Source organism: Ambystoma mexicanum, chromosome 1q, assembly GCF_040938575.1.
Source record: "Ambystoma mexicanum isolate Mex_15411 chromosome 1q, UKY_AmexF1_1, whole genome shotgun sequence".
NCBI lineage: Eukaryota > Metazoa > Chordata > Amphibia > Caudata > Ambystomatidae > Ambystoma > Ambystoma mexicanum.
The window spans coordinates 1,404,709,239-1,405,691,883 of NC_090922.1; the positions used below are offsets into that span (position 1 = coordinate 1,404,709,239).

General features: G+C 45.6%; 1 protein-coding gene across 1 annotated transcript; it reads left to right on the forward strand.

Moving 5' to 3' along the window:
* The first annotated feature begins 182,872 nt into the window (after window positions 1-182,872).
* Window positions 182,873-929,681, forward strand: LOC138548282 (vitamin D3 hydroxylase-associated protein-like). The gene is made up of 15 exons (XM_069642265.1): window positions 182,873-183,160; window positions 292,252-292,365; window positions 300,351-300,494; window positions 330,913-331,046; window positions 528,894-529,100; window positions 563,347-563,387; window positions 667,208-667,332; window positions 674,395-674,520; window positions 722,207-722,304; window positions 756,644-756,743; window positions 829,160-829,203; window positions 844,866-844,905; window positions 880,018-880,126; window positions 893,247-893,392; window positions 926,619-929,681. The coding sequence occupies exons 1-15, from the start codon at window positions 182,951-182,953 to the stop codon at window positions 926,742-926,744; spliced, it is 1,764 nt and encodes a 587-aa protein (XP_069498366.1). The 5' UTR covers window positions 182,873-182,950; the 3' UTR covers window positions 926,745-929,681.
* Window positions 929,682-982,645: the final 52,964 nt, after the last annotated feature.

A 982,645-nucleotide genomic window follows, 5' to 3' on the forward strand; every position in this document is an offset into this window, starting at 1 on the left:
GCCACCAGTTACCTCACCCACTTTAGCTGCAAACATGGCGGCAGTTATAATGCACTGTAAAACAAGAGATCAACAACCATGTGCAGTTGGGTTCATGGACTCACAGCAGTGTCTGACTTAATGGTCGCCAGACAGACAAATGGCGAGCGGGCCCCTGTGCCCGGCCCCACCTCTTCCCTTCCCAGTCTCTCTCTGAGACACACATTGCAGTCAGACCCGAAATTCAGCAGATGGTCACAGCGCACTGTAATGGAGGCAATGAATCTATTAATGGGTGTTAAACGCCTGCCGTGTGGTGCACAATGCCCACTATCACTCTGTGTTAATCACTTCCCAGTTGTTCACTGCAGCTGGGTCCAGGGGGCTCTGACTGTATCCCCTCTCCAGAAACGCATGCTCCTCTGCTCTAGCAAGTGTTTAATGTATTAGAGTTAAGAAATAATGCAGATTTAAGCAGACCTGAATTCTGCTTGTTGTAAGATTAGTTCAGGGCTGGATGCCTGCGATCTGGCCTTTAAAATCACAACTTAAATAAAATTAATCATGTGTCCCTAAAGTTCATCTTTGCGCAACTCCGCCCACTTTGGGGCCCTGCCTCCAGGACCTGCCCACTTGGGGGCCCTCTGTAATTTTTGCCCACGGGGCCCTTTGCCTTAAATCTGCCACTGACAGCCACCATAGTTCTCTTCATGCCCCTTGAACCCCATAGGCCAAGGACCTGGGCCTTCTTAACCTCTGCCTCCCCCCACCCCCTCTACTTGCCTCACGGTCGGGCGTTAAGTTTGGATCGACGGATCGACGCTTTCCGGGCCGCGTGGCGACCAGGATAGGTGATCATTGAGTATGTGTCCCTCGGCTGCAGCTGTGCAGGGGGGTTTGGGGGGATGTTATCAGGTGGAAAGTTGTTTTAAAGAGAATGAGAAAAGCGGTAGTACGCAGTAACTGAGAACAACACTGGCCTTTGTAATTACTCTATGAAAAGCTTAAGCTGCGTGATGCGCTCCCAGCACAGCACACTGCGGGGCGCAGCAGGGGCCTGACAGATCCATGGATAATGGTAAACGCAGGGGTAGTCTTTAGAATGATTACAGCTGGATAGCACCACCCTACCACGAGGGAATCCAGAGCCAGAAAGAAGCCTCCAGGGGGCATAACAAGCAGGGTACGTCCCCTCCCGACACCTCTTGTGACGCTCCCACTCGCCACCCAAGCGGTCTTCTATGTGAGGGAAAGGTTTACGTGTCAGGGAATCCAACCCGCCCCCACTGTAGAGCCGAGATAATAACTATTTGGAGGTCACCTACTTCGTTTTCTCTACATTCAGCCACTTCTAGATTTGTTTCTCCATTTTAAGAGCAGGACCACAAACACCAGAATGCAACGCGAAAAACAGGTCTGAGTGAATTATTCAGGCTTAACTCGAACCTGCTAGAGATCTCTGCAGTAAATAGGCTCGTGTGCAGGGAAGTTTTTTAGGCAAGTTCGAGCGTGAAAAGACTGTAAAAAGATGTTAATGTCGACGTCGCAAAATCCCTTTTAAAGAGAAGCAATTTGTTCTGCGTCGTATAATCCTTAACTGAGGTTGTGCGTTTCCCTTTCCCACGCAAGAAGTCAGCCGGCAGCGCCTCGCCGCGGGTCTCGTATTCCTGGCGCTGTTCCCAGTTGGGGAGATCCAGCGGGGCCTCTGCACTGATCTGCCTGCTTTCTGCTAGATATGTCCCCAGCGCCCGGGCCAGCTCCCCCAACGTCACCCCCCCCCCCACACCAAATCTCTCGAACAGTAACGTGCTCCGCTTGCAGCACTACACGTTCCAAGCAGCTCCATAGCAAGCCAGGACATCCTGAATGGGATGTGGGGGTGTGAGTTGAAGGGAGGAGTCATATGGTGTGACCTGGTGAAAGCATGACAGGCAGAGGCCTTGAAGGGGCGGCACCGTGCGCCAGAGAAGCAGTTCTTGGAAGGAGGGGGCTTCTTGGTGGGAGGAGAAAAAAAAAAGTGTGTATAGCCCAGCAATCGTAGGAGGAAGCCGTTGCTAGACACAATGTATCACTGTTTTCTCCCGTTCTGCCCTCTCCCTGCAACTAAGCTCCCTACAAGTAACAGCGCCTCAATGCGCAAGGGCTGCTGTGCGCTATACAAATGTAATAAATAAATAAATAAATAAATAAATAAATAGACAGATTACATTTTGGGGCGATATGCAGAATGCAGACAGACGGCGGAGAGGGGTCAGGTGTCATCTAAATACTCCCGGAATTGACTCGCCTGCCTAACCGAGAAGCTGTGGAGGGAAGCTGCTATCCCCTACTAGAAACCAATTGGGCCCCAATCCCATACTTGCCAACCCTACTGATTTGGGCAGTAGGCTACTGCTTTTTAAGCAGCCCTAAAGCCTACAGATAACTTAGCGGCAACGTGCTCGCCTTGGAAACAAGACGACACGGAGCAACACAGGTTCGATCCCTGGGTCTGCGCTTAGAAACCTCTGGGTATTAGGCGCTTTATAAATACGCAACTAAAACATATTTCTGTAACAGCACCTTGATGCCCCCTGCCAAATAAAAAATAAATACATTTGAGTGTCGAATCCTATGCCTCAGGCCCAGCCAGCCCAGCGTGAGCAGATCACCATCCCCATCTCCAGCATTCAGAAGGTGGGCGTGTTAAATGGTCCCTTAATTTAATGGATATATGCCTGACCAGAGATGTCGTGAAACAGACTTGGTGCACAAAAAGAGGTTACTATGAGCCTCAGGTATGCCCCAGCAACGTTGCCAGTTAGCAGTTTTATAAAACAGCAATGGATTTCTCTCTCAATCACTTTTGTTCTGGGGCTCGCCATCACTTCCTTTGGGGTATACTGAAGTGTTATCACCTTGTTGCCTTTTCAGACTGGTTCCTCCACAGCAGGTAGTTTTTTCTTTTGAATTTATATAGCGCTGCGAACCCTCAGGCATCTGAGCACTGCTTGTTATTTACCACAGTGAGTGATGCTCATTTATCGACTTCGGAAGAATGAAAGGCTGAGTTTGGCACTGCCGGTCACCTGCGTCAGCAGGCTCTGCACAGATGTCAAAGCGAGTGCTCTACTCTCTGTGCTATCTGACCGGCAACTTGCTGACATGCAACTTGCTGACATAGAAGGATTTATAGCTTTCCAGTGGGTATTTCTTGTTTCAGCTCCCTGATGTCTGGCCATCTCGTGATAATCGGCAGCGGTTAACCCCAGATGTATTTATTTGTCATTTCATTGGGTAAAATTGATGTGACATAACTTCCTGTGATGTCATCATTATGCTACTTACTATTTTTGAAACTTTAAGATTCCTACAGATTTCTGGTCACATAATATTGGCATGTATGCAATCCTCCCCTACCATGGGATGGCAGCTTTAGAGAGCCAATCCGTGTCTCGTGTCATGGGCATTTACTTTCTGCAATTAGGTCTTAGAATCCATGAAACAGTGTGTGTGCCTGGTGTGCTAGTTATTTTTCCCCGCTCCAATTGTATAGGGGATAGTCTGTTCGCTGCATAGCAAGCATCTCTCTACTGTGATTCGGTTGTGCCCTTCTGTGTCTTGCCGTTAATGTCTTTGCTACGTTTCATGGGCAGGGGGGTAAATCATGATAGAGTAGGTTGTCGGGACCGGACCGCGGGGAACCTCCCCACCCCCGGCTTTTATTTTCGAGAATGGTAGCATTTGATTCGGAACTCTCGGGTATCTTGGAGCACAGTCACTTGTAGTGTGGGTTTGTTTCTTATTTCGGTTCCCTGTGCGGTCTCCGTACCGCAGGTAAAGCACCAGGCCGCTTGTTGGGGTAGGGGGGTGGTTGGGGGACAATGGGCAGAGTGTGCTCAGTGGAGTTTCCACTGAGGTTTAAGAGGCCTCGTCTGTAGTAAATACTACGTATAGGTTAGTCTTTATCAAAATGCAAAATTATAATTCTTCTTGTGTAGTCAATCTCAATGGATTGACAAAATAATTTACTCTTTTTATGTTCCAGTTTCAGTTGGTCAAGGGAGCATGCTAAGGGATGGCAGGTGGTAAGGCAGTCCAGGTAAATGTGCCATACCAGGAGGGCAAGATAACGGTGAGGGGGGAACTGGGGAGGCATTTACGGACGGACGCGCACCCAATTTTGCAAATGCTGTTATGACTGGGGGCCTTAAAAATCACCTTGCTTTAATTTGCATGGAATACTACTCTGGAAAACTATGCCTTTGTTGCAAGAGACCCAATTGGGCATTACATTGGGTTGATGGTCAATAAGGGTTTGTTTGTGAGGGATGTAAGGACAATGGCCTGCATTGGAATGAGTTCTTATACGTTTTGTGTTATCAAACACTGTCATAAACTGAACGAACACCCATTTGCAACGTTGGGCCCCTTTTTCATTGGTCCCCGAGACAATGAACGTTTTGGAAATTACGAAGTGCTTTAGGTGGCAGAACAGCCTCAGGCTTCATCTACTTATAGAGTACTTTTAGTGTTCCTATATAACAAATGGCATTTCAGTAACCTCCTATTAAATATTTCGTGTCTGCATCGGAGGGTGGCAGGATGCAGGACAGTGGTAAAACGAAGGAGTATCGACTGCTGACAGGAGTAAGGGCGCAACGGTTAGTACCAAGTTCTGTTTAGGGTAGGGCACTCCGGTTGAATCCCTTTCTCCTCACGGCAAATGTGTGCTGGGAGTGGGGTACTCTGGGTGGAGCAACAAGGGGAGGGTGGGCTTCAATGGGGATAGGAACAGAAGTTTGAAAACTAGCAGTGCAGGGTTGGTAGAGGGTGAAAAGTACTGAACCTAAGTGGCGGAATAGGAGGGAAATGGTACACAATAAAATAAGGTAGAATGAAATATAACCATCGAGATTGGGGACCACCTAGTCATAGCCTATCAAGTATTAGGAAGGGTCGCCGCCACCGGGCGTGGCGTTCTTGGGGGCAAACTGGTAGGGTGCACTAGGGACCCCAATGTTACGCTGGTTAAAGCGTAGGTTCAGTCAGTGCCCCAGATAGGAATCGGGAGTGGGGGTATTTGCGCCCAATGATTAAAGTAGGGAGCACAATGAATTTAGGAAGAACTATGCAACCCCCTTTTCCCAATGAGAGTATTTTCCAAAGCGAGCAAATTCGTACCATGGTAATATGGAAGGTTTTGCAATATTATTTCTCCAGCGTAAAGTGGCTCAGCACAAACCCCACATGCCTTGCCTGCTATATCCTGCAAGGGATTTCAGGTAAACCTCAGCAACATTTTGCAACTGATGTTGCCTGGTAAACAATCATTCAAATAAGCCACAGAGCAGTCCCAGGCCCCCCAATTGAGGAGCAATGTACCGTTCTTACCAAACCGGGACCGGAAGAAGCTTCATTAACTCGAGGAAGCCCCTATTGCCCATTTAGTTTAAAAAAGCCCTGCGACCTTGCAATTACAGCTAATGCCTCAAAAGAAAACGTTGTACCCCTTCTGTGCCAGCTCAGCTTCCTATTCTTTGATTGCTCAGTGGAGGCACCCTGCACCTACTCGGCCATCTTGATTGGCCCCGACTACTACCTATATTGTCCCAATGTTGACATCCCTGTTAATCCTGTCCCCTTCCCTGACAATAGGGCTGGCATAGCCAACATGAACAATTCATCCCGTGTAAACATTCGCCACAACCGCTCCTCCTCACTCCTTTGCGTTGGTGAAACGTTATATTTTGTTCACATCATGACACCTTAGTCCACTCCGAATTTTCGACACAGCCAAGTTTACATTTTATTTGTATTGTTCTGCCACTACCACCGCACCCTCCCCTTAACGGATACCCTCTAGCGGAGTCCTCCTAGTTTAGGTTGCCCTAGTTATGCTCACACGTTCCCAAATGTCGGCTTCCCCACTTAGGACCCAAGTAACCCACGCCTACCTACTACATGCCCGGTTTCTGGGAGTGGTAGCGGGTGGAGTGTAAATCAACATATAGGAACATGGGATCATTGGTCAGGCCTTGAATCCGCAGACTTCAGGGACGGTCATTGTGTAACTATTGGGAGGATGCTAAACCTGGGGGCGTAACACGCAAATAAAGATATCATGTAACAATTGTGGGTGGACTGTCCAGTGATCAGTGTACAAGAACTACCCAAGGACCAAGAGGGGGGTGGTTGACTTGGGCATGTATCTGGGGCTTTCGGTTGATTACACAATGGAAATGACCAATTTTCTTAGTACGGTTCCTTAGATGAGTCATGACGCATACAGACCCCCGATTTAAGGGCAGGGGTATGAACAAGAAAAGGGAGCATGGGGACAAGAATAACTGGGATGCCCATTGGGTCGGGATTACTTGGGGCAGTGGGGACACATTTTATGGAGTAGGTGCATGGGCGGGATAAAACATACACTTATTATATTGAAAATTCCCAGCTGCTTTGGGGCAGACAGAGTGCACTTGTCCGGTTTATGGGTGGCAGTTATGATGTCAAACTTAAAAGTTGCTTTGGAAGGAGCCTGTTGCATGTGAGAAGGGCTGGAGGCCAGGGGGATGTCTGGGCAATGAGGGGCTAAAAGCAGGAGGGTCGTCGCACCATTCACTATCGTCATGCCACCGCCTACCTGCAGAAGGCCCTCCCGGAAGGGAGCACAATGGCTTTTAGTGGCACCAATATGCCCTCTACAGCGGGGGCCCTCCCAAGAGGAGCACTATGGTCAAGGGCTGACCTCAGTCCAGCATGCATGCAGGGGGCACTCCTGTTAAGGAGCCAAACACGCTCGAGCGGCATTCCCGAGACCCCTTCACGCATGGGTGAAGGCCGGAGCATGGGGATCCCCAGCACATATCCTCACACTGCCAGCCGAGTCCAGGGGGCCAGTTTGGGAGTGGATATGGTATGGTATGGGTGATGGTTTGAAAGAGCCTATAGGGGCAACTAGGTATGGGGGATTCAGTCACCTAGTTCCCGTGGGGGACTCACTGCCGCTGGCAACCAGCAGAGAGTAGTGACAGAGTCACAGGTCGATCCCTACAGAAAGCACTGGCAGATACCACAAGGGGGCTGCGCAGCCATCAGCTTAGAAAGAACGGCACCCAGGTGTATTAGACTCAGGGAGAGCCCGGGTAAAGGGGAGTGCAAAGGGGCTTGGAAGACCTTCCAACCCCAACTGCAACACGCAGGTGGGGGGTTTGGAGGTGTATGAGAAGGAGAACGAGAGAAAACAAGGAATCTGAAACAAGGGGAGATGAACAAAGGGAGTAAGGGGAAAACGGGGCTCTGGAAAGTAATGGGGAATCTACGATTGGGGGTAAGGTGGGAATGGGGTATGAAACCTGGGAAACAGGGACGGAAAACGGCAGGGATAGGAAGGAATTTGGGAACAGAAAGGATCAGTGTAAGAAAAGAATTGGGATTTTAAGGATGGCGACATTGGAAGGCAGTAGGAATTGGGCCAAAGAGGAGAAGTGATTGGGAAGAATAGGGGAGGGCCTTTAGGAACTGGGAAGGGGATGAAGATGGGGATGGTGCTGGCGGAGGAAAATTCATGTAAGACAAAGTGAAAAATGCAATGGGGCAGGAGAACCGTTCTGGGAAAGGAAGATTAACGAATGGGAAAGGGAAAGGGGGAAAAATAAAGTGGGAAAGAAAAGTGTGAATTAAGTGGGAAAGTAAAGTCAGAAAGTAAGGTGGGAAAGTACAGTGGGTAAACATGATAAAGGGGCATGCAGCTGGGAGAGGGAATCATCCAAATGTAGGCATAAATGCAGCAGGTTTGGCACCCTGAAGAAGACACAGGGCTGAGACCCAGAAGTGATTTCAATCCTAGAGACAGTGACATCCCTCCTTCATTCCTTACCTTTGAGAAATGCTTGAGACAAGAAGTTAAAACACTAAATTCATCTAAAGATCACCAGAGAAAAAACCTGACTGCGGGTGAACAAAAAGCCCTAAAATCCTTGCCCAATAACTCGGACATAATCATTAAAATGGCAGACAAGGGAGGAGGTATTGTCATGCAAAGTAGAGAACAATACACACTCATGGTTATGACCCTTCTCAACGAAGACAACAACTACAAAAAACTCAAAATAGACCCCACCAATGTGTTGAAAACCAGAATACAGGACATGACCAAATTTGCAGCAGAAAGAAATTGGATCACGGACAAAGAAGAGGCATTCCTCAACACTTTTACGCGCTGCCAAAAATACACAAGAACAGCACATCACCACCAGGGAGATCCATTGTTTCAGGATGCGGTTCCATACTAGAACCCCAGTGAAACCACTCTGCCAGAACACAGCCACATAACTCAAGGACACCATGCCAACCATCACCATCTTTGAAAACCAACCCTTCGACCCCATCAATGAAGTAATAGTCACTATGGACATTAAGAGCTTGTACACAAGCATACCGCAGGATCAAGCTGTGGAATGTATCAGACAACATCTAACCTCACACATGACCCAGAGAAGGGTACCGGCTAACTTCATACTAGAACTCCTGGAGTTCGCCCTCACCAATAATTATTTTTCATTCAATGACATCTTTTACCAACAGACATGTGGTACCGCTATGGGCGCAGCCTTCGCACCCAGCCTAGCCATAATTTATATGGCAGAATACGAGAAGACCTACATACTCAACCACGCCAACCCATTCCAGAATAACATTCACCTCTGGTATCGATATATCGATGACATTATCTTTATTTGGCATGGCAGCAAACAAGAACTGGATAACTTTGTTTCCTGGATCAACAGCCAAACCCAAGAAATTAAATTCACAATGAACAATAACAATGAGAAGATCAACTTTCTGGATCTAACCATTTTGGCCTCTGACGGGAAACTGACATGCTCCATCTACAAAAAAGAGACAGACCGCAACACAACACTACATTATAGAAGCTACCACCCCAAAAGCCTCCGGGACAACCTGCCCTACGGGAAATTCCTTAGGATCAGGCACAACTGTACAGACACCAGTGACTTCAAAACCCATGCTAAAGAACTACAGCAAAAACTTGAAAACAGAGGATACCCCAGAAAACTACTCAGGGATACCAAGAAAAGAGCCCTCTATACCCCAAGAGAAGTTCTACTTATCCCTAAATCTCGCAACCAAGACACTAACAACCCCATGGCAAGCGTCTCCACTTTCAACGCGAATACATCACAACTCAAAGGCTTTATCAAAAAATTCTGGCCTATCGTTCAGCTGAGTCTGCCGGAAGAACCCCTTCCTAGGATGGCCCTCAAGAGATCTAAAAATCTAAAAGATCTCCTTACCCATGCTAGAACTAAACGCAAGGACTCCAGATCCACCCTGTGGAATATGCGGGGAGATACGCGGCCACCACCCCTGTGGAAGCTGCTCTGTGTGCAACCAGACCAGGAAATTGAGATCCTTCCCCATAGGTGACAAAGAATGGGAGATTCGCCACTTCTCAAACTGCAAAACACCCAATGTTATATACCTTATTGAATGCCCTTGCCAGCTTAGATACATAGGGCAAACTTCGAGAAGAGTACACAAAAGGATAGGTGAGCACAAATCTAGGATTAGATGCAAAACACATAACTCACGCCTTGTCTCACATTTCCTTGAATTCCAACACAACTGTGACTTGTTCAAGTGGTGGGTGGTCGACAAGGTGGCAGACTGCTCCAACACCACGAATGCCCTGAACTTTAAAGAGGCATGGTGAATATTCAAGCTACAGACCACCACTAAAGGCCTCAATGAACTTACACCCTTCGAATATCTATAATTTCATTCCTCTCTGTTGCCCTCTGACATTCTGCATAACATCCAGCATTCTTTGCACCCTGCGCTCTTCCCTGCCAATCCATAGCTCGGTGCTCACACGCCTCCTGTGCCCTTCCCTGCCTATTAATTCCCATCTGCTTGACGTTCACTCGCCTCGGGAAATTAGCTCATTTGGCTGCAGGGTTGTGGTCCAGTTTCCCCCTCCCTCCCACCCCCCTAGTCAGGCCAGCCTCCTGCCCATACTTTGCTAGTTCTCAAACAACTTATAATGGGGCGTGTGCCTTCGGCTTTTCCTTCGTGTTCGTGCTTCACTGACCTCTTTGAATGCAATATGGTCCGTAATTCTGAGCTCAGCTGACGTTTCCAGGAAGCTGACGTTTCAATGCAGCAGCCCGGCTTCCAACCACAATTAGCCACGCCCCCCAAGTTGTGCATCCACACGCGTCCCCAGCGCCATAGCAACCCTGGCCCTGACGTCTGGACGCATGCGCGGCTTCTCCACACTGTTCTCCCACACAGGCGCACTAGCATTTAGCTACACAACTCGCATTCAGCCTAACGCGAGCGAATTGTGTCCATGGATTTAGCGCGAGAGACCCGAATTCGCTTCAAGGTCAGTGTGCTATCAGAGCAAGGACCCCCATGCCTTGCACCTCCCCATACCAATCCATCTACCTGCACGCAGGTTTCTCACCGTCCGTGTGCCTTTTTTCCTTTCTTTTTTTCTTTCCCCCGGACTTTGTCACAGATTCCCAGCCTCCAGACCTCCAGGCTGGCACTGGCAGCGGCCTCCACGCTAGAACCTCCATGCAAGAATTCCTATCAAGGAGACACCGCAGAATTATTATCTGCCACTCCCCAGCCCAAAGGTACGTCCTCATGCCCCTCTTACACTAGTGGAGTTGCAGCCTCTTGGGAAACACATTGCTGACAGACACCCCTGTTTGTCTTTCAAACTTACAGATCTCCTCATCAGTGACCTTACCACTCCCTCCAGAAACCAGGATATCCTTTGTTGGCATTCTCCACCTCATAACCACCAGTTTCTGGGCTCTCCCTCTCTAGGAGCAAGGTTAGTGCCTGGGTCCTGAGGTGCAACCTGCCGAACAGCCTCTCACGTGTTTTAAATTCAATTTTAATCTGTACATCTCTAGGCTTTTCTCCACCTCCTGGACCATGTAACAATATGTATCCATATTGTTTTTTATCTATCGGGAGACCTGCTTGGCCCCAGAAGAAGGCTGCCACCTCCTTACAGATGAAACGTCCAATGTCACCATGTTCTGACTGTCAACACAGAACTATGACCTGAATTTTTACCACCACCTTCATACTGACGTCGCCTATAGCAGACCCTATTTTTAGGTTCCTTAATCATTAAGCAATTAGCTTGGGTTCATGCAGATGACTGTTGATACTGTTGTAACACAATGTTGGTTTTAGCAAATATGATGTAATACTTTGCGATTCCGGCTTGTATCTATTCAAAAGGCCAGACACAGTGTCCACCTGGCACCAATGATATTGTAACATGATTCAATGTGCATTAAACATTTGAAATATATATGTTACCGTTCCAATACAATTTGCGTAGTTGGTGACCAGACTCACTGCATATTTTCTTTGTATATTTTCTGTATTTTTCCAACTTTTTCAATTGTTACTTATGGTGCCGAATTAATAAAGGACACCCTTACTGTTGTTCAGTATCTGGATTCGAGCCTCCACCCAATAATGCATATTTGTTTTCATTGTACTAGCATTAATGTGGAGATGTGTTTGTTTGAATCACCACTGCAACAATTCATTGCAGTTTAAATGTTTGAGGACAGGACTACCCCCCTGTACAAAGTATCTGACTAGCCTTTTCGTCCTGCCCGACCATAGGCTTTCCCTTTTGTTACTATTGGCACAGAGCAAAGCATCACCAAGTGCACCAAGTTCACCTCAGCCACCCCAAAGCAGTTTGAGGTTAAACACCCATGAAGGGCCGTTCACAGTAGGGAGGTCACCAATGAAAAGATGAAGAAATAGTTACAGGCATTCCCAGACAGAGGAGCAGCCATTATAATTAGGGATATTTTTTAACCCTTTTTTTGGTAAAATTCAGTTAAATATGTATATGGTAGTGGGTAAGGATATAGATTATGTTGAGGGGAAGCGTAGGGTTGCGGGGGTCTCCCCCTGCATTTTAGACCAAAAAAAGGTCCAATAAATTCAATCAATTGTGATTATGTCAAATGTTTTAGATCAAATAGACCCAAACCTAATTAGGGATGGGTTTAACAGGGTTTTTATCATCCCATTTAGAGGTCAGGGCTCGCAGGAAATACCCCAAAATTTCAAGAGACAGCAAGAGACAACTCAGACCTGGTCAGGGCAAAAATACAGAAAGAGATAGACCTGGTAAGGTTTGGGGGCCCATTTGACAGGATCCCCTTTGGCAAAATGATCTGCCACTGGGCTTGGTACCCAAAAGATAGAAGGGTGTATTCAGACTAATTCACCACATATCAAACCCACTAGGCAGATCAGTGAAGGATGGCATTTTGGCATTGGAAGCGGAAGTAACATACACTGAATTTTAGGAAAATGTGGAACTAGTTAGAGGGGCAGGCAGAGGGTCGTGGTGGGTGAAAGCAAACATTCAGTCGGGTTTTCGTCTGCTTGCCATGCATGAGACATCGCACCCGTTGTTATGTTTCCAGTTTGTGGGCAGATATTACTTTGACAACTGCCTACCAATGAGGTGCACAGTCTCATGCCCTTATTTTAAAAAAGTAAGTTACTTCCTAAAATGGGCACTGAATTGGATAATTCCAGAGGCACTGGGAGTGCATTATTTCGACAATTTCTTGTTTGTAGGGCCAAAGGAATCCATGCTATGCAAGAGAGGGCTAGACGGTTTTATAAACTTAACAGAAGAATGGGGCATCCCACTAACGCAGTGCAAAACGGTGGGGCCCGCGCAAATAATACTGTTCCAGGAGATAGAAAAAGACTCAAGGGAGAGGGTCTGTCAGATCCCCAGAGAAAACGTTGCAGACCTAGCAAACACCATCAGCTGCTTAAAAATTAAATAAACAGCGAGGCTTGGGGAGCTCCAATCACTGGTGGGGAAACCGAATTTTTCAAGCCAGGTCATACCTCAAGGGCGAGTGTTTCAAAGAAGCATAGAGCGGAGGACCAGAAGGGCTCCTAAAAAACACAACAGGGTAAGGCTGGGCACGAGCATTAAGAAAGACCTTGCGAGTTGGGAAGAGGTTTTGCGGAAGTTCACCGGCACGGTTATCTGGCACACGCCTATGAACCAGGAGAACAAAAGAGTACTTTATACCGACGCAGCAGGCGTGAGCGATACAAATTGGGTGCTGGGAGTTGGCCAGAAAAATGGCAGGTACATGGCTGGACCAGGAACATTACACTGCTTCAAATGTTCGTGATATGGGTACCAATCTGTGCAGGAAGCACAGCGCTACGTGACAAAGAGGTGGCAATATGGTCGGATAACATGGCAGGTACAGGTGCTCAACAAGGGGCAACATCTTGCCCAATGGTGTTAGAAATGTTGAGCACAAATAGCAATAACAGCTTTGAAGAATAATGTAGTGTTGAAACACAGCCAAATCTCCAGCAAGGTAAATAACGTTGCTGACGCACTGTCTCGTTCAAAGTGGGGAATCTTCAGGCAATTGAGGCAAGATGCAGACCTGGTGATGACAGCCACACCAGAGGCAGCATGGACAGTATTGGAACACCAGATGTGGAGACAGGAAGCATTAGAAAAGACGAGGGACACAGCGCGAAGCAGAATACTTTGCAGAATAATGCATCAAAACAGCTGTGACAAGGCCGGATAAAAGGCCCGGAAAAAAAGATAGTGGACCTCACCGAGAATGCTTTGGCTCAGAAAACAGCTTAGCTGTACTGCAAGTACCTCCAAAATGTGAACGATGGGATTGGAAAAGAGAACGAGTTGGAAATTGCTAAGAATATCAACCCATTTTTAGAATGGGCATTTACGCAGGGCAAGAGAAAGGCCTGGGCAACGGCACTCCTAGCGACCATAGCATATGCAGTGAAGATGGATGGGGGGATGGACCCAACACGTAGCCCGCTGATAAAATATGCGCTCAAACGGTGGGTCACGATTGAAGGGAGCAGGTCCGATGCGAGAAAACCGCGGAACTTTGGTACACGGTGGTAACCCTAGCAGCAGCAGTTCTGGGGCAGCTTTGTTCAGAACAGCCTTTGCCCCAGCCTATTTCGGCGCTCTTAGGAGCAAGAGTGCGTCGGCAGGGGGTGGACTGGCATTAGAGGACCTCAGCAGGGGGAACAAAAGCATGACAATATTGTTGAGAAAACCAAAGGCAGATCAGCTAGGAAAGGGGCGGGCCCCACTGCCCTACCTCTATTGCAAAAGGTTTTCTGCAAATCCAGCCACATTTTGGGGGCCCAGCTGTTAATGCACAAGGACAGCAGGGCACTCAGCAGGTTCCAGTTTCACGCTGTGCTGAAGAAAGTCTTGAAGAGGTAGGCTGGAATCCAGCATAGTATGGTACCCTTTAATTCCCAATAGGGGCGGTAACATTTGCCTGGGCTGGTGGCTTGGGCACAAAGGGAGTGAAGAGAATAGGGAGTTGGAGATCTAATTGTTTCAAGAAATACATTAGGGAAGAGCTGGTGTAATGCAACATGTTCTCCCCGGCAGGTGACGGGCCATACATATCAGCATGGATCGTGGGTCATTCTTTTGCGACACGGGTAGGCAGGTGGTTAGAGGACATACAACAAGGTCTGGACCTCCAAAAGACAATCACCGCTTGGTGGGGTACACCAGGGACGTGACGATAAGTTATCCGATTTGATTGGTTTCCGGGATGCTCCAGAATACCTGCTAATCCACCTAGGTGGGAATGACTTAACGAAGTTCAGAAGAAAGCAATTGCAAAATGACAAGTGTGTGTCACTAAACAGCATAGCCCATTGCTGTAGAAAAACAGAGATATTCCTGTCAAAGGTGGGGCCCAGGTGCACATGGCACAGGGCTGACTGCAGAAAGGCGGTAAAAACGTCAGGGAGAAAATTAAACAGGAGCACTGGTTTAAATGGTGTTAGGCACGTTTTGTCCCAGAACAACCCCGATTTATTTCACCCAGACGGGTGCACCTGTCAGCAATAGAGGTTTTATAAAAACAACCTATCAAAGGCTTTGGCAGTGTGGGGATACATATATGGACCATGGACCCACTCAGGTGTGGCAGCATGTGTCAGAGGACACATAAGGGGCTCTGGAAGACGAACTGTCTGGCGGCAGGCATCGCTCTCCTTGAACATGAGGTGCCCAGAAGTCTTCGGCCGAATTTGCATTCCACTCAAATCATTCAGGTACATGGTGTTGATAGGGGGGGGCTTAGGGGGCTATAGCCCCGGGTCTTTTGGTTGTAGCCCCAGATAGAAGCTCAGGGGCTACAACCAACAGGCTAGCTAGCCCCCGGGTCCCGACAGCCCCGACATTAGCATAGCCCCGGATCTTTTTCAGACCTAGCAACACCCCTGCATGGTGTGTTACATAGCAATGTATGCTGGCCCTACTCAGCTTAGTCCATGGCCCCTGATGGGCTGTAGGGCAGGAGGATAGAGGGCACAGGTTGTTAAGCAGAGAGGCTAGTATTGAGCTCCATGGGGTAGTGGGTGACATGGTGGCTCCTTGACCCCGGAAACCCTGAGGCAACCCTGCAGGAAGCAGGGCAAAGAGAACAGATTAGACGATGGGCAGAGCCCCAGGAACAAAATGAATGGAGGCAGGGGTATGAGGTGTCACATGCCGGCAGGGGGTCGGGTGGAAACATGGGGCCGAAGCCAAACCAGTTTCAGCACGGGGAATTGTCCCCCAATAAAAGGGGATGGCTGCATCAACAAGGCACTGCAACACGCAAGTCATCCAAAACAGATGAAGCTTGCAGAAAGGGTGGCTGGCCAGGATTATGTGTTGCCCACCCCAACATAAGGAGGAAAAGGGGGACAATGGGGACAAAGAGAATGGGCACAGGAAACGAAAGTGCAGGTAGCAAGGCAGCAGCACGGTGCCTGACAGTCGTAGGTGAAGGATGGCGGCACGTGCCAGAGGAGAGAATGCCATTGGGACATAAAAGGGGCACCACCCAGGATTGGAAGGGATGGAAAAACTGGATATGAAAACGTCCAGCATGCAGATGCAAAATGGGACTTTTCAACAGATCTTAGGGACAGTAGAAAGCCCACTGTTGGGGTACAAAGGAGAGCTCTGGAAGACGAAGCGGCAGGTATCGCTCTCCTTGAACACGAGGCGCCCAAAATCACACATTTGAGTTTTGCATTTCAAATTTTGTTTTGTAAATAATAAAGCCTACGACCGAATTTGTATTTCATACAAATCATAGTTCAGCATGCTTCATTCTGCTATATGGTGTGTTACATAGCAATGTGTGCCAACCCTACTCAGCTTAATTAACTGGACCGAAAACAAAGGGGGGAAGCAGGGTCGAACTGGGCACCAACGAAAAAGGGCCAACGTTTGAAAATAGGAATACATTCCTTTTTGAGATTCTGTTTGAATAGTACCCAGGTGGGAGGTTTTTGATAAAATGTGATGCAAATTGAACGTTTTAAAGAATTTGTATTCAGCAACACTGGTCAAAACTATTGGCCGCATAGTGAAGTAACTCATCAAACTGGCCCACATTGGCCAAAAAAGTGCCACACTTTGACCCAAAAAACTGGCCCACAAAAGCATTTTATGTTTTTTTGTCGGACATGGGCCTATAGGCCAGTGGGAGCCTGGCTCTGTGTGCAACCCAACCTACTTGCTGTTTCGCACACTTTACTTTTTTTTTCTTTCTATTACCAATAAATAGGGTTTCCTGTTTCAGGGGTTTATTATTTTTTACTGCCAGGGGTGTTTTTTAGGTGTTTTCAAAAAGTTTCAGAATCTGTGTTTATCCGTGTTTTCCAATTTGCCCACTTCAAAAAATCGCGGATACCGAACACATATTATTTTATTGTTTCATTGCGCGTATTTTAGAGCAAGATGTTATGAACACTTTCCAGACAATACAGATGAATGTGTTAATCCAATAATAGGAGGGGAAGCAATGGGAGAAAGCAAACAAACATGCATGGGGGGAGTAGGGCCCTTTACCTATTGTCTGCTAAGCCCACTCTCCAGCCATTCCTTTCAACTCCAAACTTCATCCTGTCCATGCTCCTACTAAGGCACCTTTGGGGAAGGGGAAACAGTGTTTTTCAGTATAAACCTAGGAGGCACTTTTTCTTCTGCAGGTATTTTTCGGTGTCTATCGGATTTCACTGAAAACAGGAAAGCCTACCAATAAATCAGGGGAAAGGGCGAACATGGTCACACACTACCATAAATAATGCAGGCGAGTATCCCGCATTCCAGGATGTTGCAGAGGTCAGCAAATCCGATGTGCAATGGATGAGCATCACCCTGGGAGATCAGCTTTTCTGATGATGTAAGGGCAGGGAGTGGGCCTGTTCTGGAAGCCCCGCTAAGAGAGGGTGAGAAGGCAGGCCCTTACTCAACCCAAGCTGTCTGGAAGCCCTCAGTGTCTGCAGAGCTGTCTATAACATGTGTAGGGGAAGCTTTGGCAGGCAGTGCCAAGCAGAATAGGCACATTGTTGCACAGTTACTTTTTCCCATGAGGCCAGACTCTGCCAGAGATTTGCATAAATGCAGGCCTGGCCGCCAGCCATAGGTCCAGTAGGAAAGAAGGAGGGCTCGAGCAGTCCTGGGCAGTCTGCCCACTGGCCTGTCATCCAAAGATGGGCAGATGGCCCCTTTCGAGCCAACAGGTCGCCCCGCTTAACAAGAGCGTCTCAGGCGGGTTGCCCGCCAGCCAGACACAGCAACAACCTTAAGACAAGGGTTGATCGTGCCGATCAGTGATCGGACAGGGCCGGCGGCAGCTTTGTCAGCAAATCCGATGTGCAATGGATGAGCATCACCGTGAGAGATCAGCTTTTCTAATGAAAGATTCTCCCCTGTTAGGTAAGTACCAGTTGCATGCATAAGGGCAGGGGTTGGCCTGTGCTGGAAGCCCCGCTAAGCTAGGGTGAGAAGGCAGGCCCGGACCCAGACCCAGCCCTCCCAGAAGCCCTGAGCATCGGCAGAGCTGCCTGTCACACGTGTACGGGAAGCTTCGGCAGGCTGAGCCGAGCAGAAGAGGCACATTGTAGTACAGTTCCTTTTTCCCATCGGGCCAGCCTCTGCCTGAGATTTGCATAAATTTGGGCCTGGCCGCAAACCAGCAGGCCCAGTCAGAAAGCAGGAAGGCTCGATAAGGGCCTGTTGCAGTCTGCCCACTGGCCTGTCATCCCCAGACAGGCGTATGGCCCCTTCCGAGCCCCACTTAACAAGAGCATCCCAGGCTGGGTGCCTCCCAGCTGGACACGGCAACGCCGTGAAGGCAGGACCCGATCGTGCTCGATTGGTGCTTGGATGGGGCTGGCGGCAGCTTGATCTATAAGCCAGTCCGAGCCTGCATCCAGGGTCGGATTGGGGAATTCAATTGTCTCGGGCACCAACGAAAATGTGGCCCACGGTTGCAAATGGGAATTCATTCCTTTTATGGCGCTGTTTGAATAGTCCCCAAGGGGAAGGGTTTGATCAAATGTGATACAAATTGTACATTTTAAAGAATATTTATTCAGCAACACTGGTCAAAACTATTAGCCGCGTAGTGAAGTAACCCATCAAAATGGCCCACATTTGCCAAAAAAATGCCCAACTTTAACCCAAAAAACTGGGCCAGACAAGAATTTTGCATTTTTGGTTCGGCCATGGGCCTATTGCCCTATAAACCAGCGCGAGCGTGGGTCAAAAAGCCCTTTCACCTTCAGTCATCTCAGCTTCTCTCCCGTACTCACAAAAAACACACGCTTTCCTTCTCCTGGGGCATACCAAGTCCCCTAATCGCGGGAGAGCGGAACCCAGAAGAAAAATAAACATTGACATTCTCACATCGACAACACGTCCACCCCTACTGTCGAACATACTATTTTTCTCTATTTTGACTCACACATAGCCCAAAACAAATATCATGAGTGTGTTAAAATCCTGTGAACTATAAAAATGTACTTCATAGAGCAGATCAGGCCTTAGGTGGGGGCGGGCCGGGTGACTGCCCGGGGTGCCACAACCCCCCAGGCCGCAATTAGTCCCTGTCACGCCAAATCGGGGGAGTCTTTCAAGGGCTCGCCCAAGCTGGCATTGTGGGAGAAGGCACGGCAAGCAGCCTTTTGCTATTAAATGCTCCCGCTACCGTGGGTGCATTTAATTACAATAAGGTGCTGTTGTCAGCACCCTATTGTTATTAAAATCGCCCCTCTGCCGCAGGCGCATTTAAAAGCAAAAGGGCACCGTTAGCCCCCCACCACTCCAGCTCGGGGTAGTCTTTCAAGGGCTCCCCCGAGCTGGCATAGTGGCAGAAGGCGTGGTATGCGCCCCTTTGTTATTAAGTGCGCCCGCGGCGGCAGAGCATTTTTAATAACAATAGGGTGCTGATGCGCCGTATAAACAACATTCGCCAGTTAAAAAAAAAAAAAAGTGCCACATCCTGGCCCCGCCCCGTCCTCCGCCCAGCCCCTTGTTGACCAGGGGCATGCAGGGAGGGGGGGCGCCATTACTCCCAGGGCGCTGCTGCCCCTAAGGCCGGCCCTGCCTGCCACGCATGGATCACATATATTTATATAGGTTTACCCCACAGCGTACATTTGCTGGATATTACACCGTGCATGTGCTATTGTTTATGGTTATTTTCTTCTCAGCACATACTGTACGGATGTAAACCAAGGTGGTGTTCCTACTTGAATTTGGTCCCTAAATCCCATAAAGTGTCCTTCCTTTATTTTCATAGACCGGGACCCAGAGCTCGATCCGTACTTCGGTGAAGGGTTATAGCAACTCTTTCTTGCACCCTGAACGATCTCTTAAATAAAGGTTGTAGTTTTTTTTTTTTTTATCTAGCCGCCTGGAAAATGTACTAGATTAAAATATGTGTGTGTTTCTTGTGTGTGGTGTGGTCCTGTGACCTATGACAGTGAGTGACCACACACAGTAGAGGAATTCCTGACGTTCCTGTGTTTGTCTGGAAGTCATCTGGACTAGACCTCCCCAGAGTAAAAGCCCACAATGGTTGGGACCAGCTTTCATTGACAGTCCCAAAAATGTTTGAATGGTGCGTGTGTCTGAATAGAATTACAGACAGGTTTAGATATAAAACCCGAACACTCTGCACCAGTACTTCCTGAAAGCACTTCCCAAAGCACTAAGAAGCAGGATGCGCCGTAGTATGGCGACAAACGCTATTCACCAGCATCTCTTCAATTCTTTTAAACCCCAAAGCAAAGCTATGCCTCTCCTGTGACCAGAAGGATCCCTCCCCCCTGATCCGGTGGGACCAGTCAGAGTAATACCTCTACAAAGAGTTTTGTTCTGCCCTGGCTTTTCTTTCGCCTACCTCTGTTGCCAAAACCAGAAGTGGTAATACCATTATCTCCAGAGTCCTTGTGTGAGGGTAACTGTAGACGGTCTGTCCTTCGACTCTTTCTTCAAACCTGTGACACTTAGAACATGGTTAGGGTCGCAAATGCCCTATATTCTTGTAGGAGTTATACTGACACCCACTCTTCATTGATTTTGTTTCTGTGGTGTCTGCATCCTCCTCGAATGGCTGGAGTCTTCTGTTTCAGGCCTTGCCCATTCAGCGGTGAACCATTGCTACCCTTTCCCTGACCAACCCAAAAACTGCTGCCTCGCGACTAAAGACTCAACTACTAGCAGTCAACAATTGGAGAGAACCTCCTGAAACGTAAACCCCTCAAAGTCAGAAATTCTCGTATATTTCTGGCCACTTTACTCGCCATTTGCCCAACCTCAGCGAACCAGGTAAAATATATGAGTTTCATTTGTTATACTAATCTCTACGACTACCCAAGTAACTGCTTTTGTTCAGTTGGACATCTGGCACCTACAAACCATAAAAGTCATCCTCCAATATTTAGGAAGTATACAAAAAAACTCACCTATTGTAGCTTCAATGCTCTCAGGATTGATCACGCACATAGCCTTAACTCCAGTGTGTGCTATCACTCATCTGCAATCAATCCAAAATGCTGCGGCGCGGTTCTCCCGGGGAATTAGATGTGGGGTATACATCACCCCACCCCTCTGATCCTTTCACTGGCTCCCAGTACCTCTTGAAGCAATTTTACAATCTTCTGTGTAAGTACATGAAGCCTACTACATAATCAGAGCAGCAGCTTTTTGGCAGACCAACCAAGGTGCTTCGTCTTTCCGCTACTTTTCAAATAAATGACCCAGGTTCAAGAGATCATGGACAGGTGGGAAGTCCGACAGCTTATTCAGTGTCAAGATGGTGGAATGTCTTGCTCTTCATCCAACGGGAACCGGGCCCTCTCATTTCTCTGAACCCTGAACATGCATCTCTTTAGCGCCTACTTTAATGAGGAAGCTGCATGGTGGCCTTTATACCCAGATCTGACAGTAATTAAGGCCAACAATTAAGGCCTCTTGCGGTGATAGCATTCTCCTATAAAATGCAGCACTTACCAGAACATATTGTGACATTGTTAACAGACCTTCTGACAAAACAATATATGGAAAACAGTCCAAATGATTTAAAACTAAGTTTTAACCAATGCATCAACGATTCATAGCTTAAAACATTATTAAAATGTTTTCCTTCCATTTCATTGTATGCGCAAAGGAATTTACATGAATTAATTAATTTATTTATCTGTTTCTAACGCGACAAATGGCAATGATGCAATAAGGGAGGTTTCACTAATCTGAATTATGAAAAGAGAGTCGTTTTCAGGATTTTTTTTTCACATCGTAGGTCTGGGGGCAGTTTGTTCCAGATAATAGCCGCTCTCACAGGGAAGGAGCTTTCCGTCCCATTGATTCTGCGAGATTTCGGGCATTGTAGACGCATGGTGTCTTTAGATCTAGTATTCCGAATTGTTGTTTGGACCTTAATACTTTTATTTTAAGATAGCCAGGTGCAACGCCAAACAGATATTTATGTGTCAGAACATTGATTTTGAATTCTATTCTTGTTTGCACGGGAAGCCGATGAAGGTCTGTCCGGTGCTGCGACATATGTTCATATTTTGACACATTTCTAACTACTCTGACAGCATCGTTCAGTAGGATATGTAACTTCTTAATACAGCCTTTATTAGCTACACCTAGTAATGCATTACAATAATCCAGTCTTGATAGAGCCAATGCCCTGACCAGGGTAGCACAGTTTTCAGTCGAAATAAAAGGTTTTAGCAGGTGCATTAGCTGAGATGATAGTGAATACTCCTAGTAAACAAAATGCAGGCAGAAGATGACCAAGGGAGTTCTTGGTGAGGGGAGGCGATGTCACATTCTGCTCACTGCAGTATGGGGTGGAAGGTACAGGAAGAGCGCAAGTGTGGCCGATTACGAGGCTGAAGGATGGGGGAGGGGTGCAGAGCAGGAAAACAAGATTGGGCAAACACGGACAGTCCCTCGAGATCAATAGCTCATCATGATCACAGTAGAATAAGGGGGTGATGTGCAGCTGTGAGTCAAGCAGGCTGTGATGCCATTCAAGCACTGCAAACAGGGACAAGACAATAACTTGTTATTTACCTAGCTCTTTTATCCGAAACACTTTACATAGAACATATAACATACATTATTATTACACAATCTAAATTGGTACTCACTTTTTGCGACCTGCAGATCAAACACAGTTCACAGCAACGAGCACTCAACACAGTGAGCTATCTTACCGGCCTACTGCATTTACTGCTCTCTACAGTAACTGCTGGCGTGCGCTTTAATAAAAATCAAATTCTCCAAAGGTGAAGACCATCTGGACTACAATAAATCTCAGGACTTTACTCTGTGCAGCACAGGCTGCATGTGTGATGTGGAAAGCAGTTCAGGAAAATGGGAAGCCCCTCATAATGCATGATGGGTAACCACCCTCATAATACGTGATGGGTAGCCACCCTTGCATTCAGAACTATGTCTGATGTTTTTTCACAATCACAATTCTTTTTTAAATGTCCCTCTACCACTCTCCTGTGCACCACTACCTTCTTGAAAAGGTACACGGATCTTGATTGAATGCTTGAAGTATTTATATTGTGCAGACTAAACCGAATGAACTGCTTCTAGACGCAATGGAGGCTGATCAGGGGTCAAGTCCTAACATATAAAGTGGGAGGACTCATCAACAAACGCATTGGGATGTGACGTCACCAGAAATGTGCATATCAAGGTGAAATATGCACATTTTATGAAATCGGCTTTGCATAACCACCCAAATTGCACCGGACGAATGGCATTTGCCTTTCATAAAATCAACACACACAAAACCAAGAGAGGATATATTCTTATAATAGTGTTTTTGAAAATGTTAAAAGGTGGCATGTTTTAAACTCCAAGAACCAATACAAATGTTTTCCCTGGAACTTGCAGTACCGAAAAGGGACATTTCACCTTTAGTTGTGTATTATTTCTCAACAGGTTATATAGTGCGGTTGTGAAGTGTCAGGCCTGAAAACCTGATGAGTGTGTTGCGATCCCCGAGGTCGGATTTAATTCATAAATTCAAAGAGGACATTCATTGTTTAGTTGGGGGGGACTGAGTCCACCCTCTGAAAAAAGTGGGTGGACTCCGTACACCTGCGTGTACCCTCGACTTGAGCCCTGAGGCTAATAAGTGAGTACTAGAAGTATTACGATGAACACAAAATTCCTGCTATCACCCTTCTTTTTTTTTTTTTTATTTTTTTTTTTTATTTTTATTTTTTTTATTGGTTTGTTACAAACCTTTAAAAAATGATTAAGAACAATTCCATCAAAACACATTTACATCAAAACATCAAAGCATCAAGAAAATGGAAGAACTTCTTTGGTGCATCATTCTAACTGTCACGTTTCCGAATTAAATGTGAGAAAGTTTCCGAAATGCAATAAAAAATGCAGATTAGAGAAAACAATGAGAAGACAAAGATCCTTATACTTCATAATAAAACCAGAGTACTATAGAGTCATGAATACTAAGGTTATTAATTATCTTCTGCATTTCTTAGTTTTTTTTCTACTAATTCCAAGAAAAACGTTAGGTCAATTGTTAATCGACGATCAGCGTCCTGAAAAGAGTATCTCCACCATTCTTCCATAGTCAATGATGCTTTTTCCATTATGAATCTTCCCAGATGATTTGCACGTTCTCGATGCAAGTTGGGACACAATAATGTAAGATGTTTCAATGTTTCTGTGTCATTTCCACAGAGTCTGCATGTCAAAGAACTTAGACCTCCAGCTTCTCGTATGCTCTGATTTTCCCGAGTAGGGAATTGATTTAATCGGTATTTCATGAATGTTGCTCTTTGTTTTTTATCTGGAAACTTTTGCAGGTATGGCTGGACCACGTTTAGTTTTTTTTCTTCAACTGGAATCAGTTGCATGATTCTATGCTATGCACTCTCGGCTCCGTGAATTAAAGCCGGTATGACCTTTGTTTTATAAAAGGTCAAAACAGGTAACATGGAGTGTTTACCATATTTTGTGTTTACGATACAGGCTTGTGCTGTCAATTGTTTGCATTTGCTTTTGACTTTATCAACCCATGGGGCATCATTTATGCTCAAGCTCAGCAGCATGCCCAAGTACATTGTTTTGTTAAATCAATCTTCCCTTCACCAAGTGTCCACAAAAACTTTTTTTTTCCAATAGGATCTTTGTGTTTCTGCATATCTTGTAAGATTAGAATTTCTGATTTTTGAGTATTCGCATTCAGCCCATTTTGTTGTATGTATTTATCTAGAATGCATAGTTTTCGTTGGAGACCTATTGGTGTGAGGTCTAGAAAAACTAGATCATATGCATACAGTATCCAATTAATTGCTTGTCCGTTTATTTTTGGAGGGTAGATGTTTACATTTTCATATGCGTCACCCAAGTCCGATATGAACAGATTGAAAACAATCGAGGCGAGGGGACAGCCTTGCTTTACACCGCGAAAAGTTTTTATAGGATCCAATAGAGTTCCACTTTTGTCCATCCTTATTTTTATCTCGGTGTGCGTATGCAAGGCTTTAATTGCCAATAATAGGCTGGTTGGGCACCATTCGGACATTTTTTTCCAAAGTAATTCTCTATCTATACTGTCAAAAGCTTGTGACAAGTCCACAAATGCGAGATAGATTTTTCTGTTTCTTTTTATTGCATCCATTTTAAGTATGTTAAGTATAAATAAATTTAGACCACGTCCCACTCCTTTGACAAAACAAGATTGTCGGCAATCTATATGATTGGACTCTTGGATCCACTTTAGGAGTTGTTGCTGCAATTGCATGACAATACTTTTGCCCAAGACATCCAGTAGGGCAATTGGCCTATAGTTTTTGAGATCAGCTCTGTCGCCTTTTTTGAAAATTGGAATGATAATTGCTGTTTTCCAACTTGTAGGGATTTTTCCTTCGTTGGCGATTGAGGCGAACAATGATACCAAAAACTTTGACCACTCATCCGGATTTTGTTTGATGACAAAGTTGGTTAAGCCATCTGGACCTGGGCTCTTGATGAGGAACTTCGTTGGATGCTTGTTAAGATATCTTCTCTTTCGTATTGCAGCTCCCATTTTGGTAATTGTGGCAGAGGGGGGTCAATTGAGATACTTTTTTTCTCATATACTGCTTGATAATGTTTGACCCACTCACTCCCCCTCACCATGTTGGTTTGGATTGCTTCTTGGCGACATTCGATGTTATTTATCAGGTTCCAAAAATCACAAGAATTTTTATTTTTGAGATTGGCCAGCATTAATTTGCTATCTTGCTGGTACACGATAGCTTTATGCGAAATTTGCCCGTTTTTATATCTTTGTTTACTGGTTTTATTTGCTTGTTATTGTTGTTCGCCTTTAAGATTTTTGTGTTGTCTTAGTTCTTTTCGGAGTTGCTGTTTTCTTTCACGAACTTGCTGATCAAATAGATGTTTCGGTTGAAAAGATGGTTTTTGGCAACCTTTGTCTTGGATCATGAACTGTTCTAGAAGAATGGTATATTCGATTTTCTTGTGTGGTACTTCAATTTTATACTTATCGTATGCAATTGTAAGATTTTTCACTTCCTGAGATTTTATTTGGAGCCGCAATCTATTAGGTTCTACCGTTACTTGATTGTTCCATTGCTGAGGCTTTGCAATATTTGTCATTTGTATCAAAAGCTTAAGTTGGCTGTGGTCACTATTTACATCAGGTGTAATTTGAAGAGATACAGCTCGACGATGTAGATTTTGTGATATAAAGAAGTAGTCTATGATTGACGATTGTTTCATACATCTCCAAGTTACCTCAGGAGGAATGTCGCCTTTGATGTTCCCATTGACCATGGTTATGTTTCTTTCTTCCAGATCATTACACCATCTTTTTGCCAGTTTTCGAAGTGGATTTTGAGGGCCACAACCATTTTTGCTCTCTTTCAGGCAATCCAGATTTAAATTCCCACAGCAAATAATGTATGGATTTTGTTGGATACTATTTATTTCATCAATCAAGTTGTTTATCAGTTTTAAGAATTTAAATCTGCCCGCATTTTTGTGATGCCAGTATAGGTTTAGAATATGGATTTGATTGACATTATTGTTTGTGTTATTTTTAGCAGATATCACTGTATACTGTATGAAGGAAGAGAGATTTGGTGTTTTTACTAGAGACCAACCAGAACTCTTTTTAATCATAGTCAGGAGACCAGCTGATGGACGTCCCTTGGTTCTTGTGATGGCTGGATTTATTGCCAATTGATATTCATCTGAAATTGGACAAGAAGCCATCCAAGTTTCTTGCAAACAGATTATGGTTAGATCGTCACTCCAGCTGTTGGATCCGTTGAATAAATGCACAAATCCTCTGGTGTTCCAGGATAAGATTTTTATAGTAGGGCCAAAAGGTCCTTGTTGGCATTAGCTTTTATTGCCGCCCAAAACACCAGCCAACCAATTCCAATTTGAGTTTTCGTTTGAGTTTTGTGTGTCCATCCCAGCACTGTTTTCGTTAGTGGAGATGTTTGTATTTCCATTTATCGTGATTTTTATTTGTTCGCCAAGAATAAAAGGTGATTGGCTCTTGGCTCCATCTTCCGTTTCCAACCGCGGCTCAGCAGAGTTGGTCACTCTCTGTGAATTCTCACTATGAGCTTGAGAGTTCTCAGGTCGCTGATTCTTTTTTGTCTGAGTTCTGTCAGCTTCTCCCCGGTCTGTTGTTCGGTCTTCTTGAGCAACAATAGGAGTTGTGATTGGAATCACTTCATGTATGTCAAACCCCATAGAGAGTAAGAACTGAATTGTATTCAATAGAAGGTCACTTATGAGTCTTGAGTCTATGTGTAGCCTAACTTTGTCGTTCCGTTCTTCGTTGACAAATTCAACCGTTTGAATGTCATTTGACTCTATAGAGCGGAGGCCCGGCATATGATGCAATAGACGTAAAATGTTATTTCGGTTTAACGCTAAGCCATCTTTTGTGTCTAAAATTCTTTCAAGAATCAAAACATGTTTCCCAGGACTCTTATGTTTTACAGCTCGTGGACAGAATTTTTGGTTTAGGCCCCTACTTTTTTCTTCATTTCCTGAGACTGTGGATTTAAGCGTAAATTCTCTTTGGCAAAATTGTCCAACGGGAGGGCTGCAAGAACTCTTAGGTCCATTGATGTTTACAACTTCAGTTTCACTTAAATTGTCACTTGGAGATTTTGAATAAGTTTTGTCAAGCGCTGATTTGTCTAACACCCTCGGAATTTCTTTTCGTTTTCTTTTTTCATCCATAGTCTCGAATTTTACTTCTGAAACTGTCATAGGTTGAGCGTTAGTTACGTCCAAGGGCAAGATCAGTTGACATATTCTTCCACAATTTGCCACAACTTCAATTGATTTTTTCATCTATGGTTCAGCATTAGGTACTGTAGTTGGATCGGAACAGATTTCCTCTATTTGGTCATCCTTTTCTTCATAACACTTCTCCTCTTCATATGTGGAGAAATTAAGTAATTCACTCTGCGAGAGTTCCTCATTTTCCACATCTATAATCAGTTCTTTGGTAAGAATCATGTCATTTGTTTTGTGGTTTGTGGGATCTTTCATTTGATTTTCACTCATGTGTTCTGTTTTTACATATACATTTAGTGCCTTTACATTTCTTAGAAATTTTCTTGAACCCAAGTTATTTCATTTTCTTTTGCATTTTTGATTTTTTGTTTTCTTTCCTTGAGTTTGATTTATATTACATGAGTTTTGCTTTTTGAAGATTCCATAGTTTTTTTCCTTGACCACATTTTGCTCTAGCAGGGTTGTGGGTGTAGAGCCATTGCTCCCATTCTGTTTTTTTAAAGAGGGAGTGTCAGTTCCGCTTTTTCCATCAATGAGTCCTGAATTTTCATTTTCCGCTTGTTCATTATTGTCCAACACAGGTTGGGAGGCTTCAATAGGAATTTCACCTGATCCAACGACACCAACTGCATTGGCGGAAATAGAGGGAACAGCCTCCAAAGGACGCGGAACAATGGAGCTCTCTGCCAAATTTTTCTTTTCTTGATGGATGTTAGCACCTTGTGGCTTAGTTGATACTTTTTGACCAATGTCATTATCTAGCTGGATTGTTCGCAGTTCTTTGGCGACTGCTTTATGAGCAAAGGTAGCAACCAGATTTTCCAACGTTGACGGCTCAGGAGTTTGCTCTTCCACTAAGCATACATTCGATACTTCTCTCTCATCATGAAGTACACATACTGTGTTATGATTTACCAAGGGTCTTGTGAGGTGTGAAGACAAAGTATCATCAAGTGCGATTTTGTTTGTAGTCATTTTCAATGGCAAGTGTGAGGTGCGGCAGGCAGCTAAATCACACTCATCTCTTCTTAGTTTTTGATTAATTTTCAGCAAGCCCAAGGCTTCTTTAGTCACTTCGGCTAGTAGTTTCTTATCCTCACAGTTTATACGCTTTTGATCATTTAGATCCTTTAGTGACTGGTCTATCCTCTAAATGCTAATCCATATATTATTAGATACTGAATCTCGTTGAGACTTTGGAGCATGAATTTTGGAATTTAGTAAGGCAGACAGAGTTGATAGATCTTTTATATTATCACTGATTTGTTCATACATCTTGAGCATTGGTGCCATGGCTATTGTCAGTGAGGACATGACAAAAGGTTTTAGTTCATTTAGGGCTTCCTTAATTAGTTTTTGAACATGGAGCTCACTCATGACTGGATTTAGAGAGGCTCTATGGTACATCCGTTTTGGTTTTGGCTCATTTCGTCTTTTTTCTGTTGCAAATGAAGTAGATTCATCATTTGAGGACGATTCTGATTTCTCATTTAAGGACCGCCGGATAGGTGGTGTTGATGTAAAACTCACGTCCTGTTTATTACATGATAATTTTGGTGACAGAGTTTTAGCAAGTGGCTTAGGTCTATTTTGCGAGCATTCGAATGGAGGAGACTTGCTTAAGGCAACACGTCTTCTTTTTCTAGATTCCACTGGCCTATGGTTCATTGGTGTAGATTGTTTGAATGGATACATAACTGGTTGCTGTAATAACAGAGTCCTTATTGTGTTCCTGTGTTTCACCAGCAGAGACCATTTTTGAAGAAGTATTTGAGATTAGTGACCCATTCAGTTCCGTCAAATCTAGCAATAATTTGTTCACAATTGCCAGAGAATTTCTCTTTTTAGATGGCGAAAAGGCAATTTCGCATGACTTATTACTCTTTGTATGAGGTACAGTGTCTGCATTTTCCTCTGTATTCACTTCTGTCACCTCTTCTGTCACCTCTTCAGCGGTCAAATCAACTATGTGCTTTTCCATATATTCAGAGGTCTGTGAGTTCATATTTACTTCTGACTCTTGCCCCACTACTAATTTCTTTGTGGACTCATCTCCTTCCTTGGGCAGTTCTGGGGAGAGTGTGGCAATATGAATGTTTATGCCTCGATTTTCAACATGGCTCACAAGACTCATTGTAGAGTCAACTGCGCTCTCTAGCCAAGAGCCGGTACTTTCGGATGTTAAACAACTCTCCCTGGGCTCAGGCACGCCAAACTCCACACAAAAATCAGAGCGATGTGTCTTTGCAGCAGAGGCATCCTGCGTTCACATCGGCGGCAATGCAGACCCCGCCGCTGTTTCTCTGCGCATCACAGCTGAATCATTGAAGCTCCCCCACACACTCGGTTCACGAGTAATAGAGACCGCCCCCCTTTTTGGGTTAAAGTTCCACGGTACAAACGAATCGACAACAGTGGATTCCCTCGAAGAGCCCATACCCCCCACCTCCTTGGGTAATTGCTCTGCAAGATTTGCACGTTCACAATTAAGGGTATGGTTTGGAAGGCACTGTGTATGATTTGTTATATGATGTGTGAGTGAGCATTCATCATCATTTTGAAAATAATCCACTTCTTTTGTTGTGTTGTATGTTATTTTTTTGGGCACAGAGTTCTGTGGAAGAAAAAATGTACGGGGAGTGGGGGAGGCGGTGCACTTGGGGTCTCTTGCTTGAGGAGCCTCAGGACGGCTCATGGTGTCATCGGACAGTTCAGAGCTCCCTCGCTCGGTTCGGCGTAGTTGCAGCCGCGTCAGAGGATGATGTAAATTTCTGGACGGATGCTTCTCGCGACTCATGCCGAAAACAGCCGCACAGGCGTGTAGAGATTCACAAGTACGCCTGGTGCCTGTTTAGCCTCGTGAGCTTCCAGAGACTCACGAGACTCTGCACCGACTCCGTGCCGCTTCGCGGAATGGAGGGGATTTTAAGTGATTCCACACCCTCACCAGTAGTAGAGATAGAAAGAGGACCAATGTCAGTCTTTCCAACAGCAGCTCCAAAGACACAGGAAGGTAGAGTAACAGAGACTCACGAGACTCTGCACCGACTCCGCCCTTCTTTAAGTTGGTTATTTAAAAAAAAAGTTTGTGAAAGATTTACAAAATTTAATAAGAGGTCCCTCCCTCCTCAGATCTACGGGCAAGCTGTTCCATAGTTTGGGTCCATAAATCGCAAACCATCTGTCTCCCCGAGAGACGCATCTGGATGGTGGGACCACCAACAGAAATGTGTCTGCAGAGCGCAATGTTTGAGCTAGTTGGTATCACAGTAGTTTTTCAGCAAAATCAAATATACCGGAGCCAGGTTAGACATTAGAGGCAAATAACACCCTTAAATGTCTCTGTGGAATACCAGCTGGCATACAGTTACCGTAGTCAAATGGTGAGTTGACCAATGCACCCACACAGCACCCTTTTCTCATTCTTTCTTTGTGCTTTATAATCCTCTTCTTTCACAGTGTTCCCTTGTGATGATGTACAGCTGACTCGGACAGGGAATATTTAACTGTGAAAGCTGCCATTTTATTTATTTGATGGTGCTGTATACTCGGCTGCAAAACATTCTTGCAGTTTGACACTGAGCTTTGGAAGTCATTTTAGAGTGTACTGTCCTACGGTGGATTGTGAAGCTGGAGAGTAACTCATGATTTCTGGGTGGTTCTCCATTGTAGATTCTCCCCAAAACTTCCATTCACTTCTGACATCTTTTGACAGGAGCAAAGTATACTGTAAAATTAAACACCAGATCTAGTTTGTAAAATCACCCAATAGGGAGAGTGGAGGTTTCAGGCAGGGCCATGGACATTTTAGTATACTTCTTTCAATAAGCAAGATTACCTAAAAAAGCCCCAGCTCTGTGCACAGACATACATCCCGGTGGGGCGTTAAGTAATCCCTGCCACATGATGAAGATGAGATTTGCCTCCAAAAGTGATGCGACTGGCTTGTCTGGGCAGCATGACTTGAAACGTTCAAATGCCACACAATGCATTATTATGCCTCGATTTAAGGGCGTATTTGCCTCTAATGTCTAACTTGAGTGATGTGTCATCACCTGGAAAAGCAAGCAGTAATGGGAGCTGGGTTCGAGCTTCTGCACGGGTGCTCTGTGGTTTAATTTGTTTTAGGCACAAGCATCAACAGATTAGGAAGGACCCCAGCAGAGGAACATTAATAAAGTTATAGGATTTGCAGAATGTGTTAGCTTTAGGGATGTAGTGCTGAGAATACAACTATGAAACCTGTCTCATGAAACTTGTGTGAAAAATGTGTAGCAGGAGAGAGTTTGCAGATAGCTTCAACAGCAACACTATAAAAGGCAAGCCAAAATGTTGTGATTGGCTTAAGTTTCTTACATGAGCAGCGTGATTGCCACACACTGTGGAGATAAGTCATGGAGTTAGTATACTGTTGTATGCATCCATGATTGGAAAAGTAATACATGAGAAACCAGCAGCTTGCTGAGATGGAGCTTATTGTTTTTCAGAAGAAGGCACATGGTATGTGATAGCTACTTCATCTCACGTGTTCCCCTATAAAAACCAACCTATACATTTGAGGCTTGTATGTTCCCCTTTCAAATGACCTATAACTATTGTGGCTTGATCCAATTTATTTGGAGAATTAAGCTGTACAATTCATGGGTTTGCCCCACTTTTGTGGGAGTGGAGGACTTGGCATTTATGCAACACCTATTCAAAAGAACATCAGCTGCCAATGATGAGGGAGGGAAGTGTAAGATCAAGACAGAGCATGTTTTCATTGAAGTTTCGGCCGATTAAAACATGACGCATATAGCAAACATTGAAAAATCCAATCGTTTGGGCTGTTGCATGGCAAACAACATTGTATGAGTCCATGCACACATACACTGACAGAGTCTTTGGCATGTAGGGATATGTCATGGCAAAGCAGTCAGAGCAGGGAGATGTGGGAAAACAGGTGGTTGAATGTGAATGTGAGGATTTTAATGGAATATCCTTGACAAATATCTATATACCCCATTGGTGGTTCATTTCACAGAGCAAAATCAATAATGTAATGCTCTCCCTCCCTGAGTACAGCAATCCTGTGTGGTGCTTAAGGATGATGTCTTCACATGGTGCTAGATCAAGCAATGGCCCAGCCAATGGACTTCATTCCCATGCTCCTGGTTGCCCCATCTCTGTAGAATGCAACCCCTTTTTAAGGCTGCCTTGTTGGGACGTACAGTTGTTCCATGTGAGTTTCATTGGCATCCTACTTTAGTTATATTTGTTGCTGTTCTTACTGCTATTCGGCAAAGGCTAGGCCCACCACTCCAGCGATGAGCAAGACGCTGGAGGAACTTCATCTCACTGGGCCCACCATTCAGAAGATCCACCAATAGCTACTAAATCCCAAGATCTCTATATTGCTGCCCGCAATCCAGTACCACAGCAGTGGAAAAAAGCCCACTCAGATAAGATTATTTTGAAGCATTTGGATAGATTGGTATTGTGGTGAAAAGGGGAGAGCTGCAGTTCTCTAAACAGTGTATTGTGCTGGAATTGACTGTTATCTTTCCTCGGCTTGCTTTAAGCACATCATTTACACGCTTATAAATACGCTCTATCAACAAGATCAAGAGAAGACAGTTTGGCAGCTCAAGGCCACCTTATTGCAGGAGCAGGAGATGAAGCTGACCATAGAGTAGTCTTCTGTGCACTTTAGGTACTGGGGTGGAATTGTGAAAGATGGAGGCTTCCTGTTAATTTAGAGTACGGCATGAATTGGTGGGCTGTGTCTTGTTCAGGGCACAGGAAGAGAGTGTACGTTTTATAATATGAAGGTAGTGCATGCTGTGATGTATAATCTCTGCCAGATATCCACCCACAGTGAGCTGTGGGCTCTTAATGCAGTGCATGCTTGGACATGTAGTCTCTTCCAGTTATGTGCTAAAATGGACTTTTGTGCTCTTAGCCTATTGCATTTTGTGAAATATAGTCACATGATATATGCTGCAAAGTGAGATGTGTGGGATGTGTAGTTTCTGCCAGATATGCCCCCATAGTGGGCTTCATGCTCTTGACACAGTGTATGGTTGGACACATAGTCTCTGCCATACATAGGCTGAAAGTGAGTTTTGTCCTATTGGCGCAGTGCATGCTGGAATGTGTTATCACTGCCAGATATGCACCTCCAACAAGTGTTTCTGCATTAAACGAAGTTCATGCTTGGACGGGCCCTCTGCCAGAAATGTACACAAAGGGAGGTTTGTGATCTTAACACAGTGCTTTCTGACAGATGTGTGCACACCGTGAGTTTTGTACTGCTGTGCTCTTAACACAGTGAATGTGTGATGTTTGCTTACTTATAGCGTCTTCCTTTGTGGTTTGAAGCACTTGACCCCCTGGGTTAATGCTATTTTTATAAATCGCCAGTTTCTTACTGGTCTATTACTGTAGTAATGGTTGATTCTGTTAATACTTTTGCATTCATCCAAACCCGGCATGAGTTGTTCCTTATCCACAGAATTTACCTGAAGATCCTTGAGGTCATGAAACAAAAGCCCACGTTAAGTCCTTGATGGAGACCAAGGAAGACTTCAAAAATGCCCTTTTTAAGGATGAGCCTATTTGGCTCTCAGATGTCTTAACAGAATGGCATTCAGGAGGAAATGACATTACTCCAGTAAGACCTGTGCAAAGCAACCCGTGAAGATATATTTTGGGGTGACACCTCCAAAAAGGTGCCAGCAACAGTGATATCTTTTTGACGGGATGGTGCACGGTTCATTGGGGATAATGAGCCTAAGCACTCCGCAGCTGTTGAGTTTATTGCGGAAACAAACAATCAAATGAGTGAAACCCCCACCTGAGTATCCTAAGATGTAAACACCATCAAGATGGTCTGGGCTCAACTCAGGGGGTACCTATAACATGTGCATGAGCCCACCAAAAAGCAGCAATGACTGATGGGGTGAATACGTTTTGTTTCAAGGTACTGACACACTGCCTGTGGACTGTAGACCATATAAAGAAGCCTCCCCCATCATGCTTGAGTGGATTGATTGAGTGTGACAAAGAGTTGTGTTTTTGGTTAATGCACCCCGTGGTGTGATTATAGAGCACTGTACATGTAGCTGCACTGTCGTCTCAATACATGTTCTGATGTTGCTCACTGTGAGGGGTCTGCAATGACAGGCAGACACAGGGTTTTCATGTTTTTAAACAAAGCCATTTGGGTAAATGCCTTTTTAGCCCTATTCTAAAGAAGGATTTCCCTACCTAGCAAACTAAACCTAAAGATCAGTCTGTGTCTCGTCGTCAAACATGTAAACTGTCTTGGTGTGCAAAACATACTTCTCTGACCCTCACACTAAAATTGAACACTAAAAAGTGCAAGGAAATGTATCTGACTTATATTTGGCAAAAAGTGTTCATAACCAAGGCAAGTAAAGCAATCCAACAGAAACAGTATTTTCCCATATAAGGAACATTCCTTGGATCTAGAGGGTAATTCCCTTTCGCCTGGGTTATTTAAGTATGATTGCCAAAAAGTGTCTCTTTTAAACAATAGTTTCTTAAGAAAGGCAAAAGCATGGCAAAAGTGTCTCTTTCAAGTAACATTTCCTTAAGAATGGCATATATGTCTCTTTAAAGTGAGAGTTCCTTAAGCATGGCAAAAGTAGCTCCTTCAAATAACTGTTTCTTAAGGATGGTGAAGATGTCTCTTTCAAATAACAATTCCTTAAAGATGGCAAAGGTATCTCTGGTATACTTCTTTATCATATACTTTGCAAAACAAATATGTTTCTTTGTACTACTTAAATGGACCTTCTGGTATACTCCTCTGCCAGGAATCTTTTATCCCCTGGTATACTCCCCTGCCAGGGATCTTTCCACTCTATGTACAAACACTTTTTGGGGTTTACAGATCTTCCCTGGTGTACTCTCCTGGCATCTATCTCTCCTCCCAATGCCTGTCCCAGTCCGGTGTGACCAACAGAATTTATGATCAGAATCCCTGATCTTGACGGACCAGAATTCCTGACGGTTCTGTTCAAACCCATATAGTGAGTATCCATAGTATAGGACTGTCACTAGCCTATGTACTGTCCATAGCAATCCCTATCTAAATCCATCCTATCTTATATTCAGAACTGCATTGTTAGAAATATTTTTGAATTGCCTGAACTCTTTATCTTATCCCTACTATCTTCCTTCTGTCCTAGTATTGTTAAACATATCTTTGCGCTGATATATTTCATCTGAAGAAGGCAAGCTCCTCGGCAGGAAAAAACTTGATCCAGAGGCGCCCTGGTCTAGTGGCTATGCTCCCGTCTTATTAACACCCTCGTGTAAAGAAATCTTGTTTGTCTTTGAGGGGGTAGGAGAAATAAAGACCCCAAAAACACCCATTTTGAGGAGGAGGTACAAGTCTTCCAGTTTGAAGGAGAGGGATCCTCCGAGGATCCTGGGAAAGGATCTTCTCCTTCCGAGATGGGGGAACTCCTTCCAAAGGAAAATGGGTCCCAAATGATCCAAATCCAGACTGGGTAGATGTGGGGACCAAGCTGAAACCGCCCGTCATCAATACTCAGAATCACCAGCACGAAAATCCCCCGGTTCAAACCCATCCTGGTGACTGCCTCCAAAAAGGGGGAGGGGCAGCCCAGAATCAGAACCAGGGGAACCCAAAACAGCCCCCATATCTAGCTGTGACCTTTTTCTTCCAGATTCACAAGATCCCAAACAGAATCCTGCCCAAATCACCTCTCTGTCAGTATCCAAAACCAAGAAACTAACCCACCAATTGTCCAAAAATGTGCATTATCTTTGCCCCCTTGAGGAAAAGGAGGAAAGATTATATGCCCCGGTTCAAATACAGGGGCAATGTACAATTTTGGCACTGGTGGATACTAGATCCCAAGCTACCCTTCTGTCAAACAGGGCCTTTGATCAACTGAATTCGGGAAGGGGGGAGAACTACCAAATTCCTCTCACCCCTCTTCCTGGACAACTTCAGAACTTCAACAGGAAGGAAATTCCTGTCGAGGGGACTGTGGATTTGGGCATTAAAATTGGGCGACACAAGGTGAAGCACCCGGTCATAGTTGTGACTCCAGAGGGCACACCTTGTTTACTGGGGAATGACATCCTGCATAGATTGTGACCCCTCATAGATTGTGTAAACAAGGTCCTCTGGACCCAGACTAACCGACCAATAAAATTGAAACAAAGTGTCAACCATGTTAGTTTAAACGGCACATGCCACATGGTTGAACAAAAACATGACCAAATAGAATTTCACTTCCAGAATAATCAAATCCCAGACGTGACAGTAATTGCAGCTGGTGATGGGGAGTCCTCTCTATTTCTGAAAATAAACCTTCCTTCCAGTCTAAAGTAGCATTCCACACTGGAAGGAAACACTCTGAAATTCTTTACAAATTCACAATCAGCAAATCCCACTCCTATAGTCCAGAAAGATGAAAAATCAGCTCAAAGCTTGGCTGATATTCAGAAAATTGGAGAGCAGTTGTTCATCCCTATTCAGTTAAATGAAGGCAAGGACTCTGTTCTCGCCCAAGTGTGTATGAACAATGGTAAGAGATTCATCAGCAAAGCCATTTTCTGCAAACACCCAAAATATCCAGCCATTCCCACATTTAAACTGATAGACAAATGGGAAATGGATATGAAAACAACCAATTCCAAACATCTCCTGCCTAGCAGGTGTATGCTCAAAATTTCCATAGGCAACAAGAGCATAGTCCATAATTGTTGGGTCGTGCAAGGTGTCCCTGCCGCATTTTATTTAGGCAGTGACATTCTCAATCGCTTTGCCATTAGTTTGGACCTAATAAACTTCAAAGCATGGTCCCAATTAGCGGGTAATCCCATGAACTTTGATGACCCGGAGAAAGCATTTAGGTCAGCACAACTGCTGCCTTATGCAGTTGGAATTCAGATTGGAGAGGAAGTCACCATCCCAGAACAGACTCGACAATTCTCACTGGAAGTGAAAGTTAAAAGAGGACAGATAGTGAAAAACCCTGATGCCTATATTCATCTCAATGCCCATTTCCAGCAGCAAGGGTTGGGGGTAAACCCAACACCACTAGTCAATATAGAACACAACACCATTCCAATAGAGGTAGATAACAGCGACCTAAAGAGTATCACTCTGGCCGCAGGCACCATTTTTGGAATGGTCGGTTGATGACCGACATTTTTCCATAGATTTAGGTAATGAACTGTTAGGACCCATTCCCAAGGACTATTTTGACAGTGATAGTGACAATGGCACAACACCAGACAGGATCTTCACCCGGCATGGGGGGGGATTTCCTGGTGTACACTTCCTGCCCTTATGGTAAGGAAGATGTGACCTGTGACTTCAGGAGGGATAAGGTGATCTTTCAGGTCCGCGCGGACTGCCTTTCCCACCTGAAGCCACAAGTCCAAATCATCACTTTGACCAGGGACTTCTCCACCCAGCTGGAGGAGCCCACTGAGATAGCCAAACCAGAAGTCTTTCCAGGCTTCAGGCAGATGGTTCAAGAGAGAGTCAACCTTAGCTGATGCCTGTGAGACTCTGGAGAAAAAGCAAAAATTGAAACACGTTTTCTTAGATTTTCAAGATCTCTTTGCAGTGGACTCATATGACTGTGGTCACACCAACATCCACACAACAACAATTCCCACGGACCCTGTCATGACTCCAGTGTTTGTGAAGCAATATCGCTTGCCTCTCGCATCAATGTAGTCCCTTACGGAAATAATTAAGAACCTTGAGTGCCGTGGGATAATTTGTCCAGTCCACACCACCTTCAATAATCCGGTGCTGGGGATTTTGAAACCAAGTGGCCAGTGGAGACTCTGTGCTGACCTTAGGGAGCTCAACAAATGGGTTCATACTTCCCGATGGCCTCTTCCCTACATTGACCAAGGGCTGGCCCAGATCCAGGGGTCACAGGTATTCACTGGCATTGACCTGACCAATGGGTACTGGACCGTACCTGTCAGTAGGGAGGACCAATACAAGCTGGCCTTTACTTTCAGGGGGCAGCAATTCACTTGGACACAGACTCCCTTCGCATACATCAACTCTGGCAATGAATTTAATATTTTTCTACACAAGGCCATGCCCGACCTGGGTGAAAGGGGTAACCTGGCCTATGTAGATCGTGTTCTAGTCAAAAGCTCAACTGTGGAGGAACGCATAGTGGAGATCTGTTATGTTCTGACACAGTTGAGGGCTGCGGGAGCAAAACTCTCCTTTCAAAAGGCACAGTGGTGCAGAACCCATGTCAATTTCTTGGGGCATGAGATTACTCCTCAGGGTCTCTGTCCCCAGGAAAAGAAAGTGGAAGCACTCCAGAAATTAAAAGACCCCACAACTCTGCGGGAACTAAGGAGCCTCCTTGGACTAACGAATTACAGCAGAATGTTCAATGAGGACTACGCAGAGATCACAAGACCCCTGATCCATCTTTTGAAGGGGGGGTCAAGTGGGAGTGGGGTCCAGAACAAGCCGAGGCAGTAAGACAACTCAAAAGAAGCCTCTCACAAGCACCTTGCCTAGCTTACCATGTCAAAAACAAGATGTTCTTCTTGGAGACAGGGTTCTCAAATACATGCTTGACTGCAGTATTATATAAAAAAAAGGTTAACAAGGTTAAGAAAGTAATCTCCTATGCGAGTAAGACTTTATCCTCGGTGGAGGAAAAATTCAACGATTGTGAGAAGGCACTCCTGGCAATAGTATGGGCATTAAAGATTACCACCTGTTTATCCAGGGGGAACACGTCATAGTGGAAACCCCACACCAGCCTCTGCAATATCTCCAAAGTGACAGAATCCAGGCCAGAAATGTGAGTAATTCCTGAATTACTTCCTGGATTCTGTCAATTCAAGGCTTTCCTGTGGAGGTCAGATATGGCCAAAACAAGAAGAGTCCTCTTGCGCAAGGTCTGGCTGACTTGCATGATTGTGCCAGAGAAAAAAGTCTCAAGGGCGAAAGTCTTAAAATCAAGGACAACATGGAGGTTGTCCTTAATTCCCCAAACAAAGTGTCTGAAGGAGACCAGTGTGAGGGAATGCCTACTGTCTATGTGGATGGATGCTCTTACCATGTTGACAACAACGGGGAAAAAAACTTGTGGCTGGCATAGCCAATGCATGGGTTAATGATGCCCCAGAACCCTCCGCTGGGTTCAAAACCGGTCCCCGAAGTAGTCAAGTGGCGGAGCTGATGGCTGTGCATCAAGCCATCCTCACTGCTGTCTAACACCAACTCCACAAACTGGTCATAATCACTGATTCGGATTATGTACGGAACGGGTTCATATAGGTCCCAGACAAATGCTCACATTGAACTCTCAACTGCACAATGGAGTAAGGAGATCCCAGAAGCTGATTTGATTACGGCTCAAAAAGGGGGATCCAATAATTGGTAAGTTTTATCAACACATTGAGGACCCTGAGAACTTTCCCCTGACGGATACCGATTACATAGGGAAAGAGGACCTCAGAGTGTTGATGAAATGTCCAAAAATTTTCTGAATCCAAGACGGCTTGTTGGTGAGGAGATCCATAGCTGGCCATGACCAGTGGGTGGTCCCCACCTCATTCCGAAGCCTGATGCTAAGTAACGCCCCCATGATGCGGCCACAGCCGGTCATCGGGGGTTTCATACGACACTGGAAATCTTGAGAGAGGTTGCATACTGGGAACACATGGGGAAGGACCTCAACCAATACTTGAAGGGGTGTCTTGTGTGTGCACAATTTCAGCCAACATCACTCACACACCGTGCACCTCTCCAAAATAGGGGGATGACACTGCCTTGGTCAGATTTACAAGTCGATTTTATCGGACCCGTGATTCGCTCCTCTAGGGGGAACAAGTACATGTTGACCGTGACATGCTTGTTCACTAAATGGGTGGAATGTCTCCCAGCCCCAAAACTGCAAGGCAGAAACAGCAGCTGCCCTGATGATCAACCACATCTTCTTGCATTTTGGACTACCCCAAAGGATTTAGTCAGACAGAGATAGTCACTTTACTAGCGAAGTGATGACAAAGATGTGCGAGATACTTGGGGTCAAAAGGAAACTACACATTGCCTACCGGCGAGCCTCTAGTGGTGGAGTTGAGGGATACAACAAGACAATTGTGAGCATATTTAAAAAATGTGTGGCAGATTCTGCGCTAAGTTGGGACATTCGATTACCTCTTGTCCTGATGGCCATCAGATCTACCCCTTCTTCGGCAACAAAAATGTCACCGTTTGAGCTGATGACTGGATGAAGGATGGTGCTTCCCCAGCATCTGCTCTACAGAACCCAAGAGCAGACCTTGAGAAATGCCTCCACAACTCATGAGTATGTTGAGAATCTGAGAAAACACCTTCAACATGCTTTTGCCTATGCTCCGCAGAATCTAGAAAGATCTGCAGACAGTATGAAGAGCCACTATAACCTTAAGACAACTAGAAAAGAATACCAAGTAGGAGACCGGGTCTACTTGTACAATTTCCAAAGGAACCAGGCCAAACAGTGCAAATTTCTTCCTAGCTCTAACTGGCGGGGTCCTTTTGAAATTGTAGACAGAATTTCACCAGTCGCCTACAAAATCCGTATCCCCAAAGGCAGTTTGGCAGAAGGGGAAGATAAGTGGGTCCACATCAACCAGCTGAAGTGTTGCCATCCGAGGCATACTCTTCAGCAACTAGAGGATTCATCTGGAAACCAGAGGGGGACATTCCAGCTCCCTAGAACATTCCGACTGTAAAAACCATTTCATCGGGAAAGATTGTCATTTATATGTCAAATGTATGCGTCTGCCCCACTACATGAACAGTGGTGGGGAAATGTCCACAAATATGCTCTGTTTTGTCATCATAGGACATAGGACTGAAACCATGGATCCTAAGCACCAAGGAGGACCACTCGGGGATCAGGAGGAAAGACCCAAGGGGCCCGGGGTATCGCTCCATACTCTCATCCGGAACCGGCGAGGAGAACCTGTCGATCCACCACTGATGGGAGAAGCAGACACATTTTTCCACTTGGACCAAAAAGAAAAACTGGACATCCCAATCTCCTGAATTCCCCTTGACGGGCGGTCAAAAGTCAAGTCGTGAGGGGGGGGGCTTTGTGGGATGTATTAACCCACTTATGCTCTGCTCCACGGCATCCCTGTGTCCTGGTGGTACCCGAATCATAAACATGGCCGCAAAATCCCTATGCGTGCCAAAACCTATGGAAATCACACTCTACAAAGCACAAAAAGATGGCTGCCATATCTACAATGCATGTTGTCAGTGGTGGAACAGAGACCGCACTCCTGAAACGTGTCACTGGGCTGCCCGACAAGTTGAAATGGAGCCTGCATGAAAAGCAGTACTTGCTGAAAGAAATCCAGAATCTTGTTTAGAAATCTTTTCTTGGTTGCTGAAAATACAGAATGCTGGTCCAACACACCCACAAACATCCAATCTTCTTGCTGAGCATCACAATTCACTGAGTTCAAGAAATCCTTGTGAAATTGCAGTATCCTTAAAAGCTGAATTTATCATGAAAACACCCACAGCAAGAGTTTGCCTGCCTGTGGGATCTGTCAAAATCTGGGCGCAGTACCAGTGGCCGCCTGAATGACTGTCTCAAAAGCCTGCATTACAACTGTAAACTTGTGCCACAAAGATCTAATGTCTGAAATCTAAGGGACCTGGTAGCGAGAGTAACCTAGGTTGTAACTATTTAAACTTCATGCTTTAGATTCTGAAATAAGTGTTGTAGCTACTTTGAAAATTGCAAGTTTATTTTAAACAACAGAAAATGTAACAAAATGACATTTAAATTAAGCCTGAATCCAAGCCAAAACCAGTAGAACAACTTCCCCCACAGGGCCAGGCACCTCCCTTCCGCTCTCTAGACCAGGAACCCACATCTGTCATGATCTCTACTTCCAAAAGGTCAGGGTTTTCCCAACTCCCTTGGAAGCAGATCCATAACCCAGGTTCCGAGTGCCAACCAGTCCCAATTGGGACCTTTTGGACCCAGTCCTGGCTCCAGTGGCACCAGGCTCATAAATATGCCCAGTCCCAGCGCTGGAAGCGCCGGGCTCATAATGCTTGGGTGGACTTACCTGCAGCAGACCATGCTGCTTACTTGCCTGCCAGTTGAGCCTCTGATCCTCTTCTGTTTGGAACTACTTTTCCTGTTGGGTGGGGCAGGAGCCACTCCCTAGGTTCAGAACACTGGAACTCTTCTGGAAAGCAGGAACTCTTTTCTTACCTAGGCGTGGCTGTGGAAGGAGACACCTAAGCACTACAGGAGGCTATTTAAACCACACCCGATGGATGAATCTTGCTTTGCGTTATTCTGCATCCTCTGCAGCAGAACGCTCATCGTGTCTTCTGAATCTGATCCTGGGCCTAAGGAAAAAGGCTTACCATCCTGAATCCAGTCTTCAGCAACACCTATAAAGACAAGAAAGAACAGGTTAGCATTACGGTCTTCAGTGACAGCGCTTCACTTACCTGGTCCATCGGCTGTCACCAACGCCTCGCGCTGCATTCCGGCATCTGAAAGACAAAGGCTTACCTACTCTTCGTGCGCTCCGGAGGTCTTCGCACTGCATTCCGGCATCTGAAAGACAAAAGCTTACCAACTCTTCGCACGCTCCGGAGGCCTTCGGCGCTGCATCCCGCATCTGAAAGACAAAACAAGGTGCGTTTAAAGACATTGGGGAACTTTAATACTCACGTGCCATTACTCCTTTCCACATCTAACCCAGTGGGTATTCCGGCACCCTGCAGCCGCTCCGAACTTGTACCTGCAAAATAAAAAGACAGTTAGAGCGCATCGTGAAGCAGGCAACAAGCGCTTACTTACGTGCTTACAGGCGCTTCTACTCATCACACGGGCTCCATCTTCAACTCACTTCAGCCCGTCATCCGCATCGCCGGAACCCTGCAAAACAAGAGACATCATTACTAAAGACTTTTAAAGACATTAGAATTACTCGAAACTTACCGTTCGTGCAGTAAACGACGGACAGCAGTCCTCTGAAGTCAAGAGGCCTGCTCCCCTTATCCAGTGAAGAAACTGGTTACAGCACCCTGCCCCGAGGCAGATGGAGAGCACGGCATTCACTTACCTAAGGTGAGAGCGTTAACCTTTGGGGTTCTACAGGAGAAGAGAAAGGGAAGAAGAGAGAGACATTCAATAACCCAGTTCATTAATCCCATATTTTCTATCTGCAGACATCTTACCCTTCGAGTCAGACATACAGTGCACAGAGGTCCAGCCCAAAGAGCCAGCCGTGTGTTACACATCACCTTTGAAGTTACGGTATACGCCCAGTCAAGACCGGCGCCTCTACGGGAATCAGGTGAGCGTTACACATCCAGGTGATGATTAAGAGGAGAGGAGAACTTGGGCTGCTTTGGAAGAGCACTATGGACTTCCTCCAAAGCAAGGAGATGCTAATCAGGAAGGATCGTAAATGGCCTCTGCCAGAAGGAAGGGTGCAGAGATTGCTTCTGAGCTGCAAGAAGGGGAAGGAGGCGGGGTCAGACAACCTTTTGTTGATTCACAATGGACAAAAAGCATATTTCTAAAAAGACTGATAATTTACTATGTACAATTGTAAAAAATATGTAAACCCCGGTCTTCTGAACCTACTTTTTGGCTGCACATTTTAAGAGGAGCCAGAACTCTGTGCTATATTCTGGGATGTAACTGTGAAAATTATGGTTTTGCAGCAAAAACGCGTATGCCCATATGCAATGCGCACAGTTGTACAGTTGGATAAACTAGATATTGTGTTCCGGCCCAAAAGGGCAGAATTCTGTCAAAAGCCAACACAAGATCCTACAACAACGGGGCTTGGAAGAGCATTTGCCACACAGAATATGTGATCTAGATATGTTAATATTATGAAGGTTGCACAATTGTAAATATGTATTATACTAAAAGTAGATTTCATGTTCAAAGGGATTATCTGACTCATAAAACCACATCATCATGGTGACACCCTGGTGACACCCTGTTTTCTCCTCCAATCAAGGGAGAGAGGAGACTTTAGCCAATAGCCTGGAAAGGGTGTGCGCTTCGGAAAACCAGCACACACATCCCTTTATCAAATGCATAAATAGAGAAAGCTGAGGACTTAGAAAGGACACACAGATTCACCCACTAACCGATTGCTGGCGGAGCATTCTGCGAGAGGACCAGACATCTTCCTTGCTCCAGACTCCAGAAACTTGGCAAGCAGAAAGGCCCATTTCTATAGGTGAACCATTCTCAGTTTGGCCTTAAAATTCCAGAAACCAGAATTTACGCCAGCCCTCTAAGGGGAACCAAAGAACAGCTGGGCTGTGCTGTAACTGCTTTCCTGCTAAAGAATTATTACCAGAATCCAAAGACCCAATCGAGTAGTGCTGTGCTGTGCCGTACTGTGACCAGATAGCTGTAACCAGAGCCATTGCCGACCCAGTCCAGTCCGGTGTGCCCAGAAACCTGTCCCAGTCCGGTGTGCCCACCAGAATTTATGAGCAGAATCCCTGATCTTGACGAACCAGAATTCCTGACGGTTCTGTTCAAACCCACATAGTGAGTATCCATAGTATAGGACTGTCACTAGCCTATGTACTGTCCATAGCAATCCCTATCTAAATCCATCCTATCTTATATCCAGAACTGCATTGTTAGAAATACTTTTGAATTGCCTGAACTCTTTATCTTATCCCTACTATCTTCCTTCTGTCCTAGTATTGTTAAACATACAATTGCGCTGATATATTTCATCTGAAGAAGGCAAGCTCCTCGGCAGGCAAAAACTTGATCCAGAGGCGCCCTGGTATAGTGGCTGTGCACCCGTGTGGTATTTGCTTCTTCATAGTCACCCCCTAGTGTTAAGAAATCCTGTTTGTCTTTTGAAAGCGCATCCCTGTTTTCTCATTTTACGCCTATTTGAAAAAATGACCTCCACGAAAACGTACATAACTTCCTCATATTTTATGCTAGAAACATAATTTAAATATCTGCTTGTAGCTAACATCCACAGCTTTCCAGAGAACTAAAAATCGATCCTTATAGTTCTCCCACAATCGCGATTTCTGTGCACGGAAAAGTTTGCCGAAAATTTTGTTTTAGGAAATTTCTATAACCTGTAAAACAGCTTTCAATTGCACCCGACCTCAAATAAGCATGTCAAGTCATGGCAAGTGTGTGTCTGCAATCAGGTAACCCAATCCATTCTCGGATAACTTTAAAAAATATTTTGTTTTGACAGTTGCCAATCAATTCTGTTTCTCTCTTGTGTTTGCTGGGGGAAAATTGTGATTGACATTGCATTTGAATTCTGCATTCCTGAAACCTGTTCTGTCTCCTCCTAGCTCTCAACATTGCATACTGAGGGGTTGAGTGGTGTACAGAGGGAAAGAGTAACCACATTGCTATTTGATTTGAACATACACCCACAAAAAGTATTATTGCTGTGCTGCATTGTTTTTGCTCATTATTACTCCTTGTGATTAAAGAGATTGCTTAGTGTGACATCACCCCATTGGTGATTATTGTATCCCCATTAAAAATAGTGTGATTATATTGTGAAATATATAAATAAATATTTTAACTTTGCAAACCAGCCTGATTCCTGGTTCAGTGTGACCAGGAGGGTTCCAAGAGAGGGGTGTGATATAAGTGGTACATCGTTCAGAATAAAAGAACTTGTAGACACAAAATAAATAAGGGTTTCAGTTGTGCATTACACGCTAGGCATTGACTTAGGTGAAGTGCCGGATTTAAATCACTAACAGGTCTGCTTTCCTCTCTCTGCCTCACCAGTCCCAGCTTCACGATTTAGTTCTTTTAACAAGCAACTCACTCAGTTCCACAGATTTGACCCCAAAGCAATACTGCTACTCTTCTAGCCTTGCATAACCATGTCACCCTTGTATCAGTGGATCTTTGGTTTATAACAGCTTCAACAACTTCAAAACCACAGTGTTCAGTTCTTAATTGGGCTGGTTTAACCTTAATAAGGTTATGTCTACTTGTATGGGTATTGTTTGTTATTATTGTAACTTAAGCAACTTCTGCAATTAATACGAAGTTTGCTATGGGTGTTACAAGATTCAGAATTCCCTTCAGAAACAAGTTTAGGTATGCACAATCTTCTTTTGATGAAAAACCTCAACGTATAAACCTGCGTTCCTTTTTCATTCAGGCAGCCGTCTGCTTTAACATGTACGGGAAACACAGTATCTTATACGTGACCTCTCTTTGATAAAAAGTTATTGTAAAACCTCAGAAAGTCGACTACAGCTTCTTAAACCATTATCGATAACATTCTCCAACTTAATAGGAGACACGCAGCATCTCCGATAATGACTATTGTGTACCAAGGCGAAAAGGAAAGATTTCTTCTTACGCGAGCAATTTGCTTATTGCTGAACAAGCGTATGCTACAATTCGCTTTGTTAATCAGGACTTCCCACAACTGTGAAAGTTTTCACCGTTTTCACTTCTAAGTGAGTATGAGCTATGCTGGCTATAGTTAACCGCAAGGTATTTTAAGCATCACTCATTAGCTTCATAATCACAACAGTTGCAGGCTGCTTACACTTCCCGACATTCTGTCTTCTGCTACTGCTGCTACAGGCTCTCTTGGGACCCACACCCCTCCACAGTCCGGGTATCTCAGATCCGGCCTTGATAAGGGAGTGTCTTCTTCTCTCCAGCTTTCTTCGGCCTACTTCTGCACACGATATCACGTAAACGCATGGCTTCCTCTCTGCATTCACAGCAATTAGGTGCATCTGGAAAGACTGCCAATTGTTTCCAGTCTGTAGGATATTTTGTAGGATATTTTTTGTAGATCTGGGGTCTGGCGGTATTTTCTTACCAAAAAAAAAAAAGAAATTGGTAATTCAGTGATGACTACCCCTTGCATTTAGATTGGGTTTGACCTTATTTCCTTTCAGTGACCATATTTTATTACATTACATGGGATAATTTATTAGTATACACTATTGTCGGTAGTTTATTAGTGAGCATGATTTTTCTGTTTTATTTGTTGCCCCAACATACACAAACCCTTCCTTATTCTTATAATGTTCTTGTGATCTATAGAGGCCTTGGAACTACATTCAGAAACACCACAATTTCACATATAGCATTCTCAATAACCTGTGGTATTAACACTGATTTATATACATCAGTGAACTATGCTTCCATAGGCCTCCTTGCCGGTTCATGGACCCCCAGCAATGTCTATTGTATTAGATTTCTTCCAGACACCATGCACTGGATGAACACACACATACCTCTATTTATCACTGCTAATTCTATTATTCCATCTGCAGGGAAACATGACACATGTATTACTTAAAAATCTTCCCCATTTCCTACAGCATCCTTCCAAACGGACCAAGAATAGACAAAAACAAAAACACTCTACACGATTTGTGTATATATCATTTGTATTATAAACAGTTGCATTTCAAAAAAACATCTTACCCTTTTGTATTACCACATTATCTGTAACAAACAGAAGAGAAAAATATACAGCAACAGAATGACATTCACTTTGCATTATCTGTAACAAGAAGAATAGAAAAAATAAATAGCGACAGAACAAAATTCCCTTTGTCAATTAAGCCCAGGGGATGCCCTTTGGCTACTCTCCCTGCCTGATATTTATAGAAGGTCATTCGTACAGCACACAATAACCTAAATTCACTTGGATTTTTACCAGCTATCTGTAGTTCTCCCACACACGACCTCTCCTCGCTCACCTCCGAATAATGGGCCCAGGTTTGCCTTTGTAATCTCGAAGGTTTGGAGTGCACAGCGAGAACATGCAGTTATCTGCAGTCCTCAAGCAAGTGCTAATTGAGACTGTGCATGCCTGCCTCACAGCCCAGTCTCAGATGGTCCGTCTCAGCAGCTCAGCAAAAAGCAATCTGCACTTTTTTCTTTCAGACTTTTCCAGCAAAACTCTGCACCGTCCCACATTGCTTACATGGAGCCACTGCAGATACTTTGCACCAATCAAATTAAAAAGACTGTATCAGCCTTCCTTCCACAATAGCTCATTTTTACAGTAAGAAACTGTAGCTAAAATCATTTCCTGGCATGCAGATTCTGCTTTCTGCAAACACAGTGAACAAAGAGAGAAGGAGAAAAAAATCCAAGTGTACGTTTGAAAAACGAATTCAAGAACATGTATTTCTACCTCATTTTCCACATGGATATTACATTATAATGTTAATGAGTTAGCTCTAGTGATTAGTATTTGTTAATTAAGTCATTCAATTAGATAAACAATGTGGTCTCCTGTGTATGAAGCAGTTCAAGGAAAGAAAAGAAAAAAAAATATTCTGGTGCACTTTTAAACCTGCAGCCTGTCTCCATCTGCATACCCGTATGTTATGCTAGCAACATAGGGATGGCTATATGTGTGCCACATTATTGCTGGCAATAGAATGCTATCACATTCAGTGAAGTGCTATACTTCAAAGTAATATAAATTATACTACAAGTCTCTCCCAAGGCAGCCACAGCCAAACAAGGTTTGTGAGCACAGAGCCAACTCAGAGCCTGCAGGTGAAATCTGCTCTTCCTTCGCTCCAGCGTCACTTCTGTGGTCACAATTCCTAGTGAACTGCCAGCCTTGTGCTCTGCTTCTTCATCTACTACTGCTGCTGACCTTACAGCTTCTGCTCCAGCTTCTTTCTCCTGCTACTTCCCAAAGCAGCCTTTGATGCCGTTCAGGGGGTTAGTTGGCTTCAGCTACAAACCCTCAGTTTAATCACCTGACCTTGCCAAAGGCTATTAGGCTTGCCTTCATGTTCTTTAGCTCTACATGACTCTTCAGCCCTCTTCTAAGTCACTGTCCCTGAGGTATTCTGGGACATGTAGTCCCTTTCAGGAAAGTTAAGTATTTTTACCTTTCTGATTTGGAAAATGGCCACAGAAGGGCAGGTACCAGGGAAAGTTAAAAAGGGGTTCCATGTCTGATTCCTCCCTCATGTGATCCTCCCGCAGTACACCACCCCCAGCTGTCGGGATCATAGAGTGCCTGACTTCACCTGCCCACATAAGAAGAGTCTCCACAGGCTGCACTTATCAACAATCATTCACTCATCCTCAGCTGCAATGGTTTTCAGGGGGAGGTCCAATAACATGGAAAAAATGCTCTACTTCCATTGAGTCATGAATCAGGGCCAGTGGGGGCACAGGGCTTTCAAAGCAGACTTGATGTGGGGGTTAATGTCAGGAGGAACGGTGGTGGGTGACCATTGATTTTGCGATCACTGTGAAACAAGTGGAGGGACACCGTGGTGAGCAAGTGTGAGCTGTGGTCTGTCAAGAAGGAGGTAAGGAGGTGATCTAAAATCTGGGGTTAATGTGACAGTCTACATTGATCCCATGATGCACTGTGACCACATGAGACTGAGGGCGGTTAGAGACTCCCCCAGTTCCTCATGCTCTAAAACCTCTCACCTTCTTTCTGAACTCTGCCAACTATAAAAACTGCCACTGCATGTGTCAGGCCGTGTTCAGAAAGATGCCAAGGACAAGGAGAATAGAAGCCTATTGTCACGTACAAGGTACAATATCAGAGAAACTGCACACTGTAAATACAGTAGTCATACTTGTGACTGAATGACTACTGCTCCGCAGGAGTACAAGAATGAGTAGTGGCTAAACTACCTACTTAGCCCTTACACTTCTACAAACCAAGTGTTGTCCAAAACAAAAGGCAAAACAGGCACAGTCCCAAGATATACCTCCTTCGCCTTTTGTGACAACATGGGCCAAGGGAAGGCTAAACTCTTACAAGTGATCACAGAAGTAACCCAAACAGTAAACGTACAACAGTCGAAAATAAACAAATGTTCAACCAAGGTTCTATAAAAAAGAATATATACACTATATGCAATAACTGTACTATAAACACATTAACAAAAACCCACACCTGTGAAGAAAGCACAGATTATGCAGAAAGTAGATGATGGATGCATTCTGTAATGTAGCAGGGGAGAACAACAATAAATCACAAACAATGTAAGTAAAAGGAATATCTCATGTTGGAAAAGGTTTAAATGGGAGGTTTACTAGCCTCTAGAATCCCAAGTGAGGTCAAAAGTGGATGGGGCCTCTCAATGGTACCTTTCACAGTTCTTGGTGGTTCAACAGCATCGAACGAGGCTTATGGATGCTGTTGATACTGGTCATACCATGTTCAGATGCAGTAAGTCATACTAGTAAGTCAGGCATACAGTCAGCTCGAAGGTGGCGTTTGACAATGTAGTGTATGGGAGGATAGGGCTGTACGACTCCCTCCCTGACATATCCCTCGCATGTGAGGTTCGTAGCTCGTCAGGGGCCCCCCTGCTACCAGGGCCCAGGTAGCGGGGCAGCTGCTGATCAACACACAAGGCCAATCATGTTGTACTGTAACAGACAATAGACTCCATTTTGGAAGCATCAGGATTCCATTTTAGATAATGGTGACCTGAACCCGAATAAGACAGCCTGCATGTGAATGCTGCAGCTCAGCCCCCACTCACAGTGCACAGGGAGCCATGCCCTCCCCCGTCGCCTCCACTCCATGGTAGATCCGCTGAAGGCCCGTTCTCACGAGCAACCAGAAACGAACAAGTATCAGAACAAATACTGTATCATTTACCTTCCGCAGTACATCACTGTCCCCGAAGTGACCTGACTCGCGGTTCAAGTCTGTAAAATAACAAAAAACCATCCCAATAGAACAGGCCTCGACCCCGCATCTAACCCTTAACATGTAAAATATATGGTGTCGATACCCTCCTTGTATGAACCCCTGTTGATGTTCCCCCAAGCGAAGTGTCAACCACATACCAAAGCCTAACGATTCCTAGGGTTGCTATGTTAATTAGAAACATCCGCGTTGGTAAAGTAAGAATGACCTCAGCCCGTGTAAAATACCATGTGCCTAGAAGACTCAATGAAAGGGCTTGACACAGCCCACCTAGTGCTAACTAACGAATGCTGCTAAGTACAAAGGAAGGCGGAAAAAGCATTACAGAGAATATGGTTGTGTTTGTCGTACAGCAGGACATGTTTAAATGCATGAACAAGAATGTAAATGTACTATCGCCTCTGAACGTATTGCCTCTATACTCCTGAGTACACCACCAAACCTAATGCTACCTCATGTGTTATCCGACTGATACCGTGTGTGAATGCTAAAATGTAGTCTTCCAATCTTCAGTGATGTATGAAACACTGCCAAACTTTCATAATCGTATATGAAATAGTACATGAATGTATAGACATTAGAAATGTGTAATCACTAACTTTATTAACCGTCTCCTCATTCTTCTACATACTGTGCAGCCCAGGCACAGAGAATTGCTCACACACATACAAAAGGCCATCTCCCCCTCCTCCCGCCAAGGTCCGTCAGGACTAGCCGGTGCGCAGGCAGCACAGCCGCACCTCCCCTCATTCCGTTGGACCCGCTTCAAGTATTCACCTCCCCCATATCCGAGGCCGCCATGGTTGGTCAATTGAAGTATTTACAACCTGGTCCTAAACCCCGCCACCTCAAGGAGCCAAACGTGCACCTTCATTGATCCAGTAGTACTCCAGCTCACCCCAAGTTAATGGACCTTGGAGAATAGGTGTTCAACTCTGTACCAACATATAATAAAGTAATTCTTCACTACATCTAACAAGAACAGAATGACAGGGCAGCTCACCTCGTGCTCTCAGACCAGACACCCAAGTTTATGACACCCGGTCAACAGGTCAGAAGTAATAGTGCCCTGATGTATTGGCGAAGCTCCTCATTGCATGTTGTTGTTCCTGTATCCTATTCTTTTTTAGAGTAACACATTGTAGGATTTACAGGACAACCGGAATCATCTAACGGATGAGTGTTTGGGTGTGCGTGGCCACAAGGGCAGAATGTTAGGGCAATAATCTATCAACGATGCTGACCGCGCCTGGCCTGGCAGCCCCACCCCGATGAGCCCAGCTGACCCATCCGCCCCACGTTGGCACCACACTGATGTCCACCAATCCCGGAGCTGCTCATCTCTGCTGCGCCTATAGTTAGTAGACGCCACCCAATCCCCAAGACTATGTGCCCCCTATAGTGTGTAGGAATCATGACGTAAATAAGACTGTCTTTGATATTTTCAGACAGAGCGCTCTCAGAGTTTGCAGAGTCCTTTGCATGCCCTATTTTGACTAGAAAAACCTTTTACATTCACTGCACTTGGTCTTGGTCTCATTCCCTCCTAGGGTGTGCCCTTTATTTGCCTCTCATTACGGGTAGGGTAATGCCTTTTGGGGACGCTTGCTTTCAGTAGCTTGGATGGCTCAGTAGGGTTGGTTGAAAGAGACGACCTGGTTCAAGAAGTTGGCAACTGCTGGGTCAGGTCGCTGAGCGATACAATGCTTCTAGCAATTCAAGTTTATGTCTGAGCAGTCCCAAGCTGTGATCCTGATGGTCCAATGTGAGGTCTGAAGAAGTGGTAGTTTAAAGTATTGCACAGTGGCAGGCCGGTGTTCATGCCAAACAAGTGATGTGCTCTCCGGTAGTATGCACGATTCAATGAATGCAGTAACATTGGTTTGAAGAAGAGCGGAAAGCAGCACCACAAGACCTGGTGGTTGCAAAATGTTTGAACACCGTCAAATCCCAGATAATGGTGGTATTAAGTTGTGGAATGCAGGAGAACAGCTGCTTTGCTTATTCTGGTGCTGTAAGTGCACACTTTGGGACTAAGGGACACGATTGGACATTAGTTCTCTTCACTCCCTCCCCAGGAAAGGCTACCTAGTGCATGCATAAGTTCATCAGTTCCAGTGAGTGACCTGTGTACCAGTACAGTGGGAAGAGAGAGGCTTGGTTAGTCCAACAGCAGTTAACCCCCAATGGGCCCTTGGGATGGGTAGGTAGCAGAGCATTATGATATAATATATGATATCATAAGTCATTTACTACATGTCTGTACACAAGTGTTTCTAGGCACGACAAGACAAGCAAGGAAGGACAGAAGGAGGACAAACAATGATCTTACTAGGCCTTGTGTCATTCAGATTGTGCAAGTGCTGGGGGTAGGGAGGTAGGACAGGGAGAGAAGTGCCAGGGAGGGAGTGGGGAAGGGAGAGTGCAAAGAACTAGTAAGTGCAGCCGGGATGTGGCTCGTAAGTGCAGAGAATCTGGGATCTGTAGGGTTACAGATACAGTCCTTTAAGTGGATGAGAGGCCGGGAGGCAGAGAAAGGGCAGCCAGTTGTGCAGGAGCCTGGTTGCATTAGTTCAGTGGGTGGCCCGGTAATCAGTATGCGCAGCACACAGGGAAATCAGCAAACGAGAGGGAGAGAGAAAGCGGAAGCGATAAGGAAGGTATTGAGTTGCTTCCGGAGTTGCTTCCTCAGGCTGTTACAGAGGGAGGCCCCAGCCGAAGACAGATCTACCGCCTACTCTCTGCTTGAAGAAGCATCTGACCCACAGAATGTTGGAGGTGGATGGCCAGAGGGCTTGAGAAGGATGATGCTTAGGAAAAGAAAGTTGGATGTAGTGTGGTCCCTGGCCCTAGAAGGACTTGTGGACTATGCAGAGGGTCTTGAAGTTGATCCTTGCAGCCACAGGGAGCCAGTGGAGAGATTTCAGGGCTGCAGATATACAATCCCTGGGCTTGAGGCCATTGACTAGGCTCGCAGTCCTGTTCTGGATAATTTTCAGATGGTGGAGGGTAGAGGCAAGCAGAATTAGAAAGAGGCTGTTGCAGCAGTCCAGCCTAGAGAGGAACAGGGCTCTGAAGACAGTGACCTTCTGGGGGAAAGTGAGAAAAGGAGGAATACCTCTGAGGAGGTGCAGCTGATTGTGTGACTTCTTAGAGACATCAGAAATGTGGGGAGAGAAGGAGAGGGTGGAGTCGAAGATGACCCCTAGGTTTTTAGCCTCACTGAAAGGGGAAGGTAGATGGCCCAGGGTGGGCAGACAGAGTGAGAGCAGAAAGGCGGTATCAGGAGTCCCAATGAGGAGTGTGATGCTGGAAATGCATTAGAGGGACAGGGCGTCCATATTCCTGTCCTGTACTCTTGTATCATGTGTGTTCTGTGATGTTTTCTGCACAGGAGTCCATGTGGGACACCTGGCAGTGCAGCTCTTCCTCTTTTTGGTCATGGTGAACATACCCTTGGGATACCCTTATGGCGCCCATGGGTGAGGGTACAACCCTGTACCCCTAGAGTATGTTTTTGGGCACCTGTGTGTGGTCCACAGAGCAGGGTATGGGCTGGTGGCAGCTCCATGCTGAATTTGACATTTGCTCTGAATAGGATATGATAGGTTATTCATAACACACTTAATACCCTGAGGTTTCTAAGCGCGGACCCGGGGATTGAACCTGTGTTGCTCCATGTCGTCTTGCTTCCAAGGGGAGAATGTTTCCCCTAAACTATCCTCCCGAATAAAGGAACCTACATTTTGGGATACCCAGGTCCTGCCATAGGAATGAGTGGATTCCTGATAGCAGACAAGATGGCCCCCGTGGCCTCTTGATTTCCATCGCTCATTACCTTGTTTTCCCAAAGTCCCGGGAAGCCCTGACTCTGTCCCTTCCCCTGACTGGCTGTTGGGTAGAAGTTCAAACAAATCTCTTACCTCTCTCTTCTTTGGGATGGATGGTTCTTTAATCTTCCGAAGTATTGGGAAAATACCTAGAAATCCGACTTCGGAGAGTCCGACAGTGGTGGAGCCTCCAGGGAAAACCCCTTACGGGGAAAAACCCTGTGAAGGGCTGCTTGAGAGCGTAGTTTCCTGAGGGCTGCTCCCTGGAGATGTTTCCGGTGGATAATAATCAGCCCCTTCGGTTGTACTTCCTAATCTCCTCCAAGATCTATAGGTGCTAGGTGCAAGTAGACACAGAGAGGGATTAATGACACGAAGGATTGATGTTACAGACCCAAAGAGAGTATATTGGTTGATCTCTAAAAGACTTACCCTAGAAACACCTAAATCAAGCCCGGAAGACTGGAGGATTAAGTTCCTGGATGGCAGATTTGGAGAAAACAGGGACAGTAGTTGCAAAATCCTAACAAAGTGTAAGGAATGAAAATTAGACTTAGTTTTTCCCCTCCCAATCCTGATCCTGTTAAATGAGATGGAATGTCACTTAAGCTTACCACCCGAAGGAGACTCTGGAGAGACTAATACCCCGCTTGTACTGGGAGGAAGAAGGTAGCGTAATGGTCCATGTAGAGAGATGAATGAATCCTTTAGAAAGGAAGATTATGATGAATGGAAAAATACCGGATAAAGCAAGAGAAATGCAAATGAAAGAAATTTGACTCGATATTAAGGATCGTACCAAGACCTGCGTCCTAATATCCCTGGATGAGGGATAGCCTCGTAAACACAAGAACTCCTCTGATTCCACAGAAGGCGGAGAAGAAGGCGGGGGATCGGAGCCGCGATCTGATGATTGCCTAAAGCGAACGGTAAAGGGAGTTCCAACAACAAGTGAGAGCGGAGAAACAGACACAGGATAGCCAATTTAGTACTTATACTAACAAGGAAAGAAGTGGAAAGGCAGCAGGCACGAAGGCGTACTTACATCTGCGAAGCGCGGCTGGACTCTGGAATGAGAGCAGCAACGCGCCGATGTGCGGGTGATGGATTAGGAAGTACTGCTCACCAGTCTGGGGGCGTGGCTACAGCCTCTTCCTCATGTGAAACAATGGCTGTACCGTTACTTGCCGCAATCTGATTCTCCATGTTGGATGAGTAAAATGGACGCCGTACATCTCGCCCGTTATCCCAAGGTTTGTGTATTCCACGAACCATCACACTGGTATCTGGGTGTGCGACACAAAAAATGAGACAACACCTGCCCGAAACTGCTATGAATGCAGTGTGGAGTGCTGAATGGCTGGATGCTTGTCCCAATCCACATTCCGTGTTGTGAGTGTCTGGATGGAGAAGAATGGCCTGAAATCACTGTGAGCCTGATTGGCTGCCTGCCTGCCTGCCTGAATGCCCTTCTGGAGGATTGGTTGCTTGAGTATGACCCAGCAGAGTGAATGAGAGACCAACAGTATATCTGGGGACCTCTCACTGATGCAAATCATTCAGAAGCTGAAGTCAAAACTTGATTCTTAACCTTGAAGCCCTGCTGGAAGAGAAGAAATGCTGCTGCTTACCTTCACCAATCTAAAAGCTGTCGTGCCTCCAACAACTGATCCATGAGAGGACCTGGCAAGCAGAATCAACCGGTAGGTTTACCACCACCCAAAGACCACAAAGATGCTGATGAAGATCCAAAGCCAGCCGTGGTCGAGTTCCGACGCAGACCGCCAATGACCGGATGCCCTTGCTGGGCCTACTTTCTTCATCAGTCTCCTTTGCGGCAACGAACACTTGACATTGAGGTGCACAGCATGCCTCGTCTATGCAGGATGTCTATGATCACTCACCGACGAGCACCGCACCGACCGAAGCTGCTGTCCCGACGACAGTGTTCCACTTCCTTCGTAGGAATTGTGGCTCCTGCCTTAAAGTGAGTCCACTCAAGAAGGGCCCATCGCCAGACCTTCGAAAGAACTGTACAAAACTCAGGTACATTGGGGCTGTAGAACTTTATCGAGGAAACAAGACTCGTTATAAACATTTATGGAATGGGCTTACGAAAATATTTGGTTACAAGTTGCCCAGGTGGGGGATCCTCACACAGAACTGTGTCACGTGGTAGCGACCCAGTATTCTGCCATTGTTTAACACACCCTTGTCTTCTCTCCTATGTCCTATATGATACGCATTATTATTTGAATTGCATGCCAATTGACCTGTCCACAGTTGATACATTTTATAGGAGTTGATAACTAAGTGTGATAACATGTAGACATTGTGTATATTTACCATTAGAATTGCCAGAGTACAAAGTGTGTTATTGTCAAGATATCCAGATCCAAGGCGCAGGAGCGACGTTATACCAACCACCCCCACTATGGTCGCGGAGCCCACAAGTCAAGGCTTACACGGGTTTCCTTGACTAGATCAGGGAAGGAGGGTTAGGGTCTCGATGGTTGGATAGGTAGGGGGAAGTTAGGTAAACCGGGTAGAGAGTAAGGTGGGAGTTATGGACAGGACAGGAGGAATATAGGGTAAGGTTTATTGCTGCAGACTTTTGTTCAGGTGTCCTCAGCCCTTACTAGCAATTCTTTACATAAGCACCAAATTGTACATAAGCTCGCCCCTCAGCTATCTAGCCCTATGTCAACAGACCAGTACACAGTTTTTAAGACAATACAATTTGCATGCAGACTTAGCTCTGGTCTTTAGAGTCTTGTCCATGAAGGGCAGTCAAGCTCTTTGGCAAGTCTGTGAAACATTCTCTCCAATGGTCCAAACTAAAAGAAATAACAAGCATTAAAATGTGCCCTCTGAGTATGCCAGCATTCACACCATGCCTCACTCACACACACACAGTGTTGTCTTCCCAAGACACGGATTTCGCAAGATAAATGCACCAAAACAAGTAATGTACACCAGGGTGTACGACAAGTAGCAAGCAGTCTTCCTGCAGATCCTTGCGGGCGTGACTGTGGCCTTCACTGGATTGGTACGAGCGGTCTTTCTGCAGAACCTCGTAAACGCTTGTGCCTTTAAAACTTAGTTAGATGACTCTGGTGTTTTCGCCTCGTGGGCCTTTCTTGGTCTACAGGAGGCCGAAACACGCCAACAAGAATGCGGACCCCTGTACGTGTTAATTCCCCCAAAACATGCTGCCCACGCACTACGGCGCCGAAGTTATGCCCACTTATCTTTACGTATAAGTGCAGGAGCTCTGGATGGGCAAACGATGGCCCCCTGCGCTTTCCCCTCGATTCCCCTTAGGTTTAGGCATGAAGAGGTACTTATCTTGCAGTGGCGAGGGGCCGGGCTGCTGCTCGGGTGGGGCTGGGCTCCTCGCATGTGATTTTGCTTTTTGCTGGAGCTCCGGTCAGCACTTCCTCTCTCCGTGGTGTCTCAAGCGCAAGCCCTGTGCCTGGGGTTCTGCGCATGCGCGTTGGGGGTGCCACGCCTGTCCTGTCTCCTGATTGGCCAACGTTGGCCCAGAGCATGCTGGGAGTTGTAGTCACTCGGTGCCGGCTGCTTGGCAATGTAGTTTTTAGCGATGCTTTCCTGCACATAGGGCAAAGCAGCCTTTTATATGGTTGCAACTTCCCAAGCAGGGCCTGTGCTGCTGATCCTGCCACAATAGTCTCCACAGCACCCTCATGAGTAGCCTCTCTGTGTCTTTGCCTGCCAGTGTCCCTGACAGCACTCCCCCTCCCACAGAAGGCAGCTATCCCAGGTGTTTTAGGGTAGTTCCTGTGAAAAGCGCGCAACAATCTAGGGGCATGAATATGCTGTGAGGGTTCCCATGTGCGCTCTTCAGGGCCGTACCCCACCCAGTCCACAAGATAAAACACCTGGCCCTTTTTGTCCTGTTTGGAATTCAATATTGCTTGAACGTCGTACTCAGGTTCCCCCTGAACTAACACGGGAGGTGGTTTCTTAGTGGCTACTCCATGAGGGGCAGGTTTCAGGAGGGAAGTGTGGAAAGTGGGGTGAATCTTCATTTGGGAAGGTAGAGTCAATTTAACGGCAACTGGGTTAATAACCCTTGCTATTGGAAATGGGCCCAAATAATGGGGTTGTAATTTTTTTGGCCTGTTTAGGCGAAGATTACGGGTGGATAGCCAAACCTTGTCCCCCACACTGTAGAGTGGGCTAGCTCGGCGACGCTTATCAGCGTAGCGTTTGTATATGTCTTTGGCTTTTGTGAGATTGCCTTGCAACTGCTTCCAGACTTGCTCTATGCCAATCCGTTGTCCAGCCAATGTAGGCAGTTCTGGTTCTGAAAATGGAATAGCCATAGGGAGAATTTGCGGGTGTCGTCCATAAAGGCAATAAAAAGGAGTCTTTTTGGTGGAAGCATGCGTGGCGTTATTATATGCCAATTCTGCCAACCAGGCATGTTGGACCCAAGTTGCCTCCCTGCTTGTGGCAAAACAATGTAAGTACTGCTCAAGGCATTGATTGACGCGTTCTGTATGGTCGTCAGTTTCGGGATGGTACCCGGATGACAAGCAGACTTCCATTCCCAAGATCTTGCAGAATTTGCACCAAAAGCGGGAGGTGAACTGTGGGCCTCTCTCTATAACCACACAATAGGGGAGGCCATGAAGGCGAACTACATTCTGCAGAATTAATTCTGCGATTGCGTCGGCAGACGGGACTCCCTTGCAGGGGATGAAGTGAGCTATTTTCGAAAAGGTACCCACTACCACTGGTACAGAGGTGTATCCCTGTACCTCGGGAAGATCCACAATAAGGTCCATGGTGATGGTGTGCCATGGTACCGTGGGAGTTGGTAAGGGCCGCAGGAGCCCAGCAGGTTTTTGGTGGCTGGCCTTGTTTCGCGCACAGACCTCGCATTTTGAGACATAGTGTAAGATGTCTTGTCGCCACTTAGGCCACCAAAAGTATCTAGCTACCAGCTCCTGGGTTTTTGACTTTCCCGGGTGTCCCGCCAATGATGAATCACGACACCACGATATGGCCTTTTCCTGTAATTGTTTAGTGGGCAGGTATAAGTCTTATCCATGGTAGGGGAGTCCTGCAATGAGTGTATTTCGAGGATCTTGTTTGCACCATTGTTGTATTTCTTGCATGGCAAAACCTTTTAGAGTGGTTTCAAAGAAATCTGAAGTGGCACCAATAACGCGGGTCGAAGGAATGATAAGTTAGGGTGAAATTCCAGCTTCCCGCCCTGCTGACTCAGGGTATCGTGACAATATATCAGCCTTTCGGTTGTTGGCTCCAGGTCTATACGTGATTATAAAGTCAAACACAGCGAAGTATTGAGCCCATCGCAAATGGCGGTTTTTATGAACTAGAGGTTACGGTGGTCTGTTATTACCGTGATGGTATGACGTGCCCCCATCAGATAATGCCGCCACTCACCTAGAGTCGCTTTTATCGCCAACAATTCCCGATCAGCAATGATGTAATTTTGTTCGGCAGGGAGTAGTTTCCTAGAGTAATAGGCCACCGGATGTAATAGGCCTGGTTGGGGGTCTCGTTGGGACAGGATGGCGCCCAGAGCGTAGCTTGACGCGTCCGCCTCTACTACAAACGGTCTGGACAAATCCGGATGTTTCAGTACCGGGACATCGGTGAAGGCTTTTTTGAGCTGCTGAAACCCCTGTTCGGGCCGATGTGTCCCACACAAATGGGCAGCCTTTACGAAGAAGCTTCGTGATTGGGGTAACCAATGCTGAGAAATTTGTTACGAAGCGTCTATAAAAGTTTGCAAACCACAGAAAAGACTGTATCTCTTTCACGTTGGTAGGGGGAGCCAAATCCAAGATCGCCTGCACCTTTTTACTATCCATTTGTACGCCAGTCGGGGTCAAGTAATAGCCTAAAAATTCCACGGTGGTACGATGGAATTCGCACTTATCCAGTTTTGCATAAAGATGGTGTTCTCGCAGCTTTTGCAAAACGGCACATACATGTTGGACATGGTCCTGGAGATTATGGGAATATATAAGGATGTCGTCAATGTACACGACGGCACACACGTCCCGGTATTCCCTAAGAACCTCATCTAGGAAGTGTTGGAAGGCTGCGGGGGCGTTACAAAGACCGAATGGCATAACCAGATATTCATACAATCCGAACTTAGTTCGGAAGGCGGTTTTCCATTCGTCCCCCTCACGCACCCGTACAAGATGGTATGCGCCTCGAAGTCCAACTTAGTATAGATAGCCCCATCCCTGACTTGATCGAGAAGGACTGGGATTAGGGGAAAGTGGATAACGGTTCTTAATAGTTATCCGGTTCACCCCGCGGTAATCTATGCAAGTCCGGAGTTCTCCGGACTTCTTCGGTACGAAGAACAAAGGCGACAACACTGGTGAATAAGAGTGCTGAATGAAGCCACTCTTTATATTAGTTGTGATGTAATCTTGGAGGTGATTATTTTCAGCCTCCGTCAGAGCATAAATCCGACTACAAGGTAGGGTTGCCCCTGGCTCCAGATCTATTCGGCAATCTATGTGGGGGTAAAGATTCTGCAGCTTGTTTGTTAAAAACATCCACAAAGTTTACATATTCCTGGGGTAGGTCTTCGGGACGCACTTCCAATTGGTTACTAATGGTGCTAATAGTACACAAAGAAGGTGAAACTCCTTGCCGACAATGTTCTTGACATTGCGGTGAGTTCAGACTGATTAACCCTGTGGTCTAGTGTATATGAGGGTTATGTTTCTTCAGCCAAGGTAATCCTAGGATTAACCCAAATTGCGGGGCAGCAATGATATCGAAGGCAATATCCTCCCTATGCCAAGTTCCGCATTGTAAAGCCACCAAACAGGTGTTATGTGTTATAGGCCCAGAGCAGAGGGGAGTGCCGTCTATGGCACATACTGGTTCTAGCTTAGGTTTTTGTTGTATAGGAATACCCAAGGTAACCAAATACTGGGCATCTATAAAGTTCCCCGTTGCTCCCGAGTCCACCAACATAGTGACCTGTTTTTTATATGTTAGGAATTCTAAACAACCACTTAAGGTGACATGCGTGGCAAAGTTGGAATAGCCAGCCATTGGGGCTCTGCTATTAAATAGACTTGACCGGGTGACCCCCACTACCGTCGAGCCGAAGCGTTTCCCTGGGTCTTAGGATTGGTTGGGCATTCGCGGACAAAATGTCCAGCCTTGCCACAGAACATACAAACACCATCCTTCCTCCTTTGTTCCTTCTCTTCCTTTGTTAGGGGACCTCAGATGGAACCTATTTGCATTAGCTCGTCTCCCTCAGATTTGTCCGCCACACGCTGGGATCCCTTATACTGATCTAATCGAGGTACAGGTCGTGAATCTCCCTTTCTCCTATCGCCCTATCTTTCTGACATGCAATGATCTAGCCGTAGGGCCGTAGGGCTAGATCAATCATGTCTGAGAACTCCCTTGGCTGTGGGTCAACCTGGGCAATAAGATCCTTAATGTCGTCTCTTAACCCTTGATAGAATAGGGACATTCTCTTGTCGTGGGGCCAGTCGGCTTCAGCTACCAGCCAATTGAATTGAGTGACATAAGTCACCAACTCCATGTTCCCCTGCTTGAGACTCAACAGTCCTCGATCTTTGCAAAGGGTGGCCGCCCGTTGGTTGAATATCTTCTCAAACTCCCCCAGAAACTCATCCCAATCATAAAGGATGGCATGAACCTTCTGGACTAAAGGGTTTACCCATGCAGCCGCGTCCCCCGTAAGGTATGATATTACGAAGGCCGTTCATGACTGAACTGACCTAAAGGCTGCAGTTTTCGATAAGAAATGGAGACGGCACTGGGTTATAAAGGTAGAAAACATTTGGGGGTCTCCTGCATATCGCTCTGGGGGCGCTAAAGGGACAATGGCCTCCGGACTTACATGCACCTGCACCGGGGTAGATGGTTGACCAGGTAATGGTGCAGTTTGGGCTGCTAGACTACGCACTTGTGCGGACAAGGTGGCATAGTCCTGTCTGGACGCCGCCAACTCCCCTTGTAAATCCTGCAGAGCTTTGGCTATTTCTTCCATGACTTCAATGGGGGCTGGCAACGCCGCTCAGGCACCTTTATAATTCGTGGGTTTGCGTTTCTGTCACTATTTCCAGATCCAAGGCGCAGGAGCGACGTTATACCAACCACCCCCACTATGGTCGCAGAGCCCGCAAGTCAAGGCTTACACAGGTTTCCTTGACCAGAGCATGGAAGGAGGGTTATGGTCTTGATGGTTGGATAGGTAGGGGGAAGTTAGGTAAACCGGGTTGAGGGTAAGGTAGAAGTTATGGACAGGACAAGGGGAATATAGGGTAAGGTTGATTGCTGCGTACTTTTGTTCAGGTGTCCTCAGCCCTTACTAGCAATTCTTTACATAAGCACCAAATTGTACATAAGCTCGCCCCTCAGCTATCTAGCCCTACGTCAACAGACCAGTACACAGTTTTTAAGACAATACAATTTGCATGCAGACTTAGCTCTGTTCTTTAGAGTCTTGTCCATGAAGGGCAGTCGAGTTCTTTGGCACGTCTGTGAACCGCTCTCTCCAATGGTCCAAGCTAAAAGAAATGACAAGCATTAAAATTTGCCCTCTGAGTATGCCAGCATTCACACCATGCCTCACTCACACACACACACACAGTGCTGTCTTCCCAAGACACGGATTGCACAAGATAAATGCACCAAAACAAGTGATGTACACCAGAGTGGATGACAAGTAGCAAGCGGTCTTCCTGCTATTAAGTGACTTCAATTCAGCAATCCCACTAAGTCAGTGCCTCGTCTGGGACGCCCAAGGGAAGCCCTTATTTATGTATTTTTATGACAAGTTATACTCTGGATGATAAACCCTTATATAACGCCCCTCTCTTTGAATCCCCCTGACCTCACTGAGCCAAGAAGTAGGTTTGTTTTGCAATTTAAAAGATTTATTGGAAAAATTAAACAATATATATTACACTTTTATAAATAAATTAATATTTGATTGCACACTTATGAATATGACCGTGATCAACAATGGATAATATGACAATTGTATGCTTATTTAATCACTTAGGAATTGGTATAGAAAGGGTAAAGTAGCAGAGAATACCTTGATGGTTTCAAGGAAAAACAATGAATGCAACATAGGAATAACCTTGATTTGATTTCAACAAAAGACAATGTAATCACTTTTCCCCTTTTGGCAATTCACCAACCCCCCCTTTATGCAATATAAATAGATGGAAAGAAGAGCACACAGTTCTCAGGAATACAATCACATGTATTTCAATTCCCCCCTAGCAAGCTTAGATCACAGGGATGATTTTAAAACACAGGCAAAATACTTTAAATGTGGTTTGCAAAGAAGTGAAAATATGCTAAAAATAATTCCCTATAGGAGATTCAGGGTAGGTGATAGCTATTTAAGATTAGTTCAAGTCACGCTGGCAATGATTACAGGATGGTTATCAGGTTGAAAACGGAATTCAATAATGGAAGCAAAAGACAGATATTTTGACACGTGGTTGAAATGAAGCAAAATGTCAATTCGCAGCAATTTTTCCGAATGCGTCGAGCGCGATTACAGCATAACTATGGAGAGTCGATTTTAGGCTTAGAATCTTAGCTTTAAAATGAAAGTTAATTCTCGTTCCTAGCCCACACAGTTCCAAAGATACAGACGATTTTGTGGAGATAGATTTTCAGAAATGAAATTAAAGTTTCAGAATGACAGATGCGCTGTGGAAGGTTTTGAATCAACAGGATGGACACATGATTTCTTATGATGCAGTTCTAATAGGTTAAAATAGTTTGAATTAGATTATTTTAAACTAAGAGATTGGTTTTACACAGTTCTGGCTGAGTACTCACACTATAAATTTGACATAGGCCGTCAAGGTCATGCTCAGGTTTGGACTGGACTCCTGGCGGGTGGTTCTGAAGTCACAGCTCTCTGGGTCAGCTCTACTCTGCACTTCACAGCGGTCTGGTCTGGGTCTCTCTGGTTCTGGTCTCTCTGGATACAGCACGGCTTTCTGGGTCTGCTACGGGTTCTGGATACAGTTCTGCTTTCTGGGTCTGAATATGGTTCTGGCCCAAGGTTCTAGCCAGAATCAAACAGCTCGCCCGGCTGTTGAATAGTTTGGTTGCAAAAGATTTGGAGGCCTGCTGAAGAGGATTCAGCTTGTGGATGGGCCCCTGCTTTAATTTCTAGCTTGGTTCTGGATCTATCTGGAGTTGAGTTCTGGATTTTGAAGTCGTCCGGCAAAATGCTTCGCAAGAAAATGAAAAGTGAATGCCCCTTGCCTGTCCAAAGTAGTCTCTTTTTATGTGTTTTGAAAATGAGTGTGTGTGTGGGCATAACTAAGCCTCCCCCTCACAACTTATCATTGGCCAAGCTCTCCTCTCTCCCTTGATTAGGGGGAAGGAATGGAGCATAATCAGGCATCAATTTTATGGCATACAGAAAGAACACTCCCCTTTGCATTTACTTCAAATTTTTTTTTTACCCAAAACACATATTTCCCAGATACACAGTTTGTTGAAATTACATGTACACATTTCAGATGGATTAAGGTACATTCTTGCCCAACTCTGATCTTTCTAAGAGCTTGGGTTGAGAAATGACAACATTTTTTGCTTTTTATTGACTTTCGCCATATTGGTTTTTCCTCATAATTTACACAGACCTGCACCCCTTCACTGAGCATGTTACTGGAAATGACTATGTCTCTATCCTAAACACAGTGTCTGCAATATTAATAAATAGCGGGATTCAGTCCCAGAACACCGCACAAAGTGGAGTTTGGTCTCAGATCGTGAGGGCATTTTCCATATTAAGGACCCCCAAATTGTACATTTCTGTGAGCTTATTACAGGATTTTATAAGCAATTTAACTTAAACAGATATTTGCTGCAATATGAATCCACAATTCAGTCTGGCCCGCCCCCAGAAGCTTGGTGATTCAGAAATCACAGGCCTCTCCTTCTTCCAGAAGACTTGTTTACAGTCCACACCCAAAATCAGCATACCCCATTCAATTGACAGGGTCTATTGTGTTGTGTCCTGCAGGCTGCAGGGGAAACTCCTCCCTCTCAATCAACAGGGCCATGTGATATCCTGGGATGTGTGTGTGTCTCTGAGGTGTTAATGGTTCTCAGGAAAAGCAAGTCTTTTGAACTTTTAATTACATAAGACCCCCTTCTGTTCACTGCACAGTTCTGCAAGACAGCTCTCCTGTCAGGATTTATAGAGCGCCAGCGCCAGTCAGTGTCCAATGCCGGTACTGCACCTATTTTTGACAGCTGTCTTGAATTAATACATTTCAAGGAAAGGATTTTACTTGATAGTATATGATCCTTGCTTGACATGGCATTGAGGTGGATCTGCAGTAGAGTAAAGTAAAACACTCAACTATAGTTGGATTTTTGTTTGGTGGTTTCAGGCCCATGACCTTAGCAATTTTTGACATTAATAAAAAAGGATTTTGAACAGAACCATCTTTCTTTGCACTGGTGGGTGGCAGGTCAGGGGACCATTTTGGTGTGCGCAAAACTGCACGGTTCTCCTGGATTCTGGCGCAAATGTGGGCTTTTCCACCATCTTGGATTTCCTAAGCCCACAGAACCAAATGTTGCAGCATAATAACTTGAACGTGGGTCAAGACACCCAACAAGCCCCCCCGCCCGACTGCGCTTTGATTTTGAGTCGAGGGGGAGTCGGGTACAGAGGATGTTTGATCCACGCGCTGGGATGTCCGCATCATCTTCTTCCGATTCCGCAGATGACAAAGTTCAGCATCTTTTCCTCCATCAGGGTGGATTGATCGGTTCTCCTCGCCGGTCCTGATGGGAGTATTGGGCGGTACCCCGGGCCCCTCGGATCTTTGCTCCTGGTCCCCAGGTCATCTTCCGTGGTCAGTCTCCAGGTTTTCTTTCTCCTAGGATGACAAAGCAAAGCGGCAATACCTATTCGTAGACATTTCTCCCCCACTATTGATATAGTGGGGCGGCATATACATTTTATAAATCAATAGACATTTACATTCTTATTTTTTAAAAAAACAAGATATAATCAGAAGACATTTTCATTCAAGAATCATAATATTTTAGCGACTATATGTGGGATACTTTTGGGTTGGAACTGAATTACTCTGGAGCGGCCCCCTCTGGTATTGCAGAGGACTCCTCCAGTTGCTGCAGAGTGTGCCTGGGATGGCAACACTTTAACTGATTTATATGGACCCACTTGTCTTCCCCTTCTGCCAAACTACCTTTGGGGATGAGGATCTTGTAGGCAACTGGGGAGATCTTGTCTATAATTTCAAAAGGTCCCTTCCATGTAGGCAAACATTTTCGCTGTTTACCTGGTTTCTTTGGAAATTGTATAGATAAACTCAGTCTCCTACATTGTACTCTTTCATGGTGGTTTTCAAATCGTAATGGGTCTTCATGCTATCAGCTGATCTTTCTAGATTCCGCTGAGCATAGGCAAAAGCATGTTGAAGGTGTTTCCTTAAATTCTCCACATACTCATGAGTTGTGGAGGCATTTATCAATGTCTGCTCTTGGGTCCTGTAGAGCAAATGCTGGGGAAGCACCATCTTGAGTCAAGTCATCAGCTCAAACGGTGACATTTTAGTTGCAGATGAAGGGGTAGATCTGATGGCCATTAGGACCAGAGGTAATCGGATATCCCAACTTGGGCCAGAATCTGCCACAAACTTCTTTAAGATGCTCACTATGGTTCTGTTGTATCTCTCCACTGCACCAGAAGAGGCTGGCCAGTAAGCAATATATAGCTTCCTTTTAACCCCCAGTATCTCCCACATCTTAGTCATTGCTTTGCTGGTAAAATGGCTACCTCGGTCTGACTCAATCCTTTGGGGTAGACCAAAACGCGAAAAGATGTGGTTGATCATCAGGGCAGCTGCTGTTTCTGCTTGCAGTTTGGGGCCGGGAGACATTCCACCCACTTGGTAAACAAACATGTGACCGTCAACATGTACTTGTTTCCCCTAGAAGAGCGAATCACGGGGCCTATGAAGTCGATTTGCATATCTAACCATAGCAGTGTCATCCCCCTCTTTTGGAGAGGCGCCCGGTGTGTGAGGGATGTTGGCTGAAATTGTGCACACACAAGACAACCCTTCAAGTATTGGTTGAGGTCCTGCCCCATGTGTGGCCAGTAGGCAACCTCTCTAAAGATCTCAAGTGTTGTATGAAACCCCCTATGACCGGCGGTGGCCGCATCATGGGCTTGACTTAACATCAGGCTTCGGAATGAGGTAGGGACCACCCACTGATCATGGCCAGCTTGGGATTTCCTTACCAACAAACCGTCTTGGATTCGGAACGTTTTTTGGACATTTCATCAACACTCTAAGGTCCTCTTTCCCAATGTGATCGGTATCCGTCAGGGGAAAGTTCTCAGGGTCCTCAATGTGTTGGTAAAACTTACCAATTATTGGATCCCCCTTCTGAGCCGTGATCAAATCAGCATCTGGGGTCTCCTTACTCCATTGTGCAGTTGAAAGATCATTGTGAGCATTTGTCTGGGACCTAGTGATAGCAGTGACCTGGATTTCCCCCAACAGGGACTCAATCTCTATTAGATCCCCTTGGATGGCCCCGGTTTTGGCCAGCTGATCAGCTAAGTCATTTCCAATTTTGTTTGGTCCCTCTACTTTGGAATGGTACTTGATCTTTTTCCAGTAGATGGTCATCCCATTCACGGTGACCAGTTCATCAATGTTTTGAATTAACTTCCCATGTTTCAAGGGTTTGTTATTAGCACATAACATGCCTCTGGTTTTCCAATTAACCAGGTGCTCCATGAACCCGTTCCGTACATAATCTGAATCTGTGATTATGACCAGTTCGTGGAGTTGATGTTGGACAGCAGTGAGGATGGCTTGATACACAGCCATCAATTCTACCACCTGACTACTTCGGGGACCAATTTTGTATCCAGCGGAGGGTTCTGGGGACTCATTCACCCATGCATTCCCTACGCCGGCCACCAGTTCTTTTTTCCCGTTGTTGTCAACATGGTAAGAGCATCCCTCCACATAGACAGTGGGCATTCCCTCACACTTGTCTTCTTCAAAGACTTTGTGTGGGGAATTAAGGTATGCCTCCATGTTGTCCTTGATTTTTCGACTTTCGTCCTCGTTACAGTTTTCTCTGGCACAATCATGCAAGTCAGCCAGACCTTGCGCGAGGGGACTCTTCTTGTTTCGGCCATATCTGACCTCCACAGGAAAGCCTTGCATTGACAGAATCCAGGAAGTAATTTGGCAATTATTCACATTTCCGGCCCGGATTCTGTCACTTTGGAGATATTGCAGAGGCTGGTGTGGAGTCTCCACTATGATGTGTTCCCCCTGGATAAACGGGCAGTAATTATTCAATGCCACACCATCGCCAGGAGTGCCTTCTCACAATCGTTGAATTTTTCCTCCACAGAGGATAAAGTTTTGCTCGCATAGGAGATTACTTTATTGACCTTGTCATGCTTTTGGTATAATACTGACGTCAAGCACGTATTAGAGAACCCTGTCTCCAGGAAAAACTCCTTTTTTCTGACAGGGTAAGCTAGGCAGGGTGCTTGTGAGAGGCTTCTTTTGAGCTGTCTTACTGCCTCGGATTATTCTGGACCCCATTCCCACTTGACCCCCCCTTCAAGCGATGAATCACGGGTCTGGTGATCTCTGCATAGCCCTCAATGAACTTTCTGCTGTAATTAGTCAGTCCAAGGAGGCTCCTTAGTTCCCGCAGATTTGTGGGGTCTTTCAGTTTCTGGAGTGCTTCCACTTTCTTTTCCTGGGGACAGAGACCCTGAGGAGTAATCACATGCCCCAAGAAATTAACCCGGGTTCTACACCACTGTGCTTTCTGAAAGGAAGGTTTTGCTCTGGCGGCCCTCAACTGGGTCAGAACATAACGGATCTCCGCTATATGTTCCTCCACAGTTGAACTTTTGATGAGGACATCATCTACATAAGCCAGTTTACCCCTCGCCCCCAGGTCGGGCATGGCCTTATGTAGGAAAATGTTGAATTCATTGCCGGAGTTGAGGTATCCGAAGGGAGTCCGGGTCCATGTGTACTGCTGGCCCCCAAAGGTAAAAGCCAGCTTGTATTGGTCCTCCCTACTGACAGGCACAGTCCTGTATCCATTGGTCAGGTCTATTGCAGTGAATACCTGTGACCCCTGAATCTGGGCCAGCCCTTGGTCAATGTAGTGCAGAGGCCATCGGGAAGTATGGACCCGTTTGTTGAGCTCCCTAAGGTCGGCGCTGAGTCTCCACTGGCCGTTTGGCTTCAATATTCCCAGCACCGGATTATTGAAGTTGCTGTGTACTGGAAGGATTATCCCCCGGGACTCAAGGTTCTTAATTATTTCAGTAACAGACTCTATGGAGGCAAGGGGAAAATGAAATTGTTTCACAAACACTGGAGTCATGCCAGGGTCCGTGGGAATTGTTGTTGTGTGGATGTCGGTGCGACCACAGTCATATGAGTCTACCGAAAAGAGATCTTGGAAATCCAAGAAAACTTGTTTCAACTTTTGCTTCTGTTCCCGAGTCACACAGGCATCAGCTAGGTTGACTCGCTCTTCCACCATCTGCCTGAAGCCTGGAAAGACTTCTGGTTTTGCTATCTCAGCGGCCTCCTCCAGCTGGGTGGAGAGGTCCCTGGTCAGAGTACTGATTTGGACTGGAGGCTTCAGGTGGGAAAGGCAGCCCTCATGGACCTGGAAAATCACCTCATCCCGCCTGAAGTCACAAGTCGCATCTTCCTTACCATAAGGGCAGGAAGTGTACACCAGGAAGTTCCCTCATGCCGGGTAAAGATCCTGTCTGGTGTTGTATTGTCATCACTGTCACTGTCAAAACAGTCCTTGGGGATTGGTCCTAACAGTTCATTTCCTAAATCAATGGAGAAATGTTGATCATCAACCGCCATTCCAATAATGGTGCCTGCGGCTAGAGTAATACGCTTTAAGTCGCTGTTATCCACCTCTATTGGAATGGTGTCATTTTCTATATTGACTAATAGTGTTGGTTTTACCCCCAACCCTTGCTGTTGGAGAGAAGTATTTAGATAAATATAAGCATCAGGGTTTTTCAATTTTTGTCCTCTTTTAACTTTCAGGGAGAATTGTCGGGTCCTTTCTGGGATGGTGACTTCCTCTTTAACCTGAATTTCAACTGCATAAGGTAGCAATTGAGCTGACCTAAATGCTTTTTCTGGATCATCAAAGCCCATGGGATTATCCGCTAATCGGGACCAAGCTTTGAAGTTTATTAGGTCCAAACTAATGGCAAAGCGATTGAGAATGTCACTGCCTAAGTAAAAGGCGGCAGTGACGTCTCGCACGACCCAACAATTATGGACTATGCTCTTGTTGCCAATAGAGATTTTGAGCATACACCTGCTTGGCAGGAGATGTTTGGAATTGGGTGCTTCCAGGTCCATTTCCCATTTGTCTATCAGTTTGAATGTGGGAATGGCTGGATCTTTTGGGAGTTGGCAGAACATGGCTTCGCTGATGAAGCTCTTACCGTTCACACACACTCAGGCGAGAACAGAGTCCTTCCCATCATTTAACTGAACAGGGATGAACAACTGCTCTCCAATTTGCTGAACATCAGCCAGGCTCTGAGCTGTTTTCACATCTTTCTGGACTATCGGAGTGGGAATGTCTGATTGTGGATTAGTAAAGAATTTCAGAGTGTTTCCTTCCAGCGTGGAATACCACCTTAAACTGGAGGGAAGGTTGATTTTTCAGAAATAGAGAGGACCCCCCATCACCAGTCTGTTGTCCTACTGCTATTACTGTCAAATCTGGAATTTGGTTATTCTGGAAGTGAAATTCTACTTGGTGAGATTTTTGTTCAACCATGTGGCAGGTGCCGTTTAAACTAACATGGTTGACACTCTGTTTTAATTTTATTGGTCGGCTAGGCTGGGTCCAGAGGAGCTTGTTTACACAATCTATTAGGGGTGACAACCTTCTCAGGAGGTCATTCCCTAGTAAACAAGGGGTGCCCTCTGGAGTCACTACTATGACCGGGTGTTTCACGTTGTGTCGCCCAATTTAATCCGCAGTCCCCTCGACGGGAATTTCCTTCCCATCAAAGTTCTGAAGTTGTCCAGGAAGCAAGGTGAGAGGAATTTGGTAATTCTCCCCCCTTCCTAAATTTAGCTCATCAAAGGCCCTTTTAGACAGAAGGGTAGCTTGGGATACTGTGTCCACCTATGCCAAAATTGTATCCTGCCCCTGTACTTGAACCGTGGCATAGTATCTTCCCACCTTCTCTGTAAGGGGGCACAGATAATGCACATTTCTGGACAACTGGGGGGCGAATTTTCTGGTTTTGGACATTGAGAGAGAAGAGATTTGGGCAAAATTCTGTTGAGAGTCTCGGGAATCTGAAAGAAAAAGTTGGCAACCGGATATGGTTTTGGGTTCCCCTGGTTCCGGTTCTGGGCCGCCCCCCCCTTTTTGGAGGCAGTCACCAGGATGGGTTTGGACCAGGGGTTTTTGGTATTGTTGGTTCTGGGATAGGATGATGGGTGGCGACAGCTCGATCCCCACATCTACCCAGTCTATTAATTCGGTTTTAGGTTCCCCTGGTTCCGGTTCTGGGCCGCCCCCCCCCCCCCGTTTTGGAGGCAATCACCAGGATGGGTTTGAACCAGGGGTTTTCGGTATTGTTGGTTCTGGGATAGGATGATGGGCAGCGACAGCTCAATCCCCACATCTACCCAGACCATTGATTCGGTTTTAGGTTCCCCTGGTTCCGGTTCTGGGCCGCCGCCCCCCTTTTTGGAGGCAGTCACCATGATGGGTTTGAACCAGGGGTTTTCGGTATTGTTGGTTCTGGGATAGGATGATGGGCCGTGACAGCTCAATCCCCGCATCTACCCAGTCTGGATTGGAATCCCTTGAACCAATTTTTCCTTGGGAGGAGTTCCCCCATCTCTGAAGGAGAAGATCCTTTCCCCAGGATCCTCTTGGGATCCCTCTCCCTCAAATTGGAAGACCTGTACCTCCTCCACAAAGTGGGTCTGTTTGGGTACTTTGTTTCTCCTACCGCCCCTCTGCTCCTTGGGAGGCAGACTTTCAGGGGCAGGAGATTTTGTTTCCAGTTCCTGGGTTTCCAGGGGCTTTTTACAAGTGGGGAAGGAAGCTTCCTCCAAGGCTTTACACCCCCTTCCCCTTGTGCCTCCTCCCTGGGAACCGGGTGGCATGTGGTGGCATGCTCATCTGAGGGTTCTGTTGAGCCCTCAATATGTGACCCAGAACCCGTGCCATATTTTGGACCTGGCGCTCTAACTGTGAAACCCGCTCAGGCTGATACGGGGTTCTATTTTCTCCCCTGGGCTGATCCCGGGAAGGGTAGCTATCCCTTCTCTGGTAGTACCCCGGGTTGAGAAGATTTGGGTACCCCTCCACCCTTGGCCTCCCCTCTCCCGGATTCGGTTGTCTGTGCTCAGGGAATTGGGGAAAGAAGGATGGATGATTTTGGGGCTGGAAGTTGGGTGGATACCTGGAGAACAAGTTCTGCCCAGGATTTGGTAAATTGCTGCCCTCCTGGGGGAAGTGCAGAGGGAAGTTCCCTGGGTTGAGCGCTTGGTTGGATCCCCCCCCTTGGGCCGGAGGAGTCCACACATAACCCAGGATTGGACTGTTTCCCTTATAGCGGGGACTTACATAGTCAGGGGAGCGAGGGACCCCATTTGTGGGACTACCTCCTTGACTCCCTGTCTGTGACTGGCCCGAGGGCCTTCTGGGCTTAGAATTATTCGGTGCAGGCAGGTTTTTAGGCCCCCCCATCTCCAAATCTAAAACCGGGGCAACCTTTACCTCTGCCACCTTGGCAGCAGCAGGGGTGCTGTTGGCTTTGGGGGTTTTGGGCTGATTCTTATTTTCCAATGGTTTCTGCACCTCATAGATGTGGGTGGCTTGCTCAATGACCCAGTCTAAAGATCTTTTCTCGTGAAAGTCTCTCACGAGCTGGGTCATTATGTATTTGGGTAAGGCATGGAAAAACGTATTAACAAATTCTTTACTGTCCGTGCGTACCCTTTTTTGTAGTCTGCGCAAAAGCATGCTTTAACTCCTGCACAAATTCTTGTGGGGCCTGATCCTCCCCACATTGCAAATTGTAGGCTGCCTTGCGAGCCTCTTCGGGATTTCTGTGAACAGAAAAATGTTTCAAGATGGCCACCCTATAGGTGGACCATCTTGAATGATTTTGGTCCTGCAGCCCCGCAAAGAAACTGGAGTATTCTGGGGGGAATGTCCATTTTACATACTGAATGCAGCTACTGCTGTCTTTCAAATGGAAAGTCTCCATCATTTGCTCATAAAGCTCCAAGTTTTCCCAAACAGAATCCTTGGCGTTCTTGTGATAAGGGGTGATGACACTCCTTATTGCCTTGATCTGCTTTAAGGGGTCCTTAAGCAAGGCCTTTTTGCCTTATTGGCCTTTTTGGTTCGGGTAACCCTGGTCCACTCATCCTCTGACTCAGAGGCACTGCTCCCAGAGGTGCCGGTCTTATCTTCCAGGTTTTCCCGGATTCTGCGAGCCTGGGAATGGCTGGCAGAATGTGGGGACCGGGTCTCCTGTGTCCTGGGCCGCTCAGAGGAGTCTTCAAATCCCTCCTTGCTGCCAGGATTTGATGGGTACCCCCCCCCACTGACCTAACTGGGCAGAGGTTTTTATGATGCCCTTAGTGGGCCTACTTTCCTGGGGTTCCCCACTAAATTGCACTGTGCTTGGGTGCCCATACCCGGGTGCCCGCCCATCCATTCCTGGGAGGTACTGGCCTATGAACCCCATACTTTTGGCTGGATAGTAATCTGCCCTCCCTGTGGCCCTGTGCTCATGTGCGCCAGGGGACATGGGGGTGGCAGAGTCCAAGGACTGGGAGAGATGAAGGCCTCTGGTACTAGGGCTCCTGAGGTTATGCTCAGGTGTTTACCTTTCCCAGCGAACTTCATCTCTGTCAGCCCCTGCTCCCTGTTGCAATGCTAGAGCCTGCGCTTTCAGTTCCTCAGTTAAGGCCTTACTAGACTCTATCAGTCTCTCCTGCATGGCTACCTGTTGCTGGAGCCTATCATTGTGCTGACAGAGAGCCTCATTCTCTCTCTGCGCTTCCGGGTTGTCCTGGAATACTGGGCCAGTCTTTTCTGCAGGAGGGTTACCTCCTGAGTCCCATCCCTACTGGCCTGTTCCTTTCTTGCCAGAGCATCTTCCACCCTCCTGGTGTGCTTTAACAAGTTCTGATGCTCTTTTTGGAGGTCACCCAGTCCCTGGAGGGCCAAGTGATTTTCTTCAATTTTTTCTTTTAATTGGCAGACTTCCTGGCCTAAGGTGTCCCTTTCCTGACTAAGAGCCTGCATCTGTGCCTCCAGGTCACGCCTCTGCCTTTGAAAGGCACCAGCTTTCTGGCGTTCTTGATCAAACTCTGCCTGGTTATCCAGGTCTTACAAAATCAGTTTATTGCTCTCTGTCTTCTCCCTATCTGGGTGGCTTTGCAGGGTGACCACCTGCTCTGCGCATGCCCTATTGAAGTCCAGTTGTTGCTCCAGCTTTTTCTGGCTCTGCAGTAGGACGTCCAAACCTTCTTGGTACTCCTTCTGCAAGGCCAGAAATCTGTTATCCTGGTCAGACGTTACCGGTTGCAGGATATCCATATCCTCCTTTATTTTAATAATATACTGCCTACTATCATTTTCTGACTCCTGGCTCCTCTGCAGCCTCTGCTCAGAAGAGACCAGGTCAGATTGGGCCTTCTCTAATGCCATCAGTTGCCTATTTGCCAGATGTTGGCCTTCAGCACATTTGTCCTGTATGGCTCCCATATATAAATATAAATATGCCGCTACCCTGGTAATCTTGTTGTGCTCATCCTTGGCCTTAGGGGCCATATATAGTTCACTCAGGGCCACATGTAAGGGACCCTGATCTCTCCATATATCTGACCCTGTTTCAGTGATCTGGGGTGCGATTGCCTGCAACCAGACCGCCTGGTCCTGATGAGCCCACTCACCTCTCACAAATAGCTTATGTAAGAGGTGTTCTCTGGCTATTTTGATATCTACCAAGGTCGTCATTCTGGAAATTGATTTCCTTCCTGACTTACAGAAGTTTGTATTTTATTTTGCAAAACAGACCGTTTCCTTAGAGCGTTCCTTTGAGGGGTATTTTTACAGTGTAAAACGGCGTGGTGATCCAACAGGATTTGTATCCTGTCAGTTAGCAGACTGTATTAATCTGCACAGGTGATAGATCTAACCCAGAATCCCCGGCTCGAGCCCCCAATCTGTTAAGTGACTTCAATTCAGCAATCCCACTAAGTCAGTGCCTCGTCTGGGACGCCCAAGGGAAGCCCTTATTTATGTATTTTTATGACAAGTTATACCCTGGATGATAAACCCTTATATAACGCCCCTCTCTTTGAATCCGCCTGACCTCACTGAGCCAAGAAGTAGGTTTGTTTTTCAATTTAAAAGATTTATTGGAAAAATTAAACAATATATATATATATTACACTTTTATAAATTAATTAATATTTGATTGCACACTTATGAATATGACCGTGATCAACAATGGATAATATGACAATTGTACGCTTATTTAATCACTTTGGAATTGGTATAGAAAGGGTAAAGTAGCAGAGAATATCTTTATGGTTTCAAGGAAAAACAATGATGTAAAAGAATGCAACACAGGAATAACCTTGATTTGATTTCAACAAAAGACAATGTAATCACTTTTACCCTTTTGGCAAATCACCCCCCCCCCCTTTATATAAAAAGAAGGAAAGGAGAGCATACAGTTCTCAGGAATACAATCAAATGTAGTTCAGGTCCCCCCTAGCAAGCTTAGATCACAGGGATGATTTTAAAACACAGGCAAAATACTTTAAATGTGGTTTGCAAAGAAGTGAAAATATGCTAAAAAATGATTTTAATTCCCTATAAAAGATTTAGGGTAGGTGATAGCTACTTAAGATTAGTTCAAGTCACACTGGCAATGATTCAGGGATGGTTATCAGGTTGAAAACGGAATTCAATAACGGAAGCAAAAGACAGATATTTTTACACGTGGTTGAAATGAAGCACAATGTCATTTCGCAGCAATTTTTCCAAATGCGTCGAGCGCGAGCGTGATTACGGAATAACTATAATGAATAGAGAGTCGGTTTTAGGCTTGTTGGAAAGCTTAGAATCTTAGCTTTAAAATGAAAGTAAATCGCATTCCAAAGATACGGACGATTTTGTGGAGATAGATTGTCAGAAATGAAATTAAAGTTTCAGAATGACACATGCACTGTGGAAGGTTTTGAATCAACAGGATGGACACACGATTTCTTATGATGCAGTTCTAATATGTTAAAATAATTTGAATTAGATTATTTTAAACTAAGAGATTGGTTTTACACAGTTCTGGCTTAGTACTCACACTATAAATTTGACATAGGCCGTCAAGGTCTGATCAGGTTTGGACTGGACTCCTGGCGGGTGGTTCTGAAGTCACAGCTCTCTGGGTCAGCTCTGCTCTACACTTCACAGCGGTCTGGTCTGGGTCTCTCTGGTTCTGGTCTCTCTGGATGCAGCTTGGCTTTCTGGGTCTGCTATCAGTTCTGGATACAGCTCTCCTTTCTGGGTCTGGATATGGTTCTGGCCCAAGGTTCTAGCCAGAATCACACAGCTCGCCCGGCTGTTGAATAGTTTGCTTGCAAAAGATTTGGAGGCCTGATGAAGAGGATTCAGCTTGTGGATGCGCCCCTGCTTTAAGTTCTGGCTTGGTTCTGGATCTATCTGGAGTTGAGTTCTAGATTTTAAAGTCGTCCGGCAAAATGCTTCGCAAGAAAATGAAAAGTGAATGTCCCTTGCCTGTCCAAGGCAGTCTCTTTTTATGTGTTTTGAAAATGAGTTTGTGCATGGGCATAACTAAGCCTGCCCCTCACAACTTATCATTGGCTAAGCTCTCCTCTCTCTCCCTTGATTGGGGGAAGGAATGGAGCGTAATCAGGCATCAATTTTATGGCATACAGAAAGAACACTCCCCTTTGCATTTACTTAGAAAAATCAAGTTTACCCAAAACACATATTTCCCAGATACACAGTTTGTTGAAATTACATGTGCACATTGCAGATGGATTAAGGTGCATTCTTGCCTAACTCTGATCTTTCTAAGAGCTTGGGTTGAGAAATGACAAAATTTTTTGCTTTTTAGTGACTTTCGCCATATTGGTTTTTCCTAAAAATTTACACAGACCTGCACCCCTTCCCTGAGCATATTACTGGAAATGACTATGTCTCTATCCTAAACACAGTGTCTGCAATATTAATAAATAGCGGGGTTTGGTCCCAGAACACCGCACAAAGTGGAGTTTGGTCTCAGATCGTGAGGGCATTTTCCATATTAAGGACCCCCAAATTGTACATTTCTGTGAGCTTAATACAGGATTTTATAAGCAATTTAACTTAAACAGATATTTGCTGCAATATGAATCCACAATCCAGTCTGGCCCGCCCCCAGAAGCTTGGTGAGTCAGAGATCACAGGCCTCCCCTTCTTCCAGAAGACTTGTTTACAGTCCACACCCAAAATAAGCATACCCCATTCAATTGACAGGGTCTATTGTGTTGTGTCCTGCAGGCTGCAGGGGAAACTCCTCCCTCTCAATCAACAGGGCCATGTGATATCCTGGGCTGTTGTGTATGTCTCTGAGGTGTTAATGGTTCTCAGGAAAAGCAAGTCTTTTGAACTTTTAATTACATAAGACCTCCTTCTGTTCACTGCACAGTTCTGCAAGACAGCTCTCCTGTCAGGATTTATAGAGCGCCAGCGCTGGTCAGTGTCCAATGCCGGTACTGCACCTATTTTTGACAGCTGTCTTGAATGAATACATTTCAAAAAGAAAGGATTTTACTTGATAGTATATGATCCTTGCTTGACATGGCATTGATGTGGATCTGTAGTAGAGTAAAGTAGAACACTCAACCAGAGTTGGATTCTTCTTTGGTGGTTTCGGGCCCATGATCTTAGCAACTTTTGACATTAATAAAAACGGATTTTGAACAGAACCATCTTTCTTTGGACTGGTCGGTGGCAGGTCAGGGGACCATTTTGGTGTGCGCAAAACTGCGCAGTTCTCCTGGATTCTGGCGCAAATGTGGGCTTTTCCGCCATCTTGGATTTCTTGAGCCCACAGCACCAAATGTTGCAGCATAATAACTTGTGGGTCAAGCCACCCAACACTGCGGACCCTTGCGGGCGTGACTGTGGCCTTCACTGGATTGGTACGAGCGGTCTTTCTGCAGACCCTCGTAAACGCTTGTGCGTTTAAAACTTAGTTAGATGACCCTGGTGTTTTCGCCGCATGGGCCTTTCTTGGACTCCAGGAGGCGGAAACACGCCAAAAAGAATGCGGACCCCTGTACGGGTTAATTCCCCCAAAACATGCTTCCCGCGCACTACAGCGCCAAAGTTATGCCCACTTATCTTTACGTAGAGGTGCAGGGGCTCAGGATGGACAAACGATGGCCCTCTGCACTTTCCCCTCGATTCCCCTTAGGTTTAGGCATGAAGAGGTACTTATCTTGCAGTGGCGAGGGGCCGGGCTGCCGCATCGGGTGGGGCTGGGCCCCTCGCGTGTGATTTTGATGGAGCTCCAGTCAGCACGTCCTCTCCCCGTGGTGTCTCAAGCGCAAGCCCCGTGCCTGGGGCTCTGCGCATGCGCATTGGCGGTGCCACGCCTGTCCTGGCTCCTGATTGGCCCGGGTTGGCCCAAAGCATGCTGGGAGTTGTAGTCACTCAGTGCCGGCTGCTGGGAAATGTAGTTTTTAGCGATGCTTTCCTGCACATAGGGCAAAGCAGCCTTTTATATGGTTGCAACTTCCCAAGCAGGGCCTGTGCTGCTGATCCTGCCACAATAGTCCCCAAAACACCCTCATGAGTAGCCTGTCTGTGTCTTTGCCTGCCTGTGTCCCTGACAGTTATTGATTGTGTATATATATTGAACCTTATTTATATAAAGAGCTGTGTTATCACTAACATAGTGAGTGGACATTCCTTTGTCATGGGCTCAGGGACTACACTGTACTTAAGAATGAGCCCACATCACTTCCTGAGAGCTTAAGCCTTGATTGCTCATCCAGGTATACCATATAGAGAATCTTGGCTGGGTTGCTCTGTGCTTTTACTCTGCCATATAGCGGGCAGGAGTACAAACCCCCCCCTCCAGTCTTTACAAGGAGGATCTCAATCTTACTGGCATTAAGGCAGAGATTGTCGGTGGCACACCATTCCTGAATTGCGGACAGACAGTCAGGTATCAGAGAAGGAGCAGTAGGGGCTGAGGGGAGCCTGAGGGATAGCTTGGTGTCATCCACATAACACTGAAAGGTAAAGACGGAGGTAGAGTAGTGGTTAAGTAGCCAGGGAGAGAGGATAGAGCCCTGGAGAACACCACATGTAGAGAAAGAGATAGAAGAGAGAAAAGATCCAAGTTGGACCTGGGAGGGTCGATCATTGAGAAAGAAGGTCAACCAGGCAAGGACCTGACCAGAGATTCCCAGTTTGTCTCGGAGACGATTGAGCAGGATGGGGTGGTTGACCGTGTTGAAAGCAGAGGATAGATCAAGGAGAATCAGGACAAAAGCAAGGTTAGGGTCAAGATTGGAGAGCAAGTCTTCACAGGTGTTAGGAAGAGCAGTTTCCATGCTTCTGGCTGCTCAGAAGCCAGACTGGTGGTCATGTGGAGGCAACCAACAGATTCAATATGTAGATAATGCTGGGAGATGGCCATGTTTTCCAGAGGTTTTCCCAGGAAAGGAGTGATGGAGATCAGGTGATAGTTTGCCAGAGAGGAAAGATCGGCAGTACACTCCTTAAGAATGGGGTGCACAAGGGAGTGCTTATGGGGGGGGAGGGAAAGGCTCCAGTGTAAAAAGAGTGATTCCAGAAATCAGCCAAGACTGGAGCAAGGGTGTCAATGTGGTCCTTAATGGATCTGGAGGAGCAGAGGAGCACTTGTTTTCACAAGACTTTGATAGATCGTACTTGTCTAGAAACATTGTTGGGAGTGAGGAGAAAGGAAATAGAGAAGTGGATGTAGATGGAGAGGAAGAGGAGGTAGAGGAAGAGGAAGAGGAAGAGAGAGTGTATAGGATGTCCTGAGTTTTAGTGGTGAAATGAGATGCGAAGGCCGTGCAAAGGGCCTGGGAGGGAACTGGAGAGGTAGAAACTGCAGCAGGATTTGCCAACTCCTTGCAGATTTCCTCTGCCATGAAACACTCTTCACATCACTGGAAGAGGACTTTGTGAATGTCTGCTCTCCCATATGAATTCTTCTTGATGTCTTTGAAGGTCCAAAACAGAATCTATGAAGGAGTGGGAGACCTGTCCCTTAAAAAGGCAAAACAACACCCAGGATTAGACAAAAGCAAGCATGATTTAAGGAGTTCAATCCTTATTAAGATAACAAGTGACCTTTGCCTTCTGGCAGCATATACAATGTTCTTTGCTGTGCAGGAAGTGTAGGTGATAGGAAGGAGGGAGAAACCCACAGAATACAAATATGGAGAAATCTTTCCTCCCTTCTTTACTGTCCTATCTTGCTGAAGACTGCACTTCAAAGGCACTTTCGTGTGTGCAACATATTGGCGTGGAGCTTGCCCTTTTGTTAAAGGTAGGCCTTTTGAAGGTTATTTTCCCCGGGTGCATCAGCAAAGCTGCCCTGTTGGAGAGAGGTATTACATGTCCTCAGAAAGGATCAAAGACAAGCAGAGATGTCCTGCCCATTGGTCTGATGGCTGTGCAGATTCAGGTATTCTTACTAGAAAACACACAACCCTTTTTTGGTTAGACAGTGTTGACATGTGTATGCTACACTTGAGAGATGCCTTAAATAATTATGTGTACTACCGGCCACCATACTAAAACACAGGTGTGGTTATATTTCAAAATTACCCTGCCACCAGGCAATAGTTTATCAACATTATTATGGTTTTGGATCAGAGGACGTAAATGCAAGCTCTCTATGGATATGCAGTGACTTTGGTTTATTTGTTGGTTCATTAATTTATAAAGCGCACCAAACCATTAGGTATCTGGGTACATTACAGGTAAGTATCAAGTTTCAGTTGCATAAGTAGTTACAGTCATTATATACAGGCATCAGTTTTCAACTTGTGCAAGGACATATTACAGCCGTTCTTATATGAAAATATTACAGACATTGTATACAAAAATCCTAATAATGCAAGCGTAGTTAGCTTAACAGAAATAAGTTACATAAAATTACAAAGCAGGAGCTAGAATTAGGCCATGAAGAGGTGGCTCAAAGTGTCCAATGATGCATCATACGTCCTTGGTGAGGAGCCAACTTTTGGTGTTTTTTCTAAAACTGTAGGATGACTGATCTGTTCTCAGAGAAACAGGAAGCAAGTTCCATAGATGGGTGGCCATAACAGGAAAGCTGCTACCTCCTGCTTTTTAAAAATTAAATCTTGGGACTAAAAGGCAGAAGGAATTGGTTGACCTAGTTGGGCGTGTGGATGTTTTTTTGATAATGTTTTCCAATAAATAGAGCGGAGCTGCATTATTCAGACATTTGTTGGTGAGCGAGTCAGTTTTGAGCTGAATTCTGTCATTGCTAGAGAGCCAGTTAATATTCTGTCTAGCCTCTAAGATATGTTGTCTCCTAAGAATACTAAGGGCAGTTCTGAGGGCATTATTTTGGAGTATTTGGAGTTTGGTGACAATGTATTTACTCGCCCCTAAGTAGAGTGCGTTACAATAATCAAGTATGGATAGAATCAGAGCTCTCACGAGCGTGATGCAACTTTCTGTGGAAAGGAATGGTTTACAGGCCTGTATCAACTTGCAAGTATAGGCTGTTGCAGAGGCAGTGGCCTTAACTTGCTTGCCTAGGCTGAGAGTAGAGTCTAGGTAGCAACCTAAGGTTTTTACTTCCTTAGCCACTTCAATGTCTATACCGTTGATGTTGAAGGATGAGTATTTGCTACTAAGTTTGTTGATGTAGGCCGATGCTCCTAAAATTAAGAGCTCCGTCTTATCATCATTCAGGCAGATGCTGTGTGTGGCCATCCATGCCAGAATGATTAGATACCTTTTGTTCACTAAGGCCAGGTCAGTCTCATAGTCCCCAGTCAGTGGGATCAGGATTTGGTTGTCATCTGCATAATTAGTGTAGGTGACACAGTGACACCAAGATGGTCAAGGTCAACAAACAGCGGTTTGGTGAAGACATTATACGTAGTAGGTGAAATGCAAGAGCCTTGAGGTACCCCACATGTTATGGGTGTAGGTTCAGCTGAGGCTGAAGCTGAGAACACTCTCATTGAACTATTGCTAAGGAATGAATGGATCCATGCAGTGGCTTCCTGGGAGAAATGGACTGCTGTTGACAGGTGTTTGCATAACACTTTGTGGCCCACCAAATTGAAAGCGGCAGATAAGTCTAATAAAAGTTTCCTGTTGTCTTTGATTACATCAATTTGGGTCTTAAGATCTATCAGAGGTGTTTCTGTGCGTATCAGGAACCCTTGTGCTGTAGGGCCTGCAGGGGCCACAGCTGCGACTGTGGGTAGGATTCATGAACACCAAAAGGTAAGGAGGGTCATTGGCTGCAAGGTAGCAAGACTGGACATTATACATGTACTAAGATTGAAAGCATGCACAAGAGGAAGGAAAAAGAGAGCCAATTTACAGTGCATCCTTACAATAAATTCAAAACCCATACTGCTCAGGGACCTTTTGGCCAAAGCTAAAAAGATTTTGCCAGCAGCATGCCCCATAGTATGCTCACAACACAATCTACACTGAACACTGTGGGAAGTTCCAGCCCTCAGAGGCAGTCTCTCATCAGCAGGGAAACAAACACAGATGGTCATCCTAAACCAACCTAGGGCCACAGTGCTTCAGCACAGATTAAATCAGGTCGTCCATGCTATCCTATCCCAGTCAAAATGTGGCTGTAATGTTCTTCCATCAGAGGCTCTGCGCAAAACTTTGTTCCAATGATAAAGGTCCAACCAGGTTCACAGTGCTACCTGAACACAGGTCAAAACCGAAGCGTGCGTAGTGGTCCTATGTGACAGGTCAAACCAAGGCCAAAGTGATCTCAAGGCACTGGCCAAATACGTGTCACAGTAATCTCCTGGCACAAAGTCACATGGCTCCCTTTCAAGAGTCCAAATAAAGACACAGTGCTTTGGCACAATCTACCCCAGTGTGCGGTACTCTGGCATAGACTGACACAGGCCCAATCAGGAGCACAATAATCTGGTGCAAACACATCCAGTAGACAATGCTCCCTGCAGGCCAGTCTTGGAGGCAGTGCTGTGGCACAGGTAAACACCCCAGGTCAAAACAAGCCCGATGCTATAAGTAAATGAGAACACAGATGTTAATCAATGTGTTATGTTACAGACAAAGCCATTCATAAATTGATCTGGCACCCACCACACCAGGGGCACAGTGCCCATGCAACAAAGCGATGTACGGGTACATTGTTGACCAGGGAACAGTTCTGCTAGCAAACCGGGGTTCAATGCTGCACCACAGGCTAAGCCGGAATAAAGGAGTTGACAACAAGACAAACTGGGATGCTGTGCTTCACCAAACGTCAAACCAGAATTTAGTTGACTACCACAGGCCAAAACAGAGGTGCACTGCTCTGCAGCATGCCAATTAATGGTGCTATATTCCACCACCGGCCAAACCAGGGCACAGCGCTGCAACACAAGGAAATCCATGACTCTGTGTTCCACTACAGTTCAAATCGAGACACAATACTTTTAACCAGCCGAACTAGGACACAGTGCTTCACTACTGGCTAAACTCAGCAGGTCCTCCTCTACACGCATTAACCCTCTCGGACCCGCCGAGTCACTCTTGACAATAGCACTACAGGCTGAGGGGCGATTTTGATAATTAATGCATAACCTTTGTTTGCACATTGACCAATTGGACCCTGGAAGGTTATGGCTGTGTGTCTTCAAAAACAAAACTTCCTCCAGGAAACACAATTAACTTCTCTCTCACTCTACTTTCTGCAAAGTAGTTCACTTACACCCCCAAACAAAATTGTGAATGAAATTGATTCTGGTGATATGTATTTGGTTGCTGCTACTTTACCGACAGAGATTGTGGCCGTTGATGTCAACACTGTTCATTCTTCATTGTTTAACTCTGCAGAATCACCCTACACCACAGGGGAGCAGAGGTCTCAGAAGATAGCGGTAGCCCCCCCTTGGTACCTTTCACATGCCATGGTTGTTGGTGTCCTGCCCACTGCATAGAGCTCATGGTACAAAGAGGGGTCTGCCCTGACGTCTTTAGTATTGAGGTCTATTTGTTAACTTAAATGGGCCTGGAATTATTTTATCATGTCACAAACTGACAGAGACTTTCTGAATGTAGTAATACTCATTAGATCTGAGAAATACAGACAAAAATAGATGTGAAGAGTACAGCTTTTTTGTTTATTTTGCTGTTAATGCATTTCAAAGTCATGCATCCGTTCTCTTTTTTATGGTTTTTTTGGAGGGGTAAAAAGGGGTTCAGTACATTCAGGGTACTTCCTATTCACAAAACCTTGATGTAACTGAGTTAACAATTAAATTGCATTCATACAAAGCTTAAAACAGTATAGTGCTTTGAAAATTAATGTGTATCCACCACCTATAGTGACAAGTGATAGTACAGGTACATAGTACAAACTCTAACTAATTAGACAACAATAGATGGTATCGCAGTTGGTTGTATGTAGCCAGGCTAAGGGTTGACCTAACACGTGGTCGACGTCTAGATCTAAATCAAAAGATTGGAAGGATTCGGTAGAGAATGAAGTGCTGGTCCTTTAGACGTTTCGGCAAGATGCCTTCATCTTGGACCTGGAGAAGGTCTCCCTGGGGGGTAGCTTTAGATTGCTGTATCGCTGCATAGAGCTCAGCTCTCGATGCGCTGCCTATCTAGGAAAGTGCACCCTGGCAGACTCTGTGCGTGGCATGCTTTCAGGGGCACGATAACACTGGCTGCTGTTTCCAAGGTGTGTTATATATAGGTGTAACCGTGAACTTAATAGACATCACACACTGTTGAATGATTTAACAGAAGGCATGCTACAGCATGCTCCCCCCAAAAGTTTTACGAGATTCTGTGATAGAAGAAAGTTGCTTAGCTTGCACAGCACCATAGCAATGCACAATTTACTGGCTCAGTTTGAATTGCAATAAATCATGTTCAGGCCTAGGGTGTTGGATGGATGGGTGAGTGCAGCAGAGACTCCAGTAAGAAAAACAAACTCCAGCCATCAAAGAACGGTGCTGTCCTACAATAAATAGATGCCAATTATCTTGTTGTGTTTATTTTATCTAGAACTAGCAAAAAGTACCAGTTCTCCGAATGGGGTTTGTGGACAGACATCACAACACTCTCATCAATTGTTGAAAATCCTTGATCCTGTAGGTCGCTGTTCCGATTTGCTTATTGCTTCATGTGCCTTTGGCTCTGAAGTAAACTGCACTGAGAATGGGCGTGTGTGGCTGGCAGACATACTCTGGAGCAGACGTTGGGAGGCGAGAGTTGGTGTGCTGCTGCTTACCGGGACCAACTGTGCTCTCTCCCCACATGTCGCCTCGCCCTGTCGGGGATGTAGTTTGTTGTGGTGCATTGCAGTGCCACTGTCCCAGAAACCGTGCATTTTAGGGTTGAGGACCGGTACGTCTATGACCACATTGATGTTTCGCCAATTTCAGGCAACTGTCTCACGTGTGTGGGAAATCCGGGGAAAAGGGTGGGGTGACCAAATGTTATGTAGCCAGTCATGTCCGTGGGGTCCTAACAGGTAACTATGCAAAATGTGTTACAGGTCAGGACTACTTTATACATAGCTTAATCAAACCAAGACAAACATTTCGCAAGACTGCAGAAATCTACACACCTGGTTTCACCTTTATTAGGGATCATCAGTGTAATAAGTGAAACCAGGTGTGTAGCTGTCACATTCTTGTGAAATGTCTGTCTTGGGTTGATTAAGCTATGTATAAAGTAGCCCTGACCTGTAATATAAATGTACATTTCTGGAGCAAAAGGTTTACGATTGAGCCAGTTTGCATACCCACAATGCTTTACTGATGTGGCTCCGAACTGGAGGTGAAATTCTAGTGATGGTTATTAGGAGGCGCTGTGGCATGTGTGTTTGTGCTCACCCTATACACCCTATGCTTAATTTGAAACCTATCATTCATTGGAAAAGTGAAGATTCTATAGTTAATATCTTTTGAGCTGCAGGACGGATCAGCACTGCATTTGACATTCCTATCCCAGGTCTTCTAGGATTGGAACATTTTGTGCAAATATGTGTATGGTTCAAATGATATAAAGGGTTTGTTTGTTTGTTTGTTTATTTATTTATAGCACGCACCAGAACGGGGAGGTATCCCGGCGTGTGTTCAAGAATACTTTAAGCTTACATGTTGCAGTTACATACAGTTACACATTCCAAGTAATTACAAGATACATTGATAGCAAGGGGGTGACAGTATTCATGGTTATATACAGTTGCACACAGTTACACATTCCAGGTTACATGATGCATTGACAGCAAAAGGATGGCAATATGCATGTTGTATGCACAGGTCTTTGTACACAGAGGTGTATACACAGTATACGTTGACAGTTAAAAGAGCATGTCCGTGTGCGTTTAGTTGCAGGTTAAAAGGTGGGTCACACGTGAGTAGTCCTAGTGTCGGTCATTCGGGTGAACAGCCAAACTGCTGAATGGATTTGTTCAAAATAAGAAACAGGTTGGCCAAGAAGCACTCTAACTAAATCCATTATTGTTTAATCGCACATCCGTCCAGTGTTTTTTTAAACATTTGGCACAGAGCGGAGTGCCCCTGTACCCAAAAACCTACTCATATCTCCCAAGACGCATTGCAGTTGCCGAGCTTTTTCAGTTCTGAAGTTCAGCCATTACGCAATTCGAGAACCAAGTTCCATATCGACATAAAAAAATGTCCTAAAGTGATATAAATGGTGGGAATTAGGGAGTTTAGAGGGCAGTGAGCATGTGAGCATTGTGAGGAAGGATAATTGCTGAAAGTGTCGGGCTTGGGATGGTGTATTTTTACTTTTTGAAGCGTTTTGCTGAGATCGAGGAGAGGCGTGAACAGGGAAAAAAAGAGTAAGTGCATGAAAACTATTATACATTGAGATTTGATAATCAGTGGTTGCTAGTTAAGGGAAGATGAGTATTTCAAGTTAATTTAGGAACATTTAAAATATACATATATATAACATCTTTTTAAATAACTCAAAATATTTAGGCAGTGATTTAACGTTCCATGTTTCTGTATTGAGAGCAAGAACTGAAGAGGAGGGACGGAGCACTTCTTGATTCTGTGTTATCTTTGGAGCGATTTGCGAAGTCAGGATTTGTACAGAAGTTGTAAAAGTTGATTTTGAGGATTGTTTCACGTTTGATTTGTTTGAAGGGTGGATGTGAGGGGTATAAAGGAGGTTTATTAGTGTTGTCAGTTTTGGGAAAGATTCATTGGGCAAGGAGATAAAACCACACTATTTTGCATGTTTTCTTGATTGTTTAGACCTGACTAACAAAGAATATACAATGCAAAAAAGATAATTCTCAATCCAGTGTTCTCTACGTAGCGGTTCTCGAAGTCAGGATTTGTACAGAAGCTTGAAAAGTTGCTTTTTGAATTGTTTAACATTTGATTAATTTAAAAGGTGGATGTCAGGAGTATAAAGGAGGTAGAGTAGAGTTGTTCGTATTGGACAAGAGAAAATGGGCTGGAGATAAATCTGCACTATTTGGCATGATTTCTCTATTCGTAAGACGTGAATAAAAAAGTGTATACACCGTAAAAAGAAATGAAGTTAGTTTTACAAAAGTAAAAGCTGCATGAGTATAGGTTTGAGAACTCTGATTCTCGATTCGGATTATATATATATATATATGTATATAAGGAGTTGATGGTGTTGTGTTAACTTTGTGATGTCTACATTTAGGGGCCGATTCATGGAACAAACATGTGCCGAAAATCCCAGCGCAAGCAGGCACAAGGAGGCGCAAGCGTGAGAAAGCAAGTGCACACACATGCGTGCGATTCAAGGAAGGCGCTGTGCTACTTTCCCACTGGTTTTGCGCCAAATCCATGCATGGCGCAGGCTGGCGCACACGTCTCCAAACAGCGTGCGCTAAGCGCACAGCGAAAACGACCAGAGCGCAGCACACACAACAAAAGTAGGCGGAACAGGGGGCGTAACATGCGGAATGGGGAATAACGCCTGAAAAAGAAGGCGTAACTGGGGAAGTACTGCTGGGAAGTACACGGAATGCCCACACGCATGTGAACCACACGTATTCATGAAATCGAATTGGGCAAACCCGCGCATGGGCAAAGACACGCACAGGCCTAAACACGTCTGCCACACGAAGGCAGGCGGTAGCGTCCCTGCACATTACAAAAGTGTGCACAAATAAAAAGCACGTATATACTGAGTGGGGTTCATGTATTACTGGGGTTCGTGGGAAGTTTTACATGTGAAAGGCCCCTGTGCGAGTGGGGTACGTGTATTACTGGGGTTCGTGGGACGTTTAACACATGAAAGGGCCCTGTGCGAGTGGGGTACGTGTATTACTGGGGTTCACGGGAAGTTTCACACGCGATTGGCCCTGTGTGAGTGGGGTACGTGTATTACTGGGGTTCGTGGGTAGTTTCACACACGATTGGCCCTGTGCGAGGGGGGTACGTGTATTACTGGGGTTCGCGGCAAGTGTTACAGGCGAAAGGGCCCTGTGCGAGTGTGGTACGTGTATTACTGGGGTTCGCGGGAAGTTTTACACACAAAAGGGCCCTGTGCGAGTGGGGTACGTGTATTACTGGGATTCGTGGGAAGTTTCACACGCGATTGGCCCTGTGCGAGTGGGGTACGTGTATTACTGGGGTTTGCAGGTAGTTTCACACGCGAAAGGGCCCTGTGCGAGTGGGGTACGTGTATTACTGGGGTTCGCGGGAAGTTTCACACGCGATTGGCACTGTGCGAGTGGGGTACGTGTATTACTGGGGTTTGTAAGTAGTTTCACATGCGAAAGGGCCCTGTGCGAGTGGGGTACGTGTATTACTGGGGTTCGCGGGACGTTTCACACGCGATTGGCCCTGTGCGAGTGGGGTACGTATATTACTGGGATTCGCGGGTAGTTTCACACGTGAAAGGGCCCTGTGCGAGTGGGGTACGTGTATTACTGGGGTTCGCTGGAAGTTTTACACGCGAAAGGGCCCTGTGCGAGTGGGGTACGTGTATTACTGGGGTTCGCGGGAAGTTTCACACGCGATTGCCCTGTGCGAGTGGTGTACCACTCACCTTCTGCCTTGTGTGTAGAAGAACGCGTAGCCAACACCCACCCGCTGTGAAGTAATATCGTGTGAACCCCAACGGCTGGAAAACACATGCCCGCACCCCTTGAAAAGCACGTACAGAGCAATGGAAAGCCACGTGGGATCTTCAACCCGTGCCAGGGCAATGCCCGTGTGCGATATGTCACAGATGCGCTTACGCGCTAAGGGCCTTTGGTCCAATGAAATCGCGTACGTGTGCTGACGCGCTTACGCGCTAAGGGCCTTTCCTCGGATTTCACACTGACGTGCACTTTTTTCACGTGCCAATTCACTCCGTATCAAGCTGGCCACGCGTACAAACATGGAAGACCACGCTCCTGCCCTGAAGGCCATTTTCCTGCCCCCCAGAGCCCTGAGCACGCTCCCAACTGCCATCTGCTGCTGCCTGACTGCCTGCTGCCCACATGCCCTGCTATTTGGTGCCTGCACGTCAGCCAGGGTTCCAGTTGCTGTGTCCACCCCTGCTGGAACAGAAGACTCCCGACTGGGATACCATCGCTCCACAGCCCAGCCCCAGGACCCAGTTGCCCCCTACGCCTGCCTCGGGGGTCGACATGTCGGGGCAAACACCATCTGAGACCACTGGAGATCCCCAGCCAGAGAGGCAGAGGGCCACCAGCTTCAGTGTGAAGGAAGTTGGTGTCCTGGTGGAGCATGTCCTGGGGAATTATGATGCCCTCTTCGGAACATCACGCACCAACAGGGAAGGACGGGAGAGGATCTGGGACAACGTAGTGGTTGCCATCAAAGTGGAGGGGGTGGCAACCCGCCACATCAAGCACGTCAAGAAGCGCTGGGAGGACTTCAGGTCCAGGACTCTCCACAAGGCCCGGCGCCTCGCGGAGGGGGGCCGGGTCAGCATGAGTGACATCCAGATGAGGGTCCTCGAACACGTATGCCCAACGCTCCACGCCCAGATCCTTCAGAGGAAGATCCATCTGGAGTTGAGCGGTAAGTGGCCAAGCATTGGTGTGCGAGACAGGGCATGTTGCAGTGTGCTGGTAGTCTGATACTTGCCTGTATGTGTGACATGGGCCATGTATGGATGTGTGTGTGCAGGGACATCATGGTCATGCATGTGAGACCAGTAATGTGTGAACCACATGGTTGGTGCGTGAATTCCAATGCTACATGGGGAGCTGTATGGCAAATGCACACATGAAAGCATGCAAGTGTCTGTTCTTGCACATGGTGGGGGTGTGGGGGATGGGTGCTGCTGTCATGTACATGTATGGTGCACATGTGTGTGTGTCTGAGAAGTGTGTCTGTGAATTTGATGCGCCATAGATTCATGACACATGTCCGTGATGATGTGTAGATTCACTCATGCAGTGCGGTCACCATTGTATGCACTGTGTCTATCCACTGTGTCTGTGGTGTACAAGGCATGATGCATGACCCTCCGGTGATGTGTGTGCATGGGATCAGTGCGAGCCAGGATGCATGTGAGTTTGAAGGCAACATTTTGATTAATAAAGGCCCTTGTACATGGATGCTGATGTTGATTGCAGGCGCCATGCCTGTTCATGCCTGTGTGTTGCGTGCATTCACCCATGTGTTGTGGAGGGACAGGATGGAAGTGACGTTAGACACTGCCACTCATGTGTTATTGCTTCCTGTCTAGGGGAATATTGTACTGTACGCTGATGCTTGTGTTCTATGTCTCCCTCTACGCAGCATCAAGTGAAGAAGAGGGCGGAGATGGTGCTGTGGAGCCAAGCGGCGGGGATGCGTCCACTGGGCGGCGACGCAAGGCCCAGCCACCCTCCCAGGACTTGCCATCATCCAGGAGCGAGGGGGCTGGTGCCATCCAGGTTGGTGGTCTCCACAGAGGAGGAGGAGCCCGCTACTGAGCCGCACATGGGGCCTGGTGGGGGTAGTACCACTGGTGCAAGTGGTGCAGTGCAGGGCCAGGGTCAGGAGGCAGCACAGGTCACCACGGATGGGTCTGTGCATGTCCCTGTCCTTGACCCTGTGACTGCACCACCATGCACCAGCAGGGAGGCCCCGTCCCAGGCCCATCCTCAGGTAGGGGAGAGTGCCATGTCGTCTGCCTCTCCACTACCTGCGGATGAGGGGTCCTATGAATGTATGTGCTCCGTCCTGATTGGTGTTGCGTTGCGCACGCGTGACATTCGTCATGACGTGCGTTCTTCCTGGGCAGAGAACGCGCGCCATCATGAAGAGCAGCATCGCAACGTGACACTGTTGGGAGGGGCCCTGGTTGGTGGGTTCCTACATGTGACACGCACTCTGGCGGACCTCTCCTCATCTGTGGAGGCTATGCGCCAGTCGTTCTCCCTGCCGTCTTCCGGCCCAGATTCCACCAGGGCCCCCTGTGGACCTGGCCTGACCAACACAGCCAGCTTGCTGGAGATCCCATCCCTTCCACAGTCGGGAGTCGGCAGTCCAGCAGGGGTGGACACCACAACTGGAGACCAGCTGATGGAGGATGTGCAGGCATCATCGGACAGGGCACATGGACAGCAGCAGCAGCAGGAACAGGCTCTAGTTGGGAGCAATGATGACTCAGGGCCATCGACATCAGGGGGGCAGGCATCGGCCAGAGGGCAGGAGGACCCTGGAATGGATGTGTCTTCCGTGTGGCTGCGGTTGGGCCAGCGCATAGATGCGGAGCGGCGGCAGGCAGAAGAAACGTGGATCACCACGGTCAGTGCGTAGTTCTCCATGCGTCTGGCATTGAGGCGGGCAGAGTGCCTCGAGGTGACTCGCAGGGAGTTGGAACAGGCCATGAGTGCCTCCCTGCGAGACCTCGGGGCCAGGGCAGAGGCCGCCTCTGGGACATCGACATGTAGTTCGATGATGCCCTGGCCCGGGACACCACAGAGTGAGCCACAGGACTTGCCCACCGCCATTGTATATAGTTAGATAGTGTTAGGTTTCCTTTCCTTTTCTTTTTTATTTTGGTTGCGCTTGGACAATGCACCACGTTTTTGTATATAGTTTTTTATTAGGTAGTATTTTTGGTAGGTTTCATTTCATCAGTTAGGCTCATGGACCCTGGATTGTTCATTTGTACATAGTTCACCATTGGATTATTCTCATTTTTTTATTTTCACCATGGAGCAATGGATGTCACTTTCTTTTTTCCCTTGGATTTGCTTTGTTGGACTTTGACTTTGGACACCATTGCTTTTGGATTTCTTTGGATTATGATTTCTTGTTTTTTATTCTTTTACGGACATGCAGCATTTCTTTAATTATTCCCATTGTTGTGTGTTTTCTTTTAATTACATTCATGTTGTGTTTAATACATTTTTTTCTTCATACTTCGATGTGTGGTATTATCTCATTGGTTTCATGCATGCCATGATACGGGTTTTCAGATTCACTTGCACCCACTGTGTGTGTGTGACAGACATGTGTTCAGTAACATACTTGCCTTTGGGGTTGTATCATGTAATTGCCTTTTCTATGTGGGTGGATGCAATACTTGGTTGGGTCTTTGGGCTGGGGAGGCTGGCCATAAGGGCCATGATTGAGGATCGTCATGACGTGGGGGCAGGGGGACGTGAGTGGGACATGAGTGGGGGCCTGCTGGCAGGTGCCCCACACTGCTGGGGGGTGGGGGTACAGGTGGACATGAGTGGGACATGAGTGGGGCCTGCTGGCAGGTGCCCTGTACTGCTGGGGGTGGGGGCTCAGGGGGGCATGAGTGGGACATGAGTGGAGGCCTGCTGGCAGGTGCCCTGCACTGCTGGGGGTGGGGGTGCAGGGGGACATGAGTGGGACATGAGTGGGGGCCTGATGGCAGGTGCCCTGAACTGCTGGGGGTTGGGGGTGCAGGGAGACATGAGTGGGGGCCTGCTGGCAGGTGCCCTGCACTGCTGGGGGGTGGGGATGCAGGGGGACATGAGTGGGACATGAGTGGGGGCCTGCTGGCAGGTGCCCTGCACTGCTAAGGGGTGGAGGTGCAGGGGGACATGAGTGGGACATGAGTGGGAGCCTGCTGGCAGGTGCCCTGCACTGATGTGGGGTCAGGGTGCAGGGGGACATGAGTGGGGGCCTGCTGGCAGGTGCCCGGCACTGCTGGGGGGTGGGGGTGCAGGGGGACATGAGTGGGACATGAGTGGAGGCCTGCTGGCAGGTGCCCTGCACTGCTGGGGGGAGGGGGCGCAGGGGGACATGAGTGGGGGCCTGCTGGCAGGTGACCTGCACTGCTGGGGGGTGCTGGGGGACATGCGTTGGTGATCAGTAGTGCAAGCTGACATGTGGCTTGGCTGGGGGGCATGCCCATGGTGGATGGGCTGCCTGCGGAACATGACCCGGGGTGCAGGGTAGTCCTCTGTGGTGTGGGCTGCCTGCAGGGGCCGTGGAGGGTGTAGAGGGAACACCTGGGAGGACCCACACTGCCAATTCACGTCTAGGACTCCCTGCGCACGCCTGAAATACACGTACCCCACTCGCACAGGGCCAATCGCGTGTGAAACTTCCTGCGAACCCCAGTAATACACGTACCCCACTCGCACAGGCCCTTTCGCGTGTAAAACTTCCCGTGAACCCCAGTAATACACGTACCCCACTCGCACAGGGCAATCGCGTGTGAGACTTGCCGCGAACCCCAGTAATACACGTACCCCACTCGCACAGGCCCTTTCGCATGTGAAACTTCCCGCGAACCCCAGTAATACACATACCCCACTCGTACAGGCCCTTTCGCGTGTGAAACTTCCCGTGAACCCCAGTAATACACGTACCCCACTCGCACAGGGCCAATCGCATGTGAGACTTCCCGCAAACCCCAGTAATACATGTACCCCACTCGCACAGGCCCTTTCGCATGTGAAACTTCCCGCGAACCCCAGTAATACACGTACCCCACTCGCACAGGCCCTTTCGCGTGTGAAACTTCCCGCGAACCCCAGTAATACACGTACCCCACTCGCACAGGGCCTATCGCGTGTGAAACTTCCCGCGAACCCCAGTAATACACGTACCCCACTCGCACAGGGCCTATCGCGTGTGAAACTTCCCGCGAACCCAGTAATACACATACCCCACTCGCACAAGCCCTTTCGCATGTGAAACTTCCCGCGAACCCCAGTAATACACGTACCCCACTCGTACAGGGCCTATCGCATGTGAAACTTCCCTCGAACCCCAGTAATATACGTACCCCACTCACACAGGGCCAATCGCGTGTGAAACTTCCCGCGAACCCCAGTAATACACGTAGCCCACTCGCACAGGGCCTATCGCATGTGAAACTTCCCGCGAACCCCAGTAATACACGTACCCCACTCGCACAGGGCCAATCGCGTGTGAAACTTCCCACGCACCCCCCGAAATACATGTAACCTGCTCAAATAGCGTGTGAGACTTCCCACGAACCCCAGTAATACACGTACCCCACTCGCACAGGCCCTTTCGCGTGTGAAACTTCCTGTGAACCCCAGTAATACACGTACCCCACTCGCACAGGGCCAATTGCGTGTGAAACTTCCCGCGAACCCCAGTAATATACGTACCCCACTCGCATAGGGCTTATCGCGTGTGAAACTTCCCGCGAACCACAGTAATACACGTTCCCCGCTTGCCGTGCTGGTACAGGATTAGCGCAGCCCTTTGCGCTGGATTGAGGCTTCTGATGGCTTTTCCCTTCGCGAGGGGCGTTCTTGGGGGCGTAACTGGCGCTGCTGCAGGGTTGCTGTGACACTGTGCGCCACGGCTGGATTTCGTAGCTAAAATCCATGAATACGCTGTGCGCGGAAATGGATTTTAGCGCACGCGGCTGGCGCAGAGATTCGCACGCGCACACTGTGCGCCAGCCGTGTGCGCCACTTGTGCGCTAAATTCTATGAATTACCCCTTAGTTATTTATTTAATATACTTATAGCCCCAAATTGACTTTGTATATATACACAGTTCCTTCACACAGCACTCTAATATAAATCGCACACGCAATATACATTACTAATATGTCTAAAATACATTAATTAAAAGATCCATTCTGATAGTGGATCTAAAATCTTCATTGTTACATCATACAGTTTCACTAAATAATAAATACAAGGGAGATCATTGCCTTCTAAAGAAGTGGTGCATAAAATGTCAGTGACAAATGGGAAATTAGGGTCATACTTCTTCCACAGTTCCGCTCGGATGGCATCTAAACTAGTACAACAAACTAAAAGATGTTCAATGGATTCCATGCAATTTTCCCTGCAGAATGTACATATCCGTTTAGGGTGAGGGATATTCATTCTAGCCCCCAAGATTTCCAATGATTTAGCAGCTTTAAATATAATCTTTAGATAATTTCCTAATGTATAATGAGTAGCAAATGCCCGGATATAAGTTGGAGTACTCTTGTGATTCAACACACTCTGTATAAAATTCCCGCTGTCTACTTTGGTACTTACATTCACTATATCAATTTAAGTTCCAAAGTTCCACAATATTTTTTTAGCAATACCTTTCAATGCCAAGGAAGATACCTGTCCTGCCAAAGACTCTACTTTAGATGTCCACTATATATGTGTGTCAGAAATCCACTTGGCACGCCCAAACCTATCGCCTTCTTGTCCACTTAAAAAATGATTCAACCAATATTTTGTGATTAAGGTCTCCTCCAAATCCATCAACACTACAAAACACATAATCATCTTCTATTTTAAGAAGATTGCCATTCCCATAAGGCCACATTACAAGCGTATAAAACCCAATGTTATACATTTGGACAAGTGAAACAATATTTTAAAGATCTGTTCCCTCCAAGTTCTCAATTCTCTTCATATGTTTCTCTGCCCCTATTTCCATTCCATATTTCATTACTGGTAAGATCTTGGAATTATGTATCAATAAAATTGTTCTAGGTGAAAATCCTCCTTGTCTACCAATAAATGTACTGATTATTATTTAAGTTTGTAAGATAGCCTTACTTTCAACGTGTTCATACTGTTTAGTCCACGTGCCTTTATCATCTATTAAAACACCAAGATATTTATAAACAGATACTTGTTCCAACTTCTGCCCATCTAAACTCCAAATATACTTATTATGCATCTTCCTTCGCGGATAAGATACCATTATTTGCATCTTGCCTAAATTAATGCGTAGACCATTGCTTGAGGCATACTTCCCTGGGGCATCTAACTGAACTTGCAAACCATATGGAGTGTAATCTAAAATCAGCAGATCTTCGGCAATCCAACCCACCTTTAAACCAATAAACGTAGCTTGGCATGCTGCTGAGAGGGCCAAAGTCTTGTTCAATCTGCCAAGTATAGGTCAAAGAGTGTGGGTGTCAGGATACACCCCTACTTTACTTCCCTTGTCGTTGGAATCCAAGTTGAAATCCGACCACGGCCATCAAGCTGGTTTCTCACTCTAGTACTAAAGATGCAATATCACTGAGAGTAGTCCTTTTGGTAGCCCACATGACTCCAATTTATGCCAAAGCTGATTCCTTAGGACAGTATCGAAGGCTGAAGTCAAATCAATGAATACACCATAAACAGGTTGGTTCTTTAGTTTCCAGGCATTTCAATTACAGAAACCAAAACCAATATATTGTCTACCGTGCTGGTTTTCTTTCTAAAGCCAGTCTGATTGCTAGGCAGAATATTTTGTGTCCCTGGCCCGCACTCTTAATTCTTTCAGGAGTACTCTGGCAAATCATTTTGCTGGGATGTCTACCATAGCCAGGAGTCGATAGTTCTCTGGGTCACTCCAAAAACCCTTCTTATATACCGGTAAAATATTACTATCTTTCCATGGCCCAGGTACCACCCCTTTATTCACAATCCCTGTAACTACTCTATGTAACACTATGGCCCACCACTTGGGATGTTGCTTAATCAACACGTCACAGCTCCCAACTGGGCGAGCTGCACGCAAGCATTTTACATGTCTTATGCTCCCCAAATAGTTTACACAAAAGTTACAATTCAAAGTATTTCTGGTACCCCCCCCCCCGAAGATGATTCCTCAATTCCAGTAGCCCCATCCCAGCTTCAATGAACTTGATCGATTGACCCTCCACCATACTAATCAGAGGAAGGACACATTTCTTGGCTCCATTGATCACTTCTCCACTCGATTATAGTCGTTGTTTAATACCCTATCTTCCAATGATTGCCATCTTCAATTGGCCAACTCATTTCAATATAGTCTCAACCATCTCTGGAAGAATGTTTTGAAGTCTGTCATCTTTGTCCCCAGGCTATCTCTACTTTGGAATTTAACAGTACCTGCAATGGCATTACTTATACCGTGACACAATTGCATTTGAGCTCCTGTATTTTGCTATCATAGCGTCCAACCTTATACTTAACGACATTGCATCTTTCCTCCCGCGACTTATATTGTTGCCGCTCTAAGATGCCGTTACTAAGTTGGATCTACGTTAAAAGATCGTATTGGAAAAACTTGAGTTATAAAATAGCAAAGCCAACTTGCGCCCATTTTGTAACTTGAGATTTTCTGAATGTGCCATTTTGTCCCCTGCTTTACATTTGATGTATGAGTGGGACACCCCCGCAGGCTCTGCTCCCCTTGTTAGGCATTATGGGCAACGTTTTTTTTACCGAGCCGAATGCACACTAAAAGTGCATTCAGCTTTTTATTTACAAGCTTTTGTTGCAATACCAATCGAGCTGAACATATTTATGAAATTATCTATAATGTTCGAATCACCCGCCCAGATTTATTTGCCGTACTTTCAATAAACTTACGTAGCAGCTTTTGTGCCATAGGAATAACCTTCACTAAATATTTCACCCTATACGATTTAGACCATTGCAGAGAAATATATGGACATTCTCGTAATAAACTCCATGCTTCTTCCCACCCACCAATAGTACCCAAAATGGCAAGTGATCACGTTCCTCACTATGTATTACTGCTATATCCAGTATCAATGAAGTGCAGATTGATTGGCAAAGACAAAATCTATGGTTGAGGCACTCTTACCACTTACCCGTGTATTCACTCTTTCGCTGTCACCCTTACAGTAATCACTTCAGCATGATCAACGTATTCATATACATTACTTCTGCCCAAGCCTTACCTTGGCTGTTACATAAAGTAGTGTTGTGATAAGAAAAAGTCCTATCCTTATTTAAACACTCTAACCTATGAGGTATTTTAGCATTAAAATCCCCTGCTATCATGACCAGAGTGTGTTCAGACAGCCCTGTCAAGCATAACTACATCCTGATCCCCACCCTTCCTTCCCCTTTTTCCATCTACCATACATCACCGCTTGGTGGATCGTCTTTCGTTTACACTTGGCTCCTTTTGTTTTAACTAACATTCCCTTCTTGACTAGGGGGGTCTAAATCAATAGTATTACTAGACATCCCCACACCACCATGCCAGCGATCCGTATCTCATGACAGACTAGAGCACCAATGGCTGTCTTTGGAATTAATGGCCTGATCCCGCTGTGGTCGAAATCATGCTGGCCTCCTGCAAACGCCACAGCAATACCAACCATTCTAGTACATGTTACATACAGTCATGATCATCAGAATGAATGGGACCTCTTTGGCCTGGTTTTTTTTAGGCCATGTCTGAACTTTTTTTCCTGTAGGATCATGTCCTTGGAAAGCACATATATCTCACTGGGCAGCTGCATTGGACATGCTGAGTAGAAGCTCGTGGATTTTCCAACCCACAGGTAAAAAAAAGCTAATTTCTGCATTTCCTGCATAATGGGAGGAGGTGATTTTTCATTTGAAATAACTTTCAGAATTTTAGGAAAGTATGATTAGAGCTACTCTAAACATTTCAAAGCGGGATCATATCTCAGTGGCAAGAAGAAACGCGCACTGATTACCTATTTGCGAGCACATTATTTAAAAATCTTTATCCATTACGCACAAATACCTCGTGAACAAGATCCCAAAATGCCTATCGCAGAAATTCATGAAAGCTCAAACAACCAGACCTACCTGCTCCTCCTACTCTCACCAATTGACCATCACAAGATTCAAGGGAACGTGGTGGAGCCAGTGCCTGGTCATTGCTGACAAGAATTGGAACTCTCTTCCTTTGACACTTAGAGCAGAACAATCCTACTTGACCTTCAGGAAACATCTCAAAGCTGTACTTTTTACAAACCATTGTCTGACCAATAACCCCTCCATTTACTTGTAATATATGTTTGTCATGCATGCTGCTACTGTCTGTAACTAGTGCATTGATGCCTCTGGGTTTGGAGCACTTCATCCGCAAATGTGAAAATAAATAAATAAATGTTGAAGACAGACTCCCACTGTGTGTGCATTCAGTAGCATAAGCTAACCTGTCGAGCCGGGAGACAGGCAGCCACAATGACGGAACGCATCAGAGTTCATTTCACCACATTCTACATTGTGTATGCTTCTGCTGCATCTGACCACATATTAATGCCCCTGGGAGATCCATCCTTCTTTACTATCTGTATAAGCTCTGAAGGAGAAGCTCTGTGCAGAGTGCTGCTTGCTATATTAGAGTTGTCTCTGGTGCCAGTGTAGTCACCTTTTGGTAAGTGACTTTCTTATTCTCCACTCCAGCATGTTCACAAACATGTCAGCAGTCTTGGTGGTGGTGGGAAAAACAGTAGCCACTGCACAGTGTGAAGGCATCATGAAGCAAGACGCAGACAACAGATTCAAAGTTCAAATAAAGTACTTTTATTAACTTAAATGTCACGATGGAGTAAGGGCTAACTAGCCCTATGCTAAGGTGGGATTTCCCTACCTAAAGAAACTAAGGATAGCCCAAGTCAGTTAGTTCAGCTTAACCGTCTGTGTCCAAAATCTATTCTTGCCCTCACAACTTAAGCTAAACAATGTCGAGGGAGGTCAGCAATGAAATAGTGTCCCAAATAAAGTATCAAGTTTCTTCCAGCTCTAAGCTTACTTTCCAGCTCCCCTTCCTCAAATGTATTTATTTATTTTATTTATGGTTTCTTGTTAGGCGCTTATATAGGAAGTAAATAATGTCTCAAAGCACTCACAGGGCAACAGAGAGGGGACAGGGGGAGGTAAGATTAAACAATTAATACAATTAAATACATACGAAATATTAAATACAGTGGTTGGGGTGTAGTGGACAAACCTACTATGCCTTGTGAGTTTTCAGAACGTTCATGTGCAGTAGGGAGGGCGAATGGGATAGGTGATGTGCTGCTCATGGGTGAGCAACAGGTGAAGTGTAATGTAGGTTAAGTGCGAGCAACCATAGAGGAGGGCCAGACGAGGGTCTGGAGGGGGAATATTTAGTAAGAGAGAGTTGCAGATAGTGTGGTCACCAGCCCCAGGTAGCCTTGTGGATGACACAGAGGAATTTGAATGTGATCATCCATGAAGCAACCTGGAGCCATTGAAGGCTTTTTAGGGCAGGTGAGATGCAGTCCCTGGGCTTTAGGGCAAGGATAAGTCTCGCTGCCCTGTTCTGGATTAGCTGGAGAGGCCTCAGAGTGGAAGAAGGGAGATTCAGTAGGAGGCTGTTGCAATAGGCAAGTCTAGAGAGAACCAGGGCTCAGGTAACATTGAGATTCTGGGGGAAAGTGAGAAAAGGTAGAATTCCTTTGAGAAGAAAGAGCTGCAAGTGGGCTTTCTTGGCAATGTCCTGAGTCTGAGGGAGGAAGGATGAGAGGAGTCGAATATGACTCCAAGTTTTCTGGCTTCAGAAGAGGGAGCAGGGGGAGAACCCATGGAGGAAGGCCAGAGTGAAGGGGAGAAGTCAGGAGTAGGGGTCCCAGTGGCAAGGATCTCTGTTTTTCTGGCATTTAGAGATCATTTTAGGTACACCAGGCCTGGATGGCAGAAGGGAAATCTGGGATGATGGAGGGTGCAAGAGGGTCAACAGGGAGTTTGAAGAAGAGTTGTGTGTTGTCAGCATAACACTGGAAGTTGGGGTAGAAGGAGGAGATGAGGAGTCACAGCTGAGAGAGGTAGATATTAAAGAGCCAAGGCAAGAGGATAGAGCCCTGGGGGCCGCCATAGGTGGAGAAGGAAGTAGGAGAGGAGAAGGTGGGCAGGATGACTTGAGAGGAGCGATCATTAATGAAAGAGGTCAGCCAGTCCAGTGCCTGCTCAAAGATAACAAAGGAAGTTGTGGAGTATTTGTATGAGGCTGGAGTGGTTGACCGTGTCAAATGCAGAAGAGAGATCCAGAAGGATGAGTACAACTGGTGAATTGGAATCAAGGGATGCAAGCAGTTCTTCACGGGTGTTCAGTAGAGCAGTTTCCATGCCTCTGGATGCTCGGAATACAGATTGATGGTTGTGGAGACCTGTCATGCATGCTGGACGCTACGCTCGTAGAACAGCTAGACCGTTCTATTCTAAATGGAGGTTATTCGATACGTTACCGGGAAAACGACGTTTGCACTTTTCACGTCGCTAACTTCACGTGACTTTTGCTTCGTCACGTGAACTACGGTATTACGTATTTAAGCAGCGTAGAAACTTCACTCGCTGCTTCTGATCGAATCTATTGGCGTTGTGTAGCTGAACCTCTGATCTGCATCCTGGCATATTTCTACAGCTACTTTTGGGCCTTCAATAGCGTGTGTTCTGCCACACGCTAATTCCTGGAGCTATTCCTTCGCGTGATAATTCACACGCGTTCTCTGTCTTCAAGCGTGGCTGGTCCGGACTGCGGGAATCCTGCCCGCGTGTACATCCACACGTACACTCTGTCTTCATACGCGGCTGGCCCGGACTGCGTAAATCCTGCCCGCGTGTAATTCAACACGCGCACGTTGTCTCTAAACGCGGCTGTTCCGGACTGCGGGAACACCGCACGCCTGTAATTCCACACGCGCTCTCTGTCTTTAAGCGCGCCTGGCCAAGGCTGCGTAAATCCTGCCCGCGTGTAAAATCCACACGCGCTCTCTGTCTTTAAGTGCGGCTGGCCAAGGCTGCGTAAATCCTGCCCGCGTGTAAAATCCACACGCGCTCTCTGTCTTCAAGTGCGGCTGGCCAAGGCTGCGTAAATCCTGCCCGCGTGTAAAATCCACACGCGCTCTCTGTCTTCAAGTGCGGCTGGCCATGGCTGCGTAATTCCTGCCCGCGTGTAAAATCCACACGCGCACGTTGTCTTCACACGCGGCTGGCCCAGACTGCGCGAATCCTGCCCGCGTGTAAAATCCACACGCGCACGTTGTCTTCAAACGTTATTTTCTTCGCGGCTGTTTATAACCGCGTGTACTTTGTTTTTCCTTAAAAAGAACACTATTTCTAACTCCTGCATCTGTGGAATTAACAGAAGGATTGATCCCTATAGTGGGAAGGAAGCTTTTCAAGGATTATTGGAAGGTGACATTGAACTGAACATTTGGACGCTATCCTGTGGTGAATTCAACCCGTATCTAGCGTGAGCCTCGTTCCGTTCGGGATAAGTCTCCCTTACTAATTTTCCCTTCCTTGTCGTTTGTTCTTCATTTCAAATCCATGAAGAGACTTCTGGATTATTCTACCCTAAACTAAAGGTCAGTGTGAACATTCCTGTCATTATCTAATTCATCATACTCAGGTTGGAGCAGTTATTCATGATACTTTAATTTGTCCTAGGCTGGCTTTCTATACCTTACCCACGCCCTTTCCAGTGATCCATCGCTCTGCCTGTTTTATCAGCCAGAGGGTTGTATCATTTGGAAGGTCTTCAATTGACTTCACAACTATCAAATCGTGTGAACAGGGATCCGGAAGACCCTACCTCCTGTATCCTTTGAGTATTGTATCCTTTTCAGTTAATACTTTGGTACATTCTGACAGAATCAGAAGCCATGGAGGGTACGGATCCTTTAGCTGTTTTGACACAGTTGATCAGCGATTTGAGAAATGAAATGGTTACAGCACAGGACATGTTACGGCACCGTATGGACGTTATGCAAGACGCCCTACATGGTAGTCCTCGGGGAGCACAGGTGCCGATGGCTACTGCATCTGGGACTACGGCACCCCCACAGGAAACTATTAATGTGGTTATGCCCACTCAGTTTCCCTTGGCCCCTCCGGAACGGTTCACGGGTGATCCCAAAACCTATAGAACCTTTGTAAATCAGTGCCGACTCCATTTTCTTTGCCGTCCTACATCTTTTCCTGATCTAACCACAAAAGCAGCCTTCGTGCTTTCCCATTTAGGGGGCACAGCTGCTGCTTGGGCTAACCCTTTGTTGGAAACAAATAGCCCTTTGTTGTACGATTGTGACGATCTCTTGACTGCTATGAGTAAAGTATTTGACATGCGTTACTCTACTCAAGCCACAGATTTAGAGTTGCTTAACCTACAACAAGGCAGCCAACCCCTTATGTCTTACGTTGCCCGGTTCAATCAACTGACGGCGGAAACCCAATGGCCTGACAGCAAGAAAACGGCTGTTTTCTACAAGGGTCTTTCTGAAGAACTGAAAGATGCCTTATCTACAGTTCCTGTGGTTCCTACGGGTTTTCCAGAGTTGCTCGATTTGGTTCTACAAATCGACGCCCGAAGGAATGCTCGAAAGGGAGAGAAAAAGCCCTTCATGACAGTCTCGGGGCGGTCAGAGACACCAGCAGTCATCTCTAACGACCCTGAACCCATGCAGATTGGCGCCGTGAGAGGCCAATTATCCAATGCAGAACGGGAGAACCGAAGAAAAAACCACTTATGTATGTACTGTGGTTCTTCCGAGCATTTATTGGCAACATGTCCTAAAAAACCCATCAAGCGTGCGGGAAACGCCAAAACTCGACAATAGCAGGAGTCCCTATGTCGAGTGTTTCATCGGACTCCAGTACCATTCCTAAACATGCACCTGTAATAGTTCAGGTGACGTTACGTTGTGATGAGCGAGAAGTGGTTTCCAAGGCCATGGTTGATTCTGGAGCCACCAGCAATTACATAGACATCACTTATGCCAAGAACTGTTCCTTACCCCTTGTAAACAAAAAAAGACCTGAAACGGTGAACACCGTGGACGGATCTGTTTTGACTTCTGGTATGGTAACCCAGGAGACGGTACCTGTTCAGATGACGTTATCGAATAATCATTCAGAAGAAATCATCTTCGATGTTATTGCTGCTCCACAGTACGAGATCATACTAGGTCTTGCATGGTTAACCCTTCACAATCCTGCTGTTGACTGGGTTTCGGGATCGCTCCAATATCCTTCGATTCATTGCAATGAACATTGCTTTACCAGTCAGGAGGTGTCAAATAAACAACACATATTGGCCTCTATGGTGGAGGATTCAACTATCAGCGTTGTACATCAATGCGAGAATATCATACCATGCGAATACGCTGATTATGCTGATGTCTTTGATAAAGGCCAGGCAGAACAATTACCTCCTCATCGACAGTACGACTGTCCTATCGAATTGATTCCTGGTGCCAAAATTCCTACAGGCCGTGTTTATTCACTAACACCTAAAGAAGATGTTGTGTTAAAAGAATACATCGATAAAGCGCTAGCAATGGGCTTTATACGGCCCTCACAATCACCTGCTGCATCTCCTCTATTCTTTGTTCCTAAGAAAGAGGGAGATCTCAGACCTTGCATTGATTACAGGGCACTTAATGATATCACCATCAAAAACCAATACCCCTTACCACTAATAAACGTTCTATTGGATCAATTAGGCGCTTCCAGTTATTTCACCAAATTGGACTTGCGAGGTGCATACAATTTGGTTCGCATTCGTGAAGGCGACGAATGGAAGACCGCTTTTAAGACACGGTATGGTCTTTACGAATATTTGGTGATGCCTTTTGGTCTGTGCAATGCTCCCGCCACATTTCAATTCTTCATGAATGATATATTCAGAGACATAATGGACCAATTTGTGGTTATCTATCTGGATGACATTCTGGTCTACTCATCATCTTTATCGGAACACGTCAGACATGTTTCTACAGTCCTACAAAGACTCAGGGAGAACCATCTTTATGTGAAAGCCGAAAAATGTGTCTTTCATTCACAGGAAGTGGAATTCCTTGGTTACGACATTACCAATCTAGGTGCTCGAATGAGTCGTTCCAAGGTAAAGGCCGTCTTGAATTGGCCGATTCCGCATAATGTCAAGTCACTACAGTCTTTCTTAGGCTTTGCGAATTTCTATCGCAGATTTATCCATTCCTTTTCCAAAACAGTAGCTCCTTTGACGGCTTTAACTAGTTCTAAAGTTCCTTTCTGTTGGAACCAACATGCCCAAGCAGCATTCGAAAAGCTGAAGGAAGCGTTTACCACTGCACCCGTGCTGCAACATCCGGATCCTGATCGCCAGTTTGTCGTTGAAGCGGATGCATCCAGTGTCGCTATTGGTGCAGTACTCTCACAAGTTTGCACAGAAACCAAGGAGGAACACCCAGTGGCTTTCTTCTCTCGCAAACTCACCTCATATGAACGGAACTACACCGTCACTGAGCGGGAACTACTGGCTATCAAAGATGCTTTCCGAGAATGGCGTCATCATCTTCTTGGGGCCAAACAACAGGTGTTGGTGTACTCTGACCATAGAAATCTCCAAGCATTCAAATCCATGAAATGCCTTACGGCCCGTCAGGCCAGATGGCATGTCTTTTTTGCCCAATACGATTTCCAGGTCACCTATCGTCCTGCCCGAGAACATGTTAAGTCGGACGCTTTGTCCCGTATGAGTGAAGAGGCGCAGGAAGAAAAACAAGTACAGATTCAGCTGTTGGCAGATCATGTAATATGTAGTTGTTCGGTTCAACCATCCCTAAAAACCGAAGTACAAGAGTGGGTAAAAATTCATCCACAAGTAGTCCAGGATATGAATCTGGACGTACATAACGGCTTACCATTCACACAAGGAGTACTTTATCTACCAACTCCTTCAATGCGGAATAAAGCCCTCAAATGGAATCATGATTCCTTGATTGCAGCCCATCCTGGACGGAAGAAAACACTGGAGCTGCTCAAAGGTGGTGCTGGTGGCCATCCATGGCAAAAGATGTTATAAACTATGTATCTTCTTGTTCTGTATGTATCCAATGTAAAAATACTCCTGGTAAACCAGTGGGCTTACTCCAGTCCCTACCTGTCCCTAACAAACCATGGGACATGATATCTATGGACTTTGTGGTAGAACTCCCCCCAAATCAGGGATATGATACCATATGGGTCGTAGTGGATTATTTCACTAAATTGGCTCTTTTTATTCCCTGTATCGGTTTACCAACTGCTGCTGTTCTGGCTGAACTATTCATCCAACATATATTTCGTTTCTTTGGTCTACCATCAGTAATCATTACAGACAGGGGCTCACAGTTTGCGTCACGCTTTTGGAGAGCTTTAACATCTGCATTACTGATTGATGACAGAATGTCCAGTGCTTATCATCCTCAAACTGACGGACAGACTGATAGGGTCAATTGTACTATGGAACAATATCTGCGGTGTCTGTGTTTGCAATACCAATCGGATTGGCTCACGGTACTGCCGGCGACTGAATTCGCCTATAACAACTCTTATCATAGTGCCATAGGCACTTCACCGTTCTATGCTCTCTATGGACAACACCCCCGATCAATACCTCTGGATTCCGGTCTATCCTTGGACACGCCTGCCGCAGGCCGTACTTTTTGTGATCTGAAGAGATTACAGAGAAAGGTGAAGCAGCAATTGGAGCAGGCTAAACGACGTGACAAGTTCTATGCCGATGCTCATAGAGTACCCGCACCTGTCTATAAGGCTGGTATGAAAGTCTGGCTGTCCACTAAGAACTTAAGAATTCCAGGCAAAAAGAAATTGTTGCCTAAATACATCGGTCCGTATGTAGTGCTCCAAGTTCTTAATCCTGCTGCTGTACGTCTGGCTTTGCCACAACGATGGCGAGTGCATCCTGTATTCCACGTGTCACTCATTAAGCCACTTTCTGAAGCCACTAGACTGCCTGTACGGCCTGTTGCTATTTCTGTGCGGGGTTCAGATGAATACGAGGTACAAGACATACTGGATATGAAACTACGTTCTGGTAGACCATATTATCTGGTGGATTGGAAGGGCTATGGTCCCGAAGATAGGTCCTGGGAACCTCTTTCTAATATTCATGCGCCTGCTTTATTGAAGCGCTTTCACACAAGAAGGGGAGAGGTTGTCCCTTTGGGGGATGGCACTGTCATGCATGCTGGACGCTACGCTCGTAGAACAGCTAGACCGTTCTATTCTAAATGGAGGTTATTCGATACGTTACCGGGAAAACGACGTTTGCACTTTTCACGTCGCTAACTTCACGTGACTTTTGCTTCGTCACGTGAACTACGGTATTACGTATTTAAGCAGCGTAGAAACTTCACTCGCTGCTTCTGATCGAATCTATTGGCGTTGTGTAGCTGAACCTCTGATCTGCATCCTGGCATATTTCTACAGCTACTTTTGGGCCTTCAATAGCGTGTGTTCTGCCACACGCTAATTCCTGGAGCTATTCCTTCGCGTGATAATTCACACGCGTTCTCTGTCTTCAAGCGTGGCTGGTCCGGACTGCGGGAATCCTGCCCGCGTGTACATCCACACGTACACTCTGTCTTCATACGCGGCTGGCCCGGACTGCGTAAATCCTGCCCGCGTGTAATTCCACACGCGCACGTTGTCTCTAAACGCGGCTGTTCCGGACTGCGGGAACACCGCCCGCGTGTAATTCCACACGCGCTCTCTGTCTTCAAGCGCGCCTGGCCAAGGCTGCGTAAATCCTGCCCGCGTGTAAAATCCACACGCGCTCTCTGTCTTCAAGTGCGGCTGGCCAAGGCTGCGTAAATCCTGCCCGCGTGTAAAATCCACACGCGCTCTCTGTCTTCATGTGCGGCTGGCCAAGGCTGCGTAAATCCTGCCCGCGTGTAAAATCCACACGCGCTCTCTGTCTTCAAGTGCGGCTGGCCATGGCTGCGTAATTCCTGCCCGCGTGTAAAATCCACACGCGCACGTTGTCTTCACACGCGGCTGGCCCAGACTGCGCGAATCCTGCCCGCGTGTAAAATCCACACGCGCACGTTGTCTTCAAACGTTATTTTCTTCGCGGCTGTTTATAACCGCGTGTACTTTGTTTTTCCTTAAAAAGAACGCTATTTCTAACTCCTGCATCTGTGGAATTAACAGAAGGATTGATCCCTATAGTGGGAAGGAAGCTTTTCAAGGATTATTGGAAGGTGACATTGAACTGAACATTTGGACGCTATCCTGTGGTGAATTCAACCCGTATCTAGCGTGAGCCTCGTTCCGTTCGGGATAAGTCTCCCTTACTAATTTTCCCTTCCTTGTCGTTTGTTCTTCATTTCAAATCCATCAAGAGACTTCTGGATTATTCTACCCTAAACTAAAGGTCAGTGTGAACATTCCTGTCATTATCTAATTCATCATACTCAGGTTGGAGCAGTTATTCATGATACTTTAATTTGTCCTAGGCTGGCTTTCTATACCTTACCCACGCCCTTTCCAGTGATCCATCGCTCTGCCTGTTTTATCAGCCAGAGGGTTGTATCATTTGGAAGGTCTTCAATTGACTTCACAACTATCAAATCGTGTGAACAGGGATCCGGAAGACCCTACCTCCTGTATCCTTTTGAGTATTGTATCCTTTTCAGTTAATACTTTGGTACATTCTGACAAGACCACAAACTAGTTCAGTGTGAGAGTTCAGTTGGCACAGGGCAGTTCCACAAGGCAGTTCCACAAAGTCTCAGGGTTCCTTTCCCTAAGAAAACAGCACAGTTCCAAAAGGGTCTCAGGGTCCCTTCCCCAAGGCAACAACAATGTTCACAAAGTCTTAGGTTTCTCTCCCCCAAGATATCAGCTTGCCATCTCACAATCAGTTACAGTCTCTTAATATTCAAAACTAGCTCCAGGTCAACGTTACACTCCTTCTAATTCCTTATCTTCACTTCAGCAATCTCTTTCATATGCAAAGATCTGTATTTCTTATTGTTTCCTACATATAGGGTATCATTGTCTAGGTGCAGTTGTTGGACCACATGCTCCACAAGTCACACAACCAAAAACCCTAGGCTTTCTAGCACACCCAGGTTTGCCTGTATTCTGGTTCACATTCACTTTGGTTTCTCCTTGCCAGTCTCCTGGCTTTGCCACAATGTGTTCTTTCTTACAATTCACTCTGTCATGCTCACTTTCTTTCACCACATTTCGTTCACATGATTTAGTAATGCTCATTACTTGCTTTCACTTTATTCCACAATATTCATTATTGGTCTCTCTGTATTTATTATGTGTGCTTCACACATCCTGACATTCCATTCATAGGCTGATCATAGCTGTTTTTTAGTTCGGTATTCAAAATGGCTTAAGTCACATTCTTTCACTTGTAGTTCAACTTGCTCGTATTGTTCAATTCAACCCATCACTTTGGGTTCACTATTAAGAATAACATTTGCCCTGAGAACCTGGGTACTAGTGCACCCTCTGATGCACTCACCGGTTCTTGGCGGCTCCTCTGGGCATCTTCTCTCTTCGCTTGCTTCCCGCGCACGCTTCTCTTTAGCATTGCAAGCAGTTCTCGCACTTTGGAAATCTCTCTGTGGGTTGATGGCAGTGCCACTCACAGACACTGCTGGTAGCTTGCAGCACTAGGGTTTCTTCCGTGCCCCACAGCTCTGGTTGTGGGCACCCGACCAAAGAGGCTAGAACAGCTTTGCCTGTCTTACAGCCCGTTCGTGCTCTGGCAACCCAGTCTCTCCTGAATAATTGCCAGCATCCTGGCCTCCAGATAGGACCCTCCTTCTTGACAGGATTGCTCTCATCGCAGGCCTGCCCCTCTCTGCCCGGCTTTTCTCCTGCTGGTTTCCACCGCCTGATTGTTGGGTCCTCCTTTTATGCATCTGCAACCTATTAACAGGTTGCAGTTGCCTGCCCATAATTGCTAGTGTTCTCTGGACATGCCTGACCCTCACAGCAGTCTTTAGGCCTATTCTGCGTCTTCCTCATCTCAGTATCACGTGGGGTAATGACATGTTAGTGTGTACCACTATCAGTCGCCTCTTCCATGTCCCAGTACTAGACTGGTGTGACTTAGGGGAAATGAAGGGAAGTTTTCAAAAAAGTCTATAAAGGCAGAGGGAGGGTAAGGTTGCTTATCACAAGGAAAAGGGGGATACCATGTCTCACCTGCAGGCATCCTCTCCCCAATCCCCAAGGATCAGGATCCAAAAGCAAGGGGCTTTCACTCGGCACCTGAGTAGAGGATCCAAGGGGAAAAGTTGTGAGGAAGGGCTCAACAGTTTCTCACAACAGGCAGTGCTGATGGTTGAAGAATGGTAACTGAAAGTGCAGAATGTTTTTACAAATGCTGCATCTCCTGAAAGGTGATGGGTTTCTTAATTACATTGATGTTGCTGCTTCTCTAGTCACCATACATTAAGCGTTTGCATGCATATTTTTATGTACAGAGACTGTGTGAATGCTTATTGCATGCACAATTTATTAGAGATTCTCAGAAGGAATGAGTGAGAGATTTCCATAGGCCATGGTCTGGCACAGACGAGGAATGATCTCCATTCCTTTTATACCAAAGGGCCTCATGTGTGACGGAACAGACATTGGCCCAGAGGGAAAACATGACAGGCCAACTTATTTTCTGTGATTTTGGATTTGTGCTATTTTTGGTTTGCTTTCGCTGATGAGGAAGTGTGTAGAGCAAAAAATCAGCACTCTGCATTTCTCTACTTCATGCAGTGAATCTGCAGGGGTGTATAAGTGCACGGCTAACGGTGACATACAAGTGTGTACGCTGCCTTTTGTCCTACACTTTTGCACTCTGAAGTGCAAATTAAGTAAACGCTGAAACAAAGTAAATGGCAGCTGCCATCTGCACATGGAAGGCAGTGTTTACAATGGATCCATATGGGGTCCTCCTGCATTTTGCTGACACATAAATCCAGCGGACCCCAAAGGGATCCCCAGCATTTGAACCGGCTTAAAGATGCATGCCGGTGCAAATATCCGAGTATTTGTATGGAAGAGAGGAGGGGTGGTGGCAGAAACGCAAGTAGCGTTCTACTCCCCTCCTCTCCGCCATGTACATGAATAATAATGGGACGTGACATAAGAAACACACGTAAAATCTTTAGCAAGGCTTTTACGTACCTTTCTTACATTATGCACCTAAAGAAAATAAGCCCCTTGGTGGGATAGTACAGCATGCTGACTAATTAAAAAACAAATCCCGCCACAAACTGACACAGACCATGTTCTTGACTAAAACTGCTGCATTCTGGGAAATCCTTGGCCATCTCCCTGAGCAAAATTATAAAAACTGACAGGGTATTGCACGCGGAATATATGAGGCCCCTATCCCCAGACATTTGATGGAAGTGGGCATGCTTTACCCCTCAAGCACATGAAAAGAAAACACTGGACAAACACGTTGCATGCTGGATGTAGCAGTTCCCTACACCACAAAACTCTGTGTAACAAATTTCAAGATGAAAATAGAAGATCCTTACTTCTCAAGAATTCTAGAAAATGGCACTTGAAAAACAAACTGCCTGCTGGATACAGGAGCCCTGTAATCATCAAATATCTTAGAAAGAGAATCTTGAGAGCCATATCACATGCTGGACATGAAGCATGTAAATATTTCCTAAATATTAGAAAAATAAGGCACCTCCTTCCTTTCAACACCGCCAAGCATCTCTTAACCACACTTGTTTTCTCTAAACAGGACTACTGTGCCAGCATCGTCTTTGGTCTCCCCAACTATGCTTTCTGTCCTCTCGACAAGATCATTAACTTCCCTACCAGGACCCTAATTGAACTCCCAGATTTCACACCTACTTCCTTTTACAGTCACCCCGCTGACTAGCTGATGATGCAAATCAGGGCCACATTTAAAATGTCTTCTCCTGGTTCACAAATCTATCCACGGTAAAGCACCACGCACCACTATATCTATTCTCCTCTATCCCACCCTACAAGCCTTCTTGTAATCTCCACTCTGCCTCCTTGGCTTATGTGAAGAATCTGATGATGCCCTCACCCTTTTCCCATGGGTCCATGGAATGGCAGCTGCTACCAGAACCTTATCTAGTGAGTGGCTATATGAGGGAGGACCACATGGGTAGGGGTTGACCCTCAGAGGGGTGGTACATCGTAGGATGAGACATGGTATCCCCCTTTTACTTGTAGGGATACCCCTTACATTCCCCATGCCTTAATGGCATATTGTTGTGGCTCCATGCAACCACCCATTAAAGCTACTGAGAATACCTTCCAATGTTCTATGCATAAGCTGCAAAGAACTGACTATCATTTCCATGCATGTGAAAGTACTGCGACAGGAAAGCTGAACAGAGTAATGAGGATCAGTAAAGGCAAGAAGCACAAGATGCGCTGTAGTGGTTGTGAACGCATAATAGGTGCCGGGACTTTTAAAAACCCTAGCCAGCTGACAAGGAAGAGACACTGCCTGGTGGAGCCTCATCCTCTAGGTGCTGACCGAGGGACTATAGTGCTGCAAGGAAGTCTGTAAAGCCAACCAGCTGAAGGGGAAGGCCAGAGAAAGAACACTGCAGGACCCAGTGCACCACATGGACGCCACGAGAGGAAGAGAAGGGAAGTCATCCTGGTGTTCGCAAGAACCAGAGAGCAGTACCTACGGCACCCAAATGCAGGGAAGCACACAGCGGGCAGGCAGGCGCCACCAAGGACGTAGAAGCCAACAAGCAAAGTCAATGAGCCCGGAAAGTAAAATTCGGGATGCCGAAGAGCCACTTCATGTTCACTGTGGAAGAACAGGAAGAACACCACAGAAAGCCGGAAAGTCCTCAGGGGGGAAGCTGGGACACCAAGGTGCTTTTGGCAACCTTACAAAAGTTGCCACAGAAAGCCAGTGAGTCCTCAGGTGGGAAGCTGGGAGACCCGGGCACTTTGACAACCTTATCAAGGACTTGAAAAGTATAAAGGAAGTGCATAAAAGGGAATATGAGACCCAATGTTTTAAAAGGGAAAATAAAGGAATGAATGCACAATATATTCAAGTTTGCAAGTGTGTCAAATGAAACACATGAGAAAGCCCTGGCAGGAGAGTATACCAGGAAAAGTCAAGTTTGCAAGTGTGTGAAGTGAAGCACATGAGAAATCCCAGGCAGGAGAGTATACTAGGCAAAGTCAAGTTTGCAAGTGTGTGACGTGAAACACATGAAAAAATGCCCTGGCAGGAGAATATACCAGGCAAGGTCAAGTTTGCAAATATACAAAGTGAACTGCACAACGAAGACCTGGCATGAAAGTATACCAAGCAAAGTCAAGTTGGCAAGTGTGTAAAGTGAATCACATGAGGAATTCCTGGCAGGGCAGTACACCAGGTAAAGCCAAGCCTTTATGAGTGAAGTTACATTAAAGCGGAGAAGAAACCTGGCAAGGGAGTAAACCAGGTATACTGTGAAATTGGGACTAACAGCTAACTTGTTTTGTATACAAGTTGTTATTTTTTTGATAAGAGAATTCCATGGAAGTCTCATACTCTTAGGAGTTTAAAAATATCTTGAAGAGAAAACCTGGGGAAGCGAACAATCCCCTGGAACTGTGAACTTTATCCATTGGGAACTTTTGTTTTGGAGTTACGCCTTTCCTTTTTGAACTTGAACTGTTGTGCACCTTCAATGCCAAAGAGATCATCATTTTCACCCTAGAGTAACTTTCGAGAAATAGTCCACAAGGATTTGTTCGAAACCAAACTAGAACCTACCTCCTTGCCTCCGATTTACACTCTTATCCTACCTCTCATCTACCTGCTGGCTAACATTTTTCTCTTGTCTCTAACCTGCCTCTGTACCTCACTTCCTCTGCCTCCACTCCAGCACTTCACCCATCATGATCGCATCCCAAGCACATGTGGTTGTACCACATACCTACACTTAAAAATGTCCAATGTTTATTGTCCTTAATATATGTGTGTCTACATATGTATTGTCCCCAGTGACTGTTTCATTTACTCCCCTCCACAACCTGGTAAGGATGTCCCTTGCACTCACCCCATTGTAAGAAGCTCACCACTTTCTGTCAAATCTGATTTCTTTGCTATTGTATGTTCTTTTGTGATCAAAAAGCATTATTCCTCCTATATATCAATAAATAAAATAAATAAATAAATATGTGCCATAATCCCTGAGCATTTGAACAAAAACTCTTGACCCTCACTGCATGCTGGTTCATGAGGTCCAGGAATTTTATTCTCAAACATTGGAGAAAAACTAATTTTGCAAATCTGCTGAATGGTGAGTGCAGGAGTCACACTTTTGTGTATACACTTGTGAAAACTCAACCATGAAAACAAGAGCCATCCCTGACATCCCCAGGAATGGTCATAGTAATTAAAAAAAATGTTCTTTCAAGTCCATGCGTATTCTATATGTTCTATTTGGAGATGTATAGCACACTAACAAGAACTGAAGAGTAGTAGTACAAATGCTAATAGCAGCTCACCATGATATTACTGTCGAACCTCACTCCCACCAGAAGTCAATCACTACAACCGTTACTTTCACAACCAAGAGCCCCCAAAAGAAACCTGCTCCACTTTCCAATTTGTGATTTGAAGGGTAAAACTAGTCATAATCAGAGTTGGTGTATTGACAGTGACTGCAGCCTTTGTATAGTCTTCTTGTAGTGCCGATTCATTTCACTGAGTGTTAAATATTTTAACCTGGGTTCTGCTAGGCTTTACCTGTGGCAAGATATAATAATTCTGGCAGCACTTAAGACTTGTTCGGACTGTATAGTGGCAAGGGACAGCATAACGACTCTATGGCAAACCTCACAATAATTGATGGCCAGATAGGTTGCTTACTAAACCAGTACAGTAATGAACCATTATCGCTACATTTATGGTATGCATCGAATAGATACGCATTGAACTTCTAAGCTGCTTAAGGTCCACAGTATGATATGTTAGGCCCACCCCGTAAAGGATTCCTGAACGAGTGATGAGTATCTCACAGTCTCTCCATCTGCGGCCTATTGCTACTGTACGTTTTGTTAACAATAGGCGAGTCTGGTGACGTACTCAACAAGAGCAATGTGCTGCTTGATTATGAGATAGACAATGTTTTTGACATCTCTTGTGAGGTATCCGGTGATGTTAATGAAAAAAATAACTAATAATATTTTTAATACTATTTAAATACATAAAATCACCAAATTGGTTATTAAATATATATATATGAGGGTGTGGTAAGGAAGTAACAAGGGTGGGGAGAGGGTTGGGGTGGGGTTACAATCTTTGCAAAACAGGGGGGGCTTGAGAGGAGGAATCCCCCAAATAAAATAAAATAAAGAATTCAGTATTTTTTCAGTATTTAAGTGTCAATAAAAATGTTTTCGTTATGAGATTTTTCATTAACATCACATGGAACCCTCTTGTGGTGGTATGTTAATGTAGAGGAGCAGATGGGTGATGCATCTCCGCTGGTCCCCGCCCTCTTACCACCATCCTATTGGAGTAGCAGAGGAAGAGCTACACTTGGGAACCCATGCATGAATCCATGCAACATTCCTTGAGTGTATGAAAGATGATATGCACTCAGCAAGCCATTCAGAATATATCCTCATGTAGAGGCAGAAGAAGGATGCAACCAGGAAGGATGCCCACTAGCAAGATGTCAGAATGTGGATGAACTCTAAGTAAAGCCTGATGATGACAGAATGCTGCCATAAATACGATTTATGAACCTATGTTGAAACAATATGAAAATACTTAAAACTGACAATGTAACTGAAGCACTAAGAGATACATGTATCTAAAGACAAAGTAATCGTGAATATAAGAAGATGAAATAACATGCTGACCAATAACTGTAAATACGCTGTAATCCAAGGTAGAAAAATGTATATAGAAGCTTGCTAAAATGAGGTATGAACATGATGATTTGGATGACCATTGGAAGATAATTGACGGCGGCCTGTGTTAAGAAATAAACTCTTCTACCTCAAAAGACGAGCCTGGGATTGCAAATTAATGAACTGATGAAGAAGCAGTTTTCAGGTGCAGAATAAGGGATTACCTTGGCCTGGGATCAATGAGGCTATTTCGAGAGATGGGTCCAAGGCACAAAGGGAGTTGAATGAACAGACCATGTGCATAAGACATATTTCGGCTAAGATTAGGAGAGACATTTGCAAGTGTCGTACAGTCACAAGGGCAAAAGCCTATGTGAAGTTAAGTGAGCAAGTCTCTAAAGGCCAGAAGGGGTAATGGAACCTTGTTTAATGAAATCAAATAGCAGTAAAAGAGAGGCTGAAATTGACGGAATCGTGGTCTCATAACATGTGACTCAGAAGTAAAAAACCAGGGCTATTCATTAAAGGTTCAGATGGAGATAGCGGCCTCCTCATACCTCCTTGAGTGCTCCAGGACAGTGAGCAGGATACAAGGTCAGCTACAAACAGAAGGCCTTGGCTAAGGATCAGGTTGATGACATTTATTGGACTCATTGGGAAAACAAGGAATTCATTGACGCTTCTCGAGCACCCAGTTTTCATTTCTACTCATGTGCTGCTAAACAAGGCTAAGGTCCAAGGTTGTATGGGGTGCCAACCAATCATAAAGCCTGCTATGTACTTTTTCATACAATGTTGAATTTACCAACTTTCTGCCATATTCACTGCTATAATCAGTATACTATGTATGTAGAAGTAGCTCAGGGCATGTCGTACAGACAAGGGGCAGCCAATGAGATATTAACACTTATATGATTCTATAAGTAGACATTTTCCCCTAATCTAATCCCTCCCGTTGATAGGTTTTTGCAAAATGCAAAATGCCACGTACGATGTTGTCATAAATGACATATGTAAAAGTATATAAACTCTGTACAAACAAGATACGGTGTGAAATATGGATGCATCGATTTTAATAGATGTTACTTTTCCCTGCTTTCTTTCATTGAAATTAAAGGAGTATTATACCAACTTCCTTGGGTCTGTCTGGTTTTTTGGTCTAAGATATTTATTGGCTATATTGCCTCTTATTGACTCTTTATAACATAATAACATTACATAATTAATAAATTAATAAATTAATACATGATTAATTTATAAATGTATATATAGATTAATAAATGAATCTGTACACAAGTCTGAGAGCACACTCCTCCACATCTGTGCTCTGTCTACCTCACCAGGCAAATTATTGGTCATCATCATGGTGGATAGAATGATTTCGAGAAGGTATACCATTAGCAGTACCTCAGTGAGTGCTGCACTGTGCCAGCAAAATCTCTTGGTGGTCATCTCAAAAGGTTACAGAACACAACAATCCAGAGAAAGCAGATTCCACTGTCTTTGCATAAGGACTTCTCCATTAAAGGCCCCATCAAAAGCTCTGATGAGACTATTAAAATAATCGGTGATGAAATTGTATTGTTGTGAAGGATTGACATCTGAAAAGGTAGATGCACTTGCTTTTTTATTTATTATTAATAATACAATGATGCAGGTAATTCGATCTTTTGAAAGATGGTCTCGTAGTCAGCCCTCCCTTCATCATACTACATTCCAATGCCATAGTGCACACCTGTGCTCTGCTGCACCAGTGTCCTGATCTGCAGTGTCTTCTCTCAGTGGCACAATGCAAGTTCATAGGTCACAGGTGCCCTCTTGACATCTGGGGTTACAGCAAAGCCACTTCACCACAGAGGATGCATTTAAAATGTGAACCTCTGTTCCAAAACTACATCAAGGCACTGCACTCCTGGGGGCAGGTTCATCTTTATAACATATGCCATACCTGAGTTTGGGGTATGGTGTGGTGACTGGTATTTTATGTAAGTAATAAAGCCACACATGATCTGTATCATACATATGTCAAAACTATGAGCCAACCCAGACATGAACAGATTGTGTGTATTCTCCCTAGACTCGCTGTTTCTGCTTGCACCTCTTATGATCACAACCAGTGGCGGCTGCCTCTCTTTCAGCCCTTTGTGATGTTGGGTAACACCTATCTCCAGCAAGATGGCTCCTCAGCAGGACCTCTGCTGGGAAATGGGAATACCAGGGCACACACAGCACAAAAGGACTAGCCTCACATCAGGGTATTGCATGTCAAACGGTCTTTGATGATATTGGTCTGGGAAGGGGGCAGGATGAGTGAAGTTAGAGGGAGCTCAGCACAGATGAGGAAGGATTTCACCACCTTCTATCCCTCTGTACCTCCCTTTCGTTCCTGCCGCCTCCATTTTTTTTAGCACAAAGCACTTTGGGTATGATTTTATTATTAATGTTAAAGATATTTGTACTGCACACCGTCCCCAGGCTCTCAGGTGGATCTGGAAACAAGAAGGTGGGGTGGGTTAATCGGGTGAAGAGGGAAAAGGAAAGTGAGAGAGGTGGTGTTTTGTTGACGGCTTCAGTTTGGTTTTCACTGTGCACTGAGCTTTGGTGTGAAAGTCGGACAGAAGAGAGACCTTGTGTGCTGTTGGCACAGTTTATGTGGTGTTTGTTTGTTGTTGCAGTGTGGTGAAGTGCGTGTGGTTTGCTGAGTGAGAAGATGGTTGTATGGATTTTAATGTGAGTTAGGTATGCAGAGGTTTTGAGCATAAGGTTAGTAATAATGTGGTAGTAATAATGTCTTAATGTGACAGTGGTTAACATTCTACAATCCTGTCGAGATATGAGGTGAGCTAACATTCACAACAATGTCTAAATGTGGAAATCACTAGCATTCACAACAATGTCTAATTGTGGCAATGACTAGCGTTCACAACAATGTCTAAATGTGGCGATGGCTAGCATTCGTAATAATGTCTAGATGTTGCAATGTCTGACATTCAACAGTCCTGTCTAGATATGGCGCAGGCTAATAATCATAATCCCATCTAGATATGGCGCAGGCTAATAATCATAATCCCATCTAGATATGGCTCAGGCTAATAATCATAATCCCATCTAGATGTGGCGCATGCTAATAATCATAATCCCATCTAGATGTGGCGCAGGCTAATAATCGTGATCCTGTCTAGATGCAACGCAGGCTAGCTTTCACAGGAATGTCTAAGTGTGGCAATGTTTAACATTCACAATCCCGTCTAGGCGTGGTACAGGCTAGTATTCATAGCTCTATCTAATTGTTATGCAGGACAGTATTAAAATCCTGGTCTGCTATCTTCTGAGGGCAGGTAGAGTGGCAGGGCTTCTGGAGTAGAGTGATTGCTCTACTCCCCAACCAGACCACACCTACCTTGATGGTTGCTGCTGGTTGACAGCTGGCCGCTAGCCTCCCCTGCTGACACATGCAAGAAGGTGAGGACCATTTGCCATGAAGAGTAGAAGAGTACTAAAAGCAGGAGTAACACCAAAGCGTAGAGGCAAGACCTAGAGATAGTGAGAAACATCAGAGGCATAGAATATTGGAGGAAAGAGTATAGCGGGAGGTGAGAGTGAACGTGATGGAGAAAGGATTGAATCCAACCACATGTGAAAGGCATGATTCCCCTTATCCCAGTAGAACACTGACAACTGGACAGAGTAGGGAAATCAAGGAAGTGCCAGAGTAAGTTTAGGTAGACATGGGTTACGCCTTTAGATCCTCCCATCTAGTCGAAGGCATAGTTAGACAGTAGGGGGCAAACATCTATATCTCCTAAACTGGAGGGAGGGAAGACTGGCTTATTTTATGGAGAGGGGTCCACACAAGGCAAGAGAGAGTGAGAGAGAGATAGAGGGAGAAGAATGGCCCTAGAGCCCAAAAAGTTTTCTTTACAAAAACCTTGAACCACCTTTCTGATTTGGAGTGATTATTATGCCATCTATGACAATGGAACTGATGATGAAACAAGTTGCCACAAGTTGAAGGAAATGTGCCATGCCTGGAACATATATCATGTTGGGAGTGGCCAGCAATGCTGGAGATGGAGTTTTGAGTTCCACACACTGATATTTTACATTTCCAGATACCGTACACAGGTGGAGGAGACACGGGTGGATGAGTAGGGTTATGTTTGTTTCCCATCCCTGTACATGTGACACTAGCCTCCTACTGCTCATGCACTTCTCCTCTACACCATGTGCTGTTTATTCATCTTTTACAACTGTAGAGTATGTCTCATTTGTCCTTGCTCTTCATGCTTCTATACACTGTGCTCCGCGTCTTGTGGCTCATCATGTTCTTTTACACTGTGTGTGTGGGTACAGTCTCATCAGCAGATACAATCTATACCTCCCCACTGTCTACCACAGAAACTGACTGAACCTCCACCTCCTCTCTAAGCACATACCTGAAGAGATACTGCAACCTCTTTTGCAGCATGTGCTGCTGTATGTGCCACTGATGACTTCCAAATGCCACACATCATTCTGGGCTGTTCTGCACTGCACAGAGACATGCTGCAGCGGCTGATAGAAAATGCCCTTTCTGGATGCCTCTCCCTCAATTTGCAGGTTTAAGTGATTCAGAAATGCAGGCTCTCAAAATATTTATAATATCATTTTCTTCTGCCTCCTTTTCTACCCTGCTCCCCTCCCCCTGTGCCCTCATTTCTCTCTTTCATTATCTTCCCAAATGCCACTTATGTTACTCTACTCTCCCACATCCCAACTATCCAACCATATCTAACAGAGCCACCACCCTTCATCTACACCAGCAACTACCTACTTTATCTGATTCCCAATCCCTCTGCAGCAATCATCCTTTCTCACTGATCATTCTGACTCCCCAATATATGGAAATTGGCTATCAACACAACACTATCCTGCTTCTAGTCCTTCGCACTAAATTTGCTTCATTCTCACACTCCTCTCACCTGCTTCCAAAAGGACGGTGTTGTTATTCTGATGAGTAACAAGGACACAACATCAGCACCCCTTCCCTCTCAGACTGCACTCCCTCCTCTTTTGTTCATTCCTCAGTCCAACACCTCACTACCACCTCATAAAACATCCACTGAGCCTCATCAACCTTTTCATCCCTCCTCTTGATTACTTACTTGAAATACTCAGAGCTGATCCCCCTGCCATCATAACGGGTGAGCCCAATTTCTCCAATATGCCTAATGCTGATGGGGTCCAATGTGACTATCTGACAAGCCAATAACTAGCCTACATAACCTTCCAACCCTCATCCAAAGCGACTCTCTCAATCTCATGTTCCTATCTTCTACTCTGATCTTCTCTGCCCCCACAATAAACCCCTTCCCCTCTGACAACTCTCATTCACTTCAACATCTCCATTCCTACTCCGCTCACCAATCCCCTTCCCACATCTATCAACAGCCTAAATTCAAGCCTAATGCCAAGGTCCCCTACATCAACCAAGTCAAGATCTCACTCCAAGAGCTTGCCTCCACTTGATCACCCAATTGCTTTTCCTTTATTGAATACAACTCCATACTCTCCAACCCATTCAGTGATCACTACTATGCCTGCTCATTTAACCCCTCCCACCCGCATCCACAACCACAACCATGGATCTCCCCAGCTTTTTGGCTCTTGCATATGGTGCGAATACCTGATTCCCACTCTGCATACTGCCCACAAGGACTCTGCACTGACTTTGAACACAGCTCTTCGCATAGCCAGGCCCTGCATTGACACTGTTCTTGTTTACTCTCTGCTTAAACACTTGCAGACAATTGTTATCCCTCCACGCCTTGTCACTAAAATCATCCAAATACAGTAAACTCTATCCACCCTTCTACCTCTCCCGCTGACTTCCACATTCTCCCCTCCTTTCATCTTACCTACACTCTCCTCCTCTATCTCACTTCTCTCCCACCTCCCCCACATAACCCTCTAAACGTCTATCCATCAAATTCAACAAACTGTTAAGGAACTTGTGACTGTCCTCTTCACTCACCACTCCATCTTTTCCAACATCTCTCCTAGAGCGGTTATATTACCAGCTGTTTACAAAACAGCCACAGTCACATTTCCTCATAGGAAACTAAGTGCTTATCAAGCTCAAATCCATGGCAGGGCTACCTTCAATCACATAGTCAACTATCTTGACATACAGTCACTTGCTGACTCACTCCAATCTAGCTTCCAGTCTAAAGACTCCATTGAGACTGCTCTCATCCATGGCATCAATTCCCTTGCCCTTGCTGACCACTCGCACCACTCCTCAATTCACATCCTTCTAAATCGTTTAGCTGAATTCAACCATGTGTTTCATCCCTCCCTCCTTCAAACACTTTCCCCCCTGGCTTCAAGGACACTGTACTTAAATGGGTATCCTCTTATCTCGGACACATCCTTACCAAACTCATGGGATTTCAACGTCTCTACCCATTCCTCAACGTTCAGTTCTCAACCCACCTCTCCTCAAACTATACACCTCCTCGCTCAGAACACTAATTTCCGTCTGTGGTTTTAACTATCACTTCTTCACTGACGATGCTGAGATCTTTTCCTTCCCCCTCCTTTACCTTTTGTAATCTACGAATGAATAACCGACTGCCTAACCATCATCTACCACTGAAGGACTCTGTGTAGCTTCACGCTCCTCAACGAAGAAGATCACCTTTCTCCCTGCCTCCAACTCCTACCCAATTCTCCCCTCTACTCTATTGATGTATGAAAAATCAAAAAAACACAACTTTGTCAAGCTTACTGCATTTACCCTGTCTGTTTGTTGAAATGTTATCTGAGTGGGAAACAAAAAAGCTTACAACACTTACTGCAAACCCTCAGTAAAATCAGTGACATTTTTCTAAAAGGAACATAGATAAACACTGATGCAGCCTCGGCATGGTATTCATTTATAGCATTCTCACTCTGGCAAGCACACACAACCTTACAATGTTCATCGCAGCCTCCTGGACATGTAGGGACACTGTTCTGCTACAGGCAACAGACAACCATCCAACTCTTAATGGAACTTTTCAAACATATAACGTGACCAGGCTTGGACTAGCCCATAGGGAAATGCCCGAACCAAAAGCAAAAAATTCTAGTGTGGCCCAGTATTTTTGGTCAAAGTGGACCACTTGTTTGGCCAATGCATGCCAATTTGTTGAGTTAATTCGCTCTGCGGCTAGTCACAGTTAAGGCCAATGTTGCTGCATAAATTTTCTTTAAAAAGCACAATTTACATCACATTTTATTTTCTTTAAAACTCCCCATTGGGTACTATTCAAACGGTCTGTCACAAAAGGAATGAATGAATTGCCATTTGCCACTGTGGCCCACTTTTTCATTGGTGTCGAGACATTATGCCCCAGTCCGAGCCAGCTCTGGGTCACCATTCAGACTGCCCATGCCCAGGGCCAACTCAAGTAGTTCATTTAGTGACCTCCAAAAGGGGGATAGGCTCTGTAGGACTTTTTGGCTGCATGCTGTCTACATGTCAGTGGCAAACACTTAAAACAGGAGCTTCCCCTTCCCACCTGGCATATTCAGCGCAGTCCCAAGTGGATGGATACAAGCTGTTTGAAGATGCACAATGGCCATGTTATGGGTTGTGAAGATTGAATGTGGATGTTTTCACATTGAGTGATCTCACTTGTTCAGAAGACTGAACATTCCAAGAACCTTGAATGACACCAGTCAGAGTGCAAAGTATCCCTGACTGCCGGAAGTTCGTCTTCCAGTACGTAAGAACAGGGAAGCAAACATGCAGGCCTCTTGTCCGTGCCCCCACCCAATAGAAGAGCTAAAGTATCACTGCTGCAAATGACACCAGCTGATTTCATCAGAGCTCGTCTCAGGCTCCGCGCTCCCTCCGGTAATCGTCTCTTCGTGATAGCATGTAATTTAAAGGTGGTTTCAATGCAAATCCATTAATTTCCATCTCCCTGGGACGAGAAGTGGCAAGGGTGGGGTGCCAGGGGCAGGCGCCAACGGAGAACAGTGAGGATTCAAGATGGACGTTGTCCCCCCAACCTCATCCGCTGTGCAGCCCATTCTCCTACACTTACCTGCTGCAGGACCCGGTTGCCTTCCTCATCGCTTTGTATGCAACAAACAGTGCCTGCTGCACACAGTGGTGCCTGCCTGTGTGCACGCTGTGTCTGTCTCTGAGTGAGACTCTGACTCTGTGCAAAATCATGCGCAGGCGGGCGGCGGCAAAAGGGGCCCATATTCATGTGACACTGACACCACTCCGATGTCACAGAATTGACCTCTCTGGCGCACCAAGTCTCTCTGTGCGGCGCTGCTGCCAGCATTAATTGTTTTTAACTTCCCTTCCCCCTGCGGCCCCCCCCCCGAGCCTCAGGACCACGCACAGGCACAAGTTGCTTCTTGCAACTTAAAGTACTTGGTATGGCCTCAGCCCATGAGCCCAGCCCCCGCTCCACCACCATGCTAGAATTAGTCACGGATTCCTCATAGCATATTCATAGCGCTTTTTGTCAATTGTCTCAACACTCAAGACAATTGACTAAAGTGCTACCATGGTGTCTCTCAACGGCCTGGCTGACTGGGCCTTTGATGGATGCATGCAAATAAACAATTTGCAAAAAAAATCATCAAAGCAAGGTAACAACGTGTAAACACACACATGTTGTTACCTTGCTTTAAGTCTGCAGTGCCCAGGGCCATCCCAGTTCCCGACCTGCACTCAAAAAACACCTGCCAAAAACCGGCCCGGGGGTGGCTGATGAAAAAACCGGCCCCCCAGGTGCTCAAGGTCCATCGGCAAGTGGCCGATCGGCCAAAGAGGCCAGTCCAACGCTGCTTGTAATATATGTTTGTCATGCCTGCTACTACTGTCTGCAACTAGTGCATTGATGCCTCTGGGTTTGGAGCACTTCATCCGCAAATGTGAAAATAAATAAATAAATGTTGAAGACAGACTCCCACTGTGTGTGCATTCAGTAGCATAAGCTAACCTGTCGAGCCGGGAGACAGGCAGCCACAATGACGGAACGCATCAGAGTTCATTTCACCACATTCTACATTGTGTATGCTTCTGCTGCATCTGATCCCATATTAATGCCCCTGGGAGATCCATCCTTCTTTACTATCTGTATAAGCTCTGAAGGAGAAGCTCTGTGCAGAGTGCTGCTTGCTATATTAGAGTTGTCTCTGGTGCCAGTGTAGTCACCTTTTGGTAAGTGACTTTCTTATTCTCCACTCCAGCATGTTCACAAACATGTCAGCAGTCTTGGTGGTGGTGGGAAAAACAGTAGCCACTGCACAGTGTGAAGGCATCATGAAGCAAGACGCAGACAACAGATTCAAAGTTCAAATAAAGTACTTTTATTAACTTAAATGTCACGATGGAGTAAGGGCTAACTAGCCCTATGCTAAGGTGGGATTTCCCTACCTAAAGAAACTAAGGATAGCCCAAGTCAGTTAGTTCAGCTTAACCGTCTGTGTCCAAAATCTATTCTTGCCCTCACAACTTAAGCTAAACAATGTCGAGGGAGGTCAGCAATGAAATAGTGTCCCAAATAAAGTATCAAGTTTCTTCCAGCTCTAAGCTTACTTTCCAGCTCCCCTTCCTCAAATGTATTTATTTATTTTATTTATGGTTTCTTGTTAGGCGCTTATATAGGAAGTAAATAATGTCTCAAAGCACTCACAGGGCAACAGAGAGGGGACAGGGGGAGGTAAGATTAAACAATTAATACAATTAAATACATACGAAATATTAAATACAGTGGTTGGGGTGTAGTGGGAAAACCTACTATGCCTTGTGAGTTTTCAGAACGTTCATGTGCAGTAGGGAGGGCGAATGGGATAGGTGATGTGCTGCTCATGGGTGAGCAACAGGTGAAGTGCAATGTAGGTTAAATGCGAGCAACCATAGAGGAGGGCCAGGCGAGGGTCTGGAGGGGGAATATTTAGTAAGAGAGAGTTGCAGATAGTGTGGTCACCAGCCCCAGGTAGCCTTGTGGATGACACAGAGGAATTTGAATGTGATCATCCATGAAGCAACCTGGAGCCATTGAAGGCTTTTTAGGGCAGGTGAGATGCAGTCCCTGGGCTTTAGGCCAAGGATAAGTCTCGCTGCCCTGTTCTGGATTAGCTGGAGAGGCCTCAGAGTGGAAGAAGGGAGATTCAGTAGGAGGCTGTTGCAATAGGCAAGTCTAGAGAGAACCAGGGCTCAGGTAACATTGAGATTCTGGGGGAAAGTGAGAAAAGGTAGAATTCCTTTGAGAAGAACGAGCTGCAAGTGGGCTTTCTTGGCAATGTCCTGAGTCTGAGGGAGGAAGGATGAGAGGAGTCGAAGATGATTCCAAGTTTTCTGGCTTCAGAAGAGGGAGCAGGGGGAGAACCCATGGAGGAAGGCCAGAGTGAAGGGGAGAAGTCAGGAGCAGGGGTCCCAGTGGCAAGGATCTCTGTTTTTCTGGCATTTAGACAGAGATAATTTTAGATACACCAGGCCTGGATGGCAGAAGGGAAATCTGGGATGATGGAGGGTGCACGAGGGTCAACAGGGAGTTTGAAGAAGAGTTGTGTGTTGTCAGCATAACACTGGAAGTTGGGGTAGAAGGAGGAGATGAGGAGTCACAGCTGAGAGAGGTAGATATTAAAGAGCCAAGGCAAGAGGATAGAGCCCTGGGGGCCGCCATAGGTGGAGAAGGAAGTAGGAGAGGAGAAGGTGGGCAGGATGACTTGAGAGGAGCGATCATTAATGAAAGAGGTCAGCCAGTCCAGTGCCTGCTCAAAGATAACAAAGGAAGTTGTGGAGTATTTGTATGAGGCTGGAGTGGTTGACCGTGTCAAATGCAGAAGAGAGATCCAGAAGGATGAGTACAACTGGTGAATTGGAATCAAGGGATGCAAGCAGTTCTTCACGGGTGTTCAGTAGAGCAGTTTCCATGCCTCTGGATGCTTGGAATACAGATTGATGGTTGTGGAGACCACAAACTAGTTCAGTGTGAGAGTTTAGTTCGCACAGGGCAGTTCCACAAGGCAGTTCCACAAAGTCTCAGGGTTCCTTTCCCTAAGAAAACAGCACAGTTCCAAAAGGGTCTCAGGGTCCCTTCCCCAAGGCAACAACAATGTTCACAAAGTCTTAGGTTTCTCTCCCCCAAGACATCAGCTTGCCATCTCACAATCAGTTACAGTCTCTTAATATTCAAAACTAGCTCCAGGTCAACGTTACACTCCTTCTAATTCCTTATCTTCACTTCAGCAATCTCTTTCATATGCAAAGATCTGTATTTCTTCTTGTTTCCTACATATAGGATATCATTGTCTAGGTGCAGTTGTTGGACCACATGCTCCACAAGTCACACAACCAAAAACCCTAGGCTTTCTAGCACACCCAGGTTTGCCTGTATTCTGGTTCACATTCACTTTGGTTTCTCCTTGCCAGTCTCCTGGCTTTGCCACAATGTGTTCTTTCTTACAATTCACTCTGTCATGCCCACTTTCTTTCACCACATTTCGTTCACATGATTTAGTAATGCTCATTACTTGCTTTCACTTTATTCCATTATGTTCATTATTGGTCTCACTGTATTTATTATGTGTGCTTCACACATCCTGACATTCCATTCATAGGCTGATCATAGCTGTTTTTTAGTTCAGTATTCAAAATGGCTTAAGCCACATTCTTTCACTTGTAGTTCAACTTGCTCGTATTGTTCAATTCAACCCATCACTTTGGGTTCACTATTAAGAATAACATTTGCCCTGAGAACCTGGGTACTAGTGCACCCTCTGATGCACTCACCGGTTCTTGGCAGCTCCTCTGGGCACCTTCTCTCTTCGCTTGCTTCCCGCGCACGCTTCTCTTTAGCATTGCAAGCAGTTCTCGCACTTTGGAAATCTCTCTGTGGGTTGATGGCAGTGCCACTCACAGACACTGCTGGTAGCTTGCAGCACTAGGGTTTCTTCCGTGCCCCACAGCTCTGGTTGTGGGCACCCGACCAAAGAGGCTAGAACAGCTTTGCCTGTCTTACAGCCCGTTCGTGCTCTGGCAACCCAGTCTCTCCTGAATAATTGCCAGCATCCTGGCCTCCAGATAGGACCCTCCTTCTTGACAGGATTGCTCTCATCGCAGGCCTGCCCCTCTCTGCCCGGCTTTTCTCCTGCTGGTTTCCACCGCCTGATTGTTGGGTCCTCCTTTTATGCATCTGCAACCTATTAACAGGTTGCAGTTGCCTGCCCATAATTGCTAGTGTTCTCTGGACATGCCTGACCCTCACAGCAGTCTTTAGGCCTATTCTGCGTCTTCCTCATCTCAGTATCACGTGGGGTAATGACATGTTAGTGTGTACCACTATCAGTCGCCTCTTCCATGTCCCAGTACTAGACTGGTGTGACTGAGGGGAAATGAAGGGAAGTTTTGAAAAAAGTCTATAAAGGCAGAGGGAGGGTAAGGTTGCTTATCACAAGGAAAAGGGGGATACCATGTCTCACCTGCAGGCATCCTCTCCCCAATCCCCAAGGATCAGGATCCAAAAGCAAGGGGCTTTCACTCGGCACCTGAGTAGAGGATCCAAGGGGAAAAGTTGTGAGGAAGGGCTCAACAGTTTCTCACAACAGGCAGTGCTGATGGTTGAAGAATGGTAACTGAAAGTGCAGAATGTTTTTACAAATGCTGCATCTCCTGAAAGGTGATGGGTTTCTTAATTACATTGATGTTGCTGCTTCTCTAGTCACCATACATTAAGCGTTTGCATGCATATTTTTATGTACAGAGACTGTGTGAATGCTTATTGCATGCACAATTTATTAGAGATTCTCAGAAGGAATGAGTGAGAGATTTCCATAGGCCATGGTCTGGCACAGACGAGGAATGATCTCCATTCCTTTTATACCAAAGGGTCTCATGTGTGACGGAACAGACATTGGCCCAGAGGGAAAACATGACAGGCCAACTTATTTTCTGTGATTTTGCATTTGTGCTTTTTTTTGTTTGCTTTCGCTGATGGGGAAGTGTGTAGAGCAAAAAATCAGCACTCTGCATTTCTCTACTTCATGCAGTGAATCTGCAGGGGTGCATAAGTGCATGGCTAACGGTGACATACAAGTGTGTACGCTGCCTTTTGTCCTGCACTTTTGCACTCTGAAGTGCAAATTAAGTAAACGCTGAAACAAAGTAAATGGCAGCTGCCATCTGCACATGGAAGGCAGTGTTTACAATGGATCCATATGGGGTCCTCCTGCATTTTGCTGACACATAAATCCAGCGGACCCCAAAGGGATCCCCAGCATTTGAACCGGCTTAAAGATGCATGCCGGTGCAAATATCCGAGTATTTGTATGGAAGAGAGGAGGGGTGGTGGCAGAAACGCAAGTAGCGTTCTACTCCCCTCCTCTCCGCCATATACATGAATAATAATGGGACGTGACATAAGAAACACACGTAAAATCTTTAGCAAGGCTTTTACGTACCTTTCTTACATTATGCACCTAAAGAAAATAAGCCCCTTGGTGGGATAGTACAGCATGCTGACTAATTAAAAAACAAATCCCGCCACAAACTGACACAGACCATGTTCTTGACTAAAACTGCTGCATTCTGGGAAATCCTTGGCCATCTCCCTGAGCAAAATTATAAAAACTGACAGGGTGTTGCACGCGGAATATATGAGGCCCCTATCCCCAGACATTTGATGGAAGTGGGCATGCTTTACCCCTCAAGCACATGAAAAGAAAACACTGGACAAACACGTTGCATGCAGGATGTAGCAGTTCCCTACACCACAAAACTCGGTGTAACAAATTTCAAGATGAAAATAGAAGACCCTTACTTCTCAAGAATTCTAGAAAATGGCACTTGAAAAACAAACTGACTGCTGGATACAGGAGCCCTATAATCATCAAATATCTTAGAAAGAGAATCTTGAGAGCCATATCACATGCTGGACATGAAGCATGTAAATATTTCCTAAATATTAGAAAAATAAGGCACCTCCTTCCTTTCAACACCGCCAAGCATCTCTTAACCACACTTGTTTTCTCTAAACAGGACTACTGTGCCAGCATCGTCTTTGGTCTCCCCAACTATGCTTTCTGTCCTCTCGACAAGATCATTAACTTCCCTACCAGGACCCTAATTGAACTCCCAGATTTCACACCTACTTCCTTTTACAGTCACCCCGCTGACTAGCTGATGATGCAAATCAGGGCCACATTTAAAATGTCTTCTCCTGGTTCACAAATCTATCCACGGTAAAGCACCACGCACCACTATATCTATTCTCCTCTATCCCACCCTACAAGCCTTCTTGTAATCTCCACTCTGCCTCCTTGGCTTATGTGAAGAATCTGATGATGCCCTCACCCTTTTCCCATGTGTCCATGGAATGGCAGCTGCTACCAGAACCTTACCTAGTGAGTGGCTATATGAGGGAGGACCACATGGGTAGGGGTTGACCCTCAGAGGGGTGGTACATCGTAGGATGAGACATGGTATCCCCCTTTTACTTGTAGGGATACCCCTTACATTCCCCATGCCTTAATGGCATATTGTTGTGGCTCCATGCAACCACCCATTAAAGCTACTGAGAATACCTTCCAATGTTCTATGCATAAGCTGCAAAGAACTGACTACCATTTCCATGCATGTGAAAGTACTGCGACAGGAAAGCTGAACAGAGTAATGAGGATCAGTAAAGGCAAGAAGCACAAGATGCGCTGTAGTGGTTGTGAGCGCATAATAGGTGCCGGGACTTTTAAAAACCCTAGCCAGCTGACAAGGAAGAGACACTCCCTGGTGGAGCCTCATCCTCTAGGTGCTGACCGAGGGACTATAGTGCTGCAAGGAAGTCTGTAAAGCCAACCAGCTGAAGGGGAAGGCCAGAGAAAGAACACTGCAGGACCCAGTGCACCACATGGACGCCACGAGAGGAAGAGAAGGGAAGTCATCCTGGTGTTCGCAAGAACCAGAGAGCAGTACCTACGGCACCCAAATGCAGGGAAGCACACAGCTGGCAGGCAGGCGGCACCAAGGACGTAGAAGCCAACAAGCAAAGTCAATGAGCGCGGAAAGTAAAATTCGAGATGCCGAAGAGCCACTTCATGTTCACTGTGGAAGAACAGGAAGAACACCACAGAAAGCCGGAAAGTCCTCAGGGGGGAAGCTGGGACACCAGGGTGCTTTTGGCAACCTTACAAAAGTTGCCACAGGAAGCCAGTGAGTCCTCAGGTGGGAAGCTGGGAGACCAGGGCACTTTGACAACCTTATCAAGGACTAGAAAAGTATAAAGGAAGTGCATGAAAGGGAATCTGAGACCCAATGTTTTAAAAGGGAAAATAAAGGAATGAATGCACAATATATTCAAGTTTCGACCACTGTGTCAAATGAATCACATGAGAAAGCCCTGGCAGGAGAGTATACCAGGAAAAGTCAAGTTTGCAAGTGTGTGAAGTGAAGCACATGAGAAATCCCAGGCAGGAGAGTATACTAGGCAAAGTCAAGTTTGCAAGTGTGTGACGTGAAACACATGAAAAAATGCCCTGGCAGGAGAATATACCAGGCAAGGTCAAGTTTGCAAATATACAAAGTGAACTGCACAACGAAGACCTGGCATGAAAGTATACCAAGCAAAGTCAGGTTGGCAAGTGTGTAAAGTGAATCACATGAGGAATTCCTGGCAGGGCAGTACACCAGGTAAAGCCAAGCCTTTATGAGTGAAGTTACATTAAAGCGGAGAAGAAACCTGGCAAGGGAGTAAACCAGGTATACTGTGAAATTGGGACTAACAGCTAACTTGTTTTGTATACAAGTTGTTATTTTTTTGATAAGAGAATTCCATGGAAGTCTCATACTCTTAGGAGTTTAAAAATATCTTGAAGAGAAAACCTGGGGAAGCGAACAATCCCCTGGAACTGTGAACTTTATCCATTGGGAACTTTTGTTTTGGAGTTACGCCTTTCCTTTTTGAACTTGAACATTTGTGCACCTTCAATGCCAAAGAGATCATCATTTTCACCCTAGAGTAACTTTCGAGAAATAGTCCACAAGGATTTGTTCAATACCAAACTAGAACCTACCTCCTTGCCTCCGATTTACACTCTTAACCTACCTCTCATCTACCTGCTGGCTAACATTTTTCTCTTGTCTCTAACCTGCCTCTGTACCTCACTTCCTCTGCCTCCACTCCAGCACTTCACCCATCATGATCGCATCCCAAGCACATGTGGTTGTACCACATACCTGCACTTAAAAATGTCCAATGTTTATTGTCCTTAATATATGTGTGTCTACATATGTATTGTCCCCAGTTACTGTTTCATTTAGTCCCCTCCACAACCTGGTAAGGATGTCCCTTGCACTCACCCCATTGTAAGAAGCTCACCACTTTCTGTCAAATCTGATTTCTTTGCTATTGTATGTTCTTTTGTGATCAAAAGATCATTATTCCTCCTATATATCAATAAATAAAATAAAAAAATAAATACGTGCCATAATCCCTGAGCATTTGAACAAAAACTCTTGACCATCACTGCATGCTGGTTCATGAGGTCCAGGAATTTTATTCTCAAACATTGGAGAAAAACTAATTTTGCAAATCTGCTGAATGGTGAGTGCAGGAGTCACACTTTTGTGTATACACTGGTGAAAACTCAACCATGAAAACAAGAGCCATTCCTGACATCCCCAGGAATGGTCATAGTAATTAAAAAAAAAATGTTCTTTGAAGTCCATGCGTATTCTATATGTTCTATTTGGAGATGTATAGCACACTAACACGAACTGAAGAGTAGTAGTACAAATGCTAATAGCAGCTCACCATGATATTACTGTCGAACCTCACTCCCACTAGAAGTCAATCACTACAACCGTTACTTTCACAACCAAGAGCCCCCAAAAGAAACCTGCTCCACTTTCCAATTTGTGATTTGAAGGGTAAAACTAGTCATCATCAGAGTTGGTGTATTGACAGTGACTGCAGCCTTTGTATAGTCTTCTTGTAGTGCCGATTCATTTCACTGAGTGTTAAATATTTTAACCTGGGTTCTGCTAGGCTTTACCTGTGGCAAGATATAATAATTCTGGCAGCACTTAAGACTTGTTCGGACTGTATAGTGGCAAGGGACAGCATAACGACTCTATGGCAAACCTCACAATAATTGATGACCAGATAGGTTGCTTACTAAACCAGTACAGTAAGGAACCATTATCGCTACATTTATGGTATGCATCGAATAGATACGCATTGAACTTCTAAGCTGCTTAAGGTCCACAGTATGATATGTTAGGCCCACCCCGTAAAGGATTCCTGAACGAGTGATGAGTATCTCGCAGTCTCTCCATCTGCGGCCTATTGCTACTGTACGTTTTGTTAACAATAGGCAAGTCTGGTGACGTACTCAACAAGAGCAATGTGCTGCTTGATTATGAGATAGACAATGTTTTTGACATCTCTTGTGAGGTATCCGGTGATGTTAATGAAAAAAATAACTAATAACATTTTTAATACTATTTAAATACATAAAATCACCAAATTGGTTATTAAATATATATATATGAGGGTGTGGTAAGGAAGTAACAAGGGTGGGGAGAGGGTTGGGGTGGGGTTACAATCTTTGCAAAACAGGGGGGGCTTGAGAGGAGGAATCCCCCAAATAAAATAAAATAAAGAATTCAGTATTTTTTCAGTATTTAAGTGTCAATAAAAATGTTTTCGTTATGAGATTTTTCATTAACATCACATGGAACCCTCTTGTGGTGGTATGTTAATGTAGAGGAGCAGATGGGTGATGCATCTCTGCTGGTCCCCGCCCTCTTACCACCATCCTATTGGAGTAGCAGAGGAAGAGCTACACTTGGGAACCCATGCATGAATCCATGCAACATTCCTTGAGTGTATGAAAGATGATATGCACTCAGCAAGCCATTCAGAATATATCCTCACGTAGAGGCAGAAGAAGGATGCAACCAGGAAGGATGCCCACTAGCAAGATGTCAGAATGTGGATGAACTCTAAGTAAAGCCTGATGATGACAGAATGCTGCCATAAATACGATTTATGAACCTATGTTGAAACAATATGAAAATACTTAAAACTGACAATGTAACTGAAGCACTAAGAGATACATGTATCTAAAGACAAAGTAATCGTGAATATAAGAAGATGAAATAACATGCTGACCAATAACTGTAAATACACTGTAATCCAAGGTAGAAAAATGTATATAGAAGCTTGCTAAAATGAGGTATGAACATGATGATTTGGATGACCATTGGAAGATAATTGACGGCGGCCTGTGTTAAGAAATAAACTCTTCTACCTCAAAAGACGAGCCTGGGATTGCAAATTAATGAACTGATGAAGAAGCAGTTTTCAGGTGCAGAATAAGGGATTACCTTGGCCTGGGATCAACAAGGCTATTTCGAGAGATGGGTCCAAGGCACAAAGGGAGTTGAATGAACAGACCATGTGCATAAGACATATTTCGGCTAAGATTAGGAGAGACATTTGCAAGTGTCGTACAGTCACGAGGGCAAAAGCCTATGTGAAGTTAAGTGAGCAAGTCTCTAAAGGCCAGAAGGGGTAATGGAACCCTGTTTAATAAAATCAAATAGTAGTAAAAGAGAGGCTGAAATTGACGGAATCGTGGTCTCATAACATGTGACTCAGAAGTAAAAAACCAGGGCTATTCATTAAAAGTTCAGATGGAGATAGCGGCCTCCTCATACCTCCTTGAGTGCTCCAGGACAGTGAGCAGGATACAAGGTCAGCTACAAACAGAAGGCCTTGGCTAAGGATCAGGTTGATGACATTTATTGGACTCATTGGGAAAACAAGGAATTCATTGACGCTTCTCGCGCACCCAGTTTTCATTTCTACTCATGTGCTGCTAAACAAGGCTAAGGTCCAAGGTTGTATGGGGTGCCAACCAATCATAAAGCCTGCTATGTACTTTTTCATACAATGTTGAATTTACCAACTTTCTGCCATATTCACTGCTATAATCAGTATACTATGTATGTAGCAGTAGCTCAGGGCATGTCCTACAGACAAGGGGCAGCCAATGAGATATTAACACTTATATGATTCTATAAGTAGACATTTTCCCCTAATCTAATCCCTCCCGTTGATAGGTTTTTGCAAAATGCAAAATGCCACGTACGATGTTGTCATAAATGACATATGTAAAAGTATATAAACTCTGTACAAACAAGATACGGTGTGAAATATGGATGCATCGATTTTAATAGATGTTACTTTTCCCTGCTTTCTTTCATTGAAATTAAAGGAGTATTATACCAACTTCCTTGGGTCTGTCTGGTTTTTTGGTCTAAGATATTTATTGGCTATATTGCCTCTTATTGACTCTTTATAACATAATAACATTACATAATTAATAAATTACTAAATAAATACATGATTAATTTATAAATGTATATATAGATTAATAAATGAATCTGTACACAAGTCTGAGAGCACACTCCTCCACATCTATGCTCTGTCTACCTCACCAGGCAAATTATTGGTCATCGTCATGGTGGATAGAATGATTTCGAGAAGGTATACCATTAGCAGTACCTCGGTGAGTGATGCAATGTGCCAGCAAAATTGCTTGGTGGTCATCTCAAAAGGTTACAGAACACAACAATCCAGAGAAAGCAGATTCCACTGTCTTTGCATAAGGACTTCTCCATTAAAGGCCCCATCAAAAGCTCAGATGAGACTATTAAAATAATCGGTGATGACATTGTATTGTTGTGAAGGATTGACATCTGAAAAGGTAGATGCACTTGCTTTTTTATTTATTATTAATAATACAATGATGCAGGTAATTCGATCTTTTGAAAGATGGTCTGCTAATCAGCCCTCCCTTCATCATACTACATTCCAATGCCATAGTGCACACCTGTGCTCTGCTGCATCAGTGTCCTGATCTGCAGTGTCTTCTCTCAGTGGCACAATGCAAGTTCATAGGTCACAGGTGCCCTCTTGACATCTGGGGTTACAGCAAAGCCACTTCACCACAGAGGATGTATTTAAAATGTGAACCTCTGTTCCAAAACTACATCAAGGCACTGCACTCCTGGGGGCAGGTTCATCTTTATAACATATGCCATACCTGAGTTTGGGGTATGGTGTGGTGACTGGTATTTTATGTAAGTAATAAAACCACACGTGATCTGTATCATACATATGTCAAAACTATGAGCCAACCCAGACATGAACAGATTGTGTGTATTCTCCCTAGATTCGCTGTTTCTGCTTGCACCTCATAGGATCATAACCAGTGGCGGCTGCCTCTCTTTCAGCCCTTTGTGATGTTGGGTAACACCTATCTCCAGCAAGAAGGCTCCTCAGCAGGACCTCTGCTGGGAAATGGGAATACAAGGGCACACACAGCACAAAAGGACTAGCCCCACATCAGGGTGTTGCATGTCAAACGGTCTTTGATGATATTGGTCTGGGAAGGGGGCAGGATGAGTGAAGTTAGAGGGAGCTCAGCACAGATGAGGAAGGATTTCACCACCTTCTATCCCTCTGTACCTCCCTTTCGTTCCTGCCGCCTCCATTTCTTTTAGCACAAAGCACTTTGGGTATGATTTTATTATTAATGTTAAAGATATTTGTACTGCACACCGTCACCAACGGAATTGGTCCCCAGGCTCTCAGGTGGATCTGGAAACAAGAAGGTGGGGTGGGTTAATCGGGTGAAGAGGGAAAAGGAAAGTGAGAGAGGTGGTGTTTTGTTGACGGCTTCAGTTTGGTTTTCACTGTGCACTGAGCTTTGGTGTGAAAGTCGGACAGAAGAGAGACCTTGTGTGCTGTTGGCACAGTTTATGTGGTGTTTGTTTGTTGTTGCAGTGTGGTGAAGTGCGTGTGGTTTGCTGAGTGAGAAGATGGTTGTATGGATTTTAATGTGAGTTAGGTATGCAGAGGTTTTGAGCATAAGGTTAGTAATAATGTGGTAGTAATAATGTCTTAATGTGACAGTGGTTAACATTCTACAATCCTGTCGAGATATGAGGTGAGCTAACATTCACAACAATGTCTAAATGTGGAAATCACTAGCATTCACAACAATGTCTAATTGTGGCAATGACTAGCGTTCACAACAATGTCTAAATGTGGCGATGGCTAGCATTCGTAATAATGTCTAGATGTTGCAATGTCTGACATTCAACAGTCCTGTCTAGATATGGCGCAGGCTAATAATCAAAATCCCATCTAGATATGGCGCAGGCTAATAATCATAATCCAATCTAGATATGGCTCAGGCTAATAATCATAATCCCATCTAGATGTGGCGCATGCTAATAATCATAATCCCATCTAGATGTGGCGCAGGCTAATAATCGTGATCCTGTCTAGATGCAACGCAGGCTAGCTTTCACAGGAATGTCTTAGTGTGGCAATGTTTAACATTCACAATCCCGTCTAGGCGTGGTACAGGCTAGTATTCATAGCTCTATCTAATTGTTATGCAGGATAGTATTAAAATCCTGGTCTGCTATCTTCTGAGGGCAGGTAGAGTGGCAGGGCTTCTGGAGTAGAGTGATTGCTCTACTCCCCAACCAGACCACACCTACCTTGATGGTTGCTGCTGGTTGACAGCTGGCCGCTGGCCTCCCCTGCTGACACATGCAAGAAGGTGAGGACCATTTGCCATGAAGAGTAGAAGAGTACTAAAAGCAGGAGTAACACCAAAGCGTAGAGGCAAGACCTAGAGATAGTGAGAAACATCAGAGGCATAGAATATTGGAGGAAAGAGTATAGCGGGAGGTGAGAGTGAACGTGATGGAGAAAGGATTGAATCCAACCACATGTGAAAGGCATGATTCCCCCTATCCCAGTAGAACACTGACAACTGGACAGAGTAGGGAAATCAAGGAAGTGCCAGAGTGAGTTTAGGTAGACATGGGTTACGCCTTTAGATCCTCCCATCTAGTCGAAGGCATAGTTAGACAGTAGGGGGCAAACATCTATATCTCCTAAACTGGAGGGAGGGAAGACTGGCTTATTTTATGCAGAGGGTTCCACACAAGGCAAGAGAGAGTGAGAGAGAGATAGAGGGAGAAGAATGGCCCTAGAGCCCAAAAAGTTTTCTTTACAAAAACCTTGAACCACCTTTCTGATTTGGAGTGATTATTATGCCATCTATGACAATGGAACTGATGATGAAACAAGTTGCCACAAGTTGAAGGAAATGTGCCGTGCCTGGAACATATATCATGTTGGGAGTGGTCAGCAATGCTGGAGATGGAGTTTTGAGTTCCACACACTGATATTTTACATTTCCAGATACCGTACACAGGTGGAGGAGACACGGGTGGATGAGTAGGGTTATGTTTCCCTCCCATCCCTGTACATGTTGCACTAGCCTCCTACTGCTCATGCACTTCTCCTCTACACCATGTGCTGTTTATTCATCTTTTACAACTGTAGAGTATGTCTCATTTGTCCTTGCTCTTCATGCTTCTATACACTGTGCTCCACGTCTTGTGGCTCATCATGTTCTTTTACACTGTGTGTGTGGGTACAGTCTCATCAGCAGATACAATCTATACCTCCCCACTTTCTACCACAGAAACTGACTGAACCTCCACCTCCTCTCTATGCACATACCTGAAGAGATACTGCAACCTCTTTTGCAGAATGTGCTGCTGTATGTGCCACTGATGACTTCCAAATGCCACACATCATTCTGGGCTGTTCTGCACTGCACAGAGACATGCTGCAGCGGCTGATAGAAAATGCCCTTTCTGGATGCCTCGCCCTCGATTTGCAGGTTTAAGTGATTCAGACATGCAGGCTCTCAAAATATTTATAATATCATTTTCTTCTGCCTCCTTTTCTACCCTGCTCCCCTCCCCCTGTGCCCTCATTTCTCTCTTTCATTATCTTCCCAAATGCCACTTATGTTACTCCACTCTCCCACATCCCAACTATCCAACCATATCTAACAGAGCCACCACCCTTCATCTACACCAGCAACTACCTACTTTATCTGATTCCCAATCCCTCTGCAGCAATCATCCTTTCTCACTGATCATTCTGACTCCCCAATATATGGAAATTGGCTATCAACACAACACTATCCTGCTTCTAGTCCTTCGCACTGAATTTGCTTCATTCTCACACTCCTCTCACCTGCTTCCAAAAGGACGGTGTTGTTATTCTGATGAGTAACAAGGACACAACATCAGCACCCCTTCCCTCTCAGACTGCACTCCCTCCTCTTTTGTTCATTCCTCAGTCCAACACCTCACTACCACCTCATAAAACATCCACTGAGCCTCATCAACCTTTTCATCCCTCCTCTTGATTACTTACTTGAAATACTCAGAGCTGATCCCCCTGCCATCATAACGGGTGAGCCCAATTTCTCCAATATGCCTAATGCTGATGGGGTCCAATGTGACTATCTGACAAGCCAATAACTAGCCTACATAACCTTCCAACCCTCATCCAAAGCGACTCTCTCAATCTCATGTTCCTATCTTCTACTCTGATCTTCTCTGCCCCCACAATAAACCCCTTCCCCTCTGACAACTCTCATTCACTTCAACATCTCCATTCCTACTCCGCTCACCAATCCCCTTCCCACATCTATCAACAGCCTAAATTCAAGCCTAATGCCAAGGTCCCCTACATCACCCAAGTCAAGATCTCACTCCAAGAGCTTGCCTCCACTTGATCACCCAATTGCTTTTCCTTTATTGAATACAACTCCATACTCTCCAACCCATTCAGTGATCACTACTATGCCTGCTTATTTAACCCCTCCCACCCGCATCCACAACCACAACCATGGATCTCCCCAGCTTTTCAGCTCTTGCATATGGTGCGAATACCTGATTCCCACTCTGCATACTGCCCACAAGGACTCTGCACTGACTTTGAACACAGCTCTTCGCATAGCCAGGTCCTGCATTGACACTGTTCAGGTTTACTCTCTGCTTAAACACTTGCAGACAATTGTTACCCCTCCACGCCTTGTCACTAAAATCATCCAAATACAGTAAACTCTATCCACCCTTCTACCTCTCCCGCTGACTTCCACATTCTCCCCTCCTTTCATCTTACCTACACTCTCCTCCTCTATCTCACTTCTCTCCCACCTCCCCCACATAACCCTCTAAACGTCTATCCATCAAATTCAACAAACTGTTAAGGAACTTGCGACTGTCCTCTTCACTCACCACTCCATCTTTTCCAACATCTCTCCTAGAGCGGGTATATTACCAGCTGTTTACAAAACAGCCACAGTCACATTTCCTCATAGGGAACTAAGTGCTTATCAAGCTCAAATCCATGGCAGGGCTACCTTCAATCACATAGTCAACTATCTTGACATACAGTTACTTGCTGACTCACTCCAATCTAGCTTCCAGTCTAAAGACTCCATTGAGACTGCTCTCATCCATGGCATCAATTCCCTTGCCCTTGCTGACCACTCGCACCATTCCTCAATTCACATCCTTCTAAATCGTTCAGCTGAATTCAACCATGTGTTTCATCCCTCCCTCCTTCAAACACTTTCCCCCCTGGCTTCAAGGACACTGTACTTAAATGGGTATCCTCTTATCTCGGACACATCCTTACCAAACTCATGGGATTTCACGTCTCTACCCATTCCTCAACGTTCAGTTCTCAACCCACCTCTCCTCAAACTATACACCTCCTCGCTCAGAACACTAATTTCCGTCTGTGGTTTTAACTATCACTTCTTCACTGACGATGCTGAGATCTTTTCCTCCCCCTCCTTTACCTTTTGTAATCTACGAATGAATAACCGACTGCCTAACCATCATCTACCACTGAAGGACTCTGTGTAGCTTCACGCTCCTCAACGAAGAAGATCACCTTTCTCCCTGCCTCCAACTCCTACCCAATTCTCCCCTCTACTCTATTGATCCCCTCAAAAAAGTCCTCAACTTCGCAACACACATCCTTTTCAACATTTTCAGATCCTCGCCAACCTCTACACACCGTCACCACGCTGAATGGCTATGTTATGTTATGGAAATGTATAAAGCGCACAGTCACCCAAGGGTATCATGGCACTGGAGAGAGTAAATCCAAGTACTACTGCTCTCTCTTCAAATATCTCTGCTACATGTCTTTATATCAGCCATGCTCTCGCACCCCACTACCTCACTGTCAACATTTCACTTTACTATCTCTTTTGAACTCTCTGCTACTTGCCTCTGCATAACCTATCAGTCTTCTGCCCCCACTGTGCCCTTCTCTCTTGAAAACCATCCCCATGACCATTAAAGTCATTTCTTTAGTGGAACGCTTCAAAATACGGATCAAACCCCACCTGGTACAGATGGAACAGTCCCCCCTAAACCCTTCCATACTGTAATACAAATGGTTGTAGGTGTAAGGATCTAAAACAAAAGGATTGAATACAATATTTTCGAGTCAAAAGGACCGAAAAATAAAAGGTCAGATTATTATTTTTTTTGGGGGGGGGCAAAACCCCTGTTTTTGGTGTTAAAAACACTTTTTTTTCCTATACGCAAACCCAAAGGTATTGGACCTTTTTTTCGGTCCTTTTGACTTGAAACTATTGTATTCAATCCTTTTGTTTTCGATCCTTTGACTGCACACCATCCAAATTAAACACTTGATCTCAGTCATTCTTCCCTCGGGACAACTATATTATTTAATTAGTAAATATGTAGATACCGGCCTCAAGCTGTCAATAGTAAAAAATATTGTCATTGTAGCGGAGGAATGGATCCTGTGCACTTGGTGTCGCATCCGGAAATCAACAGCATTCCCTCTGGAACAGATGGAGAAGGATCAACTTGACCCTCTAACCTCCTCCCAAGATAGTGCCTAGTGTTCCATGCAACGGTTTCGCTCTTAGACTTCCTCCAGGCTCCTTCCTGTTGCCGCCCAGTTCTACTCCCAGCTGAGGATTTATGCTCTGACAGTCTGGACACTGGCGCGTCGCTACTCTCCATTTCAGAGGCTCTGTGAGTTCATATGCTATTTCCCGTATATCTTTGCTCTTAAAGGACGCTTCCCACTCTGACTTTCTGTCTTTCTTTCCCTGCGCTTTTGTTTTCCCAGGAAGACACTGTGCTGTGTTGTGCCGTATTCAGCCCGATCCTCCCGTGACTTTAGCAAAACGCACTCCTTCAAGGGACATAGTGATTCCCTGCCCCTACCAATTCCCAGCGACTCCCACATCACATTGAGTAACCCATTCCTCTTACCTTCCTTCAGCACGAACACTCCAGTTTCTACTCAACCATTCAGCTCCGGTTGCCAGTCCGTGCCTTTCTGTACTCCGAAATCCTTCGCGGTATGTAATGCTCCTTCGTCTTTCTCTGGTTCAACAGTCACATGCTTAACACGCATTAGACTTCCTTACCTGTCACTTTACCGTTCCTCCAGCACGGCAACGTTGAATCTTGTATTTCCCGCCGATAACAGATTTCCCAAACTTCTGCACGGTGAAGCCAACTCGAGAGAGACAACGTAGGAGACCCATTCAGCGATCTGCACGCTAGGGTTTTTTCCCCAGAGGGTTTCCCTAGAGCCTTTGAATTCCCCTGATCTTCTACTTACAAGGGGTGCGAGGGACAAGGGATCCCGAGGGAGCTTCTCTCAAGCCGCAAGCTGTTGCACTGGATAAGGTTAGTGCAAGCTTTGGGGGTGAGGGAACAACACTGAGATTGGCAGTCTGTATTCTGACCTTGGATGATACTTGGTGGGAGACAGGTGTAGTGGGCACAGCAACACACCTTTTCTTACTTTTAACGTTAACATGCCACTTACCTGCCTTCAGCAACCCCGCTTAGTGGAGATTCTGGGTAACCCTGGGTATGCTTCTGTAGGATTCTGACACAGCAGGAAATGCAATAGGTACAAGGACTCCCCAAACCCCCTAAGAAGAAACATGAGGTTACAATAAACATAAACTGCACACAAGTAAAGTCAGGCACAGCAATGCTGGAATATGGCTTTGTTTGGTGAATGATTTGACTATTGATAACTTGCCTCAGTACAACAGCATTTTTTTTTAAAATAAAAAGGGGTAATCACACAGACACATCACGTTGCAAAAAGTTACTCCACATTCCCATTTGAATGGGAATGGGAATGGGGATGGGGAAGATGGTAGCACCGGCACCATTCATAATGGTGCTGGTTCTACCGACAACGTCTGTGAGCGGGTGCCTTTCTGCGCGCCAGGTCAGTCCTGGCGGGCGGGAGGGCATCTGGCCTGCAAACTTGTGTTCTTCCGGTCCGGTATCAACAGTGCAGGTAAGCCTACCAGCACCATTTTTACCGGACCAGCAGGGTTGTAATGAGGCCCATAGTCTTTTAAAAAGTCCTTATAAAGTACACTTCAAAAACTGTATACAAAAGCCTTGCTTGAGAGGCAGCGTAGCCCGTTCTTTCTGCCGCAGGCCATTTTGTTCTGGTGCTTTTGGGTCTTTTTACATGCAGGCAGGGCAGTAGCAGCATGTTTCGAGGCCCCAAAGTTTCTTTAAGCCTGGCTGCTTATGCTAGGTGCAGCCAGGTACATTAGCAGCAGTGAAGGGTGTCACTTTATATAGTGATAACTGGCCTGCATGTGGCAGGGGAAGCCCAATGTTGATTGCAGCATGAGGGGGCCTAGGAAGACCTCAGACCCAGGCCGCATCTGCCAGCAAAGGTCTGGGGAGTCAATAGATTCTGCCTTGGAAGGGGAGGCCCAGGAGTATTCACGCAGCTCTCACCTCCCTCTCCGTGGGAGTGCTGCGTAATCAGGAGCTGCCAGGCAGGCCGTAGTGAAAGAGATGTCGGAAGGTGGCAGTGACGTTGGGTGCGCCCCTTCCTAACGGGGAGCTCCAATTATTGAGCCTGGGACGTGGCGTGAACTTCAGTGTGGCGCCCCTCCAGAAAATGGGGTGCCACAGATGTATGCAGGATCAAACAGTTATGTGGGTTTTTGGCTTGAACACTGAGCAAATCACCATGCTTAACTCTCCAATGTGAGGGTCAGCCAGCATCTAATTGAACTGACGGCACAACGCTCGCCCTTTGTCTTAAGTCTGTTTGTGTTTCTTTGTAGAGTCCCCTTTCTTTTTTTTTCTTCTTTTCCCCAGAAGGTGGTGTTGAGGGGGACTGTCTCTTTAAGACAGAACGCTCAAGAGAGCGTCATGAATGGATGTGATGTGGGAAAAAGGGAGGAGGAGAGTCACTTCCTGGTATAATGTTGAATAAAGAAGACGTGTTTCATACATGCTGGTGTGCGTCCGTTATTTATCCATTGCCCAGGGGCTAACATTTGGCGAAGAGGAGTTTCCCGTGCACCAGCGTCCTCCTTTCTCCATTCCAGCAATCCTGCTGTGCACCCGACATCCGCTCCAGCGATCCCGCTGAGTCTTCCAAGCCGGCCCGCAGTGCCGTGCCCCTCATTCTCGTGCGTGCAATCCCACTGCACGTCCAGGCCAGTCTGCCCCGCAACCTCCAGCAATCCTGCTGTCCACCCGACGCCTGCCAGCAATCTCGCTGGGCCGCAGCGTTGACATACAGCACTGCACTCTGCACGTCTGGAGTAGTGATCCCACTACACTTCCAGGCCGGCACGGTCTCCAGAGACTGCCAGTCCTCCCGTTTTCTCACAGATTTGCTCCGGTCCTCGCATGGAGCGTCGGAAGACTGTTTAAAGACACGCCCACCTCAAGGGCTCTCCGAACATGGCAGCATAACCCAGAGGAACAGGCCCGAAGCCAAAAAGCCCCAGTGAAGGCTCCAGAGTACTCCTGCCACTCCCGGTACTACGCTGCATGTAGGGAATTGCACGTGCGGCCCTGAACAACGTGGCAGCCCACCAGCTGCAAAGACTGCACAGATATTTCCCAGGTGGGTGAAGAGGCCTACCCACGTTAAGACACATCAATCCACATCCAAAGTCTGGGTGGCTCATCCTACTAGCTAACTGCCCCGAGAAGAGCAGCACGAAACATCCCAAAAGGGTCCAGCCCATCAAGAAGCGCCCACTGCCCATGCCAGCATGAGTTCCCCCTCTGATCAAGCTGGTCAGGCCACGCCGCCTCCGAGGCCGCCATCAAGGTCCACAGCCACAGCGTGGCGCATGCCTCCGCCATTCTCCATGACCCCGCAAGCAGACAAGGGGCCCCGGTGGGTTGAATGGGTCGAATACTTCAACAACTTTATAGCTGCTGCTGGCGAAGAGACGTCCCCACGCCTACGCAGCATGTTCATCAACACGACTGGGACCAAAATTGAAATGTTTATCAAAACCATTCCTCCAGCAGAACACACAGATTTTGCAGCATTGATAAAAGCCCTCAACTAAAGGAAGGTCATAGAACCGATCAGGGACTATGAAAGATATATGTTCAACCAATGCACCCAACGCATTGACTAAAAATGTAGATTAATTCATCACTAGACTTCAAATTAAAGGAGCGCACTGCCAATTCCACGCATTTTCTCTAGAGGAAGCCATTTGCCTAAGAGTAATAGAAGGGTGTCTCATGCCCACACTGAAAAAACTGCTTCTCAAGAAACCCCTCACCATTGAAGAAATAAGCAAAATAGCCAGAATCCTCAAAAGGTTTTTTCAAACAAGCAACGCAGATGACCAGCACAACAACACTCAAGCAGGAGAGAAGCAATGTGATTGCAGCAGTCCACACGTGCAATGCCAGAGGGGGCGAAAGGACCAGTTGACCAAACTATTCAACAATCCCACGAATGCAACAACAGTGCTACAGGTGCGGGATGGCCTTCTATCACGTCAGATCATGCCCTGCACTCACCCAAAAGTGTGGAAACTGTGGCAGTGAAGGACACTTCCAAGCAGTCAGCCAAGAAGGTAGACCTTTTCCCACGCCACGAACACCCTTGGCACCGCAATACAGATCACCTCCACGGACATCTCAATATCAATCATATCAAGTATATCCATACCAACAAGGGCCAAGGAGATATGTGAGAGTAGTGGAAGAATTCTATCCAGACGAGGAACCCCAGGAATACGAGCCTCAAGACGTGGTCCCACGAATTCATGATGAATATGACGGTCCGCACCCTCCAAGACCAAATTACCAAGCCATGTCACAAGTCAACCAAAGTTATGAAGGCAAGCTGTATGATGCATATGTGCAAAACAAATTTGTGAACCTCTTCATGGATGAGGGCGAAGCGAGAGAAGCACCAAAGATAACTGTTAACATCTGTGACAAACAATTCTGCTTCCTCATAGACTCACAGTGAACATAATGGGGGAAAAGGAATTCCAACAAATCCAGAACAAACCCCCACTCGCACAGATCTGCTCCAGGGTATTCCAATGGGGCACCGACACCCTTTGCTTGGTGTCGGGTTGTTCAAGAGACAACTCATCCATGGAGACCACTCCATTATGACCATAATCCACGTAATAAGGAGCCCAACCAAAGGTCGATGCCTGCTAAACTACAAGAAGGCCTCCTGCTTAGGCCTCATCAACATCCATGTACAAGAAGGCGACACCATCCATTCGACAGTACCAGGATGCGAGACCCAGAGACACATTTACAATATGGATCAGGCACCACCCATGAGTTGAAACATCTCAAAGGACGTCATCCTGAAGGAATTCCCACATCTATGCCAAGGCATGGGTAGGAAGAAGGGACCCCCAATAAAACTACACATCGACCCGACTGTCCACCCTGTCCCACAACACCCGCGTAGGGAGGGCTTCCAACTCCAAGTGGCGGTGTCAAATGAACTCAATCAGCTTCTGCGAGATGACATCATTGTACCAGCCACGGGACCGACACCATTGATCTCCCCACTCCTGATCGTCCCAAATAAAGGAGGTCGCCTACGACGACTGTGTGTCGACATGAGGGTGGCCAACACAGCCATCCAAAGGGAACGTCACCCAGGACCCAAGATTGAGGACATGATTGTTCAGCTTAACAAAGCCGTCCTCTTTTCAAAATTAGACTCGAACCAAGGATACCACCAGATGGTACTCCATTCCGATCACCACTTTGCTTCCCACAATGGATTGTTTCGCTACAAACGTTTGAACTTTGGAATCTCGTCAGCGGCTGAAATTTTCCATGAAACCACCAGGCAGATCATCAGGCCTGTAAAAGGGACTTTGAACTACAGTAATGACATCCTCATATTTGGGACGACCCGCAAAGAACACGACAATGCCCTCTGCACCGCCTGTATGGTTGTGCAGGCTGCAGGCCTGACCCTAAACCTGGAAAAGTGTTGGTTCAGCAAGTCCAAGCTCCAATTCTTTGATCATATATTCTCGGCTGACGGGATGACCCCCGATCCAGACAAGGTCGCCACCATCTTTAACCTGTAGAAAGCCAAACAGACTGCTGATGTAAGTTCGTTCATTAATTCGTATTTGTTGTTTTTTCTTTCTATTATGTGTAAAGTTTGAATTTATTTTCAACCTATATCACATTAAAGAATAAAAAAAAGTAAGATCGTTCTTGGGGATGGCCAGATACTGCGCCCGATACATGCCTCATTCTGCCACCATCACAGAGCGATGTTCCGTTCGCCTGGACGGATGACTGCCAGAGTGCCTTTGACACGATCAAACAAGCTCTTGATGAAGCCTGGAAGCTCGGTAACTTCGATCCCAACTGGTATACTGAAATTGTTGTAGATGCCAGCCCAGTCTACCTAGGGGCCATTCTTGCACAAACCAGCAGCCCTGATACCAACCCAAGACACAAAGTGGCATACGCCAGCAGAGCACTGGCTCCCCTGGAATTGGCATACTCCCAGGCAGAGAAAGAAAGCTTGGCTGCCATCTAGGCCTGTCAGCATTTCAATAACTTTGTAATCGGAAAAAGGTTCACGCTCATCACGGACCACCAGGCCCTGTTGTCCCTCTTCGGGAACCCAAGGACGAAAATGCCCCCAAGGATTGAACGATGCGGCGTTCGCCTACAGGAATACGATTTCGAGATCATCCATCGACCAGGGCGCAAGAACAACCCTGCTGACTACCTGTCAAAGCACCCGACTGGCAAACCAGTCCCCAGACCCGGAGACATCGAATATGTCAGCTACATAACAGCCAATGCGCTGTCCCAGCCATTTCCATTGAAGCCATTGCCACTGCAACAACAGCTGACCCATCCATGGCCCTAGCCATAAGCTTGACAGAAAACAATAAGTGGAAGGACTTCCGCCGAGCAGTTCAAGGGCACCCGGGGGCCTACAGAGATAAGCTTGAGCGGCTTGCCACAATACATACCGAACTGGCTGTCCATGACAAAGTGATCTTACTAAGAGGAAGTCGGCTGGTTATTCCAGCAACACTGAGGTCTGAAATCATCAAGACCGCCCATGAGGGCCACAGAGGTGCTGACCAGATCCCATGTCTGGTTCCCCTTCATGGATGTTATGGTGGACCAGTGGGTGAAGAACTGTGTAGCTTGCCAATGAACCGCGAAAGCAGAACCCCCACGGCCGCTCAGAGTGACCAAAATTCCAGACCACCCATGGGAAAGAGTGGAATTAGATTTCTATGGGCCACTTGAGACGGGTTAATACTTGTTACTCTTCATTGACAAGCACTCCAGATTCCCCATCGTAAAGAAGGTGAAATCCACAGCATTCGCCCACGTTGCTGCCACGTTCGATGAAGTCCTCAGTGAATGGGGAATCCCGGACACAATAAAGTCGGACAATGGTCTGCCCTTCAGCAGACACAAGTTTGGAGTATTTGCAAAGCACATGGGGTTTACCCACCAAAAGATCACACCCGGTGGCCGCAAGCCAACGGAATGGCTGAAATGTTTATGGCCTCAATTAAAAAGACGATGCAAAGGGCACGAACTGAGGGATCAGACCCCCACCAAACGTTATGTCGAATGTTGAGAGTCTATCGCAACACACCCCATGATGCCACTAACAAAACCCTGGCTGAACCCATGATGAAATACCAAGTCAGGACCCGAATTATCAGCAATCCAACAACCCGACCTGAGCCAGATAGAGAAGTTATCCGAAGGGACGCTGAAAGAGAAGAGAAAGCCAGAATTAAAACAGATGGTAGAAGGAGAGCTCAAACAAAGGAGTTCCAAGTTGGAGATGAGGTGTGGGTCCAGCAAAACATGACCAAGAAAACAGACTCACGGTTCATGCCGGAGCCCCTGCAAGTAACTGCTGTCAAGGGAACAATGGTCACAGCAGCAAAAGGGGACAAGGAGGTAACCAGAAATAGTTCTTTATTCAAGCATGTCATGAGAGGAGAGGAGGAAAGACCTACGCCGTTGACCCGGACCCTGACCACCATGACGTGCATGACGAGGAGTGGGTACCTCGAGAAACGCACGTTTTACGTTGGTTGGATCCTTCTGAACGTAATGATGGGGACTCAAGTCAATAGTCACGAGGACGACCCCAAAGAGTTACCAAGAGACCTCCGAGGTTAGTGGAGGAATGTTAAGCCTATGGTTCGCACTGTTAAAACCCTTGCAAGGACATTTGTCCGGTGGAGTTGTTGGGGGGTGCTGCCTCTTTAAGACAGAATGCTCAAGAGAGCGTCATGAACGGATGTGATGTGGGAAAAAGGGAGGAGGGAGGAGGAGAGTCAGTTCCTGGTATAACGTTGAATAAAGAAGACGTGTTTCATACATGCTGGTGTGCATCCGTTATTTATCCATAGCCCAGGGGCTAACAGGGGGTTACATTATGTTACATTATGTTCCCCACTCATAGCCCTTCAGAACCCATTATACATCACTCAATCTAACAATGTTCTTATGTTTAGGCACCTTATCAGTGCTGGAAATGGAACCCATTTTTTGGGGGAACTGTCACCTCTTTGGAAGGGCGGGGCTGTGGGAAGGTGGGGCGGAGCCAAGGGGTGCGGGTCCCTGGCCAGGCTGGCAACACAGTAGCTCTTCATTGAAGCCAATCCTAGCCATTTGCATAAAAGCAAAGAGTATTATGGGAACATCATAATGTCCACAATTTTACATGTCTTATATTGAAAAGAGGCCATTTTAAGTGAATAATGAACGCTTCTGTTATGATTGGTCACAATATTCACCCTAATAAAGAGATGTCAGTAAATTGCAGGACATATATATCAGTATGGACAGCTGCAGAACTGTTTGTGAGGCTTTGGCAGTTCCTAGTGGCAGACTTCTGAAAGCTCGTTGAAGAGCTGGTTACTCTGAAATGAATTCTTTCTCACTGCTTCACATTCTAGAGTTCGGACCTTCTACTTACTTCCTAAAATCCATATGAGTCTACACAACCCACCAGGTAGACCAATAGCTGCTGTGACTATGGGCATTTTACAGTCACTAGGCACTTACATTGACTACTTTCTTCAGCCTCTCATACCGGACACATGCACGTATGAGCTTTCATTACGTCAGGAAACAGAGCTTACAGAAGAAGACATTTTTTTTCCCAATAGATGTTAACAGGGTATATGATATGATATGGCATTCATAACAAGCCTATCCACAAGTGTTTCAAGGCACGACGAGGCAAGGGAGGGGGAACAGGGGGAAGACAGAGACAACGATCTTACTAGGCCAGGTGAAAATGAGATCGCGCAAGTGCAGGGGGGAGGGAAAAGTCCAAAGAGAAGGGGGTGGGGGCAGTGCAGTACATATGATACTAGTAAATAAATAAAGACAATAAATACAATAAATAAAACGTGCTGGCAGCTGGGGGCAAGTGCAAGGGTAAGTGCAGACATCAGGTGTCAAGTGCTGGTAGGGGGATGTAGGGATACAAAAAACAGTCCCTGGGTGCAAGGGTTACCAGAGGGGCAGTGCAGGTGTCCAACTGGTGGGGAGGGGACCTGGGCTCGAGATCAGAGGGTAACCAGATAACCAGTGCAGATTCAGTTTCAGCCAGGAGATCAGCAGGGGGGAGAAGGAGAGAAAGCAGAAGCAAAGAGGAAGGTCTTGAGGTGGTTCCGGACCCGTAGATGTTTCTCCTCAAGTTTCAGAGAGGCATGGAGGCTGTTCCAGAGGAAGGCCCCAGAAGAAGAAAGAGATCTACCACCAACTCGTTGCTTGGAGAAGCGACTGGCCCTGAGGGAGTTGGAGGTGGATGAGCGAAGATCTTGAGAAGGAAGATATTTAGGAAAAGAGAGTTGAAGGTATTGAGGCCTCAGGCCCCAGGCCCCAGAAGGCCTTGTGGACAATACAGAGGGGTTTGAACTTATTCCTTGCCACCACTGGGAGCCAGTGCAGAGATTTCAGCCCTGGAGAGATACGATCCCTGGGTTTGAGGCCAAGGACATGTCTTGCAGTTCTGTTTTGGATGGGTTGCAGAGGGTAGAGAGTAGAGGCAGACAGATTTAGAAAGGGGCTGTTGCAGTAGTCCAGCTTAGAGAGAACCAGCACTCTGGAGACAGTGAGCTTCCGGGTGTAAGGAGAGGACAGCAAGAATACCTCTGAGGAGGTGAAGCTGGTAGTGTGACTTCTTAGAGACACCAGCATACCTCACGATCTAGGGCAGGAAGCAGTTGAGTTGTTTTTATTGCAGCCAGGCAACATAGGAGCATCAAAAGGAATTCAATATGGTACTTTTAAACTCCATTTCACACAACTCCTACTTCAAGTACAATGATCAACACTTTCTTCATACATCTGGCAACTCTATTAGTGCCACTATGGCCCCAGGACATGCCAACTGTTTTCTGCACAGGTTTGAAACTGCTGTTGTGATGCATGTTCAGCTAACATGCCCTCCCAAACGATTTAGGCTCAGAAAATATATTAGCACATGAGAAAGGGAATGTGCACTGCTGCAGAGAGGTGAAAGTCGCAAGAGGGTGCTACACAAATCTTGGGTTAAATGTATAGTTTTCTTGAAGCAAAATATAAGGACAAGAAGGGGAAGAAATTAAAAAGCAGGTAGGAGGTATTGGAGTTATAGAGGATGGTGGAGGATTTAAAAGAAGTCGCTAATCCCTCAAATGAGTAAGTAGACCACCCTTAACAGATGACCCAACCCCAACCACAGCCCCACCCATCGAGGAGGACCCTGCCCCACCGTTCACAATATAAGTAGCACAGGTTCCTCCAGTAGGGTGTTTCCCTACTCTCACAGCATCAGGATACACAAACCCCACCTATTTACCGCTGCCTGCCACTGTGGCCCCTCCTCCTTCTACATAGGTCCAGTATCATAATCTCCTGAACCCCATAGCATTGACAGCCGCAGAAGCTCAAGAGCATAGGGAGCCATATCGCAGGCTGCATGAAGAGTTGTAGTAGGCGTTATAAAGGACAGAGGAAGAGTTAGCGCTACTGAAGATAGACAGAGGCAATGGGCAGAGGGATTCAATTGGAACAGATGAATGGAGGGCAGGGCACATCTTGTGGGCGACAGTTGGAAAGTTTGCATCGAAAGAGAACACAGGCAGAAAGTTTTGAATGTGTCAGTTCAGTATGACACCGATATGGGCGCAGAAGAAGAGTGGGATACGGTGGATGATTTGGGAGACAGAAATACTCCTGCTTATGATGTTGCTGCAAGTGGGGAGCTTGTGGAGACTTAGGTTGAGAAACCATCATGGGCGCATGCTAGTCATGAAGGTAAAGCAAGTGGTAAAACAGAAGGTGACAAGGGCAGCGGGAGCACAGTTCCTGTTGTTACATAAAGGGCTGGGAGGGTACAGTACGTACAATGGCGACATGTGGACAAGAATAACTCAATAAATGCACAACCGTCCCTTACAGCTGGGGTGGGAAAGTAGAGTTATGCATTTGAGAAGCAGACTGCAGGCATTACTCGAGCTGTGCATGACATGAAGCGTTTGTTCACTGCAGAGTTGCGACACCAGGCAGATGACATTTGGGTTAAAGCAAGGTATCCTGGGGTGTGTTTAGAGGATGGCAGCTGGCAGCCATGATGATGCCCAATTTAATGATATCAGGGCCCGGGTGTGAGCAGCACTGCAGCGTACGTACTCCGATACACCAGATCTCCAGTCAATAATGCTACATACTATGCACGATGCGAGGACCCAGCTCAGTATATTTTACATATATAGGAGATGTGGAGAGCAGAAACGGGTGAACCCTGGGAACGGTCAATTACGTTTTTCTATTTTGTGGTCAAAAAAGAACTCCCCAAGGAGGAACAGAAGGCACTCAATACAATAGTGGTTATTGTGATGCAAGCTTGGGTGGGGATACAGTCTATAATTGTACCCCATTGTAAAGAACTGTGGGAGAAGGAGAAGAAAACATCAAAAAGGGTACAGAAAGATGTGGTTAAACTAGTAAAAATGAAGTTAGCGACATTTGCAGTGGAGAGGTATTAGTAGCGGCGTGGCAAGAAGGGTAGACATAACACATGGCGATTCTAGCAGACATATGGGCAGGTGGGTACCAAGGGCAATATCAAGGACAGCCCCGGGTAGGTACACAAGAGGGCGAGGTAGCTTTGCAGGGTTTCGGGGAGGAATGGGGGATGGGCCAAAGGGGAGAAATATGGGACAATGTTGGATATGTGGGAGAATGGGTCATTTCTCACAGGAGTGTAGGAGCAGACAAGTGGCTACATATGACCCCTAAAACCCCCCTGGAGAATGAGTATTTTCTCACTAGAGTGTAGGAGCAGACAAGTGGCTGCATATGACACCCAAAACCCCCTGACACGAAGGGCGTACCAGTCCCCTAGCCACAGCACTACGCTATGCCACTTCCGAATGCCCCATATGGTGCACCACAGCAGATGGCCTCTCCCTGCACCACCGTCAGAGTTTCTGCACCTGCATGGCCCAGAGCCCAGTAAGACACCAGCATACATAGCACATCCAGCAAGGTCACAAATGCCACAAGTACCCAACGGTAAGGTGGTGCCGTGTTCCATGTGGCATGGACACGCACGGACCTCCTGTACAGATGAACAATACTGCTGACAGCTCACAGGCATTCCAACAACAACTGTAGGATTTCGAAATCGTACAATGGCCAGAGATTCCTACTCTATAATCATTTAGTGATTACGGTGCACTGACACACCTGAGCTTGGAATTTCAAACACGCTTATGATGCATTGGCAAAAGGACGATGGGACTATAGTTAAGGCAATATGTACAGATGAATGTGAGGCAAATTTAACGTTATAATACAGACAAGAGTTAATTCAAGTGGCAACCATGCTATATTCATCATAGATCAGAACGCGCCCTGAAGAAGGACCATGTGTCTGAAATGCATCGGCTTGGGCTTCTAAACTAAAAATAATCAAAAGTTAAAAAGAAGAATTTGCAATATAGGACTATGGATCTTTCTTTGATAACTGAAGATTACCAGTTTAATGGCTGAACCTAAATTTGAAGTTGTTTTTACGTCTCCAGGCTCAGTGAATCACTGAGCACTTTTTTTTCAGGTTGTTTTAGTGACAAAGCGTATGTCACATATCCTAGATGACGCCTTACTCAAAAAGGAATTTACATGAAATCAACAATTTGCCCCTTTTGTAAAATCTAGTGGTGCCCGCTCCTCACATCAACTTTTTGTTTGCCGTATGGCACAATAACACACTATCAGATGGCAACGTGTTGGGAGGAAATCTTTTCATGTTCTCTGAGAAACCTGAAGGTGTCTCATCCTCTAGTTCCCTAGCATCTGTCATCCAGGTGGCCAGGACCAGCCATTGTTATTGGAGCCTTTGTTATTGGATCCAGTTCCTGGGGGTGGACTGGTGTGGGAGGATCACCTGAATTGGGGTTCCTTGGGAAGTGGAATTGGGACACCAAAGGGTGAGACGCAGTATCCACTTCCTTATGACACCTTTTCACAACCTACCAAGTAGGATATCTAGAACCTCAACCCCCCCTGTTCTGACATGAACACCACTTTCTCACGGGCACTTCATTGTGAGCAACAATTAACTAACAGCAAAGCCATATACCTGACATGCCTCTACACAAGGGCCAGGCAGAGTCAGGCAATAACTGATAACTTCACACACCTGACTTCTATCACACTTCCCCACACGGATAAAAGGTGGAGCACAAAAGCATACTCTGAGTAAAGACAAATGCACAAGGATGCAGCTATTCTTGGATGGCAGTTTAAACCGAGGAGAAGGGCGGCGAGAACAGAGAGGATGACAAGGACAGAGTTACCCTTGCCCTTTTCAAGAAAGGACCGTGACTTTCCAGAAGCCTCAAGGAAAAGAAGCATAAGACCAGGAATTCGAGCTGATGACCAGTGTAGCATGTGTCAAAGGTGCACCTGGCACTCCTACATTAATGCCGACTCCGACAGCAAAGCAATGCCAATGGGTTCAGCACAGCCGGTGAGTCGAGAGAAACTGATAACAGACCGGACTGCGTTATTCTCAAGATGGCACGCGGCAACATTGTATGAACAAAGAACTTGTGTACGATTAAACTTTATGAAACCAAAATAGGTACCAGATGCAGAGTGCTTCGGCGCCACGTGAGTGGTCACTCGAAGGTCTCTGTTTGGTACCACGGAGCGTGTAAAAGTTTATTGAACGGTGAAATCGAAGTGGTCCTGCAGCGGGTTTAGTTGAATCCTGTGCACATTCGGAAGTCTTCGATTGCCTATGAACTGAAATTGGTCTGAGCCCGGAACTAATTGTTTAAAGGTATCTGAGCGCAAAAGAGGGGGATCCCGGGTGAACAGTAAAACTCTCTAGAGAAGATATTGTTGTGGCAAATGTGAACCTGAGTGAGGGAGTGATGGATGCCTACAAACCGAAATTGGTCTGAGCCTGGGAAGTGGGGAACTGATTGTTTAAAAGGGGATATAAACCCGGAAGATGGGGGTCCAGGGTAAACAAATTAAAGTTGGTCCGAACCTGACTAAGGGAGTTTAATTGTTAAAGAAGTATCTGTGCCCAGCTAAGGGGCATCCCGGGTGAAGAGTAAATCGCCCGAATTGAATGTTTGGAAAGCAAACTTTTTCTTTGTTATTTCTGGTACATCAGGCCCTCTGAAGCAAGATACCTTGAAGGTAAGAGTCTTGGGCACAGAAGGCCCTGATTTTGGTAAAAGGAAATGTAACCTCCTGCCGAAGAAGCCCAAGAGTGTGCGGTGCTCGAGTGACTTGACTTCTCCCATGCTAAAAATGTAGGGAAGGGAGGCCAATGAGCTAAACATCCTGACTTATCATATTGTGAACACTTCTTTCTTTTTTGTGAACATTATCCCACACTCTTTGTAGCATAGCAGTAAAGATTGGAAATCGTTTTTCTTTTGTTGGAAAAGGCCCTTTTCATTTGATCCGACACCACTAGTACTGTATTATCATTATGTTATGGTTGTAGCTTTCTCCCATCTTAGATAGGTTTAGATTAGGTGTTTATCCCACCCATTTTGCATTAGAATAAACATCTTTGAACTGTGATCACTTGTGTCTGTCTTCATTTGATACTATGCCTTCCTTACAGTTCCCAGGGACGAACACATACCCAGACTGGGATAGCCCACAGAAAACTTTAGCATGCCCTGTCCTGTCTAACACTGCCAACCCATAAGAGGAACCATTGATGGGCTTGGAGATTGGAAAGAAACAGTTTGTTTTCATGATGGACACAGAAGCCAAGAAATCATGTATTAGCGAAGACAACTTCCCTTTATCAGTTGAGGTAATGGACATGCAAGCGTTCTCTGGGGCAATAGAATTGGTCTCTTTTACAGAAGCACTGCCCATTAAGCTAGGGGGAATAGAGGTACGTGCACCACCATTATATTCTGCTGTGTCTCTGCAAAATATGCTCAGAATAGACATGCTCAGTAAATTTAATATGATTTCTATAAAGGAAGGTGTAGTATGCTCCCCCCAGGCATGTGTTATGTAGGGGCAATGTTGATTGTACACGCACTGCGGAATGAGGGCAGACAAGTGGGGTTCCAGTACATCCAGACTTATTTGTGTAAAGGACTACAATATTGCTTACTGCAGTGCTAGGCCTAGCAAACAAGCAATGGAGGATACCACCAGAATTTCGGTTTCAGGCCAGACCATCCCCAAGAATATGTTGCAGTGCCAATAATAAATATCGATCTAGAAGGAGTGGTGGAGTCCAAAGAGAGGATTGTACTGATTGGGAAAGATGTCAAGGGAGTGGAGTAGTGTACTGTAAGGATCATCACCTCACGCCCCATAGAATTGTGATGGGACAGAGGATGCACACACCCCTCTCACCCACACATACTGCATCTGATGCTCACCGAGCTGCAGCTATCCTTCAGGAGGAAACTGCAAAAAGGGCTCCATACCAAATACATCGAGGATAGCACTTTCCAACACAATGTAAAAAAATTGTTCGCATTGGCCTTTGTAAAACAGGAAAAAGTTATTACATTTTATGAACATTTGATCGAAACAGATTATTTCAAAAACAATGTGGAACAGAACACAGAATTAATGGACTACATGGAAAGCATATGGTTAGGACAATTGACGCGAAATGACACAGAAGGAGGCCTAAATATCAGGTATCATGGTGGAATTGCTACAATGTTGTGATGGAAGGAAGGGCAAAAATGAACAATATGTTAGAAGGGTGGCACAAAAGGGTTAACAGAAAATTTAATACTAAGAACCCAACCAACATTGTGGCATTTCATAAAGGACTTAATATCGGAACAATCACATCAGGAATTTAGATTATCCCAAAGCATTTCACTTGAAAACACACATTTGAAAAAAAAGAAATTTCACGACTATGAACAAAGAATTCAACAAATAGTAAAACAGTTTAAAACAGAAGAAACATACAACTATTCAGAATCAATTGCATATAATTTAAAATGTTAACATACTCACAGATTGAAGAATCCACAATCCTCCATGGAAAATCCAACGTACCCAACGATACCAATCCAACGTGCCCAACGAAGCCAATCAGTGCCAAACTAAAATCCAACCAAAAAAAAAAAAAAAAATCATATTTAATCCATGCTCGAAAAGTCAAATCCAGCGGGAAAAAAAATCAAAATCCATGCTCGAAAAGTCAAACCCAGCCAAGAAAAATCAAAATCCATATCCCAATCCACAGTCGAAAAGTCAAATCCAGCAAAAAAAAGAAATCAAAATCCATAATCCAATCCATGATCCAAAGGTAAAATCCAGATGTTAAAAAGGCAAAAAACTCAAGTAAAAAAAACATAGTCCATTCCATAATTCCGACGATAAAAAAAAATCCATAGGAAAAAAACAATCCATCAGGTCCAAGAATCCCACGAAAAAATCATCCAAAAACAAAAAATCCAAGAAACCGCAACAAGGACACACGACCGGAACGAAAGAGCGGAACAAATGGACTTTAAAAATGGCGCTTACGTAGACGTAACGCATACGTACAGTTACGTCAAGAACTTAAGAAATAATAATAATACGTTACATTGCAATTTGTTATACAATGGTACCATCTAGAGGTGCAAATAAATAGCAGTTAAACTAAGTTACAACTCACAAATATTACTGTTATTATTTAATAAAAATATTTATTTTAGCTACTATTGTTATTATTTAATAAAATATTTATTTTACCAATGTTGCAATTTAATAAAATATTTAATGTACCACTGTTACTATTTAATATAATATAATTTTAATATACCAATGCTGTTTACTGTTTAATAAAATATGTACTATACTATAGCACTTACCTTGTATTATCGAATTATTTCGAAACATTTTGATTTATTATTTATTCGACATTAATATTTTCGAAATAATATTTTAGACATTTTGACTTTCGGAATTATTACATTCGAAAATATAACTGGATACCAACAAGTTCAGCTCGCTTCTGCTTATACACAAGTGAAGATTGGACTAGATACTGTTGCTGGCAGTGCTTGTGCAAGGAATCAGAACAACAGGTTTGACTGACCGGCTTCTGTGATCCTTGTTGTGCGGGATGCCCAACCTCCACAACTACTACTGCTTCTGGCTTCACAGGAACCCATGCCCTTCCTCACTGAATTTGTCTCCAGGTTGACCAATTCACTAAGGATTTCCTCTTACTCCTGAGACTCACAGTTTACCAACAGCTCCTCACCTCAGTCCCTGACACACTTCTGGCACGACAATCTCCACAATCAGGATCACATGGGAAAAGCAGCCTTCCTGCATGCCTTCAGCTGCGCATCTGCAACACAACTTTTGGGGGAACAGGACCCCCAACCGAACAAGCAGATGAAATCTGCAACATCAATGCTCTGGCGTCTCTTTGGTACTCCCATTTTTGCCTGGATTACCAACACTGTGTCTTCTTCTTTTTGCCTCTCTTACAACAGCACATACTCTAGCCACAGTTCCAGCTCCCTCCTATTGCTTGCACCTTATGGGGTCGTTTATGCCTCACAGGTTGCTTCAGGTGTGGGCTGTTATAACTAATTGCCTGACAATTGTTTCAGCATGCCTCTTCAGTCTTCTTCCTCGTTCCAGTACAAATGGCTGTATAAGACTTGTAGTATTGAACAACAAAGTTAGTTCTTTTAAGTTATTGCTTGATTTTAAGGGTAGATTTACTACCCTCAAAGTCATTTAAAGATAACCCATTACAGTTTGTGGTTACAGAGGGAAGACCATTTACTTAAGGCAATATTTATAGATTTCTTTACATTACACCTTTAGGAGTAAGGAGGGGGTTTATCCTGAAATACTTTAAAGGGTCTTTCTGTTGTTAAGACTTGCTCAGGTTTTATGGCACTTGTGCCCAGTGTCGCAGATCTTATGTGTGGTTCAGATACATTATAATGACAATAAGCCATTACATGTTTTGATAACCTTAAAAGGTTCTACCTTTCAAAGGACAAATACTGTGTCTCATCCCACGGGATCTTCTCACCACCCTGGGCACCCCAGGTGATCCTCCCGCAGCAGATCACACCCAAGGTCAGCGTCATGAAGCGTCTGCCTTTCCCTTGACACCTGGGAGGAGACTTTAGGCAGAGTTTCAGTGAGGAATCCGTAGGATTCTTCACAAAACCCACTATATACCAAAAGGCCATTTTTAATTTTGCCACACATATGTCATACTTACATATACGGATCTGCTGAAGGACTTTGGCATCGATGGTCCCCCATCAGTCTGCTGCCCTCTGTCCTACGGGGTGCTCTGTGTGAACCATACAGGACGTCTCTCCAAAGGGGGCTTCTGTCAACCTCTTTCTATGGCGCTCTCTACAGGGTGCCTCCATAGCCTTTGGGCCACGTCGGGGGCCCTCAACAATCCAATTATTTTTTTAATTTTATTAATTTTAATCAAACCAAACAACAATACAACCCAACACGCAGTGTATTTAACAACAAAACAATTATATTAATACTCAATATTGAACACTGCACCCCCCCTCCCGCCCCTTTTCATGAGCCTGTCTGTTCCTTGTATTCTGTATCCGCCGCACGTGGCGGGGTCTCTCTTCCTGTAGATTCTGTCCGGTCTAGTATTATTCCAAACAATTCCGCTATTAATAATTTCCATGCCATCAGGGTACCCGTCTCTTCCTCCCCCCCTGTAGTGCTCGACTCTTGCCATACCATTGTTTCAGCCTCTGCCCATTTCTGTAACTCCTTCCACCACACCTCCACCCGTGGCCCGTGACAAGTCTTCCATCCCATGGCGATCCTTCGTTTAGCGAGAACATATGCCAAGTCCCTTGATTTACCAACATGCTTAAGTTTTGATGATCTGGGGAACCCACCCAGCAAGCAGGCCCAAGCTGTATCTATGATTAAAATGTCCCCTTTTTCCGCTAGTTTTTGTGCCACTTCTCTCCAGAAACACTCAATTACTGGGCAGGACCAAAACATGTGTGTCATATCAGCTTTTTCCTCGTCACATTTGGGACACGCTTGTCGTCCCGCGTTTTCAAACTTGGATATCCTCATAGGTGTCATATATGCTCTGTGCGTTATATATAGCTGTATTTGTTTTAGACTCGCATTTCGTGACACCTTCTTATGATATCCTAGGGCCCGTTCCCACATCCCATCCTCTATCGGGGTTCCCACTTCCGTTTCCCAATCTATCCTCAGTTGTGTTAAGTCCTTCCCGACCTTGGACATCACCATCTCATACAGCCTAGAAATCTCATGCCCCTCATCCAATATATCATATATCACCTCTATTATGGCGTCTGGTTCTTCTTCCAATACAGTTTCTGCACCACTCTATGATATGTGATGTACTGGCCCGCATGCAACCCCGTTTCCTCCCCAAGGACTTCAAAGTCCAGAATGGTCCCTGCCTGCCAGACGTCTCCTGACGTTACCAGCCCCACCGATTCCCAATGGGTCCTGATTATCGCCCTTAACTGCATATCTTCCCCTGTCAATGCGACCAGTGGTACCTGCGGGGAGCATGGGAATGGGTTCTCCATCATCTGGCATGCCCGACGCCACATCTGCCACCCAAGCACTATCATCTTAGGGTGCTCTCTCATTTCAGACTTGGGCAGCCAGATCACCTCTCTTAAGTGAAATGGGGCACAATCATGACCAAACAACCTAAATTCAGCGGTCGCTTCATCCGAAAGCCACTTAGCCACATATTGCAGCTGACTTGCCACATAATACACCTCAAAGTTGGGCAGTTGTATCCCCCCTTTTTCATAAAAGTTCTACAGCTTCCACAGCGCCACTCTGTTCCGGGTACCATGCCACAAGAAATCCCTGAACATACTATTCAGTTTGGCGAAAAACCTCTTAGGTATCATGTATGGAATATTGCTAAAATAAAGTAGAAGCCTAGGAAGGACCACCATTTTTAGCATTGCGCCACGTCCCATCAAACAATCCAACAACACTTAACCGACCTTCCTCTGCTACCATCTGTTAAGACAGCTCACAAAAGTCCTGAATAACCTAGAGGACCTGAAGTCAATCCAAATTGGACTCAAAGAGGAAGTAGACAAAGTGCAAGGCAAAATCCAGCTTTATTATCAGTCAAATAAAGCAGGGACAGCATACAAGCTGCTCTTGGTGCATCCATTACAAACAACGATTTAAGTAGTACAACTGTTGGAAAACTGCCACTCCTCAATGTACCTGCAAACTAGGCAAACGAACTACAATAACAAACACACTGGATAATCATAGATGATGAGTGCAGAAACACAAAGTTAAAGAGGTAAGAGAAAACCCACTAACCCAACTCTAAAAACCTCAACTTGAATGCATACACTTCTCATACAGAAACTCACACAACCATTTCTCTGCACAGCAATCCGAAAGTACTTCCCCACATTGCAATAACAGATAAACAACACATAACTTGGCACAACAGCACACTCGGAAGTCGCACCGAACTTAAAAACGGACTTAAGCTCAGTGAACGGTGCAATCCAATCCGAAGCTGCCAACAAGACATCACAAACTCTCACTTTCCTATTCCTACTACACCCTACTAACCCCCCAACACCATTTTTCAGATCCACCAGAGCACATGGGGAACATTGCGGTGGTGACAGCGTGCGGTACAAATACCTTTAACATAAACATTAACATTAACATTAACATAAATGACATCATCACATTTTATCAGTTTACAAAAACCTCCAGGGATGGGGATTGATTAATAATGGTGGCTACATATACACTCTATAGGGTTTAAACATCTAAATGGGTTATACTTGCCCGATGACTCCTCCTCTATACACATTCCATCTCTCTCCATAAGTCACATCATAACACATCTCTTCTCCTTCTGTTAACACACGCTTTCCTCACCATCGCAATACTGTTCTAATTCAACATCTGACCTCGTCTTACTCTCACCGCACCTCTCATCGCTCTTTCTAACATAACAGGTTCAGAATAATACAATTCACTCTTTCTTTTCACAGTGCCTTTCTTTATTCTCACCCAATCTCCACACTGAACATGCAATTATTTCCTTCCTCTCTTCACATCCTCGTTCAGCACCCACATAGCTTTCTTTTCCTTAATTATTCCTCTCCATTCCTCTGCAACACAATCTGATTGTGTTGATCTACATAAATAAGGTGGATCTACTTTTGTATTGGGTTTCCAACCTCTCTTCAGTTTCAAAGGGCACACCCCTATCATAGCATGTGGTGACATGCGCCAGGCATATAGCCTCTCCTGTACAGCCACGCTCCTATCTTTGCCACATACACCAGCCATGCTAATGGCCTCCCTTATGCATCTATTAGTTATCTCCACCATTCCATGTCCTTCTGGGTGATATAATGCAGACTTCTTTTGACTTATTCCACATCTTTTCAAATACTCTTGAAAGCATCCACCAATACATTGTCTCTCTTGCAAATACTTCCTGCAAAAATTCAACTATCCTGTCGCCATGGGTCTCCTTTACTATCTTTTACTCAATCCATCTAGATAGCAAATCGACAAGGACGACGATATATTTTCCTCGACCACTCCCCATCTGATCCGGACCCAAAATGTCCATGGCCAAGTCGTCCCACACTTACCTGTGGGTATTCATGGAAAGATTATTGTTTTAGATCATGAAGGACATGTGGGCGTGACCCACACCAAGCCTGTTGAAAATGGTGGCCTGGTTTTGACCGAGAGGTAGAAAGGAGACTGGGTGGTTGTGTGGAGTGTGGTAAAACAGGGCAAAGGTGAGGTTGCGCAATTACGACCGTTCATGGAAACTGATGTGCCAAGCAAAGTGTGGGGCGAGTTGGCCATGGACATTTTGGGTCCAGTTGAGATTGGGAGTGATTGAGGAAAATATATCATCCTGCCCATCTTCAGAGGACCAACCCTCCTCTTCAGCTACATATAAAACTTTCGTTTCTGAAAATATAACGTGTTTACAACAATTAGCAAAATGCCCTCTTCTATTACATTTGGAGTACACTGTCTTGCAACGGGGGGATACAGGAGAAGAAGCAAAATAGAGACACACTCGCACAAAAAAAGCAAAGTCGTTCTTCTCCTTTCTGATACTTTAATTTGCCCCCTTAGTTTTCTACACCACTCTTATGATATGTCTTCTCTTTGACCTTCTTTTGTTTAAAACCTCAACCTCGCTATCTTTTTTCTCTGCTTCAGTCAACTTTGCCACGCATGCCAGCGAGTGTTCCACGCGCTTAGGAATAGCCAAATCTTCATCTATAGTGGGCTCATCTTTTAACCATAGTTATTCCCTTATTCCATTGCTGTCACAATGAATCATGAATTGATCTCTAATGTGTACGTTGAATGACTCCCAAATGTGCATTACAGTACAAAGTGGCAAAGTGCAGTGTGCAGTCACATATTCTTCCATATTCTCAACTTGTTCCTGTACTCACACTCCAAAATTGTAGCGTTCTAGAATAGTACTAGTTTTAGGGTTGATATTGTTATCCAATTTCAAAAGAGCCACTTCAAACTCATTAGCAGTGTCTCCATCCCCGTCCCACTTAGCTGAGGAAAAGTGTCAAAAATGTGTTGTCCTTTGTAGCCCAGAAATTGTATTTGTAAGGAAACCTTCCTATCATTGTACACTGAATTACTGCAAGCAGCTTTTATATAATGTAGGAAGGCTTTCTTTCATTGGCTCCATTTTGTTTTCACTAGACCAGATGAGGCCCTAAAGGTTGCTTGGCCCGGTACATCAGGCATAGCCATGCTGCTATCTGAGAATTGCTAACTCATACCTTCTTTCTGCCATTACTATCCTCCCTTATTTCACTGTAACCTTGGCTGGGGTTGTTAGCTACTGTCTGAGCTCTGCACAAATCTGTATTTCTGTGAATTTAGCATTTTGAGTTCTCTAGAAGTCACAGGGCTTCATTTATTTAAAATAATTATGTGGCTTCCATTTTGGAGAAGATGGCTGCTCATTATACCTGTTTTTCTATGTTAGTGAACTGTAGTCATGTGTCTTTGATGTTGCATTCAGCATATACATTGATTATGGTAGTGTTCTTCATGTCTAGTGGATGCCATATTAATATTCTTCATGCATAATTAGTTTAGTTTAGTTTTTTATTTCTATAGCGCACTTAACTCTCAGGTATCTGGGTGCTTTAGCTTGGTTACATAGTTACAGATACATATCAGTTAACAAGTCGTTGATTTACAGAATACATACAAGAAATTTACAAAGAAAATAAGTATTAAAACCAGTACAGAGACAAGACAGCTCGCTGTGTAGTAAGAGTCCCTACAAATATTTTACATAATATACATTTTGCTGTAGGAGGTCTATCCGCAAGTTTGAGCTATAGTTCCAGTCTGAGGATCAAGTAATGAGGATCAGATGGCAAGTAACAGTACATAGCGGCCAGTCAATCAGTTGGAAAACTACAATTACTGGGAGAAGAGCCATGTTCTTACCCTAGATCTAAAGGTCCAAAAAGAAGGTTTGGCTCTGATGGCAGTGGGAAGGGAGTTCCAACATTTTGCTGCTAGCTCTGGGAAGCTTGAACCCCCTGCCCTCTTTAGATTATACTTGGGTATATCGAGGCAATGTAGGTAGGATGATCTAATGGGTCTGGATGCATATATTACCTATTGTACAAGTTCTTCATTTTGAGTGCACATCTGCTTCATGTCCAATGCATGCAAAGGTAACATTATAACATTAGTGTGACTAATTTTCCCATCCTCAGTTTAAATTGTTTCTATGTCCTGGTGCAACGGCCTGGGATAAGGGCGGTACGGTTGTATTAGTGAGTAATGTTTCTCGCCTCTGTGGTATTGGGCCAGGGAGGGGCAGAAGCTATGGATGACATATCCATCTACCTCCCAACACCCCGAAAGCAATTGAGTCGAGCAAGTGAATGAGGCTAAAAAGGCTTTAGACTCCTAAAAAGCAGCCGGGATAGCAAAACAGACAAATATGCTGTGGGTTCCAATCAAATAGATGGAGGGGTAATTGTGAAAATGTAAAGTTGTCCACAACACAGAAGATGGCCATTGATAGCAGCTGGTACCCCCAGCTATGCCTAATTGACGTCCATGCTGGCGGGCATGTTGCCCAGTCACTAGCACTTTACATCAACTAAGATTTCCATATGAGAGAGAAAGGTCTGGTTGCATTGTGCTAGGAAATATACAATTTTAGTCAGCAGCAATATATATTGATCAAATTAACCTACATCACATTGTAGCTAACCATGAACCCCACTTTAATTATCACCTGATCTGAAAATGAGGTTTAATCCAGGAGTAGTTATTGCTCCCTACTAGACTGATGTACTATAAATAGCAAATGAATACTTCATTACAGGGATTTCAATGCACTTGCACTAATATCTTACAGCATTCATGTTTTAAAGTATATTTTAGTAAACAGGTTACTAAATATAAGATCGTTGTTAGTGCCAGTGAATCGCGCTGAGCCTGTAAGAAGTGTTTGCTAGTTTCTAAGCTATATAACAGTAATCTTATGTACAATGCACAAATTTGAAATATCAATAAATGATTGTTCTGCTCCAAATGTATTCTCTTTTCTCAGTCGACACGTGTTTCGCCACTAGGTCATTTTCAAGGCATTTGTGTTCAAGGGTTGTTCACCATTGGGTGTGTGCTGTCTTATCTCTATTTTTCAATTCATGATTGGTCTACAAATGGTAACCTCCATGAGCTTGCTTAATATGTGTCTTATTCCATTCTTTTAGTGGCCTGTGTTATCTAGAAAGTTGCCCCGGTCTCGTGGGTTTGGTCCTTCGTAAGCGTTAATCTTCAGGATCAATCCCGGGTTACTAAATATGGCAATGCTATTTCTTCTTTCTATCGTTTTATAGACTGTAATTGAAATGTACTATTGACCTGTTTAGTTTTAGGTCTGTGCCTGGGAATGCATGTTTCACTTGCCTGTGTCTTTTATGGAGAAACTCTCTCAATAAATATGAAATTATTTATGAGCAGCAATAAACTGCAGATATATTGCACCTGCTGCTTCCCAGTGACATCTGATGACAATGGGAGCAAAGCATGAGTTGTGTAGGATAGCATGTATATAGAAAGACCAATCGTGTGGTGAATTCATACCCTAGTTGTCAACATCTTCCGTTCCAGTCTATCAGAACTTCTCCAATCTTTATTTTTCCTTTGCATTGTGCGGCATATAGTTCTGTTTTTCCCACTATAAAACTCAGAGCTCAAATGCAAAGCAAAATAAACAGGACTTTGTAATGTTGTTTGTTGCTGGCATTATTATGTAGGAAGCTTCGTTCTGAGTTAGAAGGGGATGTGACGCAGCACTAGGAAGGATTCGGGTTAGTACTGAAATAAAGTAATGTGAAAAGACATACCATGGTCCGCATCGTTTATGCCAGAAGAGCGGCCCTCTACTGAGGCATCCCATGCAGTAGGGACAACAAACTGGCAACGGCGGGACAACCAGGCAAAGCCCGACGTGCACGTCGCATTTTGCCAGAGATGTGAGCGTGAGTCTGCTGGGAGGACAACGGTGACTGACCGGCTCCATGTGGTGGAGTGCGGCCCCGCCACACAAGATTACAGGGAGCCAGCTCACAGGCCCATACTGAGGCGACGTACTGGGCCATAAAGGGGCTGAAGAGCAGCACAGAGCTAACATGCCAAGGAGCGGCTGCTGCAAAGTACTGTGCGTGGGCCTACCGCGTACAGACGCCTCAGGTTGAGAAGACCACAAGAGCAGAGTGTGCTGCCACGAGGTGGTGGAGAAGGAGTACACAACAGAACCTTTCTTTCTTTTCTCACTGGCTGAGGCATTCTTGGGAGCCCATACCAGTTTAAGCAAGAGGGGGAAATTACTGAAAGGTGGTAAGCCTCCATGGTGACAGAAGGAATGCAGTTGACGCAGAAAGCCAGGGATCACAGACAACACAGTCCAGTGCAACCCCTCACCATGTCAGAGAAGGACATACCGGCCACAGTACCTGCGAGGGAATCAAGTTTTTTTCAGCCAGCTCAGAGTGAGTCGCTGGCCTGAATCTACCCCCAACATTTAATCTGAAAGACACCAACAACTTGGAGCCACGCTGGCAAAGATGGATCCAGGATTTCGAGGTGCACATAGGAGCTATGGGGCTTATAGACAACGAAAGGACAAAGAACATGCTGTCCTTAGCGGAGGGTCCCCACAGTAAGAGACATCCTGTGTGAACTGATGGATTATGGGACGGCCTCTTTTGACAGCCTAAAAGAGGCACTGTTGACATACTTCGCTCCACACACAAATGTGGACTGTAAGAGACACATATTCCACACAATAAGGCATGAAAAAGGGGAAACTCTTGACAACTGTGTAATGAGACTGTGCATTAAAATACAGCACTGTGACTTTCACAGATAATCAAACAATGAAGCACTAGCATCTCAGGTCATCGCTGGATGCTCGTCTCATGTGTTCCAGAAGAAACTGCTACAAAAGCAGAGGACACTTGAGGAAATTGTCACCACGGCCCGCACAGAATCCGCAATAGATCAATAAATGGACAACATGAATAGAGTGACTCTACAACCACAACAAAAAGAATCAGCAAGTGTACAGAAACTGGCGGTGTCGATACCAACATAACAAGGTGCACCAAACCCACCTGTTTCAAATGGATGTATGAATACCCTCATGATGGAGCTTGCCCTGCGCTAGGTCAAAATTGCGCCGCATTCAGGGATGAAGATCACATCTGGGCTGTCTGCAAGAATCCACCTATGACGAAACAAGGGATAGGGTCCCACGATGGAGACCAGGGTTCATGCAGCCAACCTAAACAGGCATCAGAACAAGCAGGAAATGTTGAGCTGGTCACAAAGAGAGAGGCAGACTCTCCTCCGGGAAAGAACGACGCTCACCAGAAGGGCAAGGATACCGGTGCTCCAAGAGTAATGTCAGATACATTGAGGTGTGATCATTGCCTGGCAGTTAATCTACATCATCCACAAACAATCAGAGGAAAAATAGGTACGTGTGGGCGCGGGGAAACGATGCAGTCAAGGAACACAGCCTGGCGCTGGTGATGCATGTGAACAATACCCCACTGAATTCTTCATAGATACAGGGGCAACCATGAACATTCGAAGTGAGGAAGCTTACGTCAACCTTCCACAACCCCCAAAACTGAAACAGTCTACATTTACCCTTATGGGTCCAATACACCTTCACCATGCAGAGTAGTGTTATCAGTGGCCTGCTCCCACAAGTCACACTCAGCCCGACTCCAGCTCCACGTCCAAAAGATGGAAACCAACAGTGGCTGCATCATTGGCTTCAGGGCGGCAGCGGACATGGGGATGGTGTTTTTCCTCTACCAAATGATGGCGATCAAATGCCTGGAAAAGGACAGAAACTTTGAAAGCACATTCCCAAATGTATTCAAGGGCCTTGGCAAGCTCAGCAATAATTGCAAGGTAAAACTCCACATTGGCCCTCATTACAACCCAGGCGGTAAGTTCCCTACTTTACCACCATGGTGTAAATTCCGTTTACACCATGGTAGATGGCGGATTTACCGCCCCATTCCAAGGTGAGTGGGGCGGTAAATCCCCATTCCCCATTTACCCTTCCCCATTCCCATTTTTGCCCCATAGGGCATAATGGAAGTGGGGAAGGCGCTAATTATGGCACCGTAAATTACGGTGCCGTAATTAGCACCAAGGCGGGTTAGCGCCTTGCATTTTAACGCCTGCTAAAAGCAGGCATTAAAATGGTAATCAGGCATTAAGGGTTAACGGCGCCGACGGCGCCGTTAAACCCTTAACGCCTGGGTTGTAATGAGGCCCATTGACCCAAACGTCAAACCGCTATCCCAACACTACTGGGGTATACCGTTTAAAATACAGAAGCAGATGGAAGAGGAACACAAAGCCACTTTACATAGTGTTTGTTCAGCTCTGGAAGCAGCCCACCTGACACTAAATTAGAGAAAGTGTGAGTTTCCGCAAGAGGACTCAGACATTTTTTGGGCATATTTTTTATGAACAAAGACATGCGGCCAGACACCGACAAAGTGACAGCACTAAAGAAAACCCTGAGGCAGAAAAAGTGTCCGATCTACGTTTGTTCCTGGGGCTGGCAAGCTATTGCGCATGATACTTACAGGACTGCACCACCATCAGTGCACCACTAAGAGAACTGAAGAAGCACCACCAGGGATACAGATGGATGTCGAAGTGTCAGGCCACTTTTGAAACCATTCGTTATAACATATCAAAAGCAGAGGACATGGCATACTTCGATGCTGACAGTACAACAGAGGTGATCAACAGAGGTGATTGTTGATGCCAGTCCGGTCAGCTTGGGCACCTTTCTGACACAGCATGATCCAGAAACCCCTCAATCTCGATTCCTGGTGGCATACGCCAGCAGGAGCCTGACCACACAGAACAAGCGTATTCTCCAGCTGAGAAAGAAAGTTTAGTCGTCGTGTTTGCCTGTGAATACTTTCAGCTATTCCTGTATGGAAAGAAATTCACCATTATCACAGACTATGAAGCACTCTTAACCATTTCTGGCAATCCGAAGGCTAGAATGCCCACCCCCCCCAGAAACACGAGAGGGGGCCTATGCCTTCAAGATTACAAGTTCACCATTATTCATGGACCTGTCTTGTAAAGCGCAGGATCTGTTATGTGGTACTTCCCATAGCAGATGCCTACATTAATTATATAATACATCAAAGGAAGCTATTCCCAGTTTACTGGGTGATGCTCAAGAGGGAGTCTGAACTGGCCCCAGCCCTGAATATCAGTGCCAGTTGTATGGGGAAGGGAAAAAAGAAACACGCTAAATCCCTGGCAAGAGACAAAAGTGGGGCTGTGCAACAGGATGTATACAGTCTGGGGCTAGTGCAAGACAAGCTCACCATTGTGGAGGGCCACAATGTTATGAAGGGCTGATGGATAGTGCTACCCAGCTCTCCGCGGCAGCAGGTCATCGATATAGCACCTGAGGGCCATCGAGGAGTGTGTAAAAAAAAGAATGCTAAGACAAAAAGGATGGTTCCCGAGGCTAGATTCCAAGGCCGAAGTTCCTCTACAGAGATACGCCACGTGCTGTGTGGTAGCGGCACCACCGCACCCAGGCCGGCTGCACATGTCCCCATGCTGGAAGGGGAATGGGATGAACTGGTGGTTGACCTTTTCAGACCATTAAGAGACGCGACCTATGTTTTGGTGCTTGTGGACGAACACTCCCGATTCCAAAAAGTGCAGTTGATTCGCTCAACTTCTTCCACATGCCTAATACCTGTGCTGGACCATAAGTCATCAGGTCAAACAATTGCCTGCCTTTCATGAGCCAGGACTTTGCCAGTTTCACTCGTTACATGGGCTTTCAGCCGAAGAAGATTACACCATTCTGGGCGCAGGACAATGGCATAGTTTAACGATGTATGGCAAACATTAAAACATTAAAAGGGCGCTGCAGGTCGGTAATGTCACCAACAGCATGTTTGAAAAGGTTCTCTATCAACTGCTGAGAGACTGCAGACAAAATCCACACTGCACCACAGGAATGTGTTCTGGCTCATCTCATTTATTTTATTATTTTATTAATTCATATTTTTAGAGCGCACATCAGCCCTGGAGTATCGTGGCGCTTTTACATGTATATACATAGCTGGTTACAGGGGAAGGCTTAGCAGTTACATTGAGACTTAGCATAACGTTTCATCTTGGGGTTACATTAGTACATAGATTATATAATTACATTGTGGCACATCATGGGAATACAAGCATATGTAAGCATATAACATGTGGGTGGCTGGATGAGGGAAGGAGATCACACCTAATCTCATAGAGGTGATTACGAAGGCCGTTAACATCTCCTGCCAGACAGGATTTATCCCTCCCGAGTTAAAGGTTGCAACAGTTATTCCACTCTTAAAAAAGCCCTTGCTGGGTCCCTCCATACCAGCTAACTTCCGGCCTATATCTCTTCTACCTGTTTTTATGAAACTTTTGGAAGCACTGGTTTGTCCTGTTCTGTCTTCCTTCCTTGAGTTGTCTGACTGTCTTGACCCAGCCCAGTCTGGCTTTCAGCCAGGCAGGGGCACCAAGAGCGTCCTGGTTTCTGTACAGGATGACATGGCCAGGTTGGTGGATGCGGGAGGTGTCGGTGCCCTAATATTATTGGATCTTTCAGCGGCCTTCGACACGGTCGACCATCCTACCCTGATATACCGCAGTCGGCATATCTGGTCAAGTCCTAGCCTGGTTCTCTTCTTTTCTTAAGGATAGATCCCAATCCCTTCTGCTTTCTCGCTATCTTTCTAAATCCTCTTGTTTCACTTGTGGTGTCCCTCAGGGTTCCGCTCTGTCACCTATTCTCTTTAACATATGCATCTGGGCATTAGTGTGCCTCATCAGCTCCTTCGGCGTCAGATGCTGTTCGTTCGCCAACGACACCCAGATCCTGATCCGGTTAGATCTTGATCCAACTGAGGTGTCATTGTGCCTTTATAGGTGCCTAATGGCCGTGGAGAAGTGGATGGGCCTTCATTGGCAAAACTGAATGGGTACAAACCGGAGGTGCTGGTGGTGGGTTCTCCTCCGGACCCTTCAATGTGGATGGCAACCTTCTGGCCCTCTTCCCTGGGCTCTCTTCCTGTGCCGGCAGTGAAGGTAAAAAATCTTGGACTTATCATGACAGCTACTCTTTCGATGGAAGCTCAGATATCATATCTCTGCCAGTCTGGGCTTTTCCATTTGAAAATCCTTTGACAATCCTTCCTCTTATACCACCCTCCCTGCGGCCACCAGTTGTGTCTGCAATGGTAGTCAGTCGATTGGATTACTGCAACTCTCTGTATCTTGCACAGTCTAAGGGGCTGATCCATCGCCTACAGCAACTCCAGAACTTTGCAGCTCGGGTAGCGTCTGGATCACCGTATGGTGCCCATATTTCTCCAGTCCTACGCCCTCTACATTGGCTACCAGTGCCCCAACATATTGAATTTAAGGCACTTTATATTGTGCATCGGGCGCTTTATGGTCTGGAAGTGGAATATTTACGTGTTATATTTTCTCGCTACGTCGCTAGGTGCTCTTTGAGATCTGAGTCAGATAGTTTGCTCTGTGTACCATTATTTCGCTATTCCCGACTGGGTGCATTTTCTGTTGCAGCAGCTCAAATGTGGAACAAGCTCCCAGCTGAAATGAAAAAGATCCATAACCATCTGGCATTCAGGAAGGCCTTAAAAACACTTCTTTTTTAAAAGGGTGGATGCTGGCTGAGGGATGTCTGTCAGGGTTTGTCTTCTCTCTCTAGCGCCATGATGCCTCCGGGCGACTGTGCGCTTTACAAGGAGCCTTAACATACCATGTTCGGGAGAACATTTCTAATCAGGCTGCCTGAAGGCAAGGTCACCAGCCCGAGAAGCTTGGCAGAGCAGCAGGCCCGAGACAAGGATGCAGAAGAAAAACAAAAGATGAAAGAAAGGACTAATGCGCGTAGGGGAGCCAGAGAGATGGACATACAAATGGGAGATCAGGGGATGGAGCGCCAACCCTGGCATAGGAAGGAAGATTCCCTGATAGTGACAGACAAAAAAGGCTCAATGCTCACAGCGGGGAATGGATCCTGTAAAACAGTAAAGGGATATGTGTCACACTTCCGGAAATGCAGTGACGAGCATCCATGGTCCTCCAACAAAGCCGACCAGAGTGGACACGACTCCGATAACTCTTACCTGGGAGATGGTGAAGCTTCTGATGATGAGTGGGAGACAGGTGGACAGAACAGTGGTCGAGAGGTCCAGGAATATAGGTGTGAAGGGCGCCCGGCAAAGGGCCCTGCACAAAACCCTGAAGACGGATTGAGGAGATGCAGACATTTTTGTTTGGACTTAGTTGTTAAAAAGGAGGGTGATATAATGTTGTTTGTTGCCTACATCGTTATGTGGGCGGGGCCATTCTGAGTTTGAACTCTGGGGTTCTGAAATAAAGTGATGTGAAAAAACATACCCGGAGCTCTTAGGCAGTGTGGCCTGGCAGGGGTCTGGTGCCTCAATTAAGAGCCAACGTGTTCTTCACCTGAATGCTACCTACTAGGCCACGCCCCAGCTTGATTTTGCAAAAGGGATGGGCCATGGCTAACTGCCAGCATTCAGGTCAGGTAAGGAATGCCTTGGCTTTCAATTGTGGTGTTGACCCTCTGCCAGGCACCCATTTCACTAGTCACCTGGGGTGCAGGTTGATGATTTCTGCATCTTGAATGAAAGGGGTGTCTGGTAGGGGGTCTGCAAAAGGCAAGGCCTTTCTGTGTAAAGGCTAAAGGCTAGCACTCTCAGACGAGAGCTTCAGGCATTACAAAAAAGCTGCACCTTTTTACTGACTCGCCAACCCCCTCCCCGTCACCCCTTTCATTGGAGATGCAGGGATCATCACCCCTGCATCTCTGATGAAAGGGGTGGCTGGCAGCAGAGTTGACATGACAAAGGAAAGGAGCACATTTTTTTTAAAGCCTTGCTATGTAGCAGTATGGTGGGCTGGGGTTAGCAGGAGCCAGGGGTGCCGAGTACGGGGTGGCTCTGGGGCCCGAGCCCCCCCGGCAAAATCAAGTCGGGGCTGAGCGCCCCCTGGCCAGAGAGAAGTGATGCAAGATCGATGGTCCTTTCCATCGATACTGCATCACTTCTCTCCGGCCGGGTATAATCGCGAAAATGTGCGATTATTAAGCCCTCCCCTCTAGGACTCATATTGGTGTATGGTCCTGGAGGGGAGGGCTTAGTCGCAGCGGTATTCAAACTGTGGGGCGCGTTTGAAAAAAAAAAAAAAGAGGATAAATGACATAAATGACCAAAAGGTCAGGCTGTTGCTTCATTAACAAGCAGCAGCCCGATCCACGGCCCCTGCCACACATGCTTAGTGTGACAGGGGCTGGGCCTTTGTGAGGTCTCAGGCTCCATTAGGAGCCTATTTATGAAGACAAAAGAAAAAGCACACACCTTTTGCCTTGATGATGGTCATCGCGGCAAAAGAATGTGTGTGCTTTTTTTTGTATTCATGAATAGGCTCCTAATGGAGCCTGAGGCCCCACAAAGGCCCGGTCTCTGTCGTACTATGACCCAGGCCCCGGGCCGCATGAAATGCGGGACGATAGAGGGTCTGGGAGTTTAGGCGTGGGGTGGGGGAAAACAGCGCGAAAGGGTAGGGAGGGGCGTCCGAACGGCGCCACAAGAAACAAAAGCCCAGGGAGGGCAGGAAACAGCACCTGGGAAGGTGCGAAACGTAACAGCAAGGGGTCAGGGGGGTAACCCGGCCGCCCCCAGGAAGGAACAAAAGGCCGGGGGGTTATAAGTAAGCCTGGAAAAGGAGAGGCGGCACAAACGAGGTAAGAGCTCACCTCTCTCGGGTAAGCTCTTAGGGCCTGGAGAAGGGGAAGGAAAAACGTTTGCTCTTGCGGGCTCACACATTTTCCTACCTCTCGGAATTCGTCCTAAACGCAGTGACTACGAGTCGCCCAACGGTGCCGGAGCAGGAGCGACACAGAAGTACCAGCTGCGAACGAACTAAGGACTTTCGCCGTGGTCAGCCGGGGAGCCAGGGGCCAGCAATACGGTGGCAAGAGACGGCCTGGCAAGGAGGGATGTTAGTATGGGAGACAAGGGGATGTCTATAATGCTAGAGAAAGCTAAAACAGACCAAACGGGGGACAGCAGCAGACCAAAATGGCAGGAGAGAGAAGGACCACTGTGCCAGATGCATCACACAAGAATTCCTAGACCCCCGACCAGAGGTCGACGGGCAGCTATTAATGCATGGGGACGGCAGCGATTACCTCTTGGTGAGGCCTCCCGGGGATGCACTGGGAGGACATTTAGGACTAGCTGTCGGACCGGATAGTTTTCAGGGACCCCCCGCCCACCTCCGAGTACCTGGTATACACCTCGGAGGGAACGAACTGGCGAGCACAAATGGGGGTAAATTACAGAGGAACATTTGCGAGCCGCTGCATAGCATAGCCCGTAGCTGGCGTAAAACCGAGATCTTTTATGTCAGAAATAATACCAAGAAGGGTCTGGTATAGGGCACAGAAGAGGCACGCAATTTAAATAGCCGGAAAGAAATTAAATAAATCAGTAGAAAAGTACTGCAGGAACACAGGTCTGCACGTCATAAGACCTGGCTTACACCGGAGCAACCCGGACATGTTTCACCAGGACGGGGTACACATATTAAGGAAAGGGATGGGGTTTTTTTCCGACAACATTTTAGGGCACTCCAAGAATGGGGTTGTAGGTAGGGTGATTTTGGGGGGGGACCTGAGCCGGCGTAAAGAACACCCGCTCAGGTGTGGCGGCATGTGTCCAGGAACGAAGGCCCAGGGATAACAAGGACTCAGGAGGAGCCTTGGGCAACTTTGGGACTGGACACAATGTGCCCAAAAGCATATGGCACTGTAATTTTGTTGTGTTGTATTTTCTGTAAGAAAATAAAATGCCTAAGGCCTACAACTTTTCCATACACATAAGTTGTCTGTGATTTATTACTTAGGTAGGGATCTGGTAAGAGAAGCAAAGTGATCCCACACTACTCAGCCTATGACCCAGGCCCCGGGCCGCATGAAATGCGGGACGATAGAGGGTCTGGGAGTTTAGGCGCGGGGTGGGGGAAAACGGCACGAAAGTGTAGGGAGGGGCGTCCGAATGGCGCCACAAGAAACAAAAGCCCAGGAAGGGCAGGAAACAGCACCTGGGAAGGTGCGAAATTTAACAGCAAGGGGTCAGGGGGGTAACCCGGCCGCCCCCAGGAAGGAACAAAAGGCCGGGGGGGTTTAAGTAAGCCTGGAAAAGGAAAGACGGCACAAACCAGGTAAGAGCTCACCTCTCTCGGGTAGGCTCTTAGTGCCTGGAGAAGGGGAAGGAAAAACATTTGCCACCCAACCCACCCTACAATAATAACGGAAGAAGAGGGGTGCAGGCAGGAGCCAGTACGCCGAGTACTCTCTCGGTACATGGTCCAAAAAAAAGAAGGAGCGGGCAGAAGTAAGAACGCCGAGTACTCCTTCGGTACACGGTCCAAGAAAAGAAGGAGCAGGCAGAAGAAGGAACGCTGAGTACTCTTTCGGTACACGGTCCAAGACACGTCATAGGCGGCATGTGCCCAGGAACGAAGGCCCAGGGATAACAAGGACTCAGGAGGAGCCTTGGGCAACTTCGTGACTGGACACAATGTGCCCAAAAGCATATGGCAGTGTAATTATTTTGTTGTGTTGTATTTTCTGTAAGAAAATAAAATGCCTACGGCCTACAACTTTTCCATACACATAAATTGTCTGTGATTAATTACTTAGGTAGGGATCTGGTAAGAGAAGCAAAGTGAACCCACACTACTCAGCCTATGGGTTGTGGCAGCAGGGTCGGATTGGCCCCTGGCCAGGCCGAAATCGTCCCTGGGGAGTAAGGGCCAGTTTCAGGCCATGCTTGGGCCGGTTTGGAGAAAATAAGTTTCGGAAAAATTCATTTTTTTTCAAATTTATTGTTTCATTTTTTATTCTTCAAAAACCTTTCATCCTTCTTGGGTCGATGTAAGTACCATAGGGTCGGTTATATTGTATGCATATTTGTTCTATAAAAAAGAGCTTAAGGGTAAGTGCTATATAATACCATATTATCATGTGGCCTTGGACGTCTGCTTGGAGTCAAAGTATTTTGACAATATGGATCAATACACACAGATATTAATGATACGTATGGTGATCCATTCTTGTATGAAATGTATATCACCTTAGTGAAATCATAACCATATTTTTCGTAGTGTAGTTTACTTAGGAACAATGCTATTTGATGCCACTTCCTATTTTGTCAATGGGTGAAAGGTTGTATTTCATCGCTTCCCGGGATGTCACTTTGTTGTGGGGTCAAATTACATCACTTGCAGTGATATCATCAGAGGTCAAGTGTCATGAGGCGAGGGGTGGGCCATTTCTTTTTGGGTGATCGGGCCTATTTCTTGTCCCAGTCCGACCCTGGGTGGCAGCAGTGGTGTGGAACTGCCCAAGTGTCACAGAAGTGCTAGAACATATTTGGGCACAGGCACCTACTGTTTTACAAATTTAGCACTTGGTATACACATGCATTTGCAATTAAATGTTCATTAAAAAAGTATGCCCTCAAGAGTATGCTATCACAGAGAAACGGGGACCCCAAAACCAGTTCAACTACCCACTCCCAGGTGTGCCACTGAACAGGTAGATGTAAGTCGAGAGCCAACCAACCTCTTTCTCCTATCTGTGCTAATGTACCATACAAATTAGGGGGAATCGCTCTCCTGCAGCCTCTCTCTCAGTCATCGATTATTGATGAGTTACTGGTGCAGTCACAAAAAAATATTTTTTTGGGGGTTCATTTTGTTTACAAAAGTAGCGCATTGCTAAAACCCACTGGCTACAGTTCATTGTCCTTGGAGCGTTCCAGGCTTCCTACCCCCTGAGAGGCACCAACCTTGGGTGCTGTTTTATAACAAATGAAAGACGCAGACAGAACAATAACTGTGTGAGTCAACTGAGAGATGAATGCACTCATGCTCCATTCAGAGAGAGGCTTTCAAAATGTAGCTCTGACAAATCAGAGAATCAGGGGGGCAAAGAAACACTGCACATCTCCGCTCCCTCTTCATGGGTTTACGGTTGCCATTTGAAAGGTTGCCAGCAGCTAACCTGCCATCCTGTCCCAACTCCAAGCCTCGTGTGCTATTCCCTGGTCAACCAAACCCTGTGAACTCATAGAACGCATAAGACCCACAGAAGTCTTTTTACCGCCCGTCCTGAACGTTTCTTGCACTAGTGCTATTAACGCGTGCAGCTCAAAGGTATAATATTAACAACCAGTGTTTGTGGGTAAAGGGCCGGCATAACGTCTCTATTTCAGAGCCAGAGTCAAATGATAAGGTGCTTGTGGCAGTATGGAGTTCGAGGCCTCTTCTCGGACGCCGGGTTCTGCAACCTTTAGCTCTGCAGATGTGTTGGACTACAATGCTCATCAGCCCCAGCCAGCATAGTCAATGGTGATGGATCATAGGAGCCGTAGGCCAAAACACCTGGAGAGCCACATGTTTAAGACCCCTGGCGTTAAGGAACAGGAAGTAAAATAATCCATGAAAGTAACAGGAGTATGACGTTCCTGGATCTACATGGGTAGAATAAAAGTAGACTAGAAGAATAGCCTGGGGGCATCAAGTTTTTGTAGGATGGAATGGTGGGGGTCTGAGTCACCTGAGAAGACATGGGTATTTTACAGGTCCGAAACCTGGTAATCCACTTTACAATGAAAGACAACATGGAGAGAGGTGATGTCTCTGTGTGGCCTGTAAATCTGCTGAGATACCACCAAACTGTACTACCATAACTGCCACTTGATCTGACGGTATTACTGCCGGATTACAAGTGGTGGTAGGCAGTGTTAGTCCCCATTAATTGGAGTCCATAGGACTCCATGGTGGATTTCAGCGGTATTACCCCCATAATCCCAAAATCTCTGTAATTTTATGCAAAGCTGCATTTTATTTTTATAAGGTTATTTTACTCACTGAATGCTGATCAAGTGTTTTAAGTCTGGACTTTATTAACTGGGTGCTTGTAATTGCAGCACAAGCACTCTTTACAATCTAAACTAGAGGTGTGTTTACAATGTTGATTGTTCCAAAATACATCTCCTAGTGTGCTGCTTTGGGTCAGGTGGCCCCCTTTAAGCTGTACACAATGATACATTGTCTGGTTGACATACTATGTGATTTGTGTATTTTATAAAGGAAACTAAGACCACTAGAACTCACCACCCCAGAAACTCCCAATCCCACCTTTGGGGGCATTCCTGTGGACATGGGAACACAGAGGAAAGAATGAATAAAAAAAGTATTTGCCTTCAAGAGGAAGCTAGACCTTTGCAAAAGAACAGTTGGAGCTGGGCAAGCCACCTAGCAACATTAAGGTCCAGCTTTGATGAATACTTTCCTAAAGTAAATGCTGGCATTAATAACTGGGTGATGCAGACTTTTCTGGCAGAGGAGGTGGTGCATCATCCATTTGATGCCTAGGAAGAGCTGATTGAGGTTCAGTCGGACACTACTCTGCAATCTGAATTTAGGAGCATTGCAGTGGGTGAATTTTGACTGAAGGTAATCCTGGAATACCCTACATTGGCATGGTCTACTATACAGTCACTCTTATCCTTTGGGTCTTACTACTTGTGCGAAATAGGCTTTTCAGCATTGGCTTTTTTACTGACTCCTTCATTTGTTGAATAAGGGGTGTTTCAAATGAATGTTGAAAACCCGGAAAGTGGGAGTTTTTAAAACATGGAGACAACCATGGTACAACATTTAGACGCAAGGGCTTCCATCAGTCGCAAACATCACCTGGGTGCAGGGTGAGCCTGGGTAACTGCTTTTTAACATTGTACACTACTTTACCAGAATTTCTGGTAAACTACAATGTTAAAAGCAGTTAACACTCTTCCCCCCAACTCTGTAACCACACTTGATTGCATTATACTTCAGCCAGTATTGCATTATAATTCAGCCAGGATTGCATTAAGATTAAGCTACATCCCTAACTCTATCTGGTTACCCAGAGGTAACATCTTAGCAAATTTCACTTGTGGCTGGCCAATCTACAGCAGCACTATTGTAAGTTTGAATTGTTGATGTTTTACTGAACTGTGGCACCACACACGTCTTGCTTGGAAGTTTTTAATCGGGAAACGTCTTTACTTCTCGTTTCCCTTGAATTGGGAACTTTTTTTTTGGTGGTGGTACTCCACCTTGCAGCTGTACCTTCTGTTTAGCAAGCATTTCATTCTCCCATCCTAGCTGTGTTGCTGGACGATTATAGAGCGGTGGAGTAGGGGTAGTGATGTCTTACTGGAATGCAACTCAAAGACTTAAATCTCCTTCTTTCTTGACTTTAGTATATGCAGTGCATGCTAGCCAATGCTTCCACTGTTCTGCGCTGCGCGCGCCAACACCCGCACCCCCGCGTGCGCCGTTGCACCAAGTTGGCGACTACATGCAAAGTTGCGGTCATATAACTGCCAGTGACGTCTCTTCCTGTATTTGCACCCCTCTCCCACGGAAATTCATAAATCGGCTCCCCTGGCAGGAGCCCCAGGGCTCCGTCTCAGACGGAATTTTCGGAGCCTGTCGAAGCTTGGGCATGGCTATCCCCGGCTCACTTAAAGCCCTAGACATACCCTAGTCCGCTTCTTGTATGCCTGTAGAACGGCCCTCTACTAAGGCGCCCCACGCAGTAGGAACACCACAGACTTGATAATCACCTACAGATTAGAATGGATTATGTTGCAACTATATATATTTTAAAAGAGTATTCTAGTCTAATTAAGGAATCGTCTGTGAAATCGTGTTCTGTTTTTTTTTTTGTGGTGGGGGCGATACATAAATATATTAAAACCGTAAGCATCATTGGCGTTGTGCATAGATGGAGACTCTGCCTCAAGAACGACTCCGCCCCAGTTGGGCACTGCCAAGGTTCTGTGTTCCAGCCAGAGTAATATGATTTAAACAGGCATGTCTGGGCTCTCCGTGCTGATTCTGGTGAGGGTGGAGCGGACGGCACAATGATCGCTGAAAACGTACGAGAGATGGTGCCCGAGGTCCTGCGGGAACCGGGACTCCTCACAGCCCTGGTCCTGTGCTCGGGGGTTTCCCTCGCAGCAATGGTATTTCTAAAGCAGTGGAAACTCCAGAGGAAGACGGCGCAGGCGAAGAAGAGGAGAGACTACGCGCTCACGCAAATGGAGGAGGCAGTGCTACGGTTTAAGCGCCAGGTATGGGTTCACTTCTAACGGGGACAATTAATAATGACATCGGGAAGTGGTTTATGACGCCATTTATGATGCTGCGCTAAACCGTATTCTTGGGTTTTGAGCAAAGTTAACAGAACGCTCATCGGAGAAACACGCTTTAAAAAAAAGAGCTTTGGCCAAGACAACTATTTAGTCTTTTCTAAAGGTATGATCAGTGGAGTAACTTTACTGAAAATGTTGATGGCGGTTGGGGGAGGGGGGTGTACATGACATCTAAAGAAAAGGTGTCCAAGCCAAATTAATGGGGACAAAATGTTGTGCCATGAAAGTTGGGGGGGGGGGCAAACACCCTTGCCCCAAACACCCTTGCCCCCCCTAAAATTACTCCCATGGGTATGATATTGAGAAAGGTCAACGTAGACAGGAAGTAAAGGGTGCGACGTTCCCTTGCGATGGTGGATTTGCCCAAAGCATAATACTCCAGTGTCACAGTATATCTCGCAGGTGCTGGTCTGCATTTTATTTTTATTTGCAGAGCGCTTGGGACATAACGCCCTTTGCAGTGATTGCGCTTGTCTTCGTTTAAAGCTGCAGGCTGTGGGGGTTAATGACAAGCTAATGAATGCACTTTCTTTCATTGGCATTTCCGCAGTTTTGATGGTACTGGTGTAAAAACACAGCAGGGTTGGGTGAAGGAACATCACATCCCTGCTATGGGGAATTAATTGGGAGAAGCTTAGGGTCAGTGGGGAGCAAAGGGCTGGGGGGGCAAAGAGAACGTATTGCCACCACTTTTTGTTCTTCCGTTTTTTGGAACCCTGGGGTTAGGCATTTGCCAGGCACTGCCATAATAGTGCTATCATGCCACGAGATGGCAACAACTGTAAATTGTGCATCCCCAGGAATATGCCAATGCCTTGAAAATACCTATACACAGTAAGTCATATTTGTGTGTTTACACTGGAAAAAAAACAATTATCGGCAATTTTTTGAAGGGGGCACACAAGGAAACACTGAAAAACACAGATTCTGAAAATGTTTGAAAACACAGAAAAAGAACCACCGGAAGTAAAAAAAAAAAGAAACCCCTAAAACAGGACACCCTACCAATACAGAGTGCTCCAAATAAGATGGTATAAAAAGGGTCTCTTACCCACTTTTGTAAACTTTTAGTCTAAGGGCCTCATTACACGGACGGCGGTAAGGGTTAACGGTCACCGTTAATGGTACCGGTGACCGTTAACCCTTACCGCCTTACTACGAGGTCCCTTTGCGGGTTGGAGACTTTAACGCCTCCTTTTTGCAGGCGTTAAAAACCAACCCGCAAAGGGACCAGGGAGCTAATTACGGTACCGCAATTTGCGGTGCCGTAATTAGCACCTTCCCCATTCCCATTGAGCCCTATGGGCCAAAAATGGGAATGGGGAAGGGCAATGGGGGAAGGGGGAATTACCACCCCACCTACCTTGGAATAGGGCGGTAATTCCCCTTTCCTCCAAGGCAGTGCCGGTATTTTACCGGCATGGACCAAGGTGCTAATAGCACCTTGGTCCACCGCCGTCCGTGTAATGAGGCGCTAAATGTGATTTCAAGGAAGTAAAATTGAGTTTTCTCCTTGACAAGAGAGAAAAACATTTGTGACATTCAGCCGACTCATGCACAAATTAAACTGTATGACAATCATGTGGCAGCTGTCCACATCATGGCTGAAAATCATGTTTCTCTCGCAATTAACATATGCAGCGTCGTGTGCAGTACAACAAACACACTCTCACAAATGGAACAGAAGAGCACTAACACTCTGAGCTACCCCGGCATGCAAAGAATACAAACAACGGCAGCATAACTAGTTCAAATGCTTCACTCACTCCGAACAGGCCACGCAAAGAGGAAGCTCTCTCCAAAATGTATTCATTAAAAATATACATATTTGCATTTTAAAAAAAAGTTCCTATGAAAAATAAGCTGAATCTGCGTGCCGCCGAGTCCTGCTTTTAACCCCTCAAGTGCCAGGCTATTATGCAAGTCTATGAAAAAAGGACTAGCATACTCTGGCAGGATTTGGAGGCATCTGTTTTGTGTGCTGAAACAACTATAGTGTTTTTCCATAGGGAGGTGGAGCTCGTTACTGCCGGAGAGCTGCGAATCAAAACACACGTTGACGTGTCAGGCAGTCCTATGACTGCCAATCCCATCAGAACAAACAAACACTTTTTGGCAGCCTCTGAAAAGCGTTGGTTTACATGAGCGGGGTGTTTATAAGACTGTCTGTCCTGTGAACGAGTAAAACTCGTCCTGCTCATAGAAGAGGCATGTTCGTTTTACAGGAAGATCAGTCGCTCGATGCGCCTTTCACCGATTCTCTACAGAGACCTACATATTTGTATATATGTTCATTTTTATTACGCAAGACAAAAAGTGGTTGTTCCCAATTTTTAGGGACCTCCCGTCCCCTGCACACTATCCATCATCTGTAACAACAGAAAAACAACTGAATGGAGTTGTATAATGATCACATAAGTCATCTAAAAAGCTCATTCAAATAAATTGATATGGCAAAGGACCATTTCTTTAGACAGAAAATGTTCCCTTGTATCACTGCTGGGATCCTAAAATGCTAGGGAATAACTATGCATGCATTATTCTCTTCTCCATGAGCATCTACAGACACAGCGCACAGCAGAAGTCGCACAGAAAGAAACCGTTCCTCATCTCACTGTGTGCAGTTTCTGACAGACTCGGTGCACACAACTCAAGAGGCAAATATATGGACTGACTCATCCTTCATAGCCTGCAATTTCATCCATGCAGATACCAATCAAAAGGTGTGCTCTGGTTCCTGCCAAGTCACCTGCCTTTTGCTCTGTGCTCTGCACACAGCTGGTGCCTACAGTATATGCAAAGAAAGATAAGAGTTGTCATATTTACAAGATTTTATTGTTTAAAAAGACCTGGAATGCCACTTATTTGGAGGCAAACGTTCTACACAAGCCAAAACTATTGTCTTTGCCAATGCTTGTGTCTAACAGAACTTCAGCGCACTGAACGTATGGGTTGGCACACATGTTAACCGAAAAACCCAGTAGCATTTACAGCTGCAATTAAGCCATTATCCCACAGAAGAATGCTTAACAATAATAATGGAAGGCAGGGTTTGAATTTGAGGGGAGCCGGGAGCCATTTATCTCCTACTTGTAGAATAGAAGTGCCTGGTTAGCTTAACATCTAACAGGAGTTTCTATTGGCTCCCCAGGCCAATTAATGCTGACCAAATACACCAAATAACACACTGAAACAGGCGAATGCTGATAACAAAAGTCTCTCCTGGACCCCACCTTGAATTTGGTGTATTTTCCAGCCTCAAGCCCCGCTGCGAGCCCGCTCCACCTCCGTCCCACTTCCCCGTTTATGCCTCCCTGCCCGCCCTCCAGCCCTGATTGGTTGCTCGGTCCCCATGTGGTAAGGCCTATCGGCCTGCACAGCCTCGCGCTCGCTTCTTTAACACGCCGAAGCAGGTGAGTGCTGATAACAAAAGTCCCTCCTGGGTCTTTTTCCACCCTGAATTTGGTGTATTTTCCAGCTCCAAGCCCCGTTGCAAGCCCTCTTCAACTCCATTCCACCTTCTCTGTTGCCGCCTCCCTGCCCTCCTTCCAGCCCTGATTGGTTTGGTCCACCTGGTCATATGTGGCCGTCCCAGGGAAGCCCTCTGCCCTTGCAGCCCCTGTGGCTAAGGGCCCCAAGGCAAAGGGCGGCTTCAACAGAGGCGGCTCCAGAAAGTGTCTGCAGGTGTCAGCAGAGGAAGCCAGTGGCAGCCATCAACCAGCAGCAACCACCAAAGTAATTGTGGCATGGGTGGGAAGTAGAGCAATTACTCTACTCCAGAAAACCCTGCCACCCTACATTACCTTACCTCAAAACTGTGAAGGTTAGCAAGTGCCGCACTTAGATGGAATAGTGAATGCTAACAAGTTCCACACTTAGAACTGTGAATATTAGCATGTGCCACACTAAGATAGAACTATGAACATTAGCCTGTGTCACATCTAGATATGTCTGTGAATGTTGGCAAGATCGACACTTAGAACTGTGATGATTAGCATGTGCCACACTTAGATGGAATTGTGAACATCAGCCAGCGTCACAACTAGATACCTTTGTGAATGTTAACAAGTGCCAGACTTGGACAGAGTTGCGAACATTAGCCTGCATCGCATCTTGATAGATTTGTGAGTGTTAGCAAGTGCCACACCTGGATAGAATTGTGAACATTAGCCTCCGACACATCCACTCTGCAGGGCTCTCAAATCTAGGTGTAGCCTCCATCTATGTCTAGTATATGCTAAAACCTACTCACTGCATAACCTAGGCCTTTCTCACGCTATACAGGACATGCAACCCAGGTATAGCGTGCATCAATGTCTACTCTATGGTATAACGCATTATGAAACCTCGGCCCCACTCTACAGAGTCTTCGAATCCAGGTGTAACTACCTTCTCTGTCTATGATATGCAGAGAACCCACTTACTGTTGAACCGGTACCTTCGGCCACTATCTGGGACTCTCAGTTCTGGGTGTAGGCTCCATCTCTGTCTATAGTATGGTGAAGTGTGGTGTGTTGTGAAACCTGGGCCTCTCCCCACCATACAGGATTCTTATCCCTAGTCATTTAGCCAAACTGCAATGGTCACCTGTGAGACATATAACCCACTAACCAAAAAAGCTCAAAAACTATGCAAACCTAACTCATACAAAAACCTACACAACCACTCCTCACACAGCAAGCCACACGCACTTCACCACTCTGCAACCACAAACAAATAAACAACACGTAAGCCACACCAACAGCACACAAGGCCTGCCATCGATCCGATACTCGCACCAAAGCTCAGCACACAGTGTATACCGAACTGAAGCCGCCAACTGCACACCACTTCTCTCACTATCCTACTCCCTCTCCACCTTACTAAACCACCCTGCCTTCTCATTTACAAATTCGCCTGACCGCCTAAGGACCAATTCCGTTGGTGACGGTGCGCTATACAAATACCTTTAACATTAACTGTGTGAAATTAACTCTGTGCATTTGGGACAATTCATACATAAACATTAGGGCACATAAAGACAGTACAGGAGGTCATAAACAAAGGAAAAAAAGAATAGGCTTGTTTCTTATGTGGAGTTTAGAATTGCAGAACTCTATTTTCTAGCTCTTCGTTCCTCAGTGGTAGCTCCTGGTCAATGGTTAATGCTGGACACCCAGTAGCTGCTCTTGGCTCCTGTTTATATAATCTCAATTTTGATACCTGAGACATGCTGCTTTGAAAGAGAGGTGGAGGCTGTCACCGTGCATCACAGGTAAATAGAGAAAAGTGTTAATGGTCTACCCCACCCTTGAAGGGGGCTTTCGAGTCCCGAGGGGTGTTAGTGTTTCCACCCATTTGTGAGCAAGGTGTAACTACACAATGTCATTTCCCATCAGCATAGCAAATGGCTCATTCTTTTGCATGGAGAATGAGGGAGCTAAGTTAGTGCCCCCACATTCAGTATTTGAGAAGGCATTGTGGCAAGCCACTGTGACCCTTCCTCTAAGATGTGCAGAGGCAAGAGTGCTACAATATGTGCAAATGCCCATCAATGTGCTCAGTCTAGCTCCAGGTGGCAATGCCCTCCCAATGAGCTCTTGGAAAAGCAAGTCTTGCACATGCCGAGGGGCTCACCAGGGTACGAAAATGTTGAGTTATGTGCAAACTGTCATTTTTCCCTTTTTAGTTTGGGCTTTTAGGTGTCACTGACAGCGTTGCCTTTAAACGAAAACTATTGTCACTAATTAAACAACGTTAGCATAAGAGCTTCAAATAGGGGCTTTGAAAATGCTTTTACTCTGGAAATGACATTTGAGGAGCGGTACAGCATTGTTAGGTTATTAAATCCCTCCCATTCCCTGCCTCTAGCCAGGCTAATCCCTGGGGCTAATCCCACGCATTCCTGCCAATTTCTGAACTTTTTGAGCTCTTTGAGGCAGCCATTTTGGGTGACTGTCTCTAAGGAAACTCTCTGGAAACAAGCCAGAACTAGCAGCCAACTTTGAGTTGGAACGATACCATGCATCTCATGTGTATAATCTTTTTTAGAATGGCTAAAGTAATTACTTATAATAATTGATATTGTTCACTTTTATGTTATTCTGTATGCTTTTTTTACCTTGATTTAATTGTGTGATTTGCTTTTTATTTTATAAATAATCATGTTCACCATGTTTTTTATTGCAATTATGTTTTGATTTAAATACTAGTGGAGCTCCCCCCAGTTGACTCGTCACCTCGTACAACTACTCCACCAAGAGCTTGCTCCGCTTGGCCCTCGGTGTTCGCTGTGCTCGCACCCCTCCCTTTGGTTATTTGTTACTGGGTTTATATGTTTAGTGACAGAACTTGTAAAAAAGTAAACACGGAATCCACTTGGGAAATTCTTTATTTACAGCACTTCTTTCCAAACGATATTAATTGTTTCAGAACTTTCAATTTTTATACCTGTTTTTGAGCAACATCTTGACAATGCAAAATGTAATTGTCCATTGCTGAATAAGGGTCTATCGACATATATTCCATCACAGTGAAAACTCTGTTCTTGAGAGTTATTAATAGTTGTAGCAAATGCTAAAACTATAGGAATTGTTGTCTGTGTAAGACAAATGGTAACCTGCTTGTATTAGTATCACCTGTATCCAGTTTCATACGTGGGAGGAACACAACTTCATTACTTTATCATTTTGAAATGCAATAAGAATTTGAAATTGGCACTGTATTCCATGAAAGTTGGATATGAAATGATATGGCATTTGCAGCGCGGCTATTCACAGGTGTTTCAAGGCATGATGAGGCATGGGGAGGGGACAGGGGGAAGACAGAGACAACGATTTTACTAGGCCAGGTGACATTGAGATTGTGCAAGTGGCGGGGAAGGGGGAATGGGGAAAGTGCAGGGGGAAGGGGCATTGTAGTACCTGGGACCGACAGTAAAAAATAAATAGAATAAATAAAAGCAATGAGTAAAAAGTGCGGCCATCTGGTGGCAAGTGCAGACATCAGGTGTCAAATGCTGGTCGGGTCCTGTTGGGATACAGAAAACAGTCCCCAAATGCGTGGGTTGCCAGGGAGGCAGTGCAGGTGTGCAACTGGCAGGGGAGGGGACATGGGCCTGAAATCAGAGGGTGGCCAGGTGGCCAGTGCAGTTACAGTTTCAGCCAGGAGTTCAGTAGGGGAAAGGCAGAGAGAAAGCAGAAGCAAAGAGGAAGGTTTTGATGTGCTTCCTGAACCGGATAGGGTTCTCCTCAAGTTTCAAGTAGGCAGAGAGGCTGTTCCAGAGGGAGGCCCCAGCCGAAGAAAGACATCTACCCCCTACTCATTGCTTGGAAAAGCGAGTGACCCAGAGGGAGTTGGAGGCGGATGAGCGAAGAGCTTGAGAAGGAAGATATTTAGGAAGAAAGAGTTGAAGGTATTGAGGCTCCAGGCCTCAGAAGGCTTTGTGGACAATGCACAGGGTTTTGAACTTAATCCTCACAGTCACTGGGAGCCAGTGCAGAGATTTCAGTCCTGGAGAGATACGATCCCTGGGCTTGAGGCCAAAGACAAGTCTTGCAGTCCTTTTCTGGATGAGTTGCAGAGGGCAGAGAGTAGAAGAAGGCAGATTTAGAAAAAGGCTGTTGCAGTAGTCCAGCCTAGAGAGAACCAGAGCTCTGGAGACAGTAAGCTTCTGGGTTAAGGAGAGGAAAGGAAGAATACCTCTGAGGAGGTGCAGCTGGTAGAGTGACTTCTTAAAAACAACTGAGATGTGAGAGAAGGAGAGTGTGGAGTCGAAGATGACCCAGAGGTTTTTAGACTCAGAGATGGGAGCAAGAAGAGGGCCAAGAGAGGCCGGCCAGAGAGTGACAGGAAAGGAGGGAGCAGGTGAGCCGATGAGGAGAATCACAGTCTTACTGGCATTAAGGCAGAGATCATTGGCCGCACACCACTCCTGGATAGCAGACAGACAGTTGGAGACGAGTGAAGGAGAAGAAGTTGTGGAAGGGATCCTGAAAATGAGTTCAGTATCATCCGCACAGCACTGAAAGTTTGGGCAGAGAGCTGCAATGTGGTTGGAAAGAAGTGCCATGTATTGGTTGAACAGCGAGGGCGAGAGGTTAGACTACTGGGGAACACCACGGGTAGAAACAGAGATAGAGGCGAGAAAGGACCCAAGTTGGACCTGCAAGGGTCAATCGATGAGGAAATAGGTCAGCCAGGCCAGAGCCTGATTAGTGATACCCAGGTTATCATGGAGACGGTTGAGCAGGATGGCATGATTGACCATGTAAAAAGCAGAAGAAAGATCAAGTAAGATGAGGACACAGGGGGGTGTTGGCATTTCAGGTTGGAGTGCAGGTCTTCACGGATATTCAGGAGAGCAGTTTTTGTGCTTCTGATGGCTCTGAAACCAGACTGATGGTCATGGAGACAACTAACAGTTCAGCGTGAAGATTAAGCTGGGAGATGGCCAGCCTTTCCAGGAGTTTGCCCAGGAAAGGAGTGATGGAGATTGAGAGATAGTTAGCCTGGCAGGACCGGTCGGCAGACAGTTTCTTAAGAAGAGGGTACACAAGGGAGTGCTTCCTGGGGGAAGGGAAGACCCCTGTAGTGAATAAGTGGTTACAGAAGTCAGCTAGAGCAGGGTCCAAGGTGTCAATGTGGTCCTTGATGATTTTGGAGGAACAGGGGTAAACCTGTTTTGACGAGACTTTCATAGATCGCACTTGTCTAGCAACCTCATCTAGGGAGAACGGGGGAAAGGAAGAGAAGGAGGGAGGAAAGGTGGCCAAAGAAGGGCCAGAGGAAGAGCAGGGAGTAGAGTGGGCAGTTGGAGAGGAAGAGAGAGAGGACAGGCTGTCCTGAGTTTTAGAGATGAAATGAGAAGCCAGGGCTGTGCAGAGGGCCTGTGAGGGGACAGGAGAGGTAGAAACTGCAGCAGGAGTGCCCGGCTTCTTGCAGATTTTAAAGAGTTTGGCCGAGTTGTTGGATGCCACAGAGATGCGGACTGGATGTGGGCTCTCTTCTTGGTGTGGACAGAGTATTGCTTTTGGAGCAGGCAACAGGCCAGTTTCTCAGAGGATGTACAAGAAGCACGCCATTTCCTCTGAGCCACCCTGCACCTGCGTTTACGGGTGGCAAGGTCTGAGTTGTACCAGGAGTTGCACTTGGCTTTGGGTTTCAAGCGGATCCTCATGACAGGTGCAAAAACATTAATAGTATCAGAGATAGCAGAGTGAAGCATGGAGAGGGCTGTGTCAGGGTGTGAATCAGCCAAAAGGGAAGGTGGGGGGGGAGTGGCAGCGAAAGCCTCAACTGACACGCGCTTCATGGGTCGGATAACCGAGCAGGAAGGTGGCAGTGCCTGAGTTGGCTTGGCCTTAGGGGTAGAGACAGTGAGCAAGGAGGAAAGGAGAAAGTGATCACTCCTGGAGAGAGGAGTGGTGAGAGGGATAGAAAAGGGAAGGTCTGTAGAGATCAGAACATCCAGAGTGTGCCCCGCAGAGTGAATCAGGCCAGACGGGAGGATCGAGAGTGGGAGAGAGTCGCAAAAAAGTCCAGTGGAAGGACGGGAAGCCTCCAGGTGAATGTTAAAGTATACAAGAAGGAGGAGTTGAGTGGTCGAGACCAGTAGGGAAGAGGAGAGGTCTGCCCAATCAGAGGGGAAGGAGGAGATCTGACCAGATGACCAATAGATGGCAGCCACAGTAAGGGAATGGCTAGGAGAGAGAGAGAGCCTGCAGACGAGGCATTCGAAAGAAGAGTAGGCCTGTGTAGAAATTACAGTGGCAGGAATCCCCTCAGGGTAGATCAGGGCTACACCCCCTCCGGAACGGTTGAACCTGGGCATGGAGAGGATCATGTAGCCATCAGGGAGAAGAGTGTCAAAGCTCATGACAGAGCTGCTCATGAACAATGTCTCAGTGACACTGAGGACATTGAAGTTAAGTTCTGCAAGGAGGCAGCAGATGTCAGAGGAGTGTTTGACAGCTGAGCAAGAGGTTAGAGTGGCAATATGGAGAAGGTTGCCATCCTTGAAAGACTTCCGAGGAGGGGTACAAATCAGTGGTACACCCTGCGGATGTGTGGAAGAAACCCGAGGGGGGGCAGAAGAGGAAGGAAGAGAGGACAAGGTAGCCAAGGAGGAGACAGCGGGGGGAGGCAAGGAAGCTGTGGAGGGAAGAGAGGGGTCAGCAGGAGAAGGAAGGAAATTGATGAGGCGCAGGAAGCGTCTATCAAAGAGGAGAAGATTGGCCTGAGGGCCTTCGACCAAGACGGTGCCATTCAGGTAGACATTAATGATGACCTTAGAGGAGTCGAAGGAGGCCAGGAGGGCTTCCCACGGAGTGCCACCATTAATGGGAGAAGAGGAAGGAGAAAGCATAGAGACCATATGAAAGGTCCATAGGTCTGGTGAGGGAACGACAAAGAGGATGTTGGTGAGGGTTTTCCAAGAGGAAGCACTGGTATAGGTGTCAGCGATAGGGAGGCCTGGGTTGGAGACCAGGATGTCCTTTTTAAACTTCTTCCTACCAGAGTTAGTGAGGAGAGCAGGATCGTCGATAGAGAAGCAGTTTGAAAAGATAGGAGAGACAGAGAACACCGTAGAGTAGATAGGGCGAGAAGAGGAAGGGGTGGGAGAGAACACTATGGAAGGATGCAGGGATGGGTGCATGCAGATGAGACAATAGTAGACAATTGAGCAAAACGACAAGGGCTCAGACAATAGTAGAACAGTTTATAAGGTGAACGGTTTGCTAACAAGGAAAGAACCAGAGTCAGCAGCACTACTTTCAGAATGTAGTTTAACAGCGGATACAGCACTCCTAGGTCTAAGAGTCCTGTAAAGTGGGAGAAAGGCCTCGGTTTCATAATGCCATTTAAATACTTTCACAATACAATTAAGTGAAAATACACCTATGTCTGAGAGTCCTGTAAAGTGGGAGAAAGGCCTAGGTTTCACAATGCAATTTATATCCTTTCACTAATGTCACAGCGCTATTACAGCGAGGGATAGGCTAACAAAACACAGTATTGTTCTAGTGAAGGTGAGGTTGCTATGGGGCAGGGTTTCAGGGTAGAGTAAATGCTCACCCTCTCCTGGGACCATGCCTACCTTACCAGTCGCTAATGGTTGACGGCTGGCTTCCCCTGCTGACACCTGCAGACACTAGTTGGAGTTGCCTCCATGGGAGCCACCCTTTGCCTTGGGGCCCTTAGCCCGAAGGGGCTGCCGGGCAGGTGGCTGCCCTGAAGGGCTCATTAAGAGGACTCAACAGGCCAATGGGAAGGTGCAGAATGGGAGGGGATGCGGGTGGAGGAGGGAAACAGAGAGGGGTTTGGAGGACACAGAGGAGACAAGGCAGACAAACATCGAAGCAGGTCAGGGGAGGGAGAGAGCTACCACACAGTAGTTAGGTGCCTCGAAGAAGAAAAGGCACCAAGAGAGCAAAAAGTACTGATCTTACCAGCTCTGCTGGAACCAGGCCATAGCGAGGTGAAGCAGCAATGGGAACCGCTGTGTCTTGCAAGAGATGTTATATGGGCCACGGTCCAATGGGAAGGTGGCGGGTGGAGGAGAAAAACAGAGAGGGGATTGAAGGACCCAGAGGAGACAAGGCAGACAAACACGGAAGCGGGTTGGGGGAGGGAGAGAGCTCTCACATGGTGGTTGGGTGCCTGGGAGAAGAAAAAACACCAAGAGAGCAAAAAGCACTGATCTTACCGTCTCTACTGGAACAGGGCCATAGCAAGGAGGAGGAACCTGCAGCCAAGAGGAAGTCGACCGCTAAGGCGAAAGCCAGTAGGCAGCAGGCGCAGGCTGCCAAGAAGGGAAAAGCAGCGGTGGCAGGAGGCAGGGGGAGAGAGCAGAGGCCAGTTGGCAATCTTGCGGCTTTACCTGTGGAGGCTCCAAGGCGTAACAGCAGTTCACCCAGCATGCCTGTGGCCAGCTCTGCAGCATTGGCAGCAGAGGGACCTGCATCCTTGCAGCAGTTTAAAGGTATGTCTATGCAGTGCTTGCAAGCATGGGGAAATGGGGGGAATGGTCAAATGTTGTGCAGGAATGTAAATGCATTTAACCAAGTGGGGAGGAATGCAGAGGCGCCAAACCCAAAGAGAAGGCTAAGCATAATTAAAACTCACTTGCCCATGCCCATACAGCTGGGAAGCTGGGAAGCTGACAATTTAGAATCGGGAGTGAGAGGGCCGGAGGATAACACATAGGTCGATGATTAGCAAATATATGAGGTTATACCTCAGGGCAAGAAGGTTGACAATGACTCTTTAAATGCCATGACTATTGGTCAGAAAGCAGTAATAATTTGGTTTGTTTTGTGCAGGGGAAGGTGCTGGGGGGGAATTAACCCTGGCCCTCGCTTATAACAAGTTTAAGATTTGTGCTTGGGTTAGGTTATATAGGATTCGTGTGGTTAGAGTTTAGCTTAATAAATTATGAAGAGGACCAAGGCAAGAGGGAAGGAAGACATTTTGGGATTTTAAAGTCTAACAAAAGGAATAAAAGCTCAGCTTCCCCCGTCAGGAACAGCGCTCCCCCAGCCTGGTAACTCCTGCAAGGGTGAGCAGAGCAACGTGAATGCTGGTGGGTATAGTTTTTGCCTTTTAAAAGCTGGAGAGGAACATATTGAGGGGGAAGTATTAAAAATCTGGAATAAGGTGGCGGTTGCCTCTTAAGGAGAGAGGTTGTATGACAGTATGAGCAAAAGGAAAAGAAGCTCAATTCCCCCTTCAGGAACAGCGCTCCCCAGCCTGGTAACTCCTGCAAGGGCGGGCAGAGCAACGAGAATGGTGGTGGGGGAGTTTTTGCCTATTAAAAGCTGGAGAGGAGCATATTGAGGGGGAGGTATTACAAACCTGGAATAAGGAGGCGGGTTGCCTCTTAATTAGAGAGGTTGTATGGCATTTTGAGGTTGGAACCAAGGAGTAATAATGTAAACAAAGCGTGATTTGGAGTAAAGGTTTTAGTACAAAGAGGTTGGACGCTGCAGGAATTATAAGAGAAGGAAACAGGAGATCCACGGTCGGCGTAGAACCACCTTTGGCGTGGCAGTGTTTGGGTGACCAGTGGCAAGATACAGACTACTAATGAGCAGTGGGGAAGCCGGAAGGGTCTTTGCTCTTCTCGGGACCAGCGCTCCTTGGGGGCCTAAGAGGCAGGGACGCTGGAGGTAGCAATGAGGTCTCAGCTTCCCCGACTAAACGGCACTTCCCCAGCCCAGGGACACCTGCAAGGGCACGCAATGCTCAGACAAGAATGGTTGGGGGAGCTTTGGGATGCAGTAGACTTGGGTGGGAAAGGGGGAAGCAAGCCTTGGACACAGAGCATTCGGCGGGTCACTGCACTTTCAGAACTATTTTCAAAAAGTTTGTTTGCAGTGTTTTGAGTTTATTATGTTGTGAAAATAAATCTTCGGCCTTTTTATGGCAACAAAGAAAGCCTGCCTCATTCTATACCTTTCCTGGTTGTGATATTAAACGGGGAGAATAAAATGAGCAAGCATGTTGGTACAAGTATGGACAAATGCCCGGGTTGGGCATGCACCGGGTGTGTCCTCCCTTCTACAGTGCCGTCTTGTTTTGGGTGCCCTCTGTGTTGTTACCCTCCTGCTGGGTTGCTCCGGATGCTGCAGCAGTGGCTGGATGCTGCTATCCAGCTGTGGGTGCAGATGCCCAGCTCTTCTGTGATGACCTCTGTGTTGTTGGGCTGCACAACCTCCCTTACTTACTATTTAGTGCAGAGTGTGCATAAACGGTCCCCTCAGAAGATGCATGTCTCAACGTGGTAGCCACATGCACGTCCACTTCTGCTCTGGCTGCGGGCGCGCCCTTACGCTATCCCTATCACCGTTTTGTGTACAGCACTTGCTATCACTGGACATCATTGTTTTTGATAACTTCAGCTATCTGCTTGCCCAAGTGCACACCCAGCAGTCTCGGGCTTGGTTGTCTGGCTGAGGCCGGTCTCCAAAGATTGAGGATTTCCCAGCGCTCCTCACCAAGGGCTGAAAACACCCTCTCATCCGTCAGCCTACCTATGTAGGGCAGTGCTTCCCCCGTGGCGTTCTGAGAAAGTTCTCAGCAATTCTACCAAGTGGAAAACAAACTAAATACTGGCACAGTGCAGGGCAAAAGCACGGAGTGGAGTTCTTCGTGGTTTGCAAAGAGCGAAGGCACACTGTTAATGCTTTTCGTAAATGTTATCTCTGAGTCTGTTTTAAATTGGATTTCTTTTTTAAATTGAGAGCTGTCCAAGAGTTCCCACTTCTAACTGTTTGCTTGTTGATTATGCAGACGCATATGCGTTTTGTGTATTTCTAGCCGTGCACTTAGTCCATTTCCAGAATATGGCTGCCCGCTGCAATACCCCTTTTCACAACATTTCAGAGGTTTAGTAGTTACTACGTAGAGGGGTAGCCCGCCAGCCTCCTTGCTTATACAGACTTGTGTGTGAAATAAACTGGTGTGGTTTGGGGATGTCATCGCATTTTCGTACTCCGACCAGGGGTTCGCATGATTTAAAATACTGCTATGGTGGCCAGGAGAGCTAGACACAAGGATGTCGAAAGTGGCATGGTGCAATCCTAACTGTGGCATGGTGCACACCTAGATGTGGCATGGCGCACACCTAGATACATAGGATGTTGCCTTCCTGCCAGTGCTGCATTCCTGTTCATTGGGACAATGCAAAAACTGAAAGGTTCCAGTTCTCAGTTTATTTCTGCAATGGAAAAGGCCTCTGCAGTAATGCTCTATGGCCTTGTGCATAACATCATAGATGCCATATCGGAAATTACATCATTGACATTACTGATGAAGCCACTTCACATGGTTGCAACACAGTCTCACAAAAATCATTTACTATGAACTTGGCAATGCAATACTTATAGAAATACAGTGGTGCAGGGTCCAAGCTCCCAAATGGCCCTGTTTGTTTCATAAATCTATGCAGGGTGTGATGGTGTGCCAACCGGCGACCTCTGGTGGCTCAATGGGTCAGGGTCGTGCCTATCTGCGCACCGGTGTTGTGATTGAGCCGAAGCTGTTCAACCACCAATCCCTTCTGACTCAGGTGTACTAACACCACACAGGGATCGATATTGTGGAGGGCTATGCATGTTTCCACTGTAGTCTATTAGAGAATGGCTTGCTTAACATAAACCTTGACGAGGACCTACTTCGACTTTTCCCCGGCCAACTGCCTGTACGATATGAACGCTAGGTGCTTAAGAATGTGTCTTCTAGGACATGTAAGATTGAGGTATGCATGCATCTCATGCCGTAGTTGGATGTGTGGCATGCAGTTTTCTAGCTGTCCCCAGAGGTGGCTCGTGCTGAATGGACAATGGCGAATAGCCAGGAGCTGCTACACACCCCCACTCCTAAAATCTTAATTTCGATCACGGCTATGCATCACTACGTTTCCAGAGGCACTCCCCTTTATTAATCATTCCCTTTCCCCTCCTGCTCATCGGGTTCTTGCTTCATCCTTTGCCCCCCAGGGTGGTTGGGCGGTGGGATACAATAAGAGCGATTATATTAGGGGATCAAAGGGAGATGGGTACTGATCCAGATAGAGAACATAGAGGCCAACTGTGTGTGCTCATGTGCCAAGTCATTTATTTAGAAGGCAAGTAGTTACCAAGGACTATTTGTAGATGAAACATACCAGCGATGCACAAAAAGAATAGGGTTAGCAGGATTGTGCCACTCAGCCTAAAGACACCCCACCATCCAGAAGCTGCATGGAGATCAATCGGAATCTGTGCGTCACCTGCATAGCGCTTCAAAGAAGAGCAAAGCCCTCTCCCATCTGGGCTAGGTGCAGTGTGTCAATGTTAAGAAGCAAGGGAGAGCGAGACATCAGCCCTTTTGAACTCCACAGTGACTGTGAGAGCTGGGAGGGGGGTAGCATTTCCCAGCTGTACTGATTTCTCACTCTCAGAAAAGAGTGAATCCAGGCCAATGCTGGCCCCCTATTGCCCATCATCAAAGTTTCCAGAGTGGAGTAAAAATGCCATAGTGTATGATGGCAAACGCAGGTGAGCCCTCAAACAAGAGGAATGCAGCTAATCTCACCCTAGTCCTCAGGGCCGGCCAATTTCTCACCACTCTGCTTCCCCCAATTAGCAGACCATTGTCTCAGAGCTCTGGTTTTGATGAAAGCTATACTGCAGTTGTCCAGCAAATGTTCTGGGCTTCAGAAAATTTAAACCGTGGACAATTGCTCCTGTCCCTTTGATTTCAGGTATGGCCACAGCTGGCTGGAATCAATGCTTCCAGCTTACATTGTTAACAGAGAAAAGGAAGGAAACCTGGATACCTTGTCTTTCTTGAATATATGAAATAAAATATTTTCCACACAGTTTTTGCAAAAGGTTATTTCATATATTCAACAAAGACAAGGTATCCAGGTTTCCTTCCTTTTCTCTACCCAACAAACGAGGTGTGGGCTGCACCCCAACCTTAACCTGTGATCTTGCCGCAACATTAGAACCAAAAAAGGAACCCTAATACTAGAGCACAGCAAGGTTGGTTCCATTCTAGAGCCCACGTTCCCCCCCTTTTTTACTTTGTTAACATAGCTGCTTCTGCATGTGATTCCGTGAATCCTCTGTGGTATTGAATTGCTTCAGTCCTGGGTACCAGAATATCTGCATGAATTGAAAAGTATAATGTGGCGTAGGGCTTTGCGTATTCCACATGCAGTTCCCCTAGTCGCGATAAGATTTTAATTGGGTCTAGACGCAATGAGTGTCAGAACCTTATGGAAATGTCTACAATTGTATGGCAAGTTTACAAATCCATTACCAAACTCTTTGTATGAAAACCTGGGCGAGTTAATTCATACGAGAAGTGAGAGGGTGGTGAACTCCTTTCCTTCTATGAGTCCTATGAGACTATTCTGCTAAAGCATGATATGAACTTGACAGATCTCAGCGATCATCCAAGAAGGCCCTGTATTTGCAGGACTGATGCGAAACCGTATTTTGTGTAGACGAATGGTGGGAGATCATATGATTTCCTCAGGGTGGACAAACCCAGGATTCCACAGTTCTACGTACTCCCAAAAATACACAAATCTTTCACTAGACCACCAGGGAGACCGATCGTGTCGGGGTGTGACTCGATTTTAGAGCCACTGTCCAAATTTGCGGACCATTTAATGCAACCGATGGTCAGAAAGATGGATTCTTTTGTGAAAGATACCATTCAAATCATTAAAGAGGTAGAGGGGAGACCTTTTGACCCAGTCAGGAAATATTGATCTGTCTCGATGTGGTGGCGCTCTATACAAACATACCACAGAGAGCATAACTCGATGTGTTGGAAGAGAGACTACTCACAGGGAATGTAAGTACCAACACTCCAACCTCCTTTATAATGTGGTGTGCCAAAATGGCATTAATGGAACCTTATTTCCATTTCAATGGCTCTTTTTACAAACAAATAAAGGGCACGGCGATGGGGGCCACTCTGGCCCCCAGTATCGCCAATCTATATATGGAGGCCTTTGAGAAGAATTATATCTATAATGACATCAATCCATTCAAAAAGAATATACTACTATGGAAAAGATACATAGATGGCATTCTTATTATCTGTCAAGGAGAGGAAAACATTGCTACCCAATTTTACGAGTTGATCGATGGACAGAACCAACATCTAAAATTCACTGAGAACTACAGCAAGGATGAAATAATTTACCTCGATATCACAATTAAAGTGGATCCAGCGAAGGGAGAGCTATATGTGAAACCTTATAAAAAAAACTACAGATCGTAATGCTTTACTGCACCGCACAATCTTTCATCCGTCCCACACACAAGATAATTTACATTTCGGTCAGTTCTTAAGGCTAAAAAAAAAACAGCACGAATAGGGCAGACTACGAAATAGGAGCCCAAAAATTAAGAACCAATCTACATGAACCAGGGTATCGGAAAACAGGACAAAAAAGCTATGGAAAGAGCAGACAATAACCACCGAGAAGCAATCCTTGAACAAGAACCGAGAGAGAAGAACAAAGACAATTTAGTCTTCGGGTCTCATTACATGGTAGGCGGTAGGGATTTAACGTTACCGGTAATGGAATACCAGTAACGCTAAATCCCCATCCAAATTATGACCTTGCTCACCGCTATTTGTGGCACCGCTAAGTACGGCGCCACTTTGCGGCCAGTCCGCGGGCACGCGACCCTCGCATCCGTAATTTAGGCCATGCCGCTATTAGCACATCATCACAAGCCAGGTGGACGTGCCAATAGCGGCATGGAAAAGAACCCAAAACCCCTTACCGGCATAGCGCTAATACCGCCATCGCGAACCACCCGTTAAAAGAACTGTGCAGTGTTACCACCTGCCACAGGGGGCCACAATCATCACAGGTGGAGGCAATGGAGACTGTGGCTGCTCAAAAGGAGCACACCACACCCCTTCCCACACCCCTTCACATACCAAGATGGTTCCAATACTAGCAGCATTACATGGCCTGGAGGACCTGATTGCAGCGCAGCTGCAACAACAACAGGCATCACAGAGGAGATGAAGGAGGAGGAGGAGGAGGGCAAGACAGGCACAGCAAGCACCACCAGGGCACCTAATCATACCACAGAGGCACCCACCAATTCCCAGGATCAGAGCCAGTCCATTTAACCTAACACCTGAGTAGATACACACCCTGTACCGTCTGGACCGGGATACCATCACCAGCATCGTGGACATGATACACAACGACATTGTGAGCCTCATAGACATCAGAACTGCCATCACCCCTCTACTGAAGGTGGTGACTGTGCTCCACTTCCTGGCCATAGGCACCTACCAGCATACAGTGGGGCAGATGCATGGCATCTCCCAACCAGTATTCTCACGCACACTGAACCAGGTACTCGATGCCCTCCTGAAGCATGCACCCGAACACATATACATGCCACGGACTGCCCAGGAGATTGCAAACACCAAAGTCGGTTTCTATTCACTGGCAGGCATCCCAAGTTGCATCGGGGCCATCGACTGTACACATGTGGAATTGGTCGTTCCACATCACAATAAAGTAGTGTACTGAAACAGGAAGCAATTCCACTCCATCAATGTCCAAATGGTATGTGACACCAACAAGATAATCACACATTGCTGTGCCAGATTTCCCGGATCAACCCATGATTCCATGGTCCTGCGGAACTCAACTATCTCCCGCTACATGGAGCAACAAACGGGACAATGTTCGTGGCTACTTGGTGAGTAGCAGGCCAAGCACATGGCAGTGTGCTTGGGGGGGGAGAGATAGATACTCCAACTGGGTGTGCTTGGGGGGGGAGATAGATACTCCAACTGGGTGTAGCTTGTAGTCCGTCGTCCAAATGCACATACAGATGTAAGCCAATATGCATCTGGGAGGGCCACAACGTACTTGAGATGAACGGACATGCAAGTATATGATACACAACACAGATGAGAATCCAAGCCTAGAAACATCAAACATCAAACAACATCCACACTGCACAACATTCCATGGCACAAAATACACAAATGTCATCCATGCCGTCAACATAGTCATGCTGAACTCGTCCAGCACGACATCAAAAATGCAATGTGCCCTTCAATGCATGCTAAGGGATACCCCCTAGCCATAGCAATGCACCACAAACCCATAGCCCCACTGAAGTGATGCCTCTCAGCATGGCAACGTCAATGTTGGAAGGGCAGTACACCACCAGTGTGGTACCAAATCTGCCTGGGCACAGGAACACCTAAGACCTGGCCTCACACAGGACATGTCAATTACTTTTGGAGGCATTAATGGGGCATGTCTACTTGCAGCGTTGAGCCTACCTTTGCACATTGCAGTTACGCAGACCATTTGCATGTATGCTGTTGATTGTGTCATTGAATCTTAATGCCAAGTCAATGTTTGTGAAATGAACAGGCCACACTTGAGGTGAACAGTAACAGGACTCCGTACCTTCCCCCATATAGGTGATGCTGGCTATCCCCTGAAGAGGTGGCTCCTCACACCTGTACGGAACCCACAGAACAGGCACGAAGAGGAATACAATCGTGCACACACCCGTATCCGCATCGTGATCAAGCAGACTTTTGGGTTTTTGAAGTCACGGTTTAGGTGCATTAGCAGGTCTGGTGGCGCTCTCCTGTATGGCCATGACAAGGTGGCCAAGATCACCATGGCATGTGTCATGCTGCACAATATGTGTATCAGACGGAATGTGCCACTGCCCCCTGACGTTGAAATAGAAGCACCTGATGAGGATGATGATGGTGAAGGTTGATGGAGGTGAAGGGGATGCAGGTCATGCAAGAGGGGATGGCCAGGAGGGACGTGCTGTGAGACTGCATCTGATCAACCAAATATTCTGAGTAACATGTTCTCGTACTGTCACCTGGATATGGCTAGTAATGCACTGGTGTCTGTTTCAGAGCTCACAATGGACCCTGGCGTCAATAAAGTACACATACACAATGAAGGAGTCCAGGCCTGTGTTTTGCTCAAACACCAGTGTATTTATGAACTTAAACAGGAAAATGTGTATGTCCCCAAACATCCCACCACCCTTCCCCCCCACTCCCCTTGCCCCCCACCCCCCACAACAGTCCCATCACACCCTTCCTCCCCACCCCCCACAACAGTCCCATCACACCCTTCCCCCCCACCCCCCACAACAGTCCCATCACACCCTTCCCCCCAACCCCCACAACAGTCCCATCACACCCTTCCCCGCCACCCCCACAACAGTCCCATTACACCCTTCCCCCGATCCCTCACAACAGTCCCTCATGTGTCTTCCACAATGTATGCGTCCAGGCATGCATGCGGAAGCATGAACATTAATTCCCTATTGGTCATTGCCAAAACCAGCATTGGGAGGCTGCCTTGAGGTGCGCCTGGTGGTGCGTGCAGAGTGTCGGGGTGGGCTTGACTGCCGTGAACTGGCGGACGAAGAAAGGGCAGACTGTCCAGGTGGTGGTGGTGGTGGGAATTGGCGGTCCATAGCATCCGCAATACGTGTGAGGACCTCCCGAACTCGGATGAGCTCCCCACACAGCCTGTCTGTGCATGCCCCTATCCCCTCCCTGGACTGCCTGGATGTCTCCGCAATCTCCTCCCTGAGACGGGCAGCCTCCTCCACGTGCTGCCCAACCAGCTCAGTGAGACCCTGTTGCCGCTGGCTGATGCTGGCCAGGTCAAGGGCAGTGTCGGGCTCTGGTGGTGTGGCTGGTGTGCATTGTGATGCAGGCAGGTGAACAGATGGAGGCACCGTGGGGCTACTGAAGGCTCCCATGGTCTCATCACCAGTGACGTTGGAGCCAGGTGTGTGTGGTGGTGATGGATGGGCGGTTCCAGGGGTGCTTGGGGTGTGCATGCCCAGGTCGAATTCTGTTGGGTCCTCCACATCAGATAATGGAGCAGTGGCTGCCGCCTCTCCTGCCAAACTGGCTGCAGCTGATAGTGGTCCCTCGGTGGCTGTGATCGGTGGTGGTGAATGGACCTCCGGAGGTGTGGCAGTTGGCTTTTGTGTGGCCTTGGCAGTGGCGCTCGACCGATGTTTGAGACTCTGCAAATGGAGCCTTGTGCCTTTTCCCCTGGATGTTGTGGGGGTGTCCTCTGTGGGTTGTGGCCTTTTTTTCTTCTGCGTAGGGGGTGCCAGGGATGCATTCCCACCATTGCCACTGTCTGTATGTGACCCTGTCGGGGACAAGAAGGGGGATGGCATTGGTTACGGTTCGATGTACTTAATGCAGGATACATCATCAATGCAGTTGTGGGCATTTGGACTTCATTGTGAAGGATGCAGGTGATGTGTCAGTTCAGTGGCTCATCCATGGAGTGTTGTGTGTGGCACTTGGCTCTGCTGATGTGTGCATGTGTGTGTGTTTGGGTCTGGCACTGACATGGGCAGGGTGGGATGCATGTGTGGCTGTTAGGCCATCCATTAGGTGATTCTGGGCTGACATTTGCGGGGACCAGTAGATTCAAATTGCATGCTTTCATTTGTACACTTACCTCCATCCGAAGTGCCTGCCACGCCATGCTCCATCCTCCCGACTCCCTCGATGCATTCAACTCCTATGAGGTTGGCACATGTCTCCTCCCATTCTTTTAGTTTAATTGCGACCCCGATCCACCTGCTGTGACAATGTTGTGATTTTCTGCCAAGATCATTCTGACCCCGAGTCCAAGGTCATCCCATCTTTTCCGGCACTCACGTACATTGCGGGTGCTGGTGCCCGCAGCACTTACTTTCAGTGCCACCTCCTCCCAGATTGCTTTTTTTGGAGGAGTGTCGTTTGCGAAGACCACTGCAGCATTTTCAGATAGGGTCTGTGTCAGCATTAGTAGCTCCTCAGTCGAAAACTTTTCTTTCCGCTGGCGGTCAGTTGTTTTTTTGAGAGCCTTGGGCATAGTAAGGGTGTTCCAGATATTTTCCAACAGCAAAGTACTACAAACAGGTACAGGGGGCAGAGGATGGCAATGGATTGTGTTTTTAAAGATGGCCGCCGTGCTCTTTCCCGTTCCTGTGCGATGACGCTGTTTCCGGTTCCGCTATTTAACGGTCACCGCTATTAGCGGTGACTGCTATTTGCATGCTGCGTCAAGGCGGAGGTGCTATCTGCACTGTCGTTGAAGCCGATAAGGGACTATTGGGGGAGTTTAGCAGCATGGCAGTTGGGGCATTACCGGCATGGCGCGATGCTCGTGTCCGCGTACTCGTAATGGTATGCTATTAGCGCCCTCATGCCAGGGCGGACACGTTAAGGGCGCTATGCCGGTAATTTGCGATTTTTAGCACGCAACGTGTAATGAGACCCTTTGTCAATACTTAGAGTAACCTCTCAAATCGGATTAAGAAAATTGTACACCACAATTGGGACATCTTGGAAAAAGGGAAGGCCCCTTTAGAAAGACCTCTGATTGCTTTCCGAAGGAGCAGATCTATCAAGGATCAAGTTATGCGTAATGACATTACGAAACAAATTCAGGCACAACAAACCCTGACAGAAACATGGGGGATGCTGGCACCAGAGGGACTGTTCCCATGTGGGTCCTGTACATGTTGCCAACAAACCAAAAAATCTACAGAGATAGATCTTGCTTAAATAGCCTATGGAAACAAAAAGTCCTGACAAACTGCAACTCGAAATTTGTGGTATACGTCATATGGTGCCCCTGCAAGAAGATATATATAGGGAAGACAGAAAGAAAAATAAAGACCAGGATTATGGAGCACAAAAGTTGCATAAAGAACAAAGTGCATTCAGCTCCACTAGTTGGACATTTCATAGAAAAAAAAAAACAATACAAGTTGAAGACCTGAGGTGGTCTGTTGTTTACCAGGTGAAAACTACAAATGACACTCATCTGGATAGAAAAAAACTAATATTGAAAGAAAAAGAATTAATTTTCCTAACCAAAAGTTCTGAAATAGGACTGAATGAAAAAACAGAATATTGAAATTTGTCCACATCCATCTTATCTTCTACACAAAGATGAGTTTTGATAAACCCTCGTAAGTGGACGCATGCAGCCCGGTCAAGACATGCATATGATACAGTTCACTATTTGGCAACTTAAACATCAGACTTGGGGTACAACAATGTACTTGATAGGTCCATTGATGACCACAAACAGGAAGCAGGATGCCCATTTAGCCGAATGACTTCTAGTCTCTAGATATAGAGAGTGCTGCAAATTGATTAGGGCCAAAAACAAACATACCACGCACCCGTACCCCTCTGTGATGCAGCAAGTCTGAGACAGACAAAACGGTACTGCACACAGCCATAATACGAAAGCCGTGTCTTACGCGTGTGTTTTTGCTGAAAACGCATGGTGGACGGTAGAGATCTGGCAGCCGTTATACTCGTCCTTGGGTGGTCGAATTTGACAACCTAAACATCAGACTGGGGGTACAACATTGTACTTGATAGGTCCTTTGATGACCACAAACAGGAAGCTTGATGCCCATTTAACCGAATGACCTCTAGTCTCTAGATATAGAGACTACTGCAAATTGATTCGGGCTAATAAACAAACATACCACACACCCGTACCCCTCTTTGATGCAGCAAGTCTGAGACAGACAAAACGGTACTACACACAGCCATAATACGAAAGCCGTTACTTACGCATGTGTGTTTGCGGCAAATGCATGGTTGACGGTAGAGAAGTGGCAGCCGTTACATTCTTCCTTGCGCGGTCGTCACAGCAAAAAAAGCTGACGTACAGGTGGGGGGTCCAAGGCAAGACTCGGCAAGGTGCATTAATATACAAAGAAAAGCACCTTAAGAACGCGAGATCACGTGACGATGGGTCACATGATGGTCGGGATCACCAGATAAAAATGAAACTCAGGACATCAGTCAGAGGCAAGCTACGGACGACGACGGAAGTCGAGAAGTAGACGGCTCTGAAAGCGTGAGGGCGAGGTGGATGTGACAAGGGAGTGATCTAAACCCTGAAAGGCGACAGGCACCAAGAGCAATCCCAGGTAAAAAGAGAAAGAGAGGGCATGTGGTGAAAGCTGTCTCTATAGTATAAGATACTAATAGTTGAAGCTGTGTAAGATTTTGGGCTTCATTGATAAAAAAGTGCTAGATATGCAGAGTTTTTAACCACGGGTCCCTAATATAGATGGTGTGAAACTGTTTTCTCCCCCCCCCCCCAGCCCACCAGCTGTCGACATTAGGTTATCGAAGCTCGACAAGAAACGCAACCCTGTGCATGCTAGAATTGAGCCATCATATGCAGAGAAGCCTGAAAAACCAAGAGTAATAAAAAACAACTCTTAAGCGGTAAGGACAAACTATGCAGCAGACATAATGTAGATTGTAGAGACATTACCAAACTGATCTAGATAATCAGTAATATGATAAATAGATGTAGCTTTAAAACAATGTTGTGTCTCCCACATCCTAGGGTGTTGGACATCATTTAAAAATAGCCAGAGGATGGTAGAAGGACTGTAAACTATACGGACTGGTTGCCCGGAGGAGCAAATTGAAGTGAGGACGTGTGCAATCACAGGGCCATGGTAAGAACAGGAGACAGAGCAGGAGACTAAGCTGTGGTGTGTCTTCTGTAATATAACAAACATGACAAAGTATTCTCAAATACTCTATCTGACCTAGGGGCAGTAACCGTGGATGGACATAGATTGTGAAGAAAAATCGCACACTATATCGTTGTGAAAGCTGTAGCTCGACTATTGCAAGACTAGACTAAGAAGACGAGTTTAAGTGACAAGCTCAAGGTAATGTGGGACTAATCTCTCGCTATAGAAGAGTGAATACCACTGTTCCCTATTAAATCATGTGGATTTACAAAAAGAATGTTGTAAATGGTGATAAGACTAGATGACAGTCAAGAATAGAGCCATGTGTGACCTGGACTATGTCCCAAGAGAAATGAGTTAAAAACAAATGATAAGAAGTAGTGACTAAGTTAATGATTCCCTTCAGCTGTGACATGAAGCACAGCGTGTTGTATTTAATAATAATTACAACTACGATTGGTCGAAATCCGAATCGAGTATCCTCTACTTGCTTCCCACAGATTTTCATTCAGTGTTCTTGCCCGAGGAGAAGATTAAAGGGAGTACATTGATCCAAGATGAAAAGATAAAATTGTACTTTTTGAATAACTGTGGTATAGACCCCTGAAGAATTTCTGAGTTAAAAGTGTAATATGATAAAGGAAAGAAACATGTTGGGTATTGTATGATTGCTGTATGAAAGATGGAATGAGTGATGGAAGCACGGGTAGTATTAAATTGTATGGACTGGGGTTTGCCCCCTGATTGGGAGAGGGCAGCTAACAACAGATCCCTATTTGAAATTTGATCCTATTGACAAAAAGAATTTGTTGATGAATATAGGTACCACATTATAGTACTAATGCACAATCGAATGGTGTGATATTTGTTGATGTATGTTTTAGAATGCTCTATAAACAATCTACAAAATAGTAGATGTTGATGCTTTTATCGAAATACTTTATACAAAAAATAAATACATTTCTATTTTTGATACTAATTTGAACTGTATGTGACGATTTAATTCAACTTAATACATACCAAAGGGATAGAAAGAAATGGTCTTTGGGGAAGCAAGTGACCCTGTGAACACATAATATTGTGCTGTTTTTTTAGAGGGCTGTTCACAAGTGGTCCATTGAAATATTTCCTCTAGTCTCTCGGGTGTTTGTTAGGGAGATCATATGAACAATGATATGAATGTTAATTGCAGATTTTATGAAGCTCCCTTGGAACCAGAAACACTGAAACATTTGCTTATTTATTGTCCGATACACTTATCAAAATATATTTTGCACTTTTCATTACATGTTTACAATTTGGGGCAAGGGAAAGTGAAAGATTATGGCTACGGTGTGTGAATAGCCACCCAACTTCGATGGCATTTGCGGTCATTAGATGTATAAGGGATCTCAATCTAATGTAGACCGATCACCATTTCAATCATTCAAATTTTTATTTTTGCAAAGGAGAAGGTCTATTAGATGAATAGTTTTAACTTTTTATTCATTTTTTTGCATTTTTGTACTCATTAAAATGTTGGTTCATGGAAAATGATGTTTATGGATGTATGTATAAATTGTACGATTTAAAATTTACTTCTATTGATTTGATTGTTAAAAATCTAATATATGTGTTTTCATATTCGTATGATTTGTTAAGGTTGAAAATCTATATATTTTGTTAAACAATATACAATAAAAATAAAAGTAGCGGTAAAGAGTCTAATGGCAAATGGTAGGTCATCTGCCATTGTTCCAGCGTGCCTATTTTGAAAATATGGTTGGAATAGGGTACACAGAAGAGATTTTAAAACACTTGCCTTCAAATGACCCACTGGAGAGGGGATCAAAATTGCTAGAACTTTCTGTATTTGCCATGAGCGAGGCACGGGCATCATACATGCTGGATTCTAAAGAGATAGATTCGCAGAATGGCATTACTTATTGTCCGGGAGAACCAGGTACAACTTTGTTGGGTCGGGGGTTACCCCGTCCCACCCCCCTAAGTGCTTTAGAGTGGGGTGAGATGCATTAGAAGTACTATGATGAGCTAGGGGGGAGAAAGGACCGTCTCCCAATACAAAGGACCCCACTGCAATATAATCAAATATAATCAACCCACAAGTGTAGCTTAGGGCACGAGCAAACATTGCTATTTGTGTATAGATGTTACTAAATGTAGTCAAGAGACAAGGCCGGCATGGTGAATGTGCATTGCATGCACTAGGCCAAAATTGTGAGAAAAGGTAAATCTCCAGCCATGCCTGAGCTCCCATGAGGACATCCCACACCCCAACCACCACAATGCTTACCCATTGTTCTAACAGTGTGGCAAAGATGTGTTTTTATCCAAGTGGAACGTGTCCTACAAGGCCGTGATCGCAGACCGGCGCCTGGTGTGCATGTTATTTCACACTGGCCAAACCATGACCTGGCCAACCCACAGGCGACCATTAGTTATAGCCCATATAACTGACTAAACCTTAAGATTCCTACATTCCATGGTGCACTTTCACCACCAACCCATAATAACAAGTCTTGAAATGTTCAAAGAGGACTCACAGGGCACATTGTTCAGCGACACTCGTGTGATTTGTATTTCAAGGTGCTGGGAGGGATACATTATAGTTCAAAACGAGGGTGGAGACTTTGGAGCCAGGTGACGTGGAAGGGAGTAAGTGAACCATGTGTGTGGCGGTTACAGCGCCTTAGAGCTTCCTTTGTTCCCGTCTTAACGCCTTCCAGGTGCACAGTATAGTGATAAAGTAGCTGCATGTGAGGAGCATAGTTAATTTATTATGTGACCTTTGTGAAAAGAAGATGATCACTGCAGCATCCATGTGATGGAAGATGGACAGATTGCGCTGGAACCAATGGCCTGGCATCTCTTAAGGTACAGGAGGATTATGTATAGGTGCTCACCAACCTGCCACGCAGGTTTTTACTATATGTATTGTGTCATGTAGGACGATGTTCTCCTTTATAGATTCTGCTTGTTTTTCTTTTTTGCAGAATGTTCTTAGCAGCAGAATTCTTTGCTGTTGCTCTCATCTGCGTGTGCCATTAACACTTGTTATTCTTACAAGATCGACTTGGGCTTTTCTTCCTTAGCAGCTTGCAATCTCTCTGGTGTAAACTTTGCAGGGCTTGCCTTCAACTTTCACACAAACCATAGGAGGGTATTTCCAGGCCGGATTTGACACCTGGCAGATTCATATCGATTTTAGACAGCTTAGCTGTGTCAGAGGTAAATTCAGCAATTCTACTAGAATAATAGACCTTTTGTGCCTGTACAATCACTTAATTATTTTAATTAAATGTCTCTTACATTCAGCTTAATCAAAGGTAATATTAGACTTCCGTCAGTAACATCTTAAACCTTCCTGCTTGTTCCAGGTACATAGCACAGGATAAACCAAAGATTTATTTATTTTTTAATGGTAGGAAGCCATGATCCTGAGTTTATTTTTTCTGCCGCTAAATTAACTAAGCGAGGTGCAACTCTACTCTGAAAACAAGATTCAAGCTCACTCAGGAGGTGGGATGAGCGGGTTATAGTATGTCTCAAAAACTGAAGGTGAAATGGTATTCAATTTTTTGGCATACCGTATAAAACTTGCCTCCAGTAGGAAGAATATTCTTAAATTATTTGTTGTCTATTAGAGATTAAAACTTAATTAAAACATGGCCCACCCAAGAGACCAGCAATAAAACTGGACCCTTAAGGAGTAAATTGAAATCTAAAAGATTGGGCAGCAGCTTGAGTAGACTCAGATGAACGTTTATTAAAATTTCACAGGTTCAAGAAGGACCGGAAATCTTGTACTAAAAGTTACTTACACTGCAACCCAGGTGTTAATAAAATAGTCCAGTATAATATTCTGGGAAACAAGAAATGAAGTTCCTTGCACATGTACTGAAAATCTACTTAGAACAAATAATTATATTTTGGAGGATGATACAGTACAATCATTAAGACCGCAAATTTAATACCTGATTTAACTTTTGAAGTTAAATGTTCAAAATTGGAAAAATATTTTGTATATATAAATGAACAGCTGGGAATTACAGAGGAAGACTCTCATTTGGAATCTCTACCAGTCCTTAGTAAACCACAATCCAATTAATTCAATAAGTTCAACTCTTCAACAACTATCAAATCTTGAATGGAAAAAGCATTTTTCATCGCAGATTGAACATTCAAAAGCCCTAAAGACATGAAACCAAAAGAGGTCTCTGACGTGTGCCCTCTACAAAACATGTCAGAATCGGAGTAATGAGAATCTGCCATAATGACTGCCTCCAAGGAGTGTGACGCATCCATGAAGGAAATTGTACACGTCTGGAAAGTTATATTATTGAACTGCAACTAAGCATACTCTACCCTACCAAACCCATAGATATAGCCCTTTGAGAACAGTGACTGAATGCTCACTACACTTGCATTAATAGCTGAAGGCAAGTCACTTGATGAAGAAGTGCCGCCATGACCAAGAGACAAACCCTCTATTTCACAATGGAAGGTTAAAAAGAAGACAGAAGATGCCTCTTTATCAATGCACATTCTGTCTCCAAGTAATCATGAAATAGTTTACTTTCTTTCCAGAAGGTTGGTGGTGCCATGTAAACTCCTACAGCCTTGGGCATGCATGCGGCAAGGGTACAATGTAAGCAACAATCTCATCACATGCACGCACCGCTGGCTTGTGATGTCATCACATTCTCCAAATGCCATTCGGCAACCTCACGAAAAGAGAAAAGCTGAATGCAGAGGTCTCCAGTGCTTCTTAAATGAAGTAAGTGACCCATGTTCTGACTTGCTCCACCGTTAGTCCTCTTCTGTTGTACGTTCTGACCTAACTCGGCTGTTTACCTGTCGGTGGGACTTCGCTCTTGGGTTACTGTTGATGTCTGGCGTTTGGTCCCTGACTTGGCTCTCCCAAGTACCGGGCCCGCTTTTATTTTTTTTTGTCTGTCTCCTAACTCTTCTTGCGGATTACCCTTGGCTTCTGGAGTTGGCACCCATTCTATTCTCCTCTGACCGTACCCCTATTCCCCCTGCTTCTGACTATGTTCTGAATACACAGCTACTACCTAGATTATTGTATGTCCACCTTGTTTTCCCTTAAATTGCGCCCTCGTGCTGCCCGGGTATAGGTCCCACTAACTGTACTTATACTAACCCAGTGCCCCTTCCCCTTCCCCTTTCCTTCTGATCTATGAACCTCATGATTTCAGGCTTCTGGGGCAGTCTTCATAGTTTTCCATCAACCTTCATTTCGCACAGAGGTAGGTTTTGGCTCAAAAGAAACTATCTTGATTGTAGATAGGATAATTGTCAGATCGACACAAATACTGTTTTTTTTTTATTTCCACAGCTTCCTTTCTGCGCAAATCTATCATTCCCAATGTTTATTCCTCTTCTGGGCAATGGCAGCTTTGGGAGTAAAAAATACCCTCCATTAAGGATACCCTCAAAGGGTTTTATCATCCTGAGGCCACAACGAATCCTGGTGTGGCGAAATTTAGATCTGGTGCACAGAGAATCCCTCAAGTCTCAACGCCCTCCATCAACATCATCCCAGACTGTGCATATCTCGTTCTGACCTGCTCATCTCTACCACCGTTGCACTAGGCTTCCTCCTACTGCCCATAATTTGAGGACAAACTCTCTGTCACAACCCCCATCTTGGGCGTAGATCACCAACTATCTTTACTGGAGGTTTCAACATCTGGTTTGAGAAAGAAGTCCACGCTATTACAAAGTCTTCCAGAACCTTCAAAAGGAATTTTGACTATGACCTGACCATAGAAAGAAATACCCATCAAGGCTCTAATGGAAAGACTAGAAGCAACCAAGTCAAGCAAAGAAAAATTCAGTATTCCATTATCACAGATTCGACACATCACAGCAAAAGGTAAATGTTTAAGATAATCCAAGAATTCAAAAGCCTAAAAGCTTCAATGCAAACTCTTCCCCAAACAAGAGCTCAATGACCAGATTGATAATAAGGGACCCTCCAATTCAGGCTCCCCCTCAAATACTCCACCAATACCACCCACTACTTCCTGTCTATCCAATGTCTGCCTGCTGTATGTGGAGGACCTACAAGTTACAAATTGGCTTGAAATCCATTGAATAACCTGAAGGATCTCCTGAAGGTCTATGCGCCCCAATATTTACAAGTACAACATGAAATCAGATTTACCAGCAAAATTCCTATCCCTCCTTGATGACTTCTTCCGCACTGGAAGAGTCCAAGCTCAGCGGAAATTTGCATGCATCAGACAACTGCTTAAAAATCCCAGAGCTGACCCCTTCACAGCTCCAAGATGATATTGAAACAAACTACCTCATGGATGAGGCTCAGCATGGATTTGGACCTTCCAGGAGTACACTTCAAACAATGCAGATGAAAACTGTGTGCCCCTCCTGCTAGATATCTAATCCGCTTTTGACACCATCAGTCATGAGATCCTCCAAAAAATACTGGAAGATATGGGAATTAAAGGAACTGCTCTGGACTGGATCCACTCCTTCCTCACTGGTAGAACAGAAAGCACTGTCTTGGGCCCCTGCAATTCCTGGCCTTGCCCCTCAGGGACCTTATTTGGGGTTGCTAGGGGTTGCAGCTGTGACCCCTGACAATTCACTTGCGACCTCTGGCCCTGCTTTTGTGACCCGTGTGGAGGATTGCAAAGGCAGTGAGAAACCAATGGTAAAGAGGGCTCTGATATTTGGTTGAGAGCAAATTACCATGGGCCTCATCACGAGTTGGGCGGTAACGCCGGTGGTATTAGTGCTGCCGGTATTGTCCCTACCGCCAAACCCCCGGCGCTATTAGCGCCGGATCACAGGTTTGGCGGTAATGGAATTCCCCATTCCCCACTGAGGCCATTCGGGAATGCCCCATTCCCCATTGGGCTCAATGGGGAATTTTCGCGCTCTTACCACCGGCGGATTTCCCGCCGGCAGTAATAGCACAAATTTTCAGCGGATTTCCCCCCAGCTCAGAGCTGGGGAGAAATCAGTCGAAGCCCTGATTTGGCGGACCCTTAAATCCGGCGGTAATAGCGCGACCGCAGGATTTAAGGGGTACAGCAAACTAGTGACGAGGCCCATAGGCAAGACCATACGACCTGTCAAACAGCGCATCTCAGAACACCACTCATGTATACGAAACAAAGTCCCAGACAAACCACTCAGGGAATATTTCACACAAAAAAAACATACAGATCAAGATATCAAGTGGTTTGTCCTACAGATGCTCACCCATAACTGGAGAGGGGGGACAGATACAAGCAACATGGGAAGTTAGAACAGAGGTGGATATACCACGTAGACACAACAGAGGACTCAACATCTCAATTGAGTGGAACAGCCTAATTACATAGTATGTGTACAGTTATACACTCCTGAGAACAAGGCAACATAAACTGAATTACACAACTATACACCCTAATTGCCTGTTATGGAATTCAGACCATTTTTGTCTATTGCCACTTGTTCAAGCAACACTAAACTGTCTGAAGTACCCTGATACATCACACCATACTTGTCTATACTAGGTGTGCCACATACAGGATTTGGCAAATGTGCCTGTGTAGTTTTAGTGCAAGCGATTGATATTGTAAAGATGTATTCATACTGGAGGAAACTTTATTTTTTGCAATGTTACAGCCACGTTGTACTATGCGAAGCAACCTGTTATGTTACACCTGGTTGGCTGCCAGCAGGCTTCATCAAAATGCCAGAAACAGTACTTTTTCGATGTTCGAAACACGTTTTATCATGTGAAGCCACATGTTATGCACAGTGGTTTTGCTATAAGCGGTTTACGTCAAAGTGTGAAACATTGTTCAGAATTTATAAATATGCAAGCCCAGGTGGTTTAACTTTATTGTTACACCCTTAGAGGCAAGGGGCTGGGCTTCACATACAGCCCCATATATCCAGGAGGGATCCCCTGGACACTTTCAATGGCCTTACACCCAGAAAGTTCAAAATGGCCACCATGGAAATGGCCGCCCAACACAGCGGCGGGTTACCATGGTAACCATCAAACCATGATCCAGCGCACTTCAATTTGATACCTGGTTGAATGCGGCATCGCCGGATGGACACCCAAATAACTACAGGTAACATACATTGTGTGGGTCTCACACCACCTATTGAAGCTCCCCTTAATCCTGAGGTGCCGTCACATTTCATCGGGTTCACAATCCTGGGGCCTGCCACGGCATGTAGGACCCATTAGGCACATTACCGGACCTTGTTGTCCCTGACAACGCGCTTGACTTGCAGCGAGTCCAGAACTTGCACACCTAGCACGGGTGTTTTGCATTTTTTTTTGTTAACCTCCACAGGGTCCTCCCACTGATAGTTGAACCTTTTATACACACAAGGACATATTTAACATTACTAATCACCATTGGGATAGGATAACACGCAATCAGTAATACGTCAAATCCCCCAGTAGTCACCGTAGTAGAGATCTTGGCACCTATATAGTGCAGATGCCCATCTCATTCCCCCCCCTCCTTATTTTGATTGCAGAGAGCCAGCACCTGTAAATGAGTGGCCTAGTAACAGGCCCTTTCCTACCAGAAAAGTACAGCTCTATCAATCAATCAGTCTACTTTTGTAGAGTTTTTTTATAAGAATTGTTGATTGTGTACATGTAATGTATGTTTTATGTTCTCCTGTGCCACAACGTTGATGTACTGTACTGTACTGTATTTTATTTCTGCATTTTACTTCTGTAATATCACACTCACTGTTATTCATGTGGGAAACGGAATAAACAAGTGGATCACACTTTATCCGGGTTCGCCCTGATCCTTTTCATATTTATGTACACTTTCTGCCAGCATCCAAATCTCACGGAAGATGGCTGCCCCCACCACTCTCAGAAAACGCCTTTGGGTGCTATAACTCGCAGACAGCTGCACTTTACTAAAAACAAAAAACAGTCTTTCCAAGCGCCGCGGCATATTTCTAACCCCAACGAACACGTTAACTGCTCTAAAATGAGGCTGCCAAAATCATGTTCGGATTTGGTGGAATGTGTCAGCCAGGTAATTCGCCGAGATAGTGGCTGTCTACCAAGAGTTGTGCTCAGGCTGCAGGTCGCAGGCTTGTGCCCCACATGACATTTCGTCCCTTTAACGCCGACATGTGGTTAATAGCAACCAGTGGAAGTGCCTGCCTCCAGTTTTTTTTTTTTATTATTTTGTTTTTTTGGGAGGGGGTCCTAAGGCAACTTAAGAGGGGATTGCGAGTGGTCAGCCCATGCCCGTTGGCAGTGTCTTCAAACATCAGTACTGTGACTTAGGGCCTCATTACACGGATGGCGGTGGACCAAGGTGCCGGTAAAATACTGGCACCGCATTGGTGGAAAGGGGAATTACCGCCCTATTCCAAGGTTGGTGGGGCGGTAATTCCCCCTTCCCCCATTGCCCTTCCCCATTCCCATTTTTGCCCCATAGGGCTCTATGGGAATGGGGAAGGCGCTAATTACGGTACCGCAAATTGCGGTACCGTAATTCGCTCCCTGGTCTCTTTGCGGGTTGGTTTTTAACGCCTGCAAAAAGCAGGCGTTAAATTCCCCAACCCGCAAAGGGACCTCTTAGTAAGGCGGTAAGGGTTTACCGGTACTGGTAAAATACCGGTACCGGTAAACCCTTACCGCCTACCGTGTAATGAGGCCCTTAGTAGTGCCCTGCATTCACATGACATTTACAGACATTCATTGGTCTGCCCAGGTACACCATCACATTCCAGTGTGCACACTTAATATGCCAGAACACCTTTGTCTGCCCTATTACAGCCCTGCATTCCCCTTTACTGCTGTTGTAGGCCAGAAACACCTTTACAGGTGTTGCTTTAGCCCTTTCATGGCCATTTTTATCACCATCAACTCTGGGTTAACACTCATACGCCTTGGTATTTCTTCATATACCCATATGCCACCAACATAGCTGGATAAGCCCATATTCAGCCTCGCATGCCTGCATCTGATTTCAGCCTCCTATCCTATGAAGACTTCCATGCTCCAGATTTCATCTGGATGTGCACAGTGACAACCTTGCATTGAAGTGGCTGAACCCGTCGGCTCTTTAAGCGAGGTAACAAATGAAACGAGAGGGATGGGGATGCAGGATTTGCACTTGCACCAATAATAAGACCGACTCAGGAAGCTGCCAGAATGAATTTAACTCTTTTAATTGCAATCACATGAAATAGGGAGTTACAACGGATATCAACAGATGTTCGCTTGAGCCTTCAACAATTCTCGGACTCACTCTCAATTCATTTCATAAAAAACATCAACTTTATGCTAAAAAATCATCATTAGTGACATCATCCTACGTGGCAAAGTAAGAAAACCTACTCGAAGTTGTGATGGGACTAAGGGGAACATCTAGGTATACTTTCTATGGGGGATAGAAAGGTGATGTGATTGGATCTCTAACATCAGGTGGACAACCCATGCTGACCCCTAGTGCAAGTCATCTTCATAGTTACAAAATATACAACGTCTCATTGGCTAATCAAACTATAAGGCTCTCTGATACATGGCCCTCTATGATTGGTTAGCACACTTGTATCCTTCTGGAATATTCGCTTCGCTAGAAGCCCGCGAGCTGGTACTCCAGGTGCCAGGTGGTGAACTTAACTCCACCTCCCCACCCAATTAACCCAACATCTTTCATCACTCCTGCAGTCTGCCATTCGAATGTCTTTTGAACTTGGCCTTGTTGAATTTCACTGTGGCCTGAGAATTAAAGGGAGCGTAGCATAGCCCTTATCTTCAGTCTCGGTATTGCTGCCCAAAGTCTTTTTTCATCTAGAACATGTGAACAAAGAAAGTGTTTCAGGCTTCTTTCTTGCATTTAATACCATTAAATGAATAAAACTTGGCACTCAAAGTGTTTTTCACTGCACCTCAAACAGGAGCTAGCCGGGTTTCGCATGTTATTGTATCTTCTTATTTAAATAACCAGTTTCTTGGCTGCCTTAACCCTTGACCTGGGGCCAGACAAGCCTTCTCGATTCTTCCTCCATTGCCAGCCGTCTTTCTTGCTGCACCACACTTCCAACCCTTTTTTGTTTGCCAGGTCCAAGTTGCAAAACACGACGTGGAACATCCATATTCTATGTACATTCCTAAATGTACACATTGGTGCATCGCCACAATCTATTTCATCACATAGCCAGCCTTCATGATTTCTTAAGTACTTGCGCTACAGCGTCTGTACAGTTATAAAATATCTTGCAGTTTCTTCAGTGCTCTTTGCACGTGTAATCTTCGTTTCCGCAGATGAAAGGTTAATCAATTATTTACTTTGTCATTAGATTCTATAAGGTTTATATAGTTTCTTCTTTGGCTTCTCTTTTTGGTGCATCGTTTCTGCTTCTCGTGACGTCACCAGCTTTTTGCCATTCCAATTTCATACTTCTTCGAGGGTCTCTCTCAGGAGACTATCAGCCTTTCGGGGAAACTTCACACAGGGCTTTCCTAATGGGTACCTCATTTCAAAGACTTTTTGCGATCTAGGCACCCTCACTGAAACTGCATTTGCCGTCATCTTTGATTTCCAGCATATGGGTAAAATGGGAGCAGGAATTTTGGTAGAGGCATTCTGCTCCTCCTCTGCATTCCACCCTCTGGTTGATTCATCAACCACTCTCCCATCAGCCTTCACATTAAGACATCCTCGTCTGAAAAAGTGCATATTTGGTAACCATATCTTCATTACTCCTTTCAAAGATCCTGCTGATTTTACATGTTCATCAACGCTCCAGGTCATGAGCTTACACTGACCATTCGGGTTTCAGTAAATCCATCTTCCCACATACCTCTTATGCTTCTTGGGATACACGAACATTGTTCCCTCTGGTGCTAAAATGCTTGCTTTTACATAGTCTTTGATCTCTTCCTTTGTCAGTTCTTTGGGTCCCAACCCAGACTCAACATCGATCATGATCTTCATTCCTACAGCTTTCTTTGTTGCCTTCTTACATTGTGTGATTATTATCCTGATCACACAGAATCCAAACATTATCATCACCAATAGTGCTCCTGGGAACTTGAATATATTAGCCATCCATTGAGGTGCCCAGGACAAGATTGACGCGAACCAGCCATCATCTGAAATATCCTCTGTTTAGTCTTCAATTTGATATGTAAGTTTGTCAGAATTGATATGGCCCCAGGCAAGGTCCCAATTTCCTCATTGTGAGAAAATATGAATGTTTAAAATGATTCTCCAATTTTGGCACAAACACCTCAATCCACAGCTGTGATCATGACCAGGACATATCTGTTCTGCAGAGTCATCAGCCGCGTTAAATCCCTTTATAATAGTATTGATCGTCTGCAGAAGTTCCCGTCTGGTCATCTGTAGCCATTTGGTATTTACCATTGTCTGAATTCCTGGCATGAAAATAGTCGTGAATACTTCAGCAGTCTGGCTGAACAATTTGTGTTCATACGGAACAGCATTGAAAGCTTCTATAGACTTAGCTGAGCAATAATTCTCCCTATTTGTTTGGTTGAGAAATCCAACTGATCTCTTCTTCCTCTGCAAGCATCTGCTTTTGGGAATTCCCCAATGTTCAGGTCACTCTTTGGAATCATTAGTGCTGGAACATGAACATTCACTATAGAACACAGTCCTCCCCAGTCCTTGGGCAACTTCATATATGATCTGGTACCGCAAGCCCAATAGTGATCCATTATCACTACTGTTCCATCTTTCATTCCTGGAACATTGAAAATTTGACCACACTGTTGATTAATTTCTACTTTTCTCGTACCATTGTTTCTGAAACATAGCTGTGCACTAGGCAGAGGCACTATCTGCAATGGGCCTCCTTTGTCTTTGGCCCATGTCAGCAACTTCATATCTTCAGCCAGAGGGGTTTGCCCCTTCTCCACATAATCTATTACTGGTTCGAAAAATCCTGTTACTGCCACCGCTGTGCACACAATCGGGCCTTCCTCCCAGCCGTCTGGAGAGAGTACTGTTCCCTTGATTTGCATCTGGCCTCTCTCTCTGCATCATCACATTTCCTGATAATTCCTTCCTTGGCAATTAAACATCTTGTTCACTTCCCATTGGATTCCTGATCCATTCATTCCAGGCTGTTCTTATCTTAACACGGTCTCTGGTGTGAGGTCTCTCCCTTGTCTTCAAATCTTGCACATAATCACCTTCTTCTGAGCTGTCTTCTTATTTACCCATACCAAGGATGCTGTTCTACCTTGAAATTGACCTCTCGCATGGCAGAGTGCAAGGTATGTTAGACAATGAGCTTTCTGGACTGCTATTTCTAATATCTTAGAACTCCCCATTGCATAAGGTAGGAGAGCACAAACATAACAACTCTCTTTAGATGCACTATCTCCCACCTTTTTCATGTGTTGATACCACATTTTATTACCCAGATGTGCTGTACTATCTAGATAAATACTCAACTCATAATCACCCTCTCCCATGCTTTTCATAGGTCTCCTTTTCGCAAGGTGAGCTTGGACATATTCATGAAGTATATCAAAAACAGTCCTTCTTACTGGGGGAATCATAGGAACACGTGTCAGAGAAATAAGTGGCTTTGAAAGCCCCACTGGTGTAGGAACAATCACAAATGGTCTTGGTCTGGAATAAATCTGAAAGGGTAACTGGAGATGGAAGAATTACAGGAACTTCGTTTTTGCTCGGACTAATTAAATAAACAGTGTGAATTAGCAAAATCAAGAAAACAATAATAAATGCTGAGCATGCATATATTATACACCAGTAGAATAATCCCCACCAATTACAAGTTTCCATACATCTTTGAAATTGCCCTTTCTCCAGAATTGTGCCATTATTTATGCTTCTCATTGTGCCTGTGTATTACTTTTAAGGAAGGAAAAACCTTGTTAATCAGGCAACCTTGTTAAATGATCAGGTAATCTCAAAATCTGTTCTATTATCACCATAAGTAACCTCCTAATCGCAGGGACATTTTTAGGATCCTGTAAAAAAGCATGTATGTTAGTACTACACCTAACAGGAGGGAGAGCTCGTAATTTGTAAATGAAAACAGCAATAAGTAACCTATGGGCATTGGTATTAGATGGAACCATTAGGCCCCCCAAACAAATGCATAGTACGAAAGGAATCAGCGTACTAGTCATGCTTCCAGTTTTTTGTAAGGTGCTGTCAGTCAAAAATATCCATAGTATGTCAACAATTTTCTAAGTTTCATTTTCCAAAAGAACTCTGGCTGAAAAAACAGATTTTAACATTTGCTAAAATATCTATAAGGAGTGTCGAAGTGAGCCACAGTCCAAATTCAAACGTGCATTTATTTATCAAAGGCCTCAGCGTCCTTCTTCCTCGTCATCGATCGAGTCTGCACGTGCTGAACTTCTCCTTGACTTGCTTCCGAAATGATTGGTGGGGTAACGTCGGTCTCACCAGCATACGACTTCACGTCACTTGGATATATTCAGGTGCATCTTTCTTGGACTTTTACTGTTGAAGGTGTAATGTTATCGATGACAAACGGTCCACTAAAACGAGACTCATGCCACTTCCTTGTGAAGGTGTGCACTAAAATTAAATCTCCAACAAAGAGTTCTGGAATAGATAGTAGTTATTTTATTCATATTGCTGACTGATGATCTTCATCTGCTTCTTGAGACCGACACCCATTGCACTTGAATTTATCTGAAATGACAGAGATACTTGCGGTCATACATGTCAAATATGCACGAAACTCATTTCCTAACATTTCAATAGTCTTCTTGGCATCAATTCTGCTTCTCGATGGAGTAGACAAGGGTGTTCTCATTAGTGTCCCTGTCAGTAGTTCGGGGGGTGTAAGGTGGTGGTCCGACCCAGGCTGATTTCTTAATGCATATAATGCAAGGGACATGCAATATAGCCATCCGTTCTTCAGTGTCATTTTAACTTCGCAATTCTCTCTTTAAGAAGACCATTGAGTCTCTCAGATATTCTGCTCGCTTGCCGGTGATAAGCAGAAAACAACGTATGCTTTATATTAAGCAGTAGACTAATCTGTTTGAATACTTCATTAATTAAATGGGGTCCGTTGTCCAATCTCAACACATCACATACTCCCAATCTGGATAAGACTTCTCGGACTAAAAACCTAGGTGCGCAAGTGGCATTGGCATATGTGCATGGACCTGCCTTCATCCATATAGAGAAGGGGCACTATCATATACCTGTATCCACTACATACTTGCAGCATATAAACATGATCAATATGTAAATGCTGAAAAGGACCATTCAGGTGAGGAAAAGCTCCTCCGACCATTTGCAGTGTATGCCCAGCAGTAAACATTTGACATATGATGCAATTTACTACGCAAAATGCAACATGGACTAGCAGGTTCAGTATGAACCAGTCCTATGCAATTGATGCAGCGAGACTCTACCTAGTTATATGTGCAGGGTAATGCAGCTGTTGAAGCGCTACCTTTAACAATGGCATAACCAGCTTTCCAGTACTGTTGAGTCGCTATAATGCTTTAGAGGGGGATGAAGGACACCCCCTCCGTTTCCATAATTCCTGCTCTTCCTGTGGCGCGCTGCTTTGAACCTCCATTAACTGCATTCTGGACGAATGATTAAAACCTTCATTCACAACCATGATCGTTACTACTTTTTCTTTTACATTTGGTGCATCAAAACCTTAAATATCTGGAGAATATGCAACCCTCTTGGCTTATTCGTTTGCAACTTCTTTTCTGCATGAGATAAAGTCTTGTTATCTTAGTATGCGCTGCACAACTATTGCTATGGCTACTGGGAGTTATAGTGCTTTAATTATCCTGCCCTATAATGCTGCATGCTGCACTGAGTGCCACCCGCTTGGAGGTAGTCCCTCCTTTATCAAGACACTACCCCTGCGTACACGGTTGACGTCACATAGGCGGAGTCACTGTACACCGCCACTTCCTGTTTTTCGTGTTTCTCAAGCACAACAATAAGCACCACTAATTCTGCCGCTTGTCCTGAAAAATGAGACGGTAGTCTCGCACTTGCTACCACTTCGAATTCACCATTGGCTCTGTGCCATACCAGCGTGGTACCTGAATACCTTTCTCCACTAGTTTGATTTTTGATGAACCATCAATAAAAAGAACCCCCCCTGCTGCTAGCGCATTTTCTTTTACACCTGGGATCTCATAGAACTCATTGTAATTAGCGCAATTATGCACATGCTTGCACTCTGCCACTGGTTCAGCTACAAATGTGGCAGGGTTCACTGTTTTACACCTGACCACCTGACTATTTTAATCGCTGGATATGATATGGATTCAATATGACTTCCTCATATGCAGAAGCTCTCTGAGATGTAAACGTACCCTTGGGATTTTCTAAAACAGCAAACAAAGCATGCTCTACAAAAAGCACCATAGACCACCCCATTGCAATACTAGTAGACTTGTCTATTGCGAACGCGGCTGCTGCCAGCGATTTTTGGCACGGAAAGTGTCCTCTCATAACTGGAACCAAATCCAGAATCCCACTATAATATGCCAATGCCTTATATTCTAATGTAGTTCTTTGTGTAAGCGCTGCCATCATGACTTGTCCCATTCATGTGCGAAAATAAGAACTCCTCATCATAATTAGGAATTCCTTAAGCTGGAGCTGTACAAATGGCTTTCTTTAATTCTTCAAACCCTTCTCCCATCTCCTCAGTCCATTCTATCTTTTTCTTATTCAACTGTGCTTTCTTTAAAGCCTGTGAAAGAGCATTTTTATCTCGAGAGGCAGTAACCTGCTCTCGCCCAAATGTCCTCAGCCCTTTCCCCAAGTATAGTTGCAAGGAGAGCCTCAATGTCCCCTAAGGTATTTCCTCCTGTCATCTTTTCTAACTCATAAATCCATTTTCCCGCACCCTCAGATTAACTAGGAAGTTTACACCATAAATTGATCTTATCCATCTGTGGCCAAGGAATATACTGGGTCTGACCCCTCCTTTTTCCAATAAGGGGAATTGTGAAATCCCATATCCTCAATCAGCTCCCATTGTCTGCCGAACCATAACAGGGACAATGGTTCCCAATTGTCTTCTGCCTGGCAATGACCTTAGCCTGCTCACATATGGTGATGCCTCTCCCTGTTCACCCTGCGATTGTCCTTAAGGTCACTCTGGGTACTCCATAGGATCTGGCATCCTATCTTTAGGTTGCTCTAAATCAGACCATCTCACTTCCTTGTCTGTCTGTAAACATCCCTCGGGACTGCACGCACTTCCTCTATCTTCCCCGCGGAACATGTCTCTCTCTTCATCTGACATTTCTAGTCCCCAACTAGTATGATTCTCTTCTGTTGCCTCTATCTAAAGTCAGCTTGTCTAAAGACAAGGCTCTATGTTCAAGACCAAATGGGTCTGTCTCTTCGCTTTGTAACTGGAAACCCAGGGACTGCTCTCCCTTCCCTTGGTTCCCAGCTTACTTCCCTCTCTCAACTCTTGATAGGCCTTATCGAGCCTATCTCCGATACTTCCTATCTCAAAATCTTCCTCTAGGGTTACCCTAGATGGTCCCGACATTGCTCCCTTCGATGTGAGAAACTTCTCTATTTTTCACCATGATATTACTTGACTCGGTTCTATTAATTCTTTCTGAATGTGATCAGTGTCGCGCTCCCTCCGTCTTCTTTTCTCTTCCTGTTCTCCTAACTCTCCTCACTTTCTCGCTTCACACCTGACTTTTTCTTCCTCTCGTCTTTTCTCTTGCCTTCTTTCATTCATCCTACTCTGCTCTTCCATTCATCTTTGAATTCTTCTATCTTTTCCTTGTTGCTCTTACTCTTCTGCCCTCTTTATTTCCTGTCTGTTTCCTTCTTCAATTGCTCTGTTATCATACTTTCTTTGCTCTTCCGCCCTTTCTTTTTTCTTTTGCTGTTGTTCCTGATATATATGTGCTCATCTTTCCCTGCTATTTCTCTTATGTTCATCCTCTTTCAATCACTTTTCTTGTTCTTTATCCTTTCTATCTTGCTCATCTTGATCTTCCTTCTTCCTAACTTCCTCAATGCTCTTCTCTTCCCATCAAGTTTGAGCAATATCTGTCCTCCTATCGGTTTGTTCTGTCTGAGTGTTACTTTGTCAGCTTTCTCCTTTTCTCCTTTCCATCTCTTAATTTCCCGTTCTATTTCTGTAGTTAGATTCGATCGTTCACCTTTCTCTTCCTTTCTTCTAGCCTCATCTGGTCTACAGTCACTGCTATAAGCAGGTGGCTCATATATCGGGTTACTATATCCTGTCTCCGCTTTCAGTTTCATTAACTGATACAATCCTGAACCTTCTGCATCATCGCTCTTTACTGCAGGCATGGCAAGAGGAGCCGAAGGCTCAACACCTTCCTCCCTACACTGATTAAGCATCCAATCTTCAGGTGGTGGTACCTCTCTCTCTTCCTGGTACATCGTTCAAATCTCTAAAATAGCTAACCCCTTATCCAATTTTTTCCCCCGTGTACACTACGTACACATATGTGGTCATGTGTTGCAATATCACTTTTGACAGCAATCACCCTTGTGGCCATGGCATGAATATCTTATCTGCTGTGCCCTTTACCCATTCTACACTGTATTGTTTGACCTTATGGGCATGCTTCGTCAGTTTCTTGCACAGGTGCATCAATGAAGTAAAATCTCCCATTTTGACGAGTCTCAATTGACTGTCAAATACTTACCGTTGTTTACACAAATATGTTTCAGAAAAACAACAAATATGAGAGCGTCCAACTTCTGCTGCTCAAAGCCTCTATTCAATTACCTCACTCTGCCTTTTCAATCAGTACCAACAATGACTAAAAGGAGATAATCTCCATTCCATAACTTATTTCCTGTCACTCTTCAACCGTTCTTAAACTTCAAAACACAAACAGACAGACTACTCGACTTCACATATGCACCATATTACTCCTTTTCTCTTAGACCCTAGAGTACTCCGAATGGAGTTTGAGTCATTCCCTATCATGAATCTATTCATGTGCCGCCTAAATACCCTCTTTGGGTTTTGAAATGACTCCTTCTAGATCTGCTTGAGGTAGGAAACCGGCTCTATTAGACGCTCCTCATCTTCTCTAGTAGGCACTCCTCGTTTTATTAACCAACCCCCCATGATCACAATGTTGCCATTCCCTTATTTTGCCATTCCCATCAATATATTCACCATTTGAACGTCGGCTCGAGATCTTCGGTATTGATCCCTCCTCCAATCGACCACCGTCACCTTCCATCCACTCAGTGCCTGTGGAAACCAGGGGGGATTTCACCAAAGAGGCACCCGTCCCACCCCTATCAATTTTCTTATATTGGTCGCTCTCCACAGGAAACTTTGCATTTGTCCTGCTAAGTGGTTGTAACGTGTCTGATTATCTAACCCTCTGGAGTCCTACTGGTCAATGGGTCTTTTTAACGATCCCTGATCTGCTACCAAGTGAACCCGTGGGCCCTTTAAGCGTGGTAACAAATTAAACGAGAGGGGTGGGGCTGCAGAATTTGCTCTTGCACCAATGATAAGAATCAGGAACCTGGCAGAATGAATGTAACTGTTTTAATTGCAATCGCAGGGAGTTACAATGGAGATACAACAGACATCAACATCAACAGACGTTCACTTGAGCCTTCAACGATTCTCTGGCTCACTCTCAATGCAGTTCATAAAAAAACATCAACTTTATACTAAAAATTCATCATAAGTGACGTCATCCTATGTGGCAAAATAAGAAAACCTACTCGAAGTTGTAATGGCACTAAGGGGAACGTCTAAGTATACTTTCTATGGGGGATAGAAATGTGATTGGATCTCTAACATCAGTGTGGACAACTCATGCCCACCCCTAGTGCAAGCCATCTTCAGTGTCCCACAATATATTTCTCATTGGCTAATCAAACTATAGGACTCTCTGATACATGGCCCTCTATGATTGATTGGCATACTTGAACCCTTCTAGAATATTCCACTCGCTAGCAGCATGCAAGTTGGTACCCCAGGTGCCAGGGTGTGAGCTTAACTTCACCTCCCCTCCCAATATCTTTCATCACTCCTGCAGTCTGCCATTCGAATGTCTTTTGAACATGGCCTTGTTGAATTTCACTGTGGCCTGAGAATTAAAGGGAGTTCTGCACAGGCCTTATCTTCAGTCTCGGTATTGCCACCAAAAGTCTATTTTCATCTAGACCGAAGACCGTGTTTCAAGCTTCTTTCTCACATTTAATGCCATTAAATGAATAAAACTTGGCACTCAGTGTTTTCCACTGCACCTCAAACAGGAGGTAGCCGTGCTTCTCACGTTATTGTGTCTTCTTAATTAAATAACCAGTTTCTTGGCTGCCTCAACCTTTCAAATGGGGCCAGACAAGCCATCTCAATTCTCCCTCCATCACCAGTCATCTTTATTTGCTGCACCACAATTCCAACCCTTTTTCGTTGGCGGGGTCCAAGGGCAAAATGCAACGTGGAACATCCAGAATCTATGTACATTCCTATATGTATACATTGATACACCGCCGCAATCTATTCCACTACATAGCCAGCCTTCATGATTACTTAACTACTTGTGTTACAGCGTCTGTACAGTTCTTAAGTGTCTTGCTGTTTCATTTGTGCTCTTCGCGCGTGTAATCTTCATTTCCGCACATGAAAAGTTAATCAGCTCTTTACTTTGTCATCAGAATCTGTAAGGTTTATATACCTTCTTCTTTGGCTTCTCTTTTTGGTGCGTCGTTTCTGCTTCTCGTGACGTCACCAGCCTCTTGCCATTGCCATTTCATACTTCTTCAAGGGTCTCTGTCAGTCTTTTGGAGAAACTTCACATAGGGCTTTCCAAATTGGTACCTCATTTCAAAGACTTTTTGTGGTCTAGGCACCCTCACTAGAACTGCACGTGGTGTTATCTCTGGTTTCCAGCATATGAGCAAAATTTGAGTGGGACGTCTGGTAGAGGCATTCAGCTCCTCCTCTTCAGGTCCACAGACCTAGGCACCTGCCACAGAGAGCATCCTCAAAGAGCACTCCCAGGTGAGAAAGAACATCGGAAAGCTCGGAGCCGGGTATGGCTCAGATCTGTGGACTTACTTCTCTTCTCTGAGAGAAAGGTGGCATGGGCGATGGTAGCATCTGTGACCTGGCCCTCACGCCAAAAGTTCTTGCCAAACTATTTTCAATGCTTTCAAGCAACAGGACTGGCTGTTAAGCACTGAATCAATGTATGTCCCCAGGTGCATGGCGCGAGGGTCCTCTGAATGTTAGTAGTTGTGCTTCCTTCCTCCATGTGTTTGTGCACATTTCCCAATCTAGTCAAATCTAATGTTGGCCTGAGTCTTATACTGCTTGTGGTTTTGTGTTTTTGCATTCCAATGTCATTGAATCATAACTTCCAAAAGCCTCAAGGGCGTGTTACTTTAAAGCAAACCTCATTCTGCAGAGAGTATTTGATAGGTCCTTTTTTATTTGTTGTGATATGGTGTTATGATTGATCTTCAGATCGGAGCCATCGTCGTAATGACACAAATGCTGGTGTGTTGTGCTAGCGTGTTATGTGATGGTGCATTGTGTAATGTTGTGTCATGTTGCTATGTCTAAGCTTTCCAATATTCTGTAGGCAAGGGAACCAAAGCATTGCATGTGCCACATGACTGATTGGATAAGGAACTACACCTAACCCTCTCTGCTGAGGGCAGCAACAATAGAACACTGCGCTGGTTGCTCCTCCTCAGCCAAATTGAGCAATCAGGCAAGACATTCATGAGCACGTACCCAATCTTTCTAGCTTGATGTCTTTCACAAGGTGACATGTAGCCCTCCACAAAGCACCCACATAAAGAAATACTACGAGCAAAGCAGTACTCACTCCATCAAAACGGCTTTAATGCTCAGATATTCTCACTCCATCAAAAGAGCTTTGTATTGTATTGTATATGATTTGTACAGCGCTCCAATGACCCGAGGGCTTACGGGCACCGACAAAAAACACACAAAAGGAACAGCTCTCAAACTAACGGAGCAGATTACATCGCATAGTTTCAATGGAAGCATCACCAGGAAAACACATTTAGTTAAATTAGAATGTTTTTAGTTTCTTTTTAAAAGTTTCAATGGACTTCAGGTCCCTAAGATCCGCCTGAAGAGCATTCCAGGCGCTTGGTGCGGCATTAACAAAGGTTCCCATGAGGGCTTTGTTAGAGTTACAGTGGCTGGTCATAAATTGATTGGTATTGTTCGATCTTAAGGCTATCACATTGTGTTTTATAAACAACTGTTCCATTAGGTAGGAAGGCATAAGTTCCAAGGGATATTTTTGAGTGATGAGAAGGAGCCGGAACTGGATTGTGGCCCTCACCAGAAGCCAGTGCAGACCTCGCTTTGCATCCGAGACATGGTCAACCCATTTGAGTCCAGTTACCACCATGACTGAGCTGTTCTGTATCAACTGGAGACGCTCACAATCTGTTTGTGAGCTGCCAAAAAGCAAACGCAACAGTAATCAATTTTGGAGTCAATTATAGCCTGTGCAACTGTTTCTGCATTTTGTTTTGTGAGATAAAAGGCCAGATTGATGCAAGTAGTTTGATGTAATAGGTGAATGCTGAGACAAGTCCGCTAATCTGTGCCCTGATATTCAGATTCTGGTCCAGAATTATGACCAGAGTTTTTACTTTACTCTGAACCTCAGTTTTGCAATTTGTGATGGAGAAGCATTTATAGAGTGGGTGTAACTTTTGAATTTTCTTAGATGAGCCCACCACCATAAGTTCGGTTTTGTCTTTAAGACCCAGCCCATTTTGAATCATCCATGCTTGGATGATATCATAAGCCAAGTTGACTTTGAGCTCATCCTCTTTGTGTGTACCAGTGAGCGGGATGACACATTGCGTGTCATCCGCTTAATTTGTGAACTTGATACCTTTACTTGCCAACGTGTCAAAGAACGGGACCATGAAGAGATTATACAATGATGGGGAGATGCAGGCTCCTTGAGGTACACCGTATAATGGAGTAAACTGTTTAGCCTCAGCATCTCCGCTCACAAGTCTGCATTGCATATTGCTTAAAAAAGACCCTATCCATTGTGCAGCATCCTTAGAGAAGTTGGCCACTTCTCTCAACCTGGTGGTCCATATAGAATGATCCACCAGGTCGAAGGCTGCAGAGAGGTCCAAAATCATAAGAAGGGATGCTTGACCCTTATCCATGGTATCCAGTAATTTCCTGTTCAAATTGAGAAGGCCTGTTTCCGTCCCATGGTGCTGTCTAAATCCTGATTTAAACAGCACCTTTAATGCTCACATTTTAGAGGCAAGATCATACAGCCCACTATTCATATGAAACACTAACTGCTGCCCAGGTATCAAAGAGCAGAAAAGGCTGCACTACGCAGAAGAGTCTGGCCTGTTAAGGATCAACCCTCCCACACCTCTGTAGTTATCCCTATAAAGCTTCCAACAGGCCTCAAGGTCCTTTGGATGACCCATTCCAGGCCGCCACTTTCAAAGACCCTCATTTAGGAGTGGCTGTATTTCCACCTGGGTTTCCTCCTATAAAACCTTGTGGCCTAGTGATGCAGTAAAAGGTAAACCTGGGCAAACCCTCACCTCCAAAAGTGCAATAAATAATCACAGCAAAACAGCATGTGTGATACAAGTGCTATTTTGATGTGCGTTCTCCTTATTTAAGATAGAAATGTGGTGAGGTTCCATCATAGAAAACACAAAATCACTGATTCAAAGGTTTGGTCACACATGAATAATTGTCGGCTGATTTTGCTGGGATGAAACCATTCACTAACAACCCCAAAGCACCCCTAACCTCCCCCACATGGCCCCACCTAATACAGAAGTCAGAGAACTTTTCTTTTACCAGCACCAAAGGACTAGAAATAGAAAAAAGTGTACCATGAGGGCATGGGTGGGGCATGTTATACGCCATGTTGATAATGGCATCAGTCTACACCCTCCCTCTTACACAGCCCTAACCCCTTAAGTGAATCACAAACTTGTCCAGATAAATAGGAGGATATGAAGGGGTGGCCAAGTCCCTGCTAGCCCCTCATGTCTAGTTGGCATGTGGGTGGCAGGGGGGGTGGAGAGATGTAGACCAGAGAGTTAGTCTAGAGGGGGGGTGAGAGATAGTCATCATGTGTGTAGTTCGAATTTTCGAATTTTTGTCATGAAAGGTACTGCATACTAATGGTAGAAGTGTTGTATAAAGTGTAATTTGAGTTGTGTATGAAAGCAGATGATGCCACTTCATGTGATGTCAAGTGGTGAAAGGTTGTGTGTCACCACTTCCTATGATGTCATTTTGGGGGTGGAGTCATATGACATCCCTTCCTGTGATGTCATTAGGGAGGTCAAAGGTCATGTGATGCCACTTCCACTTTCCAAGGCCTTTTGGTAAAATGACATTCCTGATTTACCTGTGGAGTACCCTAAGGATCTTCACTCCCTCCTCTACTTTTCCACATCTACATGACACCCCTACTGGACCTCATCAACTCGTCTCCTGCTGCAACTACACAAATGACACACAATACACTTTTGAACTACTCCTAAGCAAATGCTCCAGACATTTACATTCTTATCAACATTCATCCACCTCTGCAAGACTAACAGACTGAAACTCAATCCCATCAAAACAGACCTGATGTTCTTCAATCTTACAATTTCTAACTCCACCACAATTCCTTGACCTGAACAGATGGGCCCTTTCCATTCCTGTCGACCACAGTAAGGAATCACAATGAACCGCAGCCTCACTCTTGATCTTCGGATTGGAGCCATCATCAGAAGTTGTTTCTCCCAGCTGTGCATGATACGCCACATCTGCCCTATTCACCCAGGGAGCCATGGCCATCATTTCTCTAATACTGTCCAAACTAAAATATGTGAAAATCCACTTGTTCTGAATTCCAGATTATCTAATGAGGAAAGCATTATGTATTCTCCACTCGCAACCCATCAAAAAAGGTTTAATTTCAAATCCTTGTGCATGTCCAATTCTTCATATTATGTAAGGGGCGCTTCCTCCTTCAGGCATACATTTCATCACTACACTCCCAGAACACGTCGGTCCAGTAATGCTGCACTAGTACTGGCCCCTAAACGTAAATAAGAACCCAGGAGGGCCCTTTTCATTTTTTTTCACTCTGCCACGAAACTCAGGAACACTCTACCCAAACTTCTTTGTCTGGATGTGAACTACCTGACTTTAAGGAAACAACTGAAGAATTTCTCTTCAACCAACCACTTTGAAAGAAATTAAAGATAATACCAACCAACTTAAACTGTGCCTCAGAAACATGGGCTATTTTACGATAAGCAATTGTGAGAATCTACACACCCTCCATGGGGAAATCAATTTGATTTATGAATCCTCTATTACATGACACTGGTCCGCACTTGATTCTTAGTGAAATCTACAACCGTGAGCCAGAAAGCAACAAAGCCCTAGCCTCCCTTCCCCCTCTCCTCCCACCCTACCCATCCCTCAACTAACTCTTTACTACTAAAATCTTGAAACCCAACACTTCCCACACCCTGTCAAAAAACTGACCAGGTCTAGTGTATTTAACATACTCAGACCCTACCCTATCACAAACATTGTAATTTCTACAATTCACAGCCCAGGGGCTGCCCATATGACCAAACTGTCACAGTCGGAACCAATCATAAAGAACAGAGACTTTCATATCTTCACACAGGTAACTGGTGATTCCAACCTGCATCCATCAACACCACAGATTTCCGCGTATGCCTTCCCACTATAAGACTAACCCACACCCTAAGGGAGGCATTACCAAAAACTGAGCTGGGATCCACAGTGAAGAAAATACAGGGTGGTCGGTTTCCCTGCTCAAGCACTGCACTTGTCAGCGGTGTGGATATGATGCTGGGTGAAGGAGTGAAAAAAGACCTCCCAAATTGCCAGGGAAAGAATGATGCCCAATTGCCTTCTCTGATTGAGTCAGATTTCCACTTACGCTTCCAGATTTCATCATGTGATGGAAGATGCAACACGCTGAACATCAGTCAGCCTCTGCATCATACCATGGGATGCATGTCCAACACTCCAGTTGGGGAGCTGCAGTAAAGAAAACTACCTGATGGGTCGGTACCCTGCTCAAACAATGCACTTGTCAAACAATTCACTTGTTGCCAAAGTGGCTCTGATGTTAGAAGATGCAGTAGAGGAACACCCCAAATAGTCTGGTAAAGATTCTGAATAGTAAAACTGCATTTTATGGTGGTTCTATGCTCTATCCATATAATTGTTTTAGGGTTGGAATGATATGATCATGCTGGCTGAATCCGTAAATTAGTCTGGCTGCTCTTTTTGGTATGATTTGTTTGAGGAGATATTTAGACAGTCCCAGAAAGAGGGAGTGACAATAATGTAATTTGCCACATGATAGTACATGTACTAGTTTGGTCTTGTGGTTGTTACTTTGAAATTATAGAATTTTCTTCAGGGTGTTCAGTTGCAAGTTTTTAAAGAAAATATCTGTGGTGAACATATGCGTAAATGCAATTATTAATTAATAGGTACACTTGTGAACTCTCGCCAAAATAAAACAAAGTGTAGTATAGAAATGAGGCATTATTCAAAGTTCCATTATATTTCTCCATGCTTTTCAGTCCACTTTTAATGATACTCAAATATTATTTTACTTTAAATGAGACACGCCCTAACATCTCTTGAAGTTGGTTTGAGTGCACCTAAAATTCACATCCCCTTCTACAACCAAAGTCACATAACAGGAAATGCAGTCCTAAGACCCTGATCAAATCTTTGAATTTTTATTATGTTCAGCTAAGATTTATCTGTTTGAATTTTGATCTAACCAGGCTCAAAGCAAACTCAAGTCACAAGACAAACCACAAGAGCATTACTTTGAAAATCACAGGTTTTTTAGCTTCCTGTATTAGTAAATTAGAAAAGAGCCCTTTTACCATGTGCCGCCAATACCCTTTGCAACCCAAAATCTGCATTTTAGTTATTCTTCTTGTCAAAATGAAGAAAAGTCCTTTGTGTGCATTTAGAAACCCAACATTTTAATCATTTTAAAAATTATATCTGTGAAAAGGAAGGTCCTAAAAACTTAAAACAAATTGCCTTTTGTAGATAATAATTAGATCTTCCAACCAACTTAGAATTCACCTGGCTGGTAATACAAAAACCTTTAGAAAAATAGGAAAAAATACTAATCTGTGCAAATATCTTTACCGCACAGTGACATTCTGTATATTGAATTCTTCCTTCTGATCCACGTATGTTGCTCTGTATTTTATAAAATGTGCACGTTAATCAAACATTATTGTTATTAAACAGAATGCTTCCCCATAACAAGAAAAGTGAAATTCCTTCCCACATTTGCAGTCATGGAACGAGTGGAAGCCACACCTCAGTCACAAGATTTGGATAGGAGCTGAAGAATCAATAATGGCTTGCACACAGATGAGGATTATTATTGGGAGAGGGATATTGAAAAATACATTCTGAAAATGGAGATGACTGCTGTGAAGGCATCATGAGTTAGACACAGACAACAGGTTTACGGTTGGTTCACAAAAGGCTTTATTAAAAAAGGAATCAGGGTGGAGTAAGGCCTAACTTGACCTATGCTATGGTGGGATTTCCCTACCTAAAGTAAATTAAGGGTAGTATGTGTCAGCAAGTTGAAATCAAAAGTTAGTCTGTATCCAAAACCTATACTTGCCCTCACAACTAACTGTATACAATGTGTGGCAATGTCAGCACCAAAATGAATAGTGTTCAAATAAAGTGCATAGCTTCTTCCAGCTTTTCGTTTGTAATCAGCTTTCCCTTACCCAAGTTCAAAACAGTTCTCTGGGTATCAGGGTTCTCTCCCCCAAGCGTTCAAATCTTCCAGCTTTTCAAAAGAAAGTACACAGTTCCTTGTGACACTTCCCAGATCTTTGGATGTCACTAATTCACATAGGCGTGTCTTGTTCTTTACTTCAAAATCACACCACAGGTTATATCCAAACCTAGGCTCCTTTATGGGTACTTTCATTGATTTCTTTATACAGAGCACTCAGTCTAGTCACAGTTGTCGAACCACCCACTACAGGTCACGCAACTGATACCCCTGCTTAATTGTCTCTATCAACAACTGGGCTCTGCATCCATTTGGCAGTGATGGTTAGTCAAATCTTTAGTGGCATACTCTTTTGACACTTTGCTGTGGCTTGATTGACCCCATGTACTTTGTCACACTTTTCCGTATTCCCCTGGCTCTTAACAACACAGTTTCCCTCTTAACAATCAATTCCTGGAGCCCATTTCCTTTAGGCCACTCCCCAGTTTCTCATCTCCTACACTTCTTGGTACTCTCTTGACTTTGCCCCAGTTTGTGTTCCCAATAATGTAGCACGATCTCATGACACTATACTGTGGCTTATTTGACCACCTTGCATTCAATCCACTTTCTTGTAATCTATTGGCGCTTGCTCATACAAGTTTCCTCTTGACCTGTAGTGCCATGAACTCTTTTGGAGTTGGTTCATATCTCTTGCAAACACAGGGTTCCCTTTTTTAACCTGTAGTCCCTTGCGCTCTTTTATCTATGATCAATACTTGGCTTCTTATCTTATACCCTTCTTGGTATGCTTTGGCTTTGCCAATACTTGTAATTCATCCAATACCTTCCGTGATATCTGTACCATGTACCACCTTTCTTTCACTCTATTCATGAGTGCTCAGCACTTGCCTTTACTCTGTTCGGCATTCAAAAGTGCTTAACATAACTTTCAGTTTGCGCTGTATTAAAAGAACTTGTAATGGTTTTCAGTTTGTTCGATATTCACCAGTACTTGTTTCAGCATTCAGAATATTTGTACTGGCTTTCGGTTGGTTCGGTATTCAAAACAGCAATGTGCAATGCATTTCCGCCTGCCAGCCCCAGTGCTTCCCATTCACTCACCAGTCTGAGCTTACAGCTTTGTGTGGTCTCTGCTGCTCTGAGTTCTTGCCTGCTCGAGTGCACCTTGCTCCTTTCCCAGCTCCTCCCTTTGGCATTGCTCCCCAGGAATGCTCTGCCTGCAGCCCAGGACATCCGTTACCACTTTGCTTGGTCACACCGGTCATCCACACGCAATCTGTTACCAGCCTCCAGCTTTCCTCATCACTGCTTCCTGCTGCATATGCTCTGCATTGGTCCCCTGGTCTTGAACACTCTACTTACCACGCCACTGCTCATGAGTAGTTTCCCCAGCTGCTGCCTCGGCCTCCTCGGCTAACATTGCCTCCACAGTTGACTCCATCTATAAGTGTTGGCCCGTTTTTAAGGTGCCCGACACCACTATATCTCCAGGAAAGACCAGACGACTCATTATCAGAACGCCAGTCCTGTCTCACTTATGTTGGGCCTCATTACAACTCAGGCGTTAAGGGTTAACGCCGTCGTTAACCCTTAACGCCTGATTCCGATTTTAACGGCTGCTTTTAGCAGCCGTTAAAATCCATGGCGCTAAACCGCCTTGGTGCTAATTACGCCACCGTAATTTACGGTGGCGTAATTAGCGCCTTCCCCACTCCCATTATGCCCTATGGGGCAAAAATGGGAATGGGGAAGGGTAAAATGGGAAATGGGGATTTACCGCCCCACTCACCTCGGAATGGGGCGGTAAATCCGCCATCCACCATGGTGTAAACGTAGTTTACACCATGGTGGTAAAGTTGGCGTACTTACCGCCTGGGTCGTAATGACCCCCGTTGTCCTCTTCCTCGTCACACTACACAGCTGAGGCTGATACCTGTTTGTGTTAATAAGGAGGCTGCCATGATTCGGTATGGCTGATATATGTTTGTACCCTTCAAATGAGGATATGCCTTCCCAGTTGGTCTCTTCCTCATCCCAGTGTTTAGGTGGTGTTTCTGGGGGACAGTTTGAAGGGAAGAAAAGGGGAAGGTCTGACAGCAGCCTACAAAGGCTTGGGGAATAGAGGGTTCAGTGTGAAAATGGTCTTACTAAAGGACTTCCTCTCCCCACCTCATAAATTCCCTCACCCGGGTGATCCTCCCTTGCATCTCAATCCCCTGGGTCAGGATCCAAAAGTGGTGGCATTCCTGGCTTTTGAGTATAGGATCCTGGGGAAGAAGAAGTGCGGACACCCTCAGGTTCGTCACACTGTGGAACAGAGCTAAATTAATCTTGGTGACTGATTCCTAGGCAGGCTGCAGAGGGGGAGACCTTTTCAGAGATATGAGTCAGCTTAAAACGTCTTTGCTGAATGCAACAGCTCCAGAGTGATAGTCCAAGTTTGTTTTCCCAAAATGAAAACCCACATATAAAAACCCAATAAAAATCTAAAATGTCCCTTTAGACTGTCTGTGGTGAAGCCGGGAATAGAGGGTTGGGAATCAAGTTGAATGCTAAAGATACAGGTGCAATGTTAAATATGGTGCTCAGTGTCTCCCTTTTACATTGAGTTTAAGAGAGATTTGTGTTCCTTAAAACCCAATGGCCCTCATTACGACCCTGGCGGAGGACCATGGTGCAATTTGCACCATGGTCCATGGCGCAGAGCTGCCAACTCCGCCATGGGGGTTGGCGGACTTACCGCCCCATTCCGACCTTGGCGGGGCGGTTAGTCCCCAATCCCCATTTACCCTTCCCCATTCCCATTTTTGCCCCATAGGGTATAATGGGAGTAGGGAAGGCGTTAATTACGCCACCGTAAATTGCGGCGGCGTAATTAACAAGAGGTCCCGTAGCGCCATGGATTTTTCCGCCCGGAAAATCCGGGCGTAAAAATCACCATGGCGCTACGGAAAGTCGGAATCTGGCGGAGAGGTAAGCCATGCATTACGTTGGCGTAAACCCCTCTCCGCCAGGGTCGGAATGAGGGCCAATGTATTTTCTACTGAGAGGTGCAATTTAATACTGATAACATTTTGGTGCAACTTAAATTCAGTAATGTTTTTGTAAAATTACGCACCATTAAATAGAATCCTTGGCTTATGCTGACATAGAATCACACAGACCATAGTGTAGTTATGACACACTATTTTCTAATGTGATATCATGAAAAATGTACAGCTCGTGTGAGTCTAGTCATAAATGATGTTTGAATAAAACATATGAACACAGAGAATTCATTCTATTTGCAGAAAAATAATGCAAAGTTATAAACGTCCTTTATCTTGAAATACGCAGGCAGACAAATGTATACCGTGACAGGAAAAGGGTACTTTAACATTGTACATTTTACTGCAAAAGTTTACTTCTCCAGCCGAAAGTTGTAGAGCTGAAGTCAAATACATAGGGAATAGATTGAAAACTAGACACCTGTACCATGAAATTTTCACATAAATTGGAAACCTCGTTCAGAGATGGCTGCACATGTATATTCTGAAATAACAGCACATGTTTAGAGAAAACTGCTCTATCTCTGAGAGGTTTATTTTCCCAACCAAAACCTGTATGAGTTATAGGTCACTGTCACTTGTTCTTGCACATAGCCAAAACATTCACTACCCCACACCTATACAGGGGAGCAAAGGTGAGTGAATGTAGGTTTATAAATGTAACCTTTTTCTTGATACTATACTTGTCTTGATACTGGAAAAAATCAAGTGTTTATTTTGGAATAGTTTTATATCAATAAAGGAATACACTAGCTGAAAAGCAGCAATGTTATCAGTGACGTAAACTGTGTTGCTTAGATAGAAGCAATCTTGAGAGTGTATTTAGAGTGTCTAGTATCTTTTAGAAGAAAATCTTTACCTAGAGTTGGATATAGAAAAGATTACTTGTGTGACTGGAAGAAGCAAGATTCATATAGGTGAGTAAACATTAGCTTTGCTGACTTATTGTCTATCATTGCAGTGGTTTCTTTGATTTAAATCTGTAGACCAGCTTTGTGTTAAGCTGATTCTATTCTTTTAAATACATTCACTATCTGTTTATTGCCCAGAATTGTGGCATCAAACTGGATACAGGAGACGTGCGATTAGGCAGGCCACCCTAATGTGAATCCTTCAATTAAATGTCCGATATCTTACACAGCACTTTACACTGCCCTCCCTACTCATCTCAAAAACACACATACTCTAACAGCAATGCAGAAGATGCTCAAAACCAATACCTCGCGTTCTCTAATAAATTCTTCCACATGACATCGCACCTTCCTACTTAACTCTTTCCTTCACCACCTATTACACTGCCTATGACCTTATCCAGAACTCACACTTCCGTCTGGGTTTTACTTACCTTGTGTTAGCTGTGTGCCATCCAAAACAAGTTACCAGAGTTACTGCTTACCTCAATCTGGGGTTCCCTGATTTCCAAAGCACCTGTAATTATATATTACATCCTTAGGTTTTACTCACCTGGTATAACTATGTGTTATGACAAAAGTAGTTATAGGTTTTTACTGCACCTAGAATAAGTGTTTCACTATTCACCAAAAGTATATTGTCCAGTTGACTGGTTATGTGATTTGTTCCAAGAGTCACTGTCCAACTGGAAGGGCCTACTGTCCTTGTATTAAAAGTAACCATTGGTCTTTTACTCCCAAAGAATAGGCTTGACCTATACCAAATGTGTATAACAAGGTTTTTGACTTCCCTAGAACTACTGTTAGTTGTTCCAAATAAGGTCTATACTTGGGGCTGAGTACCTTCAAGTATAGTGTTGTGTTTTATATTGTAATTTCATATAATGTGTTAGTACTTACTTAACCCCTAGATTTATCTGGGCCTACCTGTATTTAAATAAATCATTTTACAACACATAATGTTTCAGTGTTTCTTTGGATCATTTGTATTACAATTTCACTTGTACTGTATCTACTGCCCTCTCTCCCTCCTAAAATAAGCCTGTCTGCTCTGTCTACGCTACGCCGAACTCAGGTGGTACAGCCTTATACTAAGAGTGGAGTCTTGTACTGCCTCTGTAGAATGGTTTTGCTAGGCCCTTAACTGGACTTCAGAAAAACTGTCCTAACACTGTTGGCATGCTCTGGGATAAAGGTGGATTGCATTACATTGATTATTGATATACTTTGTGTCCAAAGGAAACCATCCAGTAGGTTTGATTTAGCCAAGGTAAAGTGTACTTATTGTATGTAACACAAGAACCAACACCATGGCCTGCTTTAGGCCTGAGGACTACTCTGATGCTGCAACGGAAAATGTGATCATAATGTGTATAGAGAAGGGCCTCAATTGTGAAGGAAGTAAGCTTGAATTATTACAAAGGTTATGGGACCATATGCATGGTTTCAGTGAACCTGTGTCCCCTTATTACAATATTGCTGGGAGTGAGGATGATGAGGGTTCAGACAGCTGTCCAAACTCCTCAGATGAGGAATATGAGGGTTCTGATGAGAAGGATGTTAGTTCACTCGCTCTCCTTCTCTTGCCTCTACCTTACTGCCTACTATGTGCTCTGAGATATCTAAGGAACTGGATATAAGAAAATACTTGTTGGGAAACAATATGATGATGTGGGAATATGGGAAAAAGCATAACAGGTCTGTAGAAGACAGTTTTCTGCACCCCTCTTCTTTTTCCAGGTCTTCTGTGTCTACAGCTTCCAGGTTCCCAGAATTGGTGAGTCAGTATGATATGAAGTTTGACATTGTTGTATGGCTGACAACTTTTGACCTCACTTGTAAAAGGTTTGGTCTGTGTGAGAGTGATAGAATACCCTGGGTTCTTTTTAGACTTCCCAAGAGAGACTACCAAGTGTTCTTGGATTTACATGAAGGAGAAGGAGGTAACTGGGATAGGGTAAAAACAGCTCTCATAGATAGATATAAGAAGAAAGCTTCTCCATATCTAAACCCCTTAAGGGACTCTGAGAATAGAGGTAGGTCAAAAAGTGCTGTCTCCTCATCCCTTAAGAAATCTGTCAACACTGAGTATAGCAGGAAAGCTGTGGTCTTAGACTCAGCGGAGCCCCCTTGTAAAAAGGCTGAGGCTCTTAACCTTGAAGTAAGAGTGGTCCCCTTAGGAGACCCCTCCTTAGAGATAAAAGGCATTAACTGCCCCTCTGAAGGACACTTGGGTGTAGCACCCATAACTTTAAATAGGGACCAAGCCCCTAGGCCCACAAAGCTAGAGGTCACTCCTGTGACCCCACCTTTAGCTGCTGCTAAGGTGATAGAGCCTCTTGAAATACCACATGTAGTGGAAGTGGTCCAACTAGTTCCCAGAAACTTCAGGCTAGCAGCAAGTCAGGGGAAGAAAGACCCAGTTGGGGGACACTCATACAGTTATCCTAGCAGGACTAACCTTGTGATACCAACAGTTGGAGGACACTGGTGAAACCAACACATTACTTTTGTAAAGAGGCACAACCTAATCACAGGAGAGTAAAATAACTTTATATCTACTTTCTTTTAGACTGGTAAAACAGTGGCTAAGGAAGAAAAGATGTTAACCATACTTTTCCTGGAGACTGAACATAAGACCTCAGAAGGGACTTTGCAGCAGGGATTGATGAAGAAGGCTCTAGGCAAGATTTCTCTCGTGGCTGAATGCGGTTCTGCGGGTTTGGCGCCTTTTCAAGGAGCACAGAAGAAGACAGAAAATTGCGGTTGTATTATCGTCTTTTAAAAGGTCCAGCACTCTTCTGAGGGGACTTTTTGGACTCGATTTGTGTCTCTGGAGATACACCAGGATGCCCACGAAGTTTCAGCGAGATTCGGAATTCGGAAGACCGTGCACCGCGCAGTGACTGGAGGTACCAGGGTATTGGGGTATTGCAAGAACACAAGGTCGCAGCAACCCGTGGGATGGCTCAAAATGCAGAGCGTCTTGAGTCTAGTGGGTCCCACTAGACTCTGGGTTCAGGTCATTGTTATTGGAGACCCCTGGTCGATCGGAAGGAAGGGCTGCAGCAGGCTCCGGTTACACAGCAGGCTCTCTGGTCGCTGGAAATCATTCCCGCCGCTTTTCCTTTATCATCCTCTTCGGTTTTCTGTTCCAGTGGTCGACCTCACTTCAGCTTCCCTTCTGCCTAGAAAAGAAATCAAGTGTTTTACTTACTTGTAAAGAGTTGGTGGGTAACTGTAATTCTAAGAGTGACCAGTTACCAAAGTTCTTACTGATCTTGAATGTGTGATGCACTATTCTGTGAGTAGCCCTGTTGGAGAAGAGCATGTTAACCACCTAGGACATGTTTTGCAGGCTCTTGGGAAGGCCAACCTGACCATAAAGGCAAGCAAATGCCAGATTGAACAGAGTAAGGTGGTCTACCCTGGGCATGAGGTAGGAGGTGGAGAAATAAGGCCTTTGCTCAGTAAGATTGAAGCTGTGCAAAATTGGACAACACCTACTACTCAAACCCAGATGAGAGCCTTCCTAGGCCTCACTGGGTATTACAGGAATTTAATTGAGAACTATGGGACCATAGCTTCTCCACTGAATGTAATCTCCTCTCCAAAATTCCCTAAGAAGTTCAGATGGAATGAGGAGTGCAATCAGGCCTTTGAAAACCTGAAGAAAGTGCATGCAGAGGACCCACAGCAAGTAAGTACAGACATTGGTGGTTGTCGTACATGCAATTTGCATTTGATGCAAAACGACACCCTACATATAGGCAGAAATGTAATCTTGGATTAGGAAGGATAGCAAAATTAGGCAAATGGATGATGAAAAAAGGATAAAACGAAAAGAAAATTGTTACTTTAAAATAGGTTGGTTGAGGTGGGCGAAGGAGATGTTACCATGGAGACAACTGTGTATTAAGAAAGCGTAAAACAGATGTGTCCCAGATTGTCCATCTTGCAATGATAACCTTCTAGCAGCCTATAGTGCATATGGTTGTTCTAGGTGCTCAGTAAGAAGACGTGTAACATTCTTAAATGCACCCAAAGTTTTGTCCCTCAAAAATATTTTGTTCGTGGAAATGGTTGTGCTCAGTGTCACAGATGGCCTCAGGATCGCACCAACCTTTGAAGACATTTCAAGTTTAAAAAAAAATGTTTTAAGAAGAATCTTAAAAGGGCACACGTGGGCCAACCCTATCTCTCTCTCATCTAGTGCTTGCAGTTACTTCCCTTGCTCAGGTGTCCCTTAACCACAGGATGGTCTCTAGAGATAGGTAATGCCTACTATCTATGATTTTGTGTTGAGGCGATATGCGCTGTCTGTCTTCATCTGGAGAAAAATGTAGGTGGTCCCTACTTAAGCTTCCACAGTGTAAATCAACGTAAGGATATAGGTGCCTTATAGATGGTCTGGCCCCACTTGTTCCTTTCATTTCAATCCCTTCTACTCCCCTTCCTACATCTACCCATTCATCCCTTTCTTTTGCCTAATCTCCTTGGATCTACTTTGCCCACCGTCTCTCCTTTCTCTCTCCTGTCACACTGTCTCTTCTGACCCTTACGTGTTAGTTTCTTCCTCTATTATCTTCCTCTGCCCTCCAATCTCAATCTCCGCTACTTTCTTATCCACACCACTACTACACTCCGCTCCCCCACAACACTAGTACTATCCACACTAGTGCAACGCTCTCCTCTTCACACTGCTGCACTCCACTAAACTTCACTTGGCCCACACATTCTCCTGCAGTGACTCGTTCACTCCCTCAGTCACGTTTGAGTCACTCCCTACTCTCCATCCTCACACCCCTTGCATGCACTGGGCATAAAAGCAAGGTGTAATGCATTTTCGCCTAGAATTGCCTCTCTTCTCTGCACAGACAAGTACCACTTACTCCCACCAACCAATACCACCCCTTCAACAATGTCCTCAATGCTCCTTCACAATTTCCGTCTCCCTTGAGCTCATCGAAATAACCCACAGATTTTGGTTTCCTGTGCCACCTCTTCCATCTCTGTTGTCTTCCTCATCTGGTTCCCCATGCCAACCACTGTGCACCCCCTTCCGCCACGGGAGGTGTTACAGATGAGCATACAAATAAAAGGGCTTTTGAGCCGTGCCCCTTTTTCATACTAGGGTCCTCTGGCTCTAGGTAATTGTGGCATGCTGTGATCACAGGCAATGTCCTGGTTAATGCAGCATGCTTAAGAGGCAGGTTTTTTCAGGGGGACCACTCTGTGGCCCTGTTGCTGGTAACAATATTGTCTTTCTAGGCCTTGCTGGGGGTTTACATTGCTGGAATGCAGAGTGCTCTGCTCCATACTTGCTAATGCTTGAATCCCATTTCTTATTCTGTCTGTGTCTCAGAGCAGTTTTACTCTACTGAGCTGCTTTACAAATTTATTTAGGCACTGCAGCACATCTCTGTCTCTCCCAAGAAGGTTGCTTGCTCGTTCGTCCATTGCTAGGCATGCTGGATGTTGAAACACTATGGCAGAAAAGGGACCAGCCACCACTGTGCAGTACAGGCAAGGGCCAGGAAAAGGGAGTGCTAATTTCATGTAAGCAAGCATAAGAAGAAGGGACAGGGACTGGGGCCCTTCCATATCCATATCTGGGGAAGGGCTGCCTCTGATGATGAAAACCATGGTAGTTCTCCCATCCTAGGCTTAGAGGGGTCCACATCTTGCCTCGTGCCAAGCTCCACTCCCTGATGGTGACACCTTAGTTTAAAATCAATGATCTGTTGGTTCTGTGAGCCGCAAGGCACTCTTTAATGTTCTGTGATGGCCACTGTTTGGCTGATGCTGCAACCATGCATTTATTACAGTGTTGTATTACAGACAGAGACTCGGACCAGAGCGGCTTGACCGATCAGTTGGTTAGGGCCTGAGGCAAAGGACAGCACCCTGGTCAGCGCGGGGGCCCTGTCTGGTGCCTGAGTTAAGTCACATGACCAGAGGACACACTCTCTCGGTGGCTCACCCAAGATGACCCAGTCCGGGTAACCAGCCAGGGGCTGTGGCAGTTCCGCAGGGGCTGCCCCCATCCACAGCTTGCCCTCTACGCCTGTGGGATCCCCCAAACAGCCCTCGAAAACCAATCGACGGAAACTGCCAGGTAAGAGATAACGCCCTAATTAAAATAGACAATGGTTGCATGCAGCCAGTTGACTGTCCAGGCAGAGGATTGTCTAACAAGTGGGGCCTGAAACTAATGTAGTTAGGCCACCACAGTGACATTAACATCTGTAAATACCCACACAGCACTGCTGAGTGGGCATTTATAGATTTTGGGTGGGTCTTGCCCGCTCAGGCACTAGCCTGCCTACGCCCCTGTGTCCAGGTGTAGGCAAGTGCTCATTCTGGTTGATGGATATAGTGCAACTAGTATATCACCGCTATGAGATGCAGAATGCAACCAGGCTCAAATCTAGGTGTATGAAGAATACAGCCATCGTACTGATTCTAGGTACCGGGTAATGAAGCCATCTCTTTTTTTCGAGGTCATTGTCGAATGCAAACTACTGTATTAATCAGAGGTGAACTTAGAATGGAGCCTTTGGACTGAATGTAGGCGAATGCAGAATAGTCCTTCTATGGAATCTAGGTGAACTGAAGAATTTAACCTGGATGCTGAACCTTGGTGAATGAAAACACGGTTTGAATCTTGAAGAATGTAGAATGCATCCAGATATGAATATAGAAGAATGTTGATGGTAACCTTTGCACTGAACCTAAGAGCATGTAGTGTTTAACGTCTGAATTAAAGCTAGGTGATTTAGAGTTTAGCCATCATTTTAATTGTAGGTCACTGTTAGTAAGTAGACAATGCATTGAACTTCTGACACTCCATGCATAGGGGAACTAGCCGATGGCACAGCTGCAGACCTGCATGTATCTGCCATCATACACCACTCGACACTTCGCACAACACCTCTGCCATAGGAATGCAGCTACAACTCACGACAAAAATTCAATAAGTAGCTGCACACATAACATCTCTTCCGCTCTCACATCCCCTCCATAGACCGCCTGTCACCACCCATCCACATGCCAGTACGACAGAGATGACTAGCAGGGACTTGGTCACACCTCATATCATTGTATTGGTCAATATGCACACAAGCACACTAGCACCTCCTCAAATTTCTTACTATACCTGTACTCCAATCCCCCTCCCCGAAGACGTTTAATCTACTGCATGTTGTGACCATACTTATGGTGAAAGGCGCTATACAAAATGATTCATCACATTACATTACATCGCATGCTGTCGTGCTGGCATTTTGAGAAGGAACGGTAACCAGCATCATGAGAGCACAAGACGGTTATTGGGAGAACGACGGAGCAAGATAGGAGGCGTTGGCGATCTCCCAATAGATAGTCAACACAATCACGCCCTCCAGTCTGGTAATAATCAAACTTCACACTGGCGACCAGCTCCTACCTCCTATCCCTGTTTTGATCACTGCGTACCCACAGCAGTCCACTGTGCCTAAAATGAGCAACTTTGCCGCAGCCTGGACCTTCCCGCGATTCCCGTGCCGGGAAAACCGTGAGTATGACTGTCTCCCCACTCTTTTGTTTCTCTCACTTGTAGAATGCACAGGAATGGAGGGGAATGCAGTTTTTTTACTCTCGACACTCACGCCAGCCCGATTTCAGGATAGGTGATTGGTTGAAAGTGAAGCTGCCAGGGAATGTGCCGACGGGTTTGTCCAAGTGTTCGAGACCCTATAAAGTGATTGAAATATGCAAAGGACCGATGGACACAGATGATGGTAGGATGTGCAATGTTGAATGGGTGGCTCATACGATGATGAGCGAACAATCCTTAGAGTTGGAGTTCATCAACGTGTACCAGGTGTGATGCCTCATGTCACAACATAACTCCCCTCAATGCAGAATATGATACTGATGAAACATCTGTTACCACTAATGAGCATTCAGAGAGAGAGGAGGAGATGAATGAAAGTGGCAGTGGATTGAGAAGAATAAAAGTTGGTGAGAGGGGATTGACGGAGCGGGAGATGATGTTGTGAGTATTGATTCTGTTGCATGGCGGGTCAAGGAAAGAGAGAACGCAAGTCGAGGATTCCAGTAAGATTTAGAAATGTTGAGTAATAACCATATAGAAGTGATTGTTGTTGTTGTTGGAAAGTGTTGAAGTTGCTTACGTTATATCGTTTAGATATCTGTTATTCCCATTAGGGAATTTCTGGATGTTGAAATGTGCGTAGCTGTAAATATGTGCTCTGCCTGACTCCAAGTTGTGTGTTAAATTTATAAAGAAAGGAGTGGTGTAGTATATCCTGCTCTAGTGCTGGCGTTCTGAGATGGAACGGTGGCCAGCAGCATGAGAGCGCAAGATGGGTAGCCGGAGAATTGAGAGAGGAGGATGGAGACAGTGTTGGCGATCGCCCAGTAAAGTAAAAGTACTTCTTCCACCAAATAGAGCCCTCCAGTCTGGTTATTAACCAAACCCACAAGTGAGCACCAATAACTAACAAAAACCAGAAAAAAAACACTCCTGCGGACCCTGCAGCCTGGTCCTTTTGCCCCTTACAAAGTCCATCAGAACCTTAGCGCCCTTGCATAGCCTATCCTTTTGTTTCCCCGTACAGTGTGACATTCTAGCAAGACACACGTGATGACTGTTTATGTCTCCAAATAAGGCCGTAACCTACCGTTGAAGATGTCTCTCCTGCTGTTTACCTCAATCTACTTCTAACTATAAAAACACAGCACCCGCCGTCCGCCTTTAGAAATATACGTGTTCCTTCTCTATGGCATTGCTGGAATTGCTTCATCTCGTGTGCACGCGACAATGCGACTTTCACTGAGTGAGAGAGAAAGAGCTGAATCACTTGATTGCCATACGCTACACCTGGAAGGGCGAGTTAAAATGGTCAGCTCCAAATGAGCTACTCCCTTCGCCCTGTACATACTGCAGAAACATCATTTGGTGGAGTTTCTTTATATTGGCCAGTGTCTAGCATCCACCTCTGGGAATACTGTGACACTGGCGCCATGTATGAGAACAGAACAGACTGGCAATGTATTGTTTTCATGCTTGAAACACTTGTGCATATGCGCCTTATAAATGCCACATCATATCATGAGGTTGCATGTGTGCAGTTAACACCATTCATCGGAAGCACAGTTTTGGGATTAGCACTGATTCATTCCAACAACATTTCTCTGAGTAGGAGCTTTGTTGCTAATGGGATCAGGGGCGCCAAAGGTCATCTGTATAATATGAATTTGCTTTCTGAATTTCCCTGGGAAAGTAGATGGATGCTGCTTTCACCGGTTACATGTGACTATAAACAATTGAGAAATAACAAATGCAATTTTACTCCCAAAAAAATACCAGATTCTTTATTTTTTATTTTTATTTGAGTGAGGGGTCCCTTTCGCCAAACTCCCATTTACCCATGCTTCTAACCCCAATCGAACCACCGCCCACACCTTTTAACCCCTTACCCCCATTCCCTATAAATTTAGCATTCAGTATTTCTTCGGTAAAATTGAATTCGTTCTTTCCTATTCGATATAATCACTGCATACTGCTTTCAACATGGCATGTGCAGACTTGTTCTTTTGCTTTTAATTTGAACTTTTCTTGTAAGGAGTTATTTGCCTAATAGTTGCTGGTATGTCAAAGAAATTGTGGACTGCAGAAGATGTCTATATTTGGACATCAGGGAGTCGGTTACTCGCACTATGTGCCAGGAGGCCCAGTGGCATCTGTAAGTGATTTCAATCCGGCACACACCCAAGTCAAAGCTCAGCAACTGAAATCCTTATTTATTTTTGTCTAAAGGTTCATTATTCTGAGCGATTTACCACTCATATCACACCCTTCTCCTGCAACCCGCTCCCCCCCGTCACACTGAACCAGGAATCAGGATGGTTTGCAAAGGTAAATATTTATGTATTTAAAATGTAATCACAATATGTTTAATAGGTACACAACAATAACCAATGGGGTGACAGACCACTGAATAATATATTTAGTACACTAGGAATATTAATAAGCAAAACAAATGCAGCACGGAAAGTAATACTTTTGTGTTGGTTCAGATCAGATAGCAATGTGGTTAACTGTTCCCCCTGCAACACCCCTCAACCCCTCAATAGGCAATGTAAAGAGATAGGAGGAGAGAGCAGGTATTCAGGAATGGAACAAATCAAACAGAATATCAGTCCCACTTTCACCCCAGCAAACACAAGAGAAAAACGGAATTGACTTTCAGCTGTCAGACTGGCTTTCAAGATTGACTTTAGAATGGACTGGGCAAAAAACACCAAATATGGTCACAATTGCTGAAATTGTTATAAATTCTTATGGGAGCCGCTTTGGATAGTTGCACACAAGCACAAGCAATGATTTGGTCAACAGAAAACAATTGAAATCTTAAGGTCCAAGTCGGAAGCAGTTAAAAGCTATTTTACACATGTAAAATTTCTCAGGATTTTAAAATCGCTGCAAACTTTTCCGTGTGTGATATTCACAATAACGGGAGTAGGAGTCGGAAATTTCGTTTCTATCACAAAGACTGAGGGAGTTAGGGAGTTTTTAGTAAAGGTTGTTTTTGTAAAATAGGCGCGAGAATTGAACACAGAATTGCACTTTTAAAAATGACAAATGAGTTTGCTTACACTAGGGGATGACTATGAAGAAGCGAATACCACACAGGGATTACAGTCACTGGATCAGGGTGACCACCTGATAAGGAAACCCGACTTCTTCAGATGAGAAACAAAGGGGCAGCGGAAAGATAGATCTAACAGTACTGGTTCTGAAGGAAAGATAGGATTGGTTTGGTAGGGATAAGACAAGGCAAAGATACTCCAAACAATACTGGTCCTGACTGAAAGATAGGATGGGTTGGAAATAGGGATAAGACTATACAATTATACCATGGGACACAGTGCTTCCTATTTATGCTCACTGGATACATTTTTAAATGGGACCGTCAGCTCTGGTCATGGAGTGGGTCTGGTCTAAGAAAGGCACATCAGGCACAGAACTGGATCATCTAGGCCAGTTGCCGGATTGGCACAGGATCTGCTCTCCTAGTCTGTGGATATTTGGATCAGCTGGATGGCGAGTTCCTCAGGCAGGCCTAGTGGTGGCAACCCAGAGACTTTCTGGATACTGGTTCAAAATAGACTTCTCACCCACACAGCACTTTACTGAGTGGAGAGAATACATTTGAGGATTGGGGCCTTGCTTGAAATCAATAGTCTCTATTGCTGGCAAGAGATTTGGCATCTGGATCTGGAAGAATATTTAAAGCTGGATGTAGGAAGCTAGATCAGAGTGCTTCGCTGGAATCAGGAAGGTGGCTGATCAGTGAGTCCTTGTGTGCTGTCAGCTGTCTCTATTTATGCCTACAAAATGACATTACAAAGGGGGTGTATGGGCCGGTGTAGCTAGGCTTGCCCCTTCGAAAAGTGATTGGGTCAGAGAATACTCTCTGACTTGATAGGAGGAGAGAAACAGAGTGTCAACTTTATGGTGTAATTTTATGATGCTGAGAACCCACCCCTAGCCACTGGAACACAAAGTCTAATTTTGGCAAAATACAAATTTACACATGTGCAACCTCTATAAAATCACATATACCGATTGCATATTTTACATAGCAGCTATTCCTCAAAACCCTGTAGCTGCAGGATCATGTTTCCACTTTTCAATTTTTATGCAAGTTTCCACAAATGTGTGTTTTTAACATGGGAATGAGTGTATAAAGTTTCACAATTATAGCGAAATAAAGATCCCATAAACACACATTGATTGCCATTCCTGTTCAGAATAAGCTACACGGTTATACTAAGTTTTCAAAGGTAGTGCTAAAAATTAGGTTAATTAATCTGTCATTTTCAGATTTTGCACCCCTTTTGATAATAAGTTATACACCTTCTAAAAATGTCCATTACATATCCTGTTAACACCAAATGGTCCGCCTTTGTCACTCTTTGAACCAAGTGGTGGCCCCCTCCTTTGGAATTTGCTTCTGTCAGCCAGGAGTTTCCTGTGCTGCAGCAGTTTTATGGCCTTTGACACCTTCAATGTCCGGTCTTGGAGGATGTTCATTGTCCCTTTCCCCTTTGTAGACCAGATTCTGTTCAAACCCTGTAATTAACACCTCCCCATGAGTTTCTGCTGAGGTAAGGCCTTCCTTCTTCAGCCAAACTAATTAACTTTTAAATTTAGCAAAAAAAACACATCTGTTGCATCACATACAAACACATTTCTTTCTTGGCCTTAAAATCTGTGGAATCAAAAACACAACTAAAATCTGTATTCCTTTTTGGCAACAATCCTGTGTAGGTTTGCTTATTCAGCAGCCTTTTAGTTTTAGGTCAAATGGAAGCTTCCTCAGTTCTCCTCTGACATCTATCATTCAGGCAGCCCCGGGTACTGCACCCAGATTTTGTATTACTTTCTATGCTGCATTTGTCATTTTACAAATTAGGTATGTTTCACAATGTTTCATTTGATACATGGATTTTAGCACCAGGCAAGATTGTGAATGTTGAAAAGTGATGTGTTATAGGCATTTTGGAGTTTTTGGGAACAATACAAATGTCATTTGTAGGCACATTTGTGGGTTCATTTGCAAAGTGCTGCTTTTCTCTGTACACTCTGTTTGCTGGTCATGGGACCCACTTGCACATTTCTGCAGGATGTGATCTATTCCACTGCACACGCACCATTGGTGGCAGGTTGTGCATCCCTCTTTCTGTGTGCTGAGGTACACAGTTTTTGTAGGTTTTTGGCGCGCACAAGGGTTTTGCCGCCATCGTTGCTGTTTCTATCCCCATAACTGGCAGGGTGACGCCGCATAGCATAGCGGAGTGGATCAATACATCCCACAATTTTTAGAAACCTCTTACACTGTTTAATATGGGCTACTAGGTGGCTTGCATTCAAATAGTGATTCATGTATAAATAGTGAGAAGGACTTTTGAAGAGGGTCAGGGTTAGGGAGAATTCTCATGTCTGTGCTGATTCCCTTCAACACTAGAGACCCCCAGCTCTTTTGATGGACTTTAAGAGTTTTTAATTTCAACCCTGGAGTGAGTGAGCCTTTTTTCTCATTCTCACATGTGTTTTGACCTGATTTGAATGATGTGTTTCCTTTGTTTTTGGAGTCTGACAAAAGCCGTAGGCATCTACGTTGTGTATGGTGACACACAGCAACTTCAGTGCAGTGTCACAGAGAAATCATTTAGATTGCTCTTAAGTTTTAATTATTTTTTCTTGGGTGAACTACTGTTCCAAAGAATAGTAAAGTGAAATTGACTTTATTTACCTTCTCTCTTTGTAATGCCAGCACACCCCATCTTATGTGGAGTGGTGGGGGGTTACTTAGTAGCCCCTTTTCCTACTTCCTCATGTAACATTGTTTGTTACCCTCACTACTTTATATGGCTGGTGGCTGTGGTTTAATATTCCTAGAATTGTGCTTTTCTACCGCAGGCTGAATCCTCAGCTGTAGTATAGCACCCATGTGTGACCATTGTGTGAACATTTCCCTGGTATTCTTTTTTCACCATTTTCTGTTTATGAGGTCTATTTTAGCTTTTAGTCTGAGCCAAGCCAGGTTTGAGCCATTTGTTCATTTCACCTTTGGCGGGCTTCAGTACTGAAACCCGTCTCCTGGATCCAGTGTGTATGGAAGGGCAGGAAGTGGGAGAGGTGTCCAAACCTCCCCTGTCCGTTGAATCCAGGGAAACCTGAATGCACCCAGTGCTGATTGGCTGGCTGGCTGCCCTTACAGGACATCCAGACTGCTGTTTGAGTGACCATTAGGCTGTGTATGAATGGGAGAAACCTGCTTAAAAGGTGAGGGTTTTGGGAATGGAGGCAGAGTCGTCTGGGAAGAACACCCAACGAAGAAATGTGAACAAAGCTTGCTGCATCCTCCTGGACCTTGGAATTGCCTGGTGAAGCCCTGCTTCTGTGCTGAAACTCCTTTTTCTGATCGACAAGAGAAGCTCTGGAAAGGACGATTTCTTCCCTTGGGTTAGTGGCACTAACTAACCCCGAGACAAACTCCACTGGAACACCTTCCACAACTGGCTGTACTTCCTTGCTGCTGCAGGAACCGACTGCCACGGGTCAAGAAATCTGTAGGAGTGCAATATCTGTGATCCAGCCAGCAGCTCCAGGAGTCTCTTAAGGACCCTCCAGAAGTAGGACGACCAGAGCTTGAGTCCCCTCACCAGAGTGCAGCACTCATGGAGTGAAGGAAGCCCATCCTGTATTCAAGATCCACGGTGTTGCTGTTAACCACATGCTGAAACCGCGAAGTGCTGCCAACCTGAAAAGTGCCTACAGCTGCTGCTGACCTCCAAATTGATGTTCAGGAGTCCTCTAGATGTCCTCCCTCTTGTCCCTGTTGACTGAGGCCCAGGAACACTGGATTTGCATCACTTCAACCAGACAGACGGCAGCAGGACCACATTTCTTCTAACTGAAGGTACTGCTCTGACTTGGGGTACTTTCCTCATTGTCTGTAGCTTTGCTCTTCTCAGTTGAGACTTACAGTAGCTGCTAGGCTAGAGTTGATTTCAGCTCTACCCTTGCACACATGTAACAGCTTGTGTTTGTACAGTGATTTTTCTTCAACAAAACTCTCTAGCTTTGTGCAAGACTTTATTTTCTAAGAATTGCCTCGGTTCCATAGACTTTGCTCCAATTGACTTTGGCTGTCCTGGCTCCCTGCAGACTCTTCTAGTCCATTTGACTTTGATACTTATTGTCCCTCATAGCTGATACATTGCTTTGTAACTATTATTGCTGGGAAAGGTTTTTATCTAGACTTCATTGGAAGATTTAAGTGCTCACATGCTCTGAGAAAACATTTGAACAGGGTTTTTCTTCCTTTAACCTTTCCTTTCTAAAAAGCTCAGAAATGTATTAAGTGCGCAATGTGTACAAGTGATATATAAATGCCATTACTCTCCTAGCTAGTGAAGTCACCAAGTGTTTATGAAGCATCTCTAAAGTGTATTTACTTTTGCGTGGCATGATACACAGATCTTTGTTCGCCTTTCCCTCACTCAAGCTGACACTGCGTCTAGGCTCAGGAACTGCCTGGAGGATCTGGGGCGATGGATGACGAGAAATTGGCTGAAGCTCAACAGCAGTAAGACTGAGGTCCTGGTTGTGGGCGCTACATCTGCCCAACTATTCTGGACCTTGCAATTCTGGCCTTCAAGTTTGGTCCCTCTCCCCCTCCCATTTCAATAGGTCCGGAATTTGGCCATAAAAATCTCTGCCTCTCTTGCCCTTGATGACCAGGCAGCTGGTGTATGCAGGGCTGTGCACTTTAAATTCCATATTTTGTGGAAGTACTGCTTTTCATTCCCGCCGAATGCCAGGAACCGGTGGTGGCAGCTCTGGTTCTAAGCTCTCTTGACTATTGTAATTTCCTTTAGTTGGCCCAACCACGCTATCTGAATAATAGGCTTCAATTATTGCAGAATGCGGCCAGCCTGTTCTATAATATGCCCCCCTTTTGGATCTCATCTTTCTCCTCTGCTAAGGAAATTGCACTGGCTTCCTGTTGCCAGCCAGATCCTGTTTAAATCTTTGTGTTTGGTGCACCGTGCCTTCTATGGCATGGGCACCGATTATCTTCAGGCCAAATTTGTTCACTGCGTTCCGACCCGTCTGCTGAGATCTCAATCTGCGCTTCTTGTAGCAGTCCCTTGATATTGTCTGTTGCATAAGGAGGCCATGCCATTTCTGTGGTGGTTGCAAGATCCTGGAATAATCTTCCTCTTGCTCTTCGTGCTACTACGGATCACCTCAATTTCCATAGACTTCTCAAAACTACTCTTTTCTAGAATGGGCATCTTTGACGGGGTTATGTTATTTATCCTCCTACCATTCGTTAGCGCCTACAGGTGTACATGCACTTTATTAAGATCCTTTAACATATCATAACAATCCTTGCCCATTGCTTTATTAATCCTATGGCAAATCCAACCCTTTCCTGCCTTTCCCCATCAACAAGTTCTCTGCATGGGAACTCTTTGAAGTGTGCTCTTCCATGCTGGTGGCCATATTGGAGATGCACTTATTTGTTAGTGTGGGATATATTGACCCACTTACATGTGCTTTACCATATCACTATGCTACATTTGTGCAAGAAATTGCAATATGGCTACACTGGCTCCTGTGATTGCCAGGATCACAAAATTGCGCTTTTACAACCACCAAAAAAATTACTATATCACCCTGCCAAACACATTTCAGGTAGGGAGGAACAGAGTACACACAGCAGGAGTGTGCCAGTATGCTCTGCAACATTTAACATGGAATTAAGTGAAAGAGGCAGCATTGCCTTACTGAAAACCCCAAAATTCCCTTTTAAAATGAAACTTTTTCACTCTTTGTAAAAGCTGCTTTGACGCTAAATCCACCCATTTACTATGAAACTACTGTGATTGAAAAGGCCCTGCTATGCCCAGGATCATACATTATGTCGCAGCAGAACCGGGTCTAATTCCTGAATCACAGCCCCTGTCAAAATGTAACTTTGAAAAATTAACCAAAGACTCTGCTTTCACTCGCACGGGAAAGTGTGCCTATTTCTCCACAATGTATCAAACATTAGCTGTCTTCAAAAGAACTTCAACTAGCTGAACCTAGTCAGTTTCATGGAACATAGTTCAGATAAAACTCATGCTTCCAGGAAAATGACTTTGGCCGCAAGGCAGATGGGACTGCCAAATCGAAATGAATGAAAGAACTTTTAGCAGTTGTGGTAACATTGGTTTTGCTGACTGAAAGAAAATGGCCTATTTAAAAGTAAATTCTTAATGAAAGCCTGCTTACTTAGCAATATAAAAGGATTATGTGGCTGGTGATAATATACACATAGGCTATTTTTATTCCACAGGTTTGTTAAATCAAGATTCAGAAATCAGGAAATAAAGACTTTTAAATCAATTGGGCCGAGTTGGCAAACTCTAAAAAACCTGTTCTGCCAGTTGTTAGCCCTGTAACTTCCTTTAGAATTGCAGGCACACCATAAACTTCCACGACATCTAGGTGCGAAGTACCAGCTTGAAAAACTTTGAATGGAATAGGACAATGAATGTTCACATGCTCATCAGACATTTGTCTGTGCTCCAGGATGGGGCAATAGCATTCCTGGGACACTCACCTGTCAAGTGTGAAGGGACCATAACACCTTCAATTAAGACTGGAAACCCCCTTGCCTGGGAGGAAATGATAACTGCTTGCAGTTGATGGAAGAAAGAAAAGATCCAGGATCAAGTATCAAAGGGACTATTAAAAACAAAGACTATGTTATAAAGAAACTTGAAAGACTTTTATTTATGTAGCAAGAATTAGCAAACATTTTAAAAGTGCGCAGTTTTAAATCTAATTTTGTGGGCCATCTTTCATAACTTGGTAAAACTCACTGCCGCACGGGGAACAGAAGTTATGAAATAGGGCAGATTCACAGGAAAGTATTAATGTGGCAACCATAATATGGTGTACATACACCCCTGGAGACAATTCACATTTGTGTATAAAATTGTGGAATTTTAGGCCAAATCTTTAATGTGTAAAATTACCAAAATATGTCAGAAAGGCAAAATAATGTCACACAGACTGGAGGTTTGGACTAATCTGTGCTGCACAGTATGTAATCTGTGTATCTGAGTTACTAAGAGGTTGCAACTGCATAAATATCTGTAGCAAAGTTAGATTTTCAGTAAAGTAAATGTGGGAGTGTCTAGATACTGTAAAAACCACCTCAGAAACATGACACCACTTTACTGATATCCAACCAATAGTGAGCAAGGCGGAGACTATGCCCTTGCCCAATCCTATTGTTAGGGGTGTGGATAGTGAATCCTGCCCCTTTCATATACTGTAATGATGTCATCTGGCATTATAAATAAAGGCCCCTGACTAGCACTCAAGACACTGATTCCTGACTGATTCCAGATTTCCTGCCGGGCATCCTGTCTGTTCCTGTCTTCTTGCAATTATCCATCTAGAATCCAGATCCCAACCACAAGGCCACACCTTGCTGACCCTGCTTCAGCTAGGCCTCAATTCATAACTATACCAATAACCAAAGGGAAGCTGTGGTGTTTTGGGAAAGCATCCTGAATTTAACCTGGCTTGCTGCTCACTAAATGCAAACCTGCCATCCAGCTGATCTGTAGTATCCAGAAACGAGAAGTGCTACCCGGTATCTAGTCCAGTCCATGCCCGCTGATTTTGTCCGGTTGTCCTCTGTGAGACCAGATCCGTGTGGTGAAACAAAGCGCTGACTGTCCAAAATCCAAACTAAAAGTGGACTGTGAGTATCAATAGGAACCATAGAAAACCATAGCATACCTTGCCTTGCCTTGTCCTATCCCAATCTCTAAACCATCCTATCCTTACCTTAATAACTTGTAACATTGTCAGAATCCTTATTGTAACCCTGTCATTGATTTCTAGTGCAAGCGCTATCTATTTAGTAATTCTTGTAATTTAAATCCTAAACTATCAATCCTATTTTGAGTGATCAGACTGGTTCTGCCAGGGCGGGCGCTGTCGAACTAGGGTTGAACTCATTAATCAACCTTGAAGCTTACTCTGTCCCTCTTTGGTATTCTAGCCTGAATGTTCTACTATAGAGTAAAACTATTCTTGTCCAAACTGAGTTTCTTGTCTGTTTTCACTACCCGATTTTTCTAAAAACGCCTCTTATTCTACATTGCATATCTCCCTCAGTTTAATAGCTAGAGACTTTATTTTGTACCTAATAACAATAAAATAGCTGAAAGTCAACTCAAATCAGTGTATTTCAACCGTTATTATCAAAAACAATCTGGTGGGGCGTGGCTTGGAGCGCAATCGATGTGGTCGCTCCTCTGAGGCCGCCCGTGGGATGTCCGCCGCCGCCGTCGAATTCTGGTAGTTCTAGGCGGGGTTTCGAGTCGCTAATGGCATCTACAGCGACCGGAACCGACATGGCATAACCTGGCTAAATATCGTCTTCGACCGTGGCGGCGTTCTACTAGAAATTTGAAGCTGAACTCCTCTCCCATACCCGACGGACGAAACTAAGATGGCCGCCATTCCGGGGCTCAGCAGCACGCTCCGCACCTGCCGATAGCGGCACCTTGGGAGGCAGAAGAACCGGAGAGGGGGAGCGATACCTAATATAGAAACCCCTGATTTCGGTTGGGCGGCCTGGATTCCTCCTGGGTTGCTACCGAGAGCAGGCCTCCACTCCTCCCCCCGCGTTGCAGAACGACTGGACCACTGCGGCCATCTTGGATCAGCTCGGCCGAAGTCCTGCCGAAGTCCTTCTCCCCGTTTCACCCTTCCTGGGGCGCCCCTGCCCACCCACCTATACCTGAGCGGGAGCGGAGGCCAGGGTGACGGAGTTCTCCAGTTGTGAGCAACATGTCGAGACAAACGAAGGTGAGCAAAGGCACGGATATCTCCGCCATGTTCACGGCTACAGAGAAACCCAAGAAACAGGAACCTCCCAAACTGACCCCACAGAAGCAGCAAGAGGATAGGGGCGAGCTTGCCACTAAAGGAGACCTGATAGCCTTCATGGCGGACATCAAGTCCGAGTTCCGCGCTTGCCTCTCGGAACTCGCCACCAAAGTTGACCAAACAGATCAGAGAGTCGCGGAACTCGAGCAGAGGTTTGGAGAGATCGAAGATCATGCCCAGGAGCAAACCACCGCTATGGGGGAAATGCAAAAATCGATCGATTCCCTACAGCACAAATGCGAGATTATGGAATTCAAACAGGAAGATCTCGAAAATAGGTCCCGGCGCAATAATCTCCGCATCCGGGGCATTCCATCCTCCGTCCCCGATAACAAGCTAGCGGACTACGTGGCAAATTTCTTTGAGGCTCTACTTCCAGATCTGGACAAATCTCAGCTCATATTGGACCGCACCCACAGGCTTCGCCAGCGCCGCGGGACAGATTCGGACCCCATTCCAGACGTGATCACCAGGGTCCACTTCTTTACAGCGAAAGAAGCGATATCAGCGATCAGCCGCCAAGATGAAGAGATCACTTTTCAGGGCACCCCTCTTCAAATTTACCAGGACCTTTCGCCACTTACGCTCCAGAAAAGAAGAGCACTTCGGCCTCTAACATTATTCCTCCAGGAGCAACAGATCCGGTACAGATGGCTGTTCCCGACAGCTCTTCAATTCACATATAAGGGCACCCTACGCCGAATCAGCCACCTGGAAGATGCGGAGAAAATCTTGCATCCGACCGCTCCCCGGGACCCTTCCACGCCACTCTTGGAGGGGACTGAGAACCCTGGTCCGCCTCCCTCCCCAAAAGCTAAACGCACGCCTTGGTCGTCGACACGACGAAATAACAAGAATTGATGCCTCCAAGGTCCCAGGCTCCGTCATCGAGCTAGCCGGGACACAGATATGCTCGTTTGAATTAGAACCCGCTATCTATTTGCCAACCTTTTTTTTTAAGTACACGACGGCGGCGGGGCATTCCCATGGCTCATACCCACCCCAGGGATACTTTCCATCTTCTGTTCCTTGGGAACCCACAGTATGGGACAATTGGCCCTGTTGGCCTTAGGTATGACCGTACTGACAAAGTCGGTCGACCTCCCTGTTAAAGTTGCGATCCCCCGTTGGGATTTCGCGTTAAAACCTCAAGTGCAGAATGATTTTGTGAGTGCTTCCATCAGTCATGGCAGTTGAACCTCCACCCCAGGACCTCCCCCCCTAACGCAGGGAACGGAGAGTGAGCCTTCAGAGGACCTTCAGTCGCTTCGGATCCTCTCCCTGAATGTTAATGGCTTGAACTCTCCCAACAAGCGAAAGGCAATTCTGCTAAAACTCCGCGATGAGGAAGCTGCGATCGCTATGCTTCAAGAGACCCATCTGTTGCCCGCTGATGTATCCCGCCTTCGGTCTCGGCTATTTCCGCTTCAATTCTTTGCCTCCGGCACAAGCAAAAAAGGAGGCACGGCGATTCTCTTCAGGAAAGACTTGAACCCACAGATTCTGGAAACAAAGACATGCCCAGAAGGCCGATTTATAGCGATCAAATGTCTCCTGATGGGAGACTTGTACACTCTCGTTTCAGTATACGCCCCCAACTCTGGACAATCACATTTTTATGACGCCTTGGGCACATCGCTCGCCAACTTCGTGGAGGGCCAAACGATCGTCGGTGGGGACTTCAACGGTGTTCCTGACCCCACTAAAGACCGATCACACCCCCCGACCCCAGGCGACTTCGCCCAAGCACTTAGCCTCCTTCGTCTCTTTAGGACCCTGGAGATAATAGACTCATGGCGGGTGTTTCACCCTGATGAAAAGGACTTCTCCTTTTACTCGTACGTCCACCGCACCTTCTCAAGGATTGACCTATTCCTGATTTCACCTCACACGTTCCCCTCAGTTAAGAAGGTCACTATCGGCACAAGAGCGATCTCCGACCACGCCCCAGTGCTCCTGGAACTTCGGGTTCAGAACCCTGACCCCACCACCCCGCGCAAATGGATGCTATACGACCCAATCCTCAACGACATGGCCACCAGAGACAAGATCGCAATGGAAATAAAGAACTTCTTTGTGGAAAACCCGGCCTCAGACACCTCATTAGCAAACAACTGGGACGCCATGAAGGCAGTAATCAGGGGCTCCCTGATATCCCAGGGTGCGGCCTACCATCGAGATAGACGACGAACCCGGACGGCCCTGGAGCTTGAATTGAGAGAGGCCGAGGCACTCCACAAGGAGAAAGGCTGGTCCCCCAGAACACAACGGGCCATTCGCACGGCACGGAAAAGACTGGAAGCCCACTACGCGGAACAAACCGCCCAACTAATGGCAAAGGTCAAACAGTCGTATTATGCGAAGGGCAACAAAGCAAATAGGTTCCTGGTGGCCAAGCTAGCCAAGCAGAGACGCAGCATCGCGATCATGGGCCTGCGAGATACCAACGGGGCCATACTATACTCAGAACCCGAGAAGCAACGCCTCGCGATTGAGCACTTGGCCCAAATCATGAAGGCAACCCCACGAGACCCAGCACAACAGAAGGAATACCTTCGGCAGGCAGAGGTGCCCCAGCTCTCCGACGCAATGAGAGATGAATTGGAGGAGCCCATCACGGGGGAGGAAATTGAGGATGCCATCAAATCTCTCAAAACACGGGCCCCTGGCCCGGATGGCTTCTCAACCAGGTTCTACAAGCTATTCAGGTCGCAACTGACCCCCCATCTCACCACCCTATTCAACTCCTTCAGGGAAACGGGGGCGGTGACCCCATCGATGCAGGAATCGACCACCATCCTTTTGCCCAAACCTGGAAAGGATCCAAGAAGCATAACCTCGTATAGACCCATCGCACTCTTGAACATAGATGCGAACATTTACTCGAAAATTTTGGCGACCCGCTTGAATCGCATCCTGCCGAACATCATTCATCCAGACCAGGCTGGGTTTATCCGGCATCGGACCGCAGGCGATAATATCCGGAGAACCCTGAATCTGGTGGACCTCGCTTCCCGGAACGCCCAAAAACTAATCCTGGTGGCCCTCGATGCAGCTAAGGCGTTTGATAGGGTGGATTGGACGTTTATGGAACACACTTTAGGGGCCTTCGGCTTCGGACCGGCGTTCCGGACGATGGTGCTGGCCAACTGTGATCGACCTACAACAAGCCTGAGGATCAACGGCCACTTCTCGGCCCCAATCCCCTTGTCACGCGGGACTCGGCAGGGTTGCCCGTTGTCACCCTTACTTTTTGCACTCACCATGGAGCCCTTCGCACAAAAAATTAGGCGGAATGACCAAATCAAGGGCATAACAAGCGGCCCTTCACATCATAAACTTGCCCTATATGTGGATGACATCTTACTTACAATCTCGGAGGCCCCCTCATCGCTTGAACATGCGATTCGCGAAATCACCAGCTATGGCGAAGTCTCGGGCTTCACCATAAACTTTGATAAATCTTCCGCCTTGGGCATTGGCCTCACCCCAGCAGAGCGAGAACCGCTGACTAGGATGTGCCCGATAGTATGGGAAAGAAATGCCATCCCCTATTTGGGGGTTTACATTCCGGCGGATCCAAAAGAGACGTATAAGTCCAATTTTCCCCGACTTTTCAAGGAACTGGAGGGCGACTTGAAGCGATGGGGGACCCAGGAGATTTCGCTGCTTGGACGCATCACGGCATGCAAGATGAACCTTCTCCCGAGATTTTTATACATATGCGCCTCACTGCCAGTGGCAATCCCCACGCCGATTCTCCGAGGGATCCAGAGGAAAATGCTGAACTTTATCTGGAGAGGTAAGAAAGCGAGAATCCCTCTCAGAACTATGTTGGGGAGTCCCAAACTGGGGGGTCTAGGGGTTCCAGACCTTCAGGCCTACAGAGCGGCATCCCAACTGGCCCGGGTCCAGGCCTGGCAAAATACGACAGACCGCCCGAGATGGGTGGAGCTGGAACAGTCGCGGACCCCCCTGCCTCTGCGATTTCTGCCACACATCCCGCCCCCCCTCAGGTCCCATGGGGGAGAGCTCCTGCTTTCGACCAAACACACCCTTAGCACTTGGGACTGGGCGCTGAAACGAAAGGGAGTGCCAAGAGGACTGAGCCCACACTCCCCGGTCTTTCTCAACCCAATGTTCGCACCGGGCATGCATCCCCGCAATTTCCAAAATTGGACCAAAGGCGGGCTAGAAACTATAGACCAGCTGTATGCAGGGGAGAAACCACTCACTTTCGCGCAATGTAAGGAGAAGTTCCAACTTCGGGAATGTGACAGATTTACTTACATCCAACTACGCCACTGGTGCTCACACCCCCAAACCTTGCAAGCAGCGACCCGTCCTCCCACTGCCCTGGAACTTACCCTAGGAGACCTTCCGACCCGCGGCAGCGTATCCACCCTCTACAGACGCTTCTTAAGCGACTTCTTAACCACAAGAACCCGATGTATGGCCCAATGGGAAGCGGACCTGGGCACCCGATAGAGGATCAAACCTGGGTGGACATATGGACCCGGACACATACCGCATCCACCTGCATCACCAACAGAGAATGCGCATACAAAATCATGCTGCGGTGGTACTATTCGCCCCTCAGACTCCACCATATGAACCCCCAGATAGACCACGCTTGCTGGAGAGGATGCGGCCTCCCTGGCTCTTTCTTCCATATGTGGTGGGACTGCCCGAAGATCCGACCATTCTGGAAAGCTTGTCTAGAGTCTATTTCGCTGATTACCGGAACAATGATTCCCTTGAAACCAGAACCGATCCTGTTAGGAGCTCCAATTCCCGGGATCTACCCGCGCTCCGGACCCAGAGCGAAATTATTGACTCAGTGCCTACTGGCAGGAAAAACGGTGGTGGCCCGAACCTGGAAAGCTCCGGAAGGCCCCCACATTGCCCAATGGTGGACCAAAGTATGGGACATTCTGATAGCGGAGAAGGTAACGGCAGCACGAGCGGGGATGCTACATCGCTTTCGGAACATCTGGGCCCCAGTCCTGGAATTTGACCAGCGCTTCCCCGCCCTGACCTATAAGCCCGCCAGAGCCCTCTGGATAGTGGCGAACCAGGAGAGCCCGGAGGAAGACTCATGACCGCTGAGGCTCCAGCCGGACCGCCCAGGCGGGAGGAGCCCGCTGGCAAAGACTGTGGGACTGATAACCCAGGGAGGAGGATAGAGAAAGAGGACACAGGGGGGGTCTAAAGACTGGGGGTCAACTTGCTGAGATAATCTGTGCATATAATGTCTGTAGTTATCATTCTGCCTTGATTTAAAATAAACAAAGTTAAAAAAAAAAAAAAAAACAATCTGGTTAATTTCAGACAGGAATTAACATTTTTGCACAGTGTTACACGTGTTATATTTACTATCAATTGTTTTGAACCTTCCATTCATTTTTGAATTGTATGCTTTTGCGCAATCTATTGCTTATTATTGTTTTTAACTTTCCATTGTTGCTCCCGTAGAGAATTGTACTTATTTAAGTATTTTTGCACACATTAATTGTTTTATTCAGCCATTTCCGAGTGTCATTTTAACATTGCAAGTGTTCAGATCCGTATTTTTCGCTTGTTTGAGGAGGGAAGGTTGGATTTGAATTGTGTTTCTTATTCCTCATTCCTGATTACTTGCTGCTTCCTTACATCTATTTAGAATTGATTTTTTGTGAGTTGAGAAATATTTCAGGGGGTAATCATAACTTGAGTGCTATCTTTCCAAAAGCCCAAAGTTTTTCTATCCTCAGGTGTTTTCTATCTGTGTGGCTAAAGGGTGAATTTAAGTGCATTGCCTATTCCTATTGTAATATCATCACATTGGTGATTGCTGCCCCATATTAAAAAGTGTATGATTTCTTTGAATTTTAAATAAATAAATATATAATATTAAAATAAATATTGCCTTTACCCACCAGCCTGGTTCCTGGTCCATCGTGACCCGGGGTATTTGAAAAAGGGGTGTGATATGAGTGGTGTATCCCTCAAATATTGAATCTATATATATAGCATAATAAGCATTTCATTTGTGCGCTGCATACTAGGCTGAGACCAGGGTGTATCGCCTGATTGAAATACTTAACATTAGCATGTGAGGGAAATCATTGATTCACCAAAACCAAGTCATGTGTTTTGAAATGTAAGGCTTAAAGATAATGCGGTTTATTTTTAATTGTGCGCTATGAAAACCTTTGCTCATACATTCAAAATATTTTACTTTTCCAAAGACAATGGGCCTCATTATGAGCATGCCAGTCCGGTAACAATGGTGCCGGTAAGCCTACCTCCAAGGGCTCGTGCTAATGTCATATGTTGTGACCATGTGACTAACTGAATAGTCAGTGGATGCCAACTGACTCCTGCCTGCTGTGTGTGATTGCTGCAGCGCAATGCTGGTGCTGCATAGAAGGCAGAGAGCCTGCTAGTGCAGGACCATCTCCCCAGACAGTGTCCCTTGAAGGCAACGCTGTCCCTGATGTCCCACACTGTATTGGCAGAGCACCTGCTGATGCCCCTGCTGGGCAACTCCGGCTGCATTGGCCGTAATTGGCTGGGTGCTCATGTCTATGAGCTGCCAGGATGCTCCTTGTCTTTGTGTCCCAGCAAAGGCGTTCCAGGATCCCGGTGCCCTGTGGGTCCAGGACGTAACAACCGCCTGCATCTGATAAACTGTCACCCAAATTGCAAAGTAATTCGTGATTGATGACAGATTGAATAATTTAGGCGTGTCTCTACGTTTCCAGCTGGCACAGGTTTTTTTTATTTCTGCGAAATGCAGGCACATACAATCTTGCTGAGGTTTCTGTCAAAACTACTGGCAAATTTCCCTGAATTTCTCTGTCTTAACAAGTTGGTTTAAAGTTGTGCTATGGATAGAAAATGACTCTGCTGTGAAATGGGATTTTGGAGTGTTTGATGAAATTAGTGCCTTTAATGTTCTAGTGCAGCGATAGAATTATCCTGGGAAGTCCTCCCTCCCTCAGGGCCATTGGGAGTGATGCGGGATCCACGAGAATGAGTCTGCACTAGCAGGGAGACACCATGCTGGGGACATTTGGTGCGAGGGTGAGCGAATAGTTTAGCCTGAGAAAGAGAAGGCAGCTGGGTGGCAAGTGTCACGTTGCACAACGTGGGTGCAGCACCAATCGCCCCGAAAGGAAAGGGAAGACCAGACCCTGCTGGTGGATCCTCTCTGGCCACGGCCCTCTGTGAAGAGGGTGCTCGTGCTGCCAGCAGATGGTCGGCCCACAACCCCTGTGAGTCTGGCAGCCCCCTGTAGCATCCGCCGCCATGAGGGAAGAAAAGGACATCAAACAGCCACAAGAAGAAATGGAGCAGCGGCAAGAACAAAAGGGCCTCCCACCTGCGGACAGCGGTGTGCTGCCCCCAGGGGAAACAATGAGGAGGGGGATGCCTGTCCCCGAAAAGAAATGGAGCGGCCGCCGGAACAAAGGGAGAGTAGCCCATGGCCCCTGCAGGCAGCAGTGACATCCTGCATGTGCCACCAGAACCCCTGCTGGTAACCCGGGCCACCAGGCGGTCAAAAGAAAGTACTGCCTGATCGTAGTGGGTGAAAAAGTAGTGGGGAATGTAAAGGACACCGCTGCAAAGTGAGTGCCCCTCCTGCATGCTACAGGACGGGCCTGATTGTCCCCACGCCGTCAAAGCACCCACAGTACACCCGAGCCATCCAGCGTTGAACAATGACCAGCTCCGTCTCAGAGTGGAGTAAAGAAGGAAAGGGGAAAACGAAAAATAAACAAATCATCTATTCTGGTGCCCCTTCATGATCCCGGGCTGCCCGGCGGTGACAGTACCTGCTGCTCCATGTCAGAGCTAAGGAAGGAGAGGCGCTGCATGCTGGCAAAGCGATCCCATGCCAGAGGTGAGTGTGTGGCCAGCCCCCCTGCAAGCTAGCCAGTCGGCCATTGTGCTGCTGGACCCTCATGAACCCGGGTCAATGTGGCGGTTTAAAAAAACTAAGACGCTATAGTGTTCCAAAGCGCCCCACATCAAAGGTAGTGTTAACAGCTGCAACAGCCCCCAGCATAGGGCCACCCTCTGGTGAAATTCCATGACAGCATTATTGAAGATCAAAGAACAGGCCCCCTGCCTAGTGATGATACCGGGGCCTGGATGGAAAGTAAAGTGTTCCAGACCAGCAAACATCCCACCCTACTATAACTGGGGGAAGTGTGGCTATCATGGAAGGTGCAGCACAGTGGGAGTGCCCATGCACCATCCAACACTAGCAGGGTGGTACCAACAGCCCCTGCCTTCAGGGAGAGGAAAGGTGTGCCCCTTTGCTATGGGCAGTGTCCTGCCCATGCTCCTGCCTGGGGGGAGAGGAATGAACAGCAAGTTGCCTCAAAGCCAGCCATGTGTGTCACCCCTACCCACGTATCAAGCAGCAGCCCCAGTGTCACCCTGCCACTGGTGTGCGCCCTCTACTGCTGGCAGTGCAATGCCAACTAATCCTGCCTGGCGGAGCTGAACAGGAGAAGTGGCCGTAACACCCTGCCACCAGTGAAACCCCACCCCCAGTGTCACCCTCCCATTGGTGGGGGCCCTCTGCTAATGGCAGCTTCCTGCCCACCCTGCTGCCTGGGAGAGGGAACTGTGCAAGGGCCACATCGCCCTGCCACTGGTGTGCGCCCTGCCGGGCCCACCTTCCATGAACCATGCCGGTGTGGCCCTAGGTATGTTTTCTGCCACCCCTGAACTGGGATATCAACTGCCCCATCAACAAGCAGAGACTTCTGCCTGATGGAGGAGAAGAAGTGGCCAAGACACCCTGTCATCTGTGTCTAGCCAGCTAACGTCTTGCATCCCTCCCTTCCATCTGCTTTTCACTGAGAGTGAGGTCCTGTTTCCACCCTTCTGGCATCTGTTGTTTCCTGCACATGTGGGGTTTGTACCTGGCTGCCGAGCCCTCCATTAGGTAGTTGTGCTTTCTGTGCATTACTGCACCTCCAGGGGAATTACTGAACCTTAAAAATTTAAAATTGAAAAAAGAAGAAAAATGTAAATTGCTTAAAATTGTTGGAGAAACACTTTTTTATTGGGCATATTCATCGTGCTGCCGTTTTGTGAGCTTTTGAATACCTGAAGCTGCCTTGCTATTTGCCACTATTGCCTGCTTATTTGACTGATTTTTGGCCCTTCCAAGATGGCCACCATGGTTTTATTTGTTGTGTAGGCAGGCTGACTGAACTACCTCTCATTGTACAGCGCTCCCATTGGTTGCTGTGTGTTTTCTTCCATCCAACCAGGGACCGACAGTCATTAGCTGGCCCTCTCATCAAAGACCCACTTCTAAGGCCCCTGTCTGATCCCTGTCCACTTCCAGAATGCTGATTGGGATGCTCTCTGCTCCTTAACCACAATGATGCTGCCATCTCACTCCTCCAAGAAATCCGGACTGCCTTGACATTGTCCCTTCCAGAACTATGGGTTAGTTCCCTCTCCATCCTTCTGGACTCACTCCGACCACCATCAGTGCTCTTTCTGCTTGTTTCGCCCATGTTGTCATCCTGATGCGCAGTTCTTCTTAAAACCCTTTGCTAACATCTGAATCCCTGATTGGAAAGTCAAGTCTTGCTGTTGTTGCTTTTTGCTGGAAAGTCAAATCTTGCTGTTTTTGCTTTTTGCTGGAAAGTCAAATCTTGCTGTTTTTGATTCCTGCTGGAGAATCAAATCTTGCTGTTTTTGCTTTTTTGCTGGAAAGTCAAATCTTGCTGTTTTTACTATATTCTCAGTATTTTGCTTGTATACTGTTGCTTCTTTGTAACTCGCCAGCCCAGTGACCTCATCACTCTCTTTTGTCCCACACCTACCTGCCTTAGCCCCTCCAGTTTCTCCATCCTCTCCTCCCTTCCAACCCCATGGCGCTTTCGGTTTCTCTTATCTTTTCCAACTACTTTTCCATTGACTATCCTTCCCTTCTCACTATGTCTGGCAGGAAGAAGTTCAAAAAGGATATCTTGGCCTCTAACCCTGGTCTTCCTATCACCAACACCTACTCCAATACTTCCTCCAGACAGACCCTCTATGACATGCTCTTTGTCATTTCTTAAACAGATCTATGGACTCCTCATATGATATCTGTGCTCTGTCCTATCTACTCCTCTCCCATTAATAGTGGCACTCGCTGGGAAGTTCTCATAGCTTCCTTCGACTCCTCTAAAGTAATTATTAATGTCTACCTTAATGGCACTGTCATTGTCTAAGGCCCTCAGGCCAATCTCCTCCTCTTTGATAGGCGCTTTCCTCGCCTCATCAGTTTCCTCTCATTTCATGCTGTCCCCTCCTCTCCCCCCCTTGGCTACCTTGCCCTCTCTCTCCACCTCCTCCTCTGCGCCTTGTACGGGCTCTTTAACCTCCACAGGGCGTACCCCTCATCTGTACCCCTCCACAGAAGTTCTTTAAGGCTGGAAACCTTCTTCATCTTGCCACTCTCAACTCTCGCTCTGCTGTCAAACACTTCTCTGACATCTGCCACCTCCTTGAAGAACTAGACATTGTTGTTTTTGGTCTTATTGAGACATGGTTCACAGCCAGCTCTGTCACAAGCTTTGACACTCTCCTCCCTATGTGTAAAAGATCCGTTCCGCACCCAGATCCTCCTGGTTCAGTGGGGGGTATCCCTAATCTTTCCTGAGTGGATTCCTGCCTCTGTCATTCCCACTCAGACCTACTCCTCTGTTGAATGCCTTGTCCGTAGGCTCCCAATCTCTCCTACCCATTCTGTTACTGTGGCTACCTTCTACTGGCCTCCTGGTTAAATAACCTAATTTCTCTCTAAATGGTCTGACCTCTCCTCCTTCCTCCTCCTCCTCCTCCTCGGTGACCTCAATATACATTTAGACTCTCCTTGTTCCTCCTCTGTACTCTTCCATGGCCTCTGTGACTCGCTCTCCCTGTCCATCCTCCACTCTAGCCAGACTCACTCTGCAGAGCACACAATTGATGACTTGATCACCTCTGACCTCCCCCTCTCCATCCCTCTGACCACTCCTCTCTTTCGGAGTGATCACTCACTCCTCTCCTCTCATCTCTCCCTCTCTTCCCCCCAAGCCAAGCCTACCCCAACACTGCCACCTACCTTCTCGGACATCCTGCCCATGAAGCATGTGTCAGTTGACACTTTCGCTGCCACCTTCTTCCGCCCCTCCACGTCTGGCTGTCTCACATCCTGCCACATCGCTATCTCTGCTCTAATCTTCAATGTCTGATACTCTTGATGCTCTTGTCCATGTCATGAGGATCTGTTTGAAGTCCAAAGCCAAGTGCAATTCCTGGTATGACTCCGACCTAGCTACACTTAAACGTAAGTGTACGGCGGCTGAGAGGAAATCGAGGGCTTCTAGTTCATCCTCTAACAAACTGGCCTGTCGCCTGTTCCAAAGACAATACTGACTCTCTGTCCTCACCAAGAAGTGAGTCCACATTCAAGCTCGTGTCTTTGCGGCATCTAACAGCTCGGCCGAACTCTTTAAAATCTGCAAGGAGCTGGCCAACCCTGCTGCAGTCTCTACCCCTCCTGTTGCCTCCCAGGCTCTTCACAATGCCATGGCCTCTCACTTTATCTAAAAAAAACAGGACATTCTGTCCACCCTCTCCACCTCTCCCCCTCCTCTCCCCTCTCTGTCCGTGATTGCTGACACTCCTTCAGCCACCCCCACCCTCCTTCTCGTCGTTTCTTCTTTTCTCCCCTGATGAGGTTGCTAGACAAGTCCGATCTATGAAAAAGCCTTGTCAAAACAGGTTCATCCCTGTTCCTCTAAAACAATCGAGGACCACATTGACACCCGCGCTCCGGCCCTTGCTGATTTTTGCAACCATTACTTTACCTCAGGATCCTTCCCCTCCCCTCTGAAGCACTGCCTTGTGCATCCTCTTCTCAAGAAACCCACAGCTGATCCTTCTTGTCCAGCTAACTATCGCCCAATTTCCATTACTCCCTTTCTGGGCAAACTCCTGGAAAAGTTGGCCATCTCTCAGCTTAACCTTCATTCCAATTTTGTTGGTTGTCTCCATGACTTCATAGATGCCAGAAGCACAGAAACTGCTCTCTTGAACAGCTGTGAAGATCTTCTCTCCAACCTTGACTCTAACATTCCCCCTGTCATCCTCCTCGACCTCTCTTTTGCCTTCAACCCGGTCAACCAGACCATCGTGCTCAACCGTCTCTGTGATAACCTGGGTATCACTGATCAGTCTCTGGCCTGGCTGACCTCTTTCTTTTCTGATCGACCCTCCCAGGTCCAACTTGGGTCCTTCCTATCATCTATCTTCCTCTCTACCTGTGGTGTTCTCCAGGGGTCTAACCTCTCGCCCTGGCTTTTCAACAAATACCTGGCAACTATCGCCCACTGCATTGCCATTTTCTGCTCAGATTTTTAGTGCTACGCTGATGACACTCAACTCATTTTCAGGCTGCCCTCGACCACCTCCTCTCCCTCTCTCATCTCTGACTGCCGTTCATGATTGGTGTGCCACCAATGATCTTTGCCTGAATGCCAGCAAGACGGAGATCCTTCTCTTCGGCACACTCTCACCATCCTTTCCCCTCACTCTCTGGCCGGCCTCCCTTGGCCCTCCTCCTACGCCCACCTGCGAGGTTAAGAACCATGGGGTCATCTTTGACTCCACTCTTTCCTTCTCCGCCCACATCTCTGATGTCTCATAAAAGTCAAACTTCCTACTGTACCTCCTTAGAGGTACTCTGCCTTTCCTCTCCTTCCCCCAGAAGCTCATGGTCTCCCAAGCTCTGGTTCTTTCTAGGTTGGACTATTGTAACAGCCTCTTTCTAAATATACCTGCCTCTACTCTCCGCCCTCTGCAACTAATTTAGAACAGGACTGTGAGACTCGTCCTTGGCCTCAAGCCCTGGGATCGTATCTCTCCAGCTCTGAATTCTCTCCATTGGCTCCCAGTGGATGCAAGGATTACATTCAAAACCCTCTGCATTGTCCACAAGGCTTTTTGGGGTCTGGGTCCAAAATACCTTCAGCTATCCCCCCACAAATACCTCCCCTCTCGAGCTCTGGTGCGGTTTGTACGTCCTCCTACCACGTCTCGAAGACTGCCAACATCAAGGGACTGACTCAGCCTCTGTCTGGTGCAGCTTGGACACCTTATCACCTGCGTCTTGCTGCTTGCCCCAACATCAAGGGACTAAGCCGATGTGGCCCCTGCTGCCCCCAGTTGCGGCTTTACCGGCCTTTGAACTGTAACATCAATGGACCTGGACATGTGGTAATGACTATCCTGAACGGACACTGAAGCGTAGTGAACTGGCCTCCTGCAGTCCTGCAAGTGCTCGAAGTCTCAGTAGACATTTGTTGGGATGGTGGGGGCCTGCATGTAAATTATGTGCTTAAAGGGGTCCCAGTTAAATGGATGCAAAGCTGGGTTCCCGTAAGTTTGTAGGCATGCCCTAAATGGTGCCAGCAGTAGGAATATGGCATCATTCAGTGGTGGAAGGGCCACTAACCACAGGTTAATAAAGGGTTTTGTAACATGTGGTTGAACTGCCAACATTCCACCAGCGATTCGCCAACTGCAATTGTCACCTGCTGGTACTATTGAGAGTATGTTGATTTGTGTTGTATGTCTATACCTATTTGAGCCCCATGTGTGTAGCAGGGAGGTGGTCCGAATGATGTGTGTAAGTGCCAGGCTATTATGCAAGTCTATGCAAAAAGGACAAGCATACTCGTCCTTGGCACTTAAGGGGTTAATCAAATGAACGGTTTTACTCTCCAAAATATTGAATATTTAGATCATGTTTTCAAACCATAATTTCTATAGTGTAGCATATCTATTTATATATGGGCATTTCCGAAAGGTTCATCTTTTGGGCTTTTCTTAGATACCCAATTCTAGTAAATGTAATGCATAGGAGGGCGACCCTCTTTAACAAGCAGGAATAGAGGGAATAACATGTGGTACCTGCTGGAAAAGCAGAGAAACTGGTGTGCACATATTCACACCTACAGTAAAAGTATAACTAAACAAAAACACATCAAAGTAAAACCAAACAATTTCATTCTCGATATATTAACATGCGGTACAGTGGAAATCCCATCTGGTCAGTTAATTCCGATAGGTGTCCTGGTCACCTTAATGACAACGGTGACCTGCACATTTAAGAAAGCCCACGTGTTATTAAAAGCTTTGTCCAGGAATTAAATTAAGTTGACCTGTGCGAGGAGCTGTGCTTGGGTGGGGAAACTCTTACAATGCTGTAATTGTGCAATCACTGAAACCTACTTTGTATGGGACATGTAGAATGTTTGGTTTTATTTATTTATTTATTGGTACTTAAAGACCGGCTGCAGTATATTTTTTGTATCTGTAAACAAACCGGACATGTATACATTACATTAGAAGATGTTTGTATATGAACTGGATGCAGAAGTGTACTCTTTTTCTACCTATGCCATGCATATGAATGTCATGCATTTTGCCTGTTGGTCTGTGCGCTGTTATTGTTATTATATGTAAAACCTAATAACAACCTTAAAAAAAATTGTTGTTACATCATAATAATAAATAAAATAATGCACTAATGAAAACATAATAATAATGAATGTCAATCATTTCTGGAAGCCAGAGTGACCCCAGTGTCTTAAAGCAGTGCTGTAAGGGAACTTACCTTCATTCACATATACCAGAGAGTGGGTGGCTGTGCAGTAGCCGGCGAAGGTGGGCATATGCTTGGTAATACGAACATGATGGCACTGCAACTCACATATCCAGTGCCTTTCAAGTACAAAAGTATCCCCAGGACCTTTCCACGGGGACGGGAGGCCCTTGAGACAAAACATTCCTCCCCATTTCCCCATCCCAGCTGTATTTGAAAGAAGTGGTGGCTCCTCCATAATGGAAGGGTGGGCACCAACCTGCTGGCACCCCCACCCTTTATGGAGGAGCCGAGGATCCAGCCCAGTGTAAGCACTGAGCGCTCCCCTTTGATACCACAATGCAAGGCTGGGGCGTTTTTCTTCCCCACCCTTCTGTAGTGCATTGGGAATTTTGGCTGGGGAACTGCATGTCTGTATCTGCGAGGAGGAGCTCCTGCACCTTCCTGCACATAGACGAGCGTGGCACTTCCTTCCACATGCACACAGCATCCGCAGCATCTGTAAGTGCTTGCTTCTAGACTCCTGTTCGTGCTACCAGGAGCTGGAGTGCTGAGAGGAATGGTCATTTAAATAGGTTAATGGATGCATGTATGCTTGTGTAGAGTGACTCTATGATGAGGGGTGCACGTGTGTGAATGCATGCTGCTTGGGAATGTTGTTTAAATGTCAGTGCGGTGTGTGTTGTGTGTTTTTGTGCTGGGCCAGGAACCTAATTATGGCAAGTTTGGGTGTTGGGGTTTTACAACCACAGGATTTTAAAATAACCACCGGCCAAAATCAGCTCACCTTCCTAAGCGATGGGGAGCCCATGGGACATGCGTGGTATTTTTTACTGGGCATCAATGATAGATGTCTAGTAAGAAATACCTTGCATGCACCAGGAACCCCTCAGCGCCTCACATACACACATAATCACATTGATTATGTGCTTGTCAGGCACTGGGTGGCCCAAGGAACAGGGATGGCATTTTGGGTATGCCCAGTACAAAATGCCTTGCCAGTCCCATGGGAATCCCAGCACTTTCCATGCAATGTGTAGCCTGACTCCAGCACCCCAGCGCCTTTGCATGACTAGATAATTGAATATCTGTGCATGTGACATGCTGGGGACCCCGGAAAAGGCATGGGTCCACCAGTGCCTTGCATGCACAAAATTGATAATGTGTGTCTAAGAGGCACTTGGGGGCGCAAGGGGAACATCAAAGAATGGAATAACGTAGTCATACGCGGAGGGGCACTCCTATTTCCTAAAAACCTAAGTGATACGTTTTTGAATTAAGCAAAGATCATGTATGTTTATAGAATGAAATTCAATTACTTCTGGTGCGAGTGGGTATTATCTCATGGCCCTTGGAGAACAAATTAGAACAAAACACCCATACAACCTGTTGTTATCGAGTGGGGTCCAAGCAAGAGCTCCTAGTTTTCATGGATAGCATATAAACACATAAAATATGATTTAATAATTCAAACATTTTCCTTACAGGAGATTTCCTTCGGTGCACCAGTCCTAATAAAAAGTGCAACAGTTCTCCAAAACTCATAAAAGAAAGTTTACTTAAGTTTTCAACATAATAACAAACAGAACTTTCAATGTTGATGGTTCCAATTCAGCATCTAAATCGTAGTCATAATTGCTTCAAGCTAAGTGATTTTCTTACAAGCGGGCATCAAAGGTTTTACTTAGAAAAATAATTTGTTCTAAGACTACCAGATTCCTTTCCTTCAATACAATCTTGTGACCATATGTGGTCTTAATCAGAGTTCTAACATTCAGTTTATAACCGACGCATTTCGGATAACATATCCTGCATGAGGGCTTGTTTAATGCCGACATATAGTTGGTACAACTGTTCAAATTCATCTGTATTTCTGAAAACAATAAACATGGTCTATGTTTTAGTGTTTATGGTATAATTAGATTTACACTTCAATACATTGATGAATTGTCTTGGAACTTTAACAGTTTCAACTAACCTTCTTGGAGTCTTGTATCAATGGCAGTGTAATTCTGAATCTAGGGTCTCTTTTCACAATTCTCTTCACTTTATTTGTTAAGCGGCTTCACTTCAACACTACAGCTAAGTCAATGCTTAGTCTGGGATGCTGAGGGAAACCCTTATTGATATATTTTTAGGTCCAGTTCATGTACTCTGGATGACAACCCTTATATAACACCCCTCTCTTAGAATCCCCCTGACCCCACTGAGCCAAGAAGTAGGTCTGTTTTGCAAATGTAAAAGGTTTATTTTATAACAATATATATCTATCACACTTTTATAATAAATTAATATTGGATATCACACTTAAAATATGACCGTGATCAACAATGGATAATGTTCTACTGGTAAACTGATTTGGTTACTTAGAAGTAGTATAGAGGATGAGGTATGCTTTATGGTTTCAAGGAAATGCAAGGTGGAATAAATGCCGTACAGAAAATAAACTGATATGGTTTCACAAGAGATAATATGTTCACTTTTCCCCTGGTAGCAATTCACCCCCCCCCCCTATATGCAATGCAAGGAGATGGAAGTAACACACACAGTCTTCAGGAATACAATCAAATACAATACGGAATTCATTTCCCCCCCCAGCAAGCTTAGACAACAGGTATGCTTATTAAAACACGGGCAAGAGTGCTTTGTAATGTGGTGGCAAGGAAGTGAAAAATGCTAAAATTGCTTTTAATTCCATATAGGAGGTTCAGGGCGAGTGGTAGACACTTTAAATCAGTTCAGGTCAGCCCTAACAATGGTTCAGGGATGGTTATTAGGTTGCAAACGAATTTTAGCAGTTCAGGCAAAAGCGGCTATCTTTTTACAGATGACAAAATCAGGCCAAATCGCAAATCGCGGTAAAATTTGCGAGTGCGTAAATCGCGATTGTGGTAAAAGTATAAGGAGTTCGGTTCTAGGCTTGTTGTAAAGCTTAGATTCTAAGCTTTCAGAGGAAAGTTAAATCTCATTCCTAGGACAAACGGTTCCAGAGATACCGACGATTTTGTGAAGGTAGTTTTTCGAATTTAAAGTAAATTCAAAATGACAGGTGACAGCTTGCAGCTGCAGAATTGACAGGTGACAGTTGTGCAGCTTTGAAAATGACAGATGACACGATTTCTAGGAGGCTGTTCTAATTAGTTTAAAATAGTTTGGATTAGATTATTTTAACTAAGAGATTGGGTTCTGCACAGTTCTGGCGGATACTCACTCCTAATTTTGAAATGAATGGGCCTCGTCACGGATCTGGTCAACACGTCCAGCGGCGGTTCTCTCTGCTCGGCGGGTCAATAAGGCACCAGTTCTGCTCACAGCGATCCGGATCTCTGGTTCTGCTCACAGCGGTCTGGGTTTGGTCTGCGGTTCCGGCAAAAGTTCTTGGCAAAGAATTCAAACAGCTCGCTAGGCTGTTGAATAGTTTGGTTAGGTTTGCTGGTGCAGTGGGCCTTCTAGGTTCAAAGTTTTGTAGTCTATGGGTCCCAGGTTCTGGTCTCTGTCTGGATGGGATGTCGGCCGTCAAAATGCTATGCAGAAATGGAAAATTAATGTCTCTACCTGTCCCAGCAGTCTCTTTTTTTATGTGTTTTGGAAATGGGTGTGTGCGTGGCATAGCTAAGCCTGCCCCTCTCTACTTGTCATTGACCCAATTCTCCCCTCTCCCATAATTGGGGGACGGAAATGGATTGTCATCATGATGAGGTCTGTTTATGGGTCAGAGGATCCTCCCCTGGTCAATTAGCCCACACATCTATATTTGATTCAAATACATATTTCCCAGATACACAATTTGTTGAAATTACATGTACACATTATATATTCCTTATGGTCCATGCTTGTCCGCCTCTGATCTTCCTGGGGGCTTTTTGCACTTTTTGGTTGGTTTACCAATATCGGACATTTACCAAAAATTACACAAATGTGCGCAAGGAGTATGGACATTAATTGATGAAGTGTCAGATTTGTAACATGCAGACATTTGGAGTAAGACCCTATTTTCCGCTAGCAACCCCCCAGAATACACCACAGGGTCCTAACACCTTTTAAAACGTGCAGATAATCCTGACAAGTCCGTACTATGAATTATCCATCTTTTTTAAAATTATGCTCTGGCCCAGATGGGTGTGGTTTAGGTTCCAAAGCACATGTGGGAAGCTTCTGTCTGTCCCCGCCTCCAGCTCAGGTGTCTCCCAGAGGCACTTCTCCTCCCACTTCTCCCAAGAGGAAGCTATTTTACGACCCCCCCAATATAACATTTGCCTGAGCCCAGGACAGTGCTTTGTTCAACCTCCTGCAGGTGCCCCTCCCCTAATCTAACCAGAGAGGTGTCATCTCCTTTTGGTGGGGGCAGCAGGATGTAGCTAGGCCTGGGAAGAGTGGCTGAGCAGGTTTCTTCTGTCGGGGGTAGTTGTCAGGCAGAATTCAGCTAAATGTCACTTTAGTTCCCAGTTTAAATCAAACTTACAATTTTTACATATACATTAAATAATTACTTCCTTCAAGTCATTTCAGAATATAGTTTACATTGTATCCACCTCTTAGCAAGTCTTTCCTTGTCCTGGTTTGGGTTCATCTGTTCAGTTTTACACAAAAGTCTGGTGGTTTTAAAACGCCGGCTTTCTGATAGTGGTGAGTACCGGTATTGCATCCATTTTTGAGTTGTCTTGAATTTGACAGGAGATTTTTGCTTTTGTTTTGCTGGGCATCTTTACATTTGAGTGGTTATGTGGAACCCCCCACAAGAAGGTTGAATCTTTAGAGTGGTCTTGTGCCCATGATTTCAGCAAATTTTTGACATCAGTAAAACAGATTTTTTGAACAAAGTCTCCGGTCTCCACTATTAGCTATCTTGCGATGTTTGGAATGGACATTTGGAGCTTGCACTCAAAGAAACAGAGGTGATTTAAAAGCGCTTTTGCTCTGACAGGTGCTGCTATTTTTCCTTTGGCACCACCTTTCACCCCTGGTGCTTTTGGTATGTGCACAACTGCGCGGTTCTCCTGGACTCTGGGATGGAATGATGGGCGGCGGCAGCTCATCCCCACATCTACCCAGTCTATTGATTCAGCACTGCGCGGTTCTCCTGGACTCTGGGATGGAATGATGGGCGGCGACAGCTCATCCCCACATCTAACCAGTCTATTGATTCAGCATGGGTCAAAACCCTTCACATATTCTATAATGTGTAACCTACATGAAACAATACCAATCATCACTTTCAAGGGTAAACTCCAGTGTATGTAGCCATGTAAGCCTCTTGGCAAGTTTTAGAGCATATCTACCTGGACATAAATGCCGCAGTATCCAGCCATATATATTCACTTCTAGGTTCCCCAACTACTGTAGGAGTGGTGGAACTGGTTCTCTGTCAACCCGGGATTGACCTAGGAGACATACGTTTTTTTCTTCATATTTATATCATGTCATGTGCCAATCTAGCGGGCTTATATCTATAAGCGCATGATTTAAGAATATAGAAAAAATATAGAGAAAATTCATGCTCCAACTCTTCCCTTTCAGACTAGCCCTCTAATGCTGTATTCATTGTAAAACCACTGTGGCATTAACAAAGCGTCACGCTCGCCTGCGGGGCTCGTGCTGTGATCAATTCTATATCCATTCCAATTTTAATTGTGTTGGTATCATCATATGCACTTTGGGGCAGGAGATAAGTTGTCTAAGTATGCGCTTACCTCGCGGATGAGTTCTGTGTGGATTACTCGGCATGCAGAGGCTCGACAGTGAAAATCGCTCTGTATTGCAACGCGCTTAGATAAACATTCGGTAGCCATTGACACCATGCTCACGCGCTCAGATGTCCATGACTCCGTATGTCAACCATCTTGCTGGGGGATATTCGGACCTTCATAAGGCTTACCTCCTGAGAAGCTCGTATTCAAAATAAATCATCTCTGTACAGTGTTTCGTGAAGCTTCCCTCCCAAGAGGCTAATCTTCCAAATAGGCACATCAAAGCGATGACCCGTATGATTTTACATGGTATTGTGTGGCGAGGAGGTGGGGAAAGAAAAGACAGTTGTAGACAACGTCCTCATGTCCCCACCTCTCGTCATAGTATCAAGTCACTAAGGACAGCTGGTCAGTCGTGTTCACTGGGAGCCAGTGCTATACTTACAGGCAATTATAGTCTCTTACATGATGGGAGTAAACTAAACAGAATACATCCTAATGACACAATCACATAAGTGTTATTAAGGGTAATGTTAGAATACTTTCAACTGTATGTCTAATAGTCACACCTACTGCACCTTTCTTTCCCGAATCAGATTTATGATATTCCTGGTGGTGGATGTTCTAACCACCTGTCCAACTGGATGGCTCACAGTCTCACAAAACGAAAATTTCTCTTTTGATGATAGTCTCTAGGTACCTTAAAAAGGAATATTGGTATACCCAAATGTTCTATAGGTGGAGTTTGTAAGTTATAACATGGTCTGGTTTTTTACTCACAGGATAACACAATGAGCCTTTGCATGGATAATGTCACCAACTGTCTAACATGGTAGCACACAATCTCTCAAACTGAAGGTATTACTTGTTACCAGGTGCCTAAATGTTACTACTATGTGGGGTTCTGATAGGGCTACTTTGCTAGGGTCTATTGGATTATCTAGATTATCTAGATGTCTGGATGTCTCAAGATTCTTTTCCAAGAGATGGCTCACATCCTCCTGCTACTTTCAGGTTAGAGTATCATTTCCATTCCAGCATCACACCAAACTCCCCATATGCAATGTCTAGTGCAGAGTAATCAAGTCACGTAATTAGAAACACATTAAATGAAACTCACAGAGGGAGTCTAGTCTCTCAATCCATGTTATTTCTTTCTGTAAAGGTTTCTTATTAATATCTCCCCCTCTGCTGCTAGCCTTTACTTGTTCTAGAATTACACTTCTCATTTGTGCCATATTATGTCTTGCTTCTACGAAGTGGGTAGACACTGGTGACTTTAGGCTTTTAGTTCTTATATTGGATTTGTGTTCCGTACATCATGCTTTTACTTTGCGTGTAGTTATCCATACATAAAACAAGTCCACATGGACATTTCAACACATATACATAATTACTGGTATCACATGTGCACTAATGGTTTAGTTTAATAGCTTTTCCAGAGTATGGATGCCTGCTTTCATTCCCTTTAGTTTAGTTTAGTGTATTTATTTATATAGTGTGCCGAGCACTGGGGCCTCTGAGCGCGGAAGCTTGAGACAACGTTACAGGTATACAAAGATTACAACAACAGAGGTAGAAATCAACCAAGGTTTATAAAGTAAGTTGAATTTGCAAAAAAGTACAATCAATATACAAAAAAATACATGTAAGCGTGACACAATGTTGTCCATGGTCACAGCTTGGACAGGAGTGCAAATGGATAGAGATGTAAATTAGGCAGCGTAGTTAGAGGAAGGACAACTAAAGTATGTAAACAGAGGTGGTAGAGCTGGTAGTTTGTCAGTGCTTTTTGTCAAACAGCCAATTCTTGACTTTAGTTCTGAAGGTCCAGAGGGAGGGTTCCGTTCTGAAGGCGAGAGGGAGAGAGTTCCAACATTTGGCGGCCAGAACTGGGAAACTAGCTCCACCAGCTTCTTTGAGTTTGTATCTCGGGATGGTGAGGCGGTGTGAGTAAGGAGTTCTAGTCGGTCTATCTGGTTGATATTTAGTGAATTTGTCTGATAAATACTTAGGGGCAGAATATGACAGGCATTTATAGGTAATGACTGAGTTGCAGAGCAATATTCTGTCGCGCACTGGGAGCCAGCGGGCGATCTATCTGAGGCTGGTGATATGGCTGGATTTAGGGATACTTAATGCTGATCTTAGGGCCTTGTTTTCTAGGACTTGAAATCAATTCAAGTTCTATTCAGATGAGCCTAGGAAGAGAGTACTGCAATAATCGATCTTAGATACTACTAAGACCATGGCAAGCGTGATGCAGCTATTAGGCGAAAGAAATGCTTTGCAAGCATTGATCAGTTTGTTTGTATAGGCAGTTGTTGATGCAGTGGCACACACTTGTTTCTTAAGTGAGAGGGTGGAATCAAGGTATACTCCCAAGGTTTTCATTTCCTTAGCCACTTTGAAGGAGTTCCCATCAATATCGAATGCCGGGTATCCGGGGTCAAGTTTGTTTATTCTTATTTGTGAGCCGACGATCAAGAGATATGTCTTCTCGTCGTTGAAAAAAAGATTATGGGTTGCGTTAATCCGTTTAGCATCGTCTTCATAACACCCAGTCAGCATGATGAAAACTTGGGCGTCATCAGCGTACTTCGTGTATGTGACACCCAAGTTATCATGACGGTCAAAGAGTAGCTTTGTGAAGATATAATAAAGCATAGGGGAGACACAAGAGCTTTGTGGAACCCCAGAGTGGATGGGGATTGGGTCAGCTGAGGCCGATGGAGAGAAGACCCTAGTGGTTCATTTGGATAGGAAGGACTGAATCCAAATAGAGGCATTGCTGGAGAAGGCACCGGCTGAGGTCAAGTGATCTGTGAGGATTTGGTGATTGACAAGGTCAAATGCCGCAGAGAGGTCCAACAGCAGGAGGATAGTTAAGTTACCACTGTCCTTGGCCTCATCCATTTGGATTTTGTATCACAATGTTGGCATTTCAAGCACGTTATTGTGCCTTTATCTTTTGTTCCTGGTGTTTGCTTCTCAGTGAATTCAGCCCTGACCAGTGTGTTATGAAGTGCCTGGCTATTACAAAAAACAAACATAGACATGTCCGGTAGGGATCTCTGAAGAATTGGATCCATCTTTCATTTGGCCATTTTTTCTTTATTATCTTTTTGATTTTACCACTTTGTATTGAGTGGGTGGTAACATACTCTGAAGATTTTTCTCCTACTTTTTGTTGTGTTTTCAACAAGGACTCTCTTGGCATCCTTGCAACTTTCTCCACTACTTGCTCTGTGATCTTTTTTTGTATTATCTCTGTTGAAACTTCAGCTTTAATGTTCCTACTTGTCTCTTCTTCTTCAGAGATATTTTTTCACTACCACATAAATTGACTGATAGGGACACTATCTATCGTCCTTATAGGATGGAACCTAGTCGCCATTAATAAACTGTTTCTATCTGGGGGTTTCGTAAAAATACAGGTATGTTGCTCTGTCTCTGTGCTGTAAATCTGTGCTGTAAATCTCTACGTCAAAAAATGTGTTTGGACTTACTCTGTTCGGTGGTGAATTTAATGCGTGAATGCATCGAATTCATCATCTGAAAACATTCTTCCAGTTTCTTCTCAAGGAGAGCAGGCATGGCATTTGGTACTGGGCGTAGATGCCTGGTACATCATTTCCACATCTGTCACCCAGTACCTGCCATTATCTGCCCGCTTGGACCCCAGCACCAGGCACATATAATAGCATTCCTAATGAATATGATTTATGTGTGAGGCGCTGGCGCACCGTATGGCCGGCATTGCATTTTCTACTGGGCATCCATAAGGGAAGCATGATAAGTGTTATTATGTGGCTAGACTGGCATTTTAATGCCACCAGTATTGCCATTTCTTACGTGGCATGACGTATTTGGCATCATTGATCAAGCAAGAGTGTTATTATGTAGCTGCAGTGGCATTTTTATGCAGGCATTTTGTATTGGGCATCTTTGATAAAGCAAGCATGATACGCATTATTACGCATGAATATGTAGCTGGACTGCCCTTTTGGTGCTGCCAGTTTGGACCTGTTTTCATTCTGTGGCATTCATTGTTCATGGTAAAGCCAAATGGAGTTGAGGACACTGCCATATATTAGCAGAACAAGCGTGGACATATTCTCTTATAGCATCATTCCTGGCATTATTTCCAAAGTAATAATGAGTATGTTCTAATGTAGGAATACTGGCATAAATTGGTGCAACCAGCATTTAAAGGTAGGGGCACAGCCAGCGTAAAATATGTTGGATTTTTTTCATGAGTTTATCCTACATAAACAATGGCAAACTGTTATGCAATTTTTCAAAAAAGTGTGCTGTAAAATGCACCATATTAACCCATTAGTTTAAAAATGTTCTCGGGAGTTGGTGATAGAAGGATGAACACCCGGTGATAGGCTTGGCCTCCCATACTATGCTTGGTCGCTAAAGCATATTTTTGGGAAATATGTACGCCCTTCCAATAAAAGAAAATAGCGTTCAGCAACCACCACTGTTTGGAAGAACCTTCAAGGGCAAGCATACTTAATTTATTTTTTGCTCATTCATAACGCGCTTAATACCCAGAGGTTTCCAATCGCGGACCCGAAGATTGAACCTGTGTTGCTTCGTGTCGTCTTGTTTCCAAGGCGAGCATGTTGCCACTGAGCTATCCTCCCGGGACGATGTATAATGTCCCATAAGTTTGATTATGTATTTTAAGCAGCGATGTTAAACTAAAGGGCCCTATTTCACTTTTGCTGGATGCATCTACTCAGTACTTACACCTTCTCCGAGTCAGAAGGTGAGTGTATCTTTCTTTCAGTTGTTTCTTTTGAATTGATGTGGGGGACGAATCAGTTCTGGAGGTGGTCTTGTTAGTATGTCTTCATCAAAAGTATTGAACAGTGACTCTGCCTTTGGCATAGCAACCAGCAACACTCTTGACCACGCCCCCTCTACCCCATCCCCTACTATCATTGTTTAGGTCTTAAAGTCCAGTGTGGTTGTGAAGCAAGGCATGGGAAGAGGGAGAAAAAAGGTCAACGTGGCATTGCTGCCAGCCTGACGGGTTTTGCGCACTGCACTTTTATCTATGTTAGAGTATCACTAAGACCTGAACTGGCCCACAGGGCCACGCCCGACACTCCGCCCTAATAGGTCAGTATTTGCCTATTACGTGTACGAAGCCAGCCTTTGTTTTACCAAGCCAGAAGTGTTTCACTTTCCATTGTACTTTTAAATCCACCTAAACTTTCCCATAAATGCGACTGCAGCCAACACTGTAGGTTGCATTAAGTCACAAATGTCGGTCACTCTACTGCCCGGACTATTTAATGTTCCAGTCAGAGACCGTCACTACTTGACATCGCCCTCAAGATTCATCCTGTAAAATGCAAGGCTCCACACGACTGGGATCCCTATGCATTTGCAAGCAGAAATCTCCTGTACACAGGCAGGCATGTAGCATGCTGTGCTGTAGGATGGGAGCGATGATCAGACTAAGAACTCTAATCCACCACTAGGATGATGAATATATTTTAAGTGCAGTGCGCTTTTCTTCTAGGTACTGGGACCTCAGAGAGTCTGGCTTCTTACTGATAAAAGAGCAAAGTTGTAAGTTCCATTGTTGAGGTTCGCTTTCTGCTATGTTCTGGGGTAATCCGGTCTACAGGGAACTCTGGAGATTTCCTAGTGGGCCTCTGCATCCTGGGCCTCTTTTGTCTGGTTACTTATTTTATTTTCAAATGTTTGCATAGGAAAAGGTTGGGGCTTGTTGAAAAAGTGTAATATGGGGCTGGGCTGTGTAAGTGCCCTTGTTAATGTTAAAGGTATTTGTACCGTGCCCCGCCCCCAACGGAATTGGTCACCAGGCGCTCAGGCGGATCTGCAAACAAGAAGATGTGGTGGGGGGGTGGTTAGTCAGGTGGAGAGGAAGTAGGAAAGTGAAAGGGTGATGTCCTGTTGGCAGCTTCATTTCGGATTTCACTGTGCGCCGAGCTTGGGTGCGGATATCCGATCGATGAGAGACCTCATGTGCTGTTGGTGTGGCTTATGTGTTGGTTGTTTGTTGTTTCGATGTGGTGAAGTGCGTGTGGTTTGCTGTGTGAGAGGGTGGTTGTGTGGATTTTCGGGTGATGTAAATATGCAGAAGTTTGAGCTTTTGGGTTAGTGGGTTATTTAGGAACCCAGGTTCCCTTCCTATCCATTCTTGTCGGTGATCCATTGCTGCCTGTATTTACTTTTCAGGCCAAGCTATTATTGACATATCATCCTTCCCCTTCCATCCTGCTCTCTCCCTGCTCATTCTATGGTATGTATCTAGCTCTCTATCTTTCAATTGCCTGTTTTTACTTTTCAGGCCAAGATATTATTGATATATCATCCTTCCCCTTCCATCCTGATCTCTCCCGCTCGTTCAATGGTATCATTCTAGCTTTCTATCTTTCAGTTGCCTGTGTTTACTTTTCAGTCCAAGATATTATTGGTTTTTGGGTGGGAAAAGTATGTAGCTCTTTGAGGTGTTGGGTTAGTGGGTTATTTACTGACCCGGGTCCCTTCCTATCTATTCCTTGTCAGTGATCCACTGCCAGGCTCGGACTGGCTTATAGGGCAATAGTCCCATGGCCAAACCAAAAATGCAAAATGCTTGAGTGGGGCAGTTTTTTTTTTCAAAGTAGGGCACTTTTTGGCCAATGTGGGCCAGTTTGATGAGAAACTTCACTATGCGGCTAATAGTTTTGACCAGTGTTGCTTAGTAAATTTTCTTTAAAATGTACAATTTGCATCACATTTTATCAAAAGCCTCCCCCTTGGGTACTATTCAAACAGTGTCAAAAAAGGAATGGCATCCCACTAACAATTGTGGGCAACTTTTTCGTTGCTGCCCGAGACAATTGAATTCCCCAGTTCGACCCTGCCCATTGCTGCTTGTAGTTGCTTTGTAAGCCAAGATATTTTGACATATGCTTCCCCTTCCATTCTGATCCCTCTATGATATGATTCTAGATTTCTATTTTTCAATTGCTAGGATATGCCCGCACATTGGTCTTCCCTTACTTGAGTTGATGGGCGGTAGCTTAGAGAGGCTGGGGGGGGTCGGTATCCTCTCTCAGATTTGTTTAGCTGTGTAAGTGCCCCCTAGGCATTCTTCCTAGTTACGGGGCAAAGGGCCAAGATTTGAGTTTTCTGAATAGGAAGTGATCTCTTGTGTTACACATGCTCTTTGATAGCTCATTCCAGGTTTTTGGGGCGAGGTGGGAAAAGGATGATCCTCCGAGTTTTATTTTGTTGTGAGGTTTTGGTTCCATACGGATGTTGCTGCTGGAACTAAGTGGGCTTGTGGGTGGCTTACATTTAATTTTTCTCTTAGGAACTCTGTGCTTTGGCCGTGGATTGCTCTGTGCGTTATGCACATTGATATGAACTTGATTCGCTGTTTTACTGGTAGCCATAGTAGCATTTTAGTGCGGGGGTGATGTGTTCTCTTTGAGGTAATTTGAGGAGCAATCTAACTGCCGCATTTTGTGTGCGTTGGAATTCTTTTACGAGTTGTTCTGGCATGCCCAGGTATAGGCTATTGGCATAGTCTACCCTGTACATGACAAGAGCGATAACAGTGTTTTGTTAGCAAATGACAGGAATGGTAGAATGCTTTTTACTACTCGCAGGAGAAATACACATTTCTTGAATACAGCATTTACTTGTGGCTCTAGGGTGAGTTTATCGTCAATCAAGACTCCCAGGTTTTTTACAATCGACGATGGTGCTGGGGTTGGGCCAAGTTCTGTTGGCCAGGGGATGTAGTGGTTGTCTTCTCTGTTTTTTGTGAAGATCATTATTTCTGTTTTGCCTGGGTTGAGTTTGAGGCAGTTCGATTTCATCGAGTTGCAGATTTCATGAGGCAGTTCTCCAATGCTGTGTTTTCTTCTTGTGCGTTTTGTATTTTGTAAACTATTTGTGTGTCATCAGCGTAGTTGTAACAGGTGAGGCCGTGTCTTTTAATGATCCAAATTAGTTGAGACAGATAGATGTTGAATAATAGTGGGGCGAAGGAAGATCCTTTCGGTACTCCACATGAGGACTCTCTTGGGCTAGATTTGAAAGGTTTGCTCAATATGGTTTCCGTTCTGTTTGTTAGGAAGGATTTGATCCATAATAAGGCACTATTGTTGATCCTAATTTCTTCCAATCTCATGATGAAGATGGTGTTGTCCCACTCTGTGTACAGCTGATGATATGGATGTAACTTATGCTCCCTTTTGGGCATTGCATTCTTCTTACTAGCATTTAGTACAGCGTTCACGAGGAAAAAAGGGGGAAAGGAATGACCAACAGACACCAATGATGCATTCACCCAAGGACTGGCCTTAGCCAGCCCTTCACTCGCATAGCAACAAGTGGGTACACAAACGTTTTTGTGGACACTCAATCAGGCACCCCTGAAAAATGGCCAAAAAAACTGGCCCACCCACATTGGATGTAACTTGGGGAGCTTAACGACTTTAAACCAGTTTAAGCTGAAACCAAGGGTGCCTTTGTGGCCTCAGAACTCTAGGCTAGGCCAGTAAAAGTGCCATATGTGTCTGCACATCATGCTTAACTTGGCAAAACGATTTCCCAAAACCAAATGGCCCAGAGAAGGGCTTAAAATAAATATCTATTAGTACTCCAATAGTGACCATGGAACTGCACTGAGCTACTTATCTGGTGAAAGTGTACAGAATAGTTGTAGTTAAACTAAATCGTAGCTTCCACTAGGCTACTCTAATACACACAGTCAGGTTTCTGGAATCACCATGGGTCAAAACCCGGGTGCTTAAAAACATGGCTACTTTGCTTGTCACATTGGCTAGTAAGGACAGCACACGAGAAGAAAGGTTACATTAGTAGATAGAATTCAGTAGAAGACCCCTGTGCCCCTGTGAGGAAGACATGATATCGAAGTAAGACAGGCACAAGTGATCTCAGTTCAAGTTTGTTTATTGAACTTTAGCAAGGGTAGGATAAACGCCTATCTAAAACTAAATCAAATAATATTGAATGCAGTCCTAGTGGAGTCTTGTCAACATAACAGGGCCTATACTAAAAATCCTATTGCCAAACCTTACTACTAATTAGCTTGGGGTCAAGTCCATGAAAACGAAAGAAGTGTTCACAAAATGATAAGTTAGGATGATTGGGCCGTTGGCCTCCCTTCAGCACGTGGCCAGGCAGTTCACTCACGCAAACACACATTCTGGCTTCTGCAGCACAAGGATCTAGTTCCATTTCCAACATCAGGGCCTTTTATGCCCAAGTCTCGTAAGTTATCAAAAGTCTCTTGATTCGGAATACCTGATGTATCAAACAAACAAAAAGTTCCTGTCTAGGTATTCAAGTAGGGCGGTTCAATCTTCACCCTGGATCCCCCTCAGCCGTGCTCAGATTCCTTTTATACCACAATCTTCACTTTGTATCCCCCTCTTCCGGGTTCAGATCCTCCTCTCCAATGCGTATAGAATATCTTTTCTTGGGTGACTCACGGTTCACCCCCGATCCCACTCAGCCAGGCTCAGATTCCTTTTGACAGACTCCCTCTGCCGGGTTCAGACCAATTGCAGTTCGTACTAGCTACAAAGACTTTTGAATGTGAACAGGGTTTAGCTTGACCCGCTGCAGGACCACTCGATTTCACAGTTCACAATTGTACACTCTCTGTTGGTTACCTTACAGAGACCTTCGAATGAGCACCCACGTGTTGCCAAACCACTCTGTATATGGTGTCTTTTCCTAGCCTCTCAAAGTTCAGTCACTCCGACTCATTGGCAGTGCTGTCTCTACAGGTACTGCTTTATTCGGAAAGGCTATCAATGAAGGCTTCCCTCAGCTGGGCTCGAGCCTTCTCTCATGTAGCACAGTTCACATCGAAGGATTCCGTCAGCTGGGGTTCGAGCCTCCCTTCACGATTCACAGCTCACTTACAAGGCTTCCCTCAGCCAAGCTCGAGCCTCATTTCAAAGTTCTCAATTCACAAAAAAAAGGTCTCCTAGTCACAGAAGGCACTGTGCTAATTTCCCTCCACCTTCACAGCTCCCCAAAACCACATTTTCTGGCAATGGGAGCTGCAGGATCTAACAGGGGAGGTTGATCCTCTCAGGGTCTCTCAACCTTGCACACAAAGACCTGGGTTTGCCTGCCTGGCCCAGGGGAGGAGTCTTGCTGTGGGCACCGCCTTGCAACCCCAGCTGCCCCTGGTATTGCCTTCTGGAGGTTCAGCTCCCTCTCCACAGTGCAGTCTCCTCTGAACTCACAGGGCCACTGCCAGGACGGTTTTCTCCCCCTTTAGGTCTCCCAGGGTCTCTGCTGCTTTTGTGGTCTTCCTCTGGCTTCTTGCACCTTCCTGCATACCAAACTCACTGAAAGTGTGCTCTCCTGATCCGCCTTTTATGCTGTGTAGAGGAGCAGCTGTGTGCATCTGCAGGAGATCCTGCCCCCTACCTCCCGTGAAATGGCGACATGAGATTTTACAGTGCCTAACACCAGCCATAATACCAATACTGCAGCAAGTGTTTGAAAAAAGATACCCATTGAGGCAACCCTACCAAATGTATCCTCGACGTGATGATAACCTGCAGGAGGAAAAACCTGAAGGAGTGTGAAAAGAAGCTAACCAATGAATTGATTATGTCATACATTAATGTGTAAGACATCTCGAGATACTGGCTAAAGATGATGTATAGATCCCGAAGGAACTAATGACGAAGTAAAGAATCGAGTGAGTTTCACAATATGAAAAAAGGAAGATTGCACATTCACAATGTGCTGCAGAAAATAACTGCTCAATAAATGTACTGTTGCTGAAATGCAAGATAGATTAAGTCATCATAGAAGCTGGCTACGAGTAGTGAATATAATGCAGGCAAGGCCACCATTGTATTGAAACTGGACATTGGTATCTTGAATTTAGTAGGCCAGAACCCATGAAGCTGGAAAAGGAAACTGTGTTGCAGCAAGAATAATAGGTTTGTGAAGCTGTAGGGCAAGGCTGCCTCACCTGGAGTCAAGATTCAAGAAGCAAGTTCAGCTATCTGTCCTGAAGAAGAACGTATGCAGGGGATGAACCTTTGTTTTGTATCGTTCATTTATAAAAAAATACATACATACAAACAAAATACATTTATACAAAATGAAAACCTCTCGCATTAGGGTGCAAGACAGAACACAAAGGATGCCAAACTTAATTCAATTAGAGCATTTAAAAGCTGTACAATAGACCAAATCGTGGTCTCCTTTCACGTAAGCCAACGATGGAAATAACGCTTTAACTTAAATTCCCAGACACGATAGAGAGTGCCCTCATTCCTGTGCATTCTCATAGACAAGTATATAGTTCAAGACCAAGTACAAAGACAATTTCATGGCAGAAGGCATGGACGATGAGAGATGTTGGGCTAATTGGGTGGTGAGGTAGCTTCATGTCCTATCTCTCGGCACCTGGGTCTTGGCTTACATGCTGCTAAATTAACTGAATGCTCCAGATGTGTCACAAGCATGCTAAACAATTATATTAGTCCATATAATGAAGGACCTTATAGTTCGAAGACCAATGAGAAACTGTGTATCTACTGTTTCTGAAATTACATGTTTTTTAGAGGTAGGCATAAATTTTCCACCTGATAATAGACAATCAATAACAATCCTAGCTCCTACAGAAAAGTATACATGGAAATCTCCCTTAACCAACCCCTACCCTTGATAGGTTTTTCATTATTGCCACGTTGTATGATGTCACTCTGACGTATTTTTCATATAAAAACCGTATTTTGAGTAGAGATCGTTGAGAAACTGAGCACACGTCCGTTGATGTTTGTTGTAACCTCCCTGTATTATATAATTGCTAATAAAACAGTACTTTGCCACATCAGATTTTCTCAGAAACTGGCAGGGTAACAGCAAAGGTATAGCTATTGCTGCCTTTAAAGTGGTGAATCTATGTTATTGGGTCGTATGTGGCATGACCTGACATTTGCATGTCATTTTGGTGCTTTGGCTCTTAAGTGGACAGTGGGTAGTAAGTCACATGGCACAATGGGAGTGCAGTTATGCCTGGAAAAACATTTCTGTAAAACGACTCCTCTGTGTTTATAAAAGAGCATATTGCAGATTTGAGAGAAGTGGATATCTGAAGTTTATAGAAACAATCCATTTGGCGTCCTGTTATGAGGTGAGGTGTTGTGACACATAATTTTGCGAGCAACACTAATTCTGGTTTGATCCCTATTTCTGCAGAATCCTCGTTTGAACTCTGGACCCATTCTGACCCTAACCCTTGTGGAACTGTCTCGAAGTCTGCAGGATGGCTCACTTACCCCAGATGATGTCCTTTATGCCTACATAGAAAAGGTGAGACACTTGCATTTGTGTTACAGTAAAGATACCCTCTTTTTTGCATCTGATGTAATAAAAACAGAATATATAGTTACACAGTTCAAACTTGCAATCAACTAAACATTATTTGTTTTTGCTGTATTGTGTCAGGCCACCAGGCACTGCTAAGACTAACACATAGGACATCAAAGATGATATCACTGAATTTCATTGGTTTTTAGTCGTGCCATAACATCACTTTAACAACGTTTTGTCACTGAATTTCATGGGTTTTTGCCAGTGCACCCTAATTTGCTACAACTTCCTAAAATTATACGTACCCCCAATAAAGCAACATTTTTGGTCGATCTAGAAAGTTGCACCTTAAAACGATGCCATTCCCCACCTTCTAGCAGCATTTTGAACACTTCTATGAACTTTCTGCAACTTTTTTAATCATTTTTTTGTTCGCCTACGTTTGCGAAATGTGTGACATTATCGCAGACTTTCCAGACAGTGTTACATGACCACACACATGCACGCTCCAATGACGTGTTCACGAATGGTTCCGTGGTTCAAGAATGGATCTGTGCTTTGCTTCTCATATAGTTTGAACCTGCATTTTCAGCTGATTGAGGACGTTCCAACCTGAAAATGTACCCTAGCACAGCTCCTAGACCTATTCTTACTGAATTGCCATCTTCAATCCAGGAGAGAACACATGCTTGGATGAGTATCCACATAACTGCCATTTAACTTCAAAAATGGTATCAGCCATGGTTATTGCTCCTCCCCAGGAGCCATCACAACTACCACCAGCTGGAGGGCCTGGACAATGGAAAAGGTGCATTGATGCAGAAAATAATCAAGGGGACCAAGAACATGAGAGGAAATGTTTGCCTCCAGCACCCAGAGAGAATCATGGGTGTGGTGGTTCTTTACCACCATTGGAGGTGTAATGAAGGCTAAGGCTATCAAGGTGAAATTCACTGCACTCAGTCATGGACAACCTGACCAGTACTCCTACGGTGCACCTCCATGTGTCGCCACGCTAAATCCAACCAATGGGATACTCTGAGAGAGGATGTTCCTTTCTCTGGAAGTAGTAAGCTGTCGCCCTCTACCTCATCTTCCTCAACCGTTACTTCCACCACAGAGGCTACTCCTGTGGCGCACAAAATCCAACCAGCTATCTTCCAAGGCAGCAGTACTCTTTATATACTACAACACACCACTCAGCAGGGAGAAGCAGTTTCGAAGTGCTTTTGAGGGTGTAATCAAGGAACATGAGAAACACTGCACACTACCTTAGATTTAACACATGCCCAACATCTTCCCCTGTCCACCTGCCCCTCCATATCTGTGCTTAGTGCCCCTTTAAAATAAAAAAAAATCTTAAAAAAGTTTCCTTTAGGATCCACCTTTCAGAGTTAAAAAATAGAAGTAAAACAAAAATAAGCGTATAGACTCCATCTACATTATATTTTCCAGTAAGTAGTTAGACTCAATAAGATTTTCCAACATTCTCATTAGCATGTTCTACTATGTTAATGGGAATAATGGAATATTGTATCGTAGAGAAAATGAAAAAAGCATAGAAACTATTTTCAGTCCCAAATACATTTCCAAAGCATACAATAAGGATCATAATCCAAGTCCCTTTAGGGCTATTCGTGGTCTATGCAGTCCCCTCTCCAGGCCATGCATCATTAAAAAAACAACGGATTGCACGTGCACACCATCACACAAGACAGCCCTTCTACCCTGTTTACCGTTATGTTGTAACACTCCCTCATTGTCTACTTTCAAACAGTCACACATCTATCCACATCTAACTGCCACTTAAGAATGTTCTAGAAATCTTTTGCATCTGCATTTCCCTTGCGTATCCCAAAATATTGTACATACTGAGGCTATAATGCACATATGTATTGTGCAATAAGAGAAGTGAATGAATGCAAAGGAGAGTAGGGATTGCCAAGTGCTGATAGGAGCTCAGAATGAAAGTGCTAATAGATGCCGAGGTGGGAGGCTACTGGCTAACTGCTGGGGCAGAGGAGTCCCAAGGGTAGGGTACACAGCCGCCAGACACAGAGGAATAATATATATATATATGGTGATTTCCACTTCGGATGAATTTTCACCCCAGTAAACCCTTGATCACCAGTCCTCCAAAAATGATTTTAGCCATCGACCTCCTGCTTTGAGAGGCCTCCTATGGAGGCCAGCCGATCCAGCAAGATTTTATGATCAAGCAGATCGAAAGCTGCCGATAGATCTAATAGAACCAGCAGCCCCAATCTACTCTTCTCCAGCATAGAAAACATATGAGTCTGCAGATCCAATACCGCGCTTTCAGTGGCATGAAGGCGCCTGAGAGCGGACTGTTTATCATGCAAAATTCTGGCCGCTGAGATATGGGATTGTAGTTGTATTGTCATGACTTTATCAATCAGTTTCAGAAAGAACAATGTATTGGTGATAGGTCGGAAGTTAGCAGCGTCATTTGGGTCCAAGCCCACCTTTTTTAAAAGAGAAGTTACTGCCACATCTTCTATTGAATGCGGGCTAACACACGATGTAAATGAGGCATTTACAAACCTACACAGAATGGTGCAAAAATGTCATTGTGTTCCAAAATTATCTTAGAAGGAAGGAGGTTTCCAGGACAGCTTGTGGGATACATAGCTTTAAGTATATTATGGATTTCTGCGGTAGACATAGTAGAGAAACCAAACCCCATGAGGCATAACCCATGACTCTGAACTTCCACATCAGCCATCCTAATGCCCCCTCCTTACATTCTTGCTCGCTACCTGATTTACCAGCTATTAAGGTGGCTCCTGCTTAGCCAAATCTTCCCTGATCTTGTTTTGGGCATGCTGCAGTTTATCTGAAAAAGCTCTTTGTACTCGCATGCAGACATCCTTAATAGGTTTAATAGTGGGATCTAGAGCTCTAGGTTTTTCCCAAGATCTAAACAGCCTAAAGAGCTTTTTTGTTTGATTTGCCTGATATATCTGGTCATTGTAAAAGCTAGATTTTGCTTCAATGATCTTGGTCTTGTACTCTTTTTCCTTAGGTTTACAGGCTGTTTGTTACTAGGGGTTGTATCTTTCAGCCAAGCATGTTCCATCCGTCTCTTGCTGGCTTTTAATTACCGCTAGAGCAGGAGAGAACCATTTCTGGTGTTTAGGGGTGTCTCTGATGTTTTTTGCTTTCAAGGGGGCATGTCCATCTAACATAATAATTATTGCCTTGTTATAACTAGTTATGAGGGTGTCAGGACCATCTGAATCCTCTGTTTTATTCATTAAGACATTCATGCAGCCTAGTAAATCAGCCGCCTTAATGTCCTGGTCATTTCTATTTTGAACTTTACGTACAAGTTGGTGCAGTTTTTTAAAGGCGACGTGAGCTGAAGTTGACATTCAATAGAGAAATGATCGGACCATACATAAGGTGTGGTTATAAATTTTGGACAGTATTTCCACTCCCCACCCAATCAAGGGTATTCCCCTTTATATGTGTTGGCCATAGTTGTGGATGATTATATTGTTGTTTTTAAGTCATTTCTCTAACTCTAAGACTTTTTTTATGTTTCGGATGTCCCTTCCATAGATTCAGGTCTCCTAACAATACCACAGCAGAGTTTGTGGATTGAATAGGGATTAAGACATTGATAAGATCCTCATTGAACCTCACTGATTCTCCAGGAGTTCTATAGAGCAATACGAGGTTAATGCTATAGTTAAAATTTGGAATAAGTTTAACATGCAATATATCACCAGGGGTGGACTGGCTTATAAGGAACTCTGGAGATTTCCCGGTGGGCCTCTGTACCCTTGGCCTCTTTTGTGTGGTAGTTCCAAATTGTCTCATAGAAAAGGCATTGGCCCTGCAGAAAATGTGTCCTATGGGGCCACTTTGAACATTATTTCCAGGGCCCCTTTTAGTTCCCAGTCCACCCCTGAATATCACAACGATCACATTCTATTTTGCCTGTGTATAACCAAGCTCTTTTTTTCCATATGTTGGCGACTCCCCCTCCCAGACCTTCCTTTTGATGCTTTCCAAAGAAAACTTACCCAGGTGGAGACACTTGCTCTATATTAGGGCCAGGGGTGTCAGAAAGCCAGGTTTCTGTGATGCACATGACATCCACCTTCTGCTCCAAGATGAAGAAATTCACGTCGATGGTATGTGTAACAAGGGATCTCGTGTTTAGCAGGGCCAGATTCAAGTTGGTTACTGGAGGCGATTTCGTTAAAGGTATATTAGTCCCCACAACATTCTGTTTTATAGTAGGGCTGGTTTGACTTAGCACGCTTGAAGAGTTTAGCATGTGTCGTGGAAGGTTGGGGGGAAGCATACTTTGTTGCACATGCTCGGTATCAGTACCGAGTGGTGTGCTATTTGGCAGCGTGTTATCTACTTCAAATCCTCTCTCCCCTGAGGTATGTGAGCCTAATTCTCCAGTTTGCTGGAGTGCCACCATACAACTTTCAATGTCGTTTTTTACGCACACAGTTGTCCCCCTCAGAGTTAAGGACACTTAAAATAGGCACGATACATGTCGCGGCAGCAGCTGTAGGTGAATTGTTCAGACAAGCAGCTTGCTCGATCCTTATCCCTTCCAATGGTATTCTATTAGTGTCACGAGTGTTTGCATACGACTTACTTCTGGCAGTGGGGATTGCCTCGAGCACTTCAATAATCCCCATGGTGAGGTAGGGATGGAAGCAGCAGAGTGACTGACCGCACCAGCACCTCCCAACACGGACCGGCACAGACCAGCGGGCCCCTTCGTGCTGGCGTGTTCGTGCCGGGTTTCTAGCGAAATGCATGCTCCAAAACTACTGAGACTCTGGGAAATGTAGTTTAGAGCCGCAGCAGTGCGTGCAGAGTAACACAGTCACTCACAGTGATTAAATCATGTTTGTTTCATCATTGAACTCTAAGGGGAATGCTTCACCTTTTCATACTTTTCCCCATTGTGGCACTTTGGTCATACCCTTTATTTCATTTAGGTTGATCTACTGTAATGCTGTTTGCTTGACTCCCTGGTGCAAAATGTGGCAGCTAGACTATTCACCGGAATCAGTGGTATAGGTAGGAGGGACCATGTAACACCTGCTCTGAGTAGCTTCCACGGGCTGTCATTGGAAGGTATTTATTATTTTGTCATTATATATTTTCAACGCACAACCCTAGGTTGAGAGAAGTGGAGCATTGTGCAAAAATGTAACGAGTAAAGATTAATTGTCATTATCACAGAAAAATATATGGATAGGGAGGTGCAAAAGATATCTGGAATCTAGGTTGCCCCAAAGTGTTGGATGAGCCAGTTCTCATTTATTTCCTAACGTGAAGTAGATTTGGAGTAGTCTGGATTGACACCTGGATACAGTTCCAGAGGAAGGGTTCGTGGAATGAGAAGGACTGAGTTTCTCATTGTGGGTCAATCTGATGGTCTTAATGCAAGACGACCATGTGCTTCCAATATTTTTAGTTTAGCTGCTAGGTAGACCAGTTTATCTGGTGTGGTTGCCTTGTATATGAGGTATGCAGTTTTCAAACCAGATCCTAGCCAGGATGAGAAGACTGGTAATGTGTAAGGTAGAATGATGTGGTCACATTTCATAGTGCCTAGGATGAGGAGAGCAGCACCATCATGGATTGCTTTGAGGGGGCCCAGGTGAGCAGCCAAGAACCTTGGAAGCTGGAAGTTACCCTGCTTATATGCAAAACCGTTAGGGCCTGCACCACCATTCGCAAGTTCGGGGGTGGGACGAACGGCCTGCTCTAGAGCAGCTGAGAGATCTGACCACAAGCTGTGTGAGACTTCTTTACAGAATTAGTTGGTTTAAGACTGCTTGTATGACCTAAAGGGCCTTTAAAAAATGGCTTGTGTGAATTTATTAGTTACTGTAAGAAGCAATTCCGTCTTCTTCAAAACCCCACTCTCCCGCTCTACAGATCACAACCGTCTTCTGGTGTATAGTTTCAAAAAAGAGCATACAGGCAGAAGAACATTTGCAGTACAAGCTGCCTGTTTAAGGATCCCCTTATCATCTCAGGCCTAGGAAACATTTTAAATCCTACCAATGCTCCAAGTCGACCTTGAAAATCCACCATTTCTGTTTATTTGGTGTTTTTCATCTGTCTTCCAATTCCTTCCCCAGCACCATGAGGAATTGGTGATGCATGCAAGTACTTTACATCCTGTCAAACCAATCAAATTGATAAGGAGTCAGTGGAAAGAAGCAAGAGAAGGTCAGCTTGTCGATATGGTGGACATCCACTGGGTTTTGGATATTCTGGGCCAGGCTCGTGGAGGGGACTGGAGCTTTTGAGCTAGTTGGTAGTGATATCTGAGTCGAAGAATAGTGCTAGGTTGTCATATTGTTTTTTGTTTGGGGTGAAGGTAGTCTCAGTGGCAAAAGTTCCTGAGGGTTGAAGCAGCATGCAGATCTCTGCTCAGGATTTTTGGCATCAAATATTCTTAGTTTTATGCTTGTCAAACATAGCCTGTGTATTACCTAGGAAGGGTCTGGCGTGAGTGTGTGTGTGTGTGTGTGTTTGTGTATGTGTATTTGTGGCTTTTTCATTATTGTATTTATTTATTTATTTATTAGAGAGGAGGGATTTCTTCCAGTGCCTTTTGCAAAAGCCATTCTTTCTCTTCATGGTTTCCAGGGAAACGATCAAACCATTTGATGAGTAGGACTTGAGAAGGAGCAGGTTGGGTGGTTTTGTTGCAAGGAGGATCCAATTCAAACAGATATTAATTTACATTTCGAATGATCGAATGATTCCATTGACATATGTTAGTGGGAGTTGTGAGCTGGTGGTTAAGCGGCAGCATGCAGAAGTTTTATTATTAATTATAAAAGCAACACGATCATTAGACCAGATAAGGCCTGGATGCTTTGCTTCTCTTCTAACTATTGAGCAAATGTTATGTTATCTATCCAGGTTGACAATGCGCTGTCTCCTGTCCGTCGAGCAAAATAAAATAAAGATGGTTAAAAAAAAATAAGAGGCTTGCTAATGGCTTGTGTGAATGAGGTCAAGTGTTTGGCCAAGACAATGGAAAGGTGAAGCATTAGGTTGCATATTCTTAGAGATTACATGTTTGGCTTCATATTGCAGGTGGCTGGGGCATCAGATTGGTCACACTACACATCCAGGTCCCACCAAACATTTGGAACTGTCACTATGGTATTTGCAAAACAATTAGGTTGTGCAGAGTGGTCTGCAAGGTTATTGTAGTATGTGGGATTGGGGCTGGGTGGTGGATGAGCAGAATGAAATCGCAGTTGCGGTTATTGGGTGGCAAGCACAGAGTCAAAGGATGGGAAGGAATGCAAGCTGATCTTTTTCGGGGTGAGAGATGATTGACTGACCGAGGCCGCAAAGCCACTAAGATTGATTTCTGACATCGGCTGACTATGTAACCCTTGGACGATGTCTGGGAGGACAAAGTTGCACATCCAGAGTAAATTCACTCATAATAGATGAATGTACTACAACATATATTTTAGATTGCGGAGCTGGTAAATCACATATAACCTGATCACATGCACATTTGCACTTCCCAAATAGTTTCCTTCCCTGAGAGTGTTCACATAGATGTGAATATAGAAAACTTAACACTCAGTTTAAAACTATATGACCACTTAAACCCTCTATACTCAAAGACCATGACAACGATCCTTGTGCTCAGAGAGGCAGAGATGGCGGGCACTGCTCAAGACCATGGCTTATTGTTAACTTGATCAATTTGAAGCTTTTAGAACAAGTTCAAAACAGGGAGTTCTTGATTCAGGAGGTAAACTAAGAATGTATAACAATGTGCTCACTACGTGTCCGCGCGCCTTAAATGCAGACCATTGCTCTTTTGCTGAGCATCACATCATGTGTAATCACCTGACCAGGTTCCATGCAAATTCAATGAAGACAACACATCTGGTATGATCGTTTAACACGTTTTCTATTTTATTTCCTGTTTCTTTTAGGCATTTGAGTTGAACAAGGAGTTGAACTGTTTGACCGATTTTCTACAGGAATGCGAGTCTCAGCTTCAGGACCTGAAAACAATAAATCAAAGGGGACCACTGTATGGCGTACCAGTCAGCATCAAGCAGTCCATCTACTGCCAGGTGCTGTTCTAGTTTCTTACTTTAATAGTTGTGTTCAAAATCTCAACTTTTCCCACAATTAAAGGTTCACAAACGTGGAATTAAGGGAGGAAACTGGGATGTGTGTCCCTGTTATGGTGCACAATCAAGATGGAGTTTTACAAACGTGTTTCCACTGGGAAATGAGAAAATAGGAGATGTGTACAGCCCTCAGACTGGGATTACATGAGGCTTCAATTGGGGTGTGACAAATTTTCAGTAGTATCACAAATTCATTATTTTCAAAGGATCCAACCTAAAACTGAGCTGGTGGAAAACCTTTGATCTTAGCATCTCTGTGTGCCCAGCTGTTGAGCACCCTGCTCAACACCCACCTCTTTCCATCTTGTTTGTTGTCCGTGACCGAAGGACACATGTTTGTGAAAGTGGAGACAGTAAGGAGGTGTGGTCACTCTCCTTAATGTCTGTCTGTTGACCAGCTGCATACAACAAGCAGGGATTCTGGTGTGGCATGGCCATATAGCACACTGCAGGTGTGATGCATGATTGCCCTGTGGTTGGTCATGCCCGATGCTGGTGACTGGAGACTTGAAGCCTGTGAACACTGACTGACTAACTTTAGTTATTGGGGTTATTTTTGTTTATCAATGTACTTATGGCCACATATGGGCACAGGATTTGAGTGATAAGTGCTGCAGAGGGCTCAAGGAATACTCATATTCTCAGAGATGGTTCAAGTGTTGTTCTCTTTCTCTTCTTCCCCCACTCCCAGGCGTCCCTATTCCCCAGGTTAGTATATGCCAAATATTGACCCCTACAATCTAGGTTCAGGTCTAAAGGTGATGCTAAGATCAGGACACCTTATTTATCTAACCTTGCTGGACTGACCCTACTCAATCCAGGGGTTCGTTTTCTGAGCCCCGGGGTATTGGATTGTGCCTTTCAGACACAATCCAATGTGGTCTTTTTTTATCACACGTTTGTACTCTTCTCCCACTTCCCTCCTGATGTTCCCTTCTCGCGACTCCCCTTTCGCCAACTCCACCTGCTTCCTTTATTTTTCTTACCTCTTCCTCCTCTGTTCCTCACTCTATTGTCATGCCTCCACCCTTCGATGTTACCCCCTCCCCCTCTGCACTATTTCCCCCCTCTGCACTACTACTCCCACATCTGCACTATTTGTCCTCCACCCCCACCTTCTAAACAACCACCCTTCTTTAACTCCCACAGCACTTCACATTCACTCCCTATACTCCGTCTAAACACACTTACCACTCTTTCACGCACTCTCACAAGAGTATCACTTGCACACCCCTGCACTGACTGCACATGCTCTAGAAATCTACTCCACCATCCTTGCTTCCTTCTGTGGGTTTCGCGGTCTGTCACCTCATCCTCCTCCTCAGACCTCACCAGAACAACCCAAAGCTTACAGGGGTATAACCCCCACCCTATTTCCTGGTTAGTCTGCAGTCCCTAGGAAGTCTAATCCCCCACCGTCCAGGGAGGTGTTCCATACAACAGAGTCTTCATATAGTGGGCTAAGCCCTAACCCCCTTTCTCTTTATGGGGCAGATGCAGACCAGTGGTGGTTGTAGTGTCCCAATTCTTGTTGGAGGTTGGGGAACGTCTATACTGGTTGCTCCTATGGTAAGTCAGTCTTTTTCTTCTATATTGCATGTAGCTGGTGCTGTAGGGGAGGGCAGTGTCCATCATCTCAGGATACTGGTGAGTAGCAGGAACCACACTGGAGCCAGCAGGTAAGAAAGTGGATTGAGCTGTATTGTAGTTACAGGGTAATAGATAGGAAATAGGGAGGGAGGTAAGATTGATACATCTTCAGGATACCATCTCCCATCCTGAAGTCGCTAATTGACATATGCCCACTACACCAACATTCGGTTAGCTTGCATTGCATTGGCAATACAAGAACACACTTCAGCGAGCCACCCTGGTTTCCCTATTGGGCAATTTGGGCTGACATGAAGTGTGTGGCTTCAGTGACTGCTGTGTAGGAGCTCTGGCTCCTGCTTCTGTTTTCTGTTTGTACTCTGCTCACATAGAGAGCCTGATGGGGTAGCTAGGTCTCCATCTTTCTTCCCATTAGCTCTCTCCCGCTCCCGTCCGGAGCATTCCAAAGTTTTTACATACAGTGCTGCTGGCTCTCTATCTCGTGGGTGTTCTTCAGAACCTCTTACTTTTCCAGGATGAAAAGATAAACCATTGGGGCCATAGGCATAGGGTGATGCCATTGGTACTGCAAATAAATAAACTGGCACATGGGGAGAGGACCAGAATTGAGGCCCTCCCAACTATCACTTTCTCCCTCTGGGTTAGGACTGGATCTGGATCTCTCCATGGCAGGCCTCCTATCCCAGGCTGAGCGGGATTCCCATCCCTCTTGAAAAGGTCAGGCGACTGAGCTTCTGACACAAGTTATACATTGTCCTCATTCTTTTGGATCAGTGTGTATGTTCTTACAATGGAGAACCAAAACGCTATCATCCCACTGTCACCTACTACCTGAAACAAAACAAACCATCTGTAAGCCTCAAAGACGTTTATGACTCTTGTCAGAAATGTTTAACAAAACCTAGCAATGGATGGTTTTGCTACTGAGGGTCCTAACTCTGAACACTGCACCCTTTTGTGTGGTATTACACACAGAGGAAAAATATCAGATGTTTGGTTGAACAAAAATGCATAAAGGTAAATTAAAGCTGCTGTAAACCCTATTTCTGGGGACACTAGCCAGTCATTTTCAGATTTAGAGTCAGAATATTTCGAACAAACATAAAACGTGAAACACAAAACTAATAATTTGATTGAAATTGAAATACCCAAGAATAGTTGCAATGAGATTGTGTTATCGTTACTGTCGAATTCTCAAAATCAATATGTTCCTGCAATCGGGGTCAGATTTTGTTATGGATCAGTTTGGAACTCACCCAGTGTTTCCCTCCAATGCCTCTGTCCTTCCTCAAAGGGGAGAGTTCTTAAGGGGTCTATTCAGGAAAATTATAGAAGTACGTTAACTTGGCTAAAGAAGCTCTTAGAAAGGACTCTGTGACCATAGAGTAGAGCAATTATACTGTAAACATTGGGAGTGGAGCCTCTGATCTTAGACTTCCTATTCAGTAATCTTAGATCAACTGAAAAACAATGGAAAAAAGCCCATCCTCTGCCATCTAGTGCTCTTAACATGTAGACCTTTCCTAAATATCAACAAAGTCATGTAGGAGAGCAAATTGCTAAACTGCTTTTGGGAACCAAGCTGATCAAAATGCTCTCCAAGAGGGTATTGCATAGATCAGGAGCAACAACGTAAATCTTAATTAGGTTGATAATGTTGGGGAGAATTACCATCCCAGGTAAGCAGTATGGCAAATAAAGGAAATTGCTTCAACAAAAAGGGATAAATGCCCCAGCAATTAATGAGTATTATCCCAAGACTAAATCTGGCTATACCAATAATGCAAAGTGCCTTCTCTAAGCCACGTGGGAAAAGGCTATTCAGTGATGCAAAAGAACATTAGGAAATCAATTTGCCCCATCCAACCCATATAATTGTAAACAGGAAAAAATAGCAACACTCTTCAAGTGCATTTGTGGTGCTTTCCCCTAATGAGGATGAATTTCAAGGAACAGTTCAATTTTTATCTCACAAAATGATGCAATATCCAAATCTGACCGAAGTCATTCTAAATCACATATTTTCAATCAAATACACATGTATACAAAACCAGAACGCGATATTTCAGTAAATGCAAATCGGTCTGTTCTAATTCTATTGTGTACTACCAGATCTAATCCCCTCAACAGCCATTTTGGCAAACAATGTGCATTCACAGAGACGTCAAAATAGTTGCTTGCAAACACTTCCAAAGACTGAGCCATGCTCTCCACCAGCTATGACCAAAAAGAAAATTTTAATCCCTGAGATGAAATGCATTGTTGGCCCTATTAGAGGCCCCTTAGATGCTCCTACTCTCTCTTTTGTTTTAAGAAATGGTGGCATATGTAAGGTGTCTGAGGGAAGTGTATGTTAGGTACCTTGGTATGGTCCAGTATATCATAAAGTTCCTTGTAGGTATGATAAAGTATCAACCCGTATTTCCCCACTCTGGAACACACACCTTACTGCCTCCATGGGCATGGCCTTGACATCCGGAGAGAGCAAAGATGTAACACCCACCCCGTCGATAAGTAAACTAGTGCCTCCACTGGGGTGTAATTTCAGGGCTTTCCCCAGAGCCCCTTAGTCCTGTGAACAGCACACTGTGCTGCCCTCAATAAGGAGGAGAGGCCCAATTTTACACCAGAACAGTGATGAATGAACCAAGCACAACAATGATGTTAACCCCTTGGCCCCTTTATCTATTGGAACAATAAATAAATAAAGCAGCACTATCTTGGCAGTCTTGGGTAAATTGCGCATGCATGCATTCTTCTATACAATTACCATTAAAATAAGAGTGCACACAGTTCATACAGTGCTTAATGACAATGGATAATTGATGCAAAAGAAACCACAACTTGCTTTCCTGTATAATAGATAGGCCCTGGTGCCTTAGGGAGAAAAAACAGCTTTTAAATGTCATAAATATACATATATATAGAGAGAGAAAGAGAGAGAGAGAGAGAGAGAGAGAGAGAGAAAGAGAGAGAGAGAGAGAGAGAGAGAGAGAGAAAGAGAGAGAGAGAGAGAGAGAGAGAGAGAAAGAGAGAGAGAGAGAGAGAGAGAGAGAGAGAGAGAGAGAGAGAGAGAGCATATATCAATGCTATTTCTGTGCAAACAGGAGCTGTGTGAACATTGCTTCACAACGGTTGCTGATTCTCTTTGTCCTTACTAAGTAGGCAAATCTCCAGGCATTGGGGGTCATTACGACCCTGGTGCTAAGGGATTACCGGTACCGGTAAGGGTACCGATACCGGCAATCCCTTAGCGCCCAATTCCCATAACGGCGGCTGGAACCAGCCGTTATTGCAGGGACCCGCAAAGGGACCCTGGCGATAATTACGGTACCGCAATTTGCAGTACGGTAATTACCACCTTTCCCCATTCCCATTATGCCCTATGGGGCAAAAATGGGAATGGGGAAGGGCCATGGTGAAATGGGGAAGTACCGCCCCGCCAAACTTGGAATGGGGTGGTACTTCCCCATTTCACCATGGCGGACTCGTTACAATACCGGCAGCAACCATGGTGCTAATAGTGCCATGGTTTAGCGCCAGTGTTGTAATGAGGGCCATTGTTTACTGGGCACAAATTCGAGTTTACCAGAGACCTTGTGGCATCTGCAATCTGCCACAAACCCAAAAAAACAAAAGGAAGATAACAAGAAAGGAAAGAAGAAAAAACAACACACAACAGAACGCTGCCCAGTCAAAGGAAACAGAAAGAGGGATCTAGTCCCAACTGAAGTGTGTCTAAAATGGAACGAAAGGGATGTAATAAAGCTCACGGCTATCCGTGATGGACCATGAGTCTAAGTAAACACAACTTCGAATCCAGACACAAACGCGGTAAATTGTGTGAGGTAAAGTATTCACTGGAATAGTCACCGGAAGTGTGTTTATTTCTATTATTTTGTTTATCCTACATCTCAAAAACCCATTTCACTCCTGTTGTCCTGGAACAAACCTTCTACCCCTCCTGAACTTCAGCAGAGAATAAAGATAGAGAGGGATAATATGCAAAGTACAGAACTCGGGGGGGAAAACCTGACACGCGGTTGGTGTCCACTTTTAACTTAGAGTTTGTTTACTCCACACGGACTCACTGATAGGAGGATAACACTGCAACTGCCTGCAAATCCACTCTAGACCATAGCTCGCACTGGCGGGGTTGGGTACAACAGCCAGAAATCCAACCTTTCTTTACCCGTATGCGCACCTCTCTTCCCTCGACTAGTCATACTACTAAATGATATACACGCCACAGCTCTTACAAGAGTTACCGTCCTAAGACGTACTAGTGTGTGAAGTATTGTTCAATTTGTGTTACTTCACCAGCCGGGCCTGTAACAGTCAACAAAGCTGATATAATCTACTTCCTTTATTTAGGGGTATTTAACAAAGTGCACCAAACTGCAGTAGAAGGGTTAATAAAGAAGACTGCTCATAAGCGGTCCCTCCTCCCTCTCAGCCCTTTCCCTCCTACCTCATCGCTGTACAATAGCATTTTGGCTTACTGCACAAAAACCCAGACTCATTTAAAAGTGGAAAAGATTGCTTTAATGTGACAGCCCAAAGCTTACAGTTAAACTCTTACCTGGCTCCATGGCCTTACAGACTAAAGAACTATTTTAAACAACCAATTAAATAATTAAACATTTTCATTTACCCCAACAATTAAATAATTAAATAAAACCACTTCCTCCCTAACTATCCCTTGGACCCTACCGTCTCCTTACCCCTTCTCCATGCGTCCCGCTTTCTCCCCGGGGCCATGCCCATCCAGGCTCAATACCTGTTCCCCCGGGGTGGCCCGCTTGTGCAAACAGCACCACCCCATCCTTTCCCGCGCCATTCCCCCATTGTGCTTCCCTCCCCCCACATCTAAAGGGGCCATGCCCCCGGCAACAGAACCGCTTCAGGACCCCTGAGACTCCCCTCTACACCAATCTCCCCCTTTCCTATGACCTGCAGCCAGTCTGACCTGCCACATCAGCAACAGAAATTTTACATTACAACTTCACTAGTGCCCCGACCTGTCACACAAAACTACCAGATAATAGCTCCCTAAACAGACCAAAAACCCCATAAATAAATAAATAAATACATTTAAAAAAAAAACACATGGAAAGTAAAAAACCCTGCAGAACCCAAGTACATGCCCCCCCCTCCTTAGAAAATAAAACCAGATACCAGACCTAACCCAAATGAAAGGGGTGGGAGGGCGGGTCAATCTCAGAGTCCAACTGTCGCCTGTCTCCTGAACCTTCCCTGACAGTTTAAGTACCCCCTGGAGGCGCTCTATCCCCCACGGCCACTCGTTGGCCGTGTGCAGTGCCAAAATACACCCTGGGGGGAAACGCTTCACGTTCCCCCCGGGGTCCTCCTTTTGGCTTACTGCACAAAAACCCAGATTCATTTAAAAGTGGAAAAGGTCGCTTTAATGTGACAGGCCAAAGCTTACAGTTAAACGCTTACCTGGCTCCATGGCCTTACAGACTAAAGAACTATTTTAAACAACCAATTAAATAATTAAACATATACATTTTCCCCAACAATTAAATAATTAAATAAAAACACTTCCTCCCTAACTATCTCTTGGACCCTACCGTCTCCTTACCCCTTCTCTAGGCTTCCCGCTTTCTCCCCAGGGCCATGCCCCTTCAGGCTCAATACCTGTTCCCACGGGGTGGCCCGCTTGTGCAAACAGCACCACCGCATCCTTTCCCGCGCCATTCCCCCATTGTGCTTCCCTCCCCCCACATCTAAAGGGGCCATGCCCCCGGCACCAGAAAAACCCTCCACCGAGGTGTTCTTTCTGCCCCACCCCCCACCCATTCTCCTTACCTCCAACTCCTTAACCAATCTCCCAGCCAAGAGCTCAAGTCCGCCAGATAATGATTATTCCCAAATACCGACAAGTGTACACCATCCTCTCTAAATCTCATGAATCCTTCCTAAACTATCTCCTTATGGTCCAAAACCTGTACCGCCACCGATGCACAAAAGTCTATCATCTCTCTGTTTATCCCCTTCCTTGCCCGCTCTATCGCTCCCACATTCCTCACTCCCCTGCAAACACTCAGCGGCAACCACTTAGTCCCCCCTACAGATTCTTGAGGCCACACTTCTCGGACCCATAACAAAATCCCTTTTTATTTTCCTAATTAGAGCCACACTTGTATCCCTTACCAGATAATTTTCCCCACAGTTAATCACCCCATCTGGAGGCCCCTAGATTTCCCTCAACCCAGCCAACATAGGAAGCAACTGATCCCAGCGCAGCCCCCCAGACCCGGACCATCTTACCACAACATCTTTATAGTTGCAACCCAGTTGCCTGCCAACAACCCTTTTCTCAGCTTCCTTCCCCGCCCACTTAACCACAGCATGTCCCACAAACCAGATATGCGACATCTGGCCCGACCTCCTAGCAGCATCTGAAAAAGAAATTACAAAATCACTTACTGATCAACAACATCCTCATAACTGCAACACTCCTGCTACCTACTGAAAAAATTCTTTAAAGACATCCCGTTTGCCCCGGTCCCTGACATACTCTTTGTATCTCCCTTACTTACAGCGTCCCAAACTTTTCACCTACTCCTCCGAATAGCCCAGCCTGCTATCTTCAGATGCTGCATCCCTCCTAAATGAATGAGTTCCAACCTCCTAACCCTTCCCACACCACTACTAACACCTTCCTCAGTAACCTATCCTTCCTGGCCATCTCCTTATCCCTCTCAGGAAACACCCCCGGTCCTCTCCTACCTGTCCCTCTATATTTCGCACCTTTCGCCTAACCTTTAAACAATACACCTAAACCCACTCAGACCTCCTTTCTCCTCTAACCTATTACCCTCCTGTTCACACTTGCCCCCCACCTTCCCTCACCTTACTAATATGGCCCTGCGTTGCCCACCCTGCACCAGGGGCCCCACGTGCACACCCGTCCATGCAGGCCCTTTTCTTTATTACTCCTCTTTGCCACTGCACCAGGGGCCAACCCTGCACCCCCGTCTGTGCAGTCCATTCCATATAACTAATCTTCAAGCTGCTTGCGTCCATTATCACCTGTTTCCCCACCTGCACCAGGGGCCCTAATGCACCCCCGTCCATGCAGGTCCCTTTTCTGCCTTACTCCTCTCCACCGCTGCACCAGGGGCCAAACCTGCTCCACTGTCCATGCAGTCCATTCCATATAAATTCCTCTTCCAGCCCCTTGCTTCGTTGCTCCATTCTTTCCCCCAGCTGCACCAGGGGCCCTAGTGCACCCCCTGTCCATGCAGACCCATCTCATCACTTCCCCCTGCTGCACCAGAGGCGCTCCCGCACCTCCGTCTATGCAGCCAGAAGCTTACTCACCTTGTCGTGCGGCAACCGTGAGGTCTTTGCCACCGTCGTTCATGCCCTCCAAACGACGGCCACCACCCCTTAACAATTTCCACAGGTACATTCCCCCTGCTGCCCTCCCCTGCCCTACCTCAGCATCTTCCCCCTCACCCCTCTCCTACCCCCTTTGAATTGCCCCCAAAACCTCTCATCAAACCTTGTGCCCCCCCTCCTTTTCCGATAAACTGAGCCCGGCCTACCAGAACACCCCGCTTTACCTGGCATGCGGTCCTTCCCCACCACCTCCTTGCCCCGCTCCTTGCCCTGACCCACTGTCCCCTGCCTGAAAACAATCTGTAACCGGATGCCGACCCGCACACCTGCTGCACTCGTGTTTAAATTTGCACATCCCCCTCGGCAAGCCCTCTTTATTGAACGCCCAACATGCTGCTGAGGGGTGTCCTCTGCCTCCTCCCACCACCCCCTCATGGGCGGGGCGACCAAGAAAGGGCCGGTAAGGCACAGGCAGACCACTTGCTGTGTGCAACGTCGGGGCAGGCCTCGTTGGAGCCATCCATTGCAGCCAAATATCCATGTCTATTTCTCCCCACACCACTCGACTGTCCTCTGCCATTCTTGCTCTGAATTCCTCATCATAGCGTACCCAGGCAAAACCCCCAAAACTCGTGTAAGCCTTCCTAATTACGTCCATATATTTGAGCAGAGCCACACATCGCTCCGGCAATTTCTCACAATATACGCTGGCATAAATGATAAATGCAGATGTCCAATTCTCAATAGTCACCGGGACCCTTGGGCGCGATGCCAGTTCCCTCTCTTCTTCCTTATATCCCTCCTTTGCTCTCACTTCCCTATGGAGCACCTTAAAAACATCTACAAATTCCCCCGCCTGAATCTTCTGCCTGGTCGCTGCCATCAAGTGCACCCCCAAAGGTTTTGTGATACCCATGTACGGCAGTTTTTTCTCCTTTCCTTTCACTTCAACCTCTTTTTCTTTTTCAACTGGCACCTCGAGCACCAATGGCTCCACCACCTTGTCCGTTTGAACCTTCTCTGAGCTAATGCTCTTCTCATCCCCCAAGGCTCCAATGGCCTGTACACCAACTTCTTTCCTTACCCCTTGCAGACCAGACCCTTCATTTCCCATCCCCCTTCTCGTGTCCCCTCCCTGCCATGCAGATGACCATTCCCTTTCCCGCTCACCACTTTCCACACAGCCCATCTGTGGTCTGGCGTCCACACCGATGCTCCTCATCTCCTTTCTTAGAGGGCTCCTACTGCAGGGACAAAACATATCAGCAGATTCACCCAGCCAATAGTTCCCCCGACCTCTTGCCCCCCGACCACCCTGCACCTGCCTTTCCCGATCCCACCTCAAACTTCTTCTCTCCTACCCCGTTTCCCTCACCGCCCTATAACCCTCTACCTCCCACTGCCCCACATAATCCTCCAATCCAACTTCATCCCCCTTAAATACCATTGTGGATGCGAGCTCATGCCCGAGTTGAGTTGATCTTCTTCCTGGGAGCCTGGGGCTTCTGCCCCGCCACTCCTTTGACGTCTTCTCGGCGGGGCCGCAGAAACCCCTGCCTGGTCCTCTTCTCTCGGGTGAGGCATGCCGTCCTCCACCCTGTAATCCTCAATGCTAGGGGCTGTGCTGCACCCTCTAGGCTCTCCTTGCGCTGACCGAGGAGGGGCTGTTCTAAAACCCTCTACCTCCACCTGAACAGCGCGGGCTGCGCAGCACCCTCCGCCCTCACTCCTCCCACCCAGAGGGGCCGTTCCGCACCCCACTCTAACCTCCTCAATTGATGGGGACCTCTCCCTCCTTCTCCCACCTGCACTCTTCTGCAGGTATTTACCCACTTTTCCCCTCTGCCCTGTCACCCCCTTCTGTGCCCCATCACCGCCCCCACCATGGTTCCCTTGACCCACCTATTTTTGAGCACTCCTAGCTTCCCCTCGGCTATCAATGACTCCCTCCCTCCCTGGCTCCCCACCCGAAATCATTTCTCCCCCGGACGCCCTCCTATCTATCTCCCTCCTCATCTTCCTGCCCCTGGATTCCCAAATCTCCCCACTACCCGCCGCGGGGGTGCAAGCCACCACTGCTGCGAGAGCCCCCTCTGCCTCAGCTCCACGCTGCAGCCTGCCCCCACCTACCTCCCCTTGTCCCGTTACTTCCCCCACCGCCCCTTCCAAGTGGGCCTTAGATACCCTGCTAATGATTTCTAAGGCCTCCCTCAGAGCCCTGGCATCCACCAGCCCCTTCCTTTTGGCTCCCTGGCCCACCATTGTGCACCGATAATCTAAATGTGCACTGAAATATGCCCCCTGTAGCACTTAGCTAACTAACACCCCCGAGCCAGCACCTACCCGTGGGCAAATACTCTGAGAATTCGGAAACCCAGAAGTAAATTGAACTATAAACTAATCTCCCATTAAAAGGTCACTTAAACACTATATAACCTATTTAGCATATACAATAATAAATATTATCATATATGAAAGAAGAAACTTTTTTTGTAGTTGTATTTATTATTATTAATATTTTTTGTTTATACCCACTAAAAGGGGCAACACTTATTAGTGCCCCTTGAGACCCCCCCCACCCGAAGGCAGCTCCGACAGTGCACTGAAAAGAAATAGAGGCCGTAAAAAGGAAAGCAAAGAACACTGCCCCTTAAGGAGCGCAGAAGAATGCGCACAGATAATACAAACCTAAGCTGCAACACGATACGTTCCCTTTAAGGGAACTGCAGTGACCCCTTTCACACAGGGAAAGCCACTGCGCACACACGCTACGTAGAAAAGTAAACAGGCTAATTGAACAAAACCGCCGTACATGAAAAGAGGGGCTGGATGGCCCCGGGCAGCTATCTAAGAGCTGGCAGCTGGCCGAAGGACAGGGCATGGGTCAAAAGCTTCCTGCCTCAGAGAAAACACGCTGCCTGAATGAAAAGGCCCCCACGCTCCACTGAACGGATGACACATGGATCCAGCAGGCAGAAGCTACTTCCCCGCCCAAAACACACCAAACAGGAATGGGCTGAAAAAACCCTGACCACAGGCCAACAGCTTCAAGGCAAAGCCGCCAGAAACTATGGTAAGAAGGGGGGTACCTTAAATACGGTACCCCCGACTATAAATAATTCAAAATATTATTATTATTATTTTTTTTTTTTTTTCCTAACTATTCCTCATGTACCCACTCTAGCTCACTAGCAACCCTAATTCACCTGAACTAACCTCAGCACACTAGGCTCAGCTTCAGGGAAGGCTCGGGAGCAGGCAACAGGACTGATCAATCTCAGAGTCCAACCGTCGCCTGTCTCCCAAACCTTCCCTGACAGCTTAAGTACCCCCTGAAGGCGCTCTACCCCCCACGGCCACTCGCTGGCCGTGTGCAGTGCCAAAATACACCCCGGGGGAAACGCTTCACGTTCTCCCCGGGGCCCCCCTTCAGATAAGCACGGTTCTGACAGGCTGTCACCAGGGAGTTTATAACTCGACCTCGGCAACCCTCTGAGGGAGGACTGACCCCCACCCACTCAAGGTGAGGCGGTGTCAGAAGCACCATACTGGTGGAAAGCCAGCCACCTTTACATGCCTGCGGAGACCGCGGGTGGCAAAGGCACAATTCCTCGATGAGGAAACCAGACTATCAGCAGGTCTAGGAAGGCCTGCTTTTATTTATGGCAGGTGCACCGGCCAGCTTTTGAGCCCATGTGGACGGCGCTCTCTCTCTCTCTCCTCTCCTCTATCCCCCAACCCGAGTAAACCTGCAGGCTTTTTCAAACTCTCCCAAGTGGGCCAGTCTCCACAGGGGATCCTACCGATCTGTAAGGTAAAATCACCTCAACGACACGCCCGTAACCCTGTCAGACGGGCGACACCAAATCCCACCATTTTGTCTATTACGTGCCAAAACCCAAAATGGACGACGAGATGGCTGCGCCTGAATGAAAAGAAAGAGAAACAACTGTCCTGCGAATGCAAAAGGGAGAAACATTTTCTATTTGGAAAAAATAGTGAAATTAACAAACTCCCTCTCCGGAGCAGAAGAAACACATACACAAATAAAACATAATACAAATCAAACAGTATGGCCAAAAAAAAACGACATGCAATGTTTTCATTTTCTTTTTTTTTCTCTGACTGACAAGTGAAAGAAAACCCAGAATCATATGAAGGGTTACGCATATAAAATACTGGTTACGTCAACTGCAATTGTCAAAAACCATGATAACATTTAGAAAATGTTAAAGGATAGTTCCGGGACTTTTTTTTTATTGTCCCTACGGTTCGGCCATGTGTTTTTAAGCATAACTCGGTCGATCGTAGAAAACTTTCCTATGGACCTTACCCGACTTTTCGTCCATTACCGCACTCGAAATCAGCCGCCATTTTCTGATAATCCTATCACTTGCCGCATCGCCCTGGCTCACCTGCTTTTGCGGCACTAAATCAAATCTCCCGCCCCTGAAACAGACTTTATCAAAACATTCATATTCCCCGCCTCTATCCGTGACGTGACTGTGCTGCGTAGGCAAACGCGCCCAGGCGTCTTCTACGCGACTCCACACAGAACCCGGAAATCAACACAGATCAGCTCACACAACACAGCGCGCCACAATTCGCAATATGAAACTGTACTTTTAAATCAAACCGCAAGATTGTAAATTTGGTAAAGTACATTTATTTGACATCAAATGTTTAGAGAATATTCTGCGATTTTCATTTTTATTTGCTCTCGATCCAAAATAGTTCGTCTTGAGGCAAGCGATGTTCGTGTGCAGTAAACAGGGTGTTGGTTTACGATAAAATAAGCTCTTCGGTCGCACTGATAATCGCATGGCTGTTTAAACAACGAGGCACTAGGCCACCACAACGGTCTGTATGTTGCATCTAGCCGTTAGTACCGCGTAAGGGCATACTTGTACTTGGCGATCGTCCCATAAAATGGTCAGGGTGGTAACGTTGTTCACGCGGAGAAGCAACTGGCGGCTGTAGAAGCCGTCCGCCGGTGTCTGGTACTCGTGACACAGACAGTAGTGAATGATGTACCTAAAAACATAAAAAATGAAATTAGTCTCACCATCAGATCTTTATTAAAATTATTCATTTTATATATTCGGTCGGGAAATTATTTCATAACTAGGACAGTGCAACTGGGTTTTAAACGTCAAGGGGGGCTGTAGGATACTGAGACAGTCCCTCAGTGCAGGGGTTGACAGGGAGTGCAGGTGGAGAGTGGAAGGGCCCAGGACCGAGATCGCAGACAGTGGACCAGTTGTAGCAGGGGAGAGGGAGAGAGAAAGCAGAAGCAAAGGTTTTGAGGTGCTTCCGTAAAAGTAGACGGTTCTCCCCAAGATAGTGCGCGGTACAAAACAATATGCCACATAGAACGAACAAGTACAACTTAACCCGTCTTTAAAGCTACTGTATAGTAATTAAATTGCGGTATAAACTCATCTAAAGAGTTACTTACATTATATTTGCATTTTCCATTGTGTCTGTGCGTAGGGCAGCCCCGAAATACCACTCCTTCTATGCCGACGTTATTTCTTCTAATGAACGAACATTAAATGGCTTTCGTTTCTGAAATTCTATTCATTATCGTTTCTTACGTGGTCCCGGCCTGTCAAGGTCAAAATACAATAGAACCTTATACTGAGTCGTGGGCCATTCTGGCACCCGAGAAAAAATCAAAGCAGCTGACCTTCACTTTGAACGAGCACACATTCCTAGTTAGATACATTCAGTGTAAGGCATTCTCACAGGACTTGAAATTTACACTCCATCTTTGCATTTTGTCTGCGTGCTTTGCAGCCCCACAGAACCATAAATACGGAGACATTCTATATTTTTTGAAAAATGATTTATATTACTGTTTGGTTTAATTTAATGCGCAAATGAACAAGGTTGGATAGATACACATATTCAATGGGCCTGCGACATGAGGAGACTCGAGAGAACAGACAATCAAATTACAATCATTTAAACCGTGATGTGTATTTCTCAATGAGTTCTTCTTTAGGTGGACATGGAACAGAGGCAATGTTGGGTGGCAATGCAGTTGTCCCCTGCACAGGTTCGTTCACAACTCCATTTATGTGCCTATCTAGGACGTCAACAATAAGTTTCTCAATAAACTCATATTGCATATCCTCAAACACTGGTTTGATCACCCATTGTTTACTTCTTTTAGTGAAGGCCTTATTGTAGCGAAGCGTCCCTAAAGTTCCGGTCGTCCTACTTTGTTGACGGCCAACATTATGGTTATGTGCCAAGACCGCTAAAAGAGTCCGATTTATCATGCCCTCCATGCCAAAATGCAATCGTTTTGGCCTGTACTTGAGGCACATATTGTGGAACACCTCCAAATCTCCTGTGTGGCAGAATTCCGTGAGTCCCCTCAAAGCTTTTGTTATAGTTTTATCAAATACAATCTTTTCAATGGCTTTGTGAGTGGGTGATGAAGGAATCAACCACTTCTTCTTCCGTGCCTCCTCTGTGGACAAATGGCCATGTTCACAATTGTGAAAATGTTGGTTCGTGTTCCATCGGTGAACGTTCGTACAGTGTGGCATTACTGACCGCCATTTTTCCAGTAGAATTTCCAATGACCCTCCACATGTTTTTGAGCTCCACCAAAGATGGTTGCTGATTGACTTGGACCACTGTGAAATACCTTGCAATTCTTTTTTTTTACCTGCAGCCGACAATTTTTTATTGATTGATTTTGCAAGATGCCAAACGTCAAATTGGTGATTTATATTTTTGTACTGTTCTCTCATTGTCTTGGCAATTGAAACGTGTCTGTCCGTGGCTATCAGGTCGATCACCATTCCCCGCGATTGTAGTTCTTGCAATGATGCTACAAAGCCAACTTTCTCCATGGCCACTGAGGATGTACTTTGTGACACCTGCACGACCACCGAACTCACAATTTTCTTACTTTCCATGTCCTGAAAGTGGTAGGTGCAGTACTTGGCTGAAAATCCTGGGCTGTCGCACTGTCCATCACCGGCTAGCCTGAACCGTTTGCCCGCGAATGTACTATCAATAGACATTTTTTCCATTCTCCAAGCTTCGCTAATGGCTGGAAATAGATAATCGGTTTGGTATTTGTAGAACTGAGTTTTCGCAATGAAATGGATTCCCACAAACTGAAAGAAAGACTCTAATTTTTTAAAACTTGAACCACTAAAAAGTGCAGCCGCTGCACAAAGTAGATTGCCTGCTGGCAGTTGTCCCAGCATAGGTTGTGCAGACCATGTGAAAGGATGATATTTTGTACAGGTGGCATGTATTTTAAGGTTAGTGCCTCGAATTGCACGAGTCACATTAATCAATGGCTCCCCACATACTTCCCCACCAACCGAATGCCCACATTTCATCCGAATAATAAGATCAATCAAACAACTATCGAATACAATGAATATGGCCTCTTTCCTTATACTGTCACTCTGCATCCCAGCTGGTTCGGCCTGTAACGTTGAGGACATGTCACTCACATGAAAGGTAGAATCTCTGATATCGTCTTCCGCTATGTTCAGTGATATTGATGGTGTTTCATTGTCGTCCACTTCATTCTCTTCCATTGCAACATCTGTTCCTTCTCCGGCGATGGGTGAATAAAACAATTTCTTCAACTTTCTCGCGGTCTTAGTTTTTGCGGGTGTGGATTCTGTGAATTGATCTCCGACTGCATCCGAACTACCAGGAGGACATTCACTATCAATGGCTGGTGGTGGTATAGCTCCGTTGTCAATCACTTCATATTCTTCCCATTGGCACAATGCATCTCCAGTCTCAAGTCCCTGCCAAAAGGTTTGACAAGCAACATCTCTCGTTCGCTTCACTGTCTGTGTAGATCTAGTTTGTACACCAACTCGCAACTAGAGGACAGATTGGAAAAGGGATGTTCAGTTTAAACACACATTACAGTATTGAACTATTAACAGTGAAAAACAACATAATATAGTGACCAGGACACTAACCTTCTTTTGCTTTCTTTTCTTTGAAACTTTCTTGCCTCGAACTTCAACATCAGGAAGCTGTTGCTCCGACTCGTGTGTGCATGTCTCCACTTCCTCTTGCGCTGCAACGACTATGTTTTCCTGATAAGCACATCCATCACGCACTGACGCTCCATGGACTCCTTGAAACATAGAACTTTCATTAGTATGTATAATAATATCGAAAACACAAAATGTACTTGGGGACCAATACCCACGTACATCTCAATAGCAAAACACGAATGAGCGCTTTGTGTAGAACATTCAAACGACAATTATTCACGCATTGTTGATCTAGTTAGATGGAACTGTCAAGATCCATACCTCGGGCTCCTCATAGACTTCCATTGATGATATTATTGAAGATGATGCTTCAGTGACTCCCTGAAACACAGTAATTGCATTAGTATGGTTTTCTATTTTGATAAAAAGAACAGAAAGTTTGTGCAGGCGTGAACGGCTCATCTAAATAGACCTGCACAAATGATCAGTTGTCTAAAATAAATAATGGATATCTAAATATGATTCGATTTGCTCGATCGTTGGAAGTGTCACCACCCAGAAATCTGCATCAACTACTAGGGGTGATGTTCTTGTAGAAGAAGCTCCGTCATCTCCCTGAAACATAGTACTTGCGTTAATAAAGAAGGAAGTATAGCGGATGTAATCACGTCATATGATTTCGCTTCATCGAACTGTCAGTATCCATACCTCGAAATGCATAAGAACATCAAGGGACGATGTAACTGCGGTGCACACTTCTGCAAGCTGTTGCGCCGACCCGTAACTGCACGCTCCCCCTTCTTCTTGGACTAATGCTCCATCGACTCCCTGAAACATAGGACTTTCATTAGTAATGAACACAATATTGAAAAAAGAAGACACATAGGAGGGCGACGACAGAAGGACATATCAATGGCTAAAAACGAAAGAAACATTGTGTGTAACAATCACGCTACAAGAATGCAAGATCTGATGATCTCCATCGATGGAACTGTCCTGAAACGTACCTCGAGCATCTGAGTGACATCAACGGTAGTCGTCAATACGTTGGACTCCTCAGCATCTCCCTGAAAGACAGTACTTGAATTATTTTGGATAACAATAATTATAACTGAAAACAAAGACTAGAGGACGAGTACAAGGGTGTACCATTAGGTAAAATAATTACACGATAAATTAAAACTATTGATTTACATGCCTAAAACAAGTCAGTGGCAGAATAGCCAAGTAAGATTACCCGATAGGCGCTTGAAGTGGCTGATGACTGCAATAACGACACGGATGGAGAATCTTCCGCCTTCATATTGAGTGGATACATAAATGGGGAAATTATTGTTAGCTAATGCTACACACTACCGCAAGGCCGAGAGATAAATACGTAAACTTGACTCACCAGTGGAGGGATGTGGACGAATAGAGTGGGAATAGCGGTTGAGAGCAATTTTCGCCTCGCTCGCGGTGTGTTCTTCTTTATTAGCAATGATGTGGAGTACATGTCTGAGCTAAAGTGCCTGCTGCAGATGCGGTATCGATCACCCCTCTTGTCCGCAAAGACTTCTAGGACTCTACTTTCAAGCTCAGACGGTGGATATCCGCAATATCGGACCCATTCTCTTATCTGATCTATTGTCTTAGGGAAAACATGCATTATAGTACCTTCAGATTTATTATGGGTCTTCGAAGGGCAACCGCCAATGGAACAGGCAGGCATTGTGGAAAGTTCTGAAAAGTAAAGATCAACAATTCTCAATGAATACAATTTGTGTTAAAAAATTAAATGACACATAAAAGGTCCAATGCAAGGTTCGTTTTGGTTCTTGTAACTATACACGTTATTCACATGCAGATAAGTATTTGAATAACTTTAAAAAAATAGAAAAATAATTTGACTAAACTCAGAACATGTGACTAGTTCCTTGCATGTACTGTCTTGAACGAAAAGAAAACATGGATGCAATTTGATGACTACTAGCAAATCGATATAAATTAAAAAATTGGACGCAAAATGATTAGGGTACATGGCCTTACCTTGACGAACAAACAGTTAGATGCAGGGATCAGAGTAGTTTCTTGTCGTAGAATAGGGAGCAGTTCACAGGTTGCAAACTGACGAGTTTGCTCGAAGTGGTCACGGAAGTTCACAGAGATGAAGAGCAGATAACCAGCACCTTCACGGGTTGACTAGCAAAGCGCAAAGAAGTTCTCATTCGAAATATGAAGTGGGTTATAAAGAATTCGAAACAGGGGTGTGTTTGTGAATGAATGACGTGTATATGTCGTGGCATTATGCGGTTTGCAGGGGGCCGTCCAGCGTGAGGGGGGATGCTTGGCAGGAGACACGGGGTCTGGAGGTAGACATGGGAACAACAACCCATGCTCTATAGACCACTTTGAAGTGTACATGGTCTTTGGCACCTCTTGGCCTTTATCGCTCCCTGACAGCTCCACTTGCCAGCACAAGTACCCCGGTGCGAACTGCCTTTGATAGGGCGGGGGGTGGATTGGGGCGGTGGTCGTGCAGACAAGACACAGGAAGACTCGTGAATGGAGACACACTTATGTGGATTGCAGGGGGCCGTCCAGCGTGAGGGGGGATGCTTGGCAGGAGACACGGGGTCTGGAGGTAGACATGGGAACAACAACCCATGCTCTATAGACCACTTTGAAGTGTACATGGTCTTTGGCACCTCTTGGCCTTTATCGCTCCCTGACAGCTCCACTTGCCAGCGCAAGTACCCCGGTGCGAACTGCCTTTGATAGGGCGGGGGGTGGATTGGGGCGGTGGTCGTGCAGACAAGACTCGTTTGCCGCAGGGCCTCACCAAGGAGAGGCCATCTAACTGCATGTAAGAGGCAGGCTGAAGGATCTAGTACATGGAAGGCAGGGGGGTGAGTTTATAAATACCTCAGCCTCCCAGGAGAATATATGGGTGCAGTTCACCCTGGAGACCCTGGATGCCTATGCAGTTAGTCAGCAGCAGGCTGGCCTGTGGTGGCAAGGCGGCACGGGCCAGAGGGGGTCATCTCTGTACCCGGTGCCCAAAAGGATGATTTATTATGATCAACCATATTGATTATTTACCTATAACCATGTTTTGTGTCAATAAAATCCAACGGCCTTCCTTTTATTGCCAACGCTTGAACAAAGTGGTGTGGTAAGTATTTTTGGGGGAGGAGGCAAGGCCGGGAGGCTTGATGCCAACCCGCAAAATAACATATGTATGTCTGCTGCATATGGGTTCAACGGTTATGTGGATTGAAGGTGGGCGGCCAGCGTGAGGGAGGATGCTGGCCGGAGACATGTGGTGTGACAAGACAAGGCACAGGAAGACTATTCAATGGAGACACACTAGATTCATTTAAAAAATCAAAACAACCATTGTTAAAATATATGTTGGGTTTTATTTTAGATCTTAATTTCAATTGAACATAAATAATAAACATTACACATTGTAAAGTTGCGGTTGCAGCGCATCCATGGAAAATCCGCGGTATTGTCCACTGTCGCTGGGGAAATGTTGTCTAATGGCAAGTACCGCACAGGCAGGTATTACTCTCCGAACGCGGTGTCCGAGCCTCCCGTGAAGCCACCAAGTGAAGCAACGATAGGCCACCAGCCTGTACCACCTGTGAAAATGAAAGATGCAAACTGTATTAAAATGACAAAACTTTCTTATCACTGTCGATTCAGGTAAAAAATGTCATTCTGCTTTGAAAAAAATTCTATCTAGAAAATGCACAACATGGAACCAATTTACATGCATTCGAATGATGAGACGACCATGAAATAGTAGTGGCATCACTGACATCACAACCAGAGTATACTTACTCGTTACTCGGATTACGCGGACGAACAGTGCCGCAAAGTTCGTGCATAAGCACCATCATCATCCTCAACACTGTCCGTGAGAGGCAGGCTTCCCTGAACTCTGGCAGCTCGGTGATGCATTGCGGACTTGGCTCGCCTTCCGAAATGTAGGCCAAGCACCCGGAATTTTCACGGCAGCAGCAGTTCTCCTCCTCAGTTGGCATTAGCTCGCACCGATTGCACGTGCACCAGGTGGAGACGCCGTCCATGCGACATGGTCCAGGCTCTTCATCCGTTGACTGGTCCTCCCAACTGCCGTCCGAATCCCCATCGTTTTCGCGTGCTTGCCTTTCCAGTAGTTCTTCCTCGGTGTACTCGGGCTCGTACATATACGGCATTATTGTAGCCATTGTGTGGTAAAGAAAGTAAAATAATTTATAGCGGTGGTACTGGTATCTGTTCACACGGGCTACAATCAACGAAGGTAGCTGACCAGAGCACAGAAACGAGTCACAGAATACTCAAAGTAACACACAGAGAGTAATGGAATCGAAAATCTGCTGCTGTGTGTTGTGGAACGGTGTGTTTATACTTATTGAGGAAAGAGGCGTCCTGCCATTTCCATGGCGACACTTCATTAGCTGAGGCGCAGCGATTGTTGACACGAAACGTGCTTTGGCGTTGGGAAATGGGCGGTACGCGTCTGCTGATGTCAGGCTCAGGGGCGGGGGATTTGATTTAGTGCCGCAAAAGCAGGTGAGCCAGGGCGATGGGGGGAAATGATAGGATTATCAGAAAATGGCGGCTGATTTCGAGTGCGTTAATGGACGAAAAGTCGGGTAAGGTCCATAGGAACGTTTTCTACGATCTACCGAGTTATGCTTGAAAACACATGGCAGAACCGTAGGGACAATTAAAAAAAAAGTCCCGGAACTATCCTTTAAACTCAACAGATACGGTTGGATGCTATGAAGTCCTAATCTCTGCTCCTCGATCCGCAGCCTATGTTTACAAAGCAACAAGTACAGGTTCATGGCTTACTTAGGAATATTCCAAGTAGGTGTGCGTCTTCTATTTTCCCAACAATGGGCCTCATTACGACCCTGGCGCTAAGTGTTTAACGGCGCCGTAAAAGGCTGAACACTTAGAGCCTGATTACGAGGTCCCTTTGCGGGACCCGACCTTTAGCGTCTTCCCCATTCCCATTGAGCCCTATGGGTCAAAAATGGGAATGTGGAAGGGCCATGGGGAAATGGGGAAATACCGCCCCACCAACCTTGGAATGGGGTGGTAAATCCCCCTTTCTCCATGGCGGAGTCGGTAAGTTACCGGCATGGACCACGGTGCTATTAGCACCATGGACCTCCGCCTGGGTCGTAATGAGGCCCTATGTGTGCACCGTAACCAGATAAAAAGAAGAGAAGCAATAGTTGTATTTTACTTTGATTGCAGTCCTTTCATGTATTTCATATTTATTAAAAAAAATGGTGTCCTGTTCTATGTCTCTTTTTCTGCCGGATATAATTACCATATTTAACACAGAACCTTATAGAGACACTTGTTTCTCCATATATTTGCCCTTCATTCATTTGTCCTCATTCTCACCACTTCTCATCACAGTTAGGAGCCTGTTTGAGCCTTTTGGATTTCAAATGATATTTTAATCTATTTCAACACTATTTTCTTATTGTTATCCAAATCATATATAAAAGCATACATATCTCTTTTGCAGTTCACACTAATAAAAAAGTACACACTAAAAAACAGAAGACAATGTGTAAAATGTAGTATAAATCACAACAAAAAACAATTTATTTAGCAACTAATGCTTTAATGGTGCAGTTAGTACCACAGTGCCATATTTTCACCAAGACAAAGGGCCTCATTACGGGTCGGGCGGTCCGGAATTAACAGTAGCGGTAAACCCGCCGCCACTGTTAATTCCGGACCGCCCGATCCCGAGTCCTGCAGGCGGAGGGTGATCTTCCCGCCAGGTCTGACCTGGCGGGTTGAACACCTCCCACCTGCAGGCAGACGTGGAAACACCAGCACCATCACGAGATGGGGCCGGTGTTTCCACTTCCCCAGTATTTACACCATTCTGCCTCCGGGATTACCAGGACACCAGGGTCGTAATGCCCTGGCATTTCCGGGAGTCACGGAGGCGGAATGGTAATACAAGTCCAGCGGTAACCAGGCAGTTTTACCGCCGCGGGTACCGCCGCGGTTACCGCCAGACTCATAATGAGGCCCAACGTATCAATTTTTAGGCACATTATTTGCACTCAGGGAACACATTATACTGGTCTGGATTGTTTTCTCCTTTAGTTGACATTTCAAAGCTGGTCATTTTTATCTAAAATATAATTTTAACAGATTGTAATTGACCAGACTTTTTACGATCAAACAACCGGACCCGGACCTCATGCAACCCAGTCTAGGTTTCTAACTTCTCAGACAATCATTTTCATCTATAATATACTGTGTTTCCACCATAAAACCTGTTGACACTTGTGTGTTTCGGCCTTCATTCTTTCCTTTGGGCCTTCATCAGGACAGACATAATGCAAAGCCCCAAACCAACACATTTTTCTCAGACACAAGACTTCTGAACAACAATTTCCAGGCTGTTGTTATCTTTTTCAAATTTCAGCTCCTGTAAACCAAAGTCATACAATCAATCTTTCATCCAAATTTCTACCACACATATCTCACAAAAGAATATTTCACTCATTCGCAAAAGGCTTGGAGACACAGACTTACTTGGGACTTTTCCAATGCAATCCCTTTTCACAGCATTGTATGCTATTTGGAAAAATTAGAGCATGCTCTTTGTTCTTCTCCCATCCTCCAATAATTGACAGGCTCTCAGTCCTGCAATCACAGTAGAGCACACAGGCTCACATATTTGAGTGACGGATGTAGGCTTTTTTCATGGGGAAAGGGCTGTGTGATAAATGTCCTTTCAGCACACACTAACTTGACCCATGCCTTCCTAAACACCCTTCTCGCTTTTCACCCTTCCTTAAATTGGAGCTCTTTACTCTGTGTGCTCCGCTCTGGGTCTTCTGATCCCCCAGCTTAATTTTGTGTAAATGGTACATATGAGATTTCCAATCTAGCAGTGTGCGAAAGCTGTAAAACATTAATTGTTTAGGCGCATAATAGTGCAAAGTAGCTTCTGAGTAAGAATATTTTGAAGGCAAATGAAGCTATTAACATTAACAAACTCCAACCCACATTTGTCGTTTAACACCACTCCCTCATTTGCACTCATTTGTGGAAACTATGCAGTAATAGAGCTCCTACAGTGCTTGGTGATATCATGTGAGATAGTCTTTCAGTCAGCTATTGAGCCCATGCCATTTTGTCTCCTACCAGTGCAATTTTACCATTAGAAATTCGGATACAAGCATCACGTTTGCCGGGTAATGTGGGTTGGGAGGTGAGGACTGTTTCAATAGAGCATACTTGACATTGGACAGCCAAGAAGATTTACAGAGCGCGGGCCATCAAAGATTTCATTTTTGCAAAGTTGCCCTATGGCATGTTTAGCACCTCGGATTCACCGGAGTTATTTACAGACAACCCAAAATGCAAGTAGAAATAATAGAAAAGTCACGCTTTCAAAACTAAATCTGGTCTCCTCTCCCAGGTGCTTGCTGCTCTTTGAAAGTATTTTGGGCTATTATTGTGCGTCTCCCTGGGGGTTTCCCAAACACTGTTGCCAGTCCTGTGTACCAAAATGCAAAGGAAAATGACCATATCGACTGGAAGGACGTGACATCAGGTAGCTTTAGTTGTTTGTGGTATTTGTACTCGAAGGTCAGAGCCCAAGTGTTTGTCCCTCTTCTACAAGTCACAGTTCCAGAGACAGAGCCACCAGCTATTTCCAGATCACTCGTATGATTGTTTGTGTGCTGCAGTACATTTTCTTGGCCGCTTCCCTGGTTCTCTCATTCTCTGATGGACTCTTAGACCTCTGAACTGCAGTCGCCACGTGCCTGCTAGGCTTGTGATCACACCTTGCCTTTATGGAATACCCAAACATTATGGCATGCTGCAAGTACTCCTTATGCGGCTGTCCTTTTGGGGGCGGGGTCAGGGTGGTTTCTCCCCCGCTCCAGTGCTTTTCTGACAGAGGTCCTTCACACCCAGCAGACACAGTTCATCAAGGATCGTATTCGTGGGATGAGTCTGCTAAAGGCTATGATTGGTGTCCTCTCCATTGTGGCCTCTGGCTAAGAGGCTCTGGGATTTAGCACACAGCAGACCTGGGTTACATCCCCCTAAGGTTATTGGCAGCAGGGAGGATAGCTCAGCGGCAACGTGCTCGACTTGGAAGAAAGGCGACACAGAGCTACATAGGTTCAATCCCTGGGTCCGCTGTTAGAAACCTCTGGGTATTACAGGAGTTATAAATGACCTATCAAATCCTTTTCTTCCAGCTACTGCCAGAACCAGGATTCTAGTGCTCAGTAGGTCCTCTACTCCTCTTTAGCCATCGAAATCGAAGATTGAGCTGTCCTGTACAATATTCTGCCTCATTCCCCATCACCCCTAGCATGTCTTCCCAGACGCCCTACCTAACGCTTTCATGGTTTTTGGTTACATGCCCCTAAACGATAGAATGCTCTTCCTCTCACTCTTAGGCAACTTTTCATTTTTTAAAAATATTGAAAGGACTAACTTTTACAGGCTGAACTTCAGTAAGTATTGTGATTATTTTGAAATCTCTTTGTAATCATATTAGCTATAGTTGTGTTCTCATTATTTTTGTACTGTTTTCTAAACACTGTAAAGTGTTTTGGATAAAGGTGCTATATAAAGAAAATAAATGCATAGAAGGTGAGGAGCGGTGCCTACCTATCCCTCCTTTATACTGTCTTAAATATCTCGAGTGAGTCAATATTTTCTCGGATTGGTGGAATTATTTTGTGTAGGTCACTGGATTGTTAATCGTCCACTGGAACCATTTCCTACGCATGTGTTACTACTTTTCTCATAATCCTGCCCATTTGTTGTGGTTCTCCCTATTAAATGTGTTTGCTAATTGGATGTGATTGCACAGAGGAGCGTTAGTCCAGGGCTGACCGGCCACTGCCACCATTTTGAGGTCAGGCAGCACTCTCATAGTTGGGGCGGATCAGTGTCCTGGTCTCCTCAATGTTACAGTGCGTGGCTCCTCTTCCCACAACCAGTGAGGGAGCTCAATACAGCACCAGTAGTTCCACATGTCAACCACCTGCACTGCAGTGTGTGTGTGCGCCATGTGATTAATCCCTTTTAATTAGAACACTCTCGCCATGAGACACCACCAGCCTCCAACCCCACTGAACAACCACAAAGGTCAATGGCAGCCATATCACAGCTATCACCCCTGACAAAGCTATAACAAGAACTTCAAAAGATCATTAGATCACACTAAGGGATAAAACATACCAGCAGCCCAAGAAATACAAGCGTGTTAAGTGCATATATATATATATATATATATATATATATATATATATGTGTGTACCCGTCCGGTTTTGTATAGTGATACTCGGTAGCCGGCTGAATTCTCCTGTCTGCATTGACTGGCAATACCTCCTGGGATGTATTTGTGCTGTCACTGACCCACCCACTTAAGAGATGGTCAAGGAAGTCAGTCTAGTTCTGGCATTGCCATTCCATGCAACTTTAACATTTGGATACAACAAGGAGTATTGAATGTTGCCTATTGCGCAATCTCTTCTTTATCTCCAGGAGGAGTTTCATGCTGTTAGCTAGGATAGCCTGTTTAATGGGTTGTGTCCCATTTGGGAGAGTCTCAATCACGTTTTAGCACTCAATATCTTTCACAGAGGGGAATCTATATTTACATATCAGGCTGGTCCTACCACCAAGGGCGCTCCTACACCGAAATGCTAGCCAATTTCCCTGGAACAACAGTACAACCAGCAACCTCAGATGTGCTTCTACCTGTTGGGCATTATCACTGTGGCTCAGGTAACCAAGCAAATCCAGCATGTAATTGTATTTATTAAATTGTTACAGTAATTTGATTTATGGTGATTTGGTTTCTTATAAGCCTTTCACAACTCAACAGGAAAAAGTAAATATTACAAATACAGTACAAAAAAGAAGTAAATTCAACAATCTTTTAAATATACAATGTGTGTACTGTGGCAAGTCAGAAGGACATAGACTCATTGCGGGCACTGTAGTCAGTGGTTTAGTAAACAAAACAAATAATTCCCATCTTTCCTTATCACTATGGAATTTTCCTGCCTACTTTAATAATTAAGGTGCTCATTAAGTCTGATGTCCAAACTACCCTCACTGACCCTACCACTATGCAAAACTAACTTAAATCCAGAGAATGACTCCCTTCTCCATAAGTGCTCGTAGTACTAGACCTCCTGTATTTCAAGTAAAAGAAATTGTCTCTTGAAAAGGATTTGGATTTCAATCTTCTGGGGTACTTGTAGTATCTTCAATATATGAATTATGAATAGTCTTCTCTTGTGATTCTTATCCTTCAACTCTTTAATTCCTTACGTGGATTACTCGGCTTTCTTTCCTCCTCTATTATCCCTCTAGGGTTTCCATTTATTTTATTTTTTTAACTTTCTTTATTGGAGATCCACATCACAAAACATCACGTAACATACAATGCAGTACGAAAGTACATTAATAAAACCAGGCATCATATAATGTTCTTTTGCATGAAGTCAATCAACAAGTACATTATGCAGTGCTTCTGGCGACTCGGGCGAGTTAGGAAACAGAGCTATATCGGTTGGTCATCTCTCCCTCTCCTCCCCTTTAGCTATCAGACCAAACATTTAAGTTTATTTCATACACTGATCGCTCCCTTGTAAGGTCTGATCCCACACTTGGTGCGGGGTCCCTGGACAGTAGGTAAGCGGTTATGGGGCTCCAAATATCTTTCGGTCTATTTTGCTGCCCATATAGGCTCCCATATTCTTTATCTGTGTCACTATGCCATGTGAAGTCTTTCAGCCACATCTTTATCCCAGGGGGGGTTGGACTAGTCCATTCAATTAAAATGCATCACCTGGCGATTATCATACAGGTTGCGAGTAGTTTTCGGTGCTGTCTATGTAGACCCGGGGCATACCCGAACATACAGTATAATAGTTTGCAGGGAATGACCTGTCCCAGAAACGCTGAGCAGCACTCCGCCACCTCCTCCCAGAATAGCCTCAGCCCGGTACATGCCCACATCATGTGTAAGAAGCTAGCCGGTTTGTGGCCACAGCGCTGGCAGCGTGCCGGCCTGGAGCCGGGCCGGTGACATGTACACATGGTGTAACGTTTTTAATTGTATCAACTGTAGGCGCGTGGTGAAAGCCCCTCTATGTGTGTTTTCGCACATCACCGGCCATCGTATATCTGTGAAGTGAGTCCCAGCATCCTCCTTCCATTGCTGCTTACACTTCAGAGGTGCTTTTGGGCTATCGAGTTGAATCAATGTGTATAATGTGGAGACCACCCCTCTACAGCCCGGTGAACTCACAATATATTTCAGGAGCGTAGTAGTAGGCGGCTGCACCGGGCACCCTGGGGACCACTGCCTAAAGGCTGCCCTCATCCTTAGATATTGTAACCTGCGTTGGAGACTCCCCCCATCCTTTAAATGAAGAACTTCTGGGTAACAAAGGATCCATTTGGGTACATGTCTTCCATTCGGGTTATCCCTGCCAACTTCCTCAGGGGTTGGTGCTATCGTCTCCACATTCCACAGTTGAATACCCAGGTCAAAGGGGACGTCTACCCTCAACCTTTTCCAGACTCTCTTCCATGCATGATCCGTACATGCCACTGAGTCATACTTACATTTGTCTGCCACCCTATGGGACATCAGGACCCCCCGGAGAGTGTAGGGGCGACCTGAGCTTTTCTCTGTGCAGACATGGGGAGAGGTTGGAGCCCCCGGCATCCATTTTGAGGTGAAATCTAGCTGAGATGCCATAAAGTATAGTTATGCACCCAGGGCCCCGACCCCCGGCCTTTCCCAAAGCAGGGTTAATGTGTCCCAGCCGATACACGGGCTACGATGGTGCCAAGCTAGTTTAATCATTTGAGTCTTCACCTCAGCAAAATATCCCACCCCCGGCCACACTGGAATATTTTGGAAAATGTACAACAGTTTGGTAATCACTACCGTTTTAGCCACTGCAATCTTGCCTAGCCAAGGCAGCGGTTAGTTTGCCCTTCCTTTGATGTTTGTTAAAAGTAGATGAGAAACTTGTGGGAGTATAAACTGGGATGGGCCAGGACAGCTGCAATCCTATACTGGGAATATAAACTGTGGTCGGCTCATGCAACCTCCAGAGTATTTTAGTTTTTTTTCACTGTTTTCACTTTTATTTGTTAGGGATCATTTAATTTGATGGTGTTATGTACATGGTTAACATTAGACCTACCTGTGCTGGACAGTTATGTCTTTAAGGAATAGTTTGATCTCTCATGTATAGTCCATGGGCCTTAGCATATCAGTGTTTCTTTCAAAGTGTTTATTTAATTATTTTATTTTTGTGTCTATATAATTCCCTTTTCTAAAGGCGTAGAGAAACTGTTCCTCTGCACCACTGATATGGAAGCAGTCTTTCTGTGTTCATTGTTGGACAGTGTGAAAAGGGGGGGGCGGTGCACTGTTTTATATTTAACGGGCACCTGTGTTCTCAAGAAGAGTTGGGAAGAGGAAGGCATACAACAGCGTGCAACTCTGGCTGTATCTCTTAACGTTCCCTTATGTGGACTAGATGCAGTCAAAAAGCCTCTGTGCAGCATTACATATAACCCCTTTGGAAATCCTACACTGCCCATAGAAGTGAAAGGACTGTTTGGAGATAAAATAAAGGGCCTGTCCATGGCCCAGCAGACATTTCTAGCGAAACGATTTGAGACGTTACAGGACTATTTTTTTTTTTTTTTGGTTGACCAATTTTTATCACATTTTGTTAAACTACTGCTTGGTTCTTGGTTTCAACGTAGTTTCGTATATTCCAACACAGTCTGATCTAGTGATCTTGGCTCAGCCTTGTGAACACACCTATGGGGTCCTTAGCAGACACTTTTCACCAATTGTAGTGTTTGGGTTCTTGTAGTAATCACATGTAAGTAGAGAGCACTCTGGAGTCGGGTAAGTAAGCTTTATTATGTTACAGGGTTCAGATAGAAGGGAGGTAAGAGCTAATGTAAATGCATCCTTCTCAGTTAACATCTCCCATCCTGTGTGTCTAACCATCACTCCTGGAACCTTCAGGTACTGTAAGGGTCCAGGCTACCCAGCTACATTCCATGGCTTGCATTGGTGCACTCAGTGCAAGACCCATACTACACCAATGCAATTTTGTGAGGTATTAGCACTAAGCCAAACTTTGCCCTGGTACAACAATGAATTTCAAGAACAGCCGACACTGTTTTCTGTTTGTTCAATGGATATTTTTCAATATGTTTTCTTTTTATTTATTGTCATGTTGTGCATTAAGCGCAAAGGAAGATGATATGCAGTCTTTTCTGAGCTGCTGCTCTTTGGTTCATCTGTCGGCTTTCTTCCCCAGGGCTATGACAGCTCATGTGGCCTTTTGCAACTCCATGGCGTCCTGGACCAGCAGGATAGTGTGCTCATCCAGGTCTTAAAGAAGCAGGGAGCCATTCCCTTTGTGAAGACCAACATCCCACAGTCATTGATCAGGTATGCATCTTTTTCTCTCTCACACATACACACATGCTTGCCTGCACACGCATGAATCACGCATGGGTAAACATGTGTTATTACTTGAAGACGCATTATGGTGCCAATGCCAAACTTTACAAGCGTTGGCAATGCAAACAGTTTTGGGTTTTGTTTAGGCATGGGAAAGGCATTTGCCAGGCACTGCCATAGTGGTATGAACTGGCCATCGAAGGTAGCAGGTGTAAAATGGTGTGCACATCCACAGGAGCTGCAAAATGGTGTGCACATATAATAGTGCCTGGCAAGTATCTAATACATATGGAGTGGGTTAATGCGCTTGGCGGATGAGTGTGGAGGGCCGATGAATGTGGAGAGCGGACGAATTGCAGAATTGCATGACGTCCGTATTATGCCTTGGAATGCACAGATCCTTTATAAGAGCACACCTCATATCACACCCCACGCTTACTCTCTCCTTACACCACCACTCAACTAGAACACAGGGATACTATGACACCATTCGGTATAACTGTTCTCATATCAACATCTTGCGCTCACTCCCCATCACTCTAAGTAATCATCGCTGGTCTCGCACCCCCAGCCAGGCGTTCTCCTCAGGCCTAACACTGCCACTTTCGGTCTGGATAATTCCGGCCAGATTGAACACATACTCTTGACCTCTCACCCACCACACCTACCGCTAGGAAGCAGCTATCACAGGAATTTCGCACCAGCTGCACACATACAGTTGCGCACACGCACCTTTTGACCCTCTCTTCGCCCTCTACTCACCAGAACTTCGGTTCCCAAGGGCGTTCAACCTACCAGCGCCTTCAGACCATACCAATGGTATATAAGGCGCTATATAAGTGCAAAATAACATAACATAACATAACATATACATAAAACCAAGAAGTGGCAAAGCTAACAGTTGTTTTTGCTATTTTTTTTTAACCAGATGTCCGTGAAAGACATGCATAGTGCTAATCAATTGTGTGGCTGAAGGCCGACCTGGTTAAGACATTTGTATTACCCCAGTAGCACATTTATAGCTATCTCCAATTAAGTCATTGACTCTGAGAAGGCTGCTTTGAAAAACACTGGCAGGCCCTTTGATTGCAAGTCGTGAAAAAGCAAGATCAAAGCGATCCCAGGAGGATATGTTTTGGGAAGGGCAGGAAGTAGGTGGAAATGGCCATATGGCTTAACGTGGCCATGGGCAGTGAATGAGTGTGGGAAAAAAACTCCTGCAATTCTTTTGTCCCTCCTCATATGCCATATCTCTTAGCTGTACCCTAATTCAGTGGTTGCGGCTTAAAGGTGGTGCGTTAGTGGCGCCTAATAACTACAACAACCCCCACATACATGAACAGCGCATACTTCATGACTACACACATGATCACACAGATGAGCTTGCAATTGGCATTAACAGATGATAAATAGTTGCACTAAAGCCTTTTAGTTCATGCGAATTAAACCAACATGGCTAGAGTCCTAAATGAAATTGTAATGTTGCGTTGTGGGGTATTCTAATTCTGGTTGTGCACCCTTGTATATCGCATACGCTTATTCTGCAGGGACCTCTAGTTGCAGCATGGGGCTCTTCACTCTTGGAGATCAGGTGATGGGCCTGGCTGAACGAGGGACACTAATGACCAAAGATGCAAATCAATTGGTTCAAAATGATGATGAGTGAACATGATCTCCAAGTGAATGGTGTCTGTTTCTCTAAAGTAACATATGCTATATGTAATTACGTTTTTCAAGGTTAGGCATCACACAATTTAAACATGTACAAAATGGCTGCTTCAATTTCTATATTCACAATGAATTCCTGATCCGGTGGACCTTTGCTGCACCTGTGCCTTTCAGGTTGTCGTCCTCTTTTTCTAGATCTTCCGCGAGTATTAAAGTAATTTCACATCAGCTTGCGTAGCTTTCGCCATACACGTAGGTTTCAGGCGGCACCCCATTTATTTGTTTCAAAGTGATTTCTGGAGCCTCTGTGACGACTCAGAATCTGTGTGGGCTTGCTTCATTATAATGAAACTTTGTGCTATGCTCTAAGAGTTTCTCAGCCACAACCTCCTGCATGCGGTTCTCTACTACTTGGATTATGCTTCTCGATGTGGCTGAAATGTTTGAGCCACTACAATCACTCTGGGTTGTTCCTTGATTCCCTCTGCGTATCAGCTCCACTGCATCAAGTTCCTGGCGTCTTAGTTTCACAAGTCTCAACATTGATGGCTGTTTAGTTCTTTTTGGTTTTCCAGGTGGCTTGCAACAGGCTTTTGAAGTGTTAGAACCACAACAGCATTTATGCAGTTCTTATCTGGTTCTCTTGATTTTTGTCCATGCCACTCTGCTAGAATGATGGAGTGTTGGGATTGTGCACAATACCTGTTGCGAGTTAGAACCACACATTTCAGTATACAATTCTGCTTTGGCTCTTGACTTTTTCAGCACCCGAGCGCTACACTGGTGGAGTATTAGAACCACAACTACTAGTGCAGTTATTCCTTGTCTTTGCCAGAATTACTGTGTTATTATTATTATTATTTTTTTTGGTGTTGTTGAACACACTAGCATGTAAACTCACTCCCAATAATCCAAACTAACCAAAATAAGGGAGCAAACCATGGTGCATTAAGAAACCAGCTTTATTGATACATTCGGCTGGCATAAGGTCCACATGCATTCTCAATCACTTCCTGATAGCCCATGGGTTAAATTACAGTCATATTCATAAAAAACAAGTATTTACAACCAGCATTGGTTGTTAAAATAAACACATATAGTTTCCTTTACATTGCCCCTTTCAATTGGACAATCATTATTTTTGAGCCTGCCCAGGGTCCCACCCACTTTGGAAGACTTCATGCCTTGGACATCATCGGACCATGCTCTAATTTGTTGCACTGCAATATGCTGTCATCATTACAATACTGCTGCCTGTTACGGATGTGGCCTTGGGTGGTATATTTATACACAACAGTCCAATGAACTTTGGTGGGAAAGGAGAGTCAAAACGTTCCTTGGCTGAAGTACGGCCAAACTCACTCCCATCTCATCGTTCCAAGCCAGACCCCAATCTTCTAAACAGTTTGCACAACCTTGGACAGTCCATCATGTGCTCTCTTCTGATGCATCCTGCTGCTTGCTGGTATTTGATCTAATTGGGTCATGATAACTTATTCATTGTTGCTTATCTAAAGCTGGAAGCATGGGAAAGGCCTATTTGTGCAGTTTCAGCTATCCTCGCTTTTCTTTCAGCCTTGGCACCTTCAGTCATCTGGACACCACAATGAACCAACAAAAATTCCTATTAAGCTATTTAAATAGTCATGTGTCTATGGGCTGTGCAAAGACTATGACGCTATTAGGGGTGGAGTCTCACAATACAGATATATGGCTGTTATTGTAGGTCTCAAACAGATGCGCTCTTCAGAACATTCGGAGCAATCAACCATGATGTTGTGGGAACCTGTACCTATGAACAGCTACAGTTATAAAGGGGAGGAAACAGCCCCCGACAAGATCAGCATTCCCGATGATCGTTATTTACCTTATTGCCTTAAGAGGAGATGCAACGGTCTTGATGTAGTGGACTTCTCACAGGCTTTGATGGTGGAGCTTTGATGGTGGACCGCGAAAATCAGCGAGAACATGTCTGCACTTTGCGTGGGCAGTCAGCTACCTCTCATTGCCACTGTCATGCAGCTGTCTGTTGGAGATGTGATTCAAAATGCTCAGGCAATTGCAGCTGAACATATGGCAAATTTTAATTTACTAACAGTGCCAACGCTTTGGTTCTCGAGCAGTCCATGGGCGTAGAGCCCATGCTATGATGTTTAGATATGTAACATGCTGCAATGGAGTCTGAAGACAATGGATATGATCATATGATCATGCAGATTGATGGAGATGCGGTGAGGGAAAGAGTGACCCAGACCCCCTCTATATTTCTGGAGAATGCAGAAGGACATGGATCGCTGCTATCCAACATCATGCCAGTTTGTGGGTATATTTGTAAAGTGAATGTTTGTACCTTTTTTAGGGGTGTGATACCTGACCTGGAGTTAAAAGCATACATTTCTGTTGTTGTCTACAGCCTCTAGCTGATCAAATGGATGAAAATGAAGAGAGCCAAGCTGTAGCAGACACTTGGCCTCATTACGAGTCCGGCGGTAGCCGTGCCGGAAAAACCAGCAGGCTGCCGCCGGACCCGAAATGCCATTCCGCATTACAACCCCGGAGACCCGGTAATTCCGGAGGCGGAATTCCGTAAATCCCCATTCCCATGGAGTCCCATAGGATGGGTACAATGGAAACACTGGTTCCATCTATGACGGAGCCAGTGTTTCCATTTCTGTCTGCAGGTGGGTGGCGTTACCCCCACCAGGTCAGACCTGGCAGGAGTGGCACCTCCCGCCTGCAGAACTCGGAATCAGCCGGTCTAGATGTTTTAGATGTCTTTTTAGGGGTGTAGACGGGTCTTTTTAGGGGTGTCAATGGAGGGTAGACTGGGTGGGAACATATCTGTGCACAATCTATAATCCTCTACAGTGGTTGTTTTTAAATCAACCAATATATACCCATAGGGTTTACTGGTAGCGTCTTCAAAGGCCTCCATTAAGTAGCCAATTTTGGACGGATACATTGTTGACCTATCACGGCTAATTGATTATCACAGGGGTTTTCAAATATTAAATAACACTAGAAAACTATCGTTTAGTGTTATAGAACTGGTACTCTACCCTTGTTGAACAATTTCTGTGCGATATAGCAAATGCTTAGATTTCAGTGTAAAGGCTTTTTCTAATTCAGTGCTCTGCCCACCCTCTGTCATCCATTACATTACATTACATTATGTCATTTGTATAGCGCACTGTGGACCCTCAGGCATAAATGCACGGATAGTTAGACAAGCACATTACAAATAACAAATTGTTACATAGTAGATGTGAGATGAGGAGCCAGTAAGCAGTAAGGCAGGATAGTAGGATTTAAGCAAATAAGTATGTTTTTAACTCTTTATCTTAGGTATTTAGGTAATTTATTCCATAGTTTGGGAGCCACCAAGTGGAATGCTCCCTTTGCGGCTTTTGATGTTCTGCTTATGGGGAGAAATAGCAGATTCTGCCTGCTGGATATTAACTCTCTCCCATTGGCTTTGTCTGTAATGGAGTCCCGCAAGTATGCTGGCATGCCACCCAGTCTGCACTTGAAGGTTATCGATAAGATCCTGTAGGTGATACGTACTTCTATAGGCAACCAATGAAGAGACCGCCTTGCGCCCATTACATGGTCCCTTCTTGTGAGACCCAGAACTGCTCTCACCACCCTATTTTGCATAGTCTGTAGTCTGTGCATGTAGTGTGTACTAATGCCCGCTAGTAGGCTTCCACAGTAATCAATTTTTGCTCCAATGATGGCTCTGGCAATTGTCTCTGCACTCGCCTGGGTGATAAGTGGCTTAAGATGGTAAAGCAACTTAATATAATATGCCGAGGCTGTAAGGATGCCAGAGACATGGGGGCCCATAGATGAAGACTGGTCAAGAGTTACGCCCAAAATCTTCAGTTTAGGAACTGGAGCAATGAAATCAGCTCCCAACCTAAAGGAGGCATAACTTCTGTCCAACTTTTTTATGGCGGCAGAGCTACCCACAATCACTACTTCTGTTTTACTTTTGTTGAGCGCCAGATTATTATTGAGCGTTCATTTCTCGATTAAGTCGAATATTCTGTTCAATTCGGTTTCATCCCTGGGAATGACAGCCTGAAAGCGAGATGACACATTGTCGTCGGCATGGTGACTAAACATTATTCCACTTCTAGTTTTGAGAAAAAAGGAGTCATAAAAATATTATAGAGGCATGGTGATGTGCTTGCACCCTGGTGTACCCCAAATAGAATCGGGATGGGAGAGGCCTCAGCTATTTCTGTTCCGGTGGAAGGGGCACTATCTCTTGCTCTTTAAGAATTTTGAAGATTTCCTTTATAGCTGAGTGTAAGCGGATTCAATTCAACACTACAGCTAAGTCAATGCCTAGTCTGGGATGCTGAGGGAAACCCTTATTGATATATTTGTATGTGCAGTTTGTTTACTCTGGATGACAACCCTTATATAACACCCCTCTCTTAGAATCCCCCTGACCCCACTGAGCCAAGAAGTAGGTTTGTTTTGCAAATTAAAAGGTTTATTTGAAAATTAAACAATATGTATATATCACACTTTTATAATAAATTAATATTTGATATCACACTTGAGAATATGATGTTGATCAACAATGGATAATGTTATAGTGGTACACTCTTTTTAATGGCTTAGAAGTTGATATAGAGAGGATAAAGTAGCTGAGAATGCTCATATGGCTTCAAAGACAATGCAATGATGAATGAAATGCAGTGCAGAAAATAAACTTGATATGATTTCAACCAAAACAATGTAATCACTTTTCCCCCTGGTAGCAATTCACCCCCCACCCCCTTTATGCAATGTAAAGAGATGGAAGGAAAGCACACAGTTCTCAGGAATTCAATCAAATATAATTCAGTTCCCCCCTAGCAAGCTTAGAGGAAAACAGGTAGGAGTTTTAAACACAGGCAAAATCCTTTTAAATGTGCTGGCAATGAAGTGAAAAATATACTCAAATTGCTTTTAATTCCCTATAAGAGGTTCAGGGTGAGTGAGAGATACTTTAAATTAATTCAGGATCACTTTAGCAATGCTCTATGAATGATTGTCAGGTGCAAACGAATTTCAGCAAAGGAAAGCAAGGACAAATATTTTTACCTGTGGCTGAAATGAAGCAAAATGTCAAATTGCGGCAATTTAGTTGTATGTGTCAAGCGCAATTACGGAGGCACTGTGAGGGGTAGCAAGTCGTAGGTTCGTTGGAAAGCTTAGAATCTTAGCTTTAAGGTGACAGTTAGAACTCGCTCCTAGCACAAACGTTTCCGGAGATACAGACGATTTTGTGAAGGTAGTTTTTCAGAAATGAAATCACAGTTTCAGAATGACAGATGACAGTTTTCAGTTTTAAAGATGACAGAATGAAACGATTCTAGAAGGCAGTTCTAATAGGTTAAAATAGTTTGGATTATATTATTTTAAACTAAGAGATTGGTTTTGGCACAGTGCTAGCTGGGTACTCACACTAGATTTTGGACAGAAATGCGACTTCGTCACGGATCGGGTCAACCGGTTGGACTGGACTCCTGGCGGTTCTTTCGCCACGGACGATCTCTGCCTGGTGCTGCACAGCGGTCTGGATCTCTGGTTCTGACAAAAGTTCTTGGCACTGCACGGCGGTCTGGTCTCTGGTTCCGGGTACAGCTCTGCTTTCTGGGTGTTTCTGGCACAGGGTTTTAGCCAGAATCAGACAGCTCAGCCCAACTGAATAGTTTGGTTTGGTTGCTAGATTTTGAAGGCCTGCTGATAGGAGTTCAGCTGTTGGGTTCTAGAGTTCTTGGAGTTTCTGGATGTGAAGTCTGAAATCAGGATGTGGAGTTGTCTGTCAAAATGCTCCGCAGAAAGTGAAAAAGAAAAATCCTATCTGGCTTCCAGTGGCTCTTTTTATGTGTTTACAAAGTAGGTGGGTTGGCTAATTCTGCATGCCCAACCCTCTCAACTTATCATTGGCCAGTTCCTCCTCTCTTCCTTGATTGGGGAAGGAAATGGAGTGTCAGAGTGATGTCAGCCATTTATAATCTATTGAAGAACGCCCCTTTACTTTTGCTTGGAAAATCATTTTTCATAACTACACATACTTCCCAGATATACAGTTGTTTGACATTACATGTACATATTACAGATTACTTATGGTCCATGCTTGTTCAACTCTGATCTTCCTGGGGGCTTGCATTCAAAAATTACAACTTATTTTCGTTTTTAGTTGGTTTACCAATGTTAAATCTGTATCAAAAATTACACAAATGTACACCCTCCTTCTACACACATTCCAGTAATTTACTAGGTCTCTAGCATAAACCCAATGTCTGTAATATCAATAAATAGCGGGGTTTTGCCTCAGAACATGCTACAAAGTTGAATCAAGTCTTGAATTGTGGGTACATTTCTTAGATTAAGGGTCTCCAAATTGCACCTTTTTGTGAGCTTAATACAATATTTTAGAAGCATTTAACTTAAACGTATATTTGCTGCAATATGATTCCACGAAAGTGTCTGGGTCCGCCCCAGGAACTTGGGAGTCAGGAAACACATGTCTCTCCTTCCAGGCAGGGCTCTGTTTACAGTCCACACTGAAAATCAACATACCCCATTCAATTGCAAGGGTCTATTGTGCCGGGTCCAGCAGGCTGAGGTCAACAGACCAGGGGGCCACTCTGCATTTGATTAACAGAAACCTGTGATTTCCTGGGCTGTTGTGTGGGTCTCTGAGGTGAGAAGGTTTCCCAGCCTCTTGGCCTGTTAATGCAATCAGATTGTCTCTGGGAACAGCAGGTGGTTAAGAGTTTTAATTAACCAGCGGGCCTTTGAAGTTTCCAGCTGTCTCAGGAGGCTGATTAGCTTCTGAAGAAGCAGTTCTCCTGTCAGAGTTTAGACCGCTAGCGCCGGCTTGGGGACAAAGCTGGTACTGCACCCCCATGATTTTAGCAACTTTTTGACATCAAGAAAATGAATTCCCAACAGCTCTGGATTGCTTTTGGCAATCAGCCTTGCCATTCCCAATGATTTCAGGCTACTGTGTGTGTAGCCCAATGGTGGTTTTAGGCAGTGCCCTCCTGTGCTCACAACATAGGCAAAAATGGGTGGCAGCCTATTCTTCATGTTTTCCCTGTGCATTTTCTAGGGAGTTCTGGCCATCATGAGGTTTTCAATGCCAGTAATACACAGTTTTTTTTGTGGTAGGGCTCGGTTGCATGGGTAAAACATCCCACATGAGGCTGCGTTGGCTATTCTTGTATTATGGAAATTCCGTTTGGCCTCGAATATTGCTGATTTGTAGTCCTTTGCTAGTGATTTATAGGATTTCAGAAGGGCAGTTGTTACAAATGATTTCCATTGGAAGAAGGCCTTAAGCACTAATGCCTGAAGCTTTCTAACGTCAGCTCCTTGTTCTTCTGTTTCTTTTGCCTCAAGGGGACTAATGTGTTCGAGATGCTGGCCATATTAGAAGCTAGATGTTCTGACATGACATGAAGAGTGGTGTCAGGCAAGAAGTTTATTTTGTTGTCCAGTAAAGGCACAATGTTGTCCAATGAATAACGTTTTAAATTACGTGAGAGCGAGTGTCCATTAGTGATGTTTCTCAATTTGATGGGAAACGGAACAAAGTGAGAGAAGTGTATTAAGGAGTGATCTGACCATGGGCATGGTGTAATAGCCACCTCATGGCACATTATATTGAGAGTATTAAGCCAATCAAGAGTGTGACCTAGTACATGAGTATGATATGATTGGTTATTTATAACACGCTTAATACCCAGAGGTTTCTAAGCGCGGACCCGGGGATCGAACATGTGTTGCTCCTTGTCGTCTTGCTTCCAAGGCGAGCACGTTGCAGCTGAGCTATCCTCCCGAGTAGGTGCAGTTACTCCTTGGACAAAGCCTAGATCTTATAGTGATCATTGTACGTGAAAGGCAAGAGGGTCTTCTGGGTCGCCTAACCAATGGTTGAAGTTCCCATGATATTGAAGTTGGAAAGTGGTTTGTGGCGGTGAAGTAGAAGTTTGTGAAGTGCTTCTATCCATTTGTCCATCAACAAAGGGGGGAAATATAGGAGAAGAATATTAACCGTGGACTCTGCATTCATGCTGATTTTAATGTATAGGGAGTCAATTTCTTTCAAGATCTCGCCTGGGACTTCCCATACAGAGTTTGAGTCTCTTAGGATTAATGCAACCCCACCCCCTTTACATTCCTGTCTATCTTTGCATATCATTACATAGCCCATAGGAATAGCTAGGTTAAGGCTAGGCCCAGCAGACTCCGATCCCCAAGTTTTAGACAGCGCAAATGTCTATGTTGTTATGTTCAATGTAATTAGCAACCTCTGTGGCGTGTTTAACTAGTGAGCGTGTGTTAAGCAAAACACAACGTAGATCTGATACCGATTTAATTGGCGGTGATGGCAGAGGTGTTCTGATTATACTGAGAGATGTACTCTTGGGGACCAGGGTATGCACTGCCATGTAATGCCTCGTGCACTGGGGGCTGTCAGGAAGCGGAGCTAGTCCTATAACGTGTTGTGCCATGTTGGGCTCTGCCTGGTGAGACCTCAGGCCAGCGTTCGAATTGCACATTAGTGGTATCTGGTCTTGTGTCTTTAATCTAATGGAGCATGAATCATTAAGAGAGTCAAATGAAAGCGGATACTGCTGATCGGATCCCACCTTGGATAGCAGGGAGCTAGCTGCAGTGCGGCAAAGTGATTTAATATGCTCCTCTTCGATGAGCGCCAAGACTTCTGCAAGACCCATGATGGACTAGCCATATCTTTAGCTGCATGTCCTAGCAGCAGACTGCAGCAGACTTTTCTGACCCGCACGTGCCGGCGCCTTTGCGCCAGGTTTGAAGTAAAATGAGCTTCCGGAACTACAATCCCGCTGGGATTGTAGTTCTGATCCGGCTAAGGTGCGTGCAGAGTTAGCCTCCTCTACTTGAACCACAACTTTCAGGGTAACAAGTAATTCACCATGTCAGCTTCTGCTAGCGCTGCTGAAGTTCTGGCTAAAAATTGCACAATACAATTTAAAAGCACATCAATTCTGGTTCAATTTAAAAATGAATAGCACATAAAAACTAACATTGCAGTTATTCAAAATAATGGTCAGGATGGTTACCATATTCACCATGGTCGGTGTTAGAAAATGATCATCATTGAGACTGTCAGGCATATCTTCTACAAAGTGGAGATGCTCATATTGGTGTTGTAGAGTTGTATAGAGAGGCATATCCATACAATATGTGTTGGCAGGTGTAACATCGCTGTGTGTCTATTTTCTAGGCGTCTTCTAACAAAATTACTGTCACCGCTGGAAGATCCAGCCAGCACACATGCAATTTAATGTTGTAGTCTGGTATTCACAACACCTGGTGATCAATAGCTGTAGGGATGTGTCAAGCCTCCTGCATCCTTTTATGAAATCCAACGCTGAGAGTCTTCTGTAGAGTACTTGTGCTAATTTCCCATTGCTTTTTGTCACGCATGATTCACGGCTGTGTAACAGTAATATCCCTAGGGTTATATGCATCTCTCATGCCTTTTTGTTGAATGATACTCGGGCAATACGTGTGGTTGCTCTTCCTCAATAACACACAGACATAAAATACTTTGATGATCTGATACCACAAGGACAATGCATATACAGTTGTACCTTGGTTAACTATGCATACCAAGTATGCCAATGCTTTTACAGTAATTGTGGCTGGCCCTTAAGAATAATATTATCCTAATACCATACAGACACAATTGACATCTGAGCACGCAAAAGGAATGCATGCATAGCCACCATCCAATCAAGATCCCGAATTAGAAACCTTGGAACATCCATTCACAATACTGTCGACGGTCTACTGGTTGAACGTTGTGCAACGTACAGCAAAATTGTGCTTTAACAGTGAGATTACATCTAGCCTCATTAGATTACACAACCTTGAGCAGAGAAAGAGAGAGATGGACACTGTGAGTGCAGACCAGAGCACTTGCAAAGAGAGAACATACCGGTCATAGTGCCCTGCCTCCTAACCCTAGTCAGCACTATTTGGGCTGCAACCAGTCAGCAGATTGGAAACTTTACATGAGACACTATTTTAATTTCTCTGTGTAGTAACCCATACTGGAGGACTTATGCAGCAATAAGGTGACCAAACAGCACAACTAGAGAAACACTGACCATCTTCATAACATGGAGCAGCTCATTCCTCTGGGCAAGAACTTTCCAGGTTGTTTTGAGTGAAGTTAAAGGCTTTTAGTAGGACTTATTACTAGAATCATATGCCCTGTAGTGCAGATCCTCCACCACACCTGGGGAGCACCCATTCTTTTCACCTGCATCAGAAAACCACATAACAATAACCTAACCAGGGATTGTCTGCAGACACAATGCAACCATCCATATAAGGTCAGTGAATAGGAACTCTTTCTTTCGGAGATCAGGCCCTCTAGTGAGGTTCACATCAAACTAATGTTGACATTAGGGTCCACTTCTTTCCTGTCGTCCCGATGAAGGCGATGAGACATATCTTGCCAAAATGTCTCTGCACACACCTATGTAGAGGGGGTATACTTTATCATCTATAGTTACGTTGCTTGACAGAGGTGTCATCCCCTAGAGCTACCCTCAACACTTGATCTACAATGTCAAAAAGTGATCTACGGCTGTGATTAGAGCTTTGCTGGGGAAGCTTGAGGAGAGGGGGAGGACAATCGAGATCTGGCAGAGCTGGGAGAAGGACATGTTTCCTGGCTGAAGCATTCCTGCTGCAAAAGCTGAGAATTCCAGGCAATAACCCCGGTTTGAGAACGACAGACGCTTGTTTTCACTGCGGTTAATCTTCAAGGGAGCCAAATTCAGAAAGAGAATAGCCGGAGAAAACTCATGCTGAACAGATAAGGTAATTACAGAAGTGTGGGAGCTGTGCGAAAGTGTGCGAAACTGTTCAGTCAGTGTATTCGAGGGAGTCCCAGTCCCTTATCAGCATATGTAATGTTACCAATTGAATATATTCTTGCAGTTCTCTGTTCATTTTATCACAAATAATGTTGTACCATTTCATTTCTTTCTGTAAAAAAGGGTTAAACTGTGTTTAAAGGAAATTTCTATAATACAAAAATATCTGAAAACAGATAACTAGTGTGTATTATTTCTCTCTTTCATTTTGCATGGGAAAAGGTTTAAACGTGGGTAGATTTTTAAACAGTGCAATTGTCATTTTAAAACAGATGTGTGCATGATTATATTCAGTATGGACAGTTGTGAGTGACTGTGGGCCTCATTACGACCCTGGCGGAAAGTTACCGCCAGGGCCGTGACTTTACCGCCATGGTGCTAACTACGTTAACACCATGGCGGTAAGGGGATTTACCGCCCCATTCCGACCTTGGCGGGGCGGTAAATCCCCAATCCCCATTTACCCTTCCCCATTCCCATTTTTGCCCCATAGGGCATAATGGGAGTGGGGAAGGCGTTAATTACGCCACCGTAAATTACGGTGGCGTAATTAACACCAAGTTCCCTTACCGCCATGGATTTTTACACCCGCTAGAAGCAGGTGTAAAATCCGCCATGGCGGAAAGGGAACTCGTGATTGGCGGTAAGGGGTCGGCGCAGCTAACGATGGCGCTAACCCCTTACCGCCAGGGTCGTAATGAGGCCCTGTTTGTAGCATAGCTTGTTGGAGGTACATGAGCCAACGGGAAGAGAGACTCTCTGGACATAGTTCCATACCGTATATAAGGTAGTGGAAATTACCACAAAAATACCACAATAGCCCATGGTGGCACACAACACTAACACTGAAAATGTGGTATCCCTAAAATGTAGGCCTGAGGTCTCCCTAGTGATCAAGAACAATCTAGATAAAAAACAAGGGATGTTGGATATTGGGGCCACAAATAAACCAACCACGCAAATTATCGCGCACATTATCTAAATAGGTCTGAATTCTGAAATAATGCAATGTATTATTGTTATGTGTGATCCAATATGAATACAGAGAGTGATTATTGCTAAAGGTATTTTGGCGGTAAGAAAATACTGCAAAGCCCCAAATATCCACAAAATACCCAACATATTTATGGTGCGTTGCAGGCTGGGAAAGTGATCATAGAGTACCTACTGGGCGTGGCAAGCGTGTCTCACACTGCCATTTGCACATTAAAGGGAACCCATTTTATAATAGCAGTGTGCCACTAAAACCGAATTTCAGAATGTCACAAAGGGAAACCACATTTTCAGACCTAGTGCAATATTTAGAGGCAAAGTTGTTTGCACATGGGACGTGGTCGTCAAACAGCACCTTAGAATGGCGTGACCGCATTCAGGGTGAGGTGCAGAAAGAAAAACTAGACAATATTTTTGCAGAAAGCAGCATAATTCAGGTCTGCCTTACAAGATTATTGAATGCAGCCGATAAAAGTGCAGAGAAAGACTGTTTAATACGGCTATGCGGCAAAATATGGTTTATTTTGAATAAGTCCCTGCGAATGCAGGAGAATGATACCCAGCTAATTAACAGGTTAAAGACTGAATTAGATGGGGCAAGTAAAAATCAGGAAATGTTAAGAGCAGAATTGGATGTATGCCAAAAAGACATGCAATTAAAATGCAGAGACTTTGATGCTCAGTTATCCAAAAGCAAGAAACAATTTGAGGATAGTGAGCAAGAATTGGTACACTTAAAAGCCTTAGTGGACCACATTAGACAGGATAAAGATGAGGTTGTTTCAGAAATGCAGATTTTACAAAAAGAACATTGTGAAAAAGAATGTGATCTCCAGAGTGCAGAACAAGAAATGATTAAAATGATTCAAGAAAGAGACAAGAGAAATAAAGAGTTCAATGAATGCCAAATGCAAATGTGCGACATGCAGGAGGTGATTAATAAGATGATTGATGAAAACAACTATTTGCAAAATGAAGCAAACAGACTCCTTAAAAAGTGTAAGGACTTAGAACAGCAAATGTGCATTCCCAGGTCCCAGCAGAGGCGGCAGGGTACCACATTCAATGGAGTGGAGGTGAATTCTAGCTCTGCCCAAAGAGCTAGTGCTCCAGTGATTGGGCCGGTGACTGAACTTGGTTGCAGGGCCCTTGGGGGATTTGATACTCCCATTGGGGGCAGCCACCAATCTCATACACCTGAAAACAGGATTGAATCACAAAATAGTGCAATTCCATGCATTGCAACAAGTAGCCCCATAAAAATAATGAAATCCATTAAAGCCCTGATCAAACCATTTAAAAAGGGAGGTGAATGCTGCATTGAGGATCACTTAGAAGCGGTGCATGACATTTTTAAAGCACTCCAGATACCTAAGGAACAGTACAGACAATATTTTCATTTAACTTTAGATGCCCCGACGGTCAGCATCATAAGGGGATTAAATGAACAGCAGAATATGACCTAGTTGGAGTTTGAAAAAGAAATTAGGCGTCATTTTTCTCCTTTTCAGTCATTGCAGTAGGCAAAGAAAGTCGCTTACACAATTACTGCTGGACCTAATACATCCCCTCGCCAATTTTTACAAGACTTAAAAAGAGCATTTTCTCGCTTTGATGTATCTTTTGACTCAAATTCCAATGAGTTTAAAACTGCATACTTCTATGGGCTACAGAAAGACATCATATCTCAATTGGTCCGTGAATTTGACCGTGACAAGTCTCTTGAATGGATTGTACATCAAAGCACAAAACTATATGAGGTACTCTATTGTCAGGGTAGAGAAAGTGATAAAATGAAAGATACTAGACTTAAATCTAAAGAACCCTTAGCCACAGTAATGGAAATCAGGTCAGCCAAAATGTCCCTTGAGTCTGCTCAAAGCCAAGGTAAAAATAATGTGACACCTGAACAAAGGTGTAATCAACAAAGATCGCCATTTCCTGTACCAATCACATGATCCTAGTAATAGAGAGAGCTACATCATCCCTAGGTATTTAGGGGACAGACCCCGGGTAGGATATCGGCCTGATATGGCAGGTATGAACAATAACCAGAGACAAAATCAAGATCAAAGAAATAATGGTCCCTACCAGTCATTGGGGACACAGAGCAGATTTGATCCCAACACCATGATATAGGGTAATCAGGATAGACCCGATATTTGGATCCATTTACTGATAATGGAAATCAACATAGGGGCCAGTACCCACAATCTGAGAGACAGGACATGAGGCAAAACGTGAACTACAATCCACGTCAGTACAATGATTCCCCACCAGGGGACTATAATCAAAGGATGGGTGCAACCCGCTCCCCTCCACAAATGAATCAAGAGTTCAGAAACCATCCCAACCGACATCAATCACCTGAGAGGTATCAGAATAGATCCAATCAGGGGGAAAATAACCAATATCGACCTAGGCCACAGAAAGAGGATCCTAGAGAGATGGAAAGGTTCCAGTGCCTTGAGGCCCAAGTGGAAATGTTAGCTGAGCAAATAGGAAATCTCTATACAGCGCAAAAACAACCTTCCAAAGAGGGGGCTGATGGCCATAGCAATGACCGGGGGGCTTCTGAAAAGTGACTAAGTACACATGATAACTGCAGTGCCAAAATGACAGAGAGGCCGATTCATGGAATAATTAGCGCGGCGCAAGTGGGCAAAAACGTGCGAATCGCAGCGGAATAGCGAAAATCGCAGTGCAAGTGCGAAAATCGCACGAAAAGCAGCGCACGTCGATTCATGGAAGTCCGTGTGCGAGAAAACCAGCGGATGTGCGATAAAAAAGTGCGCCGCGCACGTTGGCGCACAGGCCATCTAACAGCGTGCGCCAGGTCACAGCGAAAATCGCACAGGCCACAGCGAAATTCGCACATAGCGCGGCGCACGCAACAAAAGTAGGCGGAACACGGGCGTAACACTCGGAATGGGGAACAACTTGCCAAAACGTGGGCGTCACTGGGGAAAGTACAGGGCACAAGTGCGCGGAACGCCCACACGCTCGCCTACAACACGTATTCATGGAATAGAATAGGGGAAAAAAGCGCACGCTCAAACCAGCGCACAGGCACAAACACGACCGCCACAAGAAAGCAGGCGGTAGCGTCTCTGCGGCTGTAAGAAATGTGCGCCAAAAGGTGCGCCAACAAATAGCACCTATATACTGCCATGATGAATGTCCTATACTGTGGCCCTCCAGGACAAATGACGTGCAAAGGGGTACCCACAAACACGGACACCCGCTGACAAAAAATACGTGTGCGTGTATACCGGGGTGCGCGGGAAGTCTCACACGCGATTTCAGCAGGGTACGTATATTACAGGGGTTTGCGTGAAGTTTTTCACGCGATCGGGCCTGGGGGAGCGGGTTACGTGTATCACAGGGGTTCGTGTGAAGTTTTTCACGCGATCGGGCCTGGGGGAGCGGGCTACGTGTATCTCAGGGGTTCGCGTGAAGTTTTTCACGCGATCGGGCCTGGGGGAGCGGGCTACGTGTATTACAGGGGTTCGCGTGAAGTTTTTCACGCGATCGGGCCTGGGGGAGCGGGCTACGTGTATTACAGGGGTTCGCGTGAAGTTTTTCACGCGATCGGGCCTGGGGGAGCGGGCTACGTGTATCACAGGGGTTCGCGTGAAGTTTTTCACGTGATCGGGCCTGGGGGAGCGGGCTACGTGTATCTCAGGGGTTCGCGTGAAGTTTTTCACGCGATCGGGCCTGGGGGAGCGGGCTACGTGTATTACAGGAGTTCGCGTGAAGTTTTTCACGCGATCGGGCCTGGGGGAGCGGGCTACGTGTATTTCAGGGGTTCGCGTGAAGTTTTTCACGCGATTAGCCAGGGTACGTGTATTTTAGGGGTGCGCGGGAAGTTCCACACGCGAATAGCCTGGGCGCGTGTATTTCAGGGGTGCACGGGAAGTTCCACACGCGAATAGCCTGGGCGCGTGTATTTCAGGGGTGCGCGGGAAGTTCCACATGCGAATAGCCTGGGCGCGTGTATTTCAGGGGTGCGCGGGAAGTTCCACACGCGATTAGGCTGGGTGGGTCCTCACAGGTGTTCCCTGTACACCCTCGACGGCCCCTGCAGGCAGCCCACAAAACAGGGGACTACCCTGCACACCTTCTCATGTCCCCCTGCATCCCCACCCCCCAGCAGTGCAGGGGCAGCCTCCACCAGGCCCCCACCCATGTCTCCCACCACCCCCACCCCCCAGCATCCAGGGGCACCCTCCACCAGGCCCCCACTCATGTCTCCCACCACCCCCACCCCCCAGCAGTGCAGGGGCACCCTCCACCAGGCCCCCACCCATGTCTCCCACCACCCCCACCCCCCAGCCACCAGGGGCAGCCCCCACCAGGCCCCCACTCATGTATCCCACCACCCCCACCCCCCAGCAGTGCAGGGGCAGCCCCCACCAGGCCCCCACTCATGTCTCCCACCACCCCCAACCCCCAGCAGTGCAGGGGCAGCCTCCACCAGGCCCCCACTCATGTCTCCCAGCGTGCTACGTGTATTTCAGGGGTGCGCGGGAAGTTCCACACGCGAATAGCCTGGGCACGTGTATTTCAGGGGTGCGCGGGAAGTTCCACACGCGAATAGCCTGGGCGCGTGTATTTCAGGGGTTCGCGTGAAGTTTTTCACGCGATCGGGCCTGGGGGAGCGGGCTACGTGTATTTCAGGGGTTCGCGTGAAGTTTTTCACGCGATCGGGTCTGGGGGAGCGTGCTACGTGTATCACGGGTTCGCGTGAAGTTTTTCATGCGATCGGGCCTGGGGGAGCGGGGTACCACTCACCGTCTGCCTTGCGTGTAGAAGAACGCGTAGCCAACACCCGCTGTGAAGTAATAGCGTGTGAACCCCAACGGATGGAAAACACACGCACCGCACGAAAAGCACGTACAGAACATAAAGGCACGCGGGATCACCAAGCCCTGCCAGGGCAACGCCCGTGCGCAAAACGTCACAGACGCACTTACGCTGTAAGGGCCTTTGGTCCAATGAAATCGCATACGCATGCTGACGTGCTTACGCGCTAAGGGCCTTTCCTCGATTTTCACGCTGACGTGCAGGATTTTCACGTGCCAAATCACTCCGTATCAAGCTGGCCACGCGAAAACACACGGAAGACCACGCTCCTGCCCAGAAGGCCGAATTACTGCCCCCCAGTGCCCTGAGCAGCCTCCCACGTGCCATCTGCTGCTGCCTGCCTGCCTGCCTGCCTGCTGCCACCGTGCCCTGCCATTTGGTGCCTGCACATCAGCCATCTGCAGGTGTCCAGTTGCTGTGTCCACCCCTGCTGGAACAGAAGACTCCCGACTCGGATAACATCGCTCCACAGCCCAGCCCCAGGACCCAGTTGCCCACCCACTCCTGCCCCTGGGGTTGCCATGTCGGGCACATCAACATCTGGCACCAGTGGCAACCCCCAGCCAGAGGGGCCGAGGGGCACCAGCTTCACTGCCACCGAAGTTGGTGTCCTGGTGGAGCAAGTCCTGGGGCAGTATGATGCCCTCTTCGGATCGTCCCGCGCCAACAAGGAAGGACGGGACAGGATCTGGGCCGACTGTGTGGTTGTCATCAACGCGGAGGGGGTGGCAACCCGCACCATCCAGAAGGTCAAGAAGCGCTGGGAAGACTTGAGGTCCAGGACCCTCATGAAGGCCCGGCGCCTCGTGGAGGGGGGCCGGGGCCGCATGAGTTCCATCCAGTTGAGGGTCCTGGAACGCGCACACCCAGCGACCACGCCCAGGTCCTTGAGAGGGAGACCCGTCTGGAGTTGAGCGGTAAGTGGCCAAGCATTGCTGTGTGAGACAGGGCATGTTGCAGTGTGCTGGTTGTCTGATACTTGCCTGCATGTGTGACATAGGCCATGTACACATGTATGTGTGCAGGGACATCATGGGAATGCATGTGCGACCTGTAATGTGTGAACCGCACGGTTGTTGCATGTGTTTGAATGCGACATGGGGAGCCCTGTGCAGATTGCACACATGAGAGCATGGCAGTCTCTGTTCCTGGACATGGGTGGGGGCGAGGGATGGGTGCTGATGCCAGATACATGTCTGTGTGCCTGACCTGCGTGTCTGTGACTTGTGAGTGCCATGGATGCATGACACATGTCTGTGACAATGTACAGATTCACTGATGCAGCCTAGTCATCCTTGAATGCACTGTGATTGGGGTGTACGGGGCCAGATGGATGTGACTGAGGTGAAGTGTGTGCATGTGATAGGCATGACCCATGATGCATGTGAGTCCCATTACATTGTATGATTCGAGAGTCCATTGGACATGCATTGAAATGTCCATGGCACGCACCATGACTGTCACTGTGTGTGTTTTGCCTGGACTGACACATGTGTTGTGGTGTGACATGATGGAAGTGTACTTTGACAGTGGCACTCATCTGCTATTGCTTCCTGTCTAGGAGGAGGCCGCCACTGAGGCGCACATGGGGCCTGGTGGGGGCATCCCTGCTGGTGCAAGTGGTGCAGTCCAGGGGCAGGGGCAGGAGGCAGCACAGGTCACCGTGGAGGGGCCTGTGCATGTCGCTGTCCCTGAACCTGTGGGTGCACCACCTTGCACCAGCAGGGATGCCCCGTCCCAGGCCCGTCCGCAGGCAGAGGGGATGTCCATGTCATCTGACTCCCCTCCACCTGCGGACGAGGGGACCCCTGGCCGTGTGGAGAAGATCCTGATTGGGGTCGCGATGCGCACGGCTGTGATTCGTGATGCCGTGCGTGCTTCCCAGGAGGAGCACGCACGTCATCACGAAGAGCACCGTGCCGACGTGGCCCAATTTGGATCGGCCATGTTCGGGGGTTTCCTGCATGTGTCGGCCAATCTGGCGGCCCTCTCCTCCTCTGTGGAGACTATACGCCAGTCGTTCTCCTTGCCGTCTTCCGGCCCAGATGCCACCAGGGCCCCCTGTGGACCTGCCCTGACCAATGCAGCCAGCTCGGTGGGGATCCCATCCCTGCCACAGTCGGGAGTCAGAGGTCCAGCAGGGGTGGACAGCACAGCAACTGGACCCCAGCAGATGGAGGATGTGACGGCATCATCGGGCAGGGCACGTGCACGATGGCGTCGGTGGTTTCCATCATCCTGGATGCCGTTGTGCTGGCAGAGGCAGTGGCGTCGGAGGCAGCAGCAGGCTCGACGTGGGAGGCATCATGGCTCAGGGCCATCAAGATCAGAGGGGCAGGCATCGGCCGGAGGGCAGGAGAACCCTGGGATGGTAGTGTCTTCCGTGTGGGAGCAGCTGGTCCAGCGGATAGGTGCGGAGCGGCAGCGGGCGGAAGAGGAGCGGCTCACCATGGTCAGGGCGGAGTTCTCCATGCGTCGTGCGTTGAGGCGGGCTGAGTGCCTCGAGGAAGCTTGCAGGGAGTTTGAGGTGAACATGGGGTTACCCCTGCGAGACCTCGGGGCCAGGACAGAGTCCCGCCTCCAGGACATCGACATGGAGTTCGATGATGCCCTGGCCGGCCACATCACAGAGTGAGCCGCTGGACTTGCCCGCTGCCATTGTATATAGTTATATAGTTAGTGGTAGGTTTCCTTTAAATTTTTTTTTTTTCATTTGGTTGCGATTGGACAATGCGCCACTTTTTTGTATATAGTTCAGTTTTTAGTTAGTTGACATAGTTAGGTTTCATTTGGTTGGGCTCATGGACCCGGGATTGTCTTGTAAATAGTTATTCTATGGATTTTTTGATTTCTTGGATTTTTTTCATGGGCATTCATCTTCTTTTTGTTGTTTTGCTTTGTGGTTTTTCTAATTTCATTTCCATTCAAGTTGATTTTCAATACATTTTTATTTTCATCCTTCAATGTGTCGTATCATCTCATTGCTTTCATGCATGTCATGTTGGGTGTTTTAACATTCACTTGCAGCCATTGTGTGTGACAGACATGTGTTCATTTACATTATTTACATTGGGTGTGTAACATGTAATTGCCTTTGATATGTGGGTGGATGTGATAGTTGGTTGGGCCTTTTGGCAGGGGAGGATGGCCATTACGGACATGATTGGGGATTGTTGGGACCCAGGTGCAGGGGGGCATGGATGGGACATGGGCGAGGGCCTGCTGGCAGGTGCCCCACAGTGCTGGGGGGTGGGGGTGGTGGGGGACATGAGTTGGACATGAGTGGGGGCCTGGTGGAGGGTGCCCCTGGTGACTGGGGGGTGGGGGTGGTGGGAGACATGGGTGGGGGCCTGGTGGAGGGTGCCCCTGGTGGCTGGGGGGGGTGGGGGTGGTGGGAGACATGAGTGGGGGCCTGGTGGGGGCTGCCCCTGCACTGCTGGGGGGTGGGGGTGGTGGGAGACATGAGTGGGGGCCTGGTGGAGGGTGCCCCTGGATGCTGGGGGGTGGGGGTGGTGGGAGACATGAGTGGGGGCCTGGTGGAGGCTGCCCCTGGTGGCTGGGGGGTGGGGGTGGTGGGAGACATGGGTGGGGGACTGGTGGAGGGTGCCCCTGCACTGCTGGGGGGAGGGGGTGGTGGGAGACATGAGTGGGGGCCTGGTGGAGAGTGCCCCTGGATGCTGGGGGGTGGGGGTGGTGGGAGACATGGGTGGGGGCCTGGTGGAGGCTGCCCCTGCACTGCTGGGGGGTGGGGGTGGTGGGAGACATGGGTGGGGGCCTGGTGGAGGCTGCCCCTGCACTGCTGGGGGGTGGGGGTGGTGGGAGACATGAGTGGGGGCCTGGTGGAGAGTGCCCCTGGATGCTGGGGGGTGGGGGTGGTGGGAGACATAAGTGGGGGCCTGGTGGAGGGTGCCCCTGGTGACTGGGGGGTGGGGGTGGTGGGAGACATGGGTGGGGGCCTGGTGGAGGGTGCCCCTGGTGGCTGGGGAGGTGGGGGTGGTGGGAGACATGGGTGGGGGCCTGGTGGAGGGTGCCCCTGGTGGCTGGGGGGGTGGGGGTGGTGGGAGACATGAGTGGGGGCCTGGTGGGGGCTGCCCCTGCACTGCTGGGGGGTGGGGGTGGTGGGAGACATGAGTGGGGGCCTGGTGGAGGGTGCCCCTGGATGCTGGGGGGTGGGGATGGTGGGAGACATGAGTGGGGGCCTGGTGGAGGCTGCCCCTGGTGTCTGAGGGGTGGGGGTGGTGGGAGACATGGGTGGGGGCCTGGTGGAGGGTGCCCCTGCACTGCTGGGGGGTGGGGGTGGTGGGAGACATGGGTGGGGGCCTGGTGGAGAGTGCCCCTGGATGCTGGGGGGTGGGGGTGGTGGGAGACATGGGTGGGGGCATGGTGGAGGCTGCCCCTGCACTGCTGGGGGGTGGGGGTGGTGGGAGACATGGGTGGGGGCCTGGTGGAGGCTGCCCCTGCACTGCTGGGGGGTGGGGGTGGTGGGAGACATGAGTGGGGGCCTGGTGGAGAGTGCCCCTGGATGCTGGGGGGTGGGGGTGGTGGGAGACATGGGTGGGGGCCTGGTGGAGGGTGCCCCTGTTGGCTGGGGGGGTGGGGGTGGTGGGAGACATGGGTGGGGGCCTGGTGGAGGCTGCCCCTGCACTGCTGGGGGGTGGGGGTGGTGGGAGACATGAGTGGGGGCCTGGTGGAGAGTGCCCCTGGATGCTGGGGGGTGGGGTGGTGGGAGACATGGGTGGGGGCCTGGTGGAGGGTGCCCCTGGTGGCTAGGGGGGTGGGGGTGGTGGGAGACATGAGTGGGGGCCTGGTGGGGGCTGCCCCTGCACTGCTGGGGGGTGGGGGTGGTGGGAGACATGAGTGGGGGCCTGGTGGAGGGTGCCCCTGGATGCTGGGGGGTGGGGGTGGTGGGAGACATGAGTGGGGGCCTGGTGGAGGCTGCCCCTGGTGGCTGGGGGGTGGGGGTGGTGGGAGACATGGGTGGGGGCCTGGTGGAGGGTGCCCCTGCGCTGCTGGGGGGTGGGGTGGTGGGAGACATGAGTGAGGGCCTGGTGGAGGCTGCCCCTGCACTGCTGGGGGGTGGGGGTGGTGGGATACATGGGTGGGGGCCTGGTGGAGGCTGCCCCTGCACTGCTGGGGGGTGGGGGTGGTGGAAGACATGAGTGGGGGCCTGGTGGAGAGTGCCCCTGGATGCTGGGGGGTGGGGGTGGTGGGAGACATGGGTGGGGGCCTGGTGGAGGCTGCCCCTGCACTGCTGGGGGGTGGGGGTGCAGGGGGACATGAGCAGGTGTGCAGGGTAGTCCCCTGTTTTGTGGGCTGCCTGCAGGGGCCGTCGAGGGTGTACAGGGAACACCTGTGAGGACCCACCCAGCCTAATCGCGTGTGGAACTTCCCGCGCACCCCTGAAATACACGCGCCCAGGCTATTCGCGTGTGGAACTTCCCGCGCACCCCTGAAATACACGCGCCCAGGCTATTCGCATTTGGAACTTCCCGCGCACCCCTGAAATACACGCGCCCAGGCTATTCGCGTGTGGAACTTCCCGCGCACCCCTGAAATACACGCGCCCAGGCTATTCGCGTGTGGAACTTGTCGCGCACCCCTGAAATACACGTACCCTGCTGAAATCGCGTGTAAAACTTCCCGCGCACCCCTGAAATACACGCACCCAGGCTATTCGCGTGTGGAACTTCCCGCGCACCCCTGAAATACACGTACCCTGCTGAAATTGCGTGTAAAACTTCCCGCGCACCCCTGAAATACACGCACCCAGGCTATTCGCGTGTGGAACTTCCCGCGCACCCCTGAAATACATGTACCCTGCTGAAATCGTGTGTAAAACTTCCCGCGCACCCCTGAAATACACGCACCCAGGCTATTCACGTGTGGAACTTCCCGCGCACCCCTGAAATACACGTACCCTGCTGAAATCGCGTGTAAAACTTCCCGCGCACCCCTGAAATACACGCACCCAGGCTATTCGCGTGTGGAACTTCCCGCGCACCCTGAAATACACGTACCCTGCTGAAATCGCGTGTAAAACTTCCCGCGCACCCCTGAAATACACGCACCCAGGCTATTCGCGTGTGGAACTTCCCGCGCACCCCTGAAATACACGTACCCTGCTGAAATTGCGTGTAAAACTTCCCGTGCACCCCTGAAATACACGCACCCAGGCTATTCGCGTGTGGAACTTCCCGCGCACCCCTGAAATAATACACGCGCCCAGGCTATTCGCGTGTGGAACTTCCCACGCACCCCTAAAATACACGTACCCTGCTGAAATCGCGTGTAAAACTTCCCGCGCACCCCTGAAATACACGCACCCAGGCTATTCGCGTGTGGAACTTCCCGCGCACCCCTGAAATACACGCGCCCAGGCTATTCGCGTGTGGAACTTCCCGCGCACCCCTGAAATACACGCGCCCAGGCTATTCGCGTGTGGAACTTCCCGCGCACCCCTGAAATACACGTACCCTGCTGAAATCGCGTGTAAAACTTCCGCGCACCCCTGAAATACACGCACCCAGGCTATTCGCGTGTGGAACTTCCCGCGCACCCCTGAAATACACGTACCCTGCTGAAATCGCGTGTAAAACTTCCCGCGCACCCCTGAATTACACGCACCCAGGCTATTCGCGTGTGGAACTTCCCGCGCACCCCTGAAATAATACACGCGCCCAGGCTATTCGCGTGTGGAACTTCCCACGCACCCCTAAAATACACGTACCCTGCTGAAATCGCGTGTAAAACTTCCCGCGCACCCCTGAAATACACGCACCCAGGCTATTCGCGTGTGGAACTTCCCGCGCACCCCTGAAATACACGCGCCCAGGCTATTCGCGTGTGGAACTTCCCGCGCACCCCTGAAATACACGCGCCCAGGCTATTCGCGTGTGGAACTTCCCGCGCACCCCTGAAATACACGTACCCTGCTGAAATCGCGTGTAAAACTTCCGCGCACCCCTGAAATACACGCACCCAGGCTATTCGCGTGTGGAACTTCCCGCGCACCCCTGAAATACACGTACCCTGCTGAAATCGCGTGTAAAACTTCCCGCGCACCCCTGAAATACACGCGCCCAGGCTATTCGCGTGTGGAACTTCCCGCGCACCCCTGAAATGCACGCGCCCTGGCTATTCGCGTGTGGAACTTCCCGCGCACCCCTGAAATACACGTACCCTGCTGAAATCGCGTGTAAAACTTCCCGCGCACCCCTGAATTACACGCGCCCAGGCTATTCGCGTGTGGAACTTCCCGCGCACCCCTGTAATACACGTACCCAGGCTAATCGCGTGTATAACTTCACGCGTACCCCTGATATGCACGTTACCCGCTTTGCGTTCCTTGTTTGGCAGCCCTGTAAACTGGTCCAGGGTTAGCGCAGCCCTTTGTGATGATTTAGCGATTTTGATGGCTTTTCCTTGCGCGAGGGCGTTCTTGGGGGCGTTACTGGCGCTGCTGCAGGGTCGCTGCGATTCTCTGCGCCACGGCTGGTTTGGGAGCCTAAAATCCATGAATACGCTGTGCGCGGAAATCGGTTTTAGCGCACGTGCCTGGCGCAGACAATCGCACGCGGACACTCTGCGCTAGCCGCTTGCGACACTTTTCTGCGAAATTCTATGAATTACCCTGAGATTGTTTTGATATAATTTTGCATAACGACTCTGAGATGCCTAATGGATTAAAAATGAAAGTGCCAGTAAATGAACTTGTGACAGAAAGCGCAAATACTTCTAAAAAAGAGGTACGGTTTAACCTGGAGCTAAATAAAACAGTAAAGATTTGTACAAATGAAAAAGAAACATTAGGAATTCCAAAAGAACAAAGGGACAGATTTAAGAAAAATGACTCATGCATGGGGAATACCAGTGAACAGGGAGTAAGTGGGGATGCTATAGCTACTTCCCTAGGCAAGCAAAACAATGACCAAACACAGACAGAAAAAGGAAATACTCAAAAGGAGGGTACAAGTCAATCACCTGAAGAATTCTTTGAGCCACATATTTCTGAAGAGGCTGAAAGGGCTGGTATCACACTAAATGATCACAAATGCACAGAATTCAAAAATGACAAATTGCTGAATGATGTTGTTACACATGTTCAGTTGGAAGGTTGTAATGTGGTCTCTGATGTTACCCAGATGGATGGGCGAACAGTGGCCACACTCCAAAAAACCTCTGATCATGGAGAAATGAATAAAGTCTCTCGCGCAGAAATGGGTAAAAAGGAGGGAAAAATGTCTTTCCATTTACCAATGTGCTTAGCCAAAAGTGAAAAAGACCTGAGAAAGGTGATCCCTGAAATCAGTAAGAATTCACACTTCTTATGTGTATTAGAGGAAGTTGAGGACAGATATTATGCACCCATCACTGTAGAAGAAAAATGCCACACCTTTGCTATGATTGACACTGGCGCACAAGCCACAATTATGTCCAAGGAGCTGGTAAAGAGTATCAATGAAGGGAGACCCCCACAGAGTCAGATCACAGTGAAGGAAAATCAAGGTCCAGTGCATAAATTTAATGGGGAGGAGGTGCCCATCATAGGTGTAACTGAGGTTGACATAAAAATAGGAAAGCACAGAATGAAACAAGAGGTATTGATCACTTCTATTTGTGAAATTCCATTTCTGATGGGGACACATTGCCTGAAAAGATTGTCTCCTCTCATAGATGGGGTGAATGGAGTGCTGTGGTCCTTAACCAAAAAACCATTGAGGCCTAAGAAACTAAAATCACAAAACAGCAATATAAATGAATGTCACACCGTTGCCAAAACAAATGATGCTGTGGAGGTATATCTCCAGAATAGCTGCATACCTAGTGTCACTGTTATATTAATGTGTCAAGACAAAATGCAGAGCGACAATGAAAAACTACCTGTACAAATATACTTGGACCCAAGGAAAAATTGGCAGACTGCCATAGATGAGCACACATTACGTTTTTATTTAAAAGAGAAAACATGCAAACAGAATATTGCTCCTAAAACAGATTCAGAAAAACACATTACCACTCTGGCAGAAATACACATGGAAGATGAGCAACCATGGGTTCATGTTGGTATAAATGACTATTTTAAAACAATAAAAGCCACTTTAGGGCTTGGACATGAAAGGAGTTTTATTAATGAGAAATTGTTGCAAAAAATAATGGAGAGGGAAGAAATCCTGAAATTTAGGATTAAAAACCAATATGTTTCTGGGTTGGACAGTCCAGACTTTGAAAACCGAATTGCAGGCAGATGCATGCTTAAAATTAAGCATTGGGCAGAAAACAATTTACCATAATGTATGGATAGTGAGTGGAGCACAAAATGAATTTTACATGGGCAATGACATCATGCACAGAATGTGTATGGTGTTAGATTTCCTTAATCAAAAAATATGGTCACGCCTAGGTGGTCCGGCACCTGAATATGAAGACAAAAGAAGGGCTTATCATTGTGCACAACTGGTTCCTTATGCAATCGAATTACAAATGAGGAAAGATACTATTATTCCTGCATTTACAAAACAGTTTGCAATAACACTGAAATGCAAAAATGGACAGCAGATGAAAGGCTCTGATGCATTTGTATGCCTGAATGAATCCATAAAACAGCAAGGCCTGTATTATGAATACATTCCATTGGTAGACATTGGTGAAGGATCTGTAAAAATTATGGTAAATAATAAAGGTTGTCAGGATATTCATTTAGAGGAAAACTCCCCATTAGGAATGGCCATACAAAAATCACATTATACGGCAGATTTAAATAACATGGTGATTGGAAATATCCCTGAAAAGTATGTAGATGCCAAGGGTGAGTTGCCAGAACACCTGGACTCTCAGCCCAAAGGAATATTTAAAATTCATTCTGTGTATCCTTATGATTCAAATGAGACAGTGTGCTGCCATCAAGAGGATTGCATAATATTTAATTTAAATGAAAATGAAACAGAAAATCAGCCCATTGAAGTGGAAGCTGATATGCCAAAATATTTAAAAGTGGCAGCTTTACAAAAAGACACAGCCACACAGTTAGAGGAAAGTGCCGAGATTCCCTTACCAGAAGATTTTCCAGAATTTTCCAAAATGGTAGAAGAGCATATCACCTTAGCGGATGCGTGTGAAAGCAATGAGGATAGGGACAATCTGAGGGAGATATTTATGGAGTTTAAGGATGTATTTGCAAAAGATGCTTATGATTGTGGTTTAACTGATTTACATGTGGCCACACTACCAGAAGGGTGTAGCAGAAATCCAGTGTTTGTACGCCAGGATAGACTACCGCTGGCATGTTTAGAATCATTGGCAGAGATTATTAAAAATTTGGAATCGCGGGGAATCATCAGGCCCATTCATAGCACATCCAATACACCTATTTTAGGTGTGTTAAAGCCAAATGGTCAATGGTGGCTATGTGCAGACTTGAGAGAGTTAAATAAAAGAGTACCAGTATCTAGATGGCCACTGCCATTCATTGATCAGGGCCTAGCTCAGGTACATGGTTCAAATGTATTTACCACATTAGATCTCACCTCTGGATATTGGTGCGTGCCATTGGCAGAGGAGATACAACATTTATTTTCCTTTACATTTGACAGGACTCAATATGCCTGGCTTAGAGCTCCGTTCGGGTACATCAATAGTGGGAGGGAATTTGGCATATTTTTGAGAAAGGCCATGCCGGATGCAGCGGAAAGAGGAACAATAGTTTATGTGGATGATGTCCTGATAAAAAATGAAAGCCTGAAAAGCCATTTTGATGAAATAAGACATGTACTTGGCCAATTGCAGAAAGCAGGCGCCAAAGTATCTTTGCAAAAAGCACAATGGTGCAAGAAAAAAGTGAACTTTCTAGGGCATGAAGTGACTGAACATGGGCTAAATCCACAAAAGAAGAAAATAGAGGCCATACAAAGGTTAAAAGATCCTAAAAATGTGAAAGGAGTAAAACGTTTATTAGGTATGACAGGCTATAACAGAAAGTTCATTGAAAATTATGCAGAAATCACTCAACCATTGACTAAACTGCTTAAACTGAATACTCCCTGGAAATGGGAAAAAGAGCAGTCTGTTGCAGTGGCTAAATTAAAGGAATGTCTTGTAAAGGCACCATGTTTAGCATACCCCATAAAGGACAGGGATTTCTTTATAGAAATAGGTTTTTCTGAACATTGTATGTCAGCAGTGTTATCACAAAAACACGATTTGAATCACAAAACCATTGCCTATGCAAGTAAGGGATTTTCCCAAGTTGAAATGAAATTTAATGAATGTGAAAAGGCCCTATTAACCACTGTGTGGGCGCTACAACATTTCCGCCCCATTGTTCAGGGAGAAAAGGTGATTATTGAAACAAATCATCAACCTTTGCAATTTTTAGAGAGTAAAAGAATTAGATCAGGTAATCTAGCGCAGTCCAGAATCACTTCATGGACACTGGCATTACAAGGTTTTCCCGTAGAAGTGAGATATGGACAAAATAAAAAGAACCCAATTGCTCAAGGTTTAGCTGACTTACATGACTGCGCAGCTGAACAAATACCAAATGAAATGGAAGTGGAAACTAGTTTGCAGGAATTTGAACAATCACCACGCAAAGCTTTTGATGAAAAAATATGCAAGGATTTGCCAACTGTATATGTGGATGGTTGTGCTTTTCACATTGAAAATGACAGTAATAAACAATTAGTGGCAGGAATAGGAAATGTCTGGTTGAAATGTGAAGGCGTCCCCAGTATAGGGATGAGGATTGGAGATGGGAGCAGTCAGGTGGCGGAATTGGCAGCCATTTATAAAGCAATTGCTACTGCAGTTGATAAAAAGTTCAGTGAAATTGTCCTGGTGACTGATTCTGACTATGCACGGAATAGCTTTGTGGAGTATTTGCCTGGTTGGAAAGCAAGAGGCATGGTTACATACAACAAAAAGCCACTTAAACATGGAAAAATGATACAAGCCATAGACAAATTGGTGTCAGAGAATAATTTAACAATATACTGGAGAAACATTTGTGGGCATTTAAAAACACCAGGAGAGGATAAGGAGGGAAATGATAAGGCAGACCACCTGGCTAGGATTAGGGCTGTGATGGGAGAATTGCTACCTATTAATTATTTAATGGGTGAAATACAAATTGATGCAGTGACACGTTCTAAAGCACCAAAGGAGGTAGATCAACCGGTGGTGCAGTGGAGTCATGACACGTCAGACCAAGATTTGATTGAGGCACAAAAGAATGATCGAATTTTGGGAATCTATTATAATCATTTGATAGATCCTGAACAAAATTCTTTAACAGAAAATGATTGTATGGGAAAAGAAGAGTTGAGGGTGCTATTAAAGAACAAAACACGAATTAGATCACAGGATGGACTCATGATTAGAGAGTCCATAACAGGACAAATACAGTGGGGAGTACCCCTTTCATTCAGAGGGCTAATGCTACACCATGCACATGATGCCATAACTGCAGGCCATAGAGGTTCACAAAAAACATTAGAAATACTAAAATATTATGCTTACTGGCCACATATGTCCCAAGATGTGGAATTATATACTAGAGGATGTCTAGTATGCGCCCAATTTAAACCTGCTTCAATGCATAGAGCACCATTGATGAAAAGAGGCCTAACTCTCCCATGGTCAGATTTGCAAATAGACTATGTAGGTCCTTTAAAAAGGTCGAGCAGGGGAAACCGTTATATTTTAAGTGTGGTATGTTTGATGTCGAAGTGGATTGAATGCATTCCTGCACCAGATTGTAGTGCGCAAACAGCAGCCACATTGCTGGTGAACCATGTGTTCTCAAGGTTTGGGTTGCCACAAAGAATTGAGTCAGACAGAGGAAGTCATTTCACAAGTACTCTAATGAGTAAGTTATGGCAAATACTAGGTGTGAAAAGGAAACTACATATCGCATATCGGGCAGCGTCTTCAGGTACAGTTGAAAGAAGAAATAGGTCTGTTGTGGATATTTTAAAGAAATTTGTGGCAGAAGCAGGTTCCAGCTGGGATTTACGTTTACCGTTGGTTTTGATGGCAATCAGATCAACTCCTGCCAAAGCAACAGGTGTTAGCCCCCATGAGGTCTTGACAGGTAGGAAAATGGTGTTACCACAACACCTACTATACAGAACACATGAGCAGACACTTGTGAGTGCATCCACAGTTCATGAATATATTGATGAACTGAGGAGGCATTTGCAACATGCATTTGCTTTTGTGCAGAGAAATCTGGAAAGAGCTGTTGACAGTGCAAAGTCTTATTATGACAAAAAGACATCAGTAAAGGAATACAGTGTAGGGGATCAGGTGTACAAGTTTCATTTTGGAAAAAGTAAACAGAAAAATTCTAAATTTCTAGCAGCCTGGCAGGGGCCATTTCGAATTATAGATAAGGTCTCTCCTGTAGTTTATAAAATTTTGAAAAATGAAGGTGAAACGGCAATAGAGCAGTTCGTCCATGTAAATCAAATCAAACCATGCCATCCCAGACATGAGATATGGCAGCTTGAGCATGTAGAAACAGATAAAGTCCCTTGAACACAAAAAGAGAAAATAAATGGGTACAATCAGGAGGCAGTGACAAAGAAGTTAAAAAGTTGATTGTTATAATGGCACATAAACACTGTAATATATGTAAAAATATATAATATAAAATAAATAAATAAATAAATATAATGGAAGCTCATGGTTGGTGTGCAGAGAGAAAATGTATTAAATATTGAATGCGGTTTTATATGTGCTTGTTTTCTTTTTAACTTGTGTTTAATTTCAGAAAAAAGAAAAAAAAAACGAAATGTTTTTACCAAGCATGTTTTATTTTTGGCAAAAGGGTGAAGTTAGTATTGTGCTATGTACTTAATTTGTTTCTTTTCTATTTGATTTAGAAAATTAACATTATTTGGTCGGAGGTTCCGGGATCAGAGCCCACGGGAGACGATGGAGTCCCGGAGCCCACGTGGACGGATTCCGGGAAAGCCCCAAAGAGGGGTGAAGACCAAGGCTGCAAAGCGATCAGCATTGAAGATGATACCGATGATATGGTTAATGATGATGATATTTGGAGGGATCTTTAAGAATTCAGAAGCACAGGTTGTCATTGAACCTGGACCAGCATCTGGTATCGCGGTGGAAGAGACACCAGGATTCATCATGAGTGATAGAAGGATGATTTTCCAAAATATATACATACCATTGAATCCTGAGATTTTGATTGAAAAACATTTGAACAATACCGGAATTAAGATTGAACAGACTAAAGAGTGGCTGGAAATAAGAAAAGAGGACACTAAGCAGTCAATAAGAGATATATTAATGCAATTGGAAAAACATTCGGGAATTCAGCAGACATTAAGAAGAGGAGAGGAAAGAGAGGTGCGGTAATGCTCGCAATATCATTGGTAATGTCTATAGTTGGAGCCATAATAGGTACCACAATATCAACAGCCAATTCTATTTCGGTAGGAACACTGAGTACTAAAGCGCAACAACTGAGTATTGACCTAGAAATAATACAAAAAACATTAGATGGAATTAGAGGGGGACTGGATGAACAAGTAAGATTCATAAATGAAACTGCAATCATTCTAAATGAACAAGGGGATGTAATGCAACGGGCGACTAAAATAATACTTAAGCATGACAGAACTTTAAATGAAATATTGAACATAATGAGTCCTGTTGATAGACTATTAACGAATTATATGAGAGAAGTTCAAACTGCAGTTTCACAATTGATTCAAGGACATATCCCCTTTTATTTTGTTTCGCAGGATATTATTCGTCAAATGATAGAAAGATTGACCAGGAGAGAAATTGATATAATACAGGTAAAAATTGCATTCGAAATGGGTAATGCAATTCCGTTATATGTGGACTTGGAAAGGCTAGAGATCGGATTTTTGCTATGCATCCCATATGTAGCCCCTGAACTTATTTATCAAACGAAGTGGGTACACAACGTGGGATTTTGGCAAGAGGACAAATTTATTAAGATTAAGACTCCAGAAGTGGTGGCATTTCAGTCATGGGAACCTGAAGTTTATTTAATACCAAACCTGGAAACATGTGTCAAATTTAAAGAACAAAATTATATGTGTCCAGGTAAACCGTTTGTTCCTGATGCCACAGATGCTATTTGTGGTTTGAAATCTGACCCAAGTATATCAGAAGGATGTGAAGTGATTATTAGCAATATGTGGAGTGAAGAAATGGCACAGGCTAAAATGGTCAGAGGTAAATGGTTGGTCAGCACCTGTTTAAAGAACATGACGGTAGTACATTTAAACCATGGAACATACGTGGTTAAACAGGTGAAATATAATGTTTTTTATTTACAGGTTACATGCAAACAGAATATTGCTCCTAAAACAGATTCAGAAAAACACATTACCACTCTGGCAGAAATACACATGGAAGATGAGCAACCATGGGTTCATGTTGGTATAAATGACTATTTTAAAACAATAAAAGCCACTTTAGGGCTTGGACATGAAAGGAGTTTTATTAATGAGAAATTGTTGCAAAAAATAATGGAGAGGGAAGAAATCCTGAAATTTAGGATTAAAAACCAATATGTTTCTGGGTTGGACAGTCCAGACTTTGAAAACCGAATTGCAGGCAGATGCATGCTTAAAATTAAGCATTGGGCAGAAAACAATTTACCATAATGTATGGATAGTGAGTGGAGCACAAAATGAATTTTACATGGGCAATGACATCATGCACAGAATGTGTATGGTGTTAGATTTCCTTAATCAAAAAATATGGTCACGCCTAGGTGGTCCGGCACCTGAATATGAAGACAAAAGAAGGGCTTATCATTGTGCACAACTGGTTCCTTATGCAATCGAATTACAAATGAGGAAAGATACTATTATTCCTGCATTTACAAAACAGTTTGCAATAACACTGAAATGCAAAAATGGACAGCAGATGAAAGGCTCTGATGCATTTGTATGCCTGAATGAATCCATAAAACAGCAAGGCCTGTATTATGAATACATTCCATTGGTAGACATTGGTGAAGGATCTGTAAAAATTATGGTAAATAATAAAGGTTGTCAGGATATTCATTTAGAGGAAAACTCCCCATTAGGAATGGCCATACAAAAATCACATTATACGGCAGATTTAAATAACATGGTGATTGGAAATATCCCTGAAAAGTATGTAGATGCCAAGGGTGAGTTGCCAGAACACCTGGACTCTCAGCCCAAAGGAATATTTAAAATTCATTCTGTGTATCCTTATGATTCAAATGAGACAGTGTGCTGCCATCAAGAGGATTGCATAATATTTAATTTAAATAAAAATGAAACAGAAAATCAGCCCATTGAAGTGGAAGCTGATATGCCAAAATATTTAAAAGTGGCAGCTTTACAAAAAGACACAGCCACACAGTTAGAGGAAAGTGCCGAGATTCCCTTACCAGAAGATTTTCCAGAATTTTCCAAAATGGTAGAAGAGCAGATCACCTTAGCGGATGCGTGTGAAAGCAATGAGGATAGGGACAATCTGAGGGAGATATTTATGGAGTTTAAGGATGTATTTGCAAAAGATGCTTATGATTGTGGTTTAACTGATTTACATGTGGCCACACTACCAGAAGGGTGTAGCAGAAATCCAGTGTTTGTACGCCAGGATAGACTACCGCTGGCATGTTTAGAATCATTGGCAGAGATTATTAAAAATTTGGAATCGCGGGGAATCATCAGGCCCATTCATAGCACATCCAATACACCTATTTTAGGTGTGTTAAAGCCAAATGGTCAATGGTGGCTATGTGCAGACTTGAGAGAGTTAAATAAAAGAGTACCAGTATCTAGATGGCCACTGCCATTCATTGATCAGGGCCTAGCTCAGGTACATGGTTCAAATGTATTTACCACATTAGATCTCACCTCTGGATATTGGTGCGTGCCATTGGCAGAGGAGATACAACATTTATTTTCCTTTACATTTGACAGGACTCAATATGCCTGGCTTAGAGCTCCGTTCGGGTACATCAATAGTGGGAGTGAATTTGGCATATTTTTGAGAAAGGCCATGCCGGATGCAGCGGAAAGAGGAACAATAGTTTATGTGGATGATGTCCTGATAAAAAATGAAAGCCTGAAAAGCCATTTTGATGAAATAAGACATGTACTTGGCCAATTGCAGAAAGCAGGCGCCAAAGTATCTTTGCAAAAAGCACAATGGTGCAAGAAAAAAGTGAACTTTCTAGGGCATGAAGTGACTGAACATGGGCTAAATCCACAAAAGAAGAAAATAGAGGCCATACAAAGGTTAAAAGATCCTAAAAATGTGAAAGGAGTAAAAAGTTTATTAGGTATGACAGGCTATAACAGAAAGTTCATTGAAAATTATGCAGAAATCACTCAACCATTGACTAAACTGCTTAAACTGAATACTCCCTGGAAATGGGAAAAAGAGCAGTCTGTTGCAGTGGCTAAATTAAAGGAATGTCTTGTAAAGGCACCATGTTTAGCATACCCCATAAAGGACAGGGATTTCTTTATAGAAATAGGTTTTTCTGAACATTGTATGTCAGCAGTGTTATCACAAAAACACGATTTGAATCACAAAACCATTGCCTATGCAAGTAAGGGATTTTCCCAAGTTGAAATGAAATTTAATGAATGTGAAAAGGCCCTATTAACCACTGTGTGGGCGCTACAACATTTCCGCCCCATTGTTCAGGGAGAAAAGGTGATTATTGAAACAAATCATCAACCTTTGCAATTTTTAGAGAGTAAAAGAATTAGATCAGGTAATCTAGCGCAGTCCACTGGCATTACAAGGTTTTCCCGTAGAAGTGAGATATGGACAAAATAAAAAGAACCCAATTGCTCAAGGTTTAGCTGACTTACATGACTGCGCAGCTGAACAAATACCAAATGAAATGGAAGTGGAAACTAGTTTGCAGGAATTTGAACAATCACCACGCAAAGCTTTTGATGAAAAAATATGCAAGGATTTGCCAACTGTATATGTGGATGGTTGTGCTTTTCACATTGAAAATGACAGTAATAAACAATTAGTGGCAGGAATAGGAAATGTCTGGTTGAAATGTGAAGGCGTCCCCAGTATAGGGATGAGGATTGGAGATGGGAGCAGTCAGGTGGCGGAATTGGCAGCCATTTATAAAGCAATTGCTACTGCAGTTGATAAAAAGTTCAGTGAAATTGTCCTGGTGACTGATTCTGACTATGCACGGAATAGCTTTGTGGAGTATTTGCCTGGTTGGAAAGCAAGAGGCATGGTTACATACAACAAAAAGCCACTTAAACATGGAAAAATGATACAAGCCATAGACAAATTGGTGTCAGAGAATAATTTAACAATATACTGGAGAAAAATTTGTGGGCATTTAAAAACACCAGGAGAGGATAAGGAGGGAAATGATAAGGCAGACCACCTGGCTAAGATTAGGGCTGTGATGGGAGAATTGCTACCTATTAATTATTTAATGGGTGAAATACAAATTGATGCAGTGACACGTTCTAAAGCACCAAAGGAGGTAGATCAACCGGTGGTGCAGTGGAGTCATGACACGTCAGACCAAGATTTGATTGAGGCACAAAAGAATGATCGAATTTTGGGAATCTATTATAATCATTTGATAGATCCTGAACAAAATTCTTTAACAGAAAATGATTGTATGGGAAAAGAAGAGTTGAGGGTGCTATTAAAGAACAAAACACGAATTAGATCACAGGATGGACTCATGATTAGAGAGTCCATAACAGGACAAATACAGTGGGGAGTACCCCTTTCATTCAGAGGGCTAATGCTACACCATGCACATGATGCCATAACTGCAGGCCATAGAGGTTCACAAAAAACATTAGAAATACTAAAATATTATGCTTACTGGCCACATATGTCCCAAGATGTGGAATTATATACTAGAGGATGTCTAGTATGCGCCCAATTTAAACCTGCTTCAATGCATAGAGCACCATTGATGAAAAGAGGCCTAACTCTCCCATGGTCAGATTTGCAAATAGACTATGTAGGTCCTTTAAAAAGGTCGAGCAGGGGAAACCGTTATATTTTAAGTGTGGTATGTTTGATGTCGAAGTGGATTGAATGCATTCCTGCACCAGATTGTAGTGCGCAAACAGCAGCCACATTGCTGGTGAACCATGTGTTCTCAAGGTTTGGGTTGCCACAAAGAATTGAGTCAGACAGAGGAAGTCATTTCACAAGTACTCTAATGAGTAAGTTATGGCAAATACTAGGTGTGAAAAGGAAACTACATATCGCATATCGGGCAGCGTCTTCAGGTACAGTTGAAAGAAGAAATAGGTCTGTTGTGGATATTTTAAAGAAATTTGTGGCAGAAGCAGGTTCCAGCTGGGATTTACGTTTACCGTTGGTTTTGATGGCAATCAGATCAACTCCTGCCAAAGCAACAGGTGTTAGCCCCCATGAGGTCTTGACAGGTAGGAAAATGGTGTTACCACAACACCTACTATACAGAACACATGAGCAGACACTTGTGAGTGCATCCACAGTTCATGAATATATTGATGAACTGAGGAGGCATTTGCAACATGCATTTGCTTTTGTGCAGAGAAATCTGGAAAGAGCTGTTGACAGTGCAAAGTCTTATTATGACAAAAAGACATCAGTAAAGGAATACAGTGTAGGGGATCAGGTGTACAAGTTTCATTTTGGAAAAAGTAAACAGAAAAATTCTAAATTTCTAGCAGCCTGGCAGGGGCCATTTCGAATTATAGATAAGGTCTCTCCTGTAGTTTATAAAATTTTGAAAAATGAAGGTGAAACGGCAATAGAGCAGTTCGTCCATGTAAATCAAATCAAACCATGCCATCCCAGACATGAGATATGGCAGCTTGAGCATGTAGAAACAGATAAAGTCCCTTGAACACAAAAAGAGAAAATAAATGGGTACAATCAGGAGGCAGTGACAAAGAAGTTAAAAAGTTGATTGTTATAATGGCACATAAACACTGTAATATATGTAAAAATATATAATATAAAATAAATAAATAAATAAATATAATGGAAGCTCATGGTTGGTGTGCAGAGAGAAAATGTATTAAATATTGAATGCGGTTTTATATGTGCTTGTTTTCTTTTTAACTTGTGTTTAATTTCAGAAAAAAGAAAAAAAAAACGAAATGTTTTTACCAAGCATGTTTTATTTTTGGCAAAAGGGTGAAGTTAGTATTGTGCTATGTACTTAATTTGTTTCTTTTCTATTTGATTTAGAAAATTAACATTATTTGGTCGGAGGTTCCGGGATCAGAGCCCACGGGAGACGATGGAGTCCCGGAGCCCACGTGGACGGATTCCGGGAAAGCCCCAAAGAGGGGTGAAGACCAAGGCTGCAAAGCGATCAGCATTGAAGATGATACCGATGATATGGTTAATGATGATGATATTTGGAGGGATCTTTAAGAATTCAGAAGCACAGGTTGTCATTGAACCTGGACCAGCATCTGGTATCGCGGTGGAAGAGACACCAGGATTCATCATGAGTGATAGAAGGATGATTTTCCAAAATATATACATACCATTGAATCCTGAGATTTTGATTGAAAAACATTTGAACAATACCGGAATTAAGATTGAACAGACTAAAGAGTGGCTGGAAATAAGAAAAGAGGACACTAAGCAGTCAATAAGAGATATATTAATGCAATTGGAAAAACATTCGGGAATTCAGCAGACATTAAGAAGAGGAGAGGAAAGAGAGGTGCGGTAATGCTCGCAATATCATTGGTAATGTCTATAGTTGGAGCCATAATAGGTACCACAATATCAACAGCCAATTCTATTTCGGTAGGAACACTGAGTACTAAAGCGCAACAACTGAGTATTGACCTAGAAATAATACAAAAAACATTAGATGGAATTAGAGGGGGACTGGATGAACAAGTAAGATTCATAAATGAAACTGCAATCATTCTAAATGAACAAGGGGATGTAATGCAACGGGCGACTAAAATAATACTTAAGCATGACAGAACTTTAAATGAAATATTGAACATAATGAGTCCTGTTGATAGACTATTAACGAATTATATGAGAGAAGTTCAAACTGCAGTTTCACAATTGATTCAAGGACATATCCCCTTTTATTTTGTTTCGCAGGATATTATTCGTCAAATGATAGAAAGATTGACCAGGAGAGAAATTGATATAATACAGGTAAAAATTGCATTCGAAATGGGTAATGCAATTCCGTTATATGTGGACTTGGAAAGGCTAGAGATCGGATTTTTGCTATGCATCCCATATGTAGCCCCTGAACTTATTTATCAAACGAAGTGGGTACACAACGTGGGATTTTGGCAAGAGGACAAATTTATTAAGATTAAGACTCCAGAAGTGGTGGCATTTCAGTCATGGGAACCTGAAGTTTATTTAATACCAAACCTGGAAACATGTGTCAAATTTAAAGAACAAAATTATATGTGTCCAGGTAAACCGTTTGTTCCTGATGCCACAGATGCTATTTGTGGTTTGAAATCTGACCCAAGTATATCAGAAGGATGTGAAGTGATTATTAGCAATATGTGGAGTGAAGAAATGGCACAGGCTAAAATGGTCAGAGGTAAATGGTTGGTCAGCACCTGTTTAAAGAACATGACGGTAGTACATTTAAACCATGGAACATACGTGGTTAAACAGGTGAAATATAATGTTTTTTATTTACAGGTTACATGCAAACAGAATATTGCTCCTAAAACAGATTCAGAAAAACACATTACCACTCTGGCAGAAATACACATGGAAGATGAGCAACCATGGGTTCATGTTGGTATAAATGACTATTTTAAAACAATAAAAGCCACTTTAGGGCTTGGACATGAAAGGAGTTTTATTAATGAGAAATTGTTGCAAAAAATAATGGAGAGGGAAGAAATCCTGAAATTTAGGATTAAAAACCAATATGTTTCTGGGTTGGACAGTCCAGACTTTGAAAACCGAATTGCAGGCAGATGCATGCTTAAAATTAAGCATTGGGCAGAAAACAATTTACCATAATGTATGGATAGTGAGTGGAGCACAAAATGAATTTTACATGGGCAATGACATCATGCACAGAATGTGTATGGTGTTAGATTTCCTTAATCAAAAAATATGGTCACGCCTAGGTGGTCCGGCACCTGAATATGAAGACAAAAGAAGGGCTTATCATTGTGCACAACTGGTTCCTTATGCAATCGAATTACAAATGAGGAAAGATACTATTATTCCTGCATTTACAAAACAGTTTGCAATAACACTGAAATGCAAAAATGGACAGCAGATGAAAGGCTCTGATGCATTTGTATGCCTGAATGAATCCATAAAACAGCAAGGCCTGTATTATGAATACATTCCATTGGTAGACATTGGTGAAGGATCTGTAAAAATTATGGTAAATAATAAAGGTTGTCAGGATATTCATTTAGAGGAAAACTCCCCATTAGGAATGGCCATACAAAAATCACATTATACGGCAGATTTAAATAACATGGTGATTGGAAATATCCCTGAAAAGTATGTAGATGCCAAGGGTGAGTTGCCAGAACACCTGGACTCTCAGCCCAAAGGAATATTTAAAATTCATTCTGTGTATCCTTATGATTCAAATGAGACAGTGTGCTGCCATCAAGAGGATTGCATAATATTTAATTTAAATGAAAATGAAACAGAAAATCAGCCCATTGAAGTGGAAGCTGATATGCCAAAATATTTAAAAGTGGCAGCTTTACAAAAAGACACAGCCACACAGTTAGAGGAAAGTGCCGAGATTCCCTTACCAGAAGATTTTCCAGAATTTTCCAAAATGGTAGAAGAGCAGATCACCTTAGCGGATGCGTGTGAAAGCAATGAGGATAGGGACAATCTGAGGGAGATATTTATGGAGTTTAAGGATGTATTTGCAAAAGATGCTTATGATTGTGGTTTAACTGATTTACATGTGGCCACACTACCAGAAGGGTGTAGCAGAAATCCAGTGTTTGTACGCCAGGATAGACTACCGCTGGCATGTTTAGAATCATTGGCAGAGATTATTAAAAATTTGGAATCGCGGGGAATCATCAGGCCCATTCATAGCACATCCAATACACCTATTTTAGGTGTGTTAAAGCCAAATGGTCAATGGTGGCTATGTGCAGACTTGAGAGAGTTAAATAAAAGAGTACCAGTATCTAGATGGCCACTGCCATTCATTGATCAGGGCCTAGCTCAGGTACATGGTTCAAATGTATTTACCACATTAGATCTCACCTCTGGATATTGGTGCGTGCCATTGGCAGAGGAGATACAACATTTATTTTCCTTTACATTTGACAGGACTCAATATGCCTGGCTTAGAGCTCCGTTCGGGTACATCAATAGTGGGAGTGAATTTGGCATATTTTTGAGAAAGGCCATGCCGGATGCAGCGGAAAGAGGAACAATAGTTTATGTGGATGATGTCCTGATAAAAAATGAAAGCCTGAAAAGCCATTTTGATGAAATAAGACATGTACTTGGCCAATTGCAGAAAGCAGGCGCCAAAGTATCTTTGCAAAAAGCACAATGGTGCAAGAAAAAAGTGAACTTTCTAGGGCATGAAGTGACTGAACATGGGCTAAATCCACAAAAGAAGAAAATAGAGGCCATACAAAGGTTAAAAGATCCTAAAAATGTGAAAGGAGTAAAAAGTTTATTAGGTATGACAGGCTATAACAGAAAGTTCATTGAAAATTATGCAGAAATCACTCAACCATTGACTAAACTGCTTAAACTGAATACTCCCTGGAAATGGGAAAAAGAGCAGTCTGTTGCAGTGGCTAAATTAAAGGAATGTCTTGTAAAGGCACCATGTTTAGCATACCCCATAAAGGACAGGGATTTCTTTATAGAAATAGGTTTTTCTGAACATTGTATGTCAGCAGTGTTATCACAAAAACACGATTTGAATCACAAAACCATTGCCTATGCAAGTAAGGGATTTTCCCAAGTTGAAATGAAATTTAATGAATGTGAAAAGGCCCTATTAACCACTGTGTGGGCGCTACAACATTTCCGCCCCATTGTTCAGGGAGAAAAGGTGATTATTGAAACAAATCATCAACCTTTGCAATTTTTAGAGAGTAAAAGAATTAGATCAGGTAATCTAGCGCAGTCCACTGGCATTACAAGGTTTTCCCGTAGAAGTGAGATATGGACAAAATAAAAAGAACCCAATTGCTCAAGGTTTAGCTGACTTACATGACTGCGCAGCTGAACAAATACCAAATGAAATGGAAGTGGAAACTAGTTTGCAGGAATTTGAACAATCACCACGCAAAGCTTTTGATGAAAAAATATGCAAGGATTTGCCAACTGTATATGTGGATGGTTGTGCTTTTCACATTGAAAATGACAGTAATAAACAATTAGTGGCAGGAATAGGAAATGTCTGGTTGAAATGTGAAGGCGTCCCCAGTATAGGGATGAGGATTGGAGATGGGAGCAGTCAGGTGGCGGAATTGGCAGCCATTTATAAAGCAATTGCTACTGCAGTTGATAAAAAGTTCAGTGAAATTGTCCTGGTGACTGATTCTGACTATGCACGGAATAGCTTTGTGGAGTATTTGCCTGGTTGGAAAGCAAGAGGCATGGTTACATACAACAAAAAGCCACTTAAACATGGAAAAATGATACAAGCCATAGACAAATTGGTGTCAGAGAATAATTTAACAATATACTGGAGAAAAATTTGTGGGCATTTAAAAACACCAGGAGAGGATAAGGAGGGAAATGATAAGGCAGACCACCTGGCTAAGATTAGGGCTGTGATGGGAGAATTGCTACCTATTAATTATTTAATGGGTGAAATACAAATTGATGCAGTGACACGTTCTAAAGCACCAAAGGAGGTAGATCAACCGGTGGTGCAGTGGAGTCATGACACGTCAGACCAAGATTTGATTGAGGCACAAAAGAATGATCGAATTTTGGGAATCTATTATAATCATTTGATAGATCCTGAACAAAATTCTTTAACAGAAAATGATTGTATGGGAAAAGAAGAGTTGAGGGTGCTATTAAAGAACAAAACACGAATTAGATCACAGGATGGACTCATGATTAGAGAGTCCATAACAGGACAAATACAGTGGGGAGTACCCCTTTCATTCAGAGGGCTAATGCTACACCATGCACATGATGCCATAACTGCAGGCCATAGAGGTTCACAAAAAACATTAGAAATACTAAAATATTATGCTTACTGGCCACATATGTCCCAAGATGTGGAATTATATACTAGAGGATGTCTAGTATGCGCCCAATTTAAACCTGCTTCAATGCATAGAGCACCATTGATGAAAAGAGGCCTAACTCTCCCATGGTCAGATTTGCAAATAGACTATGTAGGTCCTTTAAAAAGGTCGAGCAGGGGAAACCGTTATATTTTAAGTGTGGTATGTTTGATGTCGAAGTGGATTGAATGCATTCCTGCACCAGATTGTAGTGCTCAAACAGCAGCCACATTGCTGGTGAACCATGTGTTCTCAAGGTTTGGGTTGCCACAAAGAATTGAGTCAGACAGAGGAAGTCATTTCACAAGTACTCTAATGAGTAAGTTATGGCAAATACTAGGTGTGAAAAGGAAACTACATATTGCATATCGGGCAGCGTCTTCAGGTACAGTTGAAAGAAGAAATAGGTCTGTTGTGGATATTTTAAAGAAATTTGTGGCAGAAGCAGGTTCCAGCTGGGATTTACGTTTACCGTTGGTTTTGATGGCAATCAGATCAACTCCTGCCAAAGCAACAGGTGTTAGCCCCCATGAGGTCTTGACAGGTAGGAAAATGGTGTTACCACAACACCTACTATACAGAACACATGAGCAGACACTTGTGAGTGCATCCACAGTTCATGAATATATTGATGAACTGAGGAGGCATTTGCAACATGCATTTGCTTTTGTGCAGAGAAATCTGGAAAGAGCTGTTGACAGTGCAAAGTCTTATTATGACAAAAAGACATCAGTAAAGGAATACAGTGTAGGGGATCAGGTGTACAAGTTTCATTTTGGAAAAAGTAAACAGAAAAATTCTAAATTTCTAGCAGCCTGGCAGGGGCCATTTCGAATTATAGATAAGGTCTCTCCTGTAGTTTATAAAATTTTGAAAAATGAAGGTGAAACGGCAATAGAGCAGTTCGTCCATGTAAATCAAATCAAACCATGCCATCCCAGACATGAGATATGGCAGCTTGAGCATGTAGAAACAGATAAAGTCCCTTGAACACAAAAATAGAAAATAAATGGGTACAATCAGGAGGCAGTGACAAAGAAGTTAAAAAGTTGATTGTTATAATGGCACATAAACACTGTAATATATGTAAAAATATATAATATAAAATAAATAAATAAATAAATATAATGGAAGCTCATGGTTGGTGTGCAGAGAGAAAATGTATTAAATATTGAATGCTGTTTTATATGTGCTTGTTTTCTTTTTAACTTGTGTTTAATTTCAGAAAAAAGAAAAAAAAAAACGAAATGTTTTTACCAAGCATGTTTTATTTTTGGCAAAAGGGTGAAGTTAGTATTGTGCTATGTACTTAATTTGTTTCTTTTCTATTTGATTTAGAAAATTAACATTATTTGGTCGGAGGTTCCGGGATCAGAGCCCACGGGAGACGATGGAGTCCCGGAGCCCACGTGGACGGATTCCGGGAAAGCCCCAAAGAGGGGTGAAGACCAAGGCTGCAAAGCGATCAGCATTGAAGATGATACCGATGATATGGTTAATGATGATGATATTTGGAGGGATCTTTAAGAATTCAGAAGCACAGGTTGTCATTGAACCTGGACCAGCATCTGGTATCGCGGTGGAAGAGACACCAGGATTCATCATGAGTGATAGAAGGATGATTTTCCAAAATATATACATACCATTGAATCCTGAGATTTTGATTGAAAAACATTTGAACAATACCGGAATTAAGATTGAACAGACTAAAGAGTGGCTGGAAATAAGAAAAGAGGACACTAAGCAGTCAATAAGAGATATATTAATGCAATTGGAAAAACATTCGGGAATTCAGCAGACATTAAGAAGAGGAGAGGAAAGAGAGGTGCGGTAATGCTCGCAATATCATTGGTAATGTCTATAGTTGGAGCCATAATAGGTACCACAATATCAACAGCCAATTCTATTTCGGTAGGAACACTGAGTACTAAAGCGCAACAACTGAGTATTGACCTAGAAATAATACAAAAAACATTAGATGGAATTAGAGGGGGACTGGATGAACAAGTAAGATTCATAAATGAAACTGCAATCATTCTAAATGAACAAGGGGATGTAATGCAACGGGCGACTAAAATAATACTTAAGCATGACAGAACTTTAAATGAAATATTGAACATAATGAGTCCTGTTGATAGACTATTAACGAATTATATGAGAGAAGTTCAAACTGCAGTTTCACAATTGATTCAAGGACATATCCCCTTTTATTTTGTTTCGCAGGATATTATTCGTCAAATGATAGAAAGATTGACCAGGATAGAAATTGATATAATACAGGTAAAAATTGCATTCGAAATGGGTAATGCAATTCCGTTATATGTGGACTTGGAAAGGCTAGAGATCGGATTTTTGCTATGCATCCCATATGTAGCCCCTGAACTTATTTATCAAACGAAGTGGGTACACAACGTGGGATTTTGGCAAGAGGACAAATTTATTAAGATTAAGACTCCAGAAGTGGTGGCATTTCAGTCATGGGAACCTGAAGTTTATTTAATACCAAACCTGGAAACATGTGTCAAATTTAAAGAACAAAATTATATGTGTCCAGGTAAACCGTTTGTTCCTGATGCCACAGATGCTATTTGTGGTTTGAAATCTGACCCAAGTATATCAGAAGGATGTGAAGTGATTATTAGCAATATGTGGAGTGAAGAAATGGCACAGGCTAAAATGGTCAGAGGTAAATGGTTGGTCAGCACCTGTTTAAAGAACATGACGGTAGTACATTTAAACCATGGAACATACGTGGTTAAACAGGTGAAATATAATGTTTTTTATTTACAGGTTCCAAAGGATACAATTGTGTCAATTGGGGGGTTAACATTGTTTCATGTAACAAATGATGTTTGGGAAAGCCAAGTGGAAAATATCAATTTTTTTCAAAGGGATACTTTTCCAATAGATAGATTAGTAATCTGGGGATAACAGAAGTGGAAAGATATAATTGGGGAACCTGGTGGGAACGCTCAATAGTGGGTTTGGCTGTCCTGGTGCTAATCATGGGTGGATGGTTGATTGTGCTATCAGTAAAAATGAAAATGTTACTGATTTTAGTAGCTACGTCAGGAAGAGAAAGATATCCCAATACACATGCATTTTAAAAGACAAAAAAGAACAAGTTGTTTTTAGGAATTGGCTTGGATCGTAGCCAAGTTCTAAAAACAAAAGGAGGGTATGTAAGGATATTTGGCATGTTACAGCACAGAGTACAGCACTACTGCAATTTTCTTTTGATGCAGCACCACCACATGGGTGTGGTGCATTGCTATATGTGTTGCCAGAGTAACATGGACATATAAGTAAAGACAGGCTATTCAGTCAAAAACGATTTTTACATATAAGATGCAAATCTATTTTTACAGTTAAAAAGTTAAAAACACATGTGCACATTCAAAAATGCACACTATTTTTCACCTGAAATGCCTATGGTGCAAGAGACACATTTGAAAATTAATAACTAACCTTATTAATAACTAACCTGACTAATAAAACTGCATTTAACATAACCCACTAATAAAAATGTGTCTCCACTGCAGAATTAGGCCTACTCTGAAAGTGAACTTTTAAACGCACATTCATTTTTTTTTCTCTGCTGCTCTGTCCACATAACTACAGGAAGCAAAGAGCTCGAAGGAACAGGAAATCAGTTGGTTACAAATTTTTACTGTAGAAATGAGCCATTGTGTAGTGAGGGAGGAGATGACATGATTGATTCTGATTGGAGCAGCGTCATAGCAAGTATCATGCTAGAGGCTGTGATTAGAGTTTTGCTGGGGAAGCTTGAGGAGAGGGGGAGGACAATCGAGATCTGGCAGAGCTGGGAGAAGGACCTGTTTCCTGGCTGAAGCATTCCTGCTGCAAAAGCTGAGAATTCCAGGCAATAACCCCGGTTTGAGAACGACAGACGCTTGTTTTCACTGCGGTTAATCTTCAAGGGAGCCAAATTCAGAAAGAGAATAGCCGGAGAAAACTCATGCTGAACAGATAAGGTAATTACAGAAGTGTGGGAGCTGTGCGAAAGTGTGCGAAACTGTTCAGTCAGTGTATTCGAGGGAGTCCCAGTCCCTTATCAGCATATGTAATGTTACCAATTGAATATATTCTTGCAGTTCTCTGTTCATTTTATCACAAATAATGTTGTACCATTTCATTTCTTTCTGTAAAAAAGGGTTAAACTGTGTTTAAAGGAAATTTCTATTATACAAAAATATCTGAAACCAGATAGCTAGTGTGTATTATTTCTCTCTTTCATTTTGCATGGGAAAAGGTTTAAACGTGGGTAGATTTTTAAACAGTGCAATTGTCATTTTAAAACAGATGTGTGCATGATTATATACAGTATGGACAGTTGTGAGTGACTGTTTGTAGCATAGCTTGTTGGAGGTACATGAGCCAACGGGAAGAGAGACTCTCTGGACATAGTTCCATACCGTATATAAGGTAGTGGAAATTACCACAAAAATACCACAATAGCCCATGGTGGCACACAACACTAACACTGAAAATGTGGTATCCCTAAAATGTAGGCCTGAGGTCTCTCTAGTGATCAAGAACAATCTAGATAAAAAACAAGGGATGTTGGATATTGGGGCCACAAATAAACCAACCACGCAAATTATTGCGCACATTATCTAAATAGGTCCGAATTCTGAAATAATGCAATGTATTATTGTTATGTGTGATCCAATATGAATACAGAGAGTGATTATTGCTAAAGGTATTTTGGCGGTAAGAAAATACCGCAAAGCCCCAAATATCCACAAAATACCCAACAGGTATCTGCTGTCCGCCAACTCCCTGTAGGTGCAAATTCCTGTGCCCTTTCCCCAGCAGGCTTCACCCTGCGGGAGGAGGCCGGGACAGAAGTCTGCCGGGGGGCATGGCAACAGGAAGAGCTTCCAGCTTGAGGGCATATTGTAAGGTAAGGCAAACAAAATAGGTGATGACTGGAAGGTTTAGGATTAATCTTGACCTCTGGCATTGCTCTGGACAACCCTCTCGATCATCGTTCTTCACCTGACAAGCCTTTACAAAAGGGGAAAGACCATATGCAAATCAGACTTGGTTCCACACCGAAGGGGGCGGTCCAGCCCAAACTGCTTGGTCACATCCCTTCTGCACGAGACAAGGTTCATTCTAAACCTTCCAGCCATCACCTCTTGCATTTTGATATTGTAAAGTAGAGCAAAGCAATGTAACTGCTATTCATATAACATCTACTAGCTCTAATTACTTGCAGCTCCAAAGTCAATCAAAACTTAAAACCACTATGGTCTTCACGATCCATAATGCTTTTGGTACTGGGGTAAGGAAGAGGAACAAAGAGTTGATGATGATCAATGGTGCTATTAAGAAGACTGTGAAGTCCCGTTGTTTCGCTTCAAATCATTTAAGCACAACTTTCAATGTGGAACGCATCCACAGATGATTAAGGGCATATCAGAAGCCGTCAGGAGCAAGACAGAAGTGGTTGGAGCTGAAGCAGAAGTGAGGGCACCAGCAGAAGACAATGCAGAAGAAAATGCATGCCGTTTTTCACAGTACGCGCAGAAGGAAGAAAAGTTGTGGAAGGAAGCAGGAGGAGAAGCCAAGCTATTCGGGAGACATGCTCCTGACCCAATGTGAGTGGCTCAGGTGGTGGTGCAGGATGCAGAGACCCGAGGGAGCATGTGAAGTCCCAGAGAAGGACCATGCAGACAGAAGCAGTCACAGGAGTTCTGGCAACAACATTGCTGGACTGCAGATGTTCTAACACAGCATCAGGAGTGACATGGAGATGCCAAAGGAAGCTGGTGAGTTGGCCTAAAGAGAGAGGTAATCCCAGGGTGCTCTGAGCCAAACAATTAACCATAAGACAATTTTGAATACCGAATAAGTAGAATAAAAGGGAAAAATGGGTGCAGTTCTCCTTTCATGAGAGCCAATATGGGGACAACTATAATCCACATTGACAACAGTCAAGAGACCTCCTCGCATGGGATACTGGTGTGGAGAACCTTGGAACAAATATTGCCAATAGCATAAGAGACCAGTTATAGTTGTAGGACTTTTTATTCCTGGCAGGTGAGTAAACCAGGAAAAGGATAAACTGTAGTTAGTCCTGGCAGGTGAGAGGACCAGGAATGAAACAGTGACTTTGAAGAAATGTGTTTGTGGTAAAAAGTGTAGTGGAAAGAAATTGTTAACCTTATCATCTCACAAACTGTTGTATAACAAAAAGACATTTGTTGTGCTGTCCTTGCAGAAGTTTTTCACCAGAAGAATAAATGTGATTATGGAAGAAACTGTTGCTTTGATTTTAAAAAAGTGTTTTGTGCAAGAGACATTTACTTTACCAAGTGAAAGGACATATTGGATGGAAAAGACATTTTTCATTGAACTGAATAGAACGTTATTGAACCAGAACTTTTTCAAAGGTCTCCCTGAATTGATCCAGGCGAAGGGAACCAAACCTTAGTAACAAGGAGTACTTTTTGAGAGTTATAAGTTAGAAATTGTGCACAGTTTTGTTGAACTGAACCTCGATACATTTACCTTGTGCACTTTGGTTATATATGTTAGTCTGAGGGTCAGATCCATTTGGACACAAGGTCCTCTTTCTTTAGTTTTGTTTGCTAGGCAGGAACATTCTCATTAGTATAGGGAGAGATGGGTGTTTATCTCGCCTCTCTTTACGTTTAATAAATCTGGCAAACATTGAGAGAACTACAACTTTTTGTCTGTCTCTCATTTCTGACACCTCACAGGAGGTCATTTGTGCACACTGTTTCTAAGCAGCAACACTTTGTTTTTCCTAGTGCTAGCCACCTACCCTTATAACTATGATTAATGTTTTTTCCCCCTGACTGGTCCTTTCTTCGCAAGTACCTTCAGGTAATATAAACTATTTGAGTTATAATGCTCAACAGAAAATTGATGTTCAACATATTTAGTTATCCCAAAGTTGCCTGACCACACGAGTAAGTTTGTTACACGCAACCCTGTTCCATTTCACAGCTAAGCTACCTCTGGCAGGTCAAACCAGAGCCACATTTGGTTTGAAATCAGGTAGTGACACAGACAAATATAGGCCAAAGGACAAGATTAAATGGTCACTTAGGCCTATGTTCTTAAGCACTAATGAAGAGCAAAACGGCCTTAGATCCAAGGGCACATATACATATTGTATCCATGAGAAAATAGAGCCAATGTGCCAACTGTAGTCTTGAACTCCTGATAACGCAGCCTCTGGTAGGCACAATACGAGATCCCAGTTTTTCATGAACAAATTCCATTTATGACCACCATTGGAATGATTTACAGAGGATGGCTTGATGGTTGCTAGTAAGTCATTCAGACTTGCTCCCTCTGCAAAATCTGCATTGAAATCCCCCCTATTATGATATTGTGGGGGTGACCTTCCTCCAACCAAACAGTGATATTCTCATCCAATGCTGCTTGCAAGACATTATAGGGCATCTTATTAGGGTTCCAATACAAGTGCATTATAAAAAGCCATAACGCTGATAGTTCTGAAAACATATCTACAGTCATAACACCCTCATTCGTAGATCGAATCTCACAGAAACATGCACAAAGATTTTAATCAATTGCGATCACCAATCCACCCGAACAGTGACCTACTCAATGTTAATCTAGAAAATATTTGAAAAGCATCCAGTTGAAAGTGTTCGACTGCAATAATTTCTTAAAATAGTAGAGTGTGATGTGATAGTCCAAGAAAAGAGTTTCCAATTTGGACACCCTCAGTATGTCAAAGCGACACTTGTTCCAGGAAAGACATTTCCCATTTAAAAGATTAAAGATTGGTTGGCTAATCACAAGCGTTAGTGGCATTTTTTATGGCAGCTGCCAGCCAATACCAATCTTAAGAATGTGTACTACTGCCATTACAAACACCCATTTTGTTTACCATATTTATTTATTTACATTTATAAAGCGCTCACACAGCCCGCAGGCATCGAGGCGCTGTTACAGGAATTGTTTGTTTTTTCTTAGTTGCGTAATTGTGTTTTTTTTGTCTTAGTTACGTATTTATATTAAACACCCGGAGGTTTCTAAGCGCGGACCCGGGGATCGAACCTGTTGCTGCTTCGTGTCGTCTTGCTTCCAAGACGCGCACGCTGCCGCTGAGCTATCCTCCCGGGACGTATTGAGACTACACGAGACGTATTGAGACTACTTTCAACCAAAACTGTTTACCTTGAATAATTGAATTGTCAACGACTTGGGTTATGGGAGCTCTTAAGAAAGAAGGCACTTCACTAGGACTTGAGAACTCCTACAGCTCAAAACCCAGGAATCTCAGTGTCCCGCTGATCGCAAACAAATTGAGCAACTATGTCAGAAATGAAATTGGCAACTAGACAATCTGTTCCTCGCTCCGGAAAGGCGACATAATCAATATGCCCTGACTGTAAGGAGGGAAGTGCTGACATTTTAGAAAATACATCTAATAGCCTGCCTCTGTTCATTTTCACATTTCCATTGACGTGCACTGTGTATTCCCAGCCTACAGTTTTGATGCCTTGATTACTTAAAATAGACGCTGTCTTTGGCTGCAAAGTCAATTTTGGATCTGTGACCCTGATTGCTGAAGTTATTTCAGTAGTTGAAGGTGCCATAATATTGTTGGACCACAGAGAAGGCCCCATTGTAGACTGTGGTGCATGCTCCATTGTAGTTTGATTGGTAACGAGGTGTAGGTTAGTAGAATTGTCAATCTGTCATTCCAAAGTCAGTCTTTGACCCAAAAGTACTTCACTTGCTGGACGAAGAAAGGTGGTAATTTTCATCTGATTTGACAGAACCCCTTTCTTTTTTGTGATGTTAGTTTGGAAGCAATTGTGTTACTAGCCACTGAATCATCCACCAGCATCTCCTGTGTCCCCTGAGAATTTAGGTCAATGATCTCCCGCACATTGGGGCGGGGGGGATCGCAAAAATGTCAGGGAAGATTTCAGTATATTGTTGTTAGTATAAGGTAATTTCTTAGTTTTTTTTTTTTTGGCTGGGATTTTTTCCTTTTCATTATTCTTGTTGAATTCACACATATACAATTTGGAACATCCAAATGTTCAGAAGTGGCAGCATGACATCTCCCTTCTTCCTCTCTTGTAGACTCAAAATAACACTGGAGAAACACTCAGCCTAACTCAACAGTCTAACAGCAGAGTGGGACTGTCAATAGCCGACTGTTTTCGAAGAACTTGAAGCTGCTCAACAATCAGGTTTTCAAGATCCAGATCAAAACATCTTGCATCGCCAGTATCGGAGATGGTAACACCGGCTTCATACAGTGTTGTATCAAGGATAGTATCTTAAGATCTACTCCTGAGATCTTATTAGAGTTGTCTTGGACAATGTCCTTGATATTGTCATATAACCTAAGAGGTGATTCCAGCACAAGATGTAAAGCCGAAGTAGAAGTGGCCCCAGCGTGTTAAACTTGGGCAATATGTTGGAGTCCCGCTGCAATTGAGCATTCCTTGCTGTAAAGTAGTCTTTATGACAAGGAAGCTTAGTGGCCCCATTTTGGATCTAGACCCATCCCTCGTGTAGCAGCGTTTTTGTTCAAAAAAGAAGAGCAGTGTTCCTCCCCTGATTGGGCCTTCAAAAAATGTAGTGAAGACATCAGTGAAATTGGATTTGTAAATGCTGGTAATGTAGCCAGTGGCATTGTGGGAGAAGGGGTAGAGTTAGTAGTAATTACTGTAGGAGCGGAGAGAGCTAGAATGACAGGCGAGGAATCCAAAGATCCCGCCGTTGTTTCAGGGATTTACAATAAAAGGCAAAAGGTGGTAATTTTTGCCTGATTCCTTCTTGACATAGTGTCTGTCAGTGCTACCTGTTCTGTACAGGAGGAGCTGTTAGAAATGCCAGCACCAATCGATGAATCAAGATGAATCAAGTGTGGCTATCAAGTTGCTACTATGCAACTTGGTGATTTAAGTAGAAGACGCGGCAGCAATAACCACCCCCACTAGCGCGTGTAATAGAAAGCTCAGAGCCAAGAAAATAGCACCCAGTGAATGCGGAAAATCTTCTTGTGTTGAAGAGCTAACTGGGCCCCTGGATGTGAATGATGAGGGGAGGCAATAGAATATAATTGCTGTTATGTTGGTCACTGGGAACTCCTTGTTACAACTGAGGAAGCGCCTTCACTCCCAAGCCAGCCAGTCAATCCACTAGCCAACACAAACCATGCTTCCCTTCACACTACATGATCCTGAACACGAGTGCAAGGAAGACTATTGAGTATAATAAAACTTTAATCATGTTTGAGAAACCATATGGAAGTCCACGTCCCATCCATAAGTGAAAGCAGTGCTCTCCTGAGGCGAACTGCCTTACTGCGACTCATACGGCGACTCACACTGCGACTCACATTGCCGTACACCCACAATTACTTCTGAACCTCTGTTGTAGCCAGCCATATGGGTGATGCAGGGTGTTTTGAAAATAATCATTTTTTTGACAGGCAGGCATTCCAGTGTGTATAGGTTAGTTTGATGTGTTTACATTTTTTCAGTAAAAGTTGTGGGCTTGCTGGAGTATTTTGTGTTCTCTCAGGGTTGTTTAGGAAGTAATCACTGTGGCCTGTATAGAAGCAGTTGGTGTAGTCCAATCTAGATAGTACATCATGGTATGTGCGGGAAAGAAAACAAAGGCATCTGTAACAGTTTATTGGGAGGCCACCCTCAACACAGGGAGTTCCTTCTCTCCCCAATCAAGGTGTCACATAAAAAACTGCTTGATGGATTCTTTGTCAGCCCTATTTCAGATTCATATCATGCCCCTTGGATCCCTCCCCCTGTGCCACCAATGAGCGAAAGCCGGTGTAGAGGAAGTATATTTATATATATTTGAATCACAGGTAATGGAGAGCACACTAAATCTACACACACCACTTCTCTGTGGCTCACAATTAAACTTATTTTTACATAAATCACACAAGTTGGTTGGGAAAACTTAAATCACAATACTTTAATGTGTACATATATTAGTTCAAGGAATAATTAACAAATTGTATTTACTTATTCAGTGCTGTGCAATTTCGAATTCCCTGCGCATTTAAAAAGGCTAACAGTTCGTTCACAATGTTGGATACATGAGGTTTCAATTTTGTGAGCACTACTCCCCTAGCCCCAAAACCCAGACATCAATTACATGCAGCAAACTTCTAGTCAAGGGCCAGGTCTAGGGAGTGAGGACAGTTTTAGAAGTTTGTTTTTCAGACCCCCCTCACTTAAAGGCCTGTGTTGGGGAAGTTGTACTAAAGAAATGGGGATGGTTAGGAATTTTGGATTTTCAGACTTCCCTCCAGTTAATGGCATGTGTTGGGAAGTTGGACAATAAAAATTGGGATGATTTAGGAATTTTGGATTTTCATACACACCCCTTCCACCCCCCATTTAAAGGCCTCTGGTGGGGAAGTCAGCAGTTTACAGATTGTTCTAGTTTAGGGAAAAGGACAACCCTCTCCCTTAAAGAAGTCATGGTAAATTGGACAAATAGTATTACCCAATTAAATGACAGGCTATAGTTTTCAGCATACACTGGGAATGAGCTTTGTTATTTTGGGGGTTTTGCTAATTGGAAATTAATTAAATTATATTCATTCAAGTAGGCTAAGGATCTACACAATTTGCCCCTGCCCACTAATGGAAAAGGACCCATCAATGAAGGGGAATGGTTTAATTAAATATATCCCCTGCTGACCTTTTGTTGGACAATCTACTTACTTTTGGAAATATCTGGACTTGGCACTCAGGGACTGAGCAGCTTCACGTGTAGGGAAAACCGGGATTCTAGCCAGCACTTCAGTCAATTGGATCCCACAGCACTTCTCTCTCTCTGGCTCCAGTGAAGAATCACAGCCTCTGATTTTCTAGTCTCCCCAACAAGAGAAATCTTCAGCCCTTCTGATGTTTCCCCCAGATGAAATTTTCAGGAGATCTCCTTTTGTGATTTTTGGCAGCTACCTCCTAGTAATCTTTTTGCAGCTTTCCCTGTTGGTAATTTGTAGCAGCTCTCCCCTTCCCACATAGTGCATCCACTTTATATACCAGTGTTGACACCATAAAGATTCCAATATGGGGGTTGCCCTGCAAGAATTCTCGGACCATTGATTGGTCCTTCCAGTTTCTCACCAGTCCCCAAGCCCATCTCCTGCCTTGGATTGGTTTAGGAGTCTAGAATAGAAACATGGCTTTCCATTTGAAATGTCCTTTTTTATGTCAACTTTAGCCAGAAAGTAGCTATATGGCAAAACTCTGTAAATTACTAGTAACTGCCATAATGCATATATATTACGCTTCAGCTAATCATGGGGAATTAAATAAAACGACAGCCGGGTCCGCACCTTGATATACGGGCTTGTGGCAATTTTCTGCCTTTTATACAAAAAGCATAATAGTTATGAATTTGCAATTTAGTCTCCAAATACCTAATTTTACCCTGCAGCAGCATGTCAATTCTTAAATTCGGGACATGTTCAGAGCAGCCAGAAAAACATTTTAGCTTGCCATTGCAATTTACTAAGTTGCATGTGGACACATTTTATTTTACCAAAATCGTCTTTAAAATGACATATGAAAGGATGCAGTGCGACTTGTGGTTGCTGAGAAAATGCATCAGGTATGACAGTCCGTTTAAATTAATGCAAAATCTTCTCTCCTTTCTTCCGGCCATTTGCCATTCTGTTTTTCGAAGTTGGTGGGCTGCGGGTCGTAAATAGTTGGGATGCATCGGCTACACAGAGATCCCCCTACTGCAGATAATGAGCTAGGCCCACCCTGTGATATCACAAAGACTTGTTGACCTCCGGCATCCTGTCCTGTTAACTAAAGTCGACCATCATTTTGATCTGAAAACCTTCTATTTTCTGATATTTTTTCTGAATTCAGCTTCCCTTGATTGCAGCCCCTGTTTTCACAGCTCCTCACTACATTCCAGTCACACACTGGCTAGGTCAATTGCATTTTGTTGTTTGAAGTTGGTGGGATGCAGGTCGCAAATAGTTGGGATGCATTAGCATCACAGAGATCTCCTTTCCAGACCAGAAGGCCAACAGGCCTGTGGTGGCAGAATCTTTTGTGAAATCAAAAGGGTCTGTCTCTGGCCTAAGTGAAATTTACATGTGACCCATGGAAACAAAGTGGCCTTTTCTTTTCAATTGTTGCGGGTATTTTGCATGTGAAGCTTAACGTATCTCTTAATACATTACATCTTGTCAACACACACCAAGAGGCCGATTCATGGAATAATTAGCGCGGCGCAAGTGGGCAAAAACGTGCGAATCGCAGTGGAATAGCGAAAATCGCAGTGCAAGTGCGAAAATCGCACGAAAAGCAGCGCACGTTGATTCATGGAAGTCCGTGCGCGAGAAAACCAGCGGATGTGCGATAAAAAAGTGCGCGGCGCACATTGGCGCACAGGCCATCTAACAGCGTGCGCCAGGTCACAGCGAAAATCGCACAGGCCACAGCGAAATTCGCACATAGCGCGGCGCACGCAACAAAAGTAGGTGGAACAAGGGCGTAACACTCGGAATGGGGAACAACTTGCCAAAACGTGGGCGTCACGGGGGAAGTACAGGGCACAAGTGCGCGGAACGGCCACACGCTCGCCTACAACACGTATTCATGGAATAGAATAGGGCAAAAAAGCGCTGCTCAAACCAGCGCACAGGCACAAACACGATAGACCCGATATTTGGATCCATTTACTGATAATGGAAATCAACATAGGGGCCAGTACCCACAATCTGAGAGACAGGACATGAGGCAAAACGTGAACTACAATCCACGTCAGTACAATGATTCCCCACCAGGGGACTATAATCATAGGATGGGTGCAACCCGCTCCCCTCCACAAATGAATCAAGAGTTCAGAAACCATCCCAACCGACATCAATCACCTGAGAGGTATCAGAATAGATCCAATCAGGGGGAAAATAACCAATATCGACCTAGGCCACAGAAAGAGGATCCTAGAGAGATGGAAAGGTTCCAGTGCCTTGAGGCCCAAGTGGAAATGTTAGCTGAGCAAATAGGAAATCTCTATACAGCGCAAAAACAACCTTCCAAAGAGGGGGCTGATGGCCATAGCAATGACCGGGGGGCTTCTGAAAAGTGACTAAGTACACATGATAACTGCAGTGCCAAAATGACAGAGAGGCCGATTCATGGAATAATTAGCGCGGCGCAAGTGGGCAAAAACGTGCGAATCGCAGCGGAATAGCGAAAATCGCAGTGTAAGTGCGAAAATCGCACGAAAAGCAGCGCACGTCGATTCATGGAAGTCCGTGCGCGAGAAAACCAGCGGATGTGCGATAAAAAAGTGCGCCGCGCACGTTGGCGCACAGGCCATCTAACAGCGTGCGCCAGGTCACAGCGAAAATCGCACAGGCCACAGCGAAATTCGCACATAGCGCGGCGCACGCAACAAAAGTAGGCGGAACACGGGCGTAACACTCGGAATGGGGAACAACTTGCCAAAACGTGGGCGTCACGGGGGAAGTACAGGGCACAAGTGCGCGGAACGCCCACACGCTCGCCTACAACACGTATTCATGGAATAGAATAGGGGAAAAAAGCGCACGCTCAAACCAGCGCACAGGCACAAACACGACCGCCACAAGAAAGCAGGCGGTAGCGTCTCTGCGGCTGTAAGAAATGTGCGCCAAAAGGTGCGCCAACAAATAGCACCTATATACTGCCATGATGAATGTCCTATACTGTGGCCCTCCAGGGCAAATGACGTGCAAAGGGGTACCCACAAACACGGACACCCGCTGACAAAAAATACGTGTGCGTGTATACCGGGGTGCGCGGGAAGTCTCACACGCGATTTGGCCAGGTACGTGGATTTCAGGGGTGCGCGGGAATTTCCACACGCGATTTCATCAGGGTACGTGTATTTCAGGGGTGCGCAGGAAGTTCCACACGCGATTTCATCAGGGTACGTGTATTTCAGGGGTGCGCGGGAAGTTCCACACGCGATTGGCCCAGTGCGAGCAGGGTACGTGTATTTCAGGGGTGCGCGGGAAGTTCCACATGCGATTGGCCCAGTGCGAGCAGGGTACGTGTATTTCAGGGGTTCTGGGGAGTACCACACGTGAATTGGCCGTGTGGGCCCTCCCAGGTGTACGCTCCACAACCTCCACGGACCCTGCAGCCAGCCCACACCACGGGGGACTACCCTGCACCCATGCTCATGTCCCGCAGGCAGCCCATCCACCATGGGCATGCCCCCCAGCCAACCCACATGTCACCTTGCACTACTGATGAACAATGCATGTCTCCCACCACCCCCACCCCCCTGCCACCATGGGCAGCCTCCACCAGGCCCCACTCATGTCTCCCACCACCCCCACCCCCCAGCCACCAGGGGCAGCCTCCACCTGGCCCCCACTCATGTCTACCACCACCCCCACCCCCCAGCAGTGCAGGGGCAGCCTCCACCAGGCCCCCACTCATGTCTCCCACCACCCCCACCCCCCAGCCACCAGGGGCAGCCTCCACCAGGCCCCCACTCATGTCTCCCACCACCCCCACCCCCCAGCAGTGCAGGGGCAGCCTCCACCAGGCCCCCACTCATGTCTCCCACCACCCCCACCCCCAGCAGCGCAGGGGCAGCCTCCACCAGGCCCCCACTCATGTCTACCACCACCCCCACCCCCCAGCATCCAGGGTCACCCTCCCCCAGGCCCCCACTCATGTCTACCACCACCCCCACCCCCCAGCAGTGCAGGGGCAGTCTCCACCAGGCCCCCACTCATGTCTACCACCACCCCCACCCCCCAGCATCCAGGGTCACCCTCCACCAGGCCCCCACTCATGTCTCCCACCACCCCCACCCCCCTGCCACCATGGCCAGCCTCCACCAGGCCCCCACTCATGTCTCCCACCACCCCCACACCACAGCAGTGCAGGGGCAGCCTCCACCAGGCCCCCACTCATGTCTCCCACCACCCCCACACCCCAGCAGTGCAGGGGCAGCCTCCCCCAGGCCCCCACTCATGTCTCCCACCACCCCCACCCCCCAGCAGTGCAGGGGCAGCCTCCACCAGGCCCCCACTCATGTCTACCACCACCCCCACCCCCCAGCATCCAGGGTCACCCTCCCCCAGGCCCCCACTCATGTCTACCACCACCCCCACCCCCCAGCAGTGCAGGGGCAGCCTCCACCAGGCCCCCACTCATGTCTACCACCACCCCCACCCCCCAGCAGTGCAGGGGCACCCTCCACCAGGCCCCCACTCATGTCTCCTACCACCCCCACCCCCCAGCAGTGCAGGGGCAGCCCCCACCAGGCCCCCACTCATGTCTCCCACCACCCCCACCCCCCCAGCCACCAGGGGCACCCTCCACCAGGCCCCCACTCATGTCTCCCACCACCCCCACCCCCCAGCAGTGCAGGGGCAGCCTCCACCAGGCCCCCACTCATGTCTCCCACCACCCCCACCCCCCAGCATACAGGGTCACCCTCCACCAGGCCCCCACTCATGTCTCCCACCACCCCCACCCCGCTGCCACCATGGGCAGCCTCCACCAGGCCCCCACCCATGTCTTCCACCACCCCCACCCCCCAGCAGTGCAGGGGCAGCCTCCACCAGGCGCCCACTCATGTCTACCACCACCCCCACCCCCCAGCATCCAGGGTCACCCTCCCCCAGGCCCCCACTCATGTCTACCACCACCCCCACCCCCCAGCAGTGCAGGGGCAGCCTCCACCAGGCCCCCACTCATGTCTACCACCACCCCCACCCCCCAGCAGTGCAGGGGCACCCTCCACCAGGCCCCCACTCATGTCTCCCACCACCCCACCCCCCAGCAGTGCAGGGGCAGCCCCCACCAGGCCCCCACTCATGTCTCCCACCACCCCCACCCCCCCAGCCACCAGGGGCACCCTCCACCAGGCCCCCACTCATGTCTCCCACCACCCCCACCCCCAGCAGTGCAGGGGCAGCCTCCACCAGGCCCCCACTCATGTCTCCCACCACCCCCACCCCCCAGCATCCAGGGTCACCCTCCACCAGGCCCCCACTCATGTCTCCCACCACCCCCACCCCCCTGCCACCATGGGCAGCCTCCACCAGGCCCCCACTCATGTCTCCCACCTCTCCCACACCCCAGCAGTGCAGGGGCAGCCTCCACCAGGCCCCCACTCATGTCTACCACCACCCCCACCCGCCAGCATCCAGGGTCACCCTCCACCAGGCCCCCACTCATGTCTCCCACCACCCCCACCCCCATGCCACCATGGGCAGCCTCCACCAGGCCCCCAATCATGTCTCCCACCACCCCCACACCCCAGCAGTTCAGGGGCAGCCTCCACCAGGCCCCCACTCATGTCTCCCACCAGCCCCACACCCCAGCAGTGCCGGGGCAGCCTCCCCCAGGCCCCCACTCATGTCTCCCACCACCCCCACCCCCCAGCAGTGCAGGGGCAGCCTCCACCAGGCCCCCACTCATGTCTACCACCACCCCCACCCCCCAGCATCCAGGGTCACCCTCCCCCAGGCCCCCACTCATGTCTACCACCACCCCCACCCCCCAGCAGTGCAGGGGCAGCCTCCACCAGGCCCCCACTCATGTCTACCACCACCCCCACCCCCCGGCAGTGCAGGGGCACCCTCCACCAGGCCCCCACTCATGTCTCCCACCACCCCCACCCCCCAGCAGTGCAGGGGCAGCCCCCACCAGGCCCCCACTCATGTCTCCCACCACCCCCACCCCCCCAGCCACCAGGGGCACCCTGCACCAGGCCCCCACTCATGTCTCCCACCACCCCCACCCCCCAGCAGTGCAGGGGCAGCCTCCACCAGGCCCCCACTCATGTCTCCCACCACCCCCACCCCCCAGCATCCAGGGTCACCCTCCACCAGGCCCCCACTCATGTCTCCCACCACCCCCACCCCCCTGCCACCATGGGCAGCCTCCACCAGGCCCCCACTCATGTCTCCCACCACCCCCACCGCCCAGCAGTGCAGGGGCAGCCTCCACCAGGCCCCCACTCATGTCTACCACCACCCCCACCCCCCAGCATCCAGGGTCACCCTCCCCCAGGCCCCCACTCATGTCTACCACCACCCCCACCCCCCAGCAGTACAGGGGCAGCCTCCCTCCACCAGGCCCCCACTCATGTCTACCACCACCCCCACCCCCCAGCAGTGCAGGGACACCCTCCACCAGGCCCCCACTCATGTCTCCCACCACCCCCACCCCCCAGCAGTGCAGGGGCAGCCCCCACCAGGCCCCCACTCATGTCTCCCACCACCCCCACCCCCCCAGCCACCAGGGGCACCCTCCACCAGGCCCCAACTCATGTCTCCCACCACCCCCACCCCCCAGCAGTGCAGGGGCAGCCTCCACCAGGCCCCCACTCATGTCTCCCACCACCCCCACCCCCCAGCATCCAGGGTCACCCTCCACCAAGCCCCCACTCATGTCTCCCACCACCCCCACCCCCCTGCCACCATGGGCAGCCTCCAACAGGCCCCCACTCATGTCTCCCACCACCCCCACACCCCAGCAGTGCAGGGGCAGCCTCCACCAGGCCCCCACTCATGTCTACCACCACCCCCACCCCCCAGCATCCAGGGTCACCCTCCCCAGGCCCCCACTCTTGTCTACCACCACCCCCACCCCCCAGCAGTGCAGGGGGAGCCTCCACCAGGCCCCCACTCATGTCTACCACCACCCCCACCCCCCAGCATCCAGGGTCACCCTCCACCAGGCCCCCACTCATGTCTCCCACCACCCCCACCCCCCTGCCACCATGGGCAGCCTCCAACAGGCCCCCACTCATGTCTCCCACCACCCCCACACCCCAGCAGTGCAGGGGCAGCCTCCACCAGGCCCCCACTCATGTCTACCACCACCCCCACCCCCCAGCATCCAGGGTCACCCTCCCCCAGGCCCCCACTCATGTCTACCACCACCCCCACCCCCAGCAGTGCAGGGGGAGCCTCCACCAGGCCCCCACTCATGTCTACCACCACCCCCACCCCCCAGCATCCAGGGTCACCCTCCACCAGGCCCCCACTCATGTCTCCCACCACCCCCACCCCCCAGCCACCAGGGGCACCCTCCACCAGGCCCCCACTCATGTCTCCCACCGCCCCCACCCCCCAGCAGTGCAGGGGCAGCCCCCACCAGGCCCCCACTCATGTCTCCCACCACCCCCACCCCCCAGCCACCATGGGCAGCCCCCACCAGGTCCTCACAATCCCCAATCATGTGCGTAATGGACAGCCTCCACAGCCAAAAAGCCCTACCAAGTAACCCATTCACCCACATGGAAATGGAAATCACATGTTACACCCCCAATGTTCATTAAGCTAATGAACCCATGTCCGTCACACACAATGGTTGCAATTGAATGGGAAAACACACAACATGACATGCATGAAACCAATGAGATGATACCACACAGTGAAGTATGGAAACAAAATTGTATTGAATAAAATAAAGAATGCTAAAGAAAGAAAACAAACTACAATGTGAATGAGAAAAAAAAAGCTGCATGTCCGTATAAAAACACAAAACTGCAAATCAGAATCAAAAAAATATTTGCCCAAAGTCAAAAGTTAAAAAATCTCCATGCAATAAAGAACTATGTAAAAAACTACCAAGGGTCCATGAGCCCAACTGAACAAAGGAATCCTACTAAAAAACCTACCTAAAAATCAACTATATACAAAAAGTGGAGCAGTGTCCGTCGATTCCAAATCATAATAAGAAAGAAAGGAAACCTTAAACTAAAGAACTATATACAAAGGCGGCGGGCAAGTCCAGCGGCTCACTCCGTGGTGTCCCGGGCCAGGGCATCATCGAACTCCTGTTCGATGTCCCGAAGGCGGTCCAGTTCCATGGCCCCGAGGGTCCGCAGGGACGACGCTGTGTCCTCGTCCAACCCCCTGCGGATTGCCTCGAGGCACTCGGCCCGCCTCAGGGCCCTCCGCATGGAGTTCTCCGCCCTGACCATTGTGAGCCGCGCCTCTTCTGCCCGCCGCCGCTCCGCACCTAAGGCGTGGCCCAACCGCTGCCACACGGAAGACACTCTCTGTCATGGGTCCCCCCGCCCTCCGGCCGATGCCTGCCCCTCCGATGTCGAAAGCCCCGAGCCTTCATGTCTCCCACCATGTTGCTGCTGCTGCTGCTCTGCCTCTGCCCGTGCACTGCCTCCTGCTGCCTGCACATCCTCCGCCGGCTGGGGTGCAGTTGTTGATGTGGCCACCCCTGCTGGACCTCCGACTCCCGACTGTGGCAGAGATGCCTCCTCCACCAGCCTGGCCGCACCGTCAGAGGTAGCTCCACAGGGCACCCAGGTGACTGATGGGTGGGAAGATGGCACAGAGGATGACTGGCGCGTAGGGGGTCCAGTTGAGGAGGGGGTCGGAGCAAGCCCCATCAGACGGAGGAATCCGGCCTGGGTGAACTGTCCCAGCAGGCTGACGTGGTCAACGAGCCATTCAAGATGACGTGCAGTCTCTCCATGAAAAGACTGCAGGTCACCTCGCATGGCCCGTTGACGCAACGCCACACCAGCCAGGACAGGCTCAACCCGGACCTGGATGGCCACGTCCCCAGGCAGAGGAAGGCCAGTTGACGTCAGCTCATCCCCTGCCTGAAAACGGGTCTGGACGTAGGCATCCCTGCTGGTGCAAGATGATGCAGGGACAGGATCGGGGACAGGATTGCACACAGGCACCTCCGCGGCCGCCTGTGCTGCCTCCTGTCCCTGGTCCTGCACTGCACCACTAGCACCAGTGGGATCCCCACCTCCAGACCCCGTCTCTGGTGCTTGCACGGCCCCCTCCTCCACCAAACCCCCCACCAACCTGAATGACTCCGTGCAATCTTCCCCTGTTGGGCCCTGTGGGGTCCCAGCTGCCCCTTCTGCTGCCGAGGAGTGCAACTGCAACCTCCGCCTCTTGGACCTCCTCCCGGCAGCTGCAGCCTGGGACGGGGCACCGGACTCCTCACTCCCCAACGAGATGACAACACGGGAGGGGAGCCGGGCCTTGCGTCTCCGGCTGGCGGTCGGATCCCCGCCGCTGTGCTCCACAGCACCTTCTCCGCCCTCTTCATCAGTTGACGCTGCAGACAGGGAGAAACAAAACACAGGCATCAGGGCACTGTACAATGGACACATACACGCATGACAGTTGCACATGAGTGGCATTGGCAAACCTCAGACATGTCATCACAATCCCCAACACACATGTCATTGCAACTCACACACATGAGCCATACCACAGCCATATCGCAACTGCCACCACCATCCCTACACATACAACAGCATTAGCAGCCAAAGGGGAGCCAGACATCACATGCAACACAGGAAGTGCACCACACATGTACACACAGCACCACACTTGCATGCATGTCTACACCTCTGCCAAGTGTTGCACTGTTCAGACGGGCATCCATGTCACATCTGCCAATCAGGCTTCCACATACCGCTGTTACATGCATCCATGTTGCATCACTGTTGCACCCTTGACAAATACACACACATGCACATGTACACAGTGCTCATACATGCAGCCGAAAACAACATACATGCCTGACATCAGGGACATGTCTACTTACATACACATTCATCCAAACATGTGTGCACGCACAAGTGCATTTGCCATGCAAGCCCACACACACAAGCACCATCCATGTCTCACACATTACAGCCCTCGCATGTGTCAGACCCACGGCCCTGTACACCCCGACCCATACTCGACCCCATACAAACAGATGTGCAACCGGCACAATGCCGAATAATCACCACACGCACTGCTCACAATCAGGATGCATGTACACTCACCGCTCGACTCCAGACGGGTCTGCTTCTCGAGGACCTGGACGTGGAGCGCTGGGGATATGCGTTCCAGGACCCCCATCTGTTCTTCCGACAAGTGGCTCCGGCGCCCCTTGGCATCCGCTGCCTTCAAGAGGCGCCGGGCCTTGTTCAGGGTCCTGGACCTGAAGTCCTCCCAGCGCTTCCTGACATGTTGTAAGTCCCGGACTGCCACCCCCTCCGCGTTAATGGCAGTCACAATGTCAGTCCAGATCCGAGTCCGTCCTTCCTTGTCGGCGCGGGAACTTCCGAAGAGGGCATCATACTGCCCCAGGACTTGCTCCACCAGGACACCAACTTCGATGGCACTGAAGCTGGTGCCCCTCTGCCTCTCTGGCCGGGGGTTGTCAGTGGTCACAGATGGTGTTTGCCCCGACATGACAACCCCAGAGGCAGGAGTGGGTGGGCAACTGGGTCCTGGGGCTGGGCTGTGGAGCGATGGAATGCCAGTCGGGAGTCTTCGGTTCCAGCAAGGGTGGTCACAGCAACAGCACCCCTGGCTGATGTGCAGGCAGCAAATGGCAGTGCACGTGGGCAGCAGGCAATCAGGCAGCAGCAGATGGCAGGTGGGAGCGTGCTCGGGGCTCTGGGGGGCAGTAGTTCAGCCTTCTGGGCAGAAGCGTGGTCTTCCGTGTGCTTACGCGTGGCCAGCTTGGTACGGAGTGATTTGGCACGTGAAAATCCTGCACGTCAGCGTGAAAACCGAGGAAAGGCCCTTAGCGCGTAAGCGCGTCAGCACGCATACGCGATTCCATTGGACCAAAGGCCCTCAGCGCGTAAACGCGTCTGTGACGTGACCCGCACAGGTGTTTCCCACACAGCACGTGATGACAGAGCACACGTGGAAAGACTGCACGTCAGAGTGTCATCGCGTGTAATTGGACAGCACGTGAGAGTGTCATCGCGTGTAATTGGACAGCACGTGAGAGTGTCATCGCGTGTAATTGGACAAAAGTGCGCGTACATGCGATTGGCCTATGTATGTGTATATCAGGGGTGCGCGGACACTTACACACGCAAGTACGTCAGCGCACCTGTATCCCGGGGTGCGCGGGAATTTCCACACGCTATTGGACTGGGTACTGGATTTCAGGGGTGCGCGGGTCACACGCTCGCCTACAACACGCGCAAAATTTTGCGCGCTAACAAAAGAACAAGCTCTGACCCAGGATGAACATACCGTTCCTAGCAGCAGTGGGCGTGGGCTACCAAAGGAGGAGGATAGTCAGGGCCAGAATATTCACACCCAGAACCAGCCTTTTCGGGATGCCTGATGACCAGGTGCATGGGAGGTACAGGTTTCCACCACACATTATACTGGACCTGGTGAGTGAGTGGGAGGATAACCTCACATCACCCACCCTGTGCTCCCAAGCACTCAGCCCCCTGGAGAAGGTCCTCAATGTACTGCACTTCTTAGCCACTGGATCATTTCAGCGGACAAGTGCCATTGTGGGTGGTGTATCACAGGCCACCCAGTCACGCTGCCTACACCAGGTCTTGAACATCATCACTGCACGGCCATCAGTCCGCAGGCACATATACCTGCCCAGAACACCTGCAGAAAGGCATGCTGCCGCCCTTGATTTTTACGGTGTGGCACGATTCCCCAAAGTGCTAGGTGCCATCGACTGCACCCATGTGGCTCTACGTCCCCCCAGGGCATCAGAGCACATCTATAGTAACCGCAAGCACTGGCATTCCATCAACGTGCAGGTAGTATGTAATGCCAAGGGAATCATCACCTCAGTATATGCCAACTATCCCGGGTCAACCCACGACAGCTTCATTTACCGAATGTCCACCCTATGCCGGGACCTAGAAGCTGGGCGGCATGGCGATACATGGCTGCTTGGTGAGTATGAATGCCACTGCACATGCATGCATGTCAGATACTGAGCAAGGTCACAACCCCACCAATGATACCAATCACCACCTCCACTGGGGACAGTGCCTACCCTCTCAGCCCCCACATGACGACGCCAATTCGGAACCCCACCACGCCACCCCAGGTAAGATATAACACAGCCCACATTACAACCCGGGGCATAGTGGAGCGCACATTTGGAGTGCTAAAGTCACGCTTTCGCTCCCTTGACCGTTCTGGCGGCCAGCTGTTGTACGCTCCCCCAGTAGTGTGCAGGATCATAGTGGCAGCATGTGTCCTGCACAACGTTGCAACACGCCGGGGCCTGGCCGTGGACATGGTGGTGGCCCCACATCCCCAACCACATGCACAGCCGCTGCGCATGGGAGGGGAAAGGGCACGGGGGGAGGCAGCCCGTACACAGCTAGTGGCTAATTACTTCACATAGAAATCACACCCCTGTGGAGTGCACACTGCCCTGGCACATTCCATCTGACAATCAATGATGACTCAACCTGACACTGATCCTGAATGTCTGGAGAATGAACCGTGAATACCATATCAGCCTGAGATTGTTCACCTGGAAGTGTCACAATGTGTGCATCCCTACCCACACAGACACCACCAATGCAGTTTTGTGAAGTTACACATTCAAGCAGCTAAAATGAATACCCACTTGCAAAATGCAACAAGAGGACAGTGCCATGTCAGCCAACCCAACCCCAGCACCGCCACACGACACACCGTGCCATGTCATGCTATTTGCAGGTAAACAAAGTAATCCCCACAACATGACACTAGTGTCACTATGTACAGTGTCCCTATTAGAAACTTGCAACACCTGAAATGCTCACAGCAATGCCGGACCAACAACATACTTGAGCACGTACTACCATTAACATGACATCACAAATGTTACATATTAGTAGTCTCACCACCTGGAAATGCCTGCACTCCCACCACTACCAACTGTGCAGTGTTGGCACCATGTAGAGTTGTAGGTGCACTGCTGCCAACATGGACCCCATCTCCAGACTAGAGGTCCTTGTGTAGACATGAGGAAGGGACCTGCAAATTGGGAGGTAGACACAGAAGATGAGTTACACATCAATGCAACATGCAGTGTACAACACAACAGCAATATGCACTACGAATGTATACACAGTATTGACTACAGACTGCCCACACAGCTCATGGGAGTCCAACGTCACTGTGTAATTCACTGTCACTTGGGCACACCCTTTGCAAGCCCATGGAAACGGGAAGCAGGAGGGGTGTGTGTGACTCAAACCCAAGCATCTGAACCAAATACATTACAAGCCTGCATGTGCCCAGCCACAATGCAGCGAATGCCCACAGGAACCACGGAAGCCAACAAATCGTCCCAAAAAAATAGGGAATAAAATAAATAAAAATAAAAATGAAAATAAGAAACAATCAAAAATGGCCATTGATGGGTTGGGGGGGTTGGGGAGGCCACCCAGGAGGTCCGAGGACAGGATGCACACCAGAACCCACCTGCGTGGATCCTGGGAAAATAAAACACCTCCATGGGCTCATGGCCCACACGGCTACCCTATTGTGGGAGTATCACTGCTGTCGCTATTATCACCCTGTGCAGCTGCATCCGGAGGTGGTTGCACTATGGGAGGCAGCCCACGAAAGGCCCTAGTCTGCTCCTCCATGGCTGCAAGCATGCAGGTGTGGTAGGTCTGGTTCTGGAGGATGAGTGTGCGGAGGTCCCCATGCAACAACTCACGGGATGCCCGGACCTCCGCCCTCGTTGCCTGCATCTCAGCTGAGAGCGTACGGGTGAGACGCTCCAGCTGCTGTTCTGTCCTTTGGTGTGTTGAAGCCTCAAGCTCAACAAGAGTCGTCCTGAAGTGAAGGAGCTCCTGCCTCAGGGCTTCCCTGTGGCCCTGGGACTCAATGGAGATGGCCTCCTGCAGAGTCGCCATTGCCGCCCGCCTGTCCCTGTTGGACCCCAATATGTCCTCCCTGTGTGACTGGCAGATGGAGTCGGTTGCCTGCTCTAGTCGCTCCATCAGCCTTTCTGGGGGGACAATGGAAGTGGCCACCCTATCCATGGCCTGAGCCATCATCTCGGATGATGCAGCCTGTTGGGTTGCCATACCGTAAATGGATTGCTCCCATGCGGTATTGCCAGGTGGCATACGGCCACCACGTCGGCGGGCACCACACCTGTCTGGGGCAAGGCGAACTGCGCCTTGCTGTGCCGGCACTGCCTGAGGCTGCAGGACTGCATTCCCCCTCTGATCTGCTGGCCCAGGAACAGGATCAGATGTCGCGGAGTGTGACCCTGCATCCGTAACCACCAAAGGCGTAGCTGCCAACACTGACATCCCCATTGAGGGTTCTGACCCTGGTGCAGGTGGGTGAGACAGAACAGAATCCTTCCTTGGAACACTCACCTGCGACGGCACGTAGGTCTCATCCGAATCAACACCTGAGTACAGCTCGGGGGAGGTGCAGCCAGAGACACCCCTTGAGAGCACGACCTGCAGCACTTGTGGGTTCTCCCCCACCACCACACCACGTCCCTCACTGGTGGTTGGTCGGCCCTCGGACCCCTCCTGGGTCTGCACCATCTCCACAACCCCAGCAGTATCAGGTGCGTCTTCCCCTGCAAAGACATAAAAACAAAGGAATGGAAACAGGCATTAGCACCATGGCACACAATGAGGGCTGAGAAGCAAGAGAACCAGTACTTGATTGACACATGTCCCACATGACTAAAACCCTCCCATGCATGCACCCTCACTGCGTATGAAGGGCAGGCAAATGGCACACACTGATGACACCAAGATGGAAGATGAACACATTTTCTGCATGCTGCCTGGCAGTGGCATCACACATTGGCCTGTGATTGCCAGGTGAAACACACATGCCATCACACAGATGGCATGTACCATTGCTATTGAGTGAAGATGGAGAGGAGGGCAGCACCTATTCATTCAGTCCAGTTCCCGCATGTAATCGCTTTTCTAATTCTAACAGGTCAGATTTTTCACCTGGAGCTGCCAGTCTGAAATGGTCCAATTGCACAGGGACATGTGTTTACAAATGATATCCAGGTAACAAAGTCACTCCACTTTACCATAGCCATGTCAGACATGTGACTAGTGGACAGCGACATGCCTAGTAAAAGTGGGGGAATGCAAACAATCTGACTGAATGAACAGTGAAAAATAAGCAACTATGTTGTGGCAAGGTGACACTTCAAGGGCAACTGGCGTGCAGTTGGGCTAGATGTCTACTGTTGGCAGAAGGGATACTGCTATGGCCAAATGCAGCTGCGCAGGAAGTATTGCATGAAGCACATGGCTGACCCATACGACTCAGGCGCACACACTCTCACCTGGCACACAAACAGAAGCCCTCACACACACACCATGCACATGGATGACACACACATGAATGTGCACTCACCGGACAATGCCTCGTAATCAGCCAGATCTCCCACGCCTTGGATCTGTTCCTCCGTGACGTAGGTCCCAGCGACTGACTCATGTGGAGTGAGTTCCATGTCTACTACTGGAGACCCACCTCCAGTCACTAGAGTTGCGGCATGACTTGAGGCCAGCTTACTCTTTGCCCTGCGCTTTAGGTCATTCCAGCGCTTATAGCAATCATTGGCTGTGCGCCTCACGATTCCAAAGGCACTTACGATGTCCGCAACGGTCTGCCAGTGTGCCTGGCGTTGTGCAGGTGTGGTCTTGGATCCTGCAACAATGACCATCTCGTTGTCATGTGCGGACACATACTCGACAAGTGCATTCAGTTCGTCATCCGTGAAGCTGGGCTTCCTGGACGGGCCGGACTGTGTAGCCGTGTCTGGGGCATCAGCCTGTGCCGGACGAGCACTCTTCCTCTTCCGCTTGGAAGGTCGTGGTGATCCTGAGTGTCCTGCGCCGCTCTGGACACTAGGGGCAGGAGCCCTGGTGGACTCTGTATCAGGAGTGTGGGATTGCACACTCAGCATGGGAGTTGGTGCAGGCATTGGCTCTAGTGTGATGGTGTCAGAGGGAATGTCAGCAGCATGGACTAGGACCGACACTGTCCTGGCTGGGTGTGTGAGGGCTGGGGTGGATGGAGCCGCAGCTGCCCCTGCAGCCTCTCCGCCCTGCCTCCTTGGTGCAGCAGATGACCTTGCTGGCCCAGATGCACGTGGCATGGTGACATCAACGTGCACCAGCGCACGTGTCATAGGCCTGCTGACCTGGAAGTCAGCCATGGAGTCAGCCAGATCTGGTGCCACAATGGGCTGGTCCAACAAGGGCTGAGCATGGATGGTGTCAGCCACATCAGCCTCAACGGGAGGGGGGAGGGGGGGATTATGGGTGCCCTTGTCTGGTCCTCCACACATGGGGGGCAGGCTCACCCTGCAAGTAACGACCACGTCCCCTACCGGATCCACCACGGCCACCACTTGTGGCTCTTCCACCTTTGCCACCCTTACGGAATCCTCGCCTCCCAGCCATGGCACTGATGTAAATGTGCGTATGGGAGTGGCTGTAAACTATTGTCCTGGGCAATTGAGGGTCAAAGGGGTTGGGTACCAGATGGTAATTGTACCCTAGTGCTCTTGCAAGGCTGATTGTAACCCCTGGGGAAAAATGACGGGTCACGCTACGCACAGGAGCCCCAAAAAAGGGAGATGACGTGCACGCAACCCCTCCTAGACCACGTGTGCAGAAAGAAAAACCTGCACTACGCTGTGGCACCCAGTAACACAAGAATGAACGTATGCGTGTCACACGCAGCCTAGAATGACCTCTGAAGGGGTAGGCTACACACGGGGCAAGCACAGATGTTAGATACGTGCGTGACTCACCGTCTGCCTGGTAAACGAGCGTGTAAAAGGAGCACGTTTGGTTGGCAACACCCCCGCCAAAAGAAGATTTGTACGCTGTCTGAGGAGACAGGACAACAGTAGAAGGGAACACTGTTTGAGGGAACAGGCCCAGGTAAACCAGTAAAAGCGAAAAAAGAGAAAAAGCTGTCAGAGGTAACAGGGAATACAAACTTGAAACGCTGTGAAGTAAATCGCGTGTGAAACGACAAGAAGTACAGAATTCACCCACTCGCTCTCCACGAAAAGCACGTACAAGGAAAACGTGTTCTACACGTACCTTTTATACAGGCCCACACGTCCAGCGTCACTTACGCGGCGTGTACGCGCTAATGCCATTTCCACCAATTACACGCTTTGTCACTTCTGCGTGTAGGGCCATTTCCACCAATTACACGCTTTGTCACTTCTGCGTGTAGGGCCATTTCCACCAATCACACGCGATTACACTCTGACGTGCAGTCTTTCCACGTGTGCTCTGTCATCACGTGCTGTGTGGGAAACACCCGTGCGGGTCACGTCACAGACGCGTTTACGCGCTGAGGGCCTTTCCTTGGTTTTCACGCTGACGTGCAGGATTTTCACGTGCCAAATCACTCCGTACCAAGCTGGCCACGCGTAAGCACACCGAATACCACGCTCCTGCCCGGAAGGCCGAACTACTGCCCCCCAGAGCCCCGAGCACGCTCCCACCTGCCATCTGCTGCTGCCTGACTGCCTGCTGCCCCTGCACTGCTGGGGGGTGGGGGTGGTGGGAGACATGGGTGGGGGCCTGGTGGAGGCTGCCCCTGCACTGCTGGGGGGTGGGGGTGCAGGGGGACATGAGCAGGTGTGCAGGGCAGTCCCCTGTTTTGTGGGCTGCCTGCAGGGGCCGTCGAGGGTGTACAGGGAACACCTGTGAGCACCCACCCAGCCTAATCGCGTGTGTAACTTCCCACGCACCCCTGTAATACACGTACCAAGCCAAATCGCGTGTGAGAATTCCCGCGCACCCCTGAAATACACGTACCCTGCTGAAATCGCGTGTAAAACTTCCTGCGCACCCCTGAAATACACGCGCCCAGGCTATTCGCGTGTGGAACTTCCCGCGCACCCCTGAAATACACGCGCCCAGGCTATTCGCGTGTGGAACTTCCCGTGCACCCCTGAAATACACGTACCCTGCTGAAATCGCGTGTAAAACTTCCCGCGCACCCCTGGAATACACGCGCCCAGGCTATTCGCGTGTGGAACTTCCCGCGCACCCCTGAAATACACGCGCCCAGGCTATTCGCGTGTGGAACTTCCCGCGCACCCCTGAAATACACGTACCCTGCTGAAATCGCGTGTAAAACTTCCCGCGCAACCCTGAAATACACGCGCCCAGGCTATTCGCGTATGGAACTTCCCGCGCACCCCTGAAATACACGCGCCCAGGCTATTCGCGTGTGGAACTTCCCGCGCACCCCTAAAATACACGTACCCTGCTGAAATCGCGTGTAAAACTTCCCGCGCACCCCTGAAATACACGCGCCCAGGCTATTCGCGTGTGGAACTTCCCGCGCACCCCTGAAATACACACGCCCAGGCTATTCGCGTGTGGAACTTCCCGCGCACCCCTGAAATACACGCGCCCAGGCTATTCGCGTGTGGAACTTCCCGCGCACCCCTGAAATACACGTAGCACGCTGGGAGACATGAGTGGGGGCCTGGTGGAGGGTGCCCCTGGTGACTGGGGGGTGGGGGTGGTGGGAGACATGGGTGGGGGCCTGGTGGAGGGTGCCCCTGGTGGCTGGGGGGTGGGGGTGGTGGTAGACATGAGTGGGGGCCTGGTGGGGGCTGCCCCTGCACTGCTGGGGGGTGGGGGTGGTGGGAGACATGAGTGGGGGCCTGGTGGAGGGTGCCCCTGGTGGCTGGGGGGGTGGGGGTGGTGGGAGACATGAGTGGGGTCCTGGTGGGGGCTGCCCCTGCACTGCTGGGGGGTGGGGGTGGTGGGAGACATGAGTGGGGGCCTGGTGGAGGGTGCCCCTGCACTGCTGGGGGGTGGGGGTGCAGGGGGACATGAGCAGGTGTGCAGGGTAGTCCCCTGTTTTGTGGGCTGCCTGCAGGGGCCGCCGAGGGTGTACAGGGAACACCTGTGAGGACCCACCCAGCCTAATCGCGTGTGTAACTTCCCACGCACCCCTGTAATACACGTACCAAGCCAAATCGCGTGTGATAATTCCCGCGCACCCCTGTAATACACGTACCTGGCCAAATCGCATGTGAGAATTCCCGCGCAACCCTGTAATACACGTACCCTGCTGAAATCGCGTGTAAAACTTCCCGCGCACCCCTGAAATACACGCGCCCAGGCTATTCTCGTGTGGAACTTCCCGCGCACCCCTGAAATACACGCGCCCAGGCTATTCGCGTGTGGAACTTCCCGCGCACCCCTGAAATACACGCGCCCAGGCTATTCGCGTGTGGAACTTCCCGCGCACCCCTGTAATACACGTACCTGGCCAAATCGCATGTGAGAATTCACGCGCACCCCTGTAATACACGTACCCAGCCGAATCACGTGTAAAACTTCCCGCGTAACCCTGTAATACACGTACCCTGGCTAATCGCGTGTATAACTTCCCGCGTACCCCTGATATGCACGTTAACCGCTTTGCGTTCCTTGTTTGGCAGCCCTGTAAACTGGTCCAGGGTTAGCGCAGCCCTCTGCGATGATTTAGCGATTTTGATGGCTTTTCCTTGCGCGAGGGCGTTCTTGGGGGCGTTACTGGCGCTGCTGCAGGGTCGCTGCGATACTCTGCGCCACGGCTAGTTTGGGAGCCTAAAATCCATAATTACGCTGTGCGCGGAAATCGGTTTTTGCGCACGTGCCTGGCGCAGACAATCGCACGCGAACCCTTTGCGCCAGCCGCTTGCGACACTTTTCTGCGAAATTCTATGAATTACCCTGCAAGTCTTTTCCCTGATATCTTTATGTTAGCAGGGGAACATTTTTTCTCAAGTCTTGCTTTAAAAGTGCATACAAACACGCAAAGCCATTTTATTGTCAGTGTTTAAAAAATCCTGCTTTTCATGTAAAAGAATTCATGTAAAATTCTGCCACGGTGAAATAAAAGGATGCTTTTCAATTCGAACTTTCCTTTTGTAATGACAGATAGGCCTTTCGATTTCCAGTGCTTGGCCTTTTCACATAGCACTTCCTTGTGTGATTTGCAGAAACCCCCACAGTCTGCCTCAGTGTGTTGTTTTGAAGGCTGTCAGGTCATTTTTACAGTGGGCCCTTCAGTTCTGTTTGTTTGGGGCCTTTGATTAAACCCACATGTCCCATATGTCTTAAGTGGAAAAATAAGTTACTGACCAGTCCTTCAATTTGTGATTCCAGAAAAAGGGAATTGTCAGTTATAACAGTCCCAGGTTTTAATACTGTCTTGTTGAGCTGACAGCAGTTTCTCATCTCTTGTGGCAAAGGGATAGTTGAACGGGCTAGGGGCTTGGTTGAGGACATCATTATTTCTATTATTTCTGTTCTGCACATATTAAGTTCTTATCTTTTTTAGCCCACCACTGTCCAGATTATCATTTGTGATCTGTGAACTTGCATAAAACTGGTGTGTGGGGCTTAATGCTTCATGATTTAGTGTGAATGGCCTTGAATGTAATCTTCTTTGATTCTGTCCTGCAAAAGCCTTTGCATGTGGACAAAGAATGTGTACTTTTGATTTTGCTCCAATCTATCTGGGCAAAGGGGAGGCAAAATGGGAACACAGGCAAATAGAATAAACTGATGAACTGGAAAGGGGTGGTCCTACTATGCCTTGTGAGCATTCAGAACATTTGAGTGCAGGGAGAGAGAGATGGGACAGGGAAAGGGGCAAGTGCTAGGTGTTCCTCAGAGGGAAGTGACCAGGAGTCAGTTGTGGCATTAGTAAGGGCCTGGCAGATATTTCTTGGTACAGATTGATCACCTGCCAATAATAAGTGCAGGCCAGTGAGAACACAAGCCAGTGGGTGCCCAAAGGCAAATACGGGGATGGGACGGAAGGCTGAGGGTGATTGGATGGAAGGGCAGGACCCAGAGGACACATACGGTCCCAGGCCACCAATCTCAGCGGCTGTGGGATATTGGCACAAGAGTAAGAGGGGGAATTAGGTGGTGAAGAGGAAAGTCTTGAGGAGCTTCAAGTATCTGAGGAGATCTGGCTCAAGATGGAGAGGAAGGTGGAATCTGTTGCAGCCGATGAGAGAGATCTGCCACTAGCTTGCTGCTTAGAAAAGCACCTGGCAAACAGTTGGACCTGGAGGAGTGTAAAGATCTGTAAGAAAATTATTTGGTAAGAGCAAATTGTAGATAGATTGGTGTTACGAAAAGCCAGCGGACCTGGAAAGTTTGGCATCGCTGGTGCCACATTTCCTCTGCCTATAGGAGTACCCCCAAGATGGCGTACCGGACCAAGAGTATCAGTACAGTTTTGCAGACTGACAGCCGAGAAGCACCACCCCCAAACCCAGATGCAGTATTTCTGGAACAGAAACCAAGACCGCAGTGCGTTGCTACTGCATATGGTGGTTGCGCTACATGAGTTACCGAAGAATAGTTTCCTAACGTTCTACTGTTTACTCACCTTTCGTTTCTGGTACCTTTTCTTTCCTGACCTCCCTGTTCTTTGTACTCTTAGACAATCCTCTTCCACACGTCTGCCGAGCATGGACGCTCACCTTGCCGTTCTGTGTAGAACGCGGATTTCCATTTCAATCGTAGGTGCCGCTCAGTAACTAATTACCAATCTGTGTACAGTCATTATCCCTCTTTCAACCATACTTTCGTCCCTGTGTTAGCGTCCTCATTCCCAAACCCAGAACGTCAGAGTCAAGACTACATCACCCATAATTCACTTCGCCCACTCCACGGAAATCCCACACAGCACTTCTGAAACCAATCTTGTCTTTTATCGGCAGGACTTTCCGTCAGCTACACACTATGCGATAATTTCCTTGCACCTGAAAGGTAGTATAGCCCCTCTCCTAATATTTTACATCTTTCACGCTAGACATCCCTTTAACTCTCCTCTTTATATTACAGTCGTGCTCCTGAGCCTTAGAAAACAACTAAATCCATCAAGCCAGCAATCCCAAGAGGGAAAACCCACGCTCTCTAGCGACGATCCCTATTCCTCGTGATCCGCGCTCTCAAGTCTCACAGGGTTTTCTCCCTTCTGAGGGTTTCCCTGTCGTGTTCTCCTGTTGCTTAAACTCGCAAGCTCGGAGAGAACGTGGTAGGTGAACTTCTCATCTCCTCTAATCGTTCCGAAGACAAGGTAAGCTCTTCTTCGAATGTACTGTCTAAACTGTCATCAACTGAGTAAGGAGTGTTATTTCAAAGGAAGAGTTAGATATTTGTAACAGTTAGCAACGCCTGTGACTCCACTCAGCGTTGGCATTTGGATGATACAATCGAAGTGGCTTGTTAGCATGGAACAACAGGTGCAGCAATTAGTGGCTGCCATGCAGACACTTTCGGCTGAGATGCAGCAGCTTAAACAGGAAAACATTAATCTATGTCAGTCGGTAGCACACCCTGCACTGAGTTCGGGAGTTCCCCCGGGGCCATTGCCTTGTGGGAGATTTGATGGAAACCCCCATTTAGTCAAAGAATTCCTTGAATCATGCACAATCCAGTTAGCTTTTAAAGCTGCATTTTTTCCTACTGATAAAGATAAAGTAGGCCACATGATAGCCCAAATGACGGGTGCCGCTTTGGCGTGGGCAACCCCATTAGTGACTAACAATGATCCCATCCTAGACTCCTATCCCGCATTTTGCAACAGTGTGAAAAACATGTTTGGGAGACAAGAGATTACTGTCGCCTCCCAGGAGAGACTGCTGGATTTCGAACAAGGAAACCAGGACATACTGTCCTATATAACCAAATTCAAACAAATGGCGGCTGATACCTCTTGGGCAGACGATGCCCAAATTACCATCTTTAGAAGAGGTCTTTCAGAGGAACTTAAAGATGAGGTATTCCGAGTACCTCGCCCACATAATATGTCAGAGTTTATAGATTTAGTCATGCAACTGGATTTCCGTCTACAAGAAAGAAATCCAGAAAGGAAGAAGGGACGTACCTTCAGACAACAGACCGATAGCAGAACTCCCATAAACAAGACACTCCCCACTGAGGAACCTATGCAACTAGGAATTACCAGGGGACCACTGTCAGCGGAAGAACGAGCCAGGCGAAGGACACAGGGTTTATGTTTGTATTGTGGATCAGACACCCACTCAGTGAAAGAATGTGCGGTGGCACCTCAAAGGAAACCGGTAAACGCCAGAGCCCGACCGTAAAGGGAACAACGGGGCAGGGGTATCTTTCATTTACCGGTTCCCTACTTATGGAATCATCCCATCTCTCTACACCCGTGGAGAACTCCATGATTGCTCTGGAGATATCGTTATCCTGGGAAAACTTTAGGCTGGAGAAAGTATCAGCATTAATTGACAGCGGTGCAGCAGGTAATTTTATCGATGAACCCTGGGCCAGAAATCATGGGATACCCAGAGTGGCAAAATCTGTTGAAATCACAGTAGAGAGTGTGGACGGGAGCTCATTAGTGTCTGGCCCCATAAAAGAACAGACTTGTACCCTCGGTCTGACTATCTCCTCTCACCATGAAGCAATAGTCCTAATAGTAATTCGGTCAGCACATTAACCCATCATACTGGGATTACCTTGGTTGAGGAAGCACAATCCGTACATTAACTGGACTGCGGGAACTCTTTTCCTTGGTTCAGAGCATTGTGTTCATCAGTGTTTGGAAAACACAAAAGGGCTACAAAAAGACGTTGCCAGCAGAACACTCAATCAGGTATCTTCATTGCCTCAAGAGTATCAGCGCTTTCAGACAGTCTTCTCTCAGACAGAATATTCCTCACTTCTGCCTCATCGACGAGATGATTGTGCCATAAATCTGGTTCCTGATAGTCCATTACCATTTGGCCGAATGTATATACTATCCACCCAAGAAAAGGAAGTTCTGAAAGAATATTTACATGCACACCTACAGAATGGTTTGATTACAGAATCTACCTCACCAGCAGCTGCTTCTTTGTTTTTTATTCCAAAGAAGAACACAACAGAACTTCGTCCATGTATTGATTATAGAGGACTGAACAAAATTACGGTGCCAGACAAATATCCCATGCCAGTCAGTCCAGACATTTTGGAATCTATTAGAGGAGAACAACTATACACTAAACTTGACCTACGGGGAGCTTACCACCTGATTCGCATCCGAGCTCGGGATAAATGGAAGACAGGATTTTATCGGGTTATGCCGTTTGGACTGTCCAATGCCCCAGCGGTGTTCCAAAGGTTTATGGACCACATATTTGCAGATATTTCCCTCCATTACATCATAATTTACCACAACGATATCTTTGTCTTTTCTCAATCATTATCGGAGCACATTAAACATGTACGCAAAGTCTTACAAAGACTTTTTCAAAACCGTTTATTGTGTAAATTGGAAAAATGCGAGTTTCACAAAACCACAGTCACATATCTGGGGTACATACTGTCTCCAAAGGGTATCGCCATGGACCCAACAAAAGTATCTGCTATCATGGAGTTGCCTTCACCAAGATCAGTAAAAGATATTCAGAGATTTTTAGGGTTCGCTAATTTTTACAGGTGCTTTATACACCATTTTTCCATGCTGTCCTTGGCTTTGACTCACCTTTTAAAGAAGGGAGTTACCTTCCATTGGACACCGAAAACACAGACATCGTTTGAAGAGTTGAAAGCTTTATTTACAAAAGCTCCAATTTTATCAATACCGGACCAAAGGAGGTGCTTCATAGTGCAATCCGATGCTTCTCATCACGCCATAGGCGCCATTCTCGTACAACCAGACCATAGCCATAGCTGAGAAACCCATAGCCTATCTATCCAAAACCCTGACATCGGCTGAAGTAAACTATACTGTCTTAGAAAAGGAGCTCTTAGCAATCAAACGTGCCTTTGAAGAATGGTGTCATCTCCTTTTAGGAGCCCAACATCCCCTCGAAGCGAGAACAGACCACTAAAATCTCTGTACCTTACAGTACGCCCAAACCTGTAACAGCAGACAAGCAAGATAGGCGCATTTTTTTTCTATATTCCGCATTGTATTCACTTTTATTCCAGGAAGAACTAACTTGAAGGCAGACACCCTCTCAAGGAGAGATCCTTTGGAAAAGGCCACATTTAAACAAGAACCTTTATTTCCCAGGGCACTGTTCATCCCAGTTGTGCATAACATTTTACAGAAAGCGGATGACAGGAGTAGGACTTGGGCCATGACCAACTCCGATGTGATAACAAAACATAAGCTCCCTTGCTTATGGTTTAAGGAGGAAAGAATGTTTGTCCCTGAAGAAACATTACAAAGAAAAGTTTTACGACTGTGTCATGATTCCCAAGCTGCCGGACACAGAGGACTGGCAAATACGATGGAATTAATACAGAGACATTTCTGGTGGCCATCGCTTCGGAAGGATGTTCAGGATTATATCAACTCCTGTCCAGTCTGTATACAGACCAAATCACCATGCAAACCCCCCATAGGGGAATTGACACAAATGCAACTTCCCACCAAACCATGGCAGATAATCTCCAAGGATTTCATAATGGATCTACCTCCATCAGAAGGTTGTACCACAATTATGGTCACGGTTGATTCTCTAACTAAAATGGCACATTTCATTCCTCTCCACTCTGTACCTTCAGCCAGCACAATGGCACGGGTCTTCTTGGATCGTATTTATTATCTAGACAGATTACCCGAAACCTTTATATCGGATCGTGGTCCGCAATACACTTCCAGCTATTGGCGTCATCTTTGCAATACTTTAGGGATTTCTCGAGCATTAAGTTCAGGATACGACCCGCAGACGAATGGGCAGACCGAACGTCTTAATCAGACCCTAGAAGGTTATCTTAGATGTTAAGTGTCATCAGCCCAAGACAACTGGAAGGAGCTATTACCATTAGCTGAATTCGCGTATAATAATGCAAATCATACAGCTACCCGTTCCAGTCCTTTTTTCTGTACATATGGATTCCATCCATCCATTTTCATAGCTTCCTTACCACAAGCCTCTCCCTTTCCCAATTTGGAGAACCTTGTCTAAGGGATTCAACAAGGACACCAGAAGGAAATAGAAGCTCTACAGGCAGCTCAAGAGGCAAGTAAGAGACAGGCTGATAAACATCGAACCCCCGCTCCACTAATACAAATAGGAGATTGTGTCTAGTTGGCAAGCAAATTTCTACCCAAGAGCCTTGTGCCTTCCAAATTATCTTCTAAGTATTATGGACCATTCTCTGTTTTGGAGAAGAAAGGATCTGCAGCTTATCGATTGAAACTTCTGCAGTCCTGGAAACGTATTCACCCACCTTTTCATGTGTCTCAACTGAAATTAGATGTTAGAAATCGTTTTCATCCACAACACACTGGGACACCTCCCCCTGTCCTAACGGATTCAGGTCCGGAATATTAAGTCTCAGGGATTTGTGACGCTAGATACCACTGAGGGGTGCTTCAATTCTTGGTGGATTGGAAGGGCTATTCAGTAGCGGAGCGCTCGTAGGAACCTGCCTCTGAAGTTCACGCCCCTCGCCTGGTTCGCTCCTTCTACCGATGTCACCCGGGTAAACCGGGTTATGCCTCCCTTAGGAGGGGGTATACTGTTACGAAAAGCCGGCGGACCTGGAAAGTTTGGCATCGCTGGCGCCATATTTCCTCTGCCTATAGGAGTACCCCCAAGATGGCGTACCGGACCAAGAGTATCAGTACAGTCTTGCAGACTGACAGCTGGGAAGCACCGCCCCCAAACCCGGATGCAGTATTTCTGGAACAGAAACCAAGACCGCAGTGCGTGGCTACTGCGTATGGTGGTTGCGCTACGTGAGTTACCGAAGAATAGTTTCCTAACATTCTACTGTTTACTCACCTTTCGTTTCTGGCACCTTTTCTTTCCTTACCTCCCTGTTCTTTGTACTCCTAGACATTCCTCTTCTACACGTCTGCCAGACGCTCACCTTGCCATTCTGTGTAGAACGCGGATTTCCATTTCAATCGTAGGTGCCGCTCAGTAACTAATTACCATTCTGTGTACAGTCATTATCCCTCTTTCAACTATACTTTCGTCCCTATGTAAGCGTCTTCATTCCCAAACCCAGAACGGCAGAGTCAAGACTACATCACCCAGAATTCACTTTGCCCACTCCATGGAAATCCCACACAGCACTTCTGAAACCAATCTTGTCTTCGATCGGCAGGACTTATCATCAGCTACACGCTAGGCGATTATTTCCTTGCACCTGAAAGGTAGTATATCCCCTCTCCTAATACTTTACGTCTTTCACGCTAGACATCCCTTTAACTCTCCTCTTTATATTATAGTCATGTCCCGAACCTTAGAAAACAACTAAATCCATCAAGCCAGCAATTCCGAGAGGGAAAACCCATGCTCTCTAGCGACAATCCCTATTCCTGGTGATCAACGCTCTCAAGCCTCACAGGGTTTTTCTCCCTTCCGAGGGTTTCCCTGCCGTGTTCTCCTGTTGCTTAAACTCGCAAGCTCGAAGAGAACGTGGTAGGGGAACTTCTCATCTCCTCTAATCGTTCCGAAGACAAGGTAAGCTCTTCTTCGATTGTACTGTCTAAACTGTCATCAACTGAGTATGGAGTGTCATTTCAAAGGAAGAGTTGGATATTTGTAACAATTGGTCCTCGGACCCAGACAGCCTTATGGATGATGCAGAGGGATTTGAATTTGATCCTTGCATCAACCGGGAGCCAGTGGAGGGATTTTAGGGCTGGAGAGATACAGTCCCTGGGCTTGAAGCCAAGGATAAGTCTTGCAGCCCTATTCTGGACAAGCGGGAGGGTGCAGAGAGAGGACGTGGGTAGATTAAGGGAAAGGGTGTTGCATTAGTCCAGCCTAGAGAGTACCAGAGCTCTAGAGACATTCAGTCAGGGGAAAAGTGAGGAAAGGAAGGATACCTCTGAGGACGTGGAGTTGAAAATGGGCCTTCTTGACAAGGTCCATGATGTAAGGGAGTAAAGAGAGAGAGGAGTCGAAGATGACTCCAAGGTTTCTGGCTTCAGGTGCAGGAGAATGGGGAGAACCCATAGAGGGTGGCCAGAGTGTAGGTATGAAAGAGGGAGTGGGAGTCCCAATAGAAAGGATCTCAGTCTTGCTGGCAGAGATCATTGGAGGCACACCAAGATTGGATAGCAGATAGGCAGTCAGGAATGGTAGAGGAAGTAGAGAGAGCATCAGCGGGAGGTTTGTAGATGAGTTGGGTGTCATCTGCATAGCACTAGAAGTGAGAAAGTGGATATAAAGTGAGCAGGAAGAGCGTGATAGACGTTAAAGAGCTAGGGTGAGCAGTGGAGCCATGGGGAACGCCACAAGAGGAGATAGAGATACGAGAGGAGAAAGAGCCCAGGATGACCTGGGAGGCACGGTCAGTAAGGAAGGAGGTCAGCCAGTTCAGTGCCTGCTCCGAAATACCAAGGGTATTGTGGAGCCATCCATTTCTGAGGATGTAGTGGTTGACTATCAAAAGCAGGCGAAAGATAAAGTAGAATTAGAACAGTGGGAGAGTTGGTGTCAAGGGATGCAAACAGTTCTTCACGGGTGTTCAGAAGAGCAGATTCAGTGCCTTTTGGATTCTCGGAATCCAGATTGATGGTTGTGTAGGCAACCAACAAGCTCAGTATGCTGGGCCAATTTTGGGAAGACCAGCTTCTCCAGGAGTTTCCAAGAAAGGGAGTGATAGAGATGGGGCAGTAGTTAGCCGCACACAAGGTGTCAGCGGAAGGCTTTTTCAGGAGGGGGCACACAAGAGAATGCTTGAGGGAAGAGGGGGAAGACCGAGTAGCAAGAGAGTTATTGCAGAAATCAGCAAGTGCTGGGAGCTGATGTCCTTAATAGTTCTGGGAGAACAAGGTAGACGTGATTGGAGGAGACCTTCATAGAGCAGACAACCCTAGTGACCTTGTCCGATGTGATAGCAGAGAAAGGCTGAGGGAGATTGGGAGGCCAGGGGTGGCAGGGTGATGGGAGAAGGGGGCAGAAGGGGAGGAAAAAAGAGTGCTCAGGATGTCCTGTGTCTTTGCAGTGAAGTGGCTGGGCAGTGCAGTGCAGAAAGAAGAGGGAAAAAGCGAGGTGGAGACTGCAGGATTGGCAAGTTCCTCGCAGATTTTAAAGAATTCAGCTGTGTTGTTGGATGCTCCAGAGACACAGGCCTGGATGTGTGCCCTCTTCTTAGAATGGATGGTGAGACGATATTGCCTTTGGAGAAGGTGACAGGCCAGTTTATCAGAGGATGAGTCTGTGGTTAGCCACTTCCGTTCTGTAGCTGTGCATTTGCGCTTCAGGCCTGCTAGATCGAAGTTGTACCAAGTGTTACTCTTGGTATCGTGTTTCAGGCGGATCCTCATGATTGCTGGAAGAATGTCGAGAGTGTTAGAGATCACGAGATGAAGGTTGCTGAGAGCAGAGTCGGAGGTAGACTCTGCAGTGGGAGGAAAGGGTGGGATGAGGGTGGGTGCAAAGGCAGCAACTGACACTCGTTTCATCAGGCGGATGTCTGTGTATGAGGTTGGCAGAGCTGGGGGAGGGGTGGTCAGAGGGTTGAGACGTCCAAGGTAGGAGGAGAGGAGGGATTGGTCTGACCAGAAGAGTGGGGTGGTGAGTGGGGCATAGAGCAAACAATCTGTGTGGATAAAGGCATCAAGAGTGTGTCCAGCCGAGTGGGTAGGACTAAAGAGTAGAATGGAGAGGGAAAGTGAGGTGCAGAGGTCACGGAAGAGAGTGGAGGCCATGCTCGAGGTATCAAGGTGGATGTTGAAGTCCCCCAGTAGAAGGAGTTTAGAGGAAGATGTCAGGAGAGAGGAGGATAAATCCGCCCATTCAGAGAGGAATAGACCCAGGTGGCCTATAGATGGTGGCAATGTTCAGAGAGGAGCTAGGACAGATGGCCAGCTTGCAGACCAGGCTCTCAAAGGAGGAGTATGGCTGGGTGGGCATGAGGGAGGAACAGGCACACTCATGGAAAATCAGGGCAAAACCACCGCCAGCATGGTTAGGGTGAGGCTTAGAGATTATCTTGTAGCCATCAATAAGGAAAGTACGATTGCACTGGTGCTTCATTGTGCAAAGGTCTTAACAGGGGTTGATGTTCTAACCCTGCTTTAGGGGACATTCGTATTTGGGCTAACTCAACCCAGTAACGGGCACCACAGACACAAGTAATGTAAGTGTTTTCTATATTCTCTCTCCAAATCTGCCCTCAACCCTTCTCACCCCTCCTCCTTGCTCGCCCATGCGGTTGCCTTCTTTCATTCTGCTTAAAGTCGTACCCTCCTTTAGTGTGGCTCGGCTTCCAAATACAACATCTCCCCCCTTGCTTATCTTTTTTTGGGGGTAATTTTTCTTCTAATAGTCTCTGGGCTTCCTAATTATTCATGAATTTTGCTATCTTCAGCCATGTTATACTCTCTGGGGGTCATTGCGGTATTCGTCTTGGTCTTCCACTTGTCAGCTCTTCTTCATCTTCCACTTCATGCTGAATCTTCTGTACAATTCCCTCTGTTTCTGCAAGGAGGTTGTATTTTTCACACTCGAGATGTAACAACCCCTTGACGTCTTCATTTAACCTCTGTTCCCATTGCTGAACACTTTCTGAAACTGAATATTCATTACGGCACGCGTATGCCAGTCTTCCAAAGCCTTGTACCCACTAACTATGTCTCAAGGTGCAAAGAGGAGTAACGCAATGGGATAGTGTCTGCAGAATTTCTTTACTTTCATTTTCACTGATATGCACATGTTCCTCGTTCACCTTTTCATGTGTGTCCCTTTCTCCTGCCGCTGTTTTCCAGTGGATGATAATGCTTCTATGGCTTTCCAGTTTGTCATTTCTAGGTCATTCTCTCTCGTCCACTGTTACTCAAACACATTCTCCAACACATCCACTTCACTCTGGAGACTGGATATCTCTTGTTCCTTCTTGGCCATTATGTTCAGTGGCTCTTCATGTCATTTACACTGATTGTGAAAGATCATTTACAGCTTGTATGAGTCCGGCTTCATGCAACCCTACCACTGTCTGGACTTTGTCTCCTGCTGTTGAACTTTTATTTGTTCTGATCCGTGTTCTTGTCCTTTGTCTTTTCGTTCTTGGTTGTTGCTCTTTTGGAGATGGTCAGTTTTGCTCTGCACCTTCTTACTTTGCTTGGTGGAGCAGCGACTGTATTTGCTGGATGGTGGAGTGCGGAACTGTGGATTGCTGTGTTTGCTGCATGGTGGAGTGCCGGAGGAGTGAAAGTCGGAGGAGCATTAGGTGCCTTTTGGCCTCTGGTGGGCAGATCTGGAGATTGCTGTGGGATGGTACTTCTGCTGGTCGAGGGAACACGGGTTAGGATCCCTGGGTCAAAGTTGTGGTCTGGTTGTGAGGTGGTGAGTATTTCTCTCCTTGTTGTTAGGCTATTTTAGCCGGAGGTGGTTTAGGACAATACTGCGGACGTGCTTTGCTTCTTGGAGGATGGTGGATGGGTTGTATACGAATTGTTCGTTTTACAACTGTTCGAATTACAATTGACCTTTTCACAATTGACCGAATTGTGAAGGTCAATTGTAACATATTTGTGGGGGGAATCCCCCCAACCCCCCCACATAGTTTTTTCACTGAATTTCATAGGTTTTTAGTAGCACAACTTAACCATAATATCCCTGACTTCATATACATGCAACATAGAACATACTGAACCCCCACGTAGTGATTTTGATGTCCGTGGACTACCGGCAGGTCCGCGGACATACCGAGAATCTGAGCGTTGTGAATGTAAATTTAAATAGTGTGCCCCATTTCCCCTTTGAAGTTGGCTCTGCAAAGAACCGTTTTTTTGGGGGTTTTTTACAGATGCTTGACAGACACCTGTTATTTTGTATTTCTTTCTTACTTTACTCCTAAAATCTTCACATAACCTTCTCCAAAGCAACCCTTACATTCCAAAATAGAAAGGCATTTCCCGTAAAAGATAAAGAGATGCCATCTTCTTTAAAATTAACAGTATTACTGGCATCAATATTCTCATTATTACAGAAGAACATACCAGCTCTAAGCATGAAGGCACACATGCCTCGGTTGATGACACACCTAGCAATGTTTTGCTGAGGACAAAAAACTGAACTATTGTCCCATATTGCCCTAGGTAGTAATCCAGAAAAAATTACTTTCGCATTTGGAAGGATATTCATTACGGCTTGAACCAAGCATTCCAAATCAGCCAACAAAGTAGGGGCACTGACGTTGCCCAAATGGAAAGCATCATAGTGCAAAACTACCACATGCGGACTGTTCATCGTGGCCATATCCTCACAAACTCATACAATTCCCTGTACATTGCAATCAGGCACAGTGCTCCACACCACCTCCACTCCGTTCACATCAAAGTTCTTTTCAACATGCCTGCATCGAGCATACTGTTGTAAACCATGCACAAACATATCTCCAAGCACCAACACCCTAACTTTCTCTACTTCTGCCATCTTCACCACACACAGTCTCTTTCAACACAAATCCACAACCTCGACATCTGATTGGCTAATCCGTAAAGTCTTCTTTCCATGTTGGATTTGCTGGAAAACCCTGGATGTAGCACGCCCAGTCCACGGACAGCCGCGGTGTCCGTGGACCGCGTAACTCTTCGACACCCCTTCTACCATTTCCACTTTATTCTCTGTGCCATTCCCTCATTGCATACAGCTAAGCAGTAACACAATATGAAAAACGTCCTCCGAACACCCCTATTTTGTTTATTTTCGAACATTTCAGGACAATTATCATTTCATTATTCAAAATATTATACTTTCATCTTGTACGCTGCACACAATGCTATGTTTCTCCATTAGTAGCTCAGTATACTAGATAGAACCCCATAATACAATGCTATTTATATCAATGCATCGTTCAAAGCACTAATTACGGTATGATATTTATTGCAATGATGCTTGACACTTTTTTCGCAACATTATAATAAAAATCCCTAGTACACAAATTTCATGAAAAGTAAATGCACATGTGATGTCATCAGTGATGTCATCAATGACATTTGCGATGTCATCTTTGATGTCCTGGGTGTTAGTCTTAGCAGTGCATGGTGGTGGCGCGAGTTATGGTTGCTTAGCTTACCATAACTGGCGAATTTCAGGGGGTTTTCGGCTTTACTTGGAACCATAACGTCCCTTAAACAAACTTTTTTTATTAGCATGCAAGCAATATATAAAAATGTAGTGTAAACAGCAAGTTCTCACAGATGGCTTTACACAGAATGTTGCAAAGTAAGCATTTATGCTCGTTCACAGTGAAGGTCAACTGCTTCCATTTGTTTCTCGCGGCCCGGAGAGGCCCACGACTCCCAGTATAAGGTTCTATTTTTTTTTTTACCTTGACAGACAGAGATTGTGCTGAAAGACTTCTTTTGAAGAAGTGTAGCAAAAACGTAAGACACGATAAAGATGAAATTTCTGAAATGAAACCACTTTTGTATATTATATCACTTTGAGAAAGATCGTTGGCACACGCGGAGTCATATTTTGGGACTGCACTACACTTGGACAATGGAAAATGCAATTATAATGTAAGTAACCCTTTAGATTATTTTATACCGTAATATAATAACAATAGCGTGGCATTAAAGCCCGGTCAAGTTGTACATGTTCGTTCAATGTGGCATATTATTTTCTACCGCGCACTATAACCGCCAAATTGATCCCCTGTCGTTTGGAGGGCTCTGAAAAAAGGCAGACAACACAGGGTGGGTTAATAGAAATAATGTAACCGGTCTGTAGCCGGTCAAGCACTCTACTCGCTGTGCCACTTCACTGTAGCCGGTCAAGTGGCACAGCGAGTAGAGCGCTCGCTTTGACATCCGTGCACAGCTTGCTAACGCAGGTTCGAATCCCGGCACAGCCAAACTCAGCCTTTCATCCTTCCATGGTCGATAAATGAGTACCACGCACCGTGGGTAATAATAAGCAGCGCTGAGATACCTGACGGTTCTTAGTGCTATATAAATGCGAAAATACTATTATTTTATTATTAATATACTCCGTTGCACTATCTTCGCTTGCAAATAGTTTCCCGCCCTAATAAATAAAATGAATATTTTTAATAAAGATCGGCTGGTGAGACTAATTTATGTTTTTTTAAAACAGGTATGTTGCCCCATTTTGCCAATGTCACGATTTTCAGACTCCAGCGGATGGATTTTTCAACTGCCAGGTGCAGCTCCATGTAAGCAACTTCATGACCCTCACCATTTTATGGGACAATCGCCAAGGACCAATATGCCGTTACGCAGTACTAGCGGCTAGAAGCAACATACCAACCATCATGGTGGTCTAATGCCTCATTGTTGGAGCAACCTTCCGATTATCAGTGTGACCATTCACTGCTTTTATCCTAAACCAACAGCCTATCTACCACAAAGGAACAGCGCGTGGCTCAAAATAAACTTTTGCTGATCGACAGCAGAGACAATTGCAAATCGCTGAATATTCACTAAACATTTCATGTGAAATAAATGTACTTTACCAAATGTACAATCCTGCTGTTTACTTTTAAACCACAGTTTCATATTCCGAATTGAGGCGCACTGTGTTCTAAGCTGATCTAACACCCTCTGTACCGCAAAGGAACATCGCGTGGCTCAACATGAACTTTTGCGGATCGACAACAAAGACAAATGCAAATCGCTGAATATTCCGAATTGTGGCGCGCTGTGTTGTGACATAATGTGTGTTGTCTTCCGGGTTCTGTGTAAAGTCGCGTAGGACTGGAGACGACTGGGCGCGTTTGATGACGCACCCTGTAACGTCACAGAGAGAGGCGGGGAATATGAATGCTTTCATAATGTTAGGCTTAGGGGCGGGAGATATGATTTACTGTCGCAAAAGCAAGTCAGCCAGGTCAATAGCGCCAGTCATAAGGTTATCACATAATGTCGGCGCACACCAGCCTGATTTATCGTTTCTTTAGTGGACAAAAAGTCGGGTGAGGCCCATAGGAAATTGTGCTATCAGCAGACAAAAGGAGGGTTCGTAGAACACTTTCAACCTGACAACGAACAATACAAACAACGTTCTCAGAACACCCCCATTTTGTGTAATTGCAACCATTTCGGAACACAGTGAGTGTTCTTAGAACACATTCAACTTGACAGATTACAATACGGACAGCGTCCTCATGACACCCCCAGTTTGTGTATGTACGAACATTTAAATACACCGTGAGTGTTTTTAGCTCAATTTTACCTTCCTTGCGAACAAAAAGGACACATACTCCGTCCTCTCAACACCACACCATTTAGTTTATTTACAAAATGTCAGAACAGCCGTGTTCTCAGCGGACAAATCGAACACAACAAAAGCATATAGCACATAAAAAAACAAAACATTGAACCTATCTTATACTCCCCCACCCTCCCCAAACACTCTTACACACCAACACACTCCACTGAATACAATTTTTAATCCAAGTTTCACCGCGCTGCCCGTGGTCGACGGCGAATACAAGATGGCGGGCGCCACAGAAAATCTGACGCGCTCCATGCCCCACGCCGTCCAATCAGCGAACACGTCGCATGTCCGCGGACATGACGCAAGCCCATGGGCCAATCGGGGTGCTGTCCACGGAGCGAACAGGGAAGTCCGTCCGCGAAGCGAACACAGATATCACTCATTTTTTTGCCTTACATTTTGGTCATTTTATTAAAAACTACTGGACGGATTTACACCAAATTTGCAAAAGCACGCTTTGGGGACCAAGCCGCTGCTCCTGCCGCAAATTTGGTGTAAATCCGTCCAGCGGTTCGGGGTGTAGCCGTGCGCAAAGTTTTTTCCCATTATGTCTATAGGAAAAAACAAAAGTTTTGGGACCCCCCCTATAACTTTGCCCCCCCTGGACCAAACCTCTCCAATCTTTGCAAAATAGACTGGGCCATATACTTTTTTTGCAAAGTTTGGTGAGGATTCGTCCAGAGGGAGCGAAGTTATAAGCTACCCAAAAAGTGCTCTTCCTATGGAAACACCAACTTAACCATAACTACATGGACGCTACCGCGTCCATGTAATTACCAAACTGATATATATATATATATATATATATCAGAAAAGGGTGTGAGGGGCGCACTCTGGGTCCCAGCTAGGTGTACCTTTCCACAGTCCAGTTGATGTTCTCCTCCTAGCGCGCTTTCTTGCCTCTTGCAATCATCAGGGAGGCAGTCTGTTCAGGTGTTTGTTCAGGTGTTGATGGTTACTACCAGTGATGGCCTCAGGGAACTCTGGTTGCTGTAGTCATTCAAGTAGCCAGGAAACAACTCACCCTCCAATTACAAAGTGTAAAACCCCAGATGGGGGAGGGGGGAAAACAAACAGTGTGGCTCTCCTGAGTAGCGGCATGTGTCACCCCGGTGCCGCCGCCTCTGGAGCCCGGGACTCCCAAAGAACATTTGACAGAAAAGGGTGTGAGGGGCGCACTCTGGGTCCCAGCTAGGTGTACCTTTCCACTGTCCAGTTGATGTTCTCCCCCTAGCGCGCTTTCTTGCCTCTTGCAATCATCAGGGAGGCAGTCTGTTCAGGTGTTTGTTCAGGTGTTGATGGTTACTACCAGTGATGGCCTCAGGGAATTCTGGTTGCTGTAGTCATTCAAGTAGCCAGGAAACAACTCACCCTCCAATTACAAAGTGTAAAACCCCAGTTGGGGGGAGGGGGAAAACCAGCAGTGTGGCTCTCCTGAGTAGGGGCATGTGTCACCCCGGTGCTGCCGCCTCTGGAGCCCGGGACTCCCAAAGAACATTTGACAGAAAAGGGTGTGAGGGGCGCACTCTGGGTCCCAGCTAGGTGTACCTTTCCCCAGTCTAGTTGATGTTCTCCTCCTAGCACGCTTTCTTGCCTCTTGCAATCATCAGGGAGGCAGTCTGTTCAGGTGTTTGTTCAGGTGTTGATGGTTACTACCAGTGATGGCCTTAGGGAATTCTGGTTGCTGTAGTCATTCAAGTAGCCAGGAAACAACTCACCCTCCAATTACAAAGTGTAAAACCCCAGTTGGTGGGGGGGGACCAACAGTGTGGCTCTCCTGAGTAGGGGCATGTGTCACCCCGGTGCCGCCGCCTCTGGAGCCCGGGACTCCCAAAGAACATTTGACAGAAAAGGGTGTGAGGGGCGCACTCTGGGTCCCAGCTAGGTGTACCTTTCCACAGTCCAGTTGATGTTTTCCTCCTAGCGTGCTTTCTTGCCTCTTGCAATCATCAGGGAGGCAGTCTGTTCAGGTGTTTGTTCAGGTGTTGATGGTTACAACCAGTGATGGCCTCAGGGAATTCTGGTTGCTGTAGTCATTCAAGTAGCCAGGAAACAACTCACCCTCCAATTACAAAGTGTAAAACCCCAGTTGGGGGGAGGGAGAAAACCAACAGTGTGGCTCTCCTGAGTAGGGGCATGTGTCACCCCAGTGCCGCCGCCTCTGGAGCCCAGGACTCCCAAAGAACATTTGACAGAAAAGAGTGTGAGGGGCGCACTCTGGGTCCCAACTAGGTGTACCTTTCCACAGTCCAGTTGATGTTCTCCTCCTAGCGCGCTTTCTTGCCTCTTGCAATCATCAGGGGAGGGAGGCAGTCTGTTCAGGTGTTTGTTCAGGTGTTGATGGTTACTACCAGTGATGGCCTCAAGGAATTCTGGTTGCTGTAGTCATTCAAGTAGCCAGGAAACAACTCACCCTCCAATTACAAAGTGTAAAACCCCAGTCGGGGGGAAGGGGGCAACCCAACAGTGTGGCTCTCCTGAGTAGGGGCATGTGTCACCCCGGTGCCGCCGCCTCTGGAGCCCGGGACTCCCAAAGAACATTTGACAGAAAAGGATGTGAGGGGCGCACTCTGGGTCCCAGCTAGGTGTACCTTTCCACAGTCTAGTTGATGTTCTTCTCCTAGCGCGCTTCCTTGCCTCTTGCAATCATCAGGGAGGCAGTCTGTTCAGGTGTTTGTTCAGGTGTTGATGGTTACTACCAGTGATGGCCTCAGGGAATTCTGGTTGCTGTATATATATACGGTCAATTGTGAAAAGGTCAATTGTGACCCTTTAAATTCAGTAAATTGTTCATTCGAACAATTGCAAGCGAACAATTTGGGTAATACCGGTGGATGAGACTGTTTGCTGTGGGCTCACTGTGTGTGTGGAGAGGATGTATGCATGTCTGTGAGCGCTATGGAGGGGGGTGTAGGTGCTGTTTTCACGTTGGGCCGTGGAATGTGTCTTGATGCTCTGTCTCCGTACTGTTTTGTCTTCTTGGTTGTTCTTTTTTGCCCGAGGGTGGTTAAGGATTGAGGACAAGAAGTGTCTGGAGTGTTGGGCTGCTAGAGTCACTGGATGCCCTACGGAGGAATTCCGGGCTGCTGGAGTGCCAGGCTGCTGGAGTCACTGGAGGCCTCTTTGGTGGGTGGAGGGAATGCTGGAGCAGAGGGTTCCATGTGTTAAAATCGCAGCAAAAATGGCACCGTGGACACAAAATATTGCGGCAAAAAGGCTGTGTTTTTGCTGCCGCAATCCATGTAAAGGATGCAGGGGACCCCCACGCAACCCCTGGACCCATTATACCATTTAAAGGGAGTGGGGACACCCCTGCAAACCCACGCCCCTTAAATGGTGTAATGGGGTACACCTTTAACGGGTCAAACCACAGCATTTTTGCAATGATTTTTTGTACCGGTGACATTTTTGCCACGATTTTATCACTGCATACCGAGCAGAGGAGCTGCTAAAATGGGCGGATGGTCTTGTCCTACGTAGATGGCAGGAGCGCCGGTGCAGTGGCTGTACTTCGATGTAGGCACATGGCATGTGCTTCAGGCACAGTGTTGCAGTTTATGGTGGGTTATGTTGGCCTTCCGTGTTGTGGGCCTTTCTGTGGGGCCCTCTTCCCACGGGACCCCACAGAAAGAATGCACATGGGGACAAGTCACTGTGATCCGGGCTCTGCCGCTGTACTTCTGCACATGCCAGCGTGACGCACATTTATTTGGACACCGTCATGACATTGTCATGATGGTGGTTCTTAAAGGAACATCACCACACTCCTCCTTTTCAAGAACAATGTACCGAACAAAGCTTGCATTAACAAAGTTTAATGGCAAAACAGTGGTGAGTACATTCTAGTCCTTACCCACAAATACTTAACCATCTAGGACATACAGGCTCATTACTACAAGTCTCCCAGTATCCCGCCGGTAATTCCAGCAAGATTCCGGGGGACTACTGTAGCATCTCCGCCACCCGATATCCCGGTATTACCGGGATATTACGGGTGGCGTATATGCTGGTAACTCCCCATTCACATGGAGTACAATAGGACTCCATGGGCCGGGTTTGCCGCAATCACCGGCACAAGTAACACTGGTGCCTGTGATTGCTGCAATTGTCTGCTAGCAGGTCAGGTCTTCCGGTAGATCACAGCCCCTACTGGCAGACTTAGTTTACCGATCCAGAAAGCTGCAGGCACACATTGTTACTGACACCTTATTTCCGGACTGGCAAACTCAATGATCCCAATAGTCTCGCAGATATGCTGGGGGTCCCTGAGACTCTCTGATAGGATATTGTCTTTGATCTGCAATGTCCCTCACACTGTCCTCTTCCTCTAGATGATCCGGGAACATCTCATCCATCACAGAGCCAGAGTCCTCGCTCAGGTCCTCCCCTGTATTTCTCTCCACTCTCCAGAGGGTAGATCTTCAAATGAGTTTTCTGTTTGTTGCTCCACAGAGGCACTATAGCTCTTCAAGAAACACAAATTTCTCATCACTGTGTTGTGCTCATTTGACGCTGTCACCATTGGCCCCTTCATATCAACTATTTGTTCCAGGTCAGCGTCATAGATGAGGGCCAGTTTTCCTGTCGGGTTTCTTGCCTTCCCCAGGACTGCGTCTCTGAGCGGCAACGGATAATCATGTATTGCCCTCCATACATTCTCGTAATCATTGGCTCTTCATCTCTCATAGTCTACCCTAGTGTCATCTCTGAAATAAGGCTTCTGCCAGGGGCACTCCAGTTGAACAGTGTGGCGTGGTCTGGTATTCCATGAAGAACTGGTACAGTACCCTTTTGAGACAGGTACCTTGGCTATGCGTGATTCTGAGCACTGTGTCAGAGTTCTCATGAGTCTGTCTTCATCACCTTTCGCTTGTGGCAACACTGGTGTGATCGTCCTGTGGTGGATCCCAAAACCATGCATGAGCGCTGCAAGGCTTTCACTCTGAAATAGACCCCATTATCTGAGCATATCACTTCCGTGTTTCTGGAAGACCAAGGGAAGCAAAATCCTCTTCCCTCGCTGCAATGGTGTCGGAAAGAGCTTTGGAAGTTACAAACTCCACCTCTAGGTACCTTGACCACTGGTCGACCGTTTCTAGAAAATGTTTCTCTCGGCAGGTGGAGCCAAAGTCAACGTGTGCGACTTGCCAAGGTGTGTAACCTCTCGGCATGGTCTCAATGGTCGGTTATTTGTGTGCTGGGGCAGCTGCCTGGCATCATCTACAGCTTCGGATAAATTAATCCACCATATCTTCCAGCGCAGGAAACCACACCTTCATTTTTACTGTCCCCTGGTGTCCATGTTGTGCTAACGTGATACAATTTGGGACGAGCTTTGATGGAATCCTCAGTAATAGTCCGTCGCCAGTGAACATCATTTCACTTCTCATGCACCACAGTTGTTAAAATGACACTTAGCAAATACAGTGTGTCTGTCCAATTTGACCAACACCCACCTCCACTCTCCTCTGGTAATGGTTACCTGCATTTTACGAAAACATTTGTCATCTGTGTAATCAATTCTTCTCTTTTTCATGGATATGGAGTTGCCCTCAAACACCATCCTAACAAAGTCCTCTGTCATGCACTCTTCCTCAGTAGCTTGCTCATCATGAGGGACGGGGTGCAGAGAGAGTTAATCAGCGGCATTGTCATTCCCTAGTCAGTATGTTAGGCTGACATATTCTTGCAAGGCCAACATCCACCTTTCGATGTGGGCTGGTGGCTTAGCTGTGGACCCTGCCAGGATCGGATTTAAAGGCTTGTGGTCAGTCACCACCGTCACTGCTGTCCCACAAATATTCAGATAAAAGTGTCAGCAACTCCACAGTACAGCCAGCGATTCCCTTTCAATTTGGAGTACGGCTGTTCCGTCGCCGAGAGTGCTCTGCTAGCGTAAGCAATCTCCCCCCCCCTTGGCTATTAATGCTGGGTGAGCACTGCACCTAGTCCGAATGGGCTTGCATCAACGATGAGTTCTGACGGCTCCCTGGGATTGAAAAATGCCATTGTGTTGTCTGCCGTCAAAGCCTCTTTCAAGTGGTCAAATGCGGCCTGCTCTAACAGCATCCATTGCCACACTCTCTTTTTTGAGTGAAATTCTGTTATCATCCCCAGAAAGCTGCATACTCCAGATACATTTTCAGGGGTTTTGTGACTTTTATGTCATGTACTTTGGCGGGATCCACCAATATTCTGCTTGCTTGGAATATGAAGCCAAAGAATTTGATTTTCCGCTGCAGAAAACTGGACTTTTCTTTGTGGAATGTCTCTGCACTTTGTCTTGCGATTGAACTTCTTTCCCACATCCAGTGCACTAGATATGACAAAAACATCTTCTTCATTCTCTTCTTCTTCATCTGGCTCTTCTTTGTCATTTCCAGCGAACTCTACTTGGGCGACCGTTTGTTTAGGTCGTTGTGTACTCGGTTTTGGCTTGGAATGGCCTCTTGGTGGAGTAGCTGGCACCCAGGCCCAGCATAGTCTCGCAAAGTGATTCATCACCCGCATCTCCAGCATATGTGACCTACTGCAGGGCAGTCAATTGTATGTGGCAAGCCGTACCCGCATTGTGGGCAACTTGGCCTATGTTCAGCACGATAGTCCTTCTTTGGCCATAGTTTTTTTTTTAGACGTGTCGGCCCATTTTCTGCCACCCCCCCCATGCACAGAGTTCTTCAAGTTTTATGGTTTTCATCGTGGCATCCATAGCGGAAGCCCTCATATCAGCAAGATTGTGAGATCAGCCAAGTTCCAGAATTCTGGCCAATCTTATTCCAAACTCTCTCGGGATCTGGCTCCTCATTTTGACTGAACAGCACCCATGGCTGATCTGTTGCCGGACCCCCTCCTCTTTGTTCCCCAGGGCGTGTGACATTGCGAGGTGACTTAACCTCTCATGCAATGCGTCTAGTTTCTCGCCTCCATTTGTTTTGCTGATCTCGTGAAGAAACGTTCGTAATCGATATTTACCATGGGTTTAAAGTATTCTCTCAGCGCAACAGTGCCAGCATTGTATGAATAATCTATGGGGTGAAGGGTCATGAACATCTTATGGACAACCGTAACTGCGGGGTATAATCACTTGGACTTCTTTGTGTGGTCATTCAGTTCACCGACAGCGTCAGAGTACATTTCAAGTCATTTGACTCATAGATTCCATCGTGGGGTTAGATTTGAGGGAGATCCTGATACCTTGAATTCTACTAGCGGGGCTAGTGATCGTTGTTGGCGAGGCATTCTGACAGGTGGCAGTGCTCCATCTTCATCAGCTGTGGTGACGATATGGGAGGCTCTGTTAAGGCCACTCGCTTTGTGCTTACTAAGTGGGGAAAATGTAGACTGTATTGATGTGACGAATCAACTTCCGGGGCACTATCGGTTTCTAGACCATCAATAAACTCCACACCTCTAGTACACCAGAAGGGATCCGAACAGATTGGAATACAAGTAAATTATAAGACCTCCTTGTCCAATTTTTGGTAATGTGGAGTGAACGGCAGGCTTATCTCCACAAGGTTGTCGATCGTTAGTTGCAACACAACGAAAATACAATTATTACCCAATGATACAAAGGACTGTCCAGTCTAGGTTGTAAAAAAGATCTACTTTATTATTACTACAACAGGCAGTTCTAGCATACTACAATTACAACCCACACTGTAAAGGAACACAGAGGACAGACAGTTTCACAAAGGAAAGAGATGCACCCTGGATACTGACAGGAGGGTAGTTGGTAAAGTAATCAGTCCTATCAATCCTATATTTCGATTATTTGGTTCCAGCACCAAAGGGATAAAGGGTCGTTACTGTCTCTAGGTGCATTCAGAGAAGGACCAGGGGGGCAGAACCACAATGTACCTGGTGCTAAAGAAGTTCTTGGTGCTCGACAGCGTTGATGCAGTTCCAGGGAACTTTGCAACCCGTGAGACATTGTTAGTAGCAGGAGACAGCTGCGGGTACCAGGCAGCAGGCAGTTCAGCAAGCGAGGCTGGATGGACGTCTGCAGGCTGTCCGGTGCTCGGCTTGGGGTCAAGAATCGTTCTCTCTGTGCTGGTTGGCGGATCTGGAATGCTGATCGAGGCGTCCCGGATGGCTCTGATGACTGTGGCGTGACAACAGTCAGCAGTACAACCGGATGTGGTTCGAGGACTCGACTGTCTCGAAATTGTCCTTAAAAAGATGGATGCTGGATGATGCTTGAGTGGCACTCCTTGTAGCTTCTTTGCAGGGCTTGTATCCTTTCAAGAGGGACGGCCCAAAGCTCAGGAGGGTCTAAGCAGACAACAGCCGTGTCCTTTGTCCAGAGACTCTGCGGCATTCCCACCGAGAAAGCTTACTGTCAGAGCCTAGCAGGGCATGCTGTATGCTGGTTGGATACCAGTTCTGGAGCTGCTGGATGGGTCTTCTGAGTCCAGTATATCCCTCTGTTCCCTGGGAGATGTTTAGGGGCGGGATCTTGCTTCCCTCTTGAAACTCCTGTCCTTTCTCCATGGGCGGAAGATGTAAGGTAGACTGTACCTTCAGCTCAGGTCCTAATGAGTCCTCCTTCTTACTCCTTGCAAAGTCTTCAGATGATCTGATCAGTGAGGGGCTCAGCCCTCTTATAAAGCCAAACGGGCCCCAGTGATTGGTGTCGGCTAAACCCACCTTAATGAACCAATCCTGGGTCCTCACCAACAATCTTCAGTGATGCTTTAGATCAGAATCAGAGCGCTTCGCAACAGAGAAGGATGACAACATGTACTTCTAAGTCCCACCAATCTTCCTGCCTGCTGTAAATCAAAGTGTCTCCCTAATTAACTGAGCCATATGTGGCGCTCGATCACAACGTGGGCCTCCTTTGAAGTAGGGGGTTGCAGGCAGACTTTTGTCTCCTACAATTCACATACTTGAAAGGAGTGGTACCAGACAGGACATTCACTGCCCTTTTACTTGACACATTGCATTGCAAAGAGGTGTTGGTCTCTGGTCTCCATTGTCACTTCCTGCACCCAGGCCTTCTCTGAGGCCTGCTAATTAACATTCTTCAGTGTTCACCACTACCAGCAAGGTGTAACAATGGAGATGTTGATCCATGAGGCCTTGAAATTTTAACCAGGCTGCCCACGGCCAGAAGCTTTTGATGTACCCACAGCTGTCAGGTGTCAGCTACACATGACATGACAGGGCAGGGCTGCACTGGTAAGCTGTGTCCTCCCAGAGTACATGACTATTTTTCATAGTCTGTGCAGTGACTCTGGAAAATATGTGGAGGAATGGCTTTTCAAAAATTCAAAAAGGCCAGGCCAGCGCACTCTCCCTATGCGGATGGTCGAATTCCTCACAATTGGTGTGGTTTCAGGTGTGCAGCTTTGTTCTCACAGGCATGAGCCACTCTCCCCAGAATACTGATGCCTTGTGAGTGGGAGGGCAAGGCATTGGACAGTATTCTGGGTGCAGTCCCTCCTACAGATGGAGTTCAACAGTTGTCCGAGGCACACAAGCACTCCACAATGGAGCTGCAAACCACAATGGAGCTGCAGCCCTCACAACCCTCACCGGCACTTCCTGGCGTGCTTGTGGTTATGGATACATCTGTGTCTGAGCATAGAATGCCCATCGTCTGCGTTGTCTCCGTCCTTCTCTTCCGGCTGCAGTGCCTGGCAGTGCAGGAGATTGTGCAAGCGAATTCACTCTCCAGGATTTTGCGGTCATGCCCACCATGGGCTTACATGGGCATTGGATGGGGCAGCACTCCATCGGGGATGTACGGCAGTGTGCTGTGCTTGAGCGTCTGCAGTCGCTGCGATGACCTGGACGCCATTGTTGTGGGCCTTCTGTGATCACACGGGCCCCACAGAAAGAATGCACACAGAGACGGGCCACAGTGCTCCAGGCTCCGCCGCTGTACTGCCGCACATGCCAGCGTGACACCCATTTTGGGAGGATAGCTCAGTGGCAACGTGCTCGCCTTGGAAGCAAGACGACGTGGAGCAAAACAGGTTTGATCCCCGGGTCCGCGCTTAGACACCTCTGGGTATAAAACGCGTTATAAATAACCTATCATATCATCTCATTTATTGAGACACCATAATGACGCTGTCATGACAGTGGTTCTAAAAAGGAACATCACCACAGTGGGGGCATAGAGGCGTTAGCTTTACAGCGATGGAACAGCGATATGCGTTGGGTGTTGCAGACGGGCTACCCGCCGCTTGGAAAGGCCTCTGGTTGTTCTCTTTGAGTAGCGGACTGCAGTGACGGGATGGAGGTATGCTGGAGGGCCTCTGTTCATCTTGTTGGAACAGCGGACTGCTGTGCCAGGATGGATGACCGGAGGACCTCTGGTCTTCTTGTTCGAAAGGTGGACTGCTGTGACAGGAAGTAATCGCAGAGTGCCTTTTGGACGGAGGTATGGCGGATGAGCGGTTTCCTTTCTGTCACTCCTGGGGAACGTGATGCGTTCACTTGCATCTCTCTTCGCCAGTGTTTATAACCCTGCTTTGGGTCATATTCGGATTTGGGCTAACCCAGCCACAGTAAGGGACACACGGACACAAGTAATGGAGGAGTCGAAATATGTGTAACTGTTTTTTTCTTTATTCTCTCTCCAAATCTGTCCCCAACCCTTCTCGCCCCTCCCTCTTTCCTCCCTCGCCTGTGCGGTTGCCTTCCTTCTTTCTCCGTAAGGTCGTGCCCTCCTTTAAGTTGGTTCACTCAGGTTTCACATAAAACAGGTGGTGTTATAGTACAAGCCCACAGCCACCATCAGCACATATTGTCACATGGCTGGCCACATGTATGCTGAATGGCGGTGGCAGGGTGGGCACACACCACTTTTCGGACCACAACCCACGGCGTGATTCCAATTTGTAGTCTTAGAGCTTCAAGTTCATGAAGAACTGGGAGACCGCTATCACGTAGCTGATGTTGTCCCCCTACATTAAGCGGTTCCACCAGTCCTCCTCATCGCACGTTCTTGACTCCTTGAATAAATGCCCCAAATGTGCCATTCTCAGCCTCGACAGAGAAGTACAAGCTAGTAATAAATGTCGAAGTGTCTCTGTTTGTGTCTTGTTTTTACAAAATCGGCAGCTAGTGTCCATTGTTAGTTTCCTTATCGTTCTGATCTCGTTCGTTGGAAGGAGATTCATTCACACTCTTAGGAAGGTATCGCGCAGTATCTTACTTGGGAATTTTTTTAGGTAATTCGGTGGGTCATTTTGGCCTCTCGTTATTGGTGCCAAATGGCTTATCAATTTGCTTCTATGGTCCATAGATGTAGTCTGTATCCAGTCTTGTTCCTACTATTTTTGTTTTACTTTATTCGGGTTCTGAATGAGTTCTTCCTCAGAGCTGTTTATTTCCACAAGGGTTTTTTGATGTTCTTTCATCCAACACATCAGAATTTTACTTTTCTGTTCTTCAATTTCCGTGTGGATGATGGACATTACATTCGGACAAGTGGCAATCAAGGACTTCCTATATAGCATTAATGAGTTTCTGGCAACCATCGATTCCAATGATTGCAGACAGAGTTCCTGGCGTATGGTCTTTGCTGGTGTTGATTGCGGTAAGTTCACAGTTTGTTTCCAAAACAAACCTTCTAGGCGTTTCCAGAAATCTTGCGGTATCATTAGCATTGCGTCCGCACCATAGATCAAGGACGGAACCTCCTTTCCCTTATAAAATTGGATAAGGGGGATTGCTCTAAATCAGGCGAATCTTCTGTCAGTTACTTGAGCTTGACTTGCCAATTTTTTTGCCTTTTCTAAAAGGTGGAGTTGCATGGGACGCTCTTGTTTGTTATTACTGAGGATTACCCCAGATATTTGAATTTTACCACTTGTTCTATTTTCTCACCTTCCAAGGTCCAACTAAAGTTCTCAATGCGGGTAGTTTGTTTCTCCATAGTCATGACTTTAGTTTTGGCCTTGTTGATCTCAAAATTCTTCTTCTTTACATATGACGCCAATTTGTTTAATTGGCGTTGAAGACCAATCGGAGTGTAGTCCATTAAAATAAGATTGTCCGCATAGAGTAATCTTGGGATCTTAACCTTCCCCGCTGTAGGTGGGAAAGACCGGATCTCCTGGCAGCTTTCTTCAATGTCCCAAAGATATGAGTTAAACAGTGTTGGTGCAAGAGGGAACCCTTGCTTCACTCCTCTTGCCATTGGGAGTAACTCAGATAGCATCCCCCCTTGATTTAGACGCACTCTGATAGTAGTGTCTTGATGAAGGGCTCTAATAGGCCCTAGGATGTTTTCCGGGCAGTTTCTTGATATTAATTTTTCCCAGAGTGTTTCACGATTGACCTGGTCAAAAGCCTGGACCAGGTCAATACAAGCAAGATGGATCTTTGGATTTCCTTCTTGAATCTTACTTTTTAGGGTGGTTAATAGGAGAATGTTAGGTGCAGTTCCCCCATCTTTCACAAACCCCGATTGTAAAGGGTCCTCATGTCCCATTTTCCTAGATCATTTTTGAAATTTTTCTAGCAACAGTGAGCCAAACACTTTCCCAACTACATCTAGTAGTGCGATTGGTCGGTAGTTCTTAGGTTAGTCTCTAGGCCCCGATTTGTAAATCGGAACAATTGTTGCTGTAGTCCATGAAGCAGGTATCGATCTTGTTTCAATGCAGTTTTTAATTACCTCATGTATAAAGATTGTCCATTCTGTAACATGTTCCTTCAAGTCTGCGTTGGTAATGCCGTTGGGCCCTGGGGCCCTTGAGTTGTTCAATAGAACAAGTTTTCTTTTTATGTCCTCCAAATCGCAGGTGTTCTCCCATGAAGATTTTAACAAGTCCTGGTTATGGGATAGATTTGCCCGTTCTTGATTAGGAAGATAGGGGTATCCCTTTTTCTGAAATACTTTCGTGAAGTAGGCTGAGTAGGCTTCTTCTCCCACAAAGTCTGAAGTAGTTCTAATTAGAGTCCAAAAATCTCTGGTTTTCCTACTGCACACTGTCTTCAGCATACCAGCAGCATCGGCTTGATTCATGTTCTCTCTGTGATGTCTTAGCCAATTTTTGTAGGTCCTTGTTACTATTTTGAGTTCATTCAACAGTTCAAGAGTAGATGTTTTCTTAACTTGTCGCTTTAGTTTCCTCCATTTTTTTCTTTCTTCAACAATTCTTTTGTTGAATTCATGTAGATGGATTTTTGACTTATCATTTGAGCAAGACTTTCTTTTAACTTCGTAGACTTCTAGCAGAGGTTGGTAGTCAATGTTATTTTTCATGACTACTCGCTGATTTGTCCTGCTGATGTTTATATATGAGTCCGTAAGTTCCACAACTGCATTGGCCGACAATCTTAACTTTGCGCCACTATTACACATCTCGATCTCTGCTTCCATTTTCGATCTTACTTTTCTTGCACAAGCCCATTTTACCTTTATGAGATTATGGTCACTGTTAGCCGTTCGCACAACCTCGTACTCAGTTATGATCTTAAGTAGCTCGTTAGAAACAAATATGTGATCCAAATTTGCTGTTGAGTTGTTTCTTTCCCATGTCGGTATTCTCAGGTTATTTCTGTCTATTGATGGTTCTAAGCTCTGCAGGTCCCAAGAGGACATTGCCTTGATCCAAAAATGCCCACGTACCATGTTCAATGGCATCTTTTTACCAGTCTCGTGCAGCAGATTAGATTTAGGGCAGACTGCATTAAGGTCTCCACACAGAATAACAAATTTCAGCGTCCACTCCAGATGTATTCTTTCTAAGATGTTGTCTGCCATTTCCAGATAGTCCTCATTTTTGATCACTGCGGGATTCCAATATGTATTCAACACAATTATTGCTTCTTCCTTTACAGTGTGTTGACTATTTTCTAACAATTGCTTTGACCAGTTCAGAAGAGACACTTGAAAATGGGTATTTGAGATCACTGATTCAACATAGTGTAGTCCCGATCCAGATCTAATAGCAGTCAACAGACTTGAGGAGGGTCGTCCTTTTTCTGAATGTTCGGCAGGGGCAAGGTAGGTTTCATAACCCTCCAAGAATGGCTTCTTAGTTAGCCACGTCTCCTGGAGACAAATGATGTCAAACTCTCCCAAGTTAACATCGCTCTTTGCCAAGAGATGGCTAAACCCCCGGGTGTTCCAACATGCCATAATGATGTTATCCTTTCCCAAGGCCTTCCAACCCTCAGTCCCGGCTTCCACCTTACTGTCCTTCTGAGCCTTGCATGGCTAGCTTCTTTCCCCTGGAGCTTTCCCCGCACCATTTGTATGCTAAGCTTCTTCTCCATCCCCAGATTTTTTTCTTGCTGCTATTGATCATCATCCGTTTTGGTAACTTCTTGAGCAAATGTGATTTTTATCTTCCTAAAGGGACCTTTAGGGTATCTGTCATTATTCACCACATCATGATAAGTATTTCCATCTTCACTCGCTTTATTTGATTTCGCTCTTTGGTCATCCCTTTCTGGGGCGCTAGACTGCTTCTCATTCCTGGTAACTTCCTTTCTTTGTGTCCGCCCTTTAATTGATCGGAGAGCAGTGTCGTCCTGACAAATAGATGGTTCCCTTTGTCTTGGTCTCAGGTTGTCATTTTGCTCCTGTTGTTGCATTGCTTGTTCTGATTTAGCACCACTTGTTTGACAGTCCCACAGGTCATAGACTAACATTTGAAAACTTTCTTGTTCCGAGATCAACATTAGTCTGATCATAGGGGAGGGAATTTGCAGATAGACAAGGTCTCTTTTGCCCGTGGAGCTGAACTCCACGATCTTTATGTCTTCCGTATTGATCTGCCTCAGTTTTGGAATGCAATTAATTAGTGCCATGATGTTTTTCCGATTCAAGATCAAGTTATCTCTGGTCTCCCCTACCCGTTCCAGCTTAAAAGTCCTTTCACTGCCTAAGTTTTTGCTGTACGGGATATGGGTATCTTTTTCTTTGACTGTAGCTTGTTTTCTGTCAGCTCTTACATTATGTCCCCTATTTTGATCCGATTTGAATCTTCTCTTTTCCTCTTTATTATTAGGAGTTGCTGAGTGCAACTTCTCCCATGTCCGGGTGTTGATCTCTCTGTTGATACATGGTAATGTAGGCCTTGATTTTGTTACCGAGACAGTCCTACTGCTCCTATTATGATCATTCTCTAGATTCTCAGTTTCTAGAGGGTGCAGGCTCAAGACTTGCTTTCCTCCATGGGCTTTTACTACTTTTTCCCGTCCTTCTGCCAGAGTGAGGAATGGACTCAGTTGTTGAGCATCTTTGTTTACTTCATTTCCACAATCATTTCCCAAGACCCTCACTGGTTGGATCTCTCTTGGGGATTCTAGCTCTGAACTTTCAACCGAGTATACCGATAGATCTAGTAGATCAATACTCTCTTCGGAGTCGTCGATGATCTGATGCTTCTTAACTGGACTATCGGCCGATCTCACTTCTTCTGAGTTAGATGGTTCCATAACCTGGAAGACCACCGATCTGTTTCTTGCCTCTTTTCCAGCCCGGGCTTTTATTCTCTGGTTTTCTGTTTGGTCCTTTGCTAAAACTGGCTCTGGGGGCTGGTCTTCTTCTGTTACTACATGTTCCCCTTGCTTATTCACTGGTCTTTTTCCCTTTACAATTAGCGGATATAATTTCGAGGTCGTCCCTCGATTGTCAAGTTCTTTTTGAACAGAGGATCCTACAGTGTTTAACCCCCAGAGTTTAATTTGTGTCTCAGTTTCAAGTTCCTCTACAATTTCAACCGTGGCAAGTGTGCTGTTTTCCACAGACGTGGTTACACATACATTGGATGGTTGTTTCTTGGATGTGGACGCGGGGTGCCCTCTGTTCTTTCCGTGCTTTTATTGGCGGGTCCGTTTTCAAGACTTTGCTGGATTCCCCTAGGGATGATTGTCCATCATCTACAGCAATTATGTTTGTGGCTGCTTTTGCTAGTTCCTCTGACTGTACGACAATCGGGGCATTCCCTGAAGTCGTCTTGTTCCCCTCTACCACAGCTTGTTTCTCCAGGTTTCCTGTGATGTCACCCTGTGGTTTATTGGTTGACGCAAGCCCCCCACCTCTCGTTTCCAGGGCTGTAATATACCCTTCAATGTATATCATTTTTGTGTAAAGCATTGCCACCAAAGTTGTCTGATCCTTTAAGGTGTCATGAATGGATTCATATAATTTACAAAAAGGTGTGAGGGCAATTGTTATGGATGACATCACTGTTAAAATATCCACTTTTTTGTGGAAGTTTCTTTCTCATTACCGAAGTCCATGGTTGAAGATCTTCTACTTCGCGACGGAGAATGTGGATGGATACTGGGCATGTTGTTCGGTCCCTGCTCTATATTTTTTGTAAACTTCTCAGCACCACTGCCCACGTCCAGTGAAACTCTTGCCGGTACCTTCCTTTGAGCCTCACTCATCATTGGTATTTCCCTTGAAATAGGTACCAAATTGGTTTCTCTTAGAGGGAGGTCTTTACCACATACCGTTGTGTCAGTTGCTTCTTGAATGGGGGTTAGCTCTATGCTCTTGTCTGTGTATTTTCACACAGGTCCAAGACACGGCCATTTGCTGTATATTTTTTACTCACGACAGGCCTAGATATCAGGGACTTCGCTGTTTCCACCTGTGGTTGTTTGTTTATAGTAAATATAGTTTGTTGATTCCTTTCAAATTGTAATTCGGGACCCTTAAAATAATGAATCCCTGTTTTTAAAGATGTGCGGGGAGAGTTCTCTCGTGTTCCTGACCAAGCACATTCCCCCCCGAGTGACTTCTCATTCGGGGTCATAATTGCCCCATCTAATAGGTCCGCATCAGATACTTCCTCCAACTGCGTTTGGTCTTTCCTTAATGTTTTTTGAAAAAATCTTGCCACAGGATTTGAGGCTACAAATTTTGTCCTTCGTCCTAAGGTACTCTTGCGGGTTACTCTCTTATTTATTGACTTTGAGTTTTCCTGCAAAGACACATTATGCGGCGGTATCATTGTTCTTTTTATGCTGCCTTTTCTAACATGTTTCTTCCGGGTGTGTTTATATGAAGAATTCAGAGTCGTAGTTTCGTCCTCTGATGAGAGAGAGTTATTAATCTTGACTACTTCTTCAGTTCCACCCATGTTACATTCCCCTGCTCCATTTTCTTTGTCAGCATTTATTTCATTTGGTCTCTGGGACTTGGATATCACTTGGTGATATTAGGTTCTCTTGTCGGGTTTCTTCACACGGGCTGATCAAATTTGGCCCTGTCATTAGCGGGTGGATCTGTATGCTGACATTTGTCAAGTTGTTTGAATTTACTTTGGCTTTGATCACACTTTGGGCTGTCCAGGACATTTTCATACATAGATCTGTTGCCAACCCCTCCGAGGGCAGGCCCGGCGTGCTTGTCTCAGAGTCACTCCCCCCGCAGCTCCCGCCGACGTCGATCCCCGGGACTCCGCCCCTCCATCCTCATCAGGCAGCTCCTCACCCCCCACTATCTGTCCCGCGATCCCCGCACCCTCGGGAGCCCCTCCCGTCGGAGACCGCAGAGCTGGCGGCGGCTCCCTCAGGAGGTACAGCCGCTTGCTCACACCGGGCAGCTCCGCAGCGCCTCCTCCCACCCCAGCAGGGAGGAGGCCGATCTCCACTCCCTCCACCCCCTCTCTGGGTCCGCTACCAGGTAAGAGGGACAACAGGGTTGGGGGGGAAGGTTGGGGAAAAATTTGCGTTTCGGAGGGAGAGGCTGAGTCGTAATCGTCTTCCGCGTTCTCCTCCTCAGTCCCGTCAGAGAACTTTCAATTATTTTATCCAAATGTGGTGAGGAAACAGAGCAACTTGGATTGCCAGTGCTGATGGAAGTAATTTTTGGAAAAAGAAAAACATTTTGTTGCGTACCTGTCAAGACCTGTATGTTCATTGGTGACGCCGATACTAGGCGTTGTTGACACAGTCGGGGTAGCTGCTTCAGCGGGCTTCCCTTATCCAGGCCAGAGTCTTCTCGGCTAGGTCGTTTGCTCCGCATACTACGGCCGGCATCCTCCATACTTGGAAGCAAGCGGGCCACCCCGTGCAGCCCCGGACTGCACCAGACTGTTTCCACCTCAGCTTCCAATTCCGCAGGACGATAATACATTCGGAAGCCTTCATGGTATATCTCTTCATGCTGTTATTAGATTCCCTTCGTGTCCAGAGCTGCGTTGTTTCCACTTTTAATAGCAAGGATGACTCCCACGAAGACAACATTGGCAACGAAACTCGGGCAAAATGGCTGTGTGTCAAACACCCACATGCCCCAGTCTTCACCCCAGTTGTTGATGCAGTTCTTACTCAATTTGAGGATTCTGGGACTGTGTGTATTCGGTCAAAACCGATTTTCTCTAGAATTCTCGTATGGATTGGTGGTGCATGTTTGACTTTCCAAACAATGGATGTAAAGTGAATTACAAAGCAAAGCTGCGTGGTGCACTATGGGAGTTGTAGTTTCTGATAATCTGGCGAATATGTAAAAACATGGCTATGCTAAATATACACGAGTTATATACTCGCACACGAGAGTGTTCCAATGTTAGGGACTATAGTGGGTGATGTGTAAAGGCGATGTAATGTTTGTCTGTGAACAAAAAGAAACTATGCATGATCAAAAAACGCACAGCCGTTGTGCTGCCGAAGATGGAAGGGCCCACTTTCTTTGGACAGCTACCCCATCCACAGCGCTGCAGTGGACAACGGTAGAGGCCTGTTCAGTCCTTGTGGGTAAAGAGCTTGGTAAGGGCCAAACAGGGACTGTAGAAAGTTGTGCTGGACATCCTCCTCTCATTTACCGAAGCAATAGGCGCGGGGGCTGGGGGGAGACTGTCCCTCATGTGTACACTCGCTCTGTATGTCGAAGAATGAGGGTTACATAGTGAAACCACTGCCCGCGCATTGGGCTGGTCTGTTCGACCACTGTTCTGTATAACGTATTCAGGCTGCCATACGCCACATTTTTGTACTGTGTATCGTGCGCGGATGTGGTCTGGCAGTGTCTGTAAGGAATGTTCTTCTGTTCATGAAACCGCTGCTTCTGATTAGAGTTTTGCTTGTGGTCCAGCCGAATATCTGTTTGCATCCCGGAGCAGGCGTCTAAGAACTCAGCAAGACTTGTGTGGAATTTGACACGGCACCCCAGCATCTGCATGCAGAGCCGGTGTCAGTTTAACACAACCTGTTATTTTATTGTTGTGCCTTTGCTTAAACACCTGAGAATGGATTCGAACTTGTGTAGTAGGCCATATTTGTACACCTTTGGAGCTTAGTCCAGTGAACTATTTGAGGGACTTCTCTGATTCTATAAGAATCAGTATGTATTTCGCAAATGCAAAAACAGTCCAGTAACCTCCAGTATTGTTTGTAATAGGTTTACATTATACTCCTGTAATCAACAAAAGTCCAGTGCTGAATGATCAAAGCTCTTGTCCCAGCATTCATTTTATCTATTTGTTTGCATTTATTTATTGAGTATAAACCTAGCTTTGGAAAGGGTTTTACAGAGTAACTGATAACAGTTTGATTTTTTAAATGTGCATTTTTCTATACACAGCAAGAACACTGGCCCAACTTCAAGTCAATTTTAAAATACATTTGGAGGAAAGACAGCGCAAGTGAAGGAGTGACAGAGGAGCACAAGGGGTGAGGAGGGTCTGAGCAAGAGGTTGAGGAGGGACAGCACAAGAGAGGGAAGAGGGACAGCACAAGGGAGGAAGGATGGACAGCACAAGGGGGAAGGAGGCAGAGTGCAAGTGGAAGGACAGCACAAGGGGCGAGGAGAGACAGTGCAAAGGGGAAGGAGGGACAGTGCAAGGGGGAGAAGAATGGTCAAGGGGAGACGGAAAAGTACATGGGGACAGCTCAAGGGGGCTGGGGGCCATGGAAAAAGGGTGAGGAGGGAAAGTGCATTGGAGGGCAGGGGGACAGTGCAAGGGAGGGAAGAGGGACAGTGTAAGTGGAGGAGATAAGACAGTGCAAGTAACAGAGTGACAGAGGAGCACAAGGGGTGAGGAGGGTCTGCGCAAGAGGGTGAGGAGGGACAGTGCAAGGGAGGGAAGAGGGACAGCACAAGGGAGGAAGGAGGCACAGCACAAAGGAGGGAGGAGGGAACATCCAAGGGGAGATGGCAATAGGGCATGGGGGAAGGAGCGAAAGTGCAAAGGGGAAGGAGTGGCAGTGCAAGGGGAAGGAGAGACAGTACAAAGAGGAAGGAGCAACAGTGCAAGGAATGAGGAAGAGGGACAGCAAAAGAGGGGGATGAGGGACAGCAAAAGAAGAGGAGGAGGTACAGAACAAGGGGGGGAAGGACAGTATAAGGGGGAAAGATGAAACAGTGCAAACGACATCTGTTGGTTGTATGTATAAATACAACCTTTGGTCATAGAGGTCCTATATTGTAGTTTTGATCTTATGGGTCGAAATGCGGGAGAGCCCCCACGCAGATCACACATGCAGTTCCCCCGTCCTGAAGTCCCAGTAGGCCAGGCAAAGCTGGGGAAGTAAAATGCCCATAGACTTGCATAGTACATTGGACATGCCCGCTGAGGAGCAAAAACTCTCAAAGGGAATACGCATTTCCCTTTGACAGTTTAAGCCAGCTCAGCAGCGCTCCCTTATTAGTATTATTTAATTTGTATAAAGTGCTGCATGTCCATGGGTGTCAAGGGTGCAAAAAGAGAACAGAAGAACAAGTACAGGACAGACGGGGGGGGGGTCAGTGGCGGAGGCCAGTGTCGGGAGAGGCAAGCGTGCTGTCTAAGGAGGCTCATCAGCCTGGTTTTAAATTGAAAAGATGATGCTTCACACATTTTTCGAAGAGACTGATTGTGCCTGCTGATCTTATGGACCCTGAGAGAGCACTCCAAGCAAGAGGGGCCTGGACATTACATATTGCGCTGCCAAACCTGACAAGCTTGTACCTTGGTTGGGACATTTTAAGGCTGCCCTGAGAGCGCAAATGACATCCTGACTTGTTTAACTTTTCCAATCCTTCATATAATTTGGGGCTGTATGTGTCCAACATTTATAAAACATTTTCATGATCTTGTGGGTGATCTTATATATTATTGGAAGCCAGTGCAGTTCCCTTCCAGCATCAGATACATGGTTCCATCTTGATGGACTATGAATGGCACAAACTGTACCATTTTTGGGAGCCCTGAAGCGAGGGCAAATTGGCTTGCGAAGTGTCAGCCAGCAAACTGTTGCAATAGTCCAACCTCGAGTTCACAAGTGAGGTGGCTTGTAGAGAACAGTGCTGGCTGAGATGAAAGGGCAGATGTGATGAAGGAGCTATGTTGTGTTGCCCCAGGAAGCCCAGGTGTGCGAGACATGGGATTTCATAGTAAGTTCAGCATCTGAAAATACACCAAGTCTCTTCACACTCTTAGCAACACCGATAAGGTTGCCAGCGATGCTAAAGCTGCCATATGCTGGATTGATTGATTGATTGTTTATTTATATAGCGCCTATACACACTGTGCTTGAAACCGCTTCAAGGCAGGGAGGGAACATGGGAAAATATAGTGACATTCTTACAAGTCCTTGATACATTCAGAATGTGAAAAATTAACTATCATAATCACCCTGCCGACATTTCAGATAGTGCAAGTGCTGACGGGGGCCGGGGGGCAGGGTGGGATGAGACAGACAAGTGGCTACATTGCTGCATTACTATGCCTGACGACAATTGAGGTAGTGCCGGAATTTAGCAGGAGAAAGGGGGTGGAGGGGGTTGGAGTAAAAGGGAGAAGGAGAAGAACAAAACAAGCGACTATCATACTAGGCCTGACAACATTTCAGATAGTGCTGGAGGGGGAGAGGGAGGAGAAAACAAAAGGGGGGGAGACAAACATGCTGCTATCAAATAGGTCAGGAGACATAAGTGATAGAGTAAAAGCAATTGACAATGATAGGGGGGAGGAGGTGTGGGCAAGAGAATGAGACAGACAAGGATTGAGGGGGTTGGAGTAAAGGGAGAAGGAGAAGAACAAAATGAATATCGTACTAGGCCTGACTACATTTCAGATAGTGCTGGAGGGGGCGAGGTAGGATAGAACAAAAAGGGGATTAGGTTTCTTCAGCTGCAAGCCTGACGTCTCAATCAAGAGCTCTGTTTTGTCTCTGTTGAGGGCTAGGGAATTATCAGCCATCCACGTCTGAACTGCATCATCCACTGTGTTGATGGCGCCTGAATCCTGTACGTAATCGCCAGTAAGCTTGAGGATGACCTGGGTTTCAGCATAGTTAGTATAATACACACCCAGGTGATCCAAGAGAATGAGAAGAGGCCTTATGTATATATTGAGGTGTTGTCGCAATACATGAGCCCTGTGGGATACCGCAGGTCTGGGCAGTAGGTGTGGAACTTACATCACCGACTACTACTTTAGCAGTGCGTGGCCCAAGAAAAGATGTGAGCCGCCAGGTTGAAGCAGTGTGCCTGGACCTGTTAGACCAGAAATGACCCTATAGTATGTATAGTATGTTGGCCAGAAACCAATCGCATCATGTGATAAACATCGCAATCCCAGAGTCGTCAATGTAACCAGAGGACGTCCATTTTGTGAAATGTCGGCCATTTATTTTATTCTTTTCTGTAAAAACGCTTTGCAAATGTATTTTATGCATCGAACTCACACACAGTGCGAGGCCACGGCCTGAATGCTGAAATACTAACACATCAGGAATGTCAAACTGTGCAGAAATACATTGTTTTTCTCTCTCACTAAGTCTTTGAAGTAGAGCAGAAGCTGCATCTAATCAGTAGTCCAGGTGCCGGTCTGTCTTGCAAACGTTGTAGTAAAAGGCAGTTAAAGCATGTATTATATTCTTCTAGCGGTGCTCCCTCGCGGAGAGTGATATTTTCTGCTTCAGAACTGTCTGACCCTTAGCTCATGAACCGAGACACACAGATGACGTACTAAGGAATGTTTCTCTGCTACGAACATGATATCTTTGCCGAGCTAAGAGCTCTATGTTCCCCATAACAGAAAGCTGTCTCTGCTGCCATTGCTAGAATAACTATGTTTAGACTGAATGAAGACTTGTCATAAAGTGTCATAATTGTCATGACTGTCAATTACCAAACCCTAGCCTGAATGACATGTTTGTGGGCGGATTGAATTGCCTTCGTAAAGATTATATGTAATGTATATATTTTGCTGCTTGAGCGTTGTTCGCTCTCTTGCGTCCATAAGGTCTGGGAACACACGTTGCGAGACGTTGAGACCCAGTCGGCCGACTGAGATACTTTGAAATAAACCAGACTCGTTTGGAAATCGAACCTCGTGTCTGACATGTCACTATAGTATATGGTTATTGTGGCTTAGTTTCCATATGCAGTCTTTATGGCCTAGCAAATATGGCGCCCGAATAGGGACCCTCCCACTTATGCTCCATCGTATACGTTGAAGTTTAAAGAAGGCCACAAACACGAGTCGAGGATGAAGCTGTCGAGCCGGGATCGGAAAGTGTTCGGGGCGCCCCTATAGAAGTGATGAGAGACTCCTCCACAGATCTGTTCACAGCCAATCCCTGATCGACGAGCAGCACCCAGAGAACATCAAGGCGAGGGTCCTGGAACGAGGCAGATTGAGCCAGACACGCAGTCACAACGATTCTTGGTTGCATCTGTATACGGACGAATTACGTCCTGAGTGACAAATTGGTTGATCAGGTGAGTCGTGCCCCGATTCTTAAATGTTCTGATATTGGTTGAGAGTTGCTCTTGCAAGATCAAATTCCCAGGGTAAGAAAAGGGTAAGGATTAACCATGCCTGGGAAATTGTCTTCCTGTCTAGTGAGATTTTTCACTGCGGTATATAATCTTTGGAAACTGGCCAGGTCGCACCACCCGAGGGTTTGCCGGCACATGAAATGTACATAAAATACGGTATAGGGGCAATAGTGTTTAATGCAATTTGGCATAGGCAGACCAGACGTGTATAAGACCTTCAGTGGCCTAATAATGGGAGCTTTGAATTAGCACGTATAGAACACCTAGAATCAGTATTGCTATGCAAAAAGGCCAGACTAGCAGCGTTCGATGTTGTGAGAGACTGGAGGAAGGAAGCTAATCTCCATCTGAGAAGTAGAGAGAAACACGCACGCAGACATAAAACGAATGTAGAGAAAGCGCTAGAGCATGATCAGCATCAGCAGACAGAAGCCATTAGGAACATGGACAGGGCTTTCCAATTAGATGTACAGAAAATATATCCTCAGCAAGATTTGCATACATCAGCTGAACTGATAAACACAATATTGTATGAGCGAAGAAGTGAACGTCAAAGTACTGACCCAGTTGCACCTCCTCCTTATGTACCTCCCATTCCCGTTATTCCATCTGCACCAGCAGTAAGTTCCTCTCCCCCTGTGCTTGTGAAATCATTTCCTCCACCGCCGCCAGAGCATGAGTTAGCCGCTTTAGTAGGCAGTTCTACAGAGATGGGGCCTGCGCAAGGAAGTAGTAGACCGACTCGTAGTATGATTAGCACAGAAAGGAAAGAAGAACTGAGAGATTGGGCAGAAACATATATTGATGGTGACGATGAAGCAGCTGTGCAAAGTTCCATATCTGACCATACAGGCCTTGGTACACAGCAGGTATTGTTAGAATGCATGGGGAATTATCTTGTGAAAATGTGGAGTGATTTGACCGATAGAGTGGTACCGCAAGAGTTTCGTGATTTGGTTGTCCTTTCAAATTTGCGAGATAATGCAACAAAAGTACGAGAACATGTAGGCTGAATATTTGTGTTTAAGCACAAACTTGATCAATTGCATAAAGAATTATTGAAAAAGATAAACCGCACATGTCATATATCCAGCAACGATTTTTCCCACTGTTGAAACCTGTTAGTGAAGAGATGAGAATTTGTACGCGAGATGCGCTTAGATGGAATACAGATGCCGCCATTTCCCCAATGGAAGTGCATGATACGTTTAGTCAGTATACACCAGAGATGCAGAGAAAGGTATTACAGGTCATGGTAGAGTATTTACAAGATGACTGTATGAAGAATAAGATATGTTGTCCCGCTGATTTAATGACAATTTGCAAAAGAGCATGTTCGCCTGAAACTGGAACGACTGCTTTTTGTCTTGATTTAGCTTTGTTGCTTAATAGACAAACAAATGTAGAATCGCCTAGTTTGCAATTACCCATGAGGGAAGTGCCTCCCAGGTTTGTCCCGAAAGTAGAAGTTGCTGCCTCTGGAGGAACTCCAGCACGAACAATGGAAGCCCATTATATTGCACTGTTTGTACATGTCCCTTTTTCGAGGCAAGAGGTAAATACTATACAGCAGACGATCCCTGATATTAGGAAGAACCTGTCAGGATTCTATAAGGAAATTAAATCTGTTTTGAATTCATCTGTTTTTACATTGAGTGACATTGATTTTATGTTTCCCGTGATTCTTCCTGTAGACATATGGAAACAGGTTAGAAATATAAATGAATGGGAGAAATTGACTAGAATTGATAGCGAGAGAAAGGCTGGAGAAAATCCGCCGCAAGTTATGTTGGCTTTGCCATCGTGAATAGTAGAGAAATTGAAAACTTTGGTACCCAAAAAGAGAATAGTTTGGGATAAATTGACTGCTTGTTTACAGGACAAATAGGAAGGAGCGACGGATTATTTTAATCGATTTGAAGAAGTATTTGCAGATTTTAGTGGTCAAGATTTAAGTACTGAAACCGGGAAGAGATTGTTTTTTGATAAGTTTGTGTGAGGGTTGCTGTTGAAAATTCAAAGTTTAATATTGACATCTGAAAGTGCATGTCAAGCAAAAACACAAAGTGAAGTATTACACATGGCCCAGTACTATGAAAACAGAGTAAATTTAGAGAAGGACAAAGAACTAAGGGACAAAGGGAACCTGAAAACAAGAGTATTGTTGCAGCAAGTAGCAAACAATAATAGAGGTGGTGGGAACACACCATCCAGAGTCCAATTCTCATCAGCGGCCAACATGCAAGGTAGTCCAATAGGGATTAATCAATGTGCCTATTGTGGACAAGAAGGCCATTGGCGAGCACAGTGCCCGCATATACAGAATCGAAATGGGAATTTACTGAGAAGACAGAATAGAGGTCGCCCGGGAATACAAGGACAGAATAGAAACCAAAAAGCACCACAGTTTCAGGATAACCAGGGTAATCAGAATCAGAACCAGAATCAGAATCAAGAGAGAAATAATACAAATGGTGGGAATATTTTTGACAATCAGTCCAATGCATATTACTCTGGCGACTTTACATCTGACGATCTACTGTTCTACTAGGACAGGCCAAGACAGAGGTTGGAACCAGTATCTATTCCCGTAGACCAGAAAGGGCCCTACTTAGAAATGAAGGTAGGGAATAGAGAACACATATTTCTAGTGGACACAGGTGCACATAAATGTTCGATTGACCATCAGCGGGTTCCAGATATACCACTTTCAGGGCATAAGAATGTCTCAGTAGGGTTCTCAGGTACACCAGTAATTAGTCCAGTGTCACAACCAGTACCTATAAAGCTAGGTCCATTCACTGAATATTGCCCATTTCTTTTGACGAAAAATTGCGGGATTAAATTTGTTGAAGAAATTGAATGCTGTCATTTATTGTTCTCCAGATGGAGTGTATTTGACAATATCACCACAAAAGACTCCTGTATCGCAATTTTTATATAAGCCATTACCGACTGAATTAAGTAAAGTACCGACTTGTATATGGGCAGTGAACGACAATGATGTTGGTTGTTTGAAAGTAGAGCCAGTGAAGGTTGTTTTGAAAGAACGAACTACGTTGCTGCGTATTCCACAATATAAAATTTAGGCCGAAGGAGAGAAAGCATTGAAATGCATTGTATCAGATTTGATTAAAAGAAACGTAATTGAAGAAACTTCTGGTAGTACTTGCAATAGTCTGATTCTTCCGGTTTACAAGAAAGGAGGCAATGACATACCGTACCGTTTCATAATTGATTTGCGCTGAGTAAATAAAGTTGTTGATCCGCAATTTCCATTAGTCCCAGATGTGAATACAATTTTGACTATGATTCCAGCATCTGCATCGTATTTTAGTGTTGTAGATTTGAACAATGTGTTTTTTAGTATTCCAGTGCATCCAGATAGCAGATATTTATTTGCTTTTACTCTAGGAGGACGATCATTTACATTCACACGAATTCCGCAGGGCTACACTGAGAGTCCGAGTATTGCCAGTAGAGCTCTAAAGGAACAACTAGATATGCTAAAACTACCGGACAGGTTGTGTTTTGTTACAGTACATAGACGATTTATTGATAGCAGCAGACACAGAAGAAATTTGTAAAGAAAGTACAGTTGCACTATTGACACATTTAGCAGCACATGGACACAAAGCTTTTCTAAAGAAATTCCAGTATTGTCGAAAGGAAGTGGCCTACTTGGGCTACCTCCTTTCGAAGGAGGGAAGAAGATTTACACCAGAAAGAATAGAAAGCATCTCTGATATGCCTATTCCAAATACGCAGAAAGAAGTCAGGGCTTTAATTGGCATGGCTTCATATTGTAGGCAGTGGATCGCTAATTATTCTATGATTGTGAAACCCATAGTGGCATTGACAAGGAAGGATGTTACCTTACCGTTGCCATGGAACATGGAATGCCAAGAAGCGTTTGACCTGCTCAAAGCTGCATTGTGTTCAGCTCCAGTTTTGGGCACGCCAAATTATGAAAAGAATTTTAAGTTATTTGTGCATGAAAATAATGGATGTGCTTTGGCTGTTTTGACCCAGGAACAAGGAGGGAGAAATAGACCATGCGGTTACTTCTCTACCACGTTGGATCCTGTTGCATGTGCTTTGCTGCGCTGCTTGAGAGCTGTTGCTGCAGCCGCTGCATCAGTAAAACAAACCGAGGGAATAGTTTTAGGTCACGCTTTAACCGTTAAGGTATCTCACTCAGTGGACGTTCTTTTGAATAGAATGCAGACGCAACACCTTATATCAGCCAGATTAACAATGTATGAAATAGTTCTATTTCCACCACATATCCAAATTATGAGGTGTTGCGCTTTAAATCCGGCGGAGTTAATGCCCCCTCCCAATGACAAAGGGGGTGAAAAACAATTCCCACATGATTGTTTAATGGTTACTGAACAGGAGACAAAAGAAATAATTGATCTAACTGATACACCACAGAAAGAGCCAGATGGAGAACTGTTTTGTGACGGTTCTTGTTTTAAATTACAGATGGTACATCAACTGCTGCATATGCCATCACTACACTGAAAAGTATTGTAGAAAGCAAAAGAATCCCATATAACTCAGCACAAGCTGCAGAGATAATAGCGTTAACAAGAGCATGTGACATTTCGGCAAACCTTAATGTAAACATATACACTTACAGTCAGTATGCCTTTGGACTGGTACACACTTTTGGTCGATTATGGGCTGAAAGAGGTTTCCTGACATCACATGGAACTAAAATCCAACATGGCACTTTCATAGTGAGACTGTTGTCAGCACTTGCGCTTCCCAAATGATTAGTAATAATGAAATGTGAAGCACATAAAAAAGTAACATGTAATGTTGGAAAGGGAAATGCATTTGCAGACAGAATTGCGAAACAAACTCTCACTGATTTACACACAAAAATGTATGTTGAAAAAATAAAAGAAATACCCTGTAAGATAGAAAATGGGATTGCCACAGTTAATAAAATGCAAACAGAAGCTACTGTAGATGAAATAAAAAACTGGTCTGAGGGTCCAGCAGAATTAGATTCTGAAGGTTGTTGGGTGGACAAACAGAACAATAGATGGATTGTTCTGGTCACCTTGGCCCACAGTCCAACACACATATGTGCTAGGAAAATGATTCAACATCTGGATTCTGTATGGCAGAATCCACACATTAGAAAAACTGCTGAAAGATTGGTTCAAAATTGTCTGACTTGTTTACAACATTACATTAAAAAGGGAACAGAGACGCCAGTATGAAGTTTTGGCCCCCCCTCTATGCCGTTTGAAGTCATCCATTTTGTTTTCATAGAAATGGAAAGGTGCCAAAACTATAAATATGTCCTTGTGGTGGTCTGCGCATTCAGCAAATGGGTAGAGGCCTATCCCCTGAAATATTGGACAGCTATGTCCACAGCTAAAGTCATGCTAAAAGAATACTTTTCCCGTTTTGGGCTTTCCCATGTCATATGGTCAGATAACGGTCGGCACTTTATTGCAGCCGTAATATTGCAAATTTGTGCAGGCCTCCAAATCGACAAACGATTCCATTCGGCCAGACACCCGATGAGTTCCGGTTTGGTGGAACGTCAGAACGGTATCTTGAAAAATAAACTAAGCAAGGTCTGTGCGGGGAGCAATTTGAAATGGCCCAATGCATTACCGCTAGCTTTGCTATGCATGGGAACAGCTCTACAGGCAAGGACTGGTCTCTCCCCTTATGAAATCATGATGGGGAGATGGAATGCTCCGCAGCCGAAACGGCTGAGGGAAATAGAGTACCCGTTGCTTATTAATTATTGCAAACAGTTGACTCAAAACTTGTGTTTAATTCATCAGAAGGTGCAGGAGGCTCTTCCTGTCAGATATACCGGCCCAGGACATTGTCTGCAGCCTGGGGACTGAATGTTGATTACAAATTTTGAAAGAAAGTCTTCACTCGCACCACGATGGAAGGGGCCCTTCCAAGTATTACTGGCTACGAAGACTGCAGTCAGAGTGGATGGGCGCAGACACTGCATCCACGCAACACACACGAAAAGAGTTCTGTTTTCTTTGCCACATGAGAAAGAGCTTGATCCTGACGTCGAAAGAAATACAGCTACACTTGATCACAAAGATACCATCGCCAGTTCTCTGTCGGAAGTGCTTCCTAAACCCGAGAAAGGGTCTGGGGTGATTGCAACAAAGATCGAAAGGCCAAAGGTGCCTCAACCTCGTCCGACCACTGCCTTATCATCATGCATTGCATCGCAAGCTGGCACTGATCCTGCATCTGGAAATGAGAGCGCATTGTTCATCAATCATACTGTACCTGGAGCTATAAAGTACAATCTACGTTCACAAAATCGGAAGTGATCAGTGTTTTGTTTTGCCTTTGTTCCCAGCATGGATGAAGTGGGAACGGAGGCCTAGGGAAAAGGAGCGTATGATCTGTATCAAGCTGCATCAAAGCTCTGACAGGCGGTTTCCCGGTGCTACCATTGAAAAGTGAAGGACCGTTGCAAACTAGCACGAACAAGCGGGGGCAATTGGTACCGACACTATCGAAGTGATACTTGCTCCTGCCTTTTTGGAGCTCTGTGCAAATTCACATCAGCTTGCTGTCATTTGTTAAGCAGGCTAGCCTGAACTGGCTTGCACGCTTTGCTGCTAACGTGTGTTGCAGTGGAGAACTTTCCCCGACAGACAGTGAAAACTTTTCCTGAGATAAACATTGCAAAACAATGCCTATATTCGCTCCTGCTCCCTCCTGCACCAATGCTGTTGATATTATAGAAATATAGACTAAGCCTGCTCCTAGGAAGACTTGGTTCGGAAAGAATAATATGCTAATGATTGTGATACCGCTTTGCATTTTGATTACACTGGTCCCAATATTTTGGTATCTAGAAACTGTGCATGCTTTGAACTCTCTTTTAACTGCTACCAATGCTCCTACCGTGAGCAGCCCAGTGCATGTGCTCTCTTATACTCTCCCCTCACAAGAAGTGAAACATAGAAAAGGTTATGACAATAATACATTGTTATTGATTATGAATATGACTCATGCTATCTTGAATAGGTCCAATTGTTGGGTCTGTTCCCATTTACCAAAGCATGGGGAAAGAGGAATGGGTTGGTATGTGCATCCTTTGCCACTTAATACCGCCTGTTATGCATCATTAAGAGCGTTATTTTATGGAAAGTGGAACGATAGTGTTACTGGTCAGTTTGATGGAACAAACATAAATGAATTTGAAAGATTAGTATTGGAACCATTGGGTTGTTCCGTGTTTACAAGCAGAAGCAAAATAAACACGGTAACAACGAGTCCAATCAATAGGCTCTCTAGGCCTCACAAGTCCCTAATCACTTTTAAAATGGCTCCAGTAGGAAACAAAGATGGTGTTCCTCCCTCCTACACTATTAATCACAGTCCACGTTCTGTCCCATTTTGCTTACGGAAAAAGGGTTCCTATCCAGTGGGAATGTTTACTAGATGCATGAATATTGCTGTACTTGAGCAAGAAGAAAAACCATTATATATAGGAGGTTCTGTCTATTTCATATGCGGAAATCGGCCTATCCATGGTTACCTAGAACTTGGGAAGGGACCTGTTATTTAGGTATACTACTACCTGGTGTATTTCTTTCCAAAACTTCTGAAATATCAAAACTATCTAGATCTCAGCCACGACGAGATGATACTGCAGGACAGATTGTAGGGAATATAGCGAAGTCATTCATACCATTATGGGTACAAGCAATAAATTCATGGAATATAAGGAAACTGTCCAGGGTGTTAGAAAAAATGATAAATGGAACTACAGATATACTCTATAATATGACACTGGAACAAAAAGCAATCAGATTAGTTGCACTTCAAAATAGGTTGGTGCTTGATATAATTTTGGCTGATCGTGGAGTGGTATGCAAATTGGTGGGGTCAGCGTGCTGTGTATTTATAAGTGACTCCCCCCCCACGATATTTGAAGCGATCAAGAAATTGCATGTCCTAAATTCTGAAATTCATGTTCCTACAGGTGGTAGGAATCTGAATATAAGTTCATGGTTTTGGGAACTGCTGCGATCATGGGGATGGAAACTAATTGCAATTTTGGTCATGATATCTGGAATCCTCATGTTCTGCTGTTGTTGCATACAATGCCTGCCAATCCTCTGCTCCCAAATTGCAAATGAGTGTGTACACGCAATCAAAACGAAACCTCCTCGCATGATAAGTGACGGTGCACAACACGAAAATGAAATACTTAAAGAATTTATGGCAATTAATATTTCTGATGACGATTACAGCAGTTTGGGTAGTTGAGAATTGGACATGTGGTTCGATGAAGATGTGATGTATGGATGATGCCCTTGGCTTACGGCCAAAAGGAGGGTTTGTTAGACCAGAAACGACCATATAGTATGTGTAGTATGTTGGCCAGAAACAAATCGCATCATGTGACAAACATCGCAATCCTAGAATCGTCAATGTAACCAGTGGGCGTCCATTTTGTGACATGTCGGCCATTTGTTTTATTCTTTTCTATCAAAATGCTTTTCAAATGTATTTTATGCTCTGAACTCACACACAGCTGAAATACTAACACAGACAGGAATGACAAACGGTGCAGAAATACATTGTTTTTCTCTCTCACTAAGTCCTTGAAGTCGAGCAGAAGCCACATCTAATTAGTAGTCCAGGTGCCGACCTGTCTTGTAAACGTTGTAGTAAAAGGCAGTTAAAGCATGAATTATATTCTTCTAGCGATGCTCCCTCGTGGAGAGTGGTATTTTCTGCTTCAGAACTGTCTGACCCTTAGCTAACGAAAAGAGGCACACATATAACGTACTAAGGAATGTTTCTCTGCTACGAACATGATATCTTTGCCGAGCTCTATGTTCCCCATAACAGAAAGCTGTCTCTGCTGCCATTGCTAGAATAACTATGTTTAGACTGAGGGCCCGATTCTCATCATGGCGCAGTGAACGTGCTAAATAGCATGATTCACTGCTCCATTTCTTGACGCCCAGGCACCACTGCTATTCTTAAGTGGGCTTGGGCGTCTTCGCAAAGCACAACAGTGTTTTCCCTGTAATCCGCCTGTTTCTAAAGGAAACAGGCGGATTGCAAAATCTCGGCAGCATTTTTGTTAAATAACGAGGGAATCATTATTTAATGAAAATGCTGCAGAGAACACAGTTCCTACACACCAAAGTGAGCAGCTTCAACATTGCAGGATGTTGAAGCTGCTTACTGTGGTGTATAGGAAAGTGTTCATATACACACGTGTGGTGTATATGAACACTTTCATTTAAAGCGAGCAGCTTCAACGTTGCATCCTGCAACGTTGAAGCTGCTCTCTTTGGTGTAAATGAAAGTGTTCATATACACCGGTGTGTTGTATATGAACACTTTCATGTACACCAAAGCAAGCAGCTTCAACATTGCAGCAACGTTGAAGCTGCTTGCTTTGGTGTACATGAAAGTGTCCATATACAACACGGGTGTATGGACACTTCCATTTACACCAAACAAGGCTTCTTGTGGGGCACTCCTCCAGTTGAACGGCACCAAACGGGTACCGTAAATGTGCTCTCGTTTAGCGCACATATTAAACTGCAGGAGTGCCACAAGAATAGGCTTCCAAAAAGCCAGTTCACGAATGTGGCGGTTGCTAGGTTGGTTTCCAACCCATCCTAGCAACCGCCACATGTATTCCGAAAGTGGCGCATTCCTTCCGACTTCGGAAGAATGCTCCACCTTCAGAATAGGTCTTAAGTACCAAAAAGGTCGTTAAGCCTTTTAACGTCCTTTTCGGTACTTAACATCTACATGAGAATCGGGCCATGAATGAAGACTTGTCATAAAGTGTCATAATTGTCATGACTGTCAATTACCAAACCCTAGCCTGAATGACATGTTTGTGGCCGGATCGAATTGTCTTCATAAAGATTATATGTAATGTATATATATTGCTGCTTGAGCGTTGCTCGCTCTCTTGCGTCTCATGAGGTCTGGGAACACACGTTGTGAGATGTTGAGACCCAGTCAACCGAATTAGATACTTTGACATAAACCAAACTTGTTTGGAAATTGAACCTCGTGTCTGATGTGTCACTGTAGTATATGGTTATTGTGCCTTAGTTTCCATATGAGGTCTTTATGGCCTAGCAGACCCTTAATCTGGTCACCAAAAGAGAATGATTGACCATTCTAAGGCCGCAGGGAGATCTAACAGCATCGGCATCAGCAGGGCAGGATGTCCCCTGTCCACTATGCTGGCCAAGGTGGATTTAAGATCCAGCATAGCGGTTTCTGTCCCATGCTTGGCTCTGAAACTTGACTGTTGTTCCCCCAGGATGCCATGTTCTTCAATAAAGTCCTGGGTCCAGGTTACTTTTCTTGAGCAGCGGCGTAACCGAGGAGGCCTTTTTAAGAGACAATGGGACCAGGCATTTGCTAAATAAAAAGTTGATTAGTCTGGTTATCCAAGGGACAACTGATTCAAGTGAGCCTTTGAGGATATTAGCAGGGCAACTATCCCCCAGACATAAAGCAGCCAGGGGAGTGCTCAGTGTTTACACTGGACTGGCTTGTTGGTTCTGCCATAATGAGTGAGGGATCTGATGGGTCGGCACTCCCTCGCCCATTATGGATGAGCCGCCAGTTGCTACACTGGAGGTCAAGTGGGGGAACTAACACTTGCACATTAAGGGGAGAGATATCCACATGCAAATGACGGCAGAAAAAGGCTAGTGAAAAACTCAAATGTGACATGTGAGGGAAAAAATATAGCATAATCCATACAATGCTGATGAGGAGGAGCTGCGCACTGACTGATAGGAGTTTGATTTGACGAATCAAGAGTGTTCTCCCCAGGTGGGAGTAGCCCTCTTTGAGGCTAGGGAGGTGGGTTCATTCTGCAAGACCGTCTCTAGGAAGTCAAGTTGAACCTCACTGGGAGTGACTCCCCTCGAGGGGACAAGGACTCTCATTCCCACAAGGAACTCCCTATGCAAGCAGCACTGTCTGCCAATATTGGATTTCCTTCAATCACAAGTAATGTGTTTTCCTTTTGTTTGGCTTCAGGCAATGCTGGATCAAATACGACACCTGAAGTAAAACGGAACACCCCTTTGAATGTGAACTTCTATGTAACAGGGACAAACCGATTGAGAATAGAGAGAGAGCCATATGAAGGTGAAGCCCTCTGACGTAGTGACATCTTGGTGCGGCAGAGCAGTGTGGAGCCGCGGAGCCCGCGACAGCCTGCAAAAGAGAGAATGGCAGAGAAGGATGCCAGAGGTCCAGCATAGAGAACAGTCGGGAAACCGCAGTCAGGACGGAGTGCTGGAGAACATCCTATGTGGTGGCATGACCACAGAAAGGTTGTAGTGGGCCTGAGGTCCGAACAACCGTGCTGAAATCAGACAGAATAGGAGGAACGAAATCTCCTGTTGGCAAACCTTGGCCAAACAGACAGACCCACCGAAACACCAAGAACGAGTGGAGTGGAGATTAGAGGAGACAGGGAGTCTAGGATGCTGACTTGTCTGATGCCAAGCCCCAAAATTCCACCCATCAAATGTGAAGGTACCAGGGTGGAACATTGAAAGGGGAGGAAGTAGCCGTAGTTGCAATAGTGATTACAGGGCGTGGAGAAAGCCTGAGCAGATATATTGGGAGATACCCAGGACAGTTGTTGCATATATTAAATTTAAAGCCTTGAGAAAGCCTGAGCATACATATTGGATGACACCAAGGAGAGTTATAACCAATATTGATTGTGTAGCCTTGAGGAAACCCGGGCATACCTATTGGAAGACACAAAGGAGAGTTTTAAGCAAAATTGATAGAGGACAGTGAGAAAGCACAAGCCCACAAGCCTAAGGGCTAGGAGAACCCAAAGAGAGTCATCCCATACATTGATTGTGAATCATTAAGAAAGCACAAATATATTGATTATGAAACAGCTAGAAAGCCACAAAGTATAATTAGGGATGAACATTGGAATCCATAACTAAACACAACTCTGATTTACGCTCAAGCATCATTCTCAAATATCAAAGCCAGGAAAAGGAGAAACAAGTAGAGAGGGCACAGGACGGGTGCTGCCACACAATCGAAAGTGAGTCAAGTATAAAAAGTCTAAGGACTATACAGAGAGGAAGGATTGTAAAAGACTACATCCAGAAAGATGGTAAGAAAAACCTTGATAGGTCCTGCACACTCTGGCATAGGCGACCTATGAAAATACAGCACAACCTACAGTAGCTCATGAAAGAGACACTGTGAACCAGGATAAATAGTTTCTACTAACTTGATCCAGTTAGTAGCAAAATCAGACTTGTTACAATATGTCAAACCCTGAACTAAAGCTCCAAGACATGTGGCTAATGGGAAGGTGCCAGAAGATATATATATATATTGGCAATCTTTAGTTATTAGCTTTCGTGGTAGGGTCAGATAGAAGCAGGTTTTGGACCGAGTACATTTTTCTTTGGACTTTTGATGACAGACAAGCACTGTTAGTTACTTTAGTTGGGTAGGGAACATAGCCCTAGAAGTAGGGCGAGTTAGGCATTTTTCTTATTGTTTAAAATAAAACAGTTAAAAATGACCAACATGTGTCCACTCCATCTTCTGACTCGCCACACAACTCATTCAAATGGGAAATAAGTACCACAATGTGGGTAATAATTGGTAATTTTAACACCTGCTGCTAAGAGCTTTGTATTGTGCAGGAAGAGGCAAGGTATCTTAAATGAATATATAACTTCTACGTGAGGAAATTGTTATTTTATTCAAGATACACTCAGTGACACCAGATATTGTGTTACAGCCCCAGCCTCCTTATTCTATAACCGCCTCTCTTTTGAAACTAAACATTCTCTTGCATCAGGAGTCAATGTGGTTTTAGAAAACTAGCTCACAATCCAGAACCTGGTGCTGGCGGATTCTGTTACATAACTAATAACTATTTACATAACAACAATTTACCTTTACAGATGTAACACACCTCCTTCCCTTTCCTAATCACAACACAGCTATTTCGTGATGACCAACTTACCCTTCCTCCACCTGTCAACATTCATCAATCTGACAGCATTGCCTGAATCTTGCTCCACTTCCATCGGTCTTAAGTATCCGAGCATCGCTCTTTCCTCGACACAATTCTGCTAATCATACCTGTCTTTGGCCATCACCTGACTGCTCACTATTCTTTTCTTCACCACCTGCGCTGCAACCCCAGGCTTCACACACAGGCATTGCCCCCGGTTTCAACTTTATGAGGTGCACAAACCCCTTCAAACATGCTGTCATTTCCTCAAACACGATTGGATACCAACTCTTCACATCTGTGCCTCAAGCACTCACTTTGCTCTCCTCTCCATTACCTTTGCGGGCTAATAACACCTGAGTAGGGTGATCAGGATCTAATCGTATCCCCAGATCCACTTGCGTGTCCAATGATAACAAATGTCCCCCTTTTCGAGTTACTCTCACCATGCTAGTGGTCCACCGTTCTTTGAACCCAGACTAAGCCCTAAACTCCCCCAGAATATCAGTCGACACCTCCCCATAAGCATATGCTGCCACCATGGACTTTTGCAAATCACTAAAATGAAGCTTTTGCCTCCAAGTATCCACATTTACCAATATATAACCAGCTCTGCTGTCAATTATCAACTTCACGCCCACATTGTTTATCACAGTTTTTTTTGTTTTTTTTACTCAACATGCAGTGGTTAATAAAAACCTTATGCACAGTTTATCTATATCAATGCATGTGTCTTCACTCTTGGTCTTCGTATCTACCGCATTTACTACGCAAGTGTCATCCTCATCCTCATAACCAACCTGCCAATGACCCACGTCCACTTGCACGCATTTCACACTCCGACATTTGTATCAATGTTTACAGCACCGGGCCAAATGACCCTTTTTACCACATTCTCTACATACAACATGTTGCGCAAAGCAATGTTTCTCATTTGTTAGATGGTCCAATTTCCAGCTCCAAAAACACCTTTTTCATTCAACCTTGCTTCAAATCTTTTAGGCTCTGCTTTCTTCTTAACGGTTGTCCTCCCTCCTCTTTTTGTCCAGCATCGTTGCAATTTGTTTGATTTTTCAACCACATTTGTATGCAACTCCTGCGTCCCCCCAGCCTCAGCATCAAGTTCCTTAATGCAACATTCAGTGCGCTCCACCATTTTTGCAGTTTCTTTGGCCCGCTCCAAAGTCATATCCACACCAGTGCCACCTTCTCGCCAGAGCGCCTCTCTCACCTTGTGATCGCAACATCTGATCATTAGTTGATCCCTTAGGTGCTCATCTCTGCAGTGATCAAAGTCACACTTGATAGCCAGTAGTCACAGGACTATCATAAATTCATCAAAGGATTTATCTTTCTTCAGCTCTCACACTGCAATCCACGTCTTCCCAAATGTGGAGAGTTCAATGAAAGAAACAAAGTTCCAACAGCATTATTCTACAGCCCCGCCTCCCCAAACCCTTTTCTACTCCCTCTCAGACCACTTCCACAACATAGCCCTAGAAAGAAACATCTCCATCGTCAATAAAATACCATCCTCCGACTCTTCTTATCCTTCTCTCCACTCTCCCACCCCAAAATGCAAAAATTACTAACAGCCACACCTCTGGATCTTCAAGAGGCACCTGCCCCCATCTCTTCTAAAATAAATCTTAACCTCCACCTGTGTCGCAAGATCAACTGTCAACTCATCTTTCACCTCTGACAACTTTCCAGCAGAATTCCAAGCCTCCTACATTAAGCCACTGCTCAAAAAGCCCTCACTGAACCCACTTTTTCCGACTAACTACAGACCCATCTCTAAGAACCTATATATAGCTAAATTAATCAGCGGAACAGCTTTCTCACAATTATGCCGTTTCTCAGAATCTGTTACTCACCGACTGGGACCAACAGGGAGCCAAGTGGAAGCGAAGCTGAATCCTGGTCTGGTCAGCTTGATTGCAGAGCCTGGTTATTCTGTAACCCAGGCCTCCTCACCTGAAGGAACTTTTTCTCTGAATGCACCCCTCTGCTGATAGCAATAATAATCAGACAGAGGAGTGGATCGAATGAAAGAGCGGGGAGAACACACTGCTATTACCCAAGCTGTAAAGGAAAATATACAGTGGTTAATGGAAGTCAGAATCTCAGGATGCAACAACCCTGCAAGCCCCCCAATTGCCTTGAATGAAAGATTTGAGGCTCTGATGGATAGAGGACCGCTTGGTTTGGGGCCAGAATATATGGACTCTGACTACCAGTAGTATGAAGAGAAACAGGATGGCTCTTACCGTGTGGAAATGGCAGGGAGCTGGATATAGGAATCCGGTGGTTAGAAGAAGCAAAAACTAAAGCTATAAAACAATAAAGAAGGGAAGGTTAGTAGCAAATTCTCAGCTGGGCGGCACGAGGGTCGCTCTAGTGTCGGGGTGGTCCATTACCAAAGGAACAGCAGAGCGTCAGAAAAGCGCACAATGTTTCCAGTTGAAACAAGGGGTCTGAAGTGTGGAAACAATGAGGCAAGCAGACATAAAGTAATCCGGGAGAGTCAGGAAGTTCGTATTGGCGGCAGACAAGAGGCAGTCCACGAGCAGGCGCAGGTCAGTACACAGCGGGCAGACAAGAGGCAGTCCGTAAGCATGCATAGGTCGTAACTGGGATATCAGAGCAGTTTCAACAATAGGCAGCAAGGAGGTCTGGGAAAAACAGGCCGAATTCGTCAGGAGGAAGGAATGTAGAGATCAGAAACACAAGCTGTCGGAATGAGCAAAGTCAAACGGAAGCAGCGAGAATCTGGCTGGAGCACCTCTTATGAGTACGTTGGGACATTTCCTCGTCAGTACTATAGCTGACGCCACCACATGACCACTTCGTATGACACGCCGCCTTGCGGGTAATGCCTTGCAGAGTGTACGGCGGCCGAGCCCGTTTCCAGGGCAACCGCCAACGCCACAAGAATGGGGCAGCCGGATTATGACGACGTGCTGTAACAGGAGCTTTTAGAGTAGGGCACCAGGGTTGAGAACGGGAACGAGGACCGGGAACCATACTAGAATGCAACCAGGTCCTCGACCCCACCGTATGTATCTTCACACCCATGGGAGTAACTGAATCATGCCTATTTATTTATTTATTGCTTATTTATGTAGTGCTTATACACAGTTGAAGTGCTTCAAATCGCTGCAATGTGGGCAAGGTAACAATGCGGTACAGTAATCATTCTTAGGCCTTGAAGATTCAGAAAGATCTCAACAGAGAAACTGGCATACTAGGCGTGGTGGTGCATGAAGTGGGAGAGTATAGATCAAGCTCGAGAGGTGGAGACGCAACAGGGTGGGGGGGCAGAACAGACAAATGAACTGGTCCTAGTACATTTAGGTCATGCATCGGTATAGACGGAGTTTGCAGAGATGGGGGAGGGTGTGGAGTAGCAGAGAGTCCGCTCAAGCATGACCCAGAGTTAAGTGCAAAGAAGTTGCCCTGCTCACAAGGAGCCTAGGCTGAAAGTGCAGTAATGTTGAACAAAGTGCAGCGTTCCCAGCAGCAAGTGCAAAAGACTGATGGGGAAGCCTGGGTCCTGTAGGCTCTGGAGGTGCACCAGGCAACCAGTCAGCAAAAATGGAACAGAGTTAGGGAGGGAAAAGAGGGTGGGGAGAAAAGAAAGGAGGTTAACAGGGAGAGGGAGAGAGGAGGAGGAAGAGAAAAGGAAGGTCCTGAGGAGTTTCCGGTACTTAAGGTGCACCGACTCAAGACGGAGAGAGACAGGGAAGCTGTTCCAGAGGGAAGCACCTGCAAAGGATAAAGATCTAGCCCCAAATCTGTTTGTGAAAGCGACTCACCTGCAGAGAGTTGAAGGAGGATGAGTGGAGGACTCTAGAGGGAGAGTATTTAGGAAGAGAGTGTTTGAATGCCCCGGCCCCAGAAAGTCATGTGTATTATGCAGAGGGTCTTGAACTTGATCCTTGTAGTCATGGGGAGCCAGTGGAGGGATATCCGCACTGGAGAGATGTGGTCCCAGGGATTGAGGCCAAGGATAAGCCTTGCAGTTCTGTTCTGGATGAGTTGTAAATGACGGAGAGTAGAAGTGGAAGATTGAGTCCAGCCTAGAGAGAACCAGGGCTCTCGAGGTGATGAGCTTCTGGGAAAAGTCAGAAAGGGTAAAATACCTCTAGTTGGTTGTTGGATCTTTTGGAGATGTCTGAAATGTGAGAAGAGAAGGAGAGAGTGGGGTCAAAGATGACCGCAAGATTTTTTGCTTCATTGGTAGGTGAGAGCGCAGGGCTGAGGAAGGCAGGTCAGTGAGAAAGTGGGGAAACAGGAGCAGGGGTCCCAATAGGGACGATCTCTGTCTTACTGGCATTCAGGCAGAAATTGTTAGCAGCACACCAAGCCTGAATTGTGGATAGACAGTCAGGGATGAGTGAGGAGGAGAAGGCTGAGCGTACCCTGAAAGAGAGCTGCGTGTCATCCGCATAACACTGAAAGTTAGAGGTAAAGGTAGAGATCCTGTGGGCCAAGGGGTATTGAAGAACCAGGGAGAAAGGTAGATCTTTGGGGGACACCACAAGCAGAGAGAGTGGTAGAGGAGAGAAAAGGCCTGAGTTCTACCTGGGAGGCCAGTCAGAGAGAAAGGAGGCAAGCCATGCCAGGGCCTGATCAGTGATGCCCATGTTTGTGGTTTACCGTATCGAAAGCATATGAGAGGTTGAGAAGAATGAGGACAGAGGGAGAGTTGGGGTCGAGATTTGAGAGTAGGTCTTCATAGGTATTCAGAAGAACAGTTTCCGTGCCTCTGGATGCTCTAAAGCCACACTGATGGTCATGGAGACAACCAACAGATTAAGTATGGAGGGTATGTTGAGTGATAGCCAGCTTCTCCATGAGTTTTCCCAGGAAAGGCTTGATGGTGATTGTGCATTAGTTTACCGGAATGGATGGGTTGGCAGGGGGTTTTGAGCAGAGGATGCACAAGAGAGTGCCTGAGAGGAGATGAGAAAACTCCAGTGGTGAAGGAGAGGTTGCAGTGGTCGGCCATGCCCACATCTGGGATGATCTTAAGACACGCAGACTTGAAAGGCTGTGCCACCCTAATTCTTCTAGACCTCTCAGCAGCCTTGATGCCATTGACCAAACAACCCTCACAGATAGACTACACTCTCACAGTATCAGGGATGCAGCTTTGCAGTGGATATCCTCCTTCCACTCCAACAGATCCCAAATAATATACATGCCTCCTTTCTCCTCAACTCCCAAACAAGTTGCCCACAGACAGCAGCATGTCTCCCTATCCCCTCGGCTCTTTAACCTCTACCTGAGCCCCCTCCCAGAACTCATTAGGTCACACAGCCTTACTTGCTAAAACCATGGAGACACCCAAATCATGAAGGGCCCCTTCACCACCTCCCTCAATCTCGCATTGTGTATCTCAGATATCAAACACTGGATGACTACTAACTACCTCCTACTCAACCCAGGAAAAACCAAGATCCTGCTCTGCTGGAGCACTGCCCTCTTCCCCCAAACCACCCTGTGGGCACTTTCTCTAGGCCAACCCCCCTCCACCTCTAACACAGTAAAAAACATCAGAAGCGTTATGGATGCACACTTGACCCTATCACATTCATCAATTCTGGGACAAAGAGCTGCTACCTACACTTACGCATTCTCCACTGCATCTTTGCCTGCCAGGCCTTGACAACACAGAGTCTCTGTGATCATTGCTATCATCCTTTCACACTCAGACTATGCTAACGCTCTACAACTGGGGGCCGATGCATCACATCTAAGGAAACTTCAACAGGTTCAAAAGATTGCTATCAGGCGCTTCCCAGCCCTAGGACCTAGAGAACACATTTCAAATGCCCTCTGTGTCCTTCATAGGCTTCTGACGGGGTGACAATCCACCTTCAAGGCAATGTACATCACCCACCAAGTTCTCCACAGCATAGGTTCAGAAAATCGGCAGCGTAAACGTTCATACTGTAGGCCTAGCAGAATACTCAGATCAGGCACAGCATTGTGAACGGAGGATAGCACAGGGGCAACACACTGGCCTTGGAAGCAAGACCACGCAGAGCAACAGAGGTTTGAATCCTGGATCTGTGCTTAGAAACCAAACTCACGTATGGTGTTGGGTGCGTTATAAAACCCAATAAATGAATGAATTTCTCCTTGTCATCCCAGTGGCAAAATCAACCATAATAGGGGACTCCTCCTTCTCAGTCCAAGCCCCCACCATCTGAAACTCAATCCCAATCACCATCCGCTGCATAAGAGATCACCTTGCCTTCAGAAAGGCACTCAAAACCAGGCTCTTCTGTTCAGCATTCTCACAGACTTAGTTAATCTCCTGGGTGAATAATTACCCAATCCTGACAGATATGTGGGGTACCTGGGAAGTTGACAAGGTTGCCCCCCCCCCACAGATTGCATCTCATTCAGGTCTTATGATGAGCACTAAGCCTACATCTACTGTGAGGAGTCAGGAATGTGAGTCGGACACAAAAAAGTCATGCTTTTGGTCAAAGACGTCTTAAAATATAAGGTGTGGGGAAATGCCTCTCTGTCCCTGCTCTAAGAGGTGTTTCCCCACCTAAAACCAAATCTAAGGGTTGGTCAATGGCAGAATGTCCAAAGCAAAACTGTTCCACGTCCAAAGTACTATTCTAGCCCTCACATTCTAGAAAAAAAATTCCTAAAGTGAAAATGGTAATGTCTCTGGCCTTAAGTGTTTCATAAATGTTCAGAAAGAAAAAATGAGTAACTCCAGCACAAAGTTTTCAACAGGATAGAGTTCCTTATTCCAGAGGGTGATTCCCTTTCCCTAGATTTCTCCTCCCTCGGTTGCTCATCAGTGTCTGTTCCTTGAGCTTGCTCTTGGGAAAAAACAAAATCAGTGTACAAAACAACATGGCTCTTTGTCTTGTGAGGATACCTTCCACACTCTCCTGCCAGGTTTTCACTCCTCATCCTGTGATCAGCACAACCTTTTTGCTAATCCTGATTTGCTTTTCTCAGGACCTCTCTAATGTATGTATTCCCTATACAATGTTCAACCTGTCCTTGCCTATTTTACTTCCTTAACAGGGCTTTCTCTTATGCACACACTTGCAACTGCCAGGTATACTCTCCTGCCAGGGCTTTCTTGGATGCACACATGTGTAACTGCCTGATATACTCTCCTGCCAAGGCTTTCTTGGATGCACATACTTGCAACTGCATGGTACACTCTCCCACCAGGGTTTTCTTAGATGAACACACTTGCAACTGCCTGGTATACTCAACTGCAAGGGCTTTCTTAGATGTAATCACTTGCAACGGCCTGGTATACTCCCCTTCCAGTTCTTGCTCATATATGCTTTTTACACTTTTAATTTGCCTGGTATACTTCACTTCCAGTGGTTTTCTTAGGTGGGCTCAGTGCACATCTCCAAAATTGATAGGCTCTGGTTTCTGCTTTTTCTTATGTTATATTTGTCTGATATTATTATCCTGTCGGTGCTTCTTTTACATGTGTATCACATACATTCACAAACTTGAAAGCCTTGCATTTTCCTCTGTTCCCTCTTTTGAAGAAGTAATCTTTTGGTCTGTCTCATGTGCATCATTAATGTTTACTTGGTTTTGTCATAGCTGGCAATACTCTCAGGTGTCCCCAGTTCCCCTTGGTGGACTCATCTGCTTTGGCTGGCGTATTCACCTTCTCCCGTGGTAAACCTGCAGCTGTTGTACTTCTTCTGCTCTTCAGTTGCCATATCTGCTTCTTGGCTTCTCTGTGTAGCACAATCCCTGCTGGGCTCTTCTGCTTCCTGTCTTCAGGCTCCGGTAAAATGAAGGCTGCTTCCAAACACCTGCGAATGCCGGCAAGCCCTCTGTTGGCTTTTGGCATTCCTGCAGCGTGTTTCTTCTCATGGTCAGCTTCTCTGCTTTCGGTTCTCAAGCCGGTCGGTTCTATGGCTCCCTCTCCAGCCCCAGTCTTTTGGCTTGCTGCGAGAGAAACAAATTTTCTCTCTCCAGAAGCTCACTCCAATCAGCTGCTCCATTGGTTCAAATCTCCCAGGCACAGGTTTACTATCGCTACGACTGGAGGGCAGCCTGCATTCCTGGCCTTCCTTGATCTGCCCTCCTCTGTTCATCTTCCTATTTGCAGTTCTCTGGTAGTTATGAGAATAGAAGTCCATTCTTGAATTTCTCTATGTAGAGTCTGCAAAGTCTCTGTAATTGTTCTTTAAGGTTTAGTAAGTTGTAGATGACTTGTACGTAGAAGGTGAGAAGGTGTTTTCATTAAATTAAGAGTGTAAGTCAGATCATGATGACTTACAAACAGCTCTCATTAGAAGGTCTTCAGCATCTTTCATAGGTGGGTGAGGGGAGGTGTTACAGTATGCAGCTAAGGCATTAGGCAAGGATGGAGCATCATCAAAAGAAGAAGGGGAGCTGTAAGTGATTTCAATCCGGCACTCTCCCAAGTCAACACCTGGCATGTAATGCACAACTGAAATCCTTATTTATTTTTGTTTAAAGGTTTTTATTCTGAACGATCTACCACTCATATCACGCCCCTCTCCTGGAACCCCCCACGGTCACACTGAACCAGGAATGAGGCTGGTTTGCAAAGTTAAAATATTTATTTATGTATTTACAATTTAATCACACTATGTTTTAATGGGTACACAATAATCACCAATGGGGTGATGTAACACTGAATAATCTCTTTAATACGCAAGGAGTAAAAGTGAGCAAAACAATTCAGCTCAAAAATGATAATTTTGTGTGTGTGTTTAGATCAGATAGCACTCTGGTCAAAGGTTCCCCCTACACACCCATCAACCCCCCAATAGGCAATGTAAAGAGATAGGAGGAGAGAGAGCAGGTATTCAGGAATGGCAGAATTCAAACAGAATATCAATCCCAATTTCCCCCAGCACACAAAAGAAAAACAGAATTAGTGGCAAGCTGTCAGAATGGTTTTAAAGTTATTTTAGGATGGATTGGCAAAAACACTTAATATGGTCTAAATTGCTGAAATTGTTATAATTCTTCTCTGAGCCACTTTGGATAGTTGCACACACACACTAGCAATGATTTAATACCAAGAAACAATTTGAAATCTGAAAATTGAAGTTGAAAGCACTCAAAAGCTGTTTTACACGTGTCAGAATTTCCCTAAACAAAAATTTGCTGCAAATGATTCACTGCGTGATAATCGCGATAACGGGAGAACCGTATGGATTTGGGATGCGCGCAAGAATGGAAAACAGGAATGCACTTTTAAAATGACAAATGGGATTTCTTACACTAGAGGATGACTATGAATAACCGCATACCATACAGGAACACAGCCACTTGATCAGGGTGACTGCCTGCAGATGAGCTCGCCTTCTTCAGCTGATAAATATCAGCGCAAAAATAGTTTTAACAATATTAGTACAGGAGGAAGATAGGATGGTTTGGATGGAGAGTTCAGACAATTCAAAAAAACTCCTAACAACACAGGTTCGGAATACAAGATAGGATGGGTTTAAAATAGGGATTGACTATGGACAGTACACATGCTAGTGACACAGTTCTTTCTATAGATACTCACTAGATATGTTTTTCAAAGCAACCATCAGGATTCTGGTCAGGGAACTGGATCTGGTTTTAGGACTGCTGGGCTCATTGGATTGGGCAGTGTCAAGGCACCGGACTGGATTGGATCTGCAAGGCACTCTGGTCCCAGCACGGCACAGGATGGGATTCTTGTTTAGGATGACATTTATTTTCAGCAGGCAAGCAGTACAGCGCAACCTGGCTGTCTTTTGGTTCCCCTTAGAATTGTGGGATTTTGGTCCTGGAGTTTGAGGCGTAGCTGAAAATGGTTCAGCTATGCAGTGGGCCTTTCTGCTTTGCCAAGTTTTTGGAGTCTGGAGCAAGGAAGATGGAAAGTTCATCAGCAGGGTGCTCCGTCAGCGTCGGGATAGTGAGTGAATCTGTCTGTCTTTATCTGCCCTCTGCTGTCTCTATTTATGCTATGATAAAGGGTGTGTGTGTGCTGGATTAGCCTAAGCTTGCCTCTCCGACAGGCGGTTGGTCAGAGTCTCCTCGCTGCTTTGATAGGAGTAGAGAAACTGTGTGTCACCTTTATGGTGTGGGTTTATGAGGCTTAGAATCCATCCCTAGCCTCTTGAACACAAAATCTACTTTTGACACAATACATATTTAAACGTGAGCAACCTCTATAACAGTCACATATACAGATTACATATTTTATGTGGCAGCTACTCCTCAAAACCCCATCGCTGTGGGATCTTGTGTCTGCTTTTCACCAAATTTTGCCCTTTCTGTCAGGAACACAATGTCCAATTTATCAGCAAATTTCTACAAGTGTACGTGTATAACATGTGCATAAGTGTATAAAGTTTCGTAATTCTAGCAGAAATATATTTGGTGTAAAATCACATTTTCTGCCGTTTCTTTCTAGAACATGTCACACGATCTTTCCGCCTCTTGAAATGTGCAACCAAAATTTAGATTTACAATTCTGTTACTTTTGTATTTTTTACAATTTTGAGTGGTAAGTTAGGAGTCTTTAAACAAAATGTTCCTGTGAATGTTCAGCCACAGATGGCTGTTCGGGGCTGCTTCTTTTTGTCTCCCTTCAGTTCAGAAGCAGTCTCCTCCCTGTTCTCTTGGCAGAGGCCATTTTACGATTGTGCTCACACCTAGCATGTCCTGCTTTGCAGTTTGCCATTGTTTCCTTCCCCACTGCAGACCAAGTCCTTCCCAAACCCTATAATTATCGCTTTGATGTGATTTCCTGGTGGAAGGAGAGGCCTTGCCTCTGTGAGGAAAGCTGTTATTCCAGTTTGGTAGCTTTAGCCAGCTTACTTTAATTGTTACTTCTGTTGAATTTTCCCTTAGCATAAAAGAAACTTGTGGGATCAAATCACAGCTAAATACTTATTCAAGATTTTAAACCATGGAATCAAAACAATTACAAGATGGGTTACTCTCAACAAAAGGCCTTTTAGATTGCAAACATTTGATTTCAGTTTATACATGTTTAAAGTTTAATCAGGCAGGATACTGACAGCTGTCATTCAGTCGGCCCAGGGTACTGCACCCAGATTGTGACAGATTCACAGGCAGACCACTTTTGCTCTGGAAATCCCTTGATGCTTTCAGCTTTTTAGGACATTGCAAATTCACAATGATTTCTTACACTAAGTGAATTGTAGCACCCAGCAAGAATTCTTAGATGTTTGAGGGTGTTTTGTACAGGCATTCTGCAGTTTCAGCAACAAAGAAACAGTGATTTAAAGCAAGATTTTGGGGTTCCCTTTAGCAAAGCACAGCTTTTTCCTTCTGTGCTCCATTTTCACATGTTGTGGAGCCCAGTGACATGTTTCAGGAGTGAGATCTCTGTTCCACCACTGACAACATGCGTGGCAGATTTGGCAGCCAACTTTTTGTGCTTTACAAAGCGCGATTTTCAGATGTTTTGGCGTGCACAAGGGTATTGCGGCCATTTTACTATTATTGGCACCATCAGTACACAGTGATGCCGCATGTCAGAGCAAAACAAAAAGTGGGTCAAAACATCCCACAGAGCCCCCTCACGACTTGAGTTTGACCACCCGTCAAGCGGAAGTCGGGAGATTGCTATGTTCTTTCTTTCTTTGGTCCAGGTGGTGAAAGTCATCTGCTTCTCCCATCAGTGCTGGATTGACATGCTCTCCTCGCCGGTTCTGGATGGGAGTATGGAGCGATACTCCAGGCCCCTTGGGTCTTTCCTTCTGGTCCCCGAGTGGTCCTCCTTGGTAATTATAAATTCATGGTTCCAATGCTATGAGACAGAACAGAGCATGGTTATGGACATTTCCCCACAACTACTCATGTAGTGAGGCAGATGCATTCTGTCAGAAATGATGATAGTCACAATAATAATTACAAACTTTAACTGCTGGCAGGTTACCACAAAGACTCACCATTACCTCTCTTCCTATCCTGTGACTGGCACCTTCCAGCAGGGGAAGAATCTCCTTGTTCCAAAAGGGGAGATGAATGGGAAAGCATCCCAGGTACCTCTTCCCTCACCTAGAAAACCAGATAGGAGAAGAGATCCCAGGGAAACCCTCTGGGGAAGAAAACCCTGTGTCGAAGGTTGTGGGAAAGATGTCTTCAATGCAGCGGAGATTCAGGTGAAGTCCGGAGAACGTTCGTCCTTAAACAAAAACGATGTGCGGGAAAAGGTGCCAGTCAGAAACTTCAGAGAACCTCTGAGAGGCAAGAAGGGCGGAGCTGGGAGTTGTTTCGGTAGTGCAGGGTTTTGCGCGGGCAGTTTCAGTACCGGTGTATCATATGCCTGTAGCGCGCTCCGGAACGGAACCGGCGGGCAAACTTAGGTGAGAAAGAGATGGAATCCGTGGAATCGGGAGACAAAGTAGCGGTGAGGAATGCACTGAAATTGAGACAGGGTAGGAATGTTTAGAATGCCGAAAGGTTAGTGATTAGCAAGACGTATCAGGATTACCTAGATGCGAACTTACGTAGCGTTGTTGTAGCGGAGTAGCAACGCATTTGTGTGCTGAACACAGGAACAGATATACCTACACTCGGGTAGGGAGACGGTACTTCCTGGATACCGAGGCGTGCAGAGGCTAGACCCGCATCTCTAGTTGCGGCGGCCATCTTGCTAGTAAAAATGGCTGACACCCGCCGTCCTAAGGTCCATCGATGCCACAAGGACCACTGCCTTCGGAGGGGCATGAAACATACATTGAAACAGAATTTACAATATTCCCTGCCTGTATTGACTAATGGTTTTAACAGTTGGATTCTTCTAGGTATCCGGAATGTCCACCTCTGGGTTTTTGGTTTGCTCCTCTATTTACCTCAAAGTATGCCTGGGATGGCAACTCTTCAACTGGTTGATGTGGACCCACTTATCTTCCCCCTCTGCCAAACTGCCCTTGGGGATGCAGATTTTGTAGGCGACTGGTGAGATTCTGTCTACAATTTCAAAAGGACCCCGCAAACTTGGGAGAAATTTACGCTGTTTGGCTTGGTTCCTTTGGAAATTGTACAAGTAGACCCGGTCTCCTACTTGATATTCTTTTTTAGTTATCTTAAGGTCATAGTGGGTCTTCATACTGTCTGCAGATCTTTCTAGATTCCGCTGAGCATAGGCAAAAGCATGTTGAAGGTGTTTTCTCAGATTCTCAACATACTCATGAGTTGTGGAGACATTTATCAAGGTCTGCTCTTGGGTTCTGTAGAGCAGATGCTGAGGTAGCACCATCTTTCGTCCAGTCATCAGCTCAAACGGAGACAGTTTTGTTGCAGAAGAAGGGGTAGATCTGATGGCCATCAGGACAAGAGGTAAGTGAATGTCCCAACTTGGCCCAGAATCTGCCACACACTTTTTTAATATGCTCACAATAGTCTTGTTGTATCTCTCAACTCCACCAATAGAGGCTAGCTGGTAGGCAATGTGTAGTTTCCTTTCGACCCCAAGTATCTCCCACATCTTTGTTATCACTTCGCTAGTGAAGTGGCTACCTCAGTCTGACTCAATCCTTTGGGGTAGTCCAAAACACGAGAAGATGTTATTGATCATCATGGCAGCTGCTGTTTCTGCCTTTCAATTTTGGACCGGGAGACATTCCACCCAATTAGTGAACAAGCATGTTACGGCCAACATGTACTTGTTCCCCATAGAAGAGCGAATCACGGGCCTGATGAAATCGACTTGTAAATCTGACCAAGGTACTGTCATCCCCCTCTTTTGGAGGGGAGCACGGTGTGTGAGTGATGTTGGCTGAAATTGGGCACACACAAGACACCCCTTCAAGTATTGGTCGAGGTCTTGCCCCATGTGTGGCCAGTATGCATCCTCTCGCAAGATTTCTAGTGTCGTATGAAACCCCCAATGACCGGCTGTGGCCGCATCATGGGCGTGACTTAGCATCAGGCTTCGGAATGAGGTGGGGACCACCCACTGGTCATGACCAGCTACGGATCTCCTTACCTGCAAACCGTCTTGGATTCGGAACATTTTTGGACATTTCATCAACACTCTGAGGTCCTCTTCCCTATGTAATCGGTATCCGTCAGGGGAAAGTTCTCAGGGTCCTCAATGTGTTGAAAAAACGTACCAATTATTGGATCCCCTTTTTGAGCCATAATCAAATCAGCATCTGGGGTCTCCTTACTCCATTGTGCAGTTGAGAGTTCATTGTGAGCATTTGTCTGGGACCTAGTGATAGCAGTGACCTGGATTTCCCCCAACAGGGACTCGATCTCAAGTAGATCCCCTTGGATGGCTCTGGTTTTGGCCAGCAGATCAGCTGGGTCATTTCCAGTTTTGTCTGGTCCCTCTACTTTAGAATGACCCTTGATCTTTTTCCAGTAGATGGTCATCCCATTCAAGGTGACCAGATCATCAATATTTTGTATTCATTTTACATTTTTCAGTGGTTTATTATTAGCACATAGCATGCCTCTGGTTTTCCAGTTAACCGGGTGCTCCACGAACCCGTTCCGTACATAATCTGAATCAGTGATTATGACCAGTTTGTGGAGTTGGTGTTGGACAGCAGTGAGGATGGCTTGATGCACAGCCATCAGCTCTGCCACTTGACTTCTTCGGGGACCGGTTTTGTAACCAGCCGAGGGTTCTGGGGCATCATTCAACCATGAATTTCATACGCCGGCCACAAGTCCCTTTTCCCCGTTGTTGTCAACATGGTAGGAGCACCCATCCACATAGACAGTCGGCATTCCCTCACACTGGTCTTCTTCATAGACTTTGTGTGGGGAATTAAGGTATGCCTCCATGTTGTCCTTGATTTTAAGACTTTCGTCCTCTAGACAGTTTCCTCTGGCACAATCATGCAAGTCAGCCAGACCTTGCGAGAGGGGACTCTTCTTGTTTTGGCCATATCTGACCTCCACAGGAAAGCCTTGCATTAACAGACTCCAGGATGTAATTCGGGATTTAATTACATTTCCAGCCCGGATTCTGTCACTTTGAAGATATTTCAAAGGTTGGTGTGGAGTCTCCACTATGATGTGTTCCCCCTGGATAAACGGGTGGTGATTCTTTAATGCCCACACCGTTGCCAGGAGTGCGTTCTCACAAATGTTGATTTTTTTCCTCCACAGAGGATAAAGTCTTACTCGCAGAGGAGATTACTTTATTGACCTTGTCATGCTTTTGATATAATACTGCAGTCAAGCATGTATTTGAGAACCCTGTCTCCAAGAAGAAATCCTTGTTCTTGACAGGGTAAGCTAGGTAAGGCGCTTGTGAGAGGCTTCTTTTGAGTTGTCTTCCTGCCTCAGCTTGTTCTAGACCCCACTCCCACTTGACCACCCCTTCAAAAGATGGAGCAGGCATCTTGTGATCTCTGCGTAGTGCTCGATTAACTTTCTGCTGTAATTAGTTTGTCCAAGGAGGCTCCTTAGTTCCAGCAGAGTTGTGGGGTCTTTTATTTTCTGGAGGGCCTCATACTTTCTTTTCCTGTGGACAGAGACCTTGAGGAGTTATCTCATTCCCCAAGAAATTGACACGGGTTCTGCACCACTGTGCCTTTTGAAAGGAGAGTTCTGCTCCGGCAGCCCTCCACTGTGTCAGGACATAACGGATCTCTGCTATGTGTTCCTCCACAGTTCAGCTTTTGACTAGAACATCGTCTACATAGACCAGGTTACCCCTTTCACCCAGGTTGGGCATGGCTTTATGTAGCCAGAGTTGATGTATCTGAAGGGAGTCCGGGTCCATGTGTACTGCTGCCCCCCCGAAGGTAAAGGCCAGCTTGTATTGGTCCTCCCTACTGACAGGTACAGCCCAGTACCCATTGGTCAGGTCAATTGCAGTGAATACCAGTGACCCTTGGATCTGGGCAAGCCCTTGGTCAATGTAGGGAAGAGGCCATCGGGAAGTATGGACCTATTTTATTGAGCTCCCTTAGGTCAGCACAAAGTATCCACTGGCTGTTTGATTTCAAAATCCCCAGCACCGGATTATTGAAGGTGCTGTGGACTGGACGAATTATCCCACGGGACTCAAGGTTCTTTATTATTTCAGTAAGGGACTCCATTGATGCGAGAGGCAAGCGATATTACTTCACAAACACTGGAGTCATGCCAGGGTCCGTGGGAATTGTTGTTGTGTTCATGTCGGTGCAACTATAGTCATATGAGTCCACAGCAAAGAGATCTTGAAAATCTAAGAAAACTTGTTTCAAGTTTTGCTTTTGCTTCAGAGTCTCACAGGCATCAGCTAGGTTGACTCTCTCTTCAACCATCTGCCTGAAGCCTGGAAAGACTTCTGGTTTGGCTATCTCAGCAGCCTCCTCCAGCTGGGTGGAGAAGTCCCTTTTCAAGGTATTGACTTGGACTAATGGCTTCAGGTGGGGAAGGCAGTCCTGGTGGACTTGAAAGATCACCTCATCCCTCCTGAAGTCACAGATCACATCTTCCTTACCATAAGGGCAGGAAGTGTACACCAGGAAATTCCCCCCATGCCGGGTGAAGATGCTGTCTGGTCTTGTGTCATCGTCCCTATCACTGTCAAAACAGTCCTTGGGGATTGGTCCTAACAGTTTGATACCTAAATCTATGGAAAAATGACAGTCATCAACCGCCATTCCAATAATGGTGCCTGCGCCCAGAGTGATACTCTTTAGGTCGCTATTATCCACGTCTTTGGAATGGTGTTGTGTTCTGTGTTGACTAATGGTGTTGGGTTTACCCCCAACCCTTGCTGTTGAAAATGAGCATTAAGATGGACATAGGTGTCAGTATTTTTTAGTTTCTGTCCTCTTTTAATTTTTACTTCAAGTGAGAATTGTCGAGTCCATTCTGGGATGGTGACTTCCTCTCCAATCTGAATTTCAGCTGCATATGGCAGCAGTTGAGCTTACCTAAATGCTTTCTCTGGGTCACCAAAGTCCATCGGATTACCCGCTAATCGGGACCAAGCTTTGAAGTTTATTAAGTCCAAACTAATGGCAAAGCGATTGAGAATGCCATTGCCTAAATAAAATGCAGCAGGGATATCTCGCACGACCCAACAATTATGCACTATGCTCTTGTTGCTTATGGAAATTTTGAGCATACATCTGCTAGGCAGATGTTTGGAATTGGGTGTTTCCAGGTCCCTTTCCCATTTGTCTAACAGTTTAAATGTGGGAATGGCTGGATCTTTTGGGAGTTTGCGGAACATGGCTTCGCTGATGAAGCTCTTACTGTTGTTCACACATACTCGGGCGAGAACAGAGTCCTTCGCCTCATTTAACTGAATGTGGATGAACAACTGTTCTCAGATTTTTTAAATATCAGCCAAGCTTTGATCTGATTTCTCTTCCTTTTTGGAGTGTAGGAATGGGATTTTCTGATTGTGAATTTGTATAGAATTTCAGGGTGTTTCCTTCCAGTGTGGAATGCCACCTTAGACTGGAAGGAAGGTTGATTTTCAGAAATGGAGAGGGCCCCCCATCACCAGTTTGTTGTCCTACTGCAAATACTGTCACGTCTGGGATTTGATTATTCTGGAAGTGGAACTCAATTTGGTCAGGTTTTTGTTCAAACATGTGGCATGTGTCATTTAAACTAACATGGTTGACACTCTGTTTCAATTTTATTGATCGGTTAGTCTGGGTCCAGAGGACCTTGTTTACACAATCTATGAGGGGAGACAATCCACGCAGGATGTCATTCCCTACTAAACAAGGTGTGCCCTCTGGAGTACAACTATGACCGGGTACTTCACCTTGTGTTGCCCAATTTTAATGTCTAAATCCACAGTCCCCTCGACAGTTATTCCCTTCCCATTGAAGTTCTGAATTTTTCCAGGAAGAGGGGTGAGAGGAATTTGGTATTTCTCCCCCCTTCCCCAAATCAGCTGATCAAAGGCCCTTTTTGACAGAAGGATAGATTGGGATCTAGTGTCCACCAGTGCCAAAATTGTACATTGCCAAGTATTTGGACCGGGGTATACAATATTCCCTCCTTTTCCCCAAGGGGGCAAAGATAATGCACATTTTTGGCCAACTGGTGGGTTCATTTCTTTGTTCTGGATACCTACAGAGAGGTGATTTGGGCAGGATTCTGTTTGGGATCTTGGGAACCTGTAAGAAAAAGGTGACAGCTAGATATAGGGGGAGTTTTGGGTTCCCCTGGTTCTGATTCTGGGCTGCCCCCACCTTTTTGAAGGCAGTCACCAAATGAGTTTGAACAAGGGGATTTTCGTGCTGGTCATTCTGGGGTTTGATGATTGGTGGTTCTAACTCGATCCCCACATCTACCCAGTCTGGATTTGAATCTTTTGGGACCCATTTTTCTTTGGGAGGAGTTCCCCCATCCCTGAAGGAGAAGATCCTTTTCCCAGAATCCTCTGAGGACCCCTATCCTTCAAACTGGAAGATTTGCACCTCCTCCACAAAATGGGCCTTTTTTGGGTCTTGATTTCTCCTACCCCCCTCTGTTCCTTGGGTTGCAGACTTTCGGGGGCAGGAGATTTTGGTTCCGGTTCCTGGGGTTTCAGGCATTTTCCACAAGTGGGGAAGGAAGCTTCCTCCAAGGCTTTCCAAGACCTTCCCCTTGTGCCTCCTTCCTGGGAACCGGTGGGTTGTCGGGGTTGTTCCCCCGACATGGTTCGGGAGCACCAGACCCTGGATTTGAGGAATTCTAAGCCACCATTCTCATCTGAGGGTTCTGTTGAGCCCTCAGCATGCGACCCAGATCCTGTGCCATGTTCTGGATCTGGTGCTCTAGTTGGGACACCCGCTCTTGCTGGTACGGGGTCCACAGATCTACCCTGGGTTGATACCTGGAAGGGTAACTATCCCTTCTCGCAAAATACCCTTGGTTAGGAAAGTTTGGGTACCCCTCCCCCTGGGTCTCCCCTCTCCCAGATTGGGCTATTTGGGCTCAGGAAAGTCGGGAAAGAAGGATGGGTTGTTTTGGGGGTTGAAGTTTGGCAGATGCCGGGGAAAGAAATTTGGTCCAGCATTTGGGGGATTGCTGCCCTCCTGGGGAAAGTGAGGAGGGAAGTTTCCTGGGTTGCCTGCTGTCTGGTTGGATCCCCCCCCTTGAGCTGGAGGAGTCCACACATAGTCCAGGATGGGTCTATTTCCCTTGTAGCGTGGGCTGATCTAGTCAGGGGAGTTAGGGGTCCCAGTTATGGGGTTACCTCCCTGGCTCCCTGTTTGGGATTGGCCCGAGGGCCTTCTGGGTTTGGGATTGGTCGGATTATGCACGGGAAGGTTTTAGGCCCCCCATTTCCAGATCTAAAATGGGGGCAACCTTCACCTCCACCACCTTAGCAGCAGCAGGGGTGTTGGTCGGTTTGGGGCTTTTGCCCAGATTTTTACTTTACAATGGCTTCTGTACTTCATAGATACGCGTTGCTTGTTCAATGACCCAGTCTAGTGATCTTTTCTCATGAAAGTCCCTCACTAGCTGGGTCATAATATATTTAGGGAGACCATGAAAGAAGGTGTTCACCAATTCCTTACTGTCAGTGCGTACCCTTCTAGTGGTCTGCGTGAAGGCGCGTTTCAATTCCTGAACACATTCTTGTGGGGCCTGATCTTCCCCACATTGTAAGTTGTAGGCTGCCTTGCGAGCCTTTTGAGGGTTCCTATGAATGGAACGATGTTTCAGGATGGCCGCCCTATAGGTGGACCATCTGGAATGGTTCGGATCCTCCAGCCCCGCAAAGAAGCTGGAGTACTCAGGAGAAAATGTCCACTTTACATACTGAATACAGCTTTGACTGTCCTTCAGATGGAAAGTCTCCATCATCTGCTCAAATAATTCAAGGTGCTCCCAAACCGAATATTTGGCATTTTTGTGGTAGGACGTGATGATGCTCCTAATAGCTTTTATTTGTTTCAGGGGATCCTTGAGTAAAGCCCTCTTAACTTTGTTAGCCTTTTTAGTTCTTGTCACCCTGGTCTACTCATCCTCTGACTCAGAGGCACTGCTACCAGAGTTGGCTGTCTGGTTTTCTAGACTCTCCTTGGGAATGGCTGCCAGAATGTGGGGGCCCAGTCTCTAGGGACCTGTGGCACTCAGAAGAGTCTTCTGACTCTTTCTTGCTCCCAGGATTGGTTGAGTACCCCCCCACTGTCCCAGCTGGGAAGAGGTTTTTAGTATGCTCTTAGTGGGCCTGATCTCATGGAATTCACCACCAAATTTCACTGCCTGATCTCTTGGTAAATTATTTTTCTGAGGATCCATTTCTCTGATTCTCCCCTCTCTGGAGTCTCCCTGATCAGAGAAGATGCCCCTAGCATGTGGGAACCTACACATAGATGTCCACCCATCCATTTCTGGTAGGCGCTGACTTATTAGCCCCATATTCCCCACTGGGTTGAAGTCTACCATCCCCGTGGCCCTTGGTTCATGTGAGCCAGTGGACATGGGGGTGGCAGAGTCCATGAAATTGAAGAGATTAATGTCTCTGGTGCCAGGGTTCCTGAGGTTATGCTCAGGGGTTTCCCTCTCCCATATGACCTCATCTCTCTCGGCCCCTAATCCCTGATGGCATGCAAGAATCTGACCCTTTAGTTCTTCTATTTAAGGCCTAACTGGTCTCTATTAGTTGTTCCTGCATGGCTATCTGTCTATTGAGCCTGTCATTTTTCTCACAGAGAGCCTCGTGGTCTATCTATGCTTCCGGTCTAATTTGGGAGTATTGGACTAATTGTTGCTGCAGGAAACTCACCTCCTGAGTTCGGTCCTACACTGGCTTGATTATTCTTTGCCAGAGCATCTTCCACCCTCCTGGTATGCTCTAACAGCTCTAACAGCTTTTCATAGTCATTTGGAGTTCACCCGCTCCCTGAAGGGCCAGGTGATTTTCTTCCACCTTGGTTTTTAAATGGCTGACTTCCTGGCCTAAGGCGTCCCTTTCCTGAATTAGAGTACCCCTCTGGGCGGCCAGGTCGTCCCTTTCTTTTCTGAAGGCACATCATTTCTGGCGCTCCTCATCAAACTCTGTTTGGGATTCAAGATCTTTAATAATTAATTTATTATTCTCCTCTTTCAAGGATTCTAGGTGGTTCTGTAACGTGACTACCTGCTCTGCCCAGGCTCTATTAAAATTCAGTTGCTGCTCCAGCTTTTGTTGTCTCTGTTGTAGAGAATCCCACCTTTCTTGGCACTCTTTTTGCAGTTTCAGTAATTTGGTATCCTGCTCTACCTTCTCTTGCTGCAGGAGATCCAGATCTTCCTTTAATTTTGTCAGGTACTCTCTGGTTTCTCTCTCTGAATCTTGGATCTTTTGGAGCCTTTGCTCTGCAGAGTCCAAATGTGTTTGGGATTTCTCTAGGGATTGTACTTGCATGTTTGCCAGATCTAGGTTTTCGGCATATTCTTCCTGTATTACTCCAATGTGGAAGTACAGGTACGCCGCTATTTTGGCAATTTTACATTTCTCTTCTTTTACCCTTGGGGCCATACACAGTTGACTAAATGCCTGGTGTAATGGACCCTGGTCCTGCCATGTATCTAAATCTGTGGCAGTGGCTTGTTGTTTGATTTCCTGCAGCCAAACATTATCATCCTGCTCTGTCCATTCACCCCTGACAAACAATTTGTGCAGTAGGTGTTCTTTTGCCATATTGATTTTCACTGGGGTCGCCATTCCGGAAATATTAATTTCCTTCTGACTTATTTCATGGTTACTTGTACCTTTGCAAAACAGGCCCAACTCCTTCGAGTATTTCTATTGAAGGGTGTTTTCACAGTGTAGCACAGTGTGGTAGCCCGACAACTTGTATGTACCCCGTCAGGTAGCACGCTTTGTTAGACTGTCACAAGTGGTATGTCTAATTCAGGATCGCGCGACGAGCACCCAAGCTGTAAGTGATTTCAATCCGCACTCACCCAAGTCAACGCCTGCCATGTAATGCATAACTGAAATCCTTATTTATTTTTGTTTAAAAGTTCTTTATTCTGAACAATATACCACTCATATCATGCCCCTCTCCTGGAACCCCCCCCCAGTCACACTGAACCAGGAATCAGGCTGGTTTGCAAAGTTAAAATATTTATTTATGTATTTACAATTTAATCACACTATGTTTTAATGGGTACACAATAATCACCAATGGGGTTATGTAACACTGAATAATCTCTTTAATACACAAGGAGTAATAGTGAGCAAAACAATTCAGCACAGAAATATTACTTTTGTGTGTGTGTTTAGGTCAGATAGCACTGTGGTTAAAGGTTCCCCCTGCACACCCTCAACCCTCCAATAGGCAATGTAAAGAGATAGGAGGAGAGAGAACAGGTATTCAGGAATGGCAGAATTCAAACAGAATATCAAACCCAATTCCCCCCAGCAACCAAAAAAAAAACGGAATTGAGTGGCAAGCTGTCAGAATGGTTTTAAAGTTATTTTGGGATGGATTGGCAAGCACACTTAATATGGTCTAAATTGCTGAAATTGTTATAATTCTTATGGGAGCCGCTTTGGATAGTTGCACACAAACACTAGCAATGATATAATACCAAGAATCAATTTGAAATCTGAAAATTGAAGTTGGAAGCACTCAAAAGCTGTTTTACATGTGTCAGAATTTCCCTAAACGAAAATTCACAGCAAACCTTTCACTGCGTGATAATCGCGATAACGGGAGAATCGTATGGATTTGGGATGCAGTTTTAGATGCGATTTAAAGCTGTGGATGTTAGCTACAAAAACTGAGGAAGTTATGGATGTTTTAATGGAGGTAGTTTTTTTCGAGATAGGCGCAAAAATGGAAAACAGGAATGCACTTTCAAAATGACAAATGGGATTTGTTACACTAGAGGATGACTATGAATAAACGAATACCACAGAGGAACACAGCGACTTGATCAGGGTGACTGGCTGCAGAGGAGCTCGTCTTCTTCAGATGAAAAATATCAGCGCAAAGATAGTTTTAACAATACTGGTACAGGAGGAAGATTGGATGGTTTGGATGGAGAGTTCAGACAATTCAAAAATACTCCTAACAACACAAGTTCGGAATACAAGATAGGATGGGTTTAAGTTAGGGATGGAATATTGACAGTACATATGCTAGTGACACAGTTCTTTCTATAGATACTCACTAGATATGTTTTTCAACGGAACCGTCAGGATTCTGGTCAGGGAACTGGATCTGGTTTTCGGACAGACTGCTGGGCACATCGGGTTGGGCAGCGTCAAGGCGCTCTGGTCACCGCACGGCACCGGACTGGATTGGATCTGCAAGGCACTCTGGTCACAGCACCTCACAGGATGGGATTGAATCTGGCCTTCTTGGTTAGGATGAAATTTATTTTCAGCAGGCAAGCAGTACAGCACAGCCCGACTGTCTTTTGGTTCCCCTTAGAATTGTGGGATTTTGGTTCTGGAGTTTGAGGCCTAGCTGAAAATGGTTCAGGTATGCAATGGGCCTTTCTGCTTTGCCAAGTTTTTGGAGTCTGGAGCAAGAAAGATGGAAAGCTCAGCAGCAGGGTGCTTCACCAGCATCGGGATAATGAGTGAATCTGTCCGTCTTTATCTGCCCTCTGCTCTCTCTATATATGCTATGATAAAGGGGGTGTGTATGCTGGTTTAGCCTAAGCTCGCCCCTTTGACAGGCGATTGGTCAGAGTGTCCTCTCTGCCTTGATAGGAGGAGAGAAACCATGTGTCACCTTTATGGTGTTGGTTTATGAGGCTTAGAATCCACCCCTAGCCTCTTGAACACACAATCTACTTTTGACACAATACATATTTACACGTGAGCAACCTCTATAACAATCACATATACAGATTACATATTTGGTGTGGCGGCTATTATTCAAAACCCCGTCGCTGTGGGATCTTGTGTGTGCTTTTCACCAAATTTTGCCCTTTCGATCAGGAACACAATGTCCAATTTATCAGCAAATTTATACAAGTGAGTGTGTATAACATGTGCATAAGTGTATACAGTTTCATGCTTCTAGCAGAAATATATTTGGTGTAAAATCACATTTTCTCCTATTTCTTTCCAGAACATGTCACACGATATTTCCACCTCTTGAAATGTGCAACCAAAATTTAGATTTACAATTCTGTCACTTTTGTATTTTTGACAATTGTAAGTGGTAAGTTAGAAGTCTTTAAACAAAATGTTCCTTGTGAATGTTCAGCCACAGATGGCTGTTTGGGTCTGCCTCTTTTTATCTCCCTTCAGTTCAGAAGCAGTCTCCTCCCTGTTCTCTTGGCAGAGGCCATTTTCACACCAAGCATTTCCTGCTTTGCAGTTTGCCATTGTTTCCTTCCCCACTGCAGACCAGGTTCTTCCCAAACCCTATAATTATAGCTTTGGTGTGATTTCCTGGTGGTAGGAGAGGCCTTGCCTTTGTGAGGAAAGCTGTTGTTCCAGTTTGGTAGCTTTAGCCAGCTTACTTTAATTGTTACTTCTGTTGAATTGTCCCTTAGCATAAACCAAACGTGTGGGGTCAAATTATAGCTAAATACTTATTCAAGATTTTAAACCATGGAATCAAAACAATTACAAGATAGGTTACTCTCAACAACAGGCTTCTTAGATTGCAAACATTTGATTTCAGTTTATACATGTTTAGAGTTTAATCAGGCGGGCTGCTGACAGCTGTCATTCAGGTGGCCATGGATACTGCACTCAGATTTTGACAGATTCACAGGCAGATCACTTTTACTGTGGAAATCCCTTGATGCTTTCAGCTTTTTAGGACATTGCAAATTCACAATGATTTCTTACATTAGTGAATTGTAGCAACAAGCAAGAATTTTTAGATGTTTGAGGGTGTTTTGTACCGGCATTCTGTAGTTTCAGCAACAAAGAAACAGTGATTTAAAGCAAGATATTGGGGTTTCCTTTAGCAAAGTACTGCTTTTTCCTTCTCTGCTCCATTTTCACATGTTGTGGAGCCCAGTGACATGTTTCAAGAGTGAGATATCTGTTCCACCACTGACAACATGCGTGGCAGATTTGGCAGCCATCTTTTCATGCTTTGCAAAGCGTGATTTCCAGATGTTTTGGTGCGCACAAGGGTTTTGCGGCCATTTTACTATTTTTGGCACCATCAGAAACAGTGATGCCGCATGGCAGAGCAAAAAGTGGGTCAAAACATCCCACAGGATACCATGTCTCATCCGGCAAGACACCTTTACCTCCACGTGGGTTGTCTCCCCCTACTTGATCATAACCACCCCAAGGGTTCGGATCGGAGTGCGTCTGCTTCAGCCTTGCCACATATGGCGAGGTTCCACTCATGGAATCAGTGATGACATTGCCAGATTCACCACACTACCCAGGTGTCAACCTTCTTCAATCAGAATGTAACATAGCCACATCCTGCACGTGGCATGGCCCACACACCTTCCTACCCATGCAAAAGACACGGCTCGACTTCACCCACCCACTCTAACACACACACAACCACCTTCAATACAATACAGCTGAGTCCAATGGAAAGGTTCGGTCTATCCATTTACATAATCAGTCAAATGACCACTGACTCCCCTAACAATCTGTCACAGAACCCATCCTCTAATCCGTTATCTATAGGATATTATTATAGACCTAGTCACTCCTACCTCATGCTAGCTAAAAATGCACACAAGCATTTTAGAAATCTTTCCTTCACATCTCATATTTCTGACTATGGTGTTAATCCCCACAGCGCTATGAGGCTTTCCAATGCAGTAGGCACTATACAAATGCATATAACATAACACAGTCATTTTAATCAGCCAACAATTATTTTGCATTCGTGGTGCTACCTCATAGAATGTAGAATATATCAATCATTGCGTCAGGTTTTGATTTTGAATAGAACCAGCATGTTAGCTGGAGATTGTAGCTGGATAGCTTGATATCTCATTAATGATTTATTTCAAAGCAGCCTTGCACAAGTGTAGCACCACAGCTTCACCCCTACAGCAAAGGGAACTTAGCCCATTCAAATCGGGCCCTAAGGGAATGTTACTTAACTTTTCCACAGAGATGGTGTGGGGCATGGTGAGGGCAGCCCAGAGTGGTAAAATACATTGAAGAATGTGTATGGGTAGGAAGATTTTCCTTTAAATATATTTGGTAGTGCTGAAGTGGAGCAGGTGGTGTAACAGGCACTGTTGCACTCAGTATCAAATTGATGACGATGTTAAATTAATGTTATTTGTCATTTGTATAGTACCTTTTCTCATTGGTATGGTCTCACAGCACTGTAACGTGAACACCCTCGGGGGACCGAAGTCCAAGGTATGTGTGCATTTTAGCCAATATGAGCATTTTAGCCAATACGAAGGAAGCTGTGAGATAGTCTGGAGAGTATGCAAGAGCAGGTGACTCATTTTTGATTGACATGTTGTTTATAATGCGCCTATACCCAAGTGTTTCAAGGCACAACCAGGCAAGGGAGGGTGAACAAGGGAGGACAAGACAAACATTCTTACTAGGCCTAGTATAATTTAGATTGTGCAAGTGCGCCAACAGGCAGTGCAGGGCAGAGGGTAAGGGGAGAAGTGCACCGAGAGCAGCAAGGCCCCTAGTTAAGTGCAAGGAAGGTTGGGACTCCAAGAGAATCACACACTGGTAGGCCAGGTAACAATGCAAAAAGTCCAGCAGGCAAGTGCAGGGGGATTGGACAGGGGGGCCTGGTGACCTGTAAGACTCAGAGGAACACCAAGCAGCCAGTCAGCATAATGATGCATGAGGAAGGGAAGGTTAGCAGGCAGAGAGGAAGAGAGATGGAAGAGGAGAAAATGAATGTCTTAAGAAGCTTCAGGAACATAAGGAGAACTGGCTCAAGGCTGAGAAATGCAGGGAGGCCGTTCCAGAGGTAGAGACCTGCAGAGGAGAGTGATTTACCCCCCAGTCTCTGCTTGGAGAAGTTCCTCATCTATAGAGAGTTAGTAGACGAGCGGAGAGCTCTAGTAGAAAGGTACTTAGGAAGAGAGAGTTGGAGATAGCGAGGGCCCCCGTTTCACAAAGCCTTGTGGACAATGAAGAGGGTCTTGAACTTGATCCTTGCCACCACCGGCAGCTAGTGGAGGGACTTCCAGGCCCGGAGAGATGTGATCCATGGGCTTGAGGCCAAGGATACGTCTTGCAAACCTGTTCTGGGTGAGTTGTAGAGGGTGTAGGGTAGAGTTAGGTAGATTGAGGAAAAGGCTGTTGCAGAAGTCCAGCCTAGAGAGAGCCAAGGCTCTGGAGACAGTGAGCTTCTGGGGTAGGTGAGAAAAGGGAAAATACTTATAAGGAGGAGCAGCTGAAATGGGCCTTCCTGGCAAGGTCTGTGATGTGTGGAGAGAAGGAGAGAGTAGAGTCAAAGATGCCCCCAATGTTTTCACCCTCACAAGATGGTGAGGGCAGAGGGCTCAGGGAGGCCGGCCAGAGTGTAAGGGGAAAAGTGGGAACAGGGGTGCCAATGAGAAGGATCTCAGTCTTACTGCCATTAAGGCAGAGACCATTAGAGGCTCACCATCCCTGAAGAGCGGATAGACAGTCATGCACGAGCGAGGAGGAGGTTGAGGGTAACCTGAAAGAGAGCTTTGTGTCATTTTCATAACACTGAAAGTTTGAGGAAAATGAAGAGATTAGGTGGGCAAGAGGGGCCATGTCGACATTGAAAAACCAGGGGGAGAGGATAGAGCCCTGGGGAACACCACATGTGGAGAGTGAGGTGGTGGAGAGGAAGGACCCAAGTTGAACCTGGGAAGGTCAGTTCAGGAGGAAAGGACAGCCATGCCAGAGCTTGATCTGTGATGCTGATGTTATCAAAGAGACCAGTGATCCTGATGTTGTCATTCATTATATCAAAAGCAGAGGATAGGTTGAGGTGAATGAGGACAGAGGGAGAGTTAGAGTCAAGGTTAGAGAGCACATCTTCACAGATGTTCATGACAGCACTTTCCATGCCTGTGGCTGCTCTGAAGCCAGACTGATGATCATGGAGACAACCAATAGCTTCGGTGTGGAGGGTTAGCTGGGAGATAGCCAACTTCTCCAGGAGTTTGCCCAGGAAAGGAGTGATAGAGATCGAGCGATAGTTTGCCGTAATGGAGAGGTCGACATAAATCTTTATTAGAAAGGGGGTGCGCAAGGGAGTGTTTTGAGGAGACTGGAAAACTCCAGTGGTGAAAGAGTGATTGCAGAGATCAGCCAAGGCTGAAGTAAGAGAATCAATGTTGTCCTTAATGGTTCTGGAGGGGCTGGGGGTCATCTGTTTGGATGATAATTCCATAGACCAGACTTGTCCGGAGACATCATCAGGAGTGACAGGAGAGAGGGAGGACAGAAGGAGGGTGGGGAGGCCAAGGAGGGCCTGATAGAGGTAGAGCGTGAGAGCGGAGAAGAGGTGGAGAGTGCAAACAAGATGTCCTGGATTTTAGTGGTGAAATAAGCGGCCAGGGTCATGTAGAGGTCCTGTTTAGATGTGGAAGAGGAAGATACTGCAGTAGGATTGGCCAGCTACTTGCAGATTTGTAATAGTTCAGCCGTGTTGTTAGAGGCCACAGAGATGTGGGCTTGAATAAGGACCCTCTTTTCAGAGAAAATGGAGAGTCTGTATTGCCTTTGTAGTAGGCGGCAAGCCAGTTTGTCAGAGGGTGCACCCGAAGCTCCCCACTTCCATTCAGCTGCTCTGCACTTGCATATCAGAGTGGCCAGATCAGAGTCGTACCAAGAGTTGCACTTTTTGGCAGGCTTCATGCAAATCCTCATGACAGGGGCAAGGATGTCCAGAGTGTTAGAGATAGAAAGGTGGAGGTTGGAAAGGACTGTGTCAGGATGGGAGTCAGCCGCAGGACTATGTGGTGGAGATAATGTCTACAGGAAGTTTCAAGTGAAAATAAAGAAGGGTGTTCAGACCAGTAGAGAGTTGTAGTGAAAAGATTTGAGAGGGGGATGTCTGAAGAGTTAAGAGCACCCAAGCTGTTTCCTTCAGAGTGAGTCCGACAAGAGGGTAGAATGAAAAGGGACCAAGAGGAGTCTGGAGAGTCCAGGTGGATGTTGAGATCTCCAATGAGGAGACGCTTGGAGGTAGAGGAAAGGAGAGAAGAAGTGAGGTCATCCTATTCAGAGAGGAAGAGGGTAATATAGCTAGGAGGTGTCATGATTCCTGCCCCTCATGTCCACAGCCCTCCAAGAGTTCAGGCTGGAGCCAGGCCACAATCACCTACATGGCCCTCAAGGGCCTCTCCTTCCCTCCAAAGGCCCACTTGGAGTCAGACCGTGTTCGGATCGGTCTACAGTAGGCCTGCATCTTTCTTCTGCGCTCAGCTCCTGCAAGAACAAGAACACCATTAGAAACAGCCTTACCTTGCGGCGCTTCTGCCCATCATTCATCGCTCCTTCTGTTCTGCGGGCATCTTCGGCGGTGTCATTCCCATCCCGGCATGCTGCTTCGTAAGGAAAAGGGAAAAGAACAGAAAAAAAGGCATTAGTAAGCATTCAGCAAATCTTTGCTTATTTCTTAAAGACTGTACGGCTTCAAACGCTTACCTGAATCCCAGCCGCTCTGGGGGAACTCTGTCTCTGGAACTTCTCATCCATCTGCAAGAGGGAAAAGACACTCCAGGTTAGCGGGGAAACATCTAGAGGCGCCTCATACCGCGCTTACTCACCGCATTTCTTCTTCATAACCGGCATCCACGCTGAAAACGTCGCAGCACCTAAAAGACACAGAAAAAGAACTCAGTTCCATACAAATACCAAAGGGTCGCATCGCGCATCCTGCTCTCACTCACCTTCAGCGCTACTCATCTCAGCAGAACGTCGCCATCCCCAGACGCCGGCCATCATCTAAGAAAGGAAAGGAACGAAGTTAGAGAACTGTTCAAAAGACTCATTATACTTACCTGTCAGACTCTTGCCAGTGAAGTAACTAGGCAGCAACGAGCCTGCATCAATGAACGTTCCCCTGCGCTGAAAGCAGGATGGAGAGCACACTTTCCAAGAAAACAAGGTGAGCTGTGGATCAAAGGGAAGGGTTGGACCCCAGGGAAGAAGGGGTTCAAGCACACAGAGACAATAGAGAGTTAAACTCTACCAATCCTGTGTTTCAGGTCCAGTCTCCAGTCGAGTAGACTCCAGGGAAGGGTTTGAGGTCGTAAGAGGTCAGAACAGGCTGAGTGACGTCCCCGTGGATACCAGGTGAGCGTTACAGAGGCCTGTAGAAGGTGACCAAGATCAGAGAGAAGCCAGGAGAGATGGAGCACCTACAAACCAGGCATTCAAAGGAGGAATAGATTTGAGAGGGGACGATGGAGGCAGGGATCTGCTCATGAAAGATCAGGGCCACTCCACCTTCAATCCTGTTGGGCCTGGGCTCGGAGAGGATCTTGTAGCCCTCAGGGAGGAGTGTGTCACAATTCGTGTCAGAGCTGGCCTTGAACCATGTCTTGGTAAGAGCGAGTACATCTAGGTCCACGAGTTCAAGGAGGTGGCAGATGTCAGAGGAGTGTTTGACAGCAGAGCGAGAGCTGAAAGTAGCAATGTGGACCAGGTTGCAACTTTTGAAAGACTTCCGTGGAGGGATGCAGGGGAGAGAGGTCCGCATCGGAAGTGGCATATGTGCCTGAGAGGTAAAGGGAGGAGGAGGCAGAGGAGCCAAAGAGTTAGTGGATGCCGAGGGTGACAAGGGAGCCAGGAGAGAGGCAGCTGGCGGGAGGGCCAGAGAGATGGAAGCTGGCAGAGGAGCCTGAATGGTAGAGAGAGGAGGTGGAGGAGGAGCAAGAGAAGTGGTATCAAGAATAGCAGGAGAAGGAATGAAGTTGATGAGCCGAGGGAGGCATCTATCAAATAGTAGGAGGTTGGGCTGAGGCCTCTGGACCAGGATGATACCATTTAGATAGGCTTTAATGATGACTCTGGAGGACTGGAAGGAGGCCAAGAGGACCTTCCATCAGGTGCCTCCATTAATGGGTGAATACGAATAAGGAGAGAGAAGAGCGACCATATGAAGTGTTCATAGGTCAGGTCTCCCCCAATAAGGGGGAGGGGAGATATTCTGCTACAGAATCTCCCCTTCAAGGTGGTGGGTTTATTCTGATACAGAGTCTCGCCCATCAAGGCGGTGAGTTTATTCTGTTACAGAGTCTCCCAGTCAAGGGGGGGGCATGTTTTCTGCTAAAAAATCTCCCCCATCAAGTGCGAGAGTGGCTTCTGATACAGAGTCGCCACGTTCAAGGGGGAGAGCTTATTTTGATAAAGCGTCTACCCTATTAAGGGAGACGTTTTATTCTGCGACTTAGTTTACCTTTCAGGGGAGGTTTATTCTGATACAGTCTCCCTCTTCATGTGGGAGAGTTTATTCTGCTGCAGTCTCCCCTTAAAGGGAAGAGTTTATCCTGCTACAGAGTCTCCCGTTCAAGGGGGCGGTGTATTCTGATACAGAATCTCCCCCATAAAGGGGGAGAGTTTATTCTGATACAGAATCTCCCATTCCAAGGGGGAGAATTTATTTTGATACAGTATCTACCCCTTCTGCAGAGACATCAAGAAAGAGGATTTATTCTGCTACAGACTTTAATTTTCAAAGAGGGGAGTTTATTCTGATACAGAGTCTCTCCTTCAAATAGGAGAGTGTATGCTGATACAGAGTCTCCACCTTCAAGGAGGAAAATGTATTCTGCTATACAGTCTCCCACATCAAGGCGGAGAGTTTATTATGTTACAGATTTCCCTTTTCAAGACGCAGAGTTTATTCTGATACAGAATCTCCCCCATCACAGGGGAGAGTTTATTATGGGACAGAGTCGCCCATTAAAGGGTAGAGTCTATTCTGGTACAGTCTCCCTCATCAAGAGGGAGACTTTATTCTGCTACAGAGTCTCCTCTTAAAGGAGTAGAGTTAATTCTGATTTCCCCTGCAATCGGGAGAGTTTATTCTCATAGTCTCTCCCTTTAAGGGGAGGAATTGTTGCTGATAGTCACCCCCTTCAGGTGGGGGAGATTATTCTGCTACAGAGTCTACCATTCAAGGGTGAGAGTTTATTCTGATACATAATCTCCCCCATCCAGGGGGAGAGTTTATTCTGCTACAGAGACTCCCATTGAAGGGGTAGAGTTTATTCTGATACAGAGCCCCCCTTCAATGTGGAGAGATATTCTAATACAGAGGCTCCTTGTCAAGTGGGAGAGTGTATTCTGACACACAATCTCCCCCTTCAAGGGGGAGAGTTTAGTCTGCTACAGGGTCTCGATTTAAAGGGTAGAGTTGATTATGCAACATGGTCTCCACCATCAAGGGGGAGAGGGGATTCTGCTACAGAGTCTCTCCTCATCAAGGTGAAAGCTCAACGATATTTCAAAACAGAGTCTTCCCTCGCCTGACTGGCCATTTCCAAAACCCTCCCTAGAAGAGTAGAGACTGAATTTTTTAAAATAATGCTGTATGGTAAAGGGTTCAAAATGAGAGCAAATTAATTTCTTGTCATGGAGAATTTATTTCACAGTGGGAGATTCCATGTCACAATAAATTGTCCTGGGGAGACTTTATTTCAGAATAAAGTCTTTCAGGGGAGACTTTGTTATGGGGGGGGGGTTATTTTGTGACATGGGCCCGAGGCATGGGCAGTCTGTGTGGCTGACCAGAGCCCTGCAGCTATAGTGGCCCGTAGGTACGAGCTGCCTCTCTGTAGCATTATAAGAAATGTTGTTTTCAAAAGTGGCCATGCTACCTCCATGAACGAAACTCCTTTTTGTTTGACCTAGTAAGGCAATGTGTCACCTCTCAACTTCCTCCTGCAACGCTCTCGAGACAAATACACCCCTCCCAGCGGCTCATCAGATTCTGAGAGGCCCCTACGTTCTTTCTTTCTTTAAGCTGGACATTTAAAGTGAATGCGATTTATAAGTGATGGCTCATTTAAGAGAACATTGGGCCTCATTACACGGTAGGCGGTAAGGGTTTACCGGTACCGGTATTTTACCGGTACCGGTAAACCCTTACCGCCTTACTACGAGGTCCCTTGGCGGGTTGGTGCATTAACGCCTGCTTTTAGCAGGCGTTAAAACATGAACCCGCAAAGGGACCGGGGTGCTAATTACGGTACCGCAATTTGCGGTACCGTAATTAGCGCTTTCCCCATTCCCATTATGCCCTATGGGGCAAAAATGGGAATGGGTAAGGGCAATGGAGGAAGGAGGAATTACCGCCTTGCCAACCTTGGAATAGGGCGGTAATTCCCCTTTCCTCCAAGGCAGTACAGGTAAATTACCGGCATGAACCATGGCGCTAATAGCGCCATGGTTTACCGCCTATCGTGCAATGAGGCCCATTGTTTTTGACCAGACTTTCTTGCAGTTTCCATCTGCAAAGGCATTCTTTTTTGTTTTTAAGAACACGCAAAGCACAAACCATTTTAAACTATCTGCCTTATTTTTGCATGTTCAAATTGTACGGACCAAAAAGCGTTTATTTTAGGTAAAATATAACACTTTCCTCACATTATAAAATGAAGCATGTCTTTGGGCCTCATTCCGAGTTGGGCAGTAGCCATAGTACTATTAGCACCATGGCTACCTCCCATACGGATCCGGGTCCGGTCTGACTGGATGGGGGCATTCTGGGTCATTCCGACCCTGGAGGACCCGGTAAGTCCCCATTCAGCCTGACCATTCCCCATTCCCATTCGAGCCCCCATAGGGCTCAATGGGAATGTGGAAGAAGCTAATAACGGTACCGCAGTGTGCGGTACCGTTATTAGGTCTGAAGTCTCTTTGCGGGTCCCGCCCTTAACGCCTTGTCAGACCAGGCGTTAAGGATGGGACCCGCAAAGGGACCTCGGAATAGGACGCAAAGGGTGCCGGTAATCCCTTTGCGCCCACCTCGGAATGAGGCCCATTGTCATCAATTCGATACTGAGTGCAACAGTGTCTGTTACACCACCTGATCCACTTCAGCACTACCAAACATATTTAAAGGAACAACTTCCTACCCATACACATTCTTCAATGTATTTTATCACTCTGTGCTGGCCTCACCATGCCCGACACCATCTCTGTGGCAAAGTTAAGTAACATTCCTTTAGGGCCCGATTATCATGAGCTAAATTCCCTTTGCTGTAGGGGTGTGGCTGTGGTGCTACACTTGTGCAAGGCTGCTTTGAAATTGAATAATGAGATAGCAAGCTATCCAGCTACAATCTCCAGCGAACATGGTGGTTCTTACTCAAAGTCAAAACCTGACGTGATGATTGATACATTCTACAATCTATGAGACAGCACCACGAATGCAAAACAATTGTTGGCTGATTAAAATGTACTATGTTATGTTATATGGCATTAGTATAGTGCCTACTGCCATTGGAATGGCCCCATAGCGCTGTGGGGATGAACACCATAGTCAGAAATATGAGATGTGAAGGTAATATTTCTACAATGCTTGTGTGCATTTTTAGCTAGCATGAGGTAGGTAAGGAGTGACTTGCTCCGTAATAATATCCTATATATAACGGATTAGAAGATGGGTTCTGTGACAGGGAAGGGGAGTCAGTGGTCATTTGACTGATTATGTAAATGGCTAGACCGAGTTTTTCCATGGGGCTCAGCTGTATTGTATTGAAGGTGGTTGTGTGTGTGTTAGAGTGGGCAGGTCAAGTCGAGGAGTGTCTTTTGCACGGGTAGGAAGGTGTGTGGGCCATGCCACGTGCAGGATATGGCTATGTTCGCATTCTGATCGAAGAAGGTTGACACCTGGGTAGTGTGATTAATCTGGCAATGTCATCACTGCTTCCATGGGTGGAACCTCGCAATATGTGGCAAGGGAGAAGCAGACACCCTCTGATTTGAACCCTTGGGGCGGTTATTTGAGGGAAGATCAAGGAGGGGGAGACGACCCACATGGAGGTAAACGTGACTTGCCGGATGAGACATGGTATCCCCTTTCTTCTTTTGAGGATACCCCATCCCTGCCTAATGTCTTAGCTGCATACTGTAACACCTCCCCTCATCCACCTAGGAAAGATGCATGAGACCTTCTAATGAGAGCTGTATGTAAGTCATCATGATCAGACTTACACTCTTAATTTAATGAAAACACCTTCTCACCTTCTACGCAAAAGTCATCTACAACTGACTTACCCTTAAAGAACAATTAGTCAGATATTCCAGACTCTACCTAGAGAAATTCAAGAATGGACTTCCATTCTCATAACTACCAGAGAACTGCAAGGAGGAAGATGAACAGAGGAAGGCAGATCAAGGATGGCCAGGAACACAGGCTTCTCTAGTCGTTGCGATAGCAAACCTGATCCTGGGTGATTTAAACCAGTGGAGCAGCTGATTGGAGTGAGCTGCTGGAGAGAGAAAACTGTTTCTCTCGCAGCAAGCCAAAAGACTGGGGCTGAAGAGGGAGCCATAGAACCGACCGGCTTGAGAACCGAAAGCAGAGAAGCTGACCATGAGAAGAAACACGCTGCAGGAACGCCAAAAGCCAACAGAGGGCATGTCGGCATTCGCAGGTGTTTGGAAGCAGCCTACATCTTACCGGAGCCTGAAGACAGGAAGCAGAAGAGCCCAGCATGAACTGTGGGACACAGAGAAGCCAAGAAGCAGATATGGCAACTCAAGAGGAGAAGCCGTACAACCGCTGCAGGCTTACCGCGGGAGAAGGCGAATAAACCAGCCAAAGCCGGTGAGTCCACCGAGGGGAAGTGGGGACACCAGTATGTATTGCCAGCCATGCCAAAATCAAGCGAACATTAATGAAGCACATGAGACAGACCGAAAGCGTACTTCTTCAAAAGAAGGAACAGAAGGAAAATGCAAGGCTTTCAGGTCTGTGTTTGTATGTGATACACATGTGAAGGAAGCACTGGCAGGATAAAATACCAGACAAATATAACATCAGAAAAAGCAGAAACCAGAGACTATCCATTTTTGAAGAGGTGCGCTGAGCCCACCTAAGAAAAGCACTGGAAGTGAAGTATACCCGGCAAATTAAAAGTGTAAAAAGCACATATTTGCAAGTCCTGGAAGGGGAGTATAACAGGCAGTTGCAAGTGTGTTCATCTAAGAAACCCCTGGTGGGAGAGTGTACCAGGCAGTTGCAAGTGTGAGCATCCAGGAAAGCCCTGGCAGGAGAGTATACCTGGCTGTTGCAAGTGTGTGTATAAGAGAAAGCCCTGGTAAGGAAGTAAACTAGGAAAGGACAAGTTGAACATTGTATAGGGAATACATGCATTAAAGAGGTCCCGGGAAAAGCAAATCAGGATTAGCAAAAAGGTTGTGCTAAGGTATCCTCACAAGACAAAAGCAAAGAGCCATGTTGTTTTGTACACTGATTTTGTTATTTCTCAAGAGCAAGTACAAGGAACAGACTCTGTTATTGAGTCCAGTTTGAACTGACTCCAGAACATTTCTATATTTTGGGACTTCCCAATGCATTCTTAACTTCGTCTTCTTGGACAGATGATACACTTTTAATTCTTATGGCATACTGCCACAAGGTGTGGTGCTTAGTACACAGTTGGATTACAATTTCTCACTGGTCAGTCGCAGGAGTTCCCAAAATGTGCATGTCTTACGCAACGGAAGCACTTATTTTTTTACTGAATCATTTCAAACTAGTGTCTTCTTTTTGTCCCTTTTCTCCTCTAGTTGTCTTTCCTTTGCACTAACTGCAAAAAAAACCAAAAAAAGAGTTTCACTTGTATTGTTTGACTTCTTTTTTTTAAATAGTCTGAGCTTTGTTTTCTGCACGATTTTTCTGTAATTGTTCTTGACATTAATTGGTTATGCTCTACCTTACTTGCTATTGCTATATCTTCTTCCAGTCAGGGATTGCCGCACATCCGTAGTTTTTCTTGGGCGTTTGGATTATTGGTATGTGTAATTATTTGGTCCTTGATAAGTTCGTCCATACCCATACAGACGTTAAAATGACATGATATAGTGAGATTGCGTAGGGCAGATAGATATTCTTCCATGGACTCCTTTGGTTCTTGTCATATTGTATAGAATTAAATCTCTTTTAATTGCAAGATTTGTTTTGAGTAAATAATAAATGTACAGATCACATACTCCACAGCACATATGGGATTCCCAATTGGACGAGAGCTGTATTACATAAGGTAAATGGCTTTAATATCAATTTAAATGACCTCAACCAAGAACTTGTACATTCTTCCCGTACTCTCCCAATGTCCTACTCAGGAACATGTCGGTACATTTTAGAATCCTTTCAACACTCCACCCATGCAGACAGCACTGGCCTTAGGATTTGCAGGGCCCAGGAAGCACATGGTGTGTGGGGTCCGCTTTATCTGCCTAAATAGCGAGATCAGTGATATTACAGAAAATTAGATTATAGAATGAGTCTACAATATGCAATGCTATCATGGGCAGTTACATCAAAGACACGTTCCCAAGAGTAAGGCAGAAGAGAAACAAACTGACATCCAGTATATGAATTGCCACTGTCAATATTTACCTGTGTGGAAATATAAGGAGTGAAGCTTTTTTTGAAGTAGCTGACAGTGTGAGCTGAATGCCTTAAATATACATTTAATGTTGGCAATCAAGGATTTTACCTGTAGCGCACACTTGGTTAAGTGAAGAAGCTGGGCTTTGAGACCATTCTGCAATTCAGGAACTTGAATATATCTCTTCCCAGATGTAATTGATAGAAATACTGTTTGCAAAAGATCTTTTTCAAACCTTTATTTTAAAGCTTCATCTGACTGGAAGAAAATGCAAAAATATGGCACTTGTTTTTTGCTTGCTGAAGTTAACTGCTGTTTTTGCTGCAGTTTCCCAATTGTTTTGATTATGTTTATATTTGGTCATATTGTCCAAACTAGCAATACAGTTTTATTTCAGTAGCTACAGGTAAGGATTATTTTGGCTGTCAAAATAAAAACTCCAAGCAAGTTCCCAGTTTGTCATTTTAGGAAGGGATTGGAGCTGAGGTAGTCAGGGCAAGCTGTATTTACTGCACGATTGCCTTAGAGTGCGATATAAGCTATTTAACTGGGAGGTCTTGAAGCAGGGATATAAGCAATGTTTCAAGTCTTCAAATGTTAACAAAAGGAACAGGGCTAAAGCCCTAAAAAAAGAGGGGGAGCACAATAAAAGGTGCTGAGTACATGGAGGCAGAGGGTATAGTTACACCCATTCTCGTTGCCACGATCATCTAAATCACTGGTTGTGGCATGGGTTCAGGCTTGGAGATGTGGTAGCATGCATCTTGCAAAATTCACCTCCAATAGGTGTTTTGGTCCAAAAAGGACCTCCTCGGTCTTGCTTGGGTTGAGTTGAGTTGTAACCAATTAGATGCCATCCATACCGCGATTTCTTCCAAACACCACCCACCCTGATGAGGGAGTCCTCTACATCATCGAGTCAGATATACAGCTGAATATCATCGGCATAATATTGAAAACTGATATTGTGTCTTCTCTGAATGTTCATCAGTGGGTGGAAATACCGGTTGAACAGGAGTGGTGAAGGTGCGGAACCCTGCGGGACCCCCCAAGTATGTTGGAGAGTTTCCGACAAGAAGCGCCCCAACTGCATCCATTGTCTTTGCCCATTCAAAAAGGAATCAAACCATTCAAGAGTGCTCCTTAAAACATTTCCTGTGATTTTTAGGCATTCCAATAGGACACTATGGTCCACGGTATCGAAAGCAAAGGATAGTTTGAGCATTATGAGTAGGGATAGTTTATCTTCATCTCCCTCTCGCAACAACTCGTTCGAACCGCGACCAGCGCCATTTTGATACCAACTTTAGGCCAAAACCCTGATTGTAGGGGATCTAAAAAACCCTCCCTTTCAATATGTTCTTGAAGTTGTATTTTTGCCACTTTTTCTAAAATAAACTTCTCTGCACTTACTCCATTCTTCACTGACTAGGTGCACTTGGACCTCCCCCGTCCTGTTACCGTCTATGCAGTTGCACAAACCAAATGCAATATGCCTGAAAATTGTCTGTCTGTTCTCCTCTGTTTTATCCCCTTAATTGCACTGGTAAAACTGCAGAATCGCTGTCAAGCCTACTTGCTGTGTCTCAATTGTTAAATGTATATTACGCACTTACCCTGCCTGTGCAGTCTATTATCGTCTCAGAATTTCAAGGGCTCTGAGCGACTGTTGTCTTTTACCCTTGTTCCCACCCCCGTCAGTGCTTTGAAACACTTTCCTGTGTATAGGCGCTATATAAATAAACAATTGTAATTACAATTACAATGCGTCCAGGCCAAGGAAGACCTGCAATAGGGTGTTATTTCTGAAGGTTATCTGGGTCCAGGTTTGGCTTCTTCAACAAAGGGGAGATTACAGGCAGTTTCAGTTCTGCCGGAAGTGTCCCCTGATTAAATGACGCATTTCTAAAATTAGTCACAAATGGGGTTACGTCTGAATCCAGATGCTTTGCCGCATATGCGCAAAGGGGAAAAAATGTGTCATTTGTAGGTTCGAGAGCTGTTAGTAGAGTAAGAATATTCTCTTCTGACACTGGCTTGAAAAAGAACAGTGGAATATTAGAGTTCCCTCCTCCCTTCTGCAAAGTCCTTGGGTCTGGAAGGTTGGGGGAAACCATTCCCTCTGATTCCCTTTGAAGGTTAATGCTTTCCTGGATCATTTTAATATTATCCATGAAGAAAGCATTAAAAGCATTAGTCTGATCAAACAGCGATTGTTTCGCAGGGAGTGTCTTGTTTGGACATACAAAGTTATCACTCAGAAAAGTTCTCGAGAGTGTTTAGTAGCTTCTGCAATCTTTCCTGTTGAGAAGTATGATTTTACCCTAAAAATAGCTTTTTAATACCTTGTTAGGGGGCCTTTGCCATGTCGGCATGTTCAGGCAATCTTGAGAAATGCCATCTTCTCTCAAGACAACTCAGCCAGTTAGGTGACTGTTGCTGAGATGTTATATGTTTAGACCTTCCTGTAAATCCTGAGGCTTTTTTCCTTTTCCTGCTGTAACATGTGTTGTTTTGACCTGGAGATGGACACAGCTCCCAGTCGCGTCACTCATTCTGAGAATTTTTGCCCCTGTACCAAAAATCAAAACAAACACCCATTAAAATATGCACAGTAAGGGAAAATATTTTAAAGTGAATTATACAGCATTTAGTTCATTGACCTTTCCCCTTGGAAGAAAGTGCAGGACATATGAGCATTTGCCTTTCAGAAAAAGTAAACCTGGAAAAATAATCAGAGAGGAGAATTTCTAATAAATATACTGGCAAAGTATAAAAGCTGCTCACCTTTTAAACCCAATAATTTGTAATGAAATTAGCAGTTCCCAGGCATAACATACTCTGTTCTAGCATATCTTAAAGGTCAATATCGGTCAGTAATTCATACCGTCACGTCTGTCACCTTTCCTAAGTACCGGAATTACCACAGATCGCTTCCAGTAAAGGGGCGTGGGTCCCTGTGACTTATTAGTGGTTGTTGAAAAGGCTAAACATATAGGAAACTGTCTTCTTTTGAAAAGTGTATTTGTATCAGATGGAATGAGAGGTATGCCCTGTATGAGAACAGTGTCTACATTTAATCCATCAATCACACGGGCATCTATGATGTGTCTTTATAGATGTGTAATTGTCAACCTTGTCACATTACAGAGTCCCCATGGTGGCATATGATTGTGTAGTAGCATAATCACAGCACCTACTTTGTTTTAGATCGCAAGGAGGTATTCATCCTACAGCATTTCACTCTTTAGAGACTGAAACGTTGAGCTGTTAAGTTACTGTTCATTGACGCTGGAACCGGTGTGCCCTTTGTGAAGAGAAGTGAGCTGGAAAGTAGTAACCTGAAATTATACCCAATGGTGCACTTTGCCATGTGGCCATCAGAGGACAGCCTAACTATGACAAATTGCATCAGCTGAGTAGGGAAACATACCAAAGCTGTATCCAAGGAAAACAAAATCCAAACAGGAGAAGTGTGCTTTAATGACACTTATGTTGTCTTGTGGGATGTGTCCGCCCTCTGAGAAAGGTTGGTAGATGCTGTCCACACACACGTATCCTCGACTCGTGACCTGAAAATAGCACAGGGCCAGAACCAGAGAAAATAACCCCTGCAGTATCCAGCAGGGACGTCATTTCACCAAAATGCCAGGGGTAGCGTACGTGACATCACACAACCGTTCACCTCTGATGACATCACAGGAAGTGATGCCATTTGACCCCACCCCCAAGTGCCATCGCAGGAAGTGATGGCACACAACCTTTCACCCCTTGACAAAACAGGAAGTTGCATGACATAGCATTGTTCCTCAGTACACTGCAAAAAATATAGTTACGATATCACTGTAATATGATATACATTTCATAAAAGAATGGATCACCATATGTAGCATTAATATCAGTGTGTATAGGCCCATATTACCAAATGACTGTAATTGTAAGCAGACATCCAACACAATAGCTTGGACTATTGTACAACTCTCGGGCTAAACTGTAAGCAGACAGAGAATCTCCAAGAGGCCTAAACCCCAAAGCACAGACATCCAGTGCCTGCCAAGTGTCTGGCCACAGACTGGAAACAGCAACTGACCAGCACAAGTACAACCAGCAAAACTATGGTCTGGAGGGTTGCCTATAGCTGTGCCAGTGGTTTTGAATGATTTAAAACCTTCCCTCCATCACCTTTTTGTTTTGCTTATCCGGTAATTAACCTACATTTTTTTTGTTTGATGTGAGATACAGGGGAAAGAAGTGTTGCAGGTCACAGTATTTGCAGGCTTTTTATTTTAAAATGTAAACAGCAGCATCATGATCATTGCATTGCCCTTAGAAAGGGCTGATTTTATTATTTTCTTCGGTCCTTTATATCATGATTAATGCCAGCCTCCTCCAGCCTCTAAGCATTTGAACAGGAACTGAACCCACGTTAAACTGCATCCTCTTTTTCCCAAGGCAAGTGGGTTACCCCTGAGCTCCTTTCAAATATATATTTATTTTACTTGAGGAAGCAACAGATGGTTTACTTCAAACACAGAGGGCAACTTCATGTACATTAATGATCTCACCCTGCGTCTGGTCTGGCACATCTGGGTGAGGTCACACAGTGCCCAGGCAGGATTGGTGGCAGAAGCCACTGGGGCACACCCCTCATCACAGCCCCAGTGGCTCACTGGATGTGTAAAGCAGACAACGAGAAACACTGATGAGATATGCATTCATGCTGTGCTGTCACTGAGTACTGCAGGTTGCTCTTACCCATTTCCAGCTCGCTAGACCTAGCCCCCATTCCCTTCCTGTACTGAGTATGAGCTGCACAGACAGCCCCGCCTCTGGACTTAACCATTCAGGCATTCTTCACTAATGGACTGCCAACCTGTTAGTGATGCCGGCTTCATGGTTTTTCCTGCATCCCTGTTATTTCTTCAGCTAACATCTAGATTCCACGTGAAAAAAGCTGTGGCACGTGTAGCTGCATTTACAACCCCCTTTTTCAGGTGCCTCACAGACATCTGCTCTTGACACTGCCTCTTTGTCCAGTGGCCCAGGGGTAGCAAGGACAGGTCTAGGGGTTTCAGAGGGGGAGCTAAGGATTATAGTTGCTACCCCTGGCTGCCCCAAATGACGTCTCTGGTATCCAGGACCATAATCTCTCCCAGCACATCCTGGCCACATATTCATACCACTCTTGCCCTCTCATCCTTTCCCCTCTAACCCCTACGTTTGGCTTTCAACAAAAGATACAAACCATAATAAATTACTCACACAAACCTATAATTCTTTATAGAAATTTTCTAGGCAAACACGTTTCAATGTGTCATTATTTCCCCTCACTTTGAATGGAAGACTACAAATACTGCAATGCAATTCGTCAGAAGGGAAACATGTGCTGTGGATTTTGTAAATGTGTGACAAAGGGCCTCATTACGAGTTTGGAGGTAGCCATGGTGCTATTAGCGCTATGACTGCCTCCAAACCCGTGTCCGGGTCTGAGTAGTCGGAATGGGGATTTACCGGGTCTTTCCAACCTTGGAGGACTCGGTAAGTCCCCATTCTGAAAACCATTCCCCATTCCCATTCGAGCCCCCATAGGGCTCAATGGGAATGGGGAAGGAGCTAATAACGGGCCCACAAATAATGGGCCCGTTATTAGCTCCCTGGTCCCTTAGCGGCTCCCTCTAAGGGCGGCTGGTAAAACCAGCTGGCCTTAGTGGGACCCGCTAAGGCACCTCGGAATGCGGCGGTAGGGGGTTAACGGCACCGGCATCCTTACCGGTACCGTTATAGTCTGGAGAGTATTCAAGAGCAGGCGATTCATTATTGATTGACATGTTATTTATAATGCGCCTATACACAAGTGTTTCAAGGCACAACCAGGCAAGGGAGGGTGAACAAGGGAGGACAAGACAAGCGATCTTACTAGGCCTAGTATCATTTAGATTGTGCAAGTGTGCCAATAAGTAGTGCAGGGAAGAGGGTAAGGGGAGAAGTGCACCGAGAGCAGCAAGGCCCCTAGTTAAGTGCAAGGAAGGTTGGGACTCCAAGAGAATCACACACTGGTAGGCCAGGTAACAGTGCAAAAAGTCCAGCAGGCAAGTGCAGGGGGATTGGACGGGGGGCCTGGTGACCTGTAAGACTCAGAGGAACACCAAGCAGCCAGTCAGCATAATGATGCATGAGGAAGGGAAGGTTAGCAGGGGAGAGGAAGAGAGATGGAAGAGGAGAAAATGAATGTCTTAAGAAGCTTCAGGAACATAAGGAGAACTGGCTCAAGGCTGAGAAATGCAGGGAGGCCGTTCCAGAGGAAGAGACCTGCAGAGGAGAGTGATTTATCCCCCAGTCTCTGCTTGGAGAAGTGCCTCATCTGCAGAGAATTAGTAGATGAGCGGAGGGCTCTAATGGGAAGGTACTTAGGAAGAGAGAGTTTGAGATAGCGAGGGCCCCAGTTTCACAAAGCCTTGTGGACAATGAAGAGGGTCTTGAGCATGATCCTTGGCACCACCGGGAGCCAGTGGAGGGATTTCCAGGCCCGGAGAGATGTGGTCCCTGGGATTGAGGCCAAGGATAAGTCTTGCAAACTTGTTCTGGGTGAGTTGTAGAGGGTGTAGGGTAGAGTTAGGTAGATTGAGAAAAAGGCTGTTGCAGAAGTACAGCCTAGAGAGAACCAAGGCTCTGGAGACAGTGAGCTTCTGGGGTAGGTGAGAAAAGGGAAAATACTTAAAAGGAGGAGCAGCTGGAAATGGGCCTTCCTGGCAAAGTCTGTGATGTGTGGAGAGAAGGAGAGAGTAGAGTCGAAGATGCTCCCAATGTTTTCACCCTCACAAGATGGTGAGGGCAGAGGGTCAGGGAGGCCAGCCAGCGTGTAAGGGGAAAAGTGGGAACAGCGGTCGCAATGAGAAGGATCTCAGTCTTACTGCCATTAAGGCAGAGACTATTAGAGGCTCACCATCCCTGAAGAGCAGATAGACAGTCATGCACGAGCGAGGAGGAGGAGGAGGTTGAGGGTAACCTGAAAGAGAGCTTTGTGTCATTTTCACAACACTGAAAGTTCGAGGAAAATGAAGAGATTAGGTGGGCAAGAGGGGCCATGTAGACATTGAAAAACCAGGGGCAGAGGATAGAGCCCTGCGGAACACCACATGTGGAGAGTGAGGTGGTGGAGAGGAAGGACCCAAGTTGAACCTGGGAAGGTCAGTTCAGGAGGAAAGGACAGCCATGCCAGAGCTTGATCTGTGATGCTGATGTTATCAAAGAGACCAGTGATCCTGATGTTGTCATTCATTATATCAAAAGCAGAGGATAGGTTGAGGTGAATGAGGACAGCGGGAGAGTTAGAGTCAAGGTTAGAGAGCACATCTTCAAAGGTGTTCATGACAGCACTTCCCATGCCTCTGGCTGCTCTGAAGCAGACTGATGATCATGGAGACAACCAACAGCTTCAGTGTGGAGGGTTAGCTGGGAGATAGCCAACTTCTCCAGGAGTTTGCCCTGGAAAGGAGTGATCGAGATCGAGCGATAGTTTGCCAGAATGGAGAGGTCGACATACATCTTTTTTAGAAGGGGGTGCACAAGGGGGTGTTTGTGAGGACGCTGGAAAACTCCAGTGGTGAAAGAGTGATTGCAGAGATCCGCCAAGGCTGAAGTAAGAGAATCAATGTTGTCCTTAATGGTTCTGGAGGGGCTGGGGGTCACCTGTTTGGATGATACTTTCATAGACCAGACTTGTCTGGAGACATCATCAGGAGTGACAGGAGAGAGGGAGGAGAGAAGGAGGGGGAGAGGCAAAGGAGGGCCTGAGGGAGGTAGAGCATGAGAGGGGAGAAAAGGCGGAGAGTGCAAACAAGATGACCTGGATTTTAGTGGTGAAATAAGCGGCCAGGGTCATGTAGAGGGCCTGCGTAGATGTGGAAGAGGAAGATACTGCAGTAGGATTGGCCAGCTACTTCCAGATTTGTAATAGTTCAGCCGTGTTGTTAGAGGCCGCAGAGATGTGGGCTTGAATAAGGACCCTCTTTTCAGAGAAAATGGAGAGTCTGTATTGCCTTTGTAGTAGGCGGCAAGCCAGTTTGTCAGAGGGTGCACCCGAAGCTCCCCACTTCCATTCAGCTGCTCTGCACTTGGATATCAGAGTGGCCAGATCAGAGTTGTACCAAGAGTTGCACTTTTTAGCAGGCTTCATGCATGACAGGGGTAAGGATGTCCAGAGTGTTAGAGATAGAAAGGTGGAGGTTGGAAAGGGCTGTGTCAGGATGGGAGTCTGCCGCAGGAGTACGTGGTGGAGATAATGTGGACAGGAAGTTTCAAGTGAAAATAAAGAAAAGTGTTCAGACCAGTAGAGAGTTGTATTGAGAAAATTTGAGAGGGGGATGTCTGAAGAGATAAGAGCACCCAAGTTGTTCCCTTCAGAGTGAGTCGGACAAGATGGTAGAATAGAAATGGACCAAGAGGAGTCTGAAGAGTCCAGGTGGATGTTGAGATCTCCAAGGAGGAGACGCTTGGAGGTAGAGGAAAGGAGAAAAGAAGTGAGGTTAGCCTATTCAGAGAGGAAGAGGGTAATCTAGCTAGGAGGCCTGTAGAAGGTGGCCAAGGTCAGAGAGAAGCCGGGAGAGATGGAGCACCTGCAAACCAGGCATTCAAAGGAGGAATAGATTTGGGAGGGGACGATGGAGGCAGGAATCCACTCAGGAAAGATCAGGGCCACTCCACCTTCAATCCTGTTTGGCCTGGGCTCAGAGAGGATCTTGTAGCTCTCAGGGAGGAGTGTGTCAACATTTGTACCAGAGCTGGCCTTGAACCATGTCTTGGTAAGAGCGAGTACATCTAGGTCCACGAGTTCAAGGAGCTGACAGATGTCAGAGGAGTGTTTGACAGCAGAGCAAGAGTTGAAAGTAGCAATGTGGACCAGGTTGCAACTTTTGAAAGACTTCCATGGAGAGATGCAGGGGAGAGAGGTCCCCATCGGAAGTGGCAGAGGTGCCTGAGAGGTAAAGGGGGGAGGAGGCAGAGGAGCCAAAGAGTTAGTAGATGCCGAGGGTGACAAGGGAGCCAGGAGAGAGGCAGCTGGCAGGAGGGCCAGAGAGGTGGAAGCTGGCAGAGGAGCCTGAATGGGAGAGAGAGGAGGTGGAGGAGGAGCAAGAGAAGTGGTATCAGGAATAGCAGGAGAATGAAGGAAGTTGATGAGCCGAGGGAGGCGTCTATCAAATAGTAGGAAGTTGGGCTGAGGCCTCTGGACCAGGATGGTATAATTTCGATAGACTTTAATGATGACTCTGGAGGACTGGAAGGAGGCCAAGAGGACCTTCCATCAGGTGCCTCCATTAATGGGTAAAGACGAATAAGGAGAGAGAAGAGCGACCATATGAAGTGTTCATAGGTCAGGTGAAGGAACATCAAAGAGGATGTCTCCCCCAATAAGGGGAGGGAAGATATTCTGCAACGGAATCTCCCCTTCAAGGGGGTGAGTTTATTCTGATGCAGAGTCTCGCCCATCAAAGCGGTGAGTTTATTCTGTTACAGAGTCTCCCAGTCAAGGGAGGGGTGCTTATTTTGATAAAGCATCTACCCTATTAAGGGAGACGTTTTATTCTGCAATATAGTTTACCTTTCAGGGGAGGTTTAATCTGATACAGAGTCTCCCTCTTCATGTGGGAGAGTTTATTTGTTTATTTATTTTATTTATTTTGGTTGGCTAAATTAATTAACCTTTCAAAACGAAATTATCATAATAGAAATCATGTCTCATCACATTAAAGAAAGTACATTATGGTTCTAAATATAAAAAAACATCAACACATAACATCGTCATAATAATAATTCAAGAATAAAAAAGAGTGAAAAGATAAAACAAAGGAAACATTAAACAAGATACTTAGCTAAGTCAAACCAATCCTAGAGCCACACACAAATTAAATATAAAGCTTCAACATGTAAAAATATCTAGTAGCTAGGAGTAAAGCCACTGACTAAAACTAGCTAACTAATCAAACTGTGTAAACACTGTAAGAATTGCATAGTAGCTATTCTTAGCGAAAATGCAGGTGTGGCAAATAGTTTGTACCATAGTTCATCAGCAGAACGAGTATGTAATATATTCGAGTTAGCTTATGGAGGAAAATTTCCCTTTGTTTCTCTAAAGCAGCACACTCAATTAGTATGGGTTTTAATGTTTCTTACATTCCATTAATTTTACAGAAACAGTGCGATGCATCAGCTTGAATTACACCTCTTCTTAGTAAAATTTGATTGGTTGGCCATAAGTTCAAACGAAATCTCAAATTTTGGTTTCTTAGTATGATTGACGGACACTTCAATAGGTAATCAGCTGCCTGCTGACATTTTTTATGACCAAAGGATGCTCTATCAAAGTCTTTTAATTGTAAGCATTTCTGTTGGGTAAGGTGCCAGTCCAGTTGGTACAATTTGAGCTTGGCTCTAGTTGGATTGTTAAGCAAGAGATCTAACGAGATGTTTGCTTCAGTCAGATCGGAGAGGACAGTAGCTCTCCAGTTAGCCAGAAACAGATGCTGGGAGAGCAATAAATAGTCTGGCAGTATTGTAAGCAGAATATTATCAGCTAAACCCAATAAGCATTTTCGAAAGAGACTGCATCTTTTCCAGGATACTTGCATGTGAATTGAAAGAGTAACTAGCTCAAATCGAAGAAGAGCATTTGGTGTTGAATTGGGAAGATTGAGTAATTTTTCCCAAAATTGGGCTTCAATTCTGTTCCAATAGCAATGTTTTTGTGGTAGCCAAGTCTCAGCCCCATAGGTGATTATGGGGATTACTTTTTGTTGATAGAATATTAGGACATGGGCACAAGAGAATTTACCATATTTGGCCTGGAGAATCTTGGCTTGCAAAATTAGAGTGGAAAGTTTCCCGTTTATGTTGCTTTGCTGAGGATTGTTTGTAGGAGAATTGCTAAACATAATACCAAGATATTTATATTCATTGACTAGAACCAGTTTTTGATTTTGTAAGAACCAATCATAATGTTTTGGTTGCTTCATTTTACTTTTTCCTAGTTCCATAACTTGGGTTTTCTTCAGATTAAGTGTTAAATTATTTTTAGCAACAAAGGAATCTAATTGATTAAGCAGATTCTGCAGTCCACTTGGCAACCAAAACTCATTAATTTGTGAAGAAGTAGCTGACGATCCACAGATCGAATGTGACTTGAAAATCTACATAGGCCAGGTAGAAAGCCAGGTAGAGAGGCTGGTTTCTTGTCGCGTAGAGTGCTTTAATAGCATTAAGCGTAGTAATATTGATAGCACTGCCAAGGCCCGCAACAAAACCAGTTTGGAGACGGTTCTCATTGGTAGCCCAGATGTTAACATGCCTTAAGATAATTTGGCTAAAAATCTTCCCGGGTGCATCGAGAAGTGCTATCGGACGATAGCTCGCCAGATTCGTGCGATCACCTTTTTTATAAATTGGCACTATCACAGCTTGGCACCAGGATGGTGGAATGCTTTGCTTCGTTTGAATGGAGTGAAAAACAGTATATAGAATGTTTGCCCATAAGGCAGGATTCTGTTTTAGAATGAAGTTCGACAGGCCATACGGGCCAGGAGCTCTTGATAAGCTGGCCTTATTTATGTAGAACACCAATCATCTCAATCAAAATTGAGAGAAAAAGGAGTGTTGATCGACTCTAGCGGCAATTTAGCAATGCTATTTTGTGGGAGATCATAAATATTTGTGAAGTATTCAACCCAGCTTTTTTCCATGACACCATTAAGCTAAGATGACAGCTGAGCGCTCAATGAGCCCGAGTTGATAAGCTTCCAGATCTCAGAGGTATTTTTACTCTTAGCCACCTGGAGCCACTGTTCACCATCCTTTTGATACATTTCTGCCTTGTGGGCCCGTATCCAATTTTTGTAATCTGTCTTTAACTTACGTAAAGATGACTCACAATATTGTAGCGGGAGAAGTAGAATCTGTCTTTTTTGTTTGTGAAATAAGGACTTCCTAAGTCTGACGGATTGATCAAAGATATGGAGACGAATATTGTTGGATACCCTACTACCAGTTACAAGGGGGGATGCAAATAGATGCATTTTGTCATGATATTCTGGTGGATCAGATCCCTTCTCTAAAAGAAGATGGTCATCACTAAATCACGACCAAACGCATCCAGAGCAGGATTAGACCAATGCAGACTGTTCTGCTGAGGATTTAAGGTCAAGTTTCTCAGTTGTTGTTGTCGAGACTGTAGTCTGCCCTGGGAATGAACCATAATTTCGACCGACAACATCAAATGGTCACTAGATGAAGTGGGCAATATACTGAACTTAGAAATTTTACCAAATAATGTTCTGTCCAAATACACATAATCAATGGTTGCTTTATGTGATCTACTTGACCAAGTGTGAGAAGGTGGAATGTCAGTCTCAAGTGTACCATTCAGCATTATCAAATCCCATGCTTGTAGAAACTGAGACCACTGAGTGACCCGTTCCGAATGTCTTTCTTTGGCTGGTACAAGAAGATGAATATTCAAGTCACCAGCAAGAATAATATGTGCAATGTTAGGAGTGGCAGCAATCTCTTCCATAAGTGCATTGTGATCCTTAAGAAAGATAGAAGTTAGAATAGTCCCAGGATTCCAATAGAGATTAACGATTGTAAATTTTAAGGTTTGGACTGAAATTATAGAGCATTGCATGAAAGAATTAGGAGAGGGGCAATCAGCTACACTGGTTATGGTGGAGATGTTAGAGATAGTTGCTAGACAAGACATTGGTCTGCCTTTTTGACCTTTCAATGCAGGGACCAGATAAACATGGTGATTATCCCAAGATAGTGGAGCCAGTAACCAGGTTTCTTGTAAAAGCACTAAATCAAAGTTTTTAAGCAGCAATTAGAATTATTCAGTAAGTGCTTGTATCCTCTGGTGTTCCAGCTCAAGATTGCAAGGGGCTGGTTGCATCAGCGGAAAGAACACTGCCAGATGAAATTGACTCATGTAATCATCGACGGCTTTCCTAAGTTCTTTTTTGTTATACATTGGATCAGGAGTTCCAGCATTATTCTCAGGAGTGCCTTTGGATGAAGCTACAGACTGAATCTCAGAAGGCGAACTCCCCGGACCGTCTTCCAATTCGTCCACAGCCTGCACCAGTTCATCCAATGGAGAGTGAGTTAAATCTACCTGAGGATTACTAGCCCCAATTTTTATAGTTCTTTTTCTTTCTTGCGTCATGTTAGAATATTTTCTGGTTATTAGAGGCCAGCATAGAACATCTCACTGGCTTTGATAGTGATTTAAAGAATTGTTTCGATTGGCCCCTGGGAGCCACTCCTTTGGACTTTTGATTTTTTGATTTTTTGGATTCACATTATGTTCAAGATTTGGTTTTTTAGTATTTTTCGCAAAAATCGTGTATGACTCTTTATGAGGATGTGCACTTTTTGCTATAGGTGGTTCATCACCAGACGCGGCTGCAGGCAAATCGACAGTAGACAGCAGAGGCAGTGCGGGTACTATCACCGCTGCCTCCATAGGTAGCTCACGAATAATGCCCTCAACACAAGGAATAGCAGCCTTTAAACATTGTGGGCCTCATTACGACCCAGGCGGTAAGTTACCGCCTGGGCCGTGACTTTACCACCATGGCGTAAACTACGTTTACGCCATGGTGGTTGGCGGACTTACCGCCCCATTCCGACCTTGGCGGGGCGGTAAGTCCCCAATCCCCATTTACCCTTCGCCATTCCCATTTTTGCCCCATAGGGCATAACGGGAGTGGGGAAGGCGTTAATTACGCCACCGTAAATTACGGTGGCGTAATTAACTCCATGGTCCCTTAGCGCCATGGATTTTAACACCTGCTAAAAGCAGGTGTTAAAAGCGCCATGGCGCTAGGGGACCTCGTAATTGGCGGTAAGGGGTCGGCGCAGCTAACGCTGGCGTAAACCCCTTACCGCCAGGGTCGTAATGAGGCCCTGTGTTGCCTTATCAGCTGAACGTAAACCCGATTGCGGGTGTAAATGGTCAGTTGGTGATTTCAGCATAGATATCAGTAATTGATTTTTGCCAAGAGGCCATATTTCCAAGGTTATCAGTAATAGAGTTTACCTTAGAGTCAAGGACTTCAAATAATTTGGCAAGAGACAGTATGGCAATATTCATTACTTCATGTGTTATCATGGGGGCTTTCTTTGAGGGAGACCCCATGGTTACGGCAGAGTTATTTCTAGCCGGCCTTCTTGGAGTTGGAGGAATGAAGGATATAGAAGTTTCAGATTATGAAGTACTTTCATTCCGGAATAGAACAGGAGATTTAGAGAGATCATGACCATCTTCCTTGGCCGAGAAGCATGAGCCTGATGAGTGTATATCAATAACCGCATCATCCACATTATTGATATCACCTTTATACTTATTTAGCAAAGATGTAATAATTCCTGTGTGGGCATTTTGTAGAATCATGGTGTCAGACAATGAGATATTACATGGTTGTTTGCAGACCTTATTACTGACATTTGAGTCCGATGCTGTTGGTGAACTCATTAAAGGTTGCTGTGCGACAGAACATTCTTGGTTGACAGAGAGCGGCTGTGCCTCTACTTTCGAGACACTTAAGTTTGTTAGTTCCGACATCTGCGCCATAGGACGACTGGTGTGCAAAATGGCAAATCCAAAGTCTCCTAAGTCACCAACCGGGGTGTTAGAACGGGTCCGTTTCTTCCCTGGTCGTTGGTCCAAGTGTGCACCTTTAGTAAAAAGGCGAGAAGACTTTGGGGTTATCCCTACTTGGGGAGTCACAGAGCACACATAGTCGTACAGGAAATGGCATGTCAGTGCGCAAGGTGTAGATTTTAGATCTTTTTTCAGTCATAACGTGGCAGAAAAAATGCAAATGGTGAAGAAAAAAATGCAAAGGAAAACTTTATAATGAGCTGTCGCCCACAGTTTGGCAGCGATTTAGATAAAACTAATAATTTAAAACAATCACTCCTAGTTTGTTAGAAACAGAAGAAAGAATACAAACAAACACACTTAAAAAATATATAACACCATGAGGCTAAACCAATCCAGTCAAGATAGTATCTCGCCCCGTGAGCCGCAACGCCGCAACGCCACGGCGAAGCGGCAAAGCGGGACTTTCAGGGGCTTCCACGGGTGTGCGCGCGAGAACGATTATATAGGCACGCCCACTAAGTGTGAGGTGCAGTGCCTTCTGGAGCTTGCAGTCCTTTTTTCCCAATGCAGTGCAAAAGTTTGTAGCAAAGGAATCCAAATCCAAATATAGCTGGAGAGAGGTCCGTAGCAAAGCGGGACTTTCAGGGGTTGCCACGAGTGCGCGCGTGGGAGAGTTCATTCTGCTGCAGTCTCCCCTTAAAGGGAAGAGTTTATTCTGCTACAGAGTCTCCCGATCAAGGGGGTGGGGTATTCTGATACAGAATCTCCCCCATAAAGGGGGAGAGTTTATTCTGATACAGTATCTACCCCATCTGCAGAGACATCAACAGAGAGGATTTATTCTTCTACAGAGTTTAATTTTCAAAGAGGGGAGTTTATTCTGATACAGAGTCACCCCTTCAAATAGGAGGGTTTATGCTGATACAGAGTCTCCACCTTCAAGGAGGAAAATGTATTATGCTATAGAGTCTTCCACATCAAGGGGGAGAGTTTATTCTGTTACAGATTTCCCTTTTCAAGAGGCAGAGTTTATCCTGATACAGAATCTCCCCCATCACAGGGGAGAGATTATTATGGTACAGAGTTGCCCCTTAAAGGGTAGAGTCAATTCTGGTACAGTCTCTCTCATCAAGAGGGAGACTTTATTCTGCTACAGAGTCTCCTCTTAACGGAGTAGAGTTAATTCTGATTTCCCCCTGCAATGGGGAGAGTTTATTCTCATAGTCTCTCCCTTTTAGGGGAGGAATTGTTGCTGATAGTCACCACCTTCAAGTGAGGGAGATTATTCTGCTACAGAGTCTACCATTCAAGGGTGAGAGTTTATTCTGATACATAATCTCCCCCAACCAGGGGAAGAGTTTATTCTGCTACAGAGACTCCCATTGAATGGGTAGAGTTTATTCTGATACAGAGCCCCCCTTCAATGTGGAGAGATGTTTTAATACAGAGGCTCCTTGTCAAGTGGGAGAGTGTATTCTGACACAAAATCTCCCCCTTCAAGGGAGAGAGTTTAGTCTGCTACAGGGTCTCTATTTAAAGGGTAGAGTCGATTATTCAACAGAGTCTCCACCATCAATGGGGAGAGTGGATTCTGCTACAGAGCCTCTCCTCATCAAGGTGAAAGCTCAACATATTTCAAAACAGAGTCTTCCCTTGCCTGACTGGCCATTTCCAAAACCCTCCCTAGAAGAGTAGAGACTGAATTTTTTTAAAAAAATGCTGTATGGTGAAGGGTTCAAAATGAGAGCAAATGAATTTCTTGTCATGGAGGAGAATTTATTTCACAGGGGGAGATTCCATGTCACAATAAATTGTCCTGGGGAGACTTTATTTCAGAACAAAGTCTTCCAGGGGAGACTTTGTTATGGGGGACAGTTTATTTCATGACACCGGCCCGAGGCATTGGCATTCTGTGTGGCTGAACAGAGCCCTGCAGCTATAGTGGCCCGTAGGTACGAGCTGCCTCTCTGTAGCATTATAAGAAATGTTTTCAAAAGTGGCCATGCTGCCTCCATGAACGAGACCCTTTTTTGTTTGACCTAGTAAGGCAATGTGTCACCTCTCAACTTCCTCCTGCAATGCTCGCGAGACAAATACACCCCTCCCAGCAGCTCATCATGTTCCTAGAGGCCCCTAAAAACTTTCTTTCTTTAAGCTGGACATTTAAAGGGAAAGCGATTTATAAGTGATGGCTCATTTAAGAGAACATTGTTGTTTACCAGACTTTCTTAATGTTTCATCTGCAAAGGCATTCTTTTTTGTTTTTAAGCACACGCAAAGCACAAACCATTTTAAACTATCTGCCTTATTTTTACATCTTCAAATTGTACGGACCAAAAAGCATTTATTTTAGGTAAAATATAACACTTTCCTCACATTATAAAATGAAGCATGCCTTTGTCACACATTTTCAAAATTGACAGGCCATTTTTCCCTTCTGACGAATTGCATTGCAGTATTTGTAGTCTTCCATTCAAAGTGAGGGAAATAATGCCACATTGAAACATGTTTGTGTAGCAAATTTCTATAAGGAATTATAGATTTATATGAGTAATTCACTATGGTTTGCTGAAAGCCAAACGTAGGGGTTACATGGGAAAAGATGAGGGGGCAAGAGAGTTATGAATATGTGGCCAGGATGTGGTGGGAGAGGATATGGTCCTGGATACCAGGGATGTCATTTGGGAGTAGCCAGGGGTAGCAACTGATACCCCTGGCTGCCCGTCTGCTACCCCTAGACCTGTCCTTGCTACTCCTGGGCCACTGGATAAAGATGCAGTGCCAAGAGCAGATATCTGTGCTGCGCCTGAAAAAGGCAGTTGTAAATGCAGCTAAATGTGCCACAGTTTTTTTCACGTGGAATCTAGATGTTAGCTGAAGAAATAACAGGGATGCAGGAAAAACCATGAAGCCGGCATCACTAACAGGTTAGCAGTCCATTAGTGAAGAATGGCTGAATAGTTAAGTTCAGAGGCGGGGCTGTCTGTGCAGCTCATACTCAGTACATTTTTAAATCATGTTTAAATCACTGATCCTAACCCACCGATGCCTATATGGCACGGCACCTGCATACCTTAAGAATAAATTCAGCTGGTATGGGCCGAGCCGTAGCTTGAGATCTGCAAAACAAGGATTGATCAATCCCAGCCCTCCAGGTAAAGCCACTGGTCTCGGCCGAGCTTTTCCGAACCTGGCGACTTTCCACTGGAACAAACTGCCTTGCAGCCTCAGATTGGAAAACAACCTCCAACGCTTTAGGAAACAATTGAAGACCTTTCTCTTCATATAATTAGACAACCTCCACACCGCTTCTAGTTGCCATCGTTCTGCTTCCTCCCTCTCTATGCTCTCTATGTGTTGTCCCGTTCTTCTTCGTCCTTGTGTCCTTGTCGCGCCCTGATGCTTGCGAGCTTCGGCGCGTTACAAATAAATAAATAAATAAATAAATAAATAAATAAATAAGGGTATGGGGGCTAGGTCTAGCAAGCTGGAAATGGGTAAGAGCAACCTGCTGTACTCAGTAAGAGCACAGCATGAATGCAAATCTCATCAGTGTTTCTCGTTGTCTGCTTTACACATCCAGTGAGCCACTGGGGCTGTGATGAGGGGTGTGCCCCAGTGGCTTCTGCCACCAATCCTGCCTGGGCACTGTGTGACCTCACCCTGATGTGCCAGACCTTTATCACAGGCACACTGTAGATAAACACAGGGTGAGATCATTAATGTACATGAAGTTGCCCTCTGCTTTTGAAGTAAACCATCTGTTTCTTCCTCAAGTAAAATAAATATATATTTGAAAGGAGCTCAGGGGTAACACACTTGCTTTGGGAAAAAGAGGATGCAGTGCAACATGGGTTCAGTTCCTGTTCAAATGCTTAGAGGCTGGAGGAGGTTGGAAACAAGAACGATATAAAGGACCGAAGAAAATAATAAAATCAGCCTTTTCTAAGGGCAATGCAATGATCATGCTGCTGCTGTTTACATTTTAAAATAAAAAGAACATGCAAATACTGTGACCTGCAACACTTCTTTCCCCTCTATCTCCCATCTAACAAAAAAACGGTAGGTTACTTACCAGATAAAAAACAGAAAGCTGATGGCGGGAAGGTTTCAAATCATTCAAAACCACTGGCACAGCTATAGGCAACCCTCCAGACCACCGTTTTGCTGGTTGTACTTGTGCTGGTCGGTTGCTGTTTCCAGTCTGTGGCCAGATTTTTGCAGGCACTGGATGGTTGTGCTTTGGGGTTTAGCCCTCTTGGAGATTCTCTGCCTGCTTACAGTTTAGCCCGAGTAATGTACAATAGTCTAAGTTATTGTGTTGGATGTCTGCTTACAATTACAGTCATTTGGTAATATGGGGCTATACACACTGATATTAATGCTACATATGGTGATCCATTCTTTTATGAAATGTATATCATATTACAGTGATATCCTAACAATATTTTTCGCAGTGTACTGAGGAACAATGCTATTTCATGCCACTTCCTGTTTTGTCAAGGGGTGAAAGGTTGTGTGCCATCACTTCCTGTGATGGCACTTGGGGGTGGGGTCAAATGGCATCACTTCCTGTGATGTCATCAGATGTGAAGGGTTGTGTAATGTCACGTCCGCTACCCCAGGCATTTTGGTGAAATTACATCCCTGCTGGATACTGGAGGGGTTATTTTCTCTGGTTCTGGCCCTGTGCTATTTTCAGGGCACAATTTGAGGATACATGTGTGTGGACAGCATCTACCAACCTTTTTCAGAGGGCGTACACATCCCACAAGACCACCTAAGTGTCATTAAAGCGCACTTCTCCTGTTTGGATTTTGTTTTCCTTGGATGCAGCTTTCGTATGTTTCCGTACTCAGCTGATGCAATTTATCATAGTTAGGCTGTCCTCTGATGGCCACATGGCAAAGTGCACCATTGGGTATAATTCCAGGTTACTACTTTCCAGCTCATTTCTCTTCACAAAGGGCACACCGGTTCCAGTGTCAATGAACAGTTAATTAACGGCTCAAGGTTTCTGTCTCTAAAGAGTGAAACACTGTAGGATGAATACCTCCTTGCGAGCTAAAACTGAAAGTAGGTGCTGTGATTATGCTACTACACAATCATATGCCACCATGGGGACTCTGTAATGTGACAAGGTTGACAATTACGTGTCTACAAAGACACATCATAGATGCCCGTGTGATTGATGGATTAAATGTAGACACTGTTCTCATACAGGGCGTACCTCTCATTCCATCTGATACAAATATGCTTTTCAAAAGAAGACAGTTTCCTATACGTTTAGCCTTTTCAACAACCACTAATAAGTCACAGGGACCCACGCCCCTTTCCTGGAAGCGATCTGTGGTAATTCTGGTACTTTGGAAAGGAGACAGACGTGACCCTATGAATTACTGAACAATATTGACCTTTAAGATATGCTAGAACAGAGTGTGTTATGCCGGGAACAGCTAATTTCATTACAAATGAGTGGGTTTAAAAGGTGAGCAGCTTTTATACTTTTCCAGTATATTTATTAGAAATTCTCCTCTCTGATTATTTTTCCAGGTTACTTTATTTTAAAGGCAAATGCTCATTTGTCATGCACTTTCTTCTAAGGGGAAAGGTCAATGAACTAAATGTTGTATAATTCACTTTAAAATATGTTCACTTACTGTGCATATTTGAATGGGTGTCCGTTTTGATTTTTGGTACAGGGGCAGAAATTCCCAGACTGAGTGACTTGAATGGGAGCTGTGTCCATCTCCAGGTCGAAACAACACATTTTACAGCAGGAAAAGGAAAAAAGCCTTAGGATTTACAGGACGGTCTAAACATATAACATCTCAGCAACAGTCACCTAACTGGCTGAGTTGTCTTGAGAGAAGATGGCATTCCTCAAGATTGCCAGAACATGCCGACATGGCAAAGGCCCTCTAACAAGATATTAAAAAGCTATTTTTAGGGTAAAATCCTACTGCTAAACAGGAAAGATTGCAGCAGCTGCTAATCACTCTCAAGAACTTTTCTGAGGGATAACTAACTTTGTATGTCCAAGCAAGACACTCCCTGTGAACCAATTGTCGGTTGATCAGACTAATGCTTTTAATGCTTTCTTCATGGATAAGATTAAAATGATTCAGGAAAGCATTAACCTTCAAAGGGAATCAGAGGGAATGATTTCCCCCAACCTTCCAGACCCAAGGACTTTGCAGAAGGGAGGAGGGAACTCTAATAACTCTACTAACAGCTCTCAAACCTCCAAATGACACATTCTTTCCCCTCCCCGCATGTGTGGCAAAGCGTCTGGATTCAGACCTAACCTCATTTGTGACTCATTTTAGAAATATATCATTTACTCAGGGGACAGTTCCTGCGGAACTGAAACTGTGTGTAATCTCCCCTTTGTTGAAGAAGCCAAACCTGGACCCAGATGACCTTCAGAACTACCGCTCTATTGCAGGTCTTCCTTGGCCAGGACACATTGTAATTGTAATTACAATTTTTTATGTATAGAACGCCTATACACAGAAAAGTCTTTCAAAGCACTCAAGGAGGGTGGGAACAACGGGAAAACACAACAGTCGCTCAGAGCCGTCTGAGACGATAATAGTCTGCACAGGCAGGGCAAGTGTTTAACATTCATTTAACGATGGAGACACAGCAAGTAGGCCTGACAGCGATTCTGCAGTTTTACTAGTTCAATTAAGGGGATAAAACGGGAGAACAGGCAGACGATCTTCAGGCTTATTGCATTTGTATTGTACCAGTGCGTAGTCTTGGACCTCCCCCTTCCACACAGGAAGGGGGAGGACCAAGAACACCCAGTCGGTGAAGAATGGGGCAAGTGCAGAGAAGTGCATTTTAGAAAAAGTGGCCACAATAGAGTTTCAAGAACACATTGAAAGGGAGGGTCTTTTAGATCCCCAACAATCAGGGTTTCGACCTATATTTGGTACCGGAACAGCACTGATCACGGTTGGGCCAAGTTGTTGCAAGAGGGAGATGAAGATAAACTATTCCTACTCATAATGCTCAACCTATCCTTTGCTTTCTGACTACCTCAGGTCCAATCCCTGCCCTGAAATGACAACCTTGGAACTTTCTTGGAGATTTTCTTTTGACACCCAAAATTATCCTTATCTGTAGCTTCTGAAATAAAAGTGTATTGCTAGGTTGGACAATATGACCAAATATACACATAATAAAAACAATTGGGAAACTTCAGCAAAAACAGCGGTTAACTTCAGCAAGCAAGGGGATGCCAGGTGATACAAAAAAGAATAAACTTCAGAAAGCAAAAAACAATCGCCATAATTTTGCAATGGTTTCCAGTCAGATGATGTTTTCAAACAAAGGTTTGAAAAAGATCTTTTGCAAACAATATTTCTACCAATTACATCTAGGAAGAGATGTATTCAAGTTCCTGAATTGCAGAATGGTCTCAAAGCCCAGCTTCTCCACTTAACCAAGTGTGTGCTACAGGTCAAATCCTTCATCTGCCAACATTAAATGTCTATTTAAGGCATTCAGCTCACACTGCCTGCTACCTCAAACAAAACTTCACTCCTTATATTTCCACAGAGGTAAATATTCAAAGTGGCAATTCATATCCTGGACGTCAGATTTTTTCTCTTCTGCCTTACTCATGGGAACGTGTCTTTAATGTAACTGCCCATGATACCATTGCATATTATATACTCATTCTATAATCTCATTTTCTGTAATATCACTGATGTCGCTATTTAGGCAGATAAAGAGGACCCCGCACACCATGTGCTGCCCAGGGCCCTGCAAATCCTTAGGCCAGCCCTGTCTGCATGGGTGGAGTGTTGAAAGGATTCTAAAATGTACAACGTGTTCCTGAGTACGACATTGGCGAGTACGGACGAGTTCTTGGTTGAGGTCCTTTAAATTGATATTAAAGCCATGTACCTTATATAATACAGCTCTCGTCCAATTGGGAATCCCACATTTGCTGAGGAGTATGTGACCTGTACATTCATTATTTACTCAAAACAAATCTTGCCATTAATAGAGATTTCTTTCTATACAATATGACAAGAACCAAAGGAGTCCATGGAAGAATATCAATCTGCCCTACGCAATCTCACTATAGCATATCATTTTAACATCTGTATGGGAATGGACGAACTTATCGAGGACCAAATAATTACACATACCAATAATCCGATCGCCCAAGAAAAACTAAGGATGTGCGGCAATCCCTGACTGGAAGAAGATATAGCAATAGCAAGTAAGGTAGAGCATAACCAATTATGTTCAAAGAACAATTACAGAAAAACTGTGCAGAAACCAAAGCTCAGGCTATTTAAAAAAAGAAGTCAAACAATACAAGTGAAACTATTTTTTTTAGGGGGTCGGGAGTTGCAGTTAATGCAAAGGAAAGGGAACTAGAGGAGAAAAGGGAAAAAAAGATGGCACTAGTTTGAAATGATTCAGGAAAAAAATAAGTGCTTCTGTTGTGGAAGACATGTACATTTTGAGAACTCCTGCGACTGACCAGTGAGAACCTGTAATCCAACTGTGTACTAAGCACCACACCTTGTGGCAGTATGCCATAACAATTAAAAGTGTATCATCTGTCCAAGAAGACAAAGTTAAGAATGCATTGGGAAGTCCCAAAATATAGAGATGTTCTGGAGTCAGTTCAAACTGGACTCAATAACAGGAATGGACGAAGTGCAAGTCAAAACCCAGCTTTATTATCATCAAAATAAAGTAGGGACAGCATACAAGCATGGAATTCCTGGCTCTCTCGCTCGTTACATATAAAAATGTGGTTTATATATGCAACATTTTTCATAACTGGCATCATACTATAATCTCAGTTACCAAAACCGAAGTGGCGCAGAGATTGTTTAATAGTGTTTACTACATATACATTATATATACAAAGACATCTCTACAATATGTAATTTGCTACTGGCACCTTGCTTCATGGATGTCAGATTATTAGATATGGTCATTTGTTGGCCTCTTACTAACCAACCTTGGACAACTGACAGGTTGTCAAGAAATGAGCTAGACAGGAGTAGGGGGAGAGTGAGGTCCACAGACTGCTTTCCTTTCAATTAAATAAGATACCATCCCTTATTTCTAGGCCATGAGCCAGGGTGATCTCTTTGTATTTGGCCTGCTGTAGCATCACGTGTCTGGGGATACGTGCAAGGAATAAGGCAGGTGTCCTATCTGTGTTCATGCTAATGATAGACTGTGTTCTTCAATTATGGGTCACGTGTGATGGGGCTATGATGGAATTATTTCACCCTTCATTTATTGGTAATATTGATGTGAGTGTCATGTTTTTTCCTGCCACTGGGGACACGGTTGAGTTATTCTTCAGCGTCCTTTGGCTTATAGTTGTCCTGCACCTGGCTTACAAACACTGGTTGTTCTCTTATACAACCTTAATCTGGGAGTCTCCTTATTGCATCCTGGGAATTGCTATCTTGCGCTTTCACTACTACGTTCTGACCCTCCCTTAATTTGTGATAACCTTGGCTGAACTTGCCAAATTCTGCATTAGCTCTGCATGGATGTGTATTTTTGATTTCAACATTTTGAGTTTTATGAAGCCTTGAGGCCTTCGTTTTTTTAGAAGCATGGTGTGGCTTCCCATTTTGGAAAGGATGGCTGTCCATTATGGTTGCGTTTCTATGTTAGTATTCTTCATCTCTCATGGATGATATGTTAATATTCTTCATTTATAATGCGTGTATTACCTAGTGTCTGTTTTCTTCATGTTGAGTGCAAATTTACTTTGTGACTAATGCATGCACATGTATTGTCACAATGTTAATTTGGTTACTCAGGCCACCTTTAGCTTATATTGTGTCCATTCCCTGCTGTACTTTCCTGGGATAAGGGTGGTATGGTTGTTTTTGTGAGTAACGTTTCTCACCTGTGTAGTATTGAGCTGGGGGAGGGGCAGAAGCTATGGATGACATAACCATCTGCCTCTCAACAACGACAGCTCAATGAAGAACAAGTGATGGAACTAATGAACAACACAAGACTAGTTGGAAAAGAGATGTTCCTGTTGCGCAGTACGAATTAACGGCACACAGTGATGGTTGATAGCTGCTCACCATATTCAATCATGTCCAAGCAAAGATGGACCAAGAGGCAAAATGAAGGCCTAGTGATCCAGTAGGATTTGCGTGGCCTAGAAATAGCATGTTGGCAATGATCCGAGCGGTGGTCGAATTTAAAGGCAGGCTAGCAGTAGAAAATATATAAGCTGCAAAGGTGGGATAAGAGGCTCTTGGCTAGATACCAAGTAGCCTTAGGTAACTGACTTGATCCCAGCATGAGTGAACCAGATCTTTATTTTGGATACCCACGCACAGAAGAAGAATTGTTTCCAGAAGACTACAACCACAAAATTGGATGCTGGATGGAATACGCCCATAAGATTGTGTTGAAATCAGGCCCATGCCAGTGTCACAAGAAATATTACTACTGCAGTAAGAGCAGGAGGAATTGCAATGCCTTGTAAATAAATAACGAAGGAAACCTATTGAGTCACTGAATGGGTGAGTCTGATTTGTACTTTCAAAGAAAAAGAATGGGAAGATGACTTAACTTGACCAGGAAGATCGTAATAGACAATACCCCATGCCTGTCATAGCTGAATTGTTAAACTGTATACAAGGTGCAAAACTATCCACAACACATATCTGCTGCATGCTACCACATTTCACTGTCATGAGCCATGCATTGAAAGGGCTTCTTGGTACCCTGGATTACCAGGATGACATTCTAATATAGAACAAGGACAAAAAGGAACATGATCAAAGACTCCATGCAGTGTTTAGCAGACTGGGGACCAGGAATTAACAATCAAAGCTATTAAGTGTAATTTTAGGGGACAGGAGGTGGAGTTCTGCAGTAAGCTAATAAATACTTTCCCAGAAAGGAGTCATCCCTTTCTCAATTTACTTGAGGAAGACACAGAATGTGCATGGAATAGGCAGTGTGAGGAAGTGGCAAGGGAAGCTAAAGAAGGGATTTACAAGGAATGAATTTAGGGAGAATGAAGTAGAGAAATGCTACTGTAGATGCTAGCCTGAAAGGACAAGGTGCAGTACTTTCACAGAGATGTTGGGTAGGTAACACTCCAAGTAGTAAAAATCAATCCAAAAGAGCCAAAAATGAATGCCCAAGAGATGAGATGGACAAGCATGTATTATAACAGCCTAGGGAGGGAATTATCTAAAAAGACATTCAACAAAAAATTATAAGATGGTCGGTTGTATAGCAAATTACAGGAAATAAAGCACAACAAAGGTTACAGATTGATCACATTTTTCAAGTCTCCCATTGGACTATAGGTGATTACATACATTCCCTAACTCTATTGGCATATTCTAACCTTGTGATTAAATTAAAATATCACACTTTTAATTCATTTGCCTTGGAATCATCTCCTTTGACATGTTTACTGAATGGATGGCACTGTCCTAAACTTGTATAATTCAAACTTTACTTGCAATTGGTTGTTCCGCGAGGAATATGTGTGGAGTGAATGACTAAGTAAATTCCGACCAATAATATTAGATGTGACAGTGTGACATTGAGATTATAATTCTTACATCCTTTCCCATTGACCCAAGCGACTGGCACTGTCTTACTGTTCTCATTTTGGTGAATTGTTCATTATTTCACATTGCAACTCGTCATTGGAAATATTACTTGCTTGTACTTCCTTTCTCATGCTTTCATATGTCCTGCCTCTTACCCTCGGTGCTGGGGCATAGATGCTTGCAAACCTCAATCTCTTACAATGGCATAGATATGTGTGTACATTTCAAGAAGTCGGACTTTGCAAAGACCTTAGAAACTGATGAAAGATTATTAGGAAAACTTAGGAAAATTGTAAAAATTGTTTAAATTTCAATTAAAACAAGTAATAAAAAAAAATATATATGTGTGTATTACACAGCCTTTGGTTGCGACCGTGTAGTTATGGTTAAGTTGGTAAACCCATAGGAAGAAGACATTTTTGGCAGCTTATAACTTTGCTCCCCCGGACGAATCCTCACCAAACTTTGCAAATAAAAGTATATTGCCTGCTCTGAATTACTTTGACAAGTTTGGTGAGGTTTCAGCAAGGGGGGGGGACAAAGTTATAGGGGGGGGTCTAAAAATTTATTTTTCTTTCTATAGACATAATTGAAAACATTTTGCTCACGTCTACAGCCCAAACCGCTGGACCAATGTTCACCAAATTTGCGCCAGTAGCGGCAGCTTGGTCCCGAAAGCGTGCTTTAGTAAATTTAGTGTGAATTCGTCCAGTTGTTTTTTTTTCAAATGACCAAAAAGTAGGTCCAAAAAATTAGTGATATCTTGCTCCACTTCACAGACCCATTTCCCTGTTCGGTCCGCGGACAGCATCCGATTGGCCTAGAAGGTGACGGGATGTCCGGGGACATCGGATGCGCCCCCCTGATTGGATGGTGAAAAGCGTGAAGTGCATCAGATTTTTGGAAACGCCCGCCATGTTGGATTCGCAGTCATCCGCCAGTGTCTGCCGATGCCCCGGTTGAAAAATATACAAAAACACATCATTGCACTTGTCAAACTTATCAAACAATCTCTGGGGTGGTAAGGGGTGATGGGGATGGGATGGAATGTGGCCGTAAGAAGTCAAAGAACAGGTGTTTTCACTCCAAAACAGTCCGGATGTTCGGGGGCAGCCCTGTGATTTTTGCGAACACTTCAGATGTTTGGGGACTTCTGTGCCTATTTCTGCATTACTTGGATGGCTTATAACTTTGGGGCTAAACTGCATGAAGTTTTGGAATTGTATTCTAGACTTGATTCGGATCGGTTTTGGAAAGTATGGAGCTGTTTTGCCAAGAGGGAACAAATTATGGGGGGGGTCCCAAAATATTGCAAAGGCTTATAAATGTGGTGCCATTTGACGAATCTGCAGAAACGTTTGCAAACATTATTTAAATCTAGAAATGAATATTTTTCTAAAGTTTGGTGGGATTTTCTTAAGAGGGGGCTAAATTAGAGGGGGGATCTCAACATTTTTAGATGGCTTATAACGTTGTTGCCATTTGACGAATGTACACAAACATTTTCAGAAAGTTATAGACCCAACCTTCAATGATTGTGTAAAGACTCAATGTATTTTGTCACATGGGGGATAAGTTATGTGACTATTGTATGTACAAACATTTTGACACTTTGGAAAAAATAAACCATGAGTGGATTTCAAGCAAACACCAATACAAACCGATACAATTCAATGAAAGAACTTTGTTAAAGGGATGTTTTGGTTACAAGTAAAACCAAAAGAAAAAACTAAAATTCATCAGTTATGGTAAGCTAAGCAACCACAACTCATGCTACCACTGTGCACTGCTAAGACTAAAACCCAGTACATCAAAGATGACATCAAAAAAGTCATTGATGACATCACTGAAATTCGCCAGCTATGGTAAGCTAAGCAACCTAGTATGGACCTAGTATAGTATGATAGCAACAGTTGTTTGTCTCCTCCCCCTTCCCTTACTTGTCCCCCCACCCCAGCACTATCTGAAATGTCATCAGGCCTAGAACGATAGTCGCTTGTTTTCTCCTCCCCTTCTCCCTCACCTCCTGTAAATCTCTGACTCTACCAGAAATGTCGTCAGGCCAGTATGGTAGTCGCCTGTATGTTCCCATTTCCTTCCCATCCCCTCCCTTCCATATCTGTGTCTTAGCTCTTGCATTATTTGAAATGTCGTCAGGCCGAGTACGATAGTTAATTTCACATTCTTATTGTTCATGGTCTATAAGAAGGTCATTGTATTTTCCCTTGTTCCCTCCCTTCCCTTGAAGCGCTTTGAAACACATTGTGTATGGGCGCTATATAAATAAACTATCATATCATATCATAACCATAACTCGCGCATCCACTGTGCACTGCAAAGACTAACACCCAGGACATCAAAGAGGATATCACAAATGTCATTGACGACATCAATGCTGACATCACATATCTGGCCCACTTGTTTTTGTTCACTGACAAATCTAGGCCAAGTAGTTTGTTCACGAGAGTCAGAATATAAAAATTCAAAGGATGCTATATATCTAGACGTTAACCTTGTCGTATGTACTTAAAGTACTTTCCTTAGTGTTTGGTTTTAGCTCATGGTGTACATACATGAGGCAATAAGCAAGACCCAAACACACAATTTATTTGTATACATGAAGATAAAAAAATGTGCCCTACTTTGTTTTCGTTTTAAAAAAAAACTACTGGTCAGATTTAGACCAAATTTACAAAAGCACACTTTCGGGACCTAGCCACCGCTCCTGTTGCATAGTTGGTGAAAATCCATCCAGCGGTTTTAAAAGGGTTTATTTTTTAATTTTTGGGGTGTAAAGAAGGAAGAGGGAGGGAGCATCAAACAAACAATCAAGAAGGACTTCACAAAATGTTTCTCAATGAGTGGATTTCAAGCAAACAGATGTAAGGAGCATTGGCAAGTACTGTAAAGAATGGTTTGAAAATGTGCCCCTGTTTTATTTTAATGTAGGTACAAAAAATAGTGATATACCCTTGATGACTGAGATATAGCCTGTGCCCATGGGCAGTGGCCAGATTGTCCGCGTGATGGTATAAGGTCATGACCCGGACAATCTGGCTACTGGCCTTGACAGCGAGGGATGGACAATGGTGTTAAAGTAGCCATGTCCACCTGGGCCCGACTATGTGGTAAAGTTATTTGAAAGTAGGATAGGTTTGAATGGGAAATAAAATGTGCTTGTGATAATATGGTCATAGGGTTGTGACTTCACCTTCTGCAGGCTGCCATGAAAAGGCAAGAGTGGCTCTGTACGGAGCCCCGCCTTCTCTTTCCATGGTGGCTATCTTGGAAAATAATTTTCCTTCCTGTGCTGCAGCCGTTCCGCTGTAGGAAGAACAATCTATTTTTAGCACTCCCACTTTGGGAACCAGGGGTGCTAATGTTCTTTATCCCCCATTGCAGAGGCTGCAATGGAGGATAATGGTCCTGAGCCCTTGTTATTTATTTATTTATTTATTCATAGCGCCAGCAGACATCATGGCGCACACTGACACCCTTTGCTTAGGACGATAACTTTAGCTGCTGGGATGTTATCCCCCGTTCCTGTCCCTGAAACGGGGGATGAACGTCATATTATTCACATTAGCATAACACAAAATGCTAATGGAAATTTTGGAAAAACGTATTGAGTATATGTACTTTACTAAGAAATGTAAAGTAAATGGAGTCTATAAAATTGTTTTTTTTCTATTTTTTAACTGTAAAAGGTGGTTCCTAAAGGAAGCTTTCTTTTGTTGTTTTAAATAAAAATGCTTGCAGGTGAGGTAAGAACGTAAGGTGAGGAGAGAATTGAGGGAAGATGCGCCAAGCACTAATATGGTGGGGCAGGTGGAAGATTTGGTGTGGAGTTAATTATAAGGTAGTGGACAGTGTTTCTCATGCTCCTTCATTACAGCTTCAAACACACATCGAAATTGCTTTCCCCCAAAAGAGTAGTGTGTTGCAGTATATACAGAGGACTGTTGTCTACCAAAGATATGGATCAACAGCCTCTTATATTGCTTGCAAGGTAGCTGGTAGGATTTGGTGTCCCACCAGTGGAGCAACTTTGCTGAAAATGTTGGGGGGGACATGCCATCAGAAGAAAAGGTGCCCCAACCAAATGAATGGGGATAAAATGTTTACAAAATTTACAAAAGCACGCTTTCGGGACCTAGCCACCGTTGGTGAAAATCCATCCAGCGGTTTTAAAAGGGTTTATTTTTTTAATTTTTGGGGTGTAAAGAAGGAAGAGGGAGGGAGCATCAAACAAACAATCAAGAAGGACTTCACAAAATGTTTCTCAATGAGGGAGACAGACTTTAAGGATCATAACAAAACAAGGCACAATAAAGGGCACTAACAGAATGAGATATGAAAAATACAGACAATACTCTTAGTGGCACAGCACAAACTTTCTTGCCCCTACCCTGTGTTGCCCAGTGCCGGACCTCCTTCTAAAACCTAAGAATAACCCACAGAGAACCCAGAAGTGAGGTAGACCTTCTATCACCCCTCTGTGATGAATCTGATGGTGTCCTACCTCCTTTCCCAGAGGCAGCCTCTCCTAATGTGGCCAGGGGACGATCCTGACGCTGGGGGTGCCTATTTGAGGGAGGATCATGCGAGGGGAGGCGACCTTCAGGGGAACGGGCCGGCATCATCGGATGAAACATGGTATCCCCTTTCCCCTTTTAGGGATATCCCTTCCATTCCTCATACCTTGATGGCATACTGTGATCATCCCCTTCAAACAAACCGTAAAGCCTGTTGACAGTATCCCTTAATATTCTCTAACAAACAGAATGATAAATACTGAGGGGAGGAAGAATAGCCGAGTAATCCTGAATGCTTAGCAGAACCAAAAGGAGCTATCTAGTGTTTGGAGGAAGCTGATTAGCCCCAAGCACCTCTTCTCTTTGAAGTGGGAGTTTAAAGATGAAATAGCGGAAAGTAACAGGGAGATTCAACCGGCTAGTCACTGCGGAGTAAGCCAAGCTGTGAGGACGTCAGGCAAGCAAGTAGATGTGAGAGGATCCTGGCGAAGTCTTTCCAGCTCGGGCTGGGAATCCAGGGGACAGTGTCCGAGGAGGCCTTGTTGTCACAAAACTGCAGAGAAGACCATGGAGCAAGAAGGCTCAGGGAAATGGCGAGAGGGGACGGACTGTGCAAGCTGGTTTCTCCGTGCTGGGATCGCAGCAGGAAGAGAAGGGGACCCTTCCCGGTGACCGCGGGAACCGAGACAAAGTACCAACGATGCCCAAACACAAAGAAGAGCTCAGGAGCAAAGCAGGAGCCACAAAGGATGTGGAAGCTGCCATACGATGCCGGTAAGCCTGTGACGTGGAGGCGGGATGCTGGGGTGGTTATATATGTTTGATGCAAGAAGTCCGAAGAATGCCAAAGAAAGGTGGTGAGCCCTGGTAAGGGAAGCTGGGTCACCAGGGCCCTTCAGCAGCCCCAACAAGTACTGATAAGTGGCAGTTACTTGAGTCGGGTGACCCTGAGCAAGGAGGTTGGATCAATGGGACATTTGATAAAGAAAGTGAATGAAAGAGGGTTTGAGACCCGGTACTTAGATAAAAGTGATACAGAATATTGGTACTGTGTGAATACAAGAAATACAAGAACAAAGACAGAACCTGGCAGAGGGGTATACCAGGTGTCTTGCAAGTCTTGGACCCACACCCACATTGTGGTACATTGAAAAGAGAATCCAAAGAAAGAGTCATGCCGTTAAGATTTTGAATTGCATTGATTGTGGAAAAGACTTGGTTAAGGAAGTTATTTCCCCTGGAGTGGATTGTAACACCAAGAGGAGGGGGGCATCATCTTGCGCTTTAAAGAACTTGGTTATTCTTTGGAACTTTTGTTTTGGTAGAGAAAAACCCGGGAGGGGAGCCATTCCCAGAAATTGTGAACATTATCCGTTTGGAATTCGTGCTGGATTATACCTTTTTTGGTGAACTTGAACATATTGTGCACTGCTCAAGCCAGAGACAACACCCTTGACACCATAGAATTACCTTTAGAATGAGAGGCTTATGATAGGATTAAGGACACAGGTTATTTTTGCATTGGACATCTTGACAAAGGACAGACGCTTAGTTTTTGCCTCCTAGATTAGGGAAAGTGAGACATTTTTCAACCCCTTTATTATTTAATAAAAGTCTACAACCAATACTATGAGCCCACTGTGTCTGCGTTTCATTCCTAGTTCCTCATACCTCTGAACTACCCCAGAGAATAGGGTGAGACCCGGTTCTGATTGGTCTGCCAAAGCGCTGAGTTGTTTGTTGGTTGACATTGCCCGCTTAAGTATATCCCACATGCAACATATCTTGCAAGTGTAGTTTTGGGCTACCTGCAGTCCACATGAGATTTTGAGGCAACTCCGAATATCACCAACAATGATCAGTTTATCCAGTGAGATCTGTTTAGCAGGGGTGCACTGACACTCTAAATGTAGTTTAATTGTATATATGGTGGCTGCTGAACCTGAAGCATGATTATGGAAGACGGAACCATCTCTATATAGCAGATTTTTCTAAGTAGAACTTCTTCTATTACTCAGACGATTTGATTACTTGAACCTTAACCACTATAACATTACAAACCACTAAATTAATCACATCAATGTAACAATCTCTTGATTCGTAAAAACCCAAGCAGTCAATTTGTTTGTGGGTCACATTGCAACAAAATGAGCATCAAAAGATCACAATTGTTCTAAACTTGCACGTCCTTTTTGTTTAACCCTGTATAGTTTTGAGTCCAGTAACCCAATTTATGGACTGACCCGAAATCCATTAAACCAAAAGAAGAGTCCTGCAGGTTCCTCTGGCGGTGAGGGGGCTTTGATTGGCGGAGGCGGATCCATCATTGGCATTGGGACAGATATGGGTGGAAGTGTCCGTGTGCCAGCCAGTTTCTGCGGGATTTGTGCACTGAAACCAACAGCATTTAGAATAAGGTAGGTCTTGATCCCTGTGTTTGTGGGTGCCAGTGACGTGTAACCTATAAGTGGAATCAAATAAATGAAACTTTCTTCTAGAGCATTTTTTTAGATGCACAGAACACATTTTGTATATTTTTTCTTTCATGGTTTTGTGTTTGTATTCTAACCATTGATCCAAAACCTTTGAACATTAAAGTGGGTAGTCAATGGTATATAAGTGAACAAATCGAGAATAACCGATATATTGTAGAACCCTTGTACTCATTCAAGTGTAACTTTGCACATTGGAAGATAAAGGTAAATGTGTTATTTCAATATATTTTTTTCATCAGTGCAATGTTTCCTCTAATGATGAAAATGTGCCTCTGCCACTAAGGCATACACCTTTTGCCCTAGAACTAATTGTAATCTAATTGAATATTGTAATTGTATTATTCTGATCCATAACTCGCAACCCTATGCTCCTCTAGCCCCGCACAATTAGCATCATGTCCCACCTCCACTGTCCACCCTTGACTGAACTCTACAGTAACTTTACCAAAAAAACTTGCAGTAAACAAAGAAAGTATTTCCATCAAACTAACACAGACACAACCTACTGCGATAGCTATTACACAAAATCATCCAAAGAAATTATACTAATCTCCTGTGACATATATAATTGGGAAACGTCGCTGTCTATCATTCTGAACTGCTCTCTTACCATACATCAATCTATCACCACCCTCAAAGGACACCTCAAACCAGATTCTACTACACTTTCACCATCCACTTCTATACACCGGTTTGATCCTATATGAGGTCAACCAACCCAAGCTAAAAAACATTCACCACCAAAATTCCAACGATACTTAGATTTGATCACAATCTACCCAAAACCACGCTCATTAATAGTAACAACTCACATTCCAACACCTCCACCAACACTCCCAATCGGCCAAAGCAGAATGTATTCAAAGAGACACAAACATAACAACAAAATGCACGCCCTATCTAACCAGTACTAATCCCACCCTCGTATGTCACTCTATACCCAGTTGTATAATATACAATACCCAACACACTAACCACACACACACACAACACTCCACCCCAAAACTCAACTACACAGTAGCACCCCCCTTTCTTGCCCATTTCAAATGCACACAAACAGCCCCACAACCCAGCTCACACCATTCACACACTCCAGCTTGCTTAAAGATGCTCAGCAATTCCAAGCCAACAATACCTACATGGACCAACACCACATCAAAAACGCGACTCTCCACTCCTCACGAGAACATAACTCCTCTACATCCACTACACTTGCATCCAAACAACCAGCCCAATTTCACATCAGTTTGATCAATGCTAGATTAGCAATGAAAAATGCACATCACATCTCAGCTCTTACAGAAGACCTTAATCTAGTCTTTTTGGCCATCACAAAAACATGGTTCACAGAAAATGACATTACAACTCTTGACACTCTTCTTCCCAATGACTTCACTATCAAAACATTGAAAAGGAAACCTAAAAAAGACAGAGGCATAGCACACCTATACCACAAGATATATACATTGCACTTATTGTCACCATCACCCCAACAACCAACTTTGGAAGTCTTGGAATCCACCACGCCATCAACACTAACACTGCCCTTACATTTGTCATCATCTACAGACCTCCCGCCACAACCCACGGTTCCAAAAACGAATGGGACTCCTTTCTTTCCAACCTCTCCGCCGTCACAAATAAATCCCTTGTCCAAGGCCATATCAATATCAGACTAGATGATCACAACACTGTCACACTCCTTCCATAACAAACTATCTACCTAAAACCCCATACTAGGAAGTGCCTGAGATGGAAACAGTGATGCAGACCCACTGGCTGAACATTGCAGTTTTGTAGTTCGGCTGTATTGGAAATGTAGCTTCAAGTTTGGCCCTGTGCTTTATATAATTGCAGCTTTCCACACCTATCTTTTTCGGACTCTTCTCCGTATCATCTGACACTGGACCTCCTCTTTCCCCTTCCCTTCTGGACTCCCACTAACTGGCTTTGGCCAGTTGCTGCATGTTTTCACCTACCCATGCCTCAATTCGAATCTAGATGTACCCAATGGTTTCATGTTTCACCTGCCCATGCCTGATTTGGATCTGTAAGTACCCAGTTGCTGTATGTTTTCACCTGCTACTCCCCAATTTGAATGATATGCCATCTGTGCCTCTACTTCCTGCCCTGTCTCTCCCCCTCCCATCCTCTCCACACTCTACCCCAGCCTCTCTGCCAGCCCACTGCTTTCCTCTATCCTCCAGGTTTGCTCCTGGACACTTGAAAGTCATTGCCCTTACCTCTGCTCATCTTATTCATCTGGTTCTCAGGCTATCCATACCTCTCTCTGTTGCTGCCTACATTCTCCTCTTCTCCCCCCCCATATGCTATGCTCTTACACTATCAGAAATGTTGTCAGGCCTAGTACGATAGTCTATTGTTTGTCCCTCTCTTCCCTCCGCGCCCCCCTTCTCGCCTCTTCTTGTGTTCAAAGCTCTTGCACTATCAGAAATGTCGTCAGACCTAGTACGATAGTTTTTATTTGCCCATTCTTATTGTGTCAAGGCCTTGTAAGAATGTCGTTGTATTTTACTCTTGCTACCTCCCCCACCTTAAAGCGCTTTGAAACACGTTGTGTATAGGTGATGTATAAATAAAATATCTTATCATATCATAAACATGACCCTCCCTCTCAAGGCCACACACACACACATACACCTGTATGGGCATTACGTTGACATTATCTTATCTTCAAAACTTCCTCTCCTCATAGCAACCGCTACAGCACTAGTATGGACTGACCATTACCTCCTCACTACCACCTGGTCACATAACACTCCCTTCATCTCGCAAACAAAACACAACACATGAAAATGATCTATGAAAAACATCACTCTCCAAAACCTCAGAAAAGTCTTCAACAACGAATCACTCTCCAACTCCATACAGTTCCTCACCACCCCTACAGACATCTTGCAGAACACATAGACTCGGGAGGATAGCTCAGGGGTAACGCGCTCGCCTTAGAAGCAAGGCGACATGAAGAAACTAAGGTTCGATCACCGGGTCCGCACTTAGAAACCTCTGGGTATTAAGCGCTTTATAAATAACCAATCATATCATATCATAGCAAAAAACTACTAGCACACTTGTCACCCCTGCTCCCATAATAGCAGGTCGACCCAAACAACCAGAAACAAATCCAACAAATGGTTTGACTTTGATCTAAACCTCCATAAATATGCGCTTTGGCAAAAACCCAAATCGGAACAAAATAAAGTTAATTTCAAAATCCTATCCAGAGGACATATGCTGACAAGAAAAAAAAGTAATGTTTTTAATCCACCATGACCAGAGCTCAATCCCAAAAAAGTTGAACACTTCTATTGCCAAATCACTAACCCTGAAACCTTAAACAACCTTCCCACTCCTAGCCATGACTGGGTTTACAATATAGCTTTAACTTTCCAAACAAAGATTAAGAAAATCCAGAACACTATAAATATTTTCAACTTTAACAGCCCTTTGACAGCCCCACTGCTCAATCCCAGCATCAGTTTACCTACATTGAAAGCCTTATGCCTACTTCAGCATAGGAAATGGAAAACATTATGATGAGCCTAGAGCCCCTCGCTGAAACTGACCCTTGCCCAGCCTCCATAATCAAAGCAAATAGATCCATACTACCCACCACGTAGCAAAACTCGTCAATGCCACGTTCTCAAAAGGCTAGTACACTATGGAGCACCAAAAAACAATAGTTGGACCACTACAAAAAAAAGTAATGTTGATGAAAATAACCAATAACCCAGACCACTATAGACCAATCTGTAGTCTACCATTCATAGGAAGAATCACGGAGAAAATAGAATGCATCCAACTGACCCAATTCTCAGAAATGCACAACTGTACTTGTATACATGAGAACACATCCTGTTTGCACCAGATATCAAGACCCATACCTGCCTGATCCTTCTTGACTGCTCTTCAGCGTTTGATATGGTCAGTCACCCCACACTTCTTAAACACCTTCATTTCCACCTAGACATACAAGTCTTTGCCCTTAAAAGGATCAAATATTTTCTCCAAAACCACACCACCACCGTTAAAGACAAAGATGTCCTATCAATCCCTAGCAAAACTACTCAAGGAGTGCCTCTGGGATTTACCTTAGCCCTATCTCTATATGAAGTCCCTCACACATACTATAGAACAATTCACACCCACATTTCATGGATATGCAGATGATACACAATGTGCCTTCTCCATTTCACCAAACCTTGAATCCAACAACTCAATCAGCCAATGCCTTTCAGCCATACAAAAACGGATGTCCCAAAGCAACATATGCCTCAATCCCAACAAGACCAAGGTCAAGGCCTTCGACACCCAACACATTCACTAGCTTATTATATGGCATGCTGACCTAAGAACCCTCATTCTCCTACTTCAGAAGCACAGACACTGGGAATCTTATTAGACAATGACCTATCCCTTAAACCACATAAAAATGATCTCACCAAAAAACAAACTACCTTCTACACATCCTCCGAAAGATACTCCCCTGAGTGGTGAAAAAACAAGTGTTTTGTGAAGCAATGCATGTTTAACTTTAGTATGTATCTCTGATAACTGTAGAAATGTATTACTGAAGTTTAAAGCAATCCAGTACATTCCTGCTCCAGACTAAGGGGGTAATTCATAGAATTCAGCGCACAAGTGGCGCACGCGGCAGGCGCACAGTGTGCGCGTGCGAATCCCTGCGCCAGCCGCGTGCGCCAAAATCCATTTCCGCGCACAGCGTATTCATGGATTCCAGCCACCAAAACCAGCCGTGGCACACAGTGGCACAGCGACCCTGCAGCAGCGCCAGTTATGCCCCCAAGAACGCCTCTTGCGCAAGGAAAAGCCATCAATATACCCAATCCAGCGCAAAGGGCTGCGCTAACCCTGTACCAGCACGGCAAGCGGGCTACGTGTATCACTGGGGTGCGCGGGAAGTACCTCACGCGATTGGCCCTGTGCGAGCAGGGTACGCGTATTTCAGGGGTGCGCGGGAAGTTCCACACGCGATTTCCGCAGGGTACGTGTATTTCAGGGGTGCGCGAGAAGTTCCACACGCGATTTCAGCAGGGTACGTGTATTTCTGGGTGCGGGCGACGTTCCAGACGCGATTTCAGCATGATACGTGCATTTCAGGGGTGCACGGGAATTTCCACACGCGATTTGTCTGGGTACGTGGATCTCAGGGGTGCGCGGGAAGTTTCACACGCGATTTGGCAGGGTACGTGGATTTCAGGGGTGCGCGGGAAGTTCCACACGCGATTTGGCCGGGTACCTGCGCGGGAATTTCCACACGCGATTTGTCTGGGTACGTGGATCTCAGGGGTGCGTGGGAAGTCTCACACGCGATTTGGCAGGGTACGTGGATTTCAGGTGTGCGCGGGAAGTTCCACACGCGATTTGGCCGGGTACGTGCGCGGGAATTTCCACACGCGATTTGTTTGGGTACGTGGATCTCAGGGGTGCGCAGGAAGTCTCACACGCGATTTGGCAGGGTACGTGGATTTCAGGGGTGCGTGGGAATTTCCACACGCGATTTCAGCAGGGTACGTGTATTTCTGGGTGCGCAGGAATTTCCACACGCGATTGGGCCCGTGCGAGCAGGGTACGCGTATCTCAGGGGTGCGCAGGAATTTCCACACGCGATTTGTCTGGGTACGTGGATCTCAGGGGTGCGCGGGAAGTTTCACACGCGATTTGGCAGGGTACGTGGATTTCAGGGGTGCGTGGGAAGTTCCACACGCGATTTGGCCGGGTACCTGCGCGGGAATTTCCACACACGATTTGTCTGGGTACGTGGATCTCAGGGGTGCGCGGGAAGTCTCACACGCGATTTGGCAGGGTACGTGGATTTCAGGGGTGCGCGGGAAGTTCCACGCGCGATTTCAGCGGGGTACGTGTATTTCTGGGTGCGGGGGACGTTCCACATGCGATTTCAGCATGGTACGTTCATTTCAGGGGTGCGCGGGAATTTCCACACGCGATTGGGTCCGTGCGAGCAGGGTACGTGTATCTCAGGGGTGCGCGGGAAGTGCCACACGCGATTTCAGCAGGGTACGTGTATTTCGGGGTGCGGGGCAAGTTTCACACGCAATTTCAGCAGGGTACGTGTATTGCAGGGGTGCGCGGGAAGTTCCACACGCGATTTGGCCGGGTACGTGCGCGGGAATTTCCACACGCGATTTGGCTGGGTACGTGTATGACAGGGGTTCGCGGGAAATTCTACACGCGATTTGGCTGTGTGCTCCCAGGTATTCCCTGTACACCCTCCACGGCCCCTGCAGGCAGCCGACAGCACAGGGGACTACCCTGCACACCTGCTCATGTCACCCAGCACACCCAACCCCCAGCCGCCATGGGCAGCCCCCACCAGGCCCCCACTCATGTCTCCCACCACCCCCAGCATCCAGGGGCAGCCCCCACCAGGCCCCCACACATGTCCAACTCGTGTCTCCCACCACCCCCACCCCCCAGCAGTGCAGGGACACCCTCCACCAGGCCCCCACTCATGTACCCCTGCACCCCCACCCCCCAGCATCCAGGGGCAGCCCCCACCAGGCCCCCACACATGTCCAACTCATGTCTCCCACCACCCCCACCCCCCAGCAGTGCAGGGGCACCCTCCACCAGGCCCCCACTCATGTCCCCCTGCACCTCCACCCCCCAGCATCCAGGGGCACCCTCCACCAGGCCCCCACTCATGTCTCCCACCACCGCCACCCCCCAGCATCCAGGGGCACCCTCCACCAGGCACCCACTCATGTCCCCCTGCACCCCACCCCCCAGCCACCAGGGGCAGCCTCCACCAGGCCCCCACTCATGTCCAACTCATGTCTCCCACCCCCCCGACCCCACAGCACTGTGGGGCACCCTCCACCAGGCCCCCACCCATGTCTCCCACCACCCCCACCCCCCAGCAGTGCAGGGGCAGCCTCCACCAGGCCCCCACTCATGTCCCCCTGCACCCCCACCCCCCAGCATCCAGGGGCACCCTCCACCAGGCCCCCACTCATGTCTCCCACCACCCCCACCCCCCAGCACTGTGGGGCACCCTCCACCAGGCCCCCACCCGTGTCTCCCACCACCCCCACCCCCCAGCAGTGCAGGGGCAGCCTCCACCAGGCCCCCACTCATGTCCCCCTGCACCCCCACCCCCCAGCATCCAGGGGCACCCTCCACCAGGCCCCCACTCATGTCTCCCACCACCCCCACCCCCCAGCAGTGCAGGGGCAGCCTCCACCAGGCCCCCACTCATGTCCCCCTGCACCCCCACCCCCCAGCATCCAGGGGCACCCTCCACCAGGCCCCCACCCATGTCTCCCACCACCCCCACCCCCAGCAGTGCAGGGGCAGCCTCCACTAGGCCCCCACTCATGTCCCCCTGCACCCAGGTCCTCACAATCCCCAATCATGTGCGTTATGGTCAGCCTCCACAGCCAAAAGGCCCTACCAAGTAACCCATTCACCCACATGGAAATAGAAATTACATGTTACACCCCCAATGTTCATAAAGCAAATGAACCCATGTCCGTCACACACAATGGTTGCAAATGAATGGGAAAACACCCAACATGACATGCATGAAACCAATGAGATGATACCACACAGTGAAGTATGAAAACAAAATTGTATTAAAAAAAATTGAATGCAAATGAAATGAAACAAACTACAATGGCAATGAAAAAAAGATAAGCTGCATGTCCGTCCAAAAAAATCAAAACTACAAATCCAAATCCAAAAAAATGTTGTTCAAAGTCACATTAAAAATAAAATCAATCCGAGAGATAAAAATAAATGCAAAGACCATTGCTCCATGGAGAATAAATCAAAAATAAAAAAATAAAACAATCCAATGAAGAACTATGTACAAAACATCCAAGGGTCCATGAGCCCAACTGAACAAAGGAAACCTACAAAAAACCCTAACTAAAATGCAACTATATACAAAAAGTGGAGCTGTGTCCGTCGACTCCAAATCATAAGAAGAAACAAATTAAACCTAAAACTAAAGAACTATATACAAAGGCGGCGGGCAAGTCCAGCAGCTCACTCCGTGGTGTTCCGGGCCAGGGCATCATCAAACTCCTCGTCTATGTCCCGGAGGCGGTCCTGTTCCATGGCCCGAGGGTCCGCAGGGACGACGCCATCTGCTCCTCCAACCCCCTGCGGATTGCATCGAGGCACTCGGCCCGCCTCAGGGCCCTCCGCATGGAGTTCTCCGCCCTGACCATCGTGAGCCACGCCTCTTCCGCCCGCGGCCGCTCCGCACCTATCTGCTGGCCCAACCGCAGCCAAACGGAAGACACTTCCTGTCCTGGGTCCTCCTGCCCTCCGGCCGATGCCTGCCCCTCCGATGTTGATGGCCCCGAGCCATGATGCCTCCCACGTTGACTCTGCTGCTGCCTCCGACGCAACTGCCTCTGCCAGCACGACGGCATCCAGGCTGATGGAATCCACCGACGCCGTCGTGCACGTGCCCTGCCTGATGATGCCGGCACATCCTCCATCTGCTGGGGTACAGTTGCTGTGGTGTCCACCCCTGCTGGACCTCCGACTCCCGACTGTGGCAGGGATGGGATCCCCACCGAGCTGGCTGCATTGGTCAGGGCAGGTCCACAGGGGGCCCTGGTGGCATCTGGGCCGGAAGACGGCAAGGAGAACGACTGGCGTATAGTCTCCACAGAGGAGGAGAGGGCCGCCAGATTGGCCGACACATGCAGGAAACCCCCGAACATGGAGGATCCCAATTGGGCCACATCGGCACGGTGCTCTTCGTGATGAGGTGCGTGCTCCTCCTGGGAAGCACGCACGGCATCACGAATCACAGCCGTGCGCATCGCGACCCCAATCAGTACCTTCTCCATACGGCAAGGGGTCCCCTCGTCCGCAGGTGGAGGGGAGTCAGATGGCATGGACATCCCCTCTACCTGCGGACGGGCCTGGGACGGGGCATTCCTGCTGGTGCATGCTGGTGCACCCACAGGGTCAGGGACAGCGACATGCACAGGCCCCTCCACGGTGACCTGTGCTGCCTCCTGCCTCTGCCCCTGGACTGCACCACTTGCACCAGCAGGGATGCCCCCACCAGGCCCCATGTGCGCCTCAGTGGCGGCCTCCTCCTCCTCTGTGGAAACCACCAACCTGGATGGCTCCTCACCGTCTTCCGCCGTAGCAGGCCCCTGTGGGGGCTCACGCACCCCTTCCGCTGCAGCCGTGGGGGCATCCCCGCCGCCTTGATCCACAGCGCCGTCTCCTCCCTCTTCTTCACTAGCCGCTGCGTAGAGGGAGACATAGAACACAAGCATCAGGGTACTGTACAACGGTCCCCTAGACAGGAAGCAATAGCAGATGAGTGCCACTGTCAAAGTACACTTCCATCATGTCCCTCCACAACACATGTGTCAGTCCAGGCAAAACACACACAGTGACAGTCATGGTGCATGCCATGGACATTTCCATACATGTCCAATGGACTCTCGAAACATACAATGTAATGGAACTCACATGCATCATGGGTCATGCCTATCACATGCACACACTTCACCTCAGTCACATCCATCTGGCCCCGTACACCCCAATCACAGTGGATACAAGGATGACTAGGCTGCATCAGTGAATCTGTACATTGTCACAGACATGTGTCATGCATCCATGGCATTCACAAGTCACAGACATGCAGGTCAGGCACACAGACATGCATACCATATATGTACCTGGCATCAGCACCCATCCCTCACCCCCACCCATGTCCAGGAACAGAGACTGCCATGCTCTCATGTGTACAATCTGCATAGGGCTCCCCATGTCGCATTTAAACACATGCAACAACCGTGCGGTTCACACATTACTGGTCGCACATGCATTACCATGATGTCCCTGCACACATACATGCGTACATGGCCTATGTCACACATACAGGCAAGTATCAGACAACCAGCACACTGCAACATGCCCTGTCTCACACAGCAATGCTTGGCCACTTACCGCTCAACTCCAGACGGGTCTCCCTCTCAAGGACCTGGGCGTGGAGCGCTGGGTGTAGCGTTCCAGGACCCTCATCGGGATGGAACTCATGCGGCCCCGGCCCCCCTCCACGAGGCGCCGGGCCTTTATGAGGGTCCTGGACCTCAAGTCCTCCCAGCGCTTCTTGACCTTCTGGATGGTGCGGGTTGCCACCCCCTCCGCGTTGATGGCAACCACACAGTCGGCCCAGATCCTCTCCCGTCCTTCCTTGTTTGCGCGGGACGATCCGAAGAGGGCATCATACTGCCCCAGACTTGCTCCACCAGGACACCAACTTCGGTGGCAGTGAAGCTGGCGCCCCTCTGCCCCTCTGGCCGGGGGTTGTCACTGGTGCCAGATGTTGATGTGCCCGACATGGCAACCCCAGGGGCAGGAGTGGGTGGGCAACTGGGTCCTGGGGCTGGGCTGTGGAGCGATGTTATCCGAGTCGGGAGTCTTCTGTTCCAGCAGGGGTGGACACAGCAACTGGACCCCTGCAGATGGCTGATGTGCAGGCACCAAATGGCAGGGCACGGTGGCAGCAGGCAGGCAGGCAGCAGCAGATGGCACGTGGGAGGCTGCTCGGGGCACTGGGGGGCATTAATTCGGCCTTCTGGGCAGGAGCGTGGTCTTCCGTGTGTTTTCGCGTGGCCAGCTTGATACGGAGTGATTTGGCACGTGAAAATCCTGCACGTTAGCGTGATATTCGAGGAAAGGCCCTTAACGCGTAAGCGCGTCAGCACGCGTACGCGATTTCATTGGACCAAAGGCCCTTACAGCGTAAGTGCGTCTGTGACGTTTCGCGCATGGACGATGCCTTGGCAGGGCTTGGAGATCCCGCGTGCCTTTGAACTGTTCTGTAAGTGCTTTTCGTGCAGTGCGTGTGTTTTCCATCCGTTGGGGTTCACACGCTATTACTTCACAGCGGGTGTTGGCTACGCGTTCTTCTACACGCAAGGCAGACGGTGAGTGGTACCCCGCTCCCCCCCAGGCCCGATCGCGTGAAGCGAACCCCTGAAATACAAGTAGCCCGCTCCCCCAGGCCCGATCGCGTGAAAAACTTCACGCGAACCCCTGAAATACACGTAGCCCGCTCCCCCAGGCCCGATCGCGTGAGAAACTTCACGCGAACCCCTGATATACACGTAGCCCGCTCCCCCAGGCCCGATCGCGTGAGAAACTTCACGCGAACCCCTGATATACACGTAGCCCGCTCCCCCAGGCCCGATCGCGTGAAAAACTTCACGCGAACCCCTGAAATACACGTAGCTCGCTCCCCCAGGCCCGATCGCGTGAGAAACTTCACGCGAACCCCTGATATACACGTAGCCCGCTCCCCCAGGCCCGATCGCGTGAGAAACTTCACGCGAACCCCTGAAATACACGTAGCCCGCTCCCCCAGGCCCGATCGCGTGAGAAACTTCACGCGAACCCCTGAAATACACGTAGCCCGCTCCCCCAGGCCCGATCGCGTGAGAAACTTCACGCGGACCCCTGATATACACGTAGCCCGCACCCCCAGGCCCGATCGCGTGAGAAACTGCACGCGAACCCCTGATATACACGTAGCCCGCTCCCCCAGGCTCGATGAATTGGCCCCTAAATAGGCCTAGCCAATGTTGTGGCGAACCAGAAGAACAACTCAGACTATGTTGAGTCATCCTTAAGAGATTTATTAAAAATAAAAGTAAAAATGCCTAGCTATCCTTATCGCCACAAGGGAGGTTCCCTACCTAGCACAACCAAAACTAAGGGACTAACGGTGCACATCCAGTCCAAAGAAAACAAATCTTCCGTCCAAATTCTATAAGAAAAATATCTACCAAAAAGGGAAAAGGGTGGGGGGCTTGTACAATGGCCTTGGTGTTTGCTTCAGCCTTGCCCAACTTGGAGTAGACTTGCTCACAGTCTCAAAGTTCCTTTAATAAACGGTATAGTTTCCACAATCTTCTCTTGAACGAAATTATAATTATACTCTGTACAGGCTTCGCTCTATCCTTTTTAAAAGAAAACTGTTAAGGGTCATCCTTTTCTCAGGTTCTATTTCAAATGTCCAAATCCCACCATGGATATTTGACAAGACTCTTCACTGTCTCCCACCTTCGTGACACTGAGACTTCCCCACAGCCAGTGATTCTTTTGGTAGGCGTTTTCTTTCACAATAACAATACTTGACTCAGGGCTCCGGCTTGCTTGGGTGTTTTTACAGATTCCCGCAGCCTCATACACTTGGTTAGCCTTGTTGCAAAGCACTCACCCGCTTTTCACCTTCTTCCCCGTAAGACATATATCTGTCCATTCTTAATGGTTTGGTCAGCTATTCCAGCTTTGGCGTACACTGCATTTCTTTTAGTCTGTTTAGTGGGGCCTGTGTGCCCATTAGCTTCTCATACTTTCTCATACTTCTGGTGGCTGTTCCATTCGTGAGATGCAACGTTCATATCTTTCTCATCCTGTTTTCCCTGGATCAGGGATCTCGTCCTTCAGGCTTTCATATGGTTGTCGACTTACGCCCCCTTGATAGCTGGAGGTCATAACGCTCACCGGTTTCCTTCCATTGGGAACATTTGCTTCCTTCTGAGTTCTTGTCGCTTCAGCAAACACGCTTGCCTTGTGAAGCTTGGGGTTCTGGGCTCTGGTTTTCTTCCTGGTTTCTGCATCGATTGTCAAGCGTCCAACCTACCACATTTTGCCAGTGGTCTCACCACCAGGGAAGAGGATTCTCTTCCCACCTTCACTTTTATCATGACCAGAGCTGCTTGCTCTGTCAGGTTGCCTGCCTTGCAGCCTCCAGCTAGCGGGACTCATTATCTGCAAACCACAACTGGCTCAGCGGCTCAGCATTTCTCCACTCCTCCAGGAAGACATCTCCACAGAGGCTTGCCTCTGCGCAGCAAAGTCTCTCCTCTCTCCGTAGGAGTTTCTCCTCCTTTCATAGTCCAAGCTGTTCTGCTGTATGTCATTACAATAAACAAGATTAAGTCTGTTTTCTTAAATCATGGTCTGCAGATGTGGTTCAGCATTTCCTGAGGCCAATACTGTAAAATAAGGGTCTTTGTTGTTTTGAGATAACAGAAGATGCCAGTCTTTTCTATGCCCATATATTGAGAATGGTTTGTTTGAATGGGAGTTCCTTCATGGAACGGGAGTCCTGTCCCCAAAAGGGGAGTCATTCCAAGTGAGGTCCCACTTGCCCAGACCCCTAGGGAGGGTCTTGCTTAGCGGGCTCACCTTCCTAGCCAGAAAGGGGAGGGAGGCTCCCCTCTGGGGAGAAGGGACGAATGGTCCATATTCATCACACTGTGCTCTTGTCTGAGTAGAGATATGTGAAGCCATGAATTCTGAAAATAGCTGGCTAGCCGCATACGTATTTCTGTGTGGAATGTACAAGCAAAGATTCTCTTATCCTACGATTCATGCTCTGCTAATGTGTTTGAACTTGCAACATTATAACTTTTCAGTTACAAGACTGTTTGGCTGCTGTACCCAAAACTAGATTAGGCTGAGGCGCTCCTTTTGTAACATTATGCAACAGTGTAGCTGGGTGAATCATACTAAACCAGGAGTTGGAGAGGTAACAGATTTATGATCATTTCTTTGAAGTTTGTGAAGATAAGCTGGGAACTCTGAGATACTCCTTGGAAGGATCTATCAAGCTTGCCCATCATATACGACCTAAGGTTAAGAAAACATATAAGAACTGTTGTGTTTCTGCGAGGGGCAACTTCATATTTTGGGTTTGTTTGAGGGTTCCTGTCCTGTTGATGTTCCCTTCACTGCTGTGCTTCTTCCCTTTTGAAGATGTTTCTCAACCTTCCTGTTTAGCTCATATGTGGATGCACAATTTCCCTGCCAAATTGGTGCTGTCAGGCCATCCGATCTTACTGTCCTGTGGTGAAACACGAGAATTGTCAGACATGAATCTGTGAAACCAGGTACCAAGATAAGATGGTCTGTCTTAATGGTGGATCACTGGGAGCCACTCCTGTCGGTTTGAGGGGAGGTAGACCAAGCAGCTGAGGATAAGAACCAATAAGGTTGGAGTTGGTAAACTCATTTCATTGTACTGCTACATAATGTGGTGTTTATTGTCCATCTCCACTAATGGTCTGGTAATCATGAACTAGGAGGTAAGGTACTCAGTCTGTTTTAACTGCTGTGTGGATAAAAGTTAATCTCTACTGTAACAGAATAAAATGTAACTAACACCCAAGCACTTACAACCACGTACGGCACTTGGAATGATACTAATGTATATTAGAGTAGGTAGATGAGAGAAATGTGCGAATGAATGAGACTACAATTATAGAGATGTAAAGTTATATCCGATGTAGAGGGCCCCATCCTCTTTTTCCAAATGCTAAAAAGAGATCTTAACTTGCTCAAGTTCAATTGAGGGTCTGTTTTTGACAACCTCTTATTGGTGTCTCCCACATTTAAAGCTTGCAAAAATGATTGTCTTGATTTATTGGCAGCTCTGGTACACAAGGCTTCTAAGGAGAAATTGCAAAATTGCTTAACTTGTGTACATTACTTAAGTCATGATATTTTGGCAGGCCAAACCCTTTTGTCCCAAGATGGCAGTGATCCACCCGTTTCCCATACCTTTGACTAGGAAAACATTAAGGGGATTCCTTGGAATAATCAGTTACTGCTGGTAGTTGATTCTGTGATATGCTTCAATTGTTAAACAAAATTAACCCAGAATTTGATTGCTGAGCCCTTTGCCCTAGTACATAGTAGCGGGAGAAGCCTTTCTCAAAATTAAACAAAAACAGTCAAAAACCCAAGCTTCAAGTTTGCCCGATTTTATCAAAAGCAATTTACATTATTTTGTGATGAACAGGATGGGTTCAACCAAGGCGTTTTAACTCAAATGCACAGTGATAAATATCATCCAATCTCATACTACAGAATGCCGCTAGATTCTGTCGCTGGTTTTCCCTCCTGTTTATGAGCAGTTGCCTCCACTGCTTTACTGGTTGAAAAAAACAATGTGTTGCCGTATTGATGAAAGTAAAAACACAGCAAATTTCTAATTTCTGACTTAACAGGTATGAGAAGCTCCTTATTTCAGCAGCAAATGTTACTCTCAGTAGATGTTCAATATTAAATCCTGCATCAATGCTCATGTCTCCCTTTAACCAATCACATTTTGCCGGCAGGCAAGCGCCGGCCTTCAAAATAAGGCATTCGAGAAAAGGCTCCTGACTGAGCCTCCAGTTGCAGATCCCCCTCCACCAGAACAGGAGCTCTTGCTACTTCCCTCCAAGCAGCAGGAGCAGCATCAACATCACCTTTCACCCTGCTGGGTTTTAAGATAACCCCTGGGGTATTGCGCACTCCCGCCTAAGCATTATTCACGGATGCATGGCACCCATGATTTAATATTTGTTAATTGCAATCTCATATGAATATCAGCAAATAACTGCCCAGAATCACATAAAGCCACAGATTGGCACACTTCTACAGATTTATTTGCCATCAGCCATTAGGGAACACGAGGTTCGTCTCTTCAGACATGGCCACCGTAGAAAATTGACCCTCATCACTCTGAGCCCCTGTGCCCAGAGCCATCCGGATTGGCTGCTCTCTCCTATAGAGGCAATCACATCTCGCCAGCAGGCGAGCGCCGGCCTTCGAAATAAGGCACTCAAGAAAAGGCTCCTGACTGAGCCTCCAGTTGCAGATCCCCCTCCACCAGAGCAGGAGCTCTTGCTACTTCCCTCCAAGCTGCAGGAGCAGCATCGACATCACCTTTAACCCTGCTGGGTGTTAAGGTAAGCCCTGGGGTATTGCGCATCACGGCACCCGTGATTTAATATTTGTTAATTGCAATCTCATATGAATATCAGAAAATAACTGCCCAGAATCACGTAAAGCCACAGATTGGCGCACTTCTACAGTTTTATTTGCCATCATCATTAGGGAACACGAAGTTCCTCTCTTCAGACATGGCCACCCTAGAAAATGGACCCTCATCACTCTGAGCTCCTGTGCCCAGAGCCATCCGGATTGGCTGCTCTCTCCTATAGAGCCAATCACATCTCGCCAGCAGGCGAGCGCCAGCCTTCGAAATAAGGCATTCGAGAAAAGGCTTCTGACTGAGCTGACCGGGCTAGCCGTGCTGCTAGCTTCCCAGTCCCTCAGCGAATCTGATCCTGCACCCGGCATCAGGTGAGAAACATCCCCGTGGTTTGCTTCATCACAGCCTTCAACGTTCTAATACCCACGACCACCCCTTCAACACAAGACTGTTCACGACTCTCCCCACTCAGCCGATTGTGCTAAACCCTTTAGCTGCAATGCTGTCTCACATCCGCCCATATTCTGTTTGAACCCTTGGCTTTGTCAAACTTCCCGTTTCTTACTGTAATGCATGCGTACATGCATGGACTCTAACGCCACATGCTGCTCATTGTATGATTTGGTGCTTGATGCTCATATGTGTCTGTTTAGCCTAAACTTTGCATTGCACAGCCGCTGTATAATTATAATGTTTTTCGCCCATTTATACACATAACTATACCCAGCCAACTATGCCACTCCGCTTGAGGACTGCTCCGAAAACGAAGCTAGCCCCTATCTTTACTGTTGCACGTCTGTTACTTTACACCATGCTTTGATCGTTTTACAATTTACAATTGTTCTCAAATTAGACAACCTGCCTACTGTACTACCTCTGATTCAGTCTATTACTGATATTGTGCGGCATTAGCTGATTATTGGATCACTCTCTATTCTGCGCGGCTATGCTATTTGCCCAATGTGCTGACTGATGCTTACATTAACCCATCTCAATCAGGTTAAGCTCTCTGAAGCCTCCTAGCACCTGCGCTGCCTACCAACCTACTCTCACTGTATTTACTCAAATATGCCACCTATGCTGTGTAACAACCTTCTTTTGATCTAGCAAGTGTTTCATTATACAAAGCGGCTCCCTGCTATTGTACACTCACCAGCCTATTGAACATGCGAGGACAAGTGTAACACAATATGAACACATGCCACTAGCTCGCCATGTCCGGGATACCATTCACCCTGATGCACTCAGGTCCACCACCTATGCCAGCACACCCTGCTACCGATACACACACATGCCTACAGTGAAGCATGTCCTTAGTTTTTCTGCTAGCTTGTAACAGCAAATGCTCTGTGCCCAAAACTGATTGCGCCTATAATTGATGTCGCCCTGTGCCCAAATTTGACTGTACCTATAATTGATTGTTGCCCTATGCCCAAATGTGACTGTGCCTATAATTGATTGTTGCCCTGTGCCCAAATTTGACTATGCTTATAATTGATTGTTGCCCTGTGCCCAGAACTGACTGCGCCTATAATTGATTGTCGCCCTGTGGCCAGAATTAATTGCGCCTATAATTGATTGTCGCCCTGTGCCCAAATTTGACTGTGCCTATAACTGATTGTCACCCTGTACCCAAATTTGACTGTGCCTATAATTGATTGTCTCCCTCCTGTGCCCGGAACTGATTGCGTCTATAATTGATTGTCGCCTTGTGCCCAAATTTGACTGTGCCTATAATTGATTGTCGCCCTCCTGTGCCCAGAACTGATTGCGTCTATAATTGATTGTCGCCCTGTGCCCAAATTTTACTGTGCCTATAATTGTTTGTCGCCCTGTGCCCAGAACTGATTGCGCCTATAATTGATTGTTGCCCTGTGCCCAAATCTGACTGTGCCTATAATTGATTGTCGCCCTGTGCCCACATTTGACTGTGCCTATAATTGATGATTACCAGTCCCATATCTGATCCCTCCAATACTAACCATTGCTGTCCCTCGTGCACCCCACCATCCATCATGGCCAACACTATACCCCCACCCTCCGCACTCATCCCTCCTGCGCCCTTCCTTCCATCCTTCTCCACCAAACCCACTAAACATAAACCCATCACACACTTAACACGCCCTAGAGCTACTAACTCAAGAAACCAAATACTAGGCCTCCACTCCAGATACTCACCGCAAACTTCACTAGTCAATAATGAAAATCAACAAGCTACAGAACGCCATAAACTGACCGCCAACTCAACCAGTCACTGCACACCCAAAATGAAACAACTTGCTTCCACCACCAGGAAAGCAGCCAAAGGGAAAAATGCTATCTCAATCCCCCTGCCACATCCGGACCTACAGTGTGCATTAATTAATGCCAGATCCCTCCATGCTCACGCTACAGAAATTCATGACCTCCTAACCAACCTTGACATCCTTGCCATCACCGAAACCTGGCTCCACAATGCCGCCGGCCCTGCCATCTCCCTAGCTATCCCACCAGGATACTCCATCCTTGGACATGACAGAACACTGCCTACAGGCGGGGGAGTAGCCCTCAAAGTCAGGGATCACGTAGGAATAAGACAACTTTCTTCCAAACTCGGGGAGAATGTCGACTAACACAACGCCAGGATCGCACTTTCTCCTAACACCACCATCACCTTTAATCTAGTATACCATCCACCAGACCCTATATCAGACTTCCAGGAAAACCTCACACATCTGCTAGCTGAAAACCTTAAAACAACTACCAAAACTCTCCTTCTAGGAGACCTTACCCTGGGACTCCATGACCAGAAAGATAGACCCTCCACAACACTAGCACAAGCACTCCAAGAATTGGGCTTTGAACAAAAAGTACACTCTCCTACCCACAGCAAAGGACGTACACTTGACTGGGTAGCGGACCACAACTGTGGCATCGACATCAGCTCCATCACACCTACCCCATGGTCTGACCACTTTCTCATTCACTTCCTCATCCACACACCCAATAACTCAGTAAACAAAACTCAGTCCTACACCTCCAGCCATGGCCAGAAGCACCAAGAATCTTACCAAAGAAAGTATCTCCCCCTACCTAGACACCGTCACCACCAATCCCCCGGCCACCTCAGACCCAGCCGCACTGGCGGACCTCTACAAATCCACCATTAGCTCTGCTATAGACATCATCGCCCCACTCATTAAAAAACATCCCAAAACACCAAACACTCCAATACCTGGTTCTCAGCAGAACTAAAAGAACTATGAACCAAAAAACGCTATGCCCTGAACATATGGCAAAGCTCTCCTAGCGCATCCTCACTATCCTCATACAAATCACTGGCCACCCAATGCAAAAAAGCCACCATATCATCGAAATCTGCATCCTATGAAGAAAGAATCTCCAATGCCACCTCTGAATCCAAAGAGCTCTTCGCCATCTTCAAGGAACTATCCACACCGGCCACTAAGTCTCAAGAGATTGTCAAGGACCAAGCCTGGTCTAACACCATACAGTCCACCCTCCTAAACAAAATTGAGCTCCTCCAAGCAAAAATCCTAGTCCACCACAAAAATCTCACTCAGCACATTTTATCAGTCTCCCACATTGAAACAGTGACTGAGAACAAAAAGAAAAATCACATTACACCATTCAAATTTAGAAAAGTCTCTGAAATAGAGGTAATTGATATTGTTAACAGAATCAAACCTTCCAACTGTAAAGGCGACGCCTGACCTGCTAAAATAAAGACTGCTTAGAAACACTAGCACCGTTTCTCAAAACCTTCATCAATGCATCTTTCAACACTAATTCAGTCCCAACCAGCCTAAAAGAAGCTTGGGTGCGCCCTCTTCTCAAAAAACCCACCCTAGATCCTGAAAACGCCAACAACTATAGATCTATCATGACCGTTCCCTTCTTGCTCAAGAATCTCGATAAAGTAGCCTACACACAAATCCAGCAATACCTGGAAGAACACCGCATTTTAGGGAAAAGGCAATCGGGTTTCCGCCCGGGACACGGGACCGAATCGGCCTTACTAGATCGCAAAATCCAACTCAATGACATCATGGACAAAAGGAAACCAGCACTCCTGCTCTTGCTGGACCTATCCGCTGCCTTTGACCTGGTCGACCATGGCATACTAGGCACGCAACTCAAAAATGAAGCTCACTTCTCGCCCCGAAGCCATCTCTTGGGTCAAATCCTTCCTCGAGGGTTGACTTATGAAAGTTTTTTCCGACTCAGCGAGCGCTACCCCCACCACAATCCACTGTGGCGTCCCACAAGGGTCTTGTACTGCCCGCACCCTATACAACATCTTCACCCTCCCACTGTTCAATGAACTGAATCTTCGTCACATAGCTTACACCAACTATGCTGAAGATACGCAAGTCCTGCTCCCCCTCACAGGGGTCAAACCCGGATGCCATCCAACGGCCTCTGCTTTAATGGGAACAAAACAGAGATCCTACTAGTTGGCACCAAAGAAACACTAAACAAACTCCTGCCGCATTACAAATCCTTTAACATCGATAACTCCACCATCACAATCTCCACTGCAGTAAAAACGCTAGGAGTATACCTTGACTCCACTCTCTCCATGACACGGCAGGTCAACGCCATAGCCTCCTCTACTGCGCTTACCACAAAGGTAATTAATGCCGTTAAACTCTTCCTATCCACTAAAAACTGCCTGGCCATAGCAAGAGCACATAGGCACCAAACTGGACTACTGCAATGCCCTCTTCCTGGGCACGTCTGCAAAAAACCTAAAAAAAATACAAGTCACACAAAACAATGCCCTGAGAGCAGCCCTGAGTATCCCAAAAAGGGAGCACATCTCCTAAGCCAGAAAAGAATCCCACTGGTTACCAATAGAAGAACGTATCCTATTCAAATCCATGGCCATCACCCACAGATGCCTCTCCGCCAAAGCTCTGCGCTATCTTTCTGAAAGAATTACCCTCAATACATCCAGTAGACCCACCAGGTCTCACCTGACTAACCAGACCTATGTACCCACATTCAAAAGAAGCAAAGCCGGAGGGTCCAGCTTCCAACACCTAGCACCAAAAAACTGGAACGCACCTCCCACCCCACTAAGGAACGAAAAATCATACCATGCTTTACGCAGACTACTCAAAACCACGCTGTTCAACTAATCCTCTCCACCCCATCTTATCCTAATGTATGTAACTATGCTTTGTCCTGTCTTAATCTATGCACCATGCATGTTATGTAAACAGTAAGACTACTTACAGCGCCACGATGCCCCCGGGCAGATGTGCGCTATACAAATCCAAATAAATAAATAAATAAATAAACCAGGAACCCCAAGATTGTCTGGTATTGGTTGAAAACCTTATGATCTGAAAGATGAACCCTAACAAAATCCAGAAAATATTGAGGTTTCTGTTGGGTATTCTGTTTGTACTCCTCAAGATCTGCTGGAGGATTCTAAATTACCTGATCTAAAATCTGCACAGGTAGTCAACATGACTGCTATCACCTGAGCGTGTATCTTGTCCAAGAATACATCTGCTACTATATACACTGAGATACATGCAGGGGATGCCTCAAGATGTTGGTGTCCTTTTGCAGAAGAGAGGTCATTTAACTTAGGCTGGTACCCCGATTCTGAATGGTAAATATGTGTCTGCTTTGTTGCAAGATTTATTGCTCCCCTCTCACCTGGCTATTATCAAGTGCCAAGGTCACGACCTCTCAGTCCTTTACTGCTGCAGGCAACTCTCTAGCTGACAAACAACAAAATATAATCGCCTTAGCCGTAAATACCAGTGACCTCTGATGGTCTGTACATTTTGCTTAGATATGTTGCCCTGTACTTTTGCCTTGACCTTTTAACGCTCTGATTGTATAAAATGTATAATATGTATAATATGTATATTTCATACTGTTGTTATCTTACTGTGACTGCTCTTTGTAACCTTATTGTCCTAACAGCGGCCAATTACCTTTGGGTCAGGTGCGCTTTATAAATAAAATAAACAAACAAACAAAAAAACAAACAAACAAACAAAACAAAGCAGCTCAAAATGTGGTTTTAAACGTGCCCTTGTCTTCTGATATTATTCATGTCTGTGTTCCAGTACAAAAATCACCAATTTGCATCTCTTTCTGGCCTGGCAATGCTGCAAGATCAAGCACCCAAGTCGAAGAAGATTACGAAAATCCTGTCAGTTGTATCGTGACTGGCTTTGGCTCTTTTCTGATGGCCGCCATGTACTGCCTAAAGTGATCTTGCCTTACCTGGCCAGATTAGTGCATTCTAATGCTCACTCCGGTAACTGGGCTATAATTTGAAATTCTAAACTGGGGATGGCTTGCCCCTGATTTCCATACTATTGCTCAAGCATGTTGTAGTCATTGTTCTGGATATTTAGGGCCTCATTACACGGAAGGCGGTAATGGTTAACGGCCACCGTTAATGGTAACGGTGGCCGTTAACCATTACCGCCTTACTACGAGGTCCCTTAGCGGGTTGGTGTTTTAACGCCTGCTTTTTGCAGGCGTTAAAAACCAACCCGCTAAGGGACCTCGGAGCTCATTACGGCACCGCAAAATTGCGGTGCCGTAATTAGCGCCTTCCCCATTCCCATAGAGTCCTATGGGGCAGAAATGGGAATGGGGAAGGGCAATGGCGGAAGGGGGATTTACCGCCCCACCAACCTTGGAATGGGGCGGTAAATCCCCTTTCCGCCAAGGCGGTGCCGGTAATTTACCGGCATGGTCCAGGGTGCTAATAGCACCCTGGACCACCGCCTTCCGTGTAATGAGGCCCTTAGTGTATAATGTGGGAAGAGCGGTTAAAACAAAGCCTTCTACAAATCTGGTTCCAGAAGGTCCTTTGCAAATCTATTTTTTTAAAACCACTTCCCAAGAGCCTACATTTCAAATATTGCTTGTTGACTGTTGGCATCTTCTCTGGAACGGTCAAAACCTGCCCATGCTAGAGAGCTGATGCTATCACAGTAGCTAAAACTGCTTTACTTGATTCAATGTCCCAATTTGGGTTCCCCTAGTTAAACAGTGACTGAGTAACTCATTTCACCTGGTTTTTGAAGAAATCTGTAAAGCTCTAAATATCTATCAGCAGTTTCACTGTGTTTATTACACTCAATCTAGCAGAATAGTCAAACGCTGAACAGTGATATTAATGTCCAATTGTCTAAAGTCTGTAAAGAAGCAAGACGTGAATGGCCTGAGGCTTTGCCCCTGGTTTTGCTTTGCGTGTAGAATAATTTTCATCGAAAACATTGGCTGTTCACCCACAAGATCCATACTGGTTGCCCTGTGCGAATTGGCACTTCCCCCTCGGGTACGCTCCTTTCCTGAATATTCATCTCGAAGATGCAAAGATTTTAAACTACTGCAGGGCCCTTGTAAAATCTATACGTTTTCTCCAAGTGAAAGCTGTCATATCTGATCCATAGACTTGTACCTGTCATCTACTACAATCAGGTGACCACGTGTTCATCAAAGTGCACCAACGGAAGTCAGCAATGCAGCCCTGCTGACATGGGTCATTCCGAGGTTGGAGGTAAGGGATTACCTGCGCCTGCGGTAAGCAACCATGGAGCTATTTACTCCATGGAAATCCGGCATGGTGAATGGAGTAATTACCGGTCCATTCCAAGGTTGGAGGGACCGGTAATTCCCCATTCACCATACCGGTTCCCCATCCCCATTCTTGCCCCCATAGGGCTCAATGGGAATGGGGAAGGAGTAAATTACGGCAATTACTCCAAGGTCCCTTTGCGGGTTGGATTTTTAACGCCTGCTAAAAGCAGGCGTTAAATGCCAACCCGCAAAAGGGAACTCGGAATATGGTGGTAAGTGTTAACGGTCACCGTTGCCATTAACGGTGACCGTTAACCCTTACCGCCAGCCTCGGAATGAGGCCCAATGTCATGGGTCCCACACTACCGCCACAAGATTTCTCACCTCTAGTGTCAATTAACAGAGGCTGAAGTCTAATAAAGGCAATGGGGGTCGGGAGAGTTTATGGAGGGTTCCCAGCTACCTTCCCATAGACTGCATGCACACCCTGAAATAAAGGGGCACGGGTTAGGATCAATTGGCTGCAAGATCCTCCCCTGTGGTTCCTCCACCGTCTATATACCTGATGATCAGGATGTTAGGGCTTGTAAGTGCTCTAAGGTAACTGACTGCACTTCTACGGTGAAGACACCTGCTGCTTCAGGCTTAGGACCCTTGTTTGCTGCTGGAAAACCAGTCATTTGACCACTCTGTGAGCGCATTAGGTGATGCACATACTAATCATTTGTATTTGGGCCAGGGTCTGGTCTTCTGAGCACATTGGGAAATATAGGGAGGCCCTGCATGATATTCGGTACAGAACGGTGGCAGGCCATTGCCGGGACTAATGCACATAAAGAGCAAGCTAGGGTTGAGTGAGTATTGTCTTAGGCCTGGTAGCATGGATAGAAATAGCAAAACGGCTATAAAGACTTCCTATAGAATAAGGGTAGAAGCAGAAATCGCCAGCAAGTTAGGCCAGTCTACCCAGTTTATTCGATATTGGGGTCTGAAGCAAGGGTTCGGCTACGAGGTCTATCTAGACCATGTGAACTCCAAATATATGAAAGCACTTTACATTAAACTGCAGTTAGGCAGTCTGCCAGTGGCAGAACTATGTGATAAATGGAACAGTAATGTTAGGGCAGCATGTCCATGTCTGAAGCAAGGGTTCGGCTCCGAGGTCTATCTAGACCATATGAACTCCAAATATATGAAAGCACTTTACATTAAACTGCAGTTGGGGAGTCTGCCAGTGGCAGAACTATGTGATAAATGGAACAGTAATGTTAGAGCAGCATGTCCATGTCTGAAGCAAGGGTTCGGCTATGAGGTCTATCTAGACCATATGAACTCCAAATATATGAAAGCACTTTACATTAAACTGCAGTTGGGGAGTCTGCCAGTGGCAGAACTATGCAATAAATGGAACAGTAATGTTAGGGCAGTGTGTCCATTTTTCCCAGCCATGATTGAAAGCCCTACTCATTTTGTTTTAATTTGCATGAACTATTTGGATCTGAGGAGAAGGTACCCGTGACCCCTTTTTTGGGAGGGGCACAAAAGAACTACTTCAGAGGCAATGATGTTATGCAGTCTCTCCACTGATATCTTATCAGTGCATTTCTCCTCTAACTATCTTGTGGGTGCTTGAAAAAAGGAGGCTGGCAATAATGATAAAACCCTCTCCTAAACCAATTCCATGTTAGCGTCACGCGTGTTAGCGTACTGTGCTAGCATTTGCACTTTATGAATTCATGAAAGGCACATTGTCTATGTGTATGGCGTGCTTGGTAGGACATTTCCTCAGCACTCACATTTTAATGAATTCATGCAGTTATGTACTTGCTATTATTAGTGTTATTTGATGATTTTTTGGGTTTTAACAGTTCTTATGTATTTGCTTATCTAGTATGAAGTTTGTTATAGCATGGAATGGAATAGTGTGACTTGATAGTAGGCATGATAATTAAACATTTAATATTTTATCTAATTGAAGACTCAGTAAGGCAAGAGTAGATACCGCTTGATGGATAGAAATGGAAACCGGGTCAAGCAACGGATCATTGATTGTAGTGAAAGTTCGATTCGAGCATCTTTTAGCATTTGATGAATTACTACTGTGACGTATGCTGTTGTGTTATTGTGTTCATGATGATGTATGTGCTTTTATGGTATGTTTACTGAAATAAAGCTGAAGTGTATTTCTTTCTTTATGATAAATGTGTAGTGAGAGATTCCCTCCCAACGAGTCCAATGAGGAGGCATAGATTCCAGGTATGAATCACTATGACAGGGCCAGCATCATGGCCCTGTCAATGGAGAGGCCAACTGGGAGGCCCACCCCAACTCCCCACGGGTGCCTGGGATCAGCCAGACCACCTCCACACTCCTGCTTAGTGGCGGTGATGGTGGGAGACAACGGGGAAGCACTGCAGCAGGAGACGGCAGAGAGCTCGAGGCAGAGGGATCATCACTGTCATGTGGGAGCCACACACGGCACAACCTCCAGCAGAGGAAGCGAGAAGTGATGCGTGGCACAAACGGGGTGTCACGCTATCCAGTGTCTGCTGGAGTCTGTCCTCCACAGGGAACCACCACTAAGCCTCCAGCGAATTTTAACAAGCCCCATGAAAGCCTTAAACCACTATGCCACCAGAGATTGCGTTTTTAAATGTATAAAGGACGCACAGAGGCCCTTATCCCCTACACCACCAGGAATATAATTCATTAATATTATTAAACGCCCTGCTTGGCTTGAATGTTGAAGCATTCCGGGACCCCAGCATGGTCCTTGTTGAAAAAGGGGTGTGGCCTATCACCCCTTTTAAGCCCTCCCACGGCCATTCCCTGTCAAACCCCTTGGAGCCAGGTAAATGATTGGACAGGGTAAGTAGCCAATCTTGGGTGGGCTATTTAACGAGGTGTGTGTGTGTGTGTGCAAGTGTGGGTTAGTTGTGTGAGGACAGGAGGTGGTGGAGGATGGCCTGGCAGTGGATGATAGAATCAAGCTTAAGATCACATGCTTGATCTTTAAGAGCTTGAAGGGGTTTTCTCCAGCATATCTAGCGGACAAGCTTAGTTTACATCAACCGGCTAGGCTGTGTCGTTCAGGGCATCTACTGCTGTTGAGCATCCCCTGTTCTCATTGTGTCAACAAGGGTGACACCATATTTTCGGTTTATGGCCCTAAGCTATGGAATGGCATCCCCCGAGAAATTAGGTCTTTGGAATCATTCTAACAGTTTCATAGAGCCTTGAAAACTTTCCTTATTAAATAATTAAGATGTCAGACGTTTCGGTTACCTTGATGCTGACTCTAGGCTCTCCCTGGTTAACTGATCGTTTTTGATTGATGCTCTGTATTTATTTTGCTCTTTTTTTCCTGATTTCATTTGTGCCTTAGTTTGTCGCTGTGAGCGTTATAAATATCTAAAAAACAATTATTGTCCCATGGGAGGAAAGGGATAATCTTAAATAGGATCAAACAAGCATAGGAAAGAACAAGAGGAAAGAGTGAAAGAGACTGATGCCTTGAAGAACCCAGTATCTGAACAGTATGATTCGATAAGAGCAGTTACTAAGGACTACCTGTGAATACTTTATTGCTCTGAACCTGGTGGGAAACCAGCTCACAGGAGTAGGGGGTCATTCTCCTATGCCATAGTTGTTCTCATAGTGGTAGGGCCAGGAAAGGTGAGTTTAGACAGCGAGCAGAATTGGTTTGGGGCTGACAAGTTAGCCTTGTTCTGTAGGGAAAACCCTTGGACCAGGGAAAGTTATGAGTTTTTACCTTTTATTTAATAAAATACAGTTAGATGGAAAACCTGTGTCTCTATTCTTCCGATCCCAACAGGGACTCCTCCCTTAATTTATTTTAAAAGGTTTTATTTTTAAAACATTCACTACCTCCATCCTAACGGTCCCATAGCAGGAGTACCAACTAAATGGGGATCTGCTACGTCAGCACATCCTTCCTTATAGGGATCTTGGGAATGCATAGTGTCAGACTGATGCAACAGACACCTTCCCTACCTTTAGGTTATGATACAATAGGTTATTTATAACGTGCTTAATACCTAGAGTTTTCTAAGCGCGAATTGAACCTGTGTTGCTCTGTGTCGTCTCGCGTCTCGCTGCCAAGTCGAGCATGTTGCCCCTGAGCTATCCTCCTGAGACAACCACATGGAGATAGTCACCAGAGGATGGCCTCCCTGAATGGTCCCATCTCCTCGAGCGGTCCCACAAGAAGGATTGCTGCATCCGCTCACTACCTCATGCCAGGGTACCCCTCCTCCACCCCCTTTTTCTATAACAATAACAGCCTACACTCAGTTAATGTTTAACCTATTTAACATTCCTGTTAAAATAAAAACTATTGCCTGCATAATATTTATAATATTTAAGATATTTTACTTAATATGTATACAGTAAACAAAAAAGGAGATACACACATATATTACATTGAAACATTATTGCAACCAGCCACCCCTTTCACAATACCTTTGGTGCTGCCCTTGGTGGCTGGCTGTAGGAGACATGGCCAATGGGGATTTTGGGGTCTAGCCCCACTTTTTCTCTTATGGGTGCCCCATCCACCAAGTGGGGCCACCCATGTTCACCGCACAGCATGCAATCCAAACCTGTTCCTGGGTGTCCCCCTGTGTGTGTGGGGCATGGTCTCGATTTTCTGGGTGGGTACTATAGAATAGAGGACCTGGCCACAATCACCACCTTGGTCATTTGTTCTCTTCAGGACAACCCACTGGCCGACCACGTGACCACTGTGCTTTGTGTGCCATGTTTTCTTCAGGCAGCGTCTCCACATCACACCACAATCCCTGCTGTGTCTGGGCACCATTTTGAAGTCGGCAGGCATCCCCGTTGCCAGAGGGATGCTGCTGTGTGCACCGCCATGCGTCTGCAGCTCGTCGTAGAGACGAAGGGGGTGGGCCGCTGAGCTTCTCCTGTGCTGCTGCATCATGGCAGCCCAGGACTTTTCTTCCTGTACCCCTCTCTTCGCCTTAGATGGCCAGGGTGGCACTCCTCACTCTGGAACAGAGTGGCCTCACCTTTCTTCACCTCGCATGCTACTAACTGGCTCTCATGGCCTGGAAGGACTTTCAGAAGGTTGCACCACTCTGGCCAATTGGGGGGTAAGTGGCCCAAACTGGGATATTCTTATCTTCTGCTTGGGAAGCCCTACGCATGATGCCAAGGCCCTTAAATTATTCTGGGTCCATCCAGTCTGGCCCCCAGGTGGGTTGACTCCTGCCACAGCCATGTGGGTGGCAGAGCTACCCCTGCCAAGCAGTTCGGCCTGCAGTTCCCTCTGTGGGGGCGCTCCCACTCTCCCAGCCTGGTGCCTCAATGTCTTTGCACCAAGGGGGCTGCTTGAGGCAGTGGCCCCCACAGGGAGTGATTTTCTTTTTGTTTCTCCCACATTTTTCTTTTTGACTCTCCCCTTCTCCTGTGGCTTCTTCTTTCTTTCTCCTTTTTTCACATTCCGCTTCAACTGCCACTCTTTTTTCAAAATTCCCTTTGGGTTTTTTTCCACCCTGCCGAGCCCATTCTTGACCAGGGGGGTCCTCTTCATGTTTTTCTTTTCTTTTCTTAGCATTCCATCCAGCACCATGGTGTGCCTAATGGTTTAACCCAAACGGAATCACACACAATACAATGGAAAATGCACACTACATATACAAAAGTAGATTTTATTCAGCGTGGTGTCTGTGTCTTTATTTCTTGTTTCCCTTAGGGACAAGCATGCAGCCCATTCTATCTGGGACACTTCCGGGCCATGGCCTGCATACTGGTACTACTGATGGTTGAAGCGGTTGTGTCCCTGTTGCCAGATCATTGACCCTTTGTGAAAAAAGCATTGGTATTGGCTCTACTGGCTGGTAACTCTAATCTAAGATCCTACAATACTGTAGCCGGGTCTGCCACACTGGCTGCGTGTGGTTCATGACACTCGAGGCAGGCGAAACATGGGCTTAGCGTTCTGTAACCACTTACCTGGGACGCCTTTTTCAGGAACATCGTGATTCCACACACTACCTCCCCAGACTGTTCACCTCTAGTGTGTAAATGAACAAAGGCTTAAGTCTAATAAAAGTATTCTTCAGGGTTCCAGCTACCTTCCCATTGGCTGCATTCAAGTTCTGAAATAGAGGGACATTGGTTGAGATCAATTGGCTACTAGATCCCCTTATAATTCCCCCACCAAACTCCTGGTGGTCAGGAGGCATGAAAGATCTCAAGAAAGCTGGCTGCACTCATTGGCAGAAGAGACCTGCTGCTTCAGCCGTAGGGCCCTTGGTTACTGCTGGGAATCCAGTTACTTCACTGGACTTCTAAAATAGCCGAACTGGTGCAATGCGCATATTAGCTAATGTGCGTACTAATCCTCGGTATGTTTTCCTTCTTTAGGTTAAATATGTGGTGAGAGATTCCTTCACAGCCACTCCGGTATGGGGCCTGGAGATTCCAGGTAAGCGTCATGCTTTGTTATTAAATTATGAAAACAATCCCTTACCGTGATGTTATTACAGCTTCTTTGTCTTCTTCCAGGTACTGCAGTTAGCATCAGCAGGACACTCCAAAATTGTCAGCGTGCAGTTTTTGGAAGTCAAGGTAAGTGTTGGTTAGAAAGCCATATCATGCATGTAATGTGGTGTCTTTCTTCTTTCAGATGCGGCAGTGGACGCGACTCAGGACCGGGACGGAAGAATGGACAATCGGGGAAAAGGATGTAAGGAATTTCATTCCGGTTCTTCGAATGCAAAGCACGGTCATGGTTACTGGCGCAGTTTAAATTTCATTGTCAGCAAAATGACTCCTGTGGCTCTGCTGATTTCACCACAACCACTTTATTTGCATGCCCAGGTTCTGAACCAGAAACGCCTTTTGAAGAAACTGCTTAACATAGTGGGTGGGCATTCCTCAGGAATTGCTGTTCCATCAGCTTCAGCAGCCTGTAGATCTCCCACTAAAGTAGAAGCTGATTCCTGCCTCCCCAGATGCCTGTACCCTGCTGTCAACATGTCGCCGGCCCTAAAGGCATCTGTCCCTCTTACTGCACTGGGGCCACTGAGCTCTTGAGGGCATTTAACTTGACTTGCTACCAGTGTTCCAGATTATTCTTACAATTGTGTCTTGAACTGAGCTGACCGTAACTCCGTAAGATTTCTATTGCCTATTTAACTGCACTTGCCCATGAATAGAAACATTTGAACATCGACTTCAATTTCCTTTGGAAGATTGGAACTGTTGGAGACTACCCCTGTTATACTCAATTTAGCTTTATGGCCCAGACTTAATTATCTGTGTCACTGTTACATTATAATCATCTTTGTGTCCTTTCTTATTCTCTTTCAATCCAACCATCCTTACTTTATTACTACCTGCATTGAATCCTTAGGACCTGATGCACAACCCTTGTTTCAAAGCCAAAACACTTACCTCCATGCAACTTAGAAGTATGGGTGCATTCAGAACATGCTGAGTTGGTGCTCATCTGCCTCATGGTTTGGCTGCTTGATTTCCTGTTGCTCCTGTCCCTTTTACATTGGGAGACAGCTTTTGTGATATTGGACTGGTTTCCCAATCCCAAATCCTGTATTGGTCACCAGTCTCAGATTACTGGTCCTCCAAATGTTCCCTCCCCTGACCAATTTACACAGAAAACTGCTTGAATTCACAATCCACTCCATCTACAGGTCACCCGTGTTACACCCAAAAAAACAAAAGTGATCTCTATTCATGGGAGTTTGTAAAACCAGATATTGCATTTCCACCACTGTGATTACCAACAATGCCACTTTTTCCTTTGATAAAGAATATACCTTCATGAATGATGGGTACACTACATTTAAGAGCACTGACTTCATTTGTGGAGTCAATGCATACTCTTGGCTGCCTAGTGGAAGTTGCTGTATGGGCTATACCCTGGTTGCCATACATTATACTTCGAGGTTTCCATCAAGCCCTTCGCTGTAAGAGAAGTTCTGGGTGGGAAAACGTAATCAATGTTATTGGATACATAATACCTGGATTAAGTGTAAAGTTAATTCAAGAGGCTTTTTAAACTGTCTCATTTACTGGAGAAGGTAGCTAAAGATACCACTATTATCTCTTTCCCCTGTCACACATGAGCATCTAGCCATACATACTATGGTACTAGAAACCCCAAATGGCATTGGACATATTTTTGGCATCCAAGGGGGTGTCTGTGTGCTTGTGAGAGCAGGATGTTGTACTTTCACACCTAGCTATGATAGCAGTATCATTGACAACATCTCCCACATATGTAAAACTGCAGCCACCATCCATGAGGATAGCATCTCTGGATGATCTTTATGGTCTTGGTTGACTAACTCTTTTGGCTCCTTGGGATCATATACAGTTTTCATTATCTTACTGGGAATATAATGGTTATTTCCTTTGACAAAATGTTAGTTCTTGTGTGCCAAAGAAGGCCAAAAGTACACCGAGAGTACCCGAAATGTTGCTGCTCATGAAGGCTTCTGAGGGGCTACTAAACCGAGATTTTGGATTTTATGATGTGTATACACTGAAATATAAGGTGAATGTGACTGGTGAGCTTGTCTCACAGTAGACATCTCTGGTGAAAAAAATGAGTGTTCTGTGAAACAATGCATGTTCATCTTGAGTATGTATCTCGGATAACTGTAAAAATATAGTGCTGCAGTTTAAAGTAAACCAATATATTTCTGCTATAAACTAGGTAAGCCCAGCCAATGAAACTGTACTCTGGTCTATGTAAAGATCAGACTCTGTGTATTCTGTAAAATTCACTCTCACCTCATACGTATTTCTGTTTGGCATGTGCACACCTATGATTCACGCCCTGTAAGCTGTGGTTTAACTTGCAACACTAAAACTATTCAGTTACAAGCAGACCTTTTAGCTGCTATAGTTGAAACTAGACAAGGCTGACCTGCTCCAATCATTGAATTATGCAGCTGTGTATCCTGGTGAGCTCGCCTCATCCAGGAGATGGAGAGTTGACCAATTATGATTATTTCTTTGAAGTTTGTGAATATCAGCATGAAAACGGTGAGATACTCCTTAGAAGGATCTATTGAACACAATCCTCTCATAGGTGCTAAGGTTAAGAAAAGGTGTAAGAATGTTATGTTCCAGGGTTAGGGGAGTTTGTTTTTGGTTTTGCTCTTTGTGTGCTGTCCTGTTGATGTTTGCTTCATTGCTGTGCTGCTTATCATTAAAGAAAATTACCAACCATTCTGTTTGAATCATTTTTGGATGAAGGATTTCTTTGCCACGTGCTTGGAACTTGACCAAGTCATCATCAAGACCAATACCCTAATACTCTATAAACTAGAATACTTAAATTCTCTCAATATGGGTCTGTCCTCAGAAAAGCTCAAAATTGCACAAAATAAAACTGCAAGATACGTACCAAACTTCAAGACCATATCCCTCCAGCTTTAAAAGCACTAAACCAGTTATCCATGAAATAAAACTCAAAATCCTAAACACTTCCCACAAGTCAATCCACTCTTGTAGCTTTTCATGCCTGCCAATAATTCCTTAAGCTTGCCATCCCATGCAGATATCTATGGTCATCAAATAAGACTAAAACTCTGAGCCAAATCATTCTCTTCTATTGCCATCACCCTCTGGAACAAACTACCATATTAAATCTCACAAGTACCCAAATTCAGCACTTTCAAAAAACGATCCAAAGACAGGTACACTGCCAACCCTCAATCACAAACCAGGGTGTGTTAGGTTTGTGATTGAGGGTTGACAGTGTACCAGTCTTTGGATAGTTTTTCAACCTTCAGAGACCTAACAGTGTACCCTCATGATTCCACTCTGTCCTTTAACTGGACATCCCCTTTTTCAAAATGTAAACACTGGGACGCCAAAGACGCCCCTTCCACCTTGGTTAACACTTTCACCGCCACCCCTTTTCTCCATTCTTCGATCTCCCTTTTACCACACTAGCACTTACCTGATAGGCATTTTCAGATCCTGTAGCACTTTTACCTCTTCAGTAAACAGTACTTTTATTCCAATTCCACCCTCCCTTCATCGCCTCCCTGCCTGCCCACCCACTCACTCTCCCATCTGTCTCTCCTTAGCAATTCTGGAATGCGCTCTCTTTTACCTTTAGAGCATTTGCTTACTAAGCCTAATTAAATGTGAATGATCTGTATATGCTTTTACATCCTGTTGGCGACCATATGACTTTGGCTCCTTGAAGCACTTGTGTATTCTGGCACCTGGATATAATGCACTGATAAAAATAAAATTAAAATAAAAAGCGAATCCCATGCAAAATTGCATTTGCAACAGTGAAAAGATTGTAATAAAATAAATCTGTCCTCCCACATCGGTATCAAAAGAAAGACGAAGGCAGAAATGGAGATAGGAAGAGGTGCAATAATTTGATGGGGTTTGAGGGGAGAACGGGTGGGTGGTGGCCACCAGAAGAGACAGTGGGTGATGCACCGGCAGAGAGACAAAGTACCTTGTGATTGGGGAAGTCTGTCGGGAATACAAATTTGCAACAGACTACTGGGGACTAGTTGCCTGAATTTTAGACAAAGTCACGTTCCTGATTGGCTGAGCCAAACGGACTGCCTTTTAGATAAGCAAAAGTTAATCAGTAACATATTGTTTTTCCTATGGCACCCATTTAAAATCATATTTTCTTTTATTGCCTCTACTAACAAAAATTGGTAGAATGACTGAAGTGTCACATAATTTTAATGTCCGGTTTTCTCTGTGGCATTAACATTTTTCTTCTCTTTTGTTTAGCGCGATGGGTACGAGTGCTCCTATAGATGGCCAAACTGGAGGTACAGTTCTAATAAGCACTGCTGATTTTATTGATAAAATTTGACAAATACTAATTGTTCAGATTCATCACATGAGACAGTTCTGCCATTAGGAAATTAACAATTGCCTACATTTTTATCATTTCCTATACTCTCTATCCTTAATATTTCTGCACTCTAGGTAGGTGTCTAGACCAAACAAATGAGACTGCTTCTTCCCTCTTCCTCTTCACTGCTCTGTTATGCATCCCGGAACCTCAGAGTAACTCACAGATTTATTTATTGGACATTTGTATGATGCCTATACACAGATGTTTCCAGGTACCACAAGACAAGAGGGGGTGGGAGGACATGGGAAATCATAAGAATACAACAACAAAGAAAGGGTTATATTGGCCTTGTGACAATCCTACCGTTCAAGTGCATGCCAAGGTGATACATGCAAGGGGCAGGGGGTGGAGGGAGAAGTAAGGTTCCCCCACGGGTGGGTTTGGGCAAGTGCTTGGCAGCCCAAGGTGGAAGGGGAGGAGAAGTGCAGTGGACAGGGAGGGCTATGTTGGGATAGTCCAGGAAAGGTAGCCCGAGGGCTAAGTGTGGTAAAAGGATGCTAAGGGGGACTTGAGTGGGTGGTCTGGCCCTTCTATGACTCTGAAGGGAACAGGCCCCAGTGGCAGCAGCAGATGGAGACTTTAGCAAGGAAGGGGAGAGGGAAGGAAGAGGGGAAAAGGAAGATCTTGAGAAGTTTTCTGAACTTAAGAAGATCCAGTTCAAGTCTGAGGGGGTGGGGGGGGAGACTTTTCAAAAGGGAGGCACCAGCCGAGGAAAGGGATCTCCCTCCCACTCTGTGCTTCAAGACATGTTTTACCTGCAGAGAGTTGGCACCAGAAGACCAAAGGACTCTGGCTGGGTGGTATTTAGGGAGATAAAGCTGGATGTAGAGAGGTTGCAGGCCCCAGACAGCCTTGTGGATGATGCTGAGGGTCTTGAATTTGATCCTTGCAGTCACCAGGAGCCAGTGGAGAGTTTTTAGGGATGGAGGCCAAGGATCGGTCTTGCAGTCCTATTCTGAATTAGTTGGAGGGGACTCAAAGAGGAAAGAGGAAGGTTGAGGAAGAGGCTATTGCAGTCGTCTAGAGAGAACAAGGGCTTTGGAGACATTGAGCTTCTGGGGGAAGGTGAGGAAGGGTAGAATGCCCCTGAGCAGATAAAGGTGGAAATTGGACTTCTTGGCAAGGTCTGTGATGTGTGGAGAGAAAGAAAGAGAGGAGTCAAAGATGATCCCAAGGTTTTTTGCCTTACAAATAGATTAGGGTAGGGGACCCAAGGAGTCTAGCCAGAGAGTGAGTGGGAAACAAGGAGCAGGCGTCCCAATGAGAAGGATCTCTGTCTTGCTGGCACTCAGGCAGAGATCACTGTCAGAGCACCATTACTCAATGGCAGTCCGGCAGTCAGGTATGAGTAAGGAAGAGGAGGAGGTTGAGGTAGGGGAAGCAGCCATAAAGAGAGCTGTGTGTCGTATGCGTAACACTGGAAATGAGTGGAGAAAATGATCGGGTGGGCCAGAGGGGCCAGGTAGATGTTGAATAGCCATGGTGATAGGAAAGAGCCCTGAGGGATGCTGCAGGTAGAGAATGAGGTGGAGGAGAGAAAAGTTCCCATTTGCACTTGGGATGTTCTGTTAGAGTGGAAGAAGGTAAGCCACACCAGTGCCCTGTCTGTGATGCCTAGGCTATCACAAAGACGGTTAATGAGGATGATGTGGTTGACAGCGTTAAAAGCAGAAGTAAGATTGAGGTAGATCAGAACAGAGGGAGTGTTAGAGTCCAGGCTAGAGAGTAGGTCTTCCCAGGTGTTGAGGAGAATAGTTTCCATGCCTCTGGCTGCATTGAAGCTGAACTGGTGATCCTGGAGGCAGCCAGCCATTTCAGTGTGGAGGGTCAGTTGGGGAGTGACCAGTTTATTCATGAGTTTGCCCAAGAAAGGGGTGAAAGACATAGGTCAATAGTTAGTCAGGCAAGAGGGGTCAGAAGACGGATTTATTAGGAGAGGGTGCACAAGAGAGTGCTTGGGGGGTTGAAGGAAAGAGCCTGTGGCCTAAAAGCGGTTGCAGAGGTCAGCCAAGGCAGGGGCTAGAGTTGCAATGTTGTCCGTGATGGTTCTAATGAGCAGGGTAGCACCTGTTTAGAGCAGACTTTCATAGAGCGGACAACTCTACAGATCTCATCTGCTGCAATAGGAGAGAGGGAGGAGAGTATGGGGGGCCAAGAGAGGTGAGATAAGGAGGGGGTCAGAGGAGCAGATGACAGAGAGGACAGGATGTCAAGAGTTTTGTAGGAAAAGTGGGAGGCCAGTACAGAGCATAAGGCCTGGGAGGGAGAATGAGAAGAGCAGACTGTGGTAGAATTGGCAAGTTCCTTGCAGATTTTAAAGAGTTCAGCCATGTTATTGCTGGATCCAGAGATGCGCGCTTGCACATGAGCTCTCTTTTTGGAGCAGATGGAGAAACAGTATTGCCTTTGAGGAAGACAGCAGGCCAGTTTGTCAGGGGGGAGAGTGCCACTTACGCTCTGCCGCTTTGCACTTTCGTTTCAAAGCGGCTAAGTCAGAGTCATACCAAAAGTTTAAATTGAAGGCAGGCTTCAGGCGGATCCTCACCATAGTGGTAAGGATGTCCAGGGTGTTAGTGATAGAGAGATGGAGGTTAGTTAGGACAGAGTCTGAAGGAGAGTCCAATGAACGGGGAGGGGAAGGATGAAGGGGGAGCAAAACTAGCAACTGACACCCGCTTCATCAGTTGAATGACCAAGGAGACTGCCAGTGCGGGGTGAGGAGTCTGGGGCGTGGGAGGTCAAGGACGGAAAAGAAAAGAGAGTGGTCAGATCAGGAGAGAGGGGTAGTGAGAGGGTTGGAGAGAGGGATGTCTGTTGAGATGACAGCATACAAGGTGTGCCCTGCAGAGTGGGTTGGGCCAGAGGGAAGGATAGTGAGGGATAGAGTGCTTCAGAGGTCATGGAAGAGAATGGTGGCCACATCCTGGGAGTCAAAAAGGATGGTCCCCAAGGATGGTCCCCAAGTAAGATAAGTTCGGGGAGGAGGCAAGAAGAGAGGAGGAGTGGTTGGCCCATTTAGAGAGGAAGAGGGAGCCAGATCCGGCGGGGTCTGTAGATGGTAGCTTGAGTAAAAGAGAAAAAAGGAGGAGGGACAGCCTGCTGACTAGCCTTTCCAATGATGAGTAGCATTGAGTGGGGATGACAGAGGCAGGGACCCACTCAGGGAAGATCAGATCCACTCCACCACCAGACTGGGAGGATCTAGGGTGGGACACAATCTTGTAGCCTTCAGGAAGAAGAGTGTCAAAAGCAGTGACGGAACTGGCCTTGAACCATGTCTCTGTGAGGGCAAGGATGTCAAGGTCAAGGTCTTCAAGGAGGTGACAGATGACAGAGGAGTGTTTGATAGCAGAGCAAGAATTGATTGAGGGTAGCTAAGGGAAGCTGGAGGATCCCTTTAAAACATTTACGAGGAGGGTACAGGATGTGGTGCCACCACTGGAGGGGAGGAGAATGGGGGATGGAGGGTTGGAAAGAGAGGGTGGGAAGTGAGGAGAGAAGGAAGACGCCTGTCAACAAGAAGATTGGGCTGAGAGCCCTGGGCCCTGATAGTGCCATTTTGATAGACATTGATGGTGCATTTGGAAGATGCAACGTGAGCCAAGAGCACTTCCCATCTAGTGCGGCCAGTAATGGTTGAGGAAGAGAAATTGGAGAGGACAAAGACCATATAGGGGTTACATAGGTTAGTTGAAGGAACCACAAAGAGGATGTCATTGATAGTATGTTTGGAGGGTGCATTGATGTAGGTGTCTGTGATGGGTAGACCAGGGTGGGATCTTAGTAGTGCCTTTTTTAGTTTCCTCCTTCCAGACTTTGTGAGAGAGGGAGGGGAGGAGATGGAGAAGCAGTTAGAAAGATAGGGGAGATGGAGAGCACCATGGGTGCAGTTGCAAGCGTGAGGGCAGAGGATAGCGGGGAGAGGGTCAGGGGCACTATGCAACAATAGAATCACACCAGGTAGCCAAGCAGACAGATGGGTACATTAGAAGTTCCCAGATGTACAGATCTTTGACAAGTTTGTAGACATATCTTAAGTTTGAATTTTGCAGAAAGCACTCAAATCAATACAAAATGAAATGGCTGCACAGTTGTAAAGTAAGGTGAAATTTGAATTTTGCAGAAAGCACTCAGTTTACTATAGTTTATAGTTTGCATTTTAGGCGCTTATACAGCAAGTAAATTCTGTTTCAAAGCGCCCACAGGGCAACAGGGAGGGAGCATGGGGTGGCATTACAATTATGTATACAAAAAATACAGTGGGGTAAGGGACGGCCGAACCTACTATGCCTTGTGAGTATTCAGAATGTGCAAATGCAGTAAGGAAGAGGGCAGTGGGGTAGGTGCTGCAGTGTCCGTGCTCAAGGGTGAGCCACAGATGAAGTGCCAGGTAACCTAAGTGCTATGCAGCCAGGAGGGGCGTTGGGTAGAACGTGAGCATCTCTAGTGCAGAGGGTTTGCCAGGGCAAGTGCTGAAAGTAGTCAGAAGCTGGGGAGATTAGGAGTGAATGGTCAGGGGCCCGGTGGATGCATAAGGGTCCAAGACTCCAATCACAGCAACTGTGGGATTAGCAGAGGGTGGAAGAAGGGAAGGAAGAGGAAAAGAAGAAAGTCTCGAGGTGCTTTCGGAGCTTAAGAATGTCCTGCCTAAGATGCAGAGAGAGGGGAAGGCTGTTCCATGGGAGGGATCCAGCTGAGGAATGTGAACAACCTCCTGCTCTCTGTTTAGCATAAAGCTTTACACAATGGGAGTTGGTGCCAGACGAACATAGAGTCCTAGAAGGATAGTATTTAGTAATAGAGAGTTGCAGATAGTGTTGTCCCCTACCCCAGACAGTCTTGTTGATGATGCAGAGGGATTTGATCTGTACAGCAACCAGGAGCCAGTGAAGACTTTTTAGGGCAGGAGAGATGCAGTCCCTGGATTTAAGGCCAAGGATGAGTCCTGCTGCTCTATTTTGGATTAGCTGATGGGGTCGCAGAGTGAAAGCAGGTAGATTGAGGAGGAAGCTGTTGCAATTGTCAAGCCTAGGGAGAACCAGGGCTCGAGAAACATTAAGCTTCTGGGAAAAAGTGAGAAAAGGGAGGATTCCTTTGAGAAGGTAGAGTTGAAAATAGAACTTCTTAGCTGTGTCCAGAATGTGAGGGAGGAAGGAGAGAGAGGAGTCAAGGATGACTCCAAGGTTTCTGGCTTCAGAAGGAGCAGGGGGAGACCCTAAGAATGGCTGCACAGTTACAAGCAGAGAGGATAAAAAAAGGAACATTATTTTTCTTAGGGAGCAGGGAGTTTAGAGAGCACTAGAGGAGCAATCTTTATGAAGCAAATCATGAAGATAATACTGTTGGTACTGAGATTAGAAGTTACAGATAGGCAGTGGGGAAAGGAGGAGGTAGCTGTTTGAACAGCTATAGTGGCAAGGACGTTGGCTGGAGCAATGCTTCCATAGTTGCTTACCATGGCAATTAGAAGTCTTTAGGAATCCTTTAGGGGTGATGCCAAAAAGAAATTACAGGGAGAGGTTCTTCAAACTGCTTCAGACAGGCTCGGACAGGGGGCCTTAGATGCGGGCCTTGGGTTGGTGGGCCGGTTCTCTAGCCTGCTGGCTCACCGATTGGCCTTAGCAAGCAGCAGTGAGCCAGCTGCTTACAGCAGCCGCAACAGAAGAAGATGGAAGTGGCACTTAGGAGCCTGTAGGGGCTGCATCGCCAGTGTCCATGTTTAGAGGGAAAGGCCACAATAACAAAAGCCCCAATCAGCCCACAAGTGTCAATGAAATAAAGAGTCAACTGCATGTGGCATAGTAGGAAGTACACATTTAGGCAGAAAAACTATGTTGTAGAATCTAGGCACCCAGAAGTGATAGACTTTGGTGCACACTTCAAAAAATGTAGAAAGGTCTTGCAGAGTAAACAGTAAACAGTAATCCACAGTAAACCCCAACAAATAACGTTCTCTGCTCAAATGTTACTATAATTAGGATTTTTACTCATAATTTTCCTGAAATGTTTTTTTTTTTATTGACTTGTAGGTGTTCATTCTATAATTAGCTTTCCAAGCAGTCTTTTTATCTGATTTTTTGTGTATGTCTGTCCGAATTGACATCATTAGGCTGGAAGATGTTGTTCAGTAATGTCTGTGATGAAATCATACTGTAGCCTGTACAAGGTGGAGAAAAAGATGATAGTCACTATACCCAAATCTATGCCAAAATCTGGCTGTTTCAGCCGTAAATGTTTAGCAGTACAAAGTAAGTACTATACCGCCTTTATCTTTTGGTAGCATAGTCGGAGGCTAAGCTATAATCGCCGCAGAGACTTCGATCAGCAGCATAAACCTCCAAACAATACCATCAGTGCACAAATGGAAACCATGTCCAAGCACGGCTCTATACAATGTTCAGTCTTCACAAAACACAGTCACTAAATACACTAACCAGCTTAGAGTTTCTAAAATGGTGATTGGTATCTTCACTCTTCAGAGGCGTCCATACCGTCCTAATTCTGCCTATGTCCTGCCTGCTAAAAAACAAAGGACCCAGACTGATATTACTAAACTCTTGTCTAATGCCCCTCTACAGATCCAAGCCCCAGTCGTCTGGCCCTGCCCTCTGAAGTCTCACCTTCAAATGTGGATGAAGTGTGATCATTTCATAGTGGGAGAGCAAAATACATCATGGCTGGATCAAAGTCAGCTGTTGTAACATCTGTGAGAAATGGCTACACATCTGCAAGGCAGCCCCACTATAATTGGAAAGAGGCAGGTTTTAGTGCTCTTATTTTTATAATGAGATTGGCCATAACTTTCTCTGTTTACAACAAAGCAGCATTCCTTGATAATAAGCTGCTTTATATGTGCATGTCCAGCAGCCAACGTCATCTCTGCAAGGGCACTGCCACCAGATGTGGCAGAATACACATTAAACCAATGTAGTTTTTCCATGCGGCTACAGTTTAGCAAACACACTCCACACTGTTTAGACACAGTTTTGGAACTACCAATTTTGAGTAATAATTATCTTTCTCAGACTCAAACTGTGTGCACTTTCCTAACACCAATAGGCGTTTGAAGTATGTGGACACTGTTATTTAGCATGGCATGTTCACATTTCCCTCCAATGTGTCACCCTATTCCTGAAAGGTGGAAATGTTGCCTAGCAGAGCTGTGTTTGCCATTAGACTGTGCATAGCTGAAAGAACACATTTGTTCTGCGAATACATACAAACGTATGGGCTGGCAGGCCCATCTGGATAGAAAACACTTACACGACTTTTAGGCACAGAGTACTTTATGAAAGTGAGGCTATATGACAGACCTAACTTTCATGCAGCACCTATTTACTAGAGTGCTTAATATTTGAAAAAAAACATAGGTGACCACTACAGTATCTGAGAACATGTTTCTACATATTGCTTCCTTTATCAGGAAGGAAGGATACATTGGCTACAAAAGCGGATTGGCTACATTGCACACAGATCTCAACGATTGTTTGGCCCCAGTGTGTATTCGGTGCTGGTTGCATGCAGACTGTGGAGATGCTATGCATAATTTCACCACTATGTGCCTCAATGCAATTTAATGGGTTGGAAGCACACAGACTATGCTGAAACTGTACCCTCCGTCACCAGCTTATTATAAAGTGTAGTTCATCTCAAGCTCAACCTACCTTCCCTTTCACCACCCCTCCACCAACTGACAGTGGACAACAATAGGATTCCATGTCTCAGGAGGATAGCTCAGGGGCAACGCGCTTGCCTTGGAAACAAGGTGAAAGGGAGCAACACAGGTTTGATCCCTGGGTCCACGCTTCGAAACCTTTGGCTATTAAGATCGTTATAAATAACCAATTATAATTTTCAAAAAGTAGCCAAAGGCATTTGCAACTACTCTGCAGGAGGTTACCATCTCCATATAAGTTGTGAGCCGCTTATTACAGGGCTTGCGGTAGCGGCTCTTTGGTTATGGTTAAGTTGTGCAACTCATAAGAACAGAACATTTTGGGTGGTTTATAACTTCGCCCCCCTGAATAAATGCCCAACAGACTTTTTGAAAAAAAGTATATGATTTTGCAAAGTTTAGTGGGGTTTTCTCCAGGGGGGCCAAAGTTATATGGGAGGGTGTCTCAACATGGTGGAAATCCTCATAGACTCAATGGAATTTTATAATTGTAAATTTGGTGTAAATCCGTCCAGTCGTTTTTTAAAAAAATGGCCAAAAAGTAGGTACAAAAGATTTAGTGATATCTGGATCCGGTCCGTGGACTTGCTTCCTGATTTGGGATCCGTGGACGACCCTGGACAGATCGGAGACTGTTGTGACGTCTGCAGACATTGAACGTGCCCATTGATTGGTTAATGAAACGCATGAGGTGCCACAAAATATTTGAAACGGACGCCATATTGGATTTGAAAACAGCATCCGTAGTCTGCAAACATTGCAGTAAAAAACATGTAAAAAACACAACATTGCACTTGTCAAACAAAAGAAACTATCTCTCGTGAGTTGAGGGTTGATGAGGATGGGTTGGGACATGGCCATAAACAGCCCAAAATCAGCGTTTTTTTCTTTTATGAAGTCTGCAAACATCTTAGGAGCTCGAGGGCATTTCAGTGATGTTCGTAGACATCCCAGATGTTCAGGACTTCCATGCATATTTCTGCATAGTAGGGTCAGTGAAAAGGAGTTTTTGTAATAATAACTTTTGTGCCGCTCAATGAAACTGCATGAAATTGTTCAATATCATTTTATAGGGGGGGGGGCCTGGAAATATTTGAAAGGCTTCCCTTCTGATCTCAGAATGGAACAACCCTACCCTAAATTCAGACGTAATGTGCTCAAATGGCTACGATCAAATGACTCTTAAACCCATGTTCAGCCTGTTCCCAGCTCCACCAAGCTCATTGTTTCTGCCACTGAATGACCAGCAATATGTACTACATTCTATGTGAGCGTGTTGCCTCCACCTCCTTATTGTAACCAGAGGTGCCAGTATCCATATATTCCTTGTATGTATGTTCATATCTAACATGCTCTGTAACTAAGCTTCAAGTCATTTTGTCCTGTTGCAGCCAGCTACCCTAGGGTTTGGCGCACTATTAAACAAACAAACGTGGTGCTGTTTGAGGAATCTGCGCAGAAGTATACAAAACGATGTTAGACACAGATTTGAATGTTTTTGCAAAGGTTGATGAGATTTTGTCAAGAGGTGGCAAAATTATAGGGGAGTATCAACATTTTTAGATGGCCCATTTGACGAATCTGCACAAAAGTTAGCAGAAAGATTATAGCCCCCAACCTTGAATGTTCATGCAAAGTCTGAATGGATTCTGTCAAGATATGGCTAACTTATATGACTATTTTCTGTACATACATCTGCACACTTTTCAAAAAAGGAATCATGGAAGCATTCCCAGCAAACCTGTGCTAGGAGAATTGTCAGAATTGAAAGCATGGTTTCGCAAATGTGTCTGTGTTGTATTTTTTTTAAAGTGTGATAACGTAAGTACAAAAAGTAGTGATATACCTTTAGTGACTGAGGTATAGCCTGTGACCATGGGCAGGGCCAGATTGTCCAGCTAGTGGCCATGACCATGAGGCATCGGCTTTGGGGTCAAAGTGTGCCACTATGTGGTAATGTCTTTCAAAATCAAGATAGGTTTGAATGGGAAATAAAATTCTGCGTGTGGCTGCAGCCTGAAGTGCTGGACGGGATCTCAGCAAATATGCACGAGGGGCATCATCAAGAACTTCAAAGGATTGGTTTTGCAAATCTGTCCTGTGTTATATGTTTTTGAAAGAGTCGAAATGTAAGTACACAATACAGTGATATAACTTTGGTGTCTGGGCACTGGGCCTGGCCCTCAGCAAGGAGAAATGTGTACTCTGATTTGCTAATTGGAGCATGCATCACAGCCGAAGGCCTTGTTTTGAATGGGAACAAATATTCTGCTTGCAGGTACTTCCTGAAGTGCTGGACTGGATTACAACAAATGTGCACAACGAGCACCAGCAAGTATCTGAAAACATGATTTTGCAAATCTGTCTTGTGTTTTATTTTTCAAAAGTGTCAGAATATAAGTACAATAACTAGTGACATAGATTTGGCGTCTGGGTCGTGGGCCTGGCCCTCGGCAAATGCAAATGAGTACTCTGATTTGCTTTTTGGGGAAATCAGCATGGTCAAAGCCACTGCCCCATGGATTTTGGAAACTGGCCATGGCTGCAAGCTATGAGCACTGGGCATTGGTCATAGTAATAGGGTATAGTGGCCACTGAGCTAGGAAGCAGGGTAGGTGCAGTGAATAATGTGAGTGGTTTGGTGGGACTGGGGATATGGTCGAGCGTCACACCGTAGGTAATTCAACCATGACTTGCTTCCCCAGTATGCGTTGCCAAAAATATGTTTGTTAAAGGAGGTTTATAGCTCTTCATATATGTTAAAACAGGAATTATTATTAGCTTATATACATTGATGTAACATCATGAAATATTTTCCCTTATAAAAACCTATTAAATTGACAGAAAAAACGTTGTAAGAAGGGGCATCCGATCCTTGGGACTCCTCCACCCCAGCAGATAGCCAGTGGCCTCCCACCTTATGCACCTCTCTTACTGCACAAAGAATATGTGCTTTTATCGGAGCAGTGTGTACAATTTGTTTGTAAAATTAAGGGAAAAGCAGATGCAAAATATTTGTAGAACATTGTTAAGTGGCAGTTGGTGTGCGTATGGGTAATATGGTGATAGGGTTATATGTAGAGATTTTGGAAGTGATTGATGGATGAATGTGTGTCTGTGCAAAAGCAGGCAATGAGTGCTACAAATATAAAATAACATTTTTTCAAAGGGGTGTCCTGTGCGATGGTGTGCATGTGCCATCCAGGCCTTTTAATGACGCATGGCCTGGAAAGGGGACTGCAGAGACTGCGAATAGGGATGAATGTATAGTGGAGGAGTCAAATGCCTCTACAGGAAGTCCCACCCCTATTTTGCCCATATGTTGGAAACCGGAAATTGCATCATGTACAATGCCAGTAATGATACCTATACCACAGAGAGTCTATGAGATGAGGTATCCTTTGAGAGGACCCTATGAGAAAGATCCCTGAAACACTGATGGTCTCCTGAGTTGGTGACATCAAGAAAAGATGAGTCATGCACTGGGATAAATGGTCAAAGGGGAAGACGTGTATACTATATGGAAACTGATGTCGAAGTAAAGAAAAAGAAGACTTTCATGTGCGAAATGAAGATTGCACGTGTGAAGAGCACTTCAGAAAACACAAGTCGTTTTACAATTGTACAGATGCTGCACCACAAGGAAGTATTCATAAGGCTGGCTATACATACTATATAGACTGCAGGCGGTGCCACCAATATACAGGTATGTAGAGTTCTGGATATTTGATGATACAATTTAGTAAGCGAGTCTCCATCGAAGAAGACGGATTGAAAGCTATGTGTATCGCAGCAAGGAATAGGCTAGAATTCGTAGCAAGACCAAAGAAGTTGCCTAGCTTGGTGTCAAAGACTGGAAGCAGCCTTTCACTGGTTATAAACTGCGAAGAACAGTAAAACGTGAGAAGCCGAGGCATCCCTTGTTAAGTTGCAAAGAAAGAACACCATGAGTGCCAAGTTTCTTCATTAAAGACTATAAAATGCTAAAATATGAGCAAATTCACAGTCTATGATCACGTGAGCTGAGGACAGCAATATACGAGGAGTATGGGGCACCAAACTGAAGATTGCAAGTGCCTGCTCTCCCTAAGATTCCCAGAGGCGAGAAGCAGCTACAAGGCCGACCTGAAAGACAATCTGAATGGCAGATGGCATGAGTAATGAGAGATGGCAGACTAATTGGGTGAGGAGATAAGGTTAAGTTCACCCACCAGCACCTGGGGTACCAGTTTACGTGCTGCTAGAGCATCAAATGTTAAAGAAGGGTACAAGCACGCCAACCAATTGTAGAAGGCCACATAATGAAGAGCCTTATAGTTTGAAAGCCAATGAAATGTTGTGTTTCTAATAACTATTAAAGATGACTTGCACTATGACTTGCACTTGGGGAGGGCATGAGTGCCCTCCTGATTATTGATATCCAATCACTATCCTATCCCATATAGAAGGCATACTTAGATGTTCCCCTTGAGCCAATTATAATCTCCCGTAGGTTTTCTTAGTTGCCACGTAGGATGACGTCATGTATGACAAATGTTTAGTATATAAACTTGATTCTTTACGAGATGTGCTGAAATCATGCTGTGCGACGTCCATTGATGTCCGTTGTACTGTTTTAGACAAATGATATTAAAACCGAGTTATTTGCAAACTTCCTGAGTCGATCTTGTTATTTAGTTTAAGAAGTTATTCTCCGCCCCATCCATAGTATGACATGTAGCCTTGAGTAAAAGGGCCTCCACGGCTCAAATGTCCATGAATTATGGTCCTTATTGTATCATAGCGAAAAGTATTTGAGAAAATTGTTTGTCATTTTATATTTTTCTCTAGTATACAATTGTCCATTATTTCCATTTCGTAAAATACAAAATGCTAATGGAAATGTTGGAAAATATTATTGAGTCTAACTACTTTACTGAGAAAGTAGATGGAGTCTATTTGATGTATTTTTAGTTCTACTTTTTAAATACGAATGGTGGTTCCTTAAGGAATCTTTTTATTTGTGCTTTTTTCTTTGCAGGAGATGCCCAGGAAGTAAGATGGTGGAGGGAACGGAGGGAAGGGACACCAAACACAGATAAGGAGGGGCAGGTGCATAGGGCAAGATGTTGGGCGGGGTGTGTTAAATGCAAGCTAGGGGGCAGTGTTAATCATGCTCCTTGATTAAAGCATTGAAAGCACTTTGGAACTGCTCCCCCTGCAGAGTGGTGCGTTGCAGTATACACAGAGTACTGTTCTCTTGGAAAGATATGGATCAACAGCCTCTTTTATGGCTTGCAAGGCAGCTGCTAGGATCTTCTGCCCCACAGGAGTGGCCTTGTTGGTGGCAGTAGCGGTTGAGGAAGATGAGATAGAGGAAGTCAGCCTACTACTTCCTGAAAAAGGAATTGCCTTTCTGAGAGCATCCTGGTGATTGGATTTAGTGTGGTGTTGCATGGAGGTGGCCCAGTAGGAGTACTGCCCAGGTTGTCCGTGACTGAGCATGTCACCTTTTTAGCTTTAGCCTTTGGTACACCCCAAATGTAGTAAAGAATCGCCACACCCATGATTCTATCTGGGTGCTGGAGGTAGGCATCTGGTCTATCTCATCTTCCCAGTCCACTTTATTGTTTTCTGCATCATTGCGGTTTTTCCATTGTGGAGGTCCTCCAGGTGGTAGTGGCGTTGGTGTGAGTTGCACTTGAGGACAGGGATGCCCATGGCTGATGCCATTTTTAAAGTTGAATAGCAGTTGCGCTAATATTCTTCCAAGCATGTGCTCTCTTGTAGATAGCAGATAGAAAATCAGTAAAAATACGTGTAGGAGCTGTGCAATTTTCAGCTGGAAATTTCCTATATTGACTGAAAATGCCGTTTTGAACTGTTCGCGAAGCATGGATGCGTTAGCAAAGCGGACAGAAATCGGTGCAAAAAAGCTGCAGAAAGGTCATAGATGTGTTAAAAATGTTGCTTGGAGGTGGAGAACGGCACAGTCTTTACTTAAAACGTTCTAGATTGATTGAAAATGCTGATATATTGGAGGTAAGTATGATATTAGGAAGTTGTAGCACAGTAGGATGCACTGGTTAAAACCTATGAAATTCAGTCAAAAAACATTGTTAAAGGGAATTTATGGTTACAAGTAAAACTGAGAAACCCCATAAATTTGCCAGTTATGTTAAGCTAGGCAACCATAACTCACACCACCACGGTGCACTGCTAAGACTAACACCCAGGACATGAATTACAGGGCCTGCGGTAGCGTCCCTGTAGTTATGGTTAAGTTGCTCAACCCATAGTAAGCGCACTTTTTGGATGGCTTATACATTCGCCCCCTCCCCCTAGATGAATCCTCGCCAAACTTTGCAAAAAAAAGTATATGTCCCCTCGGAATGATTATGAGAAGTTTGATGCAGTTCCGTCCAAATAGGATTATATTTGGTAGGGTTACTTAGTTGCAGATGGTAATAAAGGTGCAATCTCTGGTTCTTTTTCTGTGAAAAAAACACAGTATAATATTTGAAGTAGATTAGTTAAAAAGCTTTAATTATATACAATTTTATATATACATTTATTTTTTAGACCCTCATAAACAGTACATTCTATGTACTATGTTTGGTACAACAATAGTGTGTGGTACACAGTTGTTGTATTGACATTATATAATCATTGGGCCATTGGAAAAAAATCCATAGAGGATTTAAAAAAATAGATTGTAATTATGTGAGTCTAAGTGTGATTGTATGTTTGTTTGAAGTGTGTTGTAGTTAAGGGAATGTTTACAGTAGTTAGATACCTGTTGGCGTATTCAAACTATATTTTGCGTTAGAAGAAGCTTTGTAGTAACAAGAACTGTGATGGCTTATTTAAAGCATATTGCAATGAAGGGTATTTATGAAGTAGTTAGATACCAACTGGCATATTCTAACTGTTTATTGTGCTACAGTTCAGTGACTACTTTTGGGTTTAAGGAATATTAAGTAGGCATTTGTTTATGTGATGGTAATCTATGGTTTGGAGTACAGAGGTGTTGTTACATTAAAACCAACCATTTCTTTTTTTGACATACGCTGCATAGTGGTCTGCAGTGGCTGTGGCTCCAGTGTGGTAGATTATGCCCACAGGATTTCTTGCCAAGAGATACTTATGTCAAGCTAGTAAGCTAACAGTTATTTTTGGAACCATCTGCATTGTACCTTAAAAGCATTCATTTCAGACATTGGCTATTTGAGTTTATTTGTATGCTGGAACGATTTTCTGAATTGCAAGAAGGGCATAACATGCCATGATTTGCATTCTAGAGAAGCTGGTGAAATGGAATGGATTCACAATATGGTACAAAGTGCATGCAGCGCGCGTTCACACGCCACACCAGTTGTGCATAGATGTCGAAACTATCGGCATATCAGGGATAGCTATTCCCACACACCAGATGCCCGCTGGCTACAACGCATTGCTCTCCATAACCTGAGCAGCAACAATGCAAGACATATGCGAACAGCCCTACTCCCACTGCTTGTTACACCTTGCTCTGTTGCCCATAGGAACACTTCCTCCAGGGTCGAACCCTCTCACAGTTGATCGACGCCCGCCCACGGTCTATCGAAACCAGGCTCTTCCCCCGCTTGCAACGAACAATGCGAACCACTCTCTGGACTGCCTCCTCCCACTGTACCTCGCTCATTCACTGTCCACGCTAATCAGCATCAATCACCAACAATGGCTACCTGCACCTGTGACAATATTTTAAGCCACAATCACACTGTACGAGTTCATCATATGCATAAATGCAAAAATACGTATTGTACTTACCGCATGCTCACTACATCGCCAGCCAATCCAAAAACCACTGCAAATGATGCTGCCTGTGCCCCATGCATATTGATACAGTTGATTCTGCTTGTGCCCCCATGCATATTGATACAGTTGCTTCTGCTCGTGCCCCATGCATATTGATACAGATGATTCCGCTTTTGCCCACATGTATATTGATACAGATGTTTCTGCCTGTACCCCTATGTATATTGATACAGTTAATTCTTCATTTAGCCCCACAATCATATGAGCCTCACTCCCCCCCAGAACCAATGCTGAACACTCAGGAAGAGCCACACAAAACCTCAGACCCTACAGATTGCTCCTCAAAACCAGCAAACATATCATCAATCACCCACCTCTCCACTCCCAACTACACTCACTCTGCCACCAGGAAAAATTCCAACACTTGCTACCCACAGACCCAAGACCCCTCACAACCACTCCATTGTGAAAACACTGGGCCTCATTCCGAGTAGGGTGGTAAGGGATACCGGGCACCGTTAAGGATACCGGTGCCGGTAATCCATTACCGCCCTACTACAAGGTCCCTTAGCGGGTCCCTCCTTTAACGCTGGTCTGACCAGGCGCTATGGATGGGACTCGTTAAGGGACTTCAGAGCTAATAATGGTACCACAAATTGCGGTACCGTTATTTGCTACTTCCCCATTCCCATTGAGCCGTATGGGGGCTCAAGTGGGAATGGCGAATGACTTTTTCAATGGGGACTAACCGGTCCCGCAAAGGTCGGACTACACCGCTAAGTCCCCATTGAATGAGACCGGTGCCGGTACCGTTATTGGAGGCAGTCATGGCGCAAAAAGCGCCATGACTACCTCCAATCTCGGAATGAGGCCCACTATCTCTGAATAGCGCTTTAACCAATGCATGCTCTGTGTCTGCCCACGCTCTAGAAATCTATGACCTCCTTACTTCCCACAACTTAGATGCCCTTGCCATCTCAGAAATATGGCTTCATGAAGCTTCAGGCCCAGCACTACACCTAGCCATCCCCCCAGGTCACACGATATTTTGCAAAGACAGACCAGACGCTAGAGGAGGTAGAGTAGCTCTATTGGCCAAAGTCTCCCTTTCCATAAGGCCTTTTGACACCTCCCTAGAGGAAAATGGAGGCATCCTTTCACTGAAACTCACCACTCCTCGCACCAGCACCCGCACCATCCACATCATCTACAGCCCACCAGGCCCTATACTCAACCTTTGAAGAATACCTTCTCCAAATCCTTGGTGACAATATCAAAACATCATCCTTGGCAACCACAACCTAGGCCTCAATGACCCCTCAGACCTCCCAGCCACCTCCATACTCAACTCCCTCATAGCATTGAACTCCCAACAACTGATAAATGATCCCATCCATGCAAAGGGCTGCACCCTGGACTGGATCACAGCCCTCAACTGCCAGACAATCATCGGATCTAACTGTAACGCTCACCTGATTCCCGTAGAGGCGCCGGTCTTGACTGGGCGTATACCGTATCTTCAAAGGTGATGTGTAACACACGGCTGGCTCTTTGGGCTGGACCTCTGTGCACGGTATGTCTGACTCGGAGGGTAAGATGTCTGCAGATAGAAAATATGGGATTAAGGAACTGGGTTATTGAATGTCTCTCTCTTCTTCCCTTTCTCTTCTCCTGTAGAACCCCAAAGGTTAACACTCTCACCTTAGGTAAGTGAACGCTGTGCTCTCCATCTGCCTCGGGGCAGGGTGCTGTAACCAGTTTCTTCACTGGATAAGGGGAGCAGGCCTCTTGACTTCAGAGGACTGCTGTCCGTCGTTTACTGCACGAACGGTAAGTTTCGAGTAATTCTAATGTCTTTAAAGTCTTTAGTAATGATGTCTCTTGTTTTGCAGGGTTCCGGCGATGGCAGATGACGGGCTGAAGTGAGTTGAAGATGGAGCCCGTGTGATGAATAGAAGCGCCTGGAAGCACGTAAGTAAGCGCTTGTTGCCTGCTTCACGATGCGCTCTAACTGTCTTTTTATTTTGCAGGTACAAGTTCGGAGCGGCTGCAGGGTGCCGGAATACCCACTGGGTTAGATGTGGAAAGGAGTAATGGCACGTGAGTATTAAAGTTCCCCAATGTCTTTAAACGCACCTTGTTTTGTCTTTCAGATGCGGGATGCAGCGCCGAAGGCCTCCAGAGCGTGCGAAGAGTTGGTAAGCTTTTGTCTTTCAGATGCCGGAATGCAGTGTGAAGACCTCCGGAGCGCACGAAGAGTAGGTAAGCCTTTGTCTTTCAGATGCCGGAATGCAGCGCGAGGCGTTGGTGACAGCCGATGGACCTGGTAAGTGAAGAGCTGTCACTGAAGACCGTAATGCTAACCTGTTCTTTCTTGTCTTTATAGGTGTTGCTGAAGACTGGATTCAGGATGGTAAGCCTTTTTCCTTAGGCCCAGGATCAGATGCAGAAGACACGATGAGCGTTCTGCTGCAGAGGATGCAGAATAACGCAAAGCAAGATTCATCCATCGGGTGTGGTTTAAATAGCCTCCTGTAGTGCTTAGGTGTCTCCTTCCACAGCCACGCCTAGGTAAGAAAAGAGTTCCTGCTTTCCAGAAGAGTTCCAGTGTTCTGAATCTAGGGAGTGGCTCCTGCCCCAACCCAACAGGAAAAGTAGTTCCAAACAGAAGAGGATCAGAGGCTCAACTGGCAGGCAAGTAAGCAGCATGGTCTGCTGCAGGTAAGTCCACCCAAGCATTATGAGCCCGGCGCTTCCAGCGCTGGGACTGGGCATATTTATGAGCCTGGTGCCACTGGCGCCAGGACTGGGTCCAAAAGGTCCCAATTGGGACTGGTTGGCACTCGGAACCTGGGTTATGGATCTGCTTCCAAGGGAGTTGGGAAAACCCTGACCTTTTGGAAGCAGAGATCATGACAGTACCCCCCCTCAAGGCCCCTCCCAAACCGGGCTTCTCCGGGGGTTTTGGCTTGTCAGGAAATGTTCGGTGAAATCTTTTGATTAGGCGAGGAGCGTGGACATATTCAGCAGGTTCCCAGGATCTCTCTTGGGGGCCGTAGCCTTTCCAGTCAATTAGGTAAAATAGTTTAGATTTGGAGATCTTGGAGTCCAGAATGCTTTTGACTTCAAACTCGAGTTCTCCATCAACTAGGATAGGTTTTGGAGATTTAGTTAGTCGGGTTTGAGGTTGCACGGGTTTTAATAGAGATACGTGGAAGACCGGATGTATCTTCATGTGCTGGGGCAAGTCCAACTTGACCGCTACTGGGTTTACTATGGTAGTGATGGAATAGGGACCAAGGTATCTTGGGTTGAATGTGCGTGGCCCTTTTAGAGGTAGATATTTGGTGGATAACCAGACTTGATCCCCTACTTGATATTGAGGGGCTTCCTTCCGATGTTGATCTGCTCCTTTCTTGTATTGTTCTTTAGCCCTTTGAAGGTGAGAAACAGCTTCCTTAAAGGCTTGGGTGATTGTAGAATGCAGGTAGTCTACTGCTGGTGTTTCAAGATCTTGGAGGGGATCCAACTCCGAGGTTCGAGGGTGACTGCCATACAAAAGAAAAAACGGGGTTTTCCCAGTTCCCGAATGGACAGAGTTATTGTAGGCATATTCGGCTATCCAAAGGATGTCTTTCCAAGTTTTTTCAGTTTGTTGCAGCATGCAGCGTAAATACTGTTCCAGAGTTTGATTGGTCCTTTCGGTTTGTCCGTCGGTCTGAGGGTGGTGACTCGTCGATAGTCTCACATCAATTTGAGCCGACCGACAGCAACTTCGCCAAAAATGAGAAATAAATTGACTACCTCGATCCGAAATTAGAACCGAAGGAAAACCGTGCAGTCGGACGATGTTTTCGAGAAATTCTCGGGCCAGAGTTGCTGCTGTTGGCAAGCCTTTGAGCGGAATGAAATGCGCCATCTTGGAGAATAAGTCCACGATTACTAGAATCGTATTGTATCCGGAGCATGGAGGTAGATCGGTGATGAAGTCCATAGAAAGCGTATGCCAAGGGCGAGGTGGGATGTCAATAGGGCGTAAGAGGCCTGCTGGTCTTTCCTTTTGACTCTTGTTTTGGGCGCATACTCCACAGGACATTATAAAGTCTCTGATATCTTTTTTCCAAGACGGCCACCAGAAGTAGCGCTTGATCTTTTCTGAGGTCTTGGCCATACCGGGATGTCCTTCCATTAAAGAATCGTGATAACAAGAGATTACTTTTTTCTGTAAATCTGTGCTGGGTAGGTATAATCGTTCTTGGAAATACAATAAGTTGTCCTTTACTGCAAAGTCCTTTCCCTGCAGATGCCAATTCTGTATGTCTGCTGGAGTTACAAGTTGCCTGGCTTTATCCTTAACTTCCTCTATGGATTCTGTGGCGATTACACCCAGAATTCTTTGTTCGGGAATGATTGGTACAGGTTTAGGGTTGATCAAGTGTTCTTCCACTCCCATCCGAGAAAGGGCATCAGCTTTACCGTTCTTTGTACCAGGTCGATAGGTAATTATGAAGTCAAACTCGGCAAAGAATAATGCCCAACGGAGTTGTCTAGAGGATTGGGCTTTTGCGGTTTTCAAATATTGCAGGTTTCGGTGATCCGTAATCACAGTAACGGTGTGTCGGGCCCCCAGCAGATAATGCCGCCAAGCCTTAAAGGCAGACTTGATAGCCAGAAGTTCCTTGTCAGTAATCGTGTAATTGATTTCAGGAGGCGAGAATTTGCGGGACCAAAATGCCACGGGATGCAACTGATTGGTTACCGGGTCCTTTTGTGATAGAACTGCCCCCATGGCAAGGCTTGAAGCATCAGTTTCCACGATGTAGGGGAGTTCGGGGCGAGGGTGTTTTAAGATTGGTGCAGAGATAAATTTAGTCTTCAAATTCTGGAAAGCTTGTTCCGCCTCGGTAGACCATTCAAAACGTTTGTTTTTCTTTAACAAGGCAGTGATGGGCTGGACTATTCGAGAGAATTCGGGGATAAACCTGCGGTAAAAGTTAGCGAAGCCTAACATGCTTTGCACACCTTTTACGGAGGATGGTGATGGCCATTTGAGAACTGCATCGACCTTCTTTGAATCCATACGCACTCCGCCAGGTGATAATATGAATCCCAAGAATTCAACTTCAGTCACGTTGAAAACACATTTTTCCAACTTAGCGAAAAGTTTGTGTTGACGCAATCTTTCGAGGACCATTTTCACGTGTTTCCGATGTTCAGATTCCGATGAAGAATAAACGAGGATGTCGTCAATGTAAACAACAACACACACATCTATGAGCTCCCTGAGGACATCGTTCATAAAATATTGAAAGGCGGCCGGGGCATTGCAAAGTCCGAAGGGCATGACCTGATATTCAAATAGCCCATACTTGGTGCGGAAGGCCGTCTTCCATTCATCGCCCTCTTTTACTCGTACCAAGTGGTAAGCTCCTCTAAGATCCAGCTTTGTATATATGCATGCTTTTCTGACTTGGTCCAGGAGTTATGGGATCAAAGGTAACGGATATCTATTCTTAACGGTGATCTGGTTCAGGGAGCGATAATCTATACAAGTTCTAAGGTCTCCTTCCTTTTTTGGAACGAAGAACAAAGCTGAAGAAGCAGGGGACTTGGAAGGACGAATAAACCCATTTGCCAGGTATTGATCCAGGTATTGTCGAAGGTGAAGGTTCTCAGGCTCGGTGAGGGCATAAATTCTACTACAAGGAGGAGTAGATCCAGGTATCAGGTCGATCTGGCAGTCATAAGACCTATGAGGAGGTAGAGAGTTAGCCTGATCCTTCCGGAAAACATCTTGGTAGTCTAGGTATTCGGGAGGTAACTGGGGAGTCTCTGAAGAAATTGCTGCCAGTGCAACACCAGGTGGAGGGTGACAAGTAGAGACACATTCTGGAAACTGGACCGTTCTTGCTCGCCAATCGATCAGAGGATTGTGTTTCTCTAACCAAGGTATTCCTAGAATAATCTGAAACTGAGGGGCCTTGATCACATCGAACACGATCTTCTCATGGTGTCCATCTTGACTTACTAGCGTCACCTCTTGAGTGGTATGCGTTACTGGCCCGGAGGCTATCTCCGTACCATCCACCGTAGTAATGACGTCCTTTACAGCCTTGGGACAAAGAATTAGATTCATCCTCAAAACCATTTCATGATCCACATAATTGCCGATGGCACCGCTGTCGACGTAAGCTTCAATTGCATGTAATCGATCCGGATTATCAGGGCTAATGAGGACCATAGGTATCACGAAATGCGAGGTCACGGAACTGGTTTTCACGCTCGGCAAGAGGACCTCTATTCTTGTCGGGCGAGGTCGTTTCCCTGCTCAGAGTTTGTAACTTTGGTAACTGCAGCTCCTACTGCCTTCTTGGCAGGTTTCACCGGACAGTCTCGAAGAAAGTGCCCTGAGTTTCCGCAATAGAGGCATAATTGCAACTGTTTTCTCCTTTCCCGCTCCTTTTGTGTTAGAGGACCTTTCAGACCCCCTATTTGCATGGGTTCCCCGGAGTCTACTCCTTTGGAAGGAGTTGGCGGTTTGGAAAATACTCGAGCATCAAACTTGGAACGATCGGCCTTCCTGTTCTGCAGTCTGTGATCTATTTGAACGACTAAGTCTATATAGTCCGAACAATCTTGTGGGGGATTCACTACTTGGGCTAACACATCTTTGAGCTCTCCACGTAGACCTCTATAAAAAAGCGTAATCCTTTTGTCCTCAGGCCATTGAGTTTCCACTATCAGTCTGTTGAAAGACGCAATATAAGCCAAAAGGTCTTGATTACCTTGTCGCAACGAAAGAAGCTCATTGTCCAAGGCCTGCCCCTGTGAATGTCTTGCGAACAGTTTTTCCATACTGAGCTGAAAAGCTTGAAAATCATGGAGCACCGGATCATCTTGATTTTCTAGAGGGATCGACCAGTCTGCCGCATTGCCACTAAGGTACAAAAGCACGAAAGCTACTTTAGCTTGATCAGTTGGAAAGGCTGCTGGCCGGCATAAGAAATGCAACCGGCACTGATTGATAAATACTGCAAACCTCTTTGGGTCACCAGAAAATCGTTCGGGCGGAGCCAGAGGTACATTCCCAGGTAGGTTGATCTGCACTGGATTCATAGAGGATGTAGAAGGAAGATTTCCCCCAGATGCGGGTAACGGGGTCTGTCCGGCTTGTGACTGTAGCAATTGTCTAGCGAGATCATCTGTTCGCTCCTTGGAAATAATCAGTTCCCTTCTTAGAGCGTTCGTTTCCTGATGGGCTGCATGCACTTCTGCCCTTAGTTCCCCAAGTAACTGGGCTAGCTGGTCGGTATCCGAGGTTTCCATAGCGCCTGGACGGGAGTTTTGTGGTGGGCTTTGCGTTCTGTAACGCTCACCTGATTCCCGTAGAGGCGCCGGTCTTGACTGGGCGTATACCGTATCTTCAAAGGTGATGTGTAACACACGGCTGGCTCTTTGGGCTGGACCTCTGTGCACGGTATGTCTGACTCGGAGGGTAAGATGTCTGCAGATAGAAAATATGGGATTAAGGAACTGGGTTATTGAATGTCTCTCTCTTCTTCCCTTTCTCTTCTCCTGTAGAACCCCAAAGGTTAACGCTCTCACCTTAGGTAAGTGAACGCTGTGCTCTCCATCTGCCTCGGGGCAGGGTGCTGTAACCAGTTTCTTCACTGGATAAGGGGAGCAGGCCTCTTGACTTCAGAGGACTGCTGTCCGTCGTTTACTGCACGAACGGTAAGTTTCGAGTAATTCTAATGTCTTTAAAGTCTTTAGTAATGATGTCTCTTGTTTTGCAGGGTTCCGGCGATGGCAGATGACGGGCTGAAGTGAGTTGAAGATGGAGCCCGTGTGATGAATAGAAGCGCCTGGAAGCACGTAAGTAAGCGCTTGTTGCCTGCTTCACGATGCGCTCTAACTGTCTTTTTATTTTGAAGGTACAAGTTCGGAGCGGCTGCAGGGTGCCGGAATACCCACTGGGTTAGATGTGGAAAGGAGTAATGGCACGTGAGTATTAAAGTTCCCCAATGTCTTTAAACGCACCTTGTTTTGTCTTTCAGATGCGGGATGCAGCGCCGAAGGCCTCCAGAGCGTGCGAAGAGTTGGTAAGCTTTTGTCTTTCAGATGCCGGAATGCAGTGTGAAGACCTCCGGAGCGCACGAAGAGTAGGTAAGCCTTTGTCTTTCAGATGCCGGAATGCAGCGTGAGGCGTTGGTGACAGCCGATGGACCTGGTAAGTGAAGAGCTGTCACTGAAGACCGTAATGCTAACCTGTTCTTTCTTGTCTTTATAGGTGTTGCTGAAGACTGGATTCAGGATGGTAAGCCTTTTTCCTTAGGCCCAGGATCAGATGCAGAAGACACGATGAGCGTTCTGCTGCAGAGGATGCAGAATAACGCAAAGCAAGATTCATCCATCGGGTGTGGTTTAAATAGCCTCCTGTAGTGCTTAGGTGTCTCCTTCCACAGCCACGCCTAGGTAAGAAAAGAGTTCCTGCTTTCCAGAAGAGTTCCAGTGTTCTGAATCTAGGGAGTGGCTCCTGCCCCAACCCAACAGGAAAAGTAGTTCCAAACAGAAGAGGATCAGAGGCTCAACTGGCAGGCAAGTAAGCAGCATGGTCTGCTGCAGGTAAGTCCACCCAAGCATTATGAGCCCGGCGCTTCCAGCGCTGGGACTGGGCATATTTATGAGCCTGGTGCCACTGGCGCCAGGACTGGGTCCAAAAGGTCCCAATTGGGACTGGTTGGCACTCGGAACCTGGGTTATGGATCTGCTTCCAAGGGAGTTGGGAAAACCCTGACCTTTTGGAAGCAGAGATCATGACAGTACCCCCCCTCAAGGCCCCTCCCAAACCGGGCTTCTCCGGGGGTTTTGGCTTGTCAGGAAATGTTCGGTGAAATCTTTTGATTAGGCGAGGAGCGTGGACATATTCAGCAGGTTCCCAGGATCTCTCTTGGGGGCCGTAGCCTTTCCAGTCAATTAGGTAAAATAGTTTAGATTTGGAGATCTTGGAGTCCAGAATGCTTTTGACTTCAAACTCGAGTTCTCCATCAACTAGGATAGGTTTTGGAGATTTAGTTAGTCGGGTTTGAGGTTGCACGGGTTTTAATAGAGATACGTGGAAGACCGGATGTATCTTCATGTGCTGGGGCAAGTCCAACTTGACCGCTACTGGGTTTACTATGGTAGTGATGGAATAGGGACCAAGGTATCTTGGGTTGAATGTGCGTGGCCCTTTTAGAGGTAGATATTTGGTGGATAACCAGACTTGATCCCCTACTTGATATTGAGGGGCTTCCTTCCGATGTTGATCTGCTCCTTTCTTGTATTGTTCTTTAGCCCTTTGAAGGTGAGAAACAGCTTCCTTAAAGGCTTGGGTGATTGTAGAATGCAGGTAGTCTACTGCTGGTGTTTCAAGATCTTGGAGGGGATCCAACTCCGAGGTTCGAGGGTGACTGCCATACAAAAGAAAAAACGGGGTTTTCCCAGTTCCCGAATGGACAGAGTTATTGTAGGCATATTCGGCTATCCAAAGGATGTCTTTCCAAGTTTTTTCAGTTTGTTGCAGCATGCAGCGTAAATACTGTTCCAGAGTTTGATTGGTCCTTTCGGTTTGTCCGTCGGTCTGAGGGTGGTGACTCGTCGATAGTCTCACATCAATTTGAGCCGACCGACAGCAACTTCGCCAAAAATGAGAAATAAATTGACTACCTCGATCCGAAATTAGAACCGAAGGAAAACCGTGCAGTCGGACGATGTTTTCGAGAAATTCTCGGGCCAGAGTTGCTGCTGTTGGCAAGCCTTTGAGCGGAATGAAATGCGCCATCTTGGAGAATAAGTCCACGATTACTAGAATCGTATTGTATCCGGAGCATGGAGGTAGATCGGTGATGAAGTCCATAGAAAGCGTATGCCAAGGGCGAGGTGGGATGTCAATAGGGCGTAAGAGGCCTGCTGGTCTTTCCTTTTGACTCTTGTTTTGGGCGCATACTCCACAGGACATTATAAAGTCTCTGATATCTTTTTTCCAAGACGGCCACCAGAAGTAGCGCTTGATCTTTTCTGAGGTCTTGGCCATACCGGGATGTCCTTCCATTAAAGAATCGTGATAACAAGAGATTACTTTTTTCTGTAAATCTGTGCTGGGTAGGTATAATCGTTCTTGGAAATACAATAAGTTGTCCTTTACTGCAAAGTCCTTTCCCTGCAGATGCCAATTCTGTATGTCTGCTGGAGTTACAAGTTGCCTGGCTTTATCCTTAACTTCCTCTATGGATTCTGTGGCGATTACACCCAGAATTCTTTGTTCGGGAATGATTGGTACAGGTTTAGGGTTGATCAAGTGTTCTTCCACTCCCATCCGAGAAAGGGCATCAGCTTTACCGTTCTTTGTACCAGGTCGATAGGTAATTATGAAGTCAAACTCGGCAAAGAATAATGCCCAACGGAGTTGTCTAGAGGATTGGGCTTTTGCGGTTTTCAAATATTGCAGGTTTCGGTGATCCGTAATCACAGTAACGGTGTGTCGGGCCCCCAGCAGATAATGCCGCCAAGCCTTAAAGGCAGACTTGATAGCCAGAAGTTCCTTGTCAGTAATCGTGTAATTGATTTCAGGAGGCGAGAATTTGCGGGACCAAAATGCCACGGGATGCAACTGATTGGTTACCGGGTCCTTTTGTGATAGAACTGCCCCCATGGCAAGGCTTGAAGCATCAGTTTCCACGATGTAGGGGAGTTCGGGGCGAGGGTGTTTTAAGATTGGTGCAGAGATAAATTTAGTCTTCAAATTCTGGAAAGCTTGTTCCGCCTCGGTAGACCATTCAAAACGTTTGTTTTTCTTTAACAAGGCAGTGATGGGCTGGACTATTCGAGAGAATTCGGGGATAAACCTGCGGTAAAAGTTAGCGAAGCCTAACATGCTTTGCACACCTTTTACGGAGGATGGTGATGGCCATTTGAGAACTGCATCGACCTTCTTTGAATCCATACGCACTCCGCCAGGTGATAATATGAATCCCAAGAATTCAACTTCAGTCACGTTGAAAACACATTTTTCCAACTTAGCGAAAAGTTTGTGTTGACGCAATCTTTCGAGGACCATTTTCACGTGTTTCCGATGTTCAGATTCCGATGAAGAATAAACGAGGATGTCGTCAATGTAAACAACAACACACACATCTATGAGCTCCCTGAGGACATCGTTCATAAAATATTGAAAGGCGGCCGGGGCATTGCAAAGTCCGAAGGGCATGACCTGATATTCAAATAGCCCATACTTGGTGCGGAAGGCCGTCTTCCATTCATCGCCCTCTTTTACTCGTACCAAGTGGTAAGCTCCTCTAAGATCCAGCTTTGTATATATGCATGCTTTTCTGACTTGGTCCAGGAGTTCAGGGATCAAAGGTAACGGATATCTATTCTTAACGGTGATCTGGTTCAGGGAGCGATAATCTATACAAGTTCTAAGGTCTCCTTCCTTTTTTGGAACGAAGAACAAAGCTGAAGAAGCAGGGGACTTGGAAGGACGAATAAACCCATTTGCCAGGTATTGATCCAGGTATTGTCGAAGGTGAAGGTTCTCAGGCTCGGTGAGGGCATAAATTCTACTACAAGGAGGAGTAGATCCAGGTATCAGGTCGATCTGGCAGTCATAAGACCTATGAGGAGGTAGAGAGTTAGCCTGATCCTTCCGGAAAACATCTTGGTAGTCTAGGTATTCGGGAGGTAACTGGGGAGTCTCTGAAGAAATTGCTGCCAGTGCAACACCAGGTGGAGGGTGACAAGTAGAGACACATTCTGGAAACTGGACCGTTCTTGCTCGCCAATCGATCAGAGGATTGTGTTTCTCTAACCAAGGTATTCCTAGAATAATCTGAAACTGAGGGGCCTTGATCACATCGAACACGATCTTCTCATGGTGTCCATCTTGACTTACTAGCGTCACCTCTTGAGTGGTATGCGTTACTGGCCCGGAGGCTATCTCCGTACCATCCACCGTAGTAATGACGTCCTTTACAGCCTTGGGACAAAGAGTTAGATTCATCCTCAAAACCATTTCATGATCCACATAATTTCCGATGGCACCGCTGTCGACGTAAGCTTCAATTGCATGTAATCGATCCGGATTATCAGGGCTAATGAGGACCATAGGTATCACGAAATGCGAGGTCACGGAACTGGTTTTCACGCTCGGCAAGAGGACCTCTATTCTTGTCGGGCGAGGTCGTTTCCCTGCTCAGAGTTTGTAACTTTGGTAACTGCAGCTCCTACTGCCTTCTTGGCAGGTTTCACCGGACAGTCTCGAAGAAAGTGCCCTGAGTTTCCGCAATAGAGGCATAATTGCAACTGTTTTCTCCTTTCCCGCTCCTTTTGTGTTAGAGGACCTTTCAGACCCCCTATTTGCATGGGTTCCCCGGAGTCTACTCCTTTGGAAGGAGTTGGCGGTTTGGAAAATACTCGAGCATCAAACTTGGAACGATCGGCCTTCCTGTTCTGCAGTCTGTGATCTATTTGAACGACTAAGTCTATATAGTCCGAACAATCTTGTGGGGGATTCACTACTTGGGCTAACACATCTTTGAGCTCTCCACGTAGACCTCTATAAAAAAGCGTAATCCTTTTGTCCTCAGGCCATTGAGTTTCCACTATCAGTCTGTTGAAAGACGCAATATAAGCCAAAAGGTCTTGATTACCTTGTCGCAACGAAAGAAGCTCATTGTCCAAGGCCTGCCCCTGTGAATGTCTTGCGAACAGTTTTTCCATACTGAGCTGAAAAGCTTGAAAATCATGGAGCACCGGATCATCTTGATTTACTAGAGGGATCGACCAGTCTGCCGCATTGCCACTAAGGTACAAAAGCACGAAAGCTACTTTAGCTTGATCAGTTGGAAAGGCTGCTGGCCGGCATAAGAAATGCAACCGGCACTGATTGATAAATACTGCAAACCTCTTTGGGTCACCAGAAAATCGTTCGGGCGGAGCCAGAGGTACATTCCCAGGTAGGTTGATCTGCACTGGATTCATAGAGGATGTAGAAGGAAGATTTCCCCCAGATGCGGGTAACGGGGTCTGTCCGGCTTGTGACTGTAGCAATTGTCTAGCGAGATCATCTGTTCGCTCCTTGGAAATAATCAGTTCCCTTCTTAGAGCGTTCGTTTCCTGATGGGCTGCATGCACTTCTGCCCTTAGTTCCCCAAGTAACTGGGCTAGCTGGTCGGTATCCGAGGTTTCCATAGCGCCTGGACGGGAGTTTTGTGGTGGGCTTTGCGTTCTGTAACGCTCACCTGATTCCCGTAGAGGCGCCGGTCTTGACTGGGCGTATACCGTATCTTCAAAGGTGATGTGTAACACACGGCTGGCTCTTTGGGCTGGACCTCTGTGCACGGTATGTCTGACTCGGAGGGTAAGATGTCTGCAGATAGAAAATATGGGATTAAGGAACTGGGTTATTGAATGTCTCTCTCTTCTTCCCTTTCTCTTCTCCTGTAGAACCCCAAAGGTTAACGCTCTCACCTTAGGTAAGTGAACGCTGTGCTCTCCATCTGCCTCGGGGCAGGGTGCTGTAACCAGTTTCTTCACTGGATAAGGGGAGCAGGCCTCTTGACTTCAGAGGACTGCTGTCCGTCGTTTACTGCACGAACGGTAAGTTTCGAGTAATTCTAATGTCTTTAAAGTCTTTAGTAATGATGTCTCTTGTTTTGCAGGGTTCCGGCGATGGCAGATGACGGGCTGAAGTGAGTTGAAGATGGAGCCCGTGTGATGAATAGAAGCGCCTGGAAGCACGTAAGTAAGCGCTTGTTGCCTGCTTCACGATGCGCTCTAACTGTCTTTTTATTTTGCAGGTACAAGTTCGGAGCGGCTGCAGGGTGCCGGAATACCCACTGGGTTAGATGTGGAAAGGAGTAATGGCACGTGAGTATTAAAGTTCCCCAATGTCTTTAAACGCACCTTGTTTTGTCTTTCAGATGCGGGATGCAGCGCCGAAGGCCTCCAGAGCGTGCGAAGAGTTGGTAAGCTTTTGTCTTTCAGATGCCGGAATGCAGTGTGAAGACCTCCGGAGCGCATGAAGAGTAGGTAAGCCTTTGTCTTTCAGATGCCGGAATGCAGCGCGAGGCGTTGGTGACAGCCGATGGACCTGGTAAGTGAAGAGCTGTCACTGAAGACCGTAATGCTAACCTGTTCTTTCTTGTCTTTATAGGTGTTGCTGAAGACTGGATTCAGGATGGTAAGCCTTTTTCCTTAGGCCCAGGATCAGATGCAGAAGACACGATGAGCGTTCTGCTGCAGAGGATGCAGAATAACGCAAAGCAAGATTCATCCATCGGGTGTGGTTTAAATAGCCTCCTGTAGTGCTTAGGTATCTCCTTCCACAGCCACGCCTAGGTAAGAAAAGAGTTCAGCTTTCCAGAAGAGTTCCAGTGTTCTGAATCTAGGGAGTGGCTCCTGCCCCACCCAACAGGAAAAGTAGTTCCAAACAGAAGAGGATCAGAGGCTCAACTGGCAGGCAAGTAAGCAGCATGGTCTGCTGCAGGTAAGTCCACCCAAGCATTATGAGCCCGGCGCTTCCAGCGCTGGGACTGGGCATATTTATGAGCCTGGTGCCACTGGCGCCAGGACTGGGTCCAAAAGGTCCCAATTGGGACTGGTTGGCACTCGGAACCTGGGTTATGGATCTGCTTCCAAGGGAGTTGGGAAAACCCTGACCTTTTGGAAGCAGAGATCATGACACTAACTCCCCAAGCCTGTGAACAGACCACAATATAACCTTCACCATCTTTTCCTCATAATAACCAAAAGCCCTAACCATATTCTACCCCATCCCTAACCAGCAGCTCACGTAAGTTCAATAAAGTCCATATGATGGTGCTGCTGCCCGCACTAACACTGGAACCTACCCACATAAAGGACCTGAATCTCTTGGCAGATCTCTACACCTCCATATTAACATCAGCAGTAGACAATGCTGTCCCCCTGATCCCCAGGCCAAACCCGTGAGACAACTGAACTCTCGGCATACCCCCGACCTACACGATCTCTGAAACAAAAAGTGAACAGCAGAATCATGCTGGAAAAAGAAAACTCAGTCGCCACCAAACTAGAGTTTCTCTCTGCCTCCAAAGGCTGCAAATAAGCCATCCTCTCTGCCAAATCCACCACTTTCAACCTCAGAACTACAACTGCAAAAGCAGACTCTAAGGACATCTTCACCATCCTCAGATAGCTCGAAACACCCTCCACCGCCCTTCCCCCATCATCAAGGACAAAACCTGGTGCTTAAATATACAAAATGTCATGATCAATTAACTGCCACTATTAAAAAGAAAAATCAGCGCACATCTAGTCACCACTCCACCCAATGCTGCTCACTCTGCTCCCATCCCAACCTCCCCACAATTTCACTTCCAACCTGTCAAAGAGCCACAAGTCCTGGCCATCATAAAAAGCCATAAACCATCCAGTGCATAGGTGAAGTATACCGAGCCACCACCATCAAGGACTGCGCTGAAGCCCTAGAATCCATCATTACCGCCTTCATCTACGCCTCCTTTGCCACATGTATAGTGGCCACTAGTCACGAATAAGCCTGGGTTCTCCCACTCCTAAAAAGCCATCACTGGACCCCACATGCCCCAATAACTACCAACCCATCACTACCATCTCTTTCCTTCTCAGAATCATAGACAGAGCAGCCTATATTCAGATCCCATACTACCTGGAAACCAATCACATTCTAGGATTGCCCCAGTCTGGCTTCCGCCAAGGCCATGATATGATCTTTTATTTATAGAGCGCCTATACACAAGTGTTTCAAGGCCATGGCAAAGAATCTGCTCTTCTTGACTTAAAGAATCAGATAGGTGAACTCAGATATTGGGGAAGCCAGCCATCCAACTCCTCCTGGTAGATCACAAAATCCTCTGCCACGTTTAGGGAAGGTATTGTATCACAAGTATTGACACTGACACAATGGATACAATTTCTAAAATCTTTATTGAAAATGTTGGGGTTGGAGAAACTCTCCCCTATAACCAATATGGGAGTAGTCACGACCATAAACCGATAAACGAAACAGTCCTAGTGGAGTCTGCCAAATCAAAATGGCCTACACTAACAAAAAAACCTAATGCCTGCCCTATCTCTTGTACAAAAAGTATAAAAAGGAGAAAATGTATGCAAAGGAAAAGTCAGTGTTCATATGATAATGTGGCTGAGCCAGCTCTCCTCTGCACGTTAGGCCTCACAGGGTAAGCTGATCCTTGTAGGCAGGATGACACACTCTTGCTCGGCTTCCAACACAGTACACATTTCAAAACCATGCATCCGAGGATTAAATTTAAAACCCTCTGCATTCTCCACAAGGCTTTCTGGGCCATAGGGCCAAAATCCCTTCAACTATCCCTCCATAAATACCTCCCCTCTCAAGCCCTTGGCTTCTCTTCTTCTAACTCCGTCAGGGTCAGTCGTTTTTCAAAGAAACAAGCTGGGGGTAGATCTTTGTCTTCGGCTGGTGCCTCCATCTGGAACAGCCTTCCTGCCATTCTAAAACTTGAGGAGAACCATTTCTGGTTCCGCAAACACCTCAAGACCTTCCTCTTTGCTTCTGCCTTCGCCCTCCCTCTCCCCTGCTGATCTGCTCTTTTCTGGCACCGAGCATCTGGCCACCCTCTGTCCTCCGGACCCAGGAACCTGCTCACCCTGCCACCCTCCCGCACTGCCTCCTGGCCACCCTTTGCACTGGGGTCTGTATCTGTACCCATACAGTACCCCCCTTTTATCTTCCTGCACTTATCAGACCCACCCTGTCTGCTGCCTTAAACCCAGCACTTGCTGGCTGCACTACCATTGTTTGTTGCTTTTACTATTTATTTATTTATTATGATTTATCTGTTTCTCCTTTGCTCCGCACTATCCACTTCTCCCCCCCCTCCCATGCACTTTTCCTCTCCCATGCACTTGCGCATTGTCAATGTCACTGGGCCTAGTAAGAGCGTTGGTTTGTTCTCCCTTGTTCCCCTCCCTTGCCTTGTCGCGCTCTGAAACACTTTGTGTACGAGCGCAATATAAATAAAATATCATTATCATTATCGAGCCCGCCTGGCCTACCATGTTTAAAGTTCCTTTCTTTGACTTTAAAAATAATGTTTTAACCAAAACGTTCTGAAAGGTCTCCCTCTGCTGGGCTCAGACCTTTCACCACACTGTTCTCATAGGTCCCCCTCTGCCAGGCTCACACCTCTCACATTGCAATTCACACAAAGTTGCAAGGGGGCAACCTTCCCCAAGCTTAATACACTTTGTGTCTCCCTCAATCGGGCTCAGGCCACTTTCGGATGTCGAAGTTTTTCAAATGTGCGTGGCTTTTGTTACAGACCACCTTAGGACCACTTCAACTCAATGTTCACTATTTACTTTACCTCTTGCTGTTTATTCGCTCTTTTGCTTTAAACAATGCACCTTTCACTGAGACTTTTGAATGGGCACCAGACCACTCTGTTACTTAGTAACGCTGATCTTGCAGCTGTATTTTACCTTAAAGTTCATTCACAGATTTGCCCTCCTTCACATCTCACCCACACGTGTGCAGCCTTCACTTGGGATATAATGTTGCTACTTCATTCACTTTAACACACACCGGTCTTTCAGATCGCTTGCCACCTCACCTGCTATGTGCACTTCTTTCTTATTTTGCATTTTCTGATTTTCAAGTCAAGATTAGTACCTCACCTCCCCAACTCTGCTGTTCACCCGGGAGGATCTAGGAGGATCTTCACTTGTGGGATCTAGTTTTCTTCATGTGTCTTTCACAGTCTGTCGGTGGCAATGACCTCCAAGAGGTAAGCCTTGGGGTTTCCAGCCCACTGATCTCGTCCCTTTGTCTGTTGCTCTGCTCCAGTAGGTGTGTCTTTGTCTCGGAAATTCTGCTTGTTCTTGTGTTCCGCTTTGCTCAGAGTGTGTCTTTAGGTTTTGCCTTTTATTCGTGTGAGGAGAGGTAATTGGTATCAGGTGTACGCACTTAGGGTAAAGTGCCTGACTTTGCCTGGCCCGATTAACGGGACATGTCCAGTACGATGTGAGAGAATTAGTCTAGTTACTCTCAGTCACCCTCTTCATTGGCCCAGTGTTTGTGTGTAAAGGGGGGTGTTGGGACTTCAGAAAATCCTAAAAAATAGGATGGGCTAAATGAAAAAAAAGGGGGGAATAACGTGTGTTACCATCTGCTATCTCACCCCATCCCCAAAAACCCCTCACCCAGGTGGTCCTCCTGCACTGGTCCACCCCAAGAGTCTGGATCCAAAGGCGATGGCTTTGCCGTGGCCACCTGAGAGAGAGATCCCCAGGAACAAGCGGGTGAGACACCCTCTGGTTTCTCACACACCACATCACCACCTCAGCAAAATTCTCCAAAGAAGCCACAACATGGATCACCTCCTTCTTAGAGGGAAGGGTCATGAATGTGTTTGCCAACAATGTCAATGCCCCACCAGCACCTGTCCTTTGCTGCATCCTCCAAGGACCTTGCATGTCACCCACACTATACAATATCTTCACCAAGCCCCTCTTTGACATTCTTGATTCCCTCAGCATTTATTTATTTTTAAATTTGTTTATTGGCATTTTCAGTGATATCACTTACAAGTTTTGCAAATGCGTCTTGTGCATACTCTTTTACAATGCTTTTCGGTTTAACCTTAACAATATAACAAACAACAAATAACGAATAACAATAACTGTCTCCTTGCCATGTCCATATGTTTCAGCGTCTCTTGTTTTGGGGGCGAGGGGGTGTAGGGAAGTTGGGTAGCATACTCAGGGAGGGTGCAGAGGGGATACCTTCCCAGGGCCAGCGTTGTCTCCAGTCATTTATCTGGGGTTGCCCTTTCCTGTCTTGCAGGTAAGTTCGTTTCGGGTCATGGGCTCATGGGGGTTATCGTCCGAGGGGAGGAACATGTGTCTAGTAAGTTCTTTCCATGCCTCAAGAGCTCTGCTGGACTCATCCGTAGATCTAGTGACACTTTCTTCCCAGGCCTTGGTCTCAGCCGACACCCATCGCTCTGTTTCACTGTGCCATGCTTTGTATTGTGGTCCTGCGGGTCTTTTCCAGGACATGGCTATGGTTCTTTTCCAGGACATGGCTATGGTTCTTTTGGCCAGTATACACGTTATGTCCATAAGCCTGACTATGTGTTTCAGTTTGGCTAACCTAGGATAGGTTCCGAGTAGGCATTCCTCAGGTGTCCATTTGTAGTTGGTCATGCCTGTTTTCTCACATGTCTGTTTTACCCTATCCCACAGCGTCCTAGACTTGGGGCATTCCCACATCATGTGGATTAAATCCGCTTCCTCCCTCATGCACCAGGTGCAGTGTGTCTGCGCTTGTTTGTTAAACTTAGCTATTCGTTTTGGGGTTAGGTAGGTTCGGTGCAACACATTCATCTGTATTTGTCGGAATCTATGATTTCTGGACACCTCTTTGGGGAATGCAAGCGCCCTATTCCACTCCTCCTCTGTCATTTCTCTGCCTACATCCGTTTCCCATTTACCCTTCATTTCTGTGCTCCGGAGGTTAGGTATGTCGCTCAGGTGTCTGTATATTTGAGATATTGGTCTGCTGCCCTCCCCCATATTGTATAGCAGCGTAAGTAATGGTTCCGGGTCTGGTTCCGTAGGCCATGCTTCCCATTTACATCGTGCTGTGGAGCGGACCCTCTGGTACCAGAGGAACTGGCCCATGTGGATGCCCTCTCTGTCCTGTAGTATGACAAATTCTTTAAAGATGCCCTCGTCGTAAAGGTCTCCCCAGGTGTAAACCCCTCCACTTTCCCATAATCTAATTTGTTTTAGGTCAGTGACCGTTGTGTACAGGTCTGCGAGCAAGCGTATTTCTGGTGCATAAGCGTTCTGCGTGCGGGTAAGTGTCCTTGTTCTACACCAGATTTCCCTCCCCAGGGTGACTATGAGGGGTGTCGCTCCCAGCAGTTTCGTAGGTGCCCAGACCAGTTCTTTCAAAGTGAGCGGGAGGCTCATGGTCTGTAGTAGGGGTGTTTCATCTGTGGGCTCATCGGATAACCATTTAATTACAAAGCTAAGCTGAGTTGCTAGATAGTATTTTTCTAGGTTTGGGAGTTGGATGCCTCCTTGTGCGTATGGTAGGGTCAGTGTCGACAGCGCTATCTTGTGTCTGTTTTTCCCCCATATGAACTCTCTTATTAGCGTCTCGAGCAGCCGGAAGAAGGGTTTATTAATACAGTAGTGTACATTCTGGAACCCATATAGGAATCGCGGTAAAACAATCATTTTAACTATGGATGCCCTTCCCATCATGGACAAGGGGAGTCTCGACCAAAAGTTCATGGATCTGCGTAGAGCTGGGAACGCTGCTTTTGTGTTATGTTCATACATCAGTGCGGGGGTGTGCATTATTTGGATTCCTAGATATCGAAATGTGGTGGTCTGCCATCTTATCCCGACCTCCGGGAGTGTTTCCGCGTCCTCATTTTTTAGGGCCGCTAGAGGGAACAAGCAGGATTTTGCCTTGCTGAATTGGATCCCAGAGACTCTGGAGTAATTGTCCAGGACTTCTAGTATAGTTGGCACGTTGAGGTGTGGGTCTCTGACGTATATAAGGACGTCATCTGCATAGAGCGAAATTATGTGATCCACCCCTCCTAGTCTTATGCCGGCGTCAAAGAACTATTTCCGGAAATAAATAGCTATGGGTTCCAGCCCCAATACTTACAGCATTGGGGATAGTGGCAACCTTGTCTAGTCCCTCTTTGTATGTCCCAGGCGTCTGACACATGCTTCCCTGACTTTACTCTTGCTCTTGGTCTGGCGAATAGTATCTTAACTCATCTAATGAATCCGGGTCTGAAGCCAAATTCCTTGAGCACAGCCACAAGCCACTCCCAATAAATGGAGTCGAAAGCTTTTATGGCATCGAGGGATAGTAATGCACTAGTGTTGCATGGCACCCCTGTGAGGGGCCATGGTACGTTCCATGGAGTTATGTGGTCACATGGTTACCCATGTGACCAACCTAATAAAAGGTCCGAGCCGCTTCCGGCTCGGGAGTCACGAGCGAACCTGACTCCGCGTGGTGTGTTGTGTTGGTGCCTGGGGGGGGTGCCTCGCCACGTGTGCTGGGCCCAAGGTCGGGGCCCAGCTGGAGGACGGTGCCCCTGCCGGGCAACGCCGTCCGGACGGTGCCCCTGCCGGGCAACGCCGTCCCTGTGGGTCCCCCAACCATGTGAGGCGGGTTGGGGTGCGACCCCGGCCTGGGTGCCCCCAGAGCCGGGGCCGCGGTGGCCAGGTGGACCTGGCCACATGTGTGGAGCTCCGGTGTCCCGGAGCGGGTGGGATGAACCCCCACCCTTCATCAAGCGGCGTGATCGCCGCACGGCAGCGTGTGTCGTCGGGTGCTGCCCGACCCGAGTACGGGGCTGCCCGGTGATCCGGGACAGCCCCCAACAATGGCGACGAGGTCGGCCCTGCGTGCCCCGAGGATCGAGTGCACGGGTGGGCCCATCATCAACTGGGCCCACAATGCAGATGGGTGCGGCGGTGGCCGCGCGGGCTGCCCCCCCCTCCCATCTGGGGGAAGTATGATCTGCGGCGTCGGCCACAGTGAGGAGGCGACGCCACGCCCGCGATCCGCGGGCCGAGATGGGAGCGGCGAGGGACGCCGCATGAAGGAGGCGGGCCCAACACCAGCTGGGCCCGCAAGGAGAACATGGTGGGCGAGCGGCCCGCCCGTCCCCCGAGGGACCCGGAAAATGTTCGCGGCATAGGCCGCGTGGGTGGCTGTACCCCTCCCCCACCACCAACAGGAAGGCAGAGGGCGCCCGCGAGCGGTGCAGTGGAGGACAAGCACACGCGGTGTCGCCGGATGGAGAGGTGAGCGGCCCCTCCCCCAGCATGCCAGCTGGCCGCCCACCACCGCGCGGCGGCCCCATCGGCCCGCGGTAAAGGGAGACATGAGGCGGGCCCAAAACCAGCTGGGCCCGCGATGGAAAAAAAAAAAAATGTGTGCTGCAGGCCCGAATCCAACTGGGCCTCGCAAGCACAATAGAGTGCTCGCCCCGAGGAGCGGGCGGAGAGCTGCCTGCCCCCCCCCCACCCGCAGGCCGCGGCAAACATCGCCGCCGGAAAAAAAAAAAAAAAAAAGAGGCGGGCCCATCATCAGCTGGGCCCGCGATGAGAATAAATAGGGGAGTGCTCGCTCTGAGGAGCGGGCAGAGGAGCTGCCCGCCCTGCCCCTACTGGCAATGGAGCGGCATCCGCCGCAGTGGGGAAGTCAGCTGCCCCTCCGCTGTCCCCATTCCCATCTGAAGGGGGAAGGCCCGCGAGGGTGTGTGTGGGTGCGCCCACTCCGAGGAGCAAGGAAAAGATGAGTGGTGGCGGCTGCAGCTGCAACAACCAAGGGGGGCTACCGGCTTTCCCCCAACGGCAAATAAACGGCAGGCATGAAGGAGAGGAAGGGAGGCGTGCGGAGGGGGCCTCCTCCGAAGACTTTGGACTTGGGCGATGTGGCCCCTGGGCCTACCCAGGTGCGGCTTTGCCGGTGTTGTGTGTAATCGTAGTAACTGTCCTAAATGAACTCTGGTGAGGGTGCGAGCTGGTTTCCGGCGACTCCATACTGAAGATGGACATCATAAGTGACATTCCCCGGAAGACTGTGAGCCGGCAGACATGGACTTGCTTAAAATGGTCCAGTTAGTGGGCAATGTTGTGTGGTGCGCACCTGTAGGCTCCGAGTGCTTTATGTGGTGCCAGTAGCCCTCACTGGTGCCGTTCAGGGACATGAGAGCCACTCACCCAGGTTAATAAAGGGTGTGTAAAGTAGTAGAGTGGCTCCAGTAGTAGTAGTGGTAGTCGTGGTGGAATTTTGGAATTTTTGCATTGTGTTATGAAAAAGGAGGAGTGTTGCATGGCACCCCTGTGAGGGGCCATGGTACGTTCCATGGAGTTATGTGGTCACATGGTTACCCATGTGACCAACCTAATAAAAGGTCCGAGCCGCTTCCGGCTCGGGAGTCACGAGTGAACCTGACTCCGCGTGGTGTGTTGTGTTGGTGCCTGGGGGGGGTGCCTCGCCACGTGTGCTGGGGCCAAGGTCGGGGCCCAGCTGGAGGACGGTGCCCCTGCCGGGCAACGCCGTCCGGACGGTGCCCCTGCCGGGCAACGCCGTCCCTGTGGGTCCCCCAACCATGTGAGGCGGGTTGGGGTGCGACCCCGGCCTGGGTGCCCCCAGAGCCGGGGCCGCGGTGGCCAGGTGGACCTGGCCACGTGTGTGGAGCTCCGGTGTCCCGGAGCGGGTGGGATGAACCCCCACCCTTCATCAAGCGGCGTGATCGCCGCACGGCAGCGTGTGTCGTCGGGTGCTGCCCGACCCGAGTACGGGGCTGCCCGGTGATCCGGGACAGCCCCCAACAACTGGGACTCTCATCTTCGCTAGTTTGCGCTATAATGTGTTGCAGTCTGCGCAGGTCCATTGACGTGTTGCGCCCCGGTATAAAGCCGTTCTGATCAGGATGTATTATGTCGCCTATTATTCTAGACAGGCGCTTGGCCAATATGGTGGTTAAAATTTTCACATCATAGTTTAGCATTGCCAGTGGGCGGTAGGAGTCGCACAGGTCTGCTGGTTTCTTTGGCTTCAGGATTGGGACCACAAGTGTTTCTCTCATGCTTTCCGGCAGTATTCCCCTCTCATATGCCTCTTGGTATACTTTGTGTAGCAGGGGTGTGAGGGAGGGTTCGTAAGCTTTATAAAACTCTGAGGGCAGCCTGTCAGTGCCGGGTGCCTTACACGTGGCTAGGGACCTAATTGCTTCGGTTATGTCTTCAGGTGTGATTTCTGTATCTAGTGCCATGGCCGGTTCAGTAGGCATTTTGTGGAGCCCAATCTCATCCAGCATGTCCATGATCAGTTCTTGGGGGACCTCTTCTACGTGTGAATATAGGCGTGCATAGTATTTTTTGAAGACTTCATTGATGCCCTGCTGTGTGTGGTGTATGTTCCCTGCTTCGTCTCGCAACAAGGTGATGCGGTGTCTAGGGTGTTCCCTGCGGCATAGCCAGGCCAGCAGCCTGCCCAGTCTGTCCGCCTCTATATGTGCTCTGTTTGTTTTGGTCGTGTGGTCAAACTTTTCCAGTCTGCACCATGCTGTTTTATTCTCCCCCCTGAGCCTCCGAAGTTCTGATTCCCTTTCCCGGGTGTCTGCGCGGGCTGCTTCCAGTTCTCCGATCTCCCTTTCCAGCTGGTCTAAGTCCTTCCTGAGCAATTTCCTGATTCCACCGGCCTTTGCAATGGTCTCCCCCCTTATCACCGTTTTTAGGGCATCCCATACTGTGCTACTGTGTTCCACGCTTCCCACGTTAATTTCTATGTAGCTATCTGTTCTTCTCTAAAGGCAGGGTCTTTAAGAGCCTCTGCCGGCATTTCCACATGGGAATTGGGGGGCTGGGGCCATTGTAGTTCCATGTTACTAGGAGAGGGGAGTGATCGGAGATGGTCCTCCCTAGGTACTGCGCTCCTTCCACCTGAGGTAAGTGTTCCCTGCCAATGAGGATATGATCTAACCTCGTGTGTAGGTTGTGCGGGGATGAGTAGTATGAATATCCTCTTACAGCTGGGTGCGTTTCTCGCCATATGTCTGCCAGGTCCAGTCTGTCTATCATTGCAGTCAGAGCTGTTGTTGCTGCTGACGGACCTTTCAGGAGGAGGATAGATCTATCTAGTTTCAGGTCGCATATGCAATTGAGGTCGCCCCCCCAGATGAACAGACCGTCTCTGTGTTGTGCAATTCTGGGGTATAACGAGTTCAAGTGGGCCGGTATATTGCTATTAGGAAAATAGGAGTTCAAAATGCATATTTCCGTCTGCTCTATATGTCCCCATAGCATTACGAATCTACCTTCCGGGTCTATTTCTGATTTGGTCAAGCGGAAAGGGAGCTGTGGGTGTATCCAAGTATATGCTCCTCTAGCATATCTGGAATAAGCAGTACCGAATCCCTGCCCTCCCCAGAGTGTTTGGAGTTTGGCCATTGAGTCCGTGGAGCAATGGGTCTCCTGTAGGAGTGCTATCATTACCCCCTTCCTGTGCAGATAGGTCTTAATTCTATTTCTGCGGAGATATGTCCCCAGGCCTCTCACATTCCATGTCAATATCTTAATTGTCGTAGTGGTCATGGTGGTTTAAGGTGGGTATGCTATTTATTCTGCTTCTCTCTTTTAAATGTCCGTGGTTGTGGGCCTGATGTCGAAGGTCTCTTCCCTGTGTGGGCCAAGGCACTGGTTTCCCTTTCCCTTCGGTCGGCCCCTCCTCCCCCTCTTTTCTTTCCCTTTGGAGACTTACCAACAGTAGCAACGTTCATTCTGGTGAATGGGAACAGCAAACAGTGCAACTTTGAACTGCCCCCAGCAGTTGCTTCCAACTTGCAGCGCTCAGGAGCTCCCGAGCCTTCTGGGCCTTTCCAGGCCTCCCGGTGCGGGTGTTGCGTCGGCGGTATGCCTACACGTGTCTTGAGGGGGTGCGTTGACATCTTGTCGTGCAGGTTGGTGTGTTCCTGCCCATTATTGCTTCCTTGATGCTGTAGTTTGTAATGCCGTGCCTTGGTTCATTTATCAACCTGTTGTGCTGACATCAGTCCTTTCCACCCATTTCTTCAGGCTTTCAATGTCCTGTGGTTCCTCTTGCCATTCCTTCCTTACCATCTGCAAGGTTGTTGTGTTCAAGCCACATATTTGCTGCCGCCGGGGTGTCCAGCAAGACCGCTTTACCTTTGTGTATCACTTTAAGGCGCGATGGGTACATCAACATATACTTCAAGTTGACCTCACGTAGTCTTTGCCTTCACCAGGATGAAGGAGTTTCTCGTGCGTTGTACAGTGGGGGTGTAGTCCGGGTACACCACTATTTTAGCATCTTGTCTCCAAATTTCCCCTCCTTCTCTGGAAAATCTTAGTATTGTCTCTCTGTCTCTAAAGTTTAGGACTTTGGCGATCATTGGGCGTGGGTGTGAGCCCGGCGGAGGTCTTTTTTGTAGGGACCTGTGGGCTCGCTCTATGGAGAATCCCTGAGACAAATTGCTGGCCCCGATGTCCTGCTGTAGGATCGTCTCTATGAATTCTGTTGGGTCTGGGCCTTCCATGCCTTCCTGGACCCCAAGGATTCGGATGTTGTTGCGGCGGGCCCTCCCCTCCGCGTCCTCCGACCTTGCCTCCAGCCTTGCCACCTTTAGTTCAAGGTCCTGGACCCTGGATTTGAGTTCCGTCGTGCTGTCTACATTGTCCTGTAGAGTAGCTTCCACTGAGGTCACTCTTTCAGTGAGGTTGCGGGCATCTTGCCTGATCAATTGTATGTCCGTTTTAACCTCATCGATTTTGTTTTCAAGTGATGTCCATAGTGCCGTTATTGCCTGTAGTAACTGCATGTTTGTTGGGTCTCCCTCTTGAGTCCTTTGTGCTGCTGTTGCCCCTGTTTCTTGTTGCTGCTTGGGTCTGACTGTTGTAAAGGAGTCCATTGTTGCGGCTTTCAGTTTGCCCTTGGGAGGTGACATCCCCTGCTTCTGGGTACCTGGTTCTTCACTCCGCCTCGGGACTCACTCGCTTGCTCTCAGGCTATAGGATCTGTGGCTTTCTTCGCTGGAGCCTATTCTCCTGCACCGGTGGTGCTGGGCCGTTGGTGGCTTCTGTCATTTGGTGGTTGTGCAGTCGTGGCGTTGGCCCCCCGCCAGTGTGATCTCAGCCGTGTCGGGTGTAGGGCACTATGGCTGGTGTGCCTTCCCCCCTTCCGGGTCTGTGGCGTCTCTTGGGCGTTCAGTTGTCACTGCACCTTACGTTCCGTGGCGCCTCTTTTCCCTGGACCTCTAATTGTCCGGCATGCAGGGTGTCTGCCTATCCTTGGGCCGTGTGGCCCGGTGGCTATTTAGGCCGTTCCCGGTGGCTGCGTGGGCCCGGGGAGTTGGTCCGCTCTGGGGGCCTTCAGCTGTCTTATGTGAAAGGGTGCAAGGTGCTAATTCGTTGCGGGCGCCGCCATCTTGCGTGCAGCAGGGACCTCGCGTTACTCACCCCGTTTTCGTGGTGTGTTGATGCGATTCTTTCCAGAGGGCAGTGTCCGAGGTCGGAGACCAGTTCCCGCTCCCAGCACTGCAGGATTTATGGTGCTATGCTGCTTTTCCCAATAGGCAGGAGGTGGAGAAATGTCGTGCCGTATGGCGGTCGCTGTCTGCAAAGCGTTTGTTTGGGTTCAGAGGTGGTCCAGGTCGCCCGGGTCGGATCGCCGCAGATCGAATTGTCCGCCGAGGACGGATGTTGCCCGGCGGCAAAATCCTCCAGCCCCCTGGTTCTAGGTAGGGCCCCGATGTCCCCAGAAGGCTCAATGCGCCGCGGCGTTCCCGGCTCTCCTAGGGGCCCACAGCAGCCCAGGCCTCCAGTCCCCGCCTGCTCCCCCTCACTGCTCAGCAGTGCTCTCATGGCGGCAGGCGCCGTGCGATAGTCTCGGTGCGGGGGGGCGCAGATGTCTGAGTGCCGTCGGTCTGCGCTCTCCGGGGCCGCAGACGCCACCTCCCACAGTTCTCGGCCTCTCCTCGTCTCGGGACTCCAGGCGGAGTCGCGGCCGCCATCTTTGATTCCAGGGGGCCGGAGCGTGGAGGTCGCGTTTGCATGCTGCTGGTTCCGTTTTGTTCGGAATTCACCTTCAGGCGGTGCAGGATCGATTGGGGCAGCTGGGCATATATTTATTTGCGTCGTCAGGTTAGGTTGAGTGTTCTTTTAAAGGATCTGTTTCAGGATCGGGGCAGGAGCTCAAAGCAAGCACGTCCTCAGTCCATGGACCTAGGCCACGCCCCCCCCTTGATTCCCTCAGCATAGCATACACCAACTATGCTGACGATACACAAGTCCTCCTACCCCTCTCTGCCAACTACACAGATGACGCAAGCACCCTTGGCCATGCTTACAATACCATCCAGGCGGGCAGCCAATCTCCTGTGCCTAAAGTGGAATAAAACAGAATTCCTGCTTGTTCCCACATTGCTCCAACAAGCTCGACCACCAATACCGAGCCTTTGAAATTGACTGCACTGTGATTCCTATTTCTACAACAGTTAAGACACTAGGGTTCCACCTAAATGTTACCCTCTCATTGACCCGCCAAGTGAATGCAATCGCCTCCTCTGTGGACTACACATCTAAACTTATATATGCTTCCAGACCCTTCTTGTCCCCTGATAGCTACCTTACCACAGCACGGGATATCTGGGGCACTAGTTTGGACTACTGCAATATCCTATTTGCAGAAACCTCTTCTAAAAACATCATAAAGCTTCAACTCATCCAAACAATGCTCTCCAAGCAGCCCTATGCATTCCCAAACAGGCACACATCTCTGCAGCCAGGAAAGCAGCACACTGGCTGCCTGTCCGCAAACGGATCATCTTCAAGACCATGTCCACCATGCACAAATGCTTGTCCATCACAGCACCCGCCTACCTCTCGCAGAAAATTACTAAAGCACAGTCATCACAACCAACCAGATCTACGTACGCAAATCGCCTCCAGCAGCCCAAAGTAAAATGTTCTAAAGAGGCAGGCTCCTACTTCCCATCCATTGCAGCCAAACAATGAAACTCACTCCCTCCTTCTATGAGAGCGTAGCTTTCTTACTGGGCTTTCCAGAAATCCCAGAAAACCTCATTGTTTACCTAAACCATCCCTATACTCACTACACTGATTGACATGGCCTCACTGCACCTTCTGTGTGTTGTCTATGTTCTTTTATGTATCACCTACAAGTAACTGGTTCTCATTGTAAAAGCCCCTCGATGCCTTCGGGTTGCTGCATGCTCTATAGATTAAATAAATAAATTAATTAAAAAATTCATTAGGGATGTGCTCTCGTGAAACATGGTTGCAGAGAGTGCATGTATGTGTCCACATGCATGAAATCTGGAAGAATTCATTAATAGAGATGTTTTTGGTGTCTAGGTCTTGCAGAAAGTACATTAGGAATTCTCTGGATCTTCCTGTGTTTATGGTGAATTTCACCATTCCTGTACAGTCGTCCAATTTGTGCCTTATACCTGAGATACTGAAAGTGTCCGGATTATTTGTGGCATTTCTATGAAGGACGAGCATTTGCAAACACAACCGGTATGAACCGTTCAAGTAAATGATGGACGTGAAGTTGTTTGCACTAGACAGTTTTGTGGCTATATAGTTTGATGGAGTAGTAGTTTTTGTTTTCCTTGGAGGTATTTTTGGGAGATGCATTACCTTTCTTTCTAAAGGTTTAGCTTTTTGAGGTACAGTCTACATATCTAGATGGTGGCTGTACAGTGTACACAGCATGTTGTATTCTACGATGCAAGGAATGTCAAAGTTGACTTTGTGTGCGTCAAAGTTGACTAGGAATAGACCTTCAAGTGCATGTAGATGTTTAAGTGCTACGTAGCTCATACCTTCTTTAAAGACTGTGCTGCCAATGTCAACCAATGCGTGATCTAGGATTAGAACTTGTAACTTGTTTATAGTGCCTGCATATGGAAGAAATAGAGAGAATTGTTCTCTGTGTATGTACATGTCTTTCAAAAGAAGGAATCTGTCAAGGTGGATATTGACAAACTGAATGTTGTTGTCATGTGGATATGTTTGGAAACTAACAACTGAACCAATAGCTCCATTCTCTAAACCTTATTCTACATCAAGGTTACATTTTAGAATTACTCTGCATTTTAGACACAAAGTTAATACTTTTTCAAATCCAGCTGTGTTGGAGATACATTGTTCTAAGTATTTAGTTGCGCTGTTGCTTGTTGACACATAGGGATTGTCAAGCCATGCACATCTAGTTTGTGTGTGGAGCTGATATGCAGTATGGGTGCATTTCATTTTCAACATTGTATCGTTGCATTGACTACAGCTTGCAAGGGTTGGCATTAAGGACATGCATTTTATATTTTGTTAAGTTAATTGTTCCATGATATCAGGGGCAGATGTACTTAGTCCATATAGCTCATGGATTAGTCTAGTTTTTAAGATGGATTTTTCATATTTAGTAAGCAGACAAGTTCTGATACTTTTTAAAATGTTAGCATAGGTGAGATCTGCAGACAGAAACATGTTTTGAGTTAGTTCTCTGTAGCAAAAAAGTTTCTACAGATTTACATTTCAAATGCTGCCGAGTGTGTTATGGTATTGTTTGTATCATAATATTTTGAAAATAGGTCGACCTTTTACTAGTGTTAACTGTAGGAGGTCTCCAAAAACAATAATTTGTGTTCCTCCAAACAGTTCTTCGTAGTCGGTTTTTAGGACTTCTTGCATTCTGAGATGAATTTAAACTAACATGAGGTTGGAAACCATGCCTACTTCATCTATTAGGAGTACTGTCATTTGCTTGAGAATTCTGCGTACATCAATCGCAGCTTATGCTAATTCTAATTTGTTCTGGTAGTAGTCAGTGTATAGTTACACCTCCTAGGTCGTAGGCAGCTCACCCAAGGTTGTTGTTTGTTGCGTCTTGTAGAAATGTGCAGGGTAATTCATGGAATAAATGTGCGCCGAAAAGGGGAGCACAAGCGTGAACATCACAGCGCATGCGTGCCAAAGCCACGCACGCAGCCGTGCATCGATTCACGGAATGCGCTGCGCTAGTAAAACCTGGTATGTGCGCCAAATCCGTGGGTGGCGCACGTGGGCGCACATGTCACTAAACGGCGTGCGCTACGTACACAGGGAAAGCGCACATCGTGTAGCGCACACAAGAAAAGTGGGCGGAACACGGGGCGGAACACACGGAATGGGGAACAACGCGTGAAAATGTGGGTGTTACGGGGGAAATACAGGAGGTAAATGCTCGCAACTCCCACACGCATGCTAACAACACGTATTCATGGAATCGAACAGGGGAAATCCTTTCACCAAAAAAGACGCACTAATCCGGAAACACGTACGCCAGCAGGAAGCAGGCGTAAGCGAGCCCGCATAGCATAAAAGTGCACACAAGCAACAAACAAGCTCAGATGCTACGATGAATATACCGTTCTTCGCAGCTGTGGTCGTGGGACACCGCAGGAGGAGAAGGATAGCCATGCCACGCATTTTTTCACCCAGGACCAGCTTTTTTGGAATGCCTGATGACCAGGTGTATGGGAGGTATAGGTTTCCACCACACATAATCCTAGAACTGGTCAGGGAGTGGGAGGATGACCTCACATCACCCACCCTGTGCTCCCAAGCACAGAGCCCCTTGGAAAAGGTGCTCAGTGTACTGCACTTCTTGGCTACTGGTTCATTTCAGCGGACAAGTGCCATAGTGGGGGGGGGTGTCACAGGCCATGCAGTCACGCTGCCTACACCAGGTGTTGGCCATCATGACAGCACGCCCCTCAGTCCGCAGGCACATATACATGCCCAGAACACCTGCAGAAAGGCAGGCTGTTGTCCAGCAATTTTACAGGGTGGCACACTTCCCCAAAGTGTTAGGTGCCATTGATTGCACCCATGTGGCTCTACGTCCTCCCAGGGCCACTGAGCATATCTATCGAAACCACAAACACTGACATACCATCAACGTGCAGGTTGATGTGATGGCAAGGGAATCATCACCTCGGTATATGCCAACTATCCAGGGTCCAGCCATGATAGTTTCATATTCAGAATGTCACCCCTAAACCGGGACCTGGAAGCGGGCCGGCATGGCGACACATGGCTAATTGGTGAGTATAAATGCCTCTGCACATGCATGCATGTCAGAGACAGAGAAATGTGAAATCCCCACTAATGACAAACATTATCGCCTCCCCAGGGGACAGAGCCTACCCTCTGAGCACCTACATGATGACGCCAATTCGGAACCCCACCACACCACCTGAGGTAAGATAAAACACATCCCATATTGCAACCCGGGACATAGTGGAGCGCACATTCGGAGTGCTCAAGTCAAGCTTTCGCTCCCTTGACCGCTCTGGTGGGCAGCTGGTATATGCACCCCCAGTAGTGTGCAGGATCATAGTGGCAGCCTGTGTCCTGCACAACGTTGCAACCCGGTGGGGCATGCCGGTGGACATGGTGGTGCCCCCAGATCCCCAACCACATGCACGCCCGCTGCGCATGGGTTGTGAAAAGGCACGTGGTGAGGCAGCCCGTACCCAGCTTGTGGCAAATACTTCACCTAAACCCCCCCCCCCTTCGGAGTGCACACAGGCCTGGCACATACCAGCTCACAATCAGTGATGATGACAAAAGGGACAGTCAACAGTCACAACCATACCAGCCAAGATTGTTCACCTGGAAGTGCTACATTGTGTGCATCCCTACCTACTTAAAGACACCCACTGCTGTGTCAGAAAAAGGCACACATTCATGTAGCATGAAGGACTACCCCCTTGCAAAATACCTCATCAAAATAGTGGCATGTCACCCAACCCCTCCCCATCTCACCTACCCAACACACCATGGCATGGCATGCAATGTGAAAGCAACCAAATGAATGCACAACACATGACACAAGTGTCACAAAGTGCACTGTCCCAAATGGAAACAGGCCACAGACAATTTGCTCTCAATAATGAATAAAAAAACAACACACATGAACAAATACTTACCAGCAAGAGAAAACATCAGTACATGATCAAACAGTGGCAATATATGAGAATAAAAAATAAAAGTAGTGCAAGTGTCACAACCTGACTAAGGCAGCACATCGACCCCTTCCAACTGCAGAGTGTTGCTGAAAGGCAAATTTATCAGTGTACTGCATATAACATGAACTGCATCTGCAAAGTAGATGGGCTTGTTAAGACATGAAGAAGGTACATGTATGTGTACCGTCCCGCCCACCACGTCAGGGTGTGGTGGGCGGGATGGGAGGCAGGAGGGAGGAGGACCAGGAAGCAGGAGACGGCAGGGAAGGAGAGCAAAGAGCTCGCTATGCGGATCCAAGATCTGCAATTTTAACCAAAATGCCCCCAAGATTCGGTTGCTACCGCAGTTGCACACTCACCGAGCTCCTGGATGGAAAGGGAGCCGGTGGGGGCACTCGAGGCAGTAGGCTCGAAGCAGGCTGGCAGTGGCCAATTGGAAGGGCGGTGGGCGGGACGGGAGGCGGGAGGGAGGAGGGCCAGGAAGCGGGAGACGACAGGGAAGGAGAGCAAGGGACTAGCTATGCGGATCCAAGATCTGCAATTTTAACCAAAATGCCCCCAAGATTCGGGCGCTACCGCAGGTGAACACTCACCGAGCTCCTGGATGGAAAGGGAGCCAGTGGGGGCACTCGAGGCAGTAGGCTCGAAGCAGGCAGGCAGTGGCCAACTGGAAGGGCGGTGGGCGGGACGGGAGGTGGGAGGGAGGAGGACCAGGAAGCGGGAGACGGCAGGGAAAGAGAGCAAGGGGCTCGCTATGCGGATCCAAGATCTGCAATTTTAACCAAAATGCCCCCAAGATTCGGGCGCTACCGCAGGTGCACACTCACCGAGCTCCTGGATGGAAAGGGAGCCGGTGGGGGCACTCGAGGCAGTAGGCTCGAAGCAGGCAGGCAGTGGGCAATTGGAAGGGTGGTGGGCGGTATAGGAGGCGGGAGGGAGGAGGACCAGGAAGCGGGAGACGGCGGGGATGGAGAGCAAGGGGCTTGCTATGCAGATCCAAGATCTGCAATTTTAACCAAAATGCCCCCAAGATTCGGGCGCTACCGCAGGTGCACACTCACCGAGCTCCTGGATGGAAAGGGAGCCGGTGGGGGCACTCGAGGCAGTAGGCTCAAAGCAGGCAGGCAATGGCCAATTGAAAGGGCGGTGGGCGGGATGGGAGGCGGTAGCGAGGAGGACCAGGAAGCGGGAGACGGTGGGGAAGGAGAGCAAGGGGCTCACTATGTGGATCCAAGATCTGCAATTTTAACCAAAATGCCCCCAAGATTCGGGCGCTACCACAGGTGCACACTCACCGAGCTCCTGGATGGAAAGGGAGCTGGTAGCGGCACTCGAGGCAGTAGGCTCGAAGCAGGCAGGCAGTGGCCAATTGGAAGGGCGGTGGGCGGGATGGGAGGCGGGAGGGAGGAGGACCAGGAAGCGGGAGACGGCGGGGAAGGAGAGCAAGGGGCCCGCTATGTAGATCCAAGATCTGCAATTTTAACCAAAATGCCCCCAAGATTCGGGCGCCACCGCAGGTGCACACTCACCGAGATCCTGGATGGAAAGGGAGCCGGTGGGGGCACTCGAGGCAGTAGGCTCGAAGCAGGCAGGCAGTGGCCAATTGGAAGGGCAGTGGGCGGGACGGGAGGCAGGAGGGTGGAGGACCAGGAAGTGAGAGACGGCGGGGAAGGAGAGCAAGGGGCTCGCTATGTGGATGCAAGATTGCAATTTTAACCAAAATGACCCCAAGATTCGGGCGCTACCGCAGGTGCACACTCACCGAGCTCAGTACAAGGCCCAACACTTCTAGCAGTACAAGGCCGAAATCTGGAAAGCTAAAAAAGCCCACTACAACTCCCGAATACTAAACTGCAAAAACCCAAGCAAGGAACTCCACAAAATCATCTCTGAATTCACCAAACCGGCTTGCTCCACGACCGTCCCAACCCCCACACAATCACTGTGCGACTCACTCTCCCTCCATTTCTACACCACAGCCCTCAAAAGAAAAAAATACTCTAGCCACCAAACTGGCTCTCTTACATCCACCAGGCAATACTCCCCCCACAGCGGCTAGCCCACCAGCCGCGACTGCTATACAACCAACATTCGAATCCTTTAGTCCATTATCACCAGAGCAATTTCTCAAACTTCTATCTGTCCGCAAACCATCTGGCCCCCCGCTGGATCCTTGCCCGGCCACAACCCTCAAGGAAATGTTCACTTCCACCTGCGCAGGAGAACACGCAAGATCCATCTTAAATACCTCCCTTAGCTCTGGTATCTTTCCCGATGCATTCAAAACGGTTCATGTCAAACCGTTACTTAAAAAAACGTCCCTTGACCCTCTGCAGCCCAAAAACTACTGCCCCATCTCGAACACCAGATTCCTTGCCAAACTCATTGACCGACCGCCTACTCCCAACTAAATGCCTTTGTCGAAGCCAACAATCTCCTAGACCCCGCACAATCAGGTTTCAGAGCCTGTCATGGAACCAAAACCACCCTAACCTCAATCTGGGATGACCTTAAAATGACGTCAGACTCTGCGGGATGCACTGCACAAATCCTTCTTGACCTATCTGCCGCCTTTGAAACAATCAATCACTCAATTCTCCTGGATCGCCTCCACTCCCTAGGAATTCGCGGCACCGCTCTTAAATGGATAGCTTCATTCCTCAAAGATAGGTACCAAATAACAATACTCTCCACCAATACCTCCCAAACCCGACCAGTCGTCACGGGAGTCCCACAAGGAGTATGCCTATCTCCCCTCCTGTCAATCTGTACTTGATCACCCTCCCTCCAATAGTTCGCTCACACAACATCCTGTCTTACAACTACGCCGACGACACTCAACTAATTCTAAAACTAATTAACTCAAATCCCAACTCCCGACCTGACCTGGCCTCCTGCCTCCTCCACATAGAACTCTGGATGACCTAAAGCCACCTCTTGTTAAACCCATCCAAAACGGAAATCATGGTATGTGGCAACTCTGAGCTTCTTCCGCAACCACTACCCTGGCCATCCGCCATGGGCAGCTCGCCGAACCCCTGCAACTCAGTGAAAAATCTTGGGTGCATCCTTGACTCGGACCTAACACTCTCGCGGCAAGTCAACAATGTCTCAAAATCCTGCCACTACCACCTTAAAACCCTAAGGCGCATCTTTCCTTATCTCTCCTTTCCTAACAGACTATCCGCGGTCCAATCAATCGCTATGTCAAGACTGGACTATGCAAACCCCCTATACCTCGGAATCCACGCATACCAACTGTATAAACTCCAAAGGGCACAAAACGCGGCAGCCAAATTGCTACTTGCGCTCAGCCCAAGAGACCACATCTCCCCAGCCCTTAAGACGCTGCACTAGCTTCCAATAGCCCAAAGGGTGACTTTCAAAACCTTATGCATCTCTCATCGAGCACTGCATAAAACCGGACCTCAATATCTTCAAGACAAACTAAAACCCTATCACCCCCCTCGCACCCTAAGATCAAGCTCAGCCGGCCTCCTAGTCATTCCTAAAACAAACTCAGTCAGATTAGGCGGATCAGCATTCTCAGCCTTGGCCCCCAACCTATGGAACTCACTCCCACCCCACATCCGCCAAACTGAGGATTTAACAGCTTTCCGCAAACTGCTGGCTCTTCCCCTAAAAGCCAACCGGTAAACAAACTGACCCAAACAGACAATCAGCATCCCAACGACACCAACCCAACAAACTACCTGAGGCGAGAAATTGACAGCTAATGAACCCGAATATAAACTTGAACGATAAACAGAATTAAACGAGTAATGTAGATCAAAATAGTGAAGCGAATAATAAGAATAAATCACAGGGAAACTGTAATGAGATGCAAACTACTGAAAGGCACTTAATGCATGAAGAGGGAACGAAATGAATGGCGTCGATGAAATAGTTAGAATACATGAAGCGTGTTGAACAGACGAATGCACTGAGTGAAAGAATGCATGAGCGGAAGAACTGATGACTATATAGACAGAATAAGTGTGTAAATTGAATGAGTATGTACATCCGATAAATATATAGAATGGATGAACTTGCTAAGCGTTGACTGTGCAGAGTGGTTGACGATAAACAGTTGAATGCACTAAATGGAAGAATGCATGAGTTGAAGAACAGATGACTACATAGATCAAATGAGTGTGTAAATTGAACGAGTATGTAGATCGGATGAAGGTATAGAATGGATGAACATGTTAAGCAGATGAGCATCTGGAGTAATTGGGTGTGAAGAGCGGACCAGCATGTATGACGGATGTGTGCATAATTACAGAGAAGCGAATGTAGATCTGATGAATGTACAGAACGTATGGGCGTGTAAAGTGAGGGAGCGTGTAGACCACGGGAGCGTGGAAAGTAGGGAGCATGTGGAGTCGGAGGAGTGTAAAATGGGGGAGCGTGTAGGGTGAGGGAGCATGTAGATTGAGGGAGCGTGAAGAGTGAAGGCGTGGAGAAGTGTGTAGAGGCGGAGGAGTGTGTAGAGCCGAAGGGTATGTAGAGCCGAAGGGTATGTAGAGCGGAAGAGTATGTAGAGCGGAAGAGTACGTAGAGCGGAAGAGTACGTAGAGCGGAAGAGTATGTAGAGCGGAAGAGTATGTAGAGCAGAAGAGCATGTAGGGCGGAAGAGTATGTAGGGCGGAAGCGTTGTAAGGGCAGGCAAGTGTATGAGGGAGTGAATGAGTGGGGGGAGCGGATGAGTTGAATGCGTGGAAAGCATGAGTGAATTGAGCGGATGAGTACATAGAACGGATGAGTGCATAGAATGGAGAAGTGACAAGAGCTGATGAGTGCGGCAACAGATTAGTGCAAGGGAGCGGGTGAGTGCAGGGAGCTGGTGAGTGCGGGGAGCTAATGAGTGTGGGAACAAATGGGTGCAGGGAGCGGGTGAGTGCCAGGAATGCGTGAGTGCGGAAGTGCATGCAAGGGGCAGGCAGGAGTGCGCGGGGCGATCTGGAGTTCATGAGTGCGTCGAGCAGACTGGAGTGTAGCACAGACGGGGACGCATGGAATGAATAAAAGTACATAGAAAAGACTGGAGCGCATAGAACTGCATAGACGTACATAGTATGGTTTGGAATGCAAGGAACGTTTGAAAGAGAATGTAACACACCATAATCACAACCCACGCTTACTCTCTTCTTTACACCACCACTCAACTAGAACACAGTGATACTATGACACCATTCGGTATAACTGTTCTCATACTAACATCCCCTGCTCACTCCCCATCATTCTAAGTAAACACTGCTGGTTACACACCCCCCAGCCAGGCGTTCCCCTCAGGCCTAATGCAGCGATTTTTCACTGAGTTGCAGGGGGTCGGTCTGGATAAATCCTGCCAGAGCGAACACATACCCCTGATCTGAACCATCACACCTACCGCTAAGAAGCAGCTTTTTCACGAATACCACACCAGCTGCACACATACCTGGTGCGCACACACGCCATTGACTCTCCCTACTCCCTCTACTGACCTGAACTTCGGTTCTCAAGGGCGTTCAACCTACCAGCGACTTCATACCATTTCAATGGAATATAAGGCGCTATATAAATGCAAAATAACATAACATAACATAACAAAAAGTCATGGATGTAGAACCATACATAAATCCACCATGCATTGGAGATTTCTACAACAATACCCACTAAGGATGTATACACAGTTTTGACTACAGACTGTCCACACAATTTATGGGAGCCCAATGTCACTGCATAAGTTAATGTCACTTGGTCACACCCTGTGCAAGCCCATGGAAAGGGGAAGCAGGAGGGGTGTGTGTGTCAGGAACACAAGTATCTAACCCAAAGACAGGACAAGCCTGCATGTGCCCAGCTGGAATGCACAGTGGATGCCTACGGGAGCCACACAAAGCAACACACTGTAAAAAAAAAACATGGCCATGTGTGGACCGGGGGTTGGGGCTCACCCAGGAGAGATGAGGTACAGGGTGCACCCCAACACCCACATGCGTGAATGTTGAGAAGAAAAAAAAAAAACCCTCCATGGGCTCATGGCCTGCACGGCTAAGCTACAGTGGGAGAACTGCCGTTGCTGTCATCACCCTCTGGTGGTACATTAGAAGGTGGCCGTGATATGGGAGGAAGACCACGCAAAGCCCTGGACTGCTCCTCCATGGCAGCAAGCATGCAGGTCTGAAAGGTTTGGTTCTGCAGGATGATGGTATGGAGATCCCCATGCAGCACCTCACGGGTAGCACGCATTTCTGCCAGCACGGCCTCGCGTGATGCCCGGATCTCCTGATGGGTTGCCTGGAGCTGCTGTTCTGCCCTTCTGCTCCTGGACACCTCAAGTTCACACAGAGTATCTCTGAGGGAGCTGTGTTCCAACCTCAGGGCTTCCCTGTGAGCCTGTGACTCTACAGATATGGCTGTGCGCAGAGTCTCCAGTCCAGCTTGTCGCTCCCTGTCGGACGCCAACATGTCCTCCCTGTGTGAGTGGCAAATGGACTCTGTTGCCTGCTGCTGGAGCTCCATCTGCCTTTCAGGAGGGAGAATGGAAGTGGCCACCCTATCCATTGCCTGAGCCATCATTTCGCACAATGCCCCCTGTTGTGCTGCTATAGTGTAGATGGAGTTCTCCCACACAGTATTGCCTGGTGGCGCACGGCCACCGCGTTGGCGGGGACCACACCTGTTTGGGGCAAGGTGATGTGCACCTTGCTGTGCTGGCACTGCCTGAGGCTGCAGGACTGCATTACTCCTTTGATCTGCTGGCCCAGGAACAGGAGCAAATATTGTGGAGTGTGACCCTGCATCCGTAACCGCCATAGGTGGACTTTCCAACACTGAAATCCCCATAGAGGGGTCTACCCCCGGTGCAGGTGGGTTAGACAGAACAGGATCCCTGCCAGAAACACTCACCTGTGACGGAACATATGTCTCAATGTCTGATTCAGCACCTGATTCATAGAGGTCTCTGTAGGTGTACCCAGAGACACCCGTGGACAGTATGGTCTGTAGGAGTAATGAGTTTTCACCCACCACCACCCCACGTCCTCCACTGGTACCCGGTTGTGGCTGTGAGTCCTTCTGGCTCGGCGCCATCTCCACCTCAACAGGATCAAGTGCTTCATCACCTGCAAAAACATAAAAGAAAAGTAATGAAAACAGGCATGAGCACCATAGACCACACACATAGGCATGGCGAGGCAGACATAAATGACACATGTCACACATGACAATAACTCTGGCATGCATGCACTGTCAATGAGTTGGAAGGGGAGGCAAAAAGCAGACACTGAGGACTCCAAGATGGAAAACCAACACATGTGCTGCATGCTGGATAGCACTGGCATCACACATTAGCCTGTGAGTGGCATGGCCAATACACATACATGACACATGCCAGTACACAGATGGCACGTAGCATAACCATGGCAGATTTCACAAGGACACCCTGATGGTTGCAAATCAGTACTGCCACCCATCCATATGAGATGGACATCATGAAATAAAACATGCAAAATAGTGTGACAAAACACGCATGTGCCACACGCTGCAACAAAGCCAGTGTTCACTGATGATGTGATGTCAGGCACATGGATACATCAATGGTTGTTCACTTTGACATGACAGAAGACAATTGTCATGATCAACATTCAAACAGGGCCCCAAAATGATTGTGTGCAGGCCATGTGTAGGTGCACATTACTGAATCACCCTGATTGGTGAAATCATTCCCATAATAAGGTAATAAATGTGGGCCATTGTGGGGTGTAACCTATGACTGAAGTATGTTACATGTGGGGCAGTACGGCACAAAAATGTGTGGTAAAAACGGTAAGGATTTCATCAATCAGGCAGAATGAACAGGAAAACAGTATGAACAATGTTGTGGCAAGATGACAGTCGAATGGCAAGTGCAGTAATCAGGTGCAAATTGTCAACTGCGGTCAGAAGGAATACATTGAAACCCACACCCAAGGCCGGGGAATGGTTTGGAGGGACCACATGGGTGACCCACAGCAGTCATGACTACACAGCCTCACCTGGCACTCAATCAGAACACATCACCCAAGCAACATACACATGGATTGCACACACATGCATGGGCACTCACCGGACATTGCGTCAAGATCTGGTAGGTCTCCCACGCCTTGGATCTGATCTTCTGTGATGAAGGCTCCAGCGATAGACTCATGTTCAGTGAGTTGTTCCTCCTCTGGTGGAGACCCACCGCCAGTCACCACAGTAGAGTCATGATTGGAAGCCAACTTGTTCTTTGCTCTGCGTTTCAGGTCATTCCACCGCTTAGAGCACTCATCAGCTGTGCGTCTCACAAATCCAAGGGAACTAATGTGGTCCGCGATGGTCTGCCAGTGGGCCTTATGTTGAGCAGGCGTAGTCTTGCACCCTGCAGTCACCACCATTTCGCGGCCATTGGCCGACACGCAGCCCACAAGTGCATCTAGTTCTGCATCATTGAAACTAGGCTTCCTTGATGTGTCGGAGTGGGTAACCATGTCTGGGGTCCCAGCCTGTACCGCAGGAGCACCATTCTTCCTCTTGGAAGGTGGTGCGGACCCTGAGTGGCTTACGCGGCTCTGGTTGGTAGGGGCTGAAGCGCAGGTGGGCTGGGCACTGGAAGTAGCCAAAGGCACCGAAGGTCTCACTACAGGCATTGGCTGCAGCCTCCTCACCCTGCCTACTTGGGGCAGCAGATGACATTGCTGCCCCAGATCCACGGGGCCTGGTGACAGCAACTTTCACCGCCACAGGTGGCTTTGACTTAGTGACACGGAAGTCAGCCTGGGAGTCATCCTGTGCCGGTTCAGTTGACAATATGGGGGTGGGTAACAAGGCATGAGCTGGGATGGTGTCAGCTGCATCGCCCCGACCCATTGGGGTGGGCATAGGTGTCCCTGATTGGTCATCCACACACTGGCCTCTTGGGCCACCCTGCACATCCTGGCCACGTCCCCTACCGCGCGCACCTCTTGCAGGTCGACCACCTTTGCCTCCCTTACCGCTTGGTCGCCTCCCAACCATGGCACTGATGTTGTTGTGCGAATGTGAGTTGCAGTAAACAATTGTCCTGGGCAATTGGTGTGAAAGGGGTAGGGTACTAGATGGAATACGTACTCTAGTGCTCTAGCTAGTCTGTCTGTGACCCCTGGGGGAAGATGACGGGTCACGCAACGCACAGGCACCCAAAACCAAAATTTAACGTATACGCGACCCCTGGTAGACCACGTGTGTGGAATAAAGAACCCGCACTATGCTGTAGCACCCAGAAACACAAAAATAAGCGTACGCGTGGTACATGCAGGCTACAGTGACCTCTGAATGGGTACACGACACACGGGGGCAACCACAGTTGGAAAATACGAGTGTGACCCACCGTCTGCCTGGAAAAAGAACATGAAAAATAAGCGCATGTGTGCATTGGCAACACCCCTGCCAAAAGAAGAATAGAACTCTGTCTGAGTATACAAAGAGTACGAACTGGAACCGTTGTGAAGTAATCACGTGTGAACCGACCAGAAGTACAAGAATCACCCGCTCTCTCTCCATAAAAAGCACTTACAAGAAAATGGCATCCTACGCGTACCTTTTAAACCAGCACACACGTGCAACATCACTCACCCGTGTACAAGCTAAGGGCCTTTCCTCCAAATACATGCATTAAGACGCGTACGTGCTGTTTCTTCACGTGCTGATTCACTATGCACCCGTCATGAGGGAAACGCCGGCATGCATAACGTCACAGATGCACTTACACGCTGAGTGCCATTCCTCGAAAAACACGCTGACGTGCACTCTTTTCATGTGCCAAGTCACTCCGTATCAAGCTGGCCATGCGACAACACACAGAAGACCACGCTCCTGCCCTGAAGGCCATTTTCCTGCCCCCCAGAGCCCCGAGCATGCTCCCATCCGCCATCTGATGCTGCCTGCCTGTCTGCTGGCCACATGACCTGCTATCTGGTGCCTGCATGTCAGACATCTGCAGGGGTCCAGTTGCTGTGACCACCCCTGCTGCAACAGAAGACTCCCGACTGGTATACCATCGCTCGACAGCCCAGGCCCAGGACTCAGTTGCCCACCCACACCTGCCTCGGGGGTTGCCATGTCCGACACAACACCATCTGGCAGCAGTGGCAACCCCCCAGCAGAGAGTCAGAGGGCTGCCAGCATCAGTGCCAAAGAAGTTGGCATCCTGGTGGAGCAATCCTGGGGCATTATAATGCCCTCTTTGGAAGTTCACGTGCCGACAATAAAGGACGGAAGGGGATCTGGAAGGACATCGTGGCTGCCATCAACATGGAGGGGGTGGCAACCCACAACATGCAACACGTCCGGAAGCGCTGGGAGGATTTCCGGTCCATGACCCTCAGCAACGCCCAGCGCCTCTTGAAGACAGAGGGGTGCCGGGTCTGCCTGAGCAACATCCAGATCAGGGTCCTGGAACGCACAAACCCAGCGCTCCACTGTCAGATTCTTGAGAAGCAGACCCGTCCCGAGTCGAGCGGTAAGTGTACATGCGTACTGATTGGACACAGTGCATGTTGAGGTGTGGCAGGAGTGTGCAGGTTGGACATATGTCTTGTAAGGGCCATGTACGGATGTGTATGTACAGGTATATGTGCCTGCTGCATGTGAGTCCAGTCATATGTGAGGCACATCAGTGGTGCATGTGTTGAAATGCATTGTGGCCAAATACATGTGTCGGTACACACATGCTTTGAATGGTGTCCGGTCATTTGGTCGAAAATAAATGGTCGAATGACCATTTGATCGTATCAATATGGTCGGAAAAAAAAGGTTGAATTTATTTATTTCTTTATTTTTTTTTTGTTTGGTTGCTTAAAAAAATATTTTGTAATAAAGAAAAAGGGGGGTCAGGGGGGAACCCCCCCATAAATAAATAAAAAATAATTTTAAAAAAATTCGACCTTTTTTTTTCCGACCATTTTACATCGATCAAGTGGTCATTTATTTTCGACCAAATGACTGGTAACCGCTTTGAATTATGTGTATGTACTGTGGTATGGTTGTGGTGTGACACATGGATGCTGTTTCCACCTTCATGTATATGCACAATGTACATGTGCGTGTGTGTGTATTTGACATGCGTGCCACTGTGATACACCATGGATGCATGTGACACCGACATATAGGAGGCTGATTGTAAGATGTGTTTCTCTGAAAGACACAGGGGACCCCACACTTTGGATGGGAGTATTACTTTAGATTTGGATAACGGAAAGACATCCAAAGGAAACGATTCAAGAAGTATGGTATCAAGGATTTTATTGAACCTGATATTAATTTAATATATCAACCAAATCGTGATTAAATCTGCACTTGTGAAAACAATTTACATAGCAGGAAACAACTTTTATTAAAAAGAACACATCTATATAATAAAATTCATCTTATTCACTCATCCAAGCATACAACCTCATCCATCCATTAGACAAACCACTCATACTAAACACCAATCAATATACAATGTAAAATCTATAAGGAATTCATCACAGTTAATTCATCTGAAATATTTATAGAAAAGAGTATGAAATCAGAGCCACAACAGGTAACATCAGTGGCATAAGTGATTGAGATGGGTCCCAGAATTTTTTGACCACGACCTCATCTTAGTCCAAACTGAGTTTTTCTATAAATATTTCAGATGAATTAACTGTGATGAATTCCTTATAGATTTTACATTGTATATTGATTGGTGTTTAGTATGAGTGGTTTGTCTAATGGATGGATGAGGTTGTATGCTTGGATGAGTGAATAAGATGAATTTTATTATATAGATGTGTTCTTTTTAATAAAAGTTGTTTCCTGCTATGTAAATTGTTTTCACAAGTGCAGATTTAATCACGATTTGGTTGATATATTAAATTAATATCAGGTTCAATAAAATCCTTGATACCATACTTCTTGAATCGTTTCCTTTGGATGATTGTAAGATGTGACATGGATGGCAATGATTTCACTGCTACAGGTGGTGGAGATGTACATATGCATGTATGTCTGGTGGCGTGTGTGCATGTGTTTGGCACTCCCCGTGTTGCATGTGATGTCAGGCTAACCTTCGGATGCTCACGCTGTTGTATGTGTATGGATGCTGCTGCCAGATGCAACAGTCTGTTAATTTGCGTGGGTTGAAATGATGTATGTTGGTGAGTGTGATGCCATCTGTGTAGTTTGACACTGCCACACATGTGCAAATGTCATGTGTGTATTGGACCATTGTACAGTGCCCTGATGCCTGTGTTTTGTCTCTCCCTGTCTGCAGCGTCAACTGATGAAGAGGGCGGAGACGGTGCTGTGGAGCAAAGCGGCAGGGATCCCACCGCCAGCCAGAAACGCAAGGCCCAGTTCCCCTCCCAGGTTGTCATCTCTGTGGGGAGTGAGGAGTCTGGTACTGTGTCCGTGGCCGCAGCTGCCGAGGGGAGGTACAGAGGGGGAGGTCGGAGGTAGAATCCTCAGCAGCAGAAGGGGCTATGGAGGTAGACAGGGTCATCCAGGTTGGTGGAGGGCTTGGTTGAGGAGGAGGCCGTGGAAGGCCCACGCATGGGGCCTGGAGGTGGGGTTTGAGTGGTGCTAGTAGTGCAGTCCAGGGGCAGGGACAGGAGGCAGCACAGGCCATCGCGGAGGTGCCTGTGTGTAATCCTGTCCCTGATCCTGTGACTGCATCATCCCGCACCACCAGGGATGCCTACGTCCAGACCCGTTCTCAGGGAGGGGATCCGCAAACAACAACTGGACTTCCTCTCCCTGCGGACGTGGCAATCCATGACCGGGTTGAGCCTGTCCTAGCTGGGGTGGCATTGCGTCAACGTGGATTACAGGATGACTTGCAGGCTTCTCGTGAGGAGAATGCAATTAATTTCAAAATCCTCATTGACCATGTCAACCTACTGGGATAGGTCACCAGCACTGGGTTCCTCCATGTGCTGGGTCTTCACCCGACCCCCTCCTCAACTGAACCCCCTATGCGCCAGTGGTCCTCTGTGCCATCTACCTGCCCAAATGTCACCGGGCAACCCTGTGGAGCTGCCCCTGAGCCAGCGGCCAGGCTAGTGGAGGACACATCCCTGCTACAGTCGGGAGTCGGAGGTCCAGCAGGGGTGGCCACCCCAATAACTGGACACCAGCAGGAGGAGGACATGCAGGCATCACAGAGCAGGGCACATGCACGGCAGCAGCAGGCTCAAGGTGGGAGCGATGATGGCTCGGGGCCATCAACATCAGAGGGGCAGGCATCGGCCCAAGGGCAGGAGGACCCTGGATTGGGAGTGTCTTCTGTGTGGCAGCGGTTAGGGCCAGGCAATAGATGCAGAGCGGCGGCGTGCCGAAGAGGCACGGCTCACTATGGTCAGGGTGGAGAACTCCATGCGCAGGGCGCTGAGGCGGGTTTAGTGCCTCGAGGAAATTCGCTGGGATTTGGAGGTGAAAATGGCATTATCCCTGCAAGACCTCGGGGTCAGTGAACAGGCCCGCCTCCAGGACATTGAAGAGGAGTCTATGATGTCCTGGCCCAGGACATCAACAAGTGAGCCGTTGGACTTGCCCGCCGCCATTGTATATAGTTCATTAGTGTTGTTTCCTTTCTATTTTACTTTCATTTGGGGCGCATGGACTATGCCCCACATTTGTGTATATAGTTATTTATTAGGTAGGTTTTTTTTGTAGGTTTCCTTTGGATTGTGGGGCTCATGGACCCTGGATTTTTTAATTGTACATAGTTCCAGAAAGGATTTGAATTGTTTGCATTTCTTTTACCCATGGAGAAATGTTTTTTTTATTTTATTTTTACCTTTGGATTTTGTTTGATGGATGTACCCCTTGGAGCCATTTTCATTTGGATTTATTTGGATTCTGCATTCATATTTTTTTATTCATTTTGGACATTCAGACTTTTTTTATTTAATTTTTTTCTTGTGTGATTTTCTTTCATTCCATTGATTTTGTATTTAATACATTTTTTTTCATACTTCATTTGTGTGGTATTCTCTCATTTGTTTTGTGCATGTCCCGATGTGGGTTTTCACATTCACTTACCCCCATTGTGTGTGTGTGACGGACATGTATTGATGTGCATACTTCTTATTCGGGATCTATCATGACATGGTGATTTCAATGTGGAGTGGATGGAATACTTGTTTGGGTGTTTGGACTGGGGTGGTGTGGGGTGGGATTTGGGTGGCCTTGAGGGCCATGAGTGTCGATCATGATGACGTGTTGGGGGGGACATGAGTCGGGGCCTGCTGGCAGGTGCCCATCACTGCTGGGTGGGTCAGTGAGAGGGGGGACATGAGTCGGGGCCTGCTGGCAGGTGCCCATCACTGCTGGGTGGGTGAGTGGGTGGGGGGACATGATTCGGGGCCTGCTGGCAGGTGTCCATCACTGCTGGGTGGGTGAGTGGGTGGGGGGACATGAGTCGAGGCCTGCCGGCAGGTGCCCATCACTGCTGGATATGTGAGTGGGTGGGGGGACATGAGTCGGAGCCTGCTGGCAGGTGCCCATCACTGCTGGTTGGGTGAGTGGGTAGGGGGACATGAGTCGGGGCCTGCTGGCAGGTGCCCATCACTGCTGGGTGGGTGAGTGGGGGGGAGGACATGAGTCGGGGCCTGCCGGTAGGTGCTCATCACTGCTGGGTGGGTGAGCGGGTTAGGGGACTTGAGTCGGGGCCTGCTGGCAGGTGCCCATCACTGCTGTGTGGGTGAGGCGGTAGGGGGACATAAGTCGGGGCCTGCTGGCAGGTGCCCATCACTGCTGGCTGGGTGAGTGGGTGGGGGGACATGAGTCGGGACTCACAGGTGCACTCAGGCCTGCATGGTGCCATGTGGGCTGCCTACAGGGCATAGGGGGATTGTAGGCTAGTCCCCTGTGGTGTGGGCTGGCTGCAGCCCATTGGGAAGTCCCCTGTGGTGTGGGCTGCCTGCAGGGCATGGGGAGGGGGGGAAGGCCACACCCGGGAGAGCCCACAATGCATCATTACGTGTGAGACTCCCCGCACACCCACAAAATACACGTACCCTGCTCACCCAAGGCCTATCGCGTGTGACACTCCCCGCGTACCCACAATATACACGTGCCCTGCTCGCCCAAGGCCTATCGCGTGTGAAACTGTCCGCACACCCCCAAAATACACGTACCCTGCTCGGCCAAGGCCTATCGCGTGTGAAACTCCCTGCGTACCACAGTCATACATGTACCCTGCTTGCCCAAGGCCTTTCGCGTGTGAAACTCCCCACGTACCCCAGTCATACACGTAGCCTGCTCGCCCAAGGCCTATGGAGTGTGAAACTCCCCGCGTACCCAAGTCATACATGTACCCTGCTCGCCCAAGGCCTTTCGCGTGTGAAACTCCCCGCGTACCCCCAATATACACGTGCACTGCTCGCCTAAGGCCTATCGCATGTGAAACCCCCCGTGTACCCACAATATACACGTGCCCTGCTCGTACAAGGCCTATCGCGTGTGAAACTCCCCCCGTACCCCAGTCATACACGTACCCTGCTCGCCCAAGGCCTATCATGTGTGTAATTCCCCACGTACCCCCAATATACATGTGCCCTGCTCGCCCAAGGCCTATCGCATGTGAAACTCCCCGCGTACCCCAGTCATACACGTACCACGCTCGCCCAAGGCCTAGCACGTGTGAAACTCCCCAGGTACCCCCAATATACACGTGCCCTGCATGCCCAAGGCCTATCGCGTGTGAAACTCCCCACGTACCACAGTCATACACGTACCCTGCTCGCCCAAGGCCTATCGTGTGTGAAACTCCTGCGTACCCCAGTCATACACGTACCACGCTCGCCCAAGGCCTAGCGCATTTGAAACTCCCCGCGTACCCCCAATATACACGTGCACTCCCCACGTACCACAGTCATACACGTACCCTGCTCGCCCAAGGCCTATCGCATCTGATACTCCCCACGTACCCCCAATATACACGTGACCTGCTCGCACAAGGCCTATCGCGTGTGAAACTCCCCGCGTTCCCCCAATATACACGTTCCCTGCTCGCCAATGCCTATCGTGTGTGAAACTCCCTGCGTACCCCAGGCATGCACGTACCACGCTCGCCCAAGGCCTATCGCGTGTGAAACTCCCAGCGTACCCCCAAAATACATGCAGCCACTCCATCCACCCTGGATATGCCCCAGAGGCAGCCCACTCACCCTCCCCTTGCCCCGCAGGTAGCCCACACCACAGGGGCTACTTTTTCTACACAATTTACCTGGCGAGAGCGGGGTACGCGTATTCCGAGGGGTGCACGAGTACATTTTCACACGTTTTGGCTGCCCAGAGTGGGGTACACGTAATATTTTCACACAATTACAGTGTAGCGGCCCTGTAAGCTGGACCAGGGTAAGCGCAGCCCTTTGTGCTACATTGGCCATTTCAAAGGCTTTTCCTTGTGCAAGAGGTGTTCTTGGGGGCGTAACTGGCACTGTGGGATGTTCACTGCACCAGCGCTCAAAATGGCTTGGTAATCCCATGAATACGTGGTGTGCCAAAATACTGTTTAGCGCACACGGCTGGCGCACGCAGGCGCACGCTCCCTCACTGCGCTGCTTGCGTGCGCTGCCTCTGCGCTGAAATCTATGAATTGGCCTTGTGATGATTATTTCAATTAAGAACATTTTACCAGAACCAGCTTCACTACATATATACAGGAGCAGAGGTTTATAATTATTACAGCTACACGTTCACTTTCATGTTTAAAACCATGTTCAATTTCTTCAGTGACTTCTAGATAAATGGTGAGTTGTTCATCATTTAGCTGTGATTTGAGCACTGACAAGTCTTCTTCGGATGGTTTAGATTGATGCATGGTATTTTCTACCTCAGTCATGACTATTTCTACATCATTGTGAATGAGTGGTTCTCCAAGTGGTTCTTGGCTTCCTGTAAGGGAAGGTTGATTGACCTCAGGAGTGTTTTTTTTAGTGTACATGGTTTAATTTAAACCTTATACAAAGCAATACAATAAAAACCAAAATAATTGTAGGAAACATTTATACAGAAAGAAAAACGAAAACAAAGTACCCAAAACAACCTTCATTGCACATAGTAGGCTGATGTCCCCCTCATTTAAAACCAACAAATTCATAAAATTAAGTAGAAGAGAGAAAACAGGAGAAAGAGAAACCCTCCATTATATAAAAAGGAATGGAATAGGTAAAACAATAAGAATTCCTTGTTAATTCCAGGTCATCAATACAATAAAATACATGTTATCATAGTGTCAACCCCACCATTGTATTTATCTAGTAGAGCTTCAGTTTCATTCCTCTTGTTGGCGTTAATTGTCTAACATTTGTTTGTATTGTTTGAAAATGGCATTTGTTATGCTGCTTCAAATTAGTCGTGTTCATCTAATAATACTTCTTCTGTTCTCCATAGTTTAAAATGTTGGAGTAGGGTCATGTAATAAAGTTCCCTATGTTACAGGGATGTAAATGGTAACATTATATGATTAGACTGGGGTTGATACGTTTCACTAGGTTTACTTCACAAGTTGAGACTGAACATTTGCCAGTTGTCTTATCTGTTGTGACATTGTTTATGTAGGAGTAATTTTGGGCTATGTGGTACAGGCACATATTTTACAAAGCATTACTTCCGTTTGGGTGGTATGTGTCTATTGAATTGTTTTTTAAAATGTGCTGGCTGTTGGGACCATTTGTGTCTATGTGTTCTATCTCTTGGTAGGATTTTAATACTCTTTTCTGGGATGAAGCTGGACCAAGGTTTAGCCAGACAATGTGTTCATATTTTCCATATAAGGCTGTACCTGTTAAACAGTCTGCAGCTTCATAGCACCTGCATTCTCTATGGGAGAGCATTTTTATACCCATGCTGTACATTTTTTTTATAGTGTTTTGTCAGATGATATCTCATGCCAGATAACTCAGCTTTGGTGAGATAGGCTGTGTCCTATCTTGCAACTGCAGTAGAATTGTCTGAAATATATTGTACGTATATATTTGCATTCCACAAGAGAGCAACAATTGCGTTGTAATCATTGATGCACTTGGATGCTTTGTCCCTGTTATTGTTTTATGTTTTTTTAGGTGATTTGCTTTTTACACTGTGTCTAACAGTGTAACATCAATTACACAACATCAGTCTAACATCAAGTTATTTACTTGGCCTTTTGCGCAAACTGGTCTAGAGAACCCAAAGCGACTTTTGGTATATTATTTATCTTTGTTTTTATATCTACGTCGGCAGTATTTTCCACACTTATGCTTTTGGAAGCGTAAGCTTGTGTATGTAGGTCAATATGTATGGTTTCTGAAGGGATGTCACAGGTGATGTAGTTTTCAATAAACTGTAAAACAGTGGCATCACTATCATGGCCAAATTTGGGAGCATCTTTTATCCACAAAAGCATGTGGATGTGTGGTGCTCCTCTGGATTGATATTCTTTTCTCCTCCAAGTGGAGGCGTAGTTTTATTGCAGATGAAGTGCATCATGGCAATAAAGCGATGGTGAAAGTAACTTGATACATTGACAGGGTCAAGAGAACAGAGTTCTCCTAGGGTTTTCATATCTGTTCCCTCTTTATTTTGGTTTGCTGTGCGAGAGAAGTCGTACAAGTCATCCCATGCATATTCTGCACAACTTAAAGTAACAAACCATGTGGGTGGGCATAGGTTCCTTAGCATACATAAGTGTGATGTCGTAACCAGTATTCATCTGTACCAAGCATGTTTGCCAAGAGATTTGTGATACTTGACTGCAAAACTTCATCTTTGTCTTTTATCCTTTGAAGCACTTGGGTAGCGCACATGTTTAAAAAATTAGGGCCTTATGTGTGTGTAACTCCATAACATAGAGTTGCTAGTTCACTTTCGAGGTGGAAAATGTATTCTACATTTTATCTGAATCTGGGGTCTTCGGAATACATCCGTAAAGCATGATATTCTGTTGCAGTAATTTGTGTGAATCATTCATCATATCTTCCTCCTTTTCCTGTAGGAAAGAGTAGAGGAAAGGAACGTGCTTTTCTCCCACATGCTCATTTGGGATCCTTTGGCTTGACGCTTTTTATATGTTTCTAATGTTTCTTCTATGTGTCTTTGGAGTGTAGTGGGTGAATTGTATACTGCTCCAAAATGTTGGCTACAGTGATAGGATCTACACGTTCAAATTGGCAAGTTGGTGGTGAATCTTGAATAATTGGGGTGGTTTTCCAATATGTTTATATCTTTGTACTATTAATTGTTTTCTTTTAGATATTGTAGAGCTTGTCTTACTTTTTTAAATCAGCTAGTTGTTGCCACATTATTTGGTGTTTTGTTGGTACACCATTAACTTGTACAATCAAAGATTGATCTATTGGCCATTGTACTCCTAGACTTTCTACATTTCCTTTAAGATCTAATGGCAATTATACTATTTTGCCGCAAATGACTTTTAGTAACTCAGAAGGAGGCAATTTATCTATGTTCAGTTTTAGGCCTATTATATCATGAAATGGGTGTACTGTTTGGATTGTAAAACTCTCGTGCAATTTAAGTTTTGGAGACCCTTTTGAAGTGGGAATATTTCTAAGTTATTAGTGACAGCATGTGATGGCATTTGGTTATTGTCAAGCTTTGCGTTGCAGTACGTGCAAACTATTGAGGGGTAAGCTATTTTGTATTTATTTTCTGTTAGATATAAAGCTAATTGGAACCATTGGGATTCCTCATTGTCCTCTATTTTCTAGGCCATTTCTACTATTTTTGTGCTTTTTATAAAAATGTTCTGTGACAACAGACACATACTTGGTCTGGTATTTAAGCAGATGTGTTTTGAAACTTAGCTATATATTTTCTGTATGTGAATGTTAGGAGGTTGGTCATTGTGAGGTTTTCGCTAATGTTTTCTTAAGTTACTGAATTTTTTAAGTGAACTTCACATCCAAAATATTTACTTTGGATGTGCTCTATAACTAAACACACCTGAACTTTTTCTTGACAGATACAGATTTTGTTGAATCTGCAATAGAAATCTTGGAGATTTTTGCAGTAGTTTTTGATGCAGGTGATTGTGAGTAACAGGAGACATGTACTCTGAGAGTTTAAGAGTACATCTGAAGTGTTGAACTAAGATCACCGGGTTACATGTAGAGTTTTTGGATGTGATTGGTGGATGGATGTGTGTTTGTTTGAAAGCAGCCATTGAGGGAGTGTTAGAAACATGAACGTGGAAACGGTAGAAGGACTGCCCTGTGATACAGCATCCGCAGACTGCACGGTAGTCCATGGATGGCATGTCCCACATCTGGGTCTTTTGAGGATGCGTGGCATGAAAGGGGACTGTGGGAATTAGCCAATGAGGTGTTCTGGTTGTGTTTTACAGTAAGAGAGGGTAGCAGGTGTTTTGATTGTTGTTTGTAGTGAAGATGGATGTGGCTATTGCTATGATAGAGGTTTGGTTGTATACAGTGTCTAGGCAAAAGTGGGTGAGTTTACTATAATTTTGTAAGACTATGGGCCTCATTACGAGGTGGGCGGTAAGGGGTTAACGGTGCCGGTAAAAGGTGCCGGCGCCGTTAACCACTTACCGCCCTATTACGAGGTCCACTCGTGGGACCCGCTCTGGACGCATGGTTTTACCAGACGTCCTTTGTGGGTCCCGCGAGCGGACCAGCATGCTAACAACGGAGCCGTCATTAACAGGCGCGTTGTTAGCATGCTCCCCATTCCCATTGAGCCCTATGGGGCTCAAATAGGAATGGGGATGTCGAGGTTCCATGAATGGGGAAATACCGCACCCTCCAAGTTCGGAATGGCCCGGTATTTCCCCATTCAGGGAACTCGGACCCGGGTTTGGAGGCAGCGATGCCCTTACTAAGGGAATGGCTACCTCCAAACTCTTAATGAGGCCCTATGGGTCACTTTCCATGTACAGATAATGTTGTGCATTGTGGAGGAATTAGTTTGGGCTAAGTTACTCCAATATTTCTGCAGGTTGCATTAAAGGATATGTTCCGAGGCTTATTGGAACTATTTCCATGTGGCAAGATTATTTTTTCACAAATACATCGAAGGGAAGTATGGAGATGCCCAATGTGTGAAGAAGGCACCATGTAAACTAAGTTGTATGTGCTTTTTTGAATGGTGTTGGCATGGCATCTTTTGAAAATTAAAACATCAAGTTGGATGGTGCAAACAATTTTCGGAGTGATGGAGTGAATTTTACTGATTTTGGGAATCGGGTGTTTCTTGTAAATTTTCAAAATGCACTGAGAAAGTTTTGGTGAAAAATATGTACAGTGCATTTGAAAACATTTTTAAGTAGTAGTAATCAAATAAAAAAACATTTTTTTTATTTTAAGAGCCAGCATTGTACAATACATTGTTTAAATCAAATGTAAACCTCCCCACCCCCTTCAACTGGACATTCTGTCTGCAGACACCACGCTTGTGCTCGATGGTACGTGCAACATATGGTTCTTTTAAGGAGCCTGGGATGGAAAGGCAACTGCGGAGACCGCAGACAGTCGCGGATGTCCGCGGACATCAGGGGAGCAGCCAATCAGATGTGTGGTGTGCAGGGAGACTGGATATCGAGAGTTATCTTTGCTGTGTGCAGTGAAGATGGCTGTGGCTTTGAGGAAGGAGACTGTCTGGATTGTGACAGACTTGTGCATCCATTGGCTGAAGGTCTATTCTGAGCACTGTGGATTGTCTGACAATCGTGGATTTCGTGAATTTCAAGTTTCATGGTATGAGTTCAAGAAATGAAGGGAGTGGAATTTCTCCCATTTTGTGAGAATGTGGTACACTTAAAGCATTCGGATATTATTGTAGTGCACTGTGGAGGCAACAGTTTGGGCTATGTTACCGGAATTTCGTTACAATTGAAAGAAACATGTGGAAAGTTGATGGAACTGTTTCCACTTTCGAAAAAAAAAGAATTTCATGGATAGCTCAGGGACAAATGTGACGTGTTCAAATATATTTTGTCCACACATTTAGAAATCAAGGCACAATGTGAATAACGTTGTATGTTCTTTTTTGCAGGATGTTGGGATAGGATATGATATGGCATTTGTAATGTGCCTATACACAAGTGTTTCAAGGCCCGATGAGGCAAGGAAGGGGGAACAGAGGGAGGGCAGAGACAACGATCTTACTAGGCCAAGTGACATTGGGATCGCCCAAGTGCAGGGAAGGGGAAGCAGAAATTGCCAGGGGAAAGGAGAGGGGCCATTGCTGTCCATGGGAGAAAACCAATAACAAGAAGTGTGGGCAGCCGGTGGCAGGTGCAATCAAAACAAGTAAGTGCAGACAGCACATGTCCAAAAGTACAGGTAGGGGGTCTGTAGGGTCACAGATAAAGACCCAAGTGCAAGGGTTGCAGAGGGGCAGTACGGGTGTGCAACCGGGTGACACAGATCTGGGCCAGAAATCAGAGGGTAGCCAGGTGACCAGGGCAGTATCAGACAGGAAATTAGCAGGGGAGAGGAAGATATATGGCAGAAGTAAAGAATAAGGTCTAGAGTTGCTTCCGGAACCGGAGATGGTTTTCCTCAAGTTTCATTGTGGCTGGGAGGTTGTTCCAGAGGAAGGCCCAAGCCAAAGAAAGAGATCTTCCGCCAACTTGTTGCTTGGTGAAGCGACTAACTCTGAAGGATTTGAAGGTGGAGGAGCGAAGAGCTCGAGTAGGAAGGTAGTTATGAAAATAGAGTTGGAGTGAATGAGGACCCAGGCCCCAGGAGGCCTTGTGGACAATGCAGAGGATCTTGAACTTAATGACAACTTTCCATTATGAACATTTTACATTTGATATTGTCAAAATCTTTTGAAGAGATGGAGTGCATCTCACTGATAGGGGCAATCTGATTTTACTTGAAAACATTAAAAATGCATTGAGGCAGTTTTTGTGAACATATGGAATATGGATAAGAATAATCTTTAGTAGTTGAAGTAAACAAAAAGTAAAAACAGAAAAACAAATTAGAAGCACTTTTTATGAAAATTTAAACAAATAATTAAGTTCTGTAGAATATTTGTTAGTTGAGTGTATAAAACCAAACATTTAAAAAATATATGTAATAGCCAAAAACAGGAAAAAAAGTTTATTTTAAGAACCACCATTTTTGAACATAAAAACAAAATGATTTTAATTCTCCCACCCTATGCCTGGAATTATTTAGGTGACCATAGACTATGAAGACTGCAAAGGGTCCTGTGATTCCATTTGTCAGTTCTATTTTTTACCTGTGAAAGGTGGCTCCTGTTAGGCAGAATTGCATGCAGTACCCTCTGGGACCACCCCATACACTTAGGACTACAGGTGTAAGCAAAACCAACCTTTGGTATAAGTCTGTACTAGACAGTTTTGTGGTAGCGAGCTGAGCAGCCAGGGTTATCGCAAGAGGGAATGTGAGCAGCACAAGAGGTTACACAGAAGTCTTAAAATCACAGTGGTTCAAGTAGACACTTACACTGAAGGTTTCTTGGTAAAAACACTTATTAATTTATTACACAATCATTTACAAAACATTCACTAGAAGGAGGCAACTTAATATTATACACAAACACACTACAATAACAAACCAATGAATTTCTGAACAAATTAGGCTCCCCTGAAATAGGAGCAAAATGGCATTTCAGTTACTTTCAATGGGAGAAAAAAGGAACAAGTTAGCAGAATAGAACACAAATACTTTCTTAGGCAGTGCAAGTAGTTTTAGTTGACTAGAGGACTCGATTCAGTTCAATAGGCCTAGGCCAAAGTCAATGGACTAGTGCCTTGGATAGGAAAGAGAAGTTCTTGAAGTAAACGGTAATGTCTTTGCAAAAGTACTCAGAAATAGTTTGTACGAAAAAGAATTATATGTTGGGTCACAAGCTGATTAGGCCTGTAAATTGGGAAAGTTTCACAAACTTTCACTGCGAGAGAGGCGTTCTCTCAATCAAGTTGGCACAGTACCTTAGTATGAAGTAAAAGATGCATCTGAAGATGTTGGTTCCTGACAGTTCCTGCAGATCTCACTGTTCCTGAGCCTCAGTCGTGGGAACAAGAGGGAGGACATCGGGGGACTCCTGCACTGCACAAGATGTTAGTAAAACGCTCACAAAATGGAGTCACTTCAGTTCGAGTAGCTCTAATTCAAGCACACATGCTGGTGTCCTTCCCCCTGGTAAATCCTAACCAGCTTCGAGAATGTATCCAGGTGGCTTACGAGTTGATTGGCGCCACCAACACAAAGGAAGAAGTTGTCCTTGAAGGGGCTTCTCTGTCGAGATGAACTTGGCAATTCGGACCTGCAGCAGGGCTTCACTTGGCAAACCAACGGTCTAGGAGTTGCAGCAGCCGTCCTCTTTCAGCTCGTCTTTGGTTTTTTCGTTCCAGTGGTCGACTCTGCTTTCCCGTCCAAGAGACTCACCCTTTAAACAGTTTTCTCCCATTCATTCCAGCCTAGCTGCCACTCACCCAGAAGGACAGCTGTTCTTGCCGGTCAGTCAGCCAGCCAATCACGCCAGAGTGCATTTGGGTCTCCTAGGAGACTAAGCACAGGGAGTTCCTGCCCACCCCAGACATTCAGATGCCAGAGGCGGGCTTCAGTCCTGAAGCTCGGCAAAGGCATAGAAACAAAGGGACCAAACCTGCTTTGGCGTGCAGAGACAAAAACTAGAAGGACCTTTCCAAAAAGAAATGGTGAAAAAAGAAGACTGGGACCTGTTTAAACAAAGGGGTTTAAGGCGCCATCTTGAAAAATATGGCTCCCGCGATTCTTAGCTACCGGTGTTCGCAGTCGGAAAAATCATGGTTGTTCATTGTAAAACCACTGCCACCAGCCATTTTGATAGAAAAGGGTAGCAGTTGACTGCTACACGGACACAGGGGATACTCGGTAGCCCCTCCAGCACTCTATAGGAAGGTAGTGTGTGCTGGGTCTAGGAATTTAAAAAGACTAGTAAAGTCAATTAAACATTACATTCTCTAGGAAACAGTAGTTTATCCCAGAGAAGGTATTTAAACCTTTGGGTAGTCTAAAAAGACATCCCTGTGTCACTGCACTAAGGGTGCTGTATAACACACATGATAAGATGCCTATGGAGTAATCTTAAAACTCCATAATCAAAGAACACAAGAGTAAAACATACATCAAAATTCATGGGAAAATACTTTCACACACTCTCCAGGTAAGAAAATCAAGTCCCCAAAATCCAGCAAAGTTGCTGGGGGTCTCTAAGGTGAAGGGAATTAGGACATTTTTGAGAATTCTCCCTAACACTCGCCCCCTCCCCCAGACTAAGGGACAAAAGGATTCAATCCACACCTGGATGAATCTCCTTACTCCAGTCGGTCAAACATTCTGGAGAGACCATCAGGATTTTGGTGATTACACACTGACCTGTGTTCAATGGTAAAATCAAACCCTCTGTAGGCTGATTGACCATCTTAACAATTTAGGATTCTCACCCTCCATCTGCATTAACCATCTCAAGGGTTGGTGGTCAGAAATATAAATACAAGTATGGTCTAAACTTCTTCAATGACCACACAATATCAAAACATTCTCTTTCAATGGTTGCCCACCTTGCTTCTGGTTCCTTCAGCTTTCTGCTGATGAAGCAGATGGGGTGCTCCCTACCTTTCTCATCCAGCTGACTCAGAACTGCACCTATACCTGTATTGGAAGCATCTGTTTGCACAATGAAGGTTTGGCTGTAGTGAGGAGCTCTTAAAACTGGAGCTTGACAAAGGGCGTTCTTAAATCCTTCAAATGCCTTGTTGCACTCATCATTCCACCTGACCATTTTAGGAAATTTAGGTGAAGAGACTACATTCAAGGGAGAAGCTATGGACCCATAATTCTCTATGAAGTTCCTATAATAACCAGTGAGAACTAGGAAGGCTCTCACTTGGGTTTGAGTAGTAGGGGTGGCCCATTCTTGTACAGCTTGTACTTTGCTAGGCAATGGCCTGATTTCACCTCCTCCCACCTCATATCTAAGGTAGACCACTTTGCTCTGACCAATTTGACATTTACTTGCCTTTATGGTCAGATGGGCCTGCTCAAGAGCCTGGAAAACATATCCTAAGTGGTAAACATGTTCTTTCCAAGTAGGGCTGAACACTGCAATTTCATCCAAGTATGCCATGCAGAAGTCCTCCATCCCATTCAGAACTTGATTAACCATCCTTTGAAATGTTGCAGGTGCTTTCTTTAATCCAAAAGGCATTACCTTAAACTGGTAGAGGTGTGCTGGGGTTGCAGTTTTTCTCCATGGCATGGTCTGTCAGGGCTATTTGCCAATAGCCTGAGGTTATGTCAAATGTACTGAGGTACCTGACTGAACCAAGTTTGTCCACCAGCTCATCTGTCCTAGGTAAAGGATCAGCATCAGTCTTAGTGACTGCATTTAGAGCTCTATAGTCCACACAGAATCTCAACTTCTTGGATCCTGCCTTTGGCACTGGCACAACTGGACTAAACTATGGACTGGTAGAGGGTTCTATTACCCCGAGATCAAGCATCTTGTTGACCTCTTCCTTTATGTGGATTCTGGCATGATCTGGCATCCTGTAACCTCTGCTTTTGACCTTTTGACAGGAAAGCAGTCACCAGTAAGAATATCAAAATTGCCCCAAGGGGTCAAGCCTGGTGATAGTGAAAACAGGGAGGCAAATTGATTTAACAGAAACTTGCATTCCTCTTGTTGTTCCATTGTCAGATTAAAAGAGAAATTAACTCCTTCTATGTTCTCATCTAAAGGTTGTCTCCTGAGGAGAACAGGTAGAGGTTCACTCTCACCCTTCTCTTGAGCTGAAGCTAGAAGCACAGCTCCCACTTCTAGTCTTGAGACATAGGCTTTTAGACGGTTGTTGTGAAAGGCCCTGGGGGCCTCCTTAGGCTTGCCTAAATCCACCAGATAGTTGACCTCTCCAAGTTTTCCCACAACCTTGAAGGGTCCTATCCATTTGTCCTGTAAGGCCCACTGCCTTGTAGGTACCATAACTAAAACTTGCTGGTCTTGAGTAAAGTCAACCATGTTGGCCTTCTGGTCATGCCAATGCTTCACCAGAGCCTGACCTGCTTTTAAGTTTTCAGATGTTTCTGTCATCATGTGTGTCATTCTCCTCCGGTGACCTAACATGTAGTCATTGACTCTCACTAGCTTGGGAGAAGGAGCACTCTCCAACCCCTCCTTAATTAGGGCCAAGGGACCTCTAACTGGATGACCATATAGAAGCTCAAAGGGACTAAACCCAACTCCCTCCTGAGGGACTTCTCTATAAGCAAATAGAAGGCATGGCAGTAGAAGGTCCCACTTTCTTCTAAGGGGTTCCTCTAAAGCACCTATCATGCTCTTCATAGTACGGTTAAACCTCTCTACCAACCCATTCCTCTGGTTATGGTAGGCAGTTGAGAACTCGTAAGTCACTCCACAGTTTTTCCACATGGCCTGCATGTAGTGGGACATGAAATTGGATCCCCTGTCAGAGATGACTTCCTTGGGAAAACCTATCCTAGTAAAAATACCAAGTAGGGCCTTAGCAACAGCCTGAGCTGTAACAGTCCCTATAGGTATAGCTTCAGGGTACCTAGTAGCATGGTCTACTACAACCAATATAAATTGATTGCATGAAGAGGTTGAAGGGTCTAAGGGACCAACAATGTCGATTCCTACCATCTCAAAAGGGACTCCCATCACTGGGAGAGGCACTAAAGGTGCCAAATTCTTGGCGCCACTCTTGCCAGAGATCTGACAAGTGTGACAGCTCCTACATAATTTATCTACATCAGCCCCCAACTTAGGCCAGTGGAAATATAGAGAAAGCCTTTTTTGGTCTTCTTGAAACTCAAGTGACCAGCCAAAGGAATCTTGTGGGCTAAATTTAGGAACTGGTGTCTTGTCTTGAGAGGCACTACAAATCTTCTGTAGTCCCCTGGGTTAGACTCAGTTGGTTCACTGTAGAAGAGGCCATCTTCCCAGTACAAACTATGCTTCCCTGGCTATTGCCCGTCCAGCTGGAAAGCAGACTTTTGGTCAAAGTCCTTCAAGAGTAGGACACTCTCTTTGACCTTTGCTGAAGTCTGCCCTACATGGGCCACCTTCTGTCAGTAATGACTGCACCTCAGGATGGCCTTTAGGATCCAGATCTCCAACAGGAGCAAGGTCTTCTTCCAGCTCTGAATATTCAGCAGCTGTTCAACCTTTCCTGGTTGTTCCTCACACTCAGCTTCAGCTGGCGGAGCAGTCACAGGTGTGACCTTGGACAGTGCTCTCGGGGATGTCCTTGTTGGTAGCACAGGAGTGCATTCTGACTTTTTCCTTCAGAGTTTGGGTTTCCCCTTTGTCTCATTCTTCTTTGAAATAGCAGTGAGCAATTCCTGTGGACTGGGTGTTATAGATTCCTCTGTAACATCCACTAAAGAGTCAGTTAAGGTACTCTCTCTGGCCTGCCTTGTATGCTCCTGTTTCCTTTTACTGGGAGGCCTGTGGGTGCTTGATACAACTCCAAGAGCTTTAAGTCATTCCCCAACAGGAGTACCCCAGGCACCTCACTTTGTACTCTAACAGGTATCTTGACAGTCATGTTTATTTATTTTTTTAATTTGTTTTGATCATATTAGACATTTACAAAAATAAAAATTTACATTTTCCAGCATTAAACAATGAAATTATCACATTCTATTTTTACATTTCTTACAATTAGAGGGCAGACTATCAATATGGGAAATTAAGTAAGAAGCCTGAGGAACAATCAACCAACAGGCCCAAAAAGCAGCATCTGGTGTTTCTCAAAACCTTCTGTCTTTCCAATATCCACTAGAAGCAAGTGAGACAGAGGTTATAATTGCCACTCCCACGTTACACCTCATTTTCTTCTGAAACACTGGTCACAGTCTGCAAAGCTTCTTTAGAGGCCAAACCAATCTTTGTTAGGACCTGACCCACTGCAATTGTAAAGGCAGTGCTGTGCCCTGATGTCAGAAGGTTCCAAATATTTTCCGAAAGCAGGCTCTCCACTTTGTTTACAAACTTCGAAAAGTAGATTACTCTAATTTCCCAGGTCCCTTCGCAGTCTTGGAGCAGATGCTGCATATTTTTTTTATTAGGGCCTGCACACACTTTGCAGAGAATAATAGCAACATTTTGGAGGTTGATTTGTGCTGGGTTCCAATAAACGTTCACTATTATGTGATAGAAATGTCCCTCAGAGGTCTGTATCCTTATTTTGCAGGCTAGAATGCCCTCCCTTCCACAGTGCATAAGTGTAACCTCTTTGCTCAGCGAGTTGTTGACTCCATGTAGCAGCCCACCAAACGGTCGGCTTTTTGATTTTTGAAGTGCTGGTGTTGTGAATATTGTAAAGCCTTCTATTTCTGTAGGATGTGTGTACCAAATCTCTTGGAGTAGAATCACTTCTGAATTAAAGAAGAGGGCTTTCTTTCTGCTACTTGCAGTAAAGGTATTTGGGCCTCGGGTATTCCAACTTGTAATGTTAATTGCATCTTGCCTAAAGGTTCTGTTGCCCAGTCCTACCTTCTGAAGTACTTGTGGAAGGATCTCTGGCAGTGCCGCTAGCGTGCAGGCTTTAGAATCTCCAATGTTCCCCAGAGAATTCACTCCTGCCTTCTGATTTGATGTTCCCAAAGCTCTCAAACTTGTTTCTTCGCAATCAACATTCTCATTTTCTTTTTCGTTTAGCATTTCCGTCGGTAGTTTTTTCGAAAACTTACAGACTGACATTTTCCAGTTCTTTTGTGTTGTTTTTTATCGCTTTCCAAGCTTTTTGTGATGTAAAGCCCACCTCTACTTTTGTCCTGTTACTTCTGCTTGGGAACTTTACAAATTCCAAATCCCCTGAACCGAATAGAAAAAGATTCAGAACTTTTTTTAAATAGTCCAGGATGGCCCTCCTGCAGAGAGATGTATATTGCAGAATTTTGTTCAGCGCCTTAAGCCATAATTTTGAAATGGCATATTCTTGAACTTCCAAGTCAGCCTCCAATGGCTTGCAATGCGGAGTCTGCTCTAAGGAAGCCAACCTTGAGCGGTCTTCTGCTTTTTCCTTAGGTTCTACAAATATTTCCTTTGTTTTTCCTTGTCCGTTTTTGACTTCAATGAGCATAGGTGCAGTTTTATTTCTCTGGGACTCTCGTTTTAAAAAGACCAGAGTGATTTTTTTAATAGGTTCCATTATGGCCTCAACATTCTTTTTGGGTAAGCATGGGATCCTTTTCCCCATGAATATCGGAGCCCACGGGGGACCTTTTGATTATGGACAGATTTTAATGGCATTTGCCCCTCTTTTTCCTTTTGTTTCCTCTGAGGGGTTTAAAGCACTCCTGTCCCCAGCGCCCATAATCTGTGGTACATCCACTTGGGGACCTGAGAAATCTGTCTGTAACCCCACATTTGCACTGTTTTTGTTTGTGTTTAACAGAGCTCTCTTGTCGTTCACCGAAACATCATGCTCTTTTTTTCCGGTATTCTTTTTTCCACAGCTTTCCTTTGCAACTTTCCATTTCTTTTCAAGGATCTTTTCAGTCTTCCATTAGTTGTGGCCAAACTTTTGTCATTATCTTCATTTTCTTGAGAATCTTCCTGAATTATAATGGTCCTTTCTTTATTTTTTTTTATGATCGGCGCTTATGGTGTTTTTCCCTTTTTGCTTGCTAGCTGGACATTTATTTTGGTGTTTTCGAAGGGTAATTGAAAATGCCATTGTGCTGATTTTTTTGGCTTCTTTTTTTCTGGCTTTCCTTCTTCCCTTTGAGAGTTGTTTGCGGCTTCTGTCCACTCTGGGGAACAAACCTTTTGGTTTTCAGACGGCACCCCTTGGTTATTTATTTGGGGCTCAGTTGCTCCATCTTCTTCTTCTTCAACAACATGCGCAAGCCTTCTGAACTTTTCCAAAACAGACTCTGAACGGGGGGTATCATCGAAATAGTTATTTTCGATCTCTTCCCCATTCAGCTATTCCAAGAGCCCAGTCTTTGTTGACTTCTCAGCCTTGAGTAGGAGTAGTATTTCTTGAAGTAGGCATTTTTGCTTGTCTTCTTCCTCTTTGTTCTTTATAAGTGACCTTTCTATGGCTGATATATCTAGACCTTGTTTTGCAAGCTCTACTCTCAGCTCTCTCAGTGATGGTGTGAGCACTGTGTTTATTCTAGAGGTCAGCCCCACTATTGTTGGATCTATGCCAGTTATATCTCTGGCTTGCAATTGTACTTCCAGTTTCAGCTGCTCAAAAACTGTAACCAATGAGTTTAGTACGAAGTTTAGGGCTGTAAGCGTAGCAGAACTCGTCTCTTTTGGAACCTCTTCTTTTGTTAATTGCCTCAAATCCCGACCACTACTGAGGTTTTGTCATTCATTATTCCTTCAGAATTCTGTGCTTGTGTGGGTACTCCCACTCCAAATACCTCCTCAACCTCGCTTTCAATTAAGTTGATTCTTTGTGAGGGTGCTGAGAGAGGAAGATCTGTTCTGTGTGAGGATTCGTTATCATCATTGTCTGAAGGATGTATGCTTTTACCATTGTTCGCATTTAGACTTTGGCTTCGTTTTTTATCACCAAAGTGTTCGTCAATTTTCCTTTGAATATTTTTCATGGTAGTGGTATATTCGAGCCCACGCTTCCATGAATGTACAATATCAGACGGTGTACTGCTGGCTGTCAAATGATCCGTGGGCCCTGAATGCACCTGCACCTTGATTACGTTGGTTAGAGGCAAAAATGAGGTAGGTGCATTGTTTGTTGTTGAATCTAGATCTTGTATTTGTACCTCCTCTGAATACGATCCATCCCATTCTGGGCATCTATGATCGTCCTGTAGAACCTTGCTACGCAGTTTCATATTTATTTGTGTGGTGTATCTGAATGGGTGGTCTGCGTAAGAGATGGGCTACGCCGGCTTTTAATACAAGGACAAATCTAAGGAAAGCGCTGTCCTCCTGTAACTTCTATTCTTTGATTGGCGCTTGCAATAGGACAGAACCAGCCTTTCCTGTTATTAGTAGCACTCTCTTACCGTATTTTTGGCAGGGGAATCCGATGTATGCTTCCGCCTGCCTTCTGGTTCGTTTCCTATTGCTGCCTGTATGTACAAATCCTGTGCTTTGGTGAAACGATTGCGCGACTTCCTTAGAGCTCCTTCCAGCTCCACAGTCTCGAAACAGTCAATCAGGTCGCCCTTTTCTCCACGCCGGGCTTCTCGCCGCAAGGGCGACGTGTTCTTGTATTTGAATACACTTCCTTCTCACGTGATGAGTCATGTGATGTGTCTTCCGCAGAAAGAAGGTGAAGGCGAAGGAAGTCAGTCAAAGGGACACGGCCCTATTTCTGGTCTCTCGCTCTGATCTTCGTTGTACTGGAATGATGCAATTATTTAGCAGCAGTTCAGGGTTCTCCTCACTCTCTCCAAGGGTGTCAGAGTATCAGAGTAGCCCAATTCAGCTCCCAGGTCCACAGTCTCGAAACAGTCAATCACGTCGCCCTTTTCTCCACGCCGGGCTTCTCGCTGCAAGGGCGACGTGTTCTTGTATTTGAATACACTTCCTTCTCACGTGATGAGTCACGTGACGCGTCTTCCGCAGAAAGAAGGCGAAGGCGAAGGAAGTCAGTCAAAGGGACACGGCCCTATTTCCGGTCTCTCGCTCTGATCTTCGTTGTGCTGGAGTGATGCAATTATTTAGCAGCAGTTCAGGGCTCTCCTCACTCTCTCTAAGGGTGTCGGGGTATCAGAGTAGCCCAATTCAGCTCTGAGCTCCACAGTCTCGAAACATTCAATCACGTCACCTGTTTCTCAATGCCGGCCTTCTTGACAGTCATGTTGGTGCACTGGATGAGAGCTGGTAGTCCAGGGAGCATTTGGGCAGGGCCTCCAGCAAGCTTAGTGAGGCCTTTGGGTGCCTTGGCAACATCCTCACATTTAAAAAATGATTCATCCACCACTGTAATGCTGGCCCCAGTGTCTCTAATGGCAGGGGTCTCCTGACCATTCACAAGTACACTGTCCTTGTAATATTCTTTTGTGTTATCTGGAATTAAATTATAGACATCTACATTCTGTTGTTGCCACAGACCCAGGGACACTAAAGAAACACGGGCAGAGACTCCAATGGGGTCTTCAGCCAGAACTTGAAACTTTCCACTTGCCATTTGTACTTCTCCCTCTGGAGAAAAGGCTAAGGAGACAGTGTGGACCCCTAAAAGTTTACCCTTACATCTGGGATCCCCTTTCACATGGTCTGTAAACACACAAGCATAACATTTTCCAAATGTTTTGACAAATGGAGGTTTCTGCTGACCTCCCTATGGTTTGGCACCAGAGGTTTCACTAGCCTGATTTGGTTTCCCTTGTGGCTTACCATTTTTATGTTTGGGGCCCTCTTTTGGATTGGAGGTATTAGAATTCTCTTTGCCATCTTTCTTTTGCTGCTTCCCACCATCCTTCTTCTGAGTTGCCCCAGACTCCTTGTGAGTAGCCCTGTTGGCAACCCACAAGTCAGCCGCCTTTGCTAACTTTTTTGGATCAATTTCCTTAGAGTCAGCCAAGTGCTGTCTCAGCACAGGAGAGCAGGCATCAACAATAGATTCTAACAAAAATAGATTTATCATTACTTCAAAAGTATTAACTCTGTAACCCTTTACCCAACCATCTAAGTTCTTCAAACCTTCACATACCCAGGTAGCCCAAGGGGTACCATCATGCTTTTTGAGGGTCATAAAACTCTTAAGGTACTGGGAAGGAGTTTTTGCCAAATCTAGCAATCACAGCTAGCATCACATTTTCATATTCCAATCTTTCAAGTTCCCCCACCTCCATTACAACATCAGTTGCAACCTGGGGGAGCCTAGACAAAAGGCAAGAAATAAACTGATTCCCTGTAAAACCCTGAATCCCATAGTTATTTTCAAAAGCCGCCAACCAATCCAAAATATCAAGTCTCACCTCATACATACTCACTGCTTCTTTGGCATTTGAGGCCTCTTAGGACTGGAAGACCTAGAATACTCTGGGATAGAACCATTTTCAAGAGACAATTTCTTCATTTCAAGAGCATGATGCATTTTCATTTCTCTGAGTTTGATTTCTGATGTTTACTTTTAGTTTGCATTTGGAGCCATTTTAACTCTAACTCAAGTCTCATTTTTTCAAGAGAGACACATTCTGGACTCAGTACTGGACCTGGTAGGGTCCCTGTGGTTATAGCTTGAGGACCTAAAGCAAGTAAAGGTGCAGTGGGGCTCACATCCTGAGACTCCTCTGACTCTTCTAACTCATCAATAACATTAGAGTTGGACTCTGAATCATTATCATCCTCATCAACATTATCCACATTTGCTGAGGGGCTAGGGGTTATAGCTCTACCGCCTAGTCTTTGATGATTCAACAATTTCTCAATCAATTAACTTTTCTTGCCTTTAACAGAGAGACCTGACTTTACACATATCTTTTAGTTGATCTACTTTTAGAATGATCAGGGCTTCCTGTTTGAAGTTATCCATATTTGGCATTATAAAACACTTGCTTTTCTAGTGTGCTTAGCTTTGTGAAGGTCATTTGAACAAAAGTAAGAGCAGTACTCTCAATGTAACAACTATAATTTATCCTCACTACTTGCCACCAGTGTTAGGCAGAATTGCATGCAGTACCCTCTCAGACCACCACATACAATTAGGACTACATGGGTAAGCAAAACCAACCTTTGGTATAAGTTTGTACTGCACAGTTTTGTGGTAGTAAGCTGAACAGCCAGACTAATCTCATGAGGGAATGTGAGCAGTACAAGAGGTTACAGAGAGGTCCAACAATCACAGTGGTTCAAGTAGACACTCACACTCAAGGTTTCTTGGTAAAACACTTATTAATGTATTACACAATCATTTAGAAAACATTCACTAGAAGGAGGCAACTTAATATTATACACAAACACACTTCAATAAACCAATGAGTTTCTGAACAAATTAGGCTCCCCTGAAATAGGAGCAAACTGGCATTTCAGTTACTTTCAATGGGAGTAAAAAGGCACAAGTTAGCAGAATAGATCACAAATACTTTCTTAGGCAGTGCAAGCATTTTTAGTTCAGTAGAGGACTCGATTAAGTTCAATAGGCCTAGGTTAAAGTCAATGGACTGGGGTCTTGGATAGGAAAGTGTGCAAAGGGGTAGATCAGTAGAAGCACTCCCTGATATTCTATAATTAGAGAATGATTTACTCAATAATGTGTAGAAATATACATATTTTTTTGAGGTGCGGGGGAGGAAACGTGAACCTGGCACAGGATCACAATAACAGTATAAGTAGAAACAAAAGGCGAGGATCCAAAGTTAGGAACCCTCCCGTCCCCTGCACTCTATCATAAGTCCATCAAATGATGGTTCCGCAATTTTAAATGCGTTTGTTGTAGTTAATTAATAATGTTCTGATCAAGTTAGTAGTAAGGCTGAACACTCAGTGATTTCGTAAAAAAAAACAAAAACAGGGGGGGGGGTTAATTAATGTCACAATAAATTCACCATACAGATTTGAAGTGAAAAAGCCAATATGACTGTCTACAAAAAAACATGAGAACAGTAAACAATGATAGTCCATTTATACAATCCGTGGCTGACGCGTTTCGGGATATTCATCCCTTCTTCTTGAGCCTATTGGGTTTGGACTGCAAAACTTAAACAAACATGAAAAAACACCATTTCAACAAACATAGTATTCGCATGTAAATTACTAAACATAGTGGTCCTTATTAAACCTACATCAAATTCACATGTATAGGTATATCTTAACTAGAACAGTTCAAATGTAACTATCTGAGGTATTCATAAACGTTACTCCCCAATTAGTGGTCCCAACTGTGGCCAGTGCACCAGGAACAAATACATATTTTTCATCAGAAAATCATCAAAGGAATAATAGTGATTGCCCATCTGTGAGAAACATCTCCAGGGAGTGTGTGTCAAAGAAGTAGAGTGGCGGCATACCTTAGGTATAGTAGAGGTGAGGCATAAGAAAACCCTCAAACTTTGGTGAACTCGTGTTTCTCAGTTCTCCCCACCAGCTGGTGGAGAAAACCCTCGTCTCAGGCGTGCAAGATGCCTATACATGAGACATAAATGAAGCGGTTCTAAGAGTTTGGATATTAATTGCACATGTAAATGGTCAAAAAATATTTATATTGAAAGTTTGTTCACAGAATACACTAAAAACAAAGAAATAAAGGGACAACAGTCCCTTATGACTAGAGATGAGTAGAAATGAATTAGGTCCGTAGGTAGGTAATGGGCGTGAAAAATCAATGGAAGTCATATGTGAAACTCTCGCTTACCTTACAACCTGCAAGTAAAACGGGAGTTGCACGTGCGGATGCACTGCCGGCCCAGAAATATTCATATGTCAAAAAAATGTCCTCGGGAACCAGAGTCGAAAGTGCTCTGCTGTAAAAATGAAGGAAGCAAAAAATTCAGAAAGCTCCCCAGTGGAAAGGGGAGTCTGATGGATCGTGGTTTGTAATAGGTAAGGCGCCGTTGATATCGTGTTGTATTTACCTCTGCCAAGTAGTTTCAACGAAGCTATGCGATCGCGTGTGAAGACAAAAGCCGCTTCTGCTGCTAAATGTCACTCGAATACGAGCGACTCCCGATCAGGGAGATGAGGTGCTCGTGTGGACTGTGGTGGGTCTCAGCGTCTCCCTGGCAACGATCTACACAGACACCAGCCCATCCAGAATCGAGTGTGTGTGTGGGGAAGGTAGAAAAAGGACTAAGTGAGATCTTCATGTGCACCAGAGCTGAAATGCTGGTGTTTAAATTAGCGCCATTGTGGAAAGTGTATTGCACAACAGAAAAGTGCCTGCTGTTGGATGACAACAAGCAATTATCCACATTGGAAGACTGAACAGTATGTTAGGGATGAGTCTCATAGAGAATTATAATTATGTTAGTTGTCAAAGGACCCCAGATAAATCATTACGGACAATACAGGTTAAATGAATATACGTGCTGAATACTATGGCCACAGCGGGGAACCTCCCAAGTGGGAGCCCTAGTGTATTGTAAATGTACCTAAATACAGGACATGTTATACATATGTTAAAGTATAAAGTGCACTGGTGTGACAGTGGAAACGCCCCCAATGGAGCAACATGAATACCAACTCCCTATCAATGCGTTAAAAGAAAGAAGTAACGCATTGTAGGACATAAGTTATAGAGCAGTGGGCCGGTCGACATGTCCCGGACTCATATGATTTTAACAGTTGTTCCACTGTGGATGACAGTAATGACACTCAATATGTCCATTGGAGTGTATTCCATTATAGTTAAATTCAGTCAAAACAGTTAGAGAAGCAGAAAAGAATTTAGAAGGAGTGTGAACAAGGTAAACTGTCTTTACTCACACAAAGTATAGACCAGAGAGGACAGTGAAAGAGGATATCTTAAAACGCTACAGTGTGTTAGCACCATTGTTCTATAGGAGAACATGGAGTCAGGTCAAGTTCAGATAAAACACCTCAAGGAAAATTCCTCATTGAGCCCTTGTGAGTTAAGTGTATCTAGCTGGTGTATCCAAAACTTCTCCCTGTGGGAGAGGATGGATTGTAGTCTCCACCCCTATGTGGCTTCTTGACGACCTCCAGAACTTGAAACTTGATCTGGGCAACCGTGTGATGATGTTCCAAAAAATGCCTTGCCAACGGGGATTTTGTATTTTTGCACCTAATATTGGATTTATGCTCGGTTATCCTCTCCTTAACCGCTCTTGTGGTCTGGCCCACATACAGTTTGCCACAAGGGCATTTGATTGTGTAGATAACTCCTGTCGACAAACAGGTCGCGAAGTCTCTGAATTTGAATTTCTTGCCCGTAAGGGGATGTGATATGCTTTCACCCTTAATCACGTTGTTACAATGGGAACACCCCAAGCATGGGAATGTGCCTTTTTTCCTTGTTTGTAGAAGCATTTGTCTGTCTTTGGGAGGTTTTTCAGCTCTCACAAGTTTATCCCTCAGGTTCTGGCCTCTTTTAAAGGCCATCATTGGGTATTTGGGGAATAGCCTTTCCAGTAGTGGATCATTATGTAGGATGCTCCAATGTTTCTTAATTGCTCTACTGACTTGAAAGCTTTGACGGGAGTATTTGGAGATGTAAAGTAGTGGAGTATCCTTGTTTTTAATTTTAGGCGTGAGAAGTTGTTCCTTACTTATGTTAGAGGATCTCTCTTTTGCTTCTTCCAAAATGGGTTGTGGGTATCCCCTCTTTTCAAATGTGTCCAATAACTTAGTGCATTCCACATCCAACCCCGCTGGGTCAGAGACAATTCTCTTCAATCTAAGGATTTGGCTGTATGGTAAACTACTTAGCATTGACTTCGGATGAAAACTCGAGAAGTGCAATAAGTTATTGACGTCCGTCGGTTTGTGGTAGACGTTTGTGGCGATTACATTGTTCTTGATCTCCAGACTGACATCTAGGAAATGTAGGGATGGAGTACCTACCTCCATCGTGAATTTGATGCTTCGATGTACTGAGTTTAAGAAGTTGAAGAAAGTAGTCAGTTCATCCTGGGTGCCACACCAAATTCCAAAAATATCATCGATGTAGCGCTTCCATACTAATATCCTGCTAGACCAATCGTCATTTTCCAAGACATACCTGTGCTCAAATCTATACATGAAAGTGTTTGCATACACCGGGGCCATTGCTGACCCCATTGATGTTCCCGTGACTTGAAGATAGAAGTTCCCTCGGAATCTGAAATAATTGATGTTCAGTATTAAGCTTAGAAGTTTTACAATCAACTGTGGGTCACCCCTTGGAGCCTGTGAGTTTAATAGCAGCCATTCTACTGCTTGAACGCCCTCCTCGTGTGGGATGGAGGTGTACAGACTACACACATCCATACTGAATAGTATGCAATCCGAACTAAGTGCTCTGACTTCTTGAATACAATTTAGGAAATCCGTCGTATCCTTCAGATATGTAGGGATGTTCTGTATGAGTGGTTGAAGTAATCGATCTATATAGATGGATAGTGGGTCAAAGATACTGTCTGTACCAGCCACAATAGGTCTTAATGGGGGGTCGTCTTGATTTTTATGGATTTTAGGCAAGCCATAGAATACCGGTGTGGTGGGATGATGGTTAATTAGAAATTCACTTGTTTTACAGCTAATCCATTCATTCTCCAAGGCTTCCTCAATAATGTCTTCAATCAGCGCTTTTATTCTCATGATTGGGTCACCACTGAGTTTGGTGTAGGTACCAGCTCCATTGAATAATAACAAACACTTTTTTGTGTAATCCTCAGTGTCCATGACAACAATGGCTCCGCCTTTATCAGCTGGTTTTATTGTTAAGGATTCATCCTTTGCCAATGCTTCAACATGATCTAATTGGCTCTTCTTCACATTGATGGGAGTGGATATTTGATAGTTAATCCATTTCAAATCTGTGATAACTTTTTTCTCAAAGAGGTTGAGGATAGAATTCTGACTCTGAGGATCGAAGTTGCTTTTCGGACGTATTTCCAATATTTCCCCCTCGGGTTGGCGATTATCCAAATTTTCATCGGACTCAAAAATAATCTTCAGTCTGAGCTTTCTTAGTAGCCTATGGAGGCATATTTTCTCCTCAAATAGGGTGGTGTTGTTAGTAGGGATGAATGATAGTCCGCGGTTAGGAAAGAGCAGTTCTTGAAGTAAACGGTAAAGTCTATGCAAAAGTTCTCAGAAGTAGTTTGTACGAAAAAGAATTATATGTTGGGTTACAAGCTGATTAGGCTTTTAAATTGGGAAAGTTTCACAAACTTTCACCCCGAGAGAGACGTTCTCTCAATCGGGTTGGCACAGTACCTTAGTATGAAGCAAAAGATGCATCTGAAGACGTTGGTTCCTGGCAGTTCCTGCAGATCTCACTGTTCCTGAGTCTCAGTCGTGAGGACAAGAGGGAGGACGCTGGGGGACTCCTGCACTGCACGGGATCGTCGGTAAACACGGACAAAATGGAGTCACTTCAGTTCGAGTAGCTATAATTCAAGCACACAAGCTGGTGTCCTTCCCCCTGGTTAATCCTAACCAGCTTCGAGAATGGTATCCAGGTGGCTTACGAGTTGATTGGTCCCACCAACTCAAAGGAAAAAGTCATTTTTGAAGGGGCTTCTCTGTCGAGATGAACTTGGCAATTCGGACCTGCAGCAGGGCTTCAACGGGCAAACCAACGGTCCAGGAGTTGCAGCAGCTGTCCTCTTCCAGTTCGTCTTCGGTTCTTTCGTTCCAGTGGTCAACTCTGCTTTCCAGTCAAAGAGACCTGCCTTTTAAACAATTTTCTCCCATCATTCCAGCCTAGCTGCCACTCACCCAGCAGGGTGGCTGTCATTGCCGGACAGTCAGCTAGCCAATCACGCCAGAGTGCATTTGGGTCGCCGATGAGACAAAGCACAGGGAGTTTCTGGCACCTCCCTCACTTCCTGCCCACCCCAGGCACTCAGACACCAGAGGCAGTCTTTAGTCCTGAAGCCTGCCAAAGGCATAGAAACAAAGGGACCAAACCTGGTTTGGTGCGCAGAGACAAACACTTGAAGGACCTTTCCAAAAAGAAATCGCTAAAAAAGAAGACCGGGACCTGTTTAAACAAATGGGTTTAAGGCGCCATCTCGAAAAACATGGCTCCCGCGACTTTTAGTGTCGGGAAAAATCATGGTAGTTTGTTGTAAAACCACTCCCACCAGCCATTTCGATAGAAAAGGGTAGCATTTGACTGCTACATGAGTTTCTAGACACAGGGGATACTAGGTAGCCCCTCCAGCACTCTATAGGAAGATAGTGTGTGCTGGGTCTAGGAATTTACAAACACTAGTAAAGTCAATTTAACCTTACATTCTCTGGGAAACAGTAGTTTATCCCAGATAAGGTATTTAAACCTTTGGAAAGTCTAAAGGGACATCCCTGTGTCACTGCACTGAGGGTGCTGTGTAACACACATGAAAAGATGCCTATGGAGTTATCTTAAAACTCCATAATCAAAGAACACAAGAGTAAAACATACATCAAAATACATGAAAGAGTGGGAAAAAAGGCTCACACTCTTTCCAGGTAAAAAAATCAAGTCCTCAAAATCCAGAAAAGTTGCTGGGGGTCTCTAAGGTGAAGGGAATTAGCACATTTTTGAGAATTCTCCCTAACAGCTCCTAAAGGAACATTTTTTTGTGTTCATTTTGTATTTTTTTCAGGAGAGGCAAGTTAAGGTGTGGGAGCGAAGGGAGTGAAGGGGCACCACCCACAGAGATGGAGGGGCAGGTGGACAGGGGAAGATGTTGGGCAGGCCTTACATTTAAGGTGGGGCAGTGTTTCTCATGCTCCTTGACCACAGCCTTGAAAGCACTTTGAAACTGCTCCCCCCCTACAGATCGGTGCTTTGCAGTACAGACATAGGGCCTCATTCCGAGTATGGCGGTAAGGGATAGCGGCCACCGGTAACGAGACCGGTGGCGGTAATCCCTTACCGCCATACTCCGAGTTCCCTTTGCGCCCTCGCCCTTAACGCCTGCTTTGAGCAGGTGTTAAAGTCGAGGGCGCAAAGGGGCCTCCAAGCCAATAACGGTGACCGTAATGAACGGTCACCGTTATTTGCATCTTCCCCATTCCCATTGAGCCCTATGGGGGCTCATTTGGGAATGGGGAAGAGCCTTGGTGAATGGGGAATTACCGGCGCGCAAACCTTGGAATGGGGCGGTAATTCCGCCATCCACCAAGGCGCTGCCGGTCCGGATACGGCGTCAACCAAGGCGTTAATAGCGCCATTGGTTAGCGCCGTACTCGGAATGAGGCCCATAGCAATGTGACCCTCAAAAGGTAAGGGTCAACAGCATTCTGTAGTGCCTGCCAGGAGGACGCTGGGCTCCTCTGCCCTAAAGGAGTATTCCTTGTGGTGGCAGAAGCGGGTGAGGAAGATGGGGAAGACGAAGATAACCTACTTCTCCCTGAGGAAGGAACATCCTTTCTCAAAGCACCCAGGTGGTTGGATTTGGTGTGATGCCACATGGAGGTGTTCCTGTAGGACTACAACCCAGACATTCTGTGACCGAGTACAACCTTGCACTCAGTGCATCTCACCTTGGCTGCCTGAGCCTTTGGTAAACCCCCAACGGTAGAGAAAAACTGCCACAACCAGGATTCACTCCAGGTACTTTCTTTACCTCATCTTCATCTTCTTCCTGATCCTCCTCTGTATCTCTGTGCCTGTTCCCTCTCCAGGCCCTCCAGATCGTGATGATGGTGATGGTGGGAGTGGCTGGGGAGGAGGAATGGCCATGAGTGCAACCACAGATGCAGTTTGTAATATGCAGTATGCTGGAATGCAGATGCTCTGTCCTGGTGTTCTCTCCTGGATAGCCAGATTGACAATGACTGAAAGTAATGGGTGGGTCCCTTCAGAGGAGCCGTCCGTGGACCACACATCTGTCCGCAGACTACCGAGTCAAAAAAAGTCCTAGGAAAGTTGTAAAAAGTTGCCTGATCAACTAACATATGGCCTAGCAGCTCTGGAAGTGTAAACCTTCAAGTTGAAACACCCTAGAATAGCCGAAAATGCAGTTTTAAATTGTCAGCGGTTACGAACACTGTTTGCAAACATGCCGTCACCCTGCACAGGCTTGAGTGATTTTCCCACTTCCCTCACCCGTCCCTCGTGTCTCCTCTGGGCAACTGTGCTCTGGGTTACAGCTCTGACTTCCCAGTTCCATTCAACCATGAACCCCACTCGCACTTTAGTTGCGCCTGGTATCCCGCTGGCAGTTCCGCTCTCTCAGATACTTCCTGTCGCTTTGCTTCTTTCTTCTGTGTCTGCAGCTTCTGCTACGCACCTCCAACCAATGAGGCCCGAACACCTGTGGCCTGCTTGTGGTCTGCCTGGCCCTGGGTTTTACAGTTCCTTTGGGTTATCTACTGGTGTCCTGGCATCCCTGCAGGACCCACCTCGCTGCTCCTCGCATACAGGATTCCCTGCTGGTCTTCTTGCTGCTGGTCTCCTCCCTTCTTATACACCTGCAACCACTTGACAGGTAGCAAGTGTGAGTTACACATTGTATTTGCCTGGTTGCAATAGGTGGAGCAGTGGGGACAGGCCTCTCCTTCACAGCACTCTAAAGTCCTCTTCCTCATCTCAGTATTAGAGTGATGAAATGACTTACTAGTGTTCACTATTCCTAGTAGTCTCTTCCTCGTCCCATTACTATAGTGGTAAAATGACTCACTAGTGTTCACTACTCCTAGTCGCTTCCTCCTCGTCTCAATACTATAATGGGTTGAATGAGGGGAAGTGAGGGGGAGATGTGTTGATATAGCCCATTAAGGCCTGCAGAAGATTACGTTGGTCTACATAAGGGAAAGGGGGATAACATGTCAAGCTATGAACCCTCCACCCTTTTACCCTCTTTCATTGGCATCTGATGTTATCCTTGGTAGAGGGAAAGGGGTACAAATATCCCAAAAATGCTCCTGGAAAGCATTGAAATGGGAAGGGGGGAGTACAGCGTCTTCCGCCGGGACATCTGTGGGATGTTTTAACCCACTTTTTGCTCTGCCATGAGGCATCACTGTGCTATGATGGGGCCAGAAATCACAAAATGGCCGCAAAACCCTTGCAAGGGCAGTTTGGCAGAAGGGGAAGACAAGTGGGTCCATATCAACCAGCTGAAGAGTTGCCATCCCAGGCATACTTTGTGGCAGATAGAGGAGCCAACCCGAAACCCAGAGAGGGACCGTCCAGATACCTAGAAGAATCCAACTGGAGTAGGGCGTGATATGAGTGGTATATCATTCAGAATAAAGAACTTTTAGACAAAAATAAATAAGGATTTCACTTGTGCACTACATGCTAGGCGTTGACTTGGGTGTGTGCCAGATTGAAATCACTTACAGCTTGGGGGCTCATCACGAGATCCTGAATTAGACATACCACTTGTGAAAGTCTAACAAAGCATGCTAACTGACGGGGTACATACACCTTGTTGGGCTACCACACTGTGCTACACTGTAAAAACACCCTTCAGATCGATACTCAAAGGAGTAGGGCCTGTTTTGCAAAAGTAAAATACCCCTGAGATAAGTCAGAAGGAAATTAATATTTCCGGAATGGCGACCCCAGTGGAAATCAATATGGCAAAGGAACACCTACTGCACAAATTGTTTGTCAGGGGTGAATGGGTAGAGCAGGATGAGAATGTTTGGCTGCAGGAAATCAAACAACAAATCACTGCCATAGAATTAGATACATGGCAGGAACAGGGTCCATTACAGCAGGCACTTAGTGAATTGTATATCCCCAAAAGTAAAAGAAGAGCAATGTAAAATTGCCAAAATAGCGGTGTGCCTGTACCTCCATATTGGAGTAATACAGGAAAAATATGCCGAAAATTTAGATCTGGCAAAGAGGCAGGTACAATCCCTAGAGAAAACCCAAACTGATTTGGACTCTGCAGTGCAAAGGCTACAAAAGAGCCAAGATTCAGAGAGAGAAACCAGAGAGTACCTATCAAAAGTAAAGGATGATCTGGGTCTCATGCAGCAAGAGAAGTTAGAGCAAGATACCAAAGTACTAACACTGCAAAAAGAGTGTCAGGAAAGATTGGACTCTCTACAACAGAGCCAACAAAATCTAGACCAGCAGTTAACCTTTAACAGAGCATGCACAGACCAGATGGTCCCTTTAGAGAACCACATAGACAAATTAAAAGAGGAAAATAATAAATTAATTATCAAAGATCTTGAATCCCAAACAGAGTTTGATGAAGAGCGCCAGAAAGCTGGGGCATTTAAAAAACAAAGGGATGACCTGGCTTTACAGTTGTGTACTCTGATTCAGGAAAGGGACGCCTTAGGCCAGGAAGTCAGCCATTTAAAAACCAAGGTGGAAGAAAATCACTTGGCCCTTCAGGGACTTGGTGTACTCAAAATGGACTATGAAAAGCTGTTAGAGCACAACAGGAGGGTGGAAGATGCCCTGGCAAAGAATGATCAGGCCAGTAAGGACAGAACTCAGGAGGTGTGCCTCCTGCAGCAACACTCCCAAATCAGACAGGAAGCACAGAGAGACAATGAGGCTCTCTGTGAAAAAAATGACAGGCTCCATAGACAGATAGCCATGCAGGAACAACTAATAGAGACCAGTAAGGCCTTAATAGAAGAACAAAAGGGTCAGATTCTTGAATGGAATCTGGGAGTAGGGGCTGAGAGAGATGAGGTCAGATGGGAGAGGGAAACCCCTGAGCATAACCTCAGGAACCCTGGCGCCAAAGACTTTAATCCATTCAATTCCATGGACTCTGCCACCCCCATGTCCACTGGCTCACATGAACCAAGGGCCACGGGGATGGTAGACTTCAACCCAATGGGAAATATGGGTCTAATAGGTCAGCGCCTCCCAGAAATGGATGGGCGGGCATCTATGTACTGGTTCCCAAGTGCTAGGGCCACCTTTTCTGATAAGGGAGACTCCAGTGAGAATCAGAGAAATTGATCCTCAGAAATATAACTTACCAAGAGATCAGGCAGTGAAATTTGGTGTGGAATTCCATGAGACTAGGCCCACTAAAAGCATACTAAAAACCTCTTCCCACCTAGGACAGTAGGGGGGGGCGGTACACAGCCAATCCTGGGAGCAAGGAAGAGTCAGAAGATGAGTGGACCAGGGTGACCAGAACTAAAAAGGCCAACAAAGTTAAGAGGGCTTTACTCAAGGATCCCCTAAAGCAAATAAAAGCTATTAGGAGCATCATTACGCCCTACCACAAAAATGGCAAATAATCGGTTTGGGAGCACCTTAAATTATTTGAGCAGATAATGGAGACTTTCCATCTGAAGGACAGCCAAACCTGTATTCAGTACGTAAAGTGGACATTTTCTCCTGAGTACTCCAGCTTCTTTGTTGGGCTGGAGGATCAAAACCATTCCAGATGGTCAACCTATAGGGTGGCAATCCTGAAACATTTTTCCATTCATAGGAACCCTCATGAGGCTCGCAAGGCAGCCTACAACTTACAATGTGGGGAAGACCAGACCCTACAATAATTTGTTCAGGAATTGAAATGTGCCTTTGCGCAGACCACTAGAACACCTTCTTTCATGCTCTCCCTAAGTACATTATGACCCAGATAGTGAGGGACTTTCATGAGAAAAGATCAATAGACTGGGTCATTGAACAGGCAACGTGCATCTATGAAGTACAGAAGCTGTTGGAAAATAAAAATAAAAATATTAGCAAAAGCCCCAAACCAACCTACACCCTTGCTGCTGCTAAGGTGGCGGAGATGAAGGTTGCCCCCATTTTAGATCTGGAGATGGGTGGCCTAAAAACCTTCCCACACAGAATCCAACCAACCCCAAACCCAGAAGGCCCTCGGGCCAATCCCAAACAGGGAGCCAGGAGATAACCCCACAAATGGGACCCCTAACTCCACTTACTACATCAGCAGACGCTACAAGGGAAATAGGCTCATCCTGGGCTATGTGTGGACTCCTTCAGCCCAAGGGAGGGGGGTTCCAACCAGACAGCAGGAAACCCAGGAAACCTCCCTCCTCACTTTCCCCAGGAGGGCAGTAATCCACCAAATGCCGGACCAAATTTCTTTCCCCGATACCCACCAAACTTCAACCCCCAAAACAACCCTTCTTTCTTTCCCCACTTTCATGAGCCCAGAGAGCCCAATCCAGGAGAAGGGAGGCCAAGGGTGGAGGGGTACACAAACCTTCCTAACAAGGGGTATTATGCTAGAAGGGATAGTTACCCTTCACGGGTTCAACCCAGGGTAGACTTGAGGACCCCGTACCAGCCAGAGCGGGTGTCCCAACTAGAGCACCAGGTCCAGAACATGGCACAGGATCTGGGTCACATGCTGAGGGCTCAACAGAACCCTCAGATGAGCATGGCGGCTCAGAATTCCTCAAATCCAGGGTCTGGTGCTCCAGAACAATGACGGGAGAAGAACCCCGACAACCCACCAGTTCCCAGGGAGTAGGCACAAGGGGAAAGGGGTTTGCAAAGCCTTAGAGGAAGCTTCCTTCCCCACTTGTGAAAAGCCCCTGGAAACCCAGGAACCGGAACCAAAATCTCCTGCCCCCGAAAGTAAGAAACCCAAGGAGAAATAAAGAGCCTAAGAAGACCCATTTTGTGGAGGAGGTGCAAATCTTCCAGTTTGAAGGAGAGGGGTCCTGAGAGGTTCCTCGGAAAAGGATATTCTCCTTCAGGGATGGGGGAACTCCTCCCAAAGAAAAATGGGTCCCGAAGGATCCCAATCCAGACTGGGTAGATGGGGGGACTGAGTTAAAACCGCCCATCATCAGTACCCAGAATGACCAGCATGAAAATCCCCTGGTTCAAACCCATCCTGGTGACAGCCTCCAAAAAGGGAGGGCAGCCAGAATCAGGACCAGGGGAACCCAAAGTCTCCCCCATATCTAGCTGTCACCTATTTCTTACAGGTTCCAAAGATCCCAAACAGAATCATGCCCAAATCACCTCTCTGTCGGCATCCAAAACCAGGAAATGAACACACCAGTTGACCAAAAATGTGCATTATCTATCTAGGGAAGATGTTATGCCCCAGTCCAAATACAGGGGTAATGTACAATGTTGGCACTGGTGGACACTGGATCCCAAGCTACCCTTCTGTCGAAAAGGGCCTTTGATCAGCTAAATTCGGTAAGGGGGGAGAAGTATCAAATTCCTCTCACCCCTCTTCCTGGACAACTTCAGAACTTCGACGGGAAGGAAATTCCCATTGAGGGGACTGCGGATTTGGATGTTAAAATTGGGCGACACAAGGTGAAGCACCTGTTCATAGTTGTGACTCCAGAGGGCACACCTTGTTTACTAGGGAATGACATCCTGCGTAGATTGTCTCCCCTCATAGATTGTGTAAACAAGGTCCTCTGGACCCAGACTAACCGACCAATAAAATTAAAAAACAGAGTGTCAACCATGTTAGTTTAAATGGCACATGCCACATGGTTGAACAAAAATCTGACCAAATTGAGTTCCAGTTCCAGAATAATCAAATCCCAGGCGTGACAGTAATTGCAGTAGGACCACAAACTGGTGATGGGGAGCTCTCTCTATTTCTGAAAATCAACCTTCCTTCCAGTTTAAGGTGGCAATCCACACTGGAAGGAAGCACTCTGAAATACTATACAAATTCACAATCAGAAAATCCCATTCCTATAGTCCAAAAAGATGAGAAATCAGCTCAAAGCTTGGCGATATTCTTAAAATTGGAGAGCAGTGGGGAAGGACTCCGTTCTCACCCGAGTACGGGTGAACAATGGTAAGAGCTTCATCAGCGAGGCCATGTTGCACAAACTCCCAAAAGATCCAGCCATTCCCACATTTAAACTGCAAGACAAATGGGAAAGGGACCTGGAAACACCCAATTCCAGACATCTCCTGCCTAGCAGGTGTATGCTCAAAATATCCATAGGCAACAAGAGCATAGTCCATAATGGTTGGGTCGTGCGAGATGTCCCTGCTGCATTTTATTTAGGCATTGACATTCTCAATCGCTTTGTCATTAGTTTGGACTTAATAAACTTCAAAGCTTGGTCCCGATTAGCGGGTAATCCCATGGACTTTGGTGACCTAGAGAAAGCATTTTGGTCAGCTCAACTGCTGCCTTGTGCAGTTGAAATTCAGATTGGAGAGGAAGTCATCATCCCAGAACGGACCCGACGATTCTCCCTGGAAGTAAAAATTAAAAGAGGACAGAAACTGAAAAACCCTGACACCTATTTCCATTTTAATGCTCATTTTCAACAGCAAGGGTTGGGGATAAACCCAACACCACTAGTCAACATAGAACACAACACCATTCCAATAGAGGTGGATAAAAGCGACCTAAAGAGTATCACTCTGGCCGCAGGCACCATTATTGGAATGGCGGTTGATCACCGACATTTTTCCATAGATTTAGGTAACGAACTATTAGGACCAATCCCCAAGGACTGTTTTTAAAGTGATAGCGACGATGACACAACACTAGACAGGATCTTCACCCGGCATGGGGGAATGTCCTGGTGTACACTTCCTACCCTTATGGTAAGGAAGATGTGACCTGTGACTTCAGGAGGGATGAGGTGATCTTTCAGGTACACAAGGACTGCCTTCCCCACCTGAAGCCATCAGTCCAAATCAGCACTTTGACAAGGGACTTTTCCGCCAGCTGGAGGAGGCCACTGAGATAGCCAAACCGGAAGTCTTTCTAGGCTTCAGGCAGATGGTTGAAGAGAGAGTCAACCTAGCTGATGCCTGTGAGACTCTCGAGCAAAAGCAAAAATTTAAACACATTTTCTTAGATTTTCAAGATCTCTTTGCGGTGGACTCATATGACTGTGGTCGCACCGACATCCATACAACAACATTTCCCACGGACCCTGGCATGACTCCAGTGTTTGAGAAGCAATATCGCTTGCTCTCGCATCAATGGAGTCCCTTACTGAAATAATTAAGAACCTTGAGTCCCGTGGGATAATTCGTCCAGTCCACAGCACCTTCAATAATCCGGTGCTGGAGATTTTGAAACCAAACGGCCAGTGGAGACTCTGTGGGGACCTAAGGGAGCTCAACAAACGGGTTCATACTTCCCGATGGCCTCTTCCCTACATTGACCAAGGACTGGCACAGATCCAGGGGTCAAAGGTATTCACTGCCATTGACCTGACCAATGGGTGCTGGACTGTACCTGTCAGTAGGGAGGACCAATACAAGCTGGCCTTTACCTTCGGGGGCAGCGGTACACTTGGGCCCGGACTCCTTTCGGATATATCAACTCCGGTAATAAATTTAACATCTTTCTACACAAGGCCATGCCCGACTTGGGTGAAAGGGGTAACCTGGCCTATGTAGATGATGTTCTAGTCAAAAACTCAACTGTGGAGGAACACATAGCGGAGATCCGTTATGTCCTGACACAGTTGAGGGCTGCCGGAGCAAAACTCTCCTTTCAAAAGGCACAGTGGTGCAGAACCCGTGTCACTTTCTTGGGGGATGAGATAACTCCTCAGGGTCTCTGTACCCAGGAAAAGAAAGTAGAAGCCCTCCAGAAAATAAAAGACCCCACAACTCTGCGGGAGTCTCAACTAAGGAGCCTCCTTGGAATAACTAATTACAGCAGAAAGTTCATTGAGGATTATGCAGAGATCACAAGACACCGGATCCATCTTTCGAAGGGGGGGCGGTCAAGTGGGAGTGGGGTCCAGAGCAAGCTGAGGCAGTAAGACAACTCAAAAGAAGCCTCTCACAAGCACCTTGCCTAGCTTACCCTGTCAAAAACAAGGAGTTCTTCATGGAGACAGGGTTCTCAAATACATGCTTGACTGCAGTATTATATCAAAAGCATGAAAAGGTCAATAAAGTAATCTCCTATGTGAGTAAAACTTTATCCTCTGAGGAGGAAAAATTCAACGATTCTGAGAAGACACTCCTGGCAACTGTGTGGGCATTGAAGAATTACCGTCCGTTTATCCTGGGGGAACACATCATAGTGGAGACTGCACACCAACCTTTGCAATATCTTCAAAGTGACAGAATCCGGCTCGGAAATGTGAGTAATTCCCGAATTACTTCCTGGATTCTGTCAATGCAAGGCTTTCCTGTGGAGGTCAGATATGGCCAAAACAAGAAGAGTCCCCTCGCACAAGTTCTGGCTGACTTGCATGATTGTGCCAGAGAAAATGTTCTCGAGGACGAAAGTCTTAAAATCAAGGACAACATGGAGGCATACCTTAATTCCCCACACAAAGTCAATGAAGAAGACCAGTGTGAGGGAATGCCCACTGTCTATGTGGATGGGTGCTCCTACCATGTTGCCAACAACGGGGAAAAGGAACTTGTGGCCGGCGTAGGGAATGCATGGGTGAATGATGCCCCAGAACACTCTGCTGGGTACAAAATCGGTCCCCAAAGTAGTCAAGTGGCAGAGCTGATGGCTGTGCATCAAGCCATCCTCACTGCTGTCCAACACCAACTCCACGAACTGGTCATAATCACTGATTCAGATTATGTACGGAACGGGTTTGTGGAGCACCTGGTTAATTGGAAAACCAGAGGCATGCTATGTGCTAATAACAAACCATAAAACATGGGAAATTAATACGAAATATTGATGATCTGGTCACCTCGAATGGGATGACCATCTACTGGAAAAAGATCAAGGGTCATTCTAAAGTCAAGGGACCAGACAAAACTGGAAATGACCTAGCGGATCAGCTGGCCAAAACCGGAGCCATCCAAGGGGATCTACTTGAGATTGAGTCGCTGTTGGGGGAAATCCAAGTCACTGCTATTACTAGGTCCCAGACAAATGCTCACAATGAACTCTCAACTGCACAATGGAGTAAGGAGACCGCAGATGCTGATTTGAATACGGCTCAAAAAGGGGATCCAATAATTGGTACGTTTTATCAACACATTGAGGACCCCGAGAACTTTCCCCTGACGGATACCGATTACATTGGGAAAGAGGACCTCAAGGTGTTGATGGAATGTCCAAAAATGTTTCGAATCCAAGACGGTTGTTGGTGAGTAGAACCATAGCTGGCCATGACCAGTGGGTGGTCCCTACCTCATTCCAAAGCCTGATGCTAAGTCACGCCAATGATACACTAGAAATCATGTAAGAGGTTGCATACTGGACACACATGGGGCAGGACCTCAACCAATACTTGAAGGGGTGTCTTGTGTGTGCACCATTTCAGCCAACATCACTCACACACTGTGCTCACCTCCAAAAGAGGGGGATGACACTGCCTTGGTCAGATTTACAAGTCAATTTTATCGGGCCTGTGATTCGCTCCTCTAGGGGGAACACGTACACTGGAACCAAGAATTTCTAATTACCAAGGAGGACCACTCGGGGCTGGGAGTAAAGACCCAAGGAGCCCGGAGTATCGCTCCATACTCCCATCTAGAACCGGCAAGGAGAGCACCTGAACATCCCAATCTCCCGACTTCCCCTTGACGGGCGGTCAAACTCAAGTCGTGGGGCGGGGGGGCTCTGTGGGATGTTATGACCCACTTTTTGCTCTGCCATTCGGCATCACTGTGCTATGATGGTGCCAGAAATCACAAAATGGCCGCAAGACCCTTGTGCATGCCAAAACCTATGAAAATCACGCTTTGCAAAGCACAAACAGATGGCTGCCCAATCTACCACGCAGTTTGTCAGTGGTGGAACAAAGATCTCAGTCATGGAAAATGGCACTGGGCTCCACAACAAGGGAAAATGGAATACAGAAGGGAAAAGCAGTTTAACCACAGTGCTATTTGATCTGAACACACACATAAAAGTATTAATTCTGTGCTGAATTGTTTTGCTCACTATTACTCCTTGTGTATTAAAGAGATTAGTCAGTGTTACATCACCCCATTGGTACTATTGTGTACCCATTAAAACATAGTGTGATTAAATTGTAAATACATAAATAAATATTTTAACTTTGCAAACCAGCCTGATTCCTGGTTCAGTGTGACCAGGAGTGGTTCCAGGAGAAGGGCGTGATATGAGTGGTATATCGTTCAGAATAAAGAACTTTTAGACAAAAATAAATAAGGACTTCAGTTGTGCACTACATGCTAGGCGTTGACGTGGGTGTGTGCCGGATTGAAATCACTTACACATCCTCCCCCAATCCCCAAGGATCCTCCACCCAGATGACCCTTCTTAGCTTCTCCACCTCCAGGGCCGGAATTCAAAAACGATGGCCTTTGCCTGGCCACCTGAGAAGAGGACCCATGGGGAGTAGGTGTAGGGCCACCCTCAGGTTTCTCACAGTATACAGTATTAGTAATATCGTGGAAGGGTATGATTGTGCCCATGGTTAGTGTCCATATTTGTGATTTTGAAAATTTAAGAAAAGAGCCAAGCCAAGTGGTACGATTGGACCGTCCAACCATTGCCAAACTGCTCACCCTGACACAGGCAGTACTGCAGAGTGTCATTGCCATCAGAACAGCCACCGCCTGCCCCCGCTGAATGACTGGCAGTCCTACATTTCTTTACTACTTGTTCATTCCAACACACAGTCATCATGCAATCATACAATTCCCCATTTCAACTTTACTAATTTGCTTAACTTCAAATGTATGAAAGGGTTTGTTATTCTTACCCACAGTCAACCCTGCAACCTGCAGGTCACACAGAGGTCTCATCAGTAGGTGCATTAATCTACGGAGATATCTTACCACATAGCTTAATGTGCTATCCTACTTGGATTATATTTACAGATGCCCGGCACTTCCTTTTCTCTTGCTAAACCACTTCCCCCAGGCAACCTCACTCAGCCCTTCCAATTTCCCTTCATGAAGCCTTTTAAGTTTTGTTATCTGTTTGTTTCGCAAGAATCAGCCAGCCCTGAACCGAAAACGAAAATGTGGGCTGTATTTTGTATTTTTTGTATTTTTATTGTGCTTCATATAGCACCTTTGTCCAAAGTGCTTTACATAGGAAAAATCAACGGTACATAACATCAGGAGTGCAAATCAACATTCAGATACTCCTGGTAACAGATACTCCTGGTAACAATCAATCAGAACACTGAAGCAGGTGAGTTTTTAGGGAGGAACGGAACAAAGAGTAAGAAGTAATGGAGCTGAGAGACAGAGGGAGCTTGTTCCAATGAAGAGAAGCAAGGAGCTGAAAAGAACGAAAGCAGGAGGGAGCACAAGGGGGATGGGGAACATTCAACCTGAAAAGACCAGAAGAACGGAGAGAGCAAGAAGGATTATAAAATGAAAGAAGAGATGCAAGATAGTCGGGCAAGTCCGTAGAGAGATTTAAAAACTAAGCAGAGAAAGTTAAATTTAAGTTGAGAATGGAAAGACAGCCAGCCAAGTGAGGCAAGAGAAGAAGAAATCGAGTCCCAATAAGAAAGAAGACAGAGTGAGCAAATAGAAGAATGGTAGATTGATTTAAGAGGAGCGAGACGTGAATAGGGAAGACCAAAGAATGTGACAGAACAATAAAATAGTCGAGAGAAAATTAACGTAGAGATGAGAAGTTTTGCGGCCTGAAAAGTGAGAAAAGGGCGGACTCTGCAAATATTATAGAGATGAAATCGACACAAACCAGATGTGAGAGAAATATGATGAGGAAAGATTAGAGTCAAAATAGAGACAAAGGTTACGCACAGTGGGAGAGATAGATAGAATAGAGGGAGGAAAAGAAATAGAAGAAGGAGGAGACTGTGGCAAGAGAGTGTTGACAGCAAAGAATAAGACCTCAGTCTTTCCGGCATTTAAAGTAAGGAAATGGGAGGTTAGCCTGGATTTGATGCAGAAAGACATGTTGAGAGAGTTTGATGAATATCAGGTGTAAAGGATGAAAAAGATAGAAAGAACTGAGTATCATCAGCATGAAAGTAATGCGAAAGTCCAAAAGAAGAATTTATAGGAGCAAGAAGTGAGGTATATAGGGAGAATAGAAAAGGACCCAGGACTGACCCTTGAGGAACACCGTGATCAAGGGGAAAAGATTGAGAAGTGCTGCCACCCCAGGAGACAGTGAAAGTACGGTTCGATAAGTAAGCAGAAAACCACGATAGAACAAATCCCTGAAGACCAAAGGAAGAAAGAGAATCCAAAAAGCAAAGAATTATCTACAGTGTCAAAAGCAGCAGATAGGTCAAGAAGATGAGAACAAAGGTCTGTTTAGAATAATGAGCTGTAAGAAGAGAGTTAAGCACATAGGTCAGACTGTTTCAGTGGAGTGACAGGGACGAAAGCCAGACTCAGTGGGGGGAAGAAGAGATAGACCAGACACGAACGTTGACATTTGTGAATAAATAAGACGCTCAAGAAGCTTAGATAGAAAAGGTCAAAGAGATTTAGGACGAAAAGTTTAAAACAAGAAGAGGATTAGTTGTGGCTTTCTTTAAAATAGGAATAATGATTGCATGTTTAAAAGCAGAGGGAAAAGTAGAAGTGGAAAGACAGATGTTAAAGAAAGAAGCAAGAAAGGGAGGGGATAGATTTTAGGAATGAGCAGAGAAGGAATCGAATCAGTGTGGGCAGCAGTGGGTTGATCTTTGGCCAACAGAAGAGCCACCTCAGAGTCAGAAACAGGAGCGAAGTTAGAGATAGTGTTAGAAGGGGTAGGACAAGATAGAGGAGAAGAATTATAGGAGGGTGACGATAGAATATCTGGCGTAGGAATGAACTTTAGAAGAGAAAACATTTGCAAAATCAGATGCCGATAGAGATGAATTAATAGAAAGATATATTCCCCGCTGGAAGAAAAGTCTGCAGGAAACCTGTAAAACTAAGACTTGTGGGAGCCTGCAGATCACTTCTGAGAAAGGTTTGCTCAGCCTTAGTGATCAGATGAAAATAGTTTGTAATCAAACTGACTGACTGATTTTCGATATATAAGACGCTGGGCTAAAGTAATGTCACCTTTACCATAGGGTTCTTCTGTAGTTGTGAACTGTTTAATGTTCATTTTGTGTACTTGACCAAATGTGTATTTCTAGAATCCCACTCCCCCATACCAAACCCTCAAATCATCGCTGTAACTGAATGATAATGTGTAACTTATATTTTGGTCATTTCAACAGCTTTCAACATTATTTCTAATGTCAATTGATTAATATATCTTGTTCTTGTAATCTTAGTGGCGACAGTGATGGGTCCTATGGGAAGGAATGTGGAGGATCTGGCCCTGTGCATGAGGGCTCTCCTTTGCGAGGACATGTTCCGACTGGACCCAACCGTGCCTCCCATTCCATTCAATGATGAGGTACAGAGCTCAAAAGATCTAGTCTTTATATCTTAAACACTTAAACAGATTGTGAAATAATGTATTTCTTTTTGTAAGTGTACTGGTCCAACAGCTAGTAGTTGCTTGGGTAAGAAAAGGCAGAGAAAGAAAAATGGGAGATCTCTGCTAATTCAGAGTGGGTGGGCTTTCAATGATTTCCAATGGAAATAAGGATGGGCATCTGTGCCCTAATCGCTTAAGGAATTCAAATTCCAGGAAATGGTGCTGTCTACAAAGTTTAAGTAGAATGTGATGGGGTCATAATTGTGGTGAGTGGCAGGTGTTGTGGAAAACAAGCATGTTTTGTGCTGCTGGTTGTCAATATTAGCGGCCACCCACTGCCAATTGTGAGTGACAATGGTTAATGAAATTTAGAAACTGGGCAACAGCAGCAATCACAAAGGCTAATTCATGTAGGTAGGCATGCATTCTGGTTAAAAAAAAAGAAGAGAACAAGGTCTATTAGAGAACTAGCATGACTGTGAATTACACAAAGGTTTAATATGTGACCAAACTATGGATCAACAGAATGACAGGGGGGAGTTCAAGTGAGGCATGGTGGACTTGGAAAATGTTTTCTTACTGCAAAAGGAACAGGGGCATATTTTGAACATTTGCTTTGTAAGCATTGGCGAAATGTTTGGGCTCCAGAGCAGGATGGCAAAGTTCCTAAAATCCATCCCTCCTCAGCCCTCCTGTTCGGTTGCCTCCAATGTTCAATTTATCAAAGTTATTTCAATTCTCTTGTGATGATGTCTTGATAGGCACCATTTTCATAGCTCAAGAGGTATCTGTAGTTGCTTGGCAGGTACAAGCAGCTGACTTATAATCCTGTTCTAACTCCAAAACACCCATAGACATACAAAAGTGTAAGAACTGGATGACCCACTCACTTTCGAGTTAGTACTGCTTGATCACTCTTGAAATGTCTTGTAGGTAAAGAGTTTACACATAATTGTCGGGCAGCCTCTTCAGTGCATGGGGACCCCATTGTTTACAGCCCCCACATTTGTCCACATCCTGTGTATGTCTATAAGCAGTGAGAATATCGAATATCGGGGGAACCTCAAACATCTTGCATCCCCCACACGTTTGCATGTTACTGTGATACTGTTTTAAGGAGAGGCTCAATATCCCAACAGACGTTATCAAAGCAGGGAGATGCGATTGGTAAAATAGAGCTGTCCAAGTTCCTTGGTAGTGAGAAATATTGGGGCCAGCTGGCTGCGTGTACTTCTTTATACCAGACAAGGTGATGCCTAGTGCATACATGTGGCTCTGTGATTAACTGCCTTAGCAACCTAGGTAGTGTTATGGTGTGAGTTGAGGCACGACCTATGCGCGTGGCACAGCAAGAAAAGGCCAGAGATGGAGCACTTCTGCATATGTTTTCTTTATTCAGTAACATCCACCAACTGCTCTTAATCCTGCCTCCTGCCTCCCGTTACTTCCCTTTCCTCTTGCGTAGTTCCTTCCCTGAATGGCCACCCCCCCGGCTAAACACTAGAACGTCAACATGACATCCCTTCCCTTTTTAAACATTAACTTGTCCCTCACAACACAACAGGTGAGCAGGTGATGAAGTGGGTGAACCCATTTCCTCAATCCATCGGCGGGGCTTGTTCCAAGCCCTTTGAGGACGGGTACTCGTATACCCTTACAGGCTTCCACTAACCTCCAGCTAAGGTGCGCCTTCCATGTCCGACTCCTCTGTTTCTCCTTGGACCCCGAGAAATGCATCATTGGGCTCATAGTCAAGAGGAACAACCACTTGACCACTCAGGCGGCGAGATCCCAAAGAGGGATATCCCTTTGAAATGTGAAGAATTTTGAGTGACAGACCCTCCCACACCCTGGGTCGTGATCATGGATCCCTTCTTCTGCATGACTAACATTGGCTCGTCTTGGAAGACAGAAGTGTGTTTGTGAGTCTGATGCTGCTTCACGGCGACAATGTCACCCACAGCAATCTGGAGTTCTTTCTCCCCTCTCCGTTGATCTGCATACTCCTTCATGCACTCTTTGCCGGTGCCATCTCGTTCCCTCAGGTCCCTGTCACGATCCTCAGTTGGTCCTCCCAGAGTGGCCTGCAGGATCCAGGTCTGAATGTCTCCAAACATGACCTCAGCAGGCGTTTTCCCTGTGGTGCTATGAGGAGTGCCCCGGTAGTCCCACATCAGCTGATTTAGGACTTGCTCAAACGGTTGTCCGGTGAGCTTGGCAATTTGGAGGGCCCGCTTGAGATTGGCCATAAATCGTTCTATCATGCCATTCGCCTGTGGCCATAGGGGTGTTATCTTTTGGTGTTGGAAACCAAGATAGTTTGCGAAATGGGGGGAACTGATACCCACTGAATTGGGGCCCATTTCCGTCTTGAGCACTCTTGGGATGCCGTAAGCGGAGAATATACGATAAAGTGCTGGCACCACATGATGAGCGGCTGTGGAGGATATGATTTGTATTTCAGGGTAGCGGGAGGACTCATCCATCACCGCCAGCACATATTTCCCTCCTTCCACGGGCCCAAAGAAGTCCGCGGCGACAGCCTCCCATATTCCTTGTGGAAGCTCAGGCATCCTCAAGGGTTCCGGATGCCGGTTGGGTGTGATGAGGCTGCACATAGGACACGATTTTAAGGTTTCCTCCACTCGGGAGTCCATGCCTGGAAACCAAACCTTTTGGAGTAGCTTGCGTTTGGTTGACCCCATCCCTCGGTGGTTCTCATGGGCGATCACAATGACTTTGGCCCGTAGGGATGGCAGGATCACCAGTTTACAGTCCTTTAGAAGGAGGTGTTCATCGGACAGGGCCAGTTCATCCTTCACCTGGATCAGTCAATCCACTTCCTCTTGCACATGGTCCCCAGCAGCTCGCCCTCTCTCCTTGGATCTCCTCCACATACCCGATTCGAGGCCTTCACAGATGATTTGACACGCTGGATCATTTTCTGTCTCTCGGGCAATGGTCCCGATATCGATCGCTTCTGGAGTAGTTTGGTGAATTAGGTATCAGAGGTGTCTGTCTGCCAACTATGGTTCTGGCATGCACCCCTCCCGAGGTCCTCTGGACAGGAAGTCCGCTGCATTCTCCCCTTTCCCTGGCCGATGCACTATTTCGAACACATAGTTTTGCAGCTGCAACCCCCACCGGGCTATCCTCGGGGACATTTTTACTTGAGTGTTCCCATACAGGAACAGCAAGGCCTGATGGTCCGTGATGACGCGGAACAGCTTGCCACGGCGAGCCCCTCCTTCTCTGCCTGTGAGTATGCCTGTTCAATGGCAGAGAGGCTCCTGCTGGCATATGCAACGACATGCGTTCTTGTGGGATCTCTAGGTTCCGCCTGAGCAAGAATGGCCCTCAGCCCTACAGGACTGGCGTCAACCATCAGTTCCATTTGGAGTTTTGGGTCATAGTATGACATGTTCTCTGATCTGGCGACCCTTTCTCGGATAATCTCAAAAGCCCTTTGGCATTCCTTCGTCCAGCAGAACGTGGCATCATTGTCTTGTGAGTAGTCTTAGGGGTTCGCTTACCATGGCGAAGTCCTGGATATATCGGGTGCAGTAGCTGGCGAGACCCAGAAAAGATCTTAACTCAGAGACATTGGCTGGGGGTGCGGTGTCATTTAGTGCAGCAAACTAGTCTGGATCTAGGGTCATGCCAGCTTCAGAGAATATGTGACCGAAGAACTTTAGTGTGCTCTTCCAGAACTCGCGCTTTTCCTTGTTAAGCATGAGATTTGCCGCCTCTTGCGCTTTGCACACTTTCATGGGAGCCTTATCATGCTTATTGACGTCCGAGCCAAAGACCAAGATGTCATCGCTATAATTGAGGCAGTTCGGGATGTGCTTGATCACATTGTGTACCTCGGCCTGAAAGATTTCCACGGCCGAGGACACACCGAAGCTCAGCCGTTTATAGCGAAAGAGGCCCAGATGCGTGACAAAGGTGATGATGTTCCGGCTTTTTTGGCTCAGTACCAGTTTGTGGTACCCTTTCTGCAGGTCTAACTTGGAGAACACCCTGGCCCCGTTTAGAAGATGAATCATGTCTGAGATGCGTGGGGCCAGGTGTCTTTCTCTCTGTATGGCTTGGTTGGGGCGTCTCATGTCGACGCACAGTCGAATGGCTTCTGACCCCTTTTTTGGCACTGGCACTATAAGGGACACCCAGGTAGTGGGGCCGGTGGCCGGCTCGATGATATCTCGCTCGAGCAGCTTGTGTAGTTCATCCTCCACCTTCTTCTGGATGTTGACTGAGATCCCGCAATAGTGTTGGTCTACGGGTCGGATGGAGTTGTCAATGTGCAACTTTACGGGTCGATTCTTTAGTTTCCCGATGCCGCTGAATATTCGTGGGTAGAGGTTATTGATCATCTCAACCAGGTCGATGTATTTGTGCACCATGATGTTATCCAGGATGTGAATGAGTACCATATCGGCAGCTGCCTTGAAACAGTTTCGGTTGCTAAGACATGAATGGGGATTTTTTTTGTTCATGCCCTTTGTATCGGCAGGTGCCTTCGAACTGTCCTAGACACTTGAGGGGTGTCTTGGCCCCGTAAGCATAAATGTCTACTGTAGCAGGGCACAGTTTCGGTGGTGTGGGCGGGTCCTTGAATATGGTTTCACTGATGACATTGACCGTGACCCCAGTGTCGATGAGGAATTCTGTAGGGTTCTCATTCAGTTTAATGATTAGGGTCAGGCTGTGTGCCATTGCGGTGGGATTCCCCAGGGCGTATACATAGGCCTTTCTCTTTTGATTGCTCCCTGATGAGCTGGGATCAGAGTCAGATGGTGACTGTTCGACAAGGTAGCGCACGTGACATCTTGATCTGCACTCAGGCGTTGCACGCATCACGTACCTCCTTCTGTCTCTCCTGTCCCTTCTTTGCCTCTCCTCCCCCGAATCCCTTTCCTTTGCGTTCGGGGTTGCCTGGTTATTTGGCCATTGGGGAGCCGTGCTGGGATGGGTCCCAGATGAGGAGCTGGCTTTTGTCCTGGGTCGGGACGGTGCCTCCCTGGTCCTTTCCCTCCCTTTGTCACGAAAGAGCCTACACACAGACTTGAAGTGGCCCTCTTCACCATAAGTGGCGCAGAGCTGGCCGATGGCTGGGCAGGTCCCTTCATGGGGGTATTCAAAGCTGCATTTGTAGCAAAAGAGTTCTTCAGACCTTCTCTCCTGCTGCAGCCTGTGGATGTTCTCCCCAGTGGTCGGGTTATTAAAACTCTCTACTTGTGAGTCTATGGCCCTTTCAGCTCTGGTTAAGGCGAGGATTTCGTCCAGAGTGCGTTGTTTCTGAAGCAGTTTCCTGCAAAATGTCTGCAACTCGCACCCTGCTAAAATTTGAGATTGGAGTGCCTCCGTGTTGGAGTAATTTGCAAAGTCACAATGTTTCATTTTGGTGCGGAGCCGCATGACATAGGCGTCCATGGTCTCTCCCTTGATTTGCTTGGTGCTGTGGAAGAGATGCTTCTTGTAATCCACGTTGGTGTGGGGAGTAAAGCAGGCAGCTAGCGTGTCTTTTAGGTCTTGGAGGGAGTCAATGGAGTCGGGGGGGCAACTCGTCGATGATGTCCAGTGTCCAGCGGAGCCCAATGATAACTTCAATAGGCATTTCTGACGTGCCTCCTCTATGGGTCATGTGGCCCCCATATAGAATTCAAAGTCCCTGATCCATTTGGTCCACCTGGGACCCATGTTGCTCGTGTCCGAGACATCAAAAGCCCCTGGCATTTGCGCTGCTAGTGTGTCTGGGAGCCTGTATGGAGTTTGATCCACCACTTGGGGGCTCTGCCCCTGCGGGCCCTTGGGCCTGTGCCTGTGCACCTTGGTCGTTGTCTTAGCCTGACATTGTCCTGCACAGTTCTTGGCTGTTCTAGATACTGCACTGGGCTCTTTGCAGATCACCTTTGGTGTCCCTCAGCTCTTGATGGCCGCCTCTTCAGGCACTAGCACCACCCGCGTGGGACAGGGTCTCTGGGGGATGACCCTCTGCACTTTGGGGACCTGGATAGCCGCCCCTACTGGGCATGAGCACCATCTGTGTGGCTGGCAGTTCCTGAGCTCTCCTACCTCAGGTACACACACTGTGTTCCTGGGGTGTAGGGCGCAGATTGCCTCCTTCCGTGCTGCCTTTTCACCCACCGCGGTCCATCTTCATCTTGATGACGGATTCCTGAAGCAGGTACGGCATTGCAGGACTGAAAAAAACTGTTTATTAAACATTATTTTCACTTGACCTTTAGCACCCTCGAGTAGCTGTTGCTAAAGGCAAAGTGAGATTTAAAAAATAAATAAACGTAACTTCCGGTTAGGGACAGTGCTGAATGTAGGCTCCCAATCTATTTCCTGGTTGATGACATGACAGGTCGAAAATGGACGTGGAAAGGATGCCACGGCACCAAACAGCAAGATAACTTCCCTTTTCTTTTTCTTTTTTTTTTCTTTTTTTTTATTGAACACCATTAATGCCCATAATGATAAGGAACCCGGGCCGTAGTGGCTGGTAACGCCCCAGTGCCATTACCACCTGGTAGGCACAGGTTCCATATCATGGCCATATTAATTGTGGTGATTTCTTTAAGGGCAAGTACTGTATAAACAATTCATTAATCTCGGGGTCAGTGTAGCTTAATGCACGTGACTGGCTGGCACAAAACGTATGTCTCTTTATGTGAAAGAAGATATGCTTGTTATGGGAGGGATAGGCGTTGTTTTTGCTCCACAAGCCAGCCGAGGCCTCCCTGCATATGTAAGTGCCAGGCTTGCACTTAAATATCACATATGCATTGGCTACTACAAAGACCACGGGGACTCAGGGGTGAGGTCCTGCTGACTTCAGGATCTCACCATCCATCCATGCAGTAGTGAACATATTCTCACCATCCATCCATGCAGTAGTGAACATAAACGATAAATTGGAGCCACGTGGAGGATTCATTGACATAGTTGTATCAACAATATGCGGTTGCTTTCAATTAAGTCAACACATGAGAAGGCTGTGTTTAATGGAAGGCCTGTTTGTCATTTCAGGTGTACTCCAGTTCAGGACGCCTTAGGATTGGCTACTATGACACAGATGACTATTTCCCTGCAACCCCCAGCATGAGAAGAGTGGTCAGAGAAACTAAAGATCTCCTTGAAGAGGCAGGACACACTGTAAGTATTGGTACAATTCATCCTGTGAGTGTTGCCTTCGAACTGATTATGTGTTTTCAATGATCAACTGTATTTTCCGCGTACAAACAGAAATGTACGGCGTCTGCACGTGCTGCTGCGCTATAATTTGATCTGGGGGTCGCTCCACACGTGAGTCGTGTCTGAAGTAAAGGATTCTGTTTCAGTGTTGACATTGTTTGCCGCTGTATCTGCTGAATAAACACACAACTCTGAGGCCTGTGCTCATGCTGATGTGTCCTGTCCCAATCTAGGTGGACCGCCATCCGATTGTGAGGGGTGTGTGGAGTGAGTCTGCCTGCATGGTCAATTGTTTACTAGATAAATTACATCTCTGTGGCATCTGGCCTGTACTGTTGGCTGTGGCTTCAGTCGTTCTCTGCTGATTTGACTGCATGCAAATACAACTGTTAGGACTTTACAGCTGTGTTTGAGGCCTGTCCCATGGACTCTTTCCTGTTCGTTTTGGGGACCACAACAGTGCTTCGCCAAGCCACCTGAAGTATTCGTATTGATGACCAATGACCTTTACAATACCTGCAGTATTACTTCCGTGTTTCGACCAGCTCTGTGAGGCTGCAATTTTAGCATTTTAGGTTAATAAGGGTGTCCCTTTACTTTAGACAGTGTAACCCTAGTAAATTGTTTTGTTAGTGAACATTTCTTCCTGACTATATACTTGTGTGCATTGTAAGGAATTCATGGTGGCAACAGTAAAGACAGACACAAGTGAGCACAGTTCATGGGTGTTTATTAAACTGTATATTAGGTGAGATAAATGCCTAATCGGGGGATTAAGATGCGAACAAGCTACGACCAGCAAATAATAATAAGGCAGTCCTGGTGGGGTCTTGTTAAATAAAAAGGGCCTATAATTTAAAAAAAATTGCCAATCCTTACCGCTAAATTACAAAATAGTGTGGGATAGTGTTAATCAGAAAAGAAAGAAGTGTACTTAAAATGATAAGTCGGGATGGTATGGCTGGAGGTCTGCCTTCCCCACAGTTTTATCATGCAACAAGGCGGGACTCCTATACACAGCACACTCCTGGGACTCACCAGCACAAGGTTACAGCTCGGTCACAAAATATCAGGGCCTTCTGTGGCCAATTCACTTTTACACAGTCTCTTGCCTCAGAGGACCTGATGTGTTACAATCCACAAAACAAAAGTTCCTTCAGTAAATCTTCACGCCTTATGATCCCCCTCTCTCGGGCTCCAATCCTTTGTGCAACGTGGGCCTCCATCTGTCGGGTTCAATACAGCCTTTCTTTCACAATGCACTGTTCAAGACTATTAATGTCTTTTTAGACAACCATTCACTGTGGACAACCCTCAGACGGGTTTACTCTTGTGGATACAATGTTCACCGGTGTACTACTTTTCACCCCAATTTGCAGGCATCCATCAGCCGGGTTCACTGTTGCCAAATGCACAGTTCACTTTACTTTCTCTCAATGCAGGATTCACTCCCCTTCTTGTCAACATGTCAGAGACGTTCCATTGTACAAGGGGTTTGGTTCGACCCTTGTATGACCCCTCTGACTCCTCACTGCGGCCTCTCCTAGTGCCTCCTGGTAGTTGTAGTTTCAACAAACGGGACCAGTCAAGAGTCCTCCGAATAAGCACCCCCATGGTGCCTGACCACTCTTTAGCTGGTGCTTCACTGTACTTACTCCCAAGCTCAAACAGATACAAGTTCTTTGTTCACCAGTTCACACAATGTTGCCGTTTGTAACCTTGGGCTCAACACGGTCCGGTTTGCTATCAGCTCTCTCTGACTAACCGGCTGTGCTAAACCCGTTGGCTTGTCTTGCCTCTGGAGTTAAGGATGGTACCACAGTAGCAAGCATGCCTACCCAACTGGGCTATCAAAGCGACAGGCCCCCATGCACCGTTGACATCTGTTACACCATATGCCAGCTGTAAATCCTGGTCTTATAATTCTTTTCATGGAGGCTTTGCGAGTCTGGGTTCAAAAGGACAAGGGCACTTCCCTCCTTGTCGTCCTCTCAGATCTCGCTGCCTTTCTTCTCGATTTGAACTGCTGGTCTAGAATAAGTGCTTCCTCGTGCTTTTGGCCTTGCTCGTAGTGTGCTTTTATGCTCTGACTTTTATCCCTGTGGGGAAGGGAAAGGGCCATCAGGTGTGCATAGTTATTATCAATTGGCTGACCCTATCTGACCTTGGTATTGGGACATGTCAGGTTAACGGCTCATGTTTGTCCGTTGTCTGTCACAATTTAGGAAAGTGTTTTTGTTGGAAAGGGGGGGATAGAACTTCTACATATCCTACTGGGTAGGATGCGGAACAGGTGTTAATAGGAAGGGGGAACCGTGTCTCAACCTTCGGTGTACCCTTAAGACCCCTCATCCAGGTGATCCTCCACCATTGATCCACTGCCAGGAACTGGATCCGATAGCGATGGCTGTGTCCTGGCCACCTGGACAACAGATCTCCAGGCACTAGTGGGCATTGACACCTTCGGGTATCTCACATACCCTTCCTCCATGCAAATTAGCCGGGTCTGCTCCACAGAGGAACCGGGAAAGGAAATCTACATTCCCCTGGTCTTTAAGCAGTGGGGCCGCAGGTCTAGAAACCATTGCATTATACGTGGGATGGAGTCTTTGCGCTGGCTAATCCAAACTAGGGGAGAATGGTCTGTGACCAATGTGAACTTTCTTCTCAAAAGGTAGTATCTAAGCTGGATAATGGCCCACTTGATGGCCAGGGCCTCCAATTCCAGCACAGAGTAATTTCTTTCATGTGGGAAACGTTTGCGACTTGCAAATAGGATAGGGTGTTCTAATCCATCGCAGACTTGAGATAGTACTGCTCCTAGCCCTTTAGGGGAGGCATCCATTTGCAATATGAAATCCTTTAGATAAATCTACACCCTTCAGAATCAGGTTCTGGCACAGGGTTTGCTTTAAGGTGTTATAACATATCTCATCCTTGTCAGACCAATGAAGTGTCTGGGGTACAGCGTTCATGATTTTATCTGTTAGTCTAGCTGTTTTGTCCAAATAATTTTGGATAAACCTACAGTAATATCCTATTAACCCTAGAAAGGCTCTCAGATCCCTAGTTTTGGGTGTAAGTGTATCTAGGATGGCTTTCACTTTCTCATGTTGGGGTTGTATGTTCCCATTCCCTACAAAAAAATGAGATATTTCACGGCTGACAGGGCAGTCTGGATTTAGATGGATTAGCAGTTAGGCCGGCCTCTTTGAGTACTCTCATAATAGTATGAAGCTGGTAAAGATGGTCTTCCCAGGTTTCACAATAAGTGACTATATTGTCAATATAAGCTTTGCAGAAGGCAGAATAGGGATGTCAGATTTTATCCATTAGGAGCTGGAAGTGGCTGGTGTGCCTTCTAAGCCGAAAGGCATTACTTTGAATTGAACAGTCCTAGAGGCATTGAAAATGCCATCTTTTCCTTATCATGTCCATATACTGGGACCTGCCAGTACCCTTTTGTGAGGTCTATGGTGGATAGAAAGGTGGCTGCTCCAAGATTATCAATTAGGCCGTCAATGCCTGGCATGAGATAGGCATTGAAGTCAGAAATTGCATTACTTCGACAGAAATCTCTGCGAAACTTCCAGGGACAGTCAGATTTAGTAACTAATATGATAGGGGAGGACCATGGACTCGAAGCAGGCTTGATAATATTTGCTTGCAACATTTTGTATACTTCCTCAACCACTATCTTTTTACGGGTCTCCGGGAGTCTATACAGTTTTGAATGAACCCCCTTTCCCGGGTGTGTTCTAATATAGTAGTAGGTGCCTTTGATTCTTTCTGTTTTTTCTGAAAATACATCGGGGAATGATGTGACTACATCTTTTACATCTTCTTGTTGCTGCATAGATAGTTCTAGAGGTATTAGGTCAAAGGTGTCTATATCTTTTGGTACCAAACAAAAGTGATATTATTTTGCATTGGGAAGGCTTTGGGGTATCTTGTTGCATAATCAACTATAACGCGGACATATTTATTGCCTAGTCTGGGTGTTTCTAGAGGTCCAAAAATGCCCATTCCGATTCTTGAAAAATTGATTCTGTGATGGGTAAAGAATACAGTGGGACAGGTGGTGGGATGTGTGTGCTGTTTTTTTTTTACATATTTTACATGTCTGGATAAAGGTCTTTATATTTCCGTGGATACCAGGCCAATTAAACTTTACACTAATATATGCATGGGTTTTGGATTGTCCTAAGTGGCCCTGGTAAAATGTGAATGCGCAATCTCCAGTACCACCTTTCAGTGGGTCTTGGGGATTACCAATTGTGTATTTACTAATCCTTCTGTAGATGTCTCCCATATGTACAAAAATCCCTGCTTTAGGAAGAAAAAGGGGCTCCTGTTCTCTATATCTTCTCCTTCTGGCATAGCTTGTAAAAGAGCTTCAGCGAGAGCTGGATCATTTCACTGGGCAAAAGCTTGGTTGGGATAAATAGTAGGCTCATCTCCCTGCTTTTCTTTTCTAGAGGGTTTAGCAGCTTCCCCCAAAGCCCAATGTACCTCCTTCTATTTCATCTGGTTCATTTTCTGTAAACTGAGGCAACAACACCCTTTCCAAAATTCCTTGGACAATTTGATCCCCTGTCACACCTTGCACGCAACATTGGTCCCTGTGGAAGAGATGGAAGCATTTTAGCTCAATCATCCAGACCCCTTCCAAGATGGCGCATAAAGTTCCATGCAACATGCTAGCTCTTGGGCCCTCTTCTGTGTCCTTCCTATCTCCGTCTATGCCTGACCCCAGCAGAGGATAAGAGCAGCACTCTAGAAGGACTCAGCACGTCGCTACACCCTTACCTACATGCTCCAGTCGAACGGAATCACAATTTCCATTCTTTCTCACTCCCACTATCTTACCTTCACCTCAGGCTTTTGCCTGCTGTACAGGAGGGCAGTGTTTCCACTAACGGGCCCACGGGTCAGTGCTCACCCTCTAGTACCTCTAAGACAAGATAGCTGCACCCTGTGAGGAATGGGGGTGCAGGATTCACTTACTCCAACACGACTCAATAAGGAGGACTCAGTAGTTTGGTAAAGGAAAGTCTGTTTAATGACAAGTACATCAAACAGGGAAACAATTGGAAATCAGCATCGTTGCGATCACCTGTCTCGCTCCAACTTCCTCGAACTTCAGTTGAACAGCATCTTTTATACACAAATCTTGTCATCACTGATGTCCACCGCTACAAATTCGTCATGCAATATAATTGGTTAGGAAAGGTAACTTAAGTATAGGTGCTATATCTGTATATAGTAACAGAGCATGCGGATCGGATAACTCTTATTGGGTGGGTGTCTATGCCCATTCCTCTACATCACGCGTGTCAGACATCACTACAAGTACGACGTCTCATTGGTTCTACTATCTATAGGACAGTAGATAACTTGGTCCATTGTGATTGGGCAGGTTACACCCCTAGACGTAAATCTCCATTTTAATTGGCAGCTTGCAGACTGGACACCCAGGTGCCTAGTGTCCCAAGATGCGCGCTGCCTCCCTTCCATCAATCAGGGCTTTTGAGCTATGTGTCAATTAGTTGGCTGGGCCTCGCCTCAAAGCTGTAGCCTCTTATCTTGAGAAGTTATGGCACCCTTGGATCTGGGTGACATCAGACGTTGGTAATTCTTCGCGCCTGACTGGTCACATGTCTGTTCACCATGAATCTGCTTCAGTTTCCAGCTTTTCGTGTATTAGACTCTTCTTTAGCCTCACCACCTGTCTGGGCCCCCCTTATCTTGACCTTCATGGGGCAGGCTGGTATGCTCTAAAGTTTCGATTCTCCAGCGTTGCCGCTCTCCCCCTTTCCTTCGGTTGACCTCGAATTCCCAGGCATGGGCTGCTCTTTGTTGAGTTTCGATTCCACCCTTCTTTCTGTCTTTAGCTGGAATATGAAACCTGGCCTAGTAGGCCTCTGGCCGCCTGAGCATACTTCTGCTTTACAAAATGGAGTCGCACTTGTATAATGTGTCTTATTGAGGTAGATATATATTGTTGGCGCTTGCCGCTCTATTCTTCTAGTAAGCATTTCAAGCAGTATAATTTTCTTAGTCTCTTGCGTTCCAAGCCTATTTACACGTGTTAACTGTTTGGTTACTTCCATCTTGTCTCATAGCAATGTTTCCTTACGTTTTAACATTGTCTCTTTCCTGTGTCCATTACATCTATTTTCATAGCTACTCGCACTGGCGTGCTATCTTCGATAGCCGTTTTCGTTCATTCGCGAGTCTCTCCAGGCCCTTGTGTCATTTCCACTGGCCCTCCATTAAGGCTCTTTGGGTGTCTTCGTGGACCGTCTGTAGGTACTCTTTATTTTGTCTCAGCTGCTGGTATGGTTGCCTAAGAGGGTACCGTGCAGCCCATGGATGTCTGGTTATGATTGCTTAAACATGTACGACTCTTCTGAGGTACACTGGGCAGAGTCCCAGCGCAGCTCTCTGTTGGTTCATTTGCTCCTCAAACGTCACATACCTTGGCGAGTACGCTCCTGGTATCTCGAAATGGGGGGCAGGTGCAGGCCTAGCCCGGGACCTCCTCTACACTCCCCTCTCTGGTCGGTTCATCAACCACTTCTGTTTCTTCTTTTGCATTTATTTCCTTAGTTTCTTCAGTGTCCTGTTCATCGTCTTCAGGGTTTGTACATGATGGTGTGAATGTGTACTTCTTTGGAGTCCATATTTTTATCACACCCTTCAAACTTCCTGTGGTTTTTACATGTTCATCTTTATTCCATGTCATTAGCTGGCCTTGTCCATTTGGGCTGCAATAGATCCATTTCCCTTCATACTTTCTTCATTTCCTGGGATATGTGAACTTTGTTCCTTCTGGTGCAAATTCACTAGCCTTCACAAAGTCTCTTATTTCTTCATCAGTTAAATCTCTGGGTTACCATCCTGGTTCGATGTCAACCATTATTTTCATCCCAATGGCTTTCTTTGCAGTTTTCTGGCACTGTATGATGATTATCTTGATAACACTGCATCCTAGCAGTATTATTGCTAGTACGGCTCCCAGAAACTTGAATATGTCCGCCATCCATTGTGGGACCCATGAGAATAGGGCTCCAAACCAGCTGTCATCGTCCACTTCATCGCTTTCATCGATCATCTGGTTCTTTAGGTTTGTCAACATACCTATGGCTTCTGTTAGGGTTCCATTTTCTTCATCGTGCAATGGTATAAATGAGCAACGTGATTCTCTGATTTTTGTGCAAACACCTCCATCCATCGCTGTGATCATTTCTAGTACATATCTGTTCTGGAGGGTCATCAGTCGGATTGCCCTTAGTTACTCTTTGATCGCGTTAAATCCTTTTATGGTAGAGTTGATGGTCTGCAATAACTCCCATCTGGTTATCCGTAACCATTTAGGATTCACTCCGACTTGGATGTGCGGCAGGAGTAGTGTTGTGAATACTGTTGAGGTGTGGATGATCAGCCTGTGCTCGTATGGGATCGCATGGAATGCCTCTTCTGATTTGGCAGAAAAGTAATTTTCTCTCTTCATCCTGGATATCAGTTCCACAGATCTCCTTTTTCTTAGATGAGCATCTGCCTTCGGGAAACTGTCCAAATTCAGGTCATTTTTTGGGATCGCTAGTGCGGGAACGTGGACATTCACCAGTGTGCATATGCCTCCCAAGTTCTTCGGTAGTCTTATGCATGCCTTGGATCCACACACCCAGTAATGGTCCATAATAACTGCGGTTCCTTGTGTCATTCCTGGAGCCTCATAAATTCGTCCGCAGTTTTGATTCTCCCCCATCTTTCTCATGCCGTTGCTTCTGAAGTATAGTTTTGGGCTTTCCAGTGGTAATATTTACAGGGGTCCTCCTCTGTCCTCGACCCAGGTCAGCAGCTTTACCAACTTTGGCCATAGAGGTTTGCATAACCTCTGCGAATTCACTATTGCTTCTTGGCGTGTTCCAAGGACCATCCAAGCTTGGCAGATTACTACTCCTTCTTCCCATCCATCTGTGGATACCACTGATCCCCAAATCTGCATTTGGCCTCTGTTCTTCAAAATTTGAGCCTCTTCTGCAGTTTTTCCTTGAACGTTCAGTCTCGGGTTTATTTCCCATCTTATTCCTGATCCTTTGACGCCAGGGTTCTCGTATCTGATCACGTGATTCCTGGTATGTGCCATGTTTCTTGTTTTAATGTCCTGGACGTAGCCATCTTCATCTGGGTAATCCTTTTCGTTGGCCCATATCAGTGAGGCGTCTCTTCCCATAAATTGTCTTCTGGTGTTGCACATTGCTACGTGTGACATACAGTGTGCTGTGGGGACATCAATTTCTACAGCTACAAAGATCTTGGATTTTCCCATGGTGTATGGTAGAACTGCACAGACGAAGCATTCTCCTTCTGATTTCCTTCGTCCTACTTCCTTCATGTGTTGATACCATATGTTGTTTCCAAGATGGGCTGTGCTGTCCAGGTAATCGTTGAGTTAATTGTTATCTTCATGCAGGCTTCTCTTGATTCTCAGCGTTCTTCTGTAGTTTGCTATGACTATGGGCCTCATTACACGGTAGGCGGTAAGGGTTTACCGGTACCGGTAAGGGCACCGGTACCAGTAAACCCTTACCGTCTTACTACGAGGTCCCTTTGCGGGACCCGACCTTAACGGCTGGTGTAGACCAGCCGTTAAAGTTGGGACCCGCAATGGGACCTGGGTGCTAATTAAGTTACTGAAATTTGCGGTACCATAATTAGCTCCTTCCCCATTCCCATTGAGGCCTATGGGGCAAAAATGGGAATGGGGAAGGGCCATGGAGAAAGGGGGAATTACCGCCCCGCCAACCTTGGAATGGGGTGGTAATTCCCCTTTTCTCCATGGTGGTACTGCTATGGTACCGGCGGCAACCATGGTGCTAATAGCACTATGGTTTACCGCATTCCGTGTAATGAGGCCCTATGTCTTTAAATGCGTCTGTGCTGCTTTTCTACTCTGGGCGTCTTGGTGGAGCAGGTTGCCTTGGCTGTATCGCTGTGGAAGGAGAAGGTGATGTGTCTCCTTTCCTTCCCTTTTGTAATCTTTCATAGACTTCTTCTAACCACCATTGGCTCACCAACTTCCCAACGCGTGGCTGTGTCGTAGGCCTGGTGCTTTTTCCTTGTGTTGGAGCTGGCGTGCTTGCTGTTATAGTCTCTGTAGTTCTCTTTCTCAGCTCCTCGTGCAGTTTCTTTGCTCTAACTATGAACGGGAACAAATGATCTATCAGCGTTTGTGTTTTCTCTGTGAGTTCCTTTGTGGTTACTTCTGTTCTTTTGAGGGATTTTGCTATGCCCTCTCTCTTTGGTTTCACACTTGGCTCCTCTTGGTTACTTCCACTATTTTCTGGGGCTGGTCGTTCGGTCAGCAGTTTCTCTTTTTCTGTTGTCTTTGTTTGAGGCCCTGTTGCCATTGACACTTGCCCCTGTTTGTGTGCATTCAGTGTGTGCGTGCGTGCAGTGGTCAGCGTTACATTCTCACTCACTCCGTGCTGACCCTGTCTCCAGCTTTTCTCTTCACTCATCACCTCGAGTGTGTATGTGCCACTGCTAATTACGTTCAATTTTAGCTTATTTGCTTTAACATCAGCTTTTCTTGGAACTGGGATAACTATATAGGGTCTGGGTGCTTTTGTAGGACCCAGGCGTTCATTATCTGGCAGGTGCACTGAAATTGGGACGCTTCGTGCACTGATAAAAAATGCAGTTCTGATAGTCAGAGAACGAAACACAATGATAATTACTACGCATATACATATTATAGACTTGTAGGACAGCTGGCAGCATTTCCTTCCAGGGAAGCGGGAGCGCCCCTCTGTTGGTGGTAAAACCAAGTTACTGTTTCGGGCCCCTATCTCGAGCATCAGTTTATTTTTAGCGTTTCCTTCTTTTTATTACTGTGATTTCGTTGCTCAATAATTTGTGAGCTACTGAAGTGACGAGTGCTGCTCAAGTGTCCCCCCTCTTGCGAGTGATGATGGTAGTCTCTGGATATGGAGTACAGTTCTTTTGCTAGACTATGGAAAAACGTTAGGATAGCACCTTTGGCACGTCACATTCATTATGCATATCTATAGTAGGTGAAGTCCCAGTGCACTCCTCGAATTTCCCTTGGTCCTGAGGACATGCTGGAACCTGTTCAATGCGAAGGAATGAAAAGATGGAACTGCTAAAAATCACACAAAAATAGAATGTCGTAAAAATAAAAACAAAAATAAAAATAAAAGTGAACATGGAAAAATAAGAATAAAAATAAGAAAAAATAGACGAAAAGTAAAAAAGAAAAATAAGATGGTGTAGTTCTCATTTCTGCTCTTCTGAATCTGTCCCATGGCGGAAAGTTGAAGAACTGTGTCTCTATCTGCTCGATCTGTCCCTCGGTGGAAAGTTTCACTGGAATCTCCTCAAGTATTCTCGCTGGAAGGTAGATAGCTCTACCTGGAGCATAATTCTGTGGAGGAGCGTGCCCGTGAGTGGGACATTGGCTGGATCTCTAAGGAAAGTGATGACATCAATATCCGCAGGCCTTCCCACCATTTCTGGATAATCTGTGACTAGTCTGAACAAAACGTTATGTGCCAGCTGGGTGTCCTCGGGTGACAGAGATATTTCTCCAGTTTTGCTGGACCCTGATCACAAGCTTTTCTTTTGACTCGAACAGTCTCTGCACTTTCCTGCTGCGTGAATTGCCACTAGATAGTTTAGCTTAGTTCACAGCTGGTTTAATCGGTCAATGTTTCTTGGATCTCTGATGAATGTGCGTGTATCAGTCGTTCTCCCGACAAGTCCCGGGCATTTCTCGATTATTTGAAAGAACAACGTGAAGGTGAGTTCTTCAAAGTCTGCCGGTGGTGGAAGCATTTGTGTCCTTTTCACTGTGCTCGGGTAGCTCGGCGAAGGCTTCCGCGATGACAGTCAGCAGTTGGCAGATTACCTTCTTGTTAGCAGGATCTTGAATAAAGTCTGTTACACTGGATTCTCTCCCTACGAGTGATGGATATGTTAATACCACCAACTGGAAATAAGTGAGCACATCCCACTTGAGGCTTCTGCCGGGCGATACCATAAGTTCTGTAAACAAAATCTTGACACTGGTTGCTTCAGGATGCTGTGTTACACTCTCAGAAAATGTCATTTGCAGTCAATCAGAGTCTTGATTCTTTATACTACTTGAGCATGACGTGATTTCAAAAGTTTGTTTTATCAATGTTGTTGTGGCTTTGGATGTGTAGCCCTCTTCTTTACCCTGCAACTGTGGTGCACAGAGTGTCCGTATTATTGTTTTTTATTACCCTTCTCTGGTCTGAGGAAATGTCCTGTTTAAAAGCCACAATTTAAAACAGAGTTCTTTTGCCTTTATTTTGCTGCTCATGCATCCTTCTTCCTCGCCATGGATCTTGTCTGCACGTGCTGCGGTTCTTCCCCGTTGTCTGTGGTTTTTTTTGCGGTTAGATGCAGCTGGAAGGCTCTCCCCTATATATCGTTTAATGTCATTTAGGAAGAACCATGCCCCCCTGCCTTGGATTTTGACAGCTGAAGGAGTGCAGTCTTCCACGATGAAAGTGCTATTGAATCGTGGCTTGTCCCACCTTTTCCTTGTAAAGTTCCTTATAAGCACAGCATCACCAGGGAAGACGAGAGGCGCACATAAATCTTGCGCGGCATCTGTTTCAGCACTTCCTGTTGTGTTTTGTACTGCGCTGCACTCTTTTCGCCATCGCTGCAGTTGGCCTGAAATGACAGACGCTGGATGTCATACAGTTCAAGTAATCCTGCCTGCATCTCTGTCCCCAAGACCTCTCTTGTTGGCTGGGCATCACATCTAGCTCTATCTCAGGGGTAAAAGTGTTCCTCATCCTTCGGCCTGTGATTATCTCATGCGGCGTGAGATGATGGTCGGAGCGGGGTTGGTTCCGAAGTGCATACAATGCCAGTGGTAGACAGTGCAGCCATCCCTTTTTTAATGTGAGTTTCAGCTTGGCTATCCTCTCCTTTAAAACGCCATTGAGCCTCTCACATATGCCATTCCCCTCCGGATGATACGCCGATGAGAACTTGTGCTTTATACCAAGCAACAAGCTGATCTGCTTGAATACTGCATTGACAAAGTGAGCCACGTTATCTGATCTCATAACCTCGCACACCCCCCTATCTAGGGAACACTTCCCTCACCAGAAATTTGGCAGCACAGGTAGAGTCTGGGTGTGTACAGGGACCTGCTTCTATCCATGTAGATAATGGACACACCACAACAATTAGATACCTGTACCCGTTACATACTTGAATCATATCGACATAATCGATATGCAAGTGCTGCAATGGCCCATTGGGCGGGGGATAACTCCTCTCACTACTTTCAATGTGTGCCCAGCGGTGAATTGCTGGCAGATAATGCAGTTCACCATGAAGAATTCCACATGCTCTGCTAAATTCAGTGTAAACCAGTCTTCTGCAAGCGTTGAAGTGAAATTTTCTTTTGACATATGTATAGGGTAGTGCAATTGCTCCAATGCTACCTTCAGTAGGGCGACAGGCATTACTGGTTTACCAGTGCTGTCTTGCCTCCACAATCCGTCAGAGGGGCTTAAAGAGCACCCACAACGCTTTCATAAATTCTTCTCCTCATGAGGTGGCTCCACCTGGAGCTCCATTAGCTGAGCCTGCCCCATGTTGCTATATGCCTCGGGTGTGGCTCGTGCTACCATCATCCTCTCATGGGTACGTGCCACCTCCACGTCCATGATTGTTTCAATCTTGGATGCCACACGCTTGGCTTCCGTGTCCGCTTCATGGTTTCCATGTGACACGAAATCCGTCCCTTTGGTGTGGGCAGCGCATTTCACAACCGCTATGCCCACTGGGAGCTGTAGTGCTTTTATCAACCTGTCCAATAAGGCTGCATGTTGCACTGGCGTGCCATCTGCTCGGAGGTAGCCCTTCCTTTTCCAGCGTGCTAGACCTGCCTGTACGGTGGATGTCACATAGGCAGAGTCACTGTACACTGTTACTTCCTGATCTGCATGATTCTCAATAGCGAGTATCAGCGCCAACAGCTCTGCAGCTTGTGCTGAAAAGTGAGATGGTATTTGCGCACTGACGAGTACCTGAAACTCTCCATTCGCTAGGTGTTTTACCATAGCCACGCCTGTATATCTCAGTCCATCCTCTTGGTCGATTCTTGATGAACCGTCAATGAACACGATTTCACCCCCAGCCAGGGCATTTTCTTTTACCCTGGGGATTTCATCATAGAATTCCTCATAATTTGCACAGTCGTGTATGGGTTCTCCCTCTGTGACTGGCTCAGCTATAAACGTAGCTGGATTTACAGTTTTATATTGAACTATTTTGATCGATGGGTTAGAGATAATCACCTCATAGGCGGATGCTCTCTGAGAATTCAGCGTACCCTTTGGTTTTTCTAGTATGGTGAATAATGAGTGCTTGACGTACAAAGTCATGGAGCACCCCATCACAGTGGATGATGCCTTCTCGATGGCGAATGCGGCTGCAGCTAAATTTTGTTCGCATGGGAAGTGACCTCTCATCACCGGTTCCAGACTCCCGCTGTAATATGCTAGGGGCTTATACCCCAGCGAGGTTTGCTGCGCGAGTACTGCCGTCATAAAATTGCCATGGGTGTGTGAAAACAGGTAGAATTCCTCTGCATAGTTTGGGATCCCTAGAACTGGGGCCTTACAAATCGCCCCCTTGAGTTCTGCAAACCCCTTCTCCATTGCCTCAATCCATTCAATTTTTTCTTTTGTCACCTGTGCCTTTTTTAGGGCCTGAAGCAAGGGCTTGGTATACGAGCTGTAATCGAAGACCCATGCTCTGACATAATTGCACAGGGCTAAGAAGCTTTGCATTTGTTTGATCGTGAGCGGCTTAGCCATATTCATGATAGCTTCAGCCCTTTCTGGGGTCACCTTTTTCCCTTCGTGTGAGATTAGCTGACCTATGTACAGCACCTCTTGTTGACAGTATTGTAATTTTTCCTTCTCAACTTAATATCCTTTCTCTGCCAAGATAGTCAGTAGGTGGGCAGAGTCGCGCCTGCATTGTTCCTCAGTGACGCTGCAGATCAGAATGTCATCCACATACTGCAAAACAACACTGTTTACCGCAATATTGCTTAGGTCCATTTGCAGGACTCTGTTGAAAATGGACAGAGACTCACAATACCCCTGTGGCAATCTTGTGCTTTTCAGACGCATTTGTCTGAGAGTAAATGATGTCAGGTCCTGCGAATCATGGTGCAAAGGGATTGAGAAAAATGCATTTTTCAAATCAATCACTGTGAAATATTTTGCCTCAGTGGGTATGTTGCATAAAATAGTGGATGGATAAGGGACTGGAGGGAACTCGGCTTCAACAATATCGTTTAATGCTCTTAAATCTTGGATTAAACGCCAAAACCCTCCTTTCAATTTCTTGACGGGGTAAATCACTGTGTTGCAAGGTGATTCTGACTTTACTAGGATGCCCTGCTCCATCATGGCGGAAATTGTCTTGGCGATCCCTTCATCCGCTTCTCTGGACATGGGATATTGTCGCGCTCTTGGTAAAATTGCTCCTGATTTCAATTTCATTTTCACTTCACCTGCCCCCTTCAAGAGGCCTACATCATAGGGCCCTGTAGTCCATAGAGTGACGGGCACTTGGGCCATGTCTTCCTCAAAGTACTCTGGACGTATCAGTGCCAACATCATTCTTTGTGGCACTTCCCGTTTGATAATTTTGACCCAAAATATGAGACTCACTTCCACCCTTGTCTCTTCTAGGTCATGGTGTTCTTCGAACAGATCGTCATCAGTGACGTCAGTCACTTGATACCCTTCTCCGATGGCGATAATCACGCACCATTGTCTCCCTTTGTCATCGTATCCTTCGACCAATACCACTTTCGCTCGCACTGCGGCGAATTGTAACATTAAGGGAAATACTTGTCCCTCTTCTTCATGCATGGGTATTCTTGGTCTGAATAGGAACTCACCAGGGGTTCTCCTAGTTCTTTCTGCGAGGCCTGGAAATCCCACCATAAGCACCCGCACGCCATATGCAAAGACTTCTGTCTCTAAGGGTGTAGCTCTCATGGCTATGCGTCCTGAGTATGCTCTAATCATTTTGCATACATTTGAATAATGCATTCCTGGTGTGGAGCACACTATACCATTCTCGGTAAACGAGATTGTCATATTCAACTTTGTCATCAAGTCCTGACACAGGATGTTTACTGGGGTCTGACGTGAATACAATAAGGGTACATTCATTTCGCACTCACCTACAGAGACTGGGAGCGCGTCTGTAAAGGGAACTCTACTGTGAGCTCCTCTGAAACTCTATAGTATCTATGGCCTCGCCAGACAAGGAAAACTTGCCTTCTCGTATGCACGAGCGCGTTGCACCCGTGTCAACTAAGAAGGAATATTCTTTGCCCCCTATGACAACATTCACCCTAGGTTCCCTATTAGGGTCTGGTGTCACAGATAGGTTAGAGCACATCAGAGTCCCCCGTGAGCTGTCCTATTTCATATATAAATTTGGCCCACTGTATACTTGTGGATTTCCCCCATTTCCAGGGTTGACTCCCCCTTCGGAGTTAGTGCCCTGAGGCATTTGCGGCGGTGCCTGTTGGGATTGTCCCTGTGGCAAGTTCCCCATGTTCGAGGGTTGAACCACTTGCTGTGCACCTTGCTGCAAGCCTGATGCCTGCTGCTGCACTGTGTGATTTTGTGCACTGCCATGTTGTGGGACGGCAGGCTGATTCACCATGCCGGCCCCAATTCCTTGGCCATTTTGCCACATGCCTTGCTTCTGCACACGCGTGCCACATGTCCTGTCATTCCACACAGCCAACACACTGGCAGTGGTCGGGCCATCTGTTCATCTGGCGTAGCTGGACTGCCCATCTGCACATTTTGAAATCCACCTTGGTTAGCCTGAAAACCTCCCTGGTTACCTCAAAACCCACCTTGGTTACTCTGCCATCCTCGTCCTCCGAAACCCCTATCCCTCGGGTAAAATCCTGCCCTACCCTGGTTATTCTGGGATGGGTTAGCTGTTAATTGTGTGCTTGGTTCAGCTGGGCTTGTCAACATGGCTCCCTCAAGAGCATACTTTGAGAGTTTCTTTTGCACCAGCTTCGCCTCCTCACCCTTACGAGTTGCCTCTTTTTTCCAGTTGTTTTCTTGCAACAATCTACAGTAGTGCGCAATTGTCAACTATATTTCGGCCCAGGGTTTAGCTTTACTCCTGCTAATTTCTTGAGCTGTTTTTGCACTGGTTCAGGCAACCCTTGACACAATATGTGGTGGAATACAGGGATAGATTTCGTCCAAGACTCATGTGTTTCGAGCACCCACGCATTTTGAAAATTCTGGATATAAATCAACAGATCCTCTGACTCTTTCATTTTCCCAGTCATTATAGCTCCCATATCAAAGGTGTCTGGGTATAGCATTCATAGTGCTTTCCACACTGCTGCTCTACAATTATTAAATGGCGCTCTGTCATGGGAAGTGTTAATTATGTTTACCCTAGGGTTCCCGGCTCGTTTCCATACATCATCTGCCATTTCACCAAGTAAGGCAATCAGGAGGCCCTTAATGTACCCTTTAGCTAAGGTGACACCCCCTGTCATTTTCTCTAACTCATGTATCCACTTCCCAGCTCCCGATGTCAGCATTGGAAGCTTATTTTTCAGGTTCTCTCGATCCATGTGTGGCCATGGAATATATTGTGGTCTTGCTCCCCCTTTTTCTAGCAGCAGGAATTGGAACGCACAGTCTTCCTTTTCTTTCCCCATAGCTCTCCTGTCTACCACTGAGGTAACATTCCCACCTTGCCGTCTACCTGGCAATGCCCTTCATCTTTCTGCATAGGCAGGTGCTGATGCCCCCATCTGACTGTGGGATGTTCCTTTATGGTGACCAGACTGCACGGCAGACTTCGGTGTCCTAGTTGCGGACTCGCTGGCGTCTGACCATCGTACCCCTCGGTCCCTTGGGAGCCGTTTTTCGCATCGTCTCCCTTCTTTGTGTGCCTCATCCTCTGTTTCCCCACCGGAGTCAGATTCTGAATGCTCCCAGTTTACACAGCTCCTTACATCTTCTTCGTTTTGCCTGCTCCCACTACTTTGGGTGACATCCAAGCGCTCGTCTTCCCTTTCCCCTTGGGAAATTCGTTCTAGCCCCATCTCATCATATATTTTATCGATCGTTTCCCTGATGCTTCTGGTGTCAAAGTCATCTTCAATATTGGTCCTGTGCCCTCTGTCTGCTCTTATGTTCTATTTCCTCATCTTTTTCCTTACGCTTCCTCGCTTCTTCTCTAGCCTTATCTACTTTCCTCATCCTTTCGTTTCTACGTTCCTTTGCCCTTCTAATTTCCTCATCTTCTCTTCTCTTTGCTCTCTTCTCACGTATTATTTGTTCTTCTTCCAACTTTTGCTTGTTCTGTTTGTACTGGTCATAGGCTGCCTTCTGTTTGCGATCGAGCTGTTTCTCTTGCTCTCGCGATATAGTTGCTCTCGCCACAAGGTATCCTTCCTTCTTCTCCCTTTGTCCCTCATTTCCATCTCTTTTTCTCTCTCCCTCCTTTGCGTCTCGTCAGACCTCTCTCTCGGTCTCACATCATCAATGCCTTTTCCATCAAGTTTCAACAATATCTGTCCTCCCATCCATTCGTCTTTTGCGAATGTTATCTCATCGGTTCTACCTTTGTTTCCTTTCCATTTCCTTCCCTCTCTCTCCTTGACGAGAGGTGCACTAATCTGTGCCTGGTCCTTCCTTTCATCTTTGCGTCTCTCCTTGTCCCTCGGGACTGCGGAAGCAAGATTGTCTTCCTATTCCTTCCCTTTATTGTCATCACTACTGTACGTAGGGGACTCATATGCGGGATTGCTATACCCCATGGCTGCCTTAAGTTCTCTTAGCGGGTAGAGTCCTTCTGACTTACTTCCCTCGATGACTGGCTCAGGCGGAGCTGGTGGCACGGTAGGCGTCTCATCCCCCTCCGTGCATACGTTTAATATCCAGTCTGCAGGCGGTTCGTCCTCCTTCGTCTGTTCGAACATTTTCCAAAGTACTAGAACAGCGAGGCGTTTCTCTAATTTTTTGCCCGTGTATGTGGCATGTAGGTAAGTCATCATATGTTGTAAAACGGCTTTGGATAGGGACCCATTCTGTGGCCAAGGCATAAACATCTTGTGGGCGCTACCCTTAACCCACTCCGTGCTATACTTTTAAGTTTAGGTGCATGTTTGGGTAACTGCTTACACAGATGCGGAAGTGGGGTAACCTTCTCCATTCTCAATTTCGTCACCACTAATATTTATGCAGGTTTTATCCTACCAATAGTATGAGCGAGCACCAAATATGCAAGCTCCAATCCACTCTTTTCGTGCCAAAATGTATACTATCAATTTACTCAAAACCATCAATTCATTGGCGATTCCCTCTTAGTTACAGAATTGCGTAAAACCAAATTTAATTTCAAACAATCAATGAATACAGTTTTTTTTCCATTTGACATACAACAGAACACATATGACAGACACTTCACAGACTAGACGCACACGAGCTGGTCATACATATACCTGCCTTCTAATCAATACCCCCGTCATGGAGTTTAAACAAACTCCTTTGATGCATCTTTAATCGTCACCGTAGTTTAAATGTCCCCCATTATGTGGGCTATGAGTACACATTTCTTCTGACCGCTGTTTAAAAGCACAGGAACAAGGCAAATCCTTTCAGTTTTATTTCAGGTGCCCCCCTGGTATCCTCTCGTTTTTCTCTCGGGTGCCCCCCGCCCGGTAACCACTTGTTTTTCTCTCGGGTGCCCCACCGGTAACCACTTTTTATCTCTTATGCTCGAGTCATTACCCCTTATATATACACAGTCTTCTCTACTTCTGACTATTTTATTTTTATCTCTGCCACCCTCCGTTACCTTTCCCTTACTTGTTCTAATGCCTACAAGATATTTGTAACGAGTTTATTGTTTCTCTCACCGCTCGCATCTTTTCCTAAATGGAACCTCGGGATCACCTCCCCTTCCTCTTCAGCCTTTTTTCATCCGATTGGCTGCACGTGGGAATGAGGAGGGTTATGCTTGGAAAGGCAGGTTCCTTCAGACCCACTGCAGATTTTTATGGACTTACACTATCATTGTCCATGGGAAGCTTCTCAGTCTACTCAGCCGGAATGGCGAAAGGACTTGTGATATTGCCGAAGGCCTAGAGTTACTTTGTGCCGTCGGTCTATAGGTGTCTTAGAATTATATAATCAATAATCAATAATCGATGGCCAAAACCATCCTCTGCTACCAAGTGTACAGGAGGGCGGTGTTTCCACTGACGGGCCCATGGGTCAGTGCTCACCCTCTAGTACCTGTAAGACAAGATAGATGCACCTTGTGAGGAATGGGGGTGCAGGATTCACTTACTCCAACACGACTCAATAAGGAGAACTTAGTAGTTTGGAAAAGGGAAGTCCGTTTAATGACAAGTACATCAAACAGGGAAACAATTGGAAATCAGCATCGTTGTGATCAGCTGTCTCGCTCCAACTTCCTTGAACTTCAGTTGAACAGCAACTTTTATACGCAAAACTCGTCATCACTGACGTCCACATCTACAAATTCGTCATGCAATATAATTGGTTAGGAAAGGTAACTTAAGTGTAGGTGCTATATCTGTATATAGTAACAGAGAATGTGGATTGGATAACTCTTATCGGGTGGGCATCTATGCCCATCCCTCTACATCACGCGTGTTAGACGTCACTACAAGTACAACGTCTCATTGGTTCTACTATCTATAGGACCCTAGATAACTTGGGTCATTGTGATTGGGCAGGTTACATCCCTAGACTTAAATCTCCATTTTAATTAGCAGCATGCAGGCTGGACACCCAGGCGCTTAGTGTCCCAAGATTCACCCTGCCTCCCTTCCATCAATCAGGGCTTTTGAGCTATGTGTCAATTAGTTGGCTGGGCATAGCCTTGAAGCTGTAGCCGATTATCTTGAGAAGTTATGGCACCCTTGGATCTGGGTGACATCAGATGTTGGTAATTCTTCGCGCCTGACTGGTCACATGTCTGTTCACTGTGAATCTGCTTCAGTTTCCAGCTTTTCGTGTATTTGATTCTTCTTTAGCCTCGCCACCTGCCTGGGCCCCCCTTATCTTGACCTTCATGGGGCAGGCTGGTATGCTCTAAAGTTTCGATTCTCCAGTTTTGCCGCTCTCCCACATTCCTTGGGTTGACCTCGAATTGCCAGGCATAAGCTGCTCTTTGTTGAGTTTTGATTCCTCTCTTCTTTCTGGCTTTAGCTGGAATATGAAACCTCGCCTAATAGGCCTCTGGCCGCCTGAGCATACTTCTGCTTTACAAAATAGAGTCGCACTTGTATAATGTGCCTTATTGAGGTAGATATATGGTTGGCGCTTGCCGCTCTATTCTTCTACTAAGCATTGCAAGCAGTATCGTTTTCTTAGCTTCTTGCGTTCCAAGCTTATTTACATGCGTTAACTGGTTGGTTACTTCCATCTTGTTTCATAGCAACGTTTCCTTACGTTTTAACATCGTCTCTTTCCTGTGTCCATTACATCTATTTTCATAGCTACTTGCACTGGCATGCTATCTTCGATAGCCGTTTTCGTTCATTCGCAAGTCTGTCCAGGCCCTTGTGTCATTTCCACTGGCCCTCCATTAAGGCTCTTTGGGTTTCTTCGTGGACCGTCTGTAGGTACTCTTCATTTCGTCTCAGCTGCTGGTATGGTTGCCTAAGAGGGTACCGTGCAGCCCATGGCTGTCTGGTTGTGGGTGCTTCAACAGGTATGGCTCTTCTGATGTACACTTGCCAGAGTCCCAGCGCGGCTCTCTGTTGGTTCATTTGCTCCTCATACATCACATACCTTGGCAAGTACGCTCCTGGTACCTCGAAATGGGGGGTAGGGGTGCAGGCCTTGCCCGGGACCTCCTCTACACCGCTTTGCCGCATACATTCGCCTTTCTGCGCCAAGCAACACATTTCCATTCACGCAGCTCCTGCCCTCATGATCAACAAGGCCCTGCCCCTCTGTTTACCGTGCCCAGATAACGGCATTTGATTCTGAATCTCCCGAGCAGTTGTGATCTCACCAACTCTCCTTACTACTACGTTCCCTGAAGCAGTGTGCATTACACACCTTGCCGTCCTGAGCAGCAGCAGTTGCCTCAACCCAGAGCACCTGGTGTGGACACAGACTCTGTGCCTGACCAAAGACTTCCTGACCAGCAGGGCTTTTTTTTCCCCTGAGGGTTTTCCCTGGGAGTCTTGTCCACTATGGGTCTGTAGGTTATGGGACCACTGGGGGCAGGGGTCCTAGGAACATTATCACATACTGCAAGCTGACTCATCTGAGACAGGTCAGTGCCAGCAACTTCTTACAATAATGATTGTTTAACCCTAACTGAATGATATCCCCACAATGTACTTCAAATGGGATTTCACCATGATTCTGTAAGAGAATCTTCACATCTCCCCAGAAGTCTGTATCATTGACGCCTGCTAAAATGTCTAAACCAAATTTCCATGCTAGGCCAGATTTTGGGGCTATTATTATGTAAAACCCAACAGGGGTATCAAAACCAGATCGGTAGGAATCATTCTGCTTCTCCCACGGAGATGACAGTTTCCCTACTGCTACAGATATCGAAAGTGGTGTAGTGTTATCTTGGCTGGAATGTGATGATGTCAAGTGGAGTTCCCCTGCATTGCATTCTGTCAGTGTATGTGTTTACATTTGCTAGCGTTCTATAGTTAGACAGTGGAGTCCAGCAACATTGGCTGTGGCTGTGTCTTGTAATGCTAGGGGTCTTTAATGATTATAACTAACTAATAAAAGCTACTGCGTTTGACTGTCAGCAGCATTACATTGGCAACGAGGATCTCGAACCATACGGGACCCCCAGCTGAAAAATAAGTCACTGTGCCGCTGCTTTCATAATGTTGCAGCAGCCAATGAGGGACTTCACTGCCCCCGGTCGCATATGCACAGTGTGTATGGCCCAAGAAGGTGAAGCAGCTGTTGCTGCCAGGTAAGTGGTTGCGTGTGCCCCATCGTAATGAATTGCAGAGTTACTGTGAAGTGCCCACCCCTAACCACTAGTAAAACAAGATCCCGGGGGGTGCCCACTTCGAGAACTTATCAAAACAGTGATATTATAAAAGAGCAGCGACAGAGATATGCAAACTCACCATCCCGGAGGCCTGCTATCCCCGTCCATGGAGTTCACCCCAACCGCGGGGAAGCTGAGGAACAGCAGCAATTGCCTACTATAGTGCATGGTACAAGCGCGCAACCAAAAAGGAAACTCCCACTCTCAAGTAAGAGAGGGGCAAAGAGACTAGTACTGTCCGGACAGCGAGGAAAGAGAGTAATACAGGACACGACTAAAAGAATAGCAAAAGGAGGGGACAAGACAGGGGCCATCATACACAAGAGGATCACAAAAAAATACATAAAGGGAGGCAGACACAGGGTCTAGACGAGCTACAAATGTCACAGTCAGAATAGGAGTAGAGAAATGCCCAAGTGAAGCAGAAGCACGTCAGGGCAGCAAAGAATCCTGAAAAGATTACAATCCCAGCATCGGCAAAAGGAAAACAAAAAGGAAAGACAAAACTGAACCTGAAAACTGATCAAGTGCCCGGCAAGCCAAATCCTTAGAGCGTGGTAAGCAAAATCCTGAGAGCGCAATTGTTTATGGCCACACCTGGTCCGGTGAGAATTAAGTGGTCACAGTGGGAAAAAGGGATGTGTGCACTACCTCAAGGCTGCTGGTGGCAATTCATTCTCCAACGACAGAAAGTTGGCCTTATTGATGCACTATCTGGGGTATGAAGGACAGAGGATTTTTAAGACACTACCGCGACCTCCAAATGATGGTGAGGGTGATTCCATAAACGAACTTGAAAGTGCATTACTCCACCTGGATTTACATTTTAACCCCAAATCTAGCACTATTTTGGACCGATTTAGTTTTCACAAGAGAGTCCAGGAGCCAGGCGAGTCGGTCGAAGAGTATGTCACGGCTCTACGCCACCCAGCATTGTCATGCAAATTTCAAGGAGCTTCAGATGAACACATAAAATACCAATTTATGACTCATTTTGTCTCTGATAGAATTCAGGAGGAGCTATGGTTAAGGGATGAGCCCACCCTTGATGAAGTACTGGGGATAGCCAGAAGAGTAGAACATTCCTTGGCATGTGTTGCTAACGAAGTGAAGACGGAAGTGTTGAGTGAGAGTGAGTCTAAGAAGAAAGTGAAGGAGAGAGAAACACAAATTCCTCGAGGTGGGATGGAGGTCAAGGCGAGCAGACAGAAGATAGAAAGAGAAGACTGTTTATGCTTTCGGTGCACAAGCAAAACATATTTTGCTGCATCGGTGATGTATCCAGGAAGGAAAGCCACCTGCGGAAAATGTAGAAGGATGGGTCAATTTGCGAACTGCTGCAAGAATGATCAATTCAATCAATTCAACCAGAAGCGAATACTCTATGTCAATGAGGAAGATGGACAAAGGTCATCAGATGAAGAAGTGGAATATCCTGTAGAGAGAATTACAGTCAACACCATTAATGTTGTGCGCAATAAACACGTGTGAGCACCCATATGCGTCTGTTAGTGTCAATCGTAAAGAGGTCTGATGATGGCAGATTCCGGGTCAAAGATATCTCTCATGTCTAGGGAGGGGTTTGAGAGGGATGTAAAAGGGTATATCCAGAATGTATTGACCCCAGATATAAGACATGGGGGATATAATCAGGATGCCATTGATTTGTTGGGATATTTCATGGGAGAGTTTGAATTTAAGGGGCAGCACAGTGAGGGAAAGGTGTATGTAACCGAGAAGGGCCTCACGCTGTTGGGGTGAAGAGAACAGAAGAGGCTGATGATAAGGTTAGATCCCAATGAAGTTGAGTGTTGTTGGTGGGGTGTACCGCAGTGGAACAACACCCCAAAGTGTTTAAGAGAGGTCTGGGGAGAATCAAAGGGGTCCAGCATCAAATTATTTTGAGGAAGGAAAGTGTTCCGATGACGGCCAAATTAAGGCCCGTTCCACTGACACTAAAGGAAGGAGTCAAGAAGGAGTTGGACAAGTTGTTGCAACTAGGAATCATTGAGAAAGCAGGGGGGTGGATTGGACCTCGCCCTTGGTAGTTGTCAAAAAGAATTCAGGAGAATTGCAGTTGTACGTGGATTTGCGTGAGCTGAACAAGTGTGTGTTGGTTGATCGACAACCTCTTCCGAATATGGGAGAAATGTTAACCAGAGTGGGACAAGGAAAAGTGTTTTCTAAGCTGGATATGGCATCGGCGTACGACTAGGTAAATTTGGAGGAAGCATTTCGAAATCTCAAATTGTTTATTACACATGAATGGGTCTTCCGATTCAGACGGATGTCCTTTGGTTGGCTATCAGCTTCATCGGTCTTTCAGAAAGTCATGGACAGATTATTTGGAGGGATGAAGGGTGTGTTTTGTTTTCAAGACAAAGTGCTTGTCTGTGGGGAGTCCGAGAAAGACCATGATAGAATGCTAGCCAAGGTTCTTGAAATATTTGAGAAGAGTGGCATTATCCTGAGGAAGGAGAAGTGTAAATTTGAAGTTACCAAAGTGAAATACTTAGGACACGAGGTATCTAGGGATGGGGTAAAACCTAAAGATAGCCTGCTGGACGCTATCAAAGAAATCAGACGGCTGGTTGATAAAGTGGAATTGGGGTCGTTTTTAGGGATTACAGATTTTTTCCAGAAGTTTGTCATTAATTATGCGAGCAAGGTAATTGAGTTGAGAAAGCTATTAAAGAAAGGAATGGAATTTGTGTGGTCTCAGAAGTGTGAAGAGGAGTTTGTGAGATTAAAGGAGGAGATTGATTTGGCACGTCCTTGGTGCTGTATAATCCCAGATGGATGCTGGAAACGGTGAAGAAATAATTGCCCAGGGTTGAGAGGTGCTGAATCCAGGTGTTCAGTGTTGGAAAAGGAAGTGCTGGCCTGCTACTGGGCCATGGAAATGTTTAAATATTTTATATGGGGCACAGATTTCATTTTTCGCACAGATCAAAGCCGGTGAAAGACATTTTTGAGAGTAAAGGTTTGGACAAGGTGTCGAGAAGGGTGGCAGGATGGATCACCTGAATGCAGTGTTATTGATTTAAAGAGGAAGTTATTCCAGGGAAGGAAAACATTTTAGCTGATAGTTTGTCAAGAGTGAAGGTGGTGAATAATTCTGAGGTGGAGGATGAGAAGATGGAGATGGTGTTTGTTAACACAGATGGAATTGTGTCCAGGGAAGAGTGGATGGAGGAATCTGGTAAGGATGATCTACTCATGCGGGTGATGGCATATGTTGAATCATTGGTGTGGCCCAAGGAGGTGGATATACAGCAGGAGGTAAAACTCTTTTGGAAGTTGAGGGATGAGCTGAGCGTGATTGATGGAGTATTGTTCAGGTGGGAGTGAGCGGTGGTACCAAGTGGTATATGCTTTAGGGTAATCGATTTGGCTCATAGTGGTCATATTGGGAAAATGAAAATCAAGTGCACGCTGAGAAGCGACTATTGGTGGCCGTATTTTACATAGATATTGAGAGGAGGCTGATGGAGTGTCAATTGTGCATTAGATCCGGTAAGAGAATTGAGGCGAGAAATCAGCCTCTGCTGGAAGTTGATGTCACAGCGGGTGTCTGGAGAGATCTAGCCATGGATATTTTGGGCCCTGTGGATATGTGGTATGGCAGTGTTACTGATGGAGTTGTTTTCCAGGTGGTGTGAGTTCAGTATTGTGAGGAATATTTCTGGTGATACCATGGTTAAAATGATCCAGGAGGTGTTTGCTATGGAGGGTGTACCCGAAAGCATTCTTCCGATAAAGGTACGCAAATCACAGGTGGGTGTTTCATCACGTATCTGGAGAAGAGTGGGGTGAGGCATAAGAGATTGGCCTTATACCACCCTGAGACAAATGGGTGTGTTGAGAGGATGAATAGGTGTGTCATGGAGAGCATTCGAATGGCTGAAGAATGTGGATTTGATAAGAAAGTTGCCATTCAGGAGAGATTGTTTTCAATGCGCATGTTGCTGCATACTGTTACAGGGATATGCCAGTTTGAGTTGATGAGGGGTCGCAAACCAAATACCATGGTTAGTCCATCGTGGTTGGGTAGAAGCAGGGAGTGTGACCATCTTGTGGATGGTGTGAGGAGAGTGTTGAAGAAGAAAAAGGAGGAATGGGTGACACAAGAGAACGTGAGACAAGGTAAGAAGGTGTTGAGGGTTGAATGTGGTGACATGGTAAGGATAAAAAAGGGTGCTGTGAGGAGGAAGCGTGAACCATTGTATTCAGACCCTGTGAGGGTTGTGGCAGTGTTTAGAGGGGCAGTGCGTGTGGTCGGTGGACAGGTTTGGAACAAAGACAGGGTTGCGGTTGGGAGGAGAGGTGTGGTGTGAGTGTGATTAATATAAAGGGAGGGAGATGTGTTATAGTGTTATTTTGGCTGGAATGTGTTGATGTCAAGTGGAGTTCCACTGCATTGCATACTGTCAGTGTATGTATTTACACTTGGACAGTTGGAGTCCAGCAACATTGGCTGTGGCTGTGGCTGTGTCTTGTAATGCTGGGGGTCTTTAATGATTATAACTTACTGATAAAGACTTCATAAAAGCTACTGCGTTTGATTGTCAGCAGCATAACAGAAACCTATCGATTATTTCCTGGCAACAGAGGGGTTAGAAACTCAATGATTACATATTTGAAATTGTAGGGTTCCCGAATTAGTTTCAATTGAGTCAGATCCCAATGATGACACCATATGTAAGGCACTCATAGCGGCAACAGTAAAGACAGACACACGTTATCACAGTTCAAGGTTGTTTATTAAACTGTATAATGGATGAGATAAACGCCTAATCTAACCAAAATCTAAGATGGGAGCAAGCTACGACCATCAAATAATAATAAGGCAATCCTAGAGGCATCTTGTCAAATAAAAAGGGCCTATGCTAAAAAAAAAATCTATTGCCAATCCTTACCGCTAAGTTACACAACAGTGTGGAATAATGTTCATCAGAAAAGAAAGAAGTGTTCTTAAAATGATATGTCAGGATGGTATGGCTGGGGTCTGCCTTTCCCACATTTTTAGCCCGCGAGAAGGTAGGACTCCTACGCACAGCACTCTTCTGGGCGTTGCCAGCACAAGGTTACAGTTAATTGCCAAAATATCAGGGCCTTCTATGGCCAATTCTCTTTTACACAAAGTTTCTTGCCTTAGAAGACCCGATGTGTTACAATCCACAAACCAAAAGTTCTTTCAGTAAATCTTCATAGGGCGATTTCTCTTCGTCATAGGATCCCCCCTGTCGGGCTCCAATCCTTCATGCAATGTGGGCCTCCCTCTATAAGGTTCATGACAGCCTTTCTTTCACAATGCAATGTTGAAGAGTCTTAATGTCTTTTTAGACAACCAGTCACTGTGGACAACCCTCAGCAAGGTTAACTCTCATCGGCACAATGTTCACAGATGTACCACTTTGCACCCCAATTTGCAGGCATCCCTCAGCCGGGTTCACTCTTACCACGTACACAGTTCACTTTACTTTCACTCAACGTGGGATTCACTCCCCTTTGCTCTCCTTTTTGTCAACGTGTCAGAGACTTTCAATCGTACAAGGAGTTTGGTTCGACCACACTGTATCTTGGGACTTTAGACTTTTCCCTGTGAGATTTGCTTTCTTTATTTCTTCTCACTGCAGGATTCACTTCCCTTGCTTTCACATAGTATGCTGATCAAAGTCTTTCAATTGTACAGGGATTTTACTAGACCTCCTGTATTACTTCTTTGACCTCTTCTAGTGATTCTTCTATGGCCTTCTGCTAACAATAGTTTTGCTCAGATGTGGATCGATCAGAGTCTCTCCAATTAGCACCCACGTGGTGCCATATTCCCTCTGCAGCTGGTCTCCCCTCAAAACCTCTTACAGTTTGTTTTCACAGTTCACTAGACTTGGTTCAAACTTGACACTTTGTGACTTTCAATCAACACAGCCCGGTTCTTATCGGTACTCTGTCAGACTCACTGGCTATGATGAACCGCTGGGTTTTGCAGAGTCAAGACTGGTCCCACTGTAACAGGAATCTTTATTCGTCCTGCTCATTGGCGTAGGCTTGCCCCTTGTACCGGTGACACCTGCTGCAAGACACTTGAGCTTTTGTTCGTGGCCTTGTGTTCTCCTCGATAAATGTTCTGAGGGCTTGGGACGAAAAGGGCAACGTCACTTCTCTCCTCGTCACCCTCTCGCTTACCACCGCCTTTTTCCTTCTCTTGAACTGCCATGTCTGCTTAGCCGTCTCATCCTGCTGTCTGCCGTGCTTGCCTTGCTCGTACTATGCTCCCTGGCTCCACCGTTTATCCCTGTGGGCAAGGGAAAGGGCCATCAGGTGTTTGTGTTTCTGATCAATTGCCTGACTTTGCCTGATCCTTGCATTGGGACATGTCAGGTAAATGGCTCTAGTGTTAGTCTGTTGTCCTTTATGTTGTGCAAAAGTGTTTGTGTTGTAAAGGGGAGACAGTGGTTTGGAACGTCCTATGAAACAGGATGGGGAAAAGGTGTTAAAGGAAGGGGGATACCGGATCTCACCCATCGGGCTTCCACTCCCAGAGGGCCTCCCCCATCCAGGTGAGCCTACCACACTGTTCCAACCCCAGGAACTGGATCCAATAGCGATGGCCGTGTCCTTCACACCTGGATGACAGATCCCCGGGGACTAGCTAGGGAGACACCTTCAAGTTTCTCACAGTTTGTCAAGCGCTCTCAGAATGCTCTTCAAGAGAATCTGATATATTTGCATACTTTGTTCTCTACTAATTAGTAAATTAAGAAATCATTCCATTGATGTTTTCTGTAAGATGCCCAAATCAAAATGTATTATTATTCATAGAGGCAAAAATAAGCATTCTCAGCCGTATAAGCTTGTTTGCCAAAGCATTTCAGAGCCATGTTCCATCTTCAGGCCTGAGCGAAATATAATGTCAGCATGTAATATACCAATATGCAAAGTGATAAGCGTAACATGAATAGTAAATGGATAGGTTAAATGAAAGAAAACATACATACCAAAATACGGGCAGTTGTAATGTGGAAAACAGAAAAAAGCAGAAAAGAGCAAAAACAGGATACTGTTAGTGATCGGGTGAATACCAACATTGTGAATGATAGTGGGGAGAAATGCCTTAACATGATGTTTCTGTATATCTGTGAATATTAAGTTATGGTTTCAAATGAGTGGTGGGGGATTGTCAGGAGTGAAGACGGAATTGGGAAGCCCTTACCTGGGCTGTGTTGAAAGCAATTGCTACGAGATCCTTAATCTACGAAGAATGGAATTTTAATGCAAAAACTGGTCTATGAATGTGAGGTCCGATTAGTGCATGATTGCTTTCAAGTGGTGTATAATACTGACCTGGTGAAGATTCCACGCACAACTCAGGAGAGGGGACCTCTCGTGCCGGCGCTGGGTATGTTGTTTGTACTGTTGCCCTGGAGACCTAGGGCGTTGTGACGTCATGCGCAGGGGAGCGTGGTGACAACATCAGTGCCTCGGGTCCTGTATTATCTGTGGGTAAAGAGAGGCCAGGAAGGGGGTCGAGCTTGTGATCAAAGCATAGATGGTAAGCAGGGGATGAGATAACACTATGTTATCTATGGAGCGAGCCAATAAGTAGTGTTTATAACATATGTGCAAGTAATATATGCAAGTATGTAAACACATTCCAAAATAATGCTTAGTACTGAGATATTGTCATGTAATCAATGAAAATGTGAGGTAGTAAATGTACCAATAAGAAAAGATTACAACTTGTGTGGAAGTGTGAAGACACAGTCTAATATGCCGCATGATAAATGCAATGGTAGATGGAGACATGCAACATTAGAACACTGAAGTATGTATGGTAATCAGCATTCTGATTGTGACAGCCCAAGAAGAAGGTGTTAGTTGTGCCTGGTGGTGAGTAGCGGCCCTATCACTCGAATATCTTTGGGGTGCCTGTGCGCTTGCCACCATGAGCCAAGCTGTGGCGGCTGCGGCTGCTGCGCAACAACAGGCTGCTCCCGCACCTCAGCCTCCGCCCCTCCTGCCGCCAAGACCTCTGCTCAAGCCACCTGGCTCCCTACAACCAATCCCTGAGTTTGATATCTCGGGTACACCATCAAGTCTGGGACCGAGGTGGAAGATGTGGATGGACAGACTTCAGATGTACTTCAGGGCTACGATGCAGACTAGGATGACAGTAAGCTAGCCACCCTCCTGTACTCTGCGGGCCCGGCGGTACATGAGATATTTCTGTCTCTGCAACCAGCGGATGGGTCGTTTGCGGCAGCAAAGGATGCGCTCCACAGCCATTTGCTGCCGATGGCAAATGCAGATTATGAACGTTTCCTTATGGGGGCTGCACAACAAAAGGACAATGAGACTCTCGATGTTTTCTATGGGCGGCTGCGCAGATTGGCGGCGCCATGTGCATGGAACAACCCGGACGTCATGTTTCGTAATCAGCTCATACAGGGGTGCCAGATACCGCATGAGCCTGGCATCACCCTTCCCCGCATCCTAGAACTTGGAAGGTGCCATGAAGTGTCCGAGCTGCGGGCAACTCGAATGGAAGCGGGTGTGCGCCCCGGCAAGTTAGAGGAGGTCTGCGCAGTCAGCAGAGGCAGTGGATCGAGGCGTCCCATGACTACCCATGGCCAACGACTGCCAGCAGGACACACCTCTTGCCTGAAATGCGGGTACGATCTCCCGCACCCAGCGGAGTGCCCAGCCATGGGAGTGAAGTGTGGACGGTGCGGGGGTGCAGACCATTTTGCCAGAATGTGCAGGTCCACAGCGCCGAAGGTAATTCCCAGGAGACCTGTCCGGGCCGGTTTATTCTGCCCCCAGAGGGCATCCAACGTTGCCCAGGTGGACCAGAGGGATGAAGGGCCACCTCAGGTGGGGGAGGAGGAAGAAGAAGATGAAGAAAATGTTTTCTTTGTATCCAGTGTGGGCATGCTGAGAATCCTCTCCAAGAGACAGCCCAGGTGTAACGTGTTGGTCAATGGGGACTCAATACTAATGCAGTAAATGTGATGGCGAGACAGCATTACAACGCCATGCATGCCCCGCCAATGCTGGCTCCACCGAGGGCACATATCTTCACTTTGGAGGTGACCAGCCCATTCCCCTGGATGGTGTGTCCGTGGCAGAAGTTCAGTATGGCGAGTCGGTCATCCGTGCCAGATTTTACGTCACACCGGTGAGCAACAACACGCTGCTGTGCTGTACTGCTGCAGAGGCCCTTGGCATTGTGACATTTGCTTATTCTGTGTGCCCGGACGGAATACAGGTGCTTTTGGCCAAACACATCTCCCTATTTGAAGGCATTGGACAGATGGTGGGTGAGCCTGTACGGCTACACATTGATGAGCCGATCCAGCCAGTGGCGCTGAAACATCGGCAAGTACCTTTTCATCTCAGAGATCTGGTGGATCGAGAGCTGGACAACCTCGAAGGTTTGGGCATCATTGAGAAGGTTGAAGGCCCCACTCCATGGGTCTCGCCCATTGTCATCGCACGCAAGCCCAAACAACCCAACGCAGTGAGAATCTGCATGGACATGCGACTCCCCAACAAGGCAATAAAGAGGAAGCGGCATCTAACCCCCACCGATAGAGCAGGGTATCATCAGGTGGTCCTGCACCCCGAGTCCCGCTACATAACGATGTTCACTACTCATCGGGGGTTGTACAGATATGAGACTGAGTTTTGGGGTATCTTCTGTGGCAGAGGTGTTCCAGAACATTATTAGGGGGGCATTGGCGGATCTTGATGGAGTCCTTAACATCAGCGATGACATTTTGGTATACGCCAAGTCAGAAACGGAACACCTGGCATGCCTGGCAAAGACCTTCGAGCGCCTTCGCTCGCTTGGGCTCACCCTGCATAAGGACAAGTGCGAATTTCTCAAAAACACCATTGAGTTTTTCGGATTTGTTTTCAAGGCGGATAGGGTGTCGCCTGATCCCTGCAAAGTGAGGGACATAAAAGAGGCTCGACCCCCGGAGAATGTCGCGGAAGTGAGAAGTTTCTTGGGCATGGTCACTTATTGTGGCCGCTTTATCCGGAATTTGGCGTCCCGCTCAGAGCCGTTGAGAACTCTTACAAAGAAGGACACTGTGTCCTTGAACAAGTGGCGTTCGATGATATTAAGAGTGCTTTGGCGGTGGAGGACACCGTGGCATTTTTCGATCCGAGCCTTCAGACGGAGATCGTCGTGGACGCTAGCCCCTATGGCCTGGGGGCAGTGCTCACTCAGGTGGGGAGTGACCAGGAGGTCCGCCCCATAGCTTACGCAAGCAAGGCACTCTCTGACACCGAGCAACGATATTCTCAAATTGAGAGGGAGGCTTTGGCGGTTCTGTGGGGCTGTAGACACTTTCGGCTTTACATCCTGGGGCGACCTGTAACCGTGGTCACGGACCACAAGCCTCTGTTGCCAATCATGGCTGGCTCTTCCTCCAGACCACCAGTGAGAATAGAGGGCTGGATGCTCGCACTTCTCGAGTATGGTGTATCGTTGATCTATCGTCCCGGGGCCAACAACGCTGCGGACTACCTCTCGAGACATCTAAGAGGGGACTCTCAGGTATCCATGTCAGCAGAGTAGAAACGGCGACCCCTAATTCCATGCAGGTGGAGGAGCTGGAGCTGGCGTCAAAGAAGGACGCGTGCTTCGCCATACTGAAAGCGGCCATGGAACAAGGCGCCTGGAAGACGGTGTTGGAAGCTTTGGACCGGAGAACAAGTGAGGCCAGAGTGGCTCTGGAGCAACTGTGGCGGGTGCGTGAAGAACTGACATTCTCGGAGTCGGGGCTCCTACTGAGAGGAGAAAGGATTGTGGTGCCCCAGACCAAGATTCTACAAGTCATCGCCCTGGCACACCAGGGTCATCAAGGAGCCCCCAAGACAAAGGCTTGTCTCCGCCAAAAGGTGTGGTTCCCGGAGTTAGAGCGGAGAGTGAAGGAATTTGTGGCATTGTGCTTGTTGTGCCAGGCCACGTCACTGGCCCAGCACGAACCGTCCATCGAAACAATGCCAAGAGGGACAAGTCCATGGGAAGTGGTGCATGCAGACTCTGGGTCCACGACGAGGGGCACTCACTTCCTGGTGGTGGTGAACGAATGGTCTCGATATCCCGAGGTCGAATTTATAGAGTCAGTGGCGTTTGATAACGTGGTGATTGCACTGAAGAAGATTTTTGCCACTCATGGCCTACCCTCCGTTCTGTGCTCCGACAATGGGGCACTATTCCAAGGCGAGAGCTTCGCAGATCTCATGAAGGACTATGGCATTCAGCACCGAAAGGTCACATCGCTCTGGCCTCGGGCGAATGGGGAGGCAGAGCGCATGATGCGCACACTCAACAAAGTGTTCAGGATCGCCTCGGGGAAAGGCGAGTGTCTACAAAGGGCACTGTATGTGTTTCTGCGGGGAAACCGGACCACACCCCATTCATCAACTGGTGTGCCACCTGCAGAAGCTTTATTCCAACAATGCCCGAGAGACGTCATACCTGAGGTGGGGGATCGAGAGCCGGCTGTCATTGATAACTATCAAGTGGAGGAGAACAGACGGGCAAGGACGCAGATGGAAAATATCCGAAGAGGTCTGAGACCCCCAACTATCGCCCTGGGGGATGAGGTGCTAGTGAGGAATCGCCACCCACAAGGCAAGCTGCCCCTCACGTATGAACCCTCTCCCCTGGATGTTGTGGCGGTAAAGGGATCTATGGTGACCCCCTCTGACGGGACATCATCAGTGACCAGGAATGCCAGTTTCCTCAAAAGACTGGGTGAGCCGAGAGCGAAAAGCACTGACAACCGAGAAGGTGAAGAGGCACTGGATGAAGGTGGGGGTCAAGAACCCGCAGTAGACTCTCCTGCTCGTGGAGGACTAGGCGATGGTACAGCGGCCAGAGACGTCGGCAGGAGGTACCCCCTGAGAACAGGGCGTGGGAAACCTGCCCGTCTCACTATGTGACAGACTGAACTGGAGCGCTGGCTGGTGGACATGTCCATGTTGGTGGAAGCATCATCGGGGGATCCGGGGTTGCTGTCAATAAATGGGGGACTATGAGGGTTGTATTGTGTGCTGTGAAATGTGTGATAATTAGATCCTCTCTTTTCCAAGTTTGTTGTTATGGAAAAGGAGGAGTCTGGCGGTGGCCCTTTAAGGGCACGCACGCGACAGGGAGACGTTCACTCCGTCGCGTGCCTCCTATAAATAAACGTGGCGCTCCCGGCGGCGTTAGAGCCACCCTGGAGCCCACACGAGTATCATCTCTGTGTCTCTGTGCAACGGGGGTGAGGGGCTCACGGGTGGCAATAGTGGAAGGCCGCTAACACTGGCTGTACCACAATAGTTGCTTAGCAGCATTTTCAAAGGTGAGCTTGTACTGGGCTCCACACTAACGCTATAAACATGGCACACTTACCTGTGTGGCTTTTTAAAACATTTTTTTACTGACGAGCAGAGCTGTTGGACAGGAAGACCCAAAGCAAGATACATTCCTGAGCTGACATGATGCCATATAATTTATTTAAAGGAGCTCGAATGTGCAAGCTGAAGAGAAACTTGCTTTGGCTATAATGTCAGTTTCACAGGGTTCCCTGCCACGCCTTTTCAGGCTTTCTTGCAGCCTCTCTTGTTTTTATTCGGTGCCAGGCCCGCGGGATACTTATTCAGACTCTCTTGTGCATGCACATATTACAGACCATTACAAGGGTTTTCTTTTTCTTTAGCATTTATATAGCGCTACGAAGTCTGAGCGCTGCTTATTATTACCCACAGTGTGTGGTTTTCATTTACCGACGTCGGAAGGACGAAAGGCTGAATTGAGCCCTGCCAGGATTCGAACCTGTCAGCAGGCTCATGCACAGATGTCAAAGCGAGCGCTCTACTCACTGTGCTATCTGACCAGCAAGCGTGAACGCCAACAAACACATTGACAACAAAAACAAATACTTACCTTACGTGCAACCATCTCGCCTTCACCCCCCACTTAGTCTGGTGTTTCAGAAAAACACAGAAAAAAAGGAATTTCGATGGAACAGCATCCAGGTGGCACACCTGTTGGGCTGAGAGTTCGCTTGCCTGCAACCGCTGTTCAGGATTTGCGCTGCATAGTTCACTCACCTTGCACCTTCCAGGCCACAATGCTCGAAGGTGAGCTGTACATTTAAAAAACAATCGGGTGGCCCTGTAGGTCTCAGCAGTGGCAGATTTAAGGCAAAGGGCCCCGTGGGCAGCACCTGACACAGGGCCCTTGGTGGGCGGGTCATGGAGGCGGAGCTTTGGGTGGGCGGAGTTACTTGTGCACAATGGCAAACTTTAGGGACAAAAGCAATTTTTTATTAAGTTGTCTTCATTACAGTTACCTAGGGGTCTGACTAAGTGGAAACAGCTGGGCCTCCTCAGCAGGCTTTGCTATCAATGCTAAATATTCTAAACCTAGAGAACATACGCGTCCTTGTAGCAGAAAAGTGATGTCATTCTGTTTGTGCGGAAGTTGCTGCAGCCATGCATTGCAAAATGGCAGAATTGCATAGTGTTAAGCTCTTGCTGCACGGGTTGGAGAGTGAAAACCTCGGATCTGTATAAGGGTGTACTGTAGAGTATGGAATTACAGAGCCCTTATTTTCTATCTGAGTGTACTTTAGATGCAAAACAGATCAACGTGGACGGTGTTAAAAAACAAACCAGAAGAGAATTGATGTTTGTGACAACAGTGTGATAAGCTGCTGTGATCGCCGCAGGACCAGATGCTGTATCTATTAGTTTATTAATTTGTTTTTTTTCCATAAGATGATAAAATGCTGTGTAGTACAGTTGCGGCCTTGAGCCTACATATAACAGAAAAGGGAATGCGACATGGAAAAATGCACTGATGAATAACACAAGCAAAATAGATACAGCACACACAGACACACATTGAGCAAATCATCCAGCTAACAGATTGCCACACTTATAATAGTGCTTCAGAGAAACAGGACCCTGCTGACAGTCAGGCAATAGTCTATCAAACTGCTGAGCTGAGCCGCAGATACAACAATACACATTCCGTGAGGAACTCTCTATAAAAGGAAGCGCCGAAGCAGCAGCGAATCACAGCCCTTTAAATATTTCTGCAACCAGAAGTTTGATCAGAGAGAACACGTCCAGGGAGCGGTTCCTAGCCTGCCCATTCTCCCACTCTTCATGGTGACCTTTTTGCTAACACACGGCTTATAGTTTTGGGGAAGAAGAGGACACACACGGAGCAGTGGGCACCTGCCCACGCCCTTTTGCAAGATGACCTTTTTAAAGCGCGTTGCTATCCCAGCTTGTTAGGAGCTGGACTAGAGTGACGTCACAGCAGAAAGGGCCCTGTGCTGTATGGAAGGGGCGGGGCCTAGCACAGGGGCCCGGTCGCCATTGGTCTGCCTGGCGACCGTTAAATCCGCCTCTGGGTCTCAGGTGGAGTAGCACTGGGATTCCTTAGGGGGAAAACACTTCCTTTGCCCTTTCCCTTGCTTCACCACTGCAGCACCACTGCCCCCCGTATTCCTTTCTCCTCCACCGCATCCCTCTGCAGCAAGGGTGGGCTAGCCCAGCAGAGCCTGGGCGGGGCCAGGCACAACCTAAGGCTCTGGCCTGATCCTCTCCTCGGATCAGCACCTGTCCAAGGCGGGGGTCGACCGTGAACCCCATCGGCTGCCCCGACTCTTCAACAAAACATAAAATATGTGCTCCTGGAGTGGTGGCGGCACTTTGCAGTTGCGCGTCTGCCTGACTTTCAGTCCCGCCACTCATTGACTGGGACGAGACAGGAAGCCAGTCGGCGGTGCCGTAAACCAGGCAGACACGCTCCTGTAAGTGCTACCTGTACTCCAGGAGCGTGTCTTTTTTGGGGGGGTTTTTGTTTTTTTGCTCACCACAGCCACTCATTGAATGGGAGGGGCAGGACCAGTGTTGCCAGGTAGGGTTATTATAACCAACTTTGGCCTTTCTTTGCCCGAAGTCGTTTATAATTTTTCCAAGTCGCTTATAAAGTTTGCCAAGAGGCTGACATTATGGCATTGCACTCCTATATTCCATTAACCACATGTTTCCATTAACCATACATGTATAATTTGCTAGAGCTTCGTAGGAATAAAACATGTGACTTGTTTAATACACTTGGATCCCATCCGTGAGCACTTAACCCATTAAGCTATCTTACTAGCTATTTCTCCTTACATGTGCATACAACCTGCCTTTGCTAATGCATTGGCTATGGAGGTTATATGTCTTATTAATTTAACTTATGTTATTACAGTGCAGTAGCAGCAGGGATATGTCATGGCCCACTTGTAAACACAATAATAATAGTAGCAGTGCTATATTTTAAGGACTGCAGAGGGTGGTGGATAGACACCTTCCTAAATGATTCATCTAACTTCAAAATTGATTAAACGGCATATTTATTGTGTAGAAATTGGACAGCTCAGGCAGTTTAAAACTGCCACGTGCCAGCATGCACTTTCCAAGTTCATATTAGGGCTGGGATGAATCAGCCCTTCATCCTTCCCGGGTTAATACATTAAGTGCCATTACATTTTCGAGTAATAACAGCTATTTTTACAGTGCTTAGAAGCAGGAGGAATCGGGAGTTAGACACATACAGTGCTATACATGAATATATCAGACCCAATACCAACTATTTTACAGGGATATGGGAGAATCTAGGCCACAGTAACATCAAAACGTGCAGTATTTTTGAGAGGCCTCAGAAACCTAAAACAAACACGTGACTCTAAATAAGAATCTCTGCGTCTTGGTCATGCACTCTGTCTGGCCTATATACACAACCTCTAATCTCCATTTGCACTTTTGTGAATAAATCACTTCAGGGGGTTTTCCCCAAAAAAGGAAAGGTTCTGAGAACGTGATTCGCCCCCGCCCCCACTGCCGTTGCATTCCTTCACCAGGGGTCGCAGAGGCAATGCCAGAGGACGCATGGGAGTGACCAGGGGTCACAGCTGCTACCCCTGGTGGCACCCAGAAATGAGGTCCATGGTACAGAACATGATCTGAGGGGCTCTGTTTCAGGATGTTTTTATGAAACTGCGTGACTCAGAAGTTGTTGCGCTGTGGTTTGTCTGCATTACCAGCTTTAGGAATTTCACACCCAGCAGTTGTTTTGCTTGCATAAACTTCTGTGTGGCAGAAGACAGAACAATGATCAATTCTTGATCAATTTATGTCTGGTCATCACCTAATCTTACCAAAAATAAAATTGGGAGGATACAGAGAGGGAACTTCAGGGATACAGAGGATACAGAGAGGGAACATCAGAGATACAGGGGATACAGAGAGGGAACAGAGAGGGAACATCAGGGATACAGAGGATACAGAGAGGGAACAGAGAGGGAACATCAGGGATACAGAGGATACAGAGAGGGAACATCAGGGATAAAGAGGATACAGAGAGGGAACATCAGGGATACAGAGGATACAGAGAGGGAACAGAGAGGGAACATCAGGGATAAAGAGGATACAGAGAGGGAACATCAGGGATACAGAGGATACAGAGAGGGAACATCAGGGAGAGCCAGGAGAGGGAGGCCAACTAAAAGGGTTCATGACATGGGGCCAGGTTCACAGATTCGTAGATTTCCAGAAGTCTATTGAATGTGCCTGATTGAATTGCAACAGGATCCTTTCTTCGTTTTATCCTTGCACAATGAACCAATCAAACACCACTTATATAGGGAACCAATCATTCTCAATCTGTGCCTCTAAGGCTTTGTAAACACATACCCATCAACATCAAACTATCTTCCACACTCGGACAGCACCGAAAAAAAATCGACCCCCCTTCTTCAAGGACACCTTCTACCTTGTACAGTGCGTCATTATTTTCGAAGCTAGGTTTGCACTCAATAAAGACCAAAATAATAAAAACAATAATAAATGCAAATATGAAGAGTAATACAAAATATCTTTTAATTGCCATGCAACAAAGATCGCTTAAAGAAAACTCCACCTGTGTCCTGGTCCCAGGATTGCCAAATAGAAACAGGGTAGATCAGTATACATCCCCTATGGGGGACCTCTATAAAATGCCTACGTGTTGAAGATAAGTGCACACCTGTTAGGGAAATCCTGGCTACCACTCTGGTGGACTCTGGTGGACATGCTACTGTAATTAGTTATTTATAACGTGCTTAATACCCAGAGGTTTCTAAGCGCGGACACAGGGACTGAACCCGTGTCGACGGCTTGCTTCCAGGGTGAGCGCGTTGCCCTTGAGCTGTCCTCCCGGGTAGTGCCTCAGCTAGCAATTCAAGGCAGATATTTGATCTGATGCTGTAGTACACTAGTAAGTGCCCGACCAGGAGTGAACGTGTCAGCAATTCAGGGTGCAAATAGCAATGAAAAGAGGAGTCCTGCGAACCATCGATTTAGCAATGCGTGTTAGGGTTGTTCAGCACAACTATCAAGCATTTTGCTCCTGTGCTCCTGCTTGTTTTTTATTGTGCAAATATAGACCATAATGGCGAGTTTACTTTGACGTTCTTGGCGCCAGACCTGTGTGCTTGAGCTCTTCCGGCTCCACCCCTTATCGCGGCGTTTGGCTGCGTGGTGAACCTGCCTAAGTTACAAATATCTTGCGCACGCGCACAGCGCGCGCGCACACGGGCGAGTACCGGATTGAGTACCGCTTAGCCGCGTTGTTTGCTGCTCGTGCTCCTGTGTCCCCGTGCTGGACTTGTGCTGGACTTTGGCGCTGGACGCTCTCCTGGCGAGGTGATGCAAGGACTTTGTCATTTGAAAAAACTTTATTGACACTGTTACAAACACAGTGAAAGTGATACAGTGTTGTTTGTTTGTTTTTAGTTTACTTTGACGTTCTTGGCGCCAGACCTGTGTGCTTGAGCTCTTCCGGCTCCACCCCGTAACTTAGCGATTTAACGCTCTATTTTGAAATTGAAATGCTTAAACGTGGCCGACTTTATTCTTTGAAAACCGATATGCCACCTATGACAAATGTTTGTAATAACTTTGATGGTAATCATAATAATTTACAGCAAAAAAAGACTTCTTTTAAGTCTATTGTTCTGACTCCTTGCCCATTGACACCAAGGGGCCCCAGTTTACCAGTATTGCAACCATTGTGCTTGTCAACGCCTAAACAAGGAGGGCAGTCGATAGAAAAATCCCATCAGCTATTTAACTTACCTAAACCAAGCAATCACCCTGTTTTACCTACACAGCGTCCTTCCTACAGAATTGTTGCTGGCTTAAGGGTGCCTTGTGAACTCTCTGACAACACAATGTTAAATTCGCCTTGTCAGATGTCTCCAGTAGTCGATGCCCAAAGCACTCATTCATCTATTTCCACTGATTACTCTCCTGAAGCATATGACGATCAAGAGGTGTCTCTTTATGCGCGTCAGTGCGAATCTCCTATAACGATTTGTAATTCCCAAAACTCACAAGCAAAATCTGAATCCCCAATATCAGTTCATTCCCTGTCTGCAATCTCATATGTCCTCCCAACACCACGCCGCCCCAGGGTTGATCCACCCAGCGCCCTTGTTGAAAGTCAGTCATTGCTGTTACAATCCACACTGACGGCAATCAATACCACCCTAATGGCCTTGTTTAAACTCTTCGAAGTATTGGATGGAAAAATAACAAAACAAGAATCCAAGTTGGATGACCTATTGTTATGGTCACAGAATATGAAACTGGTATCCCAGCCTGAATCTCATCTAACGGTTGGCATGCTGAGCGATACATCAATTGGCAATCGGCTCGTGCCGGACTCTGCCTCTTTAATACCCCCTCTAGATTTAGTCTCAGCCCTTGTAACTGCCCCTTTACATCCGATGGTGCCTACCATTTCTCATATTATTACATCTAGCCCGACAAAATCATCTGTCGTCCCGGCCACAGAGAACAAATCATGGGTGAGTGTACAAGACTCAATTATACCGGATTCGATGTGTGATAATGCCCGGCCCATTGTGAATAACATTGCTTCAGCATCTGAGAGTATCTCTGTTTCGACTAACATAGTGTCTATTGGGAATAATATTCCTTTAACATCTGAAAGTATCACTGCTGTATCATCTAAACCTAGGCAGATTGCCAAGGCACCTACCAAAAAACAAAAAAAAAAAAAACAAGAAAATGTCCATGGCTCGAGTGCCAAAAGCGTCTCTACGTGCTTTTTTTAAAAAGATCACCGCGTCTTGTCCTATGCCTCATGATTCCGTAATCACACGCCCAGTCACCTCAGCTAATGTCACAATTAACCCTGTTGCGCAGATTTTGCCTGCATGCTCTGTGGTTCATGACCCGTTGGATGCACCCCCTGTGGTATATGACCCGTTGGATGCCTTGGTTGAAGTTCTTGAAACTGTCCATACCAATAACAACTATGATCCGCCTTCGCCAAGGACATTGGTCATACCCTCGGACAAACATTCATTAACACCCAAAAATCGTGAAAATGATTTACAAAAGGCTGATTTTCTGAGGGAAATGCGTAGGGCCCTGGACTCTTACTTAGACGAACGAGGTTTGGCACATAAGGATTCACTAACGAAATTAGCCTCTGACACTCAAGCAAAAACGGTTTCGTGGTCATCCCCGGTTGTACAACCAATAACTCCATTGAATCCAACAAACAATGGGGTCTCGAATGTATCTAATCAAGCTCCTTGTTTGACCCCAGGAAATCCACAATACAATTTGGAAAGAAGTGACAACTCGTCCAACAATCAGGAACCGCGAAATAGTAACCGTAAACTGACCTGTCATTTGACCTCGCCTGCCTCAGCCTGTCACACGTTAATTTTGAAATGCCGTGAAGGTCCCTATCCTAAATTCAACTTAAACAGACAAAGTGTCTTGAATATTTTTGGCGATGTATATGAACTAGAGGATATAACATCTCTTGATATCGCCCAAGTTGAATATCTCACTGATGATTCAACAGCGATAGTGAGATTATGGATTCCTTCGGGTCTAGTCCTAAATACCATATGGCTGGCAAAAATGTCCCTATTTAATATGGGATTTTTGCTAGCTCAAGATCCAAATCGCATTACAAAATGTAACGATGCTTCTTGTGCTCAGCAATTTAAAACTTATTCGAGTTCTTGTGATGACATGCAGGCCGCGAGATATTAACCATTAATTATTTTACAGACTTATGCCATTAAGATAGCTTCCTGGAATACTCGTGGTCATGCCCATTTACTAACTTCTTTGAAAACATTAGCAGGTTATGCGATAATTGCTCTCCAAGAGACTTGGTATTTGGAACCACCTACTTGGGACAATTTTGATGTCATTCTTTTACCTGCAAAGATGGGATCTCGTGGTCGGCCTTCGTCAGGTTTATTGGTGGCTGTAAATAAAAAATTGGGATTTCAAATCGAAGCCTGGAGCCATGTGAACATTTATATGCAATTGGTGAAAATTAATTGTAAAAATCACACAATAGCCCTCATTAATATCTACCGTAATCCGGTAGGGATATCCGAATCAATTTTTTTTGCGGGGTTAACAGGGTTCATAGACCTCATATCAGCGACTGCTGGCATTACGGAAATTTTTATTATGGGCGATTTAAACATGGATTGTTTATCCTCTCCTCTTAAAATCAAGACGAAGGCCGTTACTACCTGGTCAAGGTTTATGTCTGATTGTAATATGCGAATGGTGAATGGCTCGGTAGCTAATGATATTCCACCGAATCCTACATGGCAGAGAGACACCAGCCATAGCATCATTGACTATATGTATGTTGCATATGCCATGTTTTCCGAGATTCTATCGTTTGAGATAATCCAGCAGTTGTCAAGTGATCATCACTTGCTCTCGTTACAATATGCCTGGCTATCTAATAGTACACCTAGACAGTGGTTGAACCAACCGCTAATGGTTAATAACACCAATACCCGTTTAAAATGGTCTTATGGAAACTTAATGAAGTTCACCCATGCAATACATAAATCAGATAACTCGTACAATTTGATTGAATACATTGATTTTCTTGAACCTTTTCGGAACACTATTGTTCCAAATGCTTATGTTAAAAATCATAGCCACACATTTGACCTTGCAATTAAAATCCGCAAGGCGGAATACCGTAAGGAAATGAGATCAATTCTCAGGTCAAATACGATAAACATCAATTCTGCTTTAAAAACAGCTAAATGCAAATACCGGAATTGGATTCATGGACGCCGAGCCCGTATCTACCAACAAGATGGTGAAGCCATGTTTTCTGCAATCTGGTCTAAAAACTCTGCAGAGATATGGCGCCACCTTAATCAGAAATCAAATCAAACCCAAGCTTATGTACAAACAGGAACTGTTAAAGAGGACGTCTGGGTATCTTATTTTACAGATTTATATAGAGACCCAAGCTTCGATCCAAAGAACTATCAGCTTCGATCCTCCACATCCTGGACTATCCAATGCTCTCCCATCCTACTCGAAGAGCTGATTCAGAAGCTAAGTTCATCTCGTGCTGCTGGCCCCGATGGCCTCCACAACGCCATCTTGAAAGAAAATTCAAGACTTTGGGCCCTAAATCTTAATGCAATCTTCTCCCAAGTATTGATCCATCGTAGACTGCCAACTTCTTGGTTATGCTCAGTAGTAGTCCCCATCTATAAGAAGGGTGACCGTGCTGACCCTCGAAATTATCGCCCAATTGCTTTGTTAGATGCCCCTGGCAAACTCTTTGCAAAGCTAGTATTGGCAGAATGTAATCAATGGACTGAAAGCAGTGGTAAGCGCGATTGGCATCAAACAGGGTTTGTTGCAGGGATGGGGACCGGTATTAATCTATTAACCCTCCATGCAATTAAAGCCCTTAGCCAATCAAAAAAACAACCAGTTTACTTTGCGTTCATTGACCTACATACTGCTTTTGATTCTGTTTCCCGCCCCTTACTAGTGACAAAACTCATAAGAGATAGTTGCCCACCAGACCTTCTTGATATCATCCATGCGTTTCATGGTGCAACGTCGATTCGGGTTAGACTTACCCTGGAAGGCCTGCTGTCAGCTCCAATCAAGACAGCTAGTGGCATAAAACAAGGATGTTTATTAGCCGCTGCAATTTTTAATTACTTTATCCATGATTTAAGTACTATTTTTCGCAAACATTGTCTGATGCCCCCATTCTAAAAGGTCAAAAAATAACAAATCTGAACTATGCTGATGACATAGTTCTCATTTCGAAAACTCCGAAGGGCCTCCAGAATCAGATTGATACTTTCAGCAAGTATTTACATGAGAACCAACTAATAGTTAATACCAAAAAAACACAGATTGTAGATTATCATGCAAATCCTCTTCATAGATACAAGTTAAAGTGGGCAATAAATAATATACCACTAGAGATTGTCCCAACTTATACCTATTTAGGTGTTGACTTTGATGGTTCCATAAAATCTTGTAGTCAGGTTGAGCGCCTAGAAGCAAAGTTGTTTACGGCCATTTCCCAAACTAAAATAATATTACATAAATTTGGTAAATTTACCATTAAACCGGCTATAACTTTTTGGACCATGAAAGCGATATCTTCTATCTTATATGGCACGGAAACGCTATTGAACTGTAAAAATTTAACCTTAACTTTTGACACACTTGAAGGCAAATATTGGCTGGCAGTGCTTGCTTTGCCTAATTGTGTTCCTGGTTCTTGGCTGCGCTATGAACTTGGTCTTATTTCAATGCAGGCAGTTTTCACGTGGCGCTGCTGTATGCTCTTGCGTAAATGTGTCATGGCATCTCCCAAAACAAACACGCTTTCGATAATTGCTGATCATATGTTATCATCAGACAAGCCCTTTGTAAAACAATGGACAGATTTTTGTTTGGAATCCCTAGTGAGCGTAAATATATCAATTGATTTACTGACTTCCAATCCAGCGAAGTCAAGAAATTTGTTATTCCAACTTGATTGGCTTAAGACCCTCGAAAAATGCCAAAAGTACCGTCAACCATGTAGGTTTCGGTTCTGGCCTAAACCAGTTAAAAGTCCAGAGGCTTATCTTCTGAAATCTCCATCGGCATCATTTAGAGCAGGTTTTTTAAGGGCTCGGTTTGATTTATGGCCGACCTACCTAGTTCAAGCAAGACGTAATTTGAGACCGCGAGCACTTACAACATGTAGATTCTGTAAGGATGCAACTACAACCGAGTCTCTAGAACACCTGGTCTGTCATTGTGTCCAACTTGTAACCCTTAGAGCACGGTACTTTTCAAAGGTGATTAGTACCTTAGTAACTATCGACCACGATATGCTTTGGTCGTTTTTATTGTGTTTTAACAATTATTCTGTTCAGATAGCTGTATTTAATTTCTTATCTGCGGTAAATTGGGATATTGATAAATGAGAAGAAGTTGTAATCTCAAGCAGCGTACATTTGACGCATTGGCAATTAATTGCTATTGAATTTTTGGATAAAATCTAGTTTTATGGAATGTCTAGCTGTGGATGGATTATAGTCTAAAACTTATGGTTAATCTGGTTTTGAACTGTTATTTGTTTACTGCTTTATTGCTACTGTCATAGCTATAACTCGTCTTATGTATTATGCTTTGGTTTTTGGCTTTTTTGAGTTTGCATATCACTTATGAATGTAAAAAAATGAATTGTTGTATATTTTTTCTTTTTTTGTTTTAAACTGTTTAATTTTGTATATTGAAAAGTTGTTTAAAACAGCTGAATCAATAAAAAAAAAAAAAAAAATATAGACCATTTTAAGAGTTCAGCTGTGGGAGGATTTGGACCGATGTAGAAGAAAGCACAGGAGGTGTACTGAGAGGTGGTGCAACCAAGACTCCTGCTGCTCTGTCTGTGCCCAGGTAAGTCATACAGACCCAATGCACATGACATTTATCTATTTATTTTAATATTTATTACGCACCACATGCCCATAGGCCTCAGAGAGCACATGAAGGACAGACAGGAATGAGACAACAGAAGGTCATTGGTCGGGCAGGGTAATCAGGCGGGAAAAACAGGGCCGTACGGGATTTAACCTGGTTTGAGGTTGTCCTGCGTCAGGCACTTTGGATGTATTTCTCCGTTTGCAAGAGCCACACGCTTTGAGTGGAAGGGACCTCTTTTTGTGGAAGAACTGGGGATTATCTTTGGAACAGTCTGAAATATTTATTGTGAAGAAAACGGCCACCGGATATAAAGTCAGTCAGTGCACTTTACAGCCAGGAAGTCTGCGACCTGTGGCTCTCCAGATGTTTTAGACTACAACCATCCATGATCCCTCTCACTTAACTATGCTGCTGGGAGTTACATTCTAAAACACCTGTTGAGCCAAATGTTGCAAACCCCTGCAGCGGCCGCTGTTGGAACGGTGAACTGCAGTATCATTGCAGCGGAGCAGTGCACCTGGACAGGTGGAGCTATTCCAGGGTCCTAGTGTCCACTTTCCCACAATCATTGGTTGTTGATCTTTAAATGAATGACAAGCCACAATTAAATGTAGTTTCTTCAAAAGTGAAACATAAGCGATGTATCCGTGAGGGCCTATTTAAAAAGGATGAGTTTGCATATAGACTATTTGGCTATTCTGCTTTAAAGATGGAAATGCATTGAAAAATGTGTAGTTCCTGTCATGGAGTTGCAATGACCCATTGCTAGTTTTGTGATTAAGCATGCATGATGGATACCCGTTGAGGTGATGTTACTATGCCAAATGATTGCAAACAGTAGCACTTAGGTGATGTTGGGGGCCCCCATTCATTTTTAAACATTTGCAAAGCAAAGTGTAATAGTGAACAGTACAACGAGGCCAAATAGCCTTTGCACTTCAATTTTGCTCTCTGCCTTGCAAACCCTTAAAACGTTACCTGTATATTATGCTTCGCAGAGGGTGTTTATTAATTGTAATTGTTACTAATTGTAGTTGGTTATTTATAACGCTGCTTAATACCCAGAGGTTTCTAAGCAAGGACCGGGGATCAACCTTTGTTGCTCTGCGTCGTCTTGTTTCCAAGAGGAGCCCGTTGCCCCTGTGCTATCCTTCCAAGACAGATGGCTTGCTTTTTTTTTTCTTTTTTTTCTTGTTTGTTTTAGTTGATCTACAACTTTTCCAAACAGTTCTCAATCAACATTTTTGTCTAGATAAAATAATGGATTCCTATGAACTCTGTCTGCTCATTAGCAATGTAAAGAGGGTTCCATAGGAATCAATTGGTTTCAGCCTAGTGAAAAGCGCGACGAGGAGTAAACCAAGACAGGGGAGGAAAGCAAAGTGGAGATGCAAAGCCCGCTTTGTGCCACTCATAGACGCCTAAGAACGGAATGAAAAGGTGCCGGAGGGCAAAGTGGAAGAGTAAAAGCAGTATGGTTTCATTATGCACACGGTCGGTGCTGAATTATCCCTCTAGTCAGACATATTATTAAATGTTGACTTTCTATTGAGAAAGTGCCCTCCTACACTATATTTAGCTACTTTTTTTTTTCTTGCAGCTCATCGCCTTTTCTCTGCCGCCAATGGACAGGAGTATATCCGAACTCTTCATCCAGTTGTTCTTTGCTGATGGCGCATCAACCTTTGTGCGGAAATTGTAAGAGCATTTCCCTTTGTTAAGTGAATTGAGGATTAAGTGCCTGATTCGTGGAAGAGTTTTATAATGGCGCAATCCCATAGGAAAATGTTCCATGGATCAGGCCCTAGGTGTGGGGGGGTGGGATTTAATACAAAATACAAAATACAGGGGGGAGGGCGGAAGTGTTTCCATTAATTGTGTTAAGGAAACATCTAACATTCATAAAAAGTCTGTTACACATATTGAACATGCAAATTCTGTTTAAAATCGTTGACACTTGCTTTTTGCCTAAAGGCCATTGCTTTCTTTCTTTCCTCCAGCAGAAATGGTTTATTTAAATGAATGTACTAGGAATGATCCAACTGAGTTTTTAAAAAGAAATTTAGATTTTAAGCAGCTCAGGTTTGTTTTAATTGTTTACTTTGAATTGTTTTATGTTAAATGCGTATCTTCTGAATATTTTTTTTTTGTGGATTTGTTTTATTGGGAAAAAAAGTCAATAGTACAAAGTAAATAAATTGCAGACAATTCTGTGCCAGATATTTATCGAATAGGTTTTAACAAATACAATGCATCCTGCGTTGGTACTGACGCCTTTCACCCAACAAAGAGTTCTTGGCTGCAATTCTGATTTTATAGAGCTGCTTTTAATTTTTGAGTGTTTGATTCTCTCATACTCTGCTCTAAAATACCACAGAACTAAATTAAACTAAACTAAACTAAACAGATCCTGGAAAATATGCAAGAGAACTAGGATTGGTGAACGCTTGTACATACTTGTACTGTAGGAGAGCAGTCTGCAATCATTAATGCTGGTGGAAATGGATATTAATGCTACTGGTTGATGCGAATGGTGGTCAGATGCCCAACACCAACTTTTCATTCAATATGTGCCATGTATTGAGCGCTGGATGTTTGACCCAGTGTAACGCGTTGAACATTTTCTGTTTCGAAATGTACAAGGTGACAAGTGCTGACCATATCAATAGGTTAGTTCTACATCAGGGACGTCAAAAATGATTGGGGGTAGCAGAAGTGACATCACATGACCCTTTAGCTCGGATGACATCACAGGAAGTGATGTCATTTGACCCCACCCCGAAGTGACATCACGGGGAATGATGGAACACAACCATTCACCCGTGAAAAAACAGAAAGTGGCATCATATAGCATTGTTCCTATTTACACTACGAAAAATAGGGTTATGAGCACTATAATGTGATATACATTTAATACAAGAATGGATCACCATATGTATCGTTAAAATCAGTGTGTAAATGCCCATATTAGCAAATTACTGTCAATGCACTCATGTATCGACCTCAGAAGGATGAAAGCCTGAGTTGAGGTGTTTAGGAACAGACTAAATCAGCGACTCACCCCCTGAAGTGTGCCTGAAATAAACCTTTAAAAAGTCTAGCAATTATTGTATAGAGTTCCAGATAAGCAAATTATTTATTATTCCTATTCTTTCTTATTTAGGGTCACTGCTCAAAGTGTTACACTTGCCGAACCCCCTGTTTTTTCTTAAGAGGCCTGAACAAGAATGCCAGCCACTCCAGAAACAAAGAGCCACATGGTGCTGGTCACAGCCCAGGAGCTTACATTACAAAAATGTTTTACTATTTAAAAAAAAAAAAAAAAAAAAAACATTTTTTTTAGGGTTAGCAAGTGAGACCTCAGGGCTAGCAAGGGAGACCACAGAGGTCCCAACTGTGGCCCCTGGTGACCCAAAATGGCATCCCAGGTCTACATTGAGTAGTGCCATACACTCACGACTGACTCTGCCTTTCCCATGGCACACTGAGGCTGCAAAGGGGGACCTGCAGCATCAGGGGCATCAATTGGGGTCACCAGAGGTCGCAACAGCGACCTCTGCCAATTCCCCAGCGACCACTGGAATACTTTTGCGACCTCTGGCCTGGAGCCCCGGAGCTTGCGTTTTTTATAAATAATTTGAAACTATTTATAAAAAACAAGCAAGCTCCTGACGCCAGGCCTGGCCAGTGGAAGCACTAAGCAGTGAGGCGCCGGTGCATTTAGCGAGGCGCCGGTGCCAGCTGCCTTCATGTCTATTACTTGAGGTTGCTTAGCAACCATAGGACGTCCGGGCCTGGGGAAGGGTCGAAGAGCAGAGCTGAAGAGCAGAGCGATGAATGCAGCAGCAGCCAGCCAGCTACACATCGATTAAGCAAAAAGTAAGAAACTCCCACAAGGAACGGCCCCTTCTGCCCATTCAGTAGATGGTGGTAGTCAGGCGAACAGATAGGCCAGGGTATCAGCTGGGGCAAGTGCTAAAAAGAAGCGGGAGGACAGTGTGACTTCAAATAGAATCCCTCTAAAGAGACATTATATACTGTTGCCATTCTTTGAAATCCCCAGTCTTAGGTTGGTAACCATTGGTCACATTAGTATTGTAGAATGTGTACATGGGGACTGTCTTGATATTGTAAAAATACATCTGTGTTCACAAATGATCAAGAATGCAATTTTGGCAGAAAATGAATGTTTCCTCTCCCTGGGTTTTGAAGTGGCAGAATTGGGGATCTCTGTTATCTCCAGATTTTCTGCTTCAGACGATGGGTTTGGTCATTAGGAATTGCGGGAACAAAATGCCATGCAAATGGTCTTGGATGAGCCTTTGTGGCATCCTTTGCAGAGTCCACAAAGAAATGTTACCCCTGGGTGGGGCACCTGGGTAGACAATAGTTCTGAGAGGAGAATTAGATCGGGACAGGAAGCTTGAATTTCGGATTTGTTATTTGTATCCTGGAATTCCATAGGTCTTGCAAGCATAGTGAGGAATCAAGATCTGTCTGCTTCATATGACATCATTTTCCTCCAGGAAACTCTCTTAATTGACACACCGACCATAGCTGGGTTCAATGTAGTGTTCATTGAAGAACGATGAGCCTTAAGGGGTCGTCTGTTTGGTGGTATTCTAACAGCCATCAGGCGTAATCAAGGCCTCGCTCTGCGTAATACAGATTCAGGAAGAATGGACATGCTTGCTTCCTTTCTAGAACAGACAGTCCATGGTATGGGGGCGACTAGTAAGTGCTTGCTGGTTGACGTATATCTTAATCCGGAGGCCTCCCAGATAGAGGAAGTTCTATCCACACTCTTTCCTACTTCTGGGGGAAATTCCTGAGGAAGGTGCATCTGTCATTGTTTTGGGGGACTTTAGTGCTGAATGCCTGGAAGAAAACATCAAGGGCAGCACATGATAGGGATGAAATGGTTTGACAGGAGCTCGAGGCATGGGATTTGTCGGCATTGAATGGAAACTTTACTGGTGACATGCCTCTTAGCTTCACTTGGCACAATGGTCCCTGGAACTCTACCATAGATTACTTCTTTCTGTCTGCTTATTTATTTCAGAGGGGTGGAATGTTGGAGATAAAGCATATGGAGTTGGGTGATCATTCTATGGTGCGCTGTGAGCTGTCATTACCCTGGGTGAAATCTGCGAATTACATGATTATGAATGTGAAAATTAACCCAAGAAATCATGCAGTAAAATGGTCTCTAAACTGGTTTTGATGAGTAGATTGTGGTCGTTTTAGGTCTAAAGCAAAGCTTTTGTGTTCTCCGAGTGGCTTTGCCCAATTTGTTTTATCGGTTTTTTGAGGGGCTTATTGCATGAGAAACAACAGGAAAAAAGGTCAAGTTTGGTGGGGTCAAATCATAGTTTTGACCCACTGGATCAAGCGAGCACAAGGCAGATGCACTCTGAAATCAGGGCGATACAGAGGGGAAGGCCGCCAGGAGAAATTTCAGAAATTCTAAAAGTGAAAGAAAACTACAAAAATAGGTTAAAGGGTCACAGATTTGTTATGGGGGTCAATGATGCCGAAAAAATGTTGGGTTGCATGTTGGGAAACAACACCTCTAGGTTCTGGCAGATAATAAAACCTAGGTGATTGATCAGTTCCTGCAGAATCGGGCAATATCTGAAGTAGTCTGGGTGAAGCACTTTACAGATGTCTATGTAAAGCAAGGTTCAATGGTTACCTTTCGCATATAATTTTGTTGGGGGCATTCCACTGGGACCTGGATGACATTGCTCTCTTAATAAAGTCAAGTAAAAAGTTAAATTCTCTGGGCTCTGATGGTCTGTTTAACTTAAATTTCAAATCTGTTATGGTTCCAACTACTGTCTCATTTGTTTGGGAACATCATGAGAAAAAGAGAGCTTCCAGGGAACTGGGGTGCAGCATTGATTGTTTTGATTTTTAAGGGTGGAGAAAGATTATCTACTCTGTATTACAGGTCAATTTCATTATTGGATGCCTTAAACAAGATTTTTGCCAAATTTATTTTGAAATAGCTTTATACCTGGGCTGCGGGTGCTGTTTGTACCCATGTCAGGCATGCTTTAAGCAGGGCGTGGGGACATCTTTAAGCAGCTTTGTATCGTCGCTCCTATCTGGGCAAGCGAAAGATCAGGGGAGACCGTTTTTTTCTGGCCTTCCTTGATGTAAGCAAAGCCTTTGACCATGTTAATAGGGCAATTCTTTGGAAGAGCTTGAACGACAATGGATGCCCCTTGCCCTTAATTTGGATTTTAGAGGCTCTATTCCGGAAATAGAATTAGAGTCAGATTGGATGCCCATGGTTCATTTACAGATTGGATAAAGAAGAATTGAGGGCTGCGCCAGGGGTGTGTCCTCACGCCGTTCCTAGTTCATTTTTATATCAAGGATATGGCTGCCTGCTGGAATTCAGTGAGGACAAGCCCACCAAAATTGGGGGAGGAAAAACTCCAATATTTAAACTATGCTGCCCACATAGTCATCTGCGATACTACCCTCATAGGCCTGCAAAGAGCTTTACAGGCTGGTAATGAATTTTTAGCCAATTTGGTCCTCTCAGTTAACAGCATCAAATCTAAAATTTTGGTGCTGGAAAGAGAAAGTAACAAGTGGAAACCTTTTGTATGGATCCCGAATGGCCAAGTCTTGGAAGTCGTAAAGAAGTACAAGTCCTGTTTTTTTAAATTTATGATGGGAAGTGAAGGAGGGGACCAGATGGAATTCTACAGTCTAAATTTTCGGCAGCCACCAGTCAGCAAATTCAATTTGACTTTAATTTCCGTAGGTTTTCAGCATTGCCTGTGATGAAGCTATTTAGACATAAAATTGGCCCAAAACTGATTTTTGGGGCTCAGACAATGATAGATGGTGCATCTTGGGTGAAGTTGTAGGCAAAGTTGTGGAGAAAGGTCTTGCGTCTCCCAACTTTGGTTCCCTTGGTTGAGATTTTGAATGAATTGGGACAACATCCAATCCAGACATTAATTAACTGGGGAAAATTGCAAATCTATGCTAGTATAGTCTCTCCCCCAAATGCTTCCTTCTCTGTGTACCTTGATGTGATGTGGCTAAAGGGCAACTGTAGGGTACTTGTGAACTGGGTGCAGTGGTGCTCGCAGGTTTTCCTGAAAATGGAATCCCCAACGCAGCAACTGTCCGTGAACCCAAAAAAAGTGAAACAAAAGCTGTATAGATATGCTTGGATACAGCTGAGGCCTTATTTGCTGGAATATCAATGCTTTAATTACCACTTTGCTTGGGGAATGAATAATTATTATGTATTTACTGGTGAGACTGTGATTTGATGTTTTAATGTGTGAAAAGTTCAGTTTATGTACTAAAACGCACAATAAATAAATAAAATAAATACATGTCTCAGATATACAAACGAATGGCTCCTGTCCCCCTTGGCAAACATTTTCACAATTCAAATTCCAATTAACTTCTATTTTATCTTGCCTTTTTGTTAGGAGGTAGTTCCGGGGCCCCTCAGTAGAACTCTCATCATCTACCACAGCTCTTTATTTAACTAGAGTTTTGGTTTATTTACATTTTCAATTTCTTGATTCTCTTTAAGGATGTAATTTCCTTCAATTGCTCCTAGAATACTGGGCTTTGCTGGCTGTATGCTCATTCTACATGTTTTACCCTCATCAGGGCTTCTGGATCCCCCAGTCTCTCTCTCCTGGGGTGTGTGGCCTTGTCATACATATGTGCATGTCAGTCTCTCTAACCCCTCCAGGGGTTATGGCTTGTTCAGCCTTGCTTGGGCTGTTTCGCCTCTTTGGCCATTTGTGATCAACAGTGTTATTAAGCCCTTCCGGGCTTCTCATTTCTCCAGTATCTCTGGGGTCGTTTGGCCTAGTATGCCGTCTGTGAGTATCTGTGTCTCAAACCACTCTGTGCTTCTCGTTCCCCCAGTACTTAAGGCTGTGTTTAGCCTTGCACGCTATAGGTGAAGGGCAGTGTCTATAACGCCTTCTGGGCTTCTCCTTCCCGAGCACAATGGGGATGCTGGTATACCCATGGTTAAGACCTCCTTGTCCTCTAAGGAGTGGTCACCCCCAGTGAGATCTCACTTGTCCTGATCCGTAGCGAATATCTTGTGTAGTGGGCTCACCTCCCGAGTTCCAAAGCGGGTGGTTCCCCCTTGAAGAGAAGGCACGAATTCCCTGGAATTGTTACATATACAGGGCAGAATGAACAGGATGTTGTTGCTGTATCATCACTTCTGTTACTCCATAGTACACTACTAAAATCAGAATAAGACAATTAAAATAAAGTTTCGAAACAAAACCATGACCCCCCCCCCCCAGGAAAATACTGTGTGAGGTGCAGCACTCCCTCTTGATATTGATAATAGAGCAAAGTGTAATGTTTTCTTTAGCTCGACTCCGTCATGGGCGTTTTAAAAAATATGTATATTGGTGCCATTTAAAATGTTCATACTAGATGTTATAACTAGATGGTTTTTGCAGTTCTGAGTTATATGCAGTGCTTAAAGTGAGCTGGATTGTGTGCAGTCTTTTGTGTATAAATTGCATTCACAGAATTTTTTCACCATATGCAGGCCGAAGTAAATTTCACAGAATCAAGTTACTAAGCTTGGTTTGTTGAATAGCGACCGTCCAAAAGAAATATTGTGCCAACCTTGATCTTCAAGATAGCACAGGCCAATTTCCTTATGCCTAGCAAAAACTGCAGAGGCGGTGTGAGTGGCCAGAATTCTTTGGCAAACATTATTTTAATTCGCTTGCAAATGGGCCACATTTTGATAGCCCCAAAGACCCATCCCAAATCATGCTACTGACTTTTCCTTGGCCTCATAAGCACATAACATCAAAGCTCGGGGCTGGGGTTTGAAGCTTTTAGCTAAGGCACAAAGACCGCCAATCACTTATGGCATCCTTATAGCCTATGTGGTAGGTCAGAAGAATGAGACAGATCAGTTTTGGGCATTTGTATCAACGGCTTTATTTAAAGTATAGGAAAATGTCCTTTCTATCCCTATGCTATGAGTTTCCCTACCTAACAAACTAACTATGGTGCTCGTCATCAGTAGGCAAGTCCAAAAAGTAAACCTCTCAAAAGCTAATGTATACTGGCCCTACCACTAAAAGAAAATACAGTTCAGGGGAATGATTCCCTTCTTCTGGATAGTCTTTTTCAGCCCTAGTAGTTGATTTTTAAATAGTTATTAGCTATTTCTTGGATTAACGTGTTCCCCTCCTCTCTGGGACTTTTCCAACCGTCTGGCACCCCATTTCCTTCTGCAGAGAAACTTCATCTCCACGCTGTGTTTTTGGTGTTGATCCCTTCCTTCTTTGATTTCTTGAAGTGCCTCTTTAAAGTTCCCTTACTCCAATACTTAAGGGGAACTGAAATTGCTCTTTATTTGATCGTGGTTCTATATATTCCTCTGGTTTCTTACCTCCTCTTGAACAACATATTTCATATCAAAATTCTCTTGGTATTATAAACTGACTTTCTCTTTGGGAGGACTATAGCAGCCCAACCAACTGTGTGTTTATTCCTTTGTTCAGTTCCTGTCTTGTGATGAGTAAGATGGGTTCCACTGGAATTTTTCTTCTTATGGATATTTGACCACACACTGGGATGAGTAAGCTGAGTATCGGAGTTATATGCACCGGTCCATTCACTGGGACGAGTAGACTGAGTGTGCTCTTGTTCCCTGTATCCCATCCCGTCTCTCCAGGTACCTTCTATGTCATAGGCTAGCATCACCGAATCTTCTTCCAGAATCAGGGCAACGCTTGGAGTCAGAACAGCTCCTGTGTTCACTGCGAATCTTCTTGGTTCTTCTTCACAACTCCACTGAGCCAACCCTGTAGTGGTCTCAGCATTGTTTCCGGACTGCACAGTTCACCTCCCACGGGACATGCCACTGCTCACTTGGTTCTCCTTCTGTTGGAGTTTTCTTCCCCTGCACAGCACGGCCGTCTGCGCTCTCTGAGCCTCCTGTTTACACCCACTGGCTGGACCCTCCCAAAAGACGAACTTGGCAGCTTCCAACTCCTTGCTGATTCACACTTTCCGGCTCTCACAACTCTTCCATAGTAATTCTTTCATTTTTATATTACACTTCTGGGTGTTAATAGTAATTTCTCTCATTTTTGTCGAGCATTCTTCGTTTCCCTTTAGTTTTTTTTTCGTCACATTTGGATGGCCTCCAACTATTGAGCGATCAGCATTATTCGTTCACCTCTCGTCTTCTAAGTTGAATGGGGGTCCAATATTATAATAACACACAGTGGCTTGTTCTGATGGACTTCTCTGAAGCCTGGATGTTATTGTCAGCACACAAGAAAGGGTTTCTGGGAGTTCCTTGAATGAACAGGAGTCCTTGTCCCCAAAAGAGGAGTCTCTCCCTGCGAGGTGCTGCATACCGCCACACCTTGGGGAATGTTGCATAGTGGGTTCACCTCCCTAGCCTCACAATGAAATGCTCCGCCTGTGGAGAGTTATTGAATCCTGCGATTCATCACACCTATCTGTCTACATGTGGTTTGTTTACCAGCTTTTCTTTAAAGTCAACGCTTAAATAGTCCTACTGGTGTACTCTTTGGATAGTCGCTTCCCCAGAACTAACAATTTGGTGTTTGGTTGCAGATCTATTCTCACAACCAAAATTGGGGATTTGTTTTGTTTAACAGTCAGACACCTATCCATCCTACATGATGCATAGATATTAATACATTTTTGCAGGAAATGTGCTGTTCCGGCTAGGAGCCCATTGTTGTTGGCATACAAGAGTATGGGGATCTTAAACCCTTTGATGTGTGGAACATCGTTGATATGGACATATCACTTTCAGATAGTGAATACATTAACCAACACGCATCTCTGACATACCCACCTATCAAGTGGGATTCATGAAGTAACAGTACCATATCTACCGTTGTCTGACTGCCACACAGTTATATTCATGCACATTCAATTATTCTTAGTAGGTCTGATGATATGTCTGTCTCTCAGGACAGACCACAACAATGTCCCATCTGCTGCCAGATCCATGAATGCTTCATTGGTATAATTGCTTCTGGCTGTAACATACTGGTGTTTGCCTTCAACTTTCGGGTACCATTTGTCTCCCACACTGATCATTTGTAGCTCTTCTGCAGGTTTTACTACTATGCCACTGCGCTCCTTCACTTGTGAGTGGTATTGCCCTGTGCACCGCTATGTCTCCTTGCCTGCCCTACTTACCATATTATCAGTTGCAGTTTGGGGAGCAGATCACTGCAGAGTCTTTGCATGGTTTATTAGGAGAGCTGCTGATCACACCAATGGGTTGATGTACTTTGGATTGAATCATAACGTAATTAAATACCTGAGTACCCACACATGCAGCAATGTCTAATCTTCAACCCTAAGCCATTAACTATACACATCTCTGCTTAAGAGACCAAACTATACCCCTGGAGAAGTTCTGTTTACAAACCTATTCCTTCACTGCAACATTAGGTATTAACAGGGATTAACGGTATCAAAATCTAAAGGCTATTGGCTCCATGCATTATACATTATGCGTTTTTTTGGAAGTAAAACAGTTATTTTTGTCCTGAAGTTATAGGGGCCCCAAAGATTGCAGATTGGCAAATAGCATGATTGGGAGTCAATGGTACAGAAGTAAGACAATCTACCTGTTTTTTAAAATTTTCAGTGACATCTGCACCAGATTTTGTACGAGTTACAAGTTTGCTTTATCTTCATCTTCTTTAGTATTTTTTGGATTTGCTCTTGTAGGTTTTTCTACTGTTGCTTTTGCCTTGTAGTGACTAGGCTTAAGCTATGTCAGGTATGGCCAAGTACAAAGACTGACGATCAGTACGGGGTAACTTCTATTTTCTCCTCCTTTGGACAGGAGCCCTCAGTGAAGCAGGTGTACCAAATGTCGACTAAAGACCATCAGGTTCCTCAGTAAATGGGACGGAGTGGTCCCAATCATTGTACTGCAGTGGACTAGGGGTTTTTGGGATGGGTCTTGAGGTTTGAGGTGTGGGTGATGTGTTTTTTTTGGGGAGTTGCATATTTTTGGGGGAGTTGCTTATTGTGTTGTCCATCTGTCTCTTTACAACACCTGCTGCCTTTGCACCAGCCCGCCATTTACATTATTCAGAGCATTTTCCCTTCTTCATCTCATCCTTCTTGGCTGATCTCTTAGATCTGAAAACCTTATTTTCCACAAGGCAACACATATATACAGGCCTACCTACCTACCTTGACCTTTCTAATGGTTCAGCCCATCCAATTGGATGCCCCTTGTCAGCCATGCCCACAATATATTGAGCACAGACCAAGGATATCACGAGTCCCTGAGGCACCCAAAGTTTACAAATATTTTTACAATACATAAATCTCTATTCTTCTATCACCCACGTACACACCTCGTTCTATACTTTCTTTTCTTGGTGTATATCGCCCAATTGGCCTGCTGATTCATCCCAAACAGACTAAGGTCCTGCTGTCCCTGGGAAGGATTCAGTGCACCTATTTTGAGACTACTACGGTGGTTGGTTGGCACAGTGTAACAAACCGTGATATGATAATCATGTTGATCATCCACAATGGGCATTAGCAGAATTAATATTGCCTAATTTGTTTGATTATTATGATAGTTTATGATATGACATAGTTTATAGATATGGCAGTTTCTTCACCATGAGGAGGTGGAAGAATCCAGTTGTTAAGGCCTGTTTGAACAGCAACTCTAGCTGGTTCCTAAAACCAATCAGGAATGCCAGATTCTTTCATTCTGGAGTGGCACAGGACAGGGATCTTTGGTGGGGGACAGAACATTGAACCATTGGGAAATGGAGAACCCACTACAAATATCTGTTTCCTGAGGTTGAACTGCAAAAGCTCTTAACACCATCAAGTCCATCAAGAATAAAATGCTGAAGCTACAAACATTGCTTATGGCTAATCAAGATGTATAGAATGTTAGTGTCATGCATATAATTAAAACTCTGCAGACTATAAGACCAGTTCACTTTCAAAAGGGAGTATGTATTCATCTAAATATGTGGGGTCTGTCCTACCTGCAAGTGACCTGAGCTAGTCCCATGACGCAGTGCAAGGAAAGAAATCCTTTATCTGCAGTGAGCTAGAAATGAGTTAATGGACCACTCCACTTTGACAAAGGTTTCAGAAGAGGTGGAACACCACTTGCATTCCCACACTTCACCTCAGTTAGTTCTAATGGAATCTAAAGCTACAGGCAGCAAATACGCAGAAGACTGGTTGCAGTCAGATGCAACTTCTGGTTGCCCTTGGTAAAGGGTAAAAGCTGAGAAACACCTGCACATTCCGATAACATGGCTAAGAAGGGTAGGCTAGAAAAGTAGTTTAAGTTCACAATCTTGTATCAAAGCCAGAGAAGGTTTCTATAAGCGGGATATAAGAAGTAATGGCAGCAATAGAAGGCAGTTCCCGCAGTCAATGTATTATGAGTAGTAAGCCGAGTGTTGCCTGGTCTCTGCCTTCAAACTAGTAGGGACAGAAGGAGGAACCCTGCGGTGTGGCGATGCTTAAATCGCTTGGAATCCAGCAGTAGTGGCCAGTTACCACAGTTCCCCAGTGTGGGTGGTGGGGGCAGGAGTGACGTGCTCTCTAGCACCCATCTCCACTCTGCATCCTGCATTCAGGGCAGGCCACAAGCGGAAGTAGGCTGCCTGGTGCCCCTGTGTTTTGTGGAGCTCTTGCGGGCTTGGAGGTGAGGTCACTCCAGTTTTTGACAGACTGATGGCTAAATGGAACAGCTTTCTCCCGAACACCTGACAGGGTGAATAGAACGAGCACCTACAGGGGAGGGGGTTCTACTCACGTGTATTTGCTAACGCTGACCATAGAAGAAAGTCCGCTATGACGGGCCACCTGATGGACCACTGGACCTGAAGGCAACTTACATCCTTGCCAGTGAGCTGGCCTGCACCTAATTACAAGGTATATAATATTATAAGGAGACGGAGTGAGAGATTTGCCTATAACCTGGGGAGCTACAGGGCTTCCCACCAGAGTGAAGCATGGTGCAGTGGTGGGGGCAAGAGTGAGAATAACATAGAAGGAGCTGAGTAGTGCCTGATAACGACTGCCCTAGTTCCCACTCCTCCCTGTCACTGCAGAACCTGGCAAGATACAACTTATTTAGTGGACTATACAAATATGCCCGATCAGCCCCTGCTCTCATGGCTTCACCGTCTGACTCCACATTCTCTCTATTGGGACACAAGATTCTCCACTATCTACCAACACCTTGGTTAGAAAAACAACAATACCTCCCACATCTGCACAAGCCCCTGAGGTAGCAACAGACTGTATTATTCTGACTTCATCCCTTGGGGCGTGCTCTTTCATCGGTTCTATGTGAAAAGACCTTTTTTTAAAGGTCTCAAGAGAAAAAGACCAATTTACATTGACCGATTTTCTTTTGATCGGAAAACCAGCATTGTAAAGGTCCTTTTCTTTTGAGACCTTTCTAATGCGGTTTTCCTTTTTTTTTTTATATGTTCAGTGGTTTCACCCCCGAGCGCCCCATTGTTCCTCCCCGCCTACATACACACAACGCACACACCAACACACACAAACCCCCATTTCTCAGCCCCATCCCCCCACCCTCTATCCCCCCCACTGCCCCAAATCAAAACATATATGCACACAACACACACACCAACACACATGCACCCACACACTTACCCGTTCTCCGGGTCCTGTTCTTCCAGGTCCCGACCTGCCTGTCAGCCACTGCATGCACTTGTGTGTGGCAGGGATGTGACAGTCTGATTTAGAAAGACTGCTCCGTGCAGTCACAGAGCATTCTTTCTAAATCAGTCTTTCAACGAAAAGATCTTTTAAAAAATATCTTTTCACTTAGGACTGTTTCAGCTAACTTGTCGGGGGCATTACTACTCAATCTTGTAATCACCCCTTGGCCAATGTAGAAAATTCCATCTTGGAACCCTGTTTGAGACTTGGAAATGTAGTGCAAAAGCCAGCGTCCCCGTAGAGAGAGACTCTCTATTTACCACTCCAGCCCTAATTGAAGATTCTACGCTTTCTATTGCCGGAACTGTAAACTGTAATGTCAAAAAGCTTTACACTGTAAAACGCACTGAGACCTTTCTCCTGCAAACCTCTTTACCACATCTGCCCATGGATAACTTTGGCTCCTCCACAAATATGCCAATTTACGTCACTCTCCATTCCATCGTAAGGCTTTGATACATTGAATGAAGAACTAAAAACCAACTCAGTGATGTTAGCCAGAATTTGTGAATCCCTGTCCTTGAGCTCTAAACAATCCACTTATAAAAATTATATTATAATTACTTCCGTCACAATGGAGCCTTGAATTCAAAACATACCCTGTCTTTGGTACCTGAGACGCTGCCACCTTCTCTGTCAGCCCGTCCACCACTGGAGGTGGCTCAGTCTATAATTACTATTGACCATCCGGAGGAATCGCCACCCACTGAATCTATAATAAATCATGAGACTGAAATATGTGCTTGTGAAGTCCTTACTGCCTCTAAGGTAGTGCTTCTTATATCCAGTTCAGAAAAGGACCCCTCATCTTGCTCAAAGATGGATACACGAATGAAACGCAATAAATCCTAACAGTTCTGGGCCCAGAAGAGGATGTATTTGAGAAGAATTATACACTCTCTAAATCCAGCAACCTCCGAAGTAATGGTTTTACCAGTGGAAGAATCAACCATACATTTGTCTGCTGTATCGGCACCACCTGGAAAGCCCGGAAAAAGGAAACCATGCTAAGCAAGGGGGGTGCTGCTCTAAAACCCTTATTGGAAAAAAATCAATTTTGTCTTACTTTACGGCACCAGTCACACTTCAGCGTAAAGCAGCAGAAGCCCCTAGTACTGGATCAACAGCCAAGTATACTCCCCAGGAAGGTCGCCTTGACCCATCTTGAGCAGTAGTGGAACCCAATGAGCCTTCGGTGAGATGCTTGGATGGTGGACAAATCATGCCCTCTACCTCGACCAGCCCTATAGCTTCTTGTATATGATGGCCATTGTCAATCCCAGGCATGTCTCTTATTCCACTGCTGTCGGAGGCGCCTAACGCTCGTCAACTCCCCACAGGGCCCACTCATATCAAGAGGACTGCCAATATGAGCTGTAACGCTCTGGTAAATAATTCAGACTCTTTGCTTATTGTCTTCAAAAGTGTATTAAAAGTATTTTCAAAGACACAGATTCACTACCACTGAACTGAAAATCGATCCAATCCTTATTCGCAACAATTCCTAAACTAAGAATAGTGGACTGAACCGATATCCACCAAGTCAAATTCATCAAGGAACACTGAATCAACAAGCTGTGCTCCATTTAAAATCTAAATTGATCTCAAACCTGGTCCTGAAGGAAATGTTGACTTTTATAGGCATGGGTCTGGACGTCTCTTCCTATATAAAGGTGCCCAAAAACCATCTTTTGATTCCTGCAAAAACATCTTCCTCCTATGGCTTGTGAGGCAGTTTATTTTGCAAGCTACATGGGGATGGTGCTAGAGTTGTATCAATAAGCACCACCGAGCCACTAAAAGTACCTGTGAAGGAAATTGGTAATAGTTTTATATATTTAATTCTTTATAAAGTGCGTTAGGAACGCAGGCAAACGGGCACTATTACAAACAGGAAAACAAACCAACCAACACACACAAAGACAACAAAACATAAAACAAGACTAGGCCGTAAAATACAGTACATAAAGGCCAAAAAATAAAAAACAGAACTATCAAAAATGTATAAAATTTTGACAAACCAGGCAGTATGTCCTGCAAATAATTAAACATAAAATCCTTAACAAAGTGATGAAGCAGTCCCACCATTGAATACTTTAGACTAACAAAGGATCGCCATCCACAATATTCAGATTTGACTTAATTGCCCCTTTGGTCAAATTTTCTCAGGAAGATTGCTCTTGCCACAAACTACAACAATACCATCTTTGTTTCTGGGAGAACTACATTCATCCATTTGTATACTCAAAACGAATTTCACATCGTGTGGCCTTTCACATCCATGTCAAACTTTATGATGTCAACAAGCCAGTACTTTGTTTTTTAGGGCACCTCTTGGCTCTCTCCTTATAGACGTATCTACTTTTGTAATCACAACATTTCTTTTGGCCTCGATCAGCTCACATGTGTTCCTGTTGGCAACAGAGGGCATGTGAGAGTTTCTAAGACAGATGACCCTAGGTATGTGACATAACAAACACTTTGACTGTTTTGTGCCAATGATTTTAACTCGATTCACCATGACATGGTTAGCTACTTCACTGTGTAGAGCAACCATTTTGGTGGACTCATACAACCTTCAGCACATCAGTCTGTTCTCTACAACATGGAATACCTATGGTCAGTATTCTTTTGATATAATCAAATGTTTACATTCCAAGAAATCTGGCTATTAGTAACTCCAATCCAAAATGGTTAATCTGTATTTTTTAATAAAGTTAAGAAGGGAGGCCTTGGTCAGCCCTATGGGGGATTATTGACTGGGGTTACAAATTCATGCTGCCCTTCTGTTAATACATGGGACTTTGAGTCTGATAGCCTTATGGTCACCACTCGGTCTTGGCCAGTGGCAGGAACTGGGACGTCCACTCACCATCTTTTAATTAATCTCTATTTCATTGAGATGCTTCCTCAAAGATATTTGCATCATTACTCTTGGACGATCCCTCTGCCTGGACTAGTACAATAAATGCCCAAATAGGTTTCTGTAAATATTATTCAAAATCTTTAAATGGCCTGTGTGAGGGGTCAGAAATGAGAGGTGGACACAAAGTTGTAGGATTCTCAAAAACAAACAAAAAGGATGGGATGAAGTCGTATTTGTCCCTACCCTAAAGAGAATGTCCCTACGTATGAAACTAAAACTAAAGCAAGTTGACCTTGTGTCCAAATTGTATCGGACACTCACACTAGCATATACAATAATGTGCAAGGTGATTGTCTCTGATTCCAACCCAACACATTATAATGTGAATGTTCAAAATAGGTTATTCCAATAAAGGCAATCCTTGTATTCGGGAGTTGGCTTCCTTCCCCTGAACCAATTCAAGGAGGCTGTTGGAAATATGATGTTCTAGTAATTTTCTGTCAAATTAATGAACATTGTCCTTTCCAGAAAGTGTCATCTTTGGAAAAGCAAAATGGCTCATGCATAGAATACTGTTATCAGTATAGCAAAACACTTATCTTCTCCACAGAATACTTTTCTTAGAAAGGTAAAACCAAATGTCTTTTTCATAGAACAATTTTCTAGACAGTTGATAATGATAATGTTTATCCTTTATACACTTGTTCCTTTCCTGGTATACTCACCTGCCAGGAATATCTTCTTTCTGAGTCATACAGATTTCCTGGTATACTCACCTGTCAGGTATCACTTTACAAAAGGAACATTACCTGATGCTCTTATCGGGTCTTTCTGCAATCTTCCTTCCACTTTAGGTATCACACAATTATACTTCTTCAATAGCACAACTTGTTGACTTCAATGGTTACTTGTACCAATATCCCACATGCAGACATTTCATATATTAGGGTTTGTTCAAGTTCTGTCTGTCAAACTTTCTTTCATTCTCTCTTGGCTCTTGGCAATGCTTATTCCAGATTTCCCAGGAGAACTGCACAGCTCTTGCCTCCTCATCTCTCTCACAATGTCTTTTGGTTTATGGCAATGCTGGTTCTAGGTTTCTCCCAGCTGACATCTCAATTCCGGAGAATTGTACCATGTTTGCCTTTATAATTCTATTTGGTCAATATTCAAAGGTATTTTCCAAATACTCATTAACTTCTCTGCACGTCCCAGGGCCCCCTTCACTTTCAGGCTGACTCACTGGTATACCGTGCTGTTGCTGCGAGTGTCTTTTCCTGGTTTTCCCGTCTGCCCAGAGATTCGTTCAGTTCCCATGTCAGAGGTTTGCTTCCTTCGTCACCAGAACCTGCACAGCTCTGCAATGCATCTCCTCGTCTAACACTGCTGTGCTTGGTTCACCTTCTCCTTACCAGAATTTCTCCTCTCTGGTCTACAAAGCTGCTGACCTGCTGTATGCAGCCGTTCACCGCTCTCCCTACAGCTCTCCTCTTGTGACCTGCCTCTGTTACCAATCTTGGAAAATGATTGGGTCAAATTTCTGAATGAAGTCACACCGACTTGGATCCACCAGATCTTTCTGAACCCTGCAATGTTCCATGACAGCAACTTGATCGTACGCTGGGAGCAGGGAAGGGGGGGACATCCTATCAGTCTACATTGTTGAGGTCATAGTTCCCCCTGAATTTCAGAACCTTCTTCCCTCCCCCTGCTGGTACTACTTGGGATTTCATTGTGAACAACAACAGTGTAATGCAGGGACCTTAAACCAGCATGTCTTAAAGGTGTACAAGTTGGTCCAGGGGCGGGAGGAAAAGGATGACCCATAGACCTTGAACCAGCAGGGCCTAAAGGTAGGCAGGTTGGTTCTGGGGCAGATATAAAGGGATGTATAGTCATCATTGAGCCCGCGGGCGTGTAAGATTGGAGTTAAATAGCCAAGAGCTCTTCAACCAGAGCCTTGTTTTTAAAAATGATCTGAATAGCATCATCATCATCACACATTGGCATCCTCAATCTTAAGCAATGCTGAATGTCATCTCTTATACTAATACACAGCCTCTGACATGTCAAAACCAATGGGTACATTTGTTGATCAGGGAATTTCACAGACACCTTTTTCCAGAGTTACAGAATGCAATACCTCGCAAAACGTGACCCATGGCACCCTCCCCCTTTTGAACTCACAGGCAAAGGTCTAACTGGAATTATAGGCATTGGAGAATGACAAAAATGACTTGGCCCGAATGCACGGGCCTGTCAGTGGCCTTGCTGAAATAACAGACATGGTAGCTATTCCCTCAATACAACCTCAAATGACACCTATGTCTCTAAACTGTGTACTGTCACGCTCACCTGGTATCCATGGGGATGTCACTCAGCCTGTTCTGACCTCTTACGACCTTGAACCCTTCCCTGGAGGCTATTCGACTGGAGACTGGGCCTGAAACACAGGATTGGTAGAGTTTAACTCCCTATTGTCTCTGTGTGCTTGAAGCCCTTCTTCCCTGGGGTCCAACCCTTCCCTTTGATCCACAGCTCACCTTGTTTTCTTGGATAGTGTGCTCTCCATCCTGCTTTCAGTGCAGGGGCGTGTTAATTGATGTGGGCTTGTTGCTGCCTAGTTACTTCACTGGCAACAGTCCGACAGGTAAATATAATGCGTCTTTTGAACAGTTCTCTAACTTCGTTCCTTTCCTTCCTTAGATGATGGCCGGCGTCTGGGGATGGCGGCGTGCTGCTGAGATGAGTAGCGCTGAAGGTGAGTGAGAGCACGATGTGCGATGCCCCCCTTTCGTATTTCCATTGAACTGAGTTCTTTTTCTGTGTCTTTTAGGTGGCGCAATGTTTTCAGCATGGATGCCGGTTATGAAGAACAAATGCGTGGGTAAGCGCGGTATGTGGCGCCTCTAGATGTTTCCACACTAACCTGGAGTGTCTTTTCCCTCTTGCAGATGGATGAGAAGTTCCGGAGACAGAGTTCCCCAGAGCGGCTGGGATTCAGGTAAGCATTTGAAGCTCATACAGTATTTAAAAATAAGCGAAGATTTGCAGAATGCTTACTAATGCCTTTTTTCTGTTCTTTTCCCTTTTCCTTAGGAAGTGGCGTGCCGGGATAGGAATGACACCGCCGAAGATGCCCGCATAACAGAAGGAGCGATGAATGATGGGCAGAAGCGCCGCAAGGTAAGGCTGTTCCTAACGGTGCTCTTGTTCTTGCAGGAGCTGAGCGCAGAAGAAAGATGTAGGCCTACTGGAGAACTATCCGAACACAGTGAGTATCACGCTGCAGGTGCAGAAAACGCAAAGCATGTTTCTCAGCCTGGGTGTGGCTTAAATAGTCTCTGGGTATCCCAGGTGTCTCTGGGCTGAACCACACCCAAAAGACTAGACCGCACATGTAGTTCTGGGAACCGAAATATGTGGGGGCATCCATCTTGTCCCCATCAATGCACTACTAGCCAATCCCCAATGTTATCCTATGGGAGTGAGTGAGTCTGGTGCCACAAGCGCCAAGTCTGACTCCAAGTGGGTCTTTGGAGGGATGGAGAGGCCCTTGAGGGCCATGTAGGTGATCGTGGCCTGGCTCCAGTCTGACATCTTGGAGAGCTGGGGACATGAGGAGCAGGAATCATGACATGTACCTCCTAAGATCATAGGATGTGTAGCGATCATATTCGAGCTATAAGTACCTTCAATTGAGGGACGCTGGGGGCCCTTCCTAGGTTTCCTTTGATGGGCAGAAATATTTGGGCCCTTGTTTGCTTTTGCTACTTGATTGTTGCTAACATCTGTAATTGGTCTGGGTCATTTAAGATGATAAATTACTTGCATAGTACCAGATATTTGCTCCTTGGCAAGACCATTATCAAATCTCTCCTTAACCAAGTTCACCGGGGATTCCTCTTGGGACTCGGCTGTAGAGGTATTCATGTCCCTCATGGGGCCCGTCGACATTCCTAGGCACCCAAAATGCTCGGAGTGTAGTCCATCTACTTTTGTTATAAGGGGGCTAGCACAACCAATATTTTATCAACAGCTTCCTTGAGGCTCGTCACCTCTACCCTCAGGTCATTGGTAATAGACGTGTCTACCTTATTTTTTTTTTATTTAGAACCAATTGTTTTAGTTGATACAATCAACTTTTTCAATTATGACATGTCATAAAATCCGTCATTCCAGATGTAAGAATACATATAAAACGGTATAAGAGATGTAAACATATGTCGCCATATGCAAAATAACAATTTTATAATAGTACTCCAATAACTAGCATTAAAATAAATTACCAATCATCAAACAATTAGACAATCATAGTTTGAGGGCTTAAATTGAAGTGTAGAATAAATTTGACACTATCAATAATCAAGGAACTTCTAGATGCATTAAATATTTCAAACCACATTTGATCTTTAGTTAAAAGTTGTCTATCCTTAAAATGTTTTAAAAAAAATGTCCTTATTTCAGACAGTTTAGTACTTTCAGTAATAAGATGATATATGGTTTCTGGTTTATCGTCAAGATTACAAAATCTACAATTTGTACAGATTAAATTATCTTTAGAGAACAGAGCGATTTTAATTTTGGTAGATAATAAATGTAACCTAAAACGCAAGAAGGTATTAGCATATAGTTTGTCAGGTAATATTTTAAGATAATTAGGTATGTAATTGAGGGGTTTTGTTATGAATGCTCCAGATTTAAATGCTGCATACAATTGACATTTTTCTAGTGTTAAAATGCAATCATAATTGTATAGTTTGAGTTTTGCTTTGTGAGGGAATGCCAAAAGTAAGTCCAGCGAGATGTTTGCATTGTTTAGAATGTTAAGGTAATCATTTTTCCGTTTCGAGAGAGGGGTTGGATTCTCCTTTTCTATAATATTTTTTAGTACAGGCAATATAGGGAGTTGAGAGTAAAATGTTTCTATAAAATGAAATCATTGCCCATGAGACAACCACCCTTAGAGATATCAGCCCAATTTCATATCTAATAAGGGCTATCAGTTTGCTTAGAGGAACAGGTAAAATAATTTTCCAGAAAGTGCTTTCCAGAAAGTCCCAATTGACAGGTTTCTTCATAATTTGAGACTGACTGCCACAGGTAATTATTGGCATGACTTTCTGTAAGTAGAAAATCCTGGCAGGTAACCAGGAAAAGGCACCATATTTTTTCTGTAATCACTTTGCTTGAATGGCTAAGAGTCTCATTCTTGGAACAAGCTTCTCTTTATAGGGGTTGTCAAGAGAATCTGAATTGATGTTTACTCCTAAGTATTTGTATTGAGTTATTTTAGGCAGCGGATTTCCCACTATAGTCCAGTTAAACTTCAACACAGATTTATGGCGCGAGTGATGAAAAATTAAAATGTTAGATTTTTTAGTGTTAATTTCTAGCTTGTTCTCCATTGCATATTTAGTTAAGGCTGATAACTTCCTCTGAAGACCGACTGGTGTCCTATCAGAAAGAACCAGGTCATCGGCATATAGTAAGTACGGTATATGATGGGTTCCGAGTTGGGGTGAAAAAGAATGAATATAATTTAGAGCGCTAAAAAAATCATTAATATAAAAGGTAAAAAGTATAGACGCAAATGGGCATCCCTGTTTTAGACCCGAGTTGGTAGTTACTGGATTAGATAATAAACCATCGGTAGAAAGTTTGATTTTGATGCTAGTATTAGAATAACATTGATGAATTAGGTAAAAAAATATAATACGGGCAATTAAGATGCAATAGTTTATTCCATAAAACTGATCGAGATATAGAATTGAACGCTTGTTTAAAATCATTTAGAGGCACGTACACTGGTTTCCTATTTTGTACAGCTTGGGTTTTAATAGCTGAAATTAAAATCAGAATTAGTGAAGTGCCAATACCAGGAACAAATCCTGATTGATGAATATCAGTTAGATTATTAGCATTTAGCCATCTCATAAAATCATGAATTATAAGCCTTGCAAAAATGTTACCAGGCACATCTAGGAGTGCAATGGGGCGATAATTGACTGGATTTAATCGATCGTCCTTTTTAAAAATAGGGATTATAATGGCCCTTTGCATGATGGCAGAATTTTCTTTGATTTGATTACTTTGGAAAATATTAAGAACAAGACCTCGGCCCAGGCCTCAGGATTCTTTTTTATAATAGCATTCGTTAACATATCCGGGCCTGGGGCTCTTGAACTGTTAAATTTTTTAAATTATAATTAAGATATCCAAGGTATCAAATTTAAGTTCAGGTAAATCTGCAAGTTCGATATTTAAGTTGGACGAGATTTCAGCGGGCTTCATAAGTAGTTTTTGAAAGTGAGTTGTCCATGACAATTCGTCAATACTATTAAATTGTGTGGGCTTATGGGCATTCGGGGGAGCGCAATATATTATCTTCCATATTTCACCAGTTGATTTAGTGAGTAAGGCTCTAATCATTAATTCTGCATCCTTTTGTTTTTGTGCAGCAAAAACCTGCTTGATTCTGTTTCTGTATTTCTTTTTTAATTCCCTTTTATCCCTATCATTTGAATTGAAAGGTAATGATTTTATAGCTTTGCGAAGTTCAGATTTCAAGGTATAGACTTCAGAATTCCCAAATTTTACGCAAAAAAGTAGGTTTATCCTGAACCGAGCTGATTTGTGCTATCATTTGAATAACATCTTTATAATATATCTAATCTCCTATTTGTTTATTGCAGATCTTATGATATAGGAGAGCTACATGACGTGATGTCCATTTAAGGCGGTTGCCTGGATTGTTTAAATCCATCATACCTTTATAGTATAGAGAAGTTTGTACCAAATGCGGAAGACAGCGACTTTCAAGTAAATTGTGGTCACTTTCACGTGGACGAATGACTTGAAACGCCGCTATGAGCTTATTTGCATTGTCAGATAAAAGCATAATCTAAAGTTGATCGAGAAGTACCTCTCGACCAAGTTGGTTTAGGGGAAATATCATTCGAGAAGGTTCCATTCAGCATTGTAAATTGTCTTTTTTCATTAAAGTTAACAATTTATCCGCTCTAGTGTTAGTAGTAGTAATGGAGACCTGGTATAAATTCATATTAAAATCAGCCAAAATTATGGTATTGAAAATGCTAAAATCCAGTAAAATGTGATCTAAAATGTTTTCAATTTTATCAATAAAATCATTTGCAGTCGTTGACGCCGGGTTCCAGTAAATGTTTATTATCATTGCCTCTGGGAAAAATGCATGATTTACGTTATTATTGCATATAATTACAGGTTGTATCCCTGAATCAGGACTCGACCTTGGTTCAATAATCAATCGTGAATCGTATCTTGCAGCTATCAAAAGCACAGCTGCAGGTCTGCCCTTTGAGGCTTTGGAGGCTGCTACTGCTGTTACTTGATGATCAGGCCAAATGGGGGCAGTCATCATCCAAGTTTCCTGCAGAGCAACAAGATCATATTTGTTTAGTAATATAGGTTTAGAGGAGAGAAGATATGAAAACCCACTAGTATTCCATGAGATTATAGTACATGCATGCTGTTCCAGAGAGGATTGCTAATGGTTTATTAGATCTTTGTCTCTCGCATGTGCTACCCAGCTCCATTTAGATTCTACTGCCTGAGGAGGATGACCAGAGGAGCTATTGCAATTGCAGCAGGGCTGAGCTCCTATATTCTGGTTAGTAAGTTGCTTTGTAGCCCGATTATCATGAGTAGGATTTGATATTGGGGGCTGTGGAAGAATAACATCTGCTAGAAGATCTTTTTCAAAAAGAAGCTGTCTTTGTTGCCACACATATTTTTTGATTATGTGAGAGGAGATATTTACATCAACAATATCCTGATGAGCCAGGATTGGGTAACTTACCCTTGTAATATCTGATGAGTTGACATGCTTTAATTGAGTAATCGCTTGAAATATTGTCAACAGGGTTGATCTGTTTGGATAGGGATCAGAGTAGACTCTGTCAATCATTGTGAATCTTAGTATTTCATCCTACAGATTGTCACCTAGAGTTTCACTTTGGCCATTCGTGATGCCTAGTTGGAAGGTTGAATTTGCATGTACTAGATTGGGCAGAGTTGGAGCGGGCTCATTTATAAAGATGACTTTATCGGAGTTGTACGATGAGGCCCGACATTCACTTACCAAAGGTACATTCTTAGGTGGCAAGCCTTTTAAAAAGGCAACTCTTTTGACAAATTCCTTCCGTTTTTGCTCGAGGATCATAAATGACTTAGTGTCATGGTCTAGATTGACGCAAAAATTACGTGCTAACATCGGAGGGTTTAATTTTTGATGATGCAAACTAAGATTAATGGTTTCTGTCATTGATATATCATTATTTGAGTAAACAGACATATTCATAAGTTGTTCATTAGTGATAGAATTATTTATCATTTCAATGCCATTAGTCAACATGTCAACATTTAAAGGTTGAGGGATAACATTAGATGCCTTATCTTTAGATGACTCTACACTTATGGTAGGAGGGTGGACCTTAATACATGGGACTTCCAGGCTCATTTCATTATTTTTCAAGGGCGAGTTCACAGGTTGGGCTTCATCCCCAGAGATGTTAGACACACATTTTTTAGTTTTTGATTCATCTTAATTTTCTTTTGGTATAGGTTGATTTTTATTTTTTTTAATTTTTTTTATTGGCATGATTTAATGATGAGTTTTGTTCAGAGTCAAATTCAGATGTTCTTTTTATGTTCCTCTTTCGTTTTCTTCGCTTGTTTTGTGAGGGACGATCGAAGATGTCATATAAAGGAGGATCAACATCAACATTTAATTGCTCATGGTAGGTAGATACAACCATTGAGGGGGAGTTGTTGATTTCCATAGGGGGAGGTCCAGGAGAATTTAGACTAGAGCCGACGTCCTCATATATGGCCTCCATCTCACCTGGTAGGATGTCATTCAAGGAAGGTATATCAGGAGAGGAAATCACATTTGGAATGATTGCAGTTTCAACAGTTGTTTTCATCATAGATGGTAAATTAAAAACAAGCCAATCCATTTTTTGGTTAGGGTTATGGCCAGGGCTTCCTGTGAAGAGGCTCTGGGATCCAACAATTCAGTTTAGTCAATGTGAAAATCGTTGTACTGATGGCAGTTAAGGCAGATTTCAGGGCAGGATTAGTTATGGCTGGAAATCCAAAGAAAGGCCGTGCCATTGGTTTTGCAAAAGATAAGGGGAAGATGTTGCTGACTCAGGAGAAAAAATAATATCAGCTGGACAATCAGTGGGAAAAAGATCAGGAGAATTCGATAATCTAGATACACTAAGATGAGGTAATGTGTGATTCTCATCTTTTTCATTACTCAAGGTGACCATAGATGTACACATTGCTTGAGTAGAATGGGCCATTGGAATAAGTGGATTAGGTGGAATATTTGATGAGCGACCTTCCAAGTTTGCAGGCAAATGGTAGGGCCTGTTTAGAATTTGGGGAAAAAGAACTGGAAAAGAGGGTGGGATTATTACTGAAGGCAGATCCCCTAAGAGGCAAGTTGATAAGTAGGTGGAGAAAAGCCTTCATCATCCGGAGATAACGCTTACTCAGGGATGCAATCATGCATAGTTTTATCAGAGAGGAGATGAATTTTAAAAGGGTCCAATGCTGTCACGGCAGGAGTAATATTGGGACCACTTATAGGAAATTTTTCAGAAGTTTGTGTCTGAACGTTAAGTACTGAGGTTTGTGTGGGGAGATGGCCCAAAAGTGGAGAGACATGGAAGCCTGGGTGAATATGGACAGGAACATGTAGAGCAAAATATGGTGGGGGATAAGGCATGCCAGAAGAGAGAAGGGGTAGTAGGTTATGGAGCTCTATATACACGAAGCTTGAGTAAGTAGAACAGAAGGGCTGGAACTGAGCCCAGCCGAAACCTCCAAAGCTGGGAGGAGAGATGGTAAAGGGCTCAGGAAGAATAAATGGAAGTTAAACGCACGGCTGCAGCTCGCCAGAGACAAGACTCCTCAGAAGAGCAACCGGCAACTTCCACGTGGGGAAAAAGAATCAAATCAGGCAGAATAATGGAAGTTAAACGCACAGCTGCAGCTCGCCGGAGACATGTGTCCACAGAAGAGCAACCGGCAACTTCCACGTGAGAAAAAGAGTCGAGTGTGACTCAATCAGAAGGACATCAGGGCTTATACTGATCGAGCATGAATGAGAAACCCAGATTAAACACATGAAGATCGCAACGTTTCAGTATTTAAGCAAGGGAATATTGAAAGCCTTTTGAGTAAGGCACTGGGCACCCAGCATCCAGCGAGACAGCAGACAGCAGTCAGCACTTGTCGAGTACTTGCTTGCTGTGCACGCGCGCTAGTAAGCGCGAGATCAACACTTTATGGCCAGTAGTAAAAGAGGGCGTGGCTAGAACAAAAGTAAAGAGAAAAGTCGTTATTAGCGTTACCCGCTAACTAAGGATGTTAATCTCTTGAAGTCCCAGAGGCTGGATATTTGAAGTTGAGTCTTTCCTTACCCAAAGCTGTTGTAGAGGGGTTGTGGACAGAAGAAATCCGGTAGAGGCTCAGGCAGGGGCTTCAGCAGAACAGCAGACAGTACTTGTTGAGTACTTGCTCGCTGTGCGTGCGCTGTTGCACGCAACATCAACACTTTATGGCCAGCAGTAAAAGGGGGCGTGGCCAAAGCTGTTGTAGAGGGATTGTGGACAGTAGAAATCCAGTAGAGGCTCAGGCAGGGGCTTCAGCAGAACAGCAGACAGTACTCGTCGAGTACTTGCTCGCTGTGTGCGCCACCTACCTTATTACTCAATGTCGAATGTCTTTGGACCTTTGTCATTTGCCGTTGTGCTTGCAGATCCTTTCCTTATCATTTTATACCCTGCTTTCTCAGAGAATATTTTGGCCCTACTCTTGCATCCTTTTTCGTTTTTTTCCTCCTTTAGTCCTCGTACCTTTTACCTTACTATTACACCCCACTCACCCCATTCTAGTGTATTGAACACTGAGTATTTATTCGAGGTGGGGATTGCTGGCGAGATTACCATTATGTCATCCTCTACTGATTCCAAATTAACTAACTATGTGGTTCCCTGTATCAAGGTTACTGGTGCCTCCGACCCTGTGACCTTCTCTGGGGTTGCCTGGTTAATATACACTGGGGCTTCTACACTAGATGGTGTTAGGAAAGCCTCACGGATACTAGCATGGTATTCGATGATGCATGACAGTGCTAGACTCGCCTTATCAACAGGTAGTGAACCATTTTTACCTTCCTCTTGACCCCACTCTCATATCCATGGAAAAGGCTTCCAGGGACTTTTTCTGCAACCCACCATTCTTGCCACTAAAGGGACCAGTGGTCTTCCCAGGCTCACTAGGGCCTGATACATCAGTCACCATCTCCTGCTGCTCACCAATTGCTCATTCACCACACAATTTCCCTTGGCCCTTACTGCCCCTCCTCAATATTGTGAAGTATATCTTTTATTTTCATTATTAACACATTAACTTCCATAATTGGTTGACACAATTTGTAAAGTTTGTTTGGAGCCTTTCATGGAGGAAGCGTCAGCGACAGCCTTTCTCTTAGACATGGCCCAAGGGAGAACCTACTTGAGGCCAAGGTCACAAAATAACCAATTAATCCTTGACCTTATCACAACAGCTACTTGTCATGGGTTGTTGATGATGTGCAACTTTGATATACTTACACTCTTTATTTGTATGCGATATAGCTGTGTCTATAAAGGGAAGCTGTAAAACTGCCACAGTTCACGATTATGTATAGGGTCTGCGAGTTATCTCTCCCCTTGGGTGTTCGGAATCAATTCTATAGTCAACCCCAAGCCATTTTATACCTGGGTCTTAAAAATGTATTTTATCTGCTAGTCATATTATTTTTCTTTTAAATGCACCAAATGATGAATTTCTATGTATTGTATTTATGGTTTGGACTTCATGGCTAATGCCGAAAAAAGTATGATGATTGACTTGTCAACCCCTCATTCACAGGTGTGCAGTGCCTTGTAATAGTTAGAAATATTCAACATTTTTAAAATACCTTAGAAAATGAATCTGCCTATCTTAAACTAAATTAAAACGGTATTATCCACGGCGACTCTGTGCTAAAATACTACAAATGTGCAGAGACAATATCACCAAAGTTCAATTCCAAGGGCTTCTAATATGCTACAAGAATCAACAATGCTAATCTAATGTGCCACAAGAACTGCGGATGACACTTCATCCACCACTCCTTTATCATCTATATCTGTCTGTCTGAGTGCTATCCAAGAGTGGTGTGCCGTCAATCATCTCTGCCCTAATGCCAGTAAGACTGAGATTCTCCTCATCAGCACACCCGCTCCCTCCTTTACTGTCACTCTCTGCCCGGCCTCGCTTGGCCCTCTTCCTGTCCTGCTCCCTCCCACCTGTGAGGCTAAAAACCGTGGGGTCATCTTCGACTCCACACTCTCCTTCTCTCCTCACATCTCTGACGTCTCTAAGAAGTCACACTATCAACTGCACCTCCTCAGAGGTATTCTTCCTTTCCTTTCCTTGCTCCAGAAGCTCACTGTCTCCAGAGCTCTGGTTCTCTCTAGGCTGGATTACTGCAGCAGCCTCTTTCTAAATCTGCCTGATTCTACCCTACGCCATCTGCAACTCATCCAAAGCAGGACTGCAAGACTTGTCCTTGGCCTGAAGCCCAGGGATTGTATCTCGCCAGGACTGAAATCCCTGCACTGGCTCCCAATGGCTGCAAGGATTACGTTCAAAACCCTCTGCATTATCCACAAGGCCTTCTGGGGCATGGGACTTCAATACCTTCAACTTTCTCTTCCTAAATATCTTCCTTCTCGAGCTCTTCGCTCATCCACCTCCAACTCTCTCAGGGTCAGCTTGTCGCTTCTCCAAGCAACAAGTTGGTGGTAGATCTCTTTCTTCGGCTGGGGCCTCCCTCTGGTAAAGCCTCCCTGCCTCTCTGAAAATTGAGGAGAACCATCTCTGGCTCCGGAAGCACCTCAATACCTTCCTCTTTTCTTCTGCTTTCTCTCCTCCTCTCCCCTGCTGAACTCCAGGCTGAATCTGATACTGCACTGGTCACCTGCCTACCCTGTGTTCTTGGGGGCTGTTTCTGTATCCCTACAGCCCCCGACCAGCACTTGACACGTGATGTCTGCACTTACCCTTGCACCTGCCACCAGCGGGCCGCACTTCTTATTTATTGTTCTTATTTTTTGTGCTTATTTTTTTTATTACTGTTATACTATGTACTGCACTTCCCTCCCCCTTTCCCCTCACACTTTTCTCAATTTCACATGGCCTGGTAAGATCATTGTCTCTGTCTTCCATCTGCTCCCCTCCCTTGCCTCGTCGCGCCTTGAAACACTTGTGTATAGGAGCGTTATAAATGCCATATCATATCATATAATAAGCGGTAAACAAGTAAATAAAATCAACAAGTTCTAAGATGTACAAATGTGTGTAGTATATAACAGGAAAAGAAGGGGCATTGGTCTGGAACAAAAAATGCTAAAATTAACAAACCATACGTAGAACGTGTTCACATCCAAGCTCGAGTCCACAAATAACGCCTGATTGGCTAATGGGTCATCCAGAGTCCGACTCCCCATCCTTGCTCCCTGGTCCAACATCCTCCAGGCCAGTCACAAAAAACAGCATGGTGCACCAAGCAACTGTTAGTCTGACAAGCTAAACATATAGCTGATCGTGCAGTGGCCACTCGTCGTTAAATTCTCCTTATTCCTCCAGTTTTTTTCCTCTCCCTTGGGCTCGAGGGTGCAAAATTACTGTGGCACCGCCTTCAGAGGTGGTGAGAAAATGTCAAGCAAACGTGGTCTTGTTTCAGTTGCTTTGCTTGTTCACTTAAATGGCAGTCCGTTCCAAAGCCACACCATCAGGGATGTCATTTGGGGGTTGACAAGGGTCACACCTGTGACCCCGGAGGTCTCCCTTTCTACCCCTGTGGTCTCACTAGCTACCCCTAAAAAAAGGAAAAAATGAAAGTATTATTTATTTTTTAAATGGAAGCTCCTAGGCTGTGTCCAGCACCATGTTGCTCTTGGTTTCTGGAGTGGCTGGCATTATTGGTTAGGCCTCTTAAAAAAAACAGGGGGTTCCATAAGTGTAACACTTTGAGCAGTGACCCTAAATAAGAAAAAAATAGGAATAACACATCATTTGTCTTTCTGGAATTCTATAAAATAAGTGCTGAACTCATTAAAGGTTTATTTCAGGCACACTTTAGGGGGTGAGTAACTGATGTAGTCTGTTCTTAAACACCTCAAAGTCACAATGCAGACACAAACTCCCAAAAAGCTTTAGAGTAGAAAAAACATCATTTTGGGACTATCCATTTTGCTTTTCGCAAGTTGCAGCCATAGCATGTTTTTTCTGCCGTTATCTCTGTTACGATCATCACAAGACATTCCATCTCGGTGTCCTCGGTCACTTGACAAAATCCTTGTGCCTAAAAGCTTGTGTACAGTTTAAACATGTTTTACCATAGCACATAAAGTGGCCCTTGATTTCATTGTGCCACAATTAATGCTTTGTTGTAATGTGTCTATCTTTCCTGTCTTTATAGCATGCTGTTCGGGATGTTTGTTTCCATGTATGAGGTAACGAGTGCCCAGAGTACAGGATGCTGTGTGAGTGGGCTGCTTTCGCTGCGCTACAACACATTTTTTAATACACAGTTATGAACCCTCCCAATGTATGTATTTTGCCAACCTCAGAAGCCTGAAAAGTAGATTCACTCATGCTTGACATGTGGCCAACCTTGCACCAGACGGTATCCACTACAGAGTGTAATTTGATTTCTGACTTTGAGAATATTCAGACATGTAATTGCTCATTTTACTATAGCTGGTAAAATAGCTATAGCCGATAAGATAGCTCATTGGGTTGAGTGATCGCTGCCCCGATGTGTGAGTGAGATCTGCAAGTTTGAATCCCGGCAAGGCCAACTCAGCCTTTCATCCGTCTGAGGTGGATAAATGAGTACCAACACAGGTTGGGTGATATTGTATGTATATTTGTTCTATATAAAGCGCTTATGCGCAAGTGCTACATAACACATCATCATCATTTGGCCTTGGACGTCTGCTTGCACTCACAGTAATTTGGTAATATGAGCCTATACACACTGATATTAACAATACATATGGTTGAAGAGGAAGTGCTAAAGCACGATTCGCACACCTGCCGCCCCTTTTGAAGTACCAGGAACATTCACGCCAAAATATGTGACGTATGATGAGCAAATAAACCAGCAGAGAGCCACTGTTGGGCTCTGTCCAGTACCTATCAGAATAACAGCACCTATTGAAGTACCAACATCTAAGAAAACCTGGACAGTAAGGTACCCATTGAGAAAACCATATCGACAAGTGAAGACAGAATGAGGATTGTCAGAATGTAATACCCGAAGAAGCTAAGAAGATACCGAAGAAAGACGAATGGTGACGTTATGAGAACCCAGACTGGGTCAGATATAGAAGATACCTGAGAATGATGACAAAAAGAGACGAACTACCATGGATAAGCAACATCCTGAGCCTAAAGTGAAACAATTGATGTCAAGATGTCTGAAACTTATGCCATATGCACGATGAAGATATTCAGTTAGTTTAAACGTGTACAGATGCAAGAAACCGCAAGAATCAAAGAAATTGTGAGGATTGCTTATGCTTAGAAGCAAAATAGATTGCGGCAAGCGCCCCCTATACATATAGTTACCTCAAAAGAGCATTTTATATAACTATACTTCCACTACGCACAGGAGCAGAATCAACCAGAGGTTGGTAAAGGTCTCAAGAGGAGAGTTTAGCAGCAAACAAATTGAAAATTAAAGAAAGAAAGAAATTCAGCTGAAGGTAACCATGCCAAGAAGCCAAGGTTGTATCAGCTGGAATAGGCCAACAGTGGATACAATTAAAGAGAAAGAAGAACAGAGTATCCTGTTCGGAAAGATCAAGATAAGCCACAGATGGTAGACGACTGGTAGAATTGAATCAAATACACGAAATTGCATAAAGGAAAGGCTGATTTCACGGGGTCGGAATCACGTGACCAGACAAGCAGGAAGGGATGAAACATTCACACCTACGCATGGACCTTTGCCATACTCAGACGCCTTAACTTTCCCAGACCAAGAAGCAGATTCGAGGACAATTACAAAGAAATAATTGACACCTGACCACTGAGGTGATGATTGATTGTAACAAAAATTGGAGGGAAGCTAGGGTGCAGGCGAACTCTCTGCACCTGGCCGGCTTTTCTGCACGCTGCTAAGTGCAAGTGGAAAAGTATGAGTGGGGTTGATGCCAACCCAATCATAGTGGACCGTGTAATCTAGGGTCCTATAGTTAGTAGAACCAATGAGACGTCGTACTTTTAGTGGCGTTTACAGTAGCCATTTTGAAGGAAGGGCTTAGTTGCCCCACCAGACATTGTTTATCCAATCCCCTCTCCCCGTTACCATATACAATTATAGTACCTATATTAAAGTTACCTTCCTAGAAGCAATCAAGTTGCATGCTAAATTTTAAGAGTTATACGTCAGTGATGACGAGTTTTTGGTATAAATGTTATGTTTTTTCTGAAAATTAATTGGAGTTGAAGTAAGAAGGAAGATCGAGCGATTGATATGTTCATTGAACTCCCCGTTTTTTGTACTTGTCATTAAATGGACTCCCTTTGCCAAACTATTGAGTTGTCATAATTAATTTGGTGCAAGAGTAAGAATCTGCATCCCCATCTATCTTAAGGGTGCTGCTACTCATCTTAAAGTGCTGTTTGGAAACCCCTAGTCCTATGGGCCGGATGGGGTCCATCCTGCACATGGTGATCCATTCTTGTATGAAATGTGCATCACATTACAGTGATAACATAACCACATATTTCGTAGTGTACTTAATGTAACCCATGTTCTGACGTGACTGGGCGCACATGTCCCGATCCCCCCCACACACTTCCATTTCTGTTCACCTGCATAATCTGAATGTACCATGCCTAGCAAGATTGTTTGTCTTGTTTTCCCTATGTATTCCCCTCCCACGTATGGTCGCGCTTTGAAACACTTGTGTATAAGGGCATAATAAACAACCAATCCATCAACAATGCTATGTGATGCCACTTCCTGTTTTGTTTGTCTTGGGGTAAAAGGTTGTGTTCCATTACTTCCGCGATGTCACTTCAGGGTGGGGCCAAATGACATCACTTCCTGTGAAGTCATCAGAAGTGAAGGGTGGTGTGATGTCACTTCTGCTACCTCTGGCATTTTGGTGAAATGACATCCCTGCACACCATGCCACACCAAACGAGGGAGTGGTTTGGCCAAAACGGCAGCAAGTCCTTTTTAAAATGATTGAAAAGCCCACAACTCTGAAAAGCAACTTGGCGAAGCTTCCAGCCACTAAAGTGCAATATAAAAAGTGCAAGAACGGGTTTCTACCAAGATCGGGCTCCCATTCAGCTGTCTGCGATGAAGAGCCATGGCCCGAAGCAGCAGAGTCCTTGCCAGCCAGAGGTGTTCGCCGCCAAGGGTGGCTGCTTCTGTTTTCATATGGCGAGAGTGGCTCCCGCGGCAACCATGTGAGAGCAAATGAGGACATGCTTCCAACAGCTGAGCCCTTTACCGTTCTTGGCATCTTTCATCCCACTGATTGAGTATTGTGTCTTAGACCTATGTATTGAAAGTCTTGATGTATATAATTGCTGTTTCATTCTTTTGTACTGTATGTGTAAAAGGTTTTATTATTAACTAAATACACAATACAAAATAAAAATAAAAAACATCGGATGCAGATAATATCCTGAGCCCGGGCTTTCCGAGGTGGAAATCCCTCATGTTGTAAGCATGGCATGCAGTCCATTGTTTAATGTCTATAATGGCAGTGGAATCATATCACGCGGAAGGCTTTACATGATTCAGCAGTTTTAGGCCCCATTTGTTTGGCAATATAAAAACATTCCTGTGAACACGAAGCATGTGTGTTGTGGCAGCGGTTCATGGCGGAGTGTGTTTTGCACTGGGGTGACAATACGCCTCAGTCGTCGTACTGCGAGACTAGCAGATTTTTAAACTAACATGACAAAAATGAATGCTCATTTTTCTTTGATCTTTATTGATATCTGGCTGTGAGAGGACTGACAACAGATAATCACCGATACAAAGATAGCCCGAAGATGAGGGACAATATATCATGTTGCACGAGTCTGCCCTAAATAATTCCCCTCTGTAACAAACAACAAAGCATGAGCCCTGGTGAAAGGCACGGCATGCAGTCCAGACCTTTCCAGTGATGTTGGGAAGCTCGCGATGATCGTTAGAATTGTATGCACTCTGCATATTATTCCGTAGAGAAAACATCCGTCTCAGTCACCACCTTTTACGTTTCTTCCCAGTGAAGGAAATCTTATTGACCCAAACCTACATCCAGTCGTCTCTACATGCAAGCTTCCAGTTTTCATTAAAAGAATGTTGGGAGTCCTTCTGAAACCTTGGGTGAGTTCCATGTGTCTTTATTTTCATACTGTAGCTTGACACCTATTTGTAGGGAAACAAAAAGCACTGGTGTTGTCTACAGATTTATGAAACACTTATAATCGGAGATTATTTTAGAATCTAGAGTTTTGTGGGATAACAACTTGGTAGCATTTTCCAGAAAAGATTCTGCTCACTTACTACTTCTCCACAATATACATGAACTGTCAGTTAGAAGGGGCCAGTGAGATGTGACACAGATCACAGAGAGTTGATGCTTTGTTAAATAGGATACTGAGCCACACTGATTTGATTTCTAAAAGATCATGAAGGAATGTATTGAAATAATACAGGAAACAAAATGGGTGGTATACGACTTGATGCGCATTGCAATCTGGACCAACCTTCAGTGCTGTTCAGAGGTTAAGCAATCTAAGCACGCGCTGGGAGTAGTCATCAGATTGATATTACAAAATGAGAATGGTTTCTGAATGATGTTGAAGCACCTTGTTCGGTGTCTGCATTTGTGGATGCTGGACTTATGTCTCCAAATCAGTTGTGATGCTTCTGTTGCACTCTTTGTAAATAATAAGATGGCTGAAAGATGGAGGTCGAAGACTCTCACCCACTCTTCTCCCCGCCTTCAGTCCTCTGGGATGTGTCTGCCCTATTGTGTTATCTTTCCTCTGCCTCTACCCAGTCCTGCAGTCCTGGTTATACCTACTCTCCTATCAGTCACGCTACCCTGTTTTGGACTGTCACATCGGCCATCATCCATGTCCGACATTGATGCCCCCTCCCTCCCGCTGTGATCTATCCCGCTGATCTATCCTGACAGTCTTGTCTGACATCTTTCATTCTTTGGCTATTGCTCTCTACCTTTGGCTTTACTTGCCTTCCATTTTGCTGATGTGTCAAACCTTCCAGCCGGTTATCCCAGCTTAATCTTCACACTGAATCTGTTGGTTGTCTCCATGACCATCAGTCTGGCTTTAGAGCTGCCAGAAGCACAGAAACTGCTATCCTGAAAATCCCTGAACACCTGCTCTCCAACCTCGATTCCAAAACCACCTGTGTCCTCTTCTTACTTGATCTCTCTTCTGCCTTTGACATGGTCAACCATGCCATCCTGCTCCACCATCTCCGTGATAGTCTGCATATCACCAATCAGGCCCTGGTTTGGCTGACCTCTTTCCTCTCCGATCGACCCTCTTAGGTCCAACTTGGGTCCTTCCTCTCCTCTATCTCTATCTGTACCTGTTGTCTTCCCCAGGGGTTTAACCTCTCTCCCTGGCTGTTCAACCAATACTTGCCACTTCTTGCACACTGCATTGCCGCTCTCTGCCCCAACTTTTTCAGTGCTATGCGGATGACATTCAACTCATTTTCAGGCTCGCTTCTGCCACGTCTTCTCCTTCTCTCATCTCTGACTGTCTGTCTGCTATCCAGGGTGGTGTGCTGCCAATGATCTATGCCCTAATGCCAGTAAGACTGAGATTCTCCTCATCGGCACACCTGCTCCCTCCTTTCCTGTCACTCTCTGGCCAGCCTCTCTTGGCCCTGTTCCTGCTCCCACCCGTGAGGCTAAAAACCTCTGTATCATTTTCGAATCCACGCTCTCCTTCTCTGATCACATCTCTGATGGCTCTAAAAAGTCACACTACCAGCTGCACCTCCTCAGAGGTATTCTTCCTTTCCTCTCCTTCCCCCAGAAGCTCACTGTCTCCAGAGCTCTGATTCTCTCTAGGCTGGACTACTGCATCAGCCTCTTTCTAAATCTGCCTGCTTCTACTCTCCGCCCTCTGCAACTCATCCAGAAAAGGACTGCAAGACTTGTCTTTGGCCTCAAGCCCAGGGATCGTATCTCTCCAGGACTGAAATCTCTGCACTGGCTCCAAGTGGCTGCAAGGATTAAGTTCAAAACCCTCTGCATTGTCCACAAGGTCTTCTGGGGTTTGGGGCCTCAATATCGTCAACTCTCACTACCTAAATATCTTCCTTCTCAAGCTCTTCTCTCATCCGCCTACAACTCCTTCAGGGTCAGTAGGTTCTCTAAGCAAGGAGTTGGTGGTAGATCCCTTTCTTCTGCTTTGGCCTCCCTCTGAAACAGCCTCTCTGCCTCCCTGAAACTTGAGAAGAACCATCTCTGGTTCAAGAAGCACCTCAAAACCTTCATCTTTGCTTATGCTTTCTCTCCTCCACTCCCCTGCTAAACTCCTGGCTGAAACTGAAACTGTACTGGTTCCCTGGTTACCCTCTGATCTCGGGCCTAGGTCCCCTCCCCCGCCAGTTACACACATGCACTGCCTCTCTGGCATGCACCACACTTGGGGACTTTTTTCTTTATCCCTACAACCCCCTACCAGCATTTGACACCTGATGTCTGCACTTACCCTAGCACTTGTCACCAGCTGGCCGCACTTTTAATTATTGCTTTTATTTATTAGTTTTTCTTTTTACTGTCGATCCTATGTACTTCAGTTCCTCCTCCTCCAAGCCCCCGTACTTTTCCCCCTCTAACTTCCCCTGCACTTGCGAAATCTCAATCTCACCTGGCGCAGTAAGATCGTTGTCACTGTCTTCTCTCTGTTCCCCCTCCTGTAAAAGCAAAAGGAAATATCGAGGCTGAGTACCCCAAAAGGAAAATACACCAAACATGGGCTTATAAAGATTCACAGATCTTTATTCTAAAACTGTACAGTTTACAAAGAAACAAAGTATCAGATAGCTATCTGGCCCTCAGTACATCACAGTGAATACAAGCCCTTTCGGTGTGAGAAGTGAGAGGTACTGGACGTCTAAACAGTTGTACATTTTATACATTTCCAATTACGATGTCCAGCCCCTCTCCATGGTCTAGAGTTCGTGCCGAGTTCACTTCTGGCTTGACCGACTAGTGTCCATGTTCAGTATTTGTATAACATTGTGGTCGATGCATGTCCGCGGATCGGACTCGTTGGCGCAGACAATCCTCTGTCTACAAGTCAGGCATTGGACAAGGTCTCTTTACTCAACCCAAACATTCGTCCAATGGACAGTTTATTCATTAACTTGCGTACAAGGTTCAGGACGGCTCAGTTACAAGCGGGAAACACTGTCCACCATTTTAGAACACAGAATTACTTTGGAATAGAAATCAAAATGGCGGATGGACCTAAAATGGCGGCTAAATCGATCTAGAATCGGAACTTTGCAACATGGTTTTCTTCGCAGAGCGACTGGGCTTAGGCCAATATATACAATAAAGGAGGCACAATATGATATCCCGTTTAACAAACCCTCCTTTTGGCCTAAGCCAAGCGCTAAACTACTTCTAGTCACTTTACGAGTAACTCCATGTCTCAATGTCCATACATCCTGAATCACTATCGGAGATATTGATCGCCATGAGATCAGATACTGAGATTTCCTTCAGCACAAATTCATTAGACATTTTCTCTGGGGCGTATACCTTGTGTCCTAATGTACCCATGGCTTGTGCACAATATCCTCTTAACATCGAACACATACCAGGGAGACATTGTATACAACAACAGAAAAGCAACAGAATACCTAAAATAATCAGCAAGACTGAAAGTAGCTTCCATCCCCAAGATCACAAGAAGTCCCAGAACCAAGTGCTAAGATCCCAGTTTCCCTCGGGAACATGCACTTCTGAACTGAGAAGTATCGCCATTCTCGTCCCGCCATGGACAACACTTTGAAATTTCTACAGTGCTAGCAATGAATACCCCGGGTAACAGAATCCCTAAATAACAGGCTCCCTGCCAATCCCTAGGTAACCATGGAAATGCTACATTACCGCAAACAAAGTAGACAGGTTCGCCTACATACAAAGGTCTGTCCTCACTAGTCAAATTTGCAACATTGGCGCAACCCTTGAAATCACCCATTGGCTGAGTACCATTCCTCTGTATGCAGAAAGAAACTGAATCGGGGCTGTGGTTAACAGTTTAAGAAGGTGGCGTGGCATCCCTATTGCCTATAGGAGCCATCTTGAAAGAGATCAAATATTGAAAAGGACGTGACAGTATATCAGAAGGCCTAATGGAAGCAACATTAGGCTTGCTCCTATTCGCAAAGAGTGAGCATCCCAGGGGCGTTAGAACACGTATCTCAAAATCATTCAACTTAGTTCCATCGAAGTTCCCCGAGATGCTATCGTTCCATCAGCCAAAGAATAGTGACCTTAGAGAAGAATAGCATGCAGTAGTCTAAGGTAAAGGATGAATATACCAACCCAGCCCCTTATCCCCGTGTTTCGGTAAATGCGAGCAGACCCAGCAATTGGACTTATTAAAAATGGCATGTGTGGCATTCATAATAAGTAATAGAGTATTGTTATGGTAACTCTGTCTGTGCTGGGAGTCTCTAGGAGATAGAGTGTGCAGGTGCACAAAAGGTGTCGAAACAGTGGGTACACTTTCAGTGGGTAACAGAATTTCAAGCGGATGTACTTCTTCGAAATACCGAAATCCTAAGGCAATGACTATTGTGAAACCAGTTAACATAATCACAAGACAACAATTTTCGGGGCCCACGCATTCGATCCTTAATTTTTATAATCGGTCACACAGTCTCTTATCTGTTCCGTACGAGTGGAAGCGGTTGCAGGCATTGTTTCTTCAAACAAATACAACAAAGTTAATGTGCTGGCGATCTCCAGATCGAGCGTCTTCTTAGTCCTTTTTTCCCAAACCCTGGCCAACAGAATCCCCTTATGTGCAAAAGTTCAGGCCAAAGAGACAAGCCCTTCAATGATTTTCCTTGATGGCACAGCTGAACCGTGCAGTAAGTCTATTTCCTCGGACGCAGATCGTACCTTGTGACTCCTGGTACTGAGTGATCTGCGAACAACGTGTTGTTACTTCCTGATGGAAGCAGTAAATTCAAAGCAGGATTTAACACAAGACTCGGAACAGAATTTGAAAAAGGAACTGTTGGAGAGTGTGGAGGCGAAGCGGCTGTTTCCCCAGGCCCCACGGGCTCAGGGAGAGTCTCCGATGCACTCTCGATGTTGTTTGATGCTTCATGATCGTTGGTTACGGTATTGGTGAGGGGTTCTGTGTCTTCTGTATCGTGTGGCAAAGGGAAAGGAATCCTCTTGATGTGGGATGCGTGGATCCAGTGCTTCCTGCCCTCCACTCGCACCGCAGTCTGTGTGACCAGGAGAACTTGATGCGGACCCCGCCAATGAGGTACGAGACAAGAAGATTGTTCAAACAACTTGATGAGGACCCAGCTCCCCGGCCGTATGTTGTGGCCTGGGCCCTCATACCTGACAGGTAAAGCCTCTTGCACCTGGTGGTAAATCAAATACAGATTTGTAGTTAACTGTCCACAATAGTCAGAAAGAAGTACATGGTGAACATCCCATAGTGAATGGGGCTTTGGCACATTCCAATGTTAGCTGGCCTACCCATGACACCTCAAATGGAGAGAGCCCAGTCTTAGTTTGAGGGGTCGTTCTCATATACAATAACACGATCGGTAAGGTGTCCAGCCATTTCAGTTTGGTGCTGGCACACGTCTCAACGAGCTTGTTCTTGATGATGCCGTTGTGTCTTTCTACTAAACCAGCACTCTGAGCGTGCCTAGCCGAATGGAACCATTTATCGATCTGTAATCCCGCGCATATCTGCAGAATTACAGCAGCGATAAAATGTGGACCATTGTCCAACCAGATGACTCTTGGCAAACCAAACCTAGAAAAATATTCCTTCAGCATGGTCTTTGGCGTTGTCATAGCTGTGGCATCTTTGACAGGAAAGGCTTCAACCCATTTACTAAACGCGCAGATAACCACTAGTACGTACTTGCAGTTATTGCAATGCTCCATTTCAATGAAATCAAAGTGTATAAGCTCGAAGGGGACAGAAGGTGGACCAAAACTACCTCTAGGAGTCGATGTGCCCTTTCCCACATTATGCTGCAAACAGATCATACACCCCTGGACAAAGCGATCGGCTACTTTAGAGATTTTATCATTTACCCACACATTCTGCAACATTTTGGTGACTTTTCGTGCACAAATATGGGTGGGACCATGAGCCATAGCAACCATCGTCGTAACATACGCGTCTGGCAGTAACCCTTTCCCTTCTACTTTGTCCACCCAATACCCGTCATCATCCAATTTTGCCCAACCCTCAGCCCATTTCTTAGATTGCTCTAACGTGGCATCAGCTTGAAGTCTTTCACAGATCCAATACCCTCGTCCAAAGTACAGGCATTTGTGGCTTCCTTTGAAGTATACATTTCTGAAGCGAGATCAGTGGCAGTCTGTTTGGCTATCTGGTCAGCAAAAGCGTTCCCTTTTCCTACATTATCTATGATCTTCTGATGTGCTGCGCATTTCATAATTGCTAACTGTAGGGAGTGCACGCGCTGAGAGTAACCCTACTATCAAGGAGCCATACTGGATTTTAGTGCTATGTGAGTGTCACGACCCTTGCCCAAAACCCCCTCTGGCAAACCCTTTGGCCAGGTGGAGTCAGGACTCAGGCCTCTAGAGCCTGGCATCCTCTTCAAAAGCCCTCATGGGGCCAGTCCTGTCGCCTATGGTGCCAAACTCATACACCATGAAAAGCAATGTGCTTGGGAACTACTTTATTGTATTGTCAGCCAACATGGAGTCATCCACATAGCTTGGTACCTACGAACCAAGCTATGCGGTCTAGTGTTTTGGGTGTGGTAGCCTAGGGACTACTTTACCTGGACTATTTTGTTGGGGCTATTTAAACCACATCCGAGCAAGACAACACGCTTCGCTTTACTTTGCAGCTTGCAACGTGACGCTCACCGTGTCCAGCTATTCCCTCAAACCTCGGAGAAGCAGGACCTGCAAGGAGACAAAAGGAACATCATTAGCAGCAGCATCTTACCTGCAGTCTTCATCTTTAAACACTCACAGCTACTGAGAATAGCTTACTCGAATCTGCACGCCTCCCGGACAGAACAACCTGAAAGAAGAAGATAGAGGCAACATTAAAGAAAGCAGTAGAGCCATTTACAAATTACGAACTGCTCAAAAAGCTTACCTGGCTGGTCTCCTCTCGGCTGGCACCACTCCGGACATTCCACTCGCGCTGAAGAACACTGCGACCTACAAGGAAGGAAAACACAGGTTAGCAAAGGCATAGCACTTACTTACCACATCATAGTGCTCTTAACGCGCCATCATTTACCAGCGGGGCTCAACCAAGCCAGTTTGCCGCGCTGAAGCTCTGCATACCCAAGGGAGAAAAAAGAGACATTTTAAACAAAGAAAGGCATGCAGGATAGCAACAAAACTAAAGAACAGCAATAAGACCTACCTGAACAATATGAAACGGACCGGCATCAGTGAAGTAACTGGACCGCACTCACCCATGAAAGATAACGCGCCCCGGCAAAGAAGGCAGGACGGAGAGCACGCCTAATTCTACCACAAGGCAGAACCTTCCCCGCAGACCACATCAGGGCAAAGCTGAGAAGCATACCAGCGAGTAACCCGGCTGGGTGGCATCCCTGTGGATACCAGGTGAGCGTAACAGTGAGGTCAAGAAACCTTGTTCTGCCCAAAGTCTGCTGAAGTTGTGAACCACCCCAAAAGCATACTGACTGTCAGTATATATATTTACGGTAAACCCTTCGGAAAGTTCACATGCTCGGGTCAATGCTATAATCTCTGCGGCCTGTGCAGAGTTATGCGTGATTCTTTTTTTCTCCATGACCGTGCTCAATGTAGTGATTGCATAAGCAGCTGTGGATGTACCATCCGGGAGTTTGAAACAGGAGCCATCACAAAACAGCTCCCCTTGAAGGTTATTCAAAGGAGTATCTTTTAGATCGATTCTGCCTTTTGTCTCTTGCTCTGTAGTGTAAAGGCAGTCATGTGACTCTTCGTCACTGCAAGCAGTACCTTGTGGGAAATGTAAAAGTTCAGCCGGATTAAGGACACAACACCTCTTTATTTGAATATGCGGTGCAAACAAGATCAATTCATATCTCGTTAATCGTGCGGAGGTGAGGTGTTTGTGTTCTGTTCAATAGAACATCTACAGAGTGAGGTACCTTCAGGGTTAAAGCATGGCCTAGGACCATTTCCTCGCTCTGTTTTATGGACTCAGCAGCGACAGCTCTCAAACATCTTGGCAAAGCGCATGCAACAGGATCAAGGGCAGAAGAAAAGTAGCCGCACGGCCTATTCTTCCCTCCATGTTCCTGCGTTAATACAGCCGAAGCATATCCATCACGTTCATGCTCATACAACACGAAGGCCTTTTCATAGTTTGGTGTGCCCAAAACTGATGCCGAGCACAATGCAGTCTTTGCGCAGATCAAATGCTTGCTGGTGTTCCAAGTTCCATGGCAATGGCGAAGAAATGCCCTTCTTCGTCAAAGCCAACATTGGTTTAATCACTAAGGAAAAGTTTGGGATCCACTGCCTACAATAATAATCCATTCCTATCAAGGCTCTGACTTCCTTCTGTGTATTTGGGACAGACATGCTAGAAATTAATTTTATCTGCTCAGGCGTCAACCTTCTTCCCTCCTTTGACAGGAGATAGCCTAAATAGGTGACCTTGTGTCGACAATACTGAAACTTTTTAAGCAAAGCTTTGTGTCCATGTCGTGCTAGGTGGATAAGCAACAACACAGTGCCCTCCTTACAGTCGCTCTCTGAGTCAGCAGCTAAGAGTAGATCGTCGACATACTGGAGCAGTGTACAAGTAGTGGGCAACTCGAGTGTGGCAAGCTGCTCTTTCAAAGCCCTACTGTAGATGCTAGGACTCTCTGTGTAACCTTGCGGTGCACGGGTAAAGGTAAAGGAGCATCCCCCTAACGTGAACGGGAAGAAGTATCTACTATCTTTGTGTGTAGGAATACTAAAGAAGGCATTCTTTAGATCCACAACACTAAAGTGAGTAGCTGAAGCCGGAATCATAGTTAATATTGTCGTCACATCAGGCACAATGGGAAATTGTGGAGCAACAATCTTATTGATGGCACGTAAATCAAAAATGAAATGGAAAGGAATTGCATTATCGCCATTTTTGTACACGGGCACAATCGGACTATTGCACAAACTACCTGCAATTTCTTCAATCACCCCATGATGCACAAAACCAGAGACTATGCATTTCAAAGCTTGCTCACCATCGACCGAGTTCTTATACTGGGGAATACGTGGCAACTATACTCCATGTTTCAAAATAATCTTAACGGGCTCAATTTGTAAAACACTGCCATCATTATCATCAATTGCCCACAAACACTCAGGAACCTCACTGAATTCCGGCGGCAAAGGTCTGGTCAAGAACTGAGAGACAGAAAGTTGCTGTGGTGAAATCGTCAAACGCACTCCATCAGAAGAACAATGAATTACTGCATTTAATTCCTTCAACAGATTCAACCCCAACAAATTCTCTCCATAATTTGAAGTCAAAAGGAATGGACAGTGGTCCATAAATGGACCCAAGGTAATCGGTACCGGCAAAGAAACCGGACAGACTACTGGTGTGCCAGAAAACCCTACAGAAACATTGGTTTGCCCTGACAGTGGAATGTTTGGAACCCGCGAATGGTCAATGGAACACTCTGTGCCCCTGTATCTGTCAAGAATAGATGTTTCCTATTTCCCACTATCATCTCAACATAGGGACCTTTCTGATTAACAAGAATAGGCGTTGGTTCCAAACCCTGCTTTGGGCAATCCCAGCGAAACAGAATGTCATCGAAAGGAAGTTCTTCAGAGAGGTAAGCAGCAGAAGGATGATCAAAAATGTTTCTATTATCCACACTCAATGCCTGATTGCCTGATTGTCCTGTGAAAAAGGTTGCTGTGAATCTTGCGAAAAATGACTTCTACCAGGACCCCTCTGCTGGAGGATCGGGCATTGTGCACGCCAATGACCCTCTGTCTGCAATAAGCACACTGGTTTATGTTTACAGGACGCAGTGGCGCATTTCCCTGTGGAACATACTGACCCCTAAATTGAGAATTACCATCTCTGGAGCCTCTAACAATTTGCTGCAATAGAACCTTTGTTTTTCAGTCTCCTTTTCTCTTTTCAACTCTTTCTTTTTCATTATTGACATGATTCACATAGTACTGAGCCATATGCAATACTTCTGACTGAGACTTCGCTTGCCAAGCGCTCTCTGAAGACATAATTTGTGACTGGATGTCAGGCAGCAATCCACGCACAAATTTGTCCACAAATAATCGTTTTCCAAACTCTGTGCTCAAATCTTGTCCACTGAAATATGAGAATACTTGTTTTAACCGATTGAAGAACTCGGAGGCACCCTCAGACTTCCCTTGGACACAGGCAGTAAGTTTGTCCCAAAGAATCCTTCTTTCAGGAATTATAGCTTTTAACTTTGCAACAGCTGGCCTTTCTCTATCTAATATAACCATGTTATCCCATGTCTCTCATATCCTTGGTACATCATCTACAGTCCTAATCTGCTTCCACAAATCAATAGGTCGGAATACGGGGAATAACAAATCAATATTGCTTAAGGTAAATACTGATGATTGCAAGACTGACTCTATTTCTTTATAGAACCCTGTTGGATTCTTCCTAATAATCGGGAATAGATTGTTTAATGGTGTTCACTTCCTGTCTCGAGAACAGGACGTGAACAAACTGCAACACATAATGTGCAGGGATATCTCGAGCAGGTGCACCCATGCCAGGATCAGCAGGAATCTCAACTTTTGGGACAAATGTCGGAGGAACATATCTCATAGGCAACTGAGAAGTAGGGAACTCTGAACGCTTACTAAGCAACAGAGCTAGATTGAGCGCTAAAGCAGCTGACGAACTGTCAAACGAAAAAGCTCTCTTATAAATATTCAATAATTCTGCGCGACAACAAATCTTTCTTTTTATACATTCTACCTACAGCTACTCTCCATTACCTGTTTCACTTTCCTCTGCATTTCAGGCGTATACTGACTATACGTGTCATATAATTCAACGGAGTTATCAACATATCTGAAATCCACCTAATCGCATCTTTTGTACAAATTTGTGTTTCCTCATTTATCGATTTACAATAAGGAAAGAACCGTTTCTGTATTAACATAGTGTCCAAACTATCACCATCTACATCTTCATTCCGTAACCTTTCCAACTCCCTTCTATACTCAAAAACCCTCTCAACGTGCTCATGTACTTTCTCCGCAGTATCTCTAGAAAATTCTAAAATATTCAGATCCCTCAACCCTTGTGGGAGATCTATATAATTTAATCTGTTCCACATTATACGTCAATAAAAACGTTTTTCTCAGGAAAATTGTCTAAGTTAGAGAATGTGGCAAAAACATCAGCTTGTTCACCCCTCTCCATGCAATGCCTAGCCCATGCAGTCAATTCATGCTTTATCTCCGGAGACACAGTATTACAAGTTACAACCCTTGATCCCGCTCCCCGATCAACTACAAACGGTGCAGAACCACTTGAAAGAGGGAGAGAAGGCAAATCTTGTACATTCGGTAACAAAGGTTCTATTACTGGTGTAACAGGCAAACCCACCGGACCCATAACAGTTGGCAAAGGTGGAGGAGCTACGACAAGAGGAGGAACAACAGCTGGAAGAAGAGGAACATTAAGAGGAGCGATAGGAGGAGCAGGAGGAGCTACGGGAGGAGGAATAACAGAAGGAAGAGGAACGTACGGAGGTGGCGCAGTGGCACCAGGCGTGCATTCATTTAGAAGTTTGTCAATCAGCTCATCAGATACATGAAAGTCTTTAGAAGGATACATTTTCTTGATACCAAGTGAAAAAGCCCTATCCATATTCCTAACTGACTCAGATTGTTTATTTTGATCATACAACAACGCTTTTTCGGCGTTTGTCAGATGACAGCGTGCATGTTTTTCCCTACTTTTAAGTTGCTCCATAGCTTCTTTCTTCCAATTATGTAATACATCAAATGCTGCAGGTCTAGCCTTTTTCTTTAATAATATGGATTCTAAGTATTCATTATGAGGAATTTCAAAACTACCATTGATTGGCCACTGAAGTTCGGAAGCTTGTCTAGTTTGTCTGTGCCAAATATCATTAAACACTATATAACCAATGTCGTGCTTACAGTACATAGTACATTCTGGTGACCCCTCCTTTGGCGCCGGTCGGCCAAATTCCAAAGATTGTCTGTCACTGCAGAATAACGCCCTGCAGCAGGCAGACAATTTCCCAGGCATACCAGAATACTGGTGGTACCTGGTCAATAATTGCACTTGCAAGTGTAATACGCCAAAACTAATTATCAGGATACTTAAGAATCGGGTCACGACTCACCTGATCAAATCCTAAGGAGGTCCGATCGGATTTCAAAGAACTATCAAAGGTCCCACGTGGTTGGTGATTTCGGCAAATCTGTCCGCCTCGATATATGGACCCTCGTCATGATGCCGTCATGGGCTGGATGGGCTCATCGTCCAGGCATCAGGTCGTGCAGCGCTGCTGAGGTATTGCGTCTCATCCAAGAAAGCGGCCCCCTTTGTCACTGTCCGATCCCGGTCCGATAGCCGCGTCAACCTTCAACAAGATGGCATCAATCTTGAGGGTCCCTATTCGGGCGCCATCTGTAAAAGCAAAAGGAAATATCGAGGCTGAGTACCCCAAAAGGTAAATACACTAAACACAGGCTTATAAAGATTCACAGATCTTTATTCTAAAACTGTACAGTTTACAAAGAAACAAAGCATCAGATAGCTATCTGGCCCTCAGTGCAGCACAGCGAATACCAGCCCTTTCGGTGTGAGAAGTGAGAGGTACTGGACGTCTAAACAGTTGTACATTTTATACATTTCCAATTACGATGTCCAGCTCCTGTCCATGGTCTAGAGTTCGTGGCGAGTTCACTTCTGGCTTGACCGACTATATGCTCATGGATCATCCTCAGTTTACATATAAACAAGTTATAATGGCAACAGTGTATTCTTGGATTTAACAATAAGCCTTAACACATGTCCTTAACAATGCAGTTTAGCTAGTGTCCACGTTAAGTATATGTATAACATTGTGGTTAATGTATGTCCGCGGATCGGACTCGTTGGTGCAGACAATCCTCTGTCTACAAGTCATGCATGGGACAAGGTCTCTTTACTCAACCCAAACATTCGGCCAACGGACAGTTTATACATTAACTTTCGTACAAGGTTCCGGACGCGAAACACTGTCCACCATTTTAATACACAGAATTACCTTGGAATAGATATCAAAATGGCAGATGGACCTAAAATGGCGGCTAAGTCGATCTAGAATCGGAACTTTGCAACGCGGTTTTATTCGCAGAGCGACTGGGCTTAGGCCAATATATACAATAAAGGAGACACGATATGATATCCCGTTTAACACTCCCTTGCCTCGTCGTGCCTTGAAACCCTTGTGTATAGGCACGTTATAAATGCCATATCATAATATATATCATATAACCAGCAGTTCTTCAACTCGGCTTCTTAGTTGTAGGATACTTGGATCCTATCCTAGGTTCAGTGAGAACTCAAGAGATCGACGTAGTGTGGGTGTTTGAGGCCTTCTCTTATCCAGAATCTCATTCATGCCAAAATGAAGAGGACCCAATGAGAGATCTGCTCACATACAGACACACCAGACGTGGACAAATCATGGACCACAGTGGTCCCAGTCATTCACAGCACACCAGGATCTCTGGCAGTCTAACCCACATCCTGGAAGCACACACACAAGACATGCAAAAGCCTGCAAAAGCGTGGCGCTTTGTGAGAGAACGCATGCCCAAATAAGGACTGACCTGTGACCTGGTCGGCTTCACCTGGGGAAGGCCAAGTGGCAAGATGGCCAAAGGGCAGGACAAAGAACCTTGTGGCATGGCCATTTTGGAGTCAGGCCGCCTTCTTGTGCCAACCACGGTAAAAGCAGTTTGCATGGCAAGAAAGGGTCAAAAATAAGCAAAAAGATAGGCTGTCAGAAGCCCTGTCCAAGACATTGTCATGGCCACAGGCTCCAGAACACAAAAACCACACCATCTAGTGATGGGCCAATGGTTCACTTGACTCACTTATGTGGCTTTGGGACTCATAAACACAGGGGCCCTGGCTGGACTCAGTCCTTGGGGCCCCAGGCTCATATAGAGATATGAGCAGGAACACTTTATTTCACTGCAGAAGTGCCTTTACTCTATTTCAGTGCAGGAGTGCTTTTATTTTACAAGAACTTTCCAGGAGCTGAAAGCCTTTATTCCAGAGAACATCCTCATGTGCTGACTCATCGGGTGTGGCTCCCTAGGCCTGATCTTCATGTGCTGACTCATCGGGTATGGTAGGGTGTGGCAGGCAGGCAGAACCAAGTGGACATGGCTTCAGAAGCTCAGCTGTATAAGCTGCTCCATCCTTAAGGCCGGTGCGTCGCGTTACTGTGCACTTGCGTGCAACGTGACGCTCACCGCCGCTTGGACCAGTTTACTTGCCTTTGAAACCAGGCATTCTCCTGCATACTCACCTCCAGGAAACCGGTGCTTCATCGCTTCATCTGCTGACTCATCTCCTGACATCCAGTGATCTTGATCGCGACGCTGCAGCACTACACACTGCATCCACGAACTCAGACTCTGTGAAGAAGAAGAAAGACAGGGTTAGAACATCCGTCCTAGGCCCGCGCCACATTTGAACCCTGCATGCCCCCTAGTTAACAATTTACCAGCTACTGTACCTCTTCAGCTTCGTTCCTCATTCCCTCCAGCTGCTGACTCGAGCTCCGCAGTTTCTGCGGGGCCGGCAACATCACCTGCAAGGGAAGAAAGCAAAAGAGCAAACATCAAAAGTGGAACAGACAGCAATACAAGACAACAAACTTTACAATACAACAAAAACAGACGAGGAAAGACAAAGCCAAACAGTAACACTTACCTGAAGTATAGTGGCTTAGTCGCAGCAGGACTGGACTACCACGTGCAAGGGACCAGTGAAGGAACTCAGTCCAAATCATACATGCGCCTCTGCCAGAAGCAGCAGGATGGAGTGCTTGCCAAAACTAATCAACAGGTGAACTTTCCAGTGACACCGCATCCCACGGGTACCACGGTTTGGGAGAAGGGGTCTGGAAGGGGATCAGGCGCACAAGCTGGCATACTCACACCCCCTATTCTCCATGCAGGAGCAGTCCCGTGCAGCATCCCCTATTACCACCAGTCACCACATAAGTGCCGAGGGAGAAGTTGGACCTGAGCGTCCTCACCCCTGGGAGGGCTGCAACCATGCCCCAACGCCTCCGCAGAGACCAGGTGAGCATAACAGGCACATTTGCACTTCTCCTGAAAAATCCATTGAGGGAGTCTAGGGCCTGTGAAAACTAAAGGAAGACCCAAGCGCACTGTACTGTAAGGTACAATGTGCACTTGTAACATGTTGCACAAGAGTTGCAACATTGGAAATGACTAAGGAAAACAAAGTCTCCCACTACTGGCTGTCTTTAAGGGCATGTCAGTTCCCCATAACAAAGTGAGCGAAAGCCCAGTGGAGTGCAGCTGAAGGCTGTGCTTCACTGGCAAAGTCAGACTGTGGTGTTTAAATTGCAGCAAAAAAAATCTGATTGCACTTCTATTAAAACCTCCAGCATTGCGACGGATGGATGGTATTCAAGAGGATTGATGTGCAATATCTTCATGGATTTCTCACAGTTTCAGCTTCAGGCAGTCCTGTATTTATGTGCAGGCAAAGTATCATTCAATTTCCTGTGCTGGTAATGACAGAAAATTCCGAGGTACAAGTCCTAGCTCATTTATAATTTGTGTTCACTTGTGATTGCCACAAAAGTCCTCATTTGGGACTTGGTGTTCTGCCAAGTAGTATTTTTCCTGGATCCATTGCTTCTTATCATGGACCTTTCCCATAGAAATTCGAGGATGAAACAGCAATCTCGTTCGTGTTCTGTCCTCTACTGTTAGGCAAAATAAAAGTGTTGCTGTGTCAAACAAAAGGAAACGCATGTGGTTATTTCAGGAAATGGAATGTTATTCCAAAGTTTGACAAGGCAATACAATACTTAAAAACCAATGTGGCATTGACAATTGACCACCTACCTGTTTGTGTGTCTTGTTTTAGGTGTCACCTTCCAAAGCCAGTGGCACCCCATTAATAGTGAGATTTCCAAAGTGCTCAGAGTTTGGTACATGATAAAGTGCATGCTAGAACAGTGTGCAGGTACACCTAAAATGGTGGACAATTTCAATCTGGGACACTTAGTGCACCGTCTCTCAATTAGAAAGTTACCATAAATTAAACAAAAACAGCTGGACACCTGCTATTCCTCAGGTATATAGAATGCAGGTGCATCCATTATATCCAGATCTTCAATAATGGAAACAATGAAATAATACCCATACATAAAGGCAGAAACACTAACAAAACGTCTACCTTCGTCCTGATTTTTGTGGAACACTTTAACACGCTACAGTGTATTTTATCTTGCACTGAAAAATAAAGACTGTCGTTAGATTGGTAATACACGAGGGTCTGAGCCATATCTCCTCATCTGAAGCTTAGCAGATGTGGGTGTGGGAGCTGTAAATATGAAATTGAGCTGCATTTGGCTTATCTCTAGAAAGAACTGTCTATGCATCCTCATTAGGGAGCCAGTTTGTGAGAGCAAAACGCTGGGGGCTAACCTGTAAGAGTGTATAAGGTGCTGTGCCCCAGGATGAGCCCAAATGTATTAAACCCTGCATTCCTGTGAAGCTGGCCAACATGAAACCTCTTGCAATATCACTATGTAACATCTCTTCAACCAAGGCTACTGTTTTACCGGTTCAATAGTGACCATCCATTGGGCTCAAGGTGTTCTGTTAATGGAGATCTCATTCTGTGCAAGCTATCCTGAAACAACTTGATGATAAAGAACAACTCTCCTGATCCAGTAATAGCTATCAATATGGGCAGCACACTGATCCTGCCATCAGAAGGGTTCTGTGGTAGTACGGCTCTGGTGAGCAGCTTGCGTGTACCCAGGATGGAACATCCTGAACTTTTAAAGTTAATTCAGTTGTTTCAGCAGGACAATGTGTGGGTTTCTCCAATTAGGAGCCAAAGGGTTCCTCTCACTGCTAGGAATGGCTCTGGACTGGTTTGTGGTCAGCATTTGTGGTTGCTCGTCCCGATTGACAAGGCTAGGTTCCTGGCCTAATCATGTACCCACCTGAAGAGTCCTAATCTTCCCTCTCTCCCTGCAGCCTAACTTTTCCTAGTGGTCATTTGGTTTACTTCTAGTCTTCTGGATTCTGGGCCTTGCTAGACTCTGGTGGCACCTAAAATAAATAGCACCCATCCAGTATTTGTGCCACCAGCTATTTAATGTTTTATGTTTAAAGCGCAGACCTAGCTCAAGAGCAGCAGAGTGCTGTACAGGTTGTGGGAAACTAGCGTTTGAACAGGCATCTTTTAATAGGAGCACTGTACTGTGAGTTAGTCTGTGTGTCAGTTGTGTGCATCCATTGGGATTAGTCCTTGGTCAGGTGTTGCTGGAAAAAGCCACATTTTGAGAGAATTGTGGAATTGGACAATTGTGGGGGCATTCCGAGCCGATACCGGGATCCATTTCCAAAGGGTGGATGCCTGAAAAGTGAAGGATTGAGTTCCATATAACTTTATCATTAAGTGTTTATAACCCAGTGTTCAGGCACCCGATTGTGGAAGAAAAACACTTGGATTTAGGAGGTAGTCAACTTTACTTAATTGCAGTGGCCAACTGGACAGAGTATTCCCATCCGAGAAATGAATCCCCCATACCACTTCTAGCACACACATTTTATAAGTTCCCACAAAATGATACAATAAAGGGTGTTTCACTGGATAATGCTTATTCTGCCTGTTCTTGGAAATCTTACTATCGCATGAGTGTCCAATCTCATGCTCCTTTGGGTTAGCGGCACGCCTCGTTAAATATGCATCACTCAATCTTTTCAAGTGCGCCATGATGCCTTTGGGTTAGTGGCGCAATAGAAGAATCCAGATAGATAGACAGAATGTCCAGCCTCCCCTGTCCCAGCAGGCCATGACATTACAGAACAAACATGGCTGCTGGCATTCTTTGCAAACAACCGTTCATAGTCACCACACCCATCTGAATGGTGCTCATGAATCATCATTTCATATCTCTATTGCAGGACTTTTCTTGTACACGCACACAGTAATAACCAAAAAATTATACAATCTTAAGGGTCCACAAACTATCAGTAGTTAATTGCCTTCAAATGAACCTTCACCGCAAACATTCTGTTCACAGCATGTCCTTGGCTCTAGACTGCTAGTTGTTGACCACACTTCTAATTCGGTTCCATTCAAGTCTTGCTGGTCTACTCATCGAAACGAGAAGTCTATCCACTGTCACGATTCACAGTGGCCAAATCCACGGCTCCATTCTTTATGCATGCACACAACAGTCACAAAATTATAATATATTGTGAGAAATGTCAGTAACCCCCACCCCCCCCAACCGCAGTTATGAATTTCCCTGGCCATAAATAACCTGGGCCTATTTTAATACCTCAATGAATGGGGCTGTTTCAATAATATTTACCCTCTACGCAGAATCCTTCGGAAATCTTGCCTGAGATGGGTAAAGGCAGTTATCCTGTTCCACGGAAGGCCATTAAGATTGCATGCATTGAGTCTGTTGACTGCTCCATTCAAATCTTTCACCCTTAGAATAAATTACATTCAGATGTAAAACACTCTAAGGACAGCACTCACAACAAATCTCAGACACCAATTGCTTTGAATTCTGGCAACACCTGGTCTATCCTGGATCATTGTTTCAACTCCAGGCTTCCCCTCACTGGGCTTGCACCAAACTGCTTTAAGGATTTGGAAACTTAATCGGCAAACACCCATGATCGTCTTTATGGGAATGATGTTGGGCAAGCTGGCTTTATTCAGTGGGATGAATTTCCAAACACATGTTGACCAATTCCACTACAAACCTGGATTGAACCTTGCCCACCAAAGAATTCCACACTAGAAATTAGATACTTTTTGACAATGCCTCTACATTCATGTAATGTTGCAGGCTTTTATTTGAAACACCTATAAGATGGATCCAATTATACACTAGTTTCATGCTTAATTCCATTTTTATCCGAATCAATCTATTCTTGTTTATGGTTAACTCTACCCATTTTTTAGTTACCACTTTGTTAATGAGTCCTGCTTTTCTACAGCTAAAGTTACTCTATCTTGCTATTTTATACATGTATTAGCTGTACCCGACATATGCATCTCTCCCTCTCTCGTTCAATTTCTCTGTCTCTCTCCCTCTTTGGGCATGAGAGTCCTGTTGTCAGGTGTGCGTGCAGTTGAGCCACTCTGGTGTTTGCTGCCTGCCACCTGATGTGAAGATTCACTAGGTGTCATTGCTTGTCCCCAAGGAGGAGCCCCTACCCATGAGGCTTGAGTGGTGAGGCCGGTACCCGATTGTCCCCCTAGGGGTGGTAGAATGTTGGAGGACCTCATGTGGAGGCACTTCACTTTTCGGGACAAAGACAAACATTTAGGGTACACACCTGATAGTCACACCCACCAACCACTTAAGGAAAATAAGACCATGTGTTTTTTGTGATATATTACACATGTTTGAAAGTACTGGGAAGAAGATGATCAAGGTGAAGATGAAGATCACTCCTTTCCTAGGTACTGGTATGAGGTGGCTCAGAGGAGAGCTAAAGATTGCACGACCAATGATGACAAATGACTTGCTGGTTCCGCAAGTTCAGGAAGAACAAAACGATACAAAAAGGAAATGACAGGCTTCAGAGAGAAGCACCACTGTGGCAGGCACAATGTGATCCAGTCCTATTGAAGAATGTAGCAGGCATTCGAATTGGCAGTGTGGGAGATTCAAAGGTGACTGCTCCTGGCAGAGAAGTGGAGAAAAGCATGCAGATGCTGTAAAGGAGGCATCTCATTGTGTTGGTATGACACCAACACAAAAGGTACAATTTGTAAAACCTTTATTCAATTTTCGGGGTTTTGAAAAACTCCTACTTTGCCCTATAGCTAGGATGGGAGTAGTCTCTACCATCAAATAATAAATAAAACAGTCCTAGTTGAGTCTGTTAAATCAAAATGGCCTACACTAACACAATCTATTGCCTGCCCTATCTCTTGTAATAATAATAATAATAATAATAATTATTATTATTAATATTTGTACAAAAAGTGTGTAAAGGATTATATGTCTGCAAAGGAAAATCAGTGTTAGAATACAAAGAATAAATTGGCAGAGTCAGCACTCCTCTGCACATTAGACAGCACAGAGTAAGGTGGTCCGTGTGGACAGGATGACACACTCTGGCTCAGGTTCTCAAAACAAAGGCAGTTAAAAACGTGGATCGAGACCCGCCTGGCCTTCCACGATGAAGTCTCTCTTTCCTGCTTTCAAAACATAGTACAACAAAAAGTTCACCTGGGTCTCCCTCGGTCCGGCTTGGACCTTACAAACACAACCTTTTCAGGGGTTCCCTTCCCCAAACTTAATTGACAGCTTTAGGGGTTCTCTTCCCCTAACTTATCACACTTCCGGTCTCACTCAGTCGGGCTAGGACCTTTTCCTGATGTAAAAGACTTTCAAATCTGCGTAGATTTTGAACCCACCCGACGTTTGATCACTTTGCTTTTTATAGTTCTTTCACTTTATAACAAAAACATATCACCTTTCACAGAGACTTTCAAGTGGTCTACTTCCTTTACGTGACCACTTTGCTACTCAGTATCGCTGCTTTCACAGATATCAGTAATTCGGGTCCTATAGTTAACAGAACCAATGAGACGTTGTGCTTTTAGTGACGTCTACGTAGCCATTTTGAAGGAAGGGCTTAGATGCCCCACCTGTCACTGTTTATCCAATCCCCTCATTTCATTACCATATACAGATGTAGCACCTATATTAAAGTTACCTTCCTAGAACCAATCAAGTTGCATGCTAAGTTTTGAGATATTACACATCAGTGATGACGAGTATTTAGTATGAATGATGTTTTTTTAATGAAATTAAGTGGAGTTGAAGTGAGAAGGAAGATCGAGCTATTGCTGATAGTCATAAACTCCCCATTTTTTGTTCTTGTCATTAAACGGACTCCCTTTGCCAAACTATCGAGTTGTCATTATTGATTTGATGTGTGAGTATTAATCTGCATCCCCATCCATCTCTAGGGTGCTGCTACTCATCTTAAAGTGCTGTTGGGGCACCCCCAGCTCTATGGGCCGGCTGGGGTTCTACTGCACACTTGGTAGCAGAGATGGATGGTTATTGATTATCGATTAAGTAAGACACCTATTGACCGTTGACATAAGTAACTCTAGGTCCTCAGCAATATCACAAGTCTTCTGCCATCCGGCTAAGTAGACCGAGAGGCTCCCCGTAGATAGTGGTTAGTATAAAGTACAAAACCTGCAGTTGAGGTCTGAAGGAACCTGTGCTTTCCCCCACAAACGCATTCCCACTTCAACGAGCAGCTGACCAGTCGAAAAGCAGGGAGAGGCGGTAACGAAGGCGGTGATCCTGAGCATCCAGAGAGGAAAAACATGCAAACGGTGAGTGAAAAAGACTAAATATTTTGTCAAACAGTTGCATGCCTAGAACAAGTAAGGGAAGGGAGCGGAGGGAGGTGGGACAAAAATAATGTCAGAATAAAAATACAATGTATATATATAAGGGGAAGAAATATTGACTCGGGGGAGGTTACCCGAGCATAGAGGATACCGGGAGGATACCAGAGCAGAGAGAGGATACACCCAAATACCTACGCTTTAATATAGCGGTTAGAAGAACAGAGTATTCCCATCCGAGAAATGAATCCCCCATACCACTTCTAGCACACACATTTTATAAGTTCCCACAAAATGATACAATAAAGGGTGTTTCACTGGATAATGCTTATTCTGCCTGTTCTTGGAAATCTTACTATCGCATGAGTGTCCAATCTCATGCTCCTTTGGGTTAGCGGCACGCCTCGTTAAATATGCATCACTCAATCTTTTCAAGTGCGCCATGATGCCTTTGGGTTAGTGGCGCAATAGAAGAATCCAGATAGATAGACAGAATGTCCAGCCTCCCCTGTCCCAGCAGGCCATGACATTACAGAACAAACATGGCTGCTGGCATTCTTTGCAAACAACCGTTCATAGTCACCACACCCATCTGAATGGTGCTCATGAATCATCATTTCATATCTCTATTGCAGGACTTTTCTTGTACACGCACACAGTAATAACCAAAAAATTATACAATCTTAAGGGTCCACAAACTATCAGTAGTTAATTGCCTTCAAATGAACCTTCACCGCAAACATTCTGTTCACAGCATGTCCTTGGCTCTAGACTGCTAGTTGTTGACCACACTTCTAATTCGGTTCCATTCAAGTCTTGCTGGTCTACTCATCGAAACGAGAAGTCTATCCACTGTCACGATTCACAGTGGCCAAATCCACGGCTCCATTCTTTATGCATGCACACAACAGTCACAAAATTATAATATATTGTGAGAAATGTCAGTAACCCCCACCCCCCCCAACCGCAGTTATGAATTTCCCTGGCCATAAATAACCTGGGCCTATTTTAATACCTCAATGAATGGGGCTGTTTCAATAATATTTACCCTCTACGCAGAATCCTTCGGAAATCTTGCCTGAGATGGGTAAAGGCAGTTATCCTGTTCCACGGAAGGCCATTAAGATTGCATGCATTGAGTCTGTTGACTGCTCCATTCAAATCTTTCACCCTTAGAATAAATTACATTCAGATGTAAAACACTCTAAGGACAGCACTCACAACAAATCTCAGACACCAGTTGCTTTGAATTCTGGCAACACCTGGTCTATCCTGGATCATTGTTTCAACTCCAGGCTTCCCCTCACTGGGCTTGCACCAAACTGCTTTAAGGATTTGGAAACTTAATCGGCAAACACCCATGATCGTCTTTATGGGAATGATGTTGGGCAAGCTGGCTTTATTCAGTGGGATGAATTTCCAAACACATGTTGACCAATTCCACTACAAACCTGGATTGAACCTTGCCCACCAAAGAATTCCACACTAGAAATTAGATACTTTTTGACAATGCCTCTACATTCATGTAATGTTGCAGGCTTTTATTTGAAACACCTAAGATGGATCCAATTATACACTAGTTTCATGCTTAATTCCATTTTTATCCGAATCAATCTATTCTTGTTTATGGTTTATGGTTAACTCTACCCATTTTTTAGTTACCACTTTGTTAATGAGTCCTGCTTTTCTACAGCTAAAGTTACTCTATCTTGCTATTTTATACATGTATTAGCTGTACCCGACATATGCATCTCTCCCTCTCTCGTTCAATTTCTCTGTCTCTCTCCCTCTTTGGGCATGAGAGTCCTGTTGTCAGGTGTGCGTGCAGTTGAGCCACTCTGGTGTTTGCTGCCTGCCACCTGATGTGAAGATTCACTAGGTGTCATTGCTTGTCCCCAAGGAGGAGCCCCTACCCATGAGGCTTGAGTGGTGAGGCCGGTACCCGATTGTCCCCCTAGGGGTGGTAGAATGTTGGAGGACCTCATGTGGAGGCACTTCACTTTTCGGGACAAAGACAAACATTTAGGGTACACACCTGATAGTCACACCCACCAACCACTTAAGGAAAATAAGACCATGTGTTTTTTGTGATATATTACACATGTTTGAAAGTACTGGGAAGAAGATGATCAAGGTGAAGATGAAGATCACTCCTTTCCTAGGTACTGGTATGAGGTGGCTCAGAGGAGAGCTAAAGATTGCACGACCAATGATGACAAATGACTTGCTGGTTCCGCAAGTTCAGGAAGAACAAAACGATACAAAAAGGAAATGACAGGCTTCAGAGAGAAGCACCACTGTGGCAGGCACAATGTGATCCAGTCCTATTGAAGAATGTAGCAGGCATTCGAATTGGCAGTGTGGGAGATTCAAAGGTGACTGCTCCTGGCAGAGAAGTGGAGAAAAGCATGCAGATGCTGTAAAGGAGGCATCTCATTGTGTTGGTATGACACCAACACAAAAGGTACAATTTGTAAAACCTTTATTCAATTTTCGGGGTTTTGAAAAACTCCTACTTTGCCCTATAGCTAGGATGGGAGTAGTCTCTACCATCAAATAATAAATAAAACAGTCCTAGTTGAGTCTGTTAAATCAAAATGGCCTACACTAACACAATCTATTGCCTGCCCTATCTCTTGTAATAATAATAATAATAATAATAATTATTATTATTAATATTTGTACAAAAAGTGTGTAAAGGATTATATGTCTGCAAAGGAAAATCAGTGTTAGAATACAAAGAATAAATTGGCAGAGTCAGCACTCCTCTGCACATTAGACAGCACAGAGTAAGGTGGTCCGTGTGGACAGGATGACACACTCTGGCTCAGGTTCTCAAAACAAAGGCAGTTAAAAACGTGGATCGAGACCCGCCTGGCCTTCCACGATGAAGTCTCTCTTTCCTGCTTTCAAAACATAGTACAACAAAAAGTTCACCTGGGTCTCCCTCGGTCCGGCTTGGACCTTACAAACACAACCTTTTCAGGGGTTCCCTTCCCCAAACTTAATTGACAGCTTTAGGGGTTCTCTTCCCCTAACTTATCACACTTCCGGTCTCACTCAGTCGGGCTAGGACCTTTTCCTGATGTAAAAGACTTTCAAATCTGCGTAGATTTTGAACCCACCCGACGTTTGATCACTTTGCTTTTTATAGTTCTTTCACTTTATAACAAAAACATATCACCTTTCACAGAGACTTTCAAGTGGTCTACTTCCTTTACGTGACCACTTTGCTACTCAGTATCGCTGCTTTCACAGATATCAGTAATTCGGGTCCTATAGTTAACAGAACCAATGAGACGTTGTGCTTTTAGTGACGTCTACGTAGCCATTTTGAAGGAAGGGCTTAGATGCCCCACCTGTCACTGTTTATCCAATCCCCTCATTTCATTACCATATACAGATGTAGCACCTATATTAAAGTTACCTTCCTAGAACCAATCAAGTTGCATGCTAAGTTTTGAGATATTACACATCAGTGATGACGAGTATTTAGTATGAATGATGTTTTTTTAATGAAATTAAGTGGAGTTGAAGTGAGAAGGAAGATCGAGCTATTGCTGATAGTCATAAACTCCCCATTTTTTGTTCTTGTCATTAAACGGACTCCCTTTGCCAAACTATCGAGTTGTCATTATTGATTTGATGTGTGAGTATTAATCTGCATCCCCATCCATCTCTAGGGTGCTGCTACTCATCTTAAAGTGCTGTTGGGGCACCCCCAGCTCTATGGGCCGGCTGGGGTTCTACTGCACACTTGGTAGCAGAGATGGATGGTTATTGATTATCGATTAAGTAAGACACCTATTGACCGTTGACATAAGTAACTCTAGGTCCTCAGCAATATCACAAGTCTTCTGCCATCCGGCTAAGTAGACCGAGAGGCTCCCCGTAGATAGTGGTTAGTATAAAGTACAAAACCTGCAGTTGAGGTCTGAAGGAACCTGTGCTTTCCCCCACAAACGCATTCCCACTTCAACGAGCAGCTGACCAGTCGAAAAGCAGGGAGAGGCGGTAACGAAGGCGGTGATCCTGAGCATCCAGAGAGGAAAAACATGCAAACGGTGAGTGAAAAAGACTAAATATTTTGTCAAACAGTTGCATGCCTAGAACAAGTAAGGGAAGGGAGCGGAGGGAGGTGGGACAAAAATAATGTCAGAATAAAAATACAATGTATATATATAAGGGGAAGAAATATTGACTCGGGGGAGGTTACCCGAGCATAGAGGATACCGGGAGGATACCAGAGCAGAGAGAGGATACACCCAAATACCTACGCTTTAATATAGCGGTTAGAAGAAGCCTGCGTTTAAAGTCCTGAATGAATAGGGCGCAGTAGGAGACCAGAATCGATCTGAAGGAAATGGGCTTACACTCCATGTCAGAGTAAATCATAGGGGCATGAGATTTGTGCAGCCTGTCAGAGTCTGTCTAGTCTGTTACATCTGTGTTATGTTTTTTTTTTCTCTGATGTCACGAGGTAAGAACATTTTTAGGGGAAACAGCAAGAACCGTATTGGGGCTTGCGACGATTGGTGCTCGCTCATATTGTTGATTTTGTTTAAGAAACGTAAAACGTAGTAAAGTGTTGTATGAGGAGAAGATAAATAATTTTAAGCATGGAAGACATTACACCATTAGTACACTTGTGCAAACACTTGCCAAAACATGCACCTAAGCTGAAGAAGTACAGTGCAGAATGGATTAAAGGAACCGCCCACAAAATGTTTATGCCAGGGCCGCAAGGTGGATCGCTATCTAAAACGGTCCTGCAACACATGACAACACATGACAACATATTTGCACGCCACATATATTGGCAAAAAGTTAGATAAAAGCCTAGCTAGTTTAGAGCTTTGGAAGATGTACCAAGAAGATAAGGAGGAGGAGCCACCGTTAGATTGGATACTTAACATATGCACAGAGGGGGGTGAATCGCCTTCCGCGCCACCCGCCCCGTCTGAAAAAAAAAGCGAAGCCAGTAAAGACGAAGGATTATATCTGTTGAGGGAACTTAAAACAGCCATGGGTTATAGCAACCCGGCATATGAGTCAACTACGCAAAGTAGTCACGAAAACCCAGACAAAGACAGAGATAGCGATATCACCTCCAAAGTCCCGAGGGACAAGGAGAGACGTGAGAAAGAAAGGGAGATCAAGCACAAGCAAGTACATCTCCAGATACGAGTAGAGAGGGAAAGAGATGGAACGGATATGAGGACAGAACTGATGAGATGGCATTCACTCAGAACGAATGGATGGGAGGTCAGATTCTATTGAAACTCAATGGTAGAGGCCTTGAGGACGTGAGACAAAAGGGAGAGTCAGATGATTCAAAACGGCAAGAGAAGGAAAAGGAAAAAAGATTGAGAGTCAAAAGAATTAGAAAAAAGATAGACAGAGACGGGAAGAGTTGTATCGTGAAGAGCAAGAAAGGAAACGCAATCATAAACCAAGAGCAGCTAATGATCAGGACGGGCAAGAACAACGAAGAATAATGGAAGAAGAACAAAAGATAAGGGAGAAGAGAATAAAGAGACAAAGGGATGAGGAAATATGAAGGGCAAATGAATGTAGAGATGCGAAGAAGCAGGAAGAAGATAGGATCAGAGAGGAAGCAAGGAAGTACAGAGAGTTTGATGATGACATAGAACGTAAGAGAAGACAGAGAGCACAGGATCTTGAACATCTGGAAAGAGAGGTTGTTAAAAAACCTGATCCAGTGGTAGACGGGGAGGACATAGAAGGATTCTTTCCTGAGTCCGATTCAGTACCAGGCACGCCTAGAGCAAATATTGAAGATGACTTCAACACCAGAAGCATGGGGGAAATGATCGATAGAATATATGACGAAATGGGGCTAGAACAGGTACCCCAAGGGAGAGGAGAGGACAAGCGTCTTGAGAGCACTCAGTTATATGACACTGAGGGCGCCTCCCGAAGAGGCAGAAATAGAGAGCTGTCCCTAGATAGGTTGACACTGAATAGGAATGAGGAAGATGAGAGGAGTTACACGAGTTGGGCACAGACAATATCAGATGCAGAAAGAGAGGATAATGAAGAATAGGAAGACGAGAGAAGACGCGAAAAACGCTTCTCGGGAAAGGGAATAAGATGGTCAGATTCTAGCGAGTCTGCACCTAAGGCATCAGGATCAGCAACACAATCAGACCGACACAAAGGATTATTTTATGGTCAGAGAGGGGTGGCTCCACTGCCCTATGTGAGCAGACTAAGGACGTTACCGGGTAGACGGCGCTTACCCCTGCAGTGGATAGAACAATGATGAGGAGGAAAAGGAATGACATGTATTACAATTCCCGTTGCTCGGAAAAGGAGAAACGAGGCCACAGTATATACCCTGGCCACACATGGATCGAGAAAACTGAAAAATAAGCTTCCAATTTTGAAATAGGGATCCAGAAATTTGATACATGAGCTAGAAAAACTGACGGGAGAGAACACGTTAGCTATAGGGGATATCAAGGGTCTTTTAATCGCCATACTTGGTGATAGAGCTGACGATGTGTGGACACGAGCAGGTTATCCTGGGGTGACTACAGTTAATACTGCGCACAATGGAGCGCCATTTAACAACTGCAGAGCCACTGTATGGAAAGCATTTCAATTGCTATACCTGGATACTTCTGACATGGGAGCTATAATGACACGTAAAATGAAGGAGTCAGAGGATCCTTTGCTATACATCCAGAATTTCCAAGACGCGTGGGTACTTGAAACACAGGAATCTTGGGGGAAATCTATACCTGTGTTCTACCATATACTATGCCAAGAGCTGCCAGTTCAGGTACAGAAGCAGCTCAAGACATTGGTAGGGATCAAAGCCAAACGGTGGTCTGAAATACAGTTGACCATACCTCACTATTGCAGGCTGCTGCAAGAAAAGAATCGCAAAAAAGAGGATGCATGAAAAGCTGAAGAGGCAAAATTAGTGCAGAAAAAAATGTCAAAATATGCCATTACAGGGGGAATGATAACTAGCACAGACAAATCGAACATACAGCAGGTCAGTAATCATCAGCAGGTTAATCAGGGCAGTAATGGGTTTTACACCAGAGGGAGGGGCTTTCGAGAAAGAGGATGGCAGAGTAATCAGGGAGGTTTCCAAGGAAATCAGGGAGGTTTTCAAAACATGCAAAATGGCAATCGGAATATGTCGAATGGGCAAATAATATGGCGCCTATATGTTGGACGTGTGGGATGACAGGGCATCTAGCACACACATGCAGAAGTCAAGGCATGGTGCAAAACAATCAAGGAACTAGAATAGGAATGGTGAATCCACCTGTGTTTTTACAGCAGGGTGGAAATGTAGTTGCACAAAATCACACGGTGCAACAGAAAGCGCCAGGAGCACAGCAAAGCTTACAACCTCAGAACTTGATAAATTTTCCCCAAGGACAGTCTCAACAGTCGTCAATGCAACTGTCACAGACAACAAGTACAGGACAGACATGGAACTCATGGTGATTGACTTGGAAAATGTGTTTTTCTCAATCCCATTGCACAAAGACTCACAAGATTTGACGACATTCACGTTCAGACAAATGCGCCTGAAAAGCACAAGGTTACCTCAAGGATACTGTGAGACTTAAGCAATATTACATTAGAGAGTGTTGCCTTGCAATATGTAGACGACATCTTAATTTGTAGCACAATAGAAGAAACGTGCAGACACGATTCTGTTCAGCTATTGACTGTATTGGCTGAGAAAGGATATAAAGTTGACAAAGAGAAGTTACAATACTGTCAACGAGAAGTGCTGTACATAGGTCAGCTGATATCACATGAGGGAAAAGGGTTACCCCAGAAAGGGGTGAAGCCATATTGAACACAGCCAAGCCACACACGATAAAACAGATGCAGAGTTTTCTAGGATAATGCAATTATGTCAGGGCATGGGTCTTTGACTACAGCTCATAAACCAAGCCCTTGTCACAAGCCCTAAAGAAGGCACAGGGGACGAAACGAAAAATTTAATGGACTGACACTATGGAAGAAGAATTTATCGGACTAAAAAGGGCCATTTGCACAGCACCATTTTAGGAATTCCAATTATACAGAGGAATTCTACCTATTTTCACACACGAATGGCAGTGTTATGACAGCAGTACTCACACAGAGAACCACATTGGGGTACAAGCCCCAGGCAAACTACAATGGAAATCTGGACCCAGTGATGAGGGGTCACTTCCTGTGTGAACAAAGTTTAGCTGCCGCAGCGTTCGCAGTGGAGAAGGGTACCACCACTGTGATGGGATGCTCTATGACGTTGTTCGTCGAGCACGCACTATTTGCTATTTTAGAGAAACCAAAAGTCACATTGACATCTCAGAGAGCTTCTGCATATGAAGTGATAATGTCAAATCCATTGATTAAGATAATGCAATGCAAAATAGTGAACCCAGATATGTTTATAGCAAAACCAGTCACTGAAGGAGAGCCGATCCATGACTGCGCAAATTATGAAGAATTCTATGATGAGATTCCCAGAGTGAAAGAAAATACATTGGTAGAAGGGGAAATTGTCTTTGTTGACGGTTCATCGAGACTCGATCAAAATGATGGGCAAAGATATACAGGCACCGCTGTGATGAAGCACACGGCAAATGGAGAGTTTCGAGTACTTATTAGTGCACGATTACCATCTCATTACTCAGCACAGGCTGCAGAATTATTGGTGTTTATACTCGCACTCGAGAATCACGCAGACCAGGAAGTAACAGTGTACAGTGACTCTGCCTATGTGACATCAACAGTACACACAGGCTTAGCGTTCTGGAAAAGGAGGGGCTACCTCCGAGCAGATGGCATGCCAGTGCAGCACTGTCTTGCCGCCGGTTTCTAGTCCCCGGTGGGGGCTATGGAACGCCTGGCGCTGGCGGCGCCATTAGAATGTTCCTGGTTCTCTGTCCACTTCCGGGTTTCCTGCTCTAGTCTTTGCTCTGTCTTCCTGGCTTTCACTACTTAAGCTCTGCCCACTTCCGGGTTCGGCGCGTTGCAACTTTGTTTATCTACTTCGTTGCTTGCTCCGTGTGTTTTTTCCTCTGTGCTTCTCGCTCTGCCCCTTGGCCCTCTGACGGCGTCCCTTAGCCATCCCTTCTCTCCTGTTTATACCTCGCGGCATCCCCCCGCTGCTCCGTCTTCCTTACCATTTTCCCACGGCGTTCCTTCGCCGTCTTGGTCCTCCTGTCTTCCCGCTTGCTTCTGTCTTTTTCTCTTCCCTTCCTGCTTGTACCTGTGGACGCTCCTGTTCCAACGTTCCGATTGTTTCCATTATCCGCCTCTCCCGGAACCTTTTGAAGGACTTGCTTCATCTTCGGTCTTCAGTCCAGAAAAGCTCCATCAGGCATCCTCTATCTGTCACTGGGTCTGCAGGATTTCATCGCTTCACCTCCCGGACATGTTGAACTGCTTTCCTACTCACAGAGGGTTTTTTTGAGCGTCTGCTTTTTTCCCTCTTCTATTCGGTCCCTGCGGGAAGGAAGCCTCCTGCTTCCCTGCCTGGCAGGGAACCAGGGTGGCTTCCCACCGCGGACGGCCCTACCTCTTCTCAAAAAAGAAGACCAGGAAGAAGTCTATCCGCCATTTAACTTCTTCTGAGGATTCAGGTGAGGAGGAAGGGGAGGAGGTTGTGGATATTACTGATACTCCTTCTAAGGCTGCTGAGTTTGACAGTTTGCAACGCCAACAGTTAAGAGCTATGGTCTCTCCCGAGCAGGTGCAAGAACTGCTCACAGCTGTGCATACTCTCACACAGGATTTACAGGCAGTCAAAACGGAAAATACTACCCTCAGACAGAGGTTAGACTGTTTCGAGCAGTCTCGCAGTGACCTTCCTCCCATGCCTTTATCCTGCAGTAAATACGACGGATCACCCAACAAATTCAATGAATTCATGGAGGCTTGTGTGATCTATTACACATTCAGACCCCATACTTACGCTGCAGACCAATCCCGCATAGGGTTTCTGATTTCTAATCTGACCGGGAATGCCCTGTCATGGGCAGCCCCTTTGGTAACTAGTGCCAGTACTCTCCTTCAGGATTATGCTGGGTTCACAGCCCAGTTCAAACTGGCGTTTGAACGACAAGAGACTACTCTAGTAGCCAGTGAACAACTACTAGACATTCGTCAGGGGAACATGGACCTTTTGTCCTACATATCCCGCTTTAAGAGGGTGGCCGCTGATGCAGGTTGGCAGGAGAATGCTCAGTATACTATCTTTCGTCGAGGTCTGAGAGAAGACCTTAAGGATGAACTAGCCAGGGTTAATCATCCTTCCACACTCTCGGAACTCTGGGCTACTGTCATCCAGCTCGACTTCCGGCTATCTGAAAGACGGTTTGAGCGTCGGAGGCAACGTGGGTCTCCAATTTTTGCTGACCCAGCGCCGTCTTGCCCCACTCCTACGGGTTCAACGAAAGACGAGCCCATGCAGATTGGAACCACTAGAGGACCACTTACGGCCGAAGAATGAAAGCGGCGCAGAGACCTCAATCTCTGCTTGTACTGTGGTTCCAACACCCATGTTTTAAGGGATTGCCAAGATGTACCACCCCGCAGGTCGGGAAACGCCATACCTCGGGACTAGTGGGGACCAGTTACCGAGGGGGATATTCCGGTCCCTACGTCTCTTTGTCTATCACACCAACAGTCAGCGCCACCGATGACAACCGTCTCATGGTTATCGCAGTCCAGTTGAACCACTCACATCAGACATTCAAAGTCCTAGCGCTACTGGACTGCGGGGCGGCAGGATGCTTCATGGACGTCGTCTGAGCAGACAAGACAGGTATTAGCCGCCTGGAGAAGGAAGAACACCAAAAGGTTGAGGGTGTTGATGGTACACCTTTAAGCTCCGGTCTCATCACTCACACCACCTCTCCCATGATAATGAAGGTGCTCCATCATACCGAGACCATCCAATTTGACTTGATCCGAGCAGCTCATTTCCCCGTCATTCTGGGGGTTTCCTGGCTCTGGAAACATAATCCTACAATTGATTGGACCAAGAACCAATTGTCTTTCTCTTCTAGTTTTTGTAATATCCTGCTCAGTACAACCCTTGGCTGCTACAGTGCACACACTTCCTGATCCTCATACCCTGACAGATGTGTTATCTGTGAACAACATTCCCAAGGAGTGTCTTCTCTATCAAGAAGTTTTTCATGATGAGGGTCCTCAAGAACTACCTCCGCATCGGCCTGAAGATTGCCATATCACCCTGGTACCCAATGCGGTGGTACCATTTGGACGTACGTTCTCTCTTTCCCTCAAGGAGAAGAAAGTACTTAAGGACTACCTCAACTCCAACCTACAACACAGTCTCATACAACACTCCCACTCTCCTGCAGGGGCATCCCTGTTTTTTGTTCCGAAGAAAGGCTCTGGTGAATTACGACCTTGCATTGACTACCGGGGCCTCAATCAAGTGACGATAAGAGACCGTTACCCCATGCCTCTCATAAGGGATATTCTGGAGGCGGTCCAGGGAGCGCAGATCTTTTCCAAAATCGACCTCCGAAGAGCCTACCATCTTCTGCGCATCCATTCAGGAGACGAATGGTAGACTGCGTTCCGCACTCCGTTTGGACATTATGAGTACTGTGTCATGCCTTTCGGCTCGGTCAAGGCGCCATCAATTTTCCAGCGCTTTATGGATCGAACCTTCTCGGATCTTCTCTTTCATTGTGTTATTGTCTACCTCGATGATATTGTGATATACTGGAAGACCGCCCAGATCCATAATACTCATCTCCTCCAAGTTCTTAAAAGGCACCAAGACAACCACCTCAAAGCCAATGCAGAAAAGTGTGTCTTTGGAGTCCCTCAAGTATCTTACCTTGGTTTCATACTGTCCTCGGAAGGCATTTGCATGGATCCAGCCAAGAAAGAATCTATCTTGCGTTGGCCTCCTCTGGGATCAGTGAAGGAAATGCAAAAGTTCCTTGGTCTTGCGAACTTTTATCACAAATTTATTCAGGGATTCTCAGAAACGGTTCTTCCCATTACTAGACTACTTAAGAAAACTTCCAACCCTTTTTCCTGGACTCAAGAAGCTGACCAAGCCTTCTTACTGTTAAAGGAGAAGTTTTGCACTGCTCCCATCCTCCGCAACCAGACCAAGGGTTAAGGTTCATAGTGGAAACCGATGCCTCTTCAGCTGCCTTGGGGGCAGTTCTCTTTCAGGAACATAATGGTCTCAAATACCCTGTAGCCTACCTTTCCAAGACCTTGAATGTCAGTCAGACTCATTACTCCGTCATCGAGAAGGAACTACTGGCCATGAAGATTGCTTGTGAAGAATGGTGACACCTTCTGCAGGGGGCTATTCATGCATTTGAGATCGGAACAGACCACAAAAATCTCAAAGTCCTGCAGAATATGGAGTGCGTCAACTCACGCCAGGCCCGATGGGCCCATTTTTTTTTTCACAATATGACTTTCTTCTGACCTACCTGCCGGGATCCAAGAATATTCTAGCTGATGCCCTTTCCAGGAGACCATGTCCCGATTGTCCTGCCAGGGAACTTCCCAGTTTGTTGCTTTCTGACGTCAAATTCATATGTACCGTCAATGCTTTCTTGGAGAAGGTACGTCAAGTCACTCAGTCTGATGGTCTTCCTCTTACCACTCTACGCTCGGAAGACATAACCATCCAGGATGGTTTGGGATTCAGACAACAACGTCTTTACCTACCCGATTCACAGACTCGGCGCACTGCGCTAAAATGGTGTCATGACAATCTTGTGGCCGGGCACAGGGGGGTAGAGAACACCCTGGAACTGCTTCGACAAAGCTTTTGGTGGCCTAACATGTCTAAAGAGGTGGTCTTGTATGTTTGCTCCTGTCCGATATGCTGTAGATCTAAGTATTCAACTCAACGATCCATTGGGTTCCTACAGCAAGGTGAGGTACCGAAAAGACCCTGGAGTCTTATCTCGACAGATTTCATTGTGGATCTGCCAGCTTCCGAGGGATGTTCCTGCATCATGGTTACAGTTGACTGTTTTTCTAAAATGGCCCATTTCACACCTCTGGCTGAGTTACCCACCGCTGCTGAGATGGCGACCGTGTTCGCCAGAGAGATTTTCCGCCTGCATGGCACTCCTGACAAGATAATCTCGCACAGGGGTTCGCAGTATACATCACGCTTCTGGAGGGAACTATGTGAAAGGCTGGGCATCGACCGTGCCTTATCGTCCTGCTTCCATCCCCAGACCAATGGACAGACGGAAAGAACGAATGCCAGCCTTGAGCAATATCTATGCTGCTTCACCAACAACCAGCAGGACAATTGGGTTAGCCTTCTCCCTACTGCTGAGTTTGCCTACAGTAACTCTGTACACAGTGCCACTGGTCTTAGTCCTTTCTACTGTTCCTATGGGTATCATCCCAGCTTTACTCCTTCCCTGTCTCTTGCTCCTTCTACTGTTCCTTCTGTGGATTCTCTTCTCACTACTTTGACAGAGGCCCATAAAACTGCTGTCAATAGTCTACGGGCTAGTAGCCAGCGCTATTGCGATCAGAGTAACCCCAAGTGCTTGCCCTCCCCCGCTTGGCAAAAGGGGACTAAGGTATGGTTATCCACCAAATACCTCCTGCGTTGGCTACATCCCTCTAAATTGTCTCCCAGGTTCTTGGGACCTTTCCCCATACTGCGCAGGATCAATCCTGTTGCCTATCGGCTTTCATTACCCAAACATATGCACCGCCTTCACCCTGTCTTTCATTCCTCTCTCTTAAGGGAGTATAGGCCGGATCCCTATCATTGCTCCATACCAGCTGTGCCGATCCCTGTTGCTTTACCCCCGGAGGAGTATGAGGTGGCCTCCGTGTTGGACTTCCACTTTCGGGGAGGTCGCCTGGAATATCTTATCCATTGGAAGGGGTACCCCCATTCTGAGGACTCCTGGGAACCGGTCTCTCATGTCCATGCCCCATCTTTGGTTCAGAGGTTTCACCGTCTCTTTCCGGGCAAACCTAGGGGGGTCTCCATGGGGAGGGGGCATGCTGTCATGCCGCAGGTTTCTAGTCGCCGGTGGGGGCTATGGAACGCCTGGCGCTGGCGGCGCCATTAGAATGTTCCGGGTTCTCTGTCCACTTCCGGGTTTCGCGCTCTAGTCTTTGCTCTGTTGCAACTTTGTTTATTTATTTCGTTGCTTGCTCCGTGTGTTTTTTCCTCCGTGCTTCTCGCTCTGCCCCTTGGCCCTCTAACGGCGTCCCTTAGCTGTCCCTTCTCTCCTGTTTTTACCTCGCGGCATCCTCTCGCCGCTCCGTCTTCCTTACCTTTTTCCCGTGGCGTTTCTTCGCCGTCCTGGTCCTCCTGTCTTCCCACTTTTTCAGTTTTTTTCTCTTCCCTTCCTGCTTGTACCTGTGGACGCTCCTGTTCCAACGTTCGGTTTGTTTCCATTATCCGCCTCTCCCGGAACCTTTTGAAGGACTTGCTTCATCTTCGGTCTTCAGTCCAGAAAAGCTCCATCAGGCATCCTCCATCTGTCACTGGGTCTGCAGGATTTCATCGCTTCACCTCCCGGACCTGTTGAACTGCCTTCCTACTCACAGAGGGTTTTTTTGAGCGTCTGCTTTTTTCCCTCTTCTATTCGGTCCCTGCGGGAAGGAAACCTCCTGCTTCCCTGCCTGGCAGGGAACCAGGGTGGCTTCCCACCGCGGACGGACCTACCTCTTCTCAAAAAAGAAGAAGACCAGGAAGAAGTCTATCCGCCATTTAACTTCTTCTGAGGATTCAGGTGAGGAGGAAGGGGAGGAGGTTGTGGATATTACTGATATTCCTTCTAAGGCTGCTGAGTTTGACAAGCATGCAGCCCTATTGGATAGACTGATTAAGGCATTACAGCTCCCAGTAGGCATAGCAGTCGTGAAATGTGCCGCCCACACCAAAGGGTCAGATTTGATCTCACGAGGGAATCAAGCAGCAGACACAGAAGCCAAGCGTGTGTCGACCAAAGACGAAGCTATAATGGATGTGTAAATAACTGATGTGCATGAGAGAATGATTGTTGCACAAAGTGAACCTGACAGAGATAGCAACATGGAGAAAACCCAATTAATGGAACTCCAAGGGGAGGCACCACGGGAGGAAAAAATCTTTGGAAGTGGCAAGGGTGTTCTTTAAACCCCTCTGAGAGCTTGTGGCGACAAGACAGCACTAGTAAACCGGTGATGCCTATAGCCCTATTGAAGATTGCACTGGAACAATTGCATTATCTAGCACACATGACAAAAGAGAATCTAGCAATAACTCTTGCTGAAGACTGGTTTATACCGAACTTAGCAGAGCATGTTACATTTTTTAAGCTGAACTGTATAATCTGCCAACAGTTCACGGCTGGCTACACATTACGAGTAATTAGAGGAGTCATCCCAAGGCCTAATATGAACCTTTTCAGCACTTGCATGTCGATTATGTCGATATGATTCAAGTATGTAATGGGTATAGGTACCTAATTGTTGTGGTATGTCCATTCTTTAGATGGATAGAAGCAGGTCCATGTACACTCCCAGCCTCTACCTGTGCGGCCACATTTTTGGTAAGAGAGTTTTTTCCCAGATGGAGAGTGTAAGGTTATGAGAACAGATAATGGGCCTCACTTTGTTAATGCGGTCTTTGAACAGATTAGCTTGTTGCTTGGTATAAAGCACAAGTTCTCTTCGGCGTATCATCCTAAAGGTAACAGAATATGTGAGAAGCTCAACGGCTTGTTAAAGGAAAGAATAGCCAAATTGAAGTTTACTCTAAAGAAAGGATGGCTAACTGCCTTCCATTGGCACTGTATGCACTCAGAAACCAGCCTGGTTCTGACCATCACCTTACGCTGCACGAGGTCATAATAGGCAGAAGGATGCACACACCACTGACACCCCGAGATGGAGCTAGATGTGAAGCTCAGCCAACAGGTTTTAGGGTCGGAAATGCAAAATGACTTGAATTGCATGACATCCTGTCTTACTGTAATTTCAGGACATGTGCAGCGACGACAAAAAGGGTGCAGGGAAGCACAGTACACAGAAGGAGATACTACAACAGACCAAGTTCAGGGTTTATGTGTTCCACCACTGTTTCCTGGGTACACAGTCCTGGTGAGAAACAACACGAGAAAGAAGTGGGATGAGCCAAGAAGGTTGAATGGTGCATTCAGAGTGGAGAGCGTTACTCCCTCTGCAGTAAAGCTACAAGGAAGAAGAGCTTGGATATTTCTGGGTGATATCAAACCATACATCAGAGAAAGCCCCCTGCCTGCACCCCAACTGGTAGAGACTACAGACAACGAGGAAGAACCACAGCACGTGCAGACGAGATCCATGGCGATGTTGGGTGTCCTGACCCACGTTTAAGCTACCCTGCTACAACATTTGGTGCTGTGGGCTTAGAAAATTCAAGATGGCGGAAAACCCACATGTGCGCTGAAATCCAGGAAAGCTGCGCAGTTTGTGCGCCCACCAAAATGGTTGCCTCACTTGCCACCCACCAGTGCGAGAATGAAAGGCCGGGTTGCCATGAGGGAAATGGGTTGCCAAAGGAAAAACAGTAGCGCCGGTTAGCTTCAAAGCGCTTTAAAACCACCATTGGACTACCCGCACAGTAGTCTGAAACCATTGGGAATGGCAATGCTGATTGCCAAATGCAACCTAGAATTGTGGGGAATTCATTTCTTAAATCCCAAAAATGGGTGCAGTACCAGTACTCACCACTATCCAAAAGCCGGCGTTTTAAAACCACTCTGTGTGTTTTTCTGAAGGCAAGCAAAATGCCTATTTCAAACCTTGCAACATGTGCAAAATATTCACTGAACACCAGCAGACATTTGGCAGAATGGAGTTTTGTGTGCCTACAAAATCTGGGAAATGAAGAGCCCAAAAACAATGCTTATAACAAAAATGCTATGGAGTCAGCAGCTTAAGCCTAACTACAACTGGATTTAAAACCACCAAAATCGAAAATGTTAAATTAAATGAGTGACCTATGTTTGGTGTCACATGCCTTTGTAACTGTTGAAATGTCATAGTTTTGCACTTAGAATCAGCATTCTAGCTGCATGTGTAAAATTACAAGTTATTTTAAAAGCAACAAAAAGTTAGCTGAAAGTCTGGCTTAAGGAACTTGATTTTGCCTAGCAACTACCCATCAGCAGTGAAACTTGAGTCACCACTGTGTTCCCAGGCCAACCTTCCTTTTGCTGCCCAGGCTAAGGATATGCCATCTATCTGATAATTGAATTATCTGTGCTCTGCAAGAGAGTGAACAAAGCCCTCTTCACTCAGGCAAAGGTTTTTATTACCGCAGTCGTAAATTGTAGCTTCCTCTTGGCAGGAGCTGGGAGGAGCACTGCCTGTGAGAGCAAGCTGGCTTGGCAGAACTGGAAAGAACCAGAAATTCAACCTTGTGCTGAGGGTAAACCACACCCCTTTGGAGCCAGAACATAACTTTAAAAAGGGGGATAATTCATAGAGCGGACATGTGAAAATTTTATAAATGATACCATAATTCTTGTGATTTTTCTGCCCACAGTTTAAGACGTGGTAGGAACCGGTGGTATGTTCAGGGGGGTTTTAGCGGAAAAGTGGATATTACTCTAAATGTGTGCATGTTAAAAATCTGAAACTTCATCAGTTAATGTCCCTACCCCCTGCACACATGTCTGTAAAGTTGGGTCCATGTCGGAAATTGGAAAAGCAGTTAAAAAGTCAATTATGTACACTCTTTGAATGCAAGCTCCGAGAATGAGCAGATTTGGACATAGACATGGCTAAATTCAGCCACACCATGTATATGTAATTTTAAACAAATGTGTACCTGTGCAAATATGTTTTTAGGTCAGATATAGATTGTGTGTAAAGTTGACAGGGGTGGGTTCTCTGTATCATAAACAGACCTCATCATGATGACACTTCATTTCATTCCCCCAATCAAGGGGACGAATGAAAGCTGACCAATGACGATTGAGAGGGGCAAGTCTAGTGATGCAACACACACACCCATTCTCAAGAAACAGATAAAAAGCAGAGAGTCAGGACACATAGGGAAGATTCATTTTTCATCTGCCGCTGAAAGCTCTGCCGGAAAAATCCATACTTACCTCCATCAAACTCCAGAAAGCCAAAACTAGAGACTTCAATCTATCCAGAGCAGAGAGACCCAAAGAACCGGTGCCTAGCAGAGACCAGACCCCTGTGAGCAGTTCCAGAGGCCAGGCGCTGTGAGCAGAACCCGGAAAGACCTGACCAGACTGAAGTCCGTGACCAAGTCGCTTTCCTGTTCAAAATCTCTTGTGAGTACTTAGCAAAACTCAGAACACATCTCTTAGTTTAAATTCATCTAATTCAATCTATTTAACCTAAGTAGAACTGCCTCCTAGCTGTCACCTGTCATTCTAGCTGCAAAAATTTGTCACTTGTCATTTTGAAAAAGTGTGCGTTTAAAATTTACAAAACCAAAAACGACCTTTACTAAATTACTCATATCTCCGCAACCGTTTGGGCTAGAGACTTGCAATAACTTTCATTTGGAAGCTGAGATCCCAGGCTTTTCTAGGACCCCAAAACGGTAGAGATAGTCCTTGCGGTTCCTTTGTAATAGCGCTCGGCGCATCCGCGAATTTTACCGCGATTTGCAATTTCTTCACATGTAAAAACTGCTGCTGTTTGCTTTCCATTGGCCAGAAATTCGTTTAACCTGCTAACTATCCCTGCATCATTGCTAGTGTGAGCCTGGACTAATATTAACTAGATACCACTCACCCTGAACCTCTATAAGGGAATTAAAAGCAACTTTAGCATATTTCTCATTCATTGCCAGCACATATCCAAGCATTGCCTGTGTTTTCAAAACTCCTATCTGTTTTCTGTAAGCTTGCTGGGATTGAACTGAATTACAGTTGATTGCATTTCTGAGGACTGTGTGTTTTCCTTCCATTTCCTTGCATTGCATAAAGAGGGGGGGAGGGAATAGCCCGAGAAAAGTGATTACATTGTCTGGTTGAATCATATTGCGTATTTTCTGTACTGCATTCATTGAATATTGCATCCACCTGAGCTTACATAAAGCATCCTCTACCACATTATACTTTTGTTCCTATTTACCAGTGTGCTACCTTATCCATTTCAGGTCAACTCATTAGTCATTATAAAGAAGTGTGCCAGTGCCAGATTCTCCGTTGTTAATATTTACCATATCAGATTAAGTGTGATATTCAATTATTAATTTATTATAAAGTGTGATATATATATTTTAATTTATCAAATAAACCTTTTAAACTTGCAAAACAGAACTACTTCTTGGCTCAGTGGGGTCAGGGGGATTCCAAGAGAGGGGTGTTATACAAGGGTAGTCATCCAGGACGCATGAACTGGACCTAAAGATATATCAATAAGGGTTTTCATTCAGTATTCTAGACTAGGCGTTAACTTGGCTGTAGTGCTGAATTGAATCCTCTTACAAAGTGGGGGCTCGTATCCGGGATTCTGGGTTAGAATACCACTTGTGCAGCTTAATACAGTGTGCTAACTGACGGGATACATACATCCAGTCGGATCACCACGCTGCATTACGCTGTGAAGCATTCCTCAAAAGGGACACTCCAAGAAAAGTTCTGTTCTGCAAAAATAAAATACAAACTTCTGTAAGTCAGGACAGAGACCAATCTCTAGAATGACGACCTTAGTAGACATGAAAATAGCCAGAGAGCACCTCTTGCATAAGCTATTTGTGAGAGGTGAATGGACCGAACAGGGCCAGGATGTGTGGTTGCAGGCCATCACACAACAGGTCACTGAAACAGGGTCAGATATATATAGAGATCAGGGTCCCTTACATGTGGCCCTGAGTGAACTATATATGGCTCCTAAAGCCAAAGAGGAACACAATAAGATTGCCAGGATAGCAGCATACCTGTACCTATACGTTGGAGACATGCAGGATAGATGTGCGGAAAGCCAAAATCTGGCAAATAGGCAACAGATGGCATTACAGAAGGCCCAATCTGATCTGGACTCTTCTGAGCAGAGGCTGCAGAGGAGCCAGGAGTCAGAAAATGACAGCAGACGGTACATCACTAAAATAAAGGAGGATATGGATGTGCTGCAAAAGGAAAAGTCAGAACAGGATACCAGATTTCTGGCCCTACAGAAGGAGCACCAAGACAGTTTGGACTCCTTACTGCAGAGCCAGAAAAAGCTGGAGCAACAATTAGACTTTAACAGGGCATGCACGGAGCAGGTAGCCACCCTGCAAAGTCATCTAGATAGAGTGAAGGTAGAGAGCAACAAGCTGATCTTGAAAGACCTGGATACCCAGGCAGAGTTTGATGAGGAGCGCCAAAAAGCTGGTGCCCTTCAACGGCAAAGGGACGACCTGGCGGCACAAATGCAGGCTCTTAGTCAGGAAAGAGACGCCTTAGGCCAGGAAGTCTGCCATTTAAAAAGGAAAATGGAAGAAAATCACCTGGCCCACCAGGGGCTGGGTGACCTCCAAAAAGAAAACCAGAACTTGGTAGAGCACACCAGAAGGGTGGAGGATGCTCTAGCAAGAAAGGAGCAGGCCAATAGGGACACAGCTCAGGAGGTAACCCTCCTGCAGCAAAGACTGGCCCAGTTCTCCAGGACCAACCAGGAAGCACAGAGGGAAAATGAGGCCCTCTGTCAACACAATGATAGGCTCCAGCAACAGGTAGCGATGCAGGAGAAACTGATAGAGTCGAGTAAGGCCTTAACAGAGGAACTGAAAGCACAAATGCAGGCTCTTGCATTGCAACAGGGAGCAGGGGCGGATAGAGATGAGGTCCGCTGGGAAAGAGAGACTCCTGACCATAACCGCAGGAGCCCTAACACCAGGGGCCTTCATCTTCCCCAGTCCCTGGACTCTACCACCCCCGTGTCCCCTGGCGCACATGAGCACAGGGCCACAGGGATGGCAGATTACTATCCAGCTAAGAGTATGGGGCTCATAGGCCAGTACCATCCAGGAATGGAGGGGTGGGCATCCGGGTATGGGCACCCAAGTACAATACAGTTCAGTGGGGAACCCCAGGAGAGTAGGCCCATTAAGGGCATCCTGAAAACCTCTGCCCAGTTAGGTCAGTGGAGGGGGTACCCATCAAATCCTGACAGCAAGGAGGAATCTGAAGACTCCTCTGAACTGCGCAGGACACAGGAGACCAGGTCCCCACATTCTGCCAGCCATTCCCAGGCTCGCAGAATCCGGGAAAACCTGGAAGAACAGACGGGAACCTCTGGGAGCAGTGCCTCTGAGTCCGACGAAGAATGGACAAGGGTTACCCGAACCAAAAAGGCCAATAAGGCAAAAAGGGCCTTGCTCAAGGACCCCTTAAAGCAGATTAAGGCGATCAGGAGCGTCATCACGCCTTACCATAAGAACGCTAAGTATTCTGTTTGGGAGCACTTAGAGTTGTTTGAACAAATGATGGAGACTTTCCATTTGAAGGACAGCCAAAGCTGCATTCAATATGTAAAGTGGACCTTCTCCCCGGAATACTCCAGTTTCTTTGCGGGGCTGGAGGACCAAAATCATTTAAGATGGTCCACCTATAAGGCGGCCATCCTGAAACATTTTTCTGTTCACAGAAATCCTCAAGAGGCTCGCAAGGCAGCCTACAATTTGCAATGTGGGGAGGATCAGGCCCCACAAGAATTTGTGCAGGAGTTAAAGCGGGCTTTTGCACAGACCACAAGAAGGGTGCGCACGGATAGCCGTGAATTTATAAACACGTTTTTCCATGCCTTGCCCAAATATATCATGACCCAGCTCGTGAGGGATTTTCACGAGAAAAGATCTTTAGACTGGGTCATTGAACAGGCTACCCGCATCTATGAGGTGCAGAAGCCCATAGAAAATAAAAGCAATGCCCAGAAAAACCCCAAAGCCAACAGCACCCCTGCTGCTGCCAAGGTGGCAGAGGTAAAGGTCACCCCCGTTTTGGATTTGGAGATGGGGGGGCCTAAAAACCTACCTGCACCTAATAATGCTAGGCCCAGGAGGTCCTCGGGTCAGTCACAGACAGGGAGCCAAGGAGGCAGCCCCACAAATGGGGTCCCTCGCTCTCCTGATTATGTAAGTCCCCGTTACAAGGGAAATCGACCCATCCTGGGTTATGTGTGGACTCCTCCAGCCCAAGGGGGGGGATCCAGACAAGCACCTAACCCAGGGAACTTCCCTCCAAACTTCCCACAGGAGGGCAGAAATTTACCAAACCCTGGGCAGAACTTTTTCCCCAGATATCCACCCGACTTCCAACCCCAAAATTATCCATCCTTCTTTCCTCAATTCCCTGAGCCCAGACCACTGAATCCGGGAGAGGGGAGGCCAAGGGTGGAGGGGTACCAAAATCTTCCCAACCAGGGGTACTACCAGAGGAGGGACAGCTACCCTTCCCGGGATCAGCCCAGGGGAGAAAACAGGGCCCCGTATCAGCCTGAGCGGGTTTCCCAGATAGAGCGCCAGGTTCAAAACATGGCGCGGGATCTGGGTCACATACTGAGGGCTCAGCAGAACCCTCAGATCAGCATGCCGGCGCAGAACGCACCCAACTCTGGACCTGGTGCTCCAGAACAATGACGGGGGCAGCACCCCGATAAATCACCGGTTCCCAGGGAGGAGGCACAAAGGGAAGGGGGGTGTAAAGCCTTGGAGGAAGCTTCCTTCCTCACTTGTAAACAGCCCCTGGAAACCCAGGAACCGGAAACAAAATCTCTTGCCCCTGAAAGTCTGCCTCCTAAGGAGCAGAGGGGGGGTAGGAGAAACAAAAGACCCAAACAGACTCAGTTTGAGGAGGAGGTACAGATCTTCCAATTTGAGGGAGAGGGATCCTCAGAGGATCCTGGGAAAAGGATCTTCTCCTTCAGAGAGGGGGGAACTCCTCCCAAAGAAAAATGGGTCCCTAGGGATGCAAATCCAGACTGGGGAGATGTGGAGACTGAGCTACCGCCGCCCACCATCTCATCCCAGAACCAACAGCAAGAAAATCCCCTGGTTCAAACCCATCCTGGCGACTGCCTCCAAAAAGGGGGGGGCGGCCCAGAAACGGAGCCAGGGGAACCCACAATGGCTCTGATCTCCAGTTGCAAATTTTTTCTTTCAGATTCCCAAGACTCTCCACAGAATTCTGCCCAAATCTCCTCGCTAGCGATGTCCAAAACCAGAAAATTAGCCCACCAGTTGTCCAAAAATGTACATTATCTGTGCCCCCTTGAGGAGAAGGAGGGAAGATATTATGCCCCGGTACAAGTACAGGGGCAGGGTACAATCTCAGCACTGGTGGACACTGGATCTCAAGCTACCCTTCTGTCCAGAAGGGCCTTTGACGAACTGAATGCAGGAAGGGGAGAGAATTACCAAATTCCTCTCACCTCTCTTCCTGGACAACTGCAGAACTTTGACGGGAAGGAAATTCCCGTCGAGGGGACGGCAGACTTGGACATTAAGATCGGGCGACATAAGTTGAAACACCCGGTCATAGTTGTGACCCCAGAGGGCACCCCTTGTTTACTAGGGAATGACCTCCTGAGAAGGTTGTCACCCCTAATAGATTGCGTAAACAAGGTCCTCTGGACTCAGACTAGCCGACCCATAAAATTAAAACAGAGTGTCAACCATGTTAGTTTAAACGGCACATGCCACATGGTTGAACAAAAATCTGACCAAGTAGAATTTCACTTCCAGAACAACCAAATTCCAGACGTGACAGTAATAGCAGTAGGACAACAGACTGGTGATGGGGGGTCCTCTCTATTTCTGAAAATCAACCTTCCTTCCAGTCTAAAGTGGTACTCCACGCTGGAAGGAAACACTCTGAAATTCTATACCAATCCACAATCTGAAACTCCCACTCCGATAGTCCAGAAAGATGTGAAATCAGCTCAGAGCCTGGCTGATATTCAGCAAATTGGAGAGCAGTTGTTCATCCCTGTTCAGTTAAATGATGGGAAGGACTCTGTTCTCGCTCGAGTGTGTGTGAACAACGGTAAGAGCTTCATCAGCGAAGCCATGTTTCGCCAACTCCCAAAAGATCCAGTCATTCCCACCTTCAAACTGATAGACAAATGGGAAATGGACCTGGAAGCACCTGACTCCAAACATCTCCTGCCAAGCAGGTGTATGCTCAAAATCTCCATTGGCAACAAGAGCATAGTCCATAATTGTTGGGTCGTGCGAGACGTCACTGCCGCCTTTTACTTAGGCAGTGACATTCTCAATCGCTTTGCCATTAGTTTGGACCTAATAAACTTCAAAGCTTGGTCCCGATTAGCGGATAATCCCATGGGCTTTGATGATCCAGAAAAAGCATTTAGGTCAGCTCAATTGCTACCTTATGCAGTTGAAATTCAGGTTAAAGAGGAAGTCACCATCCCAGAAAGGACCCGACAATTCTCCCTGGAAGTGCAAGTTAAAAGGGGACAAGAGTTGAAAAACCCTGATGCTTACATACATCTAAATGCTTCTCTCCAACAGCAAGGGTTGGGGGTAAACCCGACTCCATTAGTCAACATAGAACATGACCCCATTCTAATAGAGGTGGATAACAGCGACTTAAAGAGTATTACTCTAGCCGCAGGCACCATTATTGGAATGGCGGTTGATGACCGACATTTCTCCATTGATCTTGTAAATGAAGTGTTAGGACCCATCCCCAAGGACTGTTTTGACAGTGACAGTGATGACAACGCAACACCAGACAGGATTTTTACCCGGCATGGGGGGAACTTCCTGGTGTACACTTCCTGCCCCTATGGTAAGGAAGATGTGACCTGTGACTTCAGGAGGGATGAGGTGATTTTCCAGGTCCATGAGGGCTGCCTTTCCCACCTGAAGCCTCCGGTCCAAATCAGCACTCTGACCAGGGACTTCTCCACCCAGCTGGAGGAGGCCGCGGAGATAGCCAAACCAGAAGTCTTTCCAGGCTTCAGGCAGATGGTGGAAGAGAGAGTCAACCTAGCTGATGCCTGTGTGACTCTGGAACAAAAGCAAAAGTTGAAACAAGTTTTCTTGGATTTCCAAGATCTCTTTGCGGTAGACTCATATGACTGTGGTCGCACTGACATCCACACAACAACAATCCCCACGGACCCTGGCATGACTCCTGTGTTTGTGAAGCAATATCGCTTGCCTCTCGCATCAATGGAGTCCCTTACTGAAATAATTAAGAACCTTGAGTCCCGGGGAATAATCCGTCCAGTCCACAGCACCTTCAATAATCCGGTGCTGGGAATATTGAAGCCAAACGGCCAGTGGAGACTCTGTGCCGACCTCAGGGAGCTCAACAAACGGGTCCATACTTCCCGATGGCCTCTGCCCTACATTGACCAAGGGCTGGCCCAGATCCAGGGGTCACAGGTATTCACTGCAATAGACCTGACCAATGGATACTGGACTGTGCCTGTCAGTAAGGAGGACCAATACAAGCTGGCTTTTACCTTTGGGGGCCAGCAGTACACCTGGACCCGGACTCCCTTCGGATACCTCAACTCCGGCAATGAATTCAACATTTTTCTACACAAGGCCATGCCTGACTTGGGTGCAAGGGGTAACTTGGCTTATGTAGATGATGTCCTCATCAAAAGTTCATCTGTGGAGGAACACATAGCAGAGATCCGTTATGTTCTGACACAGTTGAGGGCCGCCGGAGCAAAACTTTCCTTTCAGAAAGCACAGTGGTGTAGAACCCGTGTTAATTTCTTGGGGCATGAGATTACTCCTCAGGGCCTCTGTCCCCAGGAAAAGAAAGTGGAAGCACTTCAGAAACTGAAAGACCCCACAACTCTGCGGGAACTAAGGAGCCTCCTTGGACTGACTAATTACAGCAGAAAGTTCATTGAGGGCTATGCAGAGATCACCAGACCCCTGATTCATCTCCTGAAGGGGGGGGTCAAGTGGGAATGGGGTCCAGAACAAGCCGAGGCAGTAAAACAACTCAAAAGAAGCCTCTCACAAGCGCCTTGCCTAGCTTACCCGGTCAGAAACAAGGAGTTCTTCCTGGAGACAGGGTTCTCTAATACGTGCTTGACGGCAGTATTATATCAAAAGCATGACAAGGTCAATAAAGTAATCTCCTATGCGAGCAAAACTTTATCCTCTGTGGAGGAAAAATTCAACGATTGTGAGAAGGCACTCCTGGCAACGGTGTGGGCATTGAAGAATTACCGCCCGTTTATCCAGGGGGAACACATCATAGTGGAGACTCCACACCAGCCTCTGCAATATCTCCAAAGTGACAGAATCCGGGCCGGAAATGTGAGTAATTCCCGAATTACTTCCTGGATTCTGTCAATGCAAGGCTTTCCTGTGGAGGTCAGATATGGCCAAAACAAGAAGAGTCCCCTCGCGCAAGGTCTGGCTGACTTGCATGATTGTGCCAGAGAAAACTGTCTCAGACTAATTCAGTTCCAACCATAAAACATACCACATCTAGTCTCTAAAATATTGTGATTTGCATGAAACTGTCTCTTAGTTATACTGTTTTTTTTTTTTCTCAAAATAAGAATGTAATGTTTCGTTATGATAAAATGCATATGCTGCCCCACTACCTCAACAGTGGTGGAAAAACGTCTATGAGTAGATATTGCCGCTTTTGCTTTATCATCCTAGGAGAGATGAAACCATGAAGGATGACCAAGAAGAACGATCCGGAGACCGGGAGCAGAGACGCAACGGGCCCGGGGTACCGCCCAATCTTCCCATCAGGACCGGCGAGGAGAACCGATCGATCAGTACCGGATGGAGAAGAAAACGCTGAACTGTGTCATCTACAGAAGAGGAAGAAGATTATGCGGACAGACCGGTGCATGGGTCAAAACCCTTGTGCACGCGACTCCCCATCGACTCAAATTCAAAGTGCAGTCGCGTGGGGGGGACTTGTTGGGTGTCCTGACCCACGTTTAAGCTACCCTGCTACAACATTTGGTGCTGTGGGCTTAGAAAATTCAAGATGGCGGAAAACCCACATGTGCGCTGAAATCCAGGAAAGCTGCGCAGTTTGTGCGCCCACCAAAATGGTTGCCTCACTTGCCACCCACCAGTGCGAGAATGAAAGGCCGGGTTGCCATGAGGGAAATGGGTTGCCAAAGGAAAAACAGTAGCGCCGGTTAGCTTCAAAGCGCTTTAAAACCACCATTGGACTACCCGCACAGTAGTCTGAAACCATTGGGAATGGCAATGCTGATTGCCAAATGCAACCTAGAATTGTGGGGAATTCATTTCTTAAATCCCAAAAATGGGTGCAGTACCAGTACTCACCACTATCCAAAAGCCGGCGTTTTAAAACCACTCTGTGTGTTTTTCTGAAGGCAAGCAAAATGCCTATTTCAAACCTTGCAACATGTGCAAAATATTCACTGAACACCAGCAGACATTTGGCAGAATGGAGTTTTGTGTGCCTACAAAATCTGGGAAATGAAGAGCCCAAAAACAATGCTTATAACAAAAATGCTATGGAGTCAGCAGCTTAAGCCTAACTACAACTGGATTTAAAACCACCAAAATCGAAAATGTTAAATTAAATGAGTGACCTATGTTTGGTGTCACATGCCTTTGTAACTGTTGAAATGTCATAGTTTTGCACTTAGAATCAGCATTCTAGCTGCATGTGTAAAATTACAAGTTATTTTAAAAGCAACAAAAAGTTAGCTGAAAGTCTGGCTTAAGGAACTTGATTTTGCCTAGCAACTACCCATCAGCAGTGAAACTTGAGTCACCACTGTGTTCCCAGGCCAACCTTCCTTTTGCTGCCCAGGCTAAGGATATGCCATCTATCTGATAATTGAATTATCTGTGCTCTGCAAGAGAGTGAACAAAGCCCTCTTCACTCAGGCAAAGGTTTTTATTACCGCAGTCGTAAATTGTAGCTTCCTCTTGGCAGGAGCTGGGAGGAGCACTGCCTGTGAGAGCAAGCTGGCTTGGCAGAACTGGAAAGAACCAGAAATTCAACCTTGTGCTGAGGGTAAACCACACCCCTTTGGAGCCAGAACATAACTTTAAAAAGGGGGATAATTCATAGAGCGGACATGTGAAAATTTTATAAATGATACCATAATTCTTGTGATTTTTCTGCCCACAGTTTAAGACGTGGTAGGAACCGGTGGTATGTTCAGGGGGGTTTTAGCGGAAAAGTGGATATTACTCTAAATGTGTGCATGTTAAAAATCTGAAACTTCATCAGTTAATGTCCCTACCCCCTGCACACATGTCTGTAAAGTTGGGTCCATGTCGGAAATTGGAAAAGCAGTTAAAAAGTCAATTATGTACACTCTTTGAATGCAAGCTCCGAGAATGAGCAGATTTGGACATAGACATGGCTAAATTCAGCCACACCATGTATATGTAATTTTAAACAAATGTGTACCTGTGCAAATATGTTTTTAGGTCAGATATAGATTGTGTGTAAAGTTGACAGGGGTGGGTTCTCTGTATCATAAACAGACCTCATCATGATGACACTTCATTTCATTCCCCCAATCAAGGGGACGAATGAAAGCTGACCAATGACGATTGAGAGGGGCAAGTCTAGTGATGCAACACACACACCCATTCTCAAGAAACAGATAAAAAGCAGAGAGTCAGGACACATAGGGAAGATTCATTTTTCATCTGCCGCTGAAAGCTCTGCCGGAAAAATCCATACTTACCTCCATCAAACTCCAGAAAGCCAAAACTAGAGACTTCAATCTATCCAGAGCAGAGAGACCCAAAGAACCGGTGCCTAGCAGAGACCAGACCCCTGTGAGCAGTTCCAGAGGCCAGGCGCTGTGAGCAGAACCCGGAAAGACCTGACCAGACTGAAGTCCGTGACCAAGTCGCTTTCCTGTTCAAAATCTCTTGTGAGTACTTAGCAAAACTCAGAACACATCTCTTAGTTTAAATTCATCTAATTCAATCTATTTAACCTAAGTAGAACTGCCTCCTAGCTGTCACCTGTCATTCTAGCTGCAAAAATTTGTCACTTGTCATTTTGAAAAAGTGTGCGTTTAAAATTTACAAAACCAAAAACGACCTTTACTAAATTACTCATATCTCCGCAACCGTTTGGGCTAGAGACTTGCAATAACTTTCATTTGGAAGCTGAGATCCCAGGCTTTTCTAGGACCCCAAAACGGTAGAGATAGTCCTTGCGGTTCCTTTGTAATAGCGCTCGGCGCATCCGCGAATTTTACCGCGATTTGCAATTTCTTCACATGTAAAAACTGCTGCTGTTTGCTTTCCATTGGCCAGAAATTCGTTTAACCTGCTAACTATCCCTGCATCATTGCTAGTGTGAGCCTGGACTAATATTAACTAGATACCACTCACCCTGAACCTCTATAAGGGAATTAAAAGCAACTTTAGCATATTTCTCATTCATTGCCAGCACATATCCAAGCATTGCCTGTGTTTTCAAAACTCCTATCTGTTTTCTGTAAGCTTGCTGGGATTGAACTGAATTACAGTTGATTGCATTTCTGAGGACTGTGTGTTTTCCTTCCATTTCCTTGCATTGCATAAAGAGGGGGGGAGGGAATAGCCCGAGAAAAGTGATTACATTGTCTGGTTGAATCATATTGCGTATTTTCTGTACTGCATTCATTGAATATTGCATCCACCTGAGCTTACATAAAGCATCCTCTACCACATTATACTTTTGTTCCTATTTACCAGTGTGCTACCTTATCCATTTCAGGTCAACTCATTAGTCATTATAAAGAAGTGTGCTAGTGCCAGATTCTCCGTTGTTAATATTTACCATATCAGATTAAGTGTGATATTCAATTATTAATTTATTATAAAGTGTGATATATATATTTTAATTTATCAAATAAACCTTTTAAACTTGCAAAACAGAACTACTTCTTGGCTCAGTGGGGTCAGGGGGATTCCAAGAGAGGGGTGTTATACAAGGGTAGTCATCCAGGACGCATGAACTGGACCTAAAGATATATCAATAAGGGTTTTCATTCAGTATTCTAGACTAGGCGTTAACTTGGCTGTAGTGCTGAATTGAATCCTCTTACAGCGAGGAAGAAGGACGCATCACCAGCAAGACAAAGACAAAGAACCTTTTGCAAATTGTGACTTAAATTGGGCACTTCCTCTGGGCAAAAAAGGGGATAAGGACATAAAACAGGGACACTCTGTGCATCCTAGTTTCAGGATGAAGAAGAAAAATTGCACGTATAAGCCACAACATAGTCTGTTGACTTTGAACTTTGGACTGACGCACACTGAAGCCTTGATAAGAAAAGAATATGCCAAATTTTGATTGAGGACACACAAAGTGGAAGCAAATACAGTATCCAGACTCTTTCTACACAAGAACCTTATTTGGACTCACTTATATTGTCCCACAGTAGTGACATCACTAAGGACATTCTAACATACTTCGAGTTAGTGTTCAGATCATACCTGTCGTTAGTGGGAAGACTCACTAACATCACTGAATTCCTTCAAGACCCTGAAAATGAAAAGACAATAGGGAGGCTGCTCATTGTGATTACTGAGCAGTTCCTCCTGCTTCTGGAATACAGGGAGGACAAGATAAATGTCCCAAGCAGAAGAAGCAGCGAATAGGCTTGTCAGTGTGTTATTCTTTCGCTTAATTGAAGACTGTCCAGAGCTTGTTGGGAGACGCACTGACTTCTTGACATTTCTTCGAGATCCAGCAAACACAGAACGTTTGAGCATAATTCTAAACGGAATCATAATTCAGTTTGCTCTTCAAGCTCATTAAAATCACAGAACCTGCCCACAGTGCACCAAGGACAAGACAAATGTCCCTGTCACCAGAAGATAGCAGACTGGCAAGCAACATTTTCTTTCGCCTAATTGAGGACTTTCCAGAACTTGTGGGGAGGCCTGCCAGTGTTGACGTCCTCACTTTCATCAGAGACCCAGCAAATTCTACACAGATGAGCATGCTCCTGCATGGTATTGTAATGTAGGTTGAACTGTCTAATCATCATCAGAATTTCCGGAGAAGACTGTAAACTATCCGCCGTGGGATAGATCGAGGCAGTGTTGACAGAGAATACACTTTTGCTGGCAGAGAAGCAACATGTCTTCTGCAGTGAAACAGATAAGAGGCATTGACTGGGAGCTTATTTATTTTGAACACGCACACTAAGAGACTTGCTGAACTTATTACCTTATGTTGACATTTTTATATCCAAAAAAGAGAACTGTTTCCAGAAACAAGAGACAATCTATTCATCAGGCAAAGAAGGACAATCGATCCAGTACCTGAAAACCTACGAGCAGAAACAGCAGAACCCAGAAATAACTATATTATCTAGAATGTATTAAACTGTTAGTTTTCTTTCCTTACAATTATAGAGATGGGCAACCTAAGGAGTAATGTTGTCATCCCTCAAGAGGAGAGGCGCTCATACTGCTCCAGAACGAAGTGCTGCAGACTGACTTATAGAAGAATAATGTACCTATGTATTATATTCATCATTGTTTTACTGCCACTGACGATTCGAACTGCATTTTTTATTCGTGCAAAAAGCGTTCCGATTCCAGTGCACCCACCTAATGATGGAAGCATGAAACCCACAATGGCACCCAGACCTTGCATAGTCATTCCAGTCCCTAGAAAGTCTGATAACAGAATGAGTTAAATGGATGCAATGAGAAATAACACACACTCACTTGTGGTAGCAAACAAATTGAAAAGCCGGAGACAGGGTCGGCAGAGCAAGCATGACAAAGGTTAATGAAAAACACATACACACAAACACTGAGTGCACATACACCAGGTCTAGTGTCAATATCTGCAGAACCAAAGGCAAAAGAAGGGGAGAAGCTTGGACTGCCTACTATGAGAAGTTCCACTATAAGTGAAGTCAAAGGACAAACAGAGAAAGCTGAACTTTTAAAGAGACAAAAGAAGTTGGAGAATAAACAGAGACAGCGTTGACACACACACCTAATCCAGTGAAGAGAACAAACGCAATTCTGTAATACCGTTACGTGCAGAGATGATAGCAGAATCAATTTGGCCATTTATAACTAGAACCAGGAAAGGACAAGAGGATAAGGAAAGAATTGCCAGACTTTCACCTACTCAAATGGTGCAGATGAAGATGCCTGAACCATGGATAGAGATGCCGGAGAATCCTCCAGTGAGAAGGAGCTACATGGATGCAATTAAGGATGTGATGATAGCAAAATACATGAAAACCTTGAGAATAAAGAGAAGCATACAAGATGATAATAATTAACTAAACGACTACCTGGACAGTACAGCACACTTGGGAAATAACATCTGGTACCAACACATGAAAGAAGTTGGATGACAAAATTCAGATGAGGAATGCTTTGTTTATGCACTCCTACCTTACAGCATGGGGAAGTCAAAGATCTTCGTAGCTGTGAAAATAGATGTCCAGGCATCGCACTGTCTATCACATGTAGCAATGTGCAAGACCAGAGGCCAATTCATGGGAAGTGATGCTTCACTCAAATGGGCAACAGAAGCAACAGATCCAAATGAAGATGATTATGTTCAAGACATAAAGACAAGAAACAATGGAAAAACAAAATACATTATGATTAGATATGAGAAGCCTGGAGTTAAAGGAGCAGAGATCAGAAGAGAAGCAAAGCAAAAACTGAACGTTCAAGGAAAAACTCCAGAAGAAGCTTAAAAGTGGAAGAACAGAGGTCAAATGCAAATTTGGGGAACAGTGCTCTCACCAGAGCATGGATTGTCTTCGGTCATTACCAGCCAATCATTGACATAGTATGAATTGGATGCAAGCCATTATGGCCAAAATGTGCAAAACTATTGAAATGGGTCGAAGACAGAGGAGGACCCCTGCAGAAAGTGCCATTGGAGAGCCCAAACTTCTGCTTCAGGAATAATGGCACAAGATAAATGGGAGAGAATCAGAATTGTGGCCGAGTCTTTGATGCTCCAGGATTGGTACACAGTACTGCAGTGATCATGGATCATTATTGGGCATGTGGAGCCAAAGGATATATCAGGCTGCCAAAGAATTGGGGAGGTATATGCACAATAGTGAATGTCCATGTTCCAGCATTGGTGATTCCAAAAAGTGATCTGAATCTTGACAGTTTTCTGAAAGCACATGCTCACCTGAGGAAGAAGAGATCTGTGGAATTTATGAGCCGAATTAAGAGAGAAAATTACTTTTCTGCCAAATCAGAAGATGCTTTCCATGCAATCCCATATGAACACAGGCTGTTCAGCCTAACCTCATCAGTGTTCACGACATTTTTATGCTAAGAGTTCAGGTTGGAGCAAATGCTAAATGGTTGCAGATAACCAGATGGGAATTACTGCAGAGCATCAACGCGACCATAAAAGGATTCAATAAAATCGGAGAAGAACTGAGGTCAATCAGACTAATCACTCTACAGAACAGATATGTCCTTGACATGATCACAGCTATGGATGGAGGAGTTTTTGCAAAAATCTGAGAATCATGTTGCACATTTATACCATCTCACGACAAAGAAAACTGAACTATAACAGAGGCCATAGGTAAGCTGACGAAACTACAGAATCAAATGATCGATGAAGCTGACGTGGTTGATGATGACAGCTGGTTTGGATCACTATTTTCATGGGTTCCACAATGGATGGAAGATGCATTCGAATTCCTGGGAGCCCTGCTAGAGATGATATTTCTTGGATTCTGTGTTATCAAGATAATAATTTCTCAGTGCCAGAAAACTGCGAAAAAGGCCATAGGGATGAAGATCATGATTGATGTCGAACCAGGATGGAAGCCCAAGGACCTGACTGATGTAGAAATAAGAGACTTTGTGAAAGTTAGCATTCATGCACCAGAAGGAACAAAGTTTAAATAGCCAAGGAAACACAGAAACTATGTGGGAAGATGTATATATTGCAGCCCAAGAGGACAATGCCAACTAATGACATGGAAAAAAGACAAGCACGTGAGAACAGCAGGAAGCTTGAAGGGAGTCATAAAAATATGGACTCCAAAAAGACACTTCTCCAGACCTCAATATATGGACCCAGAGGATGAAATAACAATGGACCCAGGAGATAAAGAAATAAAGGATCCAGAAGATAAAGAAATGGTGGATACAAAGGAAATAGTGAAAGTGGTTGATGAATCGCCCAGAGGGGGGAGTGTAGAGGAGGTCCCAAGCACGGTTCGCACCCCTACCGCCCATTTTGAAGTACCAGGAACATTCATGTCAAAATATGTGACATATGATGAGCAAATAAACTATCAGAGAGCCGCAGTGGGGCTCTGTCCATTACCTATCAGACTGACAGCACCTATTGAAGTACTGACACCTAAGAAAACCTGGACAGTGAGGTACCCATTGAGAAAACCATACTGACAAATGAGACAGAATGACGATTGTCAAAATGCAATACCTGAAGTAGCCAAAAAGATACTAAAAGAAGACGACTGGTGATGTCACAAGAACCCGGACTGACTCACATATAGAAGAAATGACGACCTGTGAAAAGAGACGAAACACCATGGATAAGTGACATCCCGAATCTAAAGTGAAATAAGTTATATCAAATGTTAGAAACTTATGCCATGAGCGTGATGAGGATATTCAACCAGTTTAAACGTGTACATATGCACAGTAACTGCAAGAAGCTAAGAAAATTGTGAGGCTTGCTTAAGCTTAGTAGTAAGATAGGGTGCGGCAAGGCCAACTATACATATCTATCTCAAAAGGAGCACTAGAGCAGAATCAACCAAAGGTTATTAAAAGTCTCAAGAGGAGAGCCTTGCAGCAAGCAAATCAAGAATTAAGGACAGAGAAAAACTCAGACGAAGGCAAGTCATGCCAAGAAGCCAAGGTCGTATCGGTTGAAATAGACCCACAGTAGATACAATTAATGAAGAGAAGAACAGAGTATCCTATTCTGAAAGGTCAAGATAAGCCACAGATGGCAGATGGCTGGTAGAATTAAATCAAATACACACATTGCAAGAAGAATAAGACGATTTCACAGTGTTTAAATCACATGACCGAGCAAGCAGAAGGAATGAAACTTTCACACATACGGATGGACTTGTGCTATACCCAGATGCCTTAACTTTTTCAGACCAAGAAGCAGTTTTGAGGCCAAAATAAAAATAAATAATTGACACATGACCACTGAAGTGATGATTGATTGTTGCAATAATTGGAGGGAGGCTGAGGGTGCAGACGAACTCCCTGCTTCTGGCCGGCTATTCTGCACGCTGCTAAGCTGGTGGAAAAGTATTAGTGGTGTTGCTGTCTACCCAATCATAGTGGACCAAGTAATCTAGTGTCCTATAGTTAACAGAACCAATGAGACGTCTTACCTTTAGTGACGTCTACAGTAGCCATTTTGAAGGAAGGGCTTAGATACCCCACCTGACACTGTTAATCCAAACCGCTCACTAAGTTACCATATACAGATGTAGCACCTAAATTAAAGTTACCTTCCTAGAACCAATCAAGTTGCATGCTAATTTTTGAGATATAACACTTCAGCGATGATGAGTTTTTAGTATAAATTATGTGTTTTTTATGAAATTAAGTGGAGTTGAATCGAGAAGGAAGATCGAGTGATTTCTGATATTCATAAACTCCCCATTTTTCGTACTTGTCATTAAACGGACTCCCTTTGCCAAACTATCGAGTTGTCCTTATTGATTTGATGTGAGAGTATTAATCTGCATCCCCATCCATCTCGATGGTGCTGCTATTCATATTAAAATGCTGTTCGGTCACCCCCAGCTCTATGGGCTGGCTGGGGTCCTAGTGCACGGCAGAAAAACACAGGGAAAGCATTAATTCCCAAAGGGTTTCTTACAGTTGCTCTTGAGCAATTAGACTATCCTACACATGCCACTAAACAGTACATTACAGCAGACATCCTGAAAGACTGGTTTGTCCCTAATCTCCAAGAACACGTTCACCGCTTTGTACCATAGTGTACCCCGTGCCACATATACAACACGAGCCACACCAAAGGGCACACTGGCCTACCCCTCTGAGCCCTTTTGTGAGTTGCACATTGACTATGTCAACATGGTTAACAGTTGGGGTAATGTTTGTTATCTAATTGTTGTAGTGTGCCCTTGAAGTCGGACCCTATGCTCACACTGATGCCAAATCAGCAGCTCAATTTTTGGTGTGCAAGTTATTTCCTCACTCGGCAGTATGTGATTTCCTGTGATCTGATAATGGGATACGCTTCTTTATAGAACTTGTCAGAAAACTTACCTCCCTATTAGGCAATAAGCACAAACTGTGCTCATTTTACCACCCACAAACCTATGGGATCGTGGCACACCTTAATGGTTTATTGAAGCAAAGATTGTCAAAGATTTTTCACTCTCTTGGTAAAAGGTGGTTATACTGCCTCCCAATTGCTTTGTTTAGTCTTCGTAACCAGCATGCACAGTCCCAGATGCCCGTATAACAGCTGATATACTGGGGGGAGAGTTTCATGGCTATCTTATGGATTTAACCAAAACTGTTAAAGGTATATTTCAACAAATTGCACTGCATCAACAGCCAGCTGCACCGTAGATTGATGACTCAGCATTTCTGCTACAACCTCAGCTCTTCCCAGGATATACCGCCTATATGTGTAGATTCGTCCAAAAGCACAATCGAAGGAAGTTTCATGGACCCTGTTAGGTGATCTATGCCAAACCCACCACTGTCAAGCTTGAAGGCCAGAGCTGTTTGATACACCTCTCTGACATTCGAAAGGATATCAGTAACAGTTCCCACTCCAAGAACAGGAGGAGCAATGGGGCTGGAGTGTGAGCTTAAAAGTTAAGTAACATTGTCATGGTAAAACATGTTAAGTCAGTGTGTCCTCTGGGACGAGCAAATACTAATTTTTCTTCACAGCATCAAGGAGTAGTGTATAGGATCAGGACAATTATGATATATATAGGTTGTTTGATGTTTGTTCTCCTCTTTCCTTTCTGGATATGAAGGGTATTCTGTTGGGAGTTACAAAGAAGGTATATAATGGCACTAATGTAACAACTGTGTTAGGAGAAGGTAACGTGCTAGTGCCCAGAAGTGACACTATGGAGCAAGAGGATCTTACTGATGTGTATGACTCTGATGAGTTTCCGTTAGACAAAGTTGCAGTTTTGCATCACCCTGACAGATAATCAATGGTACAATCACATACATGGGGTGGGAAGGGAGAAGTCAAAGGAGTCCTATTACATCTGTTCTCTCTTCCCACACACAACTGGCATGCCCAGACAGTTCATCCTGAAAGAAATGCCACCTCTAATAGCACAATGCTTAGTCCAACTGGCCCTATGTAGGGTATGGGGATGTTTCAAGGACATAAAGTACAAGCACATGCCTCATTTAATCGGTTGAGAAGAAGGGGCAGATTCAATTATGATGCGGACTAAGACCGCACTTGCAGTTGGAAGGGGTCATATTTCACAATAATAGATGGGACGAAGGGTTGATGAGCTGTAAGGCAGGAGGATTGCTGGGATTCTTGTTGGAAGCAGTGGCACATGTTTATGAAACCTGCTAGAATGTGTGGGGACAATATGTATGGCACAATGAGCGATGTAACCAGACGCACTATATCCCAGCCCTCAATGGAGGAATGTCAGTTCTTACGGACCTGTTTTGGAGATGCAGACCTCCAACTTTGGCCATCCTGAAGGGGGCTTTGCACCCTCACAACTTTGAATTCCCCTGTCCTGATCGTGCCAACTGATTATCTCTCTGTAATAAATGTGTTTCCCCCTAGCCACCACCATGCCCCGTCCCCACCAGCAGGCATGACGATCAATGAGCCCCTGTCACTATAAACATTCCAACTATGTCTCTCAGGATTCCACAGAGATACTCAAGGCCATCCCTATTCAGTATCACCTCTTTACTAAAACTGAGACTTTGTTTGTGTCCCATCTTGCCCTCGGTAAACAATCTGCAGCCAATGCAAAATGGCTGCAGATAACTTGCTGGGAATTGTTGCAGGTATGCCGATGAAACAGAGAAGGGCCTCAAAATGGTCTGAGAAGAATTAAGGGCCATCTGGTTAATGACTCTCCAGAATAGGTACGTGTTAGATTTACTTACCACCATGGAAGAGAGGAGTATGTGCAAAAATAGGGGGCACTTGCTGTACCTTTTCATCCCCCATGACTCTGACAATGGTTTCCTAAAGCACACTATCGGGGACCTACATAATCAACATTTTATCATGGAGTAGGAAGATGGAGTGGAGGAGAGTGACTGGCTGAATTCCCTATTCTCATGGATTCCATCTTGGCTGGGCCTTGCCGTGAAAGGGCTAGTTACTGGTTTTTGCTCTTGCAAGATGATTCTAAGCTGCTGTGAAAAGGCCCTGCCAAAAGGAGTGACCCTGACGTCCTTAACCATTATGACAGGTAAGGCCACACCCATTCTGAAACATGTGTATTCACACGCAAGTTACATCGTGAGATTGAACACAGAATGGCCAGGGCAAGAAATCCAGTTGGTCACTCAGGGACACTGTCTTATCCTGCACTGATCCAGAGAATTATATTCAGAATTGTTAACATTGCACAGGGGATGGGGGTGTTTTATATCACACACACTGGAAGAATATGCCGAAAGGGGAGGTAGCTTGCAAGTCTGTATGTAAGGCATGGGTACCCAAGGATGATTTTGACAAGGAAAAGGATGCAAGGATAGTCAATTTTGGCTGGTAATTTAGTGCCAGTAGTTTGCCATTTTGTTTGGTTAATACACTTTAGAAAAGCATTACTTTTAAGATTATTTAGAAGGCGAAAGTAGGCGTTGCAATAAGGTTGCTTATTATATTTAGAAGATAGGCCTAGGGTGTTTTTTAGGGGGGTTGTAGCTAGAATTAGGGAATAAGGTTGTGTTTGTATTTAGAAGAACATTGAATATGCCATTTCATTTGTAATTAGGAACATTCTTGGTAGCTGGTGAAAAGGTACATAAAGTGCCATGTAGTGCAAACATAAATGAGGGTAAATGTATTCTTTATTAACATTGGGGTTGTCACCATATTAGTACGAGTTTGGCTATGTTGGATTTGGCCCCGTTAGAAGTTGCAGTTCTGTTAATGAGACTATTGGGTCTTAGCTTGGAGCTTCTGTTTGGCTTATTTAATTAGAATGTATTTGTCCTTTCCACAGCTAGTGCGAAGACAGTCAAGATCTCTGGAGACAGGGGAAGCACTGCACAGAAAGTAGCTAATTGTGCCAGAGTGAGCGGTCCACAGAGGCTAAGAACGGAATGTATTAACAGGCCGATTCATGGAATTCCTCACAAAAGTGTCGCACGCTGGCGTACAGCGTGCCGTGCGAATGTCTGCGCCAGCCGCGTGCGATAAAATCAATTACCGCGCACAGCGTATTCATGGATTCTCGCCTCCAAAAGCAGACGTGGTGCAGAGTGGTGCAGCGACCCTGCAGCAGCGCCAGTTACGCCCCCAAGAACACCCTCGCGCAAGGAAAAGCCATCAAGATCGCAAAACCATTGCAAAGGGCTGCGCCAACCCTGTAGCAGTTTACCGGACTGGCAAACAGCAAACGCAAAGCGGGGAACATGTATTACGGGTTTCGGGAACACGCGTGCGCGAGAAGTCTCACACGCGATCTGGCCTGGGGGAGCGTGTGCGTGTATTTCAGAGGTGCGCGAGAAGTTTCACATGCGAACGGGCTGGGTGCGTGTATTTCAGGGGTGCGCGAGAAGTTCCACATGCGATTGGCCTGGGTGCGTGTATTCCAGAGGTGTGCGAGAAGTTCCACACACGATCGGGCCTGGGGGAGCATGTGCATGTATTTCAAGGATGCGCAAGAAGTTCCACACGTGATTGGCCTGGGCGCGTGTATTCCAGAGGTGCGCGAGAAGTTCCACACGCGATAGGGCCTGGGGGGGAGCGTGTGCGTGTATTTCAGGGGTGCGCGAGAAGTTCCACACGCGATTGGCCTGGGCGCGTGTATTTCAGAGGTGCGCGAGAAGTTCCACATGCGATCGGGCCTGGGGGAGCGTGTGCGTGTATTTCAGGGGTGCGCGAGAAGTTCCACACGCGATTGGCCTGGGCGCGTGTATTTCAGAGGTGCGCAAGAAGTTCCACACGCGATTGGCCTGGGCGCGTGTATTCCAGAGTTGCGTGAGAAGTTTCACACGCGATTGGCCTGTGCGCGTGTATTTCAGGGGTGCGCAAGAAGTTCCACACGCGATCGGGCCTGGGGGAGCGTGTGCGTGTATTTCAGAGGTACGCGAGAAGTTCCACACGCGATTGGCCTGGGCGCGTGTATTTCAAAGGTGCGCGAGAAGTTCCACATGCGATCGGGCCTGGGGGAGCGTGTGCGTGTATTTCAGGGGTGCGCGAGAAGTTCCACACGCGATTGGCCTGGGCGCGTGTATTTCAGAGGTGCGTGAGAAGTTCCACACGCGATTGGCCTGGGCTCGTGTATTCCAGAGGTGCGCGAGAAGTTCCACACGCGATTGGCCTGGGCACGTGTATTCCAGAGGTGCGCGAGAAGTTCCACACGCGATTGGCCTGGGCGTGTGTATTCCAGAGGTGCGCGAGAATTTTCACACGCGATTTCAGCAGGGTACGTGTATTTTAGGGGTGCGCGAGAATTTTCACACGCGATTTCAGCAGGGTACGTGTATTTCAGGGGTGCGCGAGAATTTTCACACGTGATTTCAGCAGGGTACGTGTATTCCAGGGGTGCGCGAGAATTTCCACTCGCGATTTCAGCAGGGTACATGTATTTCAGGGGTGCGCGAGAATTTTCACACACGATTTCAGCAGGGTACGTGTATTTCAGGGGTGCCGGGGAGTCCTACATGTGATTTGGCAGTGTGGGTCCTCCCAGGTGTCCCCTGTACACCCTCCACGGCCCCTGCAGGCAGCCCACACCACAGGGGACTACCCTGCATCCCTGGTCATGTCCCGCAGGCAGCCCACCCAACATGGGCATGCCCCCCAGCAAAGGCACATGTCTCCTTGCACTACTGATCACCAACTCATGTCCCCTTGCACCCCCAGCCCCAGCATTGCGGGGCACCTGCCAGCAGGCCCCCACTCATGTCCCACTCATGTCCCCCTGCACCCCCACCCCCCAGCATTGCTGGGCACCTGCCAGCAGGCCCCCACTCATTCCCACTCATGCCCCCCTGCACTCCGACCCCCCGTCATTGCGGGGCACCTGCCAGCAGGCCCCCACTCATGTCCCCCTGGACCCCCAACCCCCAGCATTGCGGGGCACCTGCCAGCAGGCCCCCACTCATGTCCCACTCATGTCCCCCTGCACCCCCACCCCCCAGCATTGCGGGGCACCTGCCAGCAGGCCCCCACTCATGTCCCCCAGCCAACATGTCATCACAATCTAGATCCCTGGCCCTTATGGTCAGCCTCCAAATGCAAAACACCCACTCGAGTATTGCATCCACCCACTTAGAAATGGCAATGACATGATAGAACCCCAATAGCAAGTTTGGAAATGAACACATGGCCCTCACATACACCCAATCGGTGTCAGTGAATCTCAAAACCCATATCATGATATGCATGATACCAATGAGATGATACTACACATTGAATTTTGATGAAAAAAATGTATTAAAAACAGCATAAATGGAATAAAAAATAAACAAATGACAATGGGAATCAAAAACCAAAAGCAGCATGTCCGTAAAATAATGAAAAACGACAAATCATAATCCAAAGGAAAGGTGTCCAAAGTCACAGTTCAAGAAAGTAAATCCAAGGTAAAAACAAAACCGAAAACCATTGCTCCATGGGTAAATCCAAAAAAAAATTTAAAAAACCCAACAGTCAACTATATACAGATAAACAAACCAGGGTCCATGATCCCAACTGAAGAAATGAAACCTACATAAAAATACTACCTAATGAAATAAAACTATATACAAAAATGTGGCCCATTGTCCAAAAGGTCCAAAATAAATAAAAAAGCAAAGGAAACCTAACACTAACTACATAACTATTTACAAGGGCAGCGGGCTAGTCCGACGGCTCACTGGTTGTTGTCATGGGCCAGGGCATCATCGAACTCCTGTTCAATGGCTTGGAGGCGGGCATGTTCCCTGGCCCCAAGGTCCCGCAGGGATAATGCAGTGTCCAGCTCCAACTCCCTGCGAAGACCCTCGAGGCAATCAGCTCGCCTCAGCGCCCTCCACATGGAGTTCTCCGCCCTGACCATTGTGAGCCATTCCTCCTCTGCCCGCTGTCGCTCCGCACCTATCTGCTGGCCCAACCGCTACCACACGGAAGCCACTCCCATTCCAGGGTTCTCCTGCCCTCCGGCCGATGCCTGCACCCCTGATGTTGATGGCCCCGAGCCATGATGCCTCCCACGTCGAGCCTGCCGCTGCCTCCGACGCAACTGCCTGTGCCAGCACGACGGCATCCAGGCTGATGGAAACCACCGACGCCGTCGTGCACGTGCCCTGCCCGATGATGCCATCACATCCTCCATCTGCTGTGGTCCAGTTGCTGGTGTGTCCACCCCTGCTGGACCTCCGACTCCCGACTGTGGCAGGGATGGGATCCCCACCTAGGTGGCTGCATTGGTCGGGGCAGGTCCACAGGGGGCCCTGGTGGCATCTGGGCCGGAAGACGGCATGGAGTACGACTGGCGCATAGCCTCCACAGAGGAGGAGAGGGTCGCCAGAGTGCCCGACACATGTACGAGACCCCCGACCATGACCGCTCCCAACTGGGCCACGTTGGCACAGTGCTCTTCGTGATGACATGCGTGCTCCCCCCGGGAAGCACGCACCTCATCACGAATGACAGCCGTGCGCAACGCGACACCAATCAGGACCTTCTCCATACGGCCAGGGGAGTCAGATGACATGGACATCCCCCCTACCTGCGGACGGTCCTGGGATGGGGCATCCCTGCTGGTGCATGGTGGTGCAGTCACAGTGTCAGGGACAGTGACATGCACAGGCACCTCCACAGCGACCTGTGCTGCCTCCTGCCCCTGCCCCTGGACTGCACCACTTGCACCAGCAGGGATGCCCCCACCAGGCCCCATGTGAGGCTCAGTAGCGGCCTCCTCCTCCTCTGTGGAAACCACCAACCTGGATGGCTCCACACCGTCTTCCGCCGTTGCAAGCCCCTGTGGGGGCTCACCCACCCCTTCCGCTGCAGCCGTGGGGGCATCCCCGCTGCTTAGCTCCACAGCGCCGTCTCAGCCCTCTTCTTCACTTTGCGCTGTGTAGAGGGAGACATAGAACACAAGCATCAGGGTACTGTACAATGGTCCCCTAGACAGGAAGCAATAGCAGATGAGTGGCACTGTCAAAGATCACTTCCATCATGTTCCTCCACAACACATGGGTCAGTGCAGGCAAAACACATGCAGTAACGGGCATGGCGCATGCTATGGACATAAGCAAACATGTCCAAGGGACTCTTGAAGCATACAATGTTGTTTTTGGACTCACTGGATTATCCTCCTGGATAAATATAATAAGCATCTCACTGAATTAGTGGAGGCAGAAGCTCCGCTTACCACGAAATTAATTAGGAAAAATAACAACAGCCAAAAATGGTTTACTCCAGAGCTTCATTCTTTGAAGAGGGAAAAACGGACCTTAGAAAGGAAATGGATTTCAGGCAAAGCCGCGGAGAGCAAAATTATCTGGAAAAAAAAGGACAAGGAATATAGAGATAAGATTAAATCAGCAAAGGCCGACTTTTTCAATTGTGAAATTGAGCTTGCAGAAAACAAGACAAGCAAGCTTTTTGATATTCTGAAGAATATTGAAAAGCCTGACTCTCTCACCCCTCCATTTACGCCATCTGAGGAGGATTGTAATATGGTTTTAAATGCCTTCCAAGCAAAAACAGAAAAAGCAAGACAGAATATTATCAAAGCTAGATCCTCTGCTAATCTAGACACCTGCCCTTTAGTAACAGATAATTCTGCCAGAGAGCAGTCTTTTAAATTTAGCTCCATCTCAGAGTCAGAGATGTTAGAGGTACTGAATAACATGAAGCCAACCACTTGTGCAGAAAATATCCTGCCTCCAAACATCATTCTACAACATAAAGACATCTTCGCTCCTATTCTACAGAGAATAGTGAACTCATCTTTTCAAGAGGGCATAGTGCCTAGAGATCTTAAGAAAGTTACTATTACCCCTCTAGTTAAAAAAGCAGGTCTGGATCCCAAAGACCCTGGGAATCTCCGTCCAATGACTAATTCGAACTTTGTTCTTAAGTTATTGGACAAGGTAGCTACACAACAACTGCAGCAGTTTGTTGAGAATGAGGAGATCCTGCATCAACAACAATCTGGATTTAGAGCATCCCATAGTACGGAAACTGCCATGCTGGACCTGCAGAACCAGATGCTCAGCTTAATGGATAAAAGCAAGTTGGGAGTACTTATGCTTTTGGATCTAAGTGCCGCATTCGATCTGGTGGATCATCGCCTTCTTATCAAGGCGCTTAGAGAGAATGTGGGTTGCTCGGAAGGAGCCATTGATTGGCTCTTGTCTTTCCTCTCGGATCGCCAAGCAAGAGTACATTGGGGCAGTAGTTTTTCCGATCCGTATGACATCTTATTCGGAGTCCCACAAGGGGCCAGTCTGTCCCCCATGTTGTTTAACATATACATGCGCACATTGTGCAGTCTACTGGTGAATGCGGGGGTGTCGTTTACTAATTACGCAGACGACACCCAACTCATTCTGGAACTGGGTGGCAGCCACTATGATTCAGACAGTGAAATAACAGCCAGGGTTTATAAGATAATCGACGATTGGATGCAGGCAAACTGGATGTGTCTGAACAACTCTAAAACCGAGCTGATGCTGTTTGGATCAAGTCATCAGCTAGCGAACTTGGGGGCTGAGTATAAATCGTTTAAAATCAAGAATGCCACTATCCAGGTGGTCCAGAAAGTGAAGACCCTGGGAATAATGGTCAACTCACAGGTGGATTCTCATGCCCAGACTAGCTACCTACAAAAAAATATGGCATATTACTTAAGGCTCATGAAAGCCATTAGGCCGTTTCTTAATGAGGGTAATATGGCCACCGTAGCCAGGGCCATTATACTATCAAGGCTTGACTATGGCAATGCCCTGTTATTAGGGGCCTCCTCTAAGGATGTTTCTAGTTGTCAGGTGCTTCAGAACAACGCGGTTAGGCTGGTAAAAAATCTGAAGAAAAGAGATCACGTTACTGCAGAGAGAATAGCCTTGCATTGGCTCAGAGTGGAGGAGCGTATTACATTCAAAGCTCTCTGCCTGGTGCATAAATGCCTGTACGGCTCTGCTCCTGAGTATCTGAAAAAGGGCTTAGTGCTTCATACCCCCAGTAGGAATCTTCGTTCAAAGGGTAAATGTCTGTTGATCGTCCCCAAGTTTAAATTGAAATCTGGGCTGGGCAGTTCCTTTTTGGTGCAGGCCCCCAGCTTGTGGAACAGTGTTCCAGAAACACTCAGAACCGTTACCAACCTTACTGTTTTTAGGAAAGGGTTGAAGACTCATCTTTTCAGATGATGAACTGGGATACGGGGGATTATGACCACCTCATGGCTTAGCGCAGACGTTCCTATTGTATTGTTTTGTTTTTCGTTGTTTGCCTAAGCGCCCTGATGCCCACGGGCTATCGGCGCTATACAAAAAATAAATACATACATACATACATGCATCATGGGTCATGCCTATGACATGCATACAATTCAACGTACTTTCATCCATCTGGACTCGTACACCCCAGACACAGTGGATGCAAGGATAACTAGGCTGCATCAGTGAATCTGAACATTGTCATAGACATGTGTCATGCATCCATGGCATCCACAAGTCACAGACACGCAGGTCAGAAACACAGACATGAACACCATACATGTACATGGCATCAGCACCCATCCCTCACCCACACCCATGTCCAGGAACAGAGACTGGCATGCTCTCATGTGTCCATTCCGCATAGGGCTCCCCATGTTACATTTAAACACATACACCAACCGTGTGCTTCACACATTACTGGTCTCACATGCATGACCATGATGTCCCTGCACACACACACACGTACATGGCCTATGTCACACATACAGGCAAGTATCAGACAACCAGCACGCTGCAACCTGCCCTGTCTCACACAGCAATGCTTGGCCACTTACCGCTCGACTCCAGACGGGTCTGCCTCTCAAGGATCTGGGCATGGAGCGCTGGGCGTACGCGTTCCAGGACCCTCAGCTGGATGGTACTCATGCTGCCCCGGCCCCCCTCCACGAGGCGCCGGGCCTTTATGAGGGTCCTGGACCTGAAGTCCTCCCAGCGCTTCTTGACTTGCTTGATGTTGCGGGTTGCCACCCCCTCCGCGTTGATGGCAACCACAAAGTCGTCCCAGATCCTGTCCCGTCCTTCCTTGTCGGCGCGTGGTGATCCGAAGAGGGCATCATAATTCCCCAGGACAAGCTCCACCAGGACACCAACTTCCTTCTGACTGAAGCTGGTGGCCCTCTGCCCCTCTGGCTGGGGGTCGCCAGTGGTCTCGGATGGTGTTTGCCCCGACATGGCGACCCCCGAGGCAGGCGTGGGTGGGCAACTGGGTCCTGGGGCTGGGCTGTGGAGCGATGGTATCCCAGTCGGGAGTGTTCTGTTCCAGCAGGGGTGGACACAGCAACTGGACCCCTGCAGATGGCTGATGTGCAGGCACCAAATGGCAGGGCACGGTGGCAGCAGGCAGGCAAGCAGCAGCAGATGGCTCGTGGGAGGCTGCTCGGGGCTCTGGGGGGCAGTAATTCGTCCTTTTGGGCAGGAGCGTGGTCTTCCGTGTGCTTACGCGTGGCCAGCTTGATACAGAGTGATTTGGCAAGTGAAAATTCTGCATGTCAGCGTGTGAATCGTGGAAAGGCCCTTAGCGTGTAAGCGCGTCAGCACGCATACGCGATTCCATTGGACCAAAGGCCCTTAGCGCGTATGCATGCCTGTGACGTATCGCGCACGGGCGTTGCTTTTCGTGGGGTGCGGTGCGTGTGTTTTGCAGGCGTTGGGGTTCACACGCTATTACTTCACAGTAGGTGGGTGTTGGCTACGCGTTCTTCTACACGCAAGGCAGACGGTGAGTGGTACCCTGCTCCCCCAGGCCCGATCGCGTGTAAAACCACCTGCGAGCCCCTGAAATACACATACCTCGCTCCCCCAGGCCCGATCGCGTGTAAAAACACCCGCGAGCCCCTGAAATACATGTACCCCGCTCCCCCAGGCCCGATCGCGTGTAAAAACACCCGCAAGCCCCTGAAATACACGTACCCCGCTCCCCCATGCCCGATCGCTTGTGAAAACACCCGCGAGCCCCTGAAATACACGCGCCCAGGCCAATCTCGTGTGAAACTTCTCGCACACCTCTGAAATACACGCGCCCAGGCCAATCGCGTGTGGAACTTCTCGCTCACCCCTGAAATACACGCGCCCAGGCCAATCGCGTGTGGAACTTCTCGCGCACCTCTGAAATACACGCACCCAAGCCAATCGCGTGTGGAACTTCTCGCGCACCCCTGAAATACATGCGCCCAGGCCAATCGCGTGTGGAACTTCTCGCGCACCCCTAAAATACACCTGCCCAGGCCATTCGTGTGTGAGAAACTTCTTGCGCACCTCTGGAATACACGCACACGCTCCCCCAGGCCCGATCGCATGTGTGACTTCTCGCGCATCTCTGAAATACACGCACACGCTCCCCCAGGCCCGATCGCGTGTGAAACTTCTCGCGCACCTCTGAAATACACGCACACGCTCCCCCAGGCCGATCGCGTGTGAAACTTCTCGCGCACCTCTGGAATACACGTGCCCAGGCCAATCGCGTGTGGAACTTCTTGCGCATCTCTGGAATACACGCGCCCAGGCCAATCGCGTGTGAGAAACTTCTCACGCACCTCTGGAATACACGCACACGCTCCCCCAGGCCCGATCGCGTGTGGGCCTTCTCGCGCGTGTAGAACTTTGGCGCACATTTTTTTCCTGCGCAGAGACGTTACCGCCTGCTTTCGTGTGGCGGACATGTAAGGGCCTGTGCGCGTCTTTGGCCGTGCGCTGTTTTTCCCTATTCAATTCCATGAATACGTGTTGTAGGCGAGCATGTGGGCGTTCTGCGCACTTGCCTCCTGTACTTCCCCCGTGATGCCCACATTTTCACAAGTTGTTCCCCATTCTGCGTGTGACGCCCCGTGATACGCCTACTTTTGCTATGTGCGCCGCGCTATGTGCGAATTCGCTGTGGACTTATCGCACGGCGTTCGATGACCTGTGCGCTAGCGTGCGCCAGTGTGCGCCAGCGTGCGCCAGCGTGCGCCGCACACTTTTTCAGCGCACATCCCACATTTTGCGCGTGCACGGACTTCCATGAATTGATGTGCGATATTTTCTGTGCGATAATCGCACATGCACTGCGATTTTCGCTATTTCACGGCGAATCGCACGTTTTCAACGCGTGCGCCGTTTTTTCGGCACACATTAATTCCATGAATCGGCCTGTAAATTGGTTGCACTCTTTTTGATTAGTGTAACAGTTATGAAGGATGAATCATATGAGAACAAGGCCCTCTGTCAAGACGTTGCTGAGGTGTTGAACTAGGATGTGGTTATAATGCCCCATTGAGAAGTGGCAGGTTCATTGGAACTACAAGTGCCAAGTTAAATGGAGTAAATAAATGAATTCCCAAGAGCGGTGCCTGTGTTATGTTTCATATAAAGCCATCTGGTTCCCAAGAGAGAGGTTAGGATGAACCAGGATTGCAACATTTTTCAGAACGGGAGTTACAAAAGGTGCTGCCAACAAGTACAGCTGCAAGGCCAAAGGAGCCGTTCGAGGTGCCAACGTTTTCTATGCTAAAGAGGAAGCCATTGTTTTACCATGAGGTGTTGAGTTCTTTCTTGTCATCTAATCCTTGATTGGGTCCTGTCGGGGAATGCACATCTCCTCTTCCTTGTGGGGGTCTTGACCCATCACATTACAGTATTTTGTGCTGACTGAACAATCGAGGTCATTTTTAGGGAGTTGTGTTTAGATAAGCCTGAACTTTATATTTACCAATGGGATAGTGATTTGTTGGTGATGTTTAGATTTCTGTCTAGGGGCTAGCCAATAGGAAACGTGGGATAATGTTGTATCTGATATGTGCTGCTTATGTTAAATTTGTGGTTTCTACTATACAAACTGTGACTTGTATGGATGTGTTAAGTGAGTTGTTCAGTTCTACGGAGCTAACTGACGCCTCCGGACGTGATTGCATGTAATAAACGTTTTGCTTGCAAACGTGTACTCGGCCATTCGGATTTGTTTTTATTGTTCGGGTTTTGGATCTTCCCTACACTACTAATGTTTTATAAACTCCTTCATGAGTATTATTTACACTGGCACACAGCCTTTGAGACATTATTTTTTATTATTTGTATTGCACTCCAAAACCATAGGCCTCAGAGCGCACAAGAGATGATCATAAAACAACAAAAATAGAAGGCAGATGGTGAAAAGCATAGGAGCCACTATTCAACTCCTCTTTTGAACAGATAGGTCTTCACATCTTTCTTGAATTGCACAAGTCAGTCCTATCACATGCGCATTTCTCAGCATTCTGCAAATGAGTCAGTTCCTTTTTGGATTTTTCTGATTCTTTGTCAATCAAATTAGGCCAGCTTCCTATATATGTCTGCACATTAGCAGCGGTTTGCTTTTGTCAGTTATCTAAATTGACTCAACCAGTTTAAAATTTTTTTTACAGAATATTTTGTTGGAGGCAACGGGAGTGGCCTAAAGCATACTCTTTTGGAAATGAAAAACTAGCATATTCATCCTTCACCCGGAGGTTAATATGTGATGTATCGGCTGTGATGAAAGCACAGTGGTAACGTGTTTGTCTTAAAAGCAAGAAAACTCAGAGCAACCCAGGTTTGAATCCCGTCCCGTGCTTAGAGACTGGCCTCTGAGATGAATTATGTGTACTATATGGAGTTTGTGAGTGAAATCATCTTGTTCAAAGATAGTTACTTCAGGTTTACCATCACTTTCGATGAAATTATTATAAATGCCTGTCACATGTTTTCTGTTGCTAAGAGATGAGCATTACTTGAGCAGGGGGAGCATTGCTGGGCAAGTTAGAACTGAGTGAAGCAAGGGTAATATTGCTATTAGTATCTGGCACTATGTACTGAATACTACATTTTTTGTTTTTTTAAATTTAGATAGGATGCAAAGTTTTAAAACATTTTAAAAAGATGGCTGCCAGGGATCAGGAGACAGGACTACTTAGTCCCTTCTCCCCTTGTCATGGCCGCCATTCAGAAGAAAAAATATATAAGATGCCCGCCATGGAGGGTAGAAGGAATAAACTGCAGTCCCTTCTCCCTTTCTATGGCATCCATTGAAAAGTGAAACAAAATACAAGGCAGCCGCCATGGAACGGGGTGAAGGGACTACACATATTCCGCTCTCTCTTTCCATTGTGTCCATTGCCTGCTCAGTGACACGACTGGAAACGTTGTGTTCCCAGCGCAAGAGAAGGACTGAGAAGTGCAGGTAAATGGGGTGGGGGGAGAGGAGATGTGGAAATGGGAGGTTGGACTGCGGGAAGGAGAAGTGAATGCGGGGAGAGCATGCAATTGTTGATGATCTAGCGGGGAAAGATGGTGGCCTCCAGCTCTGAGGCTTGCAGCGGCAGCTATACTGTGTGCTAAAACCCCTGTTCTGATCCTCCTCATTGTCTGGAAGGCTAAGCCATGCGCCACAAGATACTACTATATAAAGAGTATCATGTCTGGTGTGCATTTCCACTTGGCCATTACGGCATCTAATTTTCTCCCACTTGTGTTTTTTTTCCCCATAGAGTCCTCGGATCGCCAGTTTTTATACTGCAATGTGTAAAGCCAGGTAAGATAAAATGCTTCCTGTCTTCCTTTGTATCCTGATTAGTTTCATCTTCCAACTTGGGTCCTTCCTCTCCGCTATCTTTTTCTCTACCTGTGGTCTCCCCCAGGGGTCTAACCTCTCTCCCTGTCTGTTCAACCAATACCTGGCACTCCTGGCCCACTGCATCGCATCTCTCTGCCCCAACTTTCAGTGCTATGCGGATGACACCTAGCTCATTTTCAGACTACCCTTGGCCTCCTCCTCTCCTTCCCACATCTCTGAATGTCTGTCTGCTATCCAGGAGTGGTGTGCCGCCAATGGCCTCTGCCTTAATGCCAGTAAGACTGAGATTCTCCTCATCGGCACACCCGTTCCCTCCTTTCCTGTAGCTCTTTGTCCGGCCTCTCTTGTTCCTCTGCCTGCTCCCACCAACAAGGCTAAAAACCTCAGGGTCATCTTCGACTCCACACTCTCCTTCTCTCCCCACATCTCTGACGTCTCTAAGAAGTTACATTACCAGCTGCACCTCCTCAGAGGTATTCTTCCTTTCCTCTCCTTTCCCCAGAAGCACAATGTCTCCAGAGCTCTGGTTCTCTCTAGGCTGAACTATTGCAACATCATCTTTCTAAATCTGCCTGCTTTATTCTCCGCCCTCTGCAACTTATCCAAAACAGGACTGCAAGACTTGTCCTTGGTCTCAAGACCAGGGACCGTATCTCTCCCGGACTGAAATCTCTGCACTGGCTACGAGTGTCTGCGAGGATTAAGTTCAGCACCCTCTGCATTGTCCGTAAGGCCTTCTGGGGCCTTGGGCCTCAATATTTTCAACTCTCTCTTCCCAAATATCTTCCTTCACAAGCTCTTTGCTCATCCACCTCCAACTCCCTTGGGGTCATTCGCTTCTCTAAGCAACGAGTTGGTGGTAGATCTCTTTCTTCGGCTGGGGCCTCCCTCTGGAACAGCCTCCCTGTCTCCCTTAAACTTGAGGAGAACCATCTCCGGTTCCAGAAGCACCTCAAAACCTTTCTCTTTGTTTCTGCTTTTTCTCCACCTCTCCTCTGCTGACCTTCCTACTGTAACCGGTACTGGAAAAAACAGGAGTGACAGGGGATACCAGGTCTATCTCTGCGCTATGATATAACCTGGAGAGAACCAATATATTTACTTAGACACAAAAGATCATAGCACAAATGTTTCTGTTGGTGAGTTCTGAACAAGTGCACACGTCTATACAGACATTATCTCACCAGTACAAGACATGGGGCCTCATTCCGAGTAGGGCGCAAAGGGATACTGGGCACCGTTAAGGATACCGGTGCCGGTAATGCCTTTGAGCCCTATTCCGCGGTCCCTTAGTGGGTCCCGTACTTAACTCCTGGTTTTACCAGACGTTATGGACAGGGCCCGTTAAGAGACTTCAGAGCTAATAACGGTACCGCATTTTGCGGTACCGTTATTAGCGCCTTCCCATTGAGCCCTATGGGAATGGGGAATGGCTTTTTCAATGGGGACTTAAAGGTCCCGCAAAGGTCGGAATAGACCGGTAAGTCCCCATTGAACGAGGGTGAACTCGGTACCGGTAATAGCGCCATGATTACCTCCAAACTCGGAATGAGGCCCATGGAGTTTCATTCAATACACATGCAAAAACTAGTGATGTCAAACAATTCAATTCACTTCACTGCACATGAAGAAATGTGTAAAAGAATGTATTAATAAATTGTAGAAAAATACATCAGAATTTTTTTTTAACATACTCTTTCTAAAAATCTTCAATAGTGCCAACATAAATGCACTTCTAAAAAGGTTGAAAAAGACAGTTAACCTATCTGATCAAACATCACACTCTCATACTCTCCTAGAAAACACTCTCCAGACATACCTCATTGACACTCAATCAATCAAACAACATAGTATCACACTAGTCTCACCCATAAATGACATCAAAATCTAGAACATGGGACAACTCTTTAAAATACAACCCATTGTCCTAATTAATGAGGAACAATAGATCTTCACAGGAAAGCGACAAAAAAGTTATTAAATGCGATCAAATCAACGCAATTCGCTGTGATGTATAATACAACCTACAACAATATCAAATTCCCAAACCCGACATGTTTATTTCTGTACTTTTAGCAGAAATTCTTCAGGGATAGGTAGGTCCGATGTTTTCAATGGAATATATATGAAGGTACAAACGTGTGGACAACATCAAGAACTCACAGCCCTCAGATCCGTATAGTTCTGATTAGCACGTTACTTCCAAACATGGCATGGCGGTATACAACCTGTTATACAGCTCAATTGGTGGTCAAGTGCCGACACTTTGACAGTCAGCAGCCCATTTTAACGGGCTTATTATCCGCGTATGCTGAATTTCTCGAAAAAAAATGTGACAACTCCCTGTTGCCCGTCCTGAGTCACAGTGGCGGCCACATGGAAGTTACAGCTACTGATTTCCCAAACTCGTGCAGCGTCCAGTCATTGAAATGATGTCTTTCTCCGACCTCCTCAGCCAAATGCAGCCAAACCCAGCAAACACTGAGAACCTTTCTTTTTGCTTCTACTTTTTCTCCACCTCTCCTCTGCTGACCTTCTGGCTGTAACCGGTACTTCACTGGCTACCTGGACACCCACTGATCAAAGGCCCAGGTCCCTCCCCCACCAACCGGCACACACCTGCACTGCCCACCTGGCAACCCCCGTACTTGGGGACTGTTTCTGTGTCCCTTGAGTCACCCTTCCAGCTCTTGACAGCTGATGTCTGCACTTACCCATGCACTTGCCACATGCTGGCACTTACTTATTGTTATTATTTATTCCCTTGTACTGCACTGTCCCTGCCCCTCTCCCACGCACTTGCACGATCTGAATGACACCTGGCCTAGTAGGATCGTGGTCCATCATCCCGTTGTCCCCCTCACTTGCCTCGTCGCGCCTTGAAACACATGTATATTTGCGCTTTATAAATGCATTATCATATCATATCTTGCCAACAGAGCTTGACGTGTTTCGCTGAGGCGCACCAAATTTTCTGTTACCTAACCACAGTTGATTAAATTAAGTTTCTGAAATAAATAGTTATATTGGTAGCAGACAAGTAATTGGTTACGCTAATAGGGTATTCTGAAATTAATACTTTTTTATACTTCAAAACAAATGTGGGTAACTTTGACTTTACCTCGCAAATGCAATAGTCGATGTAAACCGATGGAATGCGCTTACATAGCAAACTTTACAGGGTTGCGTTCTGTAAAAGAATATATATATATATATATATATATACCCAAATCGCTGTTTGACAGTTGTCAGGACGATTGCTTCTATTTGGACCCATTGAACAACTCTTTATGAAGCGGGCCCTGAGGTGGAACTCATTGTAAAATGCGTTGTTAATCAGACCCTTAATGTTTTTCACCTTTAGCAGAAGCATAAAATGGGGATTTAAAGTATTGTGGGGCCTGGAGACCTGGGGCCTCATTCATGGAAGTTTTTTATAATGGCGCAATCCCATAGGAAAACGTCCATGGATCAGGCCCTTGGCCTCTTCCACAGATTTATAACTGGAGAGTTGTTCTGTCCGGGAATGAAGGCTGAGCCAGATACAACTTTATGCAGTAAGCTATGGTCCTTGAAGGGGTTTCTCTGTGCCAGCACGTTTGTGAGATGTGGGTCCGTATCATTCGTTTATTTTTGGCTACTGGCCAAACTGCTGCATTCTGAGTGGGCCTGCTCTCGGCAAGTAGCCGAGTCCTTTCTTTGCCTTTGCATCGTTAAGCAAGCTCTGGGTGTGACTGAGCTCGCCAGGTATCCGCCTTTAAGGTGTGTGCTCCTCCAGTGCGTCATTGTGCACCCCATTGTTTCTTGTGAAGATGCCTTTATCAGATAGTGTGTTTATTGTTTAAGCTGATGCATATGCCATATTTCCACGTAGGGAGTGAGTATGAACAGCACTTCCAATGTAGCTCTTTTTTTATTCATCACTCTTTAGCCGGCACGTTTTCGCTGTCCACTTTGGAAGAGGGGACATTCATTTTCTAATGTACCATACTTGTTGCAATGTGTGGTGGTGTTTATTGTCCTCAGTGTTCTGCTGAATTGGACCTTGATTAGCCATTGTGATGTCTGAGGAGCTCATTGAGTTGCTCGGAGCACAGGTGTTACCAGCTGGTTTACGCCTGGCTTCCGTGCAAGCTGTTGGGTGCTCGTGCCTTCTCCTCAGGCCACCTGTGCTCACTCCCCTCTCAGAGTGGCACGTGCAGCCACCTTGTCCCTGGTCTTCACGCGGACGCTTTCTCCTGGTAGTCCCCTTCTCTCCACTTTGGTCTGTCTATAGTGCACTCCCCAAAATCAGTCTCTTTGCTCTACTTCTCTTCCTTCTGCAGCCCCCGTCTTCCCTTTTCCACTGTTTACTGAGCCGTGACCATAGCCCAATATTCCTTTTTCCTTTTTTTCATTTGGACATCTGCTCACGAGTACTCACAGTTCACTGCCTCCATTAATGCTCCTTGCTTCAGTCGGGCCCTTGCATTAGTTTGCAGGCTGTTACCAGCCGGTATGGCTCTGCCCCCTGTCAAATTCCCCAAGACGGAACATCACTGAGTACAAGAACACAACCATAAAGGAAAATAAAAGTGACTGGTTCAAGTCCCAAGTGGACAAGCTAAGAAATAAGTAGCCACTATTAATAGAAAAACAAGAGCTAGGGGTGAGGAAAACCCACCGGGGACTGGCTACTTGGTTCCACATTGCTACTTGGTTCTTGGAACACGGGGATTTTTTCCCATTTGACCACAAAAACTGACGTCCAATTATCTATCTTTGACGTACTCTGTCTACAGGACACGTGGCTTATTGTAAATCCCTCTCTGGATGGATTTGAGTTGGCCCACTCTCCTGCCCACAAGGACCCTAAGGGAAGACCACGTTCAGGCCTAATAACAGCGATAAAATCAGGCAGCGGCCTGACCTTGAGAAAAGTCATCAAAGCAAACTAATTTATACTGGCCTTGATTATCGAATGGACCACCCAAACTCTAAGTCCCAGGGGAAAGAAGCAAGAAAAGATCTTACTCTTAAACATTTATTGGAACCCTTGCAGAATATCTAACGAGAGCTTCTTGACAGAGCTGGAACTAACAATTGATTCAGCCTTAGTAGATGAAGATATTAATCACACAATCATTGTAGGTGACTTGAACGTTGACTTACTTGTGCGTCATGCAAATCCTGGAGGCCAAGCATCGCTCTGGTCAAAATTGATGGAGTCAAGAGACCTGCACAATCTGCACCTTATAACGGACAGCAAGTCTATTTACACCCCCACGTGGGAGAGAAATGGGGAGGTGGCAACCATAGACTACATTCATGTGTCAAGGAGTCTGTTGAAACACTGTGACTCATTTAAAGTGACAAGGACAATACACAGCGACCAAAACCTACTATTTTATGAGTGGCACACAATCAAAACGGAAGAACGGGTTATGAACACTAACTTGGATGTCAACAACCACAGCACCTGCCTCAGACTCTCGGACAACGCAATCATTGCATTGACGCAGACTTACGTGGCTTCCACGATTGCGGATAACACAAGTACCAGGAACACAGCCGACTGTTCGGCTGTACTCGCAGTCTTCAAAACTATCACGAGAAATCCTTCCACTCACCCTACCCCAACTGCTCATGCCTTTAACAGGCAACTGGTGGAGAGAAGGAAAGAAATCAGAAGACTAAAACGGGAAGCAAAGAAATCATGCTCTAAAGTAAAAGAAGAGGCAGCAACGAAAGCAGTTAAACAGTACAAATCTTGGCTGAGAACTACCAAAAGTCAAAGAAACCAAGACAAAGCCGAAATTATGCTTCGGACAATCTGCAGTAAGAAGACAAATCAGCTACTTTCTAACGCAGTGGGAGAACCCAGGTGGATCAAACACTTCGAGGAACTGTACAAAGCCCCCAAGAAACCCACATCCCTCACCGCATTAACAACTAAAGCCATGTGGCAGATCCCTATGGATCGGGCAACTATCATTGACAAAATCAAGGAACTTAACGGCTCCTGTGCAGCAGGGCCTGACGGTATTACCAACTTTGACCTAAAGCATAGTGCTGAAATCTGGGCAAAGTTAATTGGCGAAGTATTCAAAAACTGCATAACATCTACAGCGATTCCACCATCCTGGAAAAAGGCCATAGTAATACCAATTTTCAAAAAAGGTGCAAGAGACAATCCAACTCACTACCGACCAATAGCTTTATTGGATTCTATTGCAAAGCTCTTTGCATGATTTATTCTGGAAAGCTTTCAAGACTGGACTGTCACCGCCAAAGTCATCGACCCTGCTGCAAGCAGGTTTTGTAAAAAACCTAGGGACGACAGCCAACATCTTGGCTTTGAGTGTGCTGAAGGTCAAGGTACGTGATGGTCATCTGAAAATCTACATGGCGTTCATTGACCTGACTCAGGCCTTTGACCGAGTGGACAGGGCACTTTTATGGGAAAAACTGGACCATCAACACTGCCCGCCAGCAATCCTAAATCCCATCAAATAACTGTACAGCGGTACATCGATGTGCGTGTGCCTTAACCAGCAAGGCCTATTGTCATCTTGGATTGAAACCGATCGGGGAGTCAAGCAGGGATTTCCACTTGCTCCGGCACTATATAGTTCATATATTGCCGATTACAAGGAACAAGCGATTGAAGTCTGCACCTTTCCACTGAGGCTAGGAGAAGAGAAAATATCAAGACTGCTCTATGCAAATGATATAATCTTGCTGGACCAAACACCTATAGGACTCCAAAGACAATTTACCAACCTTGACTCACACCTGCAAGATAACCATCTACAGATGAACCGCGAAAAAACTAAAATCATGACCCTGGGAAAATGCACGTGAAAAAGGGAAAACTTCTCCTGGATAATACAAGATCAGACCTTGGAACTTGTGAATGAATTCATATACCTAAGAGTCACATGGAACAAAAATGGTAAAGAAGAACCGATGTGTGCAACCCTTCTGAAAAAAGTGCGCCTTCTGATAACACAGACCAGTATCCTATCCAACAAATATGGACTCTTTTCCTTATCCCCTGTTTTGACATTCTACAGGATGAAAGTAATCCCTACAATAACGTACGGCACCAAAGCAATGCCCAAAATTCCAGCAACCTTCTTGTTGAGAGTAGAAGGACTATACTGAAGAAAAGTACTAAATCTACCTCAGTCAACACCAGTTGCGCTAATCAGGAGGGTACTCAGACTTCTGATTTTGAAGGCAATAGAGCAGGAAATTCAGGCCAGAACATGCAAGATGCTACAACCCTGGGTGGCAAAAAACAATCAACATCTAGCTTGGGTGGGCACCACCCAAGAGGAACTTATCTCTAACCCAGAAAAAGTCAAGAAGCGCTTGATGGAGAGAGACTGGATTCAAACCTTAGATGAAACGCATGCCTCGAAACTCATCCAAGATGCCCCAGGAACCCTGCAAAAGTAAACGGAACCAGATCCTACTTATTAAAATGCCCTTGTAGGAAACTCTGTGAAAACTTTATGCGCATTCGATTTTACATCGTATACACCAAGGAAATACTTGCCAGAAGGAAACAATCCAATTCCAGCCTCTGCCGATTCTGCGCCCAACCAGAACCGATCGAAACACTCAAACATCTGCTACTAAGGTGCCGAGGAGTGGACACCACGCATGCACTCCATTTGGGCCGTCTCTTTGCCAATGCATACTGCTTCGACAAAGAGGAACGCTGGAACAACTTGATGAGTGGAGAAAATCTAGATGGACCATAGCCATGGTGGGCTTTTTGAAAACCTAGGTATAGTGGAACGCCCTGAATCCCAGTATTTGACTACGGGAAGGGAATAAACAATCCCCCAAGACTTGAGGAGGCTGGTCCGACCAGGACCAACTGCGAAGACAATAGACTGGGAACCAGCTCCTTTTTTTTCCTTTCTCCTCGATTCTTAGCGACAAACCTTGTAAAAATTGTTTTTACTGCAATTGAATTAAGTAATAAAAAAAAATCCCCAATTTCATTGACTACCATTCGGCCTCTTGGCAATCTTGATTGTGTGCAGGGATGTGCGCATGATTGTAATTTTGTTGTCACATGACATGACCGGTGCTCTCAATGTGAGTGGTTAATATGTCCTAAAGAGACCCCATCAGTCATGGTGTCATGCTAGAGTGCCAATGGCAATATGCTTTGATGAATGGGCATACTTGTTGCCGATGGCCCTATGGCATTCATTAAAGGGCCTCCTTTTGCTCGAGCCTGTTAGCTTTTGCTACAGGCAACTACCACACAATATGTCATGCCACAGAGTAGATTAGTGTATAAAGGAATCCTGTGAGTGAGTGCTCTGTGAAAGACATGTAATACCTGGCTGGCTGATTAATAGCTGGTCTGGTGGGTGCTTCCAACTCACTCCTAACACTAAGGCACACCAGGGTTAATAACACCGAGGTTACAGGGCACCCCTGGTTTTAGGTACACACAAGACAAACACTGTCACTCAATGGGAGTTCCTGTGGTACAGTCAAACTCATTAGAACTCCATCTTAGAAGAGGCACCTTATTGTTAATGATAATTCAACCTTCACAAGAGGACACCTCATCAATTATACAACAGTTCTATTTATTCAATTTATCATATAAAACATATCATAAAAGGATCAGAAAGTGACCTGAGCTTCATAAAGTGACCAGTGCCTCCCACCACAAAAGTGACTTGTACTTGTGCAAAATACAGCAATTGATAAAAAAACAGATGCACATAAAAAGCATTACATTTACACAACCAATACATTATAAAAACATATATATGTTTTATTTGTTATGTATTTGCTATTAATTGAAACAATTTTCAGCAACAGCTATGACAAAATGTTCAGTTCAAAACATTTTGTCATAGCAATCGTGTGGCATGGTTTGTGCCCTGCTATTAACAATGACCACCCAGTGTCCATATCTTCGCTCTGTGTTTCTGATACTAAATGTTTAAAGTATCTAGTCACAAGAAGTGACTACATGTTTTATTGTTTCCACAGCTAGTAAGTCTTTGCAGAACTGACATTTATTAGACACTGCTTGTTTTCGAATGAATAGGATCTCATTTGTCCGTTGTAAATTAAATCATATACGTAGAAATTGATCTCTTAATCTTTGATCTGGTGATTGTCTAAGGTAATTACACACAGTATTGAGTTTTCTTGGTTCAGGAGGAATATGAGCCATCAGTTTGTACGATGCTGCAGCGTCAAGAGCATGAATCCAATCTAATTCAAACATCCTACCTACCACCAACATTGGATTATTAATGAGGTCCTTAAATGAACTTCCTATTTCTTCCAATAAGGCACAACATTTCCTTTGCCAGTTCTGCAATATCGGGGTGTCAGAAGCAACAATCTGTTTGTACAGCATCTCAATTATAGCGGGTCAGTGTGGTAAAAAAAAAATTCGAAGCAAAGCTAAGTGCTTCAAGTAAACTGTTGATTGGAGAGATGGTAAGCCCAATTCACGACGTATTGATTGGATTGTTGTGGCTGCTGGAAAATTAAACACCTTTTTCCAAAATAGCCGTTCAAGTAGAGGCCAGACCGTCGATGGAATATTTGGCAGTGCTTCAGCGCTATAGGTGATCGCTGGAATGACTTTAGATTTATAGAATAAAGTGCTGGAAGATTGGAAAAACAACCATATTTATTATATATGGCACGTGCTTGACTAGCCAGAGCCTTGACTTTGGCTCTTAAGCGACAGATCATCAAAGCTTCAGTCATAGTGTCACTGAGCCATACACCCAAGTACTTGAAGGTAGATACTTCTTGGATGGTACATCCTTCCAGGGACCACGTGAACTTAGTTCTTCTCTTGTTTGAATTGCCCAGACTTAGAATTTTCGTTTTTGCTTTGTTTATTTTTAAGTCGTTTGCTTGGATGTAAGTCAACAAACTGTTCATTTGCCTTTGAAGGCCGACGGGCGTCTGATCTAGTAAGACTATATCATCGGCATAGAGTAGGCGTGGGAGAGAAATTCCGCCGACTGATGGTGGGAAGAGTCTGAGCTCAGGATCCGTGTTTTTAGTATCTGCTAAAAAATAAATAGTGCTGTGGCCATTGGGCAAACTTGCTTGACACCTTCAGCAGTGGGAATTTCATGAGATAACAGGCCAGCTTTATTTAAACAAATTCTCAGAGTTGTAAGGGTGTGCAAAGCTTTTATTGAGTCCAAAAGTGGTTTCGGACAGCTTGCTGTTTCCAATTTGTTCCATAGCTTGTGGCGGTCTATCTGGTCCAAAGCTTGGACCAGATCGACAAAAGCTATGTACCTTTTCGGGCTCCCTTGCTTGACTCTGTTTTTCAGCATATTGAGAATAAATATGTTTGGAATAGTCCCTACTCCCTTTACAAATCCAGATTGTAATGGATCGTTTAAGCTTGCAGTTATGGTCAAAGTGCTGAAATGATGTAACAAAATCGTGCTGCACAGTTTCCCTATAACATCCAGGAGAGAGATTGGACGATAGTTCTTGGGGATGTTATGGTCCCCATTTTAAAAAATGGAGATTACTATTGCCTTTCTCCAAGAACAAGGGATGGAACAGGTGTATGATATCTGTAACAGCAGTGTGTGTATCAAGGGGCCCATATGGCCTGATGTTCTTTGAGCATCAAATTCGTTAGTCCATCGGGACCCGGTGCTCGGGAGTAGTTCAGTTTTGTTATGCGGGTTGGGACATCTTCTTTCGAGATTGAAGTCACCCACAGGGTATTATTAGCCGAGATATGATCCAATAGGATGGTTGTACAAGTAGTTGCATAAAGTGATTGGAAGTGTTCAATCCAAGCAGATTCCAAAATCGGATATGACTGATCATCATTTGTCTGTGGACCCACAGCTTTAAGTAGGGTTCAAAACTCTCTTGTTTTTTCCCAGTTAAGGTTTTGAACATGATTTTCGGCGTCTTGTTGGTAAAGAGATGCTCTGAATGGAACAAGCCAATTCTTATAATTGTTCTTTCCCAAGCGCATATGTTCGTAAGGTGCAGTTTTCAGTTTTTTGGCTGCTCTGGTGAGTCTACGACGTTCAACTAATGCAAGTTGAAGACGTGTGCATGTGTGAAACTTACCCAGGGTTTTGATTTAGAGCTGATCGTATGAGGTTCTAAAAGTGGTATGTTTTCCACTTGTGTTCCAATTGCAATGTAATTTGTTGCAAGATTGAGCACTCTTGTGTTAGACAGTTTCAGCCGTGTACCACTGCTAGTGACTGTTACTGCTGACATCATTTTGTGCCGCAGGTTAATCAGAAACCCAAGACACTCCATATGTAGGATTTGGTGATCGCTGTTCTTTGTTCGAATCATCTTAAATGACGCTACCTGTGGCAGGAAGTGGCCTGAAACAAAGATGTAATCGATCACTGATGAGTGTCCCATATTGGTCCAGGTTGCATTGGGTGGCGAATCATCTTTAAAGTTGCCATTGATCATGTGCATATCCCTGGCGATCATCAAAGATTTCCACATGCCTGCTCTAGAGATATGAGAGGAATAACGTTTGTTGGTTTCTTCAACCTTGTTTTTGGAGAGGCAAAGGGTGTTAGAGTCGCCACAAAGAATGATATTTCTTGTTTGCTGGACAGTGTAAACATTGTCCAGCAAATCAGAGACATGATCAATGAAATCCTGATTTGAGGTTACCTCGGGTTCCAAAAAACGTTGATAACAGCTAATTTGACTGTTGACAATTCCGCCGGCCCATTGTTTCCAGTTTCCCATGTTAGAATGTATTCTTGGGTCAAATGGGACATTAAGATAGACTTCATGGCAGTCAGAAGGCTGCCGGATTTAATGGCAGTCAACAGGCACTATGTTGGGCGCCCTTTATCACCATTGTGGCCGGGCTTAAAGACGAAAAAACACCATCAAATGTTGGATTTGTCCTCAGCCAAGTTTCTTAAAAACATAAAAGTTCATAATGACCTAGATTTACTGCATTTAATTTGGTCAAGTGGTTGAAACCACGGGTGTTCCATGAAACTAATCTTCATCGTGATCCAATTAACTCACTAGGTTTTAGGGCAGGGACCATGCTCGTCTCTTCGGTTTCAAATGGCTACAGGCGGTCATTGGTTGTCTGCGCCCTTGACAACCAGTCCCAGTTTTGGTGTACCATTTCACAATTGCACATTTAATTATTGCCCAATTTCTTATCAAAGTCTTAATCTCATTTGTATGTAAAGTTCTCTTCTGTCTGGTTTTCCTACATAGGATTTGTTATTTAACAACCACATCAGTGTCGGTGTTAATATCTATACCCAGCTTCTAACTCACCACCTTAAACTTACTGCTGATGTCCCTGACTGCTCTGTGCAGTGGTCACCTGGCAACCCTCTAAACTCAGGCACAGGCTGCTGCATGTCCAGTTGCCCTTGCACTACCACCGGGCTCCCCAGCACTTAAGAGTCTGTACCTGCAACCCTACAGTCTCTCTGCGCTTAAGAGCCACCCGCTGGTTGCACTTTTTTGAGTTACCTGCATTGCTCCCCTCAGCTCCCCCTTAGCACTTCTCCCCTCCCTCTTCTCGGCAATTGCACAATCTGAATGACACAAGTCCTAGTAAGATCATTGTTTTGTCCTCCCTTTGTTTCCCCCTCCTTGTCTTATCGCGCCTAGAAACACTTGTGTACAGGCGTGTTATTAATGTCATATCATATCATTTCTAATTCTACATTTACCGCTTACCTTTTTTACAACTGGTTTGAATAGGTTTCTTTTACAAGAGGGCCACTTTACAATACAACAGTTGAGTAACCATTTCAACTGTTCCAAGAAATAAATACAGATGTGTTTTTGGACACAGGAACTGTGCCAGCTGCAACCAGAGCACAGCAAGGCAGGCATGCATGCAAGATTGATTAAAAGCTTGGTGGTAATTCTACATATTTTGTTTGAAGACTTACTGCCAAACTGCATCACTGTTACTACTATTCGGTCATTACTGCTACTACTCGGTTTGGTTGATGTACCGCTGGATTGCGAGTGGTGGTGGTACAGCATTGTTAATATTCCTTTCTGGAGCCCATAAGTCTCTATTGGAATTTTGGCAGGTTTACCATAAGCAGTAATTTCATTCTGTTAAATCTGCCGATTTTGGGGAAAAAATAAGAGAATTTGGCTTCAGTGGTGCAGTATAATTGGTAATTATTCTGATGCTGCTAAAAAAAGTGGTGGTAACAGAATTACCACCAAAAATGCACAGCAGCATCAAGCTCTTAATGATATGATATGAAAGGTTATTTATAACGTGCTTAATACCCAGCGGTTTCTATGTGCGGTCCCGGGGATCAAGCCTGTCTTGCTCTGCGTCGACTTGCTTCCAAGGCGAGTACATTTCCCCTGAGCTATCCTCCCAAGACAATGATAATGAAGCCCAAGGCACTTTACTTTTGTTTGTTGAAATGACCTGTCCTGACAGGTTAGATCAAATAAAAGTAAGCATAAGCAAGGAAGCCCCAGCCTGGTTTTGTTGGGTGCCTTGCTTTGCAGACCACACAAGTAACACAATCTGCTGCATGGCATAAAGCTGGCTGGATATTCACTAGTGCTGCGTGTCATTTTAATCCTGCAATTTTGCCAGATGTTCATACCTTTTCACTTTATCAATTGTGAAACTGGGAATGTGATTTTCAATGATGTCCCCGACTAAATTGTTGAAACCTTTCCTGGATAAATGCAGTGGTAGAAGTGTACTGAAAAAAGTAGTGGAACTGTTATCTCGGCAGCGGAGAGGGTAGGCAGAAGCACAATGCAACATGTGACAAGGTGTGTCACAGCCGGGGCATTGCAATAGTCTCAGTGACTAGCAACTTTACACTTGCACCGGGACATGAATGGACAAATCCTCTTTATAGAATGGTAAATACGGTTGCAAAATGTAGAGGAAAGGTAAACACAAAAAAATAAAAGTAGTGGAACACCACTCCCGACCGTTCCCGCTCACTTCGATCACTGGATAAATGCAATTTCTTTCCTGCAAGATTAGTGAAAACCGGGTAGCCTTTCAGAAAAGGTCCTGCAACATGGAATTTGCAGATGTTATTAGTATCAAAATAAATATACGAAGCAGGTTAGAGTTGTAACTTAATTTGAAGGAAAAAGTCCCTTAATTATATCTTCCAGCAATTCTTTAGATTTTCAAATCTATAAACATTTTAAAGCAGACATACGTACATGCTGAAAACGTTGTCATCTGGCATGCATTCCCTTTCACTGCCATTCCACGTGCAATACACACAAGGTTATTTGACTTTTGTATGCACGTTTACATATGAAGGAGTCGTAGGAACCATTGCTGTGCACAATGCATTTCTATCATTAAAACGAGGGATTCATTTGATAGGAGCATATTTTGAAAATAAAGCAGATGTGGTGTTGCTGGAATTCTTCTGGCGGGAGTCCAGCAATCAAAAATACATAGGGGGGGGAGTACTTAAGAGCAAATTGCATGTGCCATCTACAACACTATAAACATCATCAAAGGGTAACACACACCTGTGTGTCGGGAAAGAGAAGAAAAATATCTGCGGATATTGGTCCACTATCAGCTAAAAGTAGTGCTGTCCCTAAATGGCAGCCCAGAGCTGTCCCTACAAGTGGGTACTCTCCCTAGGCGAACGGTGTTGTGCCGCCTATCTAAAAGAAAAGCAGAGCATGCTATCCCTCCACTAAGTTATCAATAGTATATGCAGCTAAAAAGCACCAACTAGCCCACCGAGTGGACCGATATGGTCTGTATTAGCAATATCAGAACATTTCAGGGGGAGGGGGGATTTCATAAAGATCCTTTATTAATCCACAATGTAGTGTGCTATATGATATGACATGTTGAGTCTTTTATAACGCGCCTGTACTCAAGTGTTCAGAGAAAGCATGGGCTAGGTGCATCTACAAAGGCAACTATCTAAAGAGAATTATGGTGGTATGTGCACAGTGCACCAGCCAATGCACATACCCACAGGGGGGTAGAACAATCTTTAAATATTGTATACCGAATTCATGGAAGGATATCAGAGAAAAAGTTTGACCGGTTTCGGTGGCATCTCTGTTAGTGCAGCATTTTCTTCAGGACCAGAGGCCTCTTTATTATGCTTTTGCAAAGAGACCCATTGCCCAATTCAGTATTGGTTTATTAGCTGTCCCATAACCTTCCGACAGTCATTCCCTCGTGCTTCTTGGTATGTTGATAGGTTTAGTAGTGTTGTAATTCGTAGTCCAGCAATACCACCACGAGTTACCACCCTGGCAGTAGTAATGCTGTAATAGGGTACATTTTTGGTGACATTTCTGGCTGTACTGGTAATAACCATTGGTGGTTTTCCAGTGCAAAAATCAAAGAAGACTGTATAAGACCTTTAGGGCCTGATTCAGAGAAGCGTTTTTTTATAATGGTGCAGTCCCATAGGAAAACGCTCTGTGAATCAGGCCCCAAATGCTTTGAATTTAGAAGTTTGTCAATTTTGTGAAATGATTATGATTTCTGTGTGCAATTTCTCCAAACTGGAGGAAAGTGAAATGACTCGATTTTCACACATGCCAGCATTGCATCCTCTTTATTTTATCTGTTTACTGCTTAACTTTTTCCTTTTCAGTTCGGTGGAGGATCTATGGAAACACCAGAAGAAACAGCAGGTAGGCCGGGTTCAGGTATCTTTCCTGAACTCAATTCTCTCCTTAGTAAATGGTTCTTTTAAGGTACTGCTGTGCGTAAAGTGATATATATTTCCATGCCCCTCAATGGATGTCAGGTGAGAGTTGGTTAAGTTCTGAAATTTTAAGTTGAGGGTGGGTCAATAGTTGAAAAAGTTATATTTGATTAATTTGGCCAACCTCGTGGTGCTCATCTGACACTAACACAATTGCGCAGGTGTCTTATGTAGTCACACATCTATTCTCCCTATAAAGTATTCTCTTGCGTTCATACTTTTGGAAGTTAGGGATTGAGTCCAAGCGAAACTGATACACTGCGTAGGCTGACGGACATCTGAATTACTGCCCTACGATGTTATGGTCTGTTCCTCCAAAGTAGCATTCTCCAGCGACATAGGGCCTCATTACGAGTATGGAGGCAGGCTGCCTCCATACCGGGTTCTGTGAATGAGGAATTACCGGGTCATTCCAACCTTGGAGGACCCGGTAATTCCTCATTCCCACAACCAATCCCCATCCTCATTCCCATTTAAGCCCCTATAGGGCTCAATGGGAATGGGGATGGAGCTAATAACGGGCCCGTTAATTACGGGCCTGTTATTAGCTCCTTGGTCCCCTTGGGGGACCCGCTAAGGACGTCTGGTCTGACCAGACATTCTGTACGGGTCCCGCTAGGGGACCTCGTAATTGGGCATCCCATAATGAACCGTGCCGGTCCCGTACCGGCATCCTTTATTATGGGAGCGCCAGTCTCGGAATGAGGCAGATAGTGTTTACAATACTGAAACCCAAAACTCCCATCTTTTGACGATACACCATAAATTGAAAGTTTTATTCAGTGGGCCTCATTACGCATTCCGGGTCTGGGTCGTCGGAATAGGGACTTACCGGGTCATTCCAACCTTGGAGGACACGGTAAGTGCCCATTCTGAAAACCATTCCCCATTCCCATTCGATCCCCCATAGGGCTCAATGGGAATGGGGAAGGAGCTAATAACGGGCCCGCAAATAGCGGGCCAGCTATTAGCTCCATGGTCCCTTAGCGGCTCCCGCTAAGAGCGGCTGGTAAAACCAGCCGGCCTTAGTGGGACCCGCTAAGGGACCTCAGAATACGGAGGTAATGGGTTACCCGCACCGGCATCCTTACCAGTGCCGGTAACCCCTTACCTCCAACCTCGTAAAGAGGCCCAGTGTCATTTTACACAAAATCGAAATTGCATGCAGGGGCCCACCAACATTAGCACTACAATTTTAAAGGCCTGCGAGGTGTAGTGGACAAAGGACGAGTATAAAATGGTAATGGTAATGTTTATTTATATAGCGCCTATAAACAGACAAGTGTTTCAAAGCGCTCAAGGAGGCAAGGAACACAGGGAGAGAAACAACAGTTGCTCAGAACCCTTACATTTCTGAGATGATAACGGTCTGCACAGGCAGATTAAGTGAATATGATACATTTAACAGCCGGCAATTCTACTGTTTTTTCAAGTACACATTAAGAGGCGAAGACAAGGGAGAACAGACAGGCAATCATCAGGAAGGGCTGTATATAGATTGTGCATGTGCGGGAGGGCAAGGGATGGGCAGGGGACCAAGTGCACCCAGTCAGTAGAGACTGGTGAAGTGCGGAGAGAAGAACCTCTTGGGGTTTATTTCAAGTGCAGTGGGGTGAAGGGCCGTGCGGCAAGTGCAGAAGGACTGGCAGGGGTGCCTGGGACCTGTAAGACTCTGAGGTACACCCGGCGGCCAGTCAATAAGCTGTGTGGGAGGAGGGAGAGAAGGAAGGCAATCTATCTTTTACGGTTCCATTTTGCATCCTGTCTTACGGAAAATCATATGCTGCCTGCTAGTATACTTTGTCTACTAATGGATTCCTAGCTAAGCCCTGTAGTCGCAACCAATTGCAAAAACGGAGGCAGATTCCATTCGTTGTACCCCTGCCTGAAAATCTCATGCAGGTCGTACTACAAAACGGACTGACGCGACGGTGGTGGGACCTTATCTCCACACCATTCATATTCTCTGCTTTGTAAAATCCAGGAGAGAGCTAAATCAAGGCATACAAACATTATTCCTTGCTTTTACATCCTGATTTGCCACTTTGCTACATTTTAAATGAGGGTGGTTGACATATATATGATGTGACTCCCTAAACCACGTATTTGTCTGCAGCACTGTGGACAGACGGATCTACTGGTCAACAAGAATCTCCTGCATTAACCTCCTGGCAAAAGAGGGACAAATATCAGGTTCCACTGGTTGTTATATTCAATTCAGAGTTGGAATTCCTCTGCAAGACTGCTCAAGAACTGCGAACCATACTGGAAAATGAAACTGAAAAACTATGAACGACTGTGTGAGGTTTTCCCTAAAATGCCTCTGCTCACTTTCATACAGCCAGCCAATCTCAAAGAAATGATAAGAAGCAAGTTATATCCACATCGCACACAGGGACGTCATTTCAGCAAAATTGCAGGGGTAGCGGAAGCGACATCACACGACCCTTGACCTCCGATGACATCACAGGAAGTGATGTCATTTGACCCAACCCCGAAGTGACATCACAGGAAGTGATGGAACACAACCTTTCACCCTTTGACAAAACAGGAAGGGGCATCACATAGCATAGTTCCTATATCCACTACGAAAAATATGATTACAATATCACTAAAATGTAATATACATTTCATACAAGAATGGATCACCATATGTATTGTTAATATTAGAGTGTATAGGTCCATATCACCAAATTACTGTAAATTCAAGCAGACATCCAAGGCCAAATGATAATGATGTGTTTTTATAAAGCACTTACGCTTAAGCACTTTATATAGAACAAATATACATACAAAAACACCCAACCTGTGTTGGTACTCATTTATCAACCTCAGAAGGATGAAAGGCTAAGTTGAAGTGTTTAAGAACAGACGAAATCAGTGACTCACTCCCTGAAGTGTGCCTGAAATAAACCTTTAATGAGTCTAGCAATTAGTATATAGAATTCCAGAAAGACAAATTATTGGTTATTCCTATTCTTTCTTATTTAGGGTCACTGCTCAAAGTGTTACACTTGTGGAACCCCTTGTTTTTTTAAGAGGCCTGAACAAGAAAGCCAGCCACTCCAGAAACAAAGAGCCACATGGTGCTGGTCACAGGCAAGGAGCTTCTGTTTAAAAAAAAGAAAGAACAAAAAAAAGATAACTTTTTTGTTTTGTTTAGGGGTAGCAAGGGAGACCACAGGGGTAGCATGGGAGACCACAGTTGTGACCTCTGGCAACCCCCCAAATGACGCCTCTGGTAGTTGGGGTTGTGTGATGTATCACAACAGTAACCAAGAGACTGGCCATAAAATAAGTGGCTTGTAGTACGCTGCTTATCCAAAGTGTGTGATCCATGACAATTCGTTTAATCTCATTGCGCTTTGCCTAAAAATAATTGTGGGTTCTGAAACCCTTCCATCTTTTATACATAACAATACCACTGACAAAACAGTTTGTGTTTGATGTATGTCTTTGAGCGATGGTTGCATTATGGTGGATTTTGAGGTTAACCTCTCAAACCTTGGCATATGTTATTCTTGCAGTCGGTCACTCTACTTATGCATGCAATGAAACAATAAAAGAACATTTGTGTGTTTTTGACCTGATCCAAATCTGAATGGGGACTACACAAAGCTAAATTCTTTGTTTTCATAATAACTTTTTTATTTTTCAAAGAATCTTTTCGAAACCTTCCAGTGTGGAAGCAGGGCTGTGGCCATGACAAACTTTTTTGTGTGCGAAACTTTCAGCCAAATCCAACACACAGTGAAATCTTATTAGCAATTCATTTTTTCAATTTCCTATGTAACTCTGTTTTACCTTAACTATAGGGCGGTGACCGCTACCCTATAATATATATTTAAAGAAATGGTAGTTCCCCTCAGTAGCCACCCCTGGGGATGGGTAACAAACTGAGGTAAACATAAGAAAATATCCCCATGCACATAATCTCAATGTGCAAAAAGCACAGTTTATTCACATAATATTATTACCAAAAAAAGTGCAAGTGCAGAAACATGGACATACAAAAGAAGCGGAACGGGGGGAAATATAGCCCAGGGACGGCAGAGTGTGTGTCTTAGATTGGATTTAGGAATGGGTCCAGGGTGTGCGTGGAAGGGAGTGGGAGGGATGCTGGGGGGCTGTGAAAGAATGCAAGTAATTTGAAAGGGATATTGGTGCGCCAGATACCGTTCCAAAGTTTGGTATTGCACCAGTTTTGTATATATGTATTATATTCACTGAAAAAAAGCCTTACATTGTGCAGATTTAATGCAACAAAACCCTTAAGAAATTCATTGGATGTGGGAAGTCATGACGAGCTTAACTCTGCACACTCCCATTGATGTCCCCCATGCCACCATGTCCCCCATAATGCCATTTTCTATGTCATTGTGAATCCCTTCTCTTATAATATGTATGTGCTCATGGGCTTTGAAACTGGAGCGCCCCGAGCTGGCTATGACTTCTGACAACCGCTGAATTTCAAGGGTTTTGTTGCATTCATTCTGCACAAATTAACTAAACCTTAACTAAGGTTTTTTTCAGTTAATTTCAAGGGTATTGTTATACCATTGTTTTTTTATATGCCCCATATGTTTCTTTTTGACCCACTAAGTGGCCACGGCCGATGTCTTTCAGGCCCACTAGCCTTCGACCTTGTCCGCAGTTTCTTTTAAAACACTACATTGCTTTCCTGCTCACTAGCCATGGTCTTCACCCATGACCAGGCCTTTTGCTGTGGCCACTTTACATGCTGCCTCAATAGCTTTCTTCCAGTCGCACTAGCCATGGCCACTCTACATAGGTTTCCTAAATGGGCCCACTAGCCATGGCCTTCGACCACACCACTAAGTGGCTTTTGCCGTGGTCCTTCGACATGTTGCCCTAATAGGTTTGGGCCTTTGGCCGTGTCCAGTTTCCAGATTGCACCATTTGGTTCCTTAATGTAACCTAGGAGCCATAGCCTTCGGCCATACCTATTACCCCCCCACCTCCCTGTAGCTACAACATTCCCCTTTTTTGTATTAATCTAATTTTTAACTTTAAGAAAAAATAACATTTTCCATAAGCACGGTTGGTAAAACCACGATAATAGTAATGTACTACAAATAACACTGGATATCTGTAAAAGAACACATCTTATCCATAAAATAACCTTGGTTATTCGTGTGATGCACTTTCATTTCCAATCCCGTTTACTACTCTAACCCCAGTTATTACCGCAATAACCCTAGTTATGTGAAAACATTTGAGTTTTGAACTTGGTCCCCAGCTTCTCCCTCTCCCCCAAACTCCTCAATTTCACATGGTGTCTTCTTTCTTCCTCCACACCTCTAGCCTGATGCCATTTCATCCTTTTGCCCTCTTCCATAATAGCATTTTTTCCACTTTTCATTTTTCGGCTAACGATTCTCTGATGGGCAAGCTGAGGTCCCACCAGCCCCAGGATTTGTTATATGTGTAGAGGTTCTGGAGCCGTTCTTCAGTCGTCTACTGGAACAAAGGATCTAACTTGCAAGAATGCAGAAGTATAATGGAAGACTGCTACTGGGACAACCATCGCTTTAACTAGTGGTAGTCATCCTGGAGCTCTGAAGTGTTGCTAGTCTAGAACTGGCATCCACCATCAGAAGAAAGGACTTCTCCTCTTTCCTGGATCTCATGCATCTTCATGCTGTGAAACTCAGCGCATCCTCCTTGTGGGCCCTGGACATCACTGCTCTCCTGCAACTGCTCGCTATCAAAAGGAGGATTCCTGCTGGAACCGGAGCCCTGAGGCCAGGAGTCATTGCATCTGCAGTCCCTGTGCAAAGTCACTATAACTGTGAGAGTGAATGCAGAAGTTCTTTATCCTGGGTCCAGCCTGGTGACGTTTGGAACCATTCGGTCGCTGATCGAGACCAGAACCTCTGAATCACAAGACTTGGCTGTCAAAGTTGTCTTCTGAAAAGCCTCTCTGCTGAAAAGCATCATGGGAGATATAGAAATAATTTTGAGAGATGGGGCACCCCATTCTCCGTCAAATATTTAACTACTGGACGGAATAACCTCAGACCCCTCCTGGAAAATTGAGTCAACTCTTTGTGCCCAAGTTGTTTCTTACCTGGTCCAATTCCGTCCAGACATTTTGACTTTTTCTCTATGGGGAAAATGAATTGGAGTAGGTTGAAAACAGCATTTTATTGCTTTCTTAATAACTTTATTGTTTTCAAATGAATCTTCCCAAAATGACCAGTCTGAGGGGCCTTTCCAAACTATCAACCAAATTCATCATGCAAATCAAATGTTATTAGCAGTTCAATGTTCTAGCTCCCAATGGAACTTGATACTCACCTTAGCTATAGTGCGGCGACCGCCTCACTAATATAGGTTTATTTGAAGTAGAATTTCGAGATGAGTACTTTATGAATTTAAGTAGTGAACATCATAAAAAGTGATTCCTGGCCAGGATCGAAAGCTGGCATCGACCATCAGGCTACTGAAAGAAGACTTTACCCATTGGACCATCCCCACAACTGATACAAGGTTGTGACGTTGAAGGACTTGCAAATCTTCCTCAACTTTAAGCTGTTCATCAATTTATTTATTTTTTAAATATCTGATCGTGCTTGGCAAAAACATTTCCAAACAGTAAGTCTTTTTGTTCAGTACCTCCAAAGAGAGCGGAGGGTTTCTGTGGTGGACACACCAAGACATGCCATGGCACAGAAGAAGCATGACATGTATTTTTCTCAAAGCCAATGCAAATGGAAAAAATGAAGACCTGTGTGAAGGGCCACTCATTCAAGGCGAGCAATTGCAATTATTGGGGGCGGGGAGGCCAGTCTTGAACCACTCATGGCAAAGGAATACATTTGTGCCCTTCCTAAACTCAGTGGAGTTAATTTATTCATCAATGGACAGGGAATGCTTTCTCAGATAAATGGGTTCTTGCATGCCCATCCCGCATTTGCCAAAGCGGGAAACTATCAATATCTTCGCTCCCATGCCCAAGGCAGGCGTTTGATAGATTTAGAAATATTGCCCTGGTGACTGGTGGGAGAAGTTCCATAAAGTGCTATATAGGTTAGACAAGCAATCTTTACATTGCCCTCCAAGGAAGGCAATAGCGCAAGCCTCCTCCGAGTGTCGTACCTTGGCTTCCTAGGCCTCCGCCCTAGGTCATGAGAAGCTAACCTTCCATTGCAGGCCAAAGCTAGGCTGCATGCCTAGGTCCTTCATCTGAGAAGGAACCTCATTGAAACCTTGACTTTTTAATTTTTTGATTTTTTTTATTGTAACATGGTGTACAGCAAACCTACATAAAATTCGACAAAGAAAGAAAAAAAGACATTTTACACACAATTCAGAACACAGTAAAATAAAAACATCAATAAGCTCAATTAATCTAATGTATTTCATAGAATATAAAACTGTAAAAAAAAGTAGAAAATGACTAAGAATTACTAATGAAATCAGCCAATTTTATTAACACTGCTAAAGGAAATAGACTTTAATGGGACTGCTAGGATTGTGTACCCATACCATGCTTATACCAATAAAAGCCTCCACCCCAGGGGCCATTTGAAACCCACCCTGGGTTGTAGCTGGTTTGAGGCAGAGCTCAGAACTCAAACCGGGGATCCCCAGTGGGAGAGTTTCAGCGGTTGAGGTCATTGTTTCTAACCAATCACCACTACCCGGTGAATCTGCAAGATGGTGTCCATAACAGATGTTAGTCATCGGTCTTCCATGCACATCTGTTAACCAGTGATATTGTATTCAATATGGTATAGAGAGAGTAACGTTATGCTCATTTAGGCACCCAGCTGCCAGTAAAGGGCTCGACAATGCAACATTTACCTGCTTAGGACGGGATGGGGGTTCTTTTTCATTAGTATTTGCTATTAATGATGTACATGCGTACAACTAGACTTCATATTGAGAAGAAAACAGAGATGCCTACTTTATAACACATGAATACATTCGATAATTCTAGCTATTTATTGTGCTTGTGCACCTTCGCCGATCAAATATGAGTAAGGTCATTGGAACCATGACACAGAAAGAAAATGCTCTGAATACTTGTAGTTGTTTGATCTAAATGAGTACAAAATTGCCTCTCCTTAGAGCAGAGGTGTTAGGGAGAATTCTCTGTTTAGGCTGAATTTCCTAACCTAGTGAGTCCCCCAGCAGCTTTGCTGGATTTCGGGAGTTTGTTTTTTCCATCCTGCCAAGAGTGAGACTCTTTTTCTCCCACTCTTGGAAATGTATGTGTGTAATTCCTTTGAATGTCAATGTGTTCTATGGGCTATGGGGTCTTTTACTCCACAGGGTTTCATATGTTTTTCTATGTGTGTTACACCGCACCCTACGTGCCGTAGCACTGGGGCGTCCTAACGGACCCCCACCCTAGACTCCATACCCGGGGACTGACTACTGTCTCCCCGGGCATGTAAAGTCACCATTGGCTTTACTAGACCTAAATTTACTAACAGAACTAGTACAAACCATCGTATTGTGGACATACTAGTAGGGGTAATTCGATTACTCCTGGATCTGTTATTCGAGGGGGCACTGTCCCGTCCCCCCTCGTCTAGTTTTGGCTGGTGGTGGTGGAAACTACTTGTTATGTTCGACCCCGAACATAACCCTATGGGATTCGTCCCATTGTTGGAGATTGATACTTTTTCTCGTTAATCTCTAACGTACCACCGGTCTACTTATCTTAAATAAGTTTATCGGATGGTATTTTCTGCCAGAACTCGGTTTGTAAAATGGCGTCTGTGTTCGTCTCTGTGACTCCTAAACCAAAGGTTGAGCCCTTTGTTCCACTTTTGGCGGGCTCTGTACAGAGACCCTCCAAAGTGGTGCCATTCTGTCTGGGTTACCACAGGGGTGTGGGAGGGGGTTTAGGCACCCTGGACCGAGTTGCCTTGCCAACTCCGGTCGCACTCTGGAGTGATTGGCCCCACTTAGCATGTGTTGATTGACAGCTAGGCTGAATGAATGGGGATTTTCTGCATAAAAGCAGGGCTTTTGGGACTGGATCTTCAGAAGTCGCCACAGGACCTAAGAATCCGACGAAGGTAACGCTGAGCCGACCTGCACGACGACACCTCTGGTGGAGCCCTGCGGAATCGACTCTCCACTTCCCGACGACAGAGGAGATCTCCCTGCCGGAGAGTCTCTTCCCCTGACTGGTGGGAACAACCAGTCCCCTTTGCTTTTTATTCGCCTCAGGACGCAGTGGTCGAATTGCCTGTGCGGAGCACCCCGGCAACCGGATAGCCACTATCCCTGTAACGCGACCAAAAGGTGGTGCCTTGTGACGGAGCACTCCGCGGCTGGTCTCTTCCTGGTGGTGCACCGGACTTCACTTTTCTTCAACGATGAGAACATCTCTACTCTTGGCAAAGACCCGACGTGCATCCACCACCAGGAACAACTGCCCCCGCCGGAGCTGCCCTCCACAACAAGGTACCGTGTCCGCCTGGCTTCCCTTTCGATCGGTTCGAGTGAGGTGTCTTAATCCTCTCCTTTCCGTTGGGTCGCCTCCAAGCTTTCTCACGTATTGTTCTGAACTTGTTCAATCTGCCGATAACAATTTGCTACAAAGACTCGAACGCATTTCCACTAGAGACTTTCTGGACATATCGCCTTGCCTCTCTCCGAGTGGGCCTGGCCTCTGAACTTTATGATCTATTGTGGTTCTTGCCTTCTTGCTCTGCATTTTTCCCGTGAAGTATTGAACTGTGTTGATTTCGTAACCTGCCTATTTTTCTCTCCCGTCCTAACTAATATTAGTGTGCCATCTAGGTTGAGGCATACACCTCTGTCTATAAATAAGTGGTGCCGGTAAAACCTAGACTTGTCGAAATATTGCTAGGGGGATTGATCGTTTCTTCTTCGTAGAGTAATTGTATTTGATTTGTTTGCCGTGATAGTACCATAGTGTTTTTATATAGATGTTTCGTTATAAATAAATACCTTAATATCTTTACACTGAGCCTCGCTGCGTGTTTGCTTATCTTCCTGTGAAGAATTGCCCTATCTTGTATACTCCACATACTGCTTAACTCTTCTTGAGGGAAGTCTGACTGCTCAGCCACAGCTACCAACAGTGAATCTGTGTGGTACAGACTGCTACCAAGTGGGTTTACTGCCAAACACCTGTAGTCCTAAACCTTTTGCAGTGGTCCCAGAGGGAACTGCACAGGTTTCCGCCTAACACTGGTGTACAGCGGTGGGATTTGTATCGAGTATACAGTTTAGAGTACTTTTTGACACTTTAGGATAACTAACCACATAGCTTAGCACTAAAAAGCAACTTTCAAAAACATGTCTACGATGGAAACTTACAGTCAAGAATCCTTGTCAGGTGAAAATACTGAGAGTTTGCGAGCTCTCTGTAGGCAAGAGAATCTTTCTGTAAGAGGCAAGAAGTTAGAACTAATAGAGAGATTGCTGGCGAACCAAAGTCTGGGTACTGGTTCAGAGGAACCAATCTCTCCAGCAAATGTAGATAACAGTGATGGTGTTGATCTAAATCATAATTCTGATGATAGCGATGAAGAGGCTGACGAGGACGGAGAGGCTAACGAAACTGTCTCCCCTGCTCCTCTACCTGCCTTGCCAGCTGTGCCTACGGGGTGAAGTGGGAGAATGGAACAAAAGGCTCCCACCAATCCCCTCAATCCCCTGGCCTAGAGGATCGCGGCCCAGACACCCGCCACGTCTACCAGACGACCAAATACCCTGGTACAGGAACATACGGATGTGCCCACCCGCCTGCCCACCAGCCTGCCCTGCCCATGCCGACACCTGCGGCATGGATGAACTCGACTGAACCATTCAACAGTAAATAAACACATCGTTAGAGATGCCATGACGACCTAGCCAACGGTCAGCACACTGATCACTCCCACACCAATCCACACGAAGAACATATTCAGTGCTATGACATAGGTGACGGACACGCCCACTGACGCGCATCGTTATTATTTTTCACATAGGTTTTAAAATGCAGAAACGCAAGACGCACAACGAACTCATCTAAAATGCTTGCTGACGCTTCTCCTAACCCATACATTGCAATGATAAATATAACGAAGACATGATGGGATAAAGCAACATGACACCGTAACTTAAAGCGCCATGCATCAAACATCCCCACCTATGCACCAGCCCCAAGTAGGCCGCAAGCAAGAGCCTCCATGAACATTGAACGAGCAAGAGTACAATTGCTGACCCTGCAGAGTGAGCCCGGCGGGAACAGACAGTCAAGGGCACAATGTTGCAAACTCGTATGCCACAAGCCGAAGCCAAGGTCACACCTGCAAACTAAGCCAGACACACAGTGGAAAATGCAATATTAAATGTGCAGAATTCTGCCTCAACCACTGTCTCTCCTCACGTGACCAAGCCGAACCTGACAGGGTGCCAGACCCAGGAGGAAGGAGGCGCCTGGATCCCATGTTTTTGAGACACAGGCAGCAACAATGAAGCGACCCAATGGGCATCTGCGGCGGTGGGAGTAGTCTGCCCTCCAGCATATGAACAAATCCTCGCATTGTCTGCACATACCCATAGTTATACATTGTTGCAAATGACAGGTGCACCGCGAGCTGGGAACAACGATGGTCCCAGACTGGGGGGCTCGCGAGTGGACCAATCAGAACATGGAGCACTTATCACTGACGCCATTAACATTAGCCAATCCTCAGGGTTCTTCATGTAACAATTTTCATGTATCTAATTGAAGGGACAACCCAAGTATACCACCTGACGGACCCTCAACCACTAACAGCGTTCTCCATACGTATGCTATACTAACCCTACCACTCGAGGAACCAATCCAGAGTGGCGATAGGTTTTTTGCTAACTTTCCCAGGTGACGCGAGTAGCGCGTCATACCGAGGTAAAAAAGGGCCTGCGAGCCCCACGGAGAGGGAGTCAGGACGGACGCGTACGATCCTTGACCCATCCCTGCCATTTTTTAATAAACAGCAGAACCACCTTGCTTCTTGCGTGTGCCTCATACTCATTTTTGGGATACGAGGGAGGAGTTGGGGCCTCCCTGCCTGGGGGTCCGCGGACGGCCAGCAGACCCCGGCAGAATTTCCCCCCGACAAGTTGGAGGCACTGCTGATATCTGTTTAAGATGTGCTTTTATTTTATTTTTCCGAGTGCTCCCGTTGCGAGGAGGCCCGGCGGCGCGGCCCCCTCTGCCGCTGCCCCCTTTTGAGGACTACAGGACCATCGCGGAACTGCGAGAAGACCGGACAGCGCAATCTGGATATTGGCCTTCGGGAGCCGGTTGAGAAGTATCCCGCCCGCGGTTGGCGAGTGTCCAGACGTGGTCCAGACGAAGGGAGGTGGCGAGACGCTTGAAAGGGTGCACGCAGTCGAGCGGCCCCGCATCAAGAGAACTTGGTGAGTATGCCACGCCCAACAAGCAATGTGAAATTGTAAGGGAGGGGGGAGGAATAGAATACGGGAGGCGGGAGGTGTTACACAGGTGTGCGGCGAAGGTTTGATAAATTAGTATTGACGATGAAGTGAATGGTAGCTGGACAAGTGCGAGAGCAGTCTGCTACGTTACGGAAGAGGAGGGGGCGGAGCACAAAAATATCACGTGCCGCCGCTCATAGAAACTGATTGGCCTAGGTCGCGACAACGTGTAAGGGTGTGTGTGTGTGTGCGGTTTCCTACGATTTGGTGATTATTGATCAATGAGTAGATGAGGATCCCTATTGATTGAGCAGGAAACTCGATAGATAGATGACCTTTCCCTGTAGGCGGTAGCTAGCTGGTTGCCTAATACGGAAGATAATTGGCTGGTTAAGCCCTCCTGTCGAGGGGCGTATCACACGCGAGGCGACGCAGTGTGCGCAGTCCGATTATATTGTTGATTACCTTGTTCCAGGCGTAACAAGAGGACAGCTGTGGGGTTAACGGGGGTGGATTGCAAGCATATTTTGGCCTTTTAAAAACATGAAAAGAACTTACCAGTAGTTTTGGAAGAGATCAGTGACGTCACCAGTAGGGCTTTCATAGGATATCTCGAACGCGAGGCATTTTTCGGAGAGTGGTGGGGAAGAAAATAATGGTAAGGGAATGGAGAAGGAGATAAACGGTAACAAGTAGATCGGGGAAAGGTGAAAAGGGGGGGGCGTGGCAGCGCACGGAGAACGCCGGCAACGACAAGTGAAGAAAGAGGAGGAGGGGTAAAACAAAGTGGGATGGCTGAATAAGAACGTCATACAGGGCACGCAGCCGCAGGGGGCTACGTGCGCCTTGGCCTTAGGGGGCCGTAAAGGTGTTCGGTAAAGGAAGAAAAGAAAGAAAAGAATATATAAATGTAAATGCTATATTTTACTATTTTGTTTTAGCGGACAATCGCAAGTCCCCAAAATTACGGGGCCAGGTAAAGATCTGAAATTGTATAGCATACACTATTAGCAAGTTAACCACTACTATATAGAGGGAGGATAACAATTGAAGTGCTACTATGTCACACGGGACAGGATCGGGAGGGTGGGGAAACACCCTCACTACCCCGCTGCAGCATATATGTAAAACACTGTCACCCCATAGGGAGAAACTGATCAAATACAGCATAGAATGGACACAGGGGACGGACAACAAAATGACGACACCATGGCCGCCTAATGGCAGTTTCGATCCATATACCCAACATTCACTATTAACCCATCTGCATAACACATACAAGGGGTAAAAGTTGACACACCACGTGGAGGTGTTTAACTTATGGAGGATGTTCCAAGGGTCCCGACCAGGACCAAACGGAATGTTCACTATGGGGGAAACAACGGAAGCGAAGATTAAGGAGGAAGGAGAGAATGGGGAAAAAGAGAGTGAAGGCACACATAACACGGGGAACGGACAAGAGGGAGGAGAAAAGAGCAACAACTTAAACGAAAAGGAAATAAAAAAGGAACAGAGCGACGATATGCCCCTAGCGAAGGTAGTGAAAACGGAGGGAGGGGGGTTGTATCCTTTAATAGAACTAGGAGAAATAGTAAGAGAACAATTAAGGGCGGCTGAGGGGTACTCGAACCCGGCATACAGCCCGCCACCATATACAGCTACAGGTGGCCACACGGGAAGGGAGCGGACTAGTACGACGGGATCAGCTCATAGGAAGACGCCCGCAGGGGAGGGGAGGACTGGCGAAGAGCAGATCGCGAAAATAGGACATGATGAGTGGGTAGCTGCGCAGGTACTATTAAAATTACGAGGTTCATTAACAGGAGAAGAGAAGGAGGTAGTAAGGAAAATGGACGAGGATAATACCAGGAAGAGTGAAATGAAAGGGGGAGAGGGGAAAAGAAAGGAGGAAGAGCTGTTACGACAAAAGGAAGAGATTTTGGAGGAACGATTAGCAGAATTAAGGGATGAGCAGAATACACTGATCAAGCAGCTCGAGAGGGAGGAAAGAGAGAGAGCACGGGAAAGGAAAGAAAGTAAGAAAGAGTTGGAAAAAATGAGGGAACGAACTGAGGAGCAAAAGAGAGAAGCCGAAAGGGTAAAGGCAGTAGCAGAAAGGGTATCCAGAGCAGCACTGCGTGACAAGGAAAGAGAGGAAGAAGAGAAAGAAAAAGAAATGGAAATATGGAAGAGGAGATTACTATCAGAAACGACAAGGAAATACGAAGAAGGGAGGATGATAGAGGGTATATTAGAGCGGGAAAGAGCGAGATGGGAAAGGAAGAAAGAAGATGAAAGGATATTGGAAAAGATGAGTAGTGAAGTAATGGAGGAATTAAAAAAGAAAAGAGAGAAAATTGGTAGAGAAATAGCGGAGAAAAATGAAGGCGAAAGAGAAGATAGGAGAGGGGAGAGTGAAGTAAGGAGGTAGGTACACAGAGACACAGAAGTAGCAACAACATCAGCACAAAGGGGAGCAATTGGTAAAAAAGAAACGGGAGGAACGGATCTAATAGACTTAAAAACAGTAACGATTCGGGGGGAAAAAGACAGATTGGGGGTTGCCATTCCTGGATGACTTTTGTAGTGAGGAAGAAGAAGGAATGGAGAAGGAAGGAAGAAATAGTGAAACGGAAAGCCTAGATAAATTATACATCACCCGGACAAATAGAGAATCACCATGGGCCTGCAGGAGAAAGCAAGAACTGGAGGGAAGTGAGGGGGAAGAGCAAGGAATGGCGGGAAGGCAGACACGTGCAGCTACACCCTCATCATCCCGTCCAACATGCTCCACCACCCCACACTCATTACGTGCAACATGCCCACCTAAACTCGCACCCTTCCCCCACGAACTGACACCCTATGCAGGCAGGCTTAGAGACCTCCCTGGACGCAGGCAGGGAGAACGAATACACACGCCCACATTAAATAAAGGAAATGATGAAAGAAGGGGAAGAGATGGAGGAGAAACAGTTACGAGCAGGGGAAATACGGACGCAATTGACGATGTAGAAGACACGGAAGAAGAGGAGGGGTGCACGGACTCAATTTTGTGGAACCCAGGGGGTCAAACAGGACACAACTTAATGCCACTTCTGGAGAGGGGAGGGGTTAGACCACAATACGTCCCTTGGAAGCATGCAGACAAGGAAAATATAAAGTGCAGGCTCCCATCATTAAGTGGTGGTGCGGGAAAATGGATATATGAAATGGAAAAACACACCGCAGGACAGAAACTGGCAGTGGGGGATGTAAAGGGCCTTCTAATATCAATATTGGGGGATGCAGCAGATGACATCTGGAAGAGAGCAGGCTTCCCCAGGGTCACAATAACAAACACATCACACGATGGGGCACCATTTGCAAACTGTAGACATGCATTATGGCAAGCGCTCAGGGTACAGTACCCAGATACATCAGACATAGGAGCAATTACCTCACGCAAGATGCGTGAGAACGAAGATCCTGTTGATTATTTCCAGGAAATTCAAGAGAAGTGGCGTATGGAAACTAGAGAACAATGGGACAAAACACCAGCAATATTCTATCATATACTAATACAAGGGCTCCCAGAAGCAGTTCAGAAACAACTGAAGAAGGTAGTGGGGATGGAAGCAAAAGCATGGCCAGAAATACAACTGACAATAGTATATCATTGTAGGACATGGCAAGAAAAGATGAAACAAAAGGAAGAGGATAGAAAAGCGGAAGAGGCTAAATTGGTACAGAAAAAACTTACTAAATACACGTTGGAAGGTGCACTAATAACTACACCTGCAACAATGACTCAAAACCCCACACAAGTAGTGGCTGCACAAGACCTATCGCAAATACAATCATCACAGATTGTAGCACAACAGCTGCCACCACCCCAACCATACACGACTAACATGGGAGGAGGATACTCAACGCCAGGAGCCAGATATTATAATTACAACATGGGAAGGGGGGGAATGATGAGGGGGAGGGGACACGGTTATAACACACAACAGCAAGGGGGAGGACTCAGAAATTTCTACCCCTCCGGGCAACCAGTATACCAGGACAATTCAGGGAGCTTTCCATGGCAGAACAGGGAACCACCGGTATGTTGGATTTGTGGATTACTAGGGCACATGTCACGCACATGTAGAATGAGACCAGGCACACCATCATGGGGAGGACAGGGACAACAAGGACCTACAAGGGAACAGCAGGATACCCAACAGCAGCAGGCACTGCAACCGGGAAATGTGCAGCAACAACTAGTAACACAACAACAGCCACAGGCATATTCACTACCACAACAACAGGTAGCAATAACACAACAACGTCAAGTGCAGCAAGTACAGCAACCTGCCCAAATTCAAGACCATAACGTAACCGCTACCAATACACAACTACAGCAAACACAACTGGGAAGGGTGACGGTCCTGGGACACAACCCTTACACAGGAAGTGGTCAATCATTATACCCACAATAGGACAGCCCACAGACGGCCTTGGTGTGTCCCATCCTGTCGGTAACACCTAATAGTGCGGAGGAACCACGCATAGAGGTAACGATAGGTGACAAAAAATTGTCATTCCTTGTTGACACTGGGGCGACCCGGTCTTGCATAAGGGAAGGTAAATTTAAGATGTCAGGTGAAGCCATGAACACCCAAGGATTCTCTGGGGCTAGGGGGTTGGTTCCCTTTACTGATAACATTCCCTTATCAATAGGGGATTATGACATGTCCGTCCCGCTTTTATATTCTAGGGCCTCACCAGTAAACATACTGGGGAGAGACATAATGAGCAGGTTGAATATGACGATCTCCTTTACGGAGGACGGCATAATTTGCTCCACTCCAGGAATAAACATGCTCACTGCACGACAAATTATGCAAGCATATTGTGGACAGACAGTGATTAGGGCTGAGCCAGTAGATGGCGAACTATTCCAGTACGGAACAGACATGGCATTCGCATGGATGCCAGGAATAGAAGGAAAGATCTGGAGGAGGCCCACAGCCTATTTGTTTAGACCAGAAACACCAGCCAATGAACCAGAAGGAAAGGTGATTTCAGTGAGTATGGAGAGCATTATTGCAACTGCTGATTATATCGCAGTACATGCCCAAGACAGAGAAGGAAGAGCATGGAGGGCAGTGATAGCCCTAGCTGAGGGATGCAGGCTCACCCAGGTGTCAGACGAAGAGCTCTTTTCAGAATAAAAGGAAGAAGGTGAAATGGTATTTATGATGAGTGTAGAAATATGGCTAAGAGTGACATACAAACAAGTGGCACAGAAAATTGCAATGGCACTTGAAACACCCACATCCACCCTAGTTCCCTTCTTTGAGGAGGATATGGCAAAAGTCCCAACATCATTATGGACTACTAGTCTCTATGACGTGGGGTGCATAAAGAGTATAGGGGGAGTAAGAATAAAGTTGATAAAAGGTGCAATACTCACTAGAGTGAAGCAATACCCACTATCAAAAGAGGCAGATGAAGGCATATATGAAACAATAACGGCCCTTATAAATAATGGCATATTGGTAACATCAGAATCACCATGTAACACACCTGTATATCCAGTGCGCAAAGCTAAAGGAGGGTCTTGGCATTTCATCCAGGACCTCAGGCCCTTGAACAACATAGTGGAAGCAGAATACCCCATAGCAGCAAACCCGGCCACAATATTGTGTGGCATTCCAGCAGAGGCATCACGATTTACAGTGATTGACCTCAAAAATGTATTTTTCTGAATACCCCTGCACCCAGGCTCACAAGATCTAACAAGCTTCACGTACAGAAACACAAAATGGAAACACACCAGATTGCCACAAGGGTACTGCGAGTCACCCTCAATTTTCAACAGAGTAATACAGATGGACTTGGGAAACATTGAAGTGGAAAGCACAGTGTTGCAGTATGTTGACGATATAATAGTTTGCAGCACAAGCGAAAAACAATGCAGAGAGGACTCATTGAAGATGCTGACAATATTGGCTGAAAAGGGTTACATGGTCGACAAAGAAAAGTTACAGTACTGCCAGGAACAGGTACTATACATTGGCCAGCTCATATTCCAACACGGAAGAAAGATTGCACCACAAAGAGCACAGGCCATATCAAAAATGCCATTGCCACAAATGGTGAGGGAACTGCAGCAGTTCCTGGGACTGTGCAACTACTGTAGAGCATGGGTATTTGATTACAGCTCATACATAGGACCCCTACTTGAGGCATTAAGAGAAGCTAACATAGGGGAGAAAAAATTGGGGTGGACAATGGAAATGAAAGAGGCCTTTGATGAACTGAAAGATGCAATATCAACTGCTCCGGTACTGGCCACCCCAGATTATGAACGACAATTCTTTATATTTTCACATTGCGACTCAGCAGTAATGAAAGCAGTGTTGGCTCAAAAAACAAGCATGGGTTACAAACCAGTAGCATTTTACAGTGGTCACTTGGATCCTGTAATGTTAGGACATTTCCCTTGCGAACAAGGTCTCGCCGCAGCTGCCTTCGCAGTAGAGAAAGCATCATCAATTACAATGGGGTGCCCAACCACACTATTTGTGGAACATGCACTATTTGCAATATTGAACAAGCCTAAGTCCACACTAACCACACAGAGGGCGTCAGGTTATGAGATCATCTTATCTAGACCAGAATTATCAATCGTTAGATGCAGCACAGTTAATCCTGCAAGGTTTATAGCGGAAGTGATTGAGGAAGGCGACTATGAACATGATTGTACGCAGACTACCGAAATGTACTCATGTACTAGAAAAGTTGAAGAGGACGCGCTAAATGGAGGAGAGCTCTTGTTCATTGATGGGTCATCAACAATAGACCAAAGTGATGGGATAAGGAGAACTGGGGCAGCAGTGGTAAAAATGACAGAGGAATCGGTGTATGTGACGGTGAAATGCGTACAATTACCACAACATTACTCTGCTCAAGCAGCAGAATTGGTTGCACTGATCTTGGCGTTGAAGGAAAGCTTTGACAAAAGAGTAACTATATATTCTGACAGCGCATATGTCACGTCTACTGTCCACTCAGGATTGTCCAAATGGAGGAGAAGAGGGTTTAGGAGAGCTGACGGCACCCCAGTGCAACATGCTCTCTTATTAGCTGAATTAATTGAAGTAATAAATGACCCCCAAGAATTAGCTTTAGTCAAATGTACTGCACACACTAATGGAGAAGATCATATCTCAAAAGGAAATGCAGCAGCAGACGCACATGCGAAGTATGCCGCATATTTTGGTGAGATATGGAACCCCCCAGAGTCAGAGAGAGGGAGAGGGAGGGGGATAGCTAAAGAGATGTTGATAAGAGAAGGGTACACCCATCTCCCAGCCACACAGATAATGGAGTTACAAGCGGCTGCACCAATGGCAGAAAAAGAGATATGGGTAAAAAGAGGGTGTACAATGTCACCAACTGATGCACTATGGCGCCAGGGTAACACTGGAAAGATGGTAATGCCATTGGCACTATTGAACACCGCCCTGAGCCAACTCCACCCCCCAGCCCACACAGGCAAGGAAGTTATTGCAGCACGAATTAGGGAAGATTGGTTCTGTCCCGAGTTAAATTCCCATGTGACAAATTTTATCAGCAATTGTCTCACATGTCAACAGTTTACGGCCGGTCACACGCTGAAAGTGATAAAAGGCACTATACCCCGGCCAGAGGGACCCTTCCTGCACATCCATATTGACTATGTTGATATGATCAACGTATGTCAAGGAAATAGGTATATGATTGTAGTTGTATGCCCATTCTCCAGGTGGATTGAGGCAGGACCCTGCTCACATCCAGATGCATTTAGAACAGCTAAATTTCTAGTGAGGGAGGTTTTCCCCAGGTGGGGAGTGTGCGAGGTACTGCGGTCGGATAACGGCCCGCATTTCGCTAATGAAATGTTCCAGCACATCACATCCTTACTGAACATCAAGCATAAATTTGCATGTGCATATCACCCACAGGCCAACGGTATATGGGAACGCCTGAATGGCCTACTGAAGGAGGCAATTGCAAAGATACAGCAAACGACAAAGAAGAGTTGGTTGTATTGCCTTCCGCTAGCTCTATTTGAGCTGAGGAATAGACCAGGCTCTGACCACCACCTCACTCCTCATGAGGTGGTGACCGGATGACAAATGCGCCTTCCTCTAACGCCAACATCAAGGGCATTCACAGACTATGAAAACACTGCAACTGTTCTTGGTGATGAAATGTACCAATATGTGTCTTCTTTGGTTACTAGTGTAGTGTTTGTGTCTCAACAGCACGAGCGCATGCGGGGCGGGCCTAAGGGTTACCAGCAAGAAGACGAGGACCAAGGACCGGAAAAGGAAAAACTGGGCAAAATTGCTAAAGGTGACCACGTGCTACTCCGCAATTTCAATAGAAAGTGGAACAGCCCACGCTTCACTAGTCCTCACCTTGTAGAGGAGGTATCTACGAGAGCAGTAAAGTTGCAGGATAAGCGTGCTTGGAATCACACGACGTAAAGATCTGCAAACTCCAGACCCGCCCTAGCGTCACCGACAGGGCCATTGGAAGAACAGCGACAGCGTCACCCACGGAGGAAGAGACTTTTACCACAGCTGACGACCTAAGTGTCTCCATACCCTGCCACCCCCCAGATTCCCCAGAGACAACTACTGAAGTAGAAACTGGTAACTCCTATACCGCCCACCCCATGGTCACACGATCAAAGAGTAAAGAGACTTCCGCCAGTTGAGCCCAAACCCTCTGCCCATCGACCCCCTACCCACTACAGTAACCACCCAATTGAAGGACATTGGGCCTCATTACGAGTCCGGCGTTAACCGAGGCGGTAAAACCGCCTGGTTAACGCCGGACTCGTATTACCATTCCGCCTCTGTGACTCCCGGAATTACCGGGGCATCACAACCCCGGTTTTCCGGGAATCACGGAGGCGGAATGGTGTAAATCCCCATTCCCATTGAGTCCTATGGGACTCAATGGGAATCGGGATCATGGAAACACCGGCAGCATCTTGTAATGCTGCCGGTGTTTCCTCGTCCGCCTGCAGGCGGGCGGTGTTAAACCCGCCAGGTCAGACCTGGCGGGAACATCACCTCCCGCCTGCAGGGGTCGGGATCAGGCGGTTCGGAAACAACGGTGGCGGCGGGTTTACCGCCACCGTTATTTCCGGACCGCCACGATCGTAATGAGGCCCATTGTCTTGCACATATACACATGTAAACACTTGAATTTCTCTTCTTTCTTTCTCGCACATGCAGGTACCGCGTATTATTGTATTGCTAAGAAAACAGATAACTAACAAAGTTAATTGCCCAGGAGTAGATGCTACCCTCAGACGATAACTACCCTGAAGCCCTATCACACCAATTTGTCTATCACATAAAAAGGCCAAAGTACCTAAAGAGAAAGAGAGTACGTGTCTACTACACAGCATTTATCTTGGCCATAGAACAATCAATGCCCCATCTTCACCAACACTTGCCTGCCCTAAGAGACAGATCACTTAGATTGGCGTGGGAACAGCTCTTCGCCTGGGCTCTGAACGACTACTTGATAGGGAGAACTTGAAAACAACAACTAACACTAATAACAAGCCTATTGAGAATTCTCAGGCGGGCAACTTTAGCGTCGCAAGAATAAGCTGTCGGACTGCAGCAAGGTAAGAGCAAAATGCCGGTGAGACTAGCCTCTGTAATAAAAATGATAGAGATTTTGATGATCACTGGGTTTTTGGCTGCCTCTGTATGGCAGAAAAGTTATGCTATCAATATTTTGGCTGTACCCAAACCTAATGTACCCCCACCCACGGCTGCAACAGGTGTTACATCAGGTGGTACTAGCAAACCTCCACATAAGGGAAATAGAGTTAAACGTAGCACATACTCAGATAATAAAGGTATTGATAATTACATAACAGATTCAGCACAAGTCTCGAACAACATGTGGTACCAACACATGACCCAAATAGGTAAGCAGACAACAGAAGATAGCTGCTACGTCTGCTCATTGATCCCATACGCCATGAGCGCTTCTCGAACATTTGTTGCCACGAAAATAGATGAAAAGACAGTACGATGTATAATATACCTGGCACTGTTCCAAACGAAAGGGAGATTTCAAGGGACGGTGGTGAAACTGGTGTGGAAAACACTAGACACATATCCATACGAAAACAACTTCCTCAAGACTTATTTGAGTTACCACAAGAGCAGTTTGCATGCTGAAACATTCAGATACATGACAAGTGTTCCTGAAATGGGGGAAACAAAGAAAGTAACACTTCAATACCTACCATGTGACTGGTACGCCACTGAAGTTCCTGGTAAACAAGGATGTTGGGAAAGAGCACTGGTAACAATAACAGGGAAGGTGTACATGGACAACAAATGGGACATAGGAGTGATTGGCAGCAACATGGTAACAAGAGAAAATATTACAACCATTGATGAACACAATAACAGATGTTGGACGATTTGGGGCAAGTACGTACCCATGCTGACATGGATGGAGAAGGATGAAGACCCAATAAGCATACTGCCGCTGTCAGCACCTAAGGTATGCTACCAACATAGAGGAGAAGTGGACGTGGGATACAACACCAACTGTGCAAGCGTGGTAGAGTTACCTGAGGGGGGAGCAGGAACAGCTGTATTAATGGACCATTACCGGGCCTGCGGAAACAAGGCATACCACACACTGCCCCCTCTGTGGACTAGTATATGCACAATGGTACACGTTAATGTACCATCACTAGTGGTGCCCTAGAAACATGTGAACGTGGCGAACTTCCCTAAAATGGATGAAGGAAACAAGAGGGAGAAGAGATCTTTAAAACCTCGGAAGGGGTCAGAGAACGAAAACAACAACAACAACGATGTCCTGAATAGAAAGAAGAGACAAGGAGAACCTCTGACAGGAAATTACCTATGGGGAAGGTCGGAAACAGCACTCACTTCAATCCCACCAGAACACAGACTATTCAGCAGAGCAGCAATGTTCTTCTTGTCAATAATACATCCGGGACTACAAGCTTACGCAAATGCAAAATGGCTCCAGATAACTCGATGGGAGCTAATGATGACAATTAATTCTACAGTAAATGGATTCAACGCAATAAAAGAGGAGCTGCGAGCAGTGAGGATGGTAGCACTACAGAACAGATATGTATTAGATCTCCTTACAGCAATGGAAGGAGGAGTTTGCACAAAAATAGGACAATCATGCTGCACATTCATTCTTGCTAACGATGCTGACAATGGTACACTGACAGAAGCAGTATCACAACTGGCCCAGATGCACTCCAAAATGATGGAAGAAAGTAAAGGAGTAAAGAAGGATGACAGCTGGTTTTCAATGTTATGGTCATGGATGCCATCTTGGCTGTCGGACGGACTGAAAATTATAGTTGGATGCATAATACTGGCTGGAGCTGCACTGATCATACAAAGATTTTGGAAGGCCCGGAAGGCACGCACTACAGACGAAATGATCGAAATGGTTGGTATGCACCCCTTGATGCCGGCAGATGATGGCCAGCACACGGACACAATAATAAAAGAAAGAGAAAAACTGCGCAAACAGATCATCACCAACCACCTGGACCCACCATCTGTGAAGCTCGAAAACCCAAGAAACCCAAGGAGCTACATAGGGAAGTGGGTATACTGCACACCTGGAGGAACCTGTGTATATATGTATTGGTCATTTGAAGACCATGTCAACTACTATGGTCACCTGGGAGGAATAACGAAAATATGGAGAGTAAGAGGAGATAAGGGAAAAGATATGTTTGTGGTCGACAAGTCGACCAGAGGGGGGACTGAAGTGGGAGAATGGAACAAAAGGCTCCCACCAATCCCCTCACGCCCCTGGCCTAGAGGATCGCGGCCCAGACACCCGCCACGAGAGGAGTTTGCCTATCTACCAGACAACCAAATACCCTGGTACAGGAACATACGGATGTGCCCACCCGCCTGCCCACCAGCCTGCCCTGCCCATGCCGACACCTGAGGCATGGATGAACTCGACTGAACCATTCAACAGTAAATAAACACATCGTTAGAGATGCCATGACGACCTAGCCAACGGTCAGCACACCCGTGCAATCATGCACACTGATCACTCCCACACCAATCCACACGAAGGACATATTCAGTGCTATGACATAGGTGACGGACACGCCCACTGACGCGCATTGTTATTATTTTTCACATAGGTTTTAAAATGCAAAAACGCAAGACGCACAACAAACTCATCTAAAATGCTTGCTGACGCTTCTCCTAACCCATACATTGCAATATGAAATATAACGAAGACATGATACTGGGGATAAAGCAACATGACACCGTAACTTAAAGCGCCATGCATCAAACATCCCCACCTATGCACCAGGCCCATGTAGGCCGCAAGCAAGAGCCTCCATGAACATTGAACGAGCAAGAGTACAATTGCTGACCCTGCAGAGTGAGCCGGACGAGAACAGACAGTCAAGGGCACAATGTTGCAAACTCGTATGCCACAAGCCGAAGCCAAGGTCACACCTGCAAACTGAGCCAGACACACAGTGGAAAATGCAATATTAAATGTGCAGAATTCTGCCTCAACCACGGTCTCTCCTCACGTGACCAAGCCGAACCTGACAGGGTGCCAGACCCAGGAGGAAGGAGGCGCCTGGATCCCACCTTTTTGAGACACAGGCAGCAACAATGAAGCGACCCAATGGACATCTGCGGTGGTGGGAGTAGTCTGCCCTCCAGCATATGAACAAATCCTCGCATTGTCTGCACATACCCATAGTTATACATTGTTGCAAATTACAGGTGCACCGCGAGCTGGGAACAATGATGGTCCCAGACTGGGGGGCTCGCGAGTGGACCAATCAGAACATGGAGCACTTATCACTGACGCCATTAACATTAGCCAATCCTCAGGGGTCTTCATGTAACAATGTTAATGTATCTAATTGAAGGGACAACCCAAGTATACCACCTGACTGACCCTCAACCACTAACAGCGTTCTCCATACGTATGCTATACTAACCTTACCACTTGAGGAACCAATCCAGAGTGGTGATAGGTTTTTTGCTAACTTTCCCAGGTGACGCGAGTAGCGCTGCATAGCGAGGTAAAAAAGGGCCTGCGAGCCCCACGGAGAGGGAGTCAGACGGACGCGTACGATCCTTGACCCATCCCTGCCGTTTTTTAATAAACAGCAGAACCACCTTGCTTCTTGCGTGTGCCTCATACTCATTTTTGGGATACGAGGGAGGAGTTGGGGCCTCCCTGCCCGGGGGTCCGCGGACGGCCAGCAGACCCCGGCAGAATATCCCCCCGACAGGGGCCCATACCAGGTCCCACAAGTAACCCTGCTTATTTTGAACTTGAAAAAATGAAGCTCGAATTAGAATACAAACGGTTCTTGGCTCAATCTGAACGAAACCAAGAGCTCGAGTTCAGACGGATGAATACCCAGGCTGAACGGAAGCAAGCTGAGTTAAGACTCAGGGAAATAGAACTTAATTATGAGTTAGAGATGAAAAAGTTGTCTATGGAAAATGCTTCTCTCTCCTCTGGTTCCTCTAGGAGCTCCAGTCCCAAAAGACCCCGGATGCCGAAGGAATTAGTGGGTATGTATGAACCGAGATTGGATGTGTTGGATTGGTTGAAACTGTTTGAGTACAATCATGGGCTCCAGGACATCACCGGGAATGATTTACTTCCCTCATTGTTCTCTAGGCTCCCTCCTGTTGCGACTGATGTGGTAATGGAGTTGGGGGAGGCGGATAAGACGGATTACGAAAGTGTGAAACTAGCTTTGATAGCTAGATTCGGGAAGACCCCTTCCCAGTATCTTAAGAGGTTTAGAACCCTCAAAAAGCATGATGGTACCCCTTGGGCTACCTGGGTGAGTGAAGGGTTGAAAAACTTAGAGGGATGGATTAAGGGTTACAAAGTGAACACTTATGAGGGTATGAGGAATCTTTTTATGTTGGAGTCTATTTATGATGCCTGTTCTCCTGAGCTCAGACAGCACTTGGCTGATTCGAAGGAATTGGATTCCCGGAAGCTGGCTAGGGCTGCTGACCTATGGGTTGCCAACAGGGCTACTCATAAGGATTCTGGGGCAACTCAGAAAAAGTATGAGGGGAAACAGGCTAAAAAAGACTCAAAAGAGAATTCTAATAATCAAATTCCAAAGAGGGCCCCAAACAAAACCAGAAGGGTAAGCCACAAGGAAAACCACAGCAGAATAGTGTGTCTTCTGGTGCCAAACCGGAAGGAGGTCAGAACAAGCCACCATTCCAGAAATCATTCGGTAAATGCTTTGATTGTGGCTCGACTGCCCACGTGAAAGGAGATCCCAGATGTAAGGGTAAACCTTCAGGGGTCCAGCTTGTCTCCTTAGCCTTCGCTCCAGAGGAGGAAGTCCAAATGGCAAGTGGAAACTTTCCACTGCTAGCTGACGAACCCATTGGAGTCTCAGCCAGCGTTTCTTTAGTATCTCTGGGGTTGTGGGAACAACAGAATTTAGATGTCTATAATTCTATCCCCGATAATACTAAAGGGTATTATAAGGACAGTGTCCAGGTGAATGGTCAGGAGACTCCTGCCATTAGGGACACTGGGGCCAGCATAACTGTGGTGGATAAATTGTTTTTTCAGGCTGAGGATGTTGCTAAGGCACCCAAACGCCTCACCAAGTTAGCTGGAGGGCCTGTGCAGATGCTTCCCCAATTACCAGTCCTCATCCAGTGTAACGACTTGACTGTGAAGATACCTGTCAGCATACAGAGTGAGGTACCAGGACGCGTACTGTTGGGTAACGATTTGAAAACTCTCGGAGTTGTATCGCATACTCCCAGACCTCCTAGTAAATGGTTACAGGAGCTAACCAGACCTGCAAGAGAGAGGACCATGCGCGGTACTCTCCAGGAGATGATGAAGAAAGAAATCACTCCTGCTCCACTGGAATTGTCGGCCGCTGTCTCCAAGAAATCAGAAGCGAAAGGGAAACCTAAGACTTCTATCCCGAAACCCGCAGCCAGCATTCCAGTGCAGCCAACACTGACTTCCCCGCGGTTGTCCAAAGTTACACCCGTAACTCCACCTCCAGCCGAGGCTGAGAGGGAGGTACAACCCTGTGTGGTAGAATTAGACTCTGAGGAAGAGCTAATGGAAGGCCAGGAACTCATTGGAGATCTGGATCCTGTTGACCATCCTGAGCTGCAGTCTTTACTGGCAGAAGGTGGACCCAGCAGAGCAGACTTCAGTAAGGGACAGAGGGAATGTCTAACTCTGGAAGGTCTTCGCCACCAGGCAGAAGCTCAGGCTGAAGGGCAAGAGCCTGGGAAATACAGGTTGCACTGGGAAGATGGCCTCTTCTACAGTGAACCGACCGAGTCTGTGCCTGTAGACTACAAACGACTTGTAGTACCCCAAGAGAACAGACCACAGTTCTTGCAGTTAGCCCACGAGATTCCTTTGGCTGGTCACTTGAGTTTCAAGAAGACTAAGGAAAGACTCTCTCTCTATTTCTATTGGCCAAAGATGGGGGCCGAAGTAGAAAAACACTGCAGGAGCTGCCACACCTGCCAGACCTCTGGTAAGGTTGGCTCCAAGAATGTGGCACCTTTAGTGCCTCTCCCAGTTGTGGGAGTCCCGTTTGAGAGAGTAGGGATTGACATTGTTGGTCCCCTTGATCCTCCAACCTCCTCAGGCAACAGGTTTATACTTGTTGTCGTAGACCCTGCTACTAGGTATCCTGAGGCCATTCCTATGAGGACTGTTACAGCTCTGACTGTTGCTAAGGCCCTCCTTGTTATTTTTACTAGGGTCGGGTTTCCTAAGGAAGTAATCTCTGACAGGGGGGTCAAACTTTATGTCCAACTACATGAAAGCCATGTGGAAACCTGTGGAGTTACTTACAAGTTCTGAACGGCTTACCACCCACAAACCAATGGGTTGGTAGAACGGTTCAACCGAACCATGAAGAGCATGATAGGTGCTTTAGAAGAACCCCTTAAGCGTAAGTGGGACCTTCTACTGCCATGCCTTCTCTTTGCTTATAGAGAAGTCCCTCAGGAGGGAGTAGGTTACTCTCCCTTCGAACTACTCTATGGTCATCCCGTCAGAGGTCCATTGGCCCTGATTAAGGAGGAGTTGGAGAGTGCTCCTTCCCCCAAGCCAGTCAGAGTGACTGACTACGTGATAGGTCTCAGGAGGAGAATGTCGCACATGATGACGGAAGCAAGTGATAACTTGAAAGCTGGACAAGCATTGGTCAAGCACTGGCACGATCAAAAGGCTAACATGGTTGAGTTCGCTCAAGACCAGCTCGTTCTCGTTATGATCCCAACAAGGCAGAGGGCCTTGCAAGATCAGTGGATGGGACCCTTCAGAGTTGTGGGTAAACTCGGAGAGGTCAACTATCTAGTGGACTTGGGCAATCCCAAGGAGGCTCTGACAGTCTTCCACACCAACCGCCTCAAAGCGTATGTCTCAAGACCTGATGTAGGAGCGTTGCTTCTAGCATCATCCGAGGAAGAAGAAGAGAGTGAAGCTCTTCCGGATCTCCTCAGAGGCTTACCTTTAGATGAAAAAATTGAAGGAGTAAATCTCTCCTCCAATCTGACACCCGAGCAACAAGAAGAGTGCAAATCTATGTTGAATCAGTTTGCCTCTCTGTTCTCACTTTCACCAGGCTTGACCCCTTGGGGCCAGCACGACATACTCACTGGTGACTGTCTGCCAGTCAAAAGCAGAGGATACCGCATGTCAGAAAACGTACGAACCCACATCAAAGGTGAGGTCAGCAAGATGCTTGATCTCGGGGTAATAGAGCCCTCTACTAGTCCATGGTCTAGCCCAGTTGTGTTAGTACCAAAGGCCGGATCTAAAGAACTTAGATTCTGCGTGGATTATAGAGCTCTTAATGCAGTCACCAAGACTGATGCCCACCCTTTGCCAAGAACAGATGAGTTGGTGGATAAACTTGGCGCCGCCAAGTTCCTCGGCACATTTGACTTGACGTCAGGCTATTGGCAAATAGCCCTGCCAGACCATGCCAATGAGAAAACTGCATTTTCTACCCCCGTTGGCTTATACCAGTTTAAGGTAATGCCTTTCAGATTAAAGAATGCACCTGCTACGTTTCAACGAATGGTAAACCAGGTTCTGAATGGGATGGAGGACTTCTGCATGGCATACTTGGATGACATCGCAGTGTTCAGCAATTCCTGGGAAGAACATGTAACCCACCTCAGAGATGTTTTGCAGGCTCTTGGACTAGCCAATCTGACCATAAAGGTGAGTAAATGCCAAATTGGACAGAGTAAGGTAGTCTATCTTGGGCATGAGGTAGGAGGTGGAGAAATAAGGCCTTTGCTCAGTAAGATTGAAGCTGTGCAAAATTGGACAACACCGACTACTCAAACCCAAGTGAGAGCCTTCCTAGGCCTTTCTGGGTATTACAGGAATTTCATAGAGAACTATGGGACCATAGCTTCTCCACTGAATGTCATCTCCTCGCCCAAATTTCCTAAGAAGGTTAGATGGAACGAGGAGTGCAATCAGGCTTTTGAAAACCTGAAAAAGGCTCTTTGCCAAGCCCCAGTACTCAGAGCTCCTGATTACCGCCAACACTTCATTGTGCAGACAGATGCTTCAAATGTAGGAATAGGTGCCGTACTCAGTCAACTGGATGGGAAAGGTAGGGAGCACCCTGTTTGCTTCATCAGCCACAAGCTGAAGGATCCTGAAACAAGGTTGGCAACAATCGAAAGAGAGTGCTTTGCTATCGTGTGGGCTCTGAAGAAGTTTAGGCCGTACTTGTATGGTTCTACTTTTGTCATTCAGACTGACCACCAACCCTTGAGATGGTTAATGCAAATGAAAGGGGAAAACCCAAAACTATTGAGATGGTCGATCTGCCTGCAAGGGTTTGATTTCACCATTGAGCACAGGTCAGGGTGTCACCACCAAAATGCTGATGGTCTCTCTAGGATGTATGTCATCGACTAGAGGTATGAGATTCATCCAGGAGTGGATTAAATCCTCCTGTCCCTTAGTCTGGGGGGGGCGAGTGTTAGGGAGAATTCTCTGTTTAGGCTGAATTTCTTAACCTAGTGAGTCCCCCAGCATCTTTGCTGGATTTCGGGAGTTTGTTTTTTCCATCCTGCCAAGAGTGAGGCTCTTTTTCTCCCACTCTTGGACATGTATGTGTGTAATTCCTTTGAATGTCAATGTGTTCTATGGGCTATGGGGTGTTTTACTCCATAGGGTCTCATATGTTTTTCTCTGTGTGTTACACCGCACCCTACGTGCCGTAGCACTGGGGCGTCCTAGCGGACCCCCACCCTAGACTCCATACCCGGGGACTGACTACTGTCTCCCCGGGCATGTAAAGTCCCCATTGGCTTTACTAGACCTAAATTTACTAGCAGAACTAGTACAAACCATCGTATTGTGGACGTACTAGTAGGGGTAATTCGATTACTCCTGGATCTGTTATTCGAGGGGGCACTGTCGCGTCCCCCCTCGTCGAGTTTTGGCTGGTGGCAGTGGAAACTACTTGTTATGTTCGACCCCGAACATAACCCTATGGGATTCGTCCCATTGTTGGAGATTGATACTTTTTCTCGTTAATCTCTAACGTACCACCGGTCTACTTATCTTAAATAATTTTATCGGATGGTATTTTCTGCCAGAACTCGGTTTGTAAAATGGCGTCTGTGTTCGTCTCTGTGACTCCTAAACCAAAGGTTGAGCCCTTTGTTCCACTTTTGGCGGGCTCTGTACAGAGACCCTCCAAAGTGGTGCCATTCTGTCTGGGTTACCACAGGGGTGTTGGAGGGGGTTTAGGCACCCTGGACCGAGTTACCTTGCCAACTCCGGTCGCACTCTGGAGTGATTGGCCCAAGTGGTGAGCCTCCCCGCTCACCACTTAGCATGTGTTGATTGACAGCTAGGCTGAATGAATGGGGGTTTTCTGCATAAAAGCAGGGCTTTTGGGACTGGATCTTCAGATGTCACCACAGGACCTAAGAATCCGACGAGGGTAACGCTGAGCCGACCTGCACAACAACACCTCCGGTGGAGCCCTACGGAATCGACTCTCCACTTCCCGACGACAGAGGAGATCTCACTGCCGGAGAGTCTCTTCCCCTGACTGGTGGGAACAACCAGTCCCCTTTGCTTTTTACTCGCCTCAGGACGCAGTGGTCCAATTGCCTGTGCGTAGCACCCCGACAACCGGATAGCCACTACCCCTGTACCGCGACCAAAAGGTGGTGCCTTGTGACGGAGCACACCGCGGCTGGTCTCTTCCCTGGTGGTGCACCGGACTTCACTTTTTTTCAACGACGAGAACATCTCTACTCTTGGCAAAGACCCGACGTGCATCCACCACCAGGAACAACTGCCCCCACCGGAGCTGCCCTCCACAACAGGGTACCGTGTCCGCCTGGCTTCCCTTTCAATCGGTTCGAGTGAGGTGTCTTAATCCTCTCCTTTCCGTTGGGTCGCCTCCAAGCTTTCTCACGTATTGTTCTGAACTGGTTCAATCTGCCGATAACAATTTGCTACAAAGACTCGAACGCATTTCCACTAGAGACTTTCTGGACATATCGCCTTGCGTCTTTCCGAGTGGGCCTGGCCTCTGAACTTTATGATCTATTGTGGTTCTTGCCTTCTTGCCCTGCATTTTTCCCGTGAAGTATTGAACTGTGTTGATTTCGTAACCTGCCTATTTTTCTCCCCCGTCCTAACTAATATTAGAGTGCCATCTAGGTTGAGGCATACACCTCTGTCTGTAAATAAGTGGTGCCGGTAAAACCTAGACTTGTCGAAATATTGCTAGGGGGATTGATCGTTTCTTCTTCGTAGAGTAATTTTATTTGATTTGTTTGCCGTGATAGTACCATAGTGTTTTTATATAGATGTTTTGTTATAAATAAATACCTTAATATCTTTACACTGAGCCTCGCTGCGTGTTTGCTTATCTTCCTGTGAAGAATTGCCCTATCTTGTATACTCCACATACTGCTTAACTCTTCTTGAGGGAAGTCTGACTGCTCAGCCACAGCTACCAACAGTGAATCTGTGTGGTACAGACTGCTACCAAGTGGGTTTACTGCCAAACACCTGTAGTCCTAAACCTTTTGCAGTGGTCGCAGAGGGAACTGCACAGGTTTCTGCCTAACAAGAGGCTATTACTCGCCACACCTGGCTTTGTGTGACTCTTTGAGTGGGGCAAATATAATGTTAAACAATAACCCTTAAATTATTTCTAAAAAGGAGAATCAAACATGCTATACAAACTATACGCTATTGAAAGGCACTGAATGGAGGTCATTTTTTTTCAAAATAAGAATTGGCAGAAAATTTACGAAATAATCAATGCTTCTCCCACATAAATGGAGTCACCAAAATATGATCGAATTCCAGCTCTAATTGGTACAGCTCTGAACTTCTGATGTGTAGGCCGTTCTTTCCAATTCTGCGACACTCCAAAATTGGCCCGCATTTTCCAGTCCATCTAAATGAGTAGGCATCTTGTGCTTTGGTCTGGTTCTTCTTCTGTACTTTCATGTAATGGTGGTATCTAAATAACAATGGTGTACTATTCTTGATATGTCCATTGCCCATATGTTCATTGCCTTTCTTGTTCCTCCATTGCCAGAAACTATTTCCGGGTAAAAGCCATAGACTCGGTCAAGTAGCCAGGAGGAGAGACATCATTGGAACCTCAGATATCCTATGACACACTTTTCATGGGGATGGATGACATACCATTGCTTTCAATGGTGGACCAAGTGTCAGGGGCTTGCGGGCAGAAACGTGCCCACAAAGCCGAGAGGAGAAAAGCACACAAGAGACAAGCGTGTAAGGAATCCTGCAGACAAAGGATTTGCATGCACTACAGGCAATAAAGACGGCAAACAGAAAGAGTACAGGAGTACAATTAAGGCAAAAACTTTATGCTCCCACTTGAGGTGTACACAGAATGGGGGAAGAGTTTCCCAGAGGGTCTGGTGAAACTCTAGCCTTCTGAGCTGGTTACTGTTATAGGGCTCCATTTTGAATGCTCATGGAAAGGAGCAGAAGCAGTGGGTGTCTGTGTCTGGGCCCTCAGGCACAAACAAGGAAACAGTACTCACAAGACTGAAGCCTGTACGGATCCATCATGTACTGAACAATGACTGCACCCTGAAGCAGGAACCAGCACACTGTTAACAATAGGGCGCAAGGTACAATATTGAAATATGACAAAGGAAAGGGGAAGAGATTGCCTGCTGGGAAACCCAGCAGCCAAACTCTGAACAAAGGAATTACACAAGTGAGGACAAGAACAGTAACAGAAATGTCCAGGGAAGAAAAGGAAGTCAAGGTAAGCAACGTTCAGGACAGAGACCAGGAATGAAAGAAGAAAAGCAAGATGAAAATAATCTAAGTGCAATGGTATAGGACACTGAAACTTCAGACAAGACAATAAGGAACGGAATCAAGGAAAAGCGGACTGAACTATAGACCAGGAACGGTAACTATGGGCTGGAATAACAAGGGCAGGAATGCAGACGGATAACATGGAATCTCAGGACTTGAATCTAATGGGCCTAGAAAAAGGAACTGCAGACAGGGAGCAAGATAATTGGTGGAACAGAGCAAGGGGCTGCAGACAGGGAACCGAGGACTGCAAGCAGTGGAGCAGGGCTGCAGTGCAGGAAGCTCAGTGGTGGAGGGCAGAAGGCAGGGGAGAGCAGGCAGAGTAGTAGGACGGCAAGGCAGAGAGCACAAGGCACTGGAACAGGAGCAGGTTCAGGAAGCAACAGGACCCAGCAGAAATCCAAGGATCAAAGCACAAGGGACTGGGAGAAGACTCAGTGCACAAGCCCTGTGCTCTTGCAGGCAGCTGCTTAAATTCTACCCTGTCCCATGTTGAAGCAGGCTCATTATCAGCACCTAGAACACCACACCTGAAGATAATCTGCCTTCCCCCTCCCTGGTGCTGGGAAAGGGAAAGCAACACTGATCTCTAAGACTTCTAGGGATTGTGGTTCTTTTAATGCTGCATAGGAATAGCCAGGGAATGACAACTATCATACGGTGCATTATGGCATATGTAGTTTGTGAAATTAAATAAAGAAGTTCCAAAGTGTTGCAAACAGAAGGTAAAACAAAAATATGAATAGGTATTGTCCGGGGAATATTGAGTTCCAAATACAATTGGTGGTCCACTGACACCGTCGTGACACCAAGAGTTAAATGTGCAATTAATGTTTTTATTAAATCCAAGCTCTACTTTTAGAATGCAAATCTGTTTAAAAGGACAGTGGTTCTGGACTTAAGTCAAAGGTTCAGAGATGTCTAAAATAAGAGAAAAAGGAAGGTACACGGGTGCACGTGATTAAGTGGAAATGGAATTTTCACCTACTGAAAAAGTCCCATACTTGTACTAATTAACTCTTATTTGTAGACCTTTTGTTCTCTTTTAATTTCCATAATGGATAGCGCAACCACGCAGCATTAGAAAATGGCAATAGGAATATTAGTTAACAAAGCAACGCATAGTGTGTTGAGTCTTTCTTCACCACCTACCATTTTTTATTTGATGCAGGATTACTGCCACGCATTTATTTCAGAATGGAACAGGCTGGAGTTGGATGTCATCCTCTGTCCCGTCGTGGGTCCTGCTTTCAATATTGGGATGTCAGCACACCTGTTAGGTAAGGTTGCGAATGAGATTACCAAAATATGAATCCTGTATTCCATGTTGTAGTCCTTACTCACTTGGTCTCATTTTACTTGAATGCTTGTCTGCATCGGTCACAATGAATTCAATAAAAAATATCCTCAGTTGTACAAATGTGCAAGTAGTATGGGCATGATGCGTAGTATGCCATTCCTTAATTAGGTACACTGTTACAAGATGTTTATTTATAACGGTCTGCTCGTGTAATCCATTTGAAGTTGCTTAGGTTGAAAGCACTGAGTTCAACATGGTCAGCCTTGAACCACGTGGTGAGTGTTCAGAACATGGCAGCAGGTGCTAAATTAGCAGTTCGACTCTCCCTTAAGCTTGTCCTTGCTTACCTCGCGGCAGCAGGGGTTGAGCTGTCAAGTGTGAGCTGTCATGGGCGCCGTGTGACATAATGCCATCTAAAAAGTTGCACACTTGTGAACCTTTTTGTGTTTACCCCAAAGTGAATGTGGTTTTCTAAAAGAATTCATGGACTGCTAAAAAGACCCACTTTCTGCATATTTTCGGTGGTTACATGTCTGATTTCTTAATAGCTGCCGTCCATATAGTGGATACACGTATACCTCTGCTGTGTACGACCCAAAACGCACACCAACCTCTGAAAGGTAAAACATACCCATAGTTATAAAGCTACATACACATTTCAAATGTGCACATAAGAAACTATGAAACCACTCCTTCATGTAATCATTATCAGGGTTGTCCAACTCAAGGCCTTGAGGGCTGGATCCTTGTTGGGTTTTCAGGATCCCCCTCTTTAATATTCATGAGATAACTTTGCATACAATGATTCCAAATGTGTGCCAATTTTTCCACATCATTATTAATGAGGGATATCCTGAAAACCTGTCAGGATCCTGGCCCTCAAGGACCGGAGTTGGACAACCCACATGGGACGCTGACGGGTTTTCAGGATATCGCTCATTAATATTCATGAGGAACAATGTGCATACATTTAGAATGCAAATGTATCTCATGAATATTAATGCGGGTATCTTGAAAAACCGACATGGATCCGGCCCTCGGGGCCTGGATTTGGACAAACAATTGAATAATCGTACACTGTACACATGGCTTTGGTACATCAAACCTGATTTGTACTGAAAGAAATTGGCCATCACATAGATCTACTGTATATAATGGCATGGCATCATTGGGATGTGTGTGGGCAGTGTGACTGTGCCAACTGTTCCAGAAAGGTGACCTGGCCGGGGAGTGCAATTTTGGAAGGGAGAGGTGGCTCCAACAGAAGTAGCCACAGGAAGATCTTTGGTATGTAATCATCATTCCCATAGAACCTGCAAGCTGCCAGGACATGATCAGTGTCTGGGAAGATATTGTTTTTGCTGGTTGGATTCTGGGGGCTGGCTTTTCGGCAGACTGGTTTGTAACTCTAGATAAGTTTAGTTTAGATACGTGCTACTCAACTGGCCTGTATCTTTATTCCTTTTTTCAAGGGAGTCATTTCAAGTGTAATCTCTTAAGACAGGAATACATGTTCCCATGGATAGTTGTAAACACTGCTGCCGTTTAATAATATGAAACCACATTGCTTTATATATACACATGGTGAAGTGCTGTGAAAGTGCAATTACGGCAGGGGGCACTTGTTACAAACAATTGAGAAACAATTACCGGAGCGATCGTAAAGTTGGAAGGCGCTAACGTTGCATGGTGCACTCTGTGTGCTGCGACTCTGTTTTTAAAAATCTGCGGAGAGTCCTTTTACTATTTCCATCTATGCCGCATCTCCCGGCTCGGAGGAGGACCTTTCTTAACACCATTTGCGCTGCAAAGTGCCAACAAAGTGTTGTGCAGGTGCTGTTGCGGCTCTTGCAACAAACAACTATGCCAAATGATCCTGTTTCAAATAGGAGACTGGGCACAAATGGAGATAGCAGTACGCCCCTGGCCGCCTTGATTGGTTTGGGGCAGAGCAAGTCCCTTGCTTGGCGAAGGGATCGGTGGATGAAAAAATCACAAGATTCTTTGGGAAAATCCAACTTATGCACAGGTGGCCCAAAAAAACAGAAACGGTGTAGTGCAGCTGTGGGGAAGCATAATTCAGTCCTTTAAGCCTCGAGGATCAGAGGGCATTTCAGGGAGTGTCGCCAGTGCTGTCTGTACACCTCGAGATTGGGGAACCAGTCGGATCTGGTGTTGAGTTCTGATTTGGAATCTTTCCCTGCCCAGAGAAACTACGATCCAAACCCTGTTCCGGCTGCTCTATTATGTGATTCCTTGGAGAAATCGCCTGATCTTTTTTGGTCCAACCGCTTTAGCACCCTTAGCCGAGGATGACTTTCAATCGGAAGTGGGTTTTGCACTGGGGGAAGACATGGGTCCATATGAACTATCATACCCCAGAAATACCTGGAGGGTCCTCAATACAAGCCTTGAATTGTGTTCTGAATTCCCTGGTGCAGGTGTATGACAATGTAAACTTGATATGATATGACATTTGTAACGTGCCTATACACAAGTGTTGCAAGGCGCGACGAGGCAGGGGGGGAACAAGGGGAGAACATACAACGATCCTACTAGGCCAGGTGTCATTCAGATCGCGCAAGTGCAAGGGTAGGGGGACTGGGAAAAGTGCAAGGGGAAGGGGAGAGGGGAAAGTGCAGTACATGGTTAGTAAAATACAAGATAAATAATAGGGCCAGCTGGTGGCAAGTGCAAGGAGAGAGCAGTACATGGTTAGTAGAATACAACATAAATAATAGGGCCAGCTGGTGGCAAGTGCAAGGTAAGTGCCGGGAGAAGGGGCTGTAGGATACAGAGACAGTCCCATAGTGCAGGTAGGCAGTGCAGGGAAGAGTGGCTGGGCCAAGGACCGAGATCGGTGAGTGACCCAGTTGCAGATTCAGTGCAGGTTCAGTGATTTTAGCAGGGGAGAGAGGGAGAGAAAGCTGAAGCAAAGAGGAAGGTTTTGAGGTGCTTCCGGAACCGGAGATGGTTCTCCTCAAATGGCTGAAGATGTGTGACTTGATGAAAACCTGGGATCGTTGTTGTCGGAATCTTCGGTCATCCGCAAGCAGTTGTGATAGGCCGGGTTATTCCTGGCAAAGAGGGGCATCTACTTCTATGATTGATTTAATCTTCTCCTCCCAATCCATCGGGGAGAATTGTACTGCCTTTAATATTGTTTAATCTGAGGTCAGTGACTGTTTATTAATAGGGTCACTTTTGATTCCAAGAGGTTGGGAAGGGAAAGGACCCTGGCTCAGGGGGTGCTGGTGAACCGGACGGGCAATAGAATTATATGGATGCCCCCTTAAGTCTGAGACATTTAATAACGACATTATGTGTGTCTCGGAGGAAATGGGACTGGATGATCCCCCGACTTCTTTTCCCCTCAAAGTTTGGTGACTTCTTTCAGGATCCTAGTCCCTGGACTGCGTGCTCAGCATTGAGGCGCAATATGGCTCATTTGCACAAAGAGACGGGAGATAGGAAAAGAGTCCGGGGATAGGAAAAGGGAATTAAGGGAGCAGATGTTCTGGCTGAAGAGAAACCTAGACGGTGGTGATGTTTTGATCAGGACTAAGGCCCTGAAACACGGAAACCGTAGCTGGCAGAAACAGAGCAAAATGAAGATTTAACAAATTAATGGGAAATCCATGTTAAGGGCATTGTGCTCCAGGAATTACCAGACTTTTTGGGTTCTGATGAACGTGGGATAGGTCCACTCAGGAGGACAAACAGATGAATCCAGTCCTGGAATCCGCGTGGCTGGATTACCTGACTCATCTTTATACCCTGCCAGGAGTTAGTTCTGTTGTTGAAGGCCAGCGCCCTGATCTTGCCACAACTTGTGTCCTCAATGTGTCAGCCACGGATGTGGTATATTTATTGAGGCGAATTAACACCTCTGTGGCTCCAGGCTCTGGTGATCTGTCAACTCTTGTCATGAAGGGGAACATGTTGTGGGCGGGAATCCTTTTCAACGCTCTTTCAAAACATTCTTGCGACTAGGATTATTCCCAGGTTGTGGAAGGCTTGCCATTTGAATCCAATTTCTCAAAAAGGACGACACAGACAATGCTAACAACTATTGTCCCATCTCCCCTCTTAATGTCGGGAGTAAGATCTTCTCTATGATACTCCTGTCGGATCTTCTCGGATGGACTAACAGTACCTCGGGTCTGGATGTTGAGCAATCTGGGTTCAGAAAGGTCCTGGGAACCCAACTCAACAGTTTCATACTCTTGCTTCTTCTGAAAAAGCAGTCGAAGATCAACAGTAATCTCTATTTGGTGCATGTGGATCTCACTGTGGCTTTTGATAAAGCCGACAGCTCTAAACTCTGGTTTAAAATGAGCTAGAGGTGTGCCAAAGGCTTTTGTTGATATCCTTGTCGCTCTACATACAGACACTAAGGTTCGAGTTTGGTTGGATGGTAAGGGCCACCTGTCGAGCGCAGTGGAAACACATTGGGGCGTTCGAGAGTGATGTGTCCTTGCCCTCTTCATTTTCAATTTTTATTTGTCTGATTTAAAGGATTATCTTCAAAACCTGACTGCTTGGCTTCCCCTTCTTGGTTTCGACCCGATCTAATACATGATGTATGATGATGACCTGGTCCTTTTGTACCAGACCCTGTACCTTGAAGGGATATATGAGGGAAAATCATTTGGAAATGAACATAACTAAGACAAAGATCATGATATGTACCAGCAAAAGGGTTGGGAGAAAATGTGTTTAGAAACTGGCAGTGGAGAGCTTACAATGGGTTGACCATTACATAATACCTGGGGTACACAATTTATAATAAAACCCATAAAGGTGTACACTTTGACACCTTAACCGATAAATCTGAGCCCTTAATTGCCCAGCTGAATAGGCTCAACTCCAAATATGGGAGATTCTCTCGTATGCTGATTATTAAATATTACAAGGGAATAATAACACCAGCCTTGATGTATCCCAGAGATTCTTTCTATCAAGGAGTATAAATGGCATACACTGTAGGCATCTATTTGGCACAGTGTGTTTGCTCTTAATAAGGGGTCCCTATAGCCATCATTAGATGTGAGTTGGGTTTATAATCCATGGAATCCCTGCTGGAGTGGAGAGCTCTGTCTTTTTATCGGAAGATACTGCTGCCCCAAAATGTTTTTTTTGGAACCGGAAGTGATCCCCAGGCGCTCTGGTAGATCTGAAAAAGTGGGGGTTGGGTGATTAGTAGGGGGTAGGTGGAGTAGGAGAGCGAGAGCTGTGATGTTCTGTTGGCAGCTTCAGTTCGGATTTCACTGTGCTCTGAGCTTGAGTGCAGTTATTGGATCCGTGAGAGTCCCCATGTGCTGTTGATATGGGTTATGTGTTGTTTGTCCGTTATTGCGGTATGGCAAAGTTCGTGTGGGTTGCTGTGCGGAGAAGTGGTTGTGCCTGTACCTGTGTGAGAAGTGTACGAGGAAAGTCGAGGTTTACTAGTTTGGGTTAGTATTTTATTTATTTTTTTGCCCATGCCTGGCCTCTTGGATTGATGATTGTGATTGTATTCTTGACCAGATAGTGAGTTAGGGAGAGACTTGAATGCATAATCCCCAAAAGTAGACAAACCAGTAGATACATGCATGTATCTGTGAATAGGTTGTCAGACCAGCTGGTTAGCGAAGCAGAGGTTTTTCCCAAAGCTATCTCTTCTAAATGTGTTGAAGCATTAACTCGTTTAACAGCAGTCTCTGGGATGACACAGGTGGCAAGTTCTGTCGGAATATTGTGGTCAAGTTGTCCAGAGGAAAGAAGGTATATGCATGGGTTTGGAAGATTTGCATCTGACATGGTACAAGCCTGCACTTGACATGTATGAATCCTGGCAGAGCTGACTTAAGCCTTGCTTCCTCCTGGGTTAATATATTTAGCAATATTGCATTGGACAAAACTAATATGCTTTATTACCGTAGTTAGAAACTGAAGGAATATGGCATGAAGTTCTTTGAAGTGAGGTGTTGTATCACCTGCAGTTCAATATTATAACCTGATCATATTATTGGTGGCTGGGTGTTTGATCTTCCAATGGTGGTCAAAATGAGGTCAAAAGTTTGATTACTAATAACCCTCCTTATGACAAAATACTATCTAATAGCGTGGACTCTCCTGATTTGTTCATCATTTTGCAGGTGTCTTCTCTGCAGGAAAGTGTTCTCTGCTGAACACACATATTCCACACATGCTCTGTAGGTAAACAGTGGTGTCAATAGTCGCACCTGAGACCTTGGACTTGGTCTGTGCATGACATAATTACTGGTGTTCATATGGTGGGTACATGTACACCTCTGCTGTGCACAATTAAACAATATAGCAGCTTAAATGTAGATTGGTCACATAAACCATACAAAGGCCCCTTCTAATGTCCCCCAATGAGAGATAAAATGAGATTCTCCTACCCAGTTTCTGCATGTGCACATTTGTCAGAAAGGGAGTGGTCTTATATCATACAGATGTTTGTTGTCAATAATGACCATATCCCTACTAACAGAGTACAGGGAATTGGGTGGTTAACCTGGAAATTCGACTACAGCAACAATGGGGTTTTATTTAAATGTATTGATTGGAAAACTCATTTGCATATCCAATGCTTTCTCACCTCTAAAGGCAGTGTCCTATCCAACTACAAAATGGATACTAGGAAAACCTCTAATTCAAATGCAACTATTCTGGTGTCAAGTAATAGCCAGTTCTGGTTTTAAGTTACCCATCCTACATCACACTCTTTGTCAAAGCATGCTGAGAACCTTTCCCTCCTCCTGTACTTGGAGGAAGCAGGATACTTCCACCCTTGCTTGGTAAAGCCTCAGGTTAGACTTTCTCACCTCAACAGCTGTGAGGAAGATTAGGTAAACCTGTAGCATTTAACTGTAGCGTGCTCTGTAGGGTGTGATTAGATAAGGGGGAAGGTAATTGTAGGGGGAAGGCAATTGTAGGCAGATTTGCTTGCTAAAGGAGGCAGGGTCTTAGACGAGCTAATGTTGGAAGTGTCCTCTGGCCTAGGGATAATCACCTCTATCATTTTGAATTCGAACCTGCATATTTTACTCTACCCCATACAAAGGGTACAGGTTGTCAAGGGACAAGTACCGCCCTCAAACCATTTATAATGTGTAACTAACACAAGAACTACCAACCAATCCCTTCCACGGGAAGGTTGTTGTTGTTATGCATAATAATGTATAGACAAGGCATTGCTATTTTCATTGTTTTATTTTCTTGTTTATATAGTCAAAACTAGCGACACATAAAAAGATGTGTACAAATACAAGATTCATTAGTTGAACAATTGTTAAAATCTGAAATATCAAAAAACACCACACCAATCAAAAACCATTGTCTCTCAACATTCATCTCCTAATATTTCATTCACATTCAAAAATCAAAAACAAAATCATTCATACCTGTGCAAAGCAACGCAGTTTCTATTGTGTGTTCTAAGGACAGAACAGACCAGTCTATACAATAGACCTTAAGGGCCTCATTACACGGATGGCGGTAAGGATTTAACGGTACCGGTGAAATACCGGTACCGGTAAATCCTTACCGCCTTACTACGAGGTCCCTTTGCGGGTTGTGGGATTTAACGGCTGCTTTTTGCAGGTGTTAAAAACCAACCCGCAAAGGGACCCATGGAGCTAATTACGGCACCGTAATTAGCGCCTTCCCCATTCCCATTGAGCCCTATGGGCCAAAAATGGGAATGGGGAAGGGCAATGGTGGAAGGGGGAATTACTACCCCGCCAACCTTGGAATGGGGCGGCAATTCCCCTTTCCGCCAAGGCGGTGCCGGTATTTTACCGGCATGAACCATGGCGCTAATAGCGCCATGGTTCTCCGTCATCCGTGTAATGAGGCCCTAAGACTCAAAAACATATTTTTAGTCTTGTAAAGTGCATCAATATGTGTTCTAAAAAGAGTATATACTAACACATTTATTTCAATATATACAGTTGCTCTAATATTTCTATGTAACCCAAGTAGAGTCCAACACCGATATGGAGTGGAACCTCTGGTGTTGTTACTCTACCCTACATTGCTGTCTCTGGGACCTACGTGCTCTGGGAATTGCTGAACGAGGGTAGACACTTCTCGAGGAAGAGACCCACATTGCATTCAAGCAAGAGGCATAGAAGTAATTAATCCAATGCTAGGATGTACCTACACATGGAGTGGGGTCTGTTCACTGGCTGTTGGAGCTGAAACTGATCAAAGTGTCCTTCCCTGGGATGGAGACACTTGATCCAAAGTACATGGAACACTAGGTGGAAGGACATTGGATGCTACCTGAACTGTGGTCCCTGTGTCAGAGACACCTAGGAGTCAAGAGTTGACACAGTGATTGCAGTGTATTCCTTATACTTCACACTGTGCAGAAACCCGAGAGGAGATCTTCAGCTCTGTGAGGTTCTGTTTAGAGGCTGTGTAATAGTGTGCCAGGTAGGGCATACAAGACATGGCAAGTATTATTGCTGAATGTAAGGTACTTATATCTACAAGGGATAATGTGGTTCAGGCAGGGAATGCGTGGGCAATAACTCAAACTACAGTAGATTATTTTGCAAAATCCTTTTGGATGTTCAGAGCCTCAAATCCTAGTTAGGGAAACCCTCCATTCAGCCTTTAATGGAAGGCCCTTTTCTCCCTTTCGGTGGTGCTTTTGGAAATGGGGACAGTTTAGTAGTAGTGATGGTGTTGCTTCTCTGTGATTGGGCCATGTGATGGGCATGTGGTTTCAAAGGGTGTGGGCCTAGTGTGACACGATAGCATGCTGCCATCCTCGATTTCTAAAAGGTCATTAACAGGTATGGGATTTCGTTTCCTCCTGCTTGAAACCTTGCTGCCTCTGCCTGCTTCAGTATGGGTACACACTGATACTATCAGTGTGTGAAGCATTGGACGCTGGTTGGTATATTAGCAATGCCTTCTCTGAGGGAAATGTACACCTCATTGATCCCTACGATGCTATTGAGGCTGGCAGAATATTAGCTCATCAGAAAGTTTGAAATGTTGCAGTATTGTTCTCTTAAGGGCGAGGCTTCATTTCCTACTCTGGGTCTTGTAGGATGATGGAGTAGCTCTCTGATAATGTCTGCCTTATCAGGAGGTGTCTTTTTAAGAGGTGATTAGATTCCCAATCTCCTTGTGGCAATCACTGGTGTGGGTAGGAGTGATGGTATTTGAGTACCCCTATGACTGCCCCCTTTGGATCTTGCATTTGAATTAAAGTAAAAGATCTTGAAATGTTTCTGTGGGTACCCCCGGGGTAATAATGGGCATCATTTTGGATGGCAGAAATGTGAGAACTTCTATGGCTGTCCCCTAGTTACCCATAGGTGCTTGTCATGGTGGTAAAGAAACAAGAGTTCCTGTGACTGCCTCATGCCTTAGTGAGGGGATCTAGTTGGGGCGGTCTGGGATCACCCACATAGCTCCAGAATTCACTAGCTCGGGTGGCCCTCGGGCTCCTTTGACATGGTTTCCAAGTTCATGCTGGAGTCTTTATCATAACCCGCAGAGCTTATTTATGCCCAGAGGTATTACTTGCGACACTGATGTTGCTCAGCATTTCACCTGAAGACTGAGCTTATTCATACTAAGCATTAACCTTTGTACCCCAGAGATGTTACACAGACATCCAACTATCATCTTCTCTGTGAGTGCCTCTTCTCTTATCAATCCTGTCTAGAAAACAAGTAAGACATCCTGTTCAAAGGTATCCCTGCAGATCACACAACTTAGAGACAACTTCAGACATTAAGATGCTTGCGTGTGACCCTTCCGGTTCTCTTCTACTGAAATGTCTGCTTAGACCATTGAGACAGGCCAACTCCATCTAATGCCGTCATTAAGAGAAAACCCTCAACATGTCAATACACATACTAGTTCTCGAATCCTATTCCGCCAACTAGCCTCCTTCCACCACTGGCCAAACACATAATAAAGCACCAAGAAGCCATTTGTTGCAATTGTCCCTCCTAGAGACTAAGGGCGAGAATGTGTGCACTTGGTGCCTTTAGCCAGGCACCCCCTGGCCTTAGCGTCAATCCTAATGACTGTTTAGGTCCCTGTTCCCTACCTTGGCCAATGGCACTGAAGTATTTATTTGTATTAAGTGAAGAAAGGCTTCTATGTGATTTGGTCGAATTTCCTTCCGTTGAATTAGTCGATTTTTACTGTTTTCTTGTTTGTTCTTTTATTCAATTTGGCAACAAATATATGCGGGGGAGACCTCCCGCAGCGATTCCCACCCGACTACCCCCTATATTTATTAACATGATTACCCACCCTCCACACATATATTTGTGGGCAAATTCGGGCAAAAAAAATTGAATTGGCACAATTCTACTGCGACCAAACCTCCCATTCCCGAAGAAAAAAGGGAAGCACCAATTTTTGATTTCTTGCCCACAGTACAATATTCAGTCTACCTGCATGCCATTAGCAGATATTCACCCTCAGTCTACCTGCATGCCATTAGCAGATATTCACCCTCAGTCTACCTGCATGCCATTAGCAGATATTCACCCTTAGTCTACCTGCATGCCATTAGCAGATATTCACCCTCAGTCTACCTGCATGCCATTAGCAGATATTCACCCTGTATAGCTGTTTGGTTTTCCTTTGCAGTTGTGGGTGATTAGTGTGTTTAGTAGCGTCAGTCATTTATATACACCATTGCTTGGGCATTCCCTTTATTTTGGTACTTACCGCGCTGCTATTATTTGAAATCTTCCGCTGCTGAGCCAAGTTTCCAAAGAGTATAGCCTGTCCCTGATCCAAGCTGCCAATAAAGAGGTGAAGGGTGTTCGACTCTTCACTCTTCACCTTCTACCTGTTTTGCCTTTGTGACTAAAACACCCCTCAGGAAATGTTTTGGTCCGAGCTTGGGTGTACAGAATAAAAAGCTTCTACATTCGCTTGACTTCTGGCCAATAGAGTTTGTTAAAATCTCCCTGTCACAGTTCGAGCCTCTCGCGCCCTCTTATTCACGCTTGCTCCTCAAGCATATGATAGGTTATAACATGCTTAATACCCAGGGGTTTTTAAGCGGAGAGCCGGGGATCGAACCTTTGTTGCTCCGTGTCATATTGCTTCCAAGGCGAGCACGTTACCCCTGAGCTATCCTCCCAAGATGGTCTTGCGCATGCTCAAGATAAAATGTCGACCCCCACTCCCATAGCGACCTACCACTATTCGATCTCATTGCAGGAGGATTTACCTCTGGACACTCCTCGGTGTCAGTGGGAATTGTGTTATTCTGTGCAAGTGGCTTTTAGAATTGTGCCGCAGGCTGGGCTTAATTGTGTTTATTGACACATGCATCGGCTGAATGTGTTGGTTGTGTTGTTCTTTGAGCCTCCGTGTTTCTTTACCTGGGAATACGAACGCTAAACCTAAAGAATAAGGGGGCTCGAGTCACCAAAAGATTTGGGAGCCTGATGCAATACACACAGTTTAAATAACGCCATGCGACAGGCTGTTTCAGCACAAAGGTCCCTTATTCACGAATGTGTGCTATATGCTGTGCTATGTTAACATTATTTATTAAGCCCAACATTCACCAAACGAGGCATCTTGGCGTTATTCGCAGGGACGCAGGAAAGAGCATATTAAAAGAGGGGAGTTTTCAACGCACATGTGTGAGGGTTTGCAGACTGCAAATGCTGCAAGGGAGAGCTCTGCTTGCATATGCCTTAAAGGAATGGGCCACATGCTGCTCTCTGCGATTAAGCCTGTTGGGGACTGGAGGGCAGGCTGGCAACCACAGGTCCACAATCCTCCGTCTACTTGGTTGCTGGGGGTGCATTAAGGCAATTGGCCCTTAAGATCTGTTTCCTAGAGAATGTTTTGAATGTGAACCTCTACGTTAGAGGAGGTAATATACAACTGTGCAGTAATGTCCCTGCTGTAAGTGAGTAATATAAAACTGTGCAGTAATGTCCCTGCTGTAAGTGAATAATATACAACTGTGCAGTGATGTCCCTGCTGTAAGTGAGTAATATAAAACTGTGCAGTAATGTCCCTGCTGTAAGTGAGTAATATACAACTGTGCAGTTATGTCCCTGCTGTAAGTGAGTAATATAAAACTGTGCAGTAATGTCCCTGCTGTAAGTGAATAATATACAACTGTGCAGTGATGTCCCTGCTGTAAGTGAGTAATATAAAACTGTGCAGTAATGTCTCTGCTGTAAGTGAATAATATACAACTGTGCAGTGATGTCCCTGCTGTAAGTGAGTAATATAAAACTGTGCAGTAATGTCCCTGCTGTAAGTAAGTAATATAAAACTGTGCAGTAATGTCCCTGCTGTAAGTGAACATTGCTGGTCGGAGCTCTGCATAATAGGCAGGTGGCTAGAATGATGTGTGGATTCCCACTCTATCCGGTCAGACCAGGAACACAAAGGTCATGATGTGGAGCACTTGCATGGCCCTTCTCTTTGGGAGTCAGCGATGGGTTCAGGAATGTGTTCGACAAATGCCTCGATCATGAACCCTCATAGGCACTTTGTGTTGGACAATAGGGTGTTATGATCCAAGGTGTGCATGCAGAAAGGGCCTCGTTACGAGCCTGTCAATAAATCGGTAGAAAATGTGCCGATTTGCCACCAAACTAGTTTACTGTTACCGCCACTAAATTCTGTGGGCTTAGCACACGATCACAAGTGGTGGTAGGGTGGTGTATTTAATGAGTGGATACGACTCCATGGGGAATTTGGCAGAATTACCACGAGGGGTAATTTTGGAGGTAAGATGGAATATTTATATCCTGTTTTTCGCAGGTGCCGAATTCTCCACTTAACCCCCTAGTTCGTAATTTGGCGGCAGGGTAAATATGGAAGTAATTCCACCACTGCCAAAAAAGCGGTAACTGAATGACCTCCACATTTTTATCATAGTACCACCATACTTGTAATGAGGCTCAAATTCCGGTGTTACTTGCTCCAGATTCAAAATGCAACTGTTTTAGAAACAAAGTGAGCAATATCTGCTCACGCAAATTGAACATCCTGTTTTGGATCTGCCCATCATTTTGCTGCAGCAGTAGATCATGTGGTTCTTTTGATGTGTTCTTTGTTTCCTTTCCCAGCTTCAGGTTGCTATACTATGCAATACAATATCCTGAACTTCCCAGCTGGTGTAGTACCTGTGAGCACAGTAACGGAGGAGGATGAAAGACAGATGAAGAACTACACAGAGCGCCAGAATGATATGTGGGACAGGGCCATGAGAAAGGTTAGTGCCTAGTTGCAAGCCTAACTTTAGTTTATTCATAAGACCAATATATTTCTTTGTGATGAAGGTGATGGGTCAGTTTGAGTTTGTCTGCATTTTTTACATTTTGATTCTTGGAGATGATGCTGACATTGTGTTTTATTTATTACATTATTAGTACAGAAATGTGTGCTTCCTACTTTTTTTCTTGCGTTTGCTTGGAAATATATAGCTGGCTCGGTCTCTCAGTGCACAAATGCATCCACTACAGGGCACTGTGTTTGACCTCATGGTCACAGGTTCGAATCCCAGCAGGTCCACTCAGCCCTTCATCCTTCAGAGGTTGATAAAATGAGTACTATGAAGTTGGATAACAATAAACATGTGCTATCTGTCAATAGTGGCAAGATGCCCCTATGGATGAGAACATGCGCTCTACAAATACACCTGTTATGTTGTATAGGTGCCAGTACTATAACCATAGAAATTCACTCTATTATCTAAATGTATTCCACATGACGGTGATTTACAACATACTTAACCACCAACTGTCTGCAAGGTAATGTGTTAAGTGCTGCTATCGAGCATCTTTGTGTCTTCTCTTCTTAACTAAGTGCTCTAAGTTTGCAGCAGCATTCGAAGTAGCTGAGGACAAGAGTTGGAAACATGGTTTCTAGGGAGCGAACCGTAATGTAGGGTGGGTTTTCCTTATAGTCAACTGATTCAACCCTGCCTCCATAGCAGTGGTTGAGATGAACTTGTGATTCTTCGGTTCACTGTCAGAGGACCCAAAGATTTCAGGCCTTGGGGAACTGTGAGAGGAGGCCAGGAGGAGGAATGTAAATGGTAGGTTGGGGATGGATGAGTTGGGAACTAGTAGGCGAATTACTTGCATCTTGCAGGAGCTAAGATTCAAACAATGGGGAAAGCCATTGCTGGATGGTGGAAAAAAGTTGGATAGCCGTTCAGAGTGATGATGAGCTGGACCACTGGTATTATGGTCTAATGGACACATTTCTTTGAAAGGAAATTATTTCCACCATTAGATATGTTCAATGATTCATGGGTTTCATTAACACTCATAGTTAATGTTCATTCCCAGCCTTAAAACATCACGGGTCCAAATATAGTTACCCCAATATGCATATTTATGACATGTTTGGGGCATTAGTTAAGCAATATCACCTGAGGAAGGTCCTGTTAGAAGTTAGTTACCTGAGCGAAGCGAGGGCTTTAACGGATCCCCAGGGGCATTACCTGACAAGTAATGGCCCCCCTCCGAGGGTCAAATGACATTAGTACCCAGGAACATTGTACCGGGGTACTAATTGCAATTTTTCTCGAGTCGAGAAAAGACGCTGCAACCGTTTCTCGACTCAATAAAAAAAAGCAAAAAAATTGCCGCTGGGAATCGGGAAACTGGACTACGCATATATAGTCCCTCCTCCCTTTCCATTGCAGCCATTCAGTTGAATGGAAAAAAGGTAACAAAACAAATAGCCACCATGGAACAGGGAGAAGGGACTACGTGTAGTCCCTTCATGGCGGGCAGCCACCGAAGGAACCCCAGAGCTGCGGCAGTGAAGCAGAGGCTTCTGGGCCTTCTCAGCAAGGTAAGGCCGGGCGCAGGCCAATGAGCTTGCTTGTAACAATATCATTGACCCTCACTGGGAACTAATGATGTTTATTGAATGACTTCAGGGATGGATATCCCTCACAACCTGGGGCAGGAGACCTACCATGGTGTTTACCAGTATGTCTCTTCCCTTTCAGCTCTCAGCTCACACTCCGCTCCACTCATTCTTGTTCCCACCTCATAACATTCTCAGATTCAAGAGCTAACATTCCATCTTTAGCTGGGCACAGCATGTAGCATCACCTTCTAATATGACAACACACTATGTAACACACCTCCTTTGCTTTGTGCTGCATGAACAAAGAAAGGAACCATAGGAGGGGAAAGAGAGAGGGGAAAAGGGCAATGAAAGCAGAAGGATGAAGACTGTACAGTAAGACATGCAGATAATATTTGCAAAGGGGCGGAGCATCCCCATGTGGGTGATCCTTAACATGTTCTCTAGTCGACTCTCATCACCCGCCACTTATTCAAAACATCACCTCCCTCCAGATGCAATTTCTCTAAACTATTTTGGGACCAGAAAACTTGGAATCACATTTCTTGTTTATCCTGGGGAGTTTAATTTTAACTCGATCACAAGCAACATCGCTACACTTACACCCATACCTTACATCATACCTCAATTTAGAAACCGCACCACATCCTCTAATACTGTCCACAACGCTCTGTGTATCGGTAACAATAATTTTAGAACGATTCAACCAACCAGGAGACAATGATGTGTTGGGATTGCAACCTCTCATAATCGCAAATAGAGAGACACCAGTGGTGGGATAAAGAGTTACCCTGTACTGAAATACTCTGCTGAGCAAATCTTTCTGGCAATCTGCATTGCTCAAGACAAATTACTGACAAATAACTGAATAGCATTCATGACTGTATGGTTGAATCCTTCCGCACATTCATTGCTCTGAGGGTGGTACATAGATCTTCTCTTGTGGTCCACCCCCTTCTCCTTGATCCATGCCTGAAACTCTCTTCAAACAAACTATGTCCCATTATCGCTGACCAAACCCCATGGAAACATCATTCTCCAAAGCATGTTTTCAAGAAATGTGATCAGATTCTTAGAAGTAACCTCCTTGATGACACCCACTGTGGGCCATTTTTACAGGGGTCAATCAATGCCACTACATAACTATCTCTGGTGCCAGAAGCATTCAGGGGGCCAAGCAAATCTATTGCCATCCTATTCCAAGGCAACTTAGACACTTGCAGAACATCCATGGGAGGAACCCTGGTCTCCAAATCTTTGTCTATATTGCGACACTGCTCACACTCCTTGGAATGCATCTCAATGAAGTCGTCCTTATCCAAAATGATGCCACCTCGATCTTATCCTTTGGTTGGGGCATTTCTGCAATGGCCCTGACAGTACCGAGCTTGGGTTGCACACCCTCACCCCAGTAATTAACTGTAGATTTCCCAAACCTACATTTCTCTAGGGTTCATACAAGTCCAGCATCACCCAATCTGTTCAAAACATTCCTCAACCTAGTATCATGTTCTTCTCTGTCACAACCCCACACAAATATATCGTCCTGATAAAAAGTTACCCCACTCACACCATCAAGAATATTTTGCATCACCTTCTGGATAATGCTGGCCAGAGAAACTAGTCCAAAAGGCACTCTGACATTCCTGCATGTGTGGTAAATGTGAGGGTGTCATAAGAATCTGGATGCATGTGAATTTGATGGTATGCCAACCTCTGGTCAAAAAGTGAATACGTTTGAGTCTGCAAAATCTGTGATCATCTCACCAATTTTGGGGCGAGGATACCTCTCTGTGACAACATTCTTGTTGACCTACCTAATATCAGTGCATAGCCTGATGCATCCATTGGTTTTCCTAACTACCACAATGGGACTGACCCATTCTGAAGCATCAGTGTGCTCTATTACCCCTTCTCTTACAATCCTGTCTAGCTGTAGCTCAACTTATTTCCTGAAAGACATAGGTACATATCTGAGTTTTGCCATGGTGTGAGCAGCTGCTCTCTTAAGTTTGGTCTTATGGTTAAAACCTTTCAGACAGCCCACACTTAGCTTAAAGACACTCAGAGCCCATTTTACCACATCATGTTCTTGTAGTTCCCCAACCGTTTAAACTTCAATGCCTTCCCCTGTATACATTTGTTCTGGGGAATTGGGACCTAGTTAAATGCCCAATGCTGCCTGACAACTCCACAACAGGTTCCCTCCTACATCAGTTACAAACACTCCAGGGGCTGTGTTTTTCTCTTTAAACCTCAATTTGGCTAGCAGTTCTCCTATGATCACAATCTCACGTATGTGTGCGTTTTGACCCTGGTGTCCTTCAACATGCAACACAAAACTCATTCTCCCAGCATGTCTTACTTATCAATGTATAATCAGCCCAGCTGTTAATTAGCATCTCAATTCCAATACCTTTGACTTCAATCATCGACCTGGGCTTCTTGATTTTTACTTCAAATGTGGCATTCACCACTTGTACAACTTCCAATCTTTCATACAAGTCAACTTCACTATCATCAGCAGTATTTTCACTCACACTACCTGAGCGAAATCCTGCTAATTTGAAGCATTTTTCCAAGTGCCCTTTCCTGCCACACAGACTACATTCTATAAAGAGTGCAGTGCACTCCTCATCAATGTCCAAGTGTTTGGTGCTGCCACACCAGTAACAGTGTCTCACTTGCCAATTGAATTGATGATTGACATTTCCTTCACTGCGGGGAAGAGCACTCCCTTTTCTTTTCACTTTCCACTCAGTTGGCTCCCGCAATCTCTTTACCCTCTTAGCTGGATCCTTACACATCTCTTTAATACATGATTCAATGTGCTCAACCTGCTTTGCAATCTCTATCGCCCTCTCAAGATTAGGGTCTTTCACCCTCCATAGTTCCTCTTGTACCTTGTCATTGGCACACTCTCAGAGATGTCACAAAGTCTTCGATGCTTCCCCTTTTTTCTGTATCGTCGTGGCAAAGAGATGGCATGCTAGAATCCTATTCTCCTTCACTTCAAAGTGTTTCTCAAGCTTTACTATGCTGGCATGAAAAATAGCAAAGGTTCTGGAAGTCTCTTTAGCACTTCCTGACGCCTATGTGTCAAGCAATGGTAAAGGGGAGTGTCTTTCTGCTCCACCGAGTAAATTGGGCCATATAAAACAACAAAACAATGTAAGGAAATCTTCTACGTGCTCACCTGCTTATGGTAGGAATGAAGCAGGGGCTCAGGATATTCCCCATCTCCTATTACAGGATGATCAGGTAGACCCTCCTTTACTTTTCCCCTGCCAGGCAAACTAGCTGCTATTGTGCCTCTTGAAATGTTACTGCAGAGCTTCTCAAAGGTGCCCCTCTTGAGCACTTCCTTCAACGTCCCCTTGGAGAACTATGGATCTGTGCTTGTTTCTCTTGCTCTACCACTTTATGCATGTAATGATAAATCAAAACGCTCCGAATGTGCAAATCTCATCTTGCCATGCAGCCATGAGCATGTCATAATATGCTGCCACCTTCAATCGCCCTAGATCTCCTGACTGCACTACCGGCGAATGCAGTGCTCCCCGTTTCCAGCGGGACACGGTATGATGCCCCACGTCACGAAAATTGGATACCAACAATGTTGGTTCCCTGTGTTGCCTGGAAAACGGCAAGAGCAGCATCACTAGTGGATGTGCGTACCCTGACAACACTTGGAAATTTAGGGTCAAAGTAGCTTTTTCCTCAGGGCTCCCGCTTGTTCAGTATCCATAGCGGTGATCCTGTCTCAGTATCCTGAGTGGCCCTTCTCACTCCTGCACTAGTGTGTGCACCCTGGCTATGCCAAACAATTGAGGTACAGCAGCGCTTCCTCCGCCTTGGTGCTCCTGCCGGCACAGTATCCGCAGTGGCCCTTCTCACTGCTGCACCCTCAGTGCTCCTACCAGTGAACGGGGCCTGGAGGAACCCTTTGCAGAACAAGACTATCAAGAGGCCCCAACAGCAGGTACGTCTCCATTCTGCCTTCCTTCAGCACAGTCAGCAAAGAAGGCAGCTCGTCACTAATGAAATAATGACACATTCTCCATGTAAGATTAATGCTTCCATTTTATTATAATCAAGTATCGTAGCAACCGACTGCAGTAGGTTTCTTACCACTCAGCTCCAACTCACCTCAACTCTTTTCAGATCTCTCCCACATAACATTTTCATGTTCAAGAACGAACATTCCATCTGGAGCTGGGCTCAGCATGTAGCATCACCTTCCAGTAGGACAGCATGCTATATAACAGCCAACAGTTATTTTTCTATTTCTATTTCTATAGCTACCTGGAATCTATGTAGTGAAGGTCTGCCCCCAGGTAGAGAGTCAGCAGAGAAGACGAAACAGAAAGTTGTGCCTGTTAAACTGTCAATTTTGAAGGTCCATTCAATGTAGGCACACACTTTAACAGTGATTTTATTAAAAATGGGGCGCCATTTCAGAGAGCTGGCAGACCCATGGATTAAAAGTGGGCGGGGCTTAAAGCCTGTTTTATACTTTCTTGCCGGGGAGAGGGGTGGGAGGCCGTGGTGCGCCTGGGAAACCAGCTGACACAGAAGGCCAGTCAGTAAGGAGAAGGCTAAAAGATAGCAGCAGGGACGTGTCAGTGTTGGTAGTTCGGGTTAGGTCAAAAGAGGAGAAGATGGAGCAAGTGAGCAGATAGAGAAAGGACAGAAGATCTCTTAAGGTTGCCTATCTGTCTTCCCTTGTCAACTCCCTTCTCATTTTAGAGGAGGGTTTGGGTGTGCTGGAGACTACAACTTAGTCCTTCAAATCATTGCCTAACAGTACCCTTCCTGGTACTTCTTACTGAACAATGACAGGTATTTTTACAGTCATCTCATTACACTTAATGATAGCTCGCAGTACTTGGCACATTTGGACTCAGCCTTCTGCTATATTGGTAAGCCTTTTGGGAGCCTTAGCAACTTCCTCAGGTTGAACAAAACTTAAATCTACCCCAGTATCTCTAATGGTAGGGGTGTCCTGACCATTGACAAGTACACTATCTTTATAATACTCTTTAGTATTATCAGGAATGGAATTATAGACGTCAATGTTCTGTTGTTCCCACAGTCCCAGAGATACTAAAGAAACTCTAGCATAAAAACCAATGGGTTCTTCATCTTAAGGGTGACAGCTAGCCCCTATCATTGGGATATCCACATCATGTGTGAATGTTAAGCTGACAGATGGAATCCCTGAAGGTTTGCCCTTACATCTGGGATCTCCTTTCACATGGTCACCAGAACCACAATCCACACATTTCCCAAATGTCTTTTGGAATGGGTAGTTTTTAATGACTACCCTCTGGTTTGGGCCCAGAGTTTTCACTAGCCCTGTAAAGTTGTACAGTAGGAGCCAAGTACCCCTACCTCAACCGTTCCGCCCCTTTTACCTGTATGCTGGAAACCAGAGTATGTGGCACGTATGTGACGTACATAGAAGCGATGCAGAGACCAGAGAATGCAGATATTCTATACGGCATCAAGAAAGTATCAAGGATAAGTGACATCTTGGGATCAAGGTGAAGAAAGAAGCTTATGCCACAGAAACAGATGAAGGAAGATATTGAGTCATTTTACACGTGTGCAGATGCAAAAGAAACTCAAGCAAACAAAGTCATCTTAAGGCTGGATTTATAGTGAATAGATTGCGGCAAGCACCAATATATATATACACATGGACAAGTGAAGGATGGATGCTTCCACTACGCATTATAGCAGTGCTGGACAGTAGAAAGAAGGCCTAATTTATTCCACGTGTCACAGTTAAAAAGCTAATTGAATTACAAAGTGAATTTCAGCAGACGAGGCTGGGTGAGCCAGGAAGCCAAGGTCTTATCAAACTGGAGTGAACTGACATTGGATACAAAATCGTGTGAAAGAACAAAACTCCTATTCAGAAGGCATGAACATAACAAGGAAGATGTCCGAGGTTTATTAAAAAAATATAGTATAAAATGCAACAAAAGGCTCGATTCCATGGTCTCTAGTCACATGAAAGTATGAAGTTGGACGAACGAAATGGTCACACCTACGCATGAGGGCAGACCATGCTTCTCACTCGTGAAATTTCACAGAGCTAAGAGCAAGCTCAAGGCCGAGCTTCAAAGCCTAATTGACAGCAGACCACTGAGGTGATGATGGATTGATATGCTAATTGGTGGGAAGCAATAGCTAAGGTGAGCTCACCAGTACCTGGATGGCCAGCCTGCATGCTGCTAGACATAGGTGGAAAAGTACTGATGAAGGTTAGAGTGCCAACCAATTGTAGAGGACTGTGTAATTAGTGTTCCTATAGTTGTGTAAACCAATCGGACAAGGTGTATTCAGTGACGTTCATAGTGGATATTTTTAAGGGTCGGCTTAGTTGCCCCACCTGATGTTAAGTAACCAATCACATATTCACACTTTTTAGACTAGTATGGATCGTATACTTAGATGTTCACTCAGAGCCAATCACCCATACTCGTAGGTTTTTGTAGTTTGCCACATAGGATGACGTTAGTAAATACGTAGGTTATAGTCATTGATGACAAGTTTTCCTCATAAGATCTCAGTTTCTACTAAGAATGTTTGAGTAAGAGGATCGAGCCAGTTCGTTGATATCCGTTATGCTCCTTGTTTTAGATAATTGATATTAAAACAGTCTTCCTTTTGCCAACTACCTGAGTCATTTCGATTATTGATGTATGAATAAAAATCTGCATCCCCGTCCATCTCCAGGGTAGTTGCTACTCATCAAAGGGGCTGGGACTATCCAGTTCAAGGTGGTTTGGGCGGGTATTTACTCTTGTTATGTTTGTGGCCCTGTTTTGGTGGTGGATTTTTTGAATGATCCTTCTCATCCTGTTAATGCTTTCCCCTTCCTCTTTCTTGTGAGGAGCCCAAGAACTCTTGTGTGTAGCCCTGATGGCCACCCACAAGTCAGCAGCAACTGCTACTTTCTTGGGGTCCACTTCTTTAGATTCAGCCAGATGGTGTCTCAGCTCTGGGGAACAGGCATCAAAAATACTTTCTATCATGAAGAGACACCTCATGCCTTCATACGTGTTTACTTTGTAACCCTTAATCCACCCATCTGCGTTTTTCAGGCTTTCACACACCCAAGTGGCCCACAAGTTACCATCTCTCTTCTTTCTGTCCCTAAACCTTTTCAGATATTGGGAAGGGGTTTTCCCAAACCTGTGTATGAGAGCAGTTCTTACCAACTGGTAATCTTGTCTATCAACATCATTCAATTCCGCCACAGCATCACAGCTGTTATGGGAGAGCCTAGAGATTATGTATGGAACAAACTCACTTTCACAAATACCTTGTACTCTACATGTAAATTCAAATGTACTCAGCTAATGAAGAATATCAGTTTTCACATCATACAAACTCACCAAATCTTTCGGGAGATGAGGCTTCCTGCTTCTGGAGTGGTCTTGCATAGAGGACTCTGAAACAGAAGTGGAATCAAGGGACAATTATTTCATCTATAGTTTATGCTGCAGTTATTTTTCCCTGAGTTGCAGTTCCTGACTCATTTCTTTGTCTCTCATTTCAGACTGAATCTCCAGTTCCCTAAATTTAAGCTACATTTATATTTTCTCTATCTCTAGAACCATCTCAGCTGACATGTTAATTACAGATAGGGGTGAGGTCAGATGATTGGGAGGTGGATCAGCAGTTCCATTTTCAACCTCATTTCCTGTAAATTGAGGGCTAAAAAGTTACACTTTGACCATCATTATCTTCTAGATCAATTCAAGAAATAGGGGTTACAGGCCAAATTGCAATTTGGTACTCCAACATGTTTTGGATTAACTCAACTGTTTTTCCTTTTTTACTAAGACATTTATCTTTACACATTTGTTTCAGTTTTCACCAGTAAGAAATGTAAGAGCTTCTGCCTTATAGTTTTCCATAGTAGACATAGTTTTAGTAATTTACAATATATTGACCTTGAGGATGGATTCTTTGAGTGCAATACAACCAGGAATCAATGCAATCCAACCTTCACAAATCCCACTAGCTATAACACCTGTTTTAGGTAATAAGACTTTAGTAAGCTATCCCAGTGGTTTGTAGATCTCCAACTCTTAGTATCAGCCTGCACTGACACAGGACCTTGGTAGAGTGGCAGAGCAGTCAGGCTTATCTTAAGAGGAAGATGTGATCTGTAGGTAAGTACACTGAACCTTAGCTAGACATGCATATCAAATAAACTTGTACACTTATTGTTTATATAACATTATATATGTATTATGTATATACACACCAGAATCACTTTAAATACTTTAAATGTTTACACTAGAATACTTTGAAATACTTGATAATACACTTCGAAAAACTCTTTCACGTTTGTGTTTGTTCGTATTTACATTTGTAGCAATGTTAGAAAGTGAAAAGACAATGTTATCGTATTATCGGTTATTACGCGAACCTGCGGTTTTTAACAGTTCATACTGGGGAAAAGGGTATTGCTTACCTGTGTCCAAGAAGTCGCTCCAGAGCGTTGGAGTGCACCTAGAAGTGTCTAGGGTCACCCCCTCTTGCCCTACTTACCTTCATCCAGTCCTTTTACAGGTCTCCCTTCTTAGTTCTAAACTTGAGGCTTCTATAACACTAGATACTTCAAGAAATCCTCTGGAACTCTTCGTATTCTGCTTATTGTGAGCCATCTCCAGACTACCTTTAGCTAGGGTTGTGTCTTTGTACTTAAAGGACTTGCTGTGAAAAAAAACGCTCTCTAGAACCTTGAACCAAGCTAATGTTACACTAACTAACCCTTTTTCTCCCTTAAAATGACTTTACTATATGTATTTGCAGAGTAAATGTATTACTGTATGAACTGATACTAAGAGTTGGAGATCTACAAACCACTGTGATAGCTTACTAAAATCTTACTACCAGTAGGACTTTAGGAAAAGTCCCCTAACACACCTCAAACCTCTAAAATCCCACACTAGGAACAAATATATAAAAAGGATTTACAACATAAAAAGGTTCTCAGCATTCACCCTTTCAATCTCCGTAACCTTGTCCCAACTCCATTCCAATTCTACCCTTACCAAACCCCTTAAATCAAAGCAAAAACCCTCTTTTTCTACTTTTCCCCCCTTGCTTTAGCTGCCAAAGGTGCACTCATGTGAACCTGAAGTGCTCCGAAGTGGTGCTCCTTCAATTCGCCGTGCAAAGCTGGACCACAGTACCACGCCTCTGGGGAACAGATGGGCCTCTAGCCAATATGGCATCTGTGGACCTCTCCTTTTATCGTGCATGAACGACTGGTCCCTCATAGAAGTGCTGCAGCCGAGTTGTGCAACTGGAGACCCACAAGGTCTCAGAAGGCCTGGGGCCCACGCAGGGACACAAAATGTGTGGATGAGCCTCTAATCACTTTAACCCAAAGCAGGCTCACCACTTAACAAGTGAGTGCACGTTTTTACACAAAGTAAGTTTATTGTAAAATCTGCCGTGATGGGCTAGATGGCGCTATAGAGTGAAACTAACCTGAGTCTCTCTGAACCACACATACACTTCACATTATATACATTTTGCAACAGTTAAAACACTCCCACATATTATATTGCAAATCATCTCCCCATACATGGTGGGCCAAACCTACACAAAAGAAATCCAATATTCTCCTATTCCCACATTCTCATTGGTCTGATTCATGTATCTACCATCATTAGCTCATATTTGTAGCATAGCCCTTTCCTGGAGTCTTCCGTGGTAGGTCATGACATCATCACCTAGTTACACATTTAAACATAATTCATTACAAGTTCCAGCTGGCCTGGGACCTTCTAACCCCAGACGTGATTGCACATGGTTTGCAAGGACAATTCAAACAATATGGGGAGGGGGAAGAATAAATCAGTTTCCTTTGCACTGGTGATAACTATCTCATCCACCCAGACTTACTGGCGTCCTTGTTTCACTATAATCTAAATAACTACCAATTCAACATGCATGACCTCCGGACACAATCTGAGAAAATAAACATAACCCATAAAGTATTGGTCTCCCTGCCCTTAGGTGTTTCTTCACCCCAGGTTTATTACTCAGTGGTGAAAAGATAGCTGGAATCCCTTGGACAATAAATAACAAGCTCCCATGCACTTAAAAAGATTGCATATCCTTACCGCAATACTGCCAAGTTGTAAAATTCCAGCCTGGCTGTAACTGACCATCTGATAATGTTGCAGCTACTCATTGTTTCCCTTGGCCTCCAAACCTTGACAAAAACATGTTTCCCAGTCACACAGAGTTCACCTCGGAAAACCCTGACTACAGGGCATGGCCAAACTATGAAAAGCACATGGCATACAGATTTATACATTCCCCATGTACCCCAAACTGTTCTCAACACATATAAAGAGGGTATTAGACACCAAGAGCTGTCTGGAGGTAATCTTCATAACATCCAAAGACTCAGAGGAATTGCTGGAATTGTAAAGCAAGCTTTAAAATGCCCTTGGGAAGAAGTAAAGAGACTTTTGAGGACTATTGCCAAATACTATTCCCCTCAGGGCTGTACAGGGGCTTCAGGAGAAGGGAGTCATTCACCTGGTAATGGTTTCATTTGGATGCTGGTGGTAGGGTTAGAGTAGGTTTTTGGACAGTGGATGGAGACTTCCTTTGGACAAACATCCTGACGAGGAGCACCTGCGTTGATACATGTTTAGGTAGGGATAACCCTTTAGAAATAGGGAGAGTTAGGTTATTTTCTTTATAAAATAAAAGTGGTATGGAAACATGACACCTTTTTGTCCGACTCCTTACTCCACAATGCCACACCTGTTTCAAATGTATGAGTGCTGCTCTTGGATAATATCTGGAGAGAAAAGGCCTTGTCCATGAGGAATCCTGAAGATTTATATGAGGTGAGATGCTTTCAGAGAAATCCTTGCAAGAGTGACCCTTCTTGCTCTGATGCCTTCAATAATTATTTTTAATTTTTTAATTTTATTGAGTTAATTACAACTTTTAAAATATGAGAAGAGTTCAGCCTTTAAAAAAAAACATTTTTCGTCTATCTATATCAAATTTCCAAGACAAACTTCCCTGAATGATTTTCTGCAGGGTTTGGTGGCCCTTAGTTATTCCATAAGTCTATTTTCCAGTTGTTCCAGGTAAAATATTAATGAGAAAGTCAATTTTCTTTCACTCAGCCATAACATACCACCATTCATCTCCACTACGATTTTGCATTTTGGTAATCTCCTTACCCAAAAATTCTCTAACATTTCAGCAGAATAGTACTAGATGTTTCAGTTTTTTGGCCACAAAATCTACATAGAGGATCAACTTCTCCCCTCGTACATCTCAGACCAAGGACCTCTTTTGTTTTGAATATTTATTCAAACGTGAATATGAAAGCACCCCAATTTAATTTGATTTAGGCCCGCTATAACCATTTCTCTGGTAAGTGCCAGGAATGGGAGGACTGGGTGACAGTAGGCCAGTAGGTCCTCATTCCAAAAATAATACTTTGATATTTTAGTGTGAAATGCAACAGTGCTTTCCCACAGGTACTGCTTAAAATTCTGTGTATCCTTGTCAAATGCATTTGTGTGCATGTTCCTGTCTCTATTAAGGTTAGCACCACACTGTATATCCCAGGATGGAACCTTTGGTCTATGGAGGATAACAGTCTGTGCATCCCTAAAGCATCCCTAAAGCACTGACAGGCCAGAAGAGAAAAAATACATTTAATTCTGTTCATGACAATGCAAGCTTTTTCTAGTTCCAGGCCCCTGTAAAAGCTGCTTCTGTTCAGATAGGTGTTGGGTATAGTATTAATGGTGTTATGATCAGCGAGGCCTGGCAATATATAAATGCTCCCACTGACCAGCTTAGAAAAACATAACCTGGGCTCTACCTTGTTTTGCCCATTCCACCCACTTGGCTGTCAACTGCCCTGGCCACAATGCCTTCTTAGTTCTTGCATCTTTACGCCTACCCCATCCTCTGATGAGGTCACAGTTCCACTAAGTTTTCTTTCATACTTCTACTGCTGAGGAGAGCAGCTGAAATCCTGACTGAAATGTACACATTGGTAGGCTGATGAGAGGCAAGCAAAGTTACTAGAACTATATAGTTTAGGTCAGCAGGGTTTCAGGTACCAGTGTCAGTGGTCCAAGCAGGCAAATGGCAGAATGGCAGCATGCTTTGCTCACTTCACGCACTGCCTCGTGCTGTTCTGTCCGGAATTACCCTAAGTAGGAGCCTATGGTAATATCTTTGTTTAGACATTTTCATTTGTCATAATTACAGACTGCTTTTACTGGCCAAGATCCTTTTCTCTAATGTGTCTACTCTGTGCCTATGTACCATTCAACTTGTATGCTCTAACTATGTCTTTGAATATAATGTGGGTGAACTTTCCAGTTTTTGAGTAAGAGATCAGTTTGGGTTGAGTGAGCAGGTTGGGGTAAAATGCTTTACAGTGGGACCTTTTATGTTACCCTTTAACGTGTAACTAACATTAAATGTTTACTATACTATTATGCATACTACATCCAGCACTGTTATCTTGTTGGGGAAAAAAGTTCCTGCAATATTTGGGTGATGAGGTTGGAGCAGATTCCCAACATTTCTGTTTTGGATCCAATTAAAATGCAGGGTGGATAACGTTATGGTTTACTTTTTCATTTCATTTATGGAATTTCATAAAATGCCTTTCAACAAAAGCGCCATTAAAAACATATTAGAAAAACAATACAGTTAACATGATCATGCAAAACACTCAAAATAGAAGAAGGGAGTGAGAAACCGAGTCACTAAGTAGAAGGAAGGGAGAGAAGATGAGCTTTCAGATTAAATTGAAAAATATGAAGAGATGGAGAAGAGCATATACAGAGGGAAGGAATTCCAATGTTTAGGGGCTAAGAGGGCAAAACTTCAAAAGTGGAAGAAGCACAGGGAGTTTGGGGATAGTGAGAGGAAGCAGATTTTGTGAACAGAGAGTCCGAGAGGGAGAACACTCTTGCAGAGAAAGGTAAGCGGGAGTTAAACCAGGAGTACATTTGCACACACTCAAAAGAAAATGGTAGAGAAGATGTGATTCAAAGGAAAGAAGTGAAATAGACAGTAAAAAAGATGTGATAGAGTAGCAAAAAGGTAAAGAGAAGAGAAGACAAACTAAAGAATTATAAACAGATCGGAGAAGAAGATAATGTGAGGCAGGAAATCCAAGAAGACGAGAAGAGCAGTAGTCGATACGGGAATAGTCCAGGTAGAACAGAAGAAGTTTAGTAACATTAAATGAGAGATAGGGGTGAGCACGATGGATGTTAAAAATGGCATAATAGGAACAAGCAATAGAAAAGATATATGCAGTTTAAAGTAAAGTGAGGTATCAAAGATAACCCCCAAATTTCGTGTAGAAGAAGAAAAGGGCAGAGAAGAAGGAGAAAGCATAGAGCCAGAGGAGGAAGGGGAAACAGAATAGTTTAAGCCGGAAAAAAACAGAACAGAATCAGTTTTAGAAGGATTGAGGTATAGAAAATGAGAAGACATCCAGTTTTGGACAATAGAAAAGCAATTTATATACAGTGGATACAGTGGAGTGAAGAATAGAGTCAAAGGAAGAAAAAGAGTGAAAGATATGTGTATCATCTGCATACAGATGAAAGGAAAGATTAAATGAAGACATAAGAGCAGAGAGTGAGACAGTGTAGAGAGAGAAAAGGAGAAGACCAAGTACAGAACCTTGAGTTGAGGGAGACTGTAGGAAGAGGTGTGCCCAGCCCGCGTTACACAATAGAAAGATAGGAGCAGAACCATTCATGAACAGATCCAGTAATACCCTAAGAAGAAGGGAGGAAATAAGAGTGTGAACAAGATAATCGAATTCTGCAAGAAGAATAAGTATAGAAGAGAGCTTAGAATGACAAGCAGATAGGAGAGTTAGAGACATGTAAAAGAGCAGTCTCACTAGAATGAGATGGACGGAATCCATATTGTAGAGGTGGTAGAAGAGAATTGAGATTTAGGAAACTAGCAACCCGGGCATATGCAGCACGCTCAAGAATTTTAGAGGGAAAGGGAAGAAGCGAAATTGGGAAAACTTTGCAGGAGTGGAAGGGTCAAACGTCTTCTTTTTTTTTTGAACAGTGAGAATAAGAGCATGCTTAAAGGTAGCAGGGAAACATGAGTTAGAGAGAGAAGATTAATGATTGTAGTAAGATATGGAAGAAGATGGGGATATGCATGTGGAATAAGAGAGAAGAGGATCAAAGGGAGATGCTGTTTGATGAGCACGGGTAAGAAGGGCAGAAGTATCAGAATCGGTAAGAGGAGTGAATGGGGATAAAGAGTATGAAGGTAAACTGGAAGAAGAGGAAGTAGGAGGAGTGGGGGAAGAAGCAAAAGCAGAACAAAGATTAGAAACTTTAGATGTGAAGGAACTAGCAAAATCAGATTTGGAAAGAGATGAAAGGAGGGACTGGTCAGGAGATTTAGGAGACAGGATGTTGTGGAGAAGTTGGAAAAGACGATGAGGGTGGTGAGAAAGAGAAACAGTACGATCCAAAAAGTAAGATTTCTTTTGCCGCAAGTAGGCAGAGTCAAGAAAAGAGTGTGAAGATGAAAGCGCAGCAAGATCAGACGGTGATCTAGATATTTTCCAGAGCTGCTCAGCTTTACGCTGATGGCATCAGAGGGAGATGAGATCAGAAATAAGCCAAGAATGAGGAGTTTTACAAGTGGGAATAAAGGAACAAAGAGGAGAGACATAATGACGTGCAGACAACAAAGTAGAATGGCGGGTACTAGCAGCCACATCAGGGGACAAAGAAGAGAAAGTAGGAATAGATGGAAGGGAAGAGTGTAGAGAAGAGAGAAAGGATACAGAGTCAAAGGAATGAAGATTACGACAAGTAAAAGTAGGTGAAGGAGGAGTAGTAGAAAGGGTAAGGGGAGAAAGAGAAAAGGAAAATAAAAAGTCATCAGAGGCAAAGAAGGGACAAGAAGACACAGGCTTAGCTGAAGGCGGTGAGGAAAAGATTAGGTCAAGAACCAGACTGATGGGAGGGAGGTGAAACAAATGAAGACAATAGGAGTCAGTAAGTGAGATCAACTGAGAGCAGGAAGGATTAGAAGAAGGGAGACTAAAGCGACCAAAAAAGAAAAAATGTGACAAAGAAGGAAGACGAAATGATAGAAGGAGATCAAGATGGTCAGAAAATCTCTGGCTTGGCCTGGGGGCTGATACACAACAAGAAGTGAGACCGGAAAGTGGCCAGAGAAGGAAGAAAAATTATATTCAAAAGAAATAAAGGTTGGAAGGCATGAACAAGATGGTAAGCATCCAGGAGGAATTATAGAGAAGTCCAGTACCCCTGCCACATCTGAGTGGGTGAGAACTATGAGAGAATAGGGTAGAAGCAGAAGGATATGAAGCTGGTATAAGAGAGTTGTCCGGTGTAATCCAGGTTTCAGTAAAACAAAAAGTGCAAATTAAAACGGAAAAACACATCAAGAATCTAGTGAGACTTATTGCAGACTGAACGGGCATTGAGAAGACCAAAGCGGAAAACAGGCAAGGCATCTGTAGAAATTGGAGGGGAAAATAGATTGGAATGGTGGCAAGAACGAGCAGAGACTACCTGAGGAAAGGAACGGTGGGTTATCCTAGATGCAATAGTACCAGGCATGAAAAACAGAGCGTAAAAAATTAGTGGGAAAAGGAGCAGATTGGCAGGAGATGGGTGCATGATCAGTCGTGAACAGTGGCAAATGGGGAAAGACAATGCCCTTTGAGGGTTGACCTTAAATGGGATCCCATCCCCAGGGGTAAGGACACCCTAAGGCCGCTTCCTGAAGTAACAGTCAGGTGATATTCATGTGACCTCTCTTGTCCGTCCAGGGGGGCGGGTGCCACAGAGGTGAGCCTGCGGCAGCAGCAATTTTTACACTGCAGATGGAAAGTCCACAATCCAATTACATGGCAGAGAAGTGTCGACATTTGTTGTGATATACAGAAAAGGGGATGTTGTTATCAAATTTGATGCATTTTGTTATACGGATGACATTCTTGTGTTTTGGTAGAGACCAAGGGCAACATGGCAAAAGCCAGAAATATATGCTTTGTGTGCTTTGTGCGCTGAGGGACGCAATACTTGCATTGATGATGTACGTTTTCACCATTGGCGGTTCATTCGTGGGTTCTTTGCTGTGTCTGCGCAGGATCAAGCCAACTGAGTATCTGCTGAAAGCAGAATAGGGCATTGAGACTCCCATTTCGACGGTGGGGTTGCTTGAATAATATGCTAAGTTTGCTCCACGCTTTGCGATTCGCACATGTAGACCATGATCTCTTAACATAAGCACACTTGTTTACCTACAATGCGATTCTTGAGGACTTACCATTGTAATTCTAGTGATTTGATGTTATTTTGCATTGTTTTGTTGCCTGTATTAGCATCTCAAGTGTGGAAACCTGTGACAATTGCAGTATTTCTAGGTTACGTTTGAGATATAAAGTATAATTGACATTTTAGATCAAAGGAGTTTGATTGGTGGATTAAAGGGGAATCCTGGGACATATTAGGGTTCCATGTGTTAATATCCCTGCAAAAATATTGCCATACTAAAATATTGCCATATTTTGCGGCGATATTAAGGCATGGAACTTGCGGGGGACACCCCTGCAACCCCTGCATTATTTTTAAAGGGGTGGTGGACACCCCTGCAACCTCTGCTCCCAAAAACCCACAAAATTATCCCCGCCCAAAAAAATATTGCCTATTGCCGTTCCATATGACCATATATGCAGCGATATTTTTGGTGGAGATAATATGTAGTGATACCCATATTAGTACATCTTCCTGGTGTGTGATTTGATTGCCTAAGGCATCTTTGATCCTTTTTCTTCGCATGAGGATATACCTACCACTTCCATGATGCAACTGTGCCACCTCTACATTGCACCCAGTGCTATGCAAAGCAGTCAGTTGCGAGAGAATGGCTGGGGAAGAAGCTGCATACAATAGAAACAAAATGGACCCATTCAACAGAACATTGTGCTAGTGTGGGCCATAGCTAGTGTTCTATGAAGCTTACTGGCAACCTTAAGTGTCAGCTCTCCATGTCTCCCAGAGAATTGCTGGTTCGCCGGGATTTTGGAGGAAGTGAGGGGGTACGCTTGTCATGGTTAAGAGGATATCAAGCACACAGTAGAATGCACGTAGACACACTGTTTGGCCATGGGTAACACAAAGCAAAATATGAAAGAAAACACTTTCCTGCAGGTGTATAAATGCGATAAAATATGGGATGTAAGAATGACACGTATGCTGTTAAAGTAATGTGTTATGAATGGCAAAAGATGGTAACCAAGAATGATAACCCAGTTCACCTGGGTGAGAAACTGCTTGATGTAGGGAGGACTGGACAGTGAAACACAGGAAGTATTATGGGCGTGAAGGGAGCTGTTTGTCAATAAATTGCAGACACTGCATTAATAATAAACATTTAGAAAAAAAACATTATTTCGCCATAATGCAAACATGTGAGGAAGAAGGGTGATTGGAGGAACTGTATATTCAGCATAGCAACCCAAGTTGAAGTCTTATCGAAATGGCAATGCAGAGACGTAGACACGTGTGAAAGTTCAAGGGCTGCAAGAGGATAGGGCAGGCTAATGATGCGTGTGCAAGGAGGCGCAGAAGAATCTCATCCACGGGCGTCCACAGACATTCAGTTTGCCAGCCGGAGAGGTCCAGTTGGTGTCGCAGCTGAACGTTGATGAGGCCATCGTGGAGTGGTTGGCAGGCTCGGAGGCTTGGTTGGTGGCATAACGGCAAGCCAATCAGGTGCCTCCAGAGATGCAGTATGGGCCTTTCCTCTAGTGCTGGACCAAGGGCGTTGAGTACTCCTCCGTTGAGCGGCCGGGTGAGACCAGACTGGGCCTTGGACTCACTATGAGGAGATGGCACCAACACTGCTGAGCAGTGGGGCGGGGTACCAAATAGACTGCTGATAGGACTCGCAGGGGAGCAAGGTATCGCGGTGTGCAGACAGCGACATGGAGTGAAGAGGGGGAACAGAGCCAGCTGGAGGAACACCAATGGAGATGTGATGGACAATATGGAGTGGAGAGCAACGGACCACCAGATAACTTGCTGGGCTGACCAGAAGAACAAGGTGTTCAGGCAGAAAGGCAGCAAGAGCAGCAAGGGAGCCAATAATGGAGTGTAGGAGGGCTTCCAATCCGTTTTTAGCTCAAATCATTCTGAAGTGATGGACTTCCAGGAGCCAGGTAAGTTATGTAACTAATACATTTTTATTTTGATAAAGGAATGAAGCCCTCCTGCTGCAGAATAAGCTAAGCTTCTCGAGAGTTAGGCTCATTACACAGCCCACAGAAGTGGCCGTGTAGTCATGGTTAAGTTGCTAAACCCATAGGTAGAGCACTTTTTCGGCGGCTTATAACTTCACTTCCCCTGAACGAATCCTCACCAAACATTGCCAAAAAATGTATATCGCCTACTCTGAATTTTTTTGCAACGTTTGGTGAGGTTTGGTGAAGGGGGGTCAAAGTTATAGAGGGGGTCCTAAAATGTATTTTTCTCCCATAGACATAATGGGAAAATATTTCTGTCGCGCCTACAGCCCAAACTGCTGGACGGATTCTCACCAAATCTGCAGCAGGAGCCGCAGCTTAGTCCCAAAAGCGTGCTTTTGTCAATTTGGTGTAAATCCGTCCAGTAGTTTTTATTTAAACAACCAAAACATAAGGCAATATAATTAGTGATATCTATATCCGCTCTGCGGACACACTTCCCTGTTTGCTCTGTGGACAGCACACCAATTGGATGATCGGCTTGCGTCATGTCTGCGGACACTCAACGTGTTCTCTGATTGGCTGGGATGAGGTGTGAGGTGCGTCAAAGCGTTTCAATGCGCCCCCCATATTGGATGCGCGGACATGCACTGGAAGGGAGCATACATCCAATTTTGGGGAGTATGTTGTTGTGTATGAGTGCTTGGAGAGGGTGGAGGAGTAAGAGATCGGTCAAATGCTGTATTTGTTTAGGTGGGAGAAGGCCGTGATGTGTTTGCGGTATCCGCGGTTGTCAGCGGACATACTAAACACTGGACGCACTACTTAGGGCCTCATTACACGTTGTGCGGTAACGGAATACCGGTACCGGTAAAGATTTACCGGTACCGTTAATTTCCTAAGCCAATCACGACCCGGACCCACCGCTATCAGCGCACCCGTTAATTACGGTGCCACTAACAGTGGCAAGACCGCAGGCGCGCGACCCCCAGGCCGGAATTAGCACCATGGCGCTAATACCAGGCCATCACAAACCATGCGGACATGGCATTAGCGGCATGGAAAACACCCAAAAACCCCTTACCGGCATGGCGCTAATAACGGCATCGAAAAGCACCCGTTAAGAGACCTGAGCAGTGTACCCATCTACCACAGGTGGACACAATCAGCACAGGTGCATGCAATGGAGAAAAGAGCACACCACACCCCTACCCACACCCCTTCCCACACCAAGATGGTCCCAATAGCAGCAGCATGACATGACGGGCTTGACTACATGATAGCAGTGCAGCACCAATAACAACAGCCCGCACCCGAGGTAACCCGTAACAGGTACCCATTCCTCACACCATACAGGCGATGCCAGCTATCCACTGAGGAGGTGGCTCCCAACCCCTGTACGGAACCCACAGAACCAGCAGGAAGAGGACAACAATATTGCACATCCCCGTACCTGCGTCGTGATAGAGCTGGCAGTCAGCCTTCCAATGACAGTGCTCCGCTGCCTAAGCAGCCTGTGTGAGGCACTCCTGTACAGCCGTGTCAAAGTGGCAATGATAACCATGGCATGTGTAGAGCATCAAAAAATGTGCATATGATGGAATGTGCCAATACCACCTGAAATTGACATGCAACCACCAGAAGAGCATGATGGGGATGGGGATGAGTACGGGTGGAATGCCCCTGCAGGACATGCAAGAGGCAATGCCAAGGAGGCACACGATGTGTGTCAGCATCTGATTCTGAAATCCCATCAGGCACAAAGGTGAAATAGCATAGACGGAGATGGATATTGTAGCCCTGGTGCATGTTTGGAGTCCCACAAAGGACCCTGTCCAAGATAAATGACACATACGCAATGATGGAGACCACGCTTGGGTTTCAACTTCATAACAGTGTGTATTGAACAGAATGTGATAAGAAGTGCAACACCCCAACACACCCAAAAGCACCCTTACCCCCCTTCCCCCCGAAACACCCAAATGCACCCTTACCCCCCTCCCCCCAAAACACCCAAATGCACCCTTCCGATTTTTACCGCACAACGTGTAATGAGGCCCTTAGAATGTTAATTGAAGTGCATAGTTTTGAGGTGGATGTATAATGTTTTTGGGTTGTGGTCATTTGGTAGGTGTTTGTTTCTATGGGTGTGCTATGCTGCAGTGGTTGTGGCCAGGGCCTAGAGTCTTGGGTGCATGGCCGAAGGTTGTAGGCCATAGGCCATGCACCCAAGACTCTAGGCCCTGGCCACAACCACTGCAGCATAACTCTACAATGCTACCAAACATTTTGATTGTAGTATGTGGGCTGCTTAGGGGAAATAAATGCAAAGGATTTGATGGGGTCACCAGCTTATTACTCAGTAGGTGATTACTAAGTACTGGGAGATACTGTGGTGATTGGAGATGGGAGAGTCTGAAATAAAGTAAGGGTTGCAAAGAAGGGCCTGGTGCTTGTGTTGCAGACTGAAGGGAAGGGGGGAGATGTTGTATGTCTTGCTTTACAACACTGTACATAGTTGTAGATGATGTGATAGATATGACTGCACCTGTGCATAGTTGAATGCTGTTTTAAAATCTAGAACGGAATGGGCAATCAGATGGAATGAGAGAGCTGTGTACATTGGAAGAACAGTCGTAGAGGCAGTGGTGTTGTTTCTGCTGGGAGCCTTTCAAATGATATTGGGCCTCATTACGACCCTGGCGGAGTGGGTTTACGCCAGCGGTATTCGCGGCGGACCCGTCCGCCCCACTACGAGTTCCCGTAGCGCCATGGAGCGTTTTCCGCCTGGTTTTTCCGGGCGGAGAAATCCATGGCGCTACGGGACCTTGTTGTTAATTACGCCACCGTATTTTACGGTGGCGTAATTAACGCCTTCCCCACTCCCATTATACCCTATGGGGCAAAAATGGGAATGGGGAAGGGTAAAATGGGGAATGGGGATTTACCGCCCCGCCAAGGTCGGAATGGGGCGGTAAATCCGCCAACCCCCATGGCGCTATCGGCAGCTTTCCGCCGTGCTCCATGGTGCATTTGGCGCCACGATTTCCGCCAGGGTCGTAATGAGGCCCATTGTCTATCTGTGTGCATAAATAAAGATGCATGTACTCATCTTGACTGCGTGTCATTTTATATCACACTAGAACGCCTTTTTCTTTAATTATACTGTTTTTTCGCCCATCTTTTAACATGAAATGACACTTTGTTAGATAGCTGTGTGTGTTGTGTCTGATTACTATTATAATTATTCCTAAAGGAAGTTAAAATGATAGATTGTATGTAAAATATCCAGAATGTATAGAAAGGAAATTGTATGTACATCCAATGCACTATAATGCATTAAATAATATTATGGTTCAAATGTGGATAAATAGGTGGCAGTGGTAAAACAAATGACAGATGAAAGAAGAGAATAACAGTTTCCACATTACCGTTAGTAATATGGGTAAACAAAAAGTTGGAGAGCAGACAGTTTTGCAAGTCACACTTGATCGTAGCAAATGGGAGAAATGACAGTAAGCTTTTTTATAGGTTATACAGGGTAAGTGGAAGTTACCCTGTTTACATGTATTTATACAAGAACTGTACATGTACTGTGCAGAAAATATTCATATCTGTAGTTTGTGTTCATGCATTTGGATGTGTATGAATCTGCAAGCAGAAGTATTGGAGAGTTTTATGGTAGTTGTTATAGGTGCTTTGCAATCACAGCACAATTGTACTCATAGTGATCAACAGTACATCTAAAGTGCTGAACTGTGATGATGGAGTTAGATGTAGAGTTCTTGGATGTGATTGGTGGATGGTTGTGTGACTGCTTAACAGTATTCAATGAGGGAATGGTGCAGAGAGTGAAGTGGAAAGGGAAAGGGTAGAAGGGCTGCCCCACTGTTAAGCGCTCTGCGGACAGGGCAGCTGTTCGCAGACAGGACATGCCACATCCGGGGCTTCTCTGCATATCTGGCATGGAAATAGGACTAGGGGAATTAGCCAATCAGGTGCTGAGGGTGTCCTTCATAGGGAGAAAGGGTATTCATTTTTTGCATTGCTGTATGCTGTTAGGATGGCAGTGGTTGCTGAGATGGACAGAGTTAGAATGTAGATAGTGGGAGATCATTATATTACTAATCTGCAGTGGCATGCAAACATGTGTGGCATTTCAGACAATGTTGGAATGCAGGGAGTGGAGGCTACCTGGTGTGATGTGCCAGGGAAACATTTGCAAGGTGTTTATACACTTTGTAGAAATATGGCTTATTTTAACACTCCTGATATTCTGGTGGTAAATTGTGGAGCAATGTATTTGGGCTATCTGAGTGCAACAAGTTTGCTGGGTGCACTGAAGCAGTTGCTAAAGGACCTGATGCACCTGTTTCCATCTGCTAAGATAATATTTTCACAAATACCACCTAGGACTGCATGGATGCCTTGTCATGTATTTAATCATCAACAAGACATAGCAAGATGTATTGCTAATGAAGGAATATCTTGTTTTATGTATTCTGTGGACATGTCATCATTTCAAAATGAGAACCTTTTGGAAGAGGGTGACATTTTTTCTTGTAATGGAATGACTTTCACAGATTTTGGTCATGCAATATTTGTTGGTAATATCCAGACCTCAATCAGGAAGTTGTTGTGAAATCATGTAACAGATAACATCTGAAAAAAGCCTAAATAGAAGCCTGAAAAATCTTTATAAAAAGGCTCTTTTCAGAGCCAACCTCAAAGGGGAAGTGGGGCAAACTATTTAAATGTTAATTCTCCACCCTCAGATTTTTGTCAATTTGGTGTAAATCTGTCCAGTAGTTTTTATTTAAACAACCAAAACGTAAGGCAAAATAATTAGTGATATCTATATCTGCTCTGTGGTCACACTTCCCTGTTCGCTTTGTGGACAGGACACTGATTGGATGATCGGTGTGGGTCATGTCCGCAGACACTCAACGTGTTCTCTGATTGGCTGGGATGAGGTGTGAGGTGCATCAAAGCGTTTCGATGCGCCCCCCATATTGGATGCGTGGACATGCACTGGAAGGGAGCATAAATCCAATTTTGAAGAGTGTGTTGTGAATGAGTGCTTGGAGAGGGTGGGGGAGTAAGAGATGGGTCAAATGCTGTATTTGTTTAGGTGGGAGAAGGCCGTGATGTGTTTGCGGTATCCGCGGTTGTCAGCGGACATACTAAACACTGGGTGCACTACTTAGAATGTTAATTGAAGTGCATAGTTTTGAGGTGGATGTATAATGTTTTTGGGTTGTGGTCATTTGGTAGGTGTTTGTTTCTATGGGTGTGTTATGCTGCAGTGGTTGTGGCCAGGGCCTAGAGTCTTGGGTGCATGGCCGAAGGCTGTAGGCCGTAGGCCATGCACCCAAGACTCTAGGCCCTGGCCACAACCACCGCAGCATAGCTCTACAATGCTACCAAACATTTTGATTGTGGTATGTGGGCTGCTTAGGGGAAATAAATGTGATTGATTTGATGAGGTCACCAGCTTATTACTCAGTAGGTGACTACTAAGTACTGGGTGATTCTGAGGTGATTGGAGATGGGAGAGTCTGAAATAAAGTAAGGGTTGCAAGGAAGGACCTGGTGCTTGTGTTGCAGATTGAAGGGAAGGGGGGAGATGTTGTATGTCTTGCTTTACAACAGTGTACATAGTTGTAGATGATGTGATAGATATGACTACACCTGTGCATAGTTGAATGCTGTTGTAAAATCGAGAACTGAATGGGCAACCAGCTGGAATGAGAGAGCTGTGTACATTGGAAGAACAGTTGTCGAGGAAGTGGTGTTGTTTCAAATGGGAGCCTTTCAAATGATATTGGCTATCGGTGTGCATAAATAAAGATGCATGTACTCATCTTGGCTGTGTGTCATTTTCTAACACACTAGAATGCCTTTTTCCATAATTATACTGTTATTTCTCCCATCTTTTAACATGAAATTACACTTTGTTAGATAGCTGTGTGTGTTGTATCTGATTACTATTATAATCATTCCTAAAGGAAGTTCAAATGATAGAATGTATGTAAAATATCCAGAATGTATAGACAGGAAATTGTATGTACATCCAATGCACTATAATGCATTAAATGCTATTATGGTTCAAATGTGGATAAGTAGGTGGCAGTGGTTGCACAAATGACAGAATGAAAGAAGAGAATAACAGTTTCCACATTACAGTTAGTTATATGGGTAAACAAAAAGTTGGAGAGCAGACCGTTTTGCAAGTCACACTTGATATCGTAGCAGATGGGAAAAGTGACAGTAAGCTTTTTTATAGGTTATACAGGGTAAGTGGAAGTTACCCTGTTTACTTGTATTCATACAAGAGCTGTACATGTACTGTGCAGAAAATATCAATAACTGTAGTTTGTGTTCATGCATGTGGATGTGTATGAATCTGCAAGCAGAAGTATTGGAGAGTTTTATGGTAGTTGTTGTTATAGGTTCTTTGCAATCACCGTACAATTGTACTCAGAGTGATCAACAGTACATCTAAAGTGTTGAACTGTGATGATGGAGTTAGATGTAGAGTTCTTGGATGTGATTGGTGGATGGTTGTGTGACTGCCTAACAGTATCCAACAAGGGAATGGTGCAGAGAGTGAAGTGGAAAGGGTAGAAGGTCTTCACCAGTGTTAAGCGCTCCGCGGACAGCGCATCTGTTCGCAGACAGGACATGCCACATCCGGGGCTTCTCTGCATATCTGGCATGGAAATAGGACTAGGGGAATTAGCCAATCAGGTGCTGAGGGTGTCATTCATAGGGAGAGAGGGTATTCATTTTTTGCATTGCTGTATGCTGTTAAGATGGCTGTGGTTGCTGAGATGGACAGAGTTAGAGTGTGGATAGTGGGAGATCATTATATTACTAATCTGCAGTGGTATGCAAACATGTGTGGCATTTCGGACAATGTTGGAATGCAGGGAGTGGAGGCTACCTGGTGTGATGTGCCAGGGAAACATTTGCAAGGTGTTTATACACTTTGTAGAAATATGGCTTATTTTAACACTCCTGATATTCTGGTGGTAAATTGTGGAGCAATGTATTTGGGCTATCTGAGTGCAACAGGTTTGCTGGGTGCACTGAAGAGTTGCTAAAGCAACTGATGCACCTGTTTACATCTGCTTAGATATTTTTTTTTCACAAATACCACTTAGGATTGCATGGATGCCTTGTCATGTATTTAATCCTCAACAAGACATAGCAAGATGTCTTGTTAATGAAGGAATATCGTGTTTTATGTATTCTGTGGACATGTCATTATTCCAAAATGATAACCTTTTGAAAGATGGTGAAATTATTTCTTGTAATGGAATGACTTTCACAGATTTTTGCCATGCAATATTTCTTGGTAATATGCAGACCTCTATCAGGAAGTTGTTGTGAAGTCACGTAACAGATAAAATCTGAAAAAAGCCTAAAAAGAAGCCTGAAAAAATTGGATGCACGGACATGCGCTGGAAGGGAGCATAAATCCAATTTTGGGGAGTGTGTTGTTGTGTATGAATGCTTGGAGAGGGTGGGGGAGTAAGGGATGGGTGAAATGCTGTATTTGTTTAGGTGGGAGAAGGCCGTGATGTGTTTGCGGTGTCCGTCAGTGGACATACTAAACACTGGGCGCACTACTTAGAATGTTAATTGAAGTGCATAGTTTTGAGGTGGATGTATTATGTTTTTGGGTTGTGGTCATTTGGTAGGTGTTTGTTTCTATGGGTGTGTTATGCTGCAGTGGTTGTGGCCAGGGCCTAGAGTCTTGGGTGCATGGCCGAAGGCTGTAGGCTAAAGGAACTGATGCACCTGTTTCCATCTGTTAAGATATTTTTTTCACAAATACCACCTAGGACTCCATGGATGCCTTGGCATGTATTTAATCCTCAACAATACATAACAAGATGTCTTGTTAATGAAGGAATATCTTTTTTTATGTATTCTGTGGGCATGTCATCATTCCAAAATGAGAACCTTTTGGAAGATGGTGAAATATTTTCTTGTAATGGAATGACTTTCACAGATTTTGGTCATGGAATATTTATTGGTAATATGCAGACCTCAATCAGGAAGTTATTGTGAAGTCATGTAACAGATCTGAAAAAGCCTAAAAAGAAGCCTGAAAAAATCTAAAACAAAATAAAGGCTCTTTTCAGAGCCAACCTCAAAGGGTAAGTGGGGCACACTATTTAAATGTTCATTCCCCACAGGGCCCTGCGCATTTCATTGAAACTTCTCTTTTTGTACTGTGAAAGCCAGCTCTGAAAAGAGCCTTTTTAATTTTGGTTTTGTTCTTTTATATTTTTGTTGGTTTCTTAAACACAACACACAAGGAAAGGAAGGGAAAGGAGGGTAAGGAAGGGGCACCAACCACGGGGATGGGAAAGGTCAGGTGGAGAGAACAAGATGTAGGGTGGGCCTTATTCAGATAGGTAGCAGTTCTTCTCATGCTCCTTGAGCACAGTCTCAAAAGCATTCAAAGGTTCTCCCCTCTGCAGAGTACTGTGTCACAGTACATGCACAATTCTGTGACTTTTGAAAGGTAAGGACCAACCGCATCATGTATGGCCTGCGAGGCAGCTGGAGGGCTGCGTTGCCCCACAGGAGTGTCTCTTGTGATGGCAGGAGCAGAAACAGAGGATGTTGTAGGGGACCTCAACCTACTACGTCTATCGCAAGGACAACCTTACGAATAGCTCCACCGTGGAACGATTTTAGGTGTTGCTTAATTGAGGTAGTACCATATCTGTACAAACCCGGTTTGCCATGACTAAGCACCATCTTGCGCTGATTGCAGGTCACCTTGTGTGCACATGCTCTTGGTACTCCATCAACAGTGGTAAATAACCTCTGCACCCAAGATTCACGGTGAGAACTAGTAGTAGGGACTTCCACTACCTCATCCTCTTCATGCTCTTAATCACTCTCATCTGTATCCTGATGCATGTTACCCTCGGCACGCCCTCGGGGAGGGGTTGGTGGTGGAGGGGATGGGGGTACTGCTGAGACGGCAGTAGCACAAGCAGCAGCCATGGATGCCATCAGGAAAGCTGTTTCAAAGAGCAAGAGCAATCCAATGCAACAAGGTGCAGTCTCTATCCTGGAAGCCCAAAAACCGAATAATGAGCAGCTCTGGAGTGTGGCCTTTTATAGGGGTACTGAGGTGTGCTTCGCAGACACCCGCGCTGTTCCAGGACACTACGAACACAAAGAAAGGGCTAAAAAAAATCCAAAATGTATGCAGATCGCCAGGTACATAGTGTGGGAGATGTGCAAGGCTGAATGTTCCCAGGAAAATAACTTGGATTGCTGAAAAAGACACTTTTTAGGTGTCCAGGGGCCTAAGCAGTGTTCGTTACACTTAGCACCGGTGCAGTCACATGATGACGTTGAGGACACTTTTGCAAATGGAACGGCTGTCCATAGGACACCAAATGTGCGGGGTCGGTCTACGCATGCGTGCTGGTGTTCTACGGACAGTGTTCCAGTCCCTGAAGTAATGAAAAGTGCGACACATGTGCGGAGGACAGTTGCGGACAGGCACGATGTTCGTAGGGGCAAGGGTGTGCAGGCGCGCGGGTGTTCTACGGACATTGTTCAGGTCCCCGAGCAAAATAAATGTGTGTCACAACTTTGCGGACAGGCGGACGGGCTATGTGTTCTATGGACATATTCACTTCTGGTTATGGACAATGTATACAGGGGGAATGTTCTTAGGATACTTTATTTTGCATAGCTATGAACATACAGACATCTTTAGTGTTCTACGGACACCCCCTATTTTGACTATGGCCTATTCAAACAGGTATAGTGTCCTTAGGATACCCCCATTTTGGTTAATTACGGACAGGAGGATATCTTGTCTGTCCTAAGGACACTTCCATCTTGATTGAGGACAGTGCGAACAGGTATAGTGTCCTTAGGACACCCCCATTTTGGTTAGCTGCGGACAGGCGGACATCTTGTGTGTCCTAAGAACACTTCCATTTTGATTGCCAACAATACAAAAAGGTATAGTGTCCTTAGCACACACCCATTTTGGTTAATTGAGGACCTCCCGAACAGCCACACTGTCCGTGGACACCCTAACTGCCTTTTAAAAAATAAATAAGGCACAGAGGAATATTCTAACAACACACTCAATATTTTATTATTGTATAAAAGTATAACAATTATGAAAGAGAGGGGGAACCATAAACTGAAACAAATACAGGGGAGTTAGGGATTTGGACATCATGGGTGGTAGGGGACGAAGGGAGTGAAGTCTCATCGTAACGTTTTTCTTGCTGGGAGGTTTTGGGGATAGTTGGCTGGGACATGGAGAGGGGAAACACGTATATGTGGGGCTATGACATTTAATGTTTTCTTTTATACTGTCCTCCACAAAGTGTTTTAAAAGAATTAAATTGTTCATTAACAGATCCATGTTTAGCTTCATTCGCTGCAGAGGATTTTCTAATGTCTCTGTTGGTATATTATTTTTAATGTCTATACGGTCTGTTAAAAAAAAAATGTGTTAAGTACACATAAAGTCATGGTTATTAATTAGCTTATATAGAGAAGTGTAGTGTCTACCATTATTATCACTGTCTTCACTCATTTCATCCTGAGGAAAATTTTCTTCCAGCCATTCCAAAGTACTGGACATTTCTGTGTAAAAAAAAAATATTAGTTTTAGTATACCTAATACAGAAAGTTTATAAATATATACAATAAATGTAGTGTACTCACTAGTTTCTTGCTAGGTTTCGCTGTTACTGCTGCGTAGGTGTCCTGTTGCATTTTGCTGTGCAGTTTCTGTGAGTTAATTCTGTTGGAGGCATATTTACTGTGCTTTGGTATATTCCACTGTGTATAACATGTTGCATATGTTATTTAATTGGACTGTTAGTGTCTTACATACACAGTTTCAGTTCTTATTTATTATTGAATGTAATTTATTTATGTGCTGCTTTTTGAACTTTTAGTGTTTTTTTTGATGAGATAAGAATGTAAGATACCCCCTGAGTTTTTGGATAGGGTTGATGTTGTCTGAGTCCGTCCGCGAACAGGCGCATGCTCCCCCGACATCAGACCCACTAGCGCAGGTAGGGGGTTCAGTATGTTGTATGTTATATTTATATTAACTAAGGGCATCCTAGTAAACATTCATCAAATTTACATTATCTATATATCTATTTTCAGTGAAAAAACGTTGTTACAGAAACATTATGGCTAAATTGTGCTACTAAAAACCTATGAAATTGAGTGAAACAAACTTTGTTAAAGGGACGTTATGGTTCCAAGTAAAGCAGAAAAACCCCTGAAATTCGCCAGTTATGGTAAACTAAGCAACCATAGCTCACGCCACCACCGTGCACTGCTAAGACTAACACCTAGGACATCAAAGATGACATCACAAATGTCATTGATGACATCACTCATGACATCACATGTCTGGATCCCTCTTTTTTCCTTTACTGACATATCTAGGCCAGTAACAGTCAGGACCTAAAAATTCAAAAAGTACTATATTTGTAGACTTATACTTCAAATATGTTCTTACAGTAATTCACTTGGGGTTCACTCACAACATATCAAACATATACATAAGGGAAAACAGACTCGGAAGACAGCAATGCTTTCTATGTATGAAGATGATCAGTAAGGTTATCAACAGTTCCTTATAGTTCTGTTGTTTTTTTAACTGCACTTTCCCTGGATATGCTCATATTTGTATGCAATATATGCACACTACTTTCCTTAGGGTCCAGTCACATTATGTGATAGTTATACATAGGTAAGTAGTATCTTTCAAACAGAGCAATCATTTCTGTGCATGAAGATAATCAGTTAGATTATGAATATTGTCTGGTAATACCGCAGTTTTATTGTTTATTTCCTTTTCCCTGTATATGCCTATATTTGTATGTGTTGTTATCTGTTTGTGTTTTGTTTGCAATAATGCAATTGTGTAGTTTGTGGGTTTTGTTAGCTACTTATTAAATGTTTCACAGTAGACAAAACTGTAATAAGAAAGCATTTATCATTTTACGTTCACCATGGCAAGATTATTAATATTGCACACAATGCCTATGTTTCTACATGAGTAGCCTAGTATACTGGAAAGAACTTCATAATGAAATGCTATATGTATCAATGCATTCCTTAATGCACTATGTACCACATGATATTTATTCCAATGATCCTTGACACTTTTTTATCAACATTACCATAAGAATCCCTTGTACCGTCATGAAAAGTAAATGCACACGTGATGTCATCAGTGATGCCATCAATGACATTTGTGATGCCATCTTTGATATCCTGGGTGTTAGTCTTAGCAATGCACAGTGGTGGCACAAGTTATGGTTGCTTAGCTTACCATAACTGGCGAATTTCAGGGGTTTTTCGGTTTTACATAATGTCCCTTTAGCAACGTTTTTTTCAGTGAATTTCATAGGTTTTTAGTAGCGCAACTTAACCATAACGTCCCTTTAACAAAGTTATTTTTCACTGACTATATTTATATACACAGCACATTGGAACCTAGGGAAGATCCCATGTCTTTTGGGAGACTATAAACATGGTTGGTGATTGGTTATTTATAATGCTCTTAATACCCAGAGGTTTCCAAGCGCGGACCCGGGGATCCAACCTGTGTCCCTCTGTGTCGTCTTGCTTCCAAGGTGAGCGTGTTGCCCCTGAGCTATCCTCTCGAGTTTGCTGATATTTGTTACATACATGGCAACAGCCGCAAGATGCACTTTTGAATCTGGCATGAGAGCACAACATGTTTATACATACAGTTGATGACCAACACAAAACATGTATATTTACCAGGATGTTTATGCCCATTTATGGACAAGGCATCATAACAAGTTGGCTAACATCAGTTATAAGTCCTAAGTTACTTCTTAATCAACAGCCATTAATGACCATATAAGGAAATGGTATTTTACCTTAATATAATGTAAACCATTAACACATTAAAAAAAGGAGTTGGATATAACAGAGACCATATTAAATGAATTAACGAAAACAAATATTTGCAAGGACAACATTGTATTAATGTTGACATCCAGGAACCCAATTTTACCTCTTATGATTCTATAAAAAGTGGAATCTAATTTGGTAGGTCGCTATTTAACAATCTAATTAGAAACGTTTTAAAGTACACCTTGCCCTGAACCTTTTTATGTGTCCATCTGTAAATAACTGTCGAGCCCTTTGCTCTTATTGTAAACTTGATTGTCCTACTTGTCTATAATTGACTCATTGTGCTCCCTGCTCTATAACTGATGTTGTCCTTCCTTTCTTTCACTTGCAGGCTGTTGAAGGAGGGGTGGGTTTACCCCTGTCTGTGCAGTGTGTGGCCCTACCTTGGCAAGAGGAGCTGTGCCTACGCTTCATGAAGGAGGTGGAGACCCTAACCGCTTCTAAGAAGAGGACATAGGGCCATTGTAGCCATCTATCTGTGCACGGATGTGTTGGGGGTTCCTTCTGTGTATTAAAATTAGGAAAGGTGAATATCCACTGGCTTAACTAGATGATAATATGCTGTTCTGCTGAAAATGATGATACTGAACGAACATGTTATAGTCTTAAACTTTTTAATTCTTCTTTTCTTTCTGCTCGGTCTACTGTTCTACCTTTTTACTTCAATCTCCTAACAATGCTCTTGCGTCCTTAAATTCCTCTTCAACTCTTGACATACCTTATTCTTCTGACTTATTACACCATCCCGCAAACCACCATAACCCTGAATCACCCCACAGCTACATTCCTCTCTCCATCAAGAGGAACTGCGGTGTAGGAAAACTCGTTCCCATTTGCATTATTCTTTACTTTCTTCTATTCACTCATCTCATGACTTGGCTCTTGATGCTGCTAAACATCTTTACTTCTATGATGTTATTCAAGATTGTGTTCCCCACCCTGTGCCTCTTACAACTAGTAAACACTCTGCTTACTTCTCCTACTCCTTATCTAGCTCTTTCATCTTCTCACTCCTCTTAGTAGATTTCTCTCCGCAGCAGGGGCCTCCCTCTGGAACAGCCTTCCTGCCTCCCTGAAACTTGAGGAGAACCATCTCCGGTTCCGGAAGCACCTCAAAACCTTCCTCTTTGCCTCCGCTTTCTCTCCCTCTCTCCCCTGCTAAAATCACTGAACCTGCACTGAATCTGCAACTGGGCCACTCACCGATCTCGGTCCTTGGCCCAGCCACACTTCCCTGCACTGCCTACCTGCACTACGGGACTGTCTCTGTATACTACAGCCCCTTCTCCCGGCACTTGCCTGCACTTGCCACCAGCTGGCCCTATTATTTATCTTGTATTCTACTAACCATGTACTGCACTTCCTTGCACTTGCCACCAGCTGGCCCTATTATTTATCTGTTTTTCTACTAACCATGTACTGCACTTTCCCCTCTCCCCTTCCCCTTGCACTTTTCCCAGTCCCCCCTACCCTTGCACTTGCGTGATCTGACACTTGGCCTGGTAGGATCGTTGTCTGTCTCCCCTTGTTTCCCCCCCTGCCTCGTCGCGCCTTGAAACACTTGTGTATAGGCGCGTTACAAATGCCATATCATATCATATCATATCATAGCTTCTGATCTTGTTCAATATTTTATCAGTAAACGTCTTCAACAGCACTCTACTCTATCTGCTGATGGAAAATCTCCCACCACTCTATACTTCCTACTCTAATTCCAAGATTCTTTCCTCTTTCAAATTCTAATACACCTGCATCCTTTAGCCCATCCGACTACTTCTCCTGATGGTCCACTCCTTTCTCATTCCCAAAATCCTGCCTTGCCTTATCCCCTATCTCACAACGCTTCTTAATTCCTCTTTCATCTGATATCTTTCCTACTGCATTCATACATGCTATTATAATTTCCATACTCAAAAATCCCTCACTGGATTCCTCTCTTCCTTCTAACTATGGACCTATCTCACTACTGCAATTTCTTTAAAAACCTCTTGAACTAGTAGTCTATTCATAGGTTTCCGACTATCTTCACCACCATTCAATACTTCGCCTTCAGCAGTCAGGTTTCTGTCCTAAACATTCTATGGAAACTGCTTTACTCTACGTTTCGCATTCCTTATTTGTCATCTTAAACACTCCTCTACTCTGTTTCTCTTGAATCTTTCCGTGGCTTTGAGTAATTCATATTTTGTATACACCTTATACCAAAGTCCAGTCGCTAAGTTCAGAGCTGGGATTCAAACCTGTGTTGCTATGTATTGTGTTGCTTCCAAGACAAATATGTTGCCCCTGAGCTTTCCTTTTAGCCCTACCAGCACTGTGGATCGCCCTTCTCTCTTATATATCCTATCTTCTATGGATTTTTCTGGTACTGTTCTATCATGGTCCTCATCTTATCTTTTAGAACATTCTTTCTGTTTCCTGGGTAGGTTATCTGCTCACTTCTGTCCCCTTTTCAATATGCTAAATTCATTTTTTCATTTCACTTCTATGTAGACGTGTCAAAAATCTTTCTCTCATTCTCACATTTTTCGTATTATCTTCATACTGCTCTGTCTGACTGCTTACTTGACATCCAACATTGGATGCAATCATGTTTTCTGCACTTATATCCTACCAAAACTGAAGTCTTATGATACCCATCCTCCTGCATATCTCCCTCTCGCCCACCTTCTCTTCTCTCTGTTGCTCCTGTTACTCTCTTCTTTTCAGTTTCCGCACATAATCTAAGCCTGATCTTTGACTCCTCTTACATTTTCTGCTCACATATATGCTATTTGTTGCAACTGACGCTTTCAGTTATTTAACATCTGTAAAGTCCTTTTCGACTGTTTCCTTTTAGTTTCCTTCTCTTTGTTCCAACTCTAACCAGTTAACCCATGCCATTTTGCCTTGACTTCTCCAATCATATATTTCCTCTGCTCTTTATCTAAACTTTCCTTTAAATCTCAGTTTCTTTAATTTTCTTAAATGTTTCTATGGTCTTGCTACACCATTTCTTTCCTCACGTGCTTCCTTCTATTCTCCCTCTCCTCTTCGAGCGCAAACTCTTTTTCTATTGGGTGTTCCCAAACCACCTTGTGCCCAATCATACTCCTGATAATTTGCATGTTTTGTTCCTGAGCATTAGCGCTCCCATCCCCTCTCTTCGCTCAGCTTCTTTTTCTATCTTCCGCTCTCCTCTCATATCATATCATTTATTTACCAGCCTAACCATTTACTTTTGACTATTCTGACTGTTCTGCATTTCATGTATTTTTGTGCTATTTCAAAGGATTGTACAGTGCTTAAGTGCAAGTGCTTTACAAATAAATAAACAAACCGGACTGAACTGTAGGCCATTTCAATTGCTGTTGAAATGGCTTATACTTTATGGCTAAAGCAATAAAGACTTTAATTTGAAAGCATAATCTTATAGCTTTTCTTAACACATTATAATTGACATAATTTATATATTACACATCACAGTCTAACTTGCGTCTTAAATGATATAGGGACTCATTACACGGTAGGCGGTAACCATGGCGCTATTAGTGCCATGGTTGCCGCTGGTATTTTACTGTGTCCGCCTTGGTGGATGGCGGAATTACCGCCCTACTCCAAGGTGAGCAGGGGAGGTAATTCCCCATTCACCAAGGCCCTTCCCCATTCCCATTTTTGCCCCCATAGGGCATAATGGGAATGGGGAAGGAGCTAATTATGGTACCACAAATTGCGGTACCGTATTTAGCACCGAGGGCCTTTTGCGGCACCCTTCTATAACGGCTGGTAAAACCAGCCGTTAAGGTCGGGTCCCGCAAAGGGAACTCGTAGTAAGGCGGTAAGGGTTTACCGGTCCTTTACCGGTACCAGTAAACCCTTACCGCCTACCGTGTAATGAGGCCCATAGTCTTGTAGACTAAGGGAGGGTTCATTATCACCGGCATATGTTGGGGAGGGCTCCTTATCGGAAATGATAATGACACATCAGAAGGTCTAATAGGCTCTTAGCACATACTGTTAATTAAAAAGATACATTTTAGAGTTTTTGTGTTGGAGTAGAAATGTTAGTTTAATAGTGAAGTAAGTACATTGACAAATTATGTTATCAATTGCATGTCATATTTTGTTTTATATAAATAAGGGTTGTTTATGCAGGAAGCATTTTAGTTGTTATTTTAGTTCAACTGGTTCAACTGTAACCCCTCCTTTTTTTAGCATGCTTTATGCATAATGTAAAAGGGATGGGTTTCTTTATAGCATACAGAAAGCAATTTTTTCATGTGCCATAAACACTGACCGGTGCGTATACCTAGAAAAGGGGACACCGGGACATAAGACGAGTATGTAAGACTTATAAGAAAGTGAATGAAAACTCTGAATCAAATGAAAGCAAGCATTTTGATGAAAACAAGTAAACCGAATACCGATTTACAAGAAAGCAAATATTTTTAAAATTTGAATGCTGATTTGAATGAAAGCAAGCACAGTTGAATACCGTTATGAAAGATATTTTGTGGAATCTAACTAGTTAAAGGAACTGTGCAAGCATTGTCAAGACCCATGAGAGTATATAACAGTATAACAAGATAATGGAGGCAAAACAAGCAATGGGAAAGCATTATAAGGATGTGGAATGAGAAAAAGTCAATATACTGTAGAAATGTGACAGTGGTAAGGTGCCTATGAAGAAGGAGCAAGTAAGGTGTGTTGTTGCGTGACCTGTAATGGGGGGGCCGTGTAGTCCAACAATTACGCCTAGCCCGACTACACCCCCGTATGCAAAAGCATCTTAAAGCACCAAAAGGAAGCTTGTGATTTGTTTTAAAAGGAAGCCTTGTGTGAGTTGAGCATAAGGAGTTGAACTCTGACATTGGTGAAAGATAGCCAAGACTGAAGAGCTGGCAAGGATCCCAAGACATTGGGGGTCATTACAAGGTAGGAGGTAAGCATGCCGCTTTTAGTGGCATGGCTACCCCCTTACCGTCTACCGGATCCGGGTTCCTTGAATGAGGAATTATTAGGCCATTACGACCTTGGAGGACGCGGTAATTCCTCATTCAAGGAACCCATCCTCTTTCCCATTCGAGCCCCCATATGGCTTAATGGGAATGGGGAGAGTGCTAACAATGGGCCCGTTAATTACGGGCCCGTTGTTAGGACTTTTATCTGCTTGCGGAACCCGCTAAGGGCGCATTTTTAAAACCAGGCGTTCTTAGCAGGTTCCTGCGAGCAGACTCGTAATGAGGCGGTAAGGGGTTGACGGCTCCGGCACCTTTACCGGCGCCTTTAACCCCTTAACGCCTCACTTGTAATGACCCCCATTGTGTTGTATTGAAACTGTTGAAAGACTTGAGAGCTTGGGGAAGGGAACCCCCTTTTATACTGTGAACTATTTGCACCTTGGGAAAGGGAAACCTTTTGATAAAGAGCTGGACAAAGCCCAGAACCTTTATTTGAACACTTTCATTTTGAGGCTGACATCCTTACACATTATATAAAAATAGATGTGAGTATAGGTTTTGGACACAGATGGACAAATACTTTGGATACCCTGACACAGACTATCCTTAGTTTTACTTAGGTAGGGAATTCCCACCTTAGGTCAGTGCCAGATAGACCTATTTCCAACCTTCTTCATTCTAAAAAACGTTTGTAGCCCAACCTTTCAGTGAGTTATCTGTGTCTCATTCACAATGCCTTCCCAAGACACATATAAAAAATGCAAACATCTTTAACTTCAATTAATGAATAGATTCACTTTAAATTTATATTTTTTTATTTTATTGTTAATTTGTAAGGCACGTATACAGCAAGTCAATTGTGTTTCAAAGTTCATAGAGGGCAACAGGGAGGGAACATGTGATTGAAAAAGCAACTAAAACACTGAAGGATAAGACAGACATACTAGGCTGTGTCAGCATTCAGAAGGTGCAAGTGCTGAGAGAGGATAGGAGAAGAGAGGGTGGGGGGTAAGAGCTTAGGAGTGCCCATGCTCGTCAGTGAGCAGCAGATGTAATTGACCAGTGGAGGACGTGCTAGGGAGAGGTCAGCTGCCAATACAGAGGTAAGCACAGGCCTACAGTGGCATAGGCCGGTGGGTGCCAAGACAAATGCTGGGTGCAGGTGGAGGCTGAAGGTGATTGGGTGCTGGAGGCCAGGGTCGAGGAGAACACATCAGGGCCGCCATAATCTCAGCAACTGTGGGATTAACAGAGAAGGGAGGAAGGGAAGGAGGAGGTGAAAAGGAAAGCATTGAGGAGCTTCTGGAATTTGAGGAGATCTGGCTCAAAATGAAGAGGAAGAGGGAGGCTGTTCCATAAGAGGGAGCCAGCAGGGGAAGGAAATCAGCCACCAGCCCTCTGTTTAGCAAAGCACTTGACATACAGGAAGTTGGTACTAGAGAAACATAGAGATCGAGTAGGAGAGTATTTAGCAAGAGCAAGTTGTAGATAGCATGGTCGCCGGCCCCAGACAGTCCTATGGATGATGCAGAGGAACTTGCTGTAGAGATGCGGTCCCTTGGCTTGAAGCCAAGAATACATCTTGCTGCCCTATTCTGGATTAGTTGGAGGGGTCATAGAGAGGAAGAGGGTAGATTCAGGAAAAGGCTATTGTAGTAGTCTAGCATAGAGAGAACCAGAACTCTGGAGACATTTAGCTTCTGGGGGAAAGGGAGAAAAGGGAGCATTCCTTTGAGAAGGAAGAGTTGAAAGAAGGACTTCGTGGCAAGGTCCTGGATGTGAGGGAGGAAGAAAAGAGACAACTTGAAAATGACTCCAAGGTTTCTGGCTTTGGAAGGAGGAGATGGGAGAGAAACCATAGAGGAAGGCCAGAGTGAGGGGAAGAAAGAGGAAGAAGGGGTCCCAATAGGAAAGATGTCAATCTTGCTGATCGATGGAAGTGCACCAGGACTGGATTGCAGATAGGCAGTCTGGAATGATGGAAGAGGAAAGCAGAGGGTCGGAGGGAAGTTTGAAGAAGATGTGTGTGTCATCTGCATAACACTGGAAGTTAGGGGACAAGGTGGAAATGAGGTGTGCCAGTGGAGCAAGATAAGTGTGAAAGAGCCAGCGAGAGAGGCTAGAGCCCTGGGGGTCACCACAGGTGGAGAAAGAGGTAGAGGAGGAGATAGTGCCCAGAAAAAGCTTGGACGGATGGTCGCTGAGGAAGAAGGTCAGCCAGTCCAGTGCCTGCTCTGAGATATCCAGGGTATCATGGAGCCATTTTATGAGGATGTAGTAGACTGTATCAAAAGAAGAGTGGGATTTCAAGTAGAATGACAGCTGGACATTTGGAATCCAGAGATACACGCATTTCATGTTCCGAATAGCAGTTTCTGTGTCTCTGGATCGTCAGAATCCTTATTGATGGTCGTGGAGGCAACCAACAAGTTCAGTGTGTGAGGTAATTTGGGGGAAGGCCAGGTTCTCCGGGAGTTTCCTGAGAAAGGTGGTGATAGATATAGGGTGATAGTTAGCTGGACAAGTGGGGTTTGTTGAAAGTTTTTTCAGGAGGGTACACACAGGGTAGTGATTGAAGGAGGAGGGGCAAGATCCGGTGGCAAAAGAGTGTTGCCGAAATCAGCAAGTGCAGAGGCAATAGAGCCAACATTGTCCTTAATGGTTCTGGAAGAGCAGGGGGAAACGTGTTTGGAGGAGACCATGGAGTGGACAATTCTGGTGACCTCATCAAGTGTGATAAGGGAGAAGGAGCAGAGAAAGGAAGAAGGAGGGTGGGTGGCCATAGAAGGCAAGTGGGAGTAGGAGGGGGGGTGGACCGAAGGGTGCTCAGGATGTCCTGAGTTTTTGTAGTAAAGTCTGTGGCCAATGCATTGCAGAGGACTTGGGATGGGGGGTGAGGAGGAGACTGCGGAAGGGATTGCTAGCTCCCTGCATATTTTAAAGAGTTCAGTCGTGTTGTTGGATGCACCAGGGCCACGCGCCTGGATGTGGGCCCTTTTCTTGGCATGGATGGAAAGTCTGTATTGTCTTTGGAGCAGGCGACAGGCCATTTTGTCAGCCAGTGAGCCAGAGTCCTGCCACTTTCTTTCCGCAGCTCTGCACTTGCGTTTCAGGACTGCAAGTTCAGAGTCATACCAGGTGTTACGCTTAGAGCAGGTTTCAGGCGGATCCTCATGGCTTCGGAAAGAATGTCCAGAGTGTTAGTAATGGCAAGATGGAGGTTGATGAGAGCAGAATCAGAGGTAGAGTCTATGGTGGGGGGGATGAAGGTGGGTGCGAAGGCATCAGCAGACACTTGTTTCATTGGACTGATGTTCGTGAAGGAGGTTAGTAAAAGATCAGAGTGGATGAGGGCATTAAGAGTTTGTCCAACTGAGTGGGTTGAACCGGACTGGAGAACGAGGTGCAAAGGACATGGAAGAGAGTGGATGCTATGATAGAGGAGCCCAAATGGATGTTGAAATCGCCCATGAGAAGGAGTTTAGAGGTGCTTGTGAGGAGAGAGGAGAAGAAATCGGACCTTTCGTAGAGGGCCCAAGTGGCCTGTAGATGGTGGCAATGGTCAGAGAGTAAGGTTGGGTGGGTATGTTGGAGGAAGGGATCCACTTAGGGAAGACCAGGGCAATGCCACCGCCAGAATGGTTAGAGTATGGCTTGGAGATGATCTTGTAACTCTCAGGGAGAAGGGAGTTAAAAACAATGGCTGAGCTGGCATTGAACTACGTCTCATTAAGGGTGAGGATGTTGACATCAATATCTTCAAGATGGAGACAAATGTCGGCAGAGTGTTTGATGGCTGAGCGAGCATTAAGTGTGGCTAGATGAAGGCAGTCTCCACCTTTGAAGGTGGTACACCAGTCGGAGGGGGGGACAAAAATTGGAAGAGGGAGTAGCAGATGTGGGAAAGAAGTTAATGAGTGATGGCAGGTGCCAGTCAAAGTGAAGGAGGTTGGGTAGAGGACCCTGAACCAAGTGCCCGTGTGATAGACATTAATGATACACCTGGATGATACGAAGCCCGCCAAGAGGACTTCCCACTTGGTGCCACCATTAATGGGAGAGGAAGTAAAAGGGGAGAGAGTAGAGATGAGATGAGGAGTCCATAGATCAGGGGAGGGGACTGAGAAGAGCATGTCGGTGAAGGCCTGTCTGGAAGTTGCACTGACATAGGTGTCTGCGATGGGTAGGCCAGGGTTAGTGGTCAGGATGTCTTTTTTATGCTTTTTTTTCTTCCAGCATTCATGAGAGAAGGAGGGTAGGGGATAGTGTAGCTGTTAGAGACAATAGGGCAGATGTTGAGTGCCATAGGGGCGGCAGAGGACATTTGAAGGAATGAGGAGTGGCTGCGCAGCACAGTTCTAGCCCAAACTCACCAGTCAGCCTAGTAGTTACAAGAAGGATACAAAGGACATGGAATGCAATGCAAAAAGGGTTGCAGAAATGTTATGACTGGCCAGTAGCAAAGAGCAGATGGAGTGGAGGAACAATGAAGCTGCAGTCCACCATGGTGGAGTGATGTTATAGTCCACAGGAACAGTAACCCTTCAAGGCTACCATGATGTGAGGATGCAGCGCGGGAAAGTCCTTCTGCATGAACAGCCCAGCGGAAATGAGAAGTGTGCCTCCCGGGCTCCTTTCAATAATTATTGTGCAAAAAACAAAAAAGCAAAGAAAAACGAAACTCATTTTTTTCTTCTTTTTTTCAATTTCTAAATTAGCAAGCAGGTATTAATGACCCCAATGTGCCTGAGCCCAAGAAGGCTTCCAAGAGTGCAACACATATGCTGTGGTCCAATGGTGCTCCTCAGCATCTTCAAGCAGCTGTTGCTTTGCCTCGATGCAGTTGGAAAGTGGACAAAGGGGAGTCCGAAGGGGCCTAGTGATGGGCCTCGAGTAGTGCGCCGGCTTAACCTGCCAGCTTCCTGATTGGCCTTAAGGCCCAGCAGCAGGCCAATCAGTGGACCCTAGCAAAGAGCAGGTGGATTGGAGAAACAATGAAGCTGCAGTCCGCCACAGGAACCGTAACCCTGAAAGGCTACCGTGATGTGAAAATGCAGTGCTGGAAAGTGCTTCTACATGAACAGTCAATACTGTTTGAGACCTACATAAAACAATAATTGTAAAGAATATGACATTGATTGGGTGCTATTAAGTAGTATGCCACAATGGCTGCACTTTTAAAAATCAAAGATAAGAATGAAAAAAATTAAGAAATGGGAAAATTGTAAATCACATGATTGAAGCTGATTGTGTTGGTTTAATTGTAGAGGTGAAAAATGTATGTGAACAACTACCAATAAATCGATTGATAAGCCATGAAGGCATTACGATGTGCCATTTCAGGGTATTTTGTAAGAGCTATGAGCATGCTATCCAGTGAGCTCTTAGGGATTCAATCATTTAATGTGTATGAAAAGTTCCTGATAATTGAAGTGTAGACATGAGGGCAAGGCCTTTCACTTATATTGCCGAATGTCTACAAAAGGTTGGATTGGCTAATGTTTTCCTTATTGGGGGCATTAAAAGATGCCTTTACACATTCCAAGAGGAGATACTGTTTAGAGTACTGTTCCTTTATGGGAGCAGAGCTCTAAAACCATCTAGCAAAGGATATAAACCCCGCTGACATCCGTTACCCTAAATGTCTGGACATCAGAGATCCCTGACATTTTTCTATGACCCTCAAACAGCATGAGCAAATAGGCATCTGGCATCAAATTAAAATGCCATTCATGCAGTGAGTATGCCTAACAAATGATGAAGCATGTGTTTCAAGGCGGCAAAAAAGGCAAAGAGAACAAGCTGGGAAATGGCACTAAATCTAAAGATATTTTCTTTGCTCACCTTCATGTGGTATACTCATGGAATGAGATCACTCCCTAGCATCGGGGAAAAATACGAATGCTGGTTGGCTGCTCAGTTGAGGGAAGTAAAATCGACATTAGTATGTCAACCTTTTAAAGGTTTGATCCAAACAAAAAACTTTTAAGTTAACCCCAGGTGCATTTGTTAAATGTAGCCATTCAGAGCCTCTGAATCATTTATACATCTTCAGGGCGGATACCAGGAGGGTGGTCACAGGGCTATACGAGTTCAGCCTTTCAGTAATGCAATGAGACTGCTTTGGTAGGACCTTGCAGTGGGAGTTTGGAGCAAGATGGATAGTGAGAAATGATTTGGAGGATAAATGGAGAGGAGGAGTTTGAAAACACGGGGGAGAGAAGTCTGGCAGCGGTGTGCTGGAGGGAAGATCAGGAGGAGCTTGCTTGTGGCCATCAGGATGAGGTGGATTTAAAATCTCAAGAAGAGGTTGGGTAGAGACAACAGCATGAAGTTTGGCTAAGAGACCAGGAGGAGGGCAATTTAATGCATCAGGTGGAAGAGGTTGGAGGAGTTAGGTGAGACAACTGAGAAATGAGGTGGTTTGAAGACAAAATGAGGAGATTGGAATGAGTCCTAAGGAGGTTGGTTACAGACATCAGGTGGCAAGGTTTGTTGGTAACCTCTAGAAGAGCTTGTCTGAAGACATCAAGATGTGTTTGCTTGGAGACATCAGGATAAAGTTGGGTTGTTATTCCAGGAGAATATATTAGATACATCTGAGGGTGGGAGAGGTATCTATTTATTTATTTCAGTTGTACAGGGCACCACAACCCGGAGGCATCGAGGTGCTCGTTACATAGCAAAATGTGGGAGTAAAAGCATCAGAGGACACACACAAAGAGAACACTTTCTTTTTTTCTTAAGTGTAGAACTGTCCGTGCTGGCCTCTGAAAACCCAGTACGATTGTTCCAATCTTAGGTGATGTGGTAGTGCATTCCAATTTGTGTGTGGAGAAGGGGGCAGCAATCACTCCACCCCACGAAACTGACCCACCCCTCAAATGATTTCTATTTCCCTGTGATACCATCCTTTAGAATCTCAGTTAATTATATTGATTAGCCACCCCTCACCTGTCATCTGGAATGCCGCACTGCTGCTGTGTTTATAACTAGGCCTTTTTCCCACTTTTTAGGAAAGTCGTATCGGGGTGGTTTTGCACTGTGGTTATGTTGTACTGTGAACTGTGTCCCATTAGGCACTCTCTCACTCTCCAGGTCTGCACCCCTTCTGGGGGTACCATTGTACTGTTGTGTGTCACCTGTCTGCTGCTCCTGTGTGTTTTTCCTACTGTGTGAGCCCTGGGGCCCATTCTGCGCTTCCTGCACTGTGCAGCGCTGGGTTGTGTCTCGCCTCCTCTTGTTCACTCCCTCCTCTTCCACTTTCCTATCCTATCTCTCTCACTAAGTAAGTTCAAGAGGGAGAACTCAGGCCTCCCTATCGCGTATACTTAGATCAGTGCTTCCTCCAGATTGAAAGACGTTATTACATCGCGAGGCTTTTTTTCACAGAGTTGTTTGCCGAACATTTTCAGCTGAAAAACACACAGAAAATATGGGGGTTGGGTTTGTAAGGAGATATAAGTGTTAGGGGGGTGTGGGGAATAGGGACTATTTATTAGGTAAGAGGGGTTTGGTGGGGGGGCCAAATATATGAAAACAAATGAATGAGGTTTTTTTGGCCAGACATTTTTGGCAAAAAACTGTGGGACAAAAATCCTGGCCATCTAATAATATAGAATTCCCCAGACAGACTCTCGCCGACATCCTCTTTGTTGTTCCCTCACCAGAACTATGGACCCCTCATATGGTATTTGTTCACTCGCTTATCTCTTCCTCTCCCATTAATGGTGGCATTCAGCGGGAGGTCCTCTTGGCTTCCTTCCACTCCTCCAAGACCATCATTTATGTCTATCTGAATGGCACCAAGCTGGTCCAGGGCCCTCAGCACAATTTCCTCCTTTGTCCGGACCTGATTTCCTCATTCGCAGGAGTTGCTGAACCCCAGAGACCCTCTAAGGAATTCAGTCGACTACTGATCTAATAAACAGCAGAAGCCCCAACACCACTGAGGGAAAAGGGAAGTGGATAAAATAAAAAAAAACTCAGACTTTAATCTTCAACTTTCGTTGAGAATCTGTAGAGGATGAGAAAACATAATAAAGGTTACTTGTATTAAGTAAAACACTCACCCACCTCTAACACCTAATTATTTCCAGTACCTCTTCTACCTCCTTCTACCTCCTAACTGGGAGGTCAATTCCAGAAAATGTGAGCTGGGCTCTAATCTTCATTCTGTTTTATGCTGAAGTATTAACTTTTTGATTAAGTATTTCCTTTATTAAACTCTGAATCTATGGTTATTTCCTTAAAACTGAATTGTTCCAAAATATCCTATTAACTTGCACCTTCCTGGAGTCTTTTATAGGAAATGGAACTGAAGAAAAAACCTGAAATGTCTTTGTTAACTTTTCATGCTCAGTTTACATTGCTAGTGCTTCTCTGTGTATGTAGTGGTGACACTACCTAGAATGCCTTTCATTCAATCAATTTGCATAGTTTGGTAGCATTCAACAGTTTCTTTCTCTATCTTTAGAAGCGGAGTAGCTTTCTCTGTGAGTGCGCACCAAAATTTCATGAGTTTCTCAGTCCTTAGATGTGGAGACGCTATCTCCATGAGAGCTCACTGAACTTTCAGGAGTTTTGTTGTCTAAGAAGCAGGGACACTATCTCTGTGTGTGCATGCAGAATCCATAGGCCTGACACTTGAAATTCTTCTCTACTCCAGGCTCTGACTCAGCAGAACACTAATCAAATCCAGGCTTAGTGACGCCAGTCACTTGAACATGTGCACTAGATCTGCAGTCTCAGACTAGCATCAGACCAAAATGCTAAACCTTTATACATGCGTAGTAGCTTCCGGCCTGACGGAAAGTACGGAGCTTGCACACATGAAGAATTAATGAGCTTTTAACTGTTAAGCAATTTTAAATGCACTCAAAAACGTTACGCGCAACATTCCCTGCTAAATACCTAAACTACTTATCATTAAAATTTAAATTAGCAATTTCTATGGTTCCCACATGATATCTCTTCCTGACTTAAATCTTGTCACAAAATAGAGTGCTGCACTCCAACAAAACATTCAGGTTGTCTTGTCCCATGTTTTCCCATGTTGCTGTGAACTTTCAATATCTTCTTTAAAGATCAGTTTTACTGCTCTTCCAGAATAGCCCCTAATAACCACAGCCTCTCCAAAACAGGACCGTCCTACTTGAGAATGACAATTGAAAGGCAAACCAATAGAGGTAGCAGGATTAGATTCCCCAAACCCAAAGAACTAACATGTCCAAAATATGCAAAGTATCAATTCTAATAATCTAAAACCCACTCATGATCTAACCCCATGCCAAAACCTGACAGTCTTTCCGATAGGCGTCTCCAGCATCTTATCAACTTCCTTGCCTTCCCTGCTACTCCTACTAGCACCTCTCTGGCTCCTCTGCCCCCTCCCTCCTCCTCTCTGGCTACTATCCCACCCCCTTCTATCACTTCTGCCCACTCTCTGGTGGCTCTACCACTTCCACTGGGTGTACCTCAAGCCTGTACCCCAACCCGTAAGACTTTCAAATGTGGCAACCTGCTCCACGTCGCTACTCTCAAATCTCACATGTCCCACCTTCTTGAAGAACTTGCCCTAGATTCCCTTACTCTCACTGAGACATGGTTCACGTTTAGCTCTATCATCAGTTTTGACACTCTCCTCCCTGATGGCTACAAGATCCTCTCTGAGCACAGTTCAACCAACCTAAATTTGGAGTAGCTCTATTATTACTGGAGTGGGTTGCTGCTTCTGTCATTCCTACGCAGACTTACTCATCCTTTGAATTTCTGGTCTGCAGGCTCTCTATCTCTCCTGGCCTCTCTCTGACGGTAGCCACCACGTAAAGTCCTCCTGGCCAGGTTGCCCTCTTCATCTCTGAGTGGGCCGGTCTCTGCTCCTCTCTCTTTGCCTCTACCTCTCAACTTTTCCTCTTCAGAGTCCTCAACATCCTCCTGGATGCTTCTAATCCCTTCGCTGGGCTCTTCCGCAACCTCAGCAACACTCTCTCTCTTTCCATTTACCCTATGGTCCAACACACTCGGCCGGACACACCTTGGATGTTTTCAATTCCTCAGACATCCACATCTAACCCTCTCACCCCTCCTCTATCTTGGATTGATCAATTTCTGCTTGACTCTCACCTGAAACTCTCTATCCCTCAGACACAGCCCGCCCCAGCACTTCCACCTACCTTCTCAGTCATTCTTCCCACAAAGCCTGTGTTAGTGGATGCCTTTGCTTCTACTTTCTCTGCCCTTCTTCTCCTGCGGCTGACTTGAACTCTGACACAGCCCTCTCTAACCAGTATCTTTCTATTTCCAACAGTCTGGACATCCTTACCCCTGTCATGAGAATCCTACTGAAGCCAACTTCCAACTGCAACTCTTTGTATGACTCCAACCTTGCTGCCCTAAAATGCAAGTGCAGGATGGCTGAGAGGAAGTGGAGGGCTTCAGCGCATCCTCTGACAAACTGGCCTGCCACCTACTACAAAGGCAATACAGACTCTCTGTCCTGTCCAGGAAGATAGTCCACATCCAAGCCTGTTTCACTGCGGCCTCTAACAACACGGCCAAACTCCTTCTAATCTGCAATGAGGTGACAAATCCTTCTGTATTCTCTATCTCTCCTGTACCCTCCCAAGCCTTCTGTACGGCCCTTGCTTCTCACATCACCTCTAAAGCCCAGGACATCCTGTCCTCACTCTCCTCTTCCTCTCTCTGCTCCTCCAGAACTATCAAGGACCACTTTGACACCCTTGCTCCAGCCTTGGCCAACTTCTGCAATTACTCTTCATCACTGGATCCTTCCCCTCACTCCTCAAGCACTCCCTTATGCATCCCCTCCTTAAAAAGCCTTCTGCCGACCCTCCCTGTCCGGCAAATTATCGCCCAATCTCCATCACTCCTTTCCTGGACAAACGCCTGTCAAGGCTGGTCATCTCCCAGCTTACACTCTACACTTAATCTGTTGGCTGTCTCCATGACCATCGGTCTGGCTTCAGAGCAGCCAGAGGCACGGAAACTGCAGACATTGGGATAAGGAGACACAAATATAAATGAGAACTCCCAAACCGATGGACAGAGATCTCAAGAGAACAGTGGGATGCTTTGTTTGTCTGGTGCCACTCTTGATACAAAATAATTCTGGAAAATTATAGCAAGTATCATTGCCAGGCTGTATCTGGATTGTGCGGCTGTTCTAGAAGTACATGTCCTGAAACAGGACTGGCTTAGTCATTTTAACTACATTTAGCTGCAATACCGAATGAAGGGACCAAGGGAGGAGCCTCCTGTTGAGCCTAGAGAGACGTTGCCTCTTCTCTCGGTCTGAGAACTCTTAACTGTTCTGCGGGAAATAAAAAGCATCTAAAGCCACAGGCCTCGATTGATTACTGAATTATCTATTTTGCTCCAACCTGACCTGTGGGCACCTTTTTCAATTCAATATTTGAATGCATTAGTCACTAAGCACATCCCAGACAGCTGGAAGACTGGTATCATCGTCTCGTTCTACAAGTAGGGAAATTATCTAATGCCTATTCCTATTGAACAGTCACCTTGCTGGACTGTGAGTCCAAGCTCTTTGCTTAATACATTGGAGGAGTGGGTTGAGACCCACAATCTCCTGACAAATGCACAGCTGGCCTTTATGGTGGGCCTGAGAGATTGAAGGACGATGAGTGGTAACTTGAGGGTGAAGACTTTGAATTTGGTTTTGAATAAATCAGTGTGGACTGTTTATCAGATTTCTGGGGGAAGCAAATTCCATGCAAGTGGAGCAAGAAGAGAGAAAAAACAGAAGTGAAAGGAAGCACAGGATCGGTGAGGTGCCACAAGGGTAGTTATGGAGGCTCGATGAGATTACAAGAAGGGTTGTAAGGTTGGATTGAGGAGGAAAGATGCAGTGTTGCCTAAATGTGGATAGATTAGTGCACCAGAGGTAGACATTTAAATCTTGTCCTGTTTTGCAGCATCAGCTATCAGCCTGGTGATGGTAAGAGGAAGTAGATGTGAAGTGAGGGAATTCAAAGAGTCCTGGTTGTGAAGTTAACTTTCTTGTTGAGAGGACAGAGTGTAGTTGGGGATACCAAAGACAATTCAGGCACAGTAGTATAGTGAATAGATGTCAAGATTGGTTAAGAGATACTTGGCAGTATTGGGAGGAGGTGCCTGATTTTTTCTACTATTAAGTAGGTTTAGCGAGGCGCTATCACAGTTTTTGGAGAGGATTGTAGAGAAGGGTCCTAGATGACGCTGAGGTTTCTTGCTAAAGAGGTGTAGGGGAGAGTGTCAGGTGGGAATTGAATAGGCAGATAAAGAGATGAGAGAGAGTATTTGGCAGGGAACAAAGAACAACTCTGTTTTGGTAGAGTTTAACATCAGAGAATGCAAAGCCATCCAATATTTAATGGCAGAGGAGAATTCAGAAAAAGAGATGGTGATTTGGGTGTTGTCAGCGAACAGTTGTTATGAGAACCCAAAGGAAGTGATAAGTGTTATGCTCACCTGATATCCACGAGGACGCCACCCATCTGTAGGGACACTGGTATCCTTCTCTGTGGTTCCCAGGTGTGACCAGCAGGGAAGTTCTACCTGGAATACAGGTGGGCAATGTTCAAGACTGGGCAATTGGGGTAAGCAACCCCCCACCACCTGTATGCCCGCAGCCCCTCTGGACCTCTCCTCACCTTATTGTTAATTCAGGAGTGCTCTCCGTCCTGCCTTCTTGGCAGGGGCGTGTTGTCCTTTGTGGGCGAATGCGATCTAGTTACTTCACTGATGCCGGCCCGTTTTGAGTCTTTCAGGTAGGTCTTATTGCTGTTGTATATTATTGTTATTCTTGCATGCCTTTCTAATGTATTTTTCTCTTCTTTAGGTGTGCGGATGTCCAATGTGATGCATTGGCTGAATTGGGTCTCGCAGGTAAATGATGGAGTATTAAGAGCACCTTAATGCGGTAACTAGGCGCTATGTGCAGCTCTATGATGCCGTGCCTTTGCTAACCTGTTGTCTTTTCTTTCCAATAGATTGCGGTGCTCATCCGGTGTATGAAATTCCGAGGCGACGCTGGTCGATGGGCTGTCTTGTTTCTTCCTTTTTTGCAGATCCGCAGGTCCTGGAGATGCGCTGATCCTAGGATGCTGTTTGCAGGAGCTGTGGGCAGCTAACGGTGAAATTACAGGTAAACGGCTGCTGTTAACGATGTCCTTTTGTCTCTTTACAGATGCTGTTCTTCTGAGGTTTGCGGGTACAGCTGAACACAATGAGTGTCACGTTGCAGGATTGCAAAGCGTGTTATCCAAGTCCGGTGTGGTTTAAATAGCTTCAAGAAAGTAGTCCAGGTAAAGTAGTTCCTAGGCTACCACACCTAAAACACTATACCGCATAACTTGGTTCCAAGGAGCCAAGCTATGTGGATGCCTCCATGTTGGCTGGCACTTGAAACAAAGTAGTTCCCTAAACACAAATCTTTATTAAGTATGAGCCTGACGCCAAAGGCGCCAGTACTGGCCCCAAGAGGGCCTAGGCAAAGGATGCCTACGTTTGTTGGAGACCCGAGCAAAGACCCCTCCTGGCCCATGGGCTTGCCAGGGGGGTTTCTGGATGCGGGTCGTGACAGCACTCCCCCCAAGGCCCCTCTCAAGGTGTTCCTTCTGTCCGGCCCAGGTCTAGTTGGAAAGTTTTGATGATATTGTTTGATCAGACGTGGTGCATGAATTTTTTCACAGGGTTCCCAGGATCTATCTTGGGGTCCAAATCCTTTCCAATCAACTAGATGGTATAGCTTGCCCGTTGAATACTTGGAATCCAGGATACCTCTGACTTTGAATTCTGGTTCCCTGTCAATAAGTATGGGTTTTGGTGGTGTCCCAATCCGTGTATTGGGCTGCATTGGCTTTAAAAGGGACACATGAAATACCGGATGGATTTGTAGGTTAGGTGGTAAATCTAGTTTGACAGTCGCTGGATTAATAATTGCCTTGATGGTGTAAGGCTCTGTGTACCTGGGTTGAAAGGTCCGGGTTCCCTTGATGGGTACAAATCTGGCGGCAGCCAAACCTTGTCTCCTACTTGATAATCAGGGGCTTTTTTCCGGCGTTGGACGGCAAATTGCTTTTGCTTCTCTTTGGCGAGAATAAGATTTTCTTTGGCCTTTTTGAAAGCTTGAGTGATGTTGGTGTGAAGGGTTTTTACTGCTGGCATTTCCAAACTGGTTGGGAGATCCAGTTCTGAGATACGTGGGTGTCTACCATAAAGGGTATACAAGGGGGTTTGTCCGGTACTGGAATGCAAGGACTTATTATATGCGTACTCGGCTATCCATAGTAAATATTTCCAGTCTCTTAGTTCATGGTGCAACATGCACCGTAGGTATTGCTTGAGGGTCTGATTGGTCCTCTCGGTCTGACCGTCCGTTTGGGGATGATGGCTAGTGGATAGTCGGACGTCAATTTGCGCCATTGCACAACACTTTCTCCAGAAGTTGGAGACAAACTGGCTACCTTGATCAGAGATCAGGACTGATGGGAAGCCATGTAGTTTAACAATACCATCCCGGAACACTTTGGCTAAGGTGGATGTGTCAGGGAGGCCTTTGAACGGAATAAAGTGTGCCATCTTTGAGAATAAGTCCACGACTACAAGAATGGTGTTAAACCCTTGACTGGGAGGTAAGTCAGTGATGAAGTCGAGGGAAAGAGTGTGCCATGGAGTGGGAGGAATGTCCAAAGGTTGCAGAAGACGGAATGGTTTTTGTTTTTGCAACTTATTTTGTGCGCGGACTCCGCAGGACTGAATATATTGGATGGCATCTTTACGCCAGGCAGGCCACCAAAAGTTCTGTTTTACCTTGGCTAGAGTCTTGGTTATTCCAGGGTGCCCTTCGATCAGAGAATTGTGATAACCTGAAATGATTTGTTGTTGTAAGTCCTTGGTGAGTACGTACAGACGATCCTTAAAAAAGGATAAGTGATCTTTGATGGAATATTGTTCCCCCTGCACTTGCCATGCAAGGCAAGTATCTGGATTCTTGGTTCGTTGAATCTCTTTCTCAGTTCTACTTGGGTTAAGGCCGAGTGAGGCCCAAGAGTTTGTCTTCCGGTATGATGGGGACTGGGTCTGGGGTCGTATATACTATGTCATCAGTGCCTGTAAGAGAGAGTGCGTCAGCTTTTCCATTCTTGACCACTGGGCGAAATGTGATGACAATCATATTCGGTGAAGAAAAGGGCCCACAGCAATTGTCGTGAAGACGGAGCTTTAGCTGTTTTAAGATATTGCAGATTTCGGTGGTCCGTGATAACTGTAATGGTGTGCAACATGCACACCATTACAGTTATCATGTAATGGTCTGTGTCTGGCCCCCAGAAGGTAGTGCCGCCAGGCTTTAAAGGCGGATTTGATCGCCAAGAGTTCTTTGTACGTGATGGTGTAATTAATCTCTGGAGGTGAGAATTTTTTCGACCAGAAGGCCACTGGATGTAGCTGGCAGGTTTCTGGATCACTTTGTGAGAGGACAGCTCCCATTGTTATACTGGAAACGTCAGTTTCCACGATATAAGGAAGATCTGGGCGAGGATGTCGCAGGATTGGCATGGAGGTGAACCTTTTCTTAAGTTCCTGAAAAGCTTTTTCTGCTGCTTCAGTCCAGGCAAATTTTTTGTTGTTTTTTCGTAGCAATACGGTGATCAGGTGTACGACCTGAGAGAAGTCTGGTAGCGGAAGCGGCGATAGAAGTTCGCAACGCCCAACATGCTTTGTATCCCTTTTACTGACGTTGGTGATGGCCATTTCAAAACGGCATCTACTTTATGCAGGTCCATTCTGATGCCTCCTGGAGTAAGAATAAAACCCAGAACCTCAACTTCGGTGACGTGAACAAAAACACTTTTCAAGTTTTGCATATAAACGATGTTCACGGAGCTTGGTGAGGACTGAACAGACGTGCTTGATATGATCCTGTTTTGAGGTTGAGTACACTATGATATCATCTATGTACACTAGGGCGCAGACATCAATTAACTCTCTCAAGACGTCATTCATGAAATATTGAAATGCTGCGGGAGCGTTGCATAACCCAAAGGGCATGACTTGATATTCGTACAAACTGTATTTGGTAGGGAAAGCAGTTTTCATTCGTCTCCGCTTCTGACCCAGACCAGGTGGTACGCTCCTCGAAGGTCCAATTTGGTATAAATCTGGGCATCTTTGACCTGGTCCAGCATTTCAGGAATAAGTGGCAAGGGGTAACGGTTCTTCATGGTGATCTGGTTGAAAGTGCGGTAGTCAATACAGGTTCTTAAGTCCCCTTCTTTTTTCGATACGAAGAACAAACGACTGGCTGCAGGGGACTTTGAAGGACGGATGAATCCGTTTGCAAGGTACTGGTCTAAATAAAACTTCAGATTAAGGTTTTCAGGTTCCGTAAGAGCATCGATTCTACCGCAAGGGACTTGAGCACCGGGAACAAGGTCAATCCGACAGTCATAGGGCCTGTGCGGCGGCAGTGTGTTTGCTTAGTCCTTCTGGAATACATCCTGGAAATCATGGTGTTCCTCAGGCAAGGTATTATTTACTCCCAGGGTTGATGCTGTCGCTCCAGGAGTCGTAGAGATACTGAAAGCAGGTTTCTGTTCTTGATAATAACAGGCTAAGGAGCAGTCACTGGGGAAGGTTAATTTCCTTGTCCGCCAGTCAATCAAAGGGTTGTGAGCGACTAACCATGGCATCCCTAGTATGAGCCGGAATTGAGGTGCATTGATGAGATCGAACGAAATAAGTTCCCAATGTCCGTCCTAGCACAGCAAGGTTATCTCGGCTGTGCATTGGGTTACGGGTCCAGAAGCGATTTCTGTCCCATCCACCGTAGTCACCTTGTCTGTAGTCAGCTTGGAACATAGGGGAAGCCCCATCTCTGCAGCCAGATCTTGATCTATATAATTCCCAACAGCTCCCCTGTCGATGTATGCTTCAATGGCATGCATTCTTGACGACCGTTGGTTATTAATTAAGATCACCGGTATTGCAAAGTGTGAGGTTGGTGGCTCTTTTCTCTCACTCGACAAACTGACCTCTACGTTTGCCGACCTGGGTAGTTTTCCGACTTAGATTCCTTCTCTTCATCTTTTTCCGTGGCCCCGATGATTTTCCTTGGAGGTTTCACTGGGAAGTCCTTCAGGAAATGCCCTGGTTTTCCGCAATACAGACATAGTTGTTGTTGTCTCCTTTTATCTCGCTTCGTTCTTGTTTTGTTAGCGGAGGTCGTACCCCTCCGATTTGCATGGGCTCCACAGTATTTTCTTGTACTCGAGTTGCGTTGTTGCTAGATCAAATGTACACAGCCCGGGGGTCCATTTTGGAACGGTCTGCTTTTCGGTCTTGCAACCGGTGGTCTAGTTGTACGACCAAATCTATGAATTCAGAACAGTCTCTAGGAGGATCAACCACTTGAGCTAGAACGTCTTTTAATTCGCCTCGTAAGCCCCGATGAAACAACATAGTTCTTTTGTTTTCAGGCCACCTAGCTTCAGCAACCAATCTGTTGAAAGCAGCAATGTACGTTAACAAGTCTTGATTCCCCTGTGGGAAGGAAAGGAGTTCATTGTCCACTGCTTGTTCTCGGGTATGGCGAGCAAAAGGTTTTTCCATTTCCCTCTGAAATCCCCAAAAGTCTTGTAATATAGGATCGTCATGGGTCACCAATGGCACCGACCAATCTGCTGCGCTACCACTCAGGTATGAAAAAACAAAGGCTACCCAGGCTTGGTCATTTGGGAATGCTCCAGGTCTGCAAAGAAAGTGAAGGCGACACTGATTCATAAAAGCTGCGTATTTCCGTGGATCACCTGCAAATCTCTCCAGAAGAGCCAAAGGAACTGTTCCCGGTAACATAATGTGTACCGGAGTAGTGGTAGTGGATGGCATGGTAGGATTTTGCATCGTTGGGTTGTTTCCAGGTAGAGGCATCTGTCCTGCTTGTGATTGCAAGTATTGCCTGCTAATGTCTTCAGTGCGCTCTTAAATCACTAGTAAGTCTCTCCGGAGAGCGTTAGTCTCTTGTCAGGCAGAATGAACCTCTGCACTAAGTTCTCCTAACAATTGGGCTAATTGGTCTAATTCTGATGTCTCGATGGCACCCAGGTGGATTGCTTTGGCAGGCTTCGCGTTCTGTTACGCTTACCTGGTATCCACGGGGATACCTCCCAGCCTTAGGGACGCTGGTATCCTTCTCTGCGGTTCCCAGGTGTGACCAGCAGGGAAGTTCTGCCTGGAATACCGGTGGGCAATCTTCAAGACAGGGCAATTGGGGTAAGCAACCCCCCACCACCTCGTATGCCCGCAGCCCCTCTGGACCTCTCTTCACCTTGTTGTTAATTCAGGTGTGCGCTCCATCCTGCCTTCTTGGCAGGGGCGCGTTGTCCTTTGTGGGCGAATGCGATTTAGTTACTTCACTGATGCCGGCCCGTTTTGAGTCTTTCAGGTAGATCTTATTGCTCTGGTATATTATTGTTATTCTTGCATGCCTTTCTTGATTCAAATAATGTTTTTTTCTCTTCCTTAGTTGCGCGGAAGTTCAATGTGATGCATTGACTGAATTGGGTCTCGCTGGTAAATGATGGCGTATTAAGAGCGCCTTGATGCGGTAAGTAGGCGCTATGCGCAGCGCAATGATGCCTTGCCTTTGCTAACCTGTTGTATTTTCTTTCCCATAGTTTGCGGTGCTCACCCGATGTATGAAATCCCGAGGTGACGCTGGTCGATGGGTGACTTGTGAGGTAAGCTTTTCGGCACAATTCGTTATGTTGTAAAAGTGTCTAATGTCTTGTTTCTTCCTTTTTTGCAGATCCGCCGGTCCAGGAGACGTGCTGATCCTAGGATGCTGTTTGCAGGAGCTGTGGGCAGCTAACTATGAAATTACAAGTAAGCTGCTGCTGATAATGATGTCCTTTTGTCTCTTTACAGATGCTGTTCTTCCGGGGTTCCCGGGTACAGCTGAACACGATGAGCGTCACGTTGCAGGATTGCAAAGTAACGTGAAGCGTGTTATCCAAGTCGGGTGTGGTTTAAATAGCTTCAAGAGAGTAGTCCAGGTAAAGTAGTTCCTAGGCTACCACACCCAAAACACTATACCGCATAGCTTGGTTTCAAGGAGCCAAGCTATGTGGATGCCTCCATGTTGGCTGGCACTTGAAATAAAGTAGTTCCCTAAACACATGTCTTTATTATGAGCCTGGCGCCAAAGGCTAATGCACAATATAATAGACCTTTTCTGTTGGAGACCCTGGAGATTTTCAATTGTATTAAAGTTCTACTTAACAGAGCAACACGTGAGGTAGGGGAAGCTACAGGTTATAGATGATGGAAAAGGTTAACATGGTTTGTTGTTATAACCACCTTATGGGTGGTGTGTGACATCGGCTTACCAGATCTGACTTTAATAGACTGGTGTGCATATACAGTAATCGCTATGTAAGCATGACAACACATGCACTGCAACTGAGCATACAAGCATGTATTAAACTAAAAAAAACGAAAAAGAAAAATAATATAAAAATTATCATTATAGTCCATTATTTTCTAACATATCTCATTGGTGAACAATGCAATCATTTTACAATACAATAGGATGGATAACATACATCATGAGAGAAAACTATCTGCTGCTGGGTTTTGTGAATATATGTTATTGCAGCCACCCGTGGCTATTCAGATTTTAAACTCTGTACTCTAAAAATGTAATTATATGAAAGGAAGCGCTATTATTATCACAAATTGCACATTTGTGAACACAGACAATGGGCCTCATTGTGAGCATGCCGGTCCGGTTAGAACAGTGCCGGTAAGGCTAACAGAACCGTTGTTACCTAACCGGCACACGCAGAGTCTGCGTGCGGCTGCCGTCCCGCCCATCAGGTCTGACCTGGTGGGCTGAACTGCAGCCGCTCGCAGACTTTCGCAGAGGCACTGGCACCATTATGCCAGTGCCTCCGTGTTCCCCATTTCCATTGATTCCTATGGGACTCGAATGGGGAATACCATTTTTCCGGCGCCTGACTTCCTGGACCGGCAGAGTTAGAATCCCCCACTGTTACCGGCAAGCCAGGCACCAGAAAAATTCACAAGTCCGGCGGCCACCTGCCAGTTTGACCGGCACAGCTACTGCCAGACTCGTAATGAGGCCCAATGTCTAACTTCAATACATCACACTACTTTTAAATGGAATATTGTGTAGACCAAAATGCTTGGCAACCTCTCTGGCTTTACTTTATATTGAAAAATATCTTGAGCCAAAGGTAGACCACTACAAAATTCAATAAAAAGTACAATATTTTCTAAATTTCTCCCTATGTTTCAATTGCATATATATTGCATATATTTATAACACAATAGATACAATAATGGACAAGATAAGACTGCATTCATCACTCTAAAAAGAATCCAACAAAATTAAAAATGCTTCTTCAGATTGTATACTGTGCACACTTAACATTTCAGTTCAGTTAATTTAGCTTTTATTCAATATAGATCTTTGGGCACAACAAATACAAAACAGCTCAATTATACATTATTAATTGTAAAATGAAATAAAATGGACTAAAACCTTGACACACCTGTAAAATTTGGTTTAGTTTAGTTTAGTTTTACTTTATTCATTTGTATTGCGCGCTAGTCCCGAGGGTATGAGGGTGCAGGAGCAGTAGGGTTATTCTCAGCTTTGTTACAGTGCTGTACAGTAGTTTACAATATATTCAGTACAATAATAAAGTGTGTTAAAATAGATAACACATACATCTCTTACCAAACCCAAATGGATTATAATAAAGTCTGCCAAATTGGCTGCGGAATTCCTGCCCGAATTTAGGTAAGATCGCCATTGTTAGCAGTAACCTTTTTCCGCCACAGTTATGCCCGATGAATGTATTTGTTATTGTAATTGTTAATTTGTACTGTGTTTATACACAAATGAAGTGCTCCTAAGCAATTCAAGGTGGGAAGGGAGCAAGGGAAAAAGAGTAGTCAACCTTTGGCCTTAAAGTTTCTGAATGATCTAACAAAAAAGTAACTAGCGTAGTAGGCCTGACAGCATTTCGCGTATTACAAGTGCATGAAGTGTAACAGGCACAAACCAGATTACGGAGGTCACACTAAAGGAGGGACAAGACAGATCTTACTAGGCTTAGTAAATTCAGGCCATGCAAGTGTACAGACAGAGGTGCAAGGGAGGGGCAGGGGGAAACACGTGCGCCCAGTCAGTAGGGCCCTGGGTTAAGTGCAAAGATGTTACCTCTATCATGGAACATATGATTTAGTGCAGTAGGGTTTACCCATCTCATAGAATGAAACTGTAAGTGCAGTAGTGCTGGGCATAGTGTAGAGGACCGGAGGCAAGTGCAAAAACTGGCAGGGAGCCTGGGACCTCTGAGGCTCTGGAGGTGAGCCAGACGACCAGTCAGCAAAAACTGAACAGGGTTGGGGCAGAGATGGAGGAGTGAGGCTGGAGAGAAAGATAAAGGAGGTTAGCAAGGGAGAGGGAGAGAGATATACAACCTAATATACCACTTCCAAGTTGGTAATTGATTTACAGAACTTCATGGTGGCCACAATAGTACAAATATTCCAGTGGGTGAGCATGGGTCTTAAAAACATTCTTCTCAAGGCTCTCAGCTATTGACATAACAATAGGAAATGTGGACCAGAATCCACAAATTTACTATATAGTGGGCATATTCCTGAATTAGACCCATCCCAGGACTTCACAAAGGAGGCAGCCTTCAGGATACCCATTCTGAACTCCAGATATAAGGTTTTTGCAAATGGAGGCGATATTACATCTTAGTATTGTTCATACCCAAAGTCTGGTTGATTTTCTAAGTAACCCGTGCCCAGGCGTAACCTTGAGCATGAGTCCACCCACCAGCTTCCTCCTGGACATCATGAGTCCCCAACCGTTTTATTAGTGCAGGGGTGGCTCTGTCAATAGTACATGGATTCTCCCACAAACTGATCAGTTTAGATCTTCTAAGCTGCTCTTCGCATGAGCCACTCATGAGAGACATTTGTCACCTTCAAGTGATAAAATATGCTGCAAAACCTCTCTATTTTTTATGAGAGGAGTTGCTCCCAACAGCCTTGCCCAGTAGAGGATGGGTCTTAACTTAACCTTGTCTCTCATTGGATGAAGACCAACCTCCATGTGAAGCAGAGAATTCAGAGACTCCATGTGTAGGAACAGTAAATATTTGTAAAAAAAAAAGTTTCTGCAGTTTGGAGAGCTTTGGAGTTGATATATCCCCATATATCTTACCCATAAAGGGCCACGCCTTGTCTGTGCCTTGTGGAGTTCCAGAGCTGGTGAAATTGTGCCATTCCCATGCTTTTCAAGACATTTTCCAATGCCACTAATGTGTTTCTCTAAATTGGACTCAGATTTTTCAATCTGGGTTGACCATAGACCAGTGTCGGAAAAACGAATGCCCAGATAGTAAAAAGACCTCCTTGTGTTTGAATTCTATATCAGTAGCCATTATTTAAAAAAGAAATGTATTTAGCATTTGGTTAATTACAAACCTTTAGCCAATTTAATCACACATATAGACAAAGAAATATACTTAATAAAAGTGTTAATAAAACATTAATAAAAAACATGAATAAGAACATTGATAAAACAGAATAAAATCAATCAATAACCATTGTGGTGTACATTTATCAGCCCCTGCGGGGCGAGAGTTGAACACAGTCACCCCAAGAATAGCTGCATTTTGTTTTTATTCCTGTGAATCCCGAGAAAACAAAATTCAGAATGGCTGTGCATTGCTGTTCTGTCATTCAAACATCCCAGGCTGCACAATAAAATGACCTGCATTTAAAACAGCATCGCACTGGTGGTACTTTCGGTTCAAGCATCACACAGTTTGGTTCTATTAAAACACATCCCTGTCTGTGTATTTTATTTTGAACGTATCAAATGTGGCCATTCCTCCCAGAACAGCATTGTTTCATGAGTAAAGTCCACGAAAAGTAAAAGAATTCTGCTTCAAATCCGCACGGTTTGGATTTACTTGTTTGAAATAAACTAACACACGCAAAGTACTTCAAAGAAAAGATGCTCTCTCTTGCTTCGTGTCAATCACCAAGAAATCATTTTCTAACAGATCTCTGTTTCAAGAAACTGACCAGATCTATAAATGGCCTTTTAGAAAGTAAATGCAAAGGAAAGCTGTGTGCGGGGGAAAAAACGCATTTTGTGAAATTAACATGAGAAAAAAATGAACATGTGTAAATCTGTTGTTGCAAAGCAGAAAATTACCATTGGAAAGCTAATTGGGAAATAATACTGTAGCTCGCACAGAAAAACAATTGTACATTTGGGGAGAGGGGCTTCAATGATATGAATATTGTGCTTTTCCCCTCACATAAGGACTTCAACAGCCTGGCTGGGGCCCAGGCATTCCTGTTGAAGAGGAAGTGCCAAGTGTAATCCACATTCCAGCCACCCCCTTCCTTTTACCTAGTAGTTTCACGCCAAAGTATGTGATGTAAACCAGCAAAGAGCAGCGGTTGTGCTCTCCTAGTGCCTCTTCGAGTAACAGCACCTATTGAAGTACCGACACCTAAGAAAACCTGGACAGTAAGGTATCCATTGAGAAAACCATATCTACAGTCAAGACAAAATGACGGTTGTCAGAATGGAATACCTGTAGAAGCCAAAAAGATAATAAAAGAAGGCGAATGGTGACGTCATAAGACATCGAACGGACACACACATAGATGATATAAGACTGGAGAATGCTGATGGAAAACAAAGTCAAAAAGGAGATACTTTAGACAAATGACATCTTGAACCCAAGATGATGAAATGTATGCCATATACACAATGAATTTATTCAGTTAGTTTAAGCGTGTACAGATGCAAGAAACCACAAGAAGGAAAGTATTTGTTAAGCTTGCTTATGCTTAATACTAAATAGATTGCGGCAAGCACCAACATATACATATATATACCTCAAAAGCACTTTATACATGAGTATAATTCCACTACGCACATGAGCAGAATCAAACAAAGGTTAATAAAGATCTTGAGAGGAGAGTTTTGCAGCAAATAAATCGAGAATTAAGACGGAGCAAAGCTCGGCTGAAGGTAACCATGCCAAGAGGCCAAGGTTGTATCTGGTTGGAAAAGGCCGACAGTGGATACAATTAAATTGAAAAGAACAGAGTATCCTGTTCAGAAAGGTCAAGATAAGCCACAGATGGTAGATGACTGGCAGAATTAAATCAAATGCATGAAAATACATGAAGAAGAGGTTGATTTCACAGTGTTCTAGTCACGTGACAAGGCAGGCTGGAAGAGTGAGACTTTCACACCTACGCATGGATCTCTTCCATGCCCATACTCCTTAAAAGTTCTCAGACCAAGAAGCAGCCTCAAGGCCAAACTACAAAGCAGTAATTGACACATGACCACTGAGGTGATGACTGATTGTAACATAATGGGAAGGAAGATGGGGTGGAAAAGTATGAGTGGGGTTGATGCCAACCCAATCAAAGTGGACAGTGTAATCTAGGGTCCTATAGAGAGTAGAGCCAATGGGACGTCGTACTTTTAGTGATGTTCATAGTGGCCATTTTGAAGGAAGGGCTTAGTTGCCCCACCTGACATTGATTGTCCAATCCCCTCTCCCCGTTACCACATACAGATACCTTCCTATAACCAATCACGTTGCATGTTAGGTTTTTAAGATTGCACGTCAATGATGATGAGTTTTTGATATAAATACTGTGTTTTTTCTGAAATTAAGTGGAGTTGAAAGCGAGAGAGAAGATAGAGCAGTTGCTAATGTTCATTTTACTCCCCATTTTAGGTACTTGTCATTAAACAGACTTTCCTTGCCAAACTATTGAGTTGTCATAGTTATTTGATGCATGATTATGAATCTGAATCCACATCTATCTCGAGGCTACTGCTACTCAACTTAAAGGGCTGTTTGGAGATCCCCAGTCAGAGAGCTGGCTGCAGACCATCCAGTTCACTGTCAAACCAGTTTGGTTTAAAGGCTAATTCGGCACCTATCAGCGACTAAAGCTGTAAGGGCATGTGCCCTGTTCTCATGACACTGACCCCGTGATAATTACAGGTTCGCCCGGACTGCCAGGCAGAACTTCTCCCAAGGACAAAGGATGGGGGGAAGCCCTGAGGTTTGCCTCGTAGGTGTAATTTCCTGTGCATTCATTCCCAGTATCCACTGAAGGACTTCGAAGGGGAGTCATAGAAACCCTTGTGTAAGCTCACCCAGGGGCGACATTTTGGCTGGGGGGTTGGAAAGAATGCCCACATTTGGGACAAATCCAGCCCATCTGATTTAAACACCTTTTCATATTAAGACATTTTTCTCTGTAATCTGAATAAGAATTAATAAGATATTATGACAGTTTTAATGTAATTAAATTAAAGCACAATGGCACAGATATTAAATTTGGGGAAACTATGCCAAATACTATTATGCATAATGTACCCATTTGCAGAATTTTTGCTAATATTTTTCTTCTGAAAATGGCAACATTGTGCCCAAGGACACGGCAACATTGCACAGAATTGGCGTTCAAACTGGCATACTCCTTGTAAAATATGGGATCTGTCTATCTGATTTTTATGACGGTGACTATTGTAAATATGGAGTTTTTGTTTCATAACACATTTTGGTGAAAAATAGGCTTTTCAGACAAAGGGAGTCATAAAAACACTCACACATAATCTGATGTCACTTCCCTGGAACTCATTCCCCCACAGGGAGGGGGGACACCCATAGCATGGCCTATCCCATGCAGGGGTAAGACCAGGGTGCTTCCGCCCATATTGTACAAATTCTATGATGTCACTCTCCCTATATAAGAGGTAGACAGGGAGAAACAGGGGATATTCAACATTAATATTCAGAATTCCCCCTGCAAGATTCCAAGTCTCCAGATCCAGATCTATCCAGAACCACTTATCCGGAACCACCTATCCAGAACCACCTATGCAGAACCACATTCATCCCAATAATTCAGGGAGAAAGGAGGAAAGGCTGCTGATCCCTTTAGGAGAATCCAGTGACCAGACCTTTTTGCCCAGCTGACCCATCCCGCTGTCCACACTGACCAGACTTTGCCCAGCTGTTCGCAACAAGGAGAGCCCAGAAGACCTAGTAACCAGATCTCTTGACCCCGCTGCCCATGACCAGATCTGTGTCCCCGCTGCCTAGAGACCCTGCTGGCTGTCCAAATTACCAAACCCAAGTTTGCCTTGTAAGTGTCTGATCAACCAGTACCCAAAAACTGCATAGCCCACACTATTACATTGCGTCTTGTTCAAATCCCATAAAAAAATTAGTCATTTTCCAAATTGCAGGTATCCTCTGTTGACCCTTTCCCTAGATGAATATGTTTAGTCCACATAAGTTATCATATTTCTTTCTATTTTCTTCAGTTACCTGTGTAAATCCCTAGTATAATTTGGAATAACTAAATAAATTCCCCATTGAAAACTCATGTTCACTTGCACTTCAAAAGTAACAATTTTGTTGAGTGTTTTTACTAATTATAGCCTTAACATATAGTTTCAGTAGAACTAATCATTGCGCTATAGAAAGCAATGTTCCCCTTGTATTTTACTTTCCTTTAAAAATCTGACTTGCAATTCCCATAAAAAAAAACCTTATCAACATCCCATAAAGAGTCATTGCTTCCCCACGGTATCCTATTTGTTCTGTGTCTTTGTTTCCCATCCCAAAAAACGATTTCTGATTTGCCTGCTAAGCCCATTTTCTTAACTGATTCCCAATTTAAAGCCTGTGTGAAATAAGAAATTGCAATTCTGCCGCGTGTGATTTTTGTTGCATTGTTTTCCTCCCAAAATCGATTTTCTCACTTGTGTTCATTTTGCTTTAATACCCTGCTCAGTAGCCTGTGAGTTTTCTTGTCTCTTTAGTGCAGCCACACAAATTTCCATCCTATCTATCATACCGCAAGTGTAAACAGATCTCCAAGTAACAAGTGCCATAGGAGTATGCTATTTTGCTCATTTTTAAGGTTTTCATTTTTCGTTTTTGGCCTCCGATTCTGGGGTGATGGGTCGAATTTAACTGATTTTCCCCTCTTCTTGCTGACTCTGTGTCACTGCTTTCCATCCACACAGAATTTAGTTAGCAGGTGTTTGGGGGCGTGTTGCAGGGGGAGTGCATAACATAAGTGCCATCTATGATTGTGAAAAAGTGTTTTTGCTTCCATTCCTCTTTATAGTTTATGTAGATGATGCCAGAAAAATGAATTCATTGTATTATAACATTTTGCATTATATTGTCACCACACTGGTGATTGCGGCCCTAAAATTTGGTTGGCTCTGATTTTTCATTTGAATTCTAAAAATAAATAAATATGTCATTGTTACACACGGCCTATTTCATGGTCCATTGCAACACGGGGTGTTTGTTAAGGTGGGTGTGAGACGGTTTGGGTGCCTCTTCAAGAAAGAATCCAGGGTTCAAATAAAAATAAAAAAGCATTTTTTATTGTGTGCCAACTTCAGTGTCATTGACAGAATTCCCTGGCTGGAGTGTGTTGTGCCTTAAACTCTGTTACAAAATCATAAACACACAACAGACAAAAATACTCTAGACTTCAAACTAGTTACTTAAACTTGTGATTTGTTGCTGGGCACCTTCCACACATAGTAGGCAGCTCCCGTCATGACAATAGATTCCACACTAAATATAACACTTCAAAATTGGTTGCTGGTTATTGCCTCAATGCCATGGACAAAAGCCTTATAGCCAGCATACTAATGAGTGGCAAGAGACTTACACTGAGTCAACAAATGTCGAGCCATTTCAATTTCCACATTACATGAACGGCACAATCTGTGACAATGCAGCAATTTCGTTCATCTCCTTGTGTGTTCTTGCGTTGAGAGTATGTTAAATCGCAAGTACACTATAAATCGGTGCAGGTTTACAGAGAGTATTTTTGTTAGGTAAGAACAAATTTGTCCCTGAGCAAAGCCTTGGCTAGCATAACTCTGATGCTCGTTCTTAGAGCCTCGATGTTAGCCACAATATCAGCCTTTATGTTTTTTTTCTTTTTAGGACAAGCGAGAAGTTAGGCAATTCTAACAGATCACAGATATTAATCTCTAATTTGCCCAAATGACCCGGGTGTCCGTTTTCAATTGCTCAAGGCATGTGTTGGGAACATTCCCCTTATAAAGTCGTGCCATGAAGCCATAAACACTCTCAATGTCAATGAACATACCACTAATCTCTAGGAACAATTTAGATCTCTGAAAGAGCCATAGTGAATGAATCGATTGAAGACCAAGTTCACTATGAATGGCTTCAACAGGGACGGACCGGGGAATCCCCAGTAATGAACGTAACAGCCGAGACGCTAGGGTGTCCATCCATTTAGTTATGGAATTGGAGAAATTGGGAGAGCCATACAATATCATGGGGACTATGCTCTTACAGTAAATCTCAACCATTCCTTCAATGTTATTACCGCCCTTGTTTTAGATACATTTTCTAATGACAAGCCATTTCTTCATTGCTTTCAGCGATATATACTGACCATACTTGCATGGGGAGGGAGAACTGTAGTGTGGTACCCGTAAACATATATATCTCTCTACTACTTCAAACTGCTCCCCTCCATAATGCCATAATGCACACACATGATTTCTTGTGATTCCTCGGACAAAAACAGTGAGTCTTTGTTTTATTTGAATTTAGTGCTAGGCCCAGCACTTTGCATTTAGTCAAAAAGCACTTTAGAGTTTTCATGAGTCCTGTTGGGGTTGTAGAGAGAACTGCGTCATCCGCATGAAATAAAATAAAGCTGGAATGCCCACAGCACTCAATTTAGGAGGGACTTGACAATGAGCCAACAACTCCTCAATGATCTCATTAATATATATTTAAAAAAGCAACAGTGTCAGGATGCATCCCTGTCCTACACCTCTGTCAACCCCAAACAGGGATGTAACCTCACCCGCCATCCCGAAGGGGACAGCTGCTTCATTATCTTGGTAAAGGGCCTGGATCGCTAGGTGTAGGTGGCTAGGTACATTCCCCCCTTGAGGATCCGCATTAAACGCTGTCTTCAGATCTATGAAGACAGCATACAATTTCATCTTCCTGAGGGTTATGTACTTTTGCACGAGGAGGAAGAGTCGAAACCCTTGGTCTATGGTACTTAACCAAGGCTAAACCCAGCCTGGAGGTTAACAATACCATTGTATCGACCCAGTTCTGTAGGTGCCTCAGCAATACCTTAGCGAAAATGTTCCCTGTGGCATCCAGAAGAGAAATAGGTCTATAGTTCTCAGAATGGTCCAGGCCCTTTTTTAAAATAGATATAATTTGAGAAATGCGCCATGACTTGGGGAATGTATTTGCTCTGATAGCAGCATTGACCAATTTACACAACACAGAGGCCCAGGCTGCTGGCTTCTCTTTATAAAGATCAACAGGAACCCAGTCCTAGAGCCGTCCTGCTCTTCTCAGACATAATGTTTTCCTGGACTTCTAACAGACCTATCTTAAATGGTCCCTCCCTTGGTTGTTTCCCAGGGATGGTTAGCAGTTTCATTGGTGGGATACCAGTGGGGTACCAGAACACCCTCTGGCAGGTCTATAAAAGTGGAAACATGCTAAAGCCATCTGTTAGGGCTAATGCTACACTGCAGAGTATTATGGCTATTGCAGTCCTTCCCTGCAACCAACTTCCAAAACTTAATGAAATCACTGCTGCCTACTGCAAAATTCAGCTATAATTATCTATCTAATGAGTAGTGTGCTCTTTTCCGTTATATAAGATTTTTAGAATTCCTCTCTGATCAAAGCTGGCTCCTGTCCATTAAGCCTTGGCAGAACTACACTCCTGGTGAAACGAGCCCTCCTTTAATAGAGTTTTCTTTTTAACCACTCAAAAGAGGCGTGTTACATGAGGGCTTAAGGCACACACCAGCTTATCAAAGTCGGCAAGTGTCGTAGGGTCATTTTGGCCTCGATAGCAAATACTCTTTATGTAGGTTTGGGCTGTATTATACAAATCTGCGTTAATATTTGGGTCCAGTAATTTCTCCCTGTTAATGTTCTTACGTTCATGTCCGACCTGGAAAATTGTGACGGAGAGACCTTCATGCCGACGAGGGCTCTAATGCGAAGAATTGATGTAAAAAAGTAGACTCAGCAGTTTGTGGTCCCTCTTGCACCAGTTTGTCACCACAAAGTTTGCAATCAAAGCCCAATCTTTCGCCTGTAGCATCATAAAATCAATGTGGGAAGAACAATTGACCCCCACAAACGCAAAGGTTATTTTGGCCTGCTGGCCCCCTGTTAGTCTGTCATTGCATGCCCTCATCGCTTGGCCATATAACTGCTTGGTTGTCATTGCTGAAATATGGGTTATTTTGTGTGGATATGCTATTAATTTCATAATCCCCAATGTTTCGTCGTGATCCTCTCAAAGCCCCATTGGATCTGCTAGTGGTTCAATTTGTAGATTAAAATCACCCACAATAATTATGTGTATTCTGTTCGAATCCAGGCTCTCCAGGTTTGTGATAAGCTGATGGAGTTCCCCAAGCAACGGAGGGAAGGGAAGATTAGACAGCCTGTTTTAAACATTAAATATGTGATATATAGATATAGCCACAAGACTCATGATCCACTAGGTATTGAAGGTCGCGAGAACCTGTAGGTAGCTCAGTAACGTTGCAATTGAGCGACACATCTACCCACGCGGTCAGGTCCCCACTCGGTCTGACCCAGGGACCTCATGTAGCAGGGATTGCAAATGTCGCTAACATTTTCATATTTACTTTTCAACTAAAAATACACAAAGTTTATAGCAGAAAAAATAAAAACATGGCAGAGTTTATTGAGCTGTGAAATTGCATTTGTTTTCAGGCAACCTCGAGGCCATTCTAATATGGCCGCCGCCTGTCTTCTTCATTGCAACAGTCCATTGGAAGCACTGTGAGCTCCTCCATTATGCGAATTGGCCAGGGCTGCTCCCTTATACCCAATCAGGGCACTGGTAGACGTCAGCCGCCCCCCCCCACACAAAGACCCACATCTAGGCCTCTGAACCTGCAACAGAGTTTCTTCCCATCCACCTTTGCACTCACAGATGTAGACAGCCTCACACTCTGTGATCCGGCAGCCACTATGCCTTTCAGGATTCTCCCGTGACGGTGCAAGCTTGTTGCAATCTACAGCAGCATGAGGTGAGCCCTGCTGTGAGCTGCAACATTTATTTACAATAAGTGAAGAAAAAAAGAAACAAATAATCCCTTCTTCCGGAACATCTTTATTTTTTCATGTGCAATCTGCACTTTTGGGCAGGTGACACCAGGTGCCAGGTTCCTACCCAGTGAGTGCCGCGCGGCCCCACATTACCTGAATCATCTTTATTCTGCTGTGAATTTGCATTTGTTTTACGGGCACCTCAATGCCATTCAAACATGCCCGCCGCCTGCCTTCCTCATTGATATAGTCCATCGGAAGCACTCTGAGCTCCTCCTGTATGCGGATTGGCCAGGGCTGCTCCCTTATACCCAATCAGGGCACTGGTAGGCTTCAGCCGGCCTCCACACAATGGCCCACATCTAAGGCCCTGTCTGTTCCTGTCAGTGCGGTTCATGCTCCGGGCCCCACTTCCTTACTTTTAAAATGAAAAATGCTCTTTCATGTTGGGCATTCATTCAACACTCCTCTGGACTGTGACTTCCCCCCTCTTGCCATCACGTGAGTACTGCTGCTTAGTGGCTGCTTCAGCTCCACTTAATTCACTCCCTCTGTCACTCCAGTCATTCACTGTGCAGCCATCCCCTGCACTATGGTGACACTTCATTCTGTTTACACTCCCTGCACTTCATTTTCACGGACACCAACTCTTTAATGCTGTGCTGCATTTCCTGTGCCATTCGTCCATAGCCTGCATTTGTTAGTGTAAAAGTTGTTTTTAGATGTGCCTTCATTTATTTATTTTTTATTTCTTTATTTTATTTTTTATATGTGCCCAGGACCCAGAGGTATCACGGTGCTAGATTACATACAGTAAAGCATAGGTGGTTACAGTCCAGTCCAGTCAACAGTAGTTACAGAGGTAATCATACATATTTGTTAAAAAGTGTGGTTTTGACTTGTATGCGAAATGCAAGGTAGGAAGGTTCATTCCTGATTGTGGGTGGGAGCATGTTCCATAATGTGGGCGCGATGACAGTGAAGCAGGAGCCCCCTGATCATTGACTAGTGAATATAGGTATCGGAAGTGAGATGGAGGAGGTTGAACGTAAGGTTTACAGATTGGGTTTCTTGGAGATGCAGTGCACGAGATAGGGAGGGCTGTGCTGTAGAGGGAAAGTCCTCCTTGCGGGATTCTTATCTTGCTGCTGCCTCAATGTCTACTTCACAGGCACAGTCCTGGTTCAAGGCCCTCAGGCCAACCTCTTTCTCTTTGACCGGATTTTGCATTCACTCATCAATTTCCCTTCTTCCCCTGTATCTCCCTCTTCTACCTCCTCTGCTCCACCACTCCAGACGGATGCCACACGTCCCATCATTCCGCCTCAAAAAACCTTCAAAGGCAGCGATTGTCTCCATCTGGCGACCCTCAACTCATGTTCAACAATCAACACTCTGCAGCATTCTGACTTCTCCTTGAAGACACTGACCAGGACATACTTACACTCACTTAAACCTGGTTCAATGCCAGCTCAGTTACTTCCTTTGACTCACTCCTCCCGGACGGCTTTAAGATCACCTCAAAGACTCGACCCCACCGTGCTGGCGGTGGGGTTGCCTTAATCTTTCCAGATTGGATTCCTTCTACCATACTACCCACTCAGCACTATTCGTCCATTGAGAGCCTAGTATGCAAATTGGTAATATCGCCTTCCTCCATCTTGATCATTGTGACCATCTACCGGCCTCCTGGCACTTTTTCTCTCTTCCTCTCTGAGTGGGCAGACTTCTGTTAATCCCTACTCTCTGCCACCTCCAACCTGCCACTACTAGGTGACTTCAACATCCACCTAGACCCCCTGTTGCACAACAACCACCCTCTTCACTGACCTCTGCTCCCCCCTATCCCTCTCCATTCTTCCTTCTGGCCCTACCCATTCTGCTGGGCACACACTAGATCCCACCATCCACTCCAACCTCACCCTCTCAACTCCCCTGGTCATCTTTCTGTCATGTTCTGACCACTCTCTCCTCACCTCCCACTTGGGTCCCTATGGCCCTTTGACAACTCCTCAGAAACCTCTGCCAACCTCGTTCACGAACATCCGTCCGATGAACCGAGTGTCAGCTGTCTTCTTCTCTTCCACCTTCATTCCCCCTTGCCCACCAACACAGATGCTACCACTTATTCTGCCATCAGTAACCTCTATCTATCCATCACCAACACCCTTGACATCCTTGCCACAGTCATGAGGATCCGCCTGAAACCTGCCTCCAAGCATAACACTTGGTACGACTCCGATCTTGCAGACCAAAAAGGTAAGTGCAGTGCTGCTGAAAGGAAGTGGCACACTTCAGGCTCACCCTCTGACAAACTGGCCTGGCACCTGATCCGGAGACACTACAGACTCTCCATCCATGCCCAAAAAAGGGCCCACATTCAGGCACGAGTGTCCAATGCGTCCAATGACCCGGCTGTACTCACTGCTGCTCTTGCTGATCTCTACAACCACTCCTTTGCTACTGGTTCTTTTCCAACTTCCCTCAAGTATTCCCTTGTGCACCCCCTCCTTAAAAGAAAACTCTGCAGACCCTTTCTGCCCAGCCAAGTACCACAATATTTCCATCACCCCGTTCCTGGGAAAACTGCTTGAGAAGCTGGCCCTCTCCCAACTCAACTCTCATACTGGATTTGTTGGCAGCCTACATGACCACCAGTCTGAATTCCGAGCTTCCAGAGGCACAGAAACTGCTCTTTTGAACACCTATGAAGAACTGCTCACATCTCTTGACTCCATCTCCCCTGCTGTCCTCATCCTTCTTGATTTCTCTTCCGCATTTGACACAGTGAACCATTCCATCCTCATAAAAAGGCTCCATGACACCCTTGGCATCTCGGAGCAGGCACTGAACTGACTACCTCCTTCCTAACTGACTGTTCCTCCAAAACCATTCTGGGCCCTTTCTTCTCCCCTACTTCCTCCTCCATCTGTGGCATTCCCCAGGGCTTCATTCTTTCGACCTGGCTCTTTAACATATACCTTTCTCTGCTGGCACAACTCATTTCCTCCTTCTCCACCAACTTCCAGTGCTACGCTGACAATACACAACTTTTCCTCAAACTTCTCACTGACGCCCTGCCACCCTCCTTCATCCCTGACTGCCTCTCTGCCATCCAGGCATGGTGCACTGCTAATGACCTCTGGCTCAATTCCAGCAAAACAGAGATTATTCCTATTGGGTCCCCTGCACCATACTTCTTCCCAGCAATCTGGCCTTACTCCATGGCTCCTCGCCCCCTCCTTTGTAGCCAGGAATCCCAGAGTCATCTTCGACTCCTCCTTTTCCTTCATCCCTCATATTCAGGACATTGTCAAGAAGTCACACTTTCAGCTCTTCCTTCTCAAAGAAACTCTACCTTTTCTCACCTTCCCCTAGAGACTCAATGTACCCGTGCTCTGGTTCTCTCCAGGCTAGAATACTGCAATAACCTCATCCTCAATCTTCCTTCGTCCACCCTGCAACCCCCCTCCTGCTAACCCAAAGTAGGTCAGCAAGGTCGGCCTCAAGCTTGAGGACCACATCTCTAATGCCCTACAAAGCCTTCACTGGCTCCCGGTCTCAGCACAGATTAAATTCACATCCCTCTGTATCATCCACAAGGCTATCTGGGGCAGGGGACCGGTCTATCTTCAACACTTCCTGACCAAATACTCCCCTTCTATACTTCTCCGTTACGCACGCACCAACTCCCTGCGTGTTAAGTAGTTTGCTAAACGGAAGCTGGTGGTCGATCGCTTTCCTCAGCTGGCTCGCTCCTGTGGAATAGCCTCCCACTCCCTCTGCGTCTTGAGCATGATTTCCTTAAATTCTGAAAAAGCCTCATGAGCTTTCTCTTTACCTCTTACTTTTCCTCTCTTCCCTGCTAATCATACAGTAGCGTGATTGATGTGCAGGGCCCTTCTGTGTCCTCGGGGTCCCTGACCCCCCACATCTCTCATCCCAGCCACTGACTTCTACTGCACTTACCTAGGCTCACCGTACCCACAGGTGGTTGCACTTAGGTTCTTCTTCTTCTCCTCTTAGCACTGACCCTGAGCACTTCTCCATGAGCACCACAGCACCTATTCCTCACCCTTCTCCCCTCTGCACATGCATGTTCTGAACACTCACAAGGCATAGTAGGTTTGTCTCCCCTCCCTTTTTATTCTCATTATTTGCTTGTACAATTAATTCAATTATTTATCTCTGTTGTAATTCAGTGTCTACTTTCCTCTGTCCCCACCCTGAAACAGTTTTGCTAATCCTATAAGCACCTAACAAGTGACCAATAAATAAATAGTTAACAAAAGATAAATAATTTCATAGTGAAAAAGCGCATTTCATCTACAGAAGCAGTTATCAATTATGTATAAAATATCTAAACTACACTATCAACATATGAAAACATCCAATAGGTGTAACTGAGTAAAAAAGAGAAGCAGAAAAGGCATGCAAATGGTTTAACTTATATAGCAAGCATTGTCATGTTACGAGGCCATAAAAAAATGCCAGTACTAAGTTGAAAGGTAGAAAGGTGATGCTTAACGCAATGGAGACTTTTAGCAGTTCCTTCAAACCTCTGACATAGAAATGAGATGAAGATGTTCAATCTAACAAAAAGGCTGATACATTTTGTACCATTTTATGGAGATTGGGAACTTTCATTTTGGCTGTTTCTGTGGAGGAATTGTATCTTGATGCGAAAGTATTGCGCATTCAACCACTGAACACAGTTTCACAAAGACAGTGGGCCTCATTATGAGGCTGGCTGCTTCAGGCACGGCTGCCGCCGGTAGTCATTTTTTTCCAGCTCCCAGAAATGGGCAATTACCAGTTCATTATGGCCTGGTCGGACCCATTAATTGCCCTTTCCTGCTCGCTGGAAAAAAGATGCACCCCATTCCCATTTGGCCCCATAGGGCTGAATGTGAATGGGGAGGTCGGACGCACATCCGACATGATGTGCTCGCGGGTGCCGCTCAGCCCGCCCGGTCCAACCTGGCGGGCAGACAGGCACCCGCGAGCACAACTTGTAGTATGGCACCATTGTTACCGTACCGCCATGCTAATAATGAGGCCCAGTGTTTCCCTCCCAAATTTAAAAAGAAGACCTGAATTCTCAAGCTAAGACTCTTTGGTTATTGGGAAATTCATGGATCCATGGGTAATGATGTATCACAGATTTTCAAATGTCGACATCAATCTAAATGCTCGCAATATCAGAATTAAATGGTTTGTTGGAAGAGTTATGAAATGGGACCAGGTTTTGTCAAAAGTAGTTTCTGTGACTAACAGGAAACGTCCTGATGTGATCCTTTTACATTTCTAAGGTAATTAATTGGGGAATATGCATGGGGATTCCCTGTCAAATTTGATAAAACTGACATCACCTCATTTTCTTCTAAAATAACACAGACAGAAATAGAAGTGAATGACCAAATTCAAATCTAAAATAAAGAAAAAGCAGAATAATGTTCATAAGGTACCTTCTGCTTTTATCACTGACAATGGGGCTCATTGGATAAGTAATAAAATCCAGTTCTACATGTCTAACCTTTATTGACTTCAAGAAGCAGATTTGACAGGCAATGCCCTCTTCTTGAAAGTATTCAGTCGGCTCTGCAGAGCATTAAGAAATCAGTTAAGACTACCCACAGGCTATTTAACATAAAGATACCTCTCAGACATTCCCATGGCATGTCCTCTGGAAGAGCGAAACTATCATTTGCTACTTCAATAGGTTCCCTTTATGGTCACTGACTCTTAAGAGCCCAGGGGAGACTGGGAGTTAAGGGTGTCATCTCTTCCCACACCCACCGGATCTAATGGGTTGTGTTGCCTTGAATCATATCAGCTTAACAATGTGTCAACTAAAGGTTTTTCAAGAGCTTTTTTATACTTTTTCGTCTCCAGGACCTACTGGCCATGGCCTTAGGCTGGAGTCACTGTTCATATTGCACCAACTATTCTACAACACTAGGCACACTAGCCAAGCACAGCTGCCTCAGCATATAGCAGACATCCCTCTCTCCCACCAGCAAAAGTACTGTATAAAATGCCAAGCCCAATTCTGGCACCATCATATTGTAAAACGCTCTGCTGCTCCTGAGCTTAGTTTGCGCTGTAAACAATACAATCAATATGACTGTGGCTCATATGCCCCTGCCTATTAACTAGCCAGATCCCACCGGCCATAGCCTTCAACTGTGCCCATGTTGCAGCAAATAGTCCATGGCCTGTGGCTTACGGCAGCATCCCATATCCCCCGGCCTAGTAATAAACCATATCCTGCTTACCATGGTCTTGCTCACTGTTGATGTTAAAACCGAGGCCTATGCTCTTTCTTCCCCTCCTTTCATTTCTACAGTAGTTTCCCCAGGAAACTTCAGATGGCACCCTATTGCAGCCACCTCGAGGTCACCTAGTTTTACTGCGTTCATCATTCTTGGTAATAATTCCTGCATTAACGCATCATTTGCTGATTGCCGCAGCAATGGAAAAATGCATGAGAAATGAAAAGTCTTCCTTATTCCCATGTGCTCCCCTCCTCCTTTTGAGCACCCCCCATTAACCCCACTTATTAAAATCCTCCCTAAACTCTCCTTTTACACCCATTAATTCACACTTTACTGCGGCACATTTTCTTTTCCAGTGTGTTTTGCTATGTTTCCACAGCATGCCAAAATTGTTGTGCCACGAACTGGGCTGACCAGTGCATCTCAAACTCTTCTACTACACATGCTGTGCTCCTCCCACTGGTCAACTCTACCCTTATGTTGAAGCCGTTATTCCCCCTGCCTCCAAATGTAATTGTCAGCACTTTTCTTGGGTGTTAGCCTAAGTTTGAAAAACAATTGACCTTTCACTGTCAACCAAATTTTATTGATTGTTTTCTTGGTAGGAATGCGGTCAAAAGTAATTAAATATATATAGGGTGGAGTAAGGGAATATGGGGGAGGTTGCGGGGAGACTCCACCTGCATTTTCGACCAAAAAACAACCAAAGAAAATGTGGTCAAATGTGAAAAGGTGAAATATTTTCGACCAAGTAGACCTAAACCCTTTTCTTGTACAGTTTGCCACAGGATTTCTGAGGCAATCACTGACATCCTGCAAAAATAATGGTGGCTTTTCATGTTTAAAAGGCTCACTGCTGCAATGCACAGTGGGAGCTATAACAAAGTCGTTTTTTGGATGGGGAACCGCTTCTATATTAAAATTCCTTAAAACTAGCAGATAGATTTACACCAAAACAAAAATAGGAATATACGTGACGCTTTGCGCCCGATTTGTTTCTTATTTAGTGCAAATCGGTTGAGCATTTCTTGCACTATAGACGATCGATGTGAGCACTTTTTTCTGCATGGGAAACCGAATGGGAGTAGGCCGAAATCAGCTTTTAACATAATTTGATCCGTTTAGTGAAATTCCCAGTTTGGAAGGTCCCGTGCCAGACGATCTTTTGGGGAAATGTCATCCAGATCCACCCAGCGAGATAAAAGTGCCCATTGTACATCTTTCAAACTGGAACGCGCGGGTGAACCTCAGAAGTGTATTGCTCTTTGTGACGCAAATCAGAAACACAGGCAGACATTCCAGAGGCAAATCTTTAAGCTGTCCTGTTACTCCAAGAGCATCGTTCTTCTCTCTACCCGACGAAGCAATGTGAAAGCTTGCAAATAAGGGCCTTTCTTAGCCCAATTACGGTATCACCCAGTTTATATATATATTTAAAAATATATATTTTTTGAAATAGCCCTGATGTCGTCATCAATGCCATTTCTGTTGTCATCTGTGCTTTCATGTGCTGCGGTCTGTGCAGGGCATGACGGGGATGAGAGTTCTGGTTGGGTAGATCACCATAACTGGCACATTCCTATGGTTTTTGGATGTTTCACTGCAAGCAGCACCTCCGTCAAGCTAAGTTCTTTTTGTTTCTCACTGAATTTGTATAGTTTTTAAAGAATAACATTAATCACAATCTCCTGTGGTGAGGTTTACTTGATGCTGAATATTGACAGCAAAGTGATCATAAGGGCCTGGTGGCACCCCAAGCCTGTGGATTCTGGGCCTGAATGAGTTAGAGAGGGTCCCCGGATCACCCTTCCTGAAGACCAAGGTTGAATTGACAGATCTTCACTGAGGTCCAGGGGAAAGCATTACATCTCAGATGACCCCATTAGTGTCTGTGGGCAAGGATTGCCCTGTTAGGCACTGAGCTCATTTCTGTAGTCCTCCTTTATCCACTGGGAGAAGCATCTGATGGGAAATGGAATCCCCAGCTAAGTAGACAAAAGTAATCTGTATCCTTAAAGAATCCGGGTTTCAGCCTATAGAAACAGTTTGCTCAGCACCGGTGCCAAGTACAAAAAAGCAACCTTGGATGGTGATTGTGATACATTTTTCATTTGGGAACCAGTGACAGAGAAAATGACATTTCCACACAAAGTTCTCATTATTTGCATTTCTTCAGTGATGCTGCCACGGAAATCCTGCAAGAAAATTAAACAAATCTGCACGTTCCGCAATAATGGTGCAAATGCAATATATTTATATATGCAGATCATGGCTGAGAAGACTTTCAGCACAGTTTTCAGGAACCATACTCATCCGTTGTATCTCCTGCACTGTTCAACGAATAAAATCAATGTTGCAGGTGGTAATTCCCCTGAGACAACGTTTTTCCAAACTATTAAAAACATGCAGGGGAGCATAAGGGTGTAATGGGAGAAAACAGCCTCACAGCAAAATCCCAGAGGAAGAGAACAGCAGCTCCCACACAGCCTAATCTATTGTGACATCCAAGATGGTGTCAGGCCATTCTTGGCCTGAAGTAAAATATGATTTCCTGGACCATGATGCAGTTGCCCAAGCCGACAGTGCAGTGTCCCTGACTTCCCAAACAACTAAACCTATCACTGACTTCTCCACATTACTTTTCTTTTATGCAACATATCTTTCAGTAATGTTTGTGTTTTCTTAGAGACCCCTGTCCCCAGGGAACCTCCACCACATACTAAACCTGGTAAAATGGTTTCACCGGGATAATATAATTTGGTGAACTAGGAAAACTGGAATTTGAGCCCAGGTTTGTTGTGCCCCAGTTTGTATCTGTAAAACAGACTACATCTCCATTGGTACAGCCAAGTCAGCGAGGCTACCTTCAACCTAAGAGCCAAACACACTCTGGCACTGCAAATGATCCATAGCTTGCTTCCTGCCTCTCCATCACACAACACAAATACCTGGCACTCTGTTTACCGGGCCGCCACAAAAAAAAACTCACTGGGCATACTGCCTCCCCACCGGTATGCATTATATAATTGGTTAATATTTATGTATGGAGTAACACTATAAATAATAAAACCATATGAGTGAGACGTCCCCTACAGACTGTTAACGAAAACAAAGCACAGTTATGAAAAGTGATTTGCTCAGAGTAACAATGTGTCAATTCTGGTTGACAGAGATTTTAGCCCTAACTACCCGGTCCAACAGATTAACTTGGACGGCAGAGGAGACCTCATCTTTGCCGGTTCCATCTTCAATAAAAGAACCAACAAAACGCTTTCTTCAACTATGTTATTTAAGTGCTAAACTAGTACACTGTTCAATAAATCTGGTTTTCAAATCACCAAGTCACATGACCAAGCAACCTGACAAAATATTAGAAAAGTCTTAGTTGCAATATATATTCATAAAGCAAGTATGCATCAAATTGTGGAGTAGGCTCAACCCCTTTCTCTTTTCAACAATCTGGTGTAGTGGTATGCAGGTTAGGCACAGATCTTAGCAATAGGAAATCAATCCTACCTTTCCAGATTTGTACCTCTGTCTCATTTACCTGCCCATCACCCTCCAGTGTTCTTCCTTTACACATCATTGATGTTTCTTCAGCATCTTCCATATAATTAACTTTCAGACCTCCTGTCCCCTTTTGCACCATCCCTTAACTCAATTCCCTTCCCTCGCACCCGTTTACTTGCCCACATTTCTCAGTCGCCAATTCCTTGTCATGCACCCCTTCCAATTGCCCTAGCTCACATGTAGACAATAGGCCACCTTGATTTGCCAATCGGCCTCTGCCACGAGAAGCTGTGGTCAAGGTCTTGCTGGTCAATGTGGCTATGGGTTCTGCCCTTGGACGTAGCGAGGACTCAGCTTTTTTTGTGATTCCAAGATGCACTTTATTGAAAGTAAGCTGTATGTTTCACTTCATGGAGCCAGAGGGAATGGCGAGAAATGTCCAGTTGGGATCCGGTGAGGGAAAAGGAGTCAGATCGGCCTATCATTTTAATTTGTGTTTTCAAAGAAGGTCGCAGGGGTGTACGTTTGTTTGGTTTGTGTGACTGCAGTGATGTGGTTGAATGTTTTTGCAATAGGGTAAAGTATATGTGGAAGAATGCATCTGTGTTCATGTGACTATGTGTGTATATATGTGTATATATTTATATACATGTTCAATGAAAAAACTGTAGTTAAAGTTTTGTTAAGGTAATACACATATTGCAACAAAGCCTTGAAATTCGGCACATTTGGGAATTCATGACCACCTTAACTCGGTGTGCTCCAGTGGGGACGGGCAAACGCAAACTGTTCACTAGTCATGGTCTTCAGCCATGTCCATGCCATACCCTTAGTTATTTGTAGTCATTGTACCCGCGGTTGTCAAAAAAAATGGTGGAGAAAACAATGCTTTTTGCCCTCCCAGACACTCACCAAGTGCCCCCTCCTCTGTGCCTGCTCCCCCATTCCCTACATGGCCTCCTCACCTCCACTGCCTTCTCCCATTCCCCAAACACTTGTCGTTTCTGTGACGCAGGGGAAGTAGGAGAATGGGATAACACCCTTCCCCCAATCTCATCCAGACCATGGCCTAGGGGATCACGACCCAGACACCCCCCACGAGAGGAGTTCATTTATCTACCAGATGACAAAATACCCTGGTTCAGAAACCTAAACATAAGAGGAGTGTGCCCACCAGCGCGGCAGGCTCAAGCCGACGCCTGCAACATGGACCAGCTCGACTAGAACAACAGCCATAAGTATCCACATCAGTAGAGATGTCATGACGACATAGCCAACAAACAAGAACACACGTGCCACCATGCACACTGGTCACTCACACACCAACCAACACCAAAAACATACTCAGTGCTATGACATAGGGGACTGACACACCCACTGATGTGCATCGTTATTATTTTTCACATAGGCCTTTTACAGCACCGCAGAAACGCAAGACGCATGAAGAGCTCAAGTACATGCGTGCTGACGCTTTCTCTGCCACCCATCCCCATGACAGACACCACTGTGTATATCGAATGCTGCTTGTGACACTCTGTTACCCCGCGACCTCCATACTATGGATTATGTACTGCCACCCAAGAAATAGGCCCGAGTAGGCCGCAAGCAAGAGTTCCAGACAGGAGCCTCACCATGAAAATCCTCTCAGCAACAAGAGTACAAATGCTGACCATGCAGAACGAGCCTCCAACGAGGGCTCACAGCCAAGGCCACGATGTTGCAACTCGCATGCCGCGGGCCCAGCGCCAAGGTTACACCTGTAAGTGCCAAGCCCTCAGAGGCGAAATACAAAAACTAATGCTCATAATTCTGCTCCAGCTACGGTCTCTCCACACGTGACCAGGCCGAACTGACAAGGTGCCAAGCTCACGAGACAGACAGTCGCCAGGGTCCCACGTTTGGGACACAGGTTGCAACAACGAAGCAGCAAGATCGACACCTACAGAGATGGGAAAGACCCGCTCACAAGCCCATGAGCAGACCTTTTGTTGCCCGCATAAACACATAGTTGCACATTGTTGCTAATGACAGGTACACCGCGAGCTGGGAACGACGATGGTCCCAGACTTGGGGGCTCGCGGGAGAACCAATCAGAATACAGGGGGGCTTATTTCTGACGCCAGTACTCTTAGCCAATCACCAAGGGTCCCCCTATAACAATTCTAAAGTAACAACTGTTAGGGACAGCCCAAGTGTACCACCTGACCCGTCCTTATCCACTAACATTTATTCCCATAGGGGACATATACTAACCCTACCACTCGGGGAACCAATCCAGAGTGACGATAGGTTTTGTGACGATTTTTCCCAGGTGACGCGAGTAGCGCGTCATACTGCTGTAAAAAGGGCCTGCGAGCCCCACTAACAACGAGAGTCTCATCGGATGCATACGAACTGAGACCCATCCCTGCCGTTATTGCAATAAACAGCAGTACTCGCCTTGCTTCTTGTGTGTGTCTCATACTCCTTTTGGGGACACGGGAGGAGTTAGGGCCACCCCAGCCCGGAGGTCAGCGGATGGCTCTGCCGGCCCCGAGAGAATCACCCCGACAAGTTGGAGACACTGCTGAGATCGTTTGATGTCCGTTGGCCTGGTAGCAAAAATCCAAGGCCCCTTGCAGCGAGGCGACCAGGCAGCGCGGCCCCCTCTGCCGTTGTCCCCTTTTGAGGACTACAGGACCATCGCGGAACTGCGAGAAGACCGGATAGCGCAATCCGGATATTGGCCTTTGGGAGCCGATTGAGAAGTATCCCGCCCGCGGTTGGCAAGTGTCCAGACGTGGTCCAGACGAGGGGAGGTGGCGAGCCGCTTTGGAGGGGTGCACGCAGTCGGGCGGCCCCGCCTCAAGAGGACTTGGTGAGTATGGCGCACCCAACAAGCAATGTAATGTTGTGCGGGAGCGGGGAGGAATTGTAGTAAGGGTGGCGGGAGGTGTTTTACAGTGTGTTGCAAAAGATTTGATTGATAAGTGTTGACAGACGAGTGAGCGGTAGCGGGACAGGCACGAGGGCCGTCTTCTACCGCGTCACAGAACAAGGTGGGTGGAGCCAAAAGGTACCACGTGCGGTTGTTCGAAGGCACTGATTTGTCCAGGTCGCGGGCACCTGTAAAGGGGGTGTGTGGCTTTCCTATGAATTGACGTTTTTGATCAATGAATAGACGAGGATCCCTAACGATTGAGTGTTGAAGCTCATTAGGTAGATGACGTTTTCCCGCAGGAGGTAGCTAGTTTTGGTCCCAAGTGCGAAAGACAATTGACTGGTTAAGTCCCTCTGGAGAAGGGGCGTATCACACGCGAGGCGACGCAGTGTGCGCAGTCCGATTGTAATGAGTTAATTGATTGTTGCATTCTCCACTATTGGTATTGTGGGAAGACAGCTGTGGGGTTAAAGAAGATAAGAGGGAGTTAAGCATATTGCGCGCGTTCTGATTTCATGAAAATTCTCTTACCGGTATTAGTCTGCAGGAGTTGGTGACGTCACCCGTAGGGCTTGTATAGGAAACCGCAACCATCTTGGGTTGATCCAGGAGTGGCCGGGGGATAGGAAACGGGAAGGGCGAGATAGAAGAGGTTAGAGGGTAGCGCACAGTGAACGCCGGCAGCTCTCGATAATTAGGGCCGAAAAGGGGAGAGGTGGCCGGTCACAGAGAACGCCGGTCACGCTCAGCAAGAGGTTTGAAGAAGAAGGAAAGGTGGGGCGGCTGTAAAAGCATGCCACACAGGGCACGCAGCCGCAGGGGGCTTCGTGCGCCACGGCCGTAGGGGGCCGTACTAGTAACATCAAGGGGGACAAACAGTAAAGGAAAAGAACTGTATATTTTGCGATTGTATTACCTTGCAGCGGACGGTCGGAAGTCCCCAGTTTTACGGGGCCAGGTAAAGAAGGTTGATATTGTGGAAACAAAACTGTAACATGGCCACATATTATGGGCCGGGGTCTGGGGTGAGGGGAAACGCTTTAACTACACTACTCCAACACATTTGTACGTCACTATTATCATACAAGGAGAAAATTATAAAGTACAGTATCGACTGGACACAAGGAACAGACAACAAAATACTGACACCATGGCCGCCTTACGGCAGTTTTGACTCATACACACAATACTCGCTATTGACATATATACACAACACGTACAAGGGAAAGAAATTAGCTCACCATATAGAAGTGTTCAACTTATGGAAGATGTTCCAAGGAGCTAGGCCAGGGGCAATGGGAATGTTTACTATGGAAGGGGCAACAGAGGAGAAAAGGAGCGAGGAAATGAAGGGAGTGAAGGAGGAGAAAGACAACGAAGAGATCATGGGCACAGCGAGCAGCAACGCACTATGCGCAGACGAGAAGAGAAGGTGAAGAAGGAAGGGACTGACGATATGCCTCTGGCAAAGGTAGTGAAGAAGGAAGAAGGGGGGTTGTACCCAGTAACGGAATTAAGAGAAGCCGACAGCCGAGGGGTACTCCAACCCTGCATACAGCCCTCCACCATATGCCCCTACGGATAGCTACCAGAGGGGGGAGGAGGTGACCAGCACGATGAATTTAAATTACAGAACGGCAGGAACAAAGAGGGGGAAAGAAAGTGGGGAACACATCGCAACCATAGGACCAGACGAATGGGTAGCAGCGCAGGTGCTCCTGAAACTCAGAGGGACACTAACAGGGGAAGAAGAGGACATAGTGAGAAGGACGGCAAAGGATGAAATGGGTGACACACAGACGGGGACAAGGGTGAGTAAGACAAGAGAAGGTCAACTGTCACAGGCAGAGGAAAAAATGTTGGAGGAGAGGTTGGCCGAATTAAGAGACGCACAAAATGCACTGATTAGACAGTTCGAGCAAGAAACACGAGGAAGAAAGAAGGAGAGAAAGGAGGATAGGGATGAGCAGGAGAGGATGAAGGAACGAATGGAAGAAAGGAAGAAGGAAGCAGAGCGGATGAAGGCAATAGCAGAGAGGGTGTCACGAGCTGAGCAACAAGACATGAAAAGGAGGGAGGAAGAGAAAGAAAGGGAAATGGAACTGTGGAAAAAGAAAATACTATCTGAAAGTGCCAAGAAATATGAAGAAGGTAAAGTAATAGAGAGCATATTAAAAAGGGAACAGGCAAAATGGGAAAAGAGGGAAGAGGAAGAGAGGATATTAGCAAAGGTAAGTGAGGAGGTGTTGGAAGAACATAAAGAAAAAGAGAGGAAATAGTTGGTGAAATAATAGGGAAAAAGGATGAGGAGAATGGAGATAGAAGGGTGGAGCACGGTGTAACAACATACACCCGCCAGGATTTGGAGGTGGCCACAACGTCAACGCAAGGGGCATCTGTTAAAGGAGAAAAGCACAAGGAAACGGACTTAATAGATCTAAAAACGGGGACAGTGGGTGGAAAACGGACAAACTGCGGATTATCTGTTCCTGATGCATTTTGTAGCGAGGAGGAAGAATGTTTATGGAAAAGCAGAGGAGATGGCAATGGGGAAAGTTTAGAGAAACTGTACATTACACGCACCAACCACGAATCACCATGGTCGTGCGAAAGAAGGGAGGAAGATACGAAAGGTAAGGAGAAGGTAAAGGAGGTAGCAAGTAGAGCGTCACAACTAGTACCACCGACACCGGTACAAACGCCACGCACTCTAACAACACGACCTCTAGCACCACGCCCACTGACACTCACCCCTGCACACACCCTATATGTCGACAGACTTAGAGACCTCCCAGGACGCAGACAGGAAGAACGGGCAAGCATGCTCATAGTAAGAGAAGAGGGTAGCAGGAGAGGGTGGAAGGATGGAGGGGATGGAAAAAGAGACCACTGTACTATTGATATGATTGAAGAATTACCTGACACAGAGGGGGAGGATGAATACACGAACATTACCCCACGGGCACGGGGGGAAATGAGGGTATACAATCTAATGCCTTTTCTGGAAAGGGGGGGGCCCGACCACAATATGTCCCCTGGAAGCATGTATGCACCCTCCCATCGCTAAGTGGAGGAGCAGGGAAGTGGATATATGAGATGGAAAAACACACGGCGGCTCCTAATATCAATACTGGGGATGCTGCAGATGACATCTGGAAAAGGGCGGGCTTCCCAGGGGTCACAGTAACAGACACGTCACATGATGGAGCGCCATTTGCAAATTGCAGACATGCGCTGTGGCAGGCTTTAAGGGTTCAGGACCCAGACACGTCAGACATAGGAGCAATAACGTCACGCAAGATGCGTGAGAATGAGGATCCTGTTGATTACATCCAGGAGATTCAGGAGAAGTGGCGCTTGGAAACGCGGGAACCGTGGGATAAAATACTAGCAATTTTCTACCATATACTAATACAAGGACTCCCGGAGCAAGTACAAAGGTAGCTGAAGAAAATAGTGGGTATGGAAGTTAAAGCCTGGTCGGAAATACAACTGACTATAGTACACCACTGCAGGCTGTGGCAGGAAAAGATGAAACAAAAGGAGGAAGATAGGAAGGCAGAAGAGGCAAAACTGGTACAAAAGAAGTTGTCCAAATATGCCATGGAAGGAGCACTAATAACAACACCCGCCCCCACACAGGTCACGGTCGCACAAGACACAACACAACAACAGGTAGCACAACTACAACAACCAGCACAAGTAATAACACAGCAGATGCCCCCGCCCCCACCATACACGGCATACACAGGAGGAGGATACATGCAAATGGGAAATGGATACTCTAACAACTACAGAGGGAGGGGTGGTATGGCGAGAGGGAGGGGCTATGTCCAACAGGCACAACAACAAGCAGGGTTCAGGGGCTACTACCAAAACGGACAGCAAGGATACCAAGACAACGCAGGGGGTTTCCCATGGCAGGCCAGAGAACCACCAATATGTTGGATCTGTGGGATGGTAGGGCACATGTCACGCACGGGCAGGATGAGGCCTACCCAACCAGCCTGGGGGGGAACAAGACCACACTGGAGAACAACAGGTCCGACAACAACAGGGTATGCAACAATGCCTACCACAATAACAAGCGCCACTACAACACCCACCACCACAGCAACAGATACAAACATACACACCACCACAGCAACAGGTACAAACAAACACACCACAACAGCAACAGACGATAGCAACACTACACCATCAAGTACAACCGGTACAACAGCCACACAAGTACAAGACAATGCAGTATCAACAACTAATGAACAACTAAAGCATACACAGCTGGGGAAGGTGACGATATTGAGCCACACCCTTACACAGGGAGCGGTCAGTCACTATACCCACAATAGGACAGCCCACAGATGTCTTTGATGTGTCCCATCCTATCGGTAACACCTAACACTGCGGAGGAAACACGCATACAGGTGGCGATAGGTGACAAAGAAATGTCCTTCCTAGTTGACACCGGGGCCACTAGGTCTTGCATAAGGGAAGGGAAGTTTAAATTGTCAGGCAAAGCCATGTACACTCAAGGATTTTCTGGGGCTCGAGGGTTGGTTCCCTTTACTGATAACATCTCCTTATCTATAGGAAATCATGACATGTCTCTTCCACTTGTGTACTCGAAGCAGTCACCAGTAAACATACTTGGAAGAGATATAATGAGCAGATTGAATATGACCATCTCCTTCACGGAGAAGGGCATCATTTGTTCCACACCAGGAATAAACATGCTCACAGCACAACAAATACTGCAAGCTTACTGTGGCCAAACAGTAGCTAGGGATGAGCCTGTAGAAGGAGAGATATTCCAATATGGAACAGACATGGTATTTGCATGGATGCCTGGAATTGAGGGCAAGATTTGGAGGAGGCCAGCAGCATACTCGTTCAGACCAGAGACCCAAGCAAGTGAACCAGAGGGGAAGATAATTTCAGTGAGCATCGAGAGCATCATGGCAACTGCAGATTACATCGCAGTACATGCCCAGGACAGGGAGGGAGGGCCTGGAGAGCAGTAATAGCACTGGATGAGGGGTGCAGGCTCACACAGGTATCTGATGAAGAGCTCTTCTCGGACAATAAAGGAGAAGGAGAGATGGTGTTTATGATGAGTGTTGACATCTGGTTAAGAGTGACATACAAGCAAGTGGCACTAAAAATGGCAGTGGCACTAGAGACACCTGCCTCTACACCAGCACCATTTTATGAGGAAGACTTGGCAGCAGTACCAGCATCCCTGTGGACCACCAGTCCATATGACGTTGGCTGCATAAAGAGCATTGGAGGAGTGAAAATAAAACTGAAAAAGGGAGCAATGTTACCCAGGATGAAATAGTACCCACTATCAAAAGAGGCAGATGAGGGTATATATGAAACAATAACAGCCCTGATAAACAATGGCATATTAGTACCATCAGAATCACCATGCAACACGGCTGTGTACCCAGTGCGCAAAGCGAAAGGAGGGTCTTGGCATTTCATCCAGGACCTTAGGCCCTTGAATTACATTGTAGAGGCTGAGTACCCCATAGCAGCAAACTCAGCCACCATACTATGTGGAATACCAGCAGAGGCATCACGGTTTACTGTGATTGACCTCAAAAACACATTTTTCTCGATACCTCTGTACCCAGATTCACAAGACCTGACAAGCTTCACATACAGGAACACAAAATGGAAACATACAAGGTTGCCTCAAGGGTACTGTGAGTCACCATTCATCTTCAACAGAGTAATACAGATGAACTTGGGAAACATTGAGATGGAGAGCACGGTGCTGCAATACATTGATGACATCATCATTTGCAGCACCAGTGAAGAAAGATGTAGGTAGGACTCAGTAAAGATGCTCACAGTGTTAGCTGAAAAGGGGTACAAGGTGGACAAAGAAAAGTTACAGTACTGTCAGGAACAGGTACTCTACATTGGCCAACTTATCTCTCAGCATGGAAGGAACATTGCACCACAAAGAGCACAAGCCATAACCAACACACCACAACCACAGACAGTGAGAGAACTACAGCAATTTCTGGGCCTATGCAACTACTGCAGGGCATGGGTTTTTGACTACAGCTCATACATAGGGCCCCTGCTCGAAGCCCTCAGAGAAGCACAAAAAGGGGACGAAAAGTTGGGGTGGACTAGAGAAATGAAAGAGGCGTTTGATGAATTGAAACACGCCATATCTACAGCACCTGTGCTAGCCACTCCAAACTATGAACACCAATTTTTCATTTTTTCACATTGCGACTCAGCAGTAATGAAGGCAGTGCTGACACAGAAAACAAGCATGGGACACAAGCCCGTGGCTTTCTACAGCAGACACTTGGACCCTGTAATGTTAGGTCACTTCCCTTGCGAACAAAGCCTGGCCGCCGCAGCTTTTGCGGTGGAAAAATCCTCATCGATAACAATGGGGTTCCCTACCACACTATTTGTGGAACATGCCCTCTTTGCCATATTGAACAAGCCTAAATCCACACTGACCACCCAGAGAGCATCAGGTTATGAAATTATTCTCTCCAGGTCAGAGTTAACGATTGTAAGGTGCAGCAATGTAAACCCAGCAAGATTCATAGCTGAGGTAGTTGAGGATGGTGACTATGCTCATGACTGCACACACGCCATTGAACTTTACTCCAGCACATGAAAAGTTGAGGAAAATGCGCTAGCAGGGGGAGAAATAATGAACATTGATGGGTCATCAATGATAGACCAAAGTGATGGTGTTAGAAGGACAGGAGCAGCAGTGGTTAAGTTGACAGAAGACTGGATGTATGTGCCAGTAAAGTGTGTTCAACTACCACAACATTACTCGGCCCAAGTCGCAGAGCTAGTGGCCCTAATTTTGGCATTAAAGGAGAGCTTTGATAAAAGAGTCACAATATATTCCGACAGTGCATACGTCACGTCAACAGTCCACTCAGGATTAATTAAATGGCAAAGAAGAGGGTTCAGAAGAGCAGATGGTACGCCAGTACAACATGCCCTACTACTTGCAGAACTAATTGAAGTAATTGATGACCCGAAAGAGATAGCCCTGGTAAAGTGTCAGGCCCACACCAACAGGGATGACCCTATCTCAAAAGGTAACGAAACAGCAGACGCACATGCTAAGCATGCTGCGTATTTTTCAGAAATTTGGACCCCCCCAGAAAAAGGAAAAGAAAGGGGGAGGGTGGGAGCGAGACAAATGATGATGAAGGATGGGTCACACATCCCTGAAATGCAGATACTGGAATTACAGGCAGCAGCACCAATGGCAGAAAAGGAGCCATGGGTAAAAAGGGGATGCACAATGTCACCCACAGATGCATTGTGGTGTCAGAGTAATACAGGAAAGGTAGTGATGCCCCTAGCACTATTGAAAACAGCCCTAGCTCAGCTACACCATCCAGCACACACAGGGAAGGAAGTGATTGCAGCATGAATAAAGGAGG

Excerpts from the sequence above, each read along its gene's own strand:
- LOC138548282 (XM_069642265.1), top strand. The coding sequence starts at position 182,951 with ATGATCGCTGAAAACGTACGAGAGATGGTGCCCGAGGTCCTGCGGGAA. Across the intron at positions 674,521-722,206 it reads TTGAAGAGGCAGGACACACT|CTCATCGCCTTTTCTCTGCC; the intron begins GTAAGTATTGGT and ends TTTTTCTTGCAG. Across the intron at positions 893,393-926,618 it reads GGGACAGGGCCATGAGAAAG|GCTGTTGAAGGAGGGGTGGG; the intron begins GTTAGTGCCTAG and ends TTTCACTTGCAG.